Source organism: Eubalaena glacialis, chromosome 2, assembly GCF_028564815.1.
Source record: "Eubalaena glacialis isolate mEubGla1 chromosome 2, mEubGla1.1.hap2.+ XY, whole genome shotgun sequence".
NCBI classification, from domain to species: Eukaryota; Metazoa; Chordata; class Mammalia; order Artiodactyla; family Balaenidae; genus Eubalaena; species Eubalaena glacialis.
In genome coordinates this window covers 41,229,460-42,382,892 of record NC_083717.1, presented here as the reverse complement: position 1 = coordinate 42,382,892, position 1,153,433 = coordinate 41,229,460, and the positions used below count along the sequence as shown (strand labels likewise).

At 40.9% G+C, this 1,153,433-nt stretch overlaps 3 protein-coding genes, 1 long non-coding RNA gene and 2 other non-coding genes across 9 annotated transcripts; 3 read left to right on the top strand and 3 right to left on the bottom strand.

Moving 5' to 3' along the window:
• Window positions 1–15,960: 15,960 nt before the first annotated feature.
• KLHL25 (kelch like family member 25) lies at window positions 15,961–65,517 on the bottom strand. 2 transcript variants are annotated; one of them, XM_061181783.1, is made up of 3 exons: window positions 65,411–65,517; window positions 32,052–33,856; window positions 15,961–16,304 (listed from the first exon to the last, which is right to left on the bottom strand). In XM_061181783.1, exon 2 carries the CDS (start codon window positions 33,843–33,845, stop codon window positions 32,076–32,078), a length of 1,770 nt encoding a protein of 589 aa, XP_061037766.1. In that variant the 5' UTR covers window positions 33,846–33,856; window positions 65,411–65,517; the 3' UTR covers window positions 15,961–16,304; window positions 32,052–32,075. The 2 variants fall into 2 exon arrangements, with proteins under 2 accessions (XP_061037766.1, XP_061037767.1); XM_061181784.1 differs by lacking the exon at window positions 15,961–16,304 and adding an exon at window positions 25,410–25,496.
• Window positions 65,518–110,040: 44,523 nt separating this feature from the next.
• LOC133086116 (U6 spliceosomal RNA) lies at window positions 110,041–110,147 on the bottom strand. The gene has a single exon (XR_009699889.1). It is a non-coding gene; the product is annotated as a U6 spliceosomal RNA (small nuclear RNA).
• A 39,187-nt stretch (window positions 110,148–149,334) lies between these two features.
• On the top strand, window positions 149,335–182,299 carry LOC133084969 (uncharacterized). Of its 3 annotated transcripts, none has more exons than XR_009699501.1 (9): window positions 149,335–149,418; window positions 149,726–149,838; window positions 169,056–169,222; window positions 176,924–177,047; window positions 179,087–179,243; window positions 179,340–179,431; window positions 179,880–180,068; window positions 180,916–181,055; window positions 181,835–182,299. It is a non-coding gene; the product is annotated as an uncharacterized LOC133084969 (long non-coding RNA). The 3 variants fall into 3 exon arrangements; XR_009699499.1 differs by having other exon boundaries at window positions 179,314–179,431; XR_009699500.1 differs by lacking the exon at window positions 176,924–177,047 and having other exon boundaries at window positions 179,314–179,431.
• Window positions 182,300–405,894: 223,595 nt separating this feature from the next.
• On the top strand, window positions 405,895–1,134,779 carry AGBL1 (AGBL carboxypeptidase 1). Its single transcript, XM_061181782.1, has 22 exons — window positions 405,895–405,961; window positions 407,596–407,742; window positions 411,013–411,144; window positions 415,881–415,974; window positions 482,531–482,568; window positions 503,873–504,081; window positions 514,732–514,897; window positions 515,881–515,945; window positions 521,347–521,463; window positions 522,511–523,091; window positions 524,621–524,704; window positions 524,936–525,022; window positions 527,031–527,179; window positions 528,444–528,531; window positions 536,638–536,782; window positions 548,240–548,393; window positions 669,318–669,498; window positions 794,894–795,023; window positions 809,973–810,104; window positions 814,531–814,707; window positions 914,460–914,623; window positions 1,134,575–1,134,779. The coding sequence occupies exons 2-22, from the start codon at window positions 407,619–407,621 to the stop codon at window positions 1,134,777–1,134,779; spliced, it is 3,222 nt and encodes a 1,073-aa protein (XP_061037765.1). The 5' UTR covers window positions 405,895–405,961; window positions 407,596–407,618.
• LOC133085751 (ragulator complex protein LAMTOR3-like) lies at window positions 778,836–779,804 on the top strand. Its single transcript, XM_061182940.1, has 2 exons — window positions 778,836–778,898; window positions 779,306–779,804. The coding sequence occupies exons 1-2, from the start codon at window positions 778,836–778,838 to the stop codon at window positions 779,699–779,701; spliced, it is 459 nt and encodes a 152-aa protein (XP_061038923.1). The 3' UTR covers window positions 779,702–779,804.
• LOC133085924 (U6 spliceosomal RNA) lies at window positions 910,134–910,240 on the bottom strand. The gene has a single exon (XR_009699723.1). It is a non-coding gene; the product is annotated as a U6 spliceosomal RNA (small nuclear RNA).
• Window positions 1,134,780–1,153,433: the final 18,654 nt, after the last annotated feature.

The window sequence follows — 1,153,433 nt, the reverse complement described above, 5'->3', positions numbered from 1 at the left end:
CCGAATTAGCAAAGCCAATCCTTACTGGCAAACTGGCCAATTCAGAATTTGTTTCCACCAGAAAATGTTTGATTTTGATTTTTAAAGTTAAATAAAAATTGTTAACCTACATCCCAGGGACAACACTCTCATTTTTGAATTATGATTCAAGCCAAGAATTGTATAGAGAGGTAGATAGATAGGGAGGTAACTAGGACAGATGGATGGATGGATGGACGTGTGGACAGACAGACACACAAAGATGGGGAACCCAGCCATGCTTTTGTCAGTTGAATTCCAAAGGCACGGGCCTCTTTCATAAACTTGTGCTTTGCTGTCAACCTCGTCCTCAGTGCCGGCTGTTTTGAATGCATCCCTTGGAGGCTCTGGCAGTTTTTGTACTCTGGGCAATGCAGCATAATGAGTTTCAGGTGGGGGGAGAGTTGTGTCTTTCTTTTGTGGAATGAAAGGACGATGGAGGCAGGGAGGTGTGAAAGGAGGAGCAGGGGAAAAGCGTCTGTCCCAAAGCTTCCCTGGGGTTGGGGACCAGCCACTTCTCCTGATGGGGCTTCCAGCTGTTTCCCCATCACCACCAGAGTTGGGAGCCCCAGCTTTTACCTGGAGAGAGAGGCCTCCCGAATTGCTCGCCTTGACACCTGCTCACACTCCGTGACCCGCGAGGTCTCCTGGGAGAAGACCCCCGAGCGGCGGCCGGGCCCCTCGATGCTGGGTGTGTGCTGTGCACAGTATGGACCCAAACGCTCTTCTCTCAGCGCCAGACGGAGGCCTGGGCCCGAAGGGGACGGGGCCGCCGGCAACACAGGGCATCCCTCTTCCTGGAGGCAGTCAGTCTCCCACAGAGAAAAGTTTCAGAATCAGGAGCCATAGCAAGTTTCTTAAGACTCTGCACACTTTCCAAGCAGGAGCTGAGGTCCTGTGATTGCAGTAACTGTTGGCTCATGAAATGAAAATCCGGGCCGTGGCAGGAGGGGGAAGCAGGTGTGCCAAGAAGAGGGAGATCATGGCCTCTGTGCCCAGCCTCCCAGTTGGCTCGGGGCTTCCTGGCAGCCAGGGCTCAAAGCGAAACATGTATTTCTAATGGAGTTTCCTTTGACCCACCACCCCCAAAATTTTGGAATGCTTTCTCCTTTCTAATAATGGTTTTCCTAGTACATACACAAAAATTACTCAGTTGGAACCTTACATGGGGCAGAGGACGTGGACATTGTTGAAGGAAATCTGTAACCTCTTTATTTTCCTGAGGAGTAAAGGGACCTTCTGGAGGAGGGTCACCACATACAAGGCGGGCTGTGGCCTGGGCCCCAGCTGGCCTGACTCCCAGTGTGTCCCCCCTACCCTGTGCTGTGCACCCTGAGGGCTCAGCCAGTGGGGACAACGCACACTGTCTGCGAGGCCTGACCCCAGAGCACAGCTCAGACTCCCCCTGGGAGGGGCCAGAGGCGGCCAGGACGGCGTGGCCCAGCCAGAGCATCACCCAGAGCATCAGTGTGCAGCCTGGAGAGCAGAGGGGGAGCTGGAGCCTCAGCCGGCCCGTCTTCGAGTCATGACTTCCCAGCCGAACTCAGCAGCCCGGGCTTTGGGGTATCGTTTCTTCTCTTGTGTTAAAATCTCGTGTCTCTCCCTGAGAAGCGGGGAGCTGGAGAGCGGAAGAGACAAGACCCTCATAGGAGCGTGGAGATGTGACCCAGAGCACCAGCGTCCCCTCTGTGAAGCGGACACAGGTAGGGCTGTCTCAAAGTTATTACAAAGCTGAACTGAGCTAGCGTGTGGGAAAGAAGCTGTCCAGTCTCAGAGCCTGCCTTGCCCTCAGTGCTAGCGTCTGGATGAGTCTTGGGGGTGGGGACGGGAGCAGTCCCTCTTGGTCCCTCCTCTCCTGGTTCCTCACCACGGGCGGGGCTGCTTGGGCGGGACCACATTGGGTGTTACAGGTGAAGCAGTGACAAGTCTACCTGCAAACTACTTTAGAGCCGCGGGGGCCTGGCTGGGGGCGGAGCACATGGGTGGGCCTGTCACCCACAGGGAGGGCTGGACCCTGGGGGGATGGGAACCCACTGGAGCCAGTGCCTGGCTTGGGGTTGGTGCCCCATACATTAGATGAATTAGCTGGTTGTACAGTGCAGGGGTGTCTGGAAGCTTCTTCTGGGATCCCACAGCAAGGCTCCTCCTCTCCCTTAGCTGCAGAAAGGCCAGGAAAATGGTCCAGTCTTACCCAATTCAACTCAACAAACCAGTTACTGAGCGCCTGCCTGCGGGGACTGCCCCCTGGGCGCGTTCAGACTAGAGTGTGTGTAATTAACCCCGTGAAGGGCTAACCAGCCCTCTTTACAGATGCAGGATCTGAAAGGCAGTGAGGTTGCCCGACGGCGCACGGCTGATGTGTAGAGTCTGAAAGAGCTGCTGCTCCCCTTCTCTGCTGTGAACCCAGGGCCCTGACGTCAGCTGCAGCGCCCAGTTCAGCCCCAGGCCCAGAGCAAGTCTCCCGCAGCTCAGGGGGCCGGGAAGGCCAGGGGACACCAGAGGGGCCACAGGAAGAGTGACCAACTGTCCTGGTCTCTATGGGACTTTCCCACATCCTGGGAACCCTCAGTTCCAGGCAAACCAGGACAGCTGGTCGCCCTGAACATGGGCACAAACTCCCCAGGCTCTCTTAACCAAATCCCAAATTCTCCCTGAGGAAATACCATCCAGACCCACACACTCGGTGCCGAGGCTCCCCATTCCCCCCCAGGTACTGGCCACTGCTGCTTTGCTCTGCTCAGCTTTCTTCTGAAGGCAACCCCTGGCCTCTGTAGCCCACCTGGGGCTCCAGGTGACAAGCAATCTCCCTTGGATGGCTGGAGGGCCCGAGGTCTATGTCCCAAGGGCATCCTAAGTTCCCCTCAGAGCCTGAGGCTGAGAGGGCCCTCCTCACCCCCAGATCTCTCCCAACCCAACTCGTTTTTTAAGGAAAGAAAATACACATGTTCTTATTTAAAGCCCTTTAATTATCCTTCCAGGTAGGTGAAAGGATCCTTTATTTTACAGATGATGTAAAGTCTCAGACAATATCTTGCCCAAGGCGAGGCTGTTGAGGGGAGCGATGCCAGATTTCAATCTGGATGCGCTTGGCTTTGAAGCTGGAGTCTCTTCTGCTGCAGACCCTGCCCTTTCACCTCAAAGCCTGTGTCTTCTCCATTAAAACTACATGGCACTCTGACCTCCAAAACCACTCTGGGGTATAATATGGCCCAAAGCATTGACAGCAGAAGGAAAAAGTGATGTGTGCAAAAATGTTCATGGCGATTCAACTGATAACCACTAACCTAGAAACCACAGATAAGAATCGGCCCCGTGGGTTCGTGCAGGGGGACAGGATGAGCTGTGGTGGGGTCTCGGCACAAGGAAAGGCCACCGCGCTCGGCCAACAGGAACCACAAGGAAAGGATAATGATGGCCCACCTTTGCTGAGTGTTTCCTGAGTGCCAGGCACTGTCTTAGGACTTTGAGTGTCTGAAACTCATTTGTGTTCAGTTCTCCTAAGGACCCAGTGACATGGCCACTCATGACGTTTTCTATTTTTACACACGTGGCAGTTGAAGCACAGGGACCTTAAGTGTCTGGTCCAAGGCCAGAGTGTGTGAGAGCCACGGGGTCCTGTCTGTATGGAGCAGCGGGACGTGGAGACACACAAAAGCCAAACAGTACGAAAGCTGGTCCTGCGGAGGGTTATCCCAGAGCCTGGCGTCGGATGGACATGTATCTAGAGGAGGTGAAGAGCGCGTGGTGGGAACTAGTTCCCCTCCTCCGTTTAGATCTTTTACAACCATTTCTTACAAAGGTGGCGGGGGATCCCTGGCTTGGGTGAGCAACTGGAGGCCAGGTGAGTGGATACAGAAGGATGATGGGCCACAGGGATGCAGCACGATCCCACCTGCAGGCTCTGCCCTGGCCGTCTGGGGGAGGAGCTTGTGGCTCTGGCCGGTCCTCGTGTCCTCGATCTGGGAAATGGGATCCTGGCCTCCATGCACCCATTACAAATTCGTACACGGTATTCAGGGCTCCCAACAGTCACAGCTGGCACTTCTCTGACCCAGGGTCCAGGACTGGCCTCCCGTGGTCAGGGAGGATAAGGCTGGACGTGAACCCAGGAGCGGCTCTTGCAGCCATGGCCTGGGAGCGCAGAAGGTCAGGAGGGGAAGGCTCAGTGTGTGAGCACAGCTCTGGGACCCCTGGATGGAGTGGCTGGTGCTCGGGCACATAACCTGAAGTCTGGCTGGGGCCCCTGGAGCAGTGCCACACGAGCCGGCAGGGAAGAGAGTGACCCCGCTGCCAGTGAGGGTGGCCCACCTCAGTGCCTGCCCAGTCCTGCCCGTTAGGGTCCTGGAAAGGACCTGAGGCTGGGCAGACCCTGCCCCTCCTGGACCAGGATGCCAGGGGGTCAGGAGGGTTGCTGGGGCCTGGGCTGAGGGCCCTGCAGAGGCCGTAGCTGCTGGACATCCCGCAGTGAGCCGGGGTCGCGGGCTCTTGTCCAGATGGGACCCTCTAGCTCTGTGCGGGACTCTGTGCCCCTCAGCTCACCCTGGGTCAGGGCTTTCTAACATTTTCTGTGCTCTGACCCCTCTGTGGACTGCTCGGGGGGAATGTTTTTAAATACATAAAATATAACACCCAGGCCAGCAAAGGAAGCTTGTAGTATGAGTTTGCTGGGGCTGCCATGACAAAATACCACAGATGGGGTAGCTTAAACAACAGGAACCTAGCATCTCACAGCTCTGGAGGCTGCAAGCCCAAGATCAAGGTGTCAGCACGACCTGCTATCTTCACACCAGAGCAGGGTCTGTCCAGGCCTTTCCTGTCTGCTTACAGTTTCTTGGCTTGTGGTGGCATAACTCTAGTCTTCACATGCATTGCCGTGTGCATATCTGTGTCCAAATTTCCCGTTCACCTAAGGACACCAGTTATAACAGATTAGGGGCCAGTGTGAGCTCGTCTTAACTAATTACATCGGCAAGGACCCTGTCTCCAAAGAAGGTCACATTCTGAGGAACTGGGGGTTAAGTCATTAACATATGAACTGGGGGACACAATTCAACCCATAACACCTAACAAATACCAAAAAAAAAAAATTATATTAATAGTAATATCCAGTCTCAACCACTGGACCGCCAGGGAAGTCCCAAAAGGCTCCTTCTATAATGGAAAAGAATAGAAAAAATATAGAGAGAGATATATACATATATATATGTATAACTGAATCACTTTGCGGTACACCTGAAACTAACACAATATTAGAAGTTAAATATACTTCAATTTAAAAAAAAAAAGCTCCTTCTTTCCCCACTATGATTTACAGGCTCAGTGTACCAGGAAGCATGTCCAGTACTTTCACCCTAAACATCTTTGCTGTAAGAATTTTTACCACATAACTAATTGGCCATAAGGCAATTTTGCTGTAAAAGATAAAATAATGAAAAATAAGAGAGGAATGTTAAAAAGAACATAATAAAATATGAGAAATGAATAACAAAATTAAAAACATTGTGAAATACAAAATATTTGAATACATTTAAAATGTGTGTAGATTCATGGCAATACTGCACAAAAAACTGATTTTATTTTGTGAGTTGTATCTAAGCCCTTGTCTTCCAAGTCATAGTATTTTATACATTTTTTTTTTTGCTTGTTCATCTGTTTCATTGACATCACACTTCTTTTTCATTAAAATTTCTTCCTTCATTAAGAAAGTATGTTTTCCAAGTACTAAGAGCATATTCATAGCTGAGCTCTGTATTGTGTTGTGAAAGCCTCTTTCACTGCTCTTTTGTTTTTGGCATTTTGTCATATGTCTGCTGATAGACGTTCCAAAGTTCTACGGGAAATGTGGGTTCAACTCTGGGCCTTCAAATCACTGAAGGATTTATGAACTGATATGTTATTATTTCCTAGTATAGCAGGCAGTGTGGCTTTACAGTTTCACACTTCCAGTAAGTTTCATCACCGTATTTCCTATCACGTCCATATACATAATGGTTATCATCCACTATTTTAAGACCCCTGCATCTACCCGTCACTGTATAGGCTATTATGAAAATGCTAAATGCCAGAGGTTCCTGAAAATTCCTAAGATTTATGTAATATGTAAATGGGAGTATTGTGTCAATGGAGAAATGAAACCAAACTGTCAACCAGTTATTTTATCTTTTACAGCAAAATTGCCTTATGGCCAATTAGTCACGCAGTGAAAATGCTTGGGACAAAGATGTCGATGGCAAAGGTTCTTATGGAGAAAGTGCCCAGAACCGCCGGGAAGGCCCTTTGGACCAGGGAGGGCTGGCTGAAGAGCAGTTAGGGGAGGAAGTCAGTGCTCCCTTTCGCCCTGGGAAATGCAGCGTCTCCAGGGACGCTGACCCTCCAGGTGGCCTGTCCTCTTTCCTGCATCGGGAGCCACAACCCATGAAAGCTCTGCTGGTCCTCTTGGGACCGAGGTCCCCAGGATCCCTTGCCCCATCGCTGATGGGAAAGCTCCCTCTCTCACCCCAGAGTCGGTCTGGCCCCTGGGAAGCCAAGGAGCCAGTGGGTCAGTGACTGGGTGTGAATCCCACTCACTGCAATGGTGGTGGCCATTCCCACTGTATCCAGGGCTCTCCAGGTGTTTAGTGCTTTACAAAACTTGACCATTGTTAAACCTCTATCAGAGAATCAAATGGTTTATCCAAGCCTGCACACAGATGAGAGAGTTGGGACCCAAACCCAGCGGGCCTAGCCCCAGAGACCACGTTCTGCCCACTGCAGCCCGGTGCCTCCTACCAGTGTGAGCCTGTGGTGAGCAGCTTTAACCTCTTGGCCTGTTTCCTCACCAGCAGGAAGAGGACAAAGATGCCCACCTCCCAGGGGGTCACTGTGAGGATTAAAGGAGGCAGTTATGCAAAGCACTGGTCAGGGGGCAGCAGAGTTGCAGCTGACAAATGCTAGTATGCACGCAAGGGCCAGGCTCTTGAAGTGGCCTGATAGCTGGGCACGCATGTCCCGCTTCCCCAGCTCAGAGAAGGGGGGAGCAGGTCGGTGTAGGCAGGTTCCACTCCACACCAGGTGGAAAGATGGAGAGGCTGCTATTGTCTCTCGATAGCCTCCCTCCCCTTTGCTCAGTAATAGAGGTTTACTGACACTTCCCAGCCTCCCTTGGGAGTGTGCAGAAGTCATGTGTCCTTAAAGAGGCTTGCTAGTCATGTCATCTTCTTCCCTTCCCTCTGGCTGGAATGCAGATGAGATGGCAGGGGCTAGGTGGCCCTGTTGGGCTAGGAGGTGGAAGCCTGCATGGAAGCTGGAAGAGCCACAAGATAGAAGGAGGCTGCAGCCAACCCTTTGCAGCCACTCCAGCCTTGGCTTGTTTACACTCACGTCACGGCTGCATAAACAAGAAATACACCCTTACTTCCTGTCTGGGCTCTTTCTATAGCAGCCTAACCAGAGGCTGAACTCAAGTGACCAGATCTCAGGCCTGGGAGGAGGTGGTGCTTGCCTTGGCTGTTCTCACCACTGCAGCAGGAGTGGACAGTGTGATCTAGCCAGGGTGTCCCTCCCAGGGCTGGGCCTGGGGGCTGTGAAGGGCATCTCTGCTCTTGGCTCTTCTACCAGCACCATATTTTGAGATCCACTCATTCATTCAGGTGATGATAAATTTTATGAGAAATGTGCTATAATACCCCTACTTCAGCACCTGAAGCATTTTTTCACAGTGTTAAAGCCCAGTTTCGGCTCTGGGGGCCTGCACACTGCTGAGGTATAGAGCAGAGGTGCCCTCACCCAACCACTGGGCTGCCCACTGAGGGGCCCCTTGAGATCAGATCACAGACACTGCCCAGCGGCGTGTCTTGCCTGTGCCTACACTCTTTTTTTTTTTTTAACTGAAGTATAGTTGATTTACAATGTGGTGTTAGTTTCAGGTATACAGCAAAGTGATTCAGCTATGTATGTATATATATATATTTTTCAGATTATTTTCCATTGTAGGTTACTACAAGATATTGAATATAGTTCCCAGTGCTATACAGTAAATCACTGTTGCTCATCTATTTTATGCATAGTAGTTTGTATCTGTTAATCCCATACTTCTAATTTATCCCTCCCTCACCTCTCCCTTTTCCCTTTGGTGACCATAAGTTTCTACATCTGTGAGTCTGTTTCTGTTTTGTATATAGATTCATTTGTATTATTTTTTTAGATTCCATGCAAAAATGGTATCATATCATATTCGTCTTTGTCTTACTTTACTTAGTATGATAATTTCTAGGTCCATCCATGTTGCTGAAAATGGCAATATTTCATTATTTTTTATGGCTGAATAATATTTCATTGTGTATATATACCACATCTTCTTAAACCAATCATCCATTGATGGGCACTTGGGTTGTTTCCATGTCTTGACTATTGTAAATAGTGCTGCTATGAACACTGGGGTGCATGTATCTTTTTGAATTAGAGTTTTCGTCTTTTCTGGATATATGCCAGGAGTGGGATTGCTGGATCATATGGTAGCTCTATTTTTAGTTTTTTAAGGAACCTCCATACTGTTTTCCATAGTGGCTGCACCAATTTATATTCAGTGTAGGAGGGTTCCCTTTTCTCCACACCCTCTCCAGCATTTATTATTTGTAGACTTTTTGATGATGGCCATTCTGACCTGTGTGAAGTGATACCTCATTGTGGTTTTGATTTGCATTTCTCTAATAATTACTGATTTTGAGCATCTTTTTATGTACCTTTGGCCATTTGTATGTTTTCTTTGGAGAAATGTCTATCTAGGTCTTCTGCCCTTTTTTGATTGGGTTGTTTGTTCTTTTCATATCAAGTTGTATGAGCTGTTTGTATATTTTGGATATTAACTCCTTGTCATTTGCACTGTTTACAAATATTTTCTCCCATTCCGTAGGTTGTCTTTTTGTTTTGTTGGTGGTTTCCTTTGTTGTGCAAAAGCTTTTAAGTTTGACTAGGTCCCATTTGTTTATTTTTTCTTTTATTTCTTTTGCCTTGGGAGACTGATCTAAGAAAATATTGCTACAATTTATGACGGAGAATATTTTGCCTATGTTCTCTTCTAGGAGTCTTATGGTGTCATGTCATATTTAGGTCTTTAAACCATTTCGTTTAATTTTGTATATGAAGTGTTCTAATTTGATTTATATGTAGCTGTCCAGCTTTCCCAACACCGTTGCTGAAGAGACTGTCTTTTCTCCACTGTATATTCTTGCCTCCTTTGCTGTAGATTAATTGACTGTAGGTGTGTGGGTTTATTTCTGGGCTCTCTATTCTGTTTCATTGAACTTTATGTCTGTTTTTGTGCCAATACTACACTGTTTTGATTACTGTATCTTTGTTGTATTGTTTGAAATCTGGAAGGGTTATGCCTCCAGCTTTGTTCTTTTTCCTCAGGATTTCTTTGGCAATTCTGGGTCTTTAGTGGGTCCATGTAAACTTTACGATTATTTGTTCTGGTTCTGTGAAAAATATCATGGATAATTTGATAGGGATTTCATTAAATCTGTAGATTGCTTTGGGTAGTATGGCCATTTTAACTATATTAATTCTTCCCAATGCAAGAGCATGGGCTGTCTTTCCATTTCTTTGAATCATCTTCAATTTCCTTTATCAATGTTTTATAGTTTTCAACATATAGTTCTTTCACTTCCTTGATTAAGTTTATTCCTAGGTATTTTTTTTTAATGTGACTTTAAACAGGATTTTTTTTTACTTTCTGATATTTCATTGTTAGTGTAAAGAAATGCAACAGATTTCTTATCCAGATAATCTTATACAGATTAATCTTGTATCCTGCTACCCTCCTGAATTCATTTATTAGTTTTAATAGTTTTTTTAAACAACTTTATTGGAGTATAATTGCTTTACAATGGTGTGTTAGTTTCTGCTGTATAACAAAGTGAATCAGCTATATGTGTACATATATCCCCATGTCTCCTCCCTCTTGAGTCTCCCTCCCACCCTCCCTATCCCACCCCTCTAGGTGGTCACAAAGCACTGAGCTGATCTCCCTGTGCTATGCAGCTGCTTCCCACTAGCTATTTTACATTTGGTAGTGTATATATGTCAATGCTACTCTCTCACTTCATCCAGCTTACGCTTCCCCTCTCATAGTTTTTGTGTGGAGTTTTGGGGTTCTCTGTATGGAGTATCATGTCATCTGCAAACAGTGAGTTTTACCTCTTCCAGTTTGGATACCTATTATTTCTTTTTATTGTCTGATTGCTGTGGCTACGACTTTTAATACTATGTTGAATAGAAGTGATGAGAGTGGGCATCCTTGTCTTGTTCCTGAATTTAGTTAGCAGGAAGGCTTTTAGCTTTTCACTACTGAATGTTGTATTAGCTGTGGGGTTGTCATAAATTGCTTTGTTCCCTCTATACCCACTTGGTGAGAGTTTTTATCATGAATGGATGTTGAATTTTATCAAATGCTTTTTCTCTGTCAAGATGATCATGTGGGTTTTGTCTTTTCTTTTGTTAATGTGGTATATCACACTGATTGATTTGCACATGTTGAGCCATCCTTGAAACCTGGAATGAATTCAACTTGACCAGGGTGTATGATCCTTCTTATGTATTGCTGAATTCAGTTAGCTAATTTTTTTTATTTTAAATATTCCTATATTTTTATTCATCTTATTTATTGATTTTTTTTCATTGCAGCAGCAGTGGGGGATAAGAGTAAACTTTCTCCACACACAAAGGGTGTCCAATTGACAGAAGTTTATATACGAAGGACGTCTTTCCATTGCTGAATATTTCTCAGTGTGCTTGTGCTGGCTGAAGGCAGCCCCAGCAGGACGCTGCGGTGAAACTTTGAAGTGAATTCTGGTGCCTGGAACCAGCCCAGCATGGACCAGGAGGCATGTTGGAGAGGAATCAGCCCTCCCCGCCCCTACCCAGCAGTTGTACCTGGCTCAGGAACGTTTGAAAAAAAGTTGCCAAGTCCCCCGTTCCTGATCCCCAGCCCCAATCCCAGGCCAAGAAATGTTTACCAGAAGGATTGGGACCACGCCATGTGCCTGGGGATACCACGAGTCCCTGCCGCCCGGTGATCCTGATGCGTCCTGCTCACTAGGCTGCCGGTTGCCAAGGTTTGCTAATATTTTGTTGAGGATTTTCGCATCAATATTCATCAAAGATATTGGCCTGTGATTTGTTTTTGTAGTGTCTTTTTCTGGTTTTGGTATCAGGGTGATAATGGCTTCATAGAATGACTTTGGGCTTGTTCCCTCCTCTTCAGTCTTTTGGAAGAGTTTGAGAAAGATTGGTATAAGTTCTTCTTTGTATGTTTGGTAGAATTCCCCAGTGAAGCCGTCCAGTACTGGACTTTTTTTGCAGGGAGTTTTTTTTTTTTTTACAGATTCTATTTCACTTCTAGTGACTGGTCTGTTCAAATTATGTTTCCTCTTGACTCAATTTTGGCAGGCTGTATATTTCTAGAAACTTGTCCATTTCTACTAGGTTATCCAATTTGTTGTCATGCAACTGTTCATAGTATTGTAGTATTTTTTTTTTGTTTTTTGTTTTTGTATTTCTGTGGTATTGGTAGTTATTTCTCCTCTTTCATTTCCTATTTTGTTTGTTTGGGTCCTCTCTTTTTTCTTCTTGGTGAGGCTGACTAGAGGTTTGTTGATTTATCTTCTTTAAAAACCATCTTAGTTTCATTGTTGTTTTGTTTTTTTAATCTCTATTTTCTCTCTGATCTTTTTATTTCCTTCCTTCTGCTGACTTTGGGCTTTGTTTGTTCTTTTTCTAATTCTTTTAGGTGGTAGGTTAGGTTGTTTGAGATTTTTCTTATTTCTTGAGGAAGGCCCATATCGCTATGAACTTCCCTCTTAGAACTGTTTTGCTGCATCCCATAGATTTTATAAGGTTGTGTTCTCATTGTCATTTGTCTCAAGGTATTTTCTGATTTCCTCTTTGATTTGATCATTAAGCCATTATTTTTTTTACTAGCATGTTGTTTACTCTCCATGTATTCGGTTTTTTCCTGTGATTGATCTCTAGTTTCATACCGTTGTGTTCAGAAAAGATGCTTGAAATAATTTCTATCCTCTTAAATCTGTTGAGACTTGTTTTGTGACCTAGTATGTGGTCTATCCTAGAGAATGTTCCATGTGCGCTTGAAAAGAATGTGTATTCTGGTTTTTTGGATGTAGTGTCCTGTAGATATCAAGTCTAACTGTTCCATTGTATCATTTAGGTTCTCTGTTGCCTTGTTGATCTTCTGTCTGGAAGATCTGTTCACTGATGCCAGTGGGGTGTTAAAGTCTCCTACTATTATTATACTCCCATCAATTTCTTGCTTTATGACAGTATTTGTTTTATATATTTAGGTGCTCCTGTACTGGGTGCATATATGTTAACAAGTGCAATATCCTCTTCTTGTGTTGATCCCTTTATCATTATATAATGTCCTTCTTTGTCTTTTTTTAAAATGGGCTTTGTTTTAGTCTATGTTGTCTGAGTATTGCGACCCCCACTTTCTCGTCATTTCCATTTGCATGAAAGCTTTTTCCACCCCCTCACTTTCCATCTGTGTGAGTCTTTCACTCTAAAGTGAATCTCTTGTAGGCAGCATATTGTAGGTTCTTGCTTTCTTATCCAATCTGCCACTTGATGTCTTCTGATTGGAACATTTAGTCTTTTGACTGATAGGTCAATTACTATCAGTAATTACTGATAGTAATTACTGATAGGTATGTACTTACTGCCATTTTAAACCTTGTTTTCTAGCTGATTTTGTAGTTCTTTGTTCATTTCATCTCATTTTTCCTTTTGTGGTTTGATGGTTTTCTTTTTTGTTATGCTTGAGTTCCTTTCTTTTTGGCTTTTGTGAGTCTATTGTATGCTTTTGCTTTGCAGTTACCGTGGTTTTCAAGTATGTTAACTCATAGCTATATCTACTTGCTTTAGACTTAGTCGTGTAAGTTCAAACACATTCTAAAAGTTATAATCACTTCTGCAAAAATTTTTTGATTGTATCTTAATGTATGTACTGGTTTATATAAATGATGTTAATTCTCTTATGTATTTGCCTTTCCTATTGTGATTTTCCCTTTCCTAAAGATTCTTGCTTCTTTTCTATTTAGAGGAGACCTTTAAATATTTCTTTTTGGTTAGGTTTAGTATTGCTGTATTCTTTTAGTGTTTGCTTGTCTGACTAATTCTTTCTCTCTCTTTCTAGCTAAATGGTAATCTTTCTGGGTAGAGTATCCTAGGTTGCAGGCTTTTTTTCTTTCAGATTTTGAATATATCCTGCCACCCGCTTCTGGCCTGCAAATTTTCTGCAGAGAAATCAGCTGATAGTCTTATGTGGGTTCCCTTGTAACTGACTCTGTTTTTCTCTTGCTGCCTTTAGAGTCCTCTTTAACTTTTGCCATTTTAGCTATGATATATCCTGGTGTGGGTCTGTTTGGGACTTTCTGTGCTTCCTGTACCTGGATATGTTTCATTCCTTCGGTTTGGTAAGTTTTCAGCCATAATTTCTTCAAATACATTTTCAATCCCCTTCTCTTATTCTTCTTCTGAAACCCCTATTATGTGTAGGTTGGCAGGTTTTATATTGTCCCATACATGTTTTCTTCTCTTTTTTTTCATTTGTCTCTTTGTTGTTTTGACTGGGTGATTTCCATTATTCTATCTTCCAGATCACTTATTCACTGTTTTGCGTTTTTAGTCCGCTATTCACTGCTTCTAGATTGGTTTTTATCTCAGCAATTGAGTTGTTTAATTTTGATTGGTTCCTCTTTATAGCGTCTAATTTTTGTTACAGTGATCCGCATTTCTATCAATAACTTTTCTTACTTTTTTTTATTACCTCCTCTTTGAACTCTGGGTCTAGTAGACTGGTGAGGTCTGCTTCATTATTTGTTCTTTTTCACAGGATTTCTCTTGTTCTTTTAATTGGGATTAGCTCCTCTGCTTTTTCATTTTTTGTTTGTCTCTACAAATTTAGAAGAAACAATTATCTACTGTAGTCTTGAAGGGGTGTTTTTATGTGGAGCATCCCTGTGTAGACTGTGTGAATCCAATATTTTTGGTGCAAGGGCTGTTTTTGGAATGGATGCCAGCCTCGTCTTTCTCCAAGGTGTGTTGGCCGTTGTCCCCTTGATAGGTGGTGTGTTTGATGTTGTGGTGTTCAGGGCCTGCAGTGGGATGTTGGGAAGGGCCTCCTCTTTAATCTGTGGCTGTCACAGCCCTGTGTCTGCATTCTTGAGTTTATGGTTCATAATAGCTGTGAAAATGTGTGAAAGGAGAGCAGGTGAACATGAGCATTAGCATTTGTGTCGTGATAACTGATGCTAGCCACTGGAGTATTGATGCCTGCCTTAACGCTGCTTGTGTTATTTTCACACAATTGAGTGTCAACTGGGGGTTCACAGCACACAAAAGAACACGTGGAAATCAAAGGAATTACATCTTCAAGTTAGAGTTCACCCACGCACGGATTTTTCAGGAAAAAGAAGTACTCAGGATTCTATGCATGAGAATCAGTGTAAAGGCTTCTGCTGCTGAAACAATCAATCAATCTGAGGACAGGCAGCCCTCTCCTCTGCGTGCCTGCGGGTGCTTGAGGAAGGTGAATCTCTCTCAACCCCCCAGAGGGGCAGACTATGAGCCCTGGCTGGTGGGGTGGAAATCAGTCTGCTTGTGCCTTAATGTCCCACAAGACTGGCCCCAGCACCCAAAGAAAGCAAGATTTTTCTCAATTCTTTTATTAAGTTAGTTAGAAACGGATAAAAGCAACACAACTTTTGGGAAAAGCACCACTGTGAGGTCCTCTGTGCTGTGAGATCTGTGCTTAACTTGGCTCAGCAATGCAACAGGCCACAGGGGCCCCTCCAGGCAGTGTGGGCTCTGGACCTGGGGCTGCTGCTTCCCCACCAGCCCCAGGGCCTCCCCAAATCTCAGGCAGAGCCATCTCCTGGGACTAGCCACCTGGCTTCTAGGTGACTGAGATGAAGCACCGAGAGCAAGAGGTTGGCCTCTCATACAGGCAGGGTCTGTGGGGTCCAAAGAACCTGGAGATGTGCCTTCCGCTTTTGGCTTTTTCCCAAGTGGCAGCTGATGGCCTTGCACTGGGGCAAGCAAAGGACCAGCCCAGAAACTCTAACACTAGGTGTGAGGAGGGCCGCTGGCAGGAGCCAACCTCTCCAGAACCCCAGATGCTGAGATTGTACCTGTGAGGTACCCAATGACTTGGGAGGTGGAAAAAAATGAACAAATGGTTGGCAGTTTTCTTGGGACCATTGTTTTTGAGCTCAGGGGGCAAAGGGGCCAGATCCCATTACCAGCTGGAAGGGCAAGATGTCAGAGGACAGCGGGCACTGGATGGGGGGCCAGCGTCATGGGCCTTGTCATCCTCCAAGTTGAGATGTGTCCGGCCCTGGTGGGATCTATAGTGGGCACCCTGGAGTCCCTCTGTGGTCCCCAGCTCATATCTGCTGCTGGTCTTGGAGGGTAGTGCCATATTCTAGGGTGACCGTGCTCCTGTCAGGAGATGGGGTCATTGCTGCCTCTTGGGCTGGGCTCTGAGGGGAGGTGATGGGGCATCCCCTGGTCTCCACGTGCATCTGCACCTAGGCACAGTATCCTAGGGCGTAGCTGGCCTGACCAGGAGGTGGTGAGGTCACTGGAGGCAAGGCCCGACTCTGGGGAGGGGCCTATTAACCCTGGGGGTCTGGGTGTCATTTGCTAATGGAGAGTGGTGGGCGTCACTGAAGGGTTCCCTCCCTTAACGTGCTGACTTTCTCCGCGGCACATTCTGCTCTCAGCCCTGATGCACCTGCTTCCCAGAGGCCTGGGACATCATCTGTGGGGAGACATTACAACACCAATAGGGAAGCCCTGAGCCAAAGACCATGCTGTCAGTGCTGCCACACCCACCCCTTCAGGGACACCCCCCACACCCACCCAGCCCCCCCCATCCCAGTCCAGAACTTGCTGAAATAGGCGACCTCAAAGCTCTGCAAACGTGTCCTTCTCCCCGAAGCTGAGGGAGTCCTGGCGTCCGTCCACGCCCCCCTTGAAAGGTCCTCTCCCCCGCAAACCACTGCAAAGCAGGAAAGGCCTCGGCCAGACACACAGGGCGCTGGAGACGGATTTTCTTCTCTGAAGCTCAGAGCAGCCCCCGAAGTCGCCCAGAGCTGGTGGGGCCGGCTTCTGGCTGCTCGGAGTACTGGCCTGGGGCCGGGCTGAGCTTCCCGCCATGGCAGACAGGGTCAGGGCCACCATGCAACAGTGAGGGCTGCAGCTGTGGGGTGGGGAGAAACACACAGCATCTGTGGAGGAGCGAGAGACAGAGAATGTGAATCATGCCGACAATGTTCTGTCCTAACCTGGAACCAGGTGATGATCAAGAGGCCACAGGGAAGGGCTGGAGCTCAGGCCCTGAGCGGAAGGCCTGGGTGTGAGAACGGAGCTCTCTTGTTTACCAGCAGTACAGCCCCGAATGGTTCCGTAACCTTCCCGAGGCATGCTTTCCTCACCTAGAATATAGGAACTACTCATGGGTCCATTCAGCCCCTCCAGCCATGTGCACCTGAGCACCCTCAAACCGGTAGGCACCGTGCCAGGCCTGGGGAAACAGGAAGAGCAGACACAGCTACTGCTGTCTCCATGGATCATCCTTCAGTGGGAGAAACTGCAAGCTTGTACGAGTAAATGTATACAGCCATCACACACTAACAAAAGAGCTATATGTGAAAAATAAAAAGTTAGAGATTAGAGAGCCATTTCACACTAGGAATGCTTGTCTGAAGTCTTGGGTGAGAGGCCTCTGTACCGGCAACCTATGAACAAGTGAAACTGAACTAAGCGCAAAGGAAAAAAAGGAGCCAATAAAACATGGAAGAAAGTAGCGTATAAAACAGTGATTAGAGGAGACGGAGACGAGATGGCGGAGCAGAAGGATGTGAGCTCACCTCTTCTTACAAAATCACCAAAATCACAACTGCTTAACAACCCTTGACAAAAAAATGCTGGAACCTACCAAAAAACATATCCTACATCCAAAGACAAAGAAGAAGCCACAAAGAGATGGTAGGAGAGGCGCAATTGCGATAAATTCGAATACCACGCCCGCCAGTGGGCAACCCACAAACTGGAAAATAATTATACCACAGAAGTTCTCCCACAGGAGTGAAAGTTCTGAGTCCCATGTCGGGCTCCCCGGCCTGGGGGTCTGGCAACTGGAAAAGCCCCCAGAGAATCTGGCTTTGAAGGTTAGCGGGGTTTGATCACAGGAATTCCACAGGACTGGGGGAAACAGAACCTATACTCTTGAGGGTGCAGACAAGGTCTCATGCAAAGCAGGATACAGGAAAAAAGCAGTAACCTCATAAGAGCCTGGGCCAGACCTACCTGCTGGTACTGGAGGGTCTTCTGTGGAGGCAGGGGGCTGTGGCTCACTGTGGGGACAAAGACACTGGCAGCGATAGTTCTGAGGAGTGCTCATTGGCATGAGCCCTCCCAGAGGCCACCATTTCCTCACTAGGACCTGGCCCCACTCAACAGCCTGTGGGCTCCAGTGCTGGGACGCCTCACACCAAACGGCCAACAAGGTGGGAACACAGCCTCACCCATAAGCAGGTGGGCTGCTTAGAGTCTTCCTGAGCACACAGTTCTCTGCTATACACACCCCTTGACATGGCCCTGCCCACCAGAGCGACAAGACCCAGCTCCACCCACCAGTGGGCAGGATCCAGTCCCTCTCACCAGGAAGCCTTCACAGGCCTCTTAGACAGCCTCATCTACCAGGGGGCAGAGAGCAGAAGCAAGAAGAACTACAACCTGTGAAACAGAAACTGCAATCACAGAAAGCTAGACAAAATGAGATGGCAGAGGAATATGTCCCAGATGAAGGAATAAGATTAAACCCCAGAAGAAAAAGTAAGTGAAGTGGAGACAGGCAGTCTACCCAAAAAAGAATTCAGAGTAATGATAGTAAAGATGATCCAAGATCTCAGAAAAAGGAGGTACAGATCGAGAAGATACAAGAAATGTTTAACAAAAACCTAGAAGAACTAAAGAACAAACAGAGGAACAATATAATAACTGAAATGAAAAATACACCAGAAGGAATCAATAGCAGAATAACTGAGACAGAGGAACAGAGAAGTGAGCTGGAAGACAGAATGGTGGAAATCACTGCCACAGAAGAGAATAAAGAAAAAAGAATGAAAAGAAATGAGGACAGTCTAAGAGACCTATGGGACAACATGAAACGCACCAACATTTGCATTATAGCGGTCGCAGAGGGAGAAGAGGGAGAGAAAGGACATGAGAAAATATTTGAAGAGATAATAGCTGAAAACTTCCCTAACATGGGAAAGGAAACAGTCACCCAAGTCCAGGAAGCACAGAGAGTCCCAGGCAGGATAAATCCAAGGAGGAACACGCCGAGAGACATAGTAATCAAATTGACAAAAATTAAAGACAAAGAAAAAGTATTAAAAAAAACAAGGGAAAAACGACACATAACATACAAGGTACCTCCCATAAGGTTACCAGCTGATTGTTTGGCAGAAACTCTGTAGGCCAGAAGGGGGTTGCACCATATATTTAAAGTGATGAAAGGGAAGAACCTACAACCAAGAATACTCTACCCAGCAAGGCTCTCATTCAGATTCGACAGAGAAATCAAAAGCTTTACAGACAAGCAGAAGCTAAGAGAATTCAGCACCACCAGACCAGCTGTGCAACAAATGCTAAAGGAACTTCTCTAGGTGGAAAAGAAAAGGCCACAACTAGAAATAAAAAAATTACAAATGGAAAAGCTCACCGATAAAGGCAAACATACAGTAAAGGCAGGAAGTCATCTACACACAAATATGATATCAAAGCCAGCAACTGTGAGAAGGGGAGAGCACAAATGCAGAATATTGGAAATGCATTTGAAATTAAAAGAACAGAACTTAAAACAATCTTGTTTATATACAGACTGCTATTTCAAAACCTCACGATAACTGCAAACCAAAAATCTACAATACACAAACAAGAAAAAGGAATCCAACACAACACTAACGTTAGTCATCAAATCACAAGAAAACAACAGAGGAAGATAAAAGAACTAGGAAAACAAATCCAAAACAATCAACAAAATGGCAATAAGGACATATTGATAATTACCTTAAATGTAAATGGATTAAATGCTCCAACCAAAAGACAAAGACTGGCTGGATACAAAAACAAGACCCATATATATGTTACCAGAGACCCACTTCAGATCTAGGGACACATACAAACTGAAAGTGAAGGGAGGAGAAAAGGCAAATATTAACAGCCATAAAAGAAGAAATCAACAGTAACAATAATAGTGTGGGACTTTAACACCCCACTTTCATCATTGGAGAGATCATCCAGACAGAAAATCAATAAGGAAACACAGGCCTTAAATGACACATTAGACCAGATGGACTTAATTTATAGAGTATTCTGTTCAAAAGCAACAGAATACAGTCTTCTCAAGTGCACATGGAACATTCTCCAGGACTGATCACATGCTAGGCCACAAAGTGAGCCTCGGTAAATTTAAGATAACTGAAATCATATCAAGCATCTTTTCCAACCACAATGTTATGAGATTAGAAATCAATTACAGGAAAAAAAAAACTGTAAAAAACACAAACATGTGGAGGCTTAAACAATATGCCACTAAACAACCAATGGATCACGGAAGAAATCCAAGAGGAAATCAAAACATACTTAGAGACAAATGACAACGAAAATACGATGATCCAAAACCAATGGGATGCAGTAAAAGCAGTTCTAAGAGAGAAGTTTATAGCAATACAATCTTACCTCAGGAAACAAGAAAAATCTCAAACAAACAACCTAACCTTACACCTAAAGCAACTAGAGAAAGAAGAACAAACAAAACCTAAAGTTAGTATAAGGAAAGAAATCATAAAGATCAGAGCAGAAATAAATGAAATAGAGATGAAGAAAACAATAGAAAAGATCAATGAAACTAAAAGCTGGTTCTTTGAAAAGATAAACAAAATTGATAAACCTTTAGCCAGACTCATCAAGAAAAAAAGGAATAGGGCTCAAATCAATAAAATTAAAAATGCAAAAGGAGAAGTTACAAACAACACCACAGAAATACAAAGGATCATAACAGACTACTACAAGCAACTATATGCCAATAAAATGGGTGACCTAGAAGAAATGGACAAATTCTTAGAAAGGTACAATCTCCCAGACGGAAGCAGGAAGAAATAGAAAATATGAACAGACCGATCACAAGTACTGAAATTGAAACTGTGATTAAAAAACTCCTAACAAACAAAAGTCCAGGACCAGATGGCTTCATAAGCAAATTCTATCAAACATTTAGAGAAGAGTTAACACCTACCCTTCTGAAACTAATCTAAAAAACTGCAGAAAAAGGAACACTCCCAAACTCATTCTATGAGGCCACCATCACCCTGATACCAAAACCAGACAAAGATGTCACAAAGAAAGAAAACTACAGGCCAATATCACTGATGAACATAGATGCAAAAATCCTCAACAAAATACTAGCAAACAGAATCCAACAGCACATTAAAAGGATCATACACCATGATCAAGTGGGGTTTATTCCAGGAATGCAAGGATTCTTCAATATACGCAAATCAATCAACGTGATACACCATATTAACAAACTGAAGGAGAAAAACCATATGATCATCTCAATAGATGCAGAGAAAGCTTTCGACAAAATTCAACACCGATTTATGATAAAAACCCTCCAGAAAGCAGGCATAGAGGGAACTTTCCTCAACGTAATAAAGGCCATATATGACAAACCCACAGCCAACATTGTCCTCAATGGTGAAAAACTGAAACCATTTCCACTAAGATCAGGAACAAGACAAGGTTGCCCACTCTCACCACTATTATTCAACATAGTGTTGGAAGTGTTAGCCACGGCACTCAGAGAAGAAAAAGAAATAAAAGAAATCCAAATTGGAAAAGAAGAAGTAAAGCTGTCACTGTTTGCAGATGACATGATACTATACATAGAGAATCCTAAAGATGCTACCAGAAAATTACTAGAGCTAATCAATGAATTTGGTAAAGTAGCAGGATACAAAATTAATGCACAGAAATCTCTTGCATTCCTCTACACTAATGATGAAAAATCTGAAAGTGAAATTAAGAAAACACTCCCATTTACCATTGCAACAAAAAGAATAAAATATCTAGGAATAAACTTACCTAAGGAGACAAAAGACCTGTATGCAGAAAATTATAAGACACTGATGAAAGAAATCAAAGATGATACAAATAGATGGAGAGATATACCATGTTCTTGGATTGGAAGAATCAACATTGTGAAAATGACTCTACTACCCAAAGCAATCTACAGATTCAATGCAATCCCTATCAAACTACCACTGGCATTTTTCACAGAACTAGAACAAGAAATTTCACAATTTGTATGGAAACACAAAAGACCCCGAATAGCCAAAGCAATCTTGAGAACGAAAAATGGAGCTGGAGGAATCAGGCTCCCTGACTTCAGACTATATTACAAAGCTACAGTAATCAAGACAGTTTGGTACTGGCACAGAAACAGAAACATAGATCAATGGAACAGGATAGAAAGCCCAGAGATAAACCCACACACATATGGTCACCTTATCTTTGATAAAGGAGGCAAGCATATACAGTGGAGAAAAGACAGCCTCTTCAATAAGTGGTGCTGGGAAAACTGGACAGGTACATGTAAAAGAATGAAATTAGAACACTCCCTGACACCATACACAAAAATAAACTCAAAATGGATTAAAGACCTAAATGTAAGGCCAGACACTATCAAACTCTTAGAGGAAAACATAGGCGGAACACTCTATGACATAAATCACAGCAAGATCCTTTTTGACCCAACTCCTAGAGAAATGGAAATAAAAACACAAATAAACAAATGGGACCTAATGAAACTTAAAAGCTTTTGCACAGCAAAGGAAACCATAAACAAGACCAAAAGACAACCCTCAGAATGGGAGAAAATATTTGCAAATGAAGCAACTGACAAAGGATTAATTTCCAAGATTTACAAGCTGCTCATGCAGCTCAATAACAAAAAAACAAACAACCCAATCCAAAAATGGGCAGAAGACCTAAATAGACATTTCTCCAAAGAAGACATACAGATTGCCAACAGACACATGAAAGAATGCTCAACATCATTAATCATTAGAGAAATGCAAATCAAAACTACAATGAGATATCATCTCACACCGATCAGAATGGCCATCATCAAAAAATCTAGAAACAATAAATGCTGGAGAGGGTGTGGAGAAAAGGGAACACTCTTGCACTGTTGGTGGGAATGTAAATTGATAGAGCCACTATGGAGAACAGTATGGAGGTTCCTTAAAAAACTAAAAATAGAACTACCATACGACCCAGCAATCCCACTACTGGGCATATACCCTGAGAAAACCATAATTCAAAGAGTCATATACCACAATGTTCATTGCAGCTCTATTTACAATAGCCAGGACATGGAAGCAACCTAAGTGTACATCACTGAATGAATGGATAAAGACGATGTGGCACATATATACAATGGAATATTACTCAGCCATAAAAAGAAACGAAATGGAGGTATTTGTAGTGAGGTGGATGGAGTTAGAGTTTGTCATACAGAGTGAAGTAAGTCAGAAAGAGAAAAACAAATACAGTATGCTAACACATATATATGGAATCTAAGGAAAAAAAAAAAAAGGTCATGAAGAACCTAGTGGCAAGACGGAAATAAAGACACAGACCTACTAGAGAATGGACTTGAGGATATGGGGAGGGGGAGGGGTAAGATGTGACAGGGTGAGCGAGTGGCATGGACATATATACACTACCAAATGTAAAATAGATAGCTAGTGGGAAGCAGTCGCATAGCACAGGGAGATCAGTTCGGTGCTTTGTGACCACCTAGCGAGGTGGGATAGGGAGGGTGGGAGGGAGAGAGACGCAAGAGGGAAGAGATATGGGAACATATGTATATGTATAACTGATTCACTTTGTTGTAAAGCAGAAACTAACACACCATTGTAAAGCAATTATACTCCAATAAAGATGTTAAAAAAAATTATAATTCTTAAAAAAAAAAAAAAAAAAGAATAAAACACCCAGGAATAAACCTACCTAAGGAGACAAAAGACCTGTACTCTGAAAACTATAAGATGCTGATGAAAGAAATCAAAGCTGACACAAACACATGGAGAGATATACCATGTTTTTGCATTGGAAGAATCAATACTGTCAAAATGAGTATACTACCCAAGGCAATCTACAGATTCAGTGCAATCCCTATCAAATTACCAATGGCATTTTTCACAGAACTAGCACAAAATTTTTAAAAAATTTGTATGGAGACACAAAAGACCCCAAATAGCCAAAGCAATCCTGAGAAAGAAAAATGGAGCTGGAGGAATCAGGCTCCCTGATTTCAGACTATACTACAAAGCTACAGTCATCAAAACAGTATGGTACTGACACAAAAACAGAAATATAGCTCAATGGAATGGGATAGCAAGCCCAGAAATAAACCCATGCACCTATGGTCAATTAATCTATGATCAAGGAGGCAAGAACATACAATGGAGAAAAGACAGCCTCTTCAATAAGTGGTGCTGAGAAAACTGGACAGCTACATGTAAATGAATGAAGTTAGAACACTCCCTAACACCATACACAAAAAGAAACTCAAAATGGATTAAAGACCTAAATGTAAGTCCGGATACTATAAAACTCTTAGAGGAAAACATAGGCAGAGCACTCTTTGACATAAATCACAGCAGTATCTTTTTCAATCCATCTCTCAGAGTAATGGAAATGAAAACAAAAATAAACAAATGGGACCTAATCAAATTTAAAAGCTTTCGCACAGCAAAGGAAACCATAAACGTAAAGACAACCCACAGAATGGGAGAAAATACTTGCAAAGGATGCAACCGACAAGGAATTAATCTCCAAAATTTACAAACAGCTCATGCAGCTCAATATCAAAAAAACAAGCTAATCAAAAAATGGGCGGAAGACCTAAATAGACATTTCTCCAAAGAAGACATACAGATGGTCAAAAAGCACATGGAAAGATGGTCAACATCACTAATTATTATAGAAATGCAAATCTAAACTACAATATCACCTCACACCAGTCAAAATGGCCATCATTGAAGTCTACAAACAATAAATGCTGGAGAGGGTGTGGAGAAAAGGGAACCCTCCTACACTGTTGGTGGGAATGTAAATTGGTACAGCCACTACGAAGAACAGTATGAAGGTTCCTTAAGAAACTAAAAATAGAACTACCGTATGATCCAGTAATCCCACTCTTGGGCATATAGTTGGAGAAAAACATGGTTCGAAAGGATACATGCACCCCAATGTTCATTGCAACGCTGTTTACAATAGCTAGAACATGGAAGCAACCTAAATATCCATCAACAAATGAATGGGTAAAGATGTGGTACATAAATATAATGGAATATTACTCAGCCATTAAGAAGAATAAAATAATGCCATTTCCAGCAACATGGATGGACCTGGAGATTATCATACTAAGTGAAGTAAGTCAGATAGAGAAAGACAAACATATGATATCACTAATATGCAGAATCTAAAAAAATGATACAAATGAACTTATTTACAAAACAGAGCCACAGACTTAGAGAACAAACTTATGGTTACCGGGAGTGGGGGAAGGGCTGGGGGAGGGATAGACTGGGAGTTTGGGGTTGACATGTACACACTACTATATTTGAAATAGATAACCAACAAGGACTTACTGTACAGCACAGGGAACTCTGCTCAATATTCTGTAATAATCCAAATGGGAAATGAATTTGAAAAAGAATAGATACAAGTACATGTATAACTGAATCACTTTGCTGTACACCTGAAACTAATACAACATTGTTAATCAACTATACTCCAATATAAAATAAAATTTTAAAAAATAATAAAATAGAATATATAATAAAAAAAGAAAAAAAATTAGAGATTAGAAAGAGGACTTTCTTTTACTTTGGTGGAGGGTATGGGAAGGAGGTAATATTTAACCTGAGACCTGCAGGACAGACAGGAGTTTGCTAGAAAGGCAAAAAGCACTCCAGGCAGAAGGAATGGCATGTGCAAAGGCCTGGGGGTAGGAATCTGGTATTGATATTTTTGAGAATCTGAATGTAGGCCAGTGAGGTGGAAATGGTGAGAGAGGGAGGGCAGACATGGTCAGAGAGCAGGGGGAGCAGACATGGTCACGGCCAGTCAGGTCACCAGGAAGAAAAGTGCAGCTGTGGGCAGCAGCCAACACATTCATTCCTGCACTCGACAAATACTTACTGCACAGCCTATCAACCCAGACCCTGCAGGACAGATGCAGTGGTGAATGAGGTCAGATGGTCCCCATGGTCATGAAGCTCACACTCCAGTGCTGGGTTCTCAATCAGTGTGGCATCTGCTCTGAGCTTCACATTTTCCTGTGGAAAATGAGGACAGATACCTGCCTTCTCCCAGAGAAGGATGGAGCCATCTAATGCACATGAAAGGCTTAGTGCAGAATGTCCTGGAAGCAACGAAGAAAACGCAGCTGGCCAGTGTGATCATTTCTAAAGCCTAACCCACAGAGACAGCTCGGCATAACCTAGCCCGACTCCAAGCAGAGATGTGGCCGTGGACCTGTGTCCAGGAGGTGATGCCCTTGGCTGGGGTAGCAGCTCCTGAGTTGATCACCTAGTGGAGAAAGGATACAGCAGGCCCAGGAAGGACCTAGAGGGGTGGGGAGCGGGGAACACTCAGGACAGCGATGGGCGGACTGCCCACTCAGCCTCCACAGGCAGACACACCCCTGTGGGATTCTATTTTAAAAACAGGTTCTCTGGAGTACTGGGGGAGGGAGCTGGGGGTTCTTGCCAAGGGCGTTCCCCACTCCCCACCCATCCACAATGCCAGACAGCACACTTACTCTGGCCAGCTCTCTGAGTGCCACGGGCTCAGAGGCAGCCCTAGACCAAGGAGGCAGGTTTGTGCCAGGGGACACAGATGATGTCTGCCCAAAGGGGTCTCACGGCGGCTCCAAAAAGGAAAAGAGAAGGAGCCCCCCGCACAGGCGGGCTGAGCTCCCCATAAACCTGCATATCCAGCCATTCAAGAGGCAGACGGAGGCAACACAACGTCCACAAAGCATCAGTTAGCGGAGACCGCATTCTCGGTCTCACGTCTTTGGGTGTATTTCACCTGTACAATTGTTAGCTTTGCAGCTGTGAAAGAGCTACAAACACAGGGAGCTTACATCTAGTTGTAAGTCTGTACGTATTTAAGTAACATTATAATGAAAAAAATTCAAGCCAGCACTGGGACCTGTGGACCTGTTTTCCTTCAAGTGGGATGTGCCCCTCATTCCCAAGGCTTCTGGAAGGCGGACTCAAGCTCTGCTGGAAGCTGGTCGAGCCCAGGGGGTCAGCCAGCTCCCAGATGCGTGTGGGCTGGGCAAGGCGACCACTGTGTTCTCAGTGGGGCTGGTGAAGGGCCCCCAAATCCCTCCAAGCTCCTCACAGGCCCCTAAACATCCTGAGAAGCTCTAAGGTGGTGAACCCAAAGCTTGGGGGCCTGCCCCCGCACCCCACCCCCCGCCAGAACACCAAGCAGACATGGGGTTCCCCTCGGGGCAGGCCCCAAGCCAAGCCTCAGAGCCCCCTGCGCTGGGGGTGAGGGGCTGTGGGATCCTGACCTGGGGGGTGGCCCTTCTGGGCTGTCCCGAGTTGCTGAGGAAGAGGTGGCACCCTGAAGGCAGAGGAGCTGGGCAGCCACACTGCCCAGATCACTCAGGCGCATCCCATGGCCATCCTGGTCTGCGCCACCCTGATTTCTGGCAGTTGCTTCTCTGAGGCCTGGTTTCCTCATCTGTGAAATGGGACCATTTACCAATGAAAAAATGGTGCCCGCCACGTCAGTAAACAAAGGATGTTGCAGCCATCAAGCTATCAGCTGCTGCAGCCACCCCCGATGGTGTGCCCTGAGGAGACTCAGGATGGGAAAGCACAGGATACTGGACCCCTGACAGCTGAAGTGCATCTTAAAGGAATGACTTCAGTGAGCCCAGACGCTTGCATCTTCCCATACACAGAAAAGCGCTAAATTCCTTAACTTGAGATATCTGGTTTCTTTAACAATATTCTTTTGATGTTCTGACTACCTGGTCTTCGTTGCAAGAACTCCTGTATGTGCTGGATCCCCCCATGACCTCTTGGGAGCGGTCCCTCAGAGCTATCTGAGAGGCTGCGTCCCAGGCTTAAGTCCTCAGTTTTGTCTGCCAAATAAAACATAATTCTCAACCTTTAGGTTGTGCATTTTTTTTCAGTCAACAGGACACTTGTCTAGCCCACCGCCCGTGCACAGTGGCCCCGGCCAGCCCCGTGACTGCCCTCGCTGTCCCGTGGCATGCTGGTGGGGGCCTGCCGTGTGGACCACAGCCACTAACGCCGTCCCCATCGCGGGCATGGCACGGGGCGGCCCTGGTGAACACGGGCAGAACGGGAGGCCGTGGGTGCGCGGGCGGATGGGTGGACGCGGGGTGTTGCAAAAGGCCTGCCCTCCTGCCCCGAGCACCCCCCCCGGCCACACCAGCCCAGCCCTGAATCCTGTGCTCCGGGGTTGCCTCTCGGCCGCAATCTCTCTTAAGGCAGGACAGGATGTGCTGAATCAGCCCTTCTCTGGTGGCAACTGAGTCCCCTGCAGGGCCCCCCAGGGGATTGACGGGCTCAGCCCTTCCCAGAGAGGGGCTGGAGCCCGTGCCCCGGCACGCCAAGTGTCTGGGTTCCAACAATGCCCGTAAGGAGAAGACGGCTCCCGGCAACCTGGACCCCTGCCCCGATGTTCTGAAGCCCTCAGGCCAGAGGCAGGCTGGGGGAGGTGGGAGCTCAGTGGGAGAGAACAAGAGAAAAGAACATTCACAGTTAGTCTACACTTGGCGGGTAGCCCGGGGAGATGGGCGCCTACCCCGGCTCCAGGGGCCTCCTGCCACCGCTGGCCGCTGTCACCTAGGGACAAGGATTGGATGTGACACGGGAGGTAAGGGCTGGCCCTGGAGGTCCTGCCGGTGTTCAGCTTCCAGCACAGCACTCCACCCCCACTGCTGGGCAGCACCCGTGTGGCCCGCACTTGGCACCAGGGTGCAGATGTGGGGTGCCCAGTGCCCGGGTCTCCAGAGACACCTGCAGGCCTGAGGCAGCTCCAGGGCTCAGATCCCACTCCAACCCTCACCAGCTGTTAGTGTGATGCCAACCACCTACGCTGAGTCTCAGGTGCCAGCTCCGTAACAGCAGCACCGATGACAAATGCTTCTGAGAGGGTTAAATGAGCTCACAACTGGGGCACCTGGCGTGGATGCAGGCACCACCCAGAGCTCACGAGTGGTGTCCGAGATGGGGAAACAAAGCACTTGGGGACGAACGGGGGAAGTCACTCAGGGTGATGGGGAGGGGGTGCAGAGCGCAGGGCTCTGGCTGGTGGTTCCTGAAGTTAAGTGGAGTCTTAAGAGATGGACGTGGGGCTCGGGGACCAGAGAGGCACTGCAGATAGGACCCCAGGCCGGTCCTATGCCTGCAGCAGGGACTGGGACAGTCCTGCTGGGAGCAGGGAGGGGCACTCGGGGGACGCACTGGGTACAGACCCCATTCTCTGGCCCCGGCACGGGATTTCCAGCTGGCAGCCAGGCTGGGTGGAGAGTGGGGGGCCCATGCTGGAGGGGCAGCAGGCGTGCTAATCTCTGCTCGTCACGACCTGCAGCCTTGTCGAGGGTGCGTGGGCCCAGCCCCTTACCCACCACTGCTGTCACAGGCCCCTCCCATCCCCCCACCTGCCGCAGCCCCCCGGCTCAGGACCACCCTCAGGACCTGGTCTGCGGCCTTCCGAGTGAAGGCTGCTCCTCCAGCGGGTCCTGGCAGCACTGTGGCGACTGCCCCAGCAGCAGCAGAGCGAGGGAGCCTTCCTGCCACAAAGCCCCGCTTCCCAGGAGCTGAGGGAGGGCCGGACGGGCCCAGGTATCAGCTTCCTACCCCAGTGCCCGCCACATCCTCATTCCTGAGACCACAGCACCCACGCCGTGGGCTGGGGAGCACGGAAGGAACAAGGCCCGTGTGGCACTCAGCCAGGCAATGGCAAGTGCGATCCCAACCATGAGGGATGGACCCTTCCAGAAGGAGGGGCTGGCCCAGGGACATCCAGAGGTCCCTGCGCCCAAAGCATCCTGAAACCATTATCACCACCATCCCCTCCTCCTCGCAACCTCATATAAAAGCGGACTCTGAACCCAGCCCCTCACTCAGTCTCTCCTCCTCAACTACTGTGAGTAATACAGTTTTTATTCCCGTCTTCCAGATGAGAAAGCTGAAGCTCAGAGAAGTTAAGCAACCAGGGTCAAGCAGCCAGCAAGAGTCAGAGCCGACCCTTCCACGGTCCCTGAAATGGGGGGAAGTCCTGGAAAAGTAAAGGGCTCACTGGGTCCGGCTGACCTACCCCCCACCCTCTCCCACTTGGGGAAGAACTGCCCTCCAGGGTCCCGGGGATGGGCAAACACCAGACAGGGTCAGAGCCACCTGGCCTGGGCTGGGTGGCCTGAGATGGGAGGAGCCTTTGGGCCCCACAGGTGACCAGCATAAGTTCCCAGAGTGTGGGAACAGGGACTCAACAAGGAAACGTCAGTGTTCTCTTTGAAGCCCATTCCTCAGGACCAAGATATTTTGCTGGTCAGATTTTTCTCCCAAAGAGGAAGAGAGCACATTAAAACAAAACAGAGAAACCTTAAAAGAGAACAAAGCCTATTCTCATCCAGGCTGGCCTTTATGAGGCCAAACACCCTGTATGGCACATCTGATGCCTTCGCTGGGTCCTGCCTTGCCTGCCAGCAGACATATCTCTTTAAGGGCCTCGAAGGCACGGCTGGATTTGATTTAATAGCTGAAACATCAGATTCCATTCAGAAGCAATCCCAGCTAAGTATGATTGCTTTCGCCGTGTAGAGCTTTCAGCGTTCTTGTCAGCAGCCGCCAGGTCATTGAGGAAATTAATTTTTCAGCTCTGGCCAGCTCCTGACGGGGTTCCTGTGACCTGAATGGCACGGGGCTGGCTCCTCAGGGCGGCAGGAGCACAAGGCAGGTGCGGGCAGGGAGGGGCTGGGCCAGCCGGGCAGAGAAGCACCTCGGTGTACAGGACAGCCCGGGGCCGGGTGGGAAGGCTCCCCCTGCGTGACCCTGGGATCTCCCACCGACCCCGCTTCTTAGAGCCCCCAGGACCTACGCCTCCTGACTCCCATACACCGGGGGTCCCCGGACCTCACCGCCCCAAGGGCCAAGGACCCGAGGAGGGCTAAGAGTTGGGACCTGACCGTGGACGACCTTCTCCAGTGCCCACAAGTCCACCACTCCATTCCAGCCCCTGCCCCTGCGCCCCTGCCAAGCTGGCTCAGGACACCCTAATCCAACCTCAGTGCCTGCTGTGGATCCTGCCCCAGCGGGGCTGCAGGAAAGGTCCCGCCCACCCCTCAGAAGAGGCCCTTCAGGACATGCTGGTCCTTCCTTCCGCCCTCTCCCTTCCCCTGACTCTGCACCCGTCCTGGGACCTGGGCAAGTCCCTCCTCCTGTCTCCCTGTTCCTCTGTCACCCAGAGGAAAGAGCGCCTGAATGTGTCCCTTTGCCCCTGGTATCCACTGTCACCTTCCCTTTTCAGGCAATGATTTCATATAATGATGGCGCTAAGAACAGAGAGCAAGATAACTCGGGGTAACTGGGGCAGCACTGCAGCAAGCCCTGCCGGGGGGCTGTTCCATCACGTAATCGTGACGCCCGCTCTGTGGACGGCCTTCTCTCCATCTTGCGGAGGGATGGGAGACAAGAGGTTCCCTCGCACACCAGTGAGCACACAGCTGCCCCCAGGAGAAGCAGGACCCAATCCCAGGGCCGTCTGGTCCCAGAGCCCTGAAACCACCAGATGTCCACAGTGGCACCCGGCCCCAGGGCGCCAGCTCCCGCCTCCCTTTGAGCCCTCCATCCACTCCCCTCCTGTTGCTTCTCATGGGCCCCCCAGGGAGGGGCTCTCACCTTGGCTGCACACTGGACTCACCTGGAGCTATAACGGCTACTGAGGCCTGGGCCCCAGAGGCCCCGAATGGCCTAGGGCGAGGCCTGGGCTTAGCATTTGAGCAGGACGGAATTTGTGGCCTTGCCCCAACAGAGATCTGGCCTTTGTCCTTGGCTTCTGGGAGGTGATCTGGGTCACACCTGATAGGAGTGTCTTTGCTTAGGGTGGGGGCTTTGGGTCACGCTGGACCAGCTGACTTGAAAGTAACCACGGGGACATGATCAATCGGTCATGCCCATGTGATGGGGCCCTGCTAAAAATTCTGGACACCGCAGCTTTTGTGAGCTCCCCTGGCGGGCAGCATTCCGTGCGTGCCGTCACTCGCTGATGCTGCGAGAGTAACGGTGTCCCAACTCCATGGGGAGTGGACAAGGGATGCTTTGCATTTGGACCCCAGTCCAGGACTCTGACCCATGCATCTCTGCCCTGTGATCTTAATCTGTATCCTTTGCCCATAATACACCATAACCGTGCACATATGCCTTCAGCACATTCATGAGTCCTTCCAGTGAGTGCTGGATCTGAGACGGTTCTGGGGAACCCCGACCTCACAGCTGGTGTCACAGGGAGGGTGCCCTTGTGTGGAGACTGTGCCCTCAGACTTCACAGGTTGGCCTAGACTCCACATAGGATTGTCAAAAGACCCCCCGGGGACTCTGACCTGCGGCCATGCCTGGAAACCACCGCCCCAGTCTAAGATTGTCACCCCCATTTGGCAGAGGGGTTATGTGTTTTGCTCAAGATCAACTGCAAGTAAGGGGCAGAGCCAGGCTCCGGCTCCAGAGTTGAAAAAGGGTCCCAGAGCCCCCCAGTCACCTGCTGTCCTGCCTCGACCGGTCTTCCGCAGAAGATGCAGCCTTTACCCGGAGTGGGATCAGGCCTGGGGTGCGGGGGCTCACCTGGTTGGGCTCTACAGGTGCGCCTCATGCGGGCAGGTGCTTCCAGGTGCTGACGAAGGCCGTGGGGATGAGTGAGTAGGGCACGGTGGTGATGCAGTTCCACGTGTCCGAGGTGGGGTCATAGCAGTCCAGGGTCTTACACCGCTGGGTCCCGAAGTAGCCCCCCACCACGTAGAGCTTGTTGCCCGAGGCCAGGGCGTGGCAGGACATGCGCTTGGCAGTCATGTCCCCGATCCGCGTCCACTGGTTGGTCTCGCAGTCGAAGCGGTAGGCCGAGGCGGCTGTGAACTCCGTGTCGCCTCCCATGATGAAGATCTGGCTGCCCAGGACGGCGGCAGCGGTGTACCGCCAAGGCTGGGGACACTCAGCCTTGATCGTCCACCGGTTTTCTGCGGGGTCGTAGCACTGGACTTTGGACACCATGTCCCGGTGGATGCTGGTTCCCCCGAAGACAAAGAGCTTCAGCTTGGCGCTCACGACCGCGGCATTGCTGACGCCATCCCTCAGCGGGGCCACCATCATCCACTTGTTAGCCCCGGGGTCGTACTTCTCCACCTGCTTCAGGGAGACAGACGGCGAGGCCGGGAAGACGCCAGCCAGGGACGTGTGCCCCCCGACCACGTAGAGGCAGTTCTCCAGCTCGGCCGAGCCGTGGCCGAAGCGGGCGATGAGCATGGGCGCCGCCTTGGACCACTCCTCGTGGACGGTGTTGTACACCCACACGTCCTTGGAGACCCCGTTCTCGGAGCCCCGGCCCCCGGTCACGTAGACCTTGCAGCCGATGGCCGAGGCGCTGAACTCCTTGCGGGGGCTGGGCAGGTCCGCCTTGGGGATGATCTCCTTGGCCTTGTGGTCCACCTGGTAGATCTTGTCACACATGAAGGTCTGGCCCCCGAGGATGAGCAGCGTGTGCCCGGCCCTGCGCGGCCGGGCGCAGGGGCTGGTGACCACGCCGTCGTTCTCTAGGATGCGGGCCTTGCAGCGCAGCGCCTCGTCCACAATGAGCCGCGTGCGCTCGTCGGCCATGAGCAGGGCCTCGCCCGACACAGCCTCCTTCAGGCAGTCGGACGGCAGCAGGGCCAGCCGCACGCTGCGCAGCAGCTCGGGCAGGTGGGCCTTGCGCCGCTCCAGGTCGTGCCTGACCCACTGCAGGACGGCCTCGAAGACCACGCGCTCATCCTCCGCCTCCAGCTCGTCACTCGAGATGAGGTCCAGCAGGGTGTCCTTGGACAGGCTGTTGAAGTCCTCGCTCTGCCGCACGGCCTCGAAGTGCACAAGGCACATGCGCCACGAGAACTCGTAGAGCCGCCGGCACTGGTGGGCGTCCGACAGCAGCATCATGCCCAGGCAGTTGGACGGGAACAGGTTCTTCTCCAGGAACTCGGCGGCCGCGTCGCGCACGTCGTGGAACTGCAGCATGTCGCCCGCCTCGAGCAGCGACTCGGCGTTCTCCTCGTTGATGACGATGCGGGACGAGTAGGCGAAGTCCAGCAGCAGCTCCAGCACCTCGGGGTGCAGGTTGTCCTGGAAGTTGACCGTGTCGTCGCGGCTCTCCCGCAGGCCGTGGCTGAACATGGCCTCGAAGTAGCGGCTGGAGGCGGCCAGCACGGCGCGGTGGCAGGGGAAGGCGCGGTCGCCGGCCCAGAGCGTGACGTCCGTGAACATGCGGTGCTTGCGCAGCGTGTTGAGGTGCGCCAGCACGCAGTCGGGGTGCGAGGCCTTGTGGAACAGCGTGATGTTCATGGAGCCCGTGCTGCTCCGCGACTTGCGGGTCTCATGGACGCTGACCGACATGCTGAGCCAACCTGCCGGAGGGCGGGGGACAAGGCCACAGGTGAGAGGGGCCAGGGCCTGGCGCCCCCGCAGCTCCCGCTCAGCCCCCAAGCCTGGCCGGCCCGCCCCCGCCACCCCTGCTCTCTGCTCGGCTCTGCCAAACCCAGCCCAAGCCCCACCCCTCAATCTGCCAGCCAAGGATGACTTGGATGGTAGAGGCTGGGGTTCAGACCAACCGCTTTTGCACCAGCTCTGGATATGAGCCTCCTTGGGTGACCTCGAGCTGCAGCTGCCTCCCGTGGTTGCTAGAACGTGCAATAGTGTCCACAGCCTGGTTAAGAAGACAGCAGGGCAGCGCTAAGGAGCGTGTGCTCTGGACGCATTCCACCGCCCGGGGCTGCTACTGTGTGGCCCCATTCTGCAGCCGGGGAAGCCAAGGCTCAGAGATGCAAAGTGGCTGCCTCACACGCTGCAGCCAGAATTCCCTCGTGGGCTGTCTGGTTCCAGCCCAATCTCTACCCCCCATTCGCCCAAGGAGACTGGGATTCCTGCAGGGGGACTTTTGAAAGCCGTTCCCAAGGAGCCACAGACCCCAAGCAGAGTCTTACGCCCCCCCCGCTCCCTGTCCTGAGCTGGGCTCCAAGCAGCCCTGGCCACGCCCCTCACACCCCTTGCCCTTGGAAAGTTCCCCAGGAACTGCTGTCACAGCCCAAGCGCTCAGCATAGACACGTTCTGCAAACCCAGGGCTCTCCAGAGGCCTCCGGACCCAGCTGCGATAAGCAAGGTGTGGAGATGAGGCCAGCTAACCTGTGGCTCACCCTCTGGACACCTGCTCGATTCCGAGGTCCCAAGGGGAAGCCAAGACAAAGTCCTGGGTGACAGCGGGACGCTAAAGCAATCCAGATTTGCCTCAACCAAAGCAGCAGGAAAACCTGCAGCCATCGGAGCCTCCCTGGTCCCGACAGGCGACTCCAGGCTCCCGGGCCACAGCGAACGCTCCACCTGCCCCCTCATCTGGCGTCCTCTGCTGGGCCCGGGACTTGGGGCTCAGAGTGTGGGTCCCCAGAGCAGACAGACACAGGCTCGTCGCCTGCTGGAACGTGGGGATTCCAAAGCACTTGAATTAAAGTCTGGCCGATGGCATGACCCAAGACCCCACTGTGGTACTATGGGAATGAGGCTCAGCCAGACGGCAGGCAAAGATCCTAGGCCTCAAGAGAAAGTGGCCAAAAAGCAAACTGCATTCAGCATCCTGACCCCAAAAGCCTGGGCTTCCTCCTTCCCGCTGGTAAGGAGGCCAGAAAAAACCCTTCTTTTTCATTTTTATTTTCAGAAGTGTAAACTCCCCCCACACCCCGCTCCAAGTCAATCTTGTACTTAAGTAATAACCTGGTAAAGGAAGGCTGCGATCTCATGCTTCACTGGATTGTAAATTACCGTCCAAGCGCACCGCTCTCTCCCTTGCTCACTCCTCTCCTGGCAAAGAGCCAGGGAAGCCACGGAGTGACGTGATCAGAGCTGCCCGGGCAAGGCCCCTGCTCCCGGGCTGGGGCAGGGAAGACAGAGGGGCTGGGCCTGGCCTTGCCGCTCTGGCCCCCGAGCTCCAGGCGGACTGCGGGCCGATGACCCGTCAGGGTCCCTGCAGTGCAAACCTGCCACCGCGGAGCACTGAGCTCCAGGTTAGAGGTTCGCCTGGGGGGGGGGGGTGTCCGTGTGCAGCCCACAGGGGCGGGAGAGTGCTGGACCTTACGTCCAGGCTGGACACGGTGGTCCCCAGTCTACCACCTGCCCTAGGGCACCTCTCCCCGCCTCTGCAACTTAGTTTTCTCTATTGTAGGACAAAGTCCCTGCTCTGCTCGGGCCTCTGAGAGTCCCTCACTTGTTGGCAATTATTTACAGAGCTTGACCCCCGAGCCTGGCCCTGGGGCCGGGCGTTGCAGAGATGAGACACTGCGCTGACCTGGCCGCAGAGGCTTCCTAGGAAGCCCCCCTGCCCCCCCAGGTCTGAACTGCCCAACCTGAATTCCAGCCTTGCCGCACGGCTCCCCAAATCTCACGTGACGTGACGGCTAAATCCTCGTTCCGGCTTCTGCCTCCTTGATCACCGGGCACTTTCCCAAATGTGGCCATCCACCCGGTGACTGTCCATCCGGCTCCCGTGTGTCTGGGCTGTTGGAGGGACGTGGCCTTTGATCTGTGTGCCACCTGGGGGACTGGCCCCGAGGACTCCAGTTCAGGGCCCTGATGCTGAGGCTTGACCTCGGTTCCTGCTGTTCCACAGGCCCCACCTGCTCTGGGTCCCTGAGCACCTCACTGCCCTCGCCCTGTGCCCCACCCCAGCCAGGAAACCAGGCTGCTTCTGAGCGCCACATGAACGTAGCCTTGAGTGCTGGGGCTTGGACACCCACGCGTGGTGCCCAACTCCTCCTGGACTCACTTTACAGACAGCCCCGGGTTGGACTGCCAGCTCTCTGCCGTGCAAACAGGACGTCACTAGTAGCTGCTCCTGGGGGGCGGTGGGCTCGGAGGCTGCCCACGGGGCCTGGCCCTGGGGCTCGCCAGAGAGTGGATGGCCCTGCTTTCCTCCCACAGTCACATGTGGACACACACCCTCAGCCCGTCAGGCGAAGGCCCTCTTGGGTTTTCTGGCCCCGTGGGGCATGCTTCCCTCCCTCCCGGGCCCAGGTCCACGCTGAGGCAGCCGGCACTGAGGCTGTGGGAATGGGCTGGGCACCCCTCCACTCTGGGGGGCTGTGAACAGGGCCGCCCTGGGAGGGATCCAGGTGGAGACTCCCTTAGGAGGGTGTTAAGGGCAGGGCGAAGCAGGACTCAAAGACTGAGAAGGTGCCAAAAAGCAGGGCAAACCCCAACAGAGCAGCCACATTTGCCCTGAGAATGAGGTCAAGTGGTGACCTCTGCAAGGGCAACGCTGAGTGGGCAGCCCGGGGCCCCTGAGCTGACTCTGTCTCGCTCAGCACCAGGATGCCTGCCCGCTGACGCCAACTCCCGCCCCAGCCGAGAGCCCGCGACGCATGGTCACACCCAAGCGGGTTCCCCCCCAGACGGCTGCCAGCCCAGGCTCCTCTGTGCAGAGCCGAGGGCAGCAGCACCTGCCAGGAGGGCCGGCTCCCCTGTCTGTCCCACCTCCTCCCAGGAGGCGCCTAGACCTGAACCAGTCTTCCAGGGACAGCCCCGAAGCACCAGGATTCTGGGGGGGTGGAGAGTCTCACTGGCCCCAGTTTACAGACAATGAGGCTGAGGCCCAGACGCAGGGAGGGGGCTGCAGAGACTGCGAATCAAGTCTCTACCCAGGCCCGCGGGTGCCCAGGGCTGCCCTTCAGCTCCAGGCCAGCGGTGTGGGAGAACAGGCCTGAAAGCTGGGGGCCCTGGATGCTGTGCGCCCCACCTCCACCAGAAGATACCCGGAAGCCGAATCGTTACCTCCACCGCAACGTGTCCAGCATTTCCCCCAAGCCTGCTCCTCCCCCGGTCTGGGAAATGCCACCAACATGCTCCTTGGTGCTCAAATCCCACCATCCCCACAACCAGCCCACCACATGTCCTGTGGCCGCGCCTCCTACATGAGTCCTGGACCTGACGCTCCCCCCCACCCGTCTCTCCCCTGGACTAACAGAAACGCCCCTCGCCAGCCTCTGCTTCTGCTCGTGCCCTCCAGGGTCTGAATTCATCCAGAGACCAGAGTTACCTTCTAAACAGCATCACCTGGATCACAGCACGCCCAGCTCAAAACTCTCCAGGGCCATTCCAGCACCCTCAGTAAAATCCCAGGTCCCTACTGTGGCCTCCAGGTCTCCACTGGCTACCCCTGTGTCCTCACATCCTGCCACGTCCCAAAGAGCTGCCCCTCAGGCTGCGCCGGACTTGTCACTGGCCTCAGGACCTTTTCACGTGCTGTTCTTCTGCCTGGAACGCTCCCCTGCCCACCCCATTTTTCCTGAGTGGCTCACTCTCGCGCCTCCTGAGAGCAGCCACCTCGTTGAGGTCACCCCCTCCCACACCTCCCCTACTTCTGCCTTTGCAGCACCCGTCACAACTTAGCATCATGCGCTTATCTGCCTCCTGCATCTCTGGCCCCTGAAGGCGGGGACCGTGTGTGGTGCTGATGGGACCCGGCACAGAGTGACCACTTGACTGGACTAAATGACGAAGCTGAGATGCATATTGTGCATAAAGCTCACCTCACTAACATCCACTGCGGTGCTCGCCCAGCTGCCCTCCAGGCCCAGAGAAGATGCAGGCTGAGACGGCTGTGGATGCTGCCGAGGTAGCTGTGACGATGGGCGTGCATGGTGGACACGCAAGCCAGCACGGCCCCCCTCCTGCTTGCCCCAACATCCAGCTGTTCTCAGGAACCACCCTCCTCCACTCCAGGCTGTTTAGACACGGGATCCAAGGCGGGGCACCGGGCTGGCCAAAGTGGTGCATCCCTGGGCTCCAGCATCCTCCCAGCCACCGTGATGGGCCCATACCCAGGATGAGCCCAGGAGACTCTGATGGGCCCCACACCCAGGATGGGCCCAGGAGTCTCTAGTCTACGATGTTTACTCAGCTGCAGGGGGTGAGCCAGGCTCTGTTCCTGCGGCTGCTGACAGATTGAACTGAGGCTGGGAGCGGGAGTGCTGCCCGAGGTGGGAGCTGCACAGAGGAGGAGAGCGGGGCCCTCATGCCTGCTGACCTGAGCCAGTCCGCCCCCTTCCTTTCTGTCACTTGCCACCAAGAGTCCCAACTAGTGAAAGGATCACTGGGACGTCAGTTCCTGAATCAGGGATCAGGATTGCTGGCCTTAGTAAGGGGTCTTCGCTATGCGAGTCCTGCCACCCTTTCCACCTCCAGGGGAGGCCACCCTAGACACCAAGAACGGGCTTCATGAGGTGATTTCCAGCGTTCAGTACCAGTTACACACCCAGCCCTATGCAGGGGCTGGGGGATCCAAAGAGAGTATAAGACAAAAGGTTCCCAGTAGCAGGAAGGGTGAGCACCAAAAGCGTGTGTGCAGAGTCAGGTCTGTCCAGACTCTTGGAAACCTGTCTCCATGGCCCCCTGCCTTTGGGGGCCCCCCAAAATCAAACACTCTCAAGCTGTACGTATCTCAGGACTATTTTGATGACCTAAGCGTCATCCCGGGTTTTGATGGATTTAAGGCACATAAATTAACTGCATGACACTGCCATGCTCCTGACAAGCAATTTATCATCCTGCTAAGAGGTACTGATCCACCTCCGACAATAGCTCCGCTTCCCCGACTGCAGTCCTTACCTAAAGGAAAGAGGTTAAAACGCACCAAATAGAAGGGATGGGATCAAGATGGCGGAGGAACAGGATGGGGAGCTCACCTGCTCCCACAAAAACATTAAAAATACACCTACAAGTGGAACGATGTGCACAGAACACCTACTGAATGCCGGCAGACGGCCTCAGACTTCTGAAAGGGCAAGAAAACCTCCATGTAACTGGGTAGGACAAAAGGAGAAAGAAAAAGAAAGAAATCGGGATGGGGCTTGTGCCCCAGGGAGGGAGCTGTGAAGGAGGAAAGATTTCCGCACCTTGGGAAGTCTCCTCACCGGCAGAGAGATGAGCCTGGACGGAGGGGGAGCTTCAGAGCCTCGGAGGAGAGTGCAGCAGCTGGTCTGCGGAAGGCAAAACGGAGAGTAACCTGCAGAGGAGGTCGGCACCGCCACCCTGCGCTCCCCAGCCTGAGACTCTCATCTTTCGGTGCGGGTGGGGGCTGGGTGAAGCTAAAGCTCAGGCTTCAGAGGTCAGACCCAGGGAGAGGACTGGGGATGGCTGCATGGAGACAGCCTGAAGAGGCTGGAGTGTGGCCACTGAGGGAGTACTTGGAAGAAGCCTGGGCCTGCCAGAGAGGCAAGGCGCCATTACGGGGAGGGGGCATGAGGAGAGGAGTTGGACCACCAAAAGAGCTTCTTTCCCTGTGAGCGCTCCCAGGCAACAGGACACCGCCTACCAGCGTTCCAGGGGTGGGCGTGAGTCGCTGCTATGAGACACACAAGCGGGTGCCAAGTGCTGCCCCCAGTCTCCCAGGAATACACGGACAGCAGCTACTACTACGAGACCTGCGAACAGGCACCAAGCACTGCCCCCGCCATCCCAGGAGTGCACAACGGCCACTGCACCTGCACACCCCATATCAAGGGGATAACTGCCAGCACACGCTGAAGAAAGAGACAGCAAGCATCCAAACTAAAGGAAGCCCCTCTCTTCTGGAAAACATGGTGGAGTAGAAGGACTCGAGCCTACCTCCTCTCATGAAAACACCAAAATCACAACTAACTGCTGAACAGCCATCGACAAAAAAGACAGGGATCTACAAAAAAAAAAAGATATTTTAGATTCAAAGACAAAGAAGGAGCCACAACAAGATGGTAGGAGGGAGGCTTGCACGACATAATCAAATCGCATACCCACCAGGTGGGTGACCCACAAATTAGAAAATAATTATATCATAGAGGCTCTCCCACAGGAGTGAGAGTCCTGAGCCCCATGTCAGGTTCCCCAGCCTGAGGGTCTGATATCAGGAGGAGGAACCCCCAGAGCATTTGGCTTTGAAGGCCAGTGGGGCTTGAGTGCAGGAACTCCACAGGACTGGGGCAAACAGGGACTCCACTCTTAGAGGACGCACACAAGATTTCATGTACACTGGGACCCAGCTCAAAGCAGTAACTCCATAGGAGCCAAGGCTGGACCTACCTATGAGTCTTGGAGGGTGTCCTGGGGAGGCAGGGGTAGGCTGTGGCTGACTGGGGAGGGAGCAAGGACACTGGTGGCAGAGGCCCCAGAGAATATTGATCAGCATTACCTCTCCTGGAGGTCACTATTTTGGCATCAAGACCTGGCCCTACCAAACAGCCTGCAGGCTCCAGTGCTGGAATGCCTCAGGCCAAACAAACAGCAGGATAGGAACAGCCCCACCCATCAGCAGACAGGCTGCCTAAAGCCGTATGGAGCTCACAGACACCTCTAAACACACCACTTGACACGGCCCTGCCCACTACAGGGACAAGACCCAGCTGAACCCACCAGTGGGCAGGCACCAGTCCCTCCGAAGCCTGCACAAACACCAGGACCAACTTCACCCACCAAGGGGCAGACACCAGAAGCAAGAGGAGCTATGATCCTGCAGCCAGCAGAAAGGAAACCACAAACACAGAAAGTTAGACAAAATGAGATGGCAGATAAATATGTTCCAGACGAAGGAACAAGACAAAAACCCACAAGAACAACTAAATGAAGTGGAGACAGGCAACCTACCCGAAAGAGAATTTAGAGTAATGATATAGTAAAGATGATCCAAGATCTTGGAAAAAGAATGGAGGCACAGGGCTTCCCTGGTGGCGCAGTGGTTGAGAGTCTGCCTGCCAATGCAGGGGACACGGGTTCGAGCCCTGGTCTGGGAAGATCCCACATGCCACGGAGCAACTGGGCCCGTGAGCCACAATTACTGAGCCTGCGCGTCTGGAGCCTGTGCTCCGCAACAAGAGAGGCCGCGATGGTGAGAGGCCCACACACCGCGATGAGGAGTGGCCCCCGCTTGCCACAACTAGAAGAAAGCCCTCACACAGAAACGAAGACCTAACACAGCCATAAATAAATAAATTAATTAATTAATTTTAAAAAAAATCAGATGTTCTAATATTTAAAAAAAAAAGAATGGAGGCACAGATTGAGACGATACAAGAGATGATTAACAAAAAGCTAGACGATTTAAAGAACAAACAAACAGAGATGAACAATACAATAACTGGAATGAAAAATACACTAGAAGGAATCAATAGCAGAATAACTGAGGCAGAAGAACAAATAACTGACTGAAAGACAGAGTGGTGGAAATCACAGCTGTGGAACAGAATAAAGAAAAAAAAATGAAAAGAAATAAGGTCAGTCTCAGAGACCTCTGGAAAACTATTAAACACACAAACATTTATAGGAGTCCTAGAAGGAAAAGAGAGAAAGGACATGAGAAAACATTTGAAGACATAATAGCTGAAAACTTCCCTAACATGAGAAGGGAAACACTCACTCAAATCCAGGAAGCACAGAGTCCCATACAAGATAAACCCAATGAGGAACATGATGAGACACATATTAATCAAACAGACAAAAATTAAAGACAAAGAAAGAATATTAAAAGCCACAAGGGAAAAGAAACAAGTAACATACAAGGGAATCCCCATAAGGTTATCAGCTGATTTTTCAGCAGAAATTCTGCAAGCCTGAAGGGAGTGGCACTATATATTTAAACTGATGAAAGGGGAAAATCTACAACCAAGAATACTCTAACCAGCAAGGCTCTCATTCATATTTGATGAAGAAATCAAAAGCTTTACAGACAACCAAAACCTAAGAGAGTTCAGCACCACCAAACCAGCTTTAAAACAAATCCAAAAGAAACTTCTCTAAATGGAAAAGAAATGGTCACAACTACAATAGAATCAAGAAAATTATGAATGGGAAAGCTCACCAGTAAAGGCAAACATAAAGTAAACATCTACACACAAATATAATATCAAAGCCAGCAATCGTGAGAAGAATACAAATGCAGGATACTGTAAATGCACTGGAAATTAAGAGAGCAGCAATTTAAAACAATCTGGTATACATATAGACTGCTATAACAAAACCTCATGGGAACCACAAACCAAAAATCTACAGTAGAAACACACACAAAAAAGAAAAAGCAATCCAAATACAATACTAAAGATAGACATCAAATCATGAGAACAAAAGAGGAAGGGAAGAAAAAAGACCTTCAAAAACAAATCCAAAACAATTAACAAAATGGCAATAAGAACATACATATTGATAATTACCTTAAATGTAAATGGATTAAATGCTCCAACCAAAAGACACAGACTGGCTGAATGGATACAAAAACAAGACCCATATTTATGCTGTCTACAAGAGACGCACTTCAGATCTAGGGACACATACAGACAAAGTTAGGGGACGGAAAAAGGTATTCCATTTAAGTGTAAATCAAAAGAAAGCTGGAGTAGCAATACTCATATCAGACAAAATAGACTTTAAAAGAAAGACTGTTACAAGAGACAAGGAAGGTCACTACATAATGATCAAGGGATCAATCCAAGAAGAAGATATAACAATTGTAAATATATATGCACACAACATAGGAGCACCTCCATATATAAAGCAAATACTAACAGCCATAAAAGGAGAAATTGACAGTAACACAATAATAGTGGGAGATTTTAACACCCCACTTTCATCATTGGATGGATCATCCAGACAGAAAATCAATAAGGAAACACAGGCCTTAAATGACACATTAGACCAGATGGACTTAACTGATATTTATAGAACATTGCATCCAAAAGCAACAGAATACACTTTCTTCTCAAGTGCACATGGTACATTCTCCAGGAGAGATCACGTCTTGGGTCACAAATCAAGCCTTGGTAAATTTAAGAAAATCGAAATCATATCAAGCATCTTTTCCGACCACAACACTATGAGATTAGAAGTCAATTACAGGAAAAAAAAACTGTAAAAAACACAAACACGTGGAGGCTAAACAATATCTTACTAATCAAGCAATGGGTCACTGAAGAAATCAAAGAGGAAATCAAAAAATACCTAGAGACAAATGAAAATGAAAGCAGGATGACCCAAAACCTATGGGATGCAGCTAACAGTTCTAAGAGGGAAGTTTATAGCAATATAATCTTACCTCAGGAAACAAAAAAAATCTCAAATAAACAACCTAAACTTACACCCAAAGCAACTAAAGAAAGAAGAAACAAAACCCAAAGTTGGAAAAAAAGAAATGATAAAGATCAGAGCAAAAATACACTTGATCTTAGCCAAAAGGCCAAGAAGCAATAGAGACCAGAAATAAATGAAATAGAGAAGAAAACAATAGAAAAGATCAATGAAACAAAAAGCTGGTTCCTTCAAAAGATAAACAAAATTGATAAACCTTTAGCCAGACTCTTTGAGAAAAAAAGGGAGAGGGCTCAAGTCAATAAAATTAGAAATGAAAAAGGAGAACTTACAATGGACACCACAGAAATACAAAAGATCATGAGACTACTACAAACAACTACATGCTACTAAAATGGACAACCTAGAAGAAATGGACAAATTCTTAGAAAGGTACAATCTTCCAAGACTGAACCAGGAAGAAATAGAAAATATGAACAGATCACAAGTAATGAAATTGAAACAGTGATTTTAAAACTTCCAACAAACAAAAAGTCCAGGACCAGATGGCTTCACAGGTGAATTCTATCAAACATTTAGAGAAGAGCTAACACCCATCCTTCCCAAACTCTGCCAAAAAATTGCAGAGGAAGGAACACTCCCAAACTCATTCTACAAGGCCACCCATCACCCTGATATCAAAACCAGACAGAGATACTACAAAAAAAGAAAATTACAGACCAATATCACTGATGAATATAGATGCAAAAATCCTGAACAAAATACTAGCAAACAGAATCCAACAATACATTAAAAGGATCATACACCATGATCAAATGGGATTTATCCCTGGGATGCAAGGATTCTTCGATATCCACAAATCAATCAGTATGATATACCACATTAACAAACTGAAGAATAAAAACCATGTGATCATCTCAATAGATGCAGAAAAAGCTTTTGACAAAATTCAACACCCATTTATGATAAAAAGTCTCCAGAAAGTGGGCATAGAGGGAACTTACCTCAACATAATAAAGGCCATATATGGCAAACCCACAGCTAACATCATTCTCAATGGTGAAAAGCTGAAAGCATTCCCTCTAAGATCAGGAACTAGACAAGGATGTCCACTCTCGCCACTTTTATTCAATGTAGTTTTGGAAGTCCTAACCACAGCAGTCAGAGAAGAAAAAGAAAAGGAATCCGAATTGGAAAAGAAGAAGTAAAACTGTCACTGTTTGCAGATGACATGATACTATACATAGAAAATCCTAAAGATGCTACCAGAAAACTACTAGAGCTCATCAATGAATTCGGTAAAGTTGCAGGATAGAAAATTAATACAGGACTTCCCTGGTGGCACAGTGGTTGAGAATCCACCCGCCAAGGCAGGGAACACGAGTTCGATCCCTGGTCTGGGAAAATCCCACATGCTGCGGAGCAACTAAGCCCATGGGCCACAACTACTGAGCCTGCACTCTAGAGCCTGCGAGCCACAACTACTGAGCCCTCGTGCCACAATTACAGAAGCCCACGTGCCTAGAGCCCATGCTCCACAACAAGAGAAGCCATCGCAATGAGAAGCACATGCACTGCAACGAAGAGTAGCCCCCACTTGCCGCTACTAGAGAAAGCCCACGTGCGGCAACAAAGACCCAATAATAAATAAATAAAATAAATTTATTTTAAAAAAAGAAAGAAAATTAATACACAGAAATCTGTTGCATTTCTATACACTAACGACAAAAAATCCAGAAAGAGAAATTAAGGAAACAATCCCATTTACCATCACATCAAAAAGAATAAAACACCTAAGAATAAACCTACCTAAGGAGACAAGAGACCTGCCTGTACTCTGAAAACAATAAGACACTAATGAAAGAAATCGAAGATGACACAAACACATGGAGAGATACACCATGTTCTTGTAATGGAAGAATCAATATTGTCATAATGACTATACTACACAAGGCAATCTATAGATTCAATGCAATCTCTATCAAATTACCAATGGCATTTTTCACAGAACTAGAACAAAAATTTTTTTAATTTGTATGGAGACACAAAAGACCCCCAATAGCCAAAGCAATCCTGAGAAAGACAAATGGAGCTGGAGGAATCAGGCTCCCTGACTTCAGACTATACTACAAAGCTACAGTCATCAAAACAGTATGGTACTGGCACAAAAACAGAAATATAGCTCAATGGAATGGGATAGAAAGCCCAGAAATAAACCCATGCACCTATGGTCAACTAATCTATGACCAAGGAGGCAAGAATATACAATGGAGAGAAGACAGCCTCTTCAATAAGTGATGCTGGGAACATTGGACAGCTGTATGTAAAAGAATGAAATTAGAACATTCTCTAATACCATACACAAAAATAAACTCAAAATGGATCAAAGACCTAAATGTAAGGCCGGACACTATAAAACTCTTGGAGGAAAACATAGGCAGAACACTCTTTGACATAAATTGCAGCAATACCTTTTTGGATCCACCTCCTAATGAAAATAAAAACAAAAATAAACAAATAGGATCTAATTAAACTTAAAAGCTTCTGCACAGCAAAGGAAACCATAAACAAAATGAAAAGACAACCCACAGAATGGGAGAAAATACTTGCAAACAATGCAATCGACAGGGATTAATCTCCAAAATATACAAACAGCATATGCTGCTCTGTATCCAAAAAACAAACAACCTGATAAAAAAGATGGGCAGAAGATCTAAATAGACGTTTCTCCAAAGAAGACACATGGATGGCCAAAAAGCACACGGAAAGATGCCCAACATCGCTAATTATTAGAGAACTGCAAATCAAAACTGCAATGATGTATTACCTCACACCACTCAGGATGGCCATCCTCAAAAAGTCTACAAACAATAAATGCTGGAGAGGGTGTGGAGAAAAGGAAACCCTCCTACACTGTTAGTGGGAATGTAAACTGATACAGCCACTATGAAGAACAGTATGGAGGGTCCTTAAAAAACTAAAAATAGAACTACCAAGTGATCCTGCAATCCCACTACTGGGCATATATAAGGAGAAAACCATAATTCGAAAAGATACATGCACCCCAATGTTCACTGCAGCACTATTTACAACAGCCAAGACACAGAAGCAAACTAAATGTCCATCAACAGAAGAATAGATAAAGAAGATGTGGTACATACCTACAATGGAATATTACTCAGCCATTAAAAAGAAGGAAATAATGCCATTTGCAGCAACATGGATGGGCCTAGTGATTATCATACTAAATGAAGTAAGTCAGACAAAGACAAATATATGATATCACTTATATGTGGAATCTGAGAAAAATGATACAAATGAACTTATTTACAAAACAGAAACAGACTTACAGATATCGAAGACAAACTCATGGTTATCAAAGGGGAAACGTGGGGGGGTAATGGTAAATTAGGAGCTTGGGATGAACATATACACACCACTGTATATAAGACAGATAACCAACGAGGACCTACTGTACAGTACAGGGAAGTCTACTCAATATTCTGTGATAACCTATATGAGAAAAGAATCTGAAAAAGAATGAATATGTGTCTAATTGAATCACTTTGCTGTACACCTGAAACTAACACAACATTGTAAATCAACTATACTCCAATGTAATATATATATAGTTTTAAAATTGCAAAAAGGGACTTCCCTGGTGGCGCAGTGGTTAAGAATCTGCCTGCCAATGCAGGGGACACAGGCTCGAGCCCTGATCCGGGAAGATCCCACATGCCACGGAGCAACTAAGCCCATGCGCCACAAGTACTGAAGCCCACGCTCCTAGAGCCCGTGTTCCACAAGAGAAGCCACCGCAATGAGAAGCCCGCGCACTGCAACGAAGACCCAACGCAGCCAAAAATAAATAAATAATTTATTAAAAAATAAATAAATAAAATAAAATAGCCAAAAAAAGCACCAAATAGCAAGGTGCCCAGCTCACCTTTCATCCTCCTTGGAAAGTTAGCCAAATACATACGTAAACAAACTAGCCAACAGGCAAGACCTTCAGAAGAAAACTTGCCAAGCTCTCTGAAGATTCCAGTGACTAAGAGCTAAAGACGTCCACTCTCAGAGAAAAAGGCACCAGAGGCAATCACAGCTGCATTTCAGGGGTCACTCTCTGGGAGGCCCAACTCTGTCCTGCAGCGCTAATGCCCTCCCCGCCTTCCACCCCCAGCCAGGAGTTAGCAATTTTCTAAATGAGGGTGTCAACTCCATCACTCTTCGCTGGTGGCCAGAGGGAGCCAGAAAATCCCAGGGCCCAGCTGAGGGGTTGCAGGTAATGTGGTTCTGACTCGCTCATCCACCAGAAGCTTCCCGAACAATTCCCACGTGCCAGGCAGGGAGACAGTGATGCACAGAGACAGTGTTCCTGCCCCCATGGGGCTGCACTCTGCGGTTGGCGGTATGGAAGGGGGCAGACAGACCAGCGATAAGGAACCAAACCAGTGAAGAGGACACTTTCACTTCCTGGGAGTTCTATGAAGAAAATAAAATGGCAACGGGCCACAGAGGGACAAGACGACGGTGGGCTCATTTAGGCCCCTGTGAAGAGGGGACACGTGGGATGAAACTTAAGTGATGAGCGGAGCCCGGATGTGATGGCGGGGAAAGGAGGGTTCAGGCGGAGAAGCAGCCAGCAGGTGCAAAGGCTGGGTGGAAACCATCGGCCCTTCAGGGAAGAGAAAGGCCAGGGACAGGCAGGGGCGCTATCACACAGGGCCAGTGGCATGTGAACCCTGGGGCCAGTCGTGTAAGTGAAGAATTCGCCTTGGACATTCCAGCTGCAGCAGGTGGACCCCAGCCCGCAGAGGGGAGGGGCAGCAAGTATTTTGAAGCTGTATCTCCCAGGGGGTTCTGCCCCAGCTGCACTGACACGCCTGTGACAAAGCAGCCCCGAGGAAACTCACAGCTCCTCAATGCCAGTGCACAGAAACAGGGCCCCTGAAGAGAGCCCAGCCCTTACTGGTGACCCTGCCAAAGTTAATTCACCTCTCTGGGCCTATTTTTCTCAATCATAAAGTGATGACGAAGACAGCTGCTACTTTATAGGTTTGTTTGAGACTTAAATGAGACCGTCGATGACAAGCATTTGGGACGGCCTGGCCCTCTCCTGCTTACTCAGTCAGCTGTTTTATTATTGTTGCTGTCGTCATTACCAGCGTCACTGAATAAAGACACAGCAGACATTACCCCAACCTCCACTTTGAATAAGGGGATTTTCACTGTCTACTCTATTCATTTTTAAGTCGTTTGATTTTTTTTTTTTTAATGAGTATGTAATATTTTTATCGTCAGGAAAAACACTAAAGGTCTTCTTCAAGCCTGCTGGATCTGGGTTACTCCAGAACTGTGATAATGAAGGATTCCAACACTATCAGATATCAGGGCTATGCAGGGCGGCGTGCTGCAACAAGGTTCCCAGGAGCGGGGTTCCGAGAGGACACCCCACGATACTGCAGCTCAAATCCCCACCCTGCCCAAGTCTGGGGGACACACACCCCTCGGGGAGCCCACGGGGTGCAGGGGCAGCCATCCGTCCAATTTTCAAGTGGAAAACAAACTAAGCACCGCATGAAGCAGACAAATCTAATTGTTAAGTGAAAGTAAAATCAGTATGACCACTGTAACTGAATCAGAGCCACAGATCATTCTAGATACAAGTGAATTATCAGACAATGGGTCCTTTCCCTAGATGTTTCTACCTTCCAATGGTCCTTTCTTTTAAAAAGAAGCCAATAAACAACTTTATACATATATATATTTATTCAAAAGTCGTATTACCTGAATTTTTATTGAAAATGCAACAGGTTAAAACTGTTTATATTTTTTGCTGTGTATTTATTTATTTTGATCTTGTTTTTCAGCTTTTGATTTTGAAAGACTTCAAATCCGCAGTAAAGTCACGGGAATTGTGTAACGCACGCCTCCTGCTCTCCCGTGGTTAGCCTGCTGGATGCTACTCCGCCCTACCCCAGCCCCCAGCCTCACCCCATCCTTGCCTCACTGCAAGCCCCGGCCCTCCTGCAGGCGAATGGGCTGGCCATGGGGGTGGTGGTTCTAGAATGGAGTGAGGTTCAGGGAAGGGGTGAGGGTGTCTGCTTCATACCCTGCTTGGTAATAAACGGGGTTCTCTTCAAGGCAGTACCAAAATGTCCCACGAAGGGTGGAGCCTGCCCCTGAGCTCGCCCCCCTCTGGACAGAACCCCAAGCCTTCCACACCCTCTGACAAGGCACACTGGTTCCCACCTGCTGTCCTGAGGGCGTGAGCAACGCTGCAACTGTACCCTCTCGAAAGGGTCACACACGCTCACATCCACAGTCCCAGGTGGGCACTGAATCCTACACATGGCCCAACTTCCTGCACCCAAAGCCGGGAAGGGGAACGTGGTCCCAGCAGACCCAGAGGGGCAGGCAAATGCCTCGGTGCCTTCTCCACGTGCTCCAGCCTTTTTCCTTAATGCACACGAATGTTAGGCACACTTGAGGAAGGGCAGCCACTTTAGCTCCTGTGATTGATAGCCAGGTCTCAGGCTGACGGCAGCCTCTGGTCAATGGGGAGCCAGAGCTGTTATTCCGAGTTGATAGATGCTATGGGGATGGACGCCAGCTCTGCCGGGGGTGGGCGGGCCACTTCTGGAGGAAGGGTCTGGGTGGTGCACTGCCCTGGCCTTTCCCAGGCAACAGGCTCTGCCTTCCCAGAAAAGGCAGAGGACAGGGGTAAGGGCTCAAGGCCTGTGAAACTCTGCTGTAGGAAGAAGCAACACCTGTTGCAAAGAATCAACAGGGAATTCTGGTCGGGAAGGGAGCCACATGGAGCACATGACTACCATGTAACCATACTGTGCTGGGCATCTTACATGGAAGATTTCATCCTCACACCAAGCCTGACAAGGTTATGACTCTGTTTTAATCAAGATGGGCTAGGTTGTGCTGCAGCAACAAACACCCCCGAATCTCGGTGGCTTTGGGGACAGAGACACTTCGTGCTTACGCTACATGCGCTGTGGGTTAGTTGGTGGTTGGGGGGGGGAGGGGAGGAGAGAGTACTCTTCTCATCACTGTCACTCCCAGGGACCCAGATGACAGAGCAGTCTCCATGTCACCAGTCACCACGCTAATGGGAAAATAGAGAACGCTCTGGAAAGTGGCACTGCCAATTCGGTGCTTGGCCTTAGAAAGACGCACATCACTTCTGTCCCCATCTCATTAGCTAAAATGAGTCACGTGGCTTCGTTCACCGGGACAGCACCAGAGGTGCGCGCGATCCTGCCATATGCCCTATTAGTTGTGTAATTTACAGATAAGAAAACAGCAGCTCAGAGATGAATGGTAATGACAACAGTACTACTACCAGTAAGTCATAGTGACCGAGCACTTACTATGTACTAGGCACTGGTCTGAGTGCTTTTTTCAGGCTGGGACACCGGGCAGGGAGACGTGGGAATGACTCCCTGTAATGACTGCCCAGCCACACGCCCAGCCCAGCAGACGCAGCCACAGATGGTTGGCGCCCCCTTTTCTGCCCAGGACCCCCTCTTCTGAGTGTGAGCTCCACGAACCAAGTGAGATAGGCCAACAGGCACACCCAGGAGCTCAGTCATTTCTACTGAGAAGACAACACAAAAGTGAAGGCAAGACACAAAAGACGACAATCCCCAGGAATCACAGCCCCGACACAGACGTTCTCGTGGGGGGTGAGGGGGTCAGGAGGTGGTGGGCAGGAACACTGTCCTAAGGAGGCAAAAACTGGTTCTTGGAAGACAGAAAAAAACTTGTTTTAGGTACAAAGCACAGACATACATACAGAACACAGACAGACTTATAGCGTATCTGGTATTAAAATTTATGGCGGGGGAGGGGGGTTGAGTGCAATTAGGAATAAAAGGTCCAAAAAGTTTTGTGGGGGGAAGTGATAAGGTTGAGACACACTGAAAACACAATGACTATTTTCACTTGGCTCATTATTTTCAGCTTTTATCCCAAAACAAACATTTTACATTGTTGCAATTATAGAATACAATTTCACATTGTTTTTACCATTCACAGAGTTTGCGTGCTCCTATCCTTCATTCACCACTGAACACAGATTGATCAGGGGTCTCCTGCGTGCAGACACTGGGATGAACCGGTTGGTTTATCCCAGTGTCTCTGGGGTTGTCAGCTGTAATTTTTAATGTCTGTGAAGTATATAACCACCATGACTTACTAATTCATCCATCCATAGTTTTGCATTTGTATCCAACGAACAAATAACGTCTTTGCTGCGGTGTATTATGAATCACTGTATTCTCTTGAGATAAAAATCTGTGGAGAAGAATTACAGATGTTTGACGTCATACTGTCATAGAAGCTCTGGTTACCATGCTTAATGAAACCACCCCTGCAACAAAGAGGCTTCTTTCAGCTAAGTGAGGAGTGGCTCAGACGCCTCCAAATTCGGCAGGGCAGGGCCGAGAGAAGCTGCCACCTGGCTTCCACTGCCGCATCCTGCTGCCCCTCAGCTCAGTGGGGCTGCCTGGACTGTCTCTGGCCCCCGAGGCTGGGGGTCTGCAAGCCCAGCTATTGCTGCAGACGGGAGCGGGGCCAATGAAATGGACATCCCTGGTCTAACCACAGAGGGGACAAAGAACTTGGTGCTCAGGTTCGCCCATCTGTTGAAATCGCTTGTTTCCTTTCACGTATCCAGAGCGAGACAGAGAGAAACAAGCAGGGGCAGAGAACAGCCCCCGTACAAAGCAAACATCGCCTCCTGGTCCCGGGTTCCTCCCTCTTCAGCAGGACTGGCCGGGCCCTTGGCAAACAGAGGGAGGCTGGGGGCCTGGAGGGAGGCTGTCTCTCTTCCTGTCTGGTCCCCTGAAAGAGTCGCAGAGGCCCACAGATGGAGTCATTAAAAGCACTGTGGCCTAGATATCACTTTCAGTGAGCCACCTGGAGTGACAGCCTGGGAGGAAAATGCACACGCAGAACAGGACAGAAGGAAAAAAAAAAAAAAAGTCAAGCACCGGCTACATGTTCGTGGATTTCTTTCTCCCTGTGCTCTAAAAGCTTCGTTCTACTCCAGGCTGCCAGGGCTGCTGTCGAACCAGAATGGGAATGTGCCTCAATTGCTAAAGCCCAAGACACAGCTCTGTTTCTCCCCTCCCATGGAGAGGGAGGAGGGCAGGGGGGTGTAGCTGGAGAGCACTTTGGTAAGATCTTTCAAAATGACAAAAGTCCTCTGCCCCAGCCTCTCCACGCCCAGGAATCCTGCCCTCCATCACACTTGCAAGGTCCCTCTTGGCTGCAAGCACAAGGCTGGAAACAGGCTCAGTGTTCACAGGCAAGAGGCCCAGTTAAAGAAATGGTGGTTCATTCATACAATGGAGTACTACAGAACTATATATATAAAAAATAAGCAACTGACTTTCTCTGCTAAAACGAGAAGTGCTATGAATAGGATGCCATCTCTTACATCTGTTAAAAACCGACTACCTAGTCATACACATAGACACGTAATACACACACACACACCTGCTGAGGTTGCAGACTGTCTCTGGTAGGCTGGGTGAGAAACGGGTTGATAGCTACCACTGGGGAGGAGGGCGGGGAGGCTGTCCCCACCGCACACACCCCTGAACCTGCCGGACACTGTGCCAGATGCAGGGTCACTTTTTTTTTTTTTTTTTTTTTGGGTCGTGCCACGCAGCATGTGGGATCTTAGTTCCCCGGCCAGGGGTCGAACCTGTGCCCCGTGCAGTGCTGAGTCCTAACCACTGGACCGCCAGGGAAGTCCCGGGGTCACTTTTTTCGAACCTGGCTGTGAGCGAGGTTTTGCCCCAGGCCCTGTACATGCCTTCTTTCATTTCATCCTTACGGCACCTCTTTGAGGCGTCACGGTCCCTATTGTACAGGTGGGCAAACTGAGGCTCAGAGAAGGCAAGAAACGCACACACGTCCTCAGTATTCAAAGCTGTTTTGCTCCAAAGTCCCTGCTCGAAAGGCACAACATGGGCTGTTTAGAAAGAAGAACCGCCTTCCTGGCTGCAAACGCCGTGTGTGCCTGAACAGGAGATGCTGTTTTTAATGAAAAACACTTGATTTCCCAAGTGCCTCGCTGCCACTTAGCAAACCTGAGTCTGCCTTCCTGGGCCTCAGGAAAGGAGGAAGGGTGTGGAAGTGTGCCTCCCCGCCTGCCAGGCTCCGTGCCACCCTGAAGAGCTCGCACTACATCCAACAGCACGTAACTTGAGGACGCAGACCAGGCCTGCATTACAAGCTCTCTCTCGGGCGCCTGCCTTCCTCCCTGCCTGGGGAACAGGGACATCGGTCTGGCACCTCCCTGCTTGCTGGCACTGCCACCTCTATACTGCAAGGCTTGTGCTGGGTATTCAGATGCTCAGTGCCTCGGTTTCCACATTTGTAAAATGGACGTGAAAATAATCACACCAACCTCGCAGGATTGCCAAGGGACTAAAAGGGGAAAACAGATGAACAGAGCTGGGTTCAGGGCCCACACCCAGGCCCCAGCTTGCAAGGGCTTTGCCTAGCACACCTGTTCTCAAATGGTTTGGTCTCAGGATCTTTTTACAATTTGAAAACGATTGAGGACCCTAAGGGGCTTCTGTTACGTGGTTTAACCTACTGATATTTATCACAGACAAAATTAAAACTGAGACAAAACTGAAATGTATACTAGTTACCTGAAGAACAATAATAAACTCATTATATGTTAGCATAAATAACAGTTGTTTTTCATAAATCTAGTTTCCAAAAAAAATTTATTTTATTGAGAATAGTGGCCAGACTCTCTAACTGCTTCTGCATTCAATTTGTTGTAAAATGTCGTGTTTTTTTTTTTTAAATTGAAGTATAGCTGATTTACAATATTGTGTTAGTTTCAGGTGTACAGCAAAGTGATTGTTATATATATATTTTTAGATTACTTTCCATCATAGGTTATTACAAAATCCTGAATATAGTTCCCAGTGCTATACAGTAAATGCTTATTGCTTACCTATTTTATATATAGTAGTGTGTAAGTGTTAATTCCATACTCCTAAACATTGTAAAATGTTTTCATTGAAGACTAGAAGAAAATCCAGCCTCATACAGACAGGGAGTTGGAAAAGGGAACAGATTTTAAGAGCCTTTTCAGATCATTTTGGATATTCCTCTTTGACAAAACACTAAGACTTGTCAAGCACTAGTTTCTTAAAGGTTAGCTGCAGTGTGGGACCTGAGCCCGTGTGGTGCACTTGTGTACTCCATGACCTTCCCGTCTCCTGGTCTGTCTTGCACTCTGGCTCACTTACCCATGCATGATTTAGTAACTTCATGCAATGGTCATCTGGAAAACATTGGGTCACGGGGTTATGCACTTGGAGGGAATGGGTGAAAAAGGCAAATAATATCTGGGTGTTACTATGAATACAGTTTTGACCCCATGGACCCCGAAAAAATCCCAGGGACCCTCCGGGACCACACTGCGAGAACAGTGGGTTAGCAAAACTTCCTCATCTTCCACACATTAACCATGTTTTTTTAAAAGGACTCGAAAAAGAAACTGCCATGGAAAGTGAAGGGCAGTGAGAGTGGAATCACCTGCCCGGAGGGTCTCGGCCCCTCCCCAGCCTGCATGGACGTGTGGGCACAGGAGCTGGCGTCCTCTGATCCCCGCTGGCCGGCCTCCCCTCGAAGAACCCAGCCTGCTCTGCCCCTCCCTCCGTCACCAGATGCTTTCTTCTCACCACAGGACCCCTCATTTTCCCCCAAATAACAGACCTCGGTGGTTTGCAGAGGGCAGCGCCTGAGACGGCAAACTACAGGGGCCATGCACAGGCTGCTGCCCTTGGGCTTCGCAGTTGATGATTCTTGGTCTCTTGAAATTACATATGTAACGTGTATTTATAGCCAAATACATGGGTGCCCAGAAACTGCAACTCATTCGTACATACATTTTTAGCGTATCATTCGGCCACCAAGTTCCATTAAATCCTCCTTCCCGGGTCCCTTGTGTGGCTAGTCCTGCGTCGGAAACAAGGTGAGGACTTCACAGCTGCGGAATGGGCTATGAACAGGCCCTGTCCCCAGTCTCTCCCACTCCACGCAATCCGGTCTTCACTTTTGACCACCATTCTCTCCTGCTCAAAAGCTTCAAGGAGGCTTGGACATCCAAGCCTTGTGCAATCTGGTCCCCAGCCCCTCTCCCCCACCACTCGCTGGGGCACATGCTGGACTTTCTAGCTCTCCCATCCCCACTCCCTCTCTCCATAAGCCCTCTCTTTTCACGCTCACACCCTCCCCTGGACTTGACATCTGTCTGGCGTGTACAGGGCCTCGTACATAGTAGATACTGAAAAAATTAACCTGACAAGGAATTTCTGAGCACCTACCATGTGCTGGGTCCTGTGCTATGCACCAGGAACATGGCAGAGAGTAAAGAGAACATTTCTGTCTTGTCTCCTGCAATTAACATTCTAATACCCGTTGGCCCTTTGCTGCGGTGCTGTGAGGGTTCTTCTCTAGTCCAGCATTATTTATTCCTTCAGGGCATTGGGTACTCTGCCTTTATTTTTATTTTCAACTCATCGAGGACACTATTCTGTGTCATCTTTGCTGCCTGGAATACATTAGATCGATAATATTGCTGAATGGGAAGTAGATTAACCACAAATACCCACTGGAATAAGAATCAAAAAGATCCACGTGAGAGGCCCTCAGTGTCTGCTGTGTTAACCTGCAATATGATTGGTATGTTTCATTTTTAAGTATTTTAAATGCTGGATGGGAAAGAGCAACCCTCATCCCTGTCCTACATAGTGTTCTGCAAATCACAGTAATCAAACTGGAGATGCTGGCCTCGAGCACCCTGAGGGGGTGGTTAGGCGCTAAGGTCCTGGTCTCAAATCCCAGCACTGCTGTTTCTACCTGTATGACTGGTCCAAGGTACTTATATTCTCTGAGCCTCAGTTTTTCTCATCTGGAAAACGGGGCGGGTGGAATAAGTGTCAATGTGCTATCCTGAGAATTAAATGAGAAGGTCCATGTAAAGAGCCCAGCACGGTGGGACACACAAAATTCACTCTATTCATGAGACCTGCTGTTATCAATACTGTTGCTGTTGTAGCCCCTGCTGGCACAAGCCCTGGGCAGGAAAATTCAAGAATGGAACCCTGATCTCCATCCCTGGTCTTACTCCTGTGACCATGTTACCTACATAGCAAAGGGATTTGCAGATATAATTAATGATGTTACTAACTAATCAGGTGGCCTTAAAATAGGGAGATGCTCTGAGTGGGCCTGACTTAATCACATGAGCCCTTTAAAGCAGAGTTTTCTTCAGCTGATTGCAGAAGTTGATGTCAGAGATCTGAAGCGGGAAAGGATCTGACGTTCCACTGCTGCTTAGAGATGGGGTGGGGTAGGGGGTATCTGGCATGGAATGCAGCAGCCTGTAGGAGCCAAGATCAGCACCTAGCTGACAGCCAGGGAGGCGAGAGGGACCTCAGTCCTACAACCACCAAGAACTTGATTCTCCCAACAACCTGAATGAGTCTGGAAGCAGATTCTCCCCCAGACCCTCAGGATAAGAGCCCAGTCCAGCTGGTACTTGACCTTGGACTTGTGACAGCCTAAGCAGAGAACCCAGTTGAGCCAGCCCAGGTTTCTGACCTACAGAACTGTGAGCTAATAAATAGGTATTGTTTAAGCCACTAAGTTAGTGGTGATCCGTTAGGCCACAACAGAAGCTAACATAAGCCCTGCATGGCCTCTGGCCACAATGCATATAAATTAAAAACATACCAGGTGCTTGTCCAAAGGGTTCGGGGATGGCACTTTCTGCATCCTTAATGCTGCATGGGTAATGCTCTAGGGCGGTGTCTGTCTGATCCATCTCTACCTCTAGCACTTAGCAGTGTGGCTATCACACCGTAGGTTCTCAATAATTTCATTTAACAAAATTTCAACTTCCTGAGCAGTCCGGAACAGAATGGCTTACAGCTCCCCAGATTGGCTTCATAATCGCATGACCAGCCAATCATAACGTGTTCAGGTGCACTAACCTGGACAAATCCCGGCAAAGGCCTCTTTTCTGCCTAGAGGAAAACTATATAGACGCTGCAAGTGGTTCAGAGGAAGCCACCCAGCACCCAGGGTAGGGATGTGTCCACGTGCAAATGAGTCTCGCTTTACACACCCACCGACACCGCCGTAGTCCCTGCCTTGGCCTGTGGCAGCCTCCCAGGGATCAGCTGGCCAGCCAAACCCTGACATTTTGCTTGTAATTGTACCTTCCTGTAAAAAGTCCTAGTTGGAGCGGTAAAAATAGCTTTTTAACTTTTTTACTTCCTGCAACACGGACAGACCAGTCGATCCTGGTGCCTGAAACAAAACCTGGCGACTACGACCTCACTCTGACTCCACAAACCCCTGCAGGCTGGGCTGGGGGTGGCAGTGGGGTGGGACCCAGAAAGGGCAGCCCACTCTGCCCCTGCCCTCACCGACTGCCCTCGAGCCAGCTCCTGAGTGAGAGGCTCCCTTCACTCCCTTCATGAAAAACCCAACCCTCAGAACCATGGGATGCCTAACAAATGCAAAGATGTGCCTGCAGCCAAGGTCTCAGCCTTCTCTCCTCCTGCCCACTGGCTGCAGAGGTACAAAGGCAGGATGCCTCCCGACCAAAGCCCTCTGTCCATCTGCTTGTTCGTCCGCTGCTATCACCGCCCCCCCCCACCCGTGTCTGTCCACCTTCCTGTCTGTGGCCTAGTCCCCCCCAGCTCCCCACAGCTGTCCCAACCAGGTCGGGCTGGTGGGGATAACAGAAGCCTCCACCAGGGCTTAGGTCCCAGGCGGCAGCAGGGCAATCGCAGCCAAGCCTGGATGCTGCTCCCCAAGGTGTGGGCCCGCTGTGTTAGAGCCCACTTGGGGAAGGACAGGAGAGCCTAGCTATGTGTCCCCAGGCACCTGAATTCCAGCAGTGATGAATTCCTCCAGGGGCCCAGCCAGCTCCCTGGCTCCTGCATCATGGGGCCTGAGGCCGCCCAGGGACCGCAAGGGCCTGGTTTTCCTTGGCCCTGATCCCACCCTTCCTTTATCAATCCCCACAGCTTCCCCTCCTTCTGTCTCCAAATCAAGTACAAGGGCCCTTTTGTCAATCTTTTGCTTATTTTAAAGCCTCCTGTTACAGGAAAACAGACAAGGACCCCCAAAGTAACAAACATGGAAATACACAAAGTTCTAGGAGCCCCAGCCTTTGGTCTCTACCAACAGATAAATGGGGGATCAAGTCTGTGGTGACCAATGCCCCTTTCTAAGCCTGTCCCTAGACCAGCTAGAGAACCTTCTCTGCCCTCCTGTCTCATTTCTTTGACTTGGCTGGGTGAGGCCCTCCCCATCTCAGGGATGCAAGGCAGACGTCCCACCTAAAGCCAGCCCAGCCCCTCCCCTGGACACACTGGCTGTTTAGAAACACTCACATCCATTCAAATGTTCCAGGCTCCAGATATCTGCCTTTCACTAGTAAAACCCATGATGTCTGCAGAGCTTTTCAGCATAAAATGAACTTTCAGGAATGTTTTCCCATGCCCAAAACGCAGGAGCCTGGCAGGGGGCAGGGCGGGGATTAAAAGGACCTCATTTCACAGATGAGTACACAGGGCAAAGGCTTCGCTGAGTCCCCAGCCACGGTCAGACCAGCGAGAGGCAGCGCTCGCTAAACCTTGATCCTCTGGAAAAAACAACGATGGATTACAATAAAAAGAGAAAGCCTGAATAAACTGGATAACTTTTTTTTTTTTTAAAGGAATAATGAGATCCTTTTCCCCGTCACATTAGCTAAAAGGGAAAATGTGGATAATATCAAGTGTGGTGAGGACGTGGGGAAGTGGGCTCCCAGACACCATCAATGGGAGAGAAAACTGGCTTATTAGTCTTCGCAAACGGCACTTGGTTTTGACAATGAAAATTTGAAGACCAGAAAGACGTATGATCAGGGATGTACATGACTTCATGGATTGTATAGGGGGGAAGAAAAATCAGACACAACCAAAACGTCTCCTGTTAGGAGACTGTGAGCTGAAAGATGGTGGTCTGGCCACACTGTGGAATATTACACTGCTGTGAAAAGAGAAAGAGATCCACCACACAGTAAGTGATAGACACTGTGGAGTACTGAGTGTGATCCAAATTATATAAGCACAAAATCTGTATATGAAAAGGGGGACGAGAACAGTATGCCCCAAACTGCTGACAGATACCAAGGATGGGGCTACTTTCATACCATGCTCCATTTCTTCTTACATTGTTTGTTTATAAAGGGAACCTACTGATGTATGATTGAAATTAAAGACAATAAAACAACTTAAAAGGAACATGTTTTCCTTAGGCTCCCTATGCATCAGAAGATTCCAGAATGGAATGGCTGCAGCCTATCTCTGGGTCTCGTCTCAACCCCCTCCCCAGTCCACGATGTTCCCAGCCTGTGCACTTGCTGGGCACCCCCTTCCTCAGATCTTCCCACGGCTGCCTCTTGCCATCTTGCAGCTCAAATGTCACCAGCCCAGAGCCCCCTCGTCTAAGCAGATGCCCCACCTTGATCCTTTTCCTCACACCTCCCCGTCCGCCTTCTGCAGCCCAACCGCAGCTCTATTTATTTTATCCATCTGTGGTCTGCCTCCCCCAGTTGAATGGGGGCCTCAGGATGGTGGGGACCTTGCCTTGTTCTCTGCTGCATCGCAGAGCCTGGCAGAAAACAGACGGCAAAAAACATTCGTTGGCCACATTAGGAATCGAGATACAAACGACAGTCCATTTCCTCACGTGTCCAATGGCTCTGGCCACGCCACTCACAGCCTAGCGCTGACCCATAACCACCTGACTACTTGTCTGTCTCCCAGGCCAGAGGCCGAGCTTGCAAGTACAGACCCTCTTTGAACCTGACTTCCCTTCCCAGTTTCTTGTCCAGGGTGAGCCATTCAGAAGGTGCTGAATAAATGTCTGTTGCCTGAATGGAGCTGTACATCTCACTCCCTCGGATTTCCAAAGCCGCAAACAATACAGGTGCTCATGGGTTAAGGGACTCGCTGCCCAAGGTCTCGCAAGCCCAGCTGGGATACAGCAGAACTTGAACTCTGGATGCAGGATGCAATCGCCATGGCTTTCTAGGAAAAGAGCTCCTCCGTCTCTTGGCCCTCACTCCTGCCCAGACAGATCTGACCTGGCCAACTGCAAATCGGGCAGGCAGCTCATCCTGGGGTTTGAATGAGCCAAGCCTTTCTTATCTTAATTAGGAAATTAATTCCTTTCAGCCTAGATTGATCTGTGGTCAGCCTCTCCCTGGGGGCCCAACAGGAGCAGGCAGAAAATAAGCAAGTCTGAGTTTGAGTTTCCATCCGATCCCGCATCCTACTCTGAGGGGCGGGCAGCTGACAGTCCAAGGTGACTTCCTGGCAGACAGAGGTGGGTGGGGAGCGACAAAGGGGTCCTCCCTTTGGCAGTTGCTGACACAGTTCTCCCACGGCCCTGCTCAGCCCCCGCCTACCGCCTCCTCGCAGGAGGAGCCATCAGACTGGTCTTGCAGGCGCCTCCTTGGCAAAGTGCTGCGTGCAGAAGGCAGGGAGCCTGGCGTCCTCCTCTGTCCCCCTGGGCTCCCTCAAGATCCCTCTTGCCCCCTAGGAGGTCTTTGACCACCTCTCCTTTCAGAGGTGGCCCTAGGCTCTATGCCCAGGGGACACTCCGCAGGCTAGGTCTCACCCCATCTGTTCCGGGCTGGGTGGGGGGTGTCAACTTAAGTGCTCCCACACCTGCTGCCCTTCACACCTGGGCCCCGAACTCCAAGGCAGTGGACAGAGGCAGGGGACCGAGGGAGGAGAGAGCCCTGTCCCTCTGGAGTTACCGGGAAAGTCTGACTCAGTTTCCACTCACCAAGAAAGGAAAGGAAATGGGGCGACTGCCTACTACAACACTTTCATTCTACAGGTGGAAAAATGAGGGCCCAGAGAAGGAAGGCGAGCTGCCCAAAGGCCCACAGCACCCATCAGAGGCAGAGCTGGAGCTAGGACGCCAGATTCCTGCCTTCTAATTCAGCCCCTCTGCACTCTACCGGCCACCTCTCCCTCTTCCTGCCCAAGAGAGCTATGCAAGTAACTCAAGCTTTATAAAACTACTTAATACCAGAGGACACAAGACCTTTTGAGATTTTACAGCAAGACATTTAATAGTAGCATTGTACTGAAGAACATCCACCCATTTTACAAAAGAGCAAATCGAGGCCCACAGAGGTAAGGGAACCTACAGGAAGTTGCACAGCCAGGTAGCGGCAGAGCAGGACTCCCAGACCCCCACTTAAGTGCTCTTTCTGCTGACACGGTCCAGGTGTGAGGGTTCCATCTGCGGGATAGCTGGTGAAGAGGTGGAGCTGGCCTTGGGCCTCAGTCACGCTGAAGCAAGGTGGGGCCCAGAGAGCCTCATCTAAACTCTGTCCCAGAGGTACAGGAGACCATCGTTGGGGGAAAGAATGGCTTGGGAGATTTTTATGTATTTGCAGAAAATACAGTGAAATTTCCCAACTAAGCTGCATTTCTGAGACCACAGAGCTGGCACTTTTAAAAACAGGTTAGTGAGCCACACATGCCTACCATTTTTCATCCAAAAGGTCACTGACAGGGCTGGGAAGGAAAGGTTTAGCAGTAAGAAAGAACAGCGTCTACTGGCACTAGAGGGAGGGGGCAGGGTGGGTGCAGGTGGCTGGGACCCCAGGAGAGGGTTGACCACAGACACATAAGCAACATCTGAACCCGAGTCCAGTTCAAAGAGCCCATGCTCTTCCCCCCAACCCACAACCTGGTGCTGAAGAGACTTAATAACAGGGGACTCTCCCATCCCTGAGCCCTCTCTCTGCCCTCCATCCCACAATCCCCCTTCCATGCTCCTAACAGCTAAGGGACCTGGAGTAAGTCTGGCAAGGTGAGTGCCTGAAGGTGACAGGTATCAGCTTTAGCTACATATTAGATTGGGGTGGGAGCAGTGCTGCTCAGGGGCCAGGTGGTCTAGGAAAGGGAGTGGAACCTACAGGGGAGGCTGGGCTGACTTCCATCACCTGGGGACAGACCCAGATTCCTAAGGGAAAAGGCCTGCTGGGATGCTGTGAGTAAAAGCTGTGGATGCATACACTCTCCCCACCCCCGCCCCTAGCTGTCCCAACTAAGTGTTTTCTGGCTGGGAAAACGCTTCAACAGCCCTGGTTGCCTAAGGCAATTCAATTATGAAATTTACCACATTAGATGAAAAGGAGCATCTCAATCAGCCAATTCATTTGTGTCTGGCCACTCTGTTTTCTTGTGCCAGCTCTGCTAGCCCCCTCCTTTTTCAGGCCACACCCACACTGAGGGCTGGTACCGTGGGACTAACGGCTCAGGCAATGGGCTGGTCTTTGGGGCTGGTGGGGTGGGTTCTCCCATGATTCCCTGAGCAGATCGGCTGTATCCAGAAGTCACCCATCTTCCTGGGGAACTTCTGGGCCAGACCACCATTGTCCCAGGTGAACCTTTCCATCACCTCCCACCTGCATGCTCTCTGCCCTCAACCTGCACCTGCCTGGAGGCTGGCAATGAAGTGGCCTCTGGGAGAAGTGTGAGTGGGTGGGGGGAGGTGGTAGCCCACCACATGCCTTTCTCATCTTTACTTAATCAAGGCATCCTCTCTCCAGGAAGCCTTCACCACCCGCGCACCTCCTGTGTCCCCTCAGCTCCCCTTGCTGCCTTTGTCACTGGGGTACTGTGCACACCTCGATGTGTCAGGGCCTCTAACCCACATACATGCCAGCACACCTGGTCCAGGAGCTCCCCGAAGGCAGGGTCCCAATCAAGCCCCTTCAAACCATGAATCAATTAATCGTTCACGAATGAATGAACAAACCACCACTCCCTTTGACCGCCCCCTCCCCCCCAATCGCGCATCTCGGTAATAGATGGGAAGAACCACGCCTGCTCTCGCTGCAGACCAGGAAGTCCAAGGCCCGGGTAATAGTCCTCTTTCTTCCTGCTCTCCTCTCCCACACTGAGCGCCCGCAGGTTTAAGATGCTATTAAGGGGCATCAGGCTGCAGAAGCTGCCTCTGAGGTGGAGCGTGCCACTCGCCCGCGGCTCCTCTCTCTGCCCCGCATACATAAATCCGGCTGCAGCCTGAGCCCCGGGAAGAAGGTCTCTACCATTTCTCTCTACCTTCCTTTGAGTAACCTGCATGGAGTCACTTCCTGACAAAGGGAATGTCTCAAGACGGAGATAGCTGCCGGGCACGGAAGACTGATTCCGTCATCCTCCAAAGGCACGGCTTGGGGACTCAAGGACCCGGTGTTAGAAGGACACCAAACCTGCCCCTGGTGGGGTGGACCTTGGGTCCTACTCCTCCCCAGTCCCCAAATGCAAGCCTTCACCAACACCCCCTTAGCAATCCTAACAGCACACCTGGGCTCAAAGAGCATCGGTCCCACCTGTGAATGGGCAGACTGAGGCCCAGGGTCCCAAAGGGCCTGACCCAAGTCAGAGTCACCAGAGTCTGGCCTGTGATCAGACTGTGGGGTCCCTGCCTCCTCTCCCCCTGGCAACTTCCCTCCCTCAGTCACGCCGTCAGAACCAGAGCGAAACCAAAAGGCCCAGACACCTGGCCTTCTCTGCCCTGACTCACCAGAGAGGGCCAAAGCTCAGAGAGCTTTCCCCCTGCCCAAAAGCAACCCAGCAGGACCAAGAGTGGCTGCGTTATACCTGCGGGGGACCTGGGTCAGGCCCCACCCCGGGTCGGGCCCCACCCCACCCCACCCCACCCCACCCCACCCCACCCCACCCCCTTTGTTAAGATCTCTATAAAGATTTCTCTGCTCAAAGATAGTGGAAATAAACTTTGGGTTCTTTGAAGCACCAGCACAAAACTGTATGGTGCCCCCGGGGGCACAGAGTCCCAACCAGAAAGCTTCTCAAGCAACCACGAGGGGGAAAAGGAGTGGGGGGCGTGCCCAAGTGCTGCGGGGTCCCGGAGCCAGGGCAAGATGGGGTGAACAGGACAGCCGGGTCCAGAGAAGGCTTGCTCTGGACCTGCTAGGGTGGCAGCCACCCTGGGGGGCAGGTGGGCGGGGCTTAGGACGGGTGACCATTCCTCTGCTGCTCCACAGCTCTCTAAACAGTGACGAGGGGCCCTGTCAGGTGGGACGTAAACGGCCGGGGCACAGGAGACTCCGGGCCGGGCTCGCGTGGACGACCTTTCCCTTGGTTAAACCCCTCTGCCCTCGCTCTGCAAGAGGCAGGCAGCCATCTGGCCCTCGGCGTCAAGTGCGCGGGGACTTTGCCCGGCCCGCGGCGCAAAGCCGGGCTGCTCACATTCTCAAAGACAGGCAGTCTCCTCTTTCCAGGATCGATAGTAATTTTTTAAAAAGAGAGTCTGCGGACTCAATGAATCAAGCACTCCCAGGGGAACGAGTTGCAGCTCCCGCGCGCTACATCCATTTGCAAAACAATTCATTCTCTCGCTCAGAGCTTTCAGCAAATACCCTGGCCGGGTCCCCAGGCACTCACGAGGAGGGAGGAGCGGGGTTGGGGAGGGGACGGCTCTCCACAGACCTCCACTCCCCACCATTGTCCCCGACTCCAGCCCCCCGAGACCCCGAGGTGGCCGAGGCGGTTCCAGGGACTCGAGCCCCACTGTGCTGCTCGCGGGGCACGCGGTCCCGCGAGGCTCACTCTGCCGCGGGCTCCCACGGCGGGGCGCGCGGGACCCGGCGCTCCCGGTCCCAGCCCGGGGTGGGGGGTGGTGACAAGTGCCAAAGCCGGCGGCCGGGCGCGCGGCTAGACCGGCCCGAGGACGGCGTCCCCAGCCCAGCCCGGGTACTCACCGCTCGGGGCGTCGCCACCCGCCGCGCTCAGAGGCCCCTAGCCGCCCGCGCGAGGCTCCGCAGCCCTCGCCACCGCCGCTCCCCTCCCCCGGCTCGCAAAAGCCGCTGAGCGCGCTGCTACTGCGGTACAGCAGGGGCGCCGCCAACAAACTAGTTTCTCCGGCCTTCCCGCCCCGCCTCCCGGCCCGAAGCCAATCAGAGGCGGCGCCTCTGTGACGGATGGGCAGCCGAACCCGTAGTTAAGCCCGCAAGAGGAGAAAGGGGTGGGCGCTGGGCTTCCCCGGCACCGCGAGGGGGGGCAGGGAGAGGAAAAGGACTTCGACCAGATTCTTAAAGGGGTAGGCCCCTGCCCGCCCCCGCGGCCGAAGTTTGCGAACAAAACCCGACTGTGTTCCAGAGCTTTCCGAAGGAGGGAGCTCTGTAGATTGCAAATGCGTCTTCTGTACCTGGTCTGCGGAGACACACCTTTAGTTGTGAAAGCGTTAAGGAAACCGTTTCTTTTTATTCTGAGCTCGTTTCAGTGTTTGGGATTTTCTTCAGCTACTGAACCCCATCTGTGCTTGGAATATGTATTTTTCAGGGTACTTCAGCTCTCCTACCAGTGTCATTTCTCACTAAGTTCCTTTGTAAGCCGACCTTCAAATATTCATTCATTCATTCATTCATCCATTCATTAATTCACTCCACAAACATTTGCTGGATGCCTGAGCGATGGGCTAGGCTCAGAGTGGGGAAAATTATCTATAATTTCTCCTTCTTGCTTTCTGGGTTTGCATCTCATTCCACCACTTCAGGTTGCTGTGTATCCAACTTCATCAGTAACGTGGCAGGTAAAAAGTCCTCACTGGATTATCTGAGGGATTAAAGGAGACAAACTCCTATGACAAAGTAAGTGTGCAACAAATGTCCTTTCTTTCCTCCCTGCCGCTGAAAATGGATAATTCAGGTAGGATACAGAAAGATGCAAAAAGCCCTGGTAAAGTACAGAAAATGATAAGCGTTGTAAGAGCCAAGCATGGGGCGGGGAGAATTCCCAGGAAGCACAGTTCACACTGATGGGAGGTGCAAGGAAGTTTATTGGGGAGGTGATGCTGTTGCACAAAAGATTTGGATGAGGTGTAGGATTTCGACTGGTGGAAACTGGGAAGGAGAGCCCATGGGTAGGAAGCTGTTTAGATTGGACAGAAGAGATTCCAGGCTTAAAAGGCTGTAAGATGACAGGGAAGACACTAGGCATTCTGGGGAGAAACAGCATGGTGTAGAGGAAAAGGTTTGAATCCCAGCTCTACCCTCAAGAGCTGTTTAGGACTGGAGGCAGTGCTCAGGCTCTCTCGGTGTTGGATTCTTACTGGTGAAAGGAAGATTCTAGAACCTATTTTGCAGGGTTATTGTAAAGATTAAATAAGAGCACGCATGTAATGGGCCTGGTGCCTAATAAGTGCTCAATATAGATTTGTGTCTCCATTTGGCCTAGATCTGGAGATGGGTAAGACACGAAGGTTCTGTTAGTCAAGAGCAGTCTTGGCCAGAGGTAAGAAGCTAGCCAAGTGTGCTGCTAAGGTGCCTTCCAAGGGGAAAAGGAGGCATCAAAATAATTGGTCCATTAAAGAAATGACACAGATCACATTTGTAATTTTAGCCTCCTGCCAATTTTCTAGAGCTTGAGTATTTATATAATTGTGAGTTGGATGAAGCTCCACATACCAAACTGATTCTTAGCAAGTTCATAACCATTGCTTATTATTCCATTGAGACTCTCTGTGAAATTATAAGTGTCAACCATCTGAAATCTGGTCCACATTATCATTTTTTCCCCTCCTCAACTCCAGGCTTAAATTAGGTACTGGAATAAATTAAAATTAAATGTAGGCAATGGAACAAAATCAGACCAAGAACACTTGTTGAGTCATTGAATTTAGATATGATTTGAAGGGAATGGAGAGGATGGAGCTTGCGTTGCCATCTGTCTCAGTTCTCGCTGTAGACCCTGGAGCACAACCACCATCATAGCTCCTACCAGCCAATGCTGTAATGACCCATGTACCTGTTAGTCCTCCCCACCACACAGGGAGTCCTGGGAGGGCACAGACCAGGACAAGCTGTGTAGGCAACTTGGTTCCTCACACAAGTTGTGCACACAGTTTTGCAAAACTATGAATAAATCTCATCTCAGTTAGAATCAGATTTTGCAACATTATGACAGAGAACCTAAAATAACTGTGAATTTTAAAAAGACAGAAGTTTGTTTCTTGCTCACGAAAAATAAATCTAAAGTTAAGTAATCTATGACTAGTTGGCATCTCCACAGTTTTAAAGAGCATGGGCTCCTGTACTTCCATTCTGCCATCCTTAATGCTTGGTTTCCTTTTGCTGATGCCTCATGATTCAAGATGGCTGCTGGAGCTCCAGCTATAACATCTATCTTTCATACAGCAGGAAGGAATAAGAGTAGAAGAGCAGATGTGTGCCTCCCAACCGTGTTAGCTCCATTGAAGCAAGCTGCAAAAGTCCCATATGATACTTCCATTTGTATCTTATGTAGACGTTTATATGAGTACATTGCATCTCCAAACAGAGTCAGGTTTCTTTTATCAAGAAAGAGGGAAGAAATTCCTGGTATCAACGAACAGTCTTGGCCCACATCTTTTTTTCCCCTCCTGGCATTGCCATCTGTCCAGTATTTCAGTAGTTCAGAACCTAAGGTCTTAGAAGTTCTGAGATGATGTACAGAATTCAATACATATTTGTTAATAGATGATTGAATTCTTGGTTCTTCTACCTCTCTGGATGTTCCTTTCCAGTCGCCTCTGTTGATTTCGCCTCACTTCCCAGATTTCCAAATATTGGAGTGCCTGGGAAGTGAGTACAGATAAACAAAACCTCTTCCCTCTGTACACTCAGATCTAGGTGATTTCATCCAGGCCCATGCCTTATGTTCAGATAAACATAAGACAGCTCCCATATCTGTGCTCGCACCGAACTTCTCCAGGAACTTCAGGCCCGCAGGTGCATCTGCTTACTCGACACCTCGGCTTGGATGTCTAGGGACACCTCCTCACCTTAGCACGCCTCCATTGAGCTCCCGATGCACTACTTTGCAAAAGACATCCTGCTCCTTCAGTGGGCTTCCCTATCTCAGGAAAGGACAACTCAATCTTTTGCTCAAATAAAAAATCTTGGCACCATTCTGTTTTACCCTACCTCCAATCCGTGTCCAGTCTGAGCACTTCATACCACTTTATCTGCCACCACCAAGCTGGTCCAAACCACCATCATCTCTCCTCCCCTGGGCCATCTCAGCAGCCTCCTGAAGCATTTCCCATCGCTGCTGCCTAGAGTCCAGTCTCAAAAGCAGCCAGAGGGGGCTTTTTATAATATAATCTGACTGTGTCCATTGTCCCTGCAAAATCCTCCAATGGCTCCCATCTCAGAGTGAAGGCCAAATTCTTCACATTGGCCAACAGGCTTGACCCCATCTGGCCTGGACCACCTCTCACACTTCATCTTCCACTGCCCTGCCCCTCCCTCACTCTGCTCCAGGCCCACTGACCCCCTTTTTTTCTTTATAAATTTATTTATTTTATTTATTTACTTTTGGCTGTGTTGGGTCTTTGTTGCTGCATGCCGGCTTCCCTGGTGGCACAGTGGTTAAGAATCTGCCTGCCAATGCAGAAGACACAGGTTCGAGCCCTGGCCCAGGAAGATCCCACATACCACAGAGCAACTAAGCTTGTGCGCCACAACTACTGAGCCTGCGCACCTAGAGCCCGTGCTCCGCAACAAAAGAAGCCCCCTTCATACAAGCCAAGCCCACTCCCACTGCGGGGGCCTTTGCTGACTCTAGCCAGGAAGCTCTTCCCCGGATGTCCACGTGGTTCTCTCCTGGCTTCCTCAAGTTTCTGCTCAGTTGGTACCTTCGCTAAGGCCTGGCTGACCACCTGCTTCAAAGTAACCACATTCCCCACACTGGCAACTCCTAGCCCTCTCTATCTCCAAAGCACTTACTTCCACCTGAAGTTATGTATATATTATATACAGAGTGAGAGAGAGCTTGACAGAGCAGCAGCCTTGACATCTGGGAGCTGGCCCTGCATGCACAGCTAGACTTTGCTGTTCTCCCATTGAATGGAAACAATTTAGTAGAACGTCACCATCAGACAAAGTCCCTCTGTGACCACGATGTGGCAAGACAAAAACAAGATCACTCCGTTATCATGTCTGAACGCAGCAAAACATGAGCATTGTCCAAGCCACAAAATACCCAAATCTGTGTCTCCTGGGTAATAGGAGTGACTGCTTTTTCTTTATTAATTACAGCTTTGACCTCCATCTGGTCCCCCTCCTTTTAGATGAGATTTACTAAGATACCCTACCATAGCCTCATCACTGCTTTCTGGAAGCACCCAATCCAGGTCAAAGCCCCACTTTCTTAGGCCCTCTCCCACACCACCCAGCCAAAGCCCAAATCCTGTTCTAGGTTCTTTCTAACACCCCTGTGCTGAGGTGCCCTCGGTTCCCCTATGGTGTGTGGGCTCCCTTGTTGCAACGAGTAATAAACCCAACTTGTTCATCTATAGATATTCCTGGTTGACAGTACAAATACACAAATATTGGCAGTACACACACACGCACACACACACGCACACACACACACACACACAGACTTTATTTGGTGTGGGAGGATCTGATTGGCTGCCTGCTCTCCCAGGATGTAAGTTCCACGAGAACAAGGGTTTGTATTCACTGCTCCATTTCCAGACCTAGAACAGCGCCTGGCTCATAGGGGGCTCTCCATACATATGTATTCAATGAATTCAGAATGAATTGCAGGTAGTTTTAGGGGCAGTATTAGCCACCATTAAGTCAGTAGTTTCTGATCTCAGTGTTGGATAAATTCAATCAAATCTTCCATTTTTGGTCAAGCTCCCCCAAAATGGAAGCCCTGGTCAGGTGGGGCCCGCCCAGGGCAAGGCTGTGGCAGGAGATGGCTTTGTCAGCTTTGGTTCCCAAGGGAGAGGCTGGGAGGCGACAACTGCCCTTCTGAGGGAGCAGCTGGGATCAAGGTCACTGGTGAGTCATCACTTCAGCTCTGGGTGCACAAAGGAGCAGGGCAGGGCTGGGGCTGGCAGGGACAGAAGCTGTGGGAGGCGGGATGGTGTCCTGCCCTCGCCTGGTGGCAGTGTGGGCACTGCATGAGGAAGAAGCTTTCCGGATTTGCTGCTCCTTCTACCCCAAGATGCTGCAGCCACTTGCCGAGCTCCATTCGGCAGTATCCGTGAAACCCCTTCCCCAAAGGCACTCTCCCCGCACTGCCAGAAATGCCACCATTAGCTCTTTGCTCGATACAGGGGGACACTCATGCTTCCGTACCAAGCAGTACATCCTGGCGGTGTGGGAAGGGCAAAGAGGGTAATGGCTTTGGTCTTGGGGCAGCGGGCATGTGCAGAGCCGTCAGGAAGGAGGTTCAGACATCCAGGGCCCAGCAGTGGTGGAGCCGGACCAAGAGGGGTGGGAATGAGCTGCCGGAAGGAAGCTAAGAGAACATCACAGAACAAATGCCTCCTTTGAGAAATGTTGCCCAGGGCCTGCCCCACTCCCTTCCTTCCCACAAACCAGAGGCAAAACACAGTATGGAACAATGGTTCATAAACAACTGTTGAAGATGCAAAACAGCGTGGAGAGTGTGCTACATTTGGGGCCCGAATTGGGAGAAATCAGAAAGGACACTTGTCCATGTGTGGATGTAAATGAAGATGCCCTGGGAGGACATTGGGAAAATGAGCCCAGTGGTCCCCTGTGGGTGAGGAGGGGAAGTGGGGATGATGCAGGGCAGAGATGGAGACAGTGCTGGATAGTTAGAGCGTTTGATTTCTGAGCCGTGGGAATCTATTGCTTACCCCCAAAAAAGAAAAAAAATCATTTAAAAACCAGTCAGAGGGGACTTCCCTGGTGGTGCAGTGCTTAAGAATCCGCCTGCCAATGCAGGGGACATGGGTTCCATCCCTGGTCCAGAAAGATCCCACATGCTGTGGAGCAACAAAGCCCGTGCGCCACAACTACTGAAGCCTGTGCGCACTAGGACCCACTTGCCGCAACTACTGAGCCCATGTGCTGCAACTACTGAAGCCCGTGCGCCTAGAGCCCGTGCTCCACCACAGGAGAAGCCACCACAGTGAGAACCCCGTGCATCGCAACAAAGAGTAGCCCCTACTTGCCGCAACTAGAGAAGGCCGGAGTGCAGCAACAAAGACCCAACACAGCCAAAAAACAAAAACAAAACCAGTCAGAAGCTTCAAAATGAAATAAAGCCCTGTATTTCTATGCACAGATTAGGATGGGAGAAGAGGGAGGATAATAAAGATTCGTACTCTAGGTATATGGTCTGGAATTTTAGAAAAATAGATTCAGGTTTTCTTTGTATAATAAAAAATCATGTTTAACGGAAAGGCAGGAAGAAAAGAAGGGAGGGAGGGACAGAGGGAAGAAAAAAGGGCATTTGGAGACAGCATAACCACCTGGGTTTGTATCCTGGCTCTGCCACTTACCAGGTGATCATGAGCGGGATACTTTGCCTCATCTGAGCCTCAGTTTCTTTATCAGTAAAGTGGGGATACTGCTACTGCTACTGCTACTACTGGTACTACTACTGCTGCTGCTACGATTACTACTGCTACTACTGGTACTGCTACTACTACTGCTACTATTACTACTGCTGCTGCTACTACTACTGCTGCTACTATTACTACTGCTACTGTTACTACTGCTACTGTTACTACTGCTGCTGCTACTACTACTACTGCTACTATTACTACTGCTACTGCTACTACTGGTACTGTTACTACTACTGCTACTATTACTACTGCCACTACTACTGCTGCTGCTACTACTGCTGCTGCTACTATTACTACTGCTACTACTACTACTGCTGCTACTACTGCTGCTGCTACTATTACTACTGCTACTACTGGTACTGCTACTACTACTGCTACTATTACTACTGCCACTACTACTGCTGCTGCTACTATTACTACTGCTGCTACTACTACTACTGCTGCTACTACTGCTGCTGCTATTATTACTACTGCTACTACTGGTACTGCTACTACTACTGCTACTATTACTACTGCCACTACTACTGCTGCTGCTACTACTGCTGCTGCTACTATTACTACTGCTACTACTACTACTGCTGCTGCTACTATTACTACTGCTACTACTGGTACTGCTACTACTACTGCTACTATTACTACTGCCACTACTACTGCTGCTGCTACTACTGCTGCTGCTACTATTACTACTGCTACTACTACTACTGCTGCTACTACTGCTGCTGCTACTATTACTACTGCTACTACTGGTACTGCTACTACTGCTGCTACTATTACTACTGCTACTACTACTGCTGCTACTATTACTACTGCTACTGCTACTACTACTGCTACTGTTACTACTGCTACTGCTACTACTGGTACTGCTACTACTACTGCTACTACTACTACTGCTACTACTACTATTGCTACTACTGCTACTACTACTACTGCTACTACTACTGCTGGAACTACTACTAGTTCCTACTACATAGGGTTCTTGAAAAGGTGAAATTAAGAAAAAAAATCTGTGAGGAGCACTTAGCCCAGAGCCTTGGCCCTAATAAACCCTAAAACATTAGCAGCTGCAAGTACACCCAGGTGTTTTGTCAAGTGCCAAGGAATGTCCCTGGGTTACTTACCCTAAGTGTTCAATTAATTGTAATTATTATTTGGGAATTCCATAACTTTACAGGCGGTCTCTGGTGACTCCCCAGCTAGAGGGGCAGGAGCCCTATACCTCTCGCTTGCCACCCCTGAAAATCTGTCCCAACTAAGGGTCTGATCCCTTCGGGTTTTTGGGGCAGGGGCCTTCACCTCTCAGGCCCTCACCCGAGCATCCCTGAAAGCAGTGGGGGCCGTGGCCAGGACAGGACTGGAGGATTCCTGAGCCTGGCTCCTGAACAGCTTCTCCAGGAAAATAGACAGTGTGCCCTGTGGGATTTTATTCCATGCTCAGATGAGTCCATGCCTAGCCGAGTGGGAGTGGTCTCTAGAAGCTGTTTAAAGGCTACAGGCTTTGTTCATTGACGTGCTGATTTAAAAAAATTTTGATTGAATGCCCAGCAGATTCTAGAACAATGCTGGGAGCTGAGTAGATCTGGAGGGAGATGGGGCACAGAGGTGAATAAATCATAGTCCTTGGGGTGAGGGAAATTCAACATGGGTAGAGAAAGCTTCCCAAGGTATAAATAAAGAGCTGGCATGGAAAAACTGCAGAGACAGATTGCAGAAAAGAAGAGGCTCCCCGGGAGGAGTATGGCGTTTAGTGGGAGGACAGGGAGAAGGGAGATGGGTGGTGTGGGGAGAGGAGAAAAGACCAGAAGGTAGGGAAGCGAGTGACTAACTCTCGATTAGCTGTCCTGCCAAGTGTCCGGCTACAGAGCCTACCCAGGCCCACAGCATAATGAAAACTCAAGACAGGAAAAACCAGGCACGAGAGTGGATAAACTGTTAATGTGTATTCACACAAAAGATTACAACACAGTAGTTAAAAGCAATGAGGTATCTTTATGTGTCAACATGGATACATCTGGAGAACATGATGTTGAGTGAGGAAAGCAATTTGCAAATGGATACATAGGGTACAATCACGTTTATGTATATTATAAAATCTTCCAAAGCAATACTATAAAGTATATATAGTGTTTGCACATAGTTGTTTATATTATGTAAATATAAAAATACCTTGTACGCATAGACACACACAATATGCTTTGGGATAACAAAATATTTTGAGAACCTCAATGCTATTGAAGATATTCCTACCTTGAAGAGGTGTAGGAACCGTGAAGGGCTCAATGACAATAAAAGGAGTTTAAGAAGTTATTAAAAACGATCAATCCACCAATCCATAGAATGACTTTAAATGTGCATAGGCCAAACAACAGACCCTCAAAATAGGTGAAGTAAAAACTGATAGAGCTGAAAGGAGAAACAGACAAATGCACAGTTATAGTTGGGGACTTCAGCACTCCCCTCTCAGCAACTTATAGAACTACTAGAGTTCTAATCAGCCTCTAAAATCAGAGATATAGGATACCTGAACAGGATAATCAATCATCAGGCTCTAATTCATATTTATAAAACATCCCATCCAACAACAAAATATAAATTATTTATCAAGTGCCCATGAAACATTCACCAAGATAGATTATCTCTTAGGCCATAAAATAAACCTCAACAAATTTTTTTAAAAATGAAATCACTTCAATTAAAAAAATAGATAAATAAAATGAAATCATACAATGTTCTCTGACCATAATGGAATCAAACATAACAGAACAATAACAATCATAACAATAACAAACATAACAATCAATAACAGAAAGACAATTAGAAAATTTCTAAACATGTAGGAATTAAACAACTCAGTTCCAAAAAGCAGTGGGTCAAAAAAGAAGTCTCAAAGAAAATAGAATACACACACACACAATCGATCTCAATAAGACATCTTTTAAGACATCTTTTCAATATTAAAAGCCACAGAAGTCCAATTCCCTGTAAAAGTGTTGTAAGCAGAGAACCCAAGGTCTTGGTAAGAAGTTTTTTGGCATAATGAAAAGAGGATTGATTTGATGTGCACCAGGTAGTAAATGCTCCATATTTTCTCCCTCACAGGAGCAGAGCAGATCTTCAGGAAATGCACACATGGCCGGACTGCAGCGTCTGCTACACCCCCTTCTTCCCACATAATTTCTTACTGACTTTCCTCCAAGGTTATCACGGTATCTTTGAATTGTTTCCAGATGCACATTTGACTTTGAGAGTGTTTCTACTTTTTGTTTGTTTGTTTTTTTCTTTTTTACACTGGACATGGCTGAGAACTGTTTGTAAACTGAAGTTCTTCATGGCATCATTTGTATAAGAGTGAATCATGGACAATGAATAAAGTACACTTCTGACAATTACATGTTACAGAACTGAATGAAAACAAAAAGTACAACGTATCAAAATATGTCGGGATGCCGCAAAAGTGGTGCTGAGAGGGACATTGATAGCGCTGAATGCTTATATTGGAAATGAGGAAAAGTCTCAAGTTAAAAACCTGAGTTCCTACCTCAAGAGATTAGAAAAAGAAAAGCAAAATAAACCCAAAGCAAGAAGAAGGAAGGAAGGAATAAAGACAAAAGCAGAAGTCAATGAAATGGAAAATAGGAAAACAATAGAGGAAATCAATGAAACAAAAATCTGGTTCTTGGGGAAAAAAATCAATAAAATCGATAAGCCTGTAGGAAGACTGATGAAGCAGAAAGAGAGAAGACATAAATTACCAATAATAAGAATGAAATACGGGCCATCACTACAGGTTCTGTCAATCTTTTAACATTCAACAGAGTAACAAACTTTTTCCCCCCTTTTTGTTAAAAAAATAAGGGATGAGTTTCCAAAACTCAGTGTGGAGTGTTACAGAAATAATTAAAGGAAAGAAATGATAATCACAGAAGTTATAATTCTTGTTTGAGGCTCCAGAATAATAATAACTTTAAAAAAAATCACTGATACCATGCTTACAGGGTACACACCTTGGTGTGCCTGTGAGCAGAAGTTTTAATTTTTAATACCAAACAATTCCAAGATAAAAACAATTTTAAATTATGGCAGTGCCATATAATACAAGGTGCTTGTTGGCATATGTCATCTTTAAACTGCATTCCACAATGTATAATTCTTTTGTAACATACAATAGAGTAGCAAACTCTTTCTTTCTCTTTTTTTAAAAACAAGGGGCACTGTAGATCTTTTACTATGAGGATAATAAGATTATACTATGAACAACTTTACAGTGATAAATTTGACAACTTAGAAGAAATGGACCATTTCCTCAAAAAAACCACAAACTACTCAACCAAGATGAAATAGACAATTTGACTAGTCTTGTAGCCACTAGAGTAGCCACTACAGTAACGGAATTAGAAATTTTAAAACTCCCGAAAAAGAAATCTCCATCCTCAGATAGATTCACTGGAGAATTCAACCAAACATTTAAAGAAGAATTAATACCAATTCTACATAATTTCTTCAGAAAACAGACAAGAAGGAAGCACTTCCCTATTTGTTTTATGAAGTTAGTATTACCCTGATACCAAAAACAGCACCAAAAATGAAAACTATAGACCAATATCTCTCATGAACTCAGACACAAAACTCTTCAACAAAATGCTAGCAAGTAGAATTTAGCAAAATGTAAAAAGAATTATGTACCAGGACCAAGTGGGATTCATTCCAGGTATGCAAGGCTGGTTCAACATTCCAAATCAATCAATGAAATCCACCATATCAACAAGCTAAAAAACAAAAACCATATGATTATAGCAATTGACATAAAAAGCATTTGACAAAATCCAACACCCATTTGTGATCAAAACTTTTAGCAAGTTCAGGATACAGGGGAAATACTACAACTTGATAAACAGCATCTATGAAAATCCTACAGCTAACTTTAAACTTAATTGTGAAAGACTGGCTGCTTTCCCTCTAAGATGGGAAACTAGGCAAGGATGTCCACTTTCACCACTCTTACTCAGCATGGTACTGGAAGTGCTAGCCTCTCCGCAAATCTAAGAAAAAATAGATAAAAGTCATACAGATTAGGAAGGAAGAAATAAAACTACCTTTATTTGTAGATGTCATGATTGTCTGCATAGAAAATTCCACCCCCCCCATTACAAACCCTCTGAGAACTAATAAGGATGTTCTCTGAGGATAAGAAATCATTCATAATAATCAATTGCATTTCTATATAATAACAATGAACATGCAAAATGGAATGGAACACGATACCATTCACAGTCACTCTAATGACAATGAAATACTTAGATTATACACTTAACCAAACATGTACAGGATCTGAATGCTGACAATTGCAAAATGCTGATGAAAAACATCAAAGAAGAATTACATAAATGGGGAGACATACTGTGTTATTGATTGGAAGACTCTATATAGTAAAGATGCCAACTCTCCCCAAACTGATTGATAGGTTTAATACAACACTTATCAATATCTCACAAGGTTTTTTGTAGACACAGACAAGCCTTTTCTAAAATTTATATGGAAAGCCAAAGAAAGTAGATAGCCAAAATAATTTTTTAAAAGAAGAATAAAGTGGGAAAAATCAGTCTACCTGATTTCAAGACATTATGTGGCTACAGTATTCAAGACTGTGTGTTAATGGCAGGGGGATATACTTAGGATAATAGGGAACCCAGAAATAGACCCACACAAATATGCTCAACTGTTTTTTGACAAAGGTACAAAAGCCATTCAATGGAGGAAGGACAGCCTTTTTAACAGATGGTGCTAAAACTGTTGGACATCCAAAAAGAACCTCTTTCGACCTAAATCTCACACTTTATACAAAAATTAACTCAAAACGGATCATAGACTTTAAATGTGAACATAAAGCTATAAACTTTTAGGAAAAAATAGGCAAAAATCTTTAGGATTTAGAACTAGACATAGAGTTCTTAGATGACACAAAAAGCATGATCCATAAAAGGAAAAATTGTTAAATTGGACTTAATTGAAATTAAAACTTTTGTTCTGAGAAAGTTCATGTGAAGAGGAAACATTACATACTGGGAGAAAATACTTGCAAACCATATCCAACAAAGGACAAATTTCTACAATGTATAAAGAACTCAAAACTCAACAGTAAAAACAACAAACAATCTAATTAGAAAATGCATAAAAGACATGAATAGATATTTCATTGAAAAGGGTATAAGATGACAAATAAGCATATGAAAAGGTGTTCAACATCATCAGTCATCAGGGAAATGCAAATTAAAACCACAATGAACACCTGAAACTAATATATTATTGTATGTCAATTATATCTCAAAGGAAAATAAAAACCACATGACCTCTTATTACCTATCTATCATAATGACCAAAATAAAAAATAGTGACAACACCAAATGCTGGCAGGGAAACAAAGAAACTGGATCACTCCTACATTTGCTGGAGGGAACATAAAATGGTACCATCACCCTGGGTAACAGTTTGGCAGTTTCTTATAAAATTGAATACGCACTTACCATACAGCCCATCAATTGATCATTTATCCCAGAGAAATGAGAACTTACATTCTTACAAAAACCTGTATGCAAATGTTCATAGCAGCTTTATTTGTGATAGTCAAAAACTGGAAATAACTCAGATATCCTTCAACAGATGGATGGTTAAACAAACTGTGGAACATCCACACCATAGAATACTACTCAGAAATGAAAAAGGAACCAGCTGTTGCTACACACAATGACTTGAATGAATAGCCAGGAAATTATGTTAAGTGAGAAAAGCCAATCCCGAAAGGTTACACACTGTATTGTTCCATTCATGTAACATTCTTTAAGTGAAAAGAAAAAAAGAAATGGAGGACGTATTAGAGATTTCCAGGGATTAGAAAAGGGGAGAGGGAAGGGGTATCAGGAGGGGTGTGGGTTTGATTATAAAAGGGCAACGTGAGGGATCTTTGTGGTGTTGGGACTGCTGAGTAGCCTGATTGTGTTGCTGGATACACGAACACACACAGGTGATAAAATTGTATAGAGCACGCACACATGCGCACGCACGGACACAGACACACACACACACACACATACAGAGTACAAGTAAAACTCAGGAAACCTGAATAAGACCGTGGATTACATCAATGACAATATCTTGGTTCTGATATTATACTATAATTTTGAAAATGTTACCTGGGGTAAATTGGCCAAAGTGCACAGAGAACCTCTCCGGACTATCTCTTACAACTGCATATGAATCTACAATCACCTCAACAGAAATTTCAATTTAAAGGGTTTTCAAAAACTTACTGACCCTTTCACTCTTCCGCCCGTTAAAAAGATCTGATTTCATATGATTTTACAGAACAGATAATTTCCCATGCTATTTAAAGTGTCTCAGCAAATATGAACAGATTGAAAACCACCCAATTCATTTCACTCAAATAATGTCAACTCTAAAACCACACATGGAACCCTAGTGTATAAAAAAGATTTAAAAAATGAAGCATCTCTGGTTGAGGAAGAGAGGAGAGCTTGTACTCACCTACTTGCTTTCCCCTCTTCCCCCACCCCAATTCCTATTCCTCACCCTCAAATACATTTGGGGCCTCCGTAGAAACTAAGGGCCATACAACTCACTGTTTGAAAATCGCTACTATTGTAATGCCCTAATTATTGAGAATCATAGCTGTGAAAATTCCAAACAAAACACTAACAAACTGAATTCAATTTAAAACAATTATCTGTTATGACAATGAGGTAGGGTTTATCTCAGGAGGGTGAACATGGCATAAAAATAGAAAATATATTAATATGATATGGCATATCAGTGGACCCAATAAGAATTCCATATGCTAAGTTAAGAGATACAAAAAAATTTTAGTAAACTTAATACTTATTGCTGATTTTTTAAAAATTTTATTTATTTATTTATGTAATTGAGGTATAGTTGATTTACAATATTGTGTTAGTTTCAGGTTTACAGCAAAGTGATGCAGTATATATACTTTCAGTATATATACTTTTATATATGTATATACACATGTATTACATATACATATATACATGTGTATATATGTATACTTTTTCAGATTCTTTTATAGGATATTACAAGATATTGAATGTAGTTCCCTGTGCTATACAATAAATTCTTATTCCTGATTTTAAAAAATTGCTAATAGAAGAAAAATTTCCTTAACCCGACAGACGATCAGGTAAGGAACTATTTCTGGCTCTTAATGACATGAACTTCGGCTTGGGAAGCATCATCTTTTGGAGGGTCTGGTAAGGACTTGTATGGATAGGGCTCCAGGTGGGGGGACCAATCACAGGGCGAGGATTCACAGCAGCGCTTGCCGGGGAGAGGTAGTTCACTGGAGCGGTACCTGACGTTGGCTTGAGCCATGAAGGTAGAAGAGATGTTGAAAGTGACTGCAAGGTTCAGAGGGTGAATTGATGAGCCATTTCAGACTCAGAAATGGAGCAGAGGAGGAAGAGCAGGTTCGGTGGGTAAGGAAGAAAATTCCTGTTTTTGTCCATACTTCCACAACGCCACAGGTGATGCGAAATGCGGAGAAATACTACTTCCTCAAAGAACACCCATTGCTTTAGACTCAAGGTCTTCTAATACCCCAGGGAAATTTTTTTAATCATGAGCAAAACTTGGATTAATCACATGTCCTCTAATAAATGCTAGAGTTTGAGAATATGGATTCTAAATTCCAAGTGGCTGCTGGAGAAATCGCAAAGTGCGGTCTTGCACCCCTGTAAAAAAAACTCTACTGCACGAGGCTGCACAATCAGAACAGTGACAAAGTTAGGACAATAATTACTAGTATCATAATTATCATTATCATCCTCTGCCCGTGAACTAACAACAATGAGAGAATATACCGCTTTTGCTGAAAAGCAAAAGTCAAAAGATAGGGAGGAAAAGGGAAAGAAACACACTTTTTCTTCAGTCATGGAGAAAACTGGGAGCTAAGTATGCCGGGAACATTTTAGGGGTAAAGGGAAGGGTTCCAGTAGGACAGATGACAATGGGCTAAGGGCACTGAGGAGACCCACTTGTCCCCAAATTTGCCCCTATTAATCCTGGTTCCCAAATCTTCCTAAATCAATTGTTAATACTATTGGCAAGGGTGGCATAATAACATTTGTGAGCCTTAGAAAAATCAAGTTTCTATGGGGCACAAGAAATGACAGAGAAAATTTCCCTTACATGGATTTTGTCTAGGCTCCGGTGGCAGATTTAGAGTGGGATCGGATTCGCGGAGGAAACAGGAGTAGGAGTTGGGGATGGAAGTGGCTCTGGGGAATCGTGACTCATTCTCTGATATTGGAAAAGGAGAGGATAAAAGAATGACAGAAGAGATCCTCAAAGAACCTAAAAAAAAATCTACTTTCAAAGTAGTTTATTTTCTGTGATCTCATTTAATCTTCAACTTGTGAAGTTCCCTGCAAGCCCACCTTGGAAATCCTGGAGGGCCATAGTATAAGACTTCAGAAGGCCACTGAGCACTCCTAATTTTAGAGACAACACCTCCCCGCAAAGCACATTAAAATGTATCCATGAGCCAAACAAAATGTACTTCATATAAAGCCCAGAAAGGGCTGAGGGGAGTTGAAATTGACTAGCTGCCTAGGTTCCATCTTATAGACATTTAAACACATATTCATATTGATGTTTGAGTTGCCTTTTTCTATTTTAGAGCCCATGCATTTCCCCTGGTTTCTAACATGTCAGTAGGTCCTTTAAAGCTCATCAACCTTAGTTAAGGAAACCAAAGTGCCTTGTGGATAAAATGACCAGGAGCTCTAACGTGCCAGCACAGGCTCCTGAATTCCCAGAGAATGTCCTGGCAGAATGCGACAAAAATGTGGGACCAATGGTGGCAACACCAAACTTAGAAGTCTTATCTTAGGCAAACAAACAAAATGGGGCTGTTGGCAAAATGAGTGGAGGGTGAGAGGCAAGGGATTTGGGGGGGAAAGTGGGTGATGGTACTCAAATAGCTTGCAACCAACCCCAGGGAAACTTCACTCAAATTCCTCAAAAAAATAGACAGCTTTCTTTTGCTGTGGGTGAGAAAAGCTCTTCTCCGTTTTGACTGACACAGCTGTAGAGCAGATTCTCCCAACACCAAGTCTGAGTGGAAGGAAAGAGGGTCAGAAGCTCCACCACTCAATTTGTAGTTTCTCACCTCTTCTTTCAGATTCTGGCCTCCAGGTGCACTTCCAGAGTCTAATCCCACCCAGGGAACATATTTGGCTTTTCCCAGGAGGCCTTCAGAGTGGTCTGGTCGCGTTAATTCTACCACTCATATTTATCTTTCAGTTTACAGAACAGGTCTTAGCACCTTTTCAATCACACCTCCCAGGGAGGGATACTACTTTAGACAGGACCTGGGCTAGGCTGGAGGGAAATTTACAGCATGAATGAAATGAAACAGAAATGGAAATTAACAGCTCCAGAGCCCATTGGGCATTGAGTATTTTTGTTTTGTTTTGTTTTGTTGCTTTTAAGTAATCAGCCTTGAGCTGCTCATCCATGGGCTCCAGAGCCAAGCAATGTTTGGTGTTTTTTGGTGTTGTTGTAAATAGCATTTGTTTAAAATTTTCATTTTCTATTGGTTTGTTGCTCCCATGTGGAAATAAAATTGATTTTTAAACAGACTATTTTTTCCTCCATGGTCCCTTATAAATTCACTTATTAATTCTAATAATTCATCTATAGATTCTTTTGAATTTTCAAAGTACACAACCATATTCTCTGTAAATAATAACAGCTTTATTTCTTCCTGTCCAATCCTTATAGTTCTTATCTCCTTCTCATGCTTTATTGAACTGCCTCGGACCCAGGTACATTGTAGGTAGAAATGGTGCTCATAGCAACCTTGTTTCCTTTCTGACTTCATGGGAAAAGCATTTGATACTTCACATTTAAGTGTACTGTTTAGTGTAGGCGTTTATTTTTTATTTATTTTATTTATTTATTTTTGATGGTGGCAACTTTCCATTTTATTTTATTTATTTTTGAAAAATCAAAGTGTAGTTGATTGAAGATGGTGGTGTGGGAAGATGCAGAGTTAGCACCTCCCCCAAAACAGGGTGCCTGCCAGCGGCTGGTGGGGGACTCTGATGCCCAAGGAGACGGGAGGAACCCCAAAGTGAACCGCCGCCCCACACCGCTTGCAGGATCTTGGTTCACGAGCCCGGGATCGGGCCAGAGCTCCTGCCGTGGGAGCTCCAAGTCCGAACCACTGGACTGACAGAGAACCTCAGACCCCAGGGAATATTCATCGGAGTGAGGTCTCCTGGAGGTCCTCATCTCAGCACCAAGACCCAGCTCTACCCAACAGCCTACAAACTCCAGTGTTGGAAGCCTCAGGCCAAACAACCAGTAAGACAGGAACACAATCCCACTCATTAAAAAAAAAAAAGTGAGATGGCAAAATAATATGTCACAGATGAAGGAGCAAGGTAAAAACCTACAAGACCAAATAAATGAAAAGGAAATAGGCAAGATGATCCAGAGTCTCAGAAATAGAATGGAGGCACGGATTGAGAAAATACAGGAAATGATTTTTTTTTTTTTAGGTACCATTTGTTTATTTTTGTTTTTATTTCCATTTCTCTAGGAGGTGGGTCAAAAAGAATCTTGCTGTGATTTATGTCATGGAGTGTTCTTCCTATGTTTTCCTCTAAGAGTTTTATAGTGTCTGGCCTTACATTTAGGTCTTTAAACCACTTTGAGCTTATTTTTTGTGTGGTGTTAGGGAGTGTTCTAATTTCATTCTTTTACATGTAGCTGTCCAGTTTTCCCAGCACCACTTATTGAAGAGGCTGTCTTTTCTCCATTGTATATTCTTGCCTCCTTTATCAAAGATAAGGTGACCATATGTGTGTGGGTTTATCTCTGGGCTTTCTATCCTATTCCATTGATCTATATTTCTGTTTTTGTGCCAGTACTGTACTGTCTTGATTACTGTAGCTTTGTAGTATAGTCTGAAGTCAGGGAGTCTGATTCCTCCAGCTCCCTTTTTCTTTCTCAAGATTGCTTTGGCTATTTGGGGTCTTTTGTGTCACCATACAAATTTTAAGATTTTTTGTTCTAGTTCTGTAAAAAATGCCAGTGGTAATTTGATAGGAATTGCATTGGATCTGTAGATTGCTTTGGGTAGTATAGTCATTTTCACAATATTGATTCTTCCAATCCAAGAACATGGTATATCTCTCCAGCTCTTTGTATCATCTTTAATTTCTTTCATCAGTGTCTTATAGTTTTCTGCATACAGGTATTTTGTCTCTCTAGGTAGGTTTATTCCTAGGTATTTTACTCTTTTTGTTGCAGTGGTAAATGGGAGTGTTTCCTTAATTCCTCTTTCAGATTTTTCATCGTTAGTTTATAGGAATGCAAGAGATTTCTGTGCATTAATTTTGTATCCTGCAACTTTACCAAATTCATTGATTAGTTCCAGTAGTTTTCTGGTGGCATCTTTAGGTTTCTCTATGTATAGTATCATGTCATCCTCAAACAGTGACAGTTTTACTTCTTCTTTTCCAATTTGGATTCCTTTTATTTCTTTTTCTTCTCTGATTGTTGTGGCTAGGACTTCCAAAACTATGTTGAATAGTAGTGGCGAGCGTGGACATCCTTGTCTTGTTCCTGATCTTAGAGGAAATGCTTTTAGTTTTTCACCATTAAGAATGAGGTTTGCTGTGGGTTTGTCGTATATGGCCTTTATTATGTTGAAGTACGTTCCCTCTTTGCCCACTTTCTGGAGAGTTTTTATCATAAATTGGTGTTGAATTTTCTCAAAAGCTTTTCCTGCATCTATTGAGATGATCATATGGTTTTTATTCTTCAATTTGTTAATATGGTGTGTCACATTGATTGATTTGCATATATTGAAGAATCCTTGCATCCCTGGGATAAATCCCACTTGATCATGGTGTATGATCCTTTTAATGTGTTGTTGAATTCAGTTTGCTAGTATTTTGTTGAGGATTTTTGCATCTGTATTCATCAGAGATATTGGTCTGTAATTTTCTTCTTTTGTAGTATCTTTGTCTGGTTTTGGTATCAGGGTGATGGTGGCCTCATAGAATGAGTTTGAGAGTGTTCCTTCCTCTGCAAGTTTTTGCAAGAGTTTGAGAAGGATGAGTGTTAGCTCTTCTCTAAATGTTTGATAGAATTCACCTGTTAAGCCATCTGGTCCTGGACTTTTGTTTGTTGGAAGATTTTTAATCACAGTTTCAATTTCAGTGATTGTGATTGGTCTGTTCATACTTTCTATTTCTTCCTGGTTCAGTCTTGGAAGGTTATACCTTTCTAAGAATTTGTCCATTTCTTCCAGGTTGTCCATTTTATTGGCATAGAGTTGCTTGTAGTAGTCTTTTAGGATGCTTTGTATTTCTGTGGTGTCTGTTGTAACTTCTCCTTTTTCATTTCTAATTTTATTGATTTGAGTCCTCTCCCTCTTTTTCTTGATGAGTCTGGCTAATGGTTTATCAATTTTGTTTATCTTCTCAAAGAACCAGTTTTTAGTTTTATTGATCTTTGCTATTGTTTTCTTTGTTTCTATTTTATTTATCTCTGCTCTGATCTTTATGATTTCTTTCCTTCTACTAACTTTGGGTTCTGTTTGTTCTTCTTTCTCTAGTTCCTTTAGGTGTAAAGTTAGATTGTTTATTTGAGATTTTTCTTGTTTCTTAAGGTAGGCTTGTAGTGCTATAAACCTCCCTCTTAGAACTGCTTTTGCTGCATCCCATAGGTTTTGGATTGTTGTGATTTCATTGTCATTTGTCTCTAGGTATTTTTTGATTTCCTCTTTGATTTCTTCAGTGATCTCTTGGTTATTTAGTAACGTATTGTTTAGCCTCCATATGTTTGTGTTTTTTACATTTTTTCCCTGTAATTCATTTCTAATCTCATAGCGTTGTGTTCAGAAAAGATGCTTGATATGATTTCAATTTTCTTAAATTTACCGAGGCTTGATTTGTGGCCCAAGATGTGATCTATCCTGGAGAAGGTTCCATGTGCACTTGAGAAGAAAGTGTAATCTGCTGTTTTTGAATGGAATGTCCTATAAATATCAATTAAATCTATCTGGTCTATTGTGTCATTTAAAGCTTGTGTTTCCTTATTAATCTTCTGTCTGGATGATCTGTCCATTGGTGTAAGTGAGGTGTTAACGTCCCCCACTATTATTGTGTTACTGGCGATTTCCTCTTTTAGAGCTGTTAGCAGTTGCCTTATGTATTGAGGTGCTCCTATGTTGGGTGCATGTATATTTATAATTGTTATATCTTCTTCTTGGATTGATCCCTTGATTATCATGTAGTGTCCTTCCTTGTCTCTTGTAACATTCTTTATTTTAAAGTCTATTTTATCTGATATGAGTATTGCTACTCCAGCTTTCTTTTGATTTCCATTTGCATGGGATATCTTTTTCCCTCCCCTCACTTTCAGTCTGTATGTGTCCCTAGGTCTGAAGTGGGTCTCTTGTAGACAGCATATACATGGGTCTTGTTTTTGTATCCATTCAGCAAGCCTGTGTCTTTTGGTTGGAGCATTTAATCCATTCACGTTTAAGGTAATTATCGATATGTATGTTCCTATGACCATTTTCTTAATTGTTTTGAGTTTGTTTTTGTAGGTATTTTTCTTCTCCTGTGTTTCCCAATTAGAGAAGTTCCTTTAGCATTTGTTGTACAGCTGGTTTGGTGGTGCTGAATTCTCTTAGCTTTTGCTTGTCTGTAAAGCTTTTGATTTTGCCATCGAATCTGAATGAGATCCTTGCTGGGTAGAGTAATCTTGGTTGTAGGTTCTTCCCTTTTGTCACTTTAAATATGTCATGCCACTCCCTTCTGGCTTGTAGAGCTTCTGCTGAGAAATCAGCTGTTAACCTTATGGGAGTTCCCTTTCATGTTATTTGTCGTTTTTCCTTTGCTGCTTTCAATAATTTTTCTTTGTCTTTAATTTTTGCCAATTTGATTACTATGTGTCTTGGCATGTTTCTCTTTGGGTTTATCCTGCCTGGGACTCTCTGCACTTCCTGGACTTGGGTGGCTATTTCCTTTCCCATGTTAGGGAAGTTTTCAACTATAATCTCTTCAAATATTTTTTTGGGTCCTTTCTCTCTCTCTTCTCCTTCTGGTACCCCTAGAATGTGAATGTTGTTGCGTTTAATGTTGTCCCAGAGGTATCATAGGCTGTCCTCATTTCTTTTCATTCTTTTTTCTTTATTCTGCTCTGCAGCAGTGAATTCCATCAATCTGTCTTCTGGATCACTTATCTGTTCTTCTGCCTCAGTTATTCTGCTATTGATTCCTTCTAGTGTATTTTTGATTTCAGTTATTATATTGTTCATCTCCGTTTGTTTGTTCTTTAATTCTTCTAGATCTTTGTTAACCATTTCTTGCATCTTCTTGATCTTTGCCTCCATTCTTTTTCCGAGGTCCTGGATCATCTGCGCTATCATTATTCTGAATTCTTTTTCTGGAAGGTTGCCTATCTCCACTTCATTTAGTTGTTTTTCTAGGGTTTTATCTTGTTCCTTCATCTGGTACATAGCCCTCTGCCTTTTCATCTTGTCTCTCTTTCTGTGAATGTGGTTTTTCACAAGAAATGTTTAACAAAGATCTAGAGGAACTAAAGAACAAAAATACAGTGATGAACAACACAATAACTGAAATGAAAAATACACTAGAAGGAATCAATAACAGAATAACTGAGGCAGAAGAAAGAATAAGTGAGCTGGAAGACAAAGTGGTGGAAATAACTGCCAAGGAGCAGAATAAAGGAAAAAGAATGAAAAGAATTGAAGACAATCTCAGAGACATCTGGGACAACACTAAATGCACCAACTTTCGAATTATAGGAGTCCCTGAAGAAGAGAAAAAGAAACTGTCTGAGAAAAGTTTTGAAGAGATTATACTTGAAAACTTCTCTAACATGGGAAAGGAAATAGTCACCCAAGTCCAGGAAGCACAGAGAGTCCTATACAGGATAAATCCTAGGAGAAACACACCAAGACACATATTAATCAAACTAACAAAAATTAAATTCAAAGAAAAAATATTAAAAGCAGCAAGGGAAAAACAAAAAATAACATACAAAGGAATCCCCATAAGGTTATCAGCTGACTTTTCAGCGGAAACTCTGCAGGCCAGAAGGGAGTGGCAGGGTATACTTAAAGTGATGAGAGAGAAAAACCTACAACCAAGATTACTCTACCCAGCAAGGATTTCATTCAGATTCGATGGAGAGGTCAAAAGCTTTTCAGACAAGCAAAAGCTAAGAGAATTCAGCACCAGTAAACCAGCTTTAAAACAAATGCTAGAGAAACTTCTGTAAGCGGGAAACACAAGAGAAGAAAAAGACCCACATAAAACAAACCCAAAAGAAGAAAATGGTAATAGGAACATACATATTGATAATAACCTTGAATGTAAATGGATTAAATGACCAAACCAAAAGACACAGACTGGTTGAATGGATACAAAAACAAGACCCATATATATGCTGTCTACAAGAGACCCACTTCAGACCTAGGGACACATACAGACTGGAAGTGAGAGGATGGAAAAAGATATTCCATGCAAATGGAAATGAAAAGAAATCTGGAATAGCAATGCTCGTATCAGGTAAAATAGACTTTAAAATAAAGACTGCTACAAGAGATAAGGAGGGACACTACATAATGATCAAAGGATAAATCCAAGAGGAAGATATGACAATTTTAAATGTTTATGCACCCAACATAGGGGCACCTCAATACATAAGGCAAATGATAACAACCATGAAAGGAGAAATCGACGGTAACACAATAATAACACCCACTTACATCAATGGACAGATCATCCAAAGAGAAAATAAATAAGGAAACATAAGCTGTAAATGACACAATAGACTTGATGGATCTAATTGATATTTATAGAACATTCCACCCAAAAGTGGCAGAATACACTTTCTTCTCAAGTGCACATGGGACATTCTCTAGGATAGATCACACCTTGGGTCACAAATCAAGCCTCGGAAAATTTAAGAAAATTGACATCATATCAAACATCTTTTCTGACCACAACGCTATGAGATTGGAAATCAATTACAGGAGAAAAACTGTAAAAAACACAAATACATGGAGGCTAAACTGTGTGCTACTAAATAACCAAGATATCACTGAAGAAATAAAAGAAGATATAAAAAAAATACACAGAAACAAATGGCAATGAAAACACAATGACCCAAAATCTATGGGACACAGCAAAAGCAGTTCTAAGAGGGAAGTTTATAGCAATTCAATCTCACCTCAAGAAAAATCTCAAATAAACAATCTAACCTTACACTTAAAACAACTATAGAAAGAAGAACAAAGAAAACCCAAAGTCAGTAGAAGGAAAGAAATCATAAAAATCAGAGCAGAAGTAAATGAAGTAGAAATGCAGAAAACAATACCAAAGATCAATAAAACTAAAAGGTGGTTCTTTGAGAAGATAAACAAAACTGATAAACCTTTAGTCAGACTCATCAAGAAAAGAAAGGAGAGGATGCAAATCAATAAAATTAGAAATGAAAAAGGAGAAATCACAACTGACACCACAGAAATACAAAGGATTATAAGAGACTACTACAAACAACTATATACCAACAAAATGGACAACCACAAAGGAATGGACAAATTCTTGGAAAGGTACAATTTTCCAAGACTGAACCAGGAAGAATTAGAAAATATAAACAGACCTATCACAAGTAATGAAATTGAAACTATAATTTAAAATCTTCCAACAAACAAAAGTCCAGGACCAGATGGCTTCACAGGCAAATTCTATCAAACATTTAGAGAAAAGCTAACACCGATCCTTCTCAAACTCTTCCAAAAATTTGCAGAGGGAGAAACACTCCCAAATTCATTCTACAAAGCCACCCATCACCCTGATACCAAAACCAGAAAAAGATATCACAGAAAAAGAAAATTATTCATATTTCCTCCCTTCTTACACAAAAGGTAACATACTCTAAACCTTGCTCTGTACTTTACTTTTTCCTCCTGTTAGCAATGTATCATGGAGATAAACTCACAGCAGTTTTTTTTTAAATTAATTAATTAATTTATTTATTTTTGGCTGTGTTGGGTCTTCGTTGCTGTGTGCAGGCTTTCTCTAGTTGCAGCGAGAAGGGGGCTGCTCTTCGTTGTGGTGTGCGGGCTTCTCATTGCAGTGGCTTCTCTTGTTGTGGAACATGGGCTATAGGCACCTGGCTTCAGTAGTTGTGGCACACAGGCTCAGTAGTTGTGGCTCCCAGGCTCTAAAGCGCAGGCTCAGTAGTTGTGGCACACAGGCTTAGTTGCTCCGCGGCATGTGGCATCTTCCCGGACCAGGGCTCAAACCCGTGTCCCCTGCATTGGCAGGTGGATTCTTAACCACTGTGCCACCAGGGAAGTCCCTCATAGCAGTTTATAGGCAGTTTCCTCATTTCTCTTTATGGTTGTAAATCTCCCCATTGTTTTGATGTACCAGTGTTTATTCAACCCGTTCCTATGGATGATATTTGGGTCCAGTCTTTTGCTATTACAATACAGTTGCAGTGAACATCCTTGTGCACCTGTCTTCTTCATATTGTTTGGATAGATTCATGGAAGTGGACTTGCTGGTCAGAGAACAAATGCATGTGTCATTTTGCTTGGTGTTGCTAAATTCCCCTTCATAAGGATTATACCCTTTTGCATTTCCTAGGTGAGGCTTCTCGAGGAAGATGATCAAGAGAGCTGTTGTCCATTATCCTGGGCCCCTAAATACCAGAACACAGAGTTTTTTCCCCCTGGAACATTCCATTTCTTTAAGGAGAAGTTGTCTGATTGTTTGCATGGAGAGAATATGTATTGCTTCCAGGTGTCTGTGTTTCCACATGGGTGTGTGTGAGGCGGGGTGGTCAGGGGATAGTGGCAGTGAGTCCACTGGCTCCCTATGTACATCTTTGATAATATTCTATTTCAGCCTAACATTTCACTTGCACCAAGCATTTCTGAACCCCGAGCCTCTCTAAGTGTCTGCAAGAGAGGCTGAGATCCTCTCAGAGAGTAATGCTGTCTAGGTTGCTCTTGGTTGGGACTTTTGCTCACCCAGTAGTTACCCTGGTGTCTCAGTGGGCTCACCATCTTGCAGGATTTTGCTGAAATCTCTTGTCTCTTTGTGTCCCACCTCTTAATCTCTTTTCTATTGAGTGTTTGTATCTTCTAAATTAATTTAGTACCATCTTATTGGCTTGAGGATGGAAAGGAGATGCAGTTGTGGTATTATTTCACCACTGTGATCCAGAAGTGCACCAAAAATGTGTAGAGGGAGATGCTGAAACATTTGCAGGATATGAGGGATAGGATTAGGAAAAGAGAGGATTTTCTAATAAGGGCTTCTCTGGACCATACATTAAGCTGTACTTCATGGTTTCTGAGAAACACAAGTGAAGGATTTGACTTATTTTGAAATTGCTTTTGGTTGCCAGATGGGTGTATCATTGGCTGGGCCACCCGGGTTCTCAACACATAAAGGATTAATGAACAACTGAGTTAATTCTGAAAATAGAGCAGATTGTATGCTTAAAATTTGGGACCTGCTGAAATGTTTGATTCAGCCATCCTGTTACCTGACATACATAGGAGGCTTGAATTTTATTATAAAGCAATAAACCCCCCAAACAAAAAACCACAAGGCATCTGCAGAATTCTGTTACACTTCTGACAATTTGCCTGGACCCCTGCATATGCCATACATTTTCTCAACTTGCTTCTTCTAAGACTAAGATATGAAATGAATATTTGTCATTATGGACAATGCACGTCTCATTTGCACAGCAAATGATCTAACTACTGTCTATCCAGGGTCATAGTTGTATCAGCTGCTGTGCTAGGTACTGGGAACAAGACAGTCCTTGTTGTCAGGGAATTTACAGTCTGGTGGGGGAGGAACTGGAGACAGGCCACAAAGAGATAATTATAAAATGTTGTGATATATGCTATTATAGTGGAATGTACAGAGGAGTCCAGGATTTCATTATCATAGTTAACAATGTACATTTTTATACATGCTTACTTTGACAGTGCATACATTAAAACTGGAGAAGTACAGAGAAAATTGGCTAGGTTCCTGAGCGCAGATGACTTGGAAACTCATGAGGCACATATATTTTTGTGAAGCAGCCTGTTGTGGTGGAAATTTGTCTGTACTTAGTCTCCAAAGGTCTGGGTTTGATCCCCATTTCTACCTTTAGTTTCTATTAAACAAGTCCCTTAACTGTCTCTGGGTGTCAGTTTCCCCATTTTTAAAAACAAGGAGGAAGGTTAAATGATGACTGAGGCCCTTCCATGTTGAACATCCCGAGGGATGAATTCCAACTCTTCCCTGATGTGAACCCAATAGCCTGGTGAGGACATCACTGATCGCATTGCAGAGTTGGGCTGGATGTATTCAAATGACCAACCAGGGCCTTCGTTAGGTGTCAGTGTTAGATACACAAAGTACCTTTTTGGAGGAGAAACTTGACAAGTTTAATGGCAGTGGGGTTACGCTGCTCTTCATTTCTGAAGCCAGAGTTGCAAGGCTGTCTGGACCATACACGCAGAGCAGAGAAAGTGCACACTCCCCAATATTCATTGGCCGGGACAGGTTACCCTCCAGCTTAGGCCGGGGAATCAGTTGGCTGTTAAAACATCCTGATCACTCTAAATTTGTGGATGGAGGCTCAAAGAATGGTTGGGAACCTGGTACTCAATATGATTTAGTCACTTGAAAGATAAAATGTATATTTTGGTTTAAAAAACATTTTTGAAGATTGAGCATCTACCTTGCCCACATCCATGCTCAGGTCTATGGGGAACTCAGAGGTGAACCCAGGTCTATCTCATTTCAAAGTATGTGCTCTTAACCATTCCTTAGTAGTCTAGTTGGGGCAGGAATTGAATGATGCTCTCAGTGGAGACATATTTATTATTTTAAATTGTAGTAAAATACATGTGACATGAAATTTTCCATTTTAATCACTTTTAAGTGTACAGTTCAGTAGTGTTTAGTGCTTTCACACTGTTGTGCAAACTGTCTTCAAAACCCTTTTTATCTTGCAAAACTGAAACTCTATATCCATTAAACAATAAATGCCCATTTCTCCCTTCCTCCCAGCCCCTGGCAACCACCATTCTACATTCTGTCTCTGTGAATTTAACTACTCTGGTTACCTCCTGTAAGTGGCATCATACAGTATTTGTCTTTTTGTGACTGCCCCAGTTTCCACACTGCAACAGAGAAGAGAAAAATCTGCAGAGACAAAGATTGAAGCAAGCACAGTTTTATTTGGCCACTTCTCGAGATCCCTTTTCCACAGGGCTGAATGCCATCAATTCATCATTCCAGGCAGACAGCATGGGGTAAGGACCATCAAATTATTTACTTTATAAGATGTGCCATTATTCCTTCCAGGAACACTGGGGTCCATCTTCTCTTTGACATTGCACATTGCCAAAGTTTTCCATTGGTCAGCCTAGATTTCTGGCTTTTTAAGATTCAGTGTTCTTTCTCCATTTTTACCCCATTTTTCATTGACAGATATGCATGAAAATACTAAAGGACAGATGAACATGGTCCAGAGAAGCCAGTATTTCTGGAATAATGATTTAAGGGTATCTGCAGTGGACACTTGATACTCTAGAAATTCTCCTTTAACCCTCTTTCCCATGGCTACTTTGGGAGCTGCCATCCTGGTGCAATGTCACTTTCCCTGTGGCCACAGTGGATTGGTCTAGATTTATCTCCCAAGTTAAGCTGGGCCAGTTTGAGTTCTTTCCCAGAGAATTTCATTGGAGAGGCAGAAAGGACTGACGCTCTCTCTCTCTCTCTCTCTTTTTTTTTCATGTGGGCCATTTTTAAAGTCTTTATTGAACTTGTTACAGTATTTCTTCTGTTTTATGTTTTGTTTTTTTGGCCCTGAGGCATGTGGGATCTTAGCTCCCCGACCTACACCCCTGCCCACATTGGAAGGGGGATTGAACCCACACCCCCTGCATTGGAAGGTGAAGTCTCAACCACTGGACCACCAGGGAAGCCCTTGACTCTCTTTTATGGGGCTTGATTGACAAATGTCCAACCTGCAAGCTATTGGCAGCTTGGTGGATTAAGGGGTAGAGGGGTTGATCTGTAGTGGCCAGAGGGAAAAGAGAAGCCAACATAAGCAAGAAGAGTAGAGGGTATATTTGTCTCCAAGGGCTGGTGTAACAAATTACTACAAACTGTGGAGCTTAAAACAATTGAAATTTATTTTTTCACAGTTGGATGTTAGAAGTCCAAAATTGAGACGTTGACAGGGCCATACTTCATCTAAAGTTTCTAGAAGAGGGTCCTTCCCTTCCTCTCTTCTAGCTTCTGTTGGCAATCCTTGGTGTGTCTTGGCTTGTAGACACATCACTCCAGTATTTCAATCTCTGTCTTCTCTGTCTTCATTCTCAGTGTCTCAGTGTCTGCATTCTCCACTGTGTGTCTTCACAACGTCTTCTTTCTGTGTCTGTTCTCCATGTATTCTTATAAGGACACCAGTTATTGGATTAAGGTTCACCCTAACCCAGTGTGACCTCACCTTAATTTTAATCAATCACATCTCAAAGATCCTATTTCCAAATAAGATCACATTCTGAGGTTCCAGGTAGACATGAGCTTTTGGGGACACTACTCAACCCAGTACAGAGTGGGTGGCCTGAGGGCATCTGGAACCTTGATTCCAATGTGTTCACAAGATCAAAACCACACTCCACGCTTTGGGTGTTGTCAGACAGGCCCATATTCTGACAATAAATTCTCATTTGTGTTTAAACCTTGTTCAATTTGGGTGACTGTTACATGCAACCAAAAGAATTTTTAATATGCATAAAATAATACAGACCCCCATTGTTACAATTCTATTAGCTGCCACTATAAATAAAGTAATAAAATCTTTTTCTATGGGCCCCAGTAGGGGTGGGCGCCATATTAATCAACTTGACCAAGCACACATAGTGTATCACGCAGATGCCTGCACGGCCAACCTCAACTCAACCAGCGTAATAGGAGGGTCATAGGCAGGACAAACCCAGGGTGACACCGGGCTCCCGTTCTGCTTCTCTGTGAGTCTCTTGGCTTTGCACCTCTCCATGTGTCTGAACCATTCCTGGGCTGGAGTCCCTACGTGGTCGCAGGGTGGCTGAAGCAGGTCCAGGCATCATATCCAGGTACAAAGTTCCGAGGCAGGAAGTGGCCATCTCTCCCTTAGGTCTCTTTATAAGGCCAAGGAGAACTGTCCCAGGAGTCCCCAGCAGGGACAAGTTTCCCACCCCTGGCCCACCCCTCCCCCAGGTGACTTCCCCCACCCCAGTCAAGAGGCCCCTGACCCAGCCCTGCAGATCACAGGAAAACTGGGCTGAGGCTCCCCCTGTAAGGACTGGGTCCAAAGGAGATTCTCTTCCTGCTGCTGGGACTCAATGGCTTCCCACAAATTGACATAACAAGGCCTGGGATATCACTGTGGTGGCTCATTTAAAGCCTCATTTAGATGGAGACTGACCACAAAGAACAGACAGGTTTGGTGGACCTTTGCAGGTAACAGCTGCTTACCACTGTGCTGGTGGTGCCGCGGAGCAACTAAGCCCGTGCGCCACAACTACTGAGTCTGCGCTCTAGAGCCTGTGAGCCACAACTACTGAGCCCGTGCGCCTAGAGCCCATGCTCCGCAACAAGAGAAGCCACTGCGGTGAGAAGCCTGTGCACCACAACAAAAAGTATCCCCCGCTTGCCGCAACTAGAGAAAGCCTGTGCGCAGCAACGAAGACCCAACGCAGCCAAAAATAAATAAATAAATAAATAAATAAATTTTAAAAAAAGGCAGTGAATGGGATTTTCTGCGGAGGGGCCTACATGGAGGGCATCTGAGAGGATCTGGCCAAGGAAAGCAGCTGTTGAGTCCTTCAGGAGGTTGGGGGGTGCATCGTCTGGGTCCTGGTCCATGGACTTAGAGCAGGAAAGTGTGCCTTTTCTTTCATAGGTGTCCTAAAACCGTCTTTCACAAAGCCACTTCCAAAGTTATGCAACCATCAGGAAAGCTGACTGAGCTTTCATCCTTTATGCTACTGACATCAGAGGCACAGATCAGAACACCGGTGGGATGCTACATTCCGGCACTTCCTGCCAAACTTTGCCTATGACACATGGATGGGTGTTTAGGTGTGATCTAAAAAATCTGGTGGAAAGAGCCCTGCGGCCATACGGTACTTGGGGACCATAAGCTAGCCAGGTGTAGCTGATACTGCTGGCTGCCCACTCGACATGCATTTCTCGCCCACCCCCCTCCCTCTTTGGATTCAGAACACGCATCTCTCCTCCTTCACTCAGCTTTGGGTTTCAAGGGGTGTTCATCTCAGCCCCAGCCCAAGGGGAAAATCCTGATAGGTCCAAGTCAGTCATGGGTTTCCAAACCCTTCGTTGGTGATGTGTGTAGATATGGGCATATGGCATATTTGGGGCCAAAAAGACTTGAGAGAACATCTGCTGGGGACTCCTGGGACAGTTATAAAGATGTAAAGGAGAGATGACCCTTTCCTGCCTCACACTCCATCCTAGAGATTTCCTGCCACTCAGGGAAAGAGAGACTTTTCTATTGATCTCATGGAATGATCCTAACTGCCAATGATATGGCCGTACCGCCCTCAACCCCGCCCCACCAGTTACATTTAAGGAGCCTGAGGTTCAGACAGGATGAGAGGTATACCCAGTTCACACTGCCAGCAAATGAATTCAGAGCCCATGCGAGTCCTGAGGGAACGGGACACGAGAGACAATCATGTGATGGAAGAGGAAGGTCAAGGGCGACCTGGATCGCTACTTGGGAGGGCAGGCTGAGTGGTCCCCAAAGGAGAGGATAGCCTGGGGGCACAAGAGTTAGCAGGCGGCATTGCACTGGGAGGACAGAGGGGCAAGGAGGTAAACGGCGCCCTCCGATGTTCGTTTCTGGGAAAACATGGCACCACCAAGGCTGAGTTCTCTCACCAGAGCAACAGAGCTAGCTGGTTGGGATGGCAGACAGGCGGGGAACGGTTCTCGGGAAGCAGCAAAGCACTAGGGGATGCTGGGAGGTGGGCGGAGTCTGGGTTGCAGTTACCTGCGGATGGGGGATGCAGTACTGGGAGAGGGAGGGGAGTCATGGCCGAGAGGAAGCCAGGCATGGTCAGGAAGATAAAAGCATGCATCAGATTTAAGTAGTGAGGCAAGGACGGACTGGGAAAAGGAACAGTGAATTGGAGGCCCAGTTGAGGAAGAGTTGGGCCAGCCAAGAGGTGAAGGCTCGTCACGGGGGGCGTGGAGGCTGCTTGAAACCCCTCAGTACCCTGAGCAGCTGGGCCTGAGGATGCTGCATGAATCAGTGAGGACCTGGGCAGCTCACAGAGGAGGGTCCCCTTTGCATGTTTAATTTGAAGAGGTCTCATGATCTGGGGATCCAATTCTCCATTTTATAGCCAACTCTGGGGGGGTGGGGTGGGCAATGGGGCAGGATCCCAGGGGCTCCCCCACGTGGAGATTCCACATGTGTACAGACGTGAGCCTGTGCTGACCCCATCCCTTCCCCCACGTGGGAACTCTAGGGAGAGCTGGTGGGGTCTTTGGGCCTAAGAAGGCTGGCTTCCCTTATGTTTGAAGTGAAACAAAGGACCTCTGGGCCAGATGGAAACTCAGTTCCTTTTCTGGCATGGCCAAGGGACACCTTTAATTGCAAATTTCAAGACCAGCCCTTGATGGAAATTGCAACGAGGCCAAGGCCGTATGGGAACATTTCTTGATGGAAATGAGCATCTGTTCTCTATAAGAAATGCAAATAATGCTTAATTGCGCCTTCAGAGGGATGTGTTCCGCCCCCAGCATGCTGCCCACAGGCAGGGTAATCTGACGACCCTTCAAAGTTCTCAGCTCGTACCCACTAGACTGAGGCAGCACAAACCACATTGGACCAGGCAGCGCCCTCTGTTGATGGTCCATCCAAATACTCAGGGTACAGAAGGGGACCAATGCCTGCTGGGTTCCTACCACGTTCCAGGTTCTGGGCAAGGCATTATTGTTTCATTTAATGTGGGCAAACCCCTCTGTGCGATCTGCTGCTTTACAGACAAGGAATCCAAAGCTCAGAAAATTTATGTAGTTTGCCTGATGTCATATACTATGTGGTGGGACAGAAGCACAGGCAGGACTGACGGTGTGAAAAGCCCCACAGTGTGCTCTAATATTTATTGAGTGCCTAGGTCATGTCTTTAGCAAACATTCTCTTATTCTGTCTGTCTCTCTCCCTTCTCACTTTCCTGTGAATGGCTGAATAAAGGGGGTCTGCAGAGGCAAGCGGTATTCCTTCATAATGAACACCTCATTTCCTTCCCAAAACATTAGAGATGTCTTACACAAAGCACGTAAAATAGGACAGGCAAAATGAAATAGAAAAGGGTTAAGAGAAAGCAGCCATTCCCTGCAGGAAGATGAGGGATAAGAATTTCTGCATCATCATCACCATCATTAGATTTGACAGCGCTGGAGTCAAGAATACTTAACCTTGTACCTCACAGGCTCCAAGGAGCTCATGGGGCAGCTCAGCACAAGTCCTGGCTCCGGAGTCAGCTCATCTGTAAAATGGGATGATAGTTCCTATCTCAGGGGTTTGCTGCCAGAGTTAATGCACTCACGTTTTTAGAAGAGCATCTGGCCCATAGTAAGTGCTTAATAAACACTAGCTGTTATTACTTTTCAAGATCTTACAGTTAGCCCTGCTCAGGGTTTGAAAACTCCCTGGAGGTCCTGGGGTGCGGTGTGGATACTGCTCTTGCTTCTGCAACCAGAGACACCAGAGCTTTTATCTTTTATACACAGCAAGATAGGCTGCCTACAAGATATTTGAAAACTACCTTGGGTTATAGGGGTCATATAACCTCTTTGAGCTCCCAGAAACAGTAGGGATTTTTTCTTACTTAGGCAGTGTTACGGGCTGAATTGTATCCCCTCCAAATTCATATGTTGAAGCTTTAACCCCCAGCATCTCAGAATGTGACCGTATTTGAAGATGAGGTTTTTAAAGAGGTGATTAAGTTAAAATGAAGCTATTAGGGTGCACCCCAATCCAATAGGACTGGTGTCCTGGAAGAGACACCAGGGACGATTGTGCATGGGGGTGACTATGTGAAGAAGCAGCAAGAAGGAGGCCGTCTGCAAGCCAAGGAGGGAGAACTCAGAGGAAACCAAACTGCCAGTGCCTTGATCTTGGACTTGCAGCCTCCAGAACTGTGAGAAATGAATGTCTGTTGTTTCAGCCACCCAGTCTGTGGTATTTTTTCTGTGACAGCCCTAGCACACTAAGACATAGTACATCTTCAGTGCCTAGAAGATGTCTGGCACGAAGTAGATGCTCAATTAATCCATGCTGAATTGGATGCAACCTCATTTTCCTTTTCTATGAAATGCAAAAGAACTCCTGGGTTCCAGGACTTATGACCCCTATAAGAGAGACACCCTCCAGGAAAGTGTCTCATGCACGTTCAGAGTCTCTGTGCAGATGCTCTGGAAACTGGGCGCGAGACCCTCGATTGCTCCACTGTCCTGGGTTCTCTACCCCCTACCCTCCCACCTTGGGCATGTTGTCTGGTTAAGGAGAGGAAACCAAGACTTTCAGGAAAAGTAGACGCTGGCTGTGGCAAGGAAGCCAGAGGGAGTGGCAGGTGGGGCAGGAAGAGAGAGGAAGGGGCCAGTGTGCTCAGAGCGGGTAAATGGGAGAAGAACCTCCAGCTGGCTCTCAGGAGAATGGGCAGATGTCCCTGGCTGGTGCAAAATGCGATCGTGCTAAAAGAAGGGACTTTGTACCAGCTGCTCCCCACCTCCCCAGTTTCATCCCACTGGCCACAGGTTGCGGGAGAAGAAATCATGGCATTGAGGTTACTGCTCGTGATGCTACTCAGGGGTTTTCCTGGAGCTTTGAAGACTCTGTACTCAGAATGTCATTCCCCAGGGACTTCCCTGGTGGTGCAGTGGTTAAGAATCCGCCTGCCAATGCAGGGAACACGGCTTCGAGCCCTGGTCCGGGAAGATCCCACATGCCACGGAGCAACTAAGCCCACATGCCACGGAGCAACTAAGCCCACATGCCACCACTACTGAGCCTGCGCTCTAGAGCCCGCGAGCCACAACTACTGAGCCCGCGTGCCTAGAGCCCATGCTCTGCAACAAGAGAAACCACCTCAATGAGAAGCCCGTGCACCGCAAAGAAGAGTAGCCCCCGATCACCGCAACTAGAGAAAGCCCGTGCGCAGCAACGAAGACCCAAAGCAGCCAAAAATAAAGAAATAAATTAATTAATTAAAAAAAAAAAAGAACGTCATTCCCCAGAGGAAGGTTGTGGGGATGTTGGAGGTCAGGGTGGATTGGATACATAGACCTCTCCTCCCCTTGTTTGCCCTGAGGAAGAGAATACTTCTGTCTTACAGATGAAACAACCAAGGCTCAGAGACGTTAAGTGACTTGTCTAGGTCACACAGATAGGAATTTCAACCAAGTCTGGATGAAACCAAAGTCTGGGCATTTTTTTTCTGGAAACAACACAGCATTGACCGCTCTCAGACCCACAGGTTTGTATTCTGTTTATCAGGCTCTCCCGTCATGGATAAAAACCACTCATAGAGTGAAGGCAAACCCACTTCCTCCATCCTCATGGTCTGCTCTGGGGCTCCCTGGACTGCCTCATCATGTGGATTCTAGGCATTGAGCTCCCCGGCCCCAGACAGCAGAGATTCGGAGAAATACAGAACTCATGGGCCACGGGGACTCATCTGTCCACCTGTCCGTGATTGTGAAATGGGGCCACATTTACGCTGATACCCAAATGACAGAGACCTCAGGCCACTTATCTCCCCAAACAAGAATGTTATCTGCTCTCCTCGCCCCGCCCCGTCCAAGTGCCTCCGGTCATTTTGGGGAGACTCAAAGGGAGCTTCACTGGTGCCCAGGCTGTCAGGGGCGCCGCCACTCAGCGTCCACCCCTTTTCCCTTTCCTATTCTGGTTTCCACTTGCCCACTCCTTGCAGCTTTCCTGCTGTGAATTATTAATCATGTTATGGTTATAACCACGTTATTATTAATCATGAAAGCAGACCACCTGAAGACTGATGTTTGTGCCAATGTCTGTGCCATTGGGGCTCATCCACTGCCTGGAAGGTCCTCGTTCATTGGCAGAATCTCACAATGACTCTCACAGGGATACTTGGAGCTCCCATCTCAAAGGTCTTGTCCAGAGGGCTAGGTGGGCACTGGTGCTCTGCCATTCTCCCATTAACCTCCAACCTCCTGATGGCATCTAGCTATAATCACACCCCCTCCCATGGCTGATCAGTGGATACAAAGAAATCTTAGGGGACACATTGTTATGGTCTACACAGGTCTCCAGAGTTTTTTTTAATTGCACATTCCTATCAGTACATCTAAGAATCATGTACCCCTACAAGATGCCAATCTGTTTATTCATGTGTCACATACACATAGCACTGCATTTATATATAACGTGCATTGAAACCGTGCACAAAGTAGAAATGTACAAGGATGATGTTTCTTCATAAATTAGAAACATTTATGTATTTCTGCACTATGTCCATGAAAACCATATGTAAAAATAGAAATGTAAAGGGAAGATGTAGAATAAATATAAACAGAAGTTCTTATCTTTTCTTCCCCCCCACCCCCCCATGCATCTGTTCCCCTCTGCACCCCAGGTGCATGCACCTCATTTTAGAGATTACACTCTGTCCACATCTGCACGCTTACTAGACGACCATTTCACACGCACGATTCACTCAAGCTGCTGCTTCTCTCTGTTTTATGCATCAGATCAGAAGTCAGGCTCCAAGAGGCTGAGTCCTTTGGGACCCAGTGAGGAAGTCTGGAGCCTGAAGTTGACTCCTGCTCAGGCTGTTCTAACAAAATACCTTAGACCGGGTGGCTTAAAGAACAGACATTTATTTCCCATACTTCTGGAGGCTGCAAGTCCAAGATCAAGGTGCCAGCAGGGCTGGTTTCTGCTGAGGCTTTTCTCCTTGGCTTGTAGACACCTGCCATCCCACTGTGTCCTCACATGGGTTTTTCTCTGTGCCTGTGCATCCCAGGTGTCTCTCCCTCTTAAAAGGACACCAGTCAGATTGGATTGGGGCCCCACCATTATGGCCTCGCTTAACCTTATTACCTCTTTAAAGACCCCATCTCCAAATACAGTCACATTCTAAGGTACTGGGGATCAGGGCTTCGATGTATGAATCTAGGGGCCAATTCAGTCCACAACAACTCCTAAGCCTGCATTCTCTGAGTCATTAGGCTGCCCCGCTTGACTGGTCTGGGTGTGTGACCTGGGAGCACTCACCTAGAGGGTACGCTTGCTCTGACCCCCCAGGGGGCGGCTCCAGCAGCATCTCCATGCTCCCAGTGGGACCTCCTTCATGCCCACTTTCAGGGTGCTGCTCCACCAATTCTTCTGCCTGGGATGCCCTTCCCTCTGTTCTCAACAGCCCCCTTCCGCCCCACCTCCCCCATCTCCACCTATCAGTGTCCTATCTGTCCTTCCAGCAGACTCAAGTGCTTCTCCTCCATGAAGCCACCCACAGAGAAGCAGGCTGAGTCCTGCACCGGGATGCCCAGCTGAGAGGATGAGGAGAAGGATGGTGTTAAAAGCCAGCTTGCTCCTTGTTTGCCAAACCCCGGGCCTGTTACCCAGTCCAACCTCCTGTGTGGCTTGCTGTACGACAGGCCGATAAATTGAGAGATGAGTTGCTGGGGCAAGGAATGGCGACTTTATTTGGAAAGCCAACTGACTGAGAAGATGACACACTAGTGTCCCAAAGAGCCATTTTCTCTAAGTTAGAATTCAGGCTTCTTTTATACTAAAAGGGGAGGAGGGGAAAAGTCCTGGTTCCAATCAGACTCTGGATGGGAAGGAGGGGATGTGTTAATTTCTTCCCACCTACAGCCAATCACAGGTGGGCCTGGTCAGGAGGCTTCCTGGGAGACAAACAAAGGTATTTTAGCTTAACACGCATTTCCTGGGAGGCAGCGGTTCCCAGAGATGGGCTATTATGTATAATTCAAGCTTGTAGGCAACATCCCTGTAATAGAGTACAAAGGTTCTTCCCTATCACAGACCCAGGGTGCTGGGCCTGTCAAGGTGGACTTCTTCCAATGTGCACCAAGACTCCTATGGGCTAGGAGGGCCCTGAAACCTTGCAAGAAATAATTTTTCTCTCTCTTTTTTCATTTCCATAGAATTTTATGGCACCTCTTATACACAGCTGTATCATAGGTGTTTTGCACTTGAATCATCTTCCTGTCTAGGTGAGTTCTGAGCATGCAGGGATTCTATTTGTCTTATCTGTGTCAGTACAGTAAGTCTTTTCCCTGTGTCTAGTACAGGAAGTCCCCTACATACGAACCTTCAAGCTGCAAACTTTCAAAGATGGGAACATGCGTTCCATCCACGTCAGGCATGAGTGAAATTGCAGCTTGCCCTCTGTCTCCTATTGCTGACGGTCCTTCAGCTCTACCATCTCCCACCTCCTCTCCCTCCTCCAGTCAGTAACTCTTCTTGCCTGTTCACTCCATGCCAGCCTCTGGATGCCAGCTGTTGTACTGTACTACTGTACTTTTCAAGGTACTGCACTGTAAGATTAAAAGTGTTTATTTTGTGTGTTTATTTTTTATGTATTATTTGTGTGAAAAGTATTATAAACCTATTACAGTACAGTACTATAGAGCCAATCTTGTTAGTTGGTACCTAGGCTAACTGTGTTGGATTTACGAACAAATTGGACTTCCAAACACGCTCTTGGAACGGAACTCGTTCGTATGTAGGGGACTTACTATACTTTGTCATTCATTCGCTCACTCACTCCATACATATTCTTGAAACTCAATTGTGTTAATTCAATTCAAGTTTGTTGAATGAACGTGTGAGTGAAATGTTCCCTGAAATGTTCCCTCTGGAGCACGTGTTCTTCCCGTGTCCCACCTCCCCAATCCTATCTGCTCTTCCAGCCAGTCTCTGGGATTAGACCCCTCCCATAGAGCTGGCCTCAGGTGTGGGCGGGCAGGCAGCGTCTGAGCTGAATGAACGTGGCCATGCCCAGGGGCTCCTCTGGCCTCTTCGTGACCCTCAGGTGCACGCTTTCCCCAAGCTGACCCGCCCTCCTCTAGGAGCACTCCCTCCCAATGCTCCACTCACCCTTCCCACCTCCTAGGGTAGTCAGTTTGGAGCAGGTGAGCTAGATAGAGCCTATACAGTCCCTTGTTCCTTCAGAGGATGGGCAGAAATTTGTGGGAGTGGGAGCCACCCCTTAAAGAAAGGAAATAGGCAGAGTCATCTGGGGGTGGGATCCTAGCTAGGAACAGATGCACCTCAGCTATGACTGGGAGTTACTAGGAACTACCCCCAGCTGCTAGCCTTGGGGCGGGGGGCGGGGGTTGGGGTGGGGAGAGAGAGAGAGAGAGAGAGAGGGAGAGAGGAGAACTGCACTCTGAGTTAAGAGAAGTGTGTTAAAGATCCCCCATCACTCCCACCCTCCTCCCCAAAACCAAACAAAACACAAACCAATAAGGAAATTGATTTTGTTCAAGCCATTGCAATAGGTAGAGTACCTCAGATCCAAAGAGAGTAGAAAAGTCCCTTAAACTTGTCTAGGAAGGAGCAGACAATTTATCCATGGGGTAATTTTACAGTCGGTGTTGTTTTGTAATCAGGGGGAGTCTCAGTCAACCAGACAGGAAATGTTCACCTCTGTGTCTAGCTAGTTTCAGGGGGATCACTGGGCAATCACTTCTGAGACAAAGAACAGGAGGTTGGAGGGACTGTGTCTGGTCTCATCACAGGTAATTAGGGGTGTGTCTGCGAGTCTTATGAGGAGTCATGAGAGAGAGTGGACCGCACGTCTTATCTAAGTCACATGGGGAAGGTGGTCCTTTGTGGTAAGCTGTTTCCCAGAATGCAAAAGGATAGGCGACTTTGGAACACATGGGTTTGGGGGGGGTTTCTTCACCATCTCTGTTTGTTGGAAGAACAGGGCTCGGGTAAAGTTCAAATTGTCAAATTCTCCCAGTGACCTTGCCTGATGGGTGTTATCAGACTAATTTTATAACAGGCTTGGTAGGATTGAATAAGACCCCCTAGATCTCTTCTCAGAAGTGCTGGGAAATCAATCTAACTGGGAAGAAGTAGGGGTGGGAGAACTTAGGTCTCAAGACACCAGTGGTCTGAGGGACTCTTTTCTCTCTGCTTCTGAGGAGAGGGTGCTGGGGGGGGGGGGAGTTCTGTGTGGTGTTGGAGATGGGGAGGGGAGGGTGTTATTAGGAGCAGACTATGAAAGAGGGAATTTGCAGAAATGATGGCTTAGGTTGACTTATCTGCACATTTGTTTGAATTCTCCATTGACTTCACGCTCTGTAGTCTTTTCCTTCATTAGCAAGTAATTTTACCGAGAAGTGGAATGAAATTTCAGTGCAAGAAATCATTTCTTGCCAAAGGAGCTGTAAAAAATTAATAAACAGAAACCTCAATTAAAATAGAGTCGGGAGACCAGAGGGGGGAGCTCTCAGGCTCTGCGAAGAAGAAAGAACTCACTCTTCTTGCCTGCAGGAGCACAGCCAATGAGAGACAGTCACAACTCAGTCAATGAAAAGCCATAGACTCTGTTTACAGCCCTCCCACTTCCTTTTCCCTCTATAAAAGAGTGCTCCTCTCTGTTTTTGCTGGGGACTTGCTTGTGGCTCACCGTGGTTGCAGACCCTGAACTGCAATTCTTTGATGATCCTAAATAAACCCATTTTTGCTGGAGAAATAACTGGCACTCTATTTGTTTTACGTCAATGGAGCATAAAATCTCTGAATCTTAAATCAGACTTGAGAGAGTTTGGCCTTGAGGGAGGATTCAAAGTGGGTTAGAAAGAAGCTTATAAAGGCCATTTGTCAACAGGGATCAGACACCTTGGAAATCTGCACATCCTTCCACACTTCCATTTCTAGGAATTTATCTGAAAGAATTAATCAGATAATGTTCAAAGATATTCATAGTGAGGGAACTACCCCAGCATTGTTTATACTAATGAAGAATTAGAAGTCCAATAACAGTTTGTTAAATAAATTATGGAAACATCAACATAATAAAAATATGTGACCATTAAAAAGAGAGCATGGATGTATATTTGTTTATGCAGTGTAGTGTTTATTTGTTCCTCAGTTGAAAACTAGGCATTGTGTGGAGCACAGCCACCTGGGTTAGCTGATTCTGATTCTATGGGGTTCTTCACCTTTCATGGCCTTTGGGCTATTTTGTATCTCCACAACTGATAGCAATGCAAATAATTCTTTATAGACATGCAACAAAATTCTGTCTGACGGAGGTTCATTTGACTAGCTCCTCCCCAGTGGAAGAAGCCACTTTTGTGTTCATTTGTAAATCCATTTCAGTATTCCTCATCTATAAATGTCTCTGCTTTCTTGACTCCTCTTTTGTAACCTCTTAATTGTTCCCTCGTTAATAACGAATTAAATAAAAATTCTAACGTGTTCATTTTATATATGTAGGAGAGTCATAATTTCATCTTTAAAAAATTGTCCTTTAACCATTGAAAGGTACTTGTGATCATTATTAAATAATAAAAACAAGTTACAAATAGTGTATCTTATATCGTTCAAAGAAAAATGGTATGTTTTAATCGATGCACAGAAATAAAAAGTTCAGTGCAGTACACACCAAAATGTAGGAGTGTTTACCTCAGGATGGGTTCATGGATGAATTTAATTGTCTTCATGCTCATCTTATTTCTTAGGCCTAACACGTATTATTGTGAATAAAAGTATTTAAACACCAAAGAAGCATTAATCAAAATCTGGGACATACCAGCCTTTCTAACCAAATTCCCGTGGGATTCAGATCTCCCCTTCTCCCAATCTGGCAAGTCTAAAGTCAGGAGGTAACTTTTCTGGCATAACCCTGCTTCCCTTCTAGGGGAGGATAAGGTGGCTGACATTTAAGAAGCCCCAAGGAACATTTAGGGCTGGGGCTCCCTGCTGGGCTACACGCCCAGAGGCTCTGGGTTGGTCTGTTGGGTGGGGACATGGGGTAGAGGCTTCTGAAGATAATATTTGAGACTTTTAGGCTGTGACTACTCAAAAAAGAAAATCTGAGGCAACTACTGGTTTGTATAGAGTGGCTTTGAATGATTATGATTGAAAAATACCGAGGGATTGATAATTTATGCCTGAATCTCCGGTGGCTAGGGTACCAGATAGTCTCAGAAAGTGCTTCCATTAGAGGGAGCTGTGGATGGTTTGAGCTGAGGAAGGGTTCAAGGTTATCACTCCCCACCCCCTTCCCCAGTCCCCCAGGAAGAAGCTGGTGGGCAGATCTGGGTGGGGTGGGCAGTCTCCTTGAAGATGCTGGGTGAGGTCGCCGGAAGCCACCACGAGGTGCTGTCTCAGCCCAGGGGACACAGCTACTCTGAGTCCCTTTGTTGGAGAGGGGTGGGGTAGGGAGGAAAGTTGTCCCCCGAAAAGCTGCTCTCCCCTCGGAGAACCAGGAATTCCCTGGGCAGTCTCTACCAGGAGTGAAATGTAGATCCTTTGCACTTCAACTCCTGTTCTATTTTCAGACTGATTCATAACTAAAACATGAAATAAGTGATGGAAGGCATGGAGCACTGTCTGACACTTGGCTCAACGCGCGTTACTTTCTTCCCTCCCTCCTTCTCTTCTTCATCAGAATCTGCGGGGCCAGACTGTAGGCGCTGACTCTCAGACTGTCCTGTCTGAAGGGCTGTTTTCTGCAGGTAATTACAGAGGCGGCGGGTCCCTGGGCTGGTTCTGCTCGAGGGAAGGAACCTGGCTTCCGGCCGCGCTGTCCACGCCGCCTTTCGAGCTCAGGACGCCACGAGCCCGCCCTCTGGCGGCGACAGCCCCGCATGTTCTCAAGCGGCCAAGGCTCCGCCCCGCCGGGGCTTCACTGCAAAACTTCGTTCCTGACGCCTGGTCACTGTCACCGCACAGTGGACACATGTCCCGCTTTGGACCGAATTACTCGGCAGGACTGCAAGATGACTTGCTAACGCCATCAGACAAGAAAGGAGAGCATGTGAAGCTGGAGAGGGAGGGGAGAAGCATTTGCAAATTCCTTAAAATACAAGTGGTACCTCGCCCCCATTCCTCAAAATTTTATTACGAAAAGTTTTAAAGATACCTAAAAGTTCAAAGAATTTTACAGTGAACAGACGTATATCTATCACCCAGATTCGTCCATTAACATTGTATTCTACTTGTTTCATTGCATACCTACCCGTCACCCACCCTCTCTCTCCACCCATCAAAACAGCTTATTTTTCTGATGCATTTCAAAGTAGGTTGCAGACACTTCCCTCTAAACATCTCAGCCCTCAGTTTTTAAAGAAACACATGGAAGAGGTTGCTAATATTTATTTTCCTGCACAGTACATTTCTATTTTCATGTTTTGTTCTTATAACCCTGTGAATGAGTTATTTATTCATTAAACTGAGATATAATTGACATATAACATTATTTTAATTTCAGGTGCACAACATAATGCTTTGGTATTTGTATATATTGTGGAATAATCACCACCCTAAGTCTAGTTAACATCCATTACCACACATAGTGACAACTTTTTTTTCTTGTGATGAGAACTTTTGAGATCTATTCTGGTAGCAACTTTCAAATATACAATGAGGTAGGAATTTTTAATCCCATTTTACAGGCGTGGAAACTGAGGGTCAAGATGGGTGAGTAATTTGATGGAACTGTGTATCAATCTATGTCTTTCACAGCAGATGTCCTCCCCTCCCTAACTTTGATGGCTTCACATTTTACTTGGAATAAAAGCAGAACTTCTCATGCACACAGCCATCCAGGACCCTGCACTGTCTGTCCCCTCCCTCCCTCACCAAAGCAGTCCACTCTGCTTGGAGATGCATTCCCAGACCACCCCGTCTGAAGTTACCTCCCCCAGGGATGCTTTATTATCACCATATTTTATTTCTTTCTTAACACGTTTCACAGTTAGGAATTACCTTGTTTTTACATTTGTTTGCTCATTATCTGATTCTCTGAGGAATGTAAGGATCTCCAGTACCTAGAACCGGGCCCAGAATGAGGCAGCGCTGAAGGAATATATTCATTAACTGGATGAATTCAGAATTCTGCTCAGCTCACTTAGTTGCTAAGTCTCTAAGATATGAGATCTTGGGACATTAGGGTGTCAGGCCTACCAGCACTGCTGCCATCTTGCTTCTGGTCTGAAGAAAGAGCTAGCCCAGGGAAGTGTAGACCCGAGCAGGAGGCCTGACTGGACCTCCTGGTCCCCACTGTCTTTCAGGACTTGCAGTTTTGTGAGAGTATTTTCAGTTATTTGCAGCTGAAGTCATCCTTTGCCGTTAGCTGACCACTTACCATGTACCCTCACTTGGCTTAGCATTTTAGAAATAGTATTTCTAGGCTTTGTAACATTTGAGGCTGGCATCAGCCCCAAGGGTGCCCTTGTGACAATTAGTAGCAGAGACCCCCCCTCTGAGCAGATGTAGCCGTGGGTCCCACTCACCTCTGCCCAGGATGTCCCTGGTGAAGGCGCAGCCTGAACCCCATTACAAGGTAGCTTAGGTGCCATTGCTCCAGTTTTGCAGTGAGGAGACCCAGGCCCAGAGCGGAAGTGACTTGCCCAACGTCATATGGTTTAGCCACAGGCAGAGCTGGGCATCAAACTGTGTCTTTCTAAAGCTCATACCAACTTTTGAAAACAATATTTAGTTTTGACTTTAAATGACACATTTGAATAGAGTGAAATAAAACCAAAAAATAAACATTTAAAATTGAGCTGCGTTGCTGGATTCTTTCCTCAGGCAAAGCCTGCCGAAATGTTTTCAGTATTTAATTTTGTTTTTGGCTTCGACAATAGACAAAATATGGAATGTGTCATAGATGTGCGTGTTGCTCTTGCACAGGGGCTGTGATGATGTTCCTTGTATTGTTCCAATTTTAGTATATGTGTGGCTGAAGCGAACACAGTATGGGTTTTTTAAAAAAGGCTTATTGAGATATAATTCACACACCATGCAGCTTACTCATTCCAAGGGTACAATTCAGTGGCTTTCGGTATATACACAGAGTTGTGCAACCACCCCCATAGTGAATTTTAGAATTTTAGAATTTCATCACTCCAAAAATAAACCTTGTACCCCTTAGCCCAGTCTTCCCTCCCCCTGGCCCCTGGCAACCACTAATCTGCTTTCTCTCTCTAGAGAGTTGCCTGCTCTGGACATTTCACATAAATGGGGTCACACACCACGTGGTCCTTTGTGACTGGCATCCTTCACATAGCATAAGGATTTCAAGTTCATCCATGTGTAGCTTGTATCCGTACTTCATTCCTTTTCATGGCTGAATAATATTCTATTGTATGGGTATATCACATCTTATCTATTCATTCGTTGGTTAGTGGGCATTTCGTGTGTTTCCACTTTTTTGGCTATTATGAATAATGTTGCTATGAACATTCATGCCCAAGTTTTTGTATGGACATATGTTTTCATTTCTCTTGGGTACATATCTAGGAGTGAAATTGTTGGATCATATGATAAATCTATGTTTAATCATCTGAGGAACTTCCAGATGGTTTTCCAAAGTGGCTTCACCATTGTATGTTCTCACCAGCAGTATCTCAGGGTTCCAATTTCTCCACATCCTCACCAACATTTGTTACTATCTGACTTTTTGGTTTTTTTTTTTTTTTTTTCTTTTTTTTTGGCTGTGCCATGCTGCTGGCAGGATCTCAGTTCCTCAACCAGGGACTGAATCCAGGCCATGGCAGTGAAAGCGCAGAATCCTAACCACTAGGCCACCAGGGAATTCGCTGCTATCTGACTTTTTATGACAGCCCTCCTAGTGGCTGTGAAGTGGTATCTTGTTGTGGCTTTGATTTGCATTTCCCTGATGGCTAATGATGTTGAGCATCTTTTCATGTGCTTAATGGCCATTTGCATATCTTCATTGGAGAAATGTCTTTTCAGATGCTTTGCCCAGTTTTTAACTGGGCTCTTCATCTTTTTATTATTGTCTCAGTGTGGGTTTTAGTGAGGGAATAGGGGCTGGCTGAATTAGCTCACTGTCTGAACCACCTGGATATAGTGTACTGGAGAGCACTGTCTCTCACCTTAGAAAATCAGATTTTTCACATACAGTCTCAAGTAGATCCCAGGTCAAATAAAGAAAATTGGGGTAGGATACGCCAAGTCTTCGTAACACTGAGGAAGAACGCTTTCTGGCTGTGTGATCTTGGGTAAATTACTTAACTTTTCTGAGCCTCAGGTTTGGGTCCATTTTATAGGCTGATACTCTTCCTCTCAATCTTTGCGTGTCAGATGATTAGGAAAGCAGCACCTCTCACTCAGCACTAGCCCTGCGGCAGGCACTGCGGTCAGTGCCGCTCCAGGATGGATGAATGCCGTTTCCCTTCTCTTCCTGCTTCTCAAAGCTCAGCTCCAGTTCTCAGGGCTCAAAGACTCAGATCACTTGAAGGAAAGTCACAGTTATTTCATCAGATTAACCACAATAACTACAGCTCACAATGGTTGGAGGAGAGGATGACATATCCAGATCTGATTTGGCCATGAGAGGCACTAGGACCCTAAGGATGTTTCAGCAACATCTTCTGAGAGAGGAGACCTGGTGGGCAGAGCTTCCTGTACCAGGGTTTTGTCTTTCCACTAGGGATAGCATGCAGGGGATGCTGGCCGCCCTGGGGAGATGCTGGCCCCCACCCCCTCCACCTAGCCTGTTGGAAGGAAGGGCAGAAGAGGAGGCCACAGGGGTGTGCACAGCGTGTGGACACACGTCACCCTGTGCACTAGCACACACGACTCAGTGAATGCCCTGGAATCGGACTCAATAAGATTACCCCTTTGTGAGGAGCACTCAGGGAAGCAAGAGATGTGCAGGCATTTCCTCTGTTCCCTACAGACTGTTTCTCTCATCAACCCAGCCTGAATTTAACTCAGCATTCCTTCCTTCCTTCCTTCCTTCCTTCCTTCCTTCCTTCCTTCCTTCCTTCCTTCCTCCCTCCCTCCCTCCCTCCTTCCCTCCCTCCCTCCCTCTCTCTCTCTCTCTCTCTTTCTCTCTCTCTCTCTTTCTTTCTTTCTTTCACGTTTGTGGAGCATTTCCTCTGCGCCAAGCATTGTTCTAGCCACTGGGGATTCAAATATCAATCCAGCTCCAATGTGCTCATCACCAAGGAAGGGAGAAGTAGATGCTTGTGTATTGAGGTACCAGGTGAGCTTGGATTTAGAAGCTGTGCCAGCATCTTCAATGTCTAGGCAGATATAAAAAATCACCTCAAGATGGGTTCTTCTGATCAGGGAAGAGCCACGGGCATAGTTCCTATCGATATGCAAGGGGAGGGACAGTGGAGATACTCACATCCTGGGGGAAGAAGGGACAGGACATTCGTCTGACCCCCCACCCCCGGGCTGCCTCCCCCTCCAAGCACAGGTCTGTGGGGGATGCAGCTGGGGCAGGGGCAGGAGTTGGGAAATGCACCAACTTGCCTTAGAAGGCTGGAAGCCTTGCAGAAAAAGAAGGACTGACATTACAACCCTCTCTGGAGTTCAAGGACAGGGAAGTTGAGGAGGAGGGTCTAACAGGGGGTCCCAACCAAGGCCTGTGAAAGGAAGGACACCAAGGGTGTCAGAGTGGGAGCTCACAATGAGGGGAGGAGACACAGTGCCTAGTCCTGCCCCGGGCCCTCAGCATTTGTGAGCAGGCTCAGGCTGTCCCTGAATTGATGGTGACTGTGATCCAACCTCCCCAGTGTGTCCTTGTGCTTTGGGGGAACAGTGGTAGAGCTTGTGAGTGTGAACCAGGACAGTATGACCTTGAAGTTCAAGTGTGGAACCCCACTGTTTTTAATTTAATTTTATTTATTTTTTATTCAGCAGGTTCTTATTAGTTATCCATTTTATACATATTAGTGTATATATGTCAACCCCAATCTCCCAATTCATCCCACCACCACCACCCCTGCCACTTTCCCCTCTTGGTGTCCATATGTTTGTCCTCTACATCTGTGTCTCCATTTCTGCCCTGCAAACTGGTTCATCTGTACCATTTTTCCAGGTTCCACATATATGTGTTAATATACGATATTTGTTTTTCTCTTTCTGACTTACTTCACTCTGTATGACAGTCTCTAGATCCATCCACGTCTCTACAAATGACCCAATTTCGTTCCTTTTTATGGCTGAGTAATATTCCATTGTATATATGTACCACATCTTCTTTATCCATTCGTCTGTCGATGGGCATTTAGGTTGCTTCCATGTCCTGGCTATTGTAAATAGTGTTACAATGAACATTAAGGTGCATGTGTCTTTTTGAATTATGGTTTTCTCTGGGTATATGCCTAGTAGTGGGATTGCTGGGTCATATGGTAATTCTGTTTTTAGTTTTTAAAGGAACCTCCATACTGTTCTCCATAGTGGCTGTATCAATTTACATTCCCACCATGGAACCCCACTCTTGCTTGGACAGATCTGGGCTAGCAAGACTCTTAGCTGGAAACAGGCAAGTGTGCCTTGCAAGTGTGCACTGGGTCAGTGTCCAACAGGGACAGCAGGTGTTGGCCCAGAAGCCATTGTGCCAGTGGACCAGTCGGACTCTGCATTCTCTCCTCTCCTTTCCTCTTCTCCTGGTCCTTCTCTTATTCCTCCTCCACAATCACCTCTTTCTCCTCCCCTCTCTCTCTCTCCCTGGTATTAGAAGTAGAATATCCCTTTGGATCAAGTAAACCCTTAAGTCCTCGGGCAGTTTAAGCTGGGGTAAGGGGAGAATGGGGGTAAGCCTCAAAAGGAGATGTTGGAATTCCAATAGGATCAGGTGGATGCTTAAATGGGTCATTAGAAAGGCGAAAACTAAATATAACTGTCGTTCTTGTCATCTGTGAAATGATTTTGCCAGAAATCCAGGCCTATGATTGAGTAACTTGGCCACTCTATTAGTCAGGAAATGTTAATTTCTTTAACAAAAAATCCTCAAGTCAGTGGGGTTTAAAATATATATACATGTAATATATGACAATAGTGGTACAAAGAACTGGAGGTGATTAATGGAACCATAATGTTGCAAGTTTCCCACATTTTATGTGAAACCACTAAAACTGTGGTTTTTAAAAGCCAATAGGGGAATTAAAATGGAATACTAAAAAATAATTGATTAACCCAAAAGACAGTAGGAAAGGAGGAATAGAAGATCAAAAAAGAGATGGGACAAATGGAAAACAAATAATAAAATGGTAGACCTACACCCAACATATCAATATTTGTATTAAATGTAAGTGGACAAAGCAGACCAATTAAAAGGCAGAGATTGTCAGACTGATGGAAAAGCAATATAGGTATTCCCACTTTTGGAAAGTTCACTTTACCCCACTTTGCTTTTATGAAAGCCCTGTATTAGTACATGTTTCTGCTAACTGAAAGAAATCTGAAGAGGATTTTTGCTTTTATGAAAAAAGGCAAAAAGTGAAAATAGTGTTCAGCATTTGTTCTGCAGTGAGAAGTTATAGAAGCAGCATGCACCCTGAGCAGTGAGAGGGGCACTGCCAAGCTCCTTCCCTGGAAACTACACTCAGCACCTCAGCATCAAGCTGCCACAGCTTTGAACTGTGTCTGTGAGCATCTGTGTTTTATCTCAATTTATCTTGTGTATCCGTTAGCAAGATGTGTCCTGAGGTAATTGCTTCTTTGCTTTATGCCATTTCAGCTTGCAAAAGGTTTCATAGAAATGTCTTACTTTTGGATAGCAGAGGAAACTTGAATTCCTCTTTATGCTGTTTATGAGAGACACTTTTTAAATGGTTTATTACAGGATATTAAATATAGTTCCCTATGCCATACAGTCAGGCCTTGTTGTTTATCCATTCTATATATAATAGTTTGCATCTGCTAATCCCAAACTCCCAGTTCATCCCTCCCTGACCCCTCTCCCCCTTGGCCACCACAAGTCTGTTCTCTATATCTGTGAGTCTGTTTCTGTTTCATAGATAAGTTCAATTGTGTCATATTTTAGATTCCACATATAAGTGATATCATATGATATTTGTCTTTCTCTTTTTGACTTACTTCACTTAGTATGATAGTCTCTAGGTCCATCCATGTTGCTGCAAATGGCGTTATTTCATTCTTCTTTATGGTTGAGTAGTATTCCATTGTATATATATACCACATCTTCATTATACGTTCATCTGTTGATGAACATTTAGGTTGTTTCCATGTCTTGGATATTGTAAAGAGTGCTGCTATGAACATATGGGTGCATGTATCTTTTCTCACACTTTTAATTTAAAGAAACAGGCTGAAAGTAGAAGAATGGAAAACAATACCTTATGAAAACAGTAGTAAGTATAAGAAAGCTGGAGTGCCTACAATATTATTAGCCAAAATAGATGTCAAGGCAAGGAGTATTACAAAAGATAAAACAAGGATCATTTCATAATGATTAAAGGACAAATTCATCAGGAAAGCCTACCTATTCTGTATGTGTATGTGCCTAATGACAGAGCATCCAAATGTATGGAACACAAACCAGTAAAATTGAAGGGAGAACTAGGCAAGTCCACAGTGACAGTTGAAGATTTTTAACACTCTTTTCTCAGTAACTGATAGAACAACTAGACAAACATATCAGTAATGATACAGAAAATTTGAACACTATTAATTGCCTTGACCTAACTGATATGTAAAGACACCACATTCAACAAGAGCAGAATACACATTCTTTTCAAATGTATCTGGAAAATTTCAATAAAAGTCAAAAGACTAGAACAAAATAAAAGCTCAGCAGTGCAGGTTGCTGGGCTGATATTCAAACAACTCACTGAGTCATGACCTCAAAGCAAATGTGGGAGAGATGTGTAATTGGAAAGGGACGTTTGCAAGTCGTGAGTTGATTCAGGCAGCATTTTGCCTAAGAGATGAGTGGAGATAGAAACTGGATTTGAAATAAATCCCTCATATTGTCCAGTCTGCCTGTTTCAGTCCTTGAGAATATTTGATAATTTACTTATCACTGATTTAGGAACAAAGGGAGCTTAAACTGGCCTGAACCTCAAATTTCCAGCTCTAGACTTTTCGGGTTTTTTTTTTTCCCAGAGCCTGCGAAGAATACTAATTATTCATAATGCAGTCAGTCACGTTGACACACAATATTAAATAATACATGTTTTATTGAAGGGGCACATTGGGTTATAAAATGTGACATTCCAGATCTCTCTATATGCAGACCTGATGTCTTATAACTTCTAGTCATGGTAAGCCTGCGAAGGTTAGTGATGGTTGATAACTGCCTCCCTTTCTCCCAGAGTGGGACTTTTCTGCCCCAATTCCCACCCATTTCCTTATCTTTCTGTGCTTTAATATCATCATCAGTGTGACTGTGAAAAGTGCTTTGGTTGTTTTAGTAATAAAACAGCTCAGTGTGATTGAGGCCATGGAAACTAATTGTTAAGGTTACTGGAAATTCATAGGACCAGCTCCTTGGAGTAACTGTAAAGAACAATTTTATTCTGACACTTGAGCATCATATTCTGTCTTCTTTTTCTCCAAGTTTCTCTTTCTCCATCTATGCCCTTCCTACCCCCACCAGATGCAGACTTCTCAGTCACTGTGATAATGTGGGAAAGTGATAGCAGGGAAAAGTAGAAGTTCAAAGATAATCTCCCACCTGGGGGTCAAGCTGTCTAGTACTGGGGAGTTTAAAGAGGTGGGAAACAAAAGGAGAGTCTGAGTGTCTAATATTTTTTTTTTTGCAAAAAGCTTTGGAATTTCCCTGTGGTGGGTGCAGGATAACCTCAGGATGTTAGCTCAGCTGTTCAGCCTTGGATCTCTTCTCTTAAAGATGCTTTCCCTGTAAAGTGACTCCACAGATGCCTTGTTTTGATTCTTTATCATCCATGGCACTGGTGTCTGAGAGGTACTTGTCTCTTCCATGACCTTTCTGAGTCTTATTCAAAGTCATTTGCAGTAGCTATAATATGATCTATGGACTATTTCCAAATGTGCATAATTGATATCCTGGTGGCCAAAGAATGACCAGGTTACCTCAATTATTCCTTTTCCACCCACACCCTTCAGGATCGTGTAGACTCTACCATTATTGCCATGTTAACCCAGACTTCAAGTATAGCTCCCTGTTGGAGGCTCCAGTAGTAGGTAGGAAACTCGCCTGTTATCACAATAATTGCCCAAACCTATTGTCTACCTAGGCAAATTTCTTATTTATTAGAATATATCAAATGAACACAGGGCAAATATTCATTATGTAAATGAAGTATGTGGCAAATGGTACAAATTAGACTATTAAATGCAATAAACTTCTCTCATTATGTTTAAAAAAATAGCTCTCTTTTTTTGAGCTCAGGGCCAGCTCCTTAAGCTCAGATTGTTAAGGTGGCATTATCCTCATTTCACAGATGAGAAAATGGAAAGGCAGGGAGTTTAAGTGATTTGCCAAAATTCACCTAGTAAGTTATCAAGTTATCCAGACTCCTTGCTTTTTCCACCACACCATGCTGTCTCAAAGCGTTAAAGTGGGAGTTGGTAAGTTTTTTGATTACACAAGTCAGTTGATGTGGCCCTTGATGAATTATGAGTCATGAACTCTCATCTGGCAATTCAAGCCATGAAATGTTCCAAGATAAGATATGAGTTGGTAGGGCCCTTACTTTGCAGTATTTGTGCATTTGATCTTCACTGATGTGCCCAGCACTGTTAACCCCTTTGTGACAAATACAATGAACCCTATTCAGTCTATGAACTCATGCTGTCCTGAACATCATTTTTTTTTTTTTTTTTTTAAATTGTTTATTTATTTATTTTTGGCTGTGTTGGGTCTTCGTTTCTATGCGAGGGCCTTCTCCAGTTGCGGCAAGCGGGGGCCACTCCCCACCGGGGCGCGCGGACCCCTCACTATCGCGGCCTCTCTGGCCGCGGAGAACAGGCTCCAGACGCGCAGGCTCAGCAGTTGTGGCTCACGGGCCCAGCTGCTCCGCGGCATATGGGATCCTCCCAGACCAGGGCCCGAACCCGCGTCCCCTGCATTGGCAGGCAGACTCCCAACCACTGCGCCACCAGGGAAGCCCCCTGAACATCATTTTGATTGTTATCTGTAGTTGGGGTTTCTTAAGCACAACAGTGCAAATCCCTGAAGATGCGTGTGATCTGACTCAGCTGCTCAGTCGACCAAGAGAATCATCCAAAGGTGCAGAGTTGTGCCTCTAAAAATGAACGGTGGTCCTTCCACTCCTTTTGCCACCTGCTTCAAAGCTTCACTGCCTTGATTCCATTTTAGCATTTTATCTTCCATCTTTCTGCAAAAAGAAAATGCAAGCCAACAGTGTGATTTCCCCTGACTTCCTGCCCACTTCATCTCTACTCAAGACACATCTGCATCTCCACTCATTCTTGCTTCTTTCTCTCTAGTCAAAGTGAAAGAAGTATCCCTCCTCCTGGATGCATCAGTAGGGTCCAGACAGGAAGTGGGATTCATTCAGATGGTTTAAACAAGGAGACTTTTAAGGAAGGGTCTAATTATAGAGGGCATTTGTGGACAGGGTTTAAAGGAACAAACAAAAGATGTTGAAACACCCAGAGCTAGCAAAAATGAAAGTCATCACTGCCCTAGGGTTGAAGACACCGTGGGAGGAAATTTTGTTACTAGAGTCTCCGAGATCTGGAGTTCTGGGAGGGGTCATGGTCATGGAGGGACGGGGTGCTGCCAGAGGGATGGGGCAGAGGCAGGTCTTGGCTGACATTGGCAGAACCCAACTGAAAGGTAGCTGTATTAGTCAGAGGAACAGAACAGTTATTTATCTACTATAAGGAATTGGATCACACAACCATGGAGGCTGAGAAGTCCTGAGATCTGTAGTTGGCAAGCTGGAGACCCAGGAAAGCTGATGGTGAAAGTTTTAGTCTGAGTGTAGGAGAGGACTGCTGTCCCAGCTCAAGCAGTCAGGCTGGAGAAGTTCCCTCTTATTCAGCCTTCTGGTTCTATTCAGGCCTTCAACTTGGGTGAGGCCCACCATATTGGGGAGGGCAATCTGCTTTACTCAGTCTATTCATTCAAATGTTAATTTCATCCAAAAATGCCTTCACATACGCACCCAGAATAATGTTTGACCAAAGATCTGGGCACCTCCTGGTCCAATCAAGTTGATAAAATTAAATCATCACAGTGGCCATCTTGGGAGACAATATGCTGCTCTCTGTAGGAATTAGTCTCCGGGAGCCCTGAGCAGGGCAGGGAAAGACACAGGCTGGATCCGGGTGGAGAAGAACCAGCATAACTGTTTTACTAAATGGACTGAACTCTGTAGACTGCTTTCTGTTTTCCTCATCACTATTTTCAGTTATGCTCCAAATGATCTTGGGCAAAACCTATTGTTTTTTAGCCACTTTGGGGTCCAATTAGCCTCATTTTCAGGTATTAAAAATCCAGTCCAATCTTAAACAAGACATTGATTTCTCAGGCTATTCAAATATTCTTCCTTCCCCTCCTGACTCAGCTTCATCAGCCACCAGGCGGAAGCGGGCTCATGCCTGTCCTTTCTCTCTCCTGTTCCGTGTCACACCCTCTGCCTCACGGCTGGCTTTCCCAGGGTGGATCCCAGAGGGAAGACCAGAGGGACTCTGGTCAAAGGTCTTTTGACTTAGCTGAGCTTTTGTTCCTACTTCTCCCTTGGCTGTTGAATGCACTCTGTGAGTCACATAGCTTGTATGAGGCATGTATTAGCTTCCTCTGAGACATCCCATGGTGGCCCTGGATCTACCATTTCCTGATGTAGACAATTCACCCTCTGAACCTCTTCTGACTCTCCCCAGCTCCTGTCTCCCCAGAGGTACACCCCACAGCCTCCTCTGTTGGGGTTTCCTCTCTGCAGCCAGCAGTTAATCAGAGCAGGGTCCCTTCAGCACTTCTCTGACCCAGCTCCTCCCTCCAGCCTACACCTGGCCTGGGGGAACCCATGTACCCCTGTTTCCCAAATGGTGGTGGAGAATGGGCCCCTCTGCTGCCCCCTTTCAACTGTTCCTTGGTGGGCTGCTGTAGCCAGGCCTGCAGGAGACTTCAGTCTCTTTACCCCCAAATACCGGGGCATACACGTCAAACGCTCCCTTCTACTTCCTCAAATTAAAAAAAAAATTCTCTCTCACCATAAGGAAATCCTCTTTGAATCTCAGCCCAGTCTCACACAGGCTGTTGAGGGTGATATCAGCTGGCTGGCATGTACTCTCTAGAACAGCAGTCCCTAGCCTTTTGGCACCAAGTACCAGTTTCATGGAAGACAGTTTTTCCATGGATCAGGGTAGGGGGGATGGTTCAGGCGGTAACGGGAGCGATGGGGAGCCGCAGATGAAGCTTCGCTCACTGGCCCGCCGTCACTTCCTGCTGTGCAGCATGGCTCCTAACAGGCAGTGGATGGTATCGGTCCATGGGCTGGGGGTTGGGGAACCCCTGCTTTAGAAGGTAGAGGCAGGGCTGGGGCTAGGGTGAGGTGAGTGAGGCACTGTGTGGGTGTAAAATTTAAGACAGCACCAAAAACTCAGTGATCCAGGTAAGTGATATATTTTTATTTACTTATATATTTAAATTGAAGTATAGTTGATTTACACCATTGTGTTAATTTCTGCTGTACAGCAAAGTGATTCAGTTATACAAACATATACATATATATATTCTTTTTTTAAAAAATTTTCTTTTCCATTATGCTTTATCATAAGGTATTGAATGTAGTTCCCTATGCTATATAGGAGGACCTGTTGTTTATCCATTCTGTATATAATAGCTTCAGGTAGGTAATACTTTAATGCAGTTAAAAAAAAATCAAAATTAATGCAAAAAATTCCATGATGAACAAAATAACAAAAATTTAAAAACAGGATCAGAATGGCTGATTTTCCCATTTGCCTTAGGCTCCAAGGTGGCTCATCAGGGCACCATAACTGATCCTGTCTTTAGGTAAAACTTTGATATTTTGGGTCTTAATTTTGAATTTTTAAATACTACCCTATTTTGATAACTTACTTATCTTGATTACTGAGTTTTCGGCACCCCCTTCAGTTTTGCCCAGAGCCAGTGCCTTGCTTGCTTCATCCTAGCCTCTGTTCTCTGTCCAGGGCACCTAGCACACTGCCCCGGGCTTTGAGGTTTGGTCAAATTCCTGAGAAAACGGTTAAATTTCCCTTGCATCGCCTGGTCCATGTAGCCATCCCTGCTTTAGAGCTGGGCTGCCATTCGTCTTTCCAGACTCCTCTTCCAGCCTCCCCTGCCCCCAGGCCTGGTCATGCCACGGTCTTCCGAGTGCATGGGCACGCCCTGCGCTTCCCTGCCTCTGTGTCTGTGCTCATCCTTACCTGCTGCCTGGAATGCTGTTTGGAACTCCCCCGGCTTCGAGACTTCTCCCTGGCCTTTGCGAACAGTTCAGTCACCTCCTCTGTGAGGCCTTCTGTGGCCTCCCCAGAAAGAGAGACCCTCGCCCTGTTCGTACTCCCTGAGTCACCCACATACTTCTGTTCCAGCAATGCTGACATGGGCGAGGGAGTGTTGATAGGTTACCACAAACTTAGGGCCTTACAACAACCCAAATTTATTCTCTCTTACAGTCTGGAGGTCATAAATCTAAGACTGAGGTGTCAGCAAGGCTACATTCCTTCTGGAGGCTTCAGAGGAGAATCCATTTCCTTGCCTTTTCCAGCTTCTAGAGGCCACCTGCATTCCTTGGCTCACGGACCCCTCCCTGCATCCCCCTAACCTCTGCTGCTGTCATCACATCTCCTGCTACTGACTCAGACCCTCCTGCCTCCTCTTGTCACCTTTGGGATGACACTGGGCTCATCCTGATAATCCAGGACCATTTCCCATCGCAGGGTGCTAGCCTTCGTCCCCTCTGCAAAGTTGCCTTTGCCGTGTAAGATCACGTGGTCACAGGTTCAGGGGATTAGCAGGTGAGCGTCTTTGGGGGCCCTGTTTTGCCTCCCTGAACTATCCATCCTGCCATGCTGGCCACGCCAGAATTGCAGTCATGGTTTCACCCTCCCTGCTTAGCACAAGGCTGAACATGAAGTTGGTCCTTCACGTGGTCTTGCTGCATTGAAGGGAATTCACAAAGCTGGAGCCTTCCTTCCTAGAAGCTTTGCTATTAGCGCCCGGGGGCAGCCCTGGGAGTTCTCTGCAGGCCACAGCCCAGTCCCTCTGAACTTGAGTAGATGCCGTCATAGAATCCTTCCCAGTTGGGGTGGCAGGGAGGGAAGCGTCCCAGATTGACCATCTTCCTCCATTTTACCTCGGTTTCTTTTCCTGGGTCTAATCACTTTCATTAAAATCCACCGCACGTTTCCAGTGTGTTAAATTTATATTTGGTTTTATGCTGTGCGTGTCTTCAAAACCTGAGAAAAAAACCCACGTTGAACCAGTAATATGGTTTTACTTTCCCACGGTTTGTAGGAAATAGAGTTCCCAGCAGTTCAGGGTGATTTATCCAACTTCAGAGAACAGACCTGTTCCAGAAATATCCCCATTCTGCTAGCCCTCCCCCAGCTCTCCGCATTGCCTCAGCATCTACTTACAATGCAGGGGGTGGTTTTGTCTGCCAATTTCTGAGCAGGCTGGGAGGCAGGAGCCTGAGGAGAGCGTGGCCTGCCCCTTAGTCCAGGCAAGTCCTTTTGGGTCTTAGATTCTGGATTTTGGATCCAGTCTTTCTGGGTAAGTGTGGAAGAAATGCCGAAATGGAAGCCGCATTGAGCGATGGAGGGGCGATGAATGTTCGTGGAAGTGTTTGCATGCAGTGCCAAATGAATGTGTTTTAAAAGATTTATGGATCAGCTAAATATTTTGACAGAGAAGCAAAAATAACTGTGGAGACCCTTCCATCTGGCTCCCCCTGTTTACTGCATGAATATTTACACTGCTGCTTTGGAAGTTTCAGCAATTCGAGAATGAACGTACAGAAACAGATTCTGTCTCCTGGCCAGAGTAGGAGACAACTTTTTATCCTGTGAGTTGAGGATAAGGAGAGAAAGATACAAGCACAGGCCACCCTGAGGGGTTTTGTCTCCTCTCCCTTTCTTTTCATGTACAGGACTAATGTCACACCCTCAACCCTCCCCCCCCAAATTCTTGATGCATGTGCTGCTGTTATTATCACTAGTTGCAGACGTGGTTGTACTTGTAGGGGTGTGAGTGGCTGTAATTGAAAAACCTTGAATAGGTGTCAGCAGATAGTACCAAGGAGAGAAGATGTTGCTCGTGCTTAAGGAATTTCAGGTCTACGGATCAGAGAGGAAACATATGGAACTTTTTTTGGAATGTCAATGCAGCTCACGTAGGGGAAGGTGGGCGGTCAGGGAAGGCTTCCTTCAAAGGTGGAATTTTGAGGCAGGGCTGGGGTGTCCAAGAGTTGAGGATCTGGCTTGGAGGTCCCGGCACACTGACTGCCCTGACACGCTGGGCTGCCCTCACCTGGGTGCCTGTACCTGGCCTCCCTCCATCTGCAAGGCAGCCACCTGGCTACCCGGCCAGCTCTCACTTCCCAATCTCACCTCTAACAAAAATTTTTCCTTTTTGATACTAAACCTCATTTGGTGGCAAATCCTTCTTGAGCTGCCATGAGGTCTTTAAAGCTGTTGATCGTCTTTATTTAACTTTTAGTCCTCCTGAGTTTTGTTGCAAAAATCTGGGTGTGGTTGACTGCAGGGGACATCCCAGACCCTGATGGAGATAGTAGGAAATATACAACCCCTAGACTGTTTACTTTCCTAATATCCAACAAATTCAGAATTCCAAACCTATCTGGCCCAAGCATTTTGATTAAGGGTTTGTGGACCCGGGTCTTCCTTGCAGTAACTGCCCCGAGCATTCCTGTACTTTGTTGGAAAATCTTTCTCCCCAGGAGCCCATGAGCTTAAGAAAAGAGCCTAGTTTCTTCTTTATATACCAGGACCCCCAGATGGGTCATGCCCATAAGCATGATAAATATTGGTTGACAGATTATTAATTGGAGATATTCACTGAGGGTGTCCTTCTTTTACAGTATCACCAGGAAGGATGACAGGGCAGAGCTGTACGGGGTGGCTTTGGCCATGAGATGTTGCACGGCTGGACCAGGCAGATGTAGCACGCATCTCGGGGGGGTCACAGCCTGAGATGAGCAGGAAGGCTGGGGTTTGGACTCTGAGGACCCACCCCTACCCTGACCCTAGACTCAGGATAAAGTGGGGGCAGGAGACCCTGAATTTACTGATACCAACTCTCTACTCCACGATGGAATGAGTAAGTTCATTTATAGAAAAACAGAAGAAACCTCCTTCTTGCACATCTACGTTTGTGGAGTAGAAGCCACACTGGCTGAACAAATGAATAAAATGATAAAGGAGGACTTCATCATTTATTTTAAATCCCCAGTGAGTTTTGTTCTCCTACATGTCAGGCATTGGTTTGTATTTGTCATTGTATGTGACATCCAAGGGACCTCCACAGCTGGTCCTGACTTATTTAGAGCTAGGTATGCGATACTGGGGCAGAGCGTCCAGGAAATGAGATGGAACGCTAGTGCCAACTCTGATGTTGGAGTCTATTTCTGCATGTGGGAAGCAAACAGCTTCAAAAAACTTGGTTGAACAAACAAACTCACAGAAAAAGACATCAGCTCTGTGGTTACCAGAGATGAGGGGTAGAAGGAGGGGGAATTAGATGAAGGTGATCAAAAGGTACAAACTTCCAGTTATAGGATAAATAAGTACAAGGGATGTAATGTACAACATGATAAATATAATTAACACTCATGTATGTTACATAAAAGTTAAGAGAGTAAATCCTAAGAGTTCTCATCACAAGGAAAAATACTTTTTTCTTTAATTTTGTTCCTATATGAGATGATGGATGATCACTACACTTATTGTAGTAATCATTTCATGATGTATGTAAGTCAACACCTTGAATTTATACAGTGCTGTATATATGTCAATTATATCTCAGATGAAACTGGAAGGAAAAAACCCTTGGTTTAAATAGATATTGGTTTAAGAGATCTCTAGACATCTTGAAGGGGAACCCCAGATAGCTAAAAAAGAACAAATGAAAAAAGAAAAAGGAAAAAGAAAAAAAAATAATCTCTCATCCAACATTGTGGTTGGGGGACTGCAGGATAACCGGTAACCCACTAGGCGGCACTGCTGATCCACACTTGAAGCACCCCAGAGCCTGTCTCTATGGTAACAAGTTTACAAATTTATGGGGAGAATTGGCCTTGCCCTCTGGGTGTGTGCGTGTGTGTAAGAACCAGTTTTGAGTGTTCAGAAAAGTCAGCTCTGTGCAGCAGCGACTGTTGATATGTAGCTGTCAAAGAGAGAGAGACAGAATCACTCTGTGCAAGGCAATAAGGAACGTGAGAGCAGAGAAATCGCTCCTTCTAATACACTTACAGCCTACTTTCTTACTACCTTCCCTGACTCTGATGCCCTTTAATGCACGCGGCTAGGGAGCAGGGATCCGAGGCATGCTGGGAGCCTGGGGGTGGGCTGCAGGCTGGATTTGCTTTTGTGCAAGACAGCACTGCAGGAGCTCAGCCTGGGGAGAGCTGGGGTTGCTTGAACTGTGGGTGTTCCAGGGTGTTCTATCACATAAAGTATCACATAAGCCCAGACATCCAGTTCTATGTGTTATTTTATGTCTAGGCTTTTATGATTGCTCTCTGTCGAATGTGGGTATCCCACAGTCTCTGTATAAAATGTGTTTCCAGAAGGCGGCTCTGCTAGCCCTCGAGACCCCTCTTGCTTGATCAAAAGCCCAGCTCCCTGATCTTTCTCTCCCTGGTACTGTACTTTCTCACCGCAGAGTGCCAGGCGCTCCCTATTCACTATGTGCTGTCAGGACTTCTTGGATTGTGGACCAAGATGGGGGGCGGTTCTTACACCTGCAGGGATGCAGAGATGCTTTACATGCTGACAGTGAGTAAATGCTGCTCTGGAGGAAAACCCCCCCACCCCAAATCCAGTTTCTTAGCAGCGAGGAAGTTTTTTGGAGGTGCCTCCTGTGTGGGCCCTAACTGGTGCCCCACAGGTGACCAGGGTACATCTGCAGAGGGCTTGCCTCAGCGTAGAATTTGTGTTGGTTTTCAGCCATAACAGCCTATTCGGTGGAGCCAAATTATTCTTTAATTTTAGTTTTCATGGAGAGAAGGGAAAGAGAAAAGAATGACAATACAGGACCTGAGCAATATTTTTGCAGACCTTTGCAAGACTATGCTCATCATTGGAGTTTTGTCTGGAGAGCTGGTCTGGATAGTTCCTAGAATATTTTTTAAATTGCGAATATTTTGAAGTAATTTCAGAGTTAGAGAAAAGTTATAACAGTACAAAGAATTGCCATATATCCTTCATCCATAGCTCCCCAAATTTGTCTACCATCATGAAATAGATATCTAATGCATTTTTTAATACTTTTAAGGGTACGTTACAAACATGATGTCTTTTTACCTCAGAGTTTCCTTAAAAACAAGGACATCGGGGGCTTCCCTGGCGGCGCAGTGGTTGAGAGTCTGCCTGCTGATGCAGGGGACACGGGTTTGAGCCCTGGTCCGGGAAGATCCCACATGCCGCGGAGCAACAAAGCCCGTGCGCCACAACTACTGAGCCTGCGCGTCTGGAGCCGTGCTCCGCAACGAGAGGCCGCGACAGTGAGAGGCCTGCGCACCGCGATGAAGAGTGGCCCCCGCTCACCACAACTGGAGAAAGCCCTCGCACAGAAACGAAGAACCAACACAGCCAAAAATAAATAAATAAATAAATTAAAAAAAACCAAAAAACCAAAAAACAAACAAGGACATCCTCTCACATCACCACAGTACAATTAACAAAAGCCAGAAATTAGCATCAATACAATACTGTTATTTAATCAATGGACTTTATTCAAATTTCATCAATTGTTCCACTAGTGTTTTTCATGTCATATGGGAACATTTTTCACAGTTCAGGAGCCAATCCAGGATCGCACATACATTTAGTTGTCATGTATATATGTATCTTTAAAAATGATTAAAGTTAAAAAAAAATGATTAAAGTTGCTTTTTACTTGAGAGTGGCCTTTGTTTTTTTCCTTCTCTTGCTATTGTGAGTCAGTGGCTTGCAGTTGAAAGTTGTCTACTTCGGGGAATCATGACTGTTTCTTAAGTGGCTGGCAGATGGAAAATACATAAATCCACACAAACCTGGATTCAAATCTCAAACCAGCCAGTTCCTAGCTGGGCTACCTGGGGAAAAATTCTTCACTTCTCTGAGCAGCAATTTCCTTTATAAAATGTAGATAATAATCTGAGTCTTGGAAAGTCAGTATAAGGATAAGTGAGATAGATAATGTCCGATAAAGACTTATCCACCACAGGTCCTGGTGAAGGAAGCTCTATATGCAATTTCCCCTATTCCCAGAGGAAATTCTTTTATATTAAAAATATTCAAGAATATTCAAAATACTTGAAGATGTGTTTTCATTTTCTTAGATTTAAACCACAAAGTAGTTTAAGTAAACTTTTAAAGACTGTTCATTACCTCAACTTTTTCAACCATTGTAAACATCCAAAAGATCTCTAACTTTTTTTTTTTGGTATATGTTAATCCCTCTTTCCTTTCCCCTTTGGTAACCATAAGTTTGTTTTCTAAGTCTGTGAGTCTTTTCTGTTTTGTAAATAAGTTCATTTGTATCATTTTTTTAGATTCCACACATAAGTGATATCATATGCTATTTGTCTTTGTCTGGCTTACTTCACTTAGTATGATAATCTCTAGGTCTATCCATGTTGCTGCAAATGGCATTATTTCATTCCTTTTTATGGCTGAGTAATATTCCACTGTGTGTGTGTGTGTGTGTGTGTGTGTGTGTGTGTGTGTATACCATTTCTTTTCTATTCATTCATCTGTTGATGGACATTTAGGTTGCTTCCATGTCTTGACTGTTGTAAAGTGTGCTGCAATGAACATTGGGGTGCATGTATCTTTTCAAATTAGAGTTTTCTCCACATATATGCCCAGGAGTGGGATTGTTGGATTATATGGTAACTCTGTTTTTAGTTTTTAAAGGAATCTCCATAGCGACACATTTTTTTAAATTAAAGTTTTTATTTTGAGATAACTGTAGATTCATGTACAGTTATAAGACATAATACAGAGAGAGCTCATGTATGCTTTACCCATGTTCCCCCATTGGGAACATCTTGCAAAATGCTAGTACAACATCGCAGCCAGGATACTGGCATTGATGCAGCTGAGAGGCAGAGCATACCCATCACTGCATCCCTCCTGTTGTGCTTTTATAGCTACACCTGCTTCCTTCCCTCCTCCATCCCCTCCTTCACCCTGGTCAGCCATGAATCTATTCTCCATTTCTATAACATTATTTCAAAAATCTTATACACATGGAATCACACAGTATGTGATTTTTTGGGATTGGCTTTTTGCACTCAGCATAATTCTCTGGAGCTTCGTGTTGCATAGAGAAACAGTTGTTGCTTGTTTATTGCTGGGTAGTATTGCATGGTGTACCACGCTCTACAGCTTCCTTTGTAGAGCTTAATTGACTTGAGTTTCATTAAGTTGGTCACACATTAAGGCACACAGACTTCTTCAGGCCAGAAAGTAGTCAGACTGGTGTGTATTTCCACCAAAAGTACAATACTTGAGAAAAAAAAATTTTGGAAAAACTTTTCAAAATTTGAAATCAGAAATTCTAAGATGTTTATTATTTCCCAATAGTGAGAGAATTAAAAATAAAAACAATTCTCAAGAAACAAGATTGTTGAAATATGAAAATTTCCCAACAATTGCTGAGATATCGTTCTGGAGTGTCACCTCTAACAATATGTAACGTTAGGACATCATGATTTTTCTCAAAATAGCTGATTCTGTAAAATTAAGAAAAGCAAACCCAGGGAGAATTGTTTGGCAAGTTCCACGAATCTTTCTTAGGTTTTGCATTTTTGGTGCTTATACCTTGCACTTCCTTCAGCTACAGGACCTAAGAAAGACACCATCAACTCCAAGTATAAGTAGCTCTAAAGGAAGCTGTGATTGGCAGACGGATGAGTGGCCATGAAGGAGTTATGGCTCCTATTGCAGACTTACATGATAATACATGATGTAAAAACTCCAGTTATGCCACTGCAGGACATTTAGCACCTAAGTGAATAAGTGAACTACTTGTAAATGCACATGTGACTCTTCCTTCCACATCCCTAGAAAGTTTGCTTATTCAAGTTGACCCCAAACTTTTTTTTTATTAACATATTCTCATTAGGAAAATGGGAGATCACTTTGCATTTGGCTGTCAGGGAAAGGCTTCTGACCTTCTCTGCTCTGGGATAAGAATTTAACTACTTCTCCTACGGCCATTTAACTTCCAACACAGCCAAGGCAGCGCTAACAGAAATAAATGTGGAAGCAGGGCAGCGGGTTGGGAGCTGATTTGCATTAGAACTTCCCTGAACACCCTGAGTTTGCAATTTTTAGGATGCCCTGAGTTGATCTGCAGGAAGGTAGTTTGACTCTAGTTTGTTACCCATTCAAACCTCAGGCATGTTTAAGCTATACTTTTTTTTTTTTCTCATCAGGATTCTAACAGTGTAATTTACTTTCTCCCTTAGTGTTCACTCCTGAATGCTGGTTCGGCTGCTTCTTTCTCCACCCTGGGAAGATGGAGCCACTTGACAGTGTGGGTTTTGGCTTTGCCACTCATTAAACTAGTGGTCCTGAGAACCAGACGGTCTCTCTGATCATCAAGTTTTCTCATTTGTAAGAAGGAAGGTGACTGTACCCTTCAATATCACTTCAGGTGAGTGAGTTGACGCATGTATGTCAGGTGTGTCCTGGGCTTGAGCAGAGACCCCAAGGGCCCATCACCTGTCCTTTGCCCGCAGACCTCTGGTCCCCACCCCGGGCTGTGTCCGGCCTTCCCTGCTGCTGAAGTGGACTCACTGGCAGAAGGAGAAAGAGCTTATGTTTCTTAGGCCAGCCCTTTCCCAGAGTTCCCAGCAGGATGCGTGCATGCAAGGCGCGTGTGTGTGTGTGTGTGTGTGTGTGTGTGTCTAGTGGCTGAGTCCTTTCCTCAGAACCCAGTCCTCTACTCCCCAGACTTGCAGACGCTGCAGGTGCAGGTGGAGACAGTGACCATCTGGCCAGCCTCGCTGCACCTGGCCTGCCCACTCTTAGCATCCTGGTCCTGCTCTCAGCCAGACATCTGGTGCACCTGGGCTCATTTTTGCCTTGGGTCCCGAGGTCAGCCTCACCTAGGGGCACCCCCAGCCCCTACAGAAGAAGATCTGTAGGGGTCTGAACCCCAAATGTGAGACAGGCTCAAATCTTTTCCCACAGGATGCCCAGAACTCCAAGCACGTCAGGGTAGTGGCGGCCCCTGGGTTTTGTCTCCAGGATTCAGTGACAGTCCTCAGTTGACCTCTAGGGGGCAGTGTGGCCTGACTCCTCCTGCCGCCTTGTCCCCCTCAGCCCAGTCCCTCACGGCTGAACGCACTGGGTATTGCAGCTCAGAGCCACAGGACGACAGCTGTGATCACAGCGGCCACAACTGCTACAGTTACTATTTCCTTCTTCTCCCTGATCCATTGCAATCACAGGTCAGAAACGCCTTCCTGCCTCTGAGCCCGGGAACCTCTCCTTCATTGGGACTCCATAGCGCTGAGCATCTGGAAATCTTGCTTGACATTTGGCATATTCTGGCACTTATCGCGGTTTTTGTTTTTAGTATAACTTATCTCTACATTTAGTTTTATGTCTCCGGAGGGAAGGAATGCATTTTCAGTTTTCTTTGATTCATCCCCGTCTCTGCCAGCCAACAGTCCCCCACCGGCCGAGCAGCGGTTAGCTTGGCACTAGGTCCAAACAGGGTCTCGATGCATACGTGTAGTGATGGGGTGATGGTGGCAGCGGCGGGATGCAGAAAGCGTGAGGGCCAGGGCCTGCGCTCTGCCTGGTATTTCTGGGAACACCCAGGTATTCCTAAATCCATGGCCCTTCTGTCCTGACTCACACCTCACCTTTATTCCTCCACCCTTCTGTTGCCTCATCTATTGAATGGAGACAGTGCTAAGTCATATTTGCCTCATTGCCCACAATTTGAAAAGGACATGCTTTCCCCATAACCTCTTCAGGGGCCGTAGGATTAAAAGAACAGTCAAACATAGCAGTTAGCAGTTGAGGGCCCAGGAGGCGACCAGGCATCCCTTTCGAAAGCCTCTTGCCTCCGGTATGACCACGTCGATGGGGTCATGAGCTGCGCACACAGCACGGATCCTCGGCAAGTGCTGGGGGCTTCTCCGGGTCACTGATGGTGACTGACGCCCAAGGGGCCAGAGCAGGGCCCAGCAAGGATGCTGTGGGCAGCACGTTGTCCTAAACCTCCGAGCTGGGTTGTGGTTCTTTGGGCTTGCAGTGTGTCTCTGTTTTGTGATTTTCGACACCCCCTCAGATCTCTTTTTCTGTTAGCTGGTATCCAGCCTGTTGTGGCAGCTGGGACGTTTGTCAGGGAGACCCGCCTGGAGTCACTGAGCTGACAGTGGAGGAATCAGGATGGGAATGGGAGCCTCTTGACACCTTCCGTGCTCTTTCTTCTCCGTTTCACTCCTGCTCAGAAATGGACGCTGTCCTCAGGGCAGCAGGGCACAGTGGGGCAGTGCCTTGGGCACCGTAACAGTGCCGTGCCTGTGTCCCTGTCACCCACACGAGTGGCCGGTCGCTTCATCATTTGGTGGCTGCTGAGCTGGTTTCAGTAACTCAAAGTGTGGTCCATGCACCAGCAGCAGAGATGTCAGCTGGAGTGTGTTAGAGCTGCAGGGTCCTGGCCACATCCCAGGTCTGCGCCAGATCCTAGCCCTCCAGCACTCACTACGCCTGTTTTTCCCAGGGATTGCCACACCTGCATGAGACCTGTGTCGTCAGAGCTGCCTGTTGAGCGAACGGTCATCAGTCAAGGTATGCGTGTCAGTGGTCCAAGGGGCCCCCTTCCCAGGCACTCAGTGATTGAAGGGGGGACCCCCAGGTGGGCAGCCCTGTGCTCTGAGTGCAGGGGTCAGAGTCACTGCATGGTAATCACCCCCAAGGGCCTCCTTAAGACCCATGGACTGACTTTAGGCCCATATGGCGGGCACTGAAACCCAGTGGGGCCCACTGCCCTGAGGACACCGTGTCTGTGGCCTCTCCCCATTCACAAGACCACCTTTGACCCTTCATTCTCCTGCTGACCCTGTCCTCCAGGTGGGCAGTCTTCCACAGAGCTGATCCAAGCCAGACACTCAGCTGAAAGCCTAGTCATTTCCCCTAATGCAAAGAGAAAGGAACCCGCTTTATTAATAGCATAAATTCCAGAGGGCGTTCATCTTCAGGCTTAACGCCTAAGCACGGAGGGCCCAAGTGTTCTTAAAAATGCTCTCAGGAGGTGCCAGGAGTCCCTCTACCATTGGGGACATTCTCCTGTAAACACACACATGCCCAGGAGTGGAAAGCATTGTCTTAGAGAAAATGGTGTCGGCTGGAACCTAAACTGAATTCAGCCTAATGCAAAATTCATGCCAAAGGATGGCAAATGAAAGATAGTTTATTAATCCAGCTTATTCAAGGCTCCTAAGAAAGGCTCAGGCGGCAGGAGCAGCCCATGAATATTCTCCATGCTAATTGGAACTGTGCTTCAGGCCTCTGTTGGGCAGAGGCAGGAGGGGGCAGAGAGTTCAAAATCCCCTTTGGAAGCAGAAGAGTGGCAGGCTTCTGTGCAGTCCACCTCCTGTTGTGTCCTCACCCCGTCTGGACAATCGGATCTCGGACCTCTGGGACACGCACTAGTCAGTCTGTCCCCTGTGCTCCTTCCTACAGCTGCTCACACATGGGCAGAACCAGGATCTGTATGGAGACGCTGTCTTGATGAGGATCAGGGACAGGTGTCCATGGCAGTGGGCTGGGGGCTGGCATCCCAGCTCTGTACCTACCAGGCTTGTGGCTTCAAGGACATTTTTCCCTTGTTGGTTTTAGTTTCCTCATCCATCACAATGTTCTAAGGACGACATGAGTTAGGAGTTCAGAGTTCTTAGAAGGGGTCTGGTGAGTGCTCAGGATGTGGTAGCTGTATCACGTCAACTCCCATGATGGTCCCCACTGATCCCCTTTCTTGATGGTGGCCTAGGCTAGTCACTTGCCTTAAAACGTGTTTTTAGACTTTTTTAAAGGTTAGTTTTAAGGTCTCAGCAAAACTGAGAGGAAGGTGCAGAAATTTCCAAAGACACTCCCACTCCCCACAGCATCCATAGCCTCCCTACCTATCAATATCCTGCACTAGAGTGGTGTATTTGTTACAACTGATGATCCTACACTGACATGTCATTATCACCCAAAGTCCAGAGTTTACAATAGAGTTCACTCTTGGTGTCGTACATTCTGTGGGTTTGGACAAAGGTGTAATGACATGTAACCTTCATTATAGTAACACAATAGTATTTTCCCTGCCCTAAAAATCCTCTGTGCTTCACCTATTCATCTCTCCCTCCCTCCTAATCCCTCACAACCACTGAAAGGATCTTTTTACTGTCTCCATAGTTTTGCCTTTTTCCAGAATGACATATAGTTGGAATAATACTGTATGTAGCCTTTTCAGATTGGCTTCTTTCACTTCGTACTATGAATTTAAGGTGCCTCCATGTCTTTTCATATCTTGATGGCTCATTTCCTTTTGGCATTGAATAATATTTCATTGTCTGGATATATCACAGTTTTTTTTTTTTTATCCATTCACCTACTGAGGGACGTCTTAGTTGCTTCCAAGTTTTGACAATTATAGGCAAAGCTGCTGGAAATCTGTGTGCAGGTTTTTGTCTGAACATATGTTTTCACCTCCTTTGGATGAATGCCAAGGAGTGTGATTGCTGGATCATATGGTAAGAGTATGTTTAGTTTTGTAAGAAATCACCAAACTGTCTTCCAAAGTGGCTGTACCATTTTCCATTCTTACCAGCAATGAGGGAGAGTTCCTGTTACTCCACATCCTCCCCAGCATTTGGTGTTGTCAGTGTTCTGGATTCTGGGCTTTCTAATGGGTGTGTAGTGGTCCCTTGTGTTGTTTTAGTGACTCGATTTAATACATAGAACACCACAAAGGTGACAGGGTGCCCCTTCTGTGATTAGGTTACGAGAGACCATGACTCCCATCTTGTTAGCTCTCTCTCTCTCTGGCTCTCTGTTCACCAGCTGCCCTCCAGAGAGGTCCATGTGGCAAGGACCAGGGGAAGATCTCCAGGCAACAGCCAGTGAGGGACTGAGGCCCTCAGTCCAACAGCTTGAGAGGAACAGAATCCTGACACCAATCACTTGAGTGAGCTTGGAATCAGGTCCACCCCTTGGCCCAGCTACAGATGAGTGCAGCCCCAGCCATATCTTCTATGCCGCCTGGGAGAGACCCAGACCCAGAGGGTCCAGCTAAGCCACACTTGGATTCCTGACCCACAGAAACTGTGAGACAACAAGTGTTGCTTTTGAGACAGTAAGTTTGGGATAATTTGCTATGCAGCAGTAGCTAACTGACACAGTAGCCATTACAGTATGTTTATTATTATAATTGTCCTAACCCCAGTTAATGATATCAAAGGGGAGCATAAATAAATCACAGGGAAGGGGAATTTCTAGAATACTGATTCTCAGCCCCCATACTTATTTAGTACACTTGGCTTGAGCCCCAGAGGAGGTTAACATGCATCCCCAGCAGAAAAAATGTTATTATAGGTCACTGGCTGACTACTGAAATGAAGCAAGGAACTTTGAAAAAATGCTGAGTTCTGGGCCTCATTGGAGAAGATTCTGATTCAGTAGACTAAGAGTCAGACCAGTGACCTGAAGCTGAAAAAAATGGCCTCAGTTGTTCTTTTTTTAAAATTTTATTTATTTATTTATTTATATTTTTGGCTGCGTTAGGTCTTCGTTGTTGCATGCAGGCTTTCTCTAGTTGTGGCTAGCGGGGGCCACTCTTCATTGTAGTGCATGGGCTTCTCATTGCTGTGGCTTCTCTTGTTGAGGAGCACGGGCTCTAGGCACAGAGTCTTTAGTAGTTGCAGCACATGGGCTCAGTAGTTGTGGTGCATGGGCTTAGTTGCTCCGCGGCATGTGTGATCTTCCCCGACCAGGGCTCGAACCCGTGTCCCCTGCATTGGCAGGCAGATTCTTAACCACTGCGCTACCAGGGAAGCCCCGGCCTCAGGTGTTTTAATGATCATTCTGGGTTGGGAGCTCCTGGGTTAGGTGATATTTGCACTATTTAGCTAATGTGCACATTTCCTGAAGTGTCTGCCTCATATTAAAACAGTGGATTTTATTCCTGACTGCACATTACAATCACCGGGGGAGCTTTTAAAAAAATACTTTACCTGGGCCCCACCCCAGACCAATGAAATCAGAGTCCCTGGGGTGGGGGGGCTCCGGCACTAATATTTTTAAAAGCTCCCCTGTTGAATCTAATGTGCAGCTAGGGTTAAGAGCTTCTGTGTTAAACGTTTAAAGAACACATAGAATTTACTCATCACCTGCGTTTGGAGGCTGCTTTTGATTATTGTCTGTTTTTAGTGTCTCATAGAGCTAATTTGTTATTCAGGATGTGAGTTTTTCAATCTAGCCTGATCCGTGTAAACCACTTTGGGTCTGTATCTCCCTTTGATCTGAAGGCTAGACTTCCATAAAGGTGGTTGAAGATGGCTCTTGCTTTAAAAAAGTTTTTTTAGGCAGCTTCACCCATCATTGGTTGATTCATTGGGCTTATGGAAGAACTGAGCCCTCAGGTCTTTTCTGTACACACTGCTCTTGAAATGATCTCCTCTACCAGGTGTTTTTGCTGGTGATCTTCTTGATGGTTGTGACCAGGGATGCAGTGGGCCTCGGTCCTGGAGAGCTGATGGGGTGGCCCTTTAGGGCAGGTCAATAAAACAACTGTGCCTGTTCCACTGGGCTTAAGCTACCCATGCTTGGTCAGCAGAGCCCAGCTGGATTTCAGCCCCACTCACTCCCTGGACCACACACCTCTGTGTGGGGCATGAACTGTTCAACCTCCCGTAGCAGGAGTGAGGCCCACAGGAACCACAGGGACTGGGGTGGTGGGGAAAGAGGGGTTCCCTAAAGAGAAATTGAGATGCTGTTCCCCAGAGATGGGGACATGGGTGTTGGGTAGGCAAAACAGTGCTGTCTTAGACCTGAGCAAGAGGGGCCCATAGCCTGGTCCCTGTGCTTTAGAGGGCCCTTCTTAGGTCCCTCTTTAGAAGGCCCTTCTTAGGTCCTGCTTCAGGGTGGGGTCCCACAGGTTGGGGTCCCACACGGTGGAGGCCAAGGGACTGCACCCTATACACCTGTGCCATACCACACTGTGCCTGATGTCACCTGCCTGATGGCCCAAGCCCACTTTCAGGGCCCATGTATGTCTCTTCCCTGGGGCCAGCTCCTGAGGGCAGACAGCACCTCTAGTGTGTATACCCTAGGCCTGTGGACAAATCTCTTCCTGAGATTTGGAAGTCAAATCTGGCTTTCCAGTCAATATGAATGTGTATTTGTTAAGGCAGGAGGCTAGAACATGTCATTTGGTGGTTTGTTGGCTTGATTTCTTTTTTTAAAAAATATGGATCCTTTAGTATACTTTTTTTTTAGTTTATTAATTAATTAATTTATTTCAGCTGAGTTGGGTCTCTGTTGCTGTGCGCAGGCTTTCTCTAGTTGTGGTGAGCAGGGGCCACTCTTCGTTGCGGTGTGCGGGCCTCTCACTGGGATGGCTTCTCTTGTTGCGGAGCATGGGCTCTAGGGGTGCAGGCTTCAGTAGTTGTGGCTCGCGAGGTCTAGAGTGCAGGCTCAGTAGTTGTGGTGCACGGGCTTAGTTGCTCCGTGGCATGTGGGATGTTCCTGGACCAGGGCTCTAACCCATGTCCCCTGCACTGGCAGGCAGATTCTTAACCACTGCACCACCAGGGAAGTCTATTGGCTTTTAGATATTTGTTTACATGATGGGTGGCCTCCATTTGGACTCTGGATCCAGGTACTATACATGTGAGGGAAAAGGGCTTTGGTGCAACCAACCCATGGATCCAAAAGATGTCCATCCAGGAAGAACCCAAGGAAAGGCTATCTTGAACAGGAGGTCAAGGTAGAAATGAGGAATCATGCAGATAGTGGGTAAGTTCTTGGCTAATTCGAGGCAGGCTGCCATCTTCCTATTTCTAAAACCTCCTGGAAGGAGCTTTGGCAACTGATCCTGCCAGAAACCTACAGTTTCCCTGGATTCTTGCTGATTTATTGGACCCCAAAGGACCATAGAGTTGGCCAAAAGTTTCCTTCCTTTCTCAACCTTCCAGCCTCACTCCCTAGTGAAATCAGCATTTACAAGAATTTAAGCCCTTGATATTCATCTCCCTTGGCTGGCAGCTCTGGATTTCCTGTTGGGGGAAGATACAGCTGGATGCTGCGTCATAAGGATGGACAGAAGGGTCTCTCATCGTGAACCATGTTTTCCTACATTCGTTTTCAGCTAAGACTGAAGTCAGAACCACTTTTCTCCTTTGGGCCTCAGGTGTAGGAAACTGGAAAAAGTTCAAAAAACAGGGATCCAGAGGGCTGTCTTGCTTTGTCTTGAAGATATGCTTCCACCAAGGAGATGGACCTGCCAAAGTTACCTTAAGTAAGACAAGCATCAGAAGAAAACTGTAGGGGGAGGTTTGACATGAACCTGGCTTTGACAGGAAGCCTCTCCCTCCTCAACCAATTAAAATGGATCTGACTATGGGCCCACAGATGGAAACTGGAGGCTGATAGTCGGTAAGGATTTCAGGGACAAATGACAGAGAGGAAAATGTACAGAACACTGAGGCAATGGGGCGGTTATCATTTATGGGTGGAACCCTCCTAGCATGTTGGAAGTGAGGCTGGATTTACAGAAGTTTTAAGAGTAGATCAGTTACGTGATGCAAGATAACTGATGTTATCACCATGGTTGTTACTTAGAGGGGCCAAATCATGTCCCCTCTGACATAGTTCTGCACATAAAACCTAACATTTTTTGGATGCTCCCCCCCACCCCACCCTGGCCACCACCATCATTATGGAGGAGTTCTGCACCCAAGTTGTCTCGGTGGCTGTCCTTTCTCCGTACCCGATAAACTGACTCTGGTTTCTCCAGATTTGCCAGCTCCTGGAAGGTGGGAACCTGCCACCTGTCTCTTTCTGTGCAAGCACAGAGTGACCTGCCGAGAGGGGTGGTCCACTTGGGATGGAGGTGAAAATACTAGTGAAGGTTAAAGGCATGGAGACAAGTCATCTGGATGAGTAGGTCTGGGTTACACTCCCGTTTCAGGCTCCTTGGGGAAGGTGCCAGAGCTGAACCAGTCAATACTAAGTGTTTCTTCTAAGAGGCTGTGTATGAGTTTCCTTCAGCTGCCGTAACAAATGACCACAAACATAGTGGCTTAAAACAGTAGAAATTGATTGTCTCACAGTCTTGGAGGCCAGAAGTCAGAGCTCAAGGTATTGGCAGGGACATGCTCTCTCTGAAGGCTCTGGAAGAGAGTTCTTCCTTGTCTTTTCCCACTTCTGGTGGTTCTTGGGGTTCCTTGTTTTGTGGAAGCATCACTCCAATCTTTGCCTTTGTCTCCACATGGCTGTCCTCCCTCTGTGTATCTCTTTGTGTGTTCTTTTCTCTCCTAAGACACTCTCATTGGATTTAGGAGTTGCTCAACCCAGTATTTTCTCATCTTGGTCCTTACCTGAATTACATCGGCAAAGACCCTACTTCCAAATAAGGTCACGTTCCGAGATTCCATGTGGACATGCATTTTTGTGGGGCAGTAATCCACCCACTACATGCTGTGAAGTACCTTTAGGAAGAACTTTGCTGCATGCTCTTAGAGATGGCCTTGGTCTCAGAAATGCTTGTATCAACTCCAAGGTTGGAACAAGGGTGTGTAGGGTGGAGTGGGGTGAGATGTCAGGCAGACATTTTATTGCCTGTCAGTTACCTGCTAGGTGCTCACCTGATATTTGTGGCGATTAATCCTTAAAACAATGGTTCCCAAAACATGGCACCAAGATCAGCAGCATCAGCATCATCTGGGAACTAGATAGAAATGCACATTCTACTACTCAGCCGTAAAAAAGAATGAAATAATGCCATTTGCAGCAACATGGATGGGCCTAGAGATTATCACACTAAGTGACATAAGACAGAGAAAGATAAATACCATATGATATCATTTATATGTGGAATCTAAAATATGACACAAATGAACTTATCTATGAAACAGACTACAGACATAGAGGACAGACCTGTGGTTGCCAAGGGGAGGGGAATGGGAGAGGGATGGATTGGGAGTTTGGGGTTAGCAGATGCAAACTATTATATATAGGATGGATAAACAACAAGGTCCTACTGTATAGCACAGGGAACTATATTCAATATCTTGTGATAAACCAAAATGGAAAAGAATATGAAAAAGAATATATATATGTATAACTGAATTACTTTGCTGTACAGTAGCAATGAACACAACATTGTAAATCAACTATAGTTGAATAAAATACATTAAAAAGAAGAAGAAACCACTCCTTCTTACACCTTGATCTTGGACTTCTAGCCTCCAGAACTGTGAAAAAATAAATTTCTGTTGTTTAAGCCAAAAAAGAAAGAAATGCACATTCTTAGGCCACCTGGGATCTGGTGAATCAGAAACTATGGGGGTGGGCCCAAAAGTCCATGTTTTAACCCTCCAGGTCTTCAAGTTTGAGAAGCACTGCCTAAAACATCCTTGATCCTTTAAACAATCCTATGTGTTATCATCACCATGTGGATAACGAACCCTTAGGAAGGTAACATGTTCAAACTGACCCAAACAGGAAGTGGCCTTGCAAAGCTGAAATACACACCCAAGTCATCCCAGCCCCGAAGTCCTCAGAGCTTGCACCACATTCATCCTGCCTGTAAAGAAAATCCAGAATCTACTTTTATTTCCAGCTCCACCTAACACTCTTTTTTTCCAAGGCAGTCCACCCCTTCTCCCTCTCGTGGTCATCTCTCAATCAAGGCAAACCTTCCCATTCCTGTTTTCTGAGTTTTGTCTGTGAACTAGTTAACGTTTGAAGAGGCAGTATCAAAAGTGCCCAGTATCATTTTGAGTAGCCTTCGCAAATAAGAAAACAATGCCAACAAGTCAATCTAGTGTGCAAAGGGCAGTAAAATCCCACTAACTGGCTCCCTGGCTCAAGTTTCATACAATAAAATCAATGACAGAGTAGCTTCAAGATGGCGGAAGAGTAAGACGCGGAGATCACCTTCCTCTCCACAAATGCATCAGAAATACATCTACATGTGGAACAACTCCTACAGAACACCTACTGAACGCTGGCAGAAGACTTCAGACCTCCCAAAAGGCAAGAAACTCCCCACATACCTGGGTAGGGCAAAAAGAAAAAAGAAAAAACAGAGACAAAAGAATAGGGGTGGGACCTGCACCTCTGGGAGGGAGCTGTGAAGGAGGAAAGGTTTCCACACACTAGGAAGCCCCCTCGCGGGCGGAGACTGTGGGGGGCGGAGGGGGAAAGCTTTGGAGCCATGGAGGAGAGCGCAGCAACAGGGGTGAGGAGGGCAAAGTGGAGAGATTCCCGCACAGAGGAGCGGTGCCGACCAGCACTCACCAGCCCGAGAGGCTTGTCTGCTCACCCGCCGGGGCGGGCGGGGGCTCGGAGCTGAGGCTCGGGCTTCGGTCGGTTCCCAGGGAGAGGACTGGGGTTGGCGGCGTGAACACAGCCTGAAGGGGTTAGTGCACCACGGCTAGCTGGGAGGGAGTCCGGGAAAAGGTCTGGAGCTGCCGAACAGGCAAGAGACTTTTTCTTGCCTCTTTGTTTCCTGGTGCGCGAGGAGAGGGGATTAAGAGCGCCACTTAAAGGAGCTCCAGAGACGGGCGCGAGCCGCGGCTATCAGCGCGGACCCCAGAGACGGGCATGAAACGCTAAGACTGCTGCTGCCGCCACCAAGAAGCCTGTGTGCGAGCACAGCTCACTCTCCACACCTCCCCTGCCGGGAGCCTGTGCAGCCCGCCACTGCCAGGCTCCCGTGATCCAGGGACAACTTCCCAGGGAGAACGCGCGGCGCGCCTCAGGCTGCTGCAACGTCACGCCGGCCGCTGCCGCCGCAGGCTCGCCCCGCCTCCTCCGTACCCCTCCCTCCCCCCGGCCTGAGTGAGCCAGAGCCCCTGAAGCAGCTGCTCCTTTAACCCCGTCCTGTCTGAGCGAAGAACAGACGCTCTCAGGCGACCTACATGCAGAGGCGGGGCCAAATCCAAAGCTGAACCCTGGGAGCTGTGGGAACAAAGAGAAAGGGAAATCTCTCCCAGCAGCCTCAGAAGCAGCGGATTAAAGCTCCACAAACAACTTCATGTACCTGCATCTGTTGAATACCTGAATAGACAACGAATCATCCCAAATTGAGGAGGTGGACTTTGGGAGCAACGATATACATATTTTTTTCCCTTTTTCTCTTTTTGTGAGTGTGTACGTGTATGCTTCTGTGTGTGATTTTTGTCTGTACAGCTTTGTTTTCACCATTTGTCCTAGGGTTCTGTCTGTCTGTTTTTTTTTTTTTATTACTTAAAAAAATTTTTTTTCTTAATAATTATTTTTTATTTTAATAACTTTATTTTATTTTATCTTCCTTTTTCTTTCTTTCTTTTTTTTCCTCCCTTTTATTCTGAGCTGTGTGGAGGACAGACTCTTGGTGCTCCAGCCAGGCATCAGGGCTGTGCCACTGAGGTGGGAGAGCCAACTTCAGGACACTGGTCCACAAGAGACCTCCCAGCTCCACGTAATACCAAACGACGAAAATCTCCCAGAGATCTCCATCTCAACGCCAAGACCCAGCTCCACTCAACGACCAGCAAGCTACAGTGCTGGACACCCAAGCCAAACAACTAGCAAGACAGGAACACAACCCCATCCATCAGCACAGAGGCTGCCTAAAATCATAATAAGGCCACAGACACCCCAAAACACACCACCAGACGTGGACCTGCCCACCAGAAAGACAAGATCCAGCCTCATCCACCAGAACACAGGCATTAGTCCCCTCCACCAGGAAGCCTACACAACCCACTGAACCATCCTTAGCCACTGGGGACACACACCAAAAACAACAGAAACTACGAACCTGCAGCCTGCGAAAAGGAGACCCCAAACACAGTAAGTTAAGCAAAATGAGAAGACAGAGAAACACACAACAGATGAAGGAGCAAGGCAAAAACCCACCAGACCTAACAAATGAAGAGGAAATAGGCAATCTACCTGAAAAAGAACTCAGAATAATGATAGTAAAGATGATCCAAAATCTTGGAAATAGAATGGAGAAAATACAAGAAATGTTTAACAAGGACCTAGAAGAACTAAAGAGGAAACAAACAATGATGAAAAACACAATAAATGAAATTAAAAACTCTCTCGAAGGGATCAATAGCAGAGTAACTGAGGCAGAACAACGGATTAGTAACCTGGAAGATAAAATAGTGGAAATAACTACTGCAGAGCAGAATAAAGAAAAAAGAATGAAAAGAATTGAGGACAGTCTCAGAGACCTCTGGGACAACATTAAAGGCACCAACATTCGAATTATAGGGGTCCCAGAAGAAGAAGAGAAAAAGAAAGGGACTGAGAAAATATTTGAAGAGATTATAGTTGAAAACTTCCCTAATATGGGAAAGGAAATAGTTAATCAAGTCCAGGAAGCGCAGAGAGTCCCATACAGGATAAATCCAAGGAGAAACACTCCAAGACACATATTAATCAAACTCTCAAAAATTAAATACAAAGAACAAATATTAAAAGCAGCAAGGGAAAAACAACAAATAACACATAAGGGAATCCCCATAAGATTAACAGCTGATCTTTCAGCAGAAACTCTGCAAGCCAGAAGGGAGTGGCAGGACATATTTAAAGTGATGAAGGAGAAAAACCTACAACCAAGATTACTCTACCCAGCAAGGATCTCATTCATATTTGATGGAGAAATTAAAACCTTTACAGACAAGCAAATCTGAGAGAATTCAGCACCACCAAACCAGCTTTACAACAAATGCTAAAGGAACTTCTCTAGGCAGGAAACACAAGAGAAGGAAAATACCTACAATAATAAACCCAAAACAATTAAGAAAATGGGAATAGGAACATACATATCGATTATTACCTTAAATGTAAATGGATTAAATGCTCCAACCAAAAGACATAGAATGGCTGAATGGATACAAAAACAAGACCCATATATATGCTGTCTACAAGAGACCCACTTCAGACCTAGGGACACATACAGACTGAAAGTGAGGGGATGGAAAAAGATATTCCATGCAAATAGAAATCAAAAGAAAGCTGGAGTAGCAATTCTCATATCAGACAAAATAGACTTTAAAACAAAGACTATTACAAGAGACAAAGAAGGACACTACATAATGATCAAGGGATCAATCCAAGAAGAAGACATAACAATTGTAAATATTTATGCACCCAACATAGGAGCACCTCAGTACATAAGGCAAATACTAACAGCCATAAAAGGGGAAATCGACAGTAACACAATCATAGTAGGGGACTTTAACACCCCATTTTCACCAATGGACAGATCATCCAAAATGAAAATAAATAAGGATAGACAAGCTTTAAATGATACATTAAACAAGATGCACTTAATTGATATTTATAAGGCATTCCATCCAAAAACAACAGAATACACATTCTTCTCAAGTGCTCATGGAACATTCTCCAGGATAGATCATATCTTGGGTCACAAATCAAGCCTTGGTAAATTTAAGAAAATTGAAATCGTATCAAGTATCTTTTCCGACCACAACGCTATGAGACTAGATATCAATTACAGGAAAAAATCTGTCAGAAATACAAACACATGGAGGCTAAACAACACACCACGTAATAACCAAGAGATCACTGAAGATATCAAAGAGGAAATCAAAAAATACCTAGAAACAAATGACAATGAAAACACAATGACCCAAAACCTATGGGATGCAGCAAAAGCAGTTCTAAGAGGGAAGTTTATAGCAATACAATCCTACCTTAATAAACAAGAAACATCTCAAATAAACAACCTAACCTTACACCTAAAGCAATTAGAGAAAGAAGAACAAAAAACCCCAAAGTTAGCAGAAGGAAAGAAATAATAAAGATCAGATTAGAAATAAATGAAAAAGAAATTAAGGAAACAATAGCAAAGATCAATAAAACTAAAAGCTGGTTCTTTGAGAAGATAAACAAAATTGATAAACCATTAGCCAGACTTATCAAGAAAAAAAAGGGAGAGGACTCAAATCAATAGAATTAGAAATGAAAAAGGAGAAGTAAAAACTGACACTGCAGAAATACAAAGGATCATGAGAGATTACTACAAGCAACTCTATGCCAATAAAATGGACAACCTGGAAGAAATGGACAAATTCTTAGAAATGCACAACCTTCTGAGACTGAACCAGGAAGAAATAGAAAATATGAACAGACCAATCACAAGCACTGAAATTGAAACTGTGATGAAAAATCTTCCAACAAACAAAAGCCCAGGACCAGATGGCTTCACAGGCAAATTCTATCAAACATTTAGAGAAGAGCTAACACCTATGCTTCTCAAACTCTTCCAGAATATAGCAGAGGGAGGAACACTCCCAAACTCATTCTACGAGGCCACCATCACTCTGATAGCAAAACCAGACAAAGATGTCACGAATAAAGAAAACTACAGGCCAATATCACTGATGAACATAGATGCAAAAATCCTCAACAAAATACGAGCAAACAGAATCCAACAGCACATTAAAAGGATCATACACTATGATCAAGTGGGGTTTATCCCAGGAATGCAAGGATTCTTCAATATACGCAAATCAATCAACGTGATACACCATATTAACAAACTGAAGGAGAAAAACCATATGATCATCTCAATAGATGCAGAGAAAGCTTTTGACAAAATTCAACACGCATTTATGATAAAAACCCTCCAGAAAGTAGGCATAGAGGGAACTTTCCTCAACGTAGTAAAGGCCATATATGACAAACCCACAGCCAACATTGTCCTCAATGGTGAAAAACTGAAACTATTTCCACTAAGATCAGGAACAAGACAAGGTTGCCCACTCTCACCACTGTTATTCAACATAGTTTTGGAAGTCTTAGCCACAGCAATCAGAGAAGAAAAAGAAATAAAAGGAATCCAAATTGGAAAAGAAGAAGTAAAGCTGTCACTGTTTGCAGATGACATGATACTATACCTAGAGAATCCTAAAGATGCTACCAGAAAACTACTAGAGCTAATCAATGAATTTGGTAAAGTAACAGGATACAAAATTAATGCACAGAAATCTCTTGCATTCCTCTACACTAATGATGAAAAATCTGAAAGTGAAATTAAGAAAACACTCCCATTTACCATTGCAACAAAAAGAATAAAATATCTAGGAATAAACCTACCTAAGGAGACAAAAGACCTGTATGCAGAAAATTATAAGACACTGATGAAAGAAATTAAGGATGATACAAATAGATGGAGAGATATACCATGTTCTTGGATTGGAGGAATCAACATTGTGAAAATGACTCTACTACCCAAAGCAATCTACAGATTTAATGCAATCCCTATCAAACTACCACTGGCATTTTTCACAGAACTAGAACAAAAAATTTCACAATTTGTGTGGAAACACAAAAGACCCCGAATAGCCAAAGCAATCTTGAGAAAGAAAAACGGAGCCGGAGGAATCAGGCTTCCTGACTTCAGACTATGGTACAAAGGTACAGTAATCAAGACAGTGTGGTACTGGCACAAAAACAGAAATATAGATCAATGGAACAGGATAGAAAACCCAGAGATAAACCCACGCACATATGGTCACCGTATCTTTGATAAAGGAGGCAAGAATATACAGTGGAGAAAAGACAGCCTCTTCAATAAGTGGTACTGGGAAACCTGGACAGCTACATGTAAAAGAATGAAATTAGAACACTCCCTAACACCATACACAAAAATAAACTCAAAATGGATTAAAGACCTAAATGTAAGGCCAGACACCATCAGACTCTTAGAGGAAAACATAGGCAGAACACTCTATGACATAAATCACAGCAAGATCCTTTTTGACCCACCTCCTAGAGAAATGGAAATAAAAACAAAAATAAACAAATGAGACCTAATGAAACTTAACAGCTTTTGCACAGCAAAGGAAACCATAAATAAGATGAAAAGACAACCCTCAGAATGGGAGAAAATATTTGCAAATGAAGCAACTGACAAAGGATTAATCTCCAAAACATACAAGCATCTCATGCAGCTCAATATCAAAAAACAAATAACCCAATCCAAAAATGGGCAGAAGACCTAAATAGACATTTCTCCAAAGAAGATATACAGATTACCAACAAACACATGAAAGAATGCTCAACATCATTAATCAGTAGAGAAATGGAAATCAAAACCACAATGAGATATCATCTTACACCGGTCAGAATGGCCATCATCAAAAAATCTACAAACAGTAAATGCTGGAGAAGGTGTGGAGAAAAGGGAACCCTCTTGCACTGTTGGTGGGAATGTAAATTGATACAGCCACTATGGAGAACAGTATGGAGGTTCCTTAAAAAACTAAAAATAGAACTACTATATGACCCAGCAATCCCACTACTGGGCATATACCCTGAGAAAACCATAATTCAAAAAGAGTCATGTACCAAAATGTTCATTGCAGCTCTATTTACAATAGCCAGGACATGGAAGCAACTTAAGTGTCCATCAACAGATGAATGGATAAAGAAGATGTGGCACATATATACAAGGGAATGTTACTCAGCCTTAAAAAGGAACAAAACTGAGTTATTTGTAGTGAGGTGGATGGACCTAGAAACTGTCATACAGAGTGAAGTAAGTCAGAAAGAGAAAAACAAATACCGTATGCTAACACATATTTATGTAAACTAAAAAAAAATAGAAAATAAAAGAAAAAAAATGGTCAGAAGAACCTAGGGACAAGATGGGAATAAAGATGCAGACCTACTAGAGAATGGACTTGAGGATACGGGGAGGGGGAAGGGTAAGCTGGGACAAAGTGAGAGAGTGGCATGGACATATATACACTGCCAAACGTAAAACAGATAGCTAGTGGGAATCAGCTGCATAGCAGAGGGAGATCAGCTAGGTGCCTTGTGACCACCTAGAGGGGTGGGATAGGGAGGGTGGGAGGGAGGGAGATGCAAGAGGGAAGAGATATGGGGACATATGTATATGTATAAATGATTCACTTTGTTATAAAGCAGAAACTAACACACCATTGTAAAGCAATTATACTCTAATAAAGTTGTTAAAAAAAATAAAATAAAGATGGCTTCACTCACACACACACAAAAAAATCAATGACAGTTCTGTTAGGCCTGGTAATTTTAAAGGCAAAAGATGCTGGGCATCCGGGGTTGAAGGATGGAGGTTGCATTTCACTGGTGCTCATTCTGGAAGGAAGTTAACAGAAGTGCTTAAACCTTTAACCTCCAGCGAGTTAGCCACCAGGAGGAGGAGGGCAGCTCATTAGCATAAGGTGACCCTGAAGGTTTGGCTTCCATCCTCTGCGACTCTGAGATCCACAAGATGGCAGCAGCCACTAAAACATTACCCACCTTGTCCCTGCTGCTCTGGGAATTTCCAAATTAAAAAAATATCTGCAATCTGGAGAAGATCAAGAAAAATCCTTCATTCTGGTCCTGCCCCCATCCTTCCAGAACTGTCCACATCAGAATCAATGTGAACACCCTAGTCATAGAGCTGTTAAGGAAAGAAACTCCTCAGATCTCTCTTGTTTAATCAACTGATTCATTTGTTTACTTATTTCCCATCCTCCCAATTTTTTATTCTAAAAAATTCAAACTTTAGACAAGCAGGAAGATTAACACCTGCTTGCTCTTCACTTCGATTGGTTGATTATTAACATTTAACTACATTTATCTTATCTCTGTCTCTGTCTGTGCCTCTGTCTCTCTCTGTCTCTCATTCTCTGTCTCTCTCTCACTCCCTTTTTTTGGCTGAAACATTTTAAAGTCAGTTGCAGACATCCTGCTGTTTCACCTCCCAGCAATTCAACATGCGTCTCCTAAAAATGAAGACATTTTTCCACATGAGCACGACATCATTGTCACCCTCAACAAGTTTATCATGGATACATTAATATTTTGTAATACACAGTCCATACTTAAATAGCCCCTGTAATCCCAGGTATGTTCTTTGCAGGGATCTTCAAACCGCCTCCAGACTCCATTCAAGAACTATGCACTGCATTTAGTGGTCATGTCTCTTTAGTCACACTTTTTTCTAGAGCTGTCCTCCAGGATTTTGAGGGTTTTTTTTTAAACAGTCCAGTTCATCTGTTTTGTAGAATGCCCATCACCCTGGAACAGTTTTGTTGTTTCCGTATGATTAGATTTAAGTTCAACATTTTGGCAAGAATGCAACCTGGGTGATTTGGTGTCCTTCCTGTTGTGTCACTGCAGCTGGCATGTGTTGTCATGTGGTCCTGTTCCTGGAGATGCTGAGCTGGAACTCCTGGCTGAGGTACCACGCCTTGGGCAGGGAACCCTTCCTTGTGGCTCCTGCAGCTATGAGCTGTACGCTTCCTACAGTCTCTTCTCTCTCCACAGTGGTCAGGGAGATATTCTGGCGGTGTCAATCACGTCAGGACCTTCCTTTGCTTACCCCCTGTCCCATGGCTTCTCATCACTCCCAGGAAATTCCAGATTCCTTGCCCTGACCTTCATAGTTCAGCACGATCTGCCCCTGCCTACCTTCTGACCTTGTTTTGCATCACTCTCCTCGTTGCTTATTGTGTTCCAGCTGCCTGGTCATCTTTCTGCATTTTTGGAGACACCACCCCCTCTGCACCCTTGGTTCCTTCTGCCTGAGAAGCTCTGGCAGGGCTGGATCCTTCTTATCACTCAGGTTTCAGTTCAGATATCACGTTTCCATCCCTATCTTATTTTTTCTCCTTCTTTTTGTCTATGAAGCACTGATCACCGTTTGAAATTATCTATTTACCTATTCATTCACTGACTAGTTTATTGTTTGCCCCATCCCACAGGTCCACAAGCCCCGCGAAGGCCAATACCTGGGTTGCTTTGTTCACCACAGCCTCGCCAGCCCTGAATAAAGCTCAGCACATAGTAAGTGCTCAGTTAACACTTGTGAATGGATGGATGGGTGAATGAATGAATGAAGTCAACATGACACCATATTGGGGCATTGCTTTAGATTCGGAGATGGAAAAATAAAGAAGATATGGTTCCTGCCCACAGATGGCTCCTGGTTTAGTGAAGACAACTTACACATAGGGAGACAGCTGGAGTCCTATCTGCTAAGTGCCATGTGCCCTGGGTGTACGGAGGAGAGGGTGGCTGATTATCCTCTGAGCAAGGGAAGCTTTCCAAGTATGATGACTGCAGAGCTCATTGGCTCATGTTTGTGGCACAGATTTTCCTCAAGAGTGCTGTGGTGGCCCCACTGGAGCAGTGTGCTGGGAGGCACAAGACCCAAAGTACGGGTCCAGCTGTGTGACTGCAGACCAGACGCTTAACCTCCTGAATGTGAGTTCTCTCCTTTGTAACATAAAGGGCTTGTACTTGAGAATGTGTAGATTCATTTGACTCCAATGTTACCTGAGACCAAGCTCTACTGTTTGTGAGCAGCTGACCCTAAACAGACCTCTTCCCTTTGTGTCTCACTCACCTTGGCTGTAAAATGGGTCTAATAACACCTACCCCATACAATTGCTGTGAGGAGTGATGTGATGGTGAATCAAAAATAAGGGGTTGTTATGGAGAACAGTATGGAGGTTCCTCAAAAAACTAAAAATAGAGCTACCATGTGATCCAAGAATCCCACTCTTGGGCATACATCCAGAGAAAACCATAATTCAAAAAGATACATGCACCCCAATGTTCACTGCAGCACTATTTACCGTAGCCAGGTCATGGAAGCAACCTAAATGTCCATTGACGGAGGAGTGGATAAAGAAGATGTGGTGTACATACATACAATGCAATATTACTCAGCCATAAAAAAGAAAGAAATAATGCCATTTGCAATGACACAGATGGACCTAGAGATTGTCATACTAAGTGAAGTCAGACAGAGAAAGAAAAATGATATCGCTTATATGTGAAATCTAAAAAAATGGTACAAAGGAATTTATTTACAAAACAGAAATAGAGTCACAGATGTAGAAAACAAACTTCTGGTTACCAAGGGGAAAAGGGGGGGAGGGATAAATTGGGAGATTGGGACTGACATACAAACTACTATATATGAAATAGATAACTAATAAGAACCTACTGTATAGCACAGGGAACCCTACTCAATACTCTGTAATGACCTATATGGGAAAAGAATCTAAAAAAGAGTGGATATATGTATATGTATAACTGATTCACTTGGCTGTACAGCAGAAACTGACACAACATTGTAAATCAACTATACTCCAATAAAAATTAATTTAAAAAATTTAAAAAATAAGTAAATATGGAAACCACACACACAAAAAGAAGGGGTTGTTCTTATTCAGGGGCAGTTCTCCTGAAACGAAAGAATCTCAGATTGCCTGTGTCTTCAGAACTTTCTTTCTGCAGCTGCCCCAGGAAGAAAAACTAGCATTTTAGTCCAGACTGCTTCTCTGGAAGCCTTGGCATTTTGAGCTGAAGGGTCATTAAAAGACCAGATGGCAGAGAAACCTTTTAGGCTACTGTTTCCAGAAGTTCCATGGTTCAGTTAGAAACCCCGGTGCCCTGTCAGTGCCCTGCAGAAATGAAGATCAATGATGCCACGTGCCATCAATGCATCTGTGCCTGTCCTGGACACAGCTGCCCACCTGCTTTGGAGACAAAGAGCAGAAACGAGGCTTGGACCTGTCACATGTCACCATGGCAACTGCTGTGTATGTGTTCCCTTGCTACCCACCAACCAGCTGTGGGGCAAGGGCAGTGCCAGGGGCCTATAGAGTGGGCCAATGGGGATGGCAGGGAGCTCTGGGGCAGGTGTGGGAGGGTCTGGGTGGGGAGCAGAACGGCAACTTTTCCTTCTCTTTCTCTCTCTCTCTCTTTCCATTTTTTATTGAGACATAATTCACATAGTATAAAATCCATCCAATAAAATTCAATGGTTTTTAGTATATTCAAAAGTGATGAAACCATCACCACTACCTAATTCCAGAACATTTTCGTCACCCCAAATAGAAACCCTGTACCTATTAGCAGTCACTCTCCATTCCCACGTACCCCTCCACGGATTTCCCTACCCAGGGCATTTCATATATGTGGAATCATGTAATATTTGCCCTTTTGTGCCTGGCCTCTCTCACTTAGCAAAATGTTTCTAGATTTCATCCCTATTGCAGCATGTATCAGTACCTCATTCCTTTTTTAATGGTTGAATAATATTCCATTGTATGAAAATACCACACTTTGTTTATCCATTTGTCCATTGATGACCATTTGGGTTGTTTCTACTTTCTGGCCCTTGTGAATAACACTGCTTTAAACACTTGTGTTCAAGTTTGTGTGTGAACATGTTTTCATTTCTCTTGGCTATACATCCAGGAGTGGAGTTGTTGGGTTCTCTTCCTTTTTTTCCTGCCACCCCACAATATTCTCATGTTTTAGCCCAGGTACGTAAAGGATAAGGGGGGCATTTGGACCCTCTGACCACTGAGGGTCCTACTTAAAAAAAATTTTTTTATTGGGGTATAACTGATTTACAATGTTGTGTTAGTTTCAGGTGTACAGCAAAGTGAATCTGTTATACAAATACATATATCCATTCTTTTCCCACATAGGCCATTACAGAGTATTGAATAGAGTTCCCTGTGCTATACAGTAGGTCCTTATTAGTTATCTATTTTATATATAATAGTGTGTATGTGTCAATCCCCATATTCCAATTTATCCTTCCCCACCCTTACCCCCCGGTAACTATAAGTTTATTTTCTACATCTGTAACAATATTTCAGCTTTGTAGATAAGTTCATTTGTAGCCTTTTTAAAGATTCCACATTTAAGTGATATCATATATTTGTCTTTCTCTGTCTGACTTACTTCACTCAGTATGAGAATCTCTAGGTTGCAGCAAATGGAATTATTTTGTTCCTTTTCAAGGCCGAGTAATATTCCATTGTATATATGTACCATATCTTCTTTATCTGTTGATGGACATTTAGGTTGCTTCCATGTCCTGGCTACTGTAAATAGTGCTGCAATGAACATTGGGGTGCACGCATGCTTTCAAACCATGTTTTTCTCTGGATATATGCCCAGGAACGGGATTGCTGGATCATATGGTAGCTCTATTTTCATTTTTTAAAGGAACCTCAAGACTGTTCTCCATGAGGGTCCTACTTTTGTGACTAATGAGTTCTGTAGACAGAGGAGAGCTGCACAGCCAGCCAATGACCCGCTTCCCATTCTGCTTTGGCTCACAGCTATATCAGCTGTATTTTCCTGCCTCCCCAAGGTTAGATTTCGCCACGTGACTTTGATCCAGCCGGGCTTCATCCTGATGCCCACTGCCAGGCCTGGCACAGTTCTCTTCTCTTCTCCCCTTCTGTGTCTGTGAGTGAGCACAGAGGACCCGGGTGGATTCTGCCCTAAAAGGTGCCAAGCCTCTCCTCAGAGGGGGGCCCACATCCCTGAATGTGGACCAGGTCCCCCCCTGCTTTGTGATGTGAACAAGGAATAAGCTTTTATCACCTTAAGCCACTGAGACTTGGGGACTGTTTGTTACCCCAGGGAGTCTATCCTGCCTAGTACGGGTTCTTCATGTAAGAAGTGACTGTTCAGTTTCTAGAACTGTCTGCAGAGCTTCTGGTCCTGCTTCCTACCTTAGCCCACAGCTCACTCCATGGTGGTGGTTTTTGCACAGGCCTTGTTGGATGTGATGTTGTCTGCTAAGATGACCAACTGTCCTGGTGGTCACCTGGGACTGAGGGGTCTCCTGGGATTTGGGACTTTCAGCTTTGAAACTGACGCTCTCACCCTGTCTCTGATCTGGGACTCAGGCTGAACTCCACTAACTTTGGCCCAGTGGGAAAGAATGCCATGTCTGTCGCAGGTAAAGTTTGGGAGAGTTGAGGCATATCTAGGAGATATTTGCCAGCCCTGGACCGGGGTTTGGAATCCCACCTGCACCCTCCCAGTGGTGGAATTAGCCTTTCTCAGGCTGTGCTGGTGGTAAAGATGCGGGGCATGTGAGGTCAGCGTGTCCTCAGCTAAGGCTGACATGTAGTGGCCCCTTAGATGTGGCAAGTGAGACTTGCTGTAAGCGGGGAGGAGGCTGATCAACATTTGGGAAATGAATCAGGAGCTCTAAGAAGGGGGTGAATAGGGTAGACAGCATGTCAATGGGAGACATGGAGGAGGAGAGCAGGCAGGCGTGAATGGAGGACCAGAAGCAGGTGTACGGAGAGGGAAGAGTCCAGACCTATGTCTGCAGATGTGTTCTACCTGCCACTGGGCATGCCTGTGGGACTGGGGCTGTGCTCTCCTTCAGGCTGTGTTTGCAGTTTTGAGACTTCGGCTTTGTCCCTGCTGTGACTTCTGGGTTCAGTTTTGTTTCTGGCACCTGAGGTCTTCCAGTGACCCCTCCCCTGCAGAACGACCCACCCTGGTTGCTTCAGCAAGTGGGACGCACACTTGTCATCACGTGGTCAGAGCTCAGTGGGAACACACCAAGATGGCAGGCATGGTCCCTGTGTGTGTGGTGTGCAGTGCTGCATCCCTGGCCTCAGCTTCCATCTGTGACCCAGGCCACCTCCTCATCAGTGCCTATCTCTGGTCATGGGGAGCCCAGAGAGCGGGTGGACCGGCACTGGCCATCACCACCATCAGAAAACAGTCTCAAGCTTTTCTGTTCACAAGCCAGTGGTACTGTCGTTGGGAATGAAGGTGAGCTTCTTCTCTGGCTCTGCTGTAAGTCAGAAAATGAGCACTAAACACTCATTAAGGTCCTCCAGGGATGGAGACAAGCTCTCTCACTGGCCATTCCTAAAAGTGAATAAGCTATCCATAGAGTCAGATACTAGCCATGAGTCCCTTTCTCTAAGTACCAAAGCGTTTTTTTTTTTCTGGATCATGAAAAATAAATGCCCGTTTTTCTTCAATCAAGTCAGCATGAGGGATCTACGGGGGAGAGACTTGCTGTTCTTGTGATGGAGGATTTGCTGAATTTTCTGCAGCCGAATATTTCCAAGTTTGTTTCGACATGGCTGGCTGGAGAAGACATTGCAGCTGGTGATACAATGTGGGGTTCTGAAGGAGGGCTGCCTTCTTAGTAGTATGGGCTGGTGGGGAAAGGGGACAGGCCTGGATGGTGGTCTGGGGTAGAGGGGCCACAATAGTGCTGATTACCACCAGGTATGTGCCTGCAATTGTGTCAGAGACTTCAAATGCCTTCTTTCATTTGAGTTCTCCTGGCAGCCCTGTGGGGCGTCTTACAAAGGAGGAAACAGAGACTCAGAAAATTAAGTATCTTGCCCCAAAATACAGACCTGAGATTCAAACACAGTTTTACCTGGTTCCAAATCCCAGCTCTGAAATGAACAGCTATCGTAGTCTGCCTCCTGGCTGTGGGGTAGTGGGTTGCTCAAAGGGATGTTTTTTAGAAGCTGTCCAGTGGGGAAGAATAAAGCTGGGCTTGATTTGCGAAGTGGGTAGAGGTAAGAGGAACAGCCCTGTGGGTGCGGCCAGCCATAGGGATAGACCCAGGCACAGGGAGCAGGGCTCTGTCCTGAGCACTCTTTGCTTCAGAGACCCAGCCAATGACAGGGTGGCAGAGATGGTGGAGAGGATTGGAACAGGTGAGAAGGGTGTCTGAGCACCAGCTAAGAGAGTGCAGAGCTGGGATTCCTTACCAGTGGGGACTGAGAGTGCTAACCAGGAAAGCATGACAGAAACTTGCTTCTGTAGACTTGTCAACAGCACAGGGCTTATTAAAGCTGGGACTCCTGGCTCCACGAGGTGCCAGGGCTTCACCTTGGCTCCCCAGACAATGGGTCTATGACTGTATGATTTGTTCCAGACAATATCCAATTATCCTCCCTGCTCTGATAAGGCCAGGCAGGGGCTAAGAGACTGAAGACAAGGGTTAGTTTTCTTCCGAATGTACTGAGAGCCAGAATTCATGACCTTTGGTGAGCTCTGCAGGACATTGCCATAATGATGCTCTCCCTCAGTCTTCTGTGTGGAGCCCACTGTCAAATCATGAACTTGGATCCATAACAATGATTTGAGACTGAGCTGACTCTAATGCATATGAATGGTGTGAGCTTGGGTAAGTCACTCTCTCATCAGGCTTATTCATAGAAATCGACAAGCTGATTCTAAAATGCATATGGAAGAGCAAAGGAACTGGAATACCAAAACAACTCTGAAAAAAAAAACACTCAGAAAACAAATTTGGAGGACTTCCACCACCTGATTTTGAGACATACTATAAAACCACAGTAATCAAGACCATGTGGTATTGGAAAAAGGATAGACACATAGATCAATGGAATAGAATAGAGTCCAGAAATAGACCACACATATATGGTCAATTGATTTCGACAAAGATGTCAAGGAAGTGAGATGGAGAAAGGCTGACTTCTTCAACAAATGATGCTGGAAAAACTGGATATCTATATGCCAAAAAATGAACTTTGAACCGTACATTGCACCCTATGCAAAAATTAACTAAGATGAATCATAGTAATCGTAAAACCTAAAACTATAAAACTTCTAGATGAAAACATAGGAGAAAACCTTTGTGACCCAGGGTTAGGCAAAGATTTCTTATATAGGACACAAAAAGCTTGAACCATAGAAGAAAAGAAATGATAAATTGGACTTCATCAGAATTAAAAACTTATGCTCTTCGAAAGACACTCTTTTTTTTTGTTTGTTTTTGTTTCTGGCCATGCCATGTGGCTCATGGGGCTTGTGGAATCTTAGTTACCCAATCAGGGATCGAACCCGGGCCCTCATCAGTGAAAGTGTGGAGTTCTAGCCACTGGACCACCAGGGAATTCCCAAAAGACACTGTTCTTAAGGAAATGAAAAGACAAGACAATCTTGGAGAAAATATTTGCAAAACTAATATCTGATAAGGGACTAGTATTCTGGTATTAACTTTGTGAATAAAGACCTTGACTAAAGGACTGTAACAGTTCAAAATAAGAAAGCAAATAACCCAGTTTTTTTAAAAAAAATGGGCGAAAGACCTGAGCAGATACTTCACCAAAGAAAACATATGGGTAGGAAATGAGCACATGAAAAGATGTTCAGCATTAGTAGTTATTAGGGAAATGTAAATTAAAGTCACAATCAGCTGCCACTCCAATACGCATTAGAATGGCTGACCATCCCCAGTCCCCGCCAGTCTGACCAAGGTTGGCGACCATGTGGGACTGGCACCCTGAGAAGCTTCTGCTGGGAATGCAAAGTGGAACAATCACTTTGGAAAATAGTTCAGCAATTTCTTAGAAAGTTAAGTACACTTATTTTACCACCCAGTGGCCCCTGCTAGGTATTTACCCAAGAGGAATGAAAATATTCACCCATGCAAAAACCTGTTTGCAAATGTTTATAGTGGCTTTATTAATAACCACCCCAAACTGGAAACAACCCAATTGTCTGTTCACTGGTGAAGGAATACAAAATGTGGTGAATCCATACATTGGAATTCTGCTCATCAATAAATAGGAACAAGCTGCTGATATCTGCAATGACATGGATGCATCTCAAGTGTATGATGCTAAGTCAAAGAAGGCTACCTACGGTATGATTCCATCCCTATGGCATTCTAAAGAAGGCAGATCTATAGGGATGGCAAACTGATCAGTGGTTGCAAGGCGCTGGGTGTGGGGGGAGGGGACTGATTACAAAGGGGCATCAGGGAATTTTTGGGGTTCCGGCAATGTCTTATATCTTGATTGTGGGTGTGGTTATTGACTATGTGCATTTGCCAAAACTTATAGAACTGTGTATAAAGAAGTTTGAATTTTACTGTGTATAAAAAACCTGACAAGATCTTCCCTGGTGGTGCAGTGGTTGGGAATCTGCCTGCCAACACAGGGGACACAGGTTTGAGCCCTGGTCTGGGAAGATCTCACATGCCACGGAGCAACTAAGCCTGTGAGGAGCAACTAAGCCCGTACACCACAACTACTGAGCCCACGTGCTGCAACTACGGAAGCCCACATGCCTAGAGCCTGTGCTCCGCCACAAGAGAAGCCACTGCAATGAGAAGCCTGTGCACCAGAACGAAGAGTAGCCCCTGCTCGCCGCAACTAGAGAAAGCCTGCACGGAGCAACGAAAACCCAACACAACCAAAAATAAATAAATAAATAAATAAATAAATAAATAAATAAATAAATAAATAAATAAATAAATAAATAAATATATTTAAAAAAAAAAAAACCTAACAAGAAATTAACACTTTTCTTGAAATTGAAGTTTTGGTCGATCAAACTAATCAAATAGCTGCAGTTTCATGTGGTCTAATATGTAACATGATAAATCACATGCGGGTGATATAAATAGCAAAGCTTCAGGTAACTGACATAGGGGAGAGTGTTACGTAGTCCATAGTATAAGAAGGATGACACGGGCAGAGCCATATGGCTGGAAGGGAATTCTCTGTTCGTCAGAGTGACAGGGAAATGCTGTCCACGGCTCTGACTTTTCCTGAACTGAGTCTGGTCATGCAAACACATCTTCGAGTCCTTTCTCCGAAGCCAAGTCCCTCTCCTGGAGGTGGCCAGCCGTCACTGGAGCAGAGGCAGGAGTGTATTCTGGACAACACCATTCCCTGTGGACTCTAAGCTTCACATCTCAGTGCCCTTTTGTCTGCCAGCTGCCTCGGCTGCCAGTTATCACATAGCCATTTCCTCGGAGCTGACAAGTAAAAAGCCAATAATTCTCTGTCAGGCCGAGGCTATTCTCACAGCAAACCATTGAATGGTCATTTCAAAGGGGTAAAGCATAGGAACAATCCTTCAAGCTTCCCTGAGAGGAGAGATTTAAGGACACGGAAGGGTATTCTTGGGCTGTCCCATTACTGGATGAACGTTCAATGACAGGTATTACATGGTTAGAGATAAAATCCCTAATATCTTCGTGCTTTACCTGCTAATGGATTTGATTCTTCCACAGCAGACAAAGTCCCTATCAAGAACTGTTTCCTTTCATGAGGGTAGGCAGCTGCAGAGAGTATGCTTTTGTCTTCAGAAAAATAGGTCCAGTTTTGAACTACTTTCTTCAACATTGATAAAGAAAAAAGCCCTTTTATCTCCCTTGAAGGCCTTTTCTGCTTCGAGCTCAAGTTAGCTGGATTTGCAACATTCTCTGACCCCACCAAAACCAGGCTGCTTCTCGAGGAGTCTCCATCAGAAACTTAATATAAGGCAAAGAACAGACACAACCCAAAAAGCTCTCCCCGTCTTGAAGGAGTCTTTCTTTCTAAAGTCATAAAAATATCTGATAGACGTGGTCTCAGGAAATAGAAATCTGTTTTACAAGAACATCAATTTTATCATATTTTAGGGAAAAATTGAGGAAGAGAAGGCATTTGCTCGTTGCTTTTCTTTTCCATGGCTTCTGTTAATTTTTTACAAGGGACCTAGGACTTGAACTGATGTCTTATAGTTCTTTTTCCACCAACCTGGAAGTTCCTCTGAGGTTTATTTTTCTCTGTATTCCCACTGTACAGCACAGTGTTTGAAATGTACTAGGGAAAGGGAAGGAAATTACTATTTATTGAGCATCCACTATACAGTTGGTTCTATGGGAGATGCTTTATGAGTGTGTGTTTATAGATACAGGTGTATCGGTTAGCTATTGCAATAGTAATGCTGTATAACAAACCATCCCAAAGCTCAATAGCTTAAGAAAGCCTCAATCATTTATTCTTTCTTTTTTTTTTTTTGTTTCAGGGATGTTATTTATTCATTTACTTTAACTTTTATTCTATATTGGAGTATACTTGATTTACTGTGTTGTGTTAGTTTCAGGTGTACAGCAAAGTGATTCATTTATACATATACATATATCCATTCTTTTTCAGATTCTTTTCCCATATAGCTTATCACAGAATATTGAGTAGAGTTCCCTGTGATACACAGTAGTCCTTATTGATTATCTAGTTTATATATAGTAGTGTGCAATGTTACTCCCAAAATCCTAATTTATCCCTCCCCCTCACCTTTTCCCTTTGGTAACCATAAGTTTGTTTTTGAAGTCTGTGAGTTTGTTTTTGCTTTGTAAATAAGTTTGTTTGTATCATTTTTAAGATTAGATTATAAGTGATATCGTATGATATTTGTCTTTGTCTGACTTACTTCACTTAGTATGATAATCTCTAGGTCCATACATGTTGCTGCAAATGGCATTATTTCATTCTTTTTTATGGCTGAGTAATATTCCATTGTACATATGTACCACATGCTCTTTATCCATTCTTCTATCAATGGACATTTAGGTTGCTTCTGAGGAAGTTTACAGCAATACAATCTTACCTCAGGAAACAAGAAAAATCTCAAATAAACAACCTAACCTTACACCTAAAACAACTAGAGAAAGAAGAACAAACAAAACCCAAAGTCAATCATTTATTCTTGTTCATATTGTCTAGGGTTTTGCTGATCTAAGTTGAGCGGGGCTGGCTTGGTTAAGTGGTTTTTCTTGTTGAAGGTCTGTGAGTTAACCAGGATGGCTCTTTTCCAGGCTCTGGTCATTGGGGTGGCTCTGCTCCATGTGTCTCTCATCCTCCTGGGACCAGGAGTCCAGCCAAGGCCTGCTCTTCTCTTGGCTATGACAGAGGGACAAGAGGCCAAGTGGAAACACGCAGGGCCTCCATGACCTATGATAGGAGTTGGTACACTGTCATGTTCACCTCATTCAATCCGTCAAAGCAAGTGACATGGCCAAACCCAAAGTCAAGGGGTGGGGAGTCAAGGGGAGGGGGTGGTGGGTAGGCAGGGGGTGTTTCAAACTCACATGGCAAAACATGAGGGAGAAATGAAGAATGAGGCCAGTAATGTGGTCCACAATAATGTTTAATCCTGACATCAACCCTACATGCTAGATATGGTATTATCCCCATTTTACTGATGAGAAGACTGAAGGAGAGGGAGGCCAGACTGAGGTTTCAAAGCTTGTTCTCTTTCTGCCATACCGTGTTCTCTCTGCCTGGTGTTTCCTGGCACTCCATAAACACACGTTGCGTACGGTTTAATAAATCAAAAGCCACAAGTCCAGCTGAAAGTTAAAATAGTTTAACCAAGAGCCTCTTTTCCTGAACTAAGTTCCAGTTTGTCTGTGGTTTCCCTCATGCAGTTATTCTGGGTCTCTGTCATTCCCACATGGTGGTACTGTTCAGCGTTTAACCGGCTGGGCTGTCTTAGATGTTCGGTCATGCCCTGCTCTGTCTGGAGCAGTCAGACCAGAAGGCACACAGACCAGGGGCTCCCACTGTAGGAGGGGTCCTCTGTCCACTTTTTTTTTTTGCCAAAATGACCCTGTTTGCTAGAGGACAATTTCAAGCCTGCTCTGGATGGATCTCTTAATCAAAAGGGATTATGCCAACAAAAAGGAATGTATCCTTCTAGGTTAGTCCCAATCATTTCACTGAACTAGGATAGTCAGAAGTTCTCCTCTGCGCCTGTCAACTCCAACTCAGCATCTCCTGGTGGCCTCTGGTGGTGGTCTCACTGAAGGGCTTGTCAGGGTCGGAGGAGGAGATTTTGGAGAGAGGCAGAGCCAGCTGGCTGGGGCAGCACTGGTGACTCAGGAGGTGACATTCTCCTCTCTGAGTCACAGAGGAACTCCTTGAAGTACCCGCTGGGAGTCTGTGTTTTGCCAAATGCAGACATTGTGTTTTTCCTGCCAGAGAAGTTGTTTCTCTGCCTACACGGGGTCATCAGCAGGCCGCTCTCAACCTAGATGCCCACAGAAAAGTGAAGTGAAGCAAATGGTCCACAAGACAGCTCTTAAGGCTCACATCTCAGCTCAGCTCTGTGGGGGAGAAGCATCTGGAAGTCAGGGGATGGAAGTACCTCACAGGGTGCCCTGTCTGTTTGGGGACTTCTTGCATGTAACACTACAGCCATTGCCAAAGTTTTGAACGGTTACTTCTGACATCCTGGCTAGATCCCAGGCAAGTCATCGTGTCCTGCCTCTTCTGACCCTCTCCACATCCCTGTGAATGTTGTTCCTTGTGGCGTCTCTGAGGCAGCTCAGTGGATGCCATGTTTCTTACAGGGGGAATGGTGGAGATATCATTTCACGGATGAGCAAAATGCTTGTTTCTTGGGAGAGGGATGAAATGTGATTTTGGAAAAACTTCTGAGAGACTTTGAAAATGTTGGTGGATGAATGGGGCTATTGTAATGCCAGTCATCTTTATATACTTATTCCTCACCACTGCTTGGAATAATCCCTCAGAAGCTGAGGATGAAATTGGTTTCTCAGCGATTTCTCTTTTCACCCTGGATAGCTCCTATAGGATTATTTAGAAGTCCTCAAATCTTTGTCAGTTTGTTGGTGACATGCTTCTGGGGGAGGACGAATGTGGTCTTATTTCATTGCCAGTGCACTGCCTTCTAGGAGCTGGTTTAATGGAATGGGGGCAGGGAAGGAGGAAGGAAGGAGGGAGAGAAGAAAGGAAACAGCACTTTTTGATGTGGACCAGATACTTGTTACTTTCATGTCTGTTGTCCCATTTTAATCTTCCCACAAATCTTTGGGACAGGTGCTTGGATTCCCATTTCACAGATGAGGAAACTGAGATTACATAAATGGAGCTAGACAAAACTCGGGAAAATAACAAGGGTTGGGATTCAAATCCAAGTCTCTCTGAATCCAAACCTGGTCCATGCTTGCTCCCACCTGCAGAACACCTGTCCTCCTTACCAGTCTCCCTGGGCAATGTTTTCCTTCCTTCCATCATTGAAATAACCACAGCTTTGCCCCATCACCTCCCGGACAAATAGCTGTGGCTTTCTCTCCATCTCATCCGTGCTTTTCAATATTCCACTCACCAGATTTTCCCTGGACTTAGATTTGGCCTTAAACACATGAAAAATAATGATTTCTCACTGTAGGTGGCCAAAGGCTCTTCTTAACTAGTATCTTCCCAGCCCCTCAGATGGTTCCTTTGGCTGCTCCCAGCCCTTCATTAGTAAAATCTAAATGATGCTTTACAGTTCATGGGCTGAAACAGGGCCACACACAGCAATTTAACCCATAAGGTGGAGAACCTGACCTTGGAGAGCTTTCTGTCTGGGGCAGCATGGGTCCCGAAGCACAGGCCACTGGTAGACAACCAAAAGAAAGAGGCACAAATACGGTTGCTAAATAAAACCTTTACACTATGTTCAGGTGAAGGAGTGAACCAAGTGGAGTTTATTCTGGAAATAAGGTCCCAAAGCTGACCATTCATATAGCTCTTTGTCTCAAGGGAGTATAACAAGACAAAATGGAGTCATTGCATTAGAGAGTGCAGATTAAATTCCCTTGGCAAACTGGCCTCTGACCTGGCCCATTTTTCTACATACCCCATGTCCAACATCTATCCCCACTTGTTCTCTTATTCCAGATTTTTTTATAATAAGAGTACCCAGAGGTCTGATTCCTGAGCTGACTCTCAGTGACTGCCAAGGTGGCCCCAGGTATCTCAAACCCTTCTCCTGTGGGTCACTTTTATGGCTGGCACCCTGAGTTCTACTGTCCTCTGTGGATACCAGCTCTGACTCTTCCTCCCTCCATGCTGAGACATCAGTGCTGTCTCTTCCTCTGTCCAGCTTTCTGTTTTTCCCATCTTCCTTCTGATACTCCGTTCTTATTTCAGTAGGAGACTTGAGCTGGGGGAAGGTTAGTGTTGTTCTATAAGCCACTGGGAGCCACTGAAGATTTGTGAGCACGAGGCTAACTGTCAATGGGGACCTGGAGGTGGAGGGTGGGGTAGGGACCAAATCGGGGACATCATTAACGATGCTGTTGTAATAGTCGAGGAAAGGATAGTGAGGGTCCTAAGCTAGGAGGCTGGTGTTGGGAATGAAAAGGAGGGCGGGAATTGCAGACAGAGTTCCCTTCCACTTGGGATTCCTAAGCCCCCCGATGTTAGAAGGGAACCCCAGCCTTTACACTAAGAATATCCAGATTTTGGCTTTTGTATAAAGCTGCCAGCTGCCATGGAAAGGATTCACAGATGAAAGTTGTATAATTCTGGGCTGTGATGTGGGTAATGAAATAGAAGAGCTAAGAAAGAGGTCTCAGACAAAGGAAGGAGAGAAAATAACCAGAATTATTATAAATGAAAGAAGTGATCTCAGAGTTAGATTAAGAAAATGGGACAAAAAGAGATGATCAAGACTCTTCAAAGGCGAGAACAGGAAGGCGGAAGGACTGTGTGCTTTAGTGGAGCAAAAACTCATGCTATTCATCTGTCTGTCTGTCTGGTTTAGTTGACACTGGAATTACTCTTAGGAAAGAAAATATTTTATTTAGGAAAATATCCTGCTCGGTATAGAAGATGAGATAATGAGGGCATACTTTAGTGAGAGTCAAGAGACAAATTTCTCTGCATTATAAATAAGTAGCAATTTGGTGATGGGGTGGGGGCAGTTGGGGAGAAGAGAGGAGCAGAGAGAAGATAGGAGGGGGGTGAAAAGAGATAGGAGAGAGTGTCAGGGCATCATGGTATGTTCTGAGGCTTTTAAGAATGGGGATGATGTTACCCAGAAATGATTTGCATTTCTGAGACATACACCCCCTTTCCCAGGACCTTTGGAAAGTCTGCTACTTCCAATGGGAGTTTTGTTTTTTAAATCCACAGACACCACCAATGCACTGGATCCCTCATCCAGGTCCATGCTGTTGGGTTCAGGGGGCTGCATGCAAGGGTGAGTGAGGTTATCCATCTGCTGACCTGATTCAGCTACAGGAACTTGAACCTGGAAGGGATGCTGTGATTATAAACTTTTCAGGAACACTCAGAAATCTTGGGAAAGGAACCTGGATTTCTACAGGTCAAGGACTGAAGTTCTAACTGGTCATATCTGGTTCTTAAGGACAGGGAGACCCCAGCTGGATTACCTATCTTGGCTTATCTGTTTTCTTTTAGGGTCCAGCTTACCTGAATAGGTTACACTAGTTTGGATTGACCAATTACTTGATTCAGTGACCTCCAACCAGCTCAGGTGTGAAATTTGGGAATCTTGTAGTCAGCTAGGGAAGCGCAAATTTTGGATCTGATCTTTGTGGGTAAGTGTGTGTCAGGAGGCTGGAACAGCAGGAGATACAACTGTCTAGAGCCAGTGTCCTGGGACTTTCTTCCAGCGGCAATCAGGACAGCTTTCTGGAGATCCGTCCAAACTGCCTTGTTCCAGAATGCATAAGCTATACCCTGAATCAGTGCTGCTCAAAATTTAATGTGCCTCTCAGAGCTACCCGGATGGCTCACTCAGATGGTTTGCTGAGTCCCATCCTCAGAGTCTGGGAATGGGGCCCGACAATGTGCCTCTCACAAATTCTCAGCTGCTGCCGCTGCTGGTTTGGGAAGCACACTTGGAGGACTGCTGTTCTCAACCAGCATTTCTCAAACTTTAATGTGCATGGGGATCCTCTGGAGATCTTGTTAAAAAGCAGGTCTCTGGTGGGTCCTGATAATTTGCATATTGACAGACTCCCAGGAAATGCTGATGCTCTTCAAGTAAGGACCACTCTTTGAGTAGCATTGCCCCTCGTCATGCTGCCTTTAGCCTCTGACTGGCTGCAGGTCAAGTGTTCTTATCCATCTAGGAATAAATACCTCCACTCCCTGCCCAGTTGACTCCACCCCATGTCCCTGTTAGGAGCCTAGCTGCCCAATCAGCTGTCGGAACACCTGTTCATCCCATCCACAGCGCTAGAGGGACAGTTAAGCCTTGTCAGGCTCCAGTCTTGCTGGCTGCTGCAGAGTTGCAGCCAGACGTCTGCGCCCTCTCGCTCCCCAGGGCCTGCTCTACCCTCGCCAGTCTGGCAGTGGCCATCTCAAGTACCAGGAAACAGCTGTTCCTTTGTCCTTGAAACCAACCCTGCTCGGCTTCTCTCTGGCTTTCCCACTGCCCTGGTCACTCCCGAATGACTCCAGGCTCCAAAACGGGCCTGCTACAGCTGCTCTGGCGAAAGGGCAGGAGGAACTGGGAAGTGATTCAAATAAGGAGACGCTGAAAAGATAGAAACATAGGGGAGAAGGAAAGAGGAACGGGAGTTCATGCATGCCTCATATGAGTTTTGTTATTTGTAAGATTGGAATAGCAAGGACTAATAAGCTAATAAGCACCGTGATGGATTTAGGGAGGGTTTCTTGTAGGGTGAGGTCGTGGGAAGGGAAATAGTTTGGGGTTCGGGACACCCAAGTTCTAGTCCTTATTCTGATGCTCGTCAAGAACCCCCTGGCCTCACTGTTCTCATTTATAAAAAGAGAGGGTTGTATGAAACCAAATTGGAGGTACCGCATATCACAAAAAGTCACTTATTATAAGGATTATCTAGGGAGGCTGGGAAAGCCCTAGGCTTTGGAATCAGAAAGACCTGAATTTATTTATTTATTTATTTAATTTATTTTCAATTTTTAAATTGAAGTATAGTTGATTTACAATGTTGTGTTAATTTCTGCGATACAGCAAAGCGATTCAGTTATACATACATATACATCCTTTTTTTTAAGATTCTTTTCCATTATGGTTTAGCATAGGATATTGACTATAGTTCTCTGTGCTATACAGTAGGACTATGTTGTTTACCCATTCTATATATTAAAGCTCACATCTGCTAACCCCCAGCCTCCCATTCCATCCCTCCCCTAACCCACTCCTCCTTGGCAACCATCAGTCTGTTCTCTTATGGAGAAAGACCTGAATCCCTGCTTATCCTACTCAACGTCTCAGAGCCACTGGACACATCTCAGTCACTCTGAGTTGCTTCTTTACCAGCGAGGATTAAATGAAATAACAAATAAAAAGAACCTAAAATAGCTGCAGGTATATAGTGAGTGAGCGCTCAAGAAAAAGATGCTAATATTATGATAGTCACTAAAAACGTGAAAAACCTGTACCTTTCCACTGTGCTCCATTTTATTAGACTGAAATGCTCAAACGTGTATTACTTTTTTCCCCTCTAGAAACACTTCAGTTCTGTGCTTCCCACACTAACCCCTTAGGTAGTCTGTGTTTGCTCAACTCAGCCTCCAAGAAAATATGTTCCAAAATCTTGCAACAAGAGGGTAACAACAATCAAAGAAGCATGTTGCCCTACTTAGCATGTTTTAGGGAATTATTTAATACTAAATTGCAGGAAAACTGACTGAAACATAATCTGTGCCAACAGCTCCTGTGGGCCCTGTAACCCGAAGGAAATGTTTAAGAACAGGGCAGGTAGCACAGGACAAAATGGTTTTTTATTGTCTGTTTCTCTGAAAATGGTTGTCATGGGATGCTGAACATAGTGGGTGCTCATTCGATGGTTCTTGATTGAAAGAAGGGTGTTCTAGAGACTTAAATGTTTCACCTGTTCAAGATTACAGTATATGCTGAAGGTGACTGTTGCCTCCATTGGTAGCCTGATGGTTTGTTTATTCAGTTCTAATTTGGGGCCCCCAGGAAGCAGGTGTTTGTTTGCAAGCAACGGAAACTGAGTCTGGCTAATGTATGTGGCTATCTGGAGTTTACAGGTGCACAGGGAAGGCTGGAGAGTCTGGATTAGTAAACAATAGGAACCCAGGACTTACCTGACAGGCACTTCCATAAGGATGAATGGACCAAAGGTTCTGAATATTTCTTTTTTTTTTTTTTTTAATTTATTGTTTGGCGGCATTGGATCTTCATTGCTGCGCGGGCTTTCTCTAGTTGCGGCGAGCAGGGGCTACTCTTCGTTGCGGTGTGTGGGCTTCTCATTGCAGTGGCTTCTCTCGTTGTGGCTCACGGGCTCTAGAGTGCACAGGCTTCAGTAGTTGTGGTGCGTGGGCTTAGTTGCTCTGCGGCATGAGAGATCTTCCCAGATCAGGGATCAAACCTGTGTCCCCTGCATTGGCAGGTGGATTCTTAACCACTGTGCCACCAGGGAAGTCCCTGAATATTTCTTATCACTTAAGGAAATAGGCCTGACATTTCTGAAGGTGCCACTCCTTCAGGCCCAGCCTTCAAATATGATCCCCCCGCCAGGACTCTGATATGAGCAGCTGACAAGGGGACAGTGGCACATCAGAGGGCCAGCCCATATATTACTCCCAAGCCCAGCAGTTACTCTATCCTCCTATTCCTTATGAGATATAACAGACATGAGGACATTCATTCTTGTGAATCATAAGTTCAGTATGCAGCCCAATGTGTGGTGTTGCCTTCAGTATTAATCTCTGAGTACTGGTTAGTTAATTTCCTATTAACTACCCAATAGTTAATAAAACCTGGTGTTTTTGTTTTGTTGTTTTGTGCCTAATATGTTTGGGTTTTATGGATAAATGCTTACTTAGCACATTGTATCTACAAAGACCCCCTATGGGCTATAAGATAACCCCAATGGCCAAACAACTTCATCTACCGACAGAATTATTTCTGTGGTATGCTACACTCATGTCAGAATTTGGCTAGGGAACTGTGGTCTTCCTGTGCCTTATTTCCCCAATTATATTCTGAAATGTGCATAATAGACCCTACATGGTGGGTTTGTTGTATTAAATTGTATAATACGTATATTCATCACGCCTGATGTGGTAGGAAAGAATACAAAAGACAAGGATTATAACTTGTCTAGATGTAGACAAGTCCTTCTATGACTTTCTCTATCCCCATGTAATAATCAGTGACTAAGCCTTTGTTGGCTTATATCACAAAGTTTTAGGCAGGAGGAAGGTGAAAGAAAGGGAGGGTGGCCATGTTCCCGGCCCCTCGATCTCTCCACGGTACAGAGCTGAGTCACAGCACTTGAGTCACTGGCACCCTCATTCCCTGTCTGTGATTTTGGCTATCACAGTGCTAACAATTCCCCTGCAGGCTCAGGAGTGATGTGGCATCACTGTTTTTTTTTTTATATTATGAATTATTTTGTGTGAGAAGTAAAAAGTTGATATTCTTTTTAGTAAAAGTCTAATAATTTATTTCTTTCCTGGTATCACTCTGCCTGACACCAAGTCCCCAAAGAGAGAGAGTTAGTTTGTCTGGTCTTGATGATGGTCCCAACCCTTCAGCCAGGGGAGAGGATATCATCCTGATTGATGGTTCCAACAAGCAAATTAGGGCAAGCTGATGTTCATAAAAGGAAACTGGGTCACAGTTGCCAGGAGTACAAACAGTCGATGATGCAGTGGGTGTGCAAAAATTCCAAATCTCCACCACAGGGTTTGCAGCATTTACTCCCATAGAAATTGTAAAGCCTAATAAAGAAACTACTCCAAAACAGCAGTTAAGATTTGGACAAAAAAATAGACTAAGAAATAGCATAATTTAATCATATATATATGTATATACACACACACACACACACGTATGTATATATATGTATGTATGTATGTAATCATATATATACACACACACATATGTATGTATATATATGTATGTATGTATGTAATCATATATATACACACACATATGTATGTATATATATGTATGTATGTATGTAATCATATATATATATACACATACACATGTAACTAGGATTACAGTAGAATATTTTGTATTGACATGATTCGTTAAAGTTACCCATTACTAACAGACACTAATTTGTTGGCATAATTTGTTCGCAGCTCTCACCTTCCTGCCCAGCTCCCTCTCTCTCGCCATCTGAGTCAGCCAGTCTGTCTGGCTTCTACCAGGTGCTGTGTGAGGTTCTAACACCAAGATGGAGACCAGGTACCAGTCTTGGTGGTCCTTGTTGCCAGGGAGTCTCAAATTGAGGCAGAGAGACTGACAGGTAAGTGGGTCAGTTCCGCTTGGCTGGTGACCACGAGGACGCCAGACTTTGGATTTGGGGTGCAACCTGTGCTAGGACACCAGGCACTGAGGGACTTACTGCATTCCATTCTGCAGGATTCCTAGGGCTTTTCTCATCCCAGATACTTCATTCCCTTCCTTTGTAATCCTGCATCTCACTTGCACAAATCCAGTGCCAACTGGCCGGGTCCAATTCAGTGCCATGGGGCCCCTGTCCGCTGGCCAGCCCCTTCCCTGGATGGAGCCAGGACAGCCAGGAGCGAGGTGATGTCTTCCCTCACCCCACCCCCTCTCTCCACCTGCAAGTCTTTGTCAGAGGACTCCAGAAGGCCACCTCCTCACGCCACCTTCTCTGAAAAGCTCTCCCTTTCCTCGGAGGGTGGACATTGTCTCTGGTCACTAGGTACTCCTTTATGTCCATCAGTTTATCCGAGACCCACCTAGGAAGCTCCGTGGGGCAGCTTGGTCACTGTGCAGTGTAAAAGGGCAAACATTATCCTTGCTCCCTCTTTCTATCTGCTCTTTTTGGAGAGACGCCAACCCGAGGAATGTGGAAAGGATTTTATTTAATTTCATTTCTATTCATTTTCAAGCCTCCAAAGCAGTAGAATTGACTCCTCTGCTTTTGGATTAGGCTCAGAAGGATGATATAAGTCTCACTAACTCTGAAAAAATTGGGGAAGTATCTTCCAAAGCTCTGCTTTGATCTTGTCACCTTCCTGCTCTCCCCCCTGCCCAGGGGACAATCCAAACCCTTCCTATTGGCTTTTGAAACCCCACACGGGAAGTGGGCCCCCTAGCCAGGTATGCCTCCCATGGTGCATCCCTCCCATCCTCTGTTTGGGCCACACTGGGCTCCACTTCATCCCCCAAACACTCCTCCTCTTGCTCATTTGGGCCATTACCCAGAATGCCTTGCCCTCCCATTCTCACCTCTTCAAATCCCACTCCGTTTTCAGGACTCTGTTCAGAGGTCACTTCTGTCAGGAAGCCTTCCCAGTTGGAGTGAATCTCTCCTTCCTGTCCCCTTTCACGGTATTTGTGTGTGGCTCTCTCTTACTTTTCCCATTTTAACTTTCATTCTGGATAACCTGCCAGTTTTCCTCACTACATCCCAATTCTTATTTAGGTGACCAGACACTCAAGACAAGGAAATTCTGGGTTGAGGGGTTGCGTTCAAAAGCCCCCTTGGCATTACCTCCCTCATCCCGTCAATCAGCAAGTCTGCTATTTTACCTGCGAAATGTTTCTTGAGCTCCTCCCTTCCTCTCTGTTGTGATGATCAGAGCTTAGGCCCTCTTCACTGCTCCCAGAGGTCACTGCAGCGGCTTTCCACCTGGGTTCCCTGCTATGACATGCTGGGCTCAAATCCACTGTCCTCATAGGGCTGGCAGTTGTGTGTTTCTCTCCCCTGTTAGTCCAGGAGCTTCCTCAGTAGCAACCACTACTCAGTAGCAACCAGTAGCAATCGTGGTTATGAAGGCCTGGTGCCTATTAGATGCTTAATAAACACTGAGTGAATGAAGGATGAATAAGTGATGTAGTTATTGGGATTGGGGAGGGGGGTGCCAACCAGCTCGGATGGGAGGATGCTACATGATCATGGGTCCTTGACTCGCACAAACATCCTGCTTTCCTTCCCGGACCCTGTTTTACTCATCTGTAAAATGACAGTGATGATCTTATTTCTGAGGTCCAATCATGGATCCAGTTTCCCCCCGATTCATTTACATCTGTCTCACAGTTAAGCAAACACCTTAAGTTAGAGTGATCTGAGGGGTACTTTGCAAGAGATCACCCTTCCCTATGAAAGAATGTTTTCCTTCTCATTTCAGCTTGTTCCTTAGGTCTCTTGTGAAGCGGACATGGGCTATTGCTGATGGGGCAGAATACAAGGGAAAAGCTTTCTAATCTGGTGTGTGACTCTCTCTCCCTTTCATCACCTGGCTGGGTCTCTCAGGCTCCATGATTCAGATTCTAGTTAAAGAGTGTCTGAAAAATCTGCTTAGACATAAAAATCAATCAAAGAAAAGGAAGAAAGACTTATTTCAAGCTACAAATTACATAATTCAGGTGGTGAGTACACATGGCTTCCTCCTTTAAAGACTGTGGAAGGTGGAAACCTGAAGTGTTAATTCAACAGTTGAAGGAAATGACAATAATGATTATGCCAGGAAATTTCTCCTTGTGTAATGGTTGGGAAAATGTGCTCAGATCACAGATACAAAAGTTATATACTTTAACTTTTTTATGCCTAAGACCCTTCCTGAATTCAAATATTCTGTCCTCTTGCTCCCAGAAGTATATTTAATGGTCAGTTCAGTTGGAATAATATGGTCATTGCATGAAAAGGTCTTGGAAAGTTTTGATAAATTCATACCAGGTTTCTCTTGCTTACAAGAATAAAATAAGTATAATATTAATAATAATGGCTGGGACTTCTTAAATTCCTCCTATAAGCATATTTCCAGTTTCCTAATGGAAAAATCTCTGCTTGAAGGCCATCAAGTATTCCAAGCTCCAAAGCCATAATTTTCCTGGAAAACAGAATCCTCTTATTTGGGATCCCATTTCTTTCTGTGTTGCATCTAAATGAGACTGGGCCATCTGAGCAGTGAGTAGCACTGGGGGAGTATTGGCTGTTGGTTAGGGTGAAACCATATAGAAGTTGTTAAAGTGGGTTTGGACAAAGGGAATTGAGCTATGCATTGTTCACCTAATTATTTCTGCCGGGGAAGTAAAGTGAGAGCACAGCTGTTTGGAACAGAGTAACACGGCAGACCAGGGGCCGCATGAGAAACTGTTATGGAAAGAACATGAGTGTCATATGTGGGGATGACCCTTGAGAAGGTAGGTGGGGGTGGGAGCCTGCAGTCTATGTGTTTACTGTTTTGCAAGCTCTCTTATCTTCATTCCCTTTAGGCATTTTGTAGCTCTAGCTTCTCTGTTGCCTGTTACCGTATCTTTCTTTCATTAACCAATATCTCCCCTTACCATCTTACTAATGACTATGTCATGGAGAATATTGAATAATCCATATGACACCATACTGTCCCTGCCCAAGGTGAAATGGGTGGAGAGGTTGAGGATCAGGGCAAATGAGTTGATGGAAGAAAGTCAATGATTCTGATCAGGAGGGTGGATCCATGGAGCCAGAATGTAGGGGGTCGGTGGGATGGACAGTGTCAGGCATCTATCAGGAGATGGGAAGTCAGAAAATGACTGAGGTCAGGGTAGTGTCCAGGTGAGGAAAATGCCTAAGCATCTGCCCCCTAGTGGTCAGGAGGTCAGGGGATAGCTAGGGGGTTAAGGATCCCCAAGTGGGCAATCCAGAGACACAGTCTTGATGCGGTAGAGTGGGGCTCACAAGTCATTCATTGTAACAATAGTGAAAGAATCAATGCTTATCAATTTTTCAATAAATTGAACTAGATTCAAGATTATGTCTCTATGAAAACTCACTGACTTATGTTCTGATGTACATTCTTGAACTGGAGAAAAATGGTCAGGGGTACAGGTAACACACCAGGAGCCACAGGGACTATCTTACATCAGCCACTTCCCACAATGAAATTTCTTCTAATAGCTGCAACAATAAAATATTGGGTAGCATTTTACTTCCACAAATTTTTTTTTATGATTTCATCAAAATTTGAGGGGCATGTTGTATATGGAAATAACAAATGTCGGGTGTGTAGCTGAAGGGAAAATGTTGAGAACTGCCAATTTAGTGTCCTGAACTCTGGCAGTGGAGGCAGACTGGGAGGGGGTGGGGAGCAGATTCTTCTGCTCTTCGCTTTCAGGATTTTGGAGTTCAACATTGGTTGATATCCGGGTCATAGACCAGTCAGGAAGGTCAACTGCTGCACCACTGCCTTCTATTCCAGAGCATACATCTCTCACCCTTGTCACTCTTTCATGCTCTAGACACACCTGGTTTCTGGGTTCTGTCATGCCTTCCTTCACTGTGGTCTGACATTTTCTCTTTGCTGCTCCTTGTCACTAAGCCTCCTGCTTGAGGCCAAGTCTGGAGCCTGGCCATCCCTTTCTTACAGTAGTTTCTCTCCTGGCAGCCACTCCCAATTCCGTTCCACCCTCCACTCTGCCACCCTGCTAATCTTCCTGAACTGTTCCTGGCTTCCTGATGCTTCCTTGTTGGAAAAATTCAGCAAAACACGGTGAGATGGAAAAAGCCCCCACCAGGTACATCCCTGGTTTCTCACCCCTTTGCCCTCATCTTGCTGTGTCGCTGAGCAAGGCGTCTCCTATTTTGGTACCCCAGTGTTCTCCTCCGTGACATGAAGTGATGCCATTAGCAGAATGTTACGAACCTTGATTCCTCTGCTTAAAAGCTCTCTGAATCTGCCCCACTGACCATTTTAATACAATATAGCCTGCAATTTTTTATACACCTTTATGTGTTCATCAGAGAAATTTTGGAAATGTAGATGAGCACAGGGAAAAAAATGAAGGTCATTGTAGTTAGAAAGGACACGCTTGCTTTTAAACTAGGACAGGACACCATCTCTTTGTGCAAATCTCTTCCCCTCTTCTACCTTTAACTCCATTTTAGCCCTTCCTCTCTCCCCTTTGGCCTCTTGGAGGATGGTAACATTATGTGAGACTGAGTAATAATAATATGGTTGTTAGAGAAACAGGCTTTTGAATCAGAGAGGTCTGGGTGATGCCTAATTTCATCATGGCTTAGCTGACCCTTGGTGACAATGTTTCTAAGTGTCTTTTACTCCTTTGTAAAATGGAGATAATAATAGTTTCTTTCTCAAGGCCTGCTGAGGAATTTACCATATGGCATGGCACATAGTAATAGCTAAATAAGTGTTAGCTCTGAATAAGCTCAAGCTTTCTCTTTATGCATCCTTTTCTAGTCTGGTTCACAGACCTCCCAATGACCTTACAGGGATTACTACACTGTTTGACCTTTGGTTTTTACCTAATCCTCAGTCTTTTTTCCTGGCCAGCCAAATGCAAACTTCTTCAGTGGTGAACCCTGCTTCTATTTCTTTTTGTCTCCTTAAGGAAACCAGACAAAATGCTCGCCCAATAATATTTTTGGAGCAATGAAATGTTAACACCAATTAGACGATGCTATGGCATTCTCCCAGCCATAACTAAAATCGTGGTGAAATTGTTCTTCCCAGGCTTTACCTCTTTGCCCGCTACTCTGCAGATACTTTATCTTGGTAGACATCCTCTGACGCCGGAGGATCCCTGAGATTTGGGATTTGGTGACTCTTGAATTGGCTGCCTGAAATGTCAGAGTTACCCCAGGCTCTCTCCCTTGGGGCCAGGAGATGTCTGCATCCTTCCAGCTCATGGTGAGTTTGGGAGTGGCCATCCAGAGGCTCAGGAATGGAGATGCTGCCCTCAGAGAAGCTGGCGAGGGGTGATTTTGCAGTGTTGTCTGTGAGTTTATTTGCTGTCCATCGTTCGTCATGGCCACGTGAGGGTATGATGGGCACTTCCACTGCCCTCAGCACACTGTGGGGAGAGCTGTCCCCATGGGTTTTAACTTTGGAGAAAAACCTCAACATCTTCGTAAGGTGGAAAAGTTTTATTTATCATACCTGCTATGATAAAAATTCTAACTAATGTTTGTATAGAGAGTATCTATTTGGGGACTGATACTGGAAGAAAGCATCCTCTACCCCCTCCCAGTGTGTAGAATGGACAGGGCAGAGGCTGCAACAGGAGCAGCTCGGTCTGTAATTAACTCTGCCAGCTGAGGTTCTTACCCTAAAGGTGGGCAAGGTGAGGGTTCAGGTGTCAGGAATGGGAGGGGAGGCTCTGGACCTGCGTTCTGCAGCAGCAGCCTGTGCTCCACATTTTCTTTGCATCAGAGAAGCCTCCTCATTGGCTGTCTGCCTAAGGATCAGAATCTCCCCATGGAGATTTTCTCTTGCCTGTACTCTTCATTTGGGGGTCTGGGCGGAAGTTGACCCCAGGCTCATCAGAACCGGAGCTGCCTCCGACTCCGATCTGGGTCTCCGACTGCACAGTTCGGCTCCACTCAGGAGATTGGAGGGTGCCGTGCATTCATTCCAGCTCATCAGATGCGCTCTAGTTTGGGGGCCCATCCATCGCCCCACCTTGCTATGTGGAACCCAGAGCTCTCCAAATGCCCAGATCGCAGCTGTGACTGGGTATTTTCAACACTGCTCTGTGCGTACCGAAAATCCAGGGAGGGAAGCTGCACAGAAAGCTTTGGAGAGCAACCAGAATGCACATGGAATTATTCATGTTTGAGGTGGGGATGGCGAGACTTTTGCTCAGGGTCTGAGCAGAACAGAACCAAGGGATACAAGGGATTTGGTCTCTTAGAGACCCCTCCAACTTTGTAAGGTTCTAAGTCTAATTCAGAGTGAGAATGGGAAGGGGCAGGCTGACCCGGTAGAGATCTGCTCCTGTTTATTAGAAAGAACCGAAATCCAGTATCATGTATGTGGAAGGAATTGTTCTCAGATCACAGTGGTCTCGCCCCATCAGGCAGGAGAAGGGGGCGCTGGGAGACTGTGTAAGGCCTTGGGGTGCTGGGACAGTGGGGTGGCCTGGGGGTGGGCAAACCAGGGCTGACTCAAGGCTGGTGTTATGAACAGATGTGGGCTCTGAGACACTGACACTTATTCTAGACTCATTCACTGGAAGGTCCGAGGCCACCTGCCTACCCATGTCCTTTAGGGCTCAGCTCATGAGGCTGAGTTTCCAGGGAAGTAATCAGAGGTGGTTCTTGGCCACTGGTTTAACTCAACACTGCAGGGACGGCCACTATTCATCTTTATACAATGTTCTATTCACCCTTAACACCCCTCCAGTCCTCCTGGGTGCCACTTTCAAGGTTTTCATGATCCTGTTAGATAAGACATTCATTTCCTTTCCTGACCCCCTCTTATTTGGATCATTGGATTTCCTTGCCCATAGAGAATGGTCTTGGGGTGAATGCTTGTGTCTGTTGCTTGAATGCACTACTGGCATAGACTTGGTGCGGGATGTGAGGGGCAGATTTATTTCCTTTGATATTTTGCATCAGCGGTACTGGCGTTATACAACAAAGGAAGTCTTAGAGAAGTGCTATCAAGGGGAGCTTATACAAAGACACCCCTGGAATTCTGATATATCCTCACTGTGTTGCAGTGCTGCAGTGAGGCACCATCACTGGTCGCCGAGGTGAAGAACATGGTGGGGGAATGTTGTTTAACCGTCTCTGGGGTTAACTGGGTGTAAGGCCAGCCATGCATCACCCCAGATGCCTCTAGGACATGCTGCCACTGTATCTATCCCTCACGGTGTTCTCAGAGGCACAAGAACTCCAGTATCCAAATGAACACGAAGGTGGCCCAGGGCATGGATATTTTTGCTGTGAGAGTAGGAAGGCTTGAACCGAGGTCTCAGGTGTCTTGAGGTGTCAGTTCCTGCCTCTCAAGTGATTAAACATTACTTTTCACGTCTTGTATATTTTTGCATAATCCTCATAATATAGGGGTCGGTATAATTTTCTATAATCCTTATAAAATGTGTGACAGGTACAATTAGCCTTACTTCCTACATTCGGAGACCAAGACTCAGAGCAGAAAAGTGACTTTCTCAAGTCACAAACTTCATGCTGGCAGAGTCTTGGGCATGAGTTTCTATTTCCTGATTCTCAGGTACATGCTGTTTTTGCTAGACTCAAAGTATTAAAGAACTGAGACTCTTTATTTGGAAGTAATGAGGGATTCCAAAAATAGCCTTAGCGGTGCTTAACAGATTGGAAAGACCAAAGGAACTGAAGCCAAAGAAGATTGAGAGAGGTAAGCTGTTTCATTGTATAAATTTTCATTAACTTGGTTAATAACAATTGATGCTGCCTTTATATGTGTCTATATATTAATTAAAAATACTTGCGATTTGATACAAGGTCAAAAATGACACATTGAATTGTCTCTCAAATTGTGCTAACCTCAAATAAGAGGCTCATGGTGACCATGATTTTGCAAAATTGATTAGATAAAAAGAAATGCATCCAAGTGTCAAAGGCTACATTAGGAATGGTTGCTAATGAGCTTGATGTCTCAGAGCTGCCTGGCTGGGGGCACAGTAGGTGCTAAATGAGTGATGATGGAAGGCTCGGTTGGCCTTCCATCACAGGGAGCATGGTGCTTTAATGTGTGAGCTAAGATGAAATTCTAAAAATGTATCAGCCTATAAATTTAAAGGCTCATTTGGAAAAATTTCAAACTTACAAAAGGTTAGGAGAAGAGTATAATAAATCCCTACATATCCTTCCTCAGCTTCGAGACTTATCAATATCCTGTTATTTTCATTTTCTACCCCTTTAACACAAACACACACACACACACACATTCTTTTTTGGCTGGAGAGCTATACAGGAAATTCTAAACATCGTAACACTCACCTGCGAATTTATCTGTATGTATCTTCAATAGAAAAAGACTTAAAAAATATATATATATAACTACAATATCATCTTCACCAAAAATAACAATTATCATATCACTCACCTGTGAATATATATGTATGTATCTTCAATAGACAAAGATTAAAAAAAAACCATAATATATCATCATCACAACAAAAATAACAATCATTCCTTAATATCATAGAATACCTCTTTCGTGTTTAATGCTCCATGATTGTATCAAAATGCTTCGATTCTTTTCTTTTTATAAATTTATTTATTTTATTTATTTATTTTTGGCTGCATTGGGTCTTCATTGCTGTGCACAGGCTTCTCTTTGTGGTGGCTTCTCTTGTTGCAGAGCACAGGCTCTAGGCGCGTGGGCTTCAGTAGTTGTGGCACACGGGATCAGTAGTTGTGGCGCACGGGCTTAGTTGCTCCGCGGCATGTGGGATCTTCCTGGACTAGGGCTCCAACCCGTGTCCCCTGCACTGGCAGGCAGACTCCCAACCACTGCGCCACTAGGAAAGTCCCAAAATGCTTTGATTCTTCTGGTTCGATTCTTCCAATTAGATTTCAAACAATGTCTTCACACTGCATTTCGTTGGTCCCGCTCTTATATCTCTTTCAATTTATAATAGTTTCTCCTCCCTTCTAAGAAAAAAAAGTTAGGTCTAGAGGCTTGACTAGATTCAGGTACTTTAAAAAAAATACTGCGGACTTCCCTGGTGGTGCAGTGGTTAAGAATCCACCTGCCAATGCAGGGGACACACGTCCAATCCCTGGTCCAGGAAGATACCACATGCTGTGGAGCAACTAAGCCTATGTGCTCTAGAGCCCATGAGCCACAACTACTGGGCCCGCATGCCACAACTACTGAAGCCCATGCGCCTACAGCCTGTGCTCCACAACAAGAGAAGCCGCCACAATGAGAAGCCCATGCACCGCAACAAAGAGTAGCCCCTGCTCTCCACAACTAGAGAAAGCCTGCGCATAGCAACAAAGACCCAACGCAGCCAAAAATAAATAAATAAAATAAATAAATTTATATTAAAAATACCGCATAGGTAAAATTTTGCACTTTCTTCAACCTACAACATTTTGAAAAAATTCTATGTTTCATTAGGATGCATTGATTGCAGGCCCTAATTCTTGGGCAAGATTGATCATGTGAGGAATGTTTTGGGAAGATTACATGGAGACATGGTCTTTTATCATACCTGATGGGTCAGACTCGTGGAAATCACAGCCATCCAGGACACGGCTGCTGGGAAAGGGAAGTAGACTACTATCCAGTATCCATCAGACATAACTGTCATAAAGTCTCTCAGGAAGGATTTTAGGGCAGAGGAGAGGCCCTAATTCAGGGCCTATTTTCTCTTGCTTTACACACAGTTCTAAGAAGTTGCATTTTATTTTGGCAACCCACAGTTAATATGAAATGGAAAATTAAAAGGAGCGGGTAGTCCAGAAACATGAAAAGAGCTGGATGACAGCTACATGATCAAGGAGAAAACAGAAGAACTAGAGAAGGCACAGAATCCAGGATAAATTGATATAGAGGCCAAGAAAGTTCGTCTTCCTTTTAGTGGGTACATCATGCTTGTCTGTTTACTTGCATTGTCTATTTTAACTGTCACACTAACCTTCTGAGGTAGGTACTATTATGTTCTGTATTTCACAGATAAAAACATATTCAGAAATATTCCTAAAGCTACCCAACTGGGAAGAAAATCCCAAGGAACACTGTCTCATTGCTCTGTGATCAAGTACAAGGTATGCATAGGTATGCCCGTGACCCTGAGAGAAGAAAAATTGAGGCCCTGCATCTCTTGCTTAAGCAGGCAAGAAACCACATGATGTGTTTTGAAATGTACTGACCTCCCCACAAAATGGGAAAAATAAAATGTTTGTAATCACTTTAAACAGCTTCAGGTTTCTGGAAAATGTATACACACTGAAGTCCAGATGTAAATGTTTAGAACTTGGCACTCCAAAAATTTTTACAAATCAGAAACACAGAGATGTTATACCAGTAGTTAAATTCATGGATCAGTTTATCTTGAAGTGTCACCTGGTAGCATTTCAGTGATAATGATATTGTCAGTTTTCTCTGTCAGCCTGGATTTTTCCTGTGGTTTTCTAGAATTTTCAGTGAGGCATTTGACTGCCAGAGCCAGTAAGCTCTACTTGAGAATCTAATTTTGTCTTTTCTCCTCTGTAGCTCAAGATTGGATTAGTTAGGACTGGGATTCCCCATCACACCCTGTAGATGATGGTGACTATTAAAGAAACGATCTCGGCAGGGGTTTCTTCTCGCAAAAAAGAACATGATGGGAGCCTTTAGTTTGCATACATTCTACATGATGTACATCTTAACCAATTCTTACTGAAGGTCAGGAATTTGGGGAAGGTAAATACTTCATCATCAGAAATGACACCTTGGACGTCACCCCAGTATCATGTCAACTGTCTGAGACTCAGTCTTCTAGAGCCCAACCTGAAAGTCAGGACACAGAGAATTCAGTTTTGAGGTCATCCTCGGGCACATCCAGCACCATTTGGGGCAACTTAATGAAGGGACAAAACCCTCCCAATTCATAGTCCCTAGGCCTTCAGTAAATAATTTTTGGTGTTCATAGTGATGATTCTGAATGAGCAAGCCATGTTAATAGGGAAATGGTTAAGATAAACAAAAAACTTTGGTTACTTAAAGAACTTACCTTCAGGGACTTCCCTGGTGGTCCAGTGGTTAAGACTCTGTCCTTCCAATGCAGAGGGTGCGGGTTCGATCCCTGGTGGGGGAACTAAGATCCCACATGCCTCGTGGTGTGGACAAACAAAACAAAACAAAACAAAAAACCTTGCCTTCAGCCCTCTGGACAACTTAACAATCCAGCAATGATTCATTTCCTGACCATCCCAGCTAACCAAAGTTTTATGCTATGGTGCTTTTAAAAAAAAGCATCTTTTGTTTCACCAGCAGAGAAATTCTGAACTAGTCTCACCTGACATGACATTTCTTCTGTGCTTTTGACAATTTTCACAGCATATGGATTCTTCATTTCATTCTCAGACACATCAGTTAATCAGCTAATTTGGGTTTTGATTCACACGTATTAAACACCATCGTTTTTGAGCACACAAAAACCCCCTTATGTGAAATAAATGGCATTATGTCCAAAAGAACGGTGTTAGATTATCTTTTGCTTTGGAGGAAAAGACGGTAATTAGTTTGATATATATTTTTTCATTTGCAGACATTAATGCCATTTTCACCACTGAAGGAAAGGTGAATGACTGTGGCCAGTCACTGCTCCTGGTTTTTGTGACTCTGACATTATATGAAAGGAGTTTGGGGAAATGAAATGGAATAAAAGGGCCTCAGTTGAATACATGGGTAAGTAGTGTTCTTAAGACCTCAACAAAATCTAAAAGAGTTTGCAATTCACATAGCTTTTCTGCCAAGAGGGATATTTTGAATAGTTGGCGGAATGAGAAATTAAATGTAGATTATTCTGGAAAAGACTGGAATTTAATATAACATTTGAACAGGTTAAATTTGTAACAATAAAATACCAGGGGGAGAATGAGACCGTTTAATTTCCAGCACACAGAAGACACATAACGTTTCTAGAAATGATGAACGCAGCGTAGGCTGCTGTTTCAGGCTTCTGTGTTCATTTTCAAAAGCAGCCTGGGAAATTTCTGCCGTTCTTTGGAATTCGAGGCAGTGGCAAAACTGCGGTCAGATGTGATGGATTACGTAGCCAATTTGCTTGAAGTTTGTGGTTCATTAATCCAGCTCTTTGAATTTCAAAGAACCGAGGTGATGGAATTTGGAATGTACATCACAGAAAATTAATGGGGTTCCTTGGTCAGAAGTGAGAACTAAGACAATGTGACAGGGAAAATGGAGATTGGTGTGACTAATGGCTGAGGAGTGGGACTCCTGGTTTCCAATGGGAAAGCCTGCCTAGCCATTCAGGGCCTCTCCCCGCCCCCATCCCCCTTGTAGGCTCTGAGGGAGCCCTCTTTGTGGGTCAGCTTTGCCAAGAATGAGAAAGCACAAAGCACTACTTGTTCAAGTGGTTCCCAAGAATTCAGCAGCATCAGAAACAGTTAAACGTTTTAGTCTAATTCACTACAGTGGAACTGACTGGTTCCCCCTGTCTCCAGTTCCACAGCCTACCACCCCGTCTGGGTCACGTTGGCAGTGCTGGGGGGAGCCCGGCCCATCAGGGTGCTGTGCTGACATTGGATGCTTCCCATGGTGGACTGGACTTCGAAGCCTGAGGCAGAGTGGCAGAAAGGAGACTGAATAACTGCCACAGAGGCAGGCTGGGAACGTGGGCCAGGAGGGGATCTCGGGAAAGAATCCAATGAAATTAGTGAATGGGTAGTGAATGGCTTGCACTCAGCCAAGCTGGATGCTAGGTACTATCGCAGTTCATAGGATCATTACGGCAACTGTCTGTGATAGCAATAGAAATATAACCCCTGGCGCAAAGTGGTTGCTCAACAATTTTATTTTTTGAATAAAAGCAAAAAAAAAAAAAAAAAAAAAGAAGCCCAACAAAACCCAAAAAACTCCCCAAAACTGTTCAGCTGGGTGATGATATTGTCCTTCCTTTTCAAATGAGAAAACTGCAATTCAGAGACTCGCTCAGATAGTAAGAGAGTTCTATTCTTTGTACTTTGTAAGCTGCAAAAATACGCTTCCAATGTTAGCTTTCATTACTGTGTCACGGAATATGCCCATTTCCTTAAAGCCTCTGCCTCTGGAAGTGCCTGAAACATCATAGCAATTCAATACCTATTTGCTGATTGAATGACTCATTGACCATTGGGCAAGAGGGGCTGTTGGTATCGTAATTGGATTGTCATCTCACAGGAAAAGAGATGAGGATTTCCACACACATATACCATCCACTGTGCAGGGTGAGTTTCCAACACTGTGTAAGAAAGTTGAAGTTAGATATCAATTAAGAAAGGCAGGGTGAAATTTTTCATGATGATTTTGGAAATCCTAACTGGCTTAGAACCCCTTGAAAACTCCATCAAGACTCAAAATGTACTAGTATTTTTATTGGGTAACAATATAATCTGAAAGAGTGAAAAATTTTCTGTTTGACAGTGCAGGTTGGGGTTCTATTTCATATTAATGGTCAAATCTAATATGGAGAGTAGTTTTTGTTGCCTATATGTTTATTAACATTTGAGGGCAATTTGAACTTGATAGCATGTTTCATTGCTTCCTCAAACAGTAATTACTCTTTCATTGTAAATACATTTATATTACACATATATTTCAAGACATACTAAAAGTAAATTTGTTAAAAAAAAATCTGAACTGCTTTGTGCATTCTTATTTCTAGCCTTTACTTCCGCTTAGAGTCTGATAGTCTTGGACATAGCCACTAAAAGTTGGTCAATAAATTGCAGCTTTTAGAATCCAGGGAGAGTAAGCTTAAAAGAGAACTCCAGGATTCTGTGTTCATTCATTCCTGGTGCCATTTTTCTGGGAGAAAACCCAGATTTTCTCTGTCCATTTTGGATTCCTATTTCCTGACTGGAGTTGGGGTCCTCACGAGCACTGATAGGGTAGAAACTCAGCTTTAGGTAGAAAGTCTCTGTATGTTTTCAACAACAACAACAAAAAATTTAACATGGAAAATTTCGATCAGTACAAAACGTAGAGAGAATAGTTAAAAAAAATGTTTAAGTTGAAGTATAGTTGATTTACGATGTTGTGTTAATTTCTGCTATAGAGGGAATAGTTTTTTGAACTCCACACACCCTTACCCAGATTTAACAATTATCACCATTTTGCCCATCTTGTTTTAATCTCATTCCCCCATTTATTTTTTTCTGCATTATTTTAAAACAAATCCCATATCATTTCACCTGTAAGTAGTTCAACATAAATCTCTAACTGTTAGGGACTTTTAAAAAACTGCCTTGCAATTATCACACCCAAAACAATTAACAATGGTTCCCTTCATACTATCTAATACGCTACCCATATTAACATTTCCCTGATTGTTTTAAATATGTCCTTTGTGGTTGGTTGGTTTGAATCAGGATCCAATCACTGAACGTTTTTCCTGAAGCACAGACACCTCCCTGGGGCTACCTCCGGCGTCTTTCTAGGTTGGGAGACTAAAACTAAGGTAACTAAGGTAAACTTGGGATCTAAGGCATTATGGCTCCATCTGCTAGTTGCAGCCAAGTGGAGGGAGAGTTAACTAGAGAGGACTAACCTGGCCTCTTGGGCTGCGTTGGGAGAGGCACCTGAATGGACCAGTCACAATCCCCAAGGGGCAGAGTGGTCTCATTCCTAATTCTAGAATTGGACTGTGCCAGGTCATTCCATCCTGTGGCTGCAAAGGCAGCAGTGGAATCCTCTAAAGCCTAGTGGGAAATAGCAGTCATTCCAGGAGAGTCACTGTAAGAAGACAACAAAATGTCAGGTCTTGTGGGTTGGGGAGGATGGCTCCAGGACCCCAGCCCAATTAGGAGTATTTGTTGGAAGTAGAATAACAGGCCAAGAATGAAACAGAAGGGACTGGGTTGGAGATGGTGGGTTTATCCCATGTTTGAGAGAAGAAAGAGTGTGACTGGTTCCACAGCTCTCCCAGGACACTAGCTATCAAGTGTGTCTGGAAACAAGACTATTTGGTTCATAGAGTAGGAGCTCAACAGTGGGATCTGGCCATTGGATGCCAGTTCGGGAAACAGGACTTCATTTCATGTCCCACTGGGGGAAGGAGAAGTAGACAGGGGGCAGCCGTGCATACCCTGCCCATGCTGAGATTGGTCTGGGAACTTGTGTGAGCCTTTAGCACAAGTAGAACAGAGCACACAGGTGGAGTTCACAGAAGGTGGCATTTGGTACAGAAATACGTTTTCCAAATGACATGTTACTAATATGAAAGAATTAGAATTTGTCTCCTCAGATACATCAAGAGACTTTGTCCATATAACTGATAATATAAGTAACATCACTAAGTGTAGAAATAATGAAAACCGGATACAGAGTGAGTAAGTCAGAAAGAGAAAAACAAATACCGTATGCTAACACATACAGATGGAATCTAAAAAAAAAAAAAAGGTTCTGAAGAACCTAGGGGCAGGACAGGAATAAAGACGCAGATGTAGAGAATGGACTTGAGAACACGGGGAGGGGGAAGGGTAAGCTGGGACTAAGTGAGAGAGTGGCATGGATATATATACACTATCAAATGTGAAATAGATAGCTAGTGGGAAGCAGCCGCATAGCACAGGGAGATCAGCTCGGTGCTTTGTGACCATCTAGGGGGGTGGGATAGGGAGAGTGGGAGGGAGACACAAGAGGGAGGGGATATGGGGATATATGTATATGTATAGCTGATTCACTTTGTTATAAAGCAGAAACTAACACACTATTGTAAAGCAATTATACTCCAATAAAGATGTTAAAAAAAAATAACAAAACTAGAAAATAGTTCTAAAGTAGCAAAGAAAAAAAAAACTGACATTTGAATAGTATCTCATAGTTCTCAAAACATTTTCACAAACATTAATTCTTTCATCTTCACAAAAACCCTGTCCATTTAAAATTGGCTGATATTTACTGAGTTTTGACTATATGCCATAATCTGTGCTGGCTGATTTTTATATCTTGCATGAGCCTCTCCACCTATCCCTTTTTTAAAAGGGATTTTGCCTCTAAAGTCCCTTATTTGTTGTATTGGATGGGGTTCATCTCAAGAATCAGAATAAATAGGTAATTCATGTTCTACAGGGACTTGGCTTATGTGATTAAAGACACTGGATAGGCCATCTCTGCAAGGCTGTCTCAGTCCATTGCTAGAACTTGAAGCCCCCAGGCAAGTGGTCAGGAAGGGGAGATCACAAGCAGGCTGGAACCCCATGCGCATAAGCTAGAATCCCATAAGGATGAACTGAACTCCACATCTGTTCTTATTGCCTCTGACCTTGGTGATAAGGATATCCTGCAGGAGCCAGAGCCCTTCCTCATGGAGCTGGACACACATATCCCCGGCCCAGGAGTCAGAGACAGGGAAGGAAAATTCAGGGGGAGAAGAGAGCAATGACAAGACCAGCTGCTGCTTCACATCAAAGAGGTGAGTCAGCTGATCAGCAACAACCTCTGTGCTACAAAATAGCTGCCGCTTCCCTTCTGTCTTGCAACTCTCCTGAGAGACTCTTTCTTGGAGCCCATGCTAACAGGAAACACACAAGAAAAGGGAGTTCTGGGAAATGTAGTTCAGCCTAGCTGAGCGGGCACAGAGCCGGCACACGTGTTCTAAGATGTGCACAATGTGGGGTGGTTCAGTGTTCGAGGCAGGGAGTGGGGGTTGACCTGCAGTAGGAGGGGTTGCTCTGTAGCACTCAGAGGGAAGTTAAGGTAAACTAAACCTTAGTGACCACGTTAAACCTTCCACTACTGCAACAGGAGCTTCGTGTCGTAGGACCCGCTTTCCTGATGTATTCTGCTAAATTTTGCGTGAAATGGGGCAGCGTGTCCTACACTTGAATAGTTAGCAGGGAAGCATGGAGTCCTGGCCTACTTACACTAAAGGGTCTTTTACTCATCCAGCAACTATTTGTTGGCTCTGGTGGTATTGCTCTTTTCCTTCTGCTTCTCAGGGGACCATCCAAGTTTACATGGAGGAACAGCTGAATCTTTTGGTGTCCCAGCTGTAAGCAGCTAATTGTCACCGACTCCTTACCCCAGCAGGCCCGTGCCTGGCAGACTGTTTGCCTCGACTAGATGGGCACCTGCCCTGTCATGGTGTCTTCCCTCAGCCAAGCAGACACTTGGCTGTGGGAAATGTTTTCCTGAGCAAATGTGGTCTCAGGTAAAGAACATAACAGGGCCAGCCCAGCTCTCATCCAACTTGGTGCTCAGGCGATGTGCTCTTTGGGAATCTGTCACCATGCACCCTTCAGGGTGAGGGGAAGGAAGTCTGTCTCAGCTGGTGTGAAAGTGTGTGAGTGGGCATTTGTTGACATTCCCTGCCCATCTTTGCTGGGATAGGCGACCTGGAGCCACCTTTGAAATCAAGAACAGAGACTAAACGGCCTGGCAGGCGTCCAGAAGGCCCCTGAAGATGCGTGCATGGACGCTTGAATCGCAGAGCCTATTACATGGCCCAGGAAGCACATCGGTGAGCTGGGCCTTGGGGGCAAAGGTGGCTCTGGGCGCCTGGAGCAGGATTACAGGTCCTGCCAACACGCCTGGCGCTCAGAGTGTTGACATGGGGATGTTCCCTGGGAATTTCTTGCCATTTGTAATCTTTGTTCTTTGATCTTTGCTTAATGGAAAAGAAAGCTTTGTGTGCTCACTGGAGGGTCTGGTGTTCCAGGCTGGGAAGTGGAGCTCAGACAGGCAAACCTGAAAGCAGCGCTGAACTGGTCCGGGACTGCAAATTAGTATATTCTACTTTGCTGGCAGGCTTGATTGGCCCAGGGTGGGTGATGATTTTCCAGGCATTTTACATAAATAAATCTAGATAATGGTATCTAATGTCTCACTCTCTGTCCCTGTCACAGAGAAAGGTAGGGGGGCATTCTTAGAAGTTCAGACGTGTGCTTCAGCTGCTGACAAATAGGCTGAATCTTGGTGCCCGGGAAGAGGGAGCTCCAGACGCAGATGGGGCTCTTGGGAGGCAAAGGTGTCATCTTTTAAAAAAAAGGCAATTTCCTCTTCTGAGAGGATTTAGTTATTCTATGCATTACCTCTGAACTAATCAGTTGCGGCCCTGAGCACCGAGAGTTTGCATTGATCACCAGTGGGGACATCGTAGAGAATGAGTTCTTTTGGGGGACCTTGGGTGGAGATGCTCTTCTAGTTCATTCCAGACAGCTCTTGTGAAGTCAAAGATGACCTGGCTTAAGGGTTTTACAGCTCCTGGCCTTGTAGACCCTTTGCTGCTTCTGAGCAAGCCCACCTCTCCACCAACCAAAGACATTCCAATCCCTCAAGATCCAGTAAGTCAGATCTACTCTAAAAAGGGGTGTGTGAGTGTGTGTGTGTGTGTGTGTGTGTGTGTGTGTGTGTGATAAATTGACCTTTCCTTTCCCTGGTGAGCAAGGAGGTTAGGACTTGGGTGTTTGGCATGGTGTTTTTAAGACCTGTGGAAGTATGCTCAAAAAGGGACACAGCGGGATGTGCTCAGAGAGATGCACCTGAGTGTATTTGCCTTATCCTGCCAGCCCTGGAGATCCTGATATGGGATGTATTTTCAAAATGCGTTTTGTGAGCCCACCCCAGCAGAGGGCTTTGGCTGAAGAGCCCTTGACCGTGGATCCGGTATGAGTTCCCTGTCTGCTGTGTGTCCTTCACTCTATTTTTCTCTGTGATTTAGACTTTATCTGCTCTTTCTGATGTTTGTCCTTTGCCCTTCCCCCATTTCTCACAGTTCTAGAGGCCAGAAGTCCAAACCAAGGTGTCTTCGGGATTGGTTCCTTCGGAAGCTGGGAGGGAGGGTTCTGTTCCAGGTCTCTCTCCTTGGCCTGTAGGTGGCCTCCCTGTGTCTCTTCACATTATGTCTTTGTGTCCAAATTTCCTCTTGTTATAAGGACACCAGTCATATTAGGTTTATTTCAACCCTCATGACCTCATTTTAACAAGATGGCCTCCATAAAGATCTTATGTCCCAATAGGGTCATATTCTGAGATAATGTCAACATATGAATTTTTTTGGGGGGGGACACAATTCAGCCTATAACACAGACCACAATTAGCTATCATCCCCCATCTTTTAGAGAAAGGGAGTGGGGCCCCAGAGATCTTTGGGGTAGCCTGGTTAACCAGTGGGGCCCTGGGAATGGACCTCAGGTTCCTGCTACCCTTGCAGGTACCAGGCTTCATCAGAATCCAGGTGTGTGAAAGAGCTCCGAGGGCCTGGAGTGAGTGTACTCCAAACGGGCATAGAGTTGGTGTCAGTATCCAGGTGTCAAGCTCAGCTCTCAAGTAAAGTTTTAAGAGGACACGTTACTCAGATTGAAATGAGGATTCTCCCTTCTTTCTTGTCTGCTCTGAGGGCAGTAATGGTACTGATGGTCACGGTTACAACTACCACTACCACCTACATCTGGTGAGCGTCATGTACTTCTGCAAGCCTGTTCTATGCTTTACCAATTTCCATCCTTACCACCACCCCATGAAGCAGACTCAGGTTTAGAAGCCCTTATCAAAGCCCCTGGGGCCAGATGTATTTCAGAATTCAGAGCTCTGCAGACTTGAGAAAAGCAACTACAGTGCTTGTCTTGTGTATGGCACAACAGGCCTTGTGGGTTCAGGGGCAGCATTTGAAATCAAACAGCAAAACGTATAAATATTCACACAAAACTGGGTCAATGAGGATAAGCCATAACCTCTGATCCATTCAAGTCAGATTCTGCTGCTGTTGAGTTTGGAAAAACTTTCGGTTTTTTGAGATTCTTGAATTTCAGGTGTGTGGCTAAGGGATCACGAGCCTGTTGCTATTATGGTCCCTGTTCCTAGATGAGAAAGTGAAGTTGCCCACCTGCCTGCAGAGGTGAGCTGGGCTCGGCACTCAGCAGGAGAGGACTGATGGCAGGGCTCTGTCTAGAAGAATCTGGGTGCTAGTTCTGGGCCCCAGTGATTCATTCTGTGCCTCCAGGGCACATTGTTTACCCTCCCTGTAGCTCAGTTCCCAGTTTTGCTCTGATATGCCCACCTTGTGGCATTGCAGTGAGAATAAAACAGACTTAAGAGGGGACAGGAAGGGGTCTGGGCTTTGTGGGGCTTGAAGCTTGCGAGACTGTGAAGGCACTCTTAAAGAAAAAGAACAAAAACAACAGACATAAAATTAGACACAGAGTAGATTTTTCTTTAGGATGAGAAATCACAACAGATTACAAATTTTAAAAAGCTGCCAGATAAACTGGAGGTGAGAGTGTGTGAGGGGGAGCTCTCTGTGCTTTCTGTTCAATTTTTCTGTGGACCTAAAACCAAAAAAAAAAAAAAAAGTTCTATTAATTAAAAAAACAAAAGCTGCCAAATAGTTCAGACATCACACAATCTAGAAAGGGAACATGATATATTTTTTAAATCAATTACCTGCCCACTCTTTATCATACTTTTTTTCCCTACAAGTTTTGGGCTGTGGATTCTTTGATTTCCTTTTCACATGACAATGATTTTGTAATATATTTATAGAGAACCTTTAAAAATCAAATGTAAAGATGATGCAGTCTTCCTTCTAGCGTGGTTGATCAAGTTGGCTTTTTATAACTGAAAGCTTAGAAACGTTCCTCTTGGCTTTGCAACTGTTTGTTGGTAACATGGTAAATTTTTAGGATGGTTGACAAATTTGAGATACCTTTGCCAAGTTTCTTCCAAATCTGTGCCTTTCTTTAGCCAGGAGGACAGTGCCGTGTGCCCACTGCAGGTGAGGGTTCCAAGCAGCCTGGAGTGTTAAGGGACGAGGGGTCAGTTGCACTTTGTCTGGTTCTCACAGTAATGGTGATGCCGTGTGCCTCTCCACTGTAGGGTCAGCCCTGCTCTGGCCTCTAGAACAATCTTTAAGTAGGAGGGTTTTTAGCAGCCCTGTCTTCCTGAAGCACTGGTTCTCATCTGGGTTCTAGACCCACTCCTGTTCTGCCAGCTGGGCCTCTGTTTGAATTGGGTACTGTGCCTAACATCCCAGCTTTCTAAGAAGGCAGGCCAGTCTGGCTACTAAGCCCTCCCTCTCTATAGCCTCCACCTGGACACCCTCTTTGTGAAGGATGCTGTGGGCTGCCTGCCTGAATTTCTGAGTATGTTTCTATCCCTCAAATATGAACTCCTTGATGGCAGAGGTAGGTTTTTTGTGATTGCATGTTTGTGACCCCATCAACCAGAATAGTATCTGGCATAAAATTTGTACTTGGAAAATGTAAAGGAATGAATGAATGAATGAATGAATGAGACATGGAGGGTCAGGCCAGCTTTATTGCCAAAGAGCATTTAGGAGCTCTTAGAGCAATAGGCATAGATGCTTCTGAGCTTGACGGGGAGGAGTTGAGGGCTGAGCATGGGGTATGTGGGTATCCCTGTATTTTGTTAGGGCTGCTGTAACAAAGTACCACAAATTGGGTGGCTTATGGAAAAGAAATTGATTGTTTCACAGTTCTGGAGGGTAGAGGTCTGAAATCAAGGTGTCTCAGGGTCATGGTCATTCTGACACCTGTGGGGGAATACTTCCTTGTCTCTTCCTAATTTCTGATGGTTTTCTGGCAAGTTTTGTCACCCTCTGGCTTGTAAATGCATCATTCCAATCCTCCGTATTCACAGGACATTCTCCTTGTGTCTCTTCACCTCATCTTCCCTCTGTGTGTGTCTGTGTCCAAATTTCCCCCTTAAAAAAATTTTTTTTTTTAAACTTTTAAAATTGGAGTATAGTTGATTTACAATGTTGTGTTAATTTCTGCTGTACAGCAAAGTGATTGAGTTATACATATATATACATTCTTTTTTAAAAATATTCTTTTCCATTATGGTTTATCATAGGTCATGCTGGATTAGGATCCACCCTAATGACCTCATCTTAACTTGGTTAAATCTGCAAAGACCATATTTCCAAATAAGGTCATATTCTGAGTTACTGGGGGTTATAATTTTGATACATCATTTTTTTAAGGGGAAACAATTTAACCCATAACAAACCCCACAAGCTTTCACCTGGGTGTTTTGGACATTTCCATGACTTTCAGGGGATGAAGTGGGGATGGGATGTTCTCAAGGACAGGAGAGCAAAGATCCTGGATGGAGTTTCTCAGTATTAGCTGGAACATGGGTTAGTGCTTATTCAATAATGGAAGAAAGAAAAAGAGAGTGAAAGAATGAATGAACACATTCTGCAGTGTACCATCCTATGGAGATATCCTTGTGACTTCATCCTGGACACTCAGTATCATGAACTTGTCTGGACAGATGGTTTCTGGATGCTTCGGATATGCTGCTGCCAGGTTGAACTCTGGATGCCTACAACTGGGAACCAGATAGACCTGCGTTCAAATCCTGGCTCCACTATTTTCCCGTTGTAGGTTGTAGGTCAAGTTACTTCATCTCCAGGAATCTCCGATTTCCCATGTTGAGATGAGAATGGCGATAGTAATCTTATAGAATTGTTTAGCATTAAATATGATCATATACATGGTACACGTAGCTTAGAGTGGGCAGAAAGGAAATGCCTGGTAATGATGATAAGTCTACTGTTATTGTCATATCTGGCTCTGTCTGTCTCTTCCATGGCTGCCCTCCTCTAGCTTGTTAATCTGGTTCTGGTTCCTTCCACACTGCCCCTTCCTTCTAGCTGGAGTTGATCAGGCTACGCCTGGCTATTCCCAGAAATAAGGTGATCAGATGCCCAGTCCCAAGTTAGGCAGGAAGCCTGACTTCTGGGCCAGATCTTCAATTAAGTGCCTCTATGGGGACTTCCCCGGTGGTTCAGTGGTTAAGACTTTGCCTTCCAATGCAGGGGGTGCGGGTTCGATCCCTGGTCGGGGAGCTAAGATCCCACATGCCTCGCGGCCAAAAAACCAAAACATAAAACAGAGGCACAATTGTAACAAATTCAATAAAGACTTTAAAAATGGTTCACATCAAAAAAAAAAAAAATCTTAAAAAAAAAGTGCCTCTGTGGACTAAACTGTGCATTCTCTCCGTCCCCTGAGTGTCTTCATTTGAAATGAAAAGGTTGTTGGTCTAGTCCTCTCTGTGACCCTGTCAGTACTTAATTCATGTCCTTACAAATGCAGATGAGAATGGTTATTGGTGAGTATTATTCTGCTGTAGGACAATATTTTTACTTGTTGTTGTTACTGGCATAAGCATGGTGTTAAGACCTGTGGCATGAACAGCGATATAAGAACTCTTGGATTACAGCATACCCCAGAGGAAAGGGAACACAGTGTCTCAGACCCGACTGTGTTTCAGGCACTCTGCTCTATGCTTTGTGTACAATATCATATCACATACACACCAGAGCCTCTAAGGAAGGAGCAGGGCGGGAAACTGAGGTCTATGGAAGTTACATAACTTACTGGAGGTCTCAGTGCTGGCAGGTAGGAAGGCCAGAATTTGAACCTAGGATGCCTGACACTCAGGCCCCTCTGGAAAGGCAGCTGGACCCAGAAGAACTGAGAACAGCGAACAGCCACGTGTCCATGCCGCCCCCCCCACCCCCCCACCCCCCGCCGTCCCCGCACAGGGGTGGGAGCTGCCTTGGGCTTGAGCAGTGGTCTGTTCAAGTAAGTTCTTATGAAAGCAACAGGCCGTGACTAAAGAACCAGACTCTCCGGTCGACCAAGCTCCTCTGCATGAGAAAACAGGCTTTTAAGAGGATAATGAACTCAGCCTCTAAGGGAAGTGAGCAGGCAGCTGGTGGAAAACATTCCTGTGCAGATTTAGCCTTAGCTTCAATGCCACTTCCAGCCTGCTTCTGCTGGCAAGGAAATGGCCTCACACTAAGGAGGAAATATCCGCCTTCCTTCCACCCTAAACCCTGGGAGTCATTCTGGCCATCCAGCGAGGTTCCCAGGCCATTTTCCTTTAAGTATTTACACTAAGTGAGTGCTTTTTGCTCATGAACACTCTTTCTCTCAAAAGGATCTTAAAAGGGGACTCGACTCCTTTTCAGCTGAAGTTCAGTTAGGAAAATAAAGACCAACTATTTCCATATTGCAAAGTGAGATGGTAGTGGACTGACAAAGGATGTGATTGGAAACTGGTTTTGGAGCCTCAAACCCATACCCACTGGAGAGCATCAAAAGGGGCATAAAGTCAGGACATGAGAAGTTGGAAAGGTGGAGAGGGGGGTGATTGGAAATTGGAGCATTTCTTTGGAAAGAGCTGGGCAGTGATTTTTACCCTTGATGGCGGAGGAGCAGGGGATACTTTCTGATCCCAAATCTATTGAGAGGGATGCTAGTGGGAATTCTCAAAGATCTCAGCGTGCATCCCCTGGTTCTTGAAAACCACAGTGGACTGACATCTATCTCAAATTTAGGAATCTACAGAGCGAAAGGCTGTGGCTGGAGCTGTCAGCAGGTGGCTCAGTGAACAGAAGGCTGCCTTTGGGAAGTGATTCTACCCCCACTGACTGAGGGCAAATACGAGTTATTTCCTGTGTGGATCAGGGAGAGAGAGAAAAAAACTGATAAGGGGCAGTCACCCAGAGGAGTAAGAAGAAAAAGGCTGAAGTTGTACCATGGTATGCCCAGGAGTCGAGGGAGAAACTGTAAGTGATCAGCCAGAAGAGATACATTTGTCTACATCAAGGGCACTGTAGCAACTCTAAACAGGACCCTTATAATAATAATTCATACTTGTATAGATCTTACTAAGGGCCGAGTGTTCTTATCACTAGTTTAGTCCTCAATAACTCTATGAAGCCTATACTATTTTCATCTTTATTTTACAGATGAAGAAACTGAAGCACAGAGAGGTCAAGTGACTTGCCCAAGGTCACACAGGTAAAAGTGGCAGAGCTGGGATTCAAATCCAGGCAGTCTAGCTCAAGAGTTTACACTTTTAATCAATACGCTGATGCTGAATCTGCTAGTAGCAATGAAGCCATTACAGAGTTCTGTTGGAGGAAAATGTTCAGTTTCTCTGTCAGAACTCCATGAAGGAAGCTGGGATCCTGGGTGAGCTCATCCTGGCTGCCCTCTACTCCCCGTGTCCCCGACTCGCCCTTCACTAGGCAACACCTCCCACCTTCTCTCAGCATGTTTCCCTAAAGGGCTGCGCTGGGGACGCTGTCATCCCTCCTCTTGGCCCCCAGCCAACTCTAACCTCAGGGGCCTGCGGAACTCAGCACAATCTCCAGACACTTCCTTGTGGCCCCTGCACCTACACAAGTCCAGTCTCAGTAAGAGCCCCTGGGAATTCTAGCTTCCTAACAGAGAAGCTACAGGTTCAAGTGTAATGCTTTTTGGTGCTAAAGTCGGGGGAGACTCGTAGCATTTTTCTATCAACTTTATCTCCTCTTCCACTGGCTCTGAGCCCTCAGTAGCCTGAGGCAGGAGATAGCTCTGATGTAGGGGGAAGATGCTGTACCTGGAGTAGGATGATCTGGGGGGGTCCTGAGCTCTGTACCTGGTACTCAGGTGCAGGCAGATATGTCTCCCTGCACGCCCCCACCCCCCCATACCATGTGATGTCTGCTGGAGGTCCTCGGATAAGAGAAGTCCTTAATGAAAGTGTTTTTGAGAAGACACAAAAATCTAAAAAAATGCATATATATAGTGTATACACAAAAATGTGTAAACATCTGCCTTCATATAAAGACTTATATTTATTTGTATACATGTCTATGTGTATATATATATTTATGTGTGTATATACATTCATATAACTATCTCTGTATCTATCTGTATAGCTATCTTCTTTCTCTCTCACTCCACCGCCTCCCCATTTGCAAGATGAAACAGAGAATTTAAAGTCACGGGTGGTCCTTGAAGTTGTAATCCAACCTCTTATGAATGAGTGAGAAAACTGAGACTCAGAGATGCTAAGTGACTTACCCAGCATCACACAGCCAGGCACTAGCGGGGCTGGGACTGGTCCAGGTGTCCTGTCTCCTCCCAGCGCACTGCTCCTCCCCCCTCTCCAGCTGCTTCTGTTTCCCAAGCTCTGAGTATGTTCTTCGCGAGGTACTAGGCACTTCTCCAGTGTTGCCTCAGCCAGCCTCTGTTATTTTTTATTATTCCTCTTTTTATTTTTATAAATTTTAAAAATTTTATGTTGGAGTATAGTTGATCTACAATGTTGTGTTAGTTTCAGGTGTACGACAAAGAGATTCAGTTATACATCTATATGTATCTATTCTTTTTCAAATTCTTTTCCCATTTCAGTTATTACAGAATACTGAGCCGAGTTCCCTGTGCTATACAGTAGGTCCTTGTTGGTTATCTATTTTAAATATAGCAGTGTGTGCATGTCAGTCTTACACTCCCAATCTCTCCCTTCCCCCCACTCTTCCCCCCTGGTAACCATAAGTTGGTGCTCTAAGTCTGTGAGTCTGTTTCTGGTTTGTAAATAAGTTCATTTGTATCATTTTTTTTTTAGATTCCGCATATGAGTGATATCATATGATATTTGTCTTTCTCCGTCTGACTTACTTCACTTAGTATGATAATCTCCAGGTCCATGCATGTTGCTGCACATGGCATTATTTCATTCTTTTTAATGAGTCAGCCTCTGTGTTAAGAGGAGGGTACTGAAGGGCGGAATGGTTAAGGAACCTAGAAATACAATGGTCTGTGATAGAGCTTCCAGGTCTTTCTAATTCCAAAGCCTGAGTGCTTCACAGGACACACAGGCCTCCACCTCGTGTGCCAGCTCCAGTTGGCTGGTAGTGGCTGCACGGAGTGCTTGGGGGCTGGGCTCTTTCGAATGTGGCCTTTAGTCTCTGGGACCCTGGTCTGTATCCTGTTCACCCCACTCCTTGAAGCGAGCCATTTGGAATTCTCAACTGAAAGGCTGCTTTTCCAAGCCCTTGCTGCTTGGTGGGCTCGGAACTCCAACTTTACTCCTTTGAAGCCCTTAAGATGCCTGCATTTTGTTCAGCCTTTCCCCTACCAGTCACTGCCCTGGAATTGGCAAATGCTGCAGTGGGAGAAGGGCTCTCAAATGATGGCTCACCCTGCACTTCTCTTCACTGTGGGCTCTTCGTCCCTCAAGTCTCTGCTTCCTTGGCAGCTCTCTGATGCCTTCAAACAGGTATTTTAAATATCTTTTATTCCTCCAGTTGTTTTAGTAGGAAGGTCATTCTGCCACATGCTAATCGACTTTTACCAGAACTCCCCTACATTAAGATGTGGAGAAACCAAACCTGGAATCTCGATGCTAATTGAGTCATTTGAGAAATTGGCCTCCTCCCAGCGACTCCTCCCTGAACTAGGCTGTACCTCTGAAACCTCTCTACCTTTCAGCTAGGTTACACTGGCAGTTCCGTGGTGGAGCTCGGGACAGCCAGCATTCTCTTTACATGAAAGACAATGGACACAATTTCTCTGGTGTTGGGGCCTCTAGCCAGCAAAGTTGGGTGAGTGTTACAATGCAGTCTCCAGGCAGAGCTGGCCATCTAAGAGAGCAATTGCTTCCCCTTCTATCACGAAGCTTTACATCCCTGGTTCATAGCCAGGTGAATGGCCACAGCGATGCTCACATGAAGCCTGTTAAGTCCACTTGGGCACAAGTTGACCAGGCAGGAGTGTGAGCGGATCTGAGGATGATAAATATCTGCCCCCATCATTCCACTGTCACCCTGTGAAATCTTCTGAGAAACATACCACGCAAGAGGGGCTGCTGCTAGCTGTGGGCTGTGCTTCTATTTCTCAAACAGTTGGCTCTAAATCGTCAGAATAAGTAATGATGTATAAAAGGAATGAAACGGTGACAAAAATGGACCCGTTTGCAAAGTGCTTGTACAGTATTTATGGCCCAGATACACCATTTAATGCTGTATTTGGAGAATGATTGATGCTTTAGCGACACCCAATGCTTTGCTTGGCAGCAGCTGGTGACACGTAGAGAGGGCACACCCTTGTATTTGGGAGGGGCAGGATAGCCTTCTTCTCTGGGTGGCCAAGGGCAAAAGCCTCCTGGGTTGTAGCCCTCACTTGTTTTTCTTGTGAATTTGCATCTTTGTATTTTTGCAGCTTCCCTTCCTTTCCTTCCAGCCCATGAGGCATCCTTAGTGCAGCCACTGAAGCAGAAAATCGGAGGAAGACAGATGTTAGCCGGGCGTGGTGAGGCTTGACGGGGCATAGATCACAGCTACGTCAATGACAAACAGGAGAAAGACCATGGTCATTGTAAAGTCAGACCTCTCTGGGTCGAAACCCAGCTCTGTGACTTTCCTGTCCTTGGCCTGTCACTTAACCGTAACAATTTATATTTGTTAATCTTGATATTAGAACATTTAAACATTTCAAACTACATAAAAATATGACAAACAATATAAAATAGAAAGAAATTTGTTGACAACTTACTTCCAAAACATCACTATTTCTTATATTACAGTTAAGCAAGAAGACAGCTTCCACAGCTCTCCAGAAAACATATAGTGTTCTTAGTGGAGTGTTATCAACAAAAATCAGCACAGTCCCACACAATAATGTCTTCAATTTATTATCTTTTCCACAGTGCAAGTTTCTCACAAACCATAAATCCTTTGCAGTTATTGAGTCTATAAACAAGTGCCTGAATTCCCACATCCCCCCAGTTTAGTATATGCTTGTGAATGTTTTAAGTCTCTCCTTCATCATCTGTTAAAGGAGGGCAATCGTGCCGACGCAGCAGCTTTGCTTCGAGAAGGAAATAAGACACTGTCCATGAAGAGTGACACATCCACATTCCGGCTTCTCAATTTCTCCAGCTTCCAATCATCACCAGCCTTTTATCACATGGCATCTTAGCCACCCCCGCCTTGCTGACACCCTGCATCTTGTCACCACCAGAAAAAGCACCTCATCAGAAATCTTAGTTCTGAATGTCCCAGTCTCCAGCCCTTCCACTTGCTCAGGACCCTGTTCTTCCACTGAATCTGGACCTCCTGTCCACGTGGTCTCTGTCCTGGAGGAGGGCAACAAAGTGGACTTCCTGCTCCCATGCCTGCCCCCTACCCTCTTCTCCCCAAAGCAAAGATAGAGTGATGTCCTCAAAATTTTAAATCCCATCATGTTCTTCCTCTGCTTAAAGCCTTTCAGTGACTTCCTACGTGGTACCCAATCAACCAAACAACTAACCCATAAATGCTGATGAGCACCTACTTTGTGCCAGCTGCCATGTTGCGTGATCTCAGTGCAAAAGATACGTGCAGAGCCTGCCGTCAGCTCCTCCTTGTACCACGATGGGAAATTGCCCACTATGTGTCTGGAACTATCTTGTTTAATCTTTACCATGAAGCAGATCGTTGTCTTCATTTCTCAGGGGATGGAACTGATCCTCAGAGAGGTTAAAGGACTTGCCCAAGATCACACAGCTGGTGTGTGATTACACCAGGAGCTCCCCAGCCTGCCTGTTTCTGCCATGCTGTCCTGCTTGGGTAGCTCTAGAGCCATGGCTTTGCCCCATCACTTACTCATGAAGCCACCACCATCACCCATAATAAACCCTGTGGTGTAACACAGGACATTAAGACCTTGAAGTCACCCCACCCCCAACACAACCCCTTTGTAGAAAATCTTAGGCTATTTCCCAGGCAAAAATCTATATTCTGTGTTCTCTCATTTTCTTGTCTCTTGCCAGTACCCTTACTCCAGGCTTTTGGTCTTATGGTCTCTTGCTTCTCACTGTCACCAACAATTCTGCATCCAACCATCCTGTGACATAGGTGAGATCTGATTATCATCACCGTTTTGGATGAAGAAGACAATCAGGCTCAGAGAGTTTAATTTACTTGCTGGTGCCCAGCTAGTGAACAAGGCTTTGAGTAGAACAAGGCTTTGATCTCAGAACTTCTGCTCAAAAGATTCCATCCCATTATTCCTTGTGGCCATGTCACTGTCATTTCTGCCGGTGGAATTCTGCAGCAGGAAGGGCCAATAGGCTTCATCTAGTGTGTGCTGATGCTGGTTGATTTCAGCAGTTCCTTGCACCTCTGTGTTGGGAAAGACTCTGAGGCTGCATTTAGACTCACCCAGAACGAGTGTCCTGATTAATTAAGCATGTCTGCTAAGTGTGGGGTCATGTATTGGCTGTTCCCAAAATTCTATATCATCTCTCATGTAACATAATGTGGCGGCACCTAGCACAGCGCCTGGGATGAAGTTGAAGCTCAGAAAATGTGGAATATTAGTTGATATACAGGGTTGTTTCTAGGGAAAAGAGTAGTGAAAAAAACTAATTCCTTTAAAATACCAGCCTCTGCTCTTGTGTTAGATGGGGTTCAGGAAATAGAAACACTGGACTAGGGAGTCAAGCACGGTAGGTGAGGTGGTGTAATGCAAAGAATTGGGACTTTGGGGCTGGCATCCCTGGGTTTGAAATCCCTCTCTGTCATGTGGTAGCTGTGTGACCTTCAGCAAGTCACTCAAATGTTATAAACTTCAATTGTGGAGGCGGTAATGGTACTTATCAAATAAGGTTGTTGAGTGGATTAAATGAGATGATGTATATAAAAGTGACACATACAAAGTGTCCCATAGACATATGGATATACAGAAAGTGTTCCTGACATATAGGAAGTGTTCCACAGTTGTGAACTATTAATAGTATGGTGCATGAAATTCATAGCACAGTTCCTGGCACACAAAAGGCACTTGGAAAAGTTTTTCTTTCCTCCTGCTGCAAGGAACCAGGCAGAATGTTCTCCCTCTTCTGCCCCAGATCCTCCATCTGCAAAACAGAATCTGCTTGCTTCATGTTCAGGTCTTGGGGTGCCATGGAGATGTCTGTAAAGCTTACAGTCACCCAGATGACAAAAGCAAAGAAAAGATCTGGTCTCTTCTCAAGTCATGACCTGCTTCTTCCATTGGAAAGATGCTTACAGATGGCCCCTGTCAGGAGGGGCAGCGAGAGGCTGCATCCTGGGCTCTGGGGTTATTCGCAACAGTTGCAGAAGGACCACCAGCATCCACTTTCAGGGTACTCTGCCGATGCTAAGCACCTCTTGGTCCTGCCCTGCATTCTTGCCTTTTGCTGATCAACTTGCAGTCAACTCAGGAATGTGCTCTGAGCAGAAGAGAAAGTCTAGGTGAGGTGGATGGGGCATTAAGAAAGATGGTTAATTTGCTGGATGCAGAGTCTTTCAGGAAGTGTCTGGAGAGTTTGAAAAATTTTAGACCAATGGACTAAAATAGATACCTAAAAGACTGCTTAACACTGTCTTGCTAGCCTTCCCCATTTGAAGGTGCTCATAATTATTTCCCTGGATTGTTCTAGATTTTTGTGTTTGGGGCTCTTATTTGGAACTAAACTTGTTTTGAGAAGTGTGGGACTTAGTGGTGAAAAGCACAGGTTTACCCACCCATTCAGACATGGGTTCAAATCATGACGCCATTACTGTCTTGCCTCAGAACAATTAATTTACTCTTCTCTCTTCTAACCTGTAAAGTGGGATCATGACACTTCCTTAGAGCTTATTTGTGAGAAGAAAATAAAATAAATGAATGAATGGAAAGCATGTATCACAGAGCACAACCCAGAGTAGGTGATGGAGCCTGTCATTGACATTACTGACTGATCAGATTTTCGGGGTAGAGGGGGAAGAACTCTTGTTTAGGACTCAGAACATTCAGTTCTTCTGCAGGCTGAACAAGCTCAGAAGTCCCCAACCTCCCCAAACCCTGTGGAGATAATAATATCGCTTTGCCTACCTTACCAAGTTGTGAAAATCAACAAAGTAATGGATGAGAAAGGCATGGTTAACTGTAAAGCATTATCCAAGTGGAAGGTGACTTTTTGGGGTGGTTTATTGAGGAATAATTCACATGCAATAAAATCCATGCTTTTAAACTGTACAGTTAGATAAGTTATGATAAATGCCTTCAGTGTGGTAGTCATGACCATTGTCAAGGTATAGAACCGTTCCATCACTCCAAAAAAATTCCCTCCTGCTCCTTTGCAGTAAATCCCCTTCCCCAATACCCAACCCTTGGCAACTACTGAGCAGCTTTCTGTCCCTGCAGTTTTGTCTTTTGTAGAATGTTATATAAATGGAATCACGTGGTGTATAGTCTTCTGTCCGGCTTCTTTTATTTAGCATAATGATTTTGAGATTCACCCACATGCTTGTGTGTACAGGTAGTCTGTTCTTTTTATTACTGAATGATATGGCATTGTATGGTGCTAGAAACTGAACTGTGTCCTCCCTAAATTCATATGTTGAAGCTCTAACCCCCACAGTATGGTAGTAGGTGGAGATGGAGTCACTGGGAGATAATTAGGTTTACATGAGGCCATGGGGGTAGAGCTCTCACGATAGGATTAATGCCCTTATAAGAAGAGACACCAGAGAGCTCTCTCTCTCCATGTCTCAGCTACATGTGGACATGGTGAGAAGGTGGCCATCTGCCAGGCAGGAAGAAAGCTCTCATCAGGACCCAACCATGCTGACACCCTGCTCTCAAACTCCTAGCCTCCTGAACTGTGAGAAAATAAATTTCTATCTTTTAAGCCATGCAGTCTATGAATTTAGTTATGGGAGCCTGAGCTGACAAAGACATACGGATAGAATTTTTAAAAAAGAAATTATGGAATATTTCAACTATTTATGTTTCTCATATTAATTCCTTTAACACATACCAAAACATTTGATTATAAATATACTGTTCACAAGATCATCACAAGATTAAACATTATGAATTCAGAGCTCTGAATCTGTAAGACATAAAATTTCAAGTGCTGCCATTGCCTTGACATCTCTGAGCCTCACAGGGCCCCAGATACCTCACCAGATGTGCCCCTCACACAGCGGGAAAAGGTTCCTCACCCAGCTAATTCCCCTACCAGTGGCATCAGCTTTGCCCCACAGGGTCCTTACTTCCCTACCAACCCAAGGAGTTATTCAACAAACCAACACATCCTCCCACTGGAACCAACAGTCACATCACTATCTTGTCACTACAAAGCCTGCCTCTCACAGCTCCTGGTTGTTCACTCTGTTCCTGAGTGCAGTCCCCATGTGGCCCTGCAAGGTGCAGTGTCCTCTCCCCCCTGCCCCTGGGCTGTGAGTATATGTAATTAATAAACTTCTGCCAATCTCATCGGTCCAGTGTAGGACGTTGTACTGGGTTGGCCAAAAAGTTCATTTAGTAACAACTTATGGAAAACCCAAACAAACTTTTTGACCAAACCAATATATTTATTTAGGGCTGGGGATCCCTCCTTCACCAATGAGGTGAATGGGAGGTGATCAAAACAAGCACATAGTAGATTTTGTGGTTTGGTAACAGGATTTGAAGGTTAACATCCTCACTGGGCATCTTTCTTCAATCCTTTACTGTAGTGAGGCTGTGCTGGGCCCCACTTGCAGATAAGGTTAAAAGGCTTAATGTGTGGCCTTATGAATAAGGACTCATGCACATGATTCTGAGAAGGGGTTGTCTTTATTTTGTATCCCTGCCCTTTCCAGAGGTCCAAGAAACCTCTAGACCAGGATTAGTCAGAAGCTGGGAAGATTTCTCCTGAGGAGAAATAAGAAAGGCCTTCATGGTGAAAGGAGCAACATTAATGGAGAGAAAATGGTCCATTCTCTACTCAATAACAGGATATGATTCTAAACTGGCTTTACTTTTTCCAGTCCAGGGATCTCCTTACAGCAAGTCTGAATCTAGAGAGGATACCTCATGAACAAAGGCGTGTCTGCTCTAAACATCTGCTTGAAACTCTCCTCAACTCCCTGTCCTTCACTCCCAACTCTGGATTGGACTCCACAAGCCTCCTGGTGCCTGAGTTATTCAGTGTTCTCCAGAGAAATAGAATCCACAGGAGGCACTTACATATATACATATATGGAGGGAGAGACACAGATGGACAGACTGGTTTTAAGGAATTCGTTGACATGATTATGGAAGCTGTCAAGTCCAAAATTTGCAGAGCATCAGGCTGGAAACCCATGGAAGACTGATGTTGCAGTTCAAGTCCAAAGACTGTCTGCAGCAGAGCAACTGTAGACTTGGGGTTGGCTGTCTGCGACTGACTTGTTTCTGATTTTTATGTTTATCTTAGTATAGTTTTTAGCTCTTGTTATCATTGGTGGATTTGTTTATTAGTTTGGTTGTTTTCTTCTTCTTTTTTTTTCTTTCTTCTTTTTTTAAAATTACTTAAAAATTTTTTAATTTTAATAATTTTTAATAATTTTACTTTCATTATTTTATTTTATTTTTACTTATTCATTTTTTTCTTTCCTTTTTTTCTCCCTTTTCTTCTGAGCTGTGTGGCTGACAGGGTCTTGGTGCTCCGACCTGGTGTCCTGCCTAAGCCTCTGAGGTGGGAGAGCTGAGTTCAGGATATTGGACCACCAGAGACCACCTGGCCCCATGTAATATCAATTAACAAGAGCTCTCCCAGAGATCTCTGTCTCAGTGCTAAGACCCAGCTCCACCCAATGGCCAGCAAGGTCCAGTGCTGGACACCCTATGCCAAACAACTAGCAAGATAGGAACACAACCCCACCCATTAGCAGAGAGGCCACCTAAAATCATACTAAGTTCACAGACACCCCAAAACACACCATCGGACGCAGCCCTGCCCACCAGAAAGACAAGATCCAGCCCCACCCACCAGAACACAGGCACAAGTCCCCTCCACCAGGAAGCCAACACAAGCCACTGAACCAACCTTACACACTGGGAAAACAATGGGAACTATGAACCTGCAGCCTGCAAAAAGGAGACCCCAAACACAGTAAGTAAAGCAAAATGGGAAGACAGAGAAATATGCTGCAGATGAAGGAGCAAGGTGAAAACCCACCACACCAAACAAATGAAGAGGAAATAGGCAGTCTACCTGAAAAAGAATTCAGAGTAATGATAGTAAAGAGGATCCAAAATCTTGGAAGTAGAATGGAGAAAATACAAGAAATGTTTAACAAGGACCTAGAAGAACTAAAGAGCAAACAAACAATGATGAACAACACAATAACTGAAATTAAAAATTCTCTAGAAGGAATCAATAGCAGAATAACTGAGGCAGAAGAACAGACAAGTGACTTGGAGAATAAAATAGTGGAAATAACTACTGCAGTGCAGAATAAAGAAAAAACAATGAAATGAATTGAGGACAGTCTCAGAGACCTCTGGGACAACATTTTATGCAAAAACATTCGAATTATAGAGGTCCCAGAAGAAGAAGAGAAAAAGAAAGGGACTGAGAAAATATTTGAAGAGATTATAGTTGAAAACTTCCTGAACATGGGAAAGGAAATAGTCAATCAAGTCCAGGAAGTCCAGAGTTGCATACAGGATAAATCCAAGGAGAAACACACAAAGACACACATTAATCAAACTATCAAAAATTAAATACAAAGAAAAAATATTAAAAGCAGCAAGGGAAAAGCAACAAATAACATACAAGGGAACACCTATAAGGTTAACAGCTGATCTTTCAGCAGAAACTCTGCAAGCTAGAAGGGAGTGACAGGACATATTTAAAGTGATGAAAGGGGAAAACCTACAAGCTAGATTACTCTACCCAGCAAGGATGTCATTCAGACTCGACGGAGAAATTAAAACCTTTACAGACAAGCAAAAGCTAAGAGAATTCAGCACCACCAAACCAGCTTTACAACAAATGCTAAAGGAACTTCTCTAGGCAGGAAACACAAGAGAAGGAAAAGACCTACAATAACAAACCCAAAACAATTAAGAAAATTGTAATTGGAACAAACATATCGATAATTACCTTAAATGTAAATGGATTAAAGGCTCCAACCAAAAGACATAGACTGGCTGAATGGATACAAAAACAAGACCCATATATATACTGTCTACAGGAGACCCACTTCAGACCTAGGGACACATACACGGAGTGAGGGGATGGAAAAAGATATTCCATGTGAATGGAAATCAAAAGAAAGTTGGAGTAGCAATTCTCATATCAGACAAAATAGACTTTAAAATAAAGACTATTACAAGAGACAAAGAAGGACACTACATAATGATCAAGGGATCAATCCAAGAAGAAGATATAACAATTGTAAATATTTATGCACCCAAAATAGGAGCACCTCAATACATAAGACAAATGCTAACAGCCATAAAAGGGGAAATCGACAGTAACACAATCATACTAGGGGACTTTAACACCCCACTTTCACCAATGGACAGATCATCCAAACTGAAAATAAATAAGGAAACACAAGCTTTAAATGACACAATAAACAAGATGGACTTAATTGATATTTATAGGATATTCCATCCAAAAAAAAACAGATTACACTTTCTTCTCAAGTGCTCATGGAACATGCTCCAGGGTAGATAATATCTTGGGTCACAAATTAAGCCTTGGTAAATTTAAGAAAATTGAAATCATATCAAGTATCTTTTCTGACCACAGTGCTATGAGACTAGATATCAACTACAGGAAAAAAAAACTGTAAAAAATACAAACACATGGGGGCTAAACAATACACTACTACATAACCAAGAGATCACTGAAGAAATCAAAGAGGAAATCAAAAAATACCTAGAAGCAAACGACAATGAAAACACAACCCAATACCTATGGGATGCAGCAAAAGCAGTTCTAAGAGGAAAGTTTATAGTAATACAATCCTAACTCAAGAAACAAGAAATATCTCAAATAAACAACCTAAACTTACACCTAAAGCAATTAGAGAAAGAAGAACAAAAAACCCCAAAGTTAGCAGAAGGAAAGAAATCATAAAGATCAGATCAGAAATAAATGAAAAAAAATGAAGGAAACAATAACAAAGATCAATAAAAGTAAAAGCTTGTTCTCTGAGAAGATAAACAAAATTGATAAATCACTACCCAGACTCATCAAGAAAAAAAGGGAGAAGACTCAAATCAACAGAATTAGAAATGAAAAAGGAGAAGTAACAACTGACACTGCAAAATACAAAGAATCATGAGGGATTACTACAAGCAACTATATGCCAATAAAATGGACAACCTGGAAGAAATGGAAAAATTCTTAGAAAAGCACAATCTTCTGAGACTGAACCAGGAAGAAATAGAAAATATGAACAGACCAATCACAAGCACTGAAATTGAAACTGTGATTGAAAATCTTCCAACAAACAAAAGCCCATGACCAGATGGCTTCACACACAAATTCTATCAAACATTTAGGGAAAAGCTAACATGTATCCTTCTCAAACTCTTCCAAAATATAGCAGAGGAGGAACACTCCAAACTCCTTCTATGAGGCCACCATCATCATGATACCAAAACCAGGCAAAGATGTCACAAAAAAAGAATACACACCAATATCACTGATGAACATAGACGCAAAAATCCTCAATAAAATACTAGCAAATAGAATCCAACAGCACATTAAAAGGATCATACACCATGATCAAGTGGGGTTTATCCCAGGAATGCAAGGATTCTTCAATATACGCAAATCAATCAATGTGATAAACCATATTAACAAACTGAAAGATAAAAACCACATGATAATCTCAACAGATGCAGAAAAAGCTTTTGACAAAATTCAACACACATGTATAATAAAAACTCTCCAGAAAGTAGGCATAGAGGGAACTTACCTCAACATAATAAAGGCCATATATGACAAACCCACAGCCAACATCGTTCTCAGTAGTGAAAAATTGAAACCATTTCCTCTAAAATCAGGAAAAAGACAAGGATGCCCACTCTCACCACTATTATTCAACATAGTTTTGGAAGTTTTAGCCACAGCAGTCAGAGAAGAAAATGAAATAAAAGGAATCCAAATTGGAAAAGAAGAAGTAAAACTGTCACTGTTTGCAGATGATGAGACACTATACATAGAGAATCCTAAAGATGCCACCAGAAAACTACTAGGGCTAATCAATGAATTTGGTAAAGTTGAGGATACAAAATTAATGCACAGAAATCTCTTGCATTCCTATACACTAATGATGAAAAATCTGAAAGAGAATTTAAGGAAACACTCCCATTTACCAGTGCAACAAAAAGAATAAAATACCTAGGAATAAACCTACTGAAGGAGACAAAAGGCCTGTATGCAGAAAACTATAAGACACTGATGAAAGAAATTAAAGATGATACACACAGATATACCATGGAGAGATATACCATGTTCTTGGATTGGAAGAATCAACATTGTGAAAATGATTATACTACACAAAGAAATCTACAGACTCAATGCAATCCCTATCAACCTACCAATGGCATTTTTCACAGAACTAGAACAAAAAATTTCACAATTTGTATGGAAACACAAAAAACCCCGAATAGCCAAAGCAATCTTGAGAAAGAAAAACAGAGCTGGAGGAATCAGGCTCTCTTATGTCAGACTATACTACAAAGCTACAGTAATCAAGACAGTATGGTACTGGCACAAAAACAGAAATATAGATCAATGGAACAGGATAGAAATCCCAGAGATAAACCCACGCACATATGGTCACCTCATTTTTGATAAAGGAGGCCAGAATATACAATGGAGAAAAGACAGGCTCTTCAATAAGCAGTGCTGGGAAAACTGGACAGCTACGTGTAAAAGAATGAAATTAGAACACTTCCTAACACCATACACAAAAATAAACTCAAAATGGATTAAAGACCTAAATGTAAGGCCAGACACTATAAAACTCTTAGAGGAAAACATAGGAAGAACACTCTGAGATAAATCACAACAAGATCCTTTTTGACCCACTTCCTAGAGAAATGGAAATAAAAATAAAAATAAACCAATGGGATCTAATGAAATTTAAAAGCTTTTGCACAGCAAAGGGAACCATAAACAAGATGAAAAGACAACCCTCAGAATAGAGAAAATATTTGCAAACGAAGCAACCAACAAAGGATTAATCTCCAAAATATACAAGCAGCTCATGCAGCTCAATATCAAATAAACACACAACCCAATCCAAAAATGGGCAGAAGATCTAAACAGACATTTCTCCAAAGAAGATATACAGATTGCCAACAAACACATGAAAGGATGCTCAACATCACTAATCATTAGAGAAATGCAAATCAAAACTACAATGAGGTATCACCTCACACCAGTCAGAATGGCCGTCACCAAAAAATCTACAAACAATAAATGCTGGACAGGGTGTGGAGAAAAGGGAACCCTTTTGCACTGTTGGTGGGAATGTAAATTGATACAGCCACTATGCAGAACAGTATGGAGGTTCCTTAAAAAGCTAAAAATAGAAATACCATATTACTCAGCCATCCCACTACTGGGCATATGCCCTGAGAAAACCATGATTCAAAAAGAGTCATGTACCACAATGTTCATTGCAGCACTATTTACAATAGCCAGGACATGGAAGCAACCTAAGTGTCCATCGACAGATGAATGCATAAAGAAGATGTGGCACATATATACAATGGAATATTACTCAGCCATAAAAAGAAATGAAATTGAGTTATTTGTAGTGAGGTGGATGGACCTAGAGTGTGTTATACAGAGTGAAGTAAGTCAGAAAGGAAAAATCAAATACCATATGCTAACACATATATATGGAATCTAAAAAAAAAAAAAAAAAAAAGGTTCTGATGAACCTAGGAGCAGGACAGGAATAAAGACACAGAAGTAGAGAGTGGACATGAGGACAAGGGGAGGGGGAAGGGTAAGCTGGGACGAAGTAAGAGAGTAGCACTGACATATATACACTACCAAATGTAAAATAGATAGCTAGTGGGAAGTAGCTGCATAGGATGGGGAGATCAGCTCGGTGCTTTGTGACCACCTAGAGGGTTGGGATAGGGAGTGTGGGAGGGAGACGCAAGAGGGAGGAGATATAGGGATATATTTATACATATAGCTGATTCATTTTGTTATACAGCAGAAACTAACACAACATTGTAAAGCAATTATACTCCAATAGAGATGTTAAAAAAAATGTTAATCTCATCCCCAAAACACCCTCCCAGAAACATCCAGAATAATGTTTGACCAAATATCTGGACACCGGGCCCCAGCCAGCTTGATATATAAAAGTAACCTTTATAGCCCCCATGCTGAGTTCCTGAGCACAGCCAGAGGAAGTCACACGACAGCATTGCTTGGATTTACTTAAATCAGAATCTTAAAATGGCCTCTCTACAGCCTGTCCTATGTCCCGAGAAGAATGTAAACTCTCTTCTTGGACTGTCCACTCCCTTCTTCACTGTCATTCTCCCCCGATGTGCCTACCTTGTACGTCCCTGAAGACACAGAGACTCAGATGTGAACTGCCCTCTCTGTCCACTGCCCACCTAAGTACCCACCTGTATTTGTTCCAGCCCTTTTGCTCTTGCAGGTGGTTACAATAAGGAAGCATCTCTCCTTTTACCAAAAGACAGTCCCCCCACTAGGGCTCTGGGTCTCCTCCCCTCTCTCCTTCTCAAGGACCTCACTCTTCTGTTGGCCCCTTCCTCTCCTCCATCATCATCAACCTCTCTCTGCACAATCTTTCTCACCAATGTGCACATGGGCTTGAGGATTCCCCAAGCATAAAATAGCATCCCTGGATGCCATCTCCTCCAGTTGTGCCCCACTTCTCTGCTCCCAGCATAACCAGACTTCCTGAAAAGCTTCTCTACTCACCTGTCTTCGCTCCTCAACGGCTCCACTCTGGTTTCTGCCTTCACCCCTCACCTCCCCAAAAAAACTTCTGTCCAAGTCTCCAGTCATCCCCACGTCCCCATGGTGGGTGGCCTCCCTCAGCATCCTGCACGGCTCACCACCCACTCTCTTTGAAACATTTTGTTCTGGCTTTGGACTATTTTGGTTTCTTCGTACCTCACGGGCTGCTTCTCCTCCATCTCCCTTACTCTTTTCTACCTGACCTCTAGAGTTTGGGAATTTGAGGTTAGGCCTGGGTCTCCTGTTCTTTCTCCCTTCAATCTTTTCTTAGGTGGCATCATCTTTTCTTTTAGACTTTAATATCATCTTTCAGATGAAGATTCCCAAAAGTATATCTCCAGCCAGATCTTTCCTCTGAGCTCCAGACTCACATCCCAAACAATCTAAATTTTCACTCATATATCTCATATCTCAAACTTTATATGTCTGTATCTTGGTTTCTTTAAAGCCTGCCCCCATGCCCTAATTCTGAAAATGGCACTACCAACCACCCAGTAATTGGAGTCACAAACATGTGGGGTGCTGTGATTCCTCTTTTCCCCTATTACAGTCCATCCTCCAAGTTTGTCACATGGCTCAATTCCACTCGTTTTGCCCTATTTCCAACTCCCACTACCTTAGTCCAGGAAAAGCTTCTTTGGAGGAACCTGCAAAGCCACCACTCAGCTTGTTTCCACTCCTACTCTCTTACAGTCCATATTTAACACAGCAATGACATAGTTTTAAGTATGTATATATGATCATGTCACTCTTCTGCTAAAAATTTCCAATGGCTTCCCACTGTAATATTGATAAAATTCAAATCCCTGAGCACAGCCTGCAAGGGCTGATGCTAATCTGCCTCTCCCTGTTATCCGTGACACTGCGTCTTATGCTCTGGCCACACTGACTGTGTTCGCAGCTTGGGACCACAATACTTGAATCCTTTCTTGGCTCAGATTTTCTCATGCTCTCCCCCTTCTGGAAGGCTCTTTCATCAATACTTCAAATGGGTTGTTCCTTAGAGTGCAAGTCTCAGCTTAATTTTCACCTCTGCTCCTCTCTTCTAACCACCTAGATTATTTCCATCATAACACCATGCTTTGTAATTTTTATACATTTTTGGGAGTCCAAATCCTCCATTATAAATTCATCTTTGTGAGAGCAGGGCTCTGTCTGTGCCGCTCCTTCCCGTGTTCCTGGAATCCCCGAGTGTCTGGCCCAGGGCAGGTGCTCACACATCCTTAAGAAGTTTGCAATTCAGGGCAGTGTTGGGGGTGCAGGAGGATTTGGCAGAAGGTGTGTTTTCCTCCAGGCTCTGTGCTGGAGGGCTGTGTCACCTTGGACAAACTACTTCCTTTTTCTAGGCTCAAACGTCTAAGTGTATGGCAGACACAAAACAACACATATCCTAAAGAACTGAGCAAATCGCAAGGAAGGAATGAGTTGTTCATGTGGAGAGGGGGCCTGTGCTTTTTAATCTCCTTGACTCCCCTGGAATAATAGCATCTGAGAAGTTGACACATTTACTGCACTGATGCTACAGATATTCTCATATATGATATGGAAGAGATCTGTGTATCCTTGTAATACAGTCATCTGTTCTCCCATTGTGTGTACTGGGTGTTCTCCCTTTCTTATTATTGTAGTAAATTACAAAGATGATATTTGTGATCTTCTGGGACTGACAGAAGCCACAGATATTTGTGCTTGTCTACATTATCCCTGATGGTAATCAGTAGAAAACTCTTCCCAGGATTCTGGGCCCCAAATCCAAATGCACCAGGCTGTTCATATTTGTTAAAACTCTCCTCTTTAATCTTCACTAATCACAAGGCACAGAAAACGGATGGAAAGTTTTAGGGACAAGAGATCGGAAAAGCCAGAAGGACACCGAATAATACCATTGCTTAGAGAAAAGGAAGGATAATCTTCAGAAGTCTCTGAGAGAGAGAATTAAGAATCAGGGAGAAAAAGACATCGAGTGCTAAAGCAAATGATTTTAATTGAACCCTTTACTTCAGATATTCTTATTTCTGCTGGAGCTTATCAAGCTAAAGCAAGATGTTAAGCACATTCTTTAAAGTTTATATAAGAGCTAAGCTTCCTTTTGGATTTTTCTGGGGTGTCATTCAGGATGAATGGGGTCAAGGAGAGGAGGGGTTTTGTTAAAGAGATGGGAGAGAGAGGTGTACTTGCTGAAAAAAATGGGATCAAATATCATCCCAGATTTTTTTTCATCAGCCCAACGAAGATTTTCCCAGAGAACCTCAGGCTAGAGTTAAAAATGGGGTCACAATTTTGTTATAAAACAGTATTTCCGGGATCTGTCTTCCTCTGCTAAATGGGAAATCCAGCCCCTCTCGGATTCCTGCAAAAGGGTATGTGGGGTGCCCACATGTGCCCTGGGAGTCGTTTGCTTGACTCCCTGATGCCTCTAGCATTTTCCTCCTCTCCCGCTGAGGCATTCTTATGGTTGCTGTACATAAAGAAGGCTTAGACCTAAAAGCGATCCATCCTGGGGAAGCCATTAGCTTTCCCAAGTCTTTCGAAGCATCCAGGGTGGTTTGAGGCTGTATGTGGCCAAGACGTGGTGTTGTAGGAAGAGCACAGCTTTTGGAGTCAGATAGACCCGAGTTCAGTCTTGCATCTGCCACTGACTAGTTGTATAAGGCCCTTGAGCAAGTGACTCAGCCTCTCTGAGACTCCATCGAACCTTGAAGGATCTTGTCACCTCTTCCACCAAAGAGGCTTCTCTGTTGCTGATTCTCAGGGGTAGAAACGAAACCCCCTCTCCCTGCCTTACACACTCCTTTATGGCAGCCCTTGTGTTCTAGGGCTCTGGCCCCCATACGGGGGCTGGGTTACCGCACCTTCTGGTGACCAAGTCCAAGGAATATTTCAAATCATTTCCCTTTCTTTGCCTCTTTCAAGCCTGTGTGCCTGCTCACTCTCTTGTCTGAGCGTGATGTCTTCCTAGCAGGCTCCCAGCTCCTTATAAACTCTGGAGATGCTTTCTCCATTGACCCTCAAAACTCTCTAGTTCTATCTGCAACCCAAGTAAACATCGCTTCAGTTCAAGCTGAGGTCCGGCTCACACTAACACTTATTTTTCTATTTCATCTTTCTAAGTGTGCTCAAAAACTTTATTGAGCAAAGAGCAACAATGCAGTTATTGAATTAGCAGAGAGCAGCTGTGGTTACCAGAGCTGGAGCTTATGTGCTCACAGGCCGATGTTGGAGATGATCTGAAGGGCAGACTAGGCCAGGTTCCCTCATAGTGCTGTTTGCTTCTTCTTCGGCGATGCTCCAATGCTGGGTTGGAAAGATCCCAAAGAGGAGGAAGGAAATTGGAGAAATGAAAGAAGAGTTTTTACATAAAATTTAAAAGACGTGCAGGTACTTCAAGGCCACTCTTTGCTTTCCCGATGCTCAGTGTTGAGTAGCACAAAGTCTTAAATTCTGTCGTTCCTACAGCCCAGGCAGACATGGTCCTGGGAAAGGGGAAAGAGGGCCTTTCTTGTCTTAGGGTTGTCACTGAGCTACTGAGCTGGGTGATTGCACCACAGGAAAAGAGCAAGATAGGTCCCCCTTTGTACAAACCACCCTACGAACCCTCCACACATTCCGTGTCCCTCCACTGCCTGTGTGTTATTGTAACCACTTCCCAACCTGGCCTCCTATTCTAGAGTATTTGGCTCACCTGCTTTCTGCACACTCTCTCACTGCACACACAGTATCTGCAAACGTGTCCTGCACCCTCACCTCTGTTCCCTTTATAATTACCCTGTTGTTCTTCCCTCATGGAATGAATGCCTTCCTCCTACACTGTCTGTCAAAATCCGACTCATTCAGCAGGTGGCCCAGCTTAAGTGTGCCACAAAAGTGTGCCTCTGCCTAGCCAAAAGTGGCCTGTCATGTGTCTGTGTCCCCCCATAGCACCTTGTCCTCTTGCCAGAGAACCTGTTTCCATATGTCAGAGTTATTAGTACCATGTCTTGTCTTATCCTCTAGTTGTAAAGTCCTTGAAAGTGGCTATTGATCTTATTCATTTTTTAAAAATTGAAGTTTAGTTGATTTACAATGTAGTGTTAATTTCAGGTATACAGCAAAGGGATTCAGTTCTTCCTATCTATCTATCTATCCATCTATCATCTATCTATATCTATCTCTCTATCTCTCTATCTCTCTATCTCTCTATCTATCTATCTATCTGTCTATCTATCTTCTATATCTATCTATCTATCTGTCTATCATCTATCTATATCTATCTATCATCTATCTCTCTCTCTATCATCTATCTATCTATATGTGTCTATCTATCTATCTATCTATCATCTATCATCTATATCTATCTATCGTCTATCTATCTATCTATCTACATCTATCTATCATCTATCTATCTATTCTTTTTCAGATTCTTTTCCATTATAGGTTATTACAAGATACTGAGTATAGTTCCCTGTGCTATACAGTAGGTCTTTGTTGTTTATTTTATATATAGTAGTTCGTATCTGTTAATCCCAAACTCTTAACCCCTCCCTCCCTCTCCCTTTCCCTTTGGTAATCATAAGTTTGTTTTCTATGTCTGTGAGTCTATTTCTGTTTTGTAAATAAGTTCATTTGAATAATTTTTTTTAGATTCCACATATAAGTTATATCATATGATATTTGTCTTTCTCTGTCAGACTTACTTCACTTAGCATGATACTCTCTAGGTCCATCCATATTGCTGCAAATGGCATTATTTCATTCTTTTTTATGGCTGAGTAATATTCCCTTGTATACATGTACCACATCTTCTTTATCCATTTATCTGTTGTAGACATTTAGGTTGTTTCCATGTCTTGGCTATTGTTAATAGTGCTGCTATGAACATTGGGGTGCATGTATCTTTTAGAATCAGACTTTTCATCTTTTCCGGGTATATGCCTTATTCATTTTTTGCAGGTTAACTTGTACATTGTTCTGCTCATAGTAGGTGCTTAAAACATATCTATTTAGTTGAATAATTTGCCCCAGGCTATGAAAACACACTATTTAATGACTCTAGAAGTCTGGACCATGCAGTGCATCTGAATTTGCATTGTCCTAAGGGGTGGCCAAATTAGGGTGGGGACTCAGATTCTAGGGGCTATTTAGACAGTAACACAAAATGAGTCTGGTTTGTCATAGTCACATAGAGTTAAGCTTGGATTCAATCCTTAAAAAAAAAAAACAGAGAGAAGAAGTAGAAGAAACTTTAAGATGTGTTTCAATCGTTGATAAGAGTATTTGGGTTATGAATAATGATGTCCCAAATCGAATTGAAGGCTCATCTTTCATTCAATCAATCAATAAGCATGAACTGGACAAATATTTAGTGGGTACCTCCTATGTGCTGTGCCTGCTGCACGTGGTTTGCAGGGATGGCTGATGTGGGCACAGCCCCTGACCTCACAGGGCACACATAGGAGAATCTATGATGTACTGGGTACTTGTTGACACTGGGCACATGACGATGATCAAAGCAAGTTCCAGCCACCTTGCTCCCTCACTTCCTGGGGGTGCCAGGGGAGAGACAGACAGATGACTTAACCTTTGATTTCACTGCAGTGTGACAAGGGCTGGGAAAAGAGTGAGCAAACTTTGAGAAAGGGTGCTAACTGAGCCTAGGCTGTGGAAGGTCAGGGAGCTGCTCCTCAAACTTGAGGGGTCACAGGGCATTCCTGGGGGTTGATGTCCAGTGAGCTTGCAGACTGGGTAATAGGAGAGAAAACACAGATGCAGATAAGCTTGGGTCCAAACCCCAGCTCTGTGAATGCTGGTAGCTATGACTGGTACAGTAAGTCCCCTACATACGAACCTTCAAGTTGTGAACTTCTACAAGTGCTTGTGCTTTTGTGTACTTTACTGTACAGTACTGTATAGAATACAGTAGTACAGTATCTTTATTTCAAGCCCAGAATGTCTGGAATCAAGCATCAAAGCAGCAGTGATGTAGCTGGTACTGCTAAGAAGAGATTCATGATGCAGGTAATGGCAAGGGGATTTTCTTCATTTGAGGAGGCACTGTTAGTTTTTGAGGCACAGGTCCTGAACATAAAATGGTACACGAAGTTTGCAGCAGCAGTTCAGAATGCAGTCCAGTGTTACTGTGTCATCTATGATGAGAAGAAGAGAGTTACTACCCAGACATCACTGGATCATTTTTTCAAGAGGGTGGATAGAATTGAAACCAGCAAGGAACCAGAACCTGTGCCGTCAACGTCAGGTGTGAGTGGATTTGCAGCTTGCCCTCCATCTCCTATTGCTGACGATCCTTCAGCCCTACCATCTCCTACCTCCTCTCCCTCCTCCAGTCAGTAACTCTTCTTGCCTGTTCACTTGATGCCAGCCCCTGGGTGCCAGCTGTTGCACTGTACTACTGTACTTTTCACGGTACTGTAGTGTAAGATTAAAAATGTTTTCTTTATTTTTTGTGTTTGTTTGTTTTTTATGTACCTATTATTTGTGTGAAAAGTATTATAAACCTATTACAGTACAGTACTATATAGCCAATTGCGTTAGTTGGGTACCTAGGCTAACTTTGTTGGACTTACGAACAAATTGGACTTACGAACGTGCTCTGGGAACAGAACTTGTTTGTACGTAGGGGACTTACTCTATATTTATAACAACGTGCTCAGACATATGAGTGAGCAGGCTGCATTTGGGGAGTTCAGTTCAGCGTGATGGGGCGAAGAGTCTGAGGGGTTGGGATTGGAAATGTTGCTGGAGAAATTTAGAGCTGCTAGTGTAATATTCTGCTTTTCTAACGTTTTATGGCAGTGACATCACAGTTTTGGGCCACATTGTTTTCTGTAGCATTAGCAGCATGCTGGGGAAGGCAGATGCATCCTTTAAGAGTCCAGAACCGGGATCCCCTTGAGCCCCTGAGCTCCTATGGCTGTAACCTTGAGGAACAATGGCCTCCCAGACTGGAGGAGGCCTAGCTGAAAACACACCCCACATGCTTCTGCTTTGTCCCTGGTCACATGGGGCAGAAGTGATCTGGGCTTGGTGCGCCACCATCGCCTTTCAGAGCCTGGCTGTGATGGCCACCCTCAGGTGACTTTGAGGATACTGTGTTTCTCTTTAGCTGTTTTGTCTTGGCTGTTTCCTGGCTTTTGTTCCAAACTAATCTTGAGAGGGCCGGGGCTAGTATCACTGCAGGTTTCCTCCTCTCTCATTACTGTCTACCATAGCTCACGGGCTCTCCTCTTTTCTGCACATCAGAAATCTCTTGGGGTCATTTGTTCTCTGGGGAAAGGCAGGGTGACATTGGGGTGCCAATGCCAGCCCAGGAGTACTGAAACCACAAACGAATCTCGTGGACTGAGAAGAGACCCCTGAGAGTTCAGGGAGGGAGTGGGGGATGGAGAAGGCAGAGGCTATTTGGTCCCGGTCACTGTGACAAAGAATTTTATATTTAGACTTTTGATGTGCTCTCCAAAGGAGGTTGTACTCATGATGATTTCTTCGGGATTAAAGTATAATCAATGTGTTGCTTAGTTTTTATTTTTTCATAGGTTTGCTCTGACCCCTCTCGGCCCCAAATGGAAGTGGCCCAAGTCTCTCCCAACCTATGCGTGGTTCCTTCTGGCTCACAGGTGGCTCTGTTGAGTCTAATCCCTCTCCAGGTGAGTGGTCACATGAGTGCCCAGGTGAAACACCAGGGGGAACCTGATGTCAGGGTTGAAATGTTGGGTGAAGAAGAAAGGAAGAACAACCAGGATGAATGAGACATGAGGAAAAAATCTCCCATGCAATTTTTTTCCTGCTTGTTTTTGCCTGAAGGTGCCCAGGCCATCTATCTTGGAAGTCTGCCTCTGGTGTTCTCGAAGGATAGTTCTTGGGGCATCTGGTCTTTGCAGAGACCTGCTCAAGCCTAACAGAGCATTTGGCTGTTCACTAGACACTGGGTTTGGAAATCAGTGCATCTCTTGACCCTGCATGTTGCCGAGGTCCAGCCTTGACCATGTATAGATTAAAGCTAAATATTTGAAATGGGTACAAAGTAACTATTACACCAGCATCAGAAAGAAAATGTAGTCTTGTCCCACACTGATGAACCCTGAATGCAAGTCATTCATTTTAAAAGAGTCCATCTTGGTACCAAGAAAGCTAAGGGAAAGTTTGGCCTTCTCACTCTTTTATTTGCAGGGACTGCAGCTGGGAATGAGGATTGAGGAGCCCAGTCCTAGGATGAGAGGCCTCTCATAGTTGGCCAGAACCTAGGCTGCGGAAGGAACCAGGCTGACCAACTGTCCTGGTTTGTCTGGGACAGAAGGGGTTCTCAGTAGGCAGGACTTTCATGGTTAAATCCAGGGAAGTCCCAGGCAAACCAGGACAAGTTGGTCACCCTCAGGGACTCATAGAGCCTAGTCAACTCTAGGGTGATGGGACATGACACTTGGCCACATTGGGTCTCCATTTGTAGGTGTGGGAAGTACTTGGTTGCAAAACATGGTGGACTCAACCCAATTTTCCAGAGAAAGTTATTTATGTCTCATACTTGAAATAGTTCTGATTGGTTTGTGGAATGCATCAGTTTGCCTCCTTTGTGATTTCTTCCTCTGGTAGGATTGTTTCTGCTGACAAAATGCCTCTCTGGGCATTTCTAAACAAGAATCCTTGTTGTTTTTCCCTGTCTGGACAGACGGTTGCCCATCGTGCTCCTGGTCTCTCTCAGCCAGAATATTTCTGACTCTATTTCCACTGACCTCCAGACCTTTACTGGGAAGAACATCTATTTAAGCCTTGGAGATAAAAAATATTTTCCTTAATTTATTTTCCTTGCCTTCCAGAGGAAAAGGCGGTGTTGAGAGAAAAATAGCTAGGGAAGGGGAGTGAGAGAGAAAAGTGAGGTCAAGTTCTTCCAACGAGTGTGCACTGAGAGCCTGGCAGGACAAACACCCATGGAAGGAGGAGGCCTTTGAAAGACGGAGCCCAAATCAACATCAGAAGGTTGTCCTGGAATCCTTTCTTTGCCCTAAATCTTTCTTTCTTTCTTTCTTTCTTTCTTTCTTTCTTTCTTTCTTTCTTTCTTTCTTTCTTTCTTTCTTTCTTTCTTTCTTTCTTTCTTTCTTTCTTTCTTTCTTTCTTTCTTTCTTTCTTTCTTTCTTTCTTTCTTTCTTTCTTTCTTTCTTTCTTTCTTTCTTTCTTTCTTTCTTTCTCTTTCTTTCTTTCTTTCTTTCTTTCTTTCTTTCTTTCTTTCTTTCTTTCTCTCTCTCTCTCTTTCTTTCTTTCTTTCTTTCTTTCTCCCTCCCTCCCTCTTTCTTTCTCTCTCGCTTTCTTTCTTTCTTTTCTTTCTGTCTTTCTTTCTTTCTTTCTTTCTTTCTTTCTTTCCTTTCTTCCTTCCTTCCTTCCTTCCTTTCTTTCCTCCTCCCTCCCTCCCTCTTTCTTTCTTTTCTTTCTTCCTTCCTTCCTTCCTTTCTTTCTTTCTTTCTTTCTTTCTTTCTTTCTTTCTTTCTTTCTTTCTTTCTTTCTTTCTTTCCTTCTTAGCCTTTAACTTCCACACACTTCCTCTCCCTTCCCTTTTCCTTCATTTGTCAGTTGTGAGTATTTTGGTTTGACTCAAGAGAAACAGACAGCTGGTGGAGCCCTCATTGATTCAATAGCACCAGGCTGTTTATGTTCACACTTTCCATCCTGCAAGGGGAGCGGGTGTGCAGGAAAGCAGCTCCATGTTCTGTCTTTGCGCTTTGGTGGCTGGGCTGTGGTGCGAATGGCCTTCTCCAAGTTCAAGGTCAAATTGGTGAGCCCTAGGGAGGTGTGTGCCAGGGGTGAACAGAGTGTGTTGTAGATAAATGTATTTTTGTGCCTAGTGGGGAACCCAATATTATGAATATTAAAAATGGTGGCAATAAAAAGGGTATGTAAAATGTGTATGAAGAAAAGGTGTATAAAAATTTGCCCTTATGCATGGAACTCTCTTTCTAAGTGTCAAGCACAGAAACCTACTAAATAAAATCTTTGCAATTGTTTTCTGCGTGTTCGTTGATGTGGAAAAAGTAAGGAGCAGCCTATGCCTTTGCATTGTGCTTTACAATGAGCACAGCATTCTCATCTATAAAAAAAAAAAGTTGGGGGGGAGGACATGGGGGTGGCAGACAAGCGAAATCATTTGATATCTGGGATCATGCCAGATGGCTACCTTCAAAGGAGGCCAGGCCACCATGATTCCTTAGGTACAAATGGGTGATTAGGGAGGGTAATGATTTGGGGGAAACTTCCAACAAGGAAAACGTCATTACAAAATTCACCCATCTCAGCAGCAAATCGAGACCCAGCTTTCCCCTCCTCACTCTTCTCAGGACCTCTCATGACCCTCAGAGCATTGTTCTCAGCCTTGGCTACACGCTGGAATCATCTGGGAGCTTAAACAACTAGCATTGTCTGGAGTCCACCCCTGGAGGTTCTGATTTATTTGGTGTGGGGTGAGAAGAGGGCATCAGGACTCTTGAAAGCTCCCCAGTTGACTGTAATGCACAGCAGAATTTGAGAAATATTGTCTTAGAGTCTCAAAGTGTGGCCAGTCAGCCAGCACCCAGCATCACCTGGGCACTTGTTAGAAATGCAGGCTCTCGGGCCCCACCCCAGACTGAATCAGAATCTGCATTTTAATACAATCGCCAGGTGGTTCATGTGCACAGTAAAGGTTGAGAAAAGTGTTGGATCCTGTGTCTCTAGGCAGGTAGACTGGGCCAACAGCTCTGCTGAGCTGTTATATTAGTTAAAAGCTACAGAATGGTTAAAAGCGTGGGTTTTGAGGTCAGCTATACCTGGATTCAAACCCTTGCTCTTCTGCTTAATAGGTCTGAGGTATTGGGCAAGTCAGTGACCACTTGGTACCTCAGTTTCCTCACCTGTAAAATGGGGGCAATTTGCATACATGTCTCCCAGGATGGCTATGAAGAGAAGCTACCTGTGAGGTGCTTTCCATAGTGCCTGGCATGCAGCAAGGGCTGTGTGTTAGCTGTCATTGCTACTATGAAGATGTGCTGATTTGTTAGAACTGAGGATTTTTGTCAAACTTAAGTTCCTTGGGAAATCATACAGTGAGTGGATCAGAGAGAGGGTCCACTTTAGTTAAGCTATAATAATATTTTGTTTTGATTTTCTGATCATTTCTGAATTTCAGGCAAGTATTATCTGGGACTGGCCGTTACTAAAAATGTAAACTTTTTTTCCCTGATGGTTTCAGAGATGTATTCTGGGAACTGGGTATTGAGACTTCAGAGACAAATCACGTCCTTTGAGCTCTCCAGGTTATGGCCCCCTGGTGAGCCCATTCCCCCATCCCCAGGGTCAGCCAGGCTGCTTCTGGGAAGCTGCAGACATGCTTCTACTATATGGGAGCAGGCCCGGAGCCAGCCTTGCGGTTCTTGGCCCAATTAAAAGAATGCAATCCTCAGCAGAGCCTGGCCTCAATGACTCACTGCTCTAAAAAATATAATTCATATATCTAGATGAGAGGCTCATATATTTGCTGGACACAGTTGCAATGAGTGGAGTGTTACTGACAGCCAATCAGAATCATTAGTCAAAAGTATGACCTCGATTCCAGCCAATCAGGCTGTTCCCAGAAGACCTGGACCTTCCACAGGTTTCCTGTTATTTGTAACTCCCTTGGAGGACATGGGTCAGGGACACAGGGAGAACAACCTGCTGGGGACTCTAGTTTCTTTTGCTTTGTAAATCTAGGGACATAACTGTTTGGAAAAGGGTTTTGCAAAGTGGAGCCAGGAGATACTACTTGGAAAAAGTGTTTTGTGTTTGCGGAGGTTGAGGACTGTTGCCTATTACATTCTTTTCATGGAGACCTAGCATGCAGTTAGCATATTACAGACTTGGAGTGGTCATACCATACAGAAAACTCTGCAGGGTTGTTTTACTCAAGTGTTTATAAAGATATGTGCTATGGATTCATATTTTAAAATAATGTTGATTGAACTTCTGGCTAACGTTTCACAGAACAAATTTTGGGAGCTGCTTAGAGAATTCTAAATTCTGCAGCCAGCAATGCCTGCTATTTATATTGCCTTCAGTCAATCAACCAGTCAATTGCTTAAGTTAACTCTGGGTTCTGGGGTTACTTTACAGGTCATCATTAAAGAAGGCATTTCTGAGGAGGCTGCATTTAAGCTGAACCTTGAAGGATGAGAAGGAACAAGCCTTACAATGATCTGGGAATGAGCACAGCAGCTGCAGGAACGGAGTGAGCTGGACAATGGCAGGTATGTAGACAGGAACTAGAAAATGCAGGGCCTTCTGGGCTCTAGTAAAATGCCTGGGTTTCCCCCCCTAGTGTGTTGAGAAACCATTGAAGGATTTCCAGCAAGAATGTGACATGACTTGGTTAATTTTAGAAATATAATTTTGCCTACTCAACAGAAGATGGTTTATAGAGAAACAAAATTAAAAGGGAGTAGGACAGATTATGTTTTTCAAATATGGCTGCAAACAATAACTTCCATCTCACATGCTCTTCTGGAACCTTCACAGGTTCCATCAGGAGATGAAGTCTAACTGTCCCCCCTGGAACCTAGGCAGGGTTTGACTTGTTTGTAATCAATAGAATGCAGCAGAAGTCCGACTCCCATTACCTCCCAGGCAGCCATGCTGTGAGGAAGCCAAAACACATGAGAAGCTCCATGTAGGTGCTCCAGTTGGCAGCCCCAGTCTATGAGTTCTCCCAGCCCAAGTGCCAGACATATGACTGAACAAGGTTTTAGATGATTTTAGCTTCCAGTTGTCAAGGTATCATTGGCCTTAGCATCTTCCCAGCTGAGCCCCAGACCTCAGGGAGCAGAGACAAGTGTTCTTGCTGTGCCATTTCCAAATTCCTGATCAACAGAATTGTGAGAAAATTAAAGTGGTTGCTCTAAGCTGCTGAGGGTTGGGATAATTTGTTATGCAGCAATAGTAAGTAGAACAGAGGGCATAGGTAGGAGCCTGTTGAATGGCTTGGGCAGGAGAAGATGCTGTCTTGAATTGAGGGTTGTCAATTCTCATCAACTATAGCTCACCCCAGGAACACAGCTGTATTTTAAAAAAGTTAGATTTATTACTTGCTGCAGCAAGGGAGTCTGCACACCATGGGGAACCATGGAGTGTCCCGAAAGAGAGCAGGTAAGGAAGGGATACTTAGAAGGTTTTGGGGGGCTAGAGTTAGTCATAGATGGTTTCAGCAGGAATTGACCAGAATTTTTTATCTTGGAAGCTGCTGCAATGGTGAGTGGTCTTATCTTTAGAATTCATGAATCTGTACACAGATAGTATTAGTTTGTCTCTAAGATCAGTATCTGGTCTTGGAACATATGGGTCTGAATGGACTGGTGTTAGAAGGGTTTGTGGTTTACACAGTCTGGGATGTACATCATGGCTTGGTCTAGCACAGATTCTCTGTTTGTAAGTCAGGGTACATTTTGCAAGCTGTGGTTTCTGTTTCAGTTCCAAATTCTCCTCAACATCTTTGCTGCCAGCTGTTCATTTCAAGAGTGAAATTGCAATTATGTTTAAAAAAAGAAAGACTCCTGATCTTTAAGAGATACAAAGAGAAATATTGACAGTGCAAATTAGCAGTTCTCAAATGTTTTGGTCTCAGGATATCTATCTACTTAAAAGTTATGAAGTGGTGGGATGAACTGGGAGATTGGGATTGATATTTATACACTGATATATATAAAATAAATAACTAATAAGAACCTGCTGTATAAAAAAAAAAAGATAAAAGTTACTGAAGCACCCAAAGGGCATTGTTTTAATGTGGGTTATAGCTATTGATATTCCCTATATTGGAAATTAAAACTTTAAAAAATTAAATATTTAATTAATAACATTTAATTACAGTTATTAATATATTTATAACACAAGTGACATTTTATGAAATATAATTATATTTAAAAAATTAGTGAGAAGAGTGCCATTATTTTACATTTTTTGCAAATCTTTTGATGTTCTGGTTCACAGAAGGTGGCTGCATTCTCATATCTGCTTCTGAATTTAATCTGTTGCAATATGTTGTTTTGGTCGGAATTTATGAAAAAATTTGACCTCATACAAATACAAAGTTGGTAAAGGCAGGAATATTTTAATAACCTTTTTCAGATTATTGTGTATATTCTTCTTTGATACCACATCAAATGTGGTAGTTTCTATTTGTAATCATCTCAATGAACTTTTTGTACTCTATTAACATTACAGTCCACAAGTCTATCTTATACTGGATCTTTTATCCATGTGAGATTTTGTATTATCATTCATTGGTCATTTGCAAATATTGCTTTACTGAATATTCAGATCTTCCAAATGTTGGTACATTTCATCATACAATATTAAAAAAATCACATTTGTTAATATCTCCAGTGATCTGGAAGCCATCAAACACATTGCTGGCAGATACATTTTTTTTCTAAAATTCTAATTTTCACTTTAAGGTTTGAATTTTACTTTGGCAACAAATGCTGTCGGTTGTTTGCCTTGAAATGACAGGCTCACTTTAATTTTGAGAGAATGTGTGTCAAATACCTGAATCTGAATAATCAGAGTTTGTCTGTTAGTCAAACTTTCAAGTAAAAATGGTGTTCCTTGAAAAAAGTGGCTAGTTTAGCTGGTCACTCAAATATTTGCACAGGTGCTTTTCCTGAGGCCACTATTATACTTTGGTGTGCAACATAAGCACTTTATGGGTACATCCATTTTGCCACACACAGTATTAAAAAGATGTGAACTCAAAAGTTGAAGCTTAATAAAGTAATAATTATTACTACTTCATCAAGGACATCTTAAGTGCAACTGGTGTTTGTTTTAATGTAGGTGAGTACAGTAAAGAATACAATGTTGCCATGATGATTTGATTACTGCTAAGGCACCAGCAGTTTACCCACCATTGCTTTTGCACAATTAACATGAGTGTCAATACAGTGAAAATGACAAATAATGTTTCAATATTATAATAAAAATTTTGTCTTCTCAGATTTCCTGAAAGCGTCTTAGGAACCCCCAAGAGTCCATGGACCAAACTCTGAGGTCTGGTCTATGCTTCAAAATAATACAGGAGGAAGAAAAGGGGTGATGAAATAAGAGTGACCTTGAACTGATAAGTGTGGAAGTTGGGTCATGGGTACGTAGGGGTTCATTATACTAATCTGTCTGCTTTTGTATGCATGTGAACTTTTCCGTGATAAGAAGTTGAGATGAAAAAGATTGAATCCTAGGACTCTACTTTTAGTATCTGAATGGGCAATAGGGCTATTTATTAATGAGGAAGACTCGGAGAGCAGGGACAAGTTTGGATGGGGCAATTTAAGAATTCTGTTTAAGACACATTACATTTGAGATGCCAGTGAGGTATCCACTTTAGATATGTGGTTCTGGGGCATGAAATCGCCAGCATATAGCTCGTGTTTTAAGGCATGGCACTGGCCAAGAGTGTGGGGAGAGGGGAAAGCCCAGTTAAGCAGCCTCCCTCAATGCTCTGATTGAGCCTGGGCTAAATCCCTCCAACTCTGAGAGCCTGCGTATGCTTTCCTCTGCTCTGGATGCTTGGCACTGCCCCCTTGGAATTCAACATCATCCTCTGGTGCTCTGATTATCTCCCATGATTAGGCGGCATTAGGAAGGCAGAGGAGAGGAAGGCAGCTTCTAGATTTCCTTGAAAAGCTCTAAGAAGGTGTCACTCCCTCTCCATCTGTTATGCTAGGGTTTATCAGGAGGGGCAGGGATCACAAGAAAATATAAATTCACAGAGACTCTTTAAGCCTAATTTTTTTTTTTTTTTTTTTTTTTAAATTTATTTATTTTATTTTTGGCTGTGTTGGGTCTTCGTTTCTGTGCGAGGGCTTTCTCCAGTTGTGGCAAGCGGGGACCACTCCTCATCGCGGTGCGCGGGCCTCTCACTATCGCGGCCTCTTGTTGCGGAGCACAGGCTGCAGACGCGCAGGCTCAGTAGTTGTGGCTCACGGGCCCAGCCGCTCCTCGGCATGTGGGATCCTCCCAGACCAGGGCTCGAACCCGTGACCCCCGCATTGGCAGGCGGACTCTCAACCGCTGCGCCACCAGGGAAGCCCAAGCCTAATTTTGATTAATGTTTGTAAACTCCACCCACCAAAATATTTACTGGAATGGTCCAAAGTTTAGAAGTTGTCACGTTTGAGGCTAGTCTGGTGGTGAAGAACTTAACCTCTGGAATTCAATCAACCTGGATTCAAATCCCTGCTTCTTCCCCTTCCTGGCCCTGTGACCTGGGGCAAACTGTTAACCTCCTCCAAGTCCTAATTTCCTCAAGTCTAAAATGGAGACTAATAATTGAAAAAAAGAATACCAAAAAATATGGAGAACAAAAAAAGCACTTTCTTCATTGGTTTGGATGGAAGACTATTGAGGCAATGCATCCAAAGGGTTTAGCACACAGCAAGTATTTGACTAACATTGGTTTGTTTTTCCCCCTTTACTCTATCCTTGCCCCTCCCTCTGGTGGACTTGATGTCAAGCAGTAAGATGGACTGAAGAGAGGAAGCAGTGACTCATGCTGGTGACCCGATGGCTTTAGGAGTGGCTGTTTTTATTGGTCTTGGATCTTCCTTACCATTCTTTCAGCCAAGAGTTCCCGGACCCAGCTCTAAATGACTTATCAAAGAAGAAAACCAGATCCATCTGGAGCCAAGAGAGGTCCTTCTCTCTAGAACATTTGGGAGGCCCTAGTGCCCTGAAGAGCATCCTTGTCTTCCAGGGATACAACAGATGAGGTGAGACAGCCCTTGCTGCTCCCCACCTTGCTCAGTTTTGCAGAGCTGATGTGCCAATGCAGCCCCTGGAAGTCCCAGCTCCTGCACATCTTTGGAACTGCATTACTGGCGCCTGCCTCATGCTCAGCATATGCTCCTCTGCTCTGAGTCATTATCTTTGGGTCATTACCACTAAAACTTTGCCATAGAGGGTAACTAGACTTCTGCCCAACAGGTGTTGGAGAGACCTGTACCAAATAAATTCTTGGTACCACAGTGGTCTCTTGTCCTGGCATCTTGGGATCAGCTGGTATGCATCTTGGGGTGTATCTGATTCAAAGTCTGTTACTCAGCATTTCCTGCTGATCATTGCTCAGCAACAGGTATGTCCTTGCATTCTATTTTTCAGATTTAAGTCCTGTGGTAGCCCTGATCCTGGATGGCATATGAAGGGGTAGACTGATCACTGAGAAAAGCATCACGGAAGTAACTGCTTGGGTAGCTATATTTGGTCAGACATGGGAGGGTGTCAAGGTAACTGAAGTTCAAGCTCACCTGGGGTCATGTTCCCCCATTTGAACCAAGATCCCCTATACAGTCTCCAAGTTAACCTTTTAATTTTTGATTGTACCAACTCCCAGTGTACATCTTTCTGTATCTATATTTCTATTTGCTAAGAATATACTTTGTGACAGATTCTGACATAATCACTGAGAATACAAGAATGCATGTCACATTCCTGCTCTTCCAGTGTTCTCACTCTAGTGGTCTGGGCAGATAAAAGAGGGTTGTAGTAGGTGTTCCTGTTCAAATGTCTACAGGGGCCCATTAGTAACATAAGAGTGAGGTGGGGCCAGTGTGAGCGATACTGTTCTCTTAACTGAAAAGGAAACAACAGTATGAGTATGGTGATGAATGTCAACTGTTTGCCCTCCTCCTTGTTAGGAGAAAATGGGGATGCTGGCACTCGCCTTCTGAAACGGCAGGGAATTCACACTGTTCTTCTTCACTCTAACAGCAGGACCCGGGGCAGGCTGGTCTATTAGAGGCACTCAATAACTTTGATCAATAAATGACCGAGTGTTTGATGGTGGTGAGCTGGAGAGCATATGCCCTGTTTAAAGGGATCTGCTGCAACTCAGCTTCAGTCCATTTTGCAGTGTAGAAATGTGGACCCAGTGTTAGCAGATCTTCTGATTTTTTTTCCCCGAGCAAAGCCAGAAATTTTGATTTTTTTTTTTTTAGGTGAAATTGCCAGGTTAAAAAATACTGACAAAATTAAAATGTGGAAGCCATCCAAGGGGTAGGCCAAATAAATTTGTCTGAAGGCCAAATGTAGCTTGCAGGCTGTTCTCAGGCTCTGCAGAGATACCGCTGTCACTAAAGTGCCAGCAAAAGAGGTGAGATTAAGAGCCAGACTGACAGAGGCAGGTTTGCCCCTGGCCCTGAGCTGGGGTGGGGAGCCCTGACCAGGGTTGAGAGAAGCCAAGATCAGCTCTGGAGGACTAGGTTAGGTACAGAGACCACCCACAAGAAAATGGATCCTTTTGTATCATATGCCTTTTTTTTTTTGTTTCTACATTAAGTCCCATTTTTCATGACAAAAAGACACCAGAAGTGCATTAAAAAAGTGTATTTTCTTACGATTTCAGCTTCGGGCTTATGTGTCTCAGGTGTCGCGGGAGCCGAGGCAGCCTCAGTGAGGCCCAAAACATGCACTGCAACGCTCAGGTCAGATCTAGATGCATTTCTGTAGCATTTTGTAACACTCCTCACAAAGGAGGAGATCCTTAGAGATGGTGCCGGCAGGGTCGAGGTGGCAGGAAGAAAACCATAAAAATGCAAGCTGGCCCTGCTTCCAGAGCCCTTGAGTACTGAGCCCAGACTGTGGAGCAGTTCCAAGTGGTGAAACCAGGTAACATGTGAAGAGCAAGCTGGTAACGGGATGCTGGCTGGCCGGGCTCCTCCTGGCTGCCCCAAGGGAACTATATTTACATCAGCCCTCACAAGGCAAGCTGTGCAGCGCCATGGGACGAGCTGACTGAAGGGCTGTGGTGGGTGTCTGAGGTCGCTGGTCCTTAGCTGGGTTCACAGGAAGGAACATTTGTGCACTGCCCTCTGCTTAGCTGTCAACCATCTGCAGGAAAGGGGGACTTGGAGAGTGTGCCCAGCCTGCAGGTACAAGAACAGAAATCAACGCAGTGCCAGTATTCTGGGTCTAGGAAGGCTGATGACGCCGCTGGGATTTTCCTGAACGCCATGCTGTGTTAATTTCAGACAGGCTGTGGCTTAGAACGGCACAGCCCAGGGATGATGGAGATGTTCACACTTGTCTCCTCTTACGGCCTAGAAAAGGGCAGCAAAGAAGGGGCAGAAGCTCTCTGTGTTCTCAACAAGTCTGCAGGTGCTGCAGAGATCTCTGCATCCAGGGAGGCTGGAGGAAGGGCCCCCAGAGATGGCTCCTCTGACTGGGTCAGGTAAGGAGGACAAGTTTGCAGCTGAAGTGTTGGTCCAACACCAGCAGGGAGGCAAGACCCTGACATTGATTCCCATCTCGATCACAACTTCTTGGGGGCTAATCTTAGATGCTCAACTACTTCCAGCCTTTTCTGCCTCAGTGCCTCAGAATCTGCCACATAGTTTTCACTCCTAAGGTGCTGAGCACAGGGTTTGCAACAATCACAGAGTGATCCTGCAACCTTAAGAAAAATGAACACCATTTAGTGTTCACCGTGCAGCAGGACCTGTGGTTGGCACATGACATCCCATGTCGTCATGCTGCCCAACAGTCCTGGGAAGTAACTTATTACCCCCATTTTACAGAGGAGGAAACAGAGGCTCACAGAGCTTAAACGTGCTTTCATTGTGGTGAATTTTACCTATCCCTGAAAATAACAAAGATTCAAAAGCCTCACTGCCTTGTCTCTGATTTACTGTCAGGTCAGGACACCTCCACCCATTCATCCTTGTTCATCCTACTTCCCCACACCTGGTTCTTCCCAGCCTTGTTCACGCCTCCTTATAAAAGCAAAGCTCCTTTCTCCTTAATCCTCGAGACATTTGCAGATCTCCTGGTTGGAATGTTCCCTCTATTGCAGTAGTCTTCCTCCTATGTCAAGAGTATCTCCACCCTCCACCCCCAAGTCCAGAGTTGTTTTATTTTGACTGTAGGTAACATTTATTGAGCACTTATTTAGGACCAGGCCCTGAACTAAACACTTAATAAGCCATATCTTATTTCATTCTTAAAATTATGTGCTAGTTTCCCTACTGTCATTACATTTTAGAGATGAAGACTAGAGCCCAAGGTGGCTCATCAGGGATTTTAGAACCAAAGTTGGTCTGGCTTTTCTATTTTACTCCATCATGCCTGATGATAACCCACAGTGCATTCTTGGGTCCCCAGAGGGGAGGCTGATAAAGAAGAGGATGTGGCAAATAGGGGCAGGGGGGTGGTGGGTATTGTCCAAAGGTAAATTATCACTGAAATACAGGAAGTCCCCTACATACAAACGAGTTCCATTCTGATAGCACGTTCGTAAGTCCAATTTGTTTGTAAGTCCAACAAAGTTAACCTAGGTACCCAACTAACACAATCGGCTATATAGCACTGTACTGTAATAGGTTTATAATACCTTTCACACAAATAATAGGTACATGAAAAACAAACAAACACAAAAAATAAAGAAAACATTTTTAATCATACAGTAACTTGAAAAGTACAGTAGTACTGTACAACAGCTGGCATCCAGAGGCTGGTACGCACGTTCGCATCTTTGAAAGTTCACAACTTAAAGGTTCATATGTAGGGGACTTACTGTAACTCAGATCCCTAGGTGAGAGTTGTGGCATTTCATTAGCACTTAGGTGGCTCTTTGATGTAACATGACCTTGGCTGTGGGTTCGGCAAGCTTCATGAAAATTACACCCATGTGACGGATGTGATTTGCCCTTGGTTCAACTACCTGCTGGGTCCGTGTCTTCATTTCTCCCATGACCCGTGTCATGTGGGGAACCATCTCACCCATTCAACATGTATATGTGGAAAACCAGGAAGCAGGAAGTTTCTGCCACTTGTGTCAGCCAGGCCAGTCCACAAGCTCTTGGAGGGGAAGAAGAGAGCTGGCCTGAGGCCAGCAGGCTGTCTGTGGCTTGCCTCACTGCTCCACCAGTGCCTCAACTTGTGCAAACCAGGCACGTTTCCAAGTAAGACCACAAGGCTTGGTTGAACCCTTCTGATCTCTTGGGGTCAAGGTCAGCCAGAAGCCCAACCTACCCAACAATGCTGAGTCTCCAGGGTTCATGGAGACAGGGAAGCAGGGTAGATAGCCTGGACTTTGGGACTGAAGACCCCTGGGTTTGAAAGTTTGAATCCTAACTCGATCACAGCTATGTCCTGTAGATGAACTTGGATGAGGTGTTTAGCCTCTTTGAGCTTTATTTTCTTCATCTCTAAAATCAGGAGAGCACCACTGACATCATGAGAGTCGACAGATGAGATATGTATGACAAAGCCTGGAACACTATGTCAGACAGATGGTAGAAGTTCTGTTGGTGTTGCCTACTTCTTTGATTTGCCCACACTGGGAAGTTGGGTGTCTTTACCTGATGCCTCTTCCGGCTTTTATAACACTTTCCTCTGAGGTTCTGGGGTCCACTCTCTATAAGCTCCCTGGTGACTGGAGCTTTCATGATTTTTTGAGTTCTTCCTATCATGTAGGCAATTGATGATATAAACTAATTCAAAATAAGTTTACATGGGTTTAATGATTTAACCCTCCAAATGGTAACTGCATTTTAAAAAGAAGCTACACATAGAGGAAATTTTTGAAGAGGTTCACCTGCAGAAAGCAAAGAAAATGGCCTTTCAGTATGGGGGATGCCCTCAACTTTCAACATGGGGCTCCATTGCCTCCAAGACAAAGATCTTCCCACAGGGATATACTCCATATGGAAAAGCTCCACTCCGGTAGCTCATTGAAACCTCACATCTGGTGGAAATCTCTGCAGATCAGACAGGAGCTTACTTACTGTCATTCTCACTCACCCCATCCTTGACAGTCACACAAGCTCAAAACCTCAGTCATCTTTTAACCCATGCTCTCAGTGAGCCAATCAAACAAACCAATTACTGGTTGACTCTTCCTTGGTGTGGTCCGTCACATCTATTTCTATTGCCATGAGCTTGGACGGGTTCCTTTTCAATCTCATGATGCTCTCACTGGATTGAGTCCTAACTGCTCACTTTTCCAGATCAGATGCTGGGATGCTCGGCTTCAGAACCACACATGCTTTGACCCTCTATCACCAGGACACCTTGGACTCATTATTTAACCTCTCGGATCCTCAGTTTCTTCTCTTGCACAGTGGGGATAATAATAGCATCTACCTAGCAAGGTTGTTGAGAGATTCAAATGAGGTTTGTAAAGACTGAGGAACTGTCTCAGAGTGAAGGACACTGAAGAGACATGACAGCTAAATGCAGTGTGAAATTCTGAACTGGATTGATTTACTTTAAAGGGCATTATTGGGATAACTGATGAAACTGGAATTTGGTCTGAAGACCAAGTAATGGTAATGATCAATCTTAACTTCCTGATTTTGAGAATTCTATTGTGGCTATGCGGGAGAATGTCCTTTTGTATAGGAAATTCAATACAAAAGAATTTGGAGATGGTGGAGATTTTGATCAGCAACTTATCCTCAAATAGTTTAGGGAAAAACTGTACTTGCAACTTTTCTGTAAGTTTGTGATTTTTTTCCCAGATAAAACATTATTTAAGAAATTTAAAAAGAAGAAAGCACAAGGTCCTAAATGTAAGGCATCTGACATTGAGTTGGGACTACGGACACAGGAGCTGCTTTGGTTTCATCTTCCTATACGTTCTGCACATGGAGATCATCCTCATGCACTGCTTCCTCATTTCCCTTCCTTATTTACACTCTCATCATGGCTCCCCACAAACAAAGCCCAGACTCCCTAGTCTGGCTTTGAAGGTTCTCCATCATCATTCCTCAAACTGTTTTTCTAGTCTTTTATCCCCCACGTATCTTAGACATCCTTGCTCATCTCCATCTTGCTACTTTTGCTCCTAATCCTGCCCTCCTGGAAAGCCCTCTCCACTCATCCTCCTCTGTCAAAAGCTTCTATCCTCTAAGGCACTGTTCCAGTGTCACCTATCACTCTGTTCATTCTAATCAGGTTTCGTCCCTAAAACTCCCTTAAACAGTCTTTATTAAGGTCACCAATGATATAACTTGCCAAGCTAATGCCCCTTCCTTTCGTAACTCCATTTCTCGCTGCATCGGACCCAGCTGACAACCACCTTCTTGAAACCCTTTCTTCCTATGCTTCTCACTATCTCATTGGACATTCTTTCTGAGTCTTCGTTGGCTCCTCCCTTTGTTCTTAAATTCTAAACGTTGGAAACACCCCTGGGCCCTCTTCTCTTCTCTAGTTTCATTCTCTCCCCAAGGAATCTTATCCAGCCCCATCTGTTTATTGATGACTCCCAAGTTTATTTCTTCTACCCAGGCATCTCCCTTGAGTTCTAGACTTATATATTCAATTGCTACTTGACATCTCTGCTTGGACGTTGAAATCGATGTCTAAAACTCAACATGGCCAAAACAGAAGTATTGGTTTCCACCTTGTTTCTGATACCCCTCCTATAGGGAATAAGGAAAGGGTTTGATCAGCTTTTACCACTTCTCTCCTGCTTCTCTTCTTCCCTTCTTCTCACTCAATTCAGTGCCATGCACTCTAAGCTTAAGAATCCTGAAATTGGAAGTGGTTTGGAGATTTGCTACTCAAATACCTTCATTTTACAGGTGAGGAAACTGAGACACAGAGAGGGGCAGTGATGGGGTCAGAGTCTTACAGTTAATTGACAGCCGAGCTGAGACTGGAAGCAAGGTTTCCTGACTTGGAGTTTTCATTTTACTGACATTCTATTTTTCACTTCCTCTTTTGAGCACCTGCATGTGAGGGAAAAAATATCTTTGACTGCTTACTTGTTTAGTTGTCTTCTGGCCTCACTCATTGTCTTCTCCCCAGCCCTGCCAATTTCCAAACCTGACCTTATTTTGTAGAATCCCACAGTCTAGATCAGAGACGGTAAAGACCAGGCCTGTGTGCAGTTGCTTCCTCATCAGGGTCCATAGCAGACATCACTAATCGATCATGATACCTTATCCTGCTGAGCTCTAATACAACCTCAGAAGGCTTTGCAATATGGTGCTTCAGGCTGCTGCTATCAATTGATCAGAGTTGACTTTGAAGATGAGACCTGTTTGTTATTCATCACCTGAATCTTTTCCTCTATACAACTTCAAACTTAATCCATTCCTCTCTGGTCTCATGTTTCCCCCTGAGTTTGTCTTTGGAGGCTAGGTAATTTGATCTAGGGTGTTAGAAAGTTCTAGGGAGATGTTACATTTTAGCAGTAACATCTGGAAACAATGCTGACCCAAAGATATAACAATTTAATGATAAAAATATAAGGGCCTGAGGCAGGCATTCTGTCTCTCTCCAGTAACACCAGGCAGATGTATGGCCTCTGAGTCCAAGTTCAACCTAACTTACCAGCAGTGTGACTTTGGAGCTGAGCTAATCTCTCTGAACCCCACTTTCTTTATTTCCTAAATGTGAATAACAGGTTAGAGAAACTATTATGGTTGCTGTATATAAAGAAGGTTTAGACCCAAAAGTGATCCATCCGGGGAAGCCATTAGATTTTCTGAGTCTTTCTAAGCATCCAGGGTGGTTTGAGGTTGTATGTGGCCAAGACATGGTGTTGTAGGAAGAGCATAGCATTTAGAGTCAGATAGACCTGAGTTCAGTCTTGCATCTGCCACTGACTAGTTGTATAATGACCTTGGGCAAGTGACTCAGCCTCTCTGAGACTCCATCAAAACTCAGTGTCCTTAAAAGCTTTCAGTGCATAGTGGGTGGCATGTAGTAGATCCATACCAATAAATGAATAAATAAATAAATAAATAATGAATGAATGAATAAATACATCCAAATAATATTTACTGAGCATCTACAATGGGCCTGGAATGGTGTTGGTGATAAGGCAATAAATAAGGTAGATAGAAAAAGAGCCTGTCCTCATGGAACTTACGAGGCAGCTTATGTTTATCTTGATGATTTAGTGATGGTCTCTCCCAGGCTGAAACAGAACTCTTGCTTTACTTAGGGCTTCAGGCTCTCCCAGCATGCTCTGCCCCTGGGTAGGTACCACATCTGGGAGAGAAAGAACATGATATCTACTGTTCCTCTGCAGCATGTTCTCATAGAAGGATTGAGGAATTCGCCCAGATGCCCTAGTGCTGGCCTGGGGCTGGGCTGCAGAGGTGCTGCCCCAGCCTGGCGAGAGGCCCAGGCCCAGCTGGCCATGTTACATCTGTGCCCAGCTTTGGCTGTTTCTCGGCTTCCTTAGAGGCACATGGCCCCGGAATTTCTGCCAACTCGAAAGCCATCAAAGCAAAAGGCAGAACTTCCCAGGAACAACTGTAATTTCTTGGCGGGGAGTTGCATTGTGTGGCGACAGTGCAAGGTTCTGCAGAACGAATATCATGTCAATGCTATTTAATAATATGGTAACCACTGACCATTTAATTACATGGTAATTGTCACTTAGTGGCTGGGTAATTGCATAGTTAGTACCATCTAATTTCAGGGTAAAGGGTAAATACGTGATTATTTCAGGCTCCTTAGGCACAGTGTAGGTCACTCAGGAATTAGGTTTGGATTCACTAAGTATAAATTACCTAGAAATCTGTTCTTGGGTGATTACTCCTGTTATCCTTGCCGACAAAGCCCCTAACGGTTACCATAAAATTAAAGAGAGATTTTGGGTCTCAGGAACTTAAAAAGACACTGCTTCATTCAAAATCAATCATTACCTGTTGTACAAGAGATGTTGCTAGATTAGGGAGGAGAGGGAGAGAGGGATGCTTAAAATTGGCAGCAGAATTTACTTCATTTGATGTGGGTTATTCAACACTTGGTGCTGAAACTTGGGACAAATGACATTACAAAATGTGAATCCAGTGTGTGCCTCCGTGGCCTCTTGTCAAGAGCCCTGGGCTAGAAAGAGGGATGGTCTCAATTGTGGGCTAAATGGTAACTCCCTCCCAAAATATATGTCCTCATTTTCATCCCCAGAACCTGTGAATGTGAACTTACTTGGAATAAGTGTCTTTGTAGACGTAATTAAGTTAAGGATTTTAATTAAAGATAAGATCATCCTGGATTATCCAGGTGGGCCCTAAATCCAATGACAAGTGTCCTTATAAAAGATAGACGAGGAGACATAGACCAGAGAGGAGAAGGCCATGTGAACACGGAGGCAGAATTGGAGTGATGCATCCACAAGCCAAGAAATGCCTGGAGCCACCCGAGGCTGGAAGAGGCAAAGAATGGAACATCCCCTAGAGCCTCAGGAGGGAGTGTGGCCATGGTGACACCTGGATTTCAAACTCCTGGCTTCCAGAACTGTGAGAGAACAAATTTCGTCTTTTTAGAGCCGCCCAGTTTGGTAAATTGTTCCAGCAGCTACAGGAAATAAATCCAGTCTCTAAGGGGCTGTGGGGTAGCAGGAGCTCCTGGCCTCGCCAGCATCAGGTCCTTCTTCCAGTGCTGGTTTGGTTGGTGATGGAGAACAGCCAGAGGGGAAAGAGGAGAAGTCTGAACAACTCAAGTCCTGTCTCGAGAGCACCCACGAGAATGGGGCCACCAAAGACCCCAGGTGGGAATCAGGGCCCAACCCTAGATCTGCCTGAGGTCTCCTATGTTTGCTGAGGTGTCACGTAGGAAGGGAATTTACAAAAATAAGTTTAATGTTCATCATTATGAAAGAAATTTACGATCCTTCTGAACAAATGCAAAACATTTTTTAAAAATGCCCAGAATTCAGATATAATCACACCGATGTATTTCCTTCTTTTTTAAAAACATATACATGTATCTATTCTTTTTCAAATTCTTTTCCCACTTAGGTTATTACAGAATATTGAGCAGATTTCCCTGTGCTGTACAGTAGGTCCTTGTTGGTTATCTATTTTTTTTTTAAGTATTTGTTTATTTATTTATTTATGGCTGTGTTGGGTCTTCGTTTCTGTGCGAGGGCTTCCTCTAGCTGCGGCAAGCGGGGGCCACTCTTCATCGCGGTGCGCGGGCCTCTCACTATCGCAGCCTCTCTTGTTGCGGAGCACAGGCTCCAGACGCGCAGGCTCAGTAGTTGTGGCTCACGGGCCCAGCTGCTCCGCGGCATGTGGGATCCTCCCAGACCAGGGCTCGAACCCGTGTCCCCTGCATTGGCAGGCAAATTCTCAACCACTGCGCCACCAGGGAAGCCCTATCTATTTTTAAATATAGCAGTGTGTACATGCCAATCCCAAACGCCCAACCTATCCCTCACCCCAGCCCTTCCCCGCTGATAACCATAAATTCGTTCTCTAAGTCTCTGAGTATGTTTCTGTTTTGTAAATCATTTCATTTGTATCATTAAAAAGAAAATTCTGCATATAAGCGATATCATATGATGTTTGTATTTCTGGTCTATTTCCTTCTGATCGTTTGTGTTGGCCGTAGCTGGTTGTACTACACAGTGGGGAGAATGAAAGTGCAAGCTTTGGGGTCAGATAGGCAGAGGTTTAAATCCTGGTGCTACCACTCAGTCCCTGGGCAAATGGCTTAACTTTTCTCTCTCACTTTCCCTATCTTTCAGTCTGGGATAACACTGCTTGCACCGCAGGGTGTCGGTTTGCTGAGATGATATATATAAAATAAGGAGTGGGAGTTTGTACTCAGTTAAGTGGAGCTGTTATTTCTATACGGAATATGGAGGGCAGTGTGGAATAAGCAATTCCCTTGTTATTATGAACTCTATAGACGTTTGTAAATGGCTGCCTCATAGACAAATAGATGTGGCAGAGATCAAACTGATGTTGCCAGCTGCATAGCATCCCCAGAGTCGCTTAATGAGCTTGCTGCTAATTGCACGGTTCTCTGCCTCTGCTACCTTCTTTCCCCACCCCTGCCATGAGCTCACGATTTTGGAAGGCATAGAAATCAGCTACCTTGCCTCCACACTCTGGGTACCTTGGGCACTCAAGTTTACACAAACAAGTGCTTGGAGGCAGAGAATAAGGCCTCCAAATAGCCCATCCGAGATTGCACCTAGCTTTATGATCCTACAAGAAGGAGCTATCCAGCCAATAGGAGGATTAACCAATAAAGGATTTAAAAGACCCTCACTAAATAAAAATAACACGAACCATTCTCCAGGAGGCCTCCTGAGTCCTCACTGCATTTAAGTGCTGCAAGTGAAGTCAGGTTTATTTTTATAGGTTTTGAGTCATTTGCTCCCATAACCCTTCTCATTCTTGTAACAACAGTCTCCGCTCGGTTATATGTGGTGTTCTCCATACTTGCCCTTCTGTCTTCCAACCAGACTATGTGGAAGATGCCATTACCAAGGGCTAGTGGTCACCAGGGGACACCCACCTGTGACACCTTGGTGGTCAATTCTAATTTGTGGTCTAGCATCTCAATGGTTCATCTTGCTATCAGGGATGGTGATGCCCTGGGATATAGTCACAGAAAAAGAGTATTTCTTAAAATAAAAGTAAGCAATGAAAAGCTTCCTTTATTGGATTTTTCTACCACACAGGCATTTTGCTAAGAGTGTCACATAGACTTTCTTGTTTCATCATCACAACAAATTTATGAGGCTGGCCTTGTCATTCCCATTTCTCTAGGCCACATGAAACCGAGAGGTCCCCTGACTCAACTAAGAGCCACGTGGCTAATAAAGGGAAGGGTAGGGATTCAGACCAAGCCCTGAGTCCCATACTATTCCAGTTCCCTGGCCACATGGAAGGGTGGGTAATGAGTCACTTTAGCTCCAGAACACAATCTTTTGGGGGTGATCGGTTAAGTGGTTCTCTACATTTGCACACTGAAGGAACCAATAATTGGCTGGGAGTCTCACCTTGAGTTCTCTTTCATCCAAGAGTTATCAAAATCTGTATGGAGGGAAATAATGCTAATATATCAGGAGGCTTGCCTGAGGATATGCATGCTATCATCCTCTAGAAGAGTGGTTTTTAAACTTGGCTCAGCACCAGAATTGTCCAATGAATCAGATTCCCATGGGTGGCGTCCAGGCATCTGTATCTTTTTAAAGGTGATCCCCGGATGATCCTGTTGCATCAAGTCTGTGGACTAGCATTTGGGTACCACTGCCTAAAATATCGTAGATTTTATCTCTGGCTTAAGTTTCATCATTAGAGAGCTGTAAACCAATTGACATCCGTTTAGCTTTGAAAATCACAGCTTTTACCATCCTGCATAGTCATTGGTTAAAAATCAAAGGTGTTATAAAATACAGCCCTATATAATTCAGAACTAGACAGGGTGTTTATGGGATGAAGGATATTGCTAAGGATATAAATTCAGTAATCAGACACGTCTTTTAATTAACTATCTCTTAGGCTTTCATATCAGAAATAACATTGCTTCTCCTGATAACTATTCTTCTGTCTGTCCACGTGGAAAGTGTGCTATGTAACTGATTGGGTTTCTTTCTTTAAATTGGTCACTAGGAAACCCAGAACAAAACTTACAACGCTTTAGCAAACCATAAAGAATCTTATGTGTTTTGTTTCTAACTTTACTTCTGGATTCTTTTTCTGTCTGTGCTTTTCTTTTTTCTTAACATCCCCACAGTTGCCTCACCAAACATACATTTTTTTGATCTATAGTCTGTGTTTGTTCACTCATGAAATGGAGCTACCTTACACACTTTAGTTTTTCATAAATTGGGATAGGACCTGCAATTAATGCATATATTTAATATGATAATGTGTTTGTTTCCTAGGGCTGCCGTAAGAAAGTATCCAAAACTAGGTGACTTAAAAGACGGGAATTTATTGTTTCACAGTTCTGCAGGCTAGAAGTCCAAAATCAAGGTGTTGGCAGGGCCATTCACTCTGATGGCTCTGGGAAGAATCTTTCCTTGTGGCTTCTAGCTTCTGGAATTTTCTGGAAATCCTTGGCATTTTTCTGGCTGGTAGATATATCACTCCGGTCACATGGCTGTCTTCTCCCTGTGTCTTCACATGGTCTCCCTCTGTGTGAGTCCAATTTTCCCCTTTTTATAAGCACACCAGTCATTTTGGATTAGGACCCACCATCATGACCTCATTTTGACTACTGCAGTAAAGACCCAATTTCCAAATTAGGTCAGGTTCTGAGGTACTGAGAATTAGAACTTCTATGTATCTTTTTTTGAGGGGGCACAATTTAACTCATAGCGTAGTAATTCCTTTCCTTTCTATTTTTTTCCTTGATCTTTTATTGACTATTTTCCTAGTGGTCACTTGATAGGGAGAGAATGTTAAATGACAATATCATTTTAAAACATTAAAAGGAGTTTAATTGCCCTGACTTTTCCTGGTCACCTATAGCCTGAATCATTAATTAATAATTAACTGTACACATATCAGAGGTTGGAAAGAAATCGAGTGGGTCAAGTACTTGGAGATCATCCAGAAAGGAAGATGTGACAAAATCACCAATTATTCTTGTGGCTCTTCCAGTTTTTAATCTGTCTTAGACAGCTTGGGCTGATGTAACAGAATACTATAGACTGGGTGGCTTAAACAAAAGACATATATTTTCTCACAGGCCTGGAGGCTGGGAAGTCCAAGATCAGACCTGGCTTTCAGACAGCTGCCTTCACACTGTGTATTCACACAGCCTTTCCTTTGTGTGTGAATGTATAGAGAGATCTCTCTCTCTCTCTTCCTCTTCTTATATGGACACTAAGCCCATCATGAAGGGCCCAGCCTCATGACCTCATCTAAGCTTGATCACCTCCCAAAGGCACCACCTCCAAACACTACCACATTGGGGGTTAAGGCTTCAACATAGGAATTTGGGGGGTGGGGCACAAACATTCATCCCATAATATTATCTTTCCAATGTTGCTCACTTTGTGACTTCATTAGATTATCACTGTAAAGCACTAATTATCCCTTGTACCATTTTTACAACGAATGGGTATGTAGCTTGATTTTTTTTACAGGCCGAAGAGCTAGGCAAGAAATTGAGTTGCTTGAAAATTTTAAGGTCTCCACCCTGCATGCTTTATGATGCTAAATAAAAGTTGCCTTCATTGCTTGCTGCAGAATATAAACAAGTGTCAACCATCTTAGCAAAGAAGGATCATTTGATTTAATTGCAAATTAAAAAACATAAACCACCTTAAACGTGGAGCAAATGCTGCATCAAATCAATACAATAATTGCACCAGGGCAATTGAGAGGCGCACGGAGTTTCCGTACCTTGAATGCTAAAAGAAGCCAGTCACTAGGAGGGTTGGTAAGCTCTACTGAATGATGGGCGATCATGGTAAATTGCACTAGACTGGCTGAGTTCTTCATTGTCTGTGGCAACACAAAGGAAGGGTCTCTGTCTTTGAAAAGCAGTTAATAGTTCTTTTTGTGTCTTGGGTTGAAGAAGTTCTTACAGTTTCATAGTGGGGTGGGGGGAGGAAGGAACGCTGCAGGGGCCCTTGCAACGCCTTGTGTTGAATGTTGATTCTCTTGGGACCCAGCAACTATTTCTTTACAGACCTGACATATTGTGGCAGCTAAATGATGCCAGTGGAATATGTCTGATCGACAGACCCCAAGTCAATGGTGCTCTGTTGAGCCATTCAGGTGACACTGGCCCTTTGTTTAGCCCTGGAGTACAGAGCAGCCACTGACAGACTCCATTCCAAGTTACTTTTGTTCCCTGAAAGTGGTCCTCAGTCTTATTCCAGGGACGACCTGGGATGAAAGATGGGTGGAATGGGTAATCCCCTTTGTCATGGGATTTGAAGGGTACGGAGAAGGTCTTCTGTCCCAAATAGCTCTCCTCTCTCATTCTGTCACAGTCTTGAAATAACTTCCCATAGACACACATTCCTTTGAGTGTCTGAAGTGCCAGTTAAAAGGCAATCACCCCTGGGAAGGATGAACAAATTAAACAATTAACAGCTATTAATATTGCAATGTCAAGCTGATTCAAGAGGAAACATCCTATGTGCCCCCATGAGGTGTTCACGAAATAATGCCTGATTGTGTGTCTCAATTAATTTAACAAATTAGTCAGTCACCTAGCAAGGACCTGAGGGAATGGGACATTCCACGTGCATGGACCGCTGGGTGCTTCGGTCATCAGCTTCTTGGCCTTCTTCTCGTCCTGGCCTCTTGTGGGGGGATATGCTGTGTCTGTGGCCTTGCCCTCTCCAGCAGGCACGGAGGAGTAGGTGATTGTGGTGGCTGACTGTGCCTCCATATGCCCAGGAGCCATAGCCGTTTTCCCCAGGCTCCCCTAGCCCTCTGTGCCCCCAGTGTGAGCTGGGTCTGTAGTCCATTTCCCTACCTGTCCCCCATCCTTCTTTCTGCTCTCAGCTCCCATGCTGCGCCAACAACTACCTAAGTAGCTTTCCCCATTCTCTCCTGTGAGGGCCAGCCCCTGCTCCTTGCATTCCCAGCTATGGTGAGTGTCTGAAGAGACCCCTACCTGACCCCGGCTGGACACGCTTCCCTCCCCCCACCAGATCGGAACCCTCCTTTCAATTCCTCAGGAGTCTAGGTGGAGTCAAATTGGTCACAAGCCTTTGAAACCTATTATTTTTAAAGATTTGATTTATTTATTGCATAGGTAATTTGTTTATATAGTACATACATCAAAAGGCACAGAGAATAGGCAGTGAAATGATGTCTTCTGGCCCAGTTGCCCAATTTCTTTTTTTTTGAGGCAACCACTATTATTACTTTTTAATTTATCTTCTGGACATATTATATGCATATGTGTGTGTATGTGTATGCATACAAATATACATATGTGTGTAACTTTCTTTCTTCCCTGCCGTAAAAGAACGCTATTCTGATCTTGCCCCTTTCTTTCTTCCTTCCTTTATTTTTTTCTTTCCTTCCTTCCTTCCTTCCTTCCTCCCTCCCTCCCTTCCTTTCCTTCCTTCCTTCCTTCCTTCCTTCCTTCCTTCCTTCCTTCCTTTCTTTCTTTCTTTCTTTCTTTCTTTCTTTCTTTCTTTCTTTCTTTCTTTCTTTCTTTCTTCATTTATTTATTTATTTAAAATTAGACTTTACTCCTTAGAGTAGTTTTAATTTCACAGCAAAATTGGGAGAAAGGTACAGAGATTTCCCATATACCCCCTGTACCCACACATGCATAGCCTCTCCATGATCAACATCCCTCACCAGAGGGCACATTTGTTATGACTGATGAACCTACACTGACATGTCATTATCATCCAAAGTCCATAGTTCACATCAGGGGTCACTTGGGGTGTTATGCATTCAGTGGGTCTGGACAAATGTATAATGGCACGTATCCATCATTATAGTATTATACAGAGTATTTTCAGTGCCTTAAATATCCTCTGTGTTCTGCTTATTCATCCCTCCTTCCCTAAACCATGTTTTTTTACTTAAAATTTTATCTTGGGCCTCATTCCATATCAGCATGCAGTGAGCTGCCTCATTGTTTTTAATGACTACATAGTGTTTCCTTACATGGAAGTACCATAAAGTATAGGCTGTTTTCAATCTGTTGCTTTGATAAACAATGCTGCCATGAATACCCTTTTCACATAGACCAAATGTTTAGGGTGAATATCTAGAAATAGAATTACTGTCCAAAGAGCATAGGTAGTTTAACTTTTAATTGAAATACTGCCAAATTGTCTCCTGAACCTTCTGATTTTTCAATGCTGTGCACACCAAGCCCATCCATTCCCAGACCAGATTGACATGCAGGTCATTTCCCTGCCTCTTTTCTTTTTTGGCTGTGATTGCCTCATGCCTATGGCTGAATCCGTGGCTCAGCAGGCAGACAAGTGATACCTGAATAGGAGGCAAACATTTCCCCAGAGTGGGAAAGAGATGGGTCAGGAGGGGGAGGTGGGAAGGCATGAAGGGAGAGGAGAGAGGGAACTAATCTTCACTGAGCATCCACAAGAAGCTTCCCTGTGAATCTCATCAGAGCATTACAGCAACCACGGGAAGTAGGTCACAGGACCGTCTCCTTCCGCTGAGGAAACTGAGGCTCAGAGAGGTTAATCAAGTTAACTAAAGTCACTCAGCTAGTGTTATGGGTTGAACTGTATCCTCTCAAAAACATATGCTGAAGCCCTAGGTCTGCTCCCTCACATCCCCCAGTACCTCAGAATGTTATTCTGTTTGGAAATAGGATTGTTGCAGATATAATTAGTTAAGATGAGTCTATCTTGAAGTAGAGTGGGCCCTAAATCCAATATGATTGTTGTCCTTATTAGAAGAGAGAGATTTGGACACAGACACAGAGGTAAGAAGGCCATGTGAAGACTGAGTCAGAGGCTTGGACTTATGCCACCACAGGTCGGAGAACCCCTGGGCTATCAGGAGCTTGAAGAGACATAGAAGGATCCCTAGAGTTTTAAAGGGAGCCAACACCTTAATATCAGACCTCCAGCTTCCAGAACTGTGAGAGAATCCATTTCTATTGTTTGTGGGACTTTGTTGTGACAGCCCTAGGAAACTAATAGAACTAGTAAGTGGCCAAGCCAGAAATCCAACCTAAACCAGTCTGCATTTAAACCTCAAGCTCACTCAAGTCTGTCACTCAGTGATTCCTGCTCACAAAACTTCAGTGGACTTGGAGGTCCAGGCCTTCCTCACAGCTGTGCCCTTCCATCCTCCATGACTCGGAAGTGGGTGAAGTGACCGGAAGCCGAGGTTCCATTCTGGCCATTTGGTGACTTCTCAATTCATGGTGGGCGTATTTCACGCAGGCTCCAGAAGAGTGGGAAGCTACTCTGTTTCAAATTCCTTCTTGGTCAGGACAGGACTCTCCATAAACAAATCCACCTGCTATGTGATGACATCAGGATTTTCAAACCTAATCCAGGCATTGCTAACATGATATGAGAACAATGAATGGGCGCTGGTTCCCACCGCCTGTCCATCAAGGGGAGGCTGTGTCCTTTACCGACGGGCCGCGCGGGACTGACAAGGCTGTTCTGTTACTCTTTACAAGGTTGCCAGTGGAAGAAAACAACTGCTGATTTTCTCGTTTCTGCGGCAATGGGAGGACGTGGTCTGACTTCAGAGGATGTTGCTGCCTGCAATCATTCCTCCAGGGTTGCAGGAACAGTGAGGGGCCCTTGCTTGGGCTGCTTGTTGAGAGGCAGGACTCAGCCCAGGAGGGGTCCTTGGAGGAGGGAAGGACAGGACCAGACAGAGGAGGCAAAAGAAACCAGCTTCCAAAGTCCTGGCACCTGATTTCAGCCGGCGTGGAGTTTATTGGCATATCAGAGATGACCCCAGCTTTTAAAGGGAGGGAAAATGGAGTCTTGGAGGAGAGGATCTGGGTTGGATGCACCTAGAACAGTGTTTGTAAAACAATCCTTTAGAGTGAAAGAAGGAAATAATAGAACTTTGTTTTTTTTTTAATTTATTTTATTGACGTATAGTTGATTTACAATGTTGTGTTAATTTCTTCTGTATAGCAAAGTGATTCAGTTATACATATAACGTACATTCTTTTTCATATTCTTTTCCATTATGGTTTATCACAAGATATTGAATATAGTTCCCTGTGCTATACAGCAGGACTTTGTTGTTTATCCATCCTATATACGATAGTTTGCATCTGCTAATCCCAAACTCCCAATCCATCCTTCTCCCACACCCTTGGAAGTTTGAATTAGATATCTATCCTATCTCTTACTTTAAAATTTTTACTTTTTATATATTCTTTATAAAATTCATAATATATTAATAAACTCAGACATGTAGAAAATAAACAAGTGGTATATTGGAGAACATACTCAATTTTTGAAAGCTGATAAAGGTGTATGATAAAAGGAATTTGGAGACATTATTTTAGAAGATCAAGCCATCAATCCATAGCCTGACATTCAGGGACCTTCCCCCATCTTTCACACACCTCTTCTTCTCCAATTCAAGTTCTGAGTCCACTGAGCCTCAAACTTAGCCTATGGATTTTGACTCATGCTGTTGTCCTTTTGACCTGAATGTTGTACATACGTGTGCATAGTGCAAAGCCTGGCTTTGGAGCAGAGATTTGAAGGAATGACTCTTACCTCTACCACTTACTAGCTGTGGGACTTATGGAAAATTTCCTATTCATATCTCTGAGCCTCAGTTTTCTCATCTGAAAAGTGGGCATAATGACCTTTACCTTGTAACGTTGTTAGCAGAAGGAGATGTGATTGCAGCCAACACAAGGCAGGGCTGAGTGCCAAAAGGAGATCTTCTGACATTCAGTGTTTTTCTCACTACAGCATGAGTGCTATGTTTCCATTTGCACTGATCATTTTATTATGGTGCACATTCTGAATGACACAGAAATGCATGCTTCAAAATGTTTGATTCTCATCATGGTGACTAAAGCCATGTGTATTTGCTTTCAAATAGTAGTGATGACAACAACAAAACTAAAACCACGACCAACTTACCCTTCTATACAACCTTTCTTTTTAAATGAGCAAGGCCCTGTACCAACTATTTTTCTATGTTAGCTCTTTTATTGCTTGTGACAATTTTACAGGGTATGTCCAATTATTAGACCCATTTTATAGATGGGGAAACTGAAGAACAGAGAATTTCAGACTTCTCCAAGATCACAGATCACACAGTTTATAAATGATGGGTTCAGGAAAAATCCAGTCATTTGTCCAGGTGCTGAGGTGACAAGTATCTGGACATTTGAAACTATTTGAAATTTCAGGTTCATGTACACATGTCTAGGAAATGAGAGTTATCCAGGTTTGTGAAGGCCAGGACTAATTCCCTTGTAGCAAAGTCAGATCCAACCAACATGTGGCAGATACAGCTTGATAATAATGCTTCCGTGAGGCTGCAGATTCCATAGTGCTGTTTCACTTAGCATTCTGCCTCATTCTGTATATTTTTGACTGAGAAAGCAATGCAAGTTTCAGGATCAAAAGTTATCTTGCTATTTATTTGAAATGAAAATACGTGCGATGTCAGACGTAGTGATCATACCTGATCCTGCTCCAACTTTTCTCCCTCATGTTAGTTTAAAATGTCCTTTCCCTTTGGAGTTGTGCCCATCTTTGCAGCAATGACTGAGTTCCATGAATGATAAACGTAGGAGTTCAACCCTCTCTAAACACACTGTCTCAGGTTGACCTTTTTGATGATGGTGAGGTAAAAGGGAAGTTTTGATGTTAAATAGGTGGGCCAGGGATACAGTCTGACCTTCAGACGTACTCTGTTTAGCCTGAATAGTGTTTTATACTTTAGGAATTTTACATTAAAATCTGGATTTCTGGCTTCTTTTGAAAAATCACATGAGCCAGAACTTGGGTCTGCATCCCTGAATGAATCTACCCCACTGTCTGAAGATGAATGGAAATAACTCTCTTAGGTGGGATCTGTGGCCTCTGGTTTCTCAGAGTTCCCACCAACCCGCCCCCCCTCCCCCATTCTCTTCCTCTGTGACAACTGCCTGACCCCTAGGGGCATTTGTATTTCCAACCTGTTTTAAGGAATATCTTGCGGATAGGAACTTGTTAGAAAGTTAATGAGCCCCTCATTTCCCAAATAAGGCTGGATAGGGACAATGGGGCTGTCTTAGCTCGGGCTGCTACAACAAATATACCATAGACTGGGTGGCTTTATATACAACAGGAATTTAGTTCTCACAGTTGTAGAGGCTGGAGGTCTGAAATCAGGAGGCTGGCATGGTCGGGTTCTGGCAAGAGTTCTCTTCTGAGTGGCAAATGGCGAACTTATAACCTCACACGGTGGAGAGCAGAGTAGGGGACAAATTTCTCTCATGACTCTTAGGAGGATATTAATCCCTTTCATCTAATCCTGATTACCTGGCAAAAGTCCCACCTCCTAATCTCATCACATTGGGGGCGGGGTAGGGTTTCAGTACATGAATTCTGGGGAGACACAAACATTTGATCCATACCAGGGAGCATGGGAGTGTTGGTGAGAATGTGGGGTGGTGGAGGCAGGAAAGGGGGAGAAGTGAGGAAAAAGTGGAGGGTTCTTCTTAGCGAAGCTCCTTGAAATGTATTCTGCTTCAGACCAAAGAGGAGGATTTTGCACTGGGCTGTATCCTGATGGGAATGGTGGATGAGAAGACTGATTCCAATGACAGATTTGAACTTGAGACATTCAGGTCTAGAGATGGTTAGGTTAGGTTAGGTTAGGCTGGTTAGGAGAAGATGACATGATTTCCTTGTTTCAAGGGAAATGCAACTGTGTTCTTGAATGTTGTGAAGAAAAGGAGATAGGGCACCCACCACAAAAGTGGGACCCCTCTCCCACGTCCCTCCCCAGAGCTTTCTGCCTATGTCTCTTCATCAAGTTGAAAAGAGGGGAACTGCCTCTTCTGATTGGTGTAGAGGCTGGGCGACCTCCTTGGAGTCTGTGAGCAGGGGATTTGGAAGTATATACACTCCCCCTCCCTGGAATGAGGAACATTCCCCGGTACTCATAAAGGTTCTGTTCTAAGTTTTATTTTGCTCCCTCAGATCCCCAAAGGCGATTACATCCTGAGAGGCTAGAGACATAGTCTTTGGAGATGCCACAGATGTAGATAAACATTGGGTTTATTTCCATGAAGGACTATCCCATGACCAGTCAGCCAAAGAGCAGCCCACACACAACGAGGACCCTTTTTATTATTACCGTCAGTGAGTCCTTCATGATACTTACAGGGCCCCATCTTAGGAGTTAGTGACCAAAGTAATTATAATATTAGAATAAGCAATGGGCATTTTTATCTTACAGATTAGACCAAGTTTTATCAGATAGCATTTTGCCAGCAGAAAACTCTATCTTGGCTCAGGCCATGGGTCCTTTTGGAACCTGCTTAAATTAGGTTAAAATCCAACTTTGCATCCCATCCATTTATTACCACATTTTTCATGACTCCTTGCCACGGAACCTTTGCGTCTTGATGGCACTCTGTGATTTGTGGGTGAAGTCATGGTTTCTGGCATCACATAACAGATGCAAGTTCTTTTGCTTAAATCCTCGGGAGTGGGACATTCATTTCCCTGAAATGTGTAAGGGAAGACTTTTTCTATGCAGCTTCTGTGTCTCTAAGCACATCCTTCACTCCCTCTACAATTCTCTCCTCCATTCTTCACCAGGCTGACTCCTATTTGTCCCTCCAAAGTCCTCCCAGATGCCCCTGTTCTATAAACCTTCCTGACCCTCCAGTGTTCCCCCATTTCCACCCCATGTTCCTCTAGAACCAAATGCTTATCTCTATTTTACCATTTGTTCATCTCTAATTGTCTGAGCATCTCCCCAACCCACCTGTCAGCCCCTGAGGGCAGGGCTGTGTCTTGTTCTTTCAAGAAGGATTTTTCTGATCAGATCCTTCCCTTCCCCACCCACTCTCTGCCTGGGTCAGATGCCTCTTCTCTGGGTTTTCCCTCAACTCTACTGACTTTGGATCAGAATCATCTGTTCAGGTTTCTCCATCCAGACCGCACTTCCTTCTATCTCTTTGTGTCTGACCACCTTGTGTCCTAATGGTCAACACGTTGGTAGGTGACCAACTCATCCTGGTTTGCCTGAGACTTTCCCTGGTTTAAAATGGAAAGTCCCACAATTCCACTCCTGGGTATACACCTGGAAACATTGAAACGGGTACTCAAACACATACATGTACACCCACGTTCACAGCAGCACTACTCAGAGAGTCGAAAGGTGGAAACAGCCCAAATGCTATCAATGGATGAATGGCTAAACCACATGTGGTCTATCTATATTGCGGAATATTACTCAGCCATAGAAAGGAATGAAATACTAATACGTGCTACAGTATGGATGAACCTCAAAAACGTTATGCTAAGTCAAAGAAGACAGATGTAAAAGATCACATTATGATTCCATTTCTGTGACATGTCCAGAACAGGCAAATCCACAGAGATAGAACACAGTTTGGTGGTTGCTTGGGGCTGGGAGGAGGAGGGAGAATGGGGAGCGACTGCTTACTGAGGACAGAATTTCCTTTTGGGGTGGAGAAAATATTCTGGAACTAGATGGAGGTGCTGGTTGCTCAACACAGTGAATACAGCGAAGGCCACTGAATTGTTCACTTGAAAATGGTGAATTTTACGTTATGTGAACGTCATCTCGAAAAATAAAAGCCAACCAACCAATCAACCAACCAACTATTGGAAACCCTAATTGTAGGGGTCTATCTCTTAAAAAAGAGACTGGAAGGAAGGGAATTCTGCTTCCTTAGTGAAGTCAAACTCAAGACTTTTCAAAGCTTTTTTTAAAAAAAAATATTTATTTTATTTATTTTTGGCCACAATGGGTCTTCATTACTGCACGTGGACTTTTCTTTAGTTGCGGAGAATGGGGTCTGCTCTTCGTTGCGGTGCGTGGGCTTCTCACTGTGGTGGCTTCTCTTGTTGCGGAGCATGAGCTCTAGGCACACGGGCTTCAGTAGTTAAAGGACGCAGCCTCAGTAGTTGTGGCTCGCGGGCTCTAGAGCACAGGCTCGGTAGTTGTGGCACAGGGGCTTAGTTGTTCCATGGCATGTGGGATTTTCCCGGACCCGGGATCAAACCCATGTCCCCTGCATTGACAGGCAGATTCTCAACCACTGCACCACCAGGGAAGCCCTCAAAGCTTTTCAAGTAGCATCTACTAGTGGCGGATGGGGGCCATGGCACCCTGACCCTCCCCGTTGGGGCACCCTCCTGACAGGTGCTGTGGCCTCCATCCTGGGTCCAAGAGGCCTCAAGCCTCCTTTCACACTCAGGCCCACAGCCCAGCCAAGTAGCTTGGATCTTTAAAGACAGACGTTAGAGGATAATCAAAAGGAAACAAACCCCACGAGTGCAAGAGGGATTTGTACAGCACAGCCTTCTGCTCTTACAGTTACCTCCTGGGGCTGAGTTGCAGGCTCATGCCTGCCCCATGTTATCCCAGGAAAGTAAGGACATGCCCCGGAAATTCCCAACACTGCATCCTGTAATCTTAGAATGAGCAAATTAGAAAAGCTTCCTTTTTCTGGCTGGATTTCCCCCACCTTCAGGAAACAAGACCCGGAGGAAGACCTCCAAGGTAGTTAGCGTGTGTGTGGGGAGGTGGGTTGGGGGCACTGATGGCTCTTTGGACGTTTTGGAGACCCCCAGGAAGTTCCGGGGGAGGAGCCTCAGGCTCTCTTGAAAGAGATTTTACTTTACAGAATCTTACTTTCCAGGTTGTTGGATTGTCTGGGAATAAGAGATAAGGACCCTGGAGTGAGGACTAGCATGAGCCTGGTGAGTTCTAGAAGGAACCTAGTCTGCAGAGAACTGGGGTCTTGGGATTGGGGTGGCTCCTGCCTGCATGAAGGGCTGGCTGGTCTTTCCGTTGCTGGTAAGGTCACAGGCATGGCGTCCTCTCTGTCCTTGATGTTGAACGAGTGCTGGCCTGGCTTGCCTTGTCAGACACCAGCCGGCAGGTGCAGCTCTCTCTCAGGGCCGCCTCTGTTCAGGGCTCTGCAGCAGCTCTGACTTAGGCGAGCAGAGGAGGGGAAATAAAAGCGTATGCAAAGGAACCCAGGAGCTGGAATGGAGGCGTCTGCAAAACAAACAGAAGAGGCACCTGAAATAGAAGAGGCTGGGAAGGATGATTTCAGCAAAAATTACCACCGAGTGTATTAGTTTTCGATGGCTTACGTAACAAATCACCACAAACGTGGTGGCTTGAAATAATAGAAATTTATTCTCTCAGAGCTCTGGAGGCCAGAAGTTTAAAATCAAGGTGTCAGCAGGGCTGTGCTCCCTCTGAAGGATCTAGAGGAGAATCCGTCTTTGCTCCTTCAGCTTCTGGTGGCTCCTGGCAATCCTTGGTGACTTTTGGCTTTTGGAGGCATAACTCTAAACTCTCCCTTCATTGTCACATGGCCTTCTTCTATGTGCCCTTTCTCTCTCTGTCTGTCTCTCTCTCTCTCTCTCTTTTTTTTTTAATGAGGACACTAGTTCTTGGATTAGGGCCCATCCTAATCCAGTATGACTCATCCAAACTAATTATATCTGCAAAGACCCTATTTCCAAATCAGGTCACATTCCGAGGTTCTGGGTGGACAGAAATTTCGGGGACACTGTTCAACTCACTATACTATGAAGGAAGATTTTGGTACAGCAGAAAAAGACTTCTTGGCACTAAAAAAGTATAGTTTGCCAACTAAGAAATTCAAGAGATGAATTGAATGAGAAGATGAGGCCTGAATTAGTGGCCTGCGAGACCGAGAGGAAGAAATAACCTGAACAGAGCAGAAATGCAAAGAGAAGGCATTCCCATGGGACAAGATAGGAGCCACGGAGGATGGATCCAGGAACCCGATGTTAGTTCCACAAAGCAAAAGAGAAACAGAGGAGAGTTCAAAAGAAAACAAATAATGCAAAAATAAAACATTGCTTAAGCAAAAGCAAATTCTTTGACTCTTCAAGAGGTTTTGCCGTGCTCCAGAAAAGATTGTGGAACTGAAACAGACTTATGCATAATCTGGGAAAATTCCTGGTAAACTTCAAGGATAAAGAAAAAAATCCCACAAGCTAAGGGACACAGGCATTCAGCTCAAGCACCATTTCCTCAGATATTTTTTATTCCTCTATTGACTAGTTTGTTAAGCCATTGGTTGTTATATAACTTTCCATGTTTCTCTAACAAGTTTGCAAGTTCTTGATAGTAAAGATGGTGTTTTATTCATATTTCTATCTGTCTTCATATCTGGCCATCCAAAAAATTGACGCACAAGACAAGAGAACTAGGATACCCTAAAATTCAATTGACAATAGTCTAAGAGGTACATAGGCAACATTCAGAACTACAGATGGGGCTAGCGGCCTTGTGCTTTTGCAGTGGTGTCACAGTTTGAGGCCGAGGAGTCCTAAGGCTTGGTTAGAATCTTAGTGTGGAGATGGTGATGGAAGGGAAGAAACTCCTGTCTTTTTTTTTTTTTTTTTGGTGTGCCATGTGGCATGCTGGATCTTAGTTCCCCAACCAGGGATTGAACACGTGTTCCCTGCATTGGGAGTAGGGAGTCTTAACCACTGGACCACCAAGGAAGTCCCGAGAAAGTCCTACATGGCAGAGCTGGGCCAGGGAAACCCACCCGCCATCCCCCAGTCTACTCAAGACTGGCTTGGAGGCAAACATTACCATGAGATACCGTATTACTGTCAGGCTTCACTCTCAAAGTCAAAGTCCAAGAGACAGGGTCCAGCCTCCTAAGAAGAGGGATTTTCAAGAGCTAGGCAGGGATGTTCAGCTTTCTGGTCTCCAAGGTATGGTCCCAGACACTGGTGTGATATGAGCTAATCAGGAAACGGGCACAAGCCCAGGCACATGGATGTGATAAAAAGTGTAAAAGGCAGGTTTTGGAAAAGACTGCAGTTCAGCTGGCAAAGTAGGTATCCAAGCTCACCCCAGTTTGGGGTCAGGGCCTGGGGATCAGGCAGGTCTGTGTTTGACCCCCTAGCTGCTCTGCCCACCAGCTGTGCAATACTGGGCAAGTGCCTACACACTCCAAGAATTGTCACAAGGATAAAAAAACTCTTAAATAAATAAAATATAAAAATAAATCAAAGTTCTGGTGCCGTTATAGGTATATAACAAGGACTCAATGAATGATATTGGTTTGTTATTAGTATTTATTTCTTCTTCTTCTCCTTCTCCTTCTTCTTCTTCCTTTTCTCCTTTTTCTTCTTCTCAGTGACAAGGCTGTTTCTAGATCTCAGCTGGTGGGCTGGGATGACTCCTGTACCCTCCATTCGGGTTGGGGCTGACTCAGGACTGCATCTGAGGTTCAGGTTATGTGGCAGGGATTTGGGGGAGGGTCAGCAAGGTCTGACAATGGCCCATTCCTCTGAAGGCACCCTCATTTAGCTCCATCACAGAGCAGAGAGAGAGGAGTTGGAATTACCACTCTTCATTTTTGGCTCTTTATTTTGAAATCATGATACTGGTCATCTTCTTCTCCAAAGTTTTTATTCCCTGAAGGCCTTGGCAAACAATTCTGTCATCATGTCTCCTTTTCAAGAAAATAAATTTCAAGCTCACAAGTGATGTGAAAGTGCATGTTTTTCCCCATGCAAAATGTTAAAGATGCCAGGTACCAATTTTAGTTTCCTTTCCTTCTTTTTTTTATTTTTAAAAAATCCATATATTCATTTAATAAATGCTGAATTTTTGCCCTGTGAAATACACTGAAGTTAGTTTTGTGGAAGACCCCAAAATGAGTAAGGCATGATCTTCACTCTCAGGGTATTCACTCACTGATTAATAGGGGGAGATAAGAAATAGAAAGAAAGTGCTGATACATAGATCGACTGATAGATAGATAGATAGACAGATAGTTAGATAGATAGGAGGCTATGAAATGTACAAATATGTTGCTAAGGGACTCCAGAGGCAAAAGTCATCCCTTCCAGCTAAATAGAATCAGAGAGCTGTGTCTGATAATAATATTTGCCATATGCTTTTTGGGCTAGAGATTGGGCTATTGCTGTTGTATTTATTATCCCTTTATTTATTATAGTAGCCCAAGGAGGTATGTCCTAAAACTAAGGCTTAGCGAGCTTAAGTAACTTGCCCAAGGACACATCACTTGTAAGGTACTGATGGATTCACAGCCATGGTCATGTTCCTTCTCTCCTAAAAATCCTCCAGTTGTGTCCCTTCACACTCAAAATAGAATTAAAATCCCTCCCTCCCCCCACCGCCCCCGGTCTACAACGTCTTACATGGCCAGGCCCCTCTCAAGCCTCACCTGCTCTGTCTCCTTCTAGCTTGATATGCTTCAGCCACCCTCACATCCTTCTAGTTCTTCAGAATCTCCAAACTCATCCATTCCCTAAGCCTTTGCTGCCCAAGTTTTCTTTCCTTGAAATGCTTTTTCTTCAGAAGAGGAGGAGGTTGTCTCCTCGTAGGTCTCAGCTGAAATCCCCCTCTCCAAGAGGCCTTTCTGGACCACCTGAGCTGCCCAGTTATGCTCTGTTGTCTAGACCATGTTTTATTTTCTTCCTGGCACATAGCATCCATGGATATTTTCTTTCACTACCTCCTGTTAGGATGACTGCCCCGTGAGCGCAGCACCTGGTCTGTCTTGTACACCATACTTAGGACAGTCCCAGCTCATGGTCAGCTCTCAATAAATAGATGCCAATTGAGTGAAAAAAGAAGTATCAAGTCCTAGAATTGGATGCGGAGGGCATTTAAGAGCAGAAAGAAGGGGGGGGAGGGTGAGTAGAGACAGAGACAGAGACAGAGACAGAGAGAGACAGAGACAGAGAGAATTTACTGGGAAGATCAAATCTTCCTGGAGTACAGCAGCAGAGCTTGAAAGGTACTTTTGGAACAGGGGGTCAACCCTACTTCTCTCTGAGCCGTAGTTTCCAATGTCAGGTTCAAGAGTTTGAACTTGATTTGCTAAAGTGCCATTTGGGCAAGGGAATTAAGCCTGTGAGGATAAGGCTTGCACCATTTTGGCATGGGGGTAACTACTACCAGTGTTTAAAAAATATGTTATGAATCTTGATTGGAAGGACTGTTTTGCTTTTTTAGACATTTTCATGGATCCTGCACAATGGCTTTCTCTTGATGGAAGAAGCAGGGCAAAGGGAAAGCCAGGCCTCCTCTAGTTCCCATGAGACAGACAGTGTGTGATGGGACATTCTGCTGCTTACCCATGGTGCCCAGGCCAGAATTCAACTATGGAAAGCCAAGACCTACCATGAAGAGGAGACCAGGATTATTTCTGGGGGTCATGGGACATTAGGGAAACTGTATTGACTTTGGAACACATACTGGTTATGGTAAAGAAAGGCAGAGCAATTCCCTGGGAGGGGAGAGGGCTTCCTTCCTTCCTTCCTTCCTTTCTTTCTTTCTTTCTTTCTTTCTTTCTTTCTTTCTTCCTTCCTTCCTTCCTTCCTTCCTTCCTTCCTTCCTTCCTTCCTTCCTTCCTTCCTTCCTTCCTTCCTTCCTTCCTTTCCTTTCTTTCTTTCTTTCTCTTTCTTTCTTTCTTTCTTTCTTTCTTTCTTTCTTTCTTTCTTTCTTTCTTTCTTTCTTTCTTTCTTTCTTTCTTTCTTTCTTTCCTTCTTTCTTTCTTTCTAAATTAGAGTATAGTTGACTTACAATATTGTGTTAGTTTTAGGTATACAGAATAGTGATTCAGTATTTTTGCAGGTTATACTCCATTATAGGTTATTACAAGATAATGCATATAATTTCTTATGTTATGCAGTAAATCCTTGTTGCTTATCTATTTTACATACAGTAGTTTGTTAATCCCATACGTCTAATTTGTCCCTCCCCACCTCCCTCTCCTCTTTGGTAAACACAAGTTTATTTTTTATATTTGTGAGTCTATTGAATTAAGATGATGTGGTATGTACAGACAATGGAATATTAGCCATAAAAAAGAATGAAATACTGCCATTTGCAGCAACATGGATGAACCTAGAGATGGCTTTCTTATGAGTGCAGTGGGCATTTGCTCTAGAAAGAGTCTTTCTTCCTACCTTGATTTGTATACAATTCTTCCAGGCTGTGGCAGAAAGATGGCGGCCCTGGCCTTGGAATAATTTCCCCTAAATCAGCATTTCTCAGACATTTGCATCAAAGGTATCATCCATCTACTGGGAAGAACACAATGCAGTTTTCTCAAAGCATAAAATTTCTTAGAATATTTTTGTTTTATTTGAATTTGTATTTTATAGTCATGTTGCTTTTCATATCAAATAATGTTTTAAATTATCATCGGGTAAAGCATATAACTAGCTGTGTTTTTTTCCTCACCAAATCATTGAATAAATATGCTCTGTGTGCCCAGAGGCTTTGTGACTCCATATTTCATGAGAAGAGTTGGCGTGGGGTAGCGAGAAGAATGACTCCCAGCAGCTGTTGGCTCCGGAGGTCCACAGAGCTGGGGGATTTAGGTTGCTAGGATTTGTCCATTGTGTCGATGAACAGACCCAAACTCTTCCCAGATGGAGAGGGCTCATTTCCTGGGAGTTGACAGCCGTGAAACGGCAATGGGAGAAACATTGGACTAAGTTGACTCTCGTCGGTGTCTTTGTTTATGAGTCTAGATGGGGCTGGCAGATGCCTTGCATTAGCATTATTTAGACATTAAGAGATTCTAATTGGAGACTCACATGCGTCCTCATCACAGTTGACCTTATTTATGGAGTGGCTGACATCTGAATGTCAAATTTGCATCAGTGACTTCTCTCCTCTAATAACCACTTTAATATGTAAATAACTGATTTGCAGCAGGCAAAAATATATGTAATATTCTGATGATTGCTTGGAACATGTGGCTTCCTTCCGTACACGGAGACTGAAGAGCTGGTAGGTTCCTCCCTTTAATTATGAGACATTGGTGAAAAGATTGAGCCAGAAAGAAAGATACACTTTACCTTAAATCAGCAGATATATAGAGAGTTCCTACTTTGTTGATCTCCTTGGCTAAGTATTGAGGGAGACCAAGGTGAGGGAGATAGGGTCTGTCCCCAGAAAACTTGAAGCTATTATGAGGTGGAATAAGAAAGGTGCACAAGTCAGTACATTTCACAGTGTCATATGATAAGTTCATAAGGGAGAAGCATAAGCAACACTACTTTACCATTCTCTCATTTGCAGGGGGCTAGTAGAGGGACCTGGAAAGTTGTATTAAATAGGAATGATTAGCTCCAAAACCCAGCAAGCCCTATGACTGTGATTTAAGTGGATAGGCTGGAGTCATCTCATGCCACAAGAGGTCTTGTGTAGGTAGTCCAGGGCAGGCAGCGGCTCTTCCTACCTTTTCTACTTCACCACTCTTTGTGTGAAGGTCTTAGTGCTATGTTTGTTGCCTCATGGTTGCAAAATGGCTGCTGCATCTCCAGACCTCAGGTCCCCATTCTAGGCAATTAGAAGGAAGTGGGAGGGGCAAAGGGGAGAAAAAGACCATCTCTTCAAAAGCCTTTCTTTTTTTTTTTTTTAATTCTGGAAGAGAAGCCCTTCTCAGCAGACTTGTGACTATGTCTTACTGACCAGAACTGTCACAGGCCAGTCCCAGTTGGAAGGTACCCAAGGAGGAGAGGATTGTGGATGAGGGTTGGGATGAACAGTGGTGTCTGCACAAGTACCTTGGAGGAAACAATGATGCTATGGTACAGGTGGAGATTTTGACAGATGTGTATGTGTGTGTGGGGAGGGGGGCGGGGGATGAGCAGGAGGGAAGATAGAAAAATGTGATGAATAATTTAGAAAGAAATTGGCAGAATTAGGGATGAAGTAGATGGCAGAGCAGGAGCTAGCTGACTTTGCGGTTCTCTTTTGGGGCGGAAAAGGAAGTGGGACTGCTCTCCGCTGTGTGTTGGGTGCGGGGAGAGGAGATGAGTGCAGGTGGACTGTGGAGCTGGGTCAGAGGGCCCTGGCATGGTCTGACTTGACCCCATTACAGGCAGTGTGGGCTTCTAGAACCTGTCTGCTTGGAGAGATTGATTGAGATTGCCTAGCCTGTGTGCATGGTAGCTGGGTTCCCACTGAATTGTCACACTGTGTAGAGAGACAAAGCTCTCACCAATTTCCATCTTAAGCATCTACATTAGTAAAGAAATGGGGCAGAGCTAAACAAATAGTATTGAGAGAATAACTCACATGGATCAGGGCAAGTTGACTGCTAACATATTCAGTTATTTGTTTAGCAATATTTCTGGAGTGCCTACTGTATGGACAGCACTGGGCTTGGTGCTAAATAAGTGAGATGAGAGGCAGATCTCTGCCTGCCAAGGGCTGTCATTCTGATAGGGAAGACAAGACGGAATTAGGAAGCATACCGGGCAGCATGGGATAACTTCCTCAAATGAGTGGTTCAGACAGAATGTGTACACATGGGAGTTTAGAAGATTGGGTCACCGTGTCTGTCGGCACAGGGAGAAAGGCCTCGTGGAGGAAGAAATGACATTTAATTTGTGGATCTTGAAAAGCTGGTAGACTTTGGGTGAAAAGTGGGCAGAAGGGGAGCATTCTGGGGCAAGGAACAGGCTTAGGAAGGAGGTGATGGGGGACCAGGCCATCACCCATGTTGGGGAGTGTGAGGGACCGGTCCAGCTGAGTGTTGGGAAAGGATGGGGTTGACATAATGTGGGTGTGGAGCTCTAAACCAGGTCTTGAAGGAAAGAGGAACATGGTGACGGGGTGGTCCTGGGATTGAATCCTGGCTCCACTTGTTACCCACCAGGGTTCTTGGCGTCCTTAATCAACAGAAATTGATCAGAGGCCAGACAAGAAATTCAGGCAAGGCTTACTGGGGCCCCTGCTGCAGCAGAGGGGAGTGAGAACAAACAACAGGTTCCATTGCTTGCTCGCTCCCTGAAGGGGGGCGAGCTGGTTCCTTATATGGGGTGAGTGTAGTGGTGTGTCCAGGGGTCGGGCCGGAGGGCTGGCTTAGGAGATTTGCCCAGCCCTTATGTGGTGTTGTGTGCAGGGGGCATGCGCAGTACCCTGCCTTTGCTCCTGACCCCCGGTTTTTTAAAAAAAATATTTGTTTATTATTTTATTTATTTTTGGCTGCGTCGGGTCTTAGTTGCGGCATGTGGGATCTTCGTGGAGGCACGCGGGATCTTTCATTGCAGCGCCGGACTTCTCTCTAGTTGTGGTGTGTAGGCTCCAGGGTGCGTGGGCTCTGTAGTTTGCGGCACGTGGGCTCTCTCGTTGAGGTGTGCGAGCTCAGTAGTTGTGGCACGCTGGCCTATTTGCCCTGCGGCATGTGGGATCCCTGACCCCCTGCTTTTGCTCCAGGCTCTTCAAAAGTGGCAGTTGGGATTTTTGGTCTCTTTGTAGCTTTTGTCCAGAATTTGCCCCAACTGCACATGCACGCAGTTATTTTTAGTCCCATATGTTTCTTTGTATTTTGTTGCTCAAAGAGAGGTGTGTCCACGTGCAAGCATTGCGGCACTGCAGCAAAGGGTCCCGGGTCCCAGCCTGTCTCACACTAGCCGCCCACCGCTTGTGTGCTCTTGACAATATGGTTGACTTTCTCAGAAGCTCGGGAGTATCTGTAAATGGAAGCAATACTACTGACCTAGAGGGTAGTGGCATAGAAAACTGCAGCAGGGTTAGAGTAAGAGCTGGTATTCTGGGGTGAAAGGGACCTGGGTCTAATCCTGATCATTAAATGACCTTGGGCAAACAACCTAATTTCTCTGAGACATTGTCTCCTTGTTAACAAAATGAGGATATTAACAGTATATTCCATGGTATAATAATTTCACCTGCATAACTGTTAGGGTTCTTAAAGTTCTTGAGAATCACAGAAATGTATTCTGGAAGTTCAGCCCAAGAGGAGTTTGTTAAAAGATGTTCAGTAGCACCTGGCTTTCTCAGGAGGGCCAGAGAGCCAGGTTTGGAAGGCAGGTAGAACACTGAAATAAAGAGAGATTTGAAAAAAAAAAAAAGAAAAAGAAAGGTCAACAAAGTAAACCACAACTTAAAATTTTAATTTTTTCATTTATGGCATTTTTTTCTCCTTTGACTTACATCATATGAAATTGATGACATTCAACTGCTCTGACCTATAAAAAAGGAATTTTTATATATGATTCAACATAATACATTACACATCATATATAAAGTTTTATGCATATACTGTTATATCTTAAACATTTCCCCATGTCATTAAATTTTCTTTGAAGGCATAGTTTTTACTGGCTGTCTTCTAGTAAATTGTATGTGTGGCCATAATTTCTTTAACCATTTATTTCGTTGTAGGACATTTGAATTTCTTCTCTTCCCTTCCTTCCCTCCCTCCCTCCCTTCCTTCCTTTCTTTCTTCCTTCCTTCTTTCCTTCCTTCTTCCCTCGCTCCCTCCCTCCTCCCTTCTTCTCTCTCTCTTTTGTTGCTATTATAAATAATGCTGATATAACATATTAATCTTTGTACTTATCTCTGATTATTTCCTTAGGATGCAAACTTAGAAGAGGAATTATTAGAAGAGGGTCAAAGGGTTTGAGCAATTAAAAATAATCTCAATACTTTAAAGCCAAAAGGCTTTCTCCAAATTGTGCTAATTTATCCTCTATGTAGCAATATATGAAAGTGCAGGTTTCACTGCAAAATTGTCACCAATGAATATTGCCTTTTATTTGTCTTTATTTTCTCCAGGTGCACTGGAGGAAAATGGTAGTGTTAGAGTGAGTTCATTTCACAATGTAAAGATTTGCATCAGTGAATAGAGAGAAAAAAAATGAAATGAGATTTCTGTCTGAACCTCTATTCTGACCATCTGCCTTTGACTTCCATGCTTATTTCAAAAAGATGGGACAGAGCCTAAGCCACAGACCCATTGTCTAAAGCCATTTTGTGCCATCCCTCCACCCACGACTCACCCACCTTCCATGACCTTTCTGCCAACAATATATCAATGGGTGGCCCTAATAGGTGAGTAAGCCTGTGGCCAGGCGGCTGCTTATTTTTTATTTTTGCCATGATTGAGCTGAATTACTATCATTTGGTGTAGGTGACTCAGCGATGCAATCATAACTCATTGTCAGGAGCAGAAAGAACTGGTGTGGGTGGCTTGTAGGCCTTGGGCACAGGACCCTGTCATGGTGCTTCAGCTTACTTGTTTCCATTTATTTCCAACTTCAATATATGACTTCTAGCATTGCCAGATCTGACTTTTTATTTCCACCTGTGCATTGGGCACCGGTGGGGAGGGGCAGGAGGAAAGGCAGGCAGAGCAGGAAGAATGGGACAGTAATGTCAATCTGGGTTGGCAGAAACAGAGTGCGAATATGGTAGGGGGTGGAGGGAGGAAGGAAAAATGAGATGATAATTCCTCCCATTCGGTTCTGATCATCAAAGCTGAAAACTCAAACTAAACATGTGGGGGCCTGGTATTGCCTTGGTTCCACCACCAGTGAAGGGTATCAGCAGCTGATGGTGCAGCTAAGCCAAGAAAGGGTAAGACTGTGAGCTTTCAGTGAAGAAAGGGGTCATCCAAACCAGACTTCCCAACCCCTGATGGCCCATGGATTCATGAAAGGAATTTCTCTTTTTTGGCAATGGCCACTGTAGCGTGCGTTTTCTGTTCTCTTGTCTCCAGCAGAGAGTGGCAAGTGCTTGCTGTTCTATGACATAATCTGGGTGAGGACAGTCTGGCTAGACCTTTCTGTGGTGACATGAGCACCTGCTGGCAGAGTCAGCCATACTGGGGGACACTAGAGGCACTGCCTGGGTGAGTTAGCTAATGTCTCCATAAACCGAGGGTGGTGTGATCACCTTATATGGCTTCTGTGAGGATTAAGCTACCATGCTTCTTTAAAGCCTTTTGGAAATAAGGTCTAAATACATATGTTTTTTAGTGTTTATTTTTTATTGTGGTAAAATATACATTATTTGAAATTTACCGTCTTAATCATTCCTAAGTGTGCAGTTCAGTGGCATTAAGTACATTCACATTGTTCTGCAACCATCACCACCATCCATCTCCGGAGTGTTTTTTAATCATCTCAAACTGGAACTCTGTACTCATTAAACACTAATGCCCTATTCCCTCCCCCTTACCACACCCCCAGACTCTGGTAAAACTCTATTTTACATTCTATAAATTTGACTACTCAATGTACTTCATATAAATGGAATCATATAAAGTTTGTCCTTTGGTGCCTGGCTTATTTCATTTACTTTAATGTTTTCAAGGTTCATCCATGTTGTAGTGTGTATCAGAATTTCTTTCCTTTTTAAAGGCTGAATAATATTCCACTGTATGTGTACACTCCCGTTCTGTTATCCATTCATCCATCAATGAATAAATGGATGTTTCCACCTTTGAACTATTGTGAATAATGCTGCTATGAACATGGGTGTACAAATATTTATTTTGAGTTTCTGCTGTCAGTTCTTTTGGGTATATATCTAGAAGTGGAATGGTTGAATCATATGGTTATTGCATGTTTATAAATACATATGTTTAAAAAATGAGATGGTAGGGCAGTGTCTTAGTCTGTTTGGGCTCCTATAACAAAAATAGCATAGACTGGGTGTCTTATAAACAGAAGTTTATTTTTCAAGGTTTTGGAGGCTGGGAAGCCCAAGATCAAGATGCCAGCAGGTTCAGTGTCTGATGAGAGCCTGCTTCCTCTTCCATAGATGGCTATCTTTTCACTGTGTCCTCACATGGTGGAAAGGGCACGGGAGTTTTCTGGGGTCTCTTTTGTAAGGACACTAATCCCATTTATGAGGAATCCTGCCTCATGACCTAATCACCTCTCAAAGGCCTCATCTCCAAATACCATCACATTGGGGATTAGGTTTCAACATATGAATTTTGATAGGGGACACAAACATTCAGTCTACTGCAGGCAGTGAAATTATTCTGTATGATACCATCATGGTAGATATATGGAATTATATTTTTGTCCAAACCCAGAGGACTGTACAACACAAGGGTTGTAAAGAGTGAACCCTAATGTAAACTATGGACTTTAGTTAATACTGATGTCCCAATATTGACTCATTGATTGTAGCAAATGTAGCACATCAAAGTGAGATGTTAATAATGGAAGAAACTGTTGAAGGGGTGTGTGAGAGAAGTGGTAGGTGGAAATTCTCTGTACTTTGGGGTCAACTTTTCTGTAAACTTAAAACTGCTCTAAAAATAAAGTCCATCACTTCATGGAGTCCTTCCTTGAGTAGTTCCCATGTAAATGCTTGCTCCTTTTTTCTCACTCTTTCCTTTGCAGTCGCCCTGCCTTGTCGGACCATTAGGTGTCCTGGGCATGGTCCTCTTCCTAGAGGCTACGACAGGTGCTCTTATGACAGAATGATGCTTCTGCCCACCCCCTCATTCTCTTGGGGTCCACTCTCTGGCACCCGGTATCCAGTCCCTGTACATCACTCCTAGTGTCGGACCTTTCCCCTCATTTCCAGAGACTTCTCTCAAATCCCTCCCTGTTGCTCATGTCACAGAGGAGAGGAGTTTTGCTCATTAGGGAGGAAGACATAGAGCTCTAGAGAATTCTGGTGAGCTCCTCAGGGTCCCAACGTGTGTTCAGAGCAGACCCAGATCTAGCCCCGTCTCCAGGGCACCAAGTGGGTGCTGGTTTCAAAGCAGACATTTTCCACTGAGCATCATTGTGAGTGAAGACGGTCACCATGGAAGATTCTACGCCCTCCTGCTTTCCTTATGAAAAAAATCAAAATGATTTATTATGGTTTCTAAGTCTCTGTTTAGAGTTTCCAGCAACTTGGTGCCAGTTTGTTTGCTATAAGACACATATTCTGTACAAAATAAAACAATAAAAAGTAACTGAGCTTGAAAGAAAGGAAAGGGAAACCCTCAGGTGCCATAACACAAAAAGTAGCTGAAGTCAGAATGGTAGAAAGATTTTACTGCTGGTGGCTGGCTGGGGTGTTGGGCTGAACAGAGGGTCTGTGTCCTAGAGTCTGAGATGTTATTTCCTATTCAATGATAAAAGATCTGGCTGGGGGCCTGTGAAAGCAGGAAGGGAAGAGCCAGGAGCAACGCCACCCCACCCCACCCTTCATAAAGCCCAGAGCCTCAAAGAGCCCCTTAGTCCAGAGGACTAGGAAAGCTCTGCCCACCAGCATAAAGGTTACTGAAGGAAAATTAAAACTTCAGATCTGCATCCGAACTGGGTGCAGGGTCCAAATTTGCTGAAAGGCAAGGGATTAATATAAAAGTGTTCCAGACCACTGAAGCTCCAGTAGCCTAAAAAAGCAAACCCAGAGCTACACTGTAATGATGTTTTACAGTCCAGAGTACATTGAAATCCTAGAGGGTATACAGCACTTGTTGAAAATGAGCTAACAATAGCAATAATAAAAAAAGACAAGCCACACAAGAAAACTAACCACTAAGGGGAAGAGTGCTGAAACAACAAACAAAAATTAGTATCCCAAGAGATAAAAGTGATAGAATAAGATGAAAAAAACCCCCAATCCTGTAAAATAATAAGTTTTAAATAATAAGCAAGGAAAAAAAATAAGGGGTAACAGGAAGAAGAGAATCATAATAAATGAACACGACCTTCTATCTATTTTTTTCCTACCAGATGTGAGCACTTTGAGACAGGGTCTCATCTTATTTCATTCACTCTGTGCTCCCAGAGCCCAGGAGCCAGTAAGACTCAGTGGACATTTGCTGAATAAATGGATGTCTCCTCCTCACTGTCTTTGGAGGAGGGTGGCTGAGCACACCTGTTATGTATCTAGATCCTGCCCCATTCTATTCTGTGTGAGTCAAGGTAGGACTGGCAAGTGGTGTGTAGGAAACAGTTCTAGGATCTCCTATCTGCACACCCTCGTCTTTCTCTGCCTTCAGTGGTGTAAGGGTGTCAACCACAGAATCAAGCACATGCCCATTTTGTAAGTTGGCACAAGGGTGAAAGAAACAGAGTAAAAGTAACTTTTCTAACCAGAATGACCATTGGTACCAGGAAGCCCAATTTTCTTCTCAAAAGACAAAGAAACTTGCAGAACTCTGTGCCCACATACACACAGATTTCCCAGCTGTCTACATCTCCTTCCAGCTCATCCTGTGGGCAGCCTGTTGGTGGAAGGCCTTGGACTTGTACCAAAAGACTTGGGTTAGAGTTATACCCCAGGCATCATTAACCTGGTCCTTATGTGAATTTCTCAACTTCTCTGAGCTTCAGTTTATATCACTTTTTGAATGGGGTGGATGAGACATGACCCACCCGTCTCTCGGGACTGCTAGGAAGTTAGAATAATTGAGTGGAGACACTTTATAAAAGTTAATGGTCATGGACTTCCCTGGTGGTCCAGAGGTAAAGAATCCACCTTCCAATGCAGGGGACGCGGGTTTGATCCCTGGTCGGGGAACTGAGATCCCACATGCCACGGAGCAACTAAGCCCGTGTGCCACAACTACTGAGCTCGCACGCCTCCACGAGAGAGCCCGCGAGCCGCAAACTACAGAGCCCACATGCCTTGTAGCCCGTGTGCCACGACTAGAGAGAGAAAACCCGTGTGCCACAACTAGAGAGAAGCCCGTGTCCTGCAACGAAAGATCCCGCATGCCTCAATGAAGATCCCTCGTGCCGCAACTAAGACCCGATGCAGCCAAAAAAGATAAAGAAAATAAATAAATTAATTTAAAAAAAGTTAAAAGTCAATATACTTCAAGGGAGGTTGGTCCCTGACACAGAGTAAATGTTTCACTCTGTAGCATCTAGTATGTGACAGTGTAAGATTGCAGCAAGGGGGTGCTATGATGTGTAGGAATGGCTCCCTGGAGGAGGTCACATCTAAGGCAAGATTAGAAGGAAGACTAGAACTAGCCAAGAAAATGGAGAAGGGCGAGAAAAACATTGCTGGTAGAGAGAAGAGCATGCAGAAAGGTCTAGAGGAGAAAGCACATGGAATTTTGGAAAGAAGATGAGTGTGGCTGGATCATGTTCTGTTCTCCCTGGCTGCCTCCCTAAAGTCTATGCATGGAACTTTCTAGGTCCTGTCCATGTACACTGTTGATCAATGAGTGCCCCTCCCAAACCCATTGTCTGCTTCAGGTATCCTGTACCCCTCCCAACTCAACCTTTCTGGTACTAAACAATCTTTAACTTCACTTCAATCCTTTGTCACCTTCTTTCATTAAATTCAGATATACCCAGGCCCAGAGCTATGTCTCTCCCCTTCCAATACTGCCCGCTCTCTCCAGATGCCCCCAAACTTTCTATTCCTGGCTCTTTTTATGATCCTCTTCCCCACTCATTGATCTTCTTCCCAGCTGCCATTTTATTTTAAATGATTGGTGAGCTAATATTAAACAATGTTATTTCACAGCCACTCACCACAACACATGTGGCAAATATCTGTGAAAGCCAGCATCTAAGGAAAGTTAAATAATGCTCAGAAAAGGACTTCCTAGGGGACATACAGTTTTTCGGGGCAGGAGCCCCACTGTGTCCCCCTTTGCCTGGCAGAGCAATAAAGCTATTCTTTTCTAAAAAAAAAAAAAAAAGAAAAGGACTTCCTAATATCAGGCTTGGAAGCATTGAATCTGGAAGGGGACAGAGATAACGAACCAAACCAGGACAAGAAAAACATCCTGAATTAGTCAGTCAACATGTTTTCTTACGCATAAGGCATAGCGTTGGAGGTTGGGGAAGACACTAAAATGCCCCAGATATGGTCCCTGCCAGAAGGATGTTATAATTTATTTTGGAGCGATAAGAGGAAATTAGAAAGAAAGTAGAAAGCTCAAACTGCCAACATTTTCGACAGTTTATTAAGGTCCCTTTCATGCACTTGACTCCAAGCTAAAGAGATTATTTTCCTCAACCCTGCTGCTGAGCTCTGTTCAGGAAATAGTTGACCAGTATGTCATGGGCTGTGTTGACAGTGTAGACGCACAGATGACATTGTGTATGGTGCTCAGAATGCCAGGACAAGAGGGGGCTGGGTTTGCTGTGACTGGACTATCCTGCTTCTTTGGGGTTTGGTGGGTAGACCTTCTTACAATCATCTGTGGGGAGATATTTACAGTGACAGAAACTTGGAGATTTAAGAGTCACTTGGTATAGCCTCCCACCTAAGGATGAAATCCCTTCCATGGTAACAAGCCTCTCAAGGAAACTTTGGGTTTCCAATGATAAAACTTTGGGTTTTAGAGTTACATGGATCTTGTCTAAGTCCCAGTTCTATTACTTATTAACTATGTGATCATGGGTGAGTTACTAAAATTTTCCGAGTCTGGAAGTCTTGAACGATCAGGATTCTTGGTTACAAGTAACAGAAAATCCCATTGGAATGGGTTTGCATGGTGTTTTCTTCTGACACCAAACACGAGGCTTTTTTCCATACGGACAACTGATTCTCCAATTCTCTGACACCAACTGGGTGTCCAATAATTCAATTCAATTCAATTCTGATACTAACTTCAGAATTAGTGTAGACCCCACAGATTAAGGGTTCAGTCTCACAAGACTGACATCCCACTTCAGATGCCTGTCACAAGTCCCAGGGGCTACCTGTACTTCTGATTAACTGGCTATAAATTCAAGGGTTCCCACAACCCTCTCCAACTCAGGTTCAATAATTTGCTAGAATGATTCAGAGAACTTAGGAAAGCACTTTACTTACCATTACTGGTTTAATATAAAGGGATACAACTCAGGAACAGCCAAATGGAACAGATGCAGTGTGTGTGTGTGTGTGTGTGTGTGTGTGTGTAGATTCCATACCCTCTCCAGGTGTGTCATCCTCCCAGCACCCTGATGTGTTCAGTAACCCAGAAGCTCCCCCAGATCTTGTTGTTCGAGACTTGTCTTTCTTTTTTTTTGAAAGAGCATAATCTCCAGCCATTTCTCCCTGAAGGTCAGTGGTGGGGCTACAAGTTCCAGCCCTCTAATCACTTGGTCTTTCTGGTCTCCAGTCCTATCCCGAGCCCATCTAGATGTCCTGCTCCAAGTTATCCCACTAGCATAAACTCAGCTATGACTAAAAGGGGTTCAGTATGGGGCATATACCCTGAGAAAACCATAATTCAAAAAGAGTCATGTACCACAATGTTCATTGCAGCACTATTTACAACAGCCAGGACATGGAAGCAACCTAAGTGTCCATCGACAGATGAATGGATAAAGAAGATGTGGCACATATATACCATGGAATATTACTCAGCCATAAAAAGAAATGAAACTGAGTTATTTGTAGTGAGCTGGATGGACATAGAGTCTGTCATACAGAGTGAAGTAAGTCAGAAAGAGAAAAACAAATACCGTATGCTAACACATATATATGGAATCTAAAAAAAAAAAAAAAATGTTCTGAAGAACCTAGGTGCAGGACAAGAATAAAGACGCAGATGTAGAGAATGGACTTGAGGACACGGGGAGGGGGAAGGGTAAGCTGGGACGAAGTGAGAGAGTAACATGGACGTATATATACTACCAAATGTAAAATAGATAGCTAGTGGGAAGCAGCCGCATGGCACAGGGAGATCATCTCGGCGCTTTGTGACCACCTAGACGGGTGGGATAGGGAAGGTGGGAGGGAAGCACAAAAGGGAGGGGATATGGGGATATATGTATAGTATAGCTGATTCACTTTGTTATACAGCAGAAACTAACACACCATTGCAAAGCAATTATACTCCAATAAAGATGTTAAAAAAAAAAAAGGGCTCAGTATGGATAACAAAAGTCACTCCTATCTCTCAAGAAATTCCAAGGATTTTAGGAGCTGTATGCTGGGAGCCAGGGACAAAGAATAAATGTATAATTTTATTATAGCACAGGGTTTAATTATGACAAAGGGTTTTGGGAATTTTTGGCTTACATGATTGACAAATCCATTGCTTGTGCTAGCTAGAGACTTGCCTACTTTTGGAGTTCATTTCCTCCATTTCTCAGCTTCAGCCTACCTTTGCATTGGCTACTTTCTTAGGCAGGCTCTCTACAAGAGAAAGAAAATGGATTGCTGATAGCCTGAGACTTGTCTTCTTAAAGCTTAGCAACTTCTACAGACAGAAAACTTTTCTTCCCCAATTATTTAAAAGAAAAAAAAATCTCAGAATTTCTCTCGTTGGTCTGTCATGGGCTACCTGTTTACCCCTGAGCTAATCATGTGGTCAGAGAGTAATGCACTCTGATTCCAGCATGAATCCCTGGAATTAGGCATGGGCTCCACTCAAACTACAAGAACCAAGAGTGGAGAATGAGTGGTTTCTTGAGAAAAAGTAGAGGAATATGGTGGCTGGGCAGGAAGAGCTACTCGGTCTCTTTTCATCTGTAAAGCAAGGATACTCATCTCTTCCCTCGGCTCTATAGTTTTCTGCAACTACCCTTCTACAATAATCTACACCCCTAGGACCCTCTGCAACATGCACGGGATGGGTTCTTTGAGTCTTTGTCCAGCTATATGTGATAGAGCCTCCAGCAATTCCTTCAGGGAGATGAAACCCGAATTTAATAAACTTTCTCATTGGACAAAGTTTGTCCACATTTTTCTAGACTTAAATGTATCCCTTCCCCTCCTGGCTATACCCTGAGAATTTATAGAGTGCAATATTCTTCCCAGGCCCAGATCATCTCACTACTTGATGTGTTTTTCATTTGAGCCCATATTTCATTGGAAAATGTCAAAATACTGCCCACACATGGCCAGAGCCCAGCTGAGAAGAGAGTCATTTTATAAGACCTGCCAAATGGGGTTCAGTGCTTATCTGATCATGAATCATGAAAACTTTTAGGACAGATGGTGTAATCATATCCAAGAAGAATGCCCTTTCGAGAGCAATGCTAATTGGATCACGTGGCATAAGAATTTCACATCTGTCACATGAGCAACCACACATGGTAGAGATGAAGCTTTCTTAAACTTTGGTTTGTTTCCATTCTGGGAGTGGTTAGAGCTTACTTCAGTGCGTTCAGGAAACACTTGCAGGGTGCTAACTGCATTGATTGGTCGATTGATCGATTGATTGATTCATCCAGTATATGTATTCTCAGTTCTTTCTATATGCCATACACTGTTATACATGTTTTCACCCTATGAAGCTTTCCTTCGAGCTGGGGAAGGTGAGTAATCAATAAGTAGACCAATAAATAAATAATATGAATGCAGCTAATGGTAAACACTATGAAGATAACCAACAGGGTGAACTTGAGTGTGTTTGTGTGTGTGGGAGATGGATGTGGGGCAGCTAATGGGGACTAGATAGTGACATTTTTGCTATGTCTGAATGATGAGAGGGAGCCAGCCTGGAAGAGAGAACAGCAAAGGCAAAAGCCCTGAGCTCAAAGTGCACTTGGCTTATTTAAAGATCAAGAAGGTCATGGGACTTCCCTGGTTGTCCAGTGGTTAAGACTCTGCACTTCCACTTCAGGGGGCATGGGTTTGATCCCTGGTCGTGGAACTAAGATCATGCATGCCATGTGGGTGCAACCAAAATAAATAAATAAATAAATAAATAAATAAATAATAAAAAAATAAAGATCAAGAAAAGTCAGTGTGGTAATTACCTCGTGAATGAGGGGCACGCTGGATCAAAATGAGGACAGAGATATAGTCTGGGGCCACAGTAATGAGACTGGATTTTATTTTAATAAAACCTAATATCAGTGAATGTTTACCGTATGCCACTTGACATATAGTAACTCATTTAATCCCCACTAAAATGGTATGAGATAGGTACAATTCCTGCTCATTTCACAGAGCAGGAAATGGAAGCACAGGAGAGTTAAGATTTGCACTCAGATCAGAACACAGGACGTGGCTGCAGAGCTGTGGTCTCAGCCACTATTAGTAAAAGGAAGCCGCTAGGTGGTTTAAAATAAGGATGACACATTTGCCTCCCATTTTTTCAAAAGTCTCTCTGGCTGGGTTAGATTATAGAGAATCAAGAGTGGAAGCAAGGAGAACAGTCTGGAGGCTGCTGCAGCAATCCAGGTGAGGGCTGGCTTTGGGGACGGCAGTGGCCCTAGAGAAGAGGTTTGGGGTGTGTTTTGGTGTCACCATTTCAGATGGGCTAGATGTGTCTGGAGAGAAACAGAGAGAATCAAAAGTGACTTAGTTTTAAGAGAAGTCGGTTTAGCCCCTGCTCTCACAAAGCTTACAGTAGCATGGTCCAGACAAATGCCTATTTATTAAGAGGGACTCATTCAGTGCTGTTCTTGGCTTATCCATTCATACAATCCTGGCAATGACTTATCCCACAGGGAGAGGGACACATCTTCACCAAGGAGGGCTTGGGGGTAGAAACACACATGTTTATTTTACCTGATCCTTCCCTTCCAGGACTCTGGATCTCCAAATATATAGGGAAGCCATATTTATATCCTCTTCCTCTAGCCCCAATGGCCCAGAGATAATGTCCGGGACTGCATTAGGGTCTTCAGCCATGGCCCAAGTTCACAGAAGCCAGATGGAAGTCTGGCTCCCCTGTCTCCTGCATATGCCAGGCTCCTGGTCCCTCCAGCCCTCTTATCTGTGCTCTTCCCTTTCACCGAAGCCCTCTCTCCTCTGTTCTCTGCCCTCCTCCTCACTCTTTAGATCTCAACTCAGCACATGACTCTTCTGGGGATCCCTCCTGACCTTCAGCAGAAAAGTAGCCCTTAGCCCTGCTCCTCTCCTGTGTTCCCACTTTACTTTGGAGATAATTCCAGGTTAGCAATTATTTTGAATTCTAACAGTCCTCTTAGATTGCACACTTCTCAAGGGTTGGATGTGTGTGTATGTGTGATTGTGTGTACGTGTGTGTTTGTGTAGGCACGCAAGCCCATGTGTGTGCGTGTTTGTGTGTGATCACATGGTTGTGGTTTTATGCATGTGTTTGTGTGCACTGGTATATTTCATGTTGATATCCCTGCGTCTAGCAGAACACCTGTCATACAGGAGCGAGGACTTCAAAGGAGGTTTTACCTTTGGAACAAAGACGTCAAGGGATCAGTAGAAGAATAGAGAGAGGAGAGCTGTAAAGATAAAAGTTATACTTCAGTACCTCTAAAAGGAGCTAAGACGCCTTCATTGTGCCCTTGGCTACCCAAGGAGGTAGATGTGAGGGAAACCAGAGGAAAGACATTAACCCTGATGAGTCTGGCTCTTTCTCAGGGCGAAATCCCTGCATTCTGGCAGGTCAGGTCTTTGCTTCCCTAGTAGCTCACAGAGAACAGGCTTTTACAGTTGAAATGTTCAATCATTTTGCCTCCGTTATTTTTCTTTCCCCAGGCAATTTACCTTCACACAATAATTACCTTTATTCAGATTCCTCTAAAATGTCATTGGGTTTGATAGCTGCAGAGTTGAATTTGCACTTCCTCATGTCAGCATCATTGAGTTCCTTCACCTGGGCAGACAGCAGGACTGTGCCAGTATTTGCTTTCCATTATACGCAGTGGGCAGATTAGAGAAAAATGGGGAGAAAATAGGTAGGCCTGGAGAAAAGGAAACTATGGTGGTTACTTGGCAAAAAGCAACACTTTTGAAGAAAAGAAAAAAGTAAGAGATTGAGTATGCTATTATTGAATAATTAGATTATTAAATCTTGTGTATTCAAATGCATTCTTCTTTTTAGCTATCTTTGTCCATTCATTCATTTATTCATCCATCACCTTTCTCACTAGAATTTCATGGTACTTAGCCCACATGTTGTAGGAAAAAAGACCAGAGACTTAGAATTCAGAAACAAGATTTTGTCGTTTGTGAGAACTGCATTTTTAGAAAAGAGGGGGGAGTGTGCCCACCAGCCAGCTCCCTCTAGCATGAAAAGGTCAGGCTTTCTTTTACACCTGAGTAAAACTCAAGACTCCTTCCAAGATTTGCCTTATAATCCCTGGGAAATTGGAATCCCGTGGCCATCAGGCAGGGAAGATGGAACATGAAGGCACAACCCAGAGGAGAAGGAGGAGGACCTCGGGGGTCAGGAGTCAAACTTGAGAAAGAATATTTGGAAGGGGTACTGATAACCTGGATTTGGAAGAGGCCACCATATTTGTCCCATCAAATACTTATTAATAGAGTCAAGATAGTTTATAGTATTTGTGTAAAGAAAGTCTATAGAAGAGTGACGGTGTTTGTCCAGGGGAATAAAACATGACATATGATGTTCAGGATCTAGTTGCTGGTGAGATTTTTTTAAACTTCCAAATAGGCGACTCAAAGGTCTAAAGTTACAGAGGGGCTCATTTTCTGGCCACATGCTCCAGCACTGTGGGAGCGTCGGAGATGATTTCAGTGGTCTCTGTCTCCCAGATGTTCCTAACCTGGTGGGGGAGACAGATGAGCAAATGGACAGTGGGAGGGAAGGAGAGAGAGGAATGATAGAAATCACCCTGTGATGGGAGGGTCTGGGGGGAATAATTTGCTTTGGCTGAGGGTATTGGGGTGTTCGCATAGAAGAGACCATACCTGAGCTATGTTTTTACGGATGAGTAGGTATATTTCAGGCACATATGGATTGGTAATGGGATGGATTACCAAACAGGAAAGGATGTTCCAGTGGAAGCAATAGCACATGGAAGGCAAAGCACCAGCTCTGAGGCTGACGTGTTGAGGACCCATGAGAAATTCAAGGGTGCTGGCGTGGGGATCCAAAACAGGGCCCCCTCTTTTGGGGGACCATGCTGGAGGAGGTGAGGAGAACTTTGGAAGCCAAGCTAAGGCATCTGGGTTTGTTCCTACAGTCATACTAGTTAAACTGAAGATCTCCTTGGCTGTCTACCCCTCTTCCCCGTTTCCTACCTAAGTAACTGTGGGGTTTACTATCCCAAGCTGTAGCCTTCTATAGCAGTTTGCTAGGGCTGTCATAACAAAGTACTGCAAACTCGGTGGCTTTCTTACTATCTCACAGTTCTGGAAATGAGAAGTCTGAGATCAATGTATTGGCTGGGTGGCTTCCTTCTGAGGAATCTCTTCTAGCCTTCTCTCCTAGCTTCTGGTGGATTTCTGGCAATCTTTGACATTCCTTGCCTTGTAGAAGCATCACCTCCATCTCTGCTTTCATCTTCAAGTAGCGTTCTTTCTGTGTGTGTCTGTTTTTAAATGTCCCCTTTTATAAGGACATCAGTGACATTGGATTGAGACCCATCGTAATGACCTGGTATTTCACTGGACTTATCACTCAAGAGCAGTAGTGGATGCTGTTTGCATATCAGGCAGACCTGCACTTATATCTGGATACTCAGCTTCTAGTCTGTTTATCTTCCTGTGAGATAACCAACATCCCTTAATAATTCCTTTTCCTGTTTAAATTAGCCAAAGTGGACTCTGTTGTTTGCAGCTAAAAAGCGTGACTGGCACCCTGTGAGTGTAAACTACTTGATGCTAAATAAAAAGACACGATGGAGGAAGGAAGGAAGGGAGGAAAAGAAAGGCTGACCAATGGACTGGGAATCTGGAGGCTCTGGTTTTAGAATTGGGCAGTGACTCTGGGCACGTTGCTTCCCATTCCTGATCTCTAGAGAATTCATAGTATTATGAGTGAGTTTTAAAGGTCCCTTCTGGTTTAAACATCCTTTGAAACAATGTGATAGTTCAATGTTTATGTACTTACTTTTTTGAGTTTTTATTTTTTTGCCCTCAGATGGGTAGGATAAAATAAGATTTAGACAGAACCACGGTTACTGATTTAGATCAATCTAATAAAAAAAAAACCCACATGCTTTCTTCTTGCTCCAGGAAACTGGCAGCAGCAGCTTCCCACATTCCCCTGTGGCAGAGCTGAGGTTCAGGGGAGCAGGCCAGGAGAGGAAGCGGGGCTGCAGCAGGCAGCGTTGCCCAAGCTCCCCATACATGGGGGAAGGCTTCTCCTTGGTGGGCAAGTTTTGCACCATGAAGCAGCACATACCTGTTTTTCATTGTGTGATGTGAAACTCTATGAAATGAAAATATAAAGGAGCCATTTATCAAAATCCTCCACGTGGTTAGATCCGTGAACTGTGCACCAGGCCACTTGTTCTTATTAATCATTGAAATGGCAGAAACCAGTGATTGCCATTGTAACAGCCCAGCCCCATTAAAGTGGAAAAACAACAAAGTTTCCTTAAAGAAGACAGCATGGGCTGGCCCACTCGGTGGTGCAGGGTGTATATCAAGATTTCGGGCCCTTGGTTTAGTTCCTTTTTCTCTGGATTAAGGTGCTGTCTCCCAGGCTGTGGATTCAACACCCTTGTTTCAGGGAGGGAGGTGGCCAGAGGAGCTGGCAGCCTTGATTGTCAGGAGAAACATTTCCTCCTGTCCAAATCCTTCCCCCAACCGGGAAGGAGAGCAGTGGTAGGCTAGAGCTGGGAGCCCAGCTGTGATGGTTAATTTTATGTGTCGACTGGGCTAATGGTTCCCAGTTCTTTGGTCAAACACTAGTCTAGATGTTGCTGTGAGGGTCCTTTAAAGATGTGATTGACATTTACCTCAGTAGACTTTAGTAAAGCAGATTACCCTCTGTAATATGGATGGGCCTTATCCAGTCCCTTGAAGGCCTTAGAGTAAAGACTGAAGTTTCCGGAAAAGGAAGGAATGCTCGAAACTGCAATATAGAAACCTGGCCAAAGTTTCCAGCCTGCTGCAACATCAACTCTTACCTGAATTTCCAGCCTGCTCTAGAGATTTCAGACTTGCCATCCCCTACAGTCTCATTAGCCAGTTCCTAACATCTCTCTTTGTCTCTTTATAGATCTAATCTATATCTATATATTTCCCATTGGTTCTGTTTCTCTGGAGAACCCTTCTGACTAATATACCAGTCCTGTTTTTTTTTCCCCCCAATGAGATCGTTTTCTCCCCCACTGTATTGTCAGTTTCTTCATCTGTGCAGTGGATATATAATAACATCCCTATTATGGCCATTAAGAGTTTTGAAAATACTCTAGAAAATATGCGCCATCATAGAAAATATGCTCCATCGTCTCCTGTGTTAGAATCTCTTCCCAGGCTGCACTTCAGAATCAGCTTTGTAGCCTCTCAATAATATGAATGCCTGAGCCCCTTCTCCCGAGATTCTGGGTCACAGAAGACTCACAGTGTTTAAAATGTGCCCCAGGTGAGTCTGATGCCGCTGAAGTTGAGCACCATTGGCTTGGTAATAACATCCAACTTCCTTAGCATCTTAACACTGTCACAATCTGATATCTTTCACCATTTCACACCGTGGTCTAGACACAAGGACCCTTCACACCTTTGTCTTCTGGTGTTTTGCATGCACTCTTACATCTGCCTAAAATCTATCTATCTCACCGAAAATGCACATCCCCTATTAAGGTTTAACTCCTAACTCCTATAAAGACTCAGCAGAAAGGCAACACTTTTCCAGGCTTCCGGATCCCCTGCCCATACATCTAATATCTCTGTTGTGATGTTGATCACATTAAATTACCATCCAACCACACTTCTCTTTCTGACTGCAAACTTCAAAGCTGGGCATCACATCTTTGTGTCCTCGTTACCCAGCACGATCCTGACATACAGAGCTCAATCAGTTTTTGCTGAATTTAAATTACAAAGCAAGCTCCTCTTGTATGGATTCCATGCTCACCAAGCAATGTTTAGATACTTTGACTTCGCTGGTAACTGTCACCGATGGGGCAAATGCATGTTCCGTCAGATGGATGTGAGCATCTGGGCCACATGACAGTGCATTCATTTCAAGCAGTAAGTTAATAAATTGGAGTCCTGGTTTACACATACAAAGTCTGTTGAATAAATGGCTTGCTTATGGTCATAGCTCAATTATCTAAATACAGATGATCCTCCTAGCCTATCATCTGCAGACTGGTTTTTATTTATTGTCTTGAATTTGCTCTTTTCCTGGCGCTAACTAGTCCCTTTCTCCTTCCTTGTGTGGATAACTGAAAGCTGGCACTGAATGTGACCCCAATCAAAGAGACGATTTTATAAAGCACTGGTGGTGTTGTCATTATTAATGTCCCTGATGGCTTGGGCTACACATTTAGGACAGAATCAACCAGATGTTGGCCTGATGGGTCCCCACCCCATTCCTGATCTACTGAGGCCGCTGAAGCAAAATCTAGCTCAGGACAGCAGCTGTGTGAGTCTGTCAGGAAGACAGGCGTTCTCATGAAGCTGAGAGGTGGGTAATGGAGAGCGAGTCAGGCTGGCTTGTAAGTAGACACTGATGTGTCTTACATTTAGGTTAGACAGACACACCACCTCATGTTTTTCGCTCTCTAGGGTAGTTCTGGCTGCTGACCTTTACATTTTAGCCCAGGAGTACAGAGTAGGCTCTTTCTGGCAGCTGGCGAAGGCCACAGGTCCCTGGGCAGAGGACTTTTCCACGGAAGAATCCTGGAGTCAGTGTGGTACAGTAGGAGCTCTCCAACCAGAGATCAGTGCGTGTGGGTCCCAGCCCTGCCTCTGCCACCGCATGCCCAGAGCAAAGCAATAGGCAATCTCTGCTTCTTGTTGATTTCGCTCTGGGCTGGGATTGGCTTCCCGGCCTCTGTGTGCTGGTATTTAAGGATGGGGATTAAGGATGCGGCAGCTGTCCAAAGAAAACGGGACAGGATGGGCTCAAATGGGCCTGTGGTTGGTCCCTAAAGCTACTTTCCTCAAAACTACCTCCTCCTTCAATAATTTCTTTCCTCTTTCCTGGTTCCATTCTCCACTTAGCCCGCAACAATCCTGGGATTCTGTAGAAAATTGGCATTCCCTGCCCCTCCTGTTCCAAGTCATCTTTGGACTGCTAGAGCGCTTTCTCCTGGGCCCAGGCGATGCCCGCCACCACCTGGCTGAGGGTTCTGTACCATCAGAGTGGGTCCCTGGCCCCTGCCCCCATTCCGGCTTCTGTACTTTCTCGCGTGCTGGTCCTATGGCCCACTCCCCTTGCACACGCCACGGGCCTGCAGCCATGCTAAGCCTACCTCCAGCTACACCTCTATACCACCTCTGGTTTTCATGTGGCTGCCACCCCGAGGAGTTATTGATCTTATGCTGGGATCGGGGGCCAGAGCCACCAGCTTCAGGAGCTTGCTTAAGGCCACGGGATGAATTGATAGCACAGCCGCACTGGAAACCAAGAAGCTCCCTTCTAATTCTCTGCTTTCTCTTTCTGAAAGTTTGATTTTGGAGGTGGGGCTGGGGTGCTGATGACTGGAATGGGCTGGAGCAGCGTCCTTCAGAAGCTGACCTTGGGGGGCTCTGCCTCCTCTGGGATGCTGAGAAGGTGAACTTGAGAAGCCAGAGGGGCTGAGAGGAATCGGGGGGAGCAGATGCAAAGCGAAGCCCAAAGGCTAGATCAGGGGCATGATTGTGGGCAAAGACCAGACTGCAGGCAAAGACCAGACTGCAGAGTGAACACGCCCTGAGCTGGGTGACAGCGGGACCAGTTCCAGGACGTGTGAGGGCCGGCTGGCCATGGCGGCCCACGCTGGGAAGCCATCTGCACACGGTATTGGCAGTGAACGTGACAATCTACCATGAAGACTAGAGATGGCTCATTCGGTCCCTCAGCCCTCAGCCCTCAGCCCTCAGCCAGGGGCTGTCTCATCCAAGAAGCTTTCTTTAACTCTTCCCGTAGCTCAAAGTCACAATGGAAGAGAAATAACCAGGAGAAACATCGGCTCAGTGATTCTCAAATGAAGAGCTTTATAAAATACAGATACCTGTGGCCCTGTCCACATCTACTGAATTATAATCTCCAGCGGAGGGGCCCAGGCATAGGTATTTTTTTAAAAAAGCTTTCTAAGTAATGCTCATACATCTCTCCAAGCGGGGGCTTAAAAATACCATACTTTATAGCACTTTACAGCTTACCAAGAAGTCCACAGACACAGCCTCACTTTTTTCTGGCATCACTTTGGATATAGTACATCCCCAAGCACCACATACTTTAAATAACTACCTGAGTCTTCTGTTATTTCACTCTCACGTGGGCCAGAGAAACAGGCTTTGCTCTTTATTTACTTTTTATTGCTTATGGTACTTGCTTTCACAGACAGTGCTGGTGAAAGACCAAGAACTCTGTAAATACTTAATGATTGGTGCAAGGCTGGGGGATTAAAAGTCACAGTAAATGCACACACGGACACACAGACGCTCACACATCCTTCGTTACACGAGAGAGAAGTGTACATTGCAGGAAAATGCGAAAGTGCAAAGAAGAGTAAAAACAAAATGAAAACCACCTCTCTTCAGTCCCTACCATCAAACACTGTCAATTCTGGGTGTGTGTGTATGTGTGCATGTATATCAAAATGGAATCATACCCGTGTGGCTCTTTTATAACTGCGTTTTGAAATTTAAAAGGAAATCATCAACAAATTTTATTCTTTGAAAAATATAAACATAGCATTAGGTCCTAAGCAGAGATTTCACTAGGAAATCATTATCAAAAGTATCTCAAAGATGAGATCTTGGAATCCAAACTTAGAAATTTGGGGTTTTCCCCTCCCAATATATATTTGACATTTATGCACATCAGTACACATCCTCAAAACGCATCATTAGGGCTTCCCTGGTGGCACAGTGGTTAAGAATCTGCCTGCCAACGCAGGGGACATGGGTTCGAGCCCTGGTCTGGGAAGATCCCACATGCCGCGGAGCAACTAAGCCCGCGAGCCACAACTACTGAGCGTGCGTGCCACAACTACTGAAGCCCATGAGCCTAGAGCCCGTACTCCGCAACAAGAGAAGCCACCGTAGTGAGAAGCCTGTGCACTGCAAGGAAGAGCAGCCCCCGCTCGACGCAACTAGAGAAAGCCCGCTCACAGAAACGAAGACCCAACACAGACAAAAAAAAAAAAAGCATTATTAAAAATTAAGTATTTAATTTGAACACAGAGATCATATGTACTTTACATATATACATATGTATATATACATGTACTTGGTGTCATTTCTCTGCTCAAGGTCATGACTCTTCTCTTTATGCCCTCTTTCTTCTCTGCCTATATGACTACCCCCTAATTCTATAGCAAACATTTTCCATGCCAATAAATAGGGCAGTGTTTCTGTTATGTCACTGTGCAACAAACCTCTGCAAAACTTGGTAGCTTAAAATAACAATGTATCATTTCTCATGGTTCTTTAGATCAGCAATTCAGGCTGGGTTCTTCTGCTAAACTCACCTGTAGGGTTGTCAGATTTAGCAAATAAAAATACAAGACACCAAAGTTAAATTTGAATTTCAGATCCACAATGAAATTTTTGTAGTATAAACACGTCTATGTGATATTCGAGACACAATTATGTTAAAATATTACTCGTTGTTTATCTGGAAAGAATATTTAACTGGGTATTCTGTGTTTTAGCTTTGCAACCTTACTCCCCTGGGGTCACTCATTCTGCAGTTAGGGGCCTTGTTTCTCCTCCATGTGGCCTCTTGTCCCCCCAGTAAGCTGGATGCAACTCCTTCACGTGGTGGGCTCGGAGCAGCATCTCAAAAGGGCAAAGGCGGAAGCTGCAAGGCCTTTTGGGACCTAGCGCTGGGCATCTTATGACATCACTTCCCCCTCATTCTATTGGTCAAACAAGTCACAGGGCCAGCCCACATTCAACAGACCGGAAATAAGCTCTAACTTTTGACGGAAGGACCAGCAACGTGGCATTGCAAAGGGCCATGCATCCAGGGATGAGAGGAATTGCTGCAGCCCTTTTGGCAAACAGAGTCAACATTCTTTTCTTCTCTATCAGTTGAGAACGTTGCCTTTTATTCTGTTGTACCACAATTTTTACCCATTGTCCATATTCGATGTTTAGATGATTTTCTTTTATGCTGTTATGAACCTAGTTGAATAAAAACCAGGGATTTTTGTGCATTTGTCCAATTTTGCATACCTTTTTCATGGGAGAGTTAGAAATTACTGCCTTGATTCAGAACCCAGCTTTATCACTTACCAGCTGTGTGGCTGGGGGAAAGTCACTTTGCATCTTTGTGCCTTGGTTTCCTCATCTGCAGAATGGAGACAAAAATATGACTCATCTCATCTCCTACTGGGAAGATTAAGTAGATTCTGAATATAAAATGATCCATAACTGTTGGTCATTGTTAAGATAAATTCCTACAAGTGAAATTATTAGGTCAAGAGGTGTAGAGATAATTAACACATTTGCTATATATATTAATAAATTGAAGGAACCATGTTTTGAATTAAGAAAAACAAGTCCAAGTTCTACAGCCTAGTGATTAAGAACCAAGACTTTAGACCAGGATTCAGAAACCTTGTTTCTATAAGTAAGGTTTTATTGGAACATGACTATGTCCTTTTGTTTATGTATCATCTATCACTGCTTTTGAACTACAACAGCAGAGTTGAGGAGTGTGGCAGAGATCAAATGGCCCACAGAACTACAGAGATTTACTCTCTGACTCTTTATAGAAAGTTTTCCAACCTCTAATTTGGAGTAAGAGAGGCTTGGGCAGGAATCTGCCCTCTGCCCTGCGCCCTCTGTGTTGGTGGCATAGGGTTTAGTGAAAGATGGCACTTTAATTTTGATCTTCTACTACCTTGGTGGCTACTGGGCAAGGAGGCAATCAACACTTTATCAGCACCGAATGAAAGGGCTCCGTAGAGTTGCAGCTACTTAAATACAAGGTTTTATGTGTGTATGTGCAAGAGTATGTGTGTGCCTGTGTGTGGATGTCTATCCGTATGTATGTATATCCATGTGTATGTATATGTATACACGTATATATGTGTGGGTATATGTATGTATATGTGTGTGTGTGTAGCCAGAGGACCAGGGGAGTGGTCATTTTCCATGAGCAGTTTAGAAAGTTTTCTGCATTTTTAATAGTACTATTGACAGGACTGCTGCTGAGCACTGTTGAAAGCTGCCAGGGGAAGCAGTGCAAAAGCCTGACGTGGGAAAGATGTAAAGAAGGTCGTCATAGGCAGGGGTCTTTCCAATGTGCCTACTCACCCAAAAACCAGCGGCACCAGCCCTCCCAGCTGGTCCTGACCCCTCCCAGCAGACAGTCCCTCTATCTCCTCCCCACTCCTGATGCTGGAATGTACCTTCCTTCTGCACTCCTCACACTGCTCAAGTGAAATCACCACGTGCTCTCAAGTCCATGGACCATAGCAGGGGTACTTGGTAGGTTCTGGGCACCACCCTCTAAGCTGAGCATGGGTAACCTTAAGAGACTCAAGGTGTGCTGTCTCCTTTCATCCTTACACCAATGCTGTCAAGTAGGTCTTACTCTCTTCACTTTCTAGATTCAGACACTGAGGCTCAGAAAGGTCAAACAATTTCCATAAAGCCACACAGCCATGAAAGGACAGGAGCTGGGGTTTGGTCACTGTGACTCCAAAAGCTTGTTCTTTCTACTGCACTAGGGAATCAACAGTTTAGCAGAAAAGATGTTATGGTACAAATATTACAATTAAAGTCAGGATGAGGTATATTCCATGTAAGAGGTAGATAAATGCTAAAAGGGTTCAGAAGAAAAAAGGGAAACCTTCTATAGATGGAAGCATTTAAACTTGATTATAATTCCATATGACTAAGAAAAAAATGTTTTTCCTTCAAATTCGAGGTCTCAGGTAAAATTAGGGGAAAAAAAGATGTTATACTGGGTCAAGATGTGGGAGGTAATTGACAATCTTTACTTACCTGAAGAAAAGATGTTGACTTTGGGGTCCGTGAGGGGTTGGCCAAGTACAGCCTTTGCTGCAGGCCACCTCTCTGGAGGGACTCACATGTTACTGTCTTAAGTGGTGACTTTAGGAACAGATCCATCCTGGACCCAAGAAAATGTTTGAGGCAGATGCAGCGTCACTTCCATCGGGTTCTTTTTCCTTGGTTCCCTAGTCACCTGGTCTCTGCTGCATTTGCTGTTGGTGGAACCAGTTGAAGTACCAGGGTTGGGTTTTGGGAGCTCTTCTGCCCAGTTCAGTCTGGTGAGGGAAGAATCGTTACTCTGCACCACTCTTCTGAGAGGGCTTGAGAACCAGGGTCAACAGCACACCGATAGGTGTTTATAATTTGTCTGTGGACAGTGGTTCCCAACCTCTACACCTGTTAGCCGAGGTCTCCCGGATCCACTTCTGTGGTTTAATGAGAGCTAATGGGACATTTCCCCCTGAGCATCATGACCGGTGGTGAGATGCAGGTCCATGGGCCCAGCCCAGGCTCTTACTGTGGAGAAGAGCCGAGGAAGGGTCTGCTGGAGGAAAGAGAGAGTGAATACGTGAACACAGCTGAACGTCTCTGTCCTTAATTGCTGAGGTCGCCGCTGTGCAGATTTGAAGCATTTTATTTTCAAATTAAGACTCCCTGCTTGCTTGAGTGTTCAAACTGAAACTAGATGAGATTCAAGACCCTTCAGCTTAGCCTCAGATAGTCTGATTTCACTGGTCTGGAAAGGAGCCTGGCAATGGTGTTTTTAAAACGCTCCCCAGTGATTCTGAAATGCTGTCAGGACCGAGAATCACTTGGATGTAATCCAGTCTGAATTCTCCCAATTTGCATATGAGGAAACTGAGGCCCACAGACAGGCTTGCTATAGAAAGCCTTCTGCCAAAAAAGAAATTGGCAGAAAATCTCCTTGGCTAACTCTGAACGCTTCTTTCATCTTGTGTTCCTCCTCCTCCTTCCTCCTAATGTATGAGACACAATTGAATGAGAACCTGTGGTCAGGACTAGATACCTGACCCCCACAGACCAGTTCCTTCCCTGGATCTTCTGTGACCCTGCAGTAACCTCCTGCCCACTTTCTGTTTCCCAAGTGACTTGGGTTCCATTTTGTTTTAATTGATACAATGTCCCTCCTGGAATGTCATGTCTGTTTCTTCTGTTCTTTCTCCTGGAAGCAGATGGGAAAGATTTATGGCTCTTTGTAAAACCCCAGTGTTGTTTAGAAATTGCTTGTGATTGATTAAGTAATAAAAATGCTTTTAAGACAGGGAGGTAAATCTCCCTGCTAATTGCTCTGTGCTTTACATTAGAACCTTGTTACACTGCCTCAGGCTCTCCACGACTGGACCACTTGGTAATTTCCATCACCCTGAAAAGTCACATTGGCATCATCGTGTGCAGCTTTTTTTCCAGGACTGATACTGTTAAAAGACATAGACAGATAATTAATGGGCCAACAAACACAACCAGCAAAGCATTTGAAGCAAGAGAGCAAATCCCTCCTTCCCTCGGAGGGTGAGCTCCAGTGATCATCTGGGTGTGCGGATAGGATCCAAGCCCTGGTGGAAGCGTGGTCCAGATGGGAGATGGAAGGACTTTCTCAAGCCTCCACCTGCCCCTTCCCTCTTTCTAGCAAAATAGTTTTGTGTACCTTGAAAGATGGATAGATTACTCACTGCCTTTGAACCAGAAGGGGATGGAACTTGATCCCAGCGGGGAGGGCGCATTGCTGGATGGGGAGAGAGGGCACAGAGAGTGTGCAGTGTTTGGTGTAGCGAGCCTGGATTAGATGGGTGACCATCTGGTCCCTGAAGGACTACAGTGATGCAGCCATTGCCAAGTTCATTCTCAGTCTCCATCAGGAGAGTTGTTATACTTTTACACAGTCCTCTGCAGCTCTCCAAACTTTTCAAACCCACAGGTAAGTGGGTATGAGATAGTTCAACGGTTCTTGCACCTCTTCTGACACGAGCAGGTTTCAATCAGTCTAGGAGGCCCGGGGAATGTTCCATGTGGAAGGCAGGAAACAGGGGTGGTATTATATTAAGTACGATATTTGGTCTTTGTCCCCAGTTCCTGGTACAGAGCTTCTAAAATCCTTGGAGTTTCCTGAGTGAAGGGTGATAGGAATGCTTTTTGTTCTAACGGGGGTATCAGACCCTTAGAAAGCTTCAGGATGGGTAGTCAGGAATACCAAGCCTCGATTAGAAGCTTGGAACCCCGCCTCCTAACTTTCTAGAAGGGGAGAGGGGCTGGAGGTTAAGTAAAACACCAATGGCAAGTAATGAAATCTGCATAAAAACCCTTGAACAGTAGGTTTGGAGAGCTTCAAAGTTGGAGAACACATCGACGGACCGGGAGGGTAGCACACCCCAAATCCAGGAAGACAGGGAATCTCCGGACCTTGTCCCAGGTACCTCTACATCTGGCTGTTCGTGTGCATCCTTTACAGTGAACAGGTAATAGCAAGAAAAGTGTTTTCCAGAGTTTTCTGAACCATTCTAGGAAATTATCAAACCTGGAAAAAGGGGTTGTAAGAACCCCCTGACTTTGTAGCCACAGAAGGGTGGGTCACCTGGGGACCCGAGACTTAAACGACTGACATCTGAAGTCAGGGCCATCTTGGAGGATGGAGCCCCTAGACCTCTGGGGTCTCTGCCAACTCTGGGTCGTTAGGGTCAGAACTGAACTGACCTGTAGGACACCCAATCTGTGTCCAGACTGCTGGAGGATTGGTTGGTGTGAGACAAAAACACCACACATTTGGTGTCAGAAGTGTTGTGAGTAAAACATAGCTCAGAAGGGTTTCTGAGTATGAGGGAAGAACTATCCAAGGGGCATGTGGGCCAGGAGACACTTCTTGTCTCACCCAGAACCGAAGTGGGCTCACTCTCTCCCCCTCCCCCCCCCCCCGCCCCCTGCTTCTGCAGCAGCTACATTTTCAAAGCAGATTTGCCGTGGGAGAGGGCCGATCACGCAGCATATTCTGCCTGACATAGATGTTACTGACAGCAAGTGACTGAAGGAAATAACCAAAGGAGGGATTCGTAATGGGTCCACAGATGAACTCAGGAGGTCCCCGAGTGCTTGAAAATTTGGCAAATTATGTGTGGTTGTGAGTACATACTTTTCTGGGGAGGGTCCACTCCTTCATCAGAGTTTTAAGGATTCACCATCCAAAGATGATTTAAAAAACAAACAACCCTAAGTTGCATTAAAACTTATTAGAAAGGTGGATAGGAGAATTTATTCTGACTCAGAGGGTCCCCAGTTTTTTCTGGACCAGCTTCCATGGAAAGTCACTCTGTTCTAACAAGTTATTGAGGAATGATTGCTGTCCCAGGGAAAATGTTCAGGTTTTGACTGTCACCCACCGGGAACTTTTAACTTGTCTTAAGGGCATTATGTGGGGCAAATGACAGGGACAGATGATGGGTATGAATATTTCATTATGCTTTTGTCACAGTATTTTTTAGCCATTCCTTTTGGTGATGCCTAAGAGATACCCAAACTTTAAACTACAGAGAAGAGTGATTCGTTTCAGAGAGGTGACTTCATTCAGCCCCAGGCTTCCTGAGCATCCCCGAGAAGTGGGGATCAAAGGGCCATAGCTCCTAGATCCCTCAATGTGATAGTAGGCTAATGACGAGAATACTCATTCAAGGAAAAGTCTTGGTTTTAGAAGTGCTGTCCCTTGGGTTATACCTCAGGGTTTGTCGTGAAGAAACTCTGCTCAGGTTAAGTCTTGGGATGAGCGAGAGCCTTCAAGCTTAAGACATAATTTCAAATAGACATGGAGCACACTTCCACCTCTGTCTACTCCTTCTGACTTGTTCTGCTGGACTGGCTACCCTGAGGTCTTAGGCAGGGCTTTGAGTTCTTTCCAGGTAGTGGGTGAAGTTGTCACCACTATGTCTTCCCGTGGAAGGCAGAAACTGGGGAGACTTAAAGAAACAGAAGGTCCCTGCCTTCCAGGGTCCAGCTGTCAATATTTCCATGTCCAACAGAGTGAGGCATTCTAGTCTAATAAAAGAAGTAGTTCACAATTACTGAGTACATACAAGGGGTCACTGTGCTGAGTGTCCAATTGTTAGCTGGATTATCTCATTGAATCCTCCCTACCACCTTAGGGACAAGGAACTACAACTGTCCCCACCTTAGGGACAAGGCACTACAACTGTCCCCACTTTATTGATAAGAGAATTGAAGATTGGAGAGGAGGAGGGTTACCTTGCCCAAAGTTCTACAGTTAGTGAATGAATAGTGGACCCAAGCCACCAGCCATCAGAGGACACACTCTTAGCCACTATGCAGTTTACTGCTTCCATGGTCCATTGCTGGCTGGACCAGTCTGTACTGGTACAGTCTCCTGTACATGGGGCAGGGTGGAGAAAAAAGGCTTCAGGGTGGCTGTAATGTTAGATAAAAAGTGGATATAGAATAGGTACACCTGAGAGGTCAGAGCTGATGCAAGGGATAGTGGAAACATCACAACCCATGGAGGGATGGTCTGGGCAGCAACCGGTGAGGTACCAGGCCCCTGTCCAGGTGGCTTACATCCATCCCTGCTGCAGCCAATGAAGCTAGTCCCACGAGCTCTGCATTTCTCAGTGGATGTGTTAAAGCATAATAACGTTCCACAGCTCAAGGCCACAGCTGTTCCTTCAATTGACTTATTGCTTCTTATCTTAAAAAATTATTGTAGATGGAAATCAGTTGTTGTGTTTGGCAGAAGAATAAATACAGTTTTTTGATTCTGACAGTTAAAAAACAAACAGGCCAAAACCCCAAAAACCTTGGCCGGGGCCTGGCACGCCACCCCCTCGTCCTGTGTGTGCTCTGCAATTTATTTCCAGATCTTGTTTCCTGGTAGAGAGGAAGCATCCAATTGGAGATCTAGGTCCTGTGGGCGGGGAAAGACAGGCAGTGGTTGACCACCTGGAGTGGATGATACTGTAGATTGCTGAGTGGGGCTGGAGGTGACAGAGCCTGCTTTGTTAAGGTCGTCTTCATCTGGAGGGCAGCTACTTCATCTCTTTGCCCACCTTTCTAGAATGTCAAGGAGATGCAAGGGCCCACATGGACATATAACTGTAACAACAACCACCAGCATATCAAGGAACTCATGGAAGTTTCCATGGCCTGTATGGGCTCAGGTGAGCTCCCCCTTCCTCTCTGCCCAGATGTAGCCTGGCAACCGAGCTGTGGTACTGGGTGAGGTTGACGCGATGGGGTGCAAATGAATAGCAGAGCCTTCACAGCCCAACACACCCTCTGGGGCTCAACTTATTCAAGCCACCTTTGGAAGCGGCCCAACCATTGGCCTTTCCTGGAGTCCCTGAGGCCTTTCTGGGGAGAACCTCATGCCTCCTCCTTCCAAGTTCTGTCTTCTGGCATCCAGTTTTGTATCAGAAAGTAAACACATCTCTCAAAAGTGTCAACTTAAAATGCATTCCAATGCAGACAAATACTGTTGGATTCCACTTATATGAGGTAGCTAGAAGAGTCAAATTCATAGAGTCAGAAAGTAATTGGTAGATGCCAGGGGCTGGGGGTGGGGGTGGGATGGGGAGGGGGAATGGGGAGTTAGTGTTTAAAGGGGACAGAGTTTCAGTTTAGGAAGGTGAAAAATTCGGGAGATGGATGATGGTGAGAGTTGCACAACAATGTGAATGTACTTAGTGCTACTGAGCTGTACCAGTAACTATGGTTAAAATAGTATGTTTTATATTATGTGACTTTTACCACAATAAAAAAACATTTAAAAAAAAGTGTCAACTTAGAAAAGTTTAAAAGAAATGATATCACCCCTAGTGGAAAGGAAAATATGTCAGAGATATTTTTCTACTCCTCACATGTGAAGGGTGCAAAAGGTTGCACACCTGAAAGTGTGTATACAGATTGAATAATTTACAGCAAATATTTGTAACATTTCCTTTGGTAGATGGAGATCTACTGAAGGTGTGTAAGCAGGGAAATGATATGATTTGATTTGTGAATTTTTGTTCAACAACTGAGGGTTGTAATTAGTGCTTTCTGCTTGATTGTGATGTCCTTGAGGATAAGGAATGAAGCCTTCTTTGCTTTTGCATCCCTAGCACCGAACATACAAGTGCCACATACTTCCACATACTGCCACAGTAAATCTCGAATGAATGAATGAATGTGAAGGAAAGTGTCTGCAAGTGCAGGCAGGGGTGGGGTTGGCATGGGAGGTTATAATTTGGAATCTGGGAGGGCTAGAGTCAGGGGAAGAGGCCAGAGGACCTCACACACAACGCTGGGGGTGTGCGTTATAGAAAAGGACTGTGGGAAGGGAGAAAAATGGGTGGATGCAAGATGTATTGTGCAAGCAAAATGGGCAATTATTTCTATGGTCTTGAGGGGACCTATGATGCAGAGCAGTGCTGTCCAATAGAACTTTCTTTTTTTAAAAATTTATTTTATTGAAGTACAGTTGACTTACAATGTTGTGTTAGTTTCAGGTGCACAGCCAAGTGATTCAGTTATACATACATATATACCTATTTTTTTCAGATTCTTTTCCCTTATAGTTTATTACAAAATATTGAGTAGAGTTCCTTGTGCTATACAGTAAGTCCTTGTTGGTTATCTATTTTACATATAATAGTGCATATATGTTAATCCTGAAATAAGGATGGAAATGTCCCATATTTACATTGTCTAATATGGCAGCCATTAGCCATATGTGGCTACTGGGCACTTGAAATGTGTCTAAAGTGAATGAGGAACTGAATTTTTCATTGAAAAAATTTATGATTACATTTAAATAGCCACATGTGGCTAGTAGCTATCATACTGGACAGTGTACTCTATTATCTCCATATCACAAGGAGAGGTTTTCTGGGTCCAGGAAAAAGATGGGGGAGAAATTGGAGGGAAGAATTTTTGCTATGCCAACTGGTAGTTTTGAAGACAACTGTAATAGCAGAAATTTCTACTGTGAAATCCCAGGTTTGGGCTGTTTGTTGTAGGTGCAAACTTGGTGGAGAAGAAATAAAATGAGAGTATCCCAAAGATTCTCTCTCATATCCTGGACATATTAACTGACTCGTAGCTGGAGGCCTTTATTCATTAGTTTTATGGTCAAAACCTAAATAAAGTATCACAAATGCTCTCCGTTTGTTTGGCATCCATCCTGGTCCAGGTGAGGATGCTATCCGTTTCCCCTTGCAATCCTTCACACAGAGGTGTATGGATGAAGTATCACAGGGGAGGGATAAGCCAAACCAGCCAAATTTAGCTGGGCTTTTCACAAGCACTTACAGCAAATTAACCCAAATTTGCTTGGGCAGGGGGAGGGTTTTGTTTTGCTAGCATCATGTAGTTGTAATAAAAGTGCCCTTTTGAATAAAAATCAATGACAACTCTAAATGCCCAGTAAATGCTGTAACATTAATAAACCATACTATGCATTAAATCCAACTTTAATATGCAACGTGAACTATTTACAGTTTGCATTTCAGGTCTGATCATGCTTCCAGCGGAGGATGAAATGGCCTAAAACAGCTGCCAGATGGTGTGAAATGAACATAGATACAAGGTAAACGAAACTCAAATGAACACTGAATGTTCTTTCTCATCAGTGAGACCAGCCCTGGTTAATTAAGGTTGAGTGGATGTCATTCACCCTTCCCCCCTCCATCTCTCTTTCCCTCTTTTACTCCCTTGTTCTCTCTCTTCTCCTTTCTTACCACATGTGGAGAACTTGAGGAATAAAAGAAATTAAAGGTATCTCTTGCTTTCTAGGGCTTAACGTACTATTAGGAGATTATTATCTATACACATGATACAGTTCTTCACTGGCTCCCTGATGTTTCTAATTCATCATGGATATGGATTTCTAATTCATTCTATGCGCTATTTCCTCTACGGGAATTGCCCTGCCTTTCCTTCTTCACATAGAAAACTCTTAGTCGTCCTTCAAGACCCAAACCAAATGGATCCTCCTCTGTGAAGACTTCCTTGAGCCCCCAGGTAGAGTCCATGGCTACATCTTCTGTGCTCCCACACTGTTTTTCCATTTTCCAATTATAGTGATTATCACGCACACTCTTCAGTGAAATTCCTTGTCTTTATTTCTGTGACTCCCACTGTGAGAACTTTAAGGGCAGGAACTTGGATATGAAGAGTTTTGCAGCTTCAGTGTCTCATGTTGCCTTGCACATGGAAAGTGCAAATATTTCTTTCATATGAATTTGGTAACAGATATAAGGCAATGTCAATGTAGCTGAACTAGGTATGGGAGAATTTGGAGAAATGTGCTGATTATTCTCTCTGAAGTACTGTTCAGCCAGGAACCTTATAATGACCTCATTACTCAAAGTTATGGGTCTCTGTTGGCCAAGCTCCTTCTGTCTTGTGGCTCCATCATTCTTAACACCTGGCTTCCAAGGTCACTGGACTTGACATTGCCTAGCTGACAGATGGGAAAGAACCTGGAGGTTTGTTAGGGGGTTGGGGGTGGGGAGAGTGGAACGAGGGACAAGTCCACACCACTTTGGCTCACATTCCACTGCCTATAATGCAGTCACCTGGCCACACTTGATTACGGGAGGCTGGGATCCACAGTTTAGCTGTGCGCCCAGAGGGAATGAGTTTGGTGCTCATGTAGCCAGTTTGGAGAGACTCACAAGGCCTCAAATTCATGTCCAGACACTCTCCCCCTTATTCATGATGCCCAGACACACTGGCTTTCTGGATTTTCTTTGTGCCAAGCAAATTCCCTCTTTTGCTGTTCCCTCTGCCTGGAATCTTTTATCCCTTTGTTGTCTTTGCGACACCTAGTACTTACTGTAGTTATATAGTCATTTACTTCCTATAGGTTGTGAGCTCCAGGCAGGCACTGCCCTTCTTGCAATAGACCAGTGGCTGCTCCGGGTGCCTCTTGAGGTTCAACCCCTGAAGCCAGAAGCTCTGTTTCCTCTGGTGGGCAACCTGACAATCCATACTCCTTCACATTGTTGAATCTCAAAGAAGGGTCTTCCATCTTCCACTGGGTTTAGAGAAAAATTGATGCGGGGTGAGGATAAGGCAGTGGAGATGTCAAAGGATCGGCCCCACCCTAGATGCAAACTAAATGCGCTACATGTTCTACAAAAATGAACTTTAATAAACTCTGTCCTGAGTGGTCAAATTGAAAATTGAGGAGATTCTGGAGTCCCGCTACTTCTTAGCTTATGTGACCTCAGGAAATTACTTAACTTCCTTGGATTCAGTTTTTGGTACAATGGGAATAAAGATGCCAGTGAGATCACCTTTATGAAGCAGCAGGGCAACCTCTGACTTATACTAGGAACTCAGTACATATTCCTCTTCTGCGTCCCCTTCCTCTTCCTTTTTCCTTCTACTTTATCTTTTTCTTCCTCCTCCATGTTTTTTTCACAGCGAGGGGCTCGCATGAGTATCTAATCGGTTGCCTTCATTTGCTTCTCTCCATCTATCAGAACTCACAGACCCCTCTCCACTCACAGGACTCTTGCCATGGCCTTGATGGGCTGCATTTCCAGTCCAGACTAATCTTCCTAGGAGGCCACGTGAAAGCAAATTTCCAACACAATTAGTTAATAGGTTAAAAGGTTTCAGGGGACCCAACTTGGCCCATATTTAGAATGAAATAATGACTTGTGCTTTCATTGGTTTTCCCTCCTCTGGGGGTCATGGGAACATAATTTCCTCTAATTCTCAGTAGGACCTATAGTTAGAGTAACCATTGAATTCTGCTTCAGCCAGACTGAATGTGAAAGGTCCTTCTAGGACAAAACCCAGATCTCTGTTCTTGCCCACAAGCGGGGACACAAGCAAAACTCCCCACATGCCTGCTGAACATCGAATCTGATTCTGAGACAGACTCTTTCAACTGAGCCACTGACAATTATTAGTTAGGTGTCCATGACAGAGAGTGTCTCTTTGGAAAATGCAAATACTATACGGACATGAGGATCAAAAATTTTTAATCTGATTACTGTAGCTTGATTTCAATGAATAGTAAAAAGATGCTCATATAACACTCTGGGGAGTGACATGAAGGCTTTTCTGCTTTCCAAATGGCTGAAAGGGACACAAACATAATTATTGGTTCTCGTGTGAGCATCTTCAGGGCTGGGCTGATGTCTTTTTTACCTTTGCCCCACAGAGCCACCTAACATGTAATAGGTGCCCAATAGATACTTGTTGAAATAAAATGAAAAAAACTCCCAGGGCATTCTTTAAGATGAGAAAAGACTGCTTGATATAAGAATACAGCTTGGATAACATTAAATACATTTTCTTTACTCCATGTCTTGGTTTGTGTTGAAATCTCTCCTCTCCTTTTCTGTGCTGATCGTACCTAGACTGCATTATTTGAGTGAGATGGAGAAGGGGAATGGGGGAAGAAGATTCCTGTTTTCTTTTCTTTTTGTTTTGTTTTGTTTTGGAGTGCCTACAGGAAGCTAGTCCACTTTACCAGACACTTTTTACAAATGTTGCTCTGGTTATTCTCATTTATAGATGTGAAAAACGAGGCCCAGAGAGGTTAAGAAATATGTCAATTCACACAGCTGAGCCAGCATTGAAACCATGGTTACCTCCTTCAAAAATTGATGCTCTTTTCACTAAATTCACAAAGGTTGAGGTGGGGATGGCAGGAGATGAGGGATAAATGGGGTACCAACTACTCAGATCCAGCATGTCACCTGGCCCGAGGTGTCTGGAAATCCTTCCAGGCTGTCTTTAATGAATGCTTATCTCTCTCCTCCCTGCCTTCTTCTGGCAGCCTCCGTGATTCACATTCCAGGTGATGTCATGGAAGGTGCAGGTAGACTTTAGCTTTTTAAATCCCCAAGAGAGCTGATAGCATAGGAAATGGATGGACCTGGTGGTTGCTCCCCTCCCACTTAGAGACCCAGGTCCTAGGAGGTCAGTGTCGTTCTACTGGGATGAAGGAGGTGAGAGGTTTAGGTTCCTTTCCTCCTTAGGCAGTTGCTAAGGGACCAGAGGTGGTGACGGTGATATATGGAAGACCCATTCTAATTGTGTGTGCAACCTCTGGCTTTAGCGCCCCAGGCAGCTTGAGAATAGAGCGCCACCTTCTGTTCTCCTGAGTTCTTCCAATCCTCTTGACCAGAGGTTCTGACAGTCCTTGCACAGGAACTCATGTAACCTGCAAACCTAACGCATAGCAACCTTTCCTGCTATTCCATCAGCCTTCTCTGGGCCATTAAGATAACATCAGACCTGGACCATATGTAGCTTTCTGGGTCTGAAATCTGGTCTCTTTAGATTTATCACTATCTTTTAGAAGAGGCAGCGTGGTTCATGGAGAAGCACATGGACTTTGGGCTCAGACAACCTGGGTTTGAATCCAATCTAGATCATGTTTTACAGAGACCTGAGATGTCTGAGTGTCAGCTTCCTCATCTGGGGAGCAGGGAGCTTGAAGCCTACTCAGCAGAGTAGCAATGTCATATGTGTAAAACTTACAGCAACACGGAAGGCCCTGGGTCAATATGATAATTTCTGAAAGACTAAAAGCCCCAGCTCTGAGGTTGGATGGACCTGTTTCGAATACTGAATCTGTTATTGACCAGTCGCGCAAGCTTGAATAAGGGTCTTAACCTCTCTGACTCTCAAATTTCTTACCTGTAGTTTAGTAATAACTACTAAGCTATCCAGTAATAACTATCTTCTAGAGTCTATGTGAAGATTAAATGAAATGACGTATGAGAGGGGTTAGCATAGAACTTGATATATGGAAGGCAGTCAATAATTGTTCATTCATCAGATTATTAAATATCGTTGTTATTACTATTGCAAGTATTGTTAAGGTCTTGTAACCTTTAGTAACGATGCTGTGCTATGCTGCCTAGACTCCTCATTCAGGAATGAGGATCTCAGCCCTCAGCTGCCAGGGCTATGGGCTACTGACAGCTCACGGCCGAGTCCTGCTGTCCTCCTTGGAAGGGAGCTGAGTTGTCCAAGGTGACACCTCCTCCCAGAAGCAGTTTGCAATCAGTGACTGATCCATGTGGAGATACAAATCCCAGCCACCTCATCTCAGTTTGAGACAACTCTTCGGGGCCCTCTTGATACCAAGCAGGGCCCTATGGGGCTCCTGGGCACAAAGACTTTCTGTGTCCCCCATTTCTTTGATTACAGGAAATAACTTTATTCTGCCTCCATGACCTTCCCTGGGTTCCAATGAGCAGATTCAAGCACTTGTTAATTAGGGAAGGGAGGGGATGCCAGACAAGGGAGAAACAAACAGTCAAGAGAAACAATAGTGCAGCCTTGGGGCAAGGTCCAGGTTCCCCATCAATACACACAACAATATCTTTGAGCTGTTTCGCAAACACTGAAACTCCCTCCAAGTGGGAGAAGTTAACGATTAACGGTGGTATGCTTCCCACAAGCAGGTAGACCCCAGACCAGTTGGAACCTGAAAGTTGATGATGCTGACTCCTGCTTACCTCACCATTCAGAAGAATGTCCACGAGCTGATCACGCCCTCTTTGAACCATTACTATAAAACTCCTCACTACCCTCTGCAAGTGGGGACATACAGTTTTGAGGGCATAAGTCTGCTGTGGCCCCCTTTGCCTGGCAAAGCAATGAAGCTATTCTTTTCTACTTCACCTAAAACTCTGTCTCCGAGATTTAATTTGGTGTCCCGGTACAGGGGCCAGATTCGGCTTCACTCTCAGCTCCAGAGCCCCTGTGGCTGAAGCCTCTCCTGTAACTGCAGCATAACTCCCCTCCCTACTCTGCCCAGTCCTGCTTTCCTCACCTTCACAAACACTGACAAAAAATTCTTTCCTTGACTAAACTGTAGTCAGGCTATTCTGAATCCTCTCCCCAAATAGGCCAGGACTTTTGGACTTCTGTGTTCATCTCTGCATTGTCCGATTTGGGCAAGAATCCTGCTAAGTCAATTTAGCCAGAATCCCCCATCCCTGATAGCTGCTCACCTTTGATATCTGATCGGGTTCCTCACCCTCTACCATCCCCCAAGTGATGTCTGAACACCCTGGCCTGCCTTCAGCAAGAATCCTATGAGGTTGGTTCAGCCAAGAAACCTCCTTACCCCTCAGGTTTCCTCTGAGTAATTTTCTACCCACCCTGCCGACCCCCGCCCTGCTCCTTGACTGTTCCCACTTTTCCTGATTGAATTAGGAGTTGAGCCTCATCTCTCTCCCCTTTTACAAAACCCCATTGTAATAGCCCCCCTTACACAAAGTCTGTCTTACTGTTCTTTAGCAAGTGTCATGAATAATTTTTTCCTTAACAGTACCGTTCTCTAGGGCACTTCCAATAAGGCTTTTGCATGAAGATCTCAGAATCTTTTTTCCCCCAAGACTTCTCCCATTTAATATTTGAAACTTCTTTTCAATAGAGTAAACCAATCCCCAAGCCCTCATGAGACAAGGAACTCTCTCTACCATCTATAAGACCCAAACTCCTTTGCAGACAGTTCTAATAATTAGAAAGCTTTAAAAAATAATATCCAATGTTTATGTAGCTCTTTATTCTTCACAAAGTATTTCTATAGATCTTATTTCTCCTGAGCCCCACAAAATCTTGCTAAGGCAAATCTTATTAATATCCCCATTTTACAGAAGAATGACTCCAGGAAAATCAAAGGAATTAAGCAACTTGCCCAAGATGACTTAAGAGATTGAAATTAGAGACATATATCACTGAATTGGCCCACTGATAATTTTTTGGGGCTGATGCGTGTTTAAGAAAACTGAGTTTGGGTAACTTTAATCTTCTTCATCATGCCACTGCATCTTTTTACTGGATTACTTCACACATTCCTATCTAGCCTTAGGAGACAATTTGAATTCAGGACAACTCACTTATAAATGGTAGAAACAGGATTCAACCTCTGGCATCCTCACTTTGGAGCCCATGGATATTTTAGTACACCGTGCCATCTGTTTTTTGATTCCTACATTTGTCCTATTTCTGGGCTAAACCACGAGTAGAAAATCTACCCTACGTATGACAACCTTTTAGTTATTCCAAAACACCTACCCCCTGCACCTTCTTTCCCCAGGTTAAGCTTCCCAATCCTTATTCTATTGTCCTTATGGGCTGTGTGTAATACTGTGATTTATAATAAGCAATATGTGTTTGGTCTTAGTCCCCTTTCTGGCACAGAGTTCCTCAAACCCTTGGAATTTCCTAAGTTATGAGAACAATAAAAGTGTCTTTTGTTATGTTAATGAGGTGACTTTTGGACCACACCTAAGGTGTGGGGCTGGTTGTCAACCCTGTGATTAGAGGATTGGAATTTCCCGAGGGGGAATGGTGGGCGGGAGGTTGAGTCAACTGCCAATGGCTAATGATGTAATCAGTCATGCCTATGTAATGAAGCCTCCAAAAAAACCCCAAAGGGCAGGGTTCAAAGAGCTTCTCACTTGATGCACACAAGGAGATTCGAGAAAAGTGGAACACTCAGAGAGCATGGAAGCACCCTACCTTTCCCCCACACCTTGCCCTCTGCATCTCTTCCACTTGTCTGCTTCTGAGTTATAGCCTTTTATAACAAACTGGTAATCTAGTGAGTACATTAAAATGTTTCTCTGAATTCCGTGAGCTGCTCTAGCAAACAAATTAAACCCGAGGAAGGGAGCGTCGGAACCTCTGTTTTATAGCCAGTTGGTCAGAAGCACAGGTAGGTAACAACCTGGACTTGTGATTGGCATCTGGACTGGGGACAAGTGGGGAGAGGCTTGTGGGGCAGAGCCCTGTAGGATCTGATACTATCTCCAGGTAGATAGTGTCAGAATTGAGTTGAATTGTCAAGACACCCAGCTGGCGTTGGAGAACTGTTTGGTAGTGTGGGAAAAATCCCCGCGCTTTGGAATTGGAGTCAGCATCATACTGTGGTTATGTGTTTGCATATTACATTGGGTCCACTTACCTGGATGGACTCCAGTTTGGTAATAATGCCCTTGAAAATGGTTCTAGAACTTGTTAAGATAGTCTGGATGTGATCTGATCAGTGCAGAGTAGTTTAACTGAAGCTCACTGAATTCCAAATTACCACAATCCAGGTTTTATGTCTGGTCACATAGCTTCACAGATCTCTTAAGTGTTTAAGAATTCTACTCAACCAGGAGAAATGAGGCTCATGCATGAGTATGTCTCTACTTTATTATCTCTCTTAAAGTTTATGTGTTCAAATATGGTCTGGTTATGAGTTAACACTACAAGAACAATCAATACCAGACTCTGAAAAGGAGAACTCACAACATCTCTATAAAATGAAATTAGCATCATAAAACAATTATGGATTCAGTTTTATTTATTTATTTTGCCTTGGCAAGGGGTGTGGTTAACTCCGTGCTCCTAAATTAAAATTGCAATGCTTTCCAAACCCATGTTACTTTTTTTAAATTGTGAGAATGGGTACCATTTTTTATTTATTTATTTATTTATGGCTGTGTTGGGTCTTCGTTTCTGTGCGAGGGCTTTCTCTAGTTGCTGCAAGTGGAGGCCACTCTTCATCGTGGTGCGCGGGCCCCTCACTGTCGCGGCCTCTCTTGTTGCGGAGCACAGGCTCCAGACGCGCAGGCTCAGCAATTGTGGCTCACGGGCATAGTCGCTCCGCGGCACGTGGGATCTTCCCAGACCAGGGCTCGAACCTGTGTCCCCTGCATTGGCAGGCAGATTCTCAACCACTGCGTCACCAGGGAAGACCCAAACCCATGTTACTTTGAAGGGAGGTGGGGTGTGCAGAGTTCTACCACCATTTGGGACCAGCTGCACTGGCTCTGTTTGCAGGAAGATCATAACAAGAGCTAACATGTGTTTGGGACTTCCTGTGTGCCAGCAACTGTGCAAATACGTGTTATGGATATTTTCTCATTTCATCCTCATGGCAACCCAGAGGAGGGAGGTACAGTTACTGAGTAACTTGCCCAAGGTCACACAGCTCTTAGGAGGGACGGCCAGCAAGTGAGCCCTGGCAGTGGCCTTTCTCAATAATAAGGTGAATGTTTGCTTTTCCTCTGTCTGGTGTCTGAGCTTATCACCCAGTTGGTTCTGAACTTGAGCAGGGAACAGAAAGAAACTTTTTAGTTCCCCAAAAACTCACACTCTCAGCAGAAGAGCCTGGAGGGGAGCACGGGTTTAGGGATCTAATTCTGATTCCCACCCCCCCCACCCCCCCCCCCCCCGCCCCATACCTTTCTGCTTCCTGTCTGAGATACATTCTAAATTCCAGATGATTACGAACCCGCCACCCGCTCTACTAAAGTCCCAGAATAAACATTATTAGCTGTTTTAAAAATTATAGGGAAAGAAGAGGAAGAGGGGGGCAGACTAAGGAAAGTGTTAGCAATCTAATTTTATAAGAATTAGTTTGTCACTTCATTAAAAATTTTTCTTTCGAGGCACTAGTTCAAGAAATCTAGGCAGAGGCTCAATCTTATAAAGGAAAATGGCAGGGCCTTTGATTTTTTTTTTTTTTTTTTAAAGCAAGGCAATGCTTTTTTTAAATTTATTTTTTATTTATTTATTTTTGGCGTGTTGGGTCTTCGTTTCTGTGCGAGGGCTTTCTCTAGTTGTGGCAAGCGGGGGCCACTCTTCATCGCGGTGCGCGGGCCTCTCACTATCGCGGCCTCTCTTGTTGCGGAGCACAGGCTCCAGACGCGCAGGCTCAGTAGTTGTGGCTCACGGGCCCAGTTGCTCCACGGCATGTGGGATCTTCCCAGACCAGGGCTCGAACCTGTGTCCCCTGCATTGGCAGGCAGATTCTCAACCACTGCGCCACCAGGGAAGCCCAGGGCCTTTGATTTTTAATATCCCATATATTACCTAAATAAGGTCATGACCAATTTGTCAGCTGCCTTAGAGGATGTGGCCAGGCAGACTGTTAGTGAAACTTGAAGTGATTCTTTCTGAAGTACATTTCCAAACACCTTTTATAAATACCTGTTGAGGCTTCAGTGGGCTTGTCAATTGTAAATGCTTCCAGTGCCATCCCTGTGGGAGGTGCCTTTTTTACTGTCTTGTGGCCCTAATGGAGAACCATTTCAAGGGATTCTTTCCCACACTTTGACAACTTGGCTTAAGGAGGAAAGGCCAGAAACCATTTAAAGCTGTTGACGTACCTCTTTTTATGGAAGCAATAATACTTTTCCTTGAAATGTCATTGCACATGGTTTCCTATAGACAATAATTATACATTCAGTATGTGTACAGTTGATGTGATCTGGGGTGAAAGTCTTCACGGTGCCTCCTTCTCTTGGCCGTGGCACACTTCCTTTGGCCCTAGTTATGTTTCCAGAATGTTCGGTTAGCTGTCTTCCACCTCCTTGGTCACTCTTCCTTGTGAAGTGTGAGTGGGTGGGTGAGCGTTGCCTTTTATGGAGCAGAAAAGCATGTTATTCCTTTGGGTTCTTGTGTCCCTGTTCCCTGTGATCATTGGTGACTCGTTGTAGGAAAGCAGAATATGTCCTTCTTTCTCCAGGAGATTTGGGATGAAGGCAGAGGGCCCAGAATAAAGTTCAGGTGATGGAGAGAAATGAAATCTGATCGGGTCTCACTATGACTCTGCAGGAAGAAACAGGACACAGTTCCTCTAGTGATAGCCTGATTTCTCCTGCTCCATCCACTCTTATTTCCATCGTGAAAACGATTGGGAACCCATGGCCTTCTTGTCCCCGTCCAGCGATGTGGATGGGATATAAGTACCTGATCTCCTGCCCTCACCTTAGTATGGGGGGTATGTGGGTGGACCCTGGACCCTGATGGTTCCAGTTCAAATCCCATCTTCTACTTCCCTGTTGTGGCACTTCAGCCCCTTCACCTTACCCTCTCAGTTCCTTAATTTCCTTATTCACAAAATAACAATTATAATTGGTCAAGTGTTAGAAAGTTCTAAGCCAGCAGCAGTGTAGTGAAATCAAACAGACCAGAATTTGAATTTTATCTTTGCCAGTTACTAACTTTCTGACCTCAAACGTATTTGATCTGTAAAATGGGTGTATTAATAATAACGTCCACAGGACGTTGAGGATTAATGAAGAATATATGCTGTGTACTTAGGACAGTGCCCAGCATATGTGCACTCAACAAATAGTAATTTTATTTAATGATCAATATAATAGTCATGTTTATGAATAGATAATGGGATTCATGTTGGAAGCAGAGTCGGCAGGACCTGCTAATAGATTTGGCTAATAGATTACAAATAGTAATTTTATTTAATGATCAATATAATTCTTGTGTTTATGAATAGATAATAGGATTCATGTTGCAAGCAGAGTCGGCAGGATCTGCTAATAGATAGTTATCCAATGTGAAGTCTAAGCTTGCCTGAATTGGGATAAACTTAAGTAAAACTGAGTAGACTGGTAAAAGGAAGACTTTGGCTCTACATCCGGTTTGCCATCTGTGTGGCTTTGAGCTATTATTCTACATTCTGGTCGTCAGTTTTCTCATCCATAAAATGAAAGAGTTGGTCAGGATGAATTCTGTAGTCTAGCCCAGACCTGACACCTCCTGAATCTGTGCGAAGGTTATAACTGCAAGCACACTGAACAAAGACCTTTTCAATATCTCAACATCTGGAGAACAGGTTCACTTATTCTGATTCTTTCTTTTCAGAATATTTCTCTCAGGCAGGTCAGACTAAATTCGATAAAACGAAAAAATTCTGTACACCATCAAGAAAAAATATATCTATCATTGTTGTTCTGGTTTAAGTTTTGTTTAAATCTAAGAGCATGGTGGTGGCATCCAATTTGACACCAGGGGTCTTAGTGGAGGAGGCACCACTAACCTCAGTCAAATAGAGGGGCTGCTGCCGGCCACTGTGGAAAACGGGGGTACGCAGGGAGAGGAAGGAGGCGGGGCAGCGGTCGCGGAGCTGAGCACTTTCTGGGCAAGGTGCCGCCAGACCGTCTGCAAGTAAGCGCCTTGTGTGCGCCACCTCTAACCCAGTGACTTCTTAAAACCATAGCTGATCACACGGCTCCAGGTTGAAACGTGAGCCCGTAGGTGCCAAGGGCATGTTCACAAGTCCCACTGGCCCCCGGCGCAGGCTTGAGGCCAGAGGCAGCACAGATTTTGAGACCAGCTCGCAGGCTGTAACAAAGGCAGCTTTAACTCCCATGGCTGCCTTTGATGCTGCAGAGCCTTCCCAGGGTCTGGGGGAAAGGCAGTGTGTGTGCGCATTCGGATATACACAGGCTCGTCTCACGTTTATAATGTGCCACCGTCTGTCTTTCCAGGAGGAATGGATTAATAATATACATAAGGCATTTAATTAAAAACGTGTCATCACCTCATAAATGTCTTCTCCGAGGATGTATCATGATTCTCTTCCGCTAATAGAAGTGATGAGCCCGCCCACGCAGCCGCGCTCCCGCCTGTGGCTGCAGGTGCCGAAGGGAGGGGTCTCCGGGGAGGGTGGCTGGGCTGCCCTCGTCTGACCCTTGTAGGTTCTGATCCACTGTGCCAAGGAGGACAACCTTCTCCTCCGCTCTCCCAGTTCGGTTTCTTTCCCGTGCTCAGCCCTGTAGGGGTCTGACCTTGCCCGGCGGTGGGGGTCCAGGGTCCAGCCGCCTCTGAAGGCCGCTTGTCCTCCTGGGCAGCATCTCTCCGACTAGATCAAGAGAGGATGTGGAAGCCCCACAGCGGGACAGTCCCCAGCCTCACGTTTCCTTTCAAAGATAAGTACAAGGAAGCAGAAAGGAGCACAGAGGGGCCCCAGAAGAAGGGCCATGAATTATGTATCTCCTAGTCTGGGCTCACAGAGCTTCCTCTTTCCGTCCAGAAAGGCAGCCAATGAGAAAGGCACCTTATTCAGTGATTGAATTACTGCATATGAATGACTAGGGGATCCATTTCAAAGCCACACTTAGAATGTGCCTATTAAAAAAAAGCAGCCCAATTTGTTTCAGAAGCTGCACTGGAAATGAATGAGGGCTCTTCCATCTCTGCTGGCTATTAAAAAAGCTTCACTTCTCACAGAGCAACTGTTTTAATTAAACCAATAGTTATGTTTTATTGAATTCAGTGCTCTTCAGCAAAAATCAGCACAGAGCCTCTCCACCTTTAGAAAACTTAATTTAGGCGAATAGTGGGTTGCCCGAGGGAAGGTGGCTGGGAGGAGTGAGGCTGGGGAGAGAATAGGAGAGGGAAATGGCTATTTCATCCCACTTGTTAGAATGTACCCTCCCACCCCCTCAGTCCCTCACCCCCTACCCCCTCTCCTCGCGGGGCCCCCCAACCAGCGTTGAGAAAGGCACCATTGGGTAACCAACAAGTACAGGGAACTCTGTTCAATATTATGTAACAACCTAAATGGGAAAAGAATTTGAAAAAGAATAGGTACATGTATATGTATAGCTGAATCACTATGCTGTACACCTGAAGCTAAGACAATGTTGTTAATCAACTATACGCCAATATAAAATAAAAAGTTAAAAAAAAAAAAAAAAGGCACCCTTGGGAGTCCCCCTTCAGTTCTCCCAGGAGCAGGTAGATTTCAATGCCTCAAGGCAACTAGGGAAGTGTTCCTCTCTTGGCTCTTGCTGGCTGCTTCTAGCTGAATGCTGCCTCTAGCTTGTTGCTCCACATTTAATCGTGGGTAGAGCCTCTGGTGTCTGTTTTTGTTTTTTTTTTAAACTACATGCTCAGACTAGATTAGGGATTATTGCAGTAACCTCCTAACTAGTGTTCCTTGCTCTGTTCTGGGGTCTCCTTCAACTTCAGACTCTCAAGTTAAACTGTCTGAAAAGTAGATCTGATCCCATCACCTTCCTCCTTGTCAACTGAAAAAAAAATGCACAACCTAAAAGTTAAGAGTTATGTCTTATTCGGCAGACATTCTGCAGACTTAAGGCCTGGGAGACAGAACTCTCAGATCACTCTGAGAGCCTGCTCCGAAGAGGCAAGCGGGGAGCCAGGATTACAGGAGTTTTTGCAACAAAGACCAGGTAGTGGGGAACATCAAAAGACTACCGTTAATGAAAGAAAACTAGACATCTCAAGTTAATGATATTGGTGCTTTTCTATGTATGGGAAATGCAAGAGTCTGGGCTCACTGAAATTATTCCTTTGATAGGCACCTCAGCTCTTTGGGGTCACTATCTTGTGTTTTCGCATGCTGAGTTTCCTCAGGGTACACTGTCGGGGTGACTAGACCAGCTGACTACTAGATGGGGAGGGGATCCTGCCTCCATCCCGAGTTTCATCAGGGCTCACCATTGGGGTGGCTGTAATGGGAGGGCTTGATGGCCGCAACATCCTTTGTTTCCTGGAATGGCAGGCAACATTTTTCATTCACACCCTTCATCTCTTCAGTAACTGCCTGTTGATTCAGGTTGCAAACTCATTGGCTTAATCCGAGCTGGGCAGGTAACATAAATGAGTGAGCAGGCAGTGTGGGAACTCTGACAAACTGGAAAGAAGCATTCCTTGGTCTAAAAGGTGTGGCTGAAGCTCAGCTCCAACTAATGGCTGCCCCGTGGAAACAGAGCCCCATGTGGCCAGCTATTTTTTTTTTTTTCCAATAAAGCCTGGAAATCTTGACTTTTCTGTGAAATCTGTGAAGTTTTAAATATTGGCTACTGTGGTGGATAAAATAATTTGTTCAAAATATTCATTATCCCTTCTTACCAGGCCCAACGTACAGGAGGAACTACATTAACCAGTCCATTGACATGGGGCTTTGTTACGTGCCATGTTTTAGCCAATGAAATGAGAGTGAAATTGACATGTACCATGGCCAAGCAGAAACTTTAAGAGCTGTTGCCAGGGTTATTCCATCGTTCTTTTCCCTCTGCTACAAGAATGCACATCCCAGACAGGCCCTGCTCCTTCAGCCTATGTGTCAGAATGAACAGACTGTGGAGTAAAGCTGGGGTCAACCTTCAACAGACATAAACATGAGTAAGAAAGTGCAATGCTGTTGAAAGCCACTGAGATTCTGGGTCCTTTGTTTCTGTACAAAGAGTTACTGATACATTTACTAATTAGAAAATATTTTGGAAGCATGGTGAAAACTAAAAACCGTAAATCTATGGGTTCATCAATTTTCAACCTGTGCTTTCCAGGACAAAGTCTAACGTTCTGATAACGACATGGGGAGCACTTTCCTAGCTGTGCAAGCTCAACTGCCTTGACCTTGGCTCTGCACTAGCCATGTCAACCTTCCTTGCGGGTCACTTTGTACAATGGATATTTTGCAAAAGCCTGCACATGCTGTAGCCTCTGTCTCAAATATCCTCCTTCTCTTCAGTTAAATCCTTACCTTCAAGATGCAGCTCAGTTTCTACCCTCTTCGAATCCACTTTCTTGCCCTTACTTCTCTCCACTCTCTGCTAGGTTTATGTCCCCTTGCACATACCTTCAGAACACACTGTTCAGATTTTTCTCTTCCATATCTCTTATGACCCAAGATTGTAATCACTGGGATTTTTCCCTTTTTTGGGTCTATCTTTCCTGACTAGAATTGCAAGCTCCTTGATGGCAGGATCTGTGCTGCTCTTGTTTACTCCTAACACTCAACAAATGTTAAGTGAATGTGTGAAAGTTTCCCAAGAAGCAGAAAATGAACTAGTGTGTCTATTAGGGCTCTCACCATAATTGCATATAGTCCTGAATGTAATAGGTAGTACCAAATCATCAAAAGAAATCTGAGATGTTCTTAGGCATTGCAAGAATAGAACTTTAGGTCAACCCAGACGCACTTTAGGAGAGTGGATAGGATTTTAATTCAAATGGGGTACAGAGGTGTACTATGAGTTTGAAATACATAGGTCAAGATAACATGGCTTTTATGCTCCTTCAGAAGTTCACACAAAGGACCATGATGAATAGATCTTATAGGTGGGAGAAATATCTTATGTCCATTGGACATAAGACATATTGGAAGGAAAACACTCGGGGTCTCTATAGTGCAACTTATCATGAAGGCAGGGGCCAATAACCAGGGCCTAGATGTTTATTCCAGAAGGATGGGTCTTTGAAGCCTGAAGCTCTTCTGGACTTAGCCACCCTGATGGAGTGATATTATTTGGAGCTCAATGGCTAAGCATGTTCTTTAAAAAGCTGTAATCTTGGATATATAAGTCTGGGACTATTACAGAGTCTCTGGAAGGATCCAAGGACATCATTGCAACAGTGACTAAGAACACATCTTCCTGGAGAGAACCAGTTTTCAATAGTGACATTGTTCAGAAGCCATAGAAAAAATGACCACCCAAGCAAGATTGACACCCTCTAGAGAATTGACCACTGATAACCTACTTCCCTCCACCTGGCATTTGGAATAGGACTGATTAAACTCTCTGGACCGAATGTGCTCCTAGTTTCTGAGCTGTTTCACAGGCAGTGGCCTGGGTGTGTGTTGAGATTGATTTTCTTGTTAATATTTGCCAGACATGATTCCAGATACTTTACATGTAATTCTTATCACAATTCTTTAAGGGAGGTACCATCATAATTCCTATTTAACAGATGAGGAATTGGAGGTACAGAGAGGTTAAGTAACTTGCCCAAGGTCACACAGCTGATAAGTTTTTTGCACAAGCCTTCTAATCTAGGCATTAACTGGGAAAATAGAAGTAGCAGTGTCTGTCCCTAAAGTTAATGAAAAGGGTCATGTAGGTTACATTAGAAGTGAAATGCAATTCAATAATTCATCTCAATTCAATCCAATCCAATTCAGTGAACAAATTTGTACTGAGAAACAACTCTTTTTCAATTATTACAACGACTTAGGGATTCAAAGAACAAACTACACACTTTTGTTTTTGGCCAAAAGCAATTCTGGGCTTTGTCTCTGTTCAGACAGCAACCTAAAACTGGTGGGGAAACTGCACTTTTTTTAAGGAAAACTGCACTGAGAAAAAGAGCAGCCCTTATGATGCCTCCTGCATAAGAAAACAAATAACAACCTCGCTGCTGACAGGCACCTGCATAAAAGGAAGCATCTGACAGGGTCGGGCCAGGCACCCCTGCAAGGAAGCACTCCACAGGGGCATGTTTAAAAGCTCCTTTCATTAAGGTGTTTTCAAACTGTGACCACTGCTGAGAGCTCTCCTGCAGCTCAGAAGCTTCCCTTGATGCTAAGTGGGTGCTCAGGAAAATCAGACTGATCCGCTATCTTTATGGAGTACCATGTATATGTGTGTCTTTAGTCTGCTTGGGCTGCTTTAACAGAATATCAGAGACTGGATGGCTTATAAACAACAGACATTTACTTCTCACAGTTCTGGAGGCTGGGAAGCCCAAGATCAAGGCGTGAGTAGATTCGGTGTCTGGTGAGAGCCCATTCCCTGGGATGCAGAGAGCTGGCTTTTCACTGTGTTCTCTCATGGCTGAAAGGGTGAGGGAGCTCTCTGGGGTTTCTTTTATAAGGACACTAATCCCCATTCATGAGAGCTCCAACCTCATGGCCTAATCGGCTCCCAAAGCCCCCACCTCCTAAAACCATCATATTGGGGTTAGGTTTCAACATATGAATTGTGGTGAGGGGTGACACAAACATTCAGTCTAAGCAATGTGTGTGTGTATACTAGAGAGAGAGAGAGACAGAGAGATAGAGGTCTTCCTAGGGCAGCACTCTCTCACCCACAGCCAGAGGAAATCATCTAGCTTAGTTTTCCTAGAGTAGTACCTGGTTGGGGAGGGAGGGCCCAACTTATTAGGGCAGAGGTGCACAAATGTTTTCTTTAAAGGACCAGATACTAAATATTTTAGGCTTTGCAGGTCTTACAGTCTCTGTTGCAACTACTCAACTCTGCCATCGTACTGTGAAAGCAGCCATAGACAATATGTCAGTGAACTGAGCATGGCTGTGTTCCAATAAAATTTTATTTATAAACACAGGCTGTGGGCCAGATTTTGCCCGTAGGCCATAATTTACTGGTCCCTATTTTAGATCCTTCAGCTCCAGGCCCTTCAGGAGTAGGGGAAGGGGAAGAAGGGTCCAAAACTTCATGCAGTGGTGACTCAAGAAGAGTGACAGTGGGAAGATGAGTGTGATATAGAGGGTCACGTTTTATTTCTTGAATACCTGGAATTAGCCACATACAGGGAAGTCAAGGTATCACTTGTTTTGATACATGGGCTTTGGACAGAGTTAGGGCAGATATGGATATATAAACAACTTTTTATTTTGGAATAATTTTAGATTTACCGAAACATTACAGAGGTGGTACAGAGAGTTCCCATATACCTGCACCCACTTTCCTTTAATACCTTTTTTTAAAAACATTTTATTTTTATTTTCATTTTTTTGTTTGATAAATTTGACATGTCACATTTTGTAAATTTAAAGTATACAGCATGATACTTTGATACATTTATATATTGTAATATGATTGCCGTGGAAGCAATATTTATCCCATTACATCATTATAGTACAATACTGTTGTCTATATTCATTAAAGTGTACATTAGATCTCGATAGCTTATTTACTGCTCATTATAAGTTTGTACCCTAAAGCACCATCAATCTTATTTCCCCATTCCCCACCCCCTGGTAACCACTATTTATTCTCTGTTTTTTTTACGGGTTGGACTCTTTTAGATTCCACATATAAGTGATATCATATGCAGAATTGGTCTTTCTCTGTCTGACTCATCTCGCTTAGCATAACGTGCTCAGGGTCCATCCATGTTGTTGCAGATGGCAGGATAGCCTCCTTTCTGATGGCTGAATAGTATTCTATTGTGTATATATACCACATCTTTTTTATCCATTCATCTGTTGATGGGCATTTGGGTGGTTTCCATATCTTGGCTATTGTGAATAATGCTACGATAAACATGGGTGTGCATCAATTCTGTTTTCATTTTCTTGGGGTACATACCCAGAGTGGAATTGCTGGATGGCACCGTAGTTCTATTTTTAATTTTTTGAGGAACCTCCATGTTGTTTTCCATAGTGGTTGGACCAGTTTGCATTCCCACCCATAGTGTATAAAATTCCCTTTCACCACATCCTTGCCAGCACTTGCTGTCTTTTATCTTCTTGATGATGGCCATTCTAACAGGTGTGAGGTGAGAGCTCATTGTGGTTTTGATTTGCATTTCTGTGATGGTTAGTGATGTTAAACATCTTTTCATGTGTCTGTTGGACATTTTGAGGTCCTCTTTGGAAGAATGTTTATTTAGTTCTCCTGCCCATTTTTAAAATGGGATTTTTTTTTTCTTTTTGGTCATTAGGTTGTGTGAATTCTTTATGCCTTTTGGATATTAACCCCTTATCTGATATATGGTTTGCAAAAATTTACTCCTCTTCTCTAGGCTGTCATTTCATTTTGTTAATTGTTTCTTTTGCTGTGCAGAAGCTTTTGGGTTTGATATAGTTCCATTTGCTGATTTTTGCTTTTGTTGCTTGTGCTTTTGGTGTCATGTCCAAAAAATTATTGCCAAGACCAATATTGATGAGCTCCTTCCCTATGTTTTCCTCTAGGTGTTTTATGGTATCAGGTCTTATGTTTAAATGTTTATCCATTTTGAGTTAATTTTTGTGAATGGTACACGATAGGGGTCCAATTTCATTGTTTTGCATGTGTTTCTCCAGTTTTCCCATAATGTTAATGTCGTACATTATCATGGCATATTTGTCAAATCTAAGAAAATTATATTGGTCCATTATTGTGATATAAAAAAAATGTATGGTTTTTGTCTTCAGTTCCTGGCACAGAGTCCCTAAAACCTTTAGAATTTCTTGAGTGATAGGAGTGTCTTTTGTAATTCATAATGAGTCCCTTTATGACCTTACCTAAGTTTATGCAAATAAGGTAGTTAATCGGTGGTGGTGACCGGTAGCTTTAAGATGAGGCCTGTTGCCAGAGGAACTAAGCACGTGATTAAGGGGTTGGGACTTCCCCCCGCAACTCCCCCCCACCCCAGGAGAGAGGGGGCTGGAGATTGAGTTCAATCACCAACGGCCAGTGATTTAATCAATCATGCTTACATTATAAAACTTGGATAAAAACTCTTGAACAACAAGATTAGGGGAGTTTCTGGGTTGGTGAAAAACAATGATGTGCTGGGAGAGTGACTTGCCTGGAGAGGGCATGGAAGCTATGTTCCGTGCTCCCCTCGTCCCCCAAGAGTTTGCCCTATGCAGCTCTTCCATTTGGCTGTTCCTGAGTTCTGTCCTTTATCATAAACTAGCTTTTGTAAGTAAAGTGCCTTCCTGAGTTCTGTGAGTTATTCTAGTGAATTATCAAACCTGAAGGGGGGTGTTGTGGAACCCTTGAATTTGTAGTTGGTTGGATGAGGGATGTGAAGCCTGGTTACCCCATTTGTGGCTGGCATCTGAATTGGGGGCTGTCTTGTAGGACTAAGTCTTAAACCCGTGGGGTCTGTGCTAACTCTGGGTGAATTGAAGTGAACTGAATTACAGGACACCTAGCTGGTGTTGGAGAATTGGTCATTGTTTGGAAGAAGCACACACGGTTGTTATTAACCAAATTTCAGATTTTATTTAGATTTCACCAACTTGTCCACTCATGTCCTCTTTCTGTTCCTGGATCAAATTGAAGGCACCGTATTGCATTAATTATCATATCTACCTAATTGTCTCTGATTTGTGACAGTTTTTCAGTCTTTCCTTGTTTTTCATGAGAGTTTTGAGGAATCAAATATTTTGTAATATGTCCCTCTACTTGGTTTTTTCTTATGTTTTCCTCATGATTAGACTGGGGTTATGAATTTTTAAAAAGAGTACTACAGAGGTGAAGTGCCCTTCTTGTCACATCGTATCGGGGGTATTTGATATCCATGTGACATCATGGTGATGTTAACTGTGACTACTTGATTAAGCTAGTATTTGCCAGATTTCTCCACTGAAAAGTTACTATTTTTTCAGGTAGGCGTATTTTTAAAGGACTTCTTTAAATAAAGTAAGTTGTAAAATCACAAAATAACCACCATACAGTAAGTGCTTACTGCCGTGTAAAAATTTGTAGTGTGAGCAAGAAATAGACCTTTGTGATTTAACAAACCACCTATTGTCTATTACTGCCGTGCACCTGGGCTATCCTGCCTGAAAAAGGATAATAAGACTCAGAGAGGTTAAGCAACTTGTCTAAGACCCCACAACTAGTAAGGGGTGAAGCAAGGCTTTGGGCCTGGTCTGGTCAAAACCTGGCTTATTAGTCAGGCTAGGCTAGGTTATGCTGTAGTAACAACTTATTCCAAAATCCGAGAGGCTTAGCACAATAAAGTTTTATTTCTTACTCATATTAAATCCTCTGTGATCTGGGTGACTCTTCAGGACAGTGTCATTCACGTGGTGTCTCAATGAAGCCAGGCCACTTTGATCTGTAGCTGTGCCATCTCATTGTGAGGCCTTCGTGTTCACTGTGGCAGGGGAACAGGGAATTACACAGAGGCTTTTCACTGCCCAAGCCTGGAGGATTACATGTCACTTCTACTCACATCTCCTTGTCCACTCTAGTCATAGGGCCTCACCTAACTGCAAGGTGCAGGGAAGTGTCATTTTCTATACGTGCATTAAGGGAGAACAGATGCTGGGGATATCTTTCCACCAGGCTGTGTTGTTTCTGCTAAAAGACTCAGAACAGGCCTGAGCATGGAGGAAGGTTAAGAAGTGTGGAGTATCAGGCTTTAGAAAGGGAATTTTAATTAAGATCAAGGCATTCTCTCTCTTGGTCTTCCCCTGAGACCCCATGTGTTTGTGGGAACCGCTGTGTAGCAGAAACCTTCAATTCCAGATCCCATTTCAGGACACCCAATGGCCATCTCCTGTTCCTTTACCAGCCTCTGCCTTTCTTATTAGGCAAGTTTATCAGCAGAAATGTTCCCCTTGACTTATTCTAACTTTAATGTTTACAAAGTAGGAATCCAGGTGTCTTGGGGCTTAAGTCATTTCACATTCAAAGATGCAGAGCCAAAGAGTGATTCTAATCGTCACCTGTGCTCTATAGGCATGAAGGTCTTCTAAGTACATAATCTGCAGTAACTCATCTTGAAGTATCCCAACCATTCCTCTTCTTTGGGATGCAGGAGGTCCTGGGAACCTCTCCCTGTTCTGCACTGTTCTCCTGTCTACATCGCGTTTGAGTTCTTGAAAGCTCCCCTCCCCTCCCTGGGCACCACTGCACACACACGATCCCACGTCACGTTCTCCCACCGCGTCCAGCCCTCGGGGGTTCTGATGGCTTTACTTCCGAGAATTTGTCCAAAGTCTCTGATGTATTTTCCTCTTTAGTGGAAGGGAAGGGAATGCCACGTGCTCTTTGGGTACCAGGTTCCATGGGATGGTGTGTATCCCATTCCAGGGACTGGAGTGATCTCCCTGCCATACCTACTACCTCCCCATCCTACACCCCCCAACCCAAGACACCCAGGGTCTCCCAGATGTGACTTAGAATGTAGACCCTGGCCTGGGCTTCCCACTCAAAAGATCACTGGCATGAGCCTAGAACTGCTTTTCTCAAACTGTGTTCTGTGGGAAAAGTAGCCCAGAGAAATGTGCCATGAAAAAAAGCATTATGTGGTCAAATAGATTTGGTAAAATTTGGGTTAAACAAGTTAGGTTTCCTTACTGTAGAGCTTCCTAAAGCTGTTTAATAAGCTAACCTGATTGGGAAATTCCAAAAATTGGTGTGGAAAACAGAGTCCCTCAACCTTGCCTGAACATATTTTTCTGAGGTGGCATATGAAGGAGTGAATGTTCCATGGATCCCACTTGGGAAACGCTAACCCAGAAAATATTAAGCAACAAAGCAATATTTAAGAAAATTCTGCTCCTATTTTAGTAACTTAAAAAAGGTTTTGGACTTCCCTGGTGGCACAGTGGTTAAGAATCCGCCTGCCGATGTAGGGGACATGGGTTCGAGCCCTGGTTCGGGAAGATCCCACATGCCGTGGAGCATCTTAGCCCATGAGCCACAACTACTAAAGCCCACACACCTAGAGCCCGTGCTCCGCAACAAGAGAAGCCGCAATGAGAAGCCCACGCGCCGCAACGAAGAGTAGCCCCCTCTCGCCGCAACTAGAGAAAGCCCATGTGCAGCAATGAAGACCCAACACAGCCAAAAATAATAAATAAATAAATTTTAAAAAAGGTTTTCTCTCTACAAGTAATAAATAACCTTTGCATGCTTTTGAGCCCACTAAGTCCTTCCACATTCATTAGCTCATGAGAATGATTAATTCGTTTTTAATTTAAATTTTTGAAAAGTAATACATTCTCCGGGTTTAAAAACAGAGAGAATACAACAATATTCCATTAAAAAATTCTCTCATCTCATTCTTGTCCTCCACATAGTGAGGTTCAACTCTCTTCCTCCCACCCCAGGAGCCTGCTGTTAATAGGCTATATGGTTTCCATACAGATGTTGTGTATATACAAGAAAATAGTTTCTCAGCCTCCAGTTGTTTAACAGAAAAGTTTACAATACTTTAAAAAGGAGGTTTATCAAGGTATAAGTTACACAGGGTAAAATTCACCTTTTTGTAGTATATAATTCAATGAGTTTTAACAATGTGTACTGGCGTGTAACCCCTCCCACCATCATGACATAGAACTAACAGTTCCACCCCTCCCAAATGTTCTTTCATACCCACCCCCTGTGCAGTCGAAATCCCCAGCACTTGGTACCCACCGTTTTGTTCGTTCTCCTAGTTTTGCCTTCTCTGTAATGTCTTGTAAATTCAATCATATAATGTGTAGTCTTTTTTGCCTGGCTTCTGTTACTTACCGTAATGCTTTTGAGAGGTGCGTATAAGACGTTCATCATTTCTGTTGCCTAGTCATATTCCGTCATATGAATGAATGTGCCACCATTGGCTTATCCACTCACCAGTGGATGGATGCCTGTGTGCTCCCAGTTACTGGTGATTGTAAATCAAGTGGCTATGAACATTCAAGTACAGGTCTTTGTGTAGATGTATATTTTTCTATATTCTGTGAGTTGTATCTTGCCTTTTTCCATTGAAGCAATATGTCTAGGAGATGTTTCCATATTAGTAAATGAAAAGCTTACTCATAGTTTCTGGAGCTACATAGGATTCCTTGGTGTGAATTTGATCCTGACAACAACCCCATAAGGAAGGTAACCTAATCACCCCCAGATTAAACTAGACAATCAGAGACTCACACAGGTTAAGTCATTTTTCCAAACTAGTAAGCAGAAGAAAGAAAAATTGGCCCTAGGTCTGTCCAACTCCAAGTCTTACGTTGTCCGGAAAATTAAGTCTATTGTCCTTCTCTAGGGAGGCTGATGCCTTTGTCACAATTTGTCCTCAACATTATTAACCAACTCTTCCTTTTACCAGCCCCTCAAGAACAAATCCTCTGCTCTAGTCACATGACTTCACATCTCTGAAGTGATCTTTTCATAGGGATTTCCATAGGCTGCAAATCTTGCTGCCCTAAGGCTTTCCATCTTGGAAGCAACAAGTTTCAGTGCCTCAGAGGAGGGCAGATAACTCCTAGAGCAAAGAAACCTTTGCTCAGCTTCAACTGTCAAATTAGATTTCAGCTTTAATTAGAATCAAGAAAATAAGCACTGTCCCAGTGTCAGACTCCTGGCAGTTTTAACAAGCATGAGCCAGTCATGGCTGCAGTGAATAAGAAGTAAGAAGGCTCTTGATGAGTTGGGAGAAGAAGGGACATGCATCTTCCTAGCCTAAGGGATTTTGGAAAGAAAGAGAGAGCAGGAGGAAAAGCAGGGGTTGTGACCCTGGGTTTGGATCGCCCTGGTGGGCATGAGTTTGGATTGGAAGGGGAGCTCGGAGGGCAGCTTTGCTGTACTTCACGTTTGGGAGTCTGAAAGGACATTGCTTCCCAGGTTGCCCTGCCAGACTCTGTGAAGGAAAGTTGCTTACCTAGTGCACCTAGATTTTTCTTGAACTGTCTTAGGTTCCCACGTGCCATAGATGGATCCCAGAATTGCCATATGTGCTGTGGAGAGTAGAGGTTGCAGAAAGTAATTGTGTTGGCAGCAGCTGGGCCTCTATCCCATCATGGCAAGGAATGAGCAGGGACTTCCAGAGTTAGCCGGGGCCAGGGCTGGTGGAGGATGTGGCAGAGACTCAGAGAGATGGGGGGAGGCCTCAAGAGCTGAGGAGAGGTGGAGAGAGGCAGGGGGCCCTGTGCATGCTAGTATATAGTCCCTGCCCAGTGCGTGGGGCCTGATGGGAATAAATCAGATCAACTATGTGTGAAAAAAACTGCCTTTTCTTTCCTCATCTAATTTTTGTGTGTACCATGCCAACATGTGGAAACAGACTTAATGCATGCAAAACTATTTGCCACCATTCAAGGGGACAATACCTCCTGCCTGGGTTGGGGAGCCAGTGCTTTTGGCTTCACTGATGTACGGTATGGTTTTTCCAGTGACACCAGCCTACATGTTCTTCAAGGGTTGTCCCATGGGACACCAGTCTGTGCTAAAACTTTGCCAGGTCCCATTTGGACTTCCCTGAGGGAGACACTCCCCATTTTCAATGGTCAAACATTCTTGAAAGTAGCCCTCTAAGGCTGAGATAGCTAGCAGGAGTTGCTGGTGGGCGGCAGGCAGCAGCCCAGCCCGAGACTACATTTCCCAGAGCCACTTGCATCCAGGTCTAGCCACGTTAGAACCAATGGTGAAGGGCTGGTGTGATGTGTTTGGAAGCTCTCTGCTCTCTTTTCTCATCTGCAGACTGGCTGCAGAGGACTGATGCCCTAGGGGTTGGTAGAACTTGGGTTGCTGAATCACCCATCAAGGAATGACACCTGTTCATTGGGAATTATTGTATTGGATTACTACATGGAACAAGAAATAATACTTCTAGTTGACTAAATACTTTGATGATGTGAACTTTAAAAAAATATTTCTGAGCACGATTACTTTATATTTTTGGCCCATAATTTCTAACTCAATTTTTATTCATATATTAGATTTTTAGAATATGTGTTTCCTATTGGTATCCTAAAATTCTGTGAAATATGAATCATGGTCTAGTCATTGGAAATGAAAGGAATTGCTGTACCATCTGCTTATTTTTAATATTTAATTCAGTATCAGTAGCATTGAATGGCAGTAGGATTTCACTGTCAAGTTGTTTTATTTAGTATTTATATGTTGTGCTAGCCCATAAACTATTCTAATCATCAATAGTGTAGTAATAGAAAAAAGTAGAAATTTTAGATTAACTTCTGATCAGTGACTATTTTAAAAATATTTAATATGTAATATATTTTTTAAAGGTATAGTAAAAACAATTCACTACTATCATCTGTCTTTGAATAAAGGAATGTGGTAACTTATTATGAGAAAAAAAGTAAACTTCTACTGTGCTATATGTCTCTCATTTGTAATCATTCTTTTTTCATTAAGGAATGTGCTAGCAATCCTTAATGAGTAATTCTTCCCACAGAGCACTGGGGGAATCTTTACATCCAGAAGGGTAGATATAGTGTGGAAGGGTGAAACTGGTGAAAGTGGAAACTTGGTGGAAACTGGTGGTGCTGAAACACATCCTATTACAATTCATTGATCATCTACTATGTCCAGAGCATTGTACTAAATAGTAAAAAACAAAACAAGATAACAAGCAGCCCCTTTTATGGCTACTGATATAGCCTTCTCTTGTTTACAAAATGCTTCCTTACTCATCATTCTCATCTGCCCTCGAGAAAAATCTTATGAGGCTGCCGGGGTCTTTAAAGATGCAGTGATTAGAAGACCATTGAATGAGTTGCTAGTAAAATAGTACATACCTTGGCCCTTTTATTTTAACTCAAAACAAGTAAGTATACATTCTTTTACCAAGATTTTGATGTCCCTTTTTTGTGAATGTGGACCCACTGATTGGAGATGTACATTGTTTTCCATAAACAAATCTCATGCATAATTCATCTGCTATAATTTCTGGGTTTAGTTTCTTTAAAGCGAAACCAAAACCTAAAACCAAGGCATTAGGAGCTTAGACTCCTTCTAGGTATTGTAATTTCCCCCATTCAATTATGATTGTTTCACTCATACCTAATTGGACAGCAATTAAAAAAAAACCACTTTATTGAAGTATGATTGACATGTAAAGTTTGGGGATAACTATACACCCTTGAAACCATGACCATCATCAGGTCCATAAACATATCCATCACCCCCCAAAGTTTTCTCCCACCCTCTTTTTATTTTTTTTTAAGAAGATTTTTTTTGATGTGGACCATTTTTAAAGTCTTTATTGAATTTGTTACAATACTGCTTCTGATTTATGTTTTTGTTTTTTGGCCCTGAGGCACGTGGGATATTAGCTCCCCAACCAGGGATCGAACCTGCACCCCCTGCATTGGAAGGTGAAGTCCTAACCACTGGACCACCAAGGAAGTCCCCACCCCCTTTAATATTATAATTATTTTGTGTGTGTGGTTAGAACACTTAGGATATGGTCTACCTTGTTAGCAAATTTTGAATGTACAATACAGTATCGTCAGCTATGGGCACTATGCTTTATAGTTGATCTACAGAACTTAATTATCTTGCATAATTGAAATTTTCCACCCTTTAACCATCACCTCCCCATTTTCCCCTCTCCCCAGTCCCTGGCAACCACCATCCAACTCTCTGCTTCCATGAGTTTGACCATTTTAGATTCCACATATGAGATCACACAGTAAGGTTCTTTCTGTGTCTGGCTTATTTCACTTAGCATAGTGCCCTTAAGTTTTATCCATGTTGTCACAAATGGTAGGATTTCCTTCTTTTTTAAGACTGAGTAATATTCCACTATATATTTTCACCTATCTATCTATCTATCTGTCCATCATCTCGCACATTTCTTTATCCATTCATCTATGGATGTACATTTAGGTTGTTTCCATATCTTAGCTGTTGTAAATAATGCTGCAATGAACATAAGAGTGCAGGTATCTCTTTGAGACCCTGAGTTATAATTCCTTTGGATCAATACCTAGAAGTAGGATTGCTGGATAATATGATATTTCTACTTTTAATTTTTCTGAGAAACCTTCATACTGTTTTCTATAATGACTATACCAATTCACTTTCTGGACAGCAACTTTTAAGGTTATTGCTTTTGTTGTGATTTTCTGAGGTATTCAACTTAGTTTCCATAGAAATAAAACCTTTTTGCACTCATATTTCATTGGTTTAGATCTTATTTAATAAAATTACCCAGTTACTATCATTGGCAAACCAGGCTTGCGAACGAATGTGGCTGACATTTGGTGACAACAGCAGTGAGTAGGCATGCCATCTGTGCGATTCAGTGGGCCTGTGGGCTCAGGATGGGTGTTTAGCAGAGGAAACGGAGAACATCACTTAATCTGAAAAATGGTTTTCAGACCTTCCACCCTCAGTGGCAGCTAGCCCACAGACATCTTTTTTGGGCAGTGTAGCATCCTGCCATGTGCGAGGCTTGATAACTGGGTCTCCGGCAGAATTTCAGCCCCCTCTCCCTCTCTCAGTCAAAAATCCTTATGTAGAACATGACCTGAACATCCTTAGGTGGTGGCCCAGTCTATTTTATCTGTAAAATTTAGATACTGCACCGAGATGTAAACAAGTTAAGTGAGTATCTGAAATTACCAACTGGGACTTGGACCAAAGCTGCCAACAGCTAATCCAGAGTGGACTGCACCACCTGGTCCAGATGTTTGGACACCTCCTCTTGTCTTGTCTTGGTCCTAAGATAAGAGCTCCTTCAGTCTTGACCCAGCATTTAATATACTTGGTTAAGCCATGTGCATGGCTGCTTCTGGGCCTCTGCCCACATGGTTTTCCCACCCAGTAGGATCTCAACCCCTGTACTTGTCCTTCAAAGACCTGCTCTATCCCTCCTCTCCACAAAAACCCTTTCCTTCTCAGGTCTCCTATTTCTACAGTAGTTCTCAACTCTGGATACATGTTTGGGTTGACATGTTTAAAATTCCCATGCCAGCATCCCATGCCCAACCAACTCCATCAGAATTTCCATGGATGAGACCCAGGCATCACCCAGGTGATTGTCATGTGCAACCAACTTTGAGGACCACAGAATTAGAAGGGTCTGAATTGCAAAATCCACTTCCTGATTATGTGAATAGGTGATTAATAATTCCATCTGTGTATACCTTACCATGTCAACAAGACAACTTAGAGACTGAAGTCAGGAGCTTACTTTTCCTGCACATGAGGGATTCTTAATTTCTATTTGTTGCATGGTGTTTAATTGGATTTGGGGAGAAGCCCTGTTCCCAGGAGGAGCTCCATTGTATACCCTCAATGGATAGAGGCGTTGACACAGCCAAGAGATGGCACGGGTGAATTGGGGAAGTGAAGCACAGCTCTCGGGCTCCAAAGTATATGAATGTACAGTTTTGTAATATGGTTGTAGAAGTCTGTGAATAGACAGCTCATTTAGAGGTGAGTGACCAGACACTTTGCATCATCCACCCTTTTGACCACAATGGCAACTTGAGGTCTACAGAATGAGGTTCAGATTTCTTAATCTGGCTATTATGATCTGGCCCCAACCTACCTACTTGTTCCAGCCTTCCTTCTCCAAAGTATCACCCTACACCCTAGGTTATTACGATTATACAATTACGTAATGCTTCTCTTCCTCCAAATCCTTCCCTCTGCACTTTCTTGAACTCTCTCATTTGTTTCAGGATTCTCTATTAATCTCTTCTACTGAATTCTTTGCCAACCTCTTTATGCCTTGCTCCCTATGCCAGGGAGCCTTCCCATTTCCTCCCTGCCCACCCTGTACCCAAAGAATCTGCACCAGTATGAATTCATTCCCATGATTTGACTGAGATGGCTTCTCTTGGGAGGATCACAGGGAAGAGAGAGAGAGAGAGCTTGGGAGGGCCTTGTGGCTAGAAGGAGCTCCATAAGCCAGGAGAAGGTTGCAGGAGAGAGTACACAGTAGAGGAAGGAGTAACCCAGACAAAGAAGAAGAGGAGAAGAAGGAAAATTCATTCAGGAGAAGGACATGAGACAAGCAACCCACTCTTGGTCAAGCCCAGTGGCTTGGAGGCTGGGATGGTGGGCCCTCCCTGGCTGTTAAAGTACTGTCGTTAACTCAGCAAGTATCTTACCTTCTCAGAGTGTCCATTTGCCCATCCTGAAGATGCTGACAGCCAAACAGCACACCTCACAGGCAGTAAAGCTACTGAGGTGTGGAGACTCGCACATCAGAGTCAGCGGATGGATAATTTCACAAGGAAGGCAATGAAAGTCCTGTTTACTGGCATCATTTAATCCTCCCATCTGGAGGGCAGGCTTTGACAGGCTTCATAGAAGCTCTCTCAATTGTTCCTGCTCCTTCAGGAACAGGCCTCCTCCGAGGGATGTCAGGAGCAGCTGGGAGTCCATGGAGCTGGCTGCCTCCTTCGTGTGGTTTCTGAGTGTATTTATGCAGCCTCGGCTGCCCTGGGAAGACAAAGTGTGCTAACCTTGTTGCCCAAATATTTTGTTCTGTTTCTTAATGACTTGGTTTGATAGGATAATATCACACATAGTTATGGCTCTGCTGAGAGGCTGGGGGTGATGCCAAAAGCACTGGAATGGGAGTTAGGAGAAACGGATTCTTGGCTCTACAACGGACCAGCTGGGTGACCTGTGGCAAATGACTTACCCTCTCTGGGCCTCAGACAGTTCAGACTAAATTATCTCTAAGGTCCATTTTGATCCTAATATTTTAGGAGCCTAAGAAGACAATACTATAAGAGCAAAAGAGTGCACATTTCACAGTCAGATGGGCTGGATGCAGAATTACAGCTCCGAGCCTTATTAGCTGTATGCCCTTGGGAAAGTTACTTAACTCTTCTGAGCCTCAGTTTTTTTCATATATAAAATATAATGAGGGGAATAAAAGAAAGTGCTTAGAATAATGCCAGGTACGCACATATGTTTAATGTTGGTTCCTCTCTTTACTTTCTCCTTTATCTATCTCTAGCAACTGAAGGAAGCCAGCTAATCTTCATGTAAGTTTTCCTGCCTTCCTCTCCCCCACTCCATCCTTTCGTCTACATACATTTCCTGAGCATCTCTGTTGTTCCTGGTCCTGAGTTAGGCACTGGAGATACACAGATGAGGGTGGTCTGGTCTGGGATGCTCAGCAGAGTATGGTCTGGTGTTGGAGATTGTGGTAAATTATATAATGGAGACAAGGCACACTTCTGAAGCTGCAGAGGGGAAGCAAAGATATCTTTCCCCAGAGGAGGCCTCTGGGAAGGCCTTGCATGGGCGTTGGATCTTTGGCTGGTTTCTGATGGAACTTTGCAAAAGCAGAGGAGATGGAGAGTGTGTCCCTGGGCATGTGTGTATGTGCAAGTCGGGGTGGGGGCATTTGTGATGGGGCTTTGGGCAAAAGATTGGGGAAATGAACACAGGCACGTCTGCTGAGGCCAGAGGCTTTGCAGGAAGAGCTGGCAAGGCCAGGCTGGCGTTAAGACATTACCTTCCTAAGGCCCAGTTCAATTGTTCATGTTTCCCAGGGAGGGCAATGGGGCTGCAATGGTCATAGATTAATTTCTCAACGTAGCTAGTCCAAGTGGGGCTACACAGGTCCCCCGAATCTCAAGCCAGACCATGGTGTCCATGGAGCCATATCTAGTTTGGAAAATGCCCGTCATTCCCAGCAGGACAATTTAGGGGCCTGCAGAACTAGTGTCTCGAAGTCTCTGCTTTGCCTCTGCCTGGCCCTGGCCACCCCGCATAGCCTTGAGCTCTCGGAGAGGTGAACTGATGGTGTGTGTCCCCACCAAAGGTCAACGGGCATGGCAGCAAACTTGTAACCCTACCCAGGCTGGAGTGACAGAACCTGAGCCCCCAGCTGAGCCAGCGCTTTCCCTTTTATATGACATCTGAGCCACTGGCTCACTGCTAAGTAGTAGTAACCTAAGGAACCGGGAGGATTCACCACCTGGTCGGAGTGTTTACTTTCCTCTGCTGATAGCCTCCCCTGCCTTGGGGTTGGGCACTGGGAGCTGTTCTTTTTCCCCAGTTTAATTAACTATTTTCCTCAGTGATGTACACTGGGGCAGTCCCTGCCTTGGGGGGGAGCATTGAGGGGGAGGGTTAATGGATTTTGTTTTCTCTGCTATGAATATGCTTTGTTACCTACTTGAATATAAGAGTTGATGAAAGCAAGCTAGAGTCATTGCCTTGAAGCAAACCCCCATTCTGCTCATTTAAGTGTTTGCCATTTTAAACCTGGAAAATCATTTTACTTCATATGTAGGAAGCATTTCTCCTCCTCCTCCTCCTCCTCTTTCTTCTTCCTTGTGATAAAAGGAGGATATTTTTCTCCAGGATGGAAAGTATTTGCTTCATCTACACTTAAGGGGTGGTGGCTTTTCTGTTCCGGAGCAGAAGGTCACTGGGAGGGGAGGGGAGGGGAGGGGAGGGGAGGGGAGGGGAGGGGAGGGGAGGGGAGGGGAGGGCAAGACCCAGGAACCCATCACCTGGAGCTGGAAGCAACCCAGACTCAAAGGACTCCATCTCTCAGTGGGGATTTGTCCTCTGAAAAGGACAGCCGATCTCTCCCAGGGCAGAGGTTCTTATTTTCCTCTGAAAATTCATGCTGCAGAAATTGATAGTTTCTCACAGCTTTCCTGACAGGTACAATTGTCGCCAGAAATGGAATAAAGAGACAATGCAAAATAGCTCCTCTTAGCTGCATTTAATTGGCTCTTAAAGTCATTTTCCTGAGATGAATTAATCACATCACGACACCGTGTGCTAGTGCAGCTCTTCAGCCCTGTTTTTCCCGATCATTTTCCAGGGTGAGGGGGTATTCTGTGCCACTCTTGGCCCTTATATAAAATACTGTTATTAGATTTTCTAGGGGCCAGTTGATGGAACACACCCATCCAGGTTCTGGCACTCAAAGTCCAGTGGACAGGTGTGGCCTAATCCCAGAGGCAGGCTTTCTTTCCGTTTTGAAGAGCACATCAAATTCTTTCTGCCTGTGGAAAATGACAGACTCCAAAACCACCATTCTGCCAGTCCTGGCAGGGGGTTATAGGTATTATGCAAACTCTTGCCTGGGATCTGCAGAGCTTACCATTAAAATTCTATTTCTTGGGCTTCCCTGGTGGCGCGGTGGTTAAGAATCCGCCTGCCAATGCAGGGGACACGGGTTTGAGCCCTGGTCCGGGAAGATTCCCACATGCCGTGGAACAACTAAGCCCGTGCACCACAACTACTGAGCCTGCGCTCTAGAGCCCACGAGCCACAACTACTGAAGCCTGCGCGCCTAGAGCCTGTGCACCGCAACAAAGAGTAGCCCCGGCTCTCCACAACTAGAGAAAGCCTGCGCGTAGCAATGAAGACCCAACGCAGCCAAAAATAAAATAAATAAAATAAATAAATTTAAAAAATTCTATTTCTTATTCAAATAGGCATCTGTGTGAGTATTGATGCTGCCATTTTCGTGTCAAGAGAGCATCCCAAGTGTAACTGGGCAACCCCATTCCTCAAAGTTAGTGAATTTAAAGAAATCCATGAGATGTGGCAGGTCTTTGAATTTTTGTTTTAAAGCTCTGTTACTTGGGGGAGAAAACAGTGAAGCCTCAGCTTCCATGAAGAATTTAAGGCTGAAATCAAATACAAACTTGCACAAGTTAATCTTAAACACTTAATGGTATGCAAATTTGAGCTCCTATTTATGTAAATTACTGTAATGAGAATTGGTTTCAACCAGCCAGATCAGATGTTGAGGTTTTTCTCTTCTTGCTTCCTTGTGTTTCTCGGTGTGAGTGATGTGCGGGCGTGCGATTTCCCTGGGATTCCTGTGTGGAAGGAGTAGATTGCTGGAGGGGCGGGGCTGAAGGACAGATGGGAGACCGGCTGGGCTGGATGGTCTGTTCACGGCCATGGCTTCCTCTACAAGACTTCGGTTTAATCCTCAGGCTGCCAGCGTAATGGTGAAGAGTGCGGGGGCTGGAGTCAGGCTTGTGGCTATGTGTCAGGGCTCTGGCTTCTTGCTGGCTGTCTGCTGGAGGCCACCCACAATTCCTTGTCACACAGGCTTCTCCACCTTGGCCACTTATGTCATCAAGCCAGCAGCAGGGAGAGTCTCTACAGCTAGTCTTCTAGCAAGGTGGAGTCATAATGTAACATGATTGTGGGAATGCCATCTTACCACCTTTGTCATGTTCTATTGATTAGAAGCAAGTTCTAGGTCCTGCCCACACTCAAGGAAAGGGGTTTGTTACACAAAGGTGTCACCATCAGCTGGTGGAGATCATGGATTGGGATGGGGCACCTTAGCGTCTGTCCATTCATTTCCTTATAAATTCTACTCCCAAGTATTCTAAAAGGGTTAAGCAATGTCAACTGTCACGTCACCTTGGAAGGACATCTGAAGTCATATCAAGATTACTGAGGGTTGGTCCTCCTTACCTTTTGAACATTTCCACCTGTTTAAGATGTTTAATAATTCTCTAAAATGAGCTGATGTCTTCTGTTGCTATAAGCTGATAGAAATAGAAGACTTACATTTCAGATGCTCCTCTGAGGTTACTCATGACTGAATTTAGTTATCTCAGCTTGTCACCATGGTCCTCAGGGCTAACATCAGATCATTATTTATTAGTATGGAAAGGAAATGGGGGAGAGAAAAGTTTCCACTGGATGAGGGATGGGGTAAAAACTAAGAATGGGGACAAGGGGCTTTGTCATTTCCATGGCTTTTGTTCCCTTCTTACAGATAGCTAAGCTGTGAGTAATGGTGTTTCGGCTCTGAACTTTTGCAAGTACAGATGGCTCAGTGAAAGCCTTGGATAATGACACAAAAGGGAAATCCAGAGTCTCTGATATGTTCACAAAGTAATGGGTATCACAAGATAATTCTATCAGAAGTTATTAATCAATTGTTTAACTGATAAAGAGAGCCTTTCATTGTAATGAACTTATTAGACACCAGTCTGTAAACGTGAGAGAGGGGATTTGGAAAGTTCCCCTGAATCTCAAAAGACTTCCTTCGTCTCTTCGATAGCGCCCTAGATTTTAATTGTCCCTTAGTAAACTGTAAGTTTTCTTGGTGAAGAATTGCATCACGCCTTACCAGTCATTCACAGCCTAGTGTGAATGAGAGAAGAGGAAATGAGTTTGCCATATCCCTCACTGCATGTGGAGCAGGAGAAAGCTCACATTTCCACAGAGGGAGAAGAAATTTAAACATGAAAGTGAACTTTACCCATGTCCCTTCCCTGTTTACAAACTTTCATTGGGATCTCATCCCACATTATGGAAAACAGAGCTATCTTATCTGGCCTGGGTTACCTCTACAGCTTCATTGTGAGGGCTCTATCACTTGTACACCAACCCCTTATGATATCGAGTATCCTAAACTCTCTTATACAGGTATGCCTTTCACATACTCGTCTACCTAGAGTGCCCCTCTGCTCTCTTCATCCTGGAAGCCCTCTGAGGTCCAGTGCTAGGACCATACTCTTTGGGAAAATTTCCCCAACTTCTTCAAGAAGGAGAAGTTACTTTCTTTTTGGGACTCCCATTCGGCAGCTGCATGGTCAAATCACGCTGGAAAAGGTTATATGCAGGTCAATTTCTCCCACTATCCTAAGAGCTCTTTGAGGGCAGGGACTTAAGAAACTTTAAGTTAGTTTGTCACCTTAATCTCTTTGATGCCATCCCAGGCCTGATGATAATAACTACTGACATCTATTAAGCATTTATTATATGTCAGACACTGACCTGCAAATTTTAAATGAATGACTCATTTCATCTTCACAACCTTTTGTGTTACTATCAGTGTTTTAATCATGGGAGGTGCAGAAAATGTATGTAACTTGTTAAAAGTCACGTAGCTAGATTTGGCAGAACCTGCGTGTGAATCTAAATTGTCTGATTCCAGAGATTTTTGCTCTTAGCTATTATGTGATGGTATACTCCTTACTGTAGAACTCTGATGAATACATGTTTGTGGAGTGAATGACTGAATGAATGTGTCACAAGCTGCAGCATGGCCTCGTCCTCATAGCCCCTTCCCAATGAAGCCATGCCCCTGTCTAGTTTGGCATTTGGTTCCTGTAGTCCTGGCTTGCAGTCTCCCCAGCCTTCAGTGAAGCAGAAAGAAACATCTGGACTCATGGCTTTGATGGCTGATATCTCCATTTCTCCCCAGCCTCACTCTGGGCAGCCTGACCTTAGGAGCCCTTAGTTCCAGCTTGTTTGTGACCTGATACTTCAGCTTTGGGACCAAGAAGCCATGAGCCTCTGGGCTGGCCCAGATGCAAGTGCCTGATGAACATTCCACACTTGTCAGCACTCCAGGTCTGGCCACTGATAGAACAAGACTGGGCAGAAGGGTGGGGGTTATCCTGGCCCTCCCTGAAGAATTTTGTCGGTGTCCATGGCAACAAAGCCTCAAGTGGATGCTGAGTAGAGAGTTGGCCCTCCACCTCATAGGACCAAGGATATTGTGACCTTTGAGCTGCCACTTGCTGACAAGGCTGGAATACTGGCATGCAGCTAGTCCAAAAGTGGGCTTTCCCCTTCACTGGAGGCCACCGGAACCCAATATTTTCTGCCAACTACTATGTGCCTGGCACTGTGTTGGGTACTACGAACATAGAGGGCTTCCCTGGCCACTGAAAGACTACAAGCCTAATGGCACAGCTGTCCACATAAACTAATTACTCTAACGTATTTTCATCAGTACTATATTATATATGCATGTGCTTTGGAGACATAGAAACAGGAGTATTTAATTTTGCCAACAGAAAGAGTGGTGTTAGGGTAAGCTGCCAAAAGAAGAGATGGTATAGTGTGAAATAAAGTAAGTAAAACTCCTGCACATTAGCTGGCACATAGTAGTATAAGCACAGTACTTGACAAACAGTAGGTACTCAAGGATATCAGATATCATTATCAGCAGCAACAGCAGTAGCATCCCTAGATCTAGAATAGGTGAGTGATCTTCAGGCACAGAAGTCAGGAAAGGGCTAGCAAACCTTTAAGAGCAGAAAATGTTATTCCCAAGGATAAATTTTTAAAAAGCATTGAAAAAGCAGTATGTTTTCAAGTTAAAAAACTGGGAAGACACTGAGCCTCAGCTCAGGGGATTTGGTTGTAGTTTCAGTTGGCCATGACTATCTGTGTGCATTGGGCAAATCCTTTTTTCCCAAGGATTCCTTTTTATAATTTGTAGATGCAGAAAAATGGACTACATGTTATCCAAGAGTCCTTCTAATAGCAGAATCTACAATCTCCACAATATCTCAATGACGATGTCTTGCAGTCAGTAAAACATTACTAGACATGTATAGAAACTGAAAAATGTATTCCACAGCCAAGAGAAAGAGCAATCAATAGAAACTAATTCTGAGATATTAGCATGAGTGGACTAGGACTTTAAAGCATCTATTTTAAATATGCTTAAGAAATTAAAGAAAAACATGGTCACAATGAACAAACAGATGGGTAATAACAGAGAAATGAAAAGTATAAAAAAAGAACCTCATGGATTCTTTACACCGTAAAATTAAACTAGTTGAAATTTTAAAATGATGACAGGTAAGTGAACTTGGAAAATTAATAGAAACCATTTAATCTGAAGGACAGAGACAAAATGGCTTGACAAAAATGAGCAGAGCCTAAGGTGTACCATATCAGGTGATCTAGCATATATTTAATTGGAGTCCAAGAAGGAGAATAGAAAGGAGGAAAGAAACGATATTTGAAAGAATAATGCTAAACGTGTCCAAAATTTGGTGGAAAACACAAACTTACAAATTCAAGGAACTCAAGAAATCAAGCAGGATATACATAAAGGAAGCCACATTTAGGTATTACATATTAAATCTGCCAAAAGTCAAAGAGAAAGAAGAATTCTTGAAAGCAGTCAAAGAAAAGTGACACATCACATACACGGGACATTGATACACATGATGACAAACTTCTTTAACAAGAGTGGAGGCAAGAAGACAGCAGAATGATGTGTTCAACGTGCTGAAAGAAAAAAAGAAAAACTGTCAGTCCAGAATCCCAGAATTCTATATTCTTTAAAAATGATAGCAAATAAATGCATTTTCCAATAAACAAAAATGGAGAGTATTTGTTGCCAGTAGATTACAACTTCAAAAATGCTGAAGAAATTTTTCCAAGCTGAAGGAAAATGATTCCTGAAAGAAAATCATATCTACAAGAAGGAATAACAAGCACTGGGAATAGTAAGTGTGTGAATAAATATAAAAGACTATATACTTTTTCTTCTCGTAGCTTCTTTAATAGACACATGACTGTCTTAAGCAAAATAAATATTGTGTGGGATTTATAACAAATATAGAGTTACTATTTATGACAACGATATCAAAAGGATAGGCAGTGGAAGGCAAATGGAGCTATTCTGTTACATGGTTATCATATTTTACATGAAGAGGTACTATATAAACTCCAACCAGACTGTGAAAGGTCAAGGATGCATAAAGTAGTCCTTTGAACAAGCACTAAAATATAACGCATAGAGGTAGAGCTGAAAAGCCAATCACACAACTAAATGGAATACCAAAAAATGTTTGATTAACCCAAAAGAAGGCAGAAAAGGAGAAGGAGTGGATGAAACAAAAAGAGATGAAACAAAGAGAAAAACAATGGCATAATGATAAAACCAACTACATCAAGAATTACATTAAATGTAAATACAGTAAGTCACTACATACGAATGAGTTCCATTCTAAGAGTAAGTCCAATTTACTACGTTTGTAAGTCCAATTTGTTCATAAGTCTAACAAAGTTAGCCTAGGTACCCAACTAACACAATTGGCTATATAGTACTGTACTGTAATAGGTTTATCATACTTTTCTCACAAATAGTACATAAAAAACAAATACAAAAAAAAGTACTGTACAGTGAAGTACACAAAAGCACAACCACTTATAGAAGATGCACGCATGTGGCAATGTACACCAGACAAGTGAACTAACTTATGTGATTAGACATGCGAATGCACATTTGCATCTTTGAAAGTTCACAACTTGAAGGTTCGTATGTAGGGGACTTACTGTAAGTGGACCACTCCAATTAAAAGGCAGAGATTGTCAGGCTGAATAAAAAAACAAGACACCAATATATTTTTTGAATAAGAAATGATGTTAAGTGTAAACAGATAGATTGAAAATAAAGGATGAAAAAAGCTATGCCAAGTAAACCATAGCATAAAAAAGCTGGAGTAACTGTATTAATATCAGACAAAATAGACTTTAAGACAAAGAGTATTTCCAAAGATAGAGACATTTCATTAAGATAAAAGGGTCCATTTATCAGAACGACAGCAATTATAAATGTGTAGTTGCCTATTAACAGAACTTAAAAATCCATGAAGGCAAAATTTACAGAACTAAAGGTAGAGAGAGATAAATCTTTAATCATAGGATATAGAAGATCTGAACAATACTGTATCTTGACCTAATTGACATTTATAGTATGCTATATCCAACAACTGCAGAATATACATTCTTTTTATAAACACAAAATTTTCTTCAAGATAGACCAAATGCTGGGTCAAAATTAAGTGTTAAAAAGTTTGAAAAGACTGAAAATTAACAATCTTTTAGAATATATTTTCTGTCTATACTGGAATTAACCAGAAATTAAATTTATAATAATAGAAACTCTGGTGAAGTCCCAATATTTGTATATTAAACAACACATGTCTAAATAACACATATGCCAAATATTAGAAATATTTTGAATGGAATGATAATGAACAAACACATGGAAATTTGTGGGATGTAGCTAAAGCAGTACATAGAGGGAGATTTATAGATTTATATGCTTATATAAGCAAAGAAGAAAAATTTAAAGTCAGTGATCTAAGTTTCTACCTTAAGAAGCTAGAAAAATACAATCAATGTAAGTAAGTAGAATGAAAGACATTATAAAGAGCAGAAATTAATGAAGTAAAAAAAAATAAACAATAGGGACTATTACAGAGCCAATTATCCTTCTAACATTTTCTAATAGAAAAAACTCAATTGAACTAGCATGTATTTGCTACTGGGACCAGTGATCCTTTTCGTGGCAATAACATCACTTTGGGGTTCTGGAATAACTTAAGAAAAGTCTGTCTGAGAAAACTTTGGGAGATTTTAAAAATGCTTATCATTCTTTTCTAACAGAAAACACAATCAACATAAAACCAGGCAAAGTTATCCTTGAGCCTGTCTAAAAAGATCACATTGTAAAGCAAGGCTTTACCTGGTTCACAAGAAACTCCCTGTGGAAGCAGACCATTACATAGTCACCTTCCTGGGTTAGCTTACCCTAATTGTAATTATAATCCTTATCACTCCACACCAAATGGTAAAGGGGTGGGGACTTGGGTGGTGGGGATGCATGGCTGGGGTGGGGGCAGGAAAAGCAATATTAAGAGAAGGAGGATAAATCAGCTGCCACTGAAACCCCCTTCACTCTTCTAGAAAGGCAGATACTCTAGTATGGTTTTGGTATCCCACCCCTCCCCATAGTTCCTGAAGGATCTGGATTTTGCTGCACGTCAACGAGAAGGAAGGGAAGAACATTCTAAGACAGTGCAGGAGAATTCAGTTATCACCTGGATGCCCTGTTTAGTAGATCAGGATTTACAGATAAGAAAAGTTAGTGACGAGTGTCTTTCAGTCTTGGACAGACCAGGACTAAGGATTCTGATGATTAAGTTGAGGGAGGGGTGGTCAATGTCCTCCTAGTGCTAAGGGAAGCCATCTTATTGTTATTTTTGAGCTCCAAATTTATGCCAGAAATATTCAGCAAGGATGGTCACTCACCTGTTTTGTCTACTCTGGGCCCCAGAATCCAATAGCCAGATAAGAAGTGGTCCAGACTGACAATATTTGAATAGTTCTCTGATTGTTTATGGGTTGGTGAAAAATGGGCCAATTCACGGTCAGTTGAGAACAATATACAATTTTTGACAGAGCTGTATAGAACACACTATACAGAGAATAGAGTAGATTCAATTCTTCCCCATTTCAAAGGGTAGTATCTCCTTCCTTGTACACCTGGGAGAACAGTCTTGATTTTGGTGCTGCCTGGAGATGTTCTCTCTGCCTCACTCTATCATGTCCTGTGTTGCTCTTGTCACCAGGTCTGGTGGTGGCTGGGATGGCTCTGCTGCTTCAGATCTCTCACCTCTAATGTCCGAATTAGTCCTTGCTCAAAGGGCAAAATACCCAGTGTTGCGTCTCTCTATCCCTCCAGCCAGAAGGATGCTGACATCTTGTCTGCATCTCCTTTGCTTTGTCTGGTATCTGAGCTCGGGCAGCTGCAGGCTTTTTTGGTGCCTGCTGTTGTGCAAGTGTCTTGTAGTGATGGGAGTTCATTTCAGAGATGCTTAGGATTGATGAGAACTCAAAACAGTTTTCTTCATTGGGTGGAAATATGGGTGTCAAGTCACTTCCTCTGCTCAGTACCCTCTAAATTAACAGGAGTCCAGTGCATCAGTGCTTAATAATTTCCATCATTCATCACCTTACATTAGTCATTTCCACATATTTTTGCTCATTTAATCCTCCCACCAATTATTTGAGGTAGGTATTATTGAATCTGTAACAAAGGTAATCATAATCATAATAATATCAATCACATCTGCACGTACAGAGGGCTTACTAGATGACAAACACTGTGCTAAGAACATTGTGCTATTCCAGTGAATCCTCCCAGCAACCCTATGAGGTAGGCATTATCATTCCCCCATTTAGCAGACGAGAAACCCGAGGCACAGAGAGTTTAGGTCACATTCTTATAGTCACATAGCTAATAGGCAAGGGAGCAAAAGTTTGATCCCAGGTGTTCCATGTTTAGCGTGGAGAGAGGCTTGTCAGAGGGCTGGTCCCAGGTTGAATGATGGAAGGAAGTCTGTTTTCAGGCCTCCGCTTCTGCCTGAGGTACCTGTATTCGTGTGCATCTAGGTCACTATGTCTTTCTAGATCAGCTAAGACTCCTGGGGGCTGCACTCACACCCTCACTGCAGGGTACGCCCTCCTCCTACCTACACTCTCCTCTATGCTCAGGAAAGAATCCACATTTGTCATTTATGAATGTAAATTCACTGAGAACTTCCCTTCCGGGACTTGTGCACTTCCAGCCTCTCTTCTCATTGGAGGGCAGGGCCATGGGGGCTGATGGACCCAGGATCAAATCCTTGCACAACACCCTCACGTAATTTAATCTTAGTTTTCTCATCTGGAAATGGGAATAATGTCTGACTCAAAGGGCTTGGACAAGGATTCCATTAGCCAATGTACACAGAACACCAGCTCTTGGACCCAGATTTCCTCTCCTCTGCTCCTCTGCTCCCACCCATCCCCCTTAGGAATTTCATGCATTAGAAGGTGAAGGAAATCTTTTGAGAGGCAGTAGGGACAGACAATCAACTCTCTGATGTATTGTCAAGGCAGCCTTGTTCTGATTGGCAGAAGGTTGCAGACAATGTGTGTGTCTGTGTGTGCAGGCACCAGTGTGTACACACACGTGTGTGCTGGAGATGGGGCAGGAAAAATCAGGAAAGTGAAAATGAAGAAAACCAGAGCATGAAATGGAAAGCTTAAAGATAGTAACATTATATGTAAATCACCATGATAGGTAGACTCGTCACATGTGTGGGCTTGGGTAAATCTTTATACTAATCAGCTTAAAATGTGTCTGAGGAAGGAGGGTGTTAGCTATTATTTGAGGGAGATTTGGTCTCACTATAAGATTATAAGCTGAATATTAGACAGGAAGCATGGAGCAATGTGATCCTTCTGTAATTTTAGCTATTAACTTTCCTCCCTCTAGATTTTTGCTGTGTCTGGGAGCCATGTGTACTATTCCCTAAATGTCTTTCTTAACATTTTTCATAAAAAAAAATTATTTTATTGAAGTACAGTTGATTTACAATGTTGTGTTAATTTCTGCTGTACAGCAGAGTGATTCAGTTATACATATATACATTCTTTTTCTTATTCTTTTCCATTATGGTTTATCACAGGATATTGAATATAGTTCCCTGTGCTATACAGTAGGACCTTGTTGTTTATCCATTCTCTATATACTAGTTTGCATCTGCTAATCCCAAACTCCCAATCCTTCTCTCTCCCAGCCTCTTCCCCCTCGGCAACCACAGGTCTATTCTCTGTCTATGAGTCTGTCTCTGTTTTGTAGATAAGCTCATTTGTGTCATGTTTTAGATTCCACATATAAGTGATCTCATAGGATATTTGTCTTTGTCTGGTTTTCTTCACTTTGTATGAGAACCTCTAGGCCCATCCATGTTGCTGCACATGGCATTATTTCATTCTTTTTTATGACTGAGTAGTATTCCATTGTGTATATATACACCGCATCTTCTTTATCTGTTCACCTGTTGATGGACATTTGGGTTGTTTCCATGTCTTGGCTATTGTAAATAGTGCTGCTATGAACATAAGGGTGCATGTATGTTTTTTGAATTATAGTTTTGAACATTGACTCACTTTTAAACTTTAATCTTTATCATGAGAATGAATACCTGAGAAAACATGGTTTTATTGTGCTAATTAGATATTTCTTCCAGTACAGGCTGAGATACAACCTATCTATTGAAATGTAAACTGTTTATCCGAGTTCCACCCATATCATTGCATGTGCCACCTGGGACAGTGGGCCACATTCTAAAGGGCAGATTCGAAGGGAGAATTAGTTGCAGCTTTGCCATCTCCTGGCTGTATGACCTGGAGCCGGGGAGCACCTCTCTTTCTTCTCACCCTATCAAGTCGTTGAGCAGAGGGCCTGTTAAAGTCACCCAGTCCTGGAATTCCTTCTGGAACCTTCTGACCAAACGGCCTTTCAGTCCCTGCTGGGCAGGGAAATAGCCCCTGACGTTGGCCTGAACCAGCTCGGGACAGTTCTGCACCTGCCCCAGATCAGGCTCCTCGTAGCTCCACCCTTTGCTTCTGTTTCTTGCCCTCAGAACCCATCCCTCCTCCACATCCTTTCCGGCCTTGGCGACAGCTGTCACGCATCTAGAGACCAAGCAGTGTTGAGCAGGACTAAGGTCTCCTCTGTTGTGGTTATGACCCTTTTGTTGGTGATGTCCATAACAATAACACATAGCTCTCATTGATGGGCACTTCCTCTGTGCCAGGGACTGTGCTGAGGTCCTGCACAGGTGGGGCCTCAGTGCAGCCTCACTTCCATCCTGGTTACAGATACAACGTTCATCCCCCTCTAAAGATGATGGCATTAGATTGAAAAGACACTTTGGGATATGGGACCATGCTGACACTCATATGGTTCTCCCCTCTGGCTGAACTCCCAAGCCTTTCCATGTTCAACACTGCTTTGCCAAGTATCTTACCTTATTTTTGCACAGTTGGTGTTGAGGATCCAGGGAAAGGAGCGTCCACCTGGCTCTGTTATATTTCATCCTGTAGGATCTGGTCCATCACTCAAGGCTGCTGAAATCTTTTTGGATCCCAACTATGTAATCTGACATATTTCTATGTTTCTCAATTGGGTGTCATCAGAAAATCTGATAAGCTTGCAGTTTGTATTTTCATCCAAGTCATTGAGAAAAAATGTTGAATAGGAAGAGCCAGGGGAACTCTCTGAATGCTATTAGGAAACTCCCTCTGAATAAATTAATTAATTTATTAATTTATTAATCACCACTCTTTGAGTACTGACATTCTACCAGCTATTTGGTCCTCCTAATTATACAGGCCGGGGCTTATTTCTCCAGCTTATTCACGAGATATTATGAGATTCTTGGGCCTGAGATTATGGTAGAAGAGGGCAGGTGTGCAGTAAAGGATTAACCTTGTGCAAATAAAGTTCTGGCTCTTGCCCAGCTCCTGAGAGGTGATCTTTAAGTCCTTGGAATGTGATGCCTGAGAAGAGTGTCTGTTTGCCTGAGGGACTTGGGCCACGCTAGATAGACTGTGTAAACAATATAATTTAGGTGGGGACCTTGGGCCACATGGTGTCAGCTTGACCTCTGGAGGGGCTGGAGACTAAGGTCAGCCATGTCTACACAACCAACCTCCAATGAAAACCCTAGACAGCCAAGCTCAGGTGAGCTTCCCTGGCTGGCAACACTCTGTGCGTGTTGGAACCCACTGTTGCTGGGAGAAGTAAGCATTGTCCCCACAACGTCCTGGGTGAGCATATCTGGCCACTCATTCCTGGTCTCTCTGGGACCCTGCCCTGTGTGCCTCTTCCCTTTGCTGGTTTTGATCTGTATCCTTCTGCTATAATAAATCATAATTGTAGTATAACAGCTTTGCTGAGTTCTGTGAGTCCTTCTAGTGAATTACTGGACCAGGAGGTGGTGTTGGAGACCTCCTGAAACTGCAACAGGAATCTCTGGACCACATTAAATGTATCTTTCTTTGAAGCCAGAAGGCTGAGTTCTATCTGAGTTTCCCTAAATGCCTTCCTCGAAAGGTATGAAGTGAAGAAAGTAAGAAGGTCTTTCTATTCCACACAAAGTAGCATCCTCCCTAAACTTCCCTAGGGTCAGACCTTCCCCTGTTGGCTACCCCATGTGGGTAATGAGCACTCATTTCAATCTATTCTGGATACCTGTATTGCCCAGGAGGACTCCAAGCTTGGGTATCAGCTTCTGCCTTTTAGGAAAGTCCCTGCTGAAATTCAAATACTAATGGGGATATGCACGCTAAGCTACTATCACCCATTTATACTCCAGCCAGAATAAATCAGCCCATTCATGGAACTGGAGTCTCATTAAGATAGAATCCAGGAGAGGGAAGTTTGGATGGGGGCACTGCTGGGGTTTTCTCAAAGCTTGAGAGTAAAGGAGGTGGTGCTGGAGAGGGGAGCAGGGTTGCTAAGGCCTCTACGGGGCAATGATGTGGTGTAAGTGTTGGGGGAGCAAGAGAGGAATGTGTTAATGGTATGATGGAGAGCTGAAACAAGCTAGAGGCGAGACCTAATTTTGTTAGAAAATCAGAGGGCAAAACCAACCCTTTATTCCTTGTTTGGCATCCATGTGTATCCACATGGGCAAGTGGGTGATGACTCCCCAGAAGATGGAGCTTTGTCAGGGGTGATGGGGAAGTGTATCCAATCTGGGCATGTGAGACGGAGGGAGCCACTCCTTGCCTTATTTCTTACTGAAAATAGGGTTCATGGTGCTGCAGGGGAAAGGGGTCACTGAGTAGAAGAGAGTGATCCCTTTATGTATAAGGTTTTCACCTTGCCTCTGCCCTACACAATTCCAGCGAGCCGAACCAAGAGACCCTGTTCAAATGGGGCCGATTTTACGTCAATGCTAACGTAAGGGCCTGTGACCACAAAAGTGCCTTTAGTTGTGTCCTCAGAGGTTGTTTTTGTGAATTCTCACTACAAAATGGCTTTTTTCTTTTTCTTTTCTTTTTTTTTTTAATTTTTATTGGAGTATAGTTGATTTCCAATGTTGTATTAGTTTCAGGTGTACAGCACAAAGTGAATCAGTTATACATGTACATATATCCACTGTTTTTTTTAAAGATTCTTTTCCCATATAGGCCATTACAGAGTATTGAGTAGAGTTGCCTGTGCTATACAGCAGGTTCTTATTAGTTATCTATTTTATATATAGTAGTGTGTATATGTCAATCCCAATCTCCCAATGTATCCCTCCCCCCAAGTGGCTTTTTTCTTTAAACTATTTTTGAGATATATGTTGGAAGGGAGGTTTTATTTTTCCTTCCTCCCTCTCTTTTTTCTTTATCCTGCAGCCAAGGGGCATGGATATCTGCCCTTAAGGTAATGCCTTGGGACAGTTCAGTCCTCCCTGCATCCCTGGACCTTAAAGGATCACAGAATGTGTGCCTTGAAAAGCTCCACACCTCACAGAAGGAAGAAATCCCTAGGGGGCCTTTATTTCTTCCCTCCTGTCATCAGAGGTGGTGGGAAGTGTAGGGATCAACTCTCCCCACCCCCCAAGCTCCATAAACATGAGATATTATAGTCCATTCCCTGCATGGAAGGTTTTCATATTTAAAGCCATTAAGAGTGGAAGTTTCTGGAGGGCAGGAACCACATGAATTTCGTCCTTGAATTTGAGGGCTTGCCAGGCTTAGCACTGAGAGGGAATAACTGAGATGCTGTCTGTCTCCTGACTTGGGAACATTTCAGCCAAGTAGGATCAGGAAATGTAAACTCCCGTTCCTCGGTCACCACAACGGGCTTGGGCAGCTGCCAGCTGGATGCTTTGATGCTCACAAAAGCTCCCTGAACTCTGCACGGGGGTGTTGGCTGTGAGTCCAGGCCCTCTTGCCTAGCTTGCTCTCTGTCGGTCATGAACTTCAATGAGCTCACTCTCCAATTTCACACGCGAAAACTGTGCTTGGAGCTTGCTGGGTGCTAGTGATAGGGACAAAAATTGTCAGGCGTCGGACATATGGACTGTTTGTGGCCATGTCATCAATGTGGTCAAAATCGGGGCTTCCTGAACTTTAATCCTCTAGTAATTTTGTTAACCAGCTATGGATCCCCTTGGGATCTTGTGAGAATGCAGATTCTGATTCAGGAGCTCTGGGGTGGAGCCTAACAAGCTGCCAGGTGATGCTCCAACCACACTCTGAGAAGCCAGTACCTAAAGGACTACAAGACACCTAGGTGTTGACATGGGGAGGGGGGCTAGGTGGCCAAATAGCCACTAAAGCTCTTCTGACACATTCTGAGCAGAAGACAGAGAAAGAGATGATGGATGCTGCATTGGTCTGGAGGAAATCAGCCAGGGCATCCACTCTCCCTGAAGCAGGGGACGGGGCTCGCAGCCCTCATTTCTTTGATCAATGCGTCTGCAGCAGCAAGAGGCAGGATGGTGTAATGGTCAGTGCTGGTGCTTTGGTACCAATTCACCTATGGGAGGCCGGGCATACAGTCCTAAGCTCTGCTCCTGTGGCTTAACATCTCTGTGCCTGGGTTTTCTCATTTGTAAAAGGGTGTCAGGGGTGGTAAGAATAGTACCACCTCGATAGGGTTATTGTATAAGGGACCCGGTTAGTAGAAAACGTCCAGAGCCGTTCTCTTCCTTCTCAGCCAGAGCTCCAGTCCCTAAGCCTGGGACCTCAGGGAGCCCTGGGCTTCTGTGCCCTGCAAGGCCACGGTTGTGCAAGCGCTCTCCGGGCTCTTGTTACCCGGGAGCCAGCAACACACCAAAATAAAGGAGCCGGGGACCAGCGGGGAGGGCCGAGCGAGCCTCTGCCGGGAGTCTGACCAGGTCAGCTGGGAATGCCTGTCAGCCGTTCAGGGTGGCTCCTGCGTGGGCCTGGAGGTGGGTCAGTGACTCACACCGGGGCCCTCTCCACCCCCGCGCCCAAATGCTCGGCCCTCCCCGGGCCGGGGCTCACCTAATCCCCGCAGTGGGAGTCGGGGGGCACCCGCGCCTGGGCCGAGGGCTAGGGTTACGCTGCGGTCACTTCACACGCGGCAGCATGTGCAGCTGAGGCCTCCCCCCGTGCAGCAGTCTCCCGCCAGCCGGGCAGCGAGGTCAGCTTGGCAAGCCGCTGCCTCTCCAGCCCCGATCTGGCCGCAGGCAGCCGATTCCCCCCGGACCCGAGGAGGTGATGGCAGAACAAGAAGCCAGTGGGCTGCGGGTCCTGCTGCGCACGCTCCAGGTAGGAAGAGGCGGAGAGCTGCAGAACGCGGCCGGCTGGGTCTTTGCGGGCCGGGCCTGCCTCGGAGCCGGGCTCTCCCCGCAGTCCCCTCTGGCACCAGTGGCCTGGTTTGCTAAACAGCAGTGACACCGGAGTCAGCAGCAGCTCTCACCTTGAGGCTGACCTAAGTGATGCTATGGTGTTTAAATATTAAACCTGACGGCGTTGATGAGTGCTCTGCTTAAATTATTGAACCTGGTGGGGTTAGATACTCAGGCGAAAAGATCCAGGTTTGCTCGAGATGAGAAAGATGGAGAAAAAGGCCGTTTGGCAAAAGCAAACCCGTTCAAGTTCTCCCTGAGCAGGGCAGGAGACTTGGGGGTGGGTACGTAGAACTGCCTAGGAGGAAAGGGGCAGCAGGGCAGAGGACTCCTCTGGGCTTCTGCTGAATGGGTGTTACCAAGTTCCCAAAGAGTGGTGTGAGTCGGAATCACCTAGGATGCCTGCTAACAGCGCATTTTCTCAGGCGGGATCTGCCGGAAGGAATCGCAGTCACCAGGGGCAGGGGCCCTGGAATCTGCCTTGCCCTCTTCGTGATTCTATTCACTCCTAATTTTGAGAATTCCTACCCCAGAGCATTAGTTTGTGAACCTGTCTGCAGATTAGAAACTCCCGGTGTTAAAAAATGCTGACGCCCGCTTACCCAAATTCGGATTTAATGGATCTGGGGAGCAACCTGGGCACTGGAGTTTTGAAAACTCCCCAGGTGGTCTCAAAGTGCAACTAAGGTCAATGAACCACTGCTCTATAGACTTGGGTAGATGCTTGCACTGAACCGGATGCAGGGACTGCCAGGGCTCAAAGGGAGCTAAGAGATCGTCTACTCCAGGATTTTAAACCTGAAGTCCGTGGACGGGTATCCTAAGAGGATGGGCTTCAAGGGTCTCCATGACCCTCACCCCCCGATTTAGAATGTAAATGTTTTGCACTTACGTGCATACTTCCCAGCTTTGAAAAGCTTAGTTTTGCTCAAATTCTTAAGGAAATGTATATCCATAAAAAGTTGAAGAACCAATAAATCCAACCTTCCAGTGCACAGATAAGGCAATTGAGTCTCAGAAGCTTCCTAAGGTCACTTAACCACTTAATAGGGGCACTGGGACTAGCACCAAAGAACTTCAATATCCTTTGGACCTAGCGTCTTTGACTCATTCTATCCGACGCATCAGAGGCAAGAATGCCTCTGGGCTAGGAGTGTTGGGGGTGGGAGTGGACCTCAAAATAAATCTGCATTTGGCCTGGAAGTCACTGCAGGATGAACTCAATCTCCTGTCTTCCTACCCGTGGGGATTTCTAATTGATATTTAGAATGATTGTTCCAGGGCATTGCAAGATTCTCAATCATCAAAGAAAGATTTAATTATGTTCAATATACCCTACTTAGTTCCCAATTAACTAGAACACTAAAATAACCAGAACATGCTTCCCCTGTGCGCTCTAGTTGATCTCAGAATCTGGTGGTGGAATTGACTTGGGTTCCTGGCTGAGCCCTGAGCCAGCCCTCTCCAAGTGCCTGCCTGAACCTGGTCTCTGTCTTGAGAATAGAAGTCAGAACCCTGACATAATTTAAAAAAAGAGAACCCGGAGCAGGTATGCCGTGGAATGATGTTTCATGATGGGTTTCATGCCCCACTCCCATCCCCAATCCCCATGGACTAAACCCGGCAGAGTTTCTGAGAAGGGCTTAGCTGAAGTGCTTTTGATCGGGGATCCCAAAGGTCTTAGGGATTCAAGCCAGTCCTCCTTTCCTTGTGCACAAAGGTGAGAGACCGAAGGCTCTGTACTGCTACTCAAACCTCTGTGGAAGACAGTGGTTATGTCTGAGCAGAATGTGAGCCCAGGATATGAGTTTCCCGTATCTTTCAGGGGCACCCCAGAACATTGCCAAGGGAAGGGAGAAAGAGAGATCAGATGACCAGAAAGAGCAAGCACAGGGGTGACAATGTCCCCATGATATGACAGTAGAAATCCCCCTACTCCAGAGCATCACCACTTCTGCCTCTTTGGGCCACAATGACAAAATAAACTAGATCATTAAGAAATATCAGTTTTCTGCCTATTATCTTTTCCTGTACAGATGGGAAAGGAGTAATTGATGTTTTTTTTCCTACCCCGACTTAAACACAGCCTTATCTCTGTCCTGAAAGTATGAGAATCAGATTTCTACCCAGACATTTTCCAAGTCCCTGACTTTTATCATTTTAGTTGAGGCAGAAAATCAGACTGACTCATGAGGGCCTGGGTGAAGGTGGGGGAGACAGCCCAGAGCACAGATGAGAGACAGGAAGAACTGGATCCCGCCCCATTTCTGGCACTTACCGGCTGTAAATCCTCAGGCAAGTCCCTCAACCTCTCTGAGCCTTCATTTCTAGATTTGTAAAAGGGGGGCAATAAAAATACTTTGCTCAGCCCTTTGTGCCAGGATTAAGAGAACCCATTTGAAAAGTGCTTGTAAACTATAAATGGCAGTTCAAATGACTCTGGTTTTTATGATTTCCCCAGTTGAGTACACAGTGGAGAGGCTGGGAACACTTGCCTAGGCTTTTCATCAACCTGCCCTGCTTTTTTCCTGGGTGGACTCCAATACACTTGGAAAAAAAGGAAGGTTTCTCATTCGTCCTGCTCTCATTTCTCCATGTGGTTTGAGCTAATGGGGAAGATGGGAAGCTGCCAGGGTAGCAGGATGTGGGCTCCACGCCAGCCCTGTTGCTGGGAGCCCTCACCCAGTGGCGTCCCACAAAATGCCAATTAAGTACTTTATCAAAACATGCAAAATGTATAATTATCTGGTCAGCTTTGGCACACTCTGAGCTGTGATATGGGCACATTTTTGCTGTTTGCATTTGCACTTTATTATTTTATGTTATAGTTGCTCAAACTGAATCCCAGGTCTGCATCTTGGCCAAATGTGCATAGCAAAGCTTCATTTCTCACCTTGGGCTCCAGGAACATTATCTATTATGGATTGCCAATGAGGCTGCAGGATGTGGGGCTTCCTGTCTTGAGTTAGCATTGAGCTTAGATAATAGAAAACCTAGAGTGGGTGACAACTCCACTTTTCCCCTTGGACTTGTTCCTCCAAGGATATTTCCAAGACAACAGGTGATTTCAGCCCCTGGGCTGCAAGGAGGGGATGGGTGGAAGAATGATGACTGATATGTTTCATTCATAGCACTTGGGAGTTTTGTTTCTAAAACATGTGTTTAAAAATTTCCTTTCTAGAATTTTCCACAGAGGATGTAGAAATATCCATCTATTGTACATACACGGGGCTAGGTGTAGCAGAAACTGAGCCTTCCCTTTGGACATCAACAGAAGGGTTTGGAAAAATCAAGAGAATTTTCCTTTTAGATAGTAAACATTGTGCAGACCTTCTAAACATCACAGGATTCCTCTGTTGGTGAAATTTGAGGCTTTCTGAGGTTTTTATTTTTGGAGACTTCTGCCTCAACCGCAAGACAAACGTGGAAATAAACCAGGAGAGGGAGGACCTATTAAATTAAGACTGAAATCTGTCTTAATTTCAAGCACCAGTAGAAACAAAGAAAAAGAAAAACGCCCAAAGGACAAGTGCCCAATGGAAAAGGGACAAAATTGGCAAGAAATAGCCTCTGTCAGTGTCTAAAGAATGACTTGGTGCCAGTCAAACTGGAGGATGAAGGGGGCAATGGAGGCATGGAGCCCTGTGCTGAGCTGGGAGTGGGGAGATGACCTTATATAGTGTTTTGTTTTTTAAGACCTTGTTGCTTTCACAGTTTCTCAAACTCCTTGGACTTAGAGATTGGAAAAAATAAATATTGATTAAGGGTCCACTCTACGCCAAATTTTCACGTTCATTACCTAACATCACTCTCTGTGCCACCTGTCGGGGGATGTGGCTGGTCTGTCTTACAGATGAGGACCGTGACCCTCATAAGCCGCTCAAGGCTCAATGGCAGAAACTTAATAAATCCCTAGAGGAGAGATGTGAAGAGGATCTTGTCACTCCAAGGTCTTTGCACTGGTCTCCGGTGCTTATATGACCTAGGGGATACCCACTCACTCTTTATTTTGAGGGTATTACCTTACCTGACTGAACCTGAAGACTGAGGGGTTATGGATTCTTCATAATAGAACTAAAATAATCTTCCACATCCTGTATTGATATTTGGGTAAATAACTCCTGATAAAGGAAGGTAACAGTTTTGATTTGGGTCAACTGGATATTTTTAATATCTATCTATCCATCCATCCATCCATCTATCCATCCAACCCTCCATAGCTATCCTATGTGCTAGAAGAGATTCAGAGTATTGGGTAGGATGATACATCAAGAAGAGCAAAAAACTTGTGTGACTCAGGACAAACTATTGAACTTCTCTTTGCTGAAACTTTTTTCATTTGTAAAATGAGAATTATAGTATCTACTCATGAGCTTACTATATGTTTGGAGAAAATGCATGTAAAAAGGTGTTATGTGCCTGACAAATAGCAATTATTATAATTAAACACAGCCCCTGCCCTCATGAAAATACAGTGTTCAAGGGGTAAGGTAGGAGGATAAAAATATTTGTAGAGCAAGTTTGCATGTGATGAATGCCATGGTAAACGTAAACATCAAAAGAAAATTCGGTGGAATTTGGGACAAGAGTCTCCTCCTCACTGGATATTCAGGGAAGACCTTGGAAAATGGGTCCGATTTCAGCAGAGGAAGGTGCAGTTAAGAGGGTGATAAGGGTCCCCAGTGATCTTTCCTATGTCAGGAAAGTGTGGAGAGTATTCAGGGTATTTGCCATGGCACTGAGTTTGATTAAAACAGAAAATTCGTGAAGGGGAAGAAAGGAGATTGAAATGGCAGTTTGCCTAAATGCTAGAGAGCCTTGAGTGGCAAGCTTCAGATCCGATCATGCCCTTGGTGATGGCTGCCTATCCCTAAAGGTAGGTGATGGGCAATACAGGACATTCAGCCAAGGTGACCGTTGTAAAGCTATTTGGATGGGGGACGTTAGACATGACTGCATCTCTGCTTTTTGTTGCCAAGGGATGTGATGTGTTCCCTGCAACCTCCCCATCCCTGACCTACCTTTTATCCTGGTCCTCTTCCTATCCATTCCCAGCCTTTAGCCCTTTCCTGTCACTTAACTCTGCATCTCACTCCCCTCCCCACACCGCCTCAGCCACTGTCCATCCCTAGTCCCCCTCCAGAGGGAAAGGCTGAGATGGATTAAGGCTCAGGCATTGGAGAAGCAGAACTATTTAAACTTTTTTTTTTTTTTTAATTTGGAAGAAACACAAATTATTTTAGAGGCAGCATTCAAATGTCCTTGTGTCAAAGCAGCTCTCATAACATGTCTGCATTAAGATGACCAGAGTTGAGTCCAAAAGTCCCATCCTCACTTTTGGGAATTGAGAGCACTTGGCATTTCCATCCCCTGAGCCCAGATTCTGGATCTGACCGCCTCACTGAGCACCCACCTCCGCAGGGCAGCAGGTGAGGGACAGAGGCCTGCATGGCTTTGAGGTGTAATTGGAAATTTGCCATTGCTGGGGACATGTTGAGGCAAATGGCCAACAGAGAGAATTTCTCTCTGTGGAAATTCATAACCTGGCAACATGTACTCCACAACCCAGTTGCTAAAACTGGAACTATTCTGATGAAAGCCAAACATAGTCTGGGTTTGAGCCCTGGGAGCTGGGGAAGTACGCAACCGGGGAAGAGAAGCTGGTCTGGGTTACCAATCGCTGTACCATATCTGTAAGCATGGGACAGGCAGCTATAAATCAAACAGATAAGGTGCTTCTTCATATTTCAGAAATAGGCACACGGAAATGCATCCACTTGGGTGTGACCTCCATATCCTTGTGCCAGACCTGAAATGTAGGAAGTCAAAGGTTGTGGGATCTGTACTTTTTCACAGAGTGAATACTGCACGGCTCCTTCAAAGTGACGGATCCGCAAATCAGATTCTCATTAGAGAAAAGAATGTGGTGTAGGGGGAGGAAGAGATCAACAGCAGAGATGCCAAGAATACAAGAATGAGTAGAACAAAGAGTGTGGAAGAAAACAGAATGGCACAGAGTATGCGCTCAATATATATTTTTTTCCTCCCTCCCCCCTCCCTCCCTCCATCCTTCCCTCCCTGCCTTCCCCTCCCCCTTTCCCTCCCTCCCTCCTTCCTTCCTTCCTTATAAAATTTTGCAAAATGAATACACCCATGTAACCAGCACCCAGACGAAGTGAACTCCCAGCATCTCAGAGGACCCCTCACACCCCCACTTCCAGCCCTGCTCCCCCATTGTAACCACTGCCCTGATCTCTAACCCCACAGATCAGTCTTGCATGCTTCGTGCTTCATGTAATTAGAACGCCACAGTCAATCTTCTTTTGTGTCTGGCTCCTTTCACTCAGCATTGTGAGAGTCCCCCTTTCGATACAGTTGTAGATTGTTCTCACTGTCATCGCTGAAGAGCATTCCATTGCCTGAATGTTCCACGGTTTATTTATCCATTCTAGAGCTCATGATATTTGGGGTAGTTTTCTTTTTTTGGCTCTAACAAATATGGCTGCTATGAACATTCCAGTGCATGTTTTTGTGAAGGTAGGTACACGTGTCTGTTGGGTAAATACCTAGAGTGGAGTTGAGGGGTCATGGGATACATGTATGGTCAGCTGTAGTAGATAATGATATTTTTCAAAAATGAGTGCTCCAAAATAAACACCTATTAACCCTGTAAATACCACTAATTTATGAGCGTTTTGGGTACTCCACACCCTTGCCCTAACTTGCTTAATTCATATTTGTTAGTTGAAAGTGGCTTGAGATGCTTTGCATGGAGGACTTTGTCATGTTTTATGTGTCTAATTCCCTCTACTTGGTCCCTTTCATAATAACGGTTATAATAATAGCTAACATTTATTAAACAGTTTCTACACGTAAGGAGCTGTGCAAAGTCCTTCACATGCATCATCTCATTTAATCCTTACAACAACCCAAGGAGGTGGGTGGTATTATTATCCTCATTTTAAAGCTCTCAAACAGAAGGTTGGAGAGGTTAACACACTTCTCAAGGTCACAAAGTGAGTGAGTGGCAAAGCTGGAATTTGAGAGGAGGGAATCTGACACCAGTGGATGCTTTCTCACCAGGTGTATAAACTCTCTGAGGAAAAGGAGGGGCATTGAGAAGATTCAGAACCGATTTTCCCAGGTGGTAGGTGTCTGCTGAGGAGAATGGAGATCCCCCACTTGTCACATGTGGGGAAGACAGCAGCTGTTCCCACAAGGCTGGCAGGACTGGCCAAGAGGGCAGAGAACAGCTGCCTCGAGTGGGGGTCAGCAAACTCTAAGGGCCTGATAGCAAATTTTTTAGGCTTTTCTGGCCACAAGATCTTTGTCATACCCGTTCAACCCTGCCACTGTAGTTGTAGACAGTGTGCAAATGAATGGGTTTATGTTCCAGTAAAATTTATGTACAAAAAACAGGGAGTGGGCTGGACTTGGCTGTTGGCGGTAGATTGCGGACCCCTGGCTGGAGGTCCTTTGGGCACAGGCAGGGTGTAGGGGTGGGAGATGGGACAGAAAGAGAGTGATGGAGCAGCAGGGGCCTGTTGGGGCTGCCAACTGCCAAGTGGGAGCTTCCCTCATGTGCCATGGGTGTCCTCCTCAACTCCCAGGCTGCCTTTCTTGCAAAGGCAGCACATCAGATGATGCTCTGAGTTCCTCTGGGGGCAAGTCTTACCGAACCTGAAATGCACACTTCAGAATGTCATTTCCTGCCACTGCTACTGCCTCCAATTTTCTAAGTATCATGGAGGCAGTGATTGTGTCTGTCAGCCCTCCAAGGTGGGATTTCAGGTCATTTTAGCAGCACTTACCAGTGCAACAGGTGATTGTCTTGCAGATATTGTCTGCATTCAACAGCGCTACCAGCATAAGACATGTTCAGTCCAACACTTCTCAAACTGGGTTCCACAGAACACCAGTGTTCCCTGGGATGCCAATGAGTATTCTACTCACAAAGGGTCTTGTTGACAGATGGATCTGAGATGTCAGGGTAAATAAATTTACTAATTTCTTTACTGAAAAATAATCAATCTTTTAAAGGCTTTTCAAACATTTCTGTCCTACAGCTCTCAGTTTAAATGTCTTTTACTCAGAGAGGAATACTCTGACAGCCCAATGAACTACCCAGTCACTCTGTCCCACCTCTCTAGTTTGACTCTCTGCATAGAACTTGCCATTTCCTGATGCTTGTTGGTATCTTCTCTGCTTTCTTCCACCAGGGTAGGGATCTCATCTGTCTTGTTCACCTTTATCCCTACTACCTAAAGCACTATCTAGGACATAGTACGTGCTCAATAAATACTTATTGATTGAATAATAAGATGAATGTGCATGTATATTATCAAGTTGGAGATATACTATATGGCATTTCTAAACCATCTTAGAGATGGGATAATTTTTTATAGCAAAACCCCACTAGTATCCCACAGGACTTTAAGAATCCATGGAGCACATTTGGGAAATCCATGGAGCACATTTGGGAAACAATGGTTGTAGACCAATGCCATGTTAAATCACTGCTGGTCTGTGAGGGTTGAATTTCTCCTGATCTGGAAACTAACCTCTGGCTTGTTGAAACATTTCTGATCTGAGTTGATACAAAGTTAGATCTATTGGAGACCTAGGGTCATTCCTCTGCTTGGTGAATTCCACAAACTGATGACTCTACGATCTATCTGTAGGCCTTGAGTTACATGAATTCTAATCCTTACTTGATTGGGAGAAAGAATATAAGTGACAGATGTGGAGGTTTAGAAAAAGGTTCTTCCTAGAGGCTCAACAGAGCCTTTCCGCTTCTGATCAGGAGGCCAGATGGTGATAAGAGCAGCATTAGCCTCAGGTTTCAGATGAAAGGCAGGGTCAGATTTCAGAGTTGGGATATCTGATGAAACTTCCCCTAGGGAACTTGGAGAGAAGGCAGCTTCTTCAATAAATGGTCAGTAATGAATTCTCCCTCTACTCTTAAAAAAAACCAAACAAACCCAAGCTCAATGTGTGTTAACATCTCTAATCTTCAGATCCCACCAATCAGTACAGCCCAATGCCCTAAATTTCTAACCCACAGGCATCCTTATCCCATCCCTCTTAAAACTCAAATTAATCCAGGAAACCCCCCTGACAATGCAGATATTTTTTACTTTTCACAATAGGTAGATTTAGAAGTCACTATAAGAAAATTCCATTTTCTCCTTGACTTTCATTATTAAATCATAAAATATGTATCATATACCCTAAAGGAAAAATATTCCCCAAACCACAGCTAAAATTTTAGACTAAGGAAGAGGCTAGAATGATAATATTTGAATAGGTATTATTTGAAAGTGGATATTAAAATTCAAGAAATGTTTTTGCCATGAGCTGCTCACATTTGTTGAGCACTGACTATGTGCCAGGAAAAAGTCTAAGCATGTGACATGTGTTATCTCATGCAGTCCTCACAACAGTCCTATGAGGTGGGTACGACTATTATCTGCATTTTACAGATGAGGAACACAAGGCCCTTGTCAAGGTCACATAACCTTTAAGTAGCAGGGTCAGGATGTGAACTTAGGCACAGTCTGACTCTAGCTTGCTTATTACTCATTGCTATTACTCATCAAGCTACAGTCTCTTTTCCTTTTACCTGTCCTTTTCACCACTACACATTTTTTTCCTGATTAAAGAAGTAATACAAGCTCATGATTGCAAAAATTTAATTAAAATATAGATATAAATTTTAGGGAGTAAAAATCACCCCATCAAATCCTGATCCCTAAGACAACCACACAAGTGCCTGCTGTGTATTCTTTTATATGTTTACATACATATAGCAATATGTGTATTTCTATAACTATGTCTATGTGTGTATATCATTTTAACACACTATTATTCAATTTGCTTTTCCTACATGTCAGTATAATTGCACATATTTCAAGCCAGCACATATAGGCCCAGCTCAATCTTTTGTGATATAACTTAAATAAATAGAAGTATAGTTTCTTCTAGCGTTTCACTTAAATTTGACTTGGCTTGTGTTTTATTTTCGTTTTTTGATGTTTTATGTGTTGCATTTTAATAGTCAACTTTATCAAACTTTTCTTTCATGAATTATTTTTGGCCATGAAACATTTTCCCCAGGATCTAACTCTTATACTTAATGATGTTTGAATTTAACTCCATACCATTCTCTTTTTCTTAAGTGTTGTTGCTTTCATAGAGCTTCTCTGCCATACCACACTTCACCAGTACATGGCAACAGTAAACAAATTTATATGCTTAAAATTTCTTTTACTGGAAGATCCCAGTTCTGTAACATCTAATAGAGCTCTGCTTCATAGTGTTTGGAAATTCTACATTTGACATAAATATTTATTTAAAATAAACATATATAGGTTTCTTGGCTGGGCTTCAGGAGGCCAGAGGTGATTTTGGATGCTGCCACTGTCTTTCTGTTTGACTCGAACCCCCTGGGCCAGCATACTCTGTTTTGATGGTTTTCAGACTTAAGTGCTAGGAATGTGCCCATTCCTAGCAGAAATTCCTAACAGAAATATCATCTGTTTCCTTGGTATATTATGACTCTCTTGTTAATGGTTCATTCATTTATTGAATGCTTCCCTCGTGCCAGAGACTGTGCTAGGTAGTGGGTGGCAAGGTTCAAGAATCTTATTCCTCAGATACTTTCCTACTGAAATTCTTCCAAATGTTAATGACTAATGTCAGGAAGAGAGAGATCCAGAATGCTGCAGTCACACCTGCCCTCCTTTGCTCCATGGACCATTTTATTCTGTGGTGACTGGCTGAGAACACAGTATTATCATTACTCCAAGTCCCTGGGGAAGATCTGAAGACTCAGCTGCTGTAACATGTTCAGCTATGCCTATGTAGTTATGTTAATTCATATGTGGTCTTTTTTTTTAAAACTATTCTTAATCTTTTCATTCTTTTTTCTTCCAGGGAGTGGGGTGTCACAGATTCCTTTTTTTTGGCTGCACCCCGTGGCATGTGGGATCTTAGTTCCCCAACCAGGGATTGAACCCTCACCCCCTGCAGTGCAAGCGAGGTGTCTTAACCACTGGACCGCCAGGGAGGTCCCATAGATTCCTTTCTGATGCCATTGAAAGCTAAAGACACTTTCCCCAGATAAATGCTCACACAAATTTTTGTGAACAATTTCAGGGTAATAAGCCACACCATAAGATTTCACTCTCTCAAGGTATTTACTTGGGTTTTGTTTCATGGAATGGAGCTCTTTAAGGTTGGAATAGTAGAGGTGAATTCTAGTCACATAGAAGAAACCCCACAATTCTGTCCAATTGTGATATATGTTTCATGCCTCCAAACTGGTCACAATATTCTTTTTATATCCACATCCCAACTTTGCCTTGAACATCTTTCATATCTGATCTATACTTGTGAAAATTATAAGTACCTTTGATGGATCAACTGTAATGTTACTTTTCAAAAAAAGCCTCTTTTGATAAATTGTGTAGGTGATATTTTTCTCTCTCTTCTGAAGTAGCATCTAAGCATTTGTACCTTTCTCTTAAACCATCTATGCTTTGCTTTATTATAGTTGCTCTTTATTTTTCAACAAACCTTTACTGGGCAGGGAATAAATATGACATGGTCCTTGTCCTCCCAGAGCTCACTGTACGTATCTAGAGGAACCAGATATACATTTGAGAATCTCCTGAAAGTTACAGACACTTTCTCTAGATAATCATACATCTGCACTTTAACTAAGCACTTACATCTTAGATTTGCCTACAGTTTGAATAAGAATCTACGCCATGTGATTGCTTGGGTTGACATATGAACAAATAATTATAAAGTATTATTATAATTGAAGGTATAACAACATGCCCAGTGTACTCTTGGAAGAAGGGGCATCTCAAACAATCTCCAGTATTCCATGACCTTCTCTTCCTGAGTAATAGATTGATTAGGTAATTCAGACCAACACTTGTGTTGGAGACAGTTTAAAATATAGATATAATATAAATAATTTTTTTTTAAAAAGCATCCATATTCTAGTGAGATAATGAACATTTAATGATCTGAGGACAGAAGAGGTGGGAAACCCAGAGAGATGAGCAAAATTCTGGCACTTCTGCTTTGGAAGCATTTACTATTTTGGAAGGTGTGGCTGGAAAGATTAAATCGTATGTTCTGTAGCTTTGCATGTCTAGAAGAAAAGGAGTTGGAATATAGGGCTTGCCAAGAATGGGGACCCTGGTAAACTACTGTCTGCTTTTGGGCTGAGACCTGGAGGGATGCTCCCTAGAAATAAAGGTGAGCCATACATAAACTAATCTTTACACTGAGCCATTCTTCAACTCATCTGGGTGGCCCAGAAAATCCTAAGACTTGAATGGGCAGTCTCAAGTTCCTAGAGCTTCCAGGTGCCTGGTAGTAGCAAATTAAAATCAGTGGAAGAAAATATCGTACTAGGCCTTACATTAATTCTACAAATAATTTGGAAACCAGGGACAAGGGGAGATAAATCAATATGAGTAAACACCAGCAGAAACAGGGAACTATATTCAATAACCTGTGATAAACTATAATGGAAAAGAATATAAAAAAAGAATGTGTATAACTGAGTCACTTTGCTGTACTTCAGAGATTGGCACAACATTGTAAATCAACTATACTTCAATTAAAAAAAAAAAGAAGAAGAAAAAAAGAAATAACAGATTTCTGTTGTACTCCAGAAACAAGAATTACCAGTCACAGAATGTAAGAAAGCTTTGGTTACTATGTTCAAAGAGATTAAAATCAAGTTTGAAAAATTTGGCATTGAACTATAATATATACAATGTGATATAGCAGATTTGAAAAGGAACCAAATAGAAATTCTTCAACTGAAAAATAAATAACCAAAATTAAGAACTCAATGGATAGATTTAACTGCAGATTACACTTGGCTGAAGAAAAAATTGAAAATCAGGTCATAAGAAACTATCTAGAAGGAAGCACTTCATTCTAGAGTTATAGGCTGCGTTCTAAGGTTATAGGCTGCTTCCAGAGAGAGGACATGACCTTAGAGATCTCTTCATCCGGACAGCAGTTCCCAAAGAGGGACTCAGGTGAGAGCTGTCAGTCACTAATATTCCCTTTGGTTTGGGGGATGAGTGCCTCAGTCCCGAAGGGGAGACCCAAGAGGCACAGCTGTAGCATCCACTACAGGTGACAACTGATAAGACTGTGCATCAAGCTACCTAGGTTCAAATCCTAGTTTTGCTGCTAATTGACTCTGTGATCTTGGGCAAGCCACATAACCCCCTGGGTCACAGTTTCCTCATCTTTAAAAAAACAGGAGTAGGAATAAGATAATATTTTCCTCAAATTTAGTCATTTGTATGCTACTTTCATACTTTTTTTTTCATATTTTGGATCAACGATACTATTGTTTACTTGACATGATTTATTTCAGCAAATTTATTCATTTTAATGTAACTTAAGGTGGCACTTTATATACAACCATAAATATAGTACTTAGCAAAAACAGAAAGTAGCGACAAAAATAAATTTAATATAAACAACGCAATGCTGTCAAAGTCCAGCTAGACGCTTGCCTGTAGAGTCTCTGAGCCAGCTCTCTGCTTTCTAAAAAGATTAGTAACTATTGGAAAATAATTGGAAATATACTAATAACTAAGATGTTAACAGACATTCCCTAAAAGAAGAATAAACACTTTACTGGGAATAAACGTTTTTCTCTATGTGATTCAGTGAAATTCAATGCTATGTCTCCTGTGACATCTAAATCCAGGTCATATACTCTCAGCAGGAGATTTCTGACCTTCCAAGAAAATCTGGATTAGGTAGCCTTTAGGGTGAAATTATGTTATTCCATGATTCTCTCCTTGTGGGAAAGGAATATTAGAGAGAAAATATTTATGAGTTATACTTTTTTTAAAAGGTCATACATCTATTAGATTGAGTACCAACCAGAAGCTTGAGGAATTAAATTTATTGGATAGGGTTTCTAATATTATGAGCACACCATATCTGAAATGTAGCCATGATGACTAGCAATGAGAATGCAAGGCTTCAGTTCTTCCAATACCCCTGGAAGAAAGAGCCTCTCATAGGTGGTAGACACTCCTTCCTTTGGTAGCCTAGCACAGCTCTACCCTACATCTAGCTTCCTCTCCTCAGGAATGACTGATCTGAAGTAGCACAATGTATGGTCCTGTCATCCTGAGACCACCAGTTTCTTGTTCAGATGCTGTTTCCATGCTGACCTGGAGTTAGGCAATTTATCCCAGGTCATTTAGGCATTAATAGGAGGGGCCTTGAAAATTCTTCCCGTGATATCCTCCAGGTATTGGACCCTGTACAGGGTTGCCCAAACCTATTGGCCTGCTTTCAGAGTTCTATCACCTCTGCCTATGTTAATCACTATCAGGAATAGAACTCTGAGTCTTCTCTAGCATTTCAGCTGTATTCTAAGCTTAACCAGGGTTACTGTTTCTGATTCTTTACTCAGCTATGGTAATAAACAGTTCATCCTAGTCTTGGCATCCTTTCATCCCCTGATATTAGGATTTGGCATGGCCTGTTGAATTAACCTGCAGTAGCCGACCAAAGGATGGCTGGCATTCTATGTCCATACCCATTTCCTCCGTAAACAAATCAGGAAAATTATCTTTCTTGAGGCTAGTAAAGGTGTTCACCTTAGTGGGGCCACCGCCCTTCATTCAGTTAGTTCTACATTCTGAACATTCACCAAGAATTGAGACCATGAAGCCTCCTTGCTTCTATCATAAAACCAATTTATATCAATACATAAATAATGATGATGATGACATTATTATGATGAGGAGGAAGAAGGTGAGGAGGAGGTGCAAGAAGAGAAGGGGCAAGAGGAGAGAAGCAGAGGGGAGAGACCCTTATTGAGCATGTACTAGTTCCAGGCCTGATGCTCAGCCTTGCACAGAGGCAGGGCCAATAGTAATCTTTGAATATAAATGCTTCCATGTGATGAATTCATCCCTTAAGTTTTAGAGCTCAAGTGCTATTGAACAAACTAATATGTCTTATTCTCTTCTGGACCAACCCAATCTTGGCTCTTTTTATGGCTCTTTCTAACTCTTCTTGGTAGCGAGTCAGTTCTCAGACCCAATTCAATGAGGTCTGTGAAAGTGAGTTAGTTTTATATATACAGTTTTATTTGGTATAACTTACGAGTCACATGGAGTATCCAAAGTTATGCTAGTATTTATAGAGTGACCTGCCAACTCAGCCCTCCATCTCTTCAATTCTCATTTGAGAAGCCCTTTTCTCTTTGCTTCCAAATGTCTTTCTTGCTCTCCATGCTGTTATTTAACTCTGAAACTGGCAGAGGCACAAAACTTATATGAATAATAATGTACAAATAAATGTGTGTTCAGCCTGATGTATGGATAACTTCTGTGCGGTATTGTAACCCAGTGTTTTTTTGTTTTTATTTATTTATTTATCTATTTACCTATTTATTTATTTATTTATTTTAACATCTTTATTGGAGTGTAATTGCTTTACAATGGTGTGCCAGTTTCAGCTTTATAACAAAATGAATCAGCTATACATATGCATATATCCCCATATCTCCTCTCTCTTGTGTTTCCCTCCCACCCTCTCTATCCCACCCCTCTAGGTGGTCACAAAGCACCAAGCTGATCTCCCTGTGCTATGTGGCTGCTTCCCACTAGCTATCTATTTTACATTTGGTAGTGTATATATTTCCATGTCACTCTCTTACTTCGTCCCAGCTTACCCTTCCCCCTCCTTGTGTCCTCAAGTCCAGTCTCTACATCTGCATCTTTATTCCTGTCCTGTGCCAAGGTTCCTCAGAACCTTTTTTATTTTTTATTTTTTTTAGACTCCATATATATGTGTTAGCATACGGTATTTGTTTTTCTCTTTCTGACTTACTTCACTCTGTATGACAGACTCTAGGTCCATCCACCTCACTACAAATAACTCAATTTCGTTTCTTTTTATGGCTGAGTAATATTCCATTGTATATATGTGCCATATCTTCTTTATCCATTCATCTGTTGATGGACACTTAGGTTGCTTCCATGTCCTGGCTATTGTAAATAGAGCTGCAATGAACATTGTGGTACATGACTCTTTTTGAAGTATGGTTTTCTCAGGGTATATGCCCAGTAGTGGGATTACTGGGTCATATGGTAGTTCTATTTTTAGTTTTTTAAGGAACCTCCATACTGTTCTCCATAGTGGCTGTATCAATTTACATTCCCACCAACAGTGCAAGAGGGTTCCTGTTTCTCCACACCCTCTCCAGCATTTATTGTTTGTAGATTTTTTGATGATGGCCATTCTGACCAGTGTAAGATGATATCTCATTGTGGTTTTGATTTGCATTTCTCTAATGATTAGTGATGTTGAGCATCCTTTCATGTGTTTGTTGGCAATCTGTATATCTTCTCTGGAGAAATGTCTGTTTAGGTCTTCTGCCCATTTTTGGATTGGGTTGTTTGTTTTTTTGATATTGAGCTGCATGAGCTGCTTGTAAATTTTGGAGGTTAATCCTTTGACAGTTGCTTCATTTGCAAATATTTTCTCCAATTCTGAGGGCTGTCTTTTCATCTTGTTTATGATTTCCTTTGCTGTGCAAAAGCTGTTAAGTTTCATTAGGTCCCATTTGCTTATTTTTGTTTTTATTTCCATTTTCCTAAGAGGTGGGTCAAAAAGGATTTTGCTGAGATTTATGTCATAGAGTGTTCTGCCTATGTTTTCCACTAAGACTTTTATAGTGTCTGGCCTTACATTTAGGTCTTTAATCCATTTTGAATTTATTTTTGTGTATGGTGTTAGGGAGTGTTCTAATTTCATTCTTTTACATGTAGCTGTCTAGTTTTCCCAGCACCACTTATTGAAGAGGCTGTCTTTTCTCCATTGTATATTCTTGCCTCCTTTATCAGAAATACGGTCACCATATGTGCGTGGGTTTATCTCTGGGCTTTCTATCCTGTTCCATTGATCTATATTTCTGTTTTTGTGCCAGTACCATATTGTGTTGATTACTGTAGCTTTGTGGTAGAGTCTTAAGTCTGGGAGCCTAATTTCTCCAGCTCCGTATTTCTTTCTCAAGATTGCTTTGGCTATTCAGAGTCTTTTGTGTTTCCGTACAAATTGTGAAATTTTTTGTTCTAGTTCTGTGAAAAATGCCAGTGGTAGTTTGATAGGGATTGTACTGAATCTGTAGATTGCTTGGGGTAGTATAGTCATTTTCACAATGTTGATTCTTCCAATTCAAGAACATGGTATATCTCTCCATCTGTTGGTATCATCTTTAATTTCTTTCATCAGTGTCTTATAGCTTTCTGCATACAGGTGTTTTGTCTCCTTAGGTAGGTTTATTCCTAGATATTTTATTCTTTTTGTTGCAATGGTAAATGGAAGTGTTTCCTTAATTTCTCTTTCAGATTTTTCATCATTAGTGTATAGGAATGCAAGAGATTTCTGTGCATTAATTTTGTATCCTGCTACTTCACCAAATTCATTGATTAGCTCTAGTAGTTTTCTGGTAGCATCTTTAGGATTCTCTATGTATAGTATCATGTCATCTGCAAACAGTGACAGCTTTACTTCTTCTTTTCTGATTTGGATTACTTTTATTTCTTTTTCTTCTCTGATTCCTGTGGCTAAAACTACCATAACTATGTTGAATAACAGTGGTGAGAGTGGGCAACCTTGTCTTGTTCCTGATCTTAGAGGAAATGGTTTCAGTTTTTCACCATTGAGAATGATGTTGGCTGTGGCTTTGTCATATATGGCCTTTATTCTGTAAGGTAAGTTCCCTCTATGCCTACTTTCTGGAGGGTTTTTATCATAAATGGGTGTTGAATTTTGTCAAAAGATTTTTCTGCATCTATTGAGATGATCATATAATTTATCTCCTTCAATTTGTTAATATGGTTTATCATATTGATTGATTTGCGTATATTGAAGAATCCTTGCATTTCTCGGATAAACCCAACTAGATCATGGTGTATGATCCTTTTAATTGCTGTTGGATTCTGTTTGCTAGTATTTTATTGAGGATTTTTGCATCTCTGTTCATCAGTGATATTGGCCTTTAGTTTTCTTTCTTTGTGACATCTTTGTGTGGTTTTGGTATCAGGGTGATGGTGGCCTTGTAAAATGAGCTTGAGAGTGTTCCTCCCTCTTCTATATGTTGGAAGAGTTTGAGAAGGATAGGTGTTAGCTCCTCTCTATATTTTGATAGAATTCGCCTGTGAAGCCATCTGGTCCTGTGCTGTTGTTTGTTGGAAGATTTTTAATCACAGTCTCAATTTCAGTGCTTGTGATTGGTCTGTTTATATTTTTTATCTTCCTGTTTCAGTCTCAGAAGGTTGTGCTTTTCTAAGAATCTGTCCATTTCTTCCATGTTATCCATTTTATTGGCATATAGTTGCTTGTAGTAATCTCTCATGATCCTTTGTATTTCTGCAGTGTCAGTTGTTACTTCTCCTTTTTCATTTCTAATTCTATTGATTTGGGTCTTCCCCCTTTTTTTTTGATGAGTCTGGCTAATGATTTATGAATTTTGTTTATCTTCTCAAAGAACCAGCTTTTAGTTTTATTGATCTTTGCTATTGTTTTCTTCATTTCTTTTTCATTTATTTCTGATCTGATCTTTATGATTTCTTGCCTTCTGCTAACTTTGGTGTTTTTTGTTCTTCTTTCTCTAATTGCTTTAGGTGTAAGGTTTGGTTGTTTATTTAAGATGTTTCTTGTTTCTTGAGGTAGGCTTGTATTGCTATAAACTTCCCTCTTAGAACTGCTTTTGCTGCATCCCATAGGTTTTGGGTCATTGTGTTTTCATTGTCATTTGTTTCTAGGTATTGTTTGATTTCTTCAGTGATCTCTTGGTTATTTAGTAGTGTATTTAGCCTCCATGTGTTTGTTTTTTTTACAGATTTTTTTCCTATAATTGAAATCTATTCTCATAGCCTTGTGGTTGGAAAAGATACTTGGTAGGATTTCAATTTTGTTAAATTTACCAAGGCTTGTCTTGCGATCCAAGATGTGATCTATTCTGGAGAATCTTCCATGAGCACTTGAGAAGAAAATGTATTCTTTTGTTTTTGGATGGAATATCATATAAATATCAATTAAGTCCATCTTGTTTAATGTATCATTTAAAGCTTGTGTTGCTTATTTATTTTCATTTTGGATGATCTGTCCATTGGTGAAAGTGGGGCATTAAAGTCCTCTAGTATGATTTTGTTACTGTCAATTTCCCCTTTTATGGCTGTTAGCATTTGCCTTATGTATTGAGGTGCTCCTATGTTGGGTGCATAAATATTTACAATTGTTATGTCTTCTTCTTGGACTGATCCCTTGTTCATTATGTAGTGTCCTTCTTTGTCTCTTGTAATAGTCTTTGTTTTAAAGTCTATTTTGTCTGATATGAGAATTGCTACTCCAGCTTTCTTTTGATTTCCATTTTCATGGAAAATCTTTTTCCATCCCCTCACTTTCAGTCTGTATGTTTCCCTAGATCTGAAGTAGGTCTTTTATAGACAGCATATATACGGGTCTTGTTTTTGTATCCATTCAGCCAATCTATGTCTTTTGGTTGGAGCATTTAATCCATTTACATTTAAGGTAGTTATTGATATTTACGTTCCAATTACCATTTTCTTAATTTTGGGGGTTTTGTTATTGTAGGTCTTTTACTTCTCTTGTGTTTCCTGCCTAGAGAATTTCCTTTAGGATTTGTTATAAAGCTGTTTTGGTGGTGCTGAATTTTCTTAGCTTTTGCTTGTCTGTAAGGTTTTAATTTCTCTGTTGAATCTGAATGAGATCCTTGCTGGGTAGAGTAATCTTGGTTGTAGGTTTTTCCCTTTCATCACTTTAAATATGTCCTGTGACTCCCTTCTGGCTTGCAGAGTTTCTGCTGAAAGGTCAGTTGTTAACCTTATGGGCATTCCCTTTTATGTTATTTGTTGTTTTCCCCTTGCTACTTTTAATATTTTTTCTTTGTATTTAATGTTTGATAGTTTGATTAATATGTGTCCTGGTGTGTTTCTCCTTGGATTTATCCTGTATGGGACTCTCTATGCTTCCTGGACTTGATTGACTATTTCCTTTCCCATATTAGGAAAGTTTTCAACTATAATCTCTTCAAATATTTTCTCAGTCCCTTTCTTTTTCCCTTCTTCTTCTGAGACACCTATAATTAGAATGTTGGTACGTTTAGTGTTGTCCCAGAAGTTTCTGAGACTGTCCTCAATTCTTTTTTCTTTACTCTTCTCTGTGGTAGTTATTTCCACTATTTTATCTTCCAGGTCCCTTATCCATTCTTCTGCCTCAGTTATTCTGCTTTTGATTCCTTCTAGAGAATTTTTAATTTCATTTATTGTGTTGTTCATCATTGTTTGTTTGCTCTAGTTCTTCTAGGTCCTTGTTAAACGTTTCTTGTATTTTCTCCATTCTATTTCCAAGATGTTGGATCATCTTTACTGTCATTACTGTGAATTCTTTTTCAGGTAGACTGCCTATTTCCTCTTCATTTATTTGGTCTGATAGGTTTTTGCCTTGCTCCTTCATCAGCTGTGTGTTTCTCTGTCTTTTCATTTTGCTTAACTTACTGTGTTTGGGGTCTCCTTTTCACAGGCTGCAGGTTCGTAGTTCCCGTTGTTTTTGGTGTCTGTCCCCAGTGGCTAAGGTTGGTTCAGTGGGTTGTGTAGGCTTCCTGGTGGAGGGGACTAGTGCCTGTGTTCTGGTGGATGAGGCTGGATCTTGTCTTTCTGCTGGGCAGGACCACGTCCGGTGGTGTGTTTTGGGGTGTCTGTGGCCTTATTATGATTTTAGGCAGCCTCTCTGCTAATGGGTGGGTTGTGTTCCTGTCTTGCTAGTTGTTTGGCATAGGGTGTCCAGCACTGTAGCTTGCTGGTCGTTGAGTGGAGCTGGGTCTTAGCATTGAGATGGAGATCTCTGGAAGAGTTTTCACTGTTTGATATTGCATTGAGCTGGGAGGTCTCTGGTGGACCAATGTCCTGAACTCGGCTCTCGCACCTCAGAGGCACAGGCTTGACACCAAGACCCTGTCAGCCACACAGCTCAGAAGAAAAGGGAGAAAATAAAATAAAATAAAATAAAATAAAATAAAATAAAGTTATTAAAATAAAAAATAAAAAAATTAAAAATTAAAAAGTAATATAAAAAGAAGAAAGAAAGAAAGAAGAGAGCAACCAAACCAAAAAACAAATCCACCATGATAACAAGCACTAAAAACTATACTAAAAAACAAAACAAAACAAAAAAAATGGACAGACAGAATCCTAGGAAAAATGGTAAAAGCAAAGCTATACAGTCAAAAATCACACAAAGAAGCATACACATACACACTCACAAAAAGAGAAAAAGGAAAAAAATATATATCTATATATATAAAAAAATACAAAAATTAGAGAAAAGGAAAAGGAAGAGAGCAGCCAAATCAATAAACAAATCTACCAATGATAATAAAGTCTAAATACTAAACTAAGATAAACATAAAGGAGAAACAAATTAGATGCAGAAAGCAAACCCCAAGTCTACAGTTGCTCCCAAAGTCCACCGCCTCAATTTTGGGATGATTTTTTTTCTATTCAGGTATTCCAGAGATACAGGGTACATCACGTCGATTGTGGGGATTTAATCCGCTGCTCCTGAGGCTGCTGGGGGAAATTTCCCTTTCTCTTCTTTGTTCACACAGCCACTGGGGTTCAGCTTTGGATTTGGCCCCGCCTCTGAGTGTAGGTCGCCTGAGGGCGTCTATTCCCTTTTGGGAAGTCTGAGGTCTTTTGCCAGCATTCAGTAGGTGCTCTGTAAGAGTTGTTCCACATGTAGATGTATTTCTGATGTATTTGTGGGGAGGAAGGTGATCTCCACGTCTTACTCCTCTGCCATCTTGAAGGTCTCTAACCCAGTGTTCTGTTGTGTTTGTTGAGTGCTTGGATCTACAGAGAGAACGAGATGGTTCACTATTCAGTGAATTTAGTGCTTATGTTACATGTACTTGGTCTTTGTGAGATTTGGTTCATAGAATTGTTTTCAGGAAAGCTAATTCCCCATTACTCAGGACAGAAATGCATTTGGATGCACTCCAAGGTAACCATGGTTAAAGCAATTTTCATGCATGATATGTTAGGCTTGCATGAAGATGGAACACTGATATGATGCAGAAGACCTCTGAACCTATCTTGAGCCCTAATCAGAGTTAGGAAACCTGCATTTGATTTCGGGATAATACCTGTCTTTTCAATTGACTCCAGTGATTGTCAACTAGGGATAATTTTGCCCCTCAGGGGACATTTGGCAATGTCTGGAGACAATTTTGGTTGTCACAGTTGTGGGGGATGCTACTGGTTAAACATCTTATAATGCTTAGCATCCTAACGCTGCTAAATGCAAAATGTCCTACAATGCACAGAATCTGGCCCCCTCCTAAAGGATTGCCCAGTCTAAAATGTCAACAGTGCCAAAATTAGGGCCCTGCTCTGTTCAATCAGCCCTTCATTCACTTTACTAATTGAGGCTGAAATTTAAGATGGCACAATACCAGATAGCACAGTGTAATTTGGTCCAAATGATACTTTCCCTGAGAAGGATAGTGATGCTGTCTTTGTTAATTCTTGGATTTGCTCATAGAAGAATCAAGCTAGTGAATCTCAGGACAGATGTTTTCTCTCCAGAGCCACCTCCTCCTCATTCCCACTGGCAGTGTGCTTTTGCACCCTGAACCAGTTGGCAGTGATCAATACAATTTGCTTTGATGTATTCCTGAGGCTAGAGGAATTGTTGAACTATGTGAGTGACACATGCCTGGAGGCAAAAGGTATTATAATTCATAAATGGGAGAAGGAGACCAATTAGAGTTGATTAAAACCAGAACACACTGTGGGAAACACACATTTAGGGTCCAAAATCATTCAGCAAGCAAATGTATGCACGCCAAGATCCAGGCATGTTAAAAATGAAGATGGCCAGTGTGCCCTATGGTTTACAAGTGCACAGGAGACCAAAGGAGAAGATAAAATAAAAGAGCTTTACAAACAGCTTGGGTCCTGCATGACTTTTATCCTGTTCTTATTTCTTCTGCAGCATGGTTGGAGAGTGGAGAGCTTAATTTTGATCTTTAGTGGCCAGACACTGGGTTTAGCTCCAGAGAGAGCTGAATTTCAATCCTGGTTCTAGTACATATAAACTGTGTGCTCCTAGGCAAGTTATCTAGCTTCCTTAAACCTCAGTTTTCTCTTCAGTATAATGGGGAAAATGATATCTACCTGTTGTGAAGTTGAAAGGCTATTGATATCGTTTGTGAACATGCTGACACAATTTTGGCACACTTTACAAATGGTCCCTGATTTACAATGATTTGATTTATGATTTTTCGACTTTATGATGGTTTGTAAGCAATATGCATTTAGAAGAATCCCAACTTTGAATTTTGAATTTGGATCTTTTCCTGGCTAGCGATGTATGATATGATACTCTGTCTTGACGCTGGGCAGCAGCAATGAACCTCAGCTCCCAGTCAGCCATGTGATCATGAAGGTAAACAAGCGATACACTTACAACCATTCTGTACCCAGACAACCATGCTGTTTTCACTTTCAGTACAATATTCAATAAATTACATGAGATAGTCAACACTTTATTATAAAATAGGCTTTAGATGATTTTGCCCAATGGTAGGCTAATGTAAGTGTTCTGAGCATGTTGAAGGTAGGCTAGGCTAAGCTATGGTGTTCAGTATGTTAGGTATATTTAATGCATTTTGTACTTATGATATTTTCAACTTAGAATCCCAAGATGTAACCCCATTGTAAGTTGAGGACTATCTGTAGATGCTTGATGGCCATGCTTGATGGGTGAATATTCACCCATCTTCCCCCCACCCACACCTGAAGCAATGCCAAGTCTCCCATCCCACTAAAATGTTGAGCTTCTCAGAAGTTCGTTCTTGGAAGAATTTTGGATGTGCTTCAGGGTGAAAGGCACACTCTAGAGTTCCTCAGTGGATACAGGAGGATGGCTTACTACCATTGCTTTACTGTTCACATTTAACCAGCATTCTCTCTTCTTCTGTCATCGGTAGGGGGCAGGGATGGGAGAAAGGAGGATGACAAACACTTTGTTCAAGTCTACTCCATGGATTAGAAAATGAGAATCTCTAGGAATTGACTGGCTGCCGCTTTGCCCCCTCAGTGTTTCTCAGAGCCTCATGCAACCAAATGGATTCCAATTCTGGTGGTTGTACAGTAACACCTCACTTTTTATAACTCAGTTCTCCAGGAGAATCAGATCTTTTGAAAAATAATTGAGAACCAAGACAATAACCAGTTAATGAATGGGAAGAGCCCAAACTGATGCCATGCTATAAAATCCATATACGGTGTTAGGAGCGCCCCATGCTACCATAACTAGAGTTGCCTTACTCTTAAATACTTTACATGCAATTAAACACACCTCTTGATCTAACTTCAAGGCAATTGTCTCACTGGGACCAGGTCAGAATGGCCATCATCAAATAATCTACGAACAATAAGTGCTGGAGAGTGTGTGGAGAAAAGGAAACCCTCTTGCACTGTTGGTGGGAATGTAAATTGCTACAGCCACTGTGGAGAACAGTACGAGGTTCGTTAAAAAACTAAAAATAGAACTACCATATGACCCAGCAAACCCACTACTGGGCATATACCCTGAGAAAACCATAATTCAAAAAGAGTCATGTATCACAATGTTCATTGCAGCACTATTTACAATAGCTGGGACATGGAAACAACCTAAATGTCCAATGATAGATGAATGGATAAGGAAGACGTGGTACATGTATAGAATAGAATATTACTCAGCTGTAAAAAGGAACAAAATTGGGTCATTGCAGAGATGTGGATGGACCTAGGGTCTGTCATACAGAGTGAAGTAAGCCAGAAAGAGAAAAACAAATATTATATATTAACACATATATGTGGAACCTAGAAAAATGGTACAGATGAACCTATTTGCAGGGCAGGAATAGAGACATAGATGTAGAGAACGGACATGTGGACACAGCGGGGGAAGGGGAGGGTTGGACAAATTGGGAGATCAGGATTGACATATATACAGTACCATGCGTAAAATAGATAGCTAGTGGGAACATGCTGTATAGCACAGGAAGCTCAGCTTGGTGCTCTGTGGTGATCTAGATGGGGGGGAGGGTGGGAGGGAGGTTCAAGAGGGAGGGGCTATAGGTATACATATAGCTGATTCACTTCATTGTACAGCAGAAACTAACACAGCATTGTAAAGCAATTATACTCCAATAAAAAAAAAAAGATTAAATGGGAAGACACTGAATATAGCTGCTTTGACACAAACAAGAAGTTGTAACTCTATGCCCAAGCAGACTTAAGTTTACACATTGACCATAGTAATTAATTTTCCTGATAATGAGCATACATCCTCACCAAGATCTTCACCAAACAATTTTGTGCGTCTTCTTTTTAAAGGAGATGGGAAATTTCAAACTTTGTATATATGATGAAATAAAATGAAATAAAATGTGGATTGAAATAAAGTGAAAAGGGATAATATACACAATACAGCTCCTTGCTGTGCTTAGTTGGTACTTGTTAAATGTTGCTATTAATATAAAATATTGTAATATGATCATCAGGAGAGGACCCAGGTTTTGTGGGGCCTGAAGCTTTTATAACCTTGGGGTTCTTTGTTAAGAAAAAGAGTACAAAATTACAAATACAAAATTAAATATGAATGGGAATGTTTATTTAGAATAAGAAACCTTTACAAAGTAATGATTTTTAAAAAGCTGACAAATACCACAAGCATCACAAAATCCAGAAAAATAATGTACTTTTTAATTGACTTCCTGGCATTCCTTTATAATCCTTTTTATCATAACTTTTTTTTTTTTGCTGACTATTCTTTGATTGCCCTATTCACATGGCATTTTACAATACCCTCTTCTATAGAGAATGAGGACAATTCAACCTCTTCCTAGCATGGCTGATCAAAATTTATTTTTTATTATTTTTTACTATTGATAATTAAGGAAAAATTTCTTTTGGTGTCACAACTTGTTTTGGGGTCATATCAGGTAAACTTTTAGGATTATTGTCAAATTTGGGAAAACCTTTGTTGAGTTTCTTTTAAAAGAGCTGTAAGTTTTGAAAGAACATGTCATAGACCAAATTCTGGCTCTGTCCACTGCATCCCTTGTTCCCCCTCCATTACCCACATCCAGGGCTGGATGCTGTAGGTGACGTTCCCATAATGACGAGACCTTCGTGTCATGATGCTGGTGAGTCTGCATAAGTAGGAACATTCCTGGAAACCATTGCTCTGCCAGGATGGCTAACAGTAACTTAACTATACACAAGAGTTGCTGTAAATCATAGGAATAAATCCAGCTAAATCCGGGTTAACTAGGTTCTCAACTCAACTCCAATGTCATTCAATATGTGGGCAAAGTACTTGTAGGAAGTTGAAGAGGGAAGAAATAGTGGTCTTAATTGTGGTTGAAATATCTTCCTGCTGCAAATTATACAGAAACATATCGCCATGTAAACATGTAGCTAGGACACCTCTCAGGTCTTGAAAGAATCCCATGCAAATGAGGGACTCTGAAGCTTAAGCTCCATAAGATTCATGGTCAATCTCCCTCTGATAATAATAAAAAGCTCTGAGAAGGTAATGAGTAGACTTGGGCCACCATTTTGCTTGGGAACTAGCTATGTGATCTTGGGTAAATCATTTCATTTTTTATGGACCTTCTTTCCCATCTTTAAAGTGCACATGGTGATGTGTAAGGTCCCGGATACCCACAGCAGTGGGCTACTCTGAGAACTGCTTCTGAGGAAGCCTAGTGGGGTCAGGGAGGTTGGGAAAGATCAAGAAGAAATAGTTATTGCATTAAGACCGTCCCTCCCTCCCTCTCTCCTCCAGCAAAATTTGCTTAGCAAACTAATCCTGAATTTTCCCAGCACAGCAGATCTATGAAAACTGTACCACTGAGTATTGCTACAATTACTGGCTGTGACAGACCTATCTTTTATTTTCCCAGGAGTAAGACGTAAGGAATGAATTGAGCTGTCTGAATGACTTACCCAGACATTCCTCTTTTGAAAGTCATCAGGGCAGGAGGAGAATTGTCTTGGAGGCAGCAGGGCTCAGGCCAATTCCCTGGGTGGTCCTGAGCAATTCTTGTTTTTGACATTGCCTTGGAGTCAGATCAGACTGTTAAGTTTGGGAGGGTTCCAGTGCCTTCTGTCTTCACTTCTTGACCTTTAATCCCTCTCCTTTGATGGATGGACTGGGAGTGAGAGAAAAGTGGGTGGTGACCAGTCTCGCCTGGACAATATATACTTTGAATGTACTTTTGGTATTAAAATTCATTTTTAAAAAAACTTAAATTCATTCCAGTCTTAGCCAGCTTGAACATACGTAAAACTCTTTTCCCAAGACTCCTTTTGCACACACCTACAACTTTTTTGACGTCTGTTTAGTTTTTGTCCTGTGTTTTTTCTCTTTCTGGAACAACCTGTTACATTACCTACATTTTGTACACACTTGTTTCTTTTCACCCTTATTTTTCTAAGTAGTTTTAATTACAGACACAGATTGAACTTCTTAACTCTTAGAATCCTTTATTCCTAGTGAAAACTAAGAAGTAAGCAATTGCGGACTGTTACACTAGCATTCTGTGGACTGGCAAATGTATAAATACATTTCATAATTTCTAGAAATATATTCTTCCTCATAGTAAATTTTTCAATGTGGCACAAAACATGTTTACTAAAAGACCCAAATATCTTTTGTTCCTCTGTAAAAGGAAGCCCAAAGTGGATAAACCTGTGGTCAATAATTAATGTTTCAGAATTTTATCTTATTTGTAAATGAATTAGCTATTCAATGAACATCCATTATTTAACTTACCTCCGTATAACTTTAAAGTTATTTTTTAAGTAGACATACCATAAAACGTAATTATTGTTGAAAATTAACTTACAAACTTTTATCAAACTACATCTGTTTAATTTACTTGTTCTTAACAATTATGTTTAGATTTTTTATAAAAATTTCATGAGACATGAAAAAGCTAACCATCACCTTAAGTTATCTTTCTTGCTGATGAATTCTGTAACACAGAAAACATGAGCTTGTTTGACTTTTAGTAAACCTAGGTAGAATAAAAGTTTTATATGTAATGCTGATAATTCTAAAGACATGCCTGTTTTAATTAAACCAAAAAACTTAAACTAGGTTTTATTTACCAAAGATTATCCTAGACCAAGTGAACTTGAAAAACATTTAGGTTAGTTTCTATATTTCTGAGGGTATACTTCATATAATGCTTGTTTGTTTTTAAGCCAATTAAACAGAGCTCTTTGCAAATTAATTTTGGCAATACAGTCTAGAGGTAGAAACAAAATCACACATCTATGACATGCATACGTAGACATCCAGGCAGATGCAAATGGAGATCTTATGGCTTTTCTTTAAAGATTTTAGTCATGGGACAGGTATGAGAATGCAAAACTGGTTTATAAAAGAACAGTTGGATCCACACTATGTTTCTGGCAGATGGAATAAGTTAAGGTCACCTACTCAGACGGCTAAAGCTTTTTACTAGTATTTGTGAAAGAGACTTTAAAGATTTTTCACAGGCTTAGTTTTCAAAATAGGCTTTCCTTTTTTTTCTCCTTCTGATAAGAATTACCTTAGTTCCTAGAGAAGACCAGGTAGACACTTGCATTTCAAAAGGCACAAAGAAAGGAGACAAGTTCTACCAAGAAGGATTTTTATTCCCTAAGTCCGGATCTTTTACAATATGTGCAAGCCTTTTGAAAGAAATAGGGGAGGTCTGGGGATTGGTAGAGGGATAGGTGGACTTTGAATTTTTCTAGAGCTGCATTTCTTTTCTTGTAAAAACTCGAGCTGTAAGACAAGTACAGCTGTTTTGAATTCCTCCAAGAATTGGGCTGCAATTCTTGAATGATATCAAGAAGCTGGTCCACCCTTCCAACTATATTTTTTTCAGTTTGCTTTTTAATATCAGGGAGAAGATCTTCAACTAAGATGAAATTAAAAAGTTTTAAGTTCTAGATTTAGAATTGTTTGTCTTTGGAATGTTTCTTTGTGAATCCTTCCACAAAGCCTTCAGAATATTTTTCTTTCTCTTTGGGTACATAGTTTCGTTTCGGCTTAGGGAAGGAGGCCTAAAAAAAGTTCCTATCTGGCTCTGATTATCAACTTCAAATCTGGCACACACCTCACCATAGAGCTACTTAAAAAAAAAAAAAAATTCTTTCAAATATCTTGTCAGGGTGACTTCCCCGGTGGTGCAGTGGTTAAGAATCCGCCTGCCAATGCAGGGCACACGGGTTCGAGCCCTGGTCCGGGAAGATCCCACATGCCGCGGAGCAACTAAGCCCATGTGCCACGACTACTGAGCCTGCACTCTAGAGCCTGCGAGCCACAACTACTGAGCCCATGTGCCACAACTCCTGAAGCCCGCGCGCCTAGAGCCCATGCTCCGCAACAAGAGAAGCCACTGTGATGAGAAGCCCACGCACCACAACGAAGAGTAGCCCCCGCTCGCCACAACTAGAAAAAGCCCTTGCACAGCAACAAAGACCCAAGGCAGCCAAAAATAAATAAATAAATTTATTAAAAAACAAAAACAAACAAACAAACAAACAAAAAATATCTTGTCAGGTTTTGGCCAGGACAAACAGTAAATATTTTTGGCAGTATTGAACAACATTGTGGATGCAAGAGGCATCCCCAAAGAGGGTGCAAAAGATACTATCATCCCAAGATCCAGAGCCACTCCCAAGGATAACCAAAAGAAAGAAAAGACAACTCCCCTGAGAGTTGGCAACAGTTGGTAGGACCCTAGCTAACTGCAAATGGGATGCAACCCACATTTCTGTCTGGCCATATTTTGGGGGCCCCAACCTGGTAGTTGCCAAGTCAAGTTCTCAAGACACAAAATGAGACAAACAAGAAGGCAGTAGCTGTCCCTAGGAGAGAAAGAATCAACAACCACTGGGTACCCAAAAGCAAATTCACAAGCCACAACTGAAAGACCTAATTCTTACACGTTTCTTAGCCTGCCAATCTGAATTTGGAAAGGAAGGGACAATGTAAAATTTTACCTTCCTCTTTTGACCAGGCACCACAGATAGAGATCTGACTTTGGGAAGGGTTCTCACCCTTTGCCAGCTTCTGCCAGTTTTCCCGCGATGCCATCTATAGGGTTTGGAGCTAGTGGGGTGTCCCAGAAGGTCTCATCCTGGTCACCAGACACTGTAGAGGAAGAAAAACAATTTTCCCTCTATGCTTTATGGTGAGTGCTTAGCTGAGAACCCTTTTCTCTAGGGCACCTCCTAAGTGGATAAGCTTGTCTAGGTTAATACATTAAAAAAAAAACTCCAGTAGGTTAATTAGGCTGTCAGTTGTATGAAGTAAATTTTGGTCAAGGAATAGCCAAGGTAGTAATGCAGTAATAAGTTATAAATGTGCTCACTGTGGTCTAGAGTGTCATGATTGGAATACAAGAAATATGTGTAAGAAAAAAGACAAATATTCAATATTGATGGTTGGATGAGCTGAATAAATTAGATGACTCTACTTTCAATTAAAATAAATAAATAAATAAATAAAATGTAAAGAATAATACCCCTCCAAAAAAAAAAAAAGATCTCCACTGTAACTCAAGATTATTTTTGGAAGGTTAACCCGCTTGCTCAGCCTCAAAACAAAATTTTATACACCTGAGGCCTCACACTCAGCCCAGTCCTGCTTAAGTCAAATCCGGTTCGACCCAGACTCAGACCGCCCGCCCCCGAACCTATCCAGTCGGTTTCTAAGTCAGACCCAGTCCAACCCTGGCTGGTTTCCAGACCCAGTGTAGAAAAAGAAGTGCTCAAATAAAGTCTGAAGACTCGTAACGCAAAAGCTGCGAAGCTAGGAGCTGAGGGGGGACTCACCCATCACCCCCAGAGGCAGCAGCGAGAGGAAGGGACTCAGCAGGTACGGACACTTGCTTCCTTGTTGCTCCTGAAGGCTGTCAGGCGTCTCCTTTGATTCCCTCTTCTGACACCGAAACTGTTAAAAGATAAACTGAGGTGGATTAAAAATGAGTTTATTTGAACAAAAATTGATTTGAATTGGGCAGCATCCAACTGAGCAGATAGAAAGGAGCTCCGAGGACCTGTACAAAATGAAAGACTTTTATCGGCCCAAGGGAGAAGGAACAAGGAAGCTAGTCTAGGCAAAAAGCAGTCTGGTTGTTGTAAAAAGTTACTTTCCTTTAGGGGGTGGTGGCAGGGGTCTATCAGGCAGATGACCTTGCTGGTGCTGATCAGGTGATTCCTGACCGACTGGTTTAAGATGCCATTTCTGGGAGAGCTGAAATTAAGTCTTGGTTTGGTGACATGAGGCTTAGCATAAGCGACTCCATTTGGGGCCTGTTGTCTTGTTTTTCACAAGTTACGTTTTGAAGACTCAGTAGAAGTTTCCTAGGAGATCAAGGCACTATAGAAGGGCAAAAGGCATGCATTGAATTGTCACAGGCAAATAAAGACTGTCCATGGCTGGAAAGGCTGAGAATAATGTATAGCTGTTTGTCATACCAGATTTTGCTCTGTGCATTTATCCATATATATATGCATGTTTAAACAAAAACCAGACATGCTACAACCGTATTTTGTACATTTATTAATATAACATGAATATCTTTTTGCATTAATAAAAATGTCCTACAACAGCATCATTATCAATGATTGAGTATTATTCCACTGTGTTATAGCAATTTATTTAATGTTAGACATTCAGAGTGTTTTCATTTTTTCACGATTAGCAACAGTGATGAAGCGATGAAGATCCTTGCAAATAGATGTTTGTCTCCAATCCTTAGGAATAATTGCAGTAGAATTTTGGTGTCAAAGGGTCTGTACATTTTAAAGACTTTGGATTAAGTATTTCTAAATTGCCCATCCAGAAAAGTTGGAGCAATTTAAGTCTCTTCAGCACTGTAGAAGAATGCCCATTTCCTCTCACCCTTACTAGGGCTAGATTTTATCATGCTTCTAAATCTTTGCCCATTTGAGACGAGAAAGATGGTAATTTGTTTTAATTTGCATTTCTTTGATTACGAATGTGATTGAGCAGTTTTATTTATAATAAGCTTATTAGCCATTTGCATTTCTGCTTTTGTAAATTGCCAGTTTATTTCTTTCAGGCAAGAGAATCTTTTCCTTCAGGAAACTCTCCCTAAGATACTAGGATCAATTTTGTAAAACATTGTCTTTCGTTCTCACACTTCAAAAACATGCCTCCCAATTGGAAGAAGGAAGAGACGGTCTAAAGCAGGAAATGGTGTCCCTGTTAGCAAGTGGTGAGTCCAGCCATGGGGTCAGGGGGCAGAATTCAGCCTTCTTGCCTCAACTTTTAGCTCTTGCCTCAAACTTACTTCTCAGGTTAGTTGATTTCTTTCTTTCTTTTTTTTTTTTAAATTTAATTTTATTTATTCTTTCATACAGCAGGTTCTTTTTAGTTATCTATTTTATACATATTAGTGTATATATGTCAATCCCAATCTCCCAATTCATCCCACCACCACCACTACCCCCAGCTTTCCCCCCTTGGTGTCCATACATTTGTTCTCTACATCTGTGTCTCTGTTTCTGCCTTGTAAACAGGTTCATCTGTACCATTTTTCTAGATTCCACATATATGCGTGAATATACGATATTTGTTTTTCTCTTCTGACTTACTTCACTCTGTATGACAGTCTCTAGGTCCATCCACGTCTCTACAAATGACCCAATTTCGTTCCTTTTTATGGCTGAGTAATATTCCATTGTATATATGTACCACATCTTCTTTATCCATTCGTCTGTCTGTGGGCATTCAGGTTGCTTCTATGACCTGGCTATTGTAAATAGTGCTGCAATGAACACTGGGGTGCATGTGTCTTTTTGAATTATGGTTTCTCTGGGTATATGTCCAGAGGTTAGTTGACTTCTATTCATGGCTGTATATTACATCTCTTTTAGGAGATAACTAAAGGCTGCCTTATAGTCTAGATATTTGAGTATCTATACCAAATAGATAAACTGATATATTATACTGTATTATATACTATAGCTTATATTAGGTAGTTTGTATTATGTTGTTATGTTATATTAATTATCAAACTGATAATAGATGGGGCATTACCCTGCCCCATCCTAGGTTATAAGCTCCTAAAAGACAAGGACAGTTTCTTCTTCAACTTTTAAGGTCCTGCCGCACCCAACACAGTGGCTTGTCCATAAAGGGTGCTCTCTTATGTGGGATGAATATGGATAATGCCACCTTCCAATAATGCCATTTTAATTCCAGCAGAGTTTGAATTTTCTGGTCCTTCTGCAAACTTGCTAGGTTGTCTTAGAAAAATGACCCAACGTTATAGTGCTTCTCATTCTCCATGCCCCAAAGGAAAGACTAGTAATATTTGTTTATAAGGTTCTGTGTGTTATATTGGCTCTTTGAAAATGCTGAGAATTATTAGAGTGGTAAAAAACAGTTAAGAGAATTCTACACATAAGTCATTAACTACACTTGAAATAAAATGTGGGAGTTACCACTGACATTTCAAGGACTATATTTGCTAATAACTGAGCCTTGACAAATTGAAATTATTTACAAACTTGGCTGAAATGGGAATCCAATACTGCTTCTAGTCTTGTTGAACAATCCAATTAGGGAACTCTTTATATAAAACATGAGTGCCATTTTTCCATTTGAAATATTACGATAATGTTATATTTGAAATCTGAAACTGTTTTTTTTTTTGCCAGTGGTTTGGTCTCTTTGGACTTGGACTTGGTGGGGTCAGGGGAGGTGAAGGATGGGGGAAGCAAGTTCACACTCTGTCTAGGCTATGTGCATTTCTTCCAGTTCAGAAGAGCTCAGAGGCACCATTTCCAATTGAACCTGGGGGAGGTAGCCTCCATCCTCTACCTCAGTCAGCTTGTGTGTGCTTGGTCTGCAGAAATACTCCCTGTTGATGATCCAGTGGGATTCCTGGAACCCTGCTTTTGTGAAAAGTCATAGGAACATAGCTCCTTATGGCTCAAAGGTTTTTTTTTTTAATTGAAGTATAGTTGATTTACAATGTTGTGTTAGTTTCAAGTATACAGCAAAGTGATTCAGTTATACACACACATTTATATATTTTCAGATTCTTTTCCCTTATAGGTTATTACAAAATATTGAGTACAGTTCCCTGTGCTAGACAGTAGGTCCTTGTTGTTCATCTATTTTATACATAGTAGTGTGTATATGTTAATCCCAAACTCCTAATTTATCTCCCCCCCCCCCCCCCGCTTTTCCCCTTTGGTAACCATAAGTTTTTTTCTATATCTATCAGTCTGTTTCTGTTTTGTACATAATTTCATTTGCGTCATTTTTTAAGATTCCATGGCCCATATGTTGACTTGACCCCAATGTGGCATAGATATCTTTCTTCCATGATGAGATTTCTTTTACATGAGCTTGACTTCTGAAACAAAGAGAAAGTTGGAAGATTCCAGGAAGGGACTGTTCTTTTCACTGATGTCATGGTCAGCTTCACGCATCTTGTGGACTTTGCTGGCTTAAGGATTCCACATACTGAAATATGGCCAGTAAGATACTGTGAGCTGAGCTTGGTGCAAATGGCAACTCGTGGCTTGCTTGCCCACTTCAGGATCAAGTGTCTGCCAGTTTATTCTGTCACCCGTCCACACCAATGCTGGGGTCCTTCAAGAAGTCCTCTTCTCAGTGAATTCACTTGGAATCTAGGAAGAGTGGCCGGAGCTTTCCAATAATTTGTCCCTTCTGTTGAGTTCCATGATAATCTCTAGTGTTGTTACCGAGCCCAAGCTCGCTCTGCTCGCAGCACGACAGGCCAATAAATCAGGAGATGATTTGTTGGGGCAAAGGACTTTAATCGGAAAGCTAGCAGACCGAGAAGATGGCAGACGAGAGTCTCAAAAAACCATCTTCCCTCAGTCCGAATTCGGGCTCCGTTTATACAGAGGAAGGGAAGGGGACGGGGCCACTGGGACGCTGACCAATGGCTGAGCAGGACCGCTAATTGTTGCCCGCTAACAGTCGCTGACTAATGGTCACTTGCTTGGGGGAGTGGCCCACTGCAACGCCGACCAGTGGCTGAGAGGGACCGCTACTGGTCACTCACTAACAGCTGCATGCCTGCCCCATCCCTATTACAATGTGAAAAAGGGTAGGAAAAATTGCTGCCACTTTTCCGCTCACTGTTCACCATTGGGTGATGGGTAAACACCTGCCAGACATATGAAATGAGGGGAATGAGGAAGATAGAGGTAATGTCTTGACTTCTAAAACATAGCTCCTTCTATCCAGAAATGACACAATGAGGCTACTTTTGCTTTCCTGAAACTACCTTTCTTGAAGGATGCTTCAGCCATTCTCTAGGTGGTGTTGTGACGTCCATCTTACTGCTAAGCCCATGATCCAGATGAGCTCTGTGAGGTCACAGCAGAGGACTGAGACTGTAAAGATGGGATTTGAACAGTGGCATCTCTCTGCCCTAGTCTAGACCTGCCTGGTAAACACACTGCCACTAGGTTGTGCTAGAGTATAAACATAGCACTGATGCGCATGTCCTGGTAAATCTTCACTTCATTGGCTATTTCTTTCGTTCTTTCATTAAAAAAAAAAATTCCTTCTGTTCTTCATGGCTTGGAAGAACATATCAGAAACATAACTTTTCTTTGAAATGAAGGACTTTTGAGTGGCTCTATTGTGAATTCGTAAAAGCCTGAGGTAGTGAGATGCTCAGAATTATTTACTCTCATGCTTGGGTACCACTTAGCCACCTCCCAACATCTGGTGCTTCTCCTCAATTTTCTTACCGAATCCTCATTTTCGGCCTGACTTATCAATACTGGAAAGCTCAAGGCTCTACTTGGGTTCCTCTACCTTCTTTTCTCTGTATAGGTTATCTTCCTTAGTCACATACCACCTATATGTTGGCGATGCCCTGAGCTATAGCTCTAGTCCTGATCTTTCCACAAAACTCCAGACTCTTATATACAGGATGACCAAACATTCCAGCTTTCTGTAGCAGAACCGGTTTATACTTGTTATCCTGTTATAATTATTAGTAACACCCCATCTCTCTCTCTAAAGGTACCATTTATGTCATCCTACACATCTCTGCCAATTTGACATCTTCGCTTGAATATCTTATAGGCATCCCAATTACTATGTCTGAAACTAGGCTCTTAAATTTCTATCCAATTCCCTTATATCTTCCCAGTTAATAGACTCAACATCTACCAGTTGTTTAAGCCAGTTATCTAGTACTTTTCCTTGATCATTTAATTTCTCTGATCCAATCAGTCAATAAACTCTGTAGGCTCTCCATTTAAAATACATCCTAGACCTACCCAATTCTATCCCCTCCACTACAATTCCAGACCACCCACAATCATCTCTTCCTTGGATAGATCTTAAAATCCATTCTCCATATGGTAGCCAGTTTGGCATTTAAATAAGATCATGTTGTTTTCTTGCCTAAAATCCTCTCACAAGAAGGGAAGTAAATAATTACGAACAATAATAGAATTTATTATGCCACTAAAACAAGCAGGGAACGTAGAATTTATTGAGCATCATTGTGCTAGGCTATTTGCATTTATTCTCTCATTTAATTTAAACTTCATCTCTTCTCTGTTTTGTGGGTATTATTCCAGTTTATTTCAGCTAAAACAAATTAAAATAAAACAAGCAAACCAACAAAAAAGAAAAGTGAGGCTCAGAAAGACAAAAATAACTTGCTTGATGTCACACAACTGGTAAGTGTTAAAGCCGGATCTGAATCTTAGTTCTCTTCAGTACTCAAGTCCAGGGATTATCTGTTTGTTTTTTCCAATCACTTTGTTGGCAAATAGTCATCTTTCTTCATCTGGCCTCAGGAATACTTTCTTAGAGGTTTTTGTATTACTTGGTCCGTTTGCCTAATGATTTATCAACTCTCATCATTACAGTCTTATTGGAGATTTTCCCTGGGTTACTGTATTGATTAAGATTCAATTTGACTATGCATAATAAAAACTAAAAATCACTGTTTTATTCTATCTCACATAAAGAAGTCTGGAGGTAAGTAGCCCTGAACTGCTATGGGACTCCATTCTCATCATGGCCCTGGCTTTCTTTCTGCCCTAATATTGCAATGCATGGTTGCCTTCCTTAAGATCACCCTATGTTCCAAGATGGTGGCTGGGAAATCCTACTAAAATTTGCTCTGTTACTAAGGAAGAAGGGGAGAAACCAGCAGTCTCTGCTGTGGTGACTGGCTTTGCTTTCCTTTATTTCTCATTATTTGGGATTTTTTTTTTTTTTTCAGTAGGAGTCTGGGTGTATGAAAAATAAAGTGTGGAATAAGGTTGACCTGGCTATAATTTTCAGGTTTCCCTGGGACTAACTTGCTAATTGGGCAAGTTGTGTAGCTTCTCTAAGTGAGGTACTTTACACAATCATCTCATTTAACTCTTACTAAAGCCCCCATTGTCTCTGTCTTACAGATAAGAAAACCAAGGCTCAGAATGTGTTAGTGCTTATCAAATAACGATCAATGTGTGATGATTAGCACTTCACGTGGCACACAAGTTATTCAAAACTCTTATTTACCTTGTTTTAACCCAAAGTTTTTCTCTTGACTATCAAATAGGACTATTCATCCTTCATTTTTTCAATTTATCAAGGTTTTCACAAAAAAACAAGCTTAATGTGATCAGAGATAATAGGAGAATGTCATAGGGTTCTATAAAAATTCATATGTCCGAAATCCAACTCTAGGGACTTCTAATTTAGTAGATCTGGATGGGCTTGAGGTATCTGTCATTTAAAAAGTTGATGTGTGTCTCCATGGGTGAGCTTCTGGCACAAGAAGAATAGCTTTCTGGAAATGTTTTGCTGGTCTTAATTTGGTATCTTTTTCTTGGATAGAAAAGTCTTTGCCTATTCCAATGTTTGTGCTGTCATATTAAACAGCCATCTCTAAATTTCTTGTCACACTGACATTGTTATCACCCACCTGGATGTGTCAATATAATCTTTCTTCTCAGATTTACCCTCAGGAATTCTCTTTTAGAAGACAGCTCTCACTTTTTTCTGGGTGAGTTCAGTTCTGTATTTACAGTTGCTCCCTAGGCTGTGTAAGAGTTGCTCTCATTTGAGATGCTGGGGAACCCCAGTTCATCTTGCCCCCCCCCACCCTTTGCTTCTCTCTGGGGTTAAGGCTGGCAGGGGAGAATGAGAAAAAAGTGTAAACACTCCAAATTGGCAGGTTGGACTTCAAAGAACAAAAATAATATTCAAAGCATATCTCCCCTCTGTTTATGCTGACAAAAGGCTGTCTTTGCAAGAACTCTGTGGCATCACGTACACTGTTGGCCCTCTGCAAATCAACACCAATGACAACATTATAATTACGCTTCAAAAACAAAGGCAGCGAGAAATGCATTTTAAATATCCTTTATTTGGTTGCTCTGGGGGTGCCTGTGTAAGTTCAGTGCTGGAGAGCAGGTGCAGAGATTAAAAATATACTCAGAAAAGTCTAGAACCCAGTGCCTTGCTTTCTGTCATATCCATTGTGAATGTGAATGCTTTCCTGGAGACCTGGACGTTAAGGGGGGTGACGGGGCAGGACACGGGAATTCCTCTTCTCTTGGGTTCTGTTCACAATGCAGTAAAGATAAGGAAGACTAAAGCTTTTGGGAGAGGGGTGGAGCTAGAAACCAAATTTGTACTCGTAACTAAAAATCAGTTTCTCATGTACTCAGAGAGTTAAGATTGTGTTGGAAAGGGTTTCCTATGGTAGGCATAATCATATCAACTCCCATTTTAGCATCCACTATTTGCAGGCAGGCTACCAGGTACTTTACTGCCATGATTTCTTGTTCCCACAATAAGACTGTGGGAGAATATTGTGTCATACTCTGGGAGTATCTGAGAGGGCACACAAAGGGGTGCCCAGCCAGTAAGCAGAAGAACCAAGATCCAAACCTGTAGGGTCTGAAGTCTTTGCTATTTGCTCTAGGTGGCACCTCACCTCTGGCTCGATTAGGGCTCATTTGATTGCAAGTCACTGAAGTCCAGGTCTGAATTCCATCAAACCCCAATTAAACTACACTTTGGATTTAATAAAATTAATTTAAACCCAACCCCAGTTTACATATAAAAGGGAATTTATTGTAGAGATCCAGAGGTTTCTAACCAGATGCTAAAGTGGTTCTGAGTCTCTGGAATGAACCAGAGCCGGTACTTAAATCCAGAAAGTACTCATGCTGTTCGCTGTTTTTACTTTTCTGTAGCCCTCAGTTCACAGTTCACTCTTCCTTCTTGCTGTCGATGGATTTCTTTTGGCTCTTTCTGCCAACTCTCCCCACATACCGCCAATAGTTCTGGAGTTTAACATGGCACAGTCATGTTACCATACAGAAACAGACAAGTCATGGCACCAGAGAGAGATACCAGCTTCAATAGCCCCAAAAAATGGATTGACTGGTCCAGCTGGGCCAGTGGGAAGGTTGAGTTGTATAAATATGGCTGAACCTACAGTGGCCAGTGGTTAGGAATCCCGTAGAAAATTGGATTAAGGTAGAGAAGATCTCAGAGGACTGATGTGTGTGTCTATATATTTGTGTGCACAATGCATGTATGTCTGTATGTAGAAACTGGGCAGACAGAAGTTGTCCAGCACGTCTGTACAGATTGCAGGTGTCTTCTGGTTGTGGAGGTCTTGGAGGGGGCGTGGTTTGCCACACTACCACTTTTAATTTTGTCCCCAAGGCTGGCTCCTCACAAGGGATAAGAGTGGAAGGGTTTGGGTGACGGTCGAAGGAAAGTCAGGGAAGAGAAGAATTTGTTCATAATCTGTTCTCAGCATCAATTCTAAACATCCATTAACTATGAATAAACCAAGGCTTACTTTTGCAGATCATCTTTTACTTTCCCCCATGTGTACTTGGAGCTCTAGTACAAGTTGCAATGCCCTTTTGCCTTGTTTATATGATAAATGAACATCGTTGGTTTCAAGGCAAAGTTCCAGCATTATCTCCCTAACTTCTTCTCTGTAACACCCTCTCTTACCCTTAAAGCAAAGCTAAGTGATGTTCCCATAATAATGAGTGGGCCTTTCTTCAGAACTGCCCCTAACTTGTGGGCCTGTGTGCCCACAAGTGCCCCTAACTTGTGGCAGCTGTGTGCCAGTGAGGAAAAACATGTCCCCTCCTGGAGACACTTTATTGCCAAATGTTAGAAAATTGTTGTAGTAAGCATGCAAATATGAGCTGATTGTGATGCAGATATGTCCTTCAGACCTGAAGCCACTGAGCAGAACACAAACCGCAGGGCTGAATGCAGTGGCCACAAACCACCTTCCACTATGGAAGGAACAGCCGGAATCCATCTGCTTGCATGTCTGTCTCCACTCTTGTGCCACGAGCACAAATTATATTGCACTAATTGTGTATCCTTAGTGCCTAGCAGAACTCTCAATAAATGTGTGTTGAATCAATGCAAAAGAAGTAAAGTATAAGGCATGAATGACTCTAAGGCAAGAATAAGTGCTGTAGAGATATCGCTTCAGTATAGGTGTGGTCCCTGCCCTAAGGATATTAGAAGCTTTGGGGCCCACGTATTTCTCACTACCCACATCCCTCTCCTCTTATGTCCTCATTTACTTTTGGCATTTTTTAATATGGAAGAAATCTATGGTCATTTTAAGAAAAGTTAGAAAATTGGATGAGCAAAAATAATTTCCTATCCCATTCCTCAGGAATAACAATTGTTAACATCTGCTTCCCCAGATGTTTTTCTGTGCAAAAAAACCCCAAAAAACATTGGTGTGGGATATTTTTAAAACAAATTTAATCATTCCTTTTAAATAGAGATTAGAGAGATATGTAAATGTGTCAGTTACAAAGAAATACCCTGAGCCCAAGGATGACCTTTAAAATTAGAGTTTCAAACAGTGGTGTAAGCTGCTTTGGGAGATGCTGAGTTTCCTATCTCTGGATGTATTTAAAAAAAAAAAAAAAAGATGAGAAAATTTCTCATTTGTGTGTTGTATGAGTGATTTCATGCATTTGACAATAGTCAGATTAGAGAGCTTCTAAAGTCTGGGATTCTGATCCATTGGGAGAATTCTCATGGATTCCAAGGGGAACCCACATTTCTAAAAGTGTGCTGTGTTGAGAGCCAGAATGCGTAGTTTTCGGCAGCCCTGTCTCAACCAGCTTAAACCTCAAAGGCAGCCTCTGAGAGGTTAATCTTTGAATGCATTCTTAGGCTCACTTACACTTTTCAGGTTGACAGATGAGTTTTTGTTCCACAATGTATCCTGTGATGCCTAATGTAGTCATTGCGCAATTAGCATTAAATTAGTTATAGGATAAAATGAAACAAATTTCACTTTTTGAAAAAGGGGACTTTCATACAAGGTCCAACTTGAGAGAAAGAAAGCCAGAGAACATTTCAACTCAAACAGCAATTTACTTTGCAAAAGGAAGTAGGAAAATTACAGCCCATCATACCTAATTACTGCACACATTTGCGTTTGAATGGGAGCTCTCCCTCCAAGGAACTGTCTCCAAGTTCCTTACACTTCACCTCTCAGCAGCCAGAATCCACTGCTGATGGCAAAACAGTCATTGGAGCAACATGATATTGTCCATTTCCTGACACGGTTGCAGGAGGTACTGACATTGAGTGATGTAGAAAGTCCTGTTCCAAGCATAGTAATGGGCATGTGATTATGAAAAATGGGATGGAAGGGAATGTAGACATTCCCATGAAAGCTGAATGCACTGAATGAATTTCTCCCTCAAGGTCAAGGATTCAAAGAATTTTTGTAGATACTCCCCCTTCCAAGAGATAGAGCTTAATTTCACTCGCTCTGCTCCAGTGTAGGCTAGACTTAGAGACTTGCTTCCCAAAAATGGAGTATAGAAAGGGAACCATAGTAACTTCCCACTGGAGAAACCTGACAAATGTCACTTTATCCAAGTGTTGAATCAAGTGATGTCATGTGGGTATCAGGCACCCCTGATATATGATGGGAAGACTCTGATGTACCCCCTCTGTAGACTCAAAAACCTGGTCAATAATGAGAAAAAACTAAAGAAAACCAGATTGAGGGGCCATTCTACAGGATACGTTTTCAGTACTTCTCAAGACTGTCAAGGTCATGGGAAAAAAGGAAAAAAGGCTGAGAAACTGTCACAGACCAGAGGAGACTGGGGAGACATGAAGACATTAGTGGAAAAACTGGCAAAATCCAAGAAAATCTAGAGTTTAGTTAATAATGTACCAATGTCAGTGTCTTAGTTTTGACAAATATGCCATGCTATTATAAGATGTAGCAATGGGGAAAGAGGGTGATGGGTATCTTTACAACTTTTCTGTCAATCTAAAATTATTCGAAATTAAAGAGGTTTATGAAAAATTTCCAGGGATTTTTGTCTCTGTGCAAATTTCACTTCCATTTCACTAGTGGACTTGGTCCATGCCTTTGATACTGGCCCATCAGATGGTTTTAAGGAAATCAATATATTCCTCACAAAGGGTGTCTGCATTTCCAATCCTATGGCTCAAACACCACACTTCTGAATTGAATTTCTTAAGAGTAAAAGATTAGAGTGATCATTCAGCATCTAATGCTTGAGAATTGACCATGGAGACTCTGAAAAGCAAGCAGAAGTAAGTCATTAATGCTTAATCTAATTATGTATAAACTTACAGCAGTCTGTAGAATGGCATGACACACTTATAATTACCCTTGGTAAATGGGCATAAAACTGGTTGATGTTAAAATGGTTGACTTTATTTTGTGGAGAAATGAATAAAAGAGACTTTAGAACTAATTTGATCAAACATCCCTCCAAAGTGCAGTAATGCCTTTATAGAAACTCTGATTGAAAGCTCCCTGATTTTGCTTATCCAGCTAATTCTCATCGTCCTGATGAGAGAGAAAAACTTTGATTTTCAATCACGGCAAATCGGGTGCTTTATTTACATGATTGGTTGACTTCCTTCAAGAAGATGAAAACCAAAACTTAAGACAGAGTCAGAAATAATTCATAAGGTTTTTAGAAGAGGTTTCCACCCTGAAATTGGAATAGTCATGGCTAACCAAAATAACTGTCGCCTCTATTTAGGAAGAACTTCCTACTTCCTCATTGTACATCTCTTCATTTTCTTTTCTTTTTTAAAACTTTTTATTTTATATTGGAGTATAGCCGATTAACAATGTTGTGGTAGTTTCAGGTGCACAGAAAAGTGACTCAGCCATACATAAACATGTATCCATTCTCCCTCAAACTCCCCTCCCATCCAGGCTGCCACATAATATTGAGCAGAGTTCCCTGTGCTGTACAGTAGGTCCTTGTTGGTTATCCATTTTAAATATAGCAGTGTGTACACGTGAAGCTTTTCACAATTAGATTTTCCTCTCTTCTCACATACCTTTCCCTGAACTCCTGTTAATCATTCTCATATATTAAATTCAGTATGGACTTGGATAACATGTCAGTATTTTTGTGTCCTTTTCGGCTTGTTTTGCAGTTGGGTTGAGAACTCCCTCACTGGTGTCATCCTTTGGATCCTCCTCATCCATGGCTTATTGTATTAATGTATATCAAATAATTTTAATAAACAATTGATTGAATGGATGGATGGAAGGACAGATAAGTGAACATTTTGTCTAGTTATTGTTTATGAAAGAAGTTATGACTCTCTGTGACTCTACTTCTTGGTGATTTTCAACCAGTAATTTTCATTTCATCCTTCTTCAACCTAGGCAGGGAGATGCCACTGCATCACTGAGTATTGGAGTACCAGCCGTGTCTCTCAGATTCATTGAAAGGATGCAGTCAAAAGCAACTTCCATTATCATGATATTTATTTGATAATTCAACATAAAGCTGAATTCCAGAAAAGCATATTGAAACAAATGTGTTCTCCTTAAGTGGGAGCATTTAACTAAGAGCTTGTTGAGTATCTCCTTAGTTCTTAGAACAGCCCTGGCAATTAGAAGAGAATTGCCTGATGTCCTCTTTATGGGTTATGTGATCCTACACAGCTGCAGACACTTTTCTGGACTACTAAAATTGTGACTTAACTGGCTACTTGCCAAACATTCAGGGCTTGGTTGCTGAATCTCTTGATAGACCATTTTTCTCCCACTGTCTCATTACAATCTCTGACCCTTCAAGCCTTGATCCATAGTGGAACCATCACCTCTACCCTTTGTAGCTCTTTTTTTTCTATTATCTTTCCCATTTATTTACCCTCTCAACTCTTATCAATTTTATAACCCAGCCTTCTAACATCATTTTTTCTGGAATCTTCTGGTTTCTTGGACATGAGCTGTGAAAAAATAAAATATCAGTTTGTATTCAACATTATCTTCATCTAACCTCTCTCACCTGCTCCCTCTACTTCATGAAATACAGTCCGAGTGCTTGAAGAATCTCTCGTGAAATTATCAATGACCAAGACGAAAGTACAATACTTCAAGTAGGCACCATGTCCCTGGTAGAGTTCTAGGGTGACATTGGTGGGTCTTTATGACTCCAGTGTGGGATTTCATATTTCCAAAGAGGCCTCCAGGATATTCCATAAATAGATGGTAGTGTCTATGTGAATTTAACAATGCGTTAAACAGAAGTTCCTATTGGTGAGGAATGAACCTTCTCTGGGAGATGGTTTGCAAAATACTCTCACCCGTACATGTTACCTAATGATGATTCCATTTTGAACACCTTCATTCACCAAAGAAGAGATCAACAGGATCTGTAATAGGGATGCAGATGTAAAATATGCTATTAACTAAGTGTTTGGTCTTTGGGTGTCCTGGAAATGAAGCTATAGAGTATTTGGAAAGATAAATAGGATGACTAATTCATTTCCAAACTGCTTTTTGTTTAGCAGTTGCATTGTGGTTATAATTAATATAACAAATCTTGTAACAAATTCCCATTGCAGCTGCCCACATAGCCCTGAGATTCCTGGATATATTTGGTTGGAAGCATTTTGCTTCGAAGATGAGAATTACTAGGATGGAAATCACAGTTGAGGTTCCTCAGAGGTGTTCAGTATGGGCCAGCTGGTCCAATAGGCTCATGACGTGGCTTGAAATGCTTCTGAGAAGTGCCTCATGAGATCAAGAGGGTATGATATTCAGACAGGATGAGTAATTGCTTTTCATAGAAACTTAAAGCTGAGTATTGACAGGCATTTTCTGAGGTGCTCACCAGCACTCCAGCCTTCAAATAAGGAAAGAACTACAGGAATTCTTAATGTTTAACCCTTGGTATTTTTGCCCTTAGCTGTTGATGCCTATTTTATATGAGGTAACTCACCCAGAAGTATAAGGGCTTTGTGTTTTCAACCTTGGCCATAGGTTGTGGGACATACTGACTCCTTCTTGTTCCTGTTTGTGTTTTTTCTTATATAATAATGTGCTTATTATTGAGCTTGAAATTTTGGTTCTTCCTGAAAGATGCCAGAGTAAATCTTTCATGAATGGGGTGGGTCCTCATACAGGAAATAAGAATTGGAAAATTGCCTTAGATGGCAGGATGGTAAATCCAGTGCCTCCTGGTCTTGCTTACTTTGGCCTATAGTTTAGCAAGTCTAGACATAATGGAGGGAACATGGCATCCCCCAGCATGAGGCCAGCCAAGGGCATGGTGGGAGATCATACCTCTTGGGAAACCCTAAATGGAGAATGAGGAGACTACACTATGTCAGAGCCACACTAGCCATCTACCGAACCTACTTCTTCTCCTTTTAACACAAGAGCTGGAGTCATGTGCAAAGTTTATGTCCTGATTCTGGAATATGCTGTCCTAGCAGCTTGGGAGGAAGGTGACTACCCATGAGCAGAGAATTAATCTCTGAGATGCAGTTGCCCCTCTCCATGTAGTGGTTCCCCAACCCCTCCTTACAACCCAAACTTACAGGTTTGTGCCTTATTTTATTGACAGAGGCAGGAAGTTTCTATATAGTTTATGCTAACTCATCCATATGCCTTTTTCTTATCTTTCTTTTTAAGCCAAAAGAGCTCATTTACTAGAGCTGGGGAAGCAATTTATACTTATGCAGCAGAATGAAAGGAACTGGGGCATATAACCATTATGTCTACTAATCTTACTATTACCAAACTTTAGTTAAGCAAACACTTCATAGTCTGAGAGAGCTGTGAGAATTGAGACCTTATTGGCTTGTTTACAGCTGCATCCCTGACATGGAGTGGCCACCCAATACATATCTTCCAATTATGTTAACTCACTGCTTTCAATAACTGAGCTAACCATGGGCAAATCAGGGAGAATATTGGAAATAAAACAAAGAAGGAATCTTATTCGTTACCTTCTAGAATGTGCTGGATGTTCTCTTTCAATATAACAGAACCAATGACTCTAGAGGGATGGTAATTAATAATCATTCAAAAACAGATGTAATGTCCCATGCTAGACCAAAGCCACACCTTTATTTTAATTCTTGGTTGGTTGATTTATTTTCAAGCAGTTGAATAGTTGGTGGAAATCACTATAGGATGAAGCCTGCTAAATTCAACTAGTTTGCTATTTAACTGTGTGTGTCCGCACATGTATGTATGAACCTGATTGATCATATGTCTGATCCAGAAATCTAGGGCTGGCTTTGAATGAAAGAAGAAAGTAAACAGTTGTCTGAGAGAAGTAATTCGTGGGATGACCGAAAGGATCCAGGCCCCCAAAAATCTCTCTGACTTGGCTTTTCACTGATCCCTGAAACAAGGAAACATTTATTCCTTTGGTTTATGTCATTATTCTCATTAGATACCCTGGGAGGGATACCGCGTTACATAGGAATTAGTCATTAATTCATTAGTATAGTGGTTCTTGACCAGTGCCAATTTTGAATTTGGCAATGTTGTTCAGTTTTCACAACTGGGGAGCAGGGTGGGCTACGCACTGGCATCCACTGGATAGAAACCAGGGATACTGTTAAATATCCTACAATGCACAAGACAGCACTCCCACCCCACCTCAACAAATAATTATCTGGCCCCGAGTATCAATAGTACTGAGTCTGAGAAACCCTGTCTTAGTGTAAACTAATTCACTGAAAGATCCTTTTGAGAAGATAGTTGGCAGAGTGGAAGGTTTTGAGAGAGAGTGGGCAGGATGGACAGAAAGGCATTAAAAGAAAATTGTGAAATTGGAAGTTAAATGTTGGGATATCTTCATGTCCCAGAGGTTGACATCTGTGAACTGAAAGGTAAAGAATTACTTCTTCCTGGGAAAAATGCCAAACGTAGAGCTGTCCTTTTAAAATGGCATAGTGCTGTCTTAAGTTCACAGAGGGGAGGAGAGGTCGCGTGGTGAGGGCAAGAGCAGGGATCATTGACCTGAAGTTAACACTGGCCTCTTTTACATGCCTCTCTGGATTATTCTGGATCCTGGGGGATGTCTTTGGAAGAGCATCATGCCCTATCTTAGGTCTCCAAGGGCACATCTGTCCTATGAGACTCTTGGGTGTGTTTCCAGCAAATGAACAGATACCATCTCTCTCTCTCTCTCTCTCTCATCCCTCATTTTCAGAGTCTGACCCACCTTTAAGCAGCCACTCTTGACCCACAAGGCCAAAATTAGAAAGTTAGCCTCTTAGCATGAGGATCTTCTATTCGCCCCAGTCTGACATCATTGAATGCCACAGGATCATAAAGTTGGAAGAGACCTGAGAAATCATCTCTTCTTGTTCTCTTAGTTGAAGCATGAGGAAAGCAAGTAAAGGCCAGAGAAGGTGAATAATTTATCTAAAGTCATAATGGAAAAATTAGGTTAGAAGTAGGTTTACTACTCCTCCAAGTCTGATGTTTTCCCTGCTATCATGTAGTTTCTAGCAAAAATCAGCCAAAGAAGCTTGTAAAATCTTTGTGATGTTTTGCAATTTAAAAGGTCTAGATCCTTTTTTTAAACTGTTATACATTTCAAATTCAGTTTTTAGAAATCAAATTTTCAATGCTTCTTATTGATCTACTTTTTTTTTTTAAACATCTTTATTAGAGTATAATTGCTTCACAATGGTGTGTTAGTTTCTGCTTTATAACAAAGTGAATCAGTTATACATATACATATGTTCCCATATCTCTTCCCTCTTGCATCTCCCTCCCTCCTACGCTCCCTATCCCACCCCTCTAGGTGGTCACAAACCACCGAGCTGATCTCCCTGTGCTATTGATCTACTTTTGAAATTGGTTTGCATTTCAGTTACTATTGCTGTGTAACAAATGATCCCAGTCTCAGTGGCTTAAAACAAACATTTAATTTTTCTCACAATTTGGAAAGGACTGTAAGGGTAGCTCTTGCTTGGTGTCTCTTGTGTGTTGCATTGGAAGTTGACTGGGGCTGCAATTATCTGAAGGTTCAACCAGTCTGGACATACAAGATTTCTCGCTGTTATGGTTCACAGCTGATGCTGAGTGATCCCAATGGAGCTGAGTGCTGAGTGGAAGCTGTCTGCCGGAGTATCATATAGGTCCTTCCACATGGTCTGGGCTTCCTTACATCATGGCTGCCTTAGGGTAGTCAGTACTTTCACATGGTGGATCAGGGGTCCAGAGCCAAGATCCCAGTGGCCTAGGTACTGCATCACTTTTTAAGGCCTGTCCTTGGAAGTTAAGCAGTGTCACTTCTGCTACAGTCTATTTGGTAATGAGAGTCACTTGGCCAAAATTCAAGGATATGGGCCATAGATTCCACCTCTTAGTACGTGTGATAAAGCATTTGCAGACATATTTTAAAATTGTCAGTCTGTTTTCTAGAATCAGAGAGTTTTCACTAAAGAAACATTAATTTAGTGACTTTAAAATGTCCTAAATTGTTTTTCAAACTTACTAGCTTTCAAAACTCAATTCAGAAAATATGAAGAAAGGTTATTTTACTCTCAAGCAAATCATTCAAATTGTTTTGGCCTCAATCTCCTCACCAGGACAGTAGGAATAATGATATCAAAATTGCAAGATGGTTTCGAGGAATTCCCTGGCGGTCCAGTGGTTAGGACTGTGAGCTTCCACTGCAGGACTGCAGGGGGCACGAGTTCGATCCCTGGTTGGGGGAACTAAGATCTCGCATGCCATGAGGCAGGGCCAGAAAAAAAACCCAATTAAATATAAATAAACGTCACAAGACAGATGATGGTATCAAAAAAAAATTGCAAGATAGTTATGAGGATTAAGCAAGTGATATCTGAAACAAAATGGGTACTCAATGGTAATATTCATAGTATTATGACCTACGTGGGATGTCAATTCATAATCCGATGCCTAGTTCTTAATTTTCAAACTGCACAGAATATCTCTGAAAAGCGGCTTTTCAGAGTGGGTCGGGGAAGGTCCTTACCTACTAGGTTAGAGAGGACCCAAGTGGTGGAGCAAGGCCATGAGATGATGGGGTCCCTGAAATGGGAGACATGAGGACACCAGAGTCAAACTTTTCTTGCTTCATGACTGTGCTTTAGACCAGCTGGCTAAGAATTAGCTGGGTGGTTGACCTCGAAAAGGGCATCTTCTTAGCGTTTTTGGGAACTGCTTGGTTCAGCGGCCTTGCAGAGGCAGGATGGAGCCTCCCTGTCCTAGTGCTTTTAATCTTCCCTGTGTGTTTTGGAGGTTGATGCATTCAGAGAGGATCAAGGCAGTGAGTGACAGCTGCTGATTGAACAGGAAGGCAGCAACTCACTTCCTCAGCCTTGGTACTGAACCTTGGGTGGCAGACACCTGGAAGTGTTATTTACTAGCTGTGTTTAGAATTCATTCAGAAAAGCTGAAAACTGTTTGGCACTGCTTTTCAGTAATCTTTAATTCTAACCTGCAAGTTTTGTGCTGTCATTTGTCAACTGTGATTTGGAGAGACTTCACAGCCTTCCTAGAAATAGAGACAGTCTTCTTTCCAATGAACGTCATTTAAAAGAAATCAGAGAACATCTCAAGTATGTGATGCTGTTGATTGCTGTCATTATTACTATGACTCAGAGTCTTTGCTATTTACCAAGTGGCAACAAGTGTGCTGGGCATTGATAAAGGACTCCAAACTGTCTCTACCCAGAGGACACAACCTCACCATTTTCATATGTTTTGGTTATTTTTCCCTCTTCTTTAAAAGCATCCTGCTAAATTAGGAACATCGTGATCTGGGTGGAAAATTGATCCAGGAAGATGCATTTCTAAAGATCTTCAGATCTATTCTTATTCACCATTCGTTAAGCATGGTCATGGCAATATTTATTTACCAACAGCCTATTGAACATTTATTGTGACCTGGGCAGACAGCTAAGCGTTTTACATCCATTATGGTGTTTCCAACCCAGTTGTATCCATGAGTTGGGTACAGTGATTAGTCCAATAATGTGGGGAAGAAATTAAGTTGTACAGAGGTTATGGTAACCAAGGTCTATCTGAATTAAAAGTACATCCTTTAAAAGTACATCCCCCTCCCTTTCTCTACCCAGCTTCACTGGCCTTCTTTATCTCCCTCACCTTTACCATGTTTCTACCAGCCATACGACTGTATACTACTCTCCTTTGCCCTGTTTTGTCCTGAGCATTCTTCCCTCCAATCTGCTTCTAGTTAATGCTTGCTTATTCTTCCGCTCTTGGCTTAAGTGTTACTTCTTAAGGGAATCCTTTTCTGATTCATGTCAAATAACCTTATTTTATGGTCATGTGGCGCAATAAACCTGGGCACTTATCCCCACTTGCAAGTTTACATTCCCTTGGGTGACTATTTAGATATCTGCATTTCTAACTAGCCTGAAAGTTTCATGAGGACAGGGGCTGTGTATATTTATGCTACCCGTGGTGTTCCTGGCACCTAACACAGTGCCTGGTACATAGAAGCTACTCAACAATATTTGCCAAATGAATAAAAAATGCACCACATTCTAACTTCACCTCATGCTGGACCATGAATACCCTTTTACCCGGGAGGAAGAGTATTGGTATTCTTAACAATTAATTATGTAAGACCCAATCTATGACTGGGGCATTTGTCAAATTCTGGGGCCCAAGAACTATGAGGAAAGATCCTAGTGGGATTGCTTATTCTTAAGTTTCCTTCTAAGACAGAAAACATTATAGTACATACGATTTTATTTTATTTTGTAATGTTCTGTAATGTTTATTTTATTTTGTAATATTATAAAACCACATCACCCAGCTTCTGTAATTACGGCAAACCTTATTTATATGCCCCACTATTTCCAGCCCAACCTCCATCATATTGAAACAAATCTTATTTCACTTCATTCATAGGTATTTCGGTCCATACTCTTTTAAAACACCTCTCTTGAACCCATCTCAACACTGACGGGAAGTTTTTCCTTCTACCTAAACTAAATTTCTAATGATTCAGCTTCTGCCTATTTCCTCTTGTGTGAAGATAGAGAGCTGTTGGTCACCGTTTTTGGTAGAATAACCATTTTTAGTCATTGAAGTTTGTGATTAGAACCCCCTTTTGTCATTCATTACCAACTCCAAATTTAATAATGTCTTTTCTTTAACCAATGGACCATTTCTAGAGAGTGTTCAAACCGCATGACTGAAGAACAAATTTATTTTTGGCAATATGGTTTTCTTGGGCTATGAGCTGTGTCCTGTGCTCCTGGCTCATGCATTTGGAAGAGATTCTGTCTTATTCTTTAGAGACCAAGAGTTAAAATTTCATGGGCTTGTTCTTCCCTCTGTGGGAACAGATTAGCAGAGTGTAAGCACTGTATTTCAGTGATATCAGGGGTGTTACACAAAATGGGATAGGGATGGAATTTTTTTTTCTGCCTGTTCAGTAAAATTGGGCCTAGACTTGAGAAAACTGGGCAAAGGGGAACAGGATGCTTTTTTTCCCTCCACTTTAAGTCTGGGATGATATTGATGTTCCCTATTCATTAACACAGTGCTTGGCACATGATAGGCATCCTATAAATGCTTGCTCAGTTGCTGGATTGGTAGAAAATTTGAGCTGCATACCTCGTAAACTTCTGTAACAATGTTCTACTGGAATATACTTGGAGGTAAATCCTGTCATCAAAGAGAATTAGATAGCAAGACTCTGGCAGATTACATATTAAGTTTCCTTTCCATTCCATCTCATCCCATTTTATACCATTCAGAATGTTTACCGAATGCCTCCTTTGTGCAAGATGCCATGCTAGGATCTGGGGATACCAAGGGGAACAAGACAAAATACTTGCTCTAGAGGAGCTCACAGTCTAAAGGGAGTATGGAAGATTAAAAATGGCTGCAAATTCTTTTCTACTCCTCCATTTGAGAGGTAGAGATTCATTCCCTCCACTTGAATCTGGGCTATCATCGGTGACCTGATTAACCAATAGAATGCAGCAGAGGTGATGATTGGGCTTCTGAGGCTAAGTCAAAAGAGGCCTTGCAACTTCCACCCAGTTCTCTTGGAATGCTTGGTCTGCCATGTAAGAAGTCCAAGTACCTTATGACTGTCATGCTGGAAAGGCCACATGAAGGCGTTCTGGTCAACAGTCCATGGTGAGCTCAGTCCTTCAGCCTGCCAAGGAGATACCATCATTGCCAAGGTATCAGACATGCAAGTGAAACCATCATAGATCCTCCAAACCAGTCTTTCCATTTGCCAGCTGAGCGCCACCCAGTGGCCTTAGTTGACACCATGGAAAGTAAAAGAATCTCCCAGCTAAGCCCTGCCCAAATTTCCTATCCACAAAATCAAGAGATATAATAAAAAGGCTGTTGTTTTAAGCCATTAGGTGTTGGGGTGGTTTGTTACCCTGCCCTAGACAACCAAAACAGAGAGGCAAGAAAATAACCAGGATCTAGTAAGAATTCTAATAAAAGTATGTGCAAAGTGGATTGTGGGAAATCAAATGTTTAGAGCAAATAATTCTGTTCTTGGAGAAACTGGGCCACTGCATCGCATCACTTTAGAGGGCACTGATTGTGTGATAGTCCCTGAGAATGGCACCCCCTGGAGTTATGCAGTGCCCAATGTATGCAGACATGTGGAAGTTTTGGGTAACGGGTGCCAGGAAGGCAGGTTATTTGGGAAAACTGTAAAGAAAGGGAACTTGAGCTTGGAATTGAAATATAAGTAGGTTTCATGGGCTAAGGAAGAGGGAGGAGAAATAATACTCCACCAGTGGAAGCAACGTGAGCAAAACTTCGAAGGCATAGGAACCCATGATGGACTTGGGGCATGGTGACTGGTCCTGTGTGGTCAGCATGCTTGGTACTGGGGTCGGGAGAGTGGATGGAGATGAGCCTCCAAAGGTTGAGTGATGTGAAGGGTCTTATACCTTCACGGGGAGTCAGGAGGAGGAAGGCAACACGGAGACAAAGATTTCAAAGCAAGGGAGCAACAAATTCAAAACAGTATTTGAGAAAATTGCAGTTCAAAACCCCGCAGACTATGAAAGGCACTGTTTGTTCTTCCAACTGCCTGCCTCTCCCTGAAAGCTTAGGCAGACCCATTTTTTTATAGGAAAGTCTTAAACAACAGGGGATTACTCAATGATTCATTTAAAAGGATCATTAAAAGAAAATCGAGGCACGTCACATCCTGCCTTCTTTAATTGCTCATTTATTATTACTGTGGGTGAGATAATGGCTTTGTGTTATTCTTCTAAGTAGTGTAAAATATTTGTTGGTAAATATAGCAGTGCATATATTAATGCCAGTTGAGATTTTGTGGAGCATTTTTTTTCCTCCACTGATAGCCATGATTTTTACTTAAAGAAATAAAATGTTGTGCTGATCGATTCTGGCTCAGAGCTGAGTGAGAACATTATGAACTTTACATCTGTATGACGGTACTGTCTCTTAGTGCTGACGGAATGGCAGGATTCTCTAGGTGGGCTGGCCCTAGAGTTTGTGAAATCAATTTCTTTCCTGTTTATTAAGATTCTAATGCTTGGGAAGAGGGCAAGTGGGGGTGTAAAATTTTCTTTTCTCCCTCTTTATGACAAACTACCCAACTGAATATAGCTTTTATAAGTGAGAATATTTACTATTTCATGTATCTGAAAGTCTACAGGGAGGTGGTTTTATAGAGTTGGTTCGATGGCTTAACTAGGTCACCAGTGACCCAGGGTCACGTCCTCATTCAACAATGTCCAAAACGAGGAAATAGAGTTTTTGGTTTTTTGGTTTGTTTTTGTTTTTAATGTTTTCCTTTTTAAAATCCTGGAGGAAAAGCATCCCTGGAATCTCTCTGCCAACTTCTACTTGAGTTTCCTTATCCAGATCTGGGCTCATCCTCACCTCTAAACCAGTCGTAGGAAAAGGAGAAAGACTTAGAGGAGATGAACTGAGACCCATTCCCTGGGCAGGGGAGAGTAGAATGTGCATCTTCCATCAGCACGCTGCTGCCCTGTGCTTGAAACAAATGGGGTTTTCTGGGAAGCAATTACAGAGGAACAGCTCGTGTGTGTGCAGCCGACTATGTTGGCCACAGGTCAAACCAATCTAGGGGCAGTGATATAGTACATTCTGTATGCTCAGATCTATATCCCTGCTGGCAGGTACAACAGAAGCCTAGAAGACTGTGCTTGTTCTCAGGGAGCATTAGTGGGCATTGTACTAAAAGCAGGCAATTCCTTAGCTGGATAAATTAATCTAATAAAATATACTGATTATCTATTACACCTTAGGAGATGGGAATGCAGAGATGAGTAAGACCTAGTTCTTGCCCACAGACATTCACAATTCCCTTCACCATCTGCTTCATGCTGGAAGCAATTTCATCCCCCAAGGTCGCCATGCTCCATCATGCTTCTCTCTGAGTACACAGGGCTGTAACACAGCTGGAACTCTCCCCCCACCCCGCTTCTGCCTGGTTTCCCAGATTTATCACTCATGGACCTGGCTGGGTTAAATGCTCCTTCCCTCGATTCTTCTAGCATCGATGCTTACCTTTTTCACAGTCCTTAACCATCCTGGGTCCTAACTGTCTGCCAGCTGTTCACCTCAGCCAGGCCTGGAGCCCCATGAAGGCAGATTGTTTCCATCAGTTTGTTTCCCAGCCTGGTGACTGGAACATAGATGATTTCCAATGAACGTTTGCAGGATGAATGCATGAATAATTGAATGAAAGGAAATTAAACGTGGATCTTTCATCCCTCTTCAATCAGTTTCTACTTTATTGGTTTTTCTCTCTCCCTTTTTTTCTTTCCTTCTTTCTCATCCCTCCATTTCCTCTCTTATTTTCCCTTTCCTTGCTCATTATTCACAATTAACTAATGAATCCTGCATTTAGCAAGTTACACAATATTGCGCAGCCTTGCTTTTGTCGCTTATCCCCCTCTCTCTTCTCAGAAAGAAGAGCAGTTATGGGGGGGTCCTGCAGATGGATCCAGAAACATCAGTGCTGACCAGGGACACCATTCCAGGGACTTTGTTTTCTACTGTGAGCCATCCTTGGGTCCATTTTCAAAGGGCTGGAGTCCTGCTGTGATATTGTGATTTATAGTAAGAAATATCTATTTGGTCTTCCTCCTGTTTCTGGCACAGAGCTCCTCAAACCCTTGGAATGTCCTAAGTGATGAGAGCAATAAAGTTGTCTTTTGTTAAGTTAATGAGTTGACTTTTGGACCACACCTAAGGGTGGGAGCTAGTTGCCAGGAGAACCAACCATGTGATTAGATGGTTGGGACTTTCAGTCTGTCCCCCTGGCTCCCCAGCACACCCCAAGTCCCCCTCACCTCCCGGGTAGGTAGAAGACCCAGAAGTTGAATCTATAGACTATGTAAGGAAACCTCCATGAAAACTCAAAGGATGGGGTTTAGAGAGCTTCCAGGTTGGTGAACATGTGGAGGTGCTGGGAGAGTGGTGCTCCTGGAGAGGGCATGGAAACTCTGTGCCCATTCCCCATACCTTGCCCCGTGCATCTCTTACATCTGGCTGTTCCTGAGTTATATTATTTTATAATAAACTGGCAATCCAAAAAGTGAAATGTTTCTCTGAGTTCAGTGAGTACCTTTAACAAACTAATCAAACCCAAGGAGGAGGTCGGTTGTGGGAATCTTTAATTTATAGCCAGTCGATCGAAGTACAGGTAAGAACCTGAGTTAGAGGGGATCATTGGAACCTCTAATATATAATGAGTTCGTTGGTCAGAAGGACAGGTAACAATCCAGATTTGCCACTGGAGTCTGAAGTGGGGGAGGGCAATCTTGCGGGACTGAACCCTTAACCAGTGGACTCTGATGTTATCTCTGGGTAAGTAATGTCAGAATGCAGTTGAATCGTAGGACACCCAGATGGTGTCCAGAGCATTGTTTGTTGATGCTCTGGAAATTGGAATTGGTACCAGAACCTAAGGCTAGCAAACTCCCCAGGATGATAGATCCGTTGCTGCCCTGCTCCTTGGTTCCTGTTCCCAGATTTTGCGAGACGAAGGAGGGGCGGGGAGCACTGACATGGTGCACAGCTAGGGATGACATTTGCTGGAGGGTGGCTCAGACTTGGGGACTCAAAAGAATGTGCCTTCGGTTAGTGTCCAGTGCAGCTGTGATGGGAGGCACCAGAAAAGTATATGCTGAGCCTGCCCTCGTTAGGCCACAGCTCCCAGTGGAGAAGCTCTCAGAGCAAACCCAAGTCTTTTCCTGGGTAAGTGTAGACATCAAGTGCCTAGGGATCCCCAGATGTCTCATCACACCTGGAAGATGAGTTAAAGTGTTAAATTTTGGTATTTTGTTCATCATGGATTTTTTTCCTTTGCCTTATTTGATGTGGAAAAATATAGCATTACACTATTATCTTAATTACTGCATTTTAAATTTAAAAATTTGTGCCCAAGCTAGTGTCTCACTTGCCTCACCCTAGCCCTGGCCTTTGCTGGGGTTTTAAAGTGTGACTTCTTAGAGGATCTTAAGCCTGGAATTGAAGAAAGTATAAGCACCACTCTGCCTAGGGATGTGATGTTGGACTTCATGGCTCCTTGGAGTCCTTTATGGTTCAGTTTGGTTCGATTCTGAAAAATATTTATTGCACACTTTTCTCTGGAACAGCCCCAGTTCCAGGTGCTGGGCATACAATATACACAATAATTGGGCCTTTCTTTAAGGATTAATATCTAGTGGGGGTGGGGTGGGAAGCAAGATTGTACCCTGCTGCCAATGCCATGTGGTATGGATGCTGTCAGAATGGCACAGAATGATGTGGAGACAAAGCGGGCTCCAAACCCAGCCTTGTGGGTGGGAATGGAAACTTATGGGAGTAATAGTGCACTTGAAGGATGAGCTGGCATTGACTAGGCTTCAGGAAAAGACACTGGCATGATCAAAGGTACAGAGGCAAGAAATTACATGGTTTGAGCAGGAAATTATAAGTAATTCCATGTTGATGAAGCATGTATTTGTGCAGGGGTGTTGTAATGAATAATGAAGCTGGAGAGATAACCAAGAAAAGATCATGGGGAGCTTTGGAAACCCCGTCAAAACTATCAGCTCTATCATGATAGAGTCATGACTTTATCTTATACGTCATGGGGAGTTATTGAGGTCTTTGAAGCCGATGAGGAACATGAGACTTACTTATGGGAAGATTTAAAAGAAAGCTTTGCCTTAAATAACATATCTAAAAAAATAGCACATTAGGGTTCCTTTTTCTCCACAACTTTGCCAACATTTGTTATCTCTTGTCTTTTTGATAAAAGTCATGTAGCAGGTGTGAGGTCGTATCTCATTGTGGTTGTGATTTGCATTTCCCTGATGATTAGTGATGTTGAGCACCTTTTCATATAACTATTGGCCATTTGTATGTCTTCTTTAGGAAATGTCTATTCAGGTCTGTTGCCCATTTTTAATTGAATTATTTGCCTTTTTTGTTATTGAGTTGTATGAATTCTTAATATATTTTGGATATTAGTCCCTTATCAGACATATGGTTTGTGAATATTTCCTCCCATTCTGTTGCCTTTTCAATCTGTTGATTCTTTCCCTTGCTGTGCAAAACCTCTTCAGTTTAATATAGTCTCACTTGTTTATTTTAGTTTTTGTTGCCAGTGCTTTTGGTGTCTTACCAAAGAAATCATTGCCAAGACTAACGTCGGGGATATTTTCCCTATAATTTCTTCTAGGAGTTTTTTTTTTTTTTTTTTTACATCTTTATTGGAGTAAAATTGCTTTACAATGGTGTGTTAGTTTCTGCTGTATAACAAAGTGAATCAGCTATACATATACATACATCCCCATATCTCCTCTCTCTTGTGTCTCAATCTCACCTTCCCTATCCCACCCCTCTAGGTGGTCACAAAGCACTGAGCTGATCTCCCTGTGCTATGTACCTGCTTCCCACTAGCTTTCTATTTTACATTTGGTAGTGTATATATGTCCATGCCACTCTCTCACTTCATCCCAACTTACCCTTCTCCCTCCCTATGTCCTCAAGTCCATTCTCTACGTCTGCATCTTTATTCCTGTCCTGTCCCTAGGTTTTCCAGAACCTTTTTTTTTTTTAGATTCCATACATATGTGTTAGCATACGGTATTTGTTTTTCTCTTTCTGACTTACTTCACTCTGTATGACAGACTCTAGGTCCATCCACCTCACTACAAATAACTCAATTTCAGTTTTTTTTTATAGCTGAGTAATTTTCCATTGTATATATGTGCCACATCTTCTTTATCCATTCATCTGTCGGTGGACACTTAGGTTGCTTTCATGTCCTGGCTATTGTAAATAGAGCTTCAATGAACATAGTGGTAGCTGACTCTTTTTGAATTATGTTTTTCTCAGGGTATATGTCCAGTAGTGGAATTGCTGGGTTGTATGGTAGTTCTATTTTTAGTTTTTTAAGGAACCTCCATAGTGTTCTCCATAGTGGCTGTATTAATTTACATTCCCACCAACAGGGCAAGAGGGTTCCCTTTTCTCCACATACTCTACAGGATTTATTGTTTGTAGATTTTCTGATGATGGCCATTCTGACTGGTGTGAGGTGATAACTCATCGCAATTTTGATTTACATTTCTCTAATGATTAATGATGTTGAGCATCCTTTCAAGTGTTTGTTGACAATCTGTATATCTTTTTAGAGATATGTCTATTTAGGTCTTCTGCCTATTTTTGGATTGGGTTGTTTGTTTTTCTGATATTGAGCTGCATGAGCTGCTTGTAAATTTTGGAGATTAATCCTTTGTTAGTTGCTTCATTTGCAAATATTTTCTCCCATTCTGAGGGCTGTCTTTTCATCTTGTTTATGGTTTCCTTTGCTGTGCAAAAGCTTTTAGGTTTCATTAGGTCCCATTTGTCTATTTTTGTTTTTATTTCCCTTTCTCTAAGAGGTGGGTCAAAAGGATCTTGCTGTGATTTATGTCATAGAGTGTTCTGCCTATGTTTTCCTCTAAGAGTTTTATAGTGTCTGGCCTTACATTTAGGTCTTTAATCCATTTTGAGTTTATTTTTGTGTATGGTGTTAGGGAGTGTTCTAATTTCATTCTTTTACATGTAGCTGTCCAGTTTTCCCAGCACCACTTATTGAAGAGGCTGTCTTTTCTCCACTGTATATCCTTGCCTCCTTTGTCATAGATTAGTTGACCACAGGTGTGTGGATTTATCTCTGGGCTTTCTATCCTGTTCCATTGATCTATATTTCTGTTTTTGTGCCAGTACCATACTGTCTTGCTTACTGTAGCTTTGTAGTATAGTCTGAAGTCAGGGAGCCTGATTCCTCCAGCTCCGTTTTTCTTTCTCAGGATTGCTTTGGCTATTCAGTGTCTTTTGTATTTCCATACAAATTGTGAAATTCTTTGTTCTAGTTCTGTGAAAAATGTCATTGGTAGGTTGATAGGGATTGCATTGAATCTGTAGATTGCTTTGGGTAGTATAGTCCTTTTCACAATGTTGATTTTTCCAATCCAAGAACATGGTATATCTTTCCATCTGTTTATATCATCTTTAATTTCTTTCATCAGTGTCTTACAGTTTTCTACATACAGGTCTTTTGTCTCCTTAGTTAGGTTTATTCCTAAGTATTTTATTCTTTTTGTTCCAATTGTTATGGGAGTGTTTCCTTAATTCCTCTTTCAGAATTTTCATCATTAGTGTATAGGAATGCAAGAGATTTCTGTGCATTAATTTTGTATCCTGCTACTTTACCAAATTCATTGATTAGCTCTAGTAGTTTTCTGGTAGCATCTTTAGGATTCTCTATGTATAGTACCATGTCATCTGCAAACAGTGACAGCTTTACTTCTTCTTTTCTGATTTGGATTCCTTTTATTTCTTTTTCTTCTCTGATTGTTGTGGCTAAAACTTCCAAAACTATGTTGAATAATAGTGGTGAGAGTGGGCAACCTTGTCTTGTTCCTGATCTTAGAGGAAATGGTTTCAGTTTTTCACCATTGAGAGCGATGTTGGCTGTGGGTTTGTCACATATGGCCTTTATTATGATGAGGTAAGTTCCCTCTATGCCTACTTTCTGGAGGGTTTTTACCATAAATAGGTGTTGAATTTTGTCAAAAGATTTTTCTCCATCTTTTGAGATGATCATATGGTTTTTCTCCTTCAATTTGTTAATATGATTTATCACATTGATTGATTTGCATATATTGAAGAACTCTTGCATTCCTGGGGTAAACCCCACTTGATCATGGTGTATGATTATGATCCTTTTAATGTGCTGTTGGATTCTGTTTGCTAGTATTTTGTTGAGGATTTTTACATCTATGTTCATCAGTGATATTGGCCTATAGTTTTCTTTCTTTGTGACAACTTTGTCTGGTTTTGGTATCAGGGTGATGGTGGCCTCGTAGAATGAGTTTGAGAGAGTTCCTCCCTCTGCTATATTTTGGAAGCGTTTGAGAAGGATAGGTGTTAGCTCTTCTCTAATTGTTTGATAGAATTTGCCTGTGAAGCAGTCTGGTCCTGCGCTTTTGTTTGTTGGAAGATTTTTAATCACAGTCTCAATTTCAGTGCTTGTGATTGGTCTGTTCACATTTTTTGTTTCTTCCTGGTTCAGTCTCAGAAGGTTGTGCTTTTCTAAGAATTTGTCCATTTCTTCCAGGTTGTCCATTTTACTGGCATATAGTTGCTTGTAGTAATCTCTCATGATCCTTTGTATTTCTGCAGTGTCAGTGGTTACTTCTCCTTTTTCATTTCTCACTGTATTGATTTGAGTCATCTCCCTTTTTTTCTTGATGAGTCTGGCTAATGATTTATCAATTTTGTTTATGTTCTCAAAGAACCAGCTTTTAGTTTTATTGATCTTTGCTATCGTTTCCTTCATTTCTTTTTCATTTATTTCTGATTTGAACTTTATGATTTCTTTCCTTCTGCTAAATTTGGGGTTGTTTTGTTCTTCTTTCTCTAATTGCTTTAGGTGTAAGGTTAGGTTGTTTATTTGAGATGTTTCTTGTTTCTTAAGGTAGGATTGTATTGCTATAAACTTCCAGCTTAGAACTGCTTTTGCTGCATCCCATAGATTTAGCATCATCGGGTTTTCATTGTCATTTTTTCTAGAGATTTTTTGATTTCCTCTTTGATTTCTTCAGTGATCTCTTGGTTATTTAGTAGTGTATTGTTTAGCCTCCATGAGTTTGTATTTTTTAAGTTTTTTCCTGTAATTGATATCTAGTCTCATAGCATTGTGGTCAGAAAAAATGCTTGATATAATTTCAATTTTCTTAAATTTCCTGAGGCTTGACTTGTGACCCAAGATATGATCTATCCTGGAGAATGTTCTGTGCACACTTGAGAAGAAAGCGTAGTCTGCTGTTTTTGGATTGAATGTGCTATATATATCAATTAAGTCCATCTTGTTTAATGTATTATATAAAGCTTGTGTTTCCTTATTTATTTTCATTTTGGATGATCTGTCCATTGGTGAAAGTGGGGTGTTAAAATCCCCTAGTATGATTGTATTACTGTTGATTTCCCCTTTTATGGCTGTTAGCATTTGCCTTATGTTTTGAGGTGCTCCTATATTGGGTTCGTAAATATTTACAATTGTTATATCTTCTTCTTGGATTGACCCCTTGATCGTTATGTAGTGTCCTTCTTTGTCTCTTGTAATAGTCTTTATTTTAAAGTTTATGTAGTCTGATATGAGTGTTGCTACTCCAGCTTTCTTTTGATTTCCATTTGCATGGAATATCATTTTCCATCCCCTCACTTTTAGTCTGTATGTGTCCCTAGGTCTGATGTGGGTCTCTTGTAGACAGCATGTATACGGGTCTTGTTTTTGTATCCATTCAGCCAGTCTATGTCTTTTGTTTGGAGCATTTAATCCATTTACATTTAAGGTAGTTATCAGTATGTATGTTCCTATTACCATGTTCTTAATTGTTTTGGGTTGTTATTGTATGTCTTTTCCTTCTTTTGTGTTTCCTGCTTAGAGAAGTTCCTTTAGCATTTGTTGTAAAGCTGGTTTGGTGGTGCTCAATTCTCTTAGCTTTTGCTTGTCTGTAAAGGTTTTAATTTCTCCATTGAATCTGAATGAGATCCTCGCTGGTAGAGTAATCTAGGTTTTAGATTTTTCCCTTCATCACTTTAAATATGTCCTGCGACTCCCTTCTGGCTTGCAGAGTTTCTGCTGAAAGATCAGCTGTTAACCTTATGTGGTTTCCTTTGTATGTTATTTGTTGTTTTTCCCTTGCTGCTTTTAATATTTTTTCTTTGTATTTGATTTTTGATAGTTTGATTAATATGTGTCTTGGTGTGTTTCTCTTTGGATTTATCCTGTATGGGACTCTCTATGCTTCCTGGACTTGATTGACTATTTCCTTTCCCATATTAGGGAAGTTTTCAACTATAATCTCTTCAAATATTTTCTCAGGTCCTTTCTTTTTCTCTTCTTCTTCTGGGACCTCTATAATTCGAATGTTGGTGAGTTTAATGTCCCAGATGTCTCTGAGACATTTTATCTTCCAGGTCACTTATCCATTCTTCTGCTTCAGTTATTCTGCTATTGATTCCTTGTAGAAAATGTTTAATATCATTTATTGTGTTGTTCATCATTGTTTGTTTGCTCTTTAGTTCTTCTACATCCTTGTTAAATGTTTCTTGTATTTTCTCCATTCTATTTCCAAGATTTTGGATCATCTTTACTGTCATTACTCTGAATTCTTTTTCAGGTAGACTGCCTATTTCCTCTTCATTTGTTTGGTCTGGTGGGTTTTTACCTTGCTCCTTCATCCGCTGTGTGTTTCTCTTTCTTCTCATTTTGCTAACTTACTGTGTTTGAGGTCTCCTTTTCGCAGGCTGCAGGTTCGTAGTTCCCATTGTTTTTTGATGTCTGCCCCCAGTGGCTAAGGTTAGTTCAGTGGGTTGGGTAGGCTTCCTGGTGGAGGGGACTGGTGCCTGTGTTCTGGTGGATGAGGCTGGATCTTGTCTTTCTGGTGGTAGGACCATATCCAGTGGTGTGTTTTGGGGTGTCTGTGACCTTATGATTTCAGGCAGCCTCTCTGCTAATGGGTGGGGTTGTGTTACTGTCTTGATAGTTTTTTGGCATAGGGTGTCCAGCACTGTAGCTTGCTGGTCATTGGGTGGAGCTGGGTCTTAGCATTGAGATGGAGATCTCTGGGAGATCTTTCGCAGTTTGATATTACATGTAGCCAGGAGGTCTCTGGTGGACCAATGTCCTGAACTCAGCTCTCCCACCTCAGAGGCACAAGCCTGACACCCGGCCAGAGCACCAAGACCCTGTCAGCCACACAGCTCAGAAGAAAAGGGATTAAAAAAAAGAAGGTAAGAAAGAAAAAAATAAAATATAATAAAATAAAGTTATTGAAATTAAAAATTAAAAAAATTATTAAAAAGTAAAAACTTAAAAAATAATGAAAAAATAAATAAAGAAAAGAGCAACTGAAGCAAAAATAAATCCACCAATGATAATAAGTGCTAAAAACTGTACTAAAAAAAATGGACAGACAAAACCCTAGGACAAATGGTAAAAGCAAAGCTATACAGATAAAATCACAGAAAGAAGCATATACATACACACTCACAAAAATAGGAAAAGGAAAAAACAATATATATCTATATAAAAACAATAAGAGAGCAAAGAAATCAATAAACAAATCTACCAATGATAATAAACTCTAAATACTAAACTAACACAAACATAAAACCAAAAACAAATTAGATGCAGAAATCAAACCCCAAGTCTACAGTTGCTCCCAAAGTCCACCACCTCAATTTTGGGATGATACATTGTCTATTCAGGTATTCCACAGATGCAGGTACATCAAGTTGATTGTGGGGATTTTACCCTCTGCTCCTAAGGCTGCTGGGAGAGAGTTCCCTTTCTCTTATTTGTTTGCACAGCTCCTGGGGTTCAGCTTTGGATTTGGCCCCGCCTCTGCTTGTAGGTCACCTGAGGGCATCTGTTCTTCACTCAGACAGGACGGGGTTAAAGTAGCAGCCAATTAGGGGGCTCTGGCTCACTCAGGCCGGGGGGAGGAAGGGGTACGGATGCGGAGCGAGCCTGCAGCGGCAGAGGCCAGCATGACATTGCAACAGCCTGAGGCGCGCCGTGTATTCTCCCGGGGAAGTTGTCCCTGCATCACAGGACCCTGGCAGTGGCGGGCTGCACAGGCTCCTGGGAGGAGAGGTGTGGAGAGTGACCTGTGCTTGCACACAGGCTTCTTGGTGGCGGCAGCAGCAGCCTTAGCGTTTCATGCCCGTCTCTGGGGTCCGCGCTGAAAGCCTCGGCTCACGCCCGTCTCTGGAGTTTGTTTAGGCAGTGCTCTCAATCCTCTCTCCTTTCACACTGTGAAACAATGGTCTCTTGCCTCTTAGGCAGTTCCAGACTTTTTCCCGGACTCCCTCCCGGTTAGCTGTGGTGCGCTAACCCCTTCAGGCTGTGTTCACGCAGCCAACCCCAGTCCTCTCCCTGGGGTCTGACCTCCGAAGCCCGAGCCTCAGCTCCCAGCCCCCACCCGCCCTGGTGGTTGAGCAGACAAGCTTCTTGGGCTGGTGAGTGCTGGTCGGCACTGATCCTCTGTGTGGGAATCTCTCTGCTTTGCCCTCTGCACCCCTATTGCTGCACTCTCCTCCGTGACTCTGAAGGTTCCCCCTTGCCACCCCCCATCTCCACTAGTGAAGGGACTTCCTAGTGTGTGGAAACTTTTCCTCCTTCACAGCTCCCTCCCCGAGGTGCAGGTCCCATCCCTATTCTTTTGTGTTTGTTTTTTCTTTTTTTCTTTTGCCCTACCCAGGTACGTGGGGAGTCTCTTGCCTTTTGTGAAGTCTGAGGTCTTCTGCCAGCATTCAGTAGGTGTTCTGTAGGAGTTGTTCCACATGTAGATGTATTTCTAATGTATTTGTGGGGAGGACGGTGATCTCCACGTCTGACTCCTCCAACATCTTGAAGGTCTCCTCCCTTCTAGGAGTTTTATGGTTTCACGTCTTAGGTTTTAATCTTTGATCTGGGACTTCCGTCGAGGTCCAGTGGTTAAGATTTCACACTTCAAATGCAGGGGCTGTGGGTTCAATCCCTGGTTGGGGAACTAGGATCCCACATGCAGTGGGGCCAAAAACTAAAAAAAAAAAAAAAACCTTTGATCTATTTCAAGTTAATTTTTGTGAGTGGTGTAAGATAGGACTCCTGGCTATATATACAAAGGAATTGAAAGCAGTGTCTGGAAGAGAAATCTGCACACCCATGTGCACTGCAGCATTTTTCATAATAGCCAAGATATGGAAGCAACCTAAGTGCCCTCAACAGATGAACGGATAAAGAAGATGCATATACATACAATGGAATATTATTCAGCCATGAGAAAAAGCATATCCTGCCATTTGCAACAACACAGATGGATCTTGAAGGCATTAGGTGCAGTGAGATAAGTCAGATAAAGATGAATACTGTATGATATTACTGATATATGAAATCTAAAAAAGCTGAACTTGCAAAAACAGAGAGTAGAATGATGGTTACCAAGGGCTGGAGTGGGGGATTTGGAGAGGTGTTGTTTATAGGTACAAACTTGCAACTAGTAGACAAATAAGTTCTTGTGATCTAGAAAATTAGCATATTACAGCGCAACAAACACTGGCCTGATTTTTGGGAATCTGGCCTGGGCTGTAACTTTGGGTTTTTCTCTGTGGGTACCACAGAGGACTTGAATAATCCTCCCTCCCTCTGAATCTCAGTGTCTTCTTCTGTATAACAAAGGGTAGAGTGTCAAGCGTTGCAAGCATCCCATAGAGCATCTATATCATGTGATTTGGTGCTACCCTAGGTGCCTCTTTAGAAAATAAAAATTCATCCTTGTCAGTCAGGGAACTCTTTCCATCGGAACATTTTAGTGGGTTTCTGTTTCTGCTGTTTGCCCTGCATTTAACAATAATCCAAGCCTCCTGAAATAAGTGAGAACTATGCTAACTTGGCCCACAAAGCTCCTTTCATTTGCTGTTTCTGCATAAATTATCAATGTTTATTCTCTTGCCCATCTTGCTGATGTTACTAAAAAAATGGGTCCCCAAAGAAGGGTCCTGAAGTCTAAATATGGTGGCAGAACCCCTGAGACCTTAACTCAGTGAGTCCCCTCATAGTCATTATTTAAGGAACAACCCTTCAACCATTTCTTATTTCAAGAGGTCTTTCTCAATGGAAGGAAACACAGCCCTGCCATTCCCATGAGTACCCTGACCATGCCGCCTCCTTTCTTTTGCCTTCCTTCTTTTTTTTAATTTTTACTTTATGTTGGAGTATAGTTGACTTACAATGTTGTGTTAGTTTCAGGTGTACAGCAAAGTGATTCAGTTATACATATACATTTATCTATTCTTTTTCAAATTCTTTTCCCATTTAGGTTATTACAGAATATTAAGTACAATTCCCTGTGTTATACAGTTGGTCCTTGTTGGTTATCTATTTTATATATAGTAGTGTGTACATGTCAATCCCAAACTCCCAATTTATCTTTCCCCCCACCTTTCCCCTTTGGTAACCATAAGTTTGTTTTCTATGTCTGCGAGTCTATTTCTGTTTTGTAAATAAGTTCATTTGAATAATTTTTTTTAGATTCCACATATAAGTTATATCATATGATATATGTCTTTCTCTGTCAGACTTACTTCACTTAGCATGATAATCTCTAGGTCCATCCATGTTGCTGCAAATGGCATTATTTCATTATTTTTTATGACTGAGTAATATTCCATTGTATATATGTAACACATCTTCTTTATCCATTCATCTGGACATTTAGGTTGCTTCTATGTCCTGGCTATTGTAAATAGTGCTGTAATGAACATTCGGGTGCATGTATCTTTTCAAATTAGAGTTTTCATCTTTTCTGGATGTATGCCCAGGAGTGGGATTGCTGGATCATATGGTAACTTTAAGGAACCTCCATACTGTTCTCCATAGTGGCTATACCCTCACCTTCCTCTTAAAAATGGCTGCCTGTGCTTTCATTGCAGAGCTCCTCTGACAGGGAGTCCACCCTGACCATCCTCCAGGTCCTCGGAGATCTGCTTTCCGTTGGTGAGTAAGCCATGCCTTCATCCCTTGTATGGTGGACATGGAGGCATGCAGCTGTGGTGTCTCCCAGGGACCTATGTAGCCTGGGGGTTTGCTCCAGCTCAAGTTTTCTGTGAGAGACAGAATCACCATGGGATGGTTGTACTTTGGGCTCTTCAGTCTTGTCACTCACCCTACGGTGATCCAAACTTAGGAGGGAATTAGACTCTTGGTGATGATTCTATGATACTTCATTTCTGGGGCCAAGGACCTCCAGCCCTCAGCAATTCAACCTGTTGCCTCCCCTGCTTCCCTCATCGTGGCCCATTTAGAGAGCCAGGTATTGGCAGCTCCCTTCATATGTCCAGTGGAGACAGGAAGATGAGGCAGGAGCTGGACTTAGCAGAGTGGTCAGCCACTACATTTTCAGAGATAAGATAACAGAGGTGACTATATTGGCATCAACTGAGTTAACTGGGGCACGCCTCTGTTAGCTCATTTCCATGTGAGGGTCTTGGAAAACACAGCTTCTTGGACATTCCAACATTTACTCAGTTTTCACTTCTATGTAGCCAGTCACATTGCATTAGAAAGACGTATTATCACCAAACAGACAATACCAAAGTGAATGTCGCTCCAAAGCCACAAACCCTCAGGTTACAGATTCAGGAGGAAGGGTCCACTCATACTGAGGTTTTTCCATAGGCTGTGCTGCCCTCCAATGGCAGGGTGACTTCCCTTCTTCTGCGTGAGGTACCCTCTTTAGGTGAAGACCACTTGTCCTCTGTGATAGTTCCACCTTCAATTTGTCCAGTGGTGTCTGGAACTCTTAGAATGAAACCTTGGAGTTCTCCTTCTGAAATAGGTACTGATTATTGCCCCTTTAGTACAGGATGAAAAATCAGAGGGTCTTCTTTGCTAATAATCTCCCACCCTGTTGGCCACCTTTGTCCAAGTGTATAGAGAATCACATGGGTCCCCTTCCAAGTTGAAATGTAATCACTGCTTTTGAGCTTGTCCTGGGGCAAGATGTTTAAAACTATTCTTAGGTAGAAAGACCAATATACCTTACCCTAGCCCCAGACCCTCTTCAAACTCCCTAGACATATGATTAGATGTTTGTTTCTCAAGGGATTATTCTGGTTGTTTCCATATTTCCCGCACATCTGTTACTGAAGGCCAGCACCAAATAATCATTAACACCATCCATGAAATTATTCCAGATAAGCTATCAAACCAAACCCTCTTGTAGATGATTCAAACCTATAGCTGAGGGGATACTGATCCCTCTTTAATTGAGTATATGATTATACATAAGCCTATATGCATATTTCTATACATGCAACACAAGTGCACACATACACTGAGACTTAATAGATTCTCAGGAAAGTAGATTTTAGGCTCCGTTTATTACAGCTGCTGCAAGTTCAGAAATATTCCATTATTTCTCCATTTCACACCCCACCCCCACCCCACAACCCTGGCCCCTTATCTAATAGCACACCTTTACACAAGTTGCTTCAAGAACTCCACAATTTTCATTTCTGGGGTGAAATGAACCAATCCTTGCTCTGTCTCTAGCTGTGAGGTCTGCTTCCTGTTCCAAGGAAATGAGGGTAGTTGTTTGAGGCTCAGCGCTCCTCTGCTTTCCCCCTCAGGCACAGACCGGAGGATTCGCTACATGATCAGCAAGGGTGGTAGCGAAGCCCTTCTGCAGACCCTGGTGGACACAGCCAGGACGGCTTCTCCAGACTATGACATCCTCTTGCCCCTCTTCCGGCTGCTGGCCAAAGTTGGCCTACGAGGTACCCATACCCCTGGGACACAAAGATGACTGAAAGGGCATCTGGGGATGTTATCACGAGAGCAATTTGGGAAGCTTTTGTGGGGAAGTACAGGGAGGAGCAGAGGGAGGTATAGACACCTTGGTGGTGATGGCAGGACCAGCGCCAGCCTCACCTGGAAGGTGAGGGTCCAGGAGAGGTTCGTAGATGTCAGCAAATCCAAGGTACTTAGGTGCTTAGGACAGGACCCAGAGCAGGCATGGACTACATGGGGCATGAAGCACATGGGGGACAGAGGGGAGATACTCCAAGGAGATTTTCAATCACTTTAAAAATAAATGGAACATTTCTACAAATAACATCTTATATGGAGGTTCATTATGTAAATGCATTAATTTCCTAGGGCTGCCGTAACGAATTACCACAAACTGGGTGGCTTAAAGCAACAGAAATTTATTTTCTCACGGTGCTGGAGGCCAGAAGTCTGAAATTAAGAGGTTAGCAAGATTGGTTCCTTCTGGAGGCTCTGAGGGAGAATCTCTTACATGCCTCTCTCCTATATTCTGGTAATTTCCAGCAATCCTTGGTGTTTCTTGGCTTATAGACACATCACTCCAATTTCTGCATCCATCTTCACATGGCCTTCTACTCTTGTGTCTTTCTTTGTGTCCTCTCCTCTTATAAGGATATTGGTCATTGGATTTAGGGCCCACCCAAATCTGTATGATCTTCTCTTAAGTAATTAAGTCTACAAAGACTCTATTTCCAAATATGATAACATTCTGAGGTTCCAGGCAGACATGAATTTTGGGGCATGGTTTTCAACTCACTACAATATGTCACATAGAAGTGGAGCTTCCTTGGTTGAAGAGAAGATGGGGGTCTAGAATTCTTTCCACTTATGCCACATATCCATTTCTCTTTCCTCATAGAAGACTGAAACACCTCCCTACAACCCTAGAAATTTTTGGAGCACATTTGAAAAAGCCTGGGCACTCAGGATGCATGTAAGCGTTGCAAATTAGTCATAACAGTTAAGCTCCGATTGTGTGCAGTCTTACATAAATCACAGTCGAGAAGCTCAGGTCCTCCGAAAGTTGGATCTTTGATGCTCAGTGCAGGCAGCAGCAGCTGAGGGCACAGGGCTCTGGGGTACTCTTTCCTTTCAGTGTTCGGAGCTGTGGTTTGAGTCCATTCTACATTTCACAAATAATGATTGAGACCCAGGCATCAGCCAGCACCTGCAAGAGCATGTTCCAGACAAAACCAATTGAACCAATATTCATTGAATATTCAACAGTTATTTACTCCATGTCTCCCAGGGCTGTGCACTGTTCTAGACACTGGGAACATCACAGTCACAAAGACAGATAAGGGGCCTCCTCTCATGGGACTTACATTCAAGTGGGGAAGGGCAGAAAGTAAATAATTAACTAGACAATAGCAGACAATGATAAATAACTAGGTAATAACTGGAAGGAAAAGAAAAGGTGATGTTCCTCTAAGATGGTGTGGACAGAGAGAGGTGATATTTGAGCCCAAACTTGAAAGATAAGAAGTCAGCAAAACAAAGAGTGGGCCAAGTGAACTCCAAAAAAAGACAGAAAAGACATGATATACACCCTGGTAGTAAATGGCAGAGGCTGGGAAGTCAGATCTGGGTTTCAGGCCTGGCTTTGACACTTATTAGCAGTGTGACCTTGGGCAAGGTACCATTGGGCTCTCATCTACAAAATGGGTCTCAGTACATAATTCTTGGGTTGCTGTAAGGATTAAGCAAGGCTGTATGTTGCCTGCTTAGCATGTGGCACCAGAAGCTTGATGGACAAGAGTCATGTAGGTTTCATAGGAGAAAGAGAGATGAGTGATGCACCAGGGCAGTGATTTTCAAGTTATGGACCTTGATATTATTATTGTCATAATTACACCTTCTGCCATTAAAGATGGTAGTCCTTGATATTGACATTCAAGCTGTCAGGGGCTGACCTGAACAGAACAGAAATGAGATTGGCTGCTCATGAATGGAGCCAGATAGGTATCTTTCTTTTCCGATAAAGGAAACGGGTCATATGAGTTCAGTCACAGTCTCTTTGCCGGTGTCTTTTGGTCCAGAGATAAATATTGGTAAACGAGGTTTAGGATGTTGTCTCTGTTTTACTTATTTCCACTTGCTATGAATCTGGTAGTGATTGTATTCTTGCAAAAACAAACATGGTGATTTGGGCATTGCACTTTGGAAAGGACACAAACAAATGTGACAGGTGGCACAGTCACGTATTATCCTAGTGGGTGTCAGGAGCATAGAATTTAAAAATATTTTTCCCTTTATTTTTTATGCTTATTACTAATTATTAAATAATATTAATAATTAATAATTATTAGTAATTATTAAATTAAATATTAATTTTTAAATTAATAATTAATAATTATTAGTAATTATTAAAATAATTATTAGTAATTATTAAAATAATAATGAGTAACCCACAACACTGAATATCAGGTTATTTGGATCAATAATTTAGAGAAATTTGGGGAGAAAATTTTATTTTCTGAAATTATGTTTTCATGTTTTATTATAAAGTTCTCTACCATATAGAAAGATGACCTCTTCTATACCTATCACTTAGATCTAACCATTGTTAACATTTTGCCATATTTCCTTAACCTATTTATTTTTATTTGAAATATTCTAAGGAAAATTAGAGATAGCATTACTCCTAAATACTTTTGAGTGCATTTCTTTGAAAAGAGACGTTTTCCTATATAATCATAATACCATGATCATAAATCTAACAAAATTAACAATGCATACATATTTATATTCATTCCAGTTTCTTCAAATGTTCCCAGCATGACTTTTACAGACATGTTCAGAGAAGGATCCAATCAAGGTTCACACAATGCATTTGAATGTTATGTAGCTTAAGTATCCTTACTTCTGGAACTGTCTTAAAGGAAGAAAAATTTATACCCAGCTAAACTGTAGCTCATGTTTGAGGACAACCAGAAACATTTTTACATATAGGGGGTGCAAGTCACACAACCCGCAAGACCTCATGTAAATATTACTTGAAGAGTAATGGACCATATGTATACCCTCGGTTAGCTCTTTTGAGTCATCTGGTTCCAATGGGGACATACTTAGTAGCATTTTCTACTAGACCCGAAAAGTCTCATTGGCCATGATAATCTTCTTCACTCCACCATCTTTGCCTTCCTCTCCCCCACACATTATACAACCTTCAGAATTAATGTGAAACACAACTAAGATGGATTGATCTGTGTTCATAGATAAAAAGTTTGGACAGAAGGCACTGGAATTGGAAGCACTTGATGTGACATTGATTCTGGCGAAGAAAAACCTGTCTCACAGCCAGAACCTCCTCCACTGTCTCTGGGCTCTGCGTGTCTTTGCCTTTAGTGGTAAGCAACTCAATTGTGGCTCTCTGGGGGTGGCTTCCAGATCTGGGCTGGGATACCTGGAAACCATTTGGGGGTGTGGTTGGAAGGAGGGCATGGGTGGAGGACAAATGTAGTCCCAACAAGATAAATAAACCAGGAGGAGCCTCATGTTCCAGAGACCGTAGAGGTGAGAAGTTATTTCTTCATCTCCTTCTCGGCCATGGAAAACTCTTGAGCCAGTGCTTGAAGTGAGAGATCCATATTGTTTTCCCTTGGGAGCTAAAACATTTTAGCACTCTACGTCTCTCTGTCAGTACTACGAGGTGAAAAAGACCTGTGGCAGGGGAAGGCAGACTTTATTCAGTCCTTATGTCCAAGGCACAGAGCAATGTGTTACAGCTGTCAAGAGCGACCCTCACATCACAAGTCTCTCCACTATGTCCCTGAAGTCACTCATTGATCATGACATCCTTTACCAAAGTTTATCTTCCAATGCTTCTCAACATAGTCTTTCAGGTAACTTGATATGTCATAGCACATGGGTTGATGTTATTTGCCATCTCCTGATTTGGATTATTTCTGATAATCATAACCATCCTGTATGTAGACTCAGCATTTTATAGCTAAGAAAAAAGAAAATGAAACTTAGAAGAATGAAGAAATTGCTTGAGTTCATACAGATAAGTCATGAGGGCTAAGTTTCTAACTGCAAAATTCATGTTTATTCTACTCTCCATACGGATACAATTATTAATAGATTATATTCTGTACCACCTATTTCAGTGTAAAGAACACAGACTTTTATTTCTCCTTTCTAAGCCCCTTTCCTGCAGAACAAAAGTGACAACTATTTAGATGTAATACTCTCTAGAGGAAAGAACATGAGCTTAGAGCCAAGAAGACCTGGGCTTGACTCTGACTTCATTTCTTAAGAGTCATGATGTGTGCACTTAACCTGTTTAACCTCAGCTTCTTCCTTTGTAAAATTACAGTTGTAATAAGAGCTCATAGACTTGGTGGTTGGGATAAGTAAGATCATGTTCACGGGTAAGCTCGTCACATAATAGTTGCTAAGTAAGTGTTAGTTTTTCTTCTCTGCTCTAATCTTTTCCCTCAGTCCTTTGAAATAATAGGAATCACACACATAAGGGGAGTAAACAGGTGGTGACCTTTTTCGGTAACTATCCTCAGAACTAAGAAAATAGTAGGGACATATTTCATTGGTTAACTCCATGAATAAGCATGGAAGACCCATCAAAAGAAAGTATTTCTAGGGAATAATGAGACAGATGCTTGACTCCGTGTTCACAGACAGAATCTCCACTCACACTCATATATGTTGACCAGAAAATCAGAGAATATTTGAGAGAGGCTGAAGGAATCTGTCCAAACCCATCTCTAACAAAGGAAAATCTAAGTGAGAAGTTGTGGCTTTGTATAAAGGACAACTCTTATTTTTTTTTTTTTTAACATCTTTATTGGAGTATAATTGCTTTACAATGGTGTGTTAGTTTCTGCTTTATAACAAAGTGAATCAGTTATACATATACATATGTTCCCATATCTCTTCCCTCTTGCATCTCCCTCCCTCCCACCCTCCCTATCCCACCCCTCTAGGTGGTCACAAAGCACCGAGCTGATCTCCCTGTGCTATGCGGCTGCGTCCCACTAGCTATCTATTTTACATTTGGTAGTGTATATATGTCTATGCCACTTTCTCACCCTGTCACATCTTACCCCTCCCCCTCTGCATATCCTCAAGTCCATTCTCTAGTAGGTCTGTGTCTTTATTCCCGTCTTGCCACTAGGTTCTTCATGACCTTTATTTTCCCTTAGATTCCATATATATGTGTTAGCATACTGTATCTGTTTTTCTCTTTCTGACTTACTTCACTCTGTATGACAGACTCTAACTCCATCCACCTCACTACAAATACCTCCATTTCATTTCTTTTTATGGCTGAGTAATATTCCATTGTATATATGTGCCACATCTTCTTTATCCATTCATCCGATGGTGGACACTTAGGTTGCTTCCATGTCCTGGCTATTGTAAATAGAGCTGCAATGAACATTTTGGTAAATGACTCTTTTTGAATTATGGTTTTCTCAGGGTATATGCCCAGTAGTGGGATTGCTGGCAAATGAAGCAACTGACAAAGGATTAATCTCCAAGATTTACAAGCAGCTCATGCAGCTCAATAACAAAAAAACAAACAACCCAATCCAAAAATGGGCAGAAGACCTAAATAGACATTTCTCCAAAGAAGATATAAAGATTGCCAACAGACACATGAAAGAATGCTCAACATCATTAGTCATTAGAGAAATGCAAATCAAAACTACAATGAGATATCATCTCACACCAGTCAGAATGGCCATCATCAAAAAATCTAGAAACAATAAATGCTGGAGAGGGTGTGGAGAAAAGGGAACCCTCTTGCACTGTTGGTGGGAATGTAAATTGATACAGCCACTATGGAGAACAGTATGGAGGTTCCTTAAAAAATTAAAACTAGAACTACCAAGGACAACTCTTATTAATGAGTAGGCAGAAGGTGTGTCACACCTATTTGGAGCTTGCCAGCAGCACGAGATTTGAAGTATTTTATTTTGGTTTCATGAAGAATAGTTAAGATGAATAACTTACCCTCATTATATACATTGATTATAGAGATCTTGAAGAATTCCTTCAGCAGGGAGCTCTGAAAAATGCTGAGATTTGCCTGTGGGTATGAGGAGGTGGCCGTGTGTCCCCTATTCTAAGACAACATTTATTGTATGAACTGTTTCATAAAATATTAAAAAAAATACGATCACTCTCTACACATTGACTTTACTGATAAGAGGCAAGCAGAGTTCATGAAGCCCATGGGTTGCTGTCGCTTTGGTGAATTGTTAGCCACTGTTGAAAGTTCCAGCAAGTTTTCTAAACAGCTCCTATCTGCAGAAGGAATTGGCTGGAACCATAATGGGTCTGTGACAGCCAGCGAACCATTCGGCAGCTCTCAGATGGCCGGTGAGGTTGCTTATAGAGCTGCCAGAGGTCTAACCTTGGGCAGGCATCCAGCATGGAAGAACTTAGTGAGGACTTTTTATTGTTATCCTCTTTCAGTTCCAAGTCTAAAGTCTCCCATGCTAGAATTCATGCTCTTAAAACTACTTCCTCCCTAACTCTACTTAATACTAGAATTTTGCTGAATTATTTGCCAGGAGTTTACTCCAGCATGTTTTCCCAATTTAGAAGTAAGGTCTGAGTTAGTAGCCATGGGAAGGGAAGATTGATGGGCAGGATTAGGATGCCAAATTCTTGAATTTTGATCCATTCAATGACTGCCTGTACTAGCCTCAGGAGGGACGAGTGCATAGAGAATATTCCAGGAACACGCACTCCTGGTGATAACTAAGACATCAGCCTCAGTCTCTCTCTGGTGGACTGTACTGGGATGAACTATATTAGAGACTCCAGTTTTCCATTTTTCCTCCTTTCCTGAGGCTTGGAGCAAGCCAGTATAAGCCTCCCTTGTTTCTATCTCTTTGCTTCTCCCTGACCCCCTTGTGTCCACTCATATTTCCTGGAACAAAGCTGGCCCAAAGCACAAGGCATTCATGGGTCTCTGTTTTACTACAACAGTACAGTGAAGGAAAGGAAAAAGAGTCACACCTTGGAAGATAACCTTCTTTCCTTCTCTCACTGAAAGTTTTGCCTCGGGCCAAACTGATTCCATTTTGTATCCTGTGGGTTCCTCTTATTTTCGACGTGATCAGAGCTCTTCCTAAAGTGAGCTGAGTGGAGTGAGGTGCTGGGGATATTGCAGAATGGCTGGGGCATCATCAGAGATGAGAGGTTTTGTACCCAAAATACTTACCTGAAGCCACCAGGATGACCAGCTACCCCTTTCAGTCTCTTTCTATTATTCAGATCTATCACTCTGTTTTTATAGCCATCCAATTGGGCAAAAAGGCAAAAATTTCTGGTAGTTACCTCTGAGCAGGCCTAACTGATTCTTCCTTTGCCATTCTAATGGATAGAGGTATAGTCAAGCCTTAGCCTTTTAGTGATGGGCGATCCGAGTGCAAAAGTTGTAGGGGAACTTGGAACTGGGGTGGAACAAAAAGGGCACTATCTTCTTTATTAGGTTGTTCCTTAAAGTTTTAAAGAAGTCAATCCAAGTTGGATTGAAACTTATCCCATCCACTTACGACTTTTCTTCATTGTGAAGTCTCCAAACAGCAAAATACGTCTAAGAAAGTGTTTTTTAAGATACTGGCTCTGTGTGTGTGTGTGTGTGTGTGTGTGTGTGTGTGTGTGTGTGTTTGTGTGTGCATACATGTATGTGTGCATGCATGTATGTATCATATAGGAAGTCAGTGGTGGGTGAAACAGCTTGAACTTAAGTAGTTGCCAGAAACCCAAAGATCTGCTTACAGAAAAAATCTTCTGCTCAGCAATTGCCTTGGCTATTCTGATTGACTATACAAAGGAGTAGGGCAATGGGCCACCAGAAAATGAAAAACATAATTTCATGGCTTGGGACCCTTTTGAGAAAGAGATAGTGTGGGAAGATAATGTGTGCTTTTCAGATGATCTTTAACTTCCAAGCCAGGGATAAAAGACCATAGAGTTTCTCTGCTTTTAAGTTGCCTTTGGTAAGAAAGGTGATGGACCTCCCCTATCTTTTAGGCTCATTCTGTAATGCTGAAAATAACGCTTGGTTCGGATGGGTCAATAACTAGCGTGCTTTTGTCTTTCTCAGTCACCACAGGAGCCATGCTGGGAATTAATGGAGCGATGGAACTGCTTCTCAAGGTCATCACCCCTTATACCCAGAAGCACACCCGAGTAATCAGGTACAGAGCAGTTTTTAGTACTTTTGCCTTCTTTGTAGTAGATACAGATACGGGAATGGTCTCATAGATATTCTCTTCGTGTTTCCAGTTCACTTAGTGATGACTTCCCCCTTGTAGATATGGTTCTATGACTTTATCCTGTCTCAACTCGCATCCCTCCCCACCCATGCATCATTTCCTCGGATTGTCACAACAACCTGAATGGATATAATATCATCTTCATTTTCAGATGAGGGAACTCAGATGTGAAGAGAGTCTTATCCAAGGTCACAATGCTAGGAAAAGGCAGAGTTGGGATTTGAATCCAGCCAGATCTGTCTGACTCAAAAGCCCTTGTTTTTGGCCTGAAGGCTTCAGGTATCTCTTTTAATCACAGACTCTACCATAGTGAGTACAGCCCTTAAAAGACAGTCCAGACATTATAGGGAAAGGTGATGCTCTCAGGGTTCCTAAATTTCTGATATGAAATTCGGATTGTGTGCTAGTTTTGAGATGTGTTTTTATGATTGGAAAGTGAAACTCAGCCTATTCTCCCTGGCCCTGCCTACTGGAGTGGAGTGAATCAGAAACTTTAAAAAAGGGAGATGGTCAGAGACGCAGGCTTCAGAGATATTTGGAACCAATAAGATCCATCATTTATGGGAGTGACTCAGTGAGGACCTTGAAAGAATATTAGAAAAAATTCAGCCAATTTCCAAGATATATGGGGTCATTTGGCAAAGTAGCATTTCCATGCCCAGCCATGAGATTTTCTGCATCCCAGCATCAATCTTCGGCTCATCTTCCACCTGATTATTTTTCTCCTGGGTCACCACAGTAATGCCATTATCATCCATTCTCACCTGCAGCTCTCTACACCAGCATTTCCTAGAGTGAAAAACATTATATCTTGTTAAAAAAAAAAATTTCTCATCAAATATATTGAGAAGTACTGGGTTAAACAAAGTTAGGTATATTTCTTTACTGTAAGACTTCTCAAAGCCTTCATAAAGCCAACACACATTCAGAATATTCAAGATGGGTATGTAGTCTATACCCTTTTCCAAAAGTAATTTGGTTAGGGAACTATTTTTGTTTGCAGACCACCTTTTTTTTGGGAGTCAGTGTTGCAGGTACCTCATTTGAGAAATCTCTTCTCTGAAGTGCAAATGTATTGCAAAATGGGATTCAACTAAATTCTGTCAAGGGATCCTCATTTAGTTAAGTATAAAACTTCAGAGTCACAAGCTCAGTGACCAAAAAAATTAACTTTCTTGGTGTTTCTGTAATTATATTTTATTTCCCTCTTAAACTTCCATTATTCAATTTGAATATGTTTGATTTGGATATTTCGGTTTTCATCGTGGTGTGTAGGCCTTTGCTGCTGACATGTCTTAACATGTCCTTTGGTCAGCAATCCATGAGCCATATCTTTTTGCCTTACTCACCAGGACTCTTCTAATCTGCTGTTGTCTCCATGTATCTCTTTGGCAGCTCAGAAATGTTTGGTTGCTTACCCTACATCATGTGAAAATCTAGTGATGTCTCCTGGGCCCATCCACATACCAGTATCACACGGTACTCACTTGGGTACCATGTTGTTTGGAGAGCTCCTCTAGGCAAGCCCTTCCCAGCTTACCTTGGCACTAGGCCCTTCCCTTCTGGGATCCTGATAGCTTTTTATTGTCTTCCCTATTCAGATTGAGATAGGGGGAGTAAGCAACAAAGCACAGAAGCCCCCTTCTCAGAGACTCATGCTAGTTGCCATCTCTATTGCTTTTTTTCTCCTGGAAAGTAACCCCAGGGATAAACAGGGGTGGATGTTTCCAATGACAAAATGACTTTTCAGGGACCTCGGGCATATTTCTGCATTTCTGGTCTGTTCTGTAAAAGTTAGACAAGATGATTCCCCTTCTTGATCCAAATGCCAAATTAAAACCAAACCTCCATAGAGGAGAGGCTTTTCCACCAACCATTTCGATAGAGCTGTCATTGCCATGGCATTTATTATGTGCTCTGCCCCATGCTAAGCTCTTAGCATGCATCATCTCTTTTGATCCTCTCCTCTCTTTTGCGAGGCAGGTGCTATTACTGTCCCCAATTTTACAGGGAAAAAAAAAATTGAAGCTGAAAGAAGTTAAGTAACATGCTGGGATTTAAGTGAAAGAGCTGGAATTTAAACCCTGTCTGATACATGAGCCTTAGCTCTTAAACCACCACCGGAGTATCTTACAGAGTCTATTTCCAGCATTTGATTTCTAAACCACCATATATATATAAGACAATCACAAGCGGTTAAACTTTGTTTAAATTTCTGTTACCATCTAAACGCACATACTTATGGACCAATTTGCTTAATGATAGGGGGAGTCTTTCTCCTGCATCGTATGGCTCTTTCCTCTCAAAGGCGAAATAAATGTCTGTTCCCTCTGCTTTTGAATTCTTTCTCAAAGCTGCCTTGTTTTCTGCCTTACCCCCAGCCTCCAGCAGCAAGACAAGAACAAAGGTGCTAAAATCAGAAGACCTGCCTTGTCGTCCTCTTTCTAGCTGATTCCTTGGCGAGTCATTTATCCTTTCTTAACTAAACTGTTACATTTCTCAAAGTGTGAATATCAAGTCCTACCTCTTAGGTTTGTTGGGGGCATTAAGAAATACTGTGCCAAAAATCTTGGAAGCTTTGATGTGCTTTAATATTGTTCCTCGTTATGAATATAAATTCTATTGGGTACTTGGCTGCCTGCTTCAGATCTGGCAGCAAAGCTAGAGGTGAACATGCAGATGGGAAGTTTCTGCCACTACTCACCTTCTCCCATGAACTCCGTTTCCCAAATAGTAACTAAGTTGTACCCCAATGAGTTCTACTCAACTCCACTTGGATGCCAGAACCTGTGCGTTTGAAGGGGTCTTTCAGGGATGAAGTAATGTGTCAGGGGACGTGAATAGCTTTAATGAGTGTCAGCCTCCAAATGCTAGCAAGCCCCGGGAGAGTTATTCTTGGATGCCTCTGTAGGAACGGATGCCCAGCGTTGTGTCACTATGACTCCTCCCTGCCCTGGAGATTAAACCTGCCCTATTTCTCTAGCACAAACCTAAAATTAGTTATGCAGCTGTCCTCCAATAAAACCCTGTCTCCAGATAGTTTTCAGGGCAAGATTTATGACAGAGAAACAAACCGCACACCTTCTAGAGACAAGGGGCATGCAGAGCAATGTCACTCACCCTCTGTGGCCTTGTGCCAGCCCTCACTCTCAGGGGAGGTGGCTATTCCAAGCCTTCCTCACTTCCCAAATACCCACCATGCTGGCAGAGTCTTACTGTCATAGATTTGTGTCGGCTTGCACCTGTTCCTTCATGACCATTGCTTTAGTCTGAGCAGTTTTCTTCAGACCTAGACAGCTCCTATAGCCCTCCCACTGGTATTTCCTGACTTCAAAGCAATCAAGAATGTGTCCCTATCTCCATCTCCATCCTTCCCTTTTAGTCCTCCTCTCATCTTTCTTTCTAGCCAGCTACCCCTGCACCTGGGATGCCCTGTCCTGTTCCAGAACTTTCCTCACGTGCTTCCCTCCCTCTGGAAGGGCAGCCCTGCCTTACTGAATGGCAGAAGCTGCCCCCATTCTTCAGACCCCACCTTATGGTGCCTGCTCCACCTCACCAGACAAAAGGAATTTCCCCTCCTCCAGCACTTTGTTCATATTTTCCTTTAATATATATCAGATTTGACTCTGTACCATGTTGGCGTGTGTGTCTTCTCTCCCATATAAATTCTAAACCTCCTAAAGGTAGAAGTCAAATTATATTTATCTTGCTGTTCTCCATTGGTCCTACCCAAGTGCCAGGACCATGATAGGCTCTTAATTCAATTCAAAAGAAATTCTTCAATTAAAAAAATTTTATATTTTGTGAATAACCTGTCTAATGATGAATAAAAGCCAACATTTACTGAGTGGGTGCTATAGTAGGCACTTCATATTTATTATCTTATTATTCCTTGGTACCAAGCCAACTTCACATTTGAGGTTCTATCATGTCTAAACATGTCTGGGAAATGAAGTAGCTGGTGTACCCAGAACTCTCTTGCATGAGGGACTGAAGTGCCTTGTGGGAGGTGACTCATTCTAAGAGAATGAGAGGCAGCAACCATCAGCTTGAAAGAGAACAAAGTCTCACTGGAGGGGGTCTTTTGTCTCTTACTTAGAGTTGTCTGGGGAAACTGACTGAGATTGGCAGAAGAGAAAGATCTGCGTTTGAGGGGATGTGATGGGCAGCATTCACGTTCAAATTTTGCTTCCTATTTGAGACAGAGCTAGGCTTCCAGTATTTGATTTGATAACCCATTCGGCTGGAATTTATGGGGCTTTAGAATTTATGGGGGAGCTTTTTATAGAATCAGGGAGGGAGAAATGACCCAGGGCCAGGGTGAGCTAGCTCTTGCTAGCTTGTTCTACTGTGAACAAGTTTGTTTATCTGCACCAAAGCTGTCTTTGAGCTTTCCAAATTCACTAAGTAGAAAAATGTTTTGAGGCAAAGATGAATTGCTTGTCTGTGACTGACTCATCTTGTGACCTTAGAAGAGTCTGTGTTTGTTCCATGTCTCAACACCTTCTGTACCTTTGTGCCCTCATTTCCAGGGTGGACCTAAGGGTTTTGGTAAAAATAATGACAATTTCCACTGTCTGTCCACGTAACTATTTCCAAAGCGTGGCCACATTTTCACATGGTAATAGTTAAGCCAACCTTTGAAGCTGAATTATCAGCTGTTATCATTGGTTTATTTCCCAGGAATTTAAACTCTGTTGGCCTCTCTTGCCTCAAAAACATCAGAGTCAATCAGAAATGGGTTGAGTCTTCCTAGCAGAGGTTGGACCTTGAGCTCATTGTATTCCCTGACCATTGCACCGTCCTTTGAGAAAGGGAACTCAGGACATCTGTGGGCTGAGATGGTTCCTTCATCCTTCACTTACAGTTTCTCTGGAGCTCTCCCAAGAAGACAGGAGGTCAGGAAATGTGTTGTTCAGGACCTTGCTGGTCTAACCCTCACAGAAGACAGCATTTCCAATATTCACACCCCCTCGATGTCCTCTCAGGCTTTCAGCAGGGTTCTCGTGCTGTGAGTTATGGTCATCAGGCTCAGGAGTTCCTGGGCGCCTGGGTTTCTATGAGGTCATGGTGTTCAGAGGCTGTGTGCTTTACCTGGGCTCAAACACTTTGACAAGAGGAGAAGAGGGATATGTTGGGTCTTTAGCAAGCCTCATAAGCAAATTCTTCAGCTTAGTCTCTTGTTGTCTGTGCGTAGAATAGTTTTAAGTGATCTCCCTTCAAAGTTCTGATCTCAGGGCATGTCTGGCATTTGAGCTTTGCCTGAGTGCAGGATCACTAGGCATTGCTTCGTTGACAGCTCTTTATGGTGATTTCATCTTCAGTTTATAAGCTCTAAAATATGTCCTGCTCCTCCTATCCCTTCCCCCAGAATCTCTACTTTTTTTTTCAGAGCAGACCTTCCGGGCTTTCTCTGACCATCATACCTTTCCACTTTTTGGATAAGTGCAGACTCAACCAAAGCTAATGCGTTCCCTGAGATCATGAGCGATTGGGTGACTCAGCTACTTTGTCACTGAGACAAAGAAGCAAAATTTCCTGTTTTTCAAAATAGCCACTGAATTTCTCCCTGGGTGTTCATTTTCCCCTTACCCTCCCATTAATGGCTTTGTGACTTTTGCTGCTCTCTGTTCAATATAATTAGACTCTGTGGTCTCCAGAGCAAGGGCTCACATTGGGGTTTCAGAAACCGTGTGCTCCCGATCACTTGGACTCAGATACCTTGGAACAGGAACAAAAAAATTCCACCCCAGACCTACAAGTGCTTCTATTAGGAGTGAACAACACAGGATCAACTTACTGACAGAGTTATTAGTGCTTTTGCCACCTGACTCCAAGCCTGTAGCTGATGGTGGAATGAATAGTTTCCTACATATATTAAACCTTGGTGACTAGGTTTGTTGGTTTAAATCCCTCTCATCTTTTCTGGGAAGCCAGTAATCTCTCCCTGATTAGGACCAGTCATAGATATTCAAGTCATAAGATCGAAAGTTGGAAGGTCCTTAAGGATCTGCTGGCCTAGCTCCTTCATTTTAAGACAAGGTGACTGAAACTCAGAGATTGAACTAAGCCTTCTAACCTAATTTCAAGACACTATTCAATTCTCTAAGATGCTCTACTGTATAATGAAAATCAAACTTGCCTTGAAGTAGGATTTTTAACATTTATTTGACAACATTGTAAGTGTCTGTCTTGGTGCTAGGCACGGGGGTTTGAAAACAGCAGAAGGTGGACCCTGTCTTTCAAGTTGGTGACAGTCTATGGCAACAATAACAGTGCAGTGTGGGAGGAACTTTCTGACCCAGTGTTGGGCTTATGAAATGGACTGACTTCCTCTTCTGTGGAAATGTCCTCATCATGCCTTTGTCTGGAAATGCCCTTAGAGCTGAGCCAGAAGGGCTTCTGTTGTGGGCCCCGTTCCTTAGGAGGCCCAGGACTTTGGAGAGCCTTCCTGGAAATGTGTAAAGTACTCCTTTGGGCCTGAGATGGGCTTGGGTTGGCAGTGTATCAACAGGGCTTCAGTCTGTTTCTCCCCGTTCAGGGTGCTCTCTGATGCCCTAACACCTCAGTGAGGTGGACTGGATACGTTGAGGAGGAGAAGCTCTGGAACACATGCATATGGGGCTGTCCTGAGACTCCATGGCCAGTCCTTGATTCAAGGGGGATGATCTGGCAAGGAGATCACTCTTGCGGTCTGGTGAGGTATTTTGTCCTCAGCGTGACATGAGATGGGACAGACGGAATGTTGCTGACATGCTGATTTTGAGTGCATCCAGTTGTTTGTGTAGACAGAATCTCCAAAACAAAACAAAACAAAACAAAACTAAACTAAACTTTCTGGGCCTGCATACCCTAGGACGGTCTTACGTGCCCTGCTTTGCCCTGGTGAGGGTTCTCTACAGAAACTCCATTCCCATCTTTATCTGCTGAAGCCAGTTCTGCCCATATCTCTTCATGGATTTGCCTCCATTTCCCCTCTGTAGACTGGAGGCAGGCTCTTAAGAATTTCCACTTTCCATAGAAATTAATCTTATAGCCCAACCTGACTCAGCAAGGAGCATTTGCAAAGAAGTTTGTATCTTCCTGTAAATCATGCCCTCCTCACAATACTGTAACTGCCCACAAATATATGGGTGAGGGGATTTGAAGAACCGGGGGGAGGTACAGAAAGACCTGTATCAGTAAAAACTCTTATGACCTTCACCCTTTGCTTTGAGGAAAGACATGCTTCTAATAGACCATTACCAAATTCTTCAGGGGTTGATTCCACACTCAGATACTACAAATTATAAAGCACATGGGTGAAGGAAACTCACTCTGCTTTTCCTATGGGGCTGTGAGTGGGTGCTGTGTCTGGGGATGTGTTTATTTAGCAGAGATAAGCCAGCTCAATTAGTTGGAAAGGAAAGGGTCAAAAGGAAGCCATTAAGCAGATGTATAATCATCTAAAGCTAGCTTCTTTAAAGAATTTAGACAGAGATTGCGGGATGGGAACAGATCGGAGGCTTTCTGTCTAAGTTCAATTATAGCACTATTTTAATATTAGATCGCAAGTGATCGTTAATTATATTTAAAAGAGCCAATGAGGGAGCTTCAAGACGGTGGAAGAGTAAGACGTGGAGATCACCTTCCTCCCCATAAACACATCAGAAATACAGCTACATGTGGAACAACTCCTACAGAACACCTACTGAATGCTGGCAAAGACCTCAGGCCTCCCAAAAGGCAAGAAACTCCCCACGTACCTGGGTAGGGCAAAAGAAAAAGAAAAAATAGAGACAAAAGAATAGGGGCAGGACCTGCACCAGTGGGAGGGAGCTGTGAAGGAGGAAAGGTTTCCACACACTAGGAAGCCCCTTCGCGGGCGGAGACTGCGGGTGGCAGAGCGGGGAAGCTTCGGAGCCACGGAGGAGAGCGCAGCCACAGGGGTGCGGAGGGCAAAGTGGAGAGATTCCCGCACAGAGGCTCGGTGCCGAGCAGCACTCACCAGCCTGAGAGGCTTGTCTGCTCCCCCGCCGGGGCGGGCAGGGGCTGGGAGCTGAGGCTCGGGCTTCGGTCGGATCGCAGGGAGAGGACTGGGGTTGGCGGCGTGAACACAGCCTGAAGGGACTAGTGCGCCACAGCTAGCTGGGAGGGAGTCCGGGAAAAAGTCTGCAGCTGCCGAAGAGGCAAGAGACTTTTTCTTACCTCTTTGCTTCCTAGTGCACGAGGAGAGGGGATTCAGAGCGCCGCCTAAATGAGCTCCAGAGACGGGCGCGAGCTGCGGCTATCAGCGCGGACCCCAGAGACGGGCATGAGACGCTAAGGCTGCTGCTGCCGCCACCAAGAAGCCTGTGTGCAAGCACAGGTCACTACCCACACCGCCCCTCCCGGGAGCCTGTGCAGCCCGCCACTGCCAGCGTCCCGTGATCCAGGGACAACTTCCCAGGGAGAACGCACGGCGCGCCTCAGGCTGGTGCAACGTCACGCCGGCCTCTGCTGCCACAGGCTTGCCCCGCATCTGCACCCCTCCCTCCCCCCGGCCCGAGTGAGCCAGAGCCCCCGAATCAGCTGCTCCTTTAACTCCATCCTGTCTGAGTGAAGAACAGACGCCCTCAGGCGACCTACACGCAGAGGCGGGTCCAAATCCAAAACTGAATCCCAGGAGCTGTGCAAACAAAGAAGAGAAAGGGAAATTTCTCCCAGCAGCCTCAGAAGCAGCGGATTAAAGCTCCACAAACAACTTGATGTGCCTGCATCTGTGGAATACCTGAAAAGACAACGAATCATCCCAAATCATCCCAAGAGAAAGGGAAATCTCTCCCAGCAGCCTCAGGAGCATTAAATCTCCACCATCAACTTGATGCACCCTGCATCTGTGGAATACCTGAAGAGACAACGAATCATCCCAAATTGAGGAGGTGGACTTTGGGAGCAATGATATACATATTTTTTACCCTTTTTCTCTTTTTATGAGTGTGTATGTGTATGCTTCTGTGTGTGATTTTGTCTGTACAGCTTTGCTTTTACCATTTGTCCTAGGGTTCTGTCTGTCCGTTTTATTATTTTTTTAGTATAGTTTTTAGCACTTGTTATCATTGGTGGATTTGTTTTTTGGTTTGGTTGCTCTCTTCTTTCTTTCTTTTTTTTTTATTACTTAAAAAAATTTTTTTAATAATTATTTTTTTATTTTATTTTATCTTCCTCTTTCTTTCTTTTTCTCCCTTTTATTCTGAGCTGTGTGGTGACAGGCTCTTGGTGCTCCAGCCAGGAGTCAGGGCTGTACCTCTGAGGTGGGAGAGCCCAGTTCAGGACACTGCTCCACAAGAGACCTCCCAGCTCCATGTAATACAGACGGCAAAAATCTCCCAGAGATCTCCATCTCAACGCCAAGACCCAGCTCCACTCAACGACCAGCAAGCTACAGTGCTGGACACCCTATGCCAAACAACTAGCAAGACAGGAGCACAACCCCATCTATTAGCAGAGAGGCTGCCTAAAATCATAATAAGGCCACAGACACCCCAAAACACACCACCAGACGTGGACCTGCCCACTAGAAAGACAAGATCCAGCCTCATCCACCAGAACACAGGCATTAGTCCCCTCCACCAGGAAGCCTACACAACCCACTGAACCAATCTTAGACACTGGAGACAGACACCAAAAACAACGGGAACTACGAACCTGCAGCCTGTGAAAAGGAGACCCCAAACACAGTAAATTAAGCAAAATGAGAAGACAGAGAAACACACAACAGATGAAGGAGCAAGGTAAAAACACACCAAACCTAACAAATGAAGAGGAAATAGGCAGTCTACCCGAAAAAGAGTTCAGAATAATGACAGTAAAGATGATCCAAAATCTTGGAAACAGAACGGAGAAAGTACAAGAAACGTTTAGCAAGGACCTAGAAGAACTAAAGAGCAAACAAATAGTGATGAACAACACAATAAATGAAATTAAAAATTCTCGGGCTTCCCTGGTGGCGCAGTGGTTAAGAATCCGCCTACCAATGCAGGGGACACAAGTTCAAGACCTTGTCCGGGAAGATCCCACGTGCCGCAGAGCAACTAAGCTGGTGCACCACAACTACTGAACCTGCACTCTGGAGCCTGTGAGCCACAACTACTGAAGCCCACGTGCCACAACTACTGAAGCCCGCGTGCCTAGAGCCCGTGCTCTGCAATGAGAGAAGCCACTGCAATGAGAAGCCCACGCACCGCAACAAAGAGTAGCCCCCGCTCGCCACAACTAGAGAAAGCCTGCACACAGCAACGAAGACCCAACACAGCCAAAAATAAATAAATAAATAAATAAATTAAAAAAAAATTCTCTAAGAGGGATCAATAGCAGAATAACTGAGGCAGAAGAAGGGATAAGGGACCTGGAAGGTAAAATAGTGGAAATAACTACTGCAGAGCAGAATAAAGAAAAAAGAATGAATGGAATTGAGGACAGTCTCAGAGACCTCTGGGACAACATTAAATGCACCAACATTTGAATTATAGGGTTCCCAGAAGAAGAAGAGAAAAAGAAAGGGACTGAGAAAATATTTGAAGAGATTATAGTTGAAAACTTCCCTAATATGGGAAAGGAAATAGTTAATCAAGTCCTGGAAGCACAGAGAGTCCCATACAGGATAAATCCAAGGAGAGACATTCCAAGACACAATTAATCAAACTATCAAAAATTAAATACAAAGAAAAAATATTAAAAGCAGCAAGGGAAAAACAACAAATAACATACAAGGGAATTAATTTCTTAAATTAAAGACCTAAATGTAAAGCCAGACACTATAAAACTCTTAGAGGAAAACATAGGCAGAACACTCTATAACATAAATCACAGCAAGATCCTTTTTAACCCACCTCCTAGAGAAATGGAAATAAAAACAAAAATAAACAAATGGGACCTAACGAAACTTAAGAGCTTTGCACAGCAAAGGAAACCATAAACAAGATGAAAAGACAACCCTCAGAATGGGAGAAAATATTTGCAAATGAAGCAACTGACAAAGGATTAATCTCCAAAATTTACAAGCAGCTCATGCTGCTCAATATCAAAAAAACAAACAAGCCATTCCAAAAATGGGCAGAAGAACTAAATAGACATTTCTCCAAAGAAGATATACAGATTGCCAACAAGCACATGAAAGAATGCTCAACATCATTAATCATTAGAGAAAAGCAAATCAAAAGTACAATGAGGTATCACCTCATACGGGTCAGAATGGCCATCATCAAAATATCTACAAACAATAAATGCTGGAGAGGGTGTGGAGAAAAGGGAACCCTTTTGCACTGTTGGTGGGAATGTAAATTGATACAGCCACTATGGAGAACAGTATGGAGGTTCCTTAAAAAACTAAAAATAGAACTACCATACCACCCAGCAATCCCACTAATGGGCATATACCCTGAGAAAAGCATAATTCAAAAAGTGTCATGTACCACAATGTTCATTGCAGCACTATTTACAATAGCCAGGACATGGAAGCAACCTAAGTGTCCATCGACAGATGAATGGATAAAGAAGATGTGGCACATACATACAATGGAATATTACTCAGCCATAAAAAGAAACGAAATGGAGGTATTTGTAGTGAGGTGGATGGACCTAGAGTCTGTCATACAGAGTGAAGTAAGTCAGAAAGAGAAAAACAAATACCGTATGCTAACACATATATATGGAATCTAAAAAAAAAAAAAAGTGGTCATGAAGAACCTAGGGGCAAGACAGGAATAAAGACACAGACCTACTAGAGAATGGATTTGAGGATACAGGGAGGGGGAAGGGTAAGCTGGGACAAAGTGAGAGAGTGGCCTTGACATATATACACCACCAAACGTAAAATAGATAGCCAGTGGGAAGCAGCCGCATAGCACTGGGTGATCAGCTCGGTGCTTTGTGACCACCTAGAGGGGTGGGATAGGGAGGGTGGGAGGGAGGGAGACACAAGAGGGAAGATATATGGGGACATATGTATATGTATAACTGATTCAATTTGTTATAAAGCAGAAACCAACACACCATTGTAAAGCAATTATACTCCAATCAAGATGTTTAAAAAATAAATAAATAAAAGAAAATAAAGAAAATAAAAGAGCCAATGAGAAAATGGCTAGAAAACAATAGTCTGCCATTTAAAAGAATTGAATTATTATATATCAGGTTTGAATTTCTTTCAAGTGGTACATAGTGGGTATTCAATAAGTGCCAGCGGAATAAATGACCACTGTTGTTTTAATTTGTCTGAATTGCATTCTTTTAACCATTTATTCATTCAATAAATGTCTTGGGTATTTATTATCAGCAGAGATGTGTGGGTTTTGAGACGAAAATACGTAGTCCTTGCCCCTTAAGGCACTTACAGATACATGCACAATAAAATAAATAATATAATGGCAAGATGTTCAAAGAAGGAGGATCTTAGTCTATCCAGGAACTGTCAAGGAGGAACTCACTAAAAAGGCAGCCTTTGGTTTGATATAGTAAAGGATTTTCGAAGACGTTAAGATTATAAAAGAAGAACCCTCCAGGCAGAGGCAGAAGCAAGTGCAAAGAAAAAAAAAAGCAAGAAAAGATAGTGGGTTCATATGTAGCTGGAATATATTGCAAGAGAATAAGGCAGGGAGCTCAGCCAAATTGATTTGGAACACTCCAATATCTTTTTTTTTTTTAAATAATCCTCTATTTTAAAATTTTTTTTACAAATTTTATTTATTTATTTATCTATCTATCTATCTATCTATCTATCTATCTATCTATCTATCTATCTATCTATCTATCTACCTTTGGCTGCGTTGGGTCCTCATTGCTGTGTGCGGGTTTCTGTAGTTGCAGTGAGCGGGGGTCACTCCTTGTTGTGTCACACAGGCCTCTCATTGCGGCAGCTTCTCTTGCTGTGGAGCACGGGCTCTAGGCACGTGGGCCTTAGTAGTTGCCGCTCTCAGGCTCAGCAGTTGTGTTGCACAGGCTTACTTGCTCTGCTGCATGTGGGATCTTCCCGGACCAGGGCTCGAACCCATGTCCCCTGCATTGGCAGGCAGACTCCCAACAACTGCGCCACCAGGGAAGCCCCCAATATCTTAATAGCAATAAAAGAATGGAAATACATAACTCACAAAGAGGAAATAGATAAACCAATAATCTCATGAAAATATTCAATTTACCAATAATCAATTGGTAATTAGGTCAATTTAGGTCAAGATACCAATTTAGGTCAAGATACCAATTTCACAAATCAGAGTAGCAAAGATTTTTAAAAATAATATTGTTGGTGAGGATTCAATAAGATGAGCACTCATATATGCTGCTAAGAATGTAGATTGATAAAACCGTCCTGAAAACAATGGGATAATGTATATCAAGTTTTTTTTTATTAAGTTTCCATTTCTTAAGCACTTCTTGAAATCTGTCCAGAATATCATTGAGAAAGGTGGATGAAGATTTGTGCACAAAAATATCAATCACGGTATTATTTATAATTGAAAATATTATAACCAGAAAAAGTCTGATAACATGGGATGCATAGTAAAAGTGATACATTTATACATCATAATATTATGTAGCAACACACAAAAAATAGATTACAAATGATGTTTGCCAGTGGTACTAGCTTATGATAAAATATTGACAAGAAAAAAAATAAGGTTCAAAATACAGAATGATCTCAACTGTGTAAAAAAACATGCATACAACTTCTGTTTCAGGCCAAGATGGAAGAACTAGGATCACATTTATCTTCCCATCTGAAAAAAACTGCAGATAAAATATATTTTAAAAAGTGTTTCAAAAGATACTAGACATCAGGTAATGAATAACAGTGATCCCTGGGAGATGAACCTTAAATTATACCACTTAATGTCTTAAGAGAGTTTCTGTTTTGCATTGCAGGAAGGGGAACCTCAGGTACAGCCTGGTGGATGGCCTGAGTTGAGGAGACAGAGTTGAGGAGCTAGGGCTAGAAGTATGCAGAGACCAAGGTGCTTAGAATCATAGGCCAGAGTACTGGAAGAAAGAGAGCTGCACAAAAAGAAAGAACTATGGAGAGCTTCAGAGGTTCTCATTCAAGTATTCAGCTGGATATTGGTCAGTATATGTTATACTTGTTGGGAAACTGCTCAAAGCCAGGGAAAGACCACCTGAATGGAATGGAGAAAACAATGCCTGGTGCTCAAACAGGGCTGGAAATAATGCTTGGTTTTACAAAGCAGACTGGAGAACCTCGTGATTTGTGGGGCATTGGGTAGAGTGCACAGAAGAGTGTTACCTCAGTAGTGGGGAGGAGTGAGCTCTAAACTCAACACTGCTGTGGCCCTACTTATCAAATATTAAAAGAAGACCTGGAAGGATAAAACTTTCCAAGAAACTTAACTGCATCTCAGGACAAAGATTCAGAATATTTATAGGAATACAAAAATATTCAGCATTCAACAAGGTAAAGGTTATAATGTCCAGAATCCAATAAAAAATTATCACAGGAAAATACTACTCATGGTGAAGAGATAAATCATTAAATCAAGAAACAACCCAGAACTGAGATAGATGTTAGAATTCTCAGGCAAGAACATTAAAAAGTTATTCTAACATATGTTCAAATGTTAAGTAAAGATGCAGAAGATATTTAAAAAGACTCAAATTGAACTTCTAGCGATGAAAGGTACAGTGTGCAAGAGGTTAATACACTGGACTGAATTAAGGCAAATTGGACATGGCAGATGAAAAGATAAGTGAACTTGAAGATATAGCAAAAAAAGTTTCCAAAATGAAATGCAGAAAAAAAAAAAATTAAGAGGAGAGCACCAGTGAATCATGGGACAATTTCAAGCAGCCTAATATACATGATTGGAGTCCTTCGAGAGAGGAGATACAGGTAAGAACAGAAAAAATACTTGAAGAAATGATGGTTTAAATCTTTTAAGTATCATGAAAACTGTAAAGTCAGAGATTCAAGAAACTCAATAAATCACAAGCACGAGGAACATGAAGAAAACCACTCTAAGACAAATTATAATCAAATTGCTCAAAACCAGTGATAAAGAAAAAAATCTTAAAAGAAGCCAGAAAAAAAGAGACACATTATGCACATAGGAACAAAGATAATAATGCAACTGATTTCTCTTTGGAAACAATGCAAGTGGGGGAAAAATAAAGAACAGTGGAGCAGCATCTTTAAAATATAAAATTCTGTATGCCATTAAAGCATATTTCAAAAATGCAGATGAAATAGACTTTTCAAACATACAAAAACAGAAGAATTAGTCTCATGAAAAGAAATGTTAAAAAAAAACCCTCATGCAGAAAGAAAATAGTACCAAGTAGAAAGATGTATTTACTCAAAAAACAGAATAGCATTGGAAGTAGTAACTACATGAATAAGTATATTTGATTTTTGACTTGTTACTTTAATCTCTTTAAAAGATAGTTAAGTGCTTCAGTAAAAATAGTAACAGTGTAGTCTGGAGTTGATATACCATGTAAAGTTAAAATGTGTAACTACAGAAGCACAAAGGTCAGGATGGGAGAAATGGAAATATCCTGTGGTAATGGCCTTATACATGAAATAGTATAGCAACACTTGAAAGTAGACTGTGATATATTAAAAATGTATACTAAAGCAACCACTAAAATAATAAAGCAAAGAGTTATAGCTACTCAGACAACCAAAATGAAAAAATGGAACAAAAATATTCAGTTTAATCTGAAAGAAGGTAGAAGAAGAGGAAAGGATGATTAAGGAACAAATGTTACACATAAAAAGCAAATAGGAAGATGATACATTTATACTTAACCACATCAATAAGATGTAAATGGTCTTAATACTCCAATTATCATACTGATAAGAAAGCAAGACTCAACAATATGCTGCATACAAGAAATACACTTTAAATAAAAAGGCACAAGTAGGTTAAAAGCAAAAGGATGAAAAAGATACACCAAGCTAATACTAATCAAAATAAAGCTAGTAGAGTGCCTATACTAATATGAGATAAAGTGGATTTCAAAGGAAAGAAACAGCCAATATCTCTTATAAAATAGAGATGCAAATATCCTTAACTCAGTTTTAGAAAACTGATATCAACAGTGTATAAAAGTATCAAGACCAATTGGGATTTATCCCAGGAAGGCAAGGTTGGTTTAACATGCATAAACCATTCTCTATAATTTATCATATAAAAAACCATAAAAAACTAATAACATGATTATTTTACTAGACACAGAAAAAAACATTTGATAAAATTCAGCATTACTTTCTGATAAAAATTCAAAAAATTATGAATAGAAAGGAACTTAATAAATAACACTTATGAAAACCGTTAAGTAGCATACTAAATGGTGAAAGAGTGCTGATCTGATGGTGATCTGAGTGCTTTCCCACTAAGATCAGAAACAAGACTAGAATGTCCACTCTCACCACTTCTACTCAACATTGAATTGGAGATGCTAGCCAAGGCAATGAGGCAAGAAAACAAATAAAATCGAGACATCCAGATGGGTAAGACAGACGTAAAACTCTTTATTTGCAGATGATATGATCGTCTATGTAGAAATTCTGATGGAATCTACACACACACAAAAGGTACAAGGAGTACTAATTGAGTGTACCAAAGTTCCAGGATGCAAAATCAATATACAAAATAATTCTATTTCTATAGAGTGCAACAAACCATTGGAAACAAGCATTTTTCGAAATACAATTTATGATAGTGTCAAAAATATGAAATACTCAGGGATAAACCCAACAAAAGATGCAAAAGATCTGTACACTGCAAGCTACAAAACATTGCTGAAACAAATTTATGAAGACCTAAATAAATGGATAGAGTTCATGGCTCAGTAGACTCAATATTGTTAAGATGTCAATTTTCCTTAAATTGATTTATAGATTGAATGCACTCCCAGTCAAAACTGTGAGGATTTTGTTGGGGTAGAAATTGACAAATTGTTTCTAAAATTCATATGGAAATGCAAAGAACTTGGAGCAGCCAACTATGTAATGCAAAGAACTTGGAGCAGCCAACTGTGTAAACTTCTTTTACAGTTTTGTAAAAGAAGAAAAAAATTGGAGGCCTAACAGTACTACATTTCAAGACTTATTATAAAGCCACAGTAATCAAGACAGTGTGATATTGATGTCAAGATTGACAAATACATTGGTGAAACAGAATAGACTGTTCAGAAATAAAGCCACGCATATAGAGACAATTGATTTTTGGCATAGGCAGATTCCATGGACAGTTAATCAGCTATTCAGTATATGGTTCTTGAAAAACTTGATATCCATATGCAAAAGATGAATTTCAGCTTATACTTCACACAATAAACAAAAATTAACATAAATGGATAATATATCTAAACATGCAAACTTCAGCTGTAAAATTTGTGGGAGACAGTTGGGAAAACCTTTGTGACATTTGGATAGGCAAAAATTCTTTTAGATGCAACATTAAAAGCGCAATCCATAAAGTAACAAATGGATAAATTGGATTTCATCAATATTAACAACTTTGGTGCGCTAAAGGCACTATTAAGAGAATGAAGATACAGACTGGGAGGCAATATTTGTCCATCACATATCTCAAAAAGGAGTTTTATCATGTATATAAAGAGCACTTAAAGTTCAATAATAAGAAATGAACAATCCAACTAAAAAATGGACAAAAGATTTGAACAGACATGTTACCAAAAAAGATATACAAGAAAATATACATATAAAACATGATCAATGTTAACATTCATCAGGGAATTGCATATTAAAACCATAATGTGATAGCACTGAATACCTGTTACAATTGTTAAAATTAAAAAGACTTACCATCACAGGGGCTGGCAAAGATCTGGGAGAACTGGAACTCACACACTTTACTGGTGAACAACTGAAAATGGTATAATCATTTTGGAAAACAGTCTGGCAGTTTCTTAAAAACTGTACATACACTTAAAATACAACTATTACTTTTCTAGGTATTTACTCAATAGAACTGATGGTATACATCTTTACAAAGACTTGTACAAATGTTCATAGAAGCCTTATTTGTAATAGCCCAAAACTGGAAACAATCCTAATGTCTATCAACTAATAAATAGATAACAAACTGTAATATTTCCATGCAATGGGATATTACTCAGCAATAAAAAATGAACTATTGATACCTGCTACAAGATGAATAAATTTCAAAATGATTATACTGAGTGAAAGAAGCCAGACAAAAAAGTGCACGATGTATGATTCCAATTATATAAAATTCTAGAAAATGTAAAATAAACTATAGTGACAGAAAACAGATGAGTGGCTATCTGGAGACAAGAGTTGGGGTTAAAGAGGGATAAGAGAGAGGGATTCAAAAAACATGAGGAAACTTTGCAGGGCTATAGATTTGTTCATTATCTTGATTGTGGTGATGTTTCAAAGGGTATACAGATGTCAAATCTTATCAATTTGTGCACTTCAAAAGTGTATAATTTATTGTATGCCAATATATCTCAATATATCAGTTAAAAACAGAAAAATGTTCTCTTTGCACAAAAATTTGCACAATAAAATCTTTAAAGAAGAATACCAATAACTGTAGCTATTTCTGAGTGGTGGGACTATACGTTAACTTTAAAGTGTTTTCTGTAATTATTAGGCATTGCTATTGTAATTATGAAAATTAAAGCTAAATGAAAATAGTTGCAGTAATGTCTAGTCTGCAAAATATTTTATTGGATTCTCTGGCTACAGATACATACATTGAAACTAACAACACCATTATTGATCATTAGATTGTTCATTTATTCATTCATTCAAAAAGGAATTGAAGAGTTTTGACTGATGAGGAAGATTTAGTCCATTAGTATGAGGGATGGGGAATGGAGGGAACAAAGCAGAGTGTGTTTTTCTAGGTAGAGAGAAAAGCACTAGAAAATGCATAGAAGCAAGAAACAGACTAGTTTCGGTGGGGTGAACAATTAGTTGGATATTAATATAGGTAAAATTTGAGATGGTTGATCATGGGAAAGAAGGGTATGAACCAAGGCAGGATCTTTTTTCTATATCTTGTTTTCTCTCTCACCCTCCTCTCCTCTCCCCTACCCTCCCCTTTCTCACTTTAGTTTGTTTGTTTGTTTGTTTGTTTGCCCTTTAGGGAAATTCTTTGTGTTTGTATTCAACTTGAATAATTCAGTTTTCTGCTATATCCTGTCTGCTGTTCACTGCCTCCGACAGTTTCACATTCATAACCATCTATTTAATATACATATCCAATTCGTTGTATTCTTAGATTTATTGCCTTGTACAGTTTTCTCTAGGGTTATAGACAAAAATGCCCTCTGGAATATTCTGAAGAACAGAAATCAGGTATTTTAGAATTCATTTTCCTTTTCTGTCTTACATTTACTCTGCATCATAGGGAGGTAACCTATTTTTTTATCACTTTTAAAAAAATTTTATTGAAGTATAGTTGATATATATACAATGTTATGTTAATTTCTGCTGTATAGCAAAGTGACTCAGTTATACACATATATACATTCTTTTTTATATTCTTTACCATTATGGTTTATTCCAAGATATTGAACATAGTTCCCTGTGCTATACAGTAAGACCTTGTTGTTTATCCATTCTGTATGTAATAGTTTGCATCTACTAACTCCAAACTCCTAATCCTTTCCTCCCCCACCCCCCTCCCCACTGGCAAACATGAATCTGTTCTCTATGTCTGCGAGTCTGTTTCATAGATATGCTATCATTTCATAGATAAGCTTATTTGTATCGTATTTTAGATTCCACATATAAGTGATATCATATGGTATTTGTCTTTCTCTTTCTGACTTACTTTGCTTAGTATGATAATCTCTAGGTCCATCTATGTTGCTGCAAATGGCATTATTTCATTCTTTTTTAAGGCTGAGTAATATTCCATTGTATATGTGTACCATATCTTCTTTATCCATTCATCTGTCGATGGACATTTAGGTTGTTTCCATGTCTTGGCTATTGTAAATAGTGCTGTTATGAACATAGGGGTGCATGTATCTTTTCTTTTTTTAATACATCTTTATTGGAGTATAATTGTTTTGCAATGTTATGTTAGTTTCTGCTGTACAACAAAGTGAATCAGCTATATGCATACATATATCCCCATATCCCCTCCCTCTTGGACCTCCCTCCCACCCTCCCTATCCCACGTCTCTAGGTCATTGCAAAGCACTGAGTTATCTCCCTGTGCTATGCTGCTGCTTCCCACTAGCTATTTTACATTTGGCAGTGTATATATGTCGATGCTCTTCTCACCCTCCTTCTTGAGCCTCCCTTCCGAGGTAACCTATTAAGAAAAAGTCACCTTCTTCTTTTGAACTGAAGAATAGGTTTTTCTTTTCTTTCTTTCTTTCTTTTTTTTCTTTTCAATTTCAGCCTTACAGAGACACTTAAAATCTCTCTCAGTATTAGTTTGTAATCAATAACCTCTGAGCGAGGACTATGCTGGAACTTGGTATAGGTCTCTACTCAAATATTTCATAGCAGGATCTTCAGGGTCAGATTAAAGAAAAAGAAAGGAAGAAAGGGGGAAAGAAGGAAGGAAGAAAGGGAAGGAGGGAGGGAGGGAGGAAGGGAGGAAGGGAGGAAGGAAGAAAGAGAGAAAGAAAGAAAGAAATCCTGGTAGTTACTATTTTGCCAGCTTAAAGATCTGGCAACCTAGAGAAGGAATGTAGTGGAACAATGCCATAGCCATAGACACAGGTGTTGCTATTTTATTTCAGTGTCACTGAGATGATGCTCCACACCATGGCTAACTCTCCAGTGTGTCTGATCAAAAGCAGACCTTGGGGGCTTCTCACATGTAGGTGTGCTAGGAGGAAGGTGATCATGCTTGTGGTCATCCCAAAGATTACCAGGCTGCTTTCACCTTAAGCTCTTGCTTCTCTGGAATGGGGGCTTTCTCCAAGAGTTTACTAGGGTCTCTGTCCATTTTCTTCTGGTGCAGCTATGAGATTTTTAAAAAGTATTTTACTTTGGGAGATTCTCATTCCTGTTTCTCAGAACTGCTACAATTTTTTGCAATCTAAATATTTCTACAATATTTTTTAAAAAGGGTAAAACAATTTTAGACTCTGTGACAGCCATGTTTTTAATTTCCATAGAAGCTTTAAATGTTTTATGCGGAAGGGAAAGTCGAGGGTACTCATTCCTATACCCCCGCCTGATAAACAAAGACTGTGTTCAAAATAGGTGATTTCCTGTAATTTACACAGGTAGTGGGTAGACGAGGTAAGATAAAAATTCCAGTTTTCTTGATATGAATATCCAAGTCTATTTTCACCCTATCATGCTGTAGAGTGATGGCTTTTTTCCTCAATATTTAAAAGCAGAAATGTTTAAAAGACTAGGAAAAATAAATAAAATGTGCAGTGGGCCATTTCACTAGAGCCTGAGGGCTCTAAAAAAGAAAGAGGCAACCTCAAATCTCTGTTTCCTTGTGGCTAAAATAATTTGACTCTGAAAATGGCCTGCCCTAATCATAGTAATCATCATCCACATAATAAAATCCCATTCTATGTGGCATGTTTTGGGTCAAATCCCCCCATCAGAATTAATATCAAGGTCCCCCAGTTATATGATGCTCTTATGGAATTAAAGAATTCACTGGCAGAGTTATGATAATAAGGGGTAACAGGGAAAGTGGGAAATGATCAGGCAATAGCAATGGAAGAAAGCAGTGTTTCTGAAACAAGATCAAGATTCAATGAGGCAGAGAAACAGGAAAGGCAGTTCCAGACGTCAGCAACCCGCTAATCCTGGGCACATGTATAGCCCACCGCCATCTCTTGGTAGCCATGGGTATTACAGTTCCAAATTACCTCATCTACAAGCTGCCATGTATTTCTTAAGATATTAGGAGTATAAAGTGTTGTAATGAAATGACTTCATATTTATATTTATAGAGATGTTATTTCCAAGCCACTCAAAGAAAATAGCTTTTTGAGAAATTCAATTAATTATCTTATTTTTTCTGCTGTTTGGAAAACCTAAATATTGCCTTCCTGAATTTCGTTTGTGCTGGCAATAAATGCTCAACACAAGTAGTATCCTGTTAGTATTTTCTTCTGATCAGAGTTGCTAGTGAAGGCTGAAATGAGTTCATCGAACAGTTAGTCGCTGGATCAATATGAGACTGTTTTTCGAAGCAGAAGTATAAGAGTGTATATTGGAAGCCAATTGTTGAATGGCTTTTGATTTTCATGGAATTTTGTACATATTCTATTTTTGTACTTTTTGTTTCAAAAGGGCAAACAGCTTAAAAAGGAGTCCTAAAATAATTTTTGGTGTCTTAAAAGGAGTTTCTAAAATAAAAATATTTTCTCTCGCTCAGGGTCAGCTTCTGTCCCTGAAAATTACCCTTTAAGGAGTCCTGTAGGGTGGGACTTCATGACTAGAACTGGTTTATGGCTGTCCATGCCTTGGACAATCCAATTTACTCAGATCTCAGACAACTTATTTACTGAGGGGTTGGTACATTTGACACATCTCAAGATGGGTCTGAAAATATGCATACAAACACAAATCTCAACTTTGCATCATGGCCACTAAAAGGGAAAAATGGAGAAATTAATTACAGTGTAAAGGTTGCTCTTTTTGTTATGGGCGTTCCAAGGCCTTCCAATCTACCTCTTCAAGGGTAGGGCTAAATATGAAGGCAAACCTGCTGTGTAGATGTGTCAAAATGTTCGCTGTGGAGTAGAATTTTAATCTCAGGAGCCAATCTGATATGGAACACTGTGGCCTCCACAAAGACCTCTCCAAAGTAAATCTCACAGAGAGTATCATTCCTCCAGGCTTTCAAGAATTTGAATCATTAGTATTAATAAAATGGAGAATTAATTGGGAACCTAAGACGTGTCAGAAGTTTTCATGTACATTATCTTATTTAACTTTCACAAAATCACTGTGAAGTTGGCATTTTTGCCTCCATTTTACAAATGAGGAACCGGAGCCTGAGACATGTTTAGCAACATGTCCAAGGTCATACCAAAATGAAGATTCAGGTCAGAGTAACTGACTTTAAATCCAAAACTGTTTTCATTATACAATGCATACTGGCTTTTCAATTCTTTGAGCCCTGGTCTATGCTTATTTCCATCTATAATCTGAGGATCCCTAAGCTATTATTGATACTAATGCTGTATCTTATTGATACTAACACTGTATCAAATAAAGCTAAAGCACTTACACCTTCATCTACCTTTTTGCTTCTAAGCAAAAATATCTAACCTGTGCTGCAAACTCACATGTCCCTATGAAAACCAATACATACCCACAATTAGTTATCGAGGACTTACTGAAGATCAGTTGTAAGAAAGGATATGGGGAAAGGAAAGACAATGTTTTACATCTTTTAAAGTCTAATTTCTTATGAGATTTTTCTTTTCATAAGTGAAAAATTTCTGCCCCCTTTTCCAAATGGGTTCTGACATGGAACTTCAAAATATAATACAGCTAAGAGCTACCCTCTTGGCAGTGGTTGAAAATCTGGAGTTCTGCCTTCTCTTTGCATCTTAAACTTCTCTTCCTCATCACATTTCTGGGATTCCAGGACTTGAAAGAACATATATTAAAAACCCTCTAACCTATTGAAAATAACAATAGGTCAGCAGTCATGGATTAGGATTCAAGAGTTGAGTCCCCTTTTTTTAGTGACCTTAGGCAAGTTTCTCAACTTGGTTGAGTCTCAATTTGCAGACTTTAAGAATGGGTATCATAGGGCTTTATCTCATGAAGCTGCTGAGAGATTTAAATGGGATAATAAATGTAAGGGCCCAGAACAATGGCTAGAACATAACAAGCTTCAGTAAAGAATAGTACCCTTCATTGCTCATCGCCAGTCCCTCAAAAGTCCTTCTCTATAACCATCAAGATTATATGCAGGACACATGTGACTAAAACTTTCACTGCTCAACAAATGCACTACCCCAAGGTGTATCCAGTCCTGTCCTTTGGTTTACAATGAGCTATCCGTATTGTCATTTGGATTTACCATCTCCCCTAAGCATTTACTCAAAAGTGACTCCATTTTAGACTGCTCTATTTCCCTGTGACTTCAAGCATTCTTTTAGTGAGCAATTATTAGTGGTGTTGGGATTTGGGGCAAGATGACAGTTTGAGCCAGGGTGTTTACTCTCCTGCTCCAGGATCATTATTGACATGACAAAGAAATAGATAATTAAGGGAAAATGTTGCATCAGGGTTGGAAATTAGATAAGGATGTCATCCACATGCTTCAAGTCATTTTTAATAAATATAGTAGAGAAGGGTCAAGATTGAGGAAAGGATACAAAAGTCACCTCACCACTCCCATCCTCAGCAAAACTACTCTCATCCACTAATGTGGGAGGGTAGCTGCTAAAATGAAGGAGGATATGGGACAAGTGGAAATTAAACATTAAAAAAATTATTCATGGTGAAATTTTAAAATCACACACCAATGAAATAGAGAACTAGAAGTATGTAAATTGATGTTAATTTACTCATTTTATATGTGGGAGGCATCAGTAATTGCTTTTTAAAAGCCTGTTACAAGTTTTCTATTTTCTTTTAAAGAAAGTAATATATATATATAAAATGAATATATATAATGAATATCTCCTGTAATTCTCCAGAGATAGCTTCTTTGGACATGTAAGTGCTTTCAAATTATTTTATGCATACATTAGCATGCATGTGTTTGTAATACATATTATTACTAGTATTATTTTACAAAAACAGGATTGTCCTAAAACAATCGTGCTTCTATTGCATTTTTTGTTTAATGAAACATAGTGAATGCTTTCTGAGTTACAACATAAACATCTCTTGGCATCCTTTTTTATTTCTTAATTGAGGTAAAATTCACATAACATAAAGTTAACCATTTTAAAGTTTAAAATTCATTGGAATTTAGTACATTCACAATGTGTAATTATCACTTCTATTTAGTTCTAAAACATTTTCATCACCCCAAAAGGAAACCCCATACCCATTAAGCAGTTACTCTCCATTTTGTCCTACCTCCCAGCCCTTGGCCTCCACTAATCTGCTTTCTATCTCTATGGATTTACCTATTCAGGATATTTCATATAAATGGTATCATATAGTAAGTGACCTTTTGTGTCCGTTATTTATTTTTTTTCACTTACCATAATGTTTTCAAGGTTCATCTATATTGTAGCATATATCAATACTTTCTTTTTTATGGCCAAATAATATTCCATTGTATTGATATGCCACTTTTGTGTATTCATTCATCAGATGATGGACATTTGGATTGTTTTTGCCTTTTGGCTATTGTGAATAATGCGGCTATGAACACATGTGTTTATGTATTTGTTTGAGTATCTGTCTTTAGTTCTTTTGGGTATACACCTAGGAGTAGAATTGCTGGATTATAAAGTAATTCCATGTTTAACTTTTTAAGGAACCACTAAACTCTTTTCCATAGCAGCTGTACCCTTTTATATTCCCACCAGCCATGTATAAAAGTTCCAATAATTTCTCTTTATCCTCATCAATGCTTGTTATTTTCCACTTTAAAAAATTATTATTATAGCCATCTTAATCTGTGTGAAGTGGTATGTTTTTGTGATTTTAATTTGCATTTCTCTAATGGTTAATGATATTGAGCATCTTTTTGTGTGCTTATTGGCCATTTATATATCTTCTTTGGAGAAAGGTCTATTCAAGTTTTTTTTTAATCTATTCTGTAATTGGGTTGTCTTTTTGTTGTTGATCTTGCCAAACTTTTAAAATGTGTGCACAGTATCCAATGATGGAATACACCCTATCTTTATTCCAATGTAAAATCAAAAGGAGGAGTAGATACTGGGTCGAAAAAACAACAAATGTCCACCATATTAGGAAAATACATAAGGCAAGATTCTCTGAGGATCCCTAGAAGACATTTCCCATAACCTTGCAGAATAATAACTCTGTAACCCAAACTCATCAGTTTTACTTAATATTTTTCTTTCTCTGGATGTGAAGTCATTATAAATGGCAGCTGGGGAGAAGTAAGTGAAGTGGAAAAAATGAACTCCTGGAGTTGATAATTTCTATTGGTTTCCATTTTCCATCAGAGGGATAATTAAAAGCTCAAATATTCTTCCCATGTGATTAATATATGCTCTTAGTCAAGTGTAGTTAACTCTGTCACCAGATTTTTAATAAATTTCATAAGAAAGTTGACCAACCATCCTAGTTTGTGACAGTCTCAATTTTTGCATTGAAAATCTGAAAATCTTGTGTCCTGGGGAACCCCTCAGTGAAATATGAAAGGTCTTGGTTTCAGGTGATGTGTGTGGAAAGTTGAGGGAAAAGTACAAAATTCATATGGTAACCCCCAAAATAGGGCCTGAAAGTAATATTGTTTTGAATGGCAATTAGATATGGTGTAGTTGGATAAATGGGTACCCATTGTAGTCACCATTGTTTCCTCTGACAGCTGATGTTGGCAGTCATGATTTGTGGTTCACAATAAAGGACTATTGGACTATTCATTATTGCACCATTCTGGATGGTGAGACTTAAGTGTGAATGTAAGGGCATTGTGACTGTGAACATTAACAGTCTGTATTTGTTAGTTTAATTTTAAACATTGTGAACAGATTTTCTGAGAGTTCAGATAACAAAATGAGAATGATCACAATACCATTGTCAGCATCACCCAGATATCACTGAGGAAGAAAGTCAAATGACCATGTAATTTTTTTTGAAGTATAGCTGATTTACAATGTGTTAATTTCTGTTGTGTTAATTTCTGCTGTATAGCAAAGTGATTCAACTATACATATATACATTCTTTTTTTAATATTTTTTTCCATTATGGTTTATCATAGGATATTGAATATAGTTCCCTGTTCTATACAGTAGGACCTTGTTGTTTATCCATTCTGTATATAAAAGCTTACATCTGCTAACCTCCAACCTCCCACTCCATCCCTCCCCCAATGGCAACCACAAGTCTGTTCTCTCTGTCTGTGAGTCTGTTTCTGTTTCATAGATAGCTTCATTTGTGTCATATTTTAGATTCCACATATAAGTAATATCATATGGTATTTTTCTTTCTCTTTCTGACTTACTTCACTTAGTATAATAAACTCTAGTTGCATCCATGTTGCTGCAAATGGCATTATTTCATTCTATTTTATGGCTGAGTATTATTCCACTGTGTGTGTGTATACACACACTCATTTGGCAGACAGTGCTAATGTAAATTTTGACAAATCCTATTTACTCTATAAACTTTTTACCAAAGAAAATGAAAAGATCTTACCTGTTAAATGCCCTGCACACCTTGTACACAGCATTGCTAAAAAGGGGGTGATTTTCTTACCGGTGTTATTCACAATAAGAGTTTTCTTTTGTCACTTTCAAGTTTCCTCAAAACATACAGAAGCAATTAATAAAATTTTGACTTTATAGAAATGAAAGGAGATAGCAGCCTACAGCATGGTACATCTTGATACATTTTTGTTGACCATAAAAAAGTTTTTAAAATGTTGGCCTGCTATAAAATATTTTCAAGTGTGAGATAAGAAGAATCTCCTTCTCTAATTTGGAAATACCTTGAGGATAAAAATGGGGAAAAGGATTACTTTAAAAAAGAGATTTATATAATGTTTCTTCAAAGCTTTTTGGTGATCTTTGAAGAGATAATAAGGAGCCCTAGAAAAGGATGAACTGACTGCACTTGAATTGTTTTAGGCTGTAGCAAACACTTATATGGAAAAAAAGAAAAAGAAGACTCATTTTTAGGGGGGAAATAAAACTGCTTCAGAATTCATAAAAATGGGCAGCCAAATTAAACAGGACTTTCTCAATTTATTTACTAAAACTGTAATGTATTTGGAATCCAACTTTGATTTCAAAAATTCAAACTACTTTTTTGCTTTAAAACCATTTTCCATGAAAGAGGTTTGACTTTGGATTTTTTCAAAATTACACACATTGTAGACATGGAAAATCTATTTGATAAATTTAAGGATGCAAAGGACCTGATGGGCAGACAACTGGTCTACCGTAACAAGCTAGTAGATATGATAGGGATGGACCTTTCTAAAGAACCGGAAACTAATTCCTACAAGACTAAAAACCTAGTGTTGCTAGTAAATAAATCTTAAGCATTCTATGTGCAAATGCTTTTGTGGAGAGGATATTTAGCTTGACATCATCGAAACTAGAAACCAGTGTGATATGGTTCTCTTTTTACAATGCATTATATTTGGGTATCTTCAGAATCGATATTAATATAGCATAATGTATGTACAGCATAACTGTTACATACAATAGTTTTAAAAGGTTTAAATAATTTCTCTATCAGAGGGCAGAAAGAAATTTTATAAAAATATTACACATTTCTCACACATATTATTTGTTTAGACCTACTAGTAAGTACTACTAAGTGCTACTTTGTCTTATTTTTTTGTTTAAATATTAACATTTGTATAGAATAATTATATTTCAAACATCCACTTGTCATATTTTATATTAAAATGATAACAGATATATGAATGATTATTTTATTATGATTTTTTGTTTGTTTGTTTGTTTTGATGTGGCTGTGTCCTGGTTTGGCTTTCTAAACAGTTGATAATTCTACCCAGATAAATGCACTACAACTAGCTCCAGTCCCACCTGGGCTCCCCTTTCTTCTTCCTGTAGGATGCACAAAAGCAGATGTTACTTACTGAAGCTGTGTAAAAACATATCTAACTTACAACATTCAGACCTCCAAGTGAAACTCTGAAGGGAAGCTAATCAGGTATCAAATAACGTGGGGATGGACTAATGGATAATTCAACCTCATCTTTATAGAGCAAATAAAATATATAAAAATGGACTGTCCTAGTTAATATGAAAAGTAACAGTGTGGAGGAAAAAGCCATCTAAAAGATGCAAGAAGGCAGGCATTAAAAAAAAAAAAGAAGAAGAATCTAAGCTTAAGAAAACATGACCCAAGAAACAAATAAAAATTTCCTACAAGTGCTTTGCAGTGTAGAATTTAAAGCGAACATGAATCCAATGACTTAAGAGCTCAAAGATAAGTTGCTAAAACAACAGAGTGAGTGGAAAAGGAAGATTACTGAGGAAGAAAAAAAAATTAAGGGTACAAGTTCTCTTTTAAGTGAAAGAAACAGAATAGGAATAGAAAATATATAACAGAAAAGTGAATTCATGACAGAGCAAAGCCTTGTGATGATAACCCTGAATGAGGAAAAAAAATCAAAGGGATTAATGGAGTTAGAATGACAGTAATAGATAAAAAGGTAAGAGATGGTGTTTTTAACCAAGAATAATTGTTCTTCTTTTTTTTTAGTTTTAAAAAAATTTATTCATTTTATTTATTTATTTTTCGCTGCATTGGGTCTTCTTTGCTGTGCGTGGGCTTTCTCTAGTTATGGCGAGCGGGGGCTATTCTTTGTTGCAGTGCACGGGCTTCTCATTGAGGTGGCTTCTCTCGTTGCAGAGCACAGGCTCTAGGCATGCGGGCTTCAGTAGTTGTGGCTCGTGGGCTCAGTAGTTGTGGCTTGCGGGCTCTAGAGCGCAGGCTCAGTAGTTGCGGCACATGGACTTAGTTGCTCCAAGGCATGTGGGATCTTCCCGGACCAGTGCTCCATGTCCCCTAAATTGGCAGGCAGATTCTTAACCACTGCACCACCAGGGAAGCCCAGAAAGTAAAACAAATAGAATTGTTGTGAATGACAGAAAACCCTACAAGAGTGGCCTCAGAAGTCCTGGTAGAACGACAACCAATGTTATCAGGAATCAGGCTCTTTCTATCTTTCTGCTCCACCATCTTTACTGTGTGGCTACTGTGCCTTCATGTACTGACTCCACATTCCAGGCAGGAACATGGATGAAAGACATGGGGCCAATTGTTTCTACTAGTGAGAGTTAGTGCTTTTATTTAAGAAGGAATAAGCTCTCCCAGGGACATCTGACTATATCTCATTGGTGAAACTGTGTCACATGACTACACCCAGCTTCAAGGGAGTCTGGGAAGGTATTCTAGTTTTCCATAGTTGAGAAATGCAAGACAGAGGTTAACTATGGCTTCTGGGAAACCAATCCAGAGCCATCTACCAAAACAGCAAGTCCACAGGCATTGTCTAAATTCAATAACTCAGTAAGCAACAGTGTCAGCATATTCTTTACAAGCTTCGTGGTAAATACTAGAATAAACAGCAAAAATATTTGAATAGTTTGCTTCAGGCAGCAAGTTGTAAATATATGGAGAAGTATGGTGCTGTATAGCTATTTTCATATAAGTCCTTTAATTTTATCTGAATTTATACCCGTGTACTTTTATTTTTAAGTTTTAAAAATGCAAATATCTTTGGGGAAGATATAGGGAAAAAAGGAAAAGAGAGAAAAATCATTAGGTGACTTCCCTGTTCAACTCCCCATCCCTACCCCCAAGAAAATCAAAAGTACACATACAAACAAAATTAAAAAGAAAAAGTGTCTTTGTAAGTAAAATTCTTACTAAATACATTGTTAGGATATAATTATGCTCATTTAAAATTCAAGAAAACTACTAGAAAAGTAGGAAAAAAAGGCAAACTTTTAAACCATAGAGGGAAAAAAATGAAGCAAAGAAATTTTAATTAAATAAAAAGCAGGAAAGAAAATTAAAAGGAGTCAAGGAGAAAGAATGCAAGTGGGAAACACAAAATAAGACAGCAGAAGTCCAACCATATCACAACAGGTGCAACAGAGATTAAAATCCAGCTATGTGATATTTACAGGAGATATTCTGGACACAAAATGATATCTGAAACCTGAAAATAAACACATGAAAACAAGTAGATCAAGGAAATTCTAATGATGATGACTACAGGCACAGTAATAGCATCAACAGCAACCACAAAAAACAAACAAAATAACCCCCCCCCACCAAAAAAAAACACAAAACCCTAGATGATGACCTGTTGGCCATTTGTATGTCTTCTTTGAGAAACGTCTAGTCAGGTCATTTGTCCACTTTTTAACCAGTTTTTTTAATTCTAATTTTTTTTGCTCTTGAGTTATAGGAGTTCCTTATATATTCTGGATATTAACCCCTTATCAGACAAATGATTTGCCAATATTTTCTCCCATTCTGTAAATTGCCTTTTCACTCTGTTGATTGTTCCTTTGCTGTGCAGAAGCTTTTTCGTTTGATGCACTCCCATTTGTCAGTTTTTAAAAAATATTTATTTATTTATTTAGGCTGCATCAGGTCTTAGTTGCAGCATGCATGCACAACCTAGTTCCCCGACCAAGGATTGAACCCTGGCCCCCTGCATCGGGAGCGCTGAGTCTTACCCACTGGACCCCCAGGGAATTCCCGCATTTGTCTATTTTTGCTCTTGTTGCTTGTGCTTTTGGCCTCATGACCAAAAAATCATTGTCAAGATCAATGTCAAGAAGTTATTTTCTTTGTTTTCTTCTAGTATTTTAATGGTTTTAGGTCTTACATTTAAGTCTTTAATCCATTGTGAGTTGATTTTTTTCATTTCCCTCGAGTTCAGAATGATGCAACAGAGCCATTGAACCATGTTTCCACATTAGAAGGTGGCAAACTGAGGCGTCACTCTGGTCTCTTATGGCTTTTTCTGATTTTGACCCACAGCTCACTTGAGGTGGGTCTACCACTCCATCCTGAGCAGCTTTTGCTTTATGGCAAAGTTGAGGTGCTCAAGACCCACATGCAGGCACAGAGAGGGTGCCTGTCTCCATGAGCCTCTCCTGAGGGTGCTGGAAAAGCTTGACAACACAGAGAAGTAGTTAAACATCAGAATAAATCAGGGACTGTGTTTCTCAACACAGTGGGAAGACCTTTGTGTAAAGAATGGTACCTGACATACTCTCTTAGGAGAAGCCAGCCTTTTAGCCACATTTTGAAGGTTGTTCAAGGCCTATTAATTTTGGAATATTTTCTCTGTTTATTCTAACGACACCCCTATCATAAACATAAAAGCTGTTTGCATTAAACAATCGCACTGATTGGAAATGACAGGGCCCTTCTGGCCAGCCTGTCAGGCCCAGGGTGGGGCGTAGTAGGGAGGAGCTGGGGTCTGCTTCCAAGTCCTCTATCCGGAGATGAGACTCCCGGGCGTGGGGAGAGATCTTTACAGAGTAACATATTCTCCTGTGAGGGATTTTGTCCTGACACTGGGTCTTCATTTCTCCATTTTTTATTTCTTCCTTTCACTCCTATGCACATCCTGCTGAAAAATTCATTTTGTTCCTAACCCGCTCTGCTTCTAAGTGCAAACGAGAAGTACATCTGCACTTTTTCAGCAGACTAATCGTTTGGTTGGGTCGCTTCATAATTAGATTTTTCAAAAGCTTCTCTCCTCATATATCAATGATTCCACTCCCTTAATCATCCTCCTCAGTGTTCTCCATGATCCTACTCATTTGTCAAACTGTCTGGGTCTACACTTTGGCATTTGCCGAGAAAGGAATGAAAACATGCGAACAGGGTGCAATGTCTACTTGGCTGCAGTCTTGGGATCTTTCTTCCACGTTTTTCCCCTTCTCCTCCCCATTTGCCCTACCAGATGATAAAATTGTTTTCCGTATCTGAAAAAGAAGATCGCTCAATTAATGGGCTTTTGGATTTCTGTGAAGATGCTTTTAGAAGTAGAGCATTCTGGAAATCGATGCTCCCTTTTATGTCCCTTTGTACGGGAAGACCTAACTTCCTGAAGCACTAACCAGTTTTACAACTAATTAACCTATGGTAGCCTTGGTGATAACCCAAGAGACAAGATGAATTATAGAACAAACTCCTGATGCCATATTGGGTAGCTGGTATGAGGGGAAGATGTGCCAGTGTGTGGGCAAAGAACAAGCAGTCCTCTGTTCCATCAGGCATGCCAGAGCCCAAAAATTCACTCCATGGCAATTTAATACTGGTCCCAACTCTGTCAAAATAGACATGAAAGGAACAAGCTAGCAAGGTCTTAGGCAAGAGACATATATCAGGAAAGATATATATTTCTATTATTTGTCATTAAGGTTTTTCTGCAGAACCTGATACGAATATACTGTCTTTGATAGACATTATTTTACAATGGGAATGAATTTATTCTTCATGATAGTCACTAAGCATGACGGATTCTCTTCTTCAGTTTATCTACTAGGGTTTTTAAGTATCTCATTCACTGATGGATTCATCCTTTCATCACACATTTATTGAGAGCTTACTATAGACTGAGTACCGTGTAGGAACCTGGGATGGGATGGTGAGTCGAAATAGGTATGCTCTCTGTCCTGATGGGTTTTATAAAGAAATAGGAAAAGACACATGTTAATCATAACATCCCACAAATACTTGTAAAACAACATTAATGATAACTGGTAGTTGGAGGGTACCTCTGTGAAGGGCATGGGGATTGGATGTTCTGGAGTTCTGATTGGTTGAATTTGCTTGTGGTCATCCTGAACCAAATGAGACACACATCTACAGATACACCCTTCCCTGTGAGTGCTCTGAAGGTGAGGTCATGTTGCATTGTCTATTTTTTTCAGAGGATTTGATAGTTTTTAATTGCACTTCATACATATTTAGCACTGCTTAGTTCATCAGATTCATCAGATGAAAAGTAATTCCCTCACCGAAAGGATGCATAGAAAAAATTTAAAAATATTGACCTACACGGGCAGCTTCTTGAAGGTCTAAAAATCATCTGGCTTGCCGGGATCACGTGTTCTTCAGATTAAAGTGCAATTGGACTCCAAATTTGGTGGGAATTCCAGCAACCCTTTACTCCCAACGTTCACCCATAAATGTTCACCTGGCAAGATTTACTGGAGACTTGGGGCATAAGGTGGTTGTGACGGTAATTAAACCACCGGGCAGCACAGCAGGGAAAAAACTGAATATTTATTAGACATTCTAGATTTTAAAAGTCCCTCAAGCCTTTCCTTCACTAGAGAATTTTTGCGCCTTTATTCTTGAGCTCAGCTCTGTCATTTTTTCATATTGCTACATCTATCCCAGCTATGCCCTGGGGGTGTCTTTCAACAACTGTCTTCTTTCAGTGAGGACAATAGGACTTACTGAAGAGAAAAAGAAAAGGATCCCATTATCAAATAAATTTGGGGAGCTCCAGCTGAAATGCAATAGGAATTTTTTTAACCCTAGGATTTCTCAGTCTTTAATGCACTAATATATGCTATAAATTGCTAAGAGAGTGATTTTTGGAAGTCTTTAACAAGATCTATTTTCATTATTTCTCAGACATTGCATCGTTTATGATGACTTTGGCTCCAAATAGCACAAACTCTGACTTACAATGACTTAAGCAACAAGAAATATGATCATGTCGTGTGGCTGGAAGTTCAGATGTAGGATGGTTGATTTCGTGGAGCAGTGATGGCAACAAGGGCTTAGATTTTTTCCCCCTTGGCCTCTGCTATCCTCAGTGTTGACTCACAGTACTAGCAGGATGGCTGCAGCAGGTACAGGCTTTAAATCTGTAGTGGCAGTATCCTTAAGAAGGGGAGTGGCCATTTCTTCCTAGGGCTTTTTCTTAAAGAGAAAAGACTTGTTCCAAAATCCCCCCATAGACTCTGTCTCACATGTCTTTGGCTGGAACTAGGTCTTAGCCTTATTCCTAAACTAACTCACAGCAAGGAGGATGGCTGAGCCTCCCTTAAGCACCTGGCCACACATGGGATGGGTAGATACCTGCACGCAATTGAGGTTCTTTTTGGAAGGCGTTAGGTGGAAATAAGTGCTGGTCAGGCCACTAATAATGTCCATTAAAGAAACACATTGCTATGGACTGAATTTTGTCCCTCCTAAAATACATACGCTGAAGGTCTAACCCTCCATGTGACTGATTAGATTTGGGGATAGGGCCTTCAGGAGTAATTAAGGTTAAATGAGGTCATAAGGGTAGAGCTCTAATCTGGTAAGACTGGTGGCCTTATAAGAAAAGGAAGAGAGAGATAGAGAGAGTACACGCACCAAGGAAAAGCCACGGGAGGACAGTGCAAGAAGGTGCTGTCTGCAAGCCAGGAGGAGAGCTCTCACCAGAAGGCAACCCTGTCAGACCTGCATCTGGGACTCCCAGTCTCCAGAACAGGGAGAAAATAAATCTCTGTTGTTTAAGCCACCCAGTCTATGGTATTTTGTTACAGCAGCCTGCACTGACTAATGTACACTTCAGTGTGATAAGGAATTAAAATAATACAGGAGTTTCTGGAAAAATGATGAAATACTCCTCCTCTATGCCAACTCCATCACCTCCCTGGAGATTGCTGCTAAAAACAATTTGTGGTATACTTTTTAACGCTTACCAAATGTATGTATATGTTCATGTGCCATAAACATACATATATCATTGTACCCACATATGTTTTTGTTGTTGACTTTTTGTTTTTTAACACTGACATTTCACTTACCATTATGCAAGCTTATTTTCATTCAACAAAATATATAGCCTTAAATCATTCCTTATAAAGGTTGCATAGTTATACCATCCAGATGTATCATAATTTCTTCAACCACCTCAGTATGGAAGGATGTTGTGTGAAGTGGGTCCCACATGTATCTGAACATGGAGTATCTCCTGGGATTTGTATTCAGCACATTTGTGGATCTGCTGCTCTAGAATTACAGGTTCTCTCTGTTTCTCATCCTAAAAGAAGACAATGTCTTGAAGCTTTTACGATGTTTGACCATGGCAGAATGTAGTTGGCTGATGGTACCCAAAGGACATGATGACGCAGGACACTAATGAATGATTGTGTGCTGGATAGTCCTCTTCTGGCCCCTGTGCATCAAAAATGCTAACTTCTCCTTCTTTAGGTGACCAGACACTTTGTTCTTTCATGCATGACACTGTACTGTTATGGAAGTTGTGACATGACTCATCCACTGACTTATTCCATCTTGGATGAACTCTCCTTCAAACTATGTAGCTCGAATAGAGTAAATCTGACTAATAAATTTACAGGCAGGCTTTTGGCAACATAAAAGATTCTGGCCTCCCTGGAAAAGTTTAAAAAATTTGTCTAATGTTTATGAGGAAATTATTTTTCGTTATGTATGCTATTTGAATCTAATTTTAATAATCCACGAACACTCTATAAATGTAGGAAACCCGCCCTAGTAAAGTCATTTAGTCTTTGAACTCATTTAATCCTACCAATGGGGTTGTTAAAATAAACATGGGTGATTTCTAACATGTCTGAGAGTTTACACAACTGCCTTGTTTGCAAGAGCCAAGATATTATTGTGTTTATCATAGACAAAAGATGACCTTCACTTGGGGATTGGATTGAGTTCCAACAGAAGTGCCATAAAAATGTTGATGGCTTGCCTAGACTGCAAGGTGAAGAAATTCTTCTTCTGTTTGCACAGTTTTGTTTCTTTTCCCTTTGGAATTTCAGAATCATTCATATCTTTAGTATCCTAAGCAAGTCTTTGCAGATAGGATGGATGGATACTTATCATATATAAGTATTCATACACACTATATATACTTGAAATATACTTTAACATACTTTTGATTATTTGTTGTAGTCTAATCATACTTCTTATACCATCATTAGATGTTATGTACTTTTAAGATATAAAAGTGTTTACATGGGAGTTTGAATAAGAATGTGATTTTTTTTCCAATTTGATGTATCCATGATTCTTCGAAGCAACACTGTGATAGAAACTAATGAAAAAATTGGTGGCTACTACTCTAAGAAAATAATGGAATGGAACTAACAAGTGCTATAAAATAAACACCTTTAAACAATGAAGCATGGGAACTATCTCAGCCTCCACAGTCTGAAATCTGGGGGATTTGAAAGTCACCCTTGTCTAGAAAGACACCACAGATGACAAAATTAGGTGCTAAAGATTAAGCAGATTTGGGAAAGATATTTTTTCTTATAATTCTTTGAAATCAAGAGAGAAAATTCATTAAAACAATTTGTCTCTGATCCATCAATTTAATGACTCTAGTTCTTTTTCTTTTCCTCTACTTATATGTGCTGTCACCTAAAATAAATTCAAGCCAAAACGAGGCTTTAAAAATGAAGAAATGAAAAATTAATTTGTTAGACAAACCTTCCAAAATACTGCATGTGGACCTTCCAACAACTGAGTCAACAAACTGAGATATGTGTATAACAATTACCCACAATCGTATGGGAATTAGGTTTACAGAATAATCTTTCTGTTGGAACTCAATCCAATCCCCAAGTGAAGGTCATCTTTTGTCTACGATAAACACAATAATATCTTGGCTCTTGCAAACAAGGCAGTTGTGTAAACTCTCAGTCATGTTAGAAATCACCCATGTTTATTTCAACAACCCCATTGGTAGGATTAAATGAGTTCAAAGACTAAATGACTTTACTAGGGCGGGTTTCCTACATTTATAGAGTGTTCGTGGATTATTAAAATTAGATTCAAATAGCATACATAACGAAAAATAATTTCCTCATAAACATTAGACAAATTTTTTAAACTTTTCCAGGGAGGCCAGAATCTTTTATGTTGCCAAAAGCCTGCCTGTAAATTTATTAGTCAGATTTACTCTATTCGAGCTACATAGTTTGAAGGAGAGTTCATCCAAGATGGAATAAGTCAGTGGATGAGTCATGTCACAACTTCCATAACAGTACAGTGTCATGCATGAAAGAACAAAGTGTCTGGTCACCTAAAGAAGGAGAAGTTAGCATTTTTGATGCACAGGGGCCAGAAGAGGACTATCCAGCACACAATCATTCATTAGTGTCCTGCGTCATCATGTCCTTTGGGTACCATCAGCCAACTACATTCTGCCATGGTCAAACATCGTAAAAGCTTCAAGACATTGTCTTCTTTTAGGATGAGAAACAGAGAGAACCTGTAATTCTAGAGCAGCAGATCCACAAATGTGCTGAATACAAATCCCAGGAGATACTCCATGTTCAGATACATGTGGGACCCACTTCACACAACATCCTTCCATACTGAGGTGGTTGAAGAAATTATGATACATCTGGATGGTATAACTATGCAACCTTTATAAGGAATGATTTAAGGCTATATATTTTGTTGAATGAAAATAAGCTTGCATAATGGTAAGTGAAATGTCAGTGTTAAAAAACAAAAAGTCAACAACAAAAACATATGTGGGTACAATGATATATGTATGTTTATGGCACATGAACATATACATACATTTGGTAAGCGTTAAAAAGTATACCACAAATTGTTTTTAGCAGCAATCTCCAGGGAGGTGATGGAGTTGGCATAGAGGAGGAGTATTTCATCATTTTTCCAGAAACTCCTGTATTATTTTAATTCCTTATCACACTGAAGTGTACATTAGTCAGTGCAGGCTGCTGTAACAAAATACCATAGACTGGGTGGCTTAAACAACAGAGATTTATTTTCTCCCTGTTCTGGAGACTGGGAGTCCCAGATGCAGGTCTGACAGGGTTGCCTTCTGGTGAGAGCTCTCCTCCTGGCTTGCAGACAGCACCTTCTTGCACTGTCCTCCCGTGGCTTTTCCTTGGTGCGTGTACTCTCTCTATCTCTCTCTTCCTTTTCTTATAAGGCCACCAGTCTTACCAGATTAGAGCTCTACCCTTATGACCTCATTTAACCTTAATTACTCCTGAAGGCCCTATCCCCAAATCTAATCAGTCACATGGAGGGTTAGACCTTCAGCGTATGTATTTTAGGAGGGACAAAATTCAGTCCATAGCAATGTGTTTCTTTAATGGACATTATTAGTGGCCTGACCAGCACTTATTTCCACCTAACGCCTTCCAAAAAGAACCTCAATTGCGTGCAGGTATCTACCCATCCCATGTGTGGCCAGGTGCTTAAGGGAGGCTCAGCCATCCTCCTTGCTGTGAGTTAGTTTAGGAATAAGGCTAAGACCTAGTTCCAGCCAAAGACATGTGAGACAGAGTCTATGGGGGGATTTTGGAACAAGTCTTTTCTCTTTAAGAAAAAGCCCTAGGAAGAAATGGCCACTCCCCTTCTTAAGGATACTGCCACTACAGATTTAAAGCCTGTACCTGCTGCAGCCATCCTGCTAGTACTGTGAGTCAACACTGAGGATAGCAGAGGCCAAGGGGGAAAAAATCTAAGCCCTTGTTGCCATCACTGCTCCACGAAATCAACCATCCTACATCTGAACTTCCAGCCACACGACATGATCATATTTCTTGTTGCTCAAGTCATTGTAAGTCAGAGTTTGTGCTATTTGGAGCCAAAGTCATCATAAACGATGCAATGTCTGAGAAATAATGAAAATAGATCTTGTTAAAGACTTCCAAAAATCACTCTCTTAGCAATTTATAGCATATATTAGTGCATTAAAGACTGAGAAATCCTAGGGTTAAAAAAATTCCTATTGCATTTCAGCTGGAGCTCCCCAAATTTATTTGATAATGGGATCCTTTTCTTTTTCTCTTCAGTAAGTCCTATTGTCCTCACTGAAAGAAGACAGTTGTTGAAAGACACCCCCAGGGCATAGCTGGGATAGATGTAGCAATATGAAAAAATGACAGAGCTGAGCTCAAGAATAAAGGCGCAAAAATTCTCTAGTGAAGGAAAGGCTTGAGGGACTTTTAAAATCTAGAATGTCTAATAAATATTCAGTTTTTTCCCTGCTGTGCTGCCCGGTGGTTTAATTACCGTCACAACCACCTTATGCCCCAAGTCTCCAGTAAATCTTGCCAGGTGAACATTTATGGGTGAACGTTGGGAGTAAAGGGTTGCTGGAATTCCCACCAAATTTGGAGTCCAATTGCACTTTAATCTGAAGAACACGTGATCCCGGCAAGCCAGATGATTTTTAGACCTTCAAGAAGCTGCCCGTGTAGGTCAATATTTTTAAATTTTTTCTATGCATCCTTTCGGTGAGGGAATTACTTTTCATCTGATGAATCTGATGAACTAAGCAATGCTAAATATGTATGAAGTGCAATTAAAAACTATCAAATCCTCTGAAAAAAACAGACAATGCAACATGACCTCACCTTCAGAGCACTCACAGGGAAGGGTGTATCTGAAGATGTGTGTCTCATTTGGTTCAGGATGACCCACACAGAGGAATCCTTGTACTAGGCCCCATTCTCGGTGAAGCTGAACCGTGTGCCCAGCATCTTATTCCTTTCCCTCTCAAGGACTTCCTTGCTCCCTTGCCCTTCCTCCCACCATTCCAACTCACTCCTAGTAATCTATTTTGGATGACACTTACTTTGTGGTTTCTAGAGCTAGCGTGGGGTTCAGACTGAGGTATATTTAAGTTTAGCAGAAGACTGTTGTGGCCTATTCACTTATTGACTTATTTCCCCACCAAACACGTATTTAAAAATTACTATGGAGCAGGTCGTGTGATAAGTGCTCAGACTTCCAAGATCATAATATTGTTTCTGTCCTCAAAGAGCTTCTAACCTATTGTGGAGTTAGCTATATAAATAGATAATGTCCATGTTACTGTGAAAATGGTATAAAAAGGGAAAGTAGAAAGTGTATTGAGAACTTAGAGAACTCAGGTAATTGGAGAGCTGGAAGTTGAGCTGGTTGCTGTAAGGTGGGTAGGAGTTTGATAGAGGGAAAAAGACAAAGGGAGGGAAGCATTTCTAGAGATTGGGAAAACTGCTTCTTTAGACCTGTAAAGAAACTCAAGACCATGATGTGTGGAGGGGAATTTCTAGTAGCATTATGTGCCTGGAGTTCTCTGGCAGATTATGGCCTGTGTTGGATTTTATTGGTAATAAATCCAATCCTTTAAAGGAGTGGGATTGGCATTTTTTCTCATATTCCCTCTCACCCGAGCTTTAGTGAAGGTCCTGATTTCTAAAAGAGATAAACACTCCACGGATGCTGGGGATCATAGGCATACATTCTGTCAATCAAGGAATGAGTACCGAGTCACAGTGAGGCTTTGAGACAGACAAAAAGAATAACTCCTCTGCTGTCTGGAACCTCAGACTCTGATTTGGAAACAGTCCTCAAAATCTCATGGGTCTTTTTAAAGTTAATTTTAGTTAAGGGAGAGGGAAGTTTAGGAAATCTTTGCTTGGAGGTCCATCAGTGATGGTACTATGAGGAGACATCACTGAGGGTCTGGAGAATTTGACCTGAAAGAATAATGGCTTAGGAGTACTCCCCACACCTCTTACTGAAAAAGCCCCTCATCCAAATCTCCTGAGTACCTCCTGCCTAGCACTGTGTTTTGCAAGTGTGATTTGTAGACCAGGAACATCAGCAGCACCTGAGAAGTTGTTAAAAGTGAAATTTCTGAGGTCCCAAACTCAGGAGCTCTGGGGGTTGACCCAGCACTCTGTGCTTTAATGAGACCCTCAGGGAGATTCTGATGCACCTGCCAGTTAAAATCACTGGTCTGGGTGGCGGGTGATGAACTTATCTCTTGCTATTCCCATGTCCTTCCAAGTGAGCAGTCTAAAGACTTTTTCACACTCTTGACCCCTCTTTCCTAAAAGACCTAAGCATTTTTTTTGGAAAAGAGATCACTCATCTTCAGATCTAATGATAATTTATTTTTTGGTAGTAAAATACAAATAACATAAAATTTTTCATTTTAAGATAAAGATATGGTATATATACAATGGAATATTACTCAGCCTTAAAAAAGAATGAAATGATACCATTTGCAGCAACATGGATGAACCTAGAGATTATCATACTAAGTGAAGTACGTCAGACAGAGAAAGACAAATACCATATGATGTCGCTTATATGTGGAATCTAAAAAAATGATACAAATGAATTTACTTACAAAACAGAAATAGACTCACAGACATAGGAAACAAACTAATGATTACCAAAGGGGAAAGGGGAGGAGGGATGAATTAGGAGTTTGGGATTAACAGATACACACTACTATATATAAAACAGACAAACAACAAGGACCCACTGTATAGTGTAAGGAACTATAGTCAGTATCTTGTAATAACCTATAATGGAAAAGAATCTGAAAAATAATATATGTGTATATATATACATATATAAAAACAGAATCACTTTGCTGTATGCCTGAAACATTGTAAATCAACTATATTTCAATTGAAAAAATTTACCATTTCAACCATTTTAAGTGTGCAATTCAGTGGCACTGATTACATTCCCATTGTTATGCAACCATCACCTCTATTTATTTCCAAAACTTTTTCATTACATGAAACAAAATCCTGTAACAATTAAGCAATAACTCCCCATTCCCCTTCCTCTCAGCCCCTGGTTACTTCTAATCTACTTATGTCTCTATGCATTTGCCTATTCTAGGTACCTCACATAAGTGGGAAGAATCCTACAATATTTGTCTTTTTGTGAATGACAACCTTTGGAAGTGCTGGTTGCATTAATGCTGGGGACTCTAAGTCTTGGTACCAAGCGTGATGCTCTGTTACATCTCAACCAAACAGGTCCAGTAATGGTCAGGCCTGTCTTTGCTCTGCCCTTCAGCAAGAGCAAAATCAGATACATTTCTATTCATTCACTGAGTCAGCAAATATCCTCCGGGTGCCTGTTCTCTGCTATGCAATGAGATAGGATATCACAGCTTTCCTTTTGTGCTTCCAGATATTCAAGAGTGGATGGTATAATACATGCATTAAACTTAGAGGATTTCAAGTAAATACAACAATTATTCTACTATAGCAATACAGGAGAAATTCTGTAACATTTTATTTTGCATGCATATGCATAATTATATACTGTGCTCATTATATGGTACATTTATATGTACATATTACAGTATAGGATTACAGTCACTCATCCATATATATTGTACTTTATAAATAATTTAAGGAAACTCAAGGGTTACTGTCACATAGAGTTCTAACCCAAGAGTCACAGCCTTATGCAGAAAGAGACCCCCTTTTGTGAAAGCTTATTAGAATCCTCACTCTGCTCTCCCCTCCCCTGCATTAACCTTTCCCATCCTGGTCTTGGGGATTCTCAAAAGCTTTTCTTTTTTAAATCTTTATTGGAGTATAATTGCTTCACAATGTTGTGTTAGTTTCTGCTGTACAACAAAGTGAATCAGCTATATGTATATAAATATCACCATATCCCCTCCCTCTTGAGCCTCCCTCCTACCTTCCCTATCTCACCCTTCTAGGTGGTCACAAAGCACCGAGCTGAATCTCCCTGTGCTATGCAGCTGCTTCCCACAAGCTATCTATTTTACATTTGGTACTGTATATATGTCAATGCTACTCTCTCATTTCATCGCAGCTTATCCTTCCCCCTCCCCGTGTCCACAAGTCCATTCTCTACGTCTGCATCTTTATTCCTGCCCTGCCACTAGGTTCATCAGTACCATTATTTTGAGATTCCATATATGGGTGTTAGCATATGGTATTTGTTTTTCTCTTTCTGACTTACTTCACTCTGTAGGACAGACTCTAGGTTCCCCTAACTCATTACAAATAACTCAATTTCGTTCCTTTTTATGGCTGAGTAATATTCTACTGTATATATGTGCCACATCTTCTTTATCCATTCATCTGTTGATGGACATTTAGGTTTCTTCCAAGTCCCAGCTATTGTAAATAGTGCTGCAGTCAACATTGGGATGCATGTGTTTTTTTTTTTAAATTATGGTTTTCTCAGGGTATATGCCCAGTACTGGGACTGCTGGGTCATATGGTAGTTCTATTTTTAGTTTTTTAAGGAACCTCCATACTGTTCGCCATAGTAGATGTATCAATTTATATTCCTACCGACAGTGCAAGAGGGTTCCCTTTTCTCCACACCCTCTCCAGCATTTACTGTTTGTAGATTTTTTGGTGATGGCCATTCTGACTGGTGTGAGGTGATACCTCACTGTAGTTTTGATTTGCATTTCTCTAATGATTAGTGATGTTGAGCATCCTTTCATGTGTTTGTTGGGAATCTGTATATCTTCTTTGGAGAAATGTCTATTTAGGTCTTCTGCCCATTTGTGGATTGGCTTGTTTGTTTTTTTGATATTAAGCTGCATGAGCTTCTTGTAAATTTTGGAGATTAATCCTTTGTCAGTTGCTTCATTTGCAAATATTTTCTCCCATTCTGAGGTTTGTCTTTTCGTCTTGTTTATGGTTTCCTTTGCTGTGCAAAATCTTTTAAGTTTCATTAGGTCCCATTTGTTTATTTTTGTTTTTATTTCCATTTCTCTAGGAGGTGGGTAAAAAAGGATCTTGCTGTGATGTATGTCATAGAGTGTTCTGCCTATATTTTCCTCTAAGAGTTTTATACTGTCTGGCCTTACATTTAGGTTGTTAATCCATTTTGAGTTTATTTTTGTGTATGGTGTTAAGGAGTGTTCTAATTTCATTCTTTTACATGTAGCTGTCCAGTTTTCCCAGCACCACTTAATGAAGAGGCTGTCTTTTCTCCATTGTATATTCTTGCCTCCTTTATCAAAAATAAGGTGATCATATGTGTGTGGGATTATCTCTGGGCTTTCTATCCTGTTCCATTGATCTATATTTCTGTTTTTGTGCCAGTACCATACTGTCTTACTTACTGTAGCTTTGTAGTATAGTCTGAAGTCAGGGAGCCTGATTCCTCCAGCTCCATTTTTCTTTCTCAAGATTGCTTTAGCTATTCGGGGTCTTTTGTGTTTCCATACAAATTGTGAGATTTTTTGCTCTTGTTCTGTGAAAAATATCATTGGTAGTTTGATAGGGATTGCATTGATCTGTAGATTGCTTTGGGGAGTATACTCATTTTCACAATGTTGATTCTTCCAATCCAAGAGTATGGTATATCTCCCCATCTGTTTGTATCCACTTTAATTTCTTTCATCAGTGTCTTATAGCTTTCTGCATACAGGTTTTTGGTCTCCTTAGGTAGGTTTATTCCTAAGTATTTTATTCTTTTTGTTGCAATGGTAAATGGGAGTGTTCCCTTAATTTCTCGTTCAGATTTTTCATCATTAGTGTATAGGAATGTAAAAGATTTCTGTGCATTAATTTTGTATCCTGCTACTTTACCAAATTTATTGATTAGCCTTAGCAGTTTTCTGGTAGCATCTTTAGGATTCTCTATGCATAGTGTCATGTCATCTGCAAACAGTGACAGCTTTACTTCTTCTTTTCTGGTTTGGATTCCTTTTATTTCTTTTTCTTCTCTGATTGCTCTGGCTAAAACTTCCAAAAGTATGTTGAATAATAGTGGTGAGAATGGACAACCTTGTCTTGTTCCTGATCTTAGAGGAAATGGTTTCAGTTTTTCACCATTGAGAATGATGTTGGCTGTGAGTTTGTCATATATGGCCTTTATTATGTTGAGGAAAGTTCCCTCTATGCCTACTTTCTGGAGGGTTTTTATCATAAATTGGTGTTGAATTTTGTCGAAAGCTTTTTCTGCATCTACTGAGATGATCATATGTTTTTTCTCCTTCAATTTGTTAAATGGTTTATCACATTGATTGATTTGCGTATACTGAAGAAACCTTGCATTGCTGGGATAAACCCCACTTGATCATGGTGTATGATCCTTTTAATGTGCTGTTGGATTCTGTTTGCTAGTATTTTGTTGAGGATTTTTGCATCTATGTTCATCAGTGATATTGACCTGTAGTTTTCTTTCTTTGTGACATCTTTGTCTGGTTTTGGTATCAGGGTGATGGTGGCCTTATAGAATGAGTTTCTGAGTGTTCTTCCCTCAGTTATATTTTGGAAGAGTTTGAGAAGGATAGGCATTAGCTCTTCTCTAAATGTTTGATAGAATTCGCCTGTCAAGCCATCTGGTCTTGGCATCTGTTTTTTGGAAGATTTTTAATCACAGTCTCAATTTCAGTGCTTGTGGTTGGTCTGTAAATATTTTCTATTTCCTCCTGGTTCAATTTTGGAAGGTTCTGCTTTTCTACGAATTTGTCCATTTCTTCCAGGGTGTCTATTTTTTGGCATCTAGGTGCTTGTAGTAATCTCTCATAATCCTTTGTATTACTGCAGTGTCCGTTGTTACTTCTCCTTTTTCATTTCTAATTCTATTGATTTGAGTCTTCTCCCTTTTTTTCCTGAAGAGTCTTCCTAATGGTTTATCAATTTTGTTTATCTTCTCAAACAGCCAGCTTTTAGTTTTATTGATCTTTGCTATTGTTTCCTTCATTTCTTTTTCATTTATTTCTGGTCTGTTTTTTATGCTTTCTTTCCTTCTGCTAACTTTGGCGGTGGGGTGGGGGGGTGGTTTGTTCTTCTTTCTCTAATTGCTTTAGGTGTGTGGTTAGGTTGTTTATTTGAGATATTTCTTATTTCTTGAGGTAGCATTGTATTGCTATAAATTTCCCTCTTAGAACTGCTTTTGCTGCATCCCATAGGTTTTGGGTCGTAGTGCTTTCATTGTCATTTGTTTCTAGGTATTTTTTGATTCCCTTTTTGATTTATTCAGTGATCTCTTGGTTATTTAGTAGTGTATTGTGTAGCCTCCATGTGTTTGTAGTTTTTACAATTATTTTCCTGTAATTGATATCTAGTCTCATAGCGTTGTGGTTGGAAAAGATACTTGATATGATTTCAATTTTCGTGAATTTACCAAGGCTTGATTTGTGACCCAAGATATGATCTATCCTGCAGAATGTTCCATGAGCACTTGAGAAGAAAGTGCATTCTGTTGTTTTTAGATGGAATGTCCTATAAATATCAATTAAGTCCAGCTTGTTTAATGTATTATTTAAAGCTTGTGTTCCCTTATTTATTTTCATTTTGGATGATCTGTCCATTGGTGAAAGTGGGGTGTTAAAGTCCCCTACTGTGATTATGTTACTGTCCATTTCCCCTCTTCTGGCTGTTAGCATTTGTCTTATGTATTGAGGTGCTCCTATGTTGGGTGCATAAATATTTACAATTGTTATATCTTCTTCTTGGACTGATCCCTTGATCATTATGTAGTGTCCTTCTTTGTCTCTTGTAATAGTCTTTATTTTATAGTCTATTTTGTTTGATATGAGAATTGCTACTCCAGCTTTCTTTTGATTTCCATTTGCATGGAATATATTTTTCCATCCCCTCACTTTCAGTCTGTATGTGTCTCTAGGTCTGAAGTGGGTCTCTGTAGACAGCATATATTTGGGTCTTGTTTTTGTATCCATTCAGCCAGTCTATGTCTTTTGGTTGGAGCATTTAATCCATTTACATTTAAGGTAGTTATTGATACGTATGTTCCTATAACCATTTTCTTAATTGTCTTGGGTTTGTTATTGTAGGTGTTTTCCTTCTCTTGTGTTTCTTGCCTAGAGAAGTTCCTTTAGCATTTGTTTTAAAGCTGGTTTGGTGGTGCTGAATTCTCTTAGCTTTTGCTTGTCTGTAAAAGTTTTAATTTCTCCATCAAATCTGAATGAGATCCTTGCTGGGTCGAGTAATCTTAGTTGTAGGTTTTTCTCTTTCTTCACTTTAAATATGTCCTGGCACTCCCTTCTGGCCTGCAGAGTTTTCTGCTGAAAGATCAGCTGTTAACCCTATGGGGATTCCCTTGTATATTATTTGTTGTTTTTCCCTTGCTGCTTTTAATATTTTTTCTTTGTATTTAATTTTTGATATTTTGATTAATATGTATCTGGGCGTGTTTCTCTTTGGATTTATCCTGTATGGGACTCTCTGTGCTTACTGGACTTGATTGACTATTTCCTTTCCCATGTTAGGGAAGTTTTCAACTATAATCTCTTCCAATATTTTCTCAGTCCAGTCCCTTTCTTTTTCTCTTCTTCTTCTGGGACCCCTATAATTCGAATGTTGGTGCATTTAATGTTGTCCCAGAGGTCTCTGAGACTGTCCTCAATTCTTTTCATTCTTTTTTCTTTATTCTGCTCTGCAATAATTATTTCCACTATTTTATCTTCCAGGTCACTTATCCATTCTTCTGCCTTAGTTATTCTGCTATTGATTCCTTCTAGATAATTTTTATTTCATTTCCTGTGTTGTTCATGATTGTTTGTTTGCTCTTTAGTTCTTCTAGGTCCTTGTTAAACGTTTCTGATAGTTTCTCCATTTCTACATTATTTCTAAAATTTTGGATCATCTTTACTATCATTACTCTGAATTCTTTTTCAGGTAGACTGCCTATTTCCTCTTCATTTGTTTGGTCTGTTGGGTTTTTACCTTGCTCTTTCATCTGCTGTGTATTTCTCTGTCTTCTCTTTTGCTTAACTTACTCTGTTTGGGCTCTCCTTTTTGCAGGCTGCAAGTTCGTAGTACCCATTGTTTCTGGTGTCTGCCTCCAGGGGCTAAGGTTGGTTCAGTGGGTTTGGTAGGCTTCCTGGTGGAGGGGACTGGTGCCTGTGTCTGGTGGATGAGGCTGGATCTTGTCTTTCTGGTGGGCAGGACTGCATCTGGTGGTGTGTTTTGGGGTGTCTGTGACCCTATCATGATTTTAGGCCGCCTCTCTGCTAATGTGTGGGGTTTTGTTCCTGTCTTGCTATTTGTTTGGCATAGGGTGTCCCACACTGTAGCTTGCTGGTCATTGAGTGGAGCTGGGTCTTACCGTTGAGATGGAGATCTCTGGGAGAGCTTTTGCCATTTGATATTATGTGGAGACTGGAGGTCTCTGGTGGACCAATGTCCTCAACTGAGCTCTCCCACCTCAGAGGCACAGGCCTGACACCTGGCCGGAGCACCAAGACCCTGTCAACCACACGGCTCAGAAGAAAAGGGAGAAAAAAAGAAAGAAAGAAAGAAAAAATAAATAAAATAAAGTTATTAAAAAATAAAAAGTAAACAAATTATTAAAAATAAAAAAATTAAAAAGTAATTTAAAAAGAAAGAAAGAAAGAAAGAAGAGAGCAACCAAAGCAAAAAACAAATCCACCAATGATAACAAGTGGTAAAAACTATACTAAAAAGAAAAAAAAAAAAAAGGACAGACAGAACCCTAGGGCAAATTGTAAAAGCAAAACTGTACAGCAAAATCACACAAAGCCCACCGCCTCAATTTTGGGATGATTCGTTTTCTATTCATGTATTCCAGAGATGCATGGTACATCAAGTTGATTGTGGAGATTTAATCCACTGCTCCTTAAGCTGCTGGGTGAAATTTCCCTTTCTCTTCTTTGTTCGCACAGCTCCTGGATTCAGCTTTGGATTTGGCCCAGCCTCTGCATGTAGGTCACCTGAGGGCGTCTTTTTTTTGCTCAGACAGGACGGGATTAACGTAGCAGCTGATTAGGGGGTCTGGCTCCCTCAGGTCGGTGGGAGGGAGGGGTACGGTATGCGGGGCGAACCTGCGGCTGCAGAGGACAGCGTGACGTTGCACCAGCCTGAGGCACTGTGTGTTCTCCCTGGGAATTGTCCCTGGATCACGGGACCCTGGCAGTGGAGGGCTGCACAGGCTCCCGGAAGGGGAGGTGTGGATAGTGACCTGTGCTTGCACACAGGCTTTATGGTGGCTGCAGTAGCAGCCTTAGCATCTCATGCCCGTCTCTGGTGTCTGAGCTGATAGCCACGGCTCGTGCCCATCTCTGGAGCTGGTTTAGGCAGTGCTCTGAATCCCCTCTCCTCGCACACCCTGAAACAATGGTCTCTTGCCAATTAGGCAGTTCCAGACTTTTTCCTGGACTCCCTCCAGGCTAGCTGTGGTGCTTAGCCCCCTTTAGGCTGTGTTCAAGCTGCCAACCCCAATTCTCTCCCTGGGGTCTTACCTCCAAACCCTGAGCCTCAGCTCCCAGCCCCCACCCACCCCGGCAGTTGAGGAGAGAAGCCTCTCATGCTGGTGAGTGCTGGTTGTCACGTCCCCTCTGTGCGGGAATCTCTCTGCTTTGCCCTCTGCACTCCTATTGCTGCGCTCTCCTCTGTGGCTCCAAAACTCCCCCCCTCCCGCCCCCGTCTCCGCCAGTGAAGGGACTTCCTAGTGTGTAGAAACTTTTCCTCCTTCACAGCTCCCTCCCAGAGGTGCTGGTCCCATCCCTATTCTTTTGTCTCTGGTTTTTCTTTTTTCTTTTGCCCTACCAGGTATGTGGGGAGTTTCTTGCCTTTTGGGAAGTCTGAGGTCTTCTGCCAGTGTTCAGTAGGTATTCTGTAGGAGTTGTTCCACATGTAGATATATTTCTGATGCATTTGTTGGGAGGAAGGTGATCTCCACATCTTACTCCTCCGCCATCTTACCAACATCTCTCTCGCCATTGGTAATTTGATAGGGATTGCATTGAATCTGTAGATTGCTTTGGGTAGTATAGTCATTTTCACAATGTTGATTCTTCCAATTCAAGACAGGAGTTCCATATGTCTTTATCATCTTTGATTTCTTTCATTAGTGTCTTATAGTTTTCTGCATACAGGTTTTTTTCCTCCTTAGGTAGGTTTATTCCTAGGTATTTTATCCTTTTTGTTCAATGGTAAATGGGAGTGTTTCCTTAATTTCTCTTTCTGAGTTTTCATTGTTATTATAGGAATGCAAGAGATTTCTGTGCATTAATTTTGTATCCTGCTACTTTACCAAATTCATTGATTAGCTCTAGTAGTTTTCTGGTGGCATCTTTAGGATTTTCTTTGTATAGTATCATGTCATCTGCAAACAGTGACAGTGTTACTTCTTCTTTTCCAGTTTGGATTCCTTTTATTTCTTTTTCTTCTCTGATTGCCATGGCGAAAACTTCCAAAACTATGTTGAATAATTGTAGTGAATTGGGCACCCTTGTCTTGTTCCTGGTCTTAGAGGAAATGCTTTCAGTTTTTCACCATTGAGAAATCATTCTCAGTTGGCTGTGGGTTTGTCATATATGGCTTTTATTATGTTGAGGTAGATTCCCTCTATGCCCACTTTCTGGAGAGTTTTTATCATAAATTGGTGTTGAATTTTGTCAAAAGCTTTCTCTGCATCTATTGAGATTATCACATGGTTTTTACCCTTCAATTTGTTAATATAGTGTATCACATTGATTGATTTGTGTATATTGAAGAATCCTTGCATTCCTGGGATAAACCCTCTTGATCATGGTGTATGATCCTTTTAATGTGCTGTTGGATTCTGTTTGCTAGTATTTTGTTGAGGATTTTTGAATCTATGTTCATCAGTGATATTGGCCTGTAGTTTTCTTTCTTTGTGACCTCTTTGTCTGGTTTTGGTATCAGGGTGATGGTGGCCTCGTAGAATGAGTTGGGAAATGTTTGAGAAACATAGGTGTTAGCTCTTCTCTAAATGTTTGATAGAATTTGCCTGTGAAGCCATCTGGTCCTGGGCTTTTGTTTGTTGGAAGATTTTTAATCACAGTTTCAATTTCAGTGCTTGTGATTGGTCTGTTCATATTTTCTATTTCTTCCTGGTTCAGTCTTGGCAGGTTGTGCATTTCTAAGAATTTGTCCATTTCTTCCAGGTTGTCCATTTTATTGGCATAGAGGTGCTTGTAGTAATCTCTCATGATCGTTTGTATTTCTGCAGTGTCACTTGTTACTTCTCCTTTTTCATTTCTAATTGTATTGATTTGAGTCTTCTCCCTTTTTTTCTTGATGAGTCTCGTTAATGGTTTATCAATTTTGTTTATCTTCTCAAAGAACCAGTTTTTAGTTTTGTTGATCTTTGCTATTGTTTCCTTCATTTCTTTTTCATTTATTTCTGATCTGATCTTTATGATTTCTTTCCTTCTGCTAACTTTGGGGTTTTTTTGTTCTTCTTTCTCTAATTGCTTTAGGTGCAAGGTTAGGTTGTTTATTCGAGATGTTTCCTGTTTCTTGAGGTAGGCTTGTATTGTTATAAACTTCCCTCTTAGAACTGCTTTTGCTGCATCCCATAGGTTTTGGGTCGTCGTGTCTCCATTGTCATTTGTTTCTAGGTATTTTTTGATTTCCCCTTTGATTTCTTCAGTGATCACTTCGTTATTAAGTAGTGTATTGTGTAGCCTCCATGTGTTTGTATTTTTTACAGCTCTTTTCCTGTAATTGATATCTAGTCTCATAGCGTTATGGTTGGAAAAGATACTTGCTATGATTTCAATTTTCTTAAATTTACCAAGGCTTGATTTGTGACCCAAGATATGATCTATCCTGGAAAATGTTCCATGAGCACTTGAGAAAAATGTGTATTCTGTTGTTTTTGGATGGAATGTCCTATAAATATCAATTAAGTCCATCTTGTTTAATGTATCATTTAAAGCTTGTGTTTCCTTATTTATTTTCATTTTGGATGATCTGTCCATTGGTGAAAGTGGGGTGTTAAAGTCCCCTACTATGATTGTGTTGCTGTCAATTTCCCCTTTTATGGCTGTTAGTATTTGTCTTATGTATTGAGGTGCTCCTATGTTGGGTGCATAATTATTTACAATTGTTATATCTTCTTCTTGAATCGATCCCTTGATCATTATATAGTGTCCTTCTTTGTCTCTTGTAATAGTCTTTATTTTAAAGTCATTTTGTCTGATATGAGAATTGCTACTCCAGCTTTCTTTTGATTTCCATTTGCATGGAATATATTTTTCCATCCCCTCACTTTCAGTCTGTATGTGTCCCTAGGTCTGAAGTGGGTCTCTTGTAGACAGCATATATATGGGTCTTGTTTTTGTATCCATTCAGCCAGTCTGTGTCTTTTGGTGGGAGCATTTAATCCATTTACATTAAGGTAATTATCGATATGTATGTTCCTATTCCCATTTTCTTAAATGTTTTGGGTTTGTTATTGTAGGTGTTTTCCTTCTCTTGTGTTTCTTGCCTAGAGAAGTTCCTTTAGCATTTGTTGTAAAGCTGGTTTGGTGGTGCTGAACTCTCTCAGCTTTTGCTTGTCTGTAAAGGTTTTAATTTCTCCATCAAATCTGAATGAGATCCTTGCTGGGTAGAGTAATCTTGGTTGTAGGTTTTTCTCATTCATCACTTTAAATATGTTCTTCCACTCCCTTCTGGCTTGCAGAGTTTCTGCTGAAAGATCAGCTGTTAACCTTATGGGGATTCTCTTGTGTGTTATTTGTTGTTTTTCCCTTCCTGCTTTTAATATGTTTTCTTTATATTTAACTTTTGATAGTTTGATTAATATGTGTCTTGGAGTGTTTCTCCTTGGATTTATCCTGTATGGGACTCTCTGTGCTTCCAGGACTTGATTAACTATTTCCTTTCCCATATTAGGGAAGTTTTCAACTATAATCTCTTCAAATATTTTCTCAGTCCCTTTCTTTTTCTCTTCTTCTTCTGGGACCCTTATAATTCGAATGTTGGTGCATTTAATGTTGTCCCAGAGGTCTCTGAGACTGTCCTCAGTTCTTTTCATTCTTTTTCTTTATTCTGGTCTGCAGTAGTTATTTCCACTATTTTATCTTCCAGGTCACTTATCTGTTCTTCTGCCTCAGGTATTCTGCTATTGATCCCTTCTAGAGTATTTTTAATTTCATTTATTGTGTTTTTCATCATTGCTTGGTTCCTCTTTAGTTCTTTAAGGTCCTTGTTAAATGTTTCTTGCATTTTGTCTATTCTATTTCCAAGATTTTGGATCATCTTTACTATCATTATTCTGAATTCTTTTTCAGGTAGACTGCTTATTTCCTCTTCATTTGTTAGGTCTGGTGGGTTTTTGCCTTGCTCCTTCATCTGCTGTGTGTTTCTCTGTCTTCTCATTTTGCTTAACTTACTGTGTTTGGGGTCTCCTTTTCACAGGCTTCAGGTTTGTAGTTCCCGTTGTTTTTTGGTATCTGTCCCCAGTGGCTAAGGTTGGTTCAGTGGGTTGTTTAGGCTTCCTGGTGGAGGGGACTAGTGCCTGTGTTCTGGTAGATGAGGCTGGATCTTGTCTTTCTGGTGGGCACGTCCACGTCTGGTGGTGTGTTTTGGGGTGTCTGTGGCCTTATTATGATTTCAGGCAGCCTCTCTGCTAATGGATGGGGCTGTGTTCCTGTCTTGCTAGTTGTTTGGCATAGGGTGTCCAGCACTGTAGCTTGCTGGTCGTTGAGTGAAGCTTGGTGTTGAGATGGAGATCTCTGAGAGATTTTCACTGTTTGGTATTACGTGGAGCTGGGAGGTCTCTTGTGGACCAGGGTCCTGAAGTTGGCTCTCCCACCTCAAAGGCACAGCCCTGATGCCTGGCTGGAGCGCCAAGAGCCTTTCATCCACACAGCTCAGAATAAAAGGGAGAAAAAATAGAAAGAAAGAAAGAAAGAAAGAGGATAAAATAAAATAAAGTAAGATAAAATAAAATAAAGCTATTAAAATAAAAAATAAAAAAATTATTAAGAAAATTTTTTTAAAATTTTTTAAAATAAATTTTTTAATTTTTTTAAATAAAAAATAAAAAAATTATTAAGAAAATATTTATTAAGAAATTTTTTAATTTTTTAAAATAAAAAATAAGAAAAAATTATTAAGAAAAAATTTATTAAGAAAAAAAAATTTTTTTAAGTAAAAAAACCCGAAAAATAATGGACCAACCAAACCCTAGGACAAATGGTGAAAGCAAAGCTATACAGACAAAATCTCACACAGAAGCATACACATACACACTCACAAAAAGTGGAAAAGGGGAAAAAATAATACATCCTGCTCCCGAAGTCCACCTCCTCAATTTGGGATGATTCGTTGTCTATTCAGGTATTCAACAGATGCGGGTACATGAAGTTGTTTGTGGAGCTTTAATCCGCTGCTTCTGAGGCTGCTGGGAGAGATTTCCCTTTCTCTTCTTTGTTCGTACAGCTCCCAGGGTTCAGCTTTGGATTTCAACCCGCCTCTGCGTGTAGGTCGCCTGAGGGCGTCTGTTCCCCGCCCAGACAGAATGGGGTTAAAGGAGCAGCTGTTTCCGGGGCTCTGGCTCAGTCAGGCCAGGGGGAGGGAGCGGTACGGAGGAGGCGGGGCGAGCCTGCGGCGGCAGCGGCTGGCGTGACGTTGCAGCAGCCTGAGGCACGCCGTGCGTTCTCCCGGGGAAGTTGTCCCTGGCTCACGGGACGCTGGCAGTGGCGGGCTGCACAGGCTCCTGGGAGGGGAGGTGTGGAGAGTGACCTGTGCTCGCACACAGGCTTCTTGGTGGCGGCAGCAGCAGCCTTAATGTTTCATGCCCGTCTCTAGGGTCTGCGCTGATAGCCGCGGCTCGCGCCCATCTCTGGAGCTCGTTTAGGCGGCGCTCTGAATCCCCTCTCCTCGCGCACCAGGAAACAAAGAGGCAAGAAAAAGTCTCTTGCCTGTTTGGCAGCTCCAGACCTTTTCCCAGACTCCCTGCCGGCTAGCTGTGGCACACTAGCGCCTTCAGGCTGTGTTCACGTCGCCAACCCCAGTCCTCTCCCTGGGATCCGACTGAAGCCCGAGCCTCAGCTCCCAGCCCCCGCCCGCCCCGGCGGGGTAGCAGACAAGCCTCTCAGGCTGGTGAGTGCTGCTCAACACCGAGCCTCTGTACGGGAATCTCTCCTCTTTGCCCTCCGCGTCCCTGTGGCTGCGCTCTCCTCCATGGCTCTGAAGCTTCCCCCCTCCGCCACCCGCAGTCTCCGCCCGCGAAGGGGCTTCCTAGTGTGTGGAAACCTTTCCTCCTTCACAGCTCCCTCCCACTGGTGCGTCTAATGTGTCATTTAAAGTTTGTGTTTCCTTATTTATTTTCTGTTTGGATGATCTGTCCATTGGTATAAGTGGGGTGTTAAATTCCTCTACTATTATTGAAAAGCTTTTGTCTGAGTCCTTGGTCTTGATGATGTTGCCTACGGATTTGGAAGTACTTCAAAACCAGCTCCCCTTTACATAGTTTCTGCTTACGAAAAGTCAGGTGGGTGGGGTCCTCCCAGCCTTGACTGCAGTGCTGTGCTCCTGGTCCGCTGGCTCAGGCAGTAGCCACCCCTCTGTCACACTCCCTACTGAGTTTTACTAACCAAAGCAGTCTGAGGTCTGGGTTTCCATTTCTTTAGTAAAAACTTCCCACGATTGATGATGATTCCCACAAGATGTCTTTGACAGCATCTGGATAGAGTTGGGGGGAGGGGTACTTTTTCTTTTCTTTTTTTCCCAGGATAAGATGGACAAGTTCCATGCTGGGCACAGGATCTGGTTCACACTTTGCACCATATGTCCACGGTTTTTCTTTTCTTTCACTGTGTAGGAGCCATCTCAGTTTCCATTTCTGTTTTCTCCTCTGTCTCTGAAAAAATAGTGATTAGTAAGATCCATTTGTCATCCATTTTCCTTGGTAATTGGCTGTGTGTGTGTGTGGTGTGTGTGTGTGTGTGTGTGTGTGTCTGCTTTTACCCATCCTCCTATTCCCTCTCAAGCCAGGCAGGAGGCTGGGATGGTACCAGATGGCATTCTGGGCGCCTCTGATCTGCAGGCAATGTGTTCTATCCCTTTTAAAGGTCCTCCTGCTTTATCCGCCTGTAATTTAAATAACTCCTTTTCCCTCCACTTTCTGTTTCTACTGCTACAACTCCATATCCCATGGCCAATTCTAGAGAGGATCTAGGGTTAAATTCTAGGGCTACCTACTTCTTTTTTTCTGGAAACTGTCTTATTTATAGATGGTTTCATCTTGTATATAGAAAGTCTCAATGAATCCACTAAAAAACTATCAGAACTAATAAACAGGTTCTGCAATGTGACCATGGTAAAAGATCAATATTCAAAAATCAATTGTATTTCTGTAAACTAGCAATGAATGGGAAAGATCGCTGAGCCCAGTGATCCAGGTTCTGCTGGGTGGCTGACATAATTGCCAGATGTTGGGGTCAGACAGAGTTGAGGCGAAGTTCCAACTCTGCTGCTTTCTAATGTTACTTCAGGTGGGTTAATTTACCTTGAATAGTCCCTTCATCTATAAAATGGGAATTGTTATGGGAAATAAGTTAGCTAATGTTACTTCTCATAGCAAGTCGCCAAGAAATCCTGTTATCTCCAAATTCAAAACATATCCATGTTCTTCTTGAGAAGATCCCTCTAGTTGTACCCTGAAGAACAGTTTGAAGGGACCTAGAGTGAATATGGATGCATCAGTTTTGGGGCTATAGCAGTAGTTAGGTGACTGCTGACATTTAGGTGATTTCTATTCATTTAGATTTTCTTTAATTTTTTAAAAACAGAATTTTCTAGCTTTCAGTGTATAAGGCTTGAGTTTCTTTTATTAAATTTATTACCAGGAATTTTATTCTTTTGCTGCCATTATAAGTGAGATTGCCATTTTAAATCTCAGTTTTGAACTATTCATTGCTAGTTTACAGAAATACAATTGATTTTTGAATATTGATTGCAGAACTTATTAGTTCTGATAGTTCTTTAGTGGATTCATTTACTTTCTATATACAAGACCCAACCATCTATAAATAAGATAGTTTTACTCCCTCTTTTCCAATTTGCATGCCTTTCCTTCCTCCCTTCTTTCTTTCCTTCCTTCCTTCCTTCCTTCGTTCCTTCCTTTGTTCCCTCCTTCCTAAATGCCCTGGTTAGAATCCCCAGTACAGTGTTGAACAGAGGTGGTGAAAATAGATATCCTGATTTTGTTCCTGTTCATAGAAGGAAAGCATTCAGTCATCTTTCTTCATTAAGTATCATGTTAACTATTGGTTTTAAGTAGGTCCCTTTATCAGGTGGAGGAAGTTGTCTTCTATCCCTAGTGTGTTGAGTATTTTTATCATGAAAGTGTAATGGATTTTATCAAATGCTTTTTCTGTGTCTATTAAAATGATAATATGGTTTTTATCCTTTATTTTATTATTATGGTGGGTTATTACATTGGTTGATTTTCAGATGTTCAACCAACCCTGCATTCCTGGGAGAAATCCCACTTGACCATTGTCTATAACATTTTTTATTCATTGCTGTATTTGGTTTGCTCCACAAAGCTCTCTACTGCTTTCTACTCTGGTCTGTCTCTGGTTTCTACTCTTGCTTCCTTAGAGTCCTTTTCTCTTTTGAAAAATAGAGCAGTCAGAGAAATCTTCTTAAAACATGTTAGATCATTGCTCAAAATCCTGTAGTGAATCCCTCACTTGGGGTGAAGGGAAAGCCTTTAGAGTGCTTACCAGGCCCTACGTGAAAAGTTCCCTGTTACTCCTCACCCCAGCTCCTACTCCTCTCCTCTCATCTGTTTTGGCTCCAGCAGCCCTGGCCAACTTGCTCTTCCTTGAACAGGTCAGGCCTATTGTCATTTTAGAGGGTCTGAACATGCTTCCTTCTGATATTCATATAGCAACTTTCTTCCCTCCTTCATGCCTTTGCTCAGCGTTTCCCTTCTCCATGAAGCCTACTGTAGCCAAACTTGCAACCCAGCCCTGTGCATCTTATCTCTTTACCTTGTTCTTACTTTTCTTTTTTTTCCCCTCATAGCACTGACCACATTTTAGAATGCTAATTTAATGTATTCCTCAAAAATACTGATTACCTATTAACTATTTCTTTCACCCTAACCCTTTTGAGTGCAAGAATCTTTGGTTTATCAGTTTATCCCAGCACATAGTAAGTGCTCACTAAATATTTGTTGAATGAATGGACAGTGTATATAAAGCTTCTAGACCAGGGCCTGATATTTGGAAAAGGTTCAACAAATATTCGATGGTGTTCTGTATTCAAATACTATTAAATGGTGGGGGTAGAATAAGGCAAAGCAAAATGTTTTCTGTTTTCTGGAGTTTGCAGACTGGAAGAGGAGACAGACATTAATAAAATAATCATGAAATGAGTGAAGAATTACAAACTGAATTGAGCAATTAAAAAGGGTGGGTTGTGAAAGATGAACACACCAATTAGAGGGCCTGGACCTAGGCTAGGGGTCACAGAAGTCTTTCCTAAGGAAGTGACACCTGAGTTAGGATGTGAAGGAGGAGGGGAAGGTCTAGAGCATTTTAGGCTGTGTCATTAGCAAGGACAAAGGACAAGTTATGGGAACATGTTCCAAAGCTTGGAGAAAGGCCAGAGGGGCAGAACCACAGAGAGTAAGAGGGTGGTATGAAGCTAGGCTGGAGCATGTGACAGGAGCAGACTTTGTAGGGTCTCCTAGACCATGTTTTAGGATTTGGATTTTTATCCAAGAGTGAAAGTGGGCATGGGAGTAGCAATGTGAGGGTGCCTTAATCAGATGTTCTTGGGAAGATCGCTCTAGTCGCAGCTGAAAGAACAGTTTGAAGGGGTCCTACAGTTGATATGAAAAGATTCATTCTGGAGTTTCACAGTAGTTAGGTGAGAGATATTTGGGTGATTTTAATTTATTCCATTAACTTATGCTCAACTATATTTTCTTTTTCTTTTTAATGTTTGAATTTAATTTATTTTTTTATACAGCAGGTTCTTATTAGTCATCAATTTTATACACATCAGTGTATACATGTCAATCCCAATCGCCCAATTCATCACACCACCACCCCCACCACCCTGCCGCTTTCCCCGCTTAGTGTCCATACGTTTGTTCTCTACATCTGTGTCTCAATTTCTGCCCTACAAACCAGTTCATCTGTACCATTTTTCTAGGTTCCACATATATGGGTTAATATACGATATTTGTTTTTCTCTTTCTGACTTACTTCACTGTGTATGACAGCCTCTAGATCCATCCACGTCTCAACAAATGACCCAATTTCGTTCCTTTTTATGGCTGAGCATTATTCCATTGTATATATGTACCACATCTTCTTTATCCATTCGTCTGTTGATGGGCATTTAGGTTGCTTCCATGACCTGGCTATGGTAAATAGTGCTGCAATGAACATTGGGGTGCATGTGTATTTTGGAATTATGGTTTTCTCTGGGTATATGCCCAGTAGTGGGATTGCTGGATCATATGGTAATTCTATTTTTAGTTTTTTAAGGAACCTCCATACTGTTCTCCATAGTGGCTGTATCAATTTACATTGCCACCAACAGCGCAAGAGGGTTCCCTTTTCTCCACACCCTCTCCAGCATTTGTTGTTTGTAGATTTTCTGATGATGCCCATTCTAACTGGTATGAGGTGATGTCTCATTGTAGTTTTGATTTGTATTTCTCTAATAATTAGTGATGTTGAGCAGCTTTTCATGTGCTTCTTGGCCATCTGCATGTCTTCTTTGCAGAAATGTCTATTTAGGTCTTCTGTCCATTTTTGGATTGGGTTATTTGTTCTTTTAATATTGAGCTGCATGAGCTGTTTATATAATTTGGAGATTAATCCTTTGTCCATTGATTCATTTGCAAATATTTTCTCCCATTCTGAGGGTTGTCTTTTTGTCTTGTTTATGGTTTCCTTTGCTGTGCAAAAGCTTTGAAGTTTCGTTAGGTCCCATTAGTTTATTTTTGTTTTTATTTCCATTACTCTAGGAGGTGGATCAAAAAAGATCTTGCTGTGATTTATGTCAAAGAGTGTTCTTCCTGTGTTTTCCTCTAAGAGTTTTATAGTGTCCAGTCTTACATTTAGGTATCAAATCCATTTTGAATTTGTTTTTATGTATGGTGTTAGGGAGTGTTCTAATTTCGTTCTTTTACATGTAGCTATCCAGTTTTCCCAGCACCACTTATTGAAGAGACTGTCTTTTCTCCATTGTATATCCTTGCCTCCTTTGTCATAGATTAGTTGACCATAGGTGCGTGGGTTTACCTCTGGGCTTTCTATCTTGTTCCATTGATCTATGTTTCTGTTTTTGTGCCAGTACCATACTGTCTTGATTACTGTAGCTTTGTAGTATAGTCTGAAGTCAGGGAGTCTGATTCCTCCAGCTGCGTTTTTTTCCCTCAAGACTGCTTTGGCTATTCGGGGTCTTTTGTGTCTCCATACAAATTTTAAGATTTTTTGTTCTAGTTCTCTAAAAAATGCCATTGGTAATTTGATAGGGATTGCATTGAATCTGTAGATTGCTTTGGGTAGTATAGTCATTTTCACAATACTGATTCTTCCAATCCAAGAACATGGTATATCTCTCCATCTGTTGGTATCATCTTTAATTTGTTTCATCAATGTCTTATAGTTTTCTGCATACAGGTCTTTTGTCTCCTAGTAGGTTTATTCCTAGGTATTTTATTCTTTTTGTTGCAATGGTAAATGGGAGTGTTCCCTTAATTTCTCTTTCAGATTTTTCATCATTAGTGTATAGGAATGCAAGAGATTTCTGTGCATTAATTTTGTATCCTGCAACTTTACCAAATTCATTGATTTGGTCTAGTAGTTTTCTGGTGGCATCTTTAGGATGCTCTATGTATAGTATCATGTCATCTGCAAACAGTGACAGTTTTACTTCTTCTTTTCCAATTTGTATTCTTTTTATTTGTTTTTCTTCTCTGATTTCCATGGCTAGGACTTCCAAAACTATGTTGAATTATAGTGGTGAGAGTGGACATCCTTTTCTTGTTCCTGATCTTAAAAGAAGTGCTTTCAGTTTTTCACCATTGAGAATGATGTTTGCTGTGGGTTTTTCGTATATGGCCTTTATTATGTTGAGGTAGGTTCCCTCCATGCCCACTTTCTGGAGAATTTTTATCATAAATGGGTGGCGAATTTTATCAAAAGTTTTGCTGCCTCTATTGAGATGATCATATGGTTTTTATTCTTCAATTTGTTAATATGGTGTATCACATTGATTGATTTGCGTATACTGAAGAATCCTTGCATCTCTGGGATAAATCCCACTTGATCATGGTGTGTGATCCTTTTAATGTGTTGTTGGATTCTGTTTGGTAGTAGTTTGTTGAGGATTTTTGCATGTATATTCATCAGTGATATTGGTCCGTAATTTTCTTTTTTTGTAGTATCTTTGTCTGGTTTTGATATCAGGGTGATGGTGGCCTCATAGAATGAGGTTGGGAGTGTTCCTTCCTCTGCAATTTTTTGGAAGAGTTTGAGAAGGATGGGTGTTAGCTCTTCTCTAAATGTTTGATAGAATTCACCTGTGAAGCCATCTGGTCCTGGGCTTTTATTTGTTGGAAGATTTTTAATCACAGTTTCAATTTCATTACTTGTGATTGTTCTGTTCATATTTTCTGTTTCTTCCTGGTTCAGTCTTGAAAGGTTTTATGTCTCTAAGAATTTGTCCATTTCTTCCAGGTTGTCCATTTTATTGGCATAGAGGTGCTTGTAGTAGTCTCTTAGGATGGTTTGTATTTCTGTGGTGTCTGTTGTAACTTCTCCTTTTTCATTTCTAATTTTATTGATTTGAGTCCTCTCCCTCGTTTTCTTGATGAGTCTGGCTAATTGTTTATCAATTTTTTTTATCTTCCCAAAGAACCAGCTTTTAGTTTTGTTGATCTTTGCTATTGTTTTCTTTGTTTCTATTTCTGCTCTGATCTTTATGATTTCTTTCCTTCTGCAAAGTTTGGCTTTTGTTTGTTCTTCTTTCTCTAGTTCCTTTAGGTGTAACGTTAGATTGTTTATTTGAGATTTTTCTTGTTTCTTGAGGTAGGCTTGTATAGCTATAAACTTCCCTCTTAGAACTGCTTTTGCTGCATCCCATAGGTTTTGGATCATCGTGTTTTCATTGTCACTTGTCTCTAGGTATTTTTTGATTTCCTCTTTGATTTCTTCAGTGATCTCTTGGTTATTTAGTAACATCTTGTTTAGCCTCCATGTATTTGTGTTTTTTATGTTCTTTTCCCGGTAATTAATTTCTAATCTCATAGCGTTGTGGTCAGAAAAGATGCTTGATATGATTTCAATTTTCTTAAATTTACTGAGGCTTGATTTGTGACCCAAGATGTGATCTATCCTGGAGAATGTTCCGTGCACACTTGAGAAGAAAGTGTAGTCTGCTGTTTTTAGATAGAATGTCCTATAAATATCAATTAAATCTATCGGGTCTATTGTGTCGTTTAAAGCTTGTGTTTCCTTATTAATTTTCTGTTTGGATGATCTGTCCATTGGTGTAAGTGAGGTCTTAAAGTCCTCCACTATTATTGTGTTACTGTCAATTTCCTGTTTTATAGCTGTTAGCAGTTGCCTTATGTACTGAGGTGTTCCTATGTTGGGTGCATATATATTTATAATTGTTATATCTTCTTCTTGGATTGATCCCTTGATCATTATGTAGTGTCCTTCCTTGTCTCTTGTAACATTCTTTATTTTAAAGTCTCTTTTACCTTATATGAGTATTGCTACTCCAGCTTTCTTTTGATTTCCATTTTCATGGAATATCTTTTTCCCTCCCCTCACTTTCAGTCTGTATGTATCACTAGGTCTGAAGTGGGTCTCTTCTAGACACCATTTATATGGGTCTTGTTTTTGTATCCATTCAGCAAGCCTGTGTCTTTTGGTTAGAGCATTTAATCCATTCACGTTTCAGGTAATTATCAATATGTATGTTCCTATGACCATTTTCTTAATTGTTTTGGGTTTGTTTTCGTAGGTACTTTTCTTCTCTTGTGTTTCCCACTTAGAAAAGTTCCTTTACCAGTTGTTGTAGAGCTGGTTTGGTGGTGCTGAATTCTCTTAACTTTTGCTTGTCTGTAAAGCTTTTGATTTCGCCATCGAATCTGAATGAGATCCTTGCTGGGTAGAGTAATCTTGCTTGTAGGTTCTTCCCTTTCATCACTTTAAGTATATCATGCCACTCCCTTCTGGCTTATAGAGTTTCTGCTGAGAAATCAGCTGTTAATCTTATGGGAGTTCTCTTGTATGTTATTTGTTGTTTTTCCCTTGCTGCTTTCAATAATTTGTCTTTGTCTTTAATTTTGCCAATTTGATTACTATGTGTCTCAGCATGTTCCTCCTCGGGTTTATCCTGTATGGGACTCTCTGCGCTTCCTGGACTTGGGTGGCTATTTCCTTTCCCATGTTAGGGAAGTTTTTGACTATAATCTCTTCAAATATTTTCTCGAGTTCTTTCTCTCTCTCTTTTCCTTCTGGGACCCCTATAATGCGAATGCTGTTGCATTTAATGTTGTCCCAGAGGTCTCTTAGGCTGTCTTCATTTCTTTTCATTCTTTTTTCTTTTTTCTGTTCCACAGCAGTGAATTCCACCATTCTGTCTTCCAGGTCACTTATCCGTTCTTCTGCCTCAGTTATTCTGCTATTGATTCCTTCTAGTGTAGTTTTCATTTCAGTTACTGTATTGTTCATCTCTGTTTGTTTGTTCTTTCATTCTTCTAGGTCTTTGTTAAAGATTTCTTGCATCTTCTTGATCTTTGCCTCCATTCTTATTCTGAGGTCCTGAATCATCTTCACTATCATTATTCTGAATTCTTTTTCTGGAAGGTTGCCTATCTCCACTTCATTTAGTTGTTTTTCTGGGGTTTTATCTTGTTCCTTCATCTGGTACATAGCCCTCTGCCTTTTCATCTTGTCTATCTTTCTGTGAATCTGGTTTTTGTTCCACAGACTGCAGGATTGTAGTTCTTCTTGCTTCTCTCCCATCTTTGACTAATGTGACACTTACTATGTATTTTCTGCTATATCATGTCACTGTTTGGATTCATGTTTATTTATTGTGTTATCATACTATTAGCTACCTTCTAGAGGGTTGAGATCTGGGAGTCACCTTGACTCTTCCTCGCAACATCAAAGATTAACTGAGCCAGATTGACACTGTCCTCTAAACCAGTTATTCTCAAAGGTTAATGTGTGTATGAATTATCTGCTAGAATAAATGTACTGATTCAGCAGGCCAGAGATGGGGCTTGAGAGTCTGCATTTCTATTTGGCTCTCAGGAAGTATGAAGCTGCAGGTGGGAGACCCATGCTTTTAGTAGCGAGACTCTGAACTTCCCTTTAACCCCTCTCTCTTCCTTCTTCCTCTACATCACTCTTTTGCCTGGGGACCCTGTTACCTCAGAACCTCCTAACTGACCTGCCTGCAGCCTGTTCCTCCCCACTACCAGGGTATCCCTCATAAAACTATTATCTAACAGAGCCCTACCTCCATGGTGAACTCGCCCAAACAAATGTGCCATGCAAATCGGAAATGCAGAGTTGTCCTAAGACCTGACCTGTGATCTAAGGACCTGGCTAGGTATTTTGCTTGGGACATCCCCATTCTTTCTTTTCCTGCTTCTGTGGTTTCCTTCTTCTCTGCTAACCTCCTCTGATGAACTCAATATGGCTACTCTGCTGTTCCCCAAAGTACTGATTTTCATTTTGTCCCAACCCAAGCCAGGCCCTCTGCACTGTGGCTCACAGATTTTCCACACTGGTTTGGGCTGCCAGCAACACCTTCAAAGTCCCCTTTCTTAAATACACTGTTGCCCCACTGTTAGGGAACCGTTGGCCGAAACTGCCCGCCTTAGCCAGGCATGATGGTAACCACTTGCATGAGTTGTCTCGCAGCAAGAGACAACTTTGTCTCCTTGGACATTCATTGCCAAGTGTTAGACAAGAAGGGGTCCCCTTCTCGGGCCTTGGAAGAGGTCCTCCTCCCTGCAACAGCACTATGTCGTGTTACAAAAGAGGGTAGCTGAGGAAGCTGAAAGTTGTTTAGAGGAAATCGTGGTTGGGAAGGAGAAATGATGTAGTCTATCGGTGAAAACTAGCCTTGCCTTCTTTACGACTGCCCTGCAGTTGTTTGGATCTCACAGAGCTGGGGGTCATCCCAGACACGGGTTTGCACCAGTGATTTTCAGACCACTGCTTTGCAGGATTCCCTCGTGGGTTATGGGAAGCAGTAAGGTTTCAAGTGCCTACTTTCTGTTTTAGTTTATTTTTATTCATTCCTTTGTTATTATTATTATTATTTTTTACTGTCAGCTCTATTGTTCAATAGTAAATAATATATTGCAAAGAGAATTGTCCCTTATCAACTGGGCAGAGACCAGGGCAAAGAAAGTACTGAGAGAGATTCTGGAGAACAATGGATGTGGAGGAAACAAAGATGGGAAGTGAGATTCCTGGGTTTGGGGCCCCAGTTCTGCTCACATGTCTATGTAATCTTGGAAGGGTGATCTAGCCTCTTTGGCCTGTTCCCCCAGTTCTCAGAAGGGTGCTGGGGACATATCACTGTTTAGCAGGCCTTAAGGATAATTTAGTAGGACTGTGCAGAATACTTCTATTCTTTAATTAAAAAAAGTACACATTCTCCCTCCCACAGTGTCCTCAGTGCCCTGAAGTTTTCCTCTGCCCTGTAAGTGGGTCTTTGTGTGACCTTCCCAGGCTCAGGGAGTAGACTGAAGGGTCACTAAGACCTGAACCAAATGCATTTTCATTCTGTATGCCTCCCCTCACTGCAAAGGCTGTCAAATTCCTTCATGGAAGAAAACAATGAATTGGGAAGGAAAATGCAAGGTAACCATTTTTTACCCTAAGGAACCAGCTTCGTTTTCCAATGTGTGAATGTTTTCTAGTGTGTTCCCAGGGCCGTGAGTGTTTCAAGAAGTTTGCAGTGCACTGCTGTACTCACTCAACCTCCAAGTCTCACCCCCTCCCAACCCATTCTCCAGAGTCCCCAGGGTTTCCAGGTATAAATCAAGGGACTGCAAGAGTTCTGGCTGCAAGGAGCACAGCATGAGGAAGTTGGTGGAAGGTGGGAGGCAAGAGGGGGAGGGGAAGAGACTTTCAGCAGAGGAAGGGACTCCTGAGACCCATTTGCAAGACAGACACTTCACTCAGCATGATTTCTACATTTGTGCCCCTTTAATGGTCAGCAGTAGAATCAATGGAATGCCTGCTACCTGGTTAATAATGGGGCAGTTATGTGGCAGCAATGAGCCAGCCAGCTATGGGATCCATGGGCTGACAAAAAGACCATTGAACATTGACTTTTCCACTTTTCTTTCTCTTTCCCCAGGGCAGCCACTGAAGTTCTGGCAGCATTGCTGAAATCCAGTAAGTGCCTCTTTTGAAACGTGGTTATTTCTTTCCCCTCTGAGTTCAGTGAAAGATGCTCTTCTGTCTCCATGGCTCATTTTCAACCTGGAAGGCAATAGAGCCATTCCTGGATCTTTGGGGTGAGATGGAGGCTATTAAGGCTGTTCTAACTTGGGGCTGCAAAGAGAGAGTTAACCTCTCTCTCTGTGGAGGTGCCATTCATAATGCTGCCAAGACAATTGACTCTAACTGGAGTATGTTGTCTACTGCAGACCCGAGGAACTCTCCAGCTCCTTCTAATTGGACCAGCAGCTTTTAAGGACTGTTGAAATAAATTACAGGTTCCAATGGGATTGTCCTATGGAAGAAAAGTTTATGACAGTGGGTGGGAAGCATGATTCTTGCCTTTGATTCACAACTCAGCTAGTGACTATGTTCTTGGGCAGATGGGGTGTTGGAATCGCTTGGACAGTGTAGATGCTGATAACAAATTTATATTAAAATATTGGCTCTTTTCTCAGTTACTTGAGTGATTGCAAAAGAATAGCTCTGGGAGTCTGAATAATTTGAGAATTTTTTTTTTTTTTTTGCCTTGTAGCTCTGGTCTAATTACATTGGGAGTCAATTTCATATGTGCAATATAGTAGAAGGCACCATGCACTTGGGAGTGAAGAAGTTTCAGCTTAATGTTTTTATGTTTTTCCCCTCCTTACCTCTTCATCTATTTTAATTTGGCACCTTGGAAACCAGCTGCTTCAATTGTGATATTTGTTTCTCTGTAGGGAGCCCGAGGCATGTGGGTAATAGGTGAACTTTAATAAAACTTACAAATAAATAAATAAAAATCAAAACACCTTCTCCCCCCAACCATATATCTCTGTCAACTCTAAGTGCAGAGAAAGAGTCACATCACATAGTGCTTCCCTTTGTAGACTGAAAAAATAATTGAAGCTTGAATTCATTTGCTTTGTTGGAACTTGATACAGTACACAAGTCTATCCACAGCTGCCTGACCTGCAGGGAGAGTGAAGGTTGTTAGAGCAGGTTGGGGGAGTGAAGAGTGAGGGGTTAGGAAGCCCTCGAGATAAGAGGGGGGGAGAAAGTGTTACCTGCGGGGTTATGGGGAGAGAACGGTTCATTCTCCATGCTGAACTTGACTCAGGGTTGACATCTGGGTTTTCATTATTTACCTGCTCACGCTGTCTGCTCACCTGATTATAACACCAGGTGTTTGAGGAAGCAAGGTGAGAAAGTTCTTGGATTGCAGGAAGTAAAGGTACTGAGAACGGCTGGGTAAGCCAGCCGGCGAGTGCTGTACCTTAGGAAAGTAGCTTTCTCCTGTATGCTCTCTGCCCAGCTTTGGCAGTAGAGGCCTGATGTTTCATGGGGACAGAGCCCTGTTAGTGTTATCAGATGCAGGGGGTGGGGGTCCTGCTGCTTGCTGCTTACAAAATCAATTACATACTCACAAATGTTGGTAGAAAGGAAAGATGCCTTTAATCAGAATGCTGGCGATCTGGGGAGATGGTAGACTCAGTCTCCCCCCAAAACCACCTCTGAAGATTCGTCCATGATACTTTTAAAGGGAAGGAGGGAAGTAATCTCAGTTAGTCATTGAGATAGGGGGTCAGAATCATCACCATCCCTCACTGCGTGCAGGCTTGTAGACTTCCGGTGATCTTTCTCTAAGATGTTACCTTGTTCATGCAGTTTGGTCACACAGTCTGTTGGGGAGATTACTGATGGGGAAGCTAGGGAAGAGATCTGGCCATCTGTTAATTACTTATTCTTCATTTCTGCTTCTTTGATCTATGGAAAGAACCGATGAGTTAGGCAAGGTATTGTGTGATTAAAAGATTTGAAAGGTGTACTTGGGCCGGAGATGGTAGAGAATTGGGGTGCCTGATTTAAAAGTTAGTTAAATGGTGCAAACGAACTTATTTACAAAAGAGATATAGAGTCACAGATGTAGAAGACAAACTTATGGTTACCAGCAGCAAAAGGGTTGGGGAGGGATAAATTGGGAGATTGGGATTGACATATACACACTACTGTATATAAAATAGATAACTAATAAGGACCTACTGTATAGCACAGGGAACTCTACTCAATAATCTGTAATGACCTATATGGGAAAAGAATCTAAAAAAGTGTGGATATATGTATATGTATAACTGATTCACTTTGCTGTACACCTGAAACTAACACAACATTGTAAATCAACTATATTCCAATAAAAATACAAAAAAAAAAGTTAGTTACAATCTACCTTTGCTAAAGTGACGAGAAAGGGGCTTCTGGCTGAGAGCAGTTTCCTGCAAAGAGCTGTTTACACTAGCTGAGAAAGGCTGACTTATTTTTCTATCCATACACACACACCCCTGAAGCTCAGAGTTGAGTGTCCTGATACACCATGTGTAAAAATCTGAATGTAGTCACATGACAGTTATTAACTATTTCTGTGTGAATCATGATGCATGGGCCCAGGAGAAACCAATAGCCAGTGCAAATACTGTCTGATTCAGGCTTAGAGCATTAACTGGGTTTCCAACGCACTAGTTGTGCTTAGCAAATGGAGTGCACTGCACTAGGGGCTCAGTTTTAGAGTTTCTAACTTCTACTCTCCCTGCAGAGCTCAGCTCAGACCTCACTCCCTCTGAAAACACTTTCCCTGGCTACCAAGACCAGGCTGGATGCCCCTCCTCTATGCTCCCATAGGCTCTCCCAACACAACATTGATTATGCTGCATTGAATTTGCTGTTGCCCATCTCTCCCAGCAGATTGCAAACTTTTGAGGGCAAGGGTCATCTTTGCTGATTGTTGTATTACTTGCATCAGCACAATAAAAAGCTTAAAATAAATATTTGTGTACTAAATGTTTAAGTGAATGAATGATTTATAATATTTACATGTATAAAAAAGGCAATACCACCCCCTACTACCCTCTACTACTGAATCCAACGACCCATGCATAGAACCAGTGATATTAGTTCTAATCTCTGTTTAACTATACAAACAGACTGTCAGGGAAATGATAGCCTGCCATCCTCCACATATAAAGCAAGTTTTATTGTCCCATTAGAAGGATGTATAGGGTTGTTTGCTAATTCTGCTGAGCTGTCCACATAGACTTTTGTCTGAGTCTCAGGTTCATCCTAACACGAGAGAGTTGGATGAGAACTTCTCCTACGTTCTTTTTTTTTTTTTTTTTTAAACATCTTTATTGAAGTATAATTGCTTTACAACGGTGTGCTAGCCTCTGCTTTACAACAAAGTGAATCAGTTACACATATACATATGTTGCCATATCTCTTCCCTCTTGCATCTCCCTCCCTCCCACCCTCCCTATCCCACCCCTCTAGGTGGTCACAAAGCACCGAGCTGATCTCCCTGTGCTATGCGGCTGCTTCCCACTAGTTATCTATTTTACATTTGGTAGTGTATATATGTCCATGACACTCTCTCACCCTGTCACATCTCACCCCTCCCCCTCCCCATAGCCTCAAGTCCATTCTCTAGTAGGTCTGTGTCTTTATTCCCATCTTGCCACTAGGTTCTTCATGACCTCTTTTTTTTTTTTTTTTTTCCCTTAGATTCCATATATATGTGTTAGCATACTGTATTTGTTTTTCTCTTTCTGACTTACTTCACTCTGTATGACAGACTCTAACTCCATCCACCTCATTACAAACACCTCCATTTCATTTCTTTTTATGGCTGAGTAATATTCCATTGTATATATGTGCCACATCTTCTTTATCCATTCATCCGATAATGGACACTCCTACGTTCTTTATACCACTAAATACTCAGCCTTCATGTCTATCAGGGTTTCTCAACCTTAACACCCTTGCATTTTGAACTGGATAATTCTTAGTTGTTGAGGCCTGTCCTGTGCATTTTGGAATGTTTAGCAGCATCCCTGGCCTTTTCTCACCAGGTGCCATTGCCAGTTATAATGACTAAGATTTGTCTCTAGACACTGCTAATTGTCCCCTGGGATGTCAAAATTGCCTCCTTCTGAGAATCACTGATGCATATTTGACCACACATTAGCTGAAGCTCATTCAGGGTTTCAAATGATCCCTCCCAAATACCTTTATTGGTATTTCATAGAAATGCTCTTCTTGCATAATTGATCTTAAATTCCCCAGCACTGGTGTCATTCCTGTGGGTTCACATGAAGTAAGAATACGATGGCAGAAAGTCTTTATGAACATGCAGAAGTTACTTGGGAGGGAGCAGGTTCTAGAGATCTAGAGCATCTTAGAACAAGGACAGCAGAAATTTCCATTGCAAGTGCCAACTCCCATGTGTGGGTAGAAGGATTCTGAGATCGTATTTGAGCTCAGCAGGCAAGAGGGCTGTTTTTTCTTTTTTAAATTTATTTTTTATTGAAGTATAGTTGATGTACAGTATTATACAAGTCACAGGTATACAATATAGTGATTCACAATTTTTAAAGGTTATATTCCATTTATAGTTATTATGAAATATTGGCTATATTCCCTGTGTTGTACAATATATCTTTGTAGATTATTTTATACCTAAAAGTTTGTACCTCTTAATCTCATACCCCTATACTGCCCCTCCGCACTTCCTTCTCCCTACTTGTAACCACTAGTTTGTTCTCTATATCTGTGAGTCTGCTTCTTTGTTGTTACATTCACTAGTTTGTTGTATTGTTTTTTTAGATTCCACATATAAGTGATAGCATACAGTATTTGTCTTTCTCTGTCTGACTTATTCATTTAGCATAATGCCCCCCAAGTCCATACAAGTTGCTGCAAATGACAAATTTTCATTCTTTTTTATGGCTGCATAGTATTCCATTGTATATGTATATACCACATCTTCTTTATCCATTCATCTGTTGATGGACACTTAGGTTGCTTCCATATCTTGGCAATCATAAATAATGCTGCTATGAACATTGGGATGCATGTATCTTTTTGAATTAGTGTTTTGTTTTCTTTTTGGATATACACCAGGAGTGGAATTGCTGAGTCATATGGTAGTTCTATTTTTAGCTTTTTGAGGAACCTCCATACTGTTTTCCACAGTGGCTGCACCAGTTCCCACAAACAATGTAGGAACGTTCAAGAGTGCTGTGTTTAAATAGCAAAGTCTTTCATGGATTTGAGGAGGAGCAGTTGCCATCTTTGTTCTACCAGCCTAACCAAAGTATTGTGTGGCATGTAAGGTCTGGGTATGGATAGTACCACTGCACTTAGGCTGGGGTTGCTGTGGGGGAGATGAGTGTCATGGAATTCTCTAGTTGTCTTCAAACGCCTTCATGCATAAGTAAGACTTGACATCGAATGTCTGTCAATTTACATCCCAGATGAGTTTGTGTCCACTGAACCTAAATGCAGGAAGTCAGTTTCTGTCTAAAATTCAAACCCTCACCATCTGGCACTGATATCTGGGAATATTTATGTGAACCTTTATCTCCTGAAAGCAATCTCTTTGTAGCTGGTGATTATTCTGGCCTTGATACTTATCAGTATAAAAGTTGGCCATTTTAGTATATCTCTATAATTGCGTTACAAAAGGAGAACATTCCCCAGTTAAAATAGAGCCAGAAGGACATATCTACTACCTTGGGGGCAGTAAACATGGGTGGGCTTGGTAATCTTAGGTCAACGAGGCCCTATGACGTAGTGGGTGGTGGGAGGCAATCCTCACCAGTAACAGGGAGAGCAGGGCTGAGGGATCTGGGAGCCTTGGAGCTGCCCACCATAACAACAGAAAGAAAAGGAAAGAGCACCGGGTTGCATTAGAACAATTTTGTTATTTTGTCTCAGCCCTTTCTTCCATCAAGTAGCTATTGCATGAGAAGCCAATGTAGGAAAGGTAGATGGCGGACAGAGAGAAACGAACCAAAAGACAGCTCTCATCTCTTTCCTTTTCCAAGGAACAGCATGCAAAATAAGGCCTTGGAAGTCCTAGGCCTCTTTTCCAATTATTTCCGAAATTTAGAGTCCTAAAAATTAAAGTCATTGCTCATCCAAGGGTCCTTTTTGTATGTATGTGGGCTAGAATGGTCTAATCCAGATTCCATACTTTTATTGTATCAGTTCCCCTTTCTCTACCTACGCATGTGCAAACACTAAATTTTCCTGTATTGAAAGCTTTGCCCTTTTATGCTTTATCCTGCACAAAAACATTTAGCTTTTTATTACCAAAACTTAATAAGGCTTTGATGAATAAATAATGCTTCTATTGCAGGCAATTTTTTTCTCTAATAAATCAAAATAACACATGGTCCTTTGCCCCGTCCCTTTTTTAAAAAAAATTTATTTCTTTATTGAAGTATAGTTGATTTACAATGTGTTAATTTCTGGTGTACAGCAAAGTGACTCAGTTATACACATATATACATTCTTTTATTTATTCCTTTCCATCATGGTTTATCCCAGGATATTGAATATAGTTCCCTGTGTAATGCAGTAGGACCTTATTGTTTATCCGTCCTATATGTAATAATTTGCATCTACTAACCCCAAACTCCCAGTCCATCCCTCCCCCAATGCCCCTCCTCCTTGGTAACCACAAGTCTGTTCTCTATATCCATGAGTCTGTTTTTGTTTCATATTTTATTTTATTTTATTTTTAAACCAAGTTATGTCTAGTTTATTTATTTATTTTAAAACTTTTTATTGGACTATCGTTGATTTACAATGTTGTGTTAGTTTCTGCTGTACAGCAAAGTGAATCAGTTATACATATACATATATCCACTTTTTTTTTAGATTCTTTTCCCATATAGGTCATTATAGAGTATCGAGTCGAGTTCCCTGTGCTATACTAGCATTTGTGTCATATTTTAGATTCCACATATAAGTGATATCATATGGTATTTGTCTTTCTCTTTCTGACTCATTTCACTTAGTATGATAATCTCTAGGTCCATCCATGTGCCCCTGTCCCTTTTGCTATCTGCATCCACTCTGCCTTTCTCTCTTTTATCTGTGGCTCTACCTAGACTTCTGTGTCTCTTCTTCCTTTTTTTCCCCTCATCTTCTTCTCCTTTCTCATTGGCCTCTCCACCTCTCCCTCTTTCTTTCTGCTCCCTAACGCGCTTTTGTGAGCATTAGGTATAAATGCAGTTTGGGGAAGTGGTGGCCTGGCAGTGGTGCTTGGGATGAGTGTGCACCGTGGGATTCTGCCTGATCTGTACTGGCTCCAGTGACGAATCTTCACGTAATGCCTTGGTAGTAACCTTGCTGCCCAGCTTTAAAGGTCACATTCTCGCAACAAGGAAAGACCTGAAGCACTTTCTGGTTCAGGCCCTACATCTTAATAAGAGGATGATAGGTCTACTTCAGACCACTCTCCAACTTCAGCATTAGCATTCAGAGAAGTCTGGGAGTTTGCATCAGTTGGGGCAATGGAGAGGGTGCTGGGAATGGGGAAGTGAGTTAGTAAAGGGAGGGAGACAGAGAAGAAAGAAGGGAGGGAGAGATGCAAGGGAGCTAGTGGGAAGTTTGGCAGAAAGAGGAGAGTCTCTGTGGTCTTCCTCGGTAAGCTCTGCCCGGCTGGATCATGGGGACAGGGCAGCCTGTTGCTAGAGGGGTATAGGAAGGAGGGGACTTCTGGTGCCTGGAGTCCTGATCATGGAGAGACATCTCAAGCTCTCAGTGGTCCTCTGCTATGGCCTGGCAATCAGCAGTGTAGGGACTGCAGGACTTGGTGGCCAGAAAGTTGCTCTACAGCAAAATGTCAGAGAAGGGGCCACGTTTGAAAAGCCCCAACTGTGGCTTTTGTAGGAGTTCCAGGAGCTCAGAGGAGTTCTCAGAATGGCATCAATGTTTTAGGATGGTTGGCAGTGTGATTCCTTTGAACTTCTGACATACACCAGTAGCCGTAGGGTGGCACAGACTTCACAGGGCTCACGTGTACAGTCTGTGTTCCCATGGGGCCTGGAATCTGTCCTCCTGGCTTCCCAGGCTGCCTGGACAAGCCTGGTGCCCCAGGGTTCTGCCCACGGAGTGTTTCCCCTTCAGTTTCCAGATGGGGGCCATGGAGCCAGACCATTAGAGCTGGAAAAGACCTTCGAGGTTGCTTAGTGCAGTGGTGTTCAAACATTTTTTTTGTTGAGTAGAGAGCTCAGAGCCCTGTCTGTCCATTTCCCAATGATTCTCCCCTAAGGTGGCCTCTGAGACACATTCACAAAAATATAGGGCTCCCTGAGAACCCAGAAAACTACTAACCTTTTTAAAAATTGAAATATATTTGACACTTAACATTGTGTAAATGTAACACATTTACATTATAGATTTACATTATAGATTACATTATAGATTTGCTACATCTATATTGCTATATTGCTATTATAGCAATAATTTATACCTCTGTCACGTCACAAAATTATCATTTCTTTTTAGTGGTTGGAATAATTAAGATCTAGTTTCTTAGTGAGTTTGATGACTACAATACAAATTGTTGTCTAGATCCCAGAAAGCTGTTGGTCTTATCCACCCCTCTCCTCATTTTCACACAGGGAAACTGAGGACCAGAGAGAGGGAGTGACCCACCCAGATCTCTGAGACTTGGAAGGTTTCCTGTCCAGCTAACACTGGTTCTTTCTTTTGTCTCAGCACAAATGTCTCTGTCAAGGGTATTGACAACCCCCCATCTCTGCCCAGGGTTAGGTTTCCAATTAAACCTTTTCACTATATTTATACTAACTATAAATATGTTAACTATAACTAAGAACTAACTATACTGTAATCAGTGAGTCCTATATTTTTGCATATGTGTTTGTGTGTATGCATTTTTGTGTACGTATGCACGTATTTTCCCTGCAGGGTCTACCTCCACGGGCACTGGGGTCCCTATCATAGCCTGCACACTTCACATCGAGCTGTACCCAGAGAACCTCTAACACACTAATGTTAACTAAGGAAGGATTCCAGTTTCGTGACTTAAGCCTCATACATTTGCTTTCAATATGCCTTAATGAAGAGGCCAGCCCAATTCCTGTACCCAGAAGGAATCAAACTGTGGTGTGATTATAGACCCGACGTCCTTTCTGCCATCATAACTTCTGGAGAAGCAAGCCCTATATTTCTGTGATGATCCAGAAATCTGCTTCAAGTAATATTGCTAGATTTTTGCATTTGTCACACTGGGATGGACTGCTGTGATCGACTATGTATGAATGCAGACTAGCAAACTACATCCGTCACACGGTGGGATTGAAATGACAACACAAACGTCTACCATTTATCGACTGCTTAGCGAGTCAGCCACTGTATATACCACTGCATGTACGTGCCTAGTAAGGGGGTATCATCATCACCATTTCACAGGTGTAGGAACTGAGGCCTGGAGAGGTTGGGCTACAGAGCTTACCTGCTGTAGACCCTGGGACCTGAGCTCTGTGCGTACCAAGGAGAGATGAAGAAGGGTAGGTTTATTTAGCCCAAAGAAGATAAGATCAAAATCTGAAAGGAAGCTAAATAAATACTTTCTAAGTATTAGAAGGATTTTTTTTTTTTTTGTGGTGGGAACATCTGTCATTTAGTTTAGAAAAGAGCATCACACGGTCCATCCCATACAAGCATCTGAAGGGGACCCAGCGAGAAGTGCCCAACACACCAACATGGCTGTGCGAAGGGCCAGAATCTCTGCTGTGAGGCCGAGCATCAGGCGAGGCTGATGAATGACGGGGTGAGTGAGAGGAGAAGGGAACAGGGCCGGGAAGGATTACAGCTGCTCATTCCCTTTCCCTGCTGGCTTTGTCAGGCCCCCCGAGTTGGGGTGGGGGCGTTGATCGTCCCTGGCCACAGACCGCAGCTCATGTACTTCCTCTTCCTGCCATGTGGTGGTGCTGTTCTTTTAGTTATCTTGGCCACGCTAGTCCAATATTTATTTTCGGTGAGTAATTTGTTTATCAGTAGGTTATTTTAATCTAATTTTGGCCATATTTGCTATTCCACACTATCTGTGCTTCCCAGCGTTAGCAGCTTGCATGTCTTGAAGGAAATTAGCTGAAGATGGTCCCGGAGGCATTCGCTCAGCCATTATTTAAGGGAGCTGGGAGGAGGCAGGGTGAACGGAGCCCCAGCCCGGCGTTGGAAAAGTTGCTGGAATTTGTTGCACTCCCAGTGAGGTTAGCGTGATTGAGAGGGACTTACGGAGGGTGGGGAGCATCTCGCATCTCGCGCAGCTTTTTTGAGGGCTGCCTCTGGTAGAGAGCAGAGAATCCTGCAGTTACTTTTCCCCATCTCCCCTGAACCCTTGTGATAACCTGTATCTTCCTCACCTTTGCTGCCAAGGCCAAAAGCACGACTTAAGGAAGATGCCCATCTGCCTTCCCATGGTTCACAGGCATGCCACATCCCATTTGATAATATGTTTCATGAACTGTTCTCTGCGATCCCTCAAGGAAGAGGGCAGGAAGGTGGGGAGTGGGAAGAGAATTATTGTTTATTAGAGTACCTTCAGTGAATAATGATCATAACTATTAATTACAGAGCACTGGCACTTGCCAGGCACGTTATATTCCCATTTTACATACAAGGAAGTTGTAGTTAGGGGAAGTTAATGATTTTTTCCCAAGATCCCATGAATGGTAAGTGGAGAGCTGAAATTCAAACTCAGTTGTGACTGTCTTCAAAGCAGAAAATCTTCCTATTTCAAGGATGAGTCTCACCTTCCACATGGAGTCAGGAAACCTGGACTTGGCTGATGGGCATGTGACCTGAAATTAGTTCTTTGTCATTGTACTTGACTTCAGTTTGGTTTTCCAAAAATGGGAGGGCTGTACAAGTTGAGTGGTTTGAGGGTGCTTTAGTAGAAGAAACTTTTTTTTTTTTTTTTAAAGAAATCTTCTGAGGAGATGACACATCTAAAGCAGATAAAACGGGAGCAGAAGTGGGAGACCCCAGTGAATCACAACCTGGCCTTTCCCTTGTCACCTCTTCTTTCCCTGGCTCGTGATTGATGCTGAGAAACTTCCATGGAAGTTCCTCAGGGCTCGAAAGAATCAAGTTTGAAAACCTCTGAAATAAATATTCTCATGGGACACTTTCAGAGCTCAGTAAATTGTCAGAGATTATAATTTAAAGACGGGCTGATACATCCTTTAGGAGGTTTGGAACACGTGCTCGTTTTTACTGTGTGGTGGTCCTAAGGAAGAGCTAGTCAAGTTTGACTGAGAGAGAGATGCAAAATTGTTATCTTCATCCTTGAGCCTTAGTCAAGTAACTTTTGAGTCTCTTGGGATTAAGAGGCCTAATTAAACAATTAAACTGGACCTAATTAAATGAGAAGGGTCAGCTTCCGGTGGAAATTACAATGGTTGTTAGTATAGGCAAGATGGTGAACTACCTTCCCGAGATGGCCAGGATGTTCCCAGGCACCCACACAGGGTCTAACAGAACTGTGGATGGTGGTGGTGTGTTTTCCTTGCTTGACATAACTGTTGTCTGCAAAAAACATTGTTGTAATAAGGTTGCAGCCAATCCTGGTTCTCACAACTAAGCAGGCTGCTGTGTTTTAACCAGGCTATCCTGTTTTCTGCCACTAAAGACCTGGTCCTATCTCTAGGGCTTTCCCTCTGGCCTGATTATCTACCTGCCCGTAGGTTTGGGCCATGATGTTGCTTTGACAACAGTGTGAATGTGTTCAAGGAAGCTCAGGCTCATGTGTGAAGGTAGTGTGTGTTTGCTAAAAGCTCAAACCTCTTACTCTCCAGAAGGTTGATCCCCACACACTTACGTACTTTGTTTTCATTCTGGGGAATCGGGTTAACATCCAGGATTGCTGAGCTCTAAATGTTCTGGATTTTAGAATTTGTGTCACCCTGGCATAATGAATGACTGGCTATGGATTGACAAAATAAGGTATCACAAAGATTTAAAGAGATAGGCAAAAAGCTAAACATCTCAGAGCTCTGAAAGTGCACAGTAGCTTCCTTATCCCATTCAGGATTGACTGTACAATTATTTGTTTATGTCAGGATGTAAGTCAGATGCTTCCTACAGATTTCTAATAATAGCAGTTTACAGAGCACTTTTTCATATATTACCTCATTTAATGTTCACCGTAGTCCTGCAAGACAGGTACATATTTAACTCTTCTAGAGTAGCAGTTCTCAACATGAGTGATTTTGTCCCAAGGGAACATTTAACAAGGTCTGGAGACATTTTTGGTTGCTACATCTGCAGGGGGTGTGGGTGCTCCTGGCATCATGTGGGTAGAGGGCAGGATGCTGCTAAATATCCTACAATGCACAGGGCAGCTGCCTCTGACCCTACGACATAATATTCGGCCTCAGATGTCAATAGTGCCAGGCTGCGAAACTGTTCTACAGGGAAAACACTGAGGTTCAGAGAGGTTGGCTGACTTGCCCAAGATTGCATGATGTGTACTTGGCACAATGGGACTGAAATCCATACCTTCATTTCACTACCAGAGGGTTTCAAATCTTTTATTTTTATTTTAAAGAAATAAATTTTAGGTATTAAATTTTAAATGAAAACCTTGGCAGAGCCATTGCATGTAAACAGCTGATGGTGGAGCTGCTCTGGTGGCAGCAGGGGTCAGAGACCCTGCTCAGCCTCTTCCTTAGCCCCTCCCCCTAATCCCAGGGACACACAGACTGCCTGGCAACTGCCACGCCCATACAAGGAGACCCAGAGAACATTAGGCCCCTGTTGGCATCCACAGATCTGGATTTCCCTGGGCTGTTACATTTTTCTGAGTAGAGGATGACAGCATCTGAGTGTGCATTTTAGTAAGATGTGTTGGGCAGTGGAGGGGAGCGGGAGGCATGGGGGCCAAGTAGGAGGCTGCTGCCGGCACATTCCAGGCGGTAGGGAAGGGGACTGAAGGACCACGGGTGAAAGGAGTGGAGTTAAAACGAGGAAGCGCAAGGCTCACGCTTGCTTCGGGACTTTTCAGTGCTGTGCTACTGTATGACATCAGGCCAAAGGGCAGCAGGCCAGGAGCACAGAGGCTAAGCTCTTTACCTTGCTCTGTGCATGCTCAAGGCCTGGAAGCATAATGCAGTGTGAACCAATTTGCACGTGATGTTTGCACCACCGTGCAGATTTGTTTTCCTGTAGTTCACATTGCTTATCTGTACTCTGGCCAGAAGCAGGCAACGCCACTGACAGACAGGTGTCTCCCTCATCCATTGACAGAGAAAGGCAGGTGGGGAAGTGCTCTGTTTCTCTCCTTCCAGGTATAAATCCTGGCTTTCTTCTTTAAGTGTTGCCTTCTGATGAGTAGACAGTGGAAATGGCAAAATGAAACTAGGAGGAAGGTTATCTACAATGACCCAGAAGGGACTGGGGTTCGTCTTAGGGCTTAGCAGGTGCTTCTTTCCCTACCAAGGATCTAGACTCAAAAGAAAACTCTGGATGGATAGGAAAACTCCTGGGAAATTTTAGGTCCAGGCAAAGATGATCATTCCTAAGGTCTTTCTTGCAGAGATGTCAAAAACAAATCACAAAAAGGAGAGTGAGAAAATCTGACCAACATACCCGCCCCGCCCCCCCGCCCACCTGATTTTGCACAACCCCGCTGTGACGAATGTCAAAGCGGTGGGGGTCCCGCATTCTGATCTCTGCCCTACTGCTCTCCCCTCAGTTTCTTCACCTGGCTTTAGCTTCCAAACTTTTTGTTATTTGCAGTCACCAAATTTGGGCTTTTCTACTTGCTCTGCTCTCCAGATTTCTAGAATTTTCTGTCCCCGGATCTCTGCAGCCTGATTCTTTCCTACATTCCGGTTTCAGTGCTAATGACCCCTCCTCAAAGAGTTGCCCCAGCCACCCAATCTAAAGTAGCCGCCCCACCAGTCCCTCTAGAATCATTATTTGATTTTCACTGTAGCACTCGTCATTGTCTGAAGTTACCTAATTTGTGTGTGTGTATGTGTGTGTGTGCACCTATTTGGATCTGAGAGTCTCCCCATCTCCCCCATGGGAATGCAAGCCCCTAAGAGTAGAGACTTTGTGCATCTCATTTACTGCTCTAATATCCCCAGTGCCTACAATACTGCCTGGCACATACTAGCACGTAGTAGTTGTTAAGTGTGTTTGTTGAATGAGTGAATGGTGGTTCCTGGAGTTTAGGGGGTATGAGTATGGTTTTAGCTGATAATTCACTGCATACGTAGCCACAGCAAGATCTGGCTTTCAGGACAAACTGTCTCTGCTTATTCCCATATGCTGAGCAAACCTCTCAAGCGATCATTTCTTGCTGGGAACAAGCTCCTTTTAGAGAATTTTCAAACTAAATATTGAAAAATTAATCCTACATCCTCAAATCTAGGATGTCATTGACTGTAAGATGCTCCAATTTTTATGTGCCATGAAGAGTGAAAAAATGCTGCCAGTTGTCATTGAAACACCATCATTGGTAAGAAGCATCCTAATTCTGGAAATGCTAAAATGTGAAAAAATATATGCCTTAGAATTGATAAAGTACAAGGTGAGATTGATTCATCATATGGGATGCAGGGAAGCGGCAGGGGGTTCTGGTCTGGAGTATGTCCCCATTTGTTAGTGGTCCCTTCCGCTGTAGCATTGCAGCCTAACACCCTGGACATGGTACTCTCCAAGGACCAGAGGAAGAGCTGGGTGTGTGGAGGAAGAGGCAGATATGGCTTCTGAGGCTTTCTCAAGAGTGGAGAAATTTCTATGGCTTGGGAATGTATCTGTGGGAAGGTATTAGAAGCAGCTGGCGATTAAAAAGTAACCCAACCAACAGTAGGCGAGTCTAGATTTAAAACAATGCTCTGAAGGATGGTTTCTCACCCTTCTTAGCCACTCTTTCTGAAGCTTAGGAAAAGCATCTTTAATTTTCAAAAGGCAGTCAATGGGAAAACAAGATTTGCTTGAAACCCAAATTTACTTTAGAGCCAAGTTTACTGAAAAGTATCTATTTTACAAAGAGAAAAAAATACCTGCAAGCTAATTCAGTATCATTATTCTTATTTGAGCTAATGATAATGGAGTGTAATTTCCATTACTGCTGACATTAGGATTAGTTATGTTTCGGTACATACATCGCAGCTTGTCCTTTGTGAGGAGCATCGAAGCAGCTGCCGGGGAGGCTGAGAGTGGACCCCTGCTCAGCAGCCCTGCGCTCACGTACTGGGTCTGACTTACGGGCTGGCCTCAGGGGTCCCTGCCGGGCGTCAGGAGGGCTCCTGAACATCTCCTCCAGGGCGCCGAAGCACCATCGGCTGTTAATTTGGCTCTTTAAACCTTCTTGAGTCTCCTATTAAAAATCAACTTGCACCACAATTCAGGGGCCTGGGAGGGAGCAGAGAAGACGGAGGAGGGCGATTGGCCGGAGGGACCGTGCCAGGTTAGATTTGGCTGAAAGCCACGCCCCTCAAGCACCTCAGCTGTTCCGCGGACTTGATCTCTTTCAACCTTTCGGAAACCCTCCTCAAGAAGCTGGTTCTCCTGGTAACTGTTAAAGGTCTTTATCTGAATGCAAAACAGTGTAATCTGTACAGACCAGCACTGGGGATAATGACGTGGGATGTCAGCTTTGGAGGCAGATGGGGGATTCCATTTGAATTCTCCACGTGCCATTTATAAGCTCTCAGGACTTGAATAAGTTATTTAACTTCTCTCAGCTTCTGTGTCTTCATTTGTAAGAGGAGGCAAATAATGCTTATCTTCAAGCATTTCCATGAGATAAATGAGATGATCATGTAAAATGATTAGCCCAATGCTAAGCACATAGGAAACATTCAGTAAATAAATACTCAGTAATTGTAACTGGTGTTACAGTGGCAAAACAGGCAGCTTATTGTTCATGTAATATGATTTAGAAGTCTTGGTAAAAGCCTGCTTTGTCCAGAAACATCTTCTAAATTGACTCCCTGAAAAGAGCACTGTTGCAGAGGCCAGTGGATTGTTTGCTGTAGTTAAGGTCACCATTATCTTGGGTTGTAGTAATGTCTCCAAAGGGGGATTTCTAGGGTGGGATATTATACAGTGCGAGTGCTGTGGCTCCAGGTGGGTATTTGCATGTGGAGTCCTGATGAAGATCAGGCAGTGTTTGTGATATAATTGCTCAGCTGGGGGATCCAGTGAGGAGAGGGTTTGGAGGCAAACCTTAGGGAGGAATGTTTGATAAGCCCAGCTGAGTGGTCTTCTCTTATGAGAAGGGGGCCACAGTCCTGAAAAGGGCTAGCTGAATTGTCAGTAGTTCATATGAATGAATTTTCATGAAGTTCCTGAAACAGAAGGAAATAAATCTGTTTAATAAAACTATTTAATCTTCCTGGGCAAGAATTTCTTGGGATAGTGATGTCCTACTATGCTATGTGGCTGAAGATGATTTCTGTTCTTAAGAATGATGGGCGCTTCGAATCCTTGTATTTAATCTTACTCGTGTATGTGCTTATCAAAAGCAAGGGTGAGTTATTAAACACTTAACCATTATCAATCAAGAGGATTTTACAGCACTACCCAGTCTTCTAAAAAAGCTTTAGTGTAGTGGGACCCAACTCGGGTAAAGCTGGTCAGAGAGGGGAACTAAAAAGTTCTACATTATGGACATTGTCTGTAAGGGCTCCTGGGATAATGTGGGGGAATGGTCCTCAGTATGTATGTTTGGGGTGTCTAAGGACAGACAGGCAGCTATGTAAAATGTGTGGGCATTTGGGGTGAGAAGTCGTTTACATTACATGGGGATTGAAGGACTGTGGTTATAAATTTTACTCATTTTGAAACTTTTCCTTGGGCTATTCTCACTAGTGAAGTGAATTTGAAGTTTGAATGTCATCCTTATGGGGAAGGGATTATCATTTATTGAGCACATACTTGATGCCAGGTGCTACGCTATGCATTCATTCCTTATGATGGACTTGTAAGGGTGATGCTGTAGTTATCTCTCTTTTATCTTGCTTTAATATTTGCAGATGATGGAGATGTAGTCCAGAATGGCTTAGTAACTTAAACAAGGTTACACAGCTGATAAATGACGGAGCCAAAATGCAGATCAACAACTACGTGATGCTGGTGCTCCTATTCTTGCGTGAGGCTGTCCAAAGGAATCTGTTCATGTCCTGAGCATTTGGCAGTTTGTTGTCCAAAATTACAGAGGGGGAGTTGGAATAGTAAATAGATGATGCTTATCATGTTGATGATGGCAATTATAATAGGCAACAGGTATTGAGTGCTTATTACGTTCCAGGCATCGAGCTATCTACTTTATATATATTATCTCATTTAATTGTGTCAACAGTTCCACAAGGAAGGGATTGTTATCAGTTTTTTTTTTGTTTGTTTGTTTTTTTAGATAAAGACTTAGTGACAAGAGCTGTGAAGTAACATGCTCAAGGTCACACAGCTAGAAAGCAGTGGAGGTCACAGCCATGTGCAAGGACTCCAGAAAGAAAGCTGACAGCTGAAGGGTCTGCCCAGCAAGGCAGTGAAGGGTACACGAGGATAGTAAAGATGAGTTTGGAGGTCTGCACTAATTCGTATGTCTCATTCCTAGAGCTGTGGTTGTGAAAGCGTCCAGCTCATTCCCCTGCTGCAGGTTCCCACTTTTCCTCCACTTTAAGTTATCTCTTTACTCTAAAAGGGGTGATGAAATTCTCAGATATGGGAAACAAAGAGGAGTCATGGAAGTTTCCTCTGGTTTTGCCCAGTAAAAGTGGCAGAGTGTTGGGTTGCTTGCAAGTATTATAATCTGGGTCACCAAGCAGTTCTCCACCAACCTGTCATGGGGCTGGAAATTCCCCATGAAAAATCCAGTCTTTGAGTCTTGAAGGTGTCTGGGCTTTCCTGTTAAAAGACAAACATCTTTATAGAGATGGTCATGCTCTCAAATACCTTCAGGGGCAAGGTAGGTAATTCACTTTCGAAAGGGATGGGGTAAGGTGAATTGGTTGCTATGGCAACCCGGGGACTGCTTGTCCTGCCCACAAGCATTTACAACATGGCATGGCCTATAGACTATGGACTTCCTGTCAAAGGGTAACCTGTCTTTTTTCCTCTTGATTGTCAAAGTTCATTGCAGAGGATGTGGAGAATAAAAACTACAGAAAAGTCTAAGTCTAGTCTAAAATAATCCAAAGCAAATCGAATCATCAATATTTTCCTCCCTCATAAGTACTATTGATATCTTGGCATATTCCCTTCCTTTTTTAATTCTTTCTTCCTGAATGTAAAAATCTGCTGCATCAGTGGGGTCTGCACTAAAGAAAACATTCGAACCTCTGTGAAGACATACCTGGGGTAAAAATAAGGAGAGCGCGAGATCACATTTTAGACTGAGAATTAGCTACAAATAAGACTTCAGGAGGATAAAATCTGGAAAGGTAGGTAGAAAGAGTAGAACTTAAGAGGGTAAATTGGAGGTGAGGACAAGGATGCAGATTTGCCACAGGAAAACTGGCCAGATAAGAACTTCAGCAGGAGGCTGCCAGGGAGGGGCTGATGGAGACAAGGGGGCATGGAGAGCGCCTTTGGATGGGGTAGGGGGTGAAGGTGCGCTGTTAAATTAAAGGTCCCCAGAAGTCCTCTCTGTCCATTCCACCCCATACTCCAACCAGTTTAACATAAACCAATCTGTTTTGGAAATTTAAAAAAAAAATTAAGGAACAGGAACTCTTTTTCCAAGGAAATCTTAGGAAGAAGCCATTTACATAAACAGACTAAGTACAGCTGGTCTGGGGAGCTTCTCTGGCCTCCAAACCCTGAGGTCACCCATAGGAATGTATGAAACCCCACATCTTCTCCTTCCTATTTGGCCTCCCTGGGAGAAGAACTGTCCTCCCCTCAAATCTTCTCTAACTCCTGCAAGTTGCTGATCCCAGTGACCCTCATTTCATTCTTCGGCTCCTCTCTACATTTGTGCAGCTTGACGGATCTCTTGTCGGGTTTCAGGTGCGTATTGACTTTTGCAAAACTCCCAAGCCGTTCACGGAGAAAGATTGACTGATTTGGGGTTGGGGGAGGAGGTGTAGCTATTTTCGATGTCAGTAAACATGACAGCTTGTTGAAGATTAACAGGAAATCGTGAATAAAATCATTGGGATCTGATAAGGGATTTTTCTCTCAGACAATTACAGACTTTTTTCTCATTATCTCCCTCCCCCTCCCCCAAAAGTGGGAGATGAAAGTCATGAGGATAGCACATTATTAGTCTCATACCCTTAACATAGATAAAAGACAAAAGTTCTTAACCTCCCGCTGCCCACGTGGCCTCCTCCATGCACTGTTTTTGCCATTCTGTCTTCTTTTCAGCAGGCAATAGTTTCCTTTAATACCTCCTACCTAATCCTCAATTTTCTTTTAAACATCAGATATTGGATAGGCTGGAACCTCATTTAGGCAGTAAAGAAGTCCAGTGCTTTGTGGCCGGGACCAGCTGAGGAGAGAAATATTTTTGATACAAAAGAATAATTTATTAAAGGAGGTAATGAAGGTGATTTAAACCTTCCACAAACACATCATGGAGTGAATAAAGCTCATGGCTCTCAATTTAGGGTCATGGCTGAATGAAATGTTGTAAAAAGTGAAAAAAAAAAAAACCAACTGCACAAATGGGTCAAAAATCTCAGTGGGGCTCAGTCAAGCCTGACAATTTAGAATTTGACAAACAAGTAGAAGAAAAGGAGAATTCCATTAATATTATGAGAAAACCCTTCTGGAATAAAGCACTGAATTTCCATATTACTGTTTCACTCATGTGCACTTATATGGTCTTAGGAAAAAATCTGACTTGGAGCTGAAATTTTGCTTATCCAATTACAGCTCAGGGGATCTCTCTCTCACACGCTCGGCCAGAAACATAGATTGTCTCAGAAACCGGCATGAACAGTATGGATAATGGAGAAATGCAGTCGTGAGAGGGCAGAGCTGCAAGATGTGGGCGTTTGTTCCTGAGAGTCAACCCGTTAGAGTTCTTCAGGGTACCTAGTCCAGAGGGGTAGAGAGGACCAGGATCCAGAGAGTATCTCCCCATCTACTGGGTAGACCTGAAGTGGTCTGTCCACCAACCCTGTAGGCGGAGGAGTTTAACATGAAAAGTGGTGTATGTGGACTGTTGAGAGGTATCTTGGACCATTCTTCCCCCTTTCTTTCTTCAAAATGGAAAAATGAAGAAATCATCCACCCATCAGAGGGGTCTCGTGGGAGGTCTCACACAGGGTCATTCAACTAACAAAGGGTAGTCATGGTGTGGAAGAGGGGAAGGGAACCGTAAGAGCATGCTATTACAGCTCCCTGTCAGATGTAAGGAAGCCCTGTCCTCACATCCCTGCTGGGTGGACTTCCAACCTCTTTCTGGATATTTTTGGTGCCACGTTGCTCATTACCACATAGAGACCCGCTCCTTGTTGGGTAGCCTTGACTCTGAGGAGTTCCTTTCCTGGACGGAGCCAACCCCTTGATGATCCGGCTTCCATTCTCTTTAGGGAAAACACCCAACGCATCTGTTACACATGACAGCCTTCCTGACATTATGTCTGTCACTCAGGGTCTTCTCCTTTCCAACCTAAGCCTTATAGTTTGCTCAACCCAAATGACAATATCCCAAGTCTACTGAGGCTTAGGAAAGAGGAAAGGAAATCCGGTGGATTCCCCCCACCTCCTTTCTTCTCTCTCCCCACACACTATTATCCTTTTTCTGAGCTATTTGAGAATGTTATAGACATTCACAATTGCGAATTTCGTAAAAACAAGAATATTCACTTACATAAACATATAATAGTTTATCAAAATCTAACAATAAACATTTATACAATACTATGGGTTAATCTAAACACTTTATTCATATTTTACCAGTTGCGTCACTAACGCCTTATGTAGCAAAAGAAAAAAAAATTGTTTTCTGGTCCAGGATCTAAATTATAATTATATATCATACTGATGTGCCATGTCTTTTTAGTCTCTGTTAGCTCAATTCCTGTTGTTGTTGTTTTTTTTTTTTTTTTTTTGCTTTTCATGACCTTGACATTTTTGAAAAGTATAGATTGGATATTTTGCAGCATGTCCCTCATTTTGGGTTTGCTGATTTTCCTCGTAGTAACATTTAGGTTATGCATTTTGGGGCAGGAAAATCATAGAAGCGATGCTGAAGCGATGCTAAAGTGATGCTAAAGTGGTGCTTAAGTGATGCTAAAGTGATGGTGTGTCTCTCTCAGGGCATCTTCTCTGCTGATGTTGACTTTGGTCACTTGATTAAGGTGATATCTGCCAGTTTTCTCCACTGGAAAGTTATTATCATTCCCTTTATGATGAATTAGTATCTTGTGGGAGGTACACTGGGACATCCTCAGGCGGGTATGGCCAGCCTGTGCTTGACATTGTCTTTTTCCATTGGTTTCAGAGTCTAACAGCCGCAGGGCAGTGAACAGAGGCTATGTCACCATCTTGCTCAGGCTGCATCAGGATTGGCACAGCCACGACACGACCAAGTCCTATGTGCTGATCTGCAGGGCGCTTCTGCTTTGCCTCAGGCATATTGCCAACCTCCGGTCTGGCAGGGAGGCCTTCCTGGCAGCTCAGGGCATGGAGATCCTTTTCAGCACCACACAGGTAATCAGCATGGGGATTATCTCTGCAGTTGGATGACATCTGGATGATTCCTGAAGGCTGTCATTTAGGACCCACCTTCACTAAAGCTGGGAAACCTCAATACGTTTCTTGCTTCCTGCTCTGGGCAGATGTTCTGGACTCAAATCTTCATTCCTTCACTCACTCATGTACTGGTTGACTCATTTATTCAATACATATTAGTTGGGTACACACTGGGTGGTGCAGTGATGAAGAGTGTTGATTTTAAAGCTAGAGAACCTGGCTTCAGATCCCAGCCCTAGCACCTATAGCTGTGCAACTTTAGAGAAGTCACCCACCTTCTCTGGGACTCAAGTTTCTTCTTCTTAAAAAAAAATGAAAGTGATAAAATCTAGGTTCTTGCGTGGCCTGAATAAATTAACATAGACATGTCTATGTTAGCAGGGTTCTTGCCATGACTTAACTGCTTTATGAGTGTGAGTGGTTATTGGAATAATAATTAGTTATTGGGACCTAGCAGTGAATATGATAGACGAGACCCCTGATCTTTTGGGGCAAGCATTCCACCAGAGAGTTGGACACTAAGGAAGCAAATAATTCAATCTGGAAGATAATTTCATATTGCTCTGTGAAATCAACAGAGAAAGGGCACAGGTCTACAGTGACTTTTACATATGCAGGGAGAAGGTCTTCTCTTAGAGAGGTCAAGTCTTCTCTGAGCAGGTGACACCTAAGCTGAGACCTGAATTATCGAAGGAATCTGTCATGCCAAGTTTAAGAGGAAGAGCATCCCAGGCAAAGGGAGTAGCACCTATAAGGGCTGTCACTTACCTGCATCCCAGTGGAATAAGTGTCTAGGGTTTCCTGGATTTCAACCAAATAATAAATCCCTTAATTTCACTTGATTAGGGCTAATTTAAACACCATCATGCGAGGCTACCTATACGTTCTCCATGGATGATGTGAGTATCTCCCAAATACCCATCATCTGCTCACCAATGCTCTCCTGGGGCCAAGGCAGCCGTGTTTCACACACATCATGTTCCTTGCTGTCTTCGTATTAGTCAGTCTCTGCACTACTTTCATTGGTCTCGTTGCTTCTCTCTGGACACCGTCCAATTTCTCTGTACCTGAGTACATCTGAGGTAATGAAGCGGTCAACGAGAGTGCCATTTTCCAACCACGGCATCTGTAGACTCTAACCATTTTTTTAAAAAAGCTTTTTTCCCCTCCTCTAAACAATAACATAATACTGCACTGCAAACCAATATCTAATTTTCTGTCTGCTATTGCCTCTGGGTTTCTCTCCATCATTACAGCTTTCAGAGCTTCTCAGTCATGAAATAGCTACATTTTCCATTCTATTCCTCTGGATGAGGAAGTGCTTTGAATTTTTCCAAGCTTCACCATACTTTGTAAGCCTGTGACCCCCAAATCTCTAATCTCTCCCAGCCTTCGTGAAACTCCCCCCTGTATTGCGGATGCCTAGAATTCCCCAACTCTGGCTCGTGTGCTTTAGCCAGCTCCTCTGCCCCCTGCCCTCTGCATTATTGACCGTTTTTCTGATCTGCGTTTAAAAAAAAAAAACAAAACAATTAAAAGAGAAATAAAGGGAAAAGATGGTGATCCCAGAGGTCCAGGTCTATGACAAGAAGAGAGTGGAGAAAATACCAAGTGAAGCACAGGCATGAAAGGGGCTGTGAGCCCAGAAGCAGGCTTTTAGAAGCAGTTCCTCAGCAGGACAATAAAGACCTCAACTGCTCAATTAAGCAAATTTACAATGAGCTCCCGGCCTCCAATTACTGTTGGGAATGGAAACAGGATGTGAGCAGAGACAGAATCTGCACTTGGTGGCCAGGCTTCTCCTGCCTGAAACGCTTCCCAGCACCTGGGCTGAGTGCTCTGAGCACAGATGCCCTTGCAGCTGTGCTGGAGTTAGAGCTGCCCATCCATTCTCTCCTCTCTCCTGCCAGAGAAGATGCGTGAGTCACAGGATGGCCAACTGGGGAACCTTGGATCTAGGGATGTCATTTCAGTAGCTATTGCAAATTATGCTGTGTCTACTGCGGCTGCTGCTGCTGATGGAGATGACAATGAAAATGAAGGAGAAGAGGAGGAAGAAGAAGAAAATAAAGGAGGAGGAGGAAGAGGAAGAGGGAATGAGATTTGTCTTGAATGCTTACTATGGCTTAGGGCTGGCGTAGCAGTTTATGCAGACTTTCTGATTTCAACATTTGAAAGGATTTGAAACTGATAGTCTTACTCAACAGTCCATATTTCTGTCCACTGGACCAGAGGTTTTCTAAGTGAACTGTGATCAAAGCCACCTACATGGCTGCAAGGGCCCCATCCTCAGAGTTTCTGATTCAGTAGGTCTGGGATGGTCCTGAGAAGTTGTGTTTCTAATAAATTCCTAAGTGATGTTGATACTGCTGGTCTGGGTCGCACTTTGAAAACCACTGTCCTTTACTATTTTTATCGGTGCTTGTGGTGTAATTGCAAGCCTACTGGGCATGAGAGTGACTGAAAAAGAACTGTTTTTGAGTCCTTCCCACAGACTTTGCCCATCATATTGTTCTTTGCCTTCCTGCTGAGGCCACTGCTTGCCATGATTCTCTCTCAATAACCCTACCTCTTTGTTTCCTGGGTCCCACAGCCTTGCACAGATCCTCTGAGCATCCTTTAAACGTTCAGAGGATCAGATTGTCCATAATGCAGTGAGACTGCTGCGTAACGTAATGGGATCTTGTTGGAGCTTTGTATGAGGAAGGAGAAAGAAGGCCGACAGTTTGGATGTAATGTTAAAAACAAACCCCAGCAAGGATGCCCTGAAACAGTTTGAGATCATTATCAATTTGGAGAAAGGGGTAATTGCAGATGGAACAAACTTGTATGAAATAATCAGGTAAAGGGGCCACTCTCTGGAGCCAGAACAGCTTCAGAGACCAAAAACATTGCTAAGATAGGTGGTTTTCAAACTTGACGGTGTGCCACAATCTCTTAGAGGGCTTGTTAATACACAGATAGCTAGACTCCGCTCCTAGAGTTTCTAATCATTAGATCTGAGTAGATCTGATTCTACATTTCTAACAAGTACTCAGTTGATGTTAATGCTGCTGGTCTGGGACCCTCACTTTGAGAACCACTAGAATAAACTCTGATAGCCTTTGAAAAAGTTGCAGCTACTGTCATATGCTCAGAAAGCATGGCAGGCCAGGTCTTGATTCATCAGGACCCTTTTTGTCCACAGGACTGATTACCCCAGCATTGTGGATCTACAGAAGGAAGGGCTGAATCCTAAAGGCAATGTCACCCACTTGGGATCAGGAGCTCGATACTCTGGAGGTCAGGGTAATTGGAGATCATTTACTGTTTATTCAGTCAATGTTTCCTGAGCTTCCGCTTTGTGAAAGGTATTGGGGTTAGGTAGGGAGTTCAAAGAGGAAGGTGATAAGAGTTCCCATCCTCCTCAGGACACCTACTGTCCTACAGGGGAAATCAGGATCACTGCAGTATAGGCAGGAAGTGGGATGCCAGAGTGGAACTGGCAAAGCCTTGCAGAGGAAGGAGAGCTCTGGGTGGTCTTGACTGACCAGAGAAGGCTTCGAGAAGGAAGTCATTGACATTTGAGTCAAGGCAGAACAGCTTGAAAAACTTGGTTTGTGCACAGAAATGCAAGGAGTTAGCCAGGAGGTACAGACTGGAGAGGAAAGCAGTGTACAACTAGTGGAACCACTAAGACATTCTGGAGAGTCAGGCAAGAGGGAAAGACCTGGACAAGAATGAACCAGAAGGTCCCAAACCAAAGGTGTTTCTACCTAAGACAGTCCTAAATTGAAGCTACACCACATCTGTTCTGGACCTTAGAATTTGCCCGTCTATGTTCAAAGAGTTTCTGGAGAGAGAGGAAGGAGAGGGGCCACTCTAAGGCTGGCATGGAAGAGCGACCTTCAGAGCTGAAACCTGAATGACAAGAAAGAAGCAGTGATGTGAAAGTCTGATGTGAGGACTCCAGGGAGAGTGTAAAAAAGGCAAATGTGAAGGCCCTCAGGTGGTGGGGTCGGGGGTGGGGCAGAAGCATGGGCAGGAAAAGTGGGGAGAAATGAGGTGAAGCTAGAGACATAGGCGGGACCAGAGTGTCTAGAGCATCCTGAACCATGATAAGGAATTTGGGTTTTATTCCATCAGATTTTAAGCAGGTACAAAGAAGGGGGAAGACAGATTTGGAGAGTTTGGGAAGACCGGATCATGTAGAGTTTTCTAGACCATGAAAAGGAATTCAGATTTTATTTTTTTTTAGGTTTGAAGTAGAGGAGACAATATGATTTATGCTTTTTATTTTTCATTAAAAATTAAAAAAATTTAATAGTGGCAAAATCCATATAACATAAAATTGACCATCTTAGCCATTTTTCAGTGTACATTTCAGTAGTAAATAGCTTCACGCTCTTGTATAACTAATCTCCAAAACTCTTCATCCTGAAATACTGAAACTCTACACCCATTCAAACTGATTTATGCTTTTCAAGGATCATTCTGGCTGCCCTTTGGAGAGGAGAGTCTCCAAGGGCACAAGAGAAGGAGGGAGAGGCAGGAGGACAAGGGGAGGAGTCAGACTGTGGGAGCCGAGGCAGGAGATCCTGATGGCTTTGGCTCGTGAGAAGCAGAGCTTAAACCCAGGACTCCTGTTTCTTCCTCAGGCTCCTCTTCCACTAGAATGCCTCATTTTGTTATTGTGAGGATTATTGCTAGGACTCTGCCCTGAATTAGCAGTGGTCTCCTAAGGTCTTCTTTTCAGATTCTTATACGGTTTTATGACCCTAATGATGCCTCCTGGCATCCTACTAGCTAAAGCTTACAGAATGCTTGCTATTAGGCACTCACCTTACCTGTAACTCATTTAATTCAGACACAACCTTATGAGAGAAATTCTGGTATGATTTCCTCTTTACAGATAAGGAAGCGGCAGCACAGAGAGGTGCAGTAACTTGCCAGGGTTGTACAGTAGTTAGCAATCGTCAGCCCAGGATTTGAATTCAGACAGTCTTGCTCTGGGATCTGAGCTGCGTGCTCTACTCTGTCTTGCATATGTATCATGAAAGTAGGGTATTTATCATCCCAAAGCTAACGCAAAGATGTTAAATGTGAATTGAATATTTTAAGCACTCTTGTATTTTATCATCTTTTCCAAGTAGCAGGTGGATTATTGGGAATCATGGGAAGAGTGAGCCTACAAATCTCACCTTTGCCCCCAATTCTGAGACATTGGTCCACAGGGATCCTATTTCTTGGAGTCTTGTCATTTTATGATACACAGCACAGGTGCTGACCCTGCACTTGCAGGAACCTGGGAGTGAGTGCCTCCTTAAATTTTGTGTCCGGGGCACCTCCTTGCCTCACCTTAGTCCTGGTCCTGATCCATTAACACCAGGAAGATGTTGACAAAGGACCTAGGCATTTCTATTAACTTGGACCCAACGATCATCTTTAAATTCATAAATGTTTTCCTCTGAGTAGAGCAGACACCAGATATAACATTATCCCTAATGCCTAGGTTTCTGTAGATACTAATACTCCCTCCATCCCCCAAATTCAGTTCATGGTGTGGCCCAATCCAAACAGGACGCTTGGACTTGACTCCATCCTTTCACCTGCTTTTCACCTGCACCATCCCACACCAAGTAAAACATTACACTGTTACTATCATCAGCAATAGTACCAATGGCAATCATAGACAGACCTGGCTTCCAAAATGCTGGCAGTTTTGACTGAGTTCCCTGGCTTGGACTTGACTCACTATCTCCTAAGGTTGAAGCTTAGAGCATTATCTCTGATCAGTCATCTACCTTACCATTCTTCATCCTCCATGCTCAGTTCTCTCTTTTTCCAATACTCATACTTTTCACTAAGCACTTAAAACTATTTGACCAGTCCCAGTGATAAAATAGCCTCAACGAATTTATTTGCCATGGAGAGTGTTTCCTGCTGTTGGTTCAGGATACCTGATTGGTATTATTTGAGTACATGGAAGGGGAAATAGCATTCTTTTTTTTTGGGGGGGGGGTTAAGTAACATTTATTTTCCTCTTTTAATAATAGCATTTATTTATTTTTAACATCTTTATTGGAATATAATTGCTTTACGATGGTGTGTTAGTTTCTGCTTTATAACAAAGTGAATACATATACATCTATGCCCATATCTCTTCCCTCTTGTGTCTCCCTCCCTCCCACCCTCCCTATCCCACCCCTCTAGGTGGTCACAAAGCACAGAGCTGATCTCCCTGTGATATGCGGCTGCTTCCCACTAGCTATCGGTTTTACCTTTGGTAGTGTATATATGTACATGACACTCTCTCACTTTGTCCCAGCTTACACTTCCCCCTCCCCATGTCCTCAAGTCCATTCTCTAGTAGGTCTGTGTCTTTATTCCCATTCTGCCCCTAGGTTCTTCGTGACCATTGTTGTTTGTTTTTTTTTTTTTTAGATTCCATATATATGTGTTAGCATACGGTGTTTGTTTTTCTCTTTCTCACTTCACTCTGTATGACAGACTCTAGGTCCATCCACCTCACTACAAATAACTCAATTTCGTTTCTTTTATTTATTTATTTTTTTTAAAATTATTATTTATTTTATTTTTTATTTTTTTTGGCTGTGTTGGGTCTCCGTTTCTGTGCGAGGGCTTCCTCTAGTTGCGGCAAGCGGGGGCCACTCTTCATTGCGGTGCGCAGGACTCTCACTATCGTGGCCTCTCTTGTTGCGGAACACAGGCTCCAGACGCGCAGGCTCAGTAGTTGTGGCTCATGGGCCTAGTTGCTCTGTGGCATGTGGGATCTTCCCAGACCAGGGCTCGAACCCGTGTCCCCTGCATTAGCAGGCAGATTCTCAACCACTGCACCACCAGGGAAGCCCAATTTCGTTTCTTTTTATGACTGAGTAATATTCCATTGTATATATGTGACACATCTTCTTTATCCATTCATCGGTCGATGGACACTTAGGTTGCTTCCATGTCCTGGCTATTGTAAATAGAGCTGCAATGAACATTGTGGTACATGACTCTTTTTGAAGTATGGTTTTTTCAGGGTATATGCCCAGTAGTGGGATTGCTGGGTCGTATGGTAGTTCTATTTTTAGTTTTTTAAGGAACCTCCATACTGTTCTCCATAGTGGCTGTATCAATTTACATTCCCACCAACAGTGCAAGAGGGTTCCCTTTTCTCCACACCCCCTCCAGCATTTATTGTTTGTAGATTTTTTGATGATGGCCGTTCTGACAGGAATGAGGTGATATCTCATTGTAGTTTTGACTTGCATTTCTCTAATGATTAATGATGTTGAGCATTCTTTCATGTGTTTGTTGGCAATCTGTACATCTTCTTTGGAGAAATGTCTCTTTAGGTCTCCTGCCCATTTTTGGATTAGGTTGTTTGTTTTTTTTGATATTGAGCTGCATGAGCTGCTTGTAAATTTTGGAGATTGATCCTTTGTCAGTTGCTTCATTTGCAAATATTTTCTCCCATTCTGAGGGCTGTCTTTTCATCTTGTTTATGGTTTCCTTTGCTGTGCAAAAGCTTTTAAGTTTCATTAGGTCCCATTTGTTTATTTTTGTTTTTATTTTCACTTCTCTAGGAGGTGGGTCAAAAAGGATCTTGCTGTGATTTATGTCATAGAGTGTTCTGCCTATGTTTTCCTCTAAGAGTTTGATAGTGTCTGGCCTTACATTTAGGTCTTTAATCCATTTTGAGTTTATTTTTGTGTATGGTGTTAGGGAGTGGGGTTGTGTTCCTGTCTTGCTAGTTGTTTGGCATAGGGTGTACAGCACAGTAGCTTGCTGGTCACTGAGTGGAGCTGGGTCTTGGCATTGAGGTGGAGATCTCTTGGAGATTTTCGCCGTTTGATATTACCTGGAGCTGGGACCAATGTCCTGAACTCAGCTCTCCTTCCTCAGAGGCACAGGCCTGACGCCTGGCCGGAGCACCAAGACCCTGTCATCCACACGGCTCAGAATAAAAGGGAGAAAGAGAAAGAAAGAAAGAAAAAATAAAATAAAAGAAAGTAAAAGAAAGTTATTAAAATAAAAAATAACAAATAAATATTAAAAATAAGGAGAAAAATTTAAAAGTAATAAAAAAAAAGAAAGAAAGAAAGAAGAGAGCAACCAAACCAAAAAACAAATCCGCCAATGATAACAAGTGCTAAAAAGTGTACTAAAACACACACACACACACACATACCAAAAAACGTACAGACAGAACCCTAGGACAAATGGTAAAAGCAAAGCTATACAGACAAAATCACCCACAGAAGCATACACATACACACTCACAAAAATAGAAAAAGTAAAAAAAATATATATATATATCATTGCTCCCAAAGTCCACCGCGTCAATTTGGGATGATTTGTTGTGTATTCAGGTATTCCAGAGATGCAGGGTACATCAAGTTGATTATGGATATTTAATCCGCTGATGCTGAGGCTGCTGGCAGAGATTTCCCTTTCTCTTCTTTGTTCGCACAGCTCCCGGGGTTCAGCTTTGGATTTGTCCCCGCCTCTCTGTGTAGGTCACCTGAGGGCATCTTTTCTTCGCTCAGACAGGATGGGGTTAAAGGAGCAGCTGATTCGGGGGCTCTGGCTCGCTCAGGCCAGGGGAGGGAGGGGTACGGATGCGGGGCGAGCCTGCGGCGGCAGAGGCCAGCGTGATGTTGCAGCAGCCTGAGGCCCGCCGTGCGTTCTCCCGGGGAAGTTGTCCCTGGATCACGGGAGCCTGGCCGTGGCGCGCTGCACAGGCTCCCGGCAGGGGAGGTGTGGAGAGTGACCTGTGCTCGCACACAGGCTTCTTGGTGGCTGCAGCAGCAGCCTTAGTGTCTCATGCCCGTCTCTTGTGTCCGTGCTGATAGCCGCGGCTCGCGCCCGTCTCTGGAGCTCGTTTAGGCGGCGCTCTGAATCCCCTCTCCTTGCGCGCTGCGAAACAAAGAGGCAAGAAAAAGTCTCTTGCCCCTTCAGCAGCTCCAGACCTTTTCCCGGACTCCCTCCCAGCTAGCTGTGGTGCACTAGCCCCCTTCAGGCTGTGTTCACGCTGCCAACCCCAGTCCTCTCCCTGGGGTCTGACCTCCGAAGCTGGAGCCTCAGCTCCCAGCCCCCGCCCGCCCCGGCGGGTGAGCAGACAAGCCTCTCGGGGTGGTGAGTGCTGCTCGGCGCCGAGCCTCTGTGCAGGAATCTCTCCGCTTTGCCCTCCGCACCCCTGTGGCTGCGCTCTCCTCCGTGGCTCCGAAACTCCCCGCCTCCACCACCCGCAGTCTCCGCCCGCGAAGGGGCTTCCTAGTGTGTGGAAACCTTTCCTCCTTCACAGCTCCCTCCCAGAGGTGCAGGTCCCATCCCTATTCTTTTGTTTTTTTTTTTCTTTTGCCCTACCCAGGTACGTGGGGAGTTTCTTGCCTTTTGGGAGGTCTGAGGTCTTCTGCCAGCGTTCAGTAGGTGTTCTGTAGGAGTTGTTCCACATGTAGATGTATTTCTAATGTATTTGTGGGGAGGAAGGTGATCTCCACTTCTTACTCTTCCACCATCTTGAAGCTCCTCCTCGGAAATAGCATTGTTGATTTTATTAAGAAATTTCTGTTTTGAAAGTTGGCTTACTTTTTTTTTACTTTGGAGTCATTTGCGTAGCTTGAATCCATGGCTTAAATTTTATTAAATGTTTTTCCTCCATGTTCTTTCCTGTGGAGCCGCCCATAATGTGAGCCTGGAGGTACCATGCATGGCATCATTGTAGACAGTCACTGCCCTGTGGCATGTTCTAAGCATCCTCCATATCTCCTACTATGACTTATTGGCCTTAGAGCTTAGTGGAAACCCCTTAGGAATACCAAACTGGAGGCTTACATTAGTCAACTTTCTGTATCAAGTCAGTAGACAAAACATTTACTAAGAGACTGCAGAAAATGGCCATAGTTTTGCCAAAGAGATACTGACTACTCCCAACTCTCTGTCTCTCAATTTAGTAAACTTATTCTTACATTTTACACAGTGTCTGAAAAGAAGGGTCTTGTCATGTTCCATCAGTATCAAAATGTTACATCTGCAAACCCAATTTTTCTTTGCTTTGTGTAGGTACCAAGAGAGATCACCACTGTGGGCTTTGAGAAGAAGCATGTTATTTAATTTAGGTACTTGGGATTCTCTTAGTCTTTCTTCTGATTTCATATTTTATCTTCTTCCTTGATATTTTTCTCTTCAGATCATAGCTGAAAGAGAAAAGTAAGACTTCTATCAATTCAGCTACTCATTCTCTAATTTAGGCAATAATTCACAACGACACATGGATGGTTGAAGGAAGATGCCATTACCTCCTCTTCCCTCAGCTATTCTGGACAATGTTTTACCTTAGGTGCAGCATCCCTTGAACATCTTTTAAGTCTATTTTCAGACTAAATTCATTCCAATAATATATTAGCTGTAAAAGAGAAATAAAAATGCAGATTACACACTGGACCAAAGCAGATCCTGTGTTAGACAAAATTCTACATTAGAATGTTCAGATTAGATGTTCTACATTAAGGATATTTACTGTCCGTTTAGGCTGCGTGTAATCCATTACTTGAAATAACATTATAGCAAAGGGACTCCGCACAAGATGTCAGTGTCTGATATGATCTCCTCTTTGTTCAGAACTGCCTGGATGACAAAAGTCTGGAGCCTGTCATCTCCCTTGTGCTTCAGATCCTGAGGCAATGCTACCCTAAGAGTCCACTTCCCTTGGTCACAACCAGCAGTGCTTATTCCTTCCCAGTCCCTGGGAGCATCACCTCTGAACCTCCACATGTTCTAACTGAAGGTAAAGTATGTGGGTAGTTCTTCTGTACTTATTTTGCTCATAGTTATGAGCTTTATGATGAATTTTTGCATTTGGATAATACTTCAGAGGAATGTGGATGAAAGTAGAATCAATTTTTTTAACAGATCAACTGTGATTATCTAACAAGTAATTAGAGACATGTATGAAAACGCTAGTTTTTCATAATACCAAGCTTATTAATTTTGCCCTTAATTATTAACTGTTGGCACTTTGCCTGGTAGCTGTGGAATGCCTGTATAGTCGTCTCAGCTGATTTTAAAAAATCTATTCGCAATCCCATGATGGAGCCCCTCCACCATACAGACTGGTTCTAGAATTAATTTGCCCTAAGGATGAAATTGAAATCAAACTTTTGCTGTTTTGCCACCCCATGCAAGTCATTTTAGAATACTTGAACGTATGATTATCCAATCTCCGAGAAGATTTTGTTGTCAGAAGATACGAGTGCTTTTCAACCTTGTCCTCCTTCCAGGGAACAGATTTTCCATAGGCATCATCTTGTCACAATGACACTGGGTGCTTTCTGTGGACTTTTGTTTTAAATCAGTTCCTTCGTATTAAAATTAGGGAATCAATCAAAGTGCTGTCTACATTACAACAGCTTTGGCATGTATGTGATCACTAAACTCTGGCAATAGTTGCATAAATACTTCTACATAGAAGTTGCATAAATACTTCCACACTGGGTGAAGGAAGCCAGAATGGTATTCATGTCATTTTATTCTGCACTCATTTTGCATTCAGTGTGGGACAGCAGTTTAGATGTCATGATATAGTGCTCTCACATGCCTATGTGCACATGATTTACACATCCAATAAGTGTAAGCATGTGTTGGGATCCTGTACACTTAATAATGGCCCCTTACTTGTGAGAAGTACTAACCATTGGGTGGCGAGAATCTCAATCCAAGGCAAAGGGGAAGCCTCATCCATTTCACCTGTTTTTTTTTTTCCCCACTCAGATTTTGAAGATGATGGCGAGGAAGAAGAGGACAAAGACTCAGATTCTGAAGATGTGAAAGAGGAAGTAGGTACACTAGCCCTTGCTTCTAATGATCTCTACATTCATAATTCTACAAAGGAGAATGTTCCTTTCTATGTTCAGCTAAGCCCAGGGTAAATTTTTTTTTTTAGAAATTTTATTTATTTATTTTTGGTTGCTTTGGGTCTTTGTTGCTGCCTGCAGGCTTTCTCTAGTTGCAGTGAGTGGGGGCTACTCTTCATTGCAGTGCGTGGGCTTCTCATTGCGGTGGCTTCTCTTGTTGCGGAGCACGGGCTCTAGGCACACGAGCTTCAGTAATTGTGGCATGCGGGCTCAGTAGTTGTGGCTCGCGGGCTCTAGAGTGCAGGCTCAGTAGTTGTGGTGCATGGGCTTAGTTGATCCGTGGCATGTGGGATCTTCCCGGACCGTGTCCCCTGCATTGGCAGGCAGATTCTTAACCACTGTGCCACCAGGGAAGTCCCGCCCAGGGTAAATTTTAAGGACGGACTTTTGCATTTCCACTTTAAGGCCTGGCAGATACTGATGCTCACTAAATGATGGCTACTGTTACTGATTTCCAAGTTGTCATTTTTGTCTTGGTAGGCCTGGTACAATCCCATCGTCAAGTCAGAGGCTATCTATTATCAAGACACTAATATTCCATCAGGATAAGCCTGAGGTAGATACTTAGGGTTGGTGTATTTAATGAATGTGAAGTATATTCAGGCAAAGAGACCATGGAAAGATTTCCTAGGAAACTTTTTCTAGTAGATCTCCACTATCTTTCTAAGTCACTCTTCTTATCTACCCAATCTATGCACAGGACCACTGCGTTGTACAATTCCATTTACCTTGGAGTCTATGTGAACTGTGCTCCTTTGGGTTGTATGGTGCATATCCTGGCCAGCAAGGAAGTGGTGCCTTTTGGTCTCTATCAATAATAACCTATGCTATAGAATGGAGGTCAGCCAACTTTCTATGAAAGGTCAGATAATCATTACTCTATGCTTTGTGGACCATACAGGTTCTGTCACAACAACTCAACTTTGCTGGTGTAGCAGAAAAGCAACCATAGACAATGTATAAGCAATAGGGCATGACCGTGTTCCACAAAAGCAGACAGTGGGGCATAGTTTACTGACAGCATTTCTAGAAAAAGGTTTCTAAACCTTGGCATTTTGGCTGGATAATTCTTTGTCATGGGGGGTTGTCCTGTGCATTATACGATATTTAGCAGCACTCCTGACCTCAATCCACAAGATGCTGGTGACATCCACCCCTTTGCCCCCGAGTCATGAATCAAAACTGTCTCTAGGACTTGCCAAATATCCCTGCGGGGCAAAAATCACCCTGTGGTTAAGAACCACTGCTCTAGAATAATGATAATTTATCTATGAGTTATAATTCTGTCTCCATCTCTGTTGGTGGACATCAACTTGGACAAGTCCCTTCAAGTTATAGTTCCTTAGTTTTGACATCTGCAAAATAAGACTGAGAAGTAAATGCTACCTTTTATGACATTCCTGGAGATGAAATCTGGATTAAAAAATCTGTCTATCTATCTATCTATCTATCTATCTATCTATCTATCTATCTATCTATCTACTTGTCTATTTATCTATCTACTATCCATCCATCCATCCTCCTCTCCCCCTCCCTCTCTTCCTTTCTTTTTACATACCGTTCCATCTACACATCTGCCTAGGGAGGAAGAGACTTTTTGCGTTCTCTGTCATAATAATCACTCACCTTGCTAATGGTAGTAGCAGACATAGAGGGACTACCTCTTAGCCAGGTCTCTAGGTTAAGGCTGCTGTTGCTATTCTGGTGTGCTCAGGGTTTTGTTGATAAATAGAATAATTTCTGAAGTCATCAGTAGCAAATTGGCTCTTTGCTGTGACTTGCCGATGCAGGCCTATGGAGAACTTTCTGAATTATTTGAATAATACTGTGCTGCTACAGTCATTCATCAATGCCACTTTCCCACCGCTCTTGCTGGCTCTTTGATAACTGAATGTTTAATGCATAGCATCAGTCACCTCTTGTATCTGATGTGGAGGGACAAGCTGCAGGCTGATGCTCGACTTCACACAGCATGGGGTTGGGGGAGAGCTTTCAGACCGTCTCCTTACCCCCACTCTTCCGATGATGGTGGGTTGGGGTGGAGTGGAATCTAAACAAATAAATAAATCCAGCTGGGAAGGAAGCATAAGACGAATAAGTGAGGGCCTGGAAATAATTCATCAAGAGCCTTCGAGCTGAGGAGAAGGTGAGAAGTAAGTGTGTGAGCATGCATTATAGAGAAACAGAGGAACATCAGAGTAATGGCTTGATTCTGGGGTATAGCAGGAGTCAGGGAACCGGGGCCCTAGCTAACTGGTTTTCCCCTGGAGAACCCAGCAGCATTTGCTGCAAGTTATGTGGGCAAGAAGCCAAGAGTATTTATTTCTGGTCAGAGAATGGACGCAGACCTTTAACTTGTGGCCTTTTCCTTTGAAAATCTTAGTTAACAATTGGGAGAAGCCTCTTAGAAAGAATGATTAAAAGGAACTTATATCTGTAAAGGGTCTTGAGAGTGTATAGTTGGGTGCTGTTCTTTGATTGAAAACTCTGAATGTCATCATAAGGAAAGAGAAACTTACAATGAATATAGACTAGAAGTTGGCCATGTTTGTTTTTTTTTCTTAATGAACACAAACATTAGATTTGGACAGACTCTGAAGAAGAGGAGGACAGAAAGGGTGAATTCAAGCTCTTCCTTCCTTTCTTCCCTCCTTTCCTCCTATTAAACTTTTTATTTCTTTCAGGTATTTTCTTGGATATGATCCATATGTGAGGCAGCATGCTAAGTTCTTAGGGATGTTAATATGATACAAAAGCAAATAAGACATAGTTTTTATCTTCAAAGAATTCAGTCTAGTAAACTTGGGGATTGTCTCTACCAGAGTTTGAATTGGCACCTTCAAAAGGGTGTTGAACTCAAATCTAAGGCTGGGAAAAGTCAGTATTGGAAGGGTCAAACCTGAGGAGGGAGGGAGTTTTCTGGGTTAGATGGGTACCAAAATCCTAAATGATGAAGCTTCTCTGGGTTGCTGTGAGGACAGAGAAGCTGGTCCACTCCTAAATAAATATAAAGGGTATTTACAAAATACAGAAGTAGTTGACAACCTGCTTGAGTGCCTGGAGATTCAGAGGCCAAGATTCAAGCTTTCAGGACCAGAGATGGTCTCTGTTAAAAGTACTCCACTTTGCTGTTATACTGAGAAAGCCATCACAGACAATATATAAATGAATGGGCATGACTGTTATCCGATAAAACTTTATTTACAAAAACAAGCAGTGGGCTATAGTTTGCTAACACCTGCTCTAAGGCTGAGTAGGTCACCTAGATAGGCTGAAGCTCATGGGTTACCTGACGCTCCTCTTTCCAGACGTACCAACCTTACTTGCTGGTGGGGACATGCTTCTCAATGCCTGCCAGGTTGCATTTCTATTGGTGCCACCTTGGGGCATGGCTGAGGCTGTAGCAGAGATGGTGGAAGGAAGGAAGATCTGATAGATGAAGCTGGAAAGGATAAGTGTTGGGATCTCCAATACCAGGCTAAGGAGTTTGGGGTTGGTGTGCGCTGTATCTGAAAATATCATTATATCAACCTCATGGGATCTATATTTCTTTTAATTTAAAGCTTGGAGGAAAATTGCAGAAGATGGATGGAATATTGCACCTTATCCCCTGAATCAGGAATATAACATTTTTTTTAATGATTTAAAAAAAATTTATGTTAACCCTCTTATTTATTTATTTTTTTCGCTGTGTTGTGTCTTCGTTGTTGTGTGCGGGCTTTCTCCAGTTGCGGCAAGCGGGGGCTACTCTTCGTTGCAGTGCACGGGCTTCTCATTGTGGTGGCTTCTCTTGTTGAGGAGCACAGGTTCTAGGTGCGCGGGCTTCGGTAGTTGTGGCTCACAGGCTCTAGAGCACGGGCTCAGTAGTCGTGGCGCACGGACTTAGTTGTTCCGCGGCATGTGGGATATTCCCGGACCAGGGCTCGAACCCATGTCCCCTGCATTGGCAGGCGGTTTCTTAACCACTGTGCCAACAGGGAAGCCCAGGAATATAACATTTATTTTCCACATCTATTTGATTTCAAGAATAAGCCAGGCTTTCAGGACTATCAGGTTTTTCCTTAACTAACAAAATAGATTCCTAAAATATAGGGTGGATTCCCCCCCTATTTTATTAGGGAAACTTGATCTAAGAGAGGCACAGAAAGATGAAGAGATTGAACTATGTCCTTTCTCTGTAACATTCTATAACCTTTGAAAAATACAGAAGTGTTTGGAGGAGAGTCACCATCACTGTTAAACTATTATGAAATGATGATCTAGAAGAAGAAATAAAAGGTCTGGTATTATTCAGCCCAATGAAGAAAAGGCTGGTGGTGACTCAGTGAACTTTTAAATGTACGAAGGGATAAAGGTATAGTAGGAGGTTACAACCTCCTCCCCAGAGCCTGGAAGGCTCAGCATCATACCTGCTTCTGGAATCTTGACTCCTACAGTCTTCCTCTTATTCTTTATGCTTCAGCCACTTTCTTTCTATTTAAAAAATTTTTTTTAAATTTATTTTGTTGAAGTATAATTGATTTATAGTGTGTTAATTTCTGCTATACAACAGTGATTCAATTATATATATAAATTCTTGTATATGAGTGTATACATTCAGCCACCTTCTTTCTGTAAGCAAATTTAAGTTGCTTTTTTTTTTCTTTTTCTGTTAGTAATTTCTTTCCCCAAGTCTTTGCCTTGTTGGCCGTTATTGTTAAAATGTGACCTCCTTAGCTTCTTTGTACCCCAGCCTCACTCACAATCACTTCACCACCTCTCATTCTTCCCATGATATTTATCACTGTTCGAAGTTACCTTGCTCATTTGTTTGCTTTCTTACTGTCTTCCTTTTCTCACTAGAAGGCAAGTTCTATGGAATCATGGACCTTGGTCTGTTCAATTATCAATGAGTCTTTAGTACCTAGGAGGGTGCCCACTCATAGTAGGTGCTCATTAAACGTTTGTGAAAAGAGTGACCTAAATAGGTAGATAGATGAATAGGTACGACAATTACAGTTATGTCAAAGACAGTGGTGATGAGATAAAAACAATTCTTTGGTATTGTGCTTCATTGTTTACATAGTTCATCTCATTTTACATAAATTATTTATGATGAAGGCTGATAAATACTAACGTGAACACTGAGAAAAATTATAATCTTTCTTTGTATTTAAAAAATACAACCTTACATATTAAATTATCCTTGACTAGGCTAGCACTGTAACTTGGAGGCAAGGAAACCGTGTCCCAGGATTCTGAAAAGTCACATCTGTAGCTTGTCTCGATATTTCTCAGGATGGCTCTCCTGATTGTAACATATTTTTTGAATGTGCCATTGTAGGATGATGACTTGGAAACAGATGTGAACAAGCTGAGCTCCAAACCTGGTCTTGATCGACCTGAAGAGGAACTGATGCAATACAAGGCAATGTGTCTTGAGCTCACCTGCAGTTTTGAGGTAGAATGTATGCTGTGGTTCTACTCCTCGGTGATGCTAATGGGTTCTTTGCAGACCCTGGGAATCCAAACTGGTCTCCAGATGGAAAGCATTGCTCGTCTTTAGCAATCTGCTTCTGGGATGTTTCTGAGAGGGAAGTGAAAGGCTAAACAAAAATGTGAGAAGGTGGCAGAGAGAGGATGCGTGCAAGGGTCCTATCAATACAATCTGACACCCATCACCTCGGAAGGAAGTAGGATGAAGGTTCACATTGCTGCCTGTTGTCTGGTGGGCAAGGTGCCCTACTCTCAAGTCCTGGGAAAGCAAGTGAAAATTCATGGTGATTTAATCATTCTCTTGTGAGAGTGGGATGGTTGTATGAGATGGCTTTCTGAAGGTGACCAGCCTGATTCTAGGGTTTCTTTGTTAGCAGAAACAAATCAGGCACCTTATACCTGGTCATGTTAATCCAGTGATTGGTTGCTGCTGCATCTTCTGCTGTTCTCCCACCAAAACTTAGACCTGCTTTTGGACCTCCATTATTTTCTTATGATTCTTAATAAACCATGAATTTGGCCATATCTAAGGGTACAAGCTAAGTCACTTATAGAAGGGAGTTGACATATTGTATTTCACTCTAGAAAGCAGAAGGACATCGGTGGGTAAAAGTTTCAGGGAAGGAAATTTTAATTCAGAGTAAAAAAGAATTCTTCTTAAACAATCAGAATGATCCTCAAATAAAAGGAACCACCTTGGGATACAGGGAAGCTTCTGTAAATGAGTCGGTCAATCAGACTGTGAATGATTGGGGGTGTTGTAGGAGGCGTTCATGTACTGCATAGACTCATACTAGCCCCACCAAATGCCCCTTCCAAGTGTGCGTTTCTAGGATTCTGCCATTTCTTTGACTCTTGAAGCTTAGTCTTTCCTTGACTGGCCTTGGAAAAAGTTTTCCAGTGCACAGGATTTATGCTTAGCTCTGTGCCCGGAGAGTGAGGGCAGGGATCAGATTGTATTCTCTACTTGGAAAGAAACACTGATGTATTCTTTTCCACTTTTAACCTGAAGGAACTGGAGTCCAAATCTGGAGATGGTTTGAACTTTGATGAGACTCAGTATGCCAATCACCACAACATTCTGACTGCTGCCTCCCCAAAAGGGCTTTGCTTGAATAAGGACCAAATCTCCTGGGGACAAGAAAGAGAAGTCCCTGTCCAGACCTCCCTTCTGAGCAGAGTGAAGATGGGGAGGTCCAACATACATCTAACCTCCAAAAAAGGACCTGGAATGAACCCATACCGAAATGCACAATCCAATGGTCTTGGGATAGGTTCTTCTGGAAGTGAAATCTCAGACATTCAGGCGTCCTTCAAAGAGGATGCTTGGGACATAGATGCAATTTCCTGCCCAAGGATAAGTGCCTCCTTTTCCAATTCCACTAGACCTAGAGAAACTGCTGAATTAATAGATAAGCTCCTGCAGACACATCCGATGTATATCGCCTTCCATGACCCCTATCTTTATATGGCCAAAGCTAGAAGAACCAGATCTGTGTCTGACTTCACAATGACGGCATTTCCTGATTTCTGGGGACATTGTCCACCTCTCTCTGCCCAGTCCATGTTGGAACGTAAATGTGGAGTCCAAAGGTGATGGTGCTACTAACTTGGGAGCTATATATATTTTTTCTTCTTTAGTATTTTTGTAGGTGGAATGGTTTGTACAGATAATTCTGTTATCTTCAGGAAAGTGAGCATTAGTCAGGAGCATGTTAAAAGCCTTAAGGAAATTTTCGACAAATATACAATCTTGCCTCCCTACTAGGACATTTCATAGCCAAGGGTAGGGTGGTGGTAGACATGTGTTTCCACGAAAAGAATTTCTTAGATGATTCTAATGCAACCCCTTACCCCGTATCCATTGCAAATCCTACAAAAGGGAAAGATTATCCAGTTTCTCCAAATACTGGGATCATTCCTTAAGGGAAGGTTCTCAGGAAAAAACAAGTATGGATTATTTGGGATCACTTTTCTCATTCACTGCAAACTGGAATCTGATCTCTTGTTAATGAGAGGAGGTGGTGGACCTCCATCCCACAGTCCCAACCTTATAGAACCTGACTTGGCTTGGGGAATAGTTTTGCTACATCACTGAGGATTGTAAGGGAAAAAAATGCATCCTGCAGGGAAGAAACGTTGTGTGATGGATTATTCCCAGGATGCATGAAACGGAGCTTTGCCTTTGGATAGGAATAGCGAGATTAAAAAGAAAATTACTAAACTCAAGGAGAAAACTATTTTCCCAGAAAATATACTAAGTATGCATACACTAAGTCTATGGAGCAAAGTGTGCATAGCAGTAAGTTTTCTTAACTTATTAGCAAGTTCATCAGCAAATTGATGGTGGATCCCAAGAACTGCTCCCACTTGGTCTCCTGGCTGACATCTCTGACCTCACCCCTCTGACCTTATCTCCATGCTCAAGTTCCTGAGAGACACACCACAGGGGCTGGCCCAGCAACAGCTCCCCACTGGACAGGACATCTTCCCCCTGAGTCTAGGCCTCATTTTGACCTTCCCTCCCCCTTCTCCTACCCCTCCCCGCCCCAGAGACCTGGATCGGAAATTCAAGGAGGGAATCTGAAATATCCCTTAGGTATCCTTCCTCCCTCTTACTTAAATCTCCCAGATATTGGTGTTTCTCAGAGAGAAGATTGACCATAGTCTTCTGGAGCAAACAGAACCAAGGACTATAAATGACACAAGAATTCAAAGGCTTATTGGAACCTCCCAGACCATCAGCAATCCTAATGTCTCCTTCAAAACTGTCTTAGTGCAGAGGGCCCTCTTATTCACACAACCAGAGGCTTCAAAGTCCCTCAGCCCAAATGCTCTTGACAAAACTCTCCTTTGAGTAGAGAATCCTCCTAAAACTAAAACCTGGCATCACTGCTTCCTACATTCCTACCGCTCAGTGTATGTAATTTTATTTTTTGATAAAGAAGAAAAGGAAGGAGGGGCGGTGCTTTTTGTACTCATTCAGCTCAAGGTTGGAGCATTATTACATTTTTCTTTCATAATTCTCTGATGAGTCCCAAGGCCCTTCCCACATGACCATAGGATGAATGGGGTAAGGAGTGAGGGCCAACCCTTAAAATGTTTCCAATTTTCCTTTCCAGGATCAAAATATTTGAGGATGTCCGGAGGCTCATCCAGCCAAGCGATATTATAAATAAAGTTGTCTTCAGTCTAGATGAGCCTTGGTAGGTGGTCTTGAACATCAGTGGAATGAGGGGGGTGGGAGTGTAGAATATCCTTTTAATGGCATGAGCATAAGAATATTTTAAGTCAGTAATCCATTCCTTCTCCTAAAATCAACACAGTGAAAATTCGGGTTAAAGATCTGTAAGAGAAAGCTTATCTCTAAGATATGTTAAACTGTGCCCAAGAATAGCAATAAGTCCCATGTTCAAAGCTTCTCTATTTCATTACAGGCCTTTGCAAGACACCACTTCTGACTGCTTACGGTTCTTCTCCAAGTTTGAGTCTGGAAATCTTCGCAAAGCCATCCAAGTGCGTGAGTAAGTAAGGAAAGCTGCAGGGACCATACTCAGTATGGCTCAGCCCTGTTTTGTATCCCCCCCAAGGAGACATTTTCGAAGTTTTCCCTTTTTGGGACGTGGTGAGTGGTAAGTAATATTTTTTGGTACATAAAATATTTCAAGGAAGCCCAACACATAACAAATACAAGTGGAGCTGTTTGGGATGGAGAAGGGAAAGGCAGGCATGTTAAGATTCCTCCTCAGCCTCCTTCTCTTTCTTGTTTGCTATCTCAGCTTCTTCTTCCTACAACTCCTGCTTTTATTATTTATTCTCTTCATTTATCATGTTCCAAGGATCCAGGAGGGAAGACCTAATTAGGAATCTCCTAGTGAGACAATGAGCAGTCCAGGATGTGCCTAAGCTCCTGGCCTTACTCAGGTCTTTCTCTTTATATCTGCCTTTGGCCAGAGTGTAGAATCCTAAACTCATCAGATGTGGTCTGGGTGACAGAGTCAAATGACAGAAAACAAACCTACTTACAGGCAAGGATTTTTTATGATCACTTTTTGGAGAGAGCGTTGTGGGCATAGCAGACAATTTGAGGGTCATAGACTTCCTGGAATTGTTCTCATGAGTGTCCCTATAGTGCCAACTATAGCTTCATTCATTGCATGGTGAGTTCAGTGGTTAGAGTGTGTTGCTTATAGTGATGATGGGAGGGGTGGGACACCATCTGCTCTGCTACGGCTTCAACAAAGCTCTCCCCTTCCACAGATCTCACTGTACACTGCCATTTGATCAGAGGGCCAGAGTAGGAGAGTATGAATGAATCAGGGCAAAACCATTGCCCTTTCTAGAAGAGCAACTCAAAGAGCATTCCAAGGGGATGGGATAAGAATAGTTTTGAAAATGAAATATCCTGATGATAATGTTTAAGTCAAAGCTTCATTGCTAATTCTGTTGCTCAAGCTTGAAAAAGTAATTTTTTGGAGATATAGTGATTGGGTGGGGACACATGAGGACTTTCTGGGGTGCCGGAACTGTTCTACATATTGATCCAGGGAGTTGCCACACAGGTGTATCCAGATGAATTTGCTTAAACTCGTTGGGCTGTACACTGAAGATCTGTGTACTTTACTTCATGTAAACTAAATCAGTTAAAAAGGGAAAAAACAAACAGACAAATCTTTCATTGCTAGTCTAATTCATGTTTGTTGCCTCACTGGGAATTTACATATATTATACTACTTAATCTTTACAAACAGTACTGCAAGTTTAGGCACTATTTCTTTTTTATAATTAATTAATTAATTAATTAATTTATGGCTGTGTTGGGTCTTCGTTGCTCCGTGCGGGCTTTCTCTAGTTGCGGCCAGCACGGGCTACACTTCATTTCAGTGTGCGGGCTTCTCATTGCGGTGGCTTCTCTTTGTTGTGGAGCATGGGCTCTAGGCGCACGGGCTTGAGTAGTTGTGGCATGCAGGCTCAGTAGTTGTGGCTCGCAGGCTCTAGAGCACTGGCTCAGTAGTTGTGGCGCATGGTCTTAGTTGTTCCGCGGCATGTGGGATCTTCCCCGACCAGGGCTCGAACCCATGTCCCCTGCATTGGCAGGTGGATTCTTAACCACTGTGCCACCAGGGAAGTCCCTAGACACTATTTCTATTTTTCATTTGAGGAGACTGATGCTCAAAAGTCATGTCTAACATCAAATAGTAATAGCATATCCAACCAGATGTGACTACATTTTCTCTGGGATATAGCACACTTGCATTTTTCCAGCTGGACAGAAACTTCATTACCATTTAATAAAAAGATAGGCTATAATTGTATAACTGACTCTTCTAATACCAGGACACTGATCCCCCTCCTTAAATTTCTAAAGCCTCTGTCCAATATTGTGAGATAAGGATGACAACTATAACTTACCAGCCAACCAAGATCCTGGATCTTACATCTGTCATCCAGAACCTGAGATGTGTAGATTTCTCAGTGTTGGAAGTTCTCTTAAAGGCTTTTAACACTCTGATCTTGCTTCTGACTTTGCAGGTTGGAGTACGACTTACTGATCAATGCTGATGTGAATAGCACGCAGCACCAGCAGTGGTTCTACTTCAAGGTGAGCGGTATGAGGGATGCGGTCCCTTATCGCTTCAACATTATCAACTGTGAGAAGGCCAACAGCCAGTTCAATTACGGTATGAGCTCTTGGGAAATAGAGACTTTCTCAATAACACCAAAAATGATGTCACTTTTGAGTGCTTGAATTATTATCAGAAGCCCTGCTTGGGTTGCAAAGGGTTTGAAGTTGGGCTGACATGTTTTGGTTGCCAGCTATGGCAAGATGGCAGCCAACCTATGGTGAATTGCTACTATGGGAGGGGAAACTTGAAACTCTCCCTCTGCTATGAAATGTTAATACCTCACATAACTTTCCACTGCTTCCTGCCTCCCTTGCCCCACCTTGAACTTTTTGAGGCCAGTGAGCCCTCTCATTTGTTCCTTCTCTCCACCTCCTAAATCCCATAGGAGCAAATGTATTGATCTGTTGATATTTGTCACAGACAGGCAAACGGCACAATTCCATTGGACAACACTGATTTACACTCTCAGAAAACTCTGGAGAAAGTTTAAATTCTCCTGAATACCTGTGGCAATTTTAGAGGAGACGTTTGAGGGACAATGACTGACTAGTAGCCCATATTTATTTTGGATGTTTCTAGAAATGGGAAATTCTGCGTGTTATTGCTGGCTCATATACTAATGTATTAGTGGCTCTGAGTAAGGAAAAAATATTCCCCGTAGCTCCAGGTCCGAGCATGGGACATTACCCCTATTTTGTACTGATTAAATAGACTCTTGCTGGTATAGAAAGAGAAAAGGTAAGCCTTGACTCTTGTATTCACTTGATGCAGCGGCTGTAACAAATTGTCACACATTTTGTGGCTTCAAAGGAGACAAATGTATTCTCTTACAGTTCTGGAGTCCATAAGTCCCAAATCAGTTTCACTGGTCTTAAGTCAAGGTGTTGGAAAGGCCATGCTTCCTCTGGACATTCTAGGGGATTATTTGTTTCCTTTCCTTTTCCAGCTTTTAGAGCTATGTTCCTCACATTCCTTGGCTCATGGCCCTTTCCTCCATCTTCAAAGTCAGCTGCATATCATCTTCAAATCTCTCTGCTTTGGCCACATTGCTTTTCCTCTGTAGTCAAACCTCTTTCTACCTCCCTCTTGGAAAGACATGTGTGATTGAATTTAGGGCCCACCAGGATAATCTCCCCATCTCAAGATACTTAATTTAATCATATCTACAAAGTCCCTTTTGTCATATAAGGTTAATATACAGCTTCCATGGATTAAGACCTGGGTATCTTTGAGGGCCATTATTCAACCTACCACAGCTCTCCTTTTCTATTCCCCCCCCCCACACCTAATGGATTAATCCTGCCTTTATTTTGTGTAGGGATGCAGCCAACTCTGTATTCTGTGAAGGAGGCTCTTCTTGGCAGACCTGCCTGGATACGGACAGGCTATGAAATCTGTTATTACAAGTAAGTTAGAGTGTTGTTAGCTTCCTTTGCTCTTTTGTTCTCTCTCAATTTCCTGCTTCTCCATGTTAATCTTATAAACCTGAGCAATCTGTGCTTGTCTGCTGTACTTGTCACTCTTCCAATGGCAAACGCTCTGTCCTTCAGAAACCTAAGTGTGTTAAATGGCACCCACAGTAGACCTCAAGAAATATCTTTTGATTTTCTGAAAAGTCATCTATTCTTATTTAAACACCTTAAAACCTTTAGACCTTACTGTTGGATATTATTATATAGACTCAACCTATGACTAGTGCATCAAGCTTCAGTTCTTTTCCTGTTTCCATTGGTCCCAGTGAACAAAAAGTGTGAGATATTCTAACTTATTCTTATCCATCCCATGCTTCAGTTTTCCAAAGCAGATAAACATGAATATGTGAGAAATATACTTAAGTAACCGTTCCTCCACAGAAAGATAAATTTTGGAAAAAATAGAAGAGAAAGGTATTTTCAGAATTCATCTTCAACTCTTGATCAGTAGCCACTTTCATCAATTTATCCTGTAAAGTTGTAATGAAATTTGAATTATCCATATATTTTGATAAAATACATGCATGCATTCCAGACCCATGAATTGCTTATTTGTGCATTTTCCTTTGATAGAAAATAAAATACAAATTCATAAGACAAATAAAAGGATAGAGAGTGTGGACAGGTAGAAACTATGTAGCTAATTATTAGCTTGTTGCTGGTTTCTTATAAAAAACTGATAGGCTAGTACTTATTTTCTTGGATAAAGTAATTTATATCTCTTTCTGAGATTACAGGAGGCCCCTAAAAATATTATCAGGCATTCTTAAGTTCAGGATAGTCACAAATATCAAAAAGAAAGAGTAAAAATGCTTATGCCTCTTGGCTTTTGAGACTGTTAAGGACAGGAGCATTGACAGATAGGAAGGTCAAGAATCTTGTTGCTCTATCAGACACAAGGGCAATCATCACCATAGAAGTAAGGATAGTCTATAAAGCACAGAGATGGGCTAACAGTTTGTAATGAAAGAGTCAGCAGTCTTTAGTCTTGGATGTATTAGAATATGGACCTGGGTAGTATTTTCATTATATTCTTCAGAACAATAGCAAAGCCATACAATGTTGTTGGTTTTCCATAGCAATGACTTTCTGACCCACCTATCTACAGACTCTCAGGATCCTCTTATGGTCCAAAGAGATTGAGACTAAAATCATCTCAGGGTGATAGGGGCCACAGCTGTAGGGGAAAATAATGGAAACATAAATTTGGACTTTGGTGTGTCAAGAATAACTTTTAGTGTCCTCGAGAAATAGTAATTCTAAATAAACATGAAAGACCCAGCTTGCAGTGGGCTTGGATCTGGAGGTTAGTAAGAGATTAGACAAACATAACATTCAGCATCCTCTGGGGGAGGCGGGGGGTGGGGGGGGGAATAGCTCTCCCTGGAGGCTGCTTCCTTGGAGGTGGGGGATAAGGCGTGGGCTTAAGGGGATTTAGAATTTGCCAAGAGGAAAAGGAAGAAATCAAACATCCCAAAGCGGAGCCTTGGCCTAAAGAATGCCAATGTTAATGTTAATAGCTTTTAGATTCATTAACAAGACAATTGTTATGTGATTAAAGAGTAACAGAGGGGTAACATGAAAACCATGAATGTGTAATGTAATTCATTTTTCATCTTCCAGCTATGAATACAACAGAGATGAATGGATAAGATTGCTACATTATAACGTAGTTTGTTTTACACCAATTCACCGCACTGTGTTAACGTATTTCCAATAATGTGATCTAACAACAGGATAGATAGATTATGTGTATCTCTATTCAACCGCAAATCAGAGTGCCTTTCCCTACCGTAGAATGCCTTAGATTATACAATGTATTTATTTCTCTCTTTTACCCATGACAATCTTTGAGTTGATCTGCTTTTGAAGATTTTTTGGCTTCATCCCTGACTTTATGCTCTCTAATGTATTAATTTGGGAGAACTTTACCTCCTATTTCTTTGTCTCCAGTATGTCATCAGGAGCTCAGAAGTCTTATTTCTATTACATTCTTATATTTAGTACCATGTTCTAGAGGGGGTGCCAGGGTGCTTATTGTGGAAAGAACCATGAGCCATGGTACCTGAGTGTATCTATGGGAGGGTGAAAGAAAAGAGTACTCAGAAAGAATGGGATATCCATTTCCTTCAAAAAGTGATAGCAACATTGATCAGTTAAGGAGGTGGGCTGACTGCTTTGTGGGTCCGAGAATCATCACTTAGAAAGTGATCTCCAAACTATTTTGATAAGATATACTAATCCATGTACTTTTAATACAGAATTGTTCATAATTTTAAAAAATCAATTATACACGCCTTACTATACTAATATATTATACATACTAGAAAACATGCAGAAAGTTTAGAATTTTAAGACATGGGGAAAAGATGACAAAAATAATTTTAAATTTAAATCTTTAAATTTTAAATGTAAAATTGTTATATATTTTTTTTACTATTGGTAACTAGGGGCATCCTATACCCTTAAGGTTTACCATGAAAAATATAGTTGTAAATTGCCTTTTGGCTAATTTTGAAAAATTGTGGTTAACTTCTCCCATCTAATTCGATAATTTTTACACAAATAAGAATTCTTGAGAAAGAGCTAATATTAAGGTAGGAGGTAGGCCATGTCAATTCTTTCATTTTCTCGGTCATCTTTGTTTAAAATGTAATATTATTATCCATTTTCTCAGTCATTTTTGTTTAAAATGTAATATTATTATCAATCTCTGAATTCCAAGCAGAATTTAGAAAAAACTAATTATCTATATTGCAGGGTTTAGTTTAATTTAGATAATATAATCTGTAAATCCACTAGAGAAGGCTTCTGCAAGTTTAAATACCTTGCCAGAAGCTAAAATCTAAAGAATGAGAGAGATGGTGAACTATTCTCATCCCTCCCTCAGGAAGCCTACTGTACAGCAATCGATACTAAACTACCTGACATATGAAAACCATAGATATAAAATGTAATGTATTTTTCATATTCCAGCCCTGGAAAACAACAGAGAAGAATGGATAAGACTGCTATAATGTAATCTAGCTTGTTTTATAATTATTCATCATAGCAGCTTTACTTGGACAGCATAAGGGCAGCGTTGTCCATCCCCATATTAAACCTTAGACAACTTTCTTTCTTCCTTATTAGATCATAATAAATTTAAAGAGAAATTCTAATATCTTCTCCCTGTGTTCAGTAGATCTGACCTTCTTGCCCCTCACCTGGGGTACCTCCTCCCCCCAATCCCACCCCCTCGCCCACCCACCTGGCAGATCCCTAAGCCAGAAAATCAAAAGGGATCCTCCAGAGGGAAGAACAGAAATGGGCAGGCTTATTTTTCCATGCCTCTTGTAAAAGTAAGCGAGGACTGTTTTAGTTTCTGCTTTATTTACTTCCCTGCGGTCTGCTTCTCCCTCTAATGTACACAGCCTCACACCTTTTTGAGTTTTCTTCCAGCTCTGGTCTAAAGTAATTTTGGTGCTGAAGGGCAGAGGGAGGGAAGCTGCATGCTCAGAGTGGCCATGTAATACATAACAGCCGATCTCTTCTGACATTTATCTCTGCTTGTGAGAGGAGATGGAACAGTTCACTCATGAAGATGAATGTCATGCAAGAGCTCTGCCATCATGCATCTTTCCCAGGGATCTCAGGAGAGAGATTTGGTGCTATACAGAATATTAGAAACTCTGCAGACACAGGGCAGCCTGGTGACTTGACTGCCCTGCCTTATTAGATCCTGTTAAGTGAAATGATGCTCCCATGTTAAACAGAGCCATCGTCATTATAGGGTTATCGAATTCACTCTCTATCTTGGCATTTGCTTCTTTCATGCACACACAGGAAAAAAAAACTTCCCAAAGATAAAATTTAAAAAAATGACTTCTCAGCATATTTTAACGTACAAATGGAAGAAGACTGAGTCCATAACCATGCATTTGTGTACTTTGCTTCTTGCTTCATTGAAAGCTTTATGATTTTAAAAGTGCAGACCCTTCCGAGGATAAATTGTTCAGGGAATGGAAAAGCAAAGGGGAGCCTTTTAACTGTGGAATGAATGGCTGATCTATCCATATCATCTTTGACCCAACATGCATCTAGGATCTGGCATATTTGAGAGCACACTTGATTTTCACCAGGCTTCTTCTCCACCTAGAAGAGCAGATCAAGGAGAGAAAGCTTCTGGAGTGAAACTTCTACCACTCATTAATGATGTGACCTTGGGGCAAATTATTCCAGCCTCTCTCAACTTCAGATTCCTCATCAGTAAAAGGGGATAATAATGGTATCTACTTGATAAATCTGTGCTGAGGTTGCAGTGAAATGAGATAAAGCACATGGAAATCTTACAACAGTGTCTGGTGCATAGTGGATGTTCAGTGAATGTTAGCAATTACTAGTAATTAGTAAAAGCTTCTTAGTGGCATCAAATACCAGTGACATAAAGAATCATAGTGGTATGAATAATTTTCTTACTAGCTCTCATCTGGATTATTTTACATCCCTTCTGTTATTTTAGACTTCAGGTTTATAGGTATCCCTGATTTATGAAAACCAAAACTTCAAATTCTTATTTGCTGAATTAAACCAAAAGACCTCTTGTCCTTTTATCCATTCTTATGAGACAGGTGATAAAATGAAAACAAATCTTGTTTTTGGGGTAAGCCCACACCTAGGGTTGAATCCTGTTTATTGTGTTTGCTGTGTGGAGTTCCTCAAGACACTTAACATCTCAATTTTCCCAGTCTGTAGAGTGTGCATAATAGTACCTTGAAAGGATATAATTAGGATTAGAGATAAGATATGCCAAGTATTCTAATTATTACTTCTAGAGTCTTAGGTCCATTTATTCTACAGGCCTTAGTTGAACAGCTGCTAAGTCCAGGTACTATGCCAAGCTTGAAGATACACAGGCAAATAAGCATAATCCCTGCCATAAAGCATGGGCAGTGAGGGAGAGGCACAATGTGATAAGAATTATGTAAAAGGGCGGATATTGGGGAAGGCTTCCTGAAAGGGGAAACACTTGTGTTGAGTCTTGAAGGAGGAAGACGAGTTGGCTAAATGAGGAAGAAGGAAAGCATTTCCATACAAAGGAAGAACATGGGAACCATTTGAAATATAAAGGATGAATGTTACTGCCTTGCAAACATCCCTCAGTATGTTCATATCATAATTGGGAAAACAAAAAGAACTTGATAGGATCTCACTTTATCATGGACAGATCTAATTGCAGCAAGTCAAGTGTTTCATTTTGGAGATTTATGGAACACTTCACTTTGAAGAAGGTGATCTTGGGAAAGTTTAAAGGTTTCTGAAGAGGAAAGCTTTGCTAGAGGTGGAGTCATCTCCGGGACTCTTCTACTACAGTGCAGCCACCAGGAGACTCCAGTGGGGAAGCCTGACGTTTGCTTTAGTTTCACCTACAGCGTAGACCCTGGATTAGGGTTGCAAGTGAATCTCCTTTAGCTGAAACTCATCCTAAATGAGGTGATTTTCATTTTTCTTAAATTCCAGCCATCAGCAACCGTCCTGAAGAGGGCTGGATTATTAGTGGGGAGCTTTTAGTCTTGCCCACGACAATCTTGCCCATGAAGCTACAGCAAGGGTGTGTGTACAACAGGTGTGTGTGTGTGTGTGTGTGTGTGTGTGTGTGTGTGTTGGGAGGGTGAGGAGGTAGATTTTATAGCCCAAACTACCATTCTAAACTTTCCTTAAATCAATAGAACCTTGGCCCACAGAAGCTCAAAAGCTAAAAATTATTCTATTTTATTTCTCTCTCCATTTCACTGTAGCTGTTCCCTGCCCGGAGTCCAGTTTTGGTTTGAATGGTGGAAAGAGCCTAGGGATGGGAATTTCATATTCTTATTTTTACTCTCTCTCTTGTTCTCTCTGGTGGCTGGTGGGGTAGCATAGAATTTGCTTAGGATGAATGTGCCTGTGATGTGACTTCAGTGTACTTAGTACAGTGGGAAGCCTAAAAACAAGCAAGGCTCATGTCAGATGAGACCACCCCCACTGGCCTCGGGGGCATCTTATTAATCTTGAGGAAAGATGCAGGCTCTGTCTCCACTGCATGTAGGTGAAAAATTTGGTGATGGCAAGGCACTAGATGTATGTTTCCACCTGCCTTTACCTTCATGAATATATATGTGTGGTGTGTGTGTTTTCACACTCATGCATGTGAAGCTCTATTCCACATTCTGATTGGTTGTCAAAATGTTGACAATTTGACCAAAATGTTGACTGGCTCATTTCACTTAGAACAGAGGTGTAATTGACTAGGTTCAGCTAGGTGTAAACTGAATGTGTGCTTGCAGTGGAGCCTTGAAATCAGAGTGAATAAAGGTAGAGCATATGTGGTTTGCACGCTTCTGAGTTACCATCTGCTTCTTTACATACTTGCTAATAATGAGAGCCTTAGCTCTGGAGAACTTTGAGGAAATCTGGAGAAAATAGACTCAATTAGGTAGCAAGATCCAGATGGCACCATGGGTAAAGATGCCTTTTTGGGGACTTCCCTGGTGATCCAGTGGTTAAGACTCTGCTTCCACGGAAGCGGGCGCAGGTTCAGTCCCTGGTCAGGGAACTAATATCCTGCATGCAGAGCAGTGAGGTCAAGGAAAAACAAAAAAAAAGTTGTCTTTTTGAAGTTTCTAGTCCTGTAGTCACAAAGGATATGGGTCCTATCAATAGGATGCTGAAAAGCTTGTACATCGTTGGGGATTTCCTTCTTTCCCTAGGATGACCGAGGATCCAGGGTGCCATGTTGGCAGAAGCTGATGCAAGAGAAGTGTATAGCCTGATAGGTCCTAGTCCGTGGAACTACCAATTTCCCTTACTCCCATTCTTAGTTTTATGAATATTGAAAAAACCACAAAACCAGACAGTAGATTTTCTATTTCTTCCTTTCTTGCTCACTTGATCTTTTTTGCTTTGGTGGGAGGTGTCATGAAGGTAGCAAAAAAGGCAGAAAAGAATAATCCATATTTTTTATACTTGCAAGAACGCACAGAATAATTATCTGCTGTTTCTTCCCTCTCCCCACCCTTTCCCCCAATGAAACCCCAAAGCACAACGTTCAAGAAAGCCAGCGTTGTAAATGTTCAAAGGTGGAATTACATCTTTTGGTGTCCCGGTGTATTTTGCATTATAATGCAGCCTTGATGATAACATTTCTCAGGAAAGCCTGCACAGCTGTCTCAGCATCAAGAGGCAAAGAGGGAGCGTTAACTGGCAGCGTATGGGGAAAATATTGCTTGGAATGTACTTCTGGGTGCAAATTACTTTGATACTGTTCTCTGAAGTGTCAACATTGGTTCTTCACCTTTGACAAAGGAAAATGTTCATTCTCAAGCTGTAAGAAGCTGAACCACATTTGGGGTGACAAACGTTTTCCTTTGGGAAGAAAGTATTGTGTAGTGGAAAGAACAAAGGCCTTGCAGGCAGATCTGGGTTTGAGTCCTGTATTGGCCACTTATTAGCCTTTTGACCTTTGACAAATGGATTTTTCTAAGCTTTTGTTCTTTCATCCACACAATGGGTTGTTACAGTGATAACAAGATGACATACATTGTGTTGAGTTGGAACTCTGTATAGAGTAGTGATTGCTAATAACCCATCTGGCAGGCAGAAAGGAAAGGAGAAGCTGGACTGTGTTATCTGGAGAGAGGCAGGGGTTGAGGAACCCAGATTTGGGTAATAAAATATATGTCTATAATAAAATCCCAGGAAGAACACAATTATTCACATTTTCCTCTGTTTTCTAGTTCAGTGACTCTATAGCCTTCATTTTCAGACACAGCAAGGAAGGGCCTATGGCATAGATGCCACAATTAGGAGACAGATGGATTAGCCTAGATGTTGCTGATTTGGGCTCATGACCTGGCAGTAAGCTCACTTCTCTATTTCTCCGTTTTCTAAATTTTGCTCACCAAGTGTTTCAAGTGAAGGACGTCTTGCTAGTACATAACACTAAAGGTTTATGGCATCTCGAACCCTAAATGACTGTTTTCCCCACCTTTCCCTCATTCTCTTCTCTTCTCCTTTCTCTTGTAGGAATCATTATCGCCAGAGCGCAGCCATCACAGGGGCAGAGTCTGGGAAGTGCTATTACACCCTCACCTTTGCCGTCACCTTCCCGCATGCCGAGGATGTCTGCTACCTGGCCTACCACTATCCCTACACCTACACCGCCCTCATGGTACCTTCCTCTCTACAGCCTTATGGCGGCCCAACTGAAGGGGCTCTTTGAGGTTTTCCTGGAAACATTCAGGAGACCCTGTCATCCTGGTGGGGACTTCAGCCTTCCAAGGGCAGGGGGACATTTCTTAGGGGCTCTATCTTTACAAAGCCCTCAAATTAAGCAAGGAGAAATGAGATTGGAATGAGATCATTCAGTTGAAATGGGGTAAAACCATGCAGGTCAGCTGAGATGCAGATTTAAAGGACATGGGCGCATTGAGAGGAGTGAAGCAGAGGGTGAGGAGGTGAAGCTTGGAAAAACTCCCTGAGTTCACCTTACAGCTGCTTCCCCATTTCCAGTGGTTCCCACGGCTGTGGGCTGGAGGCTGCTAGAAGGATCCAGGGCAGACAAGAAGGGTGGAACAATAAAGCACTGAATCACTGCAAATGTGGGTCACAATCTTTATGAGAGGAGGGTAGTGTCAACCTGTCCAAACTCGAAGTCAGCATTCCAGTGTCCTATCAGGCCCTGCACAGGACTCATTTGACCAATCTGAGCAAACTGCTTAAACCATACAGTTTCCCGTCCTTTGAAAAAGTTGGCAAACCATCCCTTTCCCCTAGCTATTTCATGGATATCCTGAGGATTAATGAGCTAAAGTATCTCTTATAAAGTACTTTCACCCTTTGCATTAATGCAAAATGTTATTAGCATATTTATAATAATATGTGTATAAGCAAACAGATATATCACTTAGCCTGAAGGATGAGCATTTTCATTGCAAGTCTGTGATAAGGAGTTGGAAAAGATGATAACCAAGAACATCTTTCCCCTCAGAAGGAATGTTCAAGTATAAATACAATTTTTTCTCCATTGAGAAGGCATACCTTAAACCACTTGGCTAACTGCTTTATAAACGTACATCTGCCCTTCTCTCCATATGTTGGTTTGCCTAAAGAGAGATTTTTTTTTTTTTTACTATTTCCCAGATTGCAAAAGATATACAACTAGTATTATTTGCCTATTGTACTTAAGAGATCTCAAGAACTTAATCCAAGAAATGTGCATCACAAGCTTTGCTGTAACAAGGCATGTTTGTTTTAAAACATGCTCGTTGCCTTTAGGGACTTACAACAGGCAAGATTCATGATCCCCTTCAACAGCTGTTCTTATTGTCTTGCCTGTGAAACCCTGCACATGAAAACTCTACTGGGGAAGGGGATTCCTTTTTGAATGCGGGTTTGCCTTTTCCATCTGGGGAATGATCCATGGTTCCAGGACACTATTCTTTACCCTTGTTAGAATATCTTTGACCTCCTGGAAATTCTCAGTGGCAATTAGTATAAAAGTTTAGAATACAAAGGGGCTTGGGGAATTGTCTAATTCACCTTTATCATTTATAGATGCAAAAACTGAAGCCTAGAAATCTCACATTTAGCTAGTGGCCAAGCAGGGAACAGAGTACTGGCCTTTGACATCTATTCCTGTCTGAATAGAAAGTCTGAAACTCCTTCAGCCGGCCTTGACTGCATCTGGCTTCTTACTTTGAATTTCAGACTTTGAATCAGCTTGTAGGCACTTAGCAAGGACCCATCAAAGCATCTTGGAATAAAAATGGGATCATGTTTGGGGAACAACACCCTTCTCACCTGAACCACATCCATAGCACCCAGAGTTATAGACAAAAATCTTGGGTTGATGACTTGAACTCAACCATTGGAGGTTATATAATCACACAACCTGATGATTATATGCACCTATAAAAGTGGGCTGCCATTGCAGTAACTACTGTATGTCATAGCTTTTGTCTTTGGGACAACTCAGTACTCTTGTCAGACTAAAGCACAAGGTCTAAAGTTTACAATGAACAAATAGTTTAGGAGCCACTGAGGTCAAGTTGGGGATAATTTCATATTGAGGGGGGACAAAAATTCAAGAAAAGAAGACCCCACCATCACTTGGTCTCAATGAGAGGAAGAGAGAGGTCTTGTTCATTGATGCTTATTGGCTTGTTACTTTGCCTATTGACTGAACCTCTTCCCACTAGGAAGAGGAGAGTTAATGAGAAAGAGAGACAGGAAAAGGGTAGCTTTTCATTTCTTTTAAACGAGTAGAACAGAATAAGAAAGACGATTTGTTACTTGAAGTAAAAAATGTATATACTCAATTTTAGGTTTTACATTTCCAATAATGCATGGGCTTTGTCTTCTCCAGGTTTAAGGCAATAATTGACTCTGTGACTTCTCTTAAAAAACTCTTCCTCCCATCATGGACAAAATAAGTACATTCTGTAATGCACACTAGTCATTTTTATTTTTGGACATGTCCTAAGGAGAAACAGTTTTCTTCCAACAGATCAGTGATAAATGTGAATGATACCCCAAGGGCAGAATTAACTGGATGTTACTTGGGGGTTATGCTGAGGGGTGGAAAATATATTTCTATGTGGAATTCACAATTTTGTAAATCACTTATAATATGGATTACATTTACTAATTATAGACATTTTTATAGCAGAGGACATGTATTTTGGAGGTTTTTCAACATGAATATAATTTTACAACCTTAAAAGTTTTATTATTCTCTTGTAATAAGAGAATTAGTATTTGGATCTTTCAAATTGATATCTTCCAGATGCTTGCCAGGAACTCTGTTGGATAATTGTCCAAATTATAGTATTAAAATAAAGCTGAAAGAAAGAAATACAATATTATTGTAATTATGAAGCAAGCAAAAGGAGTTCTATTTAATCATCCATCTCAAGGTATCAATAATTGCAATGATTGTTAAAGTGTTGTTAGAATATTTGTTAAAGTATTTGGATTATGTTCTGGATTGCCCCTAGGTAGCCAGGAGTATTGGTTGAAAATAGCGCCCCAAGAGAGTTTCTGATGGACATTTTAGAGAGTAAGAAAATGGGATCTCACTGAGAACTTATAACTACATGAGTTGGCAAGAGATAAGAAAAGTGATCAGAAGTAGGATACATGTGTTGGGAGATCTTAAGGCTTTTGAAGGGTAGAGTAGGGTTTTCACCAGATGCATATACCCACTGTGGTAGATGCTACCAGCATCATCTTTAGAGATAAAATGGAGTGTACTGTGGGGAGAGTAAGGGAGGGGAGGGGGAGAGAGGGAGAGAAAAAGAAAGAATTGAGAATTAGAATGCCATATTCACAATCTCTTATAAAGGGCTCACATTTAAAATGTGTCAAGTAGGAAATATCGACTTACATGTGGTAGATCAAAGATGCAATGAGCAAGTCATAAATCAGTGCTGTCACTTAATCAATAGACAGACACCTATCTTTGCATGGGCCAAAAGAAAGGACAGGCACCAGTGAAGGGTTCTGATGTTGAGGACTTGAACACAAAGAGCCATTCTGGAGGAGCTGAGGTGTGTGTGGATGGTGAAGTCACTGACCACAGGGACCCCTGAATTCCAGGGTTTTGAGCACAATGTAAGAACAAGTTTTGGAGTCAGACAGGCCTGGATTTGGGTCTAAGCTCAGTGTTGTCTTGCAGTGTAGTCATGGGCAAGCTATTTAACTTCTCTCAGCCTCAGTTTTCACATCTGTAAAATTGGAACCATTGAAGTGGTTATTCTACGGGTTATCAAGATTACATGACTTGATACATAGCAAGTGTTAGCCAAGTGCCTACAACTAGTAAACAGTATTAGGTGGTGACCATTAGAAAGTTTATTCTCTCTTTTTTAAAAATTAATTTATTTTTATTAATTAATTTATTTTTTTGCCTGCATTGGGTCTTTGTTGCTGCACACGGGCTTTCTCTAGTTGTGGTGAGCGGGGGTTACTCTTCATTGTGGTGCACGGGCTTCTCATTGCGGTAGCTTCTCTTGTTGCAGAGCACGGACTCTAAGCATGCGGGCTTCAGTAGTTGTGGCTCGCGGGCTCTAGAGTGCAGGCTCAGTAGTTGTGGTGCACGGGCTTAGTTGCTCCGTGACATGTGGGATCTTCCCGGACCAGGGATCAAACCCATGTCCCCTGCACTGGCAGGTGGATTATTAACCACTGCACAACCAGGGAAGTCCCTATTCTCTTTTTTATGATGATGTGTGATTATTTTCTCTGTTGATCTGATTGGAAGACACCCATTCCACAATACATAATAAAATTAAAATTATGTAAAAAAAAATCCTAATAAAGGACCAAAAAGAAATAAATACAAAATCTACTGATGGTTTTCTTAGGGTGGTTGATTGTAATTATTTTTTCTTTACTCTCTATTCCAAATCATCAGCAATATAACTTGGTTTATTTTTAATGGAAAAAGGGTATTAAAGTCACTAATCAGCAAATCTGTGAATACACATCCAGAGACTAATCACTTCTCTCAGTCTCAAAGTCAATCTGTATAACTTAGGGAGAATGGTATTGGCAGACTGGAACAGTTTGAGAAAGCTCATTAGAACCTGCTTACAGCATGTTCTCTTGCTTTCTATTTAGCTTAAAGGTGTCATTTGTTCTTGTGATGAGAAGCCTTCGATTCTCTGATGAGTGTATTTAAGTGACAACTGAGAACTAGGCAGTACCAAATAAAATAGGCCATCTCCTTAGGGGTGAGCTTTCTTCTGAATTAGGGGGGACAGGGAGTGTAGCAGTTTAGGGGATAACAATGAGAAACGAACGATTTTTGAGTGTATAGTGCTTCTTACTTTATCAGTAGCCACCAGCAGGGTAACCTGCTGAGGTCAAGTGAAGCCTTTTATGGAAGTTTTAAGGGAGTAGCTGATAAAGCAGAAGGGGCAGAAGACTCCTGCCGAGAGGCACCAATGAGGCTGCAGGCTAAGTTATCAGCCGGATGTCTTTCGTGGGTAGGTAGGATTTTCTTTTAAGACAGCCTCTCTGGGGGTTTCCATAATTGCCTTGAACTCATTCCCATTTTTATAAAGAAACCCACCCTTGTGGCTTCCACAGGGCTGTTATTAGGGTTGGTTGTTGGCACACACATTCAGAAGCCCTGCTTCTCTCATCAGTGATCCCAACAATATCCAACTAGACATGGCCTTGCTGGACCTGAGATGGGGGCGTTCACCTAAAAATCATCTTCAGGAGAACAATACAAAGCCATTTTCGCAAAAGGCAAACCAACAGAAGTTTATAATTGGTTTACTTCTTGAAGTTGTCTGTGTGACTGGAGCTAGAATAATGCACTAAGCACAGAGGTGTTATGTATTCGGTGGCAGGTGGAATGGTCAAAGGGACAGAGATTTCACTGAGGGGCACAGGGAGAATGCTGCATGAACAATTACAGAAAATGGGCTTAAGCTAAAAGATATTAGGCATTTGTTGAATTGTAATATTAGTAATCATGAAAAATGTCTTAATAAAAATTAACAAAGAACTCATAGGAGAAGAAAACTTTCAAACTTTGCTTCCTCCAGCATTGCCCGTTAACGTGACAGTGTTTTAAAGCAGTGGTCCCCAACCTTTTTGGCGCCAGGGACCAGTTTCTTGGAAAACAATTTTTCAGTGGACTGGGGGTGGGAGGGATGGTTTTGGGATGATTCAGGTGCATTAGATTTATTGTGCACTTTATTTCCATTATTATTACATTGTAATATATAATGAAATAATTATACAACTCACCACAATGCTGACAGGAGGCGGAGCTCAGGCTGTAATGCAAGCGACGGGGAGATGTTTTAATACAGATGAAGCTTCGCTGGCTCGCCCTGCCGCTCACCTCCTTCTGTGTGGCCCAGTTCCTAACAGGCCACAGACCGGTAGCGGTCCATGGCCCTGGGGTTGGGGACCCCCGTTTTAAAGGACAATGTACGTGGGCAAAAGAGGTTTTTTCTTTATTCTTTTTTTTTTTTTTACTTTTTTCTTTTGTATCTAATTGTGTTTGATGACTTCTACAGACAAAACTGCTTCCAAGCCTCCTTCCCTTATCTGATTTATAGAATCTAGATTTTATTTTTTTTTCAAGATTTGGCAAGAAGAGCTATGGCCTGTTTGTAACTTTTGTGACATCACAGAATGATGGCCAGTACTTTTCTGGAGAAGGGTCTCTATCTCTCCCCCATCTCCCCCACATCTTGTAGCCATAATAAAATGTGAAACAAATAACTTTGATGGCAAGAACAAAACAAACAAACAAAACAAAACAAAAACCCTCAATTCAGCAGACAGTGTTTCCCAAAGCGTATTCTACAGCACTCCATGATCCTGAGATCTTTAGAGAAAAAGGGTTGAAGAGTCACATAAATTCTTGAAACACTCTTTGCTAGTTTTTCTTCTAAAAGTTCAAAATGTATATTGGCATGTTAAAGAATCTGAACAATTCTGCAGCCATGAAAATGTTTTCATTTTCTTTAATTCACCATATCCCAGGTGCCTTGGCTATGAATGTCCACCCCTCTATACCCCAGCACTTCATAACATCCTGAAGGTTACATTTTGGGAAATGATTCAGGAAAGGGTATTGATTTCCTGGTTTGGGGGCCTGGAATCTTGATAGTAATTGTGAGGCAGAGTCTACTCAGTTCAGATTTCAATAATTAATATTGGGAGCAATTTTCACCCAGAAATGTATGAAAGTGATTAAAATAATTCATTTACGATCACAGAGTATCATCTAAATCCAGGGCAATCTTGACTCTTTATGAGGGTGCTGGAATTTCCTTTTACCGGTGTGGCTGAGATGGGCCAACATTCAGATGGGATCATTTTCATTCTTGTCCTGTGCCTTCTCTCCTGGGATGCCAGATGGACACTTCTTCTATTAGCGCTTTAATTACACTGATTTAATATTTATTTTCTTTTTAATATATGAATTTCTTTCATGAGCTTCTTTTAGGAGGATGTTTTTCTATTCCTTAATGGTTTTATTTTTCCTGTTTTTAAAACCATTTTTACTTAAGTCTAATTTCATTCAATTATTGTCAGAAAATGTGGCTTGTACAATATCTGCTTTTTAAAAAACTTTTAGTGAATGTTTTTTCATGGTCCTGCATATGATTAATTTTTGTTATAGTTCCCTGAATGTTTAAGAAAAAAATAAAGGATGCTCTCTGTAAAGACAGCTTGACATATATCTATTAAAAACAATATTGTTCAAATACTCTATATTATTTTTTTTTTTGCAATTGATTTATTCAAGACTGAGGTACTGTTTTAAAGCCTCCCACTCTTAGTACAATTATTTCCCTTTCTGCCATTTTTGTGTTGTACATTTCAATTCTGTGTTATTTGATTCTTAAGATTTATGAGTTTTTTATGTTCATTGTGAATTGTGCCCTTTATCAAAATAAGATTTTTAAATCCCATTTAATGCACTTGGTCTTGAATATGACTTTGTCATATATCACTATTGCCAGGCCCGCTTTAATTTATGTTTGCTTAACCATTTAGTTTCAATATTTATCTTTTAAAATATTTTAGTGGAGGCAAACAGAACAAGAAGATAATTTAGGAGTGTTTATCATACACATCATGGGTCTTTTTTTTATTCTCTTTGAAAGTTCCTTTTATATACAATAGGCAGTGGGATTTTAAAAAAACTAATCTGAACGTTTTTGTCATTTAATAAGGCTGTTTAACCTATTTATACTCAAGACAATTTTTGGTGTTACTTCTGTCATTTTGATGCTTCACTGCTTTTCTTTCTTTTTTTCTCTCCCCCTTCCCCCATTCCTCCCTTCTTTCCTTCCTTCCTTCCTTCCTTCCCTCCCTCTCTCTCTCTTTCTTTCTCTTTTATGCAACATGGAGTGATCATATTTTCTTTGATTTTTTTTTTCCTACAGTGTTTATAATTCTACTAGTGTTTCCCTTTTAGTTCTTAAAAAAAATTTGAACCTACATTTCTTCATCAAAAATAACAGCTAAAATTGAGTGTTTCCTGTATGACAGGCACTCCTCATACACAATAAACCGCTAAATTATAGCAATCATTGAATGACATAGGTAATGCCATTTTATATACATTTTAAAGATGAGAAAACTGAGTTACAAAGAGGTTAAGTACAGAATTTAGACGACTCTTCTAGAATCCACAACCAAACTTTGAACCCAGGCAGTCTGACTCAAGAGCCTGCCTTCTTAGTCATCTTGCTATTCTGCCTTTCCATTTTCAAGAATTAAATAATATTATGCTCATGTAAGTTGAAAAGTTAATATGTTGTTTTACTTTATTCCTCACTTACACATTTCTTTTTACTTTCGTTTTAGAACCAGATGATGAGATTAACATTTGATAATATGTGTTTTCTCCCCCGAAAATTATTTTTTATGTTTGTATTATGTAGTAACTGTGTTTTCCAATAGTCATTTAGGCAAACCTTGTTTAACTGAACTGTCCTTTGATATCATTCTTTAGTTTGATTTGGGGCAGCTGAAATTTGTCTTCAAGTTATTACTGTCAATAAAGATAAGATGATATGTTTCCTGAGCTCTTGCATAGCTGAGCATGTATGAGCAGAAACTCATGAGCAAAACCTTGGCTGGTTATAGGTTTACTCGATTATAATCCTCTGTACTTTCAAACTCTAAGCAGGGCCTTTGTGTTTGTGTGTATACCATTAGTTAGCCTCCTGGTCTCCTCAAGGGTGTGAGACTACCACCCAATCTCTAGTGCTGGTGCATCACAACAATGTGTGGTTGACACACTTGACAAACAATCAGAAGACTGAAGTACAAAGGTTTGGTCAGATAAATGGGCCTTAGGTGAATCTCATCTTGAACCTGGGATAGCCATGATCCTTCGAATTCCTTTTCTTAGTATTGTGTCAAATGCTGGCTCCAAGAAATACCACCAGAACAACCTGTTTCTAACACGAACCTTAGTGTATTGCGTACCTTGGTGTGTTAGATAGAATAATGCCCACCGCCCACCCCAAGATGCTCATATTCTAATCCCTGGAACCTGTGAGGATGTTACTTTATGTGGCACAAAGGACTTTGCAGATGTGATTAAGTTAAGCCTCTTGAGATGGGGAGATTATGTTGAACTATTAGACTGGGTCCAATGTAATCACAAGGGTCCTTAACCGTGAATGAGTGAGACAGAAGAGTCAGAGTCAGAGAAGGAGATTTGACCATGGAAGCCAGGGTAGGAATGATGCGATTGCTGGCTTTGAATGTGGAGGAAGACACCACGGGATAAGGAAAGCAGCTGACCTCCAGAAGCTGGAAAAGGCAAGGAAATGAATTACCTTCTAGAGCCTCCAGAAGGAGCGCAGTCCTGCCAACACCTTGATTTTTGCACAGTAAAACCCATTTTGGACTTTTGACCTCTGGAACGGTAATACAATAAACTCGTGTTGTCTTCATCCACCAAATTTGTGGTAATTTTTTACAGAAGTGATAGGAAACTAATATATTTGATAAAGGAGAATGTGACAGAGTCTTGATAGTGTCTCAAAGGGGGAAGGGCAAAGCTGGGGTATTAATTAAGACTTTAAAGTTTTGTTAAGGTCAGGTATTTTAACGTAGGGGCTTGATTAACATTGGGTAAAGATCATGATATAATGGTTAAAGATTGGTGGACACTGTAAGGCAAGAATCTTGAGGAGAGGGGTTCAAAGGGTCTTGGATCAAGTCATTGATACTTTCTATTGAAGAGTTGATGAGATATTCCTGAAAAATAATAAATTTATGAAAAATAAGTTTATTTGTAATTTCTATTTTCCTGGGCAAGAGTTTCCTAGGACATTAAACTTATGTTGATGCAGACAGGGAATAATAAATTCATATTAATCTAGGAAACAGGCTGTGTGGAGGCAGATGATTTGGGGTCTCAGTTGTAAGGAGGATATGATTCAGGGTCAAATTTTCAGGTATCCCTGAAGCTATAGGAAAGGCCACAGAATCATCTGGTAATCTTTTCTTTCCTTGGAACTTTTTCTTTTTCCTTGTAAGTCAAATGTTTCAATAGAGTACAAGTAGATTTTAGTCTCTTCCTACCCAGATGCTAAGATTTTTACTTAACTTAGGAAATTCTTTCTCTTATTTCCCAGTGTATTGGTTTTCTATTGCTGTGGTAACAAATTATCACAAATTTGGTAGCTTAAACAATTGAAAAAATTAACTTACAGCTCTTTTGGTGAGAAGTTCAACATGGATAAAAATCACTGGGCAAAAATCAAGGTATTGGGGCTGTGTTCCTTCTGGAGGATGGTGGAGGAGAATCTATTTCCTTGCCTTTTCCAGCTTTTCGAGGACACCGCATTCCTCAACTTTTTACCCCTTTACCCCCCAGCATGGCAGGCTGAGTCCTTTGCATGTGGCTCTGGTCCTTTGTGGCTGGGGAAAGTTCTCTACTTTTAAGTACTTTTGATTAGATTGGCCCCAACTGGTTAATGCAGGATAATCCCCCCACCTCAAATAGACCTCAGTCTTAAACATATCTATGAAGTCCCTTTTGCCATGTAAGGTAACATATTGACAGGGTCTGAAGATTAGGGCATGGACATCTTTGGGGGAGCCATTATTCTGCCTAACACCTCTGTAGTAAATCTTTTTCACATGTAAACACTTCCTCTACCTTTTGAAGGCATTACTCCATTTTTCATAAAATATATTATGAATTTTTTATAAATATTTTCTTAGGAGTCATGTTTGTTTCATTTGTCTAGCAGACATGTAATTTGTTAAATAACAAGGTGGGCAGTTTTTCCTCGGCCCTCTTAATACCTATTTGAATGTGTTAATACCTATTTGATCTTCAGCTGGAAGGACGATTGTGTGCACTGACGTTCTTGTGTTGGAGAAGGACCGCTTCCCTTTCACTGGTTACTGAAGTCACCGTGTCCCTATTGTTAGGGTATGCAGTGTGGTTGGGAGGCAATCTCTTAACATCTTTATGACTAATTCCACTGTTTGGGTTATTGAAAGTATCTTCAGAGGTCTTAAAGATTGTTGACCAAGAACCCTATTTTCAATGGTTACCCCATTTTTGTATCTTTCTGCATTTTAAATGAGTGTTTAAATGGGAAGGTAGGGTAGGGGAAATCAATTGCTACCAGTTAGTGGTTCTCTTCACTTAGCATTCTCCCTGGATCAATTGCTTTCTATTTTCCTTCAATATGCTCCCAACTCTCCTTATATTGCTTGATTCTAAAGTAATCTGCACTGCTGAAGCTCTGTCTCATGTTCCCGAGTGTCCTGCATGTACTCTGTCTTCATGATAACAGCATTCTTTACATGCAACTGTCATGGGAAGAATGTTGTATACCCCTGCTCTTTTGCTTTCAGTGCAACTTGAAAACAGATATTCTACTGTGCAGACATAGGCAGGCATGATGCTTCCTGTTCAGCCTCATTGAACTTCTTCCAGGGAGTAGGAAGAGCACCCCTTTTAAATCACTTAATGCCCACTGTCAGGCAGATTAGGTTAACAAAAATACTTCTAAACTATAAGGAGTTAGATGAATATAAGCTTTGTTGCTGCTTTCACCTATTGTTATTATCAAAAATCTTAATATACACTTCTGTTTCATCTCTGCTCCAGACTCACCTTGACGTTCTGGAAAAAAGCGTGAACCCCAAGCAGGTCTACTTCCGGCAGGAGGTTCTCTGCCAGACGCTAGGAGGGAATTCATGTCCATTGGTGACCATCACTGCCATGCCCGAGTCTAACAGTGCTGAACACCTGGAGCAGCTCCGTGAGTAAACGGCAGACCCTCTTCTTTGAAGGTTTGGTGGTGAAGGTGGGGGTCCTCAGAGTCTTGGAAGCACTCTGTCCCTTTGAGATCAGAAGCTCCATAAAGTGTTGGGGACTGGTCTACCTTTATAGAAACCCAACTCTTCTTGATATGACAAAAAGGGTAAATATTCATGTTGCTCTGTTATCAAAGGGAGAAAACAATAAATTGCAAATTGTCAGAAAGATGAAATGACTTGTTGGAATTGAGAGCAGTTTACAAGTGACAGTCACTTCTCCTAAAACAGAACCAGGACTGGAAAATGAATCACATTTTGCCACTTCTAATCCAGGGACTTTTCTCACCATGCTCACTCCCGTTATACTACACTCACGGTCAGTCAAGGTTAGGAAAGGAAGGAAGTTGAGTGTTGGAGCACTGGCTGAAGAATTCCCTTGATGACCTGGATTACAGTTTGGATCAGAAGAGCTGACAGTGTGGAGGAGGCTCTAGCCAAGGACTGTAAAACCAAACCAAAACACACAGGCATACATACACACACAGGCACACTCTCACAGGCACACAAATGCCCATTTAATATTAGAGTCCTGAGCACAAATGTGATTTGTTTGTAACCAACCAGCTTTTTCTTTTTTTTAAACATCTTTATTGGAGTATAATTGCTTTACAATGTTGTGTTAGTATCTGCTGTATAACAAAGTGAATCAGCTATATGTATACATATATCACCATATACCTTCCCACTTGCATCTCACCCCACCCTCCCTATCCCACCCCTCTAGGTGGTCCCAAAGCACGGAGCTGATCTCCCTGTGCTATGCAGCTGGTTCCCACTAGCTATCTATTTTACATTTCGTAGTATATATATGACAATGCTACTCTCTCACTTTGTCCCAGCTTACCCTTCCCCCTCCCCGTGTCCTCAAGTCCATTCTCTACATCTGTGTCTTTATTCCTGTCCTGCCCCTAGGTTCATCAGAACCATGTTTTTGTTTTTGTTTTTTGTTTTTAGATTCCAGATATATGGGTTAGCATACGGTACTTGTTTTTCTCTTTCTGGCTTACTTCACTCTGTATGACAGACTCTCGGTCCATCCACCTCACTACAAATAGTTCAATTTCATTTCTTTTTATGGATGAGTAATATTCCATTGTATATATGTACCACATCTTCTTTATCCATTCATATGTTGATGGACACTTAGGTTGCTTCCATGTCCTGGCTATTGTAAATAGTGCTGCAATGAACATTGTGGTACATGTCTCTTTTTGAATTATGGTTTTCTCAGGGTATATGCCCACTAGTGGGATTGCTGGATCATATGGTAGTTCTATTTTTAGTTTTTTAAGGAACCTCCATACTGTTCTCCATAGTGGCTGTATCAATTTACATTCCGACCAACAGTGCAAGAGGGTTCCCTTTTCTCCACACCCTCTCCAGCATTTATTGTTTGTAGATTTTTTGATGATGACCGTTCTGACCGGTGTGAGGTGATACCTCATTGTAGTTTTGATTTGCATTTCTCTAATGATTAGTGATGTTGAGCATCCTTTCATGTGTTTGTTGGCAATCTGTATATCTTCTCTGGAGCAATGTCTATTTAGGGCTTCTGCCCACTTTTGGATTGGCTTCTTTGCTTTTTGATATTGAGCTGCATGAGCTCCTTATATATTTTGGAGATTAAGCCTTTGTCAGTTGCTTCATTTGCAAATATTTTCTCCCATTCTGAGAGTTGTCTTTTTGTCTTGTTTATGGTTTCCTTTGCTGTGCAAAAATTGTTAAGTTTCATTAGGTCCCATTTGTTTATTTTTGTCTTTATTTCAATTTCTCTAGGAGGAGGGTCAAAAAGGATCTTGCTGTGATTTATGTCACACAGTGTTCTACCTATGTAATCCTCTAAGAGTTTTATAGTGTCTGGCCTTACATTTAGGTCTTTAATCCATTTTGAGTTTATTTTTGTATCCATGTTAGGGAGTGTTCTAATTTCATTCTTTTACATGTAGCTGTCCAGTTTTCCCAACACCAGTTATTGAAGAGGCTGTCTTTTGTCCATTGTATATTCTTGCCTCCTTTATCAAAGATAAGGTGACCATATGTGTGTAGGTTTATCTCTGGGATTTCTATCCTGTTCCATTTATCTATATTTCTGTTTTTGTGCCAGTACCATACTGTCTTGCTTACTGTTTCTTCGTAGTATAGTCTGAAGTCAGGGAGCCTGATTCCACCAGCTCCGTTTTTCTTTCTCAAGATTGCTTTGGCTATTCGGAGTCTTTTATGTTTCCATACAAACTGTGAAATTTTTTGTTCTAGTTCTGTGAAAAATGCCATTGGTAATTTGATAGGGATTGCATTGAATCTGTAGATTGCTTTGTGTAGTATAGTCATTTTCACAATGTTGATTCTTCCAATCCAAGAACATGGTATATTTCTCCATCTGTTTGTATTGTCTTTAATTTCTTTCATCAGTGTCTTATAGTTTTCTGCACACAGGTCTTTTTTCTCCTTAGGTAGGTTTATTCCTAGGTGTTTTATTCTTTTTGTTGCAATGGTAAATGGGAGTGTTTCCTTAATTTCTCTGTCAGATTTTTCATCATTAGTGTATAGGGATGCGAGAGATTTCTGTGCATTTATTTTGTATCCTGCTACTTTACCAAATTCATTGATTAGCTCTAGTAGTTTTCTGGTAGCATCTTTAGGATTCTCTATGTATAGTGTCATGTCATCTGCAAACAGTGACAGTTTTACTTCTTCTTTTCCAATTTGTATTCCTTTTATTTCTTTTTCTTCTCTGATTGCTGTGACTATAACTTCCAAAACTAGTTGAGTAATAGTGGTGAGAATGGGCAACCTTGTCTTGTTCCTGATTGTAGAGGAAATGGTTTCAGTTTTTCACAATTGAGAACAATGTTGGCTCTGGGATTGTCATATATGGCCTGTATTATGTTGAGGTAGGTTCCCTCTATGCCTGCTTTCTGGAGAGTTTTTATCATAAATAGGTGTTGAATTTTGTCAAAAGCTTTTTCTGCATCTATTGAGATGATCACATGGTTGTTATCCTTCAGTGTATTAATATGGTGTATCACATTGATTGATTTGCATATTGAAGAATCCTTGCATTCCTGGGATAAATCCCACTTGATCATGGTGTATGATCCTTTTAATGTGCAGTTGGATTCTATTTGCTAGTATTTTGTTGAGGATTTTTACATCTATATTCATCAGTGATATTGGCCTGTAGTTTTCTTTTTTGTGACATCTTTGTCTCGTTTTGGTGTCAGGGTGATTGTGGCCTCATAGATGAGTTTGGGGTGTTCCTCCCTCTGCTATATTTTGGAAGAGTTTGAGAAGGATAGGTGTTAACTCTTCTCTCAATTTAGATAGAATTTGCCCGTGAAGCCTCTGGACCTCGTCTTTTGTTTGTTGGAAAATTTTTAATCACAGTTTCCATTTCACTGCTTGTAATTGATCTATTTATATTTTCTATTTCTTCCTGGTTCAGTCGGAAGGTTGCGCTTTTCTAAGAATTTGTCCATTTGTTGCAGGTTGTCCATTTTATTGGCATATAGTTGCTTGTAGTAATCTCTCATGATCCTTTGTATTTCTGCAGTGTCAGTTGTTACTTCTCCTTTTTCATTTCTAATTCTGTTGATTTGAGTCTTCTCCCTTTTTTTCTTGATGAGTCTGACTAATGGTTTATCAATTTTGTTTATCTTCTCAAAGAACCAGCTTTTTGGATTTATGTAACTTTGCTGTTGTTTCCTTCATTTCTTTCTCATTTATTTCTGATCTGATCTTTATGATTTCTTTCCTTCTGCTAACTTTGGGGTTGTTTTGTTCTTTCTCTAATTGCTTTAGGTGTAAGGTTAGATTGTTAATTTCAGATTTTTCTTGTTTCCTGAGGTAGGTTTGTATTGCTCTAAACTTCCCTCTTAGAACTGCTTTTGCTGCATCCCATAGGTTTTGGGTTGTCATGTTTTCATTGTCATTTGTTTCTTGGTATTTTTTGATTTCCTCTTTGATTTCTTCAATAATCTCTTGGTTAATAAGTAGCATATTGTTTAGCCTCCATGTGTCTGTACTTTTTACAGATTTTTTCCTGGAATTGATATCTAGTCTCACAATGTTGTGTTTAGAAAAGATACTTGCTATGATTTCAGTTTTCTTAAATTTACCAAGGCTTGATTTGTTACCCAAGATATGATCTATCCTGGAGAATGTTCCATGAGCACTTGACAAGAAAGTGTATTCAGTTGTTTTTGGATGGAATGTCCTATAAGTATCAATTAAGTCCATCGTGTTTAATGTATCATTTAAAGCTTGTTTTTTCTTATTTATTTTCATTTTGGATGATCTGTCCATTGGTGAAAGTCAGGCGTTAAAGTCTCCTACTATGATTGTGTTACTGTCGATTTCCCCTTTTATGGCTGTTAGCATTTGCCTTATGTATTGAGGTGCTCCTATGTTGGGTGCATAAATGTTTACAATTGTTTTATCTTCTTCTTGGATTGTTCCCTTTATCATTATGTAGTGTCCTTCCTTGTCTCTTGTAATAGTCTTTATTTTAAAGTCTATTTAGTCTGATATGAGAATTGCTACTCCAGCTTTCTTTTGATTTCCATTTTCATGGAATATCTTTTTCCATCCCCTCACTTTCAGTCTGTATGTGTCCCTAGGTCTGAAGTGGGTCTCTTGTAGGCAGCATATATATGGGTCTTGTTTTTGTATTCATTCAGCCAGCCTATGTCTTTTGATTGGAGTATTTAATCCTTTTATGTTTAAGGTAATTATCGATATGTATGTTCCTATTATGATTTTCTTAATTGTTTTGGGTTTGTTTTTGTAGGTCTTTTCCTTTGCTTGTGTTTCCTGCCTAGAGAAGTTCCTTTAGTATTTGTTGTAATCCTGGTTTGGTGGTGCTGAATTCTCCTAACTTTTGCTTGTCTCTAAAGCTTTTAATTTATCCGTTGAATCTGAATGACATCCTTGCTGGGTAGGGTAATCTTGGTTGTAGGTGTTCCCCTTTCATCACTTTAAATATGTCCTGTCACTCCCTTCTGGCTTGCAGAGTTTCTGCAGAAAGATCAGCTGTTAACCTTATGGGGATTCCCTTGTATGTTATTTGTTGCTTTTCCCTTGCTGCTTTTAATATTTTTTCTTTGTACTTAATTTTTGATAGCTTGATTAATATGTGTCTTGGCATGTTTCTCCTTGGATTTATCCTGTATGGGACTCTCTGTGCTTCTTGGACTTGATTGACTATTTCCTTTCCCATGTTAGGGAAATTTTCAACTATAATCTCTTCAAATATTTTCTCAGTCCCTTTCTTTTTCTCTTCTTCTTCTGGGACCCCTATAATTCGAATGTTGGTGCATTTAATGTTGTCCCAGAGGTCTCTGAGACTGTCCTCAATTCTTTTCATTCTTTTTTCTTTATTCTGCTCTGCAGTGGTTATTTCCACTATTTTATCTTCCAGGTCACTTATCTGTTCTTCTGCCTCAGTTATTCTGCTATTAATTCCTTCTAGATAATTTTTTATTTCATTTATTGTGTTGTTCATCATTGTTTGTTTGCTCTTTAGTTCTTCTAGGTCCTTGTTAAACATTTCTTGTATTTTCCGCATTCTATTTTCAAGATTTTGGATCCTCTTTACTATCATTACTGTGAATTCTTTTTCAAGTAGGCTGCCTATTTCCTCTTCATTTGTTTGTTCTGGTGGGGTTTTACCTTGGTCCTTCATCTGCTGCATATTTCCTTGTCTTGTCATTTTGTTTAACTTACTGTGTTTGGGGTCTCCTTTTCGCAGGCTGCAGGGTCTTTGTTTCCATTGTTTTCTGTGTCTGACCCCAGTCGGTGAGGTTGGTTCAGTGGCTTGTGTAGGCTTCCTGGTGGAGGGGACTGATGCCTGTGTTCTGGTGGGTGGGGCTGGATCTTGTTTTTCTGGTGGGCAGGGCCACATCTTGTGATGTGTTTTGGGATGTCTGTGAACTTAGTATGATTTTATGCTGCATCTTTGCTAATGGCTGGGCTTGTGTTCCTGTCTTGCTAGTTGAGTGTCATGGGGTGTCCAGCACTGTAATTTGCTGGCCTTTGGGTGGAGCTGGGTCTTAGCGTTGAGATGGAGATCTCTGGGAGAGCTTTCACGGATTGATATTACATGGGGCTGGGATGTCTCTGGTAGTCCAATGTACTGTACTCTGCTCTCCCACCTCAGAGGCTCAGGCCTGACGTCAGACCGGAGCACCAAGACCCTGTCAGCCACACGGCTCAGAAGGAAATGGAGAAAAAAAGAAAAAAAATTATTAAAGTTAAAAAAAAATAATAAAAATTTAAAAAAGGAGAGAGCAACCAAACCAATAAACAAATCCACCAATGATAGCAAGCGCTAAAAACTGTAGTAAGATAAACATAAAAATCAGGAACAAATCAGTCATAGACAGCAGACCCCAAGTCTGCAGTTCCTCCCAAAGTCTACCGCCTCAATTTTGGGATGATTTGTTGTCCATTCAGGTATTCCACAGATGCAGGGTATATCAAGTTGATCAGTTGATTGTGGGGATTTAATCTGCTGCTTCTAAGGCTGCACGGAGAAATTTCCCTTTCTCTTCTTTGTTCACACTGCTCCTGGGGTTCAGCTTTGGTTTTGGCCCAACCTCTGCATGTAGGTCACCCTCAGGCATCTATTCCCACTGATACAGGATGGGATTAAAACAGCGGCTGACTAGGGGCCTCTGGCTCACTCATGCCAGGGTGAAGGAGGGGTATGGTATTTATAATTGTTATGTGGGGTGAGCCTGCGGCAACAGAGGGCAACATGGTGTTGCAACAGCCTGAGGCGCAGTGTGTGTTCTCCTGGGGAAGTTGTCCCTTGATCATGGGACCCTGGCAGTGGCGGGCTGCACTGGCTCCTGGGGTGGGGGTGGGGGGGTGTGGATAGTGACCTGTGCATGCACACAAATTCTTGGTGGCTGCAGCAGCAGTGTTAGCATTTCATGCCCATCTCTGGGGTCCGAGCTGATAGCCACGACTTGTGCCCATCTCTGGATCTCATTTAGGTGGTGCTCTGCCTTCTGTGGGCAGACAGGGAAGGAATCCCCTGTCCTTGCACACCCCAAAACAATGGTCTCTTGCCTCTTAGGCATGTACAGACTTTTCCCTGGACTCCCTCCCGGCTAGCTGTGGTGCACTAGCCCCCTTCAGGCTGTGTTCACCCAGCCAACCCCAGTCCTCTCCCTGGGATCTGACCTCTGAAGCCTGAGCCTCAGCTCCCAGCCCCCACCCACCCCAGCGGGTGAGCAGACAAGCCTCTCGGACTGGTGAGTGCTGGTCGGCACTGATCCTCTGTGTTAGAATCTCTCCGCTTTGCCCTCTGCACCCCGTTGCTGCGCTTTCCTCCATGGCTCCGAAGCTTCCCCCCACTGCCACCCCCTGTCTCTGCCAGTGAAGGGGCTTCCTAGTGTGTGGAAACTTTTCCTCCTTCACAGCTCTCTCCCAGAGGTGCAGGTCCCGTCCCTATTCTTTTGTCTCTGTTTTTTCTTTTTTCTTTTGCCCTACCGAGGTACATGGGGATTTTCTTGTCTTTTGTGAAGTCTGAGGTCTTCTGCCAGCGTTCAGTAGGTATTCTGTAGGAGTTGTTCCACATGTAGATGTATTTCTGATGTATTTGTGGGGAGGAAGGTGATCTCCCCATCTTACTCCGCCATGTTGAAAGTCCCCCTGCTAGCCAGCTTTTAAAGTTGGCTCCTGATATAGTTTTTGACCAAGCAGAGTAAGGAATACTTTTCATTAAGGAAAAGTTTGGGAGATGAAAGAAAAGACTGGGGAATAAAAATCTAGCTAATTTATCCAGATGCAGCCTTACCTGATGAAGTGCTAACTGCATGAGGTGAATCTTTGGTGGATAGGAAATGTCATTTCTCACAGTTCATCAGCACATGACAATGAATGCTTAACTATCTGGCTAATCAACAACCGATTATCGCATCTGAATTAATAAGGCCTTAAAATGCTTTAATGAATGATATGGGATTTTCTAAAAATTCTCTTATGTGTTTTATGCTTTTGAGAGCAATTTCTGTAACAGTTGCCAAGTCCTTCCCTTGCAAATGAGAAGTTCTTGGACGTTAGAGACAGTAATCCTTCCAGGGCAACCTTCATAGAACAATTATTTATTTAAGAAAGTAGATCTATGTATGTCTTCATTGTGCAGGCTCAGTTTCTGAATAGGAGCTGAGTGGTACCCAATGTGTAATTATGACATGGAGCTGCCTCTGTTTTTGCATTTTTATTTATGCTGACAATGGTGCTTTTGTTGATATTATAACCACAGAGATCATTCTTACTTTAAGGAGAGGACTTGAAACATAGCAAAAGCCCCTAAATAATTTGGCACTCCAAAATAGTTCAGTTAAAAAAAAGAGAAAAAATATCTCTTAACACACCTTCATATGAATCAAAGGAGGCTGGTTGCTGCTTATCGTCTAAGATTGGTAATAATAAATGTATACTCTTGATTCTGGTGTGGTGATTCTGGGTGGTGGTGGCGAGATGGCTGGAAGCAGGACCTCGGTTCTTGTCAACTTTGAAGAAATAATTCAGTAAAGAGACCAAGATTGTGAAACAGATAAAGCATTTATTAGAAGCAAACCACACGGGCAAACTCGCAGAGTGAGTTGCCCCCAATAAAGGTGGCTTAGATCACTTATATGGGGGCAGTCTTCCGGGTTTGTCTCTGGCCAACCATCTTGCTTGTGCCCACATTTGGCCTGACTCAGGATCCTTCCTGGTGGCATACACATCTCTCAGCCAAGATGGATTCCAGCGTGAAGGTTTCTGGGGGGTTTGACAGGAGGTGTTGTGGACTGGTGTTTCTTTCTCCCTTTGACCCCTTCACTAGACTGAGGACCTTCTCTGTGCCTGTGCAGCCTGGGAAATCCCCTTGACCACAAGAATGAAAAAAATGTGGTCGATTTGTCTTTCACCCAATCAAGACCCTATGCTCCTGCTAATATCTTATCTCGAAGTGTCAACCAGAGACCGGTTGCAGCTGCTCAGCCTGGGGCCCACCTATCTTCTACCTCACTCTCATGCATCATTACAGTGTTCTCTCTTAAACGTGTGCCAACATGTCAGCTGTTGTTCATCTCAAGATGGGCAGGCGTGGAGAGGACCCAGATAGTGGTGAAATGAATGCTGTTCATTTTCTTTTCGGCATAATTGTCTTGCAAGTGACAATCGTTGAGCTGAATCCTGAGGAGAAAAGACTAATGAGGGCTGTCTTTATAGGTGTGTCAACTGTACAGTTGCACAGGTCCCATGCTTATAAGGGCCTTGAACTTCGTTTAATGTTCTTCTGTCACCAACTTGAAAATCTTAAAAGTTTTGAAGGAGGGGCTTTGCATTTTCATTTTGCAATGGGCCCTCACATTGAGTAGTCGGTCCTGGGACTAATCTAAGGTCATGTAGCTAAAAAGTAAAAAGGCTAGTGCCCTTCCCATGCTACTATCCTTTACTTCTAAGTATACAAGAAGAGTTCCAACCTATTTTGCACATACTCTGAAAGTCTTATGTGTTATCGGTTATGTAGCTGATTGGTATCTTTCATAATGGGGCTGGATTCAGGACTCTCCGTTTTTACAAATGAGGTAAGTGGGGCTCAGGGAGGTTAAATACCACAGTCAGTGGTGGTGCCTGATTTCTGATTCCTGGGTCCATACACACAAGAAATGTGCTAACGCAGTCAGCAGAACAGGTATTCAGCATCACTCTTCAGGCTCCTCTGTGATCCAGAACTTGCCCTCCTCCCTGTTCTATGTCCTCACGCTATGGCAAGCTAGCTTAGTTCTTAAAGCAGCTCACACTAAATTGACCACAAATGAATGTATTACCCTCTTCCTGCTCACAGTGAATTTTATTTTCCTCTCCTAACCCAATGGAAGCATTTTCATGGTGGATGTTTCAGACACTGTGGCAGGAAGGAAAGAGGGAGGGAAGATTCAGAACCTCCAGACCCCTCAGATCCGAGCACAGAGCTGAGATTGCATGTCTTGGCCCTCAGTGCTGGGAACATAGTCCCAGACGGGCTGCAGAATCAAAAATTTGTTTAGCAGGTTTTAATACATACCTGAACCCAGGCCATTGCTGTGTTTCTTAAAAAAAAAAAAAAAAAAAAATTAAAAAACACACAATATGAACATCACCTACCCTCCAAAATGCAATTAAACATGCCTATAAATCAGAAATGAAACCACTTAACTTTCTTCGAACTGCAAAATATGACGCATTGTTTTAGGACAAGAAAATAGCAAATGAGCCAGCAGCTCAAGACTCTCCTGCCTCAAAGCTTCCCCACAGGTGAACTTCAATTGTCTTACCTGCTTCCTCCCTCCCAGGGACCAGGCCAGCTTCAGTTTGCAGTTGTATTTAGCTGTGATTTGGCTAGTTTCCGACTCAGTGGCTGCCACTCACCCCTCATAAGGAGGTTTTGTTCACTGAAAGACTTTCTTTCCACTGTGCAGGATTATCACTTCAGTTTTATTTTAGAACCCCAGGAGATAAGAGCATGGCCACGGGGCCCTGGGAGAAAGACCCTGCTGGAGACTGATTCCCTAGTGGTCTGGCCTAAAGCCTGACCAGGGGATTGTTCAGAACAATTTATTGATTACTTTTAGTCCTTCCTAGGGTCTGGGCTCCAGAGAGTCTCCTGGAAGGATTCATTTGGTTTGATTTATTTTTCAAAAGCATTTTTAAAAAAAAGATACTTTCCTGGAAACATTTAGCCTTACTTTCTTGATAAATATATTTCCGGTTCAGTAGTACCCAGATTTGCCTGGCGTATGCTTTATTGTTCTCCCGAGAATTGAGGGCGGGTACCTTCTCACAATGGTCCCAAGAGAGAAGACACACTTTACACTTGGAGATCTGAGCCCTCAGATCCAAAATGCTGGCAGGTCACCAAGAGCAGAGTCACTTTCTGCCCTTTTCAGTGGGACAGTGAAAAGGGAATTTCTCTGAGAGATTGTCATTGATGTGCCATAATGGAAGAAATAGATGATAAAAGGGAGCTGTTAACAAAGGATAAATGGCTCATCCTAGCATCAGAGACTCTCAGTGGATGAGGCATTGAGGAATTAGAAAGTCCAGGCCCTTCTTAACCGGTAGGATTCCAGAGGTCAAAGGAACCGTGGACTTTTGAGGTTTGCAGAGCAGAGAGTAAGTGAGGAGTGAATAGAATCCAGGAGGATGGGATACAGGCTCCAACAGGTTGGAATAGAAGGCAACGGATGAGCAGGTCTGGGGGTAGATTTGGTAGGCAAGATCCATCCAGGATGTGGATTCTAGTGCTTTCTGAGACTACTCTCCATTGGTTAATGGTGTTCTGGCATAATTGAACTTAGCCTAGTTAAATCCTTTCACACATTGTATGTCAAGAGGTACTTTGATTAGCAGAGCCTTTGAATATGCAACTTCCAAGTAAAGAGTTGAGAAGTCATATTTTCTTTAGTTTGTGTACTCTTCAGGAATGGTGTATGTTTGTGTGTGTGTGTGTGTATGCACGTGTGTGCTTTTCGGATTTGAACTGAGAAAAGATACTGAATTTACGCAGAACTAGAGAACAATTCAGAAGGAAAAAAAAAGCCTTGGGGTGGGGAGCATTGTTTCCTTAAACCCTAGTGGAGGTGGATGAAAAACCTAGAGGGGAGAGTAGTTCTACCTTTACCAAGGCTCAGCCATTCTCCAACTCAGGCTTGCTTCCTGCTTTTGGCACAAGTGCTGCCTTTGCTGTCATGGACCTCCATGACTTGTCATTATCTCCATTTTGCAGAAGGCCCAGGTAAGCTTCACTAAGGGTGAATAACCAGCCTGAGGCCCCATGGTAAGTGGTGACTCAAGGAGGAGACCCCAGGTCTCCACCACACGTTTCCAGAATATCCCCCTCCTTAGAGTCTGCTCTCACTGGGAAATTCCCCAGAAATGCACACAATCCAAACACACAGCTTATTCAAGACCATCATCATTTTGTTAAATTTTCTATTTTCTCCACATTTCCCCCATCACCTCACATTTTCTTTTTTTTTTTTTAATCTTTTTTAAATTTTGGTGTTTTTTTTGGCCACGCTCTGTGGCATGCAGGATCCTAGTTCCCCGAACAGGGATCGAACCTGCGCCCCCTGCAGTGGAAGCATGGAGTCTTAACCCCTGGATGGCCAGGGAGGTCCTTCACATTTTCAATGACCATTTCAGTCCAGGGAAAGTTGAGTTCCTTTTTAGTTTGGGGAACTACATCTCTGTGATGGATGCTTCATTTTTTTCTCAGGAGCTTTTTTTGCTCATTCTTTTCCCCTTTGGATATCTATCCATCCAGACCCTATAGCAGTATTGTCTTGACCATCCTCAAGAACGACCTGAGAGGGGAACTAATTTGTGGGAATTTTCAGAGGGAAAATGTCCTTCTCTTATTAGAAACCCTCATTCTCCAGGTGAAGAGTGGCTGACTGACTCACTGACGGGTGAGAAGCCGAGAAACAACAAAGGTGGATGGAAGGGGGCTGGGTCTGCTATTTTTGCTCTCGGAGACACCTCCACCCTGCATTTATTGTAACCTGAAAGAGCAGAGTGTAACCTTCCTATGTCTCAGGAGGTGAGGTAATCTCATGGCACTGCCTCAGCCTCCCATGGCTCACGTGCTGTTCTTTCCAGGGGGCCTGAGGTGAAGGAAGCAAGAGGCTGCGTTTGCAGTTGTTAAAGAATACCTTTCTCTTGTTCTTTTTCTTAAAAATATTCTCACGAAAGCAGTGTTCTATTCAGCTTGACATTATGCTAAAAGCTTTTCCTTGGAAGACAATAGCTGTTCTCAGAAAAAAAGATTTACACGGGGTCCCAAGGGTGTAATGAGCTACCCCACGGCACCTGCCTCGGGTTGGGAGTTGTCACTTGTAAGTGGTTTTAAATTAAAACGGAATGGAAAAATACACAGTTACAGAATTCCCCTTTTGGCTTCTTTGCAAATCATTTTCCATCCTCTCTGGCCTTTGTCTCTTTCTGAGACACCTGATCAGATATGAAGAACAGAGCTTTCCAGTGGCGAGAGGGTGAAGGGACAGTAGTGATCCAAGGAAAACAGAAACCCAAAGTGGAAACCTCTCACTCCTGGGAATTCTTGTTTCTTTTATGCCCCCCACCCCCACAGGCATGTGGAGCCAAGTATTATTAAGGGATCATTGAATTCTAGAGCTTAAACATCCATAAAGACTATGGAGTCCAGATTCCTCGATTGCTAGTGAGGGATTGAAGGTCAGGAGCATGAACTGACCTGTCTCGGTCACCTTGCTGATTGATGGCAGATGGGGTTCTAGACCTCAGACCTCTCGTCTCCTGGTTAAATCATGTGCTTTTCTTTTTTTGTAAAGCACTGCTTCTGAGAAATGTTAGAACTAAAAAAAAAAAAAAAAAGAACTACAAGAGTATGAAAAGACCTCTCTATGGAAATTTTTAATAAAAGGATTTAGAATTAGAAAAACTGAATTGTACCCTTTTCTTGTTTTGAGATTTCCATCTCTTCAGGCAACCAGGGCTAGGAACCATGGTAGATATTAGGAATAGAGAGATGAATAGTATGTGATCCTAGTCATTGAGACACCCATGATTGACATTGTGTGTGTGTGTGTATTTGTGTGTGACAGTCATGTTGACAGGTCATTATGGTACAGCAAGTTATACCAGAACAAAGTTCAGTGGAAGCACAGAAAAGAGAGCAGTTGTCTTCATGGTAGAATCAAAGGGGAACTGGTAACCACGAGGGGAAGCTGTGTAAATCCCATGTGCACAATGATCCTATATTGACACAGCTTTGCTTTCAAAGAAACCTCAGTGGAGAATCCCAAAACCATTTAAAGAACTATTTGAATCTTTCTTCAGAAAACATGAAAGGGGGAGTATGTAAAACCCATTCAAACCATCGTAAATTCATCTTTCCTCCTCCATCTTACTATCATCAATCCGCACACACAAATAGTGGTTCACACTAATCCCACCTTTTTTCAGTACAAACCCTCAAAGCTATGACATTTAGACCAGTTGAGTACCTCCTTTTTACTTCCCATTTTGGCCCAGTCACTCCAAGGAAAGGAAGGTTAAGAATTCTTTCTCCTTCCAAGGCTGGTTGGAGGGGATGGGAAAAACTGTAAAACCTTACAGTTGAATAGTTTTGCTTATACCCAATCACGTAGTTTACTCTTACGAAGTTTTTACGTAATGTATCATTTTGTCCTTATAGTTCCCTTGTGAGTTGAGGAAGAGTGTAATTATGACGCCCATTTTATAATGATGAAACTGAGATTCAGTGCCAATGCCATATGATCTTCTTGAAGTCAGACTGCTACGTGCAGAGAAATGGAGGAGTGTCTTTTCAAGTAGGAAAATAGCTTTTGCAGAGACAGGGAGACCTGGAAATGATGCTATGAACATCTCAGGGTGCCAGGACTACAGGATGGTAGATTGATTATAGGGTCAGACCATAAGGTGGGAAAGGTAATTTGGGCTGAGTGGTAAAGAACCTTATTTTTCATGTTACTTTCTCCTGAAGGCAGTGATGAGCTAACAGGATGTTATTAAAAGCAAAGAAATGACAAGATCAGACTTGTTTTGGAGGAAGATTTTATGGCAGTAATGTGGGGGAAGTCTGGAGTGAGAACATCGTGACATGTTGCCCAGCACAGAGGAGTTCTTAAGTGCTTAGACCCTAGATTCAGACTCACTGGGGTTCTAATCTTGACTCTGCCATTTAGCAGCTTCATGACCTTGGAAAAGATGCTTCAATACTCCACGCCTAGGTTTCCCCATTTATAAATTGCGGATAACAATAGTACCTTCTTCATGGGGCAATCTGAAGCTTGTAGAGGACTTAGAACAGTGCCTGGCACATAGCTGATTCACTTTGTTATACAGCAGAAACTAACACAACACTGTAAAGCAATTATACTCCAATAAAGATGTTAAAAAAAAAAAAAAAGAAATGATAACAATTGTTAGTCCTCTATCTGGACGACGAGGTTCCCAAGCAAGATAAGTCTATGGAAATGGGAGGGAAGGGTCTAAATATAGGTGACATGTCTAAGTTACAAGTGAGAGGTCTTGGCGATTGATTGAGAGTACGGATAAAGGGGAAGGAGTTAAAATATCTCTCCTTTGGGTGATGGGTGCACGGTTTAATGCCAACAGAAGAATATATGAGAGAGTAAGACTGTGGTGGACGGATACTGAGTTCAGTTTCAGGAATGTTCATTTCCAGAGGCCTGCAAATTATATAAGAACTCAGGCTAAACATAACTATAAAGCCAATATTCTATAAAATATAATCTATTTCAGAGGGAAATAAAACAAAGTTTGCATCACCTGAATAATTTTCTCAATTAACAAGGATACTAAAAATTGACTGTATGAGGTTACTGTAGCAGAAACATGTAATATATTTCATCAGAATCAATGCCAAACATTCTGTCCTATAAATATGTTCATGAGATATAACAATTTATATCTTTTTAAGGGAATTAACTGTTTACAGAGCATTTACATGTGATTGACTGTTCCACACAATAACTCTAAGGTAAAGAAAAAAAAAAGAATTACATTTATGGTCTCCAATTTTCAATGATAAAATTGAGGCCCTAAGAATTCCTATGGTTAGTAAGAGTAAAGCTCAGATTTATCCCCAGACTCTCTGAATCTTAAGCCTCATAATCCTAACCCCCAAATTCTATGACCTCTTTCAGCTGTGTAGTAATGAGAGAAAATCTTTTATCTTCGAGATGCAATTCCCTATATGTAAAAATATTTCTTTATACTACAAGTAATACGTTCTAGGCTTCTCCAATGTGTGAGTACACATGTGGTCATGTTAACATTAATAACCCTTGTGATTTTAGTAAAATCTAAATCTTACTGCCTCTGCAAGACCCTGCATGCCCCTCTGTTTTGTATCTTACCCCTTTACCGCTTCGTACCCTCAACCACACTAATCTTCTTTCCATTCCTTGAACATAGCAACTTAATTATATCCTCTGGGCCTCTGCATTTGCTGTTCCCCCTGAGTGGAATACTTTTCTTCCATAACTTGGCATGCTTGATTTCTTCTTGTTGTATATTATCCTAGCTCAGATTGAGGAAGCCTTCCCAGGTCACCGTATGTAATGTTCCGTCACTCAGAACCTCATTTTCACATACCTTGTTCTATTTTCTTCATAGCCCCTCTTACTGGGCTCCATGAGGGCACAGATTATACGTTGTATTTTTTCACTCTTGTATCTCTGGGAACTAACAGTTCCTGCACAACACTGGTGCACACTCAATATTTATTGAGCAAATAAATGAAAACTTTGCATCTATTCTTGCTTCTACCTACAATTCAGGGCCTTTAAACCTCTCTTGAAAAGTTACTTCTTTCCTAGGTATTTCTTGGGGTACCCACGGGTAGCCTCAATTGTACTCATAAAGTAGCCATTGGTTAGTCACCCTTATGGGCCAGTCCATTCTTCCCTGATGCTTAGGCTTCTTTTGGTGGTTGTCTGCTGTCCTTGCAGCTACTAAAAGGACTCTTGCTACTGCTATTGCTGGGTTTTCAGAGAGTTGCTGGATTTCACGTAAAGATGAGGGCGGTGGGGTGTGGGTGGATTAGCGTTCTCCAAAACTCTGTACCACACCTCAGTGGTGCTTGGCACCAAAGCTCCCTAAGTTTCCTATGAAAAAAGCTCCTTTTTCACAGCCTGGGCAGGGACCAGATGACAACCCATGTCTCCATTATTCAGGTGTTTTCCTCTCTCAGAGTCCCTGCAACTAAGACATGAAAACCTAACCCAAACTCCTCACTTGTCTTCCAGCCTCAGATGCAAAGGCTTCTCTACCTACCAACACACGCTCTCAAGTGTGGGTCACTACCAACCTGCCAGTTCCAAAAATAGTCAAACTCAGATGACCAGGCTGCGCTAACCAGATTGTACTCTGATTCATATATTTCATGGAAGCCTCACAACATGACCATGAATTTGTTATTAAAATTACCTATCGTTTTAATATAACAGGACAATACATTTTCTTGTTTATGGATACTTACGTGTATAGAAAAACTATAAAACCGTGCTGAAAAAAGATAACACCAGATTCAAAATAGTGATTCCATCTGAAGATGGAGGAGCAGAAAGGGAAATGGGTTTTAAATCTTTTAGGGAGTTTGTATTTCTTAAAGAAAAAGAGTTCTAGGGAAAATATAACCAAAAGCTAACAACTTTTAAATCTGGATGGGTAGGTACCTGAGTCTGTCCTATTATTTTTTGAGAGTCTCCAACTATATTCGTAATTCATGTTTAAAATTTAAAAATTAAATTAAAATTTAATTTAAAATTAAAATTAATTTAAAAATTTTAAATGTTAACATATCATCCTTATTTAAAACATTGATACATTAGAGTAAAACATGAAATTAACCATATATTTCTCATATTGCTATTCCTTAAGCAATTGCTGTTAACAGTTTCATGTTTTTCTCCAGTGCACAAACACACACACATACACACATGCACATACACACTCACACATAAACACATGAACTCATGCATGCTGAGTCTTGAAATTTAGACGAAATGAACTTAAATTAGCCTTCCTGACAGTTCTGTTCCATGGAAGTCCAAATCTCTTCCCCATGAATTCTGAGAATTGACAACCTCACCAAATGCTGCATTACCAATTTACACTCCCACAAAAAGTATAGGAGATTATTTTCCTCCAGGGACCAACCAACAATAGATTTACCAGTCTTCTACATCTTCCTACCTGTTAGTTAAAAAAATTAATCTCCCTCTCTCAAAACACCATTTCAGTGTTATTTCAATTTGAGTTTCTTTGAGCATAACTCAAGTGGTCCATATTTTTAAATGTCATTTATGTATCTTCCTTTTAAATTGCTTAATTTTAAAAATCATTTGTCTATTATTTTATTAGATGCTTTGTCTTTTTCTAAATGATTTATTAAGAGCTCTTTATATATTAGAAATATTCTTCTTTGTTAACCATTAATTGATTTATTTAGTATTTATTAAGTATTGATCATTGTTCTAAGCCTAGGACATTGAGTGGCTGATGTTTTTTCCTAGTCTGTCGCTTCTTTTTTAAATTTGTTAACTTTTTTTGCTTAACTTTCATAGAGTCTAGTATAATAATCTTTTCCTTTATACTTGTGAAAGTAATGTGTTAGGGAAAAATTCCCATTTTAAAGATGATGGAAGTAAGGCCCAGTGAGTTAAAGTGACTTGTGCCTGGTTGCATAGCTATTAAATATGGAGCCAGAAATTGGAATCCAGGTCTTTTATAATAAGACAAAGTGCTTTATTTTAAATGCAATACTTATAAAATAATTCATATAACATAAAGGTCCAGATTAAAGAACAATAAAATGGACACCAGGTATATAATACCCAATTTAAGAAATACAGCATTATCCATATTTTAGACCCTGTAACCCTTGTTCCTATGACTCCCCACTATTTCTGCCTTAGAGTAACTACCATCCTGGACTGTGTGCTAAATTGTCTCTTGCTTTTCTTTATATTTAAAAATCACATTTATATATCTCTAAACAACCTACTGCTGAGTTTGCCTATTTGGGCCATTAGGTAAATGGAAACATACTGTATATGTATGTATACAGCATATATATATATGTATATATATATAGTATATATATATATATATATATTGTACTGTGATTGGTTTATTTTGTTAAAAACTTTGAGACTGAACCACATGACATGTAGGAGTTGAGATCTAAGTCATTCATTTTCGCTACTGTATAATACTCCCATGTATCAATTTAGGTCAATCTATCCATTTTACTGTTGATGGCTAATTAGAATATTTCTATTCTGTTATTCTGTTTGTTGCTATTACAAACAGAATAAGGTATACTTACATTCAAGTTGGTAATGCCAGTGTTTTCTAGGATGGTCGTTCCAATTTACACTCCCACCAGCAGTGTTTGAAGGTGCCTATAACACTTGGTATTCTCCGACTTTAATTTTTGCCAATCTATCATGTGAAATGGTATCACACTATGATTTAATAAGCATTTCCCTCATGGCTAGTGGTAAGTGTCCTTTTATATAGTTAGGGGTCATTTGTATTTTCTTGCCTATTTTATCTGAATTTTTTTGAAATGGCACTTTTCCTACTGGGTAGTTTCATTTATAAATTCAGTATAGAATATATGTGTATATGTCTAATCTACTGCTTGATCTTTCCCTGTGGTCTTTTGTCGAGATTATTGATACTTGTATTGTCACTTTTTTAAGATTAGGTTTATTGAGGTATACTTTAAGACAGAAAACAGACTCTTTTTCAGTGTAGAGTTTGATGAATTTTGAAAAAATGTGTATAGTCATGTAACCACCATTATAATAAAGATACACAATATTTTCTTCACCTCAAAATTTTCTTTTTTACTCATTTGTAATCAATCATTCTACTCTCCTATCCCAGGCCCCTGACAACTACTGATCTGATGCCTGTCCCTATAATTTTGCCTTTTCCTGAAAGTTATAAAAATGGAATCATACAGTATGTGGCCTTTTGTTCTTATCCTCTTTCACTTAGTGTAATGCTTATGAGACTCATTCACATTATTGGCATGAATCAGTAGTTCATTCCTTTTTAGTACTGAGGATTATTTTGTTGAATGGATGTACCACAGTTTCTTTATCCATTCACCATTGGCAGACATGGAGATTGTTTCCAGTTTGGTAATTATGAATAAAGCTAACTATTAATGCTCACATAGAGGTCTTTTGTGGACATATATTTTCTTTTATATTGGGTAAATAAAGTAAGTGTATGTCTAATTTTTTAAGAAACTGACCAATTATTTTACAAGGTGGTTGTTCTATTTTGCATTCTTACCAGCAATCTCTCACAGTCCCAGTGGCTCAACATCCTTGCTGGTACTTTGTATTTTAATTTTTTAAGTTTGCCATTCCAGTAGGTATGAAGTAGTATATCATTTTAGTTTACTTTGTATTTCCCTATTGATTAATGATATTGAAGTGTTTTTTCAAATTTTTGCCCATTTTCTCATAGGATTTTTTTATATTATTACTGAGTTATGAGACTTTATTTGTTGTGGATATGAATTCTTCATCAGATATGTGTTTTGCAAATATTTTCTCTTAGTCTCTGACTTACTTTTCATTTTCTTAATGGTGTCTTCTAAAGAGTGGAAATTAAAAAATTTGATGGCATTCAAAAATTTTTTAAAAATTAATATAGGGTTACTGCTCTGTGTATCCTAGATAAACATTTACTCAACCCAGTGGTTCTTGGCTGGGGACATTTCTGCCTCTCAGGAGACAATTGGCCATCTCTGGAGATATTTTGGGTTATCACCACTCGGGGTATGCTTACTGTCATCTAGAGGGTAGAAGCCAGGGATGCTGCTAAACATCACACAATGCACAAAACAGCTCTTCTCAACCCACCCCAAAATGTTAATAGTGCTGAGCTTAAGAAAACTTTGCCTAAACTGAGGTCAAAACTTGTTTCTTTGAAGATTTATAGTTTTAGGCTTTACATTTTGGTATATATCAAGTTGATTTTAGTGTATATTATGAGGCATGGATCAAGAACAAAGGTTCATTCTTTTTTTCCTCAACAAAAAAGCTGTTGAGATTCTGACATTTGCAAAGAATTGCAATCTTAACATTATTGAGTCTTCCTACCCATGAACATGGTATACCTCTCCATTCATTTAGGCCTTATTTAATTTTTCCCTTTAGAGTTATGCAGTTTTTAGTGTAAACTTCTTATATGTAATCTTTAGATGTATCCTATGTATTTCACTTTTTATTTATTTATTTATTTATTTGGTTGCATGGGGTCTTAGTTGCAGCAGGCAAGCTCCTTAGTTGAGGCTCATGGGCTCCTTAGTTGTAGCTCACCGGCTCCTTAGTTATGGCACACAAACTCTTAGTTGCAGCATGCATGTGGGATCTAGTTCCCAGACCAGGGATCAAACCCGGGCCCCCTGCATTGGGTCTTTTTTTTTTTGAATTTTTGAATTTTATTTTATTTATTTTTTATACAGCAAGTTCTTATTAGTTATCCATTTTATACATATTAGTGTATAAATGTCAATCCCAGTCTCCCAATTCATCACACCACCACCCCCCCCCACCACTTTCCCCCCTTGGTGTCCATACGTTTGTTCTCTACATCTGTATCTCTATTTCTGCCCTGCAAACTGGTTCTTCTGTACCATTTTTCTAGGTTCTACATATATGCATTAATATACGATGTTTGTTTTTCTCTTTCTGACTTACTTCACTCTGTATGACAATCTCTAGATCCAACCAACTCTCTACAAATAACCCAGTTTTGTTCCTTTTTATGGCTGAGTAATATTCCATTGTATATATGTGCCACATCTTCTTTATCCATTCATCTGTTGATGGGCATTTAGATTGTGTCCATGACCTGGCTATTGTAAATAGTGCTGCAGTGAGCACTGGGGGGGAGCATGGGGTCTTAACCATTGTGCCACCAGGGAAGTCCCCCATGTATTTCACTTTTTGATGCTGTGGTAAATGATAATTTTTAAATTTCATTTTTTTTATTGCTAGTATATGAAAATACAATTGATTTTTGTGTATCAACTTTGAGTCCCATGACTTTGCTGTAATTTTTACTTCTAGTAGCTTTTCTCGTGTTTTTTTCTTTTTCTTTCTTAATTTTAGCAAATAACTTATGCAAGTTGTCTGTGAATAAAGACAGGGATTTTTGTTTGTTTGTTTTACATTTTGTATCTTTTTCTTTTTTTGCCTTATAATACTACCCAGGAACTCTAATATAATATTGAATAGAAGTGGTAAGAGGAGATATTATTTACCCTGTTCTTGATTGTCAGGGAAATTATTTAGTTTTTTACTATTAACTATGGTGTTATTTGTAGGTTTTAATAGATGTCCTTGAGAAAATTGTGTTTGATTTTTAGTTTGCTGAGAATTTTTTATCATAAATGAATGATCCCATGATTTTTCTTTTTCAACCTGTTTGTATGATGAATTGTATTTGATTTTCAATTGTTGACCCAATCTTAGCATTTCTAGCTCCAGAGGCCAAGCTCTTAACCACTACCCCCCATTGCCTTGCCTCCAATCTTGGCATTTCTGAGAGAAACTCCCTTTGGTCAGGATACATTTTGCCCTATGTTTATGAGGGATATTGGTCAGTGGTTTTCTTTTCTTGAAATATCTTTGTATGATTTCAATTCAGGATAATGCTGGCCTCAAAAAATGAGTTGAGAAGTGTTTTTATGTTGTGGTAGACTGAATAATCACTGCGCAAGATGTTCATACACTAATCCCTGAAATCTGTGAATGGATACCTTATATGGCCAAGACTTTGCAGACATGATTAAGTTAAGGGTCTTTAGATGAGGAGATTATCCTAGATTACCTGAGTGGGGCCTAAATGCCATCACAACATCTTTATAAGGGAGAGGCAGACAGAGATTGCAAGTAGAAGACATTATGGAGCAGAAGCAAAGGCACAAAGAGAAGAAGTTATGCTATTGTCTTTCAAGAAGGAGGAAAGGTTCATGATCCAAGGAATGCAAGGAATGCAGCTCCAGATGCTAGAAAAGGCAAGGAAGAGGACTCTTTCCTAGAGCCTCCTCTAGGGCATCATCTTGGCAACACCTTGGTTTTGCCCCAGTGAAACTGATTTCATACTTCTGGACTCCAGTGCTGTGTAAGAGAGTAAATTTGTATTGCTTTAAACCACTGAGTTTGTGGTAATATGTTACAACAGCCATAAGAAACTAATGCATATTACCACTTTTTTTTTTTAGTATTATTCATTTTTTTTAATTTATTTTATTTTATTTATTTATTTATTATTTTTGGCTGTGGTGGGTCTTCGTTTCTGTGCGAGGGCTTTATCTAGTTGTGGCAAGCGGGGGCCACTCTTCATCGCGGTGTGTGGGCCTCTCACTATCGCGGCCTCTCTTGTTGCAGAGCACAGGCTCCAGACGCGCAGGCTCAGTAGTTGTGGCTCATGGGCCTAGTTGCTCCGCGGCATGTGGGATCTTCCCAGACCAGGGCTCGAACCCGTGTGCCCTGCATTAGCAGGCAGAGTCTCAACCACTGCGCCACCAGGGAAGCCCATTATCACTTATTTTTACCTTTTCTGGTCTATTTTATTTATTTATTTTAGATCCAATTTTTCACTTGGAATTTTTTTGGGGAGGTTTGAAGAACTTTAATATTTCTTGTATTAATAGCAGATCTGCAGGTAATAAACTCTCTAAGCTTTTATTTTTATGAAAAAGTCTTTATAGTTTCTTTTATTTGGAAGACATTTTTTCCTGAGTATAGAATTCTAGTTGACAGATGTTTTTCCTTTCAGTGTATTAAAAGATGTTTCTACAATGTCTTCTGGCTTGCACAGTTGCCAAGAAGAAGAATGCTATAATTCTTATGTTTGCTTTTACCTGTGTAGTGTTTCATTTGTTTCTGGTTGCTCTCAAGATTTTCTCATTATCTTTGGTTTTCAGCAGTTTGACTATAATCTATGTAGGTGTGATGTATGTATGCATGTAAGTATGTATGTATGTATCATTTATTCTGCTTAGAATTCTGTGAGCTACTTGCATCTGTGATTTGTTCTTTTTCATTAATTTTTGAAAAATTTCAGCCTTTATCTCTTTAAACATTTCTTCTGCCTTGTTCTCTCTTCTCATTCAGGGACCCCAATTATATGCCTGGGGTCCTTTTCGTATTGTTGCACAGCTCTTGAATGCTTTGTTCTGTTTTTCTTTCATTGTTTTTTTTCCTACTTGTTTAATTTTGTATAATTTTATTGATCTTTCTTCAAATTCACTGTTTGTTCTGTTACCTGTCCAGTCTTCCAGTATGCCCACCAAGAGAATTCATATCTAATATTATTTTTAAACATTTATAGCATTACCATTTGGCTCTTTTTTGTAGTGTCCTCCTTCCTGCTGAAATCCCCCAGCTGTTCATTTATGTTTTCTTTCTTTTGCATGAGATCCTTTAACATATCATATTTATTTAAAAGTCCCTACTTGATCATTTTCAACATTTGAAACTTCTCTGAGCCTGGTTCAGCCTAGTGGGATTTTTTTTTTTTGATTGAATGGTGGATATTCCATATGTATAGAAGAATATCAGAGAATGAGATCAAGACCATTTATACTTCTTCGGTCAGTGTAGGGTGTAGTGAGTCTGGTCAAGAGTGGGTTTTGTTCTTCTTGTACTCTTTTTGAGCCACAGGCTTCAATTCCTTCCAGTGCTGCCTGCTGTTATTGCGTAATTAGTGTAGGGTCTAGGGTGCAGGGGGCAGCGGTTCTCAGTGTTCCTGCTGCACCATAAACTTTCAACAGCATGTTTGCATTACAGAGGGCCTATGTCTCCATGTTCATTTCTGCCCACAGGGACAGACAACTTTTGCATCTACTCCTACCCCAGAAGCATGAGATATTAGTCTGGGTCCTGAGGGTGAGAGGGCTTGGTGCTCCTCTCATAGCAGTTTAAGGTTTTGTTTTGTGTGAGGGGAGCTAAAGAAAGAGGTGCTGGTTTTGCCTGTCCATCAGCAGCAACTGAGCACTTTCTGCTAGCCTCTGCCTCTGTGTGTGTGTTTGTGGGCTTTCCTATGGCCAAGTTCTGCAACTGATCCAAGGAGAAGAGTTTCCAGAGTGTGAAGTCTCCTTGCATATGATGGATTCTAGTTGATACACTGTTGTTACCGAACACAAGTTCCTGTGCCTGACACACAGTGAGGCCAAGCACAGTGAGTCCAAACAAACCGAAACGTCAGAGTCTGGAGCAGAGAAAGGTTTATTACAGTGCCAGGCAAGGAGAACAGGTGGCTCATGCTTTAAAAAACTCCGAACTCCCAGGTGGTTTTAGGGGAGAAGTTTTTACAGGCAAAGTTTGGAGTGAGGGCTGGAGGGTATGTGACTTTCTTCTGATTGGTTGGTGATAAGGTAACAGGGTGGTGCTCCAGGAATCTTGTGCTCAGCCTGAAGTTACCATCCTCCACCTGGGTGGAGGCCTTAGTTCCTGCAGAAGAACTCAAAGATATTGTTATGTATATCCCTTGAGGAGGAACCACGATCCTGCATTAATTGCTGCACTATAGTTTCCTGATTGTTTCTCCTTTGTTTCTGCATTCCCTTACTTCCCTGATTAGCAACTGTTTGAATCTGCTCTTTGGAACTCAGGGAAGGTCTAGGAGGCTGAAGCCTTTATCCTGCAAATAGGAAACGGGAAAGGCTTTTGTGTCCAGGAGGGCCCCACAGGGTCCTGCTCAGTTTCACTATCCCACACAGGGCTTTCAGGGATTTCTTAAAATTTTAACTGCTTCTACAGCATCCCTTTCTTCCTCTCATACTCCACCAAAGTAGAAAAGTTTGTGTGTCTCTCCTTTTGGGACATATCACTCTTTGGAATTCGGTTCACTCAGCTGCTTTGTGATATTAACCTCTGATAGGTTCAAGGAAAGTTATGATGGCTATGAAACTGTGCAACTCAGATTGGGACTTGAACCCACGGTCTTTTAATTGAAATCACACACGTGGTCTCAGGACTAATGAAGCTCAGTTTCTTGATGTCTCATCACAGAAAGAATTCAGTGAGAGACAAAAAGAGACAGGTAAGAAGTGGATTTATTTAGAGAGAAACACATTCCACAGACAGAGTGTGGGCCATCTCAGAAGGCGAAAGGCCTCAAAATATGGGGTGGTTAGCTTTTATGGGCTGGGTAATTTCTTAGGCTAATGAGTGGGAGGAGTATACCAACTATTTTGGGGAAGGGGTGGGGATTTCCAGGAATTGGGCCCCACCCACTTTTTGATCTTTGATGGTCGGCCTCAGAACTGTCATCGCGCTGGTGCCTGTGTCATTTAGGTTATGCTAATGTATTACAATGAGCGTATAATGAGGCTCAAGATCCACTGGAAGTCAAATCTTCTGCCATCTTGGACCTAGTGGGTTCTAACCAGTTTTTGTCAAGTCCTATGGCTATGCCATTCTTTTAAAGGTTGTGCCCTGCCCCCTTCCTATCTCAGGTAGATTATTATTCAGCTTTTTTTTTTTTCTCAGTTAAGATAAGAGCAACATTCTCCAGCGGGTTTCTACATGTTTTCTTCAAGAAAGGTGTTAAAAGTACTTAGTCTCTTATTCTTCTATTAATGGAAATTCTCACCCTTTGAGCTCTCCATTAATATCCCTTTCTCTATTGACTTTTTAGTTTCAGTTGTTAGATGTTTCACTTCCAGAAATTTATTCCATCCTCTCCACATCACCGTTTTGCTTTTAGAGGCTCATTCCTTGCTCATATCTCAAATTTCTCTTTCATTTCTTTAAACATTATTTTTTTTTTCATATTGTTATTTTATATTGTTTCCCATAAATCTAATATCTCATGTCTCTGCTACTCTGGTGCTCCTTCCTATCTCTGCTGCCTTTCACTCATGGGACCTTGTTTCCTGGTTTGTTCTGTAATTGTTGATGCTAAGTCACTCATTTTACTTGGAATTTTATCTCTGGAAAATCTTTGAGGTCAGAATTGAGGCTGCTTTACTTAAGGAAGCATTTGAATTTGCTTTTGCTAGTTATCTGAGGATGCTAGCAAATTGATATGACTGTATTACCTCCCTTAAACTCCGGGGACTACAGATGGATCATGAATTCAAATGTATGTGAAAATTTGCTTATAGTTATATACTTCTAGGGAAATTTTGAAATAAAAAGTTATTCTTGCTTTTCCTTTCTGTGAATCGAGAGTGAAGACTTTTGGGGGGGTGGTCTCAGCTTTACGTAAGAATCTCCTATTTGATGTCCCACCGTGGGTGAGCCCCATGCTTCACTTCCCTGCATCTCCTGCAGCCTTCAAAGCAAAAGCTCAGAGACTCCAAGGCTTGGTAGAAACCCTTGGGCGAAAAGTATGCTTTGATGCTTGCTTACCTTCCAAGGTTTCTTTGGTCTCACTTTGTTTTTGGCATCTACAGATTTCTTCTTTTTAGACCAGCTCAGCAATGCACTGAAAATGATTTTTGAAAAAAAGAGTTTATTTTAGAATTCTGGTTCTTTCATTTGGGGGATTTTTCAGAATATTTAGTCTATTATTCTGTTGAAAATGGAAGTTTTTTCACTCCTTGATCTTTCTACTTTACATGCTACTTTCCATTAGAAAGAAAAATGAAAGTCTATTTTTTGTTTACTAGAATGGATAATATGAATTTGAAAGTCTGTTTGTGAATCTGAAATAGTATATCCGCTATTCTATATTTAGAATTTGACATTAGTCCTTCTGAAAGACTACTCTTTCTTTTCTCATTCTTGGAATACTTTTTTTCTCCCCCTAGTAGAAAGTAGGGATTTTAGTGAAGAAGTATTTTGAAAGTTTTAAATTAAGAATCCAACCAAAGACTAGGTTTGCTCCAGTGCCTCCTGCTTATTTTCTTTGACATCCTGAATATCAGCAGAAGAGTGGTTTTTGTTTGGTTTTGTTTTGCTCTTTGCCTTTAAGATGACTGGTTCACCTAGAGGAACCTTCTCGTTCTCATTTCACTCCCCGTTACTAACATCAACACCAGAAACCTCCAAAAGACAAGTTATTTAATCCCTCCCAGCTGTTCTGCTCTGTGAATCTAAGTTGAGGTACCTCCAGCTGCGGGAGGGATTCCTCGTTCCCTTGCAGCTGGTGGACAGTCTCTTGGTCTCCATAATGGAGTTTCTAAATTGCAATTTGCAGGGCAGGTATATTTAATGTAATTGGGGGAGGGAATGATTCTCAGCACAGCTGATCAATGTTCCGCATGCTCTCAAGAAGCCAGGATAGAGTGATGCAGTAGAAGCTGGGGATGGATCCTAGCTGTTCTTTCAATAACTAATGTTCATAGACCTACCGGGATCCTTCATTCCACTCCATTAGAAGTGAGTGATGAGTGATTGTGACAGCAGGGACTCCCTCCCACCCCAAAACAAAACATACGCAGTCACATTGCAAGCCTGACTTATAGAATGCTATGATTGTGTTATAATACCCTTTCTTCTTCTTGAAAGTAGGGATTGAATTTAGTGGTGGAACACTGATGCGAATGATATGGCATTATCTAATTTGTTTGTGGTGGTTTGCTACTCCCATCCTCCAAACAAAGTTGGAAAGAAAAGTAGTTTGGCCAGACAGGCTTTTGTAAACAAGAGCCTTTTGAGCCCATAGCTGGGATATCACTCCACTGATTCCAGTCGCAGGAGAGATTCAGGAACACAGACTTACGGGCTGAGTCACTGGGCATATTAACTGCCTGAAATGTGATAATTGAAATGTATGTCCATAGCCACCTCGATAATGATCTCTTGACGGAGTTCTGCCCTCAAGCTGGCATGTGCAGTGCTGCCTTTACCAAGCAACAGACGAATGCGTTAAGAGCTTGCATGCCATAACTCAGAGGCAACTGGTGGTGCCCCAGTGTTGTCTGTGCACCTTCCCTGTAGCTGATTTTCTGTGGCTCATTGAGTATTGAGTCCAGGTGGCAGCTGTGGGTTTTGACATTCCAGAATTTTATAGGGCAAGGGCATCCTCAAAATGTAATGGTGCACATCTGGGTTGGAAGTGGCTATTCATGAAACTGACAGGGTAAAACCCTAATTAGAAAAACCAGCAGGCTCCCTGTACCCCGGGAGGATTCGACAGAGCTGTCACTGTCTCCCCTCAGGCAGGATCATCGGGCTGGAACACTGAGCAAAAAACATTTTGCTCAATGTTCAACATAAATAACTCCCATCATTAGCAACGTGACAAGTGAAAGGAGGACCTGCATGCCAAGAGACAAGGATTTATGCATTGTGGTTGTGATGGGTGATTCTGAAAACTTTTAGCTGCTGGGGAAGTAGATTTCACCTTCTGAAAGATGCTACTGGAAACTCATAGAGTCAAATGGGTATGCCCCTCTGGTCTTCAGCAGACTGAAGCTTAATTCGGGGTTTTAGAAGCACTTTAGGCTGGGAAAGGGATGGGGTGGGACTTGAATTTGAATCACGATTCATCCCAGTATTTTGTAGGGGTTTTTCATTTCTTTAAAGCTCTGTTTCTTGGTCTTTAAAATGGAGGGTTGTAAGCAACTCTCCCTTTTGTTTAGGCATATAATGTAGCCCTGTTTAAGATTCTGAATTCTTCGGGAAAAAAAAAAATCCTACATACCATATTGCACTCTGAATACACTTGTGCAAACAGCCTTTACTCTTACAATTGAAAAGATATATTGCTAGATCGTATGGTAGTTTCTTAAGCTGTTGTGAAAAGCAAGAATCCTTATCTTAAGTTCTTTTCAGTCAATAACTATTTGTAATTCAGTAGGAAGAGGAGTAGAAACTGTACTCCTTTGAAGGAAGCTGTGATGTGATTTGGTGGGCAACTTACATAGTTTAATTAAGCACCCTGATTAAATCAATATGTATCCAACAGTTCAGCCTGGCAATCAGCTTAATCTCATTAAATGTTGTTCAGGCCCCAATAATTGGTTAATAATACATTATCGTTTATGAATTATTGGGTTCAAATTATTATAATTGTGCCTGCTTTATTCACTGCACCTGCTGCCACATGTTAATTATGAAATGCTCAAGCACTTTTCTTGGAATAACTTTAGAGATAAAGCTGATGGGGTTGTTAATGAAGTAAGATTATCTTTAGTTCAGAGTTAGCCTTTCTCAACCCTGTATTGTTTAATAAAAGGGAGCAGACATTTGCCTTTTTAAGAGCCAGTGCTTTCAGAATTGAAAGACAGAGTTGGAAGGCATCACGCCCGAGTTGGATGGTGAGCCCTACTAAATGAGGCTGGTGATGTCAACCTCATAAGCCAGTGGATTCTACTTATTGAGCAAGACCTTTCCTCACCCAGTAGGGAGTGGATTTCACCTGGAAGAGATGGGTGCCCCCATTGTCAGTCATCTGGGGGAAAAAATAGGACCTCAGAGAAGAAAACAGAATTGGCAGTGTGAAAGGTGATCCTTAGAGCTTGGGAGAGGAACAACTCTTTGGAACTTCTAACACCAAGGAAATGTATTAGTCAATCATCAATTGACATTGGGGACAACGTTCTTTTTCAGCTGAGATCATACCGAAAAAGTTATTCCCCAAAAAGACACCTATTATATGCCACTGACTAGAACAGGCACTGGATATATAGGCGTCATTCCTGTTCTTCTGGAATTTGCTGATTCTGTCTTTGAAGTTTGGATATGCCCAAGGGTGTTTGAGGATTCTAGAGGAAGGAGCAGACATTTCCTGGCTAGAGATAGGAAGCATGGGAGCTCTTCAGGGAAATGCCCTTTAGAGGGACCTTGGACTGAAAAAGAGGAGTTATCCCACTTAAACCAGGTTAGTTCCTTGCATACTATTTCTCTCTCCTTCTAGCTCCATTTTTTTTTTTTTTTCTTTTTTTGGCTGGTTAACAAAATCTTGCTTCAGAGCCCCAGCCTGCTCTCAGCTATGCCAGAGGAATCAAGACAGGAGTTGAGAATGAGTTCACACTTGAAGTCAAGCATAAAAGGAGAGGACATGGTCAACTTGGTCATGTTTGATGCTCAAGGGGAAAGTAAAATTTTGGTGGGTGAGACCCAATTTGGCAAAGTTCCATGGCCCCTTCCTACATTGGGAGTCTCTTTCCATAGCCTTCCTTGAAGGACTGGGGCTTGATTTTATTGAAGACATCCTGGAAGGCATCACTATTGCCACCTCTGGTTCTTAGCTCTGTAGGACCCTTTCACTCCAGGATGAACACATCTGGCCCTCCTGAGATGTTCCTTCCCCAGTGAGATGCCTCTTTGATCTCCAAAACCTAGCCCAGAGTCTAGCAGAGTAAGAAATAAGATCTGATTTCAGGCTCCATTTTTTCCTTTTTGTGAATGCCATTAAAAGCCTCATGTTTTCAAGTGCTGCATGTTTTCAAGTGCGCATTTTCCAGGAAAGAAGATTTTGATAGAGTGGGAAAGCATAGATTCATCATCAGACCTGGGCTGGCATCCTGGATTTTCTGCATGAATTTTGGAAAGTGGCTTAAATTCTCTGAGCTTCAGTTTCCTTATCTGTAGAATGGGGATGATATTATCGCCCTCATAAGGGTGGTGAGGATTAGTGCAGTAAGGTATATTTTCCTAACAATGTCTAAGAGAGGGTGCTTGTTAAATGGTCACATACATATTCTCTCACTCTGCCAGCCTTGATATTCTAAACTGAAGTGTCATCACCCATCTTACTTGGTGCCATTTTAACACTCAGGTTAACACATAGCCTTTTGAATTGAGGGGAAGGGGGTGAGACCTAGGTGGACAGACAAGCCACCCAAATGTAATATCAAGAGCTGCAGCCCAAGCACAGGTTTTGGAGCCATTCTGATCTGCACTCAACTTTGAACTTTCCCTCACGGTAGTTAAGTAGACTGTTGTAAAACCACTGACTGTTGGGCAACCTCTGAATTGAACCAGCCTCAGTTTCTTCATCTGTACAATGACACCAGTAATATTTTTTCATATAACTGTGATAAAGTTGAAAAGAGTTAGTGCATACAAAGCACAATGCCCAGCATTAAGTAGGTGCTCAGTAAAAAGTAGTGTTCCATCGCCCCTTACTCATTTTGTATGGGCATTACTATAGCTAGTGTTTACTTCAAAGTGGCATTGGTCAAAAAGGAGAATATAACCTTTCCCATCTGCAATCTCAGACAATACCACTAGGCAGGATGTAGCAAGCACTACAAAATATCCTGTCTCAAACAGCCTAAAGCTCTTGGGGTGGAGGTTGGGGAAACTTGTCTATTTTTGATACACCAAATTAAGGACAACTTTTGGCAGGGACTGAAGCACTCTCTATGTTACTCATGTTTTCTGAATGAACCCAAATATATCCAATTTTAGCATAGACCATGGATGTCCTTCTATCCCTTACTCCTTTCTTTATACCCAGCTGTCTACCATGGGTAGACCCATGGAGAGTGCCTGAAATCGTACTATTATGTTAGCATAAAGAGTTTAGACAAAATTACAGGGAAAAAGTGTCCTGAGAATACTGAATTGTGTGGAAGAAATCTCTTACTAGATTCAACTGCTGTTCCTGCGTTGAAATAAATCCCAGTTCATCTTGAAGTGAAGTGCTCCTCCAGAGACCCCAGATAATTCCCTAGAACTATTTTTTTTTTTTTTGAGTCTTGCTTGATTCATTTTGGTTAGATTCTCCTTTCCCTCTCACTCAGTTTTTACTAAATAACTACACCTCTCTGTTCTGCAAGTGCATAGGCACAAGGATTAAAATGACTGCCCTGGTTCTCACACAGGTCTGACACTTTGGAATTCGAGCATCTGTCAGAGGTGACCCCAATTCAGAGGATTTGGGAATTGGGAATCAGTGGGTCCCTTACTTTCTGCGGGCCAATATGCTCTTCCTATCTGACTAGATAGGGATTTTATCTGTGAAGTTGGGAGCCTGATCCTGGAAAGTAGGTAGCAGATCAGAGGATGTAGAGATGACAACGTGACATTGCCCATCTTGTTCTGCTTCTTGTCTTCCTTTACTCCACTGATAGCGCAGCTCTACCTTGTGAAGCTTGATTTGTCCCGGTCACTGTGTCCTCACTGATCTCAGTTGGGTACTAGGTCCTGATCTCTGGCTTTATCTTCTTCCCTTGGAGGGAGTGACTGATCCTTGCTAGGATGATGTAGTCCCGAGAGAAGCAGTTCTCTCCTGTAGGATGATGGCAGAAGCTTATACTGGGACTTTCAGGGCTATGAGCTGTCCTATGGACAAACAGAAAATGTCAGCCCCCACGCCTGCCAGTCTGGCATCCTTCACTGTTGCCATGTTCATTCACGATATTTATAAACATGCAATTTGGTACTTCCTGCATCTTATCTGTTTTCTGTTTCTCCTTCCCCTTAATTATTTCTTTCCAAGGAGATGTGCGTCAATTCAGGCTCTCAGTAGTTAAAGGAGTGTCCCTAAAACATGTTAAATCAACCTAGTTTCTAGTTCATTTGTTTCCATAGCAGCCAATCATGATGTCACAAACAGAAGGTGATGACCTGAGGGAGGAATTAGGTGGCAAAATTGCAGATAGGCTTTTTTTTTTTTTTAATCTTCTGGTTTTCATTGTTTGTAAGAGACCCATTTTTTTTTAACATCTTTATTGGAGTATAATTGCTTTACAATGTTGTGTTAGTTTCTGCTGTATAACAAAGTGAATCAGCTATACGTATACATATATCCCCATATCTCCTCTCTCTTATGTCTCCCTCCCACCCTCCCTATCCCACCCCTCTAGGCGGTCACAAAGCACTGAGCTGATCTCCCTGTGCTATGTGGCTGCTTCCCACTAGCTATCTATTTTACAGTTGGTAATGTATATGTATCAATGACACTCTCTCACTTTGTCCCAGCTTACCCTTCCCCCTCCCCGTATCCTCAAGTCCGTTCTCTACATCTCTTTATTCCTGTCCTGCCCCTAGGTTCTTCAGAACCTTTTTTTTTTTTTTTTAGATTCCATATATATATGTTAGCATACAGTATTTGTTTTTCTCTTTCTGACTTACTTCACTCAGTATGACAGACTCTAGGTCCATCCACCTCACTACAAATAACTCGACTTCATTTCTTTTTATGGCTGAGTAATATTCCATTGTATATATGTGCCACATCTTCATCCATTTATGCAGATAGACTTTTGGAAAAAAGAAAAGGAAAACAAGATCCTCTTCACAGTTTTCTTTGGTAATAAAGAACAAGGGAGAGAGAAATCAAAAAGCAGTGAGAGAGAAGAAGAACCATTTCCCAACAGTGTCAGAGAAAGGGGTGGAAATTAGCAACACTTGCAAGTAGTGTTTGTTTCCTTTCAGGCATTATGAATGATGAATCGGCACAACTCCCTTGGGATGATGAACTACATGCAAAATGAGGAAATTAAAACTTTGAGAGATTAGGGAACTTGCCAGAGGCTGTGAAACACAGGGACAAGCTTTGAGAGGAGGGTTGAGTTTGTATTCATAATGAAATAGAGCAGGGATAGGCACACTTTTTCTGTAAAGAGTCAAACAGTAAATATTTTAGGCTTTGTGAGCCATGTGGTCTTTGTTTTAACTTCTCAATTCTGACTTTGTGATGCAGAAGTAGGTGTAGCCAATACATAAACAAATGGGCATGGTTGTGTTCCAATAAAGCTTTATTTATAAAAATAGGTTGTGGGCTGGATTTGGCCCAAGAAATTCTTTAAATAGAGGATTATAGAATATAAGTGCCACATTTAAATGGAAAGGGCCTTGATGGTAGTGCTGACACCAGACTTCCTCCTGAGACTTATTGGTTCATGCATTATGGTATCATGAGTGGAAAGAATAGATGGGTATTGAATAGATAGGTCCCAGCTCCTCCGTTTATTCCACAAACTTTTGTTGTGGATCTGCCTCATGAAATACACTGTGCTGACATTGGGAATACAGCAGCACACAAATCTCTGTCATTGAAAGATTTTATGTTCTAATTAGTTGTGCTAGCTTGGGCAAGCCACTTCAACAGCATCAGCCCTGGTTTTTCTCATTTGGAAATCTAATTTTTTAAAATCATGAGCCATATTATATGTACAATATAATCTATAATATGTATATGTAGAATATAAAAATTAAAACAAACATCTATTTGCCCACCACCCATGTTAAAAAAAAAAATAGAATGCTATCAGTACTTAAGAAGTTTTCTGTGTGTCTTTCCCGAGTCTCATTATGCTTCTCTTTCCCACAGAATTTTGTGCTAATTATTTCCTTGATTTTCTTTCTAGTTTTGCTGCATATGTATGTTTCATTTAAAATTATATAGCCTAACTTTTTGCCTCTTTGATTTTTAAAATTATTGGAACCATACTGTTTTACTCTCCTTTGACATGCATTTTTAAATTAGGAGTGTTTTTTTGGGGGGAGGGGGTGAGTGGATTTGTCCACACAGATGTGTGTAGCTATTGATAAAATCTGGGGCCCAAAGAGCAGTAGAGCCAGACCTGTAGTCAAATAATGTTAGATTTATGAATTGCTATAGCCCGGGAGAATGGAGAATCATTGGGCATTTCAAAAGGGGATTTGTGGGAGGCTATTTATAGGTTTTGGTGCCTAGAGTTGGTCATAGATTATCTTGGTAGGGATTGGTCAGAATTTGTAAACCTTGTTGCTAGAAGAGTCAGTGATTGTATCTTTAGAACAGAACATATGAGTTCATGTAGTGACGCTGTTAGATCAGTTTGTGGTTTTATCTTTTAAGGTATGGATCTGGATAAATGGGTATTAAAAGAGTTTGAGCTTATGTGAGCTGGGTGCATGCTGCCGGTCATGGTTTCCAAATTATCAGTTTTCCCCTTACTACCGTGATGCCAGAAAAGGCATTAAAAAAACTTTATCACTGTAGTTTATTTTTATTGCAATATAACATTCCATTGTATGAATACAGCCACATTTACTTATCTATTCTACTCTTGGTACATTTGGATTGTTCCTGGGCACTTACTGTTACAAGCAATGCTGCTCTGAACATTCTTGATATGTATAAAAGTTTCCCCAGGCTGGGTATATACCTGGAAGAGAAGTCATTGTATGCATCCCTACATAGATATTTAACTTTAGTAGGAAATGGAAAACTGGTTTCAGAAGTGGTTACACAGTTCTCTGCCTTACCAATTACCAGTTACCAGTTGTAGGTAAGAGTTACTGTTGCTACACATCCTGGCTAATACTTGGAGTTGTCAAACTTTCTGATTTTTGCCAATCTGATGAGTATGTGATGATATCTCATTGTAGTTTTAATTGGTATTTCTTTGATTATAAACAAGATGAAACATGCTTTCAAATGTTCCTTACGCCCTTTGGATTTCCTCTTTTGTGAAGTGTCTTGTTCATTTTTTTCCTCCATTTTGCTATTGGTTTGTCTTTCTCCCACATTCTATATGGAATAGTACTTTAAATAAATCTTGATATCTAATAGGGAAGTCCTGCACTTAGTTTTTCTTCTTCAAGAATATTTTAACTATCCTGGGCCTTTTTCATGTCTAAATAAATTTTAGTATCAGATTGTCTAATTGAAAAACAAAAATATAAAAGCACTTACTGGGATTTTTGTTGGAATTTTATCAAATTACATACATATCAGGGAAAAATGATATAAAAAATGATAGGAAATGCTTCTATCCAAGAAGGCTCCAAGAGCATGTGTATTTCTCCATTTAGGTAAGGTTCTTCAGTAATTTTCATAAAATTTTATGTTTTTTGTATAAAGAGCTTGCTTATACATCATAATTTTATTCTTGATTATTTATATACTGTGGGCTATTGTAAATGATATATTCTTTAAAAATTCCTTTAAAAATGATTGCTACTGGTAAAGAGAGATGAGATTGACTTTTATATATCATTTTTGTATTTAGAAAATAGAATACTTTTAAAATTTTAATAATTTTTCTGCACATTATCTAGGGTTTTCTTTATGGATAATCATATCATTTGTAAATGATAGGACTTTTTTCCCTTCATTTCTAAGTGTTGTACCTTTTATTTATTTTCTCTTGCTTTTAATACATTGGCTTGAACTTTCAGAACAATGTTAGTATAAATGGTGATAGTGAATATCTTTGTATTGTTCTTGATCTTAAAAGAAATGCTTTCAGCATTTTACCATTAAGTATGACATTAACTGAAGGGTGTGTGTGTGTGTGTGTGTGTGTGTGTGTGTGTATGTGTGTGCGTGTGCGCTCATGTTTGAATGTATTTCATTTATGAGGTTAAGGAAGTGCCTTTTTATCCCCCATTTGCTAAAAGATTTTTAATATGAATGGATGTTGAATTGTATTAGATGTTTCTTTCTACCTCTATTATGATTATCAGATAATTTTTCCCTTTTAATCTGGTATTGAGATTAATTACATTAATTGATTTTCTAATATTAAACTAAACTTGCAGTCCTAAGATAAACCTATTTGTCATAATATATTACCTTTTTATACATTGCTTGTTTAAATTTGCTCTTATTTTATTTAGGATTTGCATGTATGTCCATGGTGCTACAGACTTGTAATTTTCCTCTCTTTTGCTGTCTTTGCTTTTGGTATGAAGGCTGTGCTTATTCCTTAAAATGAGATGAGGACATATTCCGTTTTGTTTGTTTGGTTTTTTATTTGTTGTTCTTTCCCCCTAGTCTCTGGAAGAGTTTGTATAACATTAGAATGAACTCTTTCTTAAATGTTTGGGAGAATTTTCCTCTACATTTCTCTGGGTCTGGTGCTTTCTTGCAAGAAGTTTTTAACCTATTGATTCAATTCCTTTATTGATTCAGTAGTGTTTTTGGTTTCCCTATTACTTTTTGAGACGACTTTGGTAACCTTTTAATCTTTTTATTTAATTCTGTAATGTGTCTATTTAATCTAAGTTTTAAAAATTGCTGGCATAACTGTGATTATATGTCCAATTATTAATCTGTAAAATTTTCAGCTTGTGTAGTTGTCTTTATTTTCATTGTTAAAATTTTTTATACCTCATTCTTTTCTGATATAAGCATTTAAAACAACCCATTTCTCTTAAAATACCACTTTAGCTCTATACCACTGGCATTTCTATGTCATATTTTCATTTTCTCTTCATACCAAAATTTTTCTAAAGTCTATTATGATTCATTTTTGACTCATCAATTGCTTAGTAGTTTAAAAATTTTTTCAAACATATGGAGTTTTTCTAGCTATCTATTTGATATTGATATTAAATTAACATTATTATGAACAGATAATGCCATCTGCTTGTTATTCATCATTTGATAATTGTTGGGGCTATCTTTTATGGCCTGGTGTATAGTTAAGTTTTGTAAATATCTATACAAAAAGAATGTGTTTTCTTCAACTAGTAGGTGTGTAATTCTTTATATATGCTTTAGATTGAACATGTTTTTTTTGTTTTGTTCGAATCTCCTATATCTTTATTAACTCCTGTTTTGACTGGTTGACCTGTCAATATTTGAGAGAATTGTGTTAAGATTTCCAGTTATAGTGATAGAGTTGTTAATTTTTCCTTGTTTAGTTAAAAAAATTTTTGCTTTACCTATTTTGAGGCTATGTTGTTAGTTGCATATAAATTTAGAATTATATTGCATTTTCCTAATTAATTGAAACATTGCTCATTATGTAGTGATCTTTTTTATCTCAAGTTCCTTAAAGAGAATTTTGTTTGATATTAATATATATACTTTAAATTTTCAGGTTCATATTTGTCTGATATCTATTTTGATTAGTGTATGTATTGGGAATCTATTTTTTTTTAAGTCAGTTGCTTCTGTTGGTTTTCATCTATAGTATCTCATTTCTAGTATGCTTTATAAATATTGACTGTAAGATGACCTTTTACTTAGAACTGCAGCTGGGGGAGCACTTTGTAATTTGGGTTGAGTTTCCTCCTGAGAGAATTTCTTCTGTTAGTCACCCAGCAGCACTCTCAACATGGATCCACTTTAAGTTAAATCCTGGGCTTAATGGCTTTCAAACTAGATAGGTAGTATAAATTTGAACACCAACTATACATGGACACTTTCCCAGAGTAGCATCAGAATCAAATCAGATATTTTTCTTGCTGTCTCCTTTGCAAAAGGACTTTGTTTCTGGTTCAATTTTTTTAAAATTAATTAATTAATTAAGCTGCATCAGGTCTTTAGTTGTGGCATGCAGGATTTTTCATTGCAGTGTGCAGGCTTCTCTCTAGTTGTGGTGTGCAGGCTTAGTTGCCCCGTGGCATGTGGAATCTTAGTTCCCCGACTAGGGCTAGAACTCACATCCCCTGTGTTAGAAGGCAGAGTCTCAACCACCGGACCATGAGAGAAGTCCCGTTTCTGGTTCAATTTTATACTATGTGTATAGCCCTTTAGAGTACCACATTTTTACAGTGGTCTCCTATTAAATTCCCTGTGTTGGCCAGACCTTAGGCTTCTTCTGTCTCCTGGGTTCTATGCAGTTTTCAAAGCAGAAACTCAAGTTCTTTAGGGGTTGGCAGGAAATGTTCAAAGATGGCTTTACTTATTCTCAAGGTTTTCTGGTTTTACTTTGCTTTGGAGCATAGCACATATCTTTTCTTTGGCCAGCACGGTGATGCTTTGTATTTTTAGCCACCATTTTTTTTTCTTTCGAATCCACCATTTCAGTTGCTTCTGTGGGGAAGTTGAATGAAAATATGTATCCCGTTTATCATGTTGCCAGAAATAGAAGTATATTTAACAAATATTTGTTGTGTATTATTCTCAGGTGGCGGTGGGGCTCAAGAAAGTAATATGTACCAAATAGCTTTAGAAACAACAAAGTATTTGGGTTTTCGATAGTTAGGTAACACTGAATAACATTAGTAACTGATGTAAAACATATAAAGTAGACTTCATGCTTGGAAAAAGAAATCAGATCAACTCACTTCATTGTAAGGCGGTTGTATGAACCTTGGTATTGACTACAGTTATGTTAAAGAACCATATGATAAAGCTCCACCCACTGTCAAGAAAGAGAATCATTTGATTGGCAGATGATGCTAAAGGTAATCTGACTAGAGGCAAGGGCATCAGAAGTTAAAGAACTGTGAGTGCAAAATCCTGCTTGGATCTTTGTGCTAAATGTGTTTGGTCTCTGGGTTTAATAGTGATACTCCTTATCCAGGCATAGAATTAATCTCTAAAAGGCTAATGCCTCTGACTCCACCTTGCTGAGCAGTCTCTATATTCAACACTGTCAGTGTGACCTCTGAAATTATTTCTTTTACTCGACGAGGGTCATGGACCATAGGTGCTCAGTTTTGCACAGTGTTTTGCAAACTTAATGAACTTACTACTGACCTCTCTTCATGGTGTTTCTCCTTTTCTCTGCCCAATCTGACATGTCTTGCTTTTTGGAAAGGATGTAATTTACTAGGCATCAGCCTGTATGTTGCACTATTGTACATCTTAGCGCTCCAGGTAATGGATGGTGATATGCACAGAGAAGATCCTCTGATAATTTCTATGGTGGGATGTTTCATATGTTTAAAAAAATAGAATCATAGCATGTCTCATTCTGTTTAGTGTCAGGCACTCTGCTAGGTATCAAGTTTACAATGATGATTAAAACATAGTCCCTATCCTTAAGAAATTAATGAGTTTTCTTAAGAGGAACACACAAATAGTACATTTAAGTGTTACAGGTACTATGATAGAAGCTGATACAAATTTGAGATAAGGTATAAAGGAGGGAGTTGAAAACTATATCTGGGGGGGAAGAGAGGAAGTCAGATGATATTTGAAGGAGCTAGTGATGCTAGTGCTAAGGCATGGATGCAGTGTGGTTGCTCCTCAGGATGCTAAAGTGGACAAAGGGCTGTCTCTAAGATGAGAGATCATCGTAGTAAAGGTCCACTTGTGTGAGGCTGCTGTGAACATCTCATAGCTTGCGTTCATTCATTAATTCATTCATCATTTATTCAACCAATTTGTACTGGGCATCTGCTAGGTGCCAGCGACTATATCAGGTGTTAAGTATATAGATGTGGTCTCTGACCTTTTGGAGCTTTCAGACTAAGGGGAGACAGTCAATAAACCAGGAAACAAATAAGAGAATAGTCACATAATGTGATAATAGCCATAAGGAAAATAAGTAGGTTGCAGAGATAAAAAATAAGGTGGGGTGGTTGTGGTAGTATATAATTTAGATAAGGATGGCCTCTTTGAAGAGACAACATTTAAGCCAACACCCTAACAAGAATTTTCCATTTGAGAACATGGGATGAGGTGGGATGGAGTTTGGGGAAAGGGTTAGAGGGTTACAGGCAGAGAGAACAGCCTGTGAGAAGCCATGTAGCAGGAATGAGCTTAGTGTGTTCCAGGAATGAACAGGAAGCCAGGGTGACTGCAATAAAGGGGGGAAGAGGGGGAGTAGCAGTAAATGACATTGGACAAGTAGGCAGGTGACAGATCTTGGGGGACACAGTAGACCAGGATAAGAAGTATTAGTGTGGAGCCTTTGAAGGGTTTTGAATAAAAAAAAGTTATTGACAACTACGATTTTAGAAATGCCATTCTGCCACTTGTGGACAGGATAGGTTGGAGGGTTAGCTCACCAGAGAGAGAGGTAGGGAGATCACTCGGTGATTTTTGTAAGAGTGTGAATAGAAGCTTATGAGTATAAATGGGAACAGAGAAGAAGAAATGTTTGGGTAGGGAAAGAGGAGAGATTGCAAATGACATTCATGGGTAGATGATGGTGGTGCTATTTTTTAAGCCTCTAAATTCAGCAAGAGTAGCATGTGTTTGGGGGAAGGCAAATGAATTACTATTAGGTGTTAAACCTATTAGGTATAACCTTTGAGGTCCTGAGAGTGTGTGGGAAGAGGATAGCATTTAGTGGACTTACAGATCTGTTTGGAGCTTGTGACAGCAGCCAGGGCTTGTATGAGAGATGGACACAGGTTGTTGCCAGCCTGGCATTGCTTTGTTGCTGAGTTGGCCAGTCCCACAGTCCAATCTTTGCCGAACAGCCATCTCCCAACCTCCTAGCAAGATGAACACAGATGAGTTAATGTCCTTTTTCTTAGTACCTCCTGGTTCATTTCACCAGGCAAAACACTGGATTATAGTGGAAATGTAGGATGATATTTTTCTAATAGATTATATAGATCTCACAGAGTTACAAGGTGTGTATTGGGGGAAGGGAGGAGATATTAGTGTTTCATCTGGTTTAGTTGCTCTCCTGCATCCAATCCAGATGGGAAGCACCTGATGTAGATGTATGTCTTTGAAAGGATGGTGCCTCACATGAATACTTTCTTTCTTCAATTATCACTTCTTAATTTCTTCCATTTTTCTCCTGAATCTTTTACTCTCAAGCCCCCGAAGGTAGTATCCCACTTTCTCCTTGAGAAAATTCCAGGCCTTCCTACCTGAGCAGGAAGTTTTGCTCCCTGAACTCCTGTATCTTCCAAACTTAATCATATAGGGTTCAGATAGGTGCTAGAGAGTTTTTCTGAAATCCAAATGAGAAAAGTGCGGTCTCACGGGTGAAAGCAGCTTGATGCTCCAATTTTCATTCATTCTCTCCACCAGCAAGTGCTATAGTTGATTTCCTCACTATTACGTAGGAAGCTAGCACACTTTGTCAAGGTGAGCAGTTTTTCTTTTTTTTTTCTTTTTTTTTTTTTGGTCAGAGCAACACAGTTCAGTCTTATATGAACAATGGAAACCCCTTCTATTTAGAAGATAGTTTCCTGTCTCCTTGTGAAGCAAGAAACACAGAATTATTGGGTTACACCATCTATGAGTGTCTCTAGCTTAGACATCTAGGGCTAGTGAAAAAAAGTTCTGTGAAATTTATTTTTAGTTATGTATTTTCTTCCAAATAGAAGGGAGAGGGATATAGAGAATGGTTTTTGGTTTACTCTGCAACACAAATAAAGTTATCAAATATTGCAGTGAAGCCAAGTTAAAGTTGAAGATGCAAGAGAAGAAAAGATCTGTTTCCTTGGCTAGGGAAGTTTGGCCAGTGAGAAAGAAGAAAATGGGTGTCGTCTTCTTTTGAGAAACTTGATTGTTAAAGGAAAGAGACCATTAAGGCAATAGAGAGGAGTGGTATACACTGACTTTTTGTTTTTCTTTTTTTTTTGCTTGTTTCATTTAAAGGAGGAAGTATTTGAGAAACTTCTAAAACACTTTCCGGTGGAGAAGAAGCCAGTTTTGAGATAAACAAGATTTAAAGCACAGCCTAAACTGGGAATGAAATATTCCAGAGAAACTAGAAATGGATTAGGATAGATTAATCATGAATGATTGGAAAGGAACCTCTGCCTTTAGATTGAAGGGAAGAAGGTGGGTTTTAGGAGCAAATGAAGATAAGTTTGTGGATATGGGAAGTAAGAAGTTGAAGGAGGTCACTCCCCAGAGCCCTGATAGTCTGTGTGGAGTAATATGAGGTCATCCACTGATGGCTTGTAAGATGAGAGAATAATTTGAGGAGATTGGTCAAAGTAGAAATGGTCATTCAAGGGAATGGGAGAAAAAACTGACCAATGATAGAGAGATGGATGACAGAGAGGGGCTTAAAGACCAGTGATAAGGGAGATCACGAGTTTCTGGGGCTTCAGTCTATGTGGACGTGTACTTCTCCCCAGCAGTACTCATCAAGTCTCCAGGAGTTGAGAAAGTCAGTGGATGGACTGACCTAACGTTGAGGGTGGTAGGACAAGGAAGTGGAAAGACTGGGGGATAAATGGAGACTTAGGTCATAAACTTTTTGTTTCACGGAGCTAGAACCCACTGAGTTCTTATCTAACAAATTTGTGACATTCCAAACACTAAATTTGCCCTTAATATGTGATAGCTAGATGTGTTGTACTTTACTCAGGAAGCTGAAGTTTACAACACCTCTGACTCATTCTCTGATGATAAATTTTACTCTTCGGATGCAGAAATTCTGGTCTGAATGCAAATGTCACTGGAAATTAGTTTGGTTTTGCTTATTTATTCTGAAAAGTGATGGAATCCCCATAAGAGAAGATAATCTTAGGCATATGCACTCAGTAGAAATGTTTGTATACTTAGTGTTTGCTTATGTTTTCCTAGACTCGTCAACTGCTTTTTCCATACCAGTACCTTTATTGAACATATGGCATTTTGAGGTGAGTCATAGAAAATTCAGCTGAGTCTGTTAATTGCCAAAGAGACAGGTATAAAATTCAGAAAGGAGCCAGAATAATGTATCTACAAACGAACCTCAGGCAGGTGTGGCTTGCCTAATTACTTGCTGATGGAAAAAGCACACCTATTCTAATTTATGTACACTCTGGTCATATGATAGGAGGAATCTTGGCAACTGTCAGATGCGGCGTGCTTCAGATGGGGTGTGTTGTGATTTGGCTCCCTGAGAATTCAGGCAATCCCAAAGAAAGAGGGATCTGGTTAGAATCCTGGCTTCATACTTACATGTACTTTATAGCTATGTGAACTTGAACAAGTGTTTACTTTTAACCTCATTTTTTTCTCTTTCGTAAAATTGAGGCTCATAATACACGATGTTTTATTATTCTGTAGACCAAGTATTTGAAGCACTGAGCTGAGCTCCTGGCTTGTGGATATTTGTACTCCTCATTTCCTCCCTCCAACACTTACCCATAGAACTTCTAGCCCTAAATATGGGAGACCAAGTTAATGCTTATTGTGGTTCTTCTCCAGAACAAGAACTAAAACAATGGTATCAAAATATCACAATTTAATAATCATATGTATAGAGAGAGTAATAAAACAAGTGTGGTAAAATATTAAGAATTAGAGGAATCTAAGTGAACAGTACCCAGGAATCTTTTGAACTATTTTTGCAACTTTTCTATAAGTCTGACATTGTTTCAAAATACAATTTTTAAAAAGTCATAATTTAAAAGGAAAACACATCCAAACATGTGACAGAAATAAAGAAGAAATAGTTGGCCTGTTTGACTGTCTGGGAGTCAGCTTGTGAGAGATGTATGGATGTAAGAACAGAACTGGATTTACAAGTGGAGATCTGTAGAGATGGGCGATGCACCCTGTGTTTGTATGCAGTAAAGGCAAGTGTAGAGGCTGGTATATAAATAGGATGTGAGGCTGGTAGGGATGTTTCCCTCACTGACAGCACAAGTAAAAGGACCAGCCGTCTAGCTTAGAGAAGCAAAAAGGAAGATTCTCTCTCTTAGAGCTTAGTGGGGAAGAAAATAGTCTCCTGAGACACACTGAAGCCCCAGACTTCTGCTGCAAGTGTACAATACCAGCTAGGTATGAAGGAAGTATATAAATTAATTTAAAGACAGGTCCTGGTGAAACTCATTTTCTACCCAGAAGAAAGCAATGCAGAAGCACTCTGTTTTTTTTTTTTTTTTGAATTCTTTCTTTTGACTGTGTTGGGTCTTCGTTGCCATGGAAGGGCTTTCTCTAGTTGTGGAAAGCGGAGGCTAGTCTTCGTTGTGGTGTTCGGATTTCTCATTGTGGTGGCTTCTCTTGTTGCAGAGCACGGGCTCTAGGGCATGCGTGTTTCAGTAGTTGTGGTGTGCAGGCTCAGTAGTTGTGGTGCACAGGCTTTGTTGCTCCATGGCATGTGGGATCCTCCCGGACCAAGGATCAAACCCATGTCCCCTGCATTGGCAGGTGGATTCTTAACCACTGCAGCACCAGGGAAGTCCTAGAAGCACTCTTTAGCAATACTTTCATAACCTGGGAACACTAGACTTCTGCTGCTGCTGCTAACATGTATACCCTACACGAGGAAATGATACACCATGAAGGAAACCAAAATTCCAATAATCAGGACTGTTAGCCCATAAAAAATTTGAGATGATAGAACAATCTGAAAGATGCTTCAAAGTATGGAGGTTTAAAATGACCAAAAATGAAAGAAAGAATCAAAACCATGAAAATAGAATAGGAAACTATGAAAATCAACAGGCATATTTAGGGAAAAAAAAGCAAATACATCTTTTAGAAATTCAAAAGAAAACATATCTATTGAAATGAAAACCACAATAGGCAAGCTAAGCAGCAGTTTTAGACACAGTTGATGAGTTTAAGAAAATTGGAAACATACTTGAGGACATAACCTAGGATACATGACTTAGAGAAAAGTGGACACCACAGAAGAAAGCCTGAGAGACATGGAAGATAAAAATGAGAAGGTCTAAGAAATTTCAGAAAGCAAACAGAGAGTTGGACGAGCCAATGTTCTAAACATATTGGCTGGTAATCTTCCAGAATTATTGAAGAAAGGAATCTTTAAATTGAGGATAATAATAACTTTGTATCCACTAAATTTTGGATCCACTAAAGTGAAATTGCAGAACACTAAATAGCAAGGGAAACACTTAAAAGCAACTGAAGAAAAAAATACATAAAATAATATAGTGCTTGATAATTGTTTTTTAAAATTCAAAAGCAAAATAAAATAATATTATGAGAAAGTTAGAGAAAACTATAGAGGAAAGGGGTAAGAGAGAGAGAGAGAGAGAGAGAAGAAAAATGTAAGAAATAAAAGAGAGGGACAGCTACAAGGGTATTAAAAAGAGGATCTCCACAGGACTTAGATTCAGGAGACCCTATTCCAGGTCTGTTGCTGTGAAAATTTAGCTAAGTTACCTAACTTCTCTGATTAAGAACATACATGGGATATTTTCTGGTTTTATTTTAACAAGCCTCAACCGTGAGCCATCAACTCATTTTGCACAGTATTGTTATCTTTCAGCACAGAGCCCGGTGTGCCTGTGTTGTGAAAGTGTTGACACAGAGAAGTGGAAAAGTATGAGGTCAGCTCGCTATGCAGGGAGGAGAAAGGGTGGAGAAACCGAGGAGCCAAGGAAGAGGTAAAAAACCAGTCTCCGCGTGCTGCTTCCGAGGGCCCCACATGTTAGGGCCAACTGAAGCTTTGGGGTCAGTGGAGTTAGTTTGTGCAGAGTAGCAGTGCCTTGGTGATCTCTCACTCCTTTTGCGGTGTCTCTTTCTCTATCTGCTCCAGGCTCTTTCCTCAGAGCTGCATTTTGCTTTGTGGAGTTGGGTTCTGTTTCTGGATGTCTCAAACATGCTTCTATTTTTGAGTTGCTAATCATCACTCTCTGTAACTTGCAAGAGACACCCCTGAGGTTTCGTGGACTTAAGTAGAACAGAATCTAAACTTATTATGGAGAATAAAATGCGAGAGAGTCAAACTGAAACAGGTTCAGAAAATAAATTGCATTTAGAGCTAAATGAATAATGTTTCCCACTTCTTGGGCTGACTGGAACAAGGTACTTGCCTGGAATAACAACTCTTGCGTGTGAGTTGGCATTTGACTGTACTTTTATTACCCAGCAGTCTGGCTTCAGCATGAAGAGAAGTTAGGGGTGTTTAGTTAGTACAGGACTGCTGGATTGGCTGGACATGCTCCAGCTCTGATCCATGATTTATACCAAGATGGGAACAGCAGGCAAGACTGTCCTTGCAGGTGGGTGAAAACCTATCCCCTTACACCCCAAGGGGCAGAGACTTAATGGGAACGTTTCGTAGTTCTGAAAGCAGGGGTTTGAAAGCAAACTGGCCTCTGCCTTCAGAGAGAGTCAGATGAAAGAGGGGCCAGAGAAAAGCTTCTATTGTGACACATGATTTGTGAAAACTCATAACCTAAGGAAGAATTACTCTACCACCTACCTCTCCATAGTCTTCTAGCACAGAGAAATTGTCTGGGGGTGGGGAGTCATGTATCCTCTATTTCTAGGATGTTAGGAGGCATTCCTGAGGACTCTGGCTGTCAGGGAAAGGAGACAAGAATTATCATCACTCTCAAGAGTAAAGCATTACGTGGACATGCAAAATAATCAATTTAGAAATCTTGGGAGCTTTTGTGTTCCTAATGCCTCTCTGTTCCTTTCCTCTGCTCATTTTTATAGAAACTTGCACAGATTTACACTAGTGAAACTTTTGTAAACTGAGTTGCCATCTGCTTCTCATGTGATATTTTGTTTACGTGCCTGGATATTTGCAGAAAACTGACCTATTCACCCATATTTTGCAGGAATCCAGTGTTCTGCCTTGCATGACCAGTAGGCATTTGCACATTTATTTAAGAAGGGAAAGAAAAAAGGTACAGAAGAAAAGAAGGAAGGAAGGAAGAAAGGGAGAAAGGAAGGAAGGAAAGAACGAAGGTAGGAAGGAAGGAAAGAAGGAAGGAAGGAAGGAGAAAGACATATGTAAGGTATTATTTTAACTTATTTGTTTATTTAGCTAATGTTTACAAGTGTTTGGTATGTGCTAGACACTCTTCTAGGCAGTAGAGACAGAGCTGGGATTAGGAAACAAAACAGATAAGGTCCTGCCCTCTGAGAACTTACATTTTAAAGAGGGACACAGATGATCAATATGTAGCCTGGGATAAATGATGTGTCAGATGGTTCTAAGGGACATGGAGGAAAGAAAAGCAGAGTGGGGCATGGGATGTGCCAGGTGGACATGGGCTGTATATTGTTAAGAGGTGGTCTGTGAAGTCTCCTTAAGAAGATGCCAGCTGGAGGCTTGCAGACCCATTCCCGGCAGAGGAAATAGAAAATGAAAAGAGCCTTAGAAAAAAACATGTTTTAAAGCCCCGAGACAGGAGTGTGCTTGGTGGGTTCTAATCAGGATGGCCAGTGTGGCTGAGTGAAGTGAACAAGGTGATGAGTCAGAGGCAAGGTCTAAGAGGTGATGGGAGCCAGTTCCTGCAGTTCCCTGTAGTAGTTGTAAGAATTCTGGCTCTTCCTTTGAGTGATGTGGCACCATAGGAGAGTTGAATGATGTGGTCTGATTTATACATTGAAAGAATCACTTTGGCTTCTAAGGGATAAAGGTGAAGGAGGGCCCCACTGGGGAATCTATTGCCTTGGTCTGGAAGGAAATAGTGGTGACTTTGAACAGAACAGTGGAGGTAGGGAGGTGGCTGTGTTTTGGATCCGTTTTGAAGGCAGAGCAACAGATTTTGCTGTTGGATTAGATAAAGATGTACAAAAAAGAAAATCATCAAGGATGCTTCTCCAGGTAAACAATTTGGATAGGCTGCCAAGACTGGAGCCAAGGAGAGCAGGATAGAGGCTACTCTCAGTCACAGAGGTAAAGCTGGAGTTTCCAGCACTATGTTGAATAAGAGTGATGAGAGTTGATATCCTTGCTTTGTTCCCAGTCTTAGGAGGAAAGCATTTGGTCTTTCACCATCATAGATAGTGTTAGCTGTGACTGTATTGTAGATTATTGTTAACTTGAGGATGTGACCTTCTGTTATTATTTTTCTGAGAGTTTTTATCCTGATTGGATGTTGAATTTTATCAAATGCTTTTTTTCCACCTTACTTTATAGAATCATGTGATTTTTCTTCTTTATCCTATTAATATGGTGAATTACATCATTTGATCAATCTTTCTGAAAGATATCTTCACTAGGGGTAGGATTCTACTTGACAGTGTTTGCTTTTAGCACTTGGAAAATATTGTGCTTCTCCCTTTTGGCCTCTTTAGTTTTAAAATAAGAGATCCACTATCATTCAAAATGCTTTTCCCCTATAAGTAAGGTATTGTTTCTCTCTCGTTGCTGTCAAGATTTTCTTTTTCCTTCAGTTTTTGGAAGTTTGACTATGAAGTGTCTTGCCAAAGATTTCTTTGGGTTTATCCTGTTCGGAGTTTGCTCAGTTTCTTAAATCTGTAGGTTGCTGTCCATTGCCAAATTTAGGAAGTTTTCAGCTATTATTTCTTCTAATATTTTTTCAGCCCTGCATTTTTTTCTCTTCTAATTCTGGGACTCCAATTATATGATCATTGGGTTATTGGAGATCTTGTGTTATTGTCTTACAGATCTTTAAGGATCTGTTCATCTTTTTTTTTTCAGTCTATTTTCTTTCTGTTGTTCAAATTGGGTAATTTCTATTGTTCTATTATCAAGTTCATTGATTCTTTCCCTGTACCCTCCATTCTGCTGTTTAGCTCATCCACTAGTTTTTTTGTTTTGATAATTGTATTTTTCAGTTCTAAAGTTTCTATTTGGTTCTTCTTTATATCTTGTTTGTTGAGGTTTTACATTTTTCATTGCTTTGAGTATGTTCATAATTGCTTACTGAAGGATTTTTATGATGATTTAAAAAAATCTTTTTCATAAAATTCTAACACCTCTGTTTTCTTGGTGTTGTCTATTGATTGCCCTTTTTCAGGACAATCTTCCTGGTTTTCTGTATGATGATTAATTTTTGACTGAAACCTGGACATTTTGATGTATTATGTTATAAGACAGTGAATCTTATTTAAACTTTCTGTTTTAGTTGATATAATAGGTCGAATAATGTCCCCCCAAAATTCATGTCTGTCTGGAACCTCAGAATATGACCTTATTTGGAAATGGAGTTTTTGCAGATGTAATTAATTAAGAATATTGAGATTAAATCATCCTGGATTTAGGGTGGGTCCTGAATCCAATGATGCTGTCCTCATCAATAGAGGAGAGGGTACAAAGAGACACACAGAAGAAAGCTGTGTGAAGACAGAGCCAGAGATTGGAGTTACATTGTCATAAGTCAGAGAACATATGGAGCCACCAGAAGCCACAAAAGGCAAGGAAGGATTACCCTCTAGAGCCTTTATAGTGAGTGTAGCTCTGCTGGCAACTTGGTTTCAGATTTCTGGCCTCCAAAAGTGTGAGAGAATAAGTTCCTGTCATTTTAAGCCACTAAATTTGTGGTCGTTTGTTATGGTAGTCCTAGGAAACAAATGAAATGGTTTCCTTTGGTATTGCTCTGGCAGGGGAAGGGGTGTGGGTACCACTTTGTAACTACTACATGAGTGAAGAAGTCCTAGTTCCCCACTTGGCTTTTGTTAACCCCTGAGGGCAGAAACCCTCCTCATTCCTGCTGATTGGGGATGGGAGTTCTGACTACACTAGGCATCCACTGATACTATTTTGGCTGGGAGGGGTCAAAGTGCCTCATTACTGCTCCTGACGTGGCTTCTTCTGCTACATTGGGCGAGGGTGACCGTATTACTCCTGGGCAGTGGTGAAAGTCCTGACTCTTATTAGGCCTCCACTAATGCCACCCTGGTGGGGCAGGATCAGGACATCTCATTACTGCTGGGGTAGGAATGCAAGTCCAGTCTCCCCGTGTGGTCTCCCCTACTCTGAAGGTTCCCTACCTGGCCCTCTCTGACACACCACTGTGGGGGTGAAAGACAGGGGATTGGGGTGCCTTGTTAGGACCTGTCCAAGGTGGAAATCTAGGCTCCCCACTCAGCATTTGCTGGCATGGGTGGGGCCTCAGTTTTTTCTGTGGTGTTTGACTGGAGCAGAGTTGTTATTATCTAAAAGTTTTCTGATCTGCTGAGCTCCACTTTTTCTGATCCTTTGACTAGACAAAGCAGGTTTTTGTTGGCGCTTTTTTTGTCTGTGCTTGTTGGCTTTCTGAGTTGCTGACTTTTTTGGCTCTAGGATTGGGGAGCATGAGGCAAACCCCCCACAAAAACCCCAAAGCCCAAGACCAAAAACCAAAACAAAACAAAAAAATGATTATATGAATTTACTCCTATGTCACTCCTTGGGTCCTGAGGTTGCTAGCTGGTCCACCTTCCCCTCTTCCTTTCTCAGAGACATCTTATGTTTGTTTTAAACATCATGACCAGATGGGAGGAAAAAAGAAAGATACATCTGCCGTATACTATACTCCCAGAAGTGGAAATCCTTATGTGCTTTTTAAAGATTTTTCATACCTTTACTCTTGTCAGATTGTAGAATTTATATTCTGTGTCCTTTCTGGGTAAGTATCATCCTCAGACCTTATGGAGATCTAGGGAATCCTGTTAGATCAGAACTTTAATTATGAGCCCATAGACCAATCAAGTCCCCCAGACTTAGGAGGGCCATGGACCTTAATATGATTTTGGTCAGAAATTTCCTTTGTCCTTTGCCTCTACTTGTGAGTTAGCCACTTGAGTCATTGCTTTAAAGAGGAAGGGAAATTGATAGTAACTCATTTTTTTAAAAGAGAGTGTCTTCATTTTAGAATTTTCTTAATCATAGAATTTCTCAGAAAAGCTAGTCTTTCAAGAGTGAATGAAGTATTATTTAGTTTACATGAATGTTTTCATGAACACAAATGTTAAAATCAGTAATTGCTTATTGAAATCCTGGTTTGTGAAAGGCAGTGGGCCAGTGCCCTCCTCCTATGTGCATTTCTCATAGTAATAAAGGCTATCACCTTAAAATAGTCCCTTTCCCAATTTTATTCTCACCTTGTTATCTAATATCCTTTCTTTAATGCCAGTTCTCTGACTGCCCAGCACTTACTATGATTTTGAGCATTGCTTAAGTTTTTCTCAGCATGAGCATTTGGGAAATAGCTGAATTCTGGTCATTCTCCATATGTTATACATAGTTGTTTGATTATGAACTCAGTTATGTCTCTTGACCTGTATGTGTTGCTTTTCTCAGAAATATAATATACTGTGTGAGATACAGGGCTACATTTCTTGTTCCTTTTTTACCTTTTTGGGGTGATTAAGAAAGCACAGGCCCAATAATGGATTGTGAAATGAATTAATGAAGGAGATCAAGAGAATCTGGTTTAGGGGATAGTGATGGAGACTGAGAATTATGCTTTTATTCCATTAGACTATGTTCATCCATTCATCCAACAAACATACAGAGGCCTGCTGTGTATGAGGCACCTTACTAAGGATTGTACAGATTTCAAAAATGAATGAGACAGACTGACAAGGTAGGTAAAAACTTGAACTTCAGAGTCAGAAAGAATTGAGTTTAGATCTCTGATCTGCCCCATATTAGCTGTGTCACGTTGTGAAACTTAGCTTCTCTGAGCTTTGGTTTCCTCATCTATGTGTTTGTTATGATGATTATATGAAATAACAAATATATAGGATACCCACCCGCTGTAAGTAGGTACTCAGATTATGTTGGTTATTAACAAATCACGCCTTTCTGTCTCAAAGGAGTTTATATTATAATAGTGAAGGAAGCATATACTCAAAGAAATTAGAACATTTTTAGAATTTGCCATGAGAGCAGCATTTTGTGAATTCAAAGGAATTGAATTGGCAATTTAAACTGGCAATAGGTGAAGAACTTTAAACTGGCAATGGGTGAAGAACTTAAACTGGCAATGGGTGAAGAACTTTAAACTGGCAATGGGTGAAGAACTTAAATTTAGTGTACTCTGCACAGTACCCAGACTGATGCACCAGACCAATGGTCTTCAGTAAATTAGGGGGAGAACTGGGGGTCAAGGATACAGGAGGGTTTTCAGAATTTTCTTTGTGTGCTAGACATTTTCAAGTTATCGTTCCCAGCACCCCATATCCACTCTCTAACCCTAGAGAGTGACTTGAGAATTGGGAGGCTGATCTTTACGGTCTATACAAATGAGGTCCTTTGATGGAATGGCTTTGGTTGGGTTGACAAATGGAGGACAGTACAAAAGATTGTAAAATGGAGAAGAGCAAGATCTAACTATTTATTCTGCAAGCTTCCTCCTTGGTTGTGGGTTGGCTGCATCCCTCCTCTGAAGGTCACAACTCCTGAGAGGCTCCTCTCTCCATACCACTGCCCTTTCTGGGTACCAGTAATGGCTCCCTTCCCTTTTGCCTTCAGGCCTAGGAGTGGTCACAGCTAGCCCCAGGATCCTGGACCTTGCCTTGCTAATTCCCCCAGATTCTTGTGCTGTTTCTTGCCAATGCCCTGATACCCTGGTCTTCTCAGAAATTATTCTTGCCTCTGCATCTCCTCAAAGTTATATCTGAGCTCAGAAAAGCATGGATTAAATGGGCTTTCCAGGATTTTCATGGAAGAACAAAAGATTAGAAAAAGAAGGGAGAGATTAGGAACCAAGATGGCGGAGTAGAAGGACGTGCTGTCACTCCCTCTTGTGAGAACACCAGAATCACAACTAGCTGCTGGACAATCATCGACAGGAAGACACTGGAACTCACCAAAAAGGATACCCCACATTCAAAGACAAAGGAGAAGCCACAATGAGACGGTAGGAAGGACGCAATCACAGTAAAATCAAATCCCATAACTGCTGAGTGGGTGACTCACAGACTGGAGAACACTTATACCACAGAAGTCCACCCACTGGAGTGAAGGTTCTGAGCCCCACGTCAGGCTCCCCGACCTGGGGGTCTGGAAACGGGAGGAGGAATTCCTAGAGAATCAGACTTTGAAGCCTAGTGGGATTTAATTGCAGGACTTCGACAGGACTGGGGGAAACAGAGACTCCACTCTTGGAGGGCACACACAAAGTAGTGTGCGCATCAGGACCCAGGGGAAGGAGCAGTGAGCCCAGGGGAGACTGAACCAGACCTACCTCCTAGTGTTGGAGGGTCTCCTGCAGAGACGGGAAGTGGCTGTGGCTCACTGTGGGGACAAGGACACTGGCAGCAGAAGTTCTGGGAAGTACTCCTTGGCCTGAGCCCTCCCAGAGTCTGCAATTAGCCCCACCAAAGAGCCCAGGTAAGCTACAGTGTTGGGTCGCCTCAGGCCAAACAACCAACAGGGAGGGAACCCAGCCCCACCCATCAGCAGTCAAGTGGATTAAAGTTTTACTGAGCTCTGCCCACCAGAGCAACAGTCAGCTCTACCCGCCACCAGTCCCTCCTATCAGGACACTTGCACAAGCCTCTTAGATAGCCTCATCCACCACAGGGCAGACAGCAGAAACAAGAAGAACTACAATCCTGCAGCCTGTGGAACAAAAACCACATTCACAGAAAGATAGACAAGATGAAAAAGGAAAGGGCTATGTACCAGATGAAGGAACAAGATAAAACCCCAGAAAAACAACTAAATGAAGTGAAGATAGGCAACCTTCCAGAAAAAGAATTCAGAATAATGATAGTGAAGATGATCCAGGACCTAGGAAAAAGAATGGAGGCAAAGATCGAGAAGATGCAAGAAATGTTTAACAAAGACTTAAAAGAATTAAAGGACAAACAAACAGAGATGAACAATACAATAACTGAAATGAAAACTACACTAGAAGGAATCAATAGCAGAATGACTGAGGCAGAAGAACGGATAAGTGACCTGGAAGACAGAAGGGTGGAATTCACTGCTGCGGAACAGAATAAAGAAAAAAGAATGAAAAGAAACGAAGACAGCCTAAGAGACTCCTGGGACACCATTAAACACAACAGCATTCGTATTATAGGGGTCCCAGAAGGAGAAGAGAGAGAGAAAGGACCTGAGAAAATATTTGAAGAGATTATAGTCGAAAACTTCCCTAACATGGGAAAGGAAATAGCCACCCAAGTCCAGGAAGCACAGAGAGTCCCATACAGGATAAACCCAAGGAGAAACATGCCGAGACACATAGTAATCAAATTGGCAAAAATTATAAAGACAAAGAAAAATTATTGAAAGCAGCAAGGGAAAAACGACAAATAACATACAAGGGAACTCCCATAAGGTTAACAGCTGATTTCTCAGCAGAAACTCTACAAGCCAGAAGGGAGTGGCATGATATACTTAAAGCGATGAAAGGGAAGAACCTACAACCAAGATTACTCTACCCAGCAAGGATCTCATTCAAATTTGATGGAGAAATCAAAAGCTTTACAGACAAGCAAAAACTAAGAGAATTCTGCACCACCAAACCAGCTCTACAACAAATGCTAAAGGAACTTCTCTAAGTGGGAAACACAAGAGAAGAAAAGTACCTACAAAAACAAACCCAAAACAATTAAGAAAATGGTCATAGGAACATACATATTGATAATTACCTTAAACGTGAATGGATTAAATGCTCCAACCAAAAGACACAGGCTTGTTGAATGGATAGAAAAACAAGACCCATCTATATGCTACAAGAGACCCACTTCAGACCTAGGGACACATACAGACTGAAAGTGAGGGGAGGGAAAAAGATATCCCATGCAAATGAAAATCAAAAGAAAGCTGGAGTAGCAATACTCATATCGGATAAAATAGACTTTAAAATAAAGAATGTTACAAGAGACAAGGAAGGACACTACATAATGATCAAGGGATCAAACCAAGGAGAAGATAAATATATATGCACCCAACAAAGGAGCATCTCAATACATAAGGCAACTGCTAACAGCTATAAAAGAGGAAATCGACAGTAACACAATAATAGTGGGGGACTTTAACACCTCACTTACACCAATGGACAGATCATCCAAAATGAAAATAAATAAGGAAACAGAAGCTTTAAATGACACAATGGATCAGATAGATTTAATTGATATTTATAGGACATTCCATCCAAAAACAGAAGATTACACTTTCTTCTCAAGCACGCACGGAACATTCTCCAGGGTAGATCACATCTTGGGTCACAAATCAAGCCTCAGTAAATTTAAGAAAATTGAAATCATATCAAGCATCTTTTCTGACCACAACACTATGAGATTAGAAATGAATTACAGGGGAAAAAACGTAAAAAACACAAACACATGGAGGCTAAACAATACGTTACTAAATAACCAAGAGATCACTGAAGAAATCAAAGAGGAAATCAAAAAATACCTAGAGACAAATGACAATGAAAACACGATGATCCAAAACCTATGGGATGCAGCAAAAGCAGTTCTAAGAGGGAAGTTTATAGCTATACAAGCCTACCTGAAGAAACAAGAAAAATCTCAAATAAACAATCTAACCTTGCACCTAAAGGAACTAGAGAAAGAAGAACAAACAAAACCCAAAGTTGGCAGAAGGAAAGAAATAAAGATCAGAGCAGAAATAAATGAAATAGAAACAAAGAAAACAGTAGCAAAGATCAATAAAACTAAAAGCTGGTTCTGTGAGAAGATAAACAAAATTGATGAATGATTAGCCAGACTCATCAAGAAAAAGAGGGAGAGGACTCAAATCAATAAAATTAGAAACGACAAAGGAGAAGTTACAACAGTCACTGCAGAAATACAAAGCATCCTAAGAGACTACTAGAAGCAACTCTATGCCAATAACATGGACAACCTGGAAGAAACGGACAAATTCGTAGAAAGGTATAACCTTCCAAGACTGAACTAGGAAGAAATAGAAAATATGAACAGACCAATCACAAGTAATGAAATTGAAACTGTGATTAAAAATCTTCCAACAAACAAAAGTCCAGGACCAGATGGCTTCACAGGTGAACTCTACCAAGCATTTAGAGAAGAGCTAACACCTATCCTTCTCAAACTCTTCCAAAAAATTGCAGAGGAAGGAACACTCCCAAACTCATTCTATGAGGCCACCATCATCCTGATACCAAAACCATACAAAGATACCACACAAAAAAGAAAACTACAGACCAATATCACTGATGAATATAGATGCAAAAATCCTCAACAAAATACTAGCAAATAGAATCCAACAACACATTAAAAGGATCATACACCATGATCAAGTGGGATTTATCCCAGGGATGCAAGGATTCTTCAATATACATAAATCAATCAATGTGATACACCATATTAACAAATTGAAGAATAAAAACCATATGATCATCTCCATAGATGCAGAAAAACTTTTGACAAAATTCAACACCCATTTATGATAAAAACTCTCCAGAAAGTGGGCATAGAGGGAACCTACCTCAACATAATAAAGGTCATATACGACAAACCCACAGCAAACATCATTCTCAATGGTGAAAAACTGAAAACATTTCCTCTAAGATCAGGAACAAGACAAGGATGTCCACTCTCACCGCTATTACTCAACATAGTTTTGGAAGTCCTACCCTTGGCAATCAGAGAAGAAAAAGAAATTAAATGAATCCAAACTGGAAAAGAAGAAGTAAAAGTCTCACTGTGTGCAGATGACATGATACTATACATAGAGACTCCTCAAGATGCCACCAGAAAACTACTAGAGCTTATCAGTGAATTTGGTAAAGTTGCAGGATACAAAATTAATGCACAGAAATCTCTTGCATTCCTATACACTAATGATGAAAAATCTGAAAGAGAAATTATGGAAACACTCCCATTTACCATTGCAACAAAAAGAATAAAACACCTAGGAATAAACCTACCTAGAGAGACAAAAGACCTGTACGCAGAAAACTATAAGACACTGATGAAAGAAATTAAAGATGATACCAACAGATGGAGAGATATACCATGTTCTTGGATTGGAAGAATCAGTATTGTGAAAATGACTCTACTACCCAAAGCAATCTACAGATTCAATGCAATCCCTATCAAATTACCAATGGCATTTTTTACAGAACTAGAACAAAAAAATCTTAAAATTTGTGTGGAGACACAGAAGATCCTGTATAGCCAATGCAGTCTTGAGGGAGAAAAACACAGCTGGAGGAATCAAACTCCCTGACTTCAGGCTATACTAGAAAGCTACAGTAATCAAGACAATATGGTACTGGCACAAAAACAGAACTATAGATCAATGGAACAAGATAGAAAGCCCAGAGATAAACCCACGCACCTATGGTCAACTAATCTATGACAAAGGAGGCAAGGATACACAGTGGAGAAAAGACAGTCTCTTCAATAAGTGTTGCTTGGAAAACTGGACAGCTACATGTAAAAGAATGAAATTAGAACACTCCCTAGCACCATACACAAAAGTAAACTCAAAATGGATTAGAGACCTAAATGTAAGACTGGACACTATAAAACTCTTAGAGGAAAATACAGGAAGAACATTCTTTGCCATAAATCACAGCAAGATCTTTTTTGATCCACCTCCTAGAGTAATGGAAATAAAAACAAAAATAAACAAATGGACCTAATGAAACTTAAAAGCTTTTGCACAGCAAAGGAAACCATAAACAAGACGAAAAGACAACCCTCAGAATGGGAGAAAATATTTGCAAACGAATCAATGGACAAAGGATTAATCTCCAAAATATATAAACAGCTCATGCAGCTCAATATGAAAAAACAAACAACCCAATCCAAAAATGGGCAGAAGTCCTAAATAGACATTTCTCCAAAGAAGACATACAGATGGCCAAGAAGCACATGAAAGCTGCTCAACATCACTAATTACTAGAGAAATGCAAATCAAAACTCCAGTGAGGTATCACCTCACAGCAGTTAGAATGGGCATCATCAGAAAATCTACAGACAACAAATGCTGGAGAGAGTGTGGAGAAAAGGGAACCCTCTTGCACGGTTAGTGGGAATGTAAATTGATACAGCCACTATGGAGAAGAGTATGGAGGTTCCTCAAAAAACTAAAAATAGAATTACCATATGACCCAGCAATCCCACTACTGGGCATATACCCAGAGAAAACCATAATTCAAAAAGACCCATGTACCCCAATGTTCATTGCAGCACTACTTACAGTAGCCAGGTCATGGTAGCAACCTAAATGCCCATCGACAGACGAATGGATAAAGAAGCTGTGGTACATATATACAATGGAATATTACTCAGACCTAAAAAGGAATGAAATTGGGTCATTTGTAGAGACGTGGATGGATCTAGAGACTGTCATACAGAGTGAAGTAAGTCAGAATGAGAAAAACGCATATATGGGGAACCTAGACAAATGGTACAAATGAACTGGTTTGCAGGGCAGAAATTCAGACACAGATGTAGAGAACAAATGTATGGACACCAAGGGGGGAAAGCGGTGGGGCGGTGGTGGTGGTGGTGGGATGAATTGGTAGATTGGGATTGACATGTATACACTGATGTATATAAAATTGATGACTAATAAGGACCTGTTGTATAAAAAAATAAATAAAATAAAATTCAAAAATTAAGAAAAAGAAGCAAATGTTGGGGAAAATTTTCTTCTCAACTGCATTCACTAGCGAAATTTGTACCAACTTCTCCAGTGCCTGTGGGTTCTTAAGTTTCTTCCTTTTCAAAGAAATCCATCTCTTTCTCTAGAATGTGACCAGAAGGCCCTGCAGTGGCTGCTGCTTGCAGGACTTTTAATCACCTGTGTGAACGTTTGATAGGGCTATGAAATATGGCCCCTGAAGGCCCCTGCACTGCCTTTTCCCTTCCTCAGATGGTGAATAATCATTGAACTGCTCCACAGTTTTTGATATAAAGTTCAAATCAAGCCATGAAAAAACCTATATTTCACAAGGTAGCATATTTTTGGTTCCTGGCAGTAAATTTTCCTCACTCTCACTGTACCGTGGGACATATTTGGAAAGGTCAGTTTGGCACTGTGTAAATTAACCAGAGAACCATTGGAGTTGAATGAAATCTATTGTAAATGTGTATTGATGGGCATAGCATGAGGTGGGGGACATGGCTCCAAATCACAGAGTGATTTGGTCAGAAAAGCAAAATTGTAACATGGGCCTTAGAACCTTTGTTATTGTCACGCTGAGTAACCACTGGAATGGAGTGATGACACAATGGCAGGGGCGCTCTTTCCAAAGTTTCCTTTGGGAAGCGAGGGTTGAGCTTCTGCCAGGGAGTGAGCTGATCACTTGGTGTCCTGCGGGTGTATCACTTCAACTGTGAGCACTGCTGCCATATTGCACAAATTCAGTGGGCGCTGGTCACCTTGTCGTCCATTTGAATAGAGCACCCTGGTGTTGTGCAGTGTACAGGCTGTGCATCCAGGCAGGGCGGCACGGGGTTTATAACACCCTGGGTCTAGGACGCAGCATAGTCCAGTGGCTAAGACCTGGATGGAAGCACAGAGCTTTTACTTGTTAGCTGTATGTTCTGGAGCGTGTCTTTTACATTTTCTGAGCCTCGGGATCTTCGCTTTAAATACAGTGATAATAACACCATCTTCCTGTGTGGTTTTGATTGTGAAATCAGATAATGTGAGTAAGGTACTTTGCTCAGCATGATAAGCAATTCCTAAATGGTAGGTATTATTGCTCTTATTATTTAAAATATAGACCCTGACTGGGAGCCTAGATCCCAATACAGCAAGAAATGATAATGATTAACGGGAGAACATGGAAGGGGACCTGATCTGCCATGCCTTGTTCAGAGTCCTTAGTTCCTCCTTGACTCCTTTTCTTCCCTCAGTCACATAACGTCATCGGTGAGCAGAGAGGAGCATGACTTTTCCACAATCAATTAATTATTTAATCAATCTATTCATTCATTTATTCAAAATTAATTGAGTGCCTGCTCTTTCTCAGCACTGTTTTAGGCTCTGGGGAGCAGCAGTGAACAGAGAAACAGAGAAGACAATACATATGTCATGTCCAAAGCTCTTGACACAGCTTCTACTTGTTTGCCTGAGCATCTTATTAACTGTCTCCAATGGCTCTGCTCTCATTTTTACCTATGGGGAGACAACTGATTAGGAAAGAGAGAGAGAGAGAGGGAGAGAGAGAGAGGAAAAGAAAGAGGATGCGGAGGAGGGGGGAGATGACATTTAGAGAAGACATTTTATGGATAGTAAAGCCAGAACTATTAGTCAAAGGCCTTGACTCCTCCCTTTCAAAAGACTGCTGCTGACAAGCCATCTCGTTAGTGGTTGCCTCCTACAACCAACAGTGGCACCAACAGTCAATCAATCAGCCACAATTAATTGCATGCCTACTATGTACCAGGCATTGTGCTAGGCATGGGGAATACCGTGGTGAACACATCAGAAATGTACAGTTTAGTAATGAATACAGATACTAAAGAGGTTTGAAAGTAACTACTTAAAAGATAGCAAATGTGCAAAGAAATACAGAAGGCTATGGCACTTATAACTTGGAGGAAATAGTCAAGGGAGGCTTTTCTGAGGAAGTGATATTTAATCTGAGACTTGAAGGATGACTTTGAGTAGCCAACAAAAAACTGGTACAGGGAGAGAAGTTTCTGAAATCTTTAACCATTCCTAAAAGAATCCTAAAAGAATAAAGATGTAGGGCTCTTTTTCAAAGTTGTCTTTCCCCAGCCCCTCCTTTTAAAAAGCACTCAACTGATGCAGGATGTGATCTCATTTTTTACGATTCAGTGAATAGCAACATCACTGACCTAACAACCTTGCATGTTGAAAAGGAGTCAGCAGGAACTTCTGAAAAATGGACCTTGTTCAGTTAGTCGTGGTTCACCAGCCAGCAAGAAGCTTGTGTAAATGACACTACTAGTGGAAGCTTGGAGAATCAATGCTAACGATGGACCATACAGCGAAACTCTGCCTTTGGGTCTGAGCACTCGCTGTTTTGCCTTGCTCTATTGTAGGCCAAGTTAGAAGGCAATGAAAAATTACCCTATGTGGTACCTCGTTTACACAATATGGATCCTGGTGGAGCTTTGAGAGCTTTATTAAGAATAGCATCTGATGGTTTATTGGACATGTAGTGCCCAATTACGGGATTTGACAGTACAAGGTATATATTAATGACTTATTAGGGTGGACCTGACTGGTAATTGATCACTAATGAGGCAGACTTGCTTGCATCTAGGCAAAATAAGATTTTGAAACTCTTTTAGCAAACCCTGCATGAATGCCTTAGGAGAAGTGATCTACTAAATGGGTGATAAATATTTCATGGCAAATATTTTACATCACCCATTTTACTAATGTTTTTAAGGATAACTAGACAGTTACCAGAAAGTCCCAGTTGGTGGTTGCCTTTGGTGTTCAAAATTCTTGATGTGCAGGATTGGCACAGAGTAATTGCAGTCATTACTGACTTTATCTTGCTACCTATGATGACAGGGCCATGTCCAAGTGACTGAGAGTGTTTTTCTGGACTAAGTTCCTGGCAAGCTTTGTTTTGGGTTCACAAAGACAAAGCGTAGTTTACGCATGTTTCTCAAATGTCATAAGAAATGAACCATTTCAAGCTACAACTATGACTGATCACTGATATGAAAGTGAAGTATTTTCTTTCCTTTTAGACCCTGAATTAAATAAATACTTGCTTTCCTAAAGATGGTGCATGTATGTTTTCCGTAAAAATGCTCTGGATCTGTTTTACAAATTTCCATTTTCCATCTGACCCTTTTCCTCTTTATATTAATGAATTTCACCTAATTGAATCAGATGCCACAACTGACAAGTGAGCTTCATCTCCCCAAGCAGGCATTTCCGCAGTAACACTTAGCAAAATTATATCTATCAAATCACTGGTGCAGTTAGAATTTAATTTGCTCTATCAGCTGCCATTGTCATGCTACTTAACCTTAAAAAAAAGTAATTTTCCTCAAGACTTCATAATTCCTTTTACATTTCTCCTTTTTCTCACTGAATGAATTTAATAAACTCTTGAAAGAGAAAAGACTGGATAAGAGCCCTTCTTCACAAGGTGACAGGGGAAGTGAGCCTGTTGTGTCCCCTTTATTTCCAAGTCACCCCTACCAGCTGGCATTGGATACTTTTAATGGCATCTTTCATCCTGATGCTAGCCTACAGAGTCCTCTTAGGGAAGGGGAAAAGAAGGTCCTGGCAGGGAATGGGAGAAAGTGGGGGGGTGGAGGAAAGGAGAGGCAATGAAGGTAAGAAAATAAAAGGAGGAAGGAAAGAGGAGGAAGGAAGTAGCAATGTCGTTGGAAGAGAAATCAAGAGGGAGGAACAGCACTGCAAAGCCAGAGATACCAGGCTCCCTTGACCCCTCCCTGTTCTCTTGAAACCTTTAGTGAGTACTCAGCTCACATTAATATTTTCCTTTTCTTATCTCTGTGGAGCAGTGGTTCTCAACTACAGGTGATAATTTCCCCCCCAAGAGGACATTTGGCAATACCTGGAGATATTTTCAATTGTCATAACTTGTGGGGGGGAGGGCAGTGCAGTGGGTAGAGCACAGCTATGCTGGCTTGAATCCTGTTCCTCAAAATTCATGTCTACCTGGAAACAATAAATGTGACCTTTTTGGAAACAAGAACTTTGCGGATGTAACTGAGTTAACATGAGGTCACACTGGATTAGATTGGGTCCTATTCCAATGACTGGTGCCCTTATAAGAAGAGGGAAATTGGAACACAGAGATACGGACACAGAGGAAAGACAGCCATGGGATGATGGAGGCAGAGGTTGGAGTTATGCTGCCACAAGCCAAGCAAAGCCAAGATTGCTGGGAACCACCAGAAGCTGGAAGAGGCAAGGAAGGATTCTTCCCTAGAAACTTTGGAGGAAGCATGGCCTACCAACACCTTGGTTTCAGACTTCTAGCCTCCAGAAATGTTAGATAATAAGTTTCTGTTGCTTTAAGCCACCTAGTTTGCAGCACATTGTGACAGAAGCCCTAGGGTTGCCACTAAACTTCCTACAACACACAGGACAGCCCACCACAGCAATGAATTATACAGTCCAATTGTTGGTAGTGTCAAGATTGAGAAAATCTGCTGAAGAGCTTAAGTCTGTAACTCTCATTAAACACTTTATTATATATGCTTTGAGGCAGTTTCCATGCTTACAATTTTTTTTTTTTTACCTGATCCTTATTCATTATTTAACTTTTTGTGCATTTGTGTGTCAGTACATCCACTAAGTACACTCTTGGATGGCAAGGGACATGTGTTTGCTTCTTTGATGTCCTTCTTTATTAATTGATATGCATATAATAGGAGCTCAACAAATGTTTTTTGAATAAATGAACAAAGGTTATCAGCCCATGATCTAGTTACAGTGGCACCTGTCCCCAGTCATGTCAGTAGAACATATTCTGAGGTCTTAAGGTTGTGCTTTCCCAAGTTTTGACTAATGTCCCTTAAGTCAGAGGAGTCTGGGTGGAACCAGTCAACCCAGTAAGGAAGGCCTGATGTGGATGAGACGTAGAGGAAGTATGGTCTTTCGGAAAGAGCTCCAGAATGGTGAGTAGGAGAAGGGTTCAATTTCTAACTCCTGGGGCATCTCACATGTTCTCTCTGAACTATGTTTTCCCCACCTATAAAATGAGAATAGCAATACCTAGCATATAGAGTTGCTGTGAGAATAAAGCAGCTTACAATAGAAGGAGCCTGACAAAGGTATTAAATAAATATTTGATTTTTTATCCATGTAAAAACCAGGACAAGCATCTTTTCCTGTTTCAGGAAAACGGCGCAACCAGGAGATATAAATACATGCCCGATGGGCCTGTGAGTTTTGCCTGAGAAGCAGAAAACAGGGAAGAGGGTAATGCTTAACGTTGGTTACCTCCTATGTGCCAGGCATTTTCACGCTTTCTTATTTAATCCTTAGGACAACCCTCTGAGGTAGCAATTGCTATTCTCAGTTTGAAATGAGGGAAGTAAAACTCACAAAGAGCTGAAGCCAGTAGGGATAGACTCAGATTTGATCTTAAAGCCCACAATATTTCAGCTGCACTTGCTGCCTGCCAAACTTATATGAAAGGTCCTGTTTGGCTGTTTGGTAAATCAAAGAAAGGTGAGGAACCAACGTAGCACTGGAACGGAAGACATCCTATAGAAGTCATATGAAGTGGACATGTGTTTATAGGGTATCATCTCTGTGCAAAGACCGTGTTCCTGGATCACTCTTGCCTGGCTGTGTATCTGGGCTGTTTTTCTCTAGTTAGTCAGTTAGTACTGACTACAGCTTGGTCTCCAGCAGGTTCCTGCAATATGTCAGGTGAAGGTTAATAGTATTGTCCATGGCCACAGTATTGTGATGGGCCATGGCTTCAGGAGCTCCACAGGGCACTCTGCTGATTTGGTTGGTCTCAGAAGTATCACTATCAGAGCTAGAGCATGACAAGGTTAAAGGTCTGGGAAGAGATATTGAGTAAGAATTTGCAATCCAAAAGAAGATTCCAAACTTTTGAGTTAGGCTCATATTAGGAATTTATACCTGGCAACTCCTCTGCGAAAATGTCCATGTCCTAGTGGGCTATGCCCTGACGGAAAAATATGTAGATCCACGGGCAAGTTTTCAGTGGAACATTTCAAAGAAAAAACAGATTTAACAAGTGCATTTAAGTGATATCTAAGTGAATAATTTTTTATATGAGACCAGAATCATGGCAAGGGAAAGCTAGTTTTATATTTTACTTATATGAGTTAAGCATATTCTGTGTAGTTACGCCAGATCTGCTATCCAGGAAATTCATGTTGGAAGCCCATGTGGATGGGAAGCACGGTCTTCCTGTACCATAGATAGAATGCCAGTAGTACCTGTGGTTGAAGGTCACTGTGGACTCACATGATGCTGTAAATCTCGCCTTTGGAAGACCCAGCTTTCATCCCTCGGTTCATGTGGGGTCTGTAAACCTGATCATGTGTGGATATTGAGGATGACACTTGCACACTGATGAAGAATGGGCTCATTTTATGGTGATCATCATTGAGAGTTTTTATTAGTGTTTTTCTTCTGCCATGGTGCTACAAGAGCAGATATTTGATCATTAGAGGGAAAAAGGTTAACTTCCTACTACCCTATTATCAAATTAATTTAACCCTTGATGTCTTACTCCAAAATTTTCACATTTCTGGATTTTTATAAGTTTATATCCAAAAGGGTCAAATATAAAACATATTTCTAAATGTCCTTCCATTAGGGATAAGTGGCTTTTGTATTCTTCTCCATTTCTCTGTTATACCTTCTGCCTTCTATCCAAGCTGAGGCCATTGATTTCTATATGAGGCCATTGATTTCTATATTTCTATATGAAATATTTCGAATATTCAGAAATATTTTCATTCTTTCTGGTTCATCTGGTTTTGACAAAGCACACACCAAAGGTGTTCTTTGAGTCTTTTAACTCATATTAGAAGTAAATTCCATTGTATCAGACACAGGACTTTTCTTAGACATTCTGCTTTCTTCCTATAGGAGGCACTGCCCACCTCCTGCACAATATTGCAGCCAGCAGGGCTGACCAGTCACTTTCTCTGGGAAGGCCAATCCCTCCTTCTTACTGCTCCTGAGAAGGTAGTCTGACCAGTAGCAGGCCTGGAGTTTCTGGTTCTCTCAGCAATTTCTGGACTTGGGTGAAAACTCACAATGAAGTTGTGGGTTGTGGCATTTCAAACCACTAAAGTAACCCAGCTATGAAGGAAGGTTTAATACCCCATGAAGTGAACTCTCACCAGCTGGAAACAGGAGACAGGAAGGAGGTGGTCAAACAAATCATCTCCCATTCTTCCCTTTCATTGACTCCTTGGACATAGAGTTTCTTTTAACAGCTTGTCTTTAGTTAACTCACATGCTGAGTAACCTGGTCTATCTGTTCATAGAAGGCTGTGAGTCAACATGGCTGTTATGAACTGAATTGTGTTCCCCACCCACAATCACCCCAATTCATATGTTGAAGCCCTAATTGTCGATGTGACTGTATTTGGAAATAGGTCCTTTAGGGAAGTAGTTAAGATTAAATGAGATCATAAGGGTGGGGCTCTAATCCAGTAGGATTGAAGTCCTTACAATCAATGTTTGCATGAGTGCAGAGGAAAGGCCATGTGTGGACACAGTGGAGGGTGGCCATCTACAGGCGAGGAAGAGAGCCCTCATCAGAAAGTGAATTTGTAGGCACCTTAATCAGGGACTTTTAGCCTTCAGAGTAATAAGAAAGTAAATGTCTATTGTGCAATCCATCTAGTCTTTGGTGTTTTATTATGGTAGCCCAAAGCAGACTAATACAATGATAATGCTATATTCTCATTGTTTCACACCTTTCCTAATGAAAAAAACTTTAATTCTCATCTGAGGCTCTGTTTTCCAAACCTCAGGCTAAGACAAACATCTTACATTGGAAAGAAAGTGCCTTAATAGTCATAAGAAGATGATGCATTGAACTCTGTTCTATAAATATGTCAGAAAAACTATAAAGTTTTTATTTTATTTATAAAAAAGAGATGTTAAAAATCTTCTCATGGGGAGTGTGTCATTCTTTTAATGAAGCATCTGTTGCAGTATATGTCAGTTGAAAGAAACTCAGGGAGATGGAGAGATGGTTGGCCAAAAAGTTTCAGATATGATTTTTCAGTTATTGCTCCTTGGTCCGACAATATGTTATCCACTGTAGCTTTTCTACCATGGTTTGCAGAAGATCTGAGTGTGGGAAATCAGTTGGCTTGGCAATGGGCTATTTGAAAATATGCAAGCTGTTGCCAGGACAAGAGTAAGACAGAGTTTCACAAAACTCTATTTGTGAAATTAAATTGGCCGGGATCAGGACAGTCTTGCAGCTTCAGTCTGGTTGCATGCCTCTAAACAAAGTCCACCAATACAAAGCCATGTTCTTTACTGTGAGGACGTATCTAATGGGCTGCCACTGAGGTCAGCTCTAGGTCAAGCTTCATTTACTCATGAAAAAAAAAGAAGTGTGGAGAACGTTAATGAAACCCATCCTGGTTCTAAAGTGGAAGGCCCTGCCATGCCAGGAGAATGAAATAAATGTCACTCTTATTTCTTCACATTTAGCAAGTTTTGCCAATTATTTTGTAGTGTATGAGATTTTATGATAAAATCATTTGAAGGATAAGTGAAATATGAAACTGGCAGAGAAGTGCAGGTAGAAGAGGGGTTTATCTTGGAAATGACAAGACAAATCATTTGGATGAAAGCCATTGGAGTTCAATTTTGATTGGGAGGGAGAAATATATAAACAGTCACAGAGGAAAGATTTGATAGAATATCTAACAACCGAGACCAGAGTTTTAGGGCAGGTTGGAAATAAAATTAGAAGCCAGGGACCAGATGTCCCAGCACATACCTGAAAGATGAGAGTCACATGAGAACCAGACCATGAAGTTGTATTGGCGAGGAGATACTACAGTAGTGGTAGTTGTTGTAATAAACGTTGCACTCTTGACAAAGCAGCTGCTTTTTTTTTCTTTTTCGTTCATGCATGGCTCAAGACAAGAGTGTACTGATTATATCACAGAGTGATGCTTTTATTCCAGAGAGTGTAGCTCTGTGAAGGACTCTAATGAGGCAGGTGATCTGCACTTAACTTCTCCATAGAGGCAGATGCTAAAGCGGATGGTTGTCACAACTTCCATAAGCTTGAGTAGGGGGTATGCCCAGACCTGGCCTGTGGAACAACCAAATCTGTCCCTTATCCCAGAAGCTGGTCCCTGAGCAGCATCCAAGTATACTGAGAGTCAAGGTAAAATTAGTCTAAGGTGTGGTTCAGGGAAGCATAAGTAAGAAGGAGGTTCATTTGGTGATTTGGAAAAATATAGGGTGTGCCCAGGAGAGGCCTGATACAGCCATCTGATTGACAGTATGATGACTCTGAGGCATTAGGTAAGTGATGGTTGGATCTTTCCTAGTGGATGAGGTATAGGATATGTTTTCAATGTCCTGGATGAGAGGTAGACCAATGGCCACAGCCCACTCACATTGGTTAAATTGTAGCACAGGTCTGTGGTCTTTGCCATCGTCAGAAATGGTTTAGGAATTGAAGGGGGCTGAGGGGAAGTCATCAGTAGTTGGGATGGACCAGGGTTAAGTGGATTTAGAAACGTGAAAGATGCTAACAAAGAGAAGACGCATTTTAAAGATCTTTTTAAAATTAGTTTATTTTATTTATTTATTTTTGGCTGTGTTGGGTCTTCATTGCTGCGCAGGCTTTCTCTAGTTGCGGCGAGCTGGGGCTACTCTTCGTTGTGGTGTGCAGGCTTCTCGTTGTGGTGGCTTCTCTTGTTGTGGAGCACGGGCTCTAGGCGCACGGGCTTCAGTAGTTGCAGCACGCAGGCTCAGTAGTTGTGGTTCATGGGCTCTAGAGTGCAGGCTCAGTAGTTGTGGTGCACGGGCTTAGTTGCTCCGCGGCATGTGGGATCTTCCCGGACCAGGGATCAAACCCACGTCCCCTGCATTGGCAGGCAGATTCTTAACCACTGCACCACCAGGGAAGCCCCAGGAGACGCATTTTAGAGTGAAGTATTGATATATAGCTCTGGACAATCAGCTAATATTCCTGAAATGTCAGTTGAAGTTTAGTATAAATAGGAATTTAGAGGATAGATTCACTGTGGTAGGCCAGATAATGGCTCCTTCAAGATGTCTTTGCCCTAATCCCTTGATCCTGTGAATAGGTTACTTTACATGGCAAACGAACCCTGCAGATATAATTAAGGTTATAGACCTTGAAATAGGGAGATTATCCTGGATTATTAAAATGGGCCAAATCTGTTCACATGAACCCTTGAACACAGAGAACTTTCAGTGGCTGGAATTAGATATGGTGGAAAAGGAAGCAGAAGAGACGTATCATGAGTGAAAATCAGAAAGACTAGAAACATGAACAGAACTCGATGGACTGTTGTTGACTTTGAAGATGGAGGAAGGAAGCGGACAGCAGCTCCTAGATGATTGCCGGCAAGGAAGTGGGGACCTTTGCCCTAAAACAGCAAGGAACATACTTCTGCTGACAACCTGAGTAAACTTGGAAGTGGGTTCTTTCCCCAAGCCTCCAGACAAGAGCCCTGGACAGGTGACACCTTGATATTTGCCTGGTGAAACTTGTGTTGGGTTTCTAACCTATGGAACTGTAAGATAAATTGTTTTTGCTTTAAGTCTCTAAGTTTGTGGCAATTTGCTATGGTAGCAAAGGAAAAATAATACATTCTCATATCTGTGTTTCCATAGATATATGTATCATTATTTAAAAGAATTTTTTTTATTTTTGGCCGCGTTGGGTCTTCGTTGCTGCGCGTGGGCTTTCTCTAGTTGCGGAGAGCAGGGGCTACTCTTCGTTGCGGTGCATGGACTTCTCATTGCGGTGGCTTCTCTTGTTGCGGAGCACGGGCTCTAGGCGTGCGGGCTTCAGTAGTTGTGGCTCACGGGCTCTAGAGCGTAGGCTTAGTAGTTGTGGTGCACGGGCTTAGTTGCTCTGCGGCATGTGGGATCTTCCAGGACCAGGGATCGAACTCGTGTTCCCTGCATTGGCAGGCAGATTCTTAACCACTGTGCCACCAGGGAAGTCCTTTATCATTATTTTAATGTTTGTACACACACATATCTGAGCAAAAGTACCATACACTATATAGCATACTGGAATAAATAGAGTTCATGGGAATATGCAGCCTTATGGTGGATGCTTCTGGCACTCACCACTGAGAGCTGGTCTGGGAGCATGTGGCCTACAACTATTTTTAACTTCTTCCATGATTTATTAAAGAGAGAGACTCCATGTGGGAAATTATTGTAACCTCTGCTTTTGAGAGCTGCTGCTTCGCAAAGATTATCAGAAATTCAAACTCAGCTCCAGCCTTCCCCCACACCTTTGTCAAATTTGATAACTTTTCCAGCCAATATACGTGTATATGTGTGTGCGTGTGTGTCTAGGGTATGTGTCTACTACATATAGGCAGATATATAACTCTCATTTCCAAAGCAATTTTCTAATGTGTTAAGAACAGAACTGGAAACCAGCCTTGCTGAAACATGTAGCTGGTGAAGGAGGATGGGGAGATTTGCTTTTTGTCAACACTGAAACTGTCCTTTTCTCACAGTGACATCTCTTGCAGGATTCCCTTATTTGTGATTCCCTGTGTTTTGAAAACTCACCCATAAGTTTATGCAGAAACAAACATCTTCTGTTTCTTTCTTCTCAAACACCCTGATCATAAGAATTTAATGGAACTCTCACTGGAGCCACCACTCTTCTTGCCTGTCTCCTCTTCAGCACCAGCCTGGGATGGACAGCTTCCCTAGGAGGCTAGGCGGTTTGTGTGCACTTCTTACGCAGTCAACAGAGCTATCCTCTGTGTTTTAAATCTAAGTATGGATACTGAAAAATGCTAATTTATGACAAGCAAGAGCTGGATTGACAGGAAGCACAATAGCAGAGGGAGAGGCTGTTTGGTGAGACTGGGAAGGGGGAAAGGGAAGGGAGTGAAAAAATACAGAGACTGATTGGGAATAAAACCGAAGAGGTTAAAACAGAATTTTTTTGGAGTTAACCCAGAGAGGGACTGCAATAGAATAACTTGGAAAAAGAAAACCGTGTCAATTTATATCTAGGAAAATAGACTAAGCATATTTTTCTTAGTCAGATAACAGTGATAAGGAAAAAAACGTATTAGTTCAGGGAGTCACATGCCTTCCTGGAAGATCAATTAATGCCCAAACCTTGGGTTTATGTTTTCTTGCCTTTGTTTTTCTGAAGGTGAGTGGCAACAAGAGGCCAGCTTGCTGGCTGTAAGCTAGAATCTAGGTGGAACTAAAAAGCTGAACCCAAGTTATCTCATAGGGTGAATCAGATGGACTCAGCACCGATGCTATACTGTGTCCCATGATTTTGATGATCTGCAGAGACTTTTTACCCTGGGAGTTTCACTGGAAGGATGTGAAAAGCAAGGCTACAGTTCTCAAGAGCAAGACTTTCAGTCTGAGGAAGAGTTAGGGCTGACTTTACCCCAGGTCACATGAGGAGGTGTTCCTTTTGTCGCTTTCTCTGGCATTTTGTTTTGCATCCTCTCTTGTGGAGCATGATGGAGAAGTAAGGTGAAATAGTCTCACTTTACATTTGAGGCAGCTGAGTCCCAGATGGGTACCACAATTGCCCAGCATCACACAGCAGCATCCACACCAACTCATCTAAATACTCTTAATTTTTCTTGATTCCTAAAACCCTATTTCTACTCTGGTATTCCCTGAGGATAACCTTGTTTCCTGTTTCTCTGCAAACAAACACTGAGGCTATCAGTGTAGAGCTTATTCATGGCTGAGAGAACCTTTGAGGACTTAGGAAATATTTTAGCTAGAACCAAGTAACTCAGTTGGGGCATGATTGTTATCTTCGGATATTTGTCAGGGAGTCATGTAAAAGAGGGATTTACCTAAACCCCTGCGGTCCCAGAGGGCAGATGCAAGAGTGAGGTGTAGTAGTTCCAAGAAAGCAGATTTCAATCCGGGATAATGAAGAACTTCCTTCCAATCTGAACTGTTCAAAAATAGAATTAACTAATTTATGCGATAATGAGTTCTTTGCCTCCTGAGGTGATTAAATAAAGGCTGAATGTTTGTCAAGGATGCTGTACAGAAAATTACAGAACTGGCATGAGAGTGGAGTGGGCTTGTGCTTGATAGCTCAAATCTTGAAATTCAATGTTTCCATCAAAATTAAAATTACTCTACCTGAGCTTCCTTACCTTCCTTTCCCTATTTTTCAAATGTATTTTTTTATTTTTAAAAAAGTTTACTATTTTTTATTTTCATTGAGGTACAGTTGATGTAAAATATTACATACATTTCAGGTGTACACCACAGTGATTCACACATTTTAAAGATTATATTTAAATTTATATATTTTAATTTAATAAAATTAATTTATTTAAATTTAAATTTAATTTAATTTAAATATAATTTAAATATATTTATATATTATATTTAAATTTACTCTTGATTTCTACTCTTCATCTAAACTTTTGTCCCCACGTAGGTTTAGCAGAGACCACCTCATCTTTCTGGACTCACTCCTCTTTTCTCCCATTTCCTTCTCAGTGTACTCATCAATTTATCCCTTTCTCTGCTTTAGTTGTCTATCTTCTTTGCCAGTGGCACTTTCTTTCCTTAACATACCACATGCTTCTTTACCCTAAAACGATATTCCCTTACCTGTACTATCCCTCATATTTCCATTCTGAATCTTCTCGTGAAATAATATTTTGTTTACACTTGGTGCCAATTCACTTACCAATTCATGCTCACTCCATAAACTCTTGATGACTCTTGTCTCATCATTCTACTTAGTGGTGGGTATGGAGGTGTTTGTTCCAATATTCTTTTTTAAAAGGCAGAACAGCAGAAATAGAGACACAGATGTAGAGAACAATTGTATGGACACCAAGGGGAGAAAGTGGCGGGGGGGGGGAGAGTGGTGGTGGTAGGATGAATTGGGGGATTGGGGTTGACATATATACACTAATATGTATAAAATAGGTAACTAATAAGAACCTGTTATATAAAAAATAAATTAATTAAATAAAATTAAAAAAATAGTTAATGTATGAGTGTTTACTCTGGGTTAGGCATTGTGTTAAGTGATTTTAATAACCCTATGAAGTAGGTACTCATATTGTAATTTAATTAATTTGCCAGTGGTCACAGTTAGTAAGCGTTTGAGCCTGGGAGGGGTGATTCTAGAACCTTTAACCATTCTGATGTCCTGTTGGCTTATTCTCTATTTATACCTTATGTGGCTTTCATCTGAAATTTTAATGCATCTGCCCTACCTCCCTCTGATTGGAATGTTTTTCTACATATTTTGCTTTAGAAACTATCTATTCTCCAAAGGACTCTTTACTGATTCCTGCCCCCTACTTGAAATCCCACATTATTTATTTTGTACTTTTATGTACAACTTCTTTAAAAATTTGTTATAATAGTGTATATCCATAGCTTCTTAGCTCTGATATTTATCATCTCCTTAAAGGCAGGGACCATTTGTCAATCACATATTTTATTAAGTTACTTAGTAGAGCACACCTTCCCTACAACATAGTAGGATCTTTGTCTAAATTGAATTAACCCACAGCACATTAATTATATATAAGAGCTTGTCCTAATTCAGTACAGTGGCCCCTTTCATGCTTTTATGATTATTACTCCTAGCTCTAGTGTTTAGACAACCGGAAGTAGCCTCATTGATTTATATGTCACTGATATACATAGCATTGATTTATTTACACTTCAAGAATTGCCCTTCTAAATGAAGGAAAGAAAAGTCTCATTTCTACAAGAGACAAGTGATAATATGTGAAGCAAGGACCACATCAATGTCCAAATGGATGGAAAAATATTCATTAATTAGAATTAATAGCCTAATTTTGACCTCTTACAACAGACAGAAAAGATTCATCTAAGCTATTCTAGTTGACATATGATGGTCTGAACTTTTTGACAGAGGAGTTCATTTTGAGGAACTAATTGTGAGTTCTCTGAATCCTTCTGATCCCCTTGAGTGGGAAAAGCTGGGAAAGAGGATGTGATGAGCACTTAGTACTTGTGGTACATCTGTGTCTCTGTTACCCAGGATGGAGGGATATGGTTGTCTCAGCAACCATCTGCATGAGTGAATTGAAACTGACCATTTGGGTAGCCCTGTTTCAGAGAGTGGGTGATGGAATTTTTGCCTCTCCTATGTGAAACTTATCCTTACAGTCTCTCTCTACACCCATTTTTCTCTTTGCAGCACTGCCTGAGATTATTCGTATTTCTGATCTTTTTCTTTATCCCCTTTTCTCATTCAATCCTTTGATTTTCTCTCAGTCACACCCGTTATTTGTCAGTTCTGCTTTCCAAGAGCCTTTAAGTTTGTTTGGTGTGTGATGAATAATTTTTTTTTAATGTTTTGTGACAGAACATTTCTGGGGTAAAGGAGTGATAAATATCAAATCAAGTGGAGGCCAGAAATTTAATTTTCCCTATCAGGGCCAATCTGTGCTTCATTTTATCCTGACAAAAATTGATATTTTATCCCTGTGATAATGGAAGACTCTGATTGCAATGCCTTTTCATAATTTAAAAAAGAAAAACCTTTTTCTTCCCCCAGAGAAGCTTGAATCAAAGCAGAGCAGATTCCATGTACATTGTGAAGAAAGTCACCTTATATTCCTGCCCTTTGTGTCCCCCAGCCTGGCAGCAAGTATTTCCATAAAGTTGCTCAAGTTCTTGATGTAATGTGTGTCTTTCAGGTTTTCTCTCTGGTTCTTCTCAAGAAATTTATTTAGCCATGGCAGGGACAGAAGCCTCCCCCACTTTCTTTATCCAGCCCCACTTCATAAATTCAGGAGGATTTAAGAACTCTGAGATTATGTCTGAGAACTGTCCTTTCCAGTTAACTCATTAGAAGATGCTTAAGGCTAGAGTGGGACAAAGAAGTACTTATCTAACAAACACTCATATGTCTGGATCAGACAGCATTCCAAGGGCTCTTTAAATATTAATTCATTTAATGGTCATAACAACCCTATGATGTCGATCCAGTTTTTTACACATTTTACAGATGGATAAACTGAGGCACAGACAAGTGAGTTAACAGGACCACAGTTATTAGCATGTAGTGGAGCCAGGATTCAGATGTGGCCGGCTGCCAGGATCCATGCCCTTAATCATTTTACTGTGCTGCCACCACATTAAATTGTTCAGTTTGCTTTATGTCTTCCCTAGCATCATCCTTCTCTCACAGACACTTTTCCAGTTCTTCTTTGGTGAGTCCCTGGATTACTCCTTTAAAAAATGTTGCACACTACATTCCTTTACATTTTCCAAACTATGCCAGAAGCATTCAGGAAATGTCCAGATTCCCAAATCTTAGAATAACTTCTTCCTGAGACATGCAGTCTCAGTTCTGTCAGAAACTAACTATATGGTACTGGGGAAAACAGCTACTCTACTCTCTTACCCATCTGTAAAAAAAGGTGAGGCTGGGCTACGCAATTGTTTCTGCTCTAACAGTAAAGTGTTAGGATCCTAAACTTGACCCATATTCTTTAGGGGAACCCAGGCTGTGTGGACTATGCTTAGAAATTGATCTCAGATTCGAAATCTATCTTCTAGGGGGCTGGAGTCAGATTAAAAACTTTGCCCCAAGGCTGCTCTGTAGAACCTATTAGTATTAGTACACTGCCCTGGTTTTGCGGCGTTTTAGGCTATTCCTTATGTCCTTTCGACAGCCTCTGTTATGATGTATAGGTACAAATGATAACATATTCCATGAGGACAAAGAGATAAATGCTTTAGGCAGTCAACAGAGACTAAATTAGCATGAGACATGGAAGTCTTTTGGGGGAGACACTAATAAGTTTTTTTTATTCTCTAATTTGGACAAAATACACGGTATGCAGGATGGTCTTAAAACATAAGCACCTTTTAAAAAAATTAATTAATTAATTAATTTTTATTTTTGGCTGCGTTGGGTCTTCATTGCTGTGTATCGGCTTTCTCTAGTTGTGGCGAGCGGGGGCTACTCTTCGTTGTGGTGCATGGGCTTCTCATTGCGGTGGCTTCTTTTGCTGCGGAACATGAGCTCTAGGCGAGCAGGCTTCAGTAGTTGTAGCTCATGGGCTCTAGAGCACAGGCTCAGTAGTTGTGGCATATGGGCTTAGTTGCTCCGCAGAACGTGGGATCTTCCTGGACCAGAGCTTGAACCCGTATCCCCTGCATTGGCAGGCGGATTCTTAACCACTGCGCCACTAGGGAAGTCCCCAAACATAAGCACCTTGAATGGATACTTCAAGTGCTTTTTGTGTGAGAACTGTGTAGGTCTGAGGTTCATAGCATACAGCTTACGCTATGCCCCCTGGTGGCATTTTCTGAGGAATCTCCACCCAGATAACTTCGTATTTATAGGCTTTATAATCTGGAGTAGGACTTATGAAGAGAAAATATGTTCTTAAGTCTCATGACTCCTCATTTCTGATTCCTATGCCACATTCTTGTAGATCTAAGTGTCCTTATGCTAGAGATTTTAGATCAATGGGGACCGTGGTTGGGCTTCATTCATCTGTGAGTGCCTGGAAATTATATATATATAAAGTGTATATATGTGTGACTATGTGCTTTTTAAATATCATTTCATTCTATGAAAATCTGAGCATTAGTTAAGAACTCTTTTGGAACTAAGTGACAAAACTCAATGCAAACTGGCTTTAGCAAAGTAGAAAATGTATAGGCTCAATTTCTTCAAGCATGGTTTTATCTAAGGACTGAAAAATGTCATCAGGATTTGGTCTTTTGCTTTATTCTCCCAGTTGTGCTCCTCTCTGAATGGGATTCATTTTAGGTAGTCTATTTCTACTTGGTGATCTTCCTTCACTTGTAGAGCTCCTGGTTTACATTCCAATAATTAGCAATTCCAGTGCCGAGAGAGCATCTTTCATGGTAGGTTGAGTACAACTCCTAGAGCTACTTCTTGGTGAACTGATTTAGGTGCCAGTTTTTATCCAGTCTCTCTGAAGAGGAGGGGTGATGAAAGAATATGCAAGTTTCCCATGCCTGCAACCCAGGGGTGAAGTCATACTCACCTGAAACATGTGGATTGAAAGTGGGGAAGCAATGGTTCCCAAAGAAAATCAAGTTTCTGTTAGAGAAAAGAGAAAAGCCAAGATATGTCATCCATAGGATGTGAAGTCAAGCCCCTTCCTCCCATATTTACAAGCACTATCTAAGAAAATGAATTTTAGGATACTTTATTCATGTTCCAAATATGTGATATTGGTTGATTAAAAAAAGCAAAAACAAAAAACGTAGGTTCAAAAATGAGATGTGTGGACCACAAATGGATCAGAACTTCAAAGCATTGTGCAGGGCTTACATCAGTGGTCTGCTGGGTTCTGAGGGTGGAAGGGTCAGCAGCAGTCAGCATTTTACTCCCAGACTTTCTGCTAAAATTGCTGAACATGAATTGGGGGCCAAGAGCCCAGCTCATGTTTGATGTCATGTGCTGAGGCTGGGCTCTGCCCACTTCTCATAAAGGAAAGTACACTGCAAAAAATTAGCTGCTGACCCAGTGCTTGGGTATTTGGCTTTTCAGGATTCTCTTGGCTTAGGGCACTGGAAGGATCAAGATGCAACCAGAAATAGCACTGAGATGTGATAGTTCTGATATCACCATGAGGGAAGAGCCCCCAAGTGCTTCTGGGCTGTGGATATGTAGGAAAACACCACTAGATAGATATGGTGGGTATAGAAGGATGGAGAAAGAGAAAAACTCAGACAAATAACAACAACAAAACTCTTAAAATGAGCCTACAAGTCAAAATTTCAAAATGTGTGATAAGACAGGTAGCCACAAAAATCAGTAATAAGACTACAAATTCACTTAAGTGATATCAAATATATGAAAATGTCATACTGATTTTAAAGTTACTATATTCAGTATGCATATAATGATAAATGAAGGAATAGGGCCAGATGAAAAGAACAAGAACACATGAAACAAAAAGAAGCAGAAATGAAACAAGAATAGGTAGGTGTGATAATCTTATATAAGAAAAAATTATAGTTCATTAAAAAAAAAGTGAATGGGATTAATTCAATCCGAGAGACAGATGGAGAGAGAATTAATGAATTGGAAGAAATTCACTCAGAGAGTGGTATGAAGAGAGAGAGAGAGATAAAATATCTCCCTTAAAGAATAGGTAGAGACAGGACTGCCGCCATGGCCTGCCTGCCGTCTGCCGCACACGCTGAGGTGTCACTCCAGGACCTTGCTTCAGACAGATTGGAACCAAGATGGCGGAGTAGAAGGACGTGCTGTCACTCCCTCTTGTGAGAACAACAGAATCACAACTAGCTGCTGGACAATCATCAGCAGGAAGACACTGGAACTCACCAAAAAAGATACCCCACATCCAAAGACAAAGGAGAAGCCACATGAGATGGTAGGAGGGGTGCAATCACAGCAAAATCAAATCCCATAACTGCTGAGTGGGTGACACACAGACTGGAGAACACTTATACCACAGAAGTCCACCCACTGGAGTGAAGGTTCTGAGCCCCATGTCAGGCTTCCCAACCTGGGGGTCCGGCAACGGGAGGAGGAATTCCTAGAGAATCAGACTTTGAAGCCTAGTGGGATTTAATTGCAGGACTTCGACAGGACTGGGGGAAACAGAGACTCCACTCTTGGAGGGCACACACAAAGTAGTGTGCGCATCAGGACCCAGGGGAAGGAGCAGTGAGCCCAGGGGAGACTGAACCAGACCTACCTGCTAGTATTGGAGGGTCCCCTGCAGAGGCGGGGGGTGGCTGTGGCTCACCGTGGGGACAAGGACACTGACAGCAGAAGTTCTGGGAAGTACTCCTTGGCGTGAGCCCTCCCACAGTCTGTGATTAGCCCCACCAAAGAGCCCAGGTAGTCTCCAGTGTTGGGTTGCCTCAGGCCAAACAACCAACAGGGAGGGAACCCAGCCCCACCCATCAGCAGTCAAGTGGATTAAAGTTTTACTGAGCTCTGCCCACCAGAGCAACACCCAGCTCTTCCCACCGCCAATCCCTCCCATCAGGAAAACTGCACAAGCCTCTTAGATAGCCTCATCCACCAGAGGACAGACAGCAGAAGCAAGAAGAACTACAATCCTGCAGCCTTTGGAACAAAAACCAGATTCACAGAAAGATAGACAAGATGAAAAGGCAGAGGGCTATGTACCAGATGAAGGAACAAGATAAAACCCCAGAAAAACAACTAAATGAAGTGGAGATAGGCAACCTTCCAGAAAAAGAATTCACAATAAGGATAGTGAAGATGATCCAGGACCTTGTAAAAAATAGAGGCAAAGATTGAAAAGATGCAAGAAATGTTTAACAAAGACCTAGAAGAATTAAGGAACAAACAAACAGAGATGAACAATACAATAACTGAAATGAAAACTACACTAGAAGGAATCAATAGCAGAATGACTGAGGTGGAAGAACGGATAAGTGACCTGGAAGACAGAATGGTGGAATTCACTGCTGTGGAACAGAATAAAGAAAAAAAAATGAAAAGAAAGGAAGACAGCCTAAGAGACCTCTGGGACAACATTAATCGCAACAACATTCATATTATAGGGGTCCCAGAAGGAGAAGAGAGAGAGAAAGGACCTGAGAAAATATTTGAAGACATTATAGTTGAAAAATTCCCTAACATGGGAAAGGAAATAGCCACCCAAGTCCAGGAAGCTCAGCGAGTCCCATACAGGATAAACCCAAGGAGAAACACGCTGAGACACATAGTAATCAAATTGGCAAAAATTAAAGACAAAGAAAAATTATTGAAAGCAGCAAGGGAAAAATGACAAATAACATACAAGGGAACTCCCATAAGGTTAACAGCTGATTTCTCAGCAGAAACTCTACAAGCCAGAAGGGAGTGGCATGATATACTTAAAGTGATGAAAGGGAAGAACCTACAAGCAAGATTACTCTACCCAGCAAGGATCTCATTCAGATTCGATGGCAAAATCAAAAGCTTTACAGACAAGCAAAAGCTAAGAGAATTCAGCACCACCAAACCAGCTATACAACAAATGCTAAAGGAACTTCTCTAATTGGGAAACACAGGAGAAGAAAAATACCTACAAAAACAAACTCAAAACAATTAAGAAAATGGTCATAGGAACATACATATTGATAATTACCTTAATCGTGAATGGATTAAATGCTCCAACCAAAAGACACAGGCTTGCTGAATGGATACAAAAACAAGACCCATGTATATGCTGTCTACACGAGACCCACTTCAGACCTAGGGACACATACAGACTGAAAGTGAGGGGAGGGAAAAAGATATTCCATGCAAATGGAAATCAAAAGAAAGCTGGAGTAGCAATACTAATATCAGATAAAATAGACTTTAAAATAAAGAATGTTACAAGAGACAAGGAAGGACACTACATGATAATCAAGGGATCAAACCAAGAAGAAGATATAACAATTATAAATTTACATGCACCCAACATAGGAGCACCTCAATACATAAGGCAAATGCTAACAGCTCTAAAAGAGGAAATCGCCAGTAACACAATAATAGTGGGGGACTTTAACACCTCACTTACACCAATGGACAGATCATCCAAAATGAAAATAAATAAGGAAACAGAAGCTTTAAATGACACAATAGACCAGAGAGATTTAATTGGTATTTATAGGACATTCCATCCAAAAACAGATTACACTTTCTTCTCAAGTGTGCATGGAACATTCTCCAGGATAGATCACATCTTGGGTCACAAATCAAATCTCAGTAAATCTAAGATAATTGAAACCATATCAATCATCTTTTCTGATCACAACGCTATGAGATTAGAAATGAATTACAGGGGAAAAAACGTAAAAAACACAAACACATGGAGGCTAAACAATATGTTACTAAATAACCAAGAGATCACTGAAGAAATCAAAGAGGAAATAAAAAAATACCTAGAGACAAATAACAATGAAAGCACGACGATCCAAAACTTATGGGATGCAGCAAAAGCAAAAAGCAAAAAAACTTCTAAGAGGGAAGTTTATAGCTATACAAGCCTACCTCAAGAAACAAGAAAAATCTCAAATAAGCAATCTAACCTTACACCTAAAGGAACTAGAGAAAGAAGAACAAACAAAACTCAAAGTTAGCAGAAGGAAAGAAATCATAAAGATCAGAGCAGAAATAAATGAAATAGAAACAAAGAAAACAATAGCAAAGATCAATTAAATTAAAAGCTGGTTCTTTGAGAAGATAAACAAAATTGATAAACCATTAGCCAGGCTCGTCAAGAAAAAGAGGGAGAGAGGACTAAAATCAATAAAATTAGAAATGACAAAGGAGAAGTTACAACAGACACCACAGAAATACAAAGCATCCTAAGAGACTACTACAAGCAACTCTATGCCAATAAAATGGACAAACTGGAAGAAATGGACAGATTCTTAGAAAGGTATAACTTTCCAAGACTGAACCAGGAAGAAATAGAAAATATGAACAGACCAATCACAAGTAATGAAATTGAAACTGTGATTAAAAATATTCCAACAAACAAAAGTCCAGGACCAGATGGCTTCAAAAGTGAATTCTATCAAACATTTAGAAAAGAGCTAACACCCTTCCTTCTCAAACTCTTCCAAAAAATTGCAGAAGAAGGAACACTCCCTAACTCATTCTATGAGGCCATCATCACCCTGATACCAAAAGCAGACAAAGATACTACAAAAAAAGAAAATTACGGACCAATATCACTGATGATATAGATGCAAAAATTCTCAACAAAATACTAGCAAACAGAATCCAACAACACATTAAAGGGAGCATACACTGTGATCAAGTGGGATTTATCGCAGGGATGAAAGTATTCTTCAATATACGCAAATCAATCAATGTGATACACCATATTAACAAATGGAAGAATAAAAACCATATGATCATCTCAATAGATGCAGAAAAAGCTTTTGACAAAATTCAACACCAATTTATGATAAAAACTCTCCAGAAAGTGGGCATAGAGGGAACTTGCCTCAACATAAATAAAGGCCATATATGGTCTAAACCCACAGCAAACATCATTCTCAATGGTGAAAAACTGAAAGCATTTCCTCTAAGATCAGGAACAAGACAAGGATGTCCACTCTCACCGCTATTATTCAACATAATTTTGGAAGTCCTACCCTTGGCAATCAGAGAAGAAAAAGAAATTAAATGAATCCAAACTGGAAAAGAAGAAGTAAAAGTGTCACTGTGTGCAGATGACATGATACTATACATAGAGAATCCTAAAGATGCCACCAGAAAACTACTAGAGCTAATCAATGAATCTGGTAAAGTTGCAGGATTCAAAATTAATGCACAGAAATCTCTTGCATTCCTATACACTAATGATGAAAAATCTGAAAGAGAAATTATGGAAACACTCCCATTTACCATTGCAATGAAAAGAATAAAATACCTAGGAATAAACCTACCTAGGGAGACAAAAGATCTGCATGTAGAAAACTATAAGACATTGATGAAAGAAAGTAAAGATGATACCAACAGATGGAGAGATATACCATGTTCTTGGATTGGAAGAATCAATATTGTGAAAATGACTATACTACCCAAAGCAATTTACAGATTCAATGCAATCCCTATCAAATTACCAATGGCATTTTTTACGGAAATAGAACAAAAAATCTTAAAATTTGTGTGGAGACACAAAAGACCCTGAATAGCCAAAGCAGTCTTGAGGGATAAAAATGCAGCTGGAGGAATCAGACTCCCTGACTTTAGACTATACTACAAAGCTACAGTAATCAAGACAATATGATACTGGTACAAAACCAGAAACATTGATCAATGGAAAAAGATAGAAGGCCAAGAGGTAAACCCACGCACCTATGGTCAAGTAATCTATGACAAAGGAGGCAAGGGTATACAATGGAGAAAAGACAGTTCTTCAATAAGTGCTGCTGGGAAAACTGGACAGCTACATGTAAAAGAATGAAATTAGAACACTCCCTAACACCATAGACAAAAATAAACTCAAAATGCATTAGAGACCTAAATGTAAGACCGGACACTATAAAACTCTTAGAGGAAAACATAGGAAGAACACTCTTTGACATAAATCACAGCAAGATCTTTTTTGATCCACCTCCTAGAGTAATGGAAATAAAAACAAAAATAAACAAATGGGACCTAATGAAACTTCAAAGCTTTTGCACCACAAAGGAAACCATAAACAAGACGAAAAGACAACCCTCAGAATGAGAGAAAATATTTGCAAATGAATCAACAGACAAAGGATTAATCTCCAAAATATATAAACAGCTCATGCAGCTCAATATGAAAAAAACAAACAAGCCAATCCAAAAATGGGCAGAAGACCTAAATAGACATTTCTCCAAAGAAGACATACAGATGGCCAAGAAGCACATGAAAAGCTGCTCAACATCACTAATTACTAGAGAAATGCAAATCAAAACTACAATGAGGTATCACCTCACACCAGTTAGAATGGGCATCATCTGAAAATCTACAAACAACAAATGCTGGAGAGGGTGTGGAGAAAAGGGAACCCTCTTGCACTGTTGGTGGGAATGTAAACTGATACAGCCACTATGGAGAACAGTATGGAGGTTCCTTAAAAAACTAAAAATAGAATTACCATATGACCCAGCAATCCCTCTAATGGGCATATACCCAGAGAAAACCACAATTCAAAAAGACCCATGCACCCCAATGTTCATTGCAGCACTATTTACAATAACTAGGTCATGGAAGCAACCTAAATGCCCATTGACAGACGAATGGATAAAGAAGATGTGGTACCCATATACAATGGAATATTACTCAGCCATAAAAAGGAAAGAAATTGGGACACTTGTAGAGACGTGGGTGGACCTAGAGACTGTCATACAGAGTGAAGTAAGTCAGAAAGGGAAAAACAAATATCGTATATTAACGCATATATGTGGAACCTAGAAAAATGGTACACATGAACCGGTGTGCAGAGCAGAAATTGAGACACAGATGTAGAGAACAAATGTATGGACACCAAGGGGGGAAAGCGGCGGGGGTGGTGGTGGGATGAATTGGGAGATTGGGATTGACATGTATACACTGATGTGTATAAAATTGATGACTAATAAGAACGTGCTGTATAAAAAATAGAAAAAAACTATTTATTAAAAAAAATAATAAAAAAATAAGGCTTTTTCAAAAAAAAAAAAAAAGAAAAGAATTAGTAGAGACAGAGAGAAGACCATCAAGACGGCATAGGAGTAAGATGTGGAGGTCACCTTCCTCCTCCCAAATACATCAAAAATACATTTACATGTGGAACAACTCCTATAGAACACCTACTGAACAGAAGACCTCAGATTCCCAAAAGGAAGGAAACTCCCCACGTACCTGTGTAGGGCAAAAGAAAAAAGAAAAAACAGAGACAAAAGTATAGGGATGGGACCTGCACCTCTGGGAGGGAGCTGTGAAGGAGGAAAAGTTTCCACACACTAGGAAGCCCCTTCACTGGCGGAGACGTGTTCTGGGTGGGGAGGAAGCTTCGGAGCCACGAAGGAGAGCACTACAATGGTGTTGCAGAGGGCAAAGTGGAAAGATTTTCACACAGAGTATCAGTGCCAACCAGCACTCACCAGCCTGAGTGGCTTGTCTGCTCACCCGCCGGGGCAGATGTGGGCTGGGAGCTGAGGCTTGGCCTTCGGAGGTCAGATCCCGGGGAGAGGACTGGGGTTGGCTGCGTGAACACAGCCTGAAGGGGGCTAGTGTGCCACAGCTAGCTTAGAGGGAGTCCGGGAAAAAGTCTGGACCTGCCTAAGAGGCAAGAGATCATTGTCTCAGGGTGCGTGAGGAGAGGGGAATCAGAGCACTGCCTAAATGAGCTCCAGAGATGGACATGAGCTGCGGCTATCAGCACAGACACCAGAGACGGGCATGAAATGTTAAGGCTGCTGCTGCAGCCACCAAGAAGCCTGTGTGCAAGCACAGGGCACTATCCACACCTCCCCTCCTGGGATCCTGTGCAGCCTACTACTGCCAGCTTCCCTGGGAGAACACACGTCACGCCTCAGGCTGTTGCAGTGTTATGTTGGCCTCTGCCACTGCAGGCTCATGTCGCATTCCATACCCTTCCCTCCCCCGAGCCTGAGTGAGCCAGAGCCCCCTAATCAGCTGCTATTTTAACCCCGTCCTGTCTGGGGGGGAAACAGATGCCCTCAGGAGACCTACATGCAGAGGCAGGGCCAAATCCAAAGCTGAACCCCAGGAAATGCGCGAACAAAGAAGAGAAAGGGAAATGTCTCCCAGCAGCCTCAGGAGCAGTGGATTAAATCTCCACAATGAACTTGATGTACCCTGCATCTGTGGAATACCTGAATAGACTATGAATCATCCCAATATTGAGGCGGTGGACTTTGGGAGCAACTGTAGACATGGGGTTTGCTTTCTGCATCTAATTTGTTTCTGGTTTTATGTTTATCTTACTTTACCATTTAGAGCTTATTAACATTGGTAGATGTGTTTATTGATTTGGTTGCTGTCTTCCTTTTTTTTTTCCTTTTTCTCTTTTTCTGAGTGTGTATGTGTATGCTTCTTTGTGTGATTTTGTCCTACGGTTCTGTCTATCCATTTTTTTTTTAATATAGTTTTTAGCACTTGTTATCATTGGTGGATTGGTTTTTTGGTTTGATTGCTCTCTTCTTTCTTTCTTATTTTTTCTTTTTTTAATTACTTTTTAACTTTCTTATTTTTAATAATAATTTTTTATTTTTTATTTTAATACTTTATTTTCTTTTCTTTCCTTCTTTCTTCCTTCCTTCCTTCCTTCCTTTCTTTCTTCCTTTCTTTCTTTTTCTTTCTTCCTTTCTTTCTTTTTTTCTTTCTTTCTTTCTTTCTTTCTTTCTTTCTTTCTTTCTTTCTTTCTTTCTTTCTTTCTTTCTTTTCTTCTGAGCTTCCTTCCTTCCTTCCTTTCTTTCTTTCTTTCTTTCTTTTCTTTGTTTCTTCTCCCTTTTCTTCTGAGCTGTGGGGCTGACAGGGTGTTGCCGCTCAGGCCGTGTGTCAGGCTTGAGCCTTTGAGGTGGGTGAGCCAAGTTCAGGACATTGGTCCACCAGAGACCTCCCACCCCACGTAACATCAAATGACAAAAGATCTCCCAGAGATCTCCAACTCAACGCTAAGATCCAGCACCACTCAACGACCAGCAAGCTACAGTGCTGGACATCCCATACCAAACAACTAGCAAGACAGGAACACAACCCCACCCATTAGTACAGAGGCTGCCTAAAATCATAGTAAGTTCACAGACACCCCAAAACACACCACTGGACTTGGTCCTGCCCACCAGAAAGACAAGATACAACCCCACCCACCAGAACACTGGAACAGGTCCCCTCCACCAGGAAACCTAAACAACCCACTGAACCAACCTTAGCCACTGGGGGCAGACACCAAAAGCAATGGGAACGACAAGCCTGCAACCTGCAAAAAGGAGAGCCCAAACACAGTAAGTTAAGCAAAATGAGAAGACAGAGAAATACACAGCAGATAAAGGAGCAAGGTAAAAACCCACCAGACCTAACAAACGAAGAGGAAATAAGCAGTCTACCTGAAAAAGAATTCAGAGTAATGATAGTAAAGTTGATCCAAAATCTTGGAAATAGAATGGAGAAAATACAAGAAATGTTTAACAAGGACCTAGAAGAACTAAAGAGCAAACAAACAATGATGAACAAAACAATAAATGAAATAAAAAATTATCTAGAAGGAATTAATAGCAGAATAACTGAGGCAGAAGAACGGATAAGTGACCTGGAAGATAAAATAGTGGAAATAACTACCGCAGAGCGGAATAAAGATAAAAGAATGAAAAGAATTGAGGACAGTCTCAGAGACCTCTGGGACAACATTAAATGCACCTACATTCAAATTATAGGGGTCCCAGAAGAAGAAGAGAAAAAGAAAGGGACTGAGAAAATATTTGAAGAGATTAAATTTGAAAAATTCCCTAACATGGGAAAGGAAATAGTCAATCAAGTCCAAGAAGCACAGAGAGTCCCACACAGGATACATCCAAGGAGAAACATGCCAAGACACATATTAATCAAACTATCAAAAATTAAATACATGGTGGTGTGCTGAATTGGGCGATTGGGATTGACATGTATACACTGATGTGTATAAAACTGATGACTGATTAAAAAAAAATTAAAAAAAATAAATACAAAGAAAAAATATTAAAAGCAGCAAGGTAAAAGCAACAAGTAACATGCAAAGGAATCCCCATAAGGTTAACAGCTGATCTTTCAGTAGAAACTCTGCAAACCAGAAGGGAGTGGCAGGACATATTTAAAGTAATGAAAGGGAAAAACCTAAAACCAACATTACTCTACCCAGCAAGGATCTCATTCACATATGACAGAGAAATTAAAACCTTTACAGAGAAGCAAAAGCTAAGAGAATTCAGCAACACAAAACGAGCTTTAAAACAAATACTAAAGGAACTTCCCTAGGCAGGAAATACAAGAGAAGGAAAAGACCTACAAAAACAAACCCAAAACAATTAGGAAAATCGTAATAGGAACATACATATCGATAACTACCTTAAATGTAAATGGATTAAATGCTCCAAACAAAGGACACAGACTGGCTGAATGGATACAAAAACAAGACCCATATATATGATGCCTATAAGAGACATAGGGACACATACAGACCGAAAGTGAGGGGATGGAAAAAGCTATTCCATGCAAATAGAAATCAAAAGAAAGCTGGAGTAGCAATTCTCATATCAGACAAAATAGACTTTAAAATAAAGAATGTTACAAGAGACAAAGAAGGACACTATATAATGATCAAGGGATCAATCCAAGAAGAACATATAACAATTGTAAATATTTATGCACCCAACATAGGAGTACCTCAACACATAAGGCAAATGCTAACAGCCATAAAAGGGGAAATCGACAGTAATGCAATCATAGTAGGGGACTTTAACACCCCACTTTCACCAATGGACAGATCATCCAAAATGAAAATAAATAAGAAAAAACAAGCTTTACATGATACATTAAACAAGATGGACTTAATTGATATTTATAGGACATTCCATTGAAAAACAACAGAATACACTTTCTTCTCAAGTACTCATGGACCATTCTCCAGGATAGATCATATCTTGGGTCACAAATCAAGCCGTGGTAAATTTAAGAAAACTGAAATCATATCAAGTATCCTTTCCCACCACAAGACTATGAAACTGGATATCAATTACAGGAAAAAATCTATAAAAAATACAAACACATGGAGGCTAAACAATACACTACTTAATAACCAAGAGATCACTGAAGAAATGAAAGAGGAAATCAAAAATACCTAGAAAAAAAATGACAATGAAAACACGACGACCCAAAACCTATGGGATTCAGCAAAAGCAGTTCTAAGAGGGAAGTTTATAGCAATACAATCCTACCTCAAGAAAAAAGAAACATTTCAAATAAAACACCTAAACTTACACCTAAAGCAATTAGAGAAAGAAGAACAAAAAACCCCCAAAGTTAGCAGAAGGAAAGAAATCATAATGATCAGATCAGAAAAAAATGAAAAAGAAATGAAGGAAAATAGCAAAGATCAATAAAACTAAAAGCTGGTTCTTTGAGAAGATAAACAGAATTGATAAACCATTAGCGAGACTCATCAAGAAAAAAAGGGAGAAGAGTCAAATCAATACAATAAGAAATGAAGAAGGAGAAGTAACAACTGACACTGCAGAAATAAAAGGATCATGGGAGATTACTACAAGAAACTATATGCCAATAAAATGGACAGCCTGGAAGAAATGCTCAAATTCTTGGAAAAGCACAACCTTCTGAGCCTGAACCAGGAAGAAAGAGAAAAAATGAACAGACCAATCACAAGCACTGAAAGTGAAATGTGATTAAAAATCTTCCAACAAATAAAAGCCCAGGACCAGATGGCTTCACAGGCGAATTCTATCAAACATTTAGAGAAGGGCCAACAGCTATCCTTCTCAAACTCTTCTAAAATATAGCAGAGGGAGGAACACTCCCAAACTCATTCTACAAGGCCACCATCACCCTGATACCAAAACCAGACAATGATGTCACAAAAAAAGAAAACTCCAGGCCAATGTCACTGATAAACATAGATGCAAAAATCCTCAACAAATACTAGCAAACAGAACCCAACAGCACATTAAAAGGATCATACACCATGATCAAGGGAGGTTTATCCCAGGAATGCAAGGATTCTTCATTGTATGCAAATCAATCAATATGATAAACCATATTAACAAATTGAAGGAGAAAAACCATAGATCATCTCAATAGATGCAGAAAAAGCTTTCAACAAAATCCAACACCCATTTATGATAAAAACCCTCCAGAAAGTAGGCATAGAGGGAACTTACTTCAACAGAATAAAGGCCATATATGACATAATAAACCCACAGGCAACATCGTTCTCAATGGTGGAACCTGAAACCATTTCCACTAAGATCAGGAACAAGACAAGGTTGCCCACTCTCAGCACTATTATTCAACAGAGTTTTGGAAGTTTTAGCCATGGCAGTCCGAGAAGAAAAAGAAATAAAAGGAATACAAATTGGAAAAGCAGAAGTAAAACCGTCACTGTTTGCAGATGACATGATACTATACATAGAGAATCCTAAAGATGCTACCAGAAAACTACTAGAGCTAATCAATGAATTTGGTTGAGTAGCAGGATACAAAATTAATGCACAGAAATCTCTTGAATTCCTATACACGAATGATGGAAAATCTGAAAGAGAAATTAAGGAAACACTCCCATTTACCATTGCAACAAAAAGAATAAAATACCTAGGAATAAACCTACCTAAGGAGACAAAAGACCCATATGCAGAAAACTATAAGACACTGATGAAAGAAATTAAAGATGATACCAACAGATGGAGAGATATACCATGTTCTTAGATTGGAAGAATCAACATTGTGAAAATGAGTCTACTACCCAAAGCAATCTACGGATTCAGTGCAATCCCTATCAAACTACCACTGGCATTTTTCACAGAACTAGAACAAAAAATTTCACAATTTGTATGGAAACACAAAAAGCCCCGAATAGCCAAAGCAATCTTGAGAAAGAACAACGGAGCTGGAGGAATCAGGCTCCCTGACTTCAGACTATACTACAAAGCTACAGTAATCAAGACAGTATGGTTCTGGCACAAAGACAGAAATATAGATCAATGGACAGGATAGAAAGCCCAGAGATAAACCCACGCACATATGGTCACCTTATCTTTGGTAAAGGAGGCAAGACTATACAATGGAGGAAAGACAGCCTATTCAATAAGTGGTGCTGGGAAAACTGGACAGCTACATGTAAAGAATGAAATTAGAACACTCCCTAACACCATACACAAAAATAAACTCAAAATGTATTAAAGACCTAAATGTAAGGCCAGACAACTCTTAGAGGAAAACATTGGCAGAACACTCTATGACATAAATCACAGCAAGATCCTTTTTGACCCACGTCCTAGAGAAATGGAAATAAAAACAAAAATAAACAAATGGGACCTAATGAAACTTAAAAGCTTTTGCACAGCAAAGGAAACCATAAAGAAGATGAAAGGACAGCCCTCAGAATGGGAGAAAATATTTGCAAACGAAGAAACTGACAAAGGATTAGTCTCCAACAAACACAAGCAGCTCATGCAGCTCAATATCAAAAAAACAAACAAATCAATCCAAAATTGGGCAGAAGACCTAAATAGACATTTCTCCAAAGAAGATATACAATTGCCAACAAACACATGAAAGGATGCTCAACATCACTAATCATTAGAGAAATGCAAATCAAAACTACAATGAAGTATCACCTCACACTGGTCAGAATGGCCATCATCAAAAAATCTACAAACAACAAATGCTGGAGAGGGTGTGGAGAAAAGGGAACCCTCTTGCACTGTTGGTGGGAATTTAAATTGATACAGCCGCTATGGAGAACAGTATGGAGGTTCCTCAAAAAACTAAAAATAGAACTACCATATGACCCATCAATCCGACTACTGGGCATATACCCTGAGAAAACCATAATTCAAAAAGAGTCATGTACCACAATGTTCATTGCAGCTCTATTTACAATATCCAGGACATGGAATCAACCTAAGTGTCCATCGACAGATGAATGGATAAATAAGATGTGGCACATATATACAATGGAATATTACTCAAACATAAAAAGAAATGAAATTGAGTTATTTATAGTGAGGTGGGTGGACCTAGAGACTGTCATACAGAGTGCTGCTAATAGCAGCACTAACAGCAGTTAGCACTCCGTATGCTAACACATATATATGGAATCTAAAAAAAGTAAGAACAAATTGTTCTGAAGAACCTAGGGTCAGGACAGGAATAAAGACGCAGACATAGAGAATGGACTTGAGGACACGGGGAGGGGGAAGGGTAAGCTGGGACGAAGTGAGAGAGTGGCATGGACATATATACACTACCAAATGTAAAATAGATAGCTAGTGGGAAGAAGCCGCATAGCACAGGTAGATCAGGTCCGTGCTTTGTGTCCACCCAGAGGGGTGGGATTGGGAGTGTGGGAGGGAGACGCAAGAGGGAGGAGATATGGGGATATACGTATATGTATAGGTGATTCACTTTGTTATACAGCAGAAACTAACACACCATTGTAAAGCAATTATACTCCAATAAAGATGTTAAAAAAAAAAAAAGTATAGGTAGAGACACAGAGGACATATTGAGTGGCCCCAACATACATCTAAAAACTTCAAGGAAAGAATGGGTGGAATGGCAGAGCAATAATATTTGAAGAAGCAATAGGTTAGAATTGTGCAGAAGACTTGAATCTTTCAAATATGCCTTCTGAATACTAAGAAACAAAACAAAGATAAACCCACACCTAGAAACACCATGTTTAAATAGCAGAACAGGATAAAGGGAAATTTTAAAAAGTATCTAAAGAAAAATGCAGGTGTCTTTCCAACAAGACTACGATTAGACTGAAAGAAACTGATCAGCAGCAAGACACAATGTTTTAAAAGAGAATGAAGTAAATGCACATATTTTAAATGATAAAAGATGAAAAGAATTTGCAAACAGAACTTCAATAAGAGGACAGTTAAATCTACTTCAGTAAGAATGGGAAAAAAGAGATTGGAGGCATGGGCTATGAGAAATGATGGTGATCATAGAAATTGATACATTTGATAAGAAAACTATGACAAGGATTGGCCACAAAAAAAGTTTATTGTTTAATATGATAAAATAAACTCTAGACAGCAATAGCAAGAAGGGAGACAGTATTTAATGGGTACTTAAAATATGCTAAAATTCCTGTCATGTTTGAGGGGAGGGAATACATTGTGAATAATTAAATTTTGTTCGGAAGATTTATAGTATAAAGATAACTAAAACACAGACAAAAATCTAAAATTTTGAAACTAATAGAGAAAGAAAAGAGAGCAGAATATATTAAACCTCATCAATCTAAGAAGAGTCCAGAAAGTAGATGAAAAAAAGCAGGGAAGAAAAAAAAAAGATGTGAAGACAAAATAAGCTGGTTGAAATTAGTGTAAATACATATCAATAATACTAATAAATATAATTGGATTAAAGTTAGGTATTTTTGACTGTAATTATCAGATTGATAAAAGGGAAATGATTTCCATCCTGCTAACAAGACACATACTTAAGAGGACACTCTGAGAAAGTCTGAAATTATAAACCAATAGCAAGCTTGAGTTGTAATATCAATATCAGATGAGAAAGAATTTAAGGAAACCTTATTAATTGGGATAAAGAGGGCTACCTCTTTATATTCAGTATATAGATATAACCATTATTTACTACTCTGTCTACCAACATAGAAAAACTAGACAGAATTACAAGGAGACATGTGCTGATCTATTTTGTGGGTGATTTCAACACAAATGTTTCATTGGTATATATAGAATTCTACCCCCAGCAAATAGGTTTACAAAATCTAACCATACTCTAGGTCACAAAAGGAGAATTCTCAGGCAATTTCAAAGAATCAAGTACAAACATACCAGGTTTTATGAGTGGAGGGCAATTTAATTCCATATCAGTCATGAAAATATTTAGAAACTTAATTCTTCATTAAGAAAACCTCCCTGGAATTTCAAAATGTCTTGAAAGGAAAAATAATGAAAATATGACATATCAAAACCTATGGGGTGTAGCTTTCGTGTTAATTAGAAAAAATTTTCTACCAATTAAGCTGGTATTGAACACCGTGGGTGACATTCCCCTGTGGCCTGGGGTGGAGATTCACTTTGCAGCTACCCAGTAGGTCTCATGAATCTAGTACATTCCATTTTTCAGACTGCTCCTCATCTCTCTACCATTTTCATTTTCTAAGGCCAAGATAAGTGACAACTGCCCAGAATACACCCTCTGGTTCCCAACCCGAGCTGATTTGTACTCCTCTGTCTCTATCTCTCTGTTCTCACGGCACATCTCAGTAGGCCTTAGTGTTGAGTAATCATTGACTTTCTTAACCTAACTCTCCTCTCTCCACTAGCTGGAAGGTCTTTGGGGGAAGAGACGTTTATATCCCCCACCATGCCTATATTGGGGACTTGCACATGGTGGTGTACATATAGTAGGGTACAGGCTGAGTACCAAGTTGATCGTGAAGGCATGTACACATTATCCCTCTTGTAAAGAATTTTGGGTCTGTTGGTCTGGAATTCAGAGCAGAGGTCAAGGCTGGAGACATGATCTTGAGCATCATTGGCGTTCAAATGGTATTGAAAACATGGGGATGGGATAAGATCATTTTGGCACTGACTAGTGTGGGCAGAGGAGAAAGCCTGAGAAATGACATATGGTGCGGGGGATTAGGAGGGCTGAAGTGGAGCAGCCAGAGAGGCAGGAGGAAAATGAGCGTGGTATCTGCAAACTGGAAAAGAGCGTGCCTTAAGGAGAGGTGAATTGTGCCAGATGATGCTGGCAGGTAAAGAACAATGAGGCCTGAAAAGATTCCGCTGGAGTAAAAGCAATGGGTGTCATTGGGGACCTTAAGAAACGTCAGTTTTTAGGAAGTGGTGTAGCAGGATGCTAGATTGGAGTGAACTGTCTGCATGACTTCCCGCTGGAGTCGCTCGACCTTGAATGCCTTTTCCTCCACTCTGTAGACTGGCTCACAGTAGCCCATCCTCTGTATGTACATCATATGTTAAATATTTGCATATATTTCATATATATGTAACATCTGTATGTGTATATATAATCTTTATTGCATTGCACATCTGATATGCATAAGATATACACACATATGTGTGTGCATATATATGTTGAATACATATATATGTGTGTGTGTGTATATATATATATATACTCCAACACTTATCACATTGCATCATAATTATTTATATATTTAACTCCCACACGTCATCCTTGCCAGGAATCTGAGAATTTGGGTCAAGGACTACTTTCTTTTTCCTTTGTGTCCCATATTCCAACACCGTGTGGAGTCATCTGGCTCTGCAGTGTGTAATCTTTCACCCAGTAATAGAAAAGCTTTTTGTGCAGGTGATGCCATTCCAGGGAGGTGGTGTGGAAGGGAGAAGAGGTTAAGGCAGTGGACGCTGCCTCTTTCCACCCTTCCCCGGTTTCAGCCTATAAATCTGATTTAGCGCGACCTTGGTTGGGAGTGTGGGAGAAGCAGACAGGGGCTGAGTGTATGCAGAGTGATAAGAGGATAGGGGCGCAGAGACTCTTTGTCAGAGTGCCACCTACCTACACACCTGGCAGTGACCCCTTCCACTAAGGGAAAGGGTCCCAAGCATCCTTCAGACAGTACTTATGCTGTTCCTCCTCACAACACTTCTCGGAAGAGTGCAGTGTGGCTCCACAGCTGCTGGGATTCACAGCTGAGCGGGGCTTTCCATTCTGATCTACTGTGGCCTGGGGTCAGGGGCAGGGCTGGCTGCGGGACAGATCCTCATCTTTAGCCCCTGCCTGGGCACTATGTGAATGTGGGTTCTATGCACGCTCCATGTGCTTTTTCAGGGTTTGAATGACAAGGTCTCAATCCGTTCAGTTAAGAGTGGCACCCACTCGATTTGCCTGCTTCTTGGCCTCAAGTGGGGCATAAGCCAAGGACAAATGTAGATTTTCTTTGTTCTTTTTTCCCTCCTTCCCTCCCGCCCTCCTTCATTCTCTCCTTCCATTTCTCCCTCTGTATCTTCTCTTTCTTTGAGTGTCTATCTTCTTACTATCTCTTTCTCTCTCTCATTCATCTTCTATCCATTTCTCCCCATTTACATGTACGCACACACTTTATAAATGCAGCTATATGCATAAGGAGTTCACTCAGCTTTGGAAGTACAGACCTTTGGTTCTTTCTCTCATAATTGTAATTTTCCTGGCTACCCCTGCACTGTCAGCTGGGACCAGATCTGAGAACCTGTCTCCACAGGGGAGGCTGCTCTCTGCTCACCACACTCAGACTGGCAGGCTGGATTCTAGATGCTGCAGAGGCTTCTCTGGAGAAATTAAAAAGCCGAGGACTAGGGCCCACAGGGTTCTGAGCAGAGTGTAGCAAGGTAGTCATGGTGGGAGAGGGCTCTCCTGTCCCTAGTGCCCCCACAGACCCAGGAATCCGGTTGCCATTGGGTGGTGAGAGTGAGGCTGGGAGCCCAGAAGAGCAGATTTTGGTCAAAGTACTGGCATGACTGACCTAAACCTTCTAACCCCTCCTTCTCTTCTTACTCTTCTTTCTTTTCTTCTTTTTTTCTTTTCTTTCCTTTTCTTGTCATGTCTTTTCTTCTTCTTATTTATTTATTTATTTTGGTTAAAAGTCTCTGGCATGTCATTTTTTTTTTTTAATCAGTCATCAATTTTATACACATCAGTGTATACATGTCAATCCCAATCATCTGGCATGTCATTTAATAGTCCAAGTTTTGAAACAGGTCCCACATCCATTTCAAATAGCATGCAGCCTAAAGGATCATTACCTTTATAAATAAACCCCATCAACCCTCATCTAATTAACTCCATGTGGTTTAGTCCACACATCCCGAGGAAAAGTTTGGTGATATTCTGCTTAAAATTCTCTGGGCTGAATTTCCATGTGCAATTTGCTTTGAGAGTGTGTGTCCCTCATAACGTGATTACTTACTTCCTCCAGGGAGGCCTTGGCATCCTTCCAACATTTGGAAGCCCTGCTCCTGTGGACAGAGAAAATAACCTTGACATGCTGGGGCATGAAGAGTGACAGAACAGAAATGGCCCAGAGTGGGGATGGAAGTGGGGATGGTAATAGGCTTGTCCCCAGAGGCCAGGGCCAGTGGTTTGGCTGTATGGATTGGGGTGTCAGGAAGTCCTGTGTGTCAGAGATGAAATATAAGACACTTCACAGTGCAGAGAAGGAGCTTCAGGCAGACAGGTAGACAGTGACCCAAGGATTGCTGTAAGCAGAACAGGATTTTAGGCCAGAAGACCAGGCACAAAAATTCAAGGCACAGGTGGGGATTCTGGGCATTACAAAGTCAGGAGCCTTCAGTCAAAAATGTTGGTAACAGGAAAATCCCTAGATGAGGCACAGCATGGCATGGAAAGACCAGAGGCTTCTAGGTCTCACAATCAGGTTTGGGTTTAAATTCTTGTTGTGCTATTTATGAGAAGTCTGTCCATGAGCATAATTAACATCGGTCAGCCATTTATTTTACTTAAAGTGGCACCAGTAAAACTCTTTTGCTTTGTTGTGGTGAGAATTAAGTGAAATTATGTGTGCAAAGTGCTTAGTACAGGGCTTGCTGCAGAGAAGCTCTGAATAGATGAACGTTACCTCCCTCCTGACCTAGGCAAGGCCCTCTGGCAGGAGCTGTTAGAATGGAACTTGACTCCCCATCAAAGGTTTGCACGGGAATAGGAGTAGGGTCTCCTACTCAAGCTTGACTTGATTTCAGATTAGGACAGAGACTATAGTCCACGGTGGTTACTTGACTTGGTGAAGGTCCCAACAGTTCTGAGAAGCAAAGCCAGAAATATAACTCAGCATTTCTAAATTCTAACCCACAGTCATTTCCAATTAAGCATGTAAACACTTACTGATATCAACAGAAATTTGGGGTGAAATAAGATTTGCATCTTAGCGAGGAAACTTTTGTTGATTTATTACAAAGCCTATGAAGATGAGTGTAATTTTATGCTTCATGGCTCCATTTTTATGAATGTCCTGGGGGTCTGCATATTTGACTTTAATGCTTGCATTTATCTAAATATCCTAAAAGTAATAGTAAGAACATATAAAGGAGACAATGTGATCCAGGCAGGACCTTCTTCAGGGCATGTGACTTGTTTATGCACTGCTGGTGATGGATTGTTCTGATTTATCCACTTTTCCATCCTAGGCCCTCTGGCAATGACAATAATGATTGGAGTTAGAGAACAATCTGACTGTGGCCTGGAGTGAGCTGGGCAGTCTTAAACCTATAAGCTGGGGTCACCAATCACAATCAGTTGCCTCTTGCACCTGTCTGGTCAAAAAAGAGACCCTCAGAGTCCTGGACTCTCTTCAATTCCTGCCTTGCTTCTATGTCAATGTACCCTCAATCATGGGTATACCTCTCATGAGACTATTCCTTTGGAACTGGACTTGCACCTAATATGTAGCAGAGCTTAATTAAGAACATGGGCTCAGGAGCCAGTCTGCCTGAGTTGAAATCCAGCCTCTATTACTTGCTTTCTGAATGACCTTGGGCCAGTCATTTAATTATCCTGATCTGTAGGGTGGTGATTACAATAGCACCTTTATTCTGAGATACTTTTTGAGGAAAATGTGTGTTAAAATAAGCAAAGTGCATAGTCAATCATGGACAAATATTTAATACTCCTTAATCTACTATTATTATCTGGTTCCAAAGCTACTTATTCTTGGTTTCCCTTCATGGAATCAGCCATACCCTCTCAGGGAGTGTTATAAACAGGATGAGAAGTGGGTCAGTGCTTGGTGAATGTCATCACTCAGAGTTAGTGCAACTTCCAAGTCTTGAGGAATAGTCCCCACAAAGCTGTTCTCACTTCTGACACCAACTGCAAGTTTGGGTTTTCTCCAAAACCACCTTCAGTTTTGATAATTTGCTGGAGGACTGAAAGAACTTACTGAAAGCTACTTCCTGTGATAGTTTACTACAGGGAAAGGATATAAGTTGGAACCAGCTGAAGGAAGAGACACATCAGACAGAGTCCAGAATGGGTTCAAATGCAGAGACTCTGCTGGTCTTGGCCCCATGGAGTCATGGACAGCAGTACCTTCCCCCCCACCAAGATGTATGAAATACACAGGAAGGACTGCCCACCCGGGAAACTCACCCAAGACTTCAGTGTCCTGAGTTTTTACTGGGGTTTGATAACATACTGTACATGAGGCTGACCTGTAATCTTAGTTCCTGTGAAAGTAGGAAGTGATTCAATGTGGCCCAAAGCCCCCATCATAAATCATTTTGTTAGACTGTCCAAAAGGCAAAATCCCCGGGCAAACAAAGACACTCTTATCAGGAAGTACGTTCCAGGAGCCTAGGGATGACCTCCATGTAGCCAAGGGAAAAGACCAGACTCTCTTCAGGTAAAGTTAATTTTTCATTTCATAGTTATTAAGCCTTGAGTTGCCCTATTCTGAACTTATCTTGTGGATGGTGACAAAAGGACAGGAGTAGGTTATAGATGATAGAAGAACTAGGCCACAGTAACTTGTAATCATCTCAGTATGGGAAAGCCAGACAGGGTGGGCCTGGTCCTTAGAGTAAGAATTATAATTATTATGTTATAAGAATTATACTGGCTGGGTTTTTCTGGTTGAGCCTAATGGGGCCAGACCCACCAGGGGTCCAGCCTTAGCCTTTGCTTTGCAGTCTGAGAAACTCGACTCTATCCATTCATCTAATTGGATGGGATTTTATGGACCAAAGTCCCAAGAAATGGATTTAAAAAAATCACTATCAAATTTACTAATTTATAATTAAATATGCACACTCATGTATTTGTGCATACTTCTGAGCACCAGAAGAGGTCATCCCCCTGAGGGGGGTCCCAGTGCTGGTGAATCATCCACTCAGGACACCAAAATGTACCCTAGAAGGCAGCTTGGTCAGCACAGAATTGGAGCAAACAGAACTGGGCTTTAAAGATATGGCAGTTCTCATAGCCTGATGGACTGGCCTTTTCTCTCCAGCAGCATTTTCAGTCTAAATCACTGTACCAGACATGTGAGCAAAATTTCTCGTGGTCAGTGCTGACAAGTCCTGAATTTCCAAGTCTCCATTTTCTTTATTTCTTATCGGGTCCCAAAGGCTTCTCTCATTACATTATTTTATATTACAATTTACAAGCTTATTTTATACAAGTGACATTTCAGAGGAACTGGTTCCTGGAATGTTAATCTCACTGATAGGCCAGCTCTAAATCACCATGTGGTGTACGAGTGCTGCCTTTCCTCTAGCGGGAGGCTGCCATGCTTGCCAGTTCCAAGGAGCTACTTCCCCACCCTCTCCAGATTTCAGGACCTGGTGATTTGGGGTCCAACTTTGAGCCCTCCATCCTCATCCTCCTTAGATACCCTGGCAGGTGAGTGCTTTGTGTAATTGCCTGGGGGAGGAACTCACGCTCAAAACCCCTCTCTTCCTTCCTATGGTAGAAAAGAGGCCATGAAAAAAATAATAATGGTAGGGAAGAAAAAAAAAGATGGTTATTTGTGGGTGAGAATTTCAAATTCTCATGTAATATCTAGGCTTTATATACCTAGGCTTCACGCTTCACTTTTCCTACGGACAGGCTTTTCATTTAAATGGGGTTCACCCCACAGTGTGTACATATGTATGGATAATATAAATACTTAATGCACTACATAATACAGCAAAGAAACAGTAGGGCAAATTTCAGAGTTTAAAATACAGTATTGTCATATTTTTAGAGCCGGAGTCACCTTAATGTGCTGTCTGCCTCACTCAGGCAAACTTTAAAATAATATCATATTTCACAAAACCCTATTAAACTGTCACATAAATTCCCCTTATTTCCTTTTCCTATCAATGCTGATTACCACAGAAGATATTTCTGTGTCAGTGGAAATTCTCTCTTTTCCCATCAGCCTCCTCCTCTTGCCTTGTTCTTTTGGGGGTCTGTCTCCAGGGAGCAGTCTCCTAGGGACCACTTTGCTTCTCCAGAACAGAGGGAAATGGAACCTGGTGACCCAGTGCCGGGTTTCTCATAAGCTGTAAGCAGTTTGAACTTCCAGCTGGGCTGTGTTGAGAGAAATGCTGACTTCACAGGGGCTTACAATAGTTATCATTTATCGAGGACTTACTAGGGGTCTGGCTCAGGCTAAGCTGTTTATGTCACCTCCTCTAATTCTCACAAGAACATAATGAGGTGGGATTATTATTATTCTCCCCTTTTGACCACTGAAGAAATTGAGGCTGGCTGTAAATAACTTATACAAGGTCAAGTTAGAGGTGAAGTGGCAGGATTAGAATTTAGGGTGACCAGTTGTCCTTGTTTGCCCGATTCTGAGGGATTCATCGGACTTTCAGTGCTAAAACTGGAACAGTCCTGGGCAAATCACTATGGTTGATCACCCTAGTTCAGATCCTAGTTCATCTGACTGGCTGAAAGCCCTTCATCTTAACCATTATGGTCACTACCCCACCTGCATGGAGAAGAATATAATATAATAATATCACATGAATTAATACAATGTTACTCACACTTCTCTATTCCCATCTTTCTATATTGTGTTTTAGACAAAAGTTTTTAAAGTCAAATCTGGATGGTTCTCATTCAAACTAGATGTGGCCACTCCAATACTTTATTCATTCATTTGATTTACTATAGCCTGAATAATACTATAATCCTCCTTAATTAATAATTATACAATTTAATTAATTACATTTATTGAGCAATTAATGTGTGCCTTTTACTTTGCAAAAATGCTTTACTTGCATTATCATATTTAATTTGGACAACAATCCTATGAGATAGGTACTATTTTTTTTCAGTTTTATTGAGGTATAATTGACATAGAACATTGTGTGGGTTTAAGGTGTGCAACATTATGATCTGATACATGTTGCAAAATGATAACCACAATAGATTGGTTAACACATCCATCATACAGTACTATTTTTTTCCCCAGTTTTGCAAATAAGGCCTCAGAGAACTTAAGTGATTGACCACAGAGAGCATGCAGAGCTGGCATGCTAACCCATTTCTGAGGCCAGAGAGCTGGCTGACTCAGGACATAGGGGAGCATGGTTTATCTGCCCTACTCCACACAGCCTTAGGGCTGTCTGCAAGTGCTTTGCAGCAGTCCAATCTTAACCCATGTAGCTGTGTCTCACTTCAAAAACTAACTGCAGGAATTCTAACTTTTCAACAAGATTCATAGCAGCAGGCTTCAAAATTGAGAGCTCTCCAAGTAAATTTAAATGATGACTTGATTTTTAAAATATCCATTTACATGTAATCTGTAGGGCCCACCTCTGACACAATTCCTTGGCATGACCTAAGGGATTGTTTGAAAGCAGAGCACGAGTGGGATGTCATTTGGCTTATATTAAATGGCTTTCTGGGGGAACTTTAACTTTATACACTGCTCAGGAATAGCTGATGACCAAAGATTCTCACACGATAGAAGCTCTATACTATGGGCACATGGTCGCCACCCTCCCTCCTCCATCTGTCTATGTCTTTCTCTCTGTTTCTTTGAGTGTCTGTCTTTCTTTCTGTCTCTAAACTCTGAAAGAGGAAAAGAAGTATTTCATTAACTTCCTCTTAATTTACAAGGCCATCCATGTAAATGCATGGTTTAGAAATCTATTTTATAAGCCTCACCTTTCAAACTGTGTCCTTTTAAGGCTACACATCCTCATCTAATTCTGCTTCGAAGGCATGTCTCAAAGGATACCCAGTAGAACTTTAAAAATTCTTGCTTTTAGTCCTTACGTGACTTTCAGACAGGATGATATTCCTCTCACTAGGCTTTGTTCTTCTAACCCATGTTTTCTTAAAGTATGTGTGTGTGTGTATGTGTGCGCACGCGTGTGCACGCATACACACACACCCCAGTCACTATGCTGATTCCTAGTTTCTGGGGAAACAAAATTGAATGAAATATACATACTCAGGGCCATTTTAAGATCTTTTAGGCCGAGGCACTTAAAGAGTTTGAGGCCCATCATCATATATCATATTAAACATAATAAAATGCCCTCATATCCCACATTATCTTTTTTTTAACTGAATTTGAAATAATTTCATGCTTGTTTTTGCAATTATTTGGCTATGGGTGATACTTAATTTTAGGTTGTCTGTTACTCATTAGCCATCATTGTCAGCAATCGAGAATTCCTGCCAAGTGAGGAAATCTTACCTACCAATTACTTTCAAAGATAATAAAGTTTTTATGAATACTAAATTTACCCATTAATGAAGTTGACATAATATTCTATATTTTGGGCAATTAAACATTTATTTCCATAAATTATTTCTTTTCATATTTTGGAGCCAATAGATATCTTTTTTTTCAGGTCTCAAATACTTCTCTGAGTTTTACAAAGCCTGTTGGCTCCAGGCACCGTGGCTAGGGGCCCGTGGGGTAAAGGATTCTGCATGACCTCCCTGCCTTGAAGTGTGTTCCAGCTCGAGACAGAGAAGAAAAGCAAGAAGTGCAAGGCAGGGTGGACTCAAAGCTTTGATGCCATGGCAGAAATATGAGCCAGATGGCAGAGGAGCACAGGCTCCGGAGTATTTAATTCAAACTCAGAAGGAGGTAAGACGGGAGGTTACCCTGAAATGAGTGAAACTTGAGCTGAACTTGAAGTTCAGTGGAGCCGGTCAAGCAGAGAGGGCGTGAGAGGGCATTCCATCAGAAGAAAGAGCCAAAGTCGTGGAGCAGAACAGAGCCTGTTGAACCAGGAGGCTACTCTGTGTGGGTACCTGCGGAGTGACAGTGCAGGTGTGGCATGGGGGGAACGTCCCTCCCTTGGGAAGGCCCATTATGAAGGGCCTTGTGCCCCAAAAAGAAGTCTTATTATTATTATTTTTTTTAGTTTGGCAGTTTGTTTATTTATGTATTTATTTATTTGTTTGTTTATTTTTATTGCAGTATAGTTGAGTTACAATGCTGTGTTAGTTTCAGGTGTACAGCAAAGTGATCCGGTTATACATATAGATACATATATGTATATATCCATATTTTCTTTTTTTCTGATCCTTTTCCATTATAACTTATGACAAGATATTGAATGTAGTTCCCTGTGCTATACCGTAAATCCTTGTTGTTTAAGAAGTCTTAATTTTATCCTAAGGGCAGTGGGGAGGGGGCACTGAATATTTTGTATGAACAGCAATGGGGAGGTTGTAAAATACCCAAGAAAGTATTTTGGAGGCAGAAAAGACAAGACTTGGTAACTCTCTGCAGGTGGGGTAACTCGCTGTGATGCGGGTGGCCGGTGAGACCTCCCTGTTTCCGGTTGAGTTGACGGGAGGGACCGGGATGCCCTGCACCTTCACCATCTCTGGCCACACAGGGCAGGGCGGGGCCGGGGCATCTGAGCTCGAAGGTCCGAGTGCATGGGGATTTGTCTCTGGGCGGTTGTCTCAGGCACCTGCTGCCCATGCCACAAAAACTGGCAGGAGGGTGTCAGGAAGGCAGAAGGAAACATGAGAAAGATGGGCCAGAAATAAGTCTTTGATCCTGATAGCAGCCTGGTTTGGAAGCAGCGAAAGATTTTGTATGCTGATCTCAATTTCTCATGTTCAGGCCTAAATGTGTCACTAATACTCTCTGCGAGGCTCACCGACCAGACCCACTCCACCCCACGCTGTTGATTCCACACATCCTAGGAGCTCTTGGCCTGCCAGGGGCTCTTTCTTATTGCTCAGTCATCTGTGAATGTACCTAATTCAGAAGGTGAATACATTTAAATGTCTTAAACATAAAAGCCAGGTTGCCAAGCAACTGGGAATCTGAAATACTCTTGTCAGGTTATGTAAGTGAGGAACTGGCAGGTCACCACTGTAGTCGTTTTGATCGAAACAGCAGCAGTAATAATCCTCTTTCTTTCTTTTTCTCTTGTTTCTTCTCGCGCTCCCTCCTTTCATCTCTTACCGTAAATCAGCAGCTGAGCCTTAGTTTTAAGGTATAATAGCTCTATTCCGACCAAAGTGTGCCCGGGAACAGCTCTGGGTTCTGTTTGTGGAGTAACTAAGCAGCAAGGTTACTTTCCTATTGACGACTTTCCCCGGTTCCTTAAACACCCCCAGGTTCTTGAAACAACATGTACCACGCCAACCATTGCGAGAGTAAAAATTTCCACATCTCAAAGCAAGTAACGCAGCTATTGAAATTTCCTGGCACAATTTCAGTTTTAAACTGCTCTGCTCCAGTGTCAGGTGGTGACATACGTTTTGGGCTTAAGACTCTTAAATTTTCTCCTCCTACCTTATTGGTTCTTATGACTCAGGCCTGTAATTTATTCATCGTGTGGTTTTCACTTGGTGGTTTCACTTGGTGTCTTAAATAGCTGGAACTAGCAAGGGTTTGGGGACAGTCTAAGATTCCTGAAAGGTACTGCAGGAAAGAGAGCGGGCTTTCAGTTTGTACTTTATAATTTAAAAAGAGAATCATCCTATTTGCCTATTTTAAAATGTCCATTGCACAGGGGATCACATTCCCCCCTCCCCACTCTTATTATTTCCCTTCCCTTCGTCATGGACGCCTAATAATATCCTGCAATAAGATTGCCCAGCAGCCCATGGTAACACAGGGGTACTTTGCTTATGGAGGAAACCTTTGGCTTTGGAACTGAGAGCCTGTGCCCTCAGGGACTTCGGATTCTTTTCTCGTTCAGATATGATCAGGCAAATAATTTGGGTAAGAGCAAAGCGAGAGACCCATTGTATGTGATCTGGGAGCAGAATTGTTCACTAGGATGTTTCAGCGTTTTCTGAGCAAAGCCAAAAGCTCTTTAATCTCTTACTTCAAGATTCGTATCTGTATCTTTCACTGCCTTATAATATGCCTCAACCTGGTGAAATGTAATCTAGCGTAACAAGGTGAGCTGTGTTGGATGAGTCTTCATGGAGCCTGAAGAAGTCTCCTTCCAACTCACTTCGGTTATTTATGTTTCTCGAGGTTACTGTGATGCACGGCTATGCCGCCATAGTGCTCAGGCCAGGAGCTCTGGTAGGAGGTGGCTGGAGCCTTGGTTTTGTAGTGAAACACACAGAAACAGCTGATAGTGATTTAGCCCCGCCCTCGTGGTCTGTAGGTGACAGAGCCCTCCTGGGACCTTCTGGAGCTTGAGGGAATTATAGTGCTTTCCTCGGGCAGAATTAATTCTAATAGGGAGGCCAGGGGTAAAGGAGCCAGTGCCCTGGGGTACCAGTGAGCCAGCAGATCCTGGGCAGAATTGCGAGCATCCCTAACCGAGATCAGCTGATGGGTTTGTGGGGGGGTGGGGGGCTGCAGCAGCATCTGTCTGCAGTTTTCCTGATGCGATTACACGCTTCTCCCAAGTGACTGTCGTTTCTGTGTGTAGTAAATTTCTCAAACCCAATCCAAATACTCTATTATGATACTGTATATATTATGTATCATTATAGCACAGATGTATTATTTTTGTTTTCAGCATATTAAACAAAATCTCCAGAAAAGTTTGTACACTTTGATGCAAATGAGGAAATGCAGATGAATTTTCTCTTATTTATGCAGAGTCTAAAATTGTTATCTCAGCCTCGATTACACCACTTCCTCCTGGTTATCTGAAAATCAGGATTAGATTTCCTGATTTTCTTTTCATTTATACCTATTATCCAAACCCACTTTCTTATAATCAGAGATAGATAGGAACAAAATAAGAAGGCGAGATTGCCCTTTGCAAAGAAATATGAGTTTTTGTAATATTTCAAAATTGGATTGTTTCATGAGAAAGAAGGCAATGAAACAGAATGTTTTGTTTGGGAGGGGGCTATTATTTTATTCATTTTCTTAATGTCTTGACTATATTACATTGGAGTGTAGTAAACTTTTATCATTGAGTCTGGTGAAGGGTTTCAGTTAGAGACTTGAAAGAGGGTCTAGGGCTGTATTGTTCAAGTTAGTAGTCACGAGTCACATGAGGCTATTGAGCAGTTAAAAGAAAGCAGTCCGAATTGAGGTGTGCTGAAAGTGTAAAATACACACCAGACTTCTGATGACTAAGTACAAAAAAATGTAAAATATCATATTAATCGTTTTTTGTATTGATTACATATTGGAATGGTAATGTTTTGAATCTTTGGGGTTAAATACAATTTATTATTAAAATTAATTTTTTTAATTTAAAAAATGTAGCTACTAGAAAAATTAAAAATTTTGCATAATATTTCTGTGGCTTGCATTATATTTCCGTGGGACAGGGAGAGCTTTGCTGCTCAAAGTGTGATCTTTGGACTAGCAATCTTGGCATCACTTGGGAGCTTGGTAGAGATGCAGGACCTCAGGCCCAGACCCCAGAGTCACTGAAACAGAATCTGAATTTTAACAAGTTCTCCGGAGGATTCACATGTAAAACACAGTTTGAGAAACACTGCTTTAGTTGAGGGAATTTCCTAAAAGGCCAAAATTCTTTCACTCCCAATAAATATCTATTTCCCATGGGAAAACTGGGAGTTCTTTTAAGACAGGGACTCTGCCTAAAACTGCTTGTTTACCCTCAGTGTTTGATATGTCCTTGGCACATAGAAGATACTCAATAAATGTTGAATAAATGAATGGGCACATAATCTTGTCTACCACTTTATGGATGTAAACTTTCATAATGGTCACGTAAAGTGGAAAAGCCTGGTGAGTGACCACTGTTGAGGGCAAATAGTTTAAAGTGGTCGGTCTTCTACGGCATCATTTTGGTATCAGAAACACAGAACAATGTGCTATTGTCACACGTGATGAACCTAATTGGCCTCCCTTCTGGACTTTGAAAACCTTATTCTGATTGTGGTACAGAAAATTATCTTAAATGGAGCAAAAGTACAAATTAGATCATGGTACTGCCCTGATCAAACCTCTGTGATTTCTCATTACAACCCAATCTTTCTCTGTAAGACTCATAGAATCTGCCTCTTGTCCACTTCACACACTCTATTCCAGCTCTATTTAACTTTATTTCTTGAACTGGCTAAATTTCCTCAATGCAAGGAGGTCTCTGCTTAGATGCCAACTCCTCAGAGAGACTTCTCTGCATCATCTTTTCTAAAATGATGACCTCCACCCCTCCTCTGAATTCTCTGCTGCCTCTCTGCTTTATTTTTCTTCACAGTACTTACATGATGATACTGTTTGCCTTCCCCACTAGCAGGTAAGCTCCTGATGGTAGGGACTTTGACTCTTTCCCTGTTACAGCTCCAATTTGTAATATAGTGCCTGGTGCATCTTAAGCACTCAATAAATACCTGTTGAATGAATGAACAAATGAATGAATGGATTCTGAAAAAATTAGTGAATTTGTATGTTGTGACACAACTGGGCATGGAAAGGTTAATTACAGTTAATTACACACATCCACTCAGCAAATATTTTCTGAAAACCCCCAATGTACACCGCTTTAGGAACAGAGAATTAAGGTACAGGAAGCAGGCTGGATAGTGGAAGAAAGAGACCAAACAATAAAATGGATGATAAGTTTACTTGGGGAGTTGTGTACAGATGTATGGCTAATGTGCATCTGGATAATAGTAGAAATCCACATATGTCGTAAGACCTAGGAGACGGAGACTACTCCCTCTTCCTAGGTTGGTGGGGGGGATCAAGAAAAGCTTCAGGGTGAAGGGCAATAAGAATTTTCCAGGCACAGAAGTGGGGAAAGACTTCTAAACAGAGGGAAGAGTGTGGGCAGAAACACAGCCATGGAAGGGAAAGGACATGTATTTTGGGAACAGTAAAAAGCAGAGCGAATGCTATTTGTTTCAGGAGGAACAGGGATTGAGACCAGAAAGTCTGGCTGAGGCCAGCTGGTGAGGACTTTAAACTCTATAAGAAGTATAGATTCTACTATATTTATTATGTGGAAGGTGATACAGTCAGATCTGGGGTTTTTTTCTGTTTGTTTTGGATCTCTTGGGATGCTGTGTGGCTGGAACAGATGGTGAGGAAGAGGTTGTATACATGCGGTGAAGAAGCAGGAGGGATGTATGAAGAAGCAGGAGGGAGAGAGGAGGAATTAGAGAGGGTGGGGCCTTTCTGGTCCTGGGCATTTCCCTCCCTGTTGTGTGTATTGCTTACAATTCATGAAGAAGTTTTAAAGAGTTAAGAAAATGATCATGGGCTGCCAATACACGATGATGATCCTCCAATCAATTTCTATAGCTCATCAGCCATGTAGGGTCTAAGGTCAGCCTTTGCCTCACAGCTGCCTCCCTGCTGCCCCCGCGAATCCTCAGAGAGGCAAGTGGGGGCCGTGAGCATCCTCTCTCTTCCCTCTGTCAGTGAAGGAGCCCCTATATATCTGGTGAAAATTAAGTAATCTCTTTACAGAAAGAAGTCAGAGCTTCTCAGGCTGTATGCCATTCTGGGGTATGGAGGTCATTTCTCAAGCTTTGAGAGGAAGGTGGATTACAAAGTTCTGGGAGGGACAAGATCTGAGGCCATTTCTTGCCTCTTCCAGTGGGAGTGAAGATGATCAATTTGGGGTGAACTGAGGTTTTTAACCTCACCATTTGGAGCAACCCCAAATGAGACTAGTTTGGAAACTGCAATCTGGTCAATTTCTTATTCTCATGGCATATGGGCCAGAAAGCTCATAGCTTAAGAGTTTGTAAAAGAGGGCATGTGAACAGAAGACCCTGCTCATCTGGAAAGGAATTGTGCCCCAGCTGTTAGGAGAAGCAAGAGAGATCCAGGCCACACTTGATTGTTCAGAAGCCGATTACTAGCACTGATTACCTACACTACTTTCTTCTGCCACCACCTGACTTTTGACTTCTCTACTTATTAGCACTTGCATCTGAATATTGGAAAAAGAGAAAAAAAGAGATGAAGCTCCATGTAATTTTGTTTCTTCTTAGGTGCTCTATTAAAAGAATACAGAAGAATATAATAGAATCAAAGTGGATTGAAACCATTGGCTAAAAAGTTTTATTTTTATCTACTGTATTTCACATTGCCATTGATAATCATTGAATTTAGTCCTGCAAAGACCTGAGAGAGCCTGATCTTATAGGTCAGGAACTGAGATTTCAAAAGATTTTAATTTCCCCAAATACATTCAATTAGTATGAAGCAGAACTGGGCCTCAAACCCTGCTTCCCTGATTCAGAATTTACATGGTGCTTTTTTTCCCCTCAATATATCATCATGTTTTATCTCAAGAAGATTAATTTTAGCCTACCTCTTAAGTATACATACAAAATAGTACATGGTCAAATGAAAAGAACATTGGATTTTGTTTCAGAACACCTAAATTTTCCTCTTGCTTTCTCTCCTTTCTAGTTTTATGAGTGAGAAGAGAATAATACTTGTCTTGCCTACTTTACCATTTACTTTGAGAACTAAAAGGATAATGTAGGTGAAAGTGCCTTCTCAGCTGCAAGTTTCTATAGAAATGTCATGAATGTGTTTACATGTAATCCCACACATTTTAACAGAGCTGGCACAAATTATTGGTTAATCTGTCAGAGAGCCACCAGATGTGATAACATTGAATAGCATTAAAGGACTCTTATTTCACATTAGTGAGGAAATTCTAAGAAATTAGAAAGGTATGCGGAATAAGTGATACAAACTTTGGAGAGAAAGAAATGTGTCATTCTTTGCAGATGTTAGGATTGTCTACCTGGAAATTTCAATATAATCAACAGAAATTTTAAAAAGAAGTGTATAAGAAAGTTCAAGAACTTGGAAATTCCATTGAAGACATTCTCCCTTCTTTTGGAAACCGCATAAAAAAAACACGTATGATAGAAAACAAAAACACATATTCCTATTTCTGCAAAATGAGGAGACAGACTTCTAAGTACTTGTAAGGGGTGTTGAAAGCAGCCAAGTTCTAACAGGATCTTGGTGGAAGGAACATGGAAAGAAATGGAAAACAGAGTTGAGCACCGGGGGTGAGATATGATCCAATATTCAGCAAAAGTAACTTTTAAACCTGAAGTTGGGATGAATTCATTTTTAGACAAATGAAGAAAATACAAAAAGGTAGAGTATTCACTGCTAGCAAACTCATGTTAGACGAAATAATGGTGGGTGATTTTTCAGGCAGAAGGAAAATGAAACCTGATGGACGCTTGTAGATGGAGTAAGGAATGAAGAAGAATTAAAAGGGTAAATATATAATTTAATTTAAATTAACATCAACTTTATGACACAATAAATGTGTTTTGTGAGTTTTAAGATTTGTGGTATGATAGATCAAAATATGGTAGATTATATTTACTATGATAAGTTAAATGTACATACTGTAATCTTGAAAGTAACTAACTAAAGAAGAATAAAAGGATGTGTAACTACTAAACTAATAAAGCAGAAAAAAGGAACAATGGTAAAAATAATACCCAATCTTTCTAAATGAAGACAAGACAGGAAAGAAAACAGATTATACGAAGGTTAAAATGAATGTAGAACAAAAAATAAAATGATAGCGTTAAACACACATATATCATTAGTTGCATCAAATGTAAGTTGACTAAACACTCCATTTAAAAGAGATAGAGAATCGGAACCAAGATGGCAGAGTAAAAGGACATGCTCTCACTCCCTCTTGCAAGGACACCAGAATCACAACTAGCTGCTGGACAATCATCGACAGAAAGACACTGGAACTCACCAAAAAGATACCCCACATCCAAAGACAAAGGAGAAGCCAAAATGAGAAGGTAGGAGGGGCGCAACCACAGTAAAATCAAATCCCAAAACTGGTGGGTGGCCAAGAAGCACATGAAAAGCTGCTCAACATCACTAATTATTAGAGAAATGCAAATCAAAACTACAATGAGGTATCACCTCACACCAGTTAGAATGGGCATCATCAGAAAATCTACAAACAACAAATGCTAGAGAGGGTGTGGAGAAAAGGGAACCCTCTTGCACTGTTGGTGGCAATGTAAATTGATACAGCCACAATGGAGAACAGTATGGATGTTCCTTAAAAAACTAAAAATAGAATTATTATAAGATCCAGCAATCCCACTACTGGGCATATACCCTGAGAAAACCATAATTCAAAAAGACCCATGCACCCCAATGTTCATTCCAGCACTGTTTACAATAGCCAGGGCATGGAAGCAACCTAAATGCCCATAGACAGACGAATGGATAAAGAAGATGTGGTACATATATACAATGGAATATTACTCAGTCATAAAAAGAAACGATACTGGGTCATTTGTTGAGACGTGGATGGATCTAGAGACTGTCATACAGAGTGAAGTAAGTCAGAAAGAGAAAAACAAATATCGTATATTAATGCATATATGTGGAACCTAGAAAAATGGTACAGATGAACTGGTTTGCAGGGCAGAAGTTGAGACACAGATGTAGAGAACAAACGTATGGACACCAAGCGGGGGAAAGCAGTGTGGGGGTGGGGTTGGTGGTGCGATGAATTGGGCGATTGGGATTGACATGTATACACTGATGTGTATAAAATTGATGACTAATAAGAATCTGCAGTATAAAACAATAAATAAAATAAAATTCAAAAATTAAAAAAAAATAAAAATAAAAAATAAAAGAGAATAAAGATTGCTAGACTGAATAAAATACAATATTCAATTATATGATACATCCAAGAAATAAATACCTACTGAAAAATTATAGAAAGTTTGAAAGTAAAAGGATGGGAAATGATACACATTGTGAATACTAACCTAAAGAAATCCAGCATAGCTATATTAATACAGCCAAAGGAGAAGCTAGGGAGAAATGTTTTAGTAGAAATAGAGAAATACCTTATAACAATAAAATGTCCAGTTAGGGCAACATAACGATGCTAAATCTGTTTTCATTTAAAACATAGCTTTAAAATAAAGAAATAATTGACAACATTGTAAGAAGAAATAGACAAATCTAAAATAGTCTTTGGAGACTTTTAATATACCTCTCTCAGTAACTCATAGAATAAGGAGACATAATATCAAGCAAAAATATAGAAAATATGAAGAATATAACTAACAAATCTGATCTAATTGGTGTATATGGAACGTTGCACTCAATGGCATTATTTTAAACACATGGATAACATTTATAAAATTCTATCATACACTGGGCCAATGATGTAAATACCGTTTTAAGTTCTTTGTAAAAGAACAAAAATATTGACACCAAAGAAAGTAGAAGGAAGGAAAAATAAAATTTAGGAGCAGGAATAAATGAAAGAGAAAACAACTGTAAAATAAAGAGTTCATTTTTGGAAAAGACTAAAAATGATATGCTCTCTTTGAGAATGATAAAGAATAAAGAACTCTATATCAGAAATAAAAATAAGGACCATCACTAGAGACTCTTAAATATAATAAGGGGATTTTAAAATAACTTTACACCAACAAATTTGAAAATATAGCTTTAAATTTAAAATTATTGAAAAGTAGAATTACTAAACTGACAAAGGAAGAAATAGAAAATCTAAACAGTTGGATTTTTTTATTACATGATTTTGAATGCTTTTTAATATTTTGGTTTTGTTATTATGTAATTTGGTTTGTTATTAAAATCTTCAGAGAAAAAAATTCTATGCTCAGAGGGCTTCACTAGGAAATTTTACCATAAATTTAAGGAGGAAATATTTCTAATCTTCAAAAATCTTCCACAGAAAAGAATAAGTGGTAATGGATTCCAACTCATCATAACCTTGTTATAAAAGTCTGAAAAGGACATTACAAGAAAGAAAAATTGTAGGCCAACTTCTCTCATGGGACATAGATGCAAAATTCCGGAGAAAACAACCAAATCCAGAATTACATAAAATGATATATGATATATCATAATCAAATTGATTGTATTTCAGGAATGTAATGTTGATACAACTTGCAAAAAAATCAATGTTAAAATAAAGTGATGCCTAAGACTTGTTTCAAAATAATCTTGCGAGAGGTAGAGAGTGAGAGTATAAATAAAACAAAAATGGCTGGGAATTGATAATTGTTGTAGCTGGGCAGTAAATATATTTGTGTATATTCAAAGTTTTCTATAAAGGAAATAAAAATAAATAAATCCATGTAATTCATCACATTTACAGAATAAAGGAGAAAATTATGTATTCATTTCAATAGAAGCAAAAAATCACTTGAAATAATTTGACATAATTTAAGATCAAAAGCTCTTAACAAGTAGGAATAGAAGAAAACTTTCTTACTTTGATAAAGGGTAATTTCAAAAGCCTTAATGGGGAAATGTTGAAAGCTTGCCTTCTGAGACTGGAAACAAAAAAAAAAAAGATTGCCACTATCATCAGTTCTATTTAATATTGTATTGAAGAGTATAAGCCAGAGTTTTTCATTCTCCTCTCTATTGACATTTTGAACCAGATAATTTTTTGTTATGGGAGTCGGTTCTGTGCATTACAGAATGTTTAGTAGCATCCTGGGTCCCTATCCAATAGAGACCAGTAGATGCGAGTAGCATCCCACCCTCCAGTTGAAATAGATGATTTCAGGTTTGGAGAGGAAAAAATAAAACTGTTGTTATTTGCAGAAGATAAGACTGAATGTGTAGAAAATCCTAAAGGATATCATAGGAAGAAAAACATGAATCTCAACCCTTACATCATATCATAATCCAGAATTAACTCACTAGACCTAATATTGATTGACTTAAATGTAGAACTTAGACTATAAATCTTGCAGAAGAAAATCATGGTCACATTGAGTTAGGCAAAGATTTCTTAGATGGAACACCAAATACTCAAACTATGAAAGAAAAAGAATGGAGAAATTTGACTTTATCAAATAAGAAATGTTTTTGCTTCAAAATACATTTTCAAGAAAATGAAAATGTAAGCCAAAGAGTGGGAGAATTTACTAAACCTATATCTGTTAAATGGTTGTATTTAGAATATACAAAGAACACTTCAAACTCAATAATAAGACAAACAGCCTGATTTTAAAATAAGCAAAAGAGCTGAAAAGATACTTCCATTAAGAAAGTATGAAAATGGCTAAAAAGCACATGCGAAGGTTCTCAACATCATCTGTCATCAGGGAAATGCAAATGAAAACAACAATTAGACACCACTACCTCCCCATTAGAATGACTAAAATTAAAAAGGCTTGACAATACTAAGGGTCGTTGTTCTGTGGATTAACTGGAACCCTCAGGCACTGCTGGTGGACATGCAGAATAGTATAGACTCTTTGGGAAACAGTTTGGCAGCATCTCATAAAAACCTACCATAATATTAACCCTACCAAAGTATGCAGAAATTCTATTCCCCCAAGTATTCACTTTGAAGAAAAATGTATACACAAATGACTATAGCAGCTTATTTCATAGTAGCCCTAAACTGGAAATAATGCAAATGCTTATCAACAGGTGAAGGAATAAACAAATCGTGGCATGTCCATTGCTCTGTGGTACACTGGAACGTAAGTCAGTGGCTAAAAGGAACACATTATTGATATATGTAACAACATGGATGACTCTCAAAAGCATTACACTAAGGGAAAGAAGCCAGACAAAAAGGTTATATGCTGTATGAATCAATTATTATGAAATTCCAGAGAAGACAGCCCTAACAGAGCCAAAAAGCAGATCAGTGGTTGCCAGAGGATAGGGATGGGGTGAGGCAATTGCCTGCAAAGGGGAATGAGGGGAATTTTTGTGATGATAATCATGATCTTAGTGGTTTTACAGCACTGCATACATTTGTCAAAATTCACTGAATTGTAAAATTAAAATTGGTAAAATTTATTGTAAGTAAATTGTACCCTAAATACAACTAATTAAAAAAGAGAGATGGAAGAATCTTTATATATTGATGTGGAAAGATCACCAATCTATATTAGTAAATGAAAAACACACAGTGCAGAAAATTTTCATAGCATGCTACCTTTGGTGGTAAACATTAGTATCATGTATATTATATAATGTATAAATTTTTTCCCACCACACCTCTTTTCAAATTTTCTCTTTCTCAGAATCTTCTTTCATTGACATTTTCTTTTCCATTTCTGTTTCCTGGTCTCCTTCCTCATTCCTTGCCCTTCAGTCAGGCCATTTTTATCCACTCTCTTCCAGAGTTAAGGTCAAGTTAGCTGACTGGACCTTAAAATCATAATATGCTCTTTTGGCCATTTCTCCTATCATCTTCAGCTCCAACAAGAAGCCCCATCTGATCACACTCTTGCAAAATGATTTTCCATGGTGCTTCCACAGCCTATAAGATTGTTTCCAAACTCCTTAGCATGAGCTAAAAGGCCTGTTTAAAAGAAACAGGTACAGACTTAGCTTATAGCATCACTCCCCTTCTTACCTTCCATATAGCTAGTGTTTTAGTCACATAAAATCACATCACTCTTCTTCAGACACTCTGTGCTTTATGACCTCGTTATCTTGCAAATACATCGACTTAGCCCCTTCCATCATCTCCCTCCTTTCTTTTCTTCATCTGGCAAACTCAAACTCCAATGGGACAAACCAGATCATATGTCACGTCTTATGTGAAAAAAACTTTTTTTTAATCTTTCTCTTCTGTGGTTTACTACTCCTGGAAAATATTTTGCCTTTATGAAAACTGACATATGATTGTTATTTTCTGGAGAGACAAACATGCTAGATAGGGATAAAGAAGACATAAAAATGACCCAGGTGGCCTCCACTAGCAGATGTGTCTCTGTGTATAGATACCTTTAAGTATCTACAATGACACAAATGGGATCCATTATGATGCAGTGCTCTCTCCTACATTGTTTTCACTCATCACTGTGTGATATTTACCTTCCAGTGTGAGATCTATGTGCCATTTTTAATGGTTGCATAGTATTCTGTTTTACGTATCATTTCTTTAACTAATGTCCTGTGGATGCATGTTTAAGTCACTTCCAGTTGCTCGCATTACCATAAATAACGTAATGAGCCTTCCACTGTGCTTTGAAAAATGTCTTGCCAAATGTCCCTGATCATATTGGATCATAATTATCTGTGTGCCTGTCTTTCTCACCAGACTATTATTAGTTCCCTGAGGGCAAAAATCATTATTTCTTTTGGAATCTCCAGAACCTTGCAGAGTGACAGTAGGAGCTTAATATATATTGTTGAAAGAAAGAAGGAATAAATGAATGGATGTTTATATAGTTGGGCGTACATGTGTATCATCACACATGTCTTCTGTTCTTACTCAGCTTTTCCTTGGCCCTGAGCCTGATATCTCTCAGGCATTATACAACCCCCTACTTGTTTCTAACACAGATGTCATTACCACTGACATAAATTCAATATGTTGCTTTCAGAATTACAATATTGCCAAACCATGACTCCCCCATAGATTTTGGTGGCCTCCGGAATAGATTTTATAAATTACAGAGAAAAAAAAAGACATATACTTGACACTCTTTGCCCTACCCTAAGCAAAGATGAGTTATTAAAACTGAAATTGTCAATTACAAGAAAAAACACATAGTATGTATGTTGCATACTATTCACAGCTGTTGTCTGTTATGGGTTCTCTGGAGCACCATTTGCTGCTACAACTGAATGGTCCCATAAGTTTAACTCACCAATACGACTGCAAAATTGCCTTAAATCACGGAGAGGAAGGAGGAAAATCAACTAGAAATGGCTAAAATGCTGCTTATACTTATTTCTTCATGAGAATCCACAGTTTTCCCTGTTTGCTTCTTCAGGATGCTCAGAACAGCCTGGCAGGTTTTGTGGTGTATTACAATCTAGCAGATTATCAACCTGACTCTCCAAAGGGAAGAAACATCTTGACATTTCTTTGCAAGAGCTGCATTTGGCTTATTGACTAATGCACTGCATTGCACTGGTTACCAGGCAATGGGACTCAAATGGCCCAGACAATGAGAGTGTTCAGTTGGTGTTGAAAATTTACACGAGCTTAAGCTACTTTTTCTTTTTTTTTTTTTAATTTCTTCTTGCTGGGCTGGGAGCACTTACTATTGTTGTTCAATATGCTGTAAATGAACAAAGTTCAAAAACCACAAAGAGAGTGATATGGAATTATAGAACTGAAAATAGGCCACTGATTGGGTACAAATTCGTCAAGCCTCTTTATGACTCAACAAGCTTTTTATTGGCGTGCCAATACAGCTTGCTTTGGAAGGAGTGAAAAGTAATTGTGAGCAAATGATATAGTGGGAAAGTTGACCTTCAACTAACTTCAACTGTGCTCAGCTAGCTAACTATATACCCCCCCGCCAATATGCTTCCTTAGTAAGTTCCAGTTAGCAAATCACTAGGCTTACATCCAGAACATCCAACCCAATACTCAGTTTCTTCAGAAACTTACATAATTCATCTCAGGTAGAACATGGTGGGGCTGGAATTTGAACTCTGGAAATATGGCTCTAAAAGTTGTTCTCTGCTCCGTAACCCCACCACTGTCTATGGTTAAACAAATGTACTATCTTCATAAATGTCAGAAGTTTTTTGACGCATAGTCTTTGGCATGTCTTTCTCCTGTTGAAAAGCCATCATTTACTTTCTAGTTCTTAAAGTAGACATTCTCAACTGTCGTTTTCTGGGGCACACATAACAAATATGCTCATTACAACTCTCTGCCATTCTTTTCTCCCCAGTCCAGAAAGCACACTTGGATGCATGTTATTCAAAGTAACCTTATTTTAAGGATGACTTTAAACCTGCTCTTATATCATATAAGTTAAACTAGAGTCTAACAAGATATAACAGAAACATGATTACATTTGCCCAGTCAAATAGTGGTTTATTGGTCTCAAACATCCAGAAGTATTGAAGAAGCTAGTGAAGGTGCAGGGTAGCTGCTTAAGGGATTTTTCAAGAACCTAGGCTCTTTCTACCTTTATGGTAACATCTTATCATGTGACTTTGATTCTCAAGTTGGCTTCCTCACCTGAAAGTATCAGATCTATGTTCACGGAAGGAAGAAGAGACAAAGATGAGGGATAAGGGAAAAACCAAGAAGGCATTTGCCAGGTGAAACGGTGCCCTTTAATAAGTTTTCCAGAAAGACCCACCCCAGGCTGCCATTTACATCTCATTGGTCTCGACCCTGTCACATGATCATTCCTACCTACAAGAGGATCCACGAAGCTGGGTGTTTTGATCTAGGCACTTTTTAAACCCCCCAAAATCAGGGGTCTGGTAGTAGGAAAGAAGGGGAGAAAAGCTATTGGGCGGGTAGCCAGCATTTTGTGTGATATGTGTATGTGTGTGTGTATATACATGTATATATGTCTATGTATGTATATTTATAAAGTATATATATATATATAGTGTAGTATATATGTATGTGTGTATCTACATATATATATATATAAAACAAGCATTTACACTTTTTTACTAACCAATGATTCTTCAGTAGATCTCATCACAGGTCATAGTGTATCAGGGAGACACTGACTCCATGATTGAGAACTTCTGATCTACAGAATAAAGTCCAAATCCCTACACAAAATATATGAGGAAGGATCTTAACAGTTTGACACCAACCTACTTTTCTAAATTCACAAGCTACTATCTCTAGTCCTTTGCTTCAGCCATTCTTTATTCTTGAATGCACCAGTTTTTCTCCTCTGTGTTCTTTACCATGTATCTTTTTCTTTGCTTAGAAGACCCCTCCTCACCTTCTTTCTCTAGTTAGCTGATACTTATCCTGCAGGACCCAGTCTAAATAGCATCACATCGCTGGAAATGTCCTTCCCTCTCTGAGTCAGATCTATTTTTGGTGCTTTATATACACCTCCACTAGCTCACTTGTCATTATTTGCTTGCATGTTTGTCACTACCGACAAATGCTTTGGCCTCTTACAGAACAAGAGCTATAATATATTCAACTTTTTCTACCCAATGCCTCCTGCAGTTTCTGGAATATGTTTAAAATACCTGCTTAAGCAAAAACATAACTGAATATTATACACAATATATAAAGGATCTACAAAGAGAAGTAACATGTTCTTACCATAGTCAGTAAAAATGCACCAATATATGCCCCTTAAACCTGCATCTCATTGGCTGTTGACAGAGGGTTTTTTGTTTGTTTTAATTGATGATAATAGTAATATAACTAGGGAATTAATAGTTTATTTCTCTGTATCTTCCATTACTTGTTATTTAGCTGTAATTGAGAGTTATTCAGTTTTGTCTTTCTTTGTACAGAATTATAGACACAGTTTATTCCCTCAAAAAGATTACTGCTTAAGGGAAGAAAAGCCATATTTAACTCATGATTTGAATGATCAGGAAGAAAATGACTGGTTTAACTTTTAGGCTGTTTAGTGGCTAAGGTATTTATACTTGGCAAATATTTAGTTCTCATCATTAGAACGGGTTTAGGAACAATAAGGAATTGGGTGAGGATACAGAAAGAAGAGTCAAAAAACCCACACAAAATTAAACAAGGTGTTAGAGCAGACATGGTGAATTGCTTGTATGATACTACATGTTCCCCACTTCTTCCTCAAGTGTATGGGGACAGACATCACCAATCAATCAAAAGACATTTACCACCTGAGCCCAGATGTGGTCTAAGAATACGTCTCAACACTACGATACTCCATGTGTCTTCTGTCAGCAAAGAAAGGATGATAAGTCTCTCTTTCATCAATGGATTCTTCATAAGATCTATTCATGTCAATACACTCCCTGTGATTGGCAGAGAGTGTGTTCCTGATTTCTTTTGCAAAGTGAAGGAAGTATTGCAACTCCAAGACTGAGCTTCCAGGTGCTTCCCTCTTTTGTGAAATCTCTCCAGGATTGGCTTCAGTGTCATAAAGTCAGTCATAAATTTCCCAATTCAGTTTCTGTACTTGACTCCTATTTCTACTGGGGAATGTGAGGCGCCATCCTAACCACAGACTTTATAATTGAGAAGGGGGAGAGCTAACAGGTACATACTGAACAGCAAGCAATATGCCAAGTTCTTTATAATCACATCCTTTAGTTTTTATAACTGCTGCAGGAGGTTAGTATCATTGTCCTCATTTTACAGATGAGAAAGCAGCCTTGGAGAAATTAAGTCATTTGGCTAAGATCTTACAACTGGTAAATGATGAAGATAAGATTCAATCTCAGATCTGGGGCACACAGCATCATGCTGTTGGACTCGGAAGAGTAAATTATTTCTTTGGTGGTCTTGCTAAAATCTCATTCTTGGTTGGTTTTGATGCCATTAAGTACTTATGCTTTGGATAACAGCCTTGAGCTTTAACTTTATACTCTCTTGAGTCTTGCAGACCATAGAGGCAGATGGAAAATGGATACATGTACATTAGATGTGTATTAGAAACAATCAACCTATTTCAGGCTTCATGCCAGTCAGGTGTAATACTGGCTTCCTGGAGATTATCTGGGTGGAAATGAGAAGTGTACTTAGGTTTAATTTTCTTGTGTCTCTTTTTCTGCAGGGCAGCGCCCATACCAGGTGATTACTGCTCGAGTTCACCCAGGAGAGAGCAATGCCAGCTGGGTGATGAAGGGGACCTTGGAGTTCCTGGTCAGCAGTGACCCTGTGGCTAGGCTCTTGAGGGAAAACTTCATTTTCAAGATCATCCCCATGCTCAACCCAGATGGTGTCATCAATGGCAAGTATGTCAGGCACCTGGCTCAACCTAGCCAGCATTTATGTTACCATGGTAACATGTTGTTGTTTTGCTCAATGGGCTTGACTGGAGAGGTCTTGGTACTCCAGCAGGAATAACTTCGTTTGGGTTCTGTTACCTGGTACAAATAACAGGGTAATCTCCACATACATTAATGTCAATCTCATAGTTCCTTTGAATAGAAAGGTATAGACTCATTGGCAGTTAATAACAGAGGAATCCTTAGAAATAATCTCATCTAACACTCTCCTTTTAAAAAAGAAGGAATTGGTGTCCACAATAATCAAATGACTCCCTCCGGTTACTTGGTTAGTGACAAAGTCAGGGCTCAAATTGTGATTTCCTTGAAGTTAAGACCAATGCTTCACAAAAATAAACTCAAAATGGATTAAAAACCTAAATGTAAGACCAGACGCTATAAAACTCTTAGGGGAAAACATAGGAAGAACACTCTTTGAGTGTTTTGACCCACCTCCTAGAGTAATGGAAATAAAAACAAAAATAAACAAATGGGACCTAATGAAACTTAAAAGCTTTTGCACAGCAAAAGAAAACATAAACAAGACAAAAAGACAACCCTCAAAATGGGAGAAAATATTTGCAAATGAAGCAACTGACAAAGGATTAATCTCCAAAATTTACAAGCAACTCATGCAGCTCAATATGAAGAAAATAAACAAGCCAATCCAAAAATGGGCAGAAGACCTAAATAGACATTTATCCAAAGAAGATGTACAGATTGCCAAAAAACACATGAAAGGATGCTCAACATCACTAATCATTAGAGAAGTGCACATCAAAACTACAATGTGGTATCACCTCACACCAGTTAGAATGGGCATCATCAGAAAATCTACAAACAACAAATGCTGGAGAGGGTGTGGAGAAAAGGGAACCCTCTTGCACTGTTGGTGGGAATGTAAATTGATACAGCCACTACGGGAAACAGTATGGATGTTCCTTAAAAAACTAAAAATAGAATTACCATATGACCCAGCAATCCCACTACTGGGCATTTACCCAGAGAAAACCATAATTCAAAAAGACACATGAACCCCAGTGTTCAATGCAGCACTATTTACAATAGCCAGGTCATGGAAGCAACCTAAATGCCCACCGACAGACGAATGGATAAAGAAGATGTGGTACATATATACAATGGAATATTACTCAGCCATAAAAAGGAATGAAATTGGGTCATTTGTAGAGATGTAGATGGACCTAGAGATTGTCATACAGAGTGAAGTAAGTCAGAAAGAGAAAAACAAATATCGTATATTAATGCATATATGTGGAATCTAGAAAAATGGTACAGATGAACCGGTTTGCAGGGCAGAAATAGGGACACAGATGTAGAGAACAAATGTATGGACACCAATGGGGGAAAGCAGTGGGGGAGGATGGTGGGATGGATTGGGAGATTGGGATTGACAAATATACACTAATATGTATAAAATAGATAACTGATAAGAACCTGCTGTATAAAAAAAAAGATTAAATGAAATAATAAAAGAAAACAAAACAAGCAAACAAAAAAAGACCAATGCTTTGATTTGCTTCTATTTCCTGCAGATAAATGTTTATTCTTAGTTGTATTTTACTGGATTCTGGATACAGCTATAATAAAGGTGTCACTTTATCTAAATGGAATGGCTGAAATGGTTGAGAAATGGCTGTGGAATGGCTAAAAGTGAAATGACTGAAAAATGGTTGGCTGCAAGAGGGAAGATTGGGGTGGTGCTTCTCCTGGCCTAGCTTCTCCATGCCTTTCAGAACATATAATAGGAAAGGTGAATTCCAGTGTCGTAAGGGGTCAGCATTTGCAGAGTTGTGAGCTGAGACCCAGATAGAAGAGCAGGTCCCGAAGATCACTCAGTCAGTGGGTGGGGGTGACAGGATTAGCATTCATACATACCTGCCTCAAACTGTGGAAAAAGACTTAAAGCCCCTTCCTATGGTAATAAATGATTCTTTTTTACTATAGGATTAGACATTGGTATCCTATGGAAGTAAACAGAATACAAGGTAAACAGAAAAATTGAAAGGAAAAATAATTTCAAAAGCTAAAAATAAAAAGGCAGAAGAAGTTATAATTTAAAATATCAGTTTTAAAGAGGCGAAAGCATACGTTTAGAAACTGGGAAAATAGAGCAATATTGAAAAGGTGAAACAGAAGAGATAAAATGAGAATTATAAAGAAATTAAAAAAGAAAACAAAAATTTCAGAGATAAAATTACAATGACTTAAAATAAATAAGAAAATGTTTTAAGAAATATAAAATAATAATTTCTTTCAGGGATAAAAAACCCAAAATAAATGTTAAAAGGCTGAGAATAGACTAGCTTCAAAGGAAAAGCACAAAAAGAATATTGTTAAGTTAAAAAAGTTAAAAATTTAGAGATGGTAAACTAGAAAAAGAGGATGCGAATAAATTCCAAATGATAAAGTATGTTAAATTATGCCAAAATGCAAGCAAGTTAAAGCTAAAGGCTGTAAAACTAAAATTTCAATAGATACCACAAAAAAAAAAAATGAAAGAAGATAAGTAGGTAAGGAAAGCATCCATGTGTTCTAACAAGATTCCTAGTTTTGTAGCTTCCAGATTTCTTTTTTTTTTTTTTGATGGAAGTTTTTGGTGGGCAGAGAGGAGGATCCTTCCTCTTTGCATATGGTGACTGGTTGGTCTTCAAGCACATGTGAGGTGTGGGAAGCCAAGTCCTTCAGCAGGTGGCAGCACTCAGGCCTCTGGAAGCAATCAGGCTTCCTAGATCTCAAGCTGGACAAAGGCCTAAAGCAGTGTCCTTTCCTGGTCCAACAGAACTCAGCTGGCTCCTACCACGTGTTTCTTTAACTCTGGAGATCAGCTCCAGGGCCTCAGTGCATGGCTCCTCCCTGCTTGAGGGGCTAAGAGTTTTACTAGCAGGCTTACTGAGCCTAAATGGATGGAAAACAGCTCTGCAAGCCATCTTGAGAGACATGACCTCTTTTCAACATTTTCTCATCCAAGTTGGCTCTTTTCTGAAGTTACATGTTCCATTGAATTGTCTGGGGTCTGGTAGAGGATGGAAAGAGCACGGGGTTCAGAGTCATAACTCTAGCCTGGAATTCTGGCTCTTCCCCTGACCTACTCAATTTTCTCTTCTGTTGGAAGAGGAAGCTCCCTGTTGACCTGTGTTGGTAGAGGTCTTATAAGCCCAAAGTAACATTCAAGCTCTGGAATAAATACTGTAGTTTTTTCCATTTCAAATGCTCACACCTCTGAATCAGAGGCTTGATCCAGGTCTTTGGTTGAAAGGTTAACATGGTCTCAGTCACTGAATATCCTCCTGGCCTGGGCACACATTATTTCCAGCTCACAGCTGGTTGCTTTGGGCTCCCTAATGGCAGGCCAGCTTCTCTGTGACACCACCATCCATCATCATTACCGTTATTTATTATGACTAAATTACCCTTTTTATTTATATAGCATCTTTCATCATGGAGCTCAAGGCACTTTGTAGGTTACTTGGATCACCCAAACAATTTTGACTGAAAGGGATTTGGAAATCATAGCATTATTCTACTGAAAAAAGAATCCCCAGGTCATTGCACATCATTACCAAAAGACTTGAGACTGCCATGGAATCATAACATCTTACAATAAATGGGCTTAAAAGTTTCAGCTCACGAACCCTTAGAACACACCTAACATATGGTTTATCTAACTTCCACTTAAATGCTTCGTTGACATTCCGTTTCAGGACATACCCATTCCATAGTGTATAATTAGGTGGATTTGTTTTTCTTTGTTTTGATCTTTGCCTTGTGAATTTTACACATTTTACCTAAAATGTGTAGAAACAAGGATAAGATCTAATCCCCGTTTTACATGCCTTAACTTCCTCAGGTGAAGCCCTCTCCAGGTTCGATGTGGTTCACCTAAACATTGCTTATGTGGTATTGTTTCTGATGTTCTGATTGTCATTGATTTTCTTTGGACACATTCCTATTCATAGGCTTCTAAACATTAACAGAACTGCCCTGTGTGTGGTCTGACCAGCAAAGAGGCAAGCTTTTTGCCTAAAGATTAGAGAGCCTGAACCTGAACTTGGCACTTAACCTACACAAGATGCTTGTCTTTCTTTCCCTGCTAGTATCATGCAAAAGAACTTATGAAAAAATCCATAATATTTCTGTGTACCTATCATTATGTACTGTATTTTAAAATCATAGCTGCCTTCATTTAAATGCTATGACTGAAAGTTAAAGGTATCACAGAAGGCCTTACAAAGGAATTCAGGTTGCATACTTTGAAAATTATTTGAAACTTCAGGAAATCACTGTATTAGAAGACTCAGCTTTTAAATAAAAAAGATTCTACCAACCTCAAAAAAAAAAAAAAAAAAAAAGAAATCATGGACCCCTGTGGAGTTTGCAAAACTGTGTAAAGGTGGAGTAGTTTCCTTGTGTGGTGATGTTAATGAGCCCTTGAGGATGGCTGGGAGGTTTTGATAGCAGTGGTCAGGGAGACAAAGCCAGGATTTTCTAGCAAAGATATAGTGGGTCTTGCCAAGCCAAAGATCTCTTAGTGACATATGTCTGTAACAGGAAAACAAAATACAAAGATGGTTTCCAAAAGAAACAATTTACCATCTTGTTGGCCTGGTAGTTTGTATTGAACTGGTCTGAGTTCAAAGTAATCCAGGAGGACTGATGCAGTGATCCCTTGTTTCTTATAATTCTTTCCAACATGGGATAAAAGAACAAGGAGACAACCAGTTGGGTTAGAGCAGAAGTGATAATGGTTGCTTGATTAGAGTAGGGAGTGGGGAGAAGACAAGTGATGACTTAAAAGGTCAACATGGCAAGTAAGTGAAGGAGAGGAAGAAATCTAGCATGATTCCCAATTTTTGGACTTTGGTTGTTGGGTGGAGGGTAGTGACAAATAATTTTTATAAAATCAACACCCAGGCCAACATTTTATTCCCAGGAGGATCAGAGTATATTTATTCTTAGTATATATACAACGCTGCAAACTTGATTACTTTCTTCCAAGGCCATTGTGGAAGAAAAGTAAACAACCATAAAGAGCAAAAGACGTGCTATAAGTAAACACACCAAGGTATTAAGAAGTAATAGGCTGAATGCTCTAGGGGAAACACATGAAACTATAAAAATCAAATAAAAATCTTGACAGCTTTAACTATCTGGGACCATTTAAATTTAGTATTGATAGTCTTTTACTCTGTGGATTGTGAAGGCTTTATTTTACTACAATAAGAGCACTCACAGACTTTATCAAAAAAAGATTTAGCACTTTTTATAAGCCAAGAAAGAACCTTGTTCTTTTACATATATTTTCTTATCTAATAGTAACTATGGCCCTACCAAGGTAGATCTTCCGTATAATTTTCAGGTACAAAAACTTGAGTATACGGGGGTGAAGTCTTCAGTGCAGTTTAAATAGCTCGTATTACAGAGCCAGGACTAAAACTTCTATCTATTCTACATTCCTTTTCTATAGAGATTTAAGGGAATTATAATAAAAGAATCTTAAAATGTTCTAGCTGGGCAGGTTATTGTATATTATTTAGTCCCAGTCCTTCAAATGGTAAGGAAATTGAGAATAAAGGGATAAAATGAGTTATCACATAGCCTAGTTCAAGGCAGAAGTGGCATGAAAAATTGTCTAGATAATTAAAACACTCAAGCAAATACACAGACACACACAGACACACAGACACACACACACACACACACACACACACTCTGGCACACACATACCCATGTCTACCTCCAGAGCCCGTGTTGGTTTTAATCTATCAGCTCTTCCCAAACTTGGATGGAGATGCAAGTAAAGCCTCAGTCCCATCAGCAGATGGTCTCTGAAATTAGTCTTGTTGACCTCGATCTTCACATCCAGTGTGACTGGGGTGAAAGAAGGCATAGCCTTCCCAGCTTTCCACAATCTTGGCCCAGGATGAATGAATTAGTTCATCCTCAGTATTCCTTCATGGAATTTGAATTCCCAGCGTGGCTTGGGCCTCAACACTGTACCGTGTCCTGCCAGCTTTCTCCTCTGGAGAAGACATACTTCCTGTTGATGCCAACTTTTGGCTGTAAACAGCACCCAGCTGACTTTGAACAGTTTGGCCACAGGGCTGCCATTCCACAGCCCATTCTATTGTACGTTTTCACTCAAGTAACTATTCAGGATCACAAAATGCTTATGATTATCCCCATTGGGTTCACTTCACCTTTGGGCTGGGCTATGCCTCTTTCCTCCTTTTTTGATATGTTCAGGACTTCCCTCTTATGTGACCTCAGCTCTAACTTTTAATGTATTTCAAATCTCTTCGATATAAAAACATGTAGCAGTGATTCTCAGACTTCTGGATTTCTCAGATCAGTTACATTTGAAAAAAAAAACGGACTGTAATAAGTATATAATTTTTAAAAATTATGCTCAAGAAAGAATGGAAGATACTCTCTGAGCTCCCAAACAACAGACTGGTGAGAAATTCAACATTAGATGTTTCTTGGGCTGCCTCCTCACCTACCTACAATCATACAAGCAACTCAGGGGTTTTTGATGCTAGATCTTTAGATCATGGCAGTAAGCATTCTTGCCCTTCATACTATGATACATTTGCTACTGGCCATGAAGACTTCCCTGTGGGTAGAGAGCAGTGTAGTCATTGAATGAATTTGTTATTCCCATTGTCAATCTTCCTGGAAAGGAGTAGATCCTGGAACAAGAAAAGATGCCTGACAGATGGACCTTTAGGGGGAAGAGAGAATTCTCTGGAGCTCGAAAGTGAAGAAACTCTGGTCTAACCAGAGGGTCCCCCTGGGTCACTGAGGAAAGATGGCATCTGCTATGTGGAAGAGGTTGGAAGAAGCAATCCCTCACATGGCTGCTTGAGAATGAGAACAGCTATACCAATAATCAGTTTTAAATTTTCTGTGAGTAGTTATCATCTGTTATATCATTTATTCTTCGTAAAGTGTTAACAAGCCTTTTCATCTTGTTTCAGCTGTGTTATTGAGATTGAAAGAAAATGTCTATGCCTAGGTTGGTGAAGAAGATCAGTAGCAGTCATAGTTGGAGAAATTCCTAAGGGAACAGTGAATAATAAGTACAATGGCTAATATGTTTTAAGAGTCGTGCTCCGTATAATTGGGACATTTAAAAAATAAAATAGCTTTATTGTCTTCTAATTATAAAAATGATACAGGATACAGTCAGGATAATAGGTGTTAAAGAAGAAGAGATTTGATTCACACTGGTGGTAGAAGTCTGAAAGTTCAAAAAGGGGATGAAGAAGAAACCAGGAGATTTAACATTTGCAGAGGCGGGCACTGCCTACAAGCATGGGGACGCAAAGGGAAGAGGTGGAGTTACCAGAACCCAGGGGTGGAAAGTCTCCATGATGCTGGTGTGTGGAACTCTGAGAAGGGAGTCTGACTTGACAAGGGCTTCAGTGGACCAAAGGGCGCAGTTGAAAGGGTGAAGGAATGAAAGTATCCAGATGGCAATGGGATGCATCCCGCCTGCTGCTGGTACCCGTGAGAAGATGCAGTGATGCTAGTGCTGTGCGTCTTAAGATGCAGGAGTTCAGCCAGTCCCCTGCTGCTGCCCTGGTCTCATTAAGTGGAACTGGGAGACATAAAGGGTATCCTTTTCTTCCTCTTCCTGCCTTCCTATCTCCCTCTAGTGCCTCTCGTTGGCAGAACTTAGCAGGAAGCCAACTGGCAAGGGAGTCTGAGCGTTGCGATCTGCACAGTTTTAGCTGCAGTGTGACAGAGCAGAGGATAGAATTGTGGACTGAGAGGTCAGAGACAACTGGTGAAAAACAAGCACAATGCGTCCGTTTACCGAGTGTCCAACACGCACTTGCATCAGGCTTATTACTGTTTATATGTGACTTCTTTGTTTTCAAAAAATAAAATGGTTTTATTGTTTCCAATGGGGGGAAAAAATGAGACATCGTTATTGTAGAAAATCCTAGTGCAGAGAAAAAGCTTAAAGAAGAAATTAAAAAACACCCAAATTTGGGACTAATACATTACGTTAATCCAAGGGGCATTGTTCACATTATCATCTATGATAATTACTTTTTGCCTGCAGAATTTTGTAACATGGAGGCCGTCCCTGGATCAGGCTGCCCAGAGAGAAACACTATTAGCAAGCTGAAGAAGGTCCATTAGCCATTTGTTTGTAAATTGACAGCTTCAGGTATATCAGCTATTTCCTTAAATATATTTCTATATTTATACCCATGTTAACTTTCATAAGGTAATGTATTTTGTAGTATAGTTTATAAACAGACAGCTTCTTCCTACAGCAAAGAATGCAAATGGCATTTATAGTTTTTAAAACAGCAATCTCATGGTATTGATGGGCCATAATTGATTTAAACAATTCTCCATTATAAACAACAGACAGGTGAAGAGTCTTGTTAGTCTCTGGGCAAATTTCTCCAGTCATTTCCCTAAGATAAATTCTTAAAAGTGGTCTGTTGAGTCAAATGTTATGCATATTTTTTATCTGATGTATGTTATTGCCAGATTACTCTCCATAGAAGATACACAGATGTATATTCCTACCACTGATGGATGAAAGGGCCTGGTCACCACACCTTGTTAACACTGCACATTATCATTCTTTTTATTCCTTGTCAATGTGATAGGATAAAAATATGATTTTAAATTTAAGTTTTTTATACTTATGAAAAAAGTAAATATTTTACTCCCGTTTTGCAAATGAAAAAAAAAAATCTGAGGCAAAAGACTGGGTGACATATGCAAGGTCAGCCACACAGCTGAGTCAGGAATTAAACTCAGGTTTGTCAGGTTGCAAAGCTCGTGTTCTTTCCACTTGGCTGTGTAGCCCCACTTACGTCAAAGCTTCCAGATGGTCACCTGGTGACTCTCCTTTTGAATGTTGTTAGTGTAGAACTTGGGAAGTGGTAAGTGCCTAATACATATATGTTGAGTCTAACTCAGGGTGCCTGACCTTTCTAAATTCTTTTTAACGTGTGGCCCTCCAGGTATATCATCCCAGACCAGAACAAGGGCTCTAAGGGGCCTTGAGTTACCTCCATCAGAAATGAGCTTTTGGATACATCTTCAGTTAAATATTAGCACTTAAGTATTGGTGTACCATCGACACAATGTTTTACTACAGGTTTGGTTGGAAGGGAAAATTTGTATCCTATCCATTTGAGGTACGATTTTTGTTGAACCTGTGGGCATGATACTTAACCTTCTCCATGTCCTTCTCCTCCTTTTAGTCACTGTCTTGAAAGAATGACAGAGGACACATCAGGGAGTGTGATTTTATGTCTGGGTAATCTCCAACAGGCTAAGGTTTAATAAGTATCTTCCAACCTGGGAAGATTTGTGACCTTAGGTCTTCTGCTGGATCACATAGGGAAGTGATTGGCTTTTTTATGGACTCACCATCCATGTTTGGCTTCTGAAGCATAGAATTTCTGTATGCCTGTGGATGAGTTCTGCAGTACGTCCTGAAAAGCAAGAACAGCAGACCATACTCCTTCATACTGGGGAGAAGGAGAAGCAGGAAAAATCAGGGGAGACCAGCAAAGGCAGAGGGATATTGGCTGTCAGATGGTCAGCCTCCCCATGGATCTCTTTCTCTTTCTCTCTCTCACTCAGCAAGGCACTGTGTCCTCCTGTACAAAGGCCAAAATGTCACAGGCTGAAGGGCCTATAAGGAGAAAGTTCTACATTCTCTGTGGCCTTTGGGAAGATGAATGATTGAGTCCACGATGTCTGTAGAAATGGTGCTGATGGTCCTGATGACATGACATGACATGATACAACATGAGGGTGATACTCCCCTTTGAACTCTCATTCCAAAGTTTCATCTCCAAATTCTCCTTTCAGTGAGGCCAGGCAATCCAGTGGTCCTGCTGTGGAATCTCTCTGTGGAATATTTGCTGGCCAAAGGTCATATTTCTTAGCAGTTAAAGCTTAGCCTACACCAGTCATCTGTCCTTCAATATAGAACCCAACTGCTCTGCCTGGGAGCTGACAAAGAAACTTAAACTTGCAATCATGGACTTTTGAAATTTAGATTGTTTTGCTATTTCGTACTCTTTGGAACAGAGTTATCAATGGATGGATATTTGTGCTTTATTTGTTTTTAGGAAAATTTTAATTTTTTGGACAAGGAGCGAAGGTTGGCTATTTGGATGGAAATGTCAGTCTGGGTCTGGTTCTTCCCTGTTTGTGGGTCTCTGTGTTAAGGGCCTCTGGGAAGAGGTAGGCAAGGGGTATTTAATCTCTTTCTCTTTGCTTTCCTTTCCTTATATTTGAAAATGGGGGAGAATGTTATTCTGATCCAGAAGGGATTATTCGATCGGAAGAACTATAATTTTCTCCATTTACCTCCTGCCCTCACTGAAAAAAAGGAAGAATGGAAGTCTTAGTCCATTTTGAATGTTAAGATACTCTCTTAGGCACAAAAAGGGAACATTTACAGGAATATTTTAACCTCACAGGTTTTGAAGATAACTACAAAATGAAAGACAAACATGCATTTGAAATTGTTTTAAAAGATGCAAACGTAACTGTTTTCTGCCTTAAATACTTTCCTTGCAAATGTCTGCCAGTAATTCTCAAATCATGATCTATAGAGATTTTGCAGGACATCAATGATGTTCCTCCTAAGAGATGGAAGGAGGTAAAGAGATCCATGAAGAGTGTAGCATTTGGTACAACTGTCTAAACCTCTGTGTATACCCCATAGGAAGAGTGTGAGCTAAGGGAACATTTGAGGGTCTTGGTTCTAGAGGGAAATGTGACACAATCTTGCTGATGAACTTGTTCTTAGAGATCAAAATGAAAATTATTTGCTCTGGAAACTGTTAAGGTCCTGCTGCTAAGTCATTTGCATAGTGTTAAATGATGCATAGTGCTGGGTGGAGAGTTCTGGGAGTGTGTCCAAGGGCTCCCTTGCTCACACCCGTTCCTACCACAGCCTGCACACCGAGAGGGAGTCAGGAGCTTGACTACTCCATTTGCCTTCTTCAGACATTGCAGTGCTGAATAAATATTACCATTTATTATTCCTAAATTTAGGGTCATTAATTATATCAGCATAAACCTAATTTATGCCGTCATAAACAGCGATAATAAATGCTACCAAATGCTAATACCCAGCTCTTGCCAACTGTGCCTGTAGTTGATGGGTTCCCCCCTTTCTTCCCAGAAGCATTAAATTAAAAATGATTCAATGTTGCCGAATCATTGATCAAGTTGGAGCTGAGGCTCTTGGGGAAATGCGTTTGTTTCGTTAAATGCTTTTCTCCCTCGTTGGCTGGGCAACTTTTGATATCTGTCTGCACTCCAGTTTTTCTCTGTTCCTTCGCCTATAGGAGGAAGAAACGGGGGCAGGGATGCAGGCAAGGAGGGAGACAGATGGGCGTCTATTCTTCTTTCTTGATTTCCCCTTTAGACATCTCTCTTTTTAGTGTCCCCACTCTTAACACCTTCTTTCAACATGCACTTAGAAGTCTTTATAAAGCAAACCCTTGAGTATAATATAGATGTGTTATTTCACAATTCCCATCACATCTACCACGTATTTAATGATGTATGTCACATGGCTTCCTAAAATTCATGAAAGTTTATAACTGGAAGATAGGAAGCACAGACCTGACAGCTCCTGCCAATACTGAGGGTGCTTTTTCTTTTGCCATTTACTCTTGGGGAGACTCTCCTTCTATGAAGGAAGAGGGAGAGCCTGTCCCCTTGTTATCAGAGCTATAAGATCTCATTGCTTTCCTCAAAGGAAACTATTTGTACTTTTTCTGCCTTCTCCCTGGCTCTTTCTTCTTTTCCCATCTGGGATGACTGTGATTGTGGTGTAGTACAAGGAATTCCCATCAGGAGATCAGAAGACTCTGGTTTAGGTCAGAGCTGTGTTCTTTCCATCCATGTGGCTTTGGACAAGTTGCTTAACCTTTCCACTCCTGTTTCTTCAAAGTATTAAGGGGCTAGTAAATCCTAACCACTGCACCTCACCTAATTATTATCATGGTCAAATACCATAGTACGTTGAAACTGTTAAACAGTGTATGGAATTATAAAAGTAAGGGTTCCTCTGATGGTGTTCTTTATTTTTTTATTTTAACTGGAGGAAGGAATATTTCTTATTTTTAATTTTTTTATTGAGATATAGTTGACATACAATACTACACTAGTTGCAGGTGTGCAACATAGTGATTTGACATGTATATACTAATTGATCCCCACGATAGGTGTAGTAACCATCTGTCATTATACAAAGTTATTACAATGTTATTGGTTATATTCCCTTTGCTGTACAGTGCATCCCTGTGACTTATTTATTTTATGATTGAAAGTTTGTACCTCTTAATCCCTTTCACCTATTTTGCTCAACCCTTCAACCCCCTCTTCTCTGGCAATGACCAGTTTACTCTCTGTATCTATGAGTCTGTTTTGTTTTATTTTGTTTGTTTGCTTTGTTTTTTGATTCCACATATAACTATGTAGATTTTTGATTTGTGGTTACCATGCGGCAATACAATTTTTACTGGCCCCCCACAATGTTTTATGTTTTTGATGTCATATTTTACATCTTTTTATTTTGAGTATTACTTGACTATTTTATATATAGATGATTTTACTACTTTTGTCTTTTACAATAACTTTCATATTAGCTTTATAGGTGGCTGATCAACTACCTTTACTGTATGTTTTCCTTTATCAGTGAGATTTTTTTTCTTTCATAATTTTCTTTTTTCTAGTTATGGCCTTTTCTTTTCATTTAAAGAAGTCCCTTTAACATTTCTTATAAGACCAGTTTCATGGCGATGAACTCTTAGCTTTTGCTTGTCTGGGAAACTCTTTATCTCTCCTCCAATTCTGAATGATAATTTTGCTGGGGTAGAGTATTCTTGGTTGTAAGTTTTTTCCTTTCAGTGCTTTGAATATATTGTGCCAGTCCCTTCTGACCTGTAAGGTTTTTGCTGAAAAGTCAGCTGATAGTCTTCTGGGGGCTCCTTTATATGTAGCTAGTTGTTTTTCTTTCACTGCTTTTAAGATTCTTTCTTTATCTTAAACATTTGGCAATTTAATTATAATGTGTCTTGGTGTGTGTCTCTTTGGGTTCATCTTGTTAGGGGCTCCATGTGCTTCCTGAACTTGAATGTCTGTTTCCTTTGCCAGGTTAGGAAAGTTTTCAGCCATTCTTTCTTTTTTTTTTTTTAATTTAATTAAATTAAATTAATTAATTTATTTTTAAATTGGGGTATAGTTTCTTTGCAATGTTGTGTTAGTTTCTGCTGTACAGTGAAGTGAATCAGCTGTCTTAAAATATGCTTTCTGTCTCTTTCTCTCTAGTTTCTTTTTCTGAGAAGCCTATAATGTGAATGTTATTACACTTGATGTTGTCTCAGAGGTCCCTTAAATTATTCTCATTTTTCAAAATTCTTTTTGCTGTTCCAGTTGGGTGATTCACACTAGCCTGTCTTTCAGATCACTGACCCATTCTGCATCCTCTAATCTGCTGTTGATTCCCTCTAGTGTATTATTCATTTCAGTTATTGTGTTCTTCAGTTCTGATTTGTTCTTTTTTATATTTTCTATTTCTTACTCTTTGTTGAAGTTCTTGCCGAGTTCATCTATTCTTCTCCCAAGTTCATGAGCATCTTTATGATTATTTTTTAAAACTCTTCATCTGGTAAATTGCTTACCTCTTTTTTGTTTAGTTCTTTTCCTGAGGTTTTGTCTTGTTCTTTCATTTGGAAGGTATTCCTTTGTCTCTTCACTTTGCCTAACTCTCTGTGTTTGTTTCTGTTTATTAGGTTTATCAGCTACATTTCCTGGTCTTGAAAGAGTGACCTTATGTAGAAGTGATCACCACACAGGTGCTCCTGTGTAGGTGGCATGTGCCCTCCTCTCATGGTTGGGCAGCAAGCACACTGGTGGGTGAGGTAGGCCCCCAGCCTAGCTATCTGCAAGGCCCGGCTGTGACTGTTGCAGGTGCCCTGGTGGGCAGGGCTGCTCCTTGGCAGGCCTGTTTCTGAGGCCTGGCTGAGACTACTGCAGGTGTGCTGGGGGACAGGTCTGGTCCCCCAGAGAAGGAACCACTTTGCAGGGGCTGGCTTGGGTGGGTGGGTTGGGTGTGGAGCATCCTCAGGAGAATACTGGGGCAGTGTGCATGGTATTAACTAGATTGATGGAGAGGGGCAGAGATAGTGCCCACCAGCACCAGGCCAGCTAGGTGGAAGGAGAATAAAAAAAAAAAAAAATAGCATCCACCAGCACCTCTTTCCCTAGAGAAAGTTCCACTTGGTCCCAGCCTCTTCAGCACACACTATAAAATTAGTTGATGAATCTCCTTGTAAGACCCAGGCACCTTTCAAGCTGCTGACACTGCACTGGGACTTGGAGTGGGTGAGTTTTTGCAAGCTCTTCAGGAGTGGAGTCTTGGGTTGCCACAGCCCTCTGGCTTTCCTGAATGTAAGCCAACCTGATCTTCAAAGGCAGACATTATGGTCATTCATCTTCCTGGTGCACATCCCACAGGCTGGAAAGCCCAACACTGGGCTTGGACACTCACTTCTCAGGGGGGATCTCCATAGTTGTGATACCCCTCCCATTTGTGAGTCACCCCATGGGGGCATGGTAGGCTCTGACTGGGTGACATCTCTGCTACTCCTGCCTGTCTTGATGTGATATTTTCTTTATGTCCTTAGTTGTAGAAAATCTGTTCTGCTGGTCTTTAGGTCATTCTCAGACTGATTTGCTCATATGTAGTTATAGTTTTGGTGTGTCTGTGGGAGGACGTACGCTCAGGATCTTCCTACTCTACCATTTTGATCTGAACCTTCTTGTTTTCTGTTGCCTGAATTTCAATGGTGGGACATGCAAAGTTCTTCTCAATGGTCAGGCCAAGCAGCCTCTTTCCTGCTTCCATTTCTCAGTTTCTCAAAGAGATCCAGGATAAGATTTGGCAGGGATAGATGAGATAGGTATTCTGCAGGGGATGGGATAAGGTCAAAGGTGAGAAAACCTCCTTTTATATATATATATATATTTAAATATATATATAATATATATATATATATATATATATACAATTACATGTATATGTATATCATTTATTCAATCCTACATGCACTCCATAATTTTAAAATCACAGTCACAAGGACAACAACCTCTTTAGTTAGAGCTTTGGTTGTCCTTGTGATTATGACTTAAAAATTATGGACTGGGTATAGGGTTGAATAAACTGTATAAAATATACAGCAGTAGAGAAGTTTAGAGCTGGAGGAATTCAGCTAATGCCTTTTTTTCTCCTCATGCTTACTCTTTGAATAAATTTAGCTGTCCCATTGGAATGGACAAAAATCTGGCTTCTTGTCTTTTAGAAGCCAGCCTGTAATCAGCCTCAGCCTCCGTCAGGGCATCTCCAAGAGCGTTTCAGGACGTCTGTAATGAGCAGTGTCTGTGGTTGGTGGAGTCTGTCTCCCCCAGCCTAGGGACTGCCTCTTTGGTGTACCCAGTCTCAGCGTCACAGCCTCATTGCCCACCACCCACAGAAGCCTGGATTCCTAGGAAAGTGCACCCCATCAGGAACCAGAAAGAATTACACCTCTAAGTATGGCATTGGGGAATTGCCGGGAGGCTTATGCTTTCAGATTCTGGGTCCTTCTTCCTGGCTAGCCAGAATTTATAAACAGGAAAGTCAAAGGCAGCACATAAACCTTGGTAATGCGGATCCACCCTCCTTGCCCTGATTTCCAGGTTGTCTTTTCCTTGCAAAAGGTTATTTATCTCTCTGAGCCACCTAGCCCTTTTGAATTATTAGTCTTATTCCTTTATTGCCCTGCTTCCTTCTTGCAAATATGCTCCTATACATCTTCACTGCACAGGAAACTCTTTTGTATTTACAGCTTCTCTCTGTTCCTCACCCCTCCCCCTGGCCCAATAACAGCCAAGGAGATAAATAAGAAACATAACTCTTTTTGGCTATTATTTTTTTTTCTTACCCTGCACAGTAATATATATATATAATAACAAGAAAACAAATCTTATTACTAAAGTAATTACAATAAATAAAAAATAACCGAGAGTAGAGCTTAAGAAAGGGGGCATGTCACGGGAGTGATTGCAACAGGATTTTTAAAATTTAATTTACTAGCGCCAGTCTCACTGTTCTGTTGATGCCTCGCATAGGAGATTGCGTCTAATTAGAGAATACACTCTTTGAATACACCCGCCCCTATCTGACTTGTACCTTGGGTCTTTAAAGGGGAAATTTGGCTCGAGGAATTCCTCGAGATATTTCCTTGTTGGCAGCCCTATGTTGAGAACAGCAGCATTTTGCATGCTAAGTTGTATAATCTTCTAAACTTGGGAACTGCAAAGAATTGCATGGCATCTTTCCCTCTGCCCGCAGATAATCTCCCCCTTAATCACCCAAATAGATGGGTATTAACCCTGCATTTGTGAATTTCTGAGTAGAGGTCACAGTGCGTCCCTTAGTAAAATGTGCTGGTGCTGACCAGTTCTTAGAGTTAAAATGTTTTTTTGTTGTAGCCAATCTAATTTTATCTGAAAGCAATTTATGTCCCTTTGTTCTTGTATGGTCCAGAGTGGAAATGGGGAACAGTTATTTTTCTTCATTAATTATGGCTATTATCTCATTTATGATAGCCATCTTTCCAAGTCCTTTTGGCATTTGAATCACTTTTCTTCTTTAACCTAAGTCCTTTTATGGGCTGCACTTAGTAGCTTTTAACTATAATGTAATTGTCACTGTTTGGTTTTCTTAGCCTTCTTCAAGTTACTCTTGGGTGTGGAAGGCAGATTAGGGCACGGCATAATAGCTTTATCATGCCTCTTAGCATCATTCTTCAACATCAATGTCACAACAACAACAATCACATTTATTAATCCATTATGTGTGCATGTGATCTTCTAGCTTATTCTGGCTGATTGGTCTTAGTCATCCACACAGTTGAAATCCAGGAAAAATGAACAGTTTAAACACGTAATATACCACCTCCTCTCTCAACCATCACTGCTACCACCATCATCCCTACAAACACAGCCAACATCAATGATAAGAAGATGGCAAATATATTGAGCATTTAACATGTGCTTGACAATGCTAAACATTTTACATGCATTATCTCTTTTAATCTTCACAACAATCTTCTGTGATAAGTACTACCAGTATGACTTAATCATGACGAAACTAATATTTTAGGAGCAAAAGGGCATACAGAACACAGATAATAAGTGAGTGAAGAGGGTGTAGAATCTAGGTTTCTGTACGAGTGTGTGTGTGTGTGTGTGATTCTAGAACCTGCCTACTTACCACTACGTTATACATTAAATCGAAAGTTAAGAAATCCTATAATGTTAGCATTGGAAAGGTTCTTGCACTTCAACAAATCTAGCCCTGCTCTCACTTTATAGAAGAGAAAAAAGATGCCTAGTCAGGTTCAGTAGGTTTTTAAATCCATACAGTTTTAGAGGTGAGTTTACAGGTTAGGCTTAAAACTTCCCCCACTGAATGGCCATTTCATGCTAGGATAATGCATTTGCAACCTATGTGGACATTCATTAATAACCTTATGCGTAATCTTATGACATTTAGGCATGTAAAGCAAAGGTAAGTACTTTCTTAAGGCAGAGAACGCAAAGAGTTTTCACAGAAAAGGACAAAATGCTAGAACTCCCTTGGCCTGCCTAAGATGGCATCCCAGAAATGATGAGACAGCAAAGGGAGTTTAAAAAGGGGAAGCAGAAGTTTCTTGGAAGAAAAATGAAGGTTTTTTTCAGGCCAGCATTTCCCAAACTGGGTCTGAAGGACACTAGCAGATTGGTGCTAATAGATGTTTCATAAAATAGGGTGTTATGGTTGGAAAACATATTGCAAATTTCATGTAAAATGATTTCTTTGTTGCGGAACCTACCAGTTCTATTGGAATATTAACATGCATGGAGACTATCCAATAGGGGATAAATTACATGGCATTTACTGAATTTATTCAAACAGGGTCAGTTTTGTTGATACATACCTAGAAGATCTAGAGGAGTATTAGTTATCCCTCAACTTGGGAAGTGTGGCTGCAGGCTTTTAACTGAGATGCAGACATAAAATTAAGCTTATTACTTATAAAGAAGCGTATTAGCATAGTGGCTGAGAACATGCATTCTGGAGCTGGATTGCTTGGGTTTGCCACTTACTGGCTGTGTGATCTTGGACAAGGAACTTTCTTAGGTTGGATTATGTGGGAAACATATTCTGAGATGGAGATTTGCTACAGGAGGTTTATTGTAGCGTGTTCTTGTGAATAACAGCTGTGAGGGAACGGGGGTAGCTGGATCAGGACTAGGGTAGAGTTGAATTGTGATGCAATTATTACAGAAAACTCAGATGGTGAATGGGAAACTCTACAGCTGGGGTAGCCTTTGAATATCCTGAGTTAAAGCAAGTGGACTGAGCCTTTCCTTTGTGTACCTGACTAATGACCAGTCACTGAAAGTGGGCTGCCTCTGGGGAGTGGGTGCAACCTTGGGCAAAGAAGATCCCTTTGCCTGAGGACAATTCCTAGAGGAGGTGCTCAACCATGAACCAGTAGCCAACAGCAGCTGAGAAATGAGTTTTTCAGTCCTAGACGGGTACTCTGAGGGACACACCACAGTATCCACTGTGCTTCACTTTTCTCATCCGTAAAATGGGCAAAATAGTTGTACCTTCTTAATAAGATCATTTTGAGTTAAATGAGTTGTACAGTGTGCCTAATATTTACTAGGGCTGAACAAGTGTTAAAATAGTTAAGATAACAAATAATACTTAAGATACATACCAGTTGTTTATCATGGAATTCATAGTTAGAGTTAAGCCCATGAAAACCAAAAGAAAAAAAAGAGAATATATTTTTTACTCCTAGTGAATTAAAAACAATTTTAGTCCCTCTATGTTATCATATATTCACACCAGTGGGCCTCTGTATAGCTTTCTTAGGTTGGAACAAAAAGGCATCTTCTGGTGTGTTCTTTCCCTAATAATGTAGGTCTCTGTGATGAGAGCAGTCTACTTCAGAAGGCATTCCCTTGGATAGTTCATGTATTAGGCAAACAACAAACAAAAGCAAAAAAATTTAAACCAGACCGAGAAGTAAGTTGAATAGAGATTACTAGATATTGACTAGTACCTAGGAAGTTGATTGTGGTGTTGACTTGATCTAAAAGGAACTACATCCATGGAAGAGATGGCCTATCCTAAAATGATGTCCAGAGATTTGATACTAGATAAGCTAGAGGTCTTTCTCTAAGTGCAGTGTTAAGTAAAAATGTCCAAAGCTCGGGCTGAACTTTCCAATGTCAGGGCAAAGAATTACAGTGTTTGAAGTCCTGATTAGGCTGGGCCTCTCTCCAGGAGACTGCAGCACATTAAAGCCCATCATTTGTGGTAGTAATTCTGGAAATTCAGACAGCAAGACTCCCTTCAACAGTAATCAAGGCCATTGAAGTCCATCTGATTTAATGTGGGGCAGACTTTTAAAAAAATGGAATACGACATCTAGCTATTAATCTAGCCATCTTGACAGTGAATTATTGGGTGTTCTAACTCAGTGGTTTTGGCCAGTGAGAGACTTAGCGTATGATGCATGCAATATAATGGATATTCTCTGAAAAAAAAACCCTTATTCTCCTTGGGTAGGTCATTTAAAGGTGATTAATAGCATAATATATGTGTGTGTATATATATATATATATATATATATATATCTGGAAGAGTTCAGAATTATTGGTTCAACCATTTAAAGTCATTGAATAGCATAAAATAGCATATATATATACGCACTATATATACATGTGTGTGTATCTGGAAAAGTATTCAGAATTACTTGGTTTAACCCAGGATTCCATTCTACTGATAAAAAAAAAATAATCTTGGAGATTTGATGTTACTTATAAAAGTTTACCCATTTCTCCAGCATAGATAAGATCAAGTCAAAAGACAATTGACTTCCATTCTACTGATATTTCCATGAATGTAATTTCTCTCCAACAAACATCTTATTCCTAATGGATTAATTCACAGAGGAGGATAGTGTGAATTATAGATGAATATATTTCTGTGACTTAATCATTCAACCATGGAATATTAAGGAACTTAGCACTTAGTCCAGCTTCCCATCTCATGTTTTATATTCCTTTACGGGCTTCCTGCCATGTAGCCAAACATTCTGTGCTTTAGCAGGTCCGTAGTGTATGAACTTATTTTATCTCATGGGAATATATTTAACTGCTATATTCCTTTAACAAGTCATCTCTTGAACCATGCTAAAATATCTCTCCTTGAAACTTCTGTCCTCGATGCCATGTAGAATAAGCTGAATCAATCCTCTTCAGACCTTTACCTAATTGAAAACTGCCCTCACTTCACTCCCATGAGGCTTCCTTTCTCCAGGGTAAGCATCTTTAGTTCCTTCTAGTTCTCCTGTGATGTGTGTTTTTATTCTTCCACTATCCTGATTACTCTCTGAATTACCTCACTCATTAATTCACTAAAAGTTTATTGAACATCTGGTAAACCTGTGATGTAACAATGATCAGAGTAAGCTGTTCATGGTGTAGAGGTGGAAAAAGACAATTAAACACAGTATAATTCAGTGTTAGAAGTGATCTGATAGCTGTTAGCTGTAGGGATGCTCAGAGGAAGGGTGCGTAACTTAATCTCGGGGTCAGGGACAACTTCCTTTGGCATCTACACTGAGAGCTGAAGGAAGAGTTAGCCAGGAGCAAAGCCTGTGTGGGACAGTAGAGGTAGGTGGGTGTGAGAGCTTTCTACAGGAAAAGCCAACATGCTTAGAGTCTAGGAATATCTAGATCTCTATTACGGTGGGATTCCCAGATAACCACCATTATCATTCTGAAAACCCAGCTGCTATTAAAGAAGTCTGAAGCATGAAGCCTTAAGGTCTTTTGATGGCCTAATCATATTGCTAACTCATTTTCAACTTAGTGTCAAGTAGAGTCTCCAACTCCTTTTTTATACTAATTGCCGTTAGCATGAATGTTTCCAGCTACAACACTGTGTAGTGGATCTGGATGGACCAAGTGCTTGAACTCACACTTATTCCAGTTTCATCTGATTAGATTCCATTCTTATGAAACCACTTTGGATCTTGAACCTGTCATCCATTTCATTTGCCTCTGTTCTAATTTACGTGGAGCCTTCAGTGCCGACAAGAGTTTCTTTTATCTTTTTACCAGCTATTGATACATCTGTTGAACTTGAGTGAATACATATCACCCAAAACATAGATCAATTTAGTTATGATCATTCAACCACATTCTAATCTGTTTGAGTGCTGCCATTGAACCTATCTTTCTTTATATAACGTGCAAGGGTATCTTGAGAGACTCTTGCAAATTCCTCACTGAAGGCCTGTTAAACTCTGTCTCCTTACCTAATAATCTGTCAAAGTGTGAAATGAAGTTGGGCTGGCACAGCTGGAATAATTTCCTAAGTTGTTCTTGGTGATAGGCTCTGGTTTCTATGATTTCTGCTTCCTTTTCTGGGCAGCCCCAAACTTCCCTGTTAATGTGTCCCAGAAGTTTGTTGAAGATCAGTGTCAGGCTCGCTGACTTCATCTGCCATTTTCTCCTTTTTACAAATGGAAGGGCACTTGTCCCTCTTCGGTTTTGTTCAGAATTCTCCATAGATCACTGCCACTGTCTCAGGCTAAAGGTGGGCTCAGCCAGAGCCTTTGAAAAGTGAAGAGGAGACCTCAGCTCCTCTTGACTTAGGGTAGCTCAAACTTCTTAGAGGCATCTCTAGGTGCTGCAGTTATTTGTTTTCCCTGTCCCCAGAACAGACCATGCACTATGCTTTGTCAGGATGATTATTTAGTCTAAGGGCATGAGAACTGCAATTCTTTTGACCTTAGGTCACTGAACTGAATGATACACATGGATCAAAAGCATTGTGGCTTCAGGTATTTTAATCTAGAAAATTCTTTATTTTACTTCTATTGACTTAATGCTCTTTAGTACCAATAGAGCTCCTTCTTGGATACGATTAGATCATAGACTGTAAAGATTGTCTGAACACTTTTTTGATGTGTGACACATTATAAAATATATGTCCTGCATATCTTAGGCACTTTTTAATATGAAAATGTTGACCACGTGTGGTAAGCGTGAGGGAGGTAAACAGCAAAATTCCAGACCATTAATATAACTTGGGAAGCAAGTTAAAATCAATGATTAAAGTCATTGTGTGAGAGACTTTTTCTACTAAAAGTGTTTCCTACTCCAATTAAAATTCTGGTAATTTATATCAGTGATTTAAAAATGTGGTTGATCATCAGAATACCTTGAGGAGCTTTCTAAAAGCATAGAGTCCAGGGTCACCTCTTTAGAGTTTCTGATTTCTGATTCAGGAAGCATAGGTGGGGCCTAGGAGTTTGTGTTTTTAATAAGTTAGATAATTCTGAAAATAGGTCAATAGTATGCTACTTGTCTATATAATCTTTGTGATGGTCATACTATCAGAGGATTATGGAGAGAGGTTATGAGTATGGACATATATACGTGTGTGTGTGTGTGTGTGAGAGAGAGAGAGAGAACAGAAACATAAAAGTAATACATATGAAGAGAACTCACCAAAAGAGACAGGAAGAAGCCATCTCCATGTGAGAGGCAGCAAACATTTTTTTCAAAGCATCCACTAGAGGTGAATTTGACCACATCTCTAGTATCCAGTAGAACATATGTAGCAGAACACATGTAGTAGAAAATAGGAGCTAATGTAGAAATAAAGCTAAGACTTTGTACTTAGAGCTTGAACATTGAAGATTTGTAAACAGAAAGACTGAGAAATCTCTGGAGTTAATGTCAAAAACCTCATATAAGGGAATATCAGTTTTGACACAGGTGGGTGGGGGACAAATCAGCATGGGGTCCAAAAAAGTTCAGTGGACAATCTAGGGCCAACTTCAGCTTCACCAAGGAAGGGGATTCTGAGAGATCCAGGACAAAGAAAATCTCCTTAACCAGATCTGTCAAAGCATTTTACTTATTCCTTTGGAAAACTGTCTGGAAGTCATCTTAATCAGAGAACTATATCATTGTGTGTGTGTGTGTGTGTGTGTGTGTGTGTATTAGATCATAGATTGTAAAGGATGCCTGAGCATTTTTTTTAAAATTTATATCATTTCTTTTAAGGATTAGTAAATTATCCAAAAATGGGAATGAAATAATGCTTACAAATTATTTATATCCCATATATAAAAATAGAATACAATATAGAACACAAAATCAAAACTTATATCATGCCAAACATAAAGATTCTAAAAGAAATTTATTGAAGTATAGAAGTAATTCTTTTGTTAACAGAAGTCATAATTTTTTTTTATTCAAACAGAAAGTCACAAAATTTATAATCATCCTCATCAGTTCACTCAGTCCCATGTAATTAATTTTTTTTTTCATCTTGATCTTTTGCTAGCACTTTTATGAATTCATCAGTTTTCCATTAGAGTTCTGAACATGCTTATTCATTCAGTTCAGCAGTATAGTCAGTTACCAGAAACCTGTGCTTGTCAGAGTCTTTTCCATGAATTCCTTGAAGATGAAACCCTTGTATAGGAACATTTTTGCAAAAGCATCAGAGTACACCGAGAACTGTCTGTAAATGACAAAAGACTTAAAAATGACCACGGTTAAAGATGCCTGAGCATTTTTGATAGTGGCATGTTATGAAAAATGTATCCTGTATATCTTAGGCAGTTTTTGGCTGTTTTACATATATATATATATATATATATATATATATATATATATATATATATATATATATATACATATATATAAAATCAGCCATTTGCTTAAGTAAACCCAAAAGTAAATTGCATGTGGTTCCATAGTATGGGTTCATCCACACATGAACAACATTGTATACCTTCCTTTAGTCCAAATTAAAAGGATTCCTTCAGGTAACTTCAACCTCAGCCAGCTAGACCAGCTGACAACTGAAGCCTCAGATATGGTGGCCAGAGCGAGCAGGGGGAATGAGTTATACCCCTGCTAAACGCGGCCTGAAGGAGGCCTGTTCTGCTCGGAGAATGCAATACAATATAAATGCACACGTCAGTTGAAATCCTCATGGATCCCGTACTAAAGCTGCCCAAGTGGGGCTACTCAGTTATTTATTTTGTCTGTTTTGCTATGTTCTTTGTATTTATTTTATTTACTTTGGGTCACATGGTGATCATTTAAGGAAAGAAATGTACTTCATGTTTTCCTTGTCACTGTATTACTCTGTTTTCGACTGAATTGATAAATCCTTCCTGGGGTAGACACTCCATAGAAATATTTTTCATGGGAAGGAGGAAAAAGAGGACCAGTTCATGGAATGAAATGATAAAAGCTTCATTTTATAAGGGTGATGATAAATGTGCTAGACCTTTTTGTAATATCCATAACCAAGAAACAGAAATTGTACAGGGATGAATATTAGTGTCTTTCATAAGATATCTTCATACATACTGGAGGTCATTAATTGGGCAATATTTCTATGAGTTTCAAACCAGGACATCTCCAGAGTCCTAAATGACATTTCCAGCTTTATACTGCCATTCAGTGTTTTTAGTTTGTTTTATTTTTTTTTCAATACATGTTAAACATTTAGACCCATAATTTATTATAAAATATGCTCTGCAATTTTTGTGCATGGTTTTAAGAAAACCCCCATTAGCATTTAGCAGGGTGACCATTCATATGGTTTTGACAATTTATACCAGTTTTCCAGGGCAATCCCTGTTTATACCTGATTTCCCAGTGTGATTATTCAACAGTATACCTTTTTACTCTCAAAAGTACGGATGACATATTTTGTGGCCACATAAAAGGGGTTAATAGAGTCACAACTTATTAGGCTTTAGCATTGGCAGTTTCTGCATTTGATTGGACCAATTCTTACTAGCTGAATCTTCTCCAAGAATTGAAACTCACATTCCTAAACTTTCCTTGGGATCCAAACATGGTGAACATAATAATAGAAGTTGGCAAAGCATAAGGACAAAGACCTTCTCCCTTTTCCCTTCTTATTCCTGACCTTATAGACAGAAGTAAAATACAAAATAGAAGGGATCTGAAATACTCCAGGGATCTCTGTCCTCCATTTTATGGGTGATGATACTGGGATCCAGTGTTGCCAGTAGCCATTGGATGGCTTGTCCCCTAGACCAGCATACTTTTCAATTCTATCAGCATAAAAGGGGTCCTAGATAAACTCATTAAAAGGGAGGGATCTGAAAAACTGAGCTAACATGAAGGTAGAATTGTCCACAAATCCAAATGAAACTCTGGGCATTTGGAACTCTCATCAAGGGCAGCTTTGGGTAGAAAACTGTACAACAGAATCGGACAAAGAGGAAGCCTTTGGTGCCCCTCGGTGCTAACAGCAATACCTTGGCTTGAGGGGCCGTATCCATTACGATTAAGTACCTCAAAGTAGGCAGAAAATGTTAAACAGAAATACTCCAGGGAAGGTCAGATCTAAATCTTCCTTTTAACATTCTCCATTTTCCTTCTCATCTTTTTTCTATATACACTGAGTGCTTTAACTGCTATACTTGGAAATAATCTACTGCTTAGTGTCCTGTTCAGGGACAATGTTGAGTAGAAGTTGCACTTTGTCTTTTTAATATGTGCTTAATTGTTGTTCAATGCATTGATTTGAATTCTACCTTTTCTCTGAGAAAACGAAGCGAGAGAAAATCTGAAATGGGGAAGATTATGACTAGAACTAAGGACTCATATATTCACCATAGGCATTGCCACTCATGAGGATGGGTTAACAGCAGAGTCCACAGAATAACATCTGAAGGTCTTCAAGAGTACTTTGGATTCCTACCTGCCTGGGATGTTAGGGATGAACTAAGTCTTTCTAAAAGCAGCAAGGCGCATGAAGCCCTTTCTTTTTTTTTTACATTTTTAAATTTTTAATTTTTAATTGAAGTATAATTGATTTACAATGTTTCAGACATGCAACAAAGTGATTCAGTTATACATACACACACATATATGTGTGTATATATATATTCTTTTTTCAGATTATTTTCCCTTATAGGTTATTACAAAGTATTGAATATAGTTCCCTGGACTATACAGTAGGTCCTTGTTTTTTATCTATATAGTAGTGTGTATCTGTTAATCCCAAATTCCTAATTGATTCCTCTTCCCCTTTGGTAACCACTAGTTTTTTTCTATGTCTGTGGGTCTATTTCTGTTTTGTAAATAAGTTCATTTGTATCATTTTTTTAAATTCCACATATAAGTGATATCATATGATATTTGTCTTTCTCTGACTTACTTCACTTAGTATGATAATCTCTAGGTCCATCCATATTGCTGCAAATGGCATTATTTCATTCTTTTTTTATGGCTGAAAAATATTCCATTGTGTGTGTGTGTGTGTGTGTGTATACACACATATAAAACAACTTTATCTATTCATCTGTCAATGGACATTCAGCTTGAATGAAGCCCTTTCTTGCCTTGTGATTAAATGACTTTGCACATTTGGAGGCTCATGTTCTCAGTGATCACTGGAAGAAAAAAGCATAATTGAAAGGTTTATCTTCCTGATTTTCTTAGTGTATTCCAGAGCAGGTAGTCTCGGAGAATGAAGCCATGGACAAGTGAAGACTGAGAAACAGAACAGACCTAGGAGGGGAACTATGGCTGCTGACTTCACAGAGGGTTAAGTGTCCTTCTGCTTCACTGTGCCCCCTCACAAAGGCATTGCCAAGGGTACTCATTTCCTGGGTCACTAGGTCATGAGAACCTTAGGTCTGGAATAGAAGGCAGGGTAGTCTCTTTTGGGAGGTTTCTGTTGTACTCCAGAGCCATGGGAAAACAGACATGTACTTGTATCTCTAGTGCTGGCTTAAAACATGTCAAACTTGGGAGCTTTGACTCTGCCTTCCTCCAGGGCCAGCCTTGTGGCAGAGCTGTATGGAGTGGGTCTATTCTACCCCACTGAAATTGAAAAAAAATTCTAAAACTTTACCTTGGCAATATATGCATGATAAATAGAAAAGAGTAAGAAAGCTGTGATTTTTCTTTGAAAGTAAAAGTTTAAAAAAATACATTGAGCATAATAGACTGCCAACCACACTATCAAACTGAAAATTATAGCTGGACTCAGCAGACTTACAACGTAAATTTGACAGATAGGGCAACAGCCAAGTGTTGCACAAATGCTGCCTGGGATCATAACTTCAATTCATCTCTGAGGAATCAACATGAAAGGTTTACTCTCCCAGATACTCATAGCCTTATAATTTCAGGGTCTGTTCTCACTATGTGGGTGAATACAACCTTGAACTATGTCTACATTTTTCATTTTATTTCAGGCAAATGAATTCCTCATAGGACATGTTGTTTGTGCAATCAGGCATCCTTCTTATCATTGCCTTTGTGCTTTGCTGCGAATAATGCCAAGATAGCCAGAGATATAAATAAAATGGAACCTAAGAAAAATCCATGTTGCAACAAATAGCAGTACTGACTTTGATGAATATTCTTTACTCTTGCCCACACTGACCTGGAGTTCAGTCAGCTCTTTAGCCTTCAATGACTGAGTTTGGGGTTGCTTTTCTGGGAGATCAGTACAATGAAATCTAGCCTATTTTGATTCCAGCATTTCTTTCTTGGAAATAGAGTGTCTGCTTTGACTTACCAAATCTTGGAATTTGTAAGACTCTGAAAACTAAAGCATAATATTTACGTTGTTGTATATTGAGAGTGCCCACAAAATGCAAGTCATTATTTCAGTGCAGAGGTTTTAGTTGTGATATATTGGATTTTCTTGACTCAGGATTTGCTCAGCACCCCAAAGTGGAATTTAGGGATTGAAGAAACGTATATATATATATATATATATATTTTGTTGTTTTTTTTTTTCAAGTGCTAGACACTGGTCTAGGTCTTAGGGAAGCACAGACATAATCTAGTCCTAAAAAGCACATAATCAAGCTTGAGAGACAGACCCAGAAGAGCTAATCATTAATAACCACACATCATAATACACATTTTAATGACTGCATCAGTAAGTTGTTGTGGAAGCAGAAAAGAGGCACATAGAATTAATTTTGTTTAAGAGGAACAACAGAATTATCACAGGCAGTAATTAGGGTTTCAAGCTGGACTTTGAAAGAATAAGGATTTTATAGGATTTGTGAGGAAGTAAGGTTGGATTATAGTTTAACTTTGAGTTACATATTTTTAAAAAAGGATTCTTTTATTTTTAAATTTTTTTATTGAAGTATAGTTGACTTACAATGTTGTGTTATTTTCAGGTATACAGCAAAGTGATTCAGTTTTATATATATATAATATATATATATATATATATTCTTTTTCAGATTATTTTCCATTATAGGTTATCATAAGATATTGAATATAGTTCCCTGTGCTATACAGTAAGTCCTTGTTATTTATCTATTTTATATATAGTAGTGTGTATCTGTTAATCCCAAACTCCTAATTTATTCCCCCCACCCTTTCCCCTTTGGTAACTATAAGTTTGTTTTCTATGTCTGTGAATCTATTTCTGTTAAAAAAAGACTCTCAATGTCAGTGTTTATTATGTGACAGGAATAGTGCTAGACATTTAATATTATAAAAGCCTATTTAATTATGATGACAACCCTATGGGAAAGGTAATATTAAAATCCTCTATGCAGGTAAGGAAATTGAGACCCAGAGAGGTTAAGTTACTCCAGGTCACGCAGCTACCAAGTAGTGAAGCTGGGATTTGAACTTGGTCTGTCTGCCTCCAGCATCCCAGTTTGTAATGACAGCTCTACAATGAAGACAGAGTTATTTCACTCAACATATTTAAATTATCAGTATTTTAATGGGACCTATTTGCTTATAAACCATGAGACCCTGCTATGAACCTACTTGCCTGAACTGGGCCTGACACAGAGTCAGCACAGTTGGTGTCCGACTTGGACTCTGCGACTCTCAGTTTCAGTGTCAGCTTCACTACTCAAGTGATCTTGGAAAAGTTACAAAAAACCAAGTAGCCCTGTCTCCTAGTCTGTAAAATGAATATAACAATTCCTCCATTATGCAGTATTTGGTAGGATGAAAGGAAATGACACATGTGGATGGCTTAGCACAGTGCTGGCACATAATGAGTCATTCATGAAGGTACTTGTTACCATATATTTACATTTCTGAGTAATTTGCGACCTAGCAATTCCAACTCTCCCCATCTTTACATCAAGGCCATGCTCAAAGTTTGCTTTCTACTCAGTATTAGAAAGTAAAACAACTGCATGTAAAACTTTCTGTAACTCAGACTGACTTTCATCCTAATTAGTATTAGCTAATAAGATTTTGTTTTACTTTACTACTAATCCTGGGTGTTTATGTGGTGTCTGACAAGCCATAGGAACCCACAAGCATTTTATCTTATTTTAATTTAATTTTACTTTATTTTATTTTTTATTCAATGTTTTTAAACTAAAAAAAAGAAAAAAAAAGTTCACACATTTCTCCCGCCCCATGCCCACCCCTTGTCTCTTGCAACCACCAATCTTTTCTCTGTGTCTATGAACTTGGCAATTTGTTTGTTTGTTTGTTTTGGTTTTGTTTGTTTTGCTTTTTTAGATTCTACAGACCGGAGAGATCATATGGTATTTTCTTTTTCTGTCTGACTTATTTCATTTAGCACAATGCCCTTGAGGTCCATCTATGTTGTTGCAAATGGCAAGATCCTTTTTTATGGCTTAATAATATTCCATTATATATATATATATATATATATATATATATATATATATATATATATATATATATATACACATATACATATAAAATTTCTTTATTCGTTCATCTATCAACACACTTAGGTTGTTTCCACATCTTGGCTGTTGTAAATAATGCTACAAAGAATATGGGGGTGCATATATCTTTTTGAATAAGTTTTAATTTTCTTTGAATAAACACCAAGAAGTGGAATTACTGGATCATATGGCAGTTCTATTTTTAATTTTTTGATGAACCTCCATACTGTTTTCCATAGTGACTGCACCAATTTATATTCTCACCAACAGTGCACAAGGGCTCCCTTTTCTCCACAATCCTCACCAATATTTCTTATTTGTTGTCTTTTTGATAATAGCCATTCTAACAGGTGTGAGTTGTTATCTCACTGTGATTTTGATTTGCATTTCCCTGATGATTAATATGTTGAGCATCTTTTCATGTACCTGTTGGCCATCTGTGTGTCTTTTGGACAAATGTCTATCTACATCTTCTGCCCATTTTTTATACTCTTTTTGTTTGTTTGTTTGTTTTCCTACTAAGTTGTACAAGTTCTTTATATATTTTGATTATTAGCCCATTATCAGATATATTATTTACAATTATTTTATCCTATTCAGTAGGTTACCTTTTTATTTTGTTGATGGTTTTCTTTGCTGTGCAGAAGCACTTCAGTTTTAGTTTGTTTATTTTTGTTTTTGTTGCCTTTGCTTTTGGTGTCAGATTAAAAAAAGAAATCCTTGCCAACACCTATGTCAAGGAGCTTACTGCCTTTGTTTTCTTCTAGGAGTTTTGTTGTTTAAAGTCTTACATTCAAATCTATAATCTATTTTGAGTTAATTTTTGTGTATGATGTAAGATAGTGGTCCAGTTTCACTCTTTTGCTTGTGCCCAATTTTCACAACACCATTTATTGAAGAGACTGTTCTTTCCCCACCATATGTTCTTGGATCCTTTGTCATAAATTAATTGACCATATATGCATGGGTTTATTTCTGGACTCTCTGTTCTATTCCATTGATCTATGTGTCTGTTTTTATGTCAATGCCATACCTGTTTTAATTACCAAAGCTTTGTAATGTAGTTTGAAATCAGCAAGCTTGATGCCTCTAGCTTTGTTTATCTTTCTCAAGATTGCTTTTGTGGTTCCATACAAATTTTAGGATTGTTTGTTCTATTACTATGAAAAATGCCATTGGAATTTTGATAGGGATTGCATTGAATTTGTATATTGCTTTGGGTAGTATGGACATTTTAACAATATTAATTCTTATAATCAATGGGCATGGACTATCCTTCCATTTATTTGTGTCCTTCAGTTTCTTTCATTAATGTCTTGTAGTTTCAATACACAAAACTTTCACCTCCTTGGTGACATTTATTCCTAGGTATTTTATTCTTTTTGATGCAGTTGCAAATGGATTTGTTTTCTTAATTTCTCTTTCTGATAGTTTGTTATTAGTGTAAAGAAACACAATAGATTGTCTACTGATTTTTATCCTGCAACTTTACTGCATTTGTTTATTAGTTTTAACAGTTTTTTGATGGAGTCTTTAAGGTTTTCTATATACAATGTCATGTCATCTGCAAATAGTGGCAGTTTTATTTCTTCCTTTCTAATACAATTTCCACGTGCATTTAAAATGTTACTGCTTACTTAATAGACTGTATCAGCTTGGGGACTGAATTGTAATAATTACATTAGAACCCTACTGTGGTGCTGGTTGATGTGATCTCCCTCTTTGACTTCCTGGAGCCTACCTTCTATCATATCTTCCGTTGAGACTCCTGGTTGCCCTGACATGGGGCAGGCAGTTTAAAATAACCTCAAATGCTTCCCCTCCCTTCAGCAGAGCTGAATATCTTGGGGCTCTAGGACTGTGCACTGAAATCCACAACAGTTCTGAATCTCCTTTCCCATCATACAGCCCTGGAGCCCAGGGACTCACCTCTTATCCTCCCCACCTTCCCCCAAGTTGGGGTCTTCAGTGTTGCTCAGCTCCCAGAACTGAGCTTCAGCTTGTGGCTCAAGATTCTGTTTGTCCAGGACCCAGCTGAGGGGCTTGTGAGTAGCTTGCCCTAGCATCCAATCTCATGACAAACAACTATGCATGCGTCAAATTGCAATTAATATAACCCAATATTAATACATTATTATTAACCAAAACTACTTTATTCAGATGTCTTTAGCTTTTACTTAATGTACTTTTTTTTTTGGTCCCAGGACCCCATCCATGACATTGCATTACATTTAGTTGTCATATCTCCTATGAGTTTCTTGGACTTTGTTTTTGATGACCTTTATAGTTGTAAGGAGTACTGGTCAGGTATGTTGCAGAATGTCCCTTAATTGGGATTTGTCTGGTATTTTTCTCATGATTAGATTGGGGTTATGGGTAAAACCCATAAAAAGTCATTTTCATGGGTAAAGGTCATGGGTAAAATGTCATTTTCATCACATCATACTAAAGATAATTCTATTAACTGACATCCTGCTATTGATGTTGACCCGGCTGAGTTGGTGTTTTTCAGGTTCGTCCACTGTAGAGTTACTATCTTTTCCCCCCCCATTTCTATACTGTACTCTTTCTGACCAATGTTATTCACTTAAATAATATCAGGTCACCACCAAAGATTGCAGAGATAAAGAAGAGCTTAGTTAAATCAAAGCCTGAAGGAGGTCAGGAGATCTAAGGCCTGAGGCTATTCTGTTTTGGGTTTAATTTGTTCCTGGGTCTGGTGGCAGGAAAAATTGAAACAATTTTCTTTGAGAACAATGAGGAGAGGGCTCCTGGCAGATGTAAGCCAATATGTCAGCATAGGGACAGGCCCCACTGATGGGAATGACCCCTGTCCCCATACTCCCTCAGGGTGCTGGCGAGGGGCCAGGCTGCAGGGTCACCAGGGGCCACACTGGAGGTCCGTCCTTGTGTTCTCATCAAGGCTGACTTTGACAATGTGCAGAACAAAATGGCCAAGGGTGGCTCAGCTGTGGCTCATGCCAAGGGAAGTCTGACAGGCACCAGCTAAAGCTGATGGTCAGCAGCCTGGTAGCACCGAGGTGGAGTGACCCAGCTGGACTTGGAGAGATGAGGATTCTGAGCGAATTCCTTGAAAGAAGATGCAGTTCCTTTCACTTTCTTTTTGGCCATTGGCCACATCTTTAATGGATGGTTAGAGGACTTTTATACAGAGTCAGGATGGATAGCATCTTTCTAAATAGGCCTGTTTAGCTCCTTCTAGAAGGGGATGGTGGCAGATCCTGCTCAGGAATGTTCCACGGAAATTAAGTCAGTGTTAGATTGGGAGCAAGTCTCAGGGAAACAATAAATGGAATATATATTATCTGAGGAATCCAGTTACTCCAAAATCCTCCCCTTGACACATAGGTGTGTGAGGCACTTTTCTTGGAGAAGGAAGTTTCACCCTGTGTAGGGGTCTGACCTGTGGGAACTCTGGCATATGCTCTATGGTCACTGGCACCTCCAGGAGGGCGTCCCTCAGCCTATGCTGCCAGGAACAACACACACTCAGTCTCTGAGCCTCAGCCTTTCTCTGTTAGATTTGATGAATTCACTAACATATATACTAGGACATCCAGAAACCAATATTGAGGGAGCGGGGAAGGAGGGGGTGGGGATATACAGAGCATCTTTCCTGGATAACTCTCTTCTTTCCCTTTCTGCTACCTTGAATTTATCTCTGCAGCCCTTTCCCCTGGGGACAACGCTTTATGAAGCCTGAGCTCTGAGACCCAGTTTGTTAGACTTTCCTGACTATTCCATCATCCCAAGCTGGGGCAAATGCAAAGAATTCTAGTTGATCCAGACAGTGGAGGAATCTACAGGCATCTTAAGACCTGTCTACACATCCAGCCAGTCTTTTTATTGTAGCTGAAACATTTGATCCTTCACTTACCTAGTCATTCCAGCTTTTAAACAAAATGGAGTCTAGGTAGTTACCTGACCAAATTAACCTTTTTGATGACAGTACTAACCATCTGGGTTAATCACCCCTGTGAAACCAGTTGTCCCCCCAAGTGGAGTTTTATGACTCTTATTTTCTTTGACCTTTATTCTAACTGTCCAGTTATCTGGCAACATGTGTCTAAAAAGTGAAAAAGGTCCACTTGCTTTACACTGAATTCAATATCTGACCTTGCTCCTCAGCTGTCAAGTATATTGTTTAGATCATGAAATTGATGAGGTGAGGAGAATTGATGCTGAGAGGAAAATAAGCGAAGTGCAGTAGGAGCACAGGAAAGACCTCACAGTGCAGTTTGCTTACATTTAAATTAACTGATGCTAAGTTATTTACTTATTATATTTATGGGATACACCCACTGCTTATTAGCCCCTGGATACATTTTAAGAGGATCATAAAAAGTGACACTTCTTGTCATTATGACTAATTAACATTCAAACTGACTAACTAACATTTAAGCGCTAAGAATAAAATCAGTCATGGGCCAGTCAACATTTTCATCAAATGTTCTTAAATAGAATTCATTTCTTGGTTCTCTCTCCGCTACTTTTCTACCTGCTGCCAAAATATCTGGCATCAGAAAATGTCAGAATTCATCAGGGGAACTATATCGTTACCTCTGTGACAATTAATATCTGATGTGTTTCTGGGCTCATACAAGGTAGTATGCAAAGCTTGATTAAATGGACAAGGCTTCCTCCCAGTAGTGGTTTATAATCCAGCTATAATAGATACAGAAGAAATGAACACGTAACACTCAGTCCTACTGTTCTGGATTTATTTTGCTCACACAGCCACAACAATTACTGAAGCTTATAAATTAGGATGTGTGTCCAATAGTAAGTATTCTTGATTGAATATGTGTGCTGAAAGACCCTTGAGCTACCGTAAATCCATTCGGTTGAAACACATGAAGCACAGGGAAAAATACTGATTGGACAACTCAGATGGTTATTCTTGTAATTTCTAGGGGAAGAGAAAGGGAAGAAAATTCATTTTTTTGGTCATTAATCTACCCAAGTAAATCTCTACATAAGCACATATGAGTCCCACATTAAAAACACGTTGACATTAAAATTTTCATCCCTGTTTTCTTCTTTTTTTTTTTTTTTTAAAAACTGTCCTACATGTTTTGTAAACAGGTGACATTTTTGCCACTGGAGGGGAAGGAGGAATGGAGAGTTAGTTTTTAATGAGTACACAGTTTCAGTTTGGGAAGATGAAACATTCTAGACATGGTCGGTGGTGATGGTCGCACAACAATGTGAATGTATTTAATGCCACTGAATTGTCCACTTAAAAATGGTAAATTTTATGGGAGTTCCCTGGTGGTCTAGTGGTTTGGACTTGGTGCTTTCACTGTTGTGGCCTGGGTTCAATCCCTGGTTGGGGAACTGAGATCCTCGAAACTCTGGAACTCCACACCCTGGAGGCCCTCCTTTCCCCATGCACCCATTTTCTAATTATGTTCTTGATTTCCCCCACTATTTCAGTTCTGAGTTGATGTTATACTGAATATACTGAAAGAAATTGGGAAAGGTCAAGGCCAGGCAGGGGGTAGATAAACTGAACTATGAAGGGTTTCCCCTAAGTATGGTCGGGAAGCTTATTCTTGCTAGATGCTTAATGTATCACCAGTTAAGAACTAATTTTTTTAATATTAAACCTGGTAAATGCATATTTTTAAAGACTCCTAAGTTTTTAAGCCATGAAAGATGATCCATTTAGCCTAAATTTTCAATAATCATTTTTATGTGGATCAGAAATTTAAACCAAATTAAAGATTTGTGGCCCTGTGTTATTTTATTAGGTCTCAGTGGGCTTCTTTAAAATTATTTTAAATTTTCGGTTAGTCACTAAACTAGTGTAGACTAGAGGTAAAGCATATGGGCTTTGGAGCCTGAATTCTGAAATTCCAGATCTGGTTGGACACAGAGCTAACCTCCTTGAGGCTCAGATTCCTTATCAGTAAAATAGGGCAGATAATAACCATTATATATATGTGCCACATCTTCATTATCCATTCATCAGCCGATGGACACTTAGGTTGCTTCCATGTCCTGGCTATTGTAAATAGTGCTGCAATGAACATTGTGGTACATGTGTCTTTTTGAATTATGCTTTTCTCAGGGTATATGCCCAGAAGTGGAATTGCTGGGTAATATGGTAGTTCTATTTTTAGTTTTTTAAGGAACCTCCATGCTGTTCTCCATAGTGGCTGTATCAATTTACATTCCCACCAACAGTGCAAGAGGGTCCCCTTTTCTCAGCACCCTCTACAGCATTTATTATTTGTAGATTTTTCATGATGGCCATTCTGACTGGTGTGAGAATAATACCTCATTGTGGTTTTGATTTGCATTTCCCTAATGATTAATGATATGTATACTTTCATGTGTTTGTTGGCAATCTGTATATCTTCTTTGGAGAAATGTCTATTTAGGTCTTCTGCCCATTTTTGGATGGGGTTTTTTTTTTTGATATTGAGTTGCATGAGCTGCTTCTATATTTTAGAGATTAATCCTTTGTCAGTTGCTTCATTTGCAAATATTTTCCCCCATTATGAGTGTTGCCTTTTTGTCTTGTTTATGGTTTCCTTTGCTTTGCAAAAGCTTTTACGTTTCATTAGATCCCATTTGTTTATTTTTGATTTTATTTCCATTTCTCTAGGAGGTGGGTCAAAAAGGATCTTGCTGTGATTTATGTTATAGAGTGTTCTGCCTACATTTTCCTCTAAGAGTTTTATATTGTCTGGCCTTACGTTTAGGTCTTTAATCCATTTTTAGTTTATTTTTGTGTATGGTGTTAGGAAGTGTTCTACTTTCATTCTTTTACATGTAGCTATCCAGTTTTTCCAGCACCACTTATTGAAGAGGCCGTCTTTTCTCCATTGTATATTCTTTCCTCCTTTATCAAAGGTAAGGTGACCATATGTGTGTGGGTTTATCTCTGGGATTTCAATCCTTTTCCATTGATCTATATTTCTGTTTTAGTGCCAGTACCATACTGTCTTGATTACTGTAGCTTTGTAGTACAGTCTGAAGTCACAGAGCCTGATTCCTCCAGCTCTGATTTTCTTTCTCAAGATTGCTTTGGCTATTTGGGTTTTTTTGTGTTTCCATACAAACTGAGAAATTTTTTGTTCTAGATCTGTGAAAAATGCCATTGATGGTTTGATAGGGATTGCACTGAATCTGTAGATTGCTTTGGGTAGTATAGTCATTTTCACAATACTGATTCTTCCAATCCAAGAACATGGTATGTCTCTCCATCTGTTTGTATCATATTTAATTTCTTTCATCAGTGTCTTATAGATTTCTGCATACAGGTCTTTTGTCTCCTTAGGTAGGTTTATTCCTAGGTATTTTATTCTTTTTGTTACCATGGTAAATGAGAGTGTTTCCTTAATTTTTCTTTCAGATTTTTCATCATCAGTGTATAGGAATGCAAGAGATTTCTGTGAATTAATTTTTTATCCTGCAACCTTACCAAATTCACTGATATGTTCTAGTAGTTTTCTGGTGGCATCTTTAGGATTCCCTGTGTATAGTATCATGTCATCTGGAAACAGTGACAGTTTTACTTCTTTTCCGATTTGGATTCCTTTTATTTCTTTTTCTTTTCTGATTGCCATGACTAAAACTTCCAAAACTATGTTGAATAATGGTGGTGAGAGTGGGCAACCTTGTGTTTTTCCTGATCTTAGAGGAAATAGTTTCAGTTTTTCACCATTGAGAATGATGTTGGCTGTGGGTTTGTCATATATGGCCTTTATTATGTTGGGGTAAGTTCCATCTATGCCTACCTTCTGGAGGGTTTTTTATCATAAATGGGTGTTGAATTTTGTTGAAAGCTTTTTCTGCATCTATTGAGATGATCATATGGTTTTTCTCCTTCAATTTGTTAATATGGTGTATCACATTGATTGATTTGCATATATTGAAGAATCCTTGCATTCCTGGGATAAACCCCACTTGATCATGGTGTATGATCCTTTTAATTTGCTGTTAGATTCTGTTTGCTAATATTTTGTTGAGGATTTTTGCATCTGTGTTCATCAGTGATTTTGGCTTGTAGTTTTCTTGTTTTGTGATGTCTTTGTCTGGTTTTATTATCAGGGTGATGGTGGCCTCATAGAATGAGTTTGGGAGTGTTCCTCCCTCTGCTATATTTTGGAAGAGTTTGAGAAGGATAGGTGTTAACTCTTCTCTAAATGTTTGAGAGAATTCGCCTGTGAAACCATCTGGTACTGGGCTTTTATTCGTTGGAAGATTTTTAATCACAGTTTCAATTTCAGTGCTTGTGATTGGTCTGTTCATATTTTCTGTCTGTTCCTGGTTCAGTCTTGGAAGGTTGTACTTTTCTAAGAATTTATCCATTTCTTCCAGGTTGTCCATTTTATTGGCATAGAGTTGCTTGTAGTAGTCTCTCATGATCCTTTGTATTTCTGCAGTGTCAGTTGTTACTTCTCCTTTTTCATTTCTAATTCTGTTGATTTGAGTCTTCTCCCTTTTTTTCTTATGAGTCTGGCTAATGGTTTATCAATTTTGATTATCTTCTCAAAGAACCAGCTTTTAGTTTTATTGATTTTGCTATTGTTTCCTTCATTTCTTTTTCATTTATTTCTGACCTGATCTTTAAGATTTCTTTCCTTCTGCTAACTTTGGGGTTTTTGTTCTTTCTCTAATTGCTTTAGGTGTAAGATTAGGTTGTTTATTTGAGATTTTTATTGTTTTTTGAAGTAGGATCGTATTGCTATAAAATTCACTCTTAGATCTGCTTTTGCTGCATCACATAGGTTTTGGGTTGTCATGTTTTCATTGTCATTTGTTTCTTGGTATTTTTTGATTTCTTCCTTGATTTCGTCAGTGATCTCTTGGTTTTTAGTAATGTATTGTTTAGCCTCCACGTGTTTGTATTTTTTACAGTTTTTTTCCTGTAATTGATATCTAGTCTCATAGCGTTGTGGTAAGAAAAGGTACTTGATATGATTTCAGTTTTCTTAAATTTACCAAGGCTTGATTTGTGACCCAAGATATGATCTATCCTGGAGAATGTTCTGCGTGCATTTGAGAAGAAAATGTATTCTGTTGTTTTTGGATGGAAAGTCCTATAAATATCAATTAAGTGCATGTGGTCTAATGTGTCATTTAAAGCTTGTGTTTCCTTATTTGTTTTCATTTTGGATGATCTGTCTATTGGTGAAAGTGGGGTGTTAAAGTCCCCTAATATTATTGTGCTGCTGTCAATTTCCTCTTTTATAGCTGTTAGCATTTGCCTTATGTATTGAGGTGCTCCTATGTTGGGTGCATAAATATTTACAACTGTTATATCTTCTTCCTGGATTGAACCCTTGATCATTATGTAGTGTCCTTCTTTATCTCTTGTAATAGTCTTTATTTTAAAGTCTCTTTTGTCTGATATGAGAATTGCTACTCCAGCTTTCTTTTGATTTCCATTCACATAGAATATCTTTTTCCATCCCCTCACTTTCAGTCTGTATATGTCCCTAGGTCTGAAGTGGGTCTCTTGTAGGCATCATATACACGGGTCTTGTTTTTGTATCCATTCAGCTAGTCTGTGTCTTTTGGTTGGAGCATTTAATCCATTTACATTTAAGGTAATTATCGATATGTATGTTCCTATTACTATTTTCTTAATTGTTTTGCATTTGTTATTGTAGGTCTTTTCCTTCTCTTGTGTTTCCTGCCTAGAGAAGTTTCTTTAGCATTTGTTGTAGAGCTGGTTTGGTGGTGCTGAATTCTCTTAGCTTTTGCTTGTCTGTAAAGGTTTTAATTTTTACATCAAATCTGAATGAGATCCTTGCTAGGCAGAGTAATCTTGGATGTGGGTTTTTCCCTTTCATCACTTTAAATATGTCCTACCACTCCCTTGTGGCTTGCAGAGTTTCTGCTGAAAGAACAGCTGTTAGCCTCATGGGGATTCCCTTGTATGTTATTTGTTGCTTTTCCCTTGCTGCTTTTAGTATTTTTTCTTTGTATTTAATTTTTGATAATTTGATTAATATGTGTCTTGGCATGTTTCTTCTTTGAATTTATCCTTTATGGGACTCTCTGTGCTTCCTGGACTTGATTGACTATTTCCTTTCCTATTTTAGGGAAGTTTTCAACTGTAATCTCTTCAAATATTTTCTCATACCCTTTCTTTTGCTCTTCTTCTTCTGGGACGCCTATAATTTGAATGTTGGTGCATTTAATGTTGTCCCAGAGCTCTCTGAAACTGTCCTCAATTCTTTTCATTCTTTTTTCTTTATTCTGCTCTGTGACAGTTATTTCAACTCTTTTATCTTCCAGGTCACTTATTTATTCTTCTGCCTCAATTATTCTGCTATTTATTCCTTCTAGAGAATTTTAAATTGCATTTAGTGTGTTGCTCTTCATTGTTTACTCTTTAGTTCTTCTAGGTCTTTGTTAACGGTTTCTTGTATTTTCTCCATTCTATTTCTGAGATTTTGGATCATCTTTACTATCATTACTCTGAATTCTTTTTCAGGTAGACTGCCTATTTCTTCTTCATTTGTTTGGTGTGGTGCGTTTTTACCTTGCTCCTTCATTTGCTGTTTGTTTCTCTGTCTTCTCTTTTTGCTTACCTTTCTGTGTTTGGGGTCTCCTTTTCGCAGGGTGCAGGTTCGTAGTTCCTGTTGTTTTTGGTGTATGCCCCCAGTGCGTGAGGTTGGTTTAGTGGCTTGTGTAGGCTTCCTGGTACAGGGGACTGGTGCCTTTGTTCTGGTGGGTGAGGCTGGACCTTGTCCTTCTGGTGGGCAGAGCTGCATCTGGTGGTATGTTTTGGTATGTCTGTGAACTTAGTATGACTTTAGGCAGCCTCTCTGCTAATGGGTGGGTTTGTGTTCCTGTCTTGCTAGTTGTTTAGCATGGGGTGTCCAGCACTGGAGCTTGCTGGCTGTTGGCTGCAGCTGGGTCTTAGTGTTGAGACGGAGATCTCTGGGAGAGCTTTCGCCAATTGTTATTATATTGGGCCAGGAGGTCTCTGGTGGTCCAATATCCTGGACTAGGCTCTCCCACCATGGAGGCTCAGGCCCAACACCTGGCCGCAGCACCAAGACCCTGCCAGCTGCATGGCTCAGAAGAAAAAAAAAAAAAAAGAACAGATAGAATCCCCCAAAAAAATGGTATAAGAAAACTAAACAGACAAAATCACACAAAGAAACATCCACACACACTCACAAAATAGAAAAAAGGAAGAGAGCAAACAAACCAATAAACAATCCACCAATGATAATAAGTGCTAAAAACTAAACTAAGATAAACATAAAACCAAAAACAAATCAGATACAGAAAGCAAACCCCAAGTCTACAGTTGCTCCCAAAGTCCACCATCTCAATTTTGGGAACATTCGTTGTCTATTCAGGTATTCCACAGATGCAGGATTTATCAAGTTGATTGCGGGGATTTAATCCGCTGCTCTTGAGGTTGCACGGAAAAATTTCCCTTTCTCTTCTTTGTTCACACAGCTCCTGGGGTTCAGCTTTGGTTTTGGCCCTGCCTCTTTGTAGGCCACCCTCAGGCATCTGTTCCCCTCCCAGACAGGAGGGGGTTAAAGCAGCAGCTGATTAGCGCTCTCTTTCTCACTCAGGTTGGGGAGAGGGAGGAGTACGGTAGTCATAATTGGAATGCAGTACGAGCCTGTGGTGGCAGAGGCTGGCGTGACATTGCAAGTGCCTGAGGCATGCCACGTGTCCTCCCGGGGAAGTTGTCCCTGGATCATGGGACCCTGGCAGTGGAGTGCTGCACAGCCTCCCAGGGGGGCATGGGTAGTGATCTATGCTTGCACACAGGATTCTTGGTGGCAGCGGTAGCAGCGTTAACAGTCCATGCCTGTCTCTGGAGTCCGAGATGATAGCTGCAGCTCACGCCCATCTCTGGAGCTTGCTTAGGTGGTGTTCTGCCTTCTGTGGGCACATGGAGTAGGAAACCCCTCTCCTCGCGCACCCCGAAACAATGGTCTCTTGCCTCTCAGACAGGTCCAGACCTTTTCCCGGACTCTGTCCCAGCTAGCTGTGGTGCACTAGCTCCCTTCAGGCTCTCTTCATGCAGCCAACCCCAGTCCTCTCCCTGGGGTCTGACCTCCAAAGCCCGAGCCTCAGTTCCCAGCCCCCATCTGTCCTGGCAGGTGAGCAGACAAGCGTCTCAGGCTGGTGAGTGCTGGTCAGCACCGATCCTCTGTGTGGGAATCTCTCCACTTTGCCCTCTGCACCCCTCTTGCTGAGCTCTCCTCCATGGCTCTGAAGCTTCACCCCGCCCCCCCCCGCCCCGGTCTCTGCCAGTGAAGGGGCTTCCTAGTGTGTGGAAACGTTTCCCCCTTCACCTCCCTCCCAGAGTTGCAGGTCCCATCCCAATTCTTTTGTCTCTGTTTTTCCTTTTTTCTTTTGCCCTACCCAGGTATGTGGGGATTTTCTTGCCTTTTGGGAAGTCTGAGGTCTTTTGCCAGCATTCAGTAGGTGTTCTGTAGGAGTTGTTCCACATGTAGATGTATTTTTGATGTATCTGTGGGGAGGAAGGTGATCTCCATGTCTTACTACTCTGCCGTCTGGAAGGTGACCTCAGTTTCCTTCTCTAAGGTGGTATTCAGAGTTTCCCTGGGGTAACTGCTATGGAAACTTCTTAATTTTTTCTTCCAACCCTTTCCTCTCTCCCCTTTGCTGGCCCATTTCTTCTTGAACTCCTTAATTCTGAGCCTTACATGCATACAGATGACTCTTGACTTACCCCTCTCTGTAGTGGTAGGAAGAGTGGGTGTAGGAGGGTTCTAGTGTCATCCTATTGTGACTAAGCTTGGTGGAAGTTCCATCTCTGGCCCAAACTATGCATCACTAGAGTCAGATGGAGTGGAAGAGAAAGGGGAAGCCTGCCACATAAGACAAGCCAAAGAAGACATTCAAAATAAGTAATAAAATAGGCAAATATGGAGTATCATAAATTTAAGAAAAAAAACAGACATAAAATGGAATAAATGTGTCCATTGGGTTTGTGGGAGCAAGTTCCTTGGTGAGAAAGATGGTCTTGTCCAGGGTTGGCTTTTTGTGCAAGAAGAGTTTGGAAGCAAAGAAATTCTAGCTATTTTCCATCCATTCAGTAGATAATTGACATGCTCCCACTAAGTGACAAGTGCTGGGCTAAGCCTTGTATAGAGTGACAAACACCAGAGACATGGCCTTTGCTCCAATGGCAGTTACACTAAGTTAATAGGAAGAATTATATTATAAATTAATATTAGTTGACAACCATGATCTCAAAATAATTATTTTACAAATAAAGCACATCAGCAGTGTTAATAAGGAGTAGCTACCCAAAGTTAATTATTTGGATCAGCTAAAGAAAGACTGAGGAAAGAAGGTATGAATAAAATTCAGAGACAGTGAGGATCTGCTTATGTTTCTGGAAAATAACTATGGGGGAATAAAGAATAGGTAATCGCCAAAGTTAGGACTTCTCCTAATCTTTTTCAAGACTCTGCAACTCCACAAAGTAAAACAAACCGGCTTTGCCAAATCTTAAAAAACCATCAATCAGCAGAGAGATCTGAACAAGTTGTTTTTTTAAAAAAAATTTGTTTATATCAAATGACTCTGGACTTCTTAGGAATTTTCCTCAAAACCATTTTTTCCCCTAGTTACTATTGCCAGAAAGAGGAGTTCTGAATGGACTATGGTTTTCATAATTTTATAAATTATCTCAATTTGATGATACTGGGTATGTGTATTAAGGCATGTTCTAGAGAAGTTAAGTGGGAAACATTGATAGTAGATGTTGATGTCAAATATAGAATTCTAAGTATCTTGGTGCTTTGACCTAATCTCTCCTCTTCAAGGCCTGGTATTTATAGAAATAATATTAGCTTTTTGTGGAGCACTAGCCCGGTGATCTGCTACTTCCTTTCTCCAACAGAGACAGGAGAGGGGGCTGTAAATCAGATGGCGGCACCATTGCTCCTGCTCCAGGGCTGCACTGGGTTATCATTTTGAGACATTTACTGAGCACCATAGTTTCAAGAAACAGAGTGAGATGCAGTCCCTTCTCCACAGTCCTGTGCCTTCATGGAACTGCCTTATTCTGTCCTTTCAATTCCTTTTTCTCCCAGTATTCATGTAATTCCCCCAACTTAGCTGGGTCCTGCTACCTATTCTGGCACAGCTTAGATGATCTCAATCCTGGTAAGTGACTTATGTGGCTGCTCATTTTACGAGAACATCAGTAATAATTTCAATTATTACTAACTGAGCACTGTGGGGTAGAGCTTAGGTGTCAGGTGATGAAAAGTTGAAAAAAGTACAAATCCTACTCTTAAGAATTCCCAGTCTCTCTGATTGTCTCCTTCTATCCTTCCATTCTTATCATGGGTGGCTGTAGATGAGCTTGAGACATCTGTGGTCAAATCTGGCCTCTCCCAATCACCAGGTGTCATTGAACAAAGTATATAATTCAGCCAAGTCTCGCTTATAGATGGGTTGTGGGAAAAACATAAGCTAGTCTAGGTAAACTGTTTTGCATGGGATCTAGCCCCAAATGCCCAATATAATGCCCAGTATAACAAAGGTCTTATTTTTCTTATCTCATTATCTCCCAGTACTCCCCAGTCACATGTTCTGAGCAGATTGGAACACTCCTTCACTCAGGGACTTGCTTTGTGCCTTTCCCTACTTTTTTATACCATTCACTTGATCAAGAATGACCTCCCCAGCCCCCCTCACTCCTCTCAAGTCATCCAGGGTTACCAGATTTAGCAAGTAAAAATACAGGACACCCAGTTAATTGAATTTCAGAAAAGCATAATGTTTTAGGATAAGTATTTCCCATGCAATATTTAATGGGGTATATTTCTTCTAAAATTTTATCTATTTGTCTAAAAGTTAAATTTAACTGACTCTATGTTTTATCCAACAACTCTTTCCCTCCCTCATTGCCTTTTATCTACCAAACCTTATGTGTTATTTAAGTCTTGCTTAGGAGTGGCACCCTGAAATATCTGTAGTGGCCAGGCTGGGAATGCTGATAGTTGAAAGGGGCCTAGTGAGGATGCTGTAACTGGAAAGCACATGTAGGGCAGTGGCATCTCATCTCCAGCTGGTTGTTTCTATGTGTGATGTGGAACTCATGTTGCTAGATGTTACTAATTTCCAAGAGTAGTTGGAAATTTAAAAAATAAAGCATGTGTGATCTGCTAATATTTAAATGTTGGAACTAGTTAAATATCTTAATAATTATCCATGGGTCACAAATTTGAAAACTCTGGCCAGGATAATGACCTTTTGTTTCCTCCATGCAGACTTTCTCCGAAAACCCACACTAGATATGGCATCCCTTTCAGGTGAACTCCATGAGTGGCTCCAATTCTGATGGCTCAGTATTTATGGCCCTGTATGGTTGATCTTGATTTTTTTCCAAGAAGACTATCAACTCCAAGAAAGTAGGGAAATGTTCATCTTTTCTTCTCTAGGGTTTAGTATTTAATGCATTATCAGTTGAAAGAATGAATGAATGAGTGAATACATGAATGAATGAGTAATTTCAGTGTAGCCAGATTCAACTAAGATTATCAACAAGACCAAGAATAGGAGTTAAAAACCAGCAACACTGAGGAAAGCACAGAAATGTATAGATTTTCAAACTACGACCAGACTTTACTACATACACATTCTTTTCAGGCATCGTGAAATGAGTTGCATTCCTCATGCCTTATTCACTAAAGCAGCCATGGCAGAGAGGTTGTATAAACAGAAGCACGTCCAGTTTACATAGGGAGGATTTTTACATCGGTGCACACAGCCCAGGTGAGAACAGCCAATGGGACACTGAAGGGGCCTCTAATAGGTGCCCTAGCCAGCTTTATCTCTGGAGTTTCAGCAGTAACTCTTACTTTAGAAAGAATTTAATTTTAAGTTCCTCAATATTAATAAAAGCTTTAAGGACTGGTATAATAAAAGTTTATTGACTCATTTTCCACTGTAATTTGCCCGTGATTCCTGTGTAGCCGTATTATATTTTTATGAAATGGAAACACTGTGTTCCTAGGCTTCATAATAATGACAGTAAAAGAGCAAAAGATACTTTGAAAATCATTCATCAGGATCTGAGGCATTTTGGGTGAGGAAATTTAATACTCTTTTCATGGGGGATGCATAGAGTAATTTAAAAAAATAATAAGGGAATTTGCCCAACTGCGGAAATGCTAAGAAGAACATAATACACTCATGATTGGTTCATATATTATTTGGTTATGCACAAAAGTAGATCTCTTTGTAAAAGTCTTCTTGATCATCAAGAAAGGAGAAATTTATATTATGGTCAATAACCTGTCATCAAGGGCTAAATTGACATGTGTGATTGTCCTACCCCTGCTGTGGGATGGAGAATTACAAAAATAATGATAACAGGACTCATAATAGTGAATGAGAGTTAAACGTTTACTTTATTTCAGTCAGTGTGTGAAGCATTTTATAGACCATGATCTCATTTATTCCTCATGACCACCCTGTAAGATTGGTTTTCTTATTAGTGAGGAAATGGGTCCAGTATATTGCCCCAAGACACAAAACTAGTGAACAGCATTATTAATACTCTAAACCAAGATGGAGAACCTACTCACCATGTATTTAACATGGCCTTTTGCTATAACACTGCAGCATGGATGCCTTAGGAATGGACCCAGGGAGCAGCAACCAACCTCCAAAACACTTTCATTTGTGAGAGTGAAACCAAGGGGTTTTGGAATAAAGTACCTTTCATCAGGACATGAGATGCCAAGAGTTAAGTGGAATAATCAGGTATGGGAAACAAGCTCAAGAAACATCATGATCAACACAGTGATGGGAATGGATGACAGAGTCAGAGTTGTACATTAGAGTGTGGGTCAGGAACGGATGGAGTAAAGCCCTAACTTTTACAATTAGAGATATAATTGATGACCAAGGCCAGCAACCATCTGACTACATGAACTCAAGAAAGATGATGTGCTCCAATCTAGCAGATGGAGGCTTGCTGGCATGGACTTGTTTTGTAAAGGGCTATCAATGTGGTCACTGTGTCATGTAACTGTCTGTATTAAGTAGCTTTGAGACTGATGGTTGTTTATATAGGTTATTGGGATATTTGAATATGGATGTCACTTATCATTGATCCTTTAAACTACTGAAGTCAAAATCTGGCTTTTTTTTTCATATTGACCTAGTATTTTGTCTTTGGAGCTAAAATTTTTGACATCTCATGCTACAGAAAGGAAAAAAAAAAAAAATCCAACAACTCTCTCCAATTTCTGCCCAAATAAGGTTTATGGCCTTTGGAGCAGAGACGGGCACATAGAGTAGACTCCTTCCAATGGCTAATTCTGTTTAATTAATGACTTTGAGAACCATAGAAGATGATAGGAGGGTAGGTGTGCCAATAACATAGCTATGCTTGTAGGAGACTATCCAGGTACCTGAGCCAACAGGCCCATGCCAAGGCCCCATCATAAACCCTGAAGGGACCAAATGACTAAATGGCAAGGTTCACACTTGTTAGAGGGGCATTGTATCTCTTTCATTGGAAGAGATGGGGCAGCTTCCCTTCCCCAGAATATAAACATGGCAGTTGTCCAACCAAAGGGTCAGCTTACTGGGTTGAACATCATCATGGTGGAATTGGCAGGGGGAGTTAAGCCAGCCTCTTCTGCCTGTGGAGAGACACGCCCAGTAGGACAGCACCCCAGCAGCCAAGTGTCCAGCAGATGGTGGTGAGATCATTCCTTGGAGAGGGCAGGATCAGAAGAGGTTAAGGGAAAGCTCGGGTCATGCTCTGAAGAGCTCTGAGCATCAAAAGGAAAACAGTCAAATCCACAGGATCAGGGACAGATGGTAACATGGCAGATGAAGCTTGGAACATTCCAATAGCCTCAGGAACTGAGAAGGGAACAAAGAGCAAAGGTAATGGGGAGCAAAACCTAGTTTAAGACAATTGGTGGCATGAAGCCAGGAGGCTATGCCTGGTTTTAATTGGGTACCAGCCATGTAGTGTGTAATACTCAGCTGGATTTAAAAGCACATGGTTAGGTCAAGGAAAAAAAAAAAAAAATCTATCTTTGAATAGGCAGGAGCAGACTGGGCCAGCACCAGAGCCATCATGCTTTAGTTGCTACAAGCAGCGCACACTTATGGATCCAGCCAGCCCTCTGCAGCCCAAGGACTGAAACAAGATCAGAGGCCCTTTGCTCCCTATGCCTTCATGGTCCCCCGATAACCAGATTCCATCTTGGGGAAAGGAGAGGGGAGAGAAAGAGCTCTAGTAGAGAGTTAAATTCTGAATTGATTGAGTTTTGTCCCCAACAGAGTTGTTTTTAACCCCTCCCCCAAAAGTTAATTTAAACCAGAAAAATTTGAGATACCCCAACTTGAAAATTTAAGATTTTCCTTATCCAGTGTGATGGTGGGGAGTTGGGGCGGGGGGCAGGTGTCTTTTTAGGAGCACTGTCTGAGCTGAAGGGTGAACAAATTTGTGACTCTGCTCTGTGAGTGTTATTGTTACTGTGGGGATCATCCTGTCTGCTTCCCATGGGAGTGGGTGGGAATCAAAGGCCTGGGAGATCAGGAACAATCACACTGGTGCTCCTCGTGACTTGAAGCCCATCACTCTGGGGAGACGTGACCCCCGGCAAGCCGACAGAGTAGCAAGTCCACCATGGGGATCTGGAGAGAAAGAAATCCATAAAGTGTGTGAACTTGTGAAAGCCTTTGGTGCTTGCAAAGATGTGACTTGTTGCTATGGCGATACTTCTGGGATGAATGCATTATAACAGGAAATACCTCAAAACCCTTTTGCTTCAGCCAAAGCAGGAGCATCCATAAGTGGAGGCTTGGTCAGGGGAACTTCCCTTCTGGCTGATGCAGTAAACTCTCTTCCCTTCGGGGACACAGCAGGGTATTCCCATGTCAATTTGGATTTATAGTTCTTCACCACTGAAAGCTACTCATTGTCAAGCATGGCAGACAACCTATTCCATAGAAAGTAAGCAAGAGCCTGCCAGGGAGTGTGGTAATATACTACAGGGTGCATTTTCTGCCTGCCACTCTAGACCGACTTCCCTTTTTCTTCCAACCTGGTGCACAATTTTGTGGTCAGTTTTCTCCTCTACCTGGCCTCAGATGAGTCCCCTCACCCATTTATCAGGAGCAGGAGCCAGTTGAAACAAATAAATAAGATGGAAAGGAAAAGGACCTCAGCATCCCAAACCCTTCCACTGAGTTGTGACTCAAGAATTACAGCACACTGCATTAAACCATTTCTCCTTGATGCATTGGGACCACTCAAAAGGCGACAGTGACATATGGGAAAGGCCCTGTTAGTGGGATTGGGGCTGTTGTGTGATGAATGACACAATGTGTCAAAGAACATCTGTTATCCATCATGCCGGCTTCCTCAGAACACTTGGATGGGGGGGGGGGGCTGGGGGGAGGGGGCTGAGAGGTGGGTGAATTAGGAGGAAGCAGGACTCTACACAGCTGGAAGAAGATAAGAAACGAGCCCCCTAACCTTGGGAGAGCAAAAGTGATTCAGGAAGATGAGCGAGCCAGTGAGTCCCTCTAGCAACCCGCCACTCTCCCTGTCCCTTTCATCTCCTTTCCCTTGATTTTATTTTTAAAAAATTTAATCGGTTGAGGGTTGAGTGTATTAAACCATCACGCAGGCAGGTGAGGGATTGGAGCTGGCTGTAGCATTGTTCTGTTCCTTTCATTCTCCAGATGCACCGCTCTGGAGGTGGGTCGGATTTCTCAGGGGCCAGACAGACTCAGTGGAGCATTCTGCAAATTCATTGGCATGACAAGCTGTACTAGAATTGTCCAAGTGAATGCTCTGAAGCCCGTGTGTGAGAGCAGGTTTTGTGCCAGGAGAGATCTTTCATTTTGGATTTCTTCACATTTCATCCATCTAACGTTCCTATCATAGTAATGCAAATGCCTGTCTTCCCTATCTGGATGCAAAGTTTCTGATTATTTTGTGTTAGGAGAGAAAACTTCCACTTGTTTTGGATTTCTCTTTGTGATATTATTAGTGCAACTTTTCCAGGATGAGGCCAGGGGCACCCAGGGGGATAAATGGATTTCTCACTCCCTTCAAAGTTGCAACTGCTTATCATGTTATCTAAAAGAATAAATCTGTATTAGTGAGTCCAATAGATCAGGACCAGACATCCCTGGAGCTCATCTGCTTTTATTTTAGATGAGATTGGAGGCAGAAATGCTTATTGAAAATAATTACACTTTCATATTTACAGAGTCACTTTCCTTGGTGCTCATATTTCTTTCTAAGTATTATTTTATATCTTTTAAATATATATCTGGATTACTTTCCTGTGTGATAGAGGTAAGGAAAGGCGCAGACAGGAGTAAGATGCTTTGATCCCCTTACCTGGGATCATTGGAGGAGGTTTCATAAAATGCATTTCCCAGGCTCCGTTTGGAAATTTTTAGATAAGGTTCATAAATCTGAAATTTAAAAAAATGTATCCAGTTGATTCTGATGATCAACATAGTGAACAAATCAGTTGCAATCTAAATATCAGTTTTCCCCTTTTCCTGTTACTAGTACCCAAATTTCCCTCTGTGTATTTATCTCAGCCACTTCTCCGCCACGCAATTATTTTGTGACATAGACCTGCCCTTATACCATTCAGGCCAGTGGGAGAGAGTGAATCTTAAGACCTAGAACTATTACAAAAGACTCTTTTCCTCTGCAGCAGTGGGTGAAGATGTGGGCCCTGGAATTGCAATAGGATTGCAGTTTTGTTTGCTCTAGCCAGGGAAAGCCTAGAGCTGCTGGGGCTACTATGTACATCCTGAGAATGAAGCTGACACCATGGAAAGCAGGCAGAGAGATGGAGAGAAAGTTGTTGGATCAATTGAGTTTCTTGATCAGTCCTGTCTGACTTGCAATCTATGTCTAGATGTTTCTGTAACATCAGCCAAAGTGTTTAAGCCAATATGAGTTGGGTTTTAAATCACTCAACACCAGAAGAGTTCTACCTGATTCAAATGGCCAAATTTAGGAAAACCTGCTCTAAATCTCCTTCCAGATAGGTAGAGAATCCAAAATTAACGTCAGCCACACACTTGATCCTAATAATACTTACTGAGTGCCTGCCAGGGCCAAGCATGATACATGTAAAATTCAGGATGGAATACCCAGAGTGGTGAAGCTGAGTTCTTATCTTCAAGAGGAAGACTGAAGGGAAGAGAGGAAGGTACGCCTTAAGGAAGAGCTAATGATATGAGACAATATAAAATTGTCAAAACAGAAGTACAATCAGCCAGCATAAGGTTGTCCAAGGTGGAAGAGCCCTCTCTGAACCAGTGAGATGAAAGCTACACACAGGAGGTACAATTTGAACTTGTTATTCTTGGCTCCCAAGGACCATTCAGCCAGTGTTGTTTACTTAAAAGGGTTTCTGTCTTCTTTCTCGATCACACTTGGGTAACTTCTATGACCAAAGAGAGGATAAGGGAAAGCTCATCTCCATTTAAGCAGGCACCACCACTCTTGAGTTAAGCGAGCTGACACAATTGAGGGCATGACCATGGTTTGGTAGCTGGTACAAGGATGAGGGTAATTAATTACTCATCTGAATTACTGAATTTAAACACCCAACTTCCCACACTTTGGCCATTCAGGAGCAACACTGAGGATATTTCCCCATGGAGTGATGTCCTGGTATATCTGAGAATAAGAATGTGGCAGTTGTGTCTATGGTGTATTAGAGAAAGTGAATCTTTCAGAAGAAAGGAAGTTCCACTAAGTATCTAGGCTAAAATCTCTACAGTCTCTGATTAAATGTGGGAACAATCACATGCAACTCAATAACAAAAACACAAGCAACCCAATCAAAAAATGGGCAGAAGAACTAAATAGAAATTTCTCCAAAGACATACAGAAGGCCAATAGGCACATGAAAAGATGCTCAACATCAGTAATTATTAGAGGAATGCAAATCAAAACTACAATGTGGATACAATGAGGTATCACCTCACACCAGTTAGAATGGGCATCATCAGAAAATCTACAAACAACAAATGCTGGAGAGGGTGTGGAGGAAAGGGAACCCTCCTACACTGTTTGTGGGAATGTAAATTGGTGCAGCCACTATGGAAACAGTGTGGAGATTCCTTAAAAAACTAAAAATAGAACTATCATATGATCCAGCAATCCCACTCCTGGGCATATATCCTTAGAAAACTCTAATTCAAAAAGATACATGCACCTCAATATTCATAGCAGCACTATTTACAATAGCCAAGACATGGAAACAACCTAAGTATCCATCGACAGATGAATGGATGAAGAAGATGTGGTACATATATATATATACAGTGGAACACTACTCAGTCATAAAAAAAAGAATGAAATAATGCCATGTGCAGCAACATGAATAGACCTAGAGATTATCATACTAAGTGAAGTAAGTTAAAAAGAGAAAGACAGATACCAAATGTGGGAGCAATCAGGTTGGTAGGGAGGGGCTTGAGGTCAAATAGACACAAGAGTAGTTAGCAATTGATTGGTTGTGGAGCGTAAGAGAGAGAAGGAAGCCAGTTGTGATTCTGAAGTTTTTAACCTGAGTAAATAGGGAACTTACTGTTTAAAATTTAACTCAAAAGCAAACACAAAAAAAGTTAGGAGAAGCTGATTTTTGGAGGAATAGAATACTTTGAATTTCAAATATTTTGAATTTAATTGGCTGGCAAGTCATTTGTGTGGAGATATTTCTGGCAGGTACATGGGAAATGAGGGGGTGGTAAAGCAAAGTGAAATTGAGGCTACAGATGCAGCTTTTGGAGAAACACACAACATTAAAACTGTGGGAATAGATTTAAAGTCCAATAAAGAGAATATACAGAGAGAAGATATGAAGGTCAATGACAAAATATGAGCAAATTTCTGGGGTAAAAGGAATAAATGGGCTCAAAAATATAGATGAGTTAGTCAATGATGTAGTAGTCATAACAGAAATAACAACCATAGTGATAATAACTAGTTGCCAGATGCAAGGCTGTAAGTTCTACATAAATATATTTTTAAAAAATCAACAGCACCTTTTCATTCAAGCAAAGAAGAAACAGTCAGAGGACAGATCTAATTATAGAAAAATCTAAGACAACTGTATTGACTGTCTTTGAAGGAGGTGTGAGATCTTTCACTGGTAGAATAGAGGTTCTATTCTTCAGAAGCCTGTGCTAAGGAGCCAGAAAGACCTGGGATTGAATCCCTGCTCTGTACTTACTAGCCACGTGTTCTTAGACAAGTGGTCTAGTTTCTTCTTCTGTAAAAATGTGGAGAATATTTATTGTTATGGACTGAATGTTTGTCTGCCCCATCCCTCAAATTCATATGTTGAAGCTTCAACCCCCAGTGTGATGATACTAGGTTAGGATATGGGGCCTCTGGGAGATAATTAGGTTTAGATGAGGTCACGAGGGTGGATCCCCCAAGGTAGGATAACTGCCCTTGTAGAAAGAGGAAGAGAGAGCAGAGACACCTCTCTGGCATGTGAGGACACAGTGAGAAGGCAGCTGTCTGCAAGCCAGGAAGAGAGGCCTCACCAGACACCAAATCTGCCGACACCTTGATCTTGGACTTTCTAGCCTGAAGAACTGTGATAAATAAATGTCCGTTGTTTAAGCCATCCAATCTATGGTATTTGTTAAAGCAGTCCAAGCAGATTAAGACATTGACCTACCCCACAGGCTCATTGCAAGGATTAAATAATGAATACTTGATACAATGCTCAATATAAGACGTCTCTTCAGAGTGTGGAAAAGGTGAGAGGCCCCAGCTGAGACTAGGCAGAGTCGCCACGTTGTGTATCCAGTTAAGGCAGCCTCCTGGTCCTCAGAGAGCCAGATTCCAGGATGCTGTACACATGCCTGTGAGGGGAGCTGCTGAGAAAGGGAATACCTGTCCTCACACATGGGAGAGCCATACTTTGGTTTGCTGCCATGGTCAGGGGCATCCATGGCTTCATCTGCAGAATGCAAAGCTGCAAATAACTCCCTTTCTCTTTCATTAGCCTGTTACAAAACAACAACAACAAAACAATCCAGAGGAAACCTGCAGTACAGGGTGCCTTTTTGTGCACCATCTCCTCACCTATCTGTGATCCTTAATGTCATCTTACCCCAGCAGCTCACAGATACTGTGGCCATGGGTCCCTCATGCACCTCTGACTCCATGAACTTTGGCTTGATCAAAGTCAGCTCTTCTCCGTGGCTAGACAAGTGGATTGTGGCGTGACAGCCCCTCGGTTCAGCCACCTCCTGATACCTGGGGCCCATTTTCATGATGAATTTGACTGTTGTATGTCTAAGTTATCAGTGCTCATCTTTGTCCAGGAGAGTCTCCCTGATTTTTTTTTTTTTGGCCCTTTTTTTTTTTTTTTGAATTTTTGAATTTTATTTTATTTATTTTTTATACAGCAGGTTCTTATTAATTATCCATTTTACACATATTAGTGTATATATGTCAATCCCAATCTCCCAATTCATCCCACTGCCACCACGCCCCCCACCACTTTCCCCCCTTGGTGTCCATACGTTTGTTCTCTATTTCTTCTCTGCAAACCGGTTCATCTGTACCATTTTTCTGGTTCCACATATATGTGTTAAAATATGATATTTGTTTTTCTCTTTCTGACTTACTTCACTCTGTATGACAGTCTCTAGGTCCATCCACATCTCTACAAATGACCCAATTTCGTTCCTTTTTATGGCTGAGTAATACTCCATTGTATATATGTACCACATCTTCTTTATCCATTTGTCTGTCGATGGGGATTTAGGTTGCTGCCATGTCCTGGCTATTGTAAATAGTGCTGCAATGAACATTGGGGTGTATGTGTCTTTCTGAATTATGGTTTTCTCAGGGTATATGCCCAGGAGTGGGATTGCTGGGTCATATGGTAATTCTATTTTTAGTTTTTTAAGGAACCTCCATACTGTTCTCCATAGTGACTGTATCAATTTACATTCCCACCAACAGTGCAAGAGGGTTCCCTTTTCTCCACACCCTCTCCAGCATTTGTTGTTTGTAGATTTTCTGATGATGCCCATTCTAACTGGTGTGCTGATTTTTTTTTTTTTTCCAACTATCTCTATCCTAGACCCAATGCATGTGAATGTCTAGGGATGGGGTTGAGTCGTGTATACTTTTACAAAGCTCCTTGGATGATTCTGTGGTGAAGTCACATATTTAAGGAGAGAAATCTTTGAAAAATTGAACTGGATTTGATTTTTTTGTTGTTGTTTGTTCTGGAATGAAATGTTTGGGGCCACATGTTTCTTGTCTCCTAGATTAAACAAACATTAATTTTAAACATTATTTGTCCTTTTATTAAGACTGGAGGGTGACTCCTTGCTTATCCAAAACTTAACTTTTTGATTACAATTATTTTAGATAGAATTAAAATGATAGATTTTGGCTTAGGGACACCTGGGTTCAAATTTCAGTTCAGCTATGTACTAACTGTGACTTTGGGACATTATGTCACCTCTTTGAGCCTCATCTATAAAATGAAATTGATGTCACCTCACAAGTTAGGTTTAAAGAAGATACTGCACACAAATTCCCCAGCTCAGTACCTGGACATGGAAATGTACTTTAAACCATAGCTATTATTATTAATAATTTAATTATCTTAAGTAGTTACTGATTAATCAATAGATATTCTTATTGTACTATCCTCATAATATCCCATATATTTGTAAATTCAAATTGGTATTTTTCACCTGGGACTTGTCAGAAAATAATAAGATCTTCCAGGACATGTTTTAATGAATAGCCATCATTTCTTTGAAAATATTCATTTACAGACATGAACATGTACGCACAGACTAGTCATAGCTATTAGTAATTGACTATGTAGAGGCTCATCACTGACTATTTTTTACCTGTTTTGAGATTGTGTTTCTATACTATAACTCAACTGGTTGGATGTTTTCTTTCCTACCCACTAAACTTTTGGGATGTTTGACTTTCTTAGCACTTTTTTGGTGTCTTGCTTTTAAAAAATACTTGTTGAATTGAAATTATGTTAGAGTTTCCCTTTACCAAAATCCCTTGAAAAACAGCCTTCCTAGGTTTCTGAATCTTTAATTAGTTAATCCTTGGTCACACATGTGGTTATCTCTCAACCTTTGGCCAGGGAGGGCTTGGAATTTTAAGAATTGTATTAAGATTGCATACCAGGCAGTAGAAGTAATTCCTCCAAAGGAGGATCCAGATGCAGTGGTAGAGGCAAAATAATTCATGTCTCCTCTTCATCTTCCATTACTTACCAAAAATTGCCTTCTTAATGCCTTTCATGTTTCCTATTGTCTCTAGGCTTTGGTCTCTGCTCTAATATAGTTTCCTAACTACTGCTTTCTCCCAATTTTAATATGTTTTGCGCACGTCTATAAGATTAAACACTTTTACCATATATTGAAACCTTCAACGACTTCTAATCCTCACTTTACAAAGTTTAAACTCCTCTGCCTGACATCCAACGCCCTACAAAATCTGTCTTACTAATATTTATGATTTTATCACTTAGAAATCTCTATCTGGACTATCCTTTCAATGAATTTGCTATTTTATCCTGAAGATGGCCTCTGTCTATTGGCAGTGGAGCACTATCCCAGCCAGGGTAGCTTTCCTGAACACATCATATAGATTCATTAGATTTCTTAGGAATGATCTGAGCATAATCTCCAGACTCATCTCCTACCATTCCTGGAATTCTCCTTTACTCTCCATCCCCACCCTATACACCCATCATGCTAAAAATCTTACAGGTCTCTGGGCTGGCCAAGGTGTACTGACTGTTCCCTCTGCCTGGAATGCTCTTCCCCCTAATATCTACATAGCTTCTTCTGCTCAAATGTTTTCACTCAAATGTCATCTTATTAGAGAGGGCTTCCCTGACCAATTGCTGTCGTGATGCATGCCCCGCACGGCCCTCTCTCTCTGCCTTACCCTTCTCAATTGTTTCTACAGCAGTTAGCATCATCTGACATGATACATGTTCAATGGTGTGTTTATTATGTGTCTTCCCCTCCATATGGTAGTTCCATGAGGATAGGGACTTTGTCTTGGCCACTTTCTATCACCAACTTCTGGAAGGGCACCTAGGTGCTCAATTACTATTTGTTAAATAAATGAATATGTGCTAAAGACATGGAAAGACATAAGGGAGCACAAAGCATGTAAAATGACTGTGTTCAGTGTGATCGAATATAGGCAAATGTTCTCACCAGCCATTATAATGTCCTTTCCACGTCAACAGGCAGACACCTAAATTAAATACAGATGCATGTTCCTGAATCTTCAAATCCAATACGGGTGCAATGGTATTCATAATACAAAATCCATCACGTCTGGCATCGCTTTAAGGAGATCGGGAGAGGAGAAGGCCTGAGCGTTTCTCCCTGCAGCAATTCCATACCCCTCTTAATGATATTTTGGTAGCTTGATAGAGGCATTTTATCCCAGAAAGCAGTCTGACATTTATCCCGGATTGCCTGAATTTACTGCTGCAGTTACCAGCAAAAAGCCGTCAGGTTTTAGAATTTTCTCATCCGTGGGAAGCTGGTCAATTTATTTTATTAGAATCTTTTCCAGTGCCTGACTCTAAAATAACTGATTTCAGTGTTTACATTCTTAGTGGCAAGCTAATGAAGAGCCCTTGGCAGCTATAGCCAAGCCCTAGATGTCTGGGCAAAACCTAGTAATAACGGCAACAAAAACCTCCCAGTGGAACCCACTGGAAAAAGATCTCTTATCTAGTATTTTTTTTTTATGTCTTATTGTTTTGTGAATAGACTATTGATGAAAATAATTCTGTAAATGTGGAGCTTTGCTTTTTACCCTCTGTTCCACGTTGTTACTTGATAGCTACAACTTGCCTTTTTTTTTAAGATAGTCTATTTCTCACTCTTTCTTCTTTTCCTCACTTTCTTCCTCCAGTCTATGTGTCATTTGCTTGCTTTCTTCACTTAGTACTGAAGGCTCTTTGGGGTTTTTGAGTCTATGGGGAAAACCTTAGAAAAGTTCCCTTACAGGCGCACACAGAGAAAGGATCCCGAGGGCATCTGAGAGTCCTATGTATGTGCCCATGGAGATCCCTTCAGCCTTGTCACCAACAATTCTGCCCATTAAAAGTGAACCCAAGTTTGGGCAACAATGTAGAGCAGTTCAGACTCTCCTAGGCGTCTGGTGGGAGTGCCACTTTGGAAGACATTTTTGAACTTTCTTTAAATTAAAAAACACACTTCTATGATTCAGTAATCCCATGCATAGATATTTACCCGAGAGAAATGAAAACACATGTGCACGTGATTGCTCATAGCAGCTCTAGTCATAATTGCCCCAAATGAAAATCATCCAAATGTTTATCAATAGAAAAGCAAACTGAGGCATATCCATACAGTGGAATACTATTCAACAATACAAAGGAAAAAATATGACACATGCTGTAATATGGATCAATCTCAAAAATGTGCTTAGTGAAGGAATCCAGACACAAGAAGACTACATGCAGTGTGATTCTACTTTATGAAATTATTGAACAGGCAAAACTAATCTAAAGTGAAAGAAAGTAGATTGATAGTTGCCTGGGGACAGTGGTGGGATTACTGACTGCAAACAGTATGAGGGAACATTTTTAGGTGACGAAAATGTTCTATATTTTGATTGAAGTGGTGTTAATGTGGGTGTATACACTTGTGAAAATGCATCAAACAGTTCCCTTCAAATAGGTGCATTTTGTAGATTTAGAATAAAAACAGAACAAAATGAAAACAAAATGAACTCATGTTTAAAGTCTGTTCTCATCCACATCCTTCACCTGTCAAACCCTCTGTCCAAAAAGAACTCTTGCCTCCCTGAAACTCTACTGACCATTTTACCCATTAGGAGAGCTTTAGAACACTTCATTAAGTTATTATAAAAAAACAAGCTCTGAATTCAAGATCTGGTTCTGCTAGCCTCTTCCTGTGATATCTCAGGGACAGCAACGAATGATAAAGACAATGAACATGATTAAAATGTATTGACTGCTTGCAATGCCTGGCATTTGTAGTGCTTTACCTCCTTGTATCAATTTCTTAGCACAGTGCCTGGTGCATAAGAGGCACACCGTGAATATTTATTGAATAACAGGATGAACCTTATAAAAATGTTATAAATATGTCATCATTTTATCATCATTTTATAGATAAGGAAACTGAAGTTAGAGAGGTTAAGTGACTTTTCCAAAATCTCTGAGTTAATTAATTGGCAAAGCCAGGTTTTGAGTCCAGGTCTCTAGCATTTGTTTTTCCATTAAGTTAGTTTGATTCAATACAGGGTATATTACCTCCCAGTTGGTTGCTCTTATGTAAAATTGTTATTATATCTACATCTTATATCTGAGTCATGTGCCTGTACTGATGATCAAACAATTTAAAATATGTGAACAATCTTTGTAAACTCTAAAGCTTTGTAGAAATACAAGAAATAAGCAATACGATTTAATGTAGAATTTGGCTTTCTTTTATCTATCACAAGAAAAGCTAACATTTTTTGAGTGCTTACAAGGTACCACATGTTATTTTAAGTGCTATATAGCATGCTTAATCACTCAGTTCTCGCCAAAACTCTATGGGGTAGGGCTTCCCTGGTGGCGCAGTGGTTGAGAGTCTGCCTGCTAATGCAGGGGACGCGGGTTCGAGCCCTGGTCTGGGAAGGTCCCACATGCCGTGGAGCAACTAGGCCCGTGAGCCACAACTACTGAGCCTGCGCGTCTGGAGCCTGTGCTCCGCAACAAGAGAGGCCATGATAGTGAGAGGCCCGTGCACCGCAATGAAGAGTGGCCCCCGCTTGCCACAACTAGAGAAAGCCCTCACAGAAACGAAGACCCAACACAGCCAAGAATAAATAAATAAATAAATAAAATTCATTAATTCAATTAAAAAAAAAAAACTCTATGGGGTAGATATACCATCATCATCATTATCATCATCTCCATTTTACAGATGAGAAAACTGAGGTTCACGCAGGGCTTCCCGGTCACAGAGGCAGTAAGTGGCAGAGCTAAGATATGAATCCAAATAGTCTGTATACAGATATCTCATAATCATTACCTTGTACTCTCTCATCCATCCATCATCCCTCCATCTCCAAAACAATGGTTCTCAGCATTTTTCCTCGAAACATATCTTACAATTAATGTTCATTCAGTGATATTCTCACATCATTGTCATTCATGTCAGTTCACCACATAGATTAACAGACTGCAAGTTATGCAGTTTTCTGTGAATCAGTTGAAAATTTCACTTTTTTCTTATTCAGGATGAAAACTGATGCTCTAGATTAAAGCAACAACAACAGCAAACAAATAAACAGTGTCAGGGCATAAATTCATCATTAGTAATTCATGACATATTTATCTGGATAATGTCATCTTAAATTGAAAAAACACAAAGGGCTAACTCCTCCAAAAAGCTGTCCTGCTTATTCCATCTATAATGTCTTTTTTTCCTGCTACTGTAAATCTGTTGGCCAAGTCTGCCATGCGATGGCTGAATTTTGACTCTTCAGCTGAACAGTGAAAGGGCTTATGCCCAGCCGTTCGTTAGCATTCTTTCCAAGGACTGTACAGTGCTGGGCACAGTAGGTGATGGTGATGGTGTCTTCCAGAGCAACTGACCAGCGTGGTGTTCCGAGGAGAAGCCCTCATAGGAGCTGAGTGGTTATTCTTCAGTTTGCCATCCATGTCTGTAGGCTGGATCTCACATTTGGGACAAGAGTCCTGGATAAAAATAAGTTCAGAGGAGGTCTGGTCAAAGCCACAGTTTGATTAAGATGTTTCAGGGAGCTGGATTTCCCTGGCCATCCAGTGGTTAAGACTCCACGCTTCCAATGCAGGGGGCATGGGTTCGATCCCTGGTTGGGGAACTAAGATCCCACATGCCGCGTGGTGTGGCCAAAAAAAAAAAAAAAAAAGATGTTTCAGGGAGAGAACTGTGATAAACCATGCCTCTAGAGCAAATAAAATTTAATCTGTTTCATGACTGTTTTGATGCTTCAGTTTAAGAAAGGAATTGTCGCATTATTAAATGGATGTCAGTTTTACCTGATTGGTTTTATAAAACTGAGCCTATCTAAAATGCTTTAACGTTCAGTCTTTATAACCTTTGCTATTGTGTTGACTGAGGTGGTACGGGCAACATTTGAACGTCTCAAAAAAGGACTGCCTGCACTCTGAAGACTGATACATTTATTAGCTATTCATTACTGATTTATTAAATATATATACAAAGAGAGAGAGAGCACACACTATATTTTTTCTAGTTAATAAACTAAATGGACAAAATCCCTTTCATCAGGGAGCCAAGCCAAAATTACTTTTTTTTTTTCTGGAAAGCTGTGCAACGGGACAGAATGAAATATCTTTCTATAGCTTCATCTCTATTATTTATTGTTACTTAAATAAATACATTTTTGTTAATTTTTTCCATTATAAAATTAACTTCTCCCTTATAGGCGAAAACCAGAATAATCATTTTATCTATTAGATATGCAAGAAACTTTGATCTTTTGTGGGTGTGCAAAGAGAGCTTCTTATTTGTAATGGGGCTATAGTTGACACACTAGGTTTTTGATTCTGTCAGGTTACTCAACAGGTGTGTGGCAGTCTCCTTACTTAAGATCCTTCTGGGAACAATTCCAACAGCTGAAATCTTTACTTTCTGAAGAGGACGGGACACCCAGGGCATATTCAACATAAAAGGGATCATTATAAAGATTTGTCTTAACTCATTCAGGAGAATTCTAGAATCAGGAATGTATGATTAGGGTATCATGTCTAGGGGAAATTATCTCTACTACGCTTCAAACTTCAAATCTTATAGAAAGACTTAAAACCAGTTTTGAAACCAAACAAGATTAGAAGCCTTCTGGGGACCACCGGCAGGATATGTCTGCCTGGTAGTCATATTGTGCAGGATTATGCAGGTTGGTTGGCTTAAAGGGTGTCAAAGGATTATATAAGTCATCCTCTTTCATCAAGTTCAAAATAAAAGTTTATTTTCTGCCAGTAGAGTAGAAAAAAGGATAATGTTAGAAACACATACTATGATCATCAGTTCTCCTAATTCCTCTGAGATTGTCTGGCTCTGGGATGAGTGGGGATCCCAGATTTGTCCACATAGGGTTCTTGGTCTCTTTCAACTTTCAGTGCCTTCAGTCACATGAGTAGTCTGGTGTAAAGGGAACACCGATGGAATAGAAGTGGAAAGAATGAGAGATAAATAGTAGAAAAAATAGTCCGGCTTTTCTTGTTGGAAAGCAAATCGACTGCCCCCTTGTATTACCACTTTAAAAAATGAGTTAAGTCAACCCAATAACAAGGCTCAGCAGCCTGGCTGAAATGAAGTCAACTGGTACGACTAGAGACCAATCTGAAGAAACATGAAGATCAAGCCAGTTTTCCCCAACACTTAGAGGATGCGTTTCTTTAAAAAAAATTAAAACTTTAAGAAGTAGATGACAAAATCAAAATAATTATAATTACCTTTAGTACGTGAAATACAATGTCATAATTAATATACTATGTCCTATATAATATTCCATATTATGCTGTATGGTAGTAAATTCCATTTATGTACCAGGCATTGAGCTATTCATTTTGCATCAGTTTTCTGTTTCTCGCAATAATTGTATGTGAGCCATAGTCTCATTGTCCCTTTTAAGAAATGAGAACGTTGAAGCAGAGAGAGGTTAAGAGCTCATCCTAGGGCACACCAGCACTAAGTTCCTGTTGCAGGTTGATTATCCTAGCTTGCAGACCATGGGGAGAATTTTTAGGTTTATAGTAGGCTATCATATGTAGTTCGGCATTATAAGGAAAATGAGGTTGGTAAGAAAATAGATGGGAAATTGCAGTTGATTTGTGGTAGAGGCAAATAGACATCTCAAAGTCCCATTGAGCACTGCTCAGTTAAAACATTTATGAATGAATTATGTTACAGAATTAGTTAATCATGAACTTATAACTGTTTTTTGTTTTGCCTTAAAAGCTTAGTAAAGTCTCATACATATCCCTAAGTGAACTATTACTCTTCAGTATGCTTGCTCATAAATTATAGTTTGACTCCAAAAAAGTGGAACTTTCTACTTCTTTCTGAGTTGTATTCATTTATTTTGGTGCATAGCTTTGCCTTCTTAGCCTACATATATACAGTAATCACGTGAGTATAATAGGCACCCTGTAAAAGTGCCCACCTCAAGGAGCTGTCCTCAAGAAGAGCAGACCTATTTTTACTATTTTCACTGAAGGTTCACATTTTTTGGAGCTTGCTGCCAATTCAGTAAGATGAATAGTAATTGCATTTCTTCTCTTCTTCTGATTTTCCTCTAGTCTCATTTCATTTTGACCAGGGAGCATGCACTCAAATACATGAAGGAAACAGAAGCTACCGTTGGTGCAAGTGTTCATTTGTCCCCAAGATCTACTCTCTGTAGTCTTAGTTTGCCTGAAAGTATGTAGCAATGGAATCTTCATTCACTATGCTTATATCAAACCTTGAAAGTAAATTTCTCAATTCTCGTTCTTATACTTAATTGGGGTGAGAAGAAAGACAGACGTGGGGATATAAATTTGAGATCCTATGAAATTTTGCCCCAATTTAAGCCTTGATGTTATTATATAATTTTGATCTTCTTCCTTAGGAAGCAATCCTTATATTGGAATCAGCTTACATAGCTACATTGCCTAGTGACTTGCTACATGTTTGAAACCCCAGAGGGTATCAAAATGAGGAAAGAATTTAGAATCAAGGCTTGAGCATAAATTGATGACAAAAGATTCCTGCTTCTGCAGAAGGTAGAGGAAAGAACTCAAAAGGTGGACTATTTTTGTGTCAAGGTCAGGCCAGAGTGACTCAGAGATAGAGGAGTATTTACTGGACACTCAGTTCAACTTGGTCTCCTTGCCTTGGGTATCAGTTGCAGCTGCTTAGACATAAGTGGACAAATTGTGCATTAAAAACCATAAATGGGTGCTTTTGAACATAGAGCTTCCCAGGTATCTCCCTTGGAGACTGGGATGCAGAGGGTCTGAGATGTTGTTTGGGAATTAACATGTTTAACAAATATCCTAGCAGATCCTTACTATTAGAGAAGTTTGAGATACTCTGCTGAGGGAAGGAAGATGTAGGCCAGCAGAATTAATTGTACTACCCTACAACTTTTCCTTGACACTTCCCCCGGATTTCCGAGGTCCTTACTGCTAGTTCTGCATCACTGACTTTAGCTCAGCTCTGCCTTCATGGGGCTCCCAGCATCTTCTCGGGCTCTCGTCTGCCCACCATCCTGCCTCTTCTGTCACAGCCATTTGCTATTTCTACTACTAACCCTAAGTTTTATCTCTGTCATTGTGACCCTGTGAGAGATTTGGTGGTTTAGTGCCCAAAAAAACCATTTCCAGCCCAAGAGGTTAAAGGATGATATGATCTTATTTTCTTGTTTGTTTGTTTTGGATTAGTGTGCTAGGTAAATGTATTCTAGGTCAGAGGACCTCAGCTTGAAATGGGGTTCCCTGGAGAGCTTTACAGATCATACCCCTGCCCTTTTTAAGGCCCCAGGTACCTTTAATGTGTCTCCAGAGTAGAAACCCACTGCTCTAGGAAGACTTGCGACCCTTGCACTGGCCCACAGAGGAGTGGAAATGGGTTTTTAACAAACTTCGCTTTAACGATAGAAGCTTCTAAAGGAATCAACCAAAGTAGCATCTTGCTCACCCAAACTCTCTTTTCTAGGAGAGAAGAATTTTCAATGAACCCTGTTTATGCCTAGCCACACTCATCCCCAAGCCCCATCTGAGAAGAACTTTTTACAATATCCAGTATGTATATAGTACTTGTCTCCCTGGAGCACACATGTCAGGCAGATTTGTTTTAAGATCTCATTAATCCTCACAGATTTTTATTTAGGATTTCACAGGAGTATCACATCAATATATAAATGTTGAAAACACTATTTAAAATATATATAAGTGCCATATGATTTTTTAATTTAATATTTACGTCCCATAACCATTCATGCATACATGTGTGTCTATATGTGTATATAAAAATAAAATACATGGGGCATATATTAAACACAATCCCTCCCCCACAGTGTACTTAATATTTATTAACATTGTTTTCAAAGCCTTCTTCTAATCTTTAGTGCCCCAGTTTTTCTTTCCCTTCCCTCGCAGGAGTTTTCATCTCTCGTTATTACTGAAATTCCCGTGGCTGCACTTCCCGGTAGCTCACTCACTGTGATTGATTATTTCTCATGCGCTCCTAGGGGCAAAGTTGTTTCATAGCGATCAAACGGTTGCAGCATCCACTGTTTGAAATCTCCCATCCAGTCCCTCCCTGCCTCACTCAGTCCATACACAGTCTTTCCCGTCTGGGATTCCTTTTCTTTAGTCAATTGCCTGCAAAGTCTGAGTTGCTCCATCAGTTGAGAAATAGATATCGGTAGCCCTCATTGCCAGCATCTATTTCAAAAGGCAGTGCCACATAGGAGTTGAGAATATACAATGAAGGGTCAGACAGATCTGGGTTCAACTTCTACCATTTTCTAACTATATGACCATTCCGAGACTCTTTTGTTGGGTGGTTGTGAGGATGAGTTGAGATAATCATGCATTGTGTGGAGTGCAGTGTGTCCGGTGCATGATAGGTGATCAATAAATGGTGACATTCTTATTATCATCATTGATTCTGCCAAGCCTTCAAGTTTCAGCTCAAGCTTTTCCTCTTTTTTAAAATCTTTTCTGACTCCTGTAGGGAGACTTCATGACTTGTTTCCCTATCGTATCATTTCCACTTGTTTATACCCCCTTTATGAACATTCCTTGATATTGTTTTCTTTTTTTGCTAGGATTTCTCTACCCCCCCCCCCCCCAGACTGTAAACTCTTGAGCGTAAAGATATGACTTAAATCGCTCTATCCCTACTGCCAGACACAGGTATATCATGAGAGTATGGGGACAGGCAGGGAACTTGCTACCTACAAATACTTTGATAAAAACTGCTTGTGAATTTCTTCACTGGCTGTGTGGGAAGAAAGCATTAGACAAAGCATTCAGGGCCTTAGCCACCTTTTTCCATCTGGTCTTAAATTGGACTTTTACACAAGCCTTGCTATGTCTGTCTTTTAGAATGGAAATCTAGAAACTCCGTTCGTTGCAAAAATTTTGGCATTCTGAAGCTCAAATTGCTGAGCTCCTCTAGAGAATAAGGAACACAGTTAAGCAGACAGTGTAGTTTCTCAGATTCACTGCCAGAATCTGCACTCCAGGCAGCTGGCCTCCCTGCTTTGGTTCAGGTTAATTTCAGGGGCAGGTCACTTTCCACAAAGGGGCTTGAAAACATCTATATGGACATCACTGTGGGTTTGCTTGTTTTTTCTCCACTAAGGAGAGAATCATTTCATGTGTCTGGTAAAAAGTCTTAAACCATCTCATTATCAGCCTTTGCAGGCCCTTTAGTAGCACAGCTTCCATTCTGGTGGAAGCTTCCATTCTGAATTGGGCTGAAACTCTTACTGATAAGACTCCTGTACTTACTTCTTCTAAATTGCATGTTCATGTTTATGGCTGTTCCCTTCATCACCAAGGAATAATGAGCAGGGTTTGCAAATTCCTTAGCTAATAATTCAGTGATCATGGTTATTAAAAGAGTGTTGTGTTCAATAGATGTGAGAAGGGCATGGGGGAATTAGGAAAGATGAATTATCAATCTTGAGACTGAATGAGAACAGAATTTTTGGTCTCCCCTCCTTGAATCTAATTTGCCTAAATGAAGCGGGGAAGGCAGAGTGGATTGTGATTGATATTTTTAAATCATGTTTCCAATCCTTGATGAGGACAGAAGTGTTACAGTGCTGGTGACTTCTCTGTTGCCGTCTTCAGGACATCCCACTGCTTCTATTTTAAAGAGTGGAACACAGAGGAAAACTGGGGAGCATTTTAAGGGTGATATATAGTGTTGAATGGAGACCCGCCAAAAGAGATATGTGTATGTCTTAACCTTAAGAGCCCACGATTGTTTGGAAAGAGGGTCTGTGTAGATATAATTAAGGATCTGGAGATGAGATCATATTGGATTATGATCTCAAGGAATGCCAGGAGTCACCAGAAGCTGGAAGAGGCAAGGATGGATTCTCCCCCAGAACCTCGACAAGGAACACAGCTCTGCCCAACTTGATTTTGACATTGTGGCCTCCAGAGCTGCGAGAGAATAAATTTCTGTTGTTTTAAGTAACCAAGTTTGTGGTAATTTTTTATGGCAGCCACAGAAGATGAATACAGGTGACTAGGATTTATATCAGGGAGGCAGATTTAAAAGACTGGTCAAGGTGTAAGTTCTCTTACTACGTATTAGGTTGTATGGCATTGGGCAAAGATATTCTCTGATATCTGATTGGTTGGTTCACTGATACATTCATTTATTCATTCATCACGTACTCAGTAATCTATTCAATAAATACATACTGACTTCCTCCTGTGCTCTAGCCACTGTGGTAGACATTGTGGTGAGTGGAGGTGTTTCCTAACATTAAAAAATATTACATCTAATGAAAAGAAATCAGCTATTACAGTATGTGTTTGTGAAATTTTCTTTATCTGACTATACATATTCTAATGGGAGAAAATGCTAATTGGAGAACATTTAGAAAATATATATGGGCAAAAATAAAAGTAACCCATTATCCCAACACCAAAGGATTAATCACAGTTAACATTTTAATAGATTTACTTCCACCCATTTTATAAATAGTTGTACTTTTATGAAAATTTGAATAGTGTTCCTACTTTAATACTACATTAAGTATTTCACCATGATATGAAATATTACTTTAAAATATCATTGTAATGACTTTACAAAGTCCTTTGTATTGTCCCCTGATAGGGTAGCATTTAGGTTTCACCTGAATTTTTTATATGCACAAAGATAGATTTGTGCCCTGGGAGTTAGCTCTAGGACCCCAGAAAAGGGACCCTTGACCCAGCTTGAAAGACATCAAGGAAGGACTGAATGTGATGGGCATAATGAAGCCACCTCACAGGGCCGTTCTAAGGATCCAGGCAAAGCCTTCTTGTTTGGTGCTTGGTGCTTAGGTGAATTTCTGTCTCTCTTTCCCTTAGCTTTGACTTTCAATAAATAAAAATTAAGTAAAAAAGAAAACCTGAGTGCCTATAGTTTCACTTCTGTGGGATAACCACTGTTAATATTTTGGTGAATAAATTTTCATCATTTTGTATGTGTATGTAATACACATACGCATATATATTTACATATATGTTTCCACATATATAAAAAGTATGGAAGTGAATATATACATATAATATTGTATATTGTAATATTGCAATATAATATATATATTAGCTTCCCTGCATTTTTATTTTTAGAAAAAAGATTATGTAGTACACACTTTGTGTTACTCTGTTTCTTTTCCTCATACAAAACTATTCTTCTGAGACATCATTTTTAATAACCCGATTGTAAATATTTTGTTCCAAAGATGGAAAATAATTTATTTGACCACTATGCTGTCACTGGAATTTCAGTTAGTTCCACGAATGCTATTGTTGTCAATCTTTACCATACCATTATTACCTAAGGATTAATTCCCATATGGGAACTGCCGGGTCAAGCATCTTACCATTTTTCTTGCTTGTACTAAGTTGTGGCAAATTGCTCTTGGAGAAGTGTCCCAACTTGTACTTTTACTTGAAGTGTGCGAGGGTGCCCATGGCCTGAGTCTGTTCTGAATGTCATGAGGAAGGTCGTGTGTTACCAACATTCAAAGTTGTTTTCCTCTTTGAGTGCTTATGTCAGAGTTCAGATTGGTGGTCATCTTTATCAGGCTAATGGACATTTATAAAGAAAAATCTCATTAAAAGAACTTGTGGCAGAAATGATTCCATGAAATTCTGTTAAACAAACATCCATTAAGCATCCATTATGAGCATGAGACTTTTGTTGTGTCTGGTACTATGCAAAGATGAATGAGATATGATTCATTTAAAAAGCACATAGACGGGTAGAACTTACACATACTTATAAATGAATACACATACATATGACAAGGAAGAAGGTGATACATACACTCATATGGATGCAAGCAAAAGGGGAGATGGAAGTCAAGTTTTCTTGGACGATATGACATGGAGGTGAGCCATCAAGGCAAGGCAGGATTTTAAAAGATGGAGATTAGAAGGCCATAAGAACAGCAGGAACAAAGGTCATAAAAGGCTAGGAATATTTAAGTAATGGTCAGCAATCTAGTTGGAGCCTAGAAAGAATATGAAGGACTTTGCCCAACACTGAAACCAACTTTGAAACTTATTGTAATGGCAAAAGTACTCTCTGGGTATTCCTGCTTTTTTTTTTTTTTTTTCCCCATCATTAAGTGCTGGAGACTGTTTTCAATGGGTAGGATTTATCAGTCCAAAGTCCATATTATGAAAGATGAAGAAGAAGAAAAAAGAGTATAATATTTTTTGGTGAAATGGAATTTGAACATTACAGCTGAAGGACAGAGGAAGAAAGAAAAAGCCATTTTCCTATCTAGGTCCTTTGACACATTTAGAGAACTTCTTGATGGTTTTGTGACAATAACAATAAACATCATTTATCAAGGACTTATTATGTGCTAGATGCATTTTGAGCCATTGATTGACTCTCCATAACAATTCAAGTATGTATTTTAAGCCACATTTATGGATAAGGAAGCCAAAGTCTAGTAAGGTCATGTGCCTTGCCCAAGATCACACAATCTGTAAATTATAGCACTGCGAATAAAACTTACATTGGTTTTTTCCAGATCCCATGCTCTTACTACTGCCCTCTTCTGAATATGTAGACATCCATGTGCAGGACTTTCTTGGTTCTCTTATTAAGTCATATCTCTGTACCCTAGGGCATAGAGAACTTGTGTTATCATATGCAATGAATGTCCAGCAGATTACCTGTTTTCATATTATAATGTTTTCTGCAGATTCTGCCAAACCATCATCTTAGAACCACAAATCTTATGATACATCCTGATAAACCCATCTTAGTTGAAAATATAGTTTAGTAGAAAGTGCACTTAAAACCCCTAAGCTACTTAACATCATAGCTTAGCCTAACCTATCTTGAAAGTGCTCAGAACACTTACATTAGCCCACAGTTGGACAAAATCCTCTAACACAAAGACTATTTTGTAATAAAATGTTGAATATCTCATGTAATTTATTGAATACTATACTGAAAAACAGCATAGTTGTATGGGTACAGCATGGTTGTAAGTGTATCAGTTTTTACCCTCGTGATCGCCTGGCTGACCAGGAGCTGAGGCTCATTGCCACTGCCCAGCCTCAAGAGAGAGTACTGTACTGCATATCTCTAGCTCAGGAAAATATCACAATCTGAAATGTGAAATACCCTTTACTATTGAATGTGTAGTGCTTTCACACCACCATAAAGTCAAAGAATCATAAGATGAACCATTGTTAAGTTGGGGACCGTCTGCAGATTGAAATTCAGTGGTCATCTGGTTCACCGTCCACTCTACTGAAATCCCCATTTGGCATCTCAGATAGATATTTTCTGCTTCAAAACTTTACTGCATTACACTGGAATGACTCATTTAATATAGTTGAGAAGTGGAATGAAGGAAAGTCACGTTTACTTCTAGAGAGGTTAAACATTGAATAGAAAAAGTAACGGTTAGATGCTGCTAGAGATACGTCCAAGAGTCTGCAGTGTTGATTTCAGCCTTACCCACCTTTCACAGTGTAGGAATTCCTGTGCTAACAAGAAAGAAGAGATGTATTCCTGACCCATAACTGTGATGAGTTAACCTGCTTTGGTAATATATTTATAATCCTTTTGAGCTCCTTGGAGGAAAGATGCAATATGAATATAAAATAATAACAGAGCTAACCTTCAAGCACTTCCTGAATGCCCAGGTGTGGTTTGAAGCTTAATGAATTTGTGTTAGTAAAAATATTCTGAGATCCCAGTTGAAGGGAGCTAGAGAACACAAGTGGTTATGAATTATTATTATTATCAACTCCTGCCCAGAGTTATGGAGATTGATGGTCTCTGCCATGTTTTATCCCCAGGAGTGTAGCTGCAGGTGTCAGTCCAGGGCACAATAAATGTCTAATCCCTTAGAAGGATTAACTCTACATTGGAATAAAAAAAATAATGATTCCCCATAATCTATTCTGAATGAACTGCTTCTTCCCCCTCCTATTTCATCTGGTGACTCTTGGTATTTATAATGGAAACAGACTACACTAAAATCCAGGCTGGACCCTTTGTGTTTTATATTGGGTAACAGTGCAAAGAAACTTCACGGATTTTTATTACCTCTGTAATATGAGAAGACGAAAAAGGGGAAGAGAGTTTTGTTTTATCTATGGCATATTTTTTGACCCTTGTGTCATGTGGGCCAGTTCTTGTGACCCAGGACATCTGCACTAGGTCTAATAACAGTCCACCTTGACCAGAGTTATTTTTATCAATCATCTTATTTGAAATAGTCTTAACCATTCCACAAAGCTTCAGCAGCCAAGCCAAATTTTGTTTCCTGTTTCACGCTTGCCCCAAGGAGGCACGGGGAAAAGTTGGTGGCTGAGTAATTCTGCCTTAATCACTGTCTATTGTCACTGACTGAGAAACACAATGGAAAGATTTGGGCAGATGGAATGGTTCAAGTGCCTCTCAAAAGTGATTACAGAAAAGTTTCACTGGTTTTCCAGATACAAACATGTAGCTATGAAAATAAACAAACTTCTGCATCCCTACAATTATTGCTTACCAATGCAGATGCAGCTTCAGTGAATCCCAGCTCATCTTGAATGCTGTGATGATGTCTCTAAATGAAGCTTCTTGCTATCTTAGCCAGAGAGGGAGCAGTCGGGATTCAGCTGGACAATCTCGTGAAAATGTCCTCCTTGTTTTCCAGTGGAAATTTGAAGGACATTTCCAATCAGGTTAACGAGGACCTGCTGATTCAGTGCTGAAATGGGTTTGTTTACATCTTTCCACTTATCTATCTATGAAGAGCCAGTCTCCTTTATCTGCCAGCCAATCGCAGCCTGCCAGTGTAACATCTGTCTTGAGCAGCTGCCAAGAGAGGAAACATACTTTCTGTCCCTTCCAGCAAGTAGCAAGTGTAATTGAGAACCTGTAATTGCATGAGTGCACAGAATTTGGGCAGAAATCGTGAGGTGAGATGAGAGAGGAGATGAAGGGTGCAGAACCAGCCTCTGTGTAACTTCCAAGGGAGTCCCAGGTGGAAAGAAACACAGAGGAGAGTAATGATTCATTTTCATCTGTACAGAAGTTCTTGTTAACATGTATCCGATGATGCCCATGCCACTTTTTGATTAGGCAAAAGTAAGGAAACAATATTTTCCCAAATTGAAAATGCAAGTGATCATTTATGAATCTGCGAGGCATTGTTTTGATTCTATGACTAAGTCTCCCCCGAGCCCAAATTTATTCTTAAAGAGGCATGGGCAAGTTAAGATAGAAACTGGTTTGCGTCTGCATTTCCCAGCAAGATCACTCCCCATGGCACACTGATATGCTATTACCTGAGTAGGAGATGCATTGAAAGGACAGCCTGTTATCAATTTATTCCATATCTTATCAAGAACTTCCAAATCTTTTCTCCCCTCTTTTAGGGTCTATTTCCTCCAGACTCTATGACTGTGGTACTCAATCAAAATGTATGCTATAAAGTTGCTCTGAGAACATTTTCAAAGCTTTCCATGAGACCAGATAAGAATCACTGGAGGGGGCTTCCCTGGTGGTGTAGTGGTTGAGAATCTGCCTGCCAATGCAGGGGACACGGGTTCGAGCCCTGGTCTGGGAAGATCCCACATGCCGTGGAGCAACTGGGCCTGTGAGCCACAACTACTGAGCCTGCGCGTCTGGAGCCTGTGCTCCGCAACAAGAGAGGCCGCGACAGTGAGAGGCCCGCGCACCGCGATGAAGAGTGGCCCCCGCTCACCACAACTGGAGAAAGCCCTCGCACAGAAACGAAGACCCAACACAGCCAAAAATAAATAAATAAATTTTAAAAAGAAAAGATGACTACTATTTAAAAAAAAAAAAAAGAATCACTGGAGGTAACTGAAAAAGTTTGAAAAGTTTCCTAGTTGTTCTAATCTGCCTTCCTTTCTCCACACCCTCACACCTTCCTTAGAACCACTGTGTTCGTGAGTTTCCACCTGCTTATGGCTTGTAAAGCTCTTGAGCAACTAATTTGGAACCTCAGGGATGTTCTGAGAGCTCCTGGCAAAGAGCAGAGCAGAGCACAGGTGAGGCCACGTGCAGAGTAACAGGCAAAGTGAACTGTGCCAAGTACTACAGTCAAAGCGTACTGAGCGAGGTGTTGGCTAATATATTGATGATCCTGCCAAACTCTTGGCGGGGCCTGATGACAACATGCACAGGACAAGGACAAGAAAATAATATTATTCTAGAAAATTGAGATTTCAGTTTAGCATTTCATGATACATTGTTTTTAATGTGGTGTTTAGGTCCAGGTATCCAACAAATGTTTACTAAATGCCAGGGACTTTGTTATGATTTGAGGATATAATGGTGAAAAAAGCAGACATAGTCTTCATGCAAAATAAAATGTGTTCTGAGGTTAATAGCAATGATTTCTGAGGGAGAATAACTTCTCTCCCAGGAGGGGATATGTGAGCTGACATGTGGAGAATGAGGAGGCAGGGCAGGCATGTGCGGTCCCATTTCATAGAATAGCATGTTCAAAGGCCCTGAGGTGGGAAGAGAATGCAGCATGTTTGAAGAACTAAAGAAGACAAGAGTGGTCTTCAAGCAGCAGGTGTCTTAGGTTGGGTTCCCTGAGAAGCGGACTGTGGGACAGAGCTTTGTGGGCAGGGAGTTTACTGGTGAATGTGCTCAGAATCAACACCTGCGGGGGAGTAAAGACAGTAGGAATGGACAAAGGGAGGAGTGGAATGAACTCTGAGGCACTAGCAACAGAGACCTCAGCTAGTCCCTTAGATTGTTCTGCAGCTGAGATACTCTTCAGAGCCCCGAGGCTAGCGGGGCAAACCTTTATACTCCTGCATGGACAGATCTTGTAAGTTGCTCCCAAAAAAGAGAAACGTCCTTGGATAGGGTTGATGTTTTGGGTAGAAAATAATTCCCAGAGAAGAACTCAACTAAAAGCTGTCAGCCACCAAGACTCCCATCATCTGGGGACATGACGGCCTCAGTGCTGAAAGGGGGATCTGGGTGAAGTACCCCAGTACACACTACAGCAGGCGAAATGGAAAAGGGCATGATGGGAGGTTGAAGTGGGAGGCAAGGGCTGCCATGCAGTAGCTTATGGGTCATGGGAAGGAGTTTGGGTTTTATTTTAAGGGCAGTGGAAAGACATTAGACACGGTTTAAGCAGGGTTTTAATGACTCAATGTGGCTTTTCAGTGTGTTCTCCTTTGATATTTACACACGACAGGTAACATAAGAAAAAGAGGGGGCTTCCCTGGTGGCGCAGTGGTTGAGAATCTGCCTGCTAATGCAGGGGACACGGGTTCGAGCCCTGGTCTGGGAAGATCCCACATGCCACGGAGCAACTGGGCCCGTGAGCCACAATTGCTGAGCCTGTGTGTCTGGAGCCTGTGCTCCGCAACAAGAGAGGCCGCGATAGTGAGAGGCCCGCGCACCGCGATGAAGAGTGGCCCCCGCTTGCCGCAACTAGAGAAAGCCCTCGCACAGAAACGAGGACCCAACACAGCCATAGATAAATTAATTAATTAATTAAAAAAAAAGAAAAAGAGGGGATAGCACTATGTCGCCATTTATAGAATAGAATATTAGGATTTATAAGCTTGGTTATATTTGCCAAGGTGACATAGTTAATAAGTGAGAAAGAAGGGCTCAGGTCCACGTCTGTTTGGGTCTAAGATTTAAAATCTTTCCGCCACACGATGCTGAAGATTTAAACTTTATTATAGCAGAAACTATGGAGCATCTGTAGTTTTTGTCCACTGTGTGCATGTGTGTCTGTTTAATGATGAACAGACTCTAGGAAAATGCACCTTTAATCTGCAAGCACTAGAAAAGGCTATCTTTTCTGGTGGCAAATTAACAAGAACACAGGAGGACAGAATACGAGGGAAGAAAGTGATGCCATGCTTAAACCTTGGAAACCATTCCCTCATCCAGATTCTAAGATCTGTCTGTATTGTTTGATTTCCTTTAGTAGTTTTGAAGTTTGGATTGGCTTTTGGTTGGGGTTGGTAAAGGGTTTTAGGAGAAAGGATACTTTAGCCACTAAGGAAGAAGGCTAGGCAGTAGCAAGGTAGAGATTACCCTCTCTTCTCCATCACAGAGCAAAAATAACAAGTGACTCACCTAGAAAAAAAGTAGATGAGCTACAGAATCCCTTGGGAAGATCTACTTACCTGTATGTTCTGGATAAAGGAATCTCTCTGCAATTCTTGGTGTATGTAATTTGTGCTCTAGAAAGCTACCTGAAGGGGTTATTGAATTCTCTACTGTAAAGACAGAGTCAGAATCAATTTTGTACGAATGAATCTGCATATAGAATGAAAGCTAAATACAGTTTATCATGTAACATACAGTTTTATTGTGTAGGGCTGATAAACTCTGGTTCAAGGGCCAAATCTGAGCCATAATTTGGTTTTGTGTAGCCCACAAGCTGAGAATAGTTTTTACATTTTTTTACAGGGTTGAAAACAATTGGAATAAGAAGAATATTTTGTGATATGTGAAAATTATATGAAGCTTAAATTTTAGTGTCCATAAATCCAGTTTTATTGGAACATAGCCATACCCATTTGTTTAGATACTGTCTGTGCTTGCTTTTGCCCTGCAATAGCAGAGCTGAAGACTTGTAACAGAGACTGTATTGCCCTCAAAGCTTCAAATATTTACTAACCGGCTCTTGACAGAAAGAGTTTGTTTCACTCCTGACATATATGGAAAAAAACACAATTTCTATAAATAAACAGTAAACAATCATACGTTGAATGTCCTGCTATTGGCTGTTAATGCCTTTTCTTATTCAGATATGGCTTTGAGTAGTGATCCTCAAGCTCTGCCCAAAGATGGCTGGGGATTTTGTTAAAATGCAGATTTGAATTCAGTGGGTCTGGGGTGAGACCTAACAAACTTCAGGTGATGCTGATGCTACAGGCCCACAGACTACACTTTGAGTCATGACAGCTTCAAGGATGCTCTATGCCCTTTGATTCTGGTATCGTCTAGATCAGAGGTGCTCAGCCCCAGGGCCTCGGACCAGTACTGGTCTGTGGCCTGTTAGGAACCGGGCCGCACAGCAGGAGGTGAGTGGTGGGTGAGTGAGCAAAGCTTCATCTGTAGCTCCCCATCACTCACATTACTGCCTGAACTACCCCCCTGCCTCCCGGTCCGTGGAAAGACTGTCTTCCATGAAACCGGTCCCTAATGCCAAAAAGGTTGGGGACTGCTGATCTAGATCATTCATGGATTGATGCTGCTTCGCTCTGTGCCATTTTTGTTCTAGGGCTTGCAGTACAGGGATGTGGTAGAGCAAAGGTAGGCTCTAGAGTCATCATTCTGGGTACAAATCCTAGTTGTTTCACCTCCTAGCTGGGTAACTGTGGGCATGTTCTTTAAACCATCTGTGCCTCAGTGTACTCTCTGAGAATATTGAAACAAATTAAGTTCTTATTTTCAAGTGTAGTTGTGAGGATTTAAAGAGAAAAATCCATGGGAATTCCCTGGTGGTCCAGTGGTTAGGACTCTGTGCCCAGGTTCAACCTCTGGTCTGGGAACTAAGATCCCACAAGCCGTGTGGCATGGCCAAAAAAAAAAAAAAAAAGAGAGAAATCCATGTAAACTGCTAACAATAGTGCCTGACACATAAGACATACTCAATTATTGTTTACTCTATTTGAACAATTGATACTCAAAAAATATAATTCTTATTCCCTTAATTTGCAATTGCTAAAAAATCTGATTTTTAAGTTTAAAGTTTTAATTTTATATCCAAGGACAATTTTTTCTGTCCTTCATTCTGTTCTCTAAAATTTCCATTACTTTCTTTATGGAATTGTCTATTTTCCCGTCATTTCTATGTAGCTCTGTTTTGGTTCTCTGTTTCATTTGCCTCTTCTCTACTGCTTTGCCAACGAGGATTTATAATTTGCTATTTTAACTTCCAGGTTAGAACAAAACTGTAAGAGTATGTCTTTGAGAAGCCATCAAGATGATACGGTGCGCCTTCAGTAAACTTGCTGAAGTCACAGATTTTGCTCCTTAATATTTGACATTCATTTTCATGTAAGATGGCACAAACAACTCGCAAGTATATGTGCAATTTTTTATAATCTATTACAATGCATGAGTAAGAAACATATATTATTATTTTTCACACTGCCAGGTCTTAAATCTGTGGTCCTTAATTTCTTTTGGATCTTGGATCTCTTTGAGGATCTGATGAAATCATCTCACCCAAGAAAAATGCATATACACAAGCATTTTTATACACAAAACTTCTGGAGTCTATTAACCAATATGGACGCTCCATGAACCTCAAGTTAAGAACTCCTGACTTGTCACTTTTCACCGGCAGAGATTAGATCTTATCTTTACACTTATAGCACAACTTTACAGAGCCTGGCACAGAGATACCCAATTAATACTTGTCTATTTGAACTTGACTTCTATGAAGGTGACTTCAAAAGGTCTCCCTTCAGCCAGGAGCTTTATTTTAAGTACCAGATACATATACCCAACTGTCTTTCCATCTCAACCCAGTTGTCTCTTACCTATTTCTACCTCAAAATATCTAAAATGCAAATCTGCTTTCTCTATGAGAGAGTATGGCTTTGGAGACAGAAATCAGTCCATCTAACTCAGCTGACGTTGAGTATCATGCATGTATCTCTGTTTCCTTATCTGTCAAGCAATGGTAGTAATGTCTTCCCCAAGGGAGTGTTAGGAACCGGAATCTCCTGCTCAGGATCTATCAGTCTGATACTTCTAACCCTAAACTCATCAGAGCAGATTTCCTTACCTTTATGAGACTCAGAATAATATTAAAGATTCTTCCTCTGGAAACACCCTCTTGAACCTCCAGGCTGGCTTAGTCTTCTCTTCTGAGCTCCCATTGTGCTGTGGACACATCAATCTTACCTGTTTATCGGTCTGTCTGCCCTCTCCTCAAGCAAGGAGAGTAGGAACTCTTCACCTTCGTACCCTCAAGGTCTTGCATAATTTCTGGTTCATAATAACATCTATTAAATACAAGGTATCATTTACAAAATGCCTTATGCTGCCTGACCTCTACTGAATGCGTTCCCCTCTCCTGACGGCATTAGCCTATATCCATGAATCCAAGTTGGAAACCTTAGTGTCATTTTTAACTCCTTCTTTCCATTACCCCTATTTTAATTAATTATCAAGCCTTAGTGATTCTACCTCTTTCATATCCTTTCTTTCATTTTCATTCTTGCCTGGTTTAAATCTTCACCATCTCTTGCTAAATTTTAATACCACTCTTCTAATCAGCTGGGTTTTTTTGCCCCTGGTTTTCTATTCTGTCTTTCCACCAGAGTTTATTTTCCTTTGATCCTAAAACACAGATATGAATGCATTACTCTCTTGTTTAATGGTCATCAACCCATAGGTTTAATATGAATATTCATGAGCCTAACCCAGACCTATTGAAAGAATCTGAATTCCAGGACTCTGTATATTTACCAAGGTTCCTATGTGGTTTGGTACATCCTCAGATTGGGGAAGTCCTGACCTAACCTAGTGTTTCTCAAACTTTCCCTAGATCCTTCAGTAGTGTTTCTTCAAATGTAAATTCCTGGGCTTCCTCCCAAAGGTAGGATTCAGGAGATTTGAGGGAGCCCTGAGGATCTGCGCAGTAACCCCTTCCCCAAGTGGTTCTGATGCAAGGAGTCTATAGAATTACCCTTGAGCAGCTCTGGCTGGAAGGTCTAAAACTTGGAATCACACACAAAGCTCTTCACAAACCTTGGCTTCATTTCCTCCTTCCCCTTCCCATCCCGCCCCCATACATTAGATCCTCAGGAAGGCAGAATTGCATAGCAGCTAAGAGGCTGCGCACCAGCATCACACTTCCCTGGGTTCAAATCTAGGCTTTTCTATTTACTAGGTATGTGAGCTAGTAAAGTGCTTAACCTCTATACACCTTAGCCTCCTCATCTTTAATTTGGAGATAATTATATAATTGCTGCCTGCCATTTTTGTGCCAAATGTTAAATAAAGATAAAATATACAGAGTTCTTCATATAATGTAATGCACATTATACATCCTTCATAAGGGCATCTAGTATTATTCACCACTCCTGATCTACACTGTGGATTTGGATGTCTGTCTTTCTTTGCTTATACTGTTTCTTCTAACCAGTTTGCCTTCTCCCCATTTATTCCCTTCTATTTCCATACCCTTCTAGGCCCAGGATATACATGACTCCTAACATCTTTCTTAACCCGTTCCACTTCTTCAATCCCCTACTTAGGTAATAGGCCTTATTCACTACCTGTGCTTTGTTAATCACATCATCATAACTGCTCTCACATTTCATTACGGTCATGTGTATGTTCCCCTCACTGGCAGGATGGTGAGACCCTTAGACATGAACTCTGTCTCATTCAACTTTGTAACCCAGGCACCTAGCACAGTCTGTTTCCCAGAGTGGGCATGCAAAAACTGTTTGCTGCACGAATGAAAGTGATAAATATATGGCGAATATAGTTGTTATGAGTAAAGAACTTGAGGATAGCTATGAGAATACATTTTTAATATTATTTGGAATCTTTATTACAATTTGTTTTCAACTTCATTCCTATAAGTGAGATATTGGTCAATACAATTCATCTCCATGTGTCATTTGGAATTCAAACATTCTTTTTCTCTCCTTATGTCTCCCTGCTTTTGGGTACTTGGGTCTCAGCTCTGCCTATCTCTATTGACCCTACTCCTTCCTGTGTACTTTTATTCAACTTGGATACTGCACATTGAATGCTGGTGACCTTTGACATCTTTACTGGGTGGTCGAGTTCCCAGCTCAAGTCTAGAAAGCCTACCTTTATAGCTTTCCATATTTTCTCTTCACATAACCTGCTAGATGTTTATCTTCATTTCATTTCAGCCCATAGGACTCAAATAATAGTGCACACCCCTTTCATGGAACTGGCCAGGATCTGTAGATGCCCTGTGCTCTGTGGTTTTAACCACTCTACCAGCCCTTGGGGCTGCCTGCTCTTTCTTGCTCTGATCTGTAGTCCTTCCTGACCTTTTAGAACTGTCACCAGAGGGTATTCTATAATCAGAAATGAAAGAGTGGAAAGGTCAGGTCACAAGGGGATGGCCACAAGGTGCAACATTTATCCAGAAACACATTTACTCCGCCTAAAATCATCTCCCTTCCTGTTATAGCTCTTTGCTTGAAAAAGGAGCTTCCTTCCTCCAAAGGCAGCTGCTCCTCAGCCCCTGGACAGCTGAAGTGAAGTCCCAGTCCTGTGGTCTGACAGTGCAGTTGACATCATTGCCAGGGAACAGAATGGTGATGGAAATAATAATTAATAAATGATGTGACATTATGGACTCATCAGGGACCTTTTGTACTAAGCTGGATGGATGAAGAATATGGGTCCCATAAAGACTTTTTAGAAACCCAGAAGCCCTTGTTAATGACATAAGCTAAAAATTTGAATAGAAAAGGCCCCTTATTTTTTTTTTAAAGGAAAGTGGCTTCAGTCTAAAGGGAGATGGAGGCTCAGTTAGCGAGAAACCCCAGACCCATGCCAGAGTGCAAGGTTAATGCATTTAGGTAGCCCCTCCATCTCATCTGTAAAGGACCTAACCACTGGATTAATATGATTTTTCCTGCAGTTGTCCAAAGACTCATCCAACAACACTACCTTAAATGTTGTATATTGAATGCATTCTTTCTCTAAGCAGCCGAACGTGTTTGGAATTAAGTCTCTGAACTGATAACCCCAGGAAAGTGAGAAAAACCAGAAACCTGCCTAATGGGATGGCACATGTTGGACTTGAATAATCACTGAGAGAACACTGGTTTGCAGAGCCAGTTTGTTTCATATAAAGGATTCTCAAAAGTTTCTGGATGAGTTTCAAGTTCCCCTCCTCTACTTTCTTCTAAATGAGTGGGTTTCACCTGGTCAAAGCAAAGAATGAGAGCACTAAGCATCGTTCACTAATCCTGAACATTTTTATTCAGCTCCCAATTTGGTTTCCGGTCATATTTGCCCACAATTTTAGCTGTGGCGTTTCAGCTAAACAACAGCTGGGAGTTGACAGCAAGCCAGCTGCAGCCTGCTAGAGCAAACACTTGAGCTCCTAAATGTATAAAAATGATAAAATGACTAGACGTATAGGTTTCTAATTGCAGCCAGGAGTCTGCAGCTGGGAACTCACCAGAAGATATATATTCTGCGCTGTAATCCAGCAGTCATGCACTCCACCCCAACTGAAAAGCACTTCCCTTTCTCCCACCCCCGAGATTGCAGCCAAAATGTGAAGTCTAGTTCCAGCTTGCAAACGATGTTCACTTCTTATTAAGGACCTGACCTAGCTCTAGGCTTGTAAATCCAGCCAAGGATTGAGCCAGGATGATAGATCAGTTGAAGTTTGAGAGGGACATGATGATAAGGTGATGCTGGAAAATAAGACTCAGATGCAGGCCTAAGATGAGATCTATGGGGTCACAAATGTAACCCCCCAATTCAATACTACCTGCAACAAACAGCATATAAAAGATTCAGAGCACAGCCTGTTTCCTCTCTTCGACTTTCCATCATATCTCCTTCCCTCCCCTTTCCTCTTCTCTCTCCCCACCCTTATCCCTGGCCTCCACATACATGCCCTCCTTTCTTCAAACAACGGCTGTAACTCACCACCCTTCTCTGTCAGGCCTATTCCAATGATGGGGGAACATTCATCTTACTTGAACTTCTCTCCAAGCACTGAGAGGGCAAACACTTCGCTTATGTCAAATATTCATCCTTCCATCTCTAGAGTTAATCTTCCAAGCATTTGTTCTTGATTTCGGGAAAAAATAACCGAACTTTTATAGTTAGTTTTCTTCTGCTTGAAATTTAGCTTTCAAGACAGTCATTTCACTGTGGATTTAAAAAGCTGAGCAATTTCTTTGTTTTCTCCTTCCCTGGAGTACTGATCATCAGCCTGTTGGACTAACTAGCCTTAATAGCAGAAAGGCTGCAGGGCAGGGGGAAGAGGATGCGTGTGTGACAAAGAGGCCAAGAAAAGAAAGTGCATCTGGGATATTCTAGAACATTTTCTGGCTATGTTGTTTGGCCCATGGCACTACACTGTCCTGGCTTGTTTGCATTTTGTACCAGAGCAAAAGCACTTTAAAAGAAGGGGTCTTCTATTTTCCTTTGTATCTTTGGGGTTTTTCACAGTACCTGGTCTCTGACATATACTTAGAAAGAACGCTTATGGATTGAACAGTGAATGAATGAACTCCAGTCAAATCTGATTGGATCTGTTTGTGCTAATAGTAACGCCCTACATTTGTAAGATTTTCCGAAGTGTTTCCACATATATCATTATTCTTGCTGTGACTATTAGCAAGTTGTCACTTTTTTCTGCACTTCCGTGAATGAGCCAGAAATCATACAAATAAGCAACCGATTTGAAGCTGAGAATTTAACCAGAAGAAGCCATGGCAGGGAGGATTGGATAGAAACACCTCCTATCTAGCCTTGGGGTCTAGATCAGAACCACAACCTGTGAGGCAAATCTGGCCTGTGAACCACTGTTGTAAATAAAGATTTATCAGAACCACAGCCATGCTCACTCATGACGTCATGTCTTTGACAGCTTTCTCACTACTAGACAGAGGTGGGAAGTGTGAGAGATGCTCAGGCCCTCAAGGCCTAGGATATTTACTCTCTGGGACTTGGCAGAAAAAGTGTGTTGACCTCTGGTCTAGATTTCAATAATAGCAGGGTGCACAAGTCACTCTGAAAGATGTCAGAGAAGGTAGGGAAAAATTCTGTCCACCTTTGGAACCCCTCTTGATTGTTGGGTGGTTATTTCTGATCTATGATCTAAGTAATACACTTAAAAAGAAAGATCAGGGAGTAAGCAAGGGAAAGTAAAGAAATAACAGTGTGGAATCATCCTTTTCAGCCAACACATGGGTAAAGACATTCTGGAATACCCAGTGTTTTTTACTCAAGTTTGTTGTGAAATCTCAAAAAGCTCAGTGTAAGGCACTTCTGAGGGCCCACTGTTCCACAAGGCAGCTGTGATATCCCATTAAGCCATCCCAGTTCCCTCCTTATCGCACACTTTCTGTTATCTTTACACTTGAGAAATCACTCCAGATGCAGCTCTGCTGAAAGTAACATAATTAGGTATGGGTGTCTCCTCTCTCCCCCTTGCATCATCTGTGGAGTGGGTGCAAGCTGCCTTCACTCTGAGAACTTAATTTTTTTCCCAGTGGATTACTGAGTAGACTGAGCATATGGGACCTCTCACACCTGTAGGCATTTTAGCAATTTCCTCTGATGAATCCATTTGTAACCCTCTGCTCAGTTATACCAAAGGGTTCCTCTTCGTTTTTTTGCAGCCTCTGAAAGATTTTGCCACTTGCAGGGCGGGGAAGTCATGAGCTATCTGGCTAGCTGTGGGGAAACTTTTGCATTTGGATGATGTTTTTTACTTTGATAAATCGCGATGGATTTTTCCACAGGCAGATGCTTTACATTTATCTGCATGACAACACCAATATTCTAGAACAAATCCAACGTGAGAGTTTGCAATTTACCTCTTTATCTTGGCAGCTATCATGTAGCCTTACAGGCTTTTTTTTTTTTAATCACTGAATTATAGATAAAGAAACTGATTGCAAACTGATTAAGTGACTTCCAGATCAGAGTGAAATCCTGCAAATAGAGAGAATACTGAAATATCCTGTTTCTCAGAGGCATCTGCTATAATAAAATAGCACAGACTTTGGAATAAGAGGACCTGGGTTCTAAGCACAGCTCCATCACTTACAGGCTCCAAGACTGTGGTTGATTTACTCTGTAACTTCTCTGAGCCTCGGTTTCCTCTTGTATGAAATCTGGGTGATCACAGTATCATGCTCCTCAAGGAATTTAACTCCGTTCCATTCAGTTTAACAACACTTTATTGAGCATTTACTCTTTCTAGGCTCTTTGCCTAGCACTGTGGCTATACATCAATATAATCCTCTCTCCTTACCAGTTTAATGTGTACTGGGGATTCAGATACATACGAGGATGGCTTCAATATAATTTGGTATGAATCATATGGGATATGGTCTGGGTTCTATAGGGATGTTTTGCTCGGTCTGAGTGTCCAGGAAAACTTCCTCTGAGACATGGTACCTGAGCTGTGATTGAATTAGTGTCGTCATGCTAAGGTAGAAAAGAAGGATTATTTAGATGGAGATCCTAGCATGAGAGAAAGCAGGGGAACGTGAAACCACCTTGTTTATGTGGAAAACTTTAAGAGATTTAGTAGGATTTGATCACAGAAAGAACATTCGTGGCAGGGTATGTGGCTGGAGGTACATTTAGGAACCAGGCCACGAAGGGCCTTGTAAGCCTTACCAAGAAGTCCCAATTTTACCCAGAGACCTCTGGGGAACCAGTGAAGCTTTCAGGCAGGGATGTGACACAATAGTGCATATTTGATTAAACACTTTGGTTAATATGTGTGGGTACTACTCCAAGGGGAGCAAGTTTTAAAGCTAAGTGATAACATTTTCAGCTTCCAATGAAAGGGATATAGCAGATCTGTGGCAGAAGAGACAGAGAGAAGGGCGGTGGTTTCCAGAAGTCATAAATATAATTGTTAGGGGGAGAGAGAGGTTGATTGGATGTGGTCGGTGAAGAAAAGGGATATGCTTATACAGGTGATAAACTCAACTAATGTGAGTAAAAGCATTCTGCAAACTATAAAGCACTAGATAAAGTTAACTTTGAGGGCATCATTCAGAAAACATTTAATGAGGAGTTTCTAGACTCTAGGCTAGGTTCTGGGTATATGTGGGAGATAGGAGTACAGAAAAGAGAAGAGAAATAATATTTGCAAAAAAAATTATATTCTAGGCCCTGACCAAATACCATATATTCATGAATTTTCTTCGTTTTCACAATAGCCCTTTGAGGTGGATTTTATTTCCATTTATGCCTGAGGGATGGAGACTTAGAGATGATTCCCTGTCCTCAAAATGCTCATGGAAATTTGTATAAGTGGAATTATAACTTGCAGTGAAAGAAGCCAAGACAAAGACATACATGTGGTGATGCAAGTGTACAGAAGAAAAGTGCTGAGCTGTATTTGGAGAAACTTCACAGAGGAGGTCATGCCTGTGAAGAGGAGTAGAAACTGTCCAAGAGGCAAGAGGGGGCAGCAAAAGGAACCACAAGTAGAAAATGTGAAGGACTGTGTTCTGGGAACTGCAAATGGTTCAGTCTGGCTGGTGAAGTATAGAGGGGAGTGGCATGGGATGAGACTCTATGACATGCTAAATGTGGGCTTTATGATAAAAGCAATGGGAAAGCATCCATGAGTTTTAAGCAAGTGTGGGTTAAATAAAATATGTATTTTAGAAAAATCATTTTGGTGGCCCTGTAGAGAGGATGAAGAAGATTGGAAGAAGGCAATTTCTAGATAAGAGTTGGTGGAAGCTTGGACTAGCATGGTAGAAGTGGAGATGAAGCAGGACTAACATTCAGGAGACTAGAGACAGCATGCTGACCAGGGGTTATAAGGAAAGAAGGATATAAGGAGTCACTGAGTTTTCTGTTTGGGGGCTGAGTAGAGAGTAGAACTAAACAAAGATGGAGACTACAAGAACAAGAGTCTGTGGGGAGGAAAGAGCTTTGAGGGAAGGATATCGAGAGACATTTAGAAGGCACATGGAAGAAGATAGATGGGTAGAATATGAGTGGTGAGCAAGAGAGCAAAACAGAGGACGCCTTGAGCATGCCAAAGGATGATGGCATCATTTATAGAGCAGAGTAACCTTTTGTCAGGTGGAGTCTCCTAGCTCTTTGAGAATCAGAAAAGTGCCTTGAGCCCACTTTCCTAACTTGTGGAAGTTTTAAAGTCCCCCAGTATTTCCAAGATTTCATGACGCTTAAGTTCTCATGATTTCTTGAGTCTACACACTTTCTTCTATAGTGCTGTGGATTTTTACACAATATATATCCATATGTGAAACTGTTCCTTTCACTGGTTGTTGCAAAACACGTACTCCCCCATGGCCTCTCCCACACACAGGCAGAGCGCTTGTTCCTTATTCTCTGAACCCTTGGTGCTTACTGACACCCAGCCCCTTGTGACCCTGGGACAGCTGGTGAAGGGTGGTGAAACATCGCCTTTTACTCAGTGCTTATCAAGTATTTTCTTCCAAAGATAGATTAGGTACTGGCTGTAAAGGGATTATAATTTACCCACTTCATTGTGTAGTAAATACAGGACGAGTTTAGGGGAGGGGTCATGTTTGTAACAGAGAATGACAGATTTTATTTTAAGCAAATTTCATTTGACATGCCTCTGGGACATCAAGGTTACTCTCATGGTCTCAGGTAATCTCACTCCTCCTAGAAGATGCTTCCTATAAAAAGTAGAATTTTGTAGGTCATTCTGTCCTTTCCCTTATATTCACACCTAAAGAAAATTGACTGTTGAGTATGGTCATTTCCCTTCCTCCACTGGCTTTTTCCATGCTGGTTTTATAGGTTCTGCAGGACAGTAGTGTGCTAGAGGGTTTGTGTCTCAGTTCTGGGCTGAGGATCTAAGCTTATCCTAGTGAGAATGAGACTGTGGGTCTAATTTGCAGGGTAGGTAGTTCACACAATTAAAAATCCCAGTTCCACTGCCACAGGCTGCACTTTCATCCTGCTAGCTGTCTCAGAGTTCTATGCCACTGATCACAAAGTTAAACAGGTATGACCCTGAAAAATCTATCACCGCCATGGGAATGTCAGCCTGCTTCTGCATCAGTGCATTCATTAGCCATGAAAATTCTTGAGTTTTGGTCTGATTCTTGTGGCTGGGATAATAGGGTCAGGAACCTTTTACTCGTAACAAAAACTCATGAAAACTAGTTTAAGTTAAAATGAGACTCAATGCTCATTTATCAGAAAAATACAAGGGGACATTGGACTTCCTCTCCTCTCTCATCCCTGTTTAATCCTCTCCCCTCTCTCTTTCCTAGTTATGCTTCCTAGATGGTAGAAGATGATCACCACAAGCTTCAACTATACATAAACTTTTGGTACTCATGATTTCCAGATAGGGTTCCTCTTCCTTGACAATTTCAACAGCAGTCCTGGGGAAAGCTTTGATTGACATAGCCTGAGTCGTTTGCATATCCATAAACCAGTCGGTGTGTATGAGGGAACATGACACTCTGATTGGTTATACCCAGGTCAGGTGTTCAGCTTTGGGAGCTGAATGTGATGTGAGCCTCTCCTGAAGCATCAAGATTGACCATGAAGAAATAATGGTTCACCCAACACATACTGGATTTATGTTTGGTATTCTGATAAGCAGGATACAGTCCTGGTAGAGGTGGGACCAAATACTTACACCCTGCTCAGCTTCTGTAACATCTTGTCTTAGGCAGTGAACCCTGATACCATATCCCCAAGTAGCTGAATGGGATCCAGCAATGAGACTGTGTATAGGTACTGTAGTGTCATAACTACCTGAGTATAGACATCCACACTGCATGACTGCTGCTGTAGGATCTCATCATCCTACTCAGTTAATTATTTTATTTGGAACTATCCTTGCTTTTAAAAAATACATACTCTGTTCTTTACTCTGGAGCACTTTTAAAAAATAAGTCTCAGTAATTCTCATTTCATGTAAATATAGCAGAAGCCACAATTACTCATGTGTTTGTTTTATTTGTTTTAGAAAATTCAAACATATGTAGTGCATAGAAAATGATGTAAGGAACACACTTAAAGCTAATGTTACTATTTAACGAATTTTAGCACTTTTACATATTTGCTTCAGGGTTTTATTTTTACACAAAGGCAATATTGTGGATAAGGGTTAAAGCCCTCATGTATCCAGTCAAAATCTAATTTCCATCCTTTCTTCTCCAAAATTACAACTAGTGTTGGTCTATCTATCTATCTATCTATCTGTCTGTCTATATCTATCTATCTGCTTCTGCTTTAGGGTTTTCTCTTTGCTTTCTTTGGTTAATTTTTCTATGTCTGTGTATGGCTAATTTACAATGTTTTTATAGAAAGTGTTAATTAAAGTTCCCTATTAATTAAAAGCAACCACAAACACACACACACACACACCCTGCCCAGAAAAACACCCTAAAATTAAAAATGAAAAAAAAAACCTCTAATATAATTTTTTTCAGGTTGAGCTACAGCTTTTGTGAGATGTTTGTTTAAAAAATACCTCCACTGTGATTGAGATCTATCAATTTCTGCTTTTAAGTACTTTTGCTTTTGTATTTTTTTTTAACATCTTTATTGGAGTATAATTGCTTTACAATGGTGTGTTAGTTTCTGCTTTATAACAAAGTAAATCAGTTATACGTATACATATGTTCCCATATCTCTTCCCTCTTGCGTCTCCCTCCCTCCCACCCTCCCTATCCCACCCCTCTAGGTGGTCACAAACCAAGCTGATCTCCCTGTGCTATGCGGCTGCTTCCCACTAGCTATCTATTTTACGTTTGGTAGTGTATATATGTCCATGCCACTCTCTCACTTTGTCCCAGCTTACCCTTCCCCCTCCCCATATCCTCAAGTCCATTCTCTAGTAGGTCTGTGTCTTTATTCCCATCTTGCCCCTAGGTTCTTCATGACCATTTTCTTTTTTTTTTCAGATTCCATATATATGTGTTAGCATACGGTATTTGTTTTTCTCTTTCTGACTTACTTCACTCTGTATGACAGACTCTAGGTCCATCCACCTCACTACAAATAACTCAATTTGGTTTCTTTTTATGGCTGAGTAATATTCCATTGTATATATGTGCCACATCTTCTTTATCCATTCATCTGTTGATGGACACTTAGGTTGCTTCCATGTCCTGGCTATTGTAAATAGAGCTGCAATGAACATTTTGGTACATGCTTTTGTATTTGAAGTGATGTTGTCAGAGGTACACACATTCATGGTTGTGAGAATTTCTCAGTGCAGTGTTCCTTTAAGGATTATATTGTGTTTCTCTTCATCTTGATTAATAATTTTGCTATGAATAATTTTTCACGTAGTAGTAGTTAGAGGTTTGTCTAATTTATTAGTCATTTTTTCCTATGTAATTTTGGGTTTGCTGATCATTTTTCTTTACCTATTTCATTATTTTTTTCTTCTTTTTTTGTGTGTATTCCATTCATCTTCTTTCTTTGGACTTATTCCATCCTCCCCCTACCCCCTTGACCCTTGATTTCAACAAAAGTCTTTTTATTTTAATTCACCTTGTTTTTTAAAATATAACTTTACAAAAGATATTTGATAAGCATTATTATATTTGTATATAGTTTAAAATTTACATCATTATTTCTTTAACCCATGAACTGATTAGATTCTGTTTTTGGGTGCCAGACAGTGGTAAGGGTGGTTATCACTGTTGGAATAATTGTTTTTGTAAATTTTAAGCTGATGCTTTTTTCTATTTCATTCTCACTAAATTCCATGGTGCTCAGGGAACCTGGACTCTGGGGGGGTAGTTCTTTTTTTTTCTTTAACACCTTTATTGGAGTATAATCACTTTACACTGGTGTGTTAGTGTCTGCTTTATAACAAAGTGAATCAGTTTGTGGGGGTTATTCTTTAATATTTATTGAGTCTTCTTTATGACATAGTCCCTGACAAATTTTTTATAGATATTCAATATATGGTATAAAGATGGGCATATTTTCTGTTGGGAACATAATTATTTAATAAGAAGCTTTTTGATCATGTTATTTAAATTTTATCCAACTTGCTCTTTTCTCTTTTTCTATTTGATCTAACAATTTTTTTTAAAAAGTTTGTTTAAAAAAAACAATATTAATTTTCCTTGGAACTCTTTTGTCCTGTCCAATGTTTTTGCCTTAAATTCTTCCCCCCCCCAATATTAGTATTGATAAATCAGATAAAAATAGATTTAGTGATTTTTTCACTAAATTTTTGTTTTTAATTTTTCTCTGGTAATTTGTTTTAAGTGTTCATTTTCTAAAGATTATATAGAGGGGTTTTTGGTTGCTTGTTTTTAGAAAATTCAATATATAGTACTGCCTTGTAGTAGATTATTTAATTTTATATTTATTGTGAGCATTGATCACTTTGGATTAATTCCTTCTGTCTTATTTTGTGCTATTTATTAAACATTTTTTCTTTGCTTCCATTTATTTAATCCCACATTTCCTACCTCTGTTGGCTTAGCAATTTTAAAATATTCCTTTGTTTTTCCCCTTCACCACTCTGGAAACTACTAATTATATTTTTATTGTGTTTGTATATTTCTCCTAATTAAAAAATATTGAAGTTCAGTATACATACAGAAAATTGCACACAACAAAAATGAAATTATCACAAAATTAACATTCATGTAACTGCCATACAAGAAATAAAACATTTCCAATATTTCAGAATTACAAAGCATTAATGCCTTTTAAAAAAGAAATATTTAAAGTTAATTAAGTTTCTTAAATTAGCTAAAGTTATGCAGTATCTCTGTACTTTCTCAAATGAGATGAGGACATTAGCAAACTTAACTAGTCATTAAACACTCTTTCCCACCTTCATTTATGTTGTTTTAACTTTAATTTTACTCACTTGAGACAGAGAAAGTCAACTATTTTATATCTGCAGTTACATAAATTTTCAAACTGCATCTTACTTCCTTATCTGTGTGCTTGTTTTGTTGTTGTTGTTGTTGTTTTTTAAACATCTTTATTGGAGTATAATTGCTTTACAATGGTGTGTTAGTTTCTGCTCTATAACAAAGTGAATCAGTCATACATATACATATGTTCCCACATCTCCTCCCTCCTGCATCTCCCTCCCTCCCACCCTCCCCATCCCACCCCCCAGGCGGTCACAAAGCACAGAGCTGATCTCCCTGCGCTATGCAGTTGCTTCCCACTAGCTATCTATTTTACGTTTGGTAGTGTATATATGTCCATGCCACTCTCTCACTTTGTGACATCTTACCCTTCCCCCTCCCCATATCTTCAAGTCCATTCTCTAGTAGGTCTGTGTCTTTATTCCCATCCTGCGACTAGGTTCTTCATGACCTTTTTTTCTTTTTTTTTTTATCCCTTAGATTCCATATATATGTGTTAGCATACTGTATTCGTTTTTCTCTTTCTGACTTACTTCACTCTGTATGACAGACTCTAACTCCATCCACCTCACTACAAATAACTCCATTTCGTTTCTTTTTATGGCTGAGTAATATTCCATTGTATATATGTGCCACATCTTCTTTATCCATTCATCCGATGATGAACATTTAGGTTGCTTCCATGTCCTGGCTATTGTAAATAGAGCTGCAATGAACATTTTGGTACATGACTCTTTTTGAATTATGGTTTTCTCAGGGTATATGCCCAGTAGTGGGATTGCTGGGTCGTATGGTAGTTCTATTTTTAGTTTTTTAAGGAAACTCCATACTGTTCTCCATAGTGGCTGTATCAATTTACATTCCCACCAACAGGGCAAGAGTGTTCCCTTTTCTCCACACCCTCTCCAGCATTTATTGTTTCTAGATTTTTTGATGATGGCCATTCGGACCGGCGTGAGATGATATCTCATTGTAGTTTTGATTTGCATTTCTCTAATGATTAATGATGTTGAGCATTCTTTCATGTGTTTGTTGGCAATCTATATCTTCTTTGGAGAAATGTCTATTTAGGTCTTCTGCCCATTTTTGGATTGGGTTGTTTGTTTTTTTGTTATTGAGCTGCATGAGCTGCTTGTAAATCTTGGAAATTAATCCTTTGTCTGTTGCTTCATTTGCAAATATTTTCTCCCATTCTGAGGGTTGTCTTTTGGTCTTGTTTATGGTATCCTTTGCTGTGCAAAAGCTTTTAAGTTTCATTAGGTCCCATTTGTTTATTTGTGTTTTTATTTCCATTCCTCTAGGAGATGGGTCAAAAAGGATCTTGCTGTGATTTATGTCATACAGTGTTCTGCCTATGTTTTCCTCTAAGAGTTTGATAGTGTCTGGCCTTACATTTAGGTCTTTAATCCATTTTGAGTTTATTTTTGTGTATGGTGTCAGGGAGTGTTCTAATTTCATACTTTTACATGTACCTGTCCAGTTTTCCCAGCACCACTTATTGAAGAGGCTGTCTTTTCTCCACTGTATATGCTTGCCTCCTTTATCAAAGATAAGGTGACGATATGTGTGTGGGTTTATCTCTGGGATTTCTATCCTGTTCCATTGATCTATGTTTCCATTTTTGTGCCAGTACCATACTTTCTTGATTACTGTAGCTTTGTAGTATAGTCTGAAGTCAGGGAGCCTGATTCCTCCAGCTCCATTTTTCGTTCTCAAGATTGCTTTGGCTATTCGGGGTCTTTTGTGTTTCCATACAAATTGTGAAATTTTCTGTTCTAGTTCTGTGAAAAATGCCAGTGGTAGTTTGATAGGGATTGCATTGAATCTGTAGATTGCTTTGGGTAATAGAGTCATTTTCACAATGTTGATTCTTCCAATCCAAGAACATGGTATATCTCTCCATCTGTTTGTATCATCTTTAAATTCTTTCATCAGTGTTTTATAATTTTCTACATACAGGTCTTTTGTCTCCTTAGTTAGGTTTATTCCTAGATATTTTATTCTTTTTGTTGCAATGGTAAATGGGAGTGTTTTCTTAATTTCACTTTCAGATTTTTTATCATTACTGTATAGGAATGCAAGAGATTTCTGTGCATTAATTTTGTATCCTGCTACTTTACCAAATTCATTGATTAGCTCTAGTAGTTTTCTGGTAGCATCTTTAGGATTCTCTATGTATAGTATCATGTCATCTGCAAACAGTGACAGCTTTACTTCTTCTTTTCCGATTTGGATTCCTTTTATTTCTTTTCCTTCTCTGATTGCTGTGGCTAAAACTTCCAAAACTATGTTGAATAATATTGGTGAGAGTGGGCAACCTTGTCTTGTTCCTGATCTTAGTGGAAATGGTTTCAGTTTTTCACCATTGAGGACGAGGTTGGCTGTGGGTTTGTCATATATAGCCTTTATTATGTTGAGGAAAGTTCCCTCTATGTCTACTTTCTGCAGGGCTTTTATCATAAATGGGTGTTGAATTTTGTCGAAAGATTTCTTTGCATCTATTGAGATGATCATACGGTTTTTCTCCTTCAATTTGTTAATATGATGTATCACGTTGATTGATTTGCATATATTGAAGAATCCTTGCATTCCTGGAATAAACCCCACTTGATCATGGTGTGTGATCCTTTTAATGTGCTGTTGGATTCTGTTTGCTAGTATTTTGTTGAGGATTTTTACATCTATGTTCATCAGTGATATTGGCCTGTAGTTTTCTTTCTTTGTGACATCTTTGTCTGGTTTTGGTATCAGGGTGATGGTGGCCTTGTAGAATGAGTTGGGGAGTGTTCCTCCCTCTGCAATATTTTGGAAGAGTTTGAGAAGGATAGGTGTTAGCTCTTCTCTAAATGTTTGATAGAATTCGCCTGTGAAGCCATCTGGTCCTGGGCTTTTGTTTGTTGGAAGATTTTTAATCACAGTTTCAATTTCAGTGCTTGTGATTGGTCTGTTCATATTTTCTATTTCTTACTGGTTCAGTCTTGGCAGGTTGTGCATTTCTAAGAATTTGTCCATTTCTTCCAGGTTGTCCATTTTATTGGCATAGAGTTGCTTGTAGTAATCTCTTATGATCGTTTGTATTTCTGCAGTGTCAGTTGTTACTTCTCCTTTTTCATTTGAAATTCTATTGATTTGAGTCTTCTCCCTTTTTCTCTTGATGAGTCTCGCTAATGGTTTATCAATTTTGTTTATCTTCTCAAAGAACCAGCTTTTAGTTTTGTTGATCTTTGCTATTGTTTCCTTCATTTCTTTTTCATTTATTTCTGATCTGATCTTTATGATTTCTTTCCTTCTGCTAACTTTGGGGTTTTTTTGTTCTTCTTTCTCTAATTGCTTTAGGTGCAAGGTTAGGTTGTTTATTCGAGATGTTTCCTGTTTCTTGAGGTAGGCTTGTATTGCTATAAACTTCCCTCTTAGAACTGCTTTTGCTGCATCCCATAGGTTTTGGGTCGTCGTGTCTCCATCGTCATTTGTTTCTAGGTATTTTTTGATTTCCCCTTTGATTTCTTCAGTGATCACTTCGTTATTAAGTAGTGTATTGTGTAGCCTCCATGTGTTTGTATTTTTTACAGATCTTTTCCTGTAATTGATATCTAGTCTCATAGCATTGTGGTCGGAAAAGATACTTGATACGATTTCAATTTTCTTAAATTTACCAAGGCTTGATTTGTGACCCCAGATGTGATCTATCCTGGAGAATGTTCCGTGCGCACTTGAGAAGAACGTGTAATCTGCTGTTTTTGGATGGAATGTCCTATAAATATCAATTAAGTCCATCTTGTTTAATGTATCATTTAAAGCTTGTGTTTCCTTATTTATTTTCATTTTGGATGATCTGTTCATTGGTGTAAGTGAGGTGTTAAAGTCCCCCACTATTATTGTGTTACTGTCCATTTCCTCTTTTATAGCTGTTAGCAGTTGCCTTATGTAATGAGGTGCTCCTATGTTAGGTGCATATATATTTATAATTGTTATATCTTCTTCTTGAATTGATCCCTTGATCATTATGTAGTGTCCTTCCTTGTCTCTTGTAACATTCTTTATTTTAAAGTCTATTTTATCTGATATGAGTATAGCTACTCCAGCTTTCTTTTCATTTCCATTTGCACGGAATATCTTTTTCCATCCCCTCACTTTCAGTCTGTATGTGTCCCTAGGTCTAAAGTGGGTCTCTTGTAGACAGCATATATATGGGTCTTGTTTTTGTATCCATTCAGCAAGCCTGTGTCTTTTGGCTGGAGCATTTAATCCATTCACGTTTAAGGTAATTATCGATATGTATGTTCCTATGACCGTTTTCTTAATTGTTTTGGGTTTGTTTTTGTAGGTCCTTTTCTTCTCTTGTGTTTCCCACTTAGAGAAGTTCCTTTAACATTTGTTGTAGAGCTGGTTTGGTGGTGCTGAATTCTCTTAGCTTTTGCTTGTCTGTAAAGCTTTTGATTTCTCCATCAAATCTGAATGAGATCCTTGCTGGGTAGAGTAATCTTGGTTGTAGGTTCTTCCCTTTCATCACTTTAAGTATATCATGCCACTCCCTTCTGGCTTGTAGAGTTTCTGCTGAGAAATCAGCTGTTAACCTTATGGGAGTTCCCTTGTATGTTATTTGTCGTTTTTCCCTTGCTGCTTTCAATAATTTTTCTTTGTCTTTAATTTTTGCCACTTTGATTACTATGTGTCTCTGCATGCTTCTCCTTGGGTTTATCCTGTAGGGGACTCGCTGAGCTTCCTGGACTTGGGTGGCTATTTCCTTTCCCGTGTTAGGGAAGTTTTCGACTATAATCTCTTCAAATATTTTCTCTGGTCCTTTCTCTCTCTCTTCTCCTTCTGGGACCCCTATGATGTGAATGTTGTTGCGTTTAATGTTGTCCCAGAGGTCTCTTAGGCTGTCTTCATTTCTTTTCATTCTTTTTTCTTTAGTCTGTTCCGCAGCAGTGAATTCCACCATTCTGTCTTCCAGGTCACTTATCCGTTCTTCTGCCTCAGTTATTCTACTATTGATTCCTTCTAGTGTAGTTTTCATTTCAGTTATTGTATTGGTCATCTCTGTTTGTTCGTTCTTTAATTCTTCTAGGTCTTTGTTAAACATTTCTTGCATCTTCTCAATCTTTGCCTCCATTCTTATTCCAAGGTCCTGGATCATCTTCACTATCATTATTCTGAATTCTTTTTCTGGAAGGTTGCCTATCTCCACTTCATTTAGTTATTTTTCTGGGGTTTTTCTTGTTCCTTCATCTGGTATATAGCCCTCTGCCTTTTCATCTTGTCTATCTTTCTGTAAATGTGGTTTCTGTTCCACAGACTGCAGGTCTGTAGTTTTTCTTGCTTCTGCTGTCTGCCCTCTGGTGGTTGAGGCTATCTAAGAGGCTTGATGGGAGGCTCTGGAGGTGGGTAGAGCTGACTGTTGCTGTGGCGGTCAGAGCTCCGTAAAACTTTAATTCACTTGACTGTTGATGGGTGGGGCTGGGTTTCCTCCCTGTTGGTTGTTTTGCCTGAGGCAACCCAACACTGGAGCCTACCCGGGCTCTTTGGTGGGGCTAATGGCAGACTCTGGGAGGGCTCACGCCAAGGAGTACTTCCCAGAACCTCCGCTGCCAGTGTCATTGTCCCCACGGTGAAACGGAGCCAGCCCCCACCTCTGCAGGAGAACCCCCAACACCAGCAGTTATGTCTGGTTCAGTCTCCCCCAGGGTCACTGCTCCTTCCCCTGGGTCCCGATGCACACACTATTTTGTGTGCGCCCTCCAAGAGTGGGGTCTCTGTTTCCCCCAGTCCTGTCAAAGTCCTGCAATCAATTCCCACTAGGCTTCAAAGTCTGATTCTCTATGAATTCCTCCTCCCGTTGCCAGACCCCCAGGTTGAGAAGCCTGACGTGGGGCTCAGAACGTTCACTCCAGTGGGTGGACTTCTGTGGTATAAGTGCTCGCCAGTCTGTGAGTCACCCACCCAGCAGTTATGGGATTTGATTTTACTCTGATTGTGCCCCTCCTACCGTCTCACTGTGGCTTCTCCTCTGTCCTTGGACGTGGGGTATCCTCCTTGGTGAAGTCCAGTGTCTTCCTGTCGATGATTGTCCAGCAGCCAGTTGTGATTCTGGTGCTCTCGCAAGAGGGAGTGAGAGCACGTCCTTCTACTCCGCCATCTTGGTTAATCCCCTTAATTTTTTAAAATAAAAAATAAGAAAATAATTAAGAAAAAATTTATTAAGAAAAAATTTTTTTAATTTTTTAAAAATAAGAAAAAAATTGTTAAGAAAAAAATTTTTTTAATTTTTTAAAATAAAAAATAAGAAAAAATTTATTTCCAGCCACTATGGAGAACAATATGGAGGTTCCTTAGAAAACTAAAAATAGAATTACCATATGACCCAGCAATCCCACTATTGGGCATATACCCAGAGAAAACCGTAATTCAAAAAGACACATGCACCCCAATGTTCATTGCAGCACTATTTACAATAGTCAAGTCATGGAAGCAACCTAAATGCCCATCGACAGATGAATGGATAAAGAAGGTGTGGTACATATATACAATGGAATATTACTCAGCCATAAAAAGGAATGAAATTGAGTCATTTGTTGAGACGTGGATGGATCTAGAGACTGTCATACAGAGTGAAGTAAGTCAGAAAGAGAAAAACAAATATCGTATATTAACGCATGTATGTGGAACCTAGAAAAATGGTACAGATGAACCAGGTTGCAGGGCAGAAATTGAGACACAGATGTAGAGAACAAACATATGGACACCAAGGGGGGAAAACTGTGGTGGGGTGGGGATGGTGGTGTGCTGAATTGGGCAATTGGGATTGACATGTATACAGTGATGTGTATAAAATTGATGACTGATTAAAAAAATGTATACATATAAAAAAATTTTAAAAATAAAATAAAAAATTTATTAAGAAAAAAAAATTTTTTTACGTAAAAACAAAAAAAAACGGATGGACCGAACCCTAGGGCAAATGGTGAAAGCAAAGCTATACAGACAAAATCTCACACAGAAGCATACACATACACACTCACAAAAAGAGGAAAAGGGGAAAAAATAGTATATCCTGTTCCTAAAGTCCACCTCCTCAATTTGGGATGATTCGTTGTCTATTCAGGTATTCAACAGATGCAGGTACATCAAGTTGTCTGTGGAGCTTTAATCCGCTGCTTCTGTGGCTCCCAGGGTTCAGCTTTGGATTTGGCCCCGCCTCTGCGTGTAGGTCGCCTTAGGGCGTCTGTTCTTCGCTCAGACAGGACGGGGTTAAAGGAGCAGCTGCTTCGGGGGCTCTGGCTCACTCAGGCTGGGGGGAGGGAGGGGTACGGAGGAGGCGGGGCGAGCCTGCGGCGGCAGAGGCCGGCGTGACGTTGCACCAGCCTGAGGCGCGCCGTGCGTTCTCCCGGGGAAGTTGTCCCTGGCTCACGGGACGCTGGCAGTGGCGGGCTGAGCAGGCTCCCAGGAGGAGCGGTGTGGAGAGTGACCTGTGCTCGCACACGACTTCTTGGTGGTGGCAGCAGCAGTCTTATCGTTTCGTGCCCGTCTCTGGGGTCCGCGCTGATAGCCGCAGCTCGCGCCCGTCTCTGGAGCTCGTTTAGGCGGCGCTCTGAATCCCCTCTCCTCGCCCACCAGGAAACAAAGAGGCAAGAAAAAGTCTCTTGCCTGTTTGGCAGCTCCAGACCTTTTCCCGGACTCCCTCCCGGCTAGCTGTGGCGCACTAGCCCCTTCAGGCTGTGTTCACGCCGCCAACCCCAGTCCTCTCCCTGGGATCTGACCGAAGCCGGAGCCTCAGCTCCGAGCCCCCGCCCGCCCCGGCGGGGGAGCAGACAAGCCTCTCGGGCTGGTGAGTGCTGCTCGGCGCCGAGCCTCCATGCGGGAATCTCTCTGTTTTGCCCTCCGCACCCCTGTGGTTGCGCTCTCCTCCGTGGCTCCGAAGCTTACCCCCTCCGCCACCCGCAGTCTCCGCCCGCGAAGGGGCTTCCTAGTGTGTGGAAACCTTTCCTCCTTCACAGCTCCCTCCCACTGGTGCAGGTCCCGTCCCTATTCTTTTGTCTCTGTTATTTCTTTTTTCTTTTGCCCTACCCAAGTACGTGGGGAGTTTCTTGCCTTTTGGGAGGTCTGACGTCTTCTGCCAGCGTTCAGTGGGTGTTCTGTAGGAGCAGTTCCACGTGGAGATGTATTTCTGATGTATCTGTGGGGAGGAAGGTGATCTCCGCGTCTTACTCTTCCGCCATCTTGCCCAGACATCCACCGTTGTTGTTGTTTTGCACTAAAATACAGCCTTTAGTGGTTCTTTCAGTACTGATTTATGAGAACTAAATTCTCAACTTCATTTTAAGTCTGAAAATGTCTTCATTTCATCTTCACTTGAATGATACTTTATCCAGATATAAAATTCTAATTTGACAATTGTTTTCCCTTAGCATTTTGAAATTTTTTCTCTGTTGCCTTCAGGTTTTTATTATTAATAATATTAAATTTACTCACAATATAATTACCATTCCTTTGAAGGAAATTTGGCTTTTTTATTTGATAGTTTCAAGAATATTTCTTTTTATTTTCACTGCATGAAATAGCAGTGTCCTCTGGTTTTTAGTATGGCAGTGCACCCTATGGCTAGCTGTGCCTGATGTCCCTATGTTTGGGGCCTGTATAGTTTAATCATTTGAGAATAAATCTGTAGTCTTCAGACATAAAGGAGGAAGGAAGATTGCTTAGTCATATAACCTGGGGCATGGATCTGAGGGCCTGATTACTTTTCATAAAGACTTTCAACCAATACTGTGTTTAGACACTTTCTGTATGTCTCACAGGAAGAGATACTTTTTGCACACAATTTATGATTTTTTTCTCTTGTAAATTGGCTTGCTTCCTTTTGGTATATAAGTTTGAGGGATCTCTGATCTGTTAAATCACATACCACTAGACCATCTGCTTTCCATCTCTCAATATTTAGATATTTCTTGTCTGTCATCTCCTCTCCTATTTTCTGTATGTTTGAAGATTTATAAATATTTTCAAATCCTTTACAGTAATTCTTTTTTGGGGGGGAGAGGTTCTTGGAGATATAATGGATGACTGCATATATTCAGTCTTCTGTGTCTAAACAAAAATCCTTTCCATTAACATTTTGCAGACACTGGAAATTCTATTAACAGAAGATAGAGTCCTTCATTTCATAATTAGAAATATCCCAGGGAGACATAGCACATTAACTTATAATTATAAATGGCTGTTATGCTTTCGTCTTTATAATTGACCCCTGATTCAGAATTAATTGCTTCCATATCCCTGTTATAGCTCCTTCACATATTTATGGTTTTTGGTAGGCAGTCCTCAATAACTAGACTGTGAACTAGTTAGGATTATGTTTCAGGCACTTTTGCCTTTGAGTATCATTAGTACCTATCACAGTACTTGGTACAAAGAGATTGCTTCATAAATGCCTCTTCAATAACATTGAATAATTTAGAATCAGAATTAACACAAAAAACTTTCAGCTATGACAAGAGTGTTTCTCACCCATTGCCGAGAAATTTGAACCAGATGATCCCAGACTTTTCTCCCAGATTTCTCCCACGATTTGATTGATTACTCGGTTTAGAAACTGGTATTGTGAGGAGATTAAACCTTCAAGTAATGATAAAATAACAGTATTATTTTATGTTTATATAATTTGTTTATTGTTTAAGGCGCTTCCATACCCATATATATTTTTCTAACCCTCACACATCCCTGAAATATTGGAGAATTGCAAGGTGTATTTTACTTTTATTTATTCTTTCAAAAATACAAGATACTGGTGGGGATAATTATCATCAATTTGGGATAATCCAAGAATATCCCCTTATTTCACATCATTTTCTGTAAAACTATCAGAAACAAAGGAACCAAGGAAGAGCTTCTTAAAGGGATAATAAAGCATGGAGCAAATGTCGATTGCCAAAGTAGAACCTGTAGTTTTTCTTTCCATTTTACTCTGCCCCTAGGGAGTGCTTTTGACCAATAATCAGTATACAGGCTGCAAAGAACAAAGAGCTTTATTTGGGGTCTTGAAAATTGCAACTCAAGAGACACAGACTCAGGTAAAGCTGAAAGTGTATTCCAGGGAAGAGAAAGAATCAGGGGTTTATAAAGGCAAAAACCACAAGGCTGTAGTCTGACATAAGAAAGGAAATATTTGTCCTTAAGGGATAAGCTGTCATGAGTAATTTTAGACTAAGGATCCAACAAGTATCTGGAATTTCTGGAACATTGGGTAGATGTTCTGGATGCCTGTATTAAGACAATAAGCGGTCAAAAGGTCAGATTCCATGTGGGCTGAGATGTGCATAAATCACACTTCCTCAATGGCCTCCTGGCTCCATTTTAGAGAACTCCCTTAGCAATATTGACTCTATTTTGATTTTCCTTTCACAACACCACCATGAGGCAGCTCATACCCTCTGTTTTTTGAATGGAAATAGGAAAAGACTTGGGCCAACATGTCTTCATCCTCAGAAATGCTCTCCTGGAGCCCCCGCCCACACAGACACAGACACAGACACACCTCTTCGCCCAAGCCCCTCATTCCCACCAGAAAATGACTCCAACTTTGAGCTTCTCTTCTCTAATTTTTTAAAGGGAGAATGTAAAGGGACCACTATTTATTTTTATACATAGCAAACAAAGTTCTTATTTAGTACAAACATTTAAACACAATTATAGGAATCCTAGAAATTCTTGCCCACAGAATAGTTGACAGTGAAAAGGAGTAATGATCATTTTTGCCTAGAGTAGAAAGACTTACCCTTGTTAGTTCTGAGAATTGTTTAATCTACTCTAAAAGAAGCAGGAGATCTGGGGATATGGGGTGGGCTGGGATTCCAGGAGAGAGGAATGATATAGGTTTTAGAAGGGCTGAGGTCTATACAATTTAGAACAAAGTGAAATGGAAGTAGCAAAGCCGAGATTAGACAAGAGAATATTTTAAAAATTGAGGAAAAGGTCCCAGAGCAAGATTTTTGGGTAGAAGCTTTAAACAGTGCTGATTCAGAGTAAAAAGAAGGAGTGCACATTGAATGGAAGCACATTTATTGTGAAATGTCGGAAATAAAATGCAACCTCCACTAATTGGTATTGTAGTTCATTTCTTGACTAGTCCCATAGAATGACGTTTTGAGCTTGGATTTTAGCTAGTAGGAAGTGTGCATCTTAAATGCATTGAAGGAAGCTAAAATTGTAAATAAATCATTCTGCCATCTTAAACTGACAACAAGGTGTTCAGTGAAAGTAGTGATCTGGTTAGCAGCAGAAACATTCAATTGTTATGTAAATCATGGGGAGCAGGGGAATGTTCCTTGTTCTTCTGAGAGATCAAATTAATTCACATCATATCACAGCACCAGGGATATCATCTGCTAATACCTAGCAGCTTTTCAGGTGTAACTCCCTTGGTGATCTCAAGAGTTTGTCAGTCGCCACTCTGAGCAGTTTTTCTGTTAGTTGTGAGAAAGCTGGATAATTAAGGAGTTTGGGGCCATGCAGACTGGCCAGGCAAAATGGACAAATGAAGAAAGTGCCACTGTTTTCTTCTCCTGAAGAATAAACAGATAAACGTCCATCACACAAGTGGGACTTAAGAGCTTTATGGAGCTGGCTGATGGAAAATCCTTTTATGATACATAGGTTTGTGGAGGGAAGCTTTGTCTTTGTCTCATAGCTTCCTGATGGTCATTAGGTTTCAAAAAACTTACCAACACATTGTGATTGACCTCCGAAAATGAAAGTTGGAGATTCACATAACAGGCAATAAATTTGAGGGCAAGTCGAAACACCTGACATAATTAAATCAAGACCCTCAGTAATAAACAAGTAGAAATAAGATATACAAAATTGATGTCATTCTTAAAATAACTGTATTCAGTATGTTAAATGTATTTTAAAGCATCATCATTATGACTTTGGTATATATGAGAAAATTTGGAAAGCAAGCTGTAGTTAAGAATTTCTAACATTATTCATAAGGCTCCTCTATATTTAGTTTTCAAATAGATTATTAATAAATTTTAAAAGGACAGGTTATTCCAAGTTTCAGTATGTAAATACATAGACATAGGCTGATAGAGTAAAACCTCAGTGATTAAGGAACTAATTAATGGAGTATCTACAATACGTAATGCATTTTTTCACAATTTTTATAATTGCATTTTAAAAATTGGGATATAATTCACATATACAATTCAGCCATTGCAAGTGTATAATTAAATGATTTTTAATATACTCACAAAGTGGTACAACCATCACCACTATCTTATTCCAGTACATTTTCGTTACCCCATTAGCGGTCACTCCCCATTCTCCCCTCCCTGTGGTCCCTGGAAATCACTAATATACTTTCTGTATCTATAAATTTGCCTATTCTAGGCGTTTCATGAAAATATTGTCATATGATATGTGGTCTTTTATATGTGGATCTTTCACTTAACCTAGTGTTCTCAAGGTTCATTCATTCGTTCCTTTTTTAACACTTCATTCCTTTTTATGGCTCAATATTTTTCCATTGTATGGATATACCACATTTGTTTATCCATTCATTCACTGATAGGCATTTGCCTTGTTTCCACTTTTTGGCTGTTATTAATAACGCTGCTATGAATATCTATGTACAAGATTTTATGTGGAGATATTTTTTCAGTTCTCTTGGGTGTATACTTAGGAGTGAAACTGCTGGGTCATATGGGGAATCTATGTTTGACATTTTAAGTAACTGCAAGACTATTGCAAAATAGGTAAAAAAATTTTATTGCCCTAGAATGTGTAAGAGTTTCAATTTGTACACATTCTCTAACATTTTTAAACTTTTTAATTTTAGCCATCTTTTTTAATTTAGTGTGTGAAATGGTATCTTATTGTGGTTTGGGATTGCATTTACCTTATAACTAATGATGGTGAATATATTTTCATGTACTCATCGGTCATTTGTATATCTGTTTTGGAGAAATGTCTATTCAAATACTTTGCCCAGTTTTTAATGGGTTTGTCTTATCAGATATATATGATTTGTGAAATTTTCTCCTATTCTGTTGGTTGTTTTTTACTTTCTTGCTGGTGTCCTTTGATACTCAAGAATTTTAAATTTTGATGAAATACAATTTATTTTTCTTTTGTCACTTTTGCTTTTGATAATATATCTATGAAACCATTGCCTAACCCAAGGTCACAAAGATGTAATCCAGTGTTTCTTTCTAGTTTTGTAATTCAGTTTTAGTATTTAGGCCTATGATCCATTGTGAGTTAATTTTTGTGTCATATGAGATAGGGGTCCAAAATCATTCTTTTGCATTTAGGTATTCAGTTTTCCTAGCACTATTTCTTGAAAAGACTATTTTTTTTTCTCATTTGTAGTTATTTTGAAATTGGGAAGTGTGAGTGCTTCAACTTGGTTCTTCTTCTCTTTCAAGAGTGTCTAGTCTATTCTGTGTCCTGAGGATTTGCATGTGAATTCTAAGTTATTCTGTGTCCTGAGGATTTGCATGTGAATTCTAAGTTCAGGTTGTCAAATTCTGAAGAAAAAACAAACGTAGCTAGAACTTTGATAGATATTGTATTGAATCTTTGGATCTATCTGATGAGTATTGCCATTTTGACAATATTAAGTCTTCAAATCCATGAACAGAGGATGTTGTTCCATGTATTTAGGTGTTCTTTAATTTCTTTCAATAATGTTTTCTAGTTTGCAATGTATAAGTCTTGCACTTCTTTGGATAAATTTGTTCCTAAGTGTTTTATTCATTTTGATGCTATTCCATTATAAATGGAATTGTTTTAATATTTTATTTTCAGATCGTTCATTGCTAGTGTATAGAAATACAGTCAATGTTTGCACATTGATCTTGCATCCTGTGTCTTTGCTGAACTGATTTATTAGCTCTATTTTTTTTTTTTTTTGGTAGATTCTTGAGGATTTTCTATATACAGGATTATTTCCTCTGCCAGTAAGGGTAATTTTACTTCTTTTCCAGTTGGGATGCTTTTTGTTTCTTCTTACCTAATTTCTCTGGCTAGCATTCCCGATACAATGTTGAGAACATGTGGTGAGAGCAGACATCCTTGGTTCATTACAGATCTTTGGGGAAAGATTTCAGTCTTTCACCGTTAAGTATGATAACAGCTGTGGGATTTTAATAGATATTCTTTATTATGTTGAAGAATTTCCCTTCTATTCTTAGTATTTTGAGTGTTTTCTATGATGAAATGGTGATGGATTTTGTAAAATGGTTTTGTGCATCTACAAAGATGATAATGTATGTTGTTTTGTCCTTTATTTTATTAATATGGTGTATTACATTGATTGATTTTTAACATTGATTTTCATGATGAACAAACCTTCAAATCCTGGAATAAATCCCACCTGTTTGTGAACAACATGTATAATCATTTTTATATGTTGTTTCATTTGGTTTGATAGTATTTTGAGGAGAATTTTTAGATATACATATATTTATAAGGGATACTGATATCTAGTTTTCTTTTCTGTAATATCTTTGGTTTTGGTATCAGAGTAATACAGATTCATAGAAAGAGCTGAGAAGTGTTTCCTCCTCTTTTATGTTTTAGAAAAGTTTGTGAATAATTGATTTTAATTCTTTAAAAGTATAGTAGAATTTACCAGTGAAACCATATGGTCCGGGGCTTTCTTTTAATATAGGCACTTGAGTACATTACTTAATTTTCACGTTTGTGAATTTCCTCAAATTTCCCTTTGCTATTGATTTCTAATTTCATCTGCTTTTGATCATAGAACATACTTTGCATGATTTGAATCTTTGAAATTTATTAAGACTTATTTTGTGACCTATCGTGTGATCTATTTTGGAGTATACTCCATGTGCACTTCAGTAGAATGTGTGCAGTTTGCTGTATTGGACCACGTGTTCTATAGTTGTCTGGGAGTCTAATTGGTTTATAGTTTTATGCATGTCTTATGTTTCCTTGTTGATCTTCTGTATAGTTGTCCTATCCATTACTGAAAGTGAGGAACTGAAATCTCTAAGTATTATTATAGAATTGTCTGTTTCTCACTTTGGTTCTTTCAGTTTTGTTTTGTTTTGTTTTCGTATATTATGCTACTCCTTTATTATGTGCATGTACAAGTTAAGTAATGTACTCATTACTTCAGTCAAAGCAGATATCAGAAAAATCATTAAAAGAAATGGAAACAAAATGTACCAAAATTATGGTATAAACTAAAAGCATTGCTTAGAGGAAATATAGTTGCAAGTGCCTATATTAAAATAAATAAATAAATAAAGATCTCAAGTCAATAATCCAAACTTCCTTCTTAAGAAACTAGAAAAGAAAAGAAAATTACTTAATTTTCACGTTTGTGAATTTCCTCAAATTTCCCTTTGCTATTGATTTCTAATTTCATCTGCTTTTGATCATAGAGCATACTTAGATTCTATATATATGTGTTAGCATACGGTATTTGTTTTTCTCTTTCTGACTTACTTGACTCTGTATGACAGACCCTAGGTCCATCCACCTCACTACAAATAACTCAATTTCATTTCTTTTTATGGCTGAATAACATTCCATTTTATATACGTGCCACATCTTCTTTATCCATTCATCTGTCGATGGACACTTAGGTTGCTTCCATGTCCTGGCTATTGTAAATAGAGCTGCAATGAACATTGTGGTACATGACTCTTTTTGAATTATGGTTTTCTCAGAGTATATGCCCAGTAGTGGGATTGCTGGGTTGTATGGTAGTTCTATTTTTAGTTTTTTAAGGAACCTCCATACTGTTCTCCATAGTGGCTGTATCAATTTACATTCCCACCAACAGTGCAAGAGGGTTCCCTTTTCTCCACACCCTCTCCAGCATTTATTGTTTGTAGATTTTTTGATTAATGAGTTTCTTGAATGTGTAAATTAATGTTTTTCATCAAATTTAGGAAGGTTTTGTTCATTATTTCTTTAATCATTCTTTCTACTTCTTTGTCTTTCTCTTTCCTCTCTTTCTGGGTCTCCTGTTATATGTATATTGGTGTGCTTGTGGTGTCCTAATGGTTTTTGAGACTGTTCATTTTTTAAATTCTTTTTTATTTTTGTTCCTGAGATTGTATAATTTCAATTTAACTATCTTCAATTTCACTAAATATTTCTTCTGTCTGCTCAAATTTTCTACTGAGCACCTTTAGTGAATTTCTCATTTCAGTTATTACACTTTTCAACTCCAGACATTTTATTTGCTTCTTTTATGTAATTTCTATCTCTTTATTGATAATATCTCTTTGTTGAGACACAGATCTCATACTTTCCTTTAGTTCTTCAGATCCAGTGGACTAAGTTTTCCTTAGTCTTTTAAACATGTATACATACATATAATAGATGATTTGAATCTTTCTCAGAAAGTCTGATATCTGGGCTTCCACAGGGACAGTTTCTATTAACTGCTTAATTTCCTATGTATGAGCCATACTTTTTTCTTTCTTTTCTTTTTTTTTTTTTTTTTTTGCATGACTCATAAAAAGTAGAAATTTTAAATAACATTAGTTATGCTTCAATTCTGGAAATCAGGTTCATCCTCTATGCCAGAGTTTGTTATCATTTGTTTAGCAACTTTTTTGAATTAATTTTGTAAAGCCTATATTATTTGTAATATGTGGTCACTGAAGTCTCTGCTCGGCTAGCTTAGTGGTCATTTAGTTATTAGATAGAGATGTTCTTATTTGCCTGGAACTAATAAGTCCCATAGCCTCTGCTGGAGGGCTTGTAGGCATGTTGGGACGTGCCATCAATACTCAAGCTAACAACTCTGCTTTACTCTTTATTTCCTGCTTGTGTAGAACCTCAAGGTTAGTCACAGGTGAGAACCCAGTGCCTTTTTTAGGTCTTTTCTGAGTGTGAACACTGGCATGCACAGAGGCCTGGGTATTCACACAATCCTTTGCGTTTATATACCCAGAATAGGTTGGAGATTTTTTTCAAATTCCCCTATGGACATTTCTTTCCCCAGCTTTTAGTTTTAGATTTTGTGGTTAGTTCATTGTTTACCCAACTGCTGTCCACTGCCTCAGACAGCCATGATGTTCAGCAATTGCCTCTGATTGTTTTTTAGAAATACCCCTGGGAAAAAGGCTGTTTCCACACGACAAGCTCTGAATTAGGTAAAATAAAGACCAGTGCTACTTATTTCTTTTGCCTATCATCAGGAAACAGAGCTAACACTCCTCCAATGGCTTTTCAACAAAACAACCTTATTGAAGAATCTTGACACAACTTGCAAGACATCACTAATTAGATTTCACTTGCCATCTGCTACACTATCCTTGTCAGAGACCAGTAAAATGTAAATTAAGAACAGATGACAGAATGAAAGGAGAAAATGACACCTTCCTGTTGATTGTGGCTACCCAATCTGGATCCTGGGGAAACGATGCAATATTATCCAAAGGATTGCTTCTTGTCTTAGGCTAACAGAATTGGCATTGAATGAATAAATGTGTCCATTTTATTTCTTTAAGTTTTATTTGAGGTTTTCTTACCTTGGAAGAGGGGTGAAGAAGAAGGAGAGCAGATATTGTCTTATATAGGAGAAGTTTTCTTATAAAATATAATTTTGATAATTATTCTCTTTGATAAAGAGATGTAAAAGTTATATTAACTATGTTTAGCTTGAAGTGTATATTTTAGTTTAAAATATACAGTAGATCAAAGATAACATTTTTTTTCTGGTCCATGAGACCTAGCTATAAAGATATTTTGAATTTTCATATTACTAAAATAACTCCCTGAATAAAAGGATGAAGTCAAGCTACTAATGAGAAACCTGTCTGATTTTATTCTGCATCTTAATGGAAATAAGCCAAAGTAAAGTAACTTCAAACTTTTTATGAAATATCTTTGAGGGAGCTAGTGGTGAGTTGTAGTCAAATTCTGTATATACATTTTAAGGCAGAGTCTGTACGGTTTGCTGATAAGTGGGATTAGGGGTATGAAATAAGGAGGCATCAAAGATGACTATAAGATATTTGGTTTGAGAAGCCAAAGAAATGGGGGAGCCATTTACTGAGGATAGTGAGAAAGTAGTTGGTATTTCCTCCTTTGTTTATAAAGTCTAATAAATAGTTCCTTTGCCTTTCTAAGTTCCTGGCATGGTATGTGTGTGTAATTTAGCTGAACAATATACAGTAGTCCCCTCATCTGTTTTTTCTTTCCCCCCCTACGGTTTCAGTTACCTGAGGTTAACCACGGTCAGAAATTATTAAATGGAAAATTTCAGAAATAAACAATTCATAAAATTTAAATTGCATGCCATTCTGAGCAGTGTGAAGAAATCTCAAGCAGTCCCACGCCGACCCTCTTGGGATGTGAATGATCCCTTTGTCCAGCTGCTCCACAGTGAACATGCTACCTGCCCATTAGTCATTTAAGTAGCCATATGTGTTATCAGATCAACCATCGCAATATCACAGTGCTACATTCAAATAACAGTTATTTTACTTAAAAACTGCCCCAAAGCACAAGAGCATTGATGCTAGAAAAAACATAGTATATATTGGGTTCGGTACTATCCATGGTTTCAGGCATCCACTGGGGGTCTTGGAATGTGTCCCCTGTGGATAAGGCAGAAGCTACTGTAAATGGCCTGCAGAGGAGCAGGATAAGAGTCAAGCCAGCACCAAACCTTTCTGCATGAAAATAGAGCATGCCAAGAGAAAATGAGGACAAATTACAATGAGGTATCACCTCACACCCGTTAGAATGGGCATCATCAGAAAATCTGCAAACAACAAATGCTGGAGAGGGTGTGGAGTAAAGGGAACCCTCTTGCACTCTTGGTGGGAATGTAAATTGATACAGCCACTATGGAGAACAGGATGGAGGTTCCTTAGAAAACTAAAAATAGAATTTCCATATGACCCAGCAATCCCACTACTGGGCATATACCCAGAGAAAACCATAATTCAAAAAGACACATGGACAAATCACGTGACAGCGGCTTTTAGAGGAACCTGTGTCAGAAGCTGTCCTCTGAAGTGACAGCTCAGGGAACCGGGCAGCCCAGAAACCCAGGACCTAAAACGATTCCTGTACAAAAAATTACCAAGTGTTGAGGGGCTCCATGCTATTGTTGTGTCAGATAGAGATGGCGTGCCTGTCATTAAAGTGGCCAATGATAATGCTCCAGAGCACGCTTTGAGACCTGGTTTCTTGTCTACTTTTGCCCTTGCAACAGACCAAGGGAGCAAACTTGGACTTTCAAAAAATAAAAGTATCATCTGTTACTATAACACCTACCAGGTGGTTCAATTCAGTCGTTTACCTTTGGTGGTGAGTTTCATAGCCAGCAGCAATGCTAATACAGGACTAATTGTCAGCCTAGAAAAGGAACTTGCTCCATTATTTGAAGAATTGAGACAAGTTGTGGAAGTTTCTTAATCTGGCAGTGGTTTCTATGTATACCTTATCTTCATTATATCAGACAGTATCAATCCAGCAATCTTTAGACCACAACAACACTTGTATCCGTGTACTCAAGAAAGGGCCCATTTTTCCACCTTACACTAGAGAAAGAGCCTATAGATAGAATTTACGGACAGATTGATTGTTATCTTTTCTTGTGTAGGGCCTTTTCCTATTTGTGAGATCTGGGGATTGCACAGAAATGGTTCAATCTATCACAGCTCCTATGGAGTTAGTCCAGTCACCAAATATGCATGAGATTCTATTCGGTGGCTCAGAATCAAAATGATACTTTGACCCACTTGAGCCATGGAGTGCTCCCTATTGTACAGTGTGCCAGGCCTGCAGAATGAAGCAGACTCTTTTTATTGTGAATAGTGAGGACATATTTTTCTTCGTATTATTTTATTTGCATTGAGAGGAAGATAAAATGGTTTAGTAAAAGTAATAAAATCAGTGCAATCACTAACTTTCCTTTGTATGTCTTGTTTTGCAGTACAGGTGAGTGTTACTAACTGATCTGATTCTTCTCAGAGGGCGCTGCTCTTTACTGGAAATGAAAATGATAGCTAATGGGTTTTTCCTCCACTCTGCTGTCTGTAACCAATCAGTGTTTTTTAATGTTTGTGTATTCTTTATAAAATTCAGATGTGATTCATTATTGAATTGTTTCCAATATTGGTATGTATGTAAACATGGTAGTATAGCCCTTTTTCTTCATACATGAGTATAAATAAAATAGTATTTTTAAAAGTAAAAAAAAAAAAAAAAAAAAAAAAAGACACATGCACCCAATGTTCACTGCAGCACTATTTACAATAGCCAGGTCATGGAAGCAACCTAAATGCCCATCGACAGACAAATGGATAAAGAAGATGTGGTACATATATACAATGGAATATTAGTCAGCCATAAAAGGGAACAAAATTGGGCCACTTGTAGAGATGTGGATGGGCCTAGAGACTGTCATACAGAGTGAAGTAAGTCAGAAAGAGAAAAACAAATATCGTATATTAAGGCATATATGTGGAATCTAGAAAGATGGTACAGATGAACCAGTTTGCAAGGCAGAAATAGAGACACAGATGTAGAGAACAAACATATGGACACCAAGGGGGTAAAGTGGGCGGGGGGTGGTGGGATGAATTGGGAGATTGAGGTTGACATATACACACTAATATGTATAAAATAGATAACTAATAAGAACCTGCTGTATAAAAAAAAAAAAATTAAATAAAAATCAAAAAAAAAAAAAAGAGAAAATGAGGGCAAACAATAAAGAAGAAGATATCAGAAGATTGTGCTTTAGGTAAATGAATTTCCAGACTTCCTCTGTGCCACCTATTATTCAATTTGGTGAAAAACCTCTGTTCAAATTCCAGCTTGAAATATGTGACAATGGATAGTTATGTAAACCTTCTGAAGTGCAGTTTCTTCAGATATGAAATTGAGACTGTTTTGAGGATTAAGTGAAAAATATAGTTTTTTTCCCCTGTGATTTTTATTTTCTTCTCATGCTTTACTGAAAACCTAAAAGAAAAAGTAAGGAGAACAGTCCTATATTTATAGTCTAATTTGTCTCTAAGCTTTTATATAACAAGTAGTTACTGAGACCCATTGAATGTAGGGCACAATGGTAAGGATTGAAGCAGATTTAGTAAAGACACAAAGTATAGTTCATCCTCCAGTGATTTATAATCTAAGTACAAGCACATATAGCTTAGTTAAATGAAAGTTCAGGACAGTATTTGAGGGAGATGCAAACATGAATGCTGTAAGTAATTATTTTTAAAAATTCAAACATTTATTGTTTGTCACTGAGCATTTACTAAGTATTTTGCTAAGTGCCTTCAGTATGTTATGTCGCTTAATTCTAAGAGACAAACAACAATCTGTGAGTTGGATACTACTACTTCCTTTAGGTAGAGATTGAGAGGCAGGAATACTTCTTATCTGATATTACAGAGTCTTAAATTTAGCAAGGTTAAATAATTTAGCCAGATTTACCCAGCAAGTTGCAGAACCAGACCTGACTCTATTGACTATACACATAAACTTTTCACTATTTTGTTTTCCTAAGGGAGTTCAGAAGTTGGAGAAATTGTTGCTATACATTGGAGCAGTAAAAAAAGTCTCATGAAAGGGGCAGGGTTTGAAAAGTTTCCTGAAAGGTGGGTAGACTAAGAAAAAAAAAAAAAAGGATCCGATTTCAGACATGATTCCATTAGCAGTTGAGAGGATTTGATAGTTGGGAGAGCACAAACTATTTTGGAAACAACAAGGACATCTGTCTTGCTTATAGCACTGGCTTTGTGTTGGGCAGTAATAAAATTACTGAGAATAAGGATGGAAGCAAATTTTAAAAACAAATTTATCCTCCAATGATTTATAATCTAAGTATGTAGTTTAGTTAAGTAAAAGTTCAGGACAGTATTTGCTGATGATGCAAACAGGAATGCTCACCAAGAGTTGGATTGGTGAACCGACACCAGTTTGTAGAAGATCTTGAATGCCAAGGTAGTTTGTACATCCTCTTGTAGGTAACGGTAAGCCATTGGAAGAATTTGAATATCAGTTTGGAATTATGTCAAGTTGGGAGAGAAATGTTATGAGAAATAGAAGATAAGAAAGCCATTGTTCAGGCAATTGCTGCTATCCATGTATGAGGTGATAAATCTTGGACAATTTTTCTCCTTAGGAATCTGTGTTTCAAAGGGTAAAACCGTATAGCTCTCCTCTCTACCCTCCTCTCCCCTTGTGTATCTCTTTTTCTCTCTTTCCCTTTTCTTAGAAGTCTTTACTTAGAGTAGTGGATTTTTAAAGGAGAGTTTCGTTGGCTAAATATCACATGTCCTAATTTGTTTTAAACAAATGACAACTCTGATTCAACAAAATTAAGGAACTTGTCTAAGATCATATGAAAGCAAGTGTCAAAGCCAAGACTAAAACTCAGTTTTCTGACTTTCTCTTCAGCACTGTAAGTGGTATCATTCCTATCTTTCTACTTTCTCCTGCGAGGACTTCAAGAAGAAGAAACACCAGACTTCCTGGATGATATTCTTCATTCCTTTATCTAGGATGGTATTGGCAGTCAGTATTGCTTTCAGGGGATGAAGTGAATGTTTCCTAGCTACTGAAACTCCCAATCAGCAGAAATTATTTTTCTAAATCTCTGTTTCTTTCTCCAAGAGACTCATCTGGATTTTATTATACACCAGAATTAAACACACTGACATCCTCTGGAGAAAGCAGAGAATCACTTTTCTTGCTACCTCTACTAGTTAGCTGGAGAGGGAAGAGTTTTACTCTCTAGAGATACCTTTTGGCTTACAGAACATCAAGGAGTTGTAAATGTCCAGTATACCTTCTGGTCCATAAAGAAAAATTACCTTAATATGAAAGAAGCCTCAGAGGCATAGAAAAAGGGAACAAATAAAGAGCTATGATTTTGTTCCATTCAGGAAGAGAAACATGGGGGGTTATTTGGTGTTATGGTCCAATAAAGGACCCTAATTTCTGGGCTTCTTTGGGAGATCGCAGCTGTAAACTTATCAACTCTCGCATTAAGGATAAGAGAATGAAACTCACATTGCAATTTTAGAAAAAGAATTTTTAAAATTTTTCTCAATGTTAATGGTTTTGAACTTTACATAGAACTTTTTCATCAAGTGTTTCTCTCTAAGAAGGAAAGTACAGAGATTTTTAGACTGTAGCAGTATGGAGACCCCTACCAAGACAGAGATGATCAGGAAAAATCAATATCCCATAATTAAATCTGTTGAATTAACAGTTTTTAAAAAAAGTTGCAGTTTTAATTTAGACATTGGCTGCCCAGAGAAGAAATATTTTTCAGCAGTAGAATGGGGAGTTCCTTAGATCACGATGAATTATTTGCCTACCATGTCACTGTGCTGAGTTGGTTCTGAAAAATTAACAAACAAGACGGACATATGTCTGTCTTTAATTACCACGCGATGATAATCCCCAGAATGCAAATTCCTAGTAGGGCTTGTTCACTGCTGTATTCCTCAGGATAAGAATAGTATCTGACACATAGTAGATGTTGTAACAATAAATATATGGTGAATTAATGACTAATATATGTTTTTATACAATGCTTTTGTCTTCTGAATATAATTTTATACCTTACACCAACTGGTCAAGTATGCAGGGGAGTATTAATTTTACATATGAGAAAACTGGAGACTAAATTGTCAAAAGACTTCTAAGGCTAGGTCGAGTAATGGCACTGGACTCACAAGCCATCAATTATTAACATATTAAACGTTGTAATCCTTTCTTCAAAGTTTGACTCTAAAGTTCAATGTGCAAATCAGATGGAAGCTGAGACACACTGGTTCATGAAGGTATGGGAGGCAAAGGTCATCCATTTCTGTAGGTTTCTTCCCCATCTTTCATCCCTTGAGGACATTGGGTTGATATGTCTATATGGTGGTTAAGACTTTTAGACATCTTGTAAGTAACCTGCTTCTGTATTATGCAGTCTGCTCTGGATTCAGAAGCTAATCTACTCGTGCTAATTTAGACAAATTACTTAACATCTCTAAACTTCTATTTCCTCACCTGCAAAGTGGCAATTATAATAACAAATGCCTGTAGGGTTATTGTGAAGATTAGTGGAGATAATGCATAGAAGCAGTTAACAAAAGACTGACACTCAATGAATGTTAGTTATGATGGTGATGAGGAGAAAAAACAGCCTTTATAATCATCTGGCCTGATGTAAAAAGATAAGGTGGACCTTATTTGTTTTTCATGTAATGATGGGATCTTTCAATATTAAATGAAATATAAGTATTCATTTTATTTTACATCACAGACATGACAACTAAGATAAAAATAAACACTGGGAACAATGTGTTTTTGCTTTTGTGGTGTCAGAAAGCGTTTGAAGGTCTTAAAACTGTTTTGCTTTGCAATTGATTTTGCTTTAATAAACATTTATTTAAGCACACTTCATTTAGGACATTAGAAATACAAATTAAATTCCGTTTTGTTCACATTAATGTACATTCATTAAATAATTTCTGTAGGCCAGGTGCTCTTCCGGGTTCTGGAGACTCAGAGATGTGACAAGACCCAATCTTATCTTCAAAGGGCTGAACTTCTGGTGGAGTAAACTATTATAATCATGTAAAACAAATTCTGTGGCATCAGTATCCACAGGTTACTTTACAAAAATTGAAAATGTCCATATCTCTCTGGTCGTTCTGGTTATCGGAGTTTGTGGTCTAATATATTTCTCAGGACAGGATCATGGGAATAATATTCCCTGGGTTCTTGAATATTAATAACAATGTGTCTGTCCCTCTTTGTATTTGAAGATCAGTTTTGTTGGATACAAACATCTTTGTCTCATATTTTCTTTCCTTAAATGTCTTATTTAATTATTTGAATATCATTATTCAATTTTCTTCTGATGCATTGCTGTCAAAAAGGGATAACCTAATTTTCCCTTTTTAAGTCCCCTGCTTTTATTGCCTAGCTCCCCAATGAGTTTTCTTTTTCTTTAACATCCAGTAATATTACTAGGTTATGTCTTGATGTTGGTTCTGGATCAAGATTATGTATCTCAGACACATAATAAATTATTTCAATATGTAGTTTTAATTTTTTGATTATTTTATGTGAGTTTTCTCAATATAGGTTTTTTAGTATTTTTAGTATAGTATTTGTTCTGATCCTTAGCTTTGTTTTCTTTCTTACCTGCTCGTATTACGTTGGTCACTGTTTGCCTATCTTCAGTGTGTCATTATGTGTCATTTTCTCTTAAATCCTTTTCATCTCTTTGTTTCCTTAGGATTAAAACTTTTTCTTTTCACATTTTTCTCATAAGGCATGATTTGTATTGATTCACTCATATTCTTTCTAGTCTAGGTTTCATTTACAAAATTATATTTTCTTTTTCTAACCCTTTATTGAGTTACCCCATTTCTGAGTTTTTAAAATTGTTACATGTATTTTTTTTCATGAAGTATAGAATTTCTTCCCTTTTAAAATTTTAACTTTTAAAAATCTTTTAAGTGTTTATTTTGAAATAATGGGCATCTGTCTGAAAAGTTCTAATAATTGTACAAAAAAACCCTGTATAGTTTTTACCCATCTTCCCCAGATGCTAACATCTCACATATCCACAGTGTAATGATGAAAATAACATCAAGACACTAGTATTAACTACTCTACAGACATTATTCATATTTCGCCAATGGTGCCAATAAAGTCCCTTTCCCCAATCATAACAATGCATTTAGTATTCATGTCTTCTTAATCTCCTCAAATCTAGAAGACCTTCTCATCCTTTTTTGTTTTTCTTGATCTGGACATGTTTTATGAGTTCTGGTCTGTTATTTGGAGAATACACCTTAATTTGGGTTTGTCTGATGAGTAAATTCATATCCTGTATTTTTGGCAAAAGCATCACATAGGTGATGCTCTGCCCTTCTCAGTGCACCGTATCATTGGGTATATGATGTTGCTATGTATTTCTAATGGTGATGTTATCTTTGATCAGTTGATTACAGCAGTATCTGCGGTGTTTCTTCACCATAAATTTAGTATTTTTTTCCCTTTGAAATTAATAAGTATCTTTTGGGGAGATATTCCAAGTCTATGTAAATATTCTGTTACTCATAATACTTGCACCCACTAATTTTAGCATCCATTAATGACTCTTGCTTGCAACAATTACTATTATGATATTTACCAAATAATAACTTTATTTTCCTTCACTCCTTCTATATTTACTAACTGGAATTCTACTCAAATGAAGAGCTATTCCTTTATTTATTTATATCAGTACAAACTTATAAATATTTACTTTATTTATGGATACTAATATATTATTACTTTTATTATTATTGATTTTATTGTTCAAATCTTACCACATTTGGTCATTGGGATTCCCTTAAAATTGATTCCTCTGTCATTTCAACATGTTCCCATTATTTTTGAGTACTTTTAAAATTTCAGGCATCATAATACGTTCTAGACTTATATTCTTCTTTCCTCACCCAGGCATTTCTTCAAGAAGCCCTGATTTCTTTGATTAAATAATGGTACTTAGCAACTGTGATCTGAGCATTTTATATGTTCATTGCTACTAGGGGGTTATTGTTTCTAGGTTCTTCTAGTAGACAGAGCTAGGAAATAAATGCATGAACACACACACACACACACACACACACACAATACACATACTTTTGTATCTATTTCTTTATCTACCTATCTCTCTATATGAAACCATGAGTTCATGCTGATACTTCTGATTCCAGTACAACACCACAGAGTTAATTCTTTATTTATAACTCCTTTTTGTGACTATGAGAAGCCTGGTTGTTATTACTCATAATTAACTTACTTATTTACTCAGTTCTAGAATACATCCAAAGCAGTCTTAAAATTGGTAGCTCAGAATTGAATACTGCTGTGAAAAACACACTTGTGTACTATTGCTTTTGTCTTTAGCTTTAGAGTATATAGTAACAATATTTTTTTCTAAAGTTACTTGAGTGAGTTATTTCCTTCCTACTTCCATAAGTGTTATTTATTTGCCATAGAGTTTAAGTTTATTTGTAACTAATCCATTTGGAGTTCTATTCATGGTTTTCTCATTATATTTATTTATTCATATAAGTATATGAAACATTAACATGATTCTAAAAGTTAGAACAATACAGAAAGGTATGATCAGAGAGGTGTCACTTGCCCTTTATTCCTCCTACCCCATTCCCATTCATCCATACTTTATATCCTATTTCCATCTGCCTTCTGTAAGTAATCAATCTTATTAGTTTCTGATTTATCTTGTATTTTTTGCACAAACGAATAGATGTATGTGTATTGTCTTATGTCTCCTTCATTCTTAAATATGCATTTTATATTTTACATAACTTTTTATCATTTAACTTTATACCATGAAAATCACCATTCCATATTAGTTCATAGATACCTTTCTCTTCATTTTAATAGCTGCACAATACTCCATTTTTTAAATGCACCAAATTATTCAACCACTCTCTTATATGAGCATTTTCTTCTGTATTGTAATATTATATCCTGTTACCTTACTGAATTATTTATTGAGTTAATCATTGGTTTTCTAGGTCATAATAAAAATATATAAAAAATATGTTATTATATTCATATATATATGTAGAAGCAGAATTGATGCATACTTTTTAAACACATACATATGACACAGAAAGTATCCACCAATTCTTATTTTCTGATTGTCTTTCTCAGGAATGAGTGTTGAATTTTTTCAAAAGATTATTTTTTAATTTTTTAACATTATGGAGATAATCATTAGTTCTTGGTTTTGGGAAATGCTCTTTATAATTTCCCATTCTGACAACTTTTTGTGAAGATTATTAATGTATTTAAAATTTCATAAATTAAATAAATTATTCTTACTCATATCTGGTAAATAATATTATGTGGTCCAAAATGTCAGCCAGTTGCAATAGGTGACCTCAAGTGATTACTGACACCCTGGCTAGTCTCAGAATTGTTGACACGGACAAAGGTCTCAAGACATAGCTTTAGAAACTTTAACCCTAGAGTATTAACTCTTTCAATGGGAGTGATACCTATTTTTATTGAGTCAGTTGTATGTGGGATCAAGTGCTATGTAGAAATGTGAATTAACTGGTTACATATTCCTGATTTATACAAGTGATAGTGTAGGGCTCACCTATATTTGCCCACCCCTTAATCTGGTCTGACCTGATTTCAGCTTGTCCTCACCTTGTTATCTTTTAAATTGTTCCATTGGATGTTTGAATGATATTATGAAACCAGACTTGTCAAAATAACTTGGAGAAAACACATTGTCACCTTAACTCTATATTGGTTTTCAAATTAAAACATGCAAAAGACTAATACAATAGTGGGGAAAATGGGGTGGGAAGGTAGAGGGGATGTCTCTTCAAACACTTGGAGCTAGTGCTGCTCTAGGTCGGATGCTAGTGATTCTAAATAGCATAAGTTCTAGGTTCCTGGAAGTGTGGTTTCAATAAAGTACATGTTCCTATGTAAGTGTTAATTTTCTTTCTTTCCTTAAAGTATAGTATAAGGCACTGCTTCTTTTTGTTTATTGCCATTGGCTTTTTAAAATAAATTTATATTGGAGTATAGGTGATTTACAATGTTGAGTTACTTTCAGGTGTACAGCAAAGTGATTCAGTTATACATATACATATATCTATTCTTTTTCAGATTCTTCGAGTAGAGTTCCCTGTGCTATACAGTAGGTCCTTGTTGATTATCTATTTTATATATAGTAGTGTGTGTATGTTAATCCCAAACTCCTAATTTATCCCTCTCCCCAACCTTTCCCCTTTGGTAACCATAACTTTGTTTTCTAAGTCCGTGAACCTGTTTCTATTTCATAAATAAGTTCATTTGCATAATTTTTTAGATTCCACATATAAGTGATATCATATGATATTTGTCTTTCTCTGTCTGACTTACTTCACTTAATATGGTAATATCTAGGTCCATCCATGTTGCTGCAAATGGCATTATTTCATTCTTTTTTATGGCTGAGTTGTATTCCATTGTACATATGTACCACATCTTCTTTATCTATTCATCTGCTGATGGACATTTAGGTTGTTTCCATGTCTTGGCTATTGTAAATAGTGCTGCTATGAACATAGGGGTGCATGTATCTTTTCTAATTATGGTTTTCTCCAGATATATGCCCAGGAGTGGGATTGCTGGATCATTAGGTAGCTCTATTTTTAGTTTCTTATGGAAACTCTACTGTTTTCCATAGTGTCTGTACCAATTTACATTCCCATCAACAGCGTAGGAGGGGTCACTAAATGTGCATACAGATTCCCTCGAGCGCTTGTAAAAATGCAGATTCTGGGCTGGGACCCAGGTGTCTACGTATCTAACAAGCTCCTGAATGATGCTAATGCTGTGGGTTTGTGACCGTACTTTGAGGAACAAGTGCATGAAAATGACTAGTTTAGGTTTGAACTAACCTAGGTTCAAGTGTCAGCTCTGGGTAATTTATTTAACAAAGTTGACATTTGAATCCTGGTCAGTTCTCTAGGCCCATCTTTTAAAGACCTCAGCTTTCCTCTACCTGAGCTCTGGGGTGACCAGTCCTCTGGTGTCACATTGCTGGGTTCTTGGAGGTGTTGAGGGACCCCTGGGTTTGATCTCTTCTATTCCCCTTCTCCCTAGATTATTGCCTCTCTGAGCATTTTGCATGACAAAAATATTTTGAACATAATAATATGTCTCTGGTAACCCTGATCGTTTGAATTGTATAACAACTGTGGCCTTAAGATGAAACTGCCTTTTGTTTCTCCCTCGTTCCTCCCTTTCCTGATCCAAGTGATCTTTATTTGGAAAGCTTTGGGTGCAGTGTCTGACCCATAGTGGCCCATGCTGTTCTGTCCTGTTCTTCCATGCATCGCTTTACCTTGATAAATATTCTCCTCCTGCATCCATGCCGCCTCCTGTTACTAGGATGTGCAGTGCATGGTGACACATTTGCTAAGTCTCAAGCACGCTACCTCTCTTTAGACTTCAGAGCTTGCTGTGCCGCGGGCACTTGTATCAGCAAGCCTGGCATCACTCATTCAGTCTGATGGGCCCCATCTCTCCTTTTATCAGGCACGGATGGATGGGAGATTTTTGAATCATTTTATTGTCTGACTGCAGCTTTATAGATGCTCTTTCAGGAAGCAACTCACTTTTCCTCTTTCTTCCTCTGACTTGTGGTTCTTTCTTTGCTTCAGGGGTCCTGGTAGGTCAGGGTGTGCTTGTCAAGGCCTTTGGTTATATGGTTTATTCCCCATTCTCTGGTCAGGATAAGCCCTGTTCTTAGCAGACACATAAAATCCACAATTAGTGTTAAAAAACTGGTTTATAGTGACATCATTTCCCTTTAGACTGTCTGACCTTTAGGGCTATCCTTAGGTTACCATGAAGTTGGTGGCTTTTATTCAGTGACCTCTTAGGACTGGCCCTTCTGATTCATTTTTTATAATTTTGGCTGAAATTTTTTTTTTTAATTTTTGGTCATAAAATGACCATATTTTCAGGAAATGAAAAGCCTTTTTTTTTTTTTTAAGGGAAGGAATTTGTCCTACCAAAAACTGCAGGTTTAATGGTTAGAGAGACATCCTAGACACGGGCTGCAAATACCTAAAAAAAGCAGGCTCATAATATATACATAAAACACTCAGAGGTAAAAATAGGGAGCGAAGGTGCCTGAGGTTGGGGGAGGGTGTACCCCAACTAAAACATTCAAAGTCAATTAAAACAATCAAACCCAATTCTAGTCAGGGATCCTACCTTTGAAACCCCTCTGTTCACCAGGAATTGAGGGGTTTCTTGGGAAATACAGGAATTTCAAGGCTGTAACTGCAACATTCCAGGACAAGCTGGATGGTTGGTCAACCTAGACCTAGCATACTTTGTGCATCTAAGCTTTATCTTAAACTACACTGTAGTTAAACCAAAGCTTTTCTTTTAAGAATTGAGGACTATTTGGATCAAATGACTTCCCCCTGTGAAAACCAAAAGGAACTGCTTTTTTTCCCTGCTCTGTAAGTTTGCAATTTTCAGTGGGGAAAAAAATAGCAATGCTCACCATTTTATTCTCCTTATAAGCAAAGCAGGACTTCAAACTCTATTTGAGGGATGACCCCTTTTCAGAAATTAGAGGCACTGAATTTATTGCCAACCAGTCATAGCTGTCCATCTGCTAATTCTCTCCACATAGAGGGAGCAGCTGTCATTTCAGAAATTCTACAGTAGATAATAAGATGGGGTGCATTTCCTCTTCAAATGCTTAAAACAAATCCCCAGGAAGAGTGGCAGCAGTTCCCCTGACTGCATGAATCTCTGATATTATTAACACAAAATGCCAAATGGATTTGGAGATTGGAAGAAAATGTATTTGCTTTAAAAGGAAAAGCACTCAAGTTAGGTGTAGTACATATTGTAATAATCTACAATTGCCGAGATCTAGGAACTGCTGAAGCCATAGGCACACACAGAGATACTCTCAAAATCATAGCCACGCACAGAGCGCTGAATACAAATACACACATACGGGTTTCCCAAGTTCATACAACCTACGTATACCAAAGGAATGCATCGTTGTCTCCACCACTGTGAAACAAACAAAATTTATCCCCAACTAACAGCTTGCCTAAGTCTCACATTGGCCCAGTTTCTCTCCAATTCCATGTACCTAGTCAATCTTAGATGCCATCCTCCTCTTGGTGCTATTTAATGGCCCGCTTGGTATATTAAATTGTCCATTCAGCAATTTATGTTGTAATATCCTTGCATTTTTTCCTTAGATAACTTCTTTTCTCTTCAGTCTCATTGCTTCCACCATTAAAAGTGCTCAAGTCAACTTGAACTTAAAACTAACCACAGCCTCTGCTGGTTAACTAACCTAGCCAAGATTCTACTCCCCTCCAATCAACCTGTATATAGCTCTCTGATTATTATTCATAAGGAAAAATATTAGGATGAGATAAGGAACTAATGAACATAGTCCAAGTGGCGCTACGCATCCCTGAGTATTGTAGATGTGGATGAGGATGTAGATACAGCTATAGATGGAGATGTGTATGTGTATATAGGTGTGGACATGACATGGACATAAACAAGGGTGATGATAGAGTTATGTAGGTATTTCTCCATGGAGATATCTAAAATAGAGATCATTTAATTTAACCCTCAGAATAGTCCTGGGAGATAGGTTATGCTTATATTCTTTTGCATATGACAATATTGACTCTCAAAGAGACCCCCAACCCCATATCTGGTGACAGAGCTGGGAGTTGAGACTTGATCTCCTTAACCAACACTCAGGCTCATTCTGATTGCAACACAAAACTTTTTCTTTCCTATTTTTTGAAGAACTGTAATCTAGAACAGTATATCTACTGTTTAGTAACCTCTGAGTCTTTTCCATGTGGACATTGCTCTTGAACTTGGTCTTTGTGGAACATACAGAAAGAAGAGGTAGAGAGAGTTGCATGGAATTGCTGGCTATTAGACACATATAATGCTTGCATTTTCATTTCTACAAACAGAAATGCTTTTAAGGGGCCTTCACTGATTTCACTACTTTTGATGTTACAAAGAAAAAAGAAATCCCCAGTGTTGATGAGAATCCAGGTCAAGGCAAGGAGAATCACAGAGCAGTTAAAGAAAATCCTGAAGCTCTGGGATTTTGTGCCTGCAAGTACCTTGATTTGAGAAAAGAAATTCATTTAAACTCAGCAAATAAGCTCAGGAGAAAGTCTGGGACACTGGCTTCTTTCCATTGTTATTTGCTTCTTTCCAAAAATCTGCTTTGTATTTTACCTTCATCCTTGGTCATCAGGCAGAAACCCTATTTCTAGATGTCATTGCTATTAAAAAGGGGAAGTGGGGGGTGGAAAGCAAGAAAAGAACAAAAAAGTCAGAGAGGTAGATGCAAAAAACCTCCCATTTCTCAAGTCAAAATATGTTAATGGTGAAATCGGGATAAATGATTAATCTAAAGATTTTCAGGTTCCAGTGAGCTGTAAGAGGGGCTAGCAAGCAGCAGGAAACTAATATTTAAAGATAATTTCAGAAACATGAGATGAAAAAGTGGTGAAAGGAGGAGGCTGAACCTTTTTCCTTCCACCTCCAAGGTTTATTGAAAATAGCGTTTTTTCTTTAAACAGAAAATGTATGTGATTCTACATTTAAATCTAGTACATTTTTTTCACTCCAAATTATTTACTGAATACCAACTCTGACACAGTTACTCTATTAGGGTTTTGATGGTAACAAAGAAACTGTTTCTGCCTCCGGGAAACTTCCAGTCTAACAGCAAATGTAAGAGAAATAAAAAGAAATTAAAACAAAAAAATCTAAAAAGGTATTTATAAGAACTCTGATGAAGGTTGTCCCAGGATGCTATCGCAACAGATAGGAGCAGAATGTAATGGCCTGGGGATCAGGGAAAGTTTCCCTGCAGGGCTGATCCCTGAATGTTGAATAGGTGGGAAGGGATAGAGCTTTGGAGAGTCCTGGCAATGAGACCAGTAGGCACAATTGCTCAGAGAACTGTGTGCGGTTTGATCAAGCTGAAGTATAGGAAGACAAGAGTGGCAGGAGGTGGCCATAGGGATTAGGGGAAGGGGTTGGGAGGACTAGGCGATGGAGGTACTGCACTGCTTCCTCCTAATCTGTGGTACCTTGATCGTTAGCCCTATTGAATAAATAATGTCTCAGCAGGACTTCTGGTTGCCTCCCTGGAGAATGGGCTGTGCTTGGTAATTTCTGGTCATCCTTGGCTTTTAGGATGACCTTACCTGCCACTCAGCAACTCAGCTTCCTTCCCTCTGAATTGCAGTCACTGTTCTCACTCACCAGCTGTGTCACCTTTGTAAAGCGACTTGATTCTTTCAAACATGAGCATCCCCTTTTCCCAGATGAGGAGATGTATGATTTTCAGCTCATTTCTAGAGCTAATATTCCATGATGATGTCTCTGAAAATGATGGTCTGGCTCTCTGAGTAAATGTCAAGCTTTCTGTGTCATCTGTATGGACAGGGCAGGCAGAAGCAATGTGATAGGAGGAAGAGCCTTATGCTTTTTTTCAGAGGGAAACAGACCTGGATGAACAACCTAGCTCTAAGTTATGTGACCTTGGGCCATTTATTTAACCATTTCTAAGTGTCAGTCTCTTCATTGGGGTGCAATAATATCCAGAGTTATTGGGCCAGCTAGAAATATCATATGTAATATGTCCAGCATGATAGATTGAGCTCAACTTAATTATTTGTAGAACTGAAGGTCCCAGAGCCTAGAGAAATTTATTGAATTTGTTCTCTGTGGATGTGTTGTATGGCAGGGAACATTTCCCAAACTTTGCCTTCAAACTCTGGTAACCCCAAATTAAGTTAAATATGGTTTCTAAGTTATTTTAGGGGCTGTGAATAATCACGACACGTTGGGAGATTAGAGGCCAGATATGCATCTTTCTGGACAACTTCAATTGATGTCAATTGAGAAGAAGACAGAAGGAAGTTAGATTCATTAGTTTAATTGTTTCTCTTGTCGAGGTTTATTTTCTCAAGTTATTTTCTTCTAAATGTGTATTTATTTGCTTGTTGTTTGTTCCTGCAGTCACAGATGCTCACTGAGAGGAGAGGATTTGAACAGACAGTGGCTCTCTCCTAGTGCTCGTCTCCAGCCCACAGTTTACCACGCCAAAGGACTCCTCCACTACCTGGGCAGCATCGGCCGGCGTCCCATGGTGAGTTACTTCCTTCACTTCCTTCTGCTTCTACACTCTTGCTTGGTTCCTTCCACCTTCCAGGAGGCAGAATACATTCTGTCCAGGCAGGAAGACCAGACACAAGCCAAAGACCTGTGTGTGACAAGCTGTAAAGTGTGTGTGTGTCTGTGTGTGTGTGTGTGTGGGGGGGGTATTCACTTCCTAAGGCTGCCATAGCGAACTGGGTGGCTTAAAACAACAGAAACATATTCTCTCACATTTCTGGAGGCTAGAAGTCTGGAGATTAAAGTGTCAGCAGGCCCTGATCTCTCTGAAGGCTATGGGAAATAACCCTTCATTGCCTCTTCCTAGCTTCTGGTGATTGCCAGCAATCCTTAGCATCCCTTGGCTTGGGGGGGCGGGGCACAATTCCAATCTCTCCCTCTGTCTTCACATGGCCATCTTTGCCCTCTGTGTGTCTGTGTAGAAATTTCCCTTTTCTTATCAGGATAGCAGACACTGGACTAGGGCCCACCCTAATTCAGTACGGTCTCCTCTTAACTTGATTACATCTGCAAAGAATCTTTTTCCAAATAAGGTCACATTTGCAAGGACTGGGAATTAGAGCTTCAACATATCTTTTTGGGCAACAATTTAACCAACAACAGGAGCAAACCAGTAGTTCAATACTCATTGGTGAAAACTGGGCAAAAAATTGCATTTCATCCCATTTCCTGGGTCTTTATTTATTTATTTTTTTCAATTATTGGTCAAGAAAGGAAATGGTATTTTTTACAAATGGTATTTTTTACAAATATTATTTGGAAAAAATCCTCTAGATGTTCAGATTGACATTCAACTAGTACTTATTAAATTCCAACGATGATTCTGGCACTGTGCTAGGCACTTTCATGTGTAGGCTTTTCTCCCAAGCCTATAGTAACTTAGCAATTGATGAAAAACAGACTATACGGATCCAGAGGCTTAGGCTCAAGATAAGATAGGAGGCAATACTAGCTAAGTAACTGTATGAAACTGATCATTTATTGACTACAAACTGTGAACATATCTGTCTGCAAAAGTGCAGAGGAGCATGTGTCCAAATTTAGAGTGCTTTCCTAACCTAAGGAACTTAAACTAATGTGAAAAAGCTCATGGATGAACCAACTCAAACAATTACCTCTACCATTAGCCAATTTTTGACCATGTACTATGTCATCAAAACAGTGGCACATTCAATGAATATCTAGTGAAACAATGGGTGAGTATCTAATATAGAAGCTTATTTAACTCTCAAAAAGATTAAGAGGTCAAGTGATTTCTTTGGCATCATCAGGAAGCGTACGGCAGAGTTGAGATTCAGTTCTGATCTGGTTTTCCACCCTGAACCCCATCTTTCTTCAACACATACTCTTTGAGAGGATGTGTTGGCGTGTTCCCAAGACTACCTTCAGGTTCAGTGATTCCCTGGAAAGACTCACAGAACCCAGAATAGTTTTTCTGCTCAGAATTACAGTTTATTACAGTGAAAGGATACACATTATAATCAGCAAAGGTAAAAAGCACTGAGGGCAGAGTCAAGGAGAGACAGGTGTAAGTCCAGGTGTCTGCTCCCAGGGGAGTTGTATGGACAGTGCTTAATTCTCCAGCAGTGATGTGTAATAACAGGTAGAGTTTTGCTAACCAGGGAAGCTCCCCTGAGCCTCGGTGTCCAGGATTTTTTATCAGGGGTTATTTTGTAGCCATGGTGTCCCACGTGGCTGATCTTAGTTACTCAGTCTCCAGACCCTTCAGAGGTCAAACCGACACTTTGCGGCACAAGAACCCCACCATATATCACATTGTCAGCATCAACCTTCTCACATTGCCCGAGGTCCAGGTATAGAAAGACACTCTTATCTAGCAGAATATTCCAAAGATGTCAAGATGTTCTCCCAGGAGTCAGTCAAGGGCCAGACTTTTCTTTGGAGAGTACAGGGTTTAAACACTTCAGACTTGCTGAGCCAACACTTTATTGCAAAGAGGACAAAGCACATCCTTTTCCCTTAAGAATGCTTTTTCTACACTGGTCAAAATGTGCAATATTTTCATGCTAGCTCCCACCCCCCACCCTTCCAAGGAGATGCTGTAATCTATGCTGTCTACCCTGTAGAAGCAAGTTCATGGCCTACATAACAGAGCACCAATATCACAGTCAAGATCTTGAAAAGTATGTCTCTCTGAATAGAAGGCCTTAGCCTCTGGGAGGAGAGAGAGAGACTTACAGAAAAAAAGGTTCCAACCTGATACACAGTTAAGCATACACACATTCAACCCGTAACAAACAGGATTCCTCTCTGTTCTGACAATCTCTAATTGAAGAGCAGAACATTTATTTTAAAGTGTGACAGGTGAAAGCCTTGTTTAAAAATATAAATAAACATTAATTAACTGTAAACATGACAGCCACAGACTTGTTTCCTGCTGGGACCATCTGAGAGGTGGGTGAGAAACAGCTGAGCCCTAGATGCAATTCACAGTGTCACAAAGCTCTCCTATAGGCTCAACATCACCTTTCAGCTACCTATGCGACTGTATTTAACTGACCTCCTGCTGACAGCAGAAGCACTGTCACTCATTCAGTACTCAGGACTGTCCTGTGCCGGGAAGATTTCCACTGAGTCAAGATTACCTCTTGGGCTAGTTGTAGGTAAACTGTGACTCCACTCAAACTCTGACTCTTATGAAAATATTTCTTAAAGCATCAGGAAGCCAGTTTCTAGTGGCTAGGAGATTCCACCTGTTCTAGATGATACTGACACATTTGCCTATTGGCACGTAGAATAATATAAACTCCCGGAACCAATGAGAATGCAAGACAGTGAGAGAAAGCAATGCTATGATACTTCTGGGGGTTGCTAAAGACCAGATAATTCATTCAGTTTATAAGCAATATGGCATTATTCACAAATTGTTTCATCCATCCACCCATTCATCCATCCATCCTTCCATCCATCCATCCATCCATCCATCCATCCATCCATCTATCCATCCATCTGTCCATCTATCCACCCATCCATCTGGGCAGTCATCCATTTGTCTGCTCATTTACACCATGTGTGTAATCACTGTGCAAGATGCCAGAAGGTACCTTTTCTTTGAGGAGTCCATAGTTTCCTTGGTAGAAAGTAGAGTCAGGTCTGCAAAGGAACCAATGTAGTAAAAGATGGTAAAAACTGAAACCAAGCCTCATGGGAGTTGTAAGAACACAAACGAGAGGTTGAGCCACTTTCCCTCAAGGTTATGGAAAAGCTAGAGACTGGAGATGCCATTTGAGCTAGACTTGAAAGATGAGTAAAATTTTTTCTTGTACTAGTAGTAAAGTAGTAAAGTAGAGAGGTAGTCTTTTTTATTGTAGTAAAGTAGAGAAATATTATTTCTTCAGAGGTCTACAGGCCTGATTATGGACTCTTAGATCTTCTGCCTTGTGAAATTGAAGAGTTGGTGAATTTAGGGTCACCTCACAAAGCAAAAGAAATGAAGCTTTTTATTAACTGATGGCATAGTTCTCACATCACACTGATCTTATGGTCTCTTTCCCATCTTCTTGAACTTCCACTTTCTGTCTCTCTTGTTTGTTAGAAGATCAGGAATTCTGCTCCAGATGTTGGAGCCAAAAGCCCAGAAACCTACAAAATATTGGCGTATTCATACATTGGAATACTATTCAATAAAAAATTCAAGACAATAACAATAAACTACAGATATACTCAGCAACATGGACCAATTTCAGGAACATGTTTAGTGAAATAAGCTAGACACTAAGAAGCACATATTCTATGTTTCTATTTATGCAAAGTTTAAGTAAACCAGAACAGTGGTTGCCTCTAGAAGGGGATTAAATAAAAGGGGCCAGGAGGGAACTTTCTAGGTTAGTGGAAATGTTCTATATTTTGAATGAAGAGTCAGTTACACCAAAACTCACTGACTCAAAACTCATTCAAGTTCTTTTCATGTACACATTTACATTTATATTTACTTAGAATTAAAGAGAAATCAAAGCAAAGTCACAGAGCTTTGAAATGCAGCTGGGAGGTAAAGGGGGCTGTCCCAAATTAAATTGACCAGCATGGAGGCATGCAAGTCAAGCCAAGGAAGATTATCTTTGCCAGAACACAGAGAAAGGCTGAGAAGATTTATTAGAAATCAGTAAGCTCTGGCCAGAGAAAATGTACGTAAGCGGAGAAGCCCAGAGGAGCAGACAGGCTTGACAATCAATGAGTAGGAAGCGTTGAAGCATTCCTCTTTGTGGAGTGCCCCATAAGGGCCAGGAGGCACATGGCTCAGGGGCAGTAGGGCATGGCTTGGGGGAGTGGGCCAAAGCTCTCAGGCTCTAGCAAGCTCCCAGGAAGCCAGATCAGCATTCTCTTCTGAGCTGCTGATTGTAGCCGCCTGGCCCCTGTGCCGCTGCAAAGGGCCTGGGCTTCAGAATTAGGAGAGGTATGGATTCCCATCCCCTCATCTCTTGCTCTGTGAGTACGTGTTGGTAAAGGGATTGCAGCGCTCTCTGAGCAGCTCATTGATTTCCGTTTACCACTCATAAAAACTAGGGCGCCTTCTGCCAGGGGGCAGGGAGGGCATATTTTGGTTTTATCTTTCTCTGGGGCCCAATGGAACAGAACTTTTAGCTGCTTAAATGATTTTCCTGGTCTTTTCTGTCCCTCTGGCATATGTTTTTAGTTAATCAGCTTCTTTTTTAAAAAAAAGCACAAAAGGAGAGGGGGAAAAAGGAATGGCATGTCCCTTCCTGAAATCTTGTCTCCAAGGACCTCAAGATACTCTATACACATAATTTATTTTATCTCCACTTTACTCCTCTGAAGTGTTAGAAGAACAAGTGTTATTGTTACTTATTTTCGTTGACTCAGGCTAAGGTACTGAATTTAGAATTCTCCTCTTTTTGTATTTGAGGATATAGTAGGGAAAAAAAAAAATCCCCAAACCAAAAAAAAAACCATGGAGGTCCTGGGTAAAAATAATAATAATAATAATAATAATAATAATTTGATTCCATATTTTTTTTATTTAAAATTGTTCCCATGCTATCAGAATAAAGATTGAACAATGCTTCTTTAACAAACCAGAAACCATGTTTTGTGGGTGTTTTTTTTAAATGATAAAAAGAATGCATACAATTTGTAATTTTTATTTTTTTAATTAATTTTTATTGGAGTCTAGTTGATTTACAATGTTGTGTTAGTTTCTGCTGTACAGCAAAGTGAATCACTTATACATATATACACTCTTGTTTTTAATTTTATTTTTTAATTTTTTAAAACAAATTTATTTATTTATTTATTTATTTTTGTCTGCATTGGGTCTTTGTTGCTGCACGCAGACTTTCTCTAGTTGCAGCAAGCGGGGGCTACTCTTAATTGTGGTGCATGGGCTTCTCATTGCGTTGGCTTCTCTTGTTGCAGAGCACGGACTCTAGGCGCGCAGGCTTCAGTACTTGTGGCATGTGGGCTCAGTAGTTGCGGCACACGGGCTCTAGAGCACAGGCTCAGTAGTTGTGGCGCACGAACTTAGTTGCTCCACGGCATGTGGGATCTCCCCGGACCAGGGCTCGAACATGTGTCCCCTGCATTGGCAGGCAGATTCTTAACCACTGCACCGCCAGGGAAGTCCTCCACTGTTTTTTAGATTCTCTTCCCATATAGGTCATTACAGAGTATTGAGTAGAGTTCCCTGTGCTATATAGTAGGTTCTTATTAGTTATATATTTTATATATAGAAGTGTGTTATGTCAATCCTGTAGGTGTATATACAGATGTAAATACTCTACATTTAAGTGAATTGCTAAGGTTTCTTGGATAAACTTATGTTGGAAAGCAAAGGGAATATTCCCTTCTCTCTGACTAGTATCTCCAATGAAACGTCTATGTATCACAGGGACCTGAAACCTGGGGTTCTCCATATGCTACAGGGAAGGCCAGTTAGATTTTTCAAAGAAGTCTGAGAAAATTCCCTCTTTTTCATTTTTTGCAAAATGGACTGAGGTTAGGAGGTGAGGTAGAGGGGAAAATAGGAGGGTGTTTGCCTGGATCAGTGTTTCCCTTCGGCCTAGTTGAAGGTGCCTCTGCTCAGCACTGGTGGAAATGGGAGGAAGGCAAGAGACAGGGCCAGATGGACTAGTTATGCCATAAAGGTCTTCTCTGTGAGGGTGGGCTGCAAGTCAGAACAGGCTTCAGATGAAGACATGGGGAGACCTGTGCTTCATCTGCTAAATACCTATGTCCAAGGAAGACTCTAGTGAGAGAGCAAGGCAGGGATGATCATGGCCAATGGCACTGGGCATAGAGCTCAAAGTTCTAGTCCCAGAAAGTAGGGTTTGCCAAGACCAAAGTACAGTCCAGCCTAGGGTCCAAGACAACTAACAGTCCTCCAAGACAGGATTGTAGATCAGGAAACGGAGGCAAGCTTCCTTTTACTGACTGGCTAGGCATGGTGGTGGGTCAGTGTTCATACCCCATTCCCTAGGTTTATCCAGACAATTTGGAAATCTGCCATGGGTCAAAAAGACTAGTCTAGATCCCACCTTCTGGTGAAGACAGGCTTCCCGATAAGCTATCTACCCTAATTGACATTGTCACACAAAGTGTGCAGGTTAATGCTTCTACCTTGAGAGCTTTAGTACCTGCAACTGAGTGAGATAGATGGCAGAGGCCTCACCCAGGCTGATAGGTTGCAGGCACTGTGTCCAAAGGTGGCGGCCAGACTGCTGCTTCTCTCCCTTCAATGTCTAAAACTGGAGAAAAAGAGCAGTTTTAACTGCTGGGGAGCCTGCCAAGGCCTCACTGCACAAGTACCCTCTCGGGGTGTTAAGCTCCCTGCTCACGGAGGGACAGCTGGCCAGAGGCAGCGAGTAGAAATCAGCTTAGGCAAGACCTCAGGGTAAGCCTGGTCATTCACTCTTAATTTTGCTAACTGACAGACTCGTTATACTGCACTTTATCATTGATAAATCCAATGTTTTATAATATTTTGTTCTGGAAAAATCTTTGGAGCCAGACCAATCCGAAGTCTGAGATAAAACACATGGCTTTTCAATGGGAGGCCATGTGCAAATCACTTAACTTCCTTTAACCTTAGTAAAAGTTGAGCCTCATATGTAAATGTGAATGATAGCTTCCTTTCAGGAATTTTATACTGATTAAACATGTATGTAAAACCTTAGCAGTGTGACTGGCACATATCAAGCATTTAAACAAACAGCAGGGATTAAAATTATTATTACTTCCCAGGAGGGTGCTACATACCAAACAAAGCCTCAGACTAGACTGCATGATTTTGCATTAACGTACATGTGCTCTTTCAATGTAATTGAAATATTTTGGAAGGAAGGCCATTATATTATAATACATAACACTGGAATGGCAGAAAGCCTCCTCCAGCATTTTATAACATGTAACAAAGGGTCCCACTGTGAGAAATCTCATAACCGGTTTGTTACTAATGCCTTCTGCTGAGTGAAATGTGAAAAATTTCACCCCAAATTAGACATTGGAGGGGGACAAAACTGATTTGTAAGTAAAGGCTGCTTTTCTAAGGCCGTGTTGGAACTTTGGCCCACAGCGACGCAATTTAAGTGAAAGTCTCTCACTTTAGGAGAGGGAAAGCGGCCTCAAATCTTCTTTCGGGTAGTTATAGGGATAAGTGCTGCACACGCCCTCTGTGGTTAGCCTCAGCCGTGACTGATGTTGCTGATAACTCAGATGAAACACTTGCTAAGAAGAGAGCCTGACTGTCAATAAAAGGACTGGGAAATGTGGTCTTGCAAACAGGGTTCTTGGATAATTGAACATGCCACCAATAGCATTTCCCTCATAGAAAGGTTTACTCTACTCAATAGCTTGGGCTGAATGTTGTCTGCAAGATGTTGTGCACAGGCTGGCATCTCCAGGGCTTTAGTGAGACTTGGTTGGTTTAATTGGAAGCATTGCTCTTTTGGGTTTCCATCACATTCCCCAGAATTAGCCTCCTTTGAGCTCTAGCCTCGCCTTCATTTTCTTGTGGCGATGGAATAAATAATGCAGAGGTCTTGCTGCCGGGAAGCAGGAACAAGACCCAGATGTCAGGAATGGAAAACACAGAAGCTTAAAGCTGGCAAAGCAGAGCAGTAAACAATCAGGAATAGGTGAGCCGCGGGAGCGGGCGAATGGCTAGGGGAGGTGTGTTTGAGATGGGGGTGGGTAACCTCTTGAACAAGGTGCCCAATTAGCTTACAGAGGAACCAGGATGGGACCAAAGAATGGAGGGGAAAGATGGTGAAGGCATGTGAGTAGCATAGTAATGTGGCCCTGAACGGTCTCTTTGCTGAACAAGAAATGATGGAACTCATGTTTGCGTGAATTAAATTAACCTTGCAATTTAACTCAGACAGTAATTCACTGGGAAAGGCACTAGGGAGATGCGTGAGAGCCTGATTTCAAAATTGTAATCCAATCCACACTATATACCTTGCTGATGAAGAAAGTGAGACACAGGGGAATCAGTTTAGCTCTGGGTGAACAAGTTCAAAACTAACCACTCCAGCTCAAACAAAACAAAACTTAACTGAACGAAACCTTCAGATCTGCGTCTCTTCCCATGTTCCTTGCCTTGGGGAAAAGCGCATCATATTGTCTATTCACTTAATCTGGAAATCTAGGTATTATTCCTAACCTCTTCCTCACTGAGCCCCTAAATACATTTAGTCTCCAATTCCTATAGATTTTACTTCCTTACTCTCTCACCGAAAGTCCTTTCTCTCCATACTTACATTTGCTGACTTAAACTAGGCCCTTGTCGTCTCTCTTGCCTGGTCTCAGTCCTTGCAATCCATTCTTAACACTCCTGTTCTGGTGATGTGATCATGCTGGTCCTCTTTGCTCCAATACTTTGATGGTTCCTTCACCACCTTCGGGAAAATATCCAAACATCCTGGAATGGTATGCACGTGCATTAATTATGTGACTACTGTCCACTTCTGCCTACACCTAAGGTCCACTCTCCTTCACTCTGTAGTCTTATTCTGAATTATTGCAATTCTTCACACCCATAGTCCTTTCTTCCTCATTTTCCATTTGCTTGGACAGCCCTCACTCAGCAGGACTCACCTTAGGCATCACCCCCTTGAGAACCCCAGGACCACCACATCATACACCTTCAGGGGTGCCATTCCTTAGGGCGCAGTGTGAATGATGCCCCATGAGTTGTGCAGCGTGTCCTTATCTGGGTTCCCAGAGAACCCTGTGTGTCTCTCTCCTCTCACTGCAATATGATCACCTATTCACTTGTGGGATCGTCCCAACAGAACAGCTCCTGGAAGAGGCAACATAGACCTGAAAAGTGTTTTAAAACATGGAGTCTGGATGAGAGCAAACTCAGGTTCAATTACTTACTCACATACTTAATAGCAGTGCAAACTTAAGCAAGCCTAGGCAAGTTACTTATTTATTTTTTTTGCTCTTAAGTTTTCTCAGCTGCAAAACGGGGGATAATTATAGCACCTACTTCATCATGAGATAATCTATATTAAGTGTTTAGCACAGTATCTGAAGCATTAAGTCTTCAATAAATTAACTACTGTTGTTCTAGTCATTGTTATTGAGGGCAGTACTGCCTTATATTAAAATTTTAATTTCTCCTGCCACACCACAGGCACCCAGCGAATATTTGTTGACTCAGTTGATGAATAAGCAAGATAGGGCCATTGATTAACCCATGGGTGTTAGAGTGCCATGACTGGGCACACTTCCTATTACAGAATTTTACCGAAAGGAAGTAGACAAGTGTAAAGTCATCCATAGGAAAGAAAAAGCTTCCTCAACTGAAATACCTTGATAATTTGTCTTGTAATTGCCCCCTGCAATTTAGAGGAACACATGTTTCTTATAACAGGCATTTATGTTTATGGATGTCATTTGAGCAACAAGTAGAACAATACCTCCTTTATTTTGAATTTTCAGAGGCCACTAGAACTCCTAGGGCTCATTCCCACAGGTGGGGATGTCTATAATTTGTTGTTTACCTCAACTTTCAGAATCTGTTAAGAGTCGGAAAACAATCAAATCTTTTTTTCCAGTTGCATTTGGCAGCTAAGGAGCACCTGTCACCACGTAGGCCTATAGCTTCTGGCTTTATTTAGGAATCTGTTGCTAAGACACAGTCTTAATTTGTTTGCACACTTTTCATAAGAATGTGGGTGTTTATTCACAGAGAGAAACTGAGGCATGAGAGATAAAGGTTGGTGGAAAATTCATGATGGTAGAGGATTAAACCTCAAACAATGATTTGATTGGTTCCTTTAGAGGCTTTCAATGCATGGCCCCGGGCCCAGGGGCATCAGCATCACCTGGGATTGTTAGAAATGCACATTCCTGGACCTCGCCCAGACTTGCTTGCATCTCAGAATTGCTGGGGAATGGCCCACAGTCTGTGATTTAACAAGTCCTCCAGGTTATTCTGATACTTGATAACATGTCAGATCCACTGCTCTAGACTCTAGACCCATACAGTGGGTTTCAACCCTGGCTGCACGTTTAGAATCACCTGGAAAACTTGAAAAAATCCCATCACCCTGGTGTCACTGCAGACCAATTAAATCAAAATCTCTGGAGATGGGCTCTAGGGATTGATATTTTTAAAATCTCAGGAGATTCTAATGCACAGACAGGATGGAGAAGCACTGGCCTAGGGTATATTTTTGTTGCACATAACAGAAACCTGCTAAAGTAACCCAAGGTGGAAATTTTGAAGGAAAAAATTCGAATAAGTTCTAACCAGAACTGGAAAGCACCAAAACCCCAGACACTTCTTCTGTCCGTCTCGCATTTTTCTCCTTCTGTGGCCACATTTTCTGTTTTCTGCTTTTCTCTGCACATTTGATTATCTCACCCTTTACAAAACAACTTCTTCTTCTCATTCACTGTTTCTGCTCTGCTTTTTCATTATTTGTCTTGTCATTGGACCAACTCCCTCCTCCCAACTCTGTATGACATTTTGGCTTGAACACCCACAGCTCTAGATTCTAGAGAGATTTATTTTCTCATAAGATTTTTAACTTGAAACTATGAACTAAGGATTCCCCCCACCAAAAAAAAATCTTTTTTTTTTTTTTTTGAAGAGAAAAAAATACTTAAAAATATTTTTCTGCTAACAGGAAATTTGCAATGTAATTTAAAAATCTCCCCACCCACCCAATAAAATAGTAGCATTCTATTATTGACAATTAAGAGAGAGGGGGAGGAAAAGAAGGTACATTTATGGAGAACAGTTTCAATTCCTTTAGTTCTTAAAACTTTCATCTCACAGATGTTTGTCTGGCAACCACCTTGATTCCAGAAATTAGTCTTGACATCGCTGAATTCTTCCCTGCTTACATAGCCCAAGCAACACAACTATCAGTTCTAACCAGCTATTCAAGAGTTTTCATCTTCTCCCATTATGACCGGGCAGACCACCTACCTATTTACCCTTTTTAATTTTTCTTACACATATGTGTTTATTTATGGCTCCATGCATGCACCTTGCGTGTCCCGGGACATTCCTGCTGTCAATGGCTTCCTATTCAATCAATGAACTATAGGACTTCATCAGGTACCAGAAAGTAGCCTCAGCCATCATCTCATCTAACTTCTCAACCAACAACATCGTTGACAGCAATTTATTTGTCTTTTGCTGAAGTGTTTCCAGAGAACGGAAACTTTTAAAAGTGTGACACAGCATTGCAAGACAGTTATAATCATCGAAAGTTATTTCTTGCTGGTAATAAATATTCAACAACTGAATTTAATATGGAGCTGGAATCTACGTCCATGGTACATATTCTCCTTCCTTTTGCCTTCCTCTGCTCTTTGAAATGATAGCAAATATATTTATTCATGTTTCAAATGGGAAAATTTGTAAATTTGGAGGGCTGCTATCAAGACCCCACTGAGCCTTCTTTTTTTCTAGGATAAGCATCTCCAGTATCTTTAGGCGATCTGTGTTTATAAACATTCCCATTTCCTTGGCCTTCAGATTCCTCTCTACTGAGGTACCCTAGCTTGTTTTAAAAGGCCACACTCAGAATTAAAAAACACTATATGAGATATAAATTGACCAGTTTGAGGTACATTGGACTGATGGTTCTCCTTATGTATGACCACTTTACTTCTCCAGAAGCAATTTATGATTAGTTTTGACATCCATGGCTACTGAGTCATTCTGAGCAAACTGTCATCTAAAACCTCCAAATCTCTCATTCAAAACCTACTTCTTAGCTAAATGTCACTTTTACTTTTGCCACTGTTAGAATCTAATTGTAGGAGCTGCATACTCCAATTTAAGTTTGTCTATTTCCAAGAATTCTGCTCTTTTTGGCCCTTGTAATTTCTGCTCTTACTTGTTTACTCTGCTATCATTTGTCCTCAATTCTGTATCATTAGCAAATTTGACAAACACCTTCAGTTACCTACCCTGTGTGCTTAACTAACTACATAAAGACTACATTTCTACAGACTAAGGAACAAATGTGAGGAAATACCAGGACTTCTATCTCTTTGAAACACTCAAATGTGTATGTATCATATATTAATTTTAAGTACACAGATCACACCTCTACAGCTTGATAAATTCTCACGAAATGAACACACCATGTAACCATCAACCAAATCGAGAGACAGAACACCATGGGCAACCCAGACATCAGACCATAATGTAATGTCCCCCTTCCCCCAAACATAGACATTATCCTAATTTCTATCACTGCATTAGTTTTGCCTGTTTTTGAATGTCATATCAAGGAAATCATATGGATGTACTCTTTTGTATCTAGCTTGTTCTTTCATTCTTAATGCTGGACAGTATTCTGTTGAATGATTATACTACAATTTATTAATCAATTCTACTGTTTACAGATTTAGGCTACTAAAAATAGTGTTGCTGTATATATTCTTGATATCTTCTGGTGCCCAGTATATGCATTTCTGTTGGGCAGGTTTAGAATATGTGTATATGCAGCTTTAGAAGACGCTCCAAAATTGTTTTCTACAGTAGTGGTATAGATATAGTCCCACAAGCTGGATTCAAGAGTTTCACTTGCTCCATATCCCAGCCAACGTTTGGTATTGTCTTTTCATGATGTTAGGAGTCCTGATAACCCATTAGATGCAGGGGCATCTCACTGTGGTGTTTAAATTATATTTCCTTGATATTGATGAGGTTGAGTACATTTTCATTTGCTTAATAGCCATTTGGAACTTCTCTTTTGTGAAATATCGGTTCAAGTTTTTTGCCCATTTAAAAATTGAGTTGCTTCTTTTTTTCTTATTGATGTATGTATACATTCTCTCTATGAATCATTTGTTGGCTATATGTACTGCACATATGTTATTTCACTCTTTGGTTTGCCTTTTCACATTCTTCCTGGTGTCTTTGGATCAAAAGAAATTCTTAAATGAAATATATCTAGTTTTTAAATATTTTCGTTTATTTTTAGTTCTTTTTTTAAAGAGCTTTTTTTAAAATTTTATTTATTTATTTATTTTTCTTTGGCTGCATTGGGCCTTCGTTGCTGCGCACAGGCTTTCTCTAGTTGTGGCGAGTGGGAGCTACTCTTTGTAGCAGTGCACGGGCTTCTTACTGTGGTGGCTTCTCTTGTTGTGGAGCATGGGCTCTAGGTGCGCAGGCTTCAGTAGTTGCGGCACGTGGGCTCAGTAGTTGTGGCGCATGGACTTAGTTGCTTCGCGACATGCGGGATCTTCCCAGACCAGGGATCAAACTCATTTCCCCTGCATTGGCAGGTGGATTCGTAACCACTGCACCACCAGGCAAGTCCCAAGACTGTGTATTATTTTTTAATCCTTTATGTCTATTGAATTTTATCAAACGTTTTTATGCATCTATTATGATTATCATATTAGTTCTTTCTTTAGTCTGTAAATGGAGTGAATCACATTGAATTATTTTTGATGTTGAAACAACCCAACTTTGCATTCCGGATTTTAACTAAATATTATGATGCATACTTGTTTCATTTTTATGAAACAATTTTAGAAAAGTTCCAAAAATAACACAGAGTACCCATATATACTTCATCCAGTTTGCCCTAATGCTAATGTTTTGCACAATTATGGTACAATTATCAAAGCTGAAAAATAATATTAGAGCAATAGTATAAATGATACTACAGACTTCATGTGGATTTTACTAGCTTTTCCACCAATGTTTTTTTATTTGTTTCAGAATCTAATCCATGATCCCCATTGTATTTAGATTTCATGTTTTCTTAGTTTCTCCTCTATGAGAGTCCCTCAGACATTCTTTGTCTTTCATGACCATGATGATTTTAAAAATATTGGTCATGTTTTTACTTTTCTTCAATATGAATTTTGTCAATGTGTCTGTTACTGGTGATGTTTACCTTGATCACTTGGTTAAGGGTGATGTCTGCTGGGTTTCTCCATTGTAAAGTTACTATTTTTCCTTCTGCAATTAACAACATCTTGGTGGAGATATTCTGACACTATGCAAATAATCCTTTTTCTCCACAAATCTTTCTCACTAATTTTGGCATCCATCAGTGGATCTTACCAGCAACAATTATTACAGAGGCGTTCTAATGGTGATTTTCTATTTACTTCATTTCTCCTGTATTTATTAATTGGAGTCTGTCTGTACGGAAGAACTATTAAAGCTTATTTCTTATTTCTTCTTCCAGTTTTGGCCCTGTGTCCTCCCCTGTCACAAGTAAACTTGTCAGAAGAGCTACATGTGACTCATATTTCCTTTTATCCTGTTCAACCCTAAGCACCTTCCAATCTACCTTCCTTCCTGATAATTCTACCAACAGAACTCTTGCTAACGTCACCAGTGGTCCTCGTGTGCCTGGTTCTGCTAAGTAAAGAGTATTTACCTAAGAAAGTTGACATTTTAAACATGTAAGAAACCAATAGATTTAGTTTCTCCTTTGTTTGGCCATTGTAGGTCTTCTGTGATTTCCATGGTCACTCTCAAAAAAGGAATGTGTTCCTTTACGGTTGTAGCATCAAAGAGACTTTGTGGCAGGCAGGGTCCACGGTGGGCACATCCAATCTCTTGGAAGATGTCAGCTACAGGGTAAGTCATTATGGTGGATGACACCAGATATTTTGTGTCCATATGCTTGCCTTTGAGACATGCCTCAACCATTATTTTCCTAAATAGGCATTTTGATTATCTTAACTATAGGATTATAGTACAAGCAGGTTGAAGGCATGTGTAACCTCTCCACGTTTTCGATGAATAATGGCTTCTTGCCTGGTTACTCTGAATTTTTTTTTTTTTCTATATGATATGATACAGTGCATAGGACATGAGAATTGGAGACAGGAAACCTCATCTTAATACCTAACTTTATAATTATTAACTGTGTGACTATGCGCCATTAACACTCCCTCTCTGAACCCCCATTCTTCACCTGTAAAACGAGGATAGTGAAAACACCGCCCCTGTTAGGTATTATACTTATGGAAGGAGCAAAATGATGCTGAATTGGAAAGGATCTTAAATAAATATGAAGGGATGAAAAAAATTTAAGGCATTAGACCGTCCACATTCCTCTGCTTGAACATACTATAAAAAGTAGAACAGCGACCCACTGAACCTAATTCTATTTTTTCTGGGTTCCAGTAGCTGGAGCTCAACTATCCCCACACTGAACCCAAGAGGAGATTAAGGAGAGGTAAGGAAGGAAGGACTTCTTCCTGTCAGGATAAAGTAAACAGGCTGTTGCTTACTGGATATTAGGAAGAGGTAGAAGAGGCCAAGTTATCCAACCACAAAATAAAAACTGGCCTGTGTTTCAAATTTATATAGGAAAAGGAGAAAAATTATTGTGTTGGAAAAACCTAGTTCTCCTCCTGTGTCTTTCTCTTTTACTTTTACACAGAACACTTCATTTATGACACTTCTGGGGACCAAATATTTGGATTTTTCCCTCCTCCAAACACTTCTGTGACACCAGCTGCATATCTTACAATTTAACTCAGTTCTGACACTATCTACCTGGAGATAACACCAGATCCCTCAGGTTAAGGGCTCAGTCCCAGGAGACATGCCCCCATTTCAGATGCCAACTGCGAGTAGTAGGTTCTCAGGTTACCCACAACTTCTGTCTGACTTGGCTACAAATCAGAGGTTCCCATGATCTCCTCCCCGTTGGGTTCGATTATTTGCTAGAACAGCTCACGGTACTCAAGGGAACACTTACTTACATTTACCAATTTATTAAACGATGTGATAAAGGATACAGATGAACAGCCAGATAAAGAGATATGTAGATATGGAAGGGTCCAGAGCTTCTGTACCTGTGGAGTTGGGGGTAGGGTGCATTACTACTCAGTGTATGGATGTGTTCACCAACCAGCAAGCTCCCTGAGCCCCATACTATTTGGATCTTATGGAAGCTTCCTCACATGGGCATGATCATTTATCAACTCCATTTCCAACCCGTCTCTCTTTCCTAGAGAAGTGATGATATGCCCTGATCCAGGAATCATTCAGGAGCCCACCCAGAGTCGCCTTATTAGAACGAAAGATTCTCCTACCACTCTTATCACATAGGAATTTGCAAATGTTTTAGGAATCTCATGTCAGAACTGGGGGTGAAGAACCAATATATATTTCTTACTACAAATCATGATATCACAGTTATGATGTACCAACCTCTTCTAAATCCCTTATTATTCTGGATACATGAATTTACTGTGTGTGAAATACCTTCATTTACAGGGTTAGTGAGTAATAAAAGAGGTAAAAACCCACCAAACTACTATTTCACCTGGAATTACTTCCCCTGTGTCCTGAATTTTTTTTCACCCTCTTCATTCATGTCTGTTAGAAGCATGACTGCTACTGATCAGTAGAGTTCCCCCAAGGCTATTAAAGCAGAACCAACAGCTTATCCTCAATGTCCTATTTACACTAAGGCTCAGCTAGAGTATTGGCGATAAACCTCAAGAAGCTTAACTGCTTTATCTTACTTAGGAAACTAGTTTAATAAATTAAAACATTCATCTGGGCAGGTCATGCTGACCTATATAAAATTATCTCTTATGAGTGGTATATCTTAAACTAAAAGAATCTATACTATCCAATCTTAAATATAGAGTCACCATGAGTTTTAGCTCTCTTTTTCCAAAAGAAAGTTAACAATATTCATAGATAATAATAAAGCTTACCCCAAAGACTTGTGATGATTAAATGACTTAATGCATGCAAAATACATAGTAAGCATTCAGTGAAAAGATATCTATTATAATCTTAATGTTTGGGAAACTGAAATTAAGTTTAAGGTACAGAGCAAGTGTCAGGGGAAGAGTTGAATGTCCCAAGCCTTCTTACCCCACCCAAACTGGGTGACCCCAGGAAACATTGAAGCAGGTCTCCAGTGGATCAATTCATATGTAGAGTTCATCAATTTCCTATTTATTTACAAAACAAAACGTAACAAACAAACAACCTCCAGTTATCACAGCTATCATCATCTTCATTGCTCACTCTGACATAGATCTATTTGTGTGAAATCAAAAGGGAAAAGCAATGAGGACTTTACTGTAAATGAGATAGCTTGGAGCCCATTATTTAATGAATGGATAAATTGCCGCTATGGAGGTGTAAGAGGGTACTGCCACTGCACTTTGTAAATCTCACATCCTCCAGGCTCCAGTGAAGGGATCATAGCTCATAGAGCTCTCCAAGATGCACACCATTAATTTGAGTGTGTGGTTATTTGGAGAGGGGCTGTACTAGCTAAGAAAACAAGGTTCACCTAAGTAAGAAAGCAAAGATCATTTAAATGATGTCAGATTAAGCTTTTGCAACAAGGTAAAACATTGATAAATTATAATTACATTCATGTATTCTTGATCATATTATATATATATATAGCAACTAAATATATATATATACTTATATATATATATTCTATTTATGTCTGTTTAAGCAGTCCTCTAAAGGCCTGGACTAACAGATTCCATTTATTTCAGTGAATAGTTATGAAGTACCCTCTACAAGCAGCATAGATTCATGTGCAGAGATTTTCCTGTGAACAAGACACAAACTTCTAGGCTGCAGAGGAGATAGAAAATAAACAACAAATTACATACACAATAATTTAACTGTAATTGTGATGAGTACTCTGAAGGAGAAAAATGGGGTGAGGAATCGCAGGGAGAGAGGGACAAGAATGGATAGATAAAATCAACTAGGAGGCAATTGGAGAAACTCTGAGGATAATATTAGCATTTCATTTCCCTTAAAATTATGATGCTTTAGGTCTGGAGGCTATGTAAGAACTTAGATATCATAGTAGGTTATGTTAATAATTACATTAATATATATTTATATCATATATCATATAATAATTATATTAATCCTTATATTAATATAGTTAATGGTTATGTTAAACATGACAATACGAGCCAGAGATACAATATTAACAGATTTGCTCTATGTTCTAGAAATGAACAAAACTGCATTTCCTTAACAATAATTCCTTAATTTATGTTCTCACCAATTTGTTCTGCTTCTGCATCTTGTCACTATAATTTGTCCAAAGACCCAATGCTATACTGTTTCTTATCTAATGTATATAATTTTCTATTATGCTCTAGTTTTTGGAGATTCTGTCAACACTGAAGTGAGAGAACCCTTCTTGTTCATGTCACAAAAGTTCTGAGCTAAGTGTAGTATTTCACCTGTCCCAAAGACTTGGTGTACTTTCAACTCTGAGACATCATCTTTGGGGGTTGGAAAGGTCCAATGACTAGAAGTCCCCTCTCTGTCAATCGGAGAGTGGCAAGGGTCTACTGATGCCTTCTAAATGGAAATTAAGTGATCTCACATAAAGCTTTTCTATCCTAGGAAAAGATGGTATATATGAATCCAGAGAGTATGGATTTTTAGAAGTTTTATAATTGGTCCAGCTTCAGATTTATGGATCAGAGAATGAGACTGAAATGTTCATTTTGGCAGTTCCAGTCTCTCAGGAAACAAGTGAACGTTATATGGGCTCCTGCTCAAGAATCATCAATGGCCCGTATGTCTGAGATAAGGAAAGTTCAGCTAGAAAACAGTGAGGCTGGATGAAGCTACTCTCTAAATTTCAGTTCCCTGTGAAGTCTGTGGCTTTCCATGAGACTCAACTCAGCAATGTATGAGGCTGAATGTATGTTGCAACCTTGGTCCACCGTGATGCAGGAAGATGGGGTTGAAAGATCATACTCTTTGGAGTTGGCCATATTGGCATTTGGATCCCATTCCAGTCACTTTGTAGTTGGACTTGAACTATTTCTTTCTAACTTTTCTAAGCCTCAGTTTCCTCATCTTTCAAATTATTAAAAAAAATTGGTGTCCATTACTCAGGATAGATAGAAGATTTATAGTTGCACATATTAAGTGTTTAATGTATTGAGATGCTTAATACATACTGAGAAGTTGTTTTTTATGATGCATAGCCCCAATCACTGGCAACTCATCATAATTTGATTTTTTTTAATTGTAGACTCTTCCCAAAATCCTTGATAAACTAGCACCAGCATTCACCTTAAGCAGCTGCAGCTTCCTCGTGGAGAAATCCCGAGCCTCCACAGCACGGGTAGTGGTGTGGAGAGAGATGGGGGTGTCCAGAAGCTACACCATGGAGAGCAGCTACTGTGGCTGCAACCAGGGCCCCTATCAGGTATGTGAGGCTGCAGAATATCCATGCTTTCTGTCTGGCAGCAGTACGCCGTGATGCGGAGCTATCACACACCTCTTGTTCCTGCTCTCTAGCCTGAAAGAGGAAGAAGTCTCCAGGTAGAGTCTGGCCCAGCTCCCTGATCTTGCTGAAGAACTAGTTCAATGATTGTCTTCCCTGGCAGCACAATCTGCGTTGATCCTGGCAGCAATTTGTGCATGCCTGCTGATTTGGTTTCTCAATCATCTGCCCTCGCCAGCAAGTGGCAGGGGAGCCTCCCTCAGACAGGCACCCCCAGCTTTTATGGAACCTCTGCCTGGCCCTGTTTTATGCATGAGAACATTTTCTCACCTTTTGCAACAATTGGGAACAGTCCCCTATGCATCATAAAAAAGACATAGGTCAGCATGTAGATATTGTCAAGACGTACTTGGATTGTGTTTCTCTGTCTTCTGTGCTTATCTAAATTAGCGGCTCTCTGTTATCCTGCTATCACCAGAGCAAACAGAAGCGTGTGCATGACGTGGGTCTCCCCAAGATGAGTGGGGCTAGGACTCGAGTTCTAACATTGAGGGAAATGGCTCACATAAATCGTATTCTTTCTACAGCTATGTTAGCTTTATGAGTAGCTGGATGCTCTTACAGCAGGCTGTTCTAGCTGCTCGTCCCACTCCCCCACTAGAGGAGCATAAATAAGGGACATTGTGACAGTGCCAGGATAATAGGCTCTTTTAAATTCATGAGGCAAGCTGAAAGACTACTCATTGGTGACTTCTATTCAACCTCAAGAATACCTGGACCTCACCAGCCTTAAAGCTCATTGTGTTGGCTTTGATACTTTCCTGGAACTGCTAGGAAGTGCTTGGCATCTCCATAATCTGGTGCTTGCAGAAATCTGTTAACTATCAAAGGCAGTCCAGGGAGTGACAGGTGATGAACATTATCTAACTTCCCACCTGGTCGAAGAGATTTTTCAACACAGGGTTGCTGAACCACCCATTTTGACCTATTAATTCTGTTAAATAGCCAGTTAGTTTGTCTACACAGTGGCTTGAAAGAATTGTTTTTATTACTGAATTAATAAACTATTAGACTGAATTAATCCTTATGTATCCACATTAATCCAATGCAGAATAAGAAGAGTACGCTTGTTGGAGAGACATGGGATTGGGCATCCAAAGACCTCCCTCTTCCACTTACCAGCCATGCTGCAAACTGCTTACCTCTATTGAACCTATACATTTCATATATCAAACGCAGATATTAATAAGGATTCGTCTCCTTCCTACTAGACAAAATCTTTGTAAAGGCCAAAAGAAAATACATATACAAATATAATTGGAGGTTATATCATCAGGAATCTGTTCATTCTCTTGACATTCAAAACCCATAGGACTGGAAAAAAAATAAGCCTGGAATATTGTGACTCTAAGACCTTATGAGTATAGACTTGTGCCTCTCTAGCTGTATGCTTCTTGAAGACAACTCCACGCATCCCTCACAGATTTATTGGATTTGTGACTTTCATTGACTTTGTTTCTCCAAGCACCAATTCAGGCTAACAGCTTCTAGTCACATAAGTATCAATGCCATTCACAGTAAATCAACCAGACACTCCAAGGCCCTTGAAGCTGTTGTTTGAAAACTAAATGACTCATAGGTTCAGGCCCTCACCAGCTCTTCGTCTTCCATGCAACATACATACTGGCTGTTGGAAATGACAGTGAAAGAGGCTTGTCCAGTGGGACAGCTTTCAGATATGGGCTCAGCATTTGCCCTGGGAAATTTTCCACATGGCTTTTGCATGGGGTCTCTATAAGGAAGAATGGAGAAGGAACTGACTAGAGAAAAGCCCTAACAGTGCCAGATCTGGTTTTGTTTTAAAAACCCTATTCTCTATATGAAACACCTCACTGAATGGATAGGTTTTCCCCTTCCCTTTGTTTTTCTGTCCTTACAAACATTGTCGAGTAACTGAGCAGAATTGCAGACAGTGACCAAGAGGATGGTGAGTAATTTTGTATATGGGGGGGTGGAGGGGCACCCTGGGGAAATGAAACCAGCCCAGAGTTGGGTGTTTTGGTGATTTTTGTTTGAGGTATATAATGAAGTCTACGAGCTATAAAGCAGTATAGAAATTTCCATCCTGAACATACTGCAAATGATTTTTGTACATTGAGAAGCTGAGTCCCAGTTGGGTCCTGAGGTTATTATTCTAAGGTCATCTTTCCATTTTTTGTTTAGCATTACCATTTACACAAAAGATGGAAGATACTTAAATAAACCCACGAGGGGCATTCCTTCCTGCTTTCATAAGAATATAAACACTTTCGCAGTTTCTCTGGTTAACGCGGCTTTAACGTAGTTCCGATCATTTCTCCCAGCACACTAAGTACCTGATCTGTTAGTACTGAAATGAAATATCATTTCTTACAGTGACATTTATGTTGGAACTGCATTAAAGAATATAAGCTATCACCTTCAAATAATAATTATTAATATGGCATTTTCCCTTCTGTTTTCCAGTCTATAGTTGGCCAATTTAAAAAAAAAAAAAAACTTCTCCAGCTTTTGTTGTTTGGGGGATATAGTCTCTACTGCTAAGTTATATGCTTTGATCCATAATTTGTATTTAATGTGGAAGTCCCATCCACTGAGATTTACTTTCTGTATTAGGGACTGGCCCAAAGCTGTGGAGGCTGTTGAAGGGAAAAGCCAAAATGGAATGATGTGTCCTTTGGGGGCTCATTTTTTAGAGTCATTTTTCAGACTCTGTATGGACAGCTGTGTGTTTCACACTGAGTTGAGTGTTTGCGACCTGGAGTCACATGCATGGTGTGTTTGCACATGCGAAGGCATGTGACTGGGTCCCGTGGGCTGCTTGTGGCTTAGGAGGAGGATGTAAAAGCTCCCACCCAAGCAGGCTGTTGACATGCTCCTTGACAGCGCTGCTGACTCATGGGATGGCAAAGAGGGTCTTAGAGGAAGGACAGAAGATGGGTGACTCAGCTGAGGTTTGAAGAGTGACTCGACTGGGTGTTAATATTCCCTACCTGCAACTGCTTGCCTTGTATTGTGGACCCTCAAGCAATCCATCCACCACCAACAGAAGGATCTTTCAGTAACCCAAACCTATTCAAGTCAAGCACTGCCCATAACCCTCATTATGTCTAGAGAAAATCCAACTCCTCATCGTGACGTGTAAGGCCTTTGACAATCTCCTCACTCATTTTTTTATACTCAGTGCCTTCTTTAGTATAGAATAGGTGTTACGTATCTGTGTTGACTGACCAATGACTAAATGGATAAGTGAGCAAATGAATGGTGATTTCCGGGTAGGGTCAGATGATTTTCCTCTGTCCATGGATAATTAGAAAAAGGAGAAGAAATCACCATGGTCCAGATATGATTAGAAGCCATTCTAAAATGGAGATTTTTAAGAGTTGCTGTAATTGGTGGAAATGGAAAATGCATGGGTGAGAGAGGGAAATGAGTAAGAATGCAACTCTGAGACCTCTTAGACCTGTCACTATATACATGATTTGAGAGCATCTAATGGATTCTTTCCCAGAGTAAGGTGATTCTAGTCCTGGTGTGGAATTTCGCATGGCCACATTCTAATAACAGGTGATGATTAGAAAAGAAGACATCCACTGTGCATGTGAGAGATGCTGGGATGTACCTCCTAGATCCCCCTGAAGAGGTGCTCATTTCCCCAGTGGCTCACAGCTGTGTCCATCACCAGAAATTACTTGTAGCTGGCAGAAACTGCCTTGACCAAAGCCATGGCTCCTCTGTGTGAGCCTGCATCCAATGGCTGGTCTATGTGGGGTTACAATGGCCTGGCCTCCTAGTCCTAGGTGGGAAAACTCCAAAGGGGGTGCCATTCCAGCTCCAGAACTCCCTGTAGGGTCGGTGGGGACCTCTGTTGCAATTGCACTGAGGTTCAACCTCCTCCTCTGCCCAATTCTGCTTTCCTCACCACTCATAGGTGTTGTTATGGTGAGAGCTCCCCAAAAATCCTTCTGCAAAACAAATTATAACAGTATTTCACAAAGGCTTAACTTGGAAAACATAAATGTTGGAACTAAGCATTTGAGCTATTGAAGATGGTTTGATAGGGACAAATTCATAGAAGAAATTTAATCATCTCAACTTGGCTTTCAAGCCCCCCGGTGTCATCTCATTCACATTCTGCTCCCCTTAGCTGTTTTGGGAACACGGCCCACACAGAATGAGAGACTGCAGCTAGGTACAGGGCCTCCTGCACTGGTGCTCTACTGCTATTGTGGGCCAGAAGAGAGATTGAGTGTATTAGTTTCCCACGGCTACCATACAAGTTACCACAAATTAGGTGGCTTAAAATTATTCTGTAATGGTTCTAGAGGCTAGAAGTCCAACAGTAAGGTGTTGGTATCACCACATACTCTCTAAAGGCTCTAGGGGAGAATCTGGTCCAGGGCTTTCTCTTAGCTTCTGATGTGTCCTGGCTTGTAGATGCATCACTCCAATCTCTTCCCTTTGTCATCACATGGCCATCTCCACTTGTCTGCCTCTGTCTCTGTGTCTTCTCTCCTCTTCTTATAAGGACACCAGTCATATTGCATTTGGGACCCACCCTATTCCAGTATGACCTCATCTTAGCTAATTACATCTCCAACAATCCTATTTCCGAATAAGGTCAAATTATGAAGTTCTTGGAAGGACACTAATTTTGGGGAGACCTATTCAACCTAGTACACTGGTCCAGGCAAGAAAGTACAGAATATTTAGATCCAAGAACCAAAAAGAGGTTTTTATTTCTGTCTCCATATTTCTGTGCTGTGAATCCCCAAACAAATGATAACTACTCTTGTTTTCTCTCTACCTCATGATCAAGAAATTAAGAAGTTTAGATTTTCTTGGAACATTTTGGAAGACAAATTGGAGAGTCATGCCGTAATTAATGAATGCTGATTAGTGCTGCTTGAGTATTATAACATGCAGTGCCCTTAAATAAGCAATAATAATAAACACGTCTATGGTATTTACTGTGTGTTAAGCCTTTTGCAGCTATAAACTTACTCCATTTTTTGCTACCACAGGACAAAACACTGCAAAGTTGTTTTTATCATCATCATCATCCTTATTTTACAAATTGGGATACTTAGGCAGAGAGGTTAAATAACTTACTCAATGCCACATGGTTAGTAAATTTTAGAACCAGGGTTTGAATACAGGCACATCTGACCCCTCACGCCCCTGCTTTCTGCCTAGTTGAATGTCATTGGTGAAAGGAGCCCTGGGCTTTGGAAACAGGAGACCCAGCTTCTGCTTTTGGCTACCACTAAGTAAATCCGCAACAAGGGGTTTCTTGACTATAATAAGAAGGCATAATTAGAACTGAGAAATGGGCATAGTCTCTGGTAAATTATGTTTGAAATAGGCTGCCTTTGCTGGGTATCCATGGGGCTTATGGGTTACCTAGATCAGGGTGACCTGGCACGATTCTGAAACCCCTAAAAATCTTCTGCAACCACTGCTGGGCATGTGATTTTTCCAAGGAGAATGTGCTCTGCTTTTAGCATCAATTAGCTAGTTGTCAGGAGCCTTTGTTCATCCATCCCATCTTGTCACACCCCTTCATCCAACTTGACCTGTTTCTTTTTTGACCTTTCCAGAGTAAACAAAGAGGGATTGGAGGAATGTAATACTATGAAGTGGAGGCTTTCTACCAGCAGGGAAAATGGGGGGAGCGAGCGGAGCTGGTCTTCAGTGAAACAGCCTATTGAAGTTTGAATTAGGCAAGTACCTACATTGTTTCCTACACTCATTTCACTTCCTAGTGACATCTCTCCTTTTCCCCTTAGAGAGCTATTGCTCTCACACAGCTCTTCGGACTTGACCAGTCTTTAATTGAGGACACTTCTCTTCCTCAAATGTCCCAAGTTGCAAAATTGCCCTTCTGCCAGGGTCTACACACACATTCTTTGACCACACACACATTTTATATGTGTGTATCACACATGTATGCACAAACATACGTACCTACCAGCGGTTCTCCATAGATTTATACAGGAAGTACGGTTTATTGTTTAGTGTGTGTGTCTGTGTCAGACATAGAGTTCCAAGGAGAGCTCTGCACTTAGCAGTCATCACTTTGAGACCTGACCTCTATGAGTTTTGGTTGTAGTAGTGGTTTCCTCACAATCCCTGCCTACGGAGATGCTGTTAAGACTGAATGAGCAATTGCCTGTAAAACATTTATCATTATGTTCATAGTAAACACTCATACTTACTTATTGTTTGTACCATTATTGATGGTATATAAGAATTTTTAATGGTTGTTTTCTATTTTCATTTTAAATAAAGACACTGAGACTCCAACTTTTATCTGTAATTGTCTTATTCAGATCTTCTTAATTAGAACATTTGGGGTTAGAGTTTAGGTATCTGTGATTTTATTAACTTTACTATGAAGCCAGCGTTGAGAATGATAGACTTCGACTTTTACTGAGGCTGATATCCATATATCTATATTTATAGATTTAGCTATATCAAAACAGCTTCTGTCTGTATTATCTAGACCTTTCCTCTATTATCTACCCTTTATTCTATCAAACTTCGTATGCAGTCTAAGCTATATAATAGTCAATTTATAGCTGAGGTTCTAGAGAAAGGGAAGGAGAATTTGTGAGCCTGCTTCTAGGGGAAGAGTGAGGTGTGGAGGACAGGACAGGAAACAGATTTAAATTCCTCCAAAATTGCTGAATTTAAAAGCCTATTCTGATCACAAGCACAACTCAAGAATATATTTTGGATCATTATTCTCTTGGAAGTCATTTTCCTGTTCTACGGGCAGCCTCATACTGGAATATAACTCTTTCTGAGCTCTGAATGAGAGTTGGGGGTATCTTAATTTCATTAACATAAACTGAGGAATAGTATTTCTCAAACGTTAATGTGGGTAAGAACTACCTAGGGATCTTATATAATGCAGATTTCTGAACCATGTCTCCATTTGACCTGGGGGATGGCCCAGGAATCTGCATTTCATCAAACACCCCTGGAAATTCATATTCTCAGTCACTGAGAGATGAGGCAGGATACCCAGAGGTAAAAGGCGAGATGGTTTTGAAACTAGTTTTTGTGGTTTCTGTTTTTGTTCTCTTTCTCCTGATTTGTTCTGGCCTATGGAGAATTTTCCATGGCTTTTATTGTAAAGTCTCAAATTCTCTGCCTCTCCCCCACCTTTAAAAAATTTTTTTTGATGTGTGTGTGTGTGTGTGTGTGTGTGTGTGTGTTTCATCTGTACTTTTAGATAACTGACTTAGTTCTCCCACAGAAGTTGTATTTAATAAATGTCTAATATCCCAGTGAGAGTTTAAAGACATTTTTGGTTTTGTTTGTTCGTTCGTTTTTCTAGCTTCTGAGACACCACCAGGTTAAAGTTTCTTAAATTGCCTGTAGAACAAAAGTGTCTAGGAACTGATATAATTATATACAAAATTGTTTGCCTATGTGTACACTTTTCTGGGGAGAGTGGCTACAGTTTTTAAGATATTTTTAAAGGGTGGGCAACCCACCCAAAAGATTAAGAGCTCATGCTTTAATTTATTGAATCCAAGATCTCCAGACGGCCCATCACAGCTTCCCAGTGTCTGCTCTTAAATCAGCTCTAGAAGTGCTTGGTTTGACTTTGTGAAAAGCAAATGGAGTCTAAATCGCTATTTCTTCTACTTATCAATTAGCACAAGAACAATGATGCATCTCATTAAGTGTGTATTTGAGTAACTTCAGTCTAAATCTTCTGTGATTGCACTTAGGACACTAATCTTTTCAGGATGCTGCTTCTCACAGGTGGTCATTTAGACTGAGGAGCAGCTGCCTCAGCTACACCTGGGATCTATGCAGAGTCTCAGGCCCTACCTATTGCTTCAGGATCTGCATTGTAATAGGATCCCCAGGTGATCCGTGTTCCCAGGAAAGCACTGATTTAGAGCATCCTTGGTCCGCAGGGAGGTGAGAAAGGATTAGGGGTGAAGAAAGGGAAAAGTTAGGGAGTTCTAACTTTTCCGGTAGGCAAAGACATAGTTCCCAGAATTTTTGTGTGCTAGAAAGAGATGCTGTATGTGGATGTGATTTAAAAGGTGAAAGTAATCCCCAATATGAGACCTTTTGTTGATCGGTGCCAACATTTTAATGCTAGATGAGTTTGTTGTTTTTTCCCCTGCATCTCTATTCTCTAACAACCGTCCCCATTCTAGGGCTTAGAAAAGAGGACCGTTTCCCAAACGCCTGCTTTACCATTGAAATGCAACTTCAGTCCTTTGTTGAGCCAAATATGAAATCCAGATGCTAAGGTATCATTTTAGTATGAACCTCTATTTGAATCATTCATGTCAATCCCCTTTTTCTTATTAACTATGATTCAACAAGTGTTGCCTTAGTGTTCTGTTTTTGTTTTTGTTTTTGTTTTTTAACCTCTCTGTAATCTCAAAGCATGTTATGAGCCATTTATTAACCCACTGCAGGCTTAATGATGTAGTGAAATATTGTCCTCATTCTGTAGCCCTCCATTCCAAAAAGTCTGTCAGCATGATGATAGAATGTTAAAAGGAATTAAATAAAAATCTAGAGGCAGAGATGCTAATAAGGTTGCCAGCAGGGGCCTTTCCTGGGATTTCTAAAACCCTGCGCGCAGTGAATTTTATATGCCCGTTGTAGAAAATGGTTCTTTGTATCAAAAATAAGGACAAAATCTGGCACGTGGGATAATCCAATGAGCCTCTGATGACCTCTGTCCGTTAAAAATAATTTGGCTTCAAAGGACCAGGGAGAAGAAAAGACGGTTTATCTCTAAATCTTACTCTCTTCATGTGATTAATGTAAATGCAATAAGCCAGATGCCCTAAGGGAGCAGATATAAAACCAAAGAAAGGATTCATTTAATCTAGGGTTTTTTTTGGTTTTGTTTTCATTTTGGGGTTTTTTGTTTGTTTGTTTGTTTTTAGCTTGTAACATAGAGAAAAAGGATTGGCCAAGCCCGAGATGCATTTCTTTGGTTCTTGGTACATGATTGAGTTCCTCGGACTAGCATCTCCTTACAAATGTGCTGAGAAGGGAGGGTTCAGGCTATGAAAGTATTATCCACAGGGTATTCTCCTCTACAAAATGGAGGGGACCCCAGACCACAATACCCTCCTTGACTAGGAGGGGCAGGTAATGGTTCTACTCCTCCAGCCAGTTTTTTGATATTCTCTACCATGACTTCACTTCAATGGAGCAGCCTCAGTAATTTCTATTTATAAAACTAAGCAGTGATTCTCTTTATACACCTGCGTTCCCTGAATGTAAATGAGAAGAGAACATTTTAGAATACTTTGAACCGTGTTGTCAGAAAGTAGGCATTAGATATTTTTATATAAATTTATCATTGTTTCATCAATTAGTTAACACATACTTATTAGGTATCTACTTTGTTTTAAGCTGAAGTTTGGGACTTGGGGATATATATAGAAAACTAAAAACACTTAGCCAAAGTCAGATACATGGTCAATTCATCTTCATTCTTCATTCATTCTTTCTTTCATTCATCGTTCAATAAACATTTTTAAAAATCCAGACAGTATGTTAGGTGCTAAGAATATGACAGAGAGTGGAACTGACAGCTTCCTACCCTCCCAGAGTTTATAGTCCAGCCAGAAAGGAAGTTAATTAAGTAAGCAATAACAACAGAGAGTAATATAAAACAACTGGGTGCTATAAGAGAATACAGAAGGAGATGATTTAAGCCTTCCTTCAATTTTGGTTGAGTTGAATATAAATTATCCACAAGTTAATTTTTTGTGAAATTGGGGAGGATAACTTATGTGACAAAGTAGAAGATAATTGTTTGAAAGTAGGGTAAGGTCAGGGAGTGCTTGACTTTTCTTTCATCCTAGTTTCCTTTCATGGTACTTTTTTCTCATTTCATATTTCTAAATCTCCATGGAATTCCATGCTGGGGGTGTGCATTAGGCTAAACCCGGGTACACTGGAGCACTCAAGTATAATATCCTACTCCTTTCTCTAGCATGCCTTCCTTCAGGAAGCACCTGAAATGTTCTGCAGGTGTTTCTATGGAGCTTATAGTTTACTACACCTCCCTAAAGGCACACGTCAAATCAGAAAGATCAAAAATATCTCAAAATCCTTTTTAGACTGATAATGAATGATGGAATGTAAATAAGGGTAATCTTGATTATTTTATGAAATGAATTTCTGTATACCCCCAAGTATTCCTGAAAGCAACAAAAATCACAGCAATAAAAATACCCTCTCTTTGCATAGTCGTTTATAATTTGTAAAACACTTTCATAAACTTTATTATCTCAGAGAGCCAGAAAACCGCCATAGACCAAGTGTGAGAGAAAATGAAAGTGGGAGATAAGAAATGTGAGCCAGGAAGGAGATGGAAAGTAATGCAAAGTGTTGCATTTCTGGTCAAAGCAGGCAGGTAGGTTTGCTCAGCTATGTGGGGTGCGTCTGGACAGGCTGTGTGCAGAACAATTTCCCAGAGGGGTTGTGGAGAAGGAAGAAGGAGAGATTTATCTGCCTGCTGCACACAGCTCCCCTTCCTGTTTCCCATTAGTCAAAGTGTGAGCCCAGAGAGTTGAACCATCTGGCCCCCTTTGCAGCCACTCATACAAGTCCAGAGATGGTGAGAGAAGCCAGAAATTCAGGGTGTGAGGCTGGTGGGCCTGGCTCTATAGTAGCAGCAATGAAGGAAGTTCTCCTAGCAATGTAACTGGTCCACCCCAGGGTGTGGAGCTGTGAGGGCCCGAACAGAACTGGGGGCACTTAAGGCAAAGTTTGCTCACTACTGAGGGTCCAGCAGCTCATGTCACCAGTGGAATCTGAGGAGGCACCTAAGATATGTCCTATACAGTTCCCAAGAAAATCTTTTTATATTTTTAATCGTAAACATTATAAAACACAAATTGACAATATTCAACAAAAATATTCATAACCTTTGATCCTAAAGTTTCACTTCCAGAAATTTAATTCCGGAAGTGCACAAAGATACCACATACGAGGATATCACTACTTGTTAATAGTGAGAAAATGGAAACAACCTTAATTCCCATCCGTAGAGGACTGATGAAATAAACAATTGTCTGTTTAACAATGGATGACTCAGACAAAAGGAAGAAGATAATTACACTCACATGGCCTTTAGCATTTCTATACACTAGCTCCATCATGTATTGATTGTTTTTTGGGTACATTATTTATTCCTTTTAACCTTTTGTGTACTCATCAGAAAAATGGGGATAATGATTATACCTTCTTCAGCATATTTGTATGTAAAGCACTTAGTAGACACAAAATACTAACTAATCTTTGTCTTCACTGTCATCCTCCTAACTATCCTCTCCCATAAATATATATAATATATATAATATATAAATGTAATAAATATAATAAATATATGTATATGTACACACACACACATATATATATTTTTTTTTGGGGGGGGGGTTGGCCAAAAAGTTCGTTCAGGTGTTTTGGAACATCTTATGGAAAAACCCTGAATGAACATTTTGGCCAACCTATATAGATAGAGAGAGAGCAGAGAAAGATTTCTTGCAGGAGCCAAGTAAGGAGAACAGGTGGCTCATGCTCAAAAGACTTGAACAGCCCGATGGGTCTCAGGGAAGAGTTTTCAAGGGGAAGGTGAGGGCATCTCCCTTATATATTGCTAGACTCACCCTACTGACATGAAAACAAAGATGAAGAAAATTTAAGTGGCATTCCAAGTGCTTGATAACTTGTCAGTGGTGGAATTAGAATTTAGGCTGTGTTCTAATTAGAATTAGAATACCCTAAATCCTGTGTTCTTTAATTATACCATGTTGCCTCACTTTGAAGAAATTTTCAGGTGTCACAAAGCTGGGACAAGCAGTTATTGAGTTACACGGCAAAATTTGTGTCTAAAAAGATCTTAGCAAAATGGAATCCTAGGCATAATATCAAAATAGGAACTGAACATGGATAATTGGGAAGTCCAGCATTTGGTTAAAACCAAAAGAAATCACTCCAGTACAAGAAAGTTTATAAAAAAATATTTAGGGATTTTACTTACTGGTAATGTAATATGATTAAAATATGAACTATGACTGTTAAAAATGTGAATATGATATTCGATTGCATTAAAATTATCATAATGCTTAGAATGAGAAAGCTGATATTTCTGCTTTCTCTAACTCGGTCTAATTGCACTGAGAAAAATGTGTTCCATTCAGTAATATGACTTGATTTTCAGGCACTTAAGGGAGAATTGTAGTAGAAGTATGCAGTGGTCAGGTAAAAAAGAGCCTTTTGAGCCATCCTAAGGAAGATGGAGTTTACTTTCAAAGATAAAATGTGTCCATCAATATGATTTAAGAAGAGAAGTAATGGGATCTTATCTGTTCTTTAACAGCTGTGTGCTGACTGGGACTGGGGACAGGGAGACTAGTCAGGCTATTGTAACCGTCCATGGCTGGAAGGAGGACAGAGATCTTGGAAACAAACAGGAGAGACAAATTCAAGAAATATTCAGGAGGTGGACTTGACCAGACCTGATAATCGGCTGAATGAGGTAGTGAGGGGTGAAGAAGTGGGAAGACTCTAGGATGACTCCCGGGTTTCTGGACTGGATTCAAGGTAGGAAATGTAGGAAGGGGAATCATCTTGTGGGCATGTGTGAGAGAGAAAGGATGATCGTATACATAGGCAAGGGAACTCACTACTACTTTGGATATTACAAAAGAAACTAAAGAAACAGAGTTTGGCTTGATGGATAAACTCTATAGCCAATTCCCTTTGTGAAGTTCTTGATTTTGTGATCAGACCATTAATGGAAAAGAATGCGAAATTGCTGTATTGACCTTATGAGAAACTTTCTAACATACACTCATTACTGCTTCAACACCACTGACCTTATCCTCATTGTGGCTTAATTTAGATTCTGATGCTTATTCCTCTATATACTCCAAAATTCTTATTATAGTTTTCCTTATTGCTACTAACTTCCTAATGCAAATCTATATGTTTGGTATTATTTTGACTGAAGAAAAGAGCCCTGGGTCAAATTTAACTATATATACTTTTTTTTTTTTTTTTTTTCTAACCGTATTATAGAAAAGTTTAGGGGAACAAAAGAAGAAAAGTAGTATGGCTCATAAATGTATGAACCTGTGTCTATGTCTTCCATTTCTTTTGTCACTTTGATATTTCTTTCTAGACTTTGATCATATGCACATATTTATGGACTTGTTATCAATCAGTACATATATTTGTGAATTATTTATTTTTAATTAACATTGTGTCATAAGAATTTCCCACATTTCTCTGAAAACATCATGCTTCTAACAACTGCATTTTTTCCAACATTACATTTATTACACTACAATTTACTTAGAATTGTTAGACATTTAGTTTGCTTCCAAAATTTTAGCTGTTTTATGCAACTCTTAAGAAGAAGATATTAATCTATAAACTTTTCCCCACTCACCACCAATATTTTCAACTAATAGTTTAGAGTTCCAAAGCAGAATTTCTAGGTCTAAGTGCTTAAAAAAAATTTGTTTAACTGAATATTACAGAATATCTTTACCAAGTTAAAACCTGGCTTGGCCTTGACTCCTTGCTTATGGTCAGTGTGAGAAGTTGTATTTCCACTTGGGCTTTTTAATTTAATCATGTATATAGCACATTTAAGCTGAATGCACCGTCAACTCAGCATAGGAAGGAAGGCAGAATAGAAATATAATGACCACTTTTATTTTTTTAAAAATTCTCAAATTCTTGCATCTCACAATTTTGATAGGCTCCTTCTTACTCTTTTTTCCCCCAGACCAGCTAATGGGAAGATCAAGTGGCAACATTTCTTATGTTTTCTCATTCAGATATATTGTCATAGAAAGGAATTCATAGGTTTGTTTGTCAATTTATTTTTTAGCTTTTGTGAAATGATGTCCTAAAAGAGGCCATTGAAACAACCATAGGGTTGACTTCCAAATTGGGTCATCATTTTATCATTCAATTGAAATCTCATTTACCACTAAAAAGCATTGCCAGTTACCATAACAAATCAATTTTTGTGTCCTAACACTCCTCAGACTCTCCTCCATCACTCATGAATGGGTTGAGTACGGCTGTTCATGATCAACCCCAAAATATAATCCAGAAATAAAATCTTTCTCCCCCCAAATCTCCTTGATATAGATACTTCCTCACTGGCTCAACATTGGCACAGAAATAAGACCATTTGTAGTCTCAGTTAGGAAACATTAAAGAGATTGCCAAAGAAAGTGGTGAAATGGAAACCAGAAGACTTCATCAAGGACACAGGATATGAGTTTAATTTGGATTATGAGTTTCTTAGGAAATGCTTATGGATATATGTTAGCATGAGACATTAAACAGATTACTGAGGCAGTAATCTCTCTAGCTCAGAGTTTCTCAGCCTCAGTACTACTGACACTTTGGGCTGGGTTATTCTTTGTCGAGGGGCTGTCCCGTGCATTGTAGGATGTTTAGCAGCATCCCTGGCCTTTCCCACTAGATGCCCGTAACAGATTCTAGTTGTGACAACCAAAAATGTATCCAGACCTTGCCAGTTGTCCCCTCGTGGGTCAAAACCAGCCATAATTGAGAACTATTGCTTGCCTGCAGTTGTTTAGTTTCCTGTGTCCTCTCTTTGAGTCTCAGATTCCTTACCTACAAAATCAGAAAATTGAACTAGATGATATCCAGTTTTCCTCTAACTCTAAAGGTGTTTGAACATGCCAGAGCCAGAGAAACAGATTTACTGTGTATATGATCTTTCAAACCCTAGACTTTTGTGATTCCTGAAGTTTCAAAATTGCCACAATGTTCTGAAAGTGTTTTAAAAGAAACACTATGGTGTTATCAGTTGGGGAATGTAAACAAGATGGGCTACTATTTTCTCTAAGAAAAAAAAAATTGTTAGAGACCAGAACTAGAAATTTTATTTGTGCTAATGTCCTAAAGTTTCGAGATGAGAAGCAAGCTGGAGTATGATGGAATTGGAAGATAGGAGAAAAGTGACCAAATCTAACAATAAAATAGAAGTGAAGGCAAAACCAATAAATTTCAAGTCTGAAAATACCCACATCACTTCTTTTTTTTTTTTTTCACATCACTTCTTTTAAACATAAAATAATCAGATGATAAGAGGAGAAAGCTTCAAGGAATCCAGGAACTGATTTCCTAAGAGCATATGTTTCCACTGGAAGGTTTCTTCTTTCATCACTCGGTTACTTAAGTTTCATGGGAGACTAGGTGTGAAATCCATTAACTGCTTTTTGAGTAGATTGAAAGGAATCACTAGTATTGATACATTCAGAACACTGGTAAGAAACAGAATTTCAGAAGTTCTAGAATGGCTGTGAGGGTGGAGCAGGAAGGAGGCAATGAAGAATAGCAAGCCATGCTCCACATTTCACTGCCGTCACCATGGAGAGAGCTTTTGTGATGCTGGGTGTCTATTTGGACAGCACGCCTGTCAGCACGCCCTGTGTGCCGAATAGAACCAATGGATTTGGGTCCAGCTTCACAGGCAAGAACATTCTCACCTGAGAGAGAACAGTCGACAAAATTCACTCAGAAAGGAGAAGAGGAAGGGATATTAAATCTCTCTCTTTTGCTTGGTCTCTCACTCTCTCTCTCTTTCTCTCCTAACCCTGCACTTCTAAACTATCTAGCAGGGCAACTTTCACAGTCATACAGTAAGCATTCATGACTGTGAAGGATAACTAGTAATGTTACTTAAGTGCTTGCCATGGACTTGAAACCTGACTTGGCCTTGACTTCATAATACATCATGATACTTATTAGAGCTTACTATGTACTCTTATGTTTGCATGTGTTAGATTAACTGTCAATATAAACCTTTAAGGTAGTTGTTTTTTCGCCTACCTCTTTAGATAAGGAAATTTGAGCAGAGAGTAGTAGTTGGGTAACGTGTCCAAAGTCACACAGAGAGTAAGTTGAAAGAGCTGGGATCTGAACCCAGTCAGACTCACTCCTTGAGCCCCTGCTCCTTGCTGCTATGTCCTACCACTTCCCTGAGTGTGTTATAGCATGGTCTTCATTCTAACTGCCACCTTATGAGTAGTTATTATTTTTATCTTTTTTCCACAGATGAGGAAACTGAGGTACAGGGAGGTTGAGTCATTTGTCAAAAGTCACATAGAAATGAAGTAAGGAATCAGGGATTCCAATCTGATTGGCCAGCTCTCAGTCTTTGCCCTTGCCTCTGTGTCTTCTGCTCCCTGTGGAGGAGCTACAAGGACTTGTGCTAAGCTACTGCCCAGTGAGGTAGATGTCATCAGAGTCACACATAGGGTGGCATACTTCCCTTGTTCAGAGAAGGAGGATGTTACATTTTGCTGCTTGGAAAGGGGTGTCCAAGAAGGCTTCATGGAAGGGGTAGTATTCGCTAGGGCTTGGGGAAATGGGCTAATTTTACAGGCAGAAGTTGAAGGGAGGGATTTCTAGGAAGGTAAAACAGCATAAGCAAAGGCATAGAGTTTGAGTTTTGCATGGGTGTTCCTGAAAATGTTCTTCAGTTGGTCATGGAGAAGTTTAGGGCAGTGAAAAGGGTGTAGCCTTTCCTGAAACAGATAAGCTGTAACTTTCTTGAAGATTTGCTTGAAAGTACAGCAATTCAGGGAAACTCAGAACTCAGAAAAAAAAATTGGGGGTTAGAAAGAGATATGGGCACACTGATGAAAGCCAGTACCAATGGACAGCCTTAGAAAGTGACCAAGAACAAGGCAGATGCTGCCATGGGGACGCCTGTGGTAATCATCCAGCAGTGCCTGGGCTGGGTTACCTTTAGAACTGGGGATCATTCCAAAAAATCACAAGACGAGAATCACAGCCCAGTAGGAAACTTCTTACTCTTCCACAGGCCCTGAGGACTCACTAGAAAACCAGTTATCTTTCCACACCATCCTTTTTCGGAGACACATTACTAATGTGTAAATGTATCGATATGGAAAGTGTTAGGAACAACTAACATACGTATGCTGGGCACTATTGCCGGTGATTCTAAATATTAACTCCTTTAAAGGTATCAATCATATTTAAGTTTAACTGCACAATTAGCAAATTACACTTACAGTAAGAATATGGTTTATGAAGAGAATTTTAAAAGTCTGCATCATACCTTCATTAATTGAATACTGTGATATTTGAAATCACAGTGAGTCTGAGTTGACTACTCTACTGACAGGATACAGTTTCAATGAAAGTGAATAAAGAATCTAAGTTTAGGGGACCTCGGTCTCTTTTTTTTTTTTTAATTAATTAATTAATTTATTTTTGGCTGCGTTGGGTCTTTGTTGTGGTGCGTGGGCTTCTCATTGCGGTGGCTTCTCTTGTTGCAGAGCACGGGCTCTAGGCACGCGGGCTTCAGTAGTTGTGGCTTGCGGGCTCTAGAGCACAGGCTCAGTAGTTGTGGCGCACGGACTTAGTTGCTCCGCGGCATGTGGGATCTTCCCGGACCGGGGCTCGAACACCGTGTCCCCTGCATTGGCAGATGGATTCTTAACCACTGCGCCACCAGGGAAGTCCCAGGCCTCAGTCTCTTAACCATGTTATCAAAGACTGATGCAGTTGGTCTCCTCCAGTTATCACCAAGAAGAGGATACAGCCAACAGGAACCCTGCCAACCCAAACAATGGGGCATGTCTGGGTAGAAGAACATTGATAGCAGTAGCTATTGAGGACAATTCTGTCTTCTGTGCCCTGCATGGGGGAAGTTACTGCAGGGAGGGCTGAGATCTGTCAGATTCAACTTTTCAACATTTTTAATAAGGCTGAAGCTCACATAGACCTAGATCTCATTTGCCTGGGGTCAGGCACCACGGCAAGCAAATCTGATCAAATTCAGCCCCTGGAGTGTCAGGCCCAGGAGCACAGCAGGCTCATCTCCAAAGCAGAGAAACACTACTCCTGTAGTATGCTGTTTGCAGTCCAAATAAGCTTTGTTTTTTGTTCTCCTTCTCAGGCAAAATTTTCACCCGACCCTAGGCAGCAATAACTGAACAAAGACCCATATTTGTTGAGAGTGACTCCTCCCTAGAGAAAACTAGAGTGAGTGTCTTTTGTTTTTTGTTAAACCTTTATTAATTTTTGATCGTGAATAATATGTGTTATCAATGTTCACTGAGATAACTGAGAAAATACTGATTGGGGAACAATATAAAAAATATTAAACATCCCTCATGCACTTTTACCATTTTCATGTATATCTTTCCAGAATCTTTATGCATATATTTGTATGCTAAGTACATAAGCACATATAAACAAGTATTTTTAAAAATATGAATAACCTGTAATTGTTGTTTTGAAATCTATCATTTGGGGGTATCTGTTTTATTCTGAAATTATTTCACTTACAGAAATGTTGCAAGAACAGTATAAAGTACTGATCACCCAGATTTACCAACAGTGTGCATTTTACCCAACCTGCTTTATAATTCTCCCTTCTTTTTTTCCCTCCTTCCCTCCTCTTTCCTTCCTTCCTATCATCTATCAATCTACCTCTTTATTTCTCTAATCTATCCTCTATCTTTCCATGTATTATTCTGAATCATTTGAGAGTAATTTGGAGACATCATGCCCTTTTAGTCTGTGTTTACTGAAAACAAGGACAATCTCTTATATAGCCACAGTAAAATATTCTCTTACATACTATTATAAACTATGAAATCAAACAATAAACCTTGATGCAGTACTATATCTAACCAGAGTCCATCTTCAAATTTCATCAATTATCCCAATAATGTATTTTATAGCTCTTTTCCCCTTGTTTTGGATCCAGCCCAGGATCACATATTACATTTAGCTGTCATGTCTCTTTCATTTACTTTAATCTAGAACAGTTTCTCATCCTTTATCTCTCTTAACCTTGACATTTTTGAAGGAAATGTCCCTCAAGTGGATCTGTCTGATTTTTCTTCCATTGTTAGATTCAGTGTATGCATCTTTGACAGGTATATCACAAAAATGATGCTGCATCCTTTTTGGTGCATATCAGGAGGTACATAGAGTATGTTTACCCCAGTATCAATGATGCTAAATTTTATCACTTGATTAAGGTGTTGTCTTCCAGGTTTATCCATTGTAAACTTACAATTTACCCCCATTGTATTAAATAGTTTTCCCGTGGGGAGATATTTTGGGACCAGGGAAATGCCCCCAAATAGGATATTTCTCATCAAACCACCAGCTTAACATCTACTTAGATTTTTCTCACTCCATCATTATTTTTTGTCTACTAGTTAGCTTTCTATGACAAGAAAAAACTTTCCCTTCCTATCTATCTGTGTATCTGTCTATCAATTTGGTAGGGATTCACGGATTTGTCAATGAATTATAGGCCATCAGTGTCATTTATTTTGTAGCTCAAATTTCTCCACATGTGTAACAGGGAGCCCCTTCATCCCATCTTCTTTCTTTTTGGATATATTCTCATCGTTCTCTGAGCACTTCATTAGCTTCTGGCACCACAAAATATTCCTCGCTTATTTTGTACTTTCTCCATCCGGGCTGTGGAATCCAGCTTTTCCTTCATGAAACAATGGCTATTTTCATTGAAGAAAAGCATTTAGAAACCACTATCTGTGGACTAGTTGTGCTCATTGCTACTGAAGTTTCTCATTAGACAGACCTAGGAGGTAGGAGATACATATATAGCATATATATAGACAGGAGGACATACAGATTTCCCCAGTGCAACACCAAAGAATATATTCTAATCTTTCTTTTTTTCATATTTTTAGTTGTCTTTTCCAACAGTGAGAAACTTGGTGAGATAATTGAAGAAATTTCTGCATTATTCAGCTAACATATGAATTGCATTGACTAATTTTAAAATCAACTTTATTGATATTTAGTTTATATACAATAAAATGCACCCATTTTACCTGTCCTGTTTGAAGAGTTTTGTCAATGTATATACCACTGAAACCACCACCACCAACCACAATCAGGATATAGAATATTTCTTTTTTTTTTTAAACATCTTTATTGGAGTATAATTGCTTTACAGTGTTGTGTTAGTTTCTGCTGTATAACAAAGTGAATCAGCTATATGTATACATATATCCCCATATCCCCTCCCTCTTGAGCCTCCCTCCCACCCTCCCTATCCCACCACTCTAGGTGATCACAGAGCACCAAGCTGATATCCCTGTGCTATGCAGCTGCTTCCCATTAGCTATCTAATTTACACTTGGTAGTGTATATATGTCAATGCTACTCTCTCACTTTGTCCCAGCTTCCCCTTCCTCCCACCCCATGTCATCAAGTCCATTCTCTATGTCTGCGTCTTTATTCCTATCCTGCCCCTGGGTTCATCAGAACCATTTTTTTTTTTAGATTCCATTTATATATGTGTTAGCATATGGTATTTGTTTTTCTCTTTCTGACTTACTTCACTCTGTATGACAGACTCTAGGTCCATCCACCTCACTACAAATAACTCAATTTCATTTCTTTTTATGGCTGAGTCACTATAAAACTCTTAGAGGAAAACATAGGCAGAACACTCGATGACATAAATCACAGCAAGATCCTTTTTCACTCACCTCCTAGAGTAATGGAAATAAAAACAAAAATAAACAAATGGGACCTAATGAAACTTAAAAGGTTTTGCACAGCAAAGGAAACCATAAACAAGACAAAAAGACAACCTTCAGAATGGGAGAAAATATTTGCAAACGAAGCAACTGACAAAGGATTAATCTGCAAAATATACAAGCAGCTCATGCAGCTTAGTATCAAAAAAAACCAAACAACCCAATCCAAAAATGGGTAGAAGACCTAAATAGACATTTCTCCAAAGGGTATAGAATATTTCTAACACCCCCAAAGTTTCCTCATACTGCTTTGTAATTAATCCTCCACTATAGAGATCAGCTCTAGGCAAACACTGAGCTCCTTTTTGTCACTGAAGATCATACTTCCCATTTCTAGAATTTCATATAAATTGAATCATAAAATAAGTGTTCCTGTTTCTGCTTCTTTTACTCAATATGATGTTTTTGAGGTTCTTCATCTGTGTGACACTGATTTTTGAATGATAAACCAACCTTGCGTTCCTAGGATAAACCATATTTCTTCATAATTTGTTAACTTTTTACATGCTTCTAGAGTCATTTTGTAAATATTTTGTTAAAGATATGTGCATCTGTGCTTTTGAGGTATATTTGTTTTGAATCTTATTCTTTATACTGTTTTGTTCAGTTTTGCACACAAGGTAATGTTGGTCTCCTAAAATGTGGTGGAAAATGTTCTTTCTTCCTATACTTTATTAAATAGCCTGGAGAATATTGGTACTATGCATTCATCAAGTATTTGATACAATTCACCAGTGAAATCATCTGGTCTTGGGATTTTCTTTGTGGGAATTTTTTTTTATGATGATATAAGGCTTTGGTCACACTCTAGTAGCTTCAAATATGTATATATTTAATTTAGTCCAATACTGAAATTTATAATCTGGGGGCAGGTCAGTATGACGCATAATGCTTGTTCATTACCAGAAGTACAACAAAGTAAAATATAATTTTTTAAACTCAACGATATATTGGGGCACATTTCTACATCAACAAATACACACAAGTACTGTAGAGTATTTCATTTCGTGCATGTATTGCAATTTATTTACCTGATTTTTCCACTTGTGTGTTCACACTCATTTTCTTTAAACCCACTCTTTTGAGGCCTTTTTTACTCCAATGACATTGCTAATGCCAAGCTAATGAATTACCTCCATGTTGCTAAATCCAATAAGTTTTTAGTCCCTATGTCACTTGACCCATTAGCAGTGTTTGACTAAGTTGATCACTCTCTCCTCGGTATACTTTCTTCACTTAGCTTTAAGGACACCACCCTTTCTTGGCTTTCCCTTACCTCACTGGTTGCTACATTTTGATGTGTTTTGATGGTTGCATTTCCTGTGGAAATTCCTGTTCCACTTCCTGAACTCTTAATGTTGAAATGATCCAAAGCTCTGTTCTTAGTCATCTTCTCATCTCCTTATACCTTAAATGCCTTGATAATCTCAACCAGACTTATAGATTTAAATACCATTGCTGCTGATTATTCCAAATTTATGTCTTCAGCTCAGATCTGTCTTATAACCTCAGACTCAGAAGTCAGACAGAATTTCAATCTCATGTTCTACACTAAGTTCTCCAAAACCCGCTCTGGCCCCAGCCTTTCTTATTTCAGTTGATGTCAATTGTATCTTTCTGGTTATTCAGTTCAAAATACTTGGATACAGTTGTACTCATATTTCTCTTATATTTGAACAAAACCCAAATCATACTGGCTTTACTTTTCTAATACATCCAGAATCTTATTACTTTTCACCATGTCATTGCATTATCAATTATTACTGCCCCTCATTCCTCCTATCTCTCCCACCCCTTTCAGAGTCTGAGCCACCATCATCTCTTCCCTGGATTACTCTAAAAATCTTCCAACTTTAAAGCTATTCCCAACACACTCATAATAGGATCACATTAATAACTGGACTTTTAAAATTTAAGTTTAATTATGTCATTCCTCTACTCAAAACACTTCAATGTTTCCCCAATTTACTCATTATACAATCTAAAGCCCTTACAACAGTTTACAATTTCCTATGTGCCCTGCTCCCTGGTGTGTCTCCTCCTTATTCCCTGCTCCAGACACTGTGGTTTCCTTACAATTCCTTGAAATCTCCCGGTGCATTCCTGCCCAAGGGCTTTGTCCTAACCACTCCCTCTTTTTCTGGAGATCTACACAGCTAACCACCACCTTCAAGTCAGCACTCAGCTCTCATCTTCCCAAGGCTGCCTACCTTGACTGTCCTTACCCTCAGAGCTCCCAGTTCCATTTACCCAGTTTTCCTTTTTCTTTTTCCCGTATCACACATCACCTTCTAATATAAAATGTACTTACTTGTTATATTTACTCTTTATTGTCTATACTCTGTTAAAATTTAATCTTCTTAAGAGCGGAGATCTTTGTTTGTTTTGTTCACTAATATACTGTGCACCAGAAAGAAGAAGCAACACATCGTAGATATTTAATTAATTTATCTTGAATGAGTGATTTAGGCAGGTTGTTCCCATTTTCCAAAACAAGGTGGATCTATCTATCACATATCTATCCATCTGCTGTCCATTCAATCAGTAATCCATCTCTCATTTATCTATATCTATAGCTATAGCTATATCTACATCTATATCCATAACTATATCTACCATTTTTCTATCCATTTGTTTTTTTAATATTTACCTGTTTTGGACAGTGTTAGATACTGTGGGAAAAAATAGATAAATATACACTGATGATGGGGCTTCCTTGGTGACTCAGTGGTTAAGAATCTTCCTGGCAGTACAGGGGACACGGGTTCGAGCCCTGGTCAGGGAAGATCCCACATGCCGCAAAACAACTAAGCCCATGCACCACAACTACTGAGCCTGCGAGCTAGAGCCCATGCGCCACAACTACTGAGCCCGCATGCCACAACTACTGAAGCCCGCGCAACTAGAGCCCGTGCTCCACAACAAGAGAAGCCCCCGCTCGCCTCAACTAGAGAAAGCCCACACACAGCAACAAAGACCCAACACAGCCAAAAAATAAATTAAATAAATAAATAAATAAATAAATAAATAAACAAACACTGATGCACTGGAGCCACTCATATTAGCTTGCTAGAACTGATTGTTAAATATTCAGGAATTTTACAGTCCGGTTGTTAAAACAGTGGTAGCTTGAAATTGGCCATGGTGAGAGCTTTTACATTATATTAATTGGAAAATGCTACAAACCAGGGCTTTTTTCATCACCCCTCAGCCTCAGAGCCCATTTATCAGTGTCATTGGAAGTACAAGGCTTATTCTTTACCATCAAGCAGTTAGATTCCTAAGCATACAATTCTTAGATATAGTATGTAATAGAACGTAACAGGATACTTAAAACTGACTCTTGCCGTACTTGTGTTTTGTGGAAATAAATGAGAACAGAGAGGCGAGTTATTCAGAGCTTGCTATAACAAAGGAATCAGACACCATCACTTGTGTTTGGCAGAGACTCAGAGGCAATCAGGTAGTTGAAAAAGCTTTATAGTGAGAAAAGGGGAAAGCTTCAGGTTGGAGGTTGTTGGCTTGGGGAAAGTGGATAAATAGCAGAGGGGCACCTTATGTGATTGGTTTGGGAAGAATATTTGGCTTTCTCTAGTTTGTCCTGAATTAGATGAGAGAGGGGTGACAGCTGGGGGAGCTGGTCATCATTGACCCGGTCCTGGCCATTCTGGCTGATTGCTGCAGAGGTCGCAGTTGCGTATTCTGGGCTTCGTATGTGGATCAGAGTCCTATTGTCATATATGGTCTGGCCATTGTCTGTTTGTATGTTCAGTCTCCCAAGCCTCTGTTTTGGTCATTCTCTTGCTTGTGAGAGATTGAGCAATTCAGAGAAGGCTCAAATTCCAGATCTTCATTTCTCAGTGATTGTCACCATTGTCAACTGTATTGTGAGATCTTCTTGACCTTGTAGTTGTATCATGGTGGTTATCATTGGGTGAGAGAATATCTTTGCAGACGCATTTAAAAATCTGGACAGAATGCACTGGACCAATGTTATTACTACTGTGATAAAGACAACAATTACCGGTTCCTGTAATATGCTTCGGACTCAAGAACCCCAATTGCCAAGAGTACAAATCCCAGAGGTTATGGGGATCAACCTTGTAGATCTAAGTAGTCTTTTCCATAATGCAAGGTATAGCCTGTTCTACCTTGTCTGTTTGATCCAAGTACAAAAAAGTATTATTAGTAATGACACAGATGCCACCATGACGAGCCCACAAGAAATGCAGAGCAAGGCGATTGTACATCACTATTCATGTCAATGAGTGAGACTGATCTACATTTCACCTAAGGCAGAGTAGTATGCATAACGACTTCTGTCAGAGTCAGTGATAAGTTTTTTACTTCCACTGTTTGGAATACTGCTCTGACTGTTCTCATATACGATGAGTCAGTTTAAAACATGACAGCATCTATTCTAAGGATATTATATTGAGATAACTTATTTAAACATGTTAATGTATTTAAATGTAAAAATTCAACTTAGACTTTGTTGCTCTTTGGGCAGTAAAACTATGGAGTCCATTGTTGAAAGTCAATATAAGGATGAATTTGGTATTAATAAGAACTATGAAAATGGAGCAGACTGTCTTGAGAATGTAGTGGACTTCTTGCTATTTAATGCTTTCAGGCAGTGGTTCTAGCTTTGAATGGGAGGTTGAAATAGATGAACTTTCATGTCTCTTTCAATGCCTAGAGTCTGTGACTCAGAATGATTCTTGAGAGATGCAGATTAATGACTAACTGCTATAAGAAAAAGAGAATGACTGATTTTAGGGTAATCACATAGAGGAAACAGAGATTGGTTTCACACTGAACTGAGTTTTGCTTAGTTTCTGAGTCAGAGTTATAATGGGAAATTTACTAGCTTTATGTTGTTTCATCTGCCATACAGAGTATTCTATAGTCAGATGTTCTTCCCCTAATAATTTGGTGTATTTTCTCCTTAAAGACTATGTGGATCATGTAACTGAAGATGTTCCCATTTTTATTTTAGTGGCATGAAATCCAGGGGCAAGTTTTCAGTTAAACATTTTAACTGCATATGTTTAGATTGCCTCTATATTTATGGTTTTTCTTCCTGGTCTCAATCTCCTATTCTAAGTGATATTGTGTTGGCTCTTTATTTTTATGTTTGGTATTTACATACATCATGCATTCTTCTAAGTACCTTAAATTCTTTGTGAAATGAGATGGAAAATGGATGAATGGATGGATAAGTGGATGTAAGGATAATGACTTGGCAAATCGGTGTTCTTTTTGGTAAGTTCCAGTAAGTAGTGATGTCGTCATGTTCCATAATGATGGAGTAAACTGTCAATCACTATCATTGTCAGCAGTTTCCTCCATTATCCAACATCCAAGTATCTTTTTTCCCCAATAGGTTCCCATTTTGATAACCATCAGCCCTAATCCAATATTCATTTGGAATAGTGGTGATAAACAATGGGATCAAGTTGGCTAATAACAAATTGATTGACTATGTTCTAGGATTTATTTTGCATAGCATTATTAGGGTTCAGTACATGCTAGATATATATGAGAAGGTTTCTCATAATATAAGTCCCATATTGAAAGTAAAACATAAAATAACAGCTGAGTTTTATATAAGCTATTTTTGGGTCCCCAAATGGTGGTACATTTGATCTGTCATCTTTGTTAGATTGAACTTTGAATTACTTCTATTGTACAGTAGTAAAAAGTGATTGCTTCTCTATAATTATTACTGATCTTAGCAGGTCTAGAATGCTGTATTCAGTTCTGGGCCACATCCTTGGGAAGGACACCAAAAACCTGAAATGGGTTCAGGGGAAGTTAACAAATTGATGAGGGGTTTTGGAAGCACCTCATGTGTCACTGCTGGAACTGTGAATGCTTAACCTGGAAAAGTGATTACTCTAAATTGATATGGTTACTTCTTTCTGATATCAGACTTGAATTTGTCCACTGTTTAATAAACTTTGTACATAAATGGAAGTCTTCCAGAAATACAAATATACCTATGCATTATGGCATATGTTCATTCATGAAGTACAATGTACTTCATGAAGTACCCAAAAGATGCTAAAAGATCTTGCAAAAGGTCTGTATGATGTGGTTTTCTGCTTACTGCCACATGGAAACCTATCTGTCAAGAGCCCTTTGTATACGCCTCCTGGACCATGTTCTGGGGAAAGTCACCCACTGGCAGTACTGGAGAGGATTTCGTCTGTCACTCAGTCTGCTTTTTGTTTCTTGCTGAAGGCAGCTGAGATGGATAGATTGGGAGAGATGCCAGCAGCCTGGGAACTGGTTTCTAGGACAGGAAGCTGAATCCAAAAGATCCTTGGTAGGGTGCACTGCTTTTCTTACCCTTGCCTTTACCCCTAAAGTCACTCCTGAATCTACTTTTATCACTAAGCAGTATCATAATGAACAAATGTAAGAGAGAGACAAATTGGGCTAACTTGCTCTTTCGGTGGCATAGTCTCAAGGAATTTTATATCTTAGACATTCTGGACACTCCTGTAGTAGAGCAGGGCAGGCTGATGCTAATTTAATCAGGGTAGAAGAGGAAATCTCTAACCAGTATTCCCTGTAAGCTCTGACACTCTCCAGGGGTCCAGATCCTGCTTGACTTCATTTGTAATTTTTGCAGACCTCCTTTAGTGAAACTCTACTGGATATTAAAATGTCCTAGGATTAGTGGTAACTGAAACCATTTTTTCCCATTTGCTTATTTGCGTTAAGCTTCAGACAGAACCCATGGAGCAAACAGCCTAGCAGGAAAGCCCGTTGTCAAAGGAGGTGGTGGGGATAATATAGGGACCAGGTCTGATCACTGACAGTCATTTGGTTAAAAGAGAGGTTGCATAGATTTGATTATTAATGAACAGATTCTTCTATAGACAGCCAGCTGAGGATTTGAGGGCTATCAAATCCTTAAGCCAGGTATTGTAAAAATAGTTGGACAGTACATTATTTGATTTTGTTTTTAGTATATTTACCTTTCCAATTATGCATCGCTTATGTCAATAAGACAATTAATTTGCATTTCTTGACATTTGCATTACTTGCATTAGAGTTGAGGGATTGAAAACCTGAAGTACATTGGACAAAAATTTTGCTGTGACGTTAAGCATCAATCATGCTTTTTAGTTGGGTGTAAGTGGGTTAAGTAATACAATGAGAGAATAAATGAATGATCAAATAAAGAATTTTTTTGAAACAAAACATGATTAAGGTGCTTTCTGTCTCTGGAAAGATAGACAAATTTTTTGCCCGGCCAATTAGGAAGAAGTCATGAATGGTGTGCTGTGGGAACAAAAGGAAAGAAAGAGAGGCATTTTAACTGGTATTTTAAGCAGAATCATCAGTAATAACATATTCCACTTAATAACAGTTTTAATTTCCCTCTACATTCACCATATCATTTTATTTTCAGGTAATTTAGGCAAATTATCATTATTATCCCATTCAATAGATAAAGAAATGGAGATAGGCAGGGTAAATAATGTGCTTAAAATAACACAGCTGGTTAATAAATGGATTGAAGCCAGGACCCAGGCCTCTTAGCTTAGCCACTTAACTCTTTCCACTTGACCACTTTGCCACTCAAAATTTACAAATGATCTCCATCCAATGTAAGCCTCCAGTGGCTAACTATACCTTGATTCTTTCCTTCCGTCCTTCCTCCCTCCCTCCCTCCCCTCCTTTATTCCTTCTTTCCTTCCTTCCTTCCTTCTTGTTTTCCCGTCTGCCCACTTCCTCCCCTCCCTTACTTGCTTTCTGTTTTTCTTCATTTGTAATACCATGGCATTAGTAGACATTAGCAATCTCTTTGTTTAGGACCTATAAAACCTTTTCATCCCCCCCTTTCTCATTCTGAATGGCAGCATGGCTACCTAGCACGGACCTTAAGTTATTTATGTATATAAACACACACGCATATATTTGGCTTTGAATACCAAACTCCTAAACCCACTTACTCATAGTAACCCTGAGCTTTACATTCTTAATTCATCTCATGAGGTATGGTGGGAGTTGTTATAAAATAACTCCTTTATAGAATTATTGTGAGGATTAAGCTTGATCATCATGTGAAGCGCTTAGGTCAACTTCTGTTTCACTGTGAGATGTATGTACTCAATAAACGGTAGCTGTTGCTGTTGGATTGTTTTGCTCACGAAGCAACAATGAAATTGAAATTTGAAGAAAAGACAAAAAGCCATCCTCATTTCAAAGAATGGGGATGGAGTCACAGAATACACAGCACTGATTTGAGATCAAACCCAGGTATTGCATCAGTTGGTTTAGGGCCTTTTCTGGCCAAATCCCAGTCACTTTTCATATTTTCTTTGTGTATGAAAGATATATAATGGGTTGAAAAAATGCACAGCCAGTGGGGAATGCATGAATGATGGAGTTAACAATATGTTTGTGGAGTCATAATCACAATTTACCAGAATGGGTAGCTTCTATGTTATCAACAGGTGGGAAATTATTCAAAGATCAGGACTTGACCGGAGAAACGTCTTAAAAATTGCAAGTACGAATGCTAAGTCAAATGCATTAGTAGGAAAAAGAAATAAGGTCCTGAGGGGGAGGGAGACTTTAGTCATGGTTTGGTCTCTTGGAGTTAACATCAAAAATGTTCCTTCTAAGAGGAATTCTAGGATCTCTGCTTCTCCAGACATGGACCAGTGGAGGCCCTATTCACAGCATGTGACACATCTTAAATCAGGCTTCTCACCCTGGCTGTTGACACATTTCTGGGTGTGGACCGGCCAAGTAATTGGATATGAAGCCCCATGCCAAATGGTTCCATTACAGTTCAGTAAAAAGCAATGACAGGGTGAACGCAGGAGAGGCCAACAGCCATTTCCTTCCAAACACAGGTTTCCTAAGTTACAGCATAAATCCTCCCCTCTAAAAGATCCAACATCTGATGTGCATTTTAACATCTCACTTCTATATGTTAATTATCTTACTCAGGAAATAGTTGGAAGCTGACTTAGGCATAGGGATATAAAATCCATTTAAGATTTCTCCTAATGTTGTCATTTCCCCCAGCCTCCAGAATCTGGGCACTTAGCTAAGGGCTTAGTGTAATATTGCAGCGATGTGTGCTGCCTCTCTCTGTTAGCCACTGCCCCCCACCCCGCCCCCAGTTTCCCATGCCCAACCATTTTGCTTCCAAGATGGGCATCCTGCCTAAGAATGGGATCAGGCTGGCACAGTACCTACCAGAGGAGGAATCGCTGCTTTCAGAGGGAAGCACTGAATCAAATCTCTCAGAAGGGGAGCCTGACCCCTTCCCTCTCTTCCCACCTCCTCCATCTGGAAGAGAAGAGAAACACAGAGATTTCGAAGTTGCCAAGGTTTAATTACTTCTACTGAAAGCGCCAAAAAAAATGTGAAAGCTTATCCTTTAGTGGAAGGAACCCAGAGGGCCCTACGGACATTTGCAGCAGTCTGTTTGCCATTTGTTTTTTCTCTTTTCTTCTTTAGCCCCCGAGGAGCAAATTTCCATTTTTCCTTTCCAAGAAGAAAGAGGACAGATTGTCCCTTAGAGACTTCAAAGGGGTGTTTTGGATTCTGCCACCAGAGACAGAGCTGTTGAGACGTCCTCAAATACTTCTGCATTAAGATTCACACAACGTGAAACTCAGGAGAGCATTTACTTACACAATTATCTCATTGTTTCAACTATCCACCCAGGCAAATTGTATTAAAATGACATCCATCTCTAACTAACCCACAGGGGGCCACATCAGCAGATATTAAAAGAGGTGATTTTGAATTTTTGTGTGGGAAGGGGGGCAACAAAAACTTAAACAACACAGGAACAACAATTAGAAAATTGTAATATGAAAGTGTAGGCAATTAGATAACAATTAACATTCTCATTAAACACCAGTTATCAAGTGTTTACCATATGTCAAATCTATACACTTTCATGGGTATTATAATTATTTCTCACAACATCCCTGTGAAAAAAAGCTAATATTTTCACTTAATAGCTTCAAAGAAAGCTAAATTGTCAGTGAAGATAAGGAATTTGGCCAAAGTCACCCAACTAATAAGGGGCGGGGCTGCAGTTTCAATTCATGTCTTCTGATCCCAAGACCAGGTGATTAAGCCTCAGTGAAGTCTTAATTAGGTAAAGGCTGATCAAGCTTGCAGATTGCCTGCACTTGATTTATCTGCCTTTTCTCTCCCTGTGGCATATTTTCTGTACGTTTTACCTTTTAGCAATACTTGTACACTTGGATTGACATTTACCAACCCAAAGGCAAAAGAAGCAAAATTTTCTCTGCTACTTGTGAGGAGGTTGAGGGGTAAGTGATCGTATCATGTAATTAAAATTATGTAAAAATAATCAGTGAATCACAATGATTGTTATTTTCTAGCTTTTATATCAAGAAGTCGAAACTGGTGACATGCAGAGAATAAGTTTATTTCAAAGAACAAATTTGGAGATTGAAGATAGTAAACAACATTGCTTGAAAGAAATAAAACTAATGCTCTTTCAGCTTTTAACAATAAGTCTTTTCTTACGAAGGAAAGTCCTTTTCATTACAAATGGGACATTGTAATATTTCCATCTTGTTGGTGACCCTTTAAAGAGCGAAAGAAAATCTCACATCTTTCTCTGTGTTTTCTGTGAAAGCAGCGTGATTTGCTTTTTGATTTCTTCTGTCTCTTTCTTATAAATCTTTTCCTTGTGGATTTATTGCACAAATCTGTGTAACATCTAAAAATCATCTTTTAATACAAATGCAGGCACTAAGCACTAAATTCTACATTTGGGGAAATTTGTATGGAAGATGATGGCGCAACTGGGGACTTTCTATTTCAACTCCTTTTTTCTTTTCAAATCTTTGATGTACCCTATCCCTTCCTAACATCACATGGAATATAGAAATTGCCCTTAGAAGGGAAGACATTGGTTTTGCTCGTCCAGTATTAGTCTCTAGCTGAAGCTCAGGTTTTAATTTTCCAACATGTGTCAAATAATTCATATTGTACTGAACTGGGCTCAGAGGTTACATGTATGATGGCTGGGATTGGGAAGACAACATGAATGGTAAGAATAAGAGAAAAGAAATCAACTGATAGCTTTATAGGGGTTCCCTTGTAACTAACTCTGTTTTTCTCTTGCTGCCTTTAGAATCTTCTCTTTTATATTTAAATTTTGCCATTTTAATTATAACATGTCGTGGGTTTGGACAAATGTATGCAACATTACAGTATCATACAGGATAGTTTCATTGCCCTAAAAATCCTCTGTGCTCTGTCTATTCATCTCTCCCTTGGCAACCACTGATCTTTTTACCGTTTCCATAGTTTTGCCTTTTTCAGAATGTTATATAGTTGGAATCATACAGTATGTATTCTCTTCAGGACAGCTTTTTTCACTTAGAAATATGCATTTAAGGTACCTCCCTCCATGTCTTTTCATGGCTTGATAGCCCATGTCTTTTTAGTGTTGAATAATATTCCATTGTCTGGATTTACCACAGTTTCTTATTCATTCACCTACCGAAGGATATCTTGATTGCTTCCAAGTTTTGGCAATTGTGAATATAGCTGCTATAAACATCCATGTTCAGGTTCCTGTGTGGATAAAATGTTCAACTCCTTTGGGTAAATACCAAGAGCATGACTGCTGGATAGTATGGTAAGGCTATGTTTAGTTTTGTAAGGAATCATCAAACTGTCTTCCAAAGTGGCTGTACCAATTTGCATTCCCACCAGCAATGAACGAGAGTTCATGTTGCTTCACATCCTTGCCAGCATTTAGTGTTGTCAGTGCTTTGAATTTTGGCCACTTTTGTATGTGAGGAGTAGTATCTCATTATTTTAATTGTAACTCCCTAAGGACATAGAATATGGAGCATCTTTTCATATGCTTATTTGCCATCTGTATATCTTTTGGTGAGGTGTCTGTTTAGATTTTTGCCCCCACCCCCTTTTTTCAGTTGGGTTGTTTTCTTATTGATGAGTTTTAAGATGTGCTTTGCTTTTGATATCTGATGTCTCAAAGGGAAAATCTTATAGAGAAATAGTTGTTATTATGCAAATTTCATGTTTCTCCAATGGAGATAAGAAAAATCGAGGCAGTACATGGATATACTTTCAGAGACTTACAAATTATTATATTTGAGATTATGTCTGTAAAGAGAAGCATGCACTGGATAAGGTGGAGGATCTGCTTATAACCAAGTACTATCATTCACGTTTGGTACCTGCATTTCCATTGGTATTTACAATTGCTTTAACACCAATGACACAGCAATGACATAATTCATTTTTAATGCAGTACTTTTGAAACCAAGGTCAGTAGATGCCTGCTAATCTGTGGATATATTATTTGGAATCCAGAAGAGTTTTATCCCTTTATTCAGTAATGAGGAACACCAGAAATATCACTACATGTCTTTGATCCCAAACTATAATAATTTCCACGATGCTATCAGAAGACTTTTTTGCTTTGACTAGAGACAGGCTTGGGCAGTTGAGGGTGCCAGCTCCTTGTCCTTTCCCTCTAATTCACTTCTCAATCTCAGATTTTTAAATCAGGGATGCAAGAGCAGGGAAAAGTGTGTGTCCAAACACAACCTTGTCTTTTTCCCTATTGACAAGATGACCTAGAAATGTGGCTCAAAGTCTGTGGTCTTGTAACTTCTCACTGGGAAGTAAAGTGCTTGGGTACTGAGAAATATGAAGGAGATGGAGGAAAAGCAAAGAAGACCTTCAGCTGCCTTCCCAATATATGACCTGAGGCTGAACTTCAGGATTCATAGAAGGGACCTGGTAGGTACTCAAGCAGGTGATGGTAGCAAACTGGAGAGCATCGCCCACTGGAAAGGGCAGCTCGGTCATTGCATGCTGGAATGGAGACCTGAGTCAAATCTGATTTTTCAAGGGAAGCTGTGAATCTGATTTTAATGTGAAATCTCCTAATTTTCAAATATTGGCAGTGAATTCAGATCTGTTTTAAAGCCCTGTGACCTTAATGAAATATATCTGTGGATGAGATCTGGCCCACTACAGGGCTTCCAGCTGGTGATGTGTGTTCTATGTGGGTTCACTTTGCTGGTGATTTGCTGATGAGAAATTGCACTTTGACAAACACAAGGTGGCTATATAGAAAAATACACAGGAAGGACCCTTAGTTTAATTTTTTAAGCACATTACTTTGTTTTCAAACATATTCATGCCAAAACATCTTGGTTTCCTCTCCTGAATGCGTAAGGTTACACTCCCTTTCTGCATGCTGCCTGATCCAACACTCACCCACATGGAGAGATACATTCTTGAAGTGGTTGCAGTCTTTACCGAGGTAAAGATTTATAAAACTGGCCTTCCTCATGTGGATGACTAGATCTCAGGCTTTGCGCAGCAGGCACAGATGAAAGGAGTAGAATTATAAAGAGAGCAAGATGGAGGAGGGACTCAGAACAGAAATCCCAGGAAGCAGAGTTGCTAGGTTGCAGAGGCCTGAAGGTTAGACATCAAATGATGTTACAGATCTTCGAAGCTCTGTAGAAGATAAATGTGGTCACCTGAGAAACACTCCCTGGTCAGAAAAGTCTGGTGCCTGGGCTTACACATACTTCATTTATACGTAAGTAGCTGTAGTAGGGAATATAGATGCCTATGGGGGCAGGGGTGCATGGAATTGATTTGTATTTACCCACTCTTGGGCTTAATACTGCCTCGGTGGTCCCAGGTTACAGAATTCATGGAGCACGCTGTATGGTCTCCTCCAAACACCTCATCCTCATGCAAAGCTTCTCGTTTAAAAAAATCCATGTATTCTAATAAATGACTTGAATAGTAAACAGGACTCCGTGAGAATCTTCATCACGATAGTAGCCATGTGAACAAATCGTACTCTCTTAAGATAGCGGGGAAGAGGATTTTTAAGTGACCTACTTTTGTAGAAAAAAAAAAGCAAAGCAAAGCAAAACAACAACCTACCTCTAGTGGAGACCGTAACGACGTATCTAGCTTTACCCCAACTACTTATTAAATGCCAACAATATGCTGGTGTTTGTGTTCTGTTTAACAAACCCTATCTCAAATTTTTACTTTAACTTTGATTATACCCATTTTATAGATGAGATCAAGCATCAGTGAACACATAACTTGCACAAGTTCACAGAGCAAATAAGTGACAGAGCTATAAATCAAAAAAGACCGTGTGCTCCCTCTTCCCTCCAATGGTGCACCAAACCTTTCATGTCCTTTTGGGGCACACAGATTTTTTTTCCTATTAGAAACTTAAATAGAGTACTGGTTTAATAACCAGGTGATCTCTCCTTTCTTTAGCATAGTCAATTAACCGAAGACAGTCATTGCATCTCTTTTGCCACAATAAAACTGTGGTTGTGAAAAGTGTGGGTAACTGGATTTCACCAGGGCCATGCTGTCAGGTTAACACTATGTGAAAAATGGTCCAGCACAACTGCCGGGAAAGAAGAAAATGTAGTCAACCAACTGGTTCTTTGGTCCACGTGATACTACACAAAAGTTTAAGATCAAGCAACCTTGAATGCTTAAAAAAAAAACCCAGAATATTCAGTATGTAGCAGATGGGTTTGAAATGTCTACCTTTGGGTCCTCAGTCATGAAGACACACTTTCTTGGATGGGAATGAAAAATGTAGCCTGGTAATAGCTAAGAAAACTAGCTTGTTCTGGCCCAGAGGGAAATAGATAAACTAACAATGTTTCCTAGATGAAGTCATGCAGTTCTTGAAAATTTCTGCCTCTCAGAGTGAATCCTGGTCTTTCATCCCCCCCCCCCACTTGCTGTCAGTCAGTGTTTAAAATGGGAAACACTCGAAACTGGTTCCTAAACCATTTCCAGCAAATCTGTGAGGAAAAGAAAAGGATCTCTGATTTATACTTGACTCTAAAGCTCCATTTCACGCTCTTCTGAGACATCCCAAGAGGCCTCCAAAATCAGCTCTTATCCCATTTCCATAAGCACATTTTTTCATTTTTCTTCTTCCTTTTCTTCCCTCCATTCTCTTGCTTTTTGCCTTTCATTATGTATTTGTAGAGGTCATGATATAAAAGAGACACCGTACTACGCTCTAGACCAGTGGTTCTCAAAGTGTAGCCCCTGCACCAGCAGCAAGAGCATCACCTGGAACCTTGTTAGATATTTAGATTCTCAGGCCCGCTCCAGAGAATGAGTAGGCCTCGTTCTGATTCATTTGCTGAATCAGAAACTCAGGGGTGTGGCCCAGCAATCTGTGTTCTAACATGACCTCAGGTGATGCTGATACATAATGCTCAAATTTGAGGACTACTAATCCAGACTACAAAATTGAATGGGACTGGTATCTGCCCTTGGCAACTTCCAATTTCGTGATGGGAACAGCATGAAAATTAATGGTATATGATGAATTATATGATATAGGTATGCACAAAGTATAGGGGAGAAAAGGAAGGACAAAGTTAAAATTAATATTTTGAGAGAAACTCCAATGCACTCTCTTTTTATTGTCCAAAGATTGTTGTCTATACATTCACATATTTTCAGTATGTGGTCCTTCCTAAATTAGCAGGCACCCAGCCATTGCTTATCTGTAACACCAAACCAGGAGAAAATCCTAACTAACTCCCTTTTGAGGATTTTTCAGTATAGAGGATACAAAACACACCTTTGATATTTGTATCCATTTGGAAGCCATTCAGTTTTTCTCAGGCAGAGAACCTGAACCCAACTAAAAATCAAAAGAGGGTTAGAAAGAGGAATATTCAACAACATGGTGGCAAAGGGCTAATCTCAGATGCTGCAAGGTACCAGTGCAATGAACAAGGGAATGTGGAAATCTCTGCAGATTTCTTGCAGCCCCTTCTGCCAAGGGGTTCTCCCCCCACCCTCCGCCCCGCCGCCCCATCCTGTAATCTAATCAGAAAGCCGAAAGCCAATTTACATTGGCTGTGGGGGTTTTCCTATCATTATGTTATTTTTAAAGTATGGTATTCAGCAGGCTACAGCGGCCAAAGAAGTGGTTCTTATTAAGAGAGGCAGCCCATTTGTAAGATACTGTGAAAGCAGCAGCTACATGAAAAAAAGGCTCAGAGGCAGGAGTTTACTGTAAACTCAGGGTGAGTCAACAGAATGACAAGATTGCCAAGATATTTAATTTGATCTTGTGCTGCCTTAGTTTGTAAGCAGCTTGTATTTCGAATGAGGGGCAGACTGGGGGTGCTCTCCTCTACAGGGGTCAGAACGCACCGGGACTATTGTGAGCCTTGTCCTCTAAAAGAATATAGCAAAAGTAACCCCCACATCCCAAACCCAAACTAGACTCTTGCTGCTCTGCCTGCGAAGTGTGAGGGATAAAATCTTCGCCCTGCTCTTTACCTCTTAGAAAGTTGTGTGGGGAGGGGAGAAGGCAGAGCCTGAAGACATTGTATCTCGACCAGAAGGAGACCGAATCACCTGCAAGGGTCTTCGAATATGCAAATAGAAGTCCCCAGAACTGAGTCTGAGAGCAGGAGCTGAAACAGTCTTTGCTCAAGTCTCCGCCCAAACATCTCTCCCCAGGAGGTCTTCCCAGATCTTCTGATTTTAAAGAACAGCCACCTCCCCCCACACTCTACCTCCCCCACTTTTCTTCAATTTATTTATTTATTTATTTTTGGCGTGTTGGGTCTTCATCTCTGTGCGAGGGCTTTCTCTAGTTGCGGCGAGCGGGGGCCACTCTTCATCGCGGTGCGCGGGCCTCTCACTGTTGCGGCCTCTCCCGTTGCGGAGCACAGGCTCCGGACGCGCAGGCTCAGTAGTTGTGGCTCACGGGCCCAGTTGCTCCGTGGCATGTGGGATCTTCCCAGACCAGGGCTCGAACCCGTGTCCCCTGCATTGGCAGGCGGATTCTCAACCACTGCACCACCAGGGAAGCCCCAATTTATTTTTTAATTGAGATAATAACCTTGAGGTTTATAGCATTCTATAAGTTTCACGTGTACAACATTATATTTCTACTTCTATCTACCCTACTGCGTGCTGATCACCAAAAATTTAGTTTCTACCTGTCACCACACAGCTTATCCCCTTTACCTATTTTGCCTTCTCTCCTGCCTCTTCCCCCTCGGTAACCACTACTCCTTTCTTGGTATCTACATGTTTGTTTTTGTTTGGTTTGGTGTGTGTATTTATTTTGTTTTTGTTTGTTTGTTTAGATTATTCCACATGCGTGAAATCACACAGTATTCCTCTTTCTCCATCTGACCTAACTCTACCCTTTTACTAGCTTTAGTTTTCTTCTTAACACATAACAGTACTTGACAACACGTATTTATTTGTTTCCTGTTTGTCTCCTCACCTGGGCAGGGGCTTGCCTACTGCCTTCATTGCCTTATTTCCTCCTAGAGCTGTGTTTGACACAACCCAGGGATGTGGAAGGTAAACCAGAGAAGAATTTCAGGAGGTGGGAACAGGGAGATTGTGATCTTGGGCGGCCTCGGCCTGCAGCAGCTTGAAGCAGGATGTCGGTTCCCAGCCAGAGATTGAAGTCAGGCCACGGCAGTGAGAGTGCTGAATCCTAGCCACTAGACCAGTGGCCAGTGACAAGGCCCTGGCCTGTCAGCTTTGTAGAAATGAATTTCCACAGAGAGACAGAAAGTAGTGAAGCAAGTAAAGTGTTTATTAGGAAGAAAAAGAGTACGTATGGATAGACACACGTGTGGGCTCAGAGAGAGAGTCGCACCGTTGTGGTAGTTTGGATCACTTTTATGGGGCATTTCTTCCAGGTTTCCTTCGGCCAATCATCTTGCTTTGCCTGGTTCTGAGTCCATATTTGGTTTATCTCAGGGTCCTCCCATGTATGTGAATGCATCTCTTAGCCAAGATGGATTCTAGTGAAGAGGCCTATGGGTAGGTTGACATCACTTACTATGCGGTGGCGCCCCCTCCCTTTTTGACCTCCAAGGAGCCTTTCTGCACCATGTGTAGTCGGGAAGGTCTCCTTGACTTTGAGAACGAGGAATACATGGTCTTTTATCTCTTATCTGAGCAAGGCTCAGCTTCTCCTCCCTCCTGTTATTTTGGAGTATCTGTCCACAGAGGACAAACTCCAGCTGTTCAGCCTGGGGCTCATCTATCTCCTGCCTCAATTGCATTGATTAGAGTATCAATTACCACAATATAATAAGAGAAAAAAGAAAACTAGTCATTGGATTGAATTGGTGGTCACCGTGAGATGTTTCTGTGAAGGTTGGGAATGTACAGATTGCAGAGGGTTAAGTGATAAATGGGAGACGAGACAGGAGTGGGCAAGTAGAGGACACTGTCTCAAAAATGCCTGACTGACGGGTGAATTCAGAACTCATACCTCTTGTCTCATTTTGTTATTGACTTGACTTGCTGTTGACCCTGGGAAAGCTATATCATATGTTTCCATAATGCCAAGTCATTTATTATTTCTCCAAATTCATAGATTTAGGAACATTACCGTGCTTGACTTTATATAGACAAAAATAATCAGTTGATTAATGAATTTTTACCCTTCACTCATAAATGTGTCAGATTTTAGACATTTACATTGGCTATCTACCTCCACCCCAATTTTCCCACCTTTTTATAAATTATACTTAAAGTTGATTTAAGAAGGAGAAAAAGAAAGAAATCTAAAGGGCTATACATATATCTTTAGATCTTAATTGTGAAAAAGGACTATCTCTTCTGTCTCCTCCATCACCAAGAACAATTGCTAGCTGGTAGGAATTTGTGTTGTAATACTTTACTATTAATAAATATTATAATCACTTTCCAAGTTAAGCGTTGCTTCCTTTAATCTCTCTCTGCTCAAATGTGAGATTAGCTCAGTCCCTTCTTAGCCTTGGCAAGCCACCTTTGGCCTGCCCTGCCCTTTGATCTGTAATTTCTAATTGCATTTCATAAGGGGTCCTGCTTTTACACAATTTATTGACCCTTTGACAAGAATTTGGGTAGTGTCATTTGACAGAATTGATGTTTCTTGCAATCTGACAGCTGTTTGGATTTCAGTCGATAGCTGAGAACAATATTCCTGTGACCTTTCAGAGCCACTTTTTTCTTTTGCTTTAAGGACCAGGCACAAGAGGTTTGAAAGAACTGCCCAAACTGACTTTGACAGTTGGAAAAATGTTGCCTCTGACTAAAGTACGAAGGACTTTGTGTTCAAAATCTAAAACTCTCTAGAAGACAGTTGAGGATGAGAAACTGCATGGAATTCTCATCTACTAATTAATTGTATAAATGTTGATACCCCATAATTTATGGTAAAGTCTGACAATTGGAGCTCCAGTTAGTAATGTAAAACTTCAGTTGGGTTGATGAGAATATGGTGTCACTGAAATCATAACTGTAGATATTTTATATATTAAGTGAAATTGTATGAAATTTTTGTTTTCAAAGATTGAAAATGGTTGATAACATCAATTGTATATGGTTCAACTTTATATCACACACATGCGAGCCTGGGGTGGGGTGGGGAGAAAAAGAGAGTGAGAGAGAGAGAGAGAGAGAAAGACTGTGGAAGAAATTAATTTACTGTTTCAAAATGCAAGTACTTGGCAACAGAACTTTGATAGTAAAGTGTTGTTTTGCCACTTAAAACATGTTATTGCTATTGGATCCATGATTATACAATATTAGTGGAACTAACATTTACTGAGGACTTCCTATGGGTCAAATATTTTAAACATTTCATTTAATCGCAATATTTCTGGGAGGTAGGCCTTTATATCCTCATTCTGAAGATGCAGCTCAAAGAGAGGGAACAAGTATCACAAAGCTACAAATTGATGAAACAGGGCTCACCCTACAGGATGCTTCCACCTAAGACTGACTCTCCCTCATGCACATCTTGGAAACTGAAGTCTTGATGGAAATTCAATCGAGGGAACAGATTATGAACCACAGAATCACTCTTCAATTCCAAACTGTTCAGGAGGCTAAGTTTGATGCCACAGAGGAGAATTTAAATAAAAAAGCAAGAGGTAAAAAAAAAATTAAAAAAAAGAAAAGTTTGCATAGTCTTGCCTTTAAATAACTGCAATTTTGGTTAAGCAAAACAGGATTAGGCTAAGGTGATTTAAAAGACCCTTCCCCACTCTGGATATGATTTATTGAATCTAAGATGACACGGGCAGATCTATTAAGGTCATGAAACAAATGGAACTAAAACATCTTCCTCCAGGTTTGGTTCCAGGACCACCCTCATTAGAATCACGTGGGTCTTTTATTAAAAATATAGATTTCTGGGCTCCAGCTCCAGACCAACAGAATGAGAATCCTTAGGAATAGAGCTAGGGAATCTATATTTTGACTGTCTTTTCCAAAAGCCTGGCATTGAGTAACTGCTGTATAAATGAGTATTAATACTGTAATATGAATACTACTAATGATTCTTAGACACCTTACATTTGAGAACCACTAAACTAGAGTGTAGTGTAAAGAATACATTCAGGTGTATTTGATAAAGAACACCTGTCCTTAATCAGAAAACGGGAAGTGGATCACATCTTGATCTGATGTAATCTCTGGCAAAGAGTTCAGAGTTTATTCTAAGAGCTCTTATTTTGCTCTCCATGGATCCTGCTGCATCTTGCACTTCTCTATTTCGCTAAACCTCTGACATTAACACTTTCCCTTGGGCTATAAGTACTGCCCTTATTTTATAATTGCTTCTCCCCTTGGACCTGAGAACAAATGCAGGCAGTAAATGTCATTAGAAACCATTTAGAGGAGTGGTCCCCAACCTCTTTGGCACCAGGGACTGGTTTCGTGGAAGAAAATTTTTCCATGGACCGGGGCGGGGGCGTGGGGATGGTTTTGGGATGATTCGAGCACATTACATTTATTGTGCACTTTATTTCTATTATTATTATTACATTGTAATATATAATGAAATAAGTATACAACTCACCATAATGCTGACAGGAGGCAGAGCTCAGGTGGTTATGCGAGCGATGGGGAGCTGCTGTAAATACAGATGAAGCTTCCCTCACTCTCCCACTGCACACCTCCTGGTTATGTGGCCTGGTTCCTAACATGCCATGGACGGCTACCGGTCCGTGGCCCAGGGGTTGGGGACCCCTGATTTAGAGCTTAAAAGATTAAAAAATATGACTTCAAGAGTCAAAAATTTTGTGGACCCTTCTGTGATTAGGGCCCCAGGTATCTGTGGTCAGGGGAAGCCCTGATCTAGTTCAAACCTCTTCATTCATTCATTTATTCATTGCAAGGCCAATATATATTGAGTGGTACCATGAGCAAGGCACCATGATAGGACCAAGAGATATTTATTATCAGTTATAGTGTCAAGCACATAATAAGTACTCAGTATATCTTTTTAAAGAGATGTGACATCTATCTTCAGCAAACCTACAATGTCTTCCATGTATAAAGACTTGACTATACTTTATGTCTGGCCTAATATCAAAGATCACCTGTGAATGGAATGGAAGGTCCTCTTAAGATCTAACTAACTCCTGACTTTCAGTTTTTCCCTTTCTCCATGTTTCTCTCTCTTTTAATATCCTAAAACAGAATGAAAAGTTCGGTGGAAAATGATAAAATGCAGATTTCATTAGCTTTTGATATCACTATTTCTTGGGGAGAAAAGTCACATTTTTGGGTGACCTTTTTAGTTAATTCACAGCTGGGAGAAAATCATCCTTAGTGTCTTTTCTATTTATAGGTAATTAGACTCTGCTGGTAAGCATGGTCCTATGCGGTGGGCTGTGCTATGGGGGTGAACAGAGGTGGAATATGGCTCTCATCCTTTTGACCTCTGATTCCCAGACCCTGGGCCACAGCAGCTAGTAGAAGAATGACAGCAGACTGTGACAAGCACCAAAATAGCATCCAGAGGAGAGAGGGCTTACTGCTGACCTGAGAATCAGGGAAGGCTTCTCAGGGTAGGAAACATTTGGATTAAGCCTTATATTTTATATGATCAGGACTTTGACAAATGGAGCAAAGGAGGCCATTTCAGGTGGCAGACGCCACATATGCAAAGCAATGAGATGCAGACGCAGATGCACATGAAAATGAAATGGGCGAACTCTTGATTTCTACAAGGGTCTACTCCTGGGTAGTTCTGTACAGAGTTAAGTCACTTTTATTTGACCAGAACCCAGTCTTTCCTGATCGAGAGTTTTCCAGACTCACCAGTCTTGGCCACATAACTATTCTTCCAGACAAGCAGGGTCACAACTGACCTTAACGTGTTTTTATTAAAACAGTGTGGTCTCCAGTAATATCACTTATTTGTGAATTTCCCAGATGGAAAGGGGACACCAAATTGGTGGTGTCAGGTACAATTCCCATCAATAGAAGATGAAAAGAAAGGTCCATGAGGTCACATGCAGTCTGTCTCTTGAGGATCAAGGCAGGAGGATTCCGGAATGTATTCATTTTCTTGCAGTCTGTGCAGCGCAGACTTAAATGTTTACATTTGTAAAGCACCTTTCCTCAAAGGAAATGACTTCACTTGTGGAATGGCAAAAGGTCACTTGGAATCTGAGTTATGTGGAGACGCAATAAACTTCACGCTGTCAGGAAGTTTGCCCTGAGGCTCCTCTATGGTTTCCTCCCACTTACCCACTTGCCTGCGTGGGATATTCTAAGCAATTCCACCCTTGCCTCCGCGCTGGCCTCTCCCCCGCCCCCGTTCCCTCCCAGGGCTTCCCCAGTGACCTTAATTATCACCTCGTCAAGTGCACATATTTATCGCTTTTCATCTGTCCTCAGAAATCGATCCATCCGCTGCATGTAGCCCTTTGGTTTAACCCTTTCATCAGTTTCCTACCTCCCGCTGGTGCATTTCCACGTCCTAGTTTGAAAGAACTCGAGAAAATAATCTATCCTCACATTAGATCCTCGTAAAAAGGGACTTTGCAACCTACCAGCTGTGTGATTTTTCCACTTCTGAAGCTGAACTTCGAAATATTAGCTCTTTTTTTCCCTCCCCGCTACAGCATTGCATGACCAGTCTAAATCCCACTAGCTGCCCGTGCCCATGTGTCTCTTCTCACAATTCTTTTTCAAGTTTGCTCTGTGCTTTGAATATTTCTCTTCAAAGGCAGCCGCTGCTCTTTCCCTCCAGTTAAGTCTCCTTTTATTATACTCTGCTCTCTGGTTGCCATTGCTGGTAAGTTCCCCTGCCTGTCTCTTCTTTCTTTCCTGGCATTTGCAACCCTTTCAGTTTGGAATCACCGGAGAATTTCCTTCGTGTGAGGTCATCTTTTGCACGTAGGGTATGAATATAGATGATAATACGACTAAAGGTAGCAACCATACTTGCAGATTTTATTTCGTTATGGGGCTCTGCTTTTAAATCTTTCTCTACTGTTATACTGTGCTGAGCAAGGATGGCGCTCTGTTGTAGGATTCAGGGACGCCAACTGGGCTGGTGCGGCAAGTGCAGGATTTGGATTCAACAGATCCAGGTTCAAATCCTTGCTCTGCCACTTAGCGCCCAGGGTTTTGTGTTAGTTAAATAGGTTACAAACGATCAAAAACTGGACAGCTTAAAATTATTAGCATAAGTTCGTGTGCCCGACACACAGTGAGGCCGAACAAACCTAAATGCCAGTTTGGAGCAGAGAAAGGTTTATTGCAGGGCCAAGCCAGGAAATGGGTGGCTCATGCCCAAAAAGCCCCCGAGGTCCCCGAAGGGTTTCTGCAAAGCATTTTTAAAAGTCAGATGAAGGAGGAGGGCCACAGGGTATGTGATCAGCTCATGCACAGTTCTCTGATTGGCTGAGGGTGAGGTAACAGGGCGGGGTCACAGGGGTTAACATTATCAGTCCTTAGGCTCCAGGAGGCCTGGGGCTATGTGCTCATGGTCATCAAGTAGTTAACATCTTCCATCTGGGGGGGGTGTTCACATCTGTAAAACAACTCAGGAAATATGCATCGAATACTGTTTTCTGGGTACTTCAGATAGGAGCTAAAGCAGAGGATATGGGGGAAGGGCCTGTCCCCCCTCCCCCCCCCCCAAAAAGCCCCATAGAGTCCTGCTTGGTTACAAAATGAAAGAAATGTATTCTCTCATAGTTCTGGAGGATAGAAGTCCAACATCAAGGATTGGTTCCTTCTGGAGTCTGGGAGGGGAAATCTCTGCCACGCCTGCTTCTTTCCCAGCTTCTGGTGGTTACCAGCAATCCTTAGCCTTCCTTGGTTTGTAGACACATCACTCCAATCTCTACCTTCATCTTTTCATGGCTGTGTCTCTGTGTTCTCCCTTCTTATTATAAGAATGTCGGTCATTAGATTTAGAGCCCATGCTAAATCCAGTATGATATCATCTTAAGACTTAATTACATCTGACAGGACCCTATTTCTGAATAAGATTACACTCACAGGTACCTGTGGTTAGAACTTGGGCATGTCTTTTTAAGGGACACTATTCAACCCACTATAACCTTAGTCAAGTTTTTAAATCTCAAACAGTTTTGAGCCTGTTTCCTCATCTATAAAATATGGATAATATTGCCAACCAGAATAGTTGTTGAGGGAAATAAATCACAAAATGTCTGGAAATCCCCTAGCGTTATAGTGGGCATATAGTAAGTCATCAGTAAATATTAATTTCCTTTTCTAAAATTCCAATGACTCTTTTGGTATAGCATGTTAGAAAACATATGTGATCTTATTTTACAGATTGAAAAATTAGTTGTCTCAGATCTAGTGCTATATGACTATAAGAAATTGAGAAATAAGTTTCCCTCTAATAATTCATCTGCAAGACAAAGTTGGAAATTTGGGGGAAGAAGAGGTTCAGACAAAAGCCAGGCAGGCCTAATTCTTTCAGTCAATAAATATTTATTGAGCACCTACTAAGTACTAAACACTGGCTAAAAGAGACAAGAGCCCGGGCATCATGGAAAAAATGGTAATAAAGAATAACACAATAAATATGCAACATAACTCCAGGTTACTATAAATAAATAGAGAAAATAAAGCAGGACAAAGGGATGGAGCATGGTGGAGGGCAGGGGGGAAGGTGAGTTTTGAAAAGATAACAATGAAGGCAAGTTCTGAATGAAGCGAGGAGTCATTCCATGCAAGGGGTTGGGGGGACACACATTCTTGGCAGAGGGAATAGCAAGTGCAAAGGACCTGTGGCAGAAGGAGGAAACAGACAGCCAGGACATCTAACGCAGCGGGAGGTGGGGTAGAATTTGGAGGAGGAAGATTACATAGAGCCTAGTAGGACAGGGTTGAGATTGGACCTGTCACAGGTGCTGAGTAAGATCCAGTATGGCTGGCAGCACAGTGTCCAAGGGCAACAGCTACCATTGGCTGCAATTTGGAAAGACAGCCAGCAGTGTGGATGGAAACCACCAGAGCTGGTTCTCCTGACATTGGGCCATTGTCTAGGTTACATAGAACTTTGCCCTCCTTCTCCAACTCTAGTCTCTCTCTCCTGTCCAAACTGTTATCCAACTATGGGAATATCACCATCTCTGGATAATAGTTCTTATTCTTTTTATTTTATTTTATTTTAATCTGATAGAAGTAGACAGTAATACTCCAAGACACTTTGAGAAACCAGCATAGAACAAAAGACGCTTTTCAGACTGTCAGTTCCTCCAGTACAAGCGACACGATAGTGCCTTTCTAAATAATTTCACAGAATTACAAATCCTGTTAAGTGAGTTTACTTACACTGGTAGCTGTTGTGTCTCTTTGCCTGAAGCTACACTCTGTTGTGTTTTGTTGTGTACTTCACCGGGAAGAGGCCAGAGTTAGAGTTAATCCCATTCCAGCCTCATGTCCTGCGGTGCTCAATTATTTAATAAAAAATACTTTCTCAAAAGAGAAAAGCGAGCATGAAAAGATAAAACTGGAAGTAGAGGTCTTTCCAAAAGGGAAAGAAAAGACACTGTGAGTATTGGGAGGAAGAAGAGAGAGTGAAGGAAAGCTGAACAAAGGCAGGGTGAGTCTAGGAAAGCACACAGGTATGTGAGTAGTGAATAGCATTGTCTCCTTGTGGTCTAATGAAATTTCCTGCATCAGTGTGCACAGGTGAAATCCTGTCTTCTAAACTTCTCTAGAAAGGCATTGAGAGGTAGGGTTCCTTGTTCCTGCTGTTGGAGACTGACTATGTAGCAAGAGCAAGTCAAACTGAAATTATATTTTTAAAGTATGAGATTAACTTGTATTGATAGATCAGATCTAATACAATAGCACAGTTATTAACCCTTGATCAAGCTGTTGGGCAGGGCCATATTCAACATTCGGTAATATTTATAGAGCACCTACAGTATACAGTGAGCTTGATGGGGTGGGTAGGGAGCTATGGAGAGAAGGACATGGCCCCTGACATCTGGAGGCATTAAGTACTGATTCTGAGTCATTTCCTGTGGTTTTCATCTCTTCGGTTCTTTTCATCTCCTCTCTCTTGGGGGTGTTCCGGATTAACACCAAAAGGCCAAAAAATCTAACTGGGGTGGAAGTGGGGCTGGGCATTGGAGGAATACCGAGCATGTGCTGAAGTCAGAAGGCTGAATGTTCCACAGACTCAGACCGGTAGCTCTCACTCCGCCTGTACCCGTTCCCACACGCTCTTGCTTTTACTAAGGGACACTCTGCTGTGATGAGCCCACCTGGCCACAGGGTGTCACAACTGCCCCAGAGACTACCAGACATACTCAGGAGAGAAGGTCTGAAAGGTCAGACTGCAGCTGCCTGTAGCACCAACTTCTGCTACGTGAGGCAGCCCTGAGTCATCCAGCTGCTGCAGAAACCATGCAAAAGTTTCTTATTGCTGCCAGGGCCCTGCCAAAATGGCTCCAAAATTGCTCCCTAGGCCTTGAGAGGCTCCTTGTATAACAAGAGGAGGGGATCTAAATGCTGGCTTCCCCCATGGGTGGGGTGAGGGTATGGGAACAGCCCAAGGCCTGCTTAGGACTGTCTCCCTCATTGGCGTTCAGTTAATCAGACCCAGTTTACCCCGGGAGGGATTTGCATCATTTACCTGGAGAAGGACCTGGCAGGGAGCCAAGAGACAACGATTTTTTTTCAGTGTTGGCTCTGCTTCCTTCAAGCTGGTGATCACAGAGCTGGGCCTTGGTTTCTTTATCTGTAAAATGAGAGCAAATCTTTTCAATTCCAAAGCATTAGAGAATGATCTGTCATGTGTTATGTTGTTAGATGTTTCAATTTCATTTTCTTATTTGGCCTTGATAGCTTCTAAGGTAAGAAGAATTAGAGTAGCCCCTTTCTACAGACACAGAAACTGAATTTCTGAGAGACTAGAAAAAGGTAATGGAAAGGTCATATAGGGGAGACATTTCATCCAGATCTGCCTGGGTTTATTCCACCATAATTAATTTGTTAGTTGACAAACCATATCCAAACCTCTTATGAATTCTGGGAACCAAATGTAAGACATGATGAAATAAAAGGCACAGAGGATAAATTTGAATTAGGCTCTGTAAAAGGTAAATTCTGGATCTTTGGGATAGAAGCTAAATTTGATTTGTGAATCAAATGTTAAGAACAAAACAGGATTATGTGTGTAAAGGAGAAATGGGAGAAAGAAAACTAATTTCAATTACATTCCACCAATATTTAATGAGTTTCTCTCCTGAGAAACTTACTGGTTAGGGCAGCAAAAGACATGCATCTCTTGAGGGCAGGTGATAATCCAGCCACACCAATATCCAGGTTCAAAGGAGAGTAACAAAGGGCTGGTGAAGAACAAGCAAGGCATTTTGGGAATTCGACGGAGAAGGAAACCATACCCATTGGTGGAGCTAGGTCAGCACCATGGAGAAGGTGTTATTTCAGTTGGACCCTAAAGAAGAGTAGGATAGAGCAGGTACAAAGGATGAACTAACTGAAAGAAAGAAATATATAAACAGAAGTTAAAAAAAAAAAAAAGCTTGCATTTGGAAAAGTTTTATTGGTGGTCTGTTTTATTGAAGTTATTGGGCACATAGGGGAGATAGACCTGGAAGAGTTAATTTGGAATCATATCATAGCAAGTCTTCTTCAAAGACAATTTTGAGCTTGGTAGACAAGAAGGAAACAGAGTTTCGAAGCAAGCTAGCAATGTATAGCAATGTAGTTTTTACAAAAACTTCTTTGTCTATTGTACCATAGTGGATGGATTCTGGAGGCTGGAGATGAGGCGGCCAGATAAATGTTTAGTGAAATAACCTTTGTTAGAGATAAGGAGAGGTTGAACTAATTTGGTGGCAATGGGAGTGAAAATGAGATGTTAGATTCACCAAGGTATGAACTTGAGGGCTTGGTTTCTGATTAAATACAGGTTGGGATATTGGAGAAAGGGTAAAAAGAGGCTGAGGTTTTGAGCCTCCGTGGAAAATGAAGGTGCTGTTAAGAGAGGCAGAAAAGTCAGGAGGGGTGAGAATCTTCAAGAAAACTAACAGGAGGAAGTATATAAAGAGAAGAGGAGATGGATACAAATGAAACACTAGGGAGAACTTATATGATGGAATGAATGTGAGACAGTAACGCTAATGGAAAAGACAGAAACCACCAGCTGAGGCAGAGAGTTACAAAAGAAGAGAATTCCTAAGCAAGGAAGAGGCAAGGTCAGTAGTGTCAGGTGCCTGGGGGATTCAGGAGGACTGAGGCGAAGCCCCTAGATGCGCTCATGAGAAACTCACAATGGCTTTCGATAAGGGTTGTTCTAGCACCACTGCCATTCTCTCTGAACATAGAGAAGCTCTGTTTGAGCGTTTACATTCATAGCGTCCAACACAGCATCCCGCCCATCGAATGCATTCAGTGAATATTTGCTGAATGGAGAAAGGAAAACACACCAACACAGTGCTGTGTAAGAAAGCTGTAGGCATGGATATGAAGTTGTTAAAGAGGGAGTGGCTTCTGAGTAAGAGAGCGCAATGGGCCTCCTCTGTCTTTCCAAAGAGTTCTGAAGGGGGAGACAGAGGCAGCTTGGGCTAGCACAGTCCTTGAACTTGACAACACATTGCCTGTGGGGTTGTCACATGGACTGCTGGATCTCACCTCCAGAGCTTCTGACTCAATAGGTCTGGGATGAGTTGCCCAAATTTTCATTCTGACAAATTTCTGGTTGATGCCGATACTGCTGGTCTAGCTACCACGCTTTGAGAAACACTGAGCTACTGAAAAGATCCCTGGATACTTAGTTAAAAGACCTAGAGTGAATCCCAATTCTTTCTCTTGTTTGCTGTTTGATGTTAGACACGTCTCTGCTGATTTCCTCCTATGCAAGATGAAGATCTTGCCTGCGACGTAGGGCTAATAGGAGTGTTAAATGAGATCTATCGCAGAGTATGTACTTAAAACAGATTTGCTGAACTCAAATTATGAACAATTTTTAATAAGACAGAGGCTCGCTGGAGCTTAAAGAGGTAGCATAGAGGAGAAAAATATTTTTATATTGCTTATTTAAAAAGAAATGGAGAGATCTGTGCATGTTTGTGGGCAAAAGATTTGGTCTGCATCAACTTATCTCTGTGAAATAGCAGGTGATTTCAGAACTGGCATGAATCTTGCATCAGTCTGTGTGTCTGGGTGAACAGGACGTATAAGCCTGAAGGCAGCTTTATAATTTTGCTGGCACAAAGTTAACCGAAGCACCCGAACCACACACATTCAGAAGGGGAAGGATAAAAGGAAGCACCCTTTGAGTCATACATAGATGTGTAATTTGTTTCAATAAAAATGCAGATGAGGCTGCAGCTGGATAACCATTAGCTTGGTCCAAGGTACAAAGGTTTAATTTTTTTATGTTTGTATTTAGTCATTTTTATGATACTGACTTCCCAGCTCACTTCTGGATACGTCTGTGCAGCACTGAAACAAATGCCAAAGAAACAGAAAAAACCCTCTTAGAATTTCCTGTCCATATTTATAGTGAGTTGACAGATATTGCATTTGCTTCGTTTCAGGCCCTAATCAGTTCATTGTTAAAAGAAAAAAAAAAAAAAAAAAAGAGAGAGAGAGATAGAGAAAAGAAAACAGATGAAGAATAATTTGTATGGGGCTTCTGGTCATTACCCTCCTGTTATAACTCTCATTAGTAGAATGAATTAGCATTGCATTAATACATAAAGCGATAGAGGATGCTGCCACACAAACACACGCAAAAATATGCTTATTCTGTTTCAGATACATTGCTACCATTTGCTTGCTAAATTCAACTTCTTTACTTTTTTTTAATTTAGTGCTTTTAAGAGACTAAAAGGCTCTCCTTTGATGGATTCTCTTTCTGTGTGGTCAGGATGCAGGCCCCAGGGTAAGAGAGTGGCTATAGGTCTGTCCAGCGGTGTTGTGTGTAAGGGATATTCTGTGCTTGCTTGTGCACCTTGGATATTACAAATCCAAAGCCTTCACACCCTTTCCTTGTTCTTCTCTTGGCTGTTGACAAGATAGTGGCCCAAGTGCAGACAGAGAGAACCAGCCTGTTCCTTGAGAGTTTTGGTGTAATTCAGCTCTGATGGATTGTGTCACTGAACTACTAGCGACTCCTGAATGGCTCTGCCATGGATAATGGATTGAAATGGAGACTGAGGGCAAAACAAAAGCTCCCCACACTCCATACCCTACTGAGACGAGGGAAATTAGAGGCAATAGTGCCAAGGTGGAACAAACATTCATCTGGGTACACCTGAGATATTGTTACAAAGCAGATCTGCTTCCACAGGCTCCCATGGATACAGATGTTGTTGGTCCGCGAAACACTTTGAGTCACCCTGACCCGTGATGGATTTCAGCTCCTTCAATTTAACTCCCTGTCTTCTGTGACAAAAACAACTAGAATTTTGCTCAGATAGCTCCAGAGGGCCATGTAGTTTTTCTATCAAAGAAAAAGAAAATGAATCAACAGGGTTGAAATCATATAGGAAAATCCCCTTGAGAGTTTTCCCCCAAGGTGTAGAGGTAAGTGAGAGCATGAAGTAGTGAGAGCTGTGTAGAGATAACAGTGGAGTTTGCCTCATTTTTCATTCTAACCCTAGTTATTAATTTTTAGGAAGGGTGTCCTTATGTCACAAGTTCTTGAAAGGAAGCGGGAGCAGACCTGGGTTTGGGAGAAGGAAAAAAGTCACATTTATCAGCACGCTTTGTGCTAATCTTAACAAACATTTCAGGTTTTAATCTTAGCAACAGCCTTAATGGGTAGGTAATGTCATATATCAAAGATAAAGGAACTCAGAGGAGCTTAGAGAGATTCAGAGAGATTGAGTGACTTGCCCAGAGCCAAGTTACTAGGAAGACCTATAGCCCATGTTCCTTTATTTATAAAAAATACTGCTTCTGACTTATTCTTTGAGACCTGTAGTTTGGTTTGAGGCCTACTAGTATCTTTTATTTATGGCTTGCATCATTTCCCATGAGATATGTGTGGCAGCCTGAGTGCCAAAACTTCCTGGAAGGCTAAGCATACATCCCTCATAGGATACTGGGAGGTTTCCTAGTCTCACAAGAGTCCCCAGGAAGATGTACAAAAGGGCTCGTAGCTAGGGGGTCAAGTGGCTCCTCCCACCTGCCCCCAGGTCCTGGACCTCTTCCTCTCGGAACTGCTGTCCTTCCCCAGAGCTGATGGCTTCCTTCTACTGCTTGTGCCTCCACCCACTCCTGTTCCTTCTTTTGCTGAGGATTTCCAGAAACTAGCAGTCTTCCCTTGTTTCCACTGGGTTCCCTGCTTTTCTAGTAGTTTTTTAGTAGTAGTAGTAGTAGTCGTTTCTAGTAGTTTTTTCTAGTAGTTTTTCTAGTAGTTTTGAAAGTTAATGGGGTCCATTTGAATTACATAGTTGCCACTCAGGACAAAGGAAGGAATTTACCTGAATCACACAAACCATTCAGATTGCTCAGATCTTGCTCCTGGATGTCAAGATTCCCCCATGTCCATCCTCAGAACCGTGGCAATAACTACATCTCATCATATTTGTTTGCACAAGGGCTGCCTTCATTGTGAGTTCAACTAGCCTGTGATATTCTTTAGGTGAGGTTGCCTACAAGTTACGGGATCTGAACAAGCATATTAGTTACCGCTACTCTTAAGATGCATGCATAATATTGGGGTTGTTCTCCACCAGCATCATTTTGTTTTCACAGTTACTTTAAAATTATTTTATTTTATTTGCTAATGTTATTGCTGATTTCTTTCTTATCCTTCTTGTCATTATGGAGATGATTTTGCTTCAAACTAACCATTCTCTGCTCACTTGCACTGTTCAATTATTAACCAAAAAGCCTACAAAAAAACCAAAAGCAATATTTGAAGACAATACGGATGAGAACTTTCTATATTTGATGAACATAGTGAAACTTAACAGTAGGTAGACACAGTCAATCCTTCACACAATAAGTAAAAATAAATCTTAACACATTGTACTTAAACACATTGTACTTAAACACATTGTAGTAAGAATTCAGAACAATTAAGAGAAAAAAAATATCTTGAAGACAACTAGAGAGAAAAGATAGCAAACACCAGTTAGTACTTATAGAGAAAAGGTACATAAGTGCAGGAGGAGAGCTGGGTTGTGTAACACTAAGTTGATGAAATTTAGGTGAATCATTACCTTTCATAGCTTCTTACATACCCATTAATTATTGTCTATATTATTAAGATATGCCAGATTGGTTTCACTGTGTTTGATTGCACCATGAATTATTGTTTATGTAATCTGGTCACATGCTCCAAATTTAAAAGAAAAAAATATATATCAAGAGAAACTTGGTTATGAAATAAATTAGACTGTGACATCTGACATCATGGACATTCTTCTATGTTCTTTATATCCTGGAAAGTACTTAGCAGAATGCTTCACATGTAGTGAGTTCTCAATAAATAAACACTGCTGAAAGAATGTTAGAATCCTTGATCTTCAGCAAAATTCTTATTTTAAATTTCCTTCATCTTTAGATAGATAGTTTCCAAGTGGGATGTATTAACCCCAGGAAAGTAAAAAGAACCATTCTGTGACATCTTGGAAGAAAGTCTTAGAACTTCTTTCTCGTATTTAAAACATATTTTTAGTGGATGTTTTATACAATATATCCTACATTTGTACTGTACTGTATGTAAACAACTTCATAAATAATCCATTAAACTTAAAATAGGTGAAAGCGCAAATGCTAATATGTATGCAAAAGCAAAAGTATTTGGAATGCAAATCAATACCACCAGGAGATAGCACTTCACGCTCATTAAGATAACTAAAATAAAAAATACAGACAATAACAAATGTTGACAAGGATGTGGAGAAATTGGACCCCTTGGTTGGTGAGAATGCAAAATGATACAGCCACTTTGGAAAACAATCTGACAATTCTTTAAATTGTTAAAAATAGAGTTACCATATGACCCAATGGTTCCACCTCTGGGGATATATGCAAAAGAAATGAAAACATATGTCCACACAAAAACTTGTACATGGATATTCATAGCAGCATTATTCATAAGAGCCCAAAAGTAGAAACGATCTAAAAGCCCAACAACTGATGAAAGAATAAATAGAATGAGGTATATCCATCCATACAGTGGATATCATGACGAGGAATGAAGTACTGACACACGCTACAGCACAGATAAACCTTGAAAACTTTATGCTACATGAAAGAAGCCAGACACAAAAGGCCACATATTTTATTATTCCATTTATTTGTTATATCCAGAACGGTCAAATCCACAGAGACAGAAAGTAGATTAGTTGTTTCCTGGAGCTGGGGGAAATGGAAAAATGGGTAGCAGCTGATAATGGGTATGAAGTTTCTTTTTGGGGTGATGAAAGTGTTCTATTAGATAATGATGAGGGTTGTACAATTCTGTGAAAAACAAAACACTAAAAAACAGTGGTTAAAAAAAAACAAAAAAGAAAGAAAAATGTGTTTGAAAACCACTGCTGTAGGTAAACTCACACAAACTGGTTGAAGCCAGTATAACTTAGAAGATCATAAGAGTAAAAATATTCAATTCTATTTACATTAGGTTGCCACATTTTTTTCTCTTTTTAAATAGCACAGTCTCTAAAAGATGTTTTTCTTTAAATTATCCCTATAAGCTTTGATTTAACAAGAAATGTCATGTTTCATTTTGTGTATGCTCACAGTGGTCTAAAAGGAACCCCACTGGAGGTACATTGAGGAATTAGGACATGCTGCATAAAATTGTTCTGTGAATTAGAAGAAAAACAATTTTATTAGATTTGTAATCTGTTCTCATTTAAGGGGCTGTGGAGAATAGAGAAGAATGAGTTCTTCATATTTTCTTCTATTTAAGCCTGGAAGGCTCAGAGTTTACCCATTATTCCACTTCTTGACCTGTTTTTGGATGGCAGGGAATTCCCACCTCCCCCCTTTTTTTCTCATTTCTGAGTAATTATCAAGGGCAAAGTACTGTTGGCTTGAATTGTCATTCAGATTGCTGTGGCGGTAACTTAAAGGAACAGCAGGTAGATGGCACTGTTTTAGCTCCCTGGTTGGAGGCTAATCTAATAAATAAATCCAGTCTAATATCTGGTATTCTTTCCAGAGAGATTACTTAAGGATCCTGATGTGTTTGACAGTTACCTTGAGTTCTTACTCTGGGAAAAGTAGTTCTGTAGGTATGCTGGTGCTGGAAGTAAATCCAGCTTTTGTGGGGACTTCAACTGAATTTGGGAGATCCTCTATAAGAAAAAGATTACAAGTTTTAAATATAAAAATACTTACAAAAGTGAATTTCTATTTAGAGAGACAAAAGACATAACAAATCACACAGGTAAAATGCTGCCAAACCCCACCAACATGAAATCTAAAAAAAACCAACTCATTTCAAACTTTATGTCTCTCCCCTCCTTCCCAACTCTCACTGCCAGGTGCTGTAGGATGTATTCGGAACACAGTAGAATTCCTGGCCCAACTTTCATGTCACATCATCGGGTGAGTCAGCAAGTTGGAAGTAGGAGAGTTATTGGAAGGTCTTTCTATACCAGGATGGTAGCTATGACTTAACTATACAAGGGATTCACTATGAACCTTATAAATGGGTACCACTAACCAGAAAGTGAATATATCCCAACTCAACCCCTCCTGAGTGTGATGCCCAAAATGCCATGGGCACCACCTTACCACACCACAGACGGGGAAACGTGATGGAGGGAAGTGGGAAAGTGACATTATAAGAAAGGAGACAGAAGGCAGTGTTAATTCATGGCTATTAAAATTCCCACTTCTGTAAATTTTATGACAATAGGGCTGTGGAAAGAATCTGTTAATGAGAGGTTTGAAGCTTAAGCTTCTTTAGCTTCATGGTAAATATGTCTCTGCTGACCTCTCCTTTTCAGAGACATTTTGCAAATATCCATTTTTTTTTTTCATTTTAATTTTTAAAATATTTATTTATTTATTTTGTTGCACCAGGTCTTAGTTGCGGCAGGTGGTCTCCTTAGTTGTGGCTTGCAGGCTCCTTAGTTGTGTCTCGCTGGCTCCTCAGTTGTGCCACATGAGCTCCTTAGTTGTTGCATGCAAACTCTTAGCTGTGGCATGCGTGTGGGATCTAGTTCCCTGACCAGGGATCGAACCTGGGCCCCCGGCATTGGGAGTGCAGAGTCTCAACCACTGTGCCACCAGGGAAGTCCCCAGATATCCAATTAAATAAATCTGCTTTCCCCATTTTAACTGGGCAATTTCATAGGAATAACAAGTTCATAGGACATTTTGAAACATTACAGTTTAAAATTGAGGGACTACAGAAAAAGAGGCAGCATGAGAAAAGTATTCTTTAATATATCAAGATATATTTTCCTAGAATATCTCCCATTTGTAGTACAGAGATGAAAACATTTTTTCCCCTCATAAAATACATTTTAAAAAATCCCAAATCCATTGTAATGCCCTCACTATGGAAGTATTATTAGATTACTGAGTCATTATGAGTCAGCAAATCTAAATCTTATCATATTGGCTTACAGCCTCCCATGGAACCATCACTATTATACATTTAAAAAGACAGGAAAAGATCACATTCTTTAATATATTTAACCAGAACACTGTAAAACCATCTCTAATGACTCATAGGCACAATTCAGTTGTTTCATCTGTTTAAGACATATATATTAGTGCCAACTACATGTAGGTCTTTGCTAGGCCTAAGGTGAATTTAGAGATTTATAAGACACAGACTCTGTCCTTGAGGAGCTCATAATTCTTTTTAAGCAGAACAAGGCATATATTCAGGTAACTATAATAAAATGCTGGGTAGCAGGTAGATATGAAAAAACAAATAAATAAACAAAACCCTGTGGAAATTCCTAAGAGAGAGAATATCATACATTTATTTGGAGATGGAGGGGTGGACAGAATACATCTGGTCCCTGACCTCACAGAGTTTATAATCTAGTGGGGAAGACGTGCATTAAATAATTCCACACGCTCATGACTATCTCATTGTAAACTGCGATGTGTTATGAAAAAGTAGATTTGGGAGACAATAAAAGAGGACCCTGGTTAAGATTGGAGGGTCATAAAATCTGAGAAGGTGACACATCAGAGAGAGCTGAGTGCTGAGTGTGAGTGACTTAGGTAGAGGGGGTAGAATATTCTGGGCAGAGAGATGCACAAGTGAGAACGGTTCTAAGGAGGGGAAAGCTTGGTTAGTTTAAGGAACTGAAAGAAGGTGAGTGTGACTGGATTACAGTGCCTGGGTGAGAGCAGCATGAGGTGGTTCAGAGAGCAGGAATAGAAGCTAAATTCTGAAGGGACTTACAGGCATGTTAACAATTCTGTGCTATGGGAATCCTTTGGCGATATTAAACAAAACCAAACAAAACAACAACTCGTGTATGATACAGAGTGTGGATTGGAAGCAGAAAAAAAGTACTGGCAAGAGGTTGCTGGAGTCATTCGGGGAGAGACTGTGGTGACTTGGACTAGTGCAGAAGCAACGAGGGTGGAGGGTAAGAAGTCATCGATTTTGCATGCGAAATGGACAAGACTTGGGTATGGATTGGGTGGGGAGTGAAAGAGAAGGATCATACTAGACTGCTTGTTTTACTATTATAATCTTTTTTTAAATTAAAAAAATTTCATTGACGTATAGTTAATTTACAATATTGCATTAGTTTCAGGTGTACAGCAAAGTAATTCAGATATATATATATATATATATACATATATATATCTGAAAATATTTTTCAAATTCTTTTCCATTATAGGTTTCTACAAGACATTGAGTGTTATTCCCTGTGCTATATAGTAGGTCCTTGTTGTTTATCTATTTTATATACAGTAGTGTGTATATGTTAATCCCAAACTCCAAATTTATGTCCTCCTCCCCTACCCCCTCACCTGCCTTCTATCCCCTTTGGTAACCATAAGTTTGTTTTCTATGTCTGTGAATCTATTTCTGCTTTGTAAATAAGTTCATTTGTGTAATTTCTTAAGATTCTACATATAAATGATATATGATATATATTTCTCTGTCTGACTTGCTTCACTTAGTATGATGATCTCTAGGTCCATCCATGTTGCTGCAAATGGCATTATTTCCTTCTTTTTTATGGCTGACTAGTATTCCATTGTATAAATGTACCACATCTTCTTTATCCATTCATCTGTCAATAGACATTGAGGTGGCTCCCATGTCTTGGCTATTGTAATTAGTGCTGCTATGAACATTGGGGTGCACGTATCTTTTCGAATTAGTTTTCTCTGGATATATGCCCAGGAGTGGGATTGCAGGATTATATGGTATATATTATAATCTTAACTTTGTGACAAGACTGTGAGTTCATTTAGTCAGTAGACATGTTTTCTGCTGATTTGTAATCTCTGCAGCATCAAGATTGTAGAAGGTGATTAAGAAATATGATTTTCACTTTGTGGCACTGGATAGAGAATCTGGTTCCCCTCACCTTCTGCTCCTTAGGGTTTTCTTGTCTTCTTTCCATTACTGTGTATTTGCTTCCTGCTCATGACCTTGGAGGAAGAACAGGAAAACCTATCCCTCACACCTTGCATTTCAGGGCTACTTACCATCCTCTGTCAACGTAGCACAGGCTAGAGACACATAGCTGTTCTTGCTCTTTTGGATAAATACTGCTGGGGCGGCCACCCTAGAAGGGCTATCCAGCATAGCAGCTGGTAGCCCGGCTGGGATAAAGAAGTGTGATGCAGCAGTCAGTACTTACTCTGTTTTTTGCCTGGTTACCAGAGGAGCATGGTTTTAAAATGTCCTTATACGCATCTTAATCATTTCCATGAATACTTCAATGAAAATGGTGTGGGATCTGGCGCTTTTAAATGATCTTCAGAGGAAGTGATGCCCTGGATTTTCACTGCCATCTGCATCTCCTGGCCTTTCTTGGAATTAGGAGGGTTGAAATAGGGCTGTAGTCATTTTGTTTCTTCATCTTGTGGGGAAGCAGGTATAGGTAATGAGCTCTGGGGGCAGAGCAGTTGCTCTGGAGGGTTTGTTGGACTTGGTGGGTGGCCATCACCGAAATGACCTTTTCCTCCACCTTGGAGACCTATTTCAGCCTGACACATTGTTCCTCACATTCAGCTTTAGTGTCTAAGCAATCTGAATGGGAAACTTGCATTAGAAAGAGGGTCAGGATTCGGAGGAGATTTGATTTGGAGTAGAGATGAAAAATGTCTGAGAGAAAGAACAAAATGAAGGAAGAGGTAGATAGATGACTGGCTTAATCATCTATTGCTGAGTTACAAATGACCACCAAATTTAGAGGCTTAAAACTACACACATATATTACCTTAGTTTCTGTGGGTCAGAATCAGGGTGTGGATGACTGGGTCCAGTGCTTCAGGGGTCTCTCACAGGCTACAATCAAGGGGTCAGTTGGTCTATAGCCATCTTGAGGCTCAACTTGGTAAGGCAACACCTCCAAGCTCACTCAGTGGCTGTTGGCAGGATTTAGTTTCTCACTGGTGTTGGCTGCCCTGTGTTCCTTGCCATGTGGGTCTCTTGCTTTACTGGTATTGCAGCTGTACTATATGTATGTGACTGTGTGAGAAGGCATTAGAGAGCATGCAAGCAAGGTAGGAGTCACTGTCTTTTGTAACCTAGTCATAGAATTATTATCTCATCACCTTTGCTGTATTCTATCGATGAGAAGCAAGTCACTAGTCTCAGCTTACACTCAAGAAGAGGGTATTATACAAGGGCACAAATACAGGAGATGGAGCTCATGGTGGGGGGGTCATCTTAGAAGTCCACCTACCTCTCTGACCTCGAATTAGAATCTGTTGCAAGTATTGAAACTGTCACGGCAGAGGGAGGGAAGAGAAGTTTCTTTGGTAAGTACCTTCCCCTCTACATAGAAGGGACTCCAAAGTGTTACTCTAATATTGAGCTCAGATCTAGGCTCAGATTAATGTGGTGGTTAAAGAAACAGTCTGGTAGCCAAAAACGATTTCTCCTTGACTCAAGTTAATGTTTATTACAGTTTCTCAAACATCACGGAGGACAGGCATCTTCTACACTACAGCATCTCCTCTGAAAATCCCAGTTTTTTCTTCCACCCACTTAACTCATACACAACACCATGGTTGTGCTAAACTTGCTCTCTTCCTATCTTCCCAAACAATCTCCCAGATGGTTTATCTTTTCTTCTAGTTCTAGATTTACAAAAGTCCGGAAAAAAGATTCAGCTACAGCATAGACATGTCTGGCAATCACTGAACCCTCTTTGGAGAGTGGAGAAGGGGAATAAACAAAACAGGCAAAGCATGTTCTCTTTAGCAGGCAGGGGAGGAGAAAAGCTGGAAAACCCACATATATTAATATTTTCAGTCTCATCACATAGCATTTATTGGGTGCAGGTTTTATTTCTTTAATTAGACTGCAAACTCCTTGAAAGCATGTTCTTATCTTCTACTTTCTTGTTTGCCCCCATAGCAAATGTTGGGCTGGGGTGGGACAAATGGATGGTATGTGTGCTGGGCTGTGACAATTTTTCCATTAGACTGAGAGATTAAAAGAGATAATGTGCCTGAAAGTGCTGTGTAAATGGTAACGCTCTGTTTACATGTCACGGTTATTTTTATCATCACCATCATCATCATCCTCTAGCACATCTTTTAGGCACCATCTGCAAAAATAGACCCTTTCCTGGATAGATGCTCCATCTTGACCATTAGAATTTGAGCTCAGCAGAATAAACAAATCCCTTCCAAAGACACATTTGTGCATCAATTCTTTGCTTTAAAATTTAGGATGATAAACATTATAGAGTGGGACTGTCACATATAATGTCAATCAGGTTTCTAATTATATTTTTCTGATTATAAAAGCAATCAGGTTTATTGTATAGAATTTAGAAATAAAATGGCAACATAAAATAGAAAGCACCACTGTTAGCATTTTACCATATTTCTTTTCAGCCTTTTGTATAAATGTGTGTATATGTACACACCTAGATACATGTGTGCATAGCTATCTGTACACATACAGATTTTATATCTTGCCGAATTTATAGTCTATCTTGAGAAATTTCTTATATTATTAATTATACTTCTAAATATCAATTTATTGGTGACATTATTCCATTAAAATTTTAAGTATAACATGTGTAACCATTTCTCTACATTTTGGAGATTTAAGTTTCTTTCCTAATATGAATAATGTTCCAGGTATTATTTGGTAATATGCCATCATCTACAACTCTAGTTATTTCCTCTGGAGTCTTAAAAGTTGAATTACTGGGTCAATGGCATGACCTTTTAAAATATTTTTTCTAAATTTGGCAAAGCATTCTTCTGGAAAGAATTTGCCAGTTTATATTCCTCCAGGAGTCTAGAACATTCTTACCCTCAACTGCATCAAATAATATCATTTGAAAATTTCTGCTGATTTTATAGAAATATACTTGTATTTTACTGTAATTGTATTTTTTAATTACTGAGGTTGATTTTTTTCCATTTTTTTTTGTATTTATTCTTCTGTGAATGGTTTATTCATGACTTTTGCCCACTTGACTTTGATGGGTCTTAACGTTTTCCTTCTTGATTGATAAAGTCTCTTTGATAGCTTACTTTAACATTTTGACTATTGTATTGCAATCATTTTTAAGATGTTCTTTGCTGTTAAGATTTTATTTATGATGTTTTTGGCATCTAAATAAATTTATTCCTTCTGTATACCTAGTGTACCATAGTCAACTATTTTTCCAAGATTATTAATCATGTCACTTATTTACTTTTGTTTTAAGATATTTTCTATGCACATAAGAATATATAAAACATACTCATAAAGAATGTGTAAAATGTATGTCAACTGTTTAAAGAATAATGATAAATTGAGTTTTCCACCACTCAATTTAAGAAAAGGAACCAATGCCACTACTTGGCCACCCCAGTGTGACTTCCCTAATCACACAACTCTCCCCCACTCCCCAAGGTAACCAGCCTTTTGACTCTGGTGATCATCACTTTCTTCCTCTTCTTTGCAAGTTTGCAAATATATGTATATTCCTAATCAATACATTGTTTAGTTTTTCTCGTACTTGAACTTTATATAAGTGTCAAACCACACTGTGCTTTTTTGTCATTAATTTCTTTCATTCAACAATATTGTAGTTTTAAATTATAATGACATGTGGATGCATGTCATAATTCTTTTGCTCTGTGGTATAGTGAGTATTCCATACTTTATCTGTTCATTATATTCTTAATGACTATTGGGGTTGTTTTCAGGGCTTTTGTGGTCGTTTTGCAATTACAGGCAATATTGCTTTGAACATTCTTGTAGATGACAAGTCTCCTAGAACAAATGTGTAAAAATGTCTCTAGGGAATATATTGAGGAGTCAGGTTGTTGAGTATTGGGATATGGATGTATTCAGTTTTACAGGATAAACACCAAAATGTTTCCCAAAGTATTTATTCTAGCTTTCTCCCCCTCCAGCAGTGAACAAAGTTTTCTATTTCTTTCCTTGCACAGCACTTAGGATTTCTGACTTTTTAAGTTTTACTTACAGCATGAATATAAAATATTATTTCAATGTGATTTGAATTATAACTTTGCTCATTACTAAGTGAGGTAAAGCACTTTCCACACGTTTAGAGGTTATTCATGTTTTCTGAGAAAACATTCAAATTCTTTGCTTATTTTCCTGTTTTTTAGAAAAGTTTTTCTAATTGAATCACAGGTGCTCTTTTTTTATTCTACTTTTTGTCATTATAAGTGTTGCAAATATATTCTTCCTATTTATGGTATGAATTTTTACTCTCTTTGTGATGTATTTTCATTGATGAACTCAAGTTGTTAATTTCACATAGACAGGTTTATCAGTCTTTGCCTTTATGGTCCATTCTTTTTGTGTTTTATTTTTTAAAATCTTTCATTATTTTCTGAAAGGAGAAACTCTATTTCTTCTACACACTGACACCACTTCACTTCTGATACCAGATGCATGGTTTTTTTCTCACACCAACAAATTCTCTGACACCAGCTGGGTGTCCTACAATTCAATTCAATTTTGACACCATCTACCTGGAGTTAGCGTCAGATCCCACAGGTTAAGGGCTGAGTCCCACAAGACTGCCCCCAGCTTCAGATGCCAATTCTAAGTCTGGACCTCCAGTATTTGTAATTGACCAGGTGTAAATCAGGAGTTCCCACAACCCCCTCCTCAGGTTGGATTATTTGCTGTGATGGCACACAGATCTCAAGAAAATACTTACATTTACTAGTTCACATAATAAACCATATAATGAAAGATACGAATGAATGAACAGCCACACGAAGAGATACATACTGTGAAGTCTGGAAGGGTCCCGTCCCTGTGGAGTTAGGGTGTGCCATCCTTCTGACAAGGAGATGTATTCACCAACTCACTAAGGGATTTAACCAGCATTCAATTTTTGTCTTTAAAATTACTGTGGTGATTAGCTTTTAAAATTTTACTTACAGTCATGAAATATTATATTAATATATTACTAAAAGTAAACCATCTTTATAATCTTAGCTTAGATCCCATTTAGCCTTAGTGAATTATCCTTTACACCATATTGAAATCTATTTGGTAATATTTTATTTAGGGTTTTACATTCTACCTTAGCAATTTCAGTTTGTTTTCTTTATTCAGTTTTATAATTAGGGCTGTACTACTTTCACCAGAAATGCTGAGTAGCTACCATCTTTCTCTGTACTCTAGGAGAATGATTTTTATTTTATTTTTTTATATTACACACAACAGGAAAACTAGCAATGTTTTGTTCTGTTTTATTAATAGATGTGTTTATGTGCTTATATACAAGAATGGTAAGGAGGATGGGTGGGTTTGGGGGTTGGTTTGATTCACAATGATTTGGTTTCTTTTCACTTCTCCACTCTGCATTCTGGGGTGACAAACTTTTCAAGCTGGCTCCCTGCATGGCATCACATCTTTACAGTTCAGAAGAGAGAGGGCTGGCTTCTATAAGTTCTCATAAGATGGAGGTATCTTCTTTGAGAATTTCATAGAAAACTGTCTGCTTTATGTTTCATTGTCTTGAATTGAGTCAGTTGTACTTTCTGGCCATGCAAATGCCATGAATTGATGGGCTTATAGATGGGTCACCTGATCCAATCATGATAATAAAGGAACTTTCGCCTTGATTAGTTAAAATAGAGTCCCACCCTGGATATACTGGATAAGCCACTCGCCAGGGCTATTGATAGTGAGGGAGGGAAAGATAAGATGTTGGTGAGACAACCTCAATATTCACTAAAAAGACATCCTTTAATAACTTAAATTATCTAACTTTAAAACCATTTAGGGTTCTCCTATGTTTCAAACATATTTTTCCTATTTTTCTATTGATCTATTTTGGTTTCCTATGTCTTATTGAGTCCATTTTGTAATTTGTTCCAAGTGTATCATTCATTTTGTCCTATCTTAAAAATATGTTAGCCAACATTTTGTATAGTGTTGCCATATTTTTAATCTCCTATGTGCCCCTATATCTATTACCATAGCCTTGATTTTCTTTTTGAATAATAATAATAATAATAGTGATGAGAACTTAGGTACTGTGCAAAGAGTTTTACATATATTATCTTGTTTCTAATTGCTCTCATAAGACTTGTTACAATTTTTTTGTCTTTATCTATTTCTTTTTAAAGAACTAGCTCTTAGATTTGCTTATGTCTGCTGGTTCTCAGTTTTCAATAATTAATTTTTGCTGCATTTTATCATTTCCTCCTATTTTCCTTAAGACTGCTTCTATATTCTTTTTCTACATTCTTGATAATTAAAAATTGTTTTTCATCATTTAATAACAAAGTATTAAGGATCCAGATTTATGTATGCTTATATTTATTATGTGGATTTATAATACTTTTATTTAAGATAGTTCCTAAGTAGTTTAGTATTTTATTATGCATTTAAACTTTGACTCAATGGGCTCTTAGAATAGCAGCTTTCAATTTCTATGGTTAGGGCTTTGTAAAGTTATTTTTGAAATTTCTTCCCTCTCTGAATCTTTTTTTTTTTTTTTTAATATATAAATTTATTTATTTTTGGCTGCATTGGGTCTTTGTTGCTGCGCGTGGGCTTTCTCTAGTCTGGGTGAGCGGGGGCTGCTCTTCACTGCGGTGCCCGCGGGCTTCTCATTGCCGTGGCTTCTCTTGTTGCGGAGCACAGGCTCTAGGCACGCGGGCTTCAGTAGTTGTGGCTCGCGGGCTCTAGAGCTCAGGCTCAGTAGTTGTGGCACACGGGCTTAGTTGCTCTGCAGCATGTGGGATCTTCCCAGACCAGGGCTTGAACCCGTGTTCCCTGCATTGGCAGGCGGATTCTTAACCCCTGCACCACCAGGGAAACCCCTCTCACTGAATCTTGAACAAATAATGTTGGTCTGTACAGTGACTAATTTGCAGAACTTAATGCAGGTTTGTGTCCCAATAGACACAGTTTTTAAGCCATTCCTTACAGGCTTAAAAAGAAAGAATCATTTTTCAATTTGTGGTATGTAAAATTAATATGTGTCTATTCACACACTTTTGTTAATTATGTTAATCCAATCATCACTATTCATATATATTTTTGACTACTTCATTCATTATACAGTGAAGGTAGGGAATTAAAGTAACTCCATTATGTTTCTTTCAATTTCTTAATTAATTTTATAAATTGTAATTTAATTTATAAATTAATTTTAATTTATTTTAAAATTTAAAATAAATTTTAATTTATTTATTAATGACAAATAATTGCTTAGTTAAATAATTGATTTCCTAAGTAACATGTGAACACACACTTATATAATTAGCACCCAGGTCAAGAAATTGAACACTGATAACTCAGTCTCATGTTTCCTTTTAGTCACTAACCCCTACAGGTAACTGCTGTCCTTAACGCTAACAGCAGAGATAGGTTTTGTCTGTTTTTGTAGTGTCTCATGTCTGGCATCTTTCACTCAACACTGTATTTGTGAGATTTGTTCATATTTTTTGTGTGGAATGTTTTATAATACCATTGACTTGAATGCTAAAAAAAAAAAAAAAAAGTCAATATCGTGAGGCACCAGAGAAGCAAACAAACACAAAACTGAAGGATTATTTTAGAGTAAAGGAGAGTCAGTAGCTATGGCAACCAAATGTATGATTAAACTGGAGAGTTTTGAATATGCACTGTATATTAGTTAATATTATTTTATCAATGTTAAATTTTTTGAGTGTGCAATGGCCTTGTGGTTATATAGAAGAATGTCTCCTTGCTCTTAGGAGATGATGTGATGATATATTTGAGTCAAATATTACAGGGTCTGCAAGTTACTTTAAAATGGTTCAGTAAAAGTAATATACATACACATATATTTGTGTGTGTGTGTGTGTGCCTGTATGAAAATGGCAAGGACATGTGGTAGGATGTTAAACATTGATGAAGGATGTAACAGTGTCATATTATTCTTTCAACTTTTCTATGGAGTTGAATTTTTCAAAACTAAAAGAAAAATGTGAAAGATAAGCATGCGTTGTGATTTAATCCTAACTTTTAAAATCTGAGAAGTACCTTTTCCACTGTGATTCCATTTCACATATGGGGAAACTGAGGCTCAGGGGAGTTTGGTAAATTGCCTAAAGTATGCTCTTTCCACGAAAGCCACAAGGATACTGTTGACTGACAGTTCAGAAAAATGAAAGCTACAAAACATCCTGGGATTTTATAGAAAATATGAACCTGTCTACTCAGATACTCTAATCTTAGAAATGATGTTGAGAGAGTTTAAGTATTTGGTTCAGGGGTGTCAGAGCCTGTGTTAAAATCTTGGTTTTCTGATCTTTAGGTCAATGTTATTTTCACTGCACCACAGAAAACTGAAAGTATTTGCAGGAAGAGTTCTGGGCTGTGACAACAAAGTTTTAAAAAAGAAAAAGAAAAAGAAAAAAACCCCTCAAATTCCTCCAATTGCATTTCAGGTTTATGTTTGACATGTGAACACATGTCAATCAGGCGTTTTTATTGCTTGAGTCAGGAACATTTTGTCTAACTCCTCTGAATGTGTAAGATCCTCGCTTTCTTTCCCTGGCCAGGTTGGGAACGTATCTTGGCATGTAGCAGAATTCCTGGATGTTTATTTCCCTGTCTTATGTAACAACAGTTTGCTGAATCATTTACTTTTTACCTTTGACAGAGTTAAAATGCTGTCAGTAGAGTATGCATCAGGGCAGAAGGGAATTATCATGGTGTCAAGCATTATGGGTAATTCCAAAGTAAATAGTTCTGCAGAGAGCCATGCTGACTTGCCTGAAGGCAGTAAAAACTCCAAAGGGAGGGCTTCCTTCTGTCTGGCTTTGTTAATTTCAGTTTAGTGTCTATTAGCAGGCTTCTTGGAAATAGGTATGTTGGACCCTTGACAGTCCTCTTGAACTTGAGAGCCCTATCCAGTCTCCTTCATCGTTTTCTCACAGAAAAGGTTTTGTTTTCAATTTCTTTGTTTCCATTATCTACATCTTTTTGTTTACTTTTCCTTGGCCCCAGCCTTCCCTGAGAGGAAAGAGATGTTTCTGTTGTTCCCTTCCCACACTGAGACTCAGAGCCCAGAGTTTGGGTTAGTCGTCTTTTTTTTTTTTTTTTTTTTTAATGAAAGACCATCCACAAAAATATAGCTAATCTCACCAATGAGAGATTTCCCCCATAAAGTCCTGTGTGATGTTATAGGAATCTGGGGCTCACCATCTCAGTTTTGAGATTAGTCAGTGCTATGACCTGATCATACCATTTTTCATCACTAAATAAGTAACAATGAAAAACATGAAAAGATTCTGCCTTAATGTGTGCTTGATAGGTGGCAAGAAATTAGATTTTACTTGTTCATCCTTAAAATATAAAAATACATTCTAAAAGATACATTTAAAAAAACCAAACCTTAATTATCCAGTAGTTGGATACGGATACAATTTATATATTTGAACATTGCTTTGTTGCCTTCTCTTACATGATCTTCTTCAGCTCAGATAACCAAAACTAGTATTCTTAAAAGATAAAAACTAAGTGAGATGTTAATTGATTTATCTAATATTAAAAGTCTAGTATTTGATTGAGCTAGAAGTAAAACTAAGAATTTAAAAATCTCAGTGTCAATATGCCATTTTTTCACTATATAGATAACAAAATGATGCATTAAAGATAATTTGTAAAGTAGAAAATATTTAAAATATGAAAACATTACAAAAATATCACCCATGTCTCATATTTGTTAATTCCCTAACTATATGCCAGCCATTGTTTTAAGGGTCAAAACTGCATCAATGAACAAAATAGAAAAAAATCCTTATTCTCATGCAGCTGACATTATAATTTGTTCAATTTTCAATATACATTGTATATTATATACATGAATATGTGTAATATAGGAATCATATTGATTATATAAAGGTGATAAATGTTATTAAAATAAGTGAAGGGAAAGAGGGTTTGGGATTATCTGGGGAGAAGTAGGTGGGGAGTATTGTTGAGAAGGTGATATTTGGGTGATGATTTGAAGATGTGAGATAGTGAGACATGCAGATATGTGATGGAAGAACATTCCAGAAAGAAGAAGAGTCAGTGCAGTGGTGAGAGCACGTCTGGAATTCCTGAGGAACGCTAAGGTGGCCAGAGTGACTGGAGAGGGTTTGGTAGAGTGATGGGGTTGCTAGAATAAAATAGGAATTGGAGTTTTGTTGCAAAGAGGAACAGAAAAATGGGACCATAGTCTGGGACCATTTTTTTTTTTAAGGTGACACCAAGAAATCTTTTATTTTTATTTATTTATTTTTAAAAATTTATTTATTTTATTTATTTATTTTTGGCTGCATTGGGTCTTCGTTGCTGTGTGCAGGCTTTCTCTAGTTGCGGTGAGCGGGGGCTACTCTTCGTTGCGGTGTGCGGGCTTCTTACTGTGGTGGCTTCTCTTGTTGCAGAGCACGGGCTCTAAGCGCGCCGGCTTCAGTAGTTGTGGCTCGTAGGCTCTAGAGCGCAGGCTCAGTAGTTGTGGCGCACGGGCTTAGTTGCTCCACGGCATGTGGGATCTTCCTGGACCAGGGCTCGAACCCATGTCCCCTGCATTGGCAGGTGGATTCTTAACCACTGCGCCACCAGGGAAGTCTGAAATCTTTTATTTTTTAAGACAGAGTAATAATATCATTTTTATGCTGATAGGAATGATCTAGTAAAGAGGAAAAACTGAGAATGTAGAAGAGGGGGCAAGAATTGTTGGATGGATGTCTTTGCATGGGGGTGAAGACAGGGAATCTAATGCATCCATGGAAGGGTTAACTGAGGCAGGGTCATGGAGAGTTTATTCATAGTAACACGAGGAAAGCAACATGCATGAAAATAGATTCTGGAAGACGGGTAGAAGGGATCCTGAGGATTTTTGGAAGATCGCCTTTGATTGCTTCCATTTTGTCAGTGAAATTGGTAGAAAGATTATCAGCTGTGAATGAGGATGGGGGAAGACTTGTTGGAGGTTTCAGGCGAAAGGAAAAGGTGAGAAATGGTTCAATAGGAATCTGAAGGAATAAATGGGCAAGAGAAACATACTCTAATCATTTGGCAGCATTTCAGCACTCATGAAAGTTTTGGTCATGAGTTGAAAGTGATACCGGACAGAAGGGTGATGTGTTTTCCTTTCCTACATTCAGTGACTTGGAAGGAAGCAGGTGGGGAAGAGGTGGTAAGGAAAGCAGAGCTGAAAACCTCTGCAAGTGAGTGATTATAATGGTTGGTCATAGGATTTAGACTCAATAAGGAAAAATAGGTATATTCAGAAAATTGACACTTTGTTGCATTTCCTTCTATCTTTTTAATGTACAGTATACATCAGATTTTTAAAAGTTACAACAATTATTCTGGATTGTGTTTTTTCAACATTTTTTTCATGGGCATTTTAACATACTCTGGTTTCCCAATAGACTAGAGCAGGGGTCCCTAACCCCCGGGCTGCAGACTGGTACCGGTCCACAGCCTGTTAGGAACCGGGCCGCACAGCAGGAGGTAAGCGGCGGGTGAGCCAGTGAAGTTTCATCTGCCGCTCCCCATCACTCCCCATCACTCGCATCACCGCCTGAACCATCCCCCCCCACCCCGTGGAAAAAATTGTCTTCCACGAAACTGGTCCCTGGTGCCAAAAAGGTTGGGGACCGCTGGGCTAGAGTATATGTACAATTTCTCTTTTGGGGGCATTGAGTTTTGTGAAAAAGACTGCTAGTTTTCCTCAAATATTCTCCCATTCTTTAATAGTAATAGAATCCCTTCTCCCACTTTGAGCTCGGTACATAGACACAGAAATAAAAACTGTTTGCCAGCTTCCTTCTAATTAAATATGGCCATGTGACCATCTTTGGACAATCAAATGAATGTGCAGGGCATGTGTCAATCATCTGGGACCATAACCTTGACAATGGACGCTACATACATTTATGTTATTGAGAACCTAGGTCTCTGACACCATGGAGGTAATACCTTTAGCCAAAATAATTATGAAAGGGAATTAACTTTTTGTAAACCAATGTCATTATGAGATATTTGGAAACAGATGAATTGCAGCCTCCCCAGAGTATGAAAGGGCAACATACCTTTTTTCCAGCTTGAGCGTCCTGTTTCTTGTTTCTCTTTATTCCACATGAGATTATCTGAAAATAAAAGCAAAACAAAAAGGCACTACTTTAAAAAGGGCAAAGAAAAAAAACACCTGAATTTAAAAACTCTAAGGCAAGATGCCTGTAAAGTTCAGATTCTTGGCCCACCAATAATTAACATTGAGTCACAGATTGGCAGGCATATAGATCAGCACACTATCTGGATTCTTCTTTCCCAAGTCCCCTCATCTTTCAGACCTATGGATTCTGAATACAGGTGTCATCTAATTTTCTGTAGCCTTCTGTTAGTCTTACCCATACTGCTATCTGCCAAGGACAAATCCCAAGTAAGTCAGATTTGCAGATTTCATTGACTTCACAGTTCATTGGCAGAGCAGTGATTCTTGAAAAACCTTGTAGTTAGTGAATCCCCTAGCACTTCTTGGTTCAAACCCTCAAATCGGCTTGCTTCTGAGAAGGAAATTCTGATATTATTCACTCAAGTATCTTCAAGACTCCCTTTCCTATCTTTCCTATGTCCCTCCAACATACAACCCAATTAAGTAGCTTTCAAATTTTAATGAGCATAAAATTATCTTGATAAAAATGCATCTCATCAGACCACAGTGTTGGGGTTCCTGATTTGGTGGATCTGGTGGTGGGGCCCAGGATTATTTATTTTTAACCAGTGTCATCCCATGGCTCTCGTGTGGGCTTTCTCTACGTGGATCACGTTTGGAGAATTTCGTAGACGCCTTCATGGAAATTGACATTGTCTGACTTAGTTGTACTCTAATTGCTTAGAACAGTTTCATTGTGTGAGATAGTCTAACAAATGGCTGATCTTCACTATCTTTCCCCATTTTTTCCCCAATATGATAAAAGAGAAACCTCTGCCATAAGAGTAACTTGGACACCTGTGCTTAAACCAAAGTGCACTTCCAGTTTAAATGTTATTTTGAGGTCAAAAGATTGGCAGAAAATATTTAGAGGAACCCAGTTTCCCCACGTCTCTTGTTCAACTCAAGCAACCCGGGAGATTTTAGTAGCTGTGACAGGACTCCACTTAGTGAAAAAGGGGACAAAATCAATGCCCACTTCTGTGGTTCTTACAGAGAAACATAAGGGACTCTGCCTCTTAATTTTGTTGTTGTTGAAGATCTGAAGATATGAACCAAGCTTTAATGTTGTAAGGCAAAATGAAAACAAAAACAAAAACTTTTTCTGGCTACTGGAGGTTTTTATCCTTCTTGGCCTAGAACTTCTAGAAAGATGTTGTCTTGGGATCAATGTAAACACCCTGGAATGCAGTGTAAGTGCTTCGTATTTCACAGCTCAGGTTGTAGATGGAAGCCCTTTTTGGGGTAAGATTTACCTACAGCTAGCGCTCTATTGACTGCTTATTTGCTTTCCTTTCTTAAAAATCTCCCAACTTTAGTTTCTGGGACCCCATCCTGAGACTCATTTTGATGGAATTAATTATAATTCTTGTGTTTGGAGTTTTCTCTCTGAATTTTATGAGTAACTGCATTAAATCTCCCCAACATGCACACACACACACTTTAGTTTGTGTAAAGCAGAAGTCTAAACAGGGTAAAATTTTGCCCCTCTCCCTACTCTTCAAAGCCAAGGACATTTGGCCCTATCTAGAGACATTTGTGGTTGTCCTCACTAGGTAGGCATATTACTGGCATCTAGCAGGTGGAAGCCAGAGATGTTGCTAAACACCTTGCAATGTACAGGACAGTCCTCACAACAAAGAATTTTCCAGCCCACATGTCAAAAGTGCTGAGGTAGAGAATCCTTGATGTAGAGCCTACAAAAGTTTATCCATGAGAATGTATTTTCATTTTATTTTTATTAAAGGCTCGTTCCCCCATCAACCAATTGGAATATTGCCAAGTGGCCTTTTCACATGCTCCTTCCATAAACCCCCTCAGTTGCAAACCAAATGAGTTAAATCATCACAAATATCCCAGGGGTCCATGATTCACAAATAAGGAATAGTTAGCGCTGGCTTGGTGGGCTCCCTCCATGTCTATTCAGTGACCTCATCTTAAATTATGGTCCATACACAGTGCACTTTAGCGACTGCTCATTTCTCCTTTCCCTGCCACCCAGAGCGTTGCCACCTACCACTTGTTCCCACATTCTGTAATACCACAAAGCCCCTTCTCTAAATATTATTCTCAAGGCCTAGCAGGACTTTCGGTGTTCAGGCAAATAAACACCCTACCAATAATCCAATAAAACTTTTACAGACATCGGATATAAAATATAGCGAGGAGCAGTACACAGTCTCTAACTGCTTGCTTCTTTTTTATAAACCCTGCACTTGAGCCCTGGAAGCAACACAAATCAAAGCTAATAAAAGTGCCAAGGTTTTACCCTTATTGTTCCTAATGGGTTGATTCACCCTTCCTGTGCTGCTCCCCTAGTGACCACAGGCTGTCTGGGTTCCCAGATGGAAGAGACGCATGCTGGCATATCGAGTATGAGGGAGGAGGAACTAATTTCAGACACTTCTTTCATCAGGCTGATTTTCCCTTTTGATGGTCATCAGCTGCAGATGAATAAGTGCCATCACCTTGGGCCAGAACTAGCCAGTGTCTGAGGCTCCCAGAGACAGAACGCAAAACAAAACTAAATCCTGGAGCTTATTTTTTTTTTTCAGCTGCATTTCCCAACTCTAACTTTATGAGGGAGCTGCAATTAGTCTATGCTATAAATGAAAACAGATTAGAACCGATAAATGTGAGCTGTTTGATAAAAAGCTTGTCCCAAAGCAGAGGTAAGAGGAAACCACAGTTAGAATGTTAGTCCTTTCATAGGGAAAATTTTATTATTGGCAGAATGACTGCTGGGTTTTGCTGATAATCCATATGCCAACATTTTCTTCGGAGCCACAGCTCAGATGTCTCTAGGGGCCAAGTAGATGACATGAATGAGTGAAAAGGAGGGGATAAGGGGAAATGTTGTGCAGGAGTCTTTGGTCATCTAGATATATGCCTTTCTTGCAGTCTCCAGCCCTCTACCAACAGCTCAACCAAATTGTTGGCAAGCAGACATGCGTTTTCAGATCTGCCCATTTTTCAAATATATAAGATAAATATCTATTTTAATGTAAAGTCTTCAAATTTGTATTACATGGGTGAGTAATTTCATTTAGGAAAACAATGTGTGGGCCAAAAAACAAACGAAAACATATCGGTGGGCTGGCTGCCAGGCTGGGCCTCACTCTTCCCATGATCTTGTATTCAACGTTTCTTCCTTGAAAAGAAATAGCTTATGACGTTTGATGTTCATTAGTCCCAGGACCCTGATCAAGCCTTTATAGAGCACATCATAGGGTTTTGGTTTTGTTTTTGTTTTTGTATTGGCTTTTTTTTTTGCTTTCACTGTAGGACCCACATACATTCTTAGAGGGTAGAAGATGGTATGGGTCAGGGTAACTTTTTGGTGACCCTTTCCATTTCAAGCCTTCTCCTCTAGGTGTCACTGCAGCTCTCCTTTGGGGGGGTGGGCAGTGGTCTTTGACCTCCTGGTCCCCTTCACGGTAAGGCTTTCCTGATGACCTGGCCCTGCCAAGTCAGCCAGCCATGGAGAAATAAACATTACACATAGCCTTCCCTTGACTAAAGATGCCAGTAACCATCAAAATCAGACAGGAGCTTCATATAGCCACGGGCACCAAGAGATTGCCACTCTTGAATCTCTTTCATCTGGTTTTACTCTGTTGGAATGTAACATCTTCTCAACAGCTTTTCCTTTTCAGAGCAGCATTATAGTAAAGCAGTTGATGGTGGCTTGTGTTAACCAAAACTCCCACTAACAGCCTGCCAGGAGAGGTGATGCATTCATCCATAAGGGAAGGTGCAGGCAGGGTGCAGAGGCAAGGGCTTATTGGATCAGTTGACAGTCATTCCGAATGTATCCGGTGGGACAAATCTGGGGCTGATCCCAAACTCTGAAATGCATTCTTCCCTGGAAAAATCATGAGCCAGGAGGTACAGGTGTTCAGAGAATGCAAACAAACCTTCCTTTCATATTTCTTTGAATTGTGAGCACCTATTAGCAACTTGCCCTCCCACTGTTTCCCAGCAGTTGGAGCATAACTGAGTACACATATGGAAGACAGAAACCAGAGTAGCCATCTAACTGGATTCTAAGTACCAATATAGGCAATTACATCTTCACTAGTAAGTATTCAGTGGAAAATATACAAACATTAAAATAAAGAATGTTTAAGTTTCTTCAAACTAACATTCAGAGGTACATAATATTTGCCCTTCTTTTTTTTTTTTTTCCTTTTTCCTCCTCTTCTTCCCCCCATATTTGTGAAGCATCTTCTACTGTGTACAATTCTGGACACATCTAACTTTTAGGAGGGGCTTTCTTACCATCAAGTCCATATATATATTGAGAAAAACAATATACACCATTTGGAAAATTAGAAAGGGCACTTGTGTTCTTAGATATTCAAAAAATGCAGTTGCTGCTGCTGTGATGGTCATTCTTGTTCCTGGGGAGAGGGAAAGTCATCGTTACCTTGTAGTGGTCAGGAAATACTGCAAGAAGGTGTACAATTTGGATAGTTAGGAGGAGAGGTCACTGAGTAGGGAGCTGGGGCTCGGGTTGGGATAAACATCATGAGGAACCTATGGCTTAGGTGTTGTGTGACTGGAGCAAGAGATTCCTGTAGACCCTAAGTGTGATATGGCAGAAAGATGAGGGGACATTTCAGATAATGGGCACGTTGATTCACCTTCCTGAGCATCCATAAAATGGGGACAAAATGCTTACCCCCATTGGGCTGCTGTAAATATAAATATATGTTATGTAATGTGTTCTGCATCATATATAATGTATAATAGATCATGTATATCATGTTATATATTATAGGTACAATTAAGATAAGTAGTGGAATATCGTACAGAGCACAAAGCTTGGTGCCTGGCCCGTTTTTGCACTCTCAGTGTAATAGATCAAATCACGGAGGTCTTTGCTTGATGAGTTTGGGTATTTTTCTGCTAGTTTTTGTTGGTTCCCTGAACCTTAACTTATTTCTTTTGAAGATCACTTGGTTCCTCTCATACCAACTGTTGCTGCTTCTGAGACCCTCACCTTCCTCATTTATTAGTTTGATTTCTTTTGCTGATACGCTCAACTATCCATCTTAGCCCTTCTGCTAAGGCCTAGGCAGCCTTTTCTCTGGTCCCCAGAAATATTTCGAGAAGGGGAAGCTGAGCTAGGACACAGCCAACTGCACAAGCCCCGAAGGCCAACTGAGTTCCTTCTGGCCAGTTGGTTTTCCAGCCTCAGTAAATGCTGGTTTCCTCCTGCTTCTTGACACAAGCTTCCCTCATTTCATGAGACTTTGTGATTAGTATTCAACAAGAACCTTCTCTGATGGCATTTGTGGGAAACCGGACTGTCAATTTATTTATAGCCAGCCTCAGGGCAGAACCACAATGCCTGTGTAAAGCTATTGAGATGCATAAAATATGGTGTGTGTGCATATATATATATACATATTGACTAGAGGTGACATTTAGAGTGGAAATCCATTGCCCCATGGGTTGGAAAAGTGACTAACAGTAGGATATAAAAATGCCAAAGAAAGACTTGGTGTTATTGCTAAATGGAGGTCACTTTTTCAAATTCGTGGTTAATAGTTTCCTCCAGAAATACTCCGTTATATATGGGTAAGCACAGTGTCATCTGCGTGTGGTCTTGTTCTGCCCAAACTGAAGTTGGTGACCTGGACTTCATATCATAGAAAAAACACATCTTTGTTAAATCTCCTACTTCTGGGATTATAAAATGGGCCAGTGACCTGGGGCATATATCACAAAGGGAAATAAGGAGCAAAGGCCTCCAGTGAGCTAGCAGCTATGATGTCCTGGTGGGAAGCATCCTGGGCGTAGGGTCAAGGGACCTGGTTATTGAGGGTTCAGAGATAATCTTACCTTAACCTTCTTTAGGATTGTTTAAGATTAAACTTTGTCTCTATCTCTATCACTATTGCTATTTCTATGTCATTTCTATCTATCTATCTATCTATCTATCTATCTATCTACGTATCTATCTAGTTTATAAATGTAAATAGCATATATATGTCTATAGTATATTTATATATATAAGAGAACATGATCAGTATAATTATCCAGGCTGGGTGAGAGTCCCTTTAATGTATTCTCATAGCATTCTGCATTTTTTGGCCACAGCACTTTCAAAACTATAATAAAGCAATTATTAACATAACTTCTCTACACTAGGTTCCCTGAGGGGGGAGGGGCTGTGTCCTCAGCCTGAGAACAATGTAACAATGTCTGGCACTGGGAAGGAATTTACTATATATTTTTGAATGAATTACTGTTAAATTTTAGCATTTGTTAAGTCTGAGTATGAATGAGCCCTAGTAGTATTTTTTTTTTTTTTTTTTAATGACTAATGTATACTGACATCTCTATTGGTCTATTCTGATCCTGGACTAAATAATATGATTCAATAATATCCCAGATGCTTATATCACTAATTATTCTTATCTCATTTGAGTTTTTACAGCTTCTCACAAAATGAGATTATGAGTCCCATTTTATAACTATAACTCTTGAGGCTTCCTGGAATTTGGTTCTAGTCAGTGTTTCTCATTTGTAGACTTACTCTTACCTTGAATCATAAGTCTTGACCTTATCCAGGATTGTTTAATTTGAAGTTTATGTGGGTGTGTGGTTACAGAAACTCCATAGGTAGAGGTCATAGGCTGAAGTATATTTCTGACTTTTGCCTTATCACCCCCACTAATAATCTAATCATTTGGTCATGTGTTTGGGGTTTGATTTTTAAAATGTGGTCATAGAAACACTAAGGAGAGCAATTTTCCATGTGGGCAGGGCGAGGTGACTCATGGAATGTTAGAACGGGGAGGAGTATTAGAATTGGCCATTAGAACTCAACTTCCAGCTGTATCTTACAGATGTGGTAACTGAAGTCTAAAGAGAAAGTAGAAATGCCTCAAATCACACAGGAAGGTTTTGATGGGACCAGAATTATAATTCAGGTCTTCTTATTGCTAGCGTAACAAAATTTTGATTGGGACTTTCCCTAGTCTGAGAATTGGAGCTAGCAGATTGCACTACAAGTCATTCCACACTCCATATTCAAAAAAAAAAAAAAAAAGCCCCCATTGAGCAAATAAGTTCCCAGGGCTTACTAAGAAATGTCAGATTTGAGCCTACTACGCCTTGCACCACACCCCACTTCAACATAGAGGAAGAGAGACTGGAGCAGGAGGTGGGGAAATAGTCACCAATAGCTTCATGCAAGGCCATGCTCATGGTGAGAGGGCTTCCTGTTTTCTCTGTCCTCAGTAGCTAGGGTAGCTAGGAGCTCCAAAGTAGTTGGTGGTAGACACTGAAGATGGCTCTAAGAAAGGAAAACCAGCCTTTTATTTTTCCGGCTGGATGGATGCTTGCTGAGATGTAGGGCGTGTAGCTCCAACCTGCAGTGAGGCACCTGGGAGCCAAGAATTGTACAGTTGTTGGAGACCGGGCTGACCAAAAAAGTATGCCATCCCCCACCTTCTCCCTTAAACCTCCCTCCGAAGAGAGAATACACATCTTGCCTCCGCCTTGACATCTAATTCTTACTCTGTTAGGCAGAAATTTCATATTTAACCTCAGAACTGCATGTCTTGCAGTTAACATCATTTCACAGGAAGACTGCTATTTTTTTCACTGCCTATTTTACAGCATTTTTTTCTTATTATTTTTGCAGTGTCTAAGTAGGAAGGGATACATTAGGGTTACAGACTTTCTGGTAAAAGAGATCTCAAGACTATGCCTAAGCTGACAATAAGTGCCTTTATTGTGTGGGATTGGACCCTAAATAATCTGCCACAGTGCTCACTAACAGTATGATGAAGGTCTAAAAGAGTAAACAATGAGTGAACAAATGAATAAATGAATGAACCCAGCAGGAACACACCTTGTTACTGAACTCAGGTTCGGCTGCTCACTGCTCGGAAGTCCCTACTTGAGAGACAAGTGTTGGTAGGAAAGGAAAGGTTACTTTATTCAGGAGGTCAACAACCTGGGGAGAAGGTGGACTTGTGTCCAAGAACCAACTCCTAACTGCCAGTCAGTGGGCAAGAGCTTTTAGAGGGGAGTGTCAGGGGTGCACAGGCAGAGGGAGGGGGCTACTTGCAGAACAGCACAGTTAGCTCTAACAATCGTCTTGAAGTTGGGTCACATGTTGGTCTGATCAGTGTCATCTTGATTGTTTTAAGTACAGTTAGTCTTCAGTTCCAAGGTCAGTTTGTTCCCACTTCCTTGAGGCCAGTTCTTATGTCATGGCTACAGTTTGGTCATCATGTAGTTAACTTCTTCCACCGGGGGTTGGGGAGAGGGTTTCAGTATCTACAAAACAGCTCAAAGGATATGGCTCCGAATGTTATCTATAGCCCTTGAGGAGGAACTAAAGGTTATTTACTTTGTTTAATGACTAAACTATTATTATTTTGTCTTGTTTGACTGTTTTCCTTTGTTTCTGCATTTTCTTACTTCTCTGATTGAATTTTCTCTTTGGCTAAAGTTTTTCTACAGACAAGAGGCAGGCAGAGGATGTGGGGGTGTCTGTCCTAGGAAGACCCCACAGGGTCCTTCTCGGTTGCAATACTACAGTGTTTCTATCAATGAAGAACCTAATACCTAAACTGACCACGAAAGGTATTGTTGTTGTTACACTTGGCTTCAGAGTCAGACAATTATGGGTTCAAATCCCAGGTCTGCTACTACCAACTGTGTGATTTTTGGCTGGATATGTGATTGCTCTATGCTCTAGTCTTGGTTGTAAAATGGAGATGTTAACACCATCGTTTATGCGGTTGGGATGAGAATTGGAGATAATACCTAGAAGGTTCTCAGTAAAATGCCTGATAGAAGATGTTCAGCAGAAGCCTCACTTTTTACTCAGCAAATATTGATCAGTGTCTAATCAGTCCCAGAGTCTGAGTGAGGGGCCGAGCACAGACACATTCATAGGGTATAACCCCTTTCCCGAGAAGGTCACAGTTTATCTGAGTAGGGAAAGAAAGAGCTGGTCCTACCTAAGGAACTTAGTTTGGAAACCAAGGGAATGATTAATAAGGCTTCTCTTTTGAGGTGATCAAAGTGCTCTACATTGTCATTGCATGTAGGCTTTAAAATGTAATATTTACACATATATTTGTCCACACAATTATCATTGTTTAAAAAAAACCTCAACCTTTTATTATATGAGATAAAGAGAATAAAAGGAGAATTAAAATGAGCTACATCTACAAGTGCTTTTTGGACTGGTGTTTGTCTGCACAATCATTTAGTCAATGGCTAGAGGAATAGAGATAAGCAATTGTTTGTCCAGTCATCCTGAAAAATCATAATCTTGCTTCCATTTGATCAGAGACTGTGGTCTTCAACATCATTAAATATTACATTTTTTATAAATAAGTTTGTGCAAGAGACTGGGAAAATCAGTGCAAAGCCCTTTCTATACTCTTGTATAGAAAATACAAAGTATTAGAGTGGATCCATTGTGTAATTGGGTGTGAAAATTACCTCTGAAGTTTCCAGGTATATATACCCAGTACTAAAAAGAGTGGCTGAAAAAAATAGGAATTTTCAAAGGAAATATTTACCATCCAATCCATGACTTTTGACCCCGTTAACCAGATCAAGAATGTAGAAAGAAGCCAGAGTAGAAAGAGAGTTGATCTGGATAAAATCACGTGGACTCCACCCCATTTCCCCTTACCTGCCTCAAGCCTGGAGGAGTAGCTTCATTGAGACCACTGGGATAGCCTGATATGTGACCCCTGGAGTTTGGGAGCCATAGTGCATTGGGGTTGGATTCCCATTATCTAGAGGAAAAGCAATATGCTGAATAACTGTATTTGATGGGGAGTCAGAGACCCAGTTAGGTTGGGATCATTTCTCTGGGCAAAGGATGCATATGTGTTTCCTGTAGCCCTGAGATGAGTGGCTTGTGCAAGAGGGAGACAGCAAAGGGCCATCTCAGGCCACATCCAACTGAGCCATCCGGAATGGTAAAGAAACACCAGCCACCATGTGGGAAAGGAAATGGTCTCTAGGGACTGTGCAGCAGGTTCTCAAGCAACCAGCTGGAATGGAGACCTATCTGTCAAGAAAGTGAGAAGACCGCCTGATAGGAAAATCCAAAGAACAGCAATTGTACATCTGCCCCCAGATGGCCTCCACATCAGAGGGTAACTGCACCCACCATATGAGGCTGGATCTTTCTCCTGTATGACCTTTCCTTGCATCTAACACTGGAGGTACCCAAAATAGCAGTAAATGAGTTGGAAGGAAGCAATGCTTCGTACCTCCCTCTCCAAGTCGCAGCCTCATTCGAGTTTCCAATCCACTACCAACCTCTACTAGAAAAAGACTTGCCTTTGAATAAAGATTAAAATATCTATTTACATATTTCACAGGATATTTCTGATTTGAACTTCTATGGCATAAGAGCTGGAAGTCATGAGATCTGCCTAGTTCATTACATTCAATGAATAAATCTGGAGGAAGGCATTTGGGATGTAATACCAATTATCGTGTGGATTCAATGAATGGGTTACGGTAACGTTCCTTTTGTACAAGCAGGACAGGTTGGCAGTTTGTGCTACACAGAAAGCAAAGGAGAATGTGTATAAAGACAGAAGGAAGTCAGGATTTTTCTTTTTTAATTAAGAAAACTCCTTGCCTCGTTTATTGCCAATCCCTCCTACCAACTCCTGCCCTCAAGAGGCTCAGAGAAAACCTGAAGATTTCCAGATTTCTGATTCTTTTTCCAGATTTGACCTGCTTTGTATCTCATTCCTATCAGCCCCAAACCTCCACTGAATGGCCAGGTAGCAGTGAGGCATTCATAAGCAATGTAAGACTTGGTGTTATTTTATGTATGAATGGATATTATTTTAAAGTTATTAATAAGAGGCATCTGAGTAATTGTCAGATTGATGGAGATTATTTGAAGCAGGGAGACTTTTAGTTGTCTTAAAATAAGACCCTGCTGAAGTCCAGGACTCTGTGATCTAGTCCTGAAGGTGGATGTGGTATATCCTCAGCTACACGCCTAATATGTGTTCTCTCTCCTGAGTATGGCATCCAGCGCCTTCTCTGTGGAATTTCAGCAGCACGCGCCTATCTCCTGCTACCTGCTGCTGCATCTTGAACTTGTAAGTCTCTCTGCCTGAGGACACATCCCAGTTCTTTTGCCATCAACGGGCTGTAACCTGAACACTCCCCCTCATGCAAGAACGAGATGGCTGTAGGAGGTTGGAGTCAGGAAGGAAGAAGACAAGACTGACAGGAAGAGTTCCATTAAAAATAAAACATTTCTCCCCATTTGAAGTGAACAAAGTCTGCTAACATGTAGCCTGCTTGCTGGGGTTTCCAGCCGTTCCCTCCTGAGCAGTTGGGTATCAAAGCCGCATGGGCCGACGGGAGGACTGTTTGCTCTGATGCCAGAGCAATTACAGCCTGACGGTGCTCAGCTCGGTTACTGTTTTTATTGCTCTTATTATTACTTCTCTGCTCATGGATTCTGAAGGCCTTTCTACACAGACGCGAACCCTGGGGAATCACAAAGCCACAGGCACACCGTTTGCAGTCACCGCTCAGCAGCTCTTGGATTGATGTGGTTTTAGCATCTTCCCTTTATCTGGTGAGCAGAACCAGAGATGTTTAGACTTACACCCACAGGAAAGAGAGGATTCCCTGCAGAAAATGTCAGTCTCTACTCTAGGCAGCGAGCAGGATAGAAGGAGAGTGGCTTCTTAATTTTCATCTAAAAAGATCTCCAAGTATCAGTGGACCAGGCGCTTCCTGCCTGCCTCTGGGCCAAGAGGCGTATTCAAGGCCAAACTGTCTGGGGCCTAGACTTGAAGCTTTGAACAACGGATTCTGTCAATGCTTTGCACACAGCAAAAAGAATTTTCTTGAATAAATTTACCAAAGAAACAAATCTCTCCATGCATTCTCATTACGTACATGTTTTAAAAAACAACATTTGCACATATCAACTTTTCAAATATATTTGCAATTGGGTGGGTGTCATTTGCTGAAAAACAGAGTGAAGTTCTAGAAGGATGAAGACATAATCTTTTTTTTTTCCCTTAAGGTTAATTGTATGAACAATCCAATGCTGTCAATAAAATTTTCTTACTGATTTTTTAGTTAAAACATTCTAAAATTAACCATTATTTCTTAATTTACTGATTGACTCAATATGAGAGTTTTACACAGCAACCTCATTTCTTTTAAGCCCTAAATGACGATTTTTCTCTGCATTTGGTCAGGCTTCATTTGCTGAATTGAATATAAAGTTGTTATATTACTTTTGGTCATATGATATCTTTTGGATCATAACATCAACTTCTAGCCACACACAAATCTTCAGGCCCTAATGGATATTAGCCCCTCTTCCTGCTTATATTGGTTTTCTCCCTATTCTGTCTCTCCTGAAGTATTCAGTCAAGCAAAACTTGAAGGGGAATAATAGAAAGATATCGAAGAAGGAGTGTTAGTGACTAGCATTGCTCAGAACTTGAGTGTTACAGGAGCCAAGCAGGTAACATAAATGCATGGGGCTGGGAAAGTGTAAAACTGTGCATTTAGCTGCTTATGTTGCTACACTTGTTTTGTTAGACCACCTTTAAAATGCTGTACAGGGGCACACAAAGTCCAGCCAAAGCCAGAGCAGTTATTTTTTCCTCTGAACATTCAAAATGTTTCTCATTACTATAAGTTATGCCTTTTCTAGTAGGCTGTAAGATCCTTGAGGGTTGACATCTTCTTTGAACTCTTTTGATGATCTTCTGAACGCCCACCCTGCACTCTAAAATGATACCTTGTGTCATACTCTCTGCTAGAGATATAGAAATGGAGGTGGTCTTTTGGAGGTGGCAGGCACATAAGTCACCGTTGAGGTGGGATCATACCTCTTTCTTCGTGACTCCCAGCACAGCATCACGTACTTAGTGAGAGTTAAATAAATTTCCATTACAGTTGTGAGTGGACAGCTGACTCTGCTAATTATTTGGTGATCATCATCACCAAATGCTGACCAAACCCAGTTGCCAACCTTCGGAAAACCCTATAATTCTTCATGAAGCCAACAGCACCTCCTAAAAGATACCCCCGCCCAAACACACAAATTTGCATGCAAATTGAGGGGAAAAATCAACTGTCCCTGGATCCCTATTGTTCAGTGAAACCCAGTTAGAAAATGCTTGGCTGTAACAAGTAGACGGTCCCCACATAAACTGTGGTCTAGGGTTCTGGGAGATGGTGTTAAGAATGGTGAAGGTGCTAAGGTCTCATCAGGGTGTAGGGTTCCCCAAGAATTCACTCTGGTCCCCCAGATTGTCACGTTGTTCCAGGTCACTTTCTGATTAGTGTGCTTGATTCGTCAAATGAAGCTTTCTTTGGGGATGATTACTCTCTTTTTCTGCTCAAGCTCTGAATTTCTTTCTTCAACTTCCACTTTGTATCAGAATTGTATACTAGCATATTTCATTTTATGGCACTTTGCTAATATTGTGTTGTTTACAAATTGAAGGTTTGTGGCAACCCTGTGTTAAGTAAGTTTATCAGTGCCATTTTCCCAACAGCATTTACTCACTTTGTGTGTCTATGTCACATTTTGGTAATTCTCAAAATATTTCAAACTTTTTCATTATTATATTTGTTGTCCCTGTGATCAGAGATCTTTGATGTTACTATGGCAGAAAGACTCACTGAAGAATCAGATGATGGTTAGCATTTTTTAGCATAAAATTTTTTTTTTTTTGAATTTTATTTTATTTATGTATCTATTTTATACAGCAGGTTCTTACTTGTTATCTATTTTATACATATCAGTGCATACATGTCAGTCCCAACCTCCCAATTCATTCCACCACCACCCCCCCAACCCCTGCTTTCCCCTCTTCGTGTCCATATGTTTGTTCTCTACATCTGTGTCTCTATTTCTGCCTTGCACACTGGTTCATCTGTACCATTTTTTGAGATTCCACATATATGTGTTAATATACGATATTTGTTTTTCTCTTTCTGACTTACTTCACTCTGTATGACAGTCTCTAGGTCCACCCACGTCTCTACAAGTGTCCCAATTTCTTTCCTTTTTATGGCTGAGTAATATTCCATTGTATATGGGTACCACATCTTCTTTATCCATTCGTCTGTTGATGGGCATTTAGGTTGCTTCCATGACCTGGCTATTGTAAATAGTGCTGCAATGAACATTAGGGTTCATGTGTCTTTTTGAATTATGGTTTTCTCTGGGTATATGCCCAGTAGTGGGATGGCTGGGTCATTTGGTAACTCTATTTTTAGTTTTTTAAGGAACCTCCATACTGTTCTCCATAGTGGTTGTATCAATTTACATTCCCACCAACAGTGCAAGAGGGTTCCCTTTTCTCCACACCCTCTCCAGCATTTGTTGTTTGTAGATTTTCTGATGATGCCCATTCTAACCAGTGTGAGGTGATACCTCACTGTAGTTTTGATTTGCATTTCTCTAGCATAAAGTATTTTTAAATTAAGGTATGCACATTGGTTTTTTTAAAGACATAATGCCATTGCACTCTGTTGGGGCCCAGGGAAGGCCACCCCAAAATATGACTCAATGGCATATTGATTATTTTGAATTAAAGTAACTTGGGAAACACCCTGTGGAGGTAAAAAACACTCTGATCCCCATCTTTCTCCCTAAAAGCAGGAAATAAATCTCCCATGTGAAGGTATTTTCCCTATACCGGGAGTATAGAAAGCATCCTTATCTCCAGATTTCGGAAATTCAAGGCTAAGAAAACTGTGTAAACAAACTTTGTTATGTCTTGATTAGTCTGACACTCCAAGTACAAGCCCCTTTGTTTTCTTAAATCTTCACAAATAATTGTTTCTTTGTCTAAAAATGATACATAAACAGCCCGTTTTGGTCACTTTCAAGGGTCCCATTTTCATGAGCCCTCTGTGCATACAAACTTTTTTTTTCTCCTCCTGTTAGTATGTCTGTGTCAATTTAATCATTAGACCAGCCAAAAGAACTCCAAAAGGGTAAGGAAGAAATTTTACCTCCCCCAAAACACATGATAGACAACACTATAGTGTAAACATAACTTTTATATGCACTGGGAAACAAAATAATTTGTATGATTCACTTTATCTCGATATTCACTTTATTGCAGTGGTCTGGAACTGGACCCGCAATATCTCTGAGGTGTTTCTGTACACCAGGAATATGATTCTTCTCTCTCAGTTCATTCACAACTTTACTTATATAGATGGATAAAAGCTCTAGCTTCTCTTGAATGCCAGTGCTCAATACTTTGCCTCTTTGTGTTTTATCCACATCAAATTGACCAGGTTAAATTGGAAGAAAAATAAAGAAGAAAGAGAATGAAAATTGATCAAAGATGAGTGGTATTTATATATGCACACATACATACATTTTTAAAAATTAAAGTGTAGTTGATTTATAATGTGTTATTTTCAGGTGTACAGCAAAGTGATTCAGTTATATATAACTAAATCACTTTATATATATATATATATGTGTGTGTGTGTGTATATATATATATATATATATATATATATATATAAAAATTGTTTTTCAGATTCTTTTCCCTTATAGATTATTACAAGATAATGACTATAGTTCAGTATACTATACCTACCTATACAGTAAGCCCTTGTTGGTTATCTATTTTATATATGGTAGTATGTATCTGTTAATCCCAAACTCCTAATTTATCCTTTCTCCACTTTTCCCCTTTGGTAACTACAAGTTTGTTTTCTATTTCTGTGAGCCTATTTCTGTTTTGTAAGTAAGTTCAATTGTATCATTTTAAAAAATTCTATATATAAGTGATATCACATGGTATTTGTCTTTCTCTTTCTGACTTCCTTCACTTAGTATGACAATCTCTAGGTCCATTCATGTTGCTGCAAATGGCAATATTACATTCTTTTCTTGTGACTGAGTAATATTCCATTATATATATATATCTATCTCACATCTTTATTCAGTCACCTGTCAATGGACATTTAGGTAGCTTCCAATGTCTTGGCTATTGTAAATAGTTCTTCCAAGAACACTGGGGTACATGTATCTTTTCAAAATAGAGTTTCCTCCAGATATATGCCCAGGAGTGGGATCACTGGATCATATGGTAACTCTATTTTTAGGTTTTAAGGACATACATACATTTATATGTTATGTATAAATGTGATTTATACAGATTTCTAGGCCCGTGTGTATAATAGTGCATGTAGAAAAAAATGCCTGAAATTCGCATTTATGGAGCATCTACTCTGTGCATCTGTATGGTACATGTGCACATTATATTTCATTTAATCTTCATGGAAACACTTAAGTGATATATAATATTTTCCCATTTTAAGGAAGAAGACCTTGAATTCAAAGAGGTTACATAACTTGAACATGGTCATTGGGATAAGAAGTGGCAGAATTGAGATTCAGATCCCAGAGAGTTGACTCCCAAAATATTCTTTTTGCATTTTTCAAAGCCGAGGCCTTGTTGGGGAGTTTATTCTGGAGCGGTACTACACAAACTATCTGGTCCCTGAACTGTTGATTCCTCGGTTGCTGCAAAGATATAGGAAACTTGTACCAGAATATAAATAAACACAATCACAATGCTCCCTTCCTTGGAAAAAAAACAATCAGATGAACTTAACATGTGTGCTTAGTCACATGATTGATTTATATTCAGTCTCAGGTCTCTTATTTCATCACGGATAAGTGTTCACAAACATTTCACAGGCAAACACCAATCTGGGGACCATGCTTTGAGAAGTGCTGGACTTGAATATTGTTATGGTGCTCTTACCCTCCCAAAGCCACTGGCCTTCCAACGTGACTAGTGAAGGCATGTCTGGTGGGCCACTCTCCTGGGAGAAGCTATATTTATGGAAAATTGGGGGCTGCAGCTTCAGCTTAATGTTATTTCACCTTTTGAAAATAGTTTTGGTTTGTGTCGCATCCCCCTCACCAGACAGGGAGACTGGGTGTACTTGGACGGACTGGTGTGGAACCTGGAGACCTGGATAAGGGTTAGGATTGGTATTCCACTGTGTAGGGAATTGAAATACTTTCACATCTGTGCGTTAATAGCCACGGCTTATGCCCTCCAAGTGAAACTCCCACCCACCCCTTCACTATCCTGTTCTCCCTCACTCCTCTTCCATATTCCTCCAGGACCATATCAAGATTCAGAAACCACAGGATACAAACCTGGCAAAGCAGAACTCTGCTCCATTGCTATGACCAGCATCTGTTCTGATTGGTCATTGTCTTTTTCAGACAAGTTTCTCAAAATATTGTATATAACTCTTAGACAGAGGCAGGGGACCTTCTCCCCCACTCCCCGCCAACCTGTGACACTAGAAGGAAAGTTCAAAACTAGATCTCAGAGCACCTCTAGGGACCCAGGGCTAGAGAGGTTGCTCCAGCTACGCATCATAAGGCGGGCTAGGGCAGGTTTCAGGAACCAAGGGCAGAGCTAAGGGACCAAAGGGCCAGGGAAGATGAGTGCCAGGGACAGTGGGTGGAAATAGAGAAGGAAGGTGACAACCTAATTGTTTAAGATTGGGCTTGAGCTTGTTCCTGCTGAAAGGTAAGACTTATGGAGGCACATAACCTCTAAGAAAAGATGAACTCCAAATCTTTTATTAAACAGGAATGTGAAGTTTGAAGCCTTGTGTGTTGACATGGACATTTGATTAGTGTCAGGGGAACATTTATTGTAAGCTCGTTTCTACTGGCACTTAGCTACATAACTTTGTATAAGGCATCGTCAGTTTATGCATCTATAAAACAGAGAGTTCAGCTTGCTAAGATTCCTCTCTGCTCAAATTCTAGGCTGTCTAAGACACAGTCTCTGATTCATATTTACTCTCATATGCGTGGTCCAGAAAGACATGGAAAGGCAATCACAGAGGACTTAGCTGTCTGCTGTGTCATTCATGGCTTAAGCACACATTTACCAATAAAAGACCCAGGGAAGGTCCAACATAGAAATAAAGGACACATTTGAAATCCATCCCACACCTTCAGCCCTGCTGTTTCCATGAATATAGGGCCTTTTTGCAGTTACTAAGGAAACAATTGTCAGTAATGGATTAGGAAACCGGGGCTGAAAGGATGGATACAGAGGGGCTTTGTACACAGGAGCCCATCAGATGGAGTCTGGCAGAGACATCAACATGCTTCACGATTGATTTGGTCTTCAGTGTGAAAGCATAGAGTCCATCTGATGGGGTCGATAAGCAAGGAAGCCGAGGAGCCCCGTCCACCGGCTTTCTCGCTTTCTTTTCTGCCACCTATTAGAGTTCACAGATCTGCATGGCTGGATTGGCGCAGTTTTAACTTCTCTGCTGGGTGCATGTCAGGAAAAGGGGGGGATGTACAAACTTAATTCATCTCACAACCTCTCCAAACTCATTTAAAACTCTAAAAGTCACTGTCTCTCAACTCCCGCTGGCAGTTTGTAAAGATTCTGATAATGTTTCTGGGGACAGTACCAAGGGAGTAGATTTCTTGTTGCTATATTTTTACTAGACCTTAAGATGTTTAACCCCAAAATGAAAATAGGCACAGGCTCAGTGACCCAAAGGAATTAAAGAGAATCTAGAGGATACCAGGTAATGTGTGTGAAGGAAGAAACAGGTACTCAAGAAAGTCGATGTGACTAACCAGCTTTATTCTTTGCCTTTTGTCCTGATTAAATATTTAAATTCAAATATTTGATTTAATTTTAACTTAACTAAGGAATTATTAAAATGAATTTTAATTTTACTTATAAATTTAAAATCACATATAAAATAATATTCATTCAGATATACTACTCTTTCCAGGCTTAGGTGCATTGCTTAAGGAAATATGAGTGAAAAAGCAATTACTTATTTTTATGACTAAAAATAAAGTAAGGAAAACGAACAAGGAAAAAAATTAAAGTGGGTACCCTCATCATCATGTATTTCTAACTACTTTTAACATTTTTTACATGTAAATTGTTTTAAAATTTTTAAATAAAATTAAATCACAATGGATATACTACACTGGATCACAATGGATATACTACACTGTAGTGGATTTATAGCTTCTAATACTATATTGAATTAAATAATGCCATTTGCAGCAACATGGATGGACCTAGGGTTTATCATACTAGGTGAAGTAAGCCAGACAGTGAAATACAAATGTCCTATGATATCACTTATATGTGGAATCTTAAAAAATGATACAAATGAACTTATTTACAAAACAGAAACAGACTCACAGACTTAGAGAAAAAATTTGTGCTTAACAAAGGGGAAAGGTTGTGAGAGGAGGGATAAATTAGGAGGTTGGGATTAACATACACACACTACTATATATAACATAAGTAATCAACAAGGTAATCAGCCTTATAGCACAGGGAACTCTACTCAATACTCTGTAATACAGTAACCTATATGGGAAAAGAATCTGGAAAAGAATAGATGTATGTATATGTATAACTGATTCACTTTGCTGTACACCTGAAACTAACACAACATTGTAAATCAACTATACTCTAATATAAAATAAAAAATTTAAAAAAAGAAATTAAAGCATTCCACAGATACTTAAAAAAATACTCTATTGTGAAATTATCCCCATGACATGGTGACATCCCCAGAGACATGGTGTTGTCTCTTCAAAGCACATCATAATATTAATATTCCATGATGTGAATATACTCAAGCTTATTTGGCTAGTAATATACTGGTGCACATTTAGGACTTTCTTGTTCATCTTACGATTATTTTCTTAATAATGATTTCTGGAATTTGAATGAACTCCAAGAACTTAAACATTCTTAAGGCTTTTGAAATATATTTTCAAATTGTCCTTTGGAAATACTGCAACTATATGTACTTCCATTGGTAACAGACTACGATAGTGTCTTTTTATAGCTTTGGACCAGCAGATCAGTACAATTTAGTGATCAAGGCTAAACCTGAATTGAGAAGCAAATGATGATATTTTATTGTTATAGTAATTTACACTTCATATCAAGTGAGGTTATTTGTCCCTTTATTAAAATTATGTTTAGTTTGTTGTTTCATTTGTAATATTTTAGGCAATTTAGATATATTTGTATTTTATTTATCCACTCACTAATATTTTCCTTTATGGTTTCTTCTTTGGGGATATGCATTGAAAGACCTCCTGGTTTGGAGATGATAGAACATATAAATCTGTATTTTATTCTTTATTATTGCTTGATTTTTAAATATTTAACCCTTTAATCAAAATTAAATAATTTTGTATTTGTGTTAAGAGTTTTACCTCAAATATTAACCAGTTGTTTTTGTTTTAGCTCCATCATAATCCATTTCCTGGTGAATTGAAATGTGCTTTTATCATATGCAAACTTTCACATATTCCAGGGTTTTGGTACTTTCTGTATTCCTCCCTTGATCTGCTGCCATATTTTGCATCAATACCATAACAGCAAATTATTGTAAATGTGTAAGATCTTTTGCCTATTTGTAAAGGAAAACCCTCATTATTATTTTTACTCTTCATTCCAAAATTATTCTGGGATACTTTTGCCATGTATTCTTCTAAAGTGGATTTAGTTTGCCAAGTCTGAAAATCCCCATTGCTGTTTTGATTTCTATGCTTTTACAGACTGATATGAGGAGAATTGATATTGCATGCTATTGGTCGCTGCTGTCTCAGAATTCAGCATATTTCTTCATTTATTTAAATTTTACCTGTTATCTCTTGGTAAAGTCCTGGGATTTATCATATAACCCTTAGAGTATTTATTATTAATTCCATTCCTAGATATTTTAGAGTTGTGTTGCTATTGTGAATGGAATTTTTATTATACTTAATTTATTTTGCTGGTTCATAGAAAGAAAATTGATTTTTGTATATTTAATTTGTTACCTGTCTACTTACTCAATTCTTGCCTTATATCTAATAGATTTTCTGTTTCAGTTGATTCCTTTGGTTTGTTTTAGTACATAATCAGTTTTCAAATAATGATAATGTGATTCCTTCTTTCCATATGTATGACTCATTTTTTCTTATCTTATTGAATTGTTTGGAACCTGCCAAATAATGGTAAATAACAGTAGTGAGAGTATACCATAGTTTTAGTAAGGATTGGGTATGCCAAGTATAATTTTGACTTTTGGTTTTATATAGGCATTTGCTATTATTATTGATAATAATAAATACTTGCATAATGTGAAATGGACCACGTACTAAATTAAATTTTTATATATGTTAACGCACTGAATTATCTCAGCAGCTCCATGAGATAGATAGTGGTATTATTATTATTATTATTCCCATTCTACAGATAAGACAATTGAGGCACTGATAGGTCAAATGATTTCCCCGATGGCCATACAGTTAGCACAGCACTGGGATTGAGACCCTAGCAATCTGGGCTCCAGGCCTGTGTTTACACCTACCATGCCATGCTGCCCTCTCAGGTTTAGTAAGTGCCCTTGTGGGCTCATATACTAAGACTTGTATCAGAAATGGATGCATACAGAAGGTCCTGGTTTTTTGTTGTTGTTGTTGTTCTCCTTTCTCTTCTGCCTTTTGATCTCTATGTGTTAACATTTATGTTAGTAGATTTCCTAATAAAACCAACCCCATGTCATTCTTAGAAAAATACTCTCTAGACCATGCTGTATAATTAATTATTTGGCTTGCTGCTTTATTTATGTGCTATAATGATCAGTTCTTTGGTTTTAGGGTTATGCTAATATCTTCCCACTTTTTATTGAGTTATAATTGGCATATAAAATTATATTAGTTTCAGCTGTACAACATAGTGATCTGATAAATGTATGTATTGAGAAATGATCATCATGTTTTGTTAATATTCATCACCACACATAGTTACAACTTTTTTTGTGATGAGAACCTTTAAGATTTACTACCTTAGCAACTTTCAAATATACGATACCGTATTATTAACTATAGTCACTATGCTGCACATTACATCCCCAGGACTTATTTTACAGTTGTAAGTTTGTAACTTTTGACCACCTTCACCTATTTTGCCCACCTTCCACCCACCCGCCTCTAGCAACCACCAATTTGTTCTCTGTATCAATGTTTGTTTTTTTCAGATTCCACATATAAGTAAAATCATACAGTATTTGTCTTTCCCTGATTTATTTCACTTAGCGTAATGCACTCAAGGTCTATCCATGTTGTTGCAAATGTCAGGATTTCCTTCTATTTTATGGTTGACTACTATCCTGATATATCTATCTATATCTATATCTATATCTATATCACATTTTCTTTATCAGTTCATTCACTGATAGATACTTAGGTTGTTTCCATGTATTGGTTATTGTAAATAATAGGGTTACAACAATATTTTAAAAGAAATTCTGAAATTTTCCTTCTCAATGTGTGGTCTGTGTTTAATTCTTTCTCTTCCTTGGGTTTATCTTCCTGAGGCCCTCACACATAAACAACATTTTTCAGGCACAGTATTTTCTCCTCAATTCTGTATGTTGTTGCTTCATTGTCTTTGGTATTTAGTGGTGTGAGCAAATTTTACTATTTACTTTTGATTATTTATAGGGATCTTTATACTTTTTTTGTTCCTTTTCATTAATTATAACACATGTATTTGATGAGCTTGTTTGATCTGCAGACTCAGATTTTTTTTTTAATGTAAGGAATTTCTTTCTTCTTTTTCTTCATGCTTTTTTCCCTCTTTTTCTTTTTCTTGACTTCTGTTATGATTCCCATACTACCTAGTCTGAAAGTCCAAGATCACTTTCCCTGAATCTGTTCTACAGTTCTTATTTATGTATTTAACTTGTCTTGTTTATCTAGTTTTCCCTTGAGATATTGGGAAATTTCTCAAAGCTATCCTATACAAAATGAATTTTATTTTCTGCATCAAACAGTTTGTTAACTCTTTCCAATGGCTTTTAACTTAGAAATTGTACTTTCCATCTCAATATTACAATTTCTTCTGTGCTCTTATTCTCTCATCATGCCTTTTGCTACACTTTCACCAATGCAATATACTCTTGATTCTTTCTAAGAATATAAACAAGAAATGTCCCAGATTTTTCTCATTTCTGGCAGTAAACGTACTTGTTTGGTGTCCTTTGAGTGCCACCCTTTTTAACTGCAGTATTTCTACATAGGTGTAACATCTTCCCTCTGTGTATGTTTATAGAGGGTGTTCAATGAAGCCTAGTTTTGTTAAAAAGATAGGCTTTGCCAGATGTTGTTGTAGGTCTTTGGGGCAGATATTAATCCCTATCCACTTACAACTTGGGTTTTGGGACACAAAGAGAGGCCCGTGCAAGATGTGAGGACTAATTGAAGACTGAACCACACAAAGCCAGGACCTCCAAAAATGACATTTGCAGTCAGTAAACTAGTGAAACCACAATCTGTGAAGCAAGAAAGTGGGTTGGCCTGACTGTCTTGGCCATTGCTTCGGGTAGAGCAGGAAAAAAATGGAAAAGTCTTCATTCATAATTTCTCAACACAAACCCTCCTTCAAGCAGATTTGGAGTCATATTTCAATGGTACAGTGTAGCCCAAAAGGCCTCAAGCCAAAGCTTCAGCCTATAATGGTCCTTGATTTGTTGTCCCCAGGTGCCCAGGGGAGGAAAACACAAGTTCTTTCTGGAGGCAAGAACATTAAAATCAGTCCACAAAGATTTTCTTTGAATGAAAAGAAATATAAATCTAGAATTTTTGAAAAATCATAAAATATTTGTGCAAACAAGCCTACATTATTGACATTAAACAGAAAAATCAAACCAACAAATGATGCACGCAAAGACTATATTCAAGAACAATCAGGTAGAGAATATAAATAACTGTTTTTAGTGTTTTAGAGACAGTTTTTGAGATGGATGAGTTAAAGAGACGGTTCAATGAAGCTGGAGAGAGAATTATTAAAGTGGAATATTTATATAAAATACTCAGAATCACAGTGATAGAAAGAAATAAAAATATGAAAGCAGAGCTAAGAGTTATTGAGGAGATAGGGAATGGGTGGGATAAATTATTCCAAGAGATAATGGGTGACACTTTTCTAGAACTAATGAAAGACACCAATCTTTAGTGTCACTGAATTACACATAAAAGAAATAAATCTAAATATACTTCAGAATATAAAAGATAAAGAGAAGATCTTACAACTGCTAAATGGAATTACAATAGTTTATTGGCATACTACATATAGCTTTTTAAACATTTTTCTAGGGAGCAATAACTTTCAAAAGTATTTCTTACATGGATGTTTTATTGATATTATAGAGCCCCCTCCCCCAAATGTTTGTGTAATATTGGCGAATCATAGCAATGGTGTCTGAAAGTGTATGTGAGGGTTATTTTTTTTAAAGGCTTTTTAAAAACTTTTTATTTTATATTGGAGTGTAGCTGATTAACAATGTTGTGTTAGTTTCAGGTGTACAGCAAAGTGATTCAGTTATACATATTCATGTATCTGTTCTTTTTCAAATTCTTTTCCCATTTAGGCTGTAACATAATACTGAGCAAAGTTCCCTGTGCTATGCAGTAGGTCCTTGTTGATTATCTATTTTAAATATAGCAGTGTGTGCATGTCAATCCCAAACTCCCAATCTATCCCTTCCCCTGGTAAAATAAAATATGGAATGCTTCACGTATTTTCGTGTCATCCTTGTGCAGGGACCATGCTAATATTCTCTGTATTGTTCCAACTTTAGTATATGTGCTGCCAAAGAGAGCATGAGGAATTTTCATTTCTAAATCTTCACCAGAAATCACATCATTATGTGCTTTGGATTTTACTTTTCACACCTATCATTAAATCATAAACATATTCCATATTCTTAAACTGTTGTTATAATTATCATTTTAGTGACTTCATTATGTCATAAAATTTATTCCATTATAATTTCCTTAGTCATTTTTTCCTTATTAGATATTTAGACTTTTATTTCTCTCAAATTTTAATTATTATATATAACCTTCATATAATATACATTTTGTACATATGGCTTCACTTTTATTTAGACTCAGTTCCTTAGGAAAAGTTCCCAGAAGTGATATTATCATGTCACATAGTCAATGTATTTTGATATGTGCCAGCTTTTACCATGAGTCAGCATTAAATATTACAAATCTGAATATATATATCCACCAATTTGCTGGGTGTAAGAGGCATTTTTATTTAGGTAATAAGATAGAATATTTTTCCATGTTTGTTTTTTAATTATTTTTCCTCTTTTGCTCACCAGTTATCAGTATTCATGCTTTATAAACTTATTTTTTGTGGTTTCTGTGTATGTCTTACCAATATGTAATTTTCTGCAATAACATAAATATTAAAATAAGTAATTTTCTGTAATAACACAAATATTCTTCCCATATTAATATTTAAAAATTAAGTGAGGATGAGGTTGGTAGGCAATTTTGGGTTCAAATGTACTTATGAATTTGACTTATTTTGGGGTAGATTATCAAGAAAAGTTAATGTGTGTGTGTATATATATATAAAGAATTGTGCTAGTGAGTTTTGCTTACCAGTGTGATGAAAAGATAGGCACCTATACTTTCTGGCAGCATTGGTAACTGAATATTGATATGACAGACATTGTTGGCTCACCCAACGCTTGTTTCTAACACTCTTCTGTCTCACATGTCTTTATTAAAGAGGATGAACAAACTAAAATGTTCAGTTACCAGACCATTGTAAAGCTGGAGTTTGCTTTATTATAATACACAGTTCTGGCCAATAAAGTGTAAGCAAGAGTATGCTGTCACCTCCTCCCCCCCACTTTCTCTTTCTCCTTCCTTGAATGATGATGTGCTGGCTGGAGCTACAGCAGCCATCTTGTAGTCATGTTGAGAAAACCAGGAGAATGGCAGATAAAGTGACCCTGATTTTGTTAAGACACTGAAATAATGCCACGAACTTCATACCCACCAAAACTTATGATATACAAAAAATAAAGCTCTATTTATGTTTAAGCCACTATAGTCAGGCTTTCTGTCATCGGTTGTGAAAAGCAAATCCGAATTAACACAACTAAGCTGGGAGAGAGGAAAATTGGGTCTCTGTTTTATTAAGATGCACTTTTAAACTAACCCAAAGCCAGATTTATTTATAAATTTGCTGCTGTGAGTACATGGTAACTGACCAAAGTATATAACAGAATTTCTAAATTTTATCCACCTGTTTCCCCAAACATATCCAGGGAGTGAATGCATCTCCTGGAGCAAAAATAAAATAAGAATTTAAAAAATGCTCATGACATTTAACAATGGGAGAACATAATTTAAAGGCATTCCTCTATTCGTTACTCAGAGAAATGAAGTTTCACCTAACAAATACAATAAGTATCCAAGAGACACTCCATCCATGCCTTTCTATATCCACCCATTTATAACCATTACTTATCCATTTTTAATATATGGACGACATGCCATATGACAGGCTATGTATTCCATGCCAGGGATATAACAAAAACAGATACTGCTCAGTCCTTGCCTTTGAGGATTTCACTCCAGGCTGGGTGTGGGAGGTAAGAGGAGGCCATTTGGATAAACAAATGTTTTTGATACTGTGTGAGAGTAAAAAATATAGAGTACTCAAGTGAGATTCATAGTAGAGGGTGAAATAGAATAAGTGTTACCCAAGACCCCACAGCCAATAAATGGTGTAAGTTCCTTTATTCAAGGCCTTCTGGAATAGTCATTTTATAATACCAACCATTGGCTGAAATAAACGGACCAATATCGGAGATATGGGACTATTTTTCCATTATGAAAACGCTATCATTTTGTCTGCTGTTGTACAGAAGTTGACTTGTATGAAGAAATTGCCCCTGACCTGGCAATATGGTGCATGCTATGAGATTTATTTCCCCCAGGACTCTTCCTTCTTTTGGCCTGTTACCTGTTCACCTGGATGCTGGGTAACACATGTAAGAGGAGGCCTCCTCCTTCTGACTGAGGAGGAGGGTGTGACCAAGACAGCCCTTCCAGAATGAAGAAAAGCAGCCAGGAAAATGCTCAGAGAAAAAGTATCAGCCCTCAGAGCTGTGGCACATGGAAAGAGATTGAGATTTTTCTCTCTCTGTAAAAATGTGATCTTTTCCATTGACCTAAGGAAAATAACTTGTTAAACACATCTTTCCCCTCCCACTGCCATTGTTTATGGAACAACAGACTTCCCTTAACTCTGAAGTAATGTCTCCTTTCTTCAGGAAAACAGGTGTCCAAACATGCAGCAAATCACATTTTTAAACAGCTAAAACAAGCTGGGACAAAGTGAGAGAGTGGCATGGACATATATACACTACCAAATGTAAAATAGATAGCTAGTGGGAAGCAGCCGCATAGCACAGGGAGATCAGCTTGGTGCTTTGTGACCACCTAGAGGGGTGGGATAGGGAGGGTGGGAGGGAGACGCAAGAGGGAGGAGATATGGGGATATATGTATATGTATATGTATAGCTGATTCACTTTGTTATAAAGCAGAAACTAACACACCATTGTAAAGCAATTATACTCTAATAAAGATGTTAAAAAAACAACAAAAAATAAATTAAAAAAATAAAATAAAATAAACTTGAGTACTTTACACATTTCTTTATCCTTTTACCTAGAAATTCTTTTGTGACGCTTACAATTTCCCAGCTTGGAATTTTTTTTGCCTTGGGATACTTTTGGCCAATCTTCTGAAATTTTTACTATCACATCCCTGTCTTCTTGATCACTATTCTTTGGATGGAAAATCTATTTTATAAAATATAATATTCAACAATTGATTCTTTTTCATTTAAGTCAAATGTACTTTATAAACATGAAGACCTCAGGACCACATTGCATTCTGTCATATTAAATATCTTTATAGGACAAAGGAAAGAAAAATTGAGCTATTACTGATCAATATTGGGGGACTTTGAAATATTCCTATCATGACTTGTCTAAGTATATGGAGGGAAGAATTATAATCCCTTTTATGAATGAGAAAATCAAGGCGAATGTTCATATATCTAAGATCACACAGTTAGAAAATAGTAAAATCAGGATTCAAATCCAATTTTTATCTAACTTCAAAAACCATGCACTTTCTACCTCACCATGTAATAGAGTTCCTCCTAGCCTACATAAAACACTTTGTTGAGTAGTTAAGTCAGAAGTGATTTATGAGGCTCTATTATGTACTAGCTGGGAGGGCATGGATAAAGTGTCAGTTCTATGGGTCTAAATCCCCTTCTCTGTGGAATGGATACGGTAACAGTATCTACCTCATAGGACTCTGTTAAGGATTCACTGAGTTAATGCATGTAAAAGGGCTCAGAACAGTACTGGACATAGTAAATACTCAATAAAGTTGTTTGTTCATTGTTATTATTATCTAACTTCGTGAATAATAGCATAGCATGAATGTCATGGCTTTGCTTTCATGTGTTATCTTAGTACAGCTGAATAGGTGGTTCTAAATAAATAGTGAGTGAGTTTTTTGGGTTTTTTTTTAAGTTTTTAGTGTTTGTATGTGAGAGATCTCCCTCATTCTTCTCCATTGGTTGGCAAATTTATGGGAGAAAAAGGGTATCCCTTAGTAATATCGTTTACAAACTTTTGTTTCAGCTGTGAAGCTCTTTTGTAAAATACAGATAGAAGCACTGCTGCTTTATCTAAAGTGGGGGGGAGTGACTCCTGGATCTCCACGCACACCTCCTACCCTCTAGTACCCCTACCCGGTCATTGCTGTCTTGGGAGTACTTCTGGGAAATCCTGAAAGTTGATGTAATGCAGACTGAGAACCACTAAGCCACAAATCCCACAACAAAACACATTGGGCAGTGACTGATAAATACTATTAATTCTTAATTTCTGTGATAAGCCTATGTCCAGGTGTCCTTCCTTTTAATCTCAGATTGTCTTCACTCGGTTTCCATCCTATACTCACTGTTGAGTGCTTTGTTTAACTGACAGGGTCTACAGTTTGGTACCAGTGAACTGGAGGAGATGGGGTCTATGTTCTGCTTGGGCCTCCTCATCTTGGAACTCAAATCTGTAAGCTGCAGCCGTCAGCTCCTGACCTGTGCAGCAGCTCTACTGAATGCTGAGGAGGAGTCTCTGGACCACCACCTCCAGCGGTAAGTTGCTCACTATTTGAACCTTTGTGTTTCCATTGGAGAACATCTGGGAAATGAAAGTCACGCGGACCTATGGGTCTTTGACAAAGAGAAAATATGGAGAAGCTGCCAGATCAAGGTAGGGTAGTACTGCTCCATTGGAACCAGACTTGGGGCATCCTTACTTCCTGCTGAAGACAAGGAAGTGTTGCTTACTTGTACATAAATGCATATATAAAGCTACATACATTTATAAATATGTATTTTTATTAAGTTTTGCTCATGGCAAAGAAGATGCAACTTAGCGACACACGTGCACATTTACCTATGCTTGTGTTTGCCAGGTATGTGTTTATATGTATACTGATGTCACTTTGGAGTCATTCGTCAGCTAAAAACTGGCAATCTCACTGCAAATATCCAGGCACTTGGGGACAAGAAATGTTTTAATCTTCCCATTCTTACAAAGCCATGTTCTGTCTCAGAATACATGATGGTGATGAATACACTGGCCCAGAGAAACTGACTCACAGCCATGGCAGGGAAAGGCTGGATCTCTGAGAACAGTGAGGATCTCTAAAGAGTCAGCAGAGGGAGAACTGTTATCCGCAGAAGCCCTTTTGATGCCCTGTACTGTAGACAAGTTGTATTCGGGGGCAAGAAGGGAAGATATAAAGGCCATGGGAGAGAAGAGAGTATCAGGAAACGTCAGAAGAGTCAAAGAACGCTAAGTCATTGCCCACATTTTGAGCAAAGCCACGGAGCAGGGGATTGAGCTGTTGGGTGAGGAAGAGCCTGCCGGTAGATGAGGAAACATCTTGTCATGTGCTTCATGTCCCAAGGGAGAGAGAAAACCGCTAATACTGGGGCCTCCTGTTTCTGGCTCATTTTCGTTAATTTTCCTCCTGCCGCTGTTAGGCTGCCGTTCCAGTGTGACTTCTCACCAAATGGCCAATCAAGCCCAGAAAGATCTAGCAGTGTAAATTAATACTGCTTTGGAAGGCACTGGTTTCTCTGAGACTTAATTACCTAAGTGCAATATTTAACTTGCTTATCACACGATGCTATAGATCATAGACTCTGGAGACTTAAGGAAATCCAGACTTCTTCCCTCCCTAGAGTCACTGTGCCAATTTCGTTTTGACATCACAGCCACTTCCGTCTGCCCCTGCTCCTTCAACACCCCTCAGAGCCCGAAGGCTTGGTGCTCTTGGCATCATGGTTGATGTCTCAGCTTCTCCCCCTGACAGCAAAGCGCTTCCATCTGCCGGGATATATATTTCAACTTGTCTTTTCATCTTTGCCTTTGCTAAGCTATCCTGGGTGCAGGCATGCCTGCGTTTTCTTTCTTTCCATCTTCCCCCCACCCCCCCTCCTCTGCTGCTCATTGAGGGAAGACTGAGCAGACCTGGCATTGCTTGCTTTCCCTGAATTGATTGTGCCCGTCTGTTTGATCCAATGCAGTGAGGATTAGTTGCCTGTAAACTGGAACAAGAAGAAAACTATCAAAGAAGTGCCTTTTCTAATTCAAGTCTAAAGAATTTGGTGTCAGGCTCCAAATGCAGTGGCCGCTGTGTGGGTTATCATAAGAACATAGTATTACCTGCCCTCCATGCCATCCCACACAACTGACTAGGAATTTTTCAGTTACAACCAGTCCAGGGATACTGAAGGTTGACGTCTTCCCATGACCTCTGACCCTTCTTAGGCTGGTACGGCTTCCTAAGGGCAGGATACCTGCAAAGGGTGTGATTAATCTGTGTGTTTTGAAAAGATTTCAATTAAATTTGAGAGGCGTGGAGCTTGGTGGAGAGCAGCAGGGTGAAAACTGCCTATTTCACCCAAACGTTTGTATCATAATATATTTTTCTACTCATGGAGGCAGGTAATCCAAACAAATCATGGTTCCTGCCCAAAGAACCTGAGAACTACATGGTGGAGAGGGAAATTACGCTGAAAATGTCTTGACCCAGAAAATATTCCTGCCAGTAAGTGTATAGTCATTAAAGGCTGGCAGAGGGAAACTTAATAAAATAATATTTATTGGTTTGAAACCAGCAGCAAGCTGTTTGAGTACCTTTGATTCGTTTCTGATGAATAGAACTAAATCATGAGATATAATAATCAGCAGAGTGAATCCTAAGAATTGTGTAAGCAACAGGGGTTCTTACTATAATACAAAGGGTGTAACTAATGTTTGTCAGTACAACTCTCCATAAGCTTTAGAGGGGAGACCTCTGCTACCCTCCCCCCGACTCCTGCCTCTTTTCCTTGGGCGTGTGGCCTTTATTTGACATAACAGGGTTCTATACTTCAGGAAAATTCTTCCTTTCTTTCAGAGAAGGAAATACTAGAGAAAAAAGGGGGGCTCTGACCTGAAAGTCTGCCTTAAAGAAATGTGAGCACATGTTATTTTGAGGGTCCCTCCGACAACATTAACCCCTGGGAGTGATCTACTGGGAAGATAAAGGCTGGCTGTACGCTGTGGACATCATGTTTTTTGACAATAGGTTTTATGCCGCACTTACCACAAAAACAATTAGAGGGTAGTCAGCATCCACAGAGCAACTCACCGTTTTCCATGAGCAGAGAAAAGGCAGAATGGTGGTTGTTTGCCCAGTGGCTGAAGCTGAAAATGAAGTACATGCACTCTTTGTTTTGGTTTTTCTTCTGTAGCTCTCTTCTTCCCAGTTGCTCATTTAAGAAATGTCTGCAGACTCATCAAGGCGTCTTTAGATCTTCTTGCCTTTCCTCTTTCTTTCTCCTTCCTCTCAGTCTCATCCCTGGAAATAATTGTGTGTGCACTGCAGGAATGCTAAGCTGCTTCTTCAGGAGGGGCCGTTTATCCATTGCGACAGGTCTTTTGCAAAGTCATTTAACAGTTTTGCCGAGTCAGCCACCTTTCATCTCGATTTGTATCCCTCCAGTGCCTTTCCGCTTTTCAGCTCAGCTCCCCTCTCTTCATTTGTCCTTCCATTAATAACAACAGAAAGCTCAGAGTTTCCGACCTGAGCCTTAGCAATAGCTTAATATCTCGCTTATTCTCCCAAATTACAGCCCCATTGCCTTAACCGGGGCTCCCCTTAGCATCAAGATAAATTAGTTTAATCTTCTCTTTAGTTTGATGAAACAACACAGAAAAAATAAAAATCTTTCATAGACTTTAGAAAACCTAATTAGACTTTTTAATAATTAAAGACACTTGATTTTCATTTAAAACATATACACTTTTGTCTTTCTGAATAAGAAAATATAATTTGGAAATCAAACAACAAAAACACACCCCTACTCCTGTCTTCAATCACACACCATCCATCTACCTGTGGATAACCATTGTCAACATTTTGGTGAAATTAGATTACTTTTTCACCTATGAATAAATAGATTAAAAAACCCTCAACAACCATGTATAGGAGTTCCTTTCCTTGAAACTTTATAAACACTTTTTTCAAAATAGACTTTACTTTTTAGAGAAGTTTTAGCTCTCGACAAGATTGAGAGGAAGGTAGAGATTTTCCATATACACCCTGCTCCCACACATGCATAGCCTTCCCCATTATCAATATCCTCTGCTAGACTGGTAGATTTGTGACAATTGATGGACTGACATTGACACATCATTCTTACCCAAAGTCCAGAGTTTACATTAGGTTTCACTCATGGTGTTATACATTTAATGGGTTTGGACAAATGTAAAATGATGTGTATCCATCATTATAGTCTCATACAGAGTAGTTCCACTGCCCTAAAAATCCTCTGCACTCCCTTTATTCATCACTTCCTCTCTGCTAACCTCTGTTAACCACTGACCCTTTTACTACCTCCATAGTTTTGCCTTTTCCAAAATGTCCTATGGTTGGAATCATACAGTATGTAGCCTTTACAGATTGGCTGTTTCTCTCTTAGAAATATATGTTTAAGTTTCTTCCATGTCTTTTCATAGCTTGATAGCTCATTTCTTTTTATCACTGAATAATACTCCATTGTCTGGATGTATCACAGTTTATTTATCCATCCACCTACTGAAGGACATCTTGGTTGCTTCCAAGTTTGGGCAATTATGAATAAAGCTGCTATAAACATATGTGTGCAGGTTTTTGTGTGGACATAAATGTTTAACTCCTTTGGGTAAATACCAAGAGCATGATCACTGGATTGTACGGTAAGAGTATGTTTAGTTTTGTAAGAAACTGTCAAACCGTCTTCTACAGTGGCTGTACCATTTTGCATTCCCACCAGCAATGAACGAGAGTTCGTGTTGCTCTGCATCCTTGTCAGCATTTGGTGTTGTCAGTGTTCTGGATTTTGGCCATTCTAATAGATGTGTAGTTGTATCTCGTTGTTTTAATTTACATTTCCCTGATGACATAGAGTGTGGAGCATCTTTTCATATGCTTACTTGCCATCTGTATATCTTTTTTTAGTGAGGTGTCTATTAAGTTGTTGATCCATTTTTGATCAGGTTGTTTCCTTATTTTGCATTTGAAGAGTTTTTTGCATATTTTGGATAACAGTCTTTTATCAGATGTGCTTTTTCAAATATTTTCTCCCAGTCTGTGGCTTGTCTTTTCATGCTCTTCATAGTACCTTTCACAGAGCAAAAATCTCTAATTTTTATGAAGTCTACCTTAACAATTCTTTCTTTCATGGATTATGCCTTTGGTGTTGTATCTAAGAAAATAATTGCCAGAGGAACCTAGGGGCAGAACAGGAATAAAGATGCAGACATAGAGAATGGACTTGAGGACACGGGGAGGGGGCAGGGTAAGCTGGGACGAAGTGACATGGACATATATACACTACCAAAAGTAAAATAGATAGCTAGTAGGAAGCAGCCACATAGCACAGGGAGATCAGCTTGGTGCTTTGTGACCACCTAGAGGGGTGGGATAGGGAGGGTGGGAGGGAGACGCAAGAGGGAGCAGATATGGGGATGTATATATATGTATAGCTCATTCACTTGGTTATACAGCAGAAATTAACACACCTTTGTAAAGCAATTATACCCCAATAAAGATGTTAAAAAAAAAAAGAAAATAATTGTCAAAACCAAGGTTGTCTATATTTTCTCCTACCTCATCTTCTAGATACAATGATTGTTTTTGCACTAAAATCTTTGCAATTTATAGGTGAAAATGGGGTGCTGTTTTAATTTACACTTTGACCTTTTCTGAAATGGATTACATGCTTCTATTTCATTAGTATTCTTTTTTAAAATAAATTTCCAAATAATATCTTTTGTTCTTTATTCTTTTAATAATCATTTTAAAATTTACATTTAAATTTAATTTCAATTTCTATATTAAAGATATTCTACTTCTGTTTGTCTTGGATATTTTGAATATTTTCCCACTAACCTTTCATGTTTTTTACATAGTTTATTGACTTTGGATGTATTTGTTTTTACATAGATATGTTTCTCAGTCTTCTTCTTTGTTTCTTTTACCTTTGATAAAATTATCTGCCTCAATCTAATAACAAATAATTCACATGCACTGTAAGAATGTGTTAATTCAACTGAAGTAGGTAAGTTTATAATGAGTATATTTACATATTGTAATTCCTCTACATTTTTTCACTATTGAATAAGTCTGTATTTCTAAATTGTTAACCATTTGCTATAGCAATTACTTAATAATCCATCCTTTAACACTGATTAATAATGTCAGCTTATTATATAGTATTTACATGTGCATGTACCTGGTATATATGTATATATATATTTTTTTGGTTTTATATTCTGTTCCATTAATCTATCTGCCAGGAACACATAGTTTTAATGTTGTAACTGTGTAATTTAAACCTATGATGTTGCAAGCACCACCTCATTAGTATTGTTTAACACACATATACATTTACATATACTTATATTTGCCACTTAATGTATTTATATGTGTATTTGTTTAAAAATGTGCTTTGCTATTTTCCTTTTTAAATTTTCGCCAATAAACTCTATAATGAGTTGTTACCTGCCCAAAGTGAAAGCCCTGGGATTTTAACTCAAGTTGCATTAAAATTATAGGTTTTTTTCATCTATTGACTATTTGCCTATATGACTTTTTCAAAACCTGATATTTTGTTCCACTTACTCAGATCTTCTTTGATGTTCACAAAGTATAGTAGGCGTTCTTTTGTAACCTTTTTTTTTTTTCATGTACTTCCTTGATGTATTATCATGAGCTTTTAATCTTAATATTTAAAAATTTCTTGTTACTCAAAAAGCATCTTTTTCATCGTATTTTTGTAAGTGGTTGTCTTAGTTATACAGGAACATTCTTGATTATTGATATGCTTATTAGTAACTTCACTGATCTCTGTAGTTATACCTAAAAGTGTTCCCCTACATTTTTCTGTTTTTCTAGATAAATCATAGTATCATTTATAAATTTTGACAATTAGCTTTGCTTACTTTTTTTTTTTTTTTTTCAGCAGGGAAATAGCATAGGCAGAGTTGTGTTTTTATTTATTTATTTTTGGCTGTGTTGGGTCTTCGTTTTCTATGCGAGGGCTTCCTCTAGTTGCGGCAAGTGGGGGGCCACTCTTCATCGCGGTGCGCGGGCCTCTCACTGTCGTGGCCTCTCTTGTTGGGGAGCACAGGCTCCAGACGCGCGGGCTCAGTAGCTGTGGCTCACGGGCCTAGTTGTTCCGCGGTATGTGGTATCTTTCCAGACCAGGGCTCGAATCCGTGTCCCCTGTATTGGCAGGCAGACTCTCAACCACTGCACCACCAGGGAAGCCCTTTGCTTACTTTTTATTCTTATCTATAACCTGCTCAGTTTTGAGAACATAGTTTAAAGATGATGATGATGATTTTATGGGCAACTTCATTGTGAATCTCGCTTCAAAATGAGAATGACTCTAAGTATTTAAGAATTAAGTAAAATGTCTGTTGGTTTGGTATTCATGTTCAAAGTCTTCTTTATTAATTATTCTTTTTTCTTAGCTTAGTAACTAAAAAATCAGGATTGGATGATGAGTTTTTTTGGTATCTAGAAAAATGATTATTACTTTAAACTAATAGTCTTAAATTATGTTAATAGATTTTATAATATTCACCCATCCTTGAAAATCAGAGGAAAATGTATTTGGCTATGATCTAAAATATTATTTTATTATAGATATTGATGGTATTTACTGTGAATGTAGGAGCTTTTTTCCTATGTTTGTGAGTGAGTGAAGTGTGTACTTGGTCTGTATTGTTCAATCATCCACAACACTTTACATTTCCTAGGATTTTTCCTGGAACATATACATTTTAAAATACACATATTGCCGATCCAACCATCTGTGTCTCATTTATTTTAAACAAAAATATTGTTTTCTACTTCTTATTTTCTCACATAAGACATATCTGTGGCATTTGGATTGTCTAATAGTCATAGTCAGATCATTTTAAAATTCAGTTTTATGTTCAATTACTTGCATTGCTCATCTCTATCCACTCTGTGCAGTCATGTCCTCATTCTTATTTTTACGTTGATTCATCTCACATTTTTGTTAGAGAACACCTTAATTGTTTTTTTTTTTTTTTGGTAAAGTAAATCAATGGTGTACTTTTGGTATATTAGTATACATGTGGATATCTTCCTCTTTCTTTTACATCGGAGTTCCACTTTGCCTACCTAGAGATTTCATTAAAACAATATAGGCTTGGTTCAATTTTCTCTGATATTTAAGCCAGTAGTAATCAGCCTAACTTTTCTTTCTTTGTATGTACCTTGTTTATTTCTGCCTTAATAGTTTTTCCTTTTTCATTAACACAAATATTCTTTTTCTACTACATCAAAATTATTTCTTTTCTTTTTTCTTCTTAGGTTTAGGTCCTTTTGATTCATTTTGAATTTGAATATCCCATCCTTTTCTGACATGTCTTTCAATCATACAACAGCAGTGTTTCCATTCTAACTCTTCATTCTCTTTCTCTGGAGTGTTTGATACCTGCTTTCCAGCCTCCGTGTCTGTCCTGTCTTCTCCTCTCATCACTTCTACCTTGTAACTCTTTTTTTCATATTTAAAAAAAATTGTATCTTATAGTGCAGCATAGTTGATTAACAATGTTGTGTTAGCTTCCAAAAAAGTAATACAAATGAACTTACTTACAAAACAGAAACAGACTCACAGACTTAGAGAACTAATTTATGGTTACTAAGCAGGAATGATCGGGGGGAGGGATAGATTGGAAGTTTGGGATTGACATGTACACACTGCTATATTTAAAATAGATAACCAACAAGGACCTACTGTATAGCAGAGGGAAAGCTGCTCAATATTCTGTAGTACCTTGTAACTCTTAACACTAGATTCTGGAAGTGCGTCTAATGTTTGTCCTCATAGATTCAGTTTTCTGCAGCGTGGACTCTCCTCTTTGCTGATGTGTTTTATTTTCAGCCATTTTACATTTAGGTTTTATTGCACCTATTTCTTTATCTCTCATCAGTTTTTCTTTTATTCATGCTTGCTTGCAATATAGTCAGCTCTCTTTCCATCTGGATCTGCTATCTTTTCATGTACTGTTTTACGGATGTCATTTTTCTTGAATTTTCCTGATACCTGAACAGGGGCTACCTAATGCTGGCTTCTGTTTCCTGTGCCTAATCATTTCCCAAAGAACACCATTGCTCTATGGGTTGAGTAAGGCATTCATCTCCTTATACACTGCAGAACGTTTCACCCTCTGGGTTGTTAAGATTCTTTCGTCCTCCTCTTTCAACTTCTATTTCATCATTTTTTTTGTTTATTCATCTTTGAATCATAAGAGCTCTATTAAGGCTTAAAATTGCTCAATAACCCAAGGTTTAGATGCTCTTTAAACCAGTTTGTAGTCTAGCTGGATGCAGATAACGCCTCCTGTTTTAGTATGAAGTAACTTGATTTAGATGGTGCTTTTTCTTCAAGAATTCATGATATTTTGGCTTTGACCTGAAAGTATAGATCTGATTACACTGGGGAAGTTAAGGAGAAAGGAAGAGTTATATCTCTATCTCTGGAGACTCTCTGACTCCCTCAAGATGGTTGGTTAATATTTACTAAATGAATATGTGAATTACTTGAGATCTAATATTATCAATGAACTTGTGTTCAAAATAAGTTTATATTTTGGAATCCTGTAGGGGGAAATTAATGACAGTTATGATGATGATGGTGATGGTGATGACAGCAAATATTTATATCAGTGACATGCAATCTCCTAAGTATTAATTTACTTGTATAATCTCATTTAAGCCTCTCAATAACTTTATGCACTAGATATTATTATCTTCGTATTACAGATGAGTACATTGTGATTCAAAAAAAAAATGTGGCTTGCCTAAGATGACAGAATTGATAAGTTGTAGAGCTGAGATTTGAACCTATACAGTTTTGCTAAAGAATCAGTACTGTTAATCACTATGATACACTACCTCTTAATGGATAACAATAATAATAGCTAACACATAATAAGAATTTACTCTTTGTCATGTCCAGTGCTCTATGTTTTGTATGCATACCTCATTTCTTGCTTTATCTTTCAAACCAGGGGTTGACAGACTTTTTCTGTAAAGGGACAGATAGAAAATATTTTAGTCTCTATGGGCCATATGGTCTCTTTTACAACTACTTAGCTCTGCTGTTGCAGCATGCAAGTAGCCATAGCCAATATGCAAATATATGGGCATGGGTACATTTCAGTAAAATTTTATTTACAAAAATAAAGAATGGACTGGGTTTGTCCCAGAGAGCCAAAGTTTGCCAACTCCTGCTTTAAACAATTCTTTGAGGTATGTACTATTATTATCTCCCTTATACAGATAAGGAAACTGGAGGTCAGAGAAGCTATATAACTTGTCTTTCACCCAGCTAATAAGAATCACATAGGAGTTGAACCAAGCAGTATGACTCTGTATCCTTGATGTTTAGTGACTACAAATACTAAGCTGGGTGGGGTTTTATATGACCAATGAATGACACTTTTTTCTTCTCTCATGAATTCTAAACCAAATAAGAAATAGGACACAGGAGTTGGATAGGTTGAATGGAACATACCTGACTTTTTACTGGTTATAAAGAATTAGAGTGCATGGACCCACCAAAATTGAACTTCCTTACCTAGAACTGTAGGAGCAGAGCTGGCCTTGCTAAGCTTATCATGCAGAGGAGCAATGAGGGCATCTTGAGTTCAGGGAGAGAATGAACACAGGGGGCCACCAGCAGCTCATGCTCGCTCAGCATCTCCCCCTGAATCATCAACTTCATGACGCTCTTCCTCCCTTAGGGAGAAGCAGGTGAGGGCAGGAAGTGGAGTACCAATGTCTGTGGGCCAAAATGAGACATATGGGAATGGGGAGAATTGTTCCCCAAAAGGTGCATTGTATCAAAACAAAAGATGGAAACTCAGTGTTTCAGATTGCAAATTACACTGTTTCCAACAATTCCAATTGTTGCTACATAGCAATTATGACAGTATTTCTTTTTGCTTGTCTTTGGTCACCCTAATTTTATTTAAATTAAAAAAAATTAGCCCACAATATCTAATATTTGAGAATAGTCTTAGCTTCACTCCGTAGTTGCAGGCAAAGAAATGTCCAGTGGCTATGAGGAGGGAAATGTTGGAACGGAACTCAGCCTGGGGATCTTTTGAGACTATAAGTTATCATGTGTAGCTTTAAAACATTAAATGGCTCTCTAATGGATCAGGGAAAATGAATTGATTAGCCAGGAAGAAGTGCTAATCTTAGCAGGAAACAATAACAACAAAAAACCCTGGTCCATTAGTAAAGAAAGGCTAATTCAAATATTTTTGGTATGATTCTATGCTGATTCTTCTACAATAAGCAAATAAAAATAATGAAAACTCAGTGTTAGTGCATCTATGAAGAAAGAAGTTTAATAATATCGTACTCTGTAAATTGGTTTACTTTCCTCTGGAGAAGAATTTTGCAACTTTTAAGAAGGTCCGTAAAAACCTCCCATTTAATTTTGTTTCCAGCTACAATATCCAAGAAAACAAACTTATCAGAAAACAGTATTTACTACGTAGATATTTATAGCAATGAGACTTATATCCCCAAATAAATTTAACCCAAATTCCTAGTAGTAAATAGAGAAAAAAGAAAGAACATGGTTGATTAATTTTCTAGAATACCATGAAACCATGAAAATAATGAGTGTGTCAATGCATATATGAGATGATAATAAGAGCAGACATTCATTAGAACCTTACCATGAACTCGATGCTATGCTAAGCATTTTATTAGTATTATTTTACTTTATCATGTAAATAATCTTGTGTGATAGATGCTATTATTAGAGTCCCCTTTTACAAAGAAATTGTTCTATAGAGGTTAAGAAGTCTGCCAAATGCCATGAATCTTATAGAAGAACTGCTAGCTTTTGAATTCACTTCTGTTTCATTACAAGGCTCAAGTTCTTCTCCTTTATGATGTTCAGACTTTCAAATAATAAATGGGAAAAAATCAGGATAATTAATACTCTACACATGCTGATTGTGACTTCAGCAACATGCAGAACCACTGACAGAGGTGAGGGCCATTAAATGGATAATCTAAAACTTATTTAATCATCTTAGTTTCTTTTTCTCTTCAGTCCCTAAAAGTATGTGTTGGGTGAATGTATGTCTGTATGTTCTTATGTGTAAGTTTTAAAATCTTAACGTCTTGTACGTATTTTGGCCCAGAAATATCCCTTGATTGTTTTAATACTATTCAGGGAAGATTAATGTATATCATCATAGGTGGAATGTATGTCACCATGGGTTGAATGCATTGCAACTCATGGGGATAAGAATTCAAAAGAGAGAGGTGATACAGATTGCAGACAGAAAGGAGTTAAAGTGAATTTTCTTCATATTGCATATTTGTTATTTGTAAAATATTCCCACCTAATAACAACCATGAATGTTAACCTAAAAGAATACCTATTTTACAAATGATTCCACGGGAGCCCAGGAGTCTAAGTGACCGCTAGGTGTGGTTAAGTGATTTACCCATTTCCAGTCAACACTGGGGATCTCATTCACTTCTGCCTCAGGCTCAACCAAATGAAAGGCTGGTCTCTTGCCTATGAATCATAAATACCTGGAAACAGAATAGGCTACCAGGCCCTGGAAAAAAATTTCCATCAAGAAAACTCACTCTTCCCACTCTCTATTATCAACAGCAGCCTTTTGCAGCCTTGTCTTTTGTTGTTGTTAATTCTAAAAATGGAAGACAAAAATCTTTAAAGTTTTCCCAAACAGGAGAGGCTATCTTTATATAGGAAAGCTTCAAATAGCCTGGTATGGGTGGTCCAAGTTAATTCAATAGCTTTTCATTAATTTTTAGAGTAATACCTTTTTCTCTTTATTTCTTAATACTGGTTTTCTCTTTATTAAAAAACCCCATGAGCCCCTGTGGCTCTTACAAAGAGCTAACCCGCTAGTATTATGGTTCAAACCATTTTACCTATAAGAGTTAGTCTACCAGATAGTATAGAGGAAAGCAAAACTATGGATGTGACAACAAAGGCAAAAAAAAAAAAAAAGGAAAGAAGGAAAGCTGTTTTACAAGAGAATAAATCAAGGTCATAATATTCAAACTAGAGTAGCCTTATGAGGATAAAAAGAAACAGAAAGTTTACATTTTTGATTTGTAAGCTTCTGAATTTAGATGACTCTGTTGTAGAAGAGAAATGCGCGGTGAGTTTCTGTGAACATTTCCATGTTTTGCCCTTTTTCTTTATTCTGGCCATTTGTCCAATTCCCCTCTATTAGTAGGGAATCAAGTAAAGAAATCTAGACACATCCACTGCATCCAAGATGAAATAATCTATCATGGTTTTTGCTGTTCCACAAATTTCCATGAAGCCCTCACTTTGGTGCCCAGCACAGTTTTTACCAAGGACATGTGGCTTAGTTTCACAGAAGCTCAGTTCTGGTTCAGAATATTACTGCTGACAACTGGCTCTGTGACTATGGAGAGGTGGCTTAACTTGTTTACTCTCAGATTTTTTAGCTTTAAAATTAAAGATCTTTAAATTCCTTTCATCTTGAATAGCCTATGTTTATTCTCAAGGCTACAGCCATTGACATCCTCTCATTTCAACATGGGCAGTAAGGTTGCAACACTACATTCAAGATATAAAAGGCAAGGCAGTTGAATTATGCTAAGTGGCACAAAGCTCGTATTTGGTTGAATGAAAATTAAATTTTATCTCCATGCCTACTGAGTAGATAATAAAGGGACAGAAGCTTAACAGTACTTAGGTAACAGAAAGGAGTTATAAATAAATGAGAAGAAAAGGAGAGGGTAAAATAAAGAGGTTTGTTCAGAAGTGGATGTCACAAATTCAGGGGCAATAACATGGTGAGGAACGATGTGTTTATGATGACTTGGTATTCATCATTTCATTATGTGGTTTTGAATCAGGGAAGCTGACTAGTTCCTTGTGTTTTGCCAGTGTGTGACAAAATAAATATGATGAGGAGTAGAATGGTGACAGGTCATAGGGCTGGAAGTGTGATAAAGGTATGTGTGATAAAGGTATTTTGATATGTGTTATCTTAAATCAAGCAAACCCTAGGAAATCTTTATTATTATTATTATTAGGAAATCTTTATTACTATTATTAATTGTTACCTTATAGATGAATAAATGGAGGCTTAGGATGCTAAATGTTTGATAAAACCCAAGCTACTACTACATGGCTGATCTGTGGTTCAAACACAGATCACTGATTCCAAATTTCTTTTTTTTTTTTCCTGAAATGTACTGCAAATAATTCTTTAAAATTTTATTTATAAAGCAGTTTCCAACACAAAGGGGAAAGCTTAGACCATGAAAAATAATCTATATAAGTTGATGTTCTTAACCAAAGAGCTGGCTCCTGTACATTCAGTACGAAGATCACAACATCTTCCATGATAAGGAAACATACATGCAAATAAGTCTCAACATTCTAAACCTTTCACTCACTGAATGTTCAAGACCATGAAGGAAAACCAGTCAATCTAACTTGGTTGTTTTTCTTGTTATTCATATAATTAATTACTTGGGAATAACCTAGGAAAAGTCAAAGGCACTTCTTTGTATTCTAAGGAAAAGATGTAAAATTATCTTTTAGGTCTACTTAGTTATTGAAGGTTTGCCTTAGAAAGGATGGATCTAACTTTTGGAAAGAGGGCCTGAAGAAGTTGAATTGACTCTGTCTCTTATCAGTGAAGCACTGAGGGCATAGAGATGATTTGCATTCCAGTCTGAGCTATAGTTTAACCACTCAGCCATTAATATTGTGGGAAAATAGACACTGGGGAATTGAGTATACTCTTCAGAAAAGCAGGAGTTAAGGACACCACTGTTGATAGTAACCAATGTTTATTTATTGCTTAACAAATGCCAAACACTATTCTAAGTTTTTATTCATATAAGCTTTTTTTTTTTTAAATTTAATTTTATTTATTTATTTTTTGGCTATGTTGGGTCTTTGTTGCTGCGCGCGGGCTTCCTCTAGTTGCGGCGAGGGGGGATACTCTTCGTTGCGGTGCAGGGGCTTCTCATTGTGGTGGCTCTCTTGTTGCGGAGCACGGGCTCTAGGCACACAGGCTTCAGTAGTTGTGGCACTCGGGCTCAGTAGCTGTGGCTTGCAGCCTCTAGAGCACAGGCTCAGTAGTTGTGGCTCACGGGCTTAGTTGCTCCATGGCATGTGGGATCTTCCCGGACCAGGGCTCGAACCTATGTCCCCTGCATTGGTAGGCGGATTCTTAACCACTGCACCACCATGGAAGCCACACATAAGCTTTTTAAATTCCCTCAAATAGTCCTAAGAGGTAAAAAAAATTTTTGCCCCCATTTTAAAGAGATGAAACCGAGGTACAGGGAATTTAAATAACTTGCCTAAAGTTACTCGTAAGTGATGGAGCAGGAATTTGAACCCCGGAAGCCCTCTCCAAGACCAGCATGTTTAACCACGATACCAGTTTGAACAGCAGAGGTGGTTTTGTAAAATCACAAATCTCTTGTTTCTAACTGGATCATATGTGTGTCTATACTTGTTTACCTTGTCAGGAAAACAAGTTGCTCTTTATGAATTCCAGGTCAGAATGTTGTGTAAAGGGAAGGAGAGGCTTATTAAACCATTGGAAAGACTGTGGGGGGGCAAAGGCAAGGACTCTGTGGCAGATTAACATTTAATGCCAAAGTTAGTGGTTTTCAAGAGCCCACTCAGAAGCTGCTTTGAATCTCAAGATTTTCCAGGACACCCTCTCCATGCATCTCCATCTGCTGGAGTCCTCCTGAAGGAACTGCCCTCAACTACATCTGCGGTCTATAGGCACAAAGAAGGTGGCTGACTGAGGCTTGCCTGAAGGCTGATGATGTCTGATGTTTCCCCATCCATCTACCACAAATGCTTGCCAGGGGATAACGGTCTCTCCCCTTCTGCCTCCAAATCTGATAAACAGATTGGCAGAATCTAACACAGAACCTTAAGAAGAACTAGAGAGAAATGATGGAATTATTATATCGCTAAATACTAAGTCATGTTTTTAATATAATCATGAGTGATTTTGAAAATCATGGCAAGTAAACAAATCTCTGGCTCCAAAGCAGAGGTACGAGTGCCATCAGAATTAAGCAGAAGCTAAGTTGGTTTCGCTAGTTCCCATGGAGTAGAATGATGGTAATTCTTAAATCTGCACATTTTTGTTGAGTTTCCAATGTATACATGAAGATTACAATAATTTTAATTTGTAAAATTCATATTTTAGGTGTTTCTGTTTATGTTTATAACAACTCTATGAAGTCCCCCAGGTAGAAACTGGAATGGTGAGAGGGTGAGAGATACGTGCACCCAGGCAGCCAGGTCTGCACAGTCACCTCTTGGGATCTGTACAGATGTTCCAGGCAGAGTTCTCGTATATCCAACGGCATAACTGTTACTAACTCCATCAGCAACACAAAGTTTGTGTCTTCCCTAAGACCCCAGTTTTTGTTAGCAGCGGTAATAAACATAGGGTCAGGGACACTAAATTTCCTAAAGAGGTTGGAATTTATAAAACCAAAGGAGAAACAAAAACATACCTCGTTATATTTCAGGCAGGAATGCAGCTAAAGGGAAGGCACAGCAGGGAAACCTTTGATCCATGGCATGTTTTGTCTTCACTATGTAAAGAATGATATTCAGACTGAGAAGGAAGAAGAGGAGGAGGAGGAGAAGGAGGAAAAGGAAGAAGAGGAGGAGGAAAAGGAGAAGAGGAAGAGAGGGAGGAGGAGAAGGAAAATAGAATAAAACCTGCCAAGAAGGAACAGATGTCAAACGTGGGAGAGGGAATTTTAAAAATATATGTATTAGTCTAAATGAATTCAGGGTTTCTGGATTGGCTGTATTAAAATGCAATTCTGAAATAACACCCATATGATATTATCTAATTCCTGTCCAAGATCTTTGAGGAGGCATGTTTGCAAACTGAAGTTGGAAAAATATCCTTTTACTCTCCAAAACCTAGAAAGAGAGATAGTCTCTCAAACTTAGGCAAATGAGTGTGATGTAGATATCAGGAAAGCACAGGATGAATTATTGAGGAAGGTTTATTAAGTATTTAGAAAATGAACTGGGCATGACTGGAAACTACTAAATATTCCCTGTAAAAGAAAATGCTCAAACAAACCTGATTTTATTATAGCTTAATTGAGGCATTATTGATGTACAATAAACTGCACGTATTTAAAATATGTAATTTGATTGGTTTTGGCATTTATACATACAGTCATGATACCATTACTACAATAAAAATTACAACTATTCCCATCGTCCCCCCCAAACATCTTTGAGTCCCTTTGTAATACATTTCTCACTGAGACAACCACTGATTTGCTTTCAGTCCCTAAATTTTTGTCTGTATTTTTAGAATTTTATGTAAATGAAATCATATAGTATGTACTCTTTCCCCCCCTTTGACATTTTCACTCAGCATAATTATCTTGAGATTTATCCATGTCCTAATCTGATTATATTTTATTTTTATGAGGTTAGTAGCTAGTAGATCAAATAAATGTAGAAGAAATTGTTTACCTGGACTTCAACCACACATTTCTGTTTGTCTAACAGTCTGAGATAGATCAATCCTAACTCAAAATTTTTTCACTGGTTGTTCCCTCAGACTGATATGCATTTCCTACAGATCATTGCATAGCTGGCTCCTTCTTGACATTCAAGTCTCAGCTTAAATGTCATAATCTCAGCTTAAATTTCACCATCTCAGCAACATTTGTCATGACCACCTTGCCTAGAGTAGCATTCCTAGTCACTACTACTATGACACCTTTAATTTAATATCATCTGTCTTTCCCAGCTAGCATGTACAACCCATGAGAGAAGGAACTTTATCTGTCTTGTTCAAAGCTGTATTCCTAGCACCCAGAACAGTGCCTGATGCATAGGAGGTAATCAATAAATAAGTGAACAAATAAATCTTTGCCAAGCCTTTCATCTATGTTTATGGGAAATTATGGAGACCTATGGGCTGAATAATGGCGTAATTCAATGCAATTGTTATTAGTTGAAGTAATATATTCTAATTATGCTGATTAATGGATATTTTTCAGTCTGAATTGGGATTTATATTCACAGCTTTGCCTTAAGTCCTGTCCTATTCCACAATTTTTACACATTAAAAAAATAAAGCACTTAGCTGTAACTATAGAAACAATGGTATTTCTTTCTGTGTAATGTGAAGTTACAACACATAATAATGATGTAATTGATATTCTAAAATATATTTACAGATGGAAATGATAGATGGTGCTGAAAAGATGAAAGTAGATAAGGGTAAATTCTGCTCCCAGACAAGGACACACCCCCTTGGAAGAGTACACAGCTGTCTATGTGGGGTTGTAATTGACAGTGAGCTTAATAAGGTTCAGTGTGCTAAACCTGCCAAAGTTCTAATGACAACTTAGTGGCTTTAATAGTTATAAAATACAGAATTGGAGAGGCATGAGTTTCCTTCTGCTTTGCTCTTGACAACACAAAACCTAGAGTATTATAATTTGTTCCTGAACCACAAAAATGGAAATGGTTTCAATGGATTGCATACATAATAGAAAGATGAGTAATGTAAAAATAGTACATATAATGAATAGTAGAAGAAATGGGAAGTGTTTATTTCGTCGGCTGTCTTTGTATATTTCCCTAATGAAAAAAAATTAAGCCTAGTCTTGGTCTGACATCAACAGTGAACTAATATCTATTAATATCTGATACTACCTGGTTTGCTCAGTCAGAGATGCCCACAGATGGAGTGACTTCAGGCTCTTACAGCACTTGAAAAAGGCTTTGTAGGTCAGATTTAAGATTGTGAATTGTTACTTGGATGATAGCATATTTAGAATCTGTACTAACTCTGACTTATAAATTAAACTGTATCACAATATTAATAAAGAAAGCTGTTCATTTTCATTTAGTTTATTTGGTATGAGATGTAGTCCATTCACTTTTTAAAAATAGATGAAACCACGAATTCTTCCCTTAATTCCTTATTGATATGAATAATCTACTGCAGAGGTAAGTTTGAGGAGTGGCTGCTTGGCACTCTTGTTTGAAATTTTATCTTGCGCTATTAGGGGACAAAAAAGTGTTTGTTTTGTTTTTGCATTTTACTTAAACCAGAGAATAGCAGTTTTTAATAGGGTGTAGGGGGGGATATTGAAAGCTTTGGTTTCTAGTTCTTAGTCACCACATGAAATCATTTTATATTCCTCAATTTCCATTCAATTGGATGGTTTTGTGTAGATGCTTGCTGAGATGGTACTGTCCAACGGAGTGGGTGCTGAATTGTAGGGCTCTCGAGGGGAAATTTTCTCAGCAGTCTCATTAGTAAAATGAAACTGCAGGCAAAAAGATAAGCTTGCCCAATTTACTTAGGCATTCTATTTTTCAAAATTGTATTATTACCCAGGGAAAAGCATTAGCTATTACTGTACCTTTCTTTTATGTAGACATTTATTTCAAATTGTAAGAAGTACAAAACATAGTAATCCATATTAAGTTGCAGGTTGCATTTTTCCTGGACAATTTTCTCTATTAACAAGAAGTGGAGACAAAGGAAGAACAAAGACATATTTATTACGTGATGTGGAAACAAAACTGTTTCTAAATGATACTGTTGTGTGGTGTATTCCTAGAGGTACTGACAGCTCCTTATAAGGTGAATGAACATTTCAGCTGAAGTTTGCAAGCAACACACAAGGCTAATTAGAAAATATTTTTCTGTCTCTCAGCAAACTGCAGGGGGCAAGAGTGAGCTTGTGTGAGCACTAAGAACCTAGATTTCCCTGGGTGCTGTCTTCTCACATGTGTTTTTAAATCTTCCAACTTGTGATTATTATTTTTCAGAACTGAATTAGTGAATCATTTTACATAGTACCATTATGTAAAATAAAATGATACTTTGTTTCTCTGCATTCACCAATTACTGGGTGAAGAAAATTGGACTCCTAAAAGACACATGTGTATATAGTTTGCCAGATTACAGGAAAGCCTTGTAAAGTGCTCCCAGATGTTTGATGTAAGAGAGAGAAAATGCCAGGAACAAGGAGCAAATTGAGGTGGGTTTCAGATATTATACAATCTATTGAAGTAAAAGCTAAGAAAATAAATAAGATCATTGACATGAAATCCCTCTGGAAGGTCAATAATCATAGAGTTTAACTATATTAAACCCATTTTCTCCTTTCCTTTCTCCCCTTTTGCCTGATACTATTGTAGAAAATATTAAGGAATATTATTGCTAATCCTTAATAAATAGTACATTAAGCATGAATTACCTTATCTTTTCAGCACAAGGGCCACAGGGCTGCAAATGAACAAAATCTGGACTGTTTTATTTTTCAGGGACCAGACCCCCATATCCAATCATCAAGATTGCCTTTCATTTAAGGGTTGGTTAGGTGGTTCCTGATAAGAATTTTGCTGTGAAAGAGTTGAAGCATCGTAACTAGAGTCTCCTTTCAACCTCAAAGAGCAAATGGAGAGCCTGTCCGTCCCTTGGTATGAAGTTTCTTAAACTTGACTATAGCAGAGCCAGATGAAGTAAGGATTGTAAAACTGGCCTTCGAATGTCAGGATTGTTCTTGAATCAGTCTATGTTCTAGCAGCAAACAGCTGGAAGATGGCAAAGGGGTAATTGAGAAGAGATCAATGAAGGGACTGTTTTTGAAGGCAAGATTAAGGGAACCATTAAAGGATGGTGAAGCACTCTGGAAAGGGCAATAGTGGGAAGGTATTACCATCTTAGTGAGGTAGAGGGGTAGAACCAAGGAAGAGTTGCCCTAGCCTGTGAGAGATGTATCTGCACGGTAAGGAGTGTCCGACAGGGAAGAATATTGCAGCCACTGCCAAACAGTGTTTTCATAGGGAGGGACATGAAGGAATAAATGCCATACCTTTTTCTCTTACTAACTCCTGATCTCCTGAATATGCCACAGTTTGTCCAAACCCAACCAAGGCAAGAAAGCTTGGTTAAACCAGTCTTTGAGGTCAGTTTCCTAGGACACAGAGCAGGATGGAGCAGGATGAAGAGAAGACCTGGAGGGGAAAATGGAGAAAATATAGCACATTCCACATTTTAGCTTACTTATTTTTGGAAATATACCCCAAAATTATTAGTTTCCATGTTTTCATAGATAAGTATACTAAGATTAAAGTCCTTAAATAATTTTCCCCAATTTAAATAAGGATCTATCTGACTTCAAACTCTTCAACCTCTTTCCATTATACCATGCTGCTACTTTTCCTTTGTTTCCAAAGATCGTTTTTGGGGGAAGAAAATCCACAAAAGGAGAAAAATGTATTGTTATATCACCTCTCCTCCTTATTGTAATTCTACTACGTATAAAGTGCTGATCCTTGTTTTCCAAAGAGACCAGCAGGATTAACAAAAGTAACTCAGGCAGGGAATCTCAATCTTACTGTTCTCCATCCTGCCCTTTATCCATGGCTGTAGTTTCTCTGGGATGCTTAACAGGAAAATTTGAGCCAAGTGTTCTGGGCAAGTCCTGAAATGCCATTCTGGGAACTTGCTGCCATTAGTAGTAAAATGGATCTCGAAGGCACATTGTAAAGTTTGAAGACAGACCACTGCCGACAAATTACAGATTTATTTAATATGTTTGTTTTGTTGTATATGTAATTTAGAGTTCTTGTGGATTCCTTTTAGTAAGATGAGACAGAATCTCAGTTTTTAAGACTTCACCAAAAGACTGTAAAATTTTCTTTAAAATAATAAAGTTGGGGAGGTCAAATAATTGAATCTTTAAAAGCAGGAAAATACAGTATCGTCAATCTCATGTGACATACCTTTCATATATATTTTTTACTTTTTTATTTTTAGCTTTTACCTTTAAATAATTTCAGCTTTATTAAAAAGTTGCAAAAACTATCCAAATACCTTCACTGAGAGTCCTCAGATGTCAATATTTTACACATCTGCTCCCTCTTTTCCTCCCTCCGTCTCTCACACACACACATGCACACAGACACACACTGCTTTTTCTGAGCTATTGGAGAATAAGTTGCTGACATAATGCAAACTTACCTTTAAATATCTCAGTGTACATTTCCTATAAACAATGGTAATCCTGTATATAACTACAGTACAATTATAAAAATCAATAATAATTGATACAGTAAAACAATCTACAGATCTTATTAAAAAATGTTTGATTCAGTAATGCCCTTTATAACAAAAAGATCTGAATTGACTATAAGATCCAATTCAGAACAATACGTTTCATTTAGTTGTCAAATCTAGAGTCTTCTTTAATCTAGAACAATTCCTTGATCATGCTTTACGTTTCATGACCTTTACATTTTTTATGTAAATTATTTTATTAAAATTAATTTGACCTGTTTCTTTTTACTTTTTTTTTTAAACATCTTTATTGGAGTATAATTGCTTTACAATGGTGTGTTAGTTTCTGCTTTACAACAAAGTGAATCAGTTATACATATACATATGTCCCCATATCTCTTCCCTCTTGCATCTCCCTCCCTCCCACCCTCCCTATCCCACCCCTCTAGGTGGTCACAAAGCACCAAGCTGATCTCCCTGTGCTATGCGGCTGCTTCCCACTAGCTATCTATTTTACGTTTGGTAGTGTATATATGTCCATGCCACTCTCTCACTTTGTCCCAGCTTACCCTTCCCCCTCCCCATATCCTCAAGTCCATTCTCTAGTAGGTCTGCATCTTTATTCCCATCTTGCCCCTAGGTTCTTCATGACCATTTTCTTTTTTTTTTCAGATTCCATATATATGTGTTAGCATACGGTATTTGTTTTTCTCTTTCTGACTTACTTCACTCTGTATGACAGACTCTAGGTCCATCCACCTCACCACAAACAACTCAGTTTCGTTCCTTTCTATGGCTGAGTAATATTCCATTGTATATATGTGCCATATCTTCTTTATCCATTCATCTGTTGATGGACACTTAGGTTGCTTCCATGTCCTGGCTATTGTAAATAAAGCTGCAATGAACATTTTGGTACATGACTCTTTTTGAATTATGGTTTTCTCAGGGTATATGCCCAGTAGTGGGATTGCTGGGCATGACCTTTACATTTTTAAAAAATTTCAGGCCAGTTATTTTGGAGAATGTCTCTCTCAGTCTAAGTCTGCCTGATGTCTTCTCATGATTAAATTTAGGTTGTGTACTTTTGGCAAGAATACCACAGAAATTATGTTTTTTTTTCTTTCTCAGTGCTTCATTTTAAGAACCATATAATATGTATTTGTCTCATTACTGATGATGTTACACTTTGATCACTTGTTTAAAGTGGTGTCTGCCAAGTTTCTCTACTATAAAGTTACTTTTTTCCTTTTTAATTAACAAGTATCTAGTGGAAAGATGTCCTGAGACTATATAAGTGTTCTGTTTTTCATCAAATATTCACCTATCAGTGCTAGCATCCATTGATGATATTTTGCCTGGAACAGTTATTATTATGGTACTATTATGGTGGAAACCAAATGGTTATTTCCCAGTTCTATTATTTCTTCTACATTTATTAGTTGGCATTCCATTGTAAGGAAGAACTATTCTTTCTGATTGATTTATATCTCTATGGATTCATTGATTAGTTTTTTTCATTGAGTTATAATTAGTTACCATTATTATTTATTTTGATGCTAAAATTGTCCTTAATTTGGATAGTGGAAATTCCTTCATACTGGCTCATCTATCCCTCTGCCACATCCCCATCATTCTTTGAGCATGTCATTATTTAGGGTACCGCTATATGTTCTAAGTTCGTTTTGTACTGTACCTGATTTATCTCTGAAATCATCCTTTCTTCCCAAAGAGATCTGATCTTATTTGAAGGTGGTATTTAGAAACTAAGATCTGATCTTATTTGAAGGTGGTATTTAGAAACTAAGATCTAAGTGTCAGGTGTGCATATTACTTTTTTAGCAGACTGAACTAATACACACACACACACACACCTTTCTTGAAGTGGTCTTACTGTTGAAAAAGAATAGTTTAAACAATAATATAGAGCTTTTCTTTAGGAAAAACATAGACTTTTGTCATTAAGAGTCTTTGAGTTATAATTAGAACTGGCAATTTTCAGCTGGGGGAATTTAGGACCAAGGAAAAACGAATGACACACCATGGGTATAGGCAAAGTTTTTGCTGCCTTGATATTTCATAGTCTCTCAAGTACTCCTAACTTTCCTTCTCTCCTGATTCATTGTTTTCCGATAAATTTCTCCATGAGGTCTAGGTCATCACGAAGAAACTTGATGTTATTTGATGTCAACAAACTTCCTATTAGGTTTAGGTTAAATGGATTTTTCCAAGTGAACACATTAGTGTTTGAGATAGTGTTTATCAGCCTCCACATAAAACCGCAAGAGACATTCAGAGTCAGCAGGCTTAGGAATCATGTGGGATACTGTGATTCTGAGTGCCCCCCCCCATCCCCACCAAGGGAATAAGGTGCTAGAAGAGCTGCTCCATAACTGGTCCATTGCTCATTCCCCAGATGATTCCAGGTGCATATTAACAGTTTAACTTTGTTAAGAAGGTGTCAGCCTCGCATCATTTGCATTCCGTTACCCACAATGCTTTTTAATTTAGTGCCTGCTTTGAAAAGCAAATGATGACATTCTGCTGGGAAAATTTCAGCCCGTGTGTGCTCTTTATAAAGTAAGGAAGTGGAATAATTATCACTGATAAGGAGGAAAGGGAATGTTTTTCACATTTGGTGTTTTAGAGAGTGTGGGGTGTGTGTGTGTGTGTGTGTGTGTGTGTGTGTGTGTGTGTGTGTGTGTGGTCTGTGTGTACTGGAAGGTTGCATTGGGGGGAAGAGGTGGAAGATGGGGAAATAGTGATTCTGGTTCCCTGTACTAGTAATAGTGAACCAAGAGTTGTCAGTAATTCTGAAAATCCTTCTAAGTAGGAGGAAATGCAATTTATTGTTAAAAATGATCAAGCAGACTTGTGCTGAGTGTATGCTAGGGTACATGTCATCAGAATCCTGGGTAAACCAAGATTAGATCATGAAACAAGAGGCTTAGACTCAAGGGTTGAAATTTACCTGGTCTCATGAATGGTCCAAAGATGAGATGGGGGAGGAAAGCAGGTGAAGAAAACCAGATAGAATGATAAAACACAAGTCTCTTCTCCCCTCCCCTCTTTCCCTTTTCTTCTCATTCCTTTTTTTTTTTCTGTTTGATCTACCACAACAAATGATCAACAGAATCCTATTATTTCTTCCTCCAATACATATTTTATATTAAATAAAGTCAAATATCAGAGTGTATTGGAAAGAGATATAGAAATGAATAAAATAAAGTGAGGGTTTTTTTTTAATTTTGGGAACTTAAATTGTAGTAAATAAGCTAGGACAGATATAAAGCTAGTATAATAGAAGTAGGAATTAACAAGCTGTATGTATTTTACATACAATATCCTTCATAGATGAATAGCAATATTTACTTTTATCTGTCCATCAGAATGGAAATCTAGGAAGATAGGGCTTGTCTTTTGTTTTGTTCACTGTTGTGTACCCAGTTCCTTGAATAGTTCCAGGCATATAGTAGATGCTCATTAAATACTGAATGGATAGATGAATGGTAGTGTTCACATCTTTTATCATCATTTATTCCCTTCTCCTCTCTTTTGCAAAATTACAGTGGACTCCACCTCCTCCTTTACCATAAACTCCTTAACTCACTCTACCATATTCTATGGGAACTTCTTGCAGCAGGGATGACACACTGCTGTCAAATCCACTTTCTCCCTTTACGTCCTCACTGCATTTTCTGCTTTGCATCAAGTGCAGTGGCTCATTGCTTCCTCTACTTTTAAACTCTCCTCTTCCTTTACTTTTCTCCCACACTTTACTTTTTTTGCATCTCCTCTGGCTTTCCTCCTATGAGTCTGAGTTGTCAGTAATATCCATTCATTTGGTCCTCTTCTTTTTTTTTTAGTTTTTAAATAAGAATTTAGATATTTAAGGTATACATGATTATTTAATATACATAACACACTGCAATGATTACTACAGTCAACTAACTAACATAACATCTCACACAGATTTCAGGTACGCTTATCTCATATACACACACACAATCATTTGGTCTTTTTTTTTTTTTGGCTGAGCTGAGCGGCTTGTGGGATCTTAGTTCCCTGACCAGGGATTGAACCCAGGCCCTTGGCTGTGAGAGCACAGAGTCTTAACCACTGGGCCGCCAGGGATTTCCCTGGTCTTCTTCATCTGCTAGTTTTTCCAGTTCTTTAGCTGCCTTTTCTTTTCTTTTTCTGCCCATTCCTCTGAGGTGATCACATCAAGCTCCATGACTTGGATTATGATCTCCATGCTTAAAAAAAAAGAAAACCTTTAAGGAAGTGAGTGTAGAAAGAGAAGTAACCCCAGACTGAGTCCTGCGGTGCTCCATCTTTTAAAAGGCAGGGAGATGAGGAGCAATTACCAAAGAACAGTAAGAATTTGTGGCCAGAGGTGTTGGAGGAAAATCAGGTGGTTTTAGTGTCCTAGAAGCCAAGAGAAGTAAGCATTTTAAGGAGGACCATTGAAAGGCTCTTACCAACTGAATGACAATGGATTGGTGTTTCCAACCATGGGTGCAGTGTTCTGGTAAGTTCACACTAGTGTAAGTGGTAATAGCATTTTTGTTTCATTTGTTATTTTTTTAAATGCATAGATAAGTGGATAGATAGATATCCATTAAACAAAGGTTTGGATAAACCTGATGTGAATACTGGTTCTGCCTTCTATGAATATAGCATGGCTGTAAGAACTTGGACTCTGAAGTTAGATGGCCTGACTTTGGCTTTTTTTATCAGCAGATCATATGATTTTAGATGAGTACACTGCTTAAGTCTCAGTTCCCTTATTCATAAAATGGGAATAATAATAGTACCTCTTTCATTAGGTTGCTCTAAGGATTAAATAAGAAAATATATTTAAACAACTGAGAATCTGAGTACCACAGAGTAAGCCCTCAGTGACTATTGTCCCATGAGCTTGTGTTTCCTTGTCTGTTGAATGGGCATCATGCCTAGTTCCAAACTCATAGAATTATTGTGAAAATCAAACTAGACTATCCATGTAAGGTATTCTGTGCATAGTAAGCTCTCCAAACATGTTGATGGAACCACTGTTGAATATGTTCATCATTTGGTATGAATTAAATGACCCAGCCACCCAGTTTATCCCTCACTTGAGCACTGCTAGTGGTTATGGGGATGGAAGCATTACACAGCTTTCAATTGTTTTATTCTAAGTCATATATTGTTTAATTCATGCTCATAAAGTGCTGTTGGTTGAAGGCAGGAAGCATAAAGATCACTGATGCGCATGCAGTTTCACAGGATTTTAAAGACGCATTCATCTGATCAAAATTCTCCTAGAGCACATCAAGGTGTTTCTAGTGCTTTGAAAACCAATGTTAAAAAGGGAAAATTTAGTGATGATTAAATCCAATTTGACTTTCATATTGGGAGGATAAACAGAATCCTCACGAACAACATGTTATACGTGGAGTGCTTTCAGTTGGAATACTGAAACCACCTCTTTTAGCTCATCTTTTGGAAACAAATTTTAAAATAAATAAATTGTTTTTTAAGTAGGAAATGCAGTAATTCCACACATTAGGTCTGAAAATCAATGTTTAATTTCATGACTTCATTTCAATCTAAAATCAAATATTAAGTAACCCATGTCAGTTACTAAATGGGACAGTAAAATTTGTCTATATGGTTTATGAGTATTCTTGGAGGCTATGATAAATTAACTTTATATGATAGTATATCATACATCATTGGTCAAATATAAAATGCTGTTTTTACCTCAATCCACTTTTTATTGCCACAACAAAAAAGTACAAAATATTTTGAAAAATCTTGAGTTTTTACAAAATTGTATATGATTATGAAATGAGTGCCTGAGGGAAAAAAGCTCTATTTAATCGATAATTGTAGAGGAAGGACTCAGATTCTTAGAACTGAGACATTAACTTGGGGGAAAATTTAGAGTATAAATATTATGTGTTTCATTATAGCGCTTAATTATGAAAATCACCGCTAAAACTCTCCCTCCACTGCATGCTCATCTCCTAGATAATATCCTCTTCAGGGAAACCTGAAGTTTGTTATGTACAACTTACTATTACATGCTATTAATCACAATTCCTTAAGGCTCATTTATTCTTTAGTAAAGTGTCTTAAAACTTTAACATGTGGTTCACATGGGCAGTTAACACACTTACCACCTCCCTACCGGGCATCCCCAAACCGTGCTTTTCTCCTCTGGACAAACACATCTCAATGTGTGTTCCAAAATTTTCTGGTATATTTTGTTACAATCTGTTTTGAGGATTTCACAAAATAAGCATATTCGGTGGAATATGCATTTCAACTAGTCCCAATTCAAATCCAACACTTGCACTAATTTGTTGTGAGACACGAGAAAAACCTACTTAATTGACTTGACTTTTCTTAACCTCAGTCACTTGATCTATACAATTATATATTTTCCTGCAGAGAGAAGAAAGGATAAGAGTGGAAAATGTAGTGAGGGGGGATAAATGAGTAGACACAAAAGAGAGGGACCTTGCATGCAACAATGAGAATAATGCACCATGAAGCAAGGAATGTGGTTAACTTAATTATCTGTCCTTGAGCTTTAAATCTCTCCATCTGTCCATCTCTCTAGCTTTGCTAACTATCTGATAGAGCCTAGAAGGGTAATTCTAACAGGTAGGTACATAACATACGGGAGTTCCTTTTTCTCCTTCCCCAGCTCCATCTTTCTACTCACAACACCAAATCACCTTTACATCTGTGCACACCACTGTAATAGGGAACAATGATTCACTCCCACCAATGAATTAAAAAATGAGAATAAAAATTAATACACATGTACAGCAAGTTATCATTTTCTAAATTGTGTATGGAAATGATTCCTTCTTTATAAGTTGGCAGTATCCCTAAAATTATTACTTCCCAGTTAAGCAAAGAGGAAAGACTAGGTTTTCATGAAATCACATAACTCTACTTTTTTTTCCTACCTGCTCTGTATGGAGGAATCATTAAACAAAATGTGGGCATGTGCACGCACACATGAATGCACACACACACACACACACACACACCACACCCCTCGTGAGCTCTAAACATAATACGTTGTAAAAATGTAATAAGATATTACATGCCTTCCTCCAGTAACTTTTTCAAAATTTGGAAAAGATGCAAAGCCAAATGATAGAATTTATAGGAACCTCACTAAAGAAAAGATAGTCCCAAGAGGTCAATGACAATCTCTTTTCTGGACTTTTTGTATAAAATGTTGAGGAAATATTGAATAAGAAAATAAGAAGCATGTCAAATTTCTTTCACAACAAAAAAATACTACCTGAAAGAATATCATGAGTTCCTCTGAGAATTTTCCTGGAAGTAGAAGTCAAAATTGAGTTTTCTTTTTTAATGGAAATGAAGAGCTAAAAATGTGTGATCAATTTTTAAAGGGTCGTACGTGATGAGACCATGAATGATTGTTCCTTTAGAAACTGAAGTTGGATGAGGAGGGTTAATAGACAGAGATAGGAAGCATTGTTCTGACATAGACCACAATCCCTCTAGCCACTCGTGTTCAAAACTTCGACATTCCATTTATTTTGTCCCCTTTCTTCATTTTCCTTCTCTGGTTAGCGGCTACATCTGGCCAATTTCCATTCTTAATATTTTCCATGCCAATTCTTTCAATGTCATGGGCACGAACACACATAGGCTACTATGGACTGAATTGTGTCCCTCCAAAATTCATATGTTGAAACCCTATTCCCTGATGTGATTTTATTTGGAGATAGGGACTTTATGAAAGTAATTAAGGTATAGGATTCATGTCCTTATAAGAAGAGACACCAGAGAGCTTGTTCTCTCTCACACACATGCACTTAGGAAAGGCAACGTGAGGACACAGTAAGAAAGAAGATGTCTGCAAACCATAAAGAGAGCCCTCAACAGAAGCTGAATGCTGTCGCACCTTGATCTTGGACTTTCCTGCCTCCAGAACTGTGAGAAAATAAATCTCTGTTGCTTAAGCCATTTAGTCTATGGTATTTGTTATGGCATCCCAAAGTAAGATATAGACTAACTACAGTATTCCAGAATCAGTGCTACTATACCTTGTCCCAGGTTTAAATAAATCCTCACAAAAACCTTATGAATGAGGTTTTATACAGATGAGCACTTCAATTTTCTAAGAGGTTAAATTATTTTCCCCAGTACACAGAGCTAAAGATGACAGCAAACGATTAGAGCCCGGTTTTATTTTAAAAGTGTGTTTCTTCCATGCTTGTACCAATATCATTACCGTAAGCCAGGCCTTCCTTGTCTAGGTTTCCAGCATCTCCCAGAGCTATCCAGCACCTGTGCTAATTTTGTATACTTATCAAGTCAAAGGCATCTATTTTGTTATTTCACCTTCACCTCATGCTCATTTAATGCACCTCTAAGAGTTGCCAGGACAAGCCCCAAATCCTTAACCTGACTTCTCAGGCGTGTTCAAAATCTGAGCCTGCTAAATTAAAATGTATCACTGCTTTCAAGCTCATGTGTCCAATCTCTGATTCACCATACTATACCGGAATACACCACATTCAGCTTTGTCTTTATGATCTTATTATCTGTGGCATTCCCTCTCCTGGAAAACAGTTTCCTCTCCCATATACATATAAAAATTATACTCATCATCTGTGGCTAAACTCAATCCAACTACTTGTATACATTTTTCTTATGTCAGTCTATATTATCCCCCTGCTTGGAACTCTTCTAGTTTGTGTGTATGTGTGTGTGTGTGAGTGTGTGTGTGTGTGTGTGCGCTTTGCCATGTATTTTTTTTTTTTTTTTACTATTTGGTTATGTATTCTTCCATTGTTGTCTTATGTTTATGAGAATTTTTTTCAAAAACAAAGAAACAAGAAGTAGTTACTGATCAGTTACTATATGATCTAGGCTTTGCAAAAACTAAAATGGCATTGGATAAGAATATACTCTATTCTTCCTCTGTAGTGTATTTCATAGCTAAGCCCAATGCTCCAAAGATACTCAACAAATAGTAGATCGATTGATTGAATGAGTGATGGTATTACTGCTGTGTGCTCCAAAACTCAAAGAATATCCAACACAATCTCATCTTTGCTCACCAATAATACTGACAAGGGATCACGAATGGAGTGGCTGTTTAATACACAGAAAGACAGCATGGTGTGATGGAAGCTGTATGGACTTTGTACAGAACTGAGTTTGAAAGCTATCTCCATCCACTTCCTTATTTTATTACTAAGGAAATTACTTAACTTTTCTCAGCCATACTTTCCTTATTTAAAGCCCCCATCACAGAACCTGGCTCATAATAAACGCTGCGGAATCTCCTAATTGCTATTTGTAGCCGTTGGAAATCACTGTGTAGAGAATTTTGTTATACCTTCATCCACACTCTTTCTATGCCTATTGCTGCTTCAACTTTTCCCTGCTACAAAGATGAGCAATATGTATAAGTAGATCTAAAACAGAGCCAGATTCTTGGACTGGCTTTGAATGGGTGCAAAGAGAAACATTTAGAGGGGCGTACTATAGCAAAGGTATTAGTAAAGAGAAATGGTTATATACAATCACATTTCATCATAGTCATCTTCCCTTGCAGGAAGCAATATATTTGCTCAACTTAAAAAGAAAACATGAAACAGTCAATCCTACAGATGCATTACAATGCTCTAGAAAGGATATAATTAGACAAAACACCTTGTATCGATGGATTGCCTCTTGGGGGGATGCACCTGATTAGAGAATCCATCATTTCACTTAGTAACACCTGTTACACCTGTTTTAGAAGTAAATTAGAAGATATAATGAATAATTATAAAATTGAAAAATAACATCCCATTATTTTCAATAAAGAATGAATGACTGTGGACCAAGGTAATTCTGTTATTTCTAATGGGAGGATAGTTTGAGCTGATACTTAAGGCTCTGCTCAGCATTACATTTGGAAAAGTGCAATTTAATTAGTATGAGGCAGTATGGGTTTGGGAAAATAAATCATGTCAAACACAGTTGATTACTTTTTAAAATTAAATTGCTATTGGACTAGATAGAAAACAAGTAAATTCAATACAACTGGATTTTTTTAAAAACCACCTGACAACATTCTTTTTTAGTGTTAAACACATAGATTAGTTTCAGGTAGGTTTATGAGTAAATAGTCAAGTGGTGATAGACAACGGCTGCTGGGGTTGAAGATCTAAAAAGAAACATAGCTGTTCTTTGGAATGGTTGGAAAAGTACAAAATACCAGAAGTGGAGGGCTTTAGAGGCAGACAGATTTGAGGTCAAATATTGGCAGTACTAATTACTGGCTTTATGATAAGTCACAACCTTTCTGAACTTCAATTTTCTCATCTATAAAAATAAATCATAATAGTTACCTTCCAGGGTCTGTTGAGAAGAGCAAATTAGATGTTTTGAAAGTGTGCAGCTCAGGGCCTGGCATGTAGCAGGTGTTCATGTGATATTTCCCACCTACTTCTAGACCCCTTATGCCACAATGGCTTCCCCTAATCACACAGAACTCTATGAAATTTAGGGAGAGGACTGCTTCAATATTCAGTCAAGACTCTGGGTAATATTAAGGTCCAAGCTCTATTGTGTCCTTGATCTCTTGATACCTTATATATGTTTTAATTATTTCCCTCTCTGTAAACACCTATTTAAGAGATCAGTACTGTAAAGCCCAGCTTAGTTCTTTGGAAATAAGAAACTCGAGAAACCTGAAAATCTTTGCAAAAATTCTAAGATAAAAGCTTCAACAAAATCAGTGAAAGCCTTTTAGGAAAGGCCTTCTTAATACTTTATGCTCCATGGTGGGATGTGACAAGAAGCCTCATGTATCCACCAAGCCACTCTCTTCTGTTAATAATTCTCTGCATAGTCTACATACTATCGGAGGCTTTTCTCATTTACTTCCTCTGTGTTCCTGCTTATTCATTGCCTCCTCTCCCAGGAATGTAGGTAGGCCATATGAAAATAACATTTTTTTCCTATCCTGTTTATTGCTCTATTCTGTGAGTCATAAACCCTTCAAGTTGCTAGTCCTGTTAGAGTTGCTAATCTACCATAGGCACACAAATAAATATTTTTTTAATGAATTAATAGTTGGTCTAAAAAAAATGGTCTGAAGAACGTAGGGGCAGGACAGGAATAAAGACGCAGATGTAGAGAATGGACTTGAGGACACGGGGAGGGGGAAGGGTAAGCTGGGACGAAGTGAGAGAGTGGCATGGACATATATACACCACCAAATGTAAAATAGATAGCTAGTGGGAAGCAGCCGCATAGCACAGGGAGATCAGCTCGGTGCTTTGTGACCATCTAGAGGGGTGGGATAGGGAGGGTGGGAGGGAGACGCAAGAGGGAGGAGATATGGGGACGTATGTACACATATAGCTGATTCACTTTGTTATACAGCAGAATCTAGCACAACAATGTAAAGTAATTATACTCCAATAAAGATGTGAAAAAAATAAAAGTAAATTAAAATTTAAAAAAAATTAATAGTTGATGGCGAGAACAGGAGTCAGCAAACTATGGCCCACCAGTCAAGTCCAGCCTGCCACCTGCTTTGAACAGCCTACAAAAAACACAGCTATACTTATCATTTATATGTTTCCTGTGTCTGCTTTTATGCTGTAGTGGCAGAATGTGTGGCCGGGTGACCTACAAAGTCTAAATAGTTACTATCTGGAATTTTAGAGAAAAAGATTGCCCACACCTGGTTTAGAAGATAGGAATCAACAATGTGATATCGTCATCATCATCCTCCTCATCGTAGCTCTCAAAAATGTTTTAATTGGACTAGACATTTTAGGTGCCATTGTTTGGTCTCTTAACAGCATTTGCAAGGTGGGTCTTATTTCCTCTATCTTGCACATGAGGAAACTGGCACTCAGAGAAGTCACAGCTAAGGATATGGAGCGCAACAGTATCTGAGTTCAGACTCACCCCTCCCCAACCTCAACCTGTCTGACTCCAAAGCCTTTGATCTTCATACTATACTAAGCTACTCACATTTTTACCACAGACATTTTAAGTGACCATGAGAAGTCATTTAAATTCTCAGTGTCTCCATTTCCTTTTCCTTCATGGGTTTAGGGTCGAAATGATTTTTTAAAAACCACCAAACAAAACAAAAAAATAAACAAAAGTTTCTGAGCCTTGTTTTATAAGTTTGGTTGCCATGAATTGTCACTTTCTCTTCATTATATTTCTTTCTTGGTTTGCTTGTTTTTAATGGAAGGGGTTACAGAGGTGACGTGCATTATTTTTTACACTCACTGCTGACATTGAAATAGAGGAAATGTTAAGAAACCAAGATAGAACCATTTCACAGGATAAACTCTGACGGATTAGGCAAATGGGCTTCAAAGTGGAATATGAAATTTAATGTGACTAAGTGATGCACTTGGGTAGAAATAATGCCCAGGCTAAGTACAGCTTAAATGGCACTTAATTCGTTAATATGGCAGAGAAAAAAAGATCCATGTGTACTCAGAGAATGAGCATTTGCATTCTGGGTTCAGTGTACAGCAGAGATGGAGGGAGCTAATGTGCTGTCAGCTGGTATGCAGAGGGCCACTCTATTAGTCCTGGGAGGCCAGGCCTTTTGTAAAGTGCTGATTAGAACACACCAAAGCATCTGGTCTAATTCTAGACTCATTAGGTAACAAAAGAGATGGGAAGTCTATTTCCAGGAACTAGAAATGACTGCCAAGATTTTGAAGACTCTTTGGTAGTGAAGAGGGCCAGTGCAAGGGCCAGAGCTGAAGCTGAGCCTCCTGGACAAAAGCCCCAAAGATCCAGTGGGATGGGGCCTCCTTCCATGCTGCAGCCCTGCGCTCATCACATGAGTTCGGTCACATTTGCAGGATTCTAACAGATACTACCCTCCAGTGTAATAATGCTGTGTATTATAGCCCATCATACAGACAGGACAATTATGCTTGCATTTCTGTCTGTCCATTAGAAAGTAGCTCGTTGAGGTCGCGGGGTCTCTATCTCATTTACTTGTGCATTACTGGACCCTACACTTCCCCTCCTGCTACACAGAGTCTTATTTTTGCCCTCTGCTTTCTCCTTTTCTTTCTCTTTGGGAGGGAGGGAGGCTAAGTATAGCTACATCATTAATTATGAAAGAGATTGCAGAAGGGCAAAGATAGAAAATTCAGGCAGCATGTTGATAGAGAGTTTTTACTGGGGAAAACGTATTGGGGGAGGAGCAGAACACTGGAATGAGAGAAAAGTGTATGTGATGAAGCATTGTGGTGGATTATGAATGGGGCTTTCCTAATTTCTAAAGTATATAAACACAGAGCTTAAGTTGCTTTTTACTTAATTATGACTATTGAAATGCATTTCTTTAAATGTCATCCCACCCCGGGTCTAGACTGGATGGATGATTAGAATTATAAGCATTACATTGGTATCCTTGGTGCCCCGTAATGTGCTAGATAAGTTGTGGAGATTAAAGAATGTCTTGAATAAACAAATGAATGAGGGAGAGGGAAGTGATGACAGCTGCAGAGTGATCTGATAGGAGATAGAACTGTGCTCCAGTACTCTTCAATGTGTTTCAGGTCAACATAATAAATTAGTTGTGGACACTTAAAGCACCTTCAGAGTATACATAGCTCACCAGGACATGATCCGGAAGCTCATTCAGCCCTAGAACAAGACAAACACTAAGGTGAACAGGGTAGAGACTGAATTTTTCTTTTTGCTTTTTTCTCGTTCTTTCTCTTTTTTTTTTTTTAATGCTTGTTGCGTATCTATTTTTTTAAAATTAATTAATTTATTTATTTTTGACTGTGTTAGGTCTTCATTGCTGCGCCAGGGCTTTCTCTAGTTGCAGGCGGGTGGGGGCTACTCATTTTTGCGGTGCACGGGCTTCTCATTGCGGTGGCTTCTCATGTTGCGGAGCATGGGGTCTAGAGTGCAGGCTCAGTAGTTGTGGCACGCGGGCTCAGTAGTTGTGGCTCATGAGCTCTAGAGCACAGGCTCAGTAGCTGTGGTGCAAGGGCTTAGTTGTTCCGCAGCATGTGGGATCTTCCCCGACTAGGGCTCGAACCCATGTCCCCTGCATTGGCAGGTAGATTCTTTTTTTTTTTTTTTAACATCTTTATTGGAGTATAATTGCTTTACAATGGTGTGTTAGTTTCTGCTTTATAACAAAGTGAATCAGTTATACATATACATATGTTCCCATATCTCTTCCCTCTTGCATCTCCCTCCCTTCCACCCTCCCTATCCTACCCCTCTAGGTGGTCACAAAGCACAGAGCTGATCTCCCTGTGCTATGCGGCTGCTTCCCACTAGCTATCTATTTTACGTTTGGTAGTGTATATATGTCCATGCCACTCTCTCACTTTGTCACATCTTACCCTTCCCCCTCCCCATATCCTCAAGTCCATTCTCTAGTAGGTCTGTGTCTTTATTCCTGTCTTGCCACTGGGTTCTTCATGACTTTTTTTTTTTTTTTTTTTTCCCTTATGGCAGGTAGATTCTTAACCACTGCGCCACCAGGAAAGTCCCCTTTCTTTCTTTCTTTCTTTCTCTCTCTCTCTTCCTCTCTCTCTCTCTCTTTCTTTCTTTCTTTCTTTTCATGAAACTACTAAAAGAAATCCACTAGAATTAAATTAATCATGAAAGAGCTACAAAGTAGACACAGATTACTGGAGAGTTTACTAATTAATTAGCCCCCGTTCAGCATGCCCTTGTTAGAGCAAATTATGCAATGTATATACACTGTGTCTCTTCTCTAGCACACACACAAAAGCTGGAGGCATGGGCAACAGGAGAGAAGAATAACCTATGCCAGTAGCTGGGTTTTTACTCTTTCTAGTCACAGAATTTATACTGAACACCGGTTAGAAGGCATAGGGGTTATAAATATTGCTGTGACTTCCTCAGAGGCACATAGAGTGTTGGGGGAGGGGTGTATGCAAATATCATATTAATTACGAGGCAAGAGTAGGGGGCCCAATAAATACAACACATGTGCCATTGAGTTTCAGAGGAGAGTAAAGACACATTTCACTGGTGACAGGGATAAAGGAGTTCAAGACTTAGGCGATATTTGAATCAGACCCTGAAGTGTAGTTGAATGTCAATTGGCTGAAATGAGGGGGGAAAGAAGTAATGTAAGCAGAAGACAGGATGGGAAGCACAGCATAGATTCCGACCCATAATACAAGTAAGTTATATGTGGGGAATTAGACTGGAAGAGAAAAGTTGAAGTAGTTTAAGCTCTGGGGAATTTGGGGCAAAAGCTGCCTTATGAAAGTCATCAGTGGGTATAGATAACCAGGGGCCTGAGAGTTAATACCAATAGTGGATCTAGATTGGTGTGAGACAGTAGGGATTGGCAGGGTCTGTAAAGAAATTGAAACTACTAAGATTCAGGTGTTAAAATAACCATAGTGTACAGACCCTGAATGCCCATTGTAACCCTCAGAGCAGGCGTGGTTCAGCTGGCAAAGTCCTGTACTGTGGACACTGGTCATGACCTTGTCGTCAAGGACCCTCTGAAAGTCAGTACAATTTACAAAAACAGAAAAGACTTCTTACCAACTGACGTTTCTGGGGTTTAAAATCACCTCCCCAGTCTACCAACACATAAAGGATCCTCTCGAGGGAAATAGACAGGCACCTTTTAGTGAGAGACCCCTCAGCATCCTTCCTCTGTGGGAGCATCCTCGTCTGATGCTTCCCAGCAGGCATGCAATCAGCCTGCAAGCCGAGTGTTTGAAGCTGTGTGCTCGCCACTTCAAACTTTTGGATTTTTGAAATTTAGGGTTGCTCAAATAAAGTTAAGTACTTTAACCATCATCCCTATGGCCTCGCCTCCTGATCCTGCCATGCATCTGCACTCCTCACAGAGCTTCCGCTGGTCCAGAATTGTGAACTTAATTTGCTTTTAGGAAAGGAGACATAGGATATTGACCTAACTCAGCAACTTGACCGATTTAAGCCTGAAAAGCCAAATGCTCAGAATGGAGTTCTCCCACCAGTTCTGAAGTCAGAGAATGGGAGAAACTAACCTAAATCCTGCACAGTGAATTAGTGGCAGAGACCTATGCCCCTGCTATTGTTGCTATTCACTATTCCTGTAATGGCAAATCAACCTTATCCCACACACAACAAAGAAGCCATGAGGAAAACAGCTCTGATGAACCACTCATTGCAGCTCATATTCCTCACAGCTCCCATCTGGGGTCTCCTCACAGAGGAAGAGTTTAAACCTGATGATTTAATACCGAGAATGGGAATTCCCAGTTTTCTACCTCACAATTGAATTGATATAATTTTCTTCATTGTTTGTTCTCACTTTACCCTTCTTTGGGTCTTCAGCAACCAGAATAGTTACTGGTTAATGTGAAGCTGATTATTAGGAATGAAAACTGTATTCATCTTATTCTCTGAAGTCTTTTGGGAGAAAAAAAAATGTCTTGGTGAATCTGTTGTATTATTTCCAATTATTTTTGTTGTTGTTGCTTTTAAATTTTATTTATTTATTTATTTATTTTGGCTGCATTGGGTCTTTGTTGCTGTGTGCAGGCTTTCTCTAGTTGAGGCGAGCTGGGGCTACTCTTTGTTGCGGCGCATGGGCTTCTCATTGCGGTGGCTTCTCGTGTTGCGGAGCACGGGCTCTAGGCGCGTGGGCTTCAGTAGTTGCAGCACATGGGCTCAGTAGTTGTGGCTCGTGGGCTCTAGAGTGCAGGCTCAGTAGTTGTGGCACACGGGCTTAGTTGCTCCACAGCATGTGGGATCTTCCCAGACCAGGGCTCAAACCCGTGTCCCCTGCATTGGCAGGCAGATTCTTAACCACTGCACCACCAGGGAAGTCCTATTTGCAAGACTGAATTAGTAAGTATACATGGTCATAAGAATTTAAGAGAACAGAAAGGAAGAGGAAAGTAAAGCACAGGAAAAAGATTATTTGATAAGTTTTAAATGAGCAGTTTGTGGTTCTTTAAATAGGAAAGATATCAGTTATTTTCTCTATTGCAACCTACTTTGCTAGCCTGTTGATAGTAATAATAATCTATGTTCTGAAGCATTTACTACTTAACATACAATTTAAGAGTAACTTAACAATTTTCCCCCTAGTCTTTTTTTTTTAATGTGTTAATGTATGTTTATTTTTTTTTATTTTATTTTATTTTTTTTTATAGCAGGTTCTTATTAGTTATCTATTTTATACATATTAGTGTATACATGTCAATCCCAATCTCCCAATTCATCCCACCACCACCTCCCCCTTTGGTGTCCATACATTTGTTCTCTACATCTGTGTCTCTATTTCTGCCTTGCAAACAGGTTCATCTGTATCATTTTTCTAGATTCCACATATATGCGACCCCTAGTCTTCTGAAATACATTTTTTTAAAACACTTTCTCCAATGGTGTTGTCCATAAATCTCATGCCCATGAGAGCTACTTATACCCCCTATAGTATTAATGGGACAAACGGTGGTGTTTCCTCTCTACAGATCTGCCAGGGATTTCCCCCTCCATTTCTGGAACCTCCCTACCATTCCAAGTCCAGATCTTTCTCAAGAGGATCGGACTGAAGTTACTATAAGGATTGCCAAACACACAGCCCGATCCACATTTCTGGTTAGCATTGCTGCACAGAGGAAACCTGAAGTGTTGCTCAAGTGTAGTGGGGTCCCATGGGGGGCTTCAGGGGCTTCAGTTTATAGCGTGTAAATTAACATCTCTTCCGGGACTAGGAGAGTTCATGTCACCTCCATTCCATGTGATATCCTGCCCAGCCTGATTTATAGTTGAGCTGAATACATCATTGAAAAATCACTGTTTATATTTCCTATAGCTTGGAAGATCCCAGATGGATATTAAAAATAAATAAACAACCAATCAAGACTTGGAAAAGTTTCAGTTAGGCAAGATGAATAAGTTCTTGAAATCTGCTGTACAACATGGGCCTATAGTTAACAATACTATATTGTGCACTTGAAAAAATGTGTTAAGAGGGTAGCTCTCTTGTTAAGTGCTCTTACTACAAACACATAAAAACAAAAACAAAAGGGCACAACGAAACTTTTGGAGGTGATGAATATGCTTATTACTGTGATTGTGGTGATGGTTTCATGGGTGTATAGCTAAGTCCAAACTCATCAAATTGTACACATTAAACATGCACAGTTGTAAATATTTCAATTATACCTCAATAAAGCTATATTTTAAAAGACTTGGAAAAGGGTGAGCAGATGAGAAAGGTGGTAAAAATAAATGCCCATGAATATCCCCAGAAAATATATAATATTCAGATATAAGCATAGGAAGAAGTCCCAGACCTGGAGTAAGCAAGAAATTTGCTTCGGGAGTTCATAACTTGGATCTCAACCATCCCAAAACCATTATGGCTAATATTTGGAATAGATGCATAAACCAAATTTATTTTTGTCTACACATTGTTAAATTTTAGATAAAACATCAAGACTTCATGGATGGAATGAGAACTCAATTGAACTAGGTAGCTTAAGAGCTCAGACTCTGAGTCAGAGGGCCTGGGTTGGAGTTTTAGTTATGCCATTTACTAGGTATGTGATTTGGAACAAGTTGTTTTATCATTCTGGGTTTTCTGTTTTGTTTTGTTTTGATCTGTAAGACAGAGACAATAATATAACCTAACTCAAAGAATATTTTGTGAAGTAATCCATGTGAATTCTTTAGGCAATTTCTTTGTGTATGGTAAGTGCTCAATATTAATTATTAGTATTAAGGCAAGATAAAAAAAAATGTCCAAGGTGACAAAATGGTTCAGAGGGGAAGATTGAAGACATCATAAAAGAAGAGGAGGGCAGGGCAAGTAAAATTTGAGATGAAATGTGAGGAGAACTGAGGAACAATGGGGGTGAGATAACACTCCATAATGAGAGCTATGTGTTTCTATTTCATAACCTCCATTTCTGCAAGTTAATATGTCAAGGCCAAAACAAAGTGATGAGCTAACATGGGCAATGTGGAACCTGACAAATTCTTCTGCTTCACCTACTAACCCCAAGGGAGAATGCACTATCAAAGGGATTTGGTAGGCTAAGGAAAATGGCACCATATGATCCAACTAGAAGGGACTCCAGCAAGATCAGAAGCCATGATTTTATAGTCATCGTAAACATAAAGAGCACATGTAGTTCCTCAATAACAATCCTTTTGTATCCTTGTGTATCCCCTGATTTTTAGGTTCTCAACCTGTTTTGTAAGCTTTTCCCAGAACATTCCTATTTTACTAACTGAAAAATTGCCCTGGAGAACAAAAGTGACCTCAGCCACGTTGGAAAACAAAGACTCAGCTCCTTGAGAAGTGTGCCTGAACTTTTCATCCATTTATGCTTCAGGGATCTTATTCCTCTTCCAGAATGATACCTCCATCCTCACCCCAAGTAATGGGATTACAGCATCATACTTTGGGAGAATTAAAAACGCCACTCATGATAAGAACACGAGAAGGAATATTCAATTGTCTGTGTGTGGACAATGCAGCCAGACACCCTATCATTGAAGTACGGCTGATAAAAGTTCAGCTAGAAACCATCCTGCGATCATGCAAAGGCAGGCAAACAGTGTAGCTTAACAAAGGGCAGTCAGAAGAACAAACTACCTCCCAAACCAAGAGAAGCTGAGGAAAAAGATGAGAAAACATTTGTCTAGTTAGAGTTGTGAAGGGAAAACAGAGCTTGAAAAATCTGCGGTGATGTTTATGGTTAGGGAAGGGGCAGGGAGCCATGGAACTGCAGGAGGCCAGGAAATGAGGGATCTTTTTCCTTTGTAAATTGTATTTTGTAAATATGTCTTTTGAACAGGAAAATAAATGAAGAAAACTTTGGCAGAAAAACAATGGAAACATGATCATCCCAAGAAAATAACCATTAGCCCTGACCCCCTTAAATCTAAGCATTTCTGAATAAATAGAATTAGAATCCCTGCATCTGGTACTCTTTTTTTTTTTTTTTTTTTTTTTACTTTTAGAATTTTATTTTTTTATACAGCAGGTTCTTATTAGTTATCCATTTTATACATATTAGTGTATATATGTCAATCCCAATCTCCCAATTCATCCCACCACCACCCCCTCCCCCCCACCACATTCCCCCCTTGGTGTCCATACGTTTGTTCTCTACATCTGTGTCTCTATTTGTGCCATGCAAACCAGTTCATCTGTACCATTTTTCTAGGTTCCACATATATGCGTTAATATACGATATTTGTTTTTCTCTTTATAACTTACCTCACTCTGTATGACAGTCTCTAGATCCATCCATGTCTCTACAAATGACCCAATTTCGTTCCTTTTCATGGCTGAGTAATATTTCATTGTATATATGTACCATATCTTCTTTATCCATTCGTCTGTCAATGGGCATTCAGGTTGCTTCCATGACCTGGCTATTGTAAATAGAGCTGCAATGAACATTGGCGTGCATGTGTCTTTTTGAATTATGGTTTTCTCTGGGCATATGCCCAGTAGTGGGTTTGCTGGGTCATATGGTAATTCTATTTTTAGTATTTTAAGGAACCTCCATACTGTTCTCCATAGTGGCTATATCAGTTTACATTCCCGCCAACAGTGCAAGAGGGTTCCCTTTTCTCCACACCCTCTCCAGCATTTGTTGTTGGTAGATTTTCTGGTGATGCCCGTTCTAACTGGTGTGAGGTGATATTTCACTGTAGTTTTGATTTGCATTTCTCTAGTAATTAGTGATGTTGAGCAGCTTTTCATGTGCTACTTGGCCATCTGTATGTCTTCTTTGGAGAAATGTCTATTTAGGTCTTCTGCCCATTTTTTGATTGGGTTGTTTGTTTTTTTAATATTGAGCTGCATGAGCTGCTTATATATTTTTGAGATTAATCCTTTGTCCATTGATTTGATTGCAAATATTTTCTCCCATTCTGAGGGTTGTCTTTTCATCTTGTTTGTAGTTTCCTTTGCTTTGAAAAAGCTTCTAAGTTTCATTAGGTCCTTTTTGTTTGTTTTTGTTTTTATTTCCATTACTCTAGGAGGTGGATCAAAAAAGATCTTGCTGTGATTTATGTCAAAGAGGGTTCTTCCTATGTTTTCCTCTAAGAGTTTTATAGTGTCCGGTCTTACATTTAAGTCTCTAATCCATTTTGAGTTTATTTTTGTGAATGCTGTTAGGGAGTGTTCTAATTTCATTCTTTTACATGTAGCTGTCCAGTTTTCCCAGCACCACTTATTGAAGAGACTGTCTTTTCTCCATTGTATATCCTTGCCTCCTTTGTCATACGTTAGTTGACCATAGGTGCGTGGGTTTATCTCTGGGTTTTCTATCCTGTTCCATTGATCTATATTTCTGTTTTTGTGCCAGTACCATATTGTCTTGATTACTGTAGCTTTGTAGTATAGTCTGAAGTCACAGAGCCTCATTTCTCCAGCTCCGTTTTTTTCCTTCAAGACTGCTTTGGCTCTTCAGGGTCTTTTGTGTCTCCATACAAATTTTAAAATTTTTTGTTCTAGTTCTGTAAAAAAATGCCATTAGTAATTTGATAGGGATTGCATTGAGTCTATAGATTGCTTTGGGTAGTATAGTCATTTTCACAATATTGATTCTTCCAATCCAAGAACATGGTATATCTTTCCATCTGTTTGTATCATCTTTAATTTCTTTCAACAGTGTCTTATAGTTTTCTAGGTATTTTATTCTTTTTGTTGCAATAGTAAATGGGAGTGTTTCCTTAATTTCTCTTTCAGATTTTTCATCATTAGTGTATAGGAATGCAAGAGATTTCTGTGCATTAATTTTGTATCCTGCAACTCTACCAAATTCATTGATTAGCTTTAGTAGTTTTCTAGTGGCATCTTTAGGATTCTCTATATATAGTATGATGTCATCTGTAAATAGTGACAGTTTTACTTCTTCTTTTCCAATTTGGATTCCTTTTATTTCTTTTTCTTCTCTGATTGCTGTGGCTAGGACTTCCAAAACTATGCTGAATAATAGTGGCGAGAGTGGACATCCTTATCTTGTTCCTTACCTTAGAGGAAATGCTTTCAGTTTTTCACCATTGAGAATGATGTTTGCTGTGGGTTTGTTGTATATGGCCTCTATGCCCACTTTCTGGAGAGTTTTTATCATAAATGGGTGTTGAGTTTTGTCAAAAGCTTTTTCTGCATCTATTGAGATGATCATATGGTTTTTATTCTTTGATTTGTTAATATGGTATATCACATGGATTGATTTGCATATATTGAAGAATCCTTGCATCCCTGGGATAAATCCCACTTGATCATGGTGTATGATCCTTTTAGTGTGTTGTTGGATTCTGTTTGCTAGTAGTTTGTTGAGGATTTTTGCATCTATATTCATCAGTGACATCAATCTGTAATTTTCTTTTTTTGTAGTATATTTGTCTGGTTTTGGTATCAGAGTGATGGTGACCTCATAGAATGATTTTGGGAGTGTTTGTTCCTTGAAATTTTGGAAGAGTTTGAGAAGGATGGGTGTTAGCTCTTCTCTAAATGTTTGATAGAATTCACCTCTGAAGCCATCTGGTCCTGGACTTTTGTTTGTTGGAAGATTTTTAATCACAATTTCAATTTCATTACTTATGATTGGTTTGTTCATATTTTCTATTTCTTCCTGGTTCAGTCTTGGAAGGTTGTGCTTTTCTAAGAATTTGTCCATTTCTTCCAGGTTGTCCATTTTATTGGCATAAAGTTGCTTGTAGTAGTCTCTTAGGATGCTTTGTATTTCTGCGGTGTCTGTTGTAACCTCGTCTTTTTTATTTCTAATTTTATAGATTTGAGTCCTCTCCCTCTTTTTCTTGATGAGTCTGGCTAATGGTTTATCAATTTTGTTTATCTTCTCAAAGAACCAGCTTTTAGTTTTATTGATCTTTGCTATTGTTTTCTTTGTTTCTATTTCACTTATTTCGACTCTGATCTTTATGATTTCTTTCCTTCTGCTAACTTTGGGTTTTGTTTGTTCTTCTTTCTCTAGTTTCTTTAGGTGTAAGGTTAGATTGTTTATTTGAGATTTTTCTTGTTTCTTGAGGTAGGCTTGTATTGCTATAAACTTCCCTCTGAGAACTGCTTTTGCTGTATCCCATAGGTTTTGGATCATTGTCTTTTCATTGTCATTTGTCTCTAGGCATTTTTTGATTTCCTCTTTGATTTCTTCAGTGATCTCTTGGTTATTTAGTAACATATTGTTTAGCCTCCATGTGTTTGTGTTTTTAACATTTTTTTCCCTGTAATTTATTTCTAATTTCATAGCATTGTGGTCAGAAAAGATGCTTGATATGTTTTTAATTTTCTTAAATTTACTGAGGCTTGATTTGTGACCCAAGATGTGATCTATCCAGGAGAATGTTCCGCGTGCACTTGAGAAGAAAGTGTATTCTGCCACTTTCGGGTGGAATGTCCTATAAATATCAATTAAATCTATCTGGTCTTGTGTCATTTAAAGCTTCTGTTTCCTTATTAATTTTCTGTCTGGATGATCTGTCCATTAGTGTAAGTGAGGTGTTAAAGTCTCCCACTATTATCGTGTCGATTTCCTCTTTTATAGCTGTAAGCATTTGCCTTATGTATTCAGGTGCATATATATTTATAATTGTTATATCGTCTTGTTGGATTGATCCCTTGATCATTATGTAGTTTTCTTCCTTGTCTCTTGTAACATTCTTTATTTTAAAGTCTGTTTTATCTGATATGAGTATTTCTACTCCAGCTTTCTTTTGATTTCCATTTGCATGGAATATCTTTCTCCATCACCTCACTTTCAGTCTGTATGTGTCCCTAGGTCTGAAGTGGGTCTGTTGTAGACAGCATATATATAGGTCTTGTTTTTGTATCCATTCAGTGAACCTGTGTCTTTTGCTTGGAGCATTTAATCCATTCACGTTTAAGGTAATTATCGATATGTATGTTTCTATTACCATTTCCTTAATTTTTATGGGTTTGTTTTTGTAGGTCCTTTTCTTCTCTTGTGTTTCCCACTTAGAGAAGTTCCTTCAGCATTTGTTGTAGAGCTGGTTTGGTGGTGCTGAATTCTCTTCACTTTGCTTGTCTGCAAAGCTTTTGATTTCTCTGTCGAATCTGAATTAGATCCTTGCCGAGTAGAGTAATCTTGGTTGTAGGTTCTTCCTTTTCATCACTTTAAATATATCATGCCACTCTCTTCTGGCTTGTAGAGTTTCTGCTGAGAAATCAGCTGTTAACCTTATGGGAGTTCCCTTGTATGTTATTTGTCATTTTCCCCTTGTTGCTTTCAATAATTTTTCTTTGTCTTTAATTTTTGCCAATTTGATTGCTATGTGTCTCGGCGTGTTTCTCCTTGGGTTTATCCTGTATGGGACTCTCTGTGCTTCCTGGACTTGGGTGGCTATTTCCTTTCCCGTGTTAGGGAAGTTTTCGACTATAATCTCTTCAAATATTTTCTTGGGTCCTTTCTCTCTCTCTTCTCCTTCTGGGACCCCTATAATGCAAATGTTGTTGCATTTAATGTTGTCCCAGAGTTCTCTTAGGCTGTCTTCATTTCTCTTCATTCTTTTTCTTTATTCTGTTCTGCAGCAGTGAATTCCACCATTCTGTCTTCCAGGTCACTTATCCGTCCTTCTGCCTCAGTTATTCTGCAATTAATTCCTTCTAATGTATTTTTCATTTCAGTTATTGTATTGTTAATCTCTGTTTGTTTGTTCTTTAATTCTTCTAGGTGTTTGTTCTTTAATTCTTCTGGGTCTTTATTAAACATTTCTTGCATCTTCTTGATCTTTGCCTCCATTCTTTTTCCGAGGTCCTGGATCATCTTCACTATCATTATTCTGAATTGTTTTTCTGGAAGGTTGCCTATCTCCACTTCGTTTAGTTGTTTTTCTGGGGTTTTATCTTGTTCCTTCATCTGGTACATAGCTCTCTGCCTTTTCATCTTGTCTGTCTTTCTGTGAATGTGGTTTTTGTTCCACCGGCTGCAGGATTGTAGTTCTTCTAACTTCTGCTGTCTGCCCTCTGGTGGATGAGGCTATCTAAGAGGCTTGTGCAAGTTTCCTGATGGGAGGGACTGGTGGTAGTTAGAGCTTGGTGTTGCTCTGGTAGGCAGAGCTCAGTAAAACTTTAATCCACTTGTCTGCTGATGGGTGGGGCTGGGTTCCCTCCCTGTTTGTTTTTTGGCCTGAGGTCACCCAATACTGGAGCCTACCTGGCTCTTTGGTGGGCCTAATGGAAGACTCTGGGAGGGCTCAGGCCAAGGAGTACTTCCCAGAACTTCTGCTGCCAGTGTCCTTTTCCTAACGGTGAGCCATAGCCACCCCCAGCCTCTGCAGGAGACCCTCCAATACCAGCAGGTAGGTCTGGTTCATTCTCCTATGAGGTCACTGCTCCTTCCCCTGGGTCCCAATGCGTACACTACTTTGTGTGTGCCCTCCAAGAGTGGAGTCTCTGTTTCCCCCTGTCCTGTCAGAGTCCTGCAATCAAATCCCGCTAGACTTCAAAGTCTGATTCTCTAGAAAGTCCTCCTCCCATTGCCGGACCCCCAGGTTGGGAAGCCTGATGTGGGGCTCAGAACCTTCACTCCATTGGGTGGACTTCTGTGGTATAAGTGTTCTCCAGTTTGTGAGTCACCCACCCAGCAGTTATGGGATTTGATTTTATTGTGATTGCTCCCCTTCTACCATCTCATTTTGGCTTCTCCTTTGTCTTTGGATGTGGGGTATCTTTTTTGGTGAATTCCAGTGTCTTCCTGTCGATGATTGTTTAGCAGTTAGTTGTGATTCCGGTGCTCTCACAAGAGGGAGTGAGCGCACATCCTTCTACTCTGCCACCTTGAACCAATCTCTGCATCTGGTACTCTTATTAGTCTTGGCTTCTAGGCTAATTGCCTAATGAAATAAACAATCTATCTCCCAATACTCCCTTACTCTACCAATACTTACTCTTTTCTCTCCAAAGTGAAAAAAAATGTCATGGAAATGACTTGCTGGGAAACTTAACATTGATTTTTAGTAGGTAATGGAACAAATATAATGAGAAAAAATCCGTAAGCATTAGAGAACAGAGAGAGAATGATCAGCAGGTCAAACTGCAAATCTTTAAGGGAGAAATCATGCCCTGTATATGTGATCGCCTTTTCTTCTTTCAATCAAATGGCGAAGAACAGTGGTGTGGGAAAGTTAGCAGCAGTTAGCTACAAAACAAATCTTTTTTTTAGACCTATGTAGTTCCAGACCTATGTACTACCCTTCAAGCACTTTAAATATATTAAATTAATTGATATCAGTCCTGAGTAGGCATTTTGCTAAAAATGGGATAAGGAAAAATCCACCAATCTTAAAAAAAAAAGTCAAAGGATCTTTGCAGTGGTGGTTGAAATGTCTTTTTTCTTTCTTTTCAGTGTTACAGAGATTGATAAATTTCACAGGAAATCCAGACTCCATCCTGAACCTTTTTGCTGTGAACTAGGATTCATTTATTCACTTACCCTTCCCCTCACCTCCCTTCCCATTTCATACTTTCCCCTCCCTTCCTCCCTTCTGTTCTCCCTCCCTCTCCTTCTCTCCCTCCCTCCCTCCCTCCCTCCCTTCCTTCCTTCCTTCCTTCTTCCAAGTATTCTTTTTTTGTCTTCAGTGATGATAATAAGGTGTAGTGAAAGGCACAGGAGTTTTGAAGTTAGCAGACTTCAGTTTGATTACCAATGCTAAAATACAATACTTGTGTGAATTTAGATGTGGTCATCAGTCTTTCTAGTTCTTGATATATTCCCATTAGATGGAAATACTAATACCTATCCAGCAAGGTGTGAGGATCAGGAAAATGTGTGTCAAATTTCTGGCACACACTAGAGTCCTCTTTGTTTCCATGACACCCCTTCCCAGCCTCTCTGGTCACTGATTCTCAAATTGTTGATTTCTTCACTTTCTCATCCTGTTGCTAAATGTTGGGCTGCCTTATAGCTTAATTCTTAGCCCTCAGCTTTTGCTTATTTATATTCTATCTTTAAGGGACCCTATTATGTTCAAATAACAAATATATACAGATAATGGTCAAATTGCTGTCTCTAGCCCTGACTTCTCCCCAGAGCCCCATACTTACATGGCCAACCACCTCTGTGACAGCTTCCCTTGGATAACCCAGACTTAGCCTATCACAAGTGGTGATAAAGAGCTTTTTGTCTACATCCCAGCACTGTACTTATTCCTCCTTATTTTTTTTAGCTGGATAACTAACACTAGTATCTACCCAATTATCATACTCAAAACCTGGGAGTCATTTTTGATTTCTTCTCTTCCTTCATGTTTCCTTTCTGCTGTTTCTATCTTCAAAATATATCTTAAATAAACTTGTTTATTTTTATTTTTATTGCTACCACTGTAGATTGTATTAATGTTTCCAAGTATTCATTCTCTCCTTCTTCTATAAAGGATTGACTATGCATGTTCTTTGCCATGGAACTTGTAGGACCTCCTATGAGAGGAGTTTACTTTCCTGCTCAAGGTCTTATGTGCAATATGTGGTCATGTAAAATGTAAATATTTGCAGTGTAAAATGTGACTGGTTCCTCAGCTGTGTATCATTGCTCTCCTGCAGTGGGCAATAGTTATCTATAACCATGGGTTTTGCCAGACAAGAATGATGACGGGAAAGACAGCAAAGTTGTTGAGAGTAAATGTCAGGGGTGATTATAATATAGACCATGGAGTATAAGCGGGGTAAGAAGGGAAGTGGGGATGTGAAAGAGATGAGGGGCATGAAAAGGTGACAGGGCCCATGAATGGAGGTTCTGGAAGAGTTGAGGATTCTTGGAGTCAAGGCTCTAGATGATGGTTTCTAGAAGATAAACGCTGCTTGAAAATGGAGGGGTGAAATGATTACATTAAAAGTTCCCTAGGTATGACCTTTGGGAGTAAATAGATGAGATCAAGGAAAAGGCTCCTGGAGGCAAAGAAACCAAGGAATTAAGGGACCAGGATGTTGGAAGGGTCATCTGTGTGGATGTTGAAGTATTCAAGAATTACAGCAAGTTTTGGATCAACGTAGTGCTAAAATACTCAAGGAATGAAGAGAAGTGACCTGAAGCATGTAGGTGACTCTATGGGGAAGAACAATCAATAATAAAAGTATAGTCTTTTGGCACAGGCATCAAAGGAGCTGGGGGTGGGGTGGAGTTTACAGAGGAAGAAGGAACAGTGACCTTGTGGTGAAAATGAGGAACAAGGAAGTTATTTAGAATCAGTGGTACATGAGATGTGACAGGAAAAAACCAGCCAATATTTGAGAGTGCTGCACAGGAGATAATATCCTTGAAGGATAGTCAGTAGAGCTGGAAGTTAAATGTAGGTTGAATAAATGAATGAATGTAGTGTTGTTATTATTGCATTTCTTTTAAGTTGCCACTATATGACAGGATAAAAGGGAACAAAATAAATAATTTAATTCAAGGAGCTCAGAGGAGTAGAGACAAACACAGAGGCATGTTCTAGGTGTTCTGGGAACAGAAAAAGGATCAAGTAACTCCTGCAGAGTGGTGTAGAGCCCTGTGATAGGTCAGAGGAAGTTTCTTAGAGAAAGGGGTGGTTCAAGGATAATTAAGTAGTTGCTGGGAGGTTAGGTTAGCAGAGGAAACAGCCTGGGAAAAGTCCAAAAGGCATGAGGGCATCACACAATACTAGGCCCAGCCTAAGAGTGATGGCTGCCTCTTTTACCAATGCTCTATTAAGAGACAAAGGCATAGGTGAATCTCTAGGTAGACATTGGTGTGCATTATCTTCATATGTGTGTATCTGCGTGTGTGCCAGCGTGAGCATCTGTGACAGTTTTTCCTGTGGGATCCTTTCTCTTCTAATACTGATATACTCTTTCTGAAATGTTCTTTGTAAAGTGAGTTTACCCCTTCCTGGCAGGGCATAGAGTGGTATGTGCACCACTAAGTCAAAGACCAAAGTGACATGTTTAATTGTATTCTGGTGCCACCAGGAGGTATACACTACATGCATTCATGTATGAATCAGCCCTAAGATGCAAGGCACACACATACATACTTGTAGATTTCACTATAGCCCTTCTCAGTAGAGCTGTGGTTGGAGGAGCCATCCACTGGACTATGAGCCTTGAAAGGGCTGATTCACGTCTTATTCATCATTGGGGTCCCTGCATCTAGCTCAGCGTCTGGCATAAAGCATGGACTGAAAAACCATTTGATGATATTTTATTTAACCTTCACCAAAGGAGTCAAAGAGCGGAGAAATATGAGAAAGAAATCATTCAGCAATACTGTAATGGAATATCATAGTATTAGCTTAAGAGCACATTGTGCTTTGTAAATTTTAAGACATTGAAATATACATTGACTTATTGGATCCACAGACAATGTACTGAGTTATATGGTATGCTTATCAACTTCTGCTTTACATAGCAAAGACAGTGTCTCCATTAATACGTGAGAGAGTCATGGCCACAAGATAATACTTGGAGGAGCTGGGGCTAGATATCTGGTTTTCTGATCCACTGGTCAGTGCTGGATGCAAGTTCTGAAAAATGCACTGTGCTTTAGCAACAAGAAAGCCAGGGCTAATTTTGGCTGCATCATAGAGTTGGGTTCCCAGCATGGAACAGTTAGAGGAGAGTAGGTATTGAGTCTAAATCTCAGTGCTGGTTACTTGATTTGTTTGACCTTGAGCAAGTTAGCACACTTCTGTGGGGATCAGCTCCTCCATCTATATCAAGAAGACAATTACAACCAAAGCATGATGAAGTTTTAACTTAGGATCATGCATAAACATGTATAGTGCTAGGCACAATAGTAGGTACTCAGAATTGGTGCGTACTACATACTATTATGATCACTAGATGCACCATGTTTAGTGGCAGTTAATTGGTGACAGGGTGCAACAATGAATGGTGGGAATGTGGTTTTTCTCATTGGTCAGTTGCCCATGGGACACTTTTACTTTCTATGCCTTGGCACAAATTAAAAATGTACTTGGAGAAAAGGGATATGAAAATGTAGACCATGTTTTCCCTCCCTTCTAGACTGTGTTGAGTCAAAGAGAAAGAAGAGAAAGAATCAAGCAGGACTCGGAATGATGGGGATGCTAATGATAATGACACTAAATCAAAAGGTGCAACCTTGATGAAACAATGGCCTGAGAGGGAGTGTGATTGCACTATTCAAATATTTACCAAACGAAAACATAGGGAAGTGTGAGACATCCTGCCATAATCAGGGACCTTCCACACCACAGTGGGGCCACTGAGATTAAGACTTAAGAAGACTCTCATGGCATTGAGACTGGCTGAACTTGTGAATTCAGAAGTGTCAGCTGAGGTGTCAAGCAGTAACACGTGTACCGGCAAAGACTATGTCACTCTGCAGGAGGTACCTTGGGAAGGAGATGTCACTTTAAAAAATGTTTTGAATTTCAGTTTAGTTCCCATGTGTTAAGGCCCCAAAAATAGACTCTCCATTAAGCAGAAGGGTCTTTATTGGATAAGAGAAAAGCATGGGGATAGTACTTCCCAAAACCCTATTTTCATTTCTCATCACAAACTAGCTGTCTTTAGATTCATTGTCTCCCCATACTAAACTGCAAAGAAAGATAGAGCTGAGTGCAACTGAAACTGGAAAATATATTAAAAAAGAATTCATCTAATAATAAAATGGGATATTTTCCATGGGGCAGAAGCTTGATTCTGATTTCCCAGTTTGAGACACTAAGGAGCAATGGGTTGATATGCTTGGAGAATCATTGAACGCTAAGCTGCAAAGACCCCACAGATGATCAGGTCTAAATACTTATTGTATAAATGAAAGAACCAAGGTCCAGAGAGGTTCAGTGACCTGCCCAAGGTTATCTAGTGAGTTTCCTGTGTAACATCAGAACAGGTGCACTTAGGATGAGAATACCTGGATTTAGACTTAGCTCCTACACAGGCTTACTCTGTACTCATAAGCAAAACTTTTGTAATAGGCAAATTCCTCACTTTCCCTGTATGAAAATGGAATACAGGGAGATTTTGTTTAGACTTGACTTCAAAAACATGCACTGAACCTCGACAAAATGTATTGTGTTCTTGGTTCTAAACTCATTGTATAAAGGCAAGCAGATGTCCTTTTCCTTTCTGGGAGACCTCAGTTGGGCAAGTTTGTCAGGGTCTGACAGAGTCATTGAACTGGGAAGGATGTGCCTCTTTTGCAGATGTGATAAGTGTCCCGAAAAAATAAGTAAATACAGCACAGTTACATAGGAAATAAATGGCGCTGAAGGACCGGGGTCCTTAGCTTCTTGTTGTAGGGCTTTTCTCATTTTCTCATGTCACATCATCTAAGTATAAGCAAACCAGAGTTGACACAATTGGCTCTTCTCCTTTTGCATGAGGAGCTGCACTTCTAAAGCAATTCCATCCTGCAACAAGGTTCTTGCTGGTGGCTTATCTACAACTGCCGAGGGTTATGATAGGAGGTACATTCAGGGGCCTCAGCCAGACACGTGGCCCTATAAGCACTGGCACAGCTATCTTCTCACCTCTAGCCTCTTTTCAGCCTCTTTTCCTGTTGAGCCTTAAGGAAGTTAAAGACAAAAACCTTGCCTTTATTTAAAATTTTGACACTATGATCATTATGAATTTTTTGCATTAATTTTGATTTTTAAAAATACTGCATTAAAATATTATTTACCTTGATTACTGGGGTTTTTTTTTACACCTCCTTAAGTTTTGCACCTGGGATTTTAGATTGGATAGAATTCCATGCTTCCCTTGACTTTCTGTAGCCTTTGGGTTCACTGTGTCAAAATTAAAATAAAAATGGATAGATTCCACCCATTTTTCAGAGGACTCTGACCTACACATTCAGATTCAGTTTGCATTAAGAAATCGACATATGCAGTCATAGAATGTAGTTCCATGCAGGAGAAGTTTTGTGTGTTTTGTTCTCTGATATATCCACAAAGATTATCATAACACTTAGCAAAATGTAGGAGCTCAGTTAATATTTGTTGATCAGATAAGTAAATGCAGTAACACTCTTTTGTTCTTAGTGTTTATAAGCTGCTAACATTTTGTCTAAGTTCCCTCCAACAGAGTCTTATAGGACCATATCCAAGTTCTAGTAGTTCTTTGAGACTTGGCCTCTCTGTATTGGCTGGCCACTTAGAGTATTCTAAGCAGATAATAAGGACGATGGTGATTGTAAAACAGTTCACTAGTAATGCTAGATTTTAACTACAGAGTAGCTCAGAAGCTACCATTTGCTCATTTGGTAGCCTTAGCTAGGTTTCCCCATGTTTCTGGACATAAAATTCGTCATTTGGCAATAATAAAAAGTTATCACAAACAGTTTGGTAAGGATTAAAAAAGAATACATGGAAGTGAGTTTTATAAGTGGTAAAGATAATGTAAATTTAAGAATGTATGATTACTAATTCCTTGCAGAGCAAAAATCTTTGGATTTGTACTTGTATATAAACAAAATTGTACTTATATACCAACAAACAGAGAAAAGGTATGATTATACATGCCCCAAATTGTTAAATTATGCTTCTGGCCTTTCTGGACTGATACTAGGCTTAGCTGGGTTTTTCTTTTCTATAACTAACTGACCTAGAAAGAAGATTCATGTGCCCAAGAAATCATTTCATAGGTGGGGATATTGGGGCACTGTCCGATTCTCTCACTCTGATATTCACATTCAGCTTTCTCAGATCCTAAGGCTGGAGATTTCCCCTCCATCACTGAAAGCATCGAATGACTCCAGGGATCCCCAAATCATGCTGTGATCTTTCTGCCTCTTACATTATCACCAGCAGTAAATATTCTGCAACGAGATTTGAGCTGACAGTTCAGGTGATTGATTTACCAAGGAGCAAAGTCTCCAGCTTGGTTCTTCTGGGTTTACATCAGATCCTGCAGAGCTAACAGGAAGAAAATCATGTTGGTTTTCTTTCCGCCTTCTGCCATGCTGGCAGATGAAACTTGAAAGCAAGCAAGAAGCAAAGAGATAGAGGAAGAAGTAATCAATGTCACATAACGCCCCCCTCCACCCAAACTGATTTTGGGGTTGCAGGGTAAATCACTGGCCTGAGGCAAGCTAGATGAGCTGGAGGTTTTCTGGATGCTTTTGAAATAAAGGTTGCTTGTGGGTAAGGCAGCAGGTTTAGAAGTCTGGGACCTGGGAATCTTGGGGAGCAGGAGGCTTAGAAATGTGTTCAGGGCACTGGCTTAGCCATTGGAACTGAATAAGGAAAAATCCCAGCCTATGACCATCTTATTTCCAGGTCATTCGTCCCTCCCACATTTACACAAGTGGCATTTCTCCAGGGCATTGGTTGGCAGCCACTCTGCTTGCCTGGTTATCGTATGAAGATTGAGAGGAAGGTTTTGCATAATAGTCTTACGAGGTGGGTCTTATAATAATCCCCATTTTACAGATGCAACTACTGAGGCACAGCAAGGTTAATTGGCTTGTTCAAGACTATGCAGCCAGTAAATGGTAGAGTCAAGTTTTGGTTGCAGGCAATGGGGCTCCAGAGTCTATGCATTTCATCTAATTTCTTAAAATATATGTTGTGTGTGTTTGTGTGTGTGTGTGTGTGAGAGAGAGAGAGAGAGAGAGAGTTTATCCAGGTTTATAGTTGTTCTCAGTAAGAGGTTGGTCTGATACAATCTACTCCATCAGAGCTGGAGATAGAAATTTCATATGATGTGATTTTCAAGCGTCTTTAACTGTGTAGGTGCTATGGTCAGTACCTCTTTTTTGATCCTTGTTCTCCAGTATTCCTGTTCATGCTGTGAATTCCTCAATATTTCTTCTATGTATCCCTAAATCAGACTGATTTGGTTTCAGTTCCTTGCACTTAAAAATCATGATTGATGTAAAATATTATAGAGATTATGAAAAGTAGTACTCTTTTGAAAACTGCATTCTCAAATACAGGGTACGTGGCCAGGAGTTCATTCTTCTGCATTTTTGAGACAGTCGAATGGAGTCCTTAGTAGAACAGACAGACTCTGAGGCTAGACTGCTTGGAATGGAGAACTGGGTCCCAGGATTTGCCGTGTATTAACTGTGTGCCTTAAGCAAGTCAGGGGATGTATCTGTGTCAGTTTCCTCATCTTAACATAGAAAAATGACAGTGCACAGTCGACCTTTGAACAGTGTGTGAGTTAGGGGCACAGACTTTCCATGCAGCTTAAAATCCACAGATAACTTACAGTTGCCTCTCCAAATACAGGGTTCCTCCATGTACGGAGTTCCTCTCTATACACAGTTCCTTCTATTCCACAGATTCAACCAACCTCGGATCATGTAGTACTGTAGTATTTACTACTGAAGAAAAACTGCAAATAAGTGGACCTGCACAGTTCCAACCATGTTGTTCAAAGGTCAACTGTATATCTCATATTTTTTTGTGAGCATTAGATGAGAAATTCAGTCACTGTTTAGAATACTGCCTGATACATAGTAACTACAGTAAAAAAAATTAACTACTATTATTAAAAGCCCAGGAATTTTTTTTTGGAAATATAACTAACACATATTGCCTGCTTGCTGTGTAGAAGGCATGGTACTAATCATTCTATATGACCTCACAACAGTCTTGCAGAGGCCTCTGTTAGCAAAATTTTATAGGTGAAGAAACTGATGCTCAGAAAGGTCAAAGATCTCTTCTAGAATCTCACAACCAGAAATTGGCAAGTTTAGTACTTGGGCTTATCTGTATCTAATTGCAAGGCTCTTTATCCTCCATGTCTGTGAGATCTCATTTGGGAAGAAGAGAGGTCATTTGCATGGGGCACATGTATCTAGAGAATTCCCCATTCATACACTTACTGGTAATGAGAATAGGCACTCTTCACCATCTGTAACTAAACTCCTCCCACTTACCCTAGGTCTGTGACATCTCCAGTGACCCCTTACATGGGTTGAGTTTGACCCCCTGTGATGTCATGGTAAGAAGGGAGGTGACCTTCACTGAAGTCAAGCTTTATGCAAGACACTGCTCTAAGAAGTTTGCATATTATTATTATTTTTTCATTTTTCAAATCCTTAGACTATAAGCAACCCCGGGACCTACATACAGTATATTCATTTTTGACCCAAGAAACTTAGCTTCTCAGAGGTTAAGAAACTTGCTCAAGGTCACACAGTTATCTAGAAGTATAGTTAGGATTGAAAACCAGGACTGTTTGACTCAAAATATGTATTTCTGATGTAACATGACCATGACCAAGTGTCTCCATGAAAAAAGATGACTAGAGTGGTAATAAAATCATAATTCAAGTTGTAGTGAGAAGTATGGCATAATGGGTTTCATGCAGTTTATGACAGGGAGTGACAAGGAGATCTGTAGTTGGAAAAGATGCAGAGACTCAGAACCATTCTAGGAAAAGAAGTGATGAGTAGATGATTTAGGCAAAGAGAGATGTGGACCATGTCTCAGGTCCACAAGGGGTGGGGGATGAGGGATGGAAGGAAAGCTGTGTAAAAATAGATGCCTTTGGTTTGCAGAAGTCACACCTTGATGCTGGCTCTCCCTCCTGCTCACAGCCACAGCCAGCCCCTTCCCTGGCGAGGAGTCAATGTCACTGTTGGTCTCTTTGCTTCCCCATCGCAACAAAGCAATGAAGCCACTGCAGGAAAAAAGGAGCAGACACAGCACCGGCTCTCTCCATGATGGGGCTGACACTCCTTCCCACTGGCTGCTTCCTCTTACATGATCCTCTGTAGACAAACAAAAATGAGGACCAAAGAGCAAGACTTTCCTCCCACTCCTGCCATTGTCCCGTGGTGAGTGAGCTAATGAGGGCTGCACTCCTGGTGGGTGAGGCAAACACTCAGGGAAGGTAAATAGACCCCATAGCACCCCCGTCACAGGCTCAGGATGTGTCTCCATCCAGGTTTCCTTTTTCTTTTGTGCTCCTGCTTTCCTGTGTCTATAGTCATCACATTCAATGTGAAGTCACGACATTGTTCCTTGGCTTATAAAGCTGTTTTTCACACACATGGCTTAAAAATATATGTATATATATTAATGCTGAGTGGGCAAACTTAAAAGAAAAAAATATGTATATAATGAAATATATATTGAAAATACTTAGGACAATATATATTTTTATATAATATATTATATAGCTCTCTGCCCCTTTTTATATTTCTCCATAAGGGAAAGTATAATTTCATTTCTAACTTCATGGGGTCTTCTGGCTCTCCTCACCAAGTCAGTATTTGGCATGCATCACTATCCAAGATGTGTCCCTGGCAATAGAATGCTATGAAATGGGGTTCTGAAGTCAAATGAATTTGGGACTATGAGTTATGTAAGAAAAGCAAACATCATCACTACTGCAGACTTTCTCAGTGCCTTTAATGCACTAGAGTGCATTGTGAAGCTCCAAAAGGCAGAAGTTATAGGCAGATAATTTGACCATGAAGTCCCCCTTCCCTACCTTTTATAATAATTTCCTACAGGATCAATCAAGATTAGTGTTCCTTGAGGAGGAGAGATAAGGATTGTCATAGTAACAGGTTAAAATCATGGTGCAGGTATCAAAAGATCTAGGTTCAAATCCCACTAACTTGCTGTGTCATTTCTCATGAGTAACTTATCCACCCTTACGATAATAGACTCACTATTGCACTTGGAAAGTGGTAGGAAATGGTGATTACCATTATTATTTTTATCATTATTGCTTTCAAAACCCTAATGCACTTGGGATAAGGAAGGACAGAGACATAATGTTCAGTCCTTAAACTATTCATCTGTACAGCAGGATGCCCAGAGGGCTGGACACCTCAAGGGTTCTAGACACTAAGTTTATAAAGACCCTCCCCCTGCAGCAGGGTGGTCTAATGAATAATTGAGCCCTGCTAGGAAGGGAAAGGTTTATGGTTTTCTGATACTGTATGTGTTTGCAGCTGGCTAGTTCTGATAACACTCTTAAATAACCCCCTTCATCTTTAAGCCTGATATATTCGCCTCCTGTTTACAGTTCCAGGAGTTCTATTGCTATAAAAATAACCCAGCTTTAAAAAGGCAATGCTATTTTTTTAAAGAGGATAAAAGTGCCCTGGCTAGAACCTTAGTAATTTAGAGATGAGAAGCCCTGTCAGTGTGTTTCACTGGGGCCTAGATGGTCTTCTATCAGTGGAAAGCTGGGTAGTTTTGTCCCTTTTGTTATAAAGTATAAAGAATAAAACTTTCTGTCTGGATCATCCATATTTGGATCACCCCAGACCTTCCAGATGGGAGAGTCATGCTGAATCTTATTAGCTGACTGACCATTAACTGGTCTGAGCTTCTACATATGCAAATTAAAGAGGTTATTGTATTATCAATGCAGCCTGCCACCCAGGAAGTTCTATGATTCTGTGCAAAAGTGTTGCTAGGTATAATCCACACTATTGTTTTCTTTTACTTTGAGGATATGATGGAAGGATAAGATTGGGGGTTCTGCTAACATTCAAGCTGAGCCAAAATTATCCCTAATTTTTTAGGGGGTTGCTGTCTAACTAGGGACATAAGACTGAAATGGAAAATAATTAGTCAGTGTAAAGTTGAGTGGTAATTATAGAACACATATTACAAGTGCTTGTAGATTAGTAGAGAGATTGCATTAGTTCAGGAATGGCTTTATGGGGAGGTGGGTAGACGGATGGGTGAGTGTTGGATGCGTCAAGAAAAGGAAAGTATTCTGACAGGGTTCTTTAATTTGCAAGGAAAAAGGATTTGACTTAAGGTATCCCATGTGAAAAATACAGTTTTGATATAAGGATAAGGTAATTTTGCAAATTCCAGTTAGGAGAGGAAATTCAACCAAATTTTGGGTGAATAGAAATTGAGAAATAAAATGCTTTAGGATCCAGAGGTGACACTCTCTCCAGACCTTAAAGGACTCTCAGAGGCCTGTTAAGAATGCCTGCTCAGTCTCTTTCCTCTTGCAGGACAGAATGCTTATTCTTTATCTTGCCTACAGCTCCACCCAAATGCAGCTTCTGCTTTCCATTGGCAAAGCTCCTTACTGTGTGGGTAGAATCCTACATGTCCTTTGCCACTAGCCAGCCTATTGATTGTTTTCTCCAGAGTTAGGGGCCTATAATCGTCTAAGTCAGCCATGCTCAGGGATAGGGTCACATAATATATAGGACATTCTGTCCCAGGGGCTGGAGTCAGGACTGTTTATGTTAGCAGGGAAGCATTCCCTAACAAGGAAGATAAGGGACACTGCTAATGCAAAATGCCATGCCAGGTTAAGGAAAAGGAGGGGCAGAAACATTGAGATTGGGAAGAGAATTGCCTAGTTAGAGTGGACAGTGGTCTAAGGCAAAACTAAAAAGGAAGAATTCAGCCAGAGGACGCATGGCTTTGAAATTAAAGAAAATTATTCAAAAGAAAATAAGCACTGAAGATATAAAAGAATAGGATAATGAATTGTTGACCGTGATGATGGGGACAATGTTTAAGTCTTAAAGTGTGATAAAACATCACAGTTCTGCATGTTGATGGAACTTCTTAAGTTTTAGATCAGCAGGCAATCAAGCAGAAAAGGGAAAGAAACTTCATATATTGTGCTAATTGACCTTCAAGAAAAGAATTTGGTCCTTTATTGACTTTTGAAACACCACAGCTGGATGGAAAAGAGGCCAGGCTCAAGTTTCAAGTTTGGCTTTAATGTTTGCTAGAACGCATTTTATTTAACTTCTTGCTTTAGTTATTCAATCTGTAGAAGAGAGGAGCAATGCTTACATCTAAGATTTGTTTTAACGGTCAATGCAATGTGTGTAATATAGTATTCAGCATATAGTAGATGTTTTATAAATGTTAATTCCCTTTTTTCCCTCTAATCTTTGTTAGATCTAGGTCCCTATTAATTCTCCTTATCTACTGGGAATTTTTTTAAACTATGGGTGGTTCAAAACTCATGTCAGGCTAAACATGATGAAAAGGAAGGTTAAGGCTCTTTGAATGGAGAGGAAGGCAGAGAGGCTGGTGATGACTTAGATAAGCAGCAGTAAAGCATTGAACCATCTGTGCTTGCTGATGACAAGGGCATTCTTTTCATTGCATAGAAATAAAGGGAAGTGACCCAGACCACACAGCACCAATTGTCAGAGTTCCTTTCCTGGAGGATTTTCATTTTGCACTTGTTATGAGCCCCTACAAATGGAATCAGACTGCATGGCTTTTCTAGACACCTCAAAAGGGAAGATTGATTTAAATTAGTTACAAATGAAACAATGCCCTCTGCTTTTGTGGAGTCCCTTTGTAAAGAAATAAATGGCAAGAGTGACTAGACCCTTCTTTACTTAAATTTTTACAAAAGCTGTAAGTTGTTACTCTGGTAATCTAAATTTATACTTATTTGCCAAAGATGTTTTCTTTGGCTTGTTGTTTCCATGGGCTTGGGAGGATCATGAGATCTAATTATGGGATGCAGGGAAGGAAGGGGTAACACCTGCCCCCCTTCATCTTCTGCTGTCCCTAGGTGGTGCCAATGGCCCCCGCCTGTCCAAGTCCTCTCCCTGTAGGTCACTCTTGGAGCTGTGTGGTTCCCAGGGATTTGCCCAGATTGTCACAGAGAGGGAGCAGGAGACTGACATTCATGCCATTGGCAGTGTCATAAAAAGAAGCCCTTCCTGCAGGGCCCCCTTTGTTCCTCTGGTAGAAAGAATCACGGTAAATACAAGTCTCCTTATGCAGATTAAATGGTTCCCACCGCTCTCTCTGCTTTGGTCTGTTAGTCACCAAATTAAATTCTGCATTGGAGAGAGTCAGAAGCCTACAGGTAGCTTGGTTCAGCAAATAATGAGGAAATCAACATACTTCAGTGCTTGTTATATGGACACATTCCCTGGAAACTGGGGGGGGCAATAGTTAGCATATACAGTTTATTTAAAGATTTTAAAATTTTATTTCTCAGCACCTAGTCTTAAATCGTGCCTAGAGCAGGACTCAGTAACTATCAGCTGGATGAACAGATGAATTCTGAAGAGCCCCAAAGCATTTTGCTGTGGAGATATTACAGGCTTGTACACTTTAGCTCCCAAAGACACTCACACTCAAGTTACATTCATTTTTGTTTTCAATTGTTTTTAAAATTTTTATTTATTTTAGCAGCTTTATGGAGGTATAGTTTACATATTGTAATATCCACCCATTTAAGTACATTATCATTGACGTTGCATTTATTCTTGACTCAACTTTTGCTTTAATGAGAGGAAGAGTGCTTCTCTGATTGATCTGTAGGGCAACCTAAGGAGGTTAAAGGTTATCACCAAAACTGTAATCCACTAGGATCCCAGGGCACAGTGCTTTCTTGCAAACCCATTTGGTCTCAGAACCACAGGGCCTGTTTTTCCTCTTAGAAGCCTGGGCCTCTGGCAGGAGAGCTCCCCCTACTGGCAGGTTGTGGGATGAAGGATTAGCTGTGGCCTTAGCGTATGTAGGCCCTGCACCTACATACCCACTTGAGAGTTCTTATCTGAATAGCCTAGTGGATCTCAATCAGGAGTGTTTAAAGTGCAGATTCCTGGGTTCCACCTCTAAAATTCCTGGCTCAGGAGGGCTGATGTGGGCCCAAGGAAACTGTATTTTAGACAAGCTCCCAAGAGGATTCTGGTGTAGGTGGTCCCAGGGACCATTTCATTCTGAGACTATTTTGAGAGACACTGAATGAATTTACAGCAACGTCAGAATGGTTATGGGTTGGAAATGTTGACTTCATTGGTCTAAGCAGATCTAGTTTTATCTACCTAACGCGGCCCTTCTGGTGCATCTAATTAAAGACACACATACACACATGCACCAAAGAAAAGGCAAGCTAATATGGATACATAAGGAAAAGTCATTTAGAAGTTAAATATATATAGTTTTCTTGTGAAAATAATTTTTTAGAACAATGCCATATCTTGTTTAAATATATCTTGAAACTGTTAGCTGAGCCTAAGTCCCTGCTGGGAAATGAATGGAATGGGAAATTCAAGCCTAGTCTAAAAAAAAAAAAAAAAAATTCCAAAGACTAATGGTTTCCAGCCACCTTAGTTAAGGCAGGACTTCTTATTGACAGGGATACTTAGCTTTGGAAATAACAGTTGAAATAGAAATTGAGGACACTAGCTGACGAGGCTGCTTTGCGTATTTATATATCCCACTAGGTCTTTGCATTGAGCTTTCTGCCTAGGAATAAATGTGCTTTTATTGTTTGTCCCAGCCTCCCCTTTTCTCACAGAGCTCCTGCCGTGCCAAGAGAGATATGAAAAAAGGCCAAGTGATCTGCTATTGAAGCTGGAAGAAATATCTCCCTTCCAGTGACCTTCCGAGATAATGAGCAGATATGGTTTTCTAATATAAAGGGAATAAATCAAGGGACCTTTCAGGGAACCCGGGCAATAACAGTGGAGTCCAAGACCATCAATTCCAACAGCAAAGGACAGAGGCACCTTTCCCTATAGATCAATGTTAGACTACAACAAAGTGGGAGACATGTCCCCACCAGAGTGGGGAGGGGTTAAAATAGATCCTCTTCCTCCCTCCCCTCCCCCACTCCCAACTTGCTCTGAGTCCTGGAACTAATCTAGGAGAAAATCACACCTTCACAGGATGTTTCTCTAGCCATTATTTTCTGTCGATTGGGCTGATACATAGTTTTGAGAGATGGATTGTTTGTCTTTGTCTTTAGCTTATTTTAATTTTTTGCTGTGAATTCATTGCTAGACAGAATTGCATGTCAGAGTTATTTCAAAGGCTTCTGTTGATCTGCAGAGCAGCTCTGGTCTTCATCTGCAACCATTAGTCCCTCTGCAGAGGCACATTTAGGGACAGGGCTAGAAGTGGAGCCACCAAGTGTCAAGGTGTCTAGACCTTTGGATGAAGATAGTTCATGGGGCATCTCTGCCCTAGACCTATTGCTATACACATGACAACAAATGGCTGTTATTTATGTAGTATCATAATACACCAATGAGAACAAAGAGGAGATGTACGTTCAATTTAGGAACAATGTCTGGTATGTTAAGAATCATCACATAGATAATTTTGATAATTGATGTTTACTGACACCTAGGTGTTAGGCATTGTGCCACATCTTTCTAAATACTGTATATGAACCCTTAAAAAGGGTCTATTATTAGGACCATTTTACAAATGATGTTATAGAGGCTCTGTACACTTAAGTGACTTGCTCTGGGTCACACAAATGGAAGATATTAAGTGAAGCATATTTAAGTGAAGCATATTTTACTTAGGGCTGTGCGACCCAAAGTCCATTCTTTTAAGCATGCTTTTCTGCCATGGGAAAAGACATCCATAAATGGTCTATAAAAGGAGCTTGGGAGAATCGGGAACTATCCCTCTGAGGAAGCCCAGCTTTTTCTGGACCTTGTGTAGGCAAACATTTGGACAAATATCTTGTTCCAAGTGAGATGGCCTAGAAAGCTTAGAATTTTAATGTACTATGTGGTCCATGTAAAATTTCAGAAATCACATTAGATTCTCCCTCCCTTCCCCCCATTTTATCTATGAGAAAACTGAGATCTAAAGAGACAAGCGACATGTTCAAGGCTGAGCCAAAGCTGTAACCCAGGTCTGGGATCTTTCTAAGCCTTTTCCTTTAATTGGTGGCCAGCCATATTTTATTTGGGATGGTTAAAATATCTTGTTGAAAACATGGCAATCCACTTAGGTCATCTTTCCTGTAAGACCTGCAGAACTCCAGGCTCCTTGGTCTCATCCTGCCAGCAGTCAGCAATAGATTTGGGACAGGAGCCCATGGCCCATGCTGGGCACCAGAAGACAGCTCCTTACTTCTTCTTTCCCAGATATTCTGCTGTTTCTTTTTTGGTTCGAGTCTGGGGCTCCCACTCTTCCATGTGCTGACAAGCCAGGGCAGCACTGAACAGTCATCAGTTTGGTCCCTGTTGGAGCTTCCTGTGGTTCTCCTCTCACCCAGTACTTTATCTCAGTTAAGGCCTCCCCTCTGCCTCTTTTCTCTTTTTGGTAAGTTTATCTTCTATGCTGTGGACAGAGACAACTTTTGAAAATACACCTGGCTATGTCCACCTGTATTGAAAAGATGAAGTTGAATCCTCTTTCATGTCCTTCTTAAAGTGATTTACGCAGGACACTGCAAGATATGGTCCCTCCTTGTTCTATAAACCCCATCAATATTGAAATGGTTTTATTTTCACAAATATGCTATCATTTCTCTTGCCTCTGAGGCTTTAAACTTGCTGTTCCCACTGCCTGTCTTCTTTGTAAGTCTGGCTAAGTCTTACTCACTCAAGAGGTCTCAGTGTAAGCATCACTTCTCTCCATGAGCTCACGCTTGATCCCTTACTAGGTGCTCAAAACATACCTTGCATGAACCCCAGTCCTAGCACTTATTACCTGTATTGTAACTCCCTGAATGTGTACATCTGTCTCTACCTATAGACTGGGAGCCCCATGGCATTGGGAACCATGTTTATCTGATTCATCACTGTGTCCTCACTGCCTAGCACCAGGCCCAGCGCAAAGCAGGTACCAAACAAATATTTGTTACATGAAGGAATAGCTAATGGATGTTTTGTGAACAAATGTTCCCTTCTCTTCCCGGCCACTGTGCCTAGTGCTGGTGACAGAATAGAGAGGAAAACTAGTACGAGGCTGATCTCATGGAACCTCTGTCTTCTGGCAGAAATACATAACTACACAACTACATAAACACACGCACACAATACAATTACAAATTCTGATAAGTTCTACATGAAAACATTACAACAGACCCTATTACATGATGAACTAAACTTTTCCAGTCACAAATTGACATTGTTTAGCTCTCATGGAGTAGATGAGTTCAAATGAAATTTGAATGTTCAGTATCTCAACAATTAAGTGGCATGGTCGTTAGACTAATGAAAACTGGGAATGGAGAGATATGGTACCGCCCAGTGACCCGGCCTCCCCAGCACATGCACCCCCAGAACTCTAGGGGGAACACTTTTATCTTTCTTCTTCCAGGACAGTGTGAGCTCCAGATATAGGCCCTGATTTCCTGCTGCTTTTACTTGGAATCCACAGTCACACAAGAGGAACATGGAAGCTTTTTCCTACTTAAAATATTTATTAGATACTTTATAAAAAGCATGGAGAAGAAAGCAATAACGACCATGTCCCAGTTTTCCAGAGAGTTGCTGATAATATTGTGTAAAGTATTACATACACATAGTCAGAAAATGGAAATGGCAGATAAAAAATGAAATATGTAACATTTATAAAATATATAAAGATTACAAAATATATAAAAGGTGTAAAAGCATCAAAAATATGAAGCAAAACCTCTTGCTAAAGGCCTTAATTCTTAATATTCTCTTAAGATTCCTCACAGACAAATTTTCTAGTCAAATAACATTGTGTGTATTTACTTTTAATGCAAAAAAGGAATCACACCATCCACATATGTTTGTATGTACTTTTTCATTGAGCAATGTATCTCCTGATAATTTTTCTATAACAACACACACAGAACAATCTTGTTCATTTTTTCAGCTGTGTAGTATTTCCCTTTATGGCTATAATGTCATTTACGTAACCCCCACTGATGGACCTTTGGATGGTTTCCCAGTTGTGTTTGTTGTTGTAGCCATTGTTTTTGTTTTCAAAATCAATGTTGTCAGGGACATTCATTGGCATTCTCCTCCTAGTGCAACTCCAAAATAAATATAGATAGTGAGATTGCTGGTAAGGCTTACGAGCATTTTATATTTGGAAAGATTTTGCTAAATTATCCTCCAAGTCACATTGATCAGTGTAGGAGCAGAGTCATTTCCTGCAGCCACCCTAGCAATGCTGAATGTTTCTTACTCTGATAGGTGAAAAAGTATATATCAGATTTGTATTTAAATATCATTTTTATAAGTGAGATTGCATATCTTTTCTTGTTAATGTGGTAGGTATGTATCTTGGGATGCTGCCTTAAAATCAGTTAGAAACAATAGCTTTTTTTAAAAAAGCAAATCATAAACACAGACAGGATTACACAGACCTTTTCAAAGAAAAATGTGTTTTAATCACAGGTCCTAAAATTTTGGCCATGCTTATTTGACATGAAAGGACTGATATTCTATTTGCAAACCACCCTCACATATTTATCTATAATGATCTTTCCTAGGCAACACTTTATTACCTTGGTTCAACGTGTGATGTGTATGGAATAAATTAACTTTCACCTTATGTTATTCTGTGAATCACACTCCCATCCCAGTGACCCATCTTAGTGAGGAGTTAATGTACCATAGGTGGACATTCTGGAAACTTCACTAATCTCTGTGTATAGTGTTGCCATGATGGAGACCAAAAAGCTAAATGAAGCCTTCAGGTTTTGTAGCAGTTATTCCATTAGCTCAGAGCTCGGCCCCAATACCTTCTCTATTCCAGTTTTCCTGGGTTTCTGCTTATCCATCTTTCCAGTCTCATTGGAACCAGCATGGTTTAGCCTGTGGGTTTATGGTGTGCTGGGTACCGAAGCAAAACAGATGTGTTTCTGAAATGTGTCTTAATCCATCTAGGTTTTTAGGACAAGGTCATTCACCTTGTGTCTGGTATAAGAGGGATCTCCAAGTACTTCCCCAGGTAATGAATTTGATTCAAATGATGTTATGATGGGAGAGGTAGACAGATTCTTCCCTTGTCACCACCTTGCAGGATCCCATGCTCTAGGGAGAATGTAAGAACTCAGCACCTCAGCCTTGTTCCTCCCCCCATTTCCAGGCTCAGAGATCAGGCAGAAAGGGTCCCTATGCCCTCTTTACTGTTATATATATATGTATATGTATATTTTAAGACTGACATTAAAGGTGACAGCCTTTCCCCACCCTCCCAGGAATAGATACATTGGGAACTATATTTGGAAAGAAAGGAAATGAGATGAAAGCAAACTCTGTAGCCCAACCCTTATATGTTTTATGAGGAGTGATTATATTTGGGCTATTTTTTTCAGTGAGTGCATTTCTCAACCAAACATCAAGGACAAATGATTTAGATAAGGGACAGTGAATTAGCAGAATTAATGGACCAGAATATTGCAATATTCTCATACAAAATTTTGCAGTATTCACATATAAAATCACCTAAGTACAGAACAACCCATCTATCTTTCCTTCTTCCCCCATCCTCTCCCCCTCTTCTTCCTTCCCTTCTTTCCTTCAGTCCTTCCAAAATCAAGGCACTGTTTATAAGAGACTATCCTATCTGCTTCTCCCCGACAACTCCTTCCTTTTATTTTTTTATTTTATTTTTTAAAAATTTTTTTGGAGTATGGTTGCTTTACAATATTGTGTTAGCCTCCACTGCACGACAAAATGAATCAGCCATACACATACAGATATCCCCTCCCTTTTGGATCCTTCCTTTTAAAATCACATTGTTCCATGAACTTTTTGACTTTCTGTATATATATCTGCGCAGAGCAGAGACTAAATACATTTAGAGAATGCATAGCTATGTTATATAGATGATATGTATATTATTATATTATATGGTCTCCATGTGGCCCTGGGTAGCCCCAGAACAGGACTCCTCCTTCTCAATCTCCACTCTAGCTGTGCCTGCCAAGGAGTCTGACCAACGATGAGGCACCAGATAAATGTTTAGGTCAGTTCCAGGGAGTTTCATTTTCCACAAACTTGCTTAGGGATACAAGAGAATGATCCAAGGCAAGAATAAAGGCTGTCATTTTTTCAAAATTTTATTGAAGTACAGTTGATTTATAATATTGTGTTAATTTCTACTGTACAGCAAAGTGATTCAGTTATACATATATATATATATATATATATATATATATATTCTTTTTCATATTCTTTTCCATTACACTTTATGCCGGGATATTGAATATAGTTCCCTGTGCTATACAGTAGGACCTTGTTTATCCATCCTATATATAATAGTTTGCATCTGCTAATCCCAAACTCCCAATCCTTTCCTCCCCCACCCCCTTCCCCCTTGGCAACCGGAAGTCTGTTCTCTATGTCTGTGAGTTTGTTTCTATCTCATAGATATGTTCATTTGTGTTGTATTTTAGATTCCACATATAAGTGATATTATACGATATTTGTCTTTCTCTTTCTGACTTAACTTCACTTAGTATGATAATCTCTAGGTCCATCCATGTTGCTTCAAATGGCATTATTTCATTCTTTTTTATGGCTGAGTAGTATTCCATTGTATATCTACCACATCTTCTTTATCCATTCATCTGTCAATGGACATTTAGGTCATTTCCATGTCTTGGCTATTGTAAATAGTGCTGCTATGAACATAAGAGTGCATGTGTCTTTTCCAATTACAGTTTTGTCTGGGTATATGCTCAGGAGTGGGATAGCTGGGTCATATGGCAGTTCAAGTTTTAGTTTTTTGAGGAACCTCCATACTGTTCTCCATAGTGGCTGCACCAATTTATATTCCCACCAACAGTGTAAGAGGGTTCCTAAAGGCTTTCTTTCTAATTGTAGATCATGTCTGGTGAGACTATACTAAGGAAAGAGGGGAAAGATGCCCCTTTGTCTCCCTGACAACACTTGTGCATATTAAACTCGGTGTCAGAACACTCAACGCTGCGTGCCTGAAGCAGAGGTCTGTCCCTCGCTTAGATGCAGGTCTCCCTGTATCTTGTCATGTCAGGGGGTCCACTTACTCTCTATGGCCAGGCAGGCATAAACAACTTGAGAGCAAGGACTTCTGTCTTTCCACCTCTCCTGTGCTCTAAACTACAAGTTCTTACTAAAATCTTGTTGAGAATCTTACTAAACGTGCTGTTGTTCACTTCAGTGCAAGGGAAACTTCATCACAAAAACTGCACCACAAATTTACTTTTAGTAAAACAACATCTATCACACGAAATTATAAAGATGCATTCAAATTTTATTAGTTTTATAGTGTAAGAGCTCTAAATATAATATAATGTTTTGTGTTTGTGCAGATTTAAACACTATTATTTTTTAAATGAAGTCAACAGCTTGAAGAGGACATTTGTCTTTGAAGGGGATTTGTGCTTACTACAAGTTTGAGAAACAGCCTTAATTAATATCGTCATCCATTTTTTTTCATGTGTGTATGGCTTGCTTGCCTAGCTAGATTACAAGATTCTTGAGGGCAGGTCCCATGAATCACATGGTTTTTGAAATCCCAGGGTACCAAGGAACTTATGTGATGCTCAAACAATATTGATTGGTTAATGGTACTGTCTCCACGTGTGTGCTGAGGTCTGGGTTTTCTCTTTACTCTGTAGTGGTTCAAGGATTGAGGGATCTGTGTGGGGAGTGGTAGGAAGACGGCACACATTTCAACTCTGTTGTGTCTGTTCTTGGGTCCAAAGGGCTCCTCCTCAAGCTTCTTGCAGGGCTTTGATGTCCGCACCCCTCTCAACTGGATGAGTGCCCCGCGCATCCTGAAAGCATTAGCCGGGCCTCTCCCCAGTGTCATCTTCCATTCTGATGTTCGATTGTGGCTATGCAGTTTTATTGCTGCTGATAGCACTGATATCTCTGCATAAAGTGGTTTCTTTGTTCCCATCGTTTTATCCTTCCAGCAGCGCTGACCTTTCAGTTTGCCTGCTTTGCCAAGCTCCAGAGAAAAACCCAAACTGTTCCTTTTTTTACCTGGCAATGGTGGCTCTCCCCCATTCCTCTCCTCTCCCTTCTCTCTTAGATCTTTTTTTTTCTCTCACTTAACCTTTTGATTGTATTTTCTTCCCTGTGGGTCATTTGGAGCCTTCCTGGCCAAAGAGGAGAAGAAGACATATGACACTAAGTTTGAGATTTATCAGAAAACTTTTACTGCCAAATGATGGCATGGGAAATTTCATCATCCATATATTTGTCTCAGGAAGAGACAACAGATGGAGAAAATATTTATGTATTGATGGACTTTTATACTGGTGTCTGCTATAAGGAAAAGACAAAAGTGAAAAAGGAAAGGAAGGAAAAAGATAAAGGAAGGCAAATAAAAGTGAGGATGGATGACCTAGGGCTTTAGGTTTGGCTTAAAGGCAGCTTTGGCTGTCTCTCTAGGAAATATAGAAGAAGCCGGTTCTTCCTGCCCCTTCAAAACATAATGAAAACGTTCATTACACCGTAAAGTAAGAAGTACAGAAAATTCTATCCTATGTTTCATTTCAAGTCTGGGTTATCATTACAGCTGTGGAGCAGAGAAACTGGTAGCACTGAGAGTCCCTGAGAAAACAGGCCTCTACTTTTGGGTTTAGAGTGAGCAAAAAATACAGGAAAATGACCCAGAAAAGATCACAATCCTGGAACAAATACGGTTGACTGCCTTCTTCAAGGGGCAATGGGCACCAATGCCATTTCTTAAAGATCTTTTATTTTTTTCAGTGGTAAAGTACCATTCGTTTCAGACTGGCCCCCCAATTCCCTTCTTCTGGGTGCTCTTCCCTGATTGACTGCCCTCCCCTCTGTACATGGATATGCTTACTTGCCCCTTACTTTTGTGTTCATGTCAACTTCTTCTCTTATGCCTCTATTTCTTTACGTGCTTTCCCACCTGGCTGTTGAAGGTGGATACTGTGTGCTTGATTTTAGCTTTTTCTCTCTCATCTGCTCCCAGCTACTGATTGACTCCATGTTGTACATGCTGACTTTTCACTGTTAATTGACTTCTCTCCAGCATGGAACTTCTTGCTTTGCCCCGACTAAGGAGGGGAGAGGCAGCAAGGGGGAAAAGGACCTACCAGGACAATCAAACAGACTTGTTTCCTGAGAGATGGCCCCTCCACAAAGATATCCATTAAAATGACAGTGAAAGATGGTGGCCTGAGGCTGGGATTTTCCCATACCATTTAGCCTAGAGTCCAGACGCCTTGGATGCTTGCTTTTGTTCCTCATTGGGAGCAGCACATCCCCCAAGATCATCTGGACACATAGTGATGGTGGTAGGGTCAGTTGTAAGTTTTCATGAAGACTAGAGGGTGGAATGGATAATATTAGCTTTTAATGCCAGGGTCTAGGAATGACAAATGCCCTGAAATATGCAGAAAAAAAGGCCCACACAAAGAGATGTGTCCCTCACAAAATTCCATTAGTTCCCCATTAAAAAAATGCACACACACACACAAAACAAGACTACATAGCCATTTTCTCACAAAATTCCCAGGCTTCAGGTAAGGTTTGCTCTGAAATCTTCCAATCCCTTTCCTAGAGTCCATTTATTCACCCACGGATTTTCTAGGGGAACCCCTATGTGTGAGCCCAGGGGATGTGGTAAGACGGATAAAGATAGATAAAGCCCCCTGCCCTTCTAGGCTCTTGTCCAGTGACAGATGTAAACTAGACAGAGACCCTGCAGTTCCATGTTATGAGTGTTTTAAGAAAGGAAGTGCGGGATTCTGTGGGAAGGTATGGAAAAGATTTGACCTGGATTAGGGTAGTCAGGGAAGCCTTCCCTGAAGAGGTACTTCCCAAATGAAGATGTGAGGATGAGCAGGAGTTCAGAGGTGAGAGAAGGAGGGCGCAGGGTGGTACCTCATGTGGAAGAGCCCTGTAAGAGGCAGAGGGAGCAGCCCGTGTGAACACCTGGAGGTGATTGATCCAAGGGCCTTCAGGAAGAGCTGGTCCATATGGCTGGATCTTGGAGAGCAGACAGAATAAGGTAAGGGAGTTGTTGACGCTGGGCAAATAGGCTGAGCCAACCTTCTAAATAATGAGTTTAGGCTTTACCAGGAGCGTACATGGAAGTCACTTAAGGGTTTTAAAAGCAAGAACATTGGGCAATTCAGATACTCCCTCTGTCTGTAGTTTGGTCCAAGGTGAGTTGACCAAAGTTGAATCCAGTTAGCATGTCTTTTTGCTCCCTGTCCTACGCTCTTTCCACTTGGAAGTAATTATGCAACAGCAGCTTCCAGAGTGCTGTGCCTTAGCTTGGGTTTGGAAATTTGTTCATTAGGCAGAGAATTTATCGATAACTATTAACAGCATAAGATTTGCCCTGCATTTATAAATTCATATCCTCTCTGGATGTCTAGGCAAATTGATTCACGGTTAACCTTAGATGCTGCCTCCTGAAGCTGCATAAAGAAAGCAGGGTCCTCTTTGCAGATTTCTTGTAAAGCTTGATGCTGCTGTTCTTGCTGAATCTAAGCAACCAGAGCTCCTCCACATCCTCTCATTTTAATCTCATAGCAGGACTACAGGTGAGATGAGTGGGTAGTATTGGTATTCTCCTTCTCACAGATAAGGGAATGGATTACTTCCTTAGCTATCAGCTTGAATGCCCTGCTATGAACTAGAAGAGTGACCTAATTTTTACTGAGCAACTGCTAAAGTGAAAAGTGCTCTCCATGGCCATTTCTTTTGATCCCCTCAATGACACTGTTGGGAAGGATTTATCCACTCTGATTTTACAAAGGAGAAACCAAGGCTCAGTGGGGTTAAGTGTTCACATAGCTCTGGAATACCCTTGGAAAACAGAAAAGAAAATGGATGTGTTTGGTTTCAATGACAAATAGTCTTGTCTCTCCACACCTTTTGGGGTCATTATCTCCATTCTCAAAAGTTGCCTTGGCTATGTCCTCCTAGTCCCTCAGGCTTTCCATTTTTCTTTTCTCCCTCCACTCCTCTTATCTGGTCCATTATGCCTCTCTAAGCTCATTTGTAGTTTCTAGTCTTGAACCATGAGTGCGTCTGCCACCGATGGCTCTTTGCTCTTTTACTGTAGTGTAGCAGGTAATAAATGCAGATCTGAATTTCGGAAACCCAGATTCTCTTCCTGACTCTGATCTTGAAATGTAAGATGAGTGATTCTGGACATTTCATTCTACTTTGTGGAGGTTTTCACAGCCCCATCTCTGATGCAGGGATTAGCATTCTTCCTCTTTACTTAAAACAAAGGGAGATCTTAAGACAAGCAACCAACAGGGCTTCTGAAGTGCTATCCCTGTATTTATTTGGACTCTGAGTTAGTATCCACATGGCTTCCAGGTGTTCTTATGATTAAAACCAAAAACTATGGGCTTCCCTGGTGGCACAGTGGTTAAGAATCCACCTGCCAATGCAGGGGACACGGGTTCGATCCCTGGTCCGGGAAGATCCCACATGCCGCAAAGCAACTAAGCCTGTGTGCCACAACTACTGAGCCGGTGCTATAGAACCTGCGAGCCACAACTACTGAAGCCCATGCGCCTAGAGCCCGTGCTCCGCAACAAGAGAAGCCACTGCAATGAGAAGCCCGCGCACCGCAACAAAGAGTAGCCCCCACTCCCTGCAACTAGAGAAAGCCCGCATGCAGCAACGAAGGAAGACCCAACACAGCCATAAATAAATAAATAAATGAACAAAAAAACCTCCAAAAACTATGCTATGGCCTCCAAGGCTTATCATGGTCCACGCCCCTGCACCCCCCAACGGTCACCTCATTTGGTATCCTAAGACCCTTTGTTTCTTGTGCTCCATTCCTACTGGTTTCCTTGGTTTCCTTTTGTTTCTCAAACACTCCAAGCTCCCTCCTGTTAAAAGGTTTTTGCATAGTCTCTCTTTGCCCAGACACCTCTTACCACCCTCTAATTAACATCTACTCATTCTTTTTATCTCAATCAATGACCACTTCCTCAAGGAAGCACTTCCTAGCCCCTAGAATAGCTCCGGCTACTATGTGCTCCCAGAGTACCATGTAACATTCCTTTGTAACAGTGGTCATAGTTATTTGCATTTAGCATTGTGATTGATTCTTGTATGTCTCATTCAATGGATTATAAACCTCATGATGGAGATCAAATCTGCTTTTGCATACCATTGTAATCTCAGTAACTGGCACTTGGGTGCTCCATGGTACCTGTTGAAAGTTTGAATGAGTGCTCTGGATTATATTATGGGTGATTTAATTGCCTTTTAAATTATTCTGATTCTGGTGTCAAGGATCCACTTTTGTTAGAATTTAAACTAATACTGCATAAGGCTAGAGAGTATGATCAGGTTTGGTATAGATTTATGTGAATTGAAGGAGTTTTAAATTGTATCTTCATATGGAACTCTGTTCTTATTCAGATTAGTCCAGAACCCTGTACTTAATCCAAAATATTGCAGGATTTATGTTTAGTTCAGAATTCCTGAATACTATGGGATTAATTTATGTTTATTAAAGTTAGTTGGCCAGTGGAAAGTGAATGTTACAGGCGAAAGCATGTGAAGAATTAGTTTGCTATAGTGGCTATAAGCCCAGGTTCTAGCATCAGACCTCTTCAGATCAAATACTGCATAGTTATATGTGACCTTGTGTAAATTATTTAGTTTCCCTCTGTTTCCTTACTTGAAAAATAGAAAAAAATAATAGCAACTTCCACCTAAGATTGATAAGAATAAAACAAAATAATCTTTGGAAACTGCATAGCATAGTACTGGGCATCAAGTAAGGGTCCAGTGAATGTTAGCTCTTATATAAATAAGGGGTTAATACATATTATTAAATTGTTAAGGAATTAATAAATATTAATTGACATGCTTTGGCTTTCTTCCTAAAATCACAGACCCCATCTCCTTTTGCAACACTCCCATTAGAAAGTCTTGATTTTTAGATGATATCTAGACATTCATTGAAAATATCAATATAGAATCTTGAAAGATGTTAAAATCTTTGACAGAAAACAAGCAAGTATATTCTTTTAGGGAAGGAAAGATCTTGATGACTTCACATTCTTTTTGATGATCTTCACAAGATTCTAATTTCTCTTTGCCCACCATGGTAACATTTTTTTCATCACTTTTTAAAATCACAAACATTCCCACGTTATGTCTGGGTTCTTATGGTAACCTTATAACTTTTCCTAAAGGAGTAAAGGCAGGTACTGTGACATTTGGAAAAATGAGGTGTGCAGTTATTTTTAGACTGTCTCAAATAGCAGCAGCAGGTTTCCATTTATAGGAACTGTGGGAACCTTCTCCTGTGTCTGGGACAAGGTAATAACTTCTATGGAGTAATGACTTTGCCATCATAAACTTTATCCCGCTGATGATTACTTACCTCTTTAGTGGTCTTTGTATTATGCTATTTTGTCTTTTTAGTATTAAGAGAACGAGGCCCTGGTTGTTCTTCGCATTTTATCATTTGTTTCTTCTTGGGCTGGAAGAAAATGAGAAGCAGGGGCAGACTACCTCTCATGGCTAAATCGGTCCTGCTAATAAAACTGCAGGAACTGTACGTTAGGGTGTCTTTCATAAATCAGCCTTGGGGAGAATTAGGTGCTGAGAGACGGAGGAACGATGTTTAATCATCACTTGTAGGAAATCATTAGCTGCACACCCTCATTCTGCTACTCGCACATTCGTCATTCCCCAATCGCTAGTTTTCCCCCAGACCATTAACATTTCTCAATGACTTTCTAAATGCAGAGAAAAACCACAGAAGGGGTGAAGGATGGGGGGCCATTATGGAAACACGCAACTGAGAGATGTTTCTGCTGCTTGCCTCCTGCTCCTGTGAATGTAAATGAACCGACATAAGAACAAAATGATTGATACCTCCGCCAGCCAGATGCTGCCGCGAGAGCTAAAGAAGATTTTGCCTCCTGTTCTCCTCTTCCCTCTGTACAAATAAATAACCTAGATGCCTTTCCTCTGGTGATGTGTAAGACAGCTCTGTCTTTTCTCCATTACCGTAACCTCATGATGGACAAAGAAAATGAAGAGGTTGAATGAGTAGTGGAGGAGTGACAGCTTGGGAAATTAATTGGATCCCCCCAAATTTGCTTCCCCTGTCCTAGAGAGAGGAAGCCACAGACTTCCTACAGAAGATGCTATAGAGTCTTCAAATGAGTTATGTGGGAAGTATTGTAAAACTGAACTGCCTCATTGACTGAAGGACTGGTGAATGCCCTTAAAGGAATGACCCAGTAGTGATGCGTAGACAGACAGTGCTGTTCAGGAATTTTCAAGAGGAAACAGTATTCTAGCCTTGAATACTGCATGTTCCTGGAATGCACTTTTGATGCTACGACACATACACAAAGTGATTTTAGTAGCTTTTTTCTGAGACAAGTACCCCAGGTCTGTACTGCTGATTGTTTGCCTAATTAATTTTGATCATGGATCTCAGAAGCTCTCAGCTACAATTTACTGTCTTCCAGGTGAGACTAAAAGTTCAGTAATAATCACAACATGTTCACTGAGGACTTACTACATGTCAAACCCTAGAATAAGTAACCCAACATACACTAAAAGAGTTGAATTGCACAACTGCACTACAGAGTAAAGATTATCATCCTAATTTTGTTGGTGAAAAACCTGATGTTAGTAATAATGATTTTCCTAAGTTCATGAAGCTTAGGGAAGATCCAAGTTCTTTGGGGCCTGAAAATTATACTATTTGCAGAACCCTTTTGGAAAAAAATTACTACAAATTTAGGTATAGGGTTGCAGAAAGGGCCTGTGTAAGAGAGGAGTGCTATGGCTGCAGGTTCATCAACTCTGGGGGAGCTCTGCTTCCGTTCAGTTGGTGGTGGAAGAGGCTGACCTGATGCAGGTCCATCTGAGATCACAAATGCCGTGATTGTCTGCATAGGGAAAGTTGAGTGCCCTAAGAAAATAAATCCAAGTGTGAGACAGCAAAGAGTGATTTGATTATCCCAGCAGTCTCTGGGGGCAGGGGAGATTTTAGAAAGCTTAGAGGAGGGTAAAAAGTTAATCCCGGAGATATCCATCTGGTTCAGGAATCGTTACTGGTTATCATAAAACTCTGAGAGAGGAAACCATGACTGGAGGGCCCTGAACAACTCTATGAGACAACAAAGTTCATTGAGAAGGCATAGAAATGGGAGTCAGAAGGCCTGTGTTCTAGTCTCAGTACTATCTTTCCTGAGCCCTGTGACATTAGAGAAGCTAAGTTTGGTTCTTCAGCTGTGAAACCAGAGTTTTACTGTAGCTTTGGAATTCTGTGATTCTGACTCAAAAAAAATATATTAAATTCCCCATTTCTTTGGTGTTCCTTCTTGTTGAATATTTATGGCAGAGTTGAGCATGTTTTAAAGAGACTGCATTCAGGTCAGATGCAGACGTGGAGAGGGTAAAAGTTATTTTGGTTAGGATGGGTAGAGACAGAAACAGTGCAATAAAAAATACCACAGTGCTAAAAATTAGGTCCAGTATCTAATCGCATAGAATCGAACGTTACATAATGGTGTGTAAATGAGAAGCTAGGTTACTGAATAGCGGAAGATGGGAGTAATAACCGATCACACCATGTTCGAATCTGCATTAGTGTGGATGTATTTTTGTCCTGCCTTACACCCCCTTGCCTGCATGCCATTGATAATAACAACAGCAACAACAAGTGTAATAATAATAACTCTACAGATATTTATTTATTTATTTATTTATTTATTTATTTATTTTTTAACATCTTTATCGGAGTAAAATTGCTTTACAATGGTGTGTTAGTTTCTGCTTTATAACAAAGTGAATCAACTGTACATATACATATATTCCCATATCTCCTCCCTCTTGTGTCTCCCTCCCGCCCTCCTTATCCCACCCCAGTAGGTGGTCACAAAGCACCGAGCTGATTTCCCTGTGACTGTGAGATTTGTGTTTTATGTGTTTGGACAATTAGTTGGTGGTTTACTCAGGCAATCTCCCAAATATTTTCCAATAAGAAAAATGTTCTAGATTACTTGCAGATTCTCAGAATATGTCACTAAAGAACTATTTAACTCCCAAAGTGGTTGAGAATTTTTTTCTCCTCAATAAATAAAAGCAGGAAATGTTGTTAATAATTTCTGCTCAACGAATCAGATACAAAAAAAAAAAAATGCTCATTTTATTGAAAAAATGTATATTTAAAGAGGATGGGGAAATAGGTGAAATGGAATTCTAAGATCAGTTTCTAGGAGGTCTATAGGACTTTAGAAATTATGGTCCTTGCTCCTTTGCATTATGTTACTTCTAAGGCTATAATGTTCCTTTTTTGTTGATGGAGGTAAATGCCTAATACAACTCTCGCCTTTATTGACCGGGATTATTGTCATTTGTCAGGAGATGGATCAAAAATGAAATGAAGTGAAGGACAGATATCTTCCATGGGTAGGAAATGAGCAGGCAGAAAGGTTGGGGGGATGGATGTGAGTGCATGTGAAAGAGCTTGTTTGATGGGGAAAGGCAGAGGGGAAAAAAAGAAGTTGACATGCTTGTATGGTCTCTCTGAGGAGCAAGAAAGTGGGTTGAATTAGAAAGTTAGTCCAACTGCCACTGCTTGGGATTATTGAGCTTTGCAATAGACTTACTTCTAGAAACAAACCAAGGATTGCAATGGAGGGAGATAAAGGCAGAAAGAAGCAAGATAGTGTAGGCAACTGTACAGGTAAGTAGAGGATGATAAAATGTGAGCTGTATGTGGATGCAATCATATGTAGTAAAAGTTTAAAAACATTGACAAGATAAGAGACATGCTGTTGTCATATGGGGTTACCAGAGGGGTAACATAGGGATAGAATGTGAGCATTGGATGAAGTATTTAACTGAGTGTGTCTAATGCTCATTGTGTGTGTGTGTGTGTGTGTGTGTGTTTAAGAAGGATCTGAGACAAATATGTAAAATGTTAACATGGGTTAAATCTATAAAATGAGTACATGGATGCCTGTTATAAATCCTCCATACTCTTTTGTATATTTAAGTTACCTTTTAGGATAAAAAATTAAAAAATAAAAATAAACACACACTGTTTATAATCAGCAAGGATGCTGATAATAGTGTTATAGATTTGATAATCTACTCTACAAATACTTCATTTTCTAACATAATTTTATTAAGGTCACCTTGCCTCAGTTGCTGAGGTCATTAAGAGATGAAATGTCTAACCCATTTTGACCGTGAAGTTTTTTTAAGATCTTGCAGGTGAACGTTAAAGTTTCTTTTTGATGTTAATTTGGGCCACCTTTGAGCTGTGTAGGTGTAGATTGTACAGAAAAAAACCTGATTAATCAATCTCCACTCTGATGAACCTACTTCTAGACAATAATAAAGAGCACAGAACCTCTGTAATCAGTTCCTCTAGGATGCCTTTGATTCCCCAAGAGATGTGTTACCATTACAAGTGGGAAGATGGGAAGATGGTGGGATTGTGTTCTTAGGAGAAACTGTAAGGATAGAAAACTTGGCAAGACCCACAGGCTGTATCTTATGAGGGGAATGGATTTGAATCTGTTCTACCCCATACCGTGATGCAAGCATGTGGCATTAGGATGGCATGTGTGCTTTTTTCATATTTGAAAATGATATAGGTCCAGAAGCAGGAAAGCACCTGACTTATGTTGTTTTCCTAATAGTTGGGATTATCCAGTTCCCTTGCCTTATTCTCCTTACAATAAATCACTTTTTTTTTGAACAAATAATTTTTGTGCTCCTAGTAAGTACCATGCACTGTGACGAGACACAGCCAACCCAGATACTTTCATCAGGACCCTCACAGTCTAGTGAGAAAGAGAAGCAGGTGACAGACAACTGTGATCCCAACTTGGTAAGCTCTGTTGTTGAAGACACTCGGTGTCCTAGAGTGGGGCAGGAAGGGCACCCAGGTTACAACTGGTGGGTCAGAGGAAGCATTCTGGAGAATGTAGCACCTTTTATTTTATTGGCTAAATAGGAAAGATGAGGGAGTGTGTCAGTTAGGGTTCTCCTGAAATCTGAATCAATAGGATATATAGAGATATACATGAAAAGAGATTTACCATAGGAATTGGCTCATGCTGTTATGGAGGCCAAGAAATCCCACCATCTGCAAGCTGGAGACCCAGGAAAGCTGATGGTATAATTCAGTCTGAGTCCAAGGGCCTGAGAATCAGGAGTGCTGATGCCTGAGGGCAGGAAAAGATGATGTCCCAGCTCAAGCAAAAAGAGCAAATTCTCCCTTCCCCCATTTTTTTTTTTTTTTGTTCTTCCAACCCTCAAAGGATTGGGTGATGCCCACTTGCACTGGTGAGGTTGATATTTACTTGGTCTACCCATTCAAATGCTAAGCTCTTATGGAAACACCCTCATAGACACACCCAGAAATAATGTTTTACCAGCTACCTGGGCATCACTTAGCTGAGTCAAGTTGACATACAAAATTAATCCACATGGAGCATATTCCACATAGTAGCAGCAGTACTTTCAAATCCCTGGAGCTGTAAGGGGCTGAGGTATGGTAGAAAACATTCTAAGTACAGACTAGAGTCATGACATGATGTTGAAGTGTTTTGAGGTGGTAACGACTAGACTTCTGTGTTTTTTTTTTTTAAGTATTTGTTTATTTATTTATTTATGGCTGTGTTGGGTCTTCGTTTCTGTGCGAGGGCATTCTCTAGTTGTGGCAAGCGGGGACCACTTTTCATCGCGGTGCGCGAGCCTCTCACTATCGCGGCCTCTCTTGTTGCAGAGCACAGGCTCCAGACGCGCAGTCTCAGTAATTGTGGTTCACGGGCCCAGTCGCTCCGCGGCATGTGGGATCTTCCCAGACCAGGGCTCGAACCCGTGTCCCCTGCATTAGCAGGCAGATTCTCAACCACTGCACCACCAGGGAAGCCCTAGACTTCTGTTTTAAAAATAAAATCCCTCTCATAGCAGTGTAGATGCTGCCCTGTGGGAAGATGAGTCTGAAGACAAAAATGTATCTGTGGCTGGGAGATACTTTATAGCCAAGGGAGAGATAAAAAGTAAATAAAATTAACCAGAATTATAGGGATCTTATGTGACCCTCTGGCTTCTTGGTGTTTTCAGTAGACTGCACTAGATAGAGTCTTTAGGCTGTTTGTAAGAAAGGAAGAGCAGAATCTAGTTTAGTGAGAATTTACTTGCTTTAAAGTACTTTAGCTCTTTAACACCCCGGTTTGTTGAAATGTCTCATAATGATAATAATGATAATAACAACAACCAACACTTACTGAATTCTTTCTATGTGCCAGTTATTGTTCTAAGAGTTCATGTGTATTTGCTCACTGAACTCTCACTACAACCCAATGAAATAGGCTGCAGTTCTTCTCTCATTTAACAGATAAAGCCCAGAGAGATTAAATCATTTTCCCCAGATCACGTGGTTAGCCAGTGAGTGTAGCCAGGTGTCAAACCCAGGCGGTCTGGCTCCAGAAACCATGCCCTGACTCCCATGCTATACCACCTCCTATAGTAAAACCATTTTATGTTTTCATTTACAAAGCCCTTTCACTGTTCTTTCTTGTTTGATTGTTTACATGTTATTTAGAATATGTTTTCTTTAGACCAGACACTGGTCTTCTGACAAAGGTGATATAACCTAACCTGGTGATTTTGTACTTCTGACTCTGTGTCCTAGACAAGTTAATAATTGGTGTCATCATTAAACTCATTGGTAATGAAATTATTTCATTTAACCTTTTTATTTTCTTCTAGACCCATCAATTATAAGAGATACAAAATTTATATGAAAAGATAGATGGTCATATAAAAATGTTTCTAGTATAGAAGAACAGGTCATAATGATTTATATTTCAGTGTGGAGATTCCCTTATTCATCCATCCATCCATTTGTCAAATATCTATTGAGTGCTAACTATACGCTGGTTGCTGCTCATGTACTAGGGATATAAAGTCAAATAGACACGGTCCTTACCCTCCAAGATCTCTCAGTCAACTGAGCCTAATCAAATTCTTATTTCTGCTGCTGTCTATAATGGGAGAGACAGGGCAGTGGGAATCAGGAAGGCTTCTATTTAGTGAAGTCAAGAAATCAAATGATCAGAGATGATAAGAATTTTTTTTTTAAAATAATCTTTTTTTAAGAAAAATCTTGGCAAAAAATCTCAACACACACACACATACACACACAACTCTGCTCTGAGAAGCTACTGACAAACTACAGAGCCCCCTTTTAAAATCTGGATGGAGAAGAGGAAGAAACGATAGCCCTGACATAATGATTTGGGGTAAATTAGTAAATAGTGCTATATTAAAATTTAAGTAGGAAATCTATGTTGTATTAAATAGTAATCTTGTTTAAGAATTAATGGCGAAGTATCCAGTTTCATCTAGTGTTTACTTCCCTTGAACTATTTTTTAAAGAAGTATCAATCTTTTTAAAACATAATTAGCAATAGGTGAAGTTCCAATTGTTAAATATATTTTAAAGAGTGATTGACTGTGAAGAGGTGAGTCTTGAAAATCTAGGGAAATTGATACCCCCAGATTAACCTTCGATCATCAAGTGTAGCAGCAAGGCAGGCATTCTGGTGATGCATCTGTGAAAGCAGAAAGCAGAGACATAGACTACTCAGCCTGTGTCTTGTGAGATTATAAATTATTCTAAAATAAGTAAAGCTAAGCTAGGGAAAGATAGCTTCCACCCCACCCCCCACCCCTTACTTGTTTGTATTCCTCTTACTATAAGAACTTTAACATGCTTTTTGTTATTATTAGATTCCCTAATAATAAATGCAGAGGAGACTTGTTACCAAAAGCATGGTCTGAGGTTCAGAGGGTAGCAAATATTCCAGAGGCAAACAGACACAGAATCCCTATCTTGAACTGAAGAAAACAATATAACATTTGTTGAGCTCCAAACAGTTTTTTGTTAACTCATTTGACTTAACAGCTCTCAACTTGTCTTGAATTTATTAACATTTCCATTTTAGAGTTTTTGAAAACTGAGCCTTGCTTCTGAGGTTTTTCCTGAGATCACACAGTCCATCAGAGTAAGAACAGTGGTTTTAAAGTCAGATTTTCTGATGTCACGACCAGTGCTATTTCTTCTTCTTGATGTTCTTACCAGTAGTATTCTGAAAAACATGCCACTGTCTATCTGATGACATAAGATGCTGAAGTTGAGAAAGCAGGCAAACTTGTATTCTATTCAAATGTGAGATTTTGCAGAACTCAAACCAAGGGGTGTAAAGGTACAGACCTCTCCTTCCCCTCACCAGAGAATATTTGCTTATATTCTAGAGTGAAAATAGAATTTATTTCCCTTGCCCTCAACTCCAACCTCCATCTCTCTCTCTGGAGGGGAGGGCAGACAACCCACCAGCAGCTCTGCATTCAGGGCCCTTGCCTGTAATATACCCATTGCATGTGCAGGAGCCATCAAGCCCTCACTGGATCTGGGGGTTGGACACTGGGAACTGATGTAACATGTTGCTCTGGCAGCTGCTTTTGCTGTGAGTAATAAACTGTCTTTATCTCTGACCTGGAGGTCTCACGTTATCCGGCAAGTAGGTGACAGTCCCATACTGTTCACAATGTCTGACATAGCACCATGTTTTCAATGTTTAATCTCTCCAGCTATTCACTCATCCAACAGCTTTTTAAAAGAGCACTTATTATACATGAGAGATTCCTTTAAGCCCTTGGGATATAGCATAGAAGAGGCCCCTGACCTATGGGGCTTACATTCCAGGGCCTGAGTAAACACTAAACAAATTAAACGGCTAATGTTTATCTGGTGATAACTTCTGTGAAGGAAATCTAATAGTACAATGTGGAAGAGAGACTTGATTTTGGACACAGGACAGTCTAGACAGGTGGTCAGACATGGTCTCTCTAGATTGGTGAGATAATTATAATAAGACAGTGATTCTTACACAGGGTTGATTTTGTCTCCTCAGGAGACATTTGGCAATGTCTGGACACACCTGTGATTGTCAAGACTGAGGGAAGGTGGAATTACTACCAGCATCTACTGGACAGAGACCAGGGATGCTGCTAAACATTGTGCAATTCATAAGCCTATCTTCCACAACAAAGAATTACCCCATCCAAAATGTCAATAGGGCTGAGATTTAGAAACCTTATAATAGGGTGACAGCGCTGTATCAGAAGTAAGAAAGACACTATGACTGCACATTTAGGGGGTTAATAACTCCCTGAAGGATGGCCAGAGAAGCCTTGACTGAAGAACTGTGTTTTGAGATTAATTGTAAAGATAACTAGGGGTTTTTCAAGTAGATGTGATGGGCATTATAGGAGTAGGTCCTCTCAAAGGCTGGGGTATATGGCACAGTTTTCCCACCGCAGAACTTCCCGATCCCCAGGGATACTGGGGACCCCCTTGTGGTAGGACATTAGAAGTAGTCAGGGTAAGGGTAGAGATCTGTTCTCTCTTGAAACTTTTGAAAGGACTTGGTCTGAGATTCACTGTCAGTGTATGTTTACACAGAGCCGTAACATACCTACCATGTTCAGACATCCTCTCTGTGTTAGGGACAAGGGGGCAGACTGGCCAGCTCTTCTCATATCTGTTTCTGTTCATCTTGGGCACACAACTAGATTACCTATCTCACCTGCACTCTCAGGAAGATGTAGCCATCTGACTGGGTGCAGGCGTGAGGAGGGAGGTGTCCACCTCCAGGCCCTACTCATAAAGCCTCCCATGTGTGGTCCTCACTCCCTTTCCCCATCCACTGGATGAAAGCAAAGGACTTTAAGGCTCTGAGGATGGAGGCCTCACAAGATAGAAGGAGGCTGGACCCTGAATCACTGCATGAAACACATTGTGCTGGAATTTACTTTGGCAAAAACTAAGTTTTTATGGTATTAAGCTACTGGGATTTCAGCGTTGATCTATTATAACAGGAAGTGCTACCATGATCAGTATAGATAGAGCTAAGTACTTGAAGTCCACTATCCCTAATCCTTTCAATGACCTTGCAATACAGGTGTTATTACTTGTATGTTAAACATGGGAGAAAGGGCTCCAAGTGGTTAAGTAACATGAAGTAGTAAGTGGAGAGAATTAGGAATCAAATGCTTGATCTTTCCAATATGCTAAATAGCTATGCACTGTCCTTCTGCAAGAAGTAGCTTTGAATGACCGGATAACTTTTTCAAGGGAGAGCTTCTCTACAGAGATTTGCATCTTTCCGTATCTTTCCCTGTTTCTTCTGGTGCAGAGGGGGAACAAATAGCTTTCTTCCAAGTTCCCATGCCTGGCATAGTATACTGATGCAGCATTCTCATCATCTAAAATATTTGACCCAGTACAAGAGGTAACATGGTTGGTGAATAGAAACTGCTCTTGCAGAAGTGGTACTGTGCTTGTCAGACAGTCACGGATGAAAAAAAAAACCTTCACAAATAGCGTTGCTTGTAATTTTCCGTATTTTTTTTCTTCAACTAATTGAGAATGTACACGAAGAAAGGATCTTCTCCCTCTCTCAGCTGCTGGAGGTTGCATTTCATTTCCTAGTAAGAGAGTTTATGGCTCCCCAAGGCTGCTGGAAGGAGGAGTTACCAGTAATCAGACAGAGTCATAAAGGAAACGGGTGTTTACATGAACGAGCTCTGGGAAATCCTAAGGACCTTTCTATGGTGAGGGTGAGGTCAGGGCCTGAGAGGGGTAGCCTTTATATCTTTGATGTGACACATCTGAAGAAAAAAAAAGAAAAGGACCAGCATCGCTGGGTCTCAGAGTGTAAGAAATGAGGCTGGGGAAACACATGATGCCTTGGTTTTTCAGTCTGTCCAGCATCTTTGGGAAACTATCACTCCTCCATTCTTAGTCCTTGAAATTTAGTTGGGGCTGAGCACTACCTTCTACTTCCAGGATTGGGCAACCAACCCAACCTTGACCTGTTACTTATTTCTCTCTCCATCTCCCACCTCTGTCTGCAGCCACAATGATTGTTATGGGAACAGCTATATCACCTAAGCAGCACCAGTAAGAACCATCCTTAGGATGGTTCAGGTGCTGTCATGGGAAAGTTCTTTCTGATTATAGATATATCTAATTAGCTGGGCCTGGTAACCCTTGGGGTATCAGGGATATTCCTTAAGAGAGCCTAAGAATGCAACCTCACAGAAGAAAGCATTATTAGAAGATTTGAAAAAAAAAAAAAAAAAAGTAAAACACACCCAGATGATATTATTAGGGATTGTGTCTAGGGATATAGTCGTAAATGAAATCAACCAAATGCTTAAGTTTTCCATTTTAGGAGCCTTGCATTTTCTTGTTTTGTCTAAGTTAGTTTGAGTTGGACTGTTCTCATTTGCAACCTAAAGGAATACATATAGGGCATGTTCCTCTAGGCCAGGGTAATGATACGAACCTTTTTCCCAACAGCAATGAGAAATTATTGAAGGATTTAAGCAAGAGACATGCTCAGGTTTGTGTTTCAAAGAGATCATGCTGGCTGCACAGTGGAGAGCATACGTCAGAAGGCCAGCAATGGTGAGAGTAACAGGTGATTAGGTAATCTAGGTGACAGAGGTGAGTAGCGTGGATTTGAGTAGTGGAGCTCACATTGGAGAAAATAACACACATTAGAGAGATATTTAGGGTATACAATTAATGTATTAATGAACTAAAGATGGAAATTAAGAAGGAGAGAGTTGTTAAGAATCACTCCTAAGTTTCTGGCTTGGGAAAGTGGTTGAATTAGAGAGTTGCTCAAGGAAAACTAGAGCAACCTTTAAGAATAACAAGTGTGGAAGTGATGGAAAGATCATGAGTTCACTTTTTAGTACACTATATTTGTGGTGCCTTTATCACATTCACATGGAAATTTCAGTTCGGTAGCTGGAAAGTTGGACCCAAATTTCAGTGAAGAACTCTGGACGGGAGATGTACATTTGCAAGTCATCTGTGAATTGATGGGAATTTAATTCATGGGCACTTATAAGATCAGAGAGTCAAAGTTTAAGAGTGAGTAGAGAAGAGGCCTGGGGCTAGGCCTTGGGGATATATTGGGCCCAATATTTAATGGTTAAGTAGAAAAGAATGAGTCTGCAAATGAAGATAGAGAAAGGGCAACCAGAGAGGTAGGAGGAAATCAAGGAGGCCTTTGTACCAACTAAGGCAGGAGAAAAGTGTTTCAGGATCCTGTGGTCAGCATTGCTGGTGGCTGCTGACAGGTCTAATAAGCTGAGAACTGAGAAATACTAATCAGATTTAGCAACATGCATGCCACTGGTGACCTTAGGACTCGTTTCAGTAGTGTGATCGGAGCAAGAGTCAGATGGGGTGGGTTGAGGAGGGAATGAGGAGTAAGGAAATGGAGACAGCTTATCATAAATAATGCTTTCAAGCCAGTAAGCCCTTCACAAGCAGTAGTGAACTACCAGAAGCTAAATACATGCTTGGCCAATGAGATTTGGGGTTAGATTTGCCTAAATCTCTCAGAATCAAGAGCACAGGTATGCCTGGCTCTCTGTCCATGGTACACTTTTGTTCAGTCAACATTTATTAAGCCTATACCCCATGTTAGGCTCTGGGTTATAAAGGTGCACAAGACTTGGGTCTTGGCTTTGAAGAACTGTCATATAGATGGGGAGATAGACTTGCAAAGACGGTGGTCTAATTCAACATGGTAATGCAGTGAAGGAATACAGAGGAGATAGTCCTGAGGGGAAGCAGCAAAGGCCTCCTGAAGGAGGTGACAGCTGAACCAAGTCTTGAAGTATATGTGGGATTTAAGTTTATCCTTGTGGAAATACAACTCTTCCATACATGGAACCAATCCATAAAATATGGACATCAATACAATTAGCCTTCATGCACCCAAGGAATAAGTGTATAGAAAACCAGAAGTCAGTTTGCTTACACTCATCACATGGCCTAACCACCACTAGTTGGCTCTATATGCACTGAAAAAAGGAAAAGGCAGAGCTGTTAGGTGTATATTGAAAAGAATCTCTCCTAGATTTCTTATCTCTATGGGGTTTCAGAATGAAATATATCAGCTCCACAGGGAAGCCCCTGACAGATGGGAACCTATTTAACAAGCCATGGAAAATGAATCGTTTGGCTCTGAAAAGGACCACATAGTCAGAGAAAAATCTATTCTCAGCGATGTGGGTGTTGGCAGGACCCAATGACCCACATTCAGAAAAATTTGTCTATTAATTAGGGCAGGTGGTTCCATCCCAGAAGGCTCTGCCTAGCAACTGTAACCAAGAGCATCTGCAACTTCAGTCCTATGAAAGAACTTCAGTGTGAGGAATCAGAGTGGAGTGGGTAGTAGCAAGAGAAGTCTCTGAACTTGAGCCTGATTGCTCTATCTATGCCCCTATTTTTGCTTCACCCAGATGAGTAGTTTCTGATAGCTCAACAGATCCCCAAGACAGCATCTCTCTCCCCCAACAAACTTAAACTCTGTGTGGCCTTTTCATCTGGCCCTTGAATACCAGCGATGGATGGTTTCAAATAAGGATATTAAAACAATGTGTGAGGGTCATTACAGGATGGTTGAGACATGGAACAGGTACAATGGAGATCTTCATACACTCTTGGTTTACCATTTGTTTGATTCAATTCATTCATTCATTAAACAAATATTTATTTCACATATTTCATAGACAAGGGGCACAATATTGAACAAAACAGAGTACCTGTGCTCAAAAACTTAAAATCTATGTGAGGAAATCAATAAAGTCATTTCAGTGCAGTGAGATCATTGCTACCATAAGGAGCCTTAAATGTAGGGGGCTGTAAGTACAGGGAGCCCTGGGAAGAGGTAGGCAACCCAATCTTTGAAGAATCCTGGAAGGCTGATGGGGGAGTTAACCTGTAAGGAAAATTAAGATTCATGCTGAGGAAAAAGGAGATGGTGGTGTTCTATGAAGTGCTAACAACATGTATCAAGGCAGCAGACATGAGCAGGGCATCTTTGTTGAATGACTAATGGCTTGAGATTGAGAGAGCTAAAATAGGAGTATAAGAATTGAGATGGAGAGGTTAGCAGGGACTAGATCATGTAGGGTCTCAAATGCCATGCTAAGGAGCTACAGTGTTACCCTCTAGGTAGTCAAAGAACAGTTGTTTTTGTTTTTTCTTTAATTTTTTTTTATTGAAGTATAGTTGATTTACAATGTCATGTTAGTTTCAAGTTTATAGCACACTGATTCAGCTATACATACATACATATATTCATGTCTATGCATATATGAATATATATATGTATATTTTTTCAGATAATTTTCCCTTACAGGTTATTACAAAATATTGAGTTCAGTTCCCTGTGCTATGCGGTAGGTAGGTCTTTGTTGGTTATCTTAACTATTTCATTTATAGTAGTGTGTATGTTAATCCCAAACTTCTAATTTATACCCCCCCTTCCGCTTTAGCAACCATAGTTTGTTTTCCATATCTGTGGGTCTATTTCTGTTTTGTAAATAACTTCATTTGTATCCTTTTTTTTTTTTTTTCAGATTCCACATGTAAGCAATATCATGTAATATTTGTATTTCTCTGTCTGGCTTACTTCACTTAGTATGATAATCTCTCAGTCCAGAGAACAGTTTTAACTGGAAAGGAAACATGCTCATGTTTGTATTTTGGAAAATATTCCCTAATCACTAATTCATTCATATTAAGAAAAGACATATGAAGCCTCTGTTTAGGCCAGGCACTGGGCTGAGCTCTGGGACTTACAGTGGTGTGCAAAGCAGGCATAATCCCTGCCCTTGTAGAATTTATAAGTAAAATAGACATTACACAAATGATTTAAATATCATTTAAATGATATCACAAATGATATCAGTGTGAGACATGAAGAGATGGAGGATTGAGGCAGGGAGGCAACTTAGAGTCCACTTGTAGTAAATCAGACGGAAGATGGTGGTGGCTTATACCAAGGCAGAGAGTGGAGTTGGGAGGGATTGATTGATTCCAGAGATTGTTGTAGAGGTAGAGGTCATAAGACAGCTGAGATCTCCTGGTGACCATAACTTCCCCTAATGGAATGACATGACAGGGCTCAGTCTGTTCCGTGGAGAAAAAGGAACCTATTCAAATTTTGCAAATCAATTTGGAGAGATCTGTCAATATGTCATACCCTCGGGCAGAAGATCACTCATCATAGCCAGTTTCTGGGCAGCTAATATGAAGAAGGATTGGTACAGGTTGAGATGCAAAAGTCTATTTACAATTTCATATTTGTGTTCTTTCATGGGCCAGAGCTCCTGCAGTTGTAGATTTTTCTTCTATTTTTAACTCGTGGCAGGAGATTTTTTTTTCCCCCAAGATAGTGCTATATTTTAAATTAAATATTTAATTATGAATATCTCAAACACATAAAAACAGGCAGAAAATAATGTAACAGACCTATGGAGCCATCACTAATATTTCAAAAAGTTAACTTTGTGTCATATTTGCTTTAGGTATCTTTCTTAAACAGTTAAGATGTAATTAAATCATGATTGCTCTCTTCAACATCCTGAATATCTCAGAGGAAACAATCACTGCAAGTTGGTGAATGTCATTCCATATACTTCAACATTTACTTGACATGGATGTATCCACAAACAACACATAGTCTATTTTAAAATCTTACAGAAATTGTATCATACTTAATCATTTTTCTACCTTGTCTTCTTCAATCAAAATGTTGCTCTTGAGATTTCTCTATGTTGATAAAAGTGGATTCTGTTCATTTATTCTAATAACAGTATATATCCCACTGCACTGATAATCAGAGTTTATAGATCTGTTTCCTTTACTGAGACACAGTAAATTTCTCCCTGTTCTTTCACTTGCATGAAAATTTCTCTGTGATAGCTATCGAGAATCAGAATTGCTGGTCTGCATCCTCATCAATACTTGGTGATCCGTGTAGATACTTTTTTTTTTAACAACTTTATTAGAGTATAATTGCTTTACAATGGTGTGTTGGTTTCTGCTGTATAAAAAAGTGAATCAGCTATATGTGTACATACATCCCCATATCTCCTCCCTCTTGCGTCTCCCTCCCACCCTCCCTATCCCACCCCTCTAGGTGGTCACAAAGCACCAAGCTGATCTCCCTGTGCTATGCGGCTGCTTCCCACTAGCTATCTATTTTACATTTGGTAGTGTATATATGTCCATGCCACTCTCTCACTTCGTCCCAGCTTACCCTTCCCCCTCCCTGTGTCCTCAAGTCCATTTTCTACATCTGTGTCTTTATTCCTGTCCTGCCCCTAGGTTCTGCATAACATTTTTTTTTTTTAGATTCCATATATATGTGTTAGCATACGGTATTTGTTTTTCTCCTTCTGACTTACTTCACTCTGTATGACAGACTCTAAGTCCATCCACCTCACTACAAATAACTCAATTTCATTTCTTTTTATGGCAGAGTAATATTCCACTGTATATATGTGCCACATCTTTATCCATTCATCTGTCGATGGACACTTAGGTTGCTTCCATGTCCTGGCTATTGTAAATAGAGCTGCAATGAACATTGTGGTACATGACTCTTTTTGAATTATGGTTATCTCAGGCTATATGCCCAGTAGTGGGATTGGTGGGTCATATGGTAACTCTATTTTTAGTTTTTTAACGAACCTCCATACTGTTCTCCATAGTGGCTGTATCCATTTACATTCCCACCAACAGTGCAAGAGTGTTCCCTTTTCTCCACACCCTCTCCAGCATTTGATGCTTGTACATTTTCTGATGATGCCCATTCTAACTGGTGTGAGGTGATACTTCATTGTAATTTTGATTAGCATTTCTCTAATGATTAGTGATGTTAAGCATTCTTTCATGTGTTTGTTGGCTATCTGTATATCTTCTTTGGACAAATGTCTATTTAGGTCTTCTTCCCATTTTTGGATTGGGTTGTTTGTTTTTTTGATATTGAGCTGCATGAGCTCCTTGTATATTTTGGGGATTAATCTTGTGTCAGTTGCTTCAGTTGCAAATATTTTCTCCCATACTGAGGGTTGTCTTTTTTCTTGTTTATGGTTTCCTTTGCTGTGCAAAAGCTTTTAAATTTCATTAGGTCCCATTTGTCTATTTTTCTTTTTATTTCCATTTCTCTAGGAGGTTGGTCAAAAAGGATCTTGCTGTGATTTATGTCATAGAGTGTTCTGCCTATGTTTTCCTCTGAGAGTTTTACAGTGTCTGGCCTTACATTTAGGTCTTTAATCCATTTTGAGTTTATTTTTGTGTATGGTGTTAGGGAGTGTTCTAGTTTCATTCTTTTACATGTAGCTGTCCAGTTTTCCCAGAACCACTATTGAAGAGGCTGTCTTTTCTCCATTGTATATTCTTGCCTCCTTTATCAAAATTAAGGTGACCATATGTGCATGGGTTTATCTCTGGGCTTTCTATCCTGTTCCATTGATCTATATTTCTGTTTTTGTGCCAGTACCATACTGTCTTGATTACTGTAGCTTTGTAGTATAGTCTGAAGTCCAGGAACCTGATTCCTCCAGCTCCGTTTTTCTTTCTCAAGATTGCTTTAGCTATTCAGGGTCTTTTGTGTTTCCATACAAATTGTGAAATTTTTTGTTCTAGTTCTGTGAAAAATGCCATTGGTAGTTTGATAGGGATTGCATTGAATCTGTAGATTGCTTTGGGTAGTATAGTCATTTTCACAATGTTGATTCTTCCAATTCAAGAACATGGTATATCTCTCCATCTGTTTGTATTATTTTTACTTTCTTTCATCAGTATCTTATATATTTCTGTATACAGGTCTTTTATCTCCTTAGGTAGGTTTATTCCTAGGTATTTTATTCTTTTTGTTGCAGTGGTAAATGGGAGTGTTTCCTAAAATTCTCCTTCTGATTTTTCATCATTAGTGTTTAGGAATGCAACAGATTTCTGTACATTAAATTTTGTATCTCGCTACTTTACCAAATTCATTGATTAGCTTTAGTAGTTTTCTGGTAGTGTCTTTAAGATTCTCTATGTATGTATCATGTCATCTGCAAACAGTGACAGCTTTACTTCTTCTTTTCCTATTTGGATTCCTTTTATTTCTTTTCTTCTCTGATTGCTGTGGCTAAAACTTCCAAACCTATGTTGAATAACAGTGGTGAGAGTGGACAACCTTGTCTAGTTCCTGATCTTAGTGGAAATGGTTTCAGTTTTTCACCATTGAGAATGATGTTGGCTGTGGATTTGTCATATATGGCCTTTATTATGTTGAGGTTAGTTCCCTCTATGCCTACTTTCTGGAAAGTTTCTATCATAAATGGGTGTTGAATTTTGTTGAAAGCTTTTTCTGCCCCTATTGAGGTTGTCATATGGTTTTTATTATTCAGTTTGTTAATATGGTGTATCACATTGATTGATTTGTATATATTGAAGAATCCTTGCATTCCTGGGATAAACCCCACTTGATCATGGTGTATGATCCTTTTAGTGTGCTGTTGGATTCTGTTTGCTAGTATTTTGTTGAGGATTTTTGCATCTATGTTCATCAGTGATGTTGACCTGCAGTTTTCTTTCTTTGTGACATCTCTGTTTGGTTTTGGTATCAGGGTGCTGGTGGCCTTGTAGAATGAGTTTGGGAGTGTTCCTCCCTCTGCTATATTTTGGAAGAGTTTGAGAAGGATAGGTGTTAGCTCTTCTCTAAATATTTGATGGAATTCGCCTGTGAAGCCATCTGGTCCTGGGCTTTTGTTTGTTGGAAGATTTTTAATCACAGTCTCAATTTCAGTGCTTGTGATTGGTCCGTTTATATTTTCTGTTTCTTCCTGGTTCAGTATCAGAAGGTTGTGCTTTTCTAAGAATTCATCCATTTCTTCCAGGTTGTCCATTTTAGTGGCATATAGTTGCTTGTAGTAATCTCTCACGATCCTTTGTATTTCTTCAGTGTCAGTTGTTACTGCTCCTTTTTTATTTCTAATTCTATTGATTTGGGTCTTCTCCTTTTTTTTCTTGAGGAGTCTGGCTAATGGTTTATCAATTTTGTTTATGTTCTCAAACAACCATCTTTTAGTTTTATTGATCTTTGCTATTGTTTCCTGCATTTCTTTTTCATTTATTTCTGGTCTGATCTTCATGATTTCTTTCCTTCTGCTAACTTTGGGTTTTTTTTCTTCTTTCTCTAATTGCTTTAGGTGTAAGGTTAAGTTGTTTATTTGAGATGTTTCTTGTTTCTTAAGGTACGATTGTATTGCTCTAAAGTTCCCTCTTAGAACTGCTTTTGCTGCATCCCATAGGTTTTGTGTCATCGTGTTTTCATTGTCATTTGTTTCTAGGTATTTTTTGATTTCCTCTTTGATTTCTTCAGTGATTTCTTGGTTATTAAGTAGTGTATTGTTTAGCCTCCATGTATTTGTATTTTTTACAGATTTTTTCCTGTAATTTTTATCTAGTCTCATAGCGTTGTGGTCAGAAAAGATACTTGATACGATTTCAATTTTCTTAAATTTACCAAGGCTTGATTTGTGACCCAAGATATGATCTATCATGGAGAATGTTCCATGAGCACTTGAGAAGAATGTGTATTCTGTTGTTTTTCAATGGAATGTCCTATAAATATCAATTAAGTCCATCTTGTTTAATGTATCATTTAAAGCTTGTGTTTCTTTATTTATTTTCATTTTGGATGATCTGTCCATTGGTGAAAGTGGGGTGTTAAAATCCCCTACTATGATTGTGTTACTGTCGATTTCCCCATTATGGCTGTTAACATTTGGCTTATGTATCGAGGTGCTCCTATGTTCGGTGCATAAATATTTACAATTGTTATATCTTCTTCTTGGATTGATCCATTGATCATTATGTAGTGTTCTTCTTTGTCTCCTGTAATAGTCTTTATTTTAAAGTCTATTTTGTCTGATATGAGAATTGCTACTCCAGCTTTCTTTTGATTTCCATATGCATGGAATATGTTTTTCCACCCCCTCACTTTCAGTCTGTATGTGTCCCTAGGTCTGAAGTGGTTCTCTTGTAGACAGCCTATGTATGGATCTTGTTTTTTTATCCATTCAGCCAGTCTATCTCTTTTGGTTGGAGCAATTAGTCCATTTACATTTAAGGTAATTATCAATATGTATGTTCCTATTACCATTTTCTTAATTGTTTTGGGTTTGTTATTGTAAGTCTTTTCCTTCTCTGGTGTTTCCTGCCTAGAGAACTTCCTTTAGATTTGTTGTAGAGCTGGTTTGATGGTGCTGAATTCTCTTAGGTTTTGCTTGTCTGTAAAAGTTTTAATTTCTCTGTTGAATCTGAATGAGATCCTTGCTGGGTAGAGTAATATTGGTTGTAGGTTCTTCCCTTTCATCACTTTAAATATGTCCTGCCACTCTCTTCTGGCTTGCAGAGTTTCTGCTGAAAGATCAGCTGTTAAACCTATGGGGATTCCCTTGTGTTATTTATTGTTTTTCCCTTGCTGTTTTTAATATTTTTTCTTCATATTTAATTCTTGATAGCTTGATTAATATGTGTCTTGGTGTGTTTCTCCTTGGATTTATCCTGTATGGGACTCTCTGTTCTTCCTGGACTTGATTAACTATTTCCTTTCCCATATTAGGGAAGTTTTCAACTATAATCTCTTCAAATATTTTCTCAGTCCCTTTCTTTTTCTCTTCTTCTTCTGGGACCCCTATAATTTGAATGTTGGTGCATTTAATGTTGTCCCAGAGGTCTCTGAGACTGTCCTCAATTCTTTTCATTCTTTTTTCTTTATTCTGCTCTGCGGTAGTTATTTCCACTATTTTATCTTCCAGGTCACTTATCCGTTCTTCTGCTCAGTTATTCTGCTCTTGATTCCTTCTAGAGAATTTTTAATTTCATTTATTGTGTTGTTTATGATTGTTTGTTTGCTCTTTAGTTCTTCTAGGTCCTCGTTAAGCATTTCTTGTATTTTCTCCATTCTATTTCCAAGATCTTGGATCATCTTTACTATCATTACTCTGAATTCTTTTTCAGGTAGACTGCCTATTTCCTCTTCATTTTTTTGGTCTGGTGGGTTTTTACCTTGCTCCTTCATCTGCTGTGTGTTTTTCTGTCTTCTCATTTTCCTGAACTTACTGTGTTTGGGGTCTCCTTTTCACAGGCTGCAGGTTCATAGTTCCTGTTGTTTTTGGTGTCTGCCCCCAGTGGGTAAGGTTGGTTCAGTGGGTTGTGTAGGCTTCCTGGTGGAGGGGACTAGTGCCTGTTTTCTGGAGGATGAGGCTGAATCTTTTCTTTCTGGTGGGCAGGACCGTGTCTGGTGGTGTGTTTTGGGCTGTCTGTGACTTCATTATGATTTTAGGCAGCCTCTCTGCTAATGAGTGGGGTTGTGTTCCTGTCTTGCTAGTTGTTTGGCATAGGGTGTCCAGCACTGTAGCTTGCTGGTCATTGAGTAGAGCTGGGTCTTAGTGTGGAGATGGAGATCTCTGGGGGAGCTTTTGCCATTTGATATTACATGGAGCCGGGAGGTCTCTGGTCAACCAATGTCCTAAACTTGGCTCTCCCACCTCAGAGCCACAGGCCTGACACTTATCTGGAGCAACAAGACCCTGTCAGCCACATGGCTCAGAAGAAAAGGGAGAAAAAAACAAACAAAAAAATAAAATAAAATAAAGTTATTAAAATAAAAAATAATTATTAAAAATAAAAAAAGTTAAAAAGTGATAAAAAAAGAAAGAAGGAAAGAAAGAAGAGAGCAACCAAACCAAAAAACAAATCCACCAATGATAACAAGCACTGAAAACTATACTAAAAAATAAAATAAAATAAAAAAAACAAAGAAAAAGGACCGACAGAATCCTAGGACAAATGGTAAAAGCAAAGCTATACAGACAAAATCACACAAAGAAGCATACACATACACACTCACAGAAAGAGAAAAAGGAAAAAAAAAAAAAAAAATATATATATATATATATATATATATATATATATATATATATCTTTGCGCCCAAGTCCACCGCCTCCATTTGGGATGATTCATTGTCTATTCAGGTATTCCACAGATGCAAGGTACATCAAGTTGATTGTAGAGATTTAAGCCGCTGCTCCTGAGGCTGCTGGGAGAAATTTCCTTTCTCTTCTTTGTCTGCACAGCTCCTGGGGTTCAGCTTTGGATTTGGCCCCGCCTCTGCATGTAGGTCACCTGATGGCATCTGTTCTTCGCTTAGACAGGATGGGTTTTAAGGAACAGCTGATTCGAGGGCTCTGGCTCACTCAGGCCAGGGGGAGGGAGGGGTATGGAATGCAGGGCGAGCCTGCGGCAGCAGCGGCCGGCATGACATTGCAACAGCCTGAGGTGCGCCGTGCGTTCTCCCAGGGAAGGTGTCTCTGGATCACGAGACCCTGGCAGTGGTGGGCTGCACAGGCTCCTGGAAGGGGTGGTGTGGATAGTGACCTGTGCTTGCACCCAGGCTTCTTGGTGGCTGCAGCAGCAGCCTTAGTGTTTCATGCTCTTCTCTTGTGTCCGCCCTGAGAGCCGCAGCTCGCGCCCATCTCTGGAGCTCGTTTAGGCGGTGCTCTGAATCCCCTCTCCTCGCGCACCCCGAAACAATGGTCTCTTGCCTCTTAGGCAGCTCCAGACTTTTTCCCGGACTCCCTCCCGCTAGCTGTGGTGCACTAGCCCCCTTCAGGTTGTGTTCACGCCGCCAACCCCAGTCCTCTCCCTGGGATCTGACCGAAGCCCGAGCCTCAGCTCCCAGCCCCCGCCCGCCCCAGCGGGGGAGCAGACAAGCCTCTCGGGCTGGTGAGTGCTGGTCGGCACAGATCCTCTGTGCGGGAATCTCTCTGTTTTGCCCTCCGCACCCCTGTTGCTGCGCTCTCCTCCGTGGCTCCAAAGCTCACCCCTCTGCCGCCTGCAGTCTCTGCCCACAAAGGGGCTTCCTAGTGTGTGGAAACCTTTCCTCCTTCACAGCTCCCTCCCACTGGGGCAGGTCCCATCCCTATTCTTTTGTCTCTGTTTTTTCTTTTTTCTTTTGCCCTACCCAGGTACGTGGGGAGTTTCTTGCCTTTTGGGAGGTCTGAGGTCTTTTGCCAGCGTTCAGTAGGTGTTCTGTAGGAGCAGTTCCACATGTAGCTGTATTTCTGATGCATTTGTGGGGAGGAAGGTGATCTCCGCATCTCACTCCTCCACCATCTTCAAGGTCTCCTCTGTGTAGTTATTTATGAACAGTCTGAAAGTGAAATGATATCTCATTATTGTTTTAACATACATTTTTCTAGTTATTAGTGAGGTTGAGCTTCTTCCCTCACAATTTATTAGCCATTTGATTTTCTTCTGCTGTGAGTCACCAATTAATATGCTTTATACATTTTTCTATTTGCTGTTTCTCTTTCTGTTATATTCTTTTTCTTATTGATTTAGAGAAATTCATTCTATATCCTGAATACTTGGTCCTTTGTTTGGTCCAAGGGTTAAAATTATTTTCACCCAGTCTGTGACTTTGTCTTTTCATTTTTCTGCTACTTTAATTTCCTTTATGGAAAATTTTCTGTTTTGTTTTTTGTTTTTGTGTGTTATTTAATATGTTTTGAAATAATTGTGTGATTTTTTCCTTTATGACTGCCGTGTCTTTTGTACTGTTTGGGAAATTGTTGCCTAATCTCACAATAAAGTTATTCATTTTCCTGTATTTTCTTCTAAAAGTTTTATAGGATTGCTTCTCACATGTCTTTTATCCCCCTGAAAGTTATTTTCACATATAGATAGAGGTAGAGTTCTAATTTTGTCTTTTTCCATAGGGGCAGCCAATTAATGGTCTCGGCACCATCACCAAAGTCTTTATAATGTCACCTCTGTCACGTGCCAAGCTCTCATATACGCAAGGGTCTGTTTCTTTGTTCTATAATCTGTTCCCTTGGACTGTTTTCTATTCCTGTATCCTATATCACCCAGATTAAAATACAAACTATTATATAAAATATATATAAAATAAATAAGCTGCAAGGATATGTTTTACAGTGCAAGGAATATAGACAATATTTTATGAAAATTTTAAATGGAATATTATCTATAAAATGTTGAATCACTATGTTGTACATTTGAAACTAATATAATTTGGTAAATCAACTATACCTCAATAAAATATATTATTTTAATTAATATTACTACTGTGAATATTTATAATTATTTATATATGATATATTTATATTAAATAAAGTATCCCTATATCAATCCATACTCCTTCTTCTGTGCCCTCTCTTTTTTCCTCCTCCTTGTCAGTTGCCTCCTTCAGCTATTTTTTCCTTTTTCAACATCACCTTAACTATTATTCAATTTTTAGTTTTCATAAGAATTTTAGAATCTGCTTGTCAAGGTTCATGAAAAATTCTGTTGAAATTTTGACTGGAATTACACTGACTTTGTAGATTAATTTTGGGAGAATCAGGGTCTTTATGATACTGATAATTACCATCCCTGTAGATGTATCTATGTTCATTTATAGGATTTCTTTTTAGTATTTCCATAAAATTTTACATTCTGGCCATTAAGGTTTTATACATCAAATATATATATATTTATATATATGTTTGTAATATGTTTTGTCATTAAAACAAGTGCCCATTTGCACTTGTCAACACCTCTGTTACCTCTTCTCTGCTTTTTTCCTTTCAATTTTTGTTGACTTATCACATAGATACAGAAAAGTGAACAAATTATAACTGGAAGGTTTGATTACAAAGTGATCACAATCAAGAAACTGTCACCCAGATCAACAAAGAGAATATCATGTGCATCCCAGGCAACCTTTTGTGTCTTCTTTGAGTCATTACCCTTCCTAGAGATCTTTCACTAACCTTATTATCAAGTACCATTAAATAGTTTGCCTATTAAAAAAAGTTATATAAACAGAAACATACACTATGCATTCTTTTAGGTTTGACTTGTTTTTACTCAACACAGAGTTTGTAAAATTCATCCATATTGCTGCATAAAATTGTAGACTATTCTTTTTCATTGCTGTATAATATTGCACTGTGTGAATACTATTTAACCATTGCATTTATTTTTCCACTGAAACCTTGATGGGCATTTAGGTAGTTTCTAGTTGGGAGCCATTGTAAATACTGTTGGTATGAACATTATTGTATCTGTCTTTCAATGAATGTATGCATGCAATTATTTGGGTATAAATTAAAGTGTGGACCTATTGAGTCATAGGTACACATATATGCAGCTTGTAGTAAATACTGACAAAGAGTTTTTCAGCATTTATGAAGAATTCTGATGCTCCATATTACGATTTATGGGAATTGCCTTTCCTTATCATTGATTCATTCTAATGGAGAATAGTGATATCTAGTTGCGGTTTAATTTGCTTTTTTTCAGATGACTAATGAAATATAGCCTTTAATTTTTATACTTTATGAACCATTTGAACATGCTCATTTGTGAGGGGGCTGTTCCAATTTTTGCTCATTGTCCTATTGAGTTGGTTATGTTTTCCTGATTGATTTGGACACAAACACACACAATAAACTTTTCACTCCCTTACCACAGTTATTTGGAGAATACGTATTCTTAATTTAGTGTGATATGACTTACTTTTCCCTTTATAGCTATTGTTGTTTGTGTCCTGTTCAAGAAATCTTTGCCTCCTTCAAGGTCATAAAGCGATTCTTTTCTGTGTTCTTCTTCAAGCTTTATTATCTTAGCTTTCACATGTAGGTCTACGATCCACATTTAGTTAATTTTTGTATATAGCATGATGTAGTGATCAAGATAACATTTACTTCCCATGTGGATATCCAATTGACACAGTACTATTTATTGAAAAGACCATCCTTGCCCTCACTACACTGCAGTGTCACCATGTCATAAATCAGGTGACTGTGTATGTAATAAACTATTTCTGGACTCTAGTCTGTTCCACTGATCTATTTGTCTATCCTTAGACAAAGATCACAGTGTCTTAATTATTATAGCTTGGTAATAGGCCTTTCTTTCTTGTTGGGTATGTCCTTCAATTTTGTTTTTCTTCTTCAAGATTACCTTGCCTATTCTTGGACATTTGAATTTTCATATAAAGATTTAGAATCAACTTATAAACCTCCACAAAAAGTATGTTTGCAGCCTGACAACATGAAATTTTCCATTCTATGACCAGAGAATATCCTTCCAATTAATTGGTTCTTTTTAAGCTCCTCTCAATACTTTAAAAAATGTCTTATTTTGGAAGTCTTATACAACTTTCATTAAGTTATTTTATTCATAGCTATTTGACATTTTATAACAAATAGTATCTTTTAAAATATATTTGTTTGTTAATGCTGTGTTATGTTTCATATCTCTTTTAAATAACATAAAGCTGATTTTCTTCAAGCTGACCATTTCTGTATCGACTGACAAGTTTACTCCACTCACATTATGATATGTGTTCATTTATTTCCTCTTATCTATTTTGAATTTTCTAATCATTTTTGTCTTTGCTTTTATCTCCATATTTTCTGCTTTCTATAGGAGTGATCAATTTTATTTATTCCCAGCCTCCTCTTTACTGTTTTGGAAGATGCACAAATGCTTTTATTCTTTTATTGGTTTCCCTTAATATTTCAATATAATACCTCTTCTGTGGGAGTTGATTTGAGAATTTAGTAGCAATAATGAGGCAACATATTCAGAGTGCATGGCCATGATATATATGTGCTCAAAAAATGGTAATTATCATTATGAGTATTCCTCTGATTCAGAAATATTATCAAGGTACAAAAATCATCATCTTCCCTCATTCCCTCTCCTTTAATATCTCTTTGCATCACTCTCTCTATATCTTTCTAAGACTGGACATTAAACCTATGCTAACTAAAGGACTCTGATGTCTGAGTTTTTAATCATAAGAAAAAAATCAAGTCACTAAAAACACCAGGGATGTCTCTACACAGAAAGGCTTCCAAAGACAGTACACGTCTGGGTAGTGGAGTCTTAACTTAAGGCTTATGAGACAAGAAGCTGACATATGCTTTTTCCATCCAGCCTAAATGTGGCTTGTTAAACGTAGATACAGTGACACTCTGATCATCCACTGGGAGGAACAAGCACAAAGGGTTTCTGCCCTAAAAAAAAAAAAAGTTTTTAATTGGGGTGCTTGAGTTAATTAACAGAATTGTGCCTTTTCATTTCCACTAACGAGTTTCTCCTGGCTCTTCTGGATCTGTCTCAATCACAACTCATGGGTCTTCTGGCTCTGAGACCCAGTTCTGGGCCTTGGGCTTCAAGATCTTCCTAATCTGCAAAAATTCGGACTCTAAAGTCACCACCTCACAGTCTCATTCATTCAAATACCAGTCCTGACGTAATCCGGGACTACATCTATCAAAGGGCCTTGACCCATTTCAAAATCTTCATTATCATTTTTTTTTAATTTGAGGATTACCTGACAATAACACTTGTATACATTTTGATTGTAATGTCTGACTCATTATTAGACCCAGTGCTAAGTGGTAGATATGATCTCTTACTCCAAAATATATATTTTTTTCCTGCAAAGGCAGACAGGACAATTCAGGTGTAAACTCTGTAAGAGAGACAGTAGGATTTTATTGCTTCCCATTTAAAAAAATATGTCTGAAATACTACCCAGTCCATTCTGCTCTTGTTTGAGGAGTTGGACTCCAGATCCAGAAACAAACATTTCCTACTTTGGTGTGGGCTTTTGAAAGATGGGATGAGACTGGTGGTTAGAAAGTAATTTGTAAGTGAAGCTGATCTTGGATCATGCTTTAGCACTTGCATGAATCTCTGCTTCAAGTTGACCTTATAGTCTGAGTATATCAAGCAAATTCAGGGTTGACCAAGAGAGGGAGACGGCCAGTGGGGAAGGAAGAAGAGCCAAGCTTGAGCCCTAGAAAGCATTTTTATAAATGTTGAAATCACCCAAAATTCTGTCTCACAGCAGTAAAGCAGGTATTTAATTCTCACGGAGGTCAGCAGTGAAATGTTTTAAGAATTAAAGACAGTGGATATCTTGGCTAAATTTGCTGAAAGCCCCAAAGCTAACTACTTTCCATGCCTGCTTTTGATTGAAGTGAAATTAGTTTCAACTTGCAGTAACCAAACTCTTTCGCCATTTTTCTTGTTTGTTTCTTTTAAGTGATGCTGTCTCTCTCCACTGGCATGCATAATTAGTTAAAAGGCTGAGAAGAACAGCTGGATCTCCGGGAAATCCACGTCCATGAAATTGCTTCATTCCTTCGAAATTGCTTATGCTTTCCAGTTGTTTTGAGGAAGTTCTTCCACTGAATGAAATTATGTTATACCCCCTGCCCCCTCACCATGTTCTCACTGTTCCCTTCCCTTCTTGTTAATCCATTTGGATGCATGTACATTATCCTATCATGCTTGAGTCCATAGACTAAGTTCTGGTCCGCTCCTCTGTTTTCTTTCTCATCTCTTCAAAAGCATCCACCTGCTTTGTATTCATGTTGATCAGCTACTATGGAATTTTCTAACTACTGGAGCTCTCTGGAAATATATTCTATCATTCGAAGCAAAGGTTTCTATTTATTTTTACCTTCTCTTTCCCTTTTGGAGTAGGAATAATCTTGCTTTCCTTTGCAACATGTGAGCTGACAGAGCATGTCATCCTTGTGGGTGAGAGAGTCTTTTTCCATGGCAGCCTGGTCCTGTCTCTGAGGTACAAGGCTCCCTGCCAACAGCTTTCTTAGCATCTCTGATTTTAGATTACATACAGAGGCTATGGGGAGATGCTGGTCAAATGGTACACAGTTTCAGTTATGCAGGATGAATAAGTTCTGAAGATCTTATGTATAGCATGGTGACTATAGTTAATAATATTGTGTTGTATACTTGAAATGTGCTAAGAGAGAGATCTTAAGAATTCTCACTACACACCAAAAATCCCAACCCTGTGAGTTGGATATGTTAATTAGCTTGATTGTGGTAATCACTTCATAATGCCCATGTATGTCAAAACATCACGTTGTATATATAATTTTTATTTGTTAATTTTACCTCATTAAAGCTTTTTTTTTTTAAGCTGAAAAAATTATATTAGAAGAACCACTGTGAGGTTCTGTGGGGCTCTGACCCATTCACTAAGAAAATTAGACTTCTGTTTGGGGCAAGGACAGTGTTGGACCAGAGATGAGAATACAGATTTTGAAGTCTGAGTGACATGAGTTTAAACACCTGACCCAATCTTTACTTGCTGTGCACCTTTGCACTACCTCTTAACCTCAGTTCTCCATCCTGTAACTTGTGAGTAGTAATACTACTGTCCATAAAGGGGTGTTGTTAAGTTTAAATGAGATAACCTATATAAAGTGTTTGGGACAGAGTTGGCACATTATAAGCTCCTATATGCCATGTTAAATATTAATAATGATATTAATAATGTTGGAGCATAGAGAGCACCATTCCCCACAGAGGTGACCTACTGATGGAACTCAGGAAAAATAGAGCCAGAAAGTTAATTCGCTTTGTGAACGGTTGACTGCAAACTGGAGATGCGGTTATGCAAATTCCAGAAATAATAGCTAACTTTTATTTCAGCTTGCCAGAGTATATTCACTGCCCCAATGGTTTTCAGATCTTACTGTGAATAAAAATCCCTGGGAAGCTTGTTGCAAATGCAGAAGCCCAGGTTCCATCCTTAGAGGTTTTTGTTAGGTTGCCCTGAAGTTCAGGATTCTACTTTTAAGAAGTAACCTAGATGTTTCTGTTGACTATACATTAAAGACGGCCATACTGGACCTGGAGTCAGGCTAATTATAGTACTTAATAAAGTTTACTTTCTTATATATTTTCCCACTATTACCTGAGCCGAGTTTCAAAGGTAACTGTGACTTCTGATACTTGACAGAATTATCCTTGGAGTCACATTAGTCAGCCCGCCTTGGCCTACAGAATATTCTGGAATATATAGTCTTAAGTAGATGTAGCTTGAGTTCCTTCAAGACATTAGAATCCTTCTAGTTTAAAGTTCATTGTCCAAATGAAGTCTGCCATTATTGGAATAGGACCTATTTTCAATTTTTCTGGAATCTAAAGTTATGCCAAAAGAAAAAGTTTATTTAAAAAATTAGCTTATGAATTTCTTAGTTTCCCAAGTACCTTTTTAACTCCCAATCTTACAAGTAAGAGTCATTGTCTTACATTAAGAGGTTTGGTGTGCTTTTTTCAGGAAAGGTCCCACAATACAGAGGAACTGGTGTTATTCTGGAAGGAACCTCCTTTCCTAAAGGGTACTAGCAGCCCTTTTGCATTCCTGAGACCCACAGAAGAGAAGGAGGGCCAGGGACTGGTTGTAGAGAAGTGCACGCAGGCTGCTCTTAGTAAGGAGATTAGGTGATTGGGTGGGAGATGGAAAGAATTAGGAGGAAGTATCGTCCAGGTCAGTGTTTTGCAGGCTGACCAGCAGAATCCCCTAGGTTGCTTGCTGATTCAAAAGCTCTAGGACAAGGTACAGGAATCTGCAGATTTTAAAGGGCCATTAGTGATTATGATGACTGGCCAAGCTTGGAAACCATAGACAGCAGTAAAGAATCAGAAGCTAGAAAAAATCACCAGTTGTGTATTGAGATAATTGGACTCCAGGGGACCTAAGTTATGTGCAACTGAGTGTTCTGAGAGCTCTCCCCAGGGAGCTGGTATCTCATTGCCGACACTCAGACAGGAGAGCCAGGACTACAAGAGAGGCAAGATCATCACTATGATTGGAGGTATTTGAGTGTTCTAGGCTAGGGCTGGCACCATGCTAAGATAGAGGAGAGTAGAGGTGATTGGTGCACAAACACCACTGGATAAATAGTGGATGGGTTTGGTTTCTCTTCATCTACTTTGCACTTTTCTGGATTTTCTCTGGGGTTATCACTGGTTCTTCTGGGACTTACTTCTGTGTCAGAGTCTTGGTTCTGGAAGTTCATGACTGCCAGGCATCTGAGTTGTAGGAAACAAGTATGGCATGATATGGCTTGTGCCAAGCAATCCCACAGACTTGTCCTCTTCTGGGTATGTTGTCACGAGGGAGGCAGTGTCTCCACGTTGGTGCTGGGAAAAGCCTAGAGCCAGGCAGATGTCAGAGTCCCTTAGTCTCCTGGACAGAACCACTGTGCCAGTGGCCAAAAGGTGCAAAAGACAGCAGGTACAATGATTTTCAATGAAATATTTAGGTCACATAAACATATATAGAAAAATATAACACACACAAACACACAAACTCTCTTTCAAGCTTAAAAATAAAACATCACCAATAAAAGGGATCCCCTCTTTACCCCTGTGCTATAATGCGTCTTTCTCTTTACAATCTAAGGTAACTACTCTTCTGAGTTTAGCTTTTACCATTCCAAGGCCTGTCTTATACCATTACTACTTCAGTATGTATCTATAAACTATATTTATATGATTTTTAATCACATTTTAACTTCTATATAATTGTTGTCATGCTTTATTTATCTCTTCCTACTTTCTTTTTTTAAATTCGCCATATATTTTTGAGACTTATGCATGTTAAGTATGTAGATCTAGCCCTTCAATTTAATTTTCTTGTAGTGTAAATGCATCACAATTTATCCATTTACTATTAAACACTGTGTTTGCATATATCTCCTGTACCTCATACAATTGTTTCTCCAAGAATGGAGATTGTTGGGCCATAATGTATGCACATCATCTAGATGCTCCAAGGGTTGCACCCATTTACACGCCCACCAACAGTATATGAGAGCTCCCAATGAGCCACCCCTTTGTCAATACTTGCTATTATCTGTCTTTTTCATTTCTACCAATTGAATATTTGATTGGTGTTATCTGATGATGGCTTTAATTTGCATTTTCTTAATTATTACTGAGATTGGACCACTCAGGTTTTCTCCTCCAAGAATTTCCTATCCATATTTTATACTTATTTTCCTGTGAGTTTTTTTTTTTCCTTTTTTAAATGTTGATTTCAAGGAGTCATTTACATATTCTGGACACTAATTCTTGATATATAATTGCACTGAAAATTCCCCTCAACTGTGGGATATATTTTAGGTGGGGTCACCTTTTTGAAAGTAAAATGTCACGTAGAGGGACAAGGAAGCATACGTCACATTTTTGGAAAATAGGATGTGTGGCAGTGAGTTACCAAGGCCAGAAGGAAGGGATCAGGATCCAGAAGTTATGGAGTCTAAGCCAGTGTTTCTGCCTGACCTTCACACGAGGCTGAGGTTTTGAAAGAACCTGGAATTTTCTTTCCTTTTTTTTTTTTTTTGTTCTCTTGCTATGGACTCAAGCAGCTCTATCGTCACAGAACCACATATGAATCAAGGGAAGAATAAATAATTCAGTTGTTATTTTATCCAGCAAACACTTAATGAACTCATACCATGTGCCAGGCTGTGCACCAGTTTCCTATGTACAATGTGTGAGGATGACACAGTCCTTGAGGAGCTCTCAGTATTGTCAGAGGGACCCACCTCTAAGGAAGCCCTTGGAGAGCAATGTGACAAGAGCCTTAACACAGCTTAGGACAGGAGCCATTGATTTCTTCATTCACTGGTGAACTAGTTATGGAGCATCTACTATGGGGACTAGGGATACAGCTGTGAACAAGGGAGACAAGATCTCCTGGAGCATATATTTTTAAAGGTGTGAGATAATCAATAAGGAATCTGCATGTAAATCGACAAATCACTGCCATAAATGTCATCCTTAACTAAATAAGTTCATAAGCAAGAAAATTCAGGCAGTGCTACGTCATGCCAAACATATTTTTAAAAGGATAACATGATAAAAATTGTTGAAGAGTGGGTCTACCGCAGCTGGTGTGGCCAGAGAAGGCCTTTCTGAGGAGCAAATGTTTGAGCTGAGAGGTATGTGATGAGCAGGAGTTAGCCCTATGAAATCTACGAGGAGCAAGAATAGAGCAAGTGCAAGTCTGCAAGGCAAGAATGAAGTTGGGATTCACAAATAAACAGAAATCACAGAAAAGGGAGTAGTGGAATCTGCTGGCAGGCAGGGGACTTTGGGGAGGAAGGCAAGTTTTGCAGAGGAGGTCACATTAGGCAAAGTCAGGAAGGATGGAGAATAATCTAAAGAATATTCAGGCCACAGGAAATCATATGAACAGGTATTAGGAGAGTAAATACTCTGTGCAAGGCCAAAGCTTCAGCATCTAAATCCATTAACCTATGCAATCACAGAGTCAGACACAAGGCCACTCACTGCATGCAGCTCTTCCTAGAGCCTGGGCTCAACCCAATTGCTGGCACACTTGTGTCTCCTAATCCTGGAACTTCCATGGGCTCCATCTTTAGGCAAAAACCATCAGATGATCCAGCAAAGGGAGATTTTTCTCTCAGAGATGTGAATGTAACAGAACTCAGGTTGTGATTTTTAACTAGGGGTGAGAGGATTAGATAGAGATCATCAAAGGCAAGTTTCAAGTTCCCATCTCTGAAGCTTCTGCTTTGAACTTGGTCATTGCTGCTGGGTTGTTTAAATTTTCTTTGCCAACTATTTCATGTGGGTATATAGATGATCCCATTGTTTGGGATGAACACCTGAATACAAATGGACTTAACTCCATCCTCTCAGAAAGCTAGCGGGGAGCAAGCAATGAGCCTTTAAATTATACCTCCTGGCCAATGATCCAGGTCTGTACAAAACTAATCCAGCCCCTATCACCTGAATTTCCACAGTGCCCATCTCAGTAGCTCTCAACATCACTCACTGCAGGGGATAGTTTTAAAACACATGCAAGTTTTAGCAGTCTTCATAAGACTTAGAGAACCCCCCTTTGTTTTGAAGGAATAGAAATATTCACTTGACCAAGTAAATGCTGTTTGATGACAGGGCACACAGGATAGGTCATCCTTCTCTGGAGATAGCTCTGGACAGTCTTCTCAAATCTGTCTCTATGGCTCTTAGTTCTGCTTAAATGATTCCAATCATTTAAATAGTCTGGTGATAAAAGTAGTCACTGGAAGACTTGGAGACACTACTCATTTTCATTGGAACCATTCCAGATTTTCACTATCTTCACTTCCTTTTTTAATCTGCTTTCTTAAATTTAGACATTAGTTTAAAATAACGGTGTTTTTGTTGTTGTTATTTTCAGTACACACTGATGCATTCTTATTACTTAAGAATAAGCATTCCCAGGGAATGCAAAGCATTCTAGAGAAGGCACAGAGAGCTGCATTTTGTACTTGAAAATTATTTTTTAATCGCAAAGCTCAAAGAAACTTCACTGGGGGGAAGGGGACACTGTATTTCTCTAGAAGAAAGATGCTATAGATGTTATCCCATCAAGGCATTTGGGTAACACTGTCAACCTAGGAAAGGAACTCACACAGTGTATTAATTTCACCAGCTGAATAGAAAAGGAGCCCCTCCCAGAGAGAGAGAGAGAGAGAGAGAGAAAGAGATTGAGAGAATGCTGTATTTTGTACAAGTGTTTGCTGATCTCTACATTTCTTCAGCCTCTGCTCTCTAAATTTTTCTCAGGGCTTGGTAGACAGCTGAAGGGTCTGCAAGCTAGTGCCCTGGGGCAAACTTGCCTTTTTTCTAAACTATTAAGTCATAAAAGATCACTATTTGGACTCATTTTTTTGGATCCTGTTATTTTTATTGTGTGGCTTTGGGAAATGGTTTCCATTGGAATGCCAATGAAGAGAGGGCAGCAAGAAATACATGACAGAACCTAGGAATTTATCAATTCACTTTCATGATTTCTCTTTCTTAATCTTAAACAGCTAAAAGTCTCTCCTGCTATAAAGATCAACATGCTTTTAATTTAATTCAACAAGTATTTAGGAAATGTATATCTATTCCATGTGGTCACAGCTCCTGCAACATACTATGACATCTGTAACCCACAGGAAGCAATTTCATGAAAGGAGTTGTAATAAGTCCCAAATGCTAAAAAAAATACAGAAAAATGGGTAAAATGCAAAATCCATAGACAAAATAATTAAATAAACCATGTTACAAGGTAACAAGAAGGAGAAAGATCAGTCTGCTTCAGAATTTTCAGATGATCAGTAACCGTGTAGAGAGAGATAGTCCTGGAATATAAGGAAAATTTGGAAGTATGTAAAGACCCAGCCCTTAAACTCAGATCATCATCCTAGTCTGGAAAACACATGAACCCAACATGAACTTCTGCTGAGGACGAACCCCTCCAATCAACTGCCATTTGATGAACTACTGAGGTCTGAAGATTGAGTCCTGATAAGGCTGACCCTAAAATTTCTGAGTAGGTTAGTGCCAAATGTGGATCATCTATGAATCTCAATCCTTCCATTGATTATTTGTATGATTTTGGTAAGTAAACTCCCTAACTTTCCACATTTGCTAGTTAAGGATGCTTTTAATTAATAAGATTATTTCAAGGGACTTCCCTGGTGACGCAGTGGTTAAGAATCAGCCTGCCAATGCAGGGGACATGGGTTCGAGCCCTGGTCCATGAAGATCCGACATGCCGCGGAGCAACAAAGCCCATGCGCACCACAACTACTGAGCCTGCGCTCTAGCCTGCAAGCTGCAACTACTGAGCCTGCGTGCCACAACTACTGAAGCCCGCGCACCTAGAGCCCGTGCTCTGCAACAAGAGAAGCCACCACAATGAGAAGCCCACGTACCACAACGTGAGACTTCACCACAATGTAACCCCCTCTCACCGCAGCTAGAGAAAGCCTGCACGCAGCAATGAAGACCCAACGCAGCCAAAAAATAAATAAAATTAATTAATTTAAAAAAAAGGATTACTTCAAAAATTAAAACAAGTAATTCATGCTAAACACCTCACCCATAGCTGGTGTTCAGTAAATGCTAGCTTGTGTCCTTTCTTTTTTTTTTTTAATTGAAGTATAGTTGATTTACCATGTTGTGTTAGTTTCTGGTGTACAGCAAAGTGATTCAGTTATATATATATATCTCCACATGCAAAATAATGAAGTTTGATCCCTACCTCACATCATATACAAAAATTAATACAAAATGGATCATAGATCTAAACTTAAGAGCTAAAATTATAAAAGTTGTAGAAGAAAACATAGTTGTAAATCTTCAAAATCTTAGATTTGACAATGCTTTCTTAAATATGACCCAAAAGCACAATTGACATAAGAAAAAACAGATACATTAGACTTCATAAAAATTAAAAGCTTTTGTGCTTTAAAAGATACTATCAAGAAAGAAAAAAGATAACCCACAGAATGGGAGAAAATATTTGCCTATCATATATCTCATAAGGATCTAGTATACAGAATACAAAACAACTCAACAACAAAGAGACACACAACCCAAATTTTTTTTAACATCTTTATTGGAGTATAATTGCTTTACAATGGTGTGTTATTTTCTGCTTTATAACAAAGTGAATCAGCTATACATATACATATATCCCCATATCTCCTCCCTCTTGCATTAAAAATGATAAAAAACAAGAATAGACTCCTCTCTTTTACTAATTTATACACTCATCTCTACTATACTTATATACATACTACATATATATAAGTACATATATGTATATATGTGTGTATATATATGTATATTAGAAGATATATTAATAGCCAGAAAGTATAGGAAAAGATGCTAAAAGTCATTAGTCATTAGATAAATGCAAATAAAAACTACAACGAGATTTCACACCCACTAAGATATAATCAAAAACACTGAAAGTAACAATTATTGGTGAAATAATGGAGCAACTGGAACCTTCGCATATTGTTGAGTGGGAATGTAAAACGGCATATTCACTGTAGAAAGAAGTTTTTGCTGGTTCCTCAAACAGTTAAATATAATATCACCATATGGCACAGAAATTCTAGTAGACATATACCTAAAGAATTAAAAACAGGTGTCCAAACAAAAACATGTACATGAATATCCATGGCAATATGATTTACAATAGCAAAAGAGTAAAATCATCCTAAGTGTCCACTAACTAATAACAGATAATCAACATGTAGTATATCCATACAATGGAATATTATTCAGCCATAAAGAGGACTAAAGGACTGATATATGCTACAACATGGGCAAACCTTTGAAACATTATGCTAAGTGAAAGAAGTCAGTTGCAAAAGGCCACATATTGTATGACTCCATTTTCAGGAGATGTTCAGAATAGGCAAATCCATAGAGACAGAAATTAGATCAGTGATTGCCAGGGGAAGAGAGAATGGGGAGTGACTGCTTAATGGGTATGGGATTTCTTTTTGGGGTGATGTTCTGAAATTAGATGGTGGTAATTCTTGGACAGCATTGTGATGTACTAAAAAGCCGTTGAATGTATAATTCAACTATATACACTATAATTTTATTTTATTTATAATTTTTTTTTAAATATACTATAATTTTATTTTTTTTAAAGTATAGTTGATTTACAATGTCATGTTAGTTTCTGGTGTTGTATACTTTATAATTGTTAAAATGGTGAATTCTATGTTACATGAATTTTACCTCCATGGAAAAAAAAAGCAGGTCAGGGGGGTCTCATGTTTACTACTTCCACATCAGTGCACTTTCCCCCAACCATGTATTCACTGATTTTCTGAAACAGGACAGCCCTTAGATATACACCTGGTGACTTTGCATATAGCAGAAATATTTTGCTTATACCCTGAGCAGCTGGATAGGGGTAGCACTAGTCTTCAATCCTGAACATAGGGCTGTATGCAGGTATTTGAGCAGGTAGTTTTGTAGTTTTGCTAGTTCTTTAGGGAGAGAGTCCCAAAGTGGGCACAATGAGCTGTGTCATCACATCACAGAAAATTCCTAATCAGAGGGCCACCTGTGGACCAGCACCTGCCAAAAAGCAAGACAATTGCCACAGGAGGAAAAAATGGTAGACTTCTAACCCTGGGCGCAATCAATTAATCAGTTTTGGGTCCTAGTGCTGAGAGCCATCTGCTAAAGGGCAGCTGAAGAAGATGGCTATCAACATTTGAAATTTAGTCTCCATAGCACTGATGGCTGCAGGGTCCAGTTCTAGCACTTCAGCTCAATTGGAATCCTCAGCTCTAATTGCCAGATCATCAATTCCCACTGACTACCTGCTCTTGCCTGAATCCCTTGGTGGTGACAAGGAGAAATGGGGGGAGACAAATTGTTGCTTAGAAGAAGGCTGATTGGTGGAGCCCTGTTGTGATATCTGGCAGCCAATCTTTTATAAAGCCTTCTGGGCTTCAGAAGAGGGACTGGAATTTTTTGGAGCATTCAGAGATGCTCATCCTTGAAATAAAGGCTTCCTAAACATTCGCTGGGGCTCCCGTTATCTGGGCCGGGGAACATGACTCTGCAATTGCTTGCTGGAGATGCAGCTCCAATGCCACGTGCAGGAGCTCATCTTTCTCATCTGAAGGGCACTGTCTCCCTTCACCCAGCACAGGCATCAGACTGGTCAGCAGCCTGCTTCCTTCTTGGTGTTACAGCCCCAAAAGGAAGCTCAGTGGTACACAGGAAGGAAGCAGTAGACTCCTTTTCTGAAGATGCGACCCCTCCGTTTCCCCGGGGTAAGAAAATGTCCTGTGTCCACCGCGCGCCCAGGAGGGTGCCGCAGTCTTTGCAAATGTGTCAACCAGCTAAATTTTCACATCAACTTCATGAGGCACCCACTGTCATTATTTCCAAGTAAAGATACCTATGCTCAGGCTCAGAGGAATAAAATTATTTGCCCTAAGTCATACCAAAAAAGTAACTGCTAGAACTAGCGTTCTCTTCTCGTTCTTTCTGATCCAAAAGGCCACATTTGTTCTACCTCACATTGGGAATAGTGAAGAGACAAGTTGGCTGACTGGACATATGGTCTATCAGAAAAGTAAATGTCATTGGATTTTGAACATAATACACTCTGTCCTTTCATTTCTGTCAAAAGGGGTTGTTTCTAAGCCCCCAAAGCACAAAAGTGAACTCTAAAACCTGAAGTAGTTGGTCTCAATCTATCCTTTGGCATCAAATAAGTGTAAGGGTCAAAGGTAAAAATCATATTGCTTGCCTCTTGTGTAGCACCGTCCAGAATGCCGCTGACCACATGTAACTCATACCCAGGACATGATAAACATCTTTAAGAATGTCCAAGGATTTAGCTATGGCTTCAGAGGTATAAAGTCATCTGCTTCATACCACTTAGCAGCTCCTGCAACACTGAAAGGCTTTGGTTTTAGAACAAAGGTCAGCAAACTATGGCTCAAGGGCAAAATTCAGTCCTCTGACTGCTATTTTGTAAATAAACTTTTATTGGAATACAACCACGCCCATTCATTTACCAGTTGTCTAAGGCTGCTTGTGCTACAAGGCTGAGTTGAGTAGTTACATCAGAGATTGTGTGGTCCCCAAAGCCTAAAATATTTACTATTTGGCCCTTTACAGAGAAAGAAAGGTTTTCAAATCCTGTTAATTGTTCAGGAGGGAAGGGCTTTCTAGTACTTTCTCACTACAAAGTATAATTCCTGGTGTTAATAAAAGTGAATTGTTCAAGGCTGAGTTGCCTGTGATGCCTCTGAAAGACAGTGCAGTGGTCCAAAACATGGACTCTGGAAATCAGAAGACATTGACTTCAAACTGAAACAACTTTTTGGCTGTGCACTCTTTAGGGTAGTCGCTCAACTACTGAATTTCCTCATCTGTGAAATGCACATAATCATTCTGACCTTGTGGGTTGTTTGAAGATTGAATTAGATTGAGATATTTGTAGAACCTAGCCTAGTGCCAGGCACAAGTGCCTCAATAAATGATATTTCCTATGTGACTCTCAAAAGACTCACGTACCTCACGTACCTCCACGTCATGAAGGTCTCAGTTAAACTGGCATTTTGGAGGTACACGCATTAGCTCATACTATCTCTGGGCTGTTCCATGATGGCAGGTTGCTTTGTACATCCCAATGATGCATGGCCTATAGGAGGCTGAGTGCCTTGAAGCTCTAAGAATGGAATGCAAAAGCAGAGTCATTTCAAAAAGGTAGCAGAACTATCTCTGCTCTCCTTTCCTTCCTTTGTCTTTCTCATGCCAGTGACCTGCTATCCTGCAGGCATCTCAACTTGCTTACTTTGATGAATAAAGAAATGCACCAGGCAATTGCTAATTGCTGATAGCTACCTTCCTATTGATCTCTTTCTTTGGCTCGACCATCTCAGGTTACTGAGTGACCCTTCTAGCTAATTACTATTGAGATGGGTCAGGACAAAGAAGCCCCATTTAAATATTTCTATGTCAGAATGGCAGTGTCTGTCTGCAGGAGACACACACACACACACACACACACACGCACACAGACACGTACACACACACACAGAACCAGTGCAGATGCATTTTTAGAGGCATGGAACTTTTAAGTTAAAGTTTCACATATTTAAGCAGAGGAAGGGGAAAAATCCATCGGCAAAATGGATTGAGGCCAAACCTGAACTAACCTGTTATGGGAAGAAGGCAGCCAGTGGAGGTGGAGGGCTCAGGATAAGATCAGAAGTTGGATGTGAAACAAAGCTTCTTTTTTTCATATGACCTTTTTGTCAAAAGATATTCTGCTAATGTATCAGTCAGGGTTTTAGTTTAAGCAGAAAGGGACTTATTAGGGACAGTTATTATACAGAATTTCTTGGAGGTTCATGTAGCTAAGCTTGGGTGCTACCCAGCTATAAGCAATGCAGCCAGGAGAAACGCCTAACCACCCAGTGAGACTGTCCCAGTTGAAATCCCACGGTTGTCACTGAAGTCCTTTGGAAGCTGTTAGACTGCCAATCACAAAATCAAACTGTCACTATTTCTACAGAAAATCAAACCAAACCAAACCAAACAAAACCAAAACAATTGCCTCAACCACATGCTTCAGAAGAGCCAGGCAGCCACTGCCTCACCATGCTCCCTTTTTCTTCAAAGTCCTGAGTGAGACTCTGCTTTCAGAAGCCAGATTACTCCTGAAATCCTAACTGCGAGGGAGTCAGGGAAATTTAGACTTTAGCTTCCCAGCATTAAGTAAACTTATAGTGCATTCTACAAAGCAGTTGGAATAGAGTCCAGCAGGTCAATCTATAATGTCTGTAAAAGCTGAATTATACTTTAAAGATTGCATAAAAAATACATGGGATGCTCAAACAGTCTTTTTCTTCATCCCAGGAGAATTATTAATCCATGGACGTTCTTAGAAGTTTGAATCAAGAGGACCCTGCTTTCCTTTGTTACTAAGATTAGTTTCCACCCACTGAATGGACAACTACTCTGTAATAGCAGTAAGCTAGACACTTTACATGCCATACTTTAGTGCTAGAACAACCATAAGTGATAAATATTATTTTTCACATTTAGCCCTTGGAAAATTGAAGGATAACCAATTTAAGTAACTTGTCCTGTTTATACCACATATATGCTAGGTAATATGACTAGATATCTAAGGAATGCACTTAGATTCCTAGGTTGTGAGGCCCAGAGTCTCATATTTATTGAAGAGTTGAAAGAAAAAAACAGTTAGGAGACCAGATATTCCATTGTTGTTGGTGGTGCTTTTTTGTTTGTTGTTTTGTTCTTTTTACATTGTTGTTATTTTAAGTAGACCTCCTGAATGGGAGACTTTGAGGAGTTTATGAGGAGTTTGGCAAGAAGCTCGTTTGCTTGGCAATCTTCATTTGGGCATCTGGGGAAATGTAAAAAAATAAATGTATTTATCTGAGGTGAGTCTTCCTTTTGGGAAATCTTTCTTCTACACTAGGGTTCTTTCCTAACACTCAGTGTCTGGATAGTAGCCAAACTGTGGATTCAGAGTCCTGTCTAGTTTGAATATCACCTCTAGTTCCTTTTGTTTGTATCTGAATGCAATTATAACTTTCTGGGGCCTCTTGTTATGGGCAGAAGTCCTTAGACAATTTTCTTCTTCTGTATTAAATAAAGCTAACTCTGCTTTCCTCAAAAATGCATAAGCACATGGAAATTGGCCAGTCCAAAGGGCGAGTGTTAAGAGAGTAATCCAGACTAAGCAATTGCACCAAAGGTAACATTCTCTTCTCTTTACATCAGGATAGTTCATGTACTCAGTCAATCCACAAACACCAATTTCTTAACACTTTCACTTGTTTTCAGAGTAGCTCATCCAATTAAAGAAAAAAAAAAAATCCTCAGATGTTGTGATTGAATTAACTAGGTTCTAGAATTCTTGCTCTAGGGGAACTCTGTAGGCTCAAGGCAGTTGGGGAAATGGAATAAGCACTTTGACATTCACTTCTATTTTTTGTTGACTTTGGACAAAAAAATGAAACCCCAATATCTTCATCTTGAATCTGTAAGCCGTTTTGAAATTCTTAGCTGAAAAGTGCAAGGGAATTGCATATGAAACTAATCATTACCTTATAATGAAATGGTTCTGCAAATTACTGCTTAATAATACTTGAAGTCATCAAAAGCTCAAAGATTAATTACCATATAACTGGCAGTGTTTAGATTGGAAAATTAAGATTCCAGTGAGGAACAGAAAAATATCCACATAATTACCCAGGTATAAAATGCAGCTTAATACATTCAGGTATATTGGGCTTCTCAAAATAGCAGATTCCTTTTGAGAACACAAGTAATTTTTCATTATTCTTATTTCTTGCCGTATAGTAACCAATATCATGCTTGTTTACTAATCTGTATCTGATGGACAACAGTTTCTCTTTAGCAAATACCTGCACCACCATGAAATAATCTGAGTGATATCATTTGATAGAATATTATTCTTTTTGTCATGGATCCTGGCAATGAATAGGTGCATGTTATTTACACATATTATTTTGGGACATTTTTTATGGGCCTTAGGTAGCAAAAAAGTATGCCACAGAACTATAAAATGTTTGAAACCATATAGAGATACTTTTGAGTTTATTGGTGTATCATTTGAATCAAGGATTTTTAAACTTATTTTTATTTTATCTTTCTATCTTTTCCATATCTTTGCAAATAGTACACCCTTGAAGAGGAGTGGTTTGATAGGGCCAGTATTTCCTTTAAGAGCTTCTAGGAGAGAGAAAGACCTGAAATCTGGAACCCAGGAACAAGCCTTCCATATGTATGTTTGGTATTCAGAGCTTTCCCTCATGAATCAGACTATGCTATTCCTACTCCATTTAACCTGATTTAAACATTTGGCTTAGAAAACTGGCCACTTATGTTTTTAGGGGATTTTTAAGAAGTGAGACATAATTTAAAGATGGAATTTCGCAGGCTCTGCCAGGTTCAAGCAGGAGCCATATGCTGGCAACCGCCTCCTGGCAAGCTAGTTTCCGAACACGTTTGGCATGCTGTCTACCCCATCTGAAAATATTTGCTCTACACTTACCTGGCTGATGGTAAAAAAGAAGGTCACTTACAAAGAGGGAAGTGGAATATAAGGGAATGGAAGCAGGAAGACTGGCCAGAGAGTGAGAAGTGAAGGATCTGATAGGAGACAATAACTTTTATCAGAAGCAGCAGTTGCTGAATTAAGTTATAACAGGTGACATTTTATAGGGCAAGATAAGTGACATATCAGCTAAAGATGTGTCGGGGAGCTTTTTTTTTAAAGCAAATTTCTCCAGCAAAGGGCCATTGAGTGTGAAATAGATGTCTCTTCTTGGTACCTGCTTGTCTTCGGACAAAAAAAAAAAATTGAACTTTTATGTGTGATGCTTCTTTGGGGCCCATCCTCAAAGTGACCCTCACATTCACCATCTCACAGCTTCAAAGACTGCTTCTTCCTGTAGTAACAACCATCACAGATCTCTTAGTTCTTCTCAGTTCCTTTTCTAAATTCTATCTGGGAGCAAAACTCTTTCTTAGAAAAATGTTGGGGAGAAGCAGAAAAGAAATGTGTGGTTTTTTTCTTACCTTAAAACCATTCATTATTTCCCCTTAGTTACATAAACATATACAAAAACCTATTATAACCCTCACAAATGAACTCATATCCTGCTATTCCAAATCTGCTACCATGTTGTTTCATGATAAGCCATTTCTAGTTTGTTTGATCTGCCTACAGATGCCAGGACCCGTGCACTTTATGCCATGCCTTATTTTCCATTGAAAGATACGTTCCTTTTCTAACAAATCTCATAATGGAAGGTCTACATTCCCAAGAACATTTCCTGCATATATCTATATCTCTTTTTACCTCTATCTATTATCTATCTATCTATCTATAGAGAGAAAGGGAGATTTTTTTAGTCTTTAATCATCGTGGAGGTCTCTCATCACAGCAGAGATTTAAAGTCTCTACCCATATGTGCCAGATGAAGATCTGATGGATTTATGATTAAAGTGGCTGAGGTGCTCTGGGAAAAAAATACAAGAACAAAGAAATAGATCATTGCTGTTGTTATTCCACATGCCCTCTGGAGAGAGCCACAGAGGAACTTAGAGATCCTACAGACTTAAAGGGAATGAGACTCTCAATTTGGTTCGTTTATGCTAAAGATGAGAAATGCTTAAGCCCTGTCAACAACGCATGGATGCTATTAAGCTCTGGAAGAATTAACCTTTATTTCCTTTGGAGATTCAACAGCTCCTTAGATGATAGGAATAAATCCTGAAAATATTTTTGATGATAGAGGGAGATTTAAATTTGTCGAGTTCTTTTTTGTTGTTGTTGAGGGATGCTAAGTTTATGAGTCTCCTTGAATGGTTCCATATACAGAACCAGTGGGAAGAACTTTTTCTTTTCTCAGGTTCCAACTCACCAGCTCTCAATCTCGAATCATATATATATATATATATATATATATATATATATATTTTTTTTTTTTTTTTTGCTTGGGACAACTATTCCCATTCTCAAATTAATCAGATGCTTTTTGAATGAGTTTTTTCAAATCTTTCAGTGTTCAACAGACAAAAATTCATGATGGCAAAGGCTATGCCTACTAATTCACCATTGGATCACAGCTTCTAGCACAGAGCCGGGCACTGGGCAGGGCCTCAGTAATATCTCTTGCCTGATATACCTTCAGTGAGTAAATGCCCAGGCTTAGCCACACATCTGTAGCATCTATTCCTTAAATCACAAAGTAAAGCCACATTTCAGTGTTAGAGAACGCAAGGTGGTGATATCATTCTACCTGATTTACCTTAAGCCTAACATATACTTAGCACTTAATATGTCAACTTAGCACATGAAAACTAATCAAGAGATTGTTTCTTTGTCTTAGGTAGGAACTGGGACTATACATATGATGGTTCCTGGCCTCAAGTTGCTCACAGTCTAATGGGAGGGACAGATACATAAGCAGATTAGCTCAATATCGTGCTATAGATGTAATTCATGGAGCGATCGGACATACAGGCCGGGTGAGGATTAAGGATTAAACATTTGTAGCAAGACAGGCCTGTGTTTCAATTGCAGCTCAATTAGTTGCTATTGTCCTTAACCTTTCTGAGCTTTGATTTCTTCATCTGTAAAAAGGATATAGCAAAGCACTTAGCACAGAGCTATTGTAAGGTTTTGATGATATAAGATATATAAAGTAATTATTACTGTATTTGACAAATTATTTGCATTATTATTAACTGTTACTCCAAAATCAGGGAAAGTGTCCCTAGAGAAGTGAATTTTCTTTTGTAATTTTTTGGTAGGAACTCCAGCTATGTGAAGGGGCAATACGATGATAAGGAATTTAGATTTGTTGAACATAATAAGCATCATATGTAGCACTGACCTGTACATCGATGAATGTTTATCCTGTGTCATTTCAGAAAAGTTTAGAGGAAACTCTGACACCTCATGGGTGATCCATTTGAACCGTGTAAGGGCACTGGCATCTCTCTCTTCCCTCATCTTTTAGCTATTTGGAATTTTCTAAACAGTGTGGCAATATTGCTTCTGCTTCTTGGTAAAGAACACATTTATTTTGGAATTCTTGGAGGACAGAGAATGGGAAGGGCATGGTGCAGTGGGTCTCAATCCGGGGTGATTATGCCCTCGAAGAAACATTTGGCAATGCATAGGAACACTTGGGGTTGTCACAGCTGGGCAGGGAGGGTGATGCTACTGGCATCTAGTGGGTAGAGTCAGGGATGCTGCTAAACATCTTACAATGCACAGACAGCCCCACAACAAAGAATTATCTGACCTCACATGTCAACAGTGCTACAGTTGAGGACCACAGGCATAGAGAAAGAGAGTTGGGTCTAGTATTGGTCAGTCACCCAGTGGTTTGTTGAGAATATCTCAGGGAAAGAGACAGGAAAGAAGCTGCTCCTAGGAAAATAAAGTCAACTGTGGGCCAGAAGACAAAGGGGTTTAGACAAAGGGAAGGGGCAGGAAATTCAGCACTATAAATTGGTAATTTACTTTGTGTATTTAAAATTAATAAAAAGTGTTAAGTGAGTTAAAAAAATCACAATAATTTCCAAAATGAGTTATTTACATGTTAGATAATCTGCGAAAGGGGCAAGGAGACTGCCATCTGTTAAGTGTATGCTCTATAACAAGCTTTAGGTATACCTCATGTTAGTTATCATAAAAAACAACTCCCAGTAAGTAGCATTATTTGCCATTTTGAAATTGGGTTCACAAACACACAACTGGTTAATGACAGAATCAGGATTTAATAGACAACATTCTGACCCATTTCTAAGTCACCATGTTTCCCCTTCTGCTAGTTTCCTGCATCAAGCCAATGGTGGAGGCAAGAACACAACAAAAAACCCAAATGAAAAATAATAACAATCACCACCACCACCACAAATCTGGCAGCGGGAAAGATGCAAAACTAAAGGAAGCGAAGCCAAATGTGAAGGCTGTGCTTGTGTCCTGATTGCAATTTAATGTGATCTTAAACTGGAACACAAGCAATGCCTGTTCTCTAGGCTCTGGCCCAAGACACACCTCAAACAACCTGGGTCGCACTGTTCTTTCTTGCACAGAAATAGCTCCTAACTGTTCCTGGGAAAGGCGTCACAGGGGGCATGCAGGGAACATGGAGGAGTGGGGTGGAGGGCACGATCCTGAGTTTTTATGTCCACATGGAAGGAAAGTCCTAGAGGATCTTAGTATCTAAGGACCAAAGCCACATTGGAAGGATTATTTTCCAAGCTCACTATCCACAGAGAAAAGAAGCATTGGCAGCCAGAAACCATGGAATACTAAAAGGGCTCGAAGCTACAGCAGCAAAAGTTTAGATTAGCCAACAAGGGAAATGCTGTTGAGACAGAGCCATCAGGGAGGGAGCAGGGTCCCACAGCAAGGGGCTGAGGGACTCCCAGTGCCAAGCTTCTAGAGCACATTAGAGAAAATGATTGCAAAGACTCGAGTGGTCTTTTCTGGCCTCGGAGATAATTGGTGAACTGAGCAGAGCTGTCTCACTCATGGGCCAATGTCAAATTATAACAATCCATTATTTTAACAAGAAAAAAGGAAAAAGAATGTTTCACCACCACCACCGCCACCTTTTTCTCAAAATGAATTTTATGTCTGTAAGGAGCACCAGAAAAATAGACCCCAGAGGCTGAAGTTTTCTATTAACTCACAAGATAGTGACTTAACCGAGCAAAAGCAGTACATGATCCTCCTCTGTGAATTCTCCCAGCATTTCCCAGACCTACTTCAGGACCCCAGTTTCCTCTGCTCACCTCACCCCCTACACAACACCTCTTGGCATGAGAAGAGAGTTCCTCAGTCTGAGGGCCATCTGACCTCCTCTGCTGAACCTGCCAATGAGCTAGTTAAAATGGGTAGGACTCGGATGTGGACATGTACTCGTTAGAAGCAGGCTGGACATGTATCTCATAGAAGACAAAATCAGGAATTGCTTGGAATGACTTTTAGCTGTTTTGTAGATATCAAGAACCTAATATGGCCCCTTGGGTTTGGTGTGACAAGCTCATTGGTTTTCTCACTGTTCTCTGAAATGCCTACCCCATTCTACCCTCCCGCCTCAAAACACACAATATTTCAAAGGAAAGAAGTATGTTCTTCTAAATGAAATGCTAATTTTGCTCTAAATGCAGGGGAAAGGAATTGAAAGACTTTCCATAACCAGCTATAGCACTGAGCCCTTTATTACCCATTTATAATTCCCCAAAGTCCATTCACACTATACTCATCCTAATTAATTCTTGACAGGCACATCAGCTGGGAAAATCAAAACAGCCCATAATGCTGGAGTTAGGGCTCGGCAGCATCTCAAACTCTGGAAGACACCGCTAGAGTCTACATTGAGCTCAGGGCCTCCTTCCCCAGAGAATTCTTCCTGCCAGAACTCATCAGAGCTCAAGACCCAGTATATTTATACCTTAGCTCTACTGACTGGGGGCCTGTTGGGGATTAGGGATTGGAAGGAATGGTGCGTGGCCTCTGGAAACACAAAGATATATTCCAGAGACTTAGAACTAGCTCTTCCTCCAGAGACAACATATTGTAATACCATTTGGCTTCCATGACTCAATGAGAAGGTAATTATGTTCTAAGTGGGGGTCAAGCTGTAACCTGGACCAATCTTGACCACCCCAGATGGACCCTACCAGATCAATCTTAAGGAGGCCGGAGGGGGTGGGGCACGACACTCTAAACAAGAAGGGGAAACGTGACCTGGGAGAGAAAAATTAGGGAGAGATTTCACTTAAGAAGTGACTGAACAAGACTGAAGCTCCCCAAAGAAGAATCAAGTTGTTAATACTGTATAAAATATGTGTCCTGGGCCTGGAAATTCCAAGAAATGCACCTCAGATTAGTTTCACAGGCCACGATGGTGTAACAATTAAAGATAAGGACTCTGGAGCTGTGTCCAATTTCTAGCTCTAATACTTGCTAGCTATGTGGACTTAAGCAAGGCACATAACCTCTCTGTGCCTCCCCTTCCCTACTTGTAAAATGGGAATAACAGCATCTATTTTGTAGGATTGCTGTGAGGGTGAATTGAGTTAAATTACATTTGAAAGGACTTACAACAGTGCTGATGCATAGAAAATAATATATAAGTGCTTGTAATTGTTGTATTGTTAGTATTCTATATTTATTATATTATACATAGTTTATATAACATATTTAATTATATGAATTATAATTTATAGCATATGGTTAATGATTTAATGATTATTATATATAGCTATAGATTACATTATATTATGTTATATTACATACTATATGTTATATAGTATATATCATGTATTGTATATTATTCTTTATTAATGTCTATATCTGCGTTGAATCTCTGAACATACATTGATGACCATTTTTTCCTCAAAATTTGTAGTTGCTTTCTATATTTTGTGAGACAAATTCCATGTAATCTGCCTCAAAGCCAGCTCCAACGCATATTAGCTGTGGAACCTTGATAATCCTTCCTAAGTCCCAGTCTCTTGAACTTGAAAATAGGTCTTGGTGAGAATTTAAATAAGTTAGAACAGAGCGGTCCAGCCAGAGTCCTCTGCACAGTTAACTGGGTTAAATAGTGAGCACTTTAGCCTTGTAGATGGGCAGCAAATTCTGGGAAAATTGGAGCACTTGACTGGTTGTCTCTGACAACTTGTCCTTTTATTTCAGTGTGCCCTACAACTATTACCATTTTCTCTGAATTCATAGTAGAAAACCTATTAGGGAGCACTGAGAAAGATGTTGGATTTGAAGTGTTGAGTATGAGGCCTGGTACATAGTAGGTGCACCAACAATATTAACTCTTGTGCTTGTGCTGATGGCAATGGTGACAGTAAAGGAGAAGAGGAAGAGCAACTTTGTTGTAGTTTTGTGTTTTTTGGAAGAGTGGATTTGGAGCCTCCCATAATTTTACTACTTCAAGCCAAGAGGCCACAGTCTACCAGTGTTGTCTCTGTACCTTGGAAGTCCTGAGTATTGTGAAATATATGTTGACCTTGAAGCCACGGATGATAGGGTGACCAACTATCCCAGTTTGGGTGGAATGAGAGGGTTTCCAAGATGTGGAACTTGCAGTGCTTTTAAGTGAACCCTCACTTTGAATATGTGAGTTGGACTTTTTCTTATTGTCACATGGCGAAAATAAAACCTGACTGATACGGCCTTTGTTATCAAATAAGAAACTGTATATGAAGTATGTGCCATAGAGTAGAAGTAAGACAAATGTTACTCCTGTTCTGCTCCACAGACATCAGAGTGTGGATATAGGCTCCACAACTTGGTAACTGTGTAAAGCTGGGCAAACTGTGGAAATTTTCAGAGCTTCAATTTTATCATCTATATAATAATAATAATAATAATAATATTGACCTTTATAGGTTAGAAGGGGATTAAATGAAGAAAAGAGAGTTACTCCAAGGGAACAATATTAAGTGGTATTTCCCTTCTTATTCCCTTCTTTTCTTTCAGTGGATTTTCAATCCATAAATCTTAAACAGAATGACCATCTTGAGAAATAAGGCTTCCAAACACTGGTTGACCCATGGTATTATCTGCATTTCTCAGCTGAGAGAATATTCCAGAAGCAGTTCTGCTCTGTGCCACCCATGCCCTTCCCATGGAGAAGATGGTGCTCTCTGTGAAGTGTCTGCATGAGGTGTTTCAGAGCACAAAACAGCTTTCAGAAACACCGAGGAGCTGGCCAGGATTTTAACAGCAAGGCACCGACTTGGTGTAGCAGACGAGTTTTTGTTTCTAAATCCCATTGGTTTTCTTTCATCCTTAATAATGCCCCATAGGAACTGAAAGAGGAATAAAAAATGGTATAAACCTATTCAGCACCTGCTAACATGAAAAACTGATTGTTTATACTCAATGTCATGATTTCCCCTTCCTTTCTTTCTTCTTTCCTTCCTTTCTTCTTTTCTCCTTCCTTCCATCTTTCCAACTTTTCCATTGTTTCTTTAGTTGTTTCTATTCTCATGTGAATCATAGTTTCTTTACCTCCCTTAATTCTTCTTGACTTCTATTTTAGTTGTCACTATCATTTCTTTATCACCACTAATCATGGATGAATCTTCTCTTTTTCTTTAGACAGTTCATTCAATAATATACTCAGTAAATATTTATTGATCACCTCCAGTTGGGCCAGACACCGTGTGAGACACTGATGAGGCGAACAGAGGTGTAATCTTATGGTTTCTTTAATGAATCACTCTTTTCTATTCAAAAAATTATACATGAATACATAGAGAAGGAGAAGCTTATTACATACATTGTCTCATTTTATTCTCATCCATGTAAGGATTAAGGAAAATAATTAACTTGCCTAAGGTCACTAGCTAGAAAGTAATAGATTCATGATTCAATCCAAGATCTGTTTCACTAAAGAACAATGGTTCATTCTAATTTGGGTGTGTGTGAAATAATTCATGTTGGTCTTCTCGTTTTTCTCCTTTTAGAACTGGTGACTTGAAAGTTTTTACTACTAAGGTCTTCCCTAGACAAAATATGATATTAAGAGAGTTTTACTTTGGTGATTCCTTCTACCCCAAGCAGTCCCTGTCCTCATCATGCCAAAGGATAACAACTTTAAAATCCACTCCCACCATAACCAGGATTTTTTTTTTCCTATCAAACTGTGTTTGGTGTTTATCCCATTCGTTCGTATTCTTATTTGGGAACTAGCTAATTTGATGCACTGTGTGCAACATGAGAGTAACCATTACAGTCAGTGCTACTTCATTTGGCTGGACCATTCTGGGGATATTGCTCTAACCCACAAGATTAGTGGCTGAGAGAGTCAGGCAGTGCCTGGGAATTAAGACAGGAACATGTGGACTTGGGGAACTTCCAGCCACTTCCAGCTGGGTCATTTTCTAAAGACATTTAGGTCTACTTGACTTAAATTAACAGTACTTAACAGGTCCAGTAATCTGCAACAGTTTGGTAGACCACACATTCTCAAAGTAATATTGAAATTCAGGCTACCCAGACTGGAAAATTTCTAACAGAACAAATAATGACGAATCTAGCTTTGTGTTTCCTTGGTATGAGTTTTGCATACTGTTTGATTTGTCAAATCTCTGTTGGATCAGTAGATTTTTAACAAGATAAATAAATGATTACCTCTAACAAAAAGTACTTGGCATGGGAACATTGGGTTCCAGTTTTTTTTTGTTTTGTTTTTTGTTTTTAAAGCCCATGAAAACACCACATTGATTCAGCTCTAGGTTTGCTACGTCTTGAAGCGAGAGATTTGGCAGTCCGGCTGGTTATGTCTCAAATGAGTTCAAATGTGGGAAGGTTTTGTAAAAATACACCAGTTCTCCTTTCTTTAAGGCTAAGTAGATTTTCACTTCTGCTGCAATGAGAGAGAAAGAGAGAGAAAAACACACGCTACATGTAATACAATCTTCTTGGGCATTTGACTCAGAGCTAGTCCTTTTGAGTGAGTAGGGGTTTTCTTATCTGTCATTTAGCTACGATACAACCAAAGGTTTTCTTGCCTGTCCCCAGCACACACAGCCTATAGGGAATGACCGTTTCACCTTCTAGGCTCAAAGACATCACATTTCCCATCTCTCTCTCCTTGTCGAGCAGCTTTCCTCTTGCAGTCTTTCTTTAAACCCTATTAATCAGCACCTCTGAAAGGCCCCATTACTGAGAATGTTTAAAGTGTGACAGGGTAATACACTAGGAAATATACTGTGGGGAATATTATAGTCCTGGCAGGACTAAATGACGTAAAGTCATCTCACTCTCTAGTGTTGCTTTGATTAATTAGCCCCATTTCTCAGAATCCTTAAGAGTCCAAATTTCTCTGTACTGAAGCTTGTGAGGAGCCAGCTCAGAGGAGGGGTTTTTTTCTCTCTTTTTTTTTTCTCTCACTGTTGTTCTTTCTTTGCTGGAGGTGTGTATTTACTCCTAAACTCCAGCTTGTCTCTAAAATGTTCATTTGATCAGCAAATATGATTATACTTCCAATACGTTGCTAGACATGGCACATGGGGCTGGTGAGGACCAAGTTGAGTGATACCTGGACCTCATTGCAAGAAGCTCTCAGTCTCAAAAGGGAAATTGATCAGAATGAGGCCTTTTGGACACACAGAGGAGAAAGTGCTTAACTTTCATCTACAGTACCAGAGAAGGCAACACATGAACCAGATCTTAAGGGGTTGGTTATTGTTGGCCAAGCAGATGGACCAAGGAAGGTTATTATAAGCAAAGGAGAAGATAATGTGCAAATATATGGGTAATTCTTTTTTTTTTTTTTTTTTTTTTTTTTTAAACATCTTTATTGAAGTATAATTGCTTTACAATGGTGTGCTAGCTTCTGCTTTACAACAAAGTGAATCAGTTACACATATACATATGTTGCCATATCTCTTCCCTCTTGCATCTCCCTCCCTCCCACCCTCCCTATCCCACCCCTCTAGGTGGTCACAAAGCACCGAGCTGATCTCCCTGTGCTATGCGGCTGCTTCCCACTAGTTATCTATTTTACATTTGGTAGTGTATATATGTCCATGACATTCTCTCACCCTGTCACATCTCACCCCTCCCCCTCCCCATATCCTCAAGTCCATTCTCTAGTAGGTCTGTGTCTTTATTCCCATCTTGCCACTAGGTTCCTCATGACCTCTTTTTTTTTTTTTTTTTTTTTCCCCTTAGATTCCATATATATGTGTTAGCATACTGTATTTGTTTTTCTCTTTCTGACTTACTTCACTCTGTATGACAGACTCTAACTCCATCCACCTCATTACAAACACCTCCATTTCATTTCTTTTTATGGCTGAGTAATATTCCATTGTATATATGTGCCATATCTTCTTTATCCATTCATCCGATGATGGACACCTAGGTTGCTTCCATGTCCTGGCTATTGTAAATAGAGCTGCAATGAATATTTTGGTACATGACTCTTTCTGAATTATGGTTTTCTCAGGGTATATGCCCAGTAGTGGGATTGCTGGGTCATATGGTAGTTCTATTTTTAGTTTTTTAAGGAACCTCCATACTGTTCTCCATAGTGGCTGTATCAATTTACATTCCCACCAACAGTGCAAGAGTGTTCCCTTTTCTCCACACCCTCTCCAGCATTTATTGTTTCTAGATTTTTTGATAATGGCCATTCTGACCGGTGTGAGATGATACCTCATTGTAGTTTTGATTTGCATTTCTCTAATGATTAATGATGTTGAGCATTCTTTCATGTGTCTGTTGGCAATCTGTATCTCTTCTTTGGAGAAATGTCTATTTAGGTCTTCTGCCCATTTTTGGATTGGGTTGTTTGTTTTTTTGTTATTGAGCTGCATGAGCTGCTTGTAAATCTTGGAGATTAATCCTTTGTCCGTTGCTTCATTTGCAAATATTTTCTCCCATTCTGAGGGTTGTCTTTTGGTCTTGTTTATGGTTTCCTTTGCTGTGCAAAAGCTTTTCAGTTTCATTAGGTCCCATTTGTTTATTTGTGTTTTTATTTCCATTTCTCTAGGACCTGGGTCAAAAAGGATCTTGCTGTGACTTATGTCATACAGTGTTCTGCCTATGTTTTCCTCTAAGAGTTTGATAGTGTCTGGCCTTACACTTAGGTCTTTAATCCATTTTGAGTTTATTTTTGTGTATGGTGTTAGGGAGTGTTCTAATTTCATACTTTTACATGTACCTGTCCAATTTTCCCAGCACCACTTATTGAAGAGGCTGTCTTTTCTCCACTGTATATGCTTGCCTCCTTTATCAAAGATAAGGTGACCATATGTGCGTGGGCTTATCTCTGGGCTTTCTATCCTGTTCCATTGATCTATATTTCTGTTTTTGTGCCAGTACCAAACTGTCTTGATTACTGTAGCTTTGTAATATAGTCTGAAGTCAGGGAGCCTGATTCCTCCAGCTCCATTTTTCGTTCTCAAGATTGCTTTGGCTATTCGGGGTCTTTTGTGTTTCCATACAAATTGTGAAATTTTTTGTTCTAATTCTGTGAAAAATGCCAGTGGTAGTTTGATAGGGATTGCATTGAATCTGTAGATTGCTTTGGGTAGCAGAGTCATTTTCACAATGTTTATTCTTCCAATCCAAGAACATGGTATATCTCTCCATCTATTTGTATCATCTTTAATTTCTTTCATCAGTGTCCTATAATTTTCTGCATACAGGTCTTTTGTCTCCTTAGGTAGGTTTATTCCTAGGTATTTTATTCTTTTTGTTGCAATGGTAAACGGGAGTGTTTTCTTAATTTCACTTTCAGATTTTTCATCATTAGTATACAGGAATGCAAGAGATTTCTGTGCATTAATTTTGTATCCTGCTACTTTACCAAATTCATTGATTAGCTCTAGTAGTTTTCTGGTAGCATCTTTTGGATTCTCTATGTATAGTATCATGTCATCTGCAAACAGTGACAGCTTTACTTCTTCTTTTCCGATTTGGATTCCTTTTATTTCTTTTTCGTCTCTGATTGCTGTGGCTAACACTTCCAAAACTATGTTGAATAATAGTGGTGAGAGTGGGCAACCTTGTCTTGTTCCTGATCTTAGTGGAAATGGTTTCAGTTTTTCACCATTGAGGACGAGGTTGGCTGTGGGTTTGTCATATATAGCCTTTATTATGTTGAGGAAAGTTCCCTCTATGTCTACTTTCTGCAGGACTTTTATCATAAATGGGTGTTGAATTTTGTCGAAAGCTTTCTCTGCATCTATTGAGATGATCATATGGTTTTTCTCCTTCAATTTGTTAATATGATGTATCACGTTGATTGATTTGCGTATATTGAAGAATCCTTGCATTCCTGGAATAAACCCCACTTGATCATGGTGTATGATCCTTTTAATGTGCTGTTGGATTCTGTTTGCTAGTATTTTGTTGAGGATTTTTGCATCTATGTTCATCAGTGATATTGGCCTGTAGTTTTCTTTCTTTGTGACATCTTTGCCTGGTTTTGGTATCAGGGTGATGGTGGCCACGTAGAATGAGTTGGGGAGTGTTCCTCCCTCTGCAATATTTTGGAAGAGTTTGAGAAGGATAGGTGTTAGCTCTTCTCTAAATGTTTGATAGAATTCGCCTGTGAAGCCATCTGGTCCTGGGCTTTTGTGTGTTGGAAGATTTTTAATCACAGTTTCAATTTCAGTGCTTGTGATTGGTCTGTTCATATTTTCTATTTCTTCCTGGTTCAGTCTCGGCAGGTTGTGCATTTCTAAGAATCTGTCCATTTCTTCCAGGTTGTCCATTTTATTAGCATAGAGTTGCTTGTAGTAATCTCTTATGATCGTTTGTATTTCTGCAGTGTCAGTGGTTACTTCTCCTTTTTCATTTCTAATTCTATTAATTTGAGTCTTCTCCTTTTTTCTCTTGATGAGTCTGGCTAATGGTTTATCAATTTTGTTTATCTTCTCAAAGAACCAGCTTTTAGTTTCATTGATTTTTGCTATTGTTCCCTTCATTTCTTTTTCATTTATTTCTGATCTGATCTTTATGATTTCTTTCCTTCTGCTAGCTTTGGGGTTTTTTTGTTCTTCTTTCTCTAATTGCTTTAGGTGCAAGGTTAGGTTGTTTATTCGAGATGTTTCCTGTTTCTTGATGTAGGCTTGTATTGCTATAAACTTCCCTCTTAGAACTGCTTTTGCTGCATCCCATAGGTTTTGGATCGTCGTGTCTCCATTGTCATTTGTTTCTAGGTATTTTTTGATTTCCCCTTTGATTTCTTCAGTGATCACTTCGTTATTAAGTAGTGTATTGTGTAGCCTCCATGTGTTTGTATTTTTTACAGATCTTTTCCTGTAATTGATATCTAGTCTCATAGCGTTGTGGTCGGAAAAGATACTTGATACGATTTCAATTTTTTTTAATTTACCAAGGCTTGATTTGTGACCCAAGATATGATCTATCCTGGAGAATGTTCCATGAGCACTTGAGAAAAATGTGTATTCTGTTGTTTTTGGGTGGAATGTCCTATAAATATCAATTAAGTCCATCTCGTTTAATGTATCATTTAAAGCTTGTGTTTCTTTATTTATTTTCATTTTGGATGATCTGTCCATTGGTGAAAGTGGGGTGTTAAAGTCCCCTACTATGATTGTGTTACTGTCGATTTCCCCTTTTATGGCTGTTAGTATTTGCCTTATGTATTGAGGTGCTCCTATGTTGGGTGCATAAATATTTACAATTGTTATACCTTCCTCTTGGATCGATCCCTTGATCATTATATAGTGTCCGTCTTTGTCTCTTGTAATAGTCTTTATTTTAAAGTCTATTTTGTCTGATATGAGAATTGCTACTCCAGCTTTCTTTTGATTTCCATTTGCATGGAATATCTTCTTCCATCCCCTCACTTTCAGTCTGTATGTGTCTCTAGGTCTGAAGTGGGTCTCTTGTAGACAGCATATATATGGGTCTTGTTTTTGTATCCATTCAGCCTGTCTGTGTCTTTTGGTGGGAGCATTTAATCCATTTACATTTAAGGTAATTATCGATATGTATGTTCCTATTCCCATTTTCTTAAATGTTTTGGGTTTGTTATTGTAGGTGTTTTCCTTCTCTTGTGTTTCTTGCCTAGAGAAGTTCCTTTAGCATTTGTTGTAAAGCTGGTTTGGTGGTGCTGAACTCTCTCAGCTTTTGCTTGTCTGTAAAGGTTTTAATTTCTCCATCAAATCTGAATGAGATCCTTGATGGGTAGAGTAATCTTGGTTGTAGGTTTTTCTCCTTCATCACTTTAAGTATATCCTGCCACTCCCTTCTGGCTTGCAGCGTTTCTGCTGAAAGATCAGCTGTTAACCTTATGGGGATGCCCTTGTGTGTTATCTGTTGTTTTTCCCTTGCTGCTTTTAATATGTTTTCTTTATAGTTAATTTTTGATAGTTTGATTAATATGTGTCTTGGTGTGTTTCTCCTTGGATTTATCCTGTATGGGACTCTCTGTGCTTCCAGGACTTGATTAACTATTTCCTTTCCCATATTAGGGAAGTTTTCAACTATAATCTCTTCAAATATTTTCTCAGTCCCTTTCTTTTTCTCTTCTTCTTCTGGGACCCCTATAATTCGAATGTTGGTGCGTTTAATGTTGTCCCAGAGGTCTCTGAGACTGTCCTCAGTTCTTTGCATTCTTTTTTCTTTATTCTGGTCTGCAGTAGTTATTTCCACCATTTTATCTTCCAGGTCACTTATCCGTTCTTCTGCCTCAGTTATTCTGCTATTGATCCCATCTAGAGTATTTTTAATTTCATTTATTGTGCTTGTCATCGTTTCTTGGTTCCTCTTTAGTTCTTCTACGTCCTTGTTAAATGTTTCTTGCATTTTGTCTATTCTATTTCCAAGACTTTGGATCATCCTTACTATCATTATTCTGAATTCTTTTTCAGGTAGACTACCTATTTCCTCTTCATTTGTTAGGTCTGGTGTGTTTTGACCCTGCTCCTTCATCTGCTGTGTGTTTTTCTGTCTTCTCATTTTGCTTATCTTACTGTGTTTGGGGTCTCCTTTTCACAGGCTGCAGGTTCGTAGTTCCCGTTGTTTTTGGTATCTGTCCCCAGTGGCTAAGGTTGGTTCAGTGGGTTGTGTAGGTTTCCTGGTGGAGGGAACTAGTGCCTGTGTTCTGGTGGATGAGGCTGGATGTTGTCTTTCTGGTGGGTTCGTCCACGTCTGGTGGTGTGTTTTGGGGTGTCTGTGGCCTTATTATGATTTTAGGCAGCCTCTCTGTTAATGGATGGGGCTGTGTTCCTCTCTTGCTAGTTGTTTGGCATAGGGTGTCCAGCACTGTAGCTTGCTGGTCGTTGAGTGAAGCTGGGTCTTGATGTTGAGATGGAGATCTGTGAGAGATTTTCGCCGTTTGGTATTACGTGGAGCTGGGAGGTCTCTTGTGGACCAGTGTCCTGAAGTTGGCTCTCCCACCTCAGAGGCACAGCCCTGATGCCTGGCTGGAGCACCAAGAGCCTTTCATCCACACGGCTCAGAATAAAAGGGAAAAAAAATGGAAAGAAAGAAAAAAAGAGGATAAAATAAAATAAAATAAAGCAATTATAATAAAAAATAAGAAAAAAAATTATTAAGAGTAAATTTATTAAGAAAAAAAAATTTTTTTTAATTTTTAAAAATAGATTTATTAATTTTTTATACTAAAAATAAGAAAAAAATTATTTAGAAAAAATTTATTAAGAAAAAAAATTTTTTAATTTTTTAAAATAAAAAATACGAAAAAACTTATTAAAAAATTTTTTTAAAAATAGAAAATAAGGAAAAAATTATTAAGAAAACATTTATTAGGGAAAAAAAATTTCTAAGCCAAAAAAAAAAAAAACAAAAAAAAAAGGACGGACCTAACCCTAGGACTAAGGGTGAGAGCAAAGCTATACAGACAAAATCTCACCCAGAAGCATACACATCTACACTCACAAAAAAAAGGAAAAGGGGAAAAGTTAATATATCCTGCTCCCAAAGTCCATCTCCTAAATTTGGGATGATTCGTTGTCTATTCAGGTATTCAACAGATGCAGGCACATCAAGTTGTTTGTGGAGCTTTAATCCGCTGCTTCTGAGGCTGCTGGGAGAGATTTCCCTTTCTCTTCTTTGTTCGTACAGCTCCCGGGGTTCAGCTTTGGATTTGGACCCGCCTCTGCATGTAGGTCCCCTGAGGGCGTCTGTTCCCCGCCCAGACAGAACGGGGTTAAAGGAGCAGCTGATTCAGGGGCTCTGGCTCAGTCAGGCCGGGGGGAGGGAGCGGTACGGAGGAGGCGGGGCGAGCCTGCGGCGGCAGAAGCCGGCGTGACGTTGCAGCAGCCTGAGGCGCGCCGTGCGCTCTCCCGGGGAAGTTGTCCCCGGATTACGGGAGCCTGGCCGTGGCGGGCTGCACAGGCTCCCGGGAGGGGCGGTGTGGAGAATGACCTGTGCTCGCCCACAGGCTGTTTGGTGGCGGCAGCAGCAGCCTTAGCGTCTCATGCCCGTCTCTGGGGTCCGCGCTGATAGCCGCGGCTCGCGCCCGTCTCTGGAGTTCGTTTAAGTGGCGCTCTGAATCCCCTCTCCTTGCACGCTGCGAAACAAAGAGGCAAGAAAAAGTCTCCTGCCTCTTCGGCAGCTGCAGACTTTTTCTCGTGCACCCTCCCGGCTAGTTGTGGTGCGCTAGACCCTTCAGGCTGTGTTCACGCAGCCAACCCCAGTCCTCTCCCTGGGATCCGACCGAAGCCCGCGCCTCAGCTCCCAGCCCCCGCCCGCCCCGGCGGGTGAGCAGACAAGCCTCTCGGGCTGGTGAGTGCTGCTCGGCGCCGAGCCTCTGTACGGGAATCTCTCCGTTTTTCCCTCTGCGTCCCTGTTGCTGTGGGATCCGCGCTGATAGCCGCGGCTCGCGCCCGTCTCTGGAGCTCGTTTAGGCGGCGCTCTGAATCCCCTCTCCTTGCGCGCCGCGAAACGAAGAGGCAAGAAAAATTCTCTTGCCTCTTTGGCAGCTGCAGTCTTTTTCCCGGACTCCCTCCCGGCCAGCACCGAAGCCCGAGCCCCAGCTCCCAGGCCCCGCCCGCCCCGGCGGCTGAGCAGACAAGCCTCTCGGGCTGGTGAGTGCTGGTCGGCACCGCTCCTCTGTGCGGGAATCTCCGCTTTGCCCTCCGCACCCCTGTGGCTGCGCTCTCCTCCGTGGCTCCGAAGCTTCCCCCCTCTGCTACCCGCAGTCTCTGCCCACGAAGGGGCTTCCTAGTGTGTGGAAACCTTTCCTCCTTCACAGCTCCCTCCCACTGGTGCAGGTCCCGTCCCTATTCTTTTGTCTCTGTTATTTCTTTTTTCTTTTGCCCTACCCAAGTCCGTGGGGATTTTCTTGCCTTTTGGGAGGTCTGACGTCTTCTGCCAGCGTTCAGTGGGTGTTCTGTAGGAGCAGTTCCACGTGTAGATGTATTTCTCATGTATCTGTGGGGAGGAAGGTGATCTCCGCGTCTTACTCTTCCGCCATCTTGCCCCTCCCTCATATGGGTAATTCTTGAAGGATTAATTCAAGTTGAACTTATCCAGTCTGTCTAGATTATGAGGGTCAGGTGAGGTGATAGAAAAAGGTAAGCATCAAAAGTAGCTAGAAAAAGAAATGTCATGTGCGCTCTGCCCAGGAGCTTGGTCCTTGTCCTACAGGTAGTGGGGCCAATTGAAGCTTTTTTAGCGGAGGAGAGTTTTAAAAAATCACTCCAGTAGAATAAAAGCATGGAACCCAGATGGAGATAAAAGATGGGCAGAACAGTCAGGAGGCTACTGGAAAGTTTAGGTATGAGATAACTGGAGGAGTGGGATCTGGGGCTATAAATGTGACTCTGATTCTTTCTCCAGATACATTTCTCTTGCACGGCCCTGTAACATTTTCTTTCATTTGAAGGTAAAATCAGCTCTCTATGATGGACAAATATATTCTCTGTGTTTTAATAGGCTTTCTGTGCCCTTTTAGGCCCTTTATAAAAAACTCTCCAGGTTCTTTTTTTGTTTTATACAAATACAGTTGAATATTTAAATGCGTGGCATTTCTGTCAGTCAATGTTCATGGGATAATCTTAGACTCCTATGACTTTAATGGGGTTAGTTCCAAATTCCATGATGTTGGAAATAACTATTGGAAGCACAATAGCAAAAAGAAAGTATAGGCCAATATAAGTTGTGACAGCTATTTTTTTAATAAATTTATTTATTTTATTTTCGGCTGCGTTGGGTCTTCGTTGCTGCACGCGGGCTTTCTCTAGTTGCAGTGAGTGAGAGTTACTCTTCGTTGTGGTGCGCGGGCTTCTCATTGAAGTGGCTTCTCTTGTTGTGGAGCATGGGCTCTAGGTGTACGGGCTTCAGTAGCTGCGCCACCAGGGAAGCCCCGTGACAAGTATTTTAAGTGAGTCTTTTTAAACTAACATGGTAATACTTGTCATTGTGTTTGGAAGGAATTATAGAAAACATAGTTTAAGTCTCTGACTTAGAGTCAATTCCATCTCTATCATGTATACTAATTCATATTAATTGACCATACCCATGTTCAAGCTACTTATCCACTCCGAGGCTTATTATTTTTCAACTCTGAAAGCATGGGAAAATAGCTCTCTTGCTTGCTTCTCAGATCAATCAACATATGGAAAAACACTTTGTAAACTTTAATGTACTCTCAGAATAAATGGCTTTGATTATAATGTCTAAGGGTAAATAGCTAATTAGTGACAGAGCCAGGATGAAAACTTGGGTCTCCTGACTTTTAGCCTAAGCATATGACAATTTGTTCACTTTTATGTTGAATTTTTTTCTCTATACACTCAGCTTTAAAAAGAATGTAGTCCAGATGCTTTCTTTTCCTATAGCAAATTAACTTTGTCATATATAATATATATGTACACACATGTGCGTGCTCACACGCACACACACACACACCATCTCTCTTCCTAATTCTAACCACTCTACTTGGTACTTAGAAAAATCCACTCAAGCAGTGAGCTGAAATTTATCTTAAAAGAATCTACAAAGAGAAAAAGGGGTTCTTCTTTGAAATGATTAATAGAATTCTCAACTTTGCCTTAGCATTAGAATCACCCATGGAGTTCTTAAAAAAGTTTTGGTGTCCAAGCCCCATCAAATCAGGATATCCTGAATTTCCCTAAGTGATTGAACCCAAACCCATGGATTTAGCTAAAAAGCCAGAGGTGATTCTGATATGTGCATGAGTCAGTTGGTTCCCCCAGTCTCAGATTTATAAATTCAGTCATCACAATTGATCTTCACATGTAAATATATCCCCTTGACATACCTTCTCCCTCACAGCTACTCCTTGCTATATTGTTGGAAATGCACACCATGCAAACCCTTTTGGATCCACAGTTACTGCATGTGTCCAGGCGCTATGCTGGATACACAGATTAAAGAACACAATTGCTGCCCATGAGGCATTCTAGGGGTATTCATGCCTGGCCGTAAAGAAATGAACCTAATGAGAGTGTGATATTTGCAGTGATATACATATGTAAAAGTCCAGAAGTATTAAAGAGCAGGGAGTGCTTGGTTGGAGAGGGGAAGCAGAAAGAAAAGTCTTCACAGGTGAGGCAAACTTTGGGCAGGATTTAAAGGATAAGTGAGAACTTTCCAATGAGTCAAACCAATGAAAACAGAGAACAGGGAGCCCATAGGAGAGGAGAGAAGGAAGGAAGATATTCTTGAAGGGGGGGGGCATGTTGAGGGAGTCACAAATAACCTTGAGGCATGTGGGATCTTCAGAAAGATAGGACTGATAGTGAGTAGAGTCTGAGGATGGGGGGGCCTCAGTGGATGAGAATGGAGAGGTCTGTAGGGAGCAGTCAAAAGGGCCTTAGATGCTTTGCTATGAAGTTCTACTCTGATGTTCTCAAAATACAGAATGGCTCTCCATTGTACTTTTTCTAATGTTGTATACTCAACTAACTAGATATCCCTAATAATATTTCTGAACTGGAAGAGATGTTTTGATGAAAGTGGTTCTATCTTCCATCTCATTTCTGTAAAGGAATCACAGATGTTTTTGGAACCTCTGTCCATTTCTCTGTTGTCTTCAAAGGCAGGTTAACACTGAAGAGCCTTATCCTAAAGGCCCCTCTTCCTTCCATCCCTTCCATGCCAACACACAAGGTCTCTGGAATCCTTGCCCAGCTCTCATTTCTTGTGGGTGACAACATCTTTGTTCTGAGGAGATCTGTTGAGATTGAAACAGGCTCTCCACCAGTTATTGGACAAGGAACAACATTCCAGAGAAAGAGAGGGGGCTTGGAATAAATAGGAAGAGGTTTTAAGGTTAGTCAAACCCCAGAAGACTCAGGACTGAGCTCCAGTTCCAGAGAAAACTAATGATCTGAGTTGAGATCATCAACCCAACTCAACCCTATGAGCAATGCACCTGCTGAAGAGATGGGCAGAAACAGCCTCTCTTTCCACGTGTGATTAGCCCTGGGGCCTGACTGCAAGTGAGTGGATACCAGACGTAGGATTGTGGAATTGAGTCTAGATCCCTGTCTGACCCGCCAACTACTACAGCCTGCCTTGGCTGTAGACTTGGCAGAAGACAAGCTGTAGACTGATGGGAAGGGATGGGGTGGCCAGACAGAGACTGAACCCACATAGGAAGATCAAAATGAACCTGGACTCTTAATGTGCTACAGATACACACAGGTGCTCACCCAAGAAGTGTCCAGGTCACAGAAATAAGTTCTCTGGAGCTTGGAGGAGACACTTCTTCATATTCCAGGAAGTGAAAGAAGAATGGAAAAGGAGACAGTGTTACTTAGAGTAGGGGTTAAGACTCTGGTGTCTGGATGATTTGATTCAAATCTGAATTATTTTATCAGTGTTAATATCTATATCCCTCCAGGGCAAAGGCTGTGTCTATCTTAATCATCCTGATATCCCAACAACCACCACAGAAAACAATCAATTTCTGTTGACTTACTTTATTTTGTTTTATTTTATTTTTTATTGAAATATAGTTGATTTACAATGTTGTGTTAGTTTCGGGTGTACAGCAAAGTGATTCAGTCATACATACATATATATAGAGATATATATATATACACATATATGTGTATATATATATATCTTCCTTTTTAGATTCTTTTCCATTATAGATTATTATAAGATATTGAGTATAGTTCCCTGTGCTATACCGTAGGTCCTTGTTGGTTATCTATTTAAAATATAGTTGTGTGTATATTTTAATCCCAAACTTCTGTTTTATCCCTCCCCCCTCTTTCCCCTTTGATAACAATAAGTTTGTTTTCTATATCTGTGAGTCTATTTCTGTTAGGTAAATAAGTTCATTTGTATCATTTTTTTTAGATCCCACATATAAGCGATATCATATATTTGTCTTTCTCTGTCTGACTTACTTCACTTGGTAAGTAAGTGAAGGTCCATCCATGTTGCCGCATTGTTGACTTGTTTTAGAAGTTAATTCTTGGAGATTTTTGTTGTCTTCAAACATTCCTTTCCTCCCTGTAAAATGGAAGTGGAAAATGCTTACCACACTCATGTGAAGATTACCTGATTAAATGCATTAAAGTCCCTAATGCAGAGTGCCTACCTCTTAGTAGTAGTAATGTGCAAACAAATGTTGTTTGACTTCTCTCTTTCACCTTCTTGCATTCCTGCGTAATTTATGTAGAATAATCAGGGAATCAGGTTGTTTGTTATATGACAATTGACCACCAGTGTATCTCCTGGGAAAGATTATGGGACAGTATAATATACTGTGTTCTGGTAAATAACTGACATTCATTTGTGAGGTAGTTGACTGAGAAACTGCCTTATACTTTAATCTCCATTCAGTAATGATCTAAGTACCTTGCACTTAGCAGAGACTCAAATTTTTATGGATTGAATGGTTTAGGAGATCTTTGAAATTTTTACTCTTTTATTTTTAGAATTGAGCATATTTGAGTAAATGAGTTTGCAAGTATTAGGTGAGCTGGGTTAGGTCAGTGGATAGGAATTAATAAGGCCCATTCCCAATTTCTAGTATGGTGTTGGTATTCTTTTTTTCCAAAACATTCTATGATATTCCTTCTGACGGCAAGGATTTGGGGGGAAAATTCTGTTTTAAGCGAGATTAAAGAGACTAACAACTTCTGGCAAGGTGTTCATGTTTACAAAGTCATGAAAAAAACTTAAGAAATTAGTCAAGATCACACATTGATGAAAACTGCTAGTTATCAGGAGTTACTGAAGCAGAGAGGCACCTAATTACACTTTTAGCAAGAATAGTCTGAGCAAAGAGGGAAAACAATCCCCCAGGAGATGTGTTATAATTCAGATTTTGGTGGGTACAGTTTGTGGACCGAGGAGGGGATAACAAATCTCAAGGCTCTGGGAAGGATTTGGAGAGAGAAGCAAATAGTATGGAGTAGTCAAAGATGATTCCAGAGATGTGACATTAAAAGAACATCTATAGCAATGAGGAGTTTAGTGAAGATTGCTTTGGTGAAGGGAAGGATGAGGAAGCTAAAAGAAAGTTTGTCGTTTATGTTTTAGACCCGTGGAGTCTGAGGGGGTTGCAGAGGCAGCATGCAAATATATCAAGTGCTGGTGAGGAGTTTCCATTTTCAGCCAGAAATATGGGATGGGTACACAGCAAGAAGGAAGTGCGGGAAGATGAATAGTAGGTGTTAGTCGAAGCCATAAAAAATCTTCCAGAGAAATTAAATAAAGGACACATTATGAAAGTCTGAGAACTGGGGAACACCCATCTACAGGACAGAGAGGAAAAGCTCTCTGTGTAGAAGCAATAGGATTGAGAAGTCTTATTCACAGAGGCAAGAGGACCGAATCTTCTATCATATCACAGAAGTCAAAATAAAGAGAACATCCAGAAGGAGGGGCGGCCAGTTGGGATACCAACGGAATTGTCAAGAGGCCTAGAGACCAAGAAAAGACACATTGGCACCCAGCCAGTTGCTTTCAATGCCAAGATTCTTAAATGCCATTGTGACTTTCATAAAGGCAGCTCAGTTGACAGGTGACATGGATGCCAAAGAAATATTAGGAGAATCAGTTAAAAGGAAATGGGAACATAGTTAAAAACATTTCTCTAGCAGTTTGGCTATGAAGGGAAGGAGACAAGCAAAAGTAGTGAGTAGGGCCACTTAAAAATCATTTCAGGATTAGAAAAAGCAACATATTTGAAGGCAATTCAGTTGAGGGGAAAACCTGGAGATACTAAAACTGAGAAGTATCATAAAGAAGAAAAATCCTTCAAGAGCCAGACAACAGACTCAGGGAAGAGGAAAACTGGCTCCTTCCTGAGATCAATGACCAAAAGAGGTAAAAGTTATATTATTTAACCTTTGAAAATACCGTACATCCTTCAGGGTCTGTATAAACAGTTTTTCATTTAAATATTTTTCCTTAGGTTGTTAGACCTTCACAGGGACTCTGTAAAAAAAAAAAAAAAAAAAATTATTATTTCCCTCCTACATTGTGTAAACAAAGTCTTAGATCAGGTAGGTAAACTAATCAAAATCCTATACCTGGAAAGTGGTACGGTTAGGCCAAAATCTCAGATCTCCTCATCTAAGACAGTAGGCAAGAGCCAAGTCTCCTCCCTGTTCCTCACATATGTCTGCACTTAGGTTGAAATGTACGTCAAAGATGAGAGTGATATGGTTGGATGGCCTCGAGCTGTTAAATAAGGTGGTGTGTGTGTGTGTGTGTGTGTGTGTGCGCTCATTGGAGGATGATATAGATTGAATTGTGTCCCCACCCACCCAAAGACATGTTGAAGCCCTAACCCCTTGCTACCTGGAATGTGAACTTATTGGAAATAGGATCTTTGCACATGTAACAAAGATGTAAATTCAATGATGTCATAGTGGAGTAGAGTGGGCCCTTAATCTAATCTAAATGGAGTCCTTAGAAGAGAAGAGACACAGAGACAGACACACAGGAAGAAGACAGCCATGTGATGATGGAGGTAGAGGTCAGAGTGATACATCTACAAGCAAGGAATGCCAAGGACTTACAGCAAATACCAGAAGCTAAAAGAAGCAAGGAATCATAATTCCCTATAGGTTTCTGAGGGACCATAGCCCTGCTGGCACCTTGATTTCAGACTTCTGGTCTCCAGAAGAATGAGACAAGAAATTTCTGTTGTTTTCAGCTACCCAGTTTATGAGACTTTGTTATCATATCCCTAGGAAACTAATATGGAGGGATTTAACTTAGATGGGTTTGGTGAAAACCTGAGCAGAAAAGAGAAGGTGTGAGTGACTGAAGTGCAGGTTAAGTGTGGGATTTTGCAGAGGCGTATAGGTAGTCCTGGGGTGAGTATTTACCATGGGCCAAGACTGGCAGTCTAGCACTGTGGCTGAGCAGAGTGATGTTGTAACCAGACACAGATGGGTTCTGCCTCTCTTTAGCTGGGAGACACTGAAATGTTATTTAAGGTTGCTAAGGCTCTGTTTACTTATTTGCAAAATAAACATAATAATCCCTACAGCATGGAATTATTATGAAAAATAAATGGCATGAAACATGGAAGGTGTTCACCACAGTGCCTTTTAGTGGTCAATAAATTTAGGTGAGTTGGTAGTGGTTGTAATAGTGTGAGTTATTGTTTATGTTGTTACCAGCATAACAACATATGTTGTTTATATGCCTTTTTCTAGCAGCATTTTTATGTGGAACGACAGAGAGTAGAGGCAGAAAAGGTTGAGAACAAATTCAAGCATTGAAGTATATTTGTTTGTCCATCAAAGGTATCATGATGCTAAGGGCAGTTGTGGTGTTAGTAGTAGCAGCAACAGCCGCAGCAGCAGTAATAGTAGTAGCAGTAGTAATACAAGGAAGAAGATGAGGAGGAAGAGGAACGGTGGTTTTAGATTACAATGTTCCAGACAGTTTTCCATGTGCTTTGCATATATTAGCAAGAACGCGAAATGTTGTAGAGTGGAAGCACGTTGACATTTGGAATCCAAGACTGAGAACAAATTCAGTTGTAACAAAGGGCAGTGTTTTGGTCTCAAGTAGAAAAACTGAAAGTAATTCCAGGTAACAGGGATGAGATGGAGGACGAGATCAAACGTAAAAATGGTAATGAATAAAAAGGTAATCGTTGAAGATAAGACACACAAAGTGAATCATTTGTGTAACACAGCAATGTATTATGTTGACGATTTTTTCCTATTATGTGATGGCTATGGATGCCTGTGGATGGTGTAAAAATGTCAAGTATATCATTATTACTAATGATAATAGTGATAGGTGCTATTTATTGAGCACTGACTATTTTCTGGTTGTAGTATTAAGGATATTGTGAGTATTATTGTGAGTATTTTCTTGTTGTAGTATTAAGAATATTGTGAGTACAATTCTTAAACCAACCCTCTGAGCTAGTGTTTTGTGCCCCAAAGATGCTGCCTCAGATCTGCTCAGCCTCACTCATCTCCAGAGCCCTTGGTTACTGCTTCTACCCTGGTTGCCTCTGCAGTGACTATTCATTGGCTCCAACCAACATCACAGTGGCACAACCCAACAGCACCTGAACACCTTCCTGTGCTGCTCACCCTTCACCTCCTACCCTAGCACTTCCTAATAATCCCTGAGATGTGTAGTGTCGTAGGACCGGATCGGTGTCCATGTGTGACAGTCCTGAAGTCTAGGGGATTTAATGCCCATGTAGAATGAACCTATAACCGTTTGGGAATGGGAGTCAGCAAATGTATTTGTCTCCCTTCCTATCTGTTGAATGATTTTCCTGTGAACCAAGTGCTTCATAAAGACTTCTCAGTAGTCTTCTTGGGAAATAAGAATCTCCCAATTTAGAGCAATTGGTTGCTCTCGATCACAAGTAGTGGCCAGTGACACACCCTCATATTGTTTCTCTATCCTTCTCTGTCCCACAACCTTTTCTCTCACTTCTCTTCTGCTCCCCTGATATTTATCTTCCCAATAAATTAGTAGTGCATAGGCATTTACCTTTCTAGAGAACCCAGACTAAGATAATGGTACCAGGATGGGATGGTTATAATGTCTGTTGTGTAGGGGTATCCCTGTCTTATGGCCTTCACCTGTGCATAATTGGGATGAGCTGCAGGTGGAAGGTGACACATGGATTATGCAGTGGTTGTGGTGATGGGCCAGAATGGACACAATGACACTTATAAGGATTGTAGAGTACTACGGCTTCTGTTAACAACACTGGTAGCCTTGACAACAGAAAATGATAGGCTAAGGGCAATCTACTGCTTGCTTGAGTCATGCTATAAAACCTGGAATGCCTTTATAACATCTTTTAATGAGACTCTCATCTTCTGTAACTACAAGGCATATGTTACTGAAAATCAGGCAGAGTCTACTATAAGGATAACAAAACTGTACATGAACCTGAATATTCCCCTTCAATAAATCACCTTTGAGAATTAGGCCTTGATAGAAGAAGAGTCGACAATGAAACCTAGGATACGGGCATTTGGATAGACATGCCTGAGAGTCTTAAATCTTCAATTTCCCCTGGATTCTTCACACCAGCAGAAGTAACCCTCCTTCCACCTGCTGCAGGAGAGCAGACTCTTCTTGCCTAGAAACTTGCAATCTCTTCATCTGAAGAAGAAGCCTTGCAAGATAATGCTTATCCTCCTCAAGATCTCCCCCTTTCCCTCTATTGTCTCCAAATCAGTAATTAGAGTTTGGTTTTAGCACAGCTGGATTAGGGAAGTACAGTCTTGCTCCAGGACAGTATGGTCTACATGTGAAAGGATTTGCAGGACCTTCCTATTGTGTTTGAATGTAAGAACTGAGGGAATCTGTGTGGGAGTCCATTTTGAGTAGGTGAGTTTGGGGTAGGGACAGACATTTAAAACTGGATAGGGGAGAATGTATTGACATGGAAGCACTCACATGAGACTCTGAGTTTAATGTTCTGTTAAAAACACATAGAGCAGATTCTAAAAGTTTGCTGTATGCACCCTGTCAACAGGCCAAAGATGAAAAGTCATATGAACAGATACAGTTGATGCAGAAAAAGCACTTGGCACCATCCAACAGCCACCCATGATAAAAACCCTCAGAAAGTTAGCAATGGAGAATTAGTTCAACTTGATTGAGGGCATCTACCAAAAATGTATAGCTAATATCATAAATAATGACGAAAGACTGAAAGCTTTCCCATAAGACTGGGAATAAGGCAAGGATGTCTGCTTTCACTGTTACTATTTAGCATAAAACTGGAAGCTCTAGCAAGCACAGTAAGGCAAGAATGGCAATAACAGACATATAGTTTGGAAAGAAAGGAAATTTTTCCTATTTGCAGATGCCTGATTATCTACATAGAAAACTTCCATATAATCTGCTCCCCCACCCCCCAATAAATCCTCCAGGAACTAACAAATGAGGTCAACAAGATTGCAGGATACAAGGTTAACACATGAAAAGAAATCACATTTCTATATACTAAAAACAAGCCTGCTATATTAAAAATATAGTGCCAATTATAATTACTCCAAAGAAAATAAAACACTTAGGTAGACACTTAACAAAACATATACAAAACCTGAATGAACATGCTGATGGTAGAAATCAAAGAAGATCTAAAATGGAGAGACATACTGTGTTCATGGATTGGAAAACAATTCCAATTGTAAAGATGACAATATTCCCCAAATTGATCTACAGGTTTAATGAAACACTCATCAAAATCTTAGCGAAGGTTTTTCATAGTTATTGAAAAAGCCTATTGTAAAATTTGTATGGAAAGGCATAGGTCCTAGAGTAGCTAAAACAATCTCTTTTTTTTTTTAATTTATTTTTTATTTTTGGCTGCATTGGGTCTTCATTGCTGCGCACAGGCTTTCTCTAGTTGCAGCGAGCAGGGAATACTCTTCATTGCTGTGGCAGGCTTCTCATTGCAGTGGCTTCTCTTGTTGTGGAGCACAGGCTTTAGGCACATGGGCTTCAGTAGTAGTGGCACGTGGGCTCAGTAGTTGTGGCTCGTGGGTTCTAGAGCGCAGGCTCTGTAGTTGTGGAGCACGGGCTTAGTTGATCCACGGCATGTGGGATCTTCCCGGACCAGGGCTTGAACCCGTGTCCCCTGCATTGGCAGGCGGATTCTTAACCACTGCACCACCAGTGAAGTCCAGCTAAAACAATCTTGATGAAAAGAATAAAATGGGAGGAATCACTCTAGCCACTTTAATACTTATAGTTACAGTAATCAAGACAGTGCGATGTTGGCGGAGGGATAGATGCATAGATCAATGGAACAGAATAGAGAACCCAGAAACAGACCCACATAAATATGCTTAACTGATTTTGACAAGGTGCAAAAGCAATTCAATGTAGGAAACCTTTTTAACAAGTGGTGCCAGAGCGATTGGACATCCATAGGCAAGAAAATGAACTTTAACCTATACCCCACACCTTATTCAAAAATTAACTGAGTTTTTAAGCTTGACATCAAAAGCATGAGCCATAAAAGGAAAAAATGATGAACTAGACTGCATTAAAACTAAAAACTTTTACTCTGTAAAAGATTATATGAAGGGGATAAGATGACATGGTGCAAACTGGGAGAAAATATTTGCAAACTACATATCTGACAAAGGACTTGTATCTAGAAGAACACTCACAACTCATTAGTAAAAACAAACAAACAAACAAAATCAAACTATCCAATTAGAAAATGGTCAAAAGACATAAAAGACACTTAATTGAAAGGGATATACATATGGTAAATAAGGACATAAAAATATTGTCAGCATCATTAGCCATCAGAGAAATGCAAAACAAACAAAAACCCACAATGGGATATCTCAACATACTGAATGGCTAAAATAAAAAATAGTGACAACACCAAACTCTGATGAAGATGAGGAGAAATTGGATCACTTAGTCAATGCTGATAGTAATGCAAAATATAGATAGATGATAGATAAATAGATAGATAGATAAATAGATAGATAGATAGATAGATAGATAGATAGATAGATAGATAGATAGATAGATAGATAGAAGGTAGGTAATTGTAGTAGACACCTGCAGTTTTAAGAAATAATACAGAGAAATCCCATGTACGCTTTACCCAGTTCTTCCTTGTGGTAACTTCTTGCAAAACAATAGTCCAATATCACAATCAGAATATTCACACTTATGTAATCCACTGATCTCAGATTTCTTCAGTTTTACTTGTACTCATTTGTGTGTGTGCAAACAAAAAATAAAAATCTGCAGAGTAGCTCCTTAAAGCTTCTGCACATCAAAGGCCTACACTAATGAGATAGAAATGCCTTTGCTGAATATTGAGGATGGACTCAGAAGACTCAGGACAGTGCAAATATTAGAATGAGTGGTGTCCCAGAGGACAATCCTTTCATTGTCAGTGGTTTTCAAACTTAACCCTTCACAGAATCTTTAGGTAGGTTTGTTAAACATCAATTTCTGGGCCCCATCTCCAAAGTGTGATTAAGTATGCCATCAAATTGGGGGTCCTAAAATTTATATTTCTAAAAAGCTCCCACGTGATGTCAACGTGATGGTTCTGAGGTTCACACTTTGAGAGAACGCTACACTAAGGTGATAAGAAATGCATTGGGGACGGGGCGGCTCCAGGATCTTTGAGAAGTTCAGTGGTGGTTGCCCTCTGTAGGGTGGGTTTGACAGTGGGAGATGTTAACATAGAAGTAAGCTCCCTAGTATCGATGCTGCTGATGAGATTCCAGAATGACTGAGGCTAGGTGGCAGCACTTAACCATCAGAGGCAAGGAAGATGTACCTGATATAATTACTATAATGTGTAGGAAGGCTGGAGTGGCGATCATGGTACCTTGACCTGCAGTGGTTTGTAGCAATGGCTAAAAGATCATGGGGCTTTTTGATTAAAGGAGAAGGTCTGCCCCATGAGTAAGGACCCTTCAATGTCACTACAAGTAGATGGGGTAAAGACCCGTCTGATCTTTCCCAAAGAGACTTAAAATAGGGCTGCTATGCATACAAAGACAAGGAAATGCCAGAACATTTAAGGATTATTAGACAGGGGTCCAAACACTAATATCAGGAGACCTGAAATGCCTTCACACTCCTCCAGTTAGAGGTGGGTTGTAAGAAAACCAGATATTAAATAGAATTTGACCCAAGTCCATCTCATAGTGGGTTCAATGGGTATATGAAATTGGCCTGTGATTATTTCTTTGAATCCTGAATGTATAATTGTCATAGACTTATTAAGTAGCTTCCCAAATTGGTTACCTTTTCTGGAGAGCAAGGGCTCTTATGGTAAGAAGGGCTAAGTAGAAGACGCTGAAACTCCTCCTCCCAGCCAAGATAGTATCTCAGAAGCAACATCGCCATCTATGAAGAACCTCAGAGATCTCTACTGTCCTTAAAAGTTTTAATTATGCAGAGGTGGTATAATCCCTTTCCCTTATGAATACTTCTAGACCCTGCAAAAGCCAGATGAATTCTAGTAGATTATGGTGGCTACCAGAAATGTAACAGGTGGTAGCCATATCTGCATCTGTCTTACTGGGTGTGTTATTTTTACTGACCATCAGTAGAGCCTCTGCTACTTGATGTGTGGCTTTTTTATATGGCATTTTATTCGATACTCTGGTACGTTGAATAATGGCCCCCAAATATGTCCATGTCTTAATCCCAAAAATCTACGAATGTTAATACATATGGAAAAAGGGACTTTGCAGATGTAATTAAGTGAAGGACCTTGAGATAGGAAGATTATCCTGGATTATCCAGGCCCAATCATGACAGCCCTTACAAAAGGAATGCAGGAGGAGTTGTAGTCAGAAAAGAAAGCCATGTGATGACTGAAGCAGAGATTGGAGTAAGACACTTTGAAGATGGAGGAAGGGGCAACATACTAAGAAACACAGGGGCCCTCTAGAGACTAGAAGCTAAAAATTCTAGAAAAGGCAAAGAAACAGATTCTCTTCTAAATCCCCCAGAAGGAATTAGCCCTTCTGACAACTTACCTTTAGCTCAGTGAAACTAATTACAGACTTCTGGTCTCCAGAACTTTGAGAGAATAAATTTGCATGGTTTTAAGCCACCAAATTTGTGGTAATTTGTTACAGCAGCCACAAGAAACTAATACAACCCCGTTAGCAGGAAGGATTAAAGCAGCATAAATTATCCATTGTCTTGTCCCAAGGCTGTGATAAATCTCCTGCCCTTGGTAATAATATAAAGTCCAAAATTAGATATATTGATAGATGAGAGATACATAGCTAGATAGCTAGGGACTGAGATATAAATAATTTAATATAGTATTACATTGAATTATCCTTAAGTTGAAGACAAAATTTTGGTTGGACATAGTGAGTAGGAAATGGCAAATATTCTTGATGTTCTAGAGAGTTAAATATGTGACAGAATAGGAGGTGGTCTCAATAGAGATTTGGAGGGTGATGTATCAGTGAAGTTTTGGGGGATCTAGTGCTCTGCCACATGCTGGGACATCCTTCTAATTAGGATCAAGGGTAAGATGTCAGACCACTCACCTTCTACCACTAAAAGGCACAACACTTAGTCGACTTTATAGGATTTTGGAAGCAGCATAGTTCCATGTGTGAAAATACTGCTCTGTTTGGGAAACTGCAGGGTTCAAGTGGAGCCCTGATAAATACAAAGTTCTGCAAGAGGTTTATTGTGCAGTGCAAGTCTCCCTTCCACTCATGCCATTTAACCTCACAAGTCTGATGGTGTCAGTTTTTTCTGTGCTAAAGAATGATGCTGCATCGTTTCTGTGGCAAGCCCTATTAAGAGAGTCACTGTTCACACCACAGGATTTTGAATGGCAGAGAAATACTTGCCATTTGGAAAACAATTCCTTCCATGTAACTGAGATCTCTAGTAGAGGCTGAGCATCTGATTACAGGACACCAGTGAGGTGTGACTGGAGCTGCCCATTATGAGCTAGGAATTATCAGATACATCAATTCACGTAGTTGGTAGGAATCATTTACATGGTGCAAATGGCACACTTGGGACTGGGGATTGGCTGGTCCAGAAGCCATGAGTAAATTACATAAATGTCTGGGTCAGAGTCTCACATCACCTGCTTCTGTTGTATTAACACCTCTCCCTGACTCATACCCATGCCCTCCTGGACAGCTTCCTACCCTCAGCCAACAGAAGAGAATAGGACTTGGGCTTTGTTCACAGATGGGTTAGAACAGCATGTTGGTGCTGGCTGAAAATGAACTGATGCCCCACAATAGCTTCACTATAAATGATCAGGGGGATAAGATGATGGTTAGTCAATGGAATTAAAAAGCCAGTGCCTTCTCATGTGGAGTAGACCAGCGTAGGAAACATATTCTGCACTATGAGAGTAATGTAGAAAAAGCATTCTGTAAGAGAAATGCAAGGTGACTTTGGTAGACAGGTTGAAGAAAAGTGAGAAGAAAGAAGATAAGGAAGAAGAAGAGGAAGGGAAAATTAAGAAATGGTTACTTAGAACCATTAGGAATTTCCCTAACATACTGGTGGGTGAAATATACAGTGAGGGTAGAAGTTATGAATAGGTAGGGTATGAACTGAAAGTTTGTGAGAATTGGGATGTAAATGACTATGATGAGAGACTTGGGCAGGGAGTAAACACGTGGAGCATTAGCTTGCAAAGAGGCAGGTGTAGAGCTGTCATCAGAAGCTGGACCCGAGTTCATTCACAGACATATATCTTATCCACTTGGTATCTGTATCATATCAAGAAAAGTCCACCTTCTTGCACAGAGGCATATGGGCCAGATCCCACCCACAAAGTGAAGGAAAAACAATTTCTTACCTTTGAGTCTGCTATTGAGCAGAAACTGCTGCTTCTAGCTTATTTCTTGGCTAAACTATTTTCATTTTATTCTGCTGTCTTCCAAAGGACACCACTCATACCCTCAAATACATGAGAAATAGGAGTTCAGTTTTATGCTGCTAAACAGAGATTGCCTGTTTAAAATCTATAGCGTCGTACCAGATTAAAAGTATATTCACTGACTAAAATATTGAAGATCGTGTTCTGAAATCCCATAGCTAATTTGTACAATAAGTCACATAGATGACCCTTAAAATAGAAACTGATGAAATCAAGGGCGTTTATATAGAATATAACAAAAGACCAGTACTCAATAGACCCAGACCTTGGTTCTTTTGGTAGAAGTAAATTCTTTAAAGGTAATAGAGCTTAAAATACCAATTTCCACCAAGGTCTCAATTTATAAATAAATTAACAAAATGGAAATGAAAGGAAAAAAGAAAACTCTCCAAACCAAGCTACCATCATGCAAGAGTTTCCTAATTTATTTCCCTGTTACCACTGTCCCTTAACCCCTCCAAGAGTCCACTCTCACACCCCAGTAAGAGCTACCCTTTAAAGAATCTGGTTAGACTGTGTATCTCCTCCTTCAAACCATGCAATTCCTTCCCCTCACATTAGAAATAACATTCAAACTCTTAAACCTGGTCCCAAGTCATGACCTGGCTCCAGCCTACCTCTCTCACCTCATATTTGGTACCCTTCCCCTCACTCCAACCATACGTTCCAACTATACCAATGTTTCTTTTCTTATTTCTTTCTTTAAATCCTTTTTTAGGAAATTTATCACCCTTAGGTCTCAGCTTAAAGGATCATCTCAGAAAAGCCTTGTCCAACTTCCCAAACTATAGTAGTAACTATTCCACCAATAGCTGGTCCATATAATTTCATGTTTTTATTTCCTTATTGGAATTTTCATTATCTGAAATTATCTTGCCTGTGTATTTATCTGTTTATTGTCTGCCTCCTAGTACTAGAATATGATCTCCAAAAGCACAAAAGCCATTTTGTTCTTGTTCTCCATTATATTCCTAGAAGCTAGGAAAGCTTTCAGAACAGATAGCCACACAAATATTGTTGAGTGAGTAAAAGAATGAACAAATGAATGAAACTAAGTATGCTTTATGCATTTCCCAGACTCTCTACTCCCAGGATTCCTACATTCATTACTGCTTTTTATTATTAGCTGGTCCAAAAGTCTTCTTAGCTACCAGAGGAAAGCGCCATTTAGTACAAAATTACCACCATATCTTTCAAGAAATGAAGGAAGTTATTGTATGCTGGTCATTTATTTCAATTATTACTTTGCTTTACATGTTATTTTAATTATTATTATATATGTGGAACAAGGGTCAGCAAACTATAGCCCCTGTGCCAAATTTGACCCACCACCTATTTTTTGTAAATAAAGTTTTATTGGAACACAGCCAAACTCATTTATTTATACATTTTCCGTGGCTGCTTTTGGGACACAACAGCAGACTTGAAGAGCTGCAAAAGACAGTGTGACCCCCAAAGCTCAAAATATTGGCAATTTGGTCCTTGATACAAAGCAATATGGGTTCAAAGATAGAAATGGTATGAGAAAAAGACCTGTAAAACATCAGGGGAAAACTGAGAGCACTGACTAATGTTTGCTTTGGGTAAAATCCAGGAAATTTGATAGTGATCACATTAGAAGTGTATCTTCAACATGGTCTTGGATTAGAGCGTGAGAGAGAAGCCTGCGTTTCAGTTGTTGAGTCAGAAACCAGAACTATACTGGATAAAGACCAAGCTCCCCGTTCAGGCTAGTTCTGCATTCTCTTATTAAGAGATGTATACTCTCCTCAGGTTTGCAACAGGCTCCTGATTCCTACCTTTGTTAGTGTCTTCTCTGCACAATCTGTAATGTAGGGAACATTGCCATCTTTGTGATGAATGGTTTCCCCCGTTGAATTGCAATTATAGGTTTTAATAAGTTCATTATTCCACCTAGTTTTTGGGTCCTGACAGTTATGCTGCAGAAACTCATTGAATTGTCTTTACCTCAAGGCAGTCCCATAAGATCTTACCTTGCCATTTGGGAATCTTTTTGGCTCATTGACCAACTTAGCCCTAACTTCCATGTTCTAACCTAAAAAAAAAAAATAGTTTCATATATCCCCTTTGAAGCATTTCACATTTTTTTCTACTTTGAACAAGATACTCTTCATATGAAAAGACGAAGACATGAGCCTATAAGTAAGTGTACTGTACACTGAGCTTCTTATATAAGAGGCTATAGAGTCATTGCAAAGTTAACCTTTATTATTTCCCTTAGCCTCTCTTTAGATCAATTAGGGAAAAAAGTGCGGAAGAGCTTGGATATTACATTAGTTCCTTTCAACCCTTTATTCTTCTTGGTGCTGCAATTTTTAGGCTATGAAAGCGATAGTGCCCAGGGATAACATTTGGCTGCCTGTCTATGATGGCATTATCTTAATAAGGTCACCACGGTCTATGGCTAGGGACTTAGGTTTCTGGATGTCTCCCACAGGACTGACTCACACCAAATTCCCAAAGTTTTATCTGATAAAGAAATCAAAATGCCAATTCATCAAATTAGTATGAGAGATATGACAGCCAAGGAGACCAGAATAATCTTATCTCTTTGGTCAGCTTATTATCTTCCTGTAGGAGGAACTAAATGAGAAGACAAACAATAATCAGAAGATTGTTTGGTGAGTGTAGGATGCAAGCAGAGGGAAAAGAGATGCTGTTTAGAAGATTACATATTTGGCATTGGATACCCAGCTTCATCTATCTATCACTGGGAGCTGCACCATCAGAGGACAAGAAAACCACATTGTGGATCAAAGCAGCTTATCCTCTGAAAAGTGCTAAATGGATACCTCGAGTAATGGCCTCTAGAAAGCTGATTTTCTACACACGTTTTATTGAAATATTCTTGCTTTGGATATTGTCACTTAATTACTACATTAAATCCTACTCTTTCTGACATAGGGATGCTCATCCTCTGAAGGTGATGTCTCTATATTTTTTATTTGATTCATTGCATGTTAAATTTATGAGTTTGACCCACAAAGTTCATGGATATCTCATTGCAGTCTTTTTATACTAACAATATATAGCATATAGCAGGGTCCTTCAACTTTAGCACTACTGACATTTTAGGCTGGGTAAGATTTTGTTGTGAGGGGCTGTTCTCACATTATAGGATGTTTAGCATCATCTCTGTCCTCTGCTCACTAGTTGTCAGTAGCAAGCCCCCTCCCTCAGTTGTGACAACCAAAAATGTTCCCCAAGACTTTAAAATGTCTCTTGGGGCTCAAATCACTCCTGGTTGAGAAATGCTGGTATATAGGATAGATGGATGAAAGGAAGAGAAGTTAGCTTCTAATTCTTTTCAATAATCTAGAGCAAAAAGCATTCAACCCAGTCAAGGCAGATTCCAACTTCATACAACTGACCATTCAACTTTATTCCTCTGAGGTTGCCCTTACCATAATCAAGGTGTTTATAAAAAGCAAATCTTAACTCAGACTTTTTTTTCCATAAAATTACTGTGTTTAACTATCTTTCCAAGCAAGTCACAATTTTCTCATATCTTCTTGGGAAGAAAATTTATAGCACCTTAGTAGACTTTTGCTCAGTTATACAGATCGTCCTATTTTTATTGGGAGAGAACAATATTTCAAAACATGAGATCTGTACGGTATCTATCAAAAAGCCCATAACTGATTCAACTCTGAAACCTAACTAATGTGCATTTTAATTTCCTTTTATTGGAAAGCTGGGTCATAGAGCTTGGGCTAGAAGAGATCTTCTAGTCCAACAACTTAATTTTCAAATAAGGAAAATAAATCTCAGAAGTAAATTGATGTGCCTCAAAACAATAATAAAAGGATGATTTGAGCTCAGGTTTTCTGACAACAGAATATGGTTTTATACTATATAATTCCACACTTCCACATATGTGCATAGGAGGTATTTTGGGATTTCTACTTCAAGCAAAATAGAAATGATGGTTCATAGATTACATATGCCTCCTACTCCTCTGCCCTGTAACCATACCTTGTTGTGCTTTTATAACATATTTCAATACATTTCTCCTGCCCATGAGCAGTCCCCTGGCTGTATCTACTATGAGCATGAAGTGCATTGGGTTTGGGTCAGGACCTTAAAGTTTTCTGGTCCAACTGACAAGTACTATCATCTTAGAACATGAAGACTACCTCATCCATCAACTTATTGGAATTCTATCCCCAACATTAAAGAACTATTTCTTTGGCTTATGTCCTTGCAACTTGTTAAAATGGGAACAATTTCTTATTAATGGCCCCGGTCTACAAAGCTTTAGTTCCTAAAAGATACATCCCTAGATGTCCTACCCAAATGCATGACCTAGTCTTAGACAGAAGTATTATCTCATTCTCATCCTCTATTTTAAAATTTATCTCCCCATCCTTCCTTTCATCATATTTGAATCATCTATATCCCTGCCCTTTTTTTCTCTAAGCTATGCCCCAACCCTGTTAGTTCTCCAGAATTACAAAAAGAGTAGTCTTTCCAACAGAAGGTGTACATTAGTTTCACTGCAAATTACCAACAGCAGCCACAAGCCCTTTGCCAAAAGAGCTATCCTCTGAAAGTAGGACTACAAGATCGTTTTTCTTTTCCAGAAATGATTAGATTTTTCCCTACCAATCAAAAAGTCCTAAAGCAAGCCCAGTGATGCTTATACTTGGGGAGAATGGAGCAACCTGGATGGGGGATTGTATTAACCTGCATTCAAGCCCTAGGAGCAGTTCTGCATTTCTAGGGCAGTTCCCCTTTTACAGGAAGGAAGAGGGCAATTGGCCAGATAAAATATAATTATTGCTGAGGTATGTATCATTCATCTTGAGCTAACGAGATCATTTCCAGAAAGATTTTGTTAGCAAAAGTGAGAAAAAGGAAGGACTATGAGGAGTTAGGTCAGAAAAGGAAAATAATGCAGTGCCTGGAAAATTCTATGTGTAAAAATACAAGCTGTGTAAGCACATACTGAATTCAGGTGAGAATTTCAGAGAATGTTTTGCTGTGATGTTAGCATTTTTGAAGGTCCAATGAATGCTCTTTTTAAGTATATTTGTTAATTTATTATTTTAAAATTTATTTTTAATCAATCTGACTTTGAAACTTGGCATTTCCACCATCCATATTAGGATTTGGTCTCTAGAGTCAGAAAAATCAGGTTTTAAAATACCAGCTCCACTCCTTATTAGATATGGGACTGGTACAAGTTCTTTAGTTATTCTAAAATTGCATTTCCTCATCTATAAAATGGAACCAATCAATTAACAGAGTCTGGCTTAGGTACTCAAGAAAGGCAAAAAAGATGGATAAATGGATATGTGGGTGGGTGGGTGGAAGAATCGGAAACTCTGGATCCATCAGAAGAAAAAAAAATATCATCTGAATTCTTACATAAACAAAACAGCTTTGTTTTGTTTGCTGTCATCGACAGTGAGAAAGAATTAAGAGTTCATTCTTCAGGAAGGGCATGAGACCTCAACTATCAATACTGAAGAAAGTACAACTTCACCTGTCTTGAGTGTTTTTGCTCTAAGGAAGTGGAAGGCTTTTATTGAAGTGGTGGCACAAGAATTGCCTAAGAACTTTGTTCTGGATTCTGAGCACCTCAAATAGATTGATTTTCTCTCTAAAGAATCAAGCCCTTGAAACCTGCTCTGTGATACTACAGGCACCTCTTCCCTAGCTCAGTGGCCAGGCAGAGCCCAGTCTAGCCATGGAGCTGGCCTTCCATTTCCATTTCAACAGAATTAGAAGGCTTTCTTTTTCTGAATCAGTAACTGGCTGGCAGAAGACATGGCACAGGGACATCCCACAGGGTACTTTGGAGGAGCAGGCAATCTAGCTGTTGATGAAGGGGCCACAGCAGCTCATTTTGTAGAGAAATTTTCCTCTCTGCAGCAGGAAGGTAAGGAGTTGTGCTTCATGCTGGTGAGCTGATTGTTTGGCTCATTCCAGTTAGTACTGTATCCAAATGGAATAATATATTTTTCCTTAATTCTTCCAATTATCCAAATACTCAATGGGAGAATGCATTCTTTCCTTCCAAATGGAAGCACAGAATTCCTCTCTGCTATGAGGCCTGGTGATTAGTGCTACCAGATTAACACTGCCTGCAATTCTGCTGGAAGTGTAGCATTCATTGCCAGCATGCAATTGCCCATCAGTATCACTAATTAAAGAGGGGCTGCACTCCCTCTCCCTTGCTTCCTTAACGACCTCACTACACAGTGAATCCCATCTGGAAGATGCTTACAAGTCCCCTAGCACATATAATTGTACCCAAGATAGGGTTTAGGGCTCCTGCCAATAGGTCAGATGTCACACCTTGGGGTGGAGAGGGTGCCCTGATTGGAAGGGAGGTAGGGAGAGTGGATTTGGCGGCAGTTTTCCAAGCAAAGAACAACAAGTATTGACTGTGTGCCTCTGATTCAATGCTACAGATGAGTAAACAATAAGTGTCCTTAAGGGGCAACAACAAAAAAAGCAAGTCAGCCAAAGAGCACACATCTCTATCCGCCACAACCCGATGGTTCTGACAGGGATCTCTGAAGGAGGTAGTACATTGAATCAACAAAACTTCACTTAACCCTGACAGTTTGATGGCCCTGCTGTGGAGAGAGTGACAGATGTTGCAACAGCAAGAGCAGTATACTTTAAATGCAGGCAACATGGGGCTGGTTTTTTTTGTTTGTTTTTTTAACATTGAGTTGCAAATCCCAAGGCAAAAGAGGCAGGGGTGTGAGAAAAAGAGGTAGGGGTTAGATTTGAAGAGTTTCCACGGTAAAAATATTTGATGAGAATTTAACACTGGAAAATTAACCAAACCAAAAAAACTAACTAACCAACCAACTAGGGTTTTTGTTTGTTTGTTCCCTTTTATGAAGTGATCTACAGAGGAGCTTAGCTGGGAAGGAGGGACCTCAAACAATGTCCCCAAGGCAGGGGAATAAGGCAACCCAGACTGATTGAAAGTTTAGCTTTTGCATTGAACCCTAATTGCATGAATGAATTAAAGTCTTCTAACTGAACTCTGTGGATGGACCCCTGACCTCGAGAATCTTACACTAAAGAATTTTTTTTAACAGCTTTATTGAGATATAATTTACACCCCATGAATTTCATTCCTGGTGAGTATAAGACTCAAGGATTTTTAGTACATGTGTACAGTGCACAATCACCACCGCAATCCAGCTTTGGAATATTACCATCAGCCCAACTTCCTTATGTCCACCTAGAATCAACCTTCCCACACCTCCTCCCAGCCCCAGTCCAGGCAACCACTAATCTTTCCTTTTTTATAGATTTTTTTTTTTTCTGGACAATTCATATAAATAGTACCGTGTAATATGTAGTCTTCTACATCCGACTTATTTCTCTTAGCATAGTGTTTTTGAGATTCATTCATCTTATAGCATGTCAATTCTTTTTTCTTTTCTTATGGTGGAATAGTGTTCTGTTGCATGGATATACCACACTTTGTTTATCCATTCATTAGTCGATAAACATTGAGATTGTTTCCAATTTGGTGATATTATTCATAAAGCTGCCACCCTCAGATCTGCAGTTCTAGGGACCATCCACAACTTCTTGTACATGGGCCATTATTATATTTTTCAACTCCAGAATTTACATTTGGCTCTTTTCATAATTCCCATTGCTTTGTTGAGATTTTCTATTTGTTGATTCTCTGTCATCATATTTAATCTTTTAAACATAGTTTTCTTTAGTCCTTTGAACATATTTTTAATAGCTACTCTGAAGTCTTTGTCTACTAATTCCAACATATGGGTCCACTCAAAAACAGTTTCTAGTGACTTCTTAAAATTTTTCTGTGTTACATTTTCCCTGTTTTTTTTTTTTTTTTTGCATGTCTCATAATTTTTATTGAAAGTGGGAATATTTTAGACAATGGATGACAATAATTAAATTGAATTCTGATATGTCCTACCTATGCAGAAATTTTTGTTTCTGTAGTCTTTTTGTCTTTTTTAAATTTCGTGTTGTTTTTTAGGAACTTGCTATGAATAAATCTACCAAATCTATTTCCCTTGTGTGACTTCTACTGTTTCTACTCAATTTTTTAAAATTTTAATTTTATTTTATTCATGGCTTCCTAGGGGTCACACTATTCTGCATAACTTACTGATCAAACAAGGACATTTGAAAAGCTGTGCTAAACACCTCAGTTCAGTAAGTCTCTACCCTCTGACAATGGATCTGTGTATATGTGGGGGAGGACATTCACATTCATACAGTTTTTAAGCCAGCTCCAGCTTTTACTTTCTGCAGGTCATGTTGCACATGTGTGAGGACAGAGTCAGACACCAGCATGTAGACAACTTAGATTCTCTTTGGTCTGTTTTGCATGTGTGCACAGCTTTCTTGTCAACTAGGGACCAGTGGGAAAGTTATTAAGACCCCTTTTTGCTGTGTCATTTCTCAGATTTCTCTTCTAAGTTTCTATCTACTCTGCCACTTTCTTACTTGCCCAGCTAGGTCTACACCTCTGATTAACTGAACAACTGGTCTTTCATTCTTTTGTGACAGAAATAGCTAACATTACTGACAAAGCTGTTAGTATGGGGTATTTTTTTTTTTCCTGCTTGCTGCAAATAAAGTCAACCCTCTCCATCAGTGAAGCTTCTGGTTTTTATGAACTGGCCCATTCTGGTGGAAAAAATGGCACAGGCTTTCAATTTCTACCCAAAATTCAGTATTTTTTCCATGAATAATTGCTTCCCAACTTGGTGTATGCATTTAGTTAATTTCCAAAGCCCTGAAATTGTGTGTGTGTGTGTGTGTGTGTGTGTGTGTTTTACAATTTTGTCCAGTGTCATGGCTGATTTTCGGGGAGAAGATTTGCTGAGAAGATTTGCCATATTAGAAGTCTTGTCTCAAAAAGTTATTTTTGAGAGAAGGAATGAATGAACCATCAGTAAAAATGTAGCTATCATAGATCCCTCATTGAAAAAAATTCACATGCTCATCCTTTTTATTATGGGATATCAAGTCCCCTCGTGACTTTAATTCACATCTTGGAGTACTAACACCCCTTTTAATATTTAGTCCCCAAAACTGGATGCAATATTGCGGGCATGGTCTCACTCATTCAGGTAGTTGTAACTTACACATATAGAATGGATTTACTGAGACTCTATTGTTCAATAGTAGTAAATAAGAAACAATAAAAGTTAATCTTTTCGATAGATTCGTTTGGGCTCAGGCAGAGGATCCATGATGGGAAAGTAGTTAAACACTAGATTAAGTTTCCATAGGAGAAATTTGGGATTGATATTTTAGCTATCTTTATCCTTCAGTCTTTAATGGTGGCAATAGAAACCTCCACAGGGGAAAAAGGAGAGTGTAATAATATTGATAAAAGCCACCATTTCCTGAGAACTTTTCATGTTCTAGGCATGATTTTAGGTGTTTTACAGGTAATTGCTTTTTGATCTTTGCAACCCTACTGATGAAAAAACTGAAATCAGCTGGAGTAATCAACCTGGCTGAAATCACAGAGCTAGTAAAGTTTGACTGTGGATATTCTGGGATCCAGATCTGGGCACTTATTGAGTATGCGGTGAGGCTCACTACCTAGTAAAGGGAGCTTTCTCATTGGAAGCTAATCTGGGAATGCCTTGCTTTATATCCTTGCCAGTTCTGAAGGAGATTGAAAGATTACTGGTGTAAAATTTTAGAGTCCAGCTTACAACACATTTTAGTGATGCAAGGTTCCAGTTTATGTAAATTTCTCTGCTTTGCCTCCAAAAATTGCCAGTCCCTAGGAAAGGTGGCTAAGAAGCCGGTCCCCTGGCTGTTGAAGCATCCAGACTGCTATGCACATCAGGAGTACATTCTGCATAATAAGTAGCCATTCCTCCCACTAGAACAATTGCACACAAATCAGGACAGAACAGGGGAATTCAAATCAGCATTGCTGGCAGCCACTGAATCTGAGGCCATTAGATAAATGGAACAAGGGGTTCTGAAAACAAGGTGGTACTTTCTAATGATTTTTTTTTTTTTTGGGGCCAATCTTATGCAAACCACAAGGAAAGAATCAGAATAGCAAGTCACATGAAAATAATATTGCTGAAATCCTGATAGACCTTATAACGGATGAAAATGGAATCATGTCTGGAACGGAGAAAGTGGCAGCTCTGGCCAATTTTATCCCCAAGTCCCGGAAGTGACAGAAACAGCACAGGCTATGTCAGGCTTAGCCTCTAGGACCCGTTGGGACCATTTCCAATAACTCTGAGGCCAAATCTTCATCCTAGGAAAGCAAAACTTCTCCTGTCTTAGCAGCACCATGCTTGCCTTACAAGTCGAGTAGGGCCTCTGTCAACGATATGCTTGAATTTTAATGGGAGGTTATAGAAGGAGCTGCCCTTTTTGATCTTTTTACACTCCTGAAAATAAAGAAGGATTTGTAACTCTTCCCACTGCTTCTCCAGCCAATCATTTTGGCCTAGGAGACTTCAATGCTATTGCCTTGAGGTTTCCATAGCATAAACTGATCAACCTACGTGGTGGTGTGATGCTCTATCTCTTTCAACCCAGTTGAACACAATGGGAAGGATAAGAAGGCTTTGTTACAGTCTATATCTCAACACTATTTAGCACACGCTGAAATGCACTGATAACTGGATTCAAAAGGAGAGTCGTTTTCAAGGCTTGGGAAGTAGCAAGATGTCACCTGCCTTAGGCTGTGGACATTACTTATTCATTCCTTCATCCATAATTTTATTAAATACTGTCTGTACATGGCATGGATTAAATGTCGGAGGAATTACCGCTATGCAGAGGACATGTTCATTGCCGACCTGTCTCTGTCAATTCCACTCCCTCCCCCATCCTATTTTTCACTCAGGTCCTACAACACCTATGACATGTCATTTTTGTGAATAGGACTTAACTGAACTTCACCGAAGAACCAAGTACCCAACTGCCCTCATAACACAGATGCCCCACCTGCCATGTTGCCTCTCTCTGTTTTGTTTACTCTGTTTTAGATTATTCTTTCTCCATCAAGATCCATCTTTTTTTTCTCTCTCTCTCATTTTCTCTGGAATCTTCCAAACATTTTTATTAACACAGAGAATATTTATTGGTATTGGCACTTAAATTCTCTGTGGTAATTTCCCTCAACTATAAAGTGGGAAGGATAAGAGTATCTATTTGATATATTGCCGTGAGGCTTAAATGAGATAAGTAGCATGCTTACAATAATACATACCACATGACAAATGCTAATTAATTACTCTTCATATCATGTGATCATTCCAAAAACTTTTAAAAATTACACAAAAATTTCCTTCTGGTCACCAACAATATAAATAATAGGTAACATTTGTAAATTAGATACCATGTGAAGCACCTTCTCACATTAATTATTGCCACATCCATTTTATTGATAAGGGTACCAGACTGTAGAAAATCAGTAGTAGTTCTCTGACATCACCTCTAAAATGTGTTTGGAGGGGCTTTTTGATCAATTGTTGAATGGACTAGATATATAAGGTACTTTAGACCATCTGATTAAGGATGAGTGATACCACAAATCACAGCAGTGGAAGGATCACCCACTCTTATCCCTTCTAAGTGCTTTCCTGATAGCATCACCATCATTTACTATTTTGGGAAAGAGGGCAAGAAGTGTAAGAAAGAAGTGCAGATATAAAACCTGGAGAGAAAATTGGGAGCTGGACCTGTGGGCTCTCTTGTTCCTGAGAATACAAGTCAGGATTTGGGGCAGGTGCTGATCCTATCTTGCAGCTAAGCCTGCCAGGACTGGCCCACCCTGGCCACCTGACCCTGTAGGATGGGGCCACAAATGACTCTGATGGGGGCAAACAGTGAAGACAGGTCCATCACATGGTCAAGGACAAGACATCACTGCTTGGCCGTAATCCTTGAGAACTGGAAATGTGGATGAAGTGACACAATACGTATTGAACCTGTACAGTGAGTGAACCTTTCTGTCTTCCCAGGATTTTCTGAAAACTCTTTTATAAGAGCAAGCATTTCTGACTAAATCTGCCGGTCTTAGTTCTACCTGACTCACAGAACCCCCCAATTCTCCCATCCTCAAGGTCTCTAGGGTGGTAACTGGCTTGATAAAGAAAGAATCTGGGTCTGGACAGGGGTAGTAGCCAGAAAGAAAGGCAAGGCATCAATCTGAGCCCAAATCAGGGAGGAATGAGAATAGTGATCAGTGGGGTAGGCAACGAGGGATGCAGGAGCCGTTCTGGACGAGTGACAGGGTGACCAACAGAGATTTGGGTTTAACACAAGATGACAGAGATGGTGGTAAGTTCAGACTCATTTTAGTGAATGGTTTGACTGCAGCAGAGGGAGGTTTGTATTTTTATTAAGTTCTGAATAGGCTGCCATGCCTACCTTGCTCACCATTGTCACAGCACCCACCATAGTGGCGCAACTCCATTCACATTTGCTGAATGGATGAATGGATGGCTGATCATTTCCTGAGAGTCTCCTAAACACCACATGACCTCCTCCACTTCCTGGAAGGTCTATTCTCACCAACCTCCAATCTCCTTGCACTATGTGGACCCTGAGACTTGAAGAACACTCAGCTACTTGGCCAATGCCCCTTTTGAATTAGCATTGGTTATCCTCCTTAATATTCTTCCTACATTCCTGGGATTACTAAAAAACCCCAGGGCTTGCTTCATTGCAGCAGGCCTAAGATCTGAGGTCATAGTCTAACAGGCAATAATAGGAAGTGCCCACCATACCACCCCGTGAACCCTTTTCCTGGAAGCAAGGGAGAGGAATGACGGGAGGGGCTGCGGAGTAGATCCCCTACCCATAAGGCATCCTGCTTATCAAGGTCTGAAGCAGTGGTTCTCAGTACGAGCTGCACATTAGAATCACCTGGGGAACTTTTAACATGCCCATGCCCCACCCTGGATTGATTATATCAGAATCTTGGGGGGTGAGGCTCAGGCTTGGGGTTTTTTTTTTAAGCTCCCCAGGAGGATTGCATCACAGTCAGAATCAAAAGCCAATGAGTTATAGTTCTCTAACTTTGCTGCAATTAGAATCACATGGAGAGATTTCAAAAATCCCAATGCCCAGGCCATGCTCCATACCAGATTTAAATCAGATTCTCACATATATATGGAATCTAAAAAAAAAGAAAAGAATGGTTCTGAAGAACCTAGGGGCAGGACAGGAATAAAGACGCAGACTTAGAGAATGGACTTGAGAACATGGGGTAGGGGAAGGGTAAGCTGGGACAAAGTGAGAGAGTGGCATGGACATTTATATACTACCAAATGTAAAATAGATAGCTAGTGGGAAGCAGCCGCATAGCACAGGGAGATCAGCTCTGTGCTTTGTGACCACCTAGAGGGGTGGGATAGGGAGGGTGGGAGGGAGAGGCAAGAGGGAGGAGATATGGGGATATATGTATATGTATAGCTGATTCACTTTGTTATACAGCAGAAACTAACACACCACTGTAAAGCAATTATACTCCAATAAAGTTGTTTAAAAAAAAATCAGATTCTCTGGGGCAGGGTCTGGGCATCCACATTCTTACAACTCCCCAGTTTATCCCAGTGAGCAGCCAAGTTTGAGAGTGAACAGTTTAGGAGAAAGTAGGGTGTATACGCCCTTGGTATGCTGAGCCATTGTTACTTGCTAGTTGAGTGACAGTGAAAAGTACTGATTTGGGTCTTTGATCAAAACAATATCGTATGCCTGATACTCATACAAGATTCAGCCTTGATATGAAAAAGGATTATTGCTTAAGCAAGCAGTGAAGAGCGAATTATTTTTTATATCATGATTCCTAGGCATCAGAAATAACAGAAATAAAATTAGATATTATTGCTTTAGTGCCAGATCCTCACAGCAATCTTCAGAAGTGGATAATATTACTCTAATTGTAGCGATGAAGAAATGGATGTGTAAAGAAATTAAGGAACTTCTGCAAGGTTGCCCAGGGCTTAAGAGTTGGAATTAGGATCTGAACCATGGTATAATGACACCAAAGCTCAGGCCCTGCTTACTACACTTGTTTGCTTTTATTTTTTAAGAGCTGATTATAGTATAATTTACATACCATAAAATTCATCTATTTTAAGTGCACAATGATTTCTAGAAAATTTACAGAGTTGCGCAACCATCACCACTTCTAGTTTTAAAACATTTCCAACGTCCTTAAAAGATCCCTTGTGCCCATTTACTTGACTGACTTTTAAAGAACATTGGACTAGAAGGCTGAATACCTGGACTTTACTCCCAACCCTATCATTTACATAGTCCTCTGACCTTGAAGAGTTCCTTGACTTCTCCGAGTCTCCTTTTTTAAATTAGTCACTTAGAGGTAATAATCCCTGCTATAGGGTAAAGGTCAATTAAATATCACATAGAGAAGTGCTTGGTAACTAAGAAGACCTAAGGAAGTGGAAAGTCCTGCACTTTTTTTTGAACATGCTGAAAAATATTTTGCACCTTCCAAATGCCTTAGATCTGAAACTGACCTCAGAGAATTACAATTAACACAAGACCAGCTGTTTTTCCCTCTTGCCCATTGTTCTCCTGTACCAACACCCTCACTCCGCTGAAGTTTGTGTCACTACACTCCTTTGGGAGTTAAAACCTGCACCGGGCATCATAGCTGGTGAGAGTGTGCACCCCTCCTGAGCACTAGTATGGCTCAGAGCTCTGTTTGGGGTCTTCAGGGGGCTTTGCTGTCCCTGGCAGAAACCCAGGGTGCCCATATACTCCTGTAATGACTAGCTGTCAGGGAGATGCATGGTGTCCTTTTAGCAGGAGAACAAGAACAGATGAGGTGGATGGTGGTATTTCTCCAGCCTCTTAATTAGCACTCTGATGGGTGAAGAGAAGCCCAACTGAGATGCATTCCATCACGGCTGCTGGGGAGTGAGGCTAAAGCTGTATGATATTCGTCTAAGTCCCAAATAAGCAGTCAGCGTGGAGCTCAGCATTAATGCCCCCAACCTTCTTTTATTTACATTGCTTTAATTCTTTGCCCGAGCTGTTTTCCTACTTTCATATAGCTTAGACTATGAACATCCTGAGGGCATATCTTCTTTAGCCGTATGATTTATTCTAGCTACCAGCATTGATAAATGTTCACTGAAATATAAATAGAGCTCGAATTTTCATGCAATTTCTTATCTGTCCTTATTTCCTCCAGCTTGCAATGTTTGGAAGTCTTATCTTCCATATAGCTAAAACACCTAGAAATTCACAGACTTTTCATCTAGCATCTCAAAGATATTCATCACTGCCTTCTGATGACTCCTGTGATATTTTACCTAGTTGTGATTTTTCACCCATCTCCCAAACTGTGTCCGTGTTTAATGGCCCATCCAGCACATAGAGAAGATGAGAACCTTCTGGGGCCAGAGGGAGTGATAGTTGGGATACTTAGCCCCATAACTCTTTTGGAAAGGCCAATTGAGAAGACCTGCATATATTGTTCAGGTCTTGGAATGTTGTCACATTTCTAAGAGTGCCCCAGAGCTCCTGCTCTACCTCCTGGATGAGGCACCCATGTGAGAGCAGTGGGGCTTTCTCCTGGGCATCAGGCAGATTTCAGTGTCCCCAGCCACAATGTGAAGCAGGAACAGACAGCTGCACAGGGAAAGGCAATGGTGATATAAATACATGTTTAATTGCACATCAATTACAATTACTAGGCTGCATTTATTTAACTGCAGTATAATTAGAGCAAAAGCCTTGATTCAATCATAACCTTATCAAACACAGATCCTGTCATCTTCCTGTGCTTGCACGGTCTGTGTTCCCCTTTGTGCCAACTGCCAAGGGAAAGGGTGATGGCAGTACCCAATTGGGGCAGGAGGCCCCCGCCAAGGATTCTCTCCGCATTGGGGACCCCTGCTCAGAAGCTGTCGAGCGGTTCATCTTGTCTCTTCTTTAGCAGCTCACCGTGAGAGGGCCTGATTAACTAGAATGACTTATTGAAAATATAACTCATCCTTGATGGCAGGCTTCATAACCCGGGAGCCCAAGATTAGTAAAGACATTACATAGGTTCAGCCTCCAGAGATGAATCACTCCTTGGAATGTACCCTCTCCTAGTCCCTATATCTGATTTCTCATCAACGTGGATGGGCGCTGACTTGACATTGCCGCAGAGGGGTGGCAGCAGGCAGGCAGACTATCTTTCACTGTTCGCTCCAGGCTGTCTTTGTCCACCTCCCTCTCTCTTTCATTATCTCTTGGCTTTTCTGTCCCTGGCTCCCTGGAGGCTGAAATGCTGTTTTTTAAGTTTTCTGAAGGAGAATGCCCTCTTTCTGGGAGCGTGCTTAAAAGCAATCATCTGTTGTACCCTGCCCAGCAAAAGCATCCCAGGTGGACAAAGGGGTCCTTTCTTCAATGACCTTCTGCATGGTGACCGGGAGGGGAAGTGGAAACAAACTTCATCTCCATTTTACGGATTGGAATGTGAAGGTCTAGTTCCAAAAGCCAACCCTAGCAGAGACAGACACGAACAAAAACAGGCAAATGTCTTAATGTTTGCTCTTGGCTAATTTTCTCCTTCATGCACTTATTTCCTACTCTTCCAGCCAAACAGAAAGCAGGTACATTTCTGGAACTTTAATATTAATAAGTAATGTGTATTGAGTACCCACTCTGTGACAGGCAGTGTTGATGCATTATCCTTCACAGCAAAGTGCAGTGTAGCCACTATTATTATTTCCGTTCCACAGATGAGAAAAGAGGTTAATTGTCTGGCTTGAGATCACAAAGTTAGTAATGCAGTGACTACTGTTGTGGAATGCAAGATTAGGGCCAACACTGCATTGCACACTTTTTGTATTTTGTCTCATCTTATTCTTACAACGTTATGGATGAGGCATTATTCTCACATTGCAAAAAAGGGACATGAGCTCTGAGAGGTGAAGCTAATGCAGGAATTTTCATGACTAGAGATTGATGAAGCCATGTTTTGGACCCAAACAACTACGTGCTCTTCTCCATGCCCACTTGGTTCTCACCCAGTGGCCCTGTATTCCAGCAGGTGGCACCCCCAGCCATCTAGCTGTACAATCCAGAAACCCAGAAACCAAACTAGAAACTTCCCTCCCCTACCACATTGGATCCATTATCAATTCCTGTCAATTTTATATTCTCAGTACATCTCGAATATACATGCCCCTGTTCCTCCTCAACCCATGGTTGGCATGCTGGTCCAAGCCATCATCTTTTATTTGGATTCTGAGAGTTACTATCCAACTGGGCATCCTGTTTCTACTGTTTCTTCCATCCAGGCTATTTCCTTCGTATTAACCAGAGTCAACTTGAAAAGTGCAAATGTGTCCTACCACTCTTTGGCTTAAATACCTCTAATGGCTTCCTATCCTTGTAATGGTGAAGGTCATAATCCCTTCTGTGGCCTTCGTTCCTCTTCAGTGTGGGATTTCTACCCTTCTCTCTGACCTCTTCTCAGGAGGACCTCCTTGCCTCTGTGCTCTGGTCACTTGGTCTCTTTTCATGTCCTCTTACACATTCTCTCCCAAAACAGAAACCCTGCACATATTATCCCCTCTACTTCGAATCCCCTTCAACTCTCCTCATCTTCCTTTGTCTAGTTAACTGTTCCCCAGCTTTGAATCTCAACTCAAGAATGACCTCTTTGGGGAAAGCTTTCCTGACCGTTCCAGGTAGAACAGAACCTCCTGTCACACACTCACAGGACTCATCAGCTATTCATTATATACTTATGTGACTATCTATCTCATCCATACATAGCTCCCCACTAGGATCTAAGATGTAACAGGGCAGGGACTGTGTCCTTGGCACCCAGTATGGCAGCAGATACCTAGAAGGTAATCAATAAGTATAGATTGAAATAAAGACTGAATATACTCAATTCAGTCTAGACTCTCTTTCTTTCTTTATTTCTATCTGGCTTCCTCTTATTCCACAACCTCTTTACCACATCCCACAGCTGAGCTTCTTCTTTCACAAATTTTATTTATTTATTTTTTTTTTGTGCTATAGTCTTGGGCTCTTGCCTTTACTATGAGCCCTAGCCAGAAATTTTCTTTCATTCCAGAATAATCTTTCCAGTTCCCCTTCTTCATTTTGCCCAAGTAACACCTTAGAGTCACTATACAAAGGTTGGGCTCCCTTGATACCACTTTGGCAAGTATTATAGAAGCCCATGCTGGTGATACACTACCTGTAGCACAGAGGTCAACATAAATCCCCAGGAGGGAGACATGTTGTTTAGTGGTAGATGAGGATATAACAAGGAAAAAGGCAAAAACTCAGAATGAAAATGGAGAAATAATTGCTCAGAAGGAAGCACTAGCGTGAAGAAAAGCATTGAAAAATCAGATTTAATAGAGCCTCTTAAAACTCAGTGAGATGGGGCCCTGGAGAACATCCTTGGGAGACGGTTTACCAGCCCAAACCAGTGCTCCTTTAAGGCTGTGCCAGGTACTGTCCTAAATCCTGGAGCCAGCGAGAAACACAAAACAGATTCTGACCTCAAGGCAGTCTCAGGTCAAAGCCTGCTGGTGTGCAAGTTCATGGATATGCATGTGTGTTATGTGGGCGTGTGTGTGTGTACATGCAGGTATGTGTGTGTAAAGGAGGTGGAGACTGACTAAATTACAATGTGGTAAGAATCATTCATTCATTTATTCATTCATCAAATATTCATTGTGAACCTACTATGTGCAGGACACTGTTCTAGGCCTTGGGGTACAACAGTAAACAAAGGGTCAAAGCCTCCTGTGCTCTGAGAGCTTATAGAGCTGATACATGGGTTTAACTTTGAAAAATCCATGAATAGATGTTTCTAGCATTGCCAGTCACCCTGGATACCTGGAGCAGCTCTGGTCACACCCCAGGCAGGGTCCTCCTTTACAGGCAGTGGTGGCTCAGACATTCCCAACCCATACAAAGAACTTTCGTGGGCACTAATTGATCATTATTGTGCCAGATACTAGGGTAGAAAAATGAACAGGACATGGACTCTGCAAGAAAGGCAAATCTTTCTTTTTATAAAACAGAGCTGTCCTCACCCAGAGGTGGTATATGGATGAGAGGGACTTTTAGCCCCTTCCCCCCACCCCAAATCCATCTCCTATGAACAGCTACTATGTCATAAATTCATACTACTTGAGAAGCAGTCCTATGAATTCAAACTTTGCTGCTACCAAAGCTGTTTGGCTTTGGTAAAGTATTCTGAAATCTAGACAAGTTCTATCCTGTGATGGTGCTAAGGGCATAGGATTTGTCCTGAAAGGGTCAACTAACCATACCAGGTCTGGAGAAAGTCAGCTTAGAAGCAGAAAGGACACTTGGCAGAAAATGTACATAGATGATGGTGAGCATTTGAAGGCAGGGATGCAAGTGTGGAAGAAAACTCACACCTCCATCCTCTTGATGTTCTAGGGCTGATAAGCCTTTCGAGTCAGACACACTTGATTCGAAATTCCACTCCAGCATTTACCAGATGTGACCTTGGATGAGTTACAGACATACTCTGAGCTCAGTTTTGCTGTCTGTAAAATGAGATGATGAGACCTCCCATCCAGGATTGTCAGAGAGAGAATTGAATCTGGAGTGGAAACTTGTGATACATGATGTGTGTGTCTGCCTCTGAGTTTTACCTAGGTCTGGTCTTTTTGCTGTACCTTAATGATAGATTTGGGGGCTGGATACCCCAAAGCCCTACAGATAAACTGTGAACTCTGGGCAAATTACTAAGCCTCTCTGAACCTCTGTTTGGCATCCTTAAAAGGAAATATGGCACAGCCCACCCCTGTGCCATATTTTAGGACTATAGAGGATGCATATGCAGCTCTGAGCTCACTACCCAGAACATGGTGAGTTCTCAATGCAGTAGAGGCATTATTACTATTAATTATCACAACTACAGCAAGACAGCTGCTTTCCCTTCATTTCCTTTTTGCAAGTGAAATTGTTAGGAATAGGGTTTTCCTCTTTCTTCTTAGTATACTTTTATGTATTCCTGTTTCCCACCAGCGGAGAAGTGAGAAAGAGTTAAACGCAGTTATAAAGCACGGAGGCTGTCCATTAGGGTCTGATTTATAAATGTTTTACACTGTCGTCCAAGCACATTGGCGCTACATGACTACAAATTATGCTTTGGTACCTGGTTCTGCAGCAGGAGTTGTTGTTCAACCACCAGTCCCAGGGAGCTTGAATTTTGCTAGCCTCCACCGTCACTGATTGTTCTTTTCTTCTATAAATGTGTGTCCATTTATGCATGCAGATCTACACGTGTTCTGATGAACACATTCTCCTGTGCTTCTGAACATGTTAATAGGCCTGCCACCTGCCATAGGTAAATCTAAGCTCTGCTTGTGTCTCTTGTGGGCAGAAGGCAATATTGAGGTAAAAGCAGTTGATTGAGGGGCTCTTTGATTACCTGTTCCTTGGCATTGGCTGCTCTGGCCCCTCCAGCCAGCCCATTCAGGGGGGCAGTTGAGGATAGGAAGCTGTGTCGTCTTGTTCCTGCCCTTAGGGAAGTCAGTGGAATTCTAAGAGATGGGGCTTCTTGAGAAGGTTGTGGAGTTCGCTTATTTTATTGCATGGATGGAGAGGGACTTACAAAGTAACCCGACCTTCCCCCAAGCCCCCCGAAACTCCTGAAGGCCACTGTTCTTGGATTCCTCCTGGGAGATTCTGATCCCCATTGACTGAGCCCCATTCTCTGTTCAGTTTCATTCAAAGGCATTTATTATGCACCAACCATAGACAACAATACAGTGTCTGGGTGCTGTGGGGGAAATGAAAATGAACTAGACATGATATTTGTACACTGGGAGCTTGAAATCTAGCAGCTACTAACGATAATGCTTGATGTATATTGAGCGCACTCTTCAAAGTGCCAAGGACTGTCTCAAGAGCACAGTATCTCACTTAATTCTCATAACCCTGTGAGTTAGCTGATATTATTACCCCTATTATATTGGTACTTGAAATGAAGCTTCAAGAGGTTTAGTGACTAGCTCAATTAGAAGGAGGCTTTGGAGACAGAATGCCAGGGTTCAAACCCTAGCTTAAACAGTTACTATAATTGTAATTTTGGGCAAATTACTTAAATTTCTCTGTTACTTATTTTCTTCATTTATACAGTTGGGGTAATGCTGTTATCTACCTCATAGGCTTGTTGTAAAAATCAAATAAAATAATATATATTAAGTATTTAGTATTTTCTGTTGGTATATAGCAAGCACACAAAAAATGTTAGCTATTTTTTATTATAGCTTCATCAATGTCCTCGATATGCTATCAATATTTCTGAGAAGACACGGATGTGTTTGAAACTCTAAAGCATTCATTTGCATTTATGAGTTACTGTCAGGTTTATCCACAGGGTCAAACCAACTATATGGTCATTAAATATCACAAGAATGGAAATATAACTTAACTCCAAAGATAGCAGTAACTCATAGATGCCAAGTCAAAGCTACAGAGCCAGGCACTGTCCTAGGTGCTGAGAATACAGCAATTAAAAGTGTATCTGGCACTTTGGGTTCCGAAAAACAAGAACTAGAACCTTGCCCCTTCTTCTCTTAGTTGTGTGTTCTTGTGCAAGTTACCAACCTCGATGGCATTCAGTTTTCTCCTGTTATGAAATTGGAATAACAACAGTATCTACCTCTTAGAATTATTTGAAGATGAAGTGAGTTGAAAGATACAAACCATAGTCGCTGCACAGAGTAAGTGCTAAGCAGATGTTATTTACGCAAATCAGTTCCTAGGAAGGTCTATTGCACATTTACAAGCAAATGTTGTAACTTATAAGTTAGCCTCCAAAAAAAAAAAAAAAACACTGTAAGATTAGTATTACTAATCAGGTCCTACAGATGAAGAGATTTAAATAGTTTACAGAATTAGCCTGAAGTGGAACAGTCATAAAATTGAGTACTTGCTTTGAATTCACATCACCATAATCCAAAGCAGATGTTCTTTTCACCATTTTGGCCACAAGCATTGGGTAACAATAATCGGTTTTGCTGAGGATGTACATACATGCAGACACTCATGAAAGGGTCAGAAGAAGAAGCCAGTGAAAAGCTGGATGGGGAAAATGCTATTGCATAAGGAAAAGAACACCACATTGATTAGGCCAGACATTGTAGATAGAAACAAATGTAGTTACTGGTTGATGTGGCGAGAAACTATGAATGAACAGACAAATGATTTGCCGATAGGTTTACTGTGGGTAGAATTAGAAGTCACGGAGAAGCACGTACTGCCATCTGGCAGGAGGTGAATTACTGTACCCACTAGTTAGAGCCTTGAGAACAATTAGAGAGATAGATTCCATGCATATAAATAGAAAGAGCATGTGGATATATGAGTGCTATGTGGTGATAGATAATGCCACAGATAAATACTGGAGCTGGAAAGGCACATAGAGACTCTGGATAAATGATTCCTATAAATAAGTATTGCTCATAGATATTTCAGATGCCTTTCTATTTATGAACATTTGATATCCACCCCTGAGGAATTGTATATTTCCTCATCAAAAGGAAAAGCAACTGTGTAGCCAGTGACTGGATGTCTGATTAGAGCTTTAAACATTTACACCATGCTAGCTGCTGCAACCACTGCTCAGACTCTAGCTCTGAGCTCTTGGGGTATAATAGATATCTCATTTATGACAAGACCAGGAAGCCATAGTAATTACTGCTGGCGGAAGCTCACCACCAATGCCCGTTACTGAAAAAAAGTCCTTATTTTCCCTAACTGTGATAAGTAAGGGAAGTCACCATCCCTTACTCAAGGCAAAGGGTTTGGTCTGTGTAGGTGTTGGGAGGTCTTCATGTTGTTTATGAGACATGATACCCCTTATGAGTGACAAGACTTTGGTATTTTAAATTTTAGAAAGCTCTGTATGGATCATGGGAATGGCACAATAATAACCTTAGAAAGGTGATGATGTCTATGCAATGTCTTCTAGAGAAAAACACATGGGCTTTAAGATCAGGTGGACCCAAAACTCACTGTGTGATACTAAACAAGTTACATAACTGCTTCTCCTCAAGCTTAAAGTGTGATGATAACTATTTCATATATTTGTTGTGAGAATTAAATGTTATATATAAACTACTTAGCCTAGGGACTGGTATATGGTAGGGCTTCAACAAAAGGTAATTGTCACAATTATTCCCAATAATCAGAACAGCAAAGTACTACCTGTTTGTCCCCAGTGTGGGCATCTTGGTATATAGAGCATTTCTCACTAGTTAGATTACATAACTTTGCATGAAGACAGAAACCAAAGTATCCATGAAATAGACAGCTGCCGGAGGTTCAGAGGTTCTTTTTTTTTTTTTTTTTTAGCATCTTTATTGGAGTATAATTGCTTTACATTGTTGTGTTAGTTTCTGCTGTATAACAAAGTGAATCAGCTATACGTATACATATATCCCCATATCCCCTCCCTCTTGCGTCTCCCTCCCACCCTCCCTATGTTCAGAGGTTCTTTCATCTTGAGTTGTGTAGGAGATAAGATCTACTTGCTCTAGCCTGATCCATTTGAAAAAAATAATCCAAGCCCAGAGGGGCACCTGAGCCTATGGCTATGAGTTGTAGTAGAAGGAAATACCAAGCAGCACATTGATTTCTAGTTGTTTTTCCACTAACTTGCTTTGATTTATGGCAGAGTAACTTGAAGACTTTAGTTTTCCCATTGACAAAAGAAAGAAAGGAAGGAAGGGAGGGAGGAAGGGAGGGAGGACGGAAGGAAGGAAGAAAAACCATAGTAGCCAACATGTATCGAAGGCTCAATATACTCAGGAACCATTCTAAGTACTTTTTGCATTAGTTTATATCACACTATCAACAACCCTGTAACTTAATGTACTTCTACTACCCCCATTTTATAGTTGAGAAAATGGGTATGCAAAGAGTTTCAGTAACTTGGCCATGGTAACTGGTATGAGCTGAGAGTCAGTCCTGGGCCATCTTACTCAGGAATTTGCCCTCATGCTACTGCACTGACCTATCTCCACTAACATCAAGGTACTGCACTCACTGAAGCTGTAAGTTACCTTTTAAATCCGAATGCCATAACTCCTTTGTAAATATTTCATGACAAGAGGACGTCAGGAAATTATTAGTCACTGTCACCCCCTTAGTGGGGCATTCAACAAGCATGTGTTCAATGTGCCTCCCACATGCCAGGTGTCAGAGGTTACAACGGGCTCTCAACAGTGCAGCAAATCACCCTGGATTCCATACCATTGTGGTAGGGATGTTTAGAAGGGACAGTTTATTAGACTAATTATTCTGTAATCAATCAATGCTAGTGGTTGGAATATGGTATAGCAAGACAACTGAAAATATCTCTATATTTTGATTTTTATAGCACTTATCAGACTCTCAAATGATTAAATTTGTTTACTTATTTATTGCCATTCTTCCCTTTACCACTCCCCATGAATATTTATTCTCCCTGGAGCAGAGGACTTGCCGACTTGTTCACCATACAATCTCCAGCACACGTAACAGATTTGGTGCACTGTAGGAGTTACATAAACAGCTGTTGAGTGAATAGTGAATGAACACAACAATGATAGATCCTGGTATAACACTTTACATCATCTCCCTGAAGTTCAGGAAACGCTCGCCGATATAATATTCCATTTGATATTCATCAACAGCCCCAGGAGAGAGCTAAAATTGCACTCCTCATTTTACAGAAGAGAAATCAGAGAATCAAAAGGGTTCTTTGAATTACCCAAAGTCCTACAAAATGTAAGACTCCAACTCCTTTGATTCGGAGCTCCACACTTTTTATTATGCCACGTTGCAAAGGAACCTATGATAACATTTTGGAGGTACCACTTAACTGAGCATTTCACCAATAGGCACATGATATAATTGGACCAGAGATGTGAATATAGACAAATGCAATCAATTTCTACCTTCTCAGTTCCATGATGGTCCTAAGGAAAAATGTAGAGTGCAAAGGGTTGAGGTGGACGACTAAGGTTAGATAAACTGTATTTAGTTTTCTTTACTCAATATAACTAAGAGAAAAATCCCATGTACCCAGAGCTAATTATTGCATTTCTTTCCCAAAACAAAACTTTAGCTTCATCCATTAAAACCTTATGTCACAGCATGTCATACTCATCAGAGTCCTATGCTCTGTGTACATCTGTACCTCCCTTTTCCCTAGTCCCTCATGTGTAGTATTTGCAGTCTATAGTTAACTTGCCCAGGCTCAAACTCTAGCTCTGCCTCTTTCTTTCTGTGCACCTCTGGGGCTAGTTCCCTGGGTTACTTTGGGTTACCTGGGTTACTGGGGTTACTTTGCGGTGAGTAGCCTCTCTGTGCTTCAAATCTTCCCATAGTTACAAGAAGATTAAATTAGTTAATATATATGAAGTGCTTAGTTCTAGGTCTAGCATGTAACCAAGTGTTTGGGAACTCAGACATAATCATTGTAATTATTTATATTTTCATTGTTGTTGTTTGACATCCAGATGACCTTGCCTCAGCCATCTTTCCCTCCCCCAGGTTTGCACTGTAAGATACATCTCTTCCTACTCTGTCATTCTCTTTACCTCCCTTCTAAACTTTCAAACCACAGTTTCCTTTTATTATAACTCTAAATATACAAACAAGACTGTTTACCTTCTCATAGCTGGAATATGGTTCAAAATAAACATTCCATTAAATGAATTAGAAGAGTCATCCTGTCAAGTGAAGGACAATAGATTTTTCTTATAGTGACAGATCAATGCCTATCTATCACTTCCTCATGTACTATTTCTGAAATGTTTGTTGAACCTGAGTCCCAAATGCCATTCCCTTGATAGCCGGAGAAATGCTAATTCCATGTCAATATGGCATTGATCACACACTTAAAGGAGGTGTGTAAATTGGGCTCTTATTTCTGCATGCAAAACCAGGTAGGGGGAATGGTGGTTAATCCAACCACCGTCCACTTCTTTCATGAGTCTTTCAGCAAACAATTATTGAGCACTTACTGTTTGCCAAAGAAGGCATTGTGCTAAACACTGGTGAATCAGCAATAAATTGGATGCTATATCTGACATCAAGGAACTCACTGAGAAAGGATTTATTGCAGAGAAAAGACATACAGAGCATTACACAAGGCAAAAATTCTATAATAGAGTTATGCTTGATCCAGTGTGTTCCCATGAAGCTTGGGCTGCAGAATCAGGAAAGCTTCTCAGAGAAGGGCTATCAGAAGAGAATTTGGAAGGATGAATAAAAGTAAGGCAAGATGGAGAACAGAGCTATCATTTGATGAAATAACATGTAACCATATGAATATATATTCATAATGTATAAATACGTGAATGCCTAAATATGAAAAGGCATGAGGTAAGAGGGCAAAGCACTCTTGGGAGATATCTACTATATCAGTGTGGTGTGGTGTGGGGTTTGGGAGTGGGTGGAGTGACATGGAGAGAGAAGGGTCATCTTATAAAAACACTTCCATATCATGCTGTAAGGATTTCGGTTTTGTCCATTTCTTAGGAGTGGGCAAATTCTATTTCATAATCACAAATGGTCATTACAGTTACAGAATTAACTGAAGTTTTACTAAGCCCTCAATTTTTCTTCGGCCATGTTGCTCCTAGTCTGAATAATCCTAGCCTAGCACTTCTTTCAAGGCTGTGCTGAAAGTGCTGGCACTTCAATTTCCCTCTCACCCAGCGTTGGCACCCTGCTAGCTCTACATTTTACAGATCAACTCTTCTACCAGGTAGATAAGAATAACTTTCTGAATTCTATGGTATGCATTTCAGTTTATGGGCCACCCCAGGAATGAAGCATTCTGTATGTGTCAGTAATAAAAACAATAATTAAAGAACTGTAAGCGCTCAATTACATTTGACATTTTAAATTTTATTTTCAGTAATGGTCTTTGATACTTTAGTGAAGGGATATAGTGCTTTGCTTGAGAGAGGACCATTTCATGTGAGGAAACTTATGAGGCGGAGGCCAGACTCTATAAAAAACAGAACAATAAAATGGCAAAATGTATGTGGACTAAGTGGGGCTCTTGTGCCAGGTGTTTTTGGTTCAATTTTATTATTTATGGCATTGAACAAATAAATAGGCATTCAAAAAATAGGATATACGTTGAATAAAAGCAGGGGAAAATAAATTAGCAGATATAATTTAAAGCAGAGGATATGGGTAGAATTGAGTTTAAAGATTTAAGGCACTGATCTCTCCCTTACATGAATATTTCTAAGCTTTGTTGCAAATGCCAAATATATAGATCTCAATGAATCTAGAGCTATTTATAATGGGGAAAAGGGGAAATCACAGCCATCACAGAAAGGTAAGCACATATCTTAGTGTCTCACAGTGTCTGGATCTAGATCATGCTCTTAGGGCACTATCCATGGGATGTAAGATAGTGTATGTTTTACAGTTTGTCAGAATGATGAATTGTCAAGGTGGCTAATCCAGTATATGATCAAAAAGGGAAGTCAAGATGTAACACAGGCATCAGGTGAGGTTGAAAAAATAAACATACACACACACACACAGAGTTAAAAACAAAGAAACAGGTATAGAAGTGGACTGTAGATGATTTTGTTCAGTAGGTCATAAGAGGAGCTTAAAGCACTCTGAGGTCACCAGAGGGCATTCATATGTGGCATTCACCAGCTTCATGGTGCAAGACTCTCATACAGCTACCTAAGTCACATGAGACTGCAACTTCTTGGGTCTTTCCAGATGTGAAGTCTTGTTAGTAAAGCAATTAGCAGACCTTTTATGACATTCTTCATAGCACCGAGCCAAGGGAATTCTTTCAGATTTAGTAGCTAGAAGCCATGGAAGAAGAGGCCAGTTTCCCAAAAGTGTGTTACACATGGTACACATTCAACTATGACAGAATTCTAAATACTTTAAGATCTAGTTAGCATTAAGTGAAATAAGTCAGACAGAAAAAGGCAAATACTGTATGATATCTGTATATGTAATCTAAAAAATATAACAAACTAGTGAATATAACAAAAAAGAAGCAAAATCACAGATACAGAGAACAAACTAGTGGTTACCAGTGGGGGGGGGAGGGGGAGGGGAAGGCACAAACTATTGGGTGTAAGATAGACTCAAGGATGTGTTGTACAGCACGGGGAAAATAGCCAATATTTTATAATAACTGTAAATGGAAAGTAAGCTTTAAAAATTGTATAAAAGGGCTTCCCTGGTGGCGCAGTGGTTGAGAATCTGCCTGCCAATGCAGGGGACACGGGTTCGAGCCCTGGTCTGGGAAGATCCCACATGCTGCGGGGCAACTGGGCCCGTGAGCCGCAACTACTGAACCTGCGCGTCTGGAGCCTGTGCTCCGCAACAAGAGAGGCCGCGATAGTGAGAGGCCCGCGCACCGCGATGAAGAGTGGACCCCGCTTGCCACAACTAGAGAAAGCCCTCGCACAGAAACGAAGACCCAACACAGCCAAAAATAAATAAATAAATTTATAAAAAAAAAAAAATTGTATAAAAAATTTTAAGTAAATACAAATTTTAAAAAGAAAAAATAAAGTACAATAACGTTAAACATAACTTAAAAAAAAGATCTAGTTAGCATTAATGCTTAAGAAATACAGATGTGTAAGGAATCGTGAAGGGGATGTTGTAACGAAAATAACTGTCTAGAACCATATTAAATTGATTTCTACTCACCCTGGGAGTTCATTAAAAAGAGAAGAGTTTCGTTCTGTGACATCACACTGTCTGGTTTGTATCTGAGCTTATATCCAACAAAACTACTAAAAAGTAGGGCCTGTGAATCATTAGTAGTTATGAGTGGGTGACACAAATTAATGGAATGGTGACAGGAAACAGATGTTGAGAAATAAGAAGCAATCTCGAAAAAGAAGAATAGAATACTTACTAATGAAATGGCCTGTGCTTTTAATAGAGGAGAATGAAAGAAAGTGGCACACCCACCTTGGCCCACAGTTTAGAATGTTCCAAATGCAAGGCCTTTAAAATCACACAGTCTCAAGGACCAAGCAAAGGCACCATTTTGAAAGAATTTTTAGGTATTTGTATCCTAGCTGTCAACTGCCTTGGTGGCAGGGTGATACATGCTTCTGAATTTGAGTTAAACAGACTAAACTCTATGAAACTGTACTTGAACGACTGATGAACTTTCTAATAGTCAGTTCCCCAAACTCCCTACTGGGGGAGTCAGAGTGGTGCGCCATGGGAAAAACAGAGCAGAAGTGGGGTAACAGGGCACAGCTATCAAAAGGGCACCTGCGGCAACTTCCCAGTGGTCATTGTGATGGTCGCCCCTGAAGCCACCGCGGTGTTGCTGCATCTGTTCATCACGAAGATTCTAGCAACAGGCCTCTTCTCCTCCTGCTTCAGAGCCTCTGAACACCCTTCATTAGTAATCATGGCCATTTTCTCTGCTTTAGCTTCCTTCTTTAGAAATGAATTGGTAGACGTTTCCATCTAAGATATGACAAAGTTGAATGGGATAGTCTGTAACACAGTGTTCAACTATTTTGGAGAAGAAATTGGGGTATAGACCAAAAATCACAAGAGACACACTTCATAGGATATCTGTTTAAGTTTTATAGATCTTATATATAGGTAGAGCCTGGAGACAGAAAAAAAGTGCTACCAAACCTTGCCTCGATTTGATTCCAGACAAATATTTTTCTAACAATAACAATAACAACCTCTTCTTCTACCTCAACTATTACAGATGCTGACCAGAAATGCCATGTACCAAGCAGTTTGCATGTTTTATCTCAGTTGGCCAAAGTCTAAGCTCAGTCATCTCTTTAGATCCTTCCCAGCTATAGACCCATATTAAATTGATTTCTCACTTTCTCAGGGAATTCACAAAGAAGAGACCAGCATCATTTCTTGATTTGGCAGCCTCTGGCTGCTATCTGGGCTTATATCCAGAAGAGCTGGAAAACAGGCCATTTCACTGCCCACAAGTTCCTGCTTTGAAACAAAGGCAGCAAAGTAACATTTCCCCCTTTTCTTCTACTGTGCTCACCCACTCCCGTTCAGACTGCAGTGCTTTGGAGAACCCCTATTCTAACACACAGATATCTTTCATTATTAAGAGATTCGTGTTTATAATTGAACAACATGAGCTTAAATTGTCGTAAAAGAGTATAATCAGAAAAGGAAGGGAAAGGAAATCAATTTATAGCCACTATATCCAGTGCTTTTTATGGACTAAATGCAATACTCTTGCTCTATCTTATTTTTCATCTTCAGTTTACAAGGAAGAAATCGGAGGCTTATAGAATTTAAGTCACAGGTTGAAGGTCAAATAGGCAGAGCCAGGATTTAAGCTTTTCCATTACCTTCTTTTGCCTCAGAAAGGATGTTGAAAAGAGGATCCATAGCCTGCATCTAACTCTGGTAAGAAAGAAGTAAAGCACATCTGCCAAAAACAGAGAAGAAAACAAAACACAATGAAAGTCCTCTTTCCCTTTGGCATTTAAACACTGCTTGTGTGAAAGCATGAGGATGGAAGTTATACACATGCTTACATGAGCAGAAATATTCTTAGGAGTCTTGGGATTTACTTCAGACATATTTTGAATGGATATATTAAAAGCAAGAAAAGAGAGGGGGTGAAAAAAAAGCATCCGATGAATAAGTGAGTGGCAGAAATCATGAGGAATAAAGATGCAGTGTAATCCTAGCCCAATTCCTTCTGGGGTAAACTAGCATGCTGGTGCTGTCTGTATCATAGGGAATATATCAGATGTACTGAGATTACTATTTCATCAAAAATAGTATTGGTTCTGATCTTTCAATTTGGCCAGTTGGCTGCAGAAACAACATTGAAAGTTTCCAAAGTTTTTAGCTCAAGTGAATATTAAGTATGGATTCTCTTAGTTGCCTTGACAGAGAGACTGGATAAGTTGCCTTTGGAACCCAGCAGCTAATTGGCTAGGTGTAGTGATTTATATCTTACACCTAGCAACCCATGTGATGTTTTGCTATTGGAATCATTTCATTAAATCAGACAGACTTCTTTGACTGACTTAACAAGGAAGTCAGCTCAAGAAATGAAACCAAGGAAAACCATTGTCATTTTTTTTTTTTTCGCATGACCTGTGAATAGGAATTGGAAACAGACAATAAAGTGTTCGCAGTGTCCATTGTCCCTAAGGACACCCATCTATCAGATATGTGGTCAGTATCTCCAAAGAGCGTCTGTGTGCTGAGATACTCAAAAGCATCCAGCTTAACCTCAACCTGTCAACCAGACAAGTCCAGCTATTGGAACATTGAACATTCGTAAAACAAGTCTTCATGAACTCCTTGGCTGGCCATAACTAGTGGAATTATTAAATTTCTGTAGACGCAACAAACTGACTCCCCACACTGCTTTCTTCCTTCCCATAGGCTCCTTGGAAAGAGGCTGCCATGCTTGTGATCTGGGTCCTCAGGGACTCCTATCCTTCTATCCACTCTCTACTTCCTCTCTTGTTTGCTAAACTGTGGGGTCTCTTACTGCCTCAGTGATCACACTTAGGGCATCTTGGCCTCTTCCAGGGATTGGTTCTTTGGTCCATCTTCAGGTTTGCACTCTGTTACACAGGGCCGTTGGATACCCTTTATCTTCATGTTCTTCAAAATAATCACCAGCCCTGACTTTCTTCCATGCCTAAGATCCTAGCTCCTAGAACTCATTCCCCAAACTGAGCTCCAGAACTTTCCCCACCCCCTTGTGTCAAAAGAGAGTTTGATCACCTGTACTTTGTCTTTCTGTGGAAAGACTTTCTATTTTCTATGGAAAAAATGATTGGTCAGATTGTTTATCTGAATGATTGCCACATGACACATGCAGCTTTAAAATGCAACTACAGTTATTAAGCACTTCGGTACATATTTTTCACATCTGATACAACAAATAACCTTGTGATACTCATATCCCTATGTCCTCATTCAGATGAGAAAATGGTTTAAGTGATATTGAAATGGATTTCTCAAATTAATATTGATCAACAGAGGCATATCTAGAAATCAAAGAGCAGATTCCAAAGCTGTCATGCAATCCAAAACTCACTCAGACACTCTATCAGGACAACTGCAATAATTAGATTCCTGGGACAGAGGAGCTGCTTGTTTGAATAACAAACAGTGCCTATGAATTCCTACGAAGTCCCCTTGCATGTCTCTTTTTAAGATATTTTCTGAAGTCAAAGAGGAAAGTATTTCCATTTCCCACCTTTTCAGATGGAGAAAACTGAGACACAAATTGATGGACTAAAAGGACTCAATTGGAGAACTGAATATCAAAGCCTCAAGTCCTGGACCCTGGTCAGCAGAAACCACTAAGCCAAATTTACCTCATTCATGAATTAATGTATTGGATTTTGCTACTAGTTGTATTGTGAGCTCGTCTACTATTATTGTAGACAAAATAGAAAGATACATAGAAGTGCTTCCTATGCCAGCAGTATTGTTTATTTAATTTTCAATATTCACTATGATCAGCAGTATTGTTTATTTAATTTTCAATACTCACTTAGCAGTTCAATGGGCAGACCTAGTTATATAAATGCAGACCATGTGAAGATAATCATTCTCAAGCATGCAAATATTATACACCTCACCTCATTTCCCCTCTATCTACAGTCATCCTTTAACCACAGTGTCTAACAGACTATCCACTTCCTAATTAGGAAGGGATCTGGTATTTGTCTTTGTGACTATTCTGTGTAAGTTCCAATTTGCTGCCAAACCCTCGGTCTCCACAGGTGGGAACAGAAGAATAAAGCATTTTGCACTGGTTTCTTTTCCAGTGTAAAGTTTTCATCTCTGCAGGAGCAATTAATTTTCCCTGTTTAAAAGGACAGAGAAAAGCTTTATCTTCTGCTTTTCATTCTAAGAGCTTGGCAGATGCAGTATGGGGGCAAAGGCATGTTGGTCTTTCCTGTTTCCCTGCTGAGTCAGATGAGTTGATTTCTGAACAAAATTCTCAGTATTCTATAAAGGAGTTGGTAATCTGGTTAGTTTTCGCTGAGTGTTGGGAGAGAATGAAATGTAATGAGAATAACAATGTTAAAAATCTACTTGTGTTCAGTGCATTTAAAGATGTTTTAAAAATCTCCAGTCCATAGTTTTAGTAATGTGGGTTTTCTTCCTCTTTTTGTAATGTTTTTTTTTTTTTTTGCCTCCAGCATAATAAAAACTATAGAATGCAACTCAAGACACAAGGGTCTTTATGTAGTCATAACGATAGTGGTTATGGTTCAAAGAACAGTGGACTTGAAAGCAAGATTTGACTCCATCTCCTCCTATTAAGTTTGTGAATCATTTGCCATCTCTGTTTTCATTTCCCAGTCTCTACAATGGGAAGAATACTCTCCTACCCATCTGATGGATATGTGGTGAGGGACACAGACTATGTCAAACAAGAAGGCTGTGATGTGCTTCGTTCATTGTAAAGCCTGATGTACCTACATACATTATTTCCTATAAAATAACATAAAGTGCCTTTATGGAGAGCCACAATTTTGCCAATATTTCCCAATCCTTCTCACAGGGCATGGAAACAGTCCCAGGGATTATTTAAATAAAAGGAAAAATAATTTATCTTTTTATTTTTTATAAAATTTTTATAGGTTACTTTTCATTTACAGTTATTACAAAATATTGGCTATATTCCCCATGTTGTACAATACATCCTCATAGCCTATCTTACACCCAATAGTTTGTATCTCCCCCTCTTCGACCCCTATGTTTCCCCTCCCCCGACACTGGTAACCACTAGGCTTTTCTCTATATCTGTGAGTCTGCTTCTTTTTTGTTATATTGACTACTTTGTTGTATTTTTTAGATTCCGCACATAAGTGATATCACACAGTATTTGTCTTTCTCTCTCTCTCTGACTTAGTTCACTTAACACAATGCCCTCAATTAAAAAATGATTTAGATAGTAAGGTCTTTTGGAAAAATCATGATGCTGCCTCTCTCAACTTATGTGCAAAAGTAAGTAAAATACCTGCCCTAGGATTGTTGTGAAGTTTATATTTTTTAATGTTTTGGTGCCAGTAACCAACACATAATAAGTACTAAATTACGGTTAGTTTTTTCTCCCTACACTGGTCATTCAATCCATCTTGCTCCTGATTTGAGAAAAGCTCGTGGTCCTTACTGAAGGGGAATCAGAGTGGATGAATGGGCCCCTGTTAGAGGGGCCAGGAAATACCAGCTGCCACTTAAGAGCCAAATGACCCAGGATCAGGAAAATCCCTCTCTGTGGGATGAACCACAGGGAGAAGGAATGGGGTATTTTTCCCTCTTCACTGACCTAAGGTCAACCTTTAGAACAGAGTTTTTCAATTTTTTTTTTAATGCAACCCACATTGTTTAGTACATCTTGTGCAGTGACCGAGTATGTGCAAACGTACATACATACAGTCATAGACAAAATTTAATGAAACAATCCCTACTTTTACTTTTATTGGCAATATATGCTGCTTTCTGGTCTCTTCATTCTGTGATCTTTAAAAATAAGATTTTATGACACCCTAATTGGTAGCAATCCAACAGTTTAAAAATGTTTTTCAGCGTATCTCCAAGTATGACCTCCAACATCACAACTTCATTTGTCACTCCCTACTATGTCCCTGTCTGATAAGTAACAGAACCAACTGTTATTGTTTTGCAAATCAGAAAACTAAGAGATCATAACCAGGACTTTAAATCTAGAAGAGTTCAAAAATACAAAACAGAAAATATATATATATATACATTTTTCTTTCTTGGATTTTTGTTCATAATTCCCAGAGAAAAAGTCCCACAGTTTCCCTCAACCTAAATGCTAAGGATCTTTTAATAACAATAAAAGCATGAAATCAGTCTTGGGCCTCCCCAGTCTCCACTCAGGGCACCCACTCCATCAGGCTCTACCACTGCCACCATCAATAAGATCTAGGTCTTACAAGCGTGCCTGCTTCATGGGACAAGCCCAGAGCCAAATCACATCTCTGTATCCAGACTGTGGTTGAGAAAAGTGCCATTTCCCTTACACAGCATGACCTTTGGCATCATTTAATTGGAGTTTATTATGTTACTTATTTTTTAATAGAAGATTCCATAGAAGAGTAGGGGATGAATTAGTGGTTGGGATTAGCAGTGAGCCTCATAGCTTTCTCTATAGTGTCTGACTTGCATCTGTGCAAGTCAATTTGTTTTATTAATGCCTAGTGACCTAAAGCTACTGCCATGATGTTAAAGATGCAATGTTAGCACAGAACTGACATAAAGATTTGTTTTCTATGGGAAAGAAATTAACAATCACATAGGATATTGAACCCCTGGCTTTCCTCCAACTTTCTGGCCTCTATGGTCAAAGGCTGGACTAAAGTTAGAGATTAGAAAGGGGATCCTGAGGGGGTTACCATTAAGAATTGGGTAGAGATCAGGGAAATCTAGGCTGGAGGATCAAGGTTGAGATATCACCTTACTTCAGCGTGAGACCTGACTTCCTCCTCATCACTCATCCTCCACCAACAGGCAATTCACATGGACCATCAGGCAATTGGTAAAGAAGGAAGCAAAGTGGTCCCTTGGCTACTGAATCATCATAGAAGCTTTGTCAGACAGAATACAGAGTTTTATTTGTCATAAATACTGGGACCTCTTCTGTCACCAAGTATAAGAGAGTACAGTGAACTCCAGTTTGATCCAGGCCAGCATTTATACTCAAGACATTGAAGAGTGGAACATGAAGTTTCAGTTTCTAGGGAGCTACCGTCTTGGACTCAAGTCATGACCTGGGAGGCCCATCCAAGCAGATGAGAGCAATGAGAGAGGCAGAGCTCAACCACAGGGGAAGGCACCATGGGGGACAGGTGGAAAGATCACATCTAGTAACGTGGTCCATGATTCAGGGCAGGACTTCAGGCATAACAGAGAATCAGAGTGGAGATGCTGCTGCCTTGGGGTCCCAGAACAATGTTCAGATCAGGTGCTCCCGATGTAAGAAAATTGACTCCTGGATCCTCCTTTCTTGTAGGAGAAAGTCCCTCTTGGGAATGGTTGCTGTTGGTTCTGGGCCAAAGAGAGAGTCCGTGGCTGACCAGGTTTCATCTGCTACTTCCTATAAGCATGCTTTGGGCTCCCTGAGCTTCAGTTTCCTCCTTTCTAGAATGCAATAATAACCCCTGCCTCTAAGGCTAGGGTTTTTGAGAGGTTTGAATGAGTAGACGGATGCTAATCACGTGGTGTAGGGTCAGGCACAGTGATAACAATAGCAATAGTGATGTATCTCATTATTAATATTACTTTTCAGTTTCTGGGATTGGAAAAGGCATTTAAGGTCTAATTCTATCCACTTATCTCACTTACCGGGCTTAAGAAAATCTTCCCAGTCCGTACGAGTAGTGTACGTGGGTCAATTATCAAATGTCAAATTTTATGTGTTCAAATACATGAAAGCCCATAACCAGTCTCCACCCCCACGTCCTCATGCTCACTGAGGGCTCACCTAGCTTACTGCACTTCAGTCATCCTGAGTGCCACCCAACCGTGGACTAGCTAAGAAAACCTGAGTCACAACTCCTGGAGGAAAGTAGGTGGCGGGTGCCCAGCTCTGTGCCATTTTCTAAGTGGATAGTACAAAAGGTGCTTATAGTCAATGGAAGAGATTGCTTAAATGTATGTCACCAGACCTGGCTGGCATGCTCTTCCATGAAGAGACTAGGCAGATAACCATCTCTTCTGTAGGAAATTAGGTAATGTTCTTGGAGATGGGAAATAAAACCAGTGACCTCTGATGATGGACCTTCTTGTTAAAAGATACTTGGAAACTCTCCTTCTTGTCTGTATTGGGAAAGGGACAAGTAGAAAGTGCTAAGGCATGAGCCCCGCCCATGGGAGAACAACATGAGGCTGCATCTCCAAGTCCAGTTAGACATATGCCATCCTTACTGGGAGGCCATATACTCTGAACCTGGAAGACTGTGAACATTTATCTAACTTCTATAACTTTCAGCTATTAGAAACATACCAAGCAAAGAGACCTGAGGGCCACTCTGTGCTCCATAGTTTAGCAACTTTTCTCTGGCCACTTCTTTGGATTACTCATTAAGCATTATTTATTCCATGATACCTACTCCCCCCCAGCCCCATTGCAGGCAGTGTGGTTACCAACCCATGTCTCTCTTCTCACATTCATTCTCCCCAAGGTCAAAGCTAAAAATGGTGTTTCTAATGACATGTGTCTGTATTTTAAATGGAGCCATCCCCATCATGGTGAGCCCTTCTTCCACCTCTCCTCCATGTTGATGGGGAAAAACAAAGAACACTGGAAAGGGTAAACTGTCTCTCTCCTGGAGCAGAAAATAGCCCCCAGATTTCAACATGGAGCTCAGTAGCTTAGCCCACAGATCATCGTTTTCATGAAACCCTGGAGAAAGAATGAACACACGCTCCTGTGCATAGAGTGTGCTTTTGTGATTAAGGTTTTGTTCTAGAGCAGGGCTTGGCAAACTTGTTCTGTCAGTAAATATCTCAGGCTTTGCATACACTCTCTTGGAACTATTCAGCTCTGCTCTTGTAACACAAAAGCAGCCACAGACAATGCCTAATACAGAGAATGTGCTCCGTAAATGTTAACTAATAAGCCCATTAAATTGGGACATCTTACTCATTCTTTTCCTGAATCCCCATACCTGGTCTTCCATCCACAACCTCCACAGCACTGTTTATCAGGGGCACCTTATTACCTCTATGGTTGGACCGCTCAGCTTGGGGGGCAGCCCCTGAGAGGGGATGTCTGAGTCCCAGGACCTTCAGCAGCCATCTCCCCCAGCCCAACACCCGAAGAGCCATTGTGCTGTTCCAGCTCAAGGCAGAGGCATGAGTAAGACAGAGAGGGGGCAAGAGTCTTTTGTCCATGATCATGAAGAACAGAAGGCCATCCGCAAGGCTCAAGAGGGAGGTGTTCAGCCAGAGAGTATGTCTGGCAGGAGGCAGCTTCCTTCCTGCATCCTCGCCCCATTCATCCTATCTCTGCCCCTCATCTCTTCCTGGAGAAGGGCCCCTTCCTCCTCTTTTGCAAAATAAGTGATTTTTAATTATGCCAATCTTCTTGGCCTGACCAGTATCAAGGTGGGGTTGAGGTAGGTGTCTGACTTCACAAGACCCCAGGGGCGCACTCCTCTAATTGTTAACGAGCCGCTCAGGTGCCCCCCATATGGTCTTTTGGGGGGAAAGAACTCACCAGCTGAGTGTACAGTCTTAGATGCCTACTGCCATTTTGACTCCAGGGAAGGTGTTGTCTGGGGCTTGGTGTGAGGCCAACCTTCTCCTCATCTCTTAGGTGAGACACTTCCTCCCCCCACTTCTCCTTGGCCACTTATTAATTCCACTGATGCACCAAAGCTTCCCGGTTTTAATCTGGCCAAATCAATTACAAATGTTACAGGTTGTAATTACCCAAGGAATTCCTGAAAACTGATTAATACGCAATCCCCACAATAAATTACCCCTTTCCTTTGGCCTTATGTTCCAGAAAGCTCTTTTCTGAGGATGACGAGAAGTTTTTCTCTGCTCTGCCGGGGACAATCTGAAGATGATCTTTACTTGGCTCTGACGTGTGTTTTTGGGTATTTGTCAGAGGTGGCCTGGAGTGGCTCTGCTTGGCAGGCACGTCACCTTTTACACTTTGGGGGAAGTTACCAGGTTATCCATGGGCCCTGGACTGTCCTTCCACCGCAGGGAGGAACTTCAGTTTACTTGGGAAAAATATGGGGACCGGCAACAGAAAGCAGGCAGCAGATGCAGGGGGAAATCTAGAAGGGAAGGCAGAGCAGCATGATAAACTTGGCCCTGGCAGTGGTCAGAGCCTCCTTCAGCAAGGGAGCCTGTCAGAAGAAACTCAAAGCAGAAAGCTTTTGGTTTTTTTCCCGGTAACAACAGGCAAGGGAATCTCAGAGTTTGCCGAATCTCAGCTTTAGGTACCAATAAAGGCTTTCCTTACTGAAGTAACATTGGAAAGCAGACTCTAGAAGTATATCAGTAATAAAAACAGGAAATCAGCCCATGTACAGGACTCACATCCTCCCAGTTGAAGCTCCTTCACCTGGAACTGCTGTTTATGGGAACTGTTATTCAGAACTGTTAATATAATTATCAGGACAAAAGGAGAAACAGGGAAGCAAAGTTGTAACCATTCCAAGCATGGAGTCAGAGGATGGAGAAATTTAGGAATGATTTTTATGTGTCAGGAGGACCAAGGATGGCTGACAGGAGGAAAAAAGTTCTTTGAATCTGAACAGTACTGAGAAGGTTCCTCTTCAGAGTACCCTGGGAGTGGTGGTTGGTCGTGTGTGTTTCTGTGTCCACAAGCGTGGCATCTGTGTGTGTGTGTAGATTGGAGTTGTGTGCATGTGTGTGTCCATGTGTGTATATATGGGTGTGCATGTAGGTATAAGAGTATGTGAACATGAGTGTGTGGTAACGTGCATTTGTGTGTGCACTTGTGTGTTTGTGTATGGGTGTGCATGTGTAGGTATGAGTGTGTGTGCATGTGTGCATTTGTATGTGTGTAGTGGGTATGGGTGTGTGCATGCATGCGAGTGTACATGTGTGCGTGTGCCTGTGTGTCTGTGTGTGTGATACCAACACACACTAGATCAGATAAGACCCCTCTTACTGTTCTCCTCCAGCCTGTAGCCCCCCCATTGCCCATCACAGTCTGCATCTTTCTCACTGCATTTGCACAGTGAACTGACAGCCTCCCGGACAAGGCAGGTCAGGGGAGGAGAGAGACGGAGTGTGCTTCACCCCACACCTGGCACCTGGCCCTGAGCCCGGCTCCTGGTAGGAGCTGATTAACATCTGCTGAGCTGAGCGGATGAACTGCACACCGTGCTGATGAGCCTGGGAGATGGTGCGTGTGTGTGGCAGGCAGGCTTGTCGGGTCCTTTCCTCACCAGCAATGCTGCATTCAGTTTCGCAACTTTGGGAATCTGTCACTTTTTCTTTGCAAGTTTACTTCTAAAACAGAAAGGTATATCTTGAATTAGCACAGACGCAAACATGAAATATAGAATAAACTCTATAGAAAGAGGAGGAAAATCTCTTGTAAAATAATTCTTTGTGGTGGGAGAAGCCTTAGCTCATATGATGGTCCCAGCTTCTTTTACTGAAAATCTCAGCGTCCTGATGATTCTAACTCTCTCACTACTCGTCTCCTCTTGGTTATCTGTCAGTTTGCAGAGGATTCTAACCTCTCCCTTAGACGCGACTTTTATGAAAACAGTCATTCTTTCTCACCTGGATCACTGCAAGAACATTCAAACTTGTCTTCCTGTTCCATTTCCCCCACTCCATGCTATACATCTTGCCGAGGAGACCTTTCAATGGAAAGATCTAATAGCATTAAGTTCAAACATATGAAATTGCTGATATTGGACCTCTCTTGACCTGCAAAAAATAGCAGTTTAATATAATTCAACCGATACCATCATCTAACTCACAAATCTTTGTTGGCATCCCATAAACAGTAGTTTTCTGAGAGGAACGTGCTGTACTCCATTTCCTAATCACTCTCCCAGAATTAAATAAGCCAGAGTGGTACCCTGGAGCCCCATTTCCCATAGATGCTATTTGCTAGATAACAGACAGCAAAGGACAGCCATATATCATTCAAATGCAGTGTTCAAATCAAATAATAAAATATGCTCATGTTCACATTTAATGACTTCCTGTATTTGCAACTGAACTGTAGCCTTTCTGATGACAGTACACAATGTCTCCCAGTATAGAATTGTCAGCAAAACCTCAGGGCGCATCCTGCCACTACTAATTATTAGCTGAATGACCTTGGGCAAATCACCTAACCTTTTTACTCTTCTCATATAAAAATTAAGCATATTAATAGTACTTAACCCATTGGGCTTTCCTGAAAATTAAAGGAATAGTGAATATAATGTGTTAAACATGGTGACTGGCCCCTATTAAGTGGTCCATGATGTTGGTCCTTCTTTACTCCTCTCGATCAATGCAAGGCCAGCTCTTTTAGGATCAGGCTTCTCTTGGGCCCTTGTGATAATCTACAGCTAAATGGCAACTCTCTGGGGGCATTTTCTCTAAGTCCTCCTAAGTCTGAAAGGAGGAAGAGGCCTTTTTTAATTTACATGTACCCAGTGGGAATCTCCCCTGCCCCTGTTTTTTTATTTACCTGTTGCTTATGAAAATGTGCCTCCATTTTTCTCATACTTACTTGAGTTTGTATGGAGAAATTTAAGATAGTTTTTCTAAATTTGAGTGATTATTGCCAAGAATGTGAATTCCAAAATGAATTTAATCAAGGAGCTAAGGTGCTTTGTAGTTAATTTTTGCTTCATTTGATGAGAAAATATCAGTATTGCACTGTTTTTAAGTAGCACATATAATTATACCCTCATTAATGATGTCAAATATTATTATTTAATACATTGCTCCAATTAATTATGTTTCTTCAACTAAACAGCTAATCTCTAACAAGTTATGTTTAAATAATTATATCTAATGCGAAAGGAGTAGGGAGTTCATTCCAGCATCTTCTTTATAAACACAAAATGAAATGACCTATACAATTAGGTCTGGTTTCTTCTCCTTGGCTAAGCAACCCCGCAGCTTCATGTCCCACCACTAACCACACACAGTTTATGCTTCCAGCTCCGTAAAAGGCTCACAGTTGCTGTGTGTGGTATGTTTTCCCAGGATTTTGTACCTACTACTTTTCATCCTGGGGTGTCCTTTCCCCTAGTCCTTGCCCAGATCAAAGCTCATATGTTCCCTGTTTGAGGACACCTTCCCGACCCCTCTGACCGAATTACTTGTTTCATCCACTGAGCTCCCAGCCTGCACTGCCAGCTCCTCTGCTAGAATGTTCAGTGAAAAACACTGCAAATGATCTCTCAGTATGTCTGTCCCCCACTCCACTCCCCAGGTCTTCTGTATTCTCTTCTATAGCAATAGCCCTCAACACATGGAAGGTAGATAAAAGCTGGCTTTTCTTTCCTTCTTTTCCCAAATTAATGAATAGATAAATGAAGAAAAGATAATCCATAGACCATCAATAAATGGTTATTGAATGAATGAATGGATTAAATGAGTTAGTAACTCCAAGAATTTTAATGAATTTGGCATTTGTATGGCTAAGGCACAAGAAAAAAAAAGTCAGAAACAGAATGCTTATATTTTGAAATCAGAAGTGACAAAAAGTATAAAACAATACCGTGGAGTTAAATGAGGTAATTTATTTAAAGTATCTAGCAAAATGCTTCTCAGTAAGCTTTCAGATACAGTAGATGCATTTTGTTGTGCTTCTTACTGTTGTTATTGCTATGTTACTCAGTAATTAGTAAATGGAAAAAGCTACCTAATATAGCAGATGCTACCAGGGATGCTAAAGCATATATTTAACAATGCTATTTTCATTTTTATTAAAGACACTTTTGAAATAAATTACAGTAATAAAACATAGTTTAATATATATAATAGTTTGTATTATTATATATAAACTATATATATAGTTTTATATAATATGTGAAATAACTTTACTATATATATATATACATACTACCCTTTGTTATAATTCTTATAATACAGTATCACGACTTTGCTAAGTGATACTTATTTACTTCTGCCTATGCCGAACTGCTGTGGCATGTTTTACGTCATATCAAAAGTTACTATAATATATTGCATAATATGTTTTATCATGATGCTTATAACAAATTATCCCAGCCCCTCCTAGAAGGATATTTATTTTTTGACTCCTTGTGACAAACTGTCTCTGATCTGCTTCTGACAGGATATTTGCAGTCTTTCATGTCCTGTCACCGTTATGATCCTCAGAGTCTGTCTATTGAGTTCAGATTTTGATATTTTTTTTAACAAGGCCATAATTGTCACTTACAATTATAACTATTTTTTCATTAACCCAACTCAAGCTGTACCTAGTTACCTGCTCAAATCAAAATACTTCCTTGAAGGTCAACAGTCATGTTTATAGTAAAATTGATTCTACTGTTAATACCCTATTAATTAAGTTCCCTTAGAACTGAGTGTGGGATAAATTAAAATTGGCTTGTTGGGGTTAGGGTAACCTCCCTCTGAAGGTACTGACAGTTTGCTCTCCCACACTTTGTGAAAAGACTTGATTTCTCCATAGTCTGTACAACATGGGAGTCTATTCTCAATACTTCACATCTCTTCAAATGTCATGTGTTGATTATTTATCTACTTCATGGCAAAAAGGATCACCACTCTCTACAACATATAGTTTCTGACAAACATACCCACTTCATTCTTATTCCACTTATCCAGTGGTTTTTCCCAAAGACGCTTATGGTACTCAACTCATGACCACTGTGCCTGGCTATCATGTAACTTCAATGTCAGGAAAAATCTGTGTGATAAAAGTGATAATCCATAGATTAAATGTGTTACTCGTAACCAGAAATAGAATAAGACATTCACAAAATGTCGGGTTTTGCCCCAAACTCAGTGGGAGGTGGTGTGGACATAGATCTATGTTCTGAAACCAAGAGCCATCTGGTTTTTTTCCTACAACTGAGATCAGAATTCATTGCTCTGTAAACTCCTTGCAATCCCTGGGTGTTTCAGAAGACAAGGAGATTTGATTTTGTTCTTACAACAAAAAGGCCTGTGTAAAGAATTCTTTTAGTCTGTCTAACAATAGCAGCACAAAATCCTTTTATCTGAAACCTGAGAGCCTGATAGAAACATAGAATTTGGGAGACAGTTTCCAAGATAACAAAATACATCCTGATCTTGTTTTTTCATATAGGCTCTCCAACTTCTTACCCCCCATCCTGCAAATTTTGGACGTCTATCCATTTCTGCCTTTTTCATCTTAGCTGTAAACATCTTATTCTACTACTTCTTAATTTCCTAGGACAGAGAACACAAATATCAGCCTATGGCAAGCAAACTAGAATCTCACAGAAGAACACTGATTAACTTGAAGTTTTAGCAAATGTTCTTGTAAAGAAATGGCCCATTCTAGCACTGTCTCTTCTATAGTTTCAAATTTTAAAGTATGAATCCTCTTGAACACCTCACCTCTTCAATTTCTGTGTGTGGCCAGTAGAAATCAGGAGAGACATAGGAATATCCTTAATCTGGAGGCAGAGTCCATTTTTCTTGTGTTAAAAAAGTGAGGTTTTATGCTATTTCTGAATTTAGTGTATGCTTTGAGCATTTTCTATGTATACAGCAAGTGCTAAAAACTATTAGAATTGATACAGCCACTATGGAGAACAGTATGGAGGGTCCTTAAAAAACTAAAAATAGAACTACCATATGACCCAGCAATCCCACTACTGGGAATAAACCCTGAGAAAACCATAATTCAAAAAGAGTCATGTACCACAATGTTCATTGCAGCTCTATTTACAATAGCCAGGACATGGAAGCAACCTAAGTGTCCATCGACAGATGAATGAATAAGGAAGATGTGGTACATATATACAATGAAATATTACTCAGCCATAAAAAGAAATGACATTGAGTTATTTTTAGTGAGGTGGATGGACCTAGCATCTATCATACAGAGTGAAGTAAGTCAGAAAGAGAAAACAAATACCATATGCTAACACATATATATAGAATCTAGAAAAAAAAATGGTTCTGAAGAACCTAGGGGCAGGACAGGAATAAAGATGCAGATGTAGAGAATGGACTTGAGGACACAGGGAGGAGGAAGGGTAAGCTGGGATGAAGTGAGAGAGTGGCATGGACTTATATATACTACCAAATATAAAATAGATAGTTAGTGGGAAGCAGCTACATAGCACAGGGAGATCAGCTCGGTGCTTTGTGACCACCTAGAGGGGTGGGATAGGGAGGGAGGGAGGGAGATGCAAGAGGGAGGAGATATGGGGATATATGTATATGTATAGTTAATTCACTTTCTTATAAAGTAGAAACTAACACACCATTGTAAAGCAATTATACTCCAATAAAGATGTTATAAATAAATAAATAAATAAATAAAAACTATTAGAGTTACAGGTTAATCTGAAACATGTTCCTGATCTGTAAGGGAAAATACAGTGGAAAATGCATTAAAGTCACCAGGTAGTTATTTGTAGCCTGCATAATCAGACATTTTTTATGAAAGAAATAACATTTGAGCTTGATCTTAAGACATGTGGAGGTTTCAGTTACCAGCAGTGAGAAAGAGAGCATTGCAAGTAGAGTCGGCATGAGTCAAGTCAGAGAAACAGCAAAGCCCCGAGTGCATGTGACAACACGTGAAAGACCAAGTGACCTTTAATGGAGGACTCATGTATGAGAATATAGTTGGAAAACTCGGATGAAGAAATAAGTAGAGATCAGATAGTGGAAGCTCCATTTTCTGCCCAGGTATGTAATATCAAGTCTCTGTGATTGAAGATGGTATAGACCAAAACTCTATGAAGTTAAGGGTTGGGGAAGGCAACCCAGGTTTGCTGAGAACGCACAAATTTTCCATTGAGAAACGGCTTTGCTTAAAATGTGTGTTTAAGGTACTGGTGCTAGGGAGATTGGTTCAAGATGGCAGAGTAGAAGGACATGCTCTCACTCCCTCTTGCGGGAGCACCGGAATCACAACTAACTGCTGAACAATCATCAACAGGAAGACACTGGAAATCACCAGAAAAGATACCGCACATCCAAAGATAAAGGAGAAGCCACAATGAAACGGTAGGAGGGGCGCAATCTCAATAAAATCAATTCCCATAACTGCTGGGTGGGTGACTCACAAACTGGAGAACACTTATACCACAGAAGTCCACCCACTGGAGTGAAGGTTCTGAGCCACAAGTCAGGCTTCCCAACCTGAGAGTCCAGCAACAGGAGGAGGAATTCCTAGAGAATCAGACTTTGAAGGCTAGCGGGATTTGATTGCAGGACTTCAAAAGGACTGGGAGAAACAGAGACTCCACTCTTGGAGGGCACACACAAAGTAGTGTGTGCATCTGGACCCAGGGGAAGGAGCAGTGACCCCATAGGAGACTGAACCAGACTTACCTGTTAGTGCTAGAGGGTCTCCTGCAGAGGTGGGGGGGGTGGCTATGGCTCACCGTGAGGACAAGGACATGGCAGCAGAAGTTCTGAGAAGTACTCCTTAGCTTGAGCCCTCCCAGAGTCCAGCATTAGCCCCACCAAAGAGCCAGGTCAGCTCCAGTGTTGGTTTGCCTCAGGCCAAACAACCAACAGGGAGGGAACCCAGCCCCACCCATCAGCAGACAAGCAGTTTAAAGTTTTACTGAGCTCTGCCAACCAGAGCAACACCCAGCTCTAACGCCCACAAGTCCCTCCCATCAGGAAACTTGCACAAGCCTCTTAGATAGCCTCATCCACCAGAGGGCAGACAGCAGAAGCAAGAAGAACTATAATCCTGCAGCCTGTGGAACAGAAACCACATTCACAGAAATATAGAAAAGATGAAAAGACAGAGGGCTATGTACCAGATGAAGGAACAAGATAAAACCCCAGAAAAACAACTAAATGAAGTGGAGATAGGCAACCTTCCAGAAAAAGAAATCAGAATAATGATAGTGAAGATGATCCAGGACCTCGGAAAAAGAATGAAGGCAAAGATCGAGAAGATGCAAGAAATGTTTAACAAAGACCTAGAAGAATAAAAGAACAAACATCTAGAAAAATTAGAGAAAAAATAAAAACAGAGATGAACAATACAATAACTGAAATGAAAAATACAGTAGAAGGAATCAATAGCAGAATAACTGAGGAAGAAGAACGGATAAGTGACCTGGAAGACAGAATGTTGGAATTCACTGCCACGGAACAGAATAAAGAAAAAAGAATGAAAAGAAATGAAGACAGCCTAAGGGACTTCTGGGACAACATTAAATGCAAAAACATTCGCATTATAGGGGTCCCAGAAGGAGAAGAGAGAGAGAAAGGACCCAAGAAAATATTTGAAGAGATTATAGTCGGAAACTTCCCTAACATGGGAAAGGAAAAATCCACCAAATTCCAGGAAGCTCAGAGAGTCTCAAGTGGGATAAACCCAAGGAGGAACACACTGAGATACATAGTAATCAAATTGAAAAAAATTAAAGACAAAGAAAAATTATTGAAAGCAGCAAGGGAAAAACACAAGTAACATACAAGGGAACTCCCATAAGTTTAACAGCTGATTTCTCAGCAGAAACTCTACAAGCCAGAAGGGAGTGGCACGATATATTTAAAGTGATGAAAGGGAAGAACCTACAACCAAGATTACTCTATCCAGCAAGGATCTCAATCAGATTTGATGGAGAAATCAAAAGCTTTACAGACAAGCAAAAGCTAAGAGAATTCAGCACCACCAAACCAGCTCTACAACAAATGCTAAAGGAAATTCTCTAAGTGGGAAACAAAAAAGAAGAAAAGGACCTACAAAAACAAACCCAAAACAATTAAGAAAATGGTCATAGGAACATACATATCGATAATTACCTTAAATATGAATGGATTAAATGCTCCAACCAAAAGACACAGGCTCGCTGAATGGATACAAAAAAAAGACCCATATATATGCTGTCTACAAGTGACCCACTTCAGACCTAGAGACACATACAGACTGAAAGTAAGGGATGGAAAAAGATATTCCAGGCAAATGGAAATCAAAAGAAAGCTGGAGTAGCGATACTCATATCAGATAAAATAGACTTTAAAATAAAGAATGTTACAAGAGACAAGGAAGGACACTACATAATGATCAAGGGATCAATCCAACAAGAAGATATAACAATTATAATTATATATGCACCCAACATAGGAGCCACCTCAATACACAAGGCAACTGCTAACAGCTATAAAAGAGGAAATCAACAGTAACACAATAATAGTGGGGGATTTTAACACCTCACTACACGAATGGACAGATCATCCAATCAGAAAATTAATAAGGAAACACAAACTTTAAATGACACAATAGACCAGATAGATTTAATTGATATTTATAAGACATTCCATCCAAAAACAGATTACACTTTCTTCTCAAGTGCACAGGGAACATTCTCCAGGATAGATCACATCTTGGGTCACAAATCAAACCTCAGTAAATTTAAGAAAATTAAAATCATATCAAGAATCTTTTCTGACCATAATGCTATAAGATTAGAAATCAGTTACAGGGAAAAAAACGTAAAAACCACAAACACATGGAGGCTAAACAATACGTTACTAAATAACCAAGAGATCACTGAAGAAATCAAAGAGGAGTTCAAAAAATACCTAGAGACAAATTATAATGAAAACACGATGATCCAAAACCTATGGGCTGCAGCAAAGCAGTTCTCAGAGGGAAGTTTATAGCAACAGAAGCCTACCTCAAGAAACAAGAAAACTCTCAAATGAACAATCTACCCTTACACCAAAAGGAACTAGAGAAAGAAGGACAAACAAAACCCAAAGTTAGTAGAAGGAAAGAAATCATAAAGATCAGAGCAGAAATAAATGAAATAGAAACAAAGAAAACAGTAGCAAAGACCAATAAAACTAAAAGCTGGTTCTTTGAGAAGATAAACAAAATTCATAAACCATTAGCCAGACTCATCAACAAAAAGTGGGAGAGGACTCAAATCAATAAAATTAGAAGTGAAAAAGGTGAAGTTACAACAGACACCTCAGAAATACAAAGCATCCTAAGAGACTACTACAAGCAACTCTATGCCAATAAAATGGACAACCTGGAAGAAATGGACAAATTCTTAGAAAGGTATAACTTTCCAAGACTGAACCAGGAAGAAATAGAAAATATGAATAGACCAATCACAAGTAATGAAATTAAAACTGTGATTAAAAATCTTCCAACAAACAAAAGTCCAGGACCAGATGGCTTCAAAGGTGAATTCTATCAAATGTTTAGAGAAGAGCTAACACCCATCCTTCTCAAACTCTTCCAAAAAATTGCAGAGGAAAGAACACTCCCAAACTCATTCTATGAGGCCACCATCACCCTGATACCAAAACCAGACAAAGATACTACAAAAAAATAAAATTAAAGATCAATGTCACTGATGAATATAGATGCAAAAATCCTCAACAAAATACTAGCAAACAGAATCCAACAACACACTAAAAGGATCATACACCATGAACAAGTGGGATTTATCCCAGGGATGCAAGGATTCTTCAATATACGCAAATCAATCAATGTGATACACCATATTAACAAATTGAAGAATAAAAACCTTATGATCATCTCAATAGATGCAGAAAAAGCTTTTGACAAAATTCAACACCCATTTATGTTAAAAACTCTCCAAAAAGTGGGCACAGAGGGAAACTACCTCAGCATAATAAAGGCCATATACGACCAACACACAGCAAACATCATTCTCAATGGTGAAAAACTGAAATCATTTCCTCTAAGATCATGAACAAGACAAGGATGTCCACTCTCACCACTATTATTCAACATAGTTCTGGAAGTCCTAGCCACGGCAATCAGAGAAGAAAAAGAAATAAAAGGAATCCAAATTGGAAAAGAAGAAGTAAAACTGTCACTGTCTACAGATGACATGATACTATACATAGAGAATCCTAAAGATGCCACCAGAAAACTACTAGAGCTAAACAATGTATCGGGTAAAGTTGCAAGATACAAAATAAATGCTCAGAAATCTCTTGCATTCCTATACACTAATGATGAAAAATCTGAAAGAGAAATTAAGGAAACACTCCCATTTACCATTGCAACAAAAAGAATAAAATACCTAGGAATAAACCTACCTTGGGAGACAAAAGACCTGTATGCAGAAAACTATAAGACACTGATGAAAGAAATTAAAGATGATACAAACAGATAGAGAGATATACCATGTTCTTGGATTGGATGAATCAATATTGTGAAAATGACTATACTACCCAAAGCAATCTACAGATTCAATGCATTCCCTATCAAATTACCCAATGCATTTTTTACAGAACGAGAACAAAAAATCTTAAAATTTGTATGGAGACACAAAAGACCCTAGAGACAAAGCCATCTTGAGGGAAAAAAACAGAGCTGGAGGAATCTGACTCCCTGACTTCAGACTATACTACAAAGCTACAGTAATCAAGACAATGTGGTACTGGCACAAAAACAGAAATATAGATCAATGGAACAGAATAGAAAGCCCAGACATAAATCCACACACCTATGGTCAACTAATCTATGACAAAAGAGGCAAGGTTATACAATGGAGAAAAGACAGTCTCTTCAATAAATGATGCTGGGAAAACTGGATAGCTACATGTAAAAGAATGAAATTAGAACACTCCCTAACACCATACACAAAAATAAACTCAAAATGGATTAAAGACCTAAATGTAAGACCAGACACTATAAAACTTTTAGAGGAAAACATAGGAAGAACAGTCTTTGACACAAATCACAGCAAGGTCTTTTTTGATCCACCTCCTAGAGTAATGGAAATAAAAACAAAAATAAACAAATGGGACCTAATGAAACTTAAAAGCTTTTGCAAAGCAAAGGAAACTACAAACAAGAAGAAAAGACAACCCTCAGAATGGGAGAAAATATTTACAAATGAATCAATGGACAAAGAATTAATCTCCAATATATATAAACAGCTCATGTAGCTCAATATTAAAAGAACAAACCACCCTATCCAAAAATGGGCAGAATACCTAAATAGACATTTCTCCAAAGATGACATACAGTTTGCCAAGAAGCACATGAAAAGCTGCTCAACATCACTAATTATCAGAGAAATGCAAATCAAAACTACAATGAGGTAACACCTCACACCAGTTAAAATGGACATCATCAGAAAATGTACAAGCATCAAATGCCAGAGAGGGTGTGGAGAAAAGGGAACCCTCTTGCACTGTTGGTGGGAATGTAAATAGATACAGCCACTATGGAGAACAGTATGGAGGTTCCTTAAAATACTAAAAATAGAATTACCATATGACCTAGCACTCCCACTACTGGGCATATGCCCAGAGAAAACCATAATTCAAAAAGCCACATGCACCCCAATGTTCATTGCAACTCTATTTACAATAGTCAGGTCATGGAAGCAACCTAAATGCCCATCGACAGACGAATGGATAAAGAAGATGTGGTACATATATACAATGAAATATTACTCAACCATAAAAAGGAACAAAATTGGGTCATTTGTAGAGACATGGATGGATCTAGAGACTGTCATACAGAGTGAAGTAAGTTAGAAAGAGAAAAAAAAATATCGTATTTTCATGCATATATGTGGAACCTAGGAAAATGGTACAGATGAACCGGTTTGCAGGGCAGAAATAGAGACACAGATGTAGAGAACAAACATATGGACACCAAGGGGGGAAAGTGGTGGGGGGGAGGCGGTGGTGGTGGGATGAATTGGGAGATTGGGATTGACATATATACACTAATATGTATAAAATGGATAACTAATAAGAACCTGCTGTATAAAAAAATAAATAAAATTCTAAAATTTAAAAAAAAAAGAAAAGAGTACCAGATGCAGGGATTCTAGTTCTATTTATTCAGAAATGCTTAGATTTAAAGGGGGCAGGGGTAATGGTTTTTTTCTTGGGATCATCATGTTTCCATTGTTTTTCCCCAAAAGTTTTCTTCATTTATTTAACTAATAAGAGCCTGCTGCATAAAAAATAAATAAAATTCCAAAAAAATTAAAAATAATTTTTTTTAAATGAAGAAAAAAATTAAAAAATAAAAATAAATAAATAAATAAAATTTAAAAAAGATACTGGTACTAAGTCAATTTAAATTAAACTGTTTATGTGAAGATCCTGTTGCATAAAATAATTTATTAAAATAAATAGAAATAATAAGTTACATCTGTGGAAAGTATATATGTGTAGCTATATGTCTATCTATCTATCTATCTATCTTGGTTCTTACTTTTAAATATTTCCATCATTTGAACCATAAATCTCAGCCTTTTTTTGTTTGTTTGTTTTTGTTTTGTTTTTGGCCGTGTTGGGTCCTCGTTTCTGTGCGAGGGCTTTCTCTAGTTGCGGCAAGTGGGGACCACTCTTCATCGCGGTGCGCGGGCCTCTCACCGTCGCGGCCTCTCTTGTTGCGGAGCACAGGCTCCATACGCGCAGGCTCAGTAGTTGTGGCTCACGGGCCTAGTAGCTCTGCGGCATGTGGGATCTTCCCAGACCAGGGCTCGAACCCGTGTCCCCTGCATTGGCAGGCAGATTCTCAACCACTGCGCCACCAGGGAAGCCCTCAGCCTTTTTTTGAACTATCTTTGACATATGATGTTGTGCAAATTTAAGGCATACAACATGTTAATTTGACACATTTATGTATTGTAATGTGATTGAAAAACCTTTAACACTTTCCTACCTAACCACTTAAAGCCACCTGCCTGACCTCAAACTTCACCTTCACTGTACCTTTGGTTCAGTTATGATCTGCTCCTCCAATAGTCCTTTAAGCATCTCCCCCAAGTTGTATTCTGCTGTGTTCTACTATTAGGTTTTTAATTCCTAATATGTCCAGGCATTCTGTGTCTGGAGAGGGGGAAGTGTTTGTGGAAATGAGACTACAACATGAATCACAGCTATACAAGTCATTCGAACACAGTCCCTATGGAAATGAGTTCCTGACATTGTATTTTACAACTGCTGTTTCTTTTCCTTTTAATTCCCTGTCATTGTTCCAGGCAACCACCGCAGATTCTTCTACCTACAGATCACATAATTTAGAGTAGGTACCTCACAAGATACAGTGAGTTTTACGAAGCTCTTTATAATATCAAAGGACTTTCATAAATCTCCAATTGAGTTAGCATGAATGGGGGGAAAAAAAAAGAAAGAAAACATTCCTCCCTTCAGGATAAAGGGATCTCAACAGAGAGACATAGATTCACAAGGATGTGTATAAACCCCAGCAAGCTTCCATTTTCCTTCCATTTACTCTAAACCCCCTGGGGAAGAATGGGAAGGAAATGTAATAAAGAAGAAGAGTTTAGGGCTGCAAACTTTCACCACTCCCACTGCCTCTACATGCCAAAGATAGGGCACATCTTTGTGAGAACCTCCAGATTTGGGAAAGCTGAATGATTTTTCTTTGGGCCCAAGAAGGTACAGAACTTCAGCCCCTGGGACCAGCAGGGGGAAGGCAACATCATGGACCATGACCCATTCTACTGCCAGTGGCCAGTCACTTTGGGGCTATCTCATCAAAAGGGACTAGGCTGTCCAGTGGAAACTAAACATTCAGGAGAGTGAAACTCTCTGTCAAAACAAAAACAAACAAACAAAACCAAAATACGCACTCACCCATCCATCTAAAATATAGAGCTAAAATTAAACATATATTTACATTTTAAAGATAATATTAATGCTGAAATTCAAACTGTTGGTTCTTTGTAAGTTCCATCAGCTTATAGATGTCAACAATTTGGGGAGAGAGGATGATAACCAAAGAAGATCTAGATACAGAATGAATTTCCTGGGGATGGGAGAGAGCGGGGTGGTTCTAAATCCTGGTAAAAGGAGATTTGCTCAGTGACCTCCATGGGGACACCAATTGGCTTTGGTCATTTACCAGCTGTTTCCTTACCCTTCAATTCCTTAAATGTGCTCATGGTCTCAAAGTAGCATTCACTGTCTGCACCTCCAGCACCATTATTTGCATGTCTTTTGTGAGCCATTATGAGTCAAAACCGTTCACCAGAACATAAAATCATGTCAGAAAGAGAAAACTGTGGAGGAGTTAAAAAATGAATACTTTTTGAAATAAGGAAAGCACAGGTTGTCATGTTACATTCATTGGCTGAACAATAGATGGTTTTCATTCCTGGAGTGAGACTAATATATAAACATTTATAACACTAAGAGTTCTATAACAAATAAGTGCAGAGCAGTACTTAAGGAGCTATGTCTATAAATTGTGAGTCAGAAAATAAATGCATAGATTGATTATCTTTTAACTTTTTGAAGGATCAAATCTTTATGTCCATATTTTAAATTGTCTTAATTTGTTTTGCTGTCGCTGAGAAATCACTCCTGACCTTTCTCATAACACACTTCTCTTTTTGTTGCTTACTTTATACGTAGTAACCAAGTTTATTTCTTCATGGTTTTGCAGCATATAAGAAAGGAAAGTCGTTTTAATATAAAACTGGAGTGGTGATACCACTTAGCATGGAAAGGTAGAACAAAAGTTTTCAAAAAATCTAAGTGTTTTCTACAAACATGTATTGATATTTCTCTCAGGTGCTCTGATTTCTTTGCAGACAATGAGGAATTGTTCTTTTACATGTTTTTGAAAGATGATGAGTTTTACAGCAGTGAAGTTGAGTGAGATACAACCACAGTTTTTTTGGTGTCAATGTAAAGTGTTTTTGTTTTCATTGAAGTATAGTTGATTTACAATATAGTGTTAGTTTCAGATACATAACACATATATATTCAGTCATTTATATAGTTTTATATATATAGTTTTATATATATATAGTTTTATATATATATATAGTTTTATATATATAGTTTTATATATATATATATATGTATATATATATATATATATGTACTTCAGATTCTCTTCCCTTATAGGTTATTACAAAATACTGTGTATAGTTCCCTGTGCTATGCAGTTAGTACGTGTTGGTTATCTATTTTATATATGGTAGTGTGTATCTCTTAATTCTAAAGTGCTTTTGTTTTTGTTTTTGATCCATTGAAACTTACCTTGTACTATGTGTTCCACTGTTGGAGGGACTGTATCAAATGGTAAAGTATTTTACCTGTACCCAATTATGCTGTAGCCAAAGAGTAATGACCCATAGATATTTAATAGAATGGAATTTCAGTGAGAAAACATGGTGAGAATGGTGGGAAGCAGACATTGTATCTTTCTGGCTTTGGAAAGGGTATCTTTTGGACACTGTAATAGTAGTAGCCTGGGCAAGACCATCATCATTCATTTCTAAAGTGACAAACTGACTTGCCCTAAAACACCCTGTCTGGTCATTTGACATCGAGTAGGTCATCATGATCCTTATTTGGATCCTTATTTGGATTAGTTATGAAGTAGTTATTAGTTATGAATTAGTTAACTTCTTTAGGTCCCTTAGCCACAGAGTACAGCCAACATTGTAACCCAGACCCCAGTTCTATAACCACCCAGTACATTTCTAGAGGGAAAGACTCAGCAAGTGACTATGATTTGGCTCAGTGGTATTTCATCAGCTATACTAGATAAATAATTCACAGCACATGTCTGAAACATTAATGGAACACTCAAAGATCTTCTCTCATACAATTGCCATTTTTTTAGTCATTGACTATTCTCCACAATGAACCAGCATCTTACACTTACATACCTTTTCCTTCAAGCCACTTATGTCAACTCATTTATCATATATGTTATCAGAACTTAAGGGTAAAGCTCTTGATGACAAGTTGGTTGGACAAGTTTCACTAAACTCTCCTCTCTCTCTCTCTTCCTTTCATTCTCTTTCCCCTCCCCATCTCTTTTGTTCTCATTCTTTTCTCACTAACTCCCCCCTCCCACTCACACCCTCTTTTATTCTATATTTCTATTTTCATGAAGAATTTGGACCACATCCTTACATCGTCATGGATTAACTTGTTCAATTACAAGTGGGATGATGACCAAGAGGTCACATGAAAAGATGCTCAACATCACTAATTATTAGAGAAATGCAAATCAAAACTACAATGAGGTTTCACCTCACACCAGTTAGAAGGACCATCATCAAAAAAATCTACAGACAATAAATGCTGGAGAGGGTGTGGAGAAAAGGGAACCCTCCTACACTGTTGGTGGGAATGTAAATTGGTACAGCCACTATGGAGAACAGTATGGAGAATCCTTGAAAAACTAAAAATAGAGCTACCATATGATATAGCAATGCCACTCCTAGGCATATATCCAGAGAAAACCATAATTCAAAAGGATACATGCACCCCAATGTTCATTGAAGCACTATTTACAAGAGCCAGGACATGGAAGCAACCTAAATGTCCATCAACAGAGGAATGGATAAAGAAGATGTGGTACATATATACCATGGAATATTACTCAGCCATGAAAAAGAATGAAATAATGCCATTTGCAGCAACAAAGATGGACCTAGAGATTGTCATACTGAGTGAAGTAAGTCAAATGGAGAAAGACAAATATCATGATATAGCTTATATGTAGAATCTAAAAAATGGAACAAATGAACCTATTTACAAAACAGAAATTGAGTCACAGATGTAGAAAACAAACTTATGGTTACCAAGGGGGAAAAGGGAGGATACATTGGGAGATTGGGATTGACATATACACACTACTATATATAAAAGATAACTAATAAGAACCTACTGTATAGCACAGGGAACTCTATTTGGTGCTCTATAATGACCTATATGGGAATGGAGTCTAGAAGAGAGTAGATATATGTATATGTATGGCTGATTCACTTTGCTGTACAGTGGAAACTAACACAACATTGTCAATCAACTATACTTCAATTAAAAATTAATTTAAAAATCATTAAATAAAAAGAAGTGGGACATTTATTTCCATAGTTTTTTGAGTGAAAATGGCATTGGACTTTTTCTAGACCTCTAAACCACATGATAGAGTTTATGACTTTGATTTTGGCTGAATTACAATTTCATTCCAGTTCTTCCTCAGATAAAGTAGGTTTTATACATCAATATTTGTTGAATGAATTGAGTCATTCAACTCATTTGGGATACAGAAGCCCTTGGTCTTGTCTAATTATCATACATCTTCTATGCCATGCATAACTTTAAAATACTGAGAAAATTAACTACCCAAGGTCTCTCTTTTCCCAACTGTAAAACAGGAATGATAATATCACCCTATAGATTTACTTGTTTTTTTATGTTTTAAATGAAATGAGAGCAAATGCAAAACACTTGACACACAGTAGGTGACTAACAATGTTATTGATTTTTTTTTTTTTCCTTTACCAATAGTGCCTAGTGCTGTTTTCTGTACACTTGAAATGCTCCATTACTGGAGTTAACTCAAAACAAGACAAAAAAAAAAAAAAAAACCCAGGGAAATAATAAATTATGCCCTTCCTCTTACAAGTGTTGAATCAGTGACAGACTTTGTGATGATGTGAAGAACTTGGCAAACAGGAAACACTAGGGAACCACGCTAATTGTTTTGGAGGATGATGGTGAGATATTCATAGTGGAAATAATTTGTATGTCTTTAGATATTTATGAGTTGTCTAATAGGCTGCTGGTACCTCCTCAATGGGACACAGCATTCACACAGCTTTGCTCCCAAAGGTCAAAGAGGAACAGCATGGTGTGAACAACGCGTCCAAATACTCTCCTGGGATGCAATTAACCAGGGAATTCAGACTTACTCCTTCTCTTCTATAAAAGCCAAGATGCAGCAGGGCTGCATTGCATTGCGAAGAGGCATTTGGTGGGGCTCAGCTTTTTCAGGAGGGAGATAGGTGATAAGTAGGCTGGGGAGAACGTGTTGGATGAGTCTGAGTGTCTATAATTTAAAGAGCATTCTATTGCTTCTCAGTGGCTGGCTGCCTCTTGAGGTCTGGCATTCACCCAAGTCCTGAGCATTACCTCAGCACTTAAAGAGAAAACAAGTGAAAAGAAAATCCACAAAGTTGCGTTCTAAGCAGCATCAACATCAAGGAATGCCACGGGCTAAGTTTCGTTCACCCTGTTAGCATGAAGAATTATTTTACACTACAGAAAGCTGCCTTTTCCCAACCAAGAAAACAAACAAACACACAAAAAAAAACAGAACTAATTAAGATCGTCATATCTCAATAAATATGCAAATGAAAAATCTAAACAAAGAAATTCTATTTATCACATCATAAAGTTGCAAATGGCTGTACAGGCTGGCTTGGAAGAATTGCAAAGGATAGAATCTTCTTAATGGCTTTGCCCAGAAACTGTGTTCAAAAGCTGCATTTATGGGTTTGTATTCAAGGATGAAAGATGATGAGTTTGCCAAAATAAAAATATTTGCGTGCCTTATCTCCAACACTATGGAAAGGAAAGGGGAATACAAATTCAGTTGAGTAACTATGTGTCAGGTCTTGTGCTAGGAAATTTGCTTCCTTTATATCATTTCAAGAAGAAAGCTAGTAAGATACTCATTTTATAGATGAAGACAATGAAGCTCAGAGAAGGTAAATTCCTGTTTCTCACTTGGTCTTTGAAACCAGGATTCTTACCTCCAGTCACATTTATGACTCTATGTTTTCTTTTGACTTTTTAATGTGTTTTTATAGGATATCAAAGCATTTAGGGGGAAATGAAATCAATTTTCAGATATTTTCTCCATACATTTTCCACATCTGGGTATTAAGGACCACCCTATCAATGGAAGCAGAGTTTGATTTCTGCATAATGTTATTTCCTTTTATTTATATTTGATTTAATTTGCATATGGTGATGTCTTCTTCTTGAATTTATCATCTTTGAAAAATAGAGAGAGAGAGAAAGACCAAAAGGGAGAATCATGGATACCATAATATTGCTGACAATACTGTTACTCTGCCTTACCATGTATATATTTTGTCCTGTGAGAGCTGAATCTATAAGCTTCAGAGAGAGCATCTCCTAATGACATTGGCAGCTTTGTTTTAGAAACTTGAACCTGCCCTCTGCCACATAGAATGCTGCCCTTAGAAGAAGGCTCTCCCTGGACACCAGGGCTATATTTGCTATTCTGGTCTGCTGGGCTAACATTAGGGTGAGGTTTTTTATGAGTATGTGGAGTTGCCTGGAATGAGCAAGCAGCTAATGAGATGGGGCCAGCTGGGTACCTATTAGAGAATGGTCAAAGAGAATGGTCAAGCTAAGTACTTGAACAAGTAAAAGAAGGAGGGCAGTTTGCTACTGTTCTCAGCAGAAGATTTCAAAGAAGAGGTGAGATGCAAGCTTTGCCTTCAAGATGGGATAGATTGGCAAGAGTGTCAAGGACAATTTTATTGTATTTTTTTAGACTTGAGCAATTTTGTTCAAAGGACATAAGATAATGGTCTGAGTGGTAGCAGGATATATATAGCAACCCTGTCCCCTGACCAGGGACACCCACCACCAGCAGTTTATCTTCTGTATCCATTCCCTTTTCTTCCTTCCTTCTTCCCTCCCTCTTCTTTCTTTTCTTTTTCTTTTTCTTTTTTCTTTTTTTGAACTTTTACCCTTTATTAGTAACTTTATATTATAAAATTGTAGGGTATAGTTTTTTATTTTTTTATTGGCGTATAGTTGCTTTACAATGTTGTGTTGGTTTCTGCTGTACAGTGAAGTGAATCAGCTGTACGTATACATATATCCCCTCCTTTTTGGATTTCCTTCCCATTTAGGTCATCACAGAGCACTGAGTAGAGTTCCCTGTGCTATATAGTAGGTTCTCGTTAGTTATCTATGTTATACATAGTAGTGTATGTTTGTCGATCCCAATCTCTTCCTCTTTCTTTTTTTCTTTGTTTTCTTTCTTTCTCTACCTCTTTTCCTTCCTTTGTCCTCCCAGCCTTTCTTTTATCATCTTAGATTTAAAACATTTTAGTATTATTTTTCCCACTAAAATCATTATTTTATGGCATATACATTTATTTATATATTATATATGATATATAATATGATGTATATGATACATATGTATATGTGTGTGTGTATTTTTTTTTGGCTGCGCCTTGCCGCATGTGGGATCTTAGTTCCCCAACCAGGGAATGAACCTGTGCCCCTGCAGTGGAAGCTTGGAGTCCTAACCACTGGACTGCCAGGGAATGCCCGTATGTGTATGTATTTTTAAAGAACCCATGGAGGATTGCTTAGGGCACTTCTGGAGGAAAGTGGCAAAATCACTTCTGCCTACATTCTCTTGGTCAGAGGATATTTTAAATCACTCTATTCTCACTGTCTATATATGACTCCTCTCAGCCTATAGGAATATATTTTCCAAATTGTTCAACATACTTAGTATTTTTTAACAAAATTATTTCTTGTGATCTTGTTACTTTTTATGAGTTCAGTTTCTTTCTTACTGAGGTATATATTTTAGTAGTCCTTTCAGTGATGGTCCATGTGTGGGAAAACATATTTATTTCACCCTCATTCAAGAAAAATAAAGTTTTTTGTTTTTATTTTAGTATGTAATTCTAGTTCGGGATTTATTTTCCCTTAGCATCTTTAAGACATTCATTCTGTTTTTTTTTTTCTGACTAGCTTTAATATTATTATTACTTTTTAAGCATTCTAAAATTAAACTTTCAATTTGGAATAACTTTATATTCACAGAAATGTTGCAGAGATAGCACAGAAATTTCCCTTCACCTAGTTTCCCCTATTTTTTTGTTTAATGGGAAATCTGTTGATCTAAATGTCATTCATTTAAGGGTAATTTGTCTTTTCTCTCTCAATTTCTCTAAGATTTCTCTTTTTTTATTGGTGTCCACCCTGATGTATCTAATTATGGACTTTTTTTTTTTTTAATTTTCCTACTTGCCAGAGTAGTTCTTCAGTTTGAGGACTATCACCTTTCAACTATTATCTTCTTGAATATTGCCTCTCTACTTCTAGACATACTTCTTATTGTTTATTAATTCTCTATTTAACTGTGTCTTTTGTGCCATTTAACTGTTCCATTGAGCTGTTTATTGTATCTTTTTTTTTTTTTTTACTTTTAGAGAGAAACTGTTTAATTTTCAAATTCATCTTTTCTTTATCAAAAGTACCTTATCTATTATTATGCATCCAGAACTTATTCTAATTTCTTAATCATTGTAAACGTACTTATTCTACAGTCTTTTCCAGATTGTCATAGGATTTCAAGTTTGTGGGTGTCTGTTTCTGCTGCTTTATTTCATATGTATAAGAGGAAGTCTCCTTCTATTACTATCTTATCTGAGATGTTTTATCTTTAATGGGTGTTAATTTTTTCAAGTATATTTTTTGCATAAATTTATATGGTCATATGATTTTTCTTCATTAGCTTGTAAATATAGTGGATTACACTGATTATTTTTAAAATATTGAACCAATCTTACTTTCCTGGAGTTAACTCCACTTGGTCAGGGTGTATAGGTCTTTTTATAGAATAGTGAATTCAATTTGCTAATAGTTTGTTATGAATGTTACATTTATATTCATGAGAGATTTTGGTCTGTAGTTACCCTCCTTTTTTTTACTATCTTTGTCTGGCCTTAATATTAGAATAATACTTGACTCATAACGTGAATGGAAAGTCTTCCCTCCTCTTTTATTTTCTGAAGGAGAGTAGTAGAATTGGTGTTAATTCTTCTTTAATCACGTAGAATTCTCCAGTGAAAATATCTGGGTCTGGAAAACTCTTTTTCAAGATGTGTTAAACTATGAATTCAATTTCTTTACTAGCTATAGGGCTATTCAAATTATCTATAATTGTGGTAGTTTTTGCATTTTGAGGAATTGATCCATATCATATAAATTATCAAATTTATGTGTATAGAGTTTTTTTGTGTGTGTGGCATCACCTTATCATTTTGATACTTGCAGAGTCTATAATCTATAGTTCCTCTTTTATTCCTGATATTGGTAATCAGTGCCTTTCTTCTTTTTTTCTTTTTCAGTATAGTTAGGGGTTGGTCTTGGTATAGATCTTTTCAAACAGTCAGCTCTTCGTTTCATTGATTTTCTCTGTTGTTTTTCTGTTTCAGTTATATTGGTTTCTGCCCTTTATTGTTTCCTTTCTTTTACTTGCTCTGGGATTATTTTGCTCTTATTTTTCTACTTTCTTGAGGTGTAGTTTAGATTTATGATTTCAGATTTTTCTAAGGTAAGCATTTTATTGCTATAACTTTTCCTCTCACCATGGATTTATCTGTGTGCCACAAATTTTGATATGTTATATTTCATTTTCATTAAGTTCAATGTATGTTTTTCTTTCCCTTAAAACATATTCTTTGACCTCCTAAATTATTTAGAAGTATTTTTATCTATTTTCCAAATGTTTGGAAATGTTCTTTTCATCTTTATGTTTTGGATTTCCAGCTTGATTCCTTGGGTCAGAGAACACAGTCGGCACTGTTTCAATTATTTTAAATTTGTTGAAGCTTGTTTATGGCTCAAGATATGGTCTGTCTTGATATATATTTTATCAGCATTGGAAAATAATATTTATTCTGCTGCTAATGGATGGGGAGTGTTCTATAAATGTCAATTCTGTGTTGTTGGTTGATGGTGTTGTTGAACTCTTCAGTGTCTTGGCTGCTTTTCTGTCTAGTTGTTTAATCAACTGTTGAGAAAGGAGTGTTGAAACCTTGAATTATAATTATAGTTTTGTCTAATTCTCCTTTCAGATCTATCAGTTTTTGCTTCACATAATTTGCAGTTCTGTTGTTTGATACATACGTGTACAAGAGTGCTATGATTTTTTGATGTATTAACATTTTTATCATTGTATCCCTCTATGTCCCTGGTTATTACCTTTCCTCCAATTACTACTTTATCTGATATTGTTAATATAGACACTCCTGCTTTCTTTCGATTAATATTTGCATGGTATATCTTTTCCATCTTTTGAGTTTATATCTAGCATATTCATTATATTTTAAGTGAGTTATTATGAACAGCATACAGTTGGGTTACATTTTTTTAATCCACTCTGACCATCTTTCTTTTAATTAGTATATATGACAATTATATAACATTTAATGTTATTGATAAGTTAGGGCTAACTCTTCCATTTTATTGTTTGTTCTCGCTCCCTTTTTTAATCTCTGTTTTGTTTTTCCTGTCTCCTTTTTAGTGGATTTGTTTTAGAATTCTATTTTTATTTCTTTATAAGATCTTGAGTGTCTCTATATGTATATATTTTTTCATGTCGTAGGTATTACATTTTATATACATAACTTATTATAATCTACTGGTGTCACATTTTTACCAGTTCAAGCAAAGTATAGAAAACTTACCTCCCTGTATATCCGTTTACCTTCTCATTTATTATAAAATTACCTTAAATATTTACATGAAGCATAACACACAATTGTATAATTTTTGATTCAACTCTCAAACATAATTTCAATAATTCAAGAGGAAAAGAAAAATCTATTGTCTGTATCTATATTTTTACTCTTTTGTTGTTCTTTCTCCCTTTCTTATATTTCAACATTCCTTATTTTATTACCTCATTTCTTTTTAGAGGATTTCCTTTAGCCATCCTTTTAAGGTAGGTCTGGTGGCAACAAATTCTGAAAATTTTACTTCCTATAAGAATGTCTTTATTTTCCATTCATTCTTGAAGGCTGTTTTTTCTGGATTTAGAGTATTAAGTTGGTAGTTCTATTTTTTTTCAAACTTGAAGAATGGTGTTCTGTTTTATTATGGCCCCTATTGTTTTTGATGAGATCTCTGCTGCCATTAGAATTATTTTTCCATTATAGTGTTGTTACCCTAAAGTTTCTCTCGCACCAGTTTCAAGATTTTTAATTTGTCTTTAGTTTTCAGAAAGCTTGTTATTATCTGTCTGGTTAGGTTTCCTTCAGTTTAGCTATTTGGGATTTGCTCAGCTTATTGTATTTGTAGATTAATGTCTTTTGCAACGTTTAAGGCATTTTCAGCCATTACTTCTTTGAATACTTTTTCAGGTTCTCTTCTTTTCGGACTCTGCTGAAATGAATATTAGATCTTTTGTTATAATCCCACAGGGTCTTGATGTTCTGTTCATTGTTTTAATCTATTTTCACTCTGTTATTCAGACTGAATAATTTCTATTGTTCTGTTTTCAAGTTCACTGATTCTTTCCCATGTTCCTTCCATTCTGCTGTTGAGCCCAACCATTGAATTTTTTATTTAGATTTTTTTTTGTATTTATTAGTTCTAAACTTTCCATTTGGCTCTTCTTTATATGTTCTGTTTCCTTGTTGAGACTTTCTGTTTCTTCATCAAGTTTTATATTTCTGTTATTGTATTTCTCACTTCTACAGTTTCCTTTGATTCTTCTTTATACTCCTTATTTTTTTGCTGAGATTTTCCATTTCTTTATTGAGACATTCAATTATTTTTGTCATGTGTGTCCATAATTACTCATTGGAACACTTACATGGTGTCTGCTTTCAAATCCTTGTCAGATAATTCTAACATCTGTGTCATTTTGCTGTTAGCATCTATCAATTGTCTTGGTTCTTGGTAAAATGAGTGATTATCTATTGAAATCTGAACATTTGGGATAATATACTATGAGATATGGGTCTTATTAAAATCTTCTGTTTGAACTGGGCTCCTATGACACCACTCAGAGAGGAGAAGAAGGAATCTTGTTACTGCCACATGTGGGTGAAAGTCTAGCCTCCCTATTGGGCTCCATTGACACCCATGATGCTGAGGGCTCCCTGTTACTGCTGGGCATTGGTAAGTGTTTTAGCTTCCTGCTAGGCCTTCACTAGTACTGCTCTGGGTGGAAGCAGCACGGGTACCTTGTTATTGGTCTCCACAAAAACTGGTAAGGAGTCGTCTTGTTACCAAGAGTTGTGTTTGGAAGTCCAGGCTCCCTACATGGCCCCCACTGGTATCAATGGGTAGGAGACCTCATTATTGTACATTGGAGATGAAAGTGCAGGCTCTATTCTGCCTTCCCTGTTGCTTCCTTAGCATGAGGGAAAGAAGGGGATTTCGGACATCACAATTAGGTCTTATGAGAGTAAAAATCTAGGTTCACCACGCTTCTGTTGGCAAAATGAGCGTAGGACTACTGTTTTTTCTGTGGGGTTTGGTTGGAATAGAGCTATTATAATTTAAAACTTGTCTTTTTTTGTGAGGTTGCTCCTTGTCTCATCACTTGGATAAAGAGAACAAACTCTTGTTAGGGACTTTTTGTCTGCACTTATTAGCAATTCCAGGCTGTCAGCTTCTCCAGCTCCAAGACTAGAGAATATAAGGCCAAAAGAAAACCCAGGGAACATACCACCATATTGACCATTAGGTCTCGATCTGGTCTGGCTTCTTCTCTCCATATTTCATCCACATTTCCTTATGTTTCTTTAATATATAATATCCAGGGAGAACTATGAAGAGGAAAAGGGAGAAATAGTTCTCTATCTATCCAGAAGTGGGAGTCCCTGAATATGCATTTGATTCTCTAACTCATCAGAATTCCTACACATTTGGGCAAATAAGTGAGAGATATAATTAAACTATTGTAAGCCTTCTTAATTTATAAAAATATAAAAATATATATGTAAATGTACATAACATATAAATATGTAACATATTAATATGTATAATACATAATTTTATAATATATTATACATTGTATATTATGTATTAATTTTATATTATATTTATATTATACTTTACATTTATTTATAAATATGAATGACAAAGGAAATGATATTTGTTTAAAATTATTAAAATGTACTGACATGATAATTATGGTTTAATTCATATATAAAACTTTTGAATGGGGGACCAACATGGCGGGGTAGGAAGATTCTGAACCCACCTCCTCTCATGGACACACCAAATCTATAGCTATATATGGATCATTTCTCTCTGAAAAAGATTTGAAAACTAGATGACCTGCTTCACCACAACAAAAGATTAAAGGACCACATTGAGAAGGGCAGGGAAGTTTGAGACAGAGTCTTGGCAAGAACTCTCCCTGACCACCAGCATGGCAACACACAATAAGGAGGGAATCTCATCAGTCCAGTGTTTCCACAGGAGGAGTGAGGGGTTGGTGCTCCACATCATGTACCCATCACCTGGGATCTACACCAGAGACACAAGCCCTTAAAATGTCTGGCTTAGAAAACCAACAGGGCTGATGTCTAAGGGACCCATAGTGCTATAGGAATCTGAATCTTCCCTTTTAAAGGGCTCACATATGGTCTTACCCACCCTGAGACCCAGAGAAAAAATAGCAGCTTGAAATGTGCCTAGAGTATATGAGAAAGAGACCCATTTGCTAATCTAAAAGCATGTGCTGGAGGAGCAGGTGTCAGCTGAAACTCACCCCAGAGATGGAGGTGCTGGCAGATGCCATTACTGCCCTCTCCACATACCCTGCTAGCACAGGCAGTTAAGCTTAGAAACATTACCCTCCTGCTGCCTTGCTAAGATGGACAGGGGCAAGTGGTCATGGCACTATCCCCCACCCTGCTGAAGCCACAGAGCACAGGCAGTTGCAACACTCTCCTGCTCCCTGGCTGGGGCTGGCACGTGAGAGTGGTCCAGGCATTCTCCCACTCCCAGCCTAACTTCAGCACGTGCACACGAGCAACACACTCTCCTGCTGCATTGCTGAAACCCACGGGCGTGCACAGTCAAGACATTTTTCTCCCACCTTTTGGAAGCCAGAGAGGGTGCCCTGCTTCCTACACTCTACAGCTGCCTTGCTAAAGCCAGTGGGTGTATGTGATTTACACAGGGAACAGTTTATTGATTGGTTGATTGATTGATTTCTACTATATTCTACGCACATTCTAGATGTTCTATACAATAATATAAATATGAATCAGACAGATGCATGGGCCTTATTCACAATATAAGACTATTAAGGATCAAAGCAAATTAAATGAATATGTGAAGATTTATATTTAGGGCAGAAATTTCAATAAGAGATAGAGTTATCAAAACAGTCATCTGGTGGAAATTAAGACGAGCTTTTAAAATTGATCTATCTTATTTGGTTGGATGTTGAGGAGTTGGAAGATGATTTTAGATATAGGAAATTGCTTGTATGAATAAAGACTTGGAAACACATTTAGCCTGGTACGTTTGAATGGTCACAACAAGAACAGCCTGACAACTTGACTGTAGTAGGAAAGTTCCAAGTCTGTGAGTGACTGGAGCAGACTCTACAGTGAAGGGAAGGCAGAGCCTTATTAGGGGAAGACTGACCCTGTTGTTTACTCCTGGACTCCTGCCCACTGGACCCTTTAAGAATGTCCCATCCACCGATACTCACATTGCATTAATAAGCAAGGGCGAGTTCTTGCAAGCTACTGAATTTGAAATGGAATCGTAAAAATTATGTTTTAGAGAAACTGTTAGCATTGCCAATTTGGATGGTTTTGCAATAGAGATTGCAGCAACTCAGGTGTGAAGCAACCTATCTCAGTTCGTGCTCACTTTTACCACCATGTTTCACCATCTTTTTCAGTATCCACAATAAAGTGGAATTAAAATTTGTTGATTGCTTTTATTTTGCAGTCCATTCTGCTAGATTGCATCCATGTGTTTTCTCATTTGGTATTCACAACCTCACAACGACTCTTGAGATATTATTATTGTCATTATGTGAGGTGAAGGGGATATTCCAAGGTCCCCTGGTCAGGATTAAAACTCAGGCTCTTGACATTGTACAGCATGGTCACCTCAGTACCTACCATGGTGACAGCGGAGTCAAAGGTACTTGGTGTTCTTGCTGACTTGAGCTTGTGTTATGACTGGGCAGCTCTTACCTTCCTTTATTCAACTGCTTTATCACCCACCATTCAGCCTGTAAAATATAACAATTTCATGCTGTGGTGCTGTGGAATCAAGATTCATATTTCTTCTCTTTCCTTTCTATTCATGCTATGTCCCACCAGACCTGCAGCTTAGGGTACTGAGAGCCTGAAGAGCATGGAGCAGCTCGTAACAGTTAGTGGACAATTAAGAAACTGGCCTCTGATTCATGTCCCAAGCTAAAACGTAACTACGCTGCTGATTACCCATTTTCATTGTTTATGGCGAGGCAGGTGGATGAACATCTCTGCCTGATTTATGAAGTGCTTGCCTTCTATAAATCACAGAGTAGAAACCCAGCACGCTGCTAATCCTAATTGGTTAAGTCCTAAGTAGGGAGTGATTAGGAAGTCTTCAGGAAAGAAGGCACCTCATGCAAATGAGAAAGATATACAGTTCCTTGGGAGGAAATTTCCCCTGCTCACAATATATGGTCCAAGTTTGATGTTCATTCCTATTGCCCCCTTTTGTCTCTCATTGGTCAACCCCTGTGATCTTCCACTTGTGAATAAACTGGAGGGAGGTAGGGGAGATGATGAGGGAGTACAAACATGGTGGAAAGAGTACTGTTTTCCCGCTTACTCTCTCCATTCATGTCCACCTGGATAAATTTTTTAATTTTTTTAATTAATAAAGCATTCACCATGGTAAAAGGGAGCTATGTAATATGACTTATTGTGCTGTTAGAGTGGGAAACATTAGGGATTTTGAATCTTACTTACCTGAATTCCATCCCCACTCTTTCCTGGGCATAACTGACATGACATTCTCAGATAGTCAGTGACAGCCATCTCTGATTTTTCACTTTGAGCTTAAAGGACCCTGGCAGTGTTAAATATATGAGGCTGTCCCTATCCTGTGATTGGAAATCTTCCAGTGGACTTAGAAATGAAGACTCTGCTGGCCAAGGAAGAAGGGAGCCCACAGATTTTACAGATTTTCTTCCCCCATCTCAAGGTAGTGGTTGAGAACACAGGGTGCTATGTATGCAACACGTTGAAAGGAACAGGGGCTCTTGAGATTAAAACTCAGTGAAGATAACCTCCACCCTCCTTTTCCAACCAATTGTACATGTTCCTTTCTTTGGGTAACTTCTTTTCTTATCTCCCCCTCCTTTCTCTTCACCTCCTTGTTTCTACTTCCCTTCTCCCTCTTTTCCCCCCTTTTTCCTTCCCTCCTTCCCTCTCTTTCCTTTCTTCTCCATGTTTTCTGGGAACTCGTGGCAGATGCAGCAGCAACAGCAGCATCACTTCAGAACTGGATGATGAGCCTCCCTGCCTGGAAGAGATTGACTATGGTACCGACAGCAGCTCGGACCAGGAAGGGAGCTTCTCCGAGCTGGACCGGGAGATCCAGGAATGCGCTTTCCACAAGGATGAAGGAGAGGAAGAAGAGGAGGGACCAGGGCAGGGAAGAAAAGCCATCCCATAACCCTGAGGTTCATAGCAAGTTCTGTGCCTCTAACCATCGGATTAGCTGCCATGTTGTTGCTTTACCATCACACACACACAATGTTGGCACAGAAAGCCAGCCCATGCGAGGTCAGCATCCCTACATCCAGATTTTCTTCTAGTTTCACTATGCATAGAGAGTGGTTACTTCTTTTTTTAATTAATTAGTTTTATTTTTGGCTGTGTTGGGTCTTCACTGCTGCGTGCGGGCTCTCTCAAGTTGCAGTGAGCGGGGGCTACTCTTTGTTGCAGTGCGTGGGCTTCTCACTGCAGTGGCTTCTCTTGTTGCGGAGCACAGGCTTTAGGCGCGCGGGCTCAGTAGTTGCGGCTCGCAGGCTCAAGAGCGCAGGCTCAGTCAGTAGTTGTGGCACATGGGCTTAGTTGCTCCGTGGCATGTGGGATCTTCCTGGACCAGGGCTTGAACCCGTGTCTCTTGCATTGGCAGGTGGATTCTTAACCACTGTGCCACCAGGGAAGTCCCCAGAGTGGTTACTTCTTCATTACAGCATTTTACATATATAGATAGGTGGCTATATGCATGCCGTCATTATGATAGAATGGGAGATACTCAAGATGACTATGGATCCTCTGAAGACTGTTCCGAGCTCTTCTCCATTCCTATGCTTGAAACTGGAGTAGACTGGAAGTAGTAGGAGTTGGGCTTTCTTTGTGTCTTCTCAGCCAGAATTCTAAGTGGTTGTTTAAGTCGTTCTCTATATGAGGGTTATCACTTCCTGTTGTCTCTCTCTTATAGCATCTGAGCCTCTCAGCCCAAACCATGAGCCCCACTGAGACTCTGAGGGTCCTGGCAGGGTCTTCCCTTGCTGGGTGATTGAACATAAAAGGCTGTACAACCAAGTAATCATCCTTGGTCTGTTGGAACAGTATACATTTTGCAGATATAGAATCTGCAGAAGATCCCCTTCTAAGGGAAGGGGGACAATAGTGAATAAGAAATGGCCACTGGTCTTTACAAATTTGAAAATCTATGAAATTCATAATCTTGGGAGCCAGCAATTCATTCATTTCAGACTCAGATAGATGTGGCTCATATCCCGGATCTGGCTGTTACTTATTATGAGAACGGAGGAAAGTAATTAAATCTCCCTAAACCACAGTTCAGTGGAGATGAGCATATCTATATCATAGAGTTATTATGAAGATGAAACAAGATAACATGTTAAAGTATACAGTTTGGCACACTGAAGACAATAATATTGGCTTATTTTCTTCCATAACACAGGCAGAACATTCTATGGAGTTATTCTCAGAGTTAACATTCTATGGAGTCACATGGTTGAGAAATACTCTCTCTTCCTAGAGGGGATCAGGGCAGGAGGTTCTGTAGAAACAGAGCCTAGGGGGCTGGCATAGCTTAAACCAAGTGAAAATGGAGCAAGGCCCTTCAACAGACAGATGGAAACAGTTTGAAAGTGTGAAGGATGATACGTACAGGGCCCAGGCAAAAAGGATGAAAAGAAGCATGGAAGGCAGATTAGAATGGAAGATAAAATGGAGATAATATGTTAAAGCAAATGTATGTTGGTCCAGATGCCATATGTATTTAGTTAGAATTAAGTTTGGCTATGAGAGATGGAAAATCCAAAACAGCAGTAGCCTTTGTAAGATAGAGGTCTGTTTATCTTTCATGTGGAATTCCAGATATAGGCAGACCAGAGCAGGTATCACGAGTGCCTGATGTCAGGTACTCAGCTTCAGCAGCTTTCTAACCACCCCCCACCCCCGTGTGTTACTTCTATTCTTGCTCTAAGAGAGCTGCTGAAGCATCAGACTTTGCATCTACATCCCAGTCAGCAGTAAGAAGGACAGAAATAGAAGATCATGTTTTCCATATTTCCAAAACAATGCATACTGCTTCTGCTTAATCCCACCATCCAGAAAGTGGTCCTATGAACACATGTAGCTGCAAGGGAGGATGGAAAATGTAGTCTTTATTTCAGGTAGGCAAGGCTAAAGATTTGAAATTTTAATCCTAAGGGAAAAGAAAATAATGCATATTGAGGTTCAAAAACATGCCAAAGAGACTTTTCCTGATGTACCTACCACCACCAAGAGGTCTTGGAAACAGAATAATTTCAGAGAAAACTCAGCAGAAAGAGTTTAGCCTCAGAAAAAAATGTTTTGCCATAATTTAGCCCCAAGGCATACAAGAAAGTTATATGTGCTGTGATTTGGGAAGTTGACATTATTATTATTATTGTTGTTGTTATTGTTATTATTGTTGATAGTCCCTTATTTTTCAACTCCTTTTCAAATTTCTTTGCTATCATTCAGAAATCACAATTCATTCTTTGTATTAAGGCATTCAGATTTCTGTAACATAATGAGAGTTTTGAGGGAAATGACAAAAACACTGAATTCCAATCCAGGCTGAAAGCATCTGTTAACTTCTCCCATATTCAATATTTCCATTCTTAAATAGAGGATGGCATAATGCTTCTGTGGTTGTTTTTTTTTTTTTTTTCATTGTTTTGAGGCTCAAGAAGATAATATTGTTGAAAACGTAAATGGTGAGAAGAATGGAAATAATACTAACTCATCATCAATTTGCATTTCAGCTCAAAACTGCTTATTTACCATGTTTCAGAGAATGTGACCAGGGCAGGTAAATTTCTATGTGATGTGCTCAGGAAAAGCCAGAAACATGGACTATTTATTGATTCATCTATGTAACAAATATATATTAAGTACCTGCTATGTGTCATGCTCTTTACTAAGCTCTAAAGCTGCAGAGAAAAAAGACTCACTATGTCCCGAAGTTGCTCAAAGTTCAGCGGGAGAGATGAACAATAAACATTTTATTTTAACACAGTGGCACACGGCTTTATGGAGCTGTGCAGAGGATGATACAGAATCACCTCATCTAATGGAGGCAGCGGTGGTGGGAAAAGTTTACCAAAAGAAAATGATAACTTAGGTGATTTTGGAAGGATATGTAAGTTTCCTGGTTAAAAAGAAGAGGACAGACTTGCTAAGAAGTGGGAAGAGTTTATGCAAAGGCCCTGGGGTGGGGTGATAGCTTGAAATAAAATGTTCAGCATGAACTGATTTAAAACATGTGCTTGTATGTGGGGAAAGGAGGAGAGTGACAGAAGATGAAATTGACAAGATAGACATCCATCAGATCAACAACACTTGTCATGTGTTGATGAAAGGTTGAACTTTATTCTGAATGTGCTGGGAGGAGACAAAGATTTTCAGCAGAGGCATAGCCAGGACTGAGGTCGGCATGTATGCATCAATCCTGCTGCACCACATGTTTATGACTGATTGATTGGCACCCTTGCTATGCTGGTTGTTCAGTGGTCTGAGAAGTACACTGGGTATAAAATTATCATATTTGAAGAGCAGCAGGTTTGGGGTGAGGTGAGAGGTAAGGAGTGTAGTTGAATACTGGGGTCTATGAGATGTCCAGTTGGAAAGGACTCCTAGAATCCAGAAGTATATCAGGAAAGGAAGTAGAAGAAGATGAGCTCCACCCAGCAAGCTTGGGGACCTGGGTGGAAGTCCTGAGCCACTGAGCCCCTGAGCCCAGGCACCAGCCAACTGTGAAGGAGTTTGCTTGGAGGGAACAGAAGAGTTGGGGGGGGAGCAGACTTTCCTCTCTTCCTGCTAGGACAGAAGGCCATTCTGTGTCACACCTCACCGATCTTCAGTCTGGGGGTGGGGGAGGCTCATCACAAGTCACCTACAGATAGTCACAGGAGCAGTTCTTCCAGCCTGGCCAGACATGTCTCTTGCTGGCCAAACCACTATGGTCAATTTTCCTGCAAAACGTTCTACCGAACTCCGAGCCAAATGTTATTACTCAAGAATTCCAGGGAGTTGTAAGCTCTAATGGGAAGCAGTTGTGCTTCAAAATGTGCAAAGGAAGTGCGTCTAGAGGGGTGATGTGGGGTCCAGGCCACGTGCACGGCTGTCCTATGCCAGCCGTTGTTCGATGCTCTGCATGGCAGGTCTAGAACAGGGGGCCATTTTCACACCCAGGATAATCATCATGGGTAGAGAAGCACAAGGTTTCTCATGATCCCCTAAGGACCATGCTTCCATGATCCTTTAAGGATGGAATCTGCTGTCTCTCCATGACACTTCCCTGTGCTAGAGACTCTTTGGTTCCTTTATAGATTCAAATTCTGCCCATCTGCAGTCTCTACAGTTTGCCATGGGACATAACCTCATTTTATCTCATCATACTGGTGAGTGTGGATGAACACGCACAAAAATACATGCACACACACACCACTTCTTGAGCCACACATCTACCTAACTGCCCTTTTTGATTTTTCAAACCTGTTGACACTTTCCCTCTGTCTCTGATAAGCTTCTCCTATTATCTCATTTGGGGGTGTCAAGACCCAGCTCAGATATCACTTTTCTTATGTAAAACCTTTCCTAGTCACCCCAAGTCAAGTTATATAATTTCTTTTCTGTGCCCCTAATGCACCGTTTATACATTCCTTTTATAGCATGCTTATGCTTGCCATTTACAACTTTATTTATGTGGTTTTTACAGCTCTAACCCCACTGGCCAATGAATAGAGAATTCTAAGATGCATGGAGCTGCCTATTATCTTTCTATGTCTCCCCTCACCTGACACATTAAAGTTTCTCAAAAATGCATCTTCCACCTAGCCTCAAAACTGGACATCCAACGTCTCAATGAAATTCCATATATTTCCCTTAAATTCCTCCATTTTCCATCTCATATCAGAGCTTGTGTTATAGGAAGGGAAATTGGTTTCATTAAAATGGCATCTAGCACAAGTATAGCCTAGCCTTGGAAGACCGTTTCCCATGTGAGGCAAGCTTCTTAAGGAGCAGGGTGGCCTTGTCCTTGTCTAGACTGTGCAAGTATTTAGATAGAGAAGTGAGAATAGAGGAACAGAATCTCTGAGAGCCTATGCCTTCAGTATTCATCAAGGTGCTGTGGACACACAGGCTCACTTTGTTGAGAACTGGCACATGACTCCATGTGCATTGTGCCAACTTGGCTGCCTGGGTGCTTCTTTCAGTACCATCCATTGGCTCCACTTTCCTCTGGGTTTCCAGTAAAAGGATTCAGAGCCACAAAGAACAATTGAACATACCTGATCCTTGAGTTACAAGCTCGCGTTGAGCCTTGCCGACATAAGTAAGGTCACGTTACACCCCGAGGGGAGGAGTTCTCACCCACGGCTTCCATCGTCCAGCCTGAGCAAGTGACCTGTAGAGTCAGTTTCATATTCCAAGGGGAGTCTCTGCCCTCTGCCAAGAAAAGGAGCTTCCATGAAATGTCTGACACGAGTCATCCTTGTTAGGGACTCAGGACAGAGACCTGCGTGGTGGACCTGAACATTTGCATCCTCAGCAGAGTGATGGACTCATTTGGCCCTGTTGGTACAACCTGCCCCTGCCCCCTAAAGGCTCTAGTCTTGGAAAGACACACGACAGTGTAGCCTGGGTACTAACCATGTGAGCTTTTTTAGACAAAGATAATTCATGAGGTCTGGAGTCTACTGCTGTCTCCCCAACAGATGTCCTCTTCTGTTTGTGTTGTAATTTGGCTCCATGTGTGCTGCATATCTAACTGATTCTTGATTAAAAGTGCTATTTAGAAAAAAGGAACTGCTAAAAGGAAATTTTTAGGTAAAAATGGATTCTATTACAGCCTTTCTGTGCCTAATAATAAAAAAGATTCAACAGTATACAACTTAAAATTATCTGTTACACGCATTTCAACACAATAGAGCTGAAATTGAGCTTGATTCCCTCACACACACACACACATACACACAATATAGGTCCAGGGCTTTCAGAAAGAAAACAGAGTGAGGAAAGGTTTGTCATCAGGCACATGTTTCTAAAGGCAAGGGGTAGCTAGGTGATGATTTTACGCTGTGCTGTCACACAGAAATGGAAGTGAAAGCCTTTGGGGTAGAATGTGAGAACCTCTCTCATCGGCATATGACATAGACTGGCCTTCTCGCATGTGTGTATTTTGAGCCTGTTCAGGTCATGAAGAAAAATGGATCCAGTTCTCTTTGGAAGAGAATGCATATTTGGGAGAAAATTACCGATTTAATCACACTCACCTCTTACGACAAGTAGCCAAACAGAGCAGAGCAATGAACTGTTAAAATGCATGGAGTATACTGGTTATTCTGATTAGGAGCTTTTATGGATCTTTTATAGTCTTCTGTAGGGCCTTATAGGGTTAAAATGATTTCTTAAGAGCAGGCATGCATCATGACCATTCCCTTGACAAAATAATAATATTTAAGCACAATTCTTGGGAGCAGTTCAGTTGAGGTGTCTGAGTGTGGCCTTGGTCTCTGGAGGTCAGAGCAAGAAGTAACCCTGAGATCCATTCTGGAATGGCTGTGGGACAGAGTGAGGAAGCAAAGAGGCCCACAGCCCTGTCCTCGAGGGTGTGGGTGTTAAACGAATGGATGATCTTGGATAGAATAATATCGACCAGGCCCCACCCACATTTCATTCTGAAGAGGAAGTTATTTTAGGAGGCATCAGGGGAGGAAAAGCCTGCCTGTCTTCCTACCCTGCTCATAGTCACTCACTGAAATTCTCACGACCGCTCTGGGTGATAAATGGGCATTACTAATGCCATTTTCGACAAGAAGTTTGGCCCTATATAAAGGGACACTTTTTTTTTTTTAACATCTTTACTGGAGTATAATTGCTTTACAATGGTGTGTTAGTTTCTGCTTCATAACAAAGTGAATCAGTTATACATATACATATGTTCCCATATCTCTTCCCTCTTGCATCTCCCTCCCTCCCACCCTCCCTATCCCACCCCTCTAGGTGGTCACAAAGCACAGAACTGATCTCCCTGTGCTATGCAGCTGCTTCCCACTAGCTATCTACTTTACATTTGGTAGTGTATATATGTCCATGCCACTCTCTCACTTTGTCACATCTTACCCTTCCCCCTCCCCATATCCTCAAGTCCATTCTCTAGTAGGTCTGTGTCTTTATTCCCATCTTGCCACTAGGTTCTTCATGACCTTTTTTTTTTTTTTTTCTATCATACAGAGTGAAGTAAGTCAGAAAGAGAAAAACAAATACAGTATGCTAACACATATATATGGAATCTAAGGAAATAAAGGGACACTTTTAGTGAGTGACGGAACTGGGATCTACTCCCCGAGAAGTCTGACTTCCCAGCCCATGCTCCTTTTCACTTCCTTGGAAGGGATGGACGGTAATAGTACACAACAACCAACAGTTACCACTAACATGGGCTGAATATGAATTCTTGCCACATACAGTACTCTGAGTCCATTGCATTTGTTATCATGTCTAAGCCTCACAACCCAAACCTACAAGGTAGGCCCTCTTCTTATGTTCATTCCATAGGTGAGGATGCTGAGGCCAAAAGAAGATCGGGATTTGCCTAAGATTACACAGTTAGTAAGTAGCAGGATGGTGATTTTAACCCACGCAGTCTGACACCTGAGCTTGTACTGCAAGGAAAAGTGCCTCTTCAAAGACTCTTCAGGGCCTTTCAGAGGCCAAGGAGCGATTCTCTCTCTCTAGGAAGATGTATTATTGTTGTTTTTGTTGGTTTCAATATTTGAGTCAAATATAAACAACTCATGCTGGACATCCCTGTATAATATCCCCTTTAACCTCAAACTGAACAAGTTCCATGTCAGAGCCCTCGTTATCTCCTCCCAGAAAAGTCTCTACCTCCCAGTTTCCTAAACTGCATCATCTCGATGAGAATCTGTTTGTGTGTGCCTGATGCACTGCTCAGTGTCTGACTGAGGCAGGCACTTAATGCTTCGCTCAATGGGTGAATTCGCCAGTCTTGTCAAGCCTACTCTTAGCTTTGCTTAGAACCTGCTGCTCTTTCTTCTTGGTCCATTTCTCACCTGGATTTCAGCAATGGTCTCCTCACTACTGTCCTCATCTTTGGAGGCTCTGCCTCCTCTCCAGCCCTTTATTCTCACGTAGACATAACATTTGGAATGAAAATCTGTTTCTATTTCTGCCGTTTACAACCTTTCACTGGCCTCCTATTGTCCTAAGGATAAAATGCTAATGGAACTTGGCACTTGAGCCCTTCCTGATCCAGCCCCTGGCTTACTGTCCGGTCTCCTCTCTTAACACAAGCCCGTGCTCAGGTCCTAAAAAAATCACTTCCGGTTTCCAGAAAGCACTTTATTCTCTCTGCTTCCACCTATGTGTGTTCATTCACTGTGTGCTTAAATGCATCCTCCTCCAAGTAGTCTTCCATGACCTGATTCTGAGTGCCTTGGAGGAACCCTATCATAGCTTTTGTTGCAAGGTTTTGCCTGTGGAGTTTTCTGTTCCCCCCACCAGACTAGAGATTCCTGGAGGACAGGAATGACTTTGTTCACTGCTGTATCCTGAGGGCCTAGCACCCTGCCCAGGATACGGTGGGCCTTCATTAAATACGCACTGAATGATCGAGTTCTTCATTTCCATTCCAAACGTCTCCCGAGAATGACCTCCTACCCGTTGCCTCAGTAACGTATTAAACATGGATAGCAGAGCTGCAGGAAAGTAGGACACACATGTGTCCAGCAAACTCAGAGCAGCATCAAGGAAGCATCCAGGAAAAATCTGCCTCAGCCCCTGGTCCGCGGGGCCTCTTGCTCTGTAATTTTCCAGAAGCAGCTTCCTTTTTTCCTCCAATGGCCTGTAGAGGTCAGAAAAGGGCCTTGGTTTCCAACCACGGACTGTCCTCTGCCTCAATTAGCATTCACCCCGGGTATCTATAATTAAGCAAACCTAGGCACTGCACATAGGAGCGGAAATGCATTGAGTTTAATAAAACAGAGTGTAAGGCAACTTTAGATTGACTCCAGCCTTGTTTATTCTTGCACACTTGTAATTCTGCTTCGGTATATTCCCAGTCAAAGAGACCATTGTCCTGGGAACTGAAGCGCGTCCCTTCTTTCCTACCGCAGCCCATCCGAGGAGGCAAGCAGTACCAGCTTACTGCTCCCAGCTCATGGCAAAAACAAAAATATATTTTTGTATTTCTTAAAGCAAAACAGTAACAAACTGGAGGGTGTGTGAGTCCCATGAGAGTATCTCCCACTGATGTTCTAGCTTTATGGTATTTTTCATGAATGTAAGTGCATTCAGAGTCCAGAAAAAAAAAAAAAAAAAATATATATATATATATATATATATATATATAAAATAAAAATGGAGAAGGCCCTCTGATCACTACTAGCATTTAGGAACCACTGATTTTGTTCCATAAATTGTTCCCTAGTGCATAAGAAAGAGCATGAGACTGAAAAGAGTCCATGGTTTGGGGTCCAACTCTGTCACTTTCATGGAGGACTTTGGGGCTGATCCTTTAGTTCTCTGGGTCTCTGTTTCTCCACTGGAGAGTGAGGGGCTGGGCCAGGTGAAATCTCAGGTCATGTCTATCTCTAATATTCATTGCCACTGTGCCAGCTGACCCGTGGGGAATGCCAGCAGCCCCTGGGCTGGCCAGGAGGGTGAAGAGGCAGCGTGAGGTGGCTCACACTAGCGCTCTGTCCCCAGAGGGCCCGAGGCCAGGCTTGCACAATGATCTTTTCAGAGCCCGGAATGATGCAGTTGATACCCTGCCAATGCCCGGCAGAATAAAAGCTTCCGAAATCAGGGCTAAAAATAAATAATGAAACAAAGTGACAACATAAACAGGAAGACCTAGAAGTGGTGGGGGATGAATTGAGTCAGCAAACTTGGGGGCGGCATGGGGAGGAATCTAATTTGTTCTCCTCTGCAAGGATGGGCCTGCTAGAGGCTCCAGAGGTGAAAGTGCTCTTGAGAATGGGGGTGTGATGCCACCTGGGAGAGGATGCAGGCCATGGAGCAGAGGTGTGACTCCTTCCTCAGGCTCATTTCCTCTCGGCTGCACAATTGATCCGCCCACTCGGCCCTGACTCTTTGTTGGCTGTTCAAAGAGCGAGCTTTTTAACAGTGCCCCTCCTGTCCCTGGACCTCTGCTTGGGCCAAGGCCAGCTGCCCTCATCGACCTTGTCTCTCAGCCTTTGGGGCCCTGCTTCCTCTTTACACACACTCGGTATTTCAATCAAAGTGGCTTTCCTATCTGGTGATTCAGGGCGAGATGTGTGCAGGAGGGTTAGGTAGGGTAAGGGTACTACTAGTTATTAAGTACATTTCATGTTCCAGCCACGGGGATAGGTGCATTCATGCAACATACAAGGAGACAGGGAGGGGTCTCAGAATAACTACAGGGCAAGTCAGCATGTGAAAATCACCTCTGCACACTTTATTTGGCCACTTCTAGTTCTCACAGATGCTAAGGGTAAAGATCCAGATCAGAGGGAATTTTTATCAAAAAAAGGTGGCTTTAAAAAAAAAAAAAAAGGTGGCTTAATGAATAGAGGGGATATGCAAATGTGAACATTGTCGGGGTAAAGGACAAAGAGCTGTCCTTCTGTGCATAGATACTAATGGAAATTTGGGGCTTGTGCGCTGGCAGAAAAGAAGAGGGAGGGAGAGAACTCCCCAACATGACCAGAGGCCCAAATCCATGGAGAAAAGAAGGCTTGTGAGAAATCTTGACTCATTTAAAAAAAACGATGTCCAGTGTTTAATTTTAACCCATTTCCTGTTCTGTGGGGTCTAATTTTACTCCATCCCTATGCCCTCAAATCTTTAGTAAAAGATGACCATCCCAAATAGCAATATTTTGAGTAAATGGAAGATGAGATTGTTCATTTTGGATAAAAAGACTATGGGTAGAGGTTGTCCAGGAGAATTCAGTGGAAGCAGGAAATCTACAAAATTTGCTTCTAGGGCAAATTACAGTTCCCACACTCCAGCTTGGAAGCTTCAGCCATTTTATTTGCCTATGAAAATGGTGATGATAATAGTGATCATAAGAAAAACCAAGTTATCATGGTCCCTTACCATGCACCATTTCTTGGGCTGAGTGTAACACGACATCCCTGTTAGGTAAGTAACTATCATTATCCCTATTTTGTAGATGAAGACACAAAGTCCTAGCGAGTGTGTACAAAGTAAGTACCTAGGACAGAGGTCAAGTTAGGGTGTGAGCTGAGTGTTCCCTTCCCTCTCATGTTCTCCATGGTATAAAATCACCATAAAGGAAGTGATGCTCCTTGGCAGTGTGGCGTCCTTCTTCTTTCATCATCTTGAGGCCAGCTTGTCCTCGTGCTTTCTTCCTCAAATTCAATTAAGAGTGTATCTGTCATTTTCAGCATCTTATTTTCAAACTCTGTGAAGACATTCTTTCCCCATGTACCTAGTAACCTTAATTTTGCTCTGCCTCCCTTCCATATTTCTCGATGAAAATGCGGTGTGACCTTCTGAAGGAATCTCCCAGCGGGTTGATGGTGGTGGGTGGTGATGTGTATGTGGAATACATGAAACACATTCTAATGTTGAGAGCAGTGTTTTTAAAGGCAAAGAACATGAATTTCAAACAGAGGTTACGTGAACATCAAAGATGAATATGGTTCCATCCAAACAAAATTAGATTGGGTTTGGGTTTAGCAGGGTTTTCCTTAAGGTGTCTGCTGTGGTCAGGAAATGATTATTCAGGTCTCTATCACACTTATGAGTGTTCTGAACAATGTAAGGTGTTCCCAGTGGCTATATTTTTGTAAGAGCTCTATTTTGCAAGCCACCCTGGAATAAGGGTGTTGGGGTTCATTGTGAGCTTACATTCTAAGATCTCTGAGCACCATATAACCATTACCTCATTTCAAGCGATCCTCAATTTACTTTATTAGGCCAGAATCTCTGATTTACTTTATTAGGCCAGAATCTCCAAATCTTAAACTATCTCTGCACCACCCCACCCCTTCACTTAACTTCTACTTACCGATGCCCTGAGGGAGTCAGCCACCTCAGCAAAGCGACTCAGCAAAGAGCAACAGGAGAAACTGTCCTTGCCCTCTTACCTTGCCCACCTCTGTTGGAAATGGATTTCCATGTCTTTTGGTGTAAGCCAATGGTATTCCACAAAGAAAGTTTACTTGAGACTTCCTGCTCTTCTTCTGAATGTTTTTGTTTTTGTTGGTTGGCTGGTTGGTTTTTTTCTCATCTGAAGTGACTATATGATGATAGGACCAGAGACTCTTAGGCAAGGAAAATCATGACCCTGAAAGTTAAAAGAAAGTCAACACTCAAATCCCAGGATGGTCAGTTACTGGCTGCCCAACCCCTGTTGCCACACACACACACACACACACACACACACACAAGCACACTTCACTTCCTAAGGAAAAACTATTATATGGATCAAGAACAAGATGGAGACTTCAAGGACACTAATTTGGTGACCATTGCAGAGAGTAGAGTTTTTGTGGTAAGAGAAAGAAGTTTATAAATAGAAGTTATCGAGGTAACTTCTCTCACGGTGTTTTATAATTGATGTCACAATATCTTTTGCCAGAATGGTGTAACAGGGATGTCTCCAGCTTAGGAAGCGCCCTCACTGCCAGAAGTCCCAGTGGGATCAGAGTGGGACAAAGGAAAAGCAGATAGGGGCTGCCTCACCCACTCTGCTATGGGCTTCAGGAGTAAAGGGCAACCTCATGGGTGATGTCAATAACTGCACCTTAGTTTTATGTTGCTGCAAAATAAATGACCACAAATTTAGAAGTGTAAATCAACATCCATTTATTACCTCACAATTCTCTAGGTCAGAAGTACAGGAGAACTGTACTGGGTTTTCTACTCAAGGTACCTCAAAGCTGAACACCCAAGGGTCAGCCAGCCTGGGGTCTTATCTGGAGGCTCAGGAAAAGAATCTCCTTCCAAACATGGTCAAGTGGTTGGTCGAATTCAGTTCCTGTGGTTGTAGGACTGAGATCCCCATTTGCTTGCTGACTGTCAGCTGGGGCTATTCTCAGCTCAGCTGCCTTCATGCCTTGGCATGTGGCACCTCAAAACCAGTAACAGTGTGTTGAACCCCATTCATGCATTGACTCTCTGATGTTTTCTTCTGCAACCAGCTGGAGGAAGCTCTATGCTTTTAAAAAACTTCTGTGATTAAAATAGACCCACCCTGATCATCTCCCTTTTGTCTTATGACATAGAATAATCACAGAAGTGAAATCTCATCATATTCACAGGTTGCACCCATGATTAAAGTGGGAGAGAATTATATAAGGGCAGATTCATTGGGCCTCATTTTTATAAGGCTGTTTACTACAAAAAGTACTAATAACAAATATTATATGACACTTTCCCTGTGCCAGGAACAGTCTAAGCATCTACCTACATTAACTCACTGGATTTTCACAATAACCTTATGAGGTAGGTACTATCATTGTCCTCATTTTACATTTGAGGAAACTAAGGCATGGAGTGTTGATGTAGTATACATGGCTAGTACACTATATACAGCATCTCAATGGTTGAGCTGAGATTTGAACCTAAGCAGTATGGCTCCAGGTTTGTGACAGATTTCTTAACCACAACTCCATAGACCTATCTAAAAATGTGTTCTCTTAGACATAGTTTTTTCCTTCTTCCATCCAAGTTGTGGTACGAACATGGGACCTGGAGTTGTTTAGTGGGACGGGATAGGATACAGGTGGAAGGTAGCACAGCATGGTTCAGACTGCCCATAACCTGGTCTTCAGTGAAGGTTTACATGTAACCTGGTCTTCAGTGAAGGTTTACATGTAACATGCTCTTCCGTGCTCTCCATCTTGTAGTCAACATCTTAGCCAGTTACAAAGAGCAACTATCTTCTGAGAGTGCTCCCTCCCCATGCGTCCTTCAAGAGCAGTGGATCTAGCAATGTCTGCTAAGGGTTTTGAGGTACAGTGAAATCTTTATGAAATAGACTTACACTCTCAAGTCCCTGGGGCTCTTTTTTCCACCTGAATTGAAGGTTGTGCTGTGCAAGTGCTCAGGTCTATATGGAAAAGTAACTTAATAAACCCATGCTTACTCAATATGGGCTTCTTTGAAAGCATCTATGCTCAGTCGCAAGGGGGAACTGAGGTAATTTTATACGTTTTCAATCTTCCACTGATTGGGTTACATTATTTTGGCTTAGATAGGAGATGAGATAAATCCTTAAAAACACAATTAGTTTATAATTAGAAATTAGTAAAGACAAAGGTTAATAATTATGAAATAAAGTTGATTTTAAGAATAGTATTTTATTTTTAAATGCCTTAATATCATAAGTAGTCGTGTTAACATTGGAAATCCACCAATAAAATCACAGTGAAAGAGTATAGTTCATATAACAAAAGACATTACAAGAAAACAAAACCAAGAAATTAAAAAAAAAAACAGAAAACAGAAGACTAACAACATTTAATAATTGTAGTTATAAATGTAAATGATATAAATTATACCATGAAGTGACACAGAATATCAGCTATGATCAAAAAGGGAATCTAAAACTATTTTTTATTCATTATACAAAACTAAATAAAAAGATTCATAATGAAACAATCTAGAGTGGAAAAGAGGTAATGAGTAAAGATTTCTAGGGAGCCATTACCAACGAGAAGAATTATAAATGCAAAAGCTGAAGTTTGGAATAAACAGTTGAGGTGGGGGACTGGTTTAGGGAATTACGAGAAATATTAATGAGTTTATTATCAGAGCCGTGATAGAAGGCCTGGATGAAAAGGAGGAGACTTTGCAATCTCTGACTGGGGAAATTTAACCAAAGTATGTGAAAAGTAAAAAGACAGAAAACACAAAAGGATTCCTACCCAGAGCACTGCAGCAGGAAGGAGCCACAGGCTTCAGGCCTGAGGGGTGAGGAACAAAGTAATATGCCCATATCTTATCTCTTGCCCCTTGTTTCCCTTTTATACAAGGTAACTTTGAAAACATGATAAATAGGTAGAAGGGCTAACTTAGATCTGTTGAATTATGTGGGTTTAGGACAGATTAAAATGAATTGGAACGACAGTCTCCTTCAGTTGTCCATATGATGCATTAGCTTGACATTCAAAGCCCTCTTAGCCCACCCCAGCCTGCCTTTCTAGGCTTATCTTCAAATACATATGGCCCCAGAGCCAGCTTTTCAGCCAAAGTGGGCTAGCCACCATCTCCTAAATTTATCCTGCATGTTATCACCTGCTCACCTTGTCTTGCTCTTCCTCCCTCCCTTCAAGGCCTAGTTCAAATTGCCCCTGATCTGAATATCTTCTCCTAAAACTCCTGCTCTCTCTGTTCCGCCATCTATGACCCTTAAAGCATTTATTATGCAATTAGCCATATCCTTTCACGCTCTACTGATTGACCATTTATCTCTTTTATCGCGGTGTGATGCTTCACATGTGTCTGTCATTTCTCCCAAGTACACTATTTGATTCTTGAGAGCCAGGCCACATCTTTTTATCATATCATTCATCATTTAGCACCCTCTAATTTCAATTCATTTATCGATATTATCTCATGAAATGCTCACTATAAAACTTAAGGTTAAATATCACTTCCCTCATTGTACAGACTAGATCATTGAGGCTTAGAGAAGTTCAAAAACCTACCCTATGTCATGCAGCTAATAAGTGGCAGAACCAAAATTTGAAATCATGTGAGTTGAACAAAAACCCTCTGCTTTCCCCAATGAGGCCATGATATCATTATACCTACCTGGAGCTATCACTCCAGATTATGCCTCACAATAAAATACTCATAACATTTACACATACAAAAGAGATTTTCCATAAGTATATTTCAGTTATTGTAGGTGATTTGCATGCAATTTGTATGTTTGTAGCAGGGGTATAGAATTCCCAGATTAAATCTAATGCCTAGACAGAATGTCTATTCACAGGTACATGCACACACACCTGTACACACACATACACGGATGCACACACATACAAAGATGTTTGCACCATGATAGATTAGCTGATAAGTGCTGCACACAGGTCTGCCTGAAAGGACATTGCTTTCCCAATGGCACAATGAATGGCCTTCATTGGCAAGGACGTGGAAAACTTTTAATCCCATTTAATTTAGAAAGGGGTATAATCTTAGCAGGATGCTTCAAGCCTCAATTTTATTGCAAGGGTGCCCAGAGCTTATTGATTAGGTTTATGGCTAGCATATTACTTTAAAGTAGAGACCTGTTCATTGTGATATTAGCTTTGAAGAACTCCTCTGTTAAAAAGCCCTGTGTCAACTCATCTGTTTTCATGTTCCCAGAAAATCTAATGAATGGAAATGGTGCTCAGCAGGCTGGTTATATTTTCAGGTTCCTGGTTTGTTCCCTATTTAGGAGAGAGAGGCATAATATCTCTGAAACCTATTAGTGTTCAGAAGTGGGAAGAAGCATGGCAAGTAGAGAGAACTGTGGAAGGGAAGAAACCAGAGCCTGATTGTTCAGAGTTTCCCTGGATACTTGACTTCACCTCTTGACATCAGATATTCACCATGTGCATAATGAGAAAATCATAACATTTCCCTCTTTGTAGATCTCACACTCCAGCCACATGAAAGTCACCTGGATGGCTGGTTGAAACACAGAGTGCTGAGCTCTAATTCTGGAGATTCTGATTCAGTTGGTACACTATGGGGTAAAATAATTTGCATTTCTAACAAGTTCCCAGGTGATACTGATACTGCTGGTCCCGGGAACACATTTTGAGAACCACTGTCCTAACAGACATGGTGTGTGACCACAGGACGCACCAGGTGATCATAGGAACATCAGGTCCCTTCAAGAAAATGTATTATAATGCTAATAGTTATGAAACTTTTCCTAACACCAAACCTAAATATTTTCTCTACACCAGTGCCAGTATTCTCTCACTTATCTCAGAGCATGTAGAGAACTTTGCTATATTATACGTACATTGATGTCATCTCATGCCTTGTTCTTACGAAGGCTAAGTTGCTGTCCACCAAATAGGTGCTGATGGCTTGCTGTCATTGATGGAATCTTTTCTTCTTTTCTCGAGAGAAGAGTCGGTTGTCACTGGACAAGGAAGAATAGAAAAACTCTAACCATACAAGGGAAGGAAAACACTAATATCTGCTTCTTCTCTCCTCTTTTCCTTCTATTTCTCTTTCCTCTACTTTCCCTCTACCCTCACTTTCCTCTCATGCTTCTCTTCTGTTAGTTTGTCCCCTTTCACTTTCTCTAGGTATGTGAGTCTTTCTCTATCCTCCTCTTTCTCCTACAGAATTTAGTGTGAATGAGTTCACCACGGTCTGGCCTGCCAACTTCCATCTCCATGACTTTACTTCCTCTTACTTTATCCTCAGTATATAAATCATTTTCTGAACAAAATGAATACCACTAGTTCTGAACCTAGAAACTTGTCCAGACTTTGAAACTTTCAGGCCAAGCAAGATGTTTGATGGTTATAATGACCTTTTCTGAATAGCTTAGTACACCTGCCATGTACACAACTTCTTTCCAGGAGTCTCCATATGTGTAGATTGCTATATTTGTGCCCAGTGACATCATGACTCTGAATACAATGGATTTGACTCCTGACCCAAAAGGAGCCTGTTCATAGGCCTTCCTTAGACTCATGAAGTGTGACCTGGTATGAAAGCTCTATCCAACACCAGAAAGAGTACCCTCTGCTGGATGGTCATTTTCCAAGTCAATCAGATTTTTCTTTGCTGAAGAGTTTGAGACACATGCAGGATCATCATACAAAAGCAGTGTTAACAATAGAAGTTGAGGTAAAGAATTGTCAAGACACCAAAGCAATAGTCTGAAGGATAGTATGCCATGGGGCAACTGCTAAAATTTCTTTGCATCAACACTTTTTGAACTATTATCAAGACCTGAACAAAACTTCTATCTGTAGGAAGCCTGGTTGTGTATCTTTATAGTAAACTGTTTGAGATAAGCTAAGAATCTGTGTTCCTTGTGCCTCAAAGAAGCTTAATTTACAAACAATAGGAAAAGTTATTTTAGACTAAGATCTAGGCAGAAGGCTATAATAAATAGATGAGCAGTCAATAATAGAATCCAGGATTGATAATCATGATTGGTAGCAGTCATTGAAAAAAATATTTCAAAGTCTCAGTGTACTAGAAAATTAAATCATTGTTATCTGTCTGCCTATGATAGGACTCTAGGGCAATTGCTCCTCTTACAGCCACTGAAGGAAAGCCAAACCTAATTGTGTATTACTCGACCTTGACATCATTAGACCAAAGGTGAGCAACTACTTCAAAAGAAGCAGATTCCTGTACATATATATATATATAATTTTATGTACCTTATTCTATGTAATTATAGCTCATGAAATAAAAAAAATAAAAATAAATCTTAAAAAAAATGACCTAGGCCAATCAGATCCCTGTATGGGCCACTTAAACTAAGAGTATTGAGGTAATGACTTAATTACCTCAAGGAATTGCTGTTTTGAAAAGTCACAAGGCAAAATTGAGGTCAGGAAGGATGGTATGCAAACTGGAGGTGTAAAGATGTTGAACCCCGTGTTGGCAGAATCTGCGATGCAGAAGAAAGAGAGATATAGAGCAGAGACAGAGAGAGAACCAAAGGCAGAGAAAGCACACAGCACATGCAGGAGGATGAGAGAGGACCTGGTCCAAGAGCTGTCTCTCTTGTAGAAAGATTTTCCTGGCCCATTTGTAGTCCGTGTCAATCCTGACAGTAAATCTGGTTTTTCTTGAGACTCAG

Excerpts from the sequence above, each read along its gene's own strand:
- KLHL25 (XM_061181783.1), bottom strand. The coding sequence starts at position 33,845 with ATGTCGGTCAGCGTCCATGAGACCCGCAAGTCGCGGAGCAGCACGGGC.
- AGBL1 (XM_061181782.1), top strand. The coding sequence starts at position 407,619 with ATGATCAGCAAGGGTGGTAGCGAAGCCCTTCTGCAGACCCTGGTGGAC. Across the intron at positions 415,975-482,530 it reads AAGCACACCCGAGTAATCAG|GGCAGCCACTGAAGTTCTGG; the intron begins GTACAGAGCAGT and ends CTCTTTCCCCAG. Across the intron at positions 504,082-514,731 it reads TCCTTTTCAGCACCACACAG|AACTGCCTGGATGACAAAAG; the intron begins GTAATCAGCATG and ends CTCTTTGTTCAG.
- LOC133085751 (XM_061182940.1), top strand. The coding sequence starts at position 778,836 with ATGGTTTCAGGCATCCACTGGGGGTCTTGGAATGTGTCCCCTGTGGAT. Across the intron at positions 778,899-779,305 it reads TGGATAAGGCAGAAGCTACT|CTCAGGGAACCGGGCAGCCC; the intron begins GTAAATGGCCTG and ends CTGAAGTGACAG.